At 39.4% G+C, this 822,284-nt stretch overlaps 3 protein-coding genes, 1 non-coding gene and 1 pseudogene across 16 annotated transcripts in view; 2 read left to right on the top strand and 3 right to left on the bottom strand.

The window, feature by feature from the left end:
* PTPN13 (protein tyrosine phosphatase non-receptor type 13) overlaps positions 1–193,299 on the bottom strand; it is a gene marked incomplete at its 3' end in the record, with an annotated part of 193,595 nt that extends 296 nt beyond the window's left edge. The window contains 37 exon segments of the mRNA NM_174590.3: positions 7,127–7,191; positions 9,891–9,961; positions 12,373–12,583; positions 12,686–12,857; positions 13,835–13,993; positions 15,574–15,757; positions 16,539–16,903; positions 18,245–18,343; positions 18,449–18,663; positions 20,054–20,207; positions 21,133–21,218; positions 22,051–22,144; positions 23,377–23,508; positions 24,574–25,037; positions 26,057–26,188; positions 26,590–26,697; positions 27,241–27,330; positions 41,441–41,497; positions 43,088–43,185; positions 43,325–43,742; positions 48,388–48,550; positions 51,507–51,689; positions 55,276–55,428; positions 56,180–56,318; positions 56,581–56,734; positions 62,159–62,333; positions 62,452–62,526; positions 67,258–67,477; positions 74,762–74,855; positions 76,124–76,219; positions 91,270–91,836; positions 102,639–102,726; positions 108,690–108,875; positions 109,537–109,602; positions 119,411–119,589; positions 141,535–141,654; positions 192,913–193,299. Coding sequence (NP_777015.2) covers positions 7,127–7,191; positions 9,891–9,961; positions 12,373–12,583; positions 12,686–12,857; positions 13,835–13,993; positions 15,574–15,757; positions 16,539–16,903; positions 18,245–18,343; positions 18,449–18,663; positions 20,054–20,207; positions 21,133–21,218; positions 22,051–22,144; positions 23,377–23,508; positions 24,574–25,037; positions 26,057–26,188; positions 26,590–26,697; positions 27,241–27,330; positions 41,441–41,497; positions 43,088–43,185; positions 43,325–43,742; positions 48,388–48,550; positions 51,507–51,689; positions 55,276–55,428; positions 56,180–56,318; positions 56,581–56,734; positions 62,159–62,333; positions 62,452–62,526; positions 67,258–67,477; positions 74,762–74,855; positions 76,124–76,219; positions 91,270–91,836; positions 102,639–102,726; positions 108,690–108,875; positions 109,537–109,602; positions 119,411–119,589; positions 141,535–141,654; positions 192,913–192,991 — 6,111 coding nt within the window.
* Positions 193,300–194,650: 1,351 nt separating this feature from the next.
* MAPK10 (mitogen-activated protein kinase 10) lies at positions 194,651–816,876 on the top strand. Of its 13 annotated transcripts, none has more exons than XM_005208191.5 (15): positions 194,651–194,998; positions 202,786–202,883; positions 451,446–451,560; positions 627,440–627,511; positions 656,223–656,392; positions 707,476–707,605; positions 712,464–712,522; positions 713,293–713,431; positions 714,130–714,295; positions 716,779–716,850; positions 739,541–739,723; positions 744,667–744,791; positions 799,635–799,698; positions 801,579–801,656; positions 815,968–816,863. In XM_005208191.5, exons 4-15 carry the CDS (start codon positions 627,446–627,448, stop codon positions 816,108–816,110), a joined length of 1,395 nt encoding a protein of 464 aa, XP_005208248.1. In that variant the 5' UTR covers positions 194,651–194,998; positions 202,786–202,883; positions 451,446–451,560; positions 627,440–627,445; the 3' UTR covers positions 816,111–816,863. The 13 variants fall into 12 exon arrangements, with proteins under 13 accessions (XP_005208248.1, XP_059743572.1, XP_059743570.1 ...); XM_059887587.1 differs by lacking the exons at positions 194,651–194,998; positions 202,786–202,883 and adding exons at positions 445,199–445,571; positions 446,042–446,129; XM_024993345.2 differs by lacking the exons at positions 194,651–194,998; positions 202,786–202,883 and adding exons at positions 445,685–445,780; positions 446,042–446,129.
* On the bottom strand, positions 275,722–295,805 carry LOC616295 (SUMO-conjugating enzyme UBC9-like; annotated as a pseudogene).
* Positions 279,886–279,958, bottom strand: TRNAG-UCC (transfer RNA glycine (anticodon UCC)). Its single transcript has one exon. It is a non-coding gene; the product is annotated as a tRNA-Gly (tRNA).
* LOC132345539 (ragulator complex protein LAMTOR5-like) lies at positions 315,758–316,366 on the top strand. The gene has a single exon (XM_059887798.1). It carries the CDS (start codon positions 316,091–316,093, stop codon positions 316,364–316,366), a length of 276 nt encoding a protein of 91 aa, XP_059743781.1. The 5' UTR covers positions 315,758–316,090.
* Positions 816,877–822,284: the final 5,408 nt, after the last annotated feature.

The following is an 822,284-nucleotide window of genomic DNA, read 5'->3' as shown; positions in this document are numbered from 1 at the left end:
TGTCGATGTTCACTCTTGTCATCTCCTGTTTGACTACTTCAATTTTGATTTGATTCATGACCTGACATTCCAGGTCCCCTGTGCAATATTTCTCTTTACACATCGATCTTGACTTCTCTCACCAGTCCCAATCCACAAGGTGGATGGTCTTCCAATATCATTCAGGGATTGTTTCCTTTAGGATTGACTGGTTTGATCACCCCTTGCTGTCAAGGGACTCTAAGGGTCTTCTCTAGACCACAAAATTGAAAGCATCAGTTCTTCGGTGCTCAGTCTTCTTTATGGTCCAAATATCACATCATCACACGACTACTGGAAAAACCATAGCCTTGACTAGATGGCCTTTTGTTGCAAATCACGTCTCTGATTTTAATATGCTAAGTTGTTCATAACTTTTCCTTCCAGGGAGCAAACGATCTTCTAATTCAATGCTGCAGTATGTCCACAGTGATTTTGGAGCCAAAGAAAAGAAAATTCTGTCACTTTTCCACTTTCCGCCTTCTTATTTGCCACGAAGGTGATGGGACCAGATGCCATGCCTCTTAGTGTTTTAATGTTGAGTTTTAAGCCGGCTTTTTTCACTCTCCTCTTTCACCCTCATCAAGAGTCTCTAGTTCCTCTTTACTTTTTGCCATTAGAGTGGTAATCATTTCATTATCGAGTTGATTGAAATTTCTCCTGGCAATCATGATTCCAGCTTGTGATTATCCAGTAGGCATTTCACATGATGTACTCTGCAATATAAGTTACATAAGCAGCGTGACAATAACAGGCTGTTCGTACTACCTTTCGCCAACTTTGCAACATTTTCATGTTTCCAATTCTGGTCCTAACTGTTGCTTCTATGACTACTACAGGTTTCTCAATCTCTCTCTTTTGTCGATGTTCACTCTTGTCATCTCCTGTTTTGACTACTTCAATTTGCTTTGAATTCATGAAACCTGACATTCCAAGGTCCCTGCTGCAAATATTTTTCTCTCTTACACATCGAATCTTGCATCTCTCACCAGTCCCATCCACAAGTGGGATGTCTTCCAATGATCACTTCAGGGATGTTTCCTTTAGGATGTGACTGGTTGATTCACCTTGCGTCCAAGGGACTCTCAAGGTCTTCTCCAGACCACATTAAAGCATCAGTTCTTCGTGCTCACTTTTTCTTTATGTCCTCTCACATCCATACATGACCTACTGGAAAAACCACTAGCCTTGACTAGAGGACCTTTTGTTGCAAAGTCAGTCTCTGTTTTAATTATCTAGGTTGGTCATCACTTTTCCTTCCAGGAGAAGCGATCTTTTAATTTCATGCTGCAGTTACTGCCACAGTGATTTTGGAGCCAGAAAAGATAAATGTCACTTTCCACTTTCCCCTTCTTATTTGCCACAGTGATGGACTTAGTCATTCTTATGTTATGTTGAGTTTTAAGCCGGCTTTTTCACTCTCCTCTTTCACTCCTCATTCAGAGTTTTTAGTTCCTCTTCTACTTTTGCCTTAGGTTGGTATCATTGCATTATCTGAGTTAGTTGATAATTTCTCCTGGCAATCTTGATTCCAGCTTGTGATTTCATCCAGTAGCATTTCACATGATATTACTCTGCTAGTAAGTTAATAAGCAGGGTGACAATATACAGGCTTGTCGTACTCCTTTCCACTTTGGCAACATTTTCTTGTTCCATTGTCCTTCTAACTGTTGCTTCCTTGACCTACTACAGGATTTCTCAATCTCTCTCTTTACCCGAGAAAGGAGAGTTCAGTCCACATGTTTTGCCCATTTCTGGTCGGTCACCGAAGGAGATGTTGGGTGCCTCTTGGCATTGGCAGGTCGGTATAACCCCTGACAGGTTCCTGCCATAAGCCGTATGAGGTCACCATGGAACCCGCAGAGCAGGGCTCCTCACTTGCTTCCGACGCAGGGTGTTCATCGTCGTCACGCAAAACACCGTAGAGTTAGTAAAGTACAGCAGAAAACATGTTCGCTAGGAAACAAAAACTAGAGCTCCAAGCATCCTTACCTTGTCCTGAAGGATCCCAGACAAGCCCCCAGATGAAAGGTTGTTGCTGAATCACACAAAGACGCTGGGATTCTTGTCCTCCAGAGGAGAAGAATTCAATCCGAGTCCAGAGACGAGGCTTGATCGCTCAGAGCTTTTGTGTAATAAAGTTTATAAAGGAGACAGAGAAAGCTTCTGACATAGACATCAGAAGGGGTGGAAAGAGTACCGCTTGCTAGGTTAGCGATGGAGTTATATACTCTCCAATGAATTAAAAGAATGTCTGGAGGTTGTAAGAGACCTCACCAGACCTACTCCCATAATTTAGCCTTGGAGTACAGAATGAAGCAGGGCAAAGACTAATAGAGTTTTGCCAAGAGAATGCACTGGTCATAGCCTCTTCCAACAACACAAGAGAAGACTCTACACATGACATCATCAGATGGTCAACACCGAAATCAGATTGATTATATTCTTTGCAACCAAAGATGGAGAAGCTCTATATAGTCAGCAAAAACAAGACTGGGAGCTGACTGTGGCTCAGATCCTGAACTCCTTATTACCAAATTCAGACTTCAATTGAAGAAAGTGGAGAAACCACTAGACCATTCAGGTATGACCTAAATCAAATCCCTTATGATAACAGGAGAAGGCAATGGCACCCACTCCAGTACTCTTACCTGGAAATCCGATGGAACAAGGAGGACCTGGTAGGCTGAAGTCCTTGGGGTTGCACAGAGTCAGACATGATTGAGCGACTTTACTTTCACTTTTCACTTTTCATGCATTGGAGAAGGAAATGGCAACCCATTCCAGTGTCTTACCTGGAGAATCCCAGGGACGGGGGAGCCTGGTGGGCTGCCGTCTATGAGGTCGCACAGAGTCGGACATGACTGAAGCGACTTAGCAGCAGTAGCAGCAGCATGATAAGTACAGAGTCAAACTTTTCGGTCTCTTTGACCATTTCATAACTCCTTGGAAATTAGAAGTACGAATCTAATCTGTTGGATCACAGACTTCCAAGAGACTTGTGAAAAAAAAAAAAAAGAGAGAGAGAGAGACTTGTGATTTATGCTGGTACTGTGTACTATGACTTAGGTCCCAAATTTGGATTGGTAGCCAGGAAGCACCTAGCCTCACTAGAAATCGAAAGTTTGGAAGTTAGATGGAGCTCTGGCTACAAGAGCATCTCTGAGGTTAAAGGTTACTCAGATTGAAACTACAATGGGTTTTTTCCTTTGGTAACACAGGCTCTTAGTGGGCCAGAGGAGGCTCTTATACTGGTGTGGTGATGCTTGGAAGAAACATTTCAGTTTATGTTTTTATCAGTCTTATTGTGGTCAGAATATACTCAGGGTCGTGCATAGGCACTCAGTGACGAACGTTTCTCCCAGCGGTTTAGCCTGGGAGGCATTTCGGAAGGTTACTCTGATTGCACCCCGGGTGGCCTCAGAGGCAAGCAAGGTTTAATGGTGAGGAGCTGGACGGCAGTTAGGGATGCCTTCAGGTCTACCCCCGGTGCATCTCCACCACGTCTCTTTGTAGAACTGGGAGGGACGAGTAGGTCGCCTGTGTCAGTAAGGGACAGACTAAGTCCGACTAGGGAAGGAAAGCTTTGGTGTAAAGTCTGTCTACACCCCCATTTAGAGCAGGGAGGGACGTCTCCGGTAGAAAGATGGCCCTGGTCCCTTTTTTCCTCTCTTATAGATGGGAGCTAACAATTCCAGCCTCACTCCTTTGAACTGTATCCTGAAAAACTGGGATAGATTTGATTCCCAGGGCTTAAAGAAGACACACCTGGTCTTCCTACATGATACTGCGTGGCCACGGTATACAATGGAGGATGGCGAAGGATGGCCGGTTGGAGGGTCTCTTAAGTATAAAACTGTTTTACAATTAGACTGGTTCTGTAGAAAACAAGGGAAATGGGTAGAAGTAGTCTATGTGTTGCCCTTTTTCTGTCTGCGAAATATGTCAGACTTATGTCCTAAGGGTACAGATTTGTCACACCTTAGTCACCCTAAGGGTGACTCCTCCAGCTCCCTCCAGTCCTCCTACTTTGCTAGATGAGATGGAAGACAGGAGACAAAGAGATAAAGAAAAGCAGGTTTCTCCAATTTATCCCTGGGATCATATGCGCAGAGCAGCCAGAGAGACTGAGGAACAGCCACACAAGCTGTTGCCTCTTCATGAAGCACCCACTGGGAGAAATAATCAGTCTATGAGAGTTAATAAGCCTTTTTCTTATCATGAAATACAAAGAATCAAGGAGGATATAGGAGACTATTTAGAGGACCCAGAAAAATATATTAGAGCTTTTAAAGGTGTTACTCTGCTTTATGACCTTACTTGGAAGGATGTGATGTATATCTTGGGACAAATGCTGACTCCCTACTCAAAAACTCGAGTTTTGGGAAAAGCGGTCACTTATGTAGATGAATGATTTGATAATGAATCAGTAGGGAAGAGGGAGGATGAGATAACCACCCTCCCCACTGGGAATCAGGTGGTCCCAACTACAGAACCAGACTGGGACTACAACACAGCTAAAGGAGGATGGGATCAGAGTCATTTTGTTAGGTGTATTCTTGAAGGACTCAGGCAGGCGCGTTCTAAGCCTTTAAACTATGGCAAATTGGCAAACATAGAACAGGAGGAGAAGGAAGCTCCTAGTAAATTCCTAGATAGACTGAGAGAAGCCCTTTGAAGATTCACTGAGATTGATCCCGAAAGTGAAGAGGGAAAAGTGATCTTAAAAGATAGATTTCTCACTCAGTCAGCTCCAGGTATCTGCCGTAAGCTACTGAAATGGGCGTATGGACCAAATCAGTCTTTAGATAATCTGTTACAACTGGCTCAGACAGTCTATTATGGTAGGGAATATGAGGAAAAGAAAGGCAGAAAAAGACAAAGGAAAAGGCAGAAGCCCTTGAAATGGCTGTTCTTAAACAGCCTGAGAAAAATGCCCAGAGGGACTCAGGTGAAAAGGGATGGGCTTGCTATTACTGTGGAAAGGAGGGGCATCTGAAGCGGAATTGCCCTCAGGCACCTAAGCCACCCCCAGCTCCATGTTCGTCTGCAAAGGACCACACTGGAAGAGAGACTGCCCCCAGAGGCGTAGGTTTCACGGGTTGGACTCAGGACTTGAAGGTCCCCACACAAGCTCCCGCCCTAATTACACCTGAGGAACTCAGACTATCAATAACTGTGAGGGGCCAATCTGTCAATTTCCTTTTAGATACTGGGGCAACTTACGCTGTACTTACTGAAGCCCCTGGCCCACTTTCTTCCCGATCCGCTTCCATAATGGGACTGTCTAGATGAGCCCAAAGATGGGCCTGATAATCTATGTGAGCCTACTTCTGCTGACTCTAAAAATCCAGAGTCTGCCGTTTGATCCTCAAGACAATGCCTTCCTGTCCTGGGCTCACTCCTACTCAGCATTTCACAATCAATCTAACTGCTGGGTCTGTGGAGCACGGCCTTCTTCGTCAGTGGAAGGCTTCCCATGGTGGACATCTCCACTTCAAGGAAAAGACTTTCTCCAAGTCTGCGAATACCTTCGACAACAATCATATGTGATGCTTCTTCTTCAACTGATGACATCTAACAATCCTAAGAAGGACTGATGTAAGTATGGACATAACGTGACTTTTAAACTATCTTAATTACAATAATTCTGATTGTTCTATTTTTGCTGTTTGTTTCCTGCATTTGTAACTGTGTAATTGGATTTGTTTCTAGTTTTTAAGTTACAAATGGTTGTCCAAGCTCCTACGGTGCCACCAGCCTCCTCCAACTATTACTTGGGGCCCCTGGATCAGAGACCCTCAATATGAGCGTTAGGAGAATATGTTGCCTCAACAATATAGGGACCACATCCCTAAACAGCAGGAAGTAGTTATGGAATGAAAATGACGCCTTTTCCCTTGGCAACATAATTCTCCTAAAAGAAAAGAGGGGAATGAGAGAGTCATTTCCTAGGCAGGTTGATAAGAAGTCTAGGGATCCCCAAGGAGAGAGGGGTCTGGAATTCTCAAGGAGGAAGAAAGGACAAACTTTTTTTTTACCCTCTACATTCCTTAGGATTATGTATCCTGCCTGAGGACAGTCTCTGGATTAAACCTTCTGGCTAATCCTGTTATCTTAAAATGTAAATTATGAGAGTAGGTCTATACAACAATAATGTATCCTGCCTGAGGATAGTCTCTGGATTAAACCTTCTGGCTAATCCTGTTATCTTAAAATGTAAATTATGGGAGTTGGTCTGGTGAGATCTTTACAACCTCCAGACATTCTTTTGATTCATTGGAGAGTATATAACTCCATTGCTAACACTAGCAAGCAGGTATTCTTTCTACCCCTTTCTGATGTCTATGTCAGAAGCTTTCTCTATCTCCTTTATACTTTAATAAAACTTTATTACACAAAAGCTCTGAGTGATCAAGTCTCGTCTTGGGCCCCGGATTGAATTCTTCTCCTTCAGAGGCCAAGAATCCTGGCATCTTTGCATGATTTAGCAACAACCTTTCACTTCCAATGAATATTCAGGGTTTTCTTTAGGATTGACTGGTTTGATCTCCTTGCAGTCCAAGAGACTCTCAAGAGTCTTCTCTAACACCACAATTTGAAATCATCAATTCTTTGGTGTTCAGCCTTCTATATGATCCAACTGTCACATCCATGGGCTTCTCTTGTAGCTCAGGTGGTAAAGAAATCTGCTTGTAATGTGGAAGACCTGGGTTCGATCCCTGGGTTGGAAAGATCCCCTGGAGAAGGGAAAGGCTATCCACTCCAGTATTCTGGCCTGGAGAATTCCAAGGACTGTATAGTCCATGGGGTTGCAAAGAGTTTGACACGACTGAGTGACTTTCACTTTCTCACATCCATACACAATTACTGGAATAAGCACAACTTTGACACCAGGGACCTTTGTCAGCTAAGTGATGTCTCTGCTTTTTAACACACTGTCTAGGTTTGTATAGCTTTCTTTCCAAGGAGCAAGTGTCTTTTAATTTCATGGCTGCAGTTACCACCTGCAGTGATTTTGGAGCCCAAGAAAATAAAATCTGCTTACTAAGTACATGTATCTAAAATCAATACTAAAGAAGGTATCTAAAGAAGGTGGTCTTTCACTTACCTTGGAGAACGAGTTATTAGGTGTGAGCGAAGGTTTGCCACAAGGCTCCACAATGTGAGGACCTGAAGGAAGAACAGAAAGAAAAAGATGAGCCACTCAGAACCACATTAGGGATAATAGTGAAAGAAGACCGACAATTTCTAAGCATGTTCTTATTTTTATTAATATACTGAGAGGTCATAACACCATGTGATTTTAAATCAACTAGATGGAATCAAATCTTAGAGGAGGGTTTATTCCACGGACAAAGTCAACTAGTTTTCTTTAAAAAAAAAGAAAAAAAAGTTGGTATAAAAGCTCAGTTTGGTCTAAGTGTTTCTACTATTTGAAAATGAATATAGATTTTCCCAACTAAATGGGAGAGAAATCGTAGGTGCTGAACTATAGTCACCGGAAAGATAGCAGATCCTTTATCTCATTTCACAAAGACTATCGATTTAACACAGGAAAATAAGTATGGATATAACTGGAGACTATGTTTCTAAACCAAATGCTGATTTTAACTCTTAGCCCTCAGCACAAAAATTCAATACAAATATTAAAAATGAGATTGTTTTCTCTACAGTTAAAAATGTATGTATTTGAAAAAATTAGATTATTTCTAGGAGATACTTTATTAAATTGCCAGGAAAAATAATTAAACAGGGTACCAAAAATTGAACCACTCGTTCAAAGGAATCATATTGCAATGGTATGAAACAAACAGTTTATAATTTGCAACCTCTCCCCTGTCCCTGCTCTCTCGCCCTCTGTCCTCAGGCAACCACTGATCTGCTTTGGCACTACAGATTAACTTGCATTTTTGTAGAATTTTGTATAAACTGAATAATATAATATGAATTCCTTTTTGTATTATTTTGTATTATTATTATATTTGGTTTCTTTCACTCAGCATACTTATTTTGAGTTTATTTTAATTATGCTGTTGCATGTATCAACAGTCTATTCATTTTTATTGCTGAGTAATATTCTACTGTTTGAATATATTATTGGGTTGGCCAAAAAGTTCATTAGGGTTTTTCCATAGGCTGTTTATTCATTCATTCAACAGTTCTTGGTCATTTGAGTGGTTTCTGATTTTGGTAGTTACAAAGAAAGCTGCTAAAAAAATTTCTGGACAAGTTTTTGTCTCTGGATATATGGCTTCATTTCTCCTGAGTAAACAAAGAAGTGGAATGACTAGATCACACAGTAGGTATGTTTAAATTTTTAAGACATTGGCAAACTGCTTTCCAAAATGGTTGTACCATTTTACATATTCAGCATTGCAAGAGAATTCCTAAGGAATGATATTATATGATTTTTCAGAATTCATAAAGAAATTAGGTCAGAGAATCCCATAAAGACAGATTACTAGGCAGTTTCTACAAGGAGGGCAGGGCACAGCTACTTTCCTCAGGCTTGAAAGTTACAAACTTCTGAGTTGTCTCGGAGGTCACTAGACAAATGCTCTCCTGACTGTTGTGTGACCTAGTCTGACTCTACTGTGAACCAGAATTATCAGAGAGCAGCAGGAAGGGCCCCTAAGGCATTCAAGATAACAGAGGAGGAGAGAAACAGATGTGTTTTAGCTTTCAGAAGATAATCAAACCGTGGCTGCAGCTGTCAGATTTCTCTGAGCTGTTTTGGTACTTAGATACTACTGTGCTTCCTGGGTGGCTCAGAGGATAACAAATCTGCCTGCAAAGCAAGAGACCCAGATTCGATCCCTGGGTGGGGAAGATCCCCTGGAGAACGAAATGGCAACCTACTCCAGTATTCTTGTCTGGACAATCCCATGGACAGAGGAGCCTGGTGGGCTACAGTCCATGGGGTTGCAAAGAGTTGGACACGACTGAGCTTCTGAGCATGGTGGTGGCCAAATACCCTAAAAGTTTAGCTCTATAAAGAAGTACTGGATTTACATTTCAAACACTCTAAGTTTGACCACATTCCCCTGTGCCTAACATTCTTATATGGTATGAATACTGCCAATAAAAGCTACATTTACCAAGTCTGATTATGTAAATGAGAGCATGGAGTCAGACATCTTAGGTTTAAATTCTGCTTTGACTATTTATTTATCCTTTGAGCTTGGGCAAGCTATCATACTTTTCAGGGCCTTGGCTTTTGCTTCTATAAAAGGAGGATATAACAGTCTCACAGGGTTGTTGTGAGTATCTGAGCACCTGGAAGAATGCTTAGTCCAGAAAAAGCATTAAATTAATCTTAACTGCTGCCACCACTATTAATACTATAATTTCTATTACTATGCTAGATTATAAGACAGATGCTTTGTTTACTCATTGCTATACTCACAATGCCCAGAACTCTGTCTGTCACAGAAAAGAAATTCAGTAACTGCCTGAATAAATTATTATGTGACAATCATTGTAATAAGTTGACATATTATTGTATTTATGCCTCATTATAACCTTATAAGGTAGATACTTTTATAATAACCTTTTCATCTCTATGGTAGAAAACAGAGGCTTAGATATAGATCAAGTAACTTCCTAAGGTTACATGGGACCTAATGAACTCAGGTCTGTCTGGCTTTAAATCCTAGGGTCCATGCTGCTCCACTCTTTCCTATCATGCACTGAATTTTAGACAAGCTTTTATTTAAATGTCACTTTTTCACTTAGATTCTACAAAATAGTCTGTAAGGGCAATAGAACACTATATTGACAGTACCCAAACTTGCTTTTGGGAAAAGATAGTTACCTCTCCATAAGTACTTGTATCATAAAAAAAAAAAAAAAAATCACTGTATCCTTACCATTGGCTTTGGCTGACTTTGAAGCTGAAAGAGCAGACCCCTTGGAACTGGGAACCACTGGATGACCATCTCTGTGTTGTTTAAAATAGAAAAAGAAAGAAAACAAAATTGTAAATTATTTAAGATATTTGCTTAAGTATCCTTCAAACTATCTATTAACCATTTTGCCTCGAGTTTTATTTTGGATGGGCTTCATGGGTCCGCTTCCCTGGTGGCTCAGAGGTTAAAAAGTCTGCCTCCAATGTGGGAGACCTGGGTTCGATCCCTGGGTTGGGAAGATCCCCTGGAGAAGGAAATGGTAACCCACTCCAGTATTCTTGCCTGGAGAATCCCATGGATGGGGAAGCCTGGTAGGCTACAGTCCACAGGGTCGCAAAGAGTCAGACACGACTGAGCAACTTCACTTCACTTTCACTTTGAGGGGTCTATGTACTTTCTGATGCTGTAGACAAGATTTTATCAGTCTTCATCTATATATGCTGGAAGGAGATATTTGTGACTGAAAAAAGATTAAGAATCACTTCTTTAAATAATAAAATCACAACTGGCTAGTTTGTAGCTGGAAGCAAGATGAAGGGGAAGGTAATGGGACTACTCCAGTATTTTGGCCACCTCATGTGAAGAGCTGACTCATTGGAAAAGACTCTGATGCTGGGAGGGATTGGGGGCAGGAGGAGAAGGGGACGACAGAGGATGAGATGGCTGGATGGCATCGCTGACTCGATGGACTTGAGTCTCAGTGAACTCCGGGAGTTGGTGATGGACAGAGAGGCCTGGCATGCTGCAATTCATGGGGTTGCAAAGAGTCAGACACGACTGAGTGACTGAACTGAACTGAACTGAACTGAGCTGTATCTTTAGTGACTTCAGCAAAGACGAAAGTAGATGAAAAAAACTGATTTTAGACCTGAGGAAAGGGATGTTCTGGTGGCTCAGATGGTAAAGAATCTATCTGCAATGCGGGAGACCTGGGTTTGATCCCTGGGTTGGGAAGATCCCTTGGAGCAGGAAATGGCAACCCATTCCAGCATTCTTGCCTGGAGAATTCTGTGGACAGAGGAGCCTGGCAGGCTACAGTCAGTCCATGGGGTCACAAAGAGTTGGACACGACAGACTGACCAACACTTCCACTTTCTTTTTCAAGAGATGCTCTAGTAATCTGGAGGCAAAAAATTCTAGATCTATGGTTAGTAGAATCAGAAAAACATTTTCCCAGGTTGTCTGAACACTTCTCTCCTCCACTAATTAACATTCAGCTACATTTATGAAAATAACTGTAGGCAATCAAATTTTTAGAAATATTGAGGGAAACTGGTCAGGAATTATGTTCAAGGGGAAAAGTATACAATCGAACTTAAAGGTTCAGAAGGAGAAATAGGCTTATGATCAAATGATTTATTAACTGTTCCTATATGGTGGAATACATACTATGTAAAGTCCATCCTGCGTCACAGACACAAATGTGAATTTTTCTTTTATGTAATATAAGACTGTAATCTAAAAAGCCTGGGTTCATGTCCTTGTGGAAGGCAGAGTAATGGCTCGAAAGATGTCTGCATTATAATCCCCAGAACTTTTGAATATGTTATCTTACATGGCAAAAAGAATTTTGCAGGAGAGAGTAAATTAAAGATATTGAGACTAAAAGATTATCCTGGATTATCTCATGATATCACAAGGGTCCTTATAAGTTAAACAGGAAGGTAGGAATGTCAGAGTCAGACAGACAGGATGACCAAGGGTGCTGTGATCACTGGCTTTAAGGATGACTGAGGGCCATGAGCCAAGAAAGATGGCCAATGTCTAAAAGGAGGAAAAGGCAAGGAGATGATTTTCTCCTTTGGAAGGGATGCAGCTCTGCTAACACTTCGATTTTTAACCCAATGAGACCGTTTTATATTTCTGGCTTCCAGAACTGTTAAGATAATTAATTTTTATTTGTTTAAGCCACTAAATTTGTAGTCATTTGGTAGCAGGAAACTAACACATACATTAAAAAAATTTATTTCCATTATTAGAAAGAAAAGTTGCTATTTGCATTTCTTATAATGGGAAATGGTCAGAAGGTATAGTGGATGCGACAGTCTATGCCTCATTGGTTGTAGATATGAAGTTCTGGGAGGATAGACTGTGTTCCAGCTCTGGGAATCAGGTAGGACTTGCCAGGGCCAACCAATATATTCTCATTCCTTTGCCTCATCAGGACTCATCTGAATTTACATCTAAGGCAATTGGCATACAGTCCTTGCTTGACTACTATGATCAGTGAGCATTGTCTGAAGATTGATCTGGACAGTGTGGGATGCACATGAGTTACGAAACTGACACAGCCATTTGACCATCATGAAGGAAACACGTAATCTTTACTAATTCCCCATCCATTTAGTCTGTGAATTACTAATTCAGGAATATCTTTAAGAGAATCTAACGGCCTGAAATGCATGTGCACACACACAAAAATCCATGAGTAACCGTGGAGTACCTTGTAGCTTTCAGCACCACTGAAGGAAGTGACATGTCTAATGTTCTCTTAGCTTCCTCCAGAGTCATTCCTTGTGTGCTGACTCCGTTCACATAGTGGATGACGTCTAAGAGCTGGAGATTACCCTCTGTGGCTGCGATTGACCTCGGATTGATATCACTAACATACACCACTTGATGAAGGCTGTCACGACCTCCAGATAAGGAAAAACCTTCAGGAAATAGAAAAATATTTGTTTCCTTAGGCTTAACAGTATGTACTTTTAATCTATCCAAGAGAAGTCACACTACCCAAAGCTTGAATTTGCCATTACCCAACTCCTCTCTGTTGCACGTAAATGTGATATCAGGTAGCAAATGAGGCAGCACCGGCATCCTGGGTAATTCCAGAACTCGGCCAAGAACTAATCTGACTGTCCTGGGCGCAGCTCGGAGTAGGTTCACTGCATCTGTGTGAGTCATGTTTGTAACATCTGTGTCATTAACCTACAGAGATGAGAAAGGGCCAAAGTGGGATTACAGTTTTTGGAACACAGAAGTTGCTGACAAAATATAGTAATTTCCCTAATGTTCCATATAATCTATTTTGGCTAGTAGGAGATTCACAATGAAGAGTGGTCTCTAGGGACACTTCCCTGGTGGTCCAGTGGTTAAGAATCTGCCTTGCAATGTAGGAGACATGGGTTTGATCCCTGGTGGGGGAACTAAGATCCCACATGCCACGGGGCAATGAAATCCATGCAGTGCTACTACAGAACTTGCACACTGCAATTAGAAGAAGCCCATGTGCCACAACACGAGAAGACTGCACGCTGCACTGAGCAAAGCCCCCCATGTGCTGCAACAAAGACCCCAGTGCAGCAAAAAAAAAAAGAAAGAGAGTCTAGTCTCTAATTTACTAATAATCTTCTTTACTGTGGAAATCATGAGCACAAAGACCAAGTAATTATAAATGAAATAATAATGCTATTACTATTGCTAATACAGATGTTATTACTTTGCTAATATAGAAAATTTATTCTTAGAGCAATTTAAGAAACTTTCTGAGACTCAAGATTGCTTGTTTAAAGTCTTTCCAAACTATGAGTATATAAAGGCCTTTATTTACAAGAGGTGGAGAAGGAAAACATAAACCAAATGGAGAAATAGAGCATTATATCAACTCAACCTTCTTGGTTTTCCTTCTGCAGCACTGGCTTGATCTCTGGCCCTGCTGCAATGCTCAGTCACTTCAGTCGTGTCCGACTCTTTGTGACCCTATGGACTGTAGCCCGCCAGGCTCTTGTGTCCATGGGATTCTCCAGGCAAGAATACTGGAGTGGGTTGCCATGCCCTACTCCAGGGGGTCGTCCCCACCCAGGGATCGTGAATGTGCGTCTCCTGCATTGGCGGGTGGGTTCTTTACCACTAGCACCACCTGTCTAGCCACACTGGCACAAACACAGTCTGCTCAAATGTCTTACCTTGATGAGCCGGTCCCCAGGTCTCAGCCTCCCATCACTTTTGGCTGGATCCTGAATGACGTCGTGCACGTAACAACCAATGCTCTGATTGCCTTTGGTTACTGTGAAGCCCAGGCTTCCTTTTTCCGACTTATGTAGGGTAATCAGGAGTTCCACCTCCTAAGGAAAGAAACAGTGATTCTATTTTGCAGTACAAAGAGAAAGACAACTATTCTTTCCATTGATTAACACGGGAGAAAACTAAACCTTAAAAGGCTGCTTAACTTGCCCAAGTAAAGAAGGCAGGTATGTATGTCTAGTTCTAGACAGAAGGTACTGCTCCAACCTCTTGCCTGCCAATGCAAAATAAAAGTTGAGGTTTAAATTCAACATTATGTGCTTGTCTGGAGATAGCTGACCCAGAACTTACTCAAGCTTCAATTCTTATATTTTCAGAATAAACAAAAAAAAACCACCCATGCCAAGAGCAACAGAAGAAAGCTAGGAAAGGGAGCATGTGTATACCTGAAATTTGAAATTAAAATTAAAAAAAAAAAAAATAAAAAAAAAAAAAAAAGAAGAAAGCTTTTCTTGGGTGAAAACATGAAGTCTGAGTGATTAAATATCACAACTTGATATATTTAGTTGTATGAAAAATTTTTATTTTAAGATTTTAACTGTGGCACAAGGGTTGCTTAGGGCTTATAGGCGTGATGACAGATTTCTAAGGAAATCATCCAAAGATTATTTTCATTCTACTGCTGAGAATGAAATTGAAGATGTAGATGCTACACACACACACACACACACACACACACACACCCCACACACACATCCACACACACAATTATAGGGAAACAAAGTGCCTGGAAAGATTGAAGTGTTTATGGGTTCTGACTGGTGATGGTTTTAATCTTTTCTAACTTTTCTATAATAAGTATTTATTACTTAGGTAACAAAAAAATGTATTAAAAGGGTGACTTTGAATCAGTGTTAAGGATATTATTCTTTTTTTTCAAATTCAAAAAATACTATATTTATCAAAAATTGGAACTACCAAAAAATTTAGACTTTGTAAATTTTTTTTCAAACAAATTTTTTCACCTTTTACATTTGAAATTAAAAACTCCAAGTGGTCAGACAGAATGATAGAAATGACAAAACTCAGATTCTCTATTTCTTCAGATGATTGTGCTATCACTGTGTATGTCCAAGGGATGTTATTTCTATTAGAAATGTGACTTCCAAAGTGAATTTGTAAGTTTAGAAGTTCTAGGGTTATTAGTATAAAGGATTCCATTTAGGCACCCATAAAACAGTGTGGAAGAGAATGAAATTACGTTCAAACTTGATTAAAGAGTAAACAGGTAACTCGTCGAGTTTGGGAAATTATAGGTACTGGGCTAGGTGCTCTATATATGTTATTTCATTTAATACTTACCACAATACCATGAGGTTACTAGTCCCATTTTACAGCTAAAATTGCTAAAACTCAGAAGAATTAAGCAATTCATCCATAGCATCTGCCAAATTATAGCAAGTCACTGGGAGAGTCAGGACGTGTACCCAAGTCTTTTTGTCTTTTCCCTGAATTCTTAGCAGAGAAACACGGCAGATGTGTTGTCTATTTACTGAGCATAGATATGAGGCTGATCTAAAGGACAGCAATTTCCCTAAAGGGAAGCTGTGTATTTTATTTGAGGAACTACATTTTACTTGAGAAAATATAGAATGTTCTTCATACAAAGGAAATAACTCACCAGTTCAAAGTCTTCAAGGTGGTTTTCCAAGTCATTTTTCAAAGATGTTAAGCTTTCTTGTCTAGTTGGTTCAGAAGTGTGATGTGTATGATATTTATCCATTGCATTTATGGGAACAGATTCTGATTGAGATTGACAGCTCTGCCCAGGAGTTACATCCAGTGGTCGAGGGGGAAGAGGGTTACTACAGAGACAAAGCAAGACTATTTTCAAACACATTGCAATGCCAATATAGTAAGTTTGTACCACAGATAGAGAATGCTTAACAAACATTTACATCTGCTTTTTAGTGAGATCATTTTTAGTTTGATTCTGGACTATGAATTTATTTCACATCTGTTATGTGCTAATATTACTGATTTTTATTCTCTGTCGATCTCTTTAAGCTGCACAAATCAGTGAGAAAAGTTAAATAAATATATTTTTGATTCCCAGTTGTTAATTTTGGAGCTAAGGCTGAAGCTAATGTTATCAGAAGCCTAATGTGTGTTTCAACATAATAAGAAAAAAGAAATAAAGAGCCTTACTCTTGTAGTTATTTTGGATGACATCATAGAAAAAAAAAAACAGACAATAAAAAACTTGAACAAATACAGTTGGACCTGAATATACACAAAGTGAAAGAAAGTGAAAGTTGCTCAGCTGTGTCCGACTCTCTGCGACCCCATGACTGCAGCCCGTCAGGCTCCTCTGTCCATGGGGATTCTCCAGGCGAGAATACTGGAGTGGGTTGCCATGCCCTTCTCCAGGGGATCTTCCCAACCCAGGGATCAAACCCAGGTCTCCCGCATTGCAGGCAGATTCTTTACTGATGGAACCACCAGGGAAGCCCAAGAATATTGGAGTGGGTAGCCTAACCCTTTTCCACAGGATCTTCCCGACCCAGGAATTGAACCGGTGTCTCCTGCATTGCAGGCAGATTCTTTACCAGCTGAGCTACCAGGGAAGCCCAATATTGACAATACCTGCCCTCATGTTCTGGCTTATTAGGTACTTTCTGAGGATAGTAAAACATGGTACAAATGGGATCTTCTTGACTCCTGAGTGTGTCGTGATGACTTTGTGCCTGTGACATCATGTTGCTTAGAGTCTGTTGCAAAGCTGAGCTCCAGCTCATGTTTGGTATCTTTGCTGGAGCTTTCGCTAAGTCATCTTCTCCACTCTCACTGCTATCACTGTAACTATCTCTCCTGGATGGGGACGTGCATGGTCTTCTGTTTTTGTCAGACATCTCATTTTCATCTGAGCTGGTGCCTTGCTCCGCACACGCTGTCTGAGGAGGGTCTTTGCTGTTGTTCAGAGGTACTTGTGCTGGAGAGTGCAAGGGGGTCTGTAACAAACACATTTAAAAAGGTCAGGGTGACAACGTGTATTAACTTATATTTTCATTTAGGTGAAAATGAACAAATTAAACATCAGTACTTCCTGTTAAAATACTCAATTTCTTGATAAAAGTAATTTAGGCTCATTAGAGAAAAAAAATCATATGTAAAAGTAACAACTGTTTATATTGTACATCTTGTACTTTCATTCAGAATTAGAGTCATAGTATATATTGTACTTTGCATCTTGCTTTCAAAATTTAGGTTTCTACCATGAGTATTTTCTGAAATCCTTAAACATGCTTTGCAAATACTGCATAAACTGTATAATAATCTTATAACTGGCTACAGCTTTTTATTGGATACAGAGTTCTTTCTAGCTTTTTACTATTAATAGAAATCTAGAACTTCTTTGTATGTAGGTTTTCATCTGAGTTTCTCATTATTTCGTTGCAATTTTCTGTAATAGAAATATAATTTTCTATATTTAGAACATAAGATGTTTTTAAAGGCCTTGTTAAATATTTCCAGATTGCTTTCCAGAAAGATTGTATCAACATATATACTCAAGAACTGAGAGAATTTCTCAGTTCTTCCTATCTGATGACCAAAACCAATGTCGTCCCTTAAAATGCTAATGACAATGACCTTTCAGAAACGTTAGTTCCCTGTTAATGTCTTTATAATACTCCCTCCTTCTCCCCAGTATAAGGGTTAAAGTTTCTGGGGCCAGACACTCCTGTCTTTGATACTCAGTGATCACGTTCATTGGTAATGGAACACTATTTTAAGTAGATAAGACAAAGGCTTTCAATTAGATTATTATTCACTTATGTGTGGGTTCCTAACTACTAGTATGCAATTTATAAATAACCATCAAAATAGATTTTGGGTCTTTTAGCTATTCCTTCATACAAGAGAGTGAAATGGACAAATGAATTGCCTACTCTGATTCCCAGTATTAAAAATAAAGGCCAAAAAAAAATCTTAAATAATTCTCATTTTCATCTAAACTAGCTCAGAAGGAGGATTATATTTTAAAATTTGATTCAATGAAGAAATGGACAAAAGGTTATTGTAACCAATATTTTACATCTTTTTCTACTTATGTTTGGCAAATAAATTCCCCAAATCCTAGAATCAGAAGGGAGAGAAGAGAAAGTGAATTACTTTATATTATAAACATCGAATACACTCACAGGTTATGTGACCCATGTAAGATAATACTCCCAGCTAAAGAATTAACTAGGATGAAACCCAGGAGATCAATCAACGATGAAACCACTACAACTGAGTTAATCACTCGTTGACATTCTATAATAGTGTAAAGTACTTTTCCTCAGTCTCACCGAAAGAGCAGGGTCAATTTCTGGTAGCACCCCAGGTGGAGGTCTACAGAGGAGCAAGGATACTTCTGGAGACGTTCCCCTGAGAGCGGATATGACCTCCTGGGGGAACCATGAATGAGAAATGAAGACACGGTTAAACCATTTCATTCCGAAAGACCGATCTGCCTCATTAAAAATGCTGCACTCCACAGGCTGGGGGCTCACCTGTTGAGACAATCCTTTCAAAGAGGCTCCATTCACTTTTAAGATAACATCTCCCACATCAATTTGTCCACTTTCTGCAGCCGGCTGTCCAGGAAAGAGCTTTTTAACCCTTACTATGCTGGTGTTCATTTGCTCGGGTATAACATTATCCTCTCGAGAAAAACTGAATCCTAGGCCTGAGCTATTTTTCAGCAATTTCACCTCAAATGTATTCTCTGGAAAAAAAGGTATCAAAAAATGTGAATATTCTTAACAGGCTCTCTCTATGCATGTATAAACATATACAGTTTTGAATACATTATTAAAAAGCCCATTTCCACCATGCTCACAGCTTTATATGCACTTATTGCACGCTTATTCTATACTCAAATCCCACTTTACAATCTGTTATTAAGAAAATTTAACTTCTTGAACTGAGCTGCATGAACTAATAGGCTGCCTGATCAGAAAAGTGGGTTCTGAAAAAAAGATTCTAAAAAGGAAACTATGTCTTAATTCCATGTTTTATAAACTGCAGAATGACAGAGAAAAAGAGGGAAAAATCCAAGAAAGGAGACAGTGAAAGAAATTCAGACATAAATGGGACAGATATGGTAAGAAGAACAAAACAAATAACAGAGAAGGGTTATGGGGAAGTGGATAGGTGACTTAATATTTAGGTGAGATATAATTTAATTCAGTAAAACTGTAACGCATGATGATAAAATTCTCATCAACAGAAGAAATTAAAAGAATAATAATCAGGAAAGCATGAAGAAATATATTTAAAGACATAGTAACAGAAGAAATAATGGAAGAACAGAAGACAGTAGGATTAAGTGGACATGCTAATCTTATTTTCATAATCAGGAAAGATGATATAGGTTGGGCTAATATTTTCTCCTTATTTTGGGGACTAATTCAGAATTGATGAAAGTTGTATAAGCAAAGAAAAATCTAAAATAAAGACAAAACAATGCTTATGTACCACCACCACCATTTATAAAGTAAAGGACATTTATACCCATCAAAAGGAAGACAGATAAACTCAGAATGAAGAGTACTTCTGTATTATGACTACATTTAACCTTATGAAAAACTCACTACATTAGTCTTGATTTCCTTTTTTCATTGCGAGTTAGTGGCATGTCCAATTTTACTACCAGTTAGCTGGAAACGTTTGTAAGGAAAACAAGTATCTGGGAACTGTTAGTGAATTTCTATCAGAGTTAGCTTCACAAGTTCGTAAAATCAAACAGATATATAGAAAACGTAAGAGTCAAGGTTTCATATGGGTTTGAAGTCATTCTCAGCAGTTATTTATATTTATTTTTTTCTCTTACAAATTTTAGTTTGAATTTTACAACTATTTTAGGCACCATTAAATGACCATAATTTGTTTTGTGCCTGATTTCATTAGTCAAAGCCTTTCAGACTTCAAGAACTACAACTACGCGTGGTTCCCCCCGCCCTCCCCAAATTCAGTACAGTGCTGCATCAGGTTCTTATTTATACTTGACAAGAATCAAGAGACTCAGGATGAATTATGATCCGACATGTAAAAATCAAATTTTGAATAATCCAGGAATAAGTTTAAGGTGAGATGACAGCCTCCCAAGGTCTGACCTTCGGTAACAAAGCTGTAGTCTTTGACATGAGTCATTTTCGTCATCATTTTTTCTGGGGCTTGACCTTGGGTGTCTGGATCAGAGACCGTACACTGGAGGACATGTTCTTTGGATGCTGGAGACTGTCCTTTTTCTAACAACAGATGAACCACCTGTATAAATAGAAGAGTGCCTTATTAACTAAGAAGAAGGTTACATAAGAAAGCAAATAAATTTTCAGGACTTTGTACAGTTGGTGGTATAAAATCATTTAAAGTAACTCTCTGGTCTACCAAAACACAAGTAGAGGGAGGAAAAAACAGACAAAAGCAAGGGACTAAAAATGTCAAAATCAAGTTTTTTTTATTATTTTCTGTATGAAGAAGATAAATGATTAGAAAGAAAAAAATTCTATTATAAAAATAATATAAACACATTTTAGAAAATTCAGATACTAAAATAAAATCAGATAGCCATTGGGAAGCTGCTGTATGGGCACAGGGAGCTTAACCCAGAGCTTTGTGACAACCTAGAGGGGTGGGATGGGGTGGGAGGTGGAAGGGAGGTTCAGCAGGGAGGGGACACATGCATACTTGTGACTGATTCATGATGTTGTATGGCAGAAGCCAACATAATACTGTAAAGCAATTATCCTCCAATTAAAGATGGAAAAAAAAATCATTATTATCTTAATAATATAAATACCATTAGAAGTAATTTGTAAACTCCCTGACTTATAAATGTATTAGAACAATGTGAATTATCCTTTGGGTTGAAGGATACCTGGAAGTGAAAACCATTAGGTATTTGTAGATGTTTACGGAAAAAAAATGTTAAGGCAATCTCTCCCCTTCCTCCTGGCAGATCTCTGGTGATATCAGGGCTAAATGTGATATATAAAGCCTGCTTCCACAATAAAAATCCTCGTCATAATCCTTGCTTCCCAATTTGGAAGGAAAAAAATACGAGCATGTTTATTTACATTAATCAGGCTTTGTTTCCTGACTAATAAATTTGGAGATCTCAGTGAAACTGGTATTATTCACACATTATTATGTTCTGAGATATCTAGAAAAGGCTGGTATAATGATCTCTTACCTGTCCTGTATTTCTCAGTGTTTCCACAGCTTGCTTGTGGGTAGCCCCTTCTAGACTAACTCCATTGACAGCGAGGACACGATCACCTATAAATTAGGCAGTAATGATGAAAGAAGCAAGTCATAAAATAAGGATTCTACATGTTCTTTAATACCTTAAGGTCTTGTTTTATAGTAATTTGCTCGAGGAGAGACTCAGACAAATTCTGGACAAAAGTCTGTCACAGAGTTTCTTTAACATGTACTTAATTCCTTTCTCTATTCTACAGCTAATCTTAGGTATATTTTCAAATTGGATATTATATATACTATAAGATCAATTTTAATTATGAAAAAAATGACACACAGAGCTACAAACGCAGAGAGATGGGAGGTAACTAACCTAGTTAGTTCTTATTAGAAATGCAAATGTCATTGTTTTTACAAGGGCACTACCCCTTTCCAATTCTCTGGAAATTTGCTTCTTAAAAAGTACAAAGCATGAACTAAAACAAGATATTTTCTGATACTATTTAGAGGATGGACTTTCCTGGTAGCTCAGATGGTAAAGAATCTGCCTGCAGTGCCTGAGACCTGGGTTTGATCCCGGGGTTAGGGAGATCCCTTAGGGAGGCCAAGGCAACCCACTTCAGTATTCTGGCCTGAAGAATCCCCACGGACAGAGAAGCCTGGTGGGTTATAGTCCATGGGGTTGCCAAGAGTCAGAAACGACTGAGTGACTAAGCACAGCACAGAGGATAAGCTGGAAATAAGAGTCTTTGGAATCATATCAAGGAGCTTTTTCATGTTGTAATCTTAAAATAATATGTTCTTATTTTATATTATGAATAATTTGAAGGTCTTCATCAACTTTCCAATTTCTTCTTTATTTGTTGACATGATAATCCTTATGTAATTCCCATACCCACAAACACTCTACCTTTGTGAATTCTGCCATCAGACTCTGCTGCTCCCTTGGGAATAACGGCTTTCACATAAATGCCACCATGTCTGACACTGGTATTCACACCTCCCTAAGTGGAAAAAGACAAATAATGTTTTGTCACATGAAAAATGTTGCACTCCATCTTTCAGGTCTGAGACCTAGAAAGCATTCCATTCATCAGCCAAAGCAGCAGCATCACATTAGCACATGCAATTACTTCAATACCCAAGAATATTTCTAGTAAGTTTTCCAAATGCAAAAGCAGCTATGTTTTAGAAACATTCTTTATTCAGAAAATAACGACATGCCAGATCTTTGCCTGGATGAGGGGGTGCTCTTCCTTTCAGAAGTCTATACCACGCATTAGGCACAAATGGCAAGCAAAATCCAGCCATGAAATATTAGGGTGAGAATATAACTGTCAGAAATAAACAGCATATGGAGTAATACACTTCAGATCATATTTGCTAATCTGAAAATAAATCTCATGAGTCAATGGAAAATTTTCTTTTCACTTTAAAAGGTTTTGGCATAGAAGTTGTGCTACAGAGTAGATGAGATCTACTGAGTAGATGCTCCATCTCTTGTGGATATTCAGCTTTTATTTCCCTTCACAGTAGGAAGATAATAAAATTCTAAAGAAGTTACGGACAAGATAAAAAGGGTTACAGTATTGAGGACTGATAGAAAATTGGATCTCTATATGTTAAGAGTGTTATTTCTACCTTATTTCTAAATGGCTTTTCCTAACAAACAACATCCTTCAAATATAAATGATAATATTATACTTTAGGGTATAGTACATTAATAGAATTCTAAAGCAGTTTCATCAAATAGCCTATGCTCATATTTTAACTTCTTTAGAAGTATTACACATATTTTTGGGAACTTCTAATATTAAGCTACTAATCATATTTACATGCCAAGATGTATTATGAAGTGAAGGGCATATAAATATATATTAGACTTTAATTATTTATGATGTAAGTTAAAATTATTCCATGCTGATGTAGAAGCTGCCAAATATATATAAGACATACTTCTCAATTTTATATTTTTCAAGTCTTGTATTCAGATTAAACAAGTATGAAATCTCTGGGGGAAAACAGCATTTGTCTACTTTCTTTTAAACCACAGGAAAAAGTGACTAGAAAACATAAGTTTTTTAAAAAAAGTCTTAAGATGTAATCCAATTTAAAGTTTTGCAAATATTTGACAAATTTCCTTTTTGAAGCAAAATAATTCAAGTAATAAATTGGCATATGATAGGCTGCTGGAAATGGAGAAGAGAAAACATTTGAAAACCTTGTCGAACAGTACCGTGACACTTATCCCCAAGCTGTTATCATTTTTAGCCAGTTCAACCTCAAAGATATCTCCAGGTTTAGGAGGTGATGAAGGAAAAGTTTTAAAATTCATTTTGTTGGATGTATTCATGGAGGAGGAAGATTCCTTAACAAAGAAAAACAAACAAAAGCATTTCTTGTTAGCATCAAACAGAATTATTAATGGAAGATCTTTCTCTTTTTGAAAAATTAAGAAAAAGCAAGATATTAAAGGATAGAGTAGACTCAAAAATGATGAAGGCTGGAAAAGATCTTAAGGATTATCTAGTCCAAGGCCTTCAGAGTTTAAAACTGAGGAAATTGAGATCTAGAGCCTAGAGGGCTTGCTTCAGGTAAAAAGATATGACTGAGGGAAGCCCAGAATCCAATTCAAACCTTGGCTTTTACATAATCCTTATCCAGTGCTTTTTATACACTCAAACTTAGGAAGCATTTCTATTTCCTTTAAAAAAAAATCCATATATATCATGTAGTAGCTTTTAACTTGGGCCTTTAAGATGAGTAGGCCTCAAGTTTATTTTGCTAATGTTTAAATCCAATATAAACAGAGGCACAACAGCTAAGCCTAATCTATAAGGACAGAACTCTCTCAAGAGGAATGCTGGAGACATTAACGAGGAATGTTTCTCAATGAACAAAGGGCTTAAGGTTCTTTTCTGAATCCACTTGTGAAAATGGGTCTAAATTATATCATGTCTAATATTTCTAGGAAATGGTCAATTTTCTATGTTATTGTTCTTATTATCATACATTCAGAACTTCAGAGTAATTTAGGCTGTTAATAGTAAAGTCACCTGTCCATTATATGAATTACTTAGGAACAATTTTTTCAGCTATTAAATTCTCTTATTAATATAAATATTAAGTATGCAAGAGAGAAACAATTTATAGAAAACAATCATAATCTGGTTATTCATTCCTTTGTGTAATCACGTAGCAAGTTCCCAGAATAATAGCCATTTTGGAATTAGTATTCAAAGCTGCTAATTTCTCTGAAAGTTAGCATCAAATGCAGTAGCAGTTAGTAGCATTATACATAAACGATTTCTCCTTTCCAGAATAATGTACTCTGTTCATAGTAGATTATTCTGCTCTATAATACATTTGCTGTTGTTTGTTTTGTTAAGTGGGGGGGAAAAAAATAAAAACCAAAATTCAAATTAAACGGTGCCTTTTTTGGTATGTGATGATCCTGACTGCTGGAATAAGTGGCTTCATCCATGTCTGAATCTCCACGGTCAGAGTAATCTGGTGCATCAGAAATGCCTGTATTTTTAGCTTTGCTTCGGTTACTATCAGTAGAAGTCCACTTTTTCTCGGTGGCTTTGGATATCACAGATGGGGAAGGGCTGCCACGCTGTGAGTCCTGCCAGCTGCGGTCAGCTGCATGGCTGGCAAAGAACCCGTTGACCTGGCTCTGTGACAAGCTGGCACTCTCAGTCCTGGAATCTTGAGAGCTCAGGCTGCCCTCCCGCAGGCCCCCAGACAGCCCAAAAGAGCTCTCTGAGATGTGCCTCGGGGTGCCCCGTGGCCAGCAGTGGTCCTCAGAAGAATTTACAGTGCCGTCTTGCAGGTGGGAAGGCTTTTTCATGTAGTTTTTCGTGCCGTTGGCCATGTGCACAGGAGTAGAAGGCACTGCAAAGTCAAAATCAGCCCGTGAGGATGACAGGTTAGTGACACACGCCTGGGCTCACACCCATGCACAATGTTCCCTGGTAGCTGCTGCGAGGATTTTACGCAGGATAACATGTGCACAACACCTGACCGGGGCTTGGAACCATGACAAGGTCCCAATAAACACTGAAGATGCTTTCTGTTTCCTTTGCCTCTTCTTTTGGTCATTCTTTGGGCAACTTCTATGGGAATGTGTACCCGCCTCACCTGAACTCCTCATTTCCATTCCCCAAGACCTGTTTCAAGTAAGTCCTCTGTGAAGACTTTCTTAATTCCCTATCCAGAGATAACTTGAATCTCCAAAGATCTTTGTTGAATGGTTATTTATATACTTGTTTTATATTGTCTTAACAAACTGCATGTTTTAGACTCTAAGTAATTATCAAAGAAGGTAATTCCATCCTCCTTACATATCTAGTTCTTTTTAAAAGCCACTTAGGAAAGCTTTCCTAAGATGAAAATCACAGGTGACATGTGTAAAAGAATTATAGATACTACATGTATGTGGAATCTAGAAAAATGGTGCAAAAATATGGTCTTTTACATATATAAGTCTTTTATATATATATGTCTTTTATATTTCTGGTATGTTGGCATCCTTTCCCTTTTATAAACAGGTTCAAGACAGGACTTCATAGATAACTGTTATATAACTATATTAATTGGGCAATGATTAAGAATTTTATTTCTAATTTGGCCTAAGATGTGAAAGAACACACCAAGTACTTGGAATTTACTCAAGTGATACTGATTTTGCACAACAAATAATTTTTATGCACGTAAAGAGGAATGAGAAAGGAAATCTTGGAAGTGATGAATGAAAGACTTGTACTGATGCATAAAATTAAAGCAATCAGAACTACACATATTAGATTTCCAGAAAGGAAATAAAAGTTTAAATCTAATTTATGTGTCAAGGTAATGAAATTTTTGTGGGAACTGGAACAGAATCCACAGCTCAGAGACGTCCACAGTGTTACCTTTGGATAGCTTTTCTTTTGGCTGAGAGATAACCAGGGTCACATCTTCAGGTGCATTTTGCAAAATTTCAACTGCGGCATGGTGGCTGACCCCCTCCAGACTGACACTATTCACAGATATCAAACGGTCTCCTGTAAAAACAGACAACCCAGTGTCTTCTACAGCTAAGAGAAATTCAGGCTAAATCTTAGAAATGTTACCTCCCCCTCATTATTTCTGTTTTCCCCAACTTCTACTTTTGCCATCTGTGCAAATTCACTGTCAGTAAGTACTTTAAAGTGAAAGTGTTAGTTGGCCAGTTGTGTGTCTGACTCTTTGCGACCCCATGGACTGTAGCCTGCCAGGCTCCACTGTTCATGGAATTCTCCAGGGAAGAATACTGGAGTGAGTAGCCATTCCCGTCTCCAGGGGATATTCCCAACCCAAGGATCGAACCTGGATCTCCCATATTGCAGGCAGCTTTACCATCTGAGCCACTAGGGAAGCCCAGTAAACACTTAGGAAATTCCCTAAATTCCCTAAAAATAAATACCTGGCTTTAAGCATCCATCCAAGTCAGCTGGTCCTCCAGGAGTAACTGAACTAATAAATACACCTAGATCCAGTCTTCCCATCTTTTCTCCACCAATAATTTGAAATCCTGTGAATCAGCACATTAAAATAAAATCTTCATGGGGAGGGGCAAGATACAGATTAGGAGACTAAAAGATATAAACTACTATGCATAAAATAAATAAGCTACAAGAATATATTACATAGCACAGGAACATAGCCAATATTTTATAATAACTATAAATGGAATATAACCTTTAAAAATTGTGAATCCCTATACTGTACACCTGAAACATGGCATTATAAATCAACTGTTTCAATAAAAAAAAAAGTAAAAATGAAAATATCTCATGACATTAGTGCTTTCAAGGACTAATGATGAGTCTGTCTGACACATAGAAGTGTACAGACTCATACTGAATATGACTTAATAGGTAACACATGTGAGACGGGACTCAAATTTGGTGGAAACATTGCTTGTATGCATTTCACCTTTGGCATTTCCTGACTGGGCAAGCGGGAGAAGGGGACTCAGGTGGGGACAAGTGGGCTGGTTCCTCAATGCCCATGTTATGCAATCGACCTTTTTTCTTTGAATTCTCACAGACCTTGAAGAATCTCAGTGACTTACCTAAGCCATACTGTGCATCTTTTTTCAGGTTAACCAGAGTGATCTCCCTTTCTGGTGAAGATGCTATGCTCCATCTTTTGTGTAGCACATCTACAGGGAAATTGTAAGATACAATTAACATAACATGGTGAGGCACTGAGACTGTCTGCTTGTTCCAATTTAAACAATAAAGCTCACTATTAGATTGCTCAGTCACTTTAAAATCATATTTTAAATAATATGCTATTATCTGTCTGCTGATAATGAGTTATAGTTTACCAAATAATTATGTTATTCCTTTATTCCTTATAAATGGTTCCCTGTGAAATCAGTATATTTCAGTTACAAACGCATAAATAGACCTCAAGAAATTTAATGATTTGAGCAAGTTTACTCAGTCTTCCCTGGTGGCTCAGATGGTAAAGCGTCTGCCTGCAATGCGGGAGACCTGGGTTCGATCCCTGGGTTGGGAAGATCCCCTGGAGAAGGAAATGGCAACCCACTCCAGTACTCTTGCCTAGAAAATTCCACGGACTGAGGAGCCTGGTAGGCTAGTCCATGGGGTCACAAAGAGTCAGACACGACTAAGCGACTTCATTTTCACTTTCACTCAGTTAGTACATTTAAGAAACGAAACGTAAACTTAGGTTGTTACACTCTATGTCTTTCTGTCACATCATAGCTGACCTCCTGAATTTGACAATGTTCAATATGTAAATCTTCTACTAATAAGTGGCTGATATTTCTACTTGTATGAGTAAAACATTCATGGTGAATTCTAAGGTTTATGAAGAGACAGGATTAATTCTTTTAAATCTGACTAACGACTTGGCTGGCACATTTATATTCTCAAAGGGCTTCAATTTATTTCTTATTTTATTTATGGAACAATCTCAGGAGGTAGGCAAAGAGATTTTTAGTCACTTTTTAGCAGATGAGGAATAATAGTTCATGACTTGCTCAAGATTATAGCGGGCATCACTGCCCAGCAAAACACCTTGCTGCTGCTGCTGCTAAGTAGCTTCAGTCGTGTCCGACTCTGCGCGACTCCAGAGACGGCAGCCCACCAGGCTCCACCGTCCCTGGGATTCTCCAGGCAAGAATACTGGAGTGGGTTGCCATTTCTTTCTCCAGTGCACGAAAGTGAAAAGTGAAAGTGAAGTCACTCAGTCGTGTCCAACTCTTCGTGACCCCGTGGACTGCAGCCTACCAGGCTCCTCCATCCACGGGATTTTCCAGGCAAGAGTACTGGAGTGGGGTGCCAGTGCCTTCTCCAGCAAAACACCTTAGGCACTTGATATATGCTAAATACACTGAGTGAATGTTGGCATCCAAACTAAAATTTACTTTTTCTTATTTCCACTTCTTTTTTTTTTTTTTAGCAAGTGGGTCACTGAAAAGTATCTCCTAAATTAAACCAATAAATATGCCACTTAATTGTCATATTATTAAAATTACTTCATTTAGTTAGCAATCAGAGCATGTGAAAACACAGAAATATACACACACACTTCTTGTCATGAGTTAAAATGTGTTCCTCCACCCTTTCCACAAATAAATGTGCTGAACCAATAACTCCTAGTACCGCAGAATTCATAATCATATTTAGAGACAGGTTTTTAAAAAGATAATTAAGTTAAAATGAGGTGTTTAGGGTGGCCTAATCCAATATGACTTCTTCCTTATAAAGAGGGGGGCTTCCCTGGTGGCTCAGATGGTAAAGCGCCTGCCTGCAATGAGGGAGACCTGGGTTCGATCCCTGGGTCGGGAAGATCCCCTGGAGAAGGAAATGGCAACCCACTTCCAGTACTCTTGCCTGGAAAACTCCATGGACGAAGGAACCTGGTGGGCTACAGTCCATAGGGTCGCAAAGAGTTGGACACAACTGAGCGACTTCTCTTTATATAGAGGGAATGTAGATATAGACATGTGTGCATGGAGGGAAAATCACGTGAAGACAGAAGAAGACCTCCATCTACAAAGCCAAGGAGTGGTCTCAAGAGATCAATGCTGCTGACACTTTGATCTCAGACTTCTAACCTCCAGAACTGTGAGAACAAACCTATGTTGTTTAAGCCTCCCAATCTGTGGGACCGAGTTATGGCAGCTCGAGTAAATTAGTACATTTCTTAACATCAACTGTAATTTAATAGTTGACACTTGTCTGTGTGTGAGGAGGTGGCAGTGGCAGCAAATGAGTTCAACACACTCAGAAAGATATCTGTTTAAATCTGCAAATTTATCTCTAAATAGTTTTTAGGCATATTGAAACTTTTTGAAAATTAGAGGTTATCCACCAACATATGACTACCCATGGATTTCAAAATGCATTATTACATTATTAATAATAACATGTTACACAACATGTACGAATGCTTAAACGATGCAAATGTGATAGTTCATATTCTAGCAATAAACTTCTTTAATTTCAGAAAACCACCACCACCATCAGATGCTCTCTGAAGTGAATTAACCTTGTCGCTTAAGCACCAAGTACCAGTGCAAGCTTGATAGCTCCCTATAGTATACGTGTCTCTACTGTGTTGTTTCTTTTTGACCAAAACTTAGTTATAAACTCAGCTATAATCAACAGAGGTTGTAGTAGTTCAATATTTCTAACTGATGAGATATCAAAAAAAAGGAAAAAGATCACTGGACAATCATATGAAGAGCCTTATATATTTAGTTTACACAAGTAAAGTTCATGAATTATTGTCTAAATTAATATTATCTAAGTGGCTGATAGGCTGCTGCTGCTAAGTTGCTTCAGTCGTGTCAGACTCTACTTTCATCCTAAAATAGATGATTAACTCTAATTTTCAGCTAGAGTTAAATAAAAAAAAATACAACAGAATGAAACTGATAAAATGAAACAAATAAGGGATGAAGTCATGTTAGGTATTAAATGTAAACTTTTATCACCATTGTGAAGACAGAGTCCATTTCCTTTAAGCAGAGTGTTTCTGCCTTTGATTATAAAAGTGATCAATATTCTGAATGTTTTTAAGGAGTATCTGCTACAAGTCAAAGGTATTGATTCAAAGAATAAAAATGCCATTTCTCTATTTTCATTTCCAACAATATGTACTTACAAGATTGGTTATTTATGCTACTTATTTTAAAAAATATGTGTGTGCATGTATATAAAACATTTCCTAGGTAAACAATATTGGGATATATGTACATATACACACTAATTATGCAATTTTTTTGGTATTTATTTCTCTAACTAGAAGCAACAGATTAGGCTCTTGAATATGGATTCAAGGATTCATCAATGAGATTTGAATATTCATTTATTCAGTTATACTTTCACCTTTCAAATACTGTGTTGGCCAAAAAGTTCGTTTGGGGTTTTCCATAACATCTTAACAGAAAAACCTGAGTGAACTTTTTGGCTAACCCAACAGTTGCTGAATAATATTCCTATGAAAGTCACTCATTAGGCAACTGGTGAAAATAAAGAGAGATAATATAAAAAAGTGACAATCCATATGAAAACTGCTAGTGTAATGAAGTTGGCTCAGATCAGAGCTCAGTCAGGTCAGGCTAGAAGAACGAAGATTTGTCTGACTGATGAACAGAATGTTAACCACTCAAAGAAATATTTGTATCACAAAAGTATGAGTTGGACCTGTAAGAGCAGAGAGCTTTCTCCCTGCCAGAAAAAAAAGAGACTTCAGGGACATGTGTGTGCACGCATGCATGCACACAGTTGTGTCCGACTCTTCATGACCCCATGGACTGTAGCCCGCCAGGCTCCTCTGTCCATGGAATTTTCTAGGAAAAATACTGGAGTGGGTTGCCATTTCCTTCTCCAGGGGATCTTCCCGGCCTGGGGATCAAACCCACATCTCTTGCATCTTCTGCATTGGCAGGCAGTTCCTTTACCCCTGTGCCATCTGGGAAGCTCCTCAAGGACATGAGGTACAGTTTAATAAGTGGATTATGTAGATGGTATACATGTACAACATGTAGAAAGAAAAGAAAGTGAAGTCGCTCAGTCGTGTCTGACTCTTTGCGACCCCATGGACTGTAACCTACCAGGCTTCTCCGTCCATGGGATTTTCCAGGCAAGAACACTGGAGTGGGTTGCCATTTCCTTCTCCAGGGGATCTTCCCGACCCAGAGATTGAAACTGGGTCTCTTGCATGTAGGCAGACGCTTCACCGTCTGAGCCACCCTGGACAATCATGTAAGGCATTAACAAAAGCTGAGATGGATAAAAGGTGGAAAAGCTTCTGGGAAGATGGCACAGATCAGCTTGGCTAAAATACAAGATGAGTCAGGTGGAGTTGAATACTATTTTGGAAAGTGAAGCTTTGTTAACCTACTCCTTATAACAGGGACCCACACCTGTCATCCTGACTTATTAACGTGGGGACAGAGGAAGAATGTCGGTGTAGAGCTACATGTGAGTAGACAGTACTGTGCACATACTGAATTTATATTTATCTTGTATTCTATTCACATAGAAGTTCAAAATACTTCTGTTGGCTTAAAAAAAAGACAAGTATCTGGAGGTATATAGTACATAAGAACCCAACTAAATTTAAAGATACAGAATTCAATAAGGATTAAATAGAATTTATGAATCACTGAAAGTGAGGAACCAGACATTTTAAGACATTTCAAGTACCAAGACATTTCTGAGTTATTTTAATTACTGTATGGAAACAAGCATTAATATTCAAAGCATGTATTTTTTACATCTTTAAAATTATTTTCTTTTCCTATGGCCACAGCAAATTCCACAAATATTTTAATGTGAAAAAGAGGCTCAAATAGAAATTACTATTTCTTTAAGTAATACATGCTGGTGTTATTCCCAATTTTACCTGTGAAATATCTTAAGAACTGATACATGTATAATAATTCAGAAGTTAAATGCACACTGTCTGCATTAGAGACTGTTTCAGTGTTGCCTTTCTCATCTTTCATAAGGCTCATGAGGATCCCAAGTAGAATAATTGTGGATACTAATGATAGATACATATATGAGTAAATTATCGGAATTTCCTAGTAAAAGCACTTTTCAGGTAAGGCCAAGGCCATATAATTGATTTAAGTGAATCAATAATTCTTTTTCTAAGGAAAATTATTTTTTTGGGTTACAGATACAGACCCTTGTCAATTATCAAGCAGCTCCACAAAACTGGTTCTAAGAGGAAACAGACAAAAGGTAGAGGAGGCACCTGATAAATTCATCACTCACTCTAGGGAAAAAAGACCCATTTCAAACCTGGAGGTGACGGACCAGCAACACTACATTGGTATAAGAATAGAGAGAGGTATTTTTCATTGTTATATCACCTAATACACTAACTGCTCTGGTGGCAGAAGCAGAAAATCATGATGGAAACTTTGGTGTTTTGTTTCTGTGACAGCACAAATCAGCTAAGTGAAATGGAGCCATATAACATTTCAGGGACATATTTAACCCATTCATAGACTGAAAGGCTTGGTTTAGATAAACTTTTAATATTTTTTTTAGATAAACTTTTAAATTCCTTTTAGTTCTCAATTTATCTGACTATATTTTGTTTCTGGTTAATTCTCATATCTGCTAAATCTTCTGTGAGCACTTTGGACTTTTATTTTTCATAATCTTCAACTATGTATGTATCGTAATTAAACTTTAGGTGGAAAAAAAAAAAACCCTAGCATTTAAATTATACTGGTCCTTGATATCTGACTAAAAAGTAATCTTTTAATCTCAAATAAACAATGTAATCTACCAGATTAAAAAAAAAAATTCCCCTAACCTACTACCTAAAGGAAACAGAAAAATAACAAAGCCCAAAGCCAGCCTAAGGGAGAAAATAATAACGATCAGAGAGGAAGTTAAAAGAGGAGAAATAACAATGAACACTGTGCGTGCTCCGTCGCTTCAGCTCCGTTGCTTCAGTTGTGTCTCTTTGGTAGTGTCTGAATCTACAGTCCTATGGACTGTAGCCTGCCAGGCTCCTCTGTCCATGGGATTCTCCAGGCAAGAATACTGGAGTGGGTTGCCATGCCCTCCTTCGGGGGATCTTCCTGATCCAGGGACTGAACCCGCATCCCTTAATGTGTCTCCTGCTTTGGCAGGTGGATTCTTTACCACGTGCCACGTGGGAAGCCCAGCAGAGAGATACAAAAAATCATAAGGGAATATTACAGTTACATGCCAACAAGCTAGACAACCTAGAATAAATGGACCAATTTCTAGAAACATACAGCCTGCCAAGATTGAGTCAAGAAGAAATGGATACTTTGAGCAGACCTACCACTAGCAGGAAAATTGAATTTGTCATTAAAAAATCCCCAGTAAAAAAGTCCAGTACTGGACAGTTCACAGGAAAATTCTATCAAACGTTTAAAGAAGATTACACCTATGCTTTTCAAAGTATTCCCTCAAACTGAAGATGATAAAATACTCCCAAATTCATTCTAGGACGCCACCATCCATTATAATGGTATGAACCAGACAAAGACACTACAAAATAAAGAAAATTACAAGCCAATATCTTTGATAAATATAGATGCAAGAATCCTCAACAAAATATTAGCAAGCCAAATGCAAAACTATATAAAAAGGGTCATACATCATGATTTACTCCAGGGACACAGGGATTGTTTGTTTCACAAAATAGTCTGTGATATACCACATCAACAAAAGGAAGGATAAAAAGCACACGATCATCTCAATAGACAAAGAAAAGCATTTGACAAAGTTCAACATCTATTCATGATAAAAACTCTCCGGAAAGTGGGTATAGAAGGAGCATATCTCAACATAATAAAGTGTGTGACCAACACCCTGGTCACAGCTACCACCATACCGAACAGTGAAAAGCTGAAAACCTTTCCTCTAAATTCAGGAATAAGACAAGGATGCCCAAATCTCTCCACTTCTATTCAACTTAGTACTGAAGTCAGTAAAGTTGCAGGATATAAGATTAACATATAGCAATCTGTTGCAGACTTCCCTGGTGGCACAGTGAATAAGAATCTGCCTGCCAATGCAAGAGACACGGGTTTGTCCCTGGGCTGAGAAGATTCCACATGCTGTGGAGTGACTAAGCCAGGGCACCACAAACAGAGAGTGCCCACGCGCTAGAGCCTGTGAGCCGCAACCACTAGGCCTGTGAGTCACAACTAGTGAAGCTCGGGTGCCCCAGAACCTGTGTTCTGCACCAAGAAAAGCCACTGCAACGAGAAGACTGGGCACTGAATGCAGGAGTATCTTCTGACTGCTGCAACCAGAGAAAGCCTGCACACAGCCATGAAGACCTAGTGCAGCAGCAAAATGTTGCTTTTCTATATACTCATAAGGAAATATCAGAAAGAGAAAGTTAAAAAGAAAGCATGCAAGCAACAACAAAATTCTCCCTAAAATCACATCAATAAAATACCTAGGAACAAACTTAACCAAGGATGTAAAAGACCTTCACTCTGAAAACTACAGTGGCCATACTGCTCAAAGCACTTTACATATTTAATGTAAAAATATATATGACATATTTCACAGAACTAGAAGAAATAATCCTAGAATTTATATGGAATGGCAAAAGACCCTGAATTACCAAAGCAATTTTGGAAAAAAAAAAATAAAGCTCTCATCATCTCAGATTTCAGATTATACTACAAAGCTACAGTAATAAAAACACCATGGTACTGGCACAAAAGCAGACACATAGCTCAATGGGACAGAGAACCTAGAAATAAATTTATGCACCTATGGTTACTTAGGGGAAAGGCTAACAGAGTTTTGCCAGGAGAACACACTGGTCATAGCAAACACACTTTTTCAACAACACAAGAGATGACTCTACACATGGACATCACCAGATGGTCAATACCAAAATCTGATTGATTATATTCTTTGCAGCCAAAGACGAAGAAGCTCTATACAGTCAGAAAAAACAAGACTAGGAGCTGACTGTGGCTCAGATCATGAACTCCTTATTACAAAATTCAGACTTAAATTGAAGAAAGAGAAAACCACTAGGCCATTCAGGTATGACCTAAATCAAATCCCTTATAATTATACACTGGAAATGACAAATAGATTCAAGGGATTAGATCTGACAGACAGAGTGCCTGAAGAACTATGGAAGGAGGCTTATAACGTTGTACAGGAGGTGGTGATCAAAACCATCCCCAAGAAAAAGAAATGCAAAAAGGCAAAAGGGTTGTCTGAGGAGGCCTTACAAATAGCTGAGAAAAGAAGAGACGATAAAGGCAAAGGAGAAAGGGAAAGATAACACCCATCTGAATACAGAGTTCTAAAGAACAGCGAGGAGAGATAAGAAAGCCTTCCCAAGTGATCAATGGAAATAAACAGAGGAAAACAACAGAATGGGAAAGACTAGAGATCTCTTCAAGAAAATCAGAGATACCAAGGGAACATTTCATGCAAAGATGGGCACAATAAAGGACCTAACAGAAGCAGAAGATATAAAGAAGAGGTGGCAAAAATACACAGAAGAACCATACAAAAAAGATCTTAATGACTTAGATAGCCACAATGGTGTGATCACTCACCTAGAGCCAGACATCTTGGAATGTGAAGTTAAGTGGGCCTTAGGCTGCTGCTGCTGCTAAGTCACTTCAGTTGTGTCCAACTCTGTGCGACCCCATAGACGGCAGCCCACCAGGCTCCCTGGTCCCTGGGATTCTCCAGGCAAGGACACTGGAGTGGGTTGCCACTGCCTTCTCCAGTGGGCCTTATAAAGCATCACTAAAAACAAAGCTAGTGGAGGTGATGGAATTCCAGTTAAGCTATTTCAAATCCTAAAAGATGACGCTGTTGAAGTGCTGCACTTAATATGCCAGCAAATTTGGAAACTCAGCAGTGGCAACAGGACTGGAAAAGGTCAGTTTTCATTCCAATCCCAATGAAAGGCAATGCCAAAGAATGCTCAAACTACCACACGATTGCACTCATTTCACACACTAGCAAGTGAAAGTCGCTCAGTAGTGTCCAACTCTTTGCAACCCCATGGACTACATAGAGTCCATGGAATTCTCCAGGTCAGAATACTGGAGTGGGATGTCCTTCCCTTCTCCAGGGGATCTTCCCAACCCAGGGATTGAACCTAGGTTTCCCACGTTGCAGGTGGATTCTTTATCAACTGAGCCACAAGGGAAGCCCAAGAATACTGGAGTGGGTAGCCTATCCCTCCTCCAGCGGATCTTTCTGACCCAGGAAATGAACCAGGGTCTCTTGCATTTCAGGTGGATTCTTTACCAACTGAACTATCAGGGAAACCCTTGCTATACACTAGCAAAGTAATGCTCAAAACTCTCCAAGCTAGGCTTCAACAGTTTGTGAACTGAGAACTTCCAGATGTACAAGCTGGATTTAGAAAAGGCAGAGGAACAAGAGATCAATTTGCCAATACCCTGTTGGATCATAGAAAAAGTTAGAGAATTCCAGAAAAACATCTACTTCTGCTGCATTGACTATGCTAAAGCCTTTGACTGTGTGGATCACAACAAACTGTGGAAAATTCTTAAACAGATGGGAGTATCAGACCACCTTATATGCCTCCTAAGAAGCCGGTATGCAGGTAAAAAAGCAGCAGTTAGAATTGGACATGAAACAATGAACTGGTTCCAAATCGGGAAATGAGTATGTCAAGGCTGTATACTGTCACCCTGCTTATTTAACTTATATGCTTAATACATCATGCGAAATGCTGGGTTGGATGAAGCACAAACTGGAATCAAGATGGCTGGGAGAAATAACAATAACCTCAGATATGCAGATGACACTACCCTTATGGCAGAAAGTGAAGAGAACTAAAGAACTTCTTGATGAAGGTGAAAGAGGAGAGTAAAAAGCTGGCTTAAAACTCAACATTCAGAAAACGAAAATCATGGCATCTGCTCCCATCACTTCATGGCAAATAGAGGGGGAAGCAACAGAAACAGTGAGAGTTTATTTTCTTGGGTTCCAAAATGGTGACTGCAGCCATGAAACTAAAAGACGCTTGTTCCTTTGAAGAAAAGCTATGACAAATCTAGACAGCATATTAAAAAGCAGAGACATTACTTTGCCGACAAAGATCTGTCTAGTCAAAGCTGTGGTTTTTCCATTACTCATGTATGGATGTGAAAGTTGGACCATAAAGAGGGCTGAGTACTGAAGAATTGATGCTTTTGAACTGTGGTGTTGGAGAAGACTCTTGAGAGTCCCTTGGACTGCAAGGAGATCCAACCAATCAATCCTAAAGGAAATCAGTCCTGAATATTCATTGGAAGGACTGATGCTGAAGCTGCAGCTGCAATACTTTGGCCACCTGATGAGAAGAGCCAACTCATTAGAAAAGACCCTGATGCTGGGAAGATTGAAGGCAGGAGGGAAAAAGGACAACAGAGGATGAGATGGTTGGATGGCATCACTGACTCAATGAAGATGAGTTTGAGCAAGTTCTAGGAGATGGTGAAGGACAGGGCACCCTGGCATGCTGCAGTCCCTGGGGTCTCAAAGAGTTGGACATGACTGAGTGACTGAACAAGAATATGGTCAATTATTGTATAGCAAAGGAAGTAAAATATATGATTGAGTAAAGACAGTCTCTTCAATAGTGTTGCTTAAAGAAACTGGAATAGTACATGTCAAATAATGAGATTAGAAAATTTCCTCATACCATGTATAAAAATTAACCCCAAATGGATCAAAGACCCCAAACCATAAAACTCCTAGATGAGAACATAGGCAGAACCACACTTTGACATAAATTGTAGTAATATATTTTTGGATATGTCTCCTGAGGCAAACGACATAAAAGCAAAAATGAACAAATAAATTTAAAAACTTCTGCAAAGCACAGGAAACCACTGACAAAATGGAAAGACAATCTATTGAATAAGAGAAAGTATTTTGCAAATATGACCATTAAGGGATAATACCCAAAATATATAACTCATACAACTCAATATAAAAAACACAATCAAAAAAAAAAAATGACCCGAAGGCCTGAAAAGATATTTTTCCAAAGAAGACATACAAATGGTCGACAGGCCCAGAAAAAGATACTTGAAATCAATAATCATCAGAAATGCAGATTAAAACCACAATGAGCTATTACCTCACACCTGTCAGAATGGCTACATGCAAAAAACAAATGCTGTTGGGAGTGGAGAAAAGAGAATCCTTGTACACTGTTGGTGGGAATGTAAAATGGTGCAGCCACTATGGAAAACAGTATGGATGTTTCTCAAAAACCTAAAAACAGAACTACCACGTGACCCAGCAATTCCACTCCTGGGCATATATCCAGGAAAAACAAAATCACTAATTCAAAAATACACATGTACCCCAAAGTTCATAGCCGCACAATTTACAAATATCCAAGATACAGAAGCAACCCAAGTGTCCATCAATAGAATGAATGGATAAAGATGTGATACACACACACACACACACAATGGAATATCACTGTCATAAAAAGGAATGAAATTCTGTCATTTGCGGCAATGTGGATGAACCTAGAGAATAAGAATGCTGTGCTTAGGGAGATAAGTCTGACAGAAAATACATATACTGTATGATATTGGTTACATGTGGAATCTAAAATATAAAACAAATGGATATATATTTAGCAAAACAGATGCACAGGTATAGGAAACAAACCAGTGGTCACCAGTGGGGAGACCGAATCAGGGAGGGTCGACAGGGGTATGGGATTAGGAGATACAAACTATCATGTATAAAGCAGATAAGCAACAAGATATATTGTACAGTACATGGAATTATTGCTTTGTAATAATAATAGATATTGCTTCATAATAACTTTTAATGAAGTATAAAATACTCTTCACTATGTTGTACTCTAGAAACTATTATAAATCAACCATAATTTTTAAAAAAGAAAAAAAGGGCTATTATACGATGTATCTTTTTCTGAAAGGTTAAGCAACCTTCTTTTGAAAAGGGGGGGGGGAAATTACAGTTAATCAAAGGACTAGAATCCTTTCCATACTTGTTTCATGAGATAGAAGACTCTTGCCTTTTTCTTTTATCCTCTAAGTTCCACATTCTTTATGGGTCTCTGAAAGTTGTAAAAGGCTAAGATTAAATTTTATTCATTGGTCCTTATATTAAGTGGTAAATAATTCAGTATTACCTAATGCTCATTTCTAATTTTCTCCTAGTAGTCTTGATGAGCAAAGAAAAACACTGAAATTAGAATTAAAAAGTCCTATATTTGACCAATGGGCAAATAACTTAACTTTTTAATCTTCAGTTACCTTATCTGGAAAAACATGTTTGCCATGCTCTACTATGTCAAAACTCAATTCTCGACATTAATTAATTCAGGGCTACTTGGACTGATTCAAGGAGAATCTTAAAGAAAATATAAACTTGTCTGTAAGCCAACAGGGGAACGCCTCCATGGGAAGGTGGATTGGCCCTGCTGTAGGGGGCAGGTGGGAAAATACAGGTGCCCAGAACTTTAAACATAGATCCTACTCTGCACAGGCTGTTTATTTCGAATTCAGAATGTAAGTTAATATTCTTTCCTGTTAGAATCTAGGTAAAGAACACATTTCAGGTTCTCATTCTTGAAAAGATTATTATTCGGCTTCTTTCAAAAGTTTAGCTGGGAAAAATAATACCTACAAATAATTAGGCATTATTATTCTAGGAGACAGCCTAAAGGGTGGTTTAGAGTGTGGGCTCTGGAAACAGACATCCTGCATTCAAATCATGGCACCAGCTTTTGCCAGCTCCATGACATACTGTGCACCTCAACCTTTTTGTTCTTTGGTGTCTCTCATGTGAAAAGGAAATAACATTAGATCCACCTCACAGGACTGTTGTAGGGACTGAGAGCTAAACATAACACACTTAGAAAAGTGTTTGGCACATAGTAAGCACTAAGGAACCGTCAGACAATAAGTACAACCATTACGGACATGTTAATAACTGAGTTCTTTTAGGTACAGAGGTATTCTAACTTCAGTCCATGAAAAACACTTGGTTATCAAAAAGCTATACAACAAGGTCTTAGTAACTTATGCCCAAGTGTAAGTTGACTAACTTTTTCTTTACTCGTATACCCTCAGATTTTTTGAGGATTGATACATGAAAAACTATGAAATGAAAAAAAATCTTTATTTGTTCTGAGTATTTAAGATATTATAAAAGTAAAAAGATCTACTTTGGGACACAATTTTGCTTCCCAAGAAAAATGTTCTTCTCTTGCATGTGTATTTGTATTTCTATTAGAGAATGAGAATTATACAAAATAACTTACTGGGGTCTGACAGTTTTGACCTACAAAAACAAGTTTCATATAGTTCAACCAATATTCATGCCTTTATTTTTGCCTTGGCTCTCAGGAAAATGAGGACAAAACTTAAAGTTTCATCAGGTTTAACAATATTAACACTTTTGATTAGCATATTTGCTTCCTTCTCATCAGGCTTCTGATTATTTCAACTTTAAGAATTTAAGGGTAAAACGTAAACATTTTTGGAGAAAAAATAGTGTATACATAGTGATAATAATATTCTTTAGACCCATGAAAGTTGTTAGAAAAATGAAATAATGTACATGAAAGTAAGCTAAATTCTAAACATTCTGAACCCACTGACTTTCAAATCATTGTACAAAGTTTTTTTTTCCTACAATTCTGTTTCTTCTCAGATTCTTTCTAAACTCTTTACCTCAACATTTAAAGTCTTCAGATTCTTCCCAAAAGATTTATGGTAAGATTCAACGATAGTCCACATTTAGTTCTTGATCTTCACCTTGACCCCAGTATTCCCCCAGTCTGAGGTTCGTACATTTCCTTGAATCTGGTTATCTTCTCCCATGTCTGCATGTCTTTGATCATACTGTGTCCTTGGTCTGAAATACTTATCTATACCACTTTGCCTGAATAAATACTCCTTTTATTTCAAGATTCAGCAGAAGTATCCCTTTCAAATAACTACCTGAGTTAAAGCTCTTTTCAATCAAAATTATCTCCCATCTAAGCTATCTTAGCTCCCCAATTAGTGTCCTTATCTCGAATTTGTGACTTCACAGTAGTCTACATTATAGGTCCCTTCACATCATCAAAATGCTGAAAACCACAACTCTCCTTTGACTCCAATGTAAGGCAAGGCTTAAAATCCTTGGCATGGAATTGAAAACTATTTATTAGTAGGTCCACGATGTTCTTACAAGGTACAAGAGGAAAAATATGATGGAAATGAGGGGAAAAACATTTTGTAAACCTACCATTTTCTTTTAAGGGTACTTGGGATGAAGAATTTCCAGAACTATGCAAAGTCATTCCTGTAGTATAAATTAGATTATTAGACAGTTTAAAAATTGTCAGATATTATATATAGAAGAAATTTCTTGTGATAAAATAATAAAAATCAATAAAACATCAAGGCAACAACAATTTCTGTTATTTACACTCAGAATAATGTCTTCCCACAATGAACTTAATTGAAACACAAATGTATTGTTTCTGACAATGACATTTTGATATGTCATATATGAAATGATGAAACTAAAATGATTTTTAAAGGTGTCTGTTCAAATGTTATAAGGAAGTTCAATATTCAAAAAGAATGAATAATCAATCAAAAACAAATACAGAAATTTTCTTTCATGGTTGAATTTTACTTGTGCTTTCCTATGGAATATTTACTACTCAGCACCTCATATGTGATGAATTTTTATAATGAACAAAGCCTTCCTAATGAAAATAACTTAAGAGTCTATAAGAGATCTCATTATACATGAATACACTTTGAAAATTACTTTCTAAAAGATTGAATTGGTGGCTTTTTAGGCTATTTTCAATGCATAGGGTAACCTATAAGATGGAGTCTTGTCTTTCAGCTATTTTAAGTTTTTTTTTAAGCAATTCAATTTAAATTGATGATAGTATAATCTCTGAAAGTTGTATAAATCTATATTAATGAAGTAATGTGACTTTCTATAAATATTTAACAACTATAGTGTACAGTTCTCTTTGACTTCATTTATTACACTTATTCCCAATCTAATTACAGGGTGAGAAAATACTTTTTTTAACTCTGTGTGCTTAGGGCTAAACAATCAAATTCAGTTCTAAGGGGGAGTTAATTAGTATTATTTAATAAAACAACTGCAGAGGGCATCCTTGTTGATCTCTTGTCTCCCTAGTTATTTCCTATTTTGAGTAATCATTCAGACCTTTATGCTTAAATATCCAGTCTTCTAAAGATGGATTCCCACATTTTTTCCCTTTTAAGATGCACAAAACAATGGGAATCCTTAACTATTTATAAGGTAGTATGTGTGTGTATCAGCAACACAAATAACTTTTGTCTAAAAGAGTTCATAGCTAGCTGGGAGAATCTGAGAAAACTTAAATCAACTAGGAATTTCTACCTAACAACCATAGCACAGTTCTTAAAACTTATCTCCTTTTTAGAGACAATTCCATTCAGAAAGTACCCTAAATAAACTTTTGTCCATTGTCTCCATTCAGAAAGTACCTTAAATAAACTGCTCTTCAAAACATGTAGCATTAGTGGAGTCTGCTCTCACAGGCTGCAAGGAAAACCCAAAGGCTACCCAGAGCCATGGCACCAGACTGTCTGGGTTCTCTCGGTAAGACTGTCATGACTTTGAACAGCGACCAAGAGAAAGCAAACAGCCCATGCCGTGAGGCAATCACCTGTTAAATCAATTTTTTTAATTTGACGTGGTGCTTTTTATTTTTGTTTTGGTATTTTTAAAGTAGTCTGAACTTTTATATTCACAAAAAGTTGAGACCATTAGGAAACAGGACCCCAAATTCTAACTTCCTGGTAATTAACATTGTCTCATTTCCTTCACTATGAGCAAGGGGCATAGGAGAAAGAAGGTAAGCCGGTTTATGCTGACCTAGAACATATGCTTGACCAAGGTCTTCAAAGGATGAGGAGTCTGATTCATGTTTCCTCCTTTCAGGACTTCTATTTAAACTCGCAACAGACTTTGAACTAAAGAGGGAAAAGCAAAGGTAGGAAGGGGGGAAGTGTCAATGTAAAAAAAAAAAAAACGGTGAAAATAAATCATCAAAAACAAAAGTATGAAATGTAGAATTTACAAGTAGGTAGTTTGCCTTAATTATGTCCTTACTTATTGAGTTTTGTGACTCCTGCCAGAGATTCTGTATCAGATCTTGCCATCTGGTGAAGCGTTTTTCCTACCAACTCCGCAATGGTTTGTGGTGGGGGCTCCATGTTAACATTGACATTTTTCCGGTGAGGGTAGAGACAGGCCTGACTGAGATCGTGGTATGATTTACTCATCCCTCTAGGCTTTTCCTCCCATGCAGTTTTGCCATTCTTCTCTTTTGCACTGTTTTGCAATGGCTGGCAAAGCGACAGCTCTGAGCAGGAGAGCCTCTTCAGAATCTCAGCTTGAACCGACAGAGGTCGAACGGCAAGTTTGTTCAGGGTGCTGCTGGCCAGACTACCAGTGCTGACTGCTCGTCCCATATTAAATCCTCTAACGGACTCTGCTTGGAAGTTCAGGCTCCTAAACGAAGCTCTCTCTACAAGGAAACAGGATTGCTTTACGTGATGGAAACACCATAGAATCTTTAGGAGAAGAGCTATTTTAAGAAATAGAAAAGACAGCATGCAGTTTTCACTCATTTTGATTGCCTGCGGAAGTAGGCAGCTTTCAGAGAGTGGCAACCGAGGGTTTTAAAAAGTAGGTGGGAAGATCCTGGTTTCCAGACCATCTCTCCATCCTTGTAGCTTTCTCACAGCCAGGGAGGGGCCCGGTCAGCCTTTCTAACTTCAGCTAGTGATCTTGGATTTACTAATGTTTGGGCTTCATTCAGGCTTGTTGACCCTGAGTTCCCAATTATAGTGCTCATTTACAAAGGAAAATGACATTTGACAGAGAATGACATTTAACCCTAGGAGTACCTCTGCTAAAACACCAGGGAACCAAGGATGGGGAGAGGGAGAGATCAAACCTGGACAGGCCGATATGGTGAGTTCATGCCTGAAAAAAGTTGTGCAGAGGAGAGTTTCGCCCAGAGAGAACATTCTTATTATAATTTTAAAAACTTATGGCAGATTGTGGTGATGTTTGCACAACTCGGTTAACAATGAAGATATATGAAAAATCACTAAATTGTGCACTTTAAGTGGGTAAATTGTACAGTATGTGAATTAGATCTCAATAGAACTACTACCCACCCCCCCCCCAAAAAAAAACCCCAAAACAAAAAAAAAAACCTGAGACAAAAACCACCCAAAACAAAAAAAAACCTTTTATGGCAAATTTTCTGTCATTTTATTTCAATGTCAATACCACCTTCCCCTCTTGCTGACTTTTTTCCTCACAGGATGTTTCTGTTAGTTAACACATCAATGAGCTGAGATTCTCTTTACGCTTAAATTCGTTTCAGTCTTAAATACTTATCCAAGTCTTCTTTTGGGGGCTAAATTTAGGGATACTTCCTAACAAGTAACTGACCATTCTATTTTGTGAGAGCCAATGTCATGTTAGTAGTTGAACATTTGAGGCTATAAATGAAAGCAATGAATCACAGAATTCTGGCGTCAAAATCCTTTCATGTATATAAAGGATCAGGAGCACAGAATTTCAAATGATTTGGGTGTTCATGCATTAGTAATCCACATCACAAGGCACACGCATTGGTCCCCCCATGGAAAGTACCAACCCTGTTTTGCACTCTACAGGGAATTACAGCTTGACCACTAAGTAAACCGTCCCCAAAACTTGTTTTTAAAAGAAAATGTCAAATGCTGTTGATTTGGATCTTTAGATTCTGTTTCATTTATCTTCTAATTCCCAGGAAAATTAATAATCAGTATTTCATCTCAGACATAAACAGACAGGAAAAACACTAAAATTCTTTCATGTTCATGCATCAGAATGAAGTTTAAATAAACATGTCTCACTGTCACCGGGAAAATTCATCATTTTTTTCTCTAAAGTAGAAGTGGACAGCAAGTTAAAACATGATAATAAAAAAAAGAGTGGTTTTAAAATTCCCAGAATAATCTTAAGCTTAAAATAGATTTTTTTTCTTAGAACAGATTACATTAATTCTGTTTTCTTTGAAAACAGAGTTTATTCAAAAATTCAAAACTGAGTCTGATACAGATTCAGCTGCTGGAAAATGCCTCTCTACCCAATACATTTCCTTACCCTGAAGGAAATGCAGACAAATTTTAGCAGGAATAGGATTAGACAGTTCAGCTTAGGTTATGTCTGTTTTGTAAACATACCAAGGATAATGCTATTCAAATCCATTCATAGCTCACTCCTGGGCAGAACTTAAAATCCGGCACATATTCATGGAATAGATAATAAACCAATCACTTATCTACTGTCCAACTACTTTTCACCTGGAATGGACTCCAACAAGGACCGCCAGGATGGGAAGGACATTAGAATGAACCTACATCCTATTACTAATGTTTCAAATTTGAACTCAAAGGCCACAGTCTGCAATCTACATGTTTCTATTGTCTTTTGTACTTGTTTTGTATCTCTTTATATCATCAACTTAACTGTATGCTCTCTGGATTCATTTACTTTTGCTAACCCATAGCACCTAGCAGAGTATCTTGTAAGCAGTAGTGCTCAGTAAATGATTATTAATCTTAACTTCATTCCATGCAAATTAGTTTTTTGTAAAGTTATCAAAAGAAAGAACACTGGATTAGGAATTAAAAGATCAGGGTCCAGTCTTCTTTGACCTCTAACTATGAGGTGAAGGGAGACACTGTTTTCTCTGAACCTGTTTCCTCAGCAGTAAAATTTTGGGCTTAATGGCTTGTGAGGTTCTAGAAAGAACCCATATTATATGATGCTAAAAAAGCAACATACACTTGTGAGCCCCCCCATCAACCTCCTATAGATTACACCAGTTATTTTCACTTATTATTTTCACTGGTACAGACAGTTAAGTAGGCAGATGGTTACTTCTAAGCCGATTCCAAGAAGAAAATAATTCCTTTGAAAGCTTACCAAAATAAGGGAATAGATGTGGCTAATACCACCTTAAAGTCCTTTAACATTTGAGCTAGGGATACACAGTTGTGTTCCAAGGGGCAAAACAGATTCGTTGAACATACTCACTGCACGGTTGAAGAAAACAAGACTTTGAAAAGTCAATTACTTTCCCAAGGTCATTCTACTACTACTACTATGTTGCTGCTGCTGCTACTACTACCACCACCACCACCACCACCACTATTATTACTAGTGGTGAAAGTGAAAGTCTCTCAGCCGTGTCCAACTCTCTGCAACCCCATGGACTGTAGCCTGACAGACCCTTCTGTCCATGGAATTCTCCAGGCCAGAGTACTGGAGTGGGTAGCTGTTCCCTTCTCCAGGGGATCTTCCCAACCCAGGGATTGAACCTAGGTGTCCAGCATCGCAGGCAGATTCTTTACCATCTGAGCCACCAGGGAAGCCCCTTTACTAGTGGTAGCTGTGGTAAAACAATGTTGAAGATGGTGATGAAATAATCATAATATTTATTCAAAACTTATTCTGTGCCAGGCACTTTTACATGCATGAATTCATTTCGTCTTCACAATAACCTTATGATGCCGGTATTACTACTATGATAACCATTTTACAGATGGGGAACTAAGGCAGAGAGTTTGAGTGGCCTGACCATGGTTTCAGAGCTTGCAAGCTCTGAACACTGGTTGGAACACTGGCAGTGTTGTTCCACAGTCCATACTCTTAACTACTACCCTCTACCATTGAAATGTTGAGGGAGGAAGGCTGGCTTCATGGTTTTGACTCTTCACTACAGCACACTGTACCACCATCTATTATAAAGTAACCCTCAATTGTTGCAATTTTGATTTGTATTGAAGAGAATATTAGTCCAAGTAGGAATACGGATAGCTCTGATAAGTTTGATATTTTATGATCTTTTGAAAATACATAAGCACATACACACTTTTTAGCAGAGCAAAGTAGGGAAAGAAAAGGAACAATAAGATCATAGTAGTAGTAGTTATCATATTTCAGCATGCATAAAAATCATTACAGAGGAAAGCCTGTTAAAATGCGGATTCCAGGGACCAAATGCCCAAAGATTGTGATTCACTAAGTTTCAGGTAGGTTTCTGGAATCTTCATTTTTAATAAGTATACAGTCCCTACCATCTTGATTCTGAAAAAGTGAGAAACATCTATTCATAGGTTGCCATCACCCAAGTCTGACCCTACAGGGAATATATCTTTCTATAAGATTTTAGGACAGGAGAAAGTTTGGATAAAGAATTCATAGGGCTCTACTGCACAAAGTCATCAGTGCTACCATATTTAATTTTTTAATCAAATTCTTCAGAATGCTTCGCTAAAGTCCCTAAGAACTGACTGTGCAGAACTAGACTTTCTACAACCTTAATCTCTACACGTGGCCTTGTAGAGTAAGCTTTAAATATTTCAGCTCTGATTATTTTTAGAGCTAAACTAGTTTCTTCTGTTGGTTCCTCTGCAAAAGTTAAATCACTCTCCTGAGCGCTCACGTTGGGCACTATAAGTTATTCACTTCAGTCTCAGAACAGGGATGTGACCAAGTTCAAAGGAAATGGATCATCCCTAAAACTGTTACGGTATGTAACTCCCCTTGCTCCCTGCCTTGTTTCCCATGTTTTTCCCTCATCTGGAGAGTCCTTCCATTTATCTTCAGTCTACTTAACTATTTTTGTCCTTCAAATTTCAATTCAAGTGCGACTACTCTCATACTCTCTCCTTTGATCTCCCTTTCCTCCTGTAATGTAGATCACAGAGGCTGTGCAATATAACCTGTTCTTAAAACTCTGACCCTCTCGTGTGTATTACTGTTTCATGTATATTGTCCTTATCTTCCCAAACAGTGTGTAAGCTTACTATGGGTAGAGAATATGACTGAAACTTTTACAGTATTTATTGTTACACTGGCTAGCCTAACGATAAGCACAAAATAGTTCAACAGGTACTCCCTGACTCATCAGGGCTGTTTATTTTCAAAATATCCATGAAATTGATGCCTCGGCTTCATTTATGATACCTTTATGAATTTGACTCAGTCATTTGACATCTACGTACCTTGTCATTTTCATCCTAAATATGGAAGTCCTTTTAAAGTTTGTGGCAAAAATCATGCATTTACCCTGGAGTCATCTGACACAGTTTGCACCTCCTTACCAATATCCTGGGCATCTTGGTTGCTCTGTCTTGCTCTCATTTGCAGCTGGAACTTATGCTGGGAAGAGCAGAGATGCAGCAGGTACTGGCATATCTTACTGTTGTCTGTCTGGAAGGCATGTTTTATTCCATCTGAAGTATTCTGCAATGTGATTTTCTTTTTCTGCAATATTAATCAGTGGTATTAAAAATTAGGATATTTACCTATCTAAAAACAATTCTAGAAACAATAATGAATAAGTTGAGACATTATTTTTATTTCACATCATTAGGCACGCATATTCATTGACTTCTATCTAATATAAATATAGAAAAATATAATCCTGTATTGTTAGAAATTCAGAAAATAAATGAAATTAATATTGTTTGCCACTTTTAGAAACTGTAGCTTAAGTCAGACTATATAAACTGTATACCAGCCATCAACAAAGGGGTTCCCAGGTGGTGCAATGGTAAAGGATCTGCCTGCCACTACAGGGGACGGAAGATATGTGGGTCGATCCTTGGGTTGGAAAGATCCCCTGAAGAAGGAAGTGGAAACCCACTCCAGTATTCTTGCCTGGAAAGCTTCACAGACAGAGGAGCCTGGCAGGCTACTTCACGGGGTCGCAAATAGTTGGACATGACTGAGTGACTTAGCACACATGCATGGAGCCATGAGCAAGGGAAACAGTTTCCTTTAAAGATTACTGATATTTTGAGTTTACCACAATGTTTACAAACACCAGAACTGTGTGAAAAAAAAATGACAAGAAATATATATCCTAATCCTTTGGATAAAGAAAATGAAGTTCATCAAAAACTGGTATAATATCCAACAATAAGAACTGTGATTTAGTCAAGAAAAATCTTGGTGGCATAAAGGCTGGGCTGGAAGATGTGGGAAATTATGGAAAATGTTGGCATATAAAAGCATCGGATAATGTAACTGCTGGGCTCAAAGATGAAACACATCAATATTTAGAGACATTTAGCAAGAATGTCTTGCTAAATTCAGGGAAAGGAAGAGAACCACAAATCACCTGTACCTCCCTGTTTCTTAAAAAAATGAATGTCTCTCATATAAGAGGACATCTTAATACTGTGACCTATATTCTAGCTTGCAGCGATCCATATGCCTTAAAAGATGCCGTAAAGATGAGCTTTCATCATGTCAGGGATCTAAGACTAATGTCTCTAGAGAATGGCTCAAGCCCAGTTAGATCTGCTGTAGCTCCCGGCTTCTTCTACTCTATAAATTATTCTATTTCATGTCCTTTGTCTTTATGTCAAATGCAGAAACATGCTCAGACAAGTCAAATTTCACAGGCTCACAAAAGATGTAACAGAGTATTATTCAAATTCTGTTATGAAGAGATGGCAAGTGCCATCTCCATGATTCCCGGTCTTAAAAACAAAATAGGACTATTAAATTCTTGCTAGATGTTGTTACCAATGAGATCTGGGGGACCCTGTTCACTCTGTTAAAAAAAAAAAAAAGGAGGTCAGCAAGTCTTAGAGAGGAGTTCAAGATACAGTAGCACCAAACTAGCATCCTGAGTACCAGTAGTCTATGTAGAAACACTTCAAATAGTTGGGGAATTTTCTTCCTATCCAACATCGGCCTTTACCACTACCAAGTAATTCCCAAGGATGTTGAACTCCACTGCTGTACGGGTTTGAAACAAATCATAAGAATATTGGTTCTAAATGTTAACTGATGGATGGACAAGAAATGTCTAGGAGAATTCAGTGGTAAGAGATGAGAAGGGAAAAGGGTGACTTTTCCATCTCTCCAGAGGCCAGTGGAAGAAAAAAAAGGAGAGTTTAAAAAGAGAGCTCTGTATTAGCGAGAACTTTATGATAAACAAGTGCTGTTGAAGATGGGAATAGTTTGCGGGGAAATGTGGCTTATTCTTTATTACTAGAGATCTTTAAAAATGAGCTCACCAGAGCTTGTTCTATTTTTATTGCAGGGCTGATGTGACAGCTGGCAAATGACAGAGTGCTGAATGTAGATGATTATTTGATTTGTTGCCTTTTCAAAACTGGTCCAAATTAGATTTATTTTTAATTAATCTATGGTTTCTTCTAGGCACTTGCTCTGCCAGCATTTCCATTGGGGAAAGTAAATTAAACTGAGGTAATTTCCTGGTCTTGACAATCTTGGGAACATAAGGACGGTCTGGGCTTTCCTGAGAGCATACATTATTATCTGGTTATTTTAGTGGTAACTCTGGGTTTCACAGGAAACCAACCAACTAACCAGACTTAAATCTAGAACTGATTTCAAAGTTCTCTACTTTGGAGATTATCCAGAGTCAGCTGGGACCTTCCTATTGCCTCCTTATAAACATTGTTCTGCTGAGACCATTGTTGTTGTCACTAAGTGGCGTCTGACTCTTTGTGACCCCGTGGACTGCAGCATACAAGGCTCCTCTGAGCCTGAGACCATATTTCAGCCCAAATATATACTAAAGATGTCAGTAGTCCCTGAACACTCTTAGGGAAACAAATACTTGAACAGATTTTTGGTTTGCCTCTGGGGTTTACTAATGGCACATCAAGTTCAGATTTTCCATCTACACCCCAAATCAAATATGCCTCAGTATCTTTCATAAACATGATTTTCTAAAAACCACTTTCCTAACTTTATCTCCAGAGACTATACCCTAAAACTGAAAACTGTAGAAAATCCTGAGGCTAATTTTAAAAGCCAGTAAACCTCTGGACCACTGAGATTCAAATATAGTTGTTGTGAGGGGCCTATTACTGAGCTAGACCAAGTTCACTGCGATTGAGGTAATCATCAATCTTAAATACATTAGTGGGTTTTCTCCATGTGAGAAGTTCTGATTTAACAGAGAAGTCAACTTGGTTGTAATTTAACTAAAGTTAACTGAGCATATAACTAGCTAAGAATTCTTTTAAAAATCACCTCCTGAGGAAACCAAAAACAAAACCTCAATAATACTTCCTACAACCAAGAAAGAGGAGTTAAATAGTATTAAGACATAAAGATAAGCCCTACTGAATGCTAAGGTCTGAAGTTCATTTAAGGAAAGTCAATTAATATGTTACATTGGAAATCAGCAACACCTATTTAAACGTAGAATCAAAAGAGGTTAAAATGGACATACAGAAAAAGAAATCTTCTTGGTTTCCCGCCATGGAAAGCGAAGGACCAGTGTGCGAACTCCATTGTGAACCTCGAACACGAGGACACCTTTAGAACAGACTCCAAGCAGTATTCCCGTTTGTGACTTTTTCTCGGGGTGCACCCGGTGGAAATGAACTCCGTATTCTGTCAGTCTTTGGCAGACCTGTTGGAACAATACCACAACACAGCAATGCACCTTGGCAATAGGTGGCGGAGGGACTCAGTAGTTGTATTAGTGTTGTTTAATATGGAAAGGACAGCCTTCTAAACAAATGTTGCTGGAATTGGAAATTCACATGCCGAGAAAATGAATCTTGACCCTTACTTTACCAATACATGACAATTACCCCCAAAAGGAGGAGACTTAAATATATGATAAAATTTATATTTTAGTTATAATTTATAGCTAAAAACCATAAAATTTAGAAAATCTTTATGGCTGTGAATTAGAGAAAGATTTCTTAGATGGGGCATAAAAAGTAGGAACCATAGAAGAAAAAATTGGTAAACTGAAACTTCATTAACATTAGAAGCTTTTGCTCTTCAAAAGTCATTGATAAGAAAACAAAGGTAAGTCGCAGACCAGGAATATATTTATGTAGAATATACATCTGATAAAGGAACTGCATCTATAACATACAAAGAACATGTACTTCTCAACAAAAAAACACATATCCAGATAAAAAAAAGGGCAACAGATTTTATTAGACACTTCAACAAAGAATATATATGAACAACAAATACATAAAATGATGCTGAAAATAACAGTAATTAGGGAAATTCAAAGTAAAACCACAGTCATATACCTCTACTTAACCTACTTTAATAGCTAAAAAGAAAAAAAAAACATACCAAGTGCTATTCAGGGTACAGAGCAATTGGAAATTCCATACGTTACTGGCAGTAGTACAAAAGTGTACAACCACTTGAGAACAATTTGGTAATTTTGTAGAAGTTAAACACACACTTACCATAGATCCCAGCAAACCTAATGTTAAGTATTCACTTGAGAGGGGAAAAAGCACAAAACCATATGTTCATGCAAAAATCAGTCTATGCGTATTGACATCAGCTTTATAGCCATTAACTAAAGAAACGGTAAACAAAACTTGCTGCTAATCTGTACAACAGAAAACGACTCAGTCACAAATAAGCAAACTACATACACACCAGGGGTGGTGGTGGTAGTGGTAAAGGCTCCGCCTGCCAGTGCAGGAGACGCAGGGGACTTGGGTTTGATCCCGGGGTCAGGAAGAACCCCTAGAGGAGGCCATGGCAACCCACTCCAGTATTCGTGCCTGGAGAATCCCATGGACAGAGGAGCCCGGCGGGCTACAGTCCATGGGGTCACAAAAGAGTCAGACACGACCAAGGGACTGAGCACCATACACATCACACCACAGATGAACCTCAAAAGTATTACTTTAAGTAAAAAGAGGCACACAGAAGACTAGGTGATATATGATTCTTTCAATGAAATCCTAGAAAAGAGAAAATGATACTGATAGAACACAAATCAGTAGTTGCCAGAGTTTAGGAGTAGGGGAAGGGACTGACTAGAAAGCAACAGGAGGGAACTTTCTGGTGTTGGAAATGTGTTATGTTGGGGGCTGGCAAACTTGTTATTTAATGGGCCAGATATTTTAGGCTTTGTGGGTCATATGATGTCTGTTGTAGATACTTAACTCTGCTGTTGCAGTGTGAGAGCAGATACAGACCATATGGAAACAAGTTTGGCCAAGTTCCAATAAAGCTTTACATACAAAACAGGCAGGCCACAGTGTGCTAGCCCATGCTCTTTATCACGATTGTGGAGTGGCTGCTCAACTGTATGTTGTTGTAGTTTAGTCACTAAGTCACGTCCAACTCTTCTGCAACCTCATGGACTGTATGTAGCCCGCCAGACTCCCCTGTCCATGGGATTCTCCAGGCAAGAATAATGCAGTGGGTTACCATTTCCTTCTCCAGGCAAGATTACTGGGGTGGGTTTCCATTTCCTTCTCCAGGGGATCTTCCTGACCCAGGGATTGAACCTGTGTCTCCTGCATTGGCAGGTGGGTTCTTTACCGCTCAGGTAGGAAATGCCCAATTGTACATGTATCATCAAAACTCACTGAATCGAACATTTAAAAGTGGTCAGTTTTATTATATGCAAATTATACCTCAATAAAGCAGATTTACATAAAGAAAAATTTTTCAAAGGCAATATGATATGTAATAGAAGGGTAACCTTGGAAGGGTATATTAATGAGATTAAAAAAATTCTTATGTTAGAAGAAGCATGCTCAAGCTATAGAGAAAAGGAGGAAGAGGATACATTATTAGAAGGAAAAGGGCAACCTATTATGCACTAAGCACAGTACTTAGAGAGGGACAACTGAAACTCAGAGAGATTTTAAGTACACTGTCCACATTCACCCAGCTGGCTGAAACAAGAATTCAAATGAAAGACTGTCTGAAAATCCCCACGCAAAATCGTTCCACTGTGCTAATGTCTTCTACCTTTGTTGACAAAGATATAACTTGATATTTATTTCCTGCAAGTGTAAAAAATTTAATAACTGAGGGGAAAAAAATAAGCACATAATGTAAAATGTGATGTCTTTAAACGTAGACTCACCTTAAACAAAACAAACCATGAATCCTAGATTAAATGTAGTGTGAGTCTGTGAATGAAACCCTTTCATAGGTATTTGTAGGGCTGGGAAACCTGGCTCCCTTATTACAGAGCAGCAAGGTTAAGGAACACTGTTACATGCTAGGGAGCAGTAAGACAAGAATGTTCTGAAGTTTCTCTTCTCAATAGAATGTTATCATGTATTTGTTATTCATATTGGAAGCACCATCTTTTCTAATCATAAATGCACTATTATACATCTGATTCTCCCTGTGGCTCAGTGGTAAAGTAATCTACCTGCAATGCAGGATATGATGGCTCCATCCCTGGGTCAGGAAGATCCCTTGGAGGAGGGCTTGGAAGCCCACTCCAGTATTCTTGCCTGGAGAATCCCATGGACAGAGAAACCTGGCAGGCTCCAGTCCATAGGGTTGCAAAGAGTTGGACACGACTGAAGTGACTGAGCAAACACACACACACGTGCATCTGAGGTCTTATAGGTAGCTGGTGGCAGAATTAAAGATATAAATCACTTTTTCTAACCCCCAGTCCCCTGCATGAATTAGTTGGCATTAATGGAAAGACTATTTTTTAGAAGACTTAATTGAATCTTAAGCTTTTTTTTTTTTTTCAAAAAAGCAAAACAACTCTAGAATTAGTTTGAACTTGCCCCTCTTATTCAGTCACAAAATTGTTTATTCTTTACAACATATCTTGATTTTTTTTCTTTTTTCAATTATGAAAGTATGATAACACATTTACAGGAGACTTGGAAAATATGTAACAAAGTTACACATAGTTTCACTATATATTAAAATATATATCTTGATTTTGAGAGTATAAAAAAGGATAAAAGAATATAATCCCTACTCAGATAGACATGAGTTCAAATCACAGTTGTGATCCACATTCCAGCCACTGACTTTGGGAACACTATGTCTCTTCTCTGACCCTCAGTTCCCTCTTTTACAAAATGAGAATTAAAATACTATGGTTTTAGCCAGGAATAAATAAGAGGAGATGAAGCACATAGCCTCAGTTATTGGCACCTGAGTTTTTAGATATATGGCTCCAACATTTCTTGTTTACTTTGGAAAAATACAGTTTATTGTTTGTATTCTGGAGGGCTTACCTTTAAAAATTCTAACTCTGTCTCTTTTTCAGAAGCTCCCATGTAGGTATTGTGCAATTTGGGTAGTTCTTCTTTAATATAGGACAAATCAAGTTTCTCCATCACTCTTGGAGGCAAGTAATGTTCCAGTCTAAAATATGACACACCATGAACCTAGAAAGGAGAGTGGTTTGGTAAGAAAGTCTGTTTGATCTCTTCCTCCAGTCTTAAAGTTTTTGCCTCAACCAAGAGATCAGGTATTCCTATTCACTCTTCTCTCTGAGGAGTGAGTTTTAGAAAAAGTACAGTTAAGTCTTTTTCTTTTATTCAGTGAGGCAGAACAGAAAGATTGAACTGATTGGTAAGCTTGAGGAAAGACTGATAATCTCAGACCAAATGTAAACCAAATGTCACTAAAGTTAAGGGCTACTGTTGTGAAGGGTGCTACTTGAGTGGCACAGTCTCTTCCAGTTTCCTGCTTCCTCTCAGGTCCGTGTATATTCAGGTGCACTTGGCCTTGAACATGTGTTCCCATAGAGAGAGCTCGGCTAGGTTCTCAGCCACAAGGATCCACGGGCGAGATGGAAGACCCCTTTGATTCAGATTTGGCTGGAAGCCCTTATGTCTAGTATCTGTGAGTTAGAAATAGGGAGCTAGGAAGCTAAGTGCTAGATATCCCAAAACTCTGAAAAGGGATAATTTTAAAAAGAAAGAAGGAAGGAAAGAAAGAAAGAAAAAAATCCCACACTACGTGATTTTAAATAACCAATATACACGGGGAACTTTGTCATTCTGAGGCACTGAACTGTCCTCAAAAACCTCCGGATCTAAACAGTAAACACTCAACCAGGTTCAGTCTTTAACCATGCTGAGGATAAGAACAATAATGCAAAATACTTGTCCCGCAGAAAAAAATAAATCATACCTCCGGTTGATAATCCCCATACTCAGCTTGGAGAGCCAAGGAAGCTAGCAATAAAGAAGTCTCATCATCACAATGTATCCTCTCCTCCAAGATGTCTTTTCGCAGCTGAAGATAATACTGATGACAGGTCAGAGTGTGTCTGGGAAAATAAACACACACACAAAACATCCAGGCTATTGATCTTGAAGCCTGGGTGACTTTTTAAATTGGCATATAAGTTTAGTTGCCAACATGGCTTATGATTAAGCATGAGAAATGAATAAAAAATGTGGAAAGAAATGTTTCTTTTATGATAAAGAAGACTTTATCATTGGTCAGAAGCAAATAATTCAGTATCAGTAAACTCAAGGGTCAAAAGACCAGGGGCCAAAAGAGAAACAGAGAAACTCTTGTGTACTCACTGTATCAGACTAACATCATCCATGAAAAATTTAATTCGGAAAAACAAAGTAAAGTTAATGGAGGCTTTGCTCTTTTTCTTTGGTTCTTCTTTCCATCCCTCTGGGGCCACTTTGGTTAATTTTAGATCAGAATCAACAAAGAAATACTCATTATCTAGAACAGAATGAGAAATACTCAGATAAAATAAAAATACTTTCATGTCATCTTTTAATTTCTTCATTTTGTGGTCAGACTTGCACAAAACAGCTTCACACTATTAACAGGATTGTTAAGAAGTGTGGCAGGGAATTCTGATACACTGCATACGGATGGCCGGCAATATGGCTCAGTCTTTCATAAATGAGGCCTCTGAAGACAGAGAGACTTGGATTTAACTCCTGGCCACATCATTTACTACCTGTGAGATACTGAGTAAATTAGGTAACCTATCCAGACATCAGTGTTCTTGTCTATAAAATCAGAATAGTGCTAATTTCTGCTTTTTAGGGTTTTTGTAGAGATCAAAAGACATAACGGATATAAAACACTTGGTAGTTTAAAGCATGTGTCAAGTGGTAAGCATTCAATAAATGTTAGCTAGGATCTGTTATACTTGAACTACCACTGAAACCGAGGAGGAACAATAACCATCATTTTATCTTTAGCTATCATATCATTTAGTTTGACTCTCTCCAAATAAAAGATTAGTCAGTAAAATCTGACTTATCCAGAATGTTTAAGAAATTAGGTACAATTTAAATAAAAATTTTGACTAATTGAATATTTTTATATAGATAGTATTACATGTTTATGTGCTTTCCAGGTGGCCCTAGTAGTAAAGAATCTGCCTGCCAATGCAGGAGATGCAAGAGATGTGGATTCGAACCCTGGGTGGGGAAGATTCCCTGGAGTAGGAAATGGCAACCCACTCCACTATTCTTGCCCGGAAAACTCCAGGGACAGAGGAGCCTGGCGGTTAACAGTCCACGGAGCTGCAGAAAGTTGGACTCAACTGAGTGAGTGGGCACTGATTACATGATTAGTCTAACACTGTAATCAGTAAAGTGAGAGAACATCAGTACACACCAACTGAATATTTATTGGACTATTTTACAAAATCAATTATTTGCTTTTAAGAAACAAGAATTCAATAAACTAAGTTGAAAGATAATTCTTGTATGAAGAAGACAGTGTTATCCTGATCTTGAAGGGGTTCAGGGTGATTTGATCCTGCAATTGTAATTTATTGTACCTTGTTGTCAAGCTTTTTATTTTGAGGTAAACAGGAATCTGAAGTATTGAAAAGCAATTTACAAATATAGTAACTTATTAAAGAAATATTCAGTAAAACCCAATTCCAAAGGGTTTCTTAATGCTATGGCAATTCTAACTGATAAACAGCATCAGCTTCTACCGAATCTGTGTTCTGAGACCACAGTGGTTGTGAATGTCAAAGGTTAGCAGATGTAATGTTTAAAAAATGTGAAAAGACTTAGCTTCAGTCATCAACTGATAACATTTAAGAAAGACACTGTCTCCACAGAGAGCAAGAGTGAGAACAGTGAGAAAGCAAATGTAATAATATATTAACACTGGTGGAATCTGAATAAAGAGTACTGGGGAATTTTTTTGACTATTCTTGAAAATGTTTCTCCATGTCTGAAATTCTGTAATAATAACAAAAAATTTTAATACTGTCTTTGTGAATAAAATTTCTATTTCTAACAAATACTTAAATTTGTGTTAAAAAAATAAAAGGCATTATGTGTATGGAGCCAAAGCAAAAACATACCCTCTTATGAATGGGACTGGTGATGGAAGCAGGGTTCGACGCTGTAAAGAGCAATATTGCATAGGAACCTGGAATGTTAGGTCCATGAATCAAGGCAAATTGGAAGTGGTCAAACAGGAGACGGCAAGAGTAAACATCAACATTCTAGGAATCAGTGAACTAAGATGGACTGGAATGGGTGAATTTAACTCAGATGACCATTATATCTACTACTGTGGGCAGGAATCCCTTAGAAGAAAGGGAGTAGCCATCATGGTCAACAAGAGAGTCCGAAACGCAGTACTTGGCTGCAATCTCAAAAACGACAGAATGATCTGTTTGTTTTCAAGGCAAACCATTCAATATTACGGTAATCCAAGTCTATGCCTCGACCAGTAATGCTGAAGAAGCTGAAGTTGAACAGTTCTATGAAGACTTACAAGACCTTCTAGAGCTAACACCCAAAAAAGATGTCCTTTTCATTATAGGGCACTGGAATGCAAAAGTAGGAAGTCAAGAAACACCTGGAGAAACAGGCAAATTTGGCCTTGGAATACGGAATGAAGCAGGGCAAAGGCTAATAGAGTTCTGCCAAGAGAATGCACTGGTCATAGCAAACACCCTCTTCCAACAACACAAGAGAAGACTCTACACATGGCCATCACCAGATGGTCGACACTGCAATCAGATTGATTATATTCTTTGCAGCCAAAGATGGAGAAGCTCTATACAGTCAGCAAAAACAAGACCGGGAGCTGACTGTGGCTCGGATCATGAACTCCTTATTGCCAAATTCAGACTTAAATTGAAGAAAGTGGAGAAAACCACTAGACCATTTATGTATGCCCTAAATCAAATGCCTTATACTATACAGTGGAAGTGAGAAATAGATTTAAGGGATTAGATCTGATAAACAGAGTGCCTGATGAACTATGGATGGAGGTTCGTGACATTGTACAGGGGACAGGAATCAAGACCATCCCTAAGAAAAAGAAATGCAAAAAAGCAAAATGGCTGTCTGAGAAGGCCTTACCAATAGCTGTAAAAAGAACAGAAGTGAAAAGCAAAGGAGAAAAGGAAAGATATTCCCATTTGAATGCAGAGTTCCAGAGAATAGCAAGGAGAGATAAGAAAGCCTTCCTCCACTTCAGTTTCTTGCCTGGGAAATCCCATGAACAGAGGAGGCTGGTGGGCTACAGTCCATGGGGTCTCATAGTCAGACACAACTGAGCAATTGAACAATAACACTTCATGCAAAAATGGGCTCAATAAAGGACAGAAATGGTAGGGACCTAACAGAAGCAGAAGATGTTAAGAAGAGTGGAAAGAATACACAGAAGAACTATACAAAAAAGATCTTCATGACCCAGATAATCATGATGGTGTAATCACTCACCTAGAGCCAGACATCCTGGAATGTGAAGTCAAGTGGGCCTTAGGAAGCATCACTATGAACAAAGCTAGTGGAGGTGATGGAATTCCAATTGAGCTATTTCAAATCCTAAAAGATGATGCTATGAAAGTGCTGCACTCAATATGCCAGCAAATTTGGAAAACTCAGCAGTGGCCACAGGACTGGAAAAGGTCAGTTTTCATTCCAATCCCAAAGAAAGGCAATGCCAAAGAATGCTCAAAATACTGCACAATTGCACTCATCTCACACACTAGTTAAGTAATGCTTAAAATACTCCAAGCCAGGCTTCAGCAATCTGTGAACCGTGAACTTCCAGATGTTCAAGCTGGTTTTAGAAAAGGCAGAGGAACCAAAGATCAAATTGCCAACATCCGCTGGATCATGGAAATAGCAAGAGAGTTCCAGAAAAACATCTATTTCTGCTTTATTGACTATGCTAAAGCCTTTGACTGTGTGGATCACAATAAACTGTGGAAAATTCTGAAAGAGATGGGAATACCAGACCACCTGACCTGCCTCTTGACAAATCTGCATGCAGGTCAGGAAGTAACAGTTAGAACAGGACATGGAACAGCAAACTGGTTCCAAATAGGAAAAGGAGTACCTCGAGGCTTTATATTGTCCCCCTGCTTATTTAATTTATATGCAGAGTACATCATGAGAAACTGGGCTGGAGGAAGCACAGGCTGGAATCAAGATTGCTGGAAGAAATATCAATAACCTCAGATATGCAGATGAAACCACCCTTATGGCAGAAAGTGAAGAACTAAAGAGCCTCTTGATGAAAGTGAAAGAAGAGAGTGAAAAAGTTGGCTTAAAGCTCAACATTCAGAAAACTAAGATCATGGCATCGAGTCTCATCACTTTATGGCAAATAGATGGGGGAACAGTGGAGACAGTGGCTGACTTTATTTTTTGGGCTCCAAAATCACTGCAGATGGTGACGGCGGTCATGAAATTAAAAGACCTACTCCTTGGAAGCAAAGTTATGACCAACCTCGATAGCATATTAAAAAGCAGAGACATTACTTTGCCAACAAAGGTCCGCCTAGTCAAGGCTATGGTTTTTCCAGTAGTCATGAATGGATGTGGGAGTTGGACTATAAAGAAAGCTGACTGCCGAAGAATTGATGCTTTTGAACTGTGGTGTTGGAGAAGACTCTTGAGAGTCCCTTGGACTGCAAGGAGATCCAAAGAGTCTACCCTAAAGGAAATCAGTCCTGGGTGTTCATTGGAAGGACTGATGTTGAAGCTGAAACTCCAAAATTTTGGCCACCTGATGTGAAGAGCTGACTTATTTGAAAGGACCCTGATGCTGGGAAAGATTGAGGGCAGGAGGAGAAGGGGCGACAGAGGATAAGATGGTTGGATGGCATCACCGACTCGATGCACATGAGTTTGGGAAGACTCTGGGAGTTGGTGATGGACAGTGAGGTCTGGATGCCGTGGTTCATGGGGTCGCAAAGAGTTGGACGCGACTGAGCGACTGAACTGAACTGAAGCTGAAGGAGTTCACATGGAGATTCGGAAATAGGGTCTCGCTATATATTCAAACTCATATTAGAGGATACTGATTTCTAAAGTACATTTTTGGGTAAATAATGATCCCCCAAATATAACAATTAAAATATATTATAAGGAGATCCAACCAGTCCATTCTGAAGATCAGCCCTGGGATTTCTTTGGAAGGAATGATGCTAAAGCTGAAACTCCAGTACTTTGGCCACCTCATGCGAAGAGCTGACTCATTGGAAAAGACTCTGATGCTGGGAGGGATTGGGGGCAGGAGGAGAAGGGGACGACAGAGGATGAGATGGCTGGATGGCATCACTGACTCGATGGACGTGAGTCTGAGTGAACTCCGGGAGTTGGTGATGGACAGGGAGGCCTGGTGTGCTGTGATTCATGGGGTTGCAAAGAGTTGGACATGACTGAGTAACCGAACTGAACTGATATAGACAATGCCAGAGACAAATCTTCAGGGCTGAGTACAGAAGATACTAAAAAGACACAGCTATTAAGACAATGCACTGAGTTAGGAAAAGAAAGACAGCTCCTAACTCCTACTTCTCAATGCTGACATATCCATTTAGTTAAATTTTCCCAAGGACTTCCCTGGTGGCTCAGTTGGTAAAGAATCTGAGTGCAATGCATGAGACCTGAGTTCAATCCCTGGGTCAGGAAGATCCTCTGGAGAAGGAAATGGCAACTCACTTCAGTATTCTTGCCTAGGAAATCCCATGGACAGAGGAGTCTGGTGAGCTAATGGTCCATGGGCTCACAGACAGTTGGACATGACGTAGTGACTAAACCACCACCAATATTCCCCAGAAGAAGGTTAGGTAGAATGGGTATAGGAGGTCACTGATGCCAGGTTTCCACACTCTACCCTGAGTTTAAAATGTCTTGGTACCTTTGAGAGTAGCTAAGGCAAACAAATGATGTTCCACTAAGCCAATATGGGCCACCACCATATCAAACACATCTTTACATATTGTTTTGGTATCACAAGTCAGTTCCAGTCTCTGTCCACTCAGAAGCATTATGTTAACTTTTCTTCGGTTATCTTCACTCTTCCCTTTCTTGGTCTACAATTGAAAAAAATGAATGGCAGTTACCAATGGAACCATGATAAGAATTTTAACTGCTTAAAAAATCATTACCAAAGTTATTTTCTCAGAGTGACAAAGTGGTCTTATTACTTACAAGGATAGACCGTGGCAAATCCAAAGATATAAATGGTTCAATCGTCATTTTCACAAACTCTGGACCAAAGAAATTCTGTGAATCATAGAAGAGGAATCAATAGTTATTATCACTTATTCTAGCTCTTCCCTTGAAAGGAAAATAATGTAATAATAATAATAATATAAATAATAAAAAATTAAAAAATAACATAAATAAAAATATAATAAATAATCAAATAATAATAGCAAACTACATGTAAGGTCATCATATTAGAACTAGAGATCTGAAACAAATGTATAACTTTTGATAAAGAAGTACAGCAGAATTATAATCATTTTTCAAAAATAGACAATCAGAAATTTGGTAGGCTCAAAGATATAATACTTAATGTATAAACTGGAAGTGCAATTAAAAACCAGTTTCATTGTTGTTCTGTTTCAATGTTGAATACTCTGCCATGTTTATAAGGTAAAAATATGTCAGTTTCAAAGAAAAAAAGAATAAGGCTGAAATGTGCCTTACACTGTAAATATTAATTTTATCAGCTTCGAATCCTACGAGAGATGTAAAATATAAAGCCTGGGTTTATACCGTTTTACATAAATAAAGGTTTTCATGTTTTGGACTCCAGGTAGACCCAAACTCTCTCTCTCAAAAAAACCACCAGTCTCATTTATTGAATATAGGGTTATCAAGTTCATATAAGGATTTGGTTTCTATTGCTAATGTGAAAAGTAATTGAATAGAATCTTATTATTTCAGAGAGTGATATTCAATTTGTCCTAAAACAAGTCTTCTAGTGGCCCACATCTGCTTTGTGACTACAAAAGACACATTCACCTGTAACCAAGTTCTCACAACCCTGTACTCTAATTAGTAGCAATTAGGGACGTTATACCTGGAGAAGGAAACGGCAACCCACTCCAGTATTCTTGCCTAGAAATCCCATGGACAGAGGATACCGGTGGGCTACAGTCCATGGGTCCCAAAAGAGTCGGACATGACTGAGTGACTTAGCATGCAGGCAGGCTTATTATAGGTGTCACGGTCTCTGCTCTGCACTGCTGCCTCTACTACGAAAACAGTATCTCGGGAGCTAGGAGAAGTAGAGTCCACACTCTGCATTTACTGCTTTTCAATCTACTCTTTCCCTTTATGTCTTGTACATCCAGGGGTTTCTGCCTAGAGAGAAGAATTGTTTGAAAAGATAACTTAAAACAGTTAGACTTCAATGGGGGAGTAGGATTCAGAATAGACTGAAACATGACATCCAAAGGGGAAGAAAAGTAGAATGAACACAGGGCTAATCTTGAGGCCTAAGGCAGGTGGTCTACGTGTTTGTGTGTGTGTGCACTTGCGGGGAGCGAGCTCCGCCTCTGGCAAAGGTCATGAGGAAGGAGGCTTGGAATACGCAAGGCGGGATCAAGCCTCAGGAGTCTCCCTGGAAATTCTCGAGCAATCTACCCCCAAAACCAGAGTCTGCGTACTTTCTGCTTTGTGCTTTCACCTACACCTCTGACTTTACGGGGGGCTGTCCCCCACTACCTCTCTGAAAAAAGTTAGCTTACAGCTCCAGTTAATAATTCCTGGGTGTGACAGTGTTTAACCTACAAACTCCTTTGGAAATCCTCTAGCCTGCCTGAATAGGTTTTTCCGGCCTCATGTGATTGTTCAGAGCCTCCCAACTGTGAGAGGCAGGAGATGTTCTAAACTGTTTAAACACAGATTCTTTTGAGTAGTTAAAAGATTGATTAGAAATTGTATTGGTGAAGGGATTTTCACTTGTTGGGCCAATGTTTGCTGCTAAGTTTCCATATCCCTTACCTGCTGTGTCCCTGGCAGTGTATTGATTAATATAATTGGTGTAAATAGTAGCTTTAATGTTTGTAACCTGGGACCCTTGAGTTAATTCTTTTTCTTGTTATAGCCCACCACACCTTTGCTCTGTAGGAATGCAACTTTATCTAATGCTTTTGGAGGGTGGCTCCTGACCAATCACCTTTAGAGAAAAATAAGTTTTCTGAAGAAAAGGTCTTAAAATGTTAACAGGCCTCCGGGCCAGAAGATGATGCAAATCACCTGAGCTTTTGCATATGATAAGTTTGCAGGAAGAAAGCCTGGTTTGCTGCAAGACTCTACCCCTTCCCCCATTATCCTCTATGCATAACTTAAGGTATAAAAACTACTTTGGAAAATAAAGTGCGGGCCTTGTTCACCGAAACTTGGTCTCACCATGTCGTTCTTTCTCTTACCTTCTGGCTGAATTATTCAGCCTCTTTTCTACACTGAATTTCCTCACTGAGCTATCCTTATTTCAACCGCTTTTCTCCACTAAATTTCCTCACTGAGCTATCCTCATTCTATTACTCTTTATATCCTTAATTAACATTTAATTAAGCAATTGTCGCCTGATCTTTGCCTACGCCGTCTCTCCTTCGAATACCCTGGATCAGCCGGGGCTGGTCCCCGGCATGCACTCTTGTGCACTTCATAAATATACGGAGATTTATTTTTGTTGGTTTCTTCTTTGCATCTTCTCTGTACAGTTCATTTGGTTACTTGATGTGGGAATTCTATCCAATCAATGGAGTGTCGAACATGTGACCCCATTCCACTTAGGTAAAAGTTTAACATTAAGCATTTGTTAATTTTCAGTGAACCAGCAGGACACATTTTAAATGGGAATAGAAACAGAGTAGAAGAAATGACAATGGTTTGCCATGTTAAAGACAGAATCTGATACAAATCAACTAAAGAAACTGAGTATGAACACTAAAATGTGCCTACACCAAAAATAATCTAGAAAAAATAAAAAGTTATGTTTTAGAAAAGAATATTAATTCAATTGTGAAATCGGTCCTCTGAGCACTAGAACTCTTTATCAGACTCAAAAATGTATCCTTCCTCCTTTATTTATTTGGCCACACTCTGCAGTTGAAGTGTGGAATCCCAATCACTGGACCGCTGGGGAATTTTCCCTTCCTGTTCATTTTTTTTTTTTAAGAAAAAATACTATGTGGTTCTTCAATGATCAGCAATTCAAATTCTTTAGTCACTGATGTAGTCTGTTGAAAAAAGTATGCTTTTTTTTTTTTTTTTTTAAATAGCCAGATAGCATTGCCTAAAAGGAAACACAAGTTTTTAGTGAGATGACACGTAACAGTGGTATACAATAAAGGTACAGAATATCATTTATGACTCCTTAATGTAACAAAATTCTGTATTAGTTCTCTGAAACTATGATTTAGGAAAAGATGTGTATATGTGTGTGCCCCTTTTGCTTTATGTGTGCCTTTAATTATTGGAAACCCATGCTATCCTGACTACTGCTTAATTTTGACAAATGTATTATTTATAATGATAAATTGATGAAGTCTTATGGAATTTCTTCCTTTTGGCTTAAAATAAATTGAGTTATATTTTATTGAAATCTAATAACTTTAAAACTGGAATCTGTCTTATAAATTACAACTTAATTCCACATTTTAAAAATTGGCACAGTGAGACAGACACAAAATGGTTTAAAAATATGCATAAAGACATCATATTAGAAATGAAATTATTAGAAATTGAATCCAAGTCTCTTAATTTGTAGTTCAGTGTAATTTTCACCATGCAACACTTTTCTTCTTAGAAAATTAGGAGGAAAATTTTGAATTCTGTCAATTTCAGGGTATATAAATTTGCTTTTAAGAAGACTGAAATAAGCAACAAAACCCAAAACGGAATAAGATAATATACTTTCTTAGCATAGGACTAGAAAGAAAAAAAAAATTGCTTTAGATTTTATCACTTTTACTATTATTTACTTTGCTTTTGAAGAATTATTCGTAAAGCAATAGTACAATGAGATATTGCCTCATCTATCAAATTGGTGATGATAAAAAAAAGAATGACACAATGAGAGTCAGTAAGAAAATGGTGAAACAGTCATGATCAGAGGAAACATAAACTGAAATTTTTAAAGTGCAATTTGACAAGGTATAAAAATGTCTAAAAAGGTGTTTGCCTTTGACTTGGCTATTCTACTTGGAGGAAGCTATCTGCAAAGGTTTAGCTATCAGGATGTTCATAGTAACTACAAATTAGAAGGATTTTAAATGTCCAATATCTGGAAAATGATTAAATAAATTATGGTACATGGTAAGTTCACATAGTAGAGTACCTCACAGCCCTTAACAATAATATTATAAAAGTTGTAAAATGTTCATGATATTTTATATGAAAAAAGACTATGTTCATTTTGAGCTTATGTTTTTAAAAATACAGAGGATATATGATGAAAGAAAAATAAACCAACTAAACACATAAAAGAAAACTCCCCCACAGATAACAAGATTTGTTCTTTCTTACTTTTTAATACAAGGATATGATACTTGGAGCTAATGCAGCCATCTTTTAACTATAAAGAGAATTACTGCCAAAATTCTGAGAATGGCAGAGCAGAAAGATGGAATGTACTTGATAGAATTCTTGAGCTTCTGAACCAACCTTGAACTCTCTATCTCTGATCTTCTTGGTTTGTGGGATAATAAATATTAAAAGGTAATCCACCACAATACTGAATAAAGCCAGTTGACTTAAGGATCACAAATATACTTTTAAAAATATACAGTTAAGATATTGTAAATCCATCTCATGTTATTGTAAAAATGAAACCATGAAAAGAGCTAAATATTTTAATGTCAACCAACAAGATATTTAACATCAAAGGAAACTTAAATATGAGATTCAGAATTATACAATTTTTTAAAGTACTTTGCATAACATTTCCCTATGAGACCAAGTTTAGATGCAGTTACAACTTACTGAGAATCAACTTACTCTTAGTTTCCTTTGGGTCATGGCTGTTTCTAGAGCTATTTCTCTTAAGGGATCCCTGGTGATATCAAGCATGGAAGCTTTGATGGTGTCCCCTGGATACAGGCTCAATCGAGACTGTCTAAGGGCCATTCTGGCTTGCAGCTGCATCATTTCTTCTTCTTGCCGTTTTAGCATGATCTCTTGATTAATTAAGTTGCCTTCAAGAGGTGTTTCATATTGTCTGCCATATAGAAAAGTGAAAAGTGGATTGAGAAAAAAACATATTAAGTCTAATCAAGAAAAAAATATCATGTTAAGCAAGGTATCAAGAACTTAGACAAATTTTATTTTTTCATTTCAAAAGAACCTTTGAAGTAACTCCTCAGTCCTATTTTTAATGTTTTAATATACTGTGATGTCTCATTTTCAGTGGGTAGATATATATCCTCTACCTCTTCTCTGAAATAGCTCAACATCTGAAACTGTTCCCGCTGTGGTTCTCTCAGATTGGGGCTGTTTTATCCTCATAATCCTGCACCAGTGGGCTTGGACATGAGACAGAGATTTCCTTGGACTTTTATTTCAGTTTCCAGATCATTACTGACTCCTCCTCCAAGAGCCTCCAGCTTCCTTGAATTGAAAGTGTTAGTTGCTCAGTCGCATCTGACTCTGACTGTAGCCTGCCAGGCTCTTCTGTCTATGGGATTTCCCAGGCAAGAATACTGGAGTGGGCTGCCATTTCCTTCTCCAGTGGATCTTCCCAACCCAGGCATCAAACCCAGGTCTCTTCCCTTTCCTTGAAATATGAGCTATGAAATCAAACCATTCACTGATCTGCTTTGCTCTAGATTTCATTCTGTTGGCCAACTCTTCTTTATGCATTACAGACTTAAGTGCCTGACGCAGTCTTCTCTAACACCACTGCTATCATCATTCATGGTGGTGTTAACAGAGATTGGGGAGTCTTACAACACCCTGGCTTCCTCCATCTCAGCCAGAATTCTGCTCCCATGGCAAGTCATGTTGGCTATAACAATAACTGTGCAGCCTCTAGAATGTCCTATTTCTATCTTCCAAAACCCTCTCCATCTAATCTCCTTGTTTTTTTCTAGCTCACTTCTTCTAACACCCTCCATCAAACCATTCATTGACTCTATCAGGAATTTTAGTTCACCGATTGGACCACTTCCTCTCTGTTAAAACTTACACTTTAAAAAATTTTTTACTTCCCATAAATGTGATATATTAATGCTTTAGGAATCTTGACTTAGAGTGTTTACACTTTTAATGTCATGTTAACTAATGGATTACTTTATGATCTGAAGTTAGAAATGTTTATCTTCTAGACCACACTGCTTTATCAGGTATTGGTATTACAAGTATTATGGTTCAGGGTACAACACAGTCTTCAGTAATTCATCTGATAGATGTCATTCCACTTATGTCATAAAACCAGTTAGTACTGGATAGGCCAAAAAGTTAGAGTTTTTCCATAAGATGTTAAATTTTCTATACCTGTTATACATTAATTCTATTAACCCCCTCTAGCCCTCACATTGCTTGAGTTGTACAGCCCATCATGAAAATCATTTCTTGGCATACGTCCTGAACTCTCACGAAACTGCAGAACCATGCTGACTGATCTCACTGGGTTCTCAGTGCTTCATGGTGATTCATTTTCTTAGAGAACTATTTCATATTTTTTTCCTTTTCTTTTTTTATCAAAGTTCTTTCAAAACTTCCTCCCTCATTCTCTCTCAACTGATGATTTCTCTTCAATTTTTTTGGTGAAATAAGAAGCAAACAGGAAACAACTTCCTTATCCTTCTACCACCAGACTTTCCAGATCGATGTTCTGATCTTTTCTGGTACAATGGATAGATCTCCTGCACACTTACATAGGCCTCAAGCCTCTATTGTACATGGGGTTCCAACCCTCTTCCCTATCCAGAGACTTCGCTCCTGCAGTTACCCTCTCACACGCATCATCCATCTTGTCCACTAGGTTATTCATGTCATACAAACATGCTGTACCATTTTCTACTTAGAACAAAAAAACTCTTCTTTGGTTCCATATCCCCTTTTAGATTCTATTTCATTTTTCTGCTGTCTTTTAGAGTAAGTTTCTTCAAAACTGTCTTTTAAATTTTATCTCCACTTCTTCTTGGACTCAGACCCATAGTTTGAGTCCTTAACAGTTCCCAAAACAGTCACAGAAAAGACTGCCTTCAGTGTAATCAAAGACAAAGGATAATTCTTAGTTTGCATCTTACTTGACCTCCAAGCACCTTATAGCATAGTTATTCAGTCATTAAACATCTGACTTCTGGGGCTTCCCTGCTGGCTCAGTGGTTAAGAATCCTCCTGCCAGTGCAGGAGACATGGGTTCGATTCCTGATGCAGGAAGATCTCACATACTATGGGGCCCCTAATCTCATGAGCCACAACTACTGAAACCCAAGCACCCAAGAGCCTGTGCTGTGCAACAAGAGAAGCCACTGCAATGAGAAGCCTGTGTACCACCACTAGAGAGCAGCCGCCTCCCCTCCAACCACTGCTGCAACTAGAGAGAAGCATGCACAGCCACGAAGACTCAGCACAGCCAAAAATAAATATTCACTGGCTCCTCCTTAGTCTTTTTTTCTGGATCTTCCTTCATTTCTAATTTCTTAATGTTAGACGGAGCGCCGAAGAATTGATGCTTTCAAATTGCATTGCTGGAGAAGAATCTTTAGAGTTCCTTACCAAGAAGATCAAACTAGTCAATCCTAAAGGAAATCAACCCTGAGTATTCATTGTAAGGACGGGTGTTGAAGCTGAAGCTTCAAAACATTGGCCACCTGATCTGAACAGCTGACTCAATGGAAAAGACCCTGATGCTGGGCAAGACTGAGAGCACGAGGAGAAGGGGGCAACAGAGGATGAGATGGTTGGATGGCATCACTGACTCAATGGACATGAGTTTGAGAAAACTCTGGGAGATGGTAAAGAACAAAGAAGCCTGGTGTGCTACAGTCCATGGGGTCACAAAGAATCAGACACAACTTAGCGACTGAACAATAACAACTTTAGACCACAATAGTGCTCAGACCTCCAGATTTTTCTAGTCTCCATATACAGGTCACACTTATCTGATCTCATGTAGTCACATGGCCTCAATTACCTTATATTTCCATAACTCCAGGCTCTCCCTTGAATTCTGATTCTACTTACCTGCTTAGGTGAGTGTTCGACTTGGATGTGTATATGCATCTTTAGCCTAAGATGTCTAAAACCAAACTCTTGATACTTGTTACTTATGTGCAACCTTCTCTCAATCATTCACTGGTTGCTTAGGACACAATCTGGAGTCATTCTTCATTCCTTACAAATCCAACATCTGAATGAGCAGCAAATCCTTAAGGGCATAACATTGAAGAAATCTATTTCCAACTCTTCTCTATTACTAACAAACTAGTCTGTGCTGTATGCATCTCAAATGGAGCACTGTAATCACCTCCAAACCAGTCTTTTACTTCTGTAATCTGTTTTTCACAGAACAGATCAGAGTAATCCCATTAAAATGTAAATATGATCATAGCTCTCTATGTCTCAACCATCCAATGGATTCCCATTATACTCAAAATAGTTAATCCTAATCCTAACCCTAACCCTTAGGAGATGCCTCCTCTGACCAGCCTACCTAAGTGAACTCGAACTTGGACATCATACCCTTGCAGTCTCTATCTCTTTAGCGTGGTTTATTTTTCTTCCAAGTACCATCACATTTTGATGGTGCATTACTTACTTTTTTTTTAGTGGTTTACCGAATATCTCTCAGCCCTATCACATCTCTGGAGGGAATTTTTTGGTCTTGTTCATGATCTCATTTCCCGTACATAGAAGTACCCTCTACAAGGTGAGTGAGCGAGTGAGTGAAGTCGCTCAATCGTGTCCGACTCTTTGCGACCCTGTGGACTGCAGCCTACCAGGCTCCTCCATCCATGGGATTCTCCAGACAAGAATACTGGAGTGGGTTGCCATTTCCTTCTCCAGGGGATCTTCCCGATCCAGGGATCAAAGCCGGGTCTCACGCACTGGAGGCAGACGCTTTAACCTCTGAGTCACCAGGGAAGACACTATTGAGCCAGTGATTGAACATGATTTTATGGCTCGCTCTCACTTAACGGGGGTCAAGGAAAACGATAAAACTTTGAATCTATACATTTTAACCAACACCTGTCATTTTCATCAAATATATTAGCCTTCTTGTTCAAATTCTTTTCTACCAGAGCAACAAACAGATAACAAAAGTGACTGATCATCATTTTGTGTCCCATCACAGTATCTGATTGCAACGTTTGAGAAGCAAAACAAAAACAAACAAAATATAGACAAAACACATGCAAACAAACAAGAAACTCACAAAACCTAGATGATTTAGGAACGGATAAACAAGTTCTTTCAAGACAAAAAAAGGTTACATCATTAAACAGATACGCATAGAAGCAGTAGGAATTGTACTATGTAAAACTGTACTTCAAAAGTTAACACAGAAAAAAAATTTAGAGATGCTCTTTGGAAAATAGCTTTGAATGTCTTTTTTTGGTCACTGAAAGACACTTTTGATAGTTCAAATCCAAAATTACTCAGTTTGATGGATCTGACTCATAACTTCCTGTTAATCTCCTCCCACCCACTATGATATAAATCAATAGCACTGTGTGGATCTCTTTTTCCATTTCATTCTAGATAAAGGAATGGAAATTTTTATAAAGAATTATGTAACATATCTAAATAGAGAACTATTTATAGATCTCACAAATACGTGACCTAAAGAACAAACAGAACCTCCTGATTGTGTACTGACATGTTAAAGATATTTTCAGAAGACTTTGTACACATACAGAAAACTCTGCACTTGAATAAGAAATTTAGACAATACCTCAGTTAATGTGTTTTTCCTTGGACAGATGGAAACATCATCAAGATGGTTGGGAGCAATATCAACAACCTCAGATATGCAGATGATATCACTCCAATGGCAGAAAGCAAAGAGGAACTAAAGAGCCTCTTGATGAGGGTGAAAGAGGAGAGTGAAAAAGTTGCCTTAAAATTCAACATTCAAAAACTAAGATCATGGCATCCTATCCCATTACTTCATGGCAAACAGATAGGGGAAAAGTGGAAAAATTTTCTTGGGCTCCAAAATCACTGCGGATGGTGACTGCAGCCATGGAATTAAAAGACGCTTGCTCCTTAGAAGAAAAGCTATGACAAACCTAGACAGCGTATTAAAAAGCAGAGACATCACTTTGCCAACAAAGTCAAAGCTATGTTTTTCCAGTAGTCATGTGACAGCTGGATCATAAAGAAGGCTGAGTGCCAAAAAATTGATGCTTTTGAACCGTGGACCCTTGAGAGTCCCTTGGACTTCAAGGAGATCAAATCATTCGATCCTAAAGGAAATCAACCCTGAATATTCACTGGAAGCTGCATGTTGATGTGAAGAGCCAACTCAGTGGAAAAGACCCCGATGCTAAGAAAGACTGAGGACAGGAGGAGAAGGGGGCAGCTGAGGGTGAGATGGCTGGATGGCATCACCGACTGTATGGACATGAGTTCAAGTGAACTCTGGGAGACAGTGAAGGACAAGGAAGCCTGGTGTGCTTAAGTCCGTGGGGTCTCAAAGAGTTGGACACAAGTTAGCGACTAAACAACAATAACAGTCAACTTCTCCTTGAAAGAAATATTTCTGTTTCACCTATATCTAATGCAGATGCTATGAGCATCAAGTTGTGTTTTTTAACATCTTAAAGTGTGAAATAAAAGCAGCTTATCACTAAATTATGATCTGATGAGCTAACACTTTAATGTTATTGTTTCCTAAAAAAAAACTGGAAACCGTCAAAACTAAGATTCTCTTATAATCCCCATGCTTTTGAGTTACCTTCTCAAGAAAACTGAAGTAAGTCTCACAAAATGATTTAACTTTGTTTGGAGGAATATGTTTTCTAAATAACTAGCAAACTGACTATAAAATCAATCAATTTTAACATATAATTCCAACAATTCTTCCATTGCTCTCTATTCCTTCTTTTGATTAAGCTAAGAAGGCATCATATTAACTGTAAGCTTTCTCTAAATTACAGATATAGAGAGGAGTGACTTCCTCAATTCAACACAGACCTTAGTGCAATTCAACATTTGCTTCTTATTGCTGGTCATCTCCAAACAGTTTTGCTTCTTTAACAAAACTATCTACTATCAAGCATAGATCTATCTTTGTCTCTAATCTCTTTGGTCAAAATTACCAAAATAGGCTCATTGCAATTACTATTCCCACAATGGGGTTATAGTAATATACAGTGCTATTATGTGAAGATTATATCACTTTAGGCAAATGAACACTGATTAGAACTTTCCTTATAGAAAGTATCACGGACATTTTAAAAAGGAACATGAGAAAAAGACATAAATTTCATAAAAACTGAAATATTACAGAATAATTTTAGTGCAATGTATGTAATTACTTGGAGTGTTAACCCTGGATAAACTGTCTGCTTTAATCACATGGGTAGGGTTACCTAGACTATTAACAGTTTATGGGTATGAAACATTTGCCTGCCAGAATTAGTCAGCTAAGGGGCAGGTTTTTGTTAATTTCCAAATGATACTTTAGTATATAATGGTACCTAAATCAAATGAACTGAAATATCAAATTTAAAAGTATTACTATAGTTTGGTAGTAAATTCTGAAGCAACTTCTGATTCTCTAATATTACACTATGAATTTCAAATTAATGCTTAACTTTAACAATATGCTTCTGTTCATGTAAGGGATCTGTGCACACATGAAGAAGACACACATTAATATATTCAGTACTGAGTGGACACATTTCACTTCAAAGTAAATCAACCCACAGTTATAATACCACAAGAATAACTGCTAGGGTTAATCTTATAAGTATGCTGAGTGTCTCAGTATGAAAATGAACTCTAAACAGTCCAAACTGGGCTTAAAAAAAAGTTTAAGTACAAGATAGCTTCTTTTAATTCAGGAAGATGTAGTGAAAACTTAACTTTTTATATAATAGATTTCACATGATAGGTTACTTAGTAGTAATCTACTAATTATTCATTAAACAAATAATACTGAAAGCCTACTTGTTGAGCCCATGTAACCTTTTGAAAAAAGCATTATTCTTTTAGAAATCAAAGTTTGTATCTTCTCATAGATGTTTAATGCTATACCTTTAGAACATCCATACTGTTAGTTATTTTATATTCATATTGGCAATTAAAAAAAATCAAGCACAAACTAAAATAATCAGGGCCAATTCTAATTTTAAAAGATTCCAATAACTCAAACAATTGTAACATTTTTTATATAATTGAATTTGCAAGAACTTAAAGAGGAGGGAAGAAAAGGAGAATGGAGAAAACAGAGGGAAGAGAATAATTAAAAAAATATTCTCCTTGATTCTAATGAAGAAAAAAACCACATGCAACTGGAAATATATTACCATTTTTTCATATTACATACCTTGGTCTCTGTGACTGGCCTTGACTTGGGGTTTCATCTACGCCTGGGAGACCACTGTTGGATTCAAATCTCTTTGAAGTTTCACTTTTTCTCACTAATTGTGAATGAAAAGGAATAGCACAAGTCATAAAAATATGAAATAATCTTATTTAAAACATAAGCACTCAGAAGACACATAAGATAATTTTTACAAATCATATTCACATAATCAAATTAATGATATAATGTCATTAAACTCTTCAGTGGCAGTCATTTTATTTTTGAAAACAATGAATTATGTTCTCTCATATTCTTGCCTGGAGAATCCCATGGACGGAGAAGCCTGGTAGGCTGCAGGCCATGGGGTCACAAAGAGTCGAACACAACTGAAGCAACTTAGCATTTGAAAATGACTATACTGCTGTTTGATGAAACTGCTATTAAGTTCCTATGGTGGTTTTAGTTACTAAATCATGTCTGGCTCCTGCGACCCCATGGACTATAGCCTGCCAGGCTCTTCTGTCCAAGGGATTCTCCAGGCAAGAATACTGGAGTGGGTTGCCATTTCCTTCTCCGGGGGATCTTCCTGATCAAGGAATTGAACCCAGATCTCCTGCACTGCAGGCCAACTCTTTACTAACTGAGCTATGAGGGAAGCCCTTACGTACCTATAACAGTGTTAAAATGAGTAATTGGAAGCTTTTTGTAATTAAAAATTTTTATATAGAATTATTCTTTTCACACCTTATATCTCAACACTACTGAAAGAACAAAAATCATAGCTTCTTTTTTTAATGTTTTTTTTTCAATTGTGGTAAAAGTCACATAATATAAAACGTACTATTCTTAACCATACTTAACTGTACAGCTGAGTGGCACTAAGTACATTCACATTGTTTTGCAACACTCACCATCATACATTGCCCAAATTTTTCACCTTCCTAAACTGAAACTCTGTCCCCATCAAGCACTTGCTCCCCATTCCTCGCCCTGGCATCTACAAAAGAACTTTCTGACAGTATTAATTTGACTATTCTAGGTATCTGGTATACTGCTACTAAGTTGCTTCAGTCGTGTCCGACTCTGTGTGACCCCATAGAAGGCAGCCCACCAGGATCCCATCCCTGGAATTCTCCAGGCAAGAGTACTAGAGTGGGTTGCCATTTCCTTCTCCAGTGCGTGAAAGTGTAAAGTGAAAGTGAAGTCGCTCAGTCGTGTCCGACTCTTTGAGACCCCATGGACTGCAGCCTACCAGTCTCCGCCATCCCTGGGATTTCCCAGGCAAGAGTACTGGAGTAGGGTGCCAAACAGCACAATCATGTGGAATCAAACAGCACAATCATGGTTTCTTACGAATGTTTTGCTTGTTCAGATGCTTCTTACCTTGCCTGAAATCTGATTCAGAGGAAATAATAGATGGACTTTCACTGGATGTACTAAAGAGATCACTGTGGTAAGTTTTGTATCTTTGAACTGGTTCTGAAAGGATTAAAACAAAAACATTAGAAAGCAATCTCATTAGCTGTTCCACAATCATATAAAGCACTACATTTATTCTTGTGAGACCAGAACATCTATTGCTTTAAATTTACTAATCACTGGATAGTCATTTAAAAATGTGACTACAATTTTGAGGTGGTTTGGCATCCTGGTTAGGGTCCTGGACTCTGAAACCATATTGCCTGGGTTTGAATCTCAGGTCTACTACTCACCAAGTGCATGATATGGGGACGGTATTTAACTTTCCTGTGACTCTTCTTCAATTGAAAAGAGGGTATAAGGGAAATGCACATCTCCTAAGGTTATTGTAGCATTAACCGAACTCATATGCAAAGCTCTTAGAACAGAGCAGATGCTATATAAACATCATTCTGTTTCAGGTGCTATTAGGGATAGAAAAATCCAGACACCCAGCCCCAAGCTCAAATAATTTAAAATGCAGAAGTACAACACTGCTATATTTAAAATGGGTAACCAACAAGGATGTACTGTGTAGCACAAGGAATTCTGCTCAATGGTATGTGGTAGCCTGGATGGGAAGACAGACTGGGGGAGAATGGATACATATAAATGTATGGCTGAGTCCCTTTGCTGTCTGCCTGAAACTATCACAATACTGTTAATCACCATTGTTAATTGGCTATACACCAATACAAGTTTTGTTTTGTTTTTTTTTTAAATGTAGAAATACAAAATACTCAAGATGGGACATTTAGTTCCACCAGAATGAGATCAGTAAGCACTGGGAGTGGGTGGGGGGTCTGTGCAGGGTTGTGCGGTGTATGCTCTGTACGAGGAGGGAAGCACTCCACTGAAATCTAAATTCTACCTTCTCAATGTCTCTGCCTCAGCCCCTCATCTTCACACTTCTGTGATCACTAGCATAGATGATAATTCCATGATAAGTCTCATGCCTGGACTACTTTTAACTGTCCTAGATTCCCCTTTCTGCAGTCTTGCTTGTCTCATATTATAACGCACATTACAGAGAGTGAACTTTCCACGAACGAAAATCTGAGCACATTGCTGTATTTCTTAAACTTCTTCAAACTAGAGTTTTTAACATATAGTTCAATGTCTCCTTAGTATTCAAAGCCTTTCATAAGTTGATCCACGACTACATTTACAGCAGTAGCTCTACATGCTGTGAATATATAGGTTCTAACTTGTTAGAATCATGAAAAGCATAGACCTCTCTCCTCCCGCAGCCCTAAAACACACAGGCACACAAATATTGACAGAGAACTTGAAAAACTCAATCTAGGTAGAACCCTTGTTTCAGGGCATCATCACCACCCAGTTCTCCAGATTTTCCATTCTTGCTACTGAATTTACAAATAACCAAAAGCATATAAACTTTGAAATTCCTTCCTCAGATATTCTTCCTGCTAGAATGCTCTTCCTCCTCTTTTCTTTTGAATCCTTTTTCTTTGTCCTTTAAGAGAAGACTTAAAGGAAAAAAACCTTTCCTGTTCACAAAAGCTTTCATGACCACCTAAAGACTGAGTTATACACCATTTCTGATACTTTCATATTGCCTTATGCTTATATAACTGTAACTCTTCACTGCCTTATAGTTCTTTCCCCACCTGTTTGTTTTCCTCTACCTAAATCACAAACTTAGGCAAAAAGGACTGTATCTTTTTCAGATGTACCTTTATTATCAAGCAAGCGTCCGATGCATAGCAAACACAAAATAAATATTTTCTGAGTGGATATGAATAAATGAATGAACAGAGGAATATAAGTGATACACAAAGGTCACTGATGATCTTTAAAGAGGACTATTTCCATTGCACAGACAGGTGAGGGGCCAAATCAGGCTGGAAGACAGGAAACTGAGAAAATGAGTAACACTGTTCTTTAAAGAAGTTCGAAGATTTGAGAAAGGAGAAAGATTTAAACAAAAACAAACTAAATGAGACTAAATGAGTTATTAGGGTCTTTTTGGCAGAGAGAAATGTTTGAGAATGTTTTTAAGCAGTGGATAAGACGACTGTAGATTGGAGGAGATTGCAAATGACGGAGGGGAATACAGATGGAAAAATGTGAAGGAAGAACAGGAGATGGGAGAAGACCCAACATACATAAGATGGCTAGTGTAGGAGGAAGGAAGAACCTTTCCTTCTTAAGAGAAAGGAAACAAAGAAAGGAGTGAAAAAACAGAGGCAATCCTAAGAAACCTGTACTAGAAATATGCCTCATTCCTGGCAAGGAAAGTAAACCACTTCCCAAGAAGACTAAAGAAATTCTGCTGTGATAAGAATCAGCAAATACGCGTGAAAGCTTTTATGTAACAATGAGAGTTTAGATGAGGCTAGAAAGCATGAATTTTACTGAAGCCAATCAGAATGGTTGTGTGGCTTTTTCTAGGCACTAGAGAAAGCAGACCATGGGAAATATCCGAGGAGTGGTGTGGGATCCAAGGTAACAGATGATCAACGTATGTGAGGGCTTCTTTTTTACTTCTTTGTTAACTTGAGGGCAGGTATTTCACAAAATGAATTATTCCCTTGTGCTAGAAGGTATTTTAAGAGAGCTTATTAAAAATAAAAATCAAGAGATGAATGAATGAAATAATTAAATGGCACCACAGAGACTAGGCTTGTAGAATCAGGATGGAAATGATGGGCTGGAAAAATGGGAGGTCATGCTGAGGCAAAGGGTAGACGTCATGCCGGGAGGAGTAGGAGGATAAATGGCCATGGATTTGACGGACAGGATATTGTGTATTGTTCTTATAACAATGTTTACCTGGTGAAGCAGGTATAATATACGTGACTCCTACTTTGTCCAGCTTTGTATACAGTGAATGTAAGTGTCAAATAAAACTATAATTAAAAGAGCTCTGGAATTGAAAAGACAAATATTGACCAGCACTTAAAAAAAAAAGGATTCCATGCTACCACAGGAAGTGACATGGTAAAATAAAAAACAAATTAAAACAAATTCCTCTGGTATAAGAGGAACATGATTTGAAAGGATTATAGAAGATGTCAAATAATAGCTTTATCTAATACTACTTGAATTTTATGAACATAGTTAAATGATTATGTAAGAAGAATGTTATTTTCAAGGAGCAACAAAGAACTTTTTCTTTTGTTGTACAGAACTTCCATGGAAAAGTTTTGAGGGATTTTCCCAAGGTAACTTGACCAAATGCCAAACCTGGCATTGTAACCTATAGGACGGTAAAACCAACAAGGCCAAAGAGAAGACCCACAAGGATGGAGGCAATATAGTTTTACCTCACAAAGAAAAGCTGAAAGTTGCAATAAACCTATTCGGTAGACAGAGTAGAGAACCTCAGTCACGTGAATCTATGCCATGCAACAACAATTTCATGAATTTACTGTTTCATAACTATTTCTGCAAAGTGGCTGTAAGAGAGTAAATTTTAATTTCAATTTCTGTTCTTTGGTGGTGCTTTATAATTGTTCTTACATTATTTCACAGGTCCACATTCCTTGTTTTCAGCTTGCCTATATTTTATTTCCTTTTTCCTCCTTGTTTCCTTTATTGACAACATTAGTAAACTTTTTTCAACCCTTGGATTCCTCTGTAAGACAAATTAATGTAACTTTGACAAACCCTCTTAAAAATATAACAATAAAGCATCTTCCCTAGATGAACTGTTGGTCTTTAAATGTTCTCAGTACCACACCTGGGGGAGGAAGGACATTGGCTTACAATGGTTTACCATTTTAGAGTAACTGGGCACAAGCACTCCAGAAACATGAACTGGATGACTAGCATGGCAGGAAAATTGAGGGTAGGAAGACCTTTTTATCCCTCTTCTAAATCAGGAGGGGTGTGATGACCTAGAGGGGTGGGGTGGTGGGAAAGGAAAGAGGCTCAAGAGAGAGGGCATACATATATAATTATGACTGATTTGCATTGTTGTATGGCAGAAATCAACAACATTGTAAAGCAAATTTCCTCCAATTAAAAAATAAATTACAAAAAAACATTAAACTCAGATTAAAAAAAAACAAAACAGGAGTGGTATATCTATGTTAATTAAGTGGTAGGGATTTTTTGTGAGCTTCTTGTATTCTGGAATGTACCTTTAAAAAAGAATGTTGTTAGCCATGTTCCTTTCATGCAATGGCATGGCAGATCTAACGATATTACAGTTCCCAGGCAACATTTATTACTCAGTCATGCTTATAAGAAGGCTATAATCAGATTTCAGTTTTCAGTCAAAATTTACTACTCAGTTGTGCTTATGAGAAAGGTTAGCCTTACAAGCTTCCATTTCTGAATAGTAAATGTAACAGTTTCATGAATTATTAACAAATTACATTTCCTGTACCAAGATCATCTGCATTGGTGCATATGGAGCGGCATATTTTCCAGATCACCTGGAAAGAAACACTTCTTGACTTTCTGATGATCTACACAAAAGGCACCAAGCAGACACTGACTCTGGGCCTCCCTGGTGGCTCAGACGGTAAAGACTCTGCCCGCAGTGCGGCAGAGTATGGCTTCAGTCCCAGGTCAGAAGATCCTCTGGAGCAGGGAATAGCTACCCACTCCAGTAATCTTGCCTGGAGAATTCCATGGACAGAGGAACCTGGCAGGCTATAGTAGATGGGGTAGCAAAGAGTCGGACACGACTGAGCGACTAACACTAAAAGATACTAACTAGATAGATATAGGCTTTATTCCTCTGATCTAGTCAACAAAAGAAGGGTAATCTCTAATTTTCCACAAGATCCTAACATTATTAATAACTTCTTTTCAGAGGAACCAAACAACACAGATATGTTTTCTGTCTACACTTAAATGTATAATATTAGCATTTAGGTTTGGTCCAGATCCTAGGAATGTAGTATTACCAAGTGATTAAAAAAAAACCAAAAAACACAACTTTTTATTATGAAAACTCAACAGACATGAAGACAAGAGTACACAGTAAGTCCTCATATGTACTCACCTCCCAGCATCAACAAAATCTAATAACTGTTATTTTAATTAGAAAGTTTTAGACTTTTTTTTTAAAAAAAACGAGATGCTCCTAAGTATTTATAGACCATTACAAAGTTTTCTGAATGCCAAAGTTCTTAAGTCATGTGCAATGAACCTGTTAAGAATATTCAAATACCCATTTTATAAAATATACATGTAGTTACTTTCACGGCAGTGCTAAAACTGTAAGCAAAATTTTAAGCTGTCATCATTATAATTGGAGAACTGAATTTATTTGACTTGTAGGGTAAAATTAGATTCAGTATCTACTTTTTGGTCTGCAAACTTCTCAGCTAGTAAATATTTAAATGAAATCTACACTGCAGAAATCCATATACTAGAATTCCTTTAGGATCATGATTATTCCTCATTTCACTACATGATTTCCATCTCTGACTTCCTACAAGGACAGTTTTTAGACATGGAATTTGAGGTTGGAATTAAGAATCTTAATGTAGAAATAATAATGAGTGCAAAAGAAAACAATGGGAGAATAAAATTAGCCTGGATACAAGTCACCAAAAAAAGCAGCACCAAATTCAGTGTGTGCGTGTATGTGTGTGTGTAATGTAGATACATAAAGACAGAGGAATACAGTGTCTCCTGAAAGCAATCTGTTGAATAGTGGTGAGAGGATGAGAAAAATAGGGACTGCAGAAGAATGGCTTAAAGAATTAATGAGGAGAACAGACATGGATGTGGGGGTAGGAAAGGGAGGGTGGGATGAATTGGGAGGTTAGGACTGACATATATATATGATACTACGTGTACAATAGATAGCTAGTGGGAGCCTGCTATGAAGCATAGGACGGTCAACTGGGTGCTCTGTGATTAGCTAGAGGGGTGGGATGCAGGTGGGAGGAACATCCAAGAGGAGGGGACATATGTATACATAGGGCTGATTTACTTCATTGTCCAGCAGAAACTAACTCAATATTGTAAAGCAATTATATTTTAATAATAAAAAATCTGGATAAAGTCTAGTTATAGAGATTCTGTAAATATACATTCTCTGACAATATCTTTTAATTTCTAGTATTAATTTACCATAATTAAGAGTATACCATCTTTATGCCAGATGACAATGCATAAAAATCTGACAAATATTTTACTATCCTTTAATCTGGATTCTCTAAATGCCAACTCGAATAGAGCACTGACTCCACTTGTACATAGCAACATAAAAGGCAGTTTTTCCATAGGTTAGTATTCTATCATAAATCCTTGACAATTAAGAGCCACAATTTCCACCAACACTTAACACACTTAACACTTTAAACATACAAAGTTGTGGCACAGGGTTATGAAGACTTGCATGATATACAGCGGTTACGTAAAGCTGTTTTAGATGAAACACGAAAATCTACAATCTTCATGTTAAAATGAACCTAAGCCAGCATAAAGTGTAATCGAAAAGCACCATTTACAAGTGACACATATTCAAGCTCAGACAAGTAACATGAAGAAACTGAGACTCGGGCAATTGCAACATCAGGAATTAAATAAACACTTTCAACCTGGCATTTCTTTATCTCCTTTAATACATGACCCAAATTACAGAAAAAAGTTTCAAACAGAAATGCACTAAGATGGCTGGTTTTGTCACTAGAATTGTTGGGGAAAAAAAGAAAATTAAACCCCTGCATTTTTATAGCTATGGTTCCTAACAAACAAAATATTTCAATATTCGAATAAGCAGACAAACAAAAGTAAGAACACTGTGTATTCACGTATGAAGTGTTTTTCTCTATGCTTTCTTTTTAGAGGGTTAACTTCTGGAGATTAGAGATTGTACCTTCTTTGTGATCAATAGAATCCAGTGTATTCTATATTACATCACACTGCATGATACAAGAAGATAACATATCCTAAAATTCTTTGAGAGCCAGACATGATCAATAAAATTTTTAACAAGGAGGAACGGAGCTCAGGTAAGTATGAATATATATATATGTACAAACAAGGAAGGTAAGAGATGAATATTCTGTGAAATATAAATGACTTTATAGATGGAACATCTGTGCAGAGTAGGATTGCTACAAGAGTGAACAGTTCCTCTACATGGGTTGTGTATAACATCATAGCCACAACTCTAGGCCAGCTATACCACTCTTCCAGCATCCTCTAGCATCCTTTGTTGTCATGACTTCAACTGTCCCCCCTAAAGCTTTCAAACAGTATAGAGCTCTAAAGAAAAGTGATTGCATTTGCTGTTGACTGGTCAGGCTGTGATTGACAAGTATGTGATTTTCTCTTAGAGCTGGACAAAACAGGAGACGAAGGTGAGATCTCTCCTCACTATATAGTATAATTCAGAGAATATTATTGTATTCTGTATCCGAAATAGCACCACTGAATACACTAAATATTTAGTATTAAGAGCCATGTTGCAATATTCAGCTTAGATTAACTGAGTATCTATTATATGTCCGGCAGAGTGGTGGACACTAAGGATATAGCCATGAATTAGACCAGGGCAAAATTCCAGTGTCTACAAGAGGAGAAACAAGCTCCTCAAAACAAATAATTTCAGTGAAAAATACAGGCCATCATCCTAAAGTGTGAAGATGAGAGAAAGTTTAAAGTCTTAAGGCAGAAAGCTGTATGAATAAAATCATGATAATATAAAATGGCACATATTAGGGGAGGAAGCGGGGGAAGGAGGGAGAGAGAACACATATATTGCTGGAGCGACTTGTGAGATGGGAAATGCAAAAGGGTAAGACTGGAGAGAAATGATAATGGAAATAATGGAAAGCCTTAAATGCCATAATCTAAGGAGCTTGAATTTTTTCCTGCTCAACAGATGAAAAGTTATTAAGCGGCTGCAGGCAGAGAAGAAATGTATTCAAATCTGCAAAATGGAGGACAAATTATAGCTAAGAGATCAATTTAGAAAGCTAGTTCTACAGTCCATGGACAATAGAAGGAACTGAGAAACTGGGATGAAATGAAATATTTTGGGGGTTATAACTGTTGGGGGACTTTCTTGGTGGTGTAGTGGTTAAGACTTCATGCTTCCAATGCAAGGAGTGCAGGTTTAATTCTTGGTCAGGGTACTAAGATTTACCACATGCTATGTGACCAAAAATAACAACAACAAAGAAAAAACAAAAACAAAAATAAAAACCCTGCATTTGGGACTTTCCTAGTGGTCCAGTGGTTAAGATTCTGAGCCCACAGATCCCTGGTTGGGGAACTAAGACCTCGCATGACACATGGTGTGGCCAAAAAAACCCCCAAACTGTTGGGTCTTAAAGCTTGTGTAGATACTCATTACCAGTAAGCTCTATTTTAAATCTCCCTTAATACATATCAGTCCATGCTTTTCAGAAGGTTTCTATATCAAAGCCAAACTGGGTCTATGTTAACCATGTATGAGTTAAATTAGGTCTCTAATTTCTGATAAAGTAGCCATGGATTTCTGTGGACTCCAAAATCAGTATTATATTACTATGGATATAGACACTGGAACATTTGTTTTGGTTTCATTTTTAACTTTCCTTAGTGTTTAAAGATGCAGTTTCATTTTTCCACTTGGATAAATCAAAAAAGCAAATGTCTATTCTCTGTTGTTTTTAAGCTAAAGAATAACTTACTGTGTATCTCTTCTCAAATGCTTCTCAAGCCAATTTTCCCTCCATTGAACACTGGTATTTTTTATTGGACTAGTTCTATATGAGAATGGTTTGAAGCTGCCCTGTGTTGCTATGTAATTTAAATAAAATATTCAGTTCCGCAGTTGCATTAGAAAGCACATGCCCAACAGTCACCTGTGACTTGTAACTTGAAGTCCAGTCTGCTTAGCTGGAATTTGTAGATGTAGTACTTCTCCTCCACTGAAGAAGTTCTACTGGGCAATGCTGGTCTAAAACACAAATCTCCGGACTCCCTGCAGTCCAGTGTTTAAGACTGTGCTTCCAGTGAAGGAATGGCAAATCTGATCCTTGGTTGGGGAACTAATATCCCACATGCCGTGGGGTGAAGCCATAAATAAATAAATAAAAATTTCATCAGCTGTGGAAACACAGTGGGCGCTTGATTCTTTCTGGCCAAGTCGCTGAATCCATTTATACTAGTGTGTTCTTCAGAGATACTAAACGTATTTTTATCTCAGTGTAATTATTCAGTCATTAATACTTAAATACATGGGATATTTGACTAACATCATATAAAATCCCTGTTTATTCATATTTACTTCTATGGAAACTGATTATTTAAATTACTTAAGTTCGGGGAGTAATCCAAATAACAATCTTTATTTTTTTGGAGGGGAGGGGTGCTATCCAGAGGGAAATATAGTGAAGGAAATAAACAGAGTAGCTCATCTTTACTAGTTCAGGATCTTAGAAAAGAAAGACAAAAATTTTAAAAATTGAAATTGCAATCATTCCTCTCTCTCCATAAAATGTCACTGTACTTAGTCACTCAGTTGTGTCTGACTCTGTGACCCCACGGACTGCAGCCCTCCAGGCTCCTCTGTCCATGGGGAGTCTCCAGGCCAAGAATACTGGAGTGGATTGCCATGCCTTCCTCTAGGAGATCTTCCCAAGCCAGGGATCAAACCCAGGTCTCCTGCATTGCAGGTGGATTCTGTACCACCTGAGCCACCAGGGAAGCCTATAAAGTGTCACTAGTAGCATCCAATATGATGAACTGTAACATTTATGAATCCACCCTCTTGCTTTTCTGAAATGTAACTATAAAAATACATGCACTTTCAAGTTCAATGGAATGAACATGAATGGAAAGGAAGTATTACGATGCCTCAATAATGAGAACAGGCTCACATACTTGAGTGTTTACACACTCTAGTTGCACAAGAGAGTTTAAGCTGCATTCACAGAGCAGTCATAGAAGAGCAAAACTAGGCTAGACCAGAAGACACAGCATTGAAAGAAAGGAGACAACACTTAATTTAGACATGACGTACAATGGGTTGACTTTAAACTCCTTAAATAAGTCCTATTTAACCATAGTCACTTTTATAGAATTTAATTGTATCTGTTGTTTACACTCGCCCTTCTAGTATTACACAGAATGCAGGGGAGTTTTGACTGTTCTAAGCAAATGCTATTCACGGTCCCCACCCAGGGTGTGGAGTCTGTTCATACTATACTCACAGTACCAGTTCCAAGTCAATCTCTCATAATCAGGAATGTGCTGCCAACCCACAGAGTGATGGACAGGGAGTGTGTGGTAATTACCCCACAAACAACACAGAGACAGAAACTCTCATTAGAAAGCAGACGATTTCTCAGCTCTTGAGATGGAGCAGAGAGAGGTGGAAAAGAAAAGCCTGGAAATGAAGAAGCAAAAGAGTAGAATAGGACAGTCCTATGCTAAGGCAGAAAGAGTGAAATGAAAAGAATAAAGCAAAAAAAAAAAAGGGGAATGACATCAAATTTTAAAACTAGTTTCTATGCGAGAAAGCTGTTACGTTCTTTCCTGCCTCTCCTACTGCTTTATGAGTGTTGTTGTTCAGTTGCTAAGTTGCGTCCAACTCTTTGCGACCCCATGTAATGCAGTATGCCAGGCTTCCCTGTCCTTCACTATCTCCTGCAGGGCCACCCAAGGCAGACGGGTCATGGTGGAGAGTTCTGACTAAACATGGTCCACTGGAGAAGAGAATGGCAAACACTTCAATATTCTTGCCTTGAGAACCCCATGAACAGTATGAAAAGGCTTTATGAATGTAGGAAATGATTAATAATCTTAGTAATAATCTTTTATTTATAATTTTAAAATTTCAACTACAATTTCTTTCTTGGAATCTTTCTTGTTCTTAACTTTATTTTGTTCCCAAAGGAATCAGAGCACTTAATAATAACCATTGCTTTTTGATAGCTTACTCTCTTATGTCATCAGGTACTGGATAACCATTTTATAGATCCTGTAATAATAGAGCCCCATCAAAACACTATCCCAAAAAGGAAAATAAAATCCCTCTGTCTGCTACATGGTTAAATGGAGCTCCATCTCAACCCTTCACCCAGGATGGTTTATTGAAGGAAGACCCAAACGAGCCTTTTATTTCGTAATAAAATACTTTTATTATATTAAAAATTATATAATGTTATTAAGAAGAGACCTAAGAGGTCTGATGATGCCTGAAAATGAGATGTTTAGAATGGTACCCAAGTTCCTTCCAGCACTACTCCATGATTTTAAAGTCTGGTCTCCCTTGTGCCAGTCGGCTGGTTGGTTTTGTCGGCTGAGGAGACGCTGTGGAAATGATTTAGGTACAGGTTCCTTTCAAGAGGATGGGGCCTGGGCTAAAGGAAACAGCTATCCATTTGAGGTTGAAGGAGACAACAGTCTTTTCCATCAGTTCCTGAATGTTCATGTGCCCCAAAGAATGAACTGAAATTTAGCAATTTCTTTTCTTCTGATTGTATATTATCCCACTGGACACTGTAATACATCTTTTTTAAAAATTAGGAGGTAACATGTAGTGGGAAATCCTTAGACTGGAATGCCAAATCTGTGATGGAAATTTACAATCTCCCATAATGATGGAAACTTACAATCTCCCATAATGATGGAAACTTTATCATTAATCAGTTATGTGATGCTGGGTATGCTATTAAATCTTCACATGCTCAAGCACATGCGCTCTAAAACCTCTTCTAATTCTAAAATTACTGATCCTCAGTGACAACTTTCAATTGTAAAGATCACAAAAACTGTAGAGTATTATAACTTTTAAATGCTTTAAAATAGGAATGTTTCAAAAGAAAAGTCTACAAGAAAATGGGTACATGAATAATATCCACTGTTCTGCTTGATTTGTCACACATAAAAGGGATCTATGAAGCCTATTTTTCATAAGAATTAAATAAGTGGTTTGTTATTTTCCATTCTTTTTTCTTCTTAGTATACTAGCTAAACTCTTCATATTAACAATCTGTACTTTGCACAGCCAACATAAATTATTTTACTTTTACAAAAAGACAGCACAGCATAAAACCAGCAAGTTACTCAACTAAATAACTAGTAAGAGTTATTGCTTTTGAATTCCAAACCTCAAACATTCCTTTCAAACAATGCTCTTAGTCAAAAACAATCATAATTTATTACTACTATATAATAATGGAGCTTATTTAAGGTGGTACAAGTATTTCCATAATAAACCAACATTTTTCAAGGTGTTCTATTTTGTTTAATTTGGTTATGAAATATACTCTAGGGAAAAAAATTGGTAGATATTTTGTGGGAGCAAATGCTTCTGAAAACTCTTTTAATGCAAAGATAGATTTCAGGATAAAAATTGTCCTACATTAAATAATTGAAAGCATATTTTATCTTACTTTTAAAAGGAAATCTTTTCCTTTTCTTGTATCTCTTATAATAAACCTAAAATTTTTCAATTCAGAAATTTTTTTGGGGAGGTAACAAGTTAGTATTTTGAACAAATAAGGGTCTATACAGATTATACTGGGTTGGCCAAAAATTTCATTTGGGTTGTAACCTTATGGCCAACTCAATATATTATCTTTACAGATATATATGTATATATGCATATCTGAAAACAAGTTGATCTATTTGAGTTTCTTTACACTTACACATTCATGCATGCACATGCAAACCATGACAGAGTTTTACTTATAGGAAATTCCTATAAATTATATATTCAAGCAAAACATGCTAAACTGACTATTTACTGTAATATAATTTTAAAAAATATTTTCACCATAGTTTTGATTTTTTACTATTTAACTCTCAACCAAGGTTCAAATGTAAAAACACTTCTCTCAGACTTCACATATCCAAATTACTACTTGCAGAAGCAGGTGGCAAATGGTTAGCTTGCATCACAAACTCAATGGACATGAATTTGAGCAAACTCCACGAGATAGTGAAGGAAAGGGGAGCCTGGTGTGCTGTAGTCCATGGGGTCACAAAGAATGGGACATGACTTAGCTACTGAACAATAACAACAATTTTAATATTTACATTTTAAGAAAAGATACCACTGAACCTCTTAAATGTTAGAAAGCCATCTAAATTGGTGTGTATATTCACTCCTTATATTCTGAGATGACCATGGTCCTATCTGTTTGAATCACTGAAGGACTGTTCCCCTCCAACAACAATGGGCAGAATTTATTTATATAAATGTCTCCATGAGGGAATGCTCATAAGAATGTGAAGCTAAATTATATTCATGTGTTAGCTGTGGTGTAACACTAAATGGTCATAAAATACAAATTCTGAAAAGAGAGACTTTAAGCTACAAAGTGACTACTTTTTGCTGTTACAACTCTAAGACTTAAACAGTGAAATCATGCATAAAATAAATTTCTAATTTTTCATTTTCTGTCTTTGAAAGATTTTAAATATTTATTTAACTTCACTGAGTCTTAGTTGATGCATGCAGGATCTAGTTCCCTGACCAGGTATCGAACTCTGGGCCCCTGCATTGGGATCTCAAGAGTCTTAGCCACTGGATGACCAGGCAAGTCCATGACTTTGAAAGTTTTTAGATCCAGGTTATACTCAACTATCTCATAATGCTGGCTAATGCTTATAAAAGTGCAATTATATATAAATCTATAGTATTAAGTGTTCAATAATTTCCTCCATAATTCCAATTTCCTCACTAATATGCAATTCCTATGTTGAAAAAAATGCAAGGCTTCATTTATGAGAATTAAAGCACAATGTGGAATGTATTTTCAGTTATAGAACTATGCTTGAAACTTAATAGAACAAACCGTTAGCGGAGTATTTTAAGGGCAACCTATGAATTAAAAACATTCAACTAGGACATTGACTTTAAAAATACTGAATAAATACGACCCTTCATTACGTTACTACTCTCACTGAACTAGAAGCCCCTTAATCAGTTATGTCCCAGGGGTCTAGTGATCAAGGGGCATATATAAAACTTTAATCGTCAAAAATGTAGAGGATGAGATTGAAAACATTTATTTTGCTTTCTGTTCCATCTATCTGTACTAAAAACAGACTCTATCATATGACTAGAACACAATTTTATTCTATTCAATATACTGTGCTTTGTGTATCAATCAGGTATTTTTGAAAGAGCATTCCCCTATAAATAATAAGAATTGGTAATTTATAGTCATTTTATGCCCCCATAGTAGTTTCATAATAATTTAATTAATTAATTAATAATTATTAATTTATTAATGTAATCATTTTACATTCATTACTGAATTAATTTATTTTTATTGAGCCCATTTTATACATGGGCTTCCCTGGTGGCTCCGATAGTAAAGAATGCCTACAATGTAGGAGACCTGGGTTCAGTCCCTAGGTTGGGAAGATCCCCTGGAGAAGGCAATGACAACCCACTCTAGTATTCTTGTCTGGAGAATGCTATGGACAGAGGAGCCTGGTGGGCTAATAGTCCATGTGGCTGCAAAGAGTTGGACACAACTGAATGATTAAGCGCACACACACACACACACACACACACAGGCTAACCTAAGACCTGGCATGATTAAGCCCCATTGCCAAAGTAAGGATCACATAACTACTGAAGGGAGTAAATAATTCAAGCCTAGGCTGCCTGACTCTAAAATGATAAACCTAAATACTATGATTTCAAAAAACAGAGATCTAAACAAAAATAAATAAAAACACGGATCTAAGCGTCATTCCAGACTACTGCACTATCACCAGGCTATGCTGCCTCCCTTGGATAACTGATTTTGATTAACTGTATCTCATTTCCATGAACTAGCCCTTTACGGAAGCCTCCCACAAGATGGTGCATGAAAGACGATGCTGTGGAGGATTAAAAAGCAGTTGAAAACATGGCCCCTGCCTACCTAAAACATGGAGAGAGTATAAGGTGGCTGGACCGGGTATGCTTAGCAGAGATGACTTTTGGAAACAGTGTACTTTAGTTATGGTTTTTGTGGGAGGAAGAACAGAAGCTGACAAATAAGAAAGAGCCTGACTTGGCTACAAAGGTTTGGCAGTGGAAATAAGACTTATGGAATGGTTTCATAACCCTTTTTTATTTCAAAACACAATTGTAAACAATTTGATTCAATTCTCTCTCAAACACACACAAAATTACTAACCTTCTACATTCATGGCTTCTCTCAGAACCTGAAGTTTCTTTTGTCTTTCTCGGATTCGGTCCAAAGCACTTGATATTGCCGAGGAGGTGGGCAAGTCTCGTGTGTGAAATGCTGGATCCATTTTCTGAGGCCCGAAGATATCCAAGGCTAGGCTTCCATCTGAGTATCTTGCCTCCTTTTTTCTAGGAGTGGTTGAAGTCCGCACGGTAACCGCCTCAGGGAGACGGCGTTGGTATCTGTCAGTCTCCCCAGAAGAGAAGTCTCTGTCACCTGTACAAAGCAAGTCCATGGACGAAGCCCAGATCTTCTTCTTGGGAAGCACGTCGAGGCCAGGGACAGCTTTTTTTTCTGGGCCACTAGATTTGAACGGGTAAGGGGAGCAGGAATTTTCCGAATCTTCTTGTCCAGAGTTATTATCTGATGAAAGGTCCTTGAAATAATCTTCCTCATCTCGTGTATCTTTGATAGATAGAAATCCCATGGATTTACTAAGCCCTTTGTTAAGAAAGGCCTGATGACAGAATGGAGACTTGTATGTGTCTAGAACATCAGAAGTAGAGCTTCTTCCTGGAATGATAAGAATCTATCATGTATGCACAGACTTTTTAGAAAATAACTGGAATGTAACCTTACTATTGACAATGAGAGTGGTGGCATTTTCCAGTTCTCCAAATGGAGAATCAGAGATGAAATGGGATGGTGATGATGGTAAGGGAACTGGAAAAAAAATGGTATGTTTGTTAGTTGGATGTTATATTTCAGGGTCCAGTGTTTCTTACCAAATGGTATCAGTAACATATAGAACTTGGTTTTTAAAGTAACATTGTTTTATATTCAAAGGTGACTTATTTAGTTTTAAAAAAATAGATAAGAGTTTCTGATACTATCCAGTTTGGTAGATATTAATTATTCATAAAATGATTTGGAGTTAATAATAGAATACATAGTACACTCTTTTAATGGCTACAGATACAATTCAAATATGTATTATTTCAATATAAAGCCTTGCCATTTTCTGGTCATTCAAATAAATGTGCTCAAAGGAAAAAAAAAAATTCCTGCTGTAGTATTTAGAATTATTGAGTATCAAAGTTTTATTAAGGTCATATATGTTTCCAGAAAATTTGATTATGCTTAAAATCCAGACAATTTGATTGTGTTTAAATTACATAAGTAACTTAATTTTTCTATAGCAGACCATCATATCCTGAAATAGTTTTTCCTCTCAAACATTATGTATCGATATTTGTTAACTGGAATAAATTACCCATTCTTATTTATGCTTTGGTCCTTGATGTAGTTAAAACCAGTAAGCCATTCTAATGTTTTTTCAAGGCAGCAGTCTATAAATGCATTGAAGAGGAGCAAAAATGCCCAGCCAGAAATTTTTTGAATTCACAGATTCAACAACAAAAAATCACACATATATATGGCTCCACTATTTAAATGAGAAATGCAGAAAAATACTTTATAGTTACTGACATCAATAACCCATAAACACTGAAGATTTCCAGAATGACCATCTGTAATCCCTCTTTGATAAGCTATTTGCTGTGGATACAATATAAAATGATAACTAAAACCTTCCCAGTAACAATAAATGCTTTATTAACATATTTGAATAAGTTGACTGCCTGTTTGGGGTAACAACTATTAGCTTTCTTCCCTCACCACACATTTTACCTTAAACATCACAGTCAATTAATTTCAGAATGGCAACACATAATGGCTTGAAAATTAGATTCAAATGTTTTGCTTTTCTTGGAATTCATCTTCCCCTGAACATGAATCCACTCAAGTGCAAGTAAGGATACATGTATCTGAGGCTCAGAATACAGGGAAATAGACCATCCTACATCTGGATGTATAGATTGCCACACACTTTGGATCCTGATATAAAATAATTTAAAACTGATAAACATATGTCTATGTTACAGTACTTCAGTGGTGAATTACATTCTTAAATCACATATTGAAACTCAGTTATTTAAAATTGTATTAAAAAATAGAGAACAAAGATATTCTTAAAAGTTGATAGGATACAATCGATAAAAAATAAGAATCGAAAGGATTTAAGAATCATAGAAGCATATATGAGCTCAACAATCTGCCTCCTTTTACTATCTTGGCTACCAAGCTGAGTCAAACCTTGGAGACAATCAAACAAGTATTCTGGCAGCAACATAAATTCATGGTCAACCATGATGGACACTCAACATCACTCACTTTTCACAATGATGGATTCACGTTTCCTCGTTCTTTCCCACCTGATCTCTCTATCTGATGCTCTTGTCTCATATTCCACCAAGAAAAAACAAGTTGTCAGAAGAGAGCTTTTTCATTGTTCCATGCCTAATTCTATATATCTATTTGTCTCGGCAATCTTTTCCCTACTGTCTCAAGGGGTGAAATTTCCTACCAGTTGAAGGCCAATTCCCGGTGTGTGTTCTCTTCACCCCCTCCTCTTACTTTTATCAATGATTTTGCTTCTTTGGTTAACTTCTGCCCGCTCTGCTTCCATCCTCCTTGTCTCCCATTTCTCTTGAGTCCTTCTCATTAGTATACAAACGTTCCCTTATATCTCTATCACAAAACAAACTAAACAAAACGTCTCCCCTCTGACCACATTCCCCTCTAGTTACTGCTGTCTCCAATTTCTCCCTTCCCATTCATTATTCTACCCACTTTAGTCAACTTCCAGCTCCTCTGCAACTTGGTAGCTCCCATCATGGTATCACTAATGGCATCCATAGCACCAAATTCAGTAGACACTTTTGTATTCATATTTTACTTCTCAGTGACCACTTACAGTGAGAACAATCCCTTAAGGAATCACTTTCCTCTCTTTACAAGACTGGTTTCCTACTTAGACAGCTCCTTTTAAGTCTTTTTTTTCCCCTCCTCTACTGGATATCCAATTGTTGGTTTTCCTCAGGTGTCGCTTTTAGAATCTTACGTTTTCACTCTATAACAGAGTGAAATATTAAATATTTCTACATATTGACAACTCCCAAATTTATATTCATGGCACTGACTTCTTTTGGGAGCTCCAATCTGAAACAGAAACTGGAACTTCTACTTGTGTATCTCAGAAGCACCTCAAAGCGAACATGCTTAAAACTAACCTTACGCTTCCCATATCCGGAGATGTCCTTTACCCCACTCTTTCCAACTTGGATCAGTGGCACCATTATTCAGCTGATTGCTCAAAACAGAAATATGGGCACCCTCCTGAAACTCTTCATCTTCCTCATTTCCCATATTAAATTCATCAGAAAGTGCTGGCTACCTAAATTCTCAGAGATAGGTTACTCCATGTGATTATTTCCAATTCTACTGAAATCCCCTTATTCCCAATTAACACTACCACTTGACTAGATAACTGCAATGGTCACCCCGCTTCTTTTTGCATCCACTATACTCCACTCAACAGCTAGAACCATCTTTTAAAAGCACATTCCATGATGTCACTATTCTTAATAAGTCTCAAAGGCATAATGATTGCACTCCAAATACAATTTAGACTCCTTCTGGGTGTGCAACTTGAATCCTTTTTAGGGATTCACCTCCATTTTCTTTATTCCATCCAGGCCACAGTTTTTCTCTGTTAAGGTCTCTTATATGTTAGGGTCTTTGTATACACCATTTTATCTTCCCTGAGTGGTCTCTTTTAGACCTTTTTTGTGGTTAGTTCTTTCCCATTCTATAGTTTTACTTATGACTTCTTCAGTGAAGATACCCTGACCACTACTGACATATCATGAGACTATTTGTAACAAGTAAATTATCATCCCCTTTTAGGAAATTAGTATTTATTACCAATATGTAAATGGGCCATGGTATTCTAAAAGAACCATGTCTTCTCACTAGCCATATGAAGTTTAAAACTAAAAACTAATAAGGTGGCTCTTAGATTACTACTACTTTATAAATGCTAGCTTTTACTGTCTTCATGAAAATTGAAAATGAAAGTGAAAGTTGCTCAGCTGTATCCAACTCTTTGAGACCCCATGGATTATACAGTCCATAGAATTCTCCAGGGCAGAATACTGGAGTGGGTAGCGTTTTTCTTCTGCAGGGGATCTTCCCAACCCAGGGATGGAACCCAGGTCTTCCACATCGAAGGTAGATTTTTTATCAGCTGAGCCACAAGGGAAACCCTTATGAAAATTAGTAGATATAAAAATATTTCAGTTCATGTCTATTAAAAAATTCAGAAAGTTATCATTTTAAATTCTGTAGGGTAGTACAAAATTACAATGAAAATAACTCACTTAAAAGTTTACACAAATATCAATCTTTGATTTATTTTTTTAAAAAGTTCACACTAACTTCCTACTTTGTTTCTATAAAATATGACTTATTTTGCTCTATATGCTTGAAAGTCATATTATAACTAACCTAAGATCTCATGACTGTTACTTATAAAGGATGATTTTGAACCACAGTTGAGGTCTCTTCTAGTAGCCAAGAGGACAAAGAAAGGCATGATGATACAGAAAGTGGAGTGAGAAAGTAAGATGGTGGGTAGGGGAGGGAGAAGGCATTGCCGCTCTTCAGGAAAACAGGCAAAAGGTTGTGGAGGTGTGAAATAAGGTCCAAAGTGATCCGTATATACTTGCTACAGATGATCTAAAGTAAAATTGTAAGAACTATGAGCTACAAAATTATTAAAGGGAGAAACAGTGTGGATGACCTTTTGAAGGAAGAGAAAGGAAGTGGTAGGAAAGAGATGTTTTGAGCTAAGTGGTTTCTCCAGTGAACCGTCTAGCCTAGGACTGCTTCTGTTTGCTTTTTGGAAGAAAAAGGAGACACATCTTTAGGTAAGGACACAGAGAAGTGGGTTTCAGCTGGTTACAAACATACTATTCTTAAATCACATACTCCTAACCGGCAGGAGTCTTGATGCATTTTGTTATGTCAGTGATGCTTGCTATCTTCAACCACATGAGATATGTAATTGCCTCATTAACACTTCACAGGTAGATAAAATACATATGGATCATGCACATAAGAACAGTATCATGGCTGTTGTGATGCTAAAGTATTTAGGGAAAAAATTTCACTAATCTAAGAATTCAAAATTAGAGCTTAAATACAGAATCTGGCCATATGAATGAGGAGAATCATGGCATTCTTGGCCCGTGTATTAGATGCCTAAGTCTACCACACCAGTGAAAACCATCCACTGTTAATACCAGTGCCACTTCCCAATCTGACACTATATAAAATGCAGTTTCTTCAGCTGCTTTCCAGAGCTTCTAAACATGTGCCCAGGCTATTATAATTACTTTATCAAACAAGCAATTAACAGCACTGAAATAATTAGTTAAGTATACCTAATAGCTATCCTTGGGCTTCCCTTGTGGCTCAGCTGGTAAAGAATCTGTTTGCAATGCGGGTGGCCTGGATTTGATCCCTGGATTGGGATGATCCCCTGGAGAAGGGAAAGGCTACCGACCCCAGTATTCTGCCCTGGAGAATTCTGTGGACTATATAGTCCATTGGGTTGCAAAGAGTCCAACACAACTGAGCGACTTTCACTTTCAATAGTTATCCTTACTACTCATTTTGATCACAGGAAACTTAACTAATGGTATTTCTGAAAGGAATATCCACTGTAGCTACTCTTAAAAGATTTCAAGAGGAGCTTTCTGTGGTATTTTCCCATTCTGGTAGAGTTAGAAGTTCCTTCACCTAAACTCACAGAGCATGCTGGACCTCTATGAAGACATTTTTCTCGCTATATTAAAATTATCCATTATATTCTATATCTGCCATCATTCCTACTCATTTTCTCACCTCCACCCCTAACTGGAATAATAACATAAGGGACCACGTCTTACTTGTTTTTGTACTTCCAGTTCCCGATAAAAGAAATTTCAAAAGAACATTTGTAGAACAGAATGAATATATAACTTATGAAACCCTTTTAAGCCAACTTAAGTAGCACAATCTACCAGAAAGATTACTGTCAAAAGATGGGGTTTTAATTCTGGCTTTATCATTCAATCCATGAGTTTGGGCAAGCCACTTAATTTCTGTTTCTCACTTCCTTCATCTACGAAAATGTGGATATAATTTGCTATGCCTTCTTCTTAGAGATGATAGGATAAATAAACTAACCCATTTGAACCATCATAAGCTCTTCTGAACAAGTAGCAGCATAAAATTCTAAATTTTGCCTCTTTTTTTTTTGCTTCTGCTTTATTTTTCTCGGCATATAATTATGTACTGAGGGAGAATTTAAGTTCCTTTTGAAAGAAAAATCATAAAAACAGAAATCAAAAGATCTCCTAGAAAAGTTTTAGATTCTATAATAAAAAATCAAGTTATTCAGAACAAGTAGTCATTGTAGGTAGATTTTTCTATTTCTTAAGGATGTTTTGAGTTCAGAGAATTTATAGACAACATTAGATTACACACAATTATAAGTATTCAAATTTAAAATGAAACCACAAGCATTTTCCTTTCAGAGAGCATGTAGTTTGCTAAAAAGTAAAGAGCAAACAATAAACTTTGAAGAGATATTAATAAAAGATTTTAAGATCATAAGGAGTATTCATAATATAACATATTTTACTTATTAAATTTAAAAAACCTTCCTTGTAAAGTACACTGTTTTAACTGTTTTTGTTATTTATGATTAACATTATCCTTAATGGGATAGCATCATTCATCTTTCCCCTCACACACAGACTCAAATTCACAGCACCTCTTAGAAGCTAACTTCAAAATGACATTTCAGTATTAAAAGAGGCTCCCTGATTCCCCATCTGTCCTCACAAATGTGATCAGGTACGAAAAAAAAAAAGAAACATGATATTATCAACATGCCTGAGTTCTGGAGCACCATCGTGCTGATCTGATCAAGGTGTAGGTTTCTACCTTAAGCTCACTTGGCAGGAAATGCTTGATTTCTTTCTGCTTAGTGCAGCTGTTACATTTAGTGCGCTGGCAGTATTAAATAACAAAGTAGGGGCCCACAGCCTGCTAGTTCAGGCCTTAGCTTCTGTAACAGATCTCAGAGGTAAGATATAAGGGGAGACTTTTTAAGCTCATTTACTCATAGATGAAAAATGTTATTGCTATGTTTTAATTGAACAATCAAATCACTTAGGTATGAGGCATTATCTCTAAAATTGTCCACTTCTTTTAATCTAATTCTATATCTCACTGGAAAATGTCAAATCCTGACATTTTATTTATCGAGAACAGTGGTCAGGAACCAAATAAACTACAAGTTATCACTACATAAAGGTTTTAGGTTCCTCTACGTCAAAGTGAATGCCTTACTACTAATGTAATACGACAACGCTGCTTTGCCCAAGGGACCACAGACAGGTAAGACCTGGTACTGCTCCTAAGTAATACCACTGTCACACAAGAGTATTTCTTCTTTATGAGTTAATTTTTAAAAAGATTTATATTATTTAAGTTTATGCCACTATTAGCTCCTAACTTCTTCTGTCTGGTAATGCCTATAAATTAGTATACTATATTAATTCTGTCCTTGAGATGTGGTTTTATAAATTTTAAGGATAAATTAAAAGAGCCTTTGAGCATTATTACTATTGTGGTAAGCAATGGCTAAGATGAACTGAGGAATCCTCTCCCATTATAGTTGATCCAACAAAGGCTATCGCAGCTGGCTCAGTGGTAAAAGAATCCACCTGCCAATGCAGGAGAGTCCAGAGGGTTCGATCCCTGGGTTGGGAAGATCCCCTGGAGTAGGAGATGGAAACTCCCTCTAGTATTCTTGCCTGGAAAATTCCACAGAGGAGCCTGGCAGGCTACAGCCCATCGGGTCGCCAAGAGTCGGACCCGACTGAGCATGCACACACAGTCCAAAGAGGGGCTACTGTTTCTTTAAATACAAGGACCTCGAATTCTACCCTAAGTTAGAGGAACTCATTCAGGTTTATTCTGTGTGACAAACTGTAATTCCTTACAAAAATTCTCCTGAGTTTTGATATTGGGGACATTTTATTCTCCAATAAGCAGACAGGATTATTAAGAGAATTAAAATCAATGGATAGGCTATTTAAAGACTTCTCTGTAAATTTTCTTAAGTTATTACAGTCAATTCTAGATTATCTGCATCCAACAGTCTATTAGTCATAATAATTCTAAAGCACTATTAGACAATTATACTAAGTTTTAATATTATAAAACAAAATCATAAATAAAAGGCATTAATAATTTGGTTTAAAACTTCTGATATATTTGTTGTTATAGCCAAAATAGTGAACTATAGTTTACTTTTTATTTTGAATGCAACTTAATGTTTAAAATAAGTTATCTAAAAAAATAATCAAGAGTCTCATATATTTATTTTTGGAACCATTAAAATTATATTATAGACGTTATTATATCTTTCTCATACTCATGAGAAAATCAACTCAAAATCAACAAATATTTATTTAACATCTACAAAAAGTAATGTGCTTAATTTGGTAGATTTTCCTCATCTCTAGTATATACACGTCTAGAAAACTTAATTTTGTATATGGCTTTCATAAACAGTGTGGCTCAGCTGGTAAAGAATCTGCCTGCAATGCAGGAGACCTGGGTTCGATCCCTGGGTTGGGAAGATCCCCTGGAGAAGGGAAAGACTACCCACTCCAGTATTGTGGCCTGGAGAAATCCATGGACTGTAGAGTCCATGGAGTCACAAAGAGTCAGACACGACTGAGTTATCTAAGATAAGTAAATAACTGGCTATTTAAAGTATTGGGTTGGCCAAAAAGCTTGTTCAGGTTTTTCTGTAATGTGGAAAAACCTGAATGAACATTTTGGCTAACCAAATATGTTATAAGTAAAACAAATAGCCAGCAAAGACCTACTGTACAGCACATGGAACTCTACTCAACACTCTGTAATCTAACCTAATGGGAATAACCTAAATGGGCAAAGAATTTGAAAAAGAATGGATACATGTATATGTAAACCTTTGAATTACTTTGCTGTACATCTGAAACTAACATATTACAAATCAACTATACTCCAATATGAAATAAAAATTAAAAAAATAGCTAACCAGAAAAAAAAAAGTATATTGTAGAGTTGGTATAGATTCAGTTCAATCTCTATTGCTACTTCTAAAATATTATGTAATACTTCATGTCTGAAAAAATAAAACTCAGTCATTGAAAGTAATATAAACTAAATTATGTTAACATTTGTTAGTTTTCAAAATTTGATAAACTAAATATAACACAGTGATCTTTTTCTTTAGACTCAATAAATTTATAATGCATATAGATAGAATGAGGGGTTTCATATTTATAGGAACATTTTTTATTCTTAAAGAAACTAAGCTTCTTTTAGTTAAAAAAAAAAAACTATCTTTAAAAATTAATCATCAACAATATAGCATTAAAATCACTAAATCAACAAGTAACAACCAAGCATACAAACTTCAATTTTATAACATGGCCACTTTGAAGCAGGAGATGATAGGGAACTACAAAAAGAGAAAGTACATAAAAGAGAAATAAGAAAGCAAGGAGCAGGGGAGAAAGGGAGCTAAGAGAAGGAAGGAGTAAGAAACAGAAAGATAATAAATAAATAAATCATTTCTTTTAAATCTAATGTTCATTTATCAAAGTATCCATCATGTCCGTTCAAAAAGGACTCATTTATTTCCAAAACAGGGGACTGATTGAAAATCTGATGGACTAACAAAGTGCTGCTATTTTTAGCACCAAGGTTCACATTGTATTTCAAATCCTCCTGTCCTTTAAGACAAAAAAAAACAAAAACAAAAACTTTTACCTATGAGAGGAAGGTGTGTCTATATATCTACACACACACACACGTATATTTGAGGAATATTTATTTATTTTTATTTATTTATATAAATATTTATATTGTATATATATATATTTTATATATATATATTTAAGGATGTAAGTATAGTAAGAAAACAGAAAAAAGGGTTAAAGATATTTTTTAAATTTAAAGTCTGCCTTCTTTCCTGACCCATGCATAAACTAATAATGTATGTATTAGAAACAGAACTTTATGCAACTCGAAGTAAATTAATTATATTGATGATATGAAAGCTTGGTGCCTCTTCAGAAAAAAAATCCCTATTCACAATAAGTAAAATGAAAGCACCAAAACAGACACGTAGCTGACAGCACTATGACAGAATCACTCCGTTCAGTCCAGTCGCTCAGTCGTGTCCGACTCTTTGCGACCCCATGGACTGCAGCACGCCAGGCCTCCCTGTCCATTACCAACTCCCATTAGAAACAATTTTATTGCTTTTCTTGACTTAAAGTAACCAGTACACTTGTTTAGGGCACATCTGTCCTTCTCAGACATGAGAGTTCTGAATTCTGCAAAACGCTAGTCCAGATAATCAAATGTCTGTTTTTGGTTTTCACAATGAGAGTTTCTCATAGGTTTTAATTAAGATAGCTGAGTTCTGATGATCTAATTAAATAGTTAAACATCTTAATTTTTAATATATCAATTAGTATGTTATATTAGAATATATTTAAGCAATATTTATAGTTACTTTACCGCAGCTCCTAGACTTAAGACAAAATATTTCACTCACAAAACATTTTTGTTAATGTTTAAATGACCATGATTATTAATATTGCTTGATGAGAAGTAAAGAGAACAAAGACAATCAGCAAAAACAAAATTTCACTTTATAAATAAACCACGCTTGAAACTTAACACTGCAAAATAAACTTTCATATAAAAAAATTTATTTTTTCCACTTTTACTTCATGTGTTTTGAATCTGATTTTGTATTCATTTCCTTAAAAAAATAAATTTAATAACTATGTAGACCCTACAATTATCTAATGCTGTTGGCAAATAGCAAAACCACTCTTCATCAGTTTTTACTTACTAAGCATTGTATAACCTAAGTATTTGGTAACTGCAAGTCAACTCATTGGTCATGAAATCAATTTAGTGGGTTGAGATTAGCATTTAAAAAAAGAAAAATAGAAAATAATAGTATGCAACAAGAATAATGTTGTTTTCTGAAACTTTTGCTTTAGTAACATTTATGTTCATAAATTTGTGTGTTTTATCATCCTTTAAAATGTATTTTTAATAAAAAAATATCATGATAAAGTAAATAAAGATATTATTGCTATAATAACAATATTGGGAAAGAAATGATATACTGTGGGTGTCCTGACTGTATTAACATTTTCTGCAAAATGATCAAGGATTTATATATTAATACATCCAGTGTTCCTACCTGTTCAATGCCTCCACTTTGCACACTTATGATTATGATCATAAGTACCAGATTTTCAAGCTAGGTTAACTAAGATTTTGTAAAGGAAATAGTAACAAATTTAAAGTCTAAAAATTTTCTGTTAACACACTCTTACCTGTTGGTAATCCTTTTCCTCTCAATCGGTCTCGGATAGCCTGGCTTCGATCAGGCTTTTGCTCGCTGCTACGGGAAAGCTGATCCGTCTGTACACAGGTAATCAAAAGTCAAGTTTGACTAAAGAATCTCCCTTCTGTTCAAGGTAAGTGTCTACAGAATGACACCAACTAGATAGTTTTTGGAAGCTGTAGTATTTGAGTAAAAACACTGCACATATGCTATTGTTAATATATATTCCTTGGATAAGATTTATGTAGCTTAATTCTGGCCAATTCATCTTCAGGAAATACAAGCCAAGAAACATCTATCAAAGCCTAATCTGCTAACTAGGGAACAAAGTTAAGTTAAAATGAGTTCCATTTCAAAGCAATAAACTCCAAGTATTCTTTTTTCCCCAAACTACTTTCATCTCTCAAGTGTGATTAAAATTTTAAAACCACATTAATTCTGGTACAATAAAGCTTTCTCCTGCTTGTAACTATGAATTGAGAGTGCTGATTTAAATTATTTTTGAAAATAATATTCTAGATTTTGCCTGCCAGAAGTTACATTTGAAATACGCTTTAAACTAAATGGATATATTGAGGGATAACAATTAAATTTAAATCAATGCTCTTTTGAGACTCTTTTAGAACTAAAGTTTAAGTAGTCTTAAACTTTAATAACTTCAACCGAGGGTACCTGTTTAAAATAAAGCATGTCAAATTAGATCAAATTCCATATTACAAGGGGTGAAATGTTAAGACTACTACTGAGTTTATTCAGATGATCAATTAGAATAGAAACTTTAAGAAATAAATGTAAGAAGAGAGAATGGTAAAGAAAAATTACTTAACTCTGGCACCAGGAGCATGCAGACTTATCTGTTTATACACATTTAATACATTTTATTATTTCTCCATGAGTGGAACTTGTTTAAATATGAATTAAAAATCCATTTAAGGTAGTATATTGAAGGCATTATGCTTCCTACCTATAAGAAGACTTAAGTGGAAATATTTCTGAAACGATGGTATTGTTTCAATTATATATTAGTTCACATTGTACTATATTATCAGTAACAGAAGAGAAAATATCCTGTATCATCTTTGGGTATTCCTGCATGAACACTACTATTAATAACAGTTGACATTTACTGAGCAATTACTATAAGGCAGGTACCACCTTTGGGGCTTTACATACTTAATGTCATTTAACTATCAAAAAAACCTCAAGTGGTATATATTATTATTAATTTCACATTACAATAAAGGGAGAAATAGCAAATTTCTAAGGACCTTGAAGTAGCTCATCAATATTGAAATAATTGTCTTTACAACTACTCACTAATATGGGTGGATGGTATGCACTATTACTACTATCTTACAGGTAAGTAAAACTGCATTCAAACACGTTATAAGATTAAATCAGTGGAGGAATGCTGACAAGTAAGCTGGCCCACTGACTTTTACTCCAGGCTAATTAATTTTAAGTGAGTTAGGATTATGGACACTTGTAGTGAATTTCACACTGGATGAAAGACTAAGTCTTTCTATCAGCTACTGGGGAGAATGATAGTCTCAGAGGGGCGTGCTGGCTAACAGCATGGGCTTCAGGGTCAGAGAGATCCAGATTCCGATTGTGTCTCTGTCATTTACCATGCATGTGGCCACGGCAAGTTATTTCATCTATTTGAGCCTTGGTTTCATTCTCTCTAATAACCTGGGGCTATTTTGGTGAATAAAGGTGAAAAAAACACATAAGTCATTCAGCACAAAACAAACTCAACATTTAAAAATGGTAGCTATGAGAGTTACTTGTCTGGATATCCAGGAGACTCTCAAGAGCAATGGATGGGGGGAGTGTTATTATTTCTACTTTGAAATCTGCCTCTGGAAAGGCGAGCTCTCTCCCTGCTGACTCCAACTGACCTTTCTATGCTTCTCTCCCACTAAAAAGTCCCACAGCACATCCTGTGTCAGACTTATCGTTGTTCGTTGAACATTCTGCTCTTTCCCATCTCAGGGGACTGACCCAAGTTTACTTCCCTCTGCCTGGATTACCCTTTCTTTCTATCCAGTCTCTGGGATCTAGTTTAACGCTCTCTTTTTCAACTCAGTCATTACTTGTATCCTTTCCCCTCAAACTCTGATAGCTGTTAAATTCCTGACTGATTAATAGGAAACGGAAGTCACATAAGCTTTGTGAGTCTCAATTTCTTTAAGAAATATATATAGGATGCCCCTGGGGGTCCAATGGATGGGAATCCACCTATCAATACAGGAGACATGGGTTCCATTCCTGGTCTGGGCAGATCCCACATGCTCCGGGGCGACTAAGCCCATGCGCCACAACCACTAAGCGTTCGTGCCTAGAGCCCGAGCTCCGCAACAAAGGAAGGCACCCCAATGAGAAGCCCTCACAGCTCAACGAAGAGTGGCCCCCTACTGGCCCCAACTAGAAGAAAGCTCGCACAGCAACAAAGACCCAGCACAGCCAAAAAAACCCCCAAAATCTTCAAAATGTTTTTTAAAAAAAACAAAGCAAACATAGAAATAGGTAAATTATAAAGTGAAGGAGTTAGTGCAGATCATTCCTCAGAGGGAGTTTTCACAAGAACATCAGTATTATGAGAAGATCTGTGAAAGAAGGCTCAAATAAGTTTGGGAAATATTTCACCTATGTATCTTTCCCTCTTGAGGGTTAGTGATACAACCTAGTATATTAAAGGCTCTGAGAAGTTCTACAGTGAATATACATTTTATATTCCTTAAAGAGTTTTCCCTCAACTCTACTTGAACACAGAGAAATTTTTTTAAACAAAAATGTATTTCAAAATATGTAGGATAGCTTGGTCTGAATGGAGTGGTAGTCCCCAACCTCTGGAATCAAGCTGGAATCAAGACTGCCGGGAGAAATATCAATAACCTTAGATATGCAGATGACACCACCCTTATGGCAGAAAGTGAAGAAGAACTAAAAAGCCACTTGATGAAAGTGAAAGTGGAGAGTGAAAAAGTTGGCTTAAAGCTCAACATTCAGAAAACGAAGATCATGGCATCCGGTCCCATCACTTCATGGCAAATAGATGGGGAAACAGTGGAAACAGTGTCAGACTTTATTTTTTGGGGCTCCACAATCACTGCAGATGGTGACTGCAGCCATGAAATTAAAAGACGCTTACTCCTTGGAAGGAAAGTTATGACCAACCTAGATAGCATATTCAAAAGCAGAGACATTACTTTGCCAACAAAGGTTCGTCTAGTCAAGGCTATGGTTTTTCCAGTAGTCATGTATGGATGTGAGAGTTGGACTGTGAAGAAGGCTAAGCACCGAAGAATTGATGCTTTTGAAGTGTGGTGTTGGAGAAGACTCTTGGGAGTCCCTTGAACTGCAAGGAGATCCAACCAGTCCATTCTGAAGGAGATCAGCCCTGGGATTTCTTTGGAAGGAATGATGCTAAAGCTGAAACTCCAGTACTTTGACCACCTCATGCGAAGAGCTGACTCATTGGAAAAGACTCTGATGCTGGGAGGGATTGGGGGCAGGAGGAGAAGGGGATGACAGAGGATGAGATGGCTGGGCATCACTGACTCTATGGACATGAGTCTGGATGAACTCTGGGAGTTGGTGAGGGACAGGGAGGCCTGGCGTGCTGTGATTCATGGGGTCACAAAGAGTCGGACACGACTGAGCGACTGATCTGATCTGATCTGAATGCCTGATGATCTGAGGTGGAGCTGATGCAATAATAATAGAAATAAAGTGCACAATAAGTGTAGCGCACTTGAATCATCCCCAAACCATCACTCTCCCCACTGCCTGAGTCTGTGGAAAAACCTGTCTTCCACAAAATCTGGTGCCAAAAAGGCTGGGGACCTCTGGGACAGAGGGCTTTCCTAAGTTTTTAGTATCTTTATCTTTGTTTTGGAAAAAAAAAAGTTACACATAGAAATACAAATAAATCAGCCCTAGTTAAGAAGGGGAAATACATGGCCAAGAACCCTCTTCACTTAGCCTCTACTACCCCAATTCCTCTCACTACAGAATTGCAAAGGCTCCTTGGAGTCTACTTTATAAACCATTTGCCCTGAAGACTTTATGAACCTATCAACTGGCAAAGCATGTGGAATTTGGATATATCCTTGCCAGCCATACAACATCTTGGTTAAGGTTAGCAGAACTAAATCCCTAGGGATGAGAAATTAAGAGGAAGCCAGCAAGAACACTGTGTGACAGTGACAAGTCTATCCAAAGTTGCATAAAAGAGAGGAACTCAAGGTACCATAATGTAAGGGGCAAGAGCAGACGAAGGTCAAATCTAGATCAAATACCAAAAATCAAAAGAAGGCTTCCCTGATGGCTCAGTGGTCGAGAATCCACCTGACAATGCAGGAGACGTGGGTTTGATCCCTGATCCACATGCCGTGGAACAACTAAACCCCTGAGCCACAATTGCTGAGCCTGCACTCGAGAGCCCGGGAACTGCAACCACTGAAACCCACATGTCCCAGAGCCCGTGCTCAGCAACACGGGAAGCCATCGCGATGAGAAACCTGTGCACCACAATTAGAGAGTGGCCGCTGCTTGCCACAACTAGAGAAAAGCCTGAATGGCAACAAAGAGCCATCACAGCCAAAAATAAATATATAAATAAACAAAAATCATTTTAAAAAGAGAGAGAAAAGAATTTCCTTAAAAAACAACAACAAAGGATGGCCAATCTATGGCAAATAGGATAGAATACAGCTTGAGAAATACAATGGAGGGATTATTACATATACAGACTGTTAGTCTTCGGATTCTTCATATCTAAGACAAGCGAGAAAATAAAGGTAGTCCCAGTTTTGGACTAATCTGGTAGGGATGCAAGCATGTATCCCCCTCACACACCAGAAGCCAATGTGCAAATAAGGCGGGGAGGGTGTAGAAATACTTAAGAGGTCCAGACTAAGTAGACAAGAAAGAGGTCTAAAGCAATTGAAAATGCATGTAAATGACTCTAAAACCCATGCTGCATGTCCATATGGCTTTCACAGTAGATAAACTCACTTACTGAAAGCTCCATAGGAAAAAATGAAAGAAAAGAGGCAAGAAGACATTTTTAGCTTTAACATGCTGTGATTCTATACTACTTTCTAGAATAAAGTTCTAAAAAAAAGACTATTCAAAAAGACACATGTACCCTAGTGTTCACTGCAGCCCTATTCACAATAGCCAGAACCTGGAAGCAAATTAGATGTCCATAAACAGATGAATGGTTAAAGAAGTTACGGTATATTATACAATGGGATATTACTCAGCCATAAAAAGGAACAAACGTGAATCAGTTGAACTAGGGTGGATGAACCTATAGCTTGTTATACACAGTGGAGAAAGACAGAAAGAGAAAAACAAATACTGTATATTAACATACATATACAGAAGCTAGAAAAACGGTGCTGATGAAACTATTTGCGGGACAGGAATAAAGGCACAGACGTAGAGAAAGGACTTATGGATACCACAGGGGAAAGACAGGGTGGGATCAATTGAGAAATAGCACTGGCATTATATACACTACTTTGTATAAAACAGATAGCTAGTATTATAGTTACATAACACGGGGAATCCAGCCTAGTGCTCTGTGATGAACTAGAGGGGTGGGATAGGTTAGTGGGGTGTGTGGGAGGGAGGCTCAAGAGGGAAGGAATATGTATATGTACATATACATACATATTCCCTCCCTATAACTATATACATGTGTGTATATATATAGTTATGACTGATTTGCGCTGTTGTACTACAGAAACCAATACAACACTGTAAAGCAATCATCCTCCAATTAAAAAATTTTTTTAATTTTCAAAAATTAAAAAAGACAAATTCTCATAAAATTTGTAAGACTAAATTATTGCAGTGGGCTTCTATTTTAAGTACTGTTGCAAATAAACAACTAATGTTTGAAAGAAATTCAGCCTCCTGTTCCTAGTCTCCATGGAGCAATGCTATCCATATTTAAAGAAAATCCTGTGAAATGCTACTAAAGTTTAAAGTATGACTATATGCACCAGTTGGAACTGTGGCTTACCCCAGAAAGACTTCCCAGAACCAGTTTTACCAACTGCTTCACGTAGGAAAATGAAGGCGCACAATTGCTATTCCTGATGTGGGCACTGCAAGCATCCAGGACAGTCCGGACAGAGACCCGAGCATAAACCACATCCTCGCACATTCCAAGTAGGATGCTGTTGAGATGATCTCCAAGCTTGATAGGCTGAGGACAAAGAAAGGAAAGGTCACATTGATCAGCTAGGGTAAATTGAACGAATGGGAGGCAAACCATTTTCAGAGTCACAGGAACCATACCAAATAAATACACTTCAAATACTTGGAGGAAGTGAATTCCTTATGTAGTAGCATAAATGTTTGAGTGCATTTTACCTTTTCATAACATAAAAACTGTATTAGCGAAGGACGGTTAACATATATCTCCTAAGGATAGGAGTTATTATTAAAAAAAAAACCTGGGGTTTTTTGGTATGCTTAAGAAATGGAATGGTTTGATTAACCAAGGGTTTTGGTAAGCAGTTTATATATACGCATATACATGTATACACGGAGAAGGCATTCGCACCCCACTCCAGTACTCTTGCCTGGAAAACCCGCCAGGCTCCACTGTCCATGGGGATTCTCCAGGCAAGGAAACTGAAGTGGGTTGCCATACCATCCTCTGATGACTTCTATATTTCTAAGAACATTCTCAGAAAAATAATTTCTTTAGTACTTTATTACTTCATTCTGAGAGAAGACATTATTAACGTGAACAACCAGTATAGAAACGCTGGTGTGCCTGACAGTACACTGCAGAACACCTAAATGCACAGAAGAGCTTCTTAAAAAGTATAATATTGTACACATGTGATGGCTTGACTTACTTGGCTCTGAGGCACTTCATGATCAGCTCCCCAGTACAATGTCATTCCAAGAGAATAAATATGGATCTAGGAATAGAATTAAAAAAAAAAAATCATTTTATGGTAAAAAGTTAATCTAGCAAGTATTATATATTCATCACTTTTTGCTCCAAAGAAAATGTAACACGTGATTTGACAAAACCATCATTTCATATTTTGCATAAAAGAATGTGAGAGCTTATGTAAAACAGAGAGTTAGTGGGAATTTGCTGTATGACGCAGAGAGCTCAAATCTGGTGCTCTGTGACAACCTCTAGGGGTGGGATGGGGTGGGAGGTGGCAGGGAGGTTTAAGAGAGAGGGGACCTATGGCTGATTCATGCTAATGTATGGCAGAAACCAACACAGTATTGCAAAGCAATTATCCTTCAATTAAAAATAAATAAATTTAAATTAAAAATGTATGTGAGAGCTTAAAACAGAAAATAAGACTGTAAATGATCAGAACAGATTTTACTTTCCAACTCCTCAGTCTGTCTGCTGTGAGTAATCATTTTTATCAGTCCTTTTTTTTTTCTTAACTCTAAACTTTTTATTTTGTATTGAGGTTAACCAATTAACATGCAGTGATGGTTTCAGGTGAACGGCTAAGGGACTCAGCCATACCTTACATGTATCCATTCTCCCCCATTTCTTATTTAAAGTTTCTTTATGCAAACTCAAGAGAATATGAATAAAAACTCTGACTTTCCATTTCTTTTACAAAAGGTCAGAAATTTTAAAAAATTACTCAACACCTTGCAGTTTTAATATAACAAGACAGGTTATGACTGTTTAGAGATGGCACTGAATCTCTTTAGCTTCGAATCTCTTAACTCTTCACTGCTGCATAGAACTATATTTTGTGGTTACTGTATTATTTACTTAACTGATCTGTCACTAATTGGCAATTAGAAATTTCCTAAACTTTTGCTATCATAAATAAAGTTTTAGTAAACAGTTTTGGAAATGTCTTTTTGTACATGCAAGTATTCCTCTTAAATTGACTCTCTTACATTATGAATAAAAGAGCAAATCATCTGTAGTTTTGATACATTTTTGTCTGATTTCCCCCCACAACGTTTTATCCTTTTGCATTTCCACAGCAACATATGAGACTGTTTTTCCACAAGCCTTATCCATAGAATGTGTTATGAAGCTGTTTGCTGAACTGAAAAGAGAAAAAAAATCTCATTACAGTTTGATTAGCACTTTTCTTACCAAGAATGGATGGGGTAGTAGCACATGGAAAAAAAAAGCTGGGTCTGAAAAGGTTCCTTTTTCATTGTCTGTTTGCTTCTTAAAGATTGGAAAAATGACAACATAGTTTTATGCTGATAGTATGGATAGAACAGGGAAAACTGGAATTGCAGGAGAGAGGAGACAGCTGGGAGAACACTGATGAGTAAGCAGGAGGAAGTGGAGGCTAACACACAGATGAAGGAGTTGGCTTCACAGAGGAGCACAGCCAGTTCTTACAAAGCAGGGAAGCAAAGAATATGAAAATTTATGTGGGTAATCTGGTCATGGGATCTTGGGAGAAGTCTCCTGATTACTTCTACTTTTTTCCCCCTGGTGAAACAGGAAGCAAGATTATCGACCTAAAGAGTGGACAGTTAATCCTTCTAAGTAATCATTTTCCAGCTCTCGTTAAGAGATTCAAAGCTAAACGTTCAGCCAGCTCTCCCAGTATTGAATAATCTTACCACAAACATTTTGTTTGTAGCCATCTTACTGCAATGTCATCTTCAGTGTCTTTTCTTTTTTTTCCATTTTGCTGTCATTTTTCCATCTCTATTTTTAATTATACAAACTGTCTCAAACCTCTTTAGATATACGTGAGATAAATCCATATAAAACTGGATATCCTTAGAATCTCACAGCATTTAAATTACAGATTAGAAAAAGTTTGTTCCTCTTTTTAAATATTTTCATGGCTCCCAATGTTCAAAATCCCAAATTCTTTATGATACACCAGGCTCACTCTGACTTGCCTCCATCTCCATTTTCCAAACAGATTTTTCAGTCTTCCTTCTCTTCTCATTCCTTTCTCTATCACACCTAAACACTTCAAAACTAAAAGATAATTCTCTGCTGGCAAACCAATCTTTCTCTTTCCCAGCTTTTTTTGAACTGTTCCTCCTACCAAGAATTTCTTTCCTCATCTGTCAATAAAAGTTCTACCCATTATTGATAGCCCAAAGATGCTGTTATCTATTATGAATGCTATATAAATCTTTTCCCAACTGTACAAAGCATTCTCTCTTATATGATACAGTTTTCATTTCATTTGTATCTCTAATGAAACAGTTAACTAATACTACCTGCAACATAGTTAGGATGTTTGCTTGTTTGTCTTCCTTGAGGGAGCCTCGTTTTTTATACATCTTAATATCCCTCTTAGCAACTGACACAACTTGTACATAGTAGATATTCAAAACATGCCTGGTGAACTGAATTAAATGTGCATGAAGTTCAAGGCAACATGTTGCAGACTATTTGTATCACATTTCTGTTTAGAATTCAAGGAACCTCATATGGAAACACCTTTTCAAAGAGCCTCACATGTGAAAAACATTTTCATACCTTTAGCAAAAATGATGAACTGCATACTCAAATATATGTCTCTTAATATATTAATTCTGATTTGTGGTTCTTTGAGATACTGGTAGTAGTTTAAGATCCTTTATTATATTTACTTGTCAGTATGTGAATTGAATTACTTTAATAACATATAAGACTATAAAAGATTAATAACATTTAAAAAATAGATTATAAACTTAATACATTTGCTGATCATCTAAATATACATACACTATAATGGTTAGTTTTATGTGTCGATTTGACTGGATGCCTAGATATTTGATCAAACCCTATTCTGGGTATTTCTGGGAGAGCGTTTTGGATGAAAGTGCCATTTAAATTGGTAAAGTGGGCAAGACAGACTGTTCTCCCCAGTATGGGTTGTCCTCATCCAATCACTGGAAGGCCTGTGTAGGACAAAATGGTTTACCCACCCCCAGGTAAGAAAGAATTCTTTCTGCCTGACTGCCTTCAAACTAGGACATCAGCTTTTTATTGCCTTTGGACTTGATCCAAAATATCAGCTCTTCCTGGGCCCCGAGCCTTCTGGCCTTCAGAGTGGAACTACACCCTTGGTTCTCCTGGTTCTCAGACCAGAACTACAATGTTGCTCTCCTGGTCTCCAGCTTGCCAGCTCATCTTACAGATCTTGGGACTTGTCAGTATCCATGATCACATGAGCTAATAAGTCTCTCTTCACACACACACACACACACCCTACTGATCTAGTTTCTCTGGAGACTCCTGTTTAATAAATATCCAAATATGAGATATATATATACATATATATAGAGAGAATATATATGTATGAATCAAACAAAGAAGTGGTAAATTTGTACTGCTGCTGCTGCTGTCGCTTCAGTCGTGTCCGACTCTGTGTGACCCCATAGGCAGCAGCCCACCAGGCTCCGCCGTCCCTGGGATTCTCCAGGCAAGAACACTGGAGTGGGCTGCCATTTCCTTCTCCAATGTGTGAAAGTGAAAAGTGAAAGTGAATTCGCTTAGTCGTGTCCAACTCGTAGCGAAATCCAAAAAAGACAAGCTTACTTCTGATTAGGGAAGAAATTTAAAGCAGGGGCAGTTTAAGCTGAGCCTTGAACATAGGTTATGTGTCCCCTTTCTGTGTTCTCTTAATATTTTGTACAGACCTACTATCCTCGTATTTTCATTATTATTATTATTAATTGCTTTTTGTCTGTCTCTCCATTACTGATACTTACATTACTATTTTCCCTTTGAGAGCAAAGACTATTTCTTATTCAATATCTCTGTAAACCTATGGCCTAATATAGAATATCTAAGTCCTCGAGAGATGGTCATTGAAAGAACGGTTGGTACTTAGGATGTGAGTTTGCAGAAATGGGGAAGGGCACTGTTATACAAAAGAGGGAAGCCACAAAGCATAGAATCTCTTTAATAATCACTGATTACAACTTGTGCATATGAAAGAGAGGAGTTGAAATATGGTTGGAATCAAACTCTGGAGAGGTTTCCTAGGTTTTGCAAAGGAATCTGTATTTAACTGGGTAAAAAAAGCAGAAGGTTTTTGAAGGAAAAAAAAAAAGAGAGATGATCAGAGGGGTTAATCTGACAGCAGTTGGGCAAATAGTCAAGAGGCAGAATTAAGTTGGAAGACTATGATAAAAGTTCAAGAGAAAGGAAATGGGGACCCTACCATAGCCCTGGCAATAGGGCTGAAGAGGAGAGGATAGAATGGCTGGACTTGGGAAGATGACTTGAGAAATTTAGGCAATTAAGTGGACTTGTGGAAAGGCAGGAATCAGAGATAAAGATGTGAAAATGTGACAGTAAAACACACACACACACACACAGAGTTGAAAGAGCCAATATATTCCATGGGAAAGAGAAATCTGTTTTGTCTTTACAGTTATAATGGGCTGGAATATGAACTCTGAATGAAACGACTTTGTCCTATCCATAATTTTATCCCAGGACCTAGGACTGCACTTAATAGTAACTGTTAATACTCAGTGGGTGCTTACTCTATGCTGGGGACTGTTCTAAGCACTTAACAAGTATCATCGCATTTAGCTTTCAGCTCTATACCAGTGATTCTCAAAGAGTTATTCCCCAACCAGCAGCATCTGCATCCCCTGGGAATTTGGGAGAAAAGCAAGTTCTCAGACCCTGCCCCAGACCTACTGAATCAGAGGTCCTGGAGGTAAGCCCTGCAGTCTGTGTTTTATCGAGTCCCTCTGGTAATTCTGATGCAGGATACAGTGTGAGAACTACTGTTCTACGCCCTACCTGCCAGTTACACCTTGCTTCGAGTTCTTTTGGACATACACCCAGACGTGAGATGCTGCATCACATAACAGTTCTGTGTTTAACTTTTTCGAGGAGCCGCCATGCTGTTTTTCATAACGACTATACAATTTACAGTCCCAGAAACGTAAATGAAAGTCCCAGCTTCTCTGTTCTCAAAAACACGTGCTATTTTTTGTTCTCTTGATAGTGGTCAGTCTATTGGGTGCCAGATGATATCTCTATAACCCTAGCATTTAAATTTTTAATTTAATTCTGTCATTAAATGTTGGACTCTAGAACTAGACAGCCCTGGAGTTTCTTCAAATGCCTGTGTGTAATAACTATACTTTCAAATTTATGGATAAATGGGAACAAATGGAAGGGAGAGAGGGTGGATTAGTAAGAATTAATGTAGAATAAATGTAGTGTAGTGTGGCTAAAGGCATTTGGTCTTTAAAACAAGTTCATTTGAGGTTTCTGCTGTTTCCTCATATTATCCTTCTAAAGATGACTCTTGATTTTAAGAAGTATAGATATGGTGAAAGTGTTAGTAGCTCAGTTGTGTCTGACTCTTTGCAACCCAATGGACTGTAGCCCGCCAGGCTCCTTTGTCCGTGGAATTCTCCAGGCAAAAATACTGAAGTGGGTAGCTATTCCCTTCTCCAGGGGATTTTCCCAACCCCAGGATCCAACCCAGATCTCCTGCGTGTCCTGCATTGCAGGCAGATTCTTTACTGTCTGGTAGGAAGCACAATTCAGAGAAGCCAATGGCACCCCACTCCAGTACTCTTGCCTGGAAAATCCCATGGACGGAGGAGCCTGGTGGGCTGCAGTCCATGGGGTCGCTAAGAATCAGACATGACTGAGTGACTTCACTTTCACTTTTCACTTTCATGCATTGGAGAAGGAAATGGCAACCCACTCCAGTGTTCTTGCCTGGAGAATCCCAGGGACAGGGGAGCCTGGTGGGCTGCCATCTATGGGATTGCACAGAGTCGGACATGACTGAAGCAGCTTAGCAGTAGCAAGAAGCACAATTACTGCTACTTACACTGTAAGTTAGTGAAAATAAACACTTAACCTAAGATCCCTTTAGTTCACTAGGGATATAGTTCAAATCCCTGGTGCATGTCCAATAATCTTGAAGAGAAAACAAAACAAGAATTTGATTCAGGTTCTAGTCCTAACAAAATGATTTCAAAAGAATTGCCAAATTAATCATGTGCCAAGCAAGCAGGAAGTAAACAATTACTCACTGAAGGGAAAACCAGAGAATCAAAAAGCTTTGTGTGACCTATATAATCTTGTCTAGTTATTTAAATAAATGGGCATGCTACCTGGAAAAGTAAAATTTTAGGGCAAATAAATGCAAAGTGTCATGGTAAGGTAAACTTTTTTTCATATAACTGTATATGTAGTTTACAAAACAAGTTTCATTGAATGAAGGAAACATTTTCACAGGTCAAGATCTTACTAAGTATTCAGTATTATTCATAAGCTAGGCTTTAAGTATCATATATTTTTTAAAAAATTTCATATACTATCAATAGCAAACATTTGTTGAGAACAAGTTAAAAATGGCATATCCTTAACTCAGGAAACTATGAAATGCTTTTACCGTCTTCTTTCTCAAGATGTCAGAGTATAGTTGGCAACTTTGTAGGAATGGAACAATGCCCATCACATCCCCAACACTTGATTCTGAACACCTAGCCTAATAATAGGGAGGCTTCAATCACTTTCCTAAACTCAGGATCTAACAGTTGTACCTAAGTACATGGGAGGTTTACTGTCTGGGTATTCTGACATCACAGGACAAACTGGGAAGGCCCTTGGCAAGTCAGAAAAGCACTCGTGCACCTATCCAGCAGTTTTTCAATTGTGGATTTTAAATACCTTGCAGAAAGAATTCATAAACACTTGTGCAAAATTTTTTCTTAACTAGAGAAAACTTACTTATAATTCAGCAGCAGTTTTTAAAACGAAGACACTTGTGACTCTACTGCAGTGATTCTTACAGTTTTCCTTAGGTTACCAGACCCACCTGAGAGACTGATAACCCAGTTTGAAGGACACCCCTGCCCCTAAAGTGCTCAGACACACAACACTTAGTACATCATTTCATTGGTTTGTAGATATCCTGAAGCTCAGTTAAGATTCAGAAATCTCAAGGGTTAAATAATTTACACACACATCATGCCTATCTCTAATATTCCAATTAATCTCTATCTTTAAAAATCTTATTATTAAAGGAATCACAGAGTATACAGAATGAATGCACACTATTTAAATATACATAGCTATACATATGGAGAAGGCAATGGCACCCCACTCCAGTACTCTTGCCTGGAAAATCCCATGGATGGGGGAACCTGGTAGGCTGTAGTCCATGGGGTTGCTAAGAGTCGGACATGACTGAGCGACTTCACTTTCACTTTTCACTTTCATGCATTGGAGAAGGAAATGGCAACCCACTCCAGTGTTCTTGCCTGGAGAATCCCAGAGTCGGGGGAGCCTGGTGGGCTTCCGTCTATGGGGTCGCACAGAGTCGGACATGACTGAAGCGACTTACCAGCAGCTATACATATGGTATCCAGTTTAATAAAACACTACCAGTATAAATGCCTTCATGATATAAAACTACCAACACTGTACATACTGGGTATTAAACAAAGTCCTTTGCAAACACCTCCTTGCACATAATGGGAAATTTCTTAGGGTTAATGCCTTCAGCATTACCTCCACTTCATAGCTATGGTTTCTATTCACTGGTTGCTTTGCATGTACCTTTCCAAATTCTTAAGCAGCTCTCGGAATATAAAAGGTAGATAAAACTGGATTCTCTACCAATTCTCGTCCGTCTTATTTCAGATATATAACCAATGGCTCAAATCAAGATGTCTTCCTCACATTAGAAAATCTGTGTAACAGGCAGGCTTGGTTTTCTGTATCAGTGGTTCTGCATCTGCAGATTCAACCAACTGAGGATCGTGTAGTACTGGAGTATTTACTATTGAGAAGAATATTCACATGAGGGGGTCCATGCAGTTCAAATCAGAGTTGTTCAAGGGTCAACTACATGTCAAAATTTTAAATGCACATACTCTGATTTAACAATGTTACTACTAGGAAATTATTAAGTTAGTTTTTGCACTTACATGCACTGATGTATGAGAAATGATATCCATAGCCAATTCTGAATTCTCCAAAGTTCCCTATCTATGTTATCACAGCTTGGGAATTCCCTGGTGCTCCAGTGGTTTGGACGCTGTGCCTTCCTTGCCAAGGGCCTTGGTTCAATCCCTAGTCAGGGAACTAAGATCTCACAAGCCACGTGATAAGCCAAAAATAAATAAAAATTATCACAGCTTGCTACACAAAATACACATATTTATTCCAAAATTTCTTTTCAGAGCCTTGACAATGAAATTAGATCTTCAAATATCAATGGCACTGCTATCCTCAGACTGGATATTCCTATCATAAACTTTTCCTTCTTCATTGCTTCATCAAATCAACTGTGAAACTCTTTCAGCTTTGCTTCTACTATAACCCCATCATCCCCACCTTTACATGCCTAACGCCTTATACAATTTTTAGTTCTTTAGACTCTTTGCGACTCCATGGACTGCAGCACTCCAGGCCTCCCTGTCCATCACCAACTCCCGGAGTTTACTCAAACTTGTGTCCGTTGAGTCGGTGATGCCATCCAGCCATCTCATCCTCTGTCGTCCCCTTCTCCTCCCACCTTCAATCTTTCCCAGCATCAGGCTCTTTTCAAATGAGTCAGTTCTTCACATCAGGTGGCCAAAGTATTGGAGTTTCAGCTTCAGCATCAGTCCTTCCAATGAATGTTCAGGACTGATTTTCTTTAGGATGGACTTCTAAATTCTAGTCACTATACGCCAACACAAATGCTGCCTTCTCTGCCGTACCATTCTAAACAGAAAATTGCTCCTCTTCTAAACTCTATCCCTCTATACATCATTTATTTGTATTTACCTTATTGGTCTATATACATTGATCAGGATCCACCTTCTAGTTATTTTTGTATCTTCCTCACAAGTACAGTGTTTTATACATAGCAGGCTTTTAATAAGTATTTTAAACCTTGAATTAATAAAGGCTCACATTTTTTTTCATGTTTTTTTTCTTAGACCTATACATTTTAATAAAATTACTTCGAATTCTTAAAATAAATACGAACTTCTTGGAATACATGGTCATTTTGTTTTTTAGTTGAGGCATACTGTAATAGCAGGGGGTTTTCCTGGTAGCTCAACTGGTAAAGAATTCGCCTGCAATGCAGGAGACCCCGGTTCAATTCCTGGGTCAGGAAGATCCCCTGGAGAAGGGAGAGACTGCCCACTCCAGTATTCTTGGGCTTCCCTGGTGGCTCAGCTGGTAAAGAATCCACCTGCAGCACAGGAGACCTGGGTTTGATCCCTTGGTTGGGAAGATCCCCTGGAGAAGAAGGCTACCCATTCCAGTATCCTGGTCTAGAGAATTCCATGGATAGTATAGTCCATGGGGTCACAAAGAGCCACGACTGAGCGGCTTTCACTTATACTATAATACTACACCATATGCTATAAGTTATAGGTGTACAACACAGTGATTCACAGATTTTCAAGGTATGCTCCACCTATAGTTACTATAAATATCTGGCTATATTCCCCATGCTGTACGGTATACCCTTACAACTCATTTTGTACCTAATAGTTTGTACTTCTCCCTCCTCTCCCCTTTTCTTATCCCTCCCCACTTCCCTCTCCACACTGGTAACCACTAGCTTGTTCTCTGTATCTGTGAGTCTGTTTCTTTTTTGTTTTATTCACTAGTTTGTTGTATTTTTTAGATTCCATATACTATAAGTAATTTCATGATTATTTAAAATTCAATGAGTGTTTTTCAGAGGGTTGATGTAGGGTAGTTCAGTGTCTATTTTTCCGACGCCCACCAAAACAAAATCAAGCCAAAAAAAAAAAAAAAATACTTAATGTTACCTTTTCAACATCGGAGAGAGAAGTGAGTGACTGACTCTGAAGAACCTCTGGTGCAGTGAATGCACGAAGATCCTGATTGGAAATATTTTCATCTGTAAATGACACACTGCCGGATGGCAGCAGCAGCAGAGACCATGGAGAAATGATGAAGCCAAGAGCAGCAGGGTCAGCTATGCTTACTGCTTTGTAACCACCCAGAATGAAAAGGAAAAAAAAAAGGTGTTTAAAATTAGGCAATTATAGATCACTTAAATGAATATCCAAGCATAGTCATAGATACGTGCAGTTACATACACTAAAGCAACATGCTATAAAAAGAGACAAGGATCATTCATCTACTACTGTTAGGATTATCAACAACCATGGATCTGGATCTGGCTTAGTCTTTCAAACTTAGACTAGATGGCAGATCTAAGAAACTAGAGAACGTTCATTGCTAGTCATAAGACTGAACCTGGTTCAAATACTCCATCACAGTGATACAGAGATATGAATAAGAATCAATAGTCCTTACATGTTGGTGGTAGGGGAAGGGATCATGGATTCCTTTGAGGATTTGGTGAAAACTATAATCAAGAAACCCTTTCAAGGAAACTGTCCATAAATATAAAACCCCATAAGCAAAAGGTGTTCATGGATCTCCTTAGAGCCCATTTATGGATCCCAGGTTGAGTCCCTGATTTATAGTATTGAGCCCTGAAATGGACAGAAAATAATTCCCTTGATAATTCATCAGATTTAGAAGTAGTAAAGTTTCCAGCTAAAATGAAAATCTCTTTTTTGCATCAATATGTATATTTGTCTAGTTTCCATTTGTTCATCATTTCAGTAGAATTTCAGACAGCTTCCATGCTACCAAATGGAATCAATGAGGTTGTTAATTTTGTTTTGTTTAGATGTTTGTTTATATTTGCACCTAAGAATTCAGTTTAAGAGTAGTCTTTTAAAAATCCTTAGATTTTAATTTTAGCAGGCCTCCTCTAAAAGTAAAACTATATACATTAGGCTCAATAAAACACACTTATTAGAGGGAATTTTATTTTGACCTCACATTTCAAAAGGAAATTAATCTAGGTTTTAAGGTAACTGCTAAATGAAACTGAGTTACAGACTCAAGATACCTCTACAGGAAAGTCACAAAAGGCCTCTGACAAACAGTGACACTATTGTTTGATCTGAATGGGTTATATTCTATCTAACTCAAGTCATAAGAAACTGACAGAAGTCTGTGGAATAGTTTATCAAATATACAGTAAGTATACTTTCCTAAAACCAACTTCTATTAGAAGAGAATCATTGATCTTTTTTGACTTTTAAACCTCTACCTGTGGTCAAGATTCTAATCATCAGAATTTGACTTACGTTGATAAAAAAGTAAACTTTAAAAAAAAAAAAAAAGTAAACTTTATTTCTCCTTTGAAGGTTAAAAAGGCAACTACACACTCTCCTGCATTATTATGAATTTGAAACATGTCTTTAATAATTGTGTCAAGGAAGAGAAAAGTGTTTGAATGCATCTTTCTTCACTCAGTGTACCTTGTGTTGCCCTGAAGCCCAGTTACAGATCACTGGTCTTCATATTCCAACTCAATCACACATCAGGTTGCTAAGAACAAGACTCTCAATTCTCATGGCAAAATAAGTTTCAATGAATCATCATAGCTGTTAAGCCTAGGTATACTGTTGCTTCTCAGCCACTTTACACATTTTCTTGTTAAAGCTTCTTCTTGGGTATCTATCTCATGCACAAATACCACAAAATTCAGCCAGAGAACTCAAACCAGGTACAACAATATTTTCTTTACCAAACGTTGCTATTCATAATATTGAGACTTCATGTGTGTCACAGACATAATAAAACAGTCTATGATCAATTCTTTTCAAATTAGCAACTAACGGCCATTCCCTTCTCCGGGGGATCTTCCTGATCCAGGGATCGAACCTGGGTCTCCCACATTGCAAGCTGATTCTTTACCAGGGAAGCCACCAGGAAAGCCCAAATGGGGCAAACACTACAACAATCCAGAAGGCAATGCACTGATACCTGGTGTAAGATGACGATGGCCTGGAACCACAGTGGTAGTGAGAACCTGTTAGAACGTGAGTGTATTTCAGAGACACTTACAGCAAGAATTTCTTGACAGACTGGATGTGGAGTGAGAAAAAGGAGAATCAGAATGACTCCAAGGTTTTGGTATCAGTAACAGGAAGGATGGTGTGTCATCAACTGAGAGTAAAGAGACTATAGGAGTAGCATAGGTTGCTGAGGCAGGGCTGGGAGATTCAACTTTACTTTGGGACCTATTAAGTTGAAGATATCTGTTACATATTCAAATGGAGGTGTCAAGTACGCAGTTGAATCTCAAGTCTAGGAGAAAGATCTGAACTGGAGATATATTTTGGGAGTCATTGCCCTAAGAGATGGTATTGAAAACCCTGTAACTGGATGAGAGGAACAAAAAGTTAGTTTTAAGATCGAAAAGAAATTAAGAACAAGGATTGTGGTTGGGCTGCTCCAACATTAAGACCAGCTGCTCCTTCTCAGTCTTTCCTTCCAGCTTGCTGTTCTCTTCTGGGGCATCCACACCAAGTATGGCATCACAATCTCTCTCTTACAATTCTTTTGTGCATCAGTGTCAAGCTCCACTTCACCATTTTAATTTTTTATTTAACAGTCTTTCTATCAAGGGGCCCAGCATCCAATCCCGAACCTAAGAAAGGGAGTTGAACAAATTCCAACTCTCATGCCAGTTCCTGTTAGCCTTATCTGGGGACAGAATTATGATTTCTGGTATACTTATTGCCATTTGAATTTATAAATTATCAGGGATCACAGCTGATACAGAAGGAGGAGTGCCATCCTAAAGTCTAAATGCTCTGTCCTGTCCCGCCATTCTTGGCATTGGTATCCATTCAGACCTCTGGTGGCTCAGTGGTAAAAGAATCTACCTACAATGTAGGAGACTGCCTGCACTGCAAGAGACGTGGGTTTGATCCCTGGGTCAGGAGGACCACCTGGAGGAGGGCGTGGCAACCCACTCCAGTTCTTGCCTGGGAAATTTCATGTGGAGACAAGACTAGCGGGTCACAGTCCATAGGACTGAAAGAGTTTGACATGACTTAGAGACTAAACCTCCACCACACTCTTCCTCCCTGCCCCAGGCAACAGACTGATTCTACCCTCTTCTTTACAGGGTGGCACACAACAGAAACTGCTGCAGGTAAAAGTTATCTACAATTGCTTATAGCTTTGAAATTAACAGGTTTGTTTATTCACTTATCAGCACAATGAAGGTCAAAAAAACTACACTGACAAGAAATGTATCTTTCAATTTTTGCTTTAAACAATAAATTTTTGTTAGTTTTTACTGAACATCTAAAGTATACCATTATTTTAAGTAGTTTATATATCTAAATGGCTCAGAAGGTAAAGCGTCTGCCTGCAGTGTAGGAGACTTGGGTTCGATCCCTGGGTTGCGAAGATCCCCTGGAGAAAGAAATGCCAACCCACTCCAGTGGGTTCTCCAGTGGAATCCAGTGGAATCTCCAGATTCTTGCTTGGAGAATCCCATGGATGGAGGAGCCTGTTAGGCTACAGTCCACGGGATCGCAAAGAGTCGGACATGACTGAGCAACTTCACTTTCACTTTTTATATCTAAACATAATATTCGCAAAACGTCAAGTCATTTGCTCATAGTCGTTGTTGTTTAGTCACTAAGTTGTGTCCGACACTGTGATCCCATAGACTGCAGCATGCCAGGCTCCTCTGTCCTCCACCATCTTCCGGAGTTTGCTCAAATTCACATCCATTGCTGACAGAGTCCATAGTGTTATTGGAAACATAAAATGTATTAAAAAAATAAAAATAAGATAGTAAGTATAAGGTATCTAGAAGGGAGAAAAGAATATAAAAGAGGATTTAGAGGAAATTACTTAAGTAACAATGAAGAGAGAATTAATTTTTTTTTGTATGTGCCTTTAAAATGAGTATGATTTGACCTTGGCTAAGGGGGAGATTCCAAAAAGAGGCAGCCAAGGCAAAAGCATGTGGTCAGGAAATTACTAAATTTGTACAAGGAACAGCAAGAACCTGGAGCAGAGGAATGGTAGAGAACAGTGAGAAACACAATTACCAAGGTGGGTCATAGTTTTACTTGTTAAAAAACACACATACAAAGAAATGACACAAATATTATCACTGCTCTCAAGTGCAGCTTTTAAATGTCTGGTAATAAAGTTGAAGCAGCTGTGACAACAAACTACACTGTTGTCAAATTCCCAAAACACACACACAACATTTAAGCACCACGTTCTTTAGAAAACAGACCACAAAATATATTTTTTAATAATTTAAAGGGTTATGCAAACCTTCGTGTGAGGAAACTTAGAGTCCTGGCTGAAATCTGTCTAATTCACCCTCCTTGTCTAACTAACAGAGAAAGAATTTAAGGCAAATGTATTCAAAATCCCTCAAAGAATGCTAACAAAAGAAGATTTAAAAACAGGATTCCAGAAGCTTGTAATTTAGTGTTCCCTAATGTTTTAGTTGTGTGATGACTGTCCTCAAGAATGCTGTTGTTATGAAAGAGTAAACCTGACGTGAACCGATTTCAGTGCTCAAACGATTCTATTTAAAGGCTTTCACCAACATTCCACAGAAAAAGCTGCTTACTCAAAATATTATGCAGTTAGAGGCAAACTTAGAAATAAGCAGAAATCTGATATGCAAAGAAACATCTTAGCACTTCTTTCTGATGTGCCTTTAATCTAAGACATATCTACATATTTTCCCTGCACTGAGGGATCTTCTCATTTCCTTTAGATTGTCCACTTCATTTCATTTTTTGGCCCTCCAATTACAGTATAAAATTAGAGAAATGATCGTAACTGGGTAACAAACATGATAAGGCAAAAGAACTCAAAGTATCAGGAAATCATCTAAAAACTCAGAACAACAATGAAACCATTTTGACCTGAAAAATCCTTTGGTCTATTTAAGCACATATTATGAGCTTTCCCGGTTGCTCAGCAGTAAAGAAGTCCTCTGCCAATGCAGGGGACACAAGAGATGCAGGTATGATCCTTGGCTCTGGAAGATCCAATGGCAACCCGTCCCAGTATTCTTGCCTGAAAAATTCCATGGACAGAGGAACTTGGCAGGCGACAGTCCATGGGGTCACAGAGTCAGACATGACTGAGCAACTGAGCACACACACACATGTTCTATTACAGTACTTGGCAAAAATCTATGCAGAGTCCACTGTTTCAAACTCTGAAGGATCTGATGAAGTCATTCTATCACACAGAATTCACTCATAAACTCAGCTCACATGTGCATTAAAAAAAGACACACAGTGTTAAGTCAATGATCTGGTGTAACAATGCACAAACAGAAAAATACATAGTTTAGAATAAATCCCCTATATTTTAGGACTTTCCTGGTGGCTCAGACAGAAGCGTCTGCCTACGATGTGGGAGACCCAGGTTCAATCCCTGAGTCGGGAAGATCTCCTGGAGAAGGAAATGGTAACCCACTCCAGTATTCTTGCCTGGAAAATCCTATAGATGGAGAAGCCTGGTAGGCTACAGTCCATGGGGACGCAAAGAGTCGGACACGATTTAGCAACTTCACTTTCACTAGTAGTAAAGCTTTGTGATTAAATCATTTAAGATTCACTGGAACCAAAAAAAAAAAAAAAAAGGACAGGGGAGAGGATTCAAATAAATAAAATTAGGTATGAAAAAGAAGTTGCAACTGATACCACAGAAATACAAAGGATCATAAACAACTAGTCCAATAAAGTGGACCAAAAAGAAATGAACAAATTCTTAGAGAGACACAACTTTCTAAGACTGAACCAGCAAGAAATAGAAAATGAACAGACCAGTAACAAGTACTGAAATTGAAACAGCAATTAGAAACTTCCAAAATGCAAAAGTCCAGGACAAGAGGACATCACAGGCAAATTCTATTAAACATTTCAAGAAGAGTTAACATCTATACTTCTGAAACTCTTCCAAAAAACTGCAGAGGAAGACTCCCAAGCTCATTCTATAAGCCCACCATCACCCTGTTACCTAAATCAGAAAAAGATACCACCAAAAAAGAAAACTACAGGCCAGTATCACTGATGAACACAGATGCAAAAATATTCAACAAAATACTGGCAAACCAAACCCAACAACATGTTAAAAAAATTGTACACCATGATCAAATACAATTAACTGCAGGTATGCAAAGAGTCTTCAATATCTGTGAATCAATCAGTGTAATACATTAACAAACTGAAGAATAAAAAACCATATGATCATCTCAACAGATACAGAAAGTTTTTAACAAAATTCAATACCCATTTAAGATAAAATCTCTCCAGAAAGTGGGAATAGAGGAAACTTAAGTGGAGTGGAGTCGTTCAGTCTTGTCCGATTCTTTGCGACCCCATGGACTGTAGCCTACCAGGCTCCTCTGTCCATGGGATTTTCCAGGCAATAGTACTGGAATGGGCTGCCATTTCCTTCTCCAGGGGATCTTCCTGACCCAGGTATCAAACCCGGGTCTCCCGCATTGTAGACAGACGCTTTACCATCTGAGCCACCAGGGAAGAGGAAACATATCTCAACATAATTGGAGAAGGAAATGGCAACCCACTCCAGTATTCTTGCCTGGAGAATCCCATGGACAGAGGAGCCTGGCAGGCTATGGTCCATAGAATCACAAAGAGTTGGACACAACTGAAGTGACTTTGCATGCACGAACCTCAACATAATAAAGGCCACATATGACAAACCCACAGCTAACATCATTCTCAACAGTGAAAAGCTGTTGAGAAATCTTCCTTTAAGATTAGGAACACGGCAAGGATGTCCATTGTCATCACTTTTATTCAATATGGTTTTGGACGTCCTAGCCACAGCAATCAAACAAGAAAAAGAAATAAAAGGAATCCAAATTGGAAAAGAAGTAAAACTGTTATTGTTTGCAGATGACATGATATTATACATAGAAAAACCTAAACATAGTTCCAGGAAACTATCAGAGCTCATCAATGAATTCAACAACATTTCAGGATACAAAATACACACAAATCGCTCATATTCTTATATACTAACATCAGAAGATAAGAAAAAGAAATTAAAGACATAATCCCATTTACCACTGCATCAAAAAGAATAAAATACCTAGGAATAAACCCTCCCTAAAGAGACAAAAGACTTCTACTCTAAAAACTATAAGGTGCTGATGAAAGAAATTGGAGACAACACAGATGGAAGAATATACCTTGTTCTTGGATTGGAAGAATCAATATTGTCAAAATGGTTATAGTATCCAAGGCAATCTACAGATTCAATGTAATCCCTATCAAATGACCAATGACACAATGAGAACAAAAAATTCACATAATGAGAACAAAAAATTCTAAAATTTATATGGAAACATATAAGATCCCAAAGAGCCAAAGCAACCCTGAGAAACAAAAACAGAGCTGGAGGAATCAGACTCCCTGACTTAAGACTACACGACAAAGCTACAGCAATGCAAACATTATGGTACTGGCACATAAAAGTGCAGATCAATGAAACAGAATAGAAAGCCCAGAAATAAACTCATGCATCTATGGTCAATTGACCTATAACAAGAGGCAAAAGTACACAATAGAGAAAAAACAGTCTATTCAATAAGTGGGTAATTACATGAAAAAGAACGAAATCAGAACACTCTCTAACACCACGCACACAAAAATAAACTTAAAATGGATCAAAGACCTCAATGTAAGGCTGGATACTGTGAAACTGTAAGAGGAAAACAGGCAGAACACTCTTTGACATAAATTGCAGCAATATCTTTTTTGAGCCACTTCCTAAAGTGATGGGAAAAAAAACAAAAATAAGCACATGGGATCTAATTAAACTTAAAAGATTCTGCACATCAAATGAAACCATAAACAAAACAAAAAGACAGGCAACCCTCAGAATGGGAGAAAATATTTGCAAACGAAGCAATAGACAAGTGATTAATTTACAAAATATACAAACAGCCCATGCAGTTCTAGGTCAAAAAAAAAAAAAAACAAGCAACCAATCAAAAAATGCGTGGAAGGCCTAAAATAGACATTTCTCCAAAGACAACATTCAGATGGCCAACAAAATACATGAAAAGATGCTTAACATCACTAGTTATTACAGAAATGAAAATCGAAACTGCAATGAGATTATCACCTCACACCAGTCAGAATGGTCATCGTAAAAAAACCTACAAACAATAAATGCTGGAGAGGATGTAGAGAAAAGGGATCCCTCCTGCAATGTTGGAGGGAATGGAAATTGGCAGAGCCACTGTGGAGAACAATATGGAAATTCCTTTAAAAACTAAAAATACAGTTACTATCAGTTCAGTTCGGTTGCTCAGTCATGTCTGACTCTTTGCGACCCCCATGGACTGCAGCACTCCAGGCCTCCCTGTCCATCACCAACTCCTGGAGTTTACTCAAACTCATGTCCATTGAGTCAGTGATGCCATTCAACCATTTCATCCTCTGTTGTCCCCTTCTCCTTCTACCTTCAACCTTTCCCACCATCAGGGTCTTTTCAATGAATCAGCTCTTTGCATCTGGTGGCCAAAGTATTGGAGTTTCACCATATGACCCAGCAACTTCATTTCTGGGCATATATCCAGAGAAAACTGTAATTTGAAAGGATGTATATACCCTGATGCTCACTGCAGCACTATTTACAATAGCCAGGGCATGGAAGCAATCTAAATGTCCATCAACAGAGAAATGGATAAAGAAGATGTAGTACATATATACAGTGGAATATTACTTGGCCATAAAAAAGAATGAAATAATGCCATTTGCAGCAGTAAGAATGAACCCAGAGATTGCCACGTTAAGTGAAGTAAGTCAGATAGAGAAGGACAATATCTCATATGATATCATTCATATGTGGAATCTAATTTGTTTAAAGAAGAAACAGAAACAGAGATATCAAAAATAAACTTATGGTCACCAAAGGGGACACACGGGTGGGGGAGGGATAAATCAGAAGCCTGGGATGAACACACAAACATTCTACTATATAAAAGACAGATAGTACAAGAATCTACTCTATAGCACAGGAAAAGTGGAAGTGAAAGTTGCTCAGTTATATCTGACTCTTTGTGACCCCATGGACTACACAGTCCATGGAATTCTCCAGGCCAGAATACTGAGCTCTATTCAATATTCTGAGATACCTATATGAGGAAAGAATCTTAAAAAGATAATGAATATATGTATATGTGTAACCAAAATACTCTGCTGTACACCAAAAACCAACATAACACTAAATTAACTATATTCCAATTAAAAAAAAAGATTTATATATATGTATATATAAAATCACTTTTGTGATTACTTTGGCCACCTGATGTGGAGTTGACTCATTGGAAAATACCTTGATGCTGGGAAAGACTGAGGGCAAAAGGAGAAGGAGGGGCAGAAGATGAGATGGTTGGATGGCATTACCGACTCTATGGACATGGATTTGAACAAATTCCTGGAGATAGTGGAAGACTGAGGAGCCTGGTGTGCTGCAGTCCATGGGGTCACAAAGAGTTGGACACAACTTAGTGAATGAACAACAACACATACACACATATATATAAGATATACATATAATCTATATTAGTAAAACTAAATTGGTTATGATTATTAAAAGCAATAGGGCTTAAATGAACAATATGAATAGAAGGCAGCAAGTATCAAAGGATTTGTCCTCCTTTTCAGCAAATCTCCTTGGCCACCTGATCAGCATTAAGGAAACAGCTGCAGAAACATTTTTCTACTGCATTCTTATCATATTCTGAAGAAATTGCCCACATTGTTTCTTTAACATACTAACTTTTCCCTCTCATTTTTCTTCAGCATTCACCTTTCTCACCAATCTTTTTTATCCTCACTAATAAAAACTGCACACCTCAAAATTATATGCCAAAATACTGAACATAATGCTTTTGCAACTCTGTTTCACACACTTCTTCTAGAATATAAGAGGCCTAAGAACAGGAAATATGAATTTCCAAAAAAATCAAGTATAACATTATGATAAGGAAACTGCAATACTTAATATGAATTTGTTTACAATGCTAACTCTAGACCACTAGTCTTAAAAACATCCTTCTGCCCTGCACTCGGACAACAACTTAACAATTTACATTTTGCAGATCACAAAAATAAATATTATTTTGACAATTATAAAGAAAAGTTTTCTTTCAACTTTTGAACATCAAGAACTCTAACTCTGCATCTACTTTTTATTCTCCAATCTTTACTACTTGCAGTTACATTTTCAAGTGTGAGGAAAGGAAGTGTCAGCTTTTTTGACAAATATTCACAAAGTCTCTGATTTTGATGGCTTTGGGGTAACCGAGAAAGCACAGAGGCCTTCTCTCTCCTAATACACAGGATTTTTGTGTGAATTCTGGAGACTGGGCACAGGATTCTACACAGTACTTTCCAAAAGCTTCCTGGGGATTCAGATGGGCACATCAATCTACCCAACAGACAAATAAGAACCAATGCCCTTATTAGAGTCAATAAAATGGTATCATAGCTCAAGTAAGTTGCAACTTGACCTTGCACATGGCTCCATTTCTATGTCAATTAACTATTACTAAGGATATCATGAAATAGAATATGTATGACTTTATATCCTTCCTTAATGCTCAAATTTCTTTTTAACTTATAAAGCCACAAATGAGGCATTTAATAAGAGATATGGTAAGCCAGAAAGTTTTATAAGTAACTATTTTTATCAAATTATAATAAAGTCACTTTGATTTAGAAAGGCAGAATGACTATCAGAAATAATTTTAGACTAGAAGTGAGACTTAAATAGCTCTTCTCTATTTATACGGAGGAAGCTGAATAAATGGCACGGAACTGAGGATGTCATTGACTGAGAACTTAGAAATAAATTGCCTTATGCAGCTAATAAAATTATCTTTGACTTTTTTCTATCTTGTTCCCAAAGGAAAGCAAACTACAAATGAACTTCCGATGCACTTTGCTTCTTTTCTGATACTTGCTTACAGCCAGTGAATATCTACGTTGTATCTGTTCAAGCCTTGGGGTGAGCCACTTTGATCTCTTCTACCCTGTCTGAAATGTCAATGTGGTATTAAGCACACAACCAGTACATGGAAAAGATCCTGGGATTAATACCAATTTTTATTTCCCCAAGGAGAGTTTAAACTTTGAGAGCAAAACTGTTTCTTATGTCTATGTTATTTTAGGCTGTAGACTTCCAAGAGACACATTTGCTTGAAGGTGGTTTCTTTCTTAAAACGCACAAGTCATATCTTATTTGAATATTCCATTCAACAGTTGTAAAAATGTTAATCCTGAATGGGAAAATCTATTTAAAAACTTGACTTTTATTGTGAGTTTAACAATTTTGTCTATGCAATCTTGGAACTAAGTGCTAAGCTGCTTAAAGCACTGGTGTTTGTGCTGCCACCTAAAAACTTCACCACAGCCTTTGTCGATCACACAACTGCTGCACTGTGTTTTGCCAGACAAAATAAACTATAACTGAAGAAATCAGCAAATAGATGTAAGTTATATAGTAAAGGCCCTTTACCCAGCAGATGTTTGGGGTTTCCAGCCAATACAAAGTTTCAGGTTAAAGATCCTCCACCCTTGCTATTTGCATAAAGCCAGGAGAGAAAAAGAACACAAAATTTAAAAAAGATGAACTCAGCAACTTCTCTTTAGGTTTCAAGGACTTGGAATTTATACAAAGACTGAAAAACCAATAATTCCAAGGGTGACTGTCATTTTTTTTTTTGAACTAGATGAAAAGGTCAATGAAGATTACGTAGATTTTCAGTCTGCAGCGGAAGGAAATATATAGTGTTCCAGAGACGAACTGGCTTTATGGTGACATGATTCCATATAAGCATGATCTGTAGCTACTTATAAAAAATATTTTATGATCACTATGCTATTCTCTGTGGCTCTTTAGATGATCACCCTCCTATTTGAAAGAAATTTTCCTTCTCCAAGGGAAAAGGAGGGAGGAGGCTTATTTAATTGGTAAACATTTTTTGAAAATAAATATTAGAATTTCTTATAAAAATGTTAATCATGACTGGTACACATCACCCCAACACAGAAAAATCTTTACTTGTCACTAAATGATACAAGCATAAAGCCCCCTAATTTCTATATTTGACAAAAGAAATGTGAGAATTGTAAAATGTTTTCCTTAAAAAGCTTAGTACATAATGTGGAAAAATCTCTTGTCAAAATGTTGAGTGAAAGAAGTCAGACACAAGAGAGTCCACACTGCACGATTCTATTTATAGGATGCTTAAAATTAGATTTTTAAAAACTTATTTATGTCATAATCATGATTACTATTCGTAACCAAGAATTGATTAAGAGGAAGCAGGATAGAAACCTTCTGGGGTGCTAGAAACAATCGAGGCTGTGGTTATACAACTATGTACATTTATAAAATTCATTAGACAGTACAATTAAGAATAATGCTGCCAACTATACCTGACTTAAAAAATTGTTGTATTAAATTGAAAAAAAACATATAGTAAATATATATTTGTCAGCAAAGAAGGGGCTAGAGAGCATGACCTGTGGCTGATTTCATCTCTAAATATATGATTCTTTAAGTTTATAAAATGGCCTGTTTTTCACATCTAGAGCCAAAAGAATTTCAAATCAAAACATAGTGTATTGACAATAGTTGTGGAGGAGGGATGCTTTACTACGAGGGCCTTATACACTTGTTAACCCACATTATTCATTTTAAGAGTGCTAGGTACTAAATTAATTTCAGGTTTTATAGTTTGTTTCCAGGGAACATACGGGGTAATTGTATCTGGTTCAAACACATTTAACTTGAAGAACCTGTTCACTCTGGCTTTATGAAGGCAGGACAAGACATAGCATGTCAAAGACAACTAGTAAACCCTGTTAATCAAGAAAATTATGATTGTAAATAATTAGGAATGTAATATAGACAGACAAGTTAGGCTTTGGTCTTTTAAAAGCTGCAGAGACTATATAAAGATTTACTCAAAAGCTTTTAATCCACAAAACTTTCCATATTTCTTATAAAGGCTTAAAGAAACAAACCAACCAGTAAGCCAATTTGAAGCTCATTACTTTGTCTCCCTTTTCATGCATTGAGTTACTTACTCTCCTTTGATTCCACCAGGTTGGAAGTTCCACATTTTCTCTATTTTTGTTTTGTGATTACCATTACAAACTTTAAGGTCAAGAAACCAATCATTCTCATGAATAGAATCAAACCTGTAACTTGTTTTATTCCTACCATCTATCCAAGTCTAAGTCCTACTATTTTATTTATAGTGTTAAATTTGACATCATTATGGATGTTTCATATAGCCAATGTTTATTTAGATTTATTATCAAGCTGACTAATTTGCTTTCATTCCTTCTTGAAGCTTTCTTTTTCCTTCTGAATTAAATTTCTTACATCCTGAAATACATCTTTTAGCAATTTGCTCAGTGAGGGTTTGTTGATGGTAAATATACTTGAGTTTTTGTCTGAAAATGTGGACAAAAAAGAGAGACATTTTTCTGTTTAAAAAATTTTTTTATTTATTTGGCTGCGTTGGGTCTTAGCTATAGCACAAGGGCTCAGTAGTCGTGGCATGTGGACTCACGCCACATGAGTTCCCCGACCTGACTCTCAACCACTGGACCACTAGGGAAGTCCCTTTTCCTGAACCTCAGTTTAGAAGGACATTAAATTCTAACTGCATATTTTAGTAGCCACTAGCCACAGGGTCGCAGAGAGTAGTACACGACCGAGCAACTGAAGTGAACTGATAGCCACATATCACTGCTGTTGTTGTTCAGTCACTACGTCATCTTCAACTCTTTTGCAACCCCATGGACTGTAGCCCATCAGGTTCTTCTGTCCATGGAATTTCCCACACAAGAATACCAGGGTGGGTAGCCACTGCCTTCTCCAGGGGATCTTCCTAACACAGGGATCAAACCTGGGTCTCTTAGGGGGCTCAATGGAAGTCCTGCTGGCTCATTGGTAAAGAATCCACCCACTATGCAGGAGAGGTGGATTTGAACTCTGGGTTGGGAATATCCCCTAGAGGAGGAAACAATTTCATCATTCTTGCTGGAAAAATCCCATAGACAGAGAAACCTGGTGGGCTACAGTCCATAGGGTTGCAAAGAGTCAGACATGAGTGAGCAACTGAGCATGCAGGCACAGCTACAGATGGCTTTTAAGAACTTAAATGTGGCTAACATAACTGAGGGATTAAATTTCAAATTTAGAGTATTTTTATTTTATCTATTTTTTACTGAAATATAGTTGATTTACAATGGTATGTTAGTTTTGGGGGTATAACAAAGTGATTCATTATTATATATATATATGTATACATTCTTTTCCATTATGGTTTATTACAAGATATTGAATATAGTTCCCTGTGCTACACAGTAAGACCTTGTTGTGTATCCATTCTATATACAACAGTTTGCATCTGCTAGTCCCAAACTCCCCATTTAACCCCTCCACCACCCTCCTCCTCTTTGGCAACGACAAGTCTGTTCTCTATGTCTATGGATCTGTTTCTGTTTCATAGACAAGTCTGTGTCATATTTTAGGTTCCATATATAAGTGATATCATATGGTATGTTCAGGAGGCAAATGAACTGAATGTCTTTTTTGGAGAAATGTCTATTTAGGTTGGCCATTTTTTAATTAGGTTGTATAAGCTGTTTGTATATTTTGGAAATTAAGCTCTTGTCAGTCACATCATTTGCAAATATTTTCTCTCAGTCCAAAGGTTGTCTTTTTACTTTTATTTATTACTTTCCTTGTTTTGCAAAAGCTTATGAGTATTTGATTAGGTCCCTTTTGCTTATTTTTGCTTTTATTTATTACACACTAAAGAATCAAAGCCATATGTTTCAATAGATGCAGAAAAAAATTTTGATTCTTAGAAGTATAAAAGTTCTAGAAGAAAGCATGTTGTTGTTTAATTGCTAAGTTGTGTCTGACTCTATTGTGACCCCATGGACTGCAGCCCTCCAGGCTCTTCTGTCCATGGGATTTCCCAGGCTATACCTGGAGAGGGTTGCAATTTCCTTCCTCAAGGAATCTTCCCGACCCAGGGATCAAACCCGAGCCTCCTGCATTGGCAGATGAGTTATTTACCACTGAGCCACCAGGGAAGCCCATAGGAGACAGTAACTGTGACTCTGAGTTGGACAAACATTTCTTAGATATGACATTGAATGGATGATTCATAAAAGAAAAAAGGATAAAGTCACCTTTATCAGAATTTGTAACTGCAAGCTAAAACTTTCAACACAGGAATAATTTCATTTCTAAAGATTATCCAGAATTCATGTGAGAACAGCATTTTTTAAAAAAATTATCCAGAACTTAATTATCATGAGCCCCTGCATGAGTTCATCCTGATGTAAAAGCTAAAATCTTAAATATGTATACATTTTCAGATATAAGCTTTCCCAATCAGTTAATAAGATGAACTGAGAAATATATATATATAATTAGAAGTCATGATACAAGTGGACCTCTGATTATGAAATTCCTCCAGAACTTTTATTTCAATGGCCACATTTAATTTCCTAATTAAAGAAATTAGTGAGGCAAAAAGGTAAAATTCAGCTATCTTATTATTTACAAGTGATATCTAAGTTACAATACAAATTATTTGAAAATTAAGGAAGGATTAAAAAACATACTAGGTAAATGGCAAGGAAACACAGGTGACAATATTAAGAGCAGAGGAACAGGATTTTAGGCGATGAGTAGTAAAAACGGGAGGGGGGAAGCTTATTTTACAGTGAAAAAAGATCCAGCCCATTTAAATTAGTCATTAGCCATTATATGTATCATAAAACAGCACAAACAAATGAAGTAAGAAGACAGACAAAAACATCCTTATAGTGAAAAGTTTAAACTTTCCCTAAGAATTTGACAGAGCAAGAATGCCATGCAATAAGGATATAGAAAAAAATTTTAAAGCACAAACATCTAAAAGCTTAAGTTATACCTTATAAATAGAAAAAAACCATATTCTTTTCAAATTCCCACAAATATCCTACAGGATATTACAAAAATAGACCATGTGGCAAGGCTGTGACAAAAATCTCAAAAAACTCTAAAAAGTAATCACACTGATCTTGTTTTAATATTCACAAGACAGTGACACTAAGGAACTTCTTACAAGAGAACCACTTGTCATCATCACCATCATCAAGATGCTTGGAATCACATCTGAATATGATCTCTCTCAACAAGGTCATGCTTAGATATCATTATTCTATAAATATTTACCATAACAATTTTGTTTTTAAAAAGGACTCAAATTACTAGGAGTCTTAAAAACATGAAGAAATAATTTTCTTGACCTTCTGTTCAGTAATCCCCCAGTAGAAATGCTTATTTTCAGCCTTTATTTATACTAATAGGAATGTCAATTTGCACTGAAAAAGACACAGTAGCAACATACAAGTTCAAGAAAATAAAGGAAAAAAAAATCCATAAGAACTGAGAGATTATATACCAGACACAAAAGGACAAAGAAAATCTAGAGGGGAAAACACATTATAAAAAAACAAATTTCTTGGAGTCCATTGTATTTTACCTGCTTTGTTCCCCATAACGTTCCCAGTATTATTCATAAATGTGTCTACCAAGACAAACACCATTCATCCACAAAATAAGCAAAGAAAATAGTTATTTTTATTTCAGTTTGTTAAAACAGTTAGGAGAAGAACTTGTGGCAAAAAGACACTACTAAAAAGAAAAAAAAAAAAAGAGAGAGAATGCTATCAAATAAAAGGAATGAAAAACCAGAGATTTCAGATGTGCTGTGTTCAGTCGCTCAGCGGTATCCAACTCTTTGAGACCTCATGGACTGTAGCCTGTCAGGCTCCTCTGTTCATGGGATTCTCCAGGCAAGAATGCTGGAGTGGGTTACCATTTCCAACTCCAGGAGATCTTTCCAATCCAGGGATTGAACCCACGTCTCCTATATTGCAAGTGGATTCTTAACTACAGAGCCATTTAGGAAACCTTTAGATTTCGGTTAAACTAAATCAAATAAGCATGAGTTTCCTCCAAATAAATAGAAAACTCCAACTAGCAATCATAAGAGTTGGTAATCTCCAGACTGCCAAAGAACACAAATTCAATTTCTCTGTATCACTGATGTTATTCTGTGAGTTCAACGGAAGGCTTTATGATAACCAGATCCCACTGGGCAGTGTTTAAGATATAGCTGCCTCACAATTAATTTTATGAACACATCCAATAAATCTCTTTATTGTAATGGGCCAATATGTTATGCAATAACTGCATCTCAATGACAAGGACTTAATATTCAGATGTTTGATCTCTATTGAAAGTGCAAGTGTTAGTCACTGAGTTGTGTCTGACTCTCTGCAACCTAAGGACAGTAGCCCACCAGGCTCCTCTGTCCATGGAGTTCTCCAGGCAAGGATACTGGAGCGGGTAGCCATTCCCTCCTCCAGGGGATCTTCCCGACCAGGGATCGAACCCAGAGCTCTTGCAGCGCAGGCAGATTCTTTACTGTCTGAGCCACTGGGGAAGTTTTCAATCTCTATTAATGTTGCAAAATTTGAAAGAAAGAAACCCTTAGGTACTCACAGTGTGTGAGACGCTTTATATTCTATGAGTCATGGGCAGGGCAGTGATCTCCCCATTAGCATAATGAAAAAAGGCATTATTTCTCCCTCCTCTGAACATCCCTAGTACTTCCTGTCTCTATCACACATCTGGCACACTGTTTTGAAGTAGTAAACTTTCCACATGCACCTGGCTATTTGGTGCGTATGCCTTAAGGGCAAGCCACACCTTCTATTTATTGGAATCTTCCAAACAATACCTCACAAGTAGGAGATGATTTTTCAACATTAATGGACTGTTGGTAATTAGCTGAGTAATGCCACCAACATATCCTTCCTTCAACAACACCTCTGTAGCACGGCTACCTGCTCTGTACTCCAGAGGGCCAATACTTTTCTGAAAATTCTCTGAAAAATTACAATGAAGCAAACAAGATCCACTGAAAATAACTAGGTTCTAAGTAAGTCATGTTAGATAAAAGGAATAAATTTCCTTTAAATGAATCCTAACTCTAATCAAAGATTGTCAAATATCTAGGTTATAAAAGAATCGTGCTTCTGTGCTTAGTCGCTCAGCTGTGTCTGACTCTTTGAAACCCCATGGACTGTAACCTGCCAAGCTCCTCTGTCTACCCATTGAATTTTCCAGGCAAGAATACTGGAGTGAGTTGCCATTTCCTACTCCAGGGGCTAGAAAAATGGGATGGGTCCTAACCTTGTTTTAAGTTCCTGCCTCTGGATTGGAAAAAGACAGCAGCAAAACAAAGTATCACCATCTACCCTCACTCTTTCCCTGTGCTCCTGACTTTCTTTACTCAGTCAGCAGCCACCTAACCTCTAGACCTTTCAAAAGGTTCCCATGGCTCCTGGTCTTCAGCAATTCAACTGTATAATGGCTCTCAAACTTTAACATGCATCAGAACATCCCTAAAGATCTGCGGAAACACAAAAGGCTGGGCTCCACACAGAGGATTTCCTGTTCAGTGGGTCTAAAAGTGAAAGTGAAGTAGCTCAGCCGTTTCCAACCCTGTGACCCCATGGACTATAGCCTACCAGTCTCCTCAGTCCACGGAGTTTTCCAGGCAAGAACACTGGAGTGGGTTGCCATTTTCTTCTCAGTGGGTCTAGGGTGAGCCTAAGTATCTGCATATATAACAAGGCTTCAGGTGACACGGGTGTTACCCGTCCAGGGATCCACTTCGAGAACTTTGACTATCCTCAAACGCTCCCCTATTTCTGTTACGATTATTGTGCTTAATTGTTGTTGTTCAGTCCCTCAGTTGTGTCTCTTTGCTACCCCATGGACCGCAGGATGCCAAGCTTCCCTGTCCTACACTATCCCCTGGAGCTTGCTCCTACTCATGTCCGTCGAGTTAGTATGCCATCCAACCATCTCATTCTCTATCACCCTCTTATCCTGCCCTGAATTTTTCCCAGCATCAGGGTCTTTTCCAGTGAATCAGCTCTTCGCATCAGGTGGCCAAAGTACTGGAGCTTCAGCTTCAGTATCAGTCCCTCCAATGAATATTCAGCACTGATTTCCTTTACCATTGACTTGTTGGATCTCCTTGCAGTCCAAGGGACTCTTAAGAGTCTTCCCCAACACCACATTTCAAAAGCAGCAATTCTTCGGCGTTCAACCTTCTTTATGGCCCAACGTTAACATCCATACATGACTACTGGAAAAACCATAGCTTTGACTATATACACCTTTGTTGGCAAAGTAATGTCTCTGCTTTTTAATATGCTGTCTAGGTTGGTCATAGCTTTTCTTTCAAGGAGCAAGTGTCTTTTAATTTCATGGCTGCAGTCATCATCTGCAGTGATTTTAGAGCCCAAGAAAAAAAAGTCTGTTGTTGTTTTCATTGTTTCCCCATCTATTTACCATCAAGTGATGGGACCAGATACCATGATCTTTGCTTTTTGAATGTTGAGTTTTAAGCCAGCTTCTTCACTCTCCCCATTCACTTTCATGAATAGGCTCTTTAGTTCCTCTTCACTTTCTGCCATAAGGGTGGTGTTATCTGTATATCTCAGATTATTGATATTTCTCCTGGCAATCCTGATTCCAGCTTGTGCTTCATCCAGCCTGGCATTTCACATGATGTACTCTGCATGTAAGTTAAATAAGCAAGGTGACAACATACAGCCTTGACATACTTCTTTCTCAATTTGCAACCAGTTTGTTGTTCCATGTCCAGTTCTAACTGTTGCTTCTTGACCTGCATACACATTTCTCAGGAGGCAGGTCAGGTGGTCTGGTATTTCCATCTCTTTAAGAATTTTCCACAGTTTGTTGTGGTCCACAAAAAAAGGGTATGGCACAGTCAATGAAGCAGAAATAGATGTTTTTTTGAATGCACTTGCTTTTTCTATGATCCAATGGATTTTGGCAACTTGATCTCTGGTTCCTTTGCCTTTTCTAAGTCTGGCTTGAACATCTGGAAGTTCTCGGTTCATGCACTGCTGAAGCCTAGCTTGGAGAATTTTGAGCATTACTTTGCTAGCCTGTGAGACGAGTGTAATTATGCAGTAGTCTGAACATTCTTTGGCATTGCCTTTCTTTGGGATTGGAATGAAAGCTTTTTCCAGTCCTGTGGCCACTGCTGCATTTCCCAAATTTGCTGGCATATTGAGTGCAGCACTTTCACAGCATCATCTTTTAGGATTTGGAATTCCATCACCTCCACTAGCTTTGCTCACAGTGACGCTTCCTAAGGCCCACTTGACTTTGCATCCCAGGATGTCTGGTTCCAGGTGAGTGATCACACCATATTGGTTATCTGGCTCATTGAGATATTTTTCATATAGTTCTGTGTATTCTTGCCAGTTCTTCTTAATATCTTCTGCTTCTGTTAGGTCCATACCATTTCTGTCCTTTATCGAGCCCACCTTTGCATGAAATGTTCCCTTAATTTTCTAGAAGAAATCTCTAGTCTTTCCCATTCTATTGCTTTCCTCTATTTCTTTCCACTGGTCACTTAGGAAGGCTTTCTTATCTCTCCTTGCTATCCTTTGGAACTCTGCACTCAGATGGGTAAATCTTTACTTTTTTCCTTTAGCTCTTGCTTCTCTTTTTTCTCAGCTATTTGTAAGGCTTGCTCAGACAACCATTTTGCTTTTCCGCATTTCCTTTTCTTGGGGATGGTTTTGATCACCATCTCCTGTACAGTGTTATGAACCTCCATCCATAGTTCTTCAGGCACTCTATCAGATCTAATCCCTTGAATTTAATTGTCACTTCCACTGTATAATGTAAGGGATTTCATTTAGGTCATACCTGAATGGCTTAGTGGTTTTCCCTGTTTCCTTCAATTTAAGTCTAAATTTTGCAATAAGGAGTTCATGATCTGAGCCACAGTCAGCTCCCAAGCTTGTTTCTGCTGACTGTATAGAGTTTTTCCCTCTTAAGCTGCAAAGAATATAATCAATCTGATTTTGGTATTGACCATCTGGTGATGTCCATGTATAGAGTCATAACTTGTGTTGTTGGAAGAGGGTGTTTGCTATGACCAGTGCGTTCTCCTGGAAAAATTCTGTTAGCCTTTGCCCCACTTCATTTTATATTCCAAGGCTAAAGTTGCCTGTTACTCCAGGTATCTCTTGACTTCCTAATTCTGCATTCCAGTCCCATGTAATGAAAAGAACATCTATTTTTTGGTGTTAATTCTAGAAGGTCTTGTAGGTCTTCATAGAACCATTCGACTTCAGATTAATTAAAATCAATTTTAAAGTTGAATTCTTTCTTTAGATGAAGTTTGGTTTCTTTATCTACTATTCTAAATTAGAGTTGGACATAAGGTGTGAATGGCAAACACCATCTTTGTGTGGAGCTTTTCAGCACAATATCAAATGGTTTTGAACAAATAAAGGGTGACTCACGCTGTAAATTTTCTAGTTTCAAAATGTCACACAACCATTTGCACCAGGTAACCACCTCATCAGGCAGCACCACACTAGTTAATCAATTTTCATTATTCTGGGGATGCACATATAATTCTTTCTGCCAGGAATGTTTTTTCCTCCCTCTTACATGGTTATCTTTTCTTTTTTCAGGTCTAAGCTCAGGGGTGATTTATACAGGGAAGTCTTCTTTTTCTTCCTATTCACCAGGTCAAAACCTCCTACTATGGGCTCTCATAGTCAACCGATTTCCCTCCCTGGTAGTCCTTGTCATGATTGCATTTTTTTTACAGTTGTTTATATAAGTATTTTATTAACAGGTATTTTCCACACTGGACTGTAAGTTCTAGAGAGACAGGCAGGATTTTCAGTTTTAAACACTATGATATTTTCAGTGCTTAGCATACATAAGATGTTCCAGTGAAAGCAGCGAAGATCTGAGCTTTTTCAGTCCTAAGAGAGATAAAAGAAAGCACTGCTTTCTACAGTCTGCCACAGTAGCTGCTTTTCTGCGACCCCCCCCCCCCCCCCCCGCCCACACACACACTTACCTTTTCTGAATAGTTCTTGGAGGCTTTCGGCACTTTGATTTAATACAGCCCATATTTCTTCCTCCTGCAGTGGTCCACCCCGAACTTCCAGGGCCTCAGCTAGTGACACGTGCATATTACCTACGAAACAAAAGGTAACAGATGGTCTACACGTCAGCCAATTCACTGCATTTGCAGTAGTGAAAGTTCTCCATCGGCAATGAGTCTATGAAGTCCCTGTCCACCTAAGTTCTCAATATGGCCTTCAATATATACACTACATAGTCCTACAGCTTCAAGTAGTAGACAGAAAGGACTTAGAGAAAAAGAACTCTCACAACAACCATATGCCCTAGCCCAACACGGTCAACTTCAGAGATAGACCTGGAGAACGGCCATAGTGGTGTAACAGGGAAGAACAAAACCTGACTCCATGTTGGATCTGTTTCTTTACCCTTTGCTTTTTGTTATGTTTGTTACTATAACCACTAGAAGGACGCTGTCTATAGCTAAAAGCATACACAATGGCCTGCCTCGAGGAGCCCTGCCCCTCTGACTGAATGTTAAACAAGTGCCTTCGTTCAATTCACAGGAAGACACTCTGACCCTGCCCACCTGTGAAAGGCTGCAGAGAAGAAATGAACACATCTCCTCTCTGATGCTGGCCAACCCAGGAGATATTTTGCAAGAATTACGTCTTTCTGATTTTACTTTCTCACCTCCTCCCCCTCTTATAAAAGAAACTGGCAACCAGACCCTGATAAGATGGTACTGGAGGACACCAGTCTGCCATCTTTTCAGACACTTGGATTCCTGAATAAAGTCGCTATTTCTCCTCTCCTGATTTACTGGCCTGTCCCATGGACGGAGGAGCCGGGTAGGCTGCAGTCCATGGGGTCTCGAAGAGTCGGACACGACTAAGCGACTTCACTTTCACTTTTCACTTTCATGCATTGGAGAAGGAAATGGCAACCCACTCCAGTGTTCTTGCCTGATAATCCCAGGGACGGGGGAGCCTGGTGGGCTGCCGTCTATGGGGTTGCACAGAGTCGGACACGACTGAAGTGACTTAGCAGCAGCAGCATGTGGCAAGCAGACCAAGCCTGATTTGGTGACAGTGGTGACTACTTCATGGCAGAAGAGAGACTCAAAGTACCAGAGACACCAAAACTACAGACGATTACATCAAAGCAACCAGATTGGAGTTCCAGGTTTCATTCTATTCATCCAAGGTAGAAAGAATAGAGAGGAGATCCAATGACCATGGTGGAAAAAGTTAGAAATAAGATGGACACATTTTTTTTCCATTCACTGATTTCTATATTTCTCAAAATATACTATAATTTTGCACTAAGTAAACTTAAATATTTCTAGACTCAGCTTTTGCTGCCAACTTACCATTTGCCCCTCGCAAAGCCATTTTACATCTAAACTTCAGTCTTCCATATGTGGCATGGGAATAATAACAAGACAGGAACAACAATGCCATTTTGAGGTGGCTGTGGTAAGGAAAGAAGCTATGCTCGTAATCACGCTTTGTAATCTAAAACACTATACAAGTTGAATTAACAGAAAATCAGAAAGGTGCCTCTGTTGTGACATTTTTGTAAGGTCAATTTTTTTTAAAGCATTCAATGTGTAGGCAATATATTGATGAAATGAGATTTTCCATAGGGCTCAATGATCCTTTTTTTCACTTTGGAAGAGGGAAATGCAGCTAGTCAAAATCGTCCTTTATAAGTTTTCCTAAATTAACCTTCCTTGAAAAGAAAATTGCTCTTTGTAATGATCACTGAGATTTCTACACTAACCAAACTAAATTAAGAATAATGTGTATCTATTGATAGGCAGAAGCAGTGGGTTTGGAAAAGAAACTAGAAGGAGTAGAAAATGTTAAATACTTATTTTCTGTAATTATATCCTTCATTAAACTTTAAGAGATGTTTTAAAAATAAACATTTTTTTCTGATAAAAGTTGACTTTGCTTACTCAGCTAGCAAGAAAACCTAATATTTTCTTTTAATTTACATTTATGATACTTTAACCCAGATGGAAAAACATCAACTACAGTTCTATACATGAGGCCAGCTTTGTGCTATTACTGTCCTTTTCACATGTTTACTATAGCATTTAATTCTTAGAGTCTGCCTTGAGGGGTGCCTACTTAAATGAGCAATGTGGTGGTTAGAGGGAAAATGTAAGATACTGCTTTGAAAAAGTCACAGAGTTTTATCCAGCTTGAACAAGAAAGGGATCATTTATTCAGATCCCCTCCCCTCCAACTCTCGAAGTTTCTCATGTATTTTATTATATGATAGCACAGTAATGGCACAGTTTTTGAATCAAAAAAAAAAAAATAGAAGCTTCATTCTTTTCTAAAAGGTATCTGAATAATCTTCTACATAAACACTATACTAAATTGGAAATTTCAACAGAAGATACTATTAGCCATCAGATACCAACGAGACTTGTGAGAAAGACTAATCTGTAGCAAAGTTCCAAAGCGATATGAATGAGAACCAGTTAGATAGCTCTAAAGCCTACACAGAGGGTATAAACAGTAGGGAGAAAATTGCATAAAGAGAATTTCTTTGAAGACAGCTGTACTGATTCTCATGCTTCTTCCAGTGGGAGGCAGTGGGAAGGGGTGTTTGGTATGTGTTCCCTGGAGGTAGGGAGGACACCATAGACTTGAGCTTGATACTTCAGGAATCTGAAGGCTTAGGCTAAGACAGCAGTCAGAGGGAGGAGAGGGCACACAAGAGAGCTGGCGGAGGAGGCCAGCTCTATTGACTCTGATATTAGCTGGGTGGGGGAGGGGAAGAGGGGCGAGGAGCAGGAACACATAGCTCGGAGTTAATGAAATCTTACCCAGATGATGAAAATGTCCCCAAATTTAGATTGTGGCAATGGTTGCAGAACTCTGAAGGTATATTTTAAAAAGGTGAATTCTATGGTATGTCATTTATATCTCAATAAAGCTGTTTAAAAAAAATGGACTTTCCCTGGTGGCTCAGTGGTAGAGAATCTGCCTGCCATTGCAGGGGACAGGGGTTTGATCCCTGGTCCAGGAAGATTCCACATGCTGTGAAGCAACTGAGCCCGTGAGCCTGCAAACTGCAACTACGGAGCCCATGTGCCGCAACTACTGACGTCCACGCACCTGGAGTCTGTGCTCCACAAGAGAAGTCACTGCTATGAGAAGTAACTGGAGAGTAGCCCCCGCTGGACACAAACAGAGAAAACCAGCTCAAAGAAATGAAGACCTGGTGCAGCCAAAAGCAAATTTAATTAAGTAATTACTTACAAAGCTGTTAAAAAAAATTCTACCTGGCGTACGGCCTGAGGTTTCCAGAGTACTGATGAGGAGGAGGAGGAAACGAGGAAGCATTAGAAAAGGAAGTATGAGGGGAGAGGGAGTAGAGGAAGAGGAAGAAGATTTAGGTACTGGCTAGAAGGAAAATCTTTTTGAAGTGTCACATGAAGGATAGCTCCAGCAGAGGAACCCCATGAAAACACAAGAAAAAAGGTCAGCCTTAAGCACACAATGAATCAGAGAGTGTGAAGCCATTTTATAACAAAAGGCTAGTAAAAAATTGTTTGCCTCTCTACCTTTCTTCCTACCCCTAATTTAAATCCCGATGGAATCAGATACAGCAACTGGCAAATGGATGAGAAGATGAGCAACAAGAAGGGAAGCCAATCACACTGCTTCCCACTTACTGCTAATCCCAGCCAGGGGAAGGAACTGGTTCATCTTTGAATAAAGACTGAAATGTTAATTAATATATAGACAAGACTTTTAATTATCGGAGAAAGTGAAAGTGAAGTCTGAAGTCTGAAAGAAAGAAAGTGTTAGTCATTCAGTCATGTCTGACTCCGTAGCCCACCAGGCTCCTCTGTCCATCGGATTCTCCAAGCAAGAGTATTGGGGTGGGTTGCCATTCCCTTCTCCAGGGGATCTTCCCGACCCAGGGATCGAACACGGGTCTCCCACATTGCAGCCAGACGCTTTACCGTCTGAACCACCAGGGAAGGCCTAATTATTGGAGAAGGGAATGGCAACCCACTCCAGTATTCTTGCCTGGAGAATTCCATGGACAGAGGAGCCTGGCAGGCTACAGACCATGGGGTCACAAAGAGTCAGACATGACTGAGTGACTAACACTTTCTTTCTTTCTTTCAGACTTTAAGTTAAAGAAATAACATTATATTTTCAACATATGTGACTGCAGTTATTATTCTCAAAGGATGAATAGAGAAGCATGAACTTGAGTTTCATATAAAGGCAAAAGAATAACTTCCCCTAGCGAAGGTAAAAGAGAAAGACAGGAAGGAGGGAGGGAAAGATGGAGGGAAGGCAGAAAGAAAGAAAAGTGAGGGGTAAAATAAGATGCTTATGATTACCCATTGTAAAGCAAATGCTATATTCTCACACACACCATATTAAATATTAAGATACTGGTTTTTGTTGTTTAGTTCCAACTCTTTGTGTCCCTATGGACTGTAGCCTGCCACGTTCCTCTGTCCACAGGATTTCCCAGGCAAGAATACTGGAGTAGGTTGCCATTTTCTTCCCCAGGGGATCTTCCCCACCCAGGGATGGAACCTGTGTCCCCTGCACTGGCAGGTGGATTCTTTACCGGAGCCACCTGGGAAGCTTTGAGATAGGTTTTTAAAAAATATTTTTTATTGTGGTAAAAAGTCTTCTAATATAAAACATACTATTTAAACCATAATTAACTGTACAGTTAGGGGCACCAGGTACATTCACATTGTTGTGCAACTCTCACAAGACCCATCTCTGCATTTTTCACCTTCCTAAACTGAAACTCTGTCCCCATTAAACAGTAACTCCTCATTCTGCCTTTTAACTCCCTCTGCCAAATCCTGGCATCTACCAATGTACTTTCTGACTGTATGAATTTAACTATTTTAGGTATAAAGAAATTGGTTTTTAAAATAAAATCTTCCTATAAATAAGAATAAGAAAAATCAAAAGTAACTACCAGACAACAGAATTTTTTCTGTCCACAAAAATTACACCTTTATTGCTTGATTCAGTCAGGTCTGATTTATATGTTGTTAATCCTCTTTAAAATTTTAAAATTTGCCTATTTAGTGTAAGATCTGTATATATATCTGGTTGGAATTTATTAGTCCACCAAAACATAGAAGGAATATATGTCTTTAGACATAATATCATCTAGCTAACACAAGAGATTAGACACTTTAAATGTATTAACTTTGCTAGAAAAGAGGTTTACTGTTTTTAAAAAACGGCCTCAACCCTCTAATCACCCAGTCTCAAGATAACATGTTAAAGTGGTTTTCTAAAATTCAAGCAAATAACACATAACTATAGATTATAAATTGTCTACCATCACCAAGTTTGGCAACTACTATCATCATCATTTCCCTCTCTGTTATTTTTATTCACCTTTACTATAGCTCTCCAGATCAGTAAGTCTGAAGAAAGGGAATGAAGAAAGGGAATGAAAGAGATGCAGAAGTAAAAGAGGGATGCAACAAAAAGGAAGTAGAGAAAAAATAAATAAATCTTAAGAGGGAAAAAGTTATGAACATTCTAAAGAGTTTATTACTTTAACTGTTTCCTTTGGACACATTATGAGATAACCTGGGGTGCAGATAAATGACTGGCATTATTTTACTATCAAAAAGGTCTCACTTTACAATACACATAAGCATAAAATTCACTTTTATTTCCTTAAAAGTGGTAGGTTACATGAGAACCACATTGTTGGAAAGACTATCAAATAAATAATCATTTATTATTATGTTTTATTTATTATTGTGTTTTATTATCATCATTATGTTTTTGGTTAGTTCAGTCGCTCAGTTGTGTCCGACTCTTTGCGACCCCATGAATTGCTGCATGCCAGGCCTCCCTGCCCATCACCAACTCCCGGAGTTCACTCAGACTCACGTCCATCGAGTTGGTGACACCATCCAGCCATCTCATCCTCTGTCATCCCCTTCTCCTCCTGCCCCCAATCCCTCCCAGCATCAGGTTCTTTTTGAATGAGTCAGTTCTTCGCATGAGGTGGCCAAAGTATTGGAGTTTCAGCTTCAGCATCAGTCCTTCCAATGAACACCCAGGTCTGATCTCCTTTAGGATGGACTGGTTGGATCTCCTTGCAGTCCAAGGGACTCTCAAGAGTCTTCTCCAACACCACAGTTCAAAAGCATCAATTCTTCAGTTCTCAGCTTTCTTCACAGTCCAACTCTCACATCCATATGTGACCACTGGAAAAACCATAGCCTTGACTAGATGGACCTTTGTTGGCAAAGTAATATCCCTGCTTTTCAATATGCTATCTAGGTTGGTCATAACTTTCCTTCCAAGGAGTAAGTGTCTTTTAATTTCATGGCTGCAATCACCATCTGCAATGATTCTGGAGCCCAAAAAAATAAACTCTGACACTGTTTCCACTGTTTCCCCATCTATTTCCCATGAAGTGATGGAACCAGATGCCATGATCTTAGTTTTCTGAATGTTGAGCTTTATGATTTTGGTTAATATAGGTATTATTGTCATGACCTTAATACTGTGCCCACAGAGTTAGATAAAATCACAAAAAGATTCTAATGATGTCATTTTAATCCTGAAGGATTTGTGGTACTCAGCAAATAGGAAACATATAAAAGTGATTTCAAAAAGAACTAAACAGTAAACAGATTGACTTGAATCTACTCAAGTGGTATGACAATTTGTCTGGGGATTGACTAATGAACTTGGACCATTTAAATAGATTCTAAAGAAACAGAACTGTAAGAGTACATTACCTAGAGACAAATGAAAACAAAAGCTCAACAGTCCAAAACGTATGCAGCAAAAGCAGTTCTAAGAGGGAAGTTTGTAGCAATACAATCTTATCCCAAGAAACAAGAAAAATCTCAAGTAAACAACTTAACCTCACACGTAAAACAACTAGAGAAAGAAGAACAAACAAAACTTAGGCAGTTAGTAGAAGAAAGGAAATCATAAAGATGAGAACAGAAATAAATGAAAGAGACAAAGAAAACATGCACAAAGACCAATGAAACTAAAAGCTGGTTCTTTGAAAAGATAAAATTGACAAACCTTCAAGAAAAAAAGGGAGAGGACCCAAATCAGTAAATTAGAAATGAAAAAGAAGTTACAACTGACTACACAGAAACACCAAGGGTCATAAGAGACTACTAGGAACAACCGTGTGCCAGTAAAACAGCCAACCTGGAAGAAATGGACAAATTCTTAGAAAGGGACAGTCTCCATATTGAACCAGGAAGAAATAAAACATATGAACAGACCAATCACAAGCACTGAAATTGAAACCATGATTAAAAACCTTCCAACAAACAAAGTCCAGGACCTGACGGCTTCACAGGTGAATTTTATGAAACATTTAGAGAAGAGTTAACACTCTGAAACTTTCAGAAAGTTGCAGAGGAAGGAAAACTTCCAAACTCATTTTATGAGGCCACCATCATCCTGATATCAAAACCAGAGAAAGATACCACAAAAGAAGAAAATTACAGGCCAATATCACTGATGAACATAGATGCAAATATCCTCAACAAAATATTAGCAATTTGTATCCAGTGATACAATAAAAAGCTCATATAACATGATCAAGTAGGATTCATCCCAGGGATGCAAGGATTTTTCAACATCTGCAAATCAATCAGTATGATACACCACATCAACAAATTGAAGAATAAAAACCATATGATCATCTCAATAGATGCAGAAAAAGCTTTTGACAAAATCTGACACCCATTTATGATAAAAACTCTACAGAAAGTGGGCATAGAGGGTACATACCTCAACATAATAAAGGCCATATATGAGAAACCTGCAACTAGGTCACACCAATGGTGAAAAGCTGAGAGCGTTCCCTCTAAGATCAGGAACAAGACTAGAATGTCCACTCTTACCAGTTTTATTCAACATAGCTTTAGAAGTCCTAGCTACAAGGAATCAGAGAAGAAAAAGAAGTAAAGAGAACCCAAATTGGAAAAGAAGTTAAACTGCCACTGCAGAGGACATGATACTATACATAGAAGATCCTAAAGGTGCTACCAGAAAACTACTAGAACTCATCAATGAATTTTGTAAAGTTAATACACAGAAATCTGTTGCATTTCTATACACTAACAATGAAAGATCAGAAAGAGAAATTCAAGAAGCAATCCTGTTTACCACTGCATTAAAAAGAGTAAAATACCTAAGAATAAACTTACCAAAGAAGACAAAAGACCTGTACCCCCAAAACTATAAGATGCTGATGAAGAAAATTGAAGAAGACACAAACAGATGGAAAGATATACCATGTTCATGGATTGGATGAATCAATATGGTCAAAATGACTATACTACCCAAGGTAATCTACAGATTCAATGCAGTCCCTGTCAGATTACCAATGACATTTTTTAACAGAACTAGAACAAAAAAAATCTCAACACTTATACGGAGACACAAAAGACACTGAATAGCCAAAGCAATCTCCAGAAAGAATAACAGAGCTGGAGGAATCAGGCTCCCTAACTTCAAACTGTACTACAAAGCCACAGTCATCAAAACAGTATGGTACTAGCACAAAAACAAAACAAACATATAGATCAATGAAACAGGATAGAAAATCCAGAAATAAGCCCAAGCACCTACAGTCAATTAATCTATGACAAAGGAGGCAAGACTACTCAATGTTGGAAAGACAGTCTCTTCAACAAACTGTGCTGGGCAAAGTAGACAGCCATAAGTAAAAGAAAATGAAATTAGACCATTTCTTAACTCCATACACAAAAATAAGCTCAAAATGGATTAAAGACCTAAGTGTGAGGCCAGACACTATAAAACTCCTAGAGGAAAACATAGGTATAACACTCTATGACATAAATCACAGTAACATCTTTTTGAATCCATCTCCCAGAATAATGGAAATAAAAGCAAATATGAACAAATGGGACCTATTTAAACTCAAAAGGTTTTGCACAGTAAAAGAAACAATAAGCAAAATGAAAAGACAACCCACAGATTGGGAGAAAACATTTGCAAATGATGTGACCAATTAAGGCATTCGTTTTCAAAATTTACAGTTTATGACACTTAATAGCATCAAACAAACAACCCACTCAGATGGCAGAGGAGAAGGATGTGTGCTCGTCTCCTGCAAGAGCACCAAAATTGCAATTAGCTGTCAAACAACCATCAAAAGGAGGACACAGGAACCCACCAAAAAAAGATTCCCCATGTCCAAAGACAAAGAAGCAGCTGCAGAGAAACGGTAGGAGGGGTGCAATCATGATAAAATCAAACCCCATACACATCAGGCAGGTGACCCACAAACTGTACAGTAATACCAAAACAAACAATGACTCAAAAAATGGGCAGAAGATCTGAATAAACATTTCTCCAAAGAGGATATACAGACGGCCAATAGCACATAAAAAGCTGTCCCACATCACGAGTTTTTAGAGAAATGCAAATCAAAACTACAACGAGATATCACCTCACAACAATCAGGATGAAATGAAAGTGAAAGCCGCTCAGTTGTGTCCAGCTCTTTGTGACCCCATGGGCTATACATTCCATGGAATTGTCCAGGCCAGAATACTGGAGTGGGTAGCCATTCCTTTCTTCAGGGGATCTTGCCAACCCAGGGACTGAACCCAGGTCTCTCAAATTGCAGGTGGATTCTTTACCAGCTGAGCCATGAGGGAAATTGACAAGTAACAAATGCTGGAGCGGTGTGGAGAGAAGCCCTCCCACACTGTTGATGAGAATGTAAATTAGTACAGCCACTATGGAGAACAGTATAGAGGTTCTTTAAAAAGCTAAAAATAGAGCTACCATATGACCCTGCAATTCCACTCCTGGGCATACATCCAGAGAAGAACATGATCTGGAAGGATACTTGCACCTCCAATGATCATTGCAGCACTGTTTACAATAGCCAAGACATGGAAGCAACCTAAATGTCCATCAACAGAGGAATGGATAAAGAAGATGTGGGGTGTGTGTGTGTGTGTGTGTGTGTGTGTGTGTGTATAGGAATATTACTCAACCATTAAAAAGAAGGGAATAATGCCATTTGCAGCAACATGGATGGACCTAGAGAGAGTCATACTGAGTGAAGTAAGTCAGAGAAGGAGAAATACCATATGACATCCTTTATATGCAGAATCTAAAAAGAAATGATACAAATGAACTTACTTAAAAACAGAGAGACTCACAAACTTAGAAAATGAAGTTATGGTTGCTGGGGGGAAGGGATAGGGAGTCTGGGAAGTCATGTACACACTGCTATATTTAAAAAGGATAACCAACAAAGACCTATTCTATAGCACATGGAACTTTCCTCAACATTATGTGGCAGCCTGGATGGGAGGAGGGTTTGGGGTAAAACGGATACATGTATATGTATGGCTGAGTCCCTTTGCTGTTCACCTGAAACTACCACAACATTGTTAATTGGCTATACTCCAATACAAAATTAAAAGTTTAAAGTCTGGGGGAAGAAAAAAGAAACAGGACCGTAAGAGAACCTGTTTCAAGAACAAAGCCAACTATAAAACAAAGATGTGCCACTAGTTTGGAGCATAGAGACACTCATCGTTGTCTAAGGACTAGCTAAGGTCATTAAGAAATCACAGTGAGTTGAGAAAGCAATCCCCAAAGTTACAAACATCTTTAATTGAGGAAAAGTTACAATGAATTTCATAAAATTTTAAGAGCAGAAAGCCCATATATTAGTATCTGTACATATTTGGTATTTTAGCTGTTTATAATGTTTAAGAAAAATAGGTCCGAATAACAGATTTGCTTGTGATTCCAATTTAAATAATGTAACTGAGAAAATGATTTCAGGCTTATATAAAATATCACAAATACCACTGGAAAATAAAAGAACTTAAATCTTAGCATATTTACAAGTTTCCATTCATTACAGACTTCTTTAAGTACTCAGGATTTTGTGGCAGGGGTGGGGGTCAGTCAGACAACTGAAATACTTTTAGAAGTCAAAAAATTTTAAATAAATGTTCCAGGGATTGAATCCATGCCCTCTGCAGTGGAAGGTGGACCACCAGGGAAGTCTCTAGAAGACAATTTTTAACTGTATGAATGCAGTTTAAAACAATTGAGGCATTTTAATTAAGTTTGAAAATAGGATCATATACTCAATCAAAAGGTCCCCTAAAAGTGACTACAAATCTTTTCTACAAGTAAAATAACTGACCTTAGAAACTTAACAACTAGGTTTCAGAATTTGTAATTTAATAAGAATATTCATTTAAAAATAATTTTCAATAAGCTTTGCTATATACAGTATGTATTTTTTTAAAGTTAGCAGAAAAATCATTGTGATTCTGGATCAGACAAATTTTTCTTAGATACAACATCAAAATTACCCTTAAAAAATGGTTACGAGTTTCAACTTCCCTGGTAGCACAGTGGATAAGAGTCTGCCTGCCAATGTAGGAGACGGGGGTTCAATCCCTAATCCACATACCGCAACTCCTGAAGCCCATGCACCTAGAGCCTGTGCTGCACAAGAAAAGACAACTCCAATGAGAAGCCCGTGCGCCACGAACTAGAGAGTAGCTCTTGTTCTCCACAGCTAGAGAAAGCCATTGTGTAGCAACGAAGACCCAGCTCAGCCAAAGATACATAAATAAAAAAAGCAGCGTGTACATGTTGATCTCAGGCAAGAGTTAAAAAAAAATGTTAAGAAAAATGTTAAGACTTCATCAAAATTAAAACTTCTGCTCTTTGAAAATAATTGTTCAAAGAATAAAAAGAAAAGTCACAAATTAAAGGAAACATTTACAGATCACATAATTGATAAAAGATTCATAACCCAGAATATATAAACTATCAAAATACAATAGGAAAACAAACAATTCAAATTTTTTACATCAAATTCACAAAATATTTGAACAGGTGTTTCATCGAAGAAAGAAAGTATATGGATGGCAAATGAGCATAAAAAGATGCTCAACTTCAATAGTCATTAGGAAAATGAAATTAAAACAATGAGATACTGCCACACAGCTATCAGAATGACTAAAATGAAAACAACTGACCATACTCAGTGTCGCCAAGGATGTGGAGAAACCGGAACTCACACACAACTAGTCCGAAAGTAAAATGGTACCTTTGGGGAAACTAACAGTTTCATAAAAAGTTTAATATAAGCCTACTTACTATAGGATCTAGCCATTCCACTCCTAAGTATTTACCCCAAAGAAATGAAAGCTTATATCTACACAAAGGGAACGGTTCTCAAAACTTTCTGAGATGCTCTTCCCAGGTTATAATCCTCAAATTCGTCTTAAATAAACCATTCAATTTCTTAAAGAAATAAAAAGACTTATATACAAATGTTCATAACAGCTTTATTTGTAACAGCCCAAAACTGGAAACAAGCAACTGTCAACAAGTGAATGGATAGACTGATCTTAGTATATTCTCACAATGGAATATTAGTCAGCATAAAAGGAATGGACTAGTATTGATACATGCAACAACATGAATCTCAAAATAATTATACTGAGTAAAGGAAGCTAGATCAAGGAAAAAAAAGAGAGAGTATGTGCTTTATAATTACATTTGTACAAAATTATAGAAAGTGACAACTATAGTTATGACAAATAGCTCAGTTGCCTAAGGATGGCATTGTGCCATGAAGAGGCAGGTGGCAGTGATTACAAGCAAGCGTGAGAAAACATTTGGGGATAATGGATACATTCCCTACCCCGATGATGGTTCACAGGTAGCTGCACACGTAAGTAAAAAACTCAGCAAACTGCACACAATACGTATAGTCTATTATATGTCAGTTATGCCTCAATAAAGCTGTTAAAAAGAGAAAGCAAACTAAACCTGACCAAAGCCAGGACAGCATTCCTTTTCTTTGTCCTGGGAAGCTAACTGCATTTTTTTTCCCCAGAAGAAACCAAGCCCTGACAACAAGCAACACATGCTTTAAAAAAGAAAAAAAAATTTTTTTTCTAAAACAGGTCCAGGGGCAAATTAGGAGTCGGGTCACACAGCAGGAGGTGAGTGGCAGGCCAGAGAGTGAGGCTTTATCTGCCACTTCCCATCACTTGCCTTACCACCATCTCCCTCACAACTGTCTTCCATAAAACAGGTCCCTGGTGCCAAAACGTTTGGGGACCGCTATTCTAAAAGTTAGGTGGCTCAGATGGTAAAGAATCCGCATGCAATGCAGAAGATCCGGGTTCAATCCCTGGGTTGGGAAGATCCCCTGGGGAAGGAATCTTAAAGTTAATTTTTCTCCCATTAAAATAAAATCTATTAGACAAATCAAAATCTACGGCTAGGCTAAATCTAAGATTTTCCTTTCTGAAACAGCCAAAGCATATCTAAGACGCTGTGTAGCTTATATTATTCAAGCTAGAATATGTGGCTTGATAACACAATAATTTTGTAAAAACCTTTATTCAAGATAGCAAGCTCTTGTTTTTCTCTCAACTTCTAATTTCCTAAAGCATTTAGACCTGAAAGTATAATTACGAAAATTATAGGCCATGTGAAATAATGTGAAATTATTTCTACCTTTTATCTGTCAATCCAAAAAGAAACGGTCAACACCAAGCCAGATGTATACAAAGTAGGAACAACAAAAGCACAACCAGATCTCTTAAAGACTTAAAGCTCATCTCCCTAATTAAAAAAAAACAAACAGAATATTTCTCTTCCATTAGAGCGTATGTACAGATCAAGTAGTAGAGAAAATGTTACTGCCCACTGTAATCAGAAAAAGACTAAGAAAGAATTGAGATTTTAAGGAGAAAAAGAGATAAAAGTCAGTGAAGTTTTAATTGGATGTTGCCTCAAGGTAGAAAATAGCAGGTGTCTAAACATTTTTATTGATGTTAGAGGAAAGCTTAATATTTGTCAACTTTTCCATTATACTTTTCCAGTGAGAGAAGAGAAACTAAAACACAAGTCTAAATTGCCTTTCTGGGCCTCTGGCTCAAGTCAACTACTTATCTAAATAGAAATCATATATGCCTATTCCCTGTTTTTCAAAGGGCAGCTTCAAAAAACCAAAAGAAGCATTCTGGAACTCTTTTATCTCTCTGGATCATTTAAATTTAGGAGAAAAGTAAATTGAGGGGAAAACCTCTAGTCTCACATGTGTTATATTTTTCCTCACCAACTGGGATGTACCAACAGAAAACAAGGTAATGGTAGAACTTTAGTTCTGAAGTTCGGTTTTTCTGCATCACCTCTCCTCTCTACCCACTGACTTTCGTTATGATCACTGCTTTAGAATACCTGGTTGGTCATCAAGAAACGTAGACTTCGGGGCTTCCCTGGTAGCTCGGTGGTAAAGAATCTGCCTGCCAATGCAGGAGACAAGGGTTCCATCCCTGATGGGGGAAGATCCCACATGCCAAGAGCAACTAAGCTCATGCATCACAACTACTGAGCCCAGGAGCCCAGGAGCCACAAGCACTGAGCCCAGGAGCTGCTACTGAAGCCCGAGCACCTACGGCCTGTGCTCTGCAACAAGAGAAGCCACAGCAATGAGAAGCCTGCTCTCTGCAACTAGTGAAAAGCCTGAGCAATGCAAAGACCCAGCACAGCCAATACAAATAGATAGATAATTTTTAGAAAAAAGAAACGTAGACTTCAAATGCCTCAGGATAACAGCCAATAAAGGAAACAAATACGATGAGGCACAAAAGTCCATGAAAAAAAATTCCTATTTGCTTTTCATATTGTAATAAACAAATGAATGTTGTAGGCAGAATTCAGAGTTTGTCCTCAACATTCCCTTTCCTGTTGTGAATTGCCTATGGGGAGGTACAAGACCAGGAGCTGAGGGATACTCCAGCCAACAACCAGCAAGACAATGGTTCTATGACCACAAGAAACTGAATTCTACCACCAACCAGTGAATGTGTCATGGGACTGAGAGTCTCAGATGTTACCGTATTCCCAAGCTGACACTGATTTCAGTCTGGTGAAATCCTGAAAAAGGGAACAGGATCACGTGCACCCAGAATCCTGACAAACAAGAAGTGCAAGGTAATAAGTGTGAGCTAAATTTGTAGCAACTGAAAGTGGGATTCCATTATGAATGAGAGTGTTGGTCGCTTAGTTGTGTCCAACTCTGCAACCCTATGGACTGTAGCCCACCAGGCTCTTCTGTCTATGGGATTCACCAGGCAAGAATACTGGAGTGGGTAGCCATTCCCCTCTCCAGGGGATCTTCCCTACCCAGGTCTCCTGTGTTGCAGGCAGATTCTTTACCATCTGAGTTACCAGGGGACCCTGGGATTCCACTACAACAGTGACTAAAAATGGAGGAGAAGCTTCGGAACTGTAGTGAGCAGAAGCTGGAAGAATTTTGAGAAAGCCTAATTTGCCTCAAACAGATTTTTAATAGATGACTGGACTTCAACCTCAATATTGTTGGTGAGGGCTCAGAAAGAAACGAGGAACACATTATTGCAAACTGGAAGAAGGGGAATCCGTATTCCATAGTGGCAGAAATCTTATGACATTGTATCCTACAGTTAACATGGAAAGCAGAACTTTCAAGAGGCAAAACTGCACATATGATACAAAGGAGACTTCCAAGAGAAGTGTTAAATATGCTGTCTGGTTTACTCTTGCTCTTTACAGTAAAATGCAAAAAGAGAGAGAGAGAAATAGAGGAAAGTCCTGTTAAAGAGGAAGCATCAGGACTACATAATTCTGAAAGTACCCAGCCTTTCCAGATAGCAAAAGATGCCAAAAACCAGAAATGGTTGCCAAAAATACAATAGACAAAAAATGATCTTCTGCTAATATTTCAGAAAGGTCAAAAGGTCAGAGGATTCAGTCACAGAGAGGGCCCTGTCAAGATTTTAAGGGTCTCTGGTAAGCTTTAGAGTTTTCCCTTAGCCATCGCAGGAGGAGGCAAAGACAGCAAAAGGATTATTTTGAAAAGAAAAAAAAAAAAAAAAATTCACAGGTGTAACTTCTGTCTAATGTAGTGAATCCCTGTGGAATCCACATAAAACCCAAAGTTCCTGAGAAAATGGTTTCAGCATAAACACTGCCGGGTTGGACTAAAAGAAAGAATATAAAATGAAAGGAGGCCGTTGGATTGCAACCTCAGTTCTACTGCCAGGACAAAGGCTGGTTGAAAGAAACCACTCAGCTGCAAATATACACTACCATCCTAGAAAAAGGAAGACTGATTCAGAAGGCAGAATTGAGACTCAGAGGGCAGAGCTGACTGCCTTGAAGGGTTATTCCCAGGCTTTGAAGCCCAACCAAAAAAAAAAAAAAAGCCAATCTGCCCACCTGAATCTCAGAACTGTTATGGACAGTGGGACAGTGATGGACAGAGACTCCTTTTTGACTTTCCATCCTGCCGTTCTCCCTTCTGGACCAGAATGTCTGCGATAGTTATCCCTGGTGTGTCCCACCATTTTATGCTGGGAATGTTTGGAACAGTCTCTTTAGTTTTATAGTTTTACAGGTTCACGGGATAAGAGACACACAAGAGCCTCATCTATACCTAATGTAGATGATTCAGACGAGCCTTTGGACTTGCAGCTGATGTTTTAACAGGATGAGGACTCTGGGAACCAGGGGAGGGGGTGTATTTTGCTTGTGAGTGAGCATATGGGTTCAGAGGCAAAACTATGGTAAGTAGAACTCTGACATAGCTCCCTAAATTCCTGTCCCCTTGGTATACCCTGGCATATATCTTAGTGTATATAATCATCCCTTTGCTTATGGATGGGACCAGTAAATATCAAGGGATAGGAGCCCACTTGACTCGGCTGTGATACAGAACAGTGGTCCCCAACCTTTCTGGCATCAGGAACCAGTTTCCTGGGAGACAGCTTTTCCACGGACGGGGTTGGGGGATGGTTCTAGGATGATTTGAGCATATTACATTTACTGTGCACTTTATTTCTATTATTATAACATCAGGTCCACTTCAGATCACCAGGCATTAAATTCTAGAGGTTTGGGACCCCTGATATAGTAGACTGTTGGAGCAAACTGGAAAGGAATTCAAAGACACGGAGCTTTCCCTTGCTCACCCTGATGAAGCCAACAATCATGCCGTCAACTGCCTATGGAGGGAACCACATGGCAAAGAGTCGATGGTTAGACCGTTGAGCCGAAAGCAGACCTCAGCTGACAGCCAGCAAGAAAATGATAAATTTACCCCTTACAGCTGCAGGGAATTGAGTCCTACCAAATAACCAGAGAGCTCAGAAGAAGACCTCCAAGCCTCAGTTGATATTCCAGCCTGGTGTGACCCTGAGCAGAGCACCCAGTTAACCTGCACCCGAGTTCCGGACCCACAGGAACTTGAGATAATAAAATGTGTCGTCTGGGGCTTCCCTGGTGGCTCAGTGGTAAAGAATCTGCTTGCCCATGCAGAAGACATGGGTTCGATCCTTGATCTTGGAAGATCCCACATGACTCAGAGCAACTAGGCCCCTGTGCCACAACTACTGAGCCCGAGAGCTGCAAACTACTGAGCCCACATGCTGTAAATACTGAAGCCTGTGCGCCCTAGAGCTCATGTTCCACAAGACAGGAGCTCCTGCCCACTGAAGCTAGAGAAAAGTCCTCATAGCCATGAAGACCCAAGCATAGCCAAAGATAAATAAAGTCAGATTATAATAAATAAATGTGTTGTTTGAAGCTACTAACTCTATGGTAATTTGTTATACAATAGAAACAATAGAAAATAAATACAACCAGGGTACAGATTTTGAAGAAAATATAAAAAAGTAAGTCCTGTTATTATACTTCTAAAGTTTTCAGGATAATGCTTTCAGACCATTAAAGTGGATCTCATAAGAAAGGGAACATGCTGAGTAAATTAAGCTTGTCTTTCTAGACATCAAGGTTTATACAAACCTGTTACTTCATGCTTTAATTGGCAAAGCAATATGCACTGAGGTGCCTTTATCATACACTGTTTGGGATATAATGTTAGGTGATCCAGAAAAGTGGACCAAAGCTCACTCGACTCAGAAGTGAATGACTAATATAAGCAAGACAAATAGTGCCAGTTTATTAAAGAGGCTCTTGCTATAATATTTTCCTGATTTTCCACTAGTTAGCATTCTCAAGATCAGGCAATACTTCTACAGTTACAATCTAAATGAGCAGCAAGAAGTCAGCTATTAGAGGTGTTAGGAGGCAGAAGGCAACAAACTCTACCTAAGTGGCAGATAATGGGTTGGCCAAGAAGTTCTTTTGGGTTTTCCCCTATGATCTTATGGAAAAACCCAAACAACCTCAATACTAAAAGTTGAATACTGAAGGAGAAAGTGATGTTTGTCTTCTCTTCCTAACCTTTCTTACGAATCTATCCAAATCTACTGAATCTAAAAATTGGGGGTTAAATTTATACTGCAGTATGAAATAAAGCAGTAGATGTCATTCTGTATTAATGTGGACAAATCAACTTTGACTCTAGATAAAAATAAATGAAACAAGAGTAAGCCCAAATGACCGCACAAGTCACAGATGAAGCACAATAAACCTACGCACGCTCCAATAATTACAAAAGTAATTTCAACTTGATGTTTGGAGACAGCCAAAATTCTATTCAAATTGCTCCATCCTAAAAGTGATTTTGACATTACCAATTTCCATTTTGAAACATCTAAAAAATTGGAATGTGGTATAAAACATCTAATTACCTAAAACAATAAATTCAATAAACCTGAAAACCAAATTGAAAATACTAAGCAGTGACACAAGAGATATTCATATTGAGTACTGCTGTTTATTATGCCATTTTTATTTTATCTAATATCACTGTGACAACTAAATGAGACTATTGCTTATAACAGAAATAATGACATGACTTAAAAAAACTTATCAACCCAATCCCATGTGGTTTAGGGTATTCCTTTAATTTGTGGCAGTCCAACTAACTCCATAAAGATGTGTTTCTCAAGGTGTAGTTTCCATATTTAATTTTTATTTTAATTAACTATACAGTGCTCTTGTGCAACTGTCATAGAAAAGAATCACTAGTATGTAAATGCAATGGTAGCCTTTTTCAAAAGAGAAAATAAAGGAGTTCATGCTTAGAGACAAATAATGGTAAAATCATTTTGGGTAAATTATTCAAATTGAATACTAATGTATTATAGGTTAGAATAACCTAGAATAATGTACTCCCCTCTGCAAGTCACTTGTCAAAATTTTGAGTTTAATTTCAGATTACATCACACCATCTCTTTTAACACTAATCAATGCCACTCAACATCAAAATTAATTTTAACTCATATAATCTCCATCTATTCTCATAAAGCTAGAAGTGTTCTCTACAACCAGTTTTTATTGAAGAAATGCATTTGCTGCCAAGACTTCACCTAATCACCTCAGGGCAGATTCCTAAATCTATCTCCAGCCTTGAGAAAGCCCTGTTTCAAGTTCTAGATTTTTAAATTTAACTATGTATTGCACTTTGCACTTTTTTTTTTGGCCTGGGTGCTCTTGTATCAAATTCATTACATTTAGGGAGTCCCCTGGTGACCTAGTAGTTATTCTTTCACTGCCACGGACGAGGTTCAATCCCTGGTCAGGGAACTGAGATCCTGCAAATGGAGTGGCCCAAAAACCCTAAAATAAAATAATATTTTCCTCCAAATCAGCCAATCTTATTATTCCAAGAAGATTAAGATTAGCGCTATTCCTCTAGCTGCTGCTGCTGCTGCTAAGTCGCTTCAGTCGTGTCTGACTCTGTGCGACCCCATAGACGGTAGCCCACAAGGCTCCCCCGTCCCTGGGATTCTCCAGGCAAGAACACTGGAGTGGGTTGCCATTTCCTTCTCCAATGTATGAAAGTGAAAACTGAAAGTGAAGTCGCCAGTCGTGTCGACTCTTTGTGACCCATGGACCGCAGCCCACCAGGCTCCTCCGTCCATGGGATTTTCCAGGCAAGAGTACTGGAGTGGCGTGCCATTGCTAGCAGGCTCCAAGTCTCTGTTCTTTGACTTTTTTGTTCTCTCTTTCACCTTCGTCTCCTAAGAACTGCTGCTTATTCATTCTCAATCTCTCTGAAATTAATCTTTCAAGTCTCATAAAGTGGAGGAAGGCAGATGAAGAAGATACAAGAGTTAGAGTTAAGGTCTTCCAGGCAAAGGAACACCCTGTAAACCTGAAAACAGATAAGAAACAGAGATGGTGTTGAAATTCTGTAATGGGGAGGGGAGACATGAGGCAACAGCAGTGAGTAGGAGCCAGATCACTGAAGCTGTTTTGTGGTTTGGCTAAGCAGCTTGAATTTTATGCTGCAACCTATGAAGAGGCAACAGCAAATATCAGGGTGAGGTGTAAAGTGACAAAATCTGAATTCTTGAAGGATCATTTTAATTAGAGAATGGAACCAACAGAGGTCTTGAACTATAGATTGGGAAATGGTTAGTATGTAAATGATAGACAAAATCATGAGTTTGGATAAAGTCACCCAGGCAGAGGGACTTCTTATTAAGAAGAAAAAGAGGCAAGTACAGAGACCTGGAAGGCACTAGCATTTAAAAATTATAGGAGGGAAAAGAGCTTGCAAACGTACCTGTAAAAGAAACAGCCAGAGAAATAGGAAGAAAATCATAAGATGATTATGTTAGGGAGGATGAAAGAGAAGTTTCAAACAGGAGACTGGCAGAACGAAGATAAAGAATCTGAAGTTTTGTGCCATGTTGTCTGGATTCAGATCATTGGCTCTGTAACGTTTCGCAAATTAATTATTTTTAGGTTCAGTTTTCTTTTTTTTTAAGTTAATTTTTGTTGAACTATAGTTGCTTTGCAATGTTGTGTTAGTTTCTACTGTCAGTTCAGCTCAGTCGTGTCCGACTCTTTGCGACCCCATGAATCGCATCACGCCAGGCCTCCCTGTCCATCACCAACTCCCAGAGTTCACCCAAACTCATGTCCATCAAGTCGGTGATGCCATCCAGCCATTTCATCCTCTGTTGTCCCATTCTCCTCCTGCCCCCAATCCCTCCCAGCATCAGGCTCTTTTCCAATGAATCAACTCTTCACATGAGGTGGCCAAAGTATTGGAGTTTCAGCTTCAGCATCAGTCCTTCCAATGAACACCCAGGACTGATTTCCTTTAGGATGGACTGGTTGGCTCTCCTTGCAGTCCAAGGGACTCTCAAGGGTCTTCTCCAACACCACAGTTCTAAAGCATCAATTCTTTGGCGCTCAGCTTTCTTCACAGTCCAACTCTCACATCCATACATGACCACTGGAAAAACCATAGCCTTGACTAGATGGACCTTTGTTGGCAAAGTAATGTCTCTGCTTTTACAGCAAAGTAAATTAGCTATGTGTATACATGTATCTCCTCTTTTGGGGATTTTCTTCCCATTTAGGTCACCACAGAGCATTCAGTAGAGTTTCCTGTGCTATACAGTAAGTTCTCATTAGTTATCTACTTTATATATAGTATCAATAGTATATATATGTCAATCCCAATCTCCCAATTCCTTCCCTCCCTTTCCCCCTTGGAATCCATACACTGATTCTCTAGGTCTCTGTCTCTCATTCTGCTTTGCAAATAAGATCAACTTTTCTCTTAAAGAAAGTTATAAATGATTCCTATCTTAAGGGAAATTGGCAAGAGTTAGATGAGAAACATACGCCTCAGGAACTAGTATGCAGCATTAATAACTGCCCTTCATCACTGTCCTTCTCAAACCACATAGGAAAGTCATGCAATGTGAGAACATATGTATTTGGCTCTCTGAATGTCATTGGTAATTTTATTCTAAGAAGTTTTAGTCCAGTAAGATAGGAAGCAATTGATGCTGAATTTTAAATGTAGTCAAATTTCTAGAAACTTGGTTGGTGACAGGAGTAAAGTTAGGACGATAAATTGAAGGTGAGGCTGGATGTTTGCTCTGACTTTAAATTATAACGGACCCTGTGTATATGTTGAGGGAAAGAACCAGTCAAGAGGCTGAAGATACAAGAGGAGGTGCGTGAGTAGTAGGCAAGGTCACAAAGGAACTGATTATCCTTTAGATGTTTCATCAGGTCCACTGAAGTCAAACGGAAAGCAGCATGTGAGCAGACAGAGGAAAGTTATGAGGAAGACTTCTTGCCTAAGGGCCTCCTGGGCTGAGTGATGCACTCCCTGTGACTTGTTTCAAAATGCTGGGTACACATGTGCATTTGCTTACTTACTGCAAAAAGTGACTTTCTTTCAGGGTGTTTCAGGAATCTGTAACTCTCCTGCTAATTCTCATATGTAATAATATTAAAGAATCATTGCACTAAATATCTTCAGATAAAGCTTTAACTCACAGTTCCAATAACTCCTATGATCATCCTGAAATTAATCAATTTTAAAAGAGGAGCAATCAGTGTCAGGCTTTCCGAATGAATCAAAGATCAGCCAGTTGAGTACTTCCTTGTCAAGTTAATCCTTGATTTCTAGCAATTAGAGGCTCTTTAACTAACTAATGACAAAGGGCTATTTTAAGTGGGACTCTTTTCAGTGTAGAAAACTAGCAAACCAAAACAAAGGGACTGCTGGAGTTGGGGTCTCTGAGTACAGGATCACACATCACATCATAATGTGAATAAGGGTCCCTAGGTGTCTCTTTCATGGTTATCCCTGGAGTCAGAAGTCAGCTTCTCAATAAACTAGTGAATACCACAAAAAAGAAACAGATATACAGATACAGAGAATAAACTCATGGCTACCAGTGGGGCAAGGGAAAGGGGAGGGGGCATGACAAGGGTAGGAGATTAAGAGGTACAAACTACTATGTATAAAATAAATATGCTACAAGGATATACCGTACAACACAGGGACTAGATTCACTAGTTTGGAATACAACTTTTGGAAACTGAACCACTATGGTTGTATACCTGAACCTTGTAAAATATTGTACATCAACAAACCTCAATATAAAAAAACAAACAAACAAAAAAAGCTAGAAGAGAGTCAAATACATTAGGAGAGAATGAGATGATCCACCAATTAGATTATTTAACCACTCATTCATTTATTTATTTAAATATTTGTTAAAACTGTTATGTGCTAATATTCTGGGCTCCAAAATCACTGCAGATGGTGACTGCAGCCATGAAATTAAAAGACGCTTACTCCTTGGAAGGAAAGTTATGACCAACCTAGATAGCGTATTCAAAAGCAGAGACATTACTTTGCCAACAAAGGTCCGTCTAGTCAAGGCTATGGTTTTTCCTGTGGTCATGTATGGATGTGAGAGTTGGACTGTGAAGAAGGCTGAGCGCCGAAGAATTGATGCTTTTGAACTGTGGTGTTGGAGAAGACTCTTGAGAGTCCCTTAGACTACAAGGAGATCCAACCAGTCCATTCTGAAGGAGATCAGCCCTGGGATTTCTTTGGAAGGAATGATGCTAAAGCTGAAACTCCAGTACTTTGGCCACCTCATGCGAAGAGTTGACTCATTGGAAAAGACTCTGACGCTGGGAGGGATTGGGGGCAGGAGGAGAAGGGGATGACAGACCATGAGATGGCTGGATGGCATCACTGACTCGATGGACATGAGTCTGAGTGAACTCCGGGAGTTGGTGATGGACAGGGAGGCCTGGCGTGCTGTGACTGAGCGACTGATCTGATCTGATTATGTGCTATTCATTGGTAGCTGCTCTATTTTTATTCATTAAATCAAAAAATATTTATTGAGTTCCCTCTATAAGCCAGACATTCTTTGAGACACTGAAGAAAACAGTGAACAGCAGACAAAAACATCAAGTCCCATGGAGTTAGAATATTAATATCAGAAGAGAGAGACAATAAGTAAACAGAAAAGCATATAGCTATAAAAGTTATGGAGGAACGTAACTCCACAAGGATGGCTAATGCATACCAGAGAGGTAAAAGAGTACATTTTATGAAATGGTTTATCTAAGAACACATGCTAAATTACTGACAGTTTAAAAAAAAAAAACATATACCAACTCAAATCTGAAATACTACATATTATTAAGAATTTTGGTTATACTTATAAGAATTATGAGTACTGTATACTCATCAGTTCAGTTGCTCAGTCGTGTCCGACTCTTTGCAACCCCATGAACTGCAGCACGCCAGGCCTCCCTGTCCATCACCAACTCCCGGACTTCACTCAGACTTACATCCATCAAGTCGGTGATGCCATCCACCCATCTCATCCTCCGTGGTCCCCTTCTCCTCCTGCCCCCAATCCCTTCCAGCATCAGAGTCTTTTCCAATGAGTCAACTCTTCACATGAGGTGGCCAAAGTACTGGAGTTTCAGCTTTAGCATCAGTCCTTCCAAAGAAATCCTAGGGCTGATCTCCTTTAGGATGGACTCGTTGGATCTCCTTGCAGTCCAAGGGACTCTCAAGAGTCTTCTCCAACACCACACTTCAAAAGCATCAATTCTTCAGTGCTCAGCTTTCTTCACAGTTCAACTCTCACATCCATACACGACCACTAGAAAAACCACAGCCTTGACTAGACGGACCTTTCCTGGCAAAGTAATGTCTCTGCTTTTGAATATGCTATCTAGGTTGGTCATAACTTTCCTTCCAAGGAGTATTTCATGGCTGCAGTCACCATCTGCAGTGATTTTGGAGCCCAAAAAAATAAAGTCTGACACTGTTTCCACTGTTTCCCCATCTATTTCCCATGAAGTGATGGGACGAGATGCCATGATCTTTGTTTTCTGAATGTTGAGCTTTAAGCCAAACTGTTCACTCTCTTTCACTTTCATCAAGAGGCTTTTTAGTTCCTCTTCACTTTCTGCCATAAGGGTGGCGTCATCTGCACGTCTGAGGTTATTGATATTTCTCCCAGCAATCTTGATTCCAGCTTGTGCTTCTTCCAGCCCAGTGTTTCTCATGACGTATTCTGCATATAAGTTAAATAAGCAGAGTGACAGTATACAGCCTTGACGTACTCCTTTTCCTATTTGGAACCAGTCTGTTGTTCCATGTCCAGTTCTAACTGTTGCTTCCTGACCTGCATGTACGTTTCTCAAGAGGTAGGTCAGGTGGTCTGGTATTCCCATCTCTTTCAGAATTTTCCACAGTTTACTGTGATCCACACAGTCAAAGGCTTTGGCATAGTCAATAAAGCAGAAATAGATGTTTTTCTGGAACTCTCTTGCTTTTTCCATGATCCAGCGGATGTTGGCAATTTGATCTCTGGTTCCTCTGCCTTTTCTAAAACCAGCTTGAACATCTGGAAGTTTACGGTTCATGTATTGCTGAAGCCTGGCTTGGAGAATTTTGAGCATCACTTTACTAGCGTGTGCTGCTGCTGCTGCTGCTGCTGCTGCTACTGCTAAGTCACTTCAGTCGTGTCTGACTCTGTACGACCCCACAGACGGCAGCCCATCAGGCTCCCCCGTCCCTGGGATTCTCCAGGCAAGAACACTGGAGTGGGTTGCCATTTCCTTCTCCAATGCGTGAAAGTGAAAAGTGGAAGGGAAGTCGCTCAGTCGTGTCTGATTCTTCGTGTGTGAGATGAGAGAAACTGTGTGGTAGTTTGAGCATTCTTTGGCATTGCCTTTCTTTGGGATTGGAATGAAAACTGACCTTTTCAAGTCCTGTGGCCACTGCTGAGTTTTCCAAATTTGCTGGCATATTGAGTGCAGCACTTTAACAGCATCATCTTTCAGGATTTGAAATAGCTCAACTGGAATTCCATCACCTCCACTAGCTTTGTTCCTAGTGATGCTTTCTAAGGCCCATTTGACTTCACATTCCAGGATGTCTGGCTCTCATACCATCGTGATTATCTTGGTCATGAAGATCTTTTTTGTACAGTTTTTCGTATACTCATAACAATCACTAAATTTTGGTTCTTTCTGCATATAACTCTACAGAATAAGGAAACTGTCAAAATGGCCAATAAGGAAACTTTTTTCAATATCTACAAAAACAGGAAAGAGAATAGTCTTTAATCCTGTTTGTCCTGTTGTACAAACTTTACAAGTTTTTTTCTCTAATGCAAAAAAAAAAAAAAAAAAAACCCACCCAAAAAACCAAAATATCACAAAAACTAAAAAGCAAAACAAAAATCAAACCAGTAAAGATTTGGCTTCTGAAATGAGAAAATGGACAGACTGACTATATTAAGCAAGAGACACTTCGCCCTTTAACAATTCTGCTGGGTAGCACAGGAAATTACTGCTGTTGCAACAATTCTGTGAGGTGGATACCATGGCTATTCCATAGTACATATGAGGACCGGAATTACATAAACTGCCGAAGATCACACGGCCAGTAAATTGTGCAGTTGGGATGTGAACTCAAGTGCTATGATTTCATCTGAAAATGGGGGTTGCCGAGTTAACATATATATAACAGTCTTTGAACATGTGCCTGGCACATAATAATTGCTTAATAAACATTACTCATTAGTATCAAAACAGATTAGAGAGAGATTCCATTGAAAGAAATACCAAAAAATGAGCTGGAGTTTTCAGTCTTTCTGGCAGTTCAAGGATGGAAATTTCATAAAGGAGAGTGTATGCTGCATTTACAAGTATACTAGCCACTAGCCTGAGATGGGCTTACCCTACAGATGCAGAAAGAAAATTCAAGTTCTTTGATCTTCAAATATCTACTACAAAGGAAAAATTTAAGAGAGGAAAAAGGCAATGTTTGCTGTTTTTGGTAAGTAAACATGCTGAAACTCCCTTAAAATTCAGATAAGGAAAAGAGACAATTCTGGAACCCTTCCATATTCTAAGGGCTTTCATTTCTTAGGAAGAGTGGAAAGACAGCAATAGGAAGAAACCCAAGATTCAATTTCTGTCACAATATCACATTTCTATCAATATATTCCTAAACATCTTTTCTAACATCTCAGATTATTACATTTGGATGAAGCAGAGCTTTTCTAAGAGTAATGCTAGTGGTGAGAAGATGTCTGCAGCTAAATTTTAGAAAACTGAATTTCACAGCAAGTAAGTTGTTCCTGCTGTTCAGTCGCTACACACGCTAAGTCGCTTCAGTCATGTCTGACTCTTTGTGACCCTATGGACCGCAGCCCACCAGGCTCCTCTGTCCATGGGATTCTCCAGGCAAGAACACTGCAGTGGGTAGCTATGCTGTCCTCCAGGGGATGTTCCTGACCTAGGGATTGAATCCGCATCCCTTCTGTCTCCTGCACTGGCAGGCAGATTCTTACCACTAGAATCACCTGCTAAGTCATGTTCAGATCCCTGGGATTTCACGGACTGTAGCACACCAGGCTCTTCTGTCCTCCACTGTTTTCTGGAGTTTGCTCAAATTCACATCAATTGAGTCTGCAATGCTATCTAACCATCTCATCCTCTGCCACCCTCTTTCTCCTTTGGCCTTCAATCTTTCCTAGCATCAGATGCTGGGTCTTTCCCAGTATCTAGCTTCAGCTTCACCTACCACCACTTTCCCTACAAGGGCTTCCCTCATAGCTCAGTCGGTAAGAGAGTCTGCTGGCAGTGCAGGAGACCTGGGTTCGATTCCTGGGTCGGAAGGATCCCCTGGAGAAGGAAATGGCAACCCACTCCAGTATTCCTGCCTGGAGAATCCCCATGGACAGAGGCGCCTGGCAGACTACACCCCATGGGGTCACAAGAGTCGGACACGACTTAGTGACTAAACCACCACCACCGCCACCAACTTCAGCTTCAGCATCAGTCCTTCCAATGAGTATTCAGGATTGATTTCCTTTAGGATGGACTGGTTTGATTTCCTTGCAGTCCAAGGACTCTCAAGAGTCTTCTCCAACATAATTCAAAAGCATCAATTCTTCAGCACTCAGCCTTTTTTATGGTCCGACTCTCATATCCATATGTGACTACTGGAAGAATCATAGCTTTGACTACACAGACCTTTGTCAGCAAAGTGATGTGTCCGCTTTTTAATATGCTGTCTACATTTGTCATAGCTTTTCTTCCGAGGAGCAAGTGTCTTTTATGGCTGTAGTCACTGTCTGCAGTGATTTTGGAGCCCAAGAAAAGAAAATCTGTCACTGCTTCCACCTTCTCTTTTATTTGCTATGAAATGATGGAACCAGCTGCCATGATCTTAGCTTTATTAAATGCTGAGTTTCAAGCCAGCTTTTTCACTTTCCTCTTTCACCCTCATCAAGGCTCTGTTTTAAATTCTCTTTCAATGTTCCTGCTTAGGTCATGGAGAAAGTTCCAGTTTAGTAGTAGTTAGTTTGTTTTATTTGCTAATCTCCCCTTTCAACAAATACAGACATGTCCTAAGCATGGAGCACTGCTGCATAGGCAGGCCACTCTATTATAGCTTGTACTTAATGACATTATTATGTTTTCAGGTTTCAAAATGATATTGACTTTTCCACTTAGTCTCTATTGGCAGGACATTTTACTGGTTTTCCATTTAAGAAAATAATACAGATTTAAGATTTCATTTTTTAAACAAATTCAAACATAAAAATGAGATATTTAAAAATATTAAGTAAAGAGCATTAGGATATGACAAAGATTATGATGGTAGTACTCAAATGAATACAGCACAGGAAACACAAGCTTAAACAAATTCTGTTCTTAAGGAAAAATTGACGACTTAGATGGTTCAGTTAATGGGCTCATTAACACTTATGGGTTATCTGTGTAGGAGAACAGAGCAAAAACTTTCTAGAACCTCTTTCTCCAGATTTCATGACTCATAACTAAAGTTCAGAACCTCCTGTCTAAACAGTCAACATTGCTGACATTATGAAACAAACTATGCTGCTGCTGCTGCTAAGTCGCTTCAGTCATGTCCGACTCTGTGTGACCCCATAGATGGCAGCCCACCAGGCTCCCCCGTCCCTGGGATTCTCCAGGCAAGAACACTGGAGTGGGTTGCCATTTCCTTCTCCAGTGCATGAAAGTGAAAAGTGAAAGTGAAGTCGCTCAGTTGTGCCTGACTCTAGTGACCCCATGGACTGCAGCCTACCAGGCTCCTCTGCCCATGGGATTTTCCAGGTAAGAGTACTGGAGTGGGTTGCCATTTCCTTCTCCAATGCATGAAAGTGAAAAGTGAAAGGGAAGTCGCTCAGTCGTGTCTGACTCCCAGCGACCCCATGGACTGCAGCCTACCAGGCTCCTCCGTCCATGGGATTTTCCAGGCAAGAGTACTGGAGTGGGGTGCCATTGCCTTCTCTGACATAAACTATACCTCAATTAAATTCAATATTACAATTACATCACAAAATAGCTATTTATATACATGTTATATTTCCCTATATAACAGAATTTTTACAAGATGCTTTCCCCTAAATCACTGGATAACTCTATCCTCTTTAGTGGGTCCAAATCCAGGCAGAGCAGTTTCCCTTCTGGGAATCACAGAAAGAACTGAGGTGAGGCTCACAAAAGAAAGAGATGGTGAATTTCACTGGAACTGAACTGGCCTTATCGTGCAGGTAAGAGGTAATTCTTCCTAATTATCCCTTGTGTCCAAGGCAAAGGTAAAGAAATGGGAGAGGAAGAACCTGAAAGCGGCTCCTCCATATTTAATGTCACTCTGGAATTCCCGCCACTCCTTCCTAAATATGTAAGACATGTATCTGGGATTTCCTCAAAATTAAAGAAAAACAGGGGTTCAGCATAGAAAGAGTGCATGGTAAAGGCAATGGGGCATCTTGAATTTTCATTTAATGCTTTGGAAACTATTGGCAGAAAAAAATGACATACTATGTACTCTTTGAATTCTTCATTGATTCAAATAATAACAGAATTACGTAACCTGAAGCACTAATAATATATATTAAATCTTTCAGTTCCTATCTTTGTTTCTATCACACATTGTACTCCTGCTTCCCTTCACACCTAATGTTTCTGAGCCTAGGTCTTTCCAGGGTTCACTGGGACAAAATGAGTCTACCCTTTTCTATATTTCTATCTATACAGCTCAGTTGGTAAAGAATCTGCCTGCAATGCAGGAGACCCTGGTTCAATTCCTGGGTTGGGAAGATCCCTGGAGAAGGGATAGGCCACCCATTCTAGTATTCTTGGGCTTCCCTTGTGGCTCAGCTGGTGAAGAATCTGCCCACAATGTAGAAGACATGGGTTCGATCCATGGGTTGGGAAGATCCCTGGAGAAGGGAAAGGCTACCCACTGCAGTATTCTGGCCTGGAGAATTCCATGGACTGTACAGTCCATGGGGTCGCAAAGAGTTGGACACGACTGAGCAACTTTCACTTTCACTTTTCTATATTGCTCATTTTCTGAGCCTGATTTCTTCTACTTTGCTTCCTCAGGTGCCTTTGCTCCAAGGATCATTTTTAAAAATTTTAACTTTTTCTAGAAACAGATGCCCCCTCATCCGTTCTCCTCTTTATTGTGCACACGTGCTTAGTCGCTTCAGTCATGTCCAACTCTTTGGGACGCTACGGCCTGTAGCTGGCCATATGGACTGTAGCCCGCCAGGCTCCTCTGTCCATGGGATTCTCCAGGCAAGAACACTGGAGTAGGTTGCTGTGCCCTCCTCCAGGGGACCTTCCCGATCCAGGGATGGAACCCACGTTTCTTACATCTCCTGCATTAGTAGGCCGGTTCTTCACCACTAGCACTGCCTAGGAAGCCCTTTAACATTTTAATTTCTTTACTATCATTTAAGCAGAGACTTAAGATATTAAGTTGACAAATATGTTCAACCTTCTTAAACTGGATGTAATTTACACACAAATTGCATTCTCATTTTAGGAAAAGTACACAGACTTAATTATCACAGGGCAAAGAATAAAAAAGTATTTTGAAAAAAAATTTTAAGGGCATTAATGTCCATGTTGCCAAATTCAATGATCCTCGTCTTATACTCTCTCAGGACTTCCCTGGTGTCTCAGACGGTAAAGCGCCCGTCTACAATGCAGGAGACCTGGGTTTGATCCCTGGGTCGGGAAGATCCCCTGGAGAAGGAAATGGCAATCCACTCCAGTACTATTGCCTGGAAAATCCCATGGACAGAGGAGCTTGGTGGGCTACAGTCCATGGGGTTGCAAAGAGTTGGACACGACTGAGCGGCTTCACTTTCACATACTCTCTCTAATAGGCATCAGTTCAGTTCAGTTGTTCAGTCATGTCTGACTCTTATATAGCCATGTTATTTATCAAATAAAAAACTAAACTTCATCTACTAAACCTCTCCTCCAGCATTCTCCATTTTGAAATGGAACTGAGCCAATTACTCAGGCCACAAACTTTGGAGTCACCTGACTTCAATCTTTCCCTCATATCCCATATCCAATCAGTTACAAAATCCTATTGGCCCTTCTTTCAAAATATATCTTGACTATATCTGATAACTTTCAAGACTTCTACTGGTTCCTCTATATTGTTTAGAACAGTGCTGTCCAGCAGAACTTTCTGTGATGATGGCTATATCTTAACATTTATGCTTCCCAGTATGAAAAAGTCAACTGCCACATGTGACCACTGAGCCCTTGAAATGTGGCCAGTGCACAAGAGGAACTGAGTTTTTATTTACTTTATTTTTAAAGTAAATATTGGCCATTCTGCTTTTAGAATTTCTCCTATTTAGGTAAGTTTACTTTTATTATTAATCATGTCATTAACTACTATTAATAAAATTTTTTGATGTGGACCAGTCCTTTGGACAGCAAGGAGATCAAACCAATCAACCCAAAAGGAAATCAACCCTGAATATTCATTGGAAGGACTGATGCTGAAGCTGAAGTTCCAATACTTTGGCCACCTGATGCAAAAAGCCAACTCACTGGAAAAGACACTGATGCTGGGAAAGATTGAGGGCAGAAGGAAAAGCAGGCAACAGAGGATGAGAGGGTTGGATGGCATCACTGATTCAATGAACATGAGTTTGAGCAAACTCTGGGAGATAGTGAAGGATAGGGAAGCCTGGTGGGCTGCAGTCCATGGGGTTGCAAAGAGTTGGACACAACTTGCTGACTGAATAACAACTAAAATACATGTTAGCATTAACATGCAGTTCAGTAGGATATTTGAATTTGTTCGTGAATAATAAACTGGATGACAATCTCTTACTTCCACAAGTAATTAAATCTTAAGTAAACAGGGCAATTATATTCCTAACAGATTTCTTTCTTCATTCAAAAATGAATAATTTTAAAGTCTGTTTATGAAGAACATTTCAACTTTCTTAAACCTACACCTACATTTTAGCAGTCTATTGTCAGAGGCATTTCCAAAATCAACAATCCCTTATTGGAATTTCATTCATTAAAGGACTGTTCTGTTTTAATCCATGGCCAACATAGCACATGGTCAGGAATGGTGGCTCAGACAGTAAAGAATCTGCCTGCAATGCAGGAGACTTGAGTTCAATCCCTGGGTAGGGAAGATACCCCAGAGAAGGGAATAGCAACCCACTCCAGGATTCTTGCCTGGAAAATCCCATAAACAGAGGAGCCTGGAGGCCTACAGTCCACGGGGTCGCAAAGAGTTGGACACGGCTGAGCACCTAACAACATACTACAACCGTCATATTAGGAAATGAATTATGATGACTTTTGTTCCACTGTAAAATCCCAAAGTGATTACATTTATCCGATAATTCCAACTGATTTTTCACTTGAATTGACTATTTAATTGACCATGGCAGAAGTATTCTGTCAATCATGAAGGAAATTCATAAATGTCAAACCAAAAAATAACAACTTCACTGAGAAAAGATGAACGTTCTTATGGTAAATAAGGTGACTCTTTTTGAAAAAGAATATCAATTGGAAAATCAACTATATAATAGTGTAGACAAAGACTCTTGCGTGAAAAGAAATTTGCAATATTACAACAATAAGCAACTCTTTAAACTAACGGATCCTGTGTGATTCCCTTGGGAGAGGACTCTTAGACGTTTGCCCCTGGTTTCTTCCAGGCTTTGTCTCATTGCCTTTTTCCCCTTTGTGGATTTTGCTTTGCACCCTTTTGTTGTGACCAATCTATTCTGTTGAGTCCTGTGAGCTGTCCGAATACAGCATGGAACTTACATCGTGGGAACGCCCAACACATTAGCCAGTGAGGTATCTACAGGCAATATCTGGAATTGTGGCAGCTATATTTATGGCAAATACTGGAGTATAAGCCTTAAGGATTCGAGATAACATTCAGACGAACAGCAGGCTGAAAAAACAACTCCACGAACCTTATAAAATGCACGACTGAGCCACTGAACAAACCTTTGAACCTTCTACCTTATGTTTGCGTGCATGCTCAGTCACTTCAGTCATGACTCTTTGTGACCCCGTGGACTGTTGCCAGCCAGGTTCCTCTGTCCACGGGATTCTCCAGGCAAGAATACTGGAGAGGGTTGCCATTTCCTCCTCCAGGGGATCTTCCCAAGCCAGGGATTGAACCAGCATCTCCTGCACTGAAGGTGGATTCTTTACCCACTGAGCCACCTGGGAAACCCCCACCTTATATTTAGCATTTTTAAATAAATCATCATTTGTAAGGGAAAGAATCTATGTAAGTACTATTCCAAGCGTTCTAAAGAACTGCTTAGGTAAAAGTAAAATAGAGTTATCTGAAGACATTACTCTTGGGAGGTTTTAAATTTTAATTTCTCCAGGAAAGCACAAAATAAATGCATCATTGTCATTTTTTTTTGCCTGAAAGAACTTCTGGGGGAATCCAACAGTAAGGTTTGAGAGGGCCTATATTTCAGTAGATTTCATTGTCCCTTTCAAGTTGCTGAATTTTCTGGCATAAAATCATCGATAATATTCATTTATTATTCTTTCATTAAGTGCAGAATCTGTTCCAATGCCACCTCTCTCATTCCTTACATCAGCAGTTAGTGTCTTCTCTTTTTCCTGATCAGTCTGGCTAGAAGTTTATACATTTACTTGGTTTTTTCAAAGAACCAACTTTAAGTTTCTCTGATTTCCAATCATCCTGTTTTTCCTTTCTGTTTGTTGGATTTTTCCTCTGACCTTCATACTTTCCTTTCTTCTACTTAGTTTACTACTATTTACTACTTTGCTTCTTTTTCTATGAGAAACCTGGTCTGAGACATATTTTCTTGTCTGTGGTTGGTATTTAATGCTATAAAATTTCCCCCAAGTTTTGCTTTAGGAGCTTACATGCCATGCATTTTTATATACCGTGTCATCATTTTTATCCCCAATAATATACTTTCTCATTTCCTCTTTGAGCCATGGATTATCTAGCAGTGTGTTAGTTTTCAACTTCTTGAGAATTTCCCAGACATTTTTATGACTTGAATACATTTAAATGCATTAAAACTTGTTTTGTGACCCAGAATATGAACTATCTTGGTGATTATTCTATGCGCACTAGAAAAGAATGTGTTGGTTCTCCTGTTTTTGGGCGGTGTGCTCTATAAATGTTAAGTTAGTTGATTATGTTGTTAAAGTCTTCTGTATCTTACTGATTTTCTACAGGCACACCTCACTTTATTGAACCTTGCTTTATTTATTACACTTCAGATTTTGAATTTTTACAAATTGAAAGTTTTTGGCAATCCTGTATCAAGCAAGTTCATTATTTTTTAATTAAGTACATTGTTTTTAAGACATAATACTATTGCTTTTAGTAGACTACAGTTAGTGTAAACATAACTTTTTTAAGTTCTGGAAAACCAAAGAAATTGTGTGGCTCACTTTATTGTGGTGCTCTGAAACTGGGTCCACAGTATCTCCAAGGTACATTTGTACTTATTTTGTCAGCTCCTGAAAGAGACATATTGATCTGTAGCTACAGTTGTGGGTTTGTCAATTTTCACTTGTTCTGTTTTTGCTTTGAGTATTTGGAAGCTCTGTTATTAGCTGCATAAATGTTTAGAACTGTTATATTTTCTTAATGAATGGATCCTGTTGTCATTATGAAATGGTATTTTTTCAACCTGGTAACATTCTTTGTCCTGAGATGCACTCTGTCTGATACTAGTATAGCCAATTTTCTTTTAATCAGTAGTAACATGGTATATCTTTTCCATCCTTTCACTTTTTTTTTTTTTTTTCCGCTACATTGCACAACTTACAGGATCTTAGTTCCCTGACTAGGGACTGAACCCAGGCCACAGCAGTGAATGTGCCAAGTCCTAAACACTGACCCCTCAGGGAATTCCCATCCTTTAATCAATTAAGAATGGATTTAAAAATCAAGACCAGATTGTAGCAATGTGACAAGCTCTGCCTTTTAACTGGGGTGTTTTAACTATTTACATTCAATGTGATTATTAATATAGTTGGATTTATTGTTTTGCTATTTTAAAAACATTTGTCCCGCCTGTTTTCCTGCTCACCTTTTTTTTTCTTTTCTTGCCTTTGGATTAACAACAGTTTTCATGATTCCATTTTATCTTTTGTTAGCTTGTAGTTATAACTTTTTGTTATTTTCATCTCTGCTATACACACATATAGTACACATCTTTGACTTATCCCAAACTATCTTCAGAAGGTATTATACCATTTCATAAGAAGCCACAACGTATACAGACCCTCAAAGAACACAGGGGTTAGGGGCACTGATCTTCTATGCAGTTGAAAATCAGTGTATAATTTACAGTCAACCCCTCATATATGTAGTTCCCCCATATCCATGGACTCAACCAACCACAGATCACACAGCACTATAACACTGCTGGAAAAAATCTGCATGTAAGTAGACCCATGCAGTTCAAACTTGTGTTATTCAAGGGTCAACTGTCTTTCATTGTCCCACTCTCAACCTGTGGGCCAAAGCCATGCGTTTTACTTTTACATGTATTTAACTTCCACGGTGAAAAAAGTGAAAATGTTAGTTGCTAGTCATGTCCAACTCTTTGAGACCCCATGGACTGCAGCTGGCTAGGCTCCTCTGTTCATGGAATTCTCCAGGCAAGAATACTGGAGTGGATAGCCATTCCCTTCTCCAGGGATCGAACCCAGGTCTCTCACATAGCAGGCAGACTCCTTACTGTCTGAGCCACCAGGGAAATCTCATACTACAACGTCCATACTATTATTATTTTGTTTAAAATAAATTATCTCTTTAAAAAAAGTTTACTACACATAATAAAAGCACATTAAAAAGTACCACTCTTTATCCATAGGTATTTTTAAACCATTCTCCTGTGCCCTAATCACTGTTATTACTAGCACAAGTCAAATTAGTTTTTCTTCTGGCTAGCTGACCTTGCAAGTAAAGTGTTAAAATATTACAACTGTTATTTAAAAATGAAAGAGAAAATTTATTTAAATAACTTGAGCCTGTAACCCAGCCAACTGGTGAGAGCTACTTGAAGTGATGCAAGAGCTGGCTGCCTGAACAGAGAGGTTCATCACCTCCCTTCCGTAACTCCAGAGGGCACATTCTGAACTATGTGAAGCTGAAAACAAGACATCTGAACTCCCTGGCTCCCACATCTGTGTAAATTTTACATTAAAAAATATTAGAGTCAAAAGTGCCACCTTAGGGCTTCCCTGGCGGTCCAGTGGTTAAGAATTCACCTGTCAGTGCAGGGGACCCAGGTTCAAGCCCTGCTCAGGGAACTAAGATCCCCCATGCTGTGGAGCAACTAGTCCGGCACACCACAACTGCCGAGCCTGCCTGCCACCGCTAGAGAGAAGCCTGTGGGTCACAACGACGAGCCTGCCTGCTGCAACCAAGACCCGATGCAGCCGAATGAACATAAATGAAATTTAAGAACAGTGCCGCCTTGAGTGCCCTTGACCATCTAACTGGAAATAATCGGTGATACATACATAAAGAATTGATGCAGTCTTCCAAACTGTCTGCCGCCTCTCTATTCCTTCCCCCTTGACTCCTTCCTCATCCTCTTTGACCTGTGATCACATGTTCTATACTCTTTGCTCCTTCCCTGGGAAGGCAGTGTAGGAAAATGGTGAAGTATCTAGGCTTTAGAGTCAGAATGAATTTAAATTCCTGCTCATTCACTTAACAGTTGTGTGATCCTGGACACGTTATTTCAGCCTCCTAACAAGCTACTTTCCTCAAGGTAACAACAATGGTACTTAATTAAAGGACTATCAGATGGATTAAATGAAAAATGATATAAAACTTCTTGCCCACAGTAAGTGGCCAAAATATGTTAGCCATTATTATTTCATTTTTGCATTTTGGGATTCTTATATAGAACGGGCCTATGAATCTATTTTTCTCAGCCTTTTATAGATTACCTTTAAAACACTTTTAAATAACAGGAAAAATACCGTATATATTTACCAGTGTATTTAGCATTTTATTTTCTATCCATTTGGTATCACTTGGCCTCTCTGCCTGGGGAACTTCATTCTTTGATCTCCTGGTGATCAATTCTTTCAGCTATTTTATCTCTGAAAAAAGTCTTTATTTAACCTCAATTTTGAAAGATTTTCATTGAGTAGAAAATTCTAGGTTGACAGTTTCTTTCGATACTTTAAAGACATTGCTACACTGTCTTCCTGTCTGCATTGGTCTGTAACAAGAAATGTATTGTCACACTTCTCCTTATTTCTCTCTGTTTCTCTGGTTGCTGTTAAGACTGCCTCTTTCTCATGTTTTGAACAGTTTGAATACGATGTGCCTTGGTGCAATTTTCTTCGTGTTCCTCATGCTCGGGCTTCATTAAGACTCTGAACCTGCGTGTGTACAGCTTTCAGCGAATTTGGAAGTTTCAGCCATAATTTATTCAAGTGCCTTTTTCATCATGGCCTTCTCTCCTCTAGGGACTCAAATTTCATGTATATTAGGCCACCTCAAGTTATCTCACAATCGATGCTGTGTTAATTTAAAAAACTATTTTCCTTTTTGTGTTTCACTTGGAATGATTTTTATACTGGTATGTCTTCAAGTTTACTAATCTTTTCTTCTGTAACGTTTAACCTGCCATTAATCCCATCCCTGTATTTTTCATCTCGGACATTCTAGTTTTCATATTGAGAAGTTCAGTGTGTTCCTGCTAACTTTTGCATATATGGAATAGTTATAAAAACTATTTTAATGTACTTTTCTGCTGTTCTAACCTCTGTGTGCAGTCTAATCTATTTACTTTGTCATTACAGGTCATATTTTCCTGCTTCTTTACAAGCCTGGAAATTTTTGATTGAATGCCAAATATTGTGAATTTCATCTTGTTGGATACTGAATGTATTTATACATATTCTTGAGTTTTGCTTAGGGATGAAGTTAAATTACTTGAAAACTTGTAAATTTGATCCTTTCAGGTCTAACTTTTAAGATGTGTTAGTTTGGCCCAGAGCAATGCAGGTCTAGGGCTCGTTTGGTGGGGCGAGTTCTTCTGTGTACCCTATCTAATACCCTATGAACCCTGAGGTCTTCCAGTCTGGTTTGTGGGAACAGGCACGATTCCCAGCCCTGCCAGCATCCTCAAGTACTGTTCCTTTTCTTCCTTCTGTGTGGTTCCTCTACAGTCCTTCAGTTTCCTCACACGCGTGTGTTTAGAGTACTCGGCCGAACACTCAAAGAGGACCCTCTGCAGGGCCCTCTGTAGGAACCCTTCTGGGGTTCTCTCTGCTCTGTTCTCAGCTTACTACTCTGTCCTGTTAACTCTGGTTGCCTTAGTCTCCTCAGGCTTTCAGCAGTAAGTGCTGAATTCAGGGTGTATACCATTTTGCACCTGGTTTCCCACCCCTGCACCACAGCCTAGAAACTCTCTCAAGTTATAACCTGAGCAATCCGAAGGTTCACCTTAGTTCTCTCTCTCGTGGATATCACTGTCTCTCACTGCCTGATGTCCAGTGACTTAAAAATAGTTGTTTCCAGCATTTTCTTTGTTTTTTAGCTGGTGTGGACAGAATCGTGTCCCTGTTACTGCATCTTGGCTAGAAGCGGAAGTTTTGCCGCTTTATTATGCTTGTTTCTCTGTACTGAGCCACTGTAAACGGCATCTCAGTTCAACCATCCCTCCTGATGGCTTGGGGTCAAATCTTTCATGGTTACGAGCTTGCCCCCCCAGATTGCCTCTGTGTGAGTCTTTTCACTGCTGGCCTTAAAGGCAGTCATTCTTCTGTTTAAAAAGCACATTTGAAAGAAACAGTACTAAGGCTATGGAATTTTAATGCTATAGTGAAGAATGTCTAGAAGTTTGTGCAGCTTAAGTCAGTCACAGAATGATTTTCATTCTGCAGAGTTTCTATACGAAGGATTTCTTTCATAATTCTTGCAAATGAAAAGCACATTCATGGGAAGAGCATGAAGATACTGGATGTGCAGGCAGGCGAAGGAAGAAGGACAGACTTTGAGAAAGAAAGGGATTGAGAACTAAATTTTTCTAAGAAACATCATGGAACCAAGTCTCTGATACATTTACACAGACACTGTCCTTGACACATTTTAGAAAACAGTCTTATTCTTTCCTTTCTTCCTAAGCAAAAATCCAATATTTATATAACTAATATGTTAAAGTGAAATATTAATCAAGGCAGACAACTGGAAGCATTATCATCATTATTATCCCTTAATAAATGTCAAAACACAATATGGCAAGTTCATACTAATGTAAGGTAGTTAAAAGAATCCAGGGCACGGGTGGCATACCGTGGCCCATGGGCTTTATTTGGCCTGCAGACTTGGGTTTTGCCTGGAGAGCAATGGCCCAGACCATATTTTCCAAAGTGTGAAATTGTGCCAGTATTTGTACATTGGAAAATTTCACAAATTAGAGAAATGTCATATAAAAATCTTGGGAGAAAAGGAGATGGGGCAGAACTCCAGGTGGGGAGCAGATGTCCACGTTAGCTACAGTCTGAGCCCTTTCGTTCATCACAATATCTATCATTCATTATTGTCTTCCTCTCCCCCTCAACTATCTCTGACCCTTCTTGTCCCTACAGGTATGGAGGCTAGTGATACCTACTGAAGGGTATGTATAACATTATCCCAACAAATTAACTTATATTTTTTAACTTATAAAACAAATGTATAAAAGCATGGAGAAAATGTTTTTTTTTTAAAGGTGGAAGATAGGATTCCTAAAAAGATACAATAAAAAGCATATTTATTTTCCACCAATTTTAGGAAAGCTGTATGTGGAGTATGTTTTAAAACTATAAATTCCTGGGGGTCTAGGAAGCATCCCAAAATGTTTATTTTAACCAATTCATAAGATAATTCAGATACAGCTTGCATTTAGAAACTACAATCTACCCTATCTTTTGCCTATGTTTCAAAAGGTACACATAAAAGACAGCATAATTACAAAGAGCTATAACAATGTTATCAAAAAGTATGCTCTTACTTTTTCTGCCAATGCACTCTAAGCAGGTAATAAATTTGAACTTTGGGTATAAAGTAAGAGTCCATATACAGTCCATATATAGTCTTCAGTTTTCATGCATTAACCAAGAAAACCAGAAGAATAAGTGAATTTCTATATACCAAACATTTCTATATACTAGGGTTTCTTTATAACTCAATGCTCCATAAAAGAACTGAAATACATTTAAGTTGCCCTTCAACTGCAAAACGATCCAACTTCAGCTGTACCAAATATTTATCAACCAAATATTTATCAAGAAAATGTCCAACTTAACAAACAAAACAGTATATTAATGGTAAAACATTCAACTTTGCTTTTACTACTAACAGATTTCTAACCGGTAACAAAAGAATGGAGATAAACTGGTCAAAAATGTGAGACATGATTGACTAATGAGGTAATTGGGGGCAGGGAGAAAATAAAAAAAAAATAAAGGTGAACTGTTAAATATATAAAAAAGGAAGACTTTCTATAAATTATTTTCAAAAGCACAGAACTTTTCAGCATACTAAGAGGGTACATGTAAAGCTTCCCGTTGAGGAAAACTTATTGGTATATCATTCACAATGTTTCCTCCTGGCTCTGACGACATTACTGAAAATGAAGGTTGCAGCAAAGCACCTCAAGAGGGGACCTGGAGACAGGACTAGAAAGATGACTGACTTTTTAATGTTTGTACTTTTCAATCTTGTTCAATACGCACGTTTTGCCTACTCTGAAAAATAAGATACTTAAAAATAATAAAACACACTTTACCTGCTACCGTAATGAAAACCTGTGGAGCAACAAAACTTTTCACTGAGTGAAAAACTGCATGATCATCTAACTGTTTGCATGACGATGCTATGGGATTCTTAAGTGGGAAAAAAGCCATGAAAACAGTTAAGGGAAAGGGTGAATAGAGATTTTATGTTTCAAAGAACTCCAGGATATAAATTCCACTTCTCCAAATAAAGCAAATGTCAATCAATTTATATTGCAAATGAATTTTAAAACTGTATGATAAACTAAAATTTAGAAATTTTGGAGTTCTCTTATCTCCCTTCTACAGCACCACATACAAGGCATGCAAGCCTACTGAAAGAGTCAATTCAAAGGAGAAGAAAAGAAACTTTGTTAGCAGTCACCAAGAGTTTGGGGCTCTGGAAACACAGCTGTCAACCAAACCAAAGGACAATTTTTAAATGCACTAAGAATGGAATGGAGAGCGGGTCATAAACTATTCTTAATGATCACACCTTAATAAGATCCTTACTTCTAACCTTAAACTAAAAGTTACAAATATTTTCACTATTAAAATTATCTAGTGAGTAGGTCAGGAAGATCCCTTGGAAGAGGAAATGGCAATTCACTCCAATATTCTTGCCTGGAGAATCCCATGGACAGAGGAGCCTGGTGGGCTACAGTCCATGCGGTCACAAGAGTCGGACATGACTTAGCAACTTAACAACAACAACAGATGATACACCATGCTGGCTCCCAGATAATAAAAATGTCTCCAAGACAGATCAATCTCTACCCAAGTGAACCCTTTGATTGAGCCACACTTTCTTAAAACTTGTACTGTATTGATTGTTTTGTAATATAATGGTTTCCTATCTTTATTATTTGCTCTTTTTTTTAAACCTAGATTTTAATTTTTTTGGTAGGAACCATTTTCCTTTCCTTTTTTAGTATTTCTCAATGCTGCTGTTGTTTAAGTTGCTAAGTCATGGCTGACTCTCTTGAGACTGTAGCCCACTAGGCTCCTCTGTCCATGGTATTTCCCAGGCAAGAATACTAGAGTGGGTTACCACTTTCTTCTCCAGGGGTTCTTCCCAATCCAGGGATCAAACCTGTGTCTCCTGCACTGACAAGGAGATTCTTTACCACTAAGCCACCAGGGAAGCCCATTCCTCAATATACCAAAAATAATTCCACACACAGAGTAGTCAGTCAAATGCTTTACAGCTATATAATTAGTTAAGAAACAAAAGACCATTACAACAAAAATTTATATTACTTGAAAGACATTTTAAATTGCTGCTATTTTAACTATCGTCAAATAATTCTGCGGGTATTTTTTCTACCATTTTCCATAGTTTTCTCATATTCAAGGTGACATGGCAGGTTTGCCCATTTTATTTCCCTTAAGATGTCAATCATTTTAGCTTTAAAGTGACCTATGTGTAGTTACTACGTCTAAAAAGATCTTGCTTGGAATACATCTGATAACCAAAGCATAGTCAGTGACCTAATCAAAATATACTTCTGAGGCTAAAATCTGCGTGGATAAAGAGATAAGCCATGCTTTTTCTCAGTATAATGAATCATATTTCTTAGTAGTTTGCTATTTTGTCCAATATATACAGATGCAAAGGGTGGTAAAAGGTAAAGAATTCTTATTAACTGAATCAATTGGGCTGTGCCCAACCAATTTATGTATGTAAAGCTCATACATAAATTGTATGAGCTCAGGAATAAAGCTCATGGAACTTCCTGAGGTAGATATTATTTCCATTTTATAGATCAAACAGATTGGATAAATCACTTATCCAAAATGACTCTAATTACTAAAAGATCTAAAATACATACCAAGGACCACCTAAATTTAAAATCTGTGCTCTTTCTACTATACTATGCTTCCAAATTTGTTTGAATGTGAACAGCAAATTATGACACAGCCTAGATTTAGTTTTCACAAAAGCTAAACATTTAAGAATGAACATAAATATATTAATTTTGTCCTGTTAAAAGTTAGCAGTAACTTAGTTTAATATTTCAATGGTAGGTTAAATAATAAAAATTGTGTGAATGATTCATATTTATTACAAGGAATTAAGTATCAAACCACACAAAGTATAAAATACTAAACAATCTCTGTGAACTAGCCTCCACAGACAGTAAATCCAGTTTTTAATTATTTTCTAGGCCAAGGCACTTTAATTAGCATAATAGATGTGTTGGCTATCAAGCGATAAGTTAGTAAAACCAGTATTCACCCCAAAACCTAGCATAGGACCTATAATTTATCCATACATACTACAACCAAATTCCATTAAGCTGGAAACAAATGGAGATCAGGTGTTAGGAAATCTGAAGAAAACAATCATTGAATCCCCAATATCTACTCTCTTCAGTTGTCAGGTTGGGGACAGCCAAGTGCCCAGCAAAAAACAATTCCCAGCATCTCATGATGTACAGCATTGGGTAAGGAATTCAAGAAAATTTTTTGAAAAGATCTGACTCAGCTGGCAGGCACACTCACCTTTTGTTATTTTTGCCATTTCCTCCATTTCTTCCATATTTTGTCTAACTAGAAGGACAACATTTTTAACAGAATGCCAGCAGCCATTCTGTCACCAAGAGGGCGTCGTGAGGATGAAAGCCATATTATAAGGAGGTAGAGAAGAAAAAAAAGATGTCTGGGTTCATTGCCATTTCTTGAAACAGTCATCCAGCAGCTCTGGAGTACTATGCCAAGATTTTATGTTACAGAAAAAAAAAAAAAATCCCAACCTTCTTTAGGTCACTGTTATGCCACGTCTCTGTACTAGCAACCCAATGCAATTTCTAATTGGAAGAAGCAAAACAGTTCATTGCAGTGGTCTTGGATAGGGCAAGCACACAGAATATTTCCCAAATCAGTGCCCCTGTTACGAGAGATGCATTATGAACTCTGCAGTTAAATTGTCAAAGAAATGAAAATGATAAACAGTTGACCATCTGTAACCACAGGTTCCACAACCACAGATTCAACCAACCTCAGATGGAAAATATTTGGGGGGAAAAACATTTCAGAAAGTTCCAAAAAGCAAAATTTGAATCTGCTGCATGCTGGCAACTATTCACACAGGATTTATATAGTATTTACAATGATTTACACAGTACTTACATTGTATTAGATATGATAAGTAATTTAGAGGTGATTTAGAGTATGTGGGGGGATTTGCATAGGTAATATGCAAATGCTATGCCATTTTACATAAGGGACTTGACTAGCCACAGCTTTTATATCCTTATGGGTCCTGGTATCAATCCCCTGGAGAATAGTAAGGGACAACTGTACATGTTATTATCTTGGAGATTCATAAGGTATATTAGAATATCAAAGGGTCTAAAAGTGCACACAATAACAGGATGAATGTCCAGTAATACTTACTCAAGAATTTTATGTTATGTTACAAAATGCTTACTCCTAAGGGCATAACAACATGTTGTTCAGTCACTAAGTTGTGTCCAACTCTTTGTGACTCCATGACTGCAACAATATCTCTGTTTGTGTGACTGTGGACAATTCACATATCTGAGAGTGTTAACTTTCAAAATAGACACTTTGGGAGAATAGATACCTTCGGCTTCAAACACAGTATTATCAGAGACATTTCTGGGACCCTCCTTTCTGGACTTTCCTATAGCTCAGATGGTAAAGAATCTGCCTGCAATGCAGGAGACCCAGGTTCGATCCCTGGGTCAGGAAGATCCCCTGGAGAAGGAAACGGCAATCCACTCCAGTATTCTTGCCCAGAGAATCTCACAGACAGAAGAGCCTGGCGGGCTACAGTCCATGGGGTCACAAAGAGTCGGACACGACTAAGTGACTAACACACACATTATCAGAGACATTTCTAGGACTCTCCTTTCTAATCATGTTTACAGTCTCATTTAAAAAATTGCTCCTTTTACTTTATAATCATTTCCCAATTTACTTGAAATTAGTATATCCTCCTTAATCATTCACCTTACTAGAATATGAATGTGTTATTTAATTGAATCAAATCTATTCTCAAAGAAGACATATGCCACATGTCACATGATCTAAAAAGTAACTCCAAAACAGGAGATGTAGGATTCTGAAAGTGAGTAGTTTACAGACTTCCATGGTGGTCCAGTGATTAGGACTCTGTGCTTTGACTTGCATGGCCCAAGTTCAATCCCTGGTCAAGAAACTAAGATTTCACAAGCTGTAAGCCATGGCAAAAAAAAAAAAAGAGTAGTCTGAAGAGAATGACATTTATTTTCACAAGTTCCACCAAGTGTGTGAAAGTTAGGCACAGGTAACATATATCAAGTCCAAATAATGTGTGGAAGAAACAGAAACATGTAACCCAAGGAACAAGCAACCTAAAGAAGGTTGAAACAAAAAAAAACACATTTAAGTTCATATATTACCTTTACCCAATGTTTAAAAAAAAAAACTGTTATAAGTAAAATGTAAATGTATCAAAAATAATAATCTAATATTTATTAAATACCCGTATGCATTAGGTGAGAACCCCATGGAGCCTGCTGTGCTGCAGTCCATGAGGCTGCAGAGTCCGACATGACTTAGTGACTGAACAACAACATGTATTAGGTACTGCTTTGTTGCTCTACATGTTCTAATGAATTAATCATTTAATCCTTACCACAAACCTATAAAAGAGGCTTAGCTATAATCCTTATTTTGTAGATGGAAAAAAGTGAAAATTTGCACAAGGCCATAGAGCCTGTATATGAGAGTCAGAAATTAAAACCCAGGCAGCGTGGCTCCAGAGTCCATGGTCGAAATTCTGTGCTATACTCTCTCTAAACCAAAGAGGAATGGTCAACATCAAGTACAACTGCATCTAAAAACAATTTATGTCTATTCAAGTCAGTACCCAGATGTTTGTAAGGTTTTCACGTATCATTTCATTTTTATCTTCACAACTCTTCTGTGTCAATATATCCTGTCAATCGGCTGGTTTGCTTGGCATGATCTCAGATGATCAAATATATGTGGGCACAGACTATTCCATTTATCAGCTAACTTGGAAATGTGACCTCTGTGTATCACCAGTGGCTAGCAGAGTGCCTGGCAGAGGCACTTACTGAACTTAATGTAATGTACACTTACTGTACTCAATGTATACTTACTGAATACAGAACAACTAAAAAGGAAGCAGGTCACCACAATAAGGTTATCACTCCAGATCCATCACTGTTGCTATTTGAAAAACACTCAACTGGCTTGGTCCATCAACAGTGATTCTTTAAAATCCCTTTAGATGGAACAATATCATCTGTTTTTAAGTTAAACCCCAGGACCTCAATACAGCCTTAAAATACCTTTGAATTTAGACAAAGTCTTGAAGCACAAACAGAAAGATTTAGGCGAATTCTTTTTTTAAAAAAAATATAGCTCTGCTTTGTCTTTAGTTACACAAGTATATGTGATCACATTAATATGTTTTCTTTTATTTAAAAACTGAAAATTTCCATTAAATTTTAATAATGGAAAACAATACAGTCTAGATTTCTTTGTAAGTGTAAGAATTGCATAACAATGAACACTGAAGTATGTGTTGACCTGAATTATAACTGAAATAGCAATACTGCCATGTATTAAGTAATAACACATATCCTACTTATTATTTATTTTTATATACCTCAAAGCACTGCCAGGATTTCAAAGTTCTGATTGAACTCAATTGAATGGTATATAACCACAGAACAGTTTTAGATAGTTTACATTTGATAATCAAATACTCCTAAATTATATTTATTATATATTTTAAATTTTTTATCAGTTTTTTAATCTAAAATGTTTTTATTTTTTTTTAACTCAAGTATAGCTGATCAGTTTTTTTTTTTTAATGAAACATCTATTTCAGCTTTCATGAAGTACAGCTACAAGGATACATTTTAGCTTTTGTAAATTTTCATACAGTACCTAGAAAATTGATATATGTTACATCTGAATCATTGTCTGAAGTTCATTCCTTCACTTCTAGAAACTAGCCATAAGAGTAAAATCAAAATAGACTGTGTGAAGAATGACTTTAATCAATAGTGCATTCAAATAATCCTACGAAATTATACCTCAAAGCCAAGAATATGAAAGACTCTGGCCGGGGGAATAAATTTATCATTCAAAATCTTATGATAAGGGAAACTCCTGGGTCAAAATACTGATTATTTCTTCACTTCAGCACTATATATTGCAGAGAGGTATTTGACTACACAATGACCTAAAATAAGTAATCCCTTAATAGTTTAAATGCTTATTTTAGAAATTACATTTTTCTAGAAAAAGTGTCTAAAACCCTAAGACAATAAGGAAAACTGACTTTTTTTTACGGTGGGGGGGAGGGCGGTGTGCAGCTGAGATGAACTATGAGTACAGTTTCCTCTAAGTTGAGCCTCAGTGTTTAACAAGTGACAAATACCACTAAAACTGATGACGTAGTGTTAGCTTTAAAACATCTCAAACTGCTTAGGAACCTCGTTTTTGTTAAAGGGGATGCTTTCTTGTGGGAAGAAAAAGTCTCTGGTGCATGTTCATGTTAAAACTAAAGATGATTCTCTGTTGGAAAATTCAATCATATCATATGACAACGAAGAGACTTCATTTGCAAAAGAAAAAAAAGAACCTCCCCCAGAAAGAAAAACCTTGAATCAAATTCCAGCACTTAGGCTGAACTGATGAATTTCTGTTTCCTGAATCTATTTAGATTCGGAGCATACTGATATAAATGACAAATATAAGGACATTCAAGTTCCTCTTCTCGGTTAACTTGGAAAGAACACCTCACAGCTAGGTACAAGAAACTGAAGAAAGAGGAAATATAAGCATCAAAAATGTGGTATTTCTCCTTAAAAAAACTATCAAAAATAATACTATATATACTTTCAATTATAAATCTGACAGAAAAGACTATATATATGTCACATATATCTCATTTCAAAGGAGAAACTGGAATATAAATTTTAAAATCTCTAGGTTAATACAGAACTTTCTATGGTGACAGAAATGTTCCATAGCCGAGCTGTTCGATACAGCGGCTACTGAGCCAAAAGTAGCTGCTGAATCCTTAAAATTTGGTTAGTGAGGGGAGGGAGTTTAGGATTAGCAGATGCAAACTATTATAGGATGGATAAACAAGAAGGAATGATAATTTATATTCGTGATAAACCATAATGGGAAAAAAATGAAAAATATATATACAACTGAGTCACTCTGCTGTACGGCAGAAACTAAACACAACATTGTAAATCAACTATATCTCAATAAAATGGTTTAAAAAAATTCTTCAGTGAAATAAGGAACTGAACTTTAAATGATACCTAATTAATTTAAAGTTAACAACATGTGCAGCTTTAAGGAACTGGAGGGAAACATTTACACCTTACATTCTGATTCAAATAGTAAAAAGCCTGTAGATGTGTATATACACAGAGACGTAAGTTTATTTTCTTTAAATTCTTGTGATTTATGTAGAGGAAAGTACATAATGTAACAATATTGGTGCTACATTTTTGAGAATCGAATTTTCTATGCTAACCTTCTAGAGAGGACTAGAATATTGGTTCACAAGTTGGCTCCACATTGTAATTTCTTAGGGAGCTTCCAAAAATATGTTTGTCTGGGTCCTAACCCCAAAGATTCTAGTTTAATTGGTCTGAGTTGAGTCCTGGGCATTAAGATTTTTAAAAGCCACCCAGGTGACTCTATCATGCAGCCAGAGTATCACTAAACTAGAAAGAAACTAAGAAACTGTCTATTAAGCACAGATGCAGTATACAACCAAAGACATTTATTTGCTGGTAGGCAAGAGGGCCTTTTGGCAACCCAGATTCAAGTTCACTCTGAGGACTATGGTGAGTTACATGTTCTAAACATTCAGGAATAATTTCGGTGTACCAACATAAGTTTTGCTATTACTGAATGTTTTCAAATATGTAAAAGAGATTAAAAAAGGAGGAAATAAACTACTGTCAATTTGCACTTGCCACTTTTATATATATTATTAATTTCATTCTCAAAATACTATGAGAAGTAGGTATTATTAAATTACAGATGTGGAAAATAAAAGATGTTCCCGAGGATTTGGACACATGTTTCTCAAACAGTAAAGTACACATTCTTTACAGTACAGCAGAATTCTCTCTGAGGAAGTCTGTTTCAATAAATTCTCATACTGGAATCAAAGAAAGAAAAATAAAAAGCAGGATTCAGTGGTGGAGCACAGGCTAAGGCAAACCTCCTTAAACAGGTGCTTAGATCAGCTCCTGTATTTCCTAAGCAAACCCTGGGGAAAAAAACATGTGCATCGGTGCTTCAACTCCCCACCAGTCTCTGCACTAGACCACACAGGAGTTGCTATCCTTCTACCTTAAGAAGTTAAATAACTGGTCTCCTTCTGCCTCACAAGCTGTTAGCTACTGTCATCCAGCCTTCATACAGGCCGCGCAGTCACAGGGCCTCCTGTCACTAAACAGGAATAAGACAGGGGTTTTCATTTTGCCCCCTAGACTCACAGGATGACTGGAACTCTTCCTCATAGAGCAGTTTACAGACAAGTTTTTTAACTTTTTATTTTGTATTGGAGTATAGCCCATTAACAATGTTGTGACAGTTTCAGGTGGAAAGCAAAGGGACTCAGCCACACAAATACATGTATCCATTCTCCCCCAAACTCCCCACCTATCCAGGCTGCCACATAACACTGAGCAGAATTCCCTGTGTTACATGTGTTACACAGTAGAACCATGTTGGTTATCCATTTTAAATATAGCATGTGTACATGTCCATCCCAAACTTCCTAACCATCCCTTCCCCCATCCTTTTCCCTGCAACCTTTAAGTTCGGCCTCTCAGTCTGTCAACTACAGACCACGGTTTTGATGTGACATACCTACGAGTCTGTCATGGGATTTCCTGGGCAACAACAAATTTACACTGACTATGTAACTTTTAATTTAACTTAGACCATTTAATGTTCTATCATAATTTGCTCTTTAAAAGCTTTTTAAATGCAGTTCCTGGGTTGTTCTTAAGTTTCAAATTAAGAAAAGCTGTCAGTGGAAAAAATGGGAAAGAGCCCAAGAGACCCTCACCCTTCCCCATCAGCACTAACTCTTCAGTCCTGAGACCAGATATCCTTTCTCCTTTTTCAGGCCCCAGCCTTGCAAAGAGACATCAACTCAAATGAGTAACACCTGGTTACATCAGAGGCCTGACAGGAGAAAACCTTCAACTCACTCTTCTAATTCATGGCACAGACTTCTCCCAAAGCATATTCCAAAATAAGAAAATGTTGATAGGAGTTAACTCCTAGATGCACAGGCTTGAGGTCTAACTGTTTCCTTTCGATTTCAATTGGTATTAATTACAATTCAGTTGCACCACAAAAGTGTTTTGTAGTCTATTTAAAAATTACAAACTCTTGTTCAAAAAAAATAAAAAGGAAGCAGCAGCAGGAGCTTATCCCCAATAATCCCTTTCTCTAGGAAGTCTGGCCTGGGCAATAAGATGAGCTAAAAAAATACATACTCAACTGATACAGAAGAAGTTACAATGTTCCTCATCCCATCCCTGACCTACTAAAGTAGAATAAAGCAAGGATTTGACCTGTTCTTCTTAATTAAAAAAAACAAAACATAAATTCCATTCAAGACTGATGTCTATCATTTACTGAAAACAACTGATTAGCTAATTTTCACATTCACTTTTCATTTGAGGCATGCCTCCAGAAAAAATAATGTAGGTTTTAAAACTTTTGATCCCATCATAGTATCTAAGTCCGTCCTTGCAATTGACACTGGTTTTTACGGTTTGTGTATATGTGTTACTTGTGACATGACAAGCTATCTATAAATATTTTAAAATGCTGGTAATCACTCTCCTAAAAATAAGTGGGCTTCTCATGCAAGTAAAAGTTTTGGTGGAACAAATGTTAATCCAAGACAAACTACATAAGAGCTAAAAATAAGTTCTTGTAAAAGTGAAACACACTACAAATTAGTTCCTTTTCTTAATAACTAACCTAGATGTTTCTTCTATTTAATTTCTGCTTCCATTCTGCCATCTCCCCCACACATACTCCCACAAAGCCGCTAGAACATCAAAGTCAGAACACAAAGTTATTATGAAAAACGTAAACTAATCTAAAACTGGATCGTAAAGCAGTCCACTAGCCTCTGTACGAATTTACTGAATCAATACATACAAGAACTTACTGATGCCGATGATAATACAAAAAATAATCTGTATCATAGCACAACACAAGCGAGCAATGAGCATGAAGCAAGTTTTCACGTTGATCCTGCCAACCCAGTCATTAAGAATTTGGGAAAATACCAAAGCTTGTTTCAAAATACAATAACTTCTTTCCTCCCCCCCCCCCCATCCCCCAATCCTTTAGTAACCTCTGTAGATCTAAATTTTAATATCATTTAAATTAGTTACCTGCGCCCGTCAACCCACAGATCAGGTGTCCTACATTTTGTTTAGGTCCCCGCCTTGAAAACAAACCCGATTGCCCCATTTTCTGAGAGGTAAACTCAGCTCCAGGAAGCTCCCTATGAAGTCACCGCGTTTGTTGTTTCAAAGATGCAATTAAACGAAAATGACACAGGCTGTCGAACAGATGAGCTGCCCAAGTGCGTGGAGGAGTCTATCATCTCTGTGTAAGGCCAACGAAAACTGTATTGCTGTAAATCTATTTTAGTGGTAATATTTCTCCCAGTTCGTCCTTCTCCAATATACTTATAATACAGGGAAATTAAACTTCGTAAAAACTTTCTTGCCTCTACCGAACTTTAGCTTCCCAGCTTTCGGTACTACAGCATCTTGCAATGAGCAAAGGCGGGGGCGCGGGGGGCGCGGGTGCGGGGAGAGGGTGGTTAACTCCAGAACGCGGAGAAGAGCAATAAAAGAGCTTGCATCGGGCAGTGTCCGTCCCTCTGCTCTCTGTTCCCCACCACCCCACCCCCTCTTCTTCGAACCCTCACATATACACATTCTTCTGGGCGGCCTCTAACCACACCATGTCCACAATCATTTACAGAAATGAGAAACAGACTCCGGGAGCCCTTCCCTCAGCACGCACAGAGCTGGAGTAGCACGATGCGGGTAATGTCACTCTCGATTGCCCCACAATCTCTGTACTCATCCCCTCTGGGGTTTAATTCCCAAGGATCCGACTTTCCTCCGCCGAGGAGGCGGATCTACCTAATTCACAATCAAACAGCATCTCATCCTTCCTACCCTCCCCCGCCACCCCACCCCCACCCCCACCCTAACACACCACCAAAGAAAAGTTCCTTCCACCAGGGCCATAGAGAGGTTGATTTTGAGAAGCTGGAGCAAAAAAAAAAAAAACACAGAGAGAGGGAGGAATAGAGAGCGCGGCGCACTTTGTTTGGCACTTTGCGCCCCTCCAGCCCAGCGCCCAGGACAGCGCACGTCCTTACCCGCTCGTCCCGAGACCCGGTCCGGCTACTGACGCGTGGGGCAAGGGCAGCGGGGACGCGGCGTCGAGGCGGGCCGCGGGCAGCCGCCGCGGGCGCCGAAAGCCACCACCTCCTCTCCCCCAAGCGGCTGCGGGCGCTGGCCGAAGAAGCTGGAGAAGGAGCCTGGGGAGGGGGAGAAGAGAAGCAGCATCTCCTCCTCCTCCACGCCTCCGAAACACCGCTCCAGCGGCGACCCCGGCCGACCGCCAGACCCTGGAGCGCTCGCGCACCCTCGGCTGCCCCGCGCGCCTCCAAGGGCTTCCCCAAACCCTCCGGAGCGAGGCCGCTCAACTCAGGCCGCCGGCTCCGAGCGCTGCCGAGATATGCCTGAGGCAGACCGGGAAGCCGGGGAGCGCTGCCCGCCCGCCACGACGGTCTCTCGGGGCGGTAATCCCAGTGTGTCACCCTTGCCGCGCCGCGGCTGCGGGAGCTCCCGACTCCTCTCGGGCTCCACCTCTGGCGCTCGCCTGGCTCCGCCCCAGTCCCTGTCAATCAACCCTCTTCGGACTTCTGAAGCCCCGCGGATCTCCGACCAAGCCATCCCCTCGACCTCATTGGCCCGACGGCCACTCAGCCCCGCCCCCTCCCTAGAGACGAGGTCGCCGGGGAGACCGGCGCCCAGGTTCCTATGACAACCGGTGCCTTGGGCCTGGCTTTTCGAGAACTTCTGGCTTGCCAGAAGCTCAGGTTGATGGCCCCGCGGGAAAAGTTCCTAGCCCCTCCGGGGTGGACTCGTAATTTCAGACCAAGTTGAAAATGCCGCCGACTGCCCCCACACTTCCAACTTCGGAAACAGAACTTTATGGCCCTGGGGAATGCGAGGGAGAATGGAAAAATGCCCTGCTCTTCCTCTGCGAATCTAAATAAACCCCTCCCCCTCTCTTTGCACTCCCTTGTCTCCAGCCTTGTTTCCATATTCTCACCGGGCGGATTTGGGCTTTGAAAGGGTGAGGAGAAGAATGCGAGAAAGAGCGGGGCTGTGCCAGTTCCCTGCAGCAATATTGCAACTTGGAAATGGCGGGGTCGACGAAAACAGCTCGGTGAGTTTTCCCACAGTTGTAAAGTGATCTTCAGAGATGCGGTGGAACACTTAGTCAACCCCAGATGCCCTCAGGAAAACTCACATTCTCATCTTTTTGAAAAAAAAAAAAAATAATAATAATAAAGTACGTAAAATCCTGTTATTTTCCTTCTGAAGTTCAGATAATCCTAAAGTTTAAAAAAAAATGAAGTTTTTAGTTTGACATAATGGAATAAAATAAAGACACCCATTTTTCTATAGAACTACATATTACAGCTTAGTAAAAGTATGTCCTAGCAGCTAAAAAATTTTCGTGTCCACAGTTTAACCAGGAAGTCTTACTGAATTCAAGAGCAAAGGATATCTCATCATTTGAGTTTCAAGTGTTTGGGTTTACTCTCAGAAGTATAAGGTAAACCTGGTACAAGGGGACCTGCAGGTTAAGTTATTCTTGGACCACACCCCCTCCCCCCTCCGTGTTAAGCCCTAGATGAATCTCACCTTCTTGGCTGGTTCCAAAATGGAGAGATATGAAGCAAAATAAGAGCTGCAATCTTTAGGCTCCTTAGCCCCTGAGGCTGCTGTACATGTATGATGAATGAGGGAATTAATAATAATGATTTACCTTTGGTGAGCACTTGCGTTTTCATTATCTCATTTACTAAATGAATAGCTGTGATGGATGTATTCAGTCGAATATGCCTTGCAAATATGGGCTGAGTGTGATTACTTACAGCACTAAACACAATAGAAAATGCACAGCAGAATTTTAAGATAAGGACCCTGCCCTCAAGGAGATAAACGCAAGGCCTAAGAAAGAAAACTAGCATTCTTGAAACAATTTGAGATTATAGCCAGAATGTGCAGCCAAACACTGAGTGCAGTGCAGTAGTCAATGAGAGCAAGTCTGTGGTATGTCGAATGGGCTGGATTAGTCAGATTAAGGAGGAAAGGAATTTAAATTGGACTTGGAAGGGTAGGGAGTGGGATGAAGGAAGCAAAGATGAGGAAAGACATTTATTTGAAAGAAAAATGTAAAACCAAAATGCAACAGCAGGAATAGAGTGGTGAAGTAAATAACAATGAGAAGATCAGGCCAGCTGACCTAGAGACAGAAATGAAGGATTGGCGCAATTCCCTAGCCCTTCCCTCATTTTCTGAAATAGGAGGTTTTAAATGTTCTGGTTTAAGTATGGGTTGGGAAGGTAGAGTGGGAGAGGTCATTTTGTGAGAATAAAAGCTTTCATGGAACATCTGCCTCTGTTTTGCCACTGAAAGAAAAGTTCCTGCATTTATTAGAAAGAAAAGCAATATCCATAATACTTGGGATAACTTATGCATTCATGTCAGAAAGAAGGTATAAAGAGGATGGTTTGGAAATTTTCACAAAAGTAGTTAGAAAAACTAAAGTGTTGTGAGTTTGTGTGTGTGTTTGTGTGTGCATTAAGGCCTTTTCAGGTGGTTGCCCTCCAGGCTTTTTCCCAGTGATCCTTGTGTCTTATAGGAGCTGAAAGGCTGGTTTTAAAATAAATGACTGTGATACCAGAACCTGATAGAGTACACAAAAGAGAAATCTATAGTTTAATCTCCTTTTTGGATATAATGTAAAATTAAAGTACAATATTAACAGTAGAACTAGAACTGTATTACGAATGTATGCCGAAGTTAGGAATTATGCCAAGTATATAAGAATGATTCTGTAATAGAAAACTTATATAGTTGACTATATTAAGTCAAAGGAGAGAAACTGTGTGCCTTAATTGATACTGAAAAGGATTTTGTAAAATCCAGCATCGTTCCTTAATAAACAGTTTTGAAGAATGTATATTTTACATCAAAGTCAGAAACTTGCTGAATAATGAACCACTATGCTAATTTCTGCTGGAGTCAGGAGCAAGGCCAAGAATGCCCACCATCAGTCCAGGTAAGGAAATGATAGCCAATGAAATTAGATATGGAATGTACTTAGTCACTCAGTTGTGAACGACTCTTTCCGACCCTTTGGACTATAGTCCACCAAGCTCTTTAGTCCATGGGGTTTTTCAAGCAAGAATATTGGAGTGGGTTGCCATTTTCTCCCTCCAGGTGATCTTCCTGGCCTAGGGATCTAATCCGAGTCTTCTGTGTCTCCTACAATGCAGGTGGATTCTTTATCCACTGGTGTGGAATAGAAACAAGAAATTAAACACTGAAAATGTTAGGATTGTCATTTGTTTGCAAATTATATGCAAACTCTAAGGACTAATAGAAAAACTTTCAGAAGCAATAAAAGATACTCATCTTTTATTGAGTTATAAAATGTTAGAGTAACATTTTATGTTTTGATGGACAAAGCCAAGAAGTGGTACAAGTTACAGTCATTCTAATACAGATGAAAATTTTGAGAGTGCATTCTGTTTCTTTACATCCTCATCATTAAACTTTTTTGAACTTTGCCAATCTAATAAATACAAAATGCTATCACATTACATCTGTACTTTCAATTCTCTTATGAGCACTTTTTATATGTCTACAAGCCAGTCTATTTTCTGTTACCAAAAATATTATCCCATATTTTCTTCTAGAGCTTTTATAGCCTTCACAGTTTATTCTTTGATCCATATGGAATTTATTTTGGTGGTAGCAGTAACTACCCATTTGTCCCCCCAAACCTTAAAAGAATTTGTAAATTTTACTACATAGCCATGTAAAGCTTCTATAGAGTAATAAAAAATGCAACAAATAGGAAATTTACAAAAGAAATTTTAAAAAGCAATAAATATTTAAAAATAAAACAACTGTATAGAGAAGTAAAACTAAAAATGATACATTTGTAACTATTGAATTGGAAAAATATTTTTAAAGATGTAATATCTGGTGTTGGTGAAAACACGTGAAATAGATATTGTCTCATAATTGTTGGTAGGATTATAAATTGGGTTATTCCATTTGGGAGTGCAGTTGCAGTGTCTTTCATAATTTATGATGTTTATATCCTTTTACTTATTTTTTGGAAATTTTTCCTATAAAAATATGTATACCCATGACCAGAGATATGATCTCTTTCTGGGACCTTCCTGGTGGCTCAGTGGTTCAGATTTCAGGCTTCCAATGCAGGAATCATGTGTTTGATCCTTGGTCAGAGAGGGAGTGAGGATCCCACATGCAGTGTGGCAAAAAGAAAAAAAAAGAAAAGAATATTCTTTGCAGTATTGTTGATAGTCAGAAAATTTAAAAACAAAATAAATGTCCATAATGGTGGAATGATTAAGTTAACTATGGTTACTCAGGTATATTACCTGGTGACAAAATCAAGTGGCCATACAGAATGATCTTATTTCTGTTCAAAAGTACATATATCTATGTTTTGATATATGGTGATACTTAGAGTGTTACCAATGGTTTCTACAAGAATTAGAAATCCAGAAAACGTTGCATTTCTGAAATGTTTTAATTTAAAATCTTCACAAGATTGTTTACTTTTGTATAGAAGGCCAAAGGGGTTAAAAAAGGCAAATTGCCCACTATAAAATAAGTCATGGGGATGTATAAATTCATGGGCATATAATGTATGGCAAAGGCACTATAGTTAATAACACTCTATTGTATATTTGAAAGTTGCTAAGAGAGTAGATCTTAAAAGTTTTCATCATGAAAAAAAATTTTTTGTAAATTTTAATTAAATTAAAAATTCAGTTCCTCAGTCAAACTAGGAGTGTTTCAAGTGTAGCACAGATACAGAGCAGTAGAGACACAGAACATTTCGATCATGGCAAGAAGTCTTATTCAGTTGAGTTGCTCAGTCATGTCCGACTCTTTGCGACCCCATGGACTGCAGCACGCCAGGCTTCCCTGTCCATCACCAATTCCTGGAGAAGTCCTATGCTGCTGCTGCTGCTGCTAAGTCCCTTCAGTCGTGTCCGACTCTGTGCGACCCCATAGACGGCAGCCCACTAGGCTCCTCTGTCCCTGGGATTCTCCAGGCAAGAATACTGGAGTGGGTTGCCATTTCCTTCTTCAATGCATGAAAGTGAAAAGTGAAAGTGAAGCTGCTCAGTCGTGCCCAACTCTTAGCAACCCCATGGACTGGAGCCTACCAGGCTCCTCCGTCCATGGCATTTTCCAGGCAAGAGTACTGGGGTGGTGTGCCATTGCTTTCTCTGGGAGAAGTCCTATAGGACAGTGCTAATTCAGAGGCTAGCATACCTGATTTTTCTCTAAAAGATGAAAGAAAATCTCTTTCTCTTTTGCTGCTTCTGCTTCTGCTAAGTCACTTCAGTCGTGTCCGACTCTGTGCGACCCCATAGACAGCAGCCCACCAGGCTCCCCCGTCCCTGGGATTCTCCAGGCAAGAATACTGGAGTGGGTTGCCATTTCTCTTTTGCTAGTTTCTATTAAAACTTATAAACAAAAAGGTCAATATAGTTTATCACTTCTAACAATAAAGAAATTAGATAGCTGGCCATAACACAAATTTAATTGGGCTCCCATATGGTCCAACCCTGAATAGTCATTGGAAGGACTGACGCTAAAGTGGAAGCTCTAAAACTTTGGCCACCTGATGCGAAGAACTGACTCAATGGAAAAGGCCTTGCAGCTGAGAAGGATTGAGGGCAGAAGGAGAAGGGGCAACAGAGGATGAGATTCTTAGGTAGCATCACCAACTCAATGGACATGAATCTGAGCAAACTCAGGGAAATAGTGAAGGTCAGGGGTGCCTGGCATGCTGCAGTCCATTGGGTCGCGAAGGGTTGGACACAACAACTGAGCAAGGACAACATGATCCGTGAGCCTCGGAATGTCCATTACTTGAGGACCATCCTAAGAAATGTTTTCTGTGGGACCCAGGGATCACCCCATAACAGTCTCCTTGAGACTGTATTCCAAAAATGTGTGTTTTGTGTATTTTTCTAGGGAAAGTGTCTAATAAACACTTCAACAAATTCAGGAAAGGGTATATATCTCTCCAAAACATTGCGATTGTGTGCTTTAAATGCCAATGATTTTAAAATATCACCTTTTAAAGGTTGAAATGAATCCTAAGCTAATCGAAATCTGTAAATAGCAGTGTTTTCCCAGCTGACTTCTTGTGTTCATCTCAATATGAAATATTTGTATTTTGACTTGTACCAACTATGTTAGTGTTTTTTCCCACTATAAGCCCAGGAACATATTATCCTTTCTTGCTTACAAAGTAAGGGCTGTGATGGGAACTTTGCTCAAGTGAGAAGCAGAAGAGAGATAAGTAATCCTCCAAAACACGAGCAGGTAATTGGAGCACAAACTCTACAACAGTGTTTAAGGAAGACTTTGTGAGGCAGTAGTAACACTTCCAAGTGAACCAAGAATTACCTAGCGAGAAAATGCAGTGATGGAAACCAGATAGGACTACAATTACCCTTGGCTCCATTGAATAAGCAGGTTGTTTTCTTTTGGTGGTAGCTGAACTCTCTTTAAAATGTGAGAATTCCCCTAGGATGAGGAGTTACATGACAGCAGTGGCAAAGGTAACTCTTAAGCATTGGGAGGCTGCCTGGTAACTCACTACAATGGAAGAGCACAACATTTGCACTCGGAAGACTCAAGTACAAATCTTGGCAAGTTATCAAACTCCTTTGAGCATGATTTTCCTCCTCTAGAAAGTGAAGGAAATAGGAATAGCTGATATGTTCCACATGGTGTTCAGTTGCTAGGTCATGTCTGACTATTTATAACCCCATGGAAGCAGCATGCCAGGCTTCCCTGTCCTTCACTATCTCCCGGAATTTGCTCAAACCCATGTCCATTGAGTACTAGCCTGTAATGTTCTTTCAGTGTTCAATTGAAGTAAATGAAATACGTGTATAAAAGCTATTTGTAAACTTTACAGCACTGTTTTAAAAAATCAAATAACAGCAACAACCAAAACTGTACAGATATTTGCAATTAGTGTTAAACTTAATGAGACAGAAATTATAAATAATCTCTTTCATTCTGAAGAGAAACTTTCGAAAGTATTTATTAGGTGCCAGGGTCAGGTAGTCCTATGAAAGATTGTCAGAAAAATTTAATTGTGGTGCTTCTGTTTTTTTTTTTTTTGCCAACCAGATTCTTGGCTCTTTTCTCATTTCCCCCGTACTGTTTAGTTGTAGTTGGAATCAAGATTGCCAGGAGAAATATCAACAACCTCAGATATGCAGATGATACCACCCTTGTGGCAGAAAGCAAAGAGGATCTAGAGAGCCTCTTGATGAAGGTGAAAGAGGAGAGTGAAAAAGCTGGCTTAAAACTCAACATTCAAAAAACGAAGATCATGGCATCCAGTCCCATCACTTCATGGCAAATAGATGGGGGAAACAATGAAAACAGTGAGAGATTTTATTTTCTTGGGCTCCAAAATCAGTGCAGGTGGTGACTGCAGCCATAAAATTAAAAGATGCTTGCTCCTTGGAAGAAAAACTATGACCAACCTAGACAGCATATTTAAAAACAGAGGCATCACTTTGCTGACAGAGGTTTGTCTAGTCAAAGCTATGGTTTTTCCAGTAGTCATGTGTGGATGTGAGAGTTGGACCAGAAAGAAAGCTGAGTGCCAAAGAATCGATGCTTTTGAACTGTGGCGTTGGAGAAGACTCTTGAGAGTCTCTTGGACTGCAAGGAGATCCAACCAGTCCATTCTAAAGAAGATAAGTTCTGGGTGTTCGTTGGAAGGGCTGATGCTGAAGCTGAAGCTCCAATACTTTGGCCACCTGATGCGAAGAACTGACTCATTGGAAAAGACCCTGATGCTGGGAAAGATTGAAGGCAGGAGGAGAAGGGGATGACAGAGGATGAGATGGTTATATGACATCACCGACTTGATGGACATGAGTTTGAGCAAGCTCTGGGAGTTGACAGTGGACAGGGAGGCCCGGCGAACTTCAGTCCATGGGGTCACAAAGAGTCTACTGCACTACTAGACTACTAACTACACACTACTACTGTGTAGTTAGTTGCTCAGTTGTGTCCAGCTGTTTGCAACCCCGTGGACCGTAGCACGCCAGGCCTCTCTGTCCATGGGGATTCTCCAGGCAAGAATATTGGAGTGGGTTGCCATGCCTTCCTCCGGGGGATCTTCCCAACTGAGGGATTGAACCCAGATCTCCCACATTGCAGGTGGATTCTTTGCCATCTGAGCCACCAGGGAAGCCCAGGAATACTGGAGTGGGTAGCCTATCCCTTCTCCAGGGGATCTTCCCGACCCAGGAATCGAACCAGGGTCTCTTTACCAGCAGATTCTTTACCAACTGAGCTACCAGGGAAACCTTGGCCCCCAAACTTGACCACGACTTATTAGCCACTCAGATGAAGGCTGGAACCATGTTAGGCTAAAAGCATTCACTTCCTCCTACTTGATTTGCCAGGTGCTCCACCTGACTCAGAATATTTCTCTCCCCTGAATGCCTCAGCTGGTAATTCTCACTTTTAGTCACTAATGAGTTAAACTGCAAGGTGTCAACTTTAGAAGTGTGAAGTTAAATTTGCTTTCCCTTCCAACTTTCTCTCTTCGGGCATTCATGTGATTGCTTTATCAAATTAGGTAGCTGTCACTTTAAACCCTGAGGGTGAGAGATACTGGGGAGGTAAATTTTAATTAGTGAAGGGGAAAGAGGAATGAGGGGAAGCTAGTTTCCGCGTGAGTAGAAGAGGTATGCGGTGTGAGGGTGACCCTCAGGGCTGCTGATACCAAGGGAGGGGCAGAGAAGTATATAGTACTCAAGGGGTGTGGCGCTGAAGTCAAACTGCCTAATTCACAGTTTTTACCGGGGCCGGTCCTCTCTGACTCATTTCTATTACTTGTCCTGGCAGGTTTTGGAACCACCTCTCCACTTTGGTTGAAGGGAGTATGGCAAATAAGCATAGCCCTTCTGCTTTTTGAAACTTGGCCATGTCTGAACACACACAAGGTAATTTAATATGAATATGCTGTCATCTAAATCTGACCTAAAGGACTTGCCTTAGGGTTCATGACTGTTAATCTTCTTTTTTTTTAAGTGTTCCCAGAAATGGAAACCAAATCAGAAGTTAAGCTTTCTAGTTTATGCTCTGTCTTAAGGAACATAAACTAAAGTCTGATGAGAGTGAGCTGCTGTGCAGGGAAGTTGATCATTAAAGGCTTTGTAAGGTGGAATCAGAATGTTTAATGAAACAAAGCATCACTTTGTAAGAAATTCCTCAAAAGTTGATTGCCTTGATTTTTGCATTCTCTTCTGTAATGTTTAAAAGAAAACCTAAGAGGAAAATGATCTAATTTATGGAAACTGGTTACCAGTTTAGGGCCCTCTCCTGACTTAGAATATCATTTAGTGGGAGAAACACTGAACCCGGCCACACTTGACAACCACGCGAAGAGAGGAAGTTTATCTTAGAGAGTTGAAGCTGAGCAGTCCTTTAGTTCATCTACAAAGTTAAAGTAGGAAAGTGTAAAAAAAAATTATACATATATAATTTTAAGCACTTTACTTTTATGAAAAAAACCTGTCATTACACATTCATTAGCAAATCTTTTGATGCTGGGCCAATCTTTGATTCTGACCATGAGTTCCAAGTTGTCTTTTTTACGTAAACTCTTTCCAAATGCAAAAGCTACAATTTTCTGTTTTGTTTTATGTTAAAGGAAATATGGAACCTAAAGGACACTAGCACAGTAATATGACTTTAGAGTACTTCTATATTTGTATAGTATATTACAGTTTTTTTGCTTCTGGTAATTTGTGGCAACAATTTGTCTTTCTGTAGCATTCAACTTCATTTTTTTAAAATTATGGTAAAATATATACACAACATAAAATGAACCATTTTAACTGTTTTAAAATTTCAACTTTATTTTCAGTAGGAAAATGTCTTTTACACTTAAGTATATAAAAATTAAATTACCTAGTTACATTAGCAGGAATAACTTACATTAAGAGTTTGGAAAACTAAAACAATTGATTTTTATGTAAGCTTCATTAAAGTAGGATTTTTGTCTGTTTTATTCATTGCTATGTCCCTAGCTCCTACAACAGTGCCTGTCATATGGTAGGCACTCAGATTCTGTGAAGGCAATGAATGAATGGCTTTTGGTTGTTTTAACTCAGCTGGAGGAAGGATAAATGTTCACATCCCATGATTTGGCTCATTAGTAAACATTCAAAGGCTGTAGGTATCAGTCTGTGTGTCTTATAGAGGGAATGGAGAATGATAGTTAATCTCGCGGTTTGACTAAGTGAAGGTCATTTAATAGTGCTTCTATTTTATTTTGAAAAATCCTGGTATAGTGCTTAGCACAGTATCTTATACACCAGAAGTATTCAGAAAATATTAATCTTTGTTGATTGTTGGTTGATACATTTATTCTTGTCACCCTGTTGAGGGAGGGAGAGGGGAAAAGAGGAAAGGGCAAATAGCAGAGAGATTAATATTCCAGGTATAGTGTTGGCGGGTGGGGGGAAAAGAGACTTTTCTACTCTCTCAAAATAGTTCAGTTCAGTTCAGTCGCTTGGTTGTGTCTGACTCTTTGCGATCCCATGAGCTACAGCACTCCCGGCCTCCCTGTCCAACACCAGCTCCCGGAGCCCACCCAAACCCATGTCCATTGAGTCGGTGATGCCATCCAACCATTTCATCCTCTGTTGTCCCTGGAAGAACGACCCCTGTTGCCTTTGATCAGAGAATATACTCCAGTTACTCAGGTTGCCATAAGCATTCTCTTACTTCATTGTACTTTGAATGATCTTCCTTTCTCTTGTCCAGTTCTCTTAATGGGAAAGTCTTCTCAATCCCACCATTGGCAATTTGAATTACATGAAGAGTATCTGTTAGCTAACAACCCGTTAGCCAAAAATCACTCTTTAAAGCTCTCACCAGCCTGGGGTATGAACTGAATTCCAGGTATATTAATAATATAAATTTAGCCCCTTCTGCTTCCACTAGGCCCCTAGACTCCTAAAAATGTCTCACCTCGTTCCCGTATTTCCAGAATTCTCCAAGAGACAGTTCCTGTGTGCTCTGTAATGTTGTAATGTTTGTCTTTGTTCTTGTCCTCACACCTTCTCCTGAAAGTCTGGTGCTGAGTATCACTTGCATTAGGGAGCTTGCCACTTCCACTGCTGCTAATATCCTCCATGAGGGAATCCACGCTGGGGTCAGGGGATTGTCTCTGAGTGCTCTCAAAGCTGCTCACCAAGAGCGAGAGTGGGACTGAGCTCAGTTGCAGGGGCAAGGCCAGCTCTGTGCCATACTTTGTCGCCTGGTTCTTGAAGCAGCACTGCTTATGTTCATTACATCACAAGGTCTCTGACAAAATTATTTCATGTGGATGGAGGTAAAGAGAGGTAGTCAGCATGCCATGCCTTTCCCTTCACTGTCATCACCCTACATACACTCACACACATACTACTCTTTCCCTTCAATGGAAAGTAAAAGCACTTTTGTGCAAAAACTCATTCAAAGAGATGCTTTGAAAGATCACCAGCCCTCCCTTTCAGCAAACAGCCAGTGGGTGGTGAAAGAAGGGTGAACAAGCACACAGCTGTAGTAACAATGAGTTTTTCCCCCAACTCTTTCAGTAAACAAGCAAGAACTTTATGAGCTATTTCAATGTAAAACAGATTGTAAATGAATTATCTGTATTTTAATAATGCAGTAGTTTCATAAAGTATGAATTTTTGTATCATGTCAACAATTGTATTAATAACATGTTCAACTATAACTACAGTAGTAAAATAAAAATGTACATGTAAATTATGAACTAAAATGTAAAAGTCTTATAAAAGAGATTAGTTTTTGGTTTTAAAAGAGTTTAAAGTATCCTTAATTTGTCTGTTACTATAGAAAATTATCTATCAAATTACTAGTCTTTTAGGGTCCGTTGGTTTAATTCCCAATTTCTGTTTGATGGTCATCAGTGCAGGTAACTGCCTTTTTCTTCCTCCACAGTGTTGTATAAATGGGTTTTTTTTATGATAACATACATGATTATTTCAGTCTTGCTCTAGATATAGATTAAACTAAGTACAATGTAATAGCTTTGAGACACAAGAGGCCTGTTTTAGAGGGGGAAAGCAAAGAGCCAAAGTAGTTATTTTGATATGATCATGAATGAAGTTAACACTTGTATAGTTTTGGTAAAACCAAAGTCTTGATATAATATTTGCATTATATACGCAAAAACCTGTTGCTTACTACTGTTGTCTTTTACTACTATTGCTTAACTTAGTTACGATTGCAGTAACTACTCTGTTACTACTGTTGCCTGTTCCATACTACTACTGTAAGCATTCTCTGAAAATCATACATTTATATTAGTAATAACAGCGTGTTCAGTTCAGTCACTGAGTCATGTCCAACTCTTTGTGACCCCATGGACTGCAGCACGCCAGGCTTCCCTGTCCATCACCAACTCCCAGAGCTTGCTCAAACTCGTGTCCATTGAATTGGTGATGCCATCCAACCATCTCATCCTCTGTCGTCCCCCTCTCCTCTTGTCTTCAATCTTTCCCAGCATCAGGGTCTTTTGCAATGAGTCAGTTCTTTGCATCAGGTGGTCAAAGTATTGGAGTTTCAACTTCAGCATCAGTCCTTCCAACAAATATAACAGCATGTAGTCCTTGAAAATAATATAACTTTATAATGTACTTCTAAGGATATGCTGCTGCTGCTGCTGCTAAGTCGCTTCAGTCGTGTCCGACTCTGTGCGACCCCATAGATGGCAGCCCACCAGGCTCCCCCGTTCCTGGGATTCTCCAGGCAAGAACACTGGAGTGGGTTGCCATTTCCTTCTCCAATGCAGGAAAGTGAAAAGTGAAAGTGAAGTTGCTCAGTTGTAACCCCATGGACTGCAGCCCACCAGGTTCCTCTGTCCATGGGATTTTCCAGGCAAGAGTACTAGAGTGGGATGCCATTGCTCAAATATGTATTAAAATTAGCCATTTTGCCTTTCACATTTAAGTCTCTTCTTCCCAATAAGGACTGCTTTTGACTTTGAAAGAGTTGAAGATTACTTTTGGCTTATTTTTTCATAAATGGATTTCATGTTTGCTGTTACCTTCACAGATGATAAATATTTCTTATACTTTTGAAAAGAAAGGAAAACAATTTTAGATTTACTATGACATTCCTGAGAAATCCTGTTATACTGGATACACCTGATTAATGATATGATAACAGAAAATTAGTTCCTATTTTGGCATCAGTTGTGAAAATCATTTGGTTCACATGCCACTTCAATGTTTGAAGAATGATTCATTACATTTTCATAATTTCTAGAAGCTTATCAATGCCAACTAGTAACATACAAGATCATTCAGTTCAATTGTTAGGTTATGCTTTTATTCCTATTAATAATGTTTTAAAAAATTGTCTCTTCAAAGCTTCAGATTTATACATTATATAAAGAATTTCAAATTCATACATCTCAGTCTTCAACAATAAAGGACACATACTAACAAACAACTCAAAGAAAGATAAGTTGGCTGTGCAAAACTGAACAAGAGTGAACATACATATTTGTTTAGATGGAACACCCACTGGGAGGATTTGATGCAACTGAGATATCATTGATCGAGTTTTGATAAAGTTCTTACTGTTTTTCTTTGTTTTTAATGTCCTGCTTATGAATATACACAATCTTTAATGGATGTAATTTTCTTAAATAGAGAGCAGGTAAAATCTATATCTGACAGTTTTGTCATATTTTTGATAGGACTTTTTTTTTTAACCTCTGGGAAGTTGTAAGGGGCAAATGCTTTCTTTGCTTATAGTAGTGATTCAGTACATGTTTAATTGCCTTTAATTGTTTTATATATGTTGACATTTTTTCTTTCTCTGTTTTAAGGCATGGAGCTGATCTCCTTTCTGTATTCTTTTATTTGAAACAAGCATATGTCCATATGCCTTAAGAAATTCAAACAGATGTGATGTAATAACTTCTGACTATCTGCTAGGTCACCTCTCTATTTTCACAATAATTTTTTTTCTCACTCAAAATAAAAGGGGCCCATGAATTTAATATATACTCCAAAAATAGTATTAATTTGCACTGGAATGGAAAACCATTCATTGAAATACCACCACCATAGAATAGTGATTTTTCCGGTGAATATGAAATAGGCTTTGCTCTTGGAAAGAATCTTGGAAAGGCCACAGAGTACCTCACACACTCCTTATTTCACAGCTCCAGGCCAAATCTGCCTGACTGAAGCGATGTGAAGAGGCATATTCCTGAGTTAATTTGCTTGCTAAGTTGCTTCAGTCCTGTCCGACTTTTTGTGACCCTATGCACTGTAGCGCGCCAGGCTCCTCTCTCCATGGAATTCTCCAGGCAAGAATCCTGGAGTGGGTTGCCATTTTCCTCCTCCAGGGAATCTTCCTAACCTGGGGATCGAACCTGTGTCTCTTATGTCTCCTGCATTGGCAGTCAGGTTGTTTACGAGTAGCACCACCTGGGAAGCCCTGAATTAACTTGGTGGATGGTTGTTATATCCTGCATTTTTCTTTCTCTCCTCTGCCAAGTCTCCATTCTGACCTCCACTCAAAGAAATATGTTTCCAGCTGAGCAGTCCAGGTTGCATGGAGTTGTGAGATAGGAAATATTGGTAGAAAAATGGAAGTGTTTAATTATTTACACAGTTCTAAGACCCTTAGCTTCCCATTAAAATGTTGTTGAATAATATTTGAATTCAGTGTATTTACTTAAGCTTTCAGCATTTCAGAGTGATTTTTTAATATGAGAAATTAAAATCTGTGATAAAGCAGCACATTATTGAAATTTTAAGTAATTACTGTTTAGCAGTACAGAAAATGCGACAAAGTATAGCCAATTTAAAACCACTAACTTATTTTTATACAAGGAATATTGTTAGGTCTCATGATGACTCTGTTTCCAAGCACACTATTTGTTAAAGTACAAATTTTTATTTAGTTGGCTTAACTAGTAACTTCTTAAAACTTTTAAAGACATGCTAAAACATAGATAGTATATATTTGATTTTACAAATATTTTTCTTTTAGTGTAGAACTGTGAAACATTTTAAGATTGTTAAATAATTATTTAGTAGTTGTTAAATAATTGTTAAATATAATTACATCCCTTTAATAGAGATGTAATCTTTTTAGACTGACATTTTCTCATTTGTACAGGATGAGTGTTTCTAAGATGGCCAGACTTTAACATATTAAATTTTATTTAGAGTATTGCTATGTGAAAAAAAAGCAAGAAATAGAAAAAGGCATATGAGAAATATATGCATATATGTATATACCTAGGTTTGCTTGTATTTACATAAAGAAATGCTAAGAAGACCCATGCTGTTAAAAATAGTTACCTCTAGGGGACAGGGAGGAATGGCCTGAATGTGGACAGCAGCAGGATCAAGACTTCTTACTGCACACATTTTGATGTCCTTTTATTTTTTGAAAATGGGAAATTATATGGTCGGAGGGTGGGGGAAGAATAGATAGAGACCCTCAAACAGAGATAGCCAAAGAACGAAAATAGAGATGTGGGGATAAAATAGAGATGGGGAAGAGTCTTGCTTTTGTTTTCTCTGAGAATCAGTTCAGTTCAGTTCAGTTCAGTTGCTCAGTCATGTCAGACTCTTTGCGACCCCATGAATCGCAGCTCACCAGGCCTCCCTGTCCATCACCAACTCCCGGAATTGACTCAGACTCACGTCCATCGAGTCAGTGATGCCATCCAGCCATCTCATCCTCTGTCATCCCCTTCTCCTCCTGCCCACAATCCCTCCCAGCATCAGAGTCTTTTCCAATGAGTCAACTCTTCGCATGAGGTGGCCAAAGTACTGGAGTTTCCGCTTTAGCATCATTCCTTCCAAAGAACTCCCAGGGCTGATCTCCTTCAGAATGGACTGGTTGGATCTCCTTACAGCCCAAGGGAGTCTCAAGAGTCTTCTCCAACACCACAGTTCAAAAGCATCAATTCTTCGGCGCTCAGCCTTCTTCACAGTCCAACTCTCACATCCATATGTGAATAGAGTGAGATAATCTGTTGATCCAGTCTATTGGTCTGGTAGTGACATGAACTTGGCATCTTCTTTTTCTCTGCAGTATATCCTCTTAAATTAAAAATATATTGTTACCAGTACAAGCTACTGGGCGTTGGTGAGTTTCCAAGTTAGATTTGTATGTTCTGTACAGATTTTACAAGATTGCACATATTTATGAGTTTAAAAATAGTTATTAAGAAAAACAGTCATCTTTCAGCACTTTCTCTGCTGGGACCTGGGTTCAATCCTTGGTCAGGGAACTAAGATACCATAAGGCATGTGATACAACTGAGGGGAAACTAAAGAGAGTAACAGTCATCCTTAGTTCACCTACTTTTCAATTAAAAAAAATAACTTTGTTCTTCCTCTCTTCTGGATGCTTTTATATATGTAATGATAGAGCTGATAATCTATCATTATCTAGTAAAGCTATTTTTTCTTGATTGCTTATAATTAGGTTTGAAATAGCTTTCCCATTAGGAATCTGGATCTTCAGGTTTTTCTGTCTGAAATGCTTCATTATGTTGCAAGTTGGAGCTTGATATGCAAGATGTCAATCAGAATGGAAGTTCTCTTTTTGTATATTCTGTCCTTCATAAATATTTTTACTTCTTTTCATTCATTCAGCTAAAATTCACTGAGAGAAAACTCTTATAAACTGCATATTACTACTAAGTCGCTTCAGTCGTGTCCAACTCTGTGTGACTCCATAGATGGCAGCCCACCAGGCTCTCCTACCCCTTAGATTCTGCAGGAAAGAACACTGGAGTGGGTTGCCATTTCCTTCTCCATATTACTTCTGCACATTACTAAACACTTCAAAAATATGAGAAACAATGGTCAAGCTAAAATTTGTCTATGATTTGAATATTATTAATCATTTGAACTTTTAAATAAATATAATTCAAGTAATTCTTCAGGTTTTCTTCAGATCAGATCAGTTGCTCAGTCATGTCAGACTCTTTACAACCCCATGAATCGCAGCACGCCAGGCCTCCCTGTCCATCATCAACTCCTGGAGTTCACTCAGACTCACGTCCATCGAGTCAGTGATGCCATCCAGCCATCTCATCCTCTGTCGTCCCCTTCTCCTCCTGCCCCCAATCCCTCCCAGCATCAGAATCTTTTCCAATGAGTCAACTCTTCGCATGAGCTGGCCAAAGTACTGGAGTTTCAGCTTTAGCAACATTCCTTCCAAAGAAATCCCAGGGCTGATCTCCTTCAGAATGGACTGGTTGGATTTCCTTGCAGTCCAAGGGACTCTTAAGAGTCTTCTCCAACACCACACTTCAAAAGCATCAATTCTTTGGTGCTCAGCCTTCTTCACAGTCCAACTCTCACATCCACACATGACCACAGGAAAAACCAGAGCCTTGACTAGACAAACCTTTGTTGGCAAAGTAACGTCTCTGCTTTTGAATATGCTATCTAGGTTGGTCATAACTTTCCTTCCAAGGAGTAAGCGTCTTTTAATTTCATGGCTGCAGTCACCATCTGAAGTGATGTTGGAGCCCAGAAAAATAAAATCTGACACTGTTTCCACTGTTTCCCCACCTATTTCCCATGAAGTGATGGGACCAGATGCCATGATCTTCGTTTTCTGAATGTTGAGCTTTAAGCCAACTTTTTAACTCTCCACTTTCACCTTCATCAAGAGGCTTTTTAGTTCCTCTTCACTTTCTGCCATAAGGGTGGTGTTATCTGCATATCTGAGGTGATTGATATTTCTCCCGGCAATCTTGATTCCAGCTTGTGTTTCTTCCAGTCCAGCGTTTCTCATGATGTACTCTGCATATAAGTTAAATAAACAGGGTGATAATATACAGCCTTGACATATTCCTTTTCCTATTTGGAACCAGTCTGTTGTTCCATGTCCAGTTCTAACTGTTGCTTCCTGATCTGCATGTACGTTTCTCAAGAGGCAGATCAGGTGGTCTGGTATTCCCATCTCTTTCAGAATTTTCCACAGTTTATTGTGATCCACGTAGTCAAAGGCTTTGGCATAGTCAATAAAGCAGAAATAGATGTTTTTCTGGAACCCTCTTGCTTTTTCCATGATCCAGCGGATGTTGGCAATTTGATCTCTGGTTCCTCTGCCTTTTCTAAAACCAGCTTGAACATCAGGAAGTTCACAGTTCATGTATTGCTGAAGCCTGGCTTGGAGAATTTTGAGCATTACTTTACTAGTGTGTGAGATGAGTGCAATTGTGTGGTAGTTTGAGCACTCTTTGGCATTGCCTTTCTTTGGGATATGAATGAAAACTGACCTTTTCCAGTCCTGTGGCCACTGCTGAGTTTTCCAAATTTGCTGGCATATTGAGTGCAGCACTTTCACAGCATCATCTTTCAGGATTTGGAATAGCTCAACTGGAATGCCATCACCTCCACCAGCTTTGTTCATAGTGATGCTTTCTAAGGCCCGCTTGACTTCACATTCCAGGATGTCTGGCTCTAGGTCAGTGATCACACCATCGTGATTATCTGGGTCGTGAAGATCTTTTTTGTACAGTTCTTCTGTGTATTCTTGCCATCTCTTCTTAATATTTTCTGCTTCTGTTAGGTCCATACCATTTCTGTCCTTTATCGAGCCCATTTTTGCATGAAATGTTCCTTTGGTATCTCTGATTTTCTTGAAGAGATTTCTAGTCTTTCCCATTCTGTTGTTTTCCTCTATTTCTTTGCACTGATCGCTGAAGAAGGCTTTCTTATCTCTTCTTGCTATTCTTTGGAACTCTGCATTCAGATGTTTATATCTTTCCTTTTCTCCTTTGCTTTTCGCTTCTCTTCTTTTCACAGCTATTTGTAAGGCCTCCCCAGACAGCCATTTTGCTTTTTTGCATTTCTTTTCCATGGGGATGGTCTTGATCCCTGTCTCCTGTACAATGTCATGAACCTCATTCCATAGTTCATCAGGCACTCTATCTATCAGATCTAGGCCCTTAAATCTATTTCTCACTTCTGCTGTATAATCATAAGTGATTTGATTTAGGTCATACCTGAATGATCTAGTGGTTTTCCTTACTTTCTTCAATTTAAGTCTGAATTTGGCAATAAGGAGTTCATGGTCTGAGCCATAGTCAGCTCCTGGTCTTGTTTTTGCTGATTGTATAGAGCTTCTCCATCTTTGGCTGCAAAGAATATAATCAATCTGATTTCGGTGTTGACCATCTGGTGATGTCCATGTATAGAGTCTTCTCTTGTGTTGTTGGAAGAGGGTGTTTGTTATGACCAGTGCATTTTCTTGGCAAAACTCTATTATACTTTTCCCTGCTTCATTCCGTATTCCAAGGCCAAATTTGCCTGTTACTCCAGGTGTTTCTTGACTTCCTACTTTTGCGTTCCAGTCACCTATAATGAAAAGGACATGTTTTTTAGGTGTTAGTTCTAAAAGGTCTTGTAGGTCTTCATAGAACCCTTCAACTTCAGCTTCTTCAGCATTACTGGTTGGGGCATAGACTTGGATTATGCTGGTATTGAATGGTTTGCCTTGGAAACGAACAGAGATCATTCTGTCGTTTTTGAGATTGCATCCAAGTACTGCATTTCGGACTCCTGTTGACCATGATGGCCACTCCAGTTCTTCTGAGGGATTCCTGCCCGCAGTAGTAGATATAATGGTCATCTGAGTTAAATTCACCCATTCCAGTCCATTTCAGTTCGCTGATTGCTAGAATGTCAACATTCACTCTTGCCATCTCTTGTTTGACCACTTCCAATTTGCCTTGATTCATGGACCTGACATTCCAGGTTCCTATGCAATATTGCTCATTACAGCATCGGACCTTGCTTCTATCACCAGTCACATCCACAGCTGGGTATTGTTTTTGCTTTGGCTCCATCCCTTCATTCTTTCTGGAGTTATTTCTCCACTGATCTCCAGTAGCATATTGGGCACCTACTGACCTGGGGAGTTTCTCTTTCAGTATCCTATCATTTTGCCTTTTCATACTGTTCATGGGGTTCTCAAGGCAAGACTAGTGAAGTGGTTTGCCATTCCCTTCTCCAGTGGACCACATTCTGTCAGATCTCTCCACCATGACCCGCCCATCTTGGGTGGCCCCACGGGCATGGCTTAGTTTCATTGAGTTAGACAAGGCTGTGGTCCTAGTGTGATTAGATTAATTAGTTTTCTGTGAGTATGGTTTCAGTGTGTTTGCCCTCTGATGCCCTCTTGCAACACCTACCGTCTTACTTGGGTTTCTCTTACCTTGGGCGTGGGGTATCTCTTCACGGCTGCTCAGGTCTTCTTAAAGAACAACAAAAAACAGAACCAACAACAAAAAACATACACAAAAATATTCTACTGACCTTTTTTCCCACCCGATGTTATACCTCCATAGAAGCAACTACTTTCAACTTTTCCAGCTCTTTCTTCTGATTTTGTTTTTGTTGTTCAGTCGCACAGTCCTATCCAACTCTTTGTGATCCCATGGACTGCAGCACACTACGCTTCTCTGTCCTTCACTATCTCCCAGAATTTGTTCAAACTCATGTCCATTGAGTTGGTGGTGCTATCCAACCGTCTCATTCTCTATCACCCTCTTCTCCTCCTGCCCTGAATCTTTCCCAGCATCAGGGTCTTTTCCAGTGAGTCAGCTCTTTGCATCAGGTGGCCAAAGTATTGAAGCTTTAGCTTCATATCATCCCTTCCAATGAATATTGAGGGTTGGTTTCCTTGAAGATTGATTGGTTTGGTCTTGCTCTCCAAGGGACTCTCAGGAGTCATCTCTAGCACCACAGTTTGAAAGCGTCAATTCTTCAGCACTCTCCCTTCCTTATGGTCCAACTTTCACATCTGTACATGACTACTGGAAAAACCATAGCTTTAACCATCACTTTGTTGGCAAAGTGATGTCTCTGATTTTTAACATGCTGCTTAGATTTGTCATAACTTTTCTTCCAAGGAGCAAGCGTCTTTTAATTTCATGGCTTCTGTCAACTTTGTTGTGAGGAGCTATCCTTGCGTTGTAGGTTATGTAGCAGAGTTGTTGGTCTCTACTCATTAGATTTCAGCAGCATTCTCTCCTTCACCTATAATAATTAAAACTATCTTCAGGCATTAGAAAATGTCTCCTGAAAGGGACAAAGTCACCCCTAGTTGAGAACCACCAATCTTGGGAAAGTTAACTAAGTTTTCTATCACTCGGTTCCCTCATCAGCAAATTGTAATTAATAGTCATACCAACTCATAAAGTCAATATGAGGATTAAATGAATGGCATTTGTGAAGCATTTATTGCCTAGCACATAGTAAGTAGTCTATGGTGGTGGTGGTTTAGTCACTAAGTTGTGACCAACTCTTGGGACCCCATGGACTGTAGCCTGCCTGGCTCCTCTGTCCATGGGATTTCTCAGACAAGAACACTGAAGTAGGTTGCCATGTCCTACTCCAGGGGATCTCACGACCCAGGGACAAAACCTGTCTCCTACATTGCAGGCACAAAAAGGTACCCACATATCTGTGGTCAAATGGTTTTCAACAAAGATGACAGGATGATAGATGCAAAAGATTTTCCATAAATGGTGCTGGTACAATTAAACATCATATGCAAAAAATGAACCTGAAATTTACTTCCACTATATAAAAAAGGGGACGAGAGAGGATGAGATGGTTGGATGACATCACTGACTCAGGGGACATGAGTTTGAGTAAACTCCAGGAGTTCGTGATAGACAGGGAAGCCTGGTGTCCTGCAGTCCATAGGGTCACAAAGAGTCGGACACGACTGAGCCATTGAACTGAACTGACTGATATAAAAAACTTAAGTTGAAATGGATCATAGAACAAAATGTGAAACCTATAAAATATCTAGAAGAAAATTCTTCTGACCTTTTGTTAAAAAGATTTCTTAGGACATAGAAAGCATGAACCATAAACAAACAGATTGATAAATCTCATCAAATTAAAACCTTGTGTTCTTCAAAAAATATTCTTGCAAAAATGAAAAAACAGGCCACAAATTCAGTTCAGTTAAGTCGCTCAGTCGTGTCTGACTCTTTGCAACTCCACGAACCACAGCACACCAGGCCTCCCTGTCCATCACCAGCTGCTGTAGTCTATGCAAACCGATGTCCATTGAGCCGGTAATGCCATCCAACCATCTTATCCTCTGTCGTCCCCTTCTCCTCCTGCCCTCAATCTTTCCCAGCATCAGGGTCTTTTCAAATGAGTCATCTCTTCTCATCAAGTGGCCAAAGAATTAGTTTCAGCTTCAACATCAGTCCTTCCAATGAACACCCAGGGCTGATCTCCTTTAGGATGGACTGGTTGGATCTCCTTGCAGTCCAAGGGACTCTCAAGAGTCTTCTCCAACACCACAGTTCAAAAGCATCAATTCTTTGGTGCTCAGCTTTCTTTATAGTCCAACTCTCACATCCATACATGATCACTGGAAAAACTATAGCCTTGACTAGACAGAATTTTGTTGACAAAGTAGTGTCTCTGCTTTTCCATATTCTGTCTGCTGCTGCTGCTGCTAAGTTGCTTCAGCCATGTCCGACTCTGTGCAACTCCATAGACGGCAGCCCACCAGGGTCCCCTGTCCCTGAGATTCTCCAGGCAAGAACACTGGATTGGGTTGCCATTTCTTTCTCCAATGCATGAAAGTGAAAAGTGAAAGTGAAGTCGCTCAGTCATGTCCAACTCCTTGCGACCCCATGAAATGCTGCACGCCACGCCTCCCTGTCCATCACCAACCCCCGGAGTTCACCCAAACCCACGTCCATTAAGTCGGTGATGCCATCCAACCATCTCATCCTCTGTCATCCCCTTCTCCTCCTGCCCTCAATCTTTCCCAGCATCAGGGTCTTTTCAAGTGAGTCAGTTCTTCACATCAGATGGCCAAAGTATTGGAGTTTCAGCTTCAACATCAGTCCTTCCAATGAATATTCATGACTGATTTCCTTCAGAATGGACTGGTTGAATCTCCTTGCAGTCCAAGGGACTCTCAAGAGTCTTCTCCAATACCACAGTTCAAAAGCATCAATTCTTTGGCACTCAGCTTTCTTCACAGTCCAACTCTCACATCCATACATGACCACTGGAAAAACCATAGCTCTGACTAGATGGACCTTTGTTGACAAAGTAATGTCTCTGCTTTTCAATATGCTGTCTAGGTTGGTCATAACTTTCCTTCCAACAAGTAAGTGTCTTTTAATTTCATGGCTGCTGTCACCATCTGCAGTGATTTTGGAGCCCAAAAATATAATAAAGTCTGACACTGTTTCCACTATTTCCACATCTATCTGTGATGAAGTGATGGGACCGGATGCCATGATCTTCGTTTTCTGAATGTTGAGCTTTAAACCAACTTTTTCACTCTCCTCTTTCACCTTCATCAAGAGGCTCTTGAGTTCTTCTTCACTTTCTGCCATAAGGGTGGTGTCATCTGCATATCCGAGGTTATTGGTATTTCTCCCAGCAATCTTGATGCCAGCCTGTGCTTCCTCCAGCCCAGCGTTTCTCATGATGTACTCTGCATATAAGTTAAATAAGCAGGGTGACAATATACAGCCTTGACATACTCCTTTTCCTATTTGGAACTAGTCTGTTGTTCCATGTCCAGTTATAACTGTTGCTTCCTGACCTGCATACAGGTTTCTCAAGAGGCAGGTCAGGTGGTCTGGTATTCCCATCTCTTTCAGAATTTTCCACAGTTTATTGTGATCCACACAGTCAAAGAGTTTGGCATAGTCAATAAAGCAGAAATAGATGTTTTTCTGGAATTCTCTTACTTTTTCCATGATCCAGCGGATGTTGGCAATTTGATCTCTGGTTCCTCTGCGTTTCCTAAAACCAGCTTGAACATCTGGAAGTTCACAGTTCATGTATTGCTGAAGCCTGGCTTGGAGAATTTTGAGCATTACTTTACTAGTATGTGAGATGAGTGCAATTGTGTGGTAGTTTTATCATTCTTTGGCATTGCCTTTCTTTGGGGTTGGAATGAAAACTGACCTTTTCCAGTTCTGTGGCCACTGCTGAGTTTTCCAAATTTGCTGGCATATTGAGTGCAGCACTTTCACAGCATCATCTTTTAGGATTTGAAATAGCTCAACTGGAATTCCATCACCTCCACTAGCTTTGTTTGTAGAGATGCTTCCTAAGGCCCATTTTACTTCACATTCCCGGATGTCTGGCTCTAGGTGAGTGATCACACCATCGTGGTTATCCGGGTCATGAAGATCTTTTTTATACAGTTCTTCTGTGTATTCTTGCCACCTCTTCTTAATATCTTCTGCTTCTGTTAGGTCCCTACCATTTCTGTCCTTTACTGAGCCCATCTTTGCATGAAGTGTTATTGTTCAATTGCTCAGTTGTGTCTGACTATGAGACCCCATGGACTGTAGCCCACCAGCCTCCTCTGTTCATGGGATTTCCCAGGCAAGAAACTGGAGTGGGTTGCTGTTTTCTTCTCCAGAAGATCTTGCCAACCTATTTATCAACCCACATCTCCCGCATTGTCAGGTGGATTCTTTACCACTGAGCCACTAGGGGAGCCCTGGATAATTATATATATGTATTTTATTCACAATCTGTTTCTGAAAATAAGTAAAATTTGGAGGTCACTGTAAAGAGTGATTTTTATCAGTTCATTTTATTCTCTACAGACATTTGTCACTAAAAAATTTATTTTACTTTTTGTATAAAACAGTGCAACTTTTAAAAATGAACAGTGAACACACTAAAGAGATAAGAGAATGTATAACATGTACCATATCCAGAGGAGGGATAGAGACTGGTGTCTTCTCAGTACAGACCCCTGCTCCCACTCACAGAGCTCTTTCACAGCTGGTTCTATGCACCATCAGGCAGCCGGTTATAATTGAAATCTAGTCCATGGCAGGGCATAGAGTTAAGCATCATGAACACCTAAACTAATCCCATGAAATCCCGTCTGGGCATCTGCTTACCTGAGGACCTGACCTAACCCACCCATACACCTTGATGACCCTTCTGCTCACCGCTCTTATTTACTTTTACTTACTTTTTCAGATTCAGTCCTATTGCTTCTATTCCCAGAAGTCTACCCTGAAACCATGGGTTGACCAACCAAAGCAGCATATTAAAAATTAGAGACATCACTTTGCCCACAAAGGTCCATTTAGTCGAAGCTATGATTTTGCTAGTAGTCATGTATGGATGTGAGAGGTGGGCTGTAAAGAAAGCTGAGTGCTGAACTTTCACACTGTGGTGTTGGAGAAGACTCTTGAGAGTCCCTTGGACTGCAAGGAGATCATACCTGTCAATCCTCAAGGAAATCAACCCTGAATATTCAATGAAAGGACTGATGCTGAAGCTGAAGCTCCAATAGTTTGGCCACCTGATGAGAAGAGCCAACTCATTGGGAAAGACCCTGATTCTGGGAAAGATTGAGAGAAGTAGAAGAGGGCAACAGAGGATGAGATGGTTGGATGGCATCACTGACTCAATGGACATGAATGTGAGCAAACTCCAGGAGATAGTGAAGGACAGAGAAGCCTGGCATGCTGCAGTCAATGGGGGTCGCAAAGAGTCGGACATGACTTGGTGACTGAAAACAAAAGCTAATTTAGTTGTTTTCTCAATAACTTAAATTCTCAAGTTGCAGTCTCTATCACTGTATCTACCACATTATAGGTTTCATTATTTCAGAAGTCAGCACACTGCTTCTATAAAGTTTATGGTTGGTAAATATTTTTAGCGTTCAGACCAAGAGACAAACTCAAAGATATGATGTAGGTACTTATATATAAGAGAGAAAGCAAGTTTTAATGACTTTTACTGAAAAATTAACAATTGAGTACAGTTTTTGTGATACAGATAAACTTATCAGAACGATAGAATTCTTTTCGAAGGGATAACATTTCTCTTAATTGTTGTTCAAAGTTAGTGTTCTCATTTATCAAATCGATGGCAAGTGTTTTTCTGTAAAAATCATTCTTAGCTTTTAAGCTTGCGAAAACAGGCAGTGAAGTTTCCTGACCTCTGCTCTATTTGTGTAAGTCTTTGTCTCTACTCTGTTTTGAGATCCAGAACCTTGGTCATATTTATCTTTAAATTCCAAAGCAGTGAGCTACCTGATACATTATAAGTGCTTAGTGACATAAAATTTCCTTTTCAAGCAGTGAAGAAATTTGCTTTTTATCTTAATGGATAATACTTTGACTTTATGTGTTAGCTTTCATGTCAGGATTTTCAGGTCTATTGTCTCCTATCTATTATCTAATATGCAATAAGAAAAGGATTGGTTTTATTATTCCTATTTCACTGATGGAAAAGTGACGCGGAAGTATAGCCAAGACTAAAATTAACAAATTCTAGTCTCAGCTATAGAAGGTTTTCAAAGGATTACAGTACATTCTCAGGTGTATATGTCTCTTGTCTATTTTAAGTGTTATCAATTATCAGAAAATTCAGAGGTGTAAGTAAACCCTGCTGCTGCTGATAAGTCGCTTCAGTCGTGTCCAACTCTGTGCGCCTGTATAGACGGCAGCCCACCAGGCTCCCCCGTCCTGGGCTGGTATAGATATACAGGGAATTACTGTAGCATCTAGCCGAGGGGAGGGGGAGGGGAGCACTAAAACTCTGACTATAACTTAAAATTCCTAGAAGTAATGTTCTGTGCTGAGTTTTCAAGTGGGAGACATCATACTTTTGAATAATATTTTTATGTATAGTGTATAATTTTGAAATGCAGTCTTAAAAGAGATCTACCAAAATGAATGTAATTACCATGAAGAAATGAGCAAACATGTGATTATTAGTCAAAACATGGTAGAAGTTACTTTTATATCTGGTGAATTTAGTAAAGGAATAGGGTGTTTTCATGTTTTTGTGGTCAGTAATTTCCCAAGAGATTCCACCCTAATCTTTGTTTTCCATAAGTCCATTATCATCACATCAACATTATTATAGGGAACCCTCCTACACTGTTGGTGGGAATGCAAACTGATACAGCCACAATGGAGAACAGTATGGGGGTTCCCCCAGAAAACTGTAAGATGTGATCCAATAATCCCACTCCTGGGCATATATCCAGGAACAAACCCCAAATTTGAAAAGATTCATGTACCCCAATGTTCATCACAGCACTGTTCACAATAGCCAGGACATGGAAACAACCTAAATGTCTATCGATAGAAATGGAAAATGAGGATGTGGAACGTTATTATCTGCAATGGGATTATTCTTTTTCCTTTAAAAGATTTAATTTATTTTTATTGGAGTATAGTTGCTTTACAATGTTTTGTTACTTTCTACTGTACAGCAAAGTGAATCAGCTATATATATTCATATATCCCCTCTTTTGGGGGTTTCCTTCCCATTTAGGTCATCACAGAGCACTGAGTTGAGTTCCCTGAGCTATACAGTAAGTTCTCATTCAGTTCAGTTCAGTTCAGTCGCTCAGTCGTGTCTGACTCCTTGTGATCCTATGAACTGCAGCATGCCAGGCCTCCCTGTCCATCACCAACTCCCAGAGTTTACCCAAACTCGTGTCCATTGAGTCAGTGATGCCATCCAACCGTCTCATCCTCTGTCATCCCCTTCTCCTCCCGCCTTCAATCTTTCCCAGCATCAGGGTCTTTTCAAATGAGTCAGCTCTTTGCATCAGGTGGCCAAAGTATTGGAGTTTCAGCTTCAAAATCAGTCCTTCCAATGAACACTTAGGACTGATCTCCTTTAGGACGGACTAGTTGCATCTCCTTGCAGTCCAAGGGACTCTCAAGAGTCTTCTCCAAGATCACAGTTCAAAAGCATCAATTCTTTGGCACGCAGCTTTCTTTATAGTCCAACTCTCACATCCATACATGACTGCTGGAAAAACCATAGCCTTGACCAGACGGACCTTTGTTGGTCTCATTAGTTATGTATTTTATACATAATATCAATAGTGTATATAAATCAATCCCAATCTCCCAATTCCTCCCACCCTGCCTTCTTTCTTGGTGTCTGTATATTTGTTCTCTCCATCTGTGTCTCTATTTCTATTTTGCAAATAAGTCCATCTATATCTCTTTCTATTTGGATTCCATACATGTGCATTAATATACAATATTTGTTTTTCTCTTCCTGACTGACTTCACTCTGTTTGACTCTGTTGATCTATCCAAGCCTCTACAAATGACCCAGTCTCATCCCTTTTATGGCTGAGTAATATTCCATTGTATATATGTACTCCATCTCCTTTATCCATTCCTCTGTTGATGGACATTTAGTCCAACAGTATTACTGAGTACTTTTTAGTTCTAGTTTCTGGGGGTAAAAATAGTAGACCTGATCCTTGATCTTGGAAAGAGGGAATAAATATAGGCAGTATAGTGATGGGTGGAGGCATGAGGTAAAGACCAAAAGGGAGGCCAATAGTACTTGTCAGAGGAATATAGGCAAGAGGATGTTCCGCAGGGGTTTGAATGTGTGTGGATCGGTTGGTAGCGAGAGGGTGGGGAAAGGCTTCCTGGAAGAGGTAGTGCTTAAACTGGATCTTCCAGAAAGATAATGGGGGGACTTCCCTGCAGTCCAGTGGTTTAGAATCCATGCTTCCAAGATAGGGGTGGGGGGCACGCACAGGTCTGATCCCTGGTTGGGATCAAAGATCCCACATGCTGTGTAGTTTTGTTAGGGGAAGCACACTGACTGAAGCTGCCCACCCTGGCCAGGCACCCTAACGATTTCATGAGTTGTTTTACGATAGGAGGTCCTGGTAAGAAACAGGGAACTAATAAGCCACCGCCAGAAGAGTTCGGGAAAGGTCAAAAGGAGACACCACGTGTCCGACCACCTCTCAGAATCCTTCTTGCTGGCATCCATCTTGGCTGAGTGATGTGTGCACCACCAGTAGGGACTCTGAGTCAAAATGATTGGCTAAAGACAACCCAGAAACTCATCCCATTAACATAACACCTGAGACTGCGAGCCATGTGGCAGAGCGGTCCTCCTGGGTTCCCTTACCCTACTGCTCTCTGCCTGGGCACCCCTTCCCAGTAAAATCTCTTGCTTTTTCAGCACATGTGTCTCCTTGGACAATTCAGTTCTAAGTGTTAGACAAGAGTCCACTTCCGGGCCCTGGAAAGGGTCTCCCTTCCTGTAACAGCTTGGACAAAATACTAAAAAAATTGAAGAGAAAAAAAAAGTAATGGAGAAGGGATAAAACTCATGGAGAAGGGCTTGAGCAAAACCACAAAGGTAGAAAGAATGTGAATGATGTGTTCAGGAGACAATAAATAGATCCGTTTATCTTGAGCAGAGGTTTATGTAAGGAAGTAACTGGAATACATTTGAAGTGTTAGGAATGTGAGGAGAAAGGCCAAATAAAAGAGTTAGAAAGTTTATCGGAGGAAATGGTGAGCTGTCAAATAAGTTTAAACAAGAAAATGGGGATGCATAGGCAACAAGCATTGTAAGCAAGCTGAATCTTATCTCTTCCTGGACTGGAGCACTGAACACTGGATTATTTTTGCTGTAGCATGTGCTACATAAAAATGCAACATTTATGTCTTTGCCTTTTCATTGTGCCTTTTATCCAACAGAGTTGGTTTTCGAAAAAAACACAATTTTATCTGCAATGATTCAAGAGGAACTTGAAGATCTTTCAAGTGCTTCAACTCTGTGTCCCATTTTGGGATCAATTATGATACTGTGGATGAGCCGAAGTGCAGCTTTAGAGAAAATTTGTGTGACTGAGAGCATCTTAATAGTTCATCATAGTGTTAAGAGATATATGACATCTTCTGCATTTCAGATTTTTGCATCCTGTTTGCTTTTTAAATGTCATTGCAAAGTAATATTAGTAGAAATCCTGGGAATTAAAGCTTTCAGTTTATTTTAACGTGGATTTGTTTTCCCGAGCAAAGTGAGAAAAGTTATATGTGTACTTTGAAAATATACTCTGGATTTGCTCAATAAAAATGTTGCTCTGAGCTATTAGAAGACAAAGCTGTATACAGATGAGCTTGATTTGATGAAGGTGTTGTGGGTGTCCAGTTGGAGGCTGACCCATCTTCCCTCTGTCCCCACCGCCTCATATTCTGAGTTAACTGGGGAGCCATCTGGCTGCCACATGTGTGGCCAGTTGAGTTCTCAACAGGAGTGGGAAATGTAAGAATTCTCCAGAAGCACACTTGTAGAGTTCAACTTCCTCCCGCTAGTGTGGAGAAGTTCTCAGGATGCCAGATCATTAAGCACACTTTCCAGTGTGGGAGGCCCTTGAACCTCCCCCACTCTCGCCAGCTTGAATAAATTCAGATTGTTCCGCAAGCCTAGGCAAATACTCCATTGTGTTATTCTCCAGAGTAGTTTGACCTTGTACGCTTGAAGAATTCCTCCCCAAGACTTTCTTGCCCTCCCGGAAATTCACCCTTTTCAGAACTTTGAGGCCTAAATCCACCCTGAAGAAAGTGCACCCTGTTTCATCTCCTCTTAAAGTGGTGGTGGAAGAGGGGAAAGGGTCACCCCACACACAACACACACAAACTCCAGGCCCATGTGGGATCCTGCAGAGTGGAGAGAACAGGATTCATTGGGTGGCATCTCAGCACTTCTTATTTGCATCCATAGAAAAATAAAATCATTTATACAATGATTTCTTACCTTCTTTCTGTGGTCAGCTGGCATTCCCTTTGAGTCAAGTGCTGTATCTTAAGGGAAGGGAAAAAGATGCCATGGAGAAGCAAGCAAGGGCCTCTGAAACCAGCTGCTTTGAGGACAGGCAACTCCTGTGCTGTGGTTTTTCCAGTGGTCATGTATGGATGTGAGAGTTGGACTGTGAAGAAAGCTGAGTGCCGAAGAATTGATGCTTTTGAACTGTGGTGTTGGAGAAGACTCTTGAGAGTCCCTTGGACTGCAAGGAGATCCAACCAGTCTATTCTAAAGGAGATCAGTCCTGGGTGTTCTTTGGAAGGAATGATGCTAAAGCTGAAACTCCAGTACTTTGGCCGGCTCATGCGAAGAGTTGAAAAAGACTCTGGTGCTGGGAGAGATTGGGGGCAGGAGGAGAAGGGGACGACAGAGGATGAGATGGCTGGATGGCATCACCGACTTGATGGACGTGAGTTTAAGTAAACTCTGGGAGTTGGTGATGGACAGGGAGGCCTGGCGTGCTGCAATTCATGGGGTCGCAGAGTCGGACATGACTGAGCAACTGAACTGAACTGAACTGAATTCCTGTGCTACTTCTGACAGTTGCAGTCCCTTTCCTCTTCTGTTCTTGTGTTTGTTTCTTTTTCAAAACACTATGCATCTTTCTAGATTGCATATATATACATTAATATATTTGCCTTTCTCTTCCTCTAATTAAAAAAAAAAACTTAAAAATATAAAAAACCACTATGCATCTAATACCTTTCAATGGTCAGGAGACTGTTCACCTTAAAACTATGTGAACCAGGGATTTACCCTGGTGGTCCAGTGGTTAAGAATGGGCCTTGCAATTCAGAGGCCACAGGTTCAATCCCTAGTTGGGAACTAGGATCCCACGTGATTTGGAGCAACTAATCCTGTATGCTGAAACTGCTGAGCCCTCCACCACAACTGGAGAGTCTGTGCACCCCAGCGAAGGATCCCATCCCGCATAACACACTGAAGATCCCATGTGTTGCAACTAAAACCCAATGCAGCCAAATAAATCAATAAATATTAAAAAACAAAACAAAACAAAGCCGCTAAATGAGCCAGAAGTAGGAAGTAGGTTACATGTATCAAATAATCAGAAAAGTCACTCCAGTCCCAAATGGACCTACTTACCATGTGAAATGAAAGTGTTAGCTGCTCAGTTTGTATCCGACTCTTTGTCACCACATGGACTGTAGCCCACCAGGTTTCTCTGTCCATGGGGATTCTCTAGGCAAGAATACTGGAGTGGGTTGCCATGCCCTCCTCCAGGGGATCTTCCCAACCCAGGGGTCAGACACGGGTCTCCACACTGTAGGCAGATTCTTTACTATCTGAGCCACCAGGGAAGTCCTGACACCTTAATACAGAAAACAAAAGTAAACAGCTATTTTAGCATATACAATCTGGTCACTTAATTGCCTGGACTGCAAATAATGCTGCTACCATGGACACATTTTCTTTCAGGTATTCTAAATTTCCTCTTTCCTGACATTTTCACAATAATTTCACCTAGTGACTTCCATACTTTTTTGTACCTCCCTCAGGGACAGAGGAGCCTAGTGGGCTGCTGTCTGTGGGGTTGCACAGAGTCCGACACGACTGAAGCGACTTAGCAGCAGCAGCAGCAGCATATCTTACAAATGAATGAAATGCTTATGTGAGAAGCTGGAACATTCTCGTAAGGAAACAATACATTGACACAATTGTGAATAAAATTCCTTTCTTCAATATTAAGCTCCACTTCTTTTATTTTTTTACAGAGCTTCCCATGACATTTGTCCCCACCAACATATTTACTCTCATGTCTGGTGCACTTGTTCCTCTCACTGTATTTGTTCAACTCCTCACAGTTATTAACTAATCGCTCAATGTATATGACACATGCCAAGAGTTATGTGGGGGTGTTTAATATGTTTGTGAGGAAGAAAGAAAGAAACATAACAATACAAGGTAGTATTTGGTGCCGTAAGGGTGATACAAAGAAGTCAAAGCATTTAGATCACACACACACACACACACACACATGCAGGCACACAGAAGTAAGAGTGGTTTGGGGGTGCCTGCGTGAGTAGTTCTGGCTAGAGGAATTCTGGGTAGGCTTTATGGTAGAAGTGGAACATGAACTTAACCTTAGATGGGTAGGATTTCAACAGAGGGAATTCTAAACAAAGGAACACTGTTATCCAAGGTAGGAATATGGAAATATGGGAAAGAATGTGTCATATATAGGGAATGATTTGCTGTATAGTTTAACTTATAGTATGGGGATAATACAGCAGTTAGGACTGGTGAGTAGATTGGCATCAGATTTTAGAAGTGTTAAAAAATTAGAACTTTATTCCAAAGGCATCAATTCTTAAGCTTTTTGAGCAGGATTACACAATCCTACATTAATATTATTATTATTATTTAAAAGGGAGAGGTAGAATGAATAGGCAATCCAGGAAGGATCAAATAGGGGGATTTACCAAAGGCTAAATCAATTTAGCCTCTTTTTCGAGACCATTGTGGTATTCTAAGCAGGAAGTGATAAATGCCCAAATTAGAATGATAAACATTAGAATTGGGGTGGCAGGGAAGCAATTTCTATTTAATCTAACCAGATTGTCAGTTCCTGAGAGCAAGGATTGTGTCTGTATCTTGTCTCCCCAGTGCCCAGTACATGGCTTGATCCAGAGAAATGTTTTATGGTGAATAAATATCCTCCTTTATTATCTACTTCATCGAATTTCATATTGTCTGCTTTCAAATAATTATATCTTCATATGCTACTAATTAATATATATGTACTTTATCCGTCAGCAGAGCTAGTTTTCTGTAAAGAACAGAACTCCATAATGTTAGAGCAGCTTTTCATTCACTGTAAATCAAAAGAGAAACAACAATGAAGAGTCGATTCTGGAAAAGAGGGCGGAGGTTTTGGTGAATTGCTCTCAGTAAAAATAATGAAAGCGCTTTTGAAACTGAACTCATTTGCCTGGAGCACATGTGAGTCTGGTTTATTAAGGCATGATAGAATGATTATTAGAAAGACTACCACTACTAATAATAAGTATCATATTATTCACATTATATCCTTAAAAGTCATGATATACAGCAACAGAGAGTCACCTAGGAGATTGAATAGGGATTTTACTACAATGAGAGAAGAATGTAATGTGCTTTGCTCTATTTCTGATGTGAACTCTGTAAGAGCAAAAAGGTTTCATTCCTTCTCGTTGTTGTTTAGTTGCTAAGTTGAGTCCGACTCTTGTGACCCCATGGACTGTAGCCCACCACGTTCCTCGGTCCACGGGATTTCCCAGGCAACAGTACTGGAATGGATTGCCATTTCCTTCTCCAGGGGATCTTCCCAACCCAGGAATCAAACCTGTGTCTCCTGCATCGGCAGGCAGATCCTTTACCATTGAGCCACCTGGGAAGCACCCTTCATTCCTTGCACAGTTCATTAAGTATACTCCGCGATGTTTTAGTCCTGCACAGGAAGGAATCCACTAACAGTATGAAAATGGTTTTAAGTTTATTTTGAATTGAAAATAGTTTACCAAGCTTTCTACCATGAAATTAGTGAGGATTATTGCATGTTATTGGTTTTTTTTTCTCTTCTGTTTTGTAATGCTTGCTGCATCAGTTAAAAAGAGGAAAGTCAATAAATTACTACTTAACTACTTCAGATTAGCTGTTAGCAAGATAAGGGTGCTGTATGGTGCTTAGCTCCAAATGGTGAAATTGACCTCATTTAAACTGCCAAATAGAACAGGCAGATTTATCAGGTACTCCGTAAAGTAAATATTTAGGAGTATTTGGCAAGTGGGTATAACTGATTCTATCCAAACTTTACAATAAGAATTCCATTATAAGTTGCAGTAAATATTGAAAGAAGATGTGTCCTTCAATTGAAATATTTCATTTAAGGGAAATAGAACCTATTTCTATTTTAAGACGGAAGGATTATTTTATAACATATCTAAACTGAATAGGTACACACTGGTGGACTTTGGAAGATATTTAAAATATCTAGCAATTGAGGTTTGCTAACTACAGGGTTCTATCAAACCTGAGACTTAGAGTAAATTATTCATTCATATTGAAAAGTCTTGCTATTCTTCTTGAAATGTATGTATATATATTTACATGGGTTTCCCAGATGGCTCAGGGTAAAGAATCCGCCTGCAGTGCAGGAGATGCAGGTTTAATTCCTGGGTTGAGAAGATCCCCTGGTTAAAGAAATGGCAACCCACTCCAGTATTCTTGCCTGGGAAAACCCATGGACAGAGGAGCCTGGCAGGCTATAGTCCATGGGGTCACAAAAGAGTTGGACACAACTTAGCAACTAAACAACAACAAAAATATATGATGTACATATGTGTATATATACATATTTTATACACAACATAGTGATCTTTATTATAATTTAGTAAAGCAGAATTTTTTACTCTTTTAAAAATATTTTTATTTTATACTGGAGTACAGTTGCTTAACAATGTTGTGTTTCACATGCATAGTAGGGTGATTCAGTTATACATGTATTTATTTCAAATTCTTTTCTCATTTAGGTTATTACAGAATATTAAGCAGAGTTCCCTGTGTAATATCGCAGAATTTTGAAACAAAATGTTTACTGCTGGTAACATATGATTGTGTATGTGTGTTAGTTGCTCAATTATGTCCAGCTATTTGCTTCCCCACAGACTATAGCCTGCCAGGCTCCTCTGTCCATAGAATTCTCCAGACAAGAATACTGGAGTGGGTTGCCATTCCTTCTCTAGGGGATCTTCCAACCCAGGGGTGGAACCTGAGTCTCCCACATTGCAGGCAGATTCTTCACCTTCGAGCCACCAGGGAAGCTTTATCATATGATTAATAATGTCCTAAACATAAAGACTGGTGGTATTATATAAGGAAAGTGAGTGGGTATGAAAGGTAAGGAGCATAACATATTTGAATAGTGTAGTTTCAAAAGTTTCAAAGTTAAAATGGTGTGTTTTTGCCATTCCTCTATTTACTTTTTCCTCAATGGTAAACACTGCCTTATATTTTATACAAATGATTCAAAGCTGAGTAGGGAAAAGAAGAGTTCAATCTGAAGAGAGACCATTTGTTGGAAGCATGAGGATCTGGTATGATTTAGTGGGCTGGTAGGCAGCACAAGAAAACCTAACTTGAAATAAATCTAATAATAGAGATATCTCCCAATAAGCATTTCCATCCAGACAAGACATTTTGTTTTGAAAGAGGGGCATTATCTCTCTTAATAAGACATGCTGGTCATGGAAGAGCTAGAAAAGCAAAGCTGCTGGATTTGGTTAAGCCTGAAGATAAACTTTTTGGAATGTCTCAACAGAAAAAGGAAGGAAAAAAAGTATTCATTTTCTTTTTTCATTTCGCTTCAGTAGCAGACATGTGCCATTGGGCTCTGATAGAAATATGGATATGCACATTTTACTTTCACAGTCAATGCAAGACATAATGCAATAGACAGAGAAACTAGTCATAACTGGGTTTATGGCAGACCTTCAGTTCACAAAACGCACAAGCCCGAACAAGCCAAGATGAGTCACTTCATGAGGTCGTATCCTAATGTTATATAAAGATTTCTGGTGAATGGCCTCTGTGGACTCTAAAATATCCCTATAAATGATCTAAACTGTATGCTAGATATTTCCTGAAAGTTTTATATCTCATTGAAAGTAAGGCATACTCTATAATTTTCTCAGGGTATCAAGTTATACATTTAGTTGCAAAATATCAAAAATATACTTTATAACAAAAAGAAAGCAGTAAAATAAATCTTCTAAGAGGCAATGTAAAATTTTCATAATGAGAAAGTGGTTCAGCTTAACTCTGGTAAATGAGAAACTTTTTCTGTGAAGAAGGTTAAACCACTGATGCTGATAGGAAGGAAAAATGAAGAGCCAACAGCTTGGTTATCTGTTGAGGAGTTTTGTAATCACCCTGAGTGAGTCCCTGGTTTTTCCTATGTCAGTGGGCAAATCTCATACTAATTTCTTTTTGTCTTCATTTCCTCAACTATAAAAAGGGGATAATAATACCAGCCTGTCTCAGAGGGGGGTGGTGGGAATCAATTAAGGCCTGTAAAGTGTTTCAAAGGCCAAAGATGAAAGACAGCATGCTAAATACAAAGCCTTATTATTGGCCCTGCAGTTGATGAAATATAAAAGCTCATTTAATGTTGAAAAAATTATGAAGCATCTAAATTTTCAAATAAGAATTCTGAAATAAGAGTATACTTTCCTGAACCTATGTGACTTAAATATATGAATTGATTTGTAAGTGTGATTTATTTAAGTGGTCTATATTTAATTTCTCAACCTAGGCTAATCAAAGAATAGAGGAGACTAGTTTGAAAATAGTAATTATAACCAGTTAGAATTTTAAAAATATGTTTTTTGCATTTTTTGTTTCACCTCTGTATGTTCTTTGTTGTTTATTGCTACTTAGTTGCTAAGTCGTATCTGACTCTGCAACCCCATGGACAGTAGCCCCCCAGGCTCCTCTGTCCATGGCATTTCCCAGGCAAGAATACTGGAGTGGGTTGCCATTTCCATCTCCAGGGGATCTTCCTGACCCAGGGATAGAACCCACCTCTCCTACACTGCAGGTAGACTCTACCACTTAGCCACCAGGGAAGCCCTGTATATTCATCAATAAGTTAATCAGTTGTTTGTTTCCAAAGAATGACCAAGTCCAGAGGAACTTCTTTGGTGGTGGTGGGGTTGGGGTACATGGAAGAATGAAACATTTAATGTGTTGCCACCACGTAGCAGCATCAAGACAACAATGATTCAGCTTAGAAAAAAGTTGTTATTAAATTCCGCCTGAGTCAGGACATTTAATCAAGGAAAACATATTTTCTCTAAATGTTTGAATTTAAGAGCCAACAGAAAGAGTATATGAAAACAGCATTTTTCATTTTCAGAAATATGGCTCCTATTGCACCACCTCCCATGATATATTAAGTTTCTTGGATGCTAAATGGCTAATGTGAAAACAAAGACTATGATGAATCAGTCACCTCTATGTTCTGTATTAAGAAAAAAATACTTGTCACCTATTTTAAATGAAACCAAAATTGCATTTAGGTTTCATTTAATTTCAACCAGTAGCACTAAGTAAATGAACAGTTTGATCCTTTGAAATATCCTTAAGTTTATCAGTTGTTTGTAAATGATTACAACTAGAGCCAATAAGACTCTCAAGATATTATTTCCTAATTGAATAATTGCTCAACTGATGAAACCTTGGATGACATAAATTAGCAATGAAACTGTCATACCTCAGAGTTATACCTTTCTTAGGCATTTAAAAATTAGTATGAGCCTTTAGTGTCAATCTTTCCTTGGGTTGATTCATGGGAAGAATTTCTTACTGATGTTTATTTTGCTTTGGGCTGGGCTGTAACACTACTCTACAATAACATAACTTAGGAGGTTGTTATTTTAGAATTATTATATCCTGTGCTGGTTGTGGTCAAGAAAAAGACAGGCTGAAAAACAAGTAATATACCTTTAAAACATTTACTATTGCCATCAAAAAGAAAAAAAAAAAAAAGAAGATTTAGTTTCTTTCCAGTTAGAATGTCATTAATAATTCACTTCATATAATTTCTGTCATTGTTGTTAAAAACTCATTTATCCTTTACCCCAAATTCTGAATGTAAACATTAACTGCCAAGGTTGATAGCCATGCAATTACCCAGCTTAATTTTGGCTGGAAGATGAATGATTCACTGCTTTCTTGTGTGTGATGAGTGCGCAGAGCTCTGTGTTTTAAGTGGCTCTCTCCCAGAGGGCAAATCTTGTGGGTTTCACTGCCCAGCCCATTCAGAAAAAAATAAAACTCATGGAGGTTACGGCTGAATACCAACCGAAATGACATTGGAGGGACATCTTATAACTTGATGACTTTGCCAGTGTTATTAAAATGTTTTTTCATTTTTCACATTGTTAAATTTAAAATTTTTTAAGGATTTTCAGGCATTAGGAAATATTGTCAAAGTTATCTTTTGGTTTAGTTGTTTTATATACCCAAAACTTTAAAAGGCTCCATAATAAATAAACACCCTATTTTTGCTTTGCCCAGAATCTAGCTCTTTCTGTGTTCACAGTTCTGTAGTCTGTGAAGCAAAAGTATTTCTCCTTTCCCTGGGTCTGTTACGTACTTTCTCTTTTAGTTGACAGAAGTAAACTGTTTTCACCTCCAGTGACTGAGTCAGCAATTACTCTGCAGGTCCCTCTGCCCGAAGAGTGCCTAAAAACATTTCTGTATTTATTTCTGCTAAATAGTACACAAGAGTAAAAGCAGATCTTTTCATTCTTTCTAATGCACATGTGTTTTATTATATCAGATAGTTGATGAGTATGCCTTATTAGAATATCATCTAGAATTTTGTAAAGAAAGACTGAAGCATTCCGTTTAATACAGTTCAGCAAAGGTGCATTCAGAATGATTCACCCGGAGAGGAGAAGGGATAAGTAAAAGTTCTCTGTCCTCAAGGACCTTGACGTGTTTCTGAGATAGCGCAGGAGGTATTTGTTCAGTTTGATAAAATGACAAGCTATATATTGCAGTAGACTGTAAAATGCTAAGGCCCAAACCAATGAAATCCACACTCAGAACAGAATATAATTTTGTATACAGAATAATCTCTTGGGATCTTCAAATTAAATTCTTTTATTTTATTAGTGAAATTCCAGATATTATAAGGAATGATGTGATCAGTAATACATTTGTATCTAGTCAAATGGTCACATTCTTGATTTTTCATGACCCCAAGGGATGCAAAGATAATTCATAGATACTCCTGATCCTTAATTTAGCTAATAGCATCTGTATTTTCCCTTCCCAGACTTCTTAAACTTTGAATAATGAATAAAATTTAAATGTGTTTTTTCCCCTATGTGATAGTTACTATGTTTGTTTAGGTGGTAAAGAATCAGCCTGCCAATGCAGGGGACGTGAGAGATGTGGGTTTGATCCCTGTGTTGGGAAGATCCCCTGGAGTAGGAAATGGCAACCCACTCCAGTATTCTTGACTGAAAAATCCCATGGACAGAGGAGCCTGGCGAACTGCACTCCATGGGATCACAGAGTCGGACATGACTGAGCATAAGCATGAAGTAACCTAAAGAATAAAGGGTTCCAAGAATAAAATTTATGTAATACAGAATATGGAAAATATGTAAAATAACAGCATTTAGTTGCTCAAGAATTGACTCCAGGCTAAGGCATTCGTTGAACCCTGATTTAACATAAGAAGTTGTTATTAAGCTAATGAGCATTTTTTTTGAGCCACATTCAAGACCTTGTGCATAGGCGTTTAGGACTCAAAAATGAAAACCTATGATCCTTACTCTTAAAGAATTCAGTCTAGTGGAAGAGGTAAATGCATGAGGAAATAAATTGAATACACAGAAATAAGTGCTGTGGTAGATGCTGAGAACATCAGGGCTGGCTTGAGAGAGGAGGTGAGTCCTTTTTACAAAAAAATGTTTTCCACTTCTTATTTATCTTTTTAAAATTTATGTTTTAATTGGAGAGTCACTGCTTTACAATGTTGTGTCGGTATCTGCTGCATAACAACACGATTCAGTCATAACTAGATATCTGTTCCTTCCCAACCTCCCATCCCATCCCTTTCAGTCATCACAGAATGCCAGTCGGGCTCCTGTGTTACACAGCAGCTTCCCACCAGCTCTCTGTTTTACACATGATGATGTGTATCTGTCAAGGCTACTTACTCAGTTCATCCTGCCCGCTCCTTCCCCCGCTGTGTCCAAAAGTCCATTCTCTACATCTGTGTGGGAGGTGAGCTCTTGGTATTCTTGAGGATAGAATGGAAATTTGCTGTATGAAGTAGAGGGAGAAAGGGCATTTCAGGCAAAGAGAACAAAATGTGCAAAGGCACCGCGTTATGAAAAGATATGTGAGAAGTTCATTGTGGCTTGGACCTTGGGGCTGTGGTAGGGAGTGGGAAATGAAATTGGAACAGCATATTGGTTACGCCATGAAGGGCATCATACCCAGACAAAAGAATCTGGGCCTTCATGGAGCAGCTAGTGGGAAATCAAGAGAAACCGTTAAAAGGAAGGATGTAATCACATTTGGGAAGAAGATAATTGTGGCAGGAAAATGGAGTGGAGGTGAGATTGAGGTGAGGCTGAGAGACCAGATAGAGCACCGTGCCATTAATTTGGGATAGAAATCAGAAAAGCCTGAATTAATTACTCGCAGTAGAAATGGGGGCTAATGGTCATACTTTGAGTGTATTTCTGGAAAAATAAAAGATAGGATTGGGGTGTAGATGGCTAAGAAGAGGAGGGACTCCAGAATCAGTTTTTCGCTTGAGAGATTTGAGGATCTTGATTCTATTAACCATGAAAAGAAAGGAGGGAATGTTTTCATTTAATTGCTCAATCATGTCCGACTCTTTGTGACCCCATGGACCTTGGTCCGCCAGGCTCCTCTGTCCATGGGGTTTTCCAGGTAAGAATACTGGGGTGGGTTGCCATTTCCCTCTGCAGGGAATCTAGGGATTGAGCCCAAGTCCCCTGCATTGGCAGGTGGATTCTTTACTGCTGAGCCACCTGGGAAGCCCAAGGAAGGAGTGAAAAGATATACTTATTCCAGTTTTTTTTTTTTTTTTTCAATTGCCTGTTGAAATAGCCAAGTTGACAGGCATTTCAACTGGTCTGGGACTTGAAGACAGGATAGAACCGGAGATACAGACTTGGGAACCATAAGCATTTAAAATGGCTTCTAGAATGTGGATGAAATCATATATCTAAGCGTGTAGATGCTGGCAAAAGACAGGAGATTCCTAGGTCAGAGAAGGAGGACTATTACGTACAGCACATCAGGCAGCACACGCTTTGTGTTCAGGTCATTTGTGCCCCCACAAGCCTTGGGGAGCTGCTGTGCAGTGGTCCAGGCAAACACTACACAAGCAGGGGGTTCCATCACAGCGGAGGGACCCCGAGCTTAGGAGCCCCGAGTCAATTATAAGGGAACTGCAACCTTTGCCCAACATTATCTCAATTGTGCTGCACAACGAACTAAACCTGCCCTCTGCTCCAAAGAGACATACTCCTTCATTCTTCCAAGGTTGTTCTCTTACAAACATCCTTGAAAAGATTATCCGGTGGCGTGTGGGTCAGGGGAGTCAGTTCCTTTGCTTGCACGACAGGCAGAAATGTGAGAGATCCATGGAGGACAGTTTCCCAACAAGCAGTTTCTAAGTATTCTTTTCTTCCTGTCTCTCTTAAACCTTCCCTGCAACTTTTTTTTTTTTTTCTTGGCCACACTGCATGGCAAGCTGACCAGGGATCCACCCTGTGCCCCTGGGTTGTAAGTGCAGAGTCTTAACCACTGGACCACCAGGGAAGTCCCTAAACCCTTCCTTTTTGTGTTCTTATTGTCTCCTCTTTATTTGCTTTTAAGATATGATTTGATCCACCAGAAATATTTTTTAGTAATAGGTATCTTTAGTGACAAAATTCAACAGAAATAAAAAATATATCTTTAAACCTATGAAAATAAAAAGTCAGGCCCCAAAGTGTTACGGCAGCAAAGGGTTGCAAAAGAAGTTTTTTTTGAATGCGCTTTTGAAGTAGATACTTCACCATCTCTAATAAAAATTCAACATCAGGAGTGATCGGCTTTTAACATTTTTATTTGTTTATTTAATTTATTTTTGGCTGCGCTGAGTCTTTGTTGCTCCAGTGGACTTCCTCCAGTTGCCGAGAGCTGGGGCTCCTCTCTAGTTGTGGCGCGTGGACTTCTCATTGGTGTGGCTTCTCTTGTTGGGGAGCATGGCTCTAGAGTGCCAGGGCTCAGCAGTTGTGGCGCATGGGCTTCTCTTGCTGGGGAGCGTGGCTCTAGAGTGCCAGGGCTCAGCAGTTGTGGCACATGGGCTTCGTTGTCCCATGGCATGTGGAATCTTCCCGGACCAGGGATCAAACCTGTGTCCCCTGCATTGACACGTAGATTCTTAACCTCTGGACTGTTAGGGAAGTCCAGGAATGATCTTTTTGACAAAATCTCATTCACTGTTTGTGATTAAGCTTAATTACAGTTATGCTTTGAGTAAAGACAATTTCTAAAACCACAACAATTTTATGCTTAGTGAAATAAGTTAGACACAGAAAGACAAATACTGTACCTTATCACATATCTAAATCTGGAATCTAAACATTAAAACAAATGAATAAATATAACAAAACAGAAACAGACTCATACATGTAGAAAACAGACTAGTGGTTACCAGTGGGATGGGGAAGAAGGGGGAAGTAGAGGCAGGGGACTCAGAGGTTCAAACTGCTACCTATAAAATGAATAATCTACAGGGGTATATTGGACAACACGGAGAATACTGCCAGTATTTAAAGGAGTATAATTATAAAAATATTGAAGCACTATGTTATACACCTGAAACTAATATAATGTTGTAAATCAACTACACTTCAATTTAAAAATTCATTAATTACATTACTAAATAAACTTTAAAAATGGGTGTAAATAATAGATATAAAAGTCTGCCACACAGGAGATGCTCAAGTGAAAGTGAAAGTCACTCAGTCGTGTCCGACTCTGCAGCCTCATGGACTGTACAGTCCATGGGATTCTACAGGCCATAATACTGGAGTGGGTAGCTGTTCCCTTCTCCAGCGGATCTTCCTAAACTGGGGATTGAACATTGCAGGCAGATTCTTTACTAGCTAGGCCACCAGGGAAGCCTGTAGATGCTCAAGTGTACTTGTTAATATTATTCTTGTGGCTGATTTGTGTTATTGTGACACTCTATGGATTTTCCAATAATAAAATAAGAGTATTACAAAAAATAAAAAATAAAATCACAACAAAATTATTTTTTTTGGTTTTGTCTTAGAAAATTCATAGGCAAAATCAAAACAAAATAAAATAATTATTACTAAATGTAATAATATGTGATGTGGTCATTAATAGTAGAAGTCATAAGTTTCTATAAGATAATGTCAATGTATTAGTTTTACTTGATGGACACACACACACAATTTTCACTGTAAATATTAAAAGATTGAGGTCAAACTACAAACTGTCCCAAATGTGGATGACTGTATTGCACTATGGATAGCATTATTGCTATTCATTTAGTTATTCTTCTCCTCTGTTTTTAGGAAAGCAAGAGCATTGCACTTACCTACCTCCTTGAGATGAGGTGTAGCCATGTGGTTAGCTTTGGCTTATGTAATTGTGTGTGGAAGTGATGTGTGTCACTCTCAGGAGGAGACATTTATCACCAGTATTGTGGAAGCATGTGCTGATAAGGAGGTGTCGTAATACCAAAGCGGAGTCTAGAAAGTAGACCACAAAGTAAAGCAAGCCTCAAAGGATTTCATGTGGGCAAGAATTAAACTTTAACTCAATGAAACCCCTGACATTTGAGGTTTTGCTTTTCTTTTTATTTCTTCTTAGCTGAATATCTACTGTATAATGATGCTACTGCATCTTTTTTATTCTGAATTCTGATGCATATTGAATGCTATAAGGGCCTTGTAGATCTAATGCATCCACGCCTGTTCCCCCATCCCCCCCAATTGTCCTCTGTCATATTTTAATGCCACTGGACTTTACTGTGACATCCAGACTCAGTGGTATGGATAGTGGCTATGTATGTTCGTGCTTTTGAGTCCTGAATGAGCTAGTTCACTTTGGGCCCAAGCTCAGAATGTTTGTGAGAAAGATGTCTCTTAGTATATATCTATATGGAAAAGCTTTTGTCCTTGAAGTAGATGGTAAATCTATATACCAGGCCACTGTGGTGACTTAAATGCAATCCTTGAAAGGTACTGATAATAATACATAGTAACTTATAGATTACTTCTGAGATTTATTTATTTTCTTCCCTGAGAAGTTCTGAGATACCTGACTTAGAGTATAATATGTCTTATGCCTTCCTTTTTGTAATGTGCTCTTCTTTGGTAGAATATAGTTTTTGAGGAAATTATTTAAATAAGCTTAAATGAACTTAAAATGCCGTGTTATATTGCTTCTGATTCTTTTTGTATCTTAAGTATTTAAAATAGAATATTTACAAATAAAAAAAAGATACAAATTCATTAACTCTTTTCACTAATCTTTACTGAGTCCTTTTTGTTGTTCAGTTGCTCGGTCATGTCCGACTCTTTGCGACCCCATGCACTGTAGCCTGCCAGGCTCCTCTGTTCTTCACTGTCTCCTAGAGTTTGCTCAAACTCATGTCCATTGAGTCAATGATGTCATGCAACTGTTTCATCCTCTGTCATCTTCTTCTCCTCCTGCCTTCAACCTTTCCCAGCATCAGGTCTTTTCCAATGAGTCAGCTCTTCCCATCAGTTGGCCAAAGTATTGGAGCTTCAGCTTCAGTATTAATCCTTCCAATGAATATTTAGGGTTGATTTCCTTTAGAATTGACTGGTTTGATCTTCTTGCCCTCCAAGGGAATCTCAAGAGTCTTCTCCAACACCATATTTCGAAAGCATCAATTCTTCAGCACTTAGCCTTCTTGATGACCCAACTCTCACATCCGTACATGACTACTAGAAAAACCATAGCTTTGACTATATGCACTTTTGTCAGCAAAGTGATGTCTCTGTTTTTTAATATGCTAAGTTTGTCATAGCTTTTCTTCCAAGGAGCAAGCGTCTTTTAATTCAATGGCTGCAGTCACCATCCACAGTGACTTTGCAGTCCAAGAAGATAAAATCTGTCACTGTTTCCATTGTTTCCCCATCTATTTGCCATGAAGTGATGGGACCAGCTGCCATGATCTTAGTTTTCTGAATGTTGAGTTTTAAGCTGGCTTTCTCACTCTCACTTTCATCAAGAGGCTCTCTAGAGCCTCTTTACTTTCTGGTGTCATCTGTGTATCTGAGGTTATTGTTATTTCTCCCTGAAATCTTGATTCCAGCTTGTGCTTCATTCAGCCCAGCATTTTGCATGATGTACTCTGCAAAGTATAAGTTAAATAAGCAGGGTAACAATATACAGCCTTGATATTCCTTTCCTAATTTTGAACTAGTCTGTTGTTCCATGTCCAGTTCTAACTGTTGCTTCTTGACCTGCATACAGATTTCTCAGGAGGCAGGTCAGGTGGTCTGGTATTCCCATCTCTTGAAGAATTTTCCACAGTTTGTTGTGATCCACACAGTAAAAGGCTTTAGTGTAGTCGATAAAGCTGAAGAAGATGTTTTTCTGGAATTCTCTTGCTTTTTCTTTGATCCAACTGATGTTGACAATTTGATCTCTGGTTCCTCTGCCTTTTCTAAATCCAGCTTGTACATCTGCAAGTTCTCACTTCATGTACTGTTGAAGCCTAGCTTGGAGGATTTTGAACGTTACCTTGCTAGATTGGGCTTCCCTGGTGGCTCAGGTGGTAAAGCATCTGTACCAGATGCAGGAGACCCAGGTTCAATCCCGGGATCAGAAGGATCCCCCGGAGAAGGAAATGGCAACCCACTCTAGTTCCCTTGCCTGGAAAATCCCATGGACAGAGGATCCTGGTAGGCCACAGTCCACGGGGTTGCACAGAGTTGGACACAACTGAGTGATGAGTGACTTCATTTTCACTTTGCTATAATGAGAGATGAGTGCAATTGTGCAGTAGTTTGAACATTCTTTGGCATTGCCCTTCTTTGGGATTGTTATTTTTAGCCAAGAATTGTGCTAAGCACTGAGAATACAATAGAAAACCAAAACAGACACTGTTGCAATTTTCACAGACAGACATAAATTAAAGTGAATATATAGTTATAAGGTAAGACTGTCGTCTAAGAGAGAGAAATATAATTCTGTGAGAATATATAATGTTCATATATAATATACAGGAGGTCAGAAAAAGCTTTCCTAGTTTCCAGAGTATGAATGGGAGTCAACTGGGCAAAGAGAGGATGAAGGGAAGGCCCTAAAACACAGATGGGGAGAACAGCATAAGCAAAGGCCCTCTGACATGACAGAGCATGCTGCATTTCATGTGGTAGGAGTACAGAGAGTAAGGGATGAGTGGGCTAGACAATGTAGAGTATTATGGCCCTTTAAATGGAGACTGGCTTTTACCTTAAGAGCAATAAGAAGCCATCCAGAGTTTTTAAACCTGAGGCTTATATGACCAGATTAAGTTTCAGAAAAGAACATTCTGTTGCCAGCATGAAAAAAGTACTGGAATGAAGAGGCTGGATGAGAATATCATAGTAGATCAGAGTAGAAAGGAAGGTGTATTGTGTATGCTCAGTTTTGTCTGAGTCTTTGCAACCCCATAGGCTGTAGCCCACCCGGCTCCTTTTTCCATTGAACTTTCCAGGCCAGAATACTGGAGCCGGTTGGCATTTCCTTCTCCAGGGGAATCTTCCTAACCCAGGGATTGATCCTGCATCTCTTGCATCTCCTGCATTGACAGATAGATTCTTTACCACTGTGCCACCTGGGAATATTCCAGAAAGGGGGATGGTTAAGACTAGAGAGTGGTTATGTGGTGGAGTTAAGTGGAGTAGTGGAGAGATAGTTCAGATTCACTTTCTAGAACTTCATGATAAATTGAGCATTCTGAGTGAGGGAAAGGTGAATGTCAAAGAATACTATACATAGTCCCCTGGCTTGTATAACTGGATGGATGGTAGTGATTTCACTGAGAACACAGTGGAAGAGAAACTGTTTTGAATGTGGGTGTATGTAGGAAAGGATCACGAATTCAATATGAGACCTGTAGGTTTGAAATGCCTTTGAGATAGCCAAGGTGAAATGTTAAGTAGATGTTTGAAAATATGTATCTGGAATTCAGATGAGAGGTCTGAGATGTGAGACAGAATTTTTAAAAAGGTATTGTTAATAATTTGTTACGATGAATTTCAATTGTGAGTGACAGAAAATCCAAAATAACAAGGGCTTAAGAAAGAAGATTTTTTTCCCCCCATAGAAGTTTAGTACAAGGCTGTTCAATAGAAGTACAGTGCAAATCACATATGTAATTGAAAATTCTCTAGCAGCCATATTAAAAAGGTAAAAAGAAACAGTTGTAATTAATTTTAGTGATATATTTTAGTCACTCAAGGTATACAAAATGTTATAGCTAGACTTGTAACTAATATAAAATTATTGAGATATTTTACTTTTTTTTAAATAGAAGTCTGATATGCATTTGACACTTTCAGCTCAGTTGGAATTTGCTTTATTTCAAATGCTTGATGGCCACATATGGCTGAAGAGTAGTGTGTGGAACATTGCAGGTCTAGAGGTTGGAGATCCAGCCATAATGTAACGCTTGACAGTGTTGGAGACCCAGGCTTCTGCATGACCTCCATTCACAAGATCATTTGTCCAAAAGAGCTGATGCAGTTCCATTCACTAGGTCTATATTCCACTACTGGGGAGGAAGACAAGGAAAGAGAAGAGTATGTCTTTTCCCTTTAAGGTTGCATCTTGGAAATGTGTGTGCTACTTTTATCTGCATCCTTTTGATAAGAATATAGTCACGTGGCTTAAAGACCCTGTACTTAACTACGGGGAAGTCTGGAAAATGTAGCTTTTATTTCAGGTGGCTGAATGACTAGATACAAATCAAGAGTTCTCTTGCTACAGAATCTGTTGGGGAACAACCATCAGTCTTTGCCAGTGTCTGCTCTGTACACCCTTCTTCCTGTGTAAATAATACATTCGCTGCTATCTTCCCAAGAGAGACAATTTCAAAGTCTCAGTCAGATCAAAGGCCTGAAGTCTAGAATCTGAATAAAGTACGGTCTTTTCTACCAGTTCTAAATGTGGGTCCTCTTGGTTCAACGAGCTACAAACTGAAGGATAAGGTATTTGCTTCTCTTACTTTATACCATGGTGGTATAGCAGCAAGATAGCTAAAATAGAAACACCCATTTGGTAAAGGGAAGATCCGGTATCCCTCAAATTCCAATATACAGATATAGGAAAGACTGTCTTCTCTGGGTGGAGGGTAAGTTCTGGATTAGCCCTTTCTCACCCCACCCGCTTTGGAATTCCTGGTTCTGCTTCCCTGGAGGAACTCCCTTGCCCATCATCCTCTGTAGCCCTGCCACTGCCCTCTGAGAGATTCTTCATTGTTCATTATCTTCCATGGTAAGATTTCATTATCTTCCAGTGAGGTAGCCGTTGGAGAGGCTACTGTATCCATTACTTTCTGTTGGTTCAAATTTAGATGCCCAGTGGGTTATTGGAGTTGAACAGTCTCAGCCTTTTGCAAGCTGGTCTTGTGGGAATTCCTTGGCAATAGAGTGCTCTGTAATCTTGGTCAGTTCCATATGTAAGTAATGACAGCCAAAATACTTGTGTAGACATAATTTTTTTTTGCATGAAAGCTCTGGTATCTCTTGGTAGCCTTTGAGTTCTGTTCATTTCCCGTCACTCAGCTAATGGTAACTAGGGAGTCAACTAAAGCAACGGACAGGTTGGAGAAGGCAAAAGTCTTAAATCCATCTCCTTAGCAACTTTCGTAAGATAGGGTATATGTACTGTTAAGACTGTGGTTTCTAGGCAGTGAAAGTGTTAGTTGCCCAGTTGTGTCCGACTCTATGATCCTATGGACTATAGCCTGTGGCTATAGATCCCATGGCTCCTCTGTCTATGGAATTCTCCAGGCAAGAATACTAGAGTGGGTTGCCTTTCCCTTCTCTAGGGGATCTTCCCAACCCAGGGATTGAACCCAGGTCTCCTGTGGTTTGTAAGGCACTGCTTAAAACTATTTCATTTGGGGGAGAGAAGCCTTGGCTTTTTAAATCTTCACACGTCACATTAGTCACTCAGTCGTGTCCGACTCTTTGTGACCCCATGGACTGTAGCCTACTAGGCTCCTCTGTCCATGGACTTCTCCAAGCAAGAATACTGGAGTGGGTTGCCATTTTCTACTCCAGGGGATCTTCCCAAGTGAGGAAGATCTTCCCAATTAGGGAAGCCCTAATTGATCAGATTTCAGTTCCTTTTGTTTGCAGGCTATCAGCAGAGTAGCTCTCTCTCAGCAGAACTGAAGCCCTTTCCAGCTTTGCTTGAAGTCTGGCTAGCTGTAACTGAAGCTTGTAAGAATTTGACATAGCCAATAAGTATTCTTATATTTTCTGACCATTTTCCAAGTACCACATTCTTAATTAGCAAGTGGTCTACATTCTGAGTTATTGTAAGTAACAGTTTTATTAAATATTTTCTAAGACCAAAGAGGCTTCCTTGATGGCTCAGTGGTAAAGAATCTGCCTACTGATGCAGGAGATGTGTGTGGGTTGATCCCTGGGTCAGGAAGATCCCTGGGTTGGGAAAAGGAAATGGCAAACCACTCTGGTATTCTTGCCTGGGAAATCCCAAGGACAGAGGAGTCTGGTGGGCCACAGTCCATGGGGTCACAAAAGAGTCAGGCATGGCTTAGCAACTGAACAACAGCAAAAGCCATAAGAAGGGCTGCTACCTTCCAGCCCCTAGGAAGTATGCCAACTACTTTCACTGAACCAGTACCACATAGTTCAGGTTCTGTGTTTGAAGCAGCATGCTTGGTACACAGAATTCTGTCTTTTTAGCTTGACTGTGTGTGGCAGAAAATCTCAGATAACAATGACCTAAGTATTTTCTGTCTTGTAAATGTCTTGAAGTAGTCAATTCAAGGCTGGTTTGGCCGTCCCCTGTATCAGGGATCCAGGGTCCTTTTTTCTTGTTCTATTGAGGGTGAACCTCCATTGCCAAGGTTACTTCATAACCCAAGCTGGCTGCTATCAGAGTGTGAAGCATGAGTTGATGATGGAGATGCTATGTCGATGGTGTTATGGTCTTTGTCATACTGTTGCCTGGTCTTAACTTGGAAATATTTCTGGATTGTTCATTGATCAGAAATTTAATTATGATTTAAATTTAATTCTAACCTCGGGTTTCTGATACTACAGCGTGTTTCTACTTTTCTCAAGGATAACCTTGGAATTCTCAAAATAAAACTAACTTTTGTATATACATGAGAGATTGGGTCACCACAGCAAATGAACCATAACAATGATGGCAAACTGGTGTTTTGTAACTGCTACTCTTTCGTGTAGTGATATTTGTAATGCCCTTGTTGTTGTACAGTTGCTCAGTCATGTCCAACTCTTTGTGACATGAACTGTGACCCCCTACATATTGATTTTTTGCTTGTGTGATAACACTGTTCTATTGTTTTGAAAAAATTATTGTTTTACAAAAAATTTAACTCAAAAAATATTATTGAATCACTTATGATTTGAGATCAAGAACAATGACCCCAAAACTCAGTTTATACAGAAAGATAACTACTCCAGACAGGTTTGCGTTTATGAGAGTCTCAGTGAGTAACCATAATGTGGAAGTGGAAAACTTCTATTTAAAAATTAAATTTTACCCCCAGTGCAAAGATTTTCTGTACAAATGGAATGTAAAAATACTGATTTTGAAACTGATACAGCTCTATTTGGGAATCTTCATTTATACATAATAAAATTAAAGAAAATGAATATGAACTTGAAATACTTTCCTTTAAAATATCAGTAAAACAAGACAATCATTATCAATCAAAACATTGTAGTCTCTGAAACAAAAAATTGCTTCCAAAGTTCATCTCGAAGTTATCAAATAATAAACAGAGTTAATTGAAAATGAAGGGCCAGAGAAAATTATTTGGAGATGACACATGTAATTATTCCTTTCCATTTCTTCCAACTAATATATAGTCAGAACACTTTTGCAGCAGCTGGAAAAAAAACTAGAAAATTTTGTTCAAGGATGAATCATGACAAGTAACTGATGCCTTCCTTCTTATGGCTTCCCAGGTGGTGCTAGTGGTAAAGAACCTGCCTGCAAATGCAGGAGACATAAAAGATGTGAGTTCAGTCCTTGGGTTGGGAAGATCCCCTGGAGGAGGGCATGGCAACCCACTCCAGTATTCTTGCCAGGAAAATTCCATGGACAGAGGAGCCTGGTGGGCTATGGTCCTTAGGGTCACAAAGAGTCAGACACGACTGAAGCGACTTAGCACACATGCACTTTGTTCTTATAAAGCATTTTTATTAAAAGTGTATTCTTTGTTTCTTAAAAGGGATCCAGACTGGAAAAGAAGTAAAGCTCTTAGTGTTTGCAGGTGACATGATACTGGACATAGAAAACCCTAAAATAGTATCAGAAAATTACCAGAGCTGATCAGTGAATTTAGCAAAGTTGCAGGATACTAAATCAATACCCAGAAATCACTTGCATTTCTATAGACTAACAATGAAAAATCAGAAAGAGGATTTAAGGAATCACTTCCATTCACCACTGCAACAAAAAGAATTAAATATCTAGGAATAAACTTAGTTAAGGAGACAAAAGAACTGTACACAGAAAATTATAAAACACTAATAAAAGAAATCAAAGATGACATAAATAGATGGAGAGATATTCCATGTTCCTGGATAGGAAGGATCAATATTGTGAAAATGACTATACTACCAAACGCAACCTACAAGTTTGATGCGATCCCTGTAAATTACCAATGGCATTTTTAACAATTCATATGGAAACACAAAAGACCCCAAATAGCCAGCGCAGTCTTGAGAAAGAAGAATGGAGCTGAAGGAATCAACCTTCCTGACTTTAGATTATATTACAAAGCTACAGTCATCAGGACAGTATGGTACTGGCACAAGAACAGAGATATAGACCAAAGGAACAAGATAGAGAGCCCAGAGATTAAACCCATGCACCTATGGGCACCTTGTTTTTGACAAAGGAGGCAAGAATATACAACGGGAAAAAGACAGCCTCTTCAATAAATGGTGCTGGGAAAGCTGGACAACTACCTGTAAAAAAATGAAATTAGAACACTTCCTAACACCATACATGAGAAATGCTGGGCTGGAGGAAGCACAGGCTGGAATCAAGATTGCCAGGAGAAATATCAATAACCTCAGATATGCAGATGACACCACCCTTATGGAAGAAAATGAAGAAGAACTAAAGGGCCTCTTGATGAAAGTGAAAGAGGAGAGTGAAAAAGTTGGCTTAAAGCTCAACATTCAGAAAACTAAGATCATGGCAGCTGGTCCCATCACTTCATGGCAAATAGATGGAGAAACAGTGGAAACAGTGGCTGACTTTATTTTCTGGGCTCCCAAATCACTGCAGATGGTGATTGCAGCCATGAAATTAAAAGATGCTTACTCCTTAGAAGGAAAGTTATGACCAACCTAGACAGCATATTAAAAAGCAGAGACTTTACTTTGTTAACAAAGGTCCGTCTAGTCAAGGCTATTGTTTTTCCAGTAGTCATGTATGGATGTGAGAGTTGGACTATAAAGCTAGCTGAGTGCTGAAGAATTGATGCTTTTGAACTGTGGTATTGGAGAAGATTCTTGAGAGTCCCTTGGACTGCAAGGAGATGCAACCAATCCATCCTAAAGGAGATCAGTCCTGGATGTTCATTGGAAGGACTGATGTTGAAGCTGAAACTCAAATACTTAGGCCACCTGATGTGAAGAGCTGACTCATTTGAAAAGACCCTGATGCTGGGAAAGATTAAGGGCAGGAGGAGAAGGGGATGACAGAGGATGAGATGGTTGGATGGCATCACCGACTTAATGGACGTGGGTTTGGGTGGACTCCGGGAGTTAGTGATGGACAGGGAGGCCTGGCGTGCTGTGGTTCATGGGGTAACAAAGATTCGGACACAACTAAGTTACTGAACTGAACTGAACTAACACCACACACAAAGATAAACTCAAAATGGATTAAAGACCTAAATGTAAGACCAGAAACTATAAAACTCTTAGAGGAAAACACAGGCAGTACATTCGATGACATAAATTAAAGCAAGATCCTCTATGACTCACCTCCTAGGGTAATGGAAATAAAAACACAAGTAAACAAGCGGAACCTGATTAAACTTAAAAGCTTTTGCACAGCAAAGGAAACTATAAGTAAGGAGAAAAGACAACCCTCAGAATGGGAGAAAATAATAGCAAATGAAACAATGGACAAATAATTAATTTCCAAAATATCCAAGCAGCTCATACAACTCAATGCCAGAAAAACAACAAACCAATCAAAAAGTGGGAAAAAAGACTTAAACAGACATTTCTCCAAAGAAGACATATAGATGGCTAATAAACATATGAAAAGATACTCAACATCACTCATTATTAGAGGAATGCAAATCAAAGCTACAATGAGATATCCCCTCACACTGGTGAGAATGGTCATCATCAAAAAGTCTACAAACAATAAATGCTGGGGAGGGTGTGGAGAAAAGGGAATGCTCTTGCACTATTGGTGGGATTGTAAATTGATACAGCCACTATGGAAGATGGTATGGAGATCCCTTAAAAAACTAGGAATAAAACCATCATATGACCCAGAAATCCTAGGCATATATCCTGAGGAAACCAAGACTGGAAAAGACACAAATATCACATTGTTCATTGCAGCACTATTTACAGTAGCTAGAACATGGAAACAACGTAGATATCCATTGAGAGATGAATGGATAAAAAAGTTATGTTATATATATACAATGGAATATTACTCAGTCATTAAAAGGAACACATTTGAGTCAGTTCTGATGAGGTGGATGAACCTAGAACCTATTATACAGAATGAAGTGAGTCAGAAAGAGAAAGATAAATATCATATTCTAACATATACATAAGGAATCTTGAAAAATGGTACTGAAGAATTTATTTACCAGACAGCAATGGAGAAACAGACATAGAGAATAGGGAGGAGAGGGTGAGATATATAGAAAGAGTAACATAGAAACTTACATTGCCATATGGAATAGATGGCCAACAGGAATTTGCTGTATGGCTCGGGAAACTCAAACAGGGGCTGTGTATCAACCTAGAGGGGTGAGATGGGGCGGGAGATAGAGAGGTTCAAAAGGGAGAGGATATATATATACCTATGGCTGATTAATGTTGAGGTTTGACAGAAAACAACAAAATTCTGTAAAGCAAGTATCCTTCGATAAAAAGATAAATTTTAAAAAAAGAGAGAAAAGTGTACACTTTATTTCTGACTTTTCATGGTTAATTCATTTATCTTTTTAAAAAATATTTATTTGGCTGCACTGGGTCTTAATGTGGCATGTTGGATCTTTGATCTTTGTTGCAGCATGCAGATTCTTAATTGTGGCATGTGGGATCTAGTTTCCTGACCAGGGGTCAAACCCATGCCCCCTGCTTTGAAAGTGCAGAGTCTTAGCCACTGGACCACCCTTAATTCAATTATCTTAATTCAAATATAGTGTTTAATATATTTTTAAATGTTTTGAATAATTTATCTATGGAAAATTTTTATCACATGGATAATGAATGTTTAACATTTATATTTTTATAAATTTTCATTTTTGTTTGATATCTAATAAATCGATAAAATTTTATATTTGAAGGTATTAAATATTTAATTTTGCTAATTTTTAACCTTTAAAATAAAATGATAGCATTTATACTGGTGCTTTAGAAATACTTGAAATAAAGAGTGACTTATCAGTAGTATTTTCACTTTACTCCAGAACTGAAACTACTAATTCATAACAATGAAAGCATAGATTTACTTGGGACTCACAGTGTAGTAAAAGTATTTAAAGAGAGCTGAAACTGTGTAGAACACATTTTCAGCCTTTTCCGGGTTTGAGAGCTGTGTATGATGTCCTTCCAAGCTCTCATTGTTCATAGTGAGCAGGCTGTGATCTGTTGGAATGGTAAAATACCAGGACTGGAAGTAGAATCGAGGGCATGGTCCTGACCTATTGAAGCTCAGATAAAGGCACAGGGTAACTGGGTCTGCTTTCAGTAGTCAAGCTCTCCCTCTTGAACTTTTACAGTGGGATTTCCCCCACCCTCAGTGCTTTATTGAATCCATCCAAATCTGATCTTAATTGTTGGGCAGCACTGGCTTCTTGGATGTATGTCTAGAGCCGTCACACAGGACCTGTGCTCAGAAGGGCCCCTTGCCTGGTTTAATGCTCTGCTGTTGCCCTCTTGGAATTCTTTGTTTTGAGCCCTGCATTTTCATTTTGCACTGGACCTTGCAAATTACATAACCAGTTCTGTTGCAGTGATTTGCTTCTATTTTCAAAGGAAGACTGATATAGTTACTCTCCAATGTATGTCTAATATATGACTAATTACTTTTTTTAAAACCCGAAGCTGGGGTTTATTCTATTTAGGTATTAAGGCAAAATGTCCCCAGTCGGAGTTGAAGCAAAACCAATGTCTGAAGTACTAAACTGAATTCTCTCTTCTCATTAACACCTCTTTTCTGTGCTCCTTCCTGGACTTCCGTCAGGTCTTCTCCCTGATGCCTCATCATGAAAAATGCAACAAGCATCTGTATTTTTCACTTAGAGACGTACCTATCAAGACACACTTGCTTTCTCTTCCAGTACCATACAGATCTAGGCTGTACCATTGGAAAGTAGCCTCAGGTGATCCACAGTAATTCCTCTGGGGTTTTTTCATCATGGGTTTAACCATGGGAGAGGGGGTCTGGGAAAGGGGCCTGTCATAGAGAAAGTACCCAGGGGAAAGCACACCTGCTTTAGGACTTCCTGATCCTCACAACAGTGACCCGTTTCATTCTGTCTACCAATGATGCCCTCAACACCAATGACAAAAGAGAAAGGAAGGATGTGAAAGAGAAAGTATCCTATTTTTTTTTTTTTTTCATGCATTCATTCCCCAGACTCAGCCTTCTAACCTGAAACATCCATTCAACTTCTTAAAACATCTTCAGGTGAATAAATCCTTGCATTCATTTCCAAACCCTGCATCCTTGACCAGGTGTGGGCTTTGCCCTTTATTCTTAGCCTTAAGATGATACCCACATGGGCTTTGTAACATTTGTAGCTAAGGAAATAAGTCTAAAGATTTCTGTTACCTCTTGAAATAGTGAAATTAAGCAACATCAACAACTTTCACTTCTGAAGGACGAAATTTGCAGGCTTGTCTGTGTAACCATGAAGTTGCCATGTCAGCAAAAGCCCTTTGTTCACCAAAGGAAGCAATCTGGTCATAACAACGTCCTTTCCAACAGCTCAATACAACTATTGTTTTTGAAGCTTATCAGATAGACCCACTACCAGAAATTTCCATTGACAACAGAAAAGAAATGATTTTTTAAAAATATAATCAAGAAACTAGAGTTCTCTCAAAGTGGCTACAATTTTATTTTATACTTTCTTTGTTTATTAAATTAGCTTGTGCTGTTCGCTGATTTTGGTTATGGGTTTGAAAGTAGAAAATGTGAGTAGGTGACACTTTCATTCACTGAATTAAAGCTATATTTGTGACTTGAAGCAACTTACGAGAGAGAGAGATAAAGGAAGACTTAGAAGATGCTTGTGGCTTTCTGTCCTGCAGCATTTTTAATAAGAATAGTTGGTAGGCAGTTAACTATGATGCAGTCTGTAATGTCAGCCTTGTCTGCAGAGTCAGGACTTTTTCTACTCCCCCCAACCCCCATTTTTTTAAAACCATAAACCAATGACGTGCCCTCCTTTTTTGAGGAGTTGAAGAGGGGATCTTTTGAAGATATTAAAACCTTCATACACATTCTCCTTTGAGTTTGCTCCTAACATTGCAATGTAATGAACAGTGCCCTCGTATTTTTAATTTGAGGGATCTTTATCCTTTCCTGCTCCCCTACTTCATACTAGATTTTCTTTTTTTTTTTTTTTTCTGCTCAGCGATTATATTAGTAAGCCCCAGAAAGACCATGTATGACCTCTTGGGTTATTTAAGAATAATGACTTAATCTCTTGTGGAAAAAAACCTTTCTCAGGCATTCTTTGGGGGAGATAACCTCCTTATTGGAATTCTTCAGTCCCTCCCACATTCCTCATTCCATTCTGGCAAAGAGACAAATGGCTATTTTTTCCCTCTCTCTTTCCTTTTCTTCACTTTTAGTTTAAATAGCATTTCTACCCTTTAAACTTCCTCATTCCTGGTTCCAGGGTTTCTTTCGCTGGAAAGACTGTGTCTTCTGGTGTTTCCTGTTCTTTCCCTTCTTCACTCAGTGACGCACTCCATCTCTTTAGATCCCATCTTGAAACATTCCCGGGCTTGTCTTCTTTGGACTGATCCTGACTCCCACGCGGTCTAATTCCCTTTACGCTCCTCGCTCCTCGCTCTTCGTAAGGTTACTGCCAAGGTTGCAAGCGTGCTTTATTGTATCTTTTCTGCATTCAAGTTTTACTTCTTCTCTTTTTAAGCATTTAACAAATTCAAGTTTTTCTTAGAAGAGGTTACCCAGTCCATTTCCATTCTATTTTCTTCCCTCAGATTAGAAAATGAAGATGTACAGAAAACTGGGCAGTTGGTGTTTACTGTAGAGAATTAAAGGGCTTCAGGGCTTCTATTTTTCTTGGAGACCTCAGAGTTTGGTGTCTCCTGGGACGTGGTGGAGAGCCTCCGACCATGCATCACTCTGCCACATGGGGAGTTTGTCCCCAGGAAGCCAAAGAGGAGTTTTAGATGTGTGTAAAAAGAGGAAGCAGATTCCCAGAGGAAGTTGCCAAACATAGATATGAGAATGGAAGAAGAAAAAAAAAAAAGCTAAGCAATTAGTTTTGTGAAGTTATGGTTTGTTTACAACAGATATAAAGGTTACTAGTTTGATCTCTGACATCCTTACAGCTTCATGCCTACTGTACTCTTTTCCTTTAAAAAAAAAAAAACTCTTTATTTTGTGTTGGGGTATAGCCGATTAACAGCATTGTGATAGTTTCAGGTGAACAGCGAAGGGACTCAGCCATTCATATACACATGCACCCTTTCTCCCCCAGACTCCCCTCCCATCCAGGCTGCCACACAACATTGATCAGAGTTCCCCGAAGCAGAATTTAAGCTGTGCAGGAGGTCCTTGATGCCTGCTCTCCTCTTTGTGCATGTTCTTCATCTGGGCTTCATCCAGATCCCCTGCCTGGTCAAACTCGCCCGCCACACACCCCCTCCCTGCCAACTGAGGATATGGTGTGAGATACAGCGCCACATTCCTTTGGGCTTCCTTCACATTGTGATTTCCCGGGATTGAAACAGCAGAAGCAAGCCTGCCCCTCCCTGGATCCCTCCGTAAGCCCTTTCCCGCTGTCTGTGCCTCTGGTAACGGACCCATGACGGGGCAGTGTGCTAACGGTAGGGAGAAAGGTGGCAGCATCTGGGTGCGTAGGCTCATCTGGGGCTGCTGTCAGGGCCAGGTGCTCACTGCGCTCTCATGCCGGCGGCAGGCAACGTGGGGCTGTCAGTCTTTCGTCTAACAGATAGCATGAAAACCAGATGGAAAACATCCAAGTGACACTGTTAGGTCTCGGGCTCAGAAGCAAAACAAGCGGCATCTGTCGAGTTCTCTTGTGAGTATTCTGAAAGATAAAACGTGGCTGGCCTAGCAGGGACATCTTGTCCTGTCTCACATTTATCTGAGAATGTTGGGAGTTGGAACCTGAGCCTGGGTCTGGTTGATATGTCAGTGACCTCTATGGTTTTATAGGCAGTTCAATCCTTCATTTCACAGGTGAAGATGCTTGGGGCTCAGGGAGGTTGAGAGACTAATCGAAAGTCCGCAGTCTGTTAGGGACAGAGCCAGAGCTAAAACTCAGGTCTGTAGCTCTCTGGTGCTGCCCTGCAGGTCTTAGGCTCGCAGATGCTGACTGGCCCAGGATGCCAAGAGACAAAGACCAGTGGCATGTCTTTTTAATAAATTGGACTTCCTAATGTTATTTTGCAGAACATTATGAATAATACTTCTCTGAAGGTGAAAGTGTTAGTAGCTCAGTCGTGTCTGACTCTTTGTGACCCCATGGACTGTACCCCCCAGGGCTCCTCCATCCGTGGGATTCACCAGGCAAGGATACTGAGTGAGTAGCCATTTCCTTCTCCAGGGGATCTTTTCAACCCAGGAAATGAACTCTGGTCTCCTGCATTGCAGGCAGATTCTTTACCCTCTGAGCCACCAAGTACTTCTCTATCTTTTCATATTCTGAATAAAAATACAATGTGTACTCATTATGGAGTGTAAAAAATTTAGAAACAAAGGGAGAAGAAACTAGTGATATTTTATAATCCTATTACACAAAGATGATCACTATTAACATTTCACTGATTTCTTTCTCATCTTTTCCTTGTGTCCATGTGTGTGTAGGTGTGTGTGTGCAAGCTCTTGTGCACAAGACAGGTTTGTGTACAAACCTGAGGTTATATACTTTGTATCAGCTGGTATCCTTTAGTTGCAAATAACAAACTGACCTACTTTCAAATTTAAAGGAAGGAAAGTACTTTCTTGGCAGGCTACAAAATCAAACAAACATCCAGGCCTTGGGAAAAAAGTACCAAGGGAAGCTCAGCTGCTTTTATCAGAAGAGAGAATAAATACTGGATAGGCAGAAATAACATTGGAGATAGAGGTCTTAGTTTTGAAATTTACAGTCACATCTTGGATGAATACATGAATGACTTTAAATTTCTTTGCAACTGAGGTCAATCTGTTACTAGTTCAGAGTATTTCTCTTTCAGGTCATTATGGCATTCAAAGTTCAAACTCCCATTCAGGATTTCTCCTTCCTCCTACCCTCCTCTGCCCAGGCAACGGCCTCTGGGAATAGAGGAAACTCATGGTACTGTCCTGCTGGGTAGGGGATGGGTATCCGGTCCTTGTGTTACCCTCCAGTCCTTTCGGGCTGCATCCTGCCTTCTGTAAATGTTGTCTGTGAGTTCCTGGCCCCGCTGATGTGCTGAGGATGCAGCATGTTCTTTATATTCTGGGCATGGGCAGTGCAGTACAGAGCAATTGCTGCTGGGAGTTTTAGTATCTTTCCTGCTGCTGCTGAAAACCACCTGCCCCAAGCTTTAGTGTGGGGCCTCCTTATCCTCTGAGGTGGTCATTCCCCACTCCCCACCTGCCTGCAAACTAGCTGTCTCATTAGTCCCTGCTCCCTTCCATTTTCCTTGTGCAGAATCACGGAGGTTATGCAGGCTGGCCACTCTCTCCATCTCTAGCCCTGACCTGCTGCCTTCCATACCCCTCTGCAGCCACCTTAGGTTGTCAGCGGCTCTTCTGAAAGCGACTCCTTCCTTATCTCATGGAGGAAGTAGAACAAAAGTACCTGCTTTTCTCAGATCTGGAAACCTATTTGGACCTCAAGTCTCCATCTTGAATTTCTACCCAGGAAGGGGGACAATCCTCTCAGTGACTGCAGGGGTCCTGCAGCTGTAGCTGGACACCACCAAGCTGACCCCTTTTCACTCTACCCAGTCTCCTGTACCCTGAGCCAGGCACCCTCATGCATGGACATCTTCCTCTTCCTGCTTCGTCTCCAGCATCCTTGCTGGGTCTTCCTTCTATGCAAATAGATGCTCATATACCCTCACCCAGGGTCACCATGACTTTCCCTCTCCTGCTTGTCTCCACCTAATGACTTTAGGACTTAATTGTTTTGGAAAAAAAAAAAGAGAAGAGAAAGTGGAAAGGAAGAGCTCTCCAGATTTCTATGGTTTCTTTTCTTTCTTTGTTTTAAATCGTGTTGGCCAAAATGTTCATTCGAATTCTTCCATACCATCTTAGGAAAAACCTGAACAAATATTTACTAAATAGTTTTTTATATCCCCATATAAATACTTTTGATTAGCATAATATACAATGTTGAAATAAGTTATCTTTATTTTTGAAGAAAGTGGTAGAAAGGCAACCAACCCTGGGAGCAACAAAGCAAATGAGGTTTTGTCTACAACTAAAAGAAGAAAACTGAAGTTGCATTTTAGCAAGGTTGAATTTTTCCTTTAAGAAGATGGTATGTAAAGTAGAACTCAGGAGAATTTTAAAATTAAATAGAGAAGGCTATTCCCTAAAATCTGAAACCTCAGGATGAATAGATGTAATATTGTCTGGGCTCTGTGACTGCAGTACATGAGTTACTCATGACGGATTGTTCTCTAATACACATCTGTTTCCATCTAGAAAAACAAACAAAAAAGCCCTTTCTTACCCTTGGCTCCACTTCTTTGAATTATGTCAAGTAAAATTAAACACTGAAAACCAAAAACTGTCCAAAGAAAGCATGGATTTATGTAAGCCTATTTACTATTATAGGTATTATTGTAGAAGACTGCCTGCTGAGTGTTTTTAGTGTAGATTATACTCTTCTATCACTAAATTCTTTAGTAGATTGATGCTGTTATTGCTTCAATTTTGCCTTGAATCAGACTTTTTTCTAGTTTTCCTACATCAATTTTTCAGTTGACTAGAACCTCACAGTTGTCAATATCTGGGGACATAGAGAAATAAAATGTCCTCATTACATTTTTTCCTTATGATATTACTGTAGATTTACTATGAACTTCCTCTAGGATTTTCCTTTGGGAATTTCCTCTGGGCTTCCCTCGTGGCTTAGACAGTACAGAATCTGTCCGCAGTGTAGGAGACCTGGGTTCGATCCCTGGGTTGTGAAGATCCCTTGGAGAAGGGAATGGCTACCTACTCCAGTTTTCTTACCTGGAGAATTCCATGGACAGAAGAGCCTGGGTGGCTACAGTCCATGGGGTTGCAAAGAGTTGGACATGATTGAGTGACTAACACTTTCACTTTCAGTTTCGCTGTGAATTTTCTCTGGGATACATCCCATAATTCTCTTGGATCTACTTAATCCTTAAGAGTACAATGGCCATAGACTTGATAGAAATTTTGTGGGATTGTTTGCATCACAGTTGATACCACGCTTTGAAGTATACTTCAGTACTTTGTTACAATAGACAAGCAAACGTTTAAAATTTTCAACCCTGGAAATTTGGAGGGTCAGATGGTTTTAACTCAGCTTGTTTTTATTATTCCCCTTCAGATTTGGTTAACTACTAAAGTAGATTAAGGAGTTTATGAAGACATAGCTATCTCATAGCATAAAGAGTACATACATTTAAATATATTCTCATATTAATTAAGTATATTTAAGCAAGGGATTGAACCTGGGCCCTTGGCAGTGAGAGCATGGAGTCATAACCACTGGACCACCAGGGAATTCCCCTTAATTAAGTGTATAGTTGTTGATAGAAGAGAGTATAGTTAATTTGGGTTGTGTCTTCATATGATTCTTGGGTTCTTGGTTTTGAATAAATTGCCAAATCTGTTTCAGCAGTAATTAACTTGAATTATTTTCTAGTAAATTTTAGCATTTTATAAATTTATCCTGGAAGTCACTATTTTGGCAGAAGACCCTTGGGTGCTCACTTCTTGAACGTGAGCTCAAGATTCAGAAGAATCAAGGGTGCGCCCTTTGAACTCTGTTTCTTTTCACCAACAAAACTCAAAATGGAAGACCCCCAGTCTAGTCATGACAAGGTTGAGAAAAAGCATTAAGCCATGTTAAGCTATTTACACAGAGGGACATAAGTCTATAGTATTGAGTTTTTTAAGTCTCAGGATAGAAAAGGAGCCTCTTCCATGAACAGGGGAATATTTCTCTATTTGCTTCTAAAGATGACTAGAAAAAGTATTAATGGATTTTTCAAAATTAACTTTTTATTTTGGAAAAATTTTAACTCATGGAAAGTTGCAAAGATAGTACAGAGTTTCTACATATTCCTCATCAGTTTCCCTGAATGATGTCCTTACATTACCATCGCACATTTGTCAGAACTAAAATCCTAGCATTGGCACATTTCTGCCCATTGACCTTCATACTTTATTTGGATTTTTCTTATTCTTCCAGTACGTCTTTTTTCTGTTCCGGGATCTGCTCTGGGACCACAGTCAGTCATCATATCTCATTAATCTCCTCTAGTTTGTGACAGTTTCTCAGTTGTCTCTTGATTTTCATGACCTGCACAGTTTTGTGGTGTACTGGCCAGGTATTTTGTAGAATGTTCACTAACTCTGGTTTGTCTAATGTTTTTCTCATGAGTAGAGTGAGATTACAAGTTTTGGGAAGAAAGTCACAGGGGTGAAGCACTCTTCTCTTCACATCCTATTAGGGGTACATGCTATCAACATGACTATTCCTGGTCATGTTAACCGTGTCAGTTTTTGTTTGCCAAGTTTCCCCATTGGAAGTTTACTACTTTTCCATTTCTGAACCCCTATTCTTTGGAAGCAAGTCCCTATGTCTAGCTCACACCCAACAGAAGAGAGTGTATGGGGGATTAATTTTCACTTCCTGGAAGGGGGAGTATCTATCTATCTGTCTGTCTATCTATGTTTGGAAGTCATTTCTAAGAAAGTTTTATTTGCTCTCTCTTATTTGTTTATTCATTCATTCATTTATATTAGTGTGGACTCACATGCATTTATTTTGTACTTTGATTGTAATTCCTTGCCATGTTTTTTATTTTGTTGCTTAAATTTTTCCAGTTTTGTCCATTGGGAGTTTTCAGATTAGCTTATGAATACCTTTGATATTCCTCTATCTTTTTGTGTTTTGAGCTTTCTGGCACCATAAGATGCTCTGGGCTCCTCATATATTTGTTCTACTCTAGCCCTAGAATCAGCATTTCTCTAAGAAGTTCTCATTCGTTTGCTGGAGAATGCTATTTGGGTGAAATTTTCTAATGGGTTATAGCCTAGACAGAGCTCAGACAATTTTCACAGTAGTGATCAAAGGCATGATCCAAAGTCTAGGAATTTTACCGGAAACCACCCTACTGAGGATTTTTATGAAAAGGCATTTAAGTGAATTATAGGATTGAAGAACAGTACTCATATTATATCATCTTGGAAATTTTCATTAGAGGGAGTAGGATTTATCAGACTGACATATATTAAAATCTCTATGATTCATACCTGAGGGACGTTGCAATGGAATTCAGTGAACTCTGAGAATAGCCTGCATGAACTTTGTGGGAATTAAGGAAAACAGGAGCAACATTTAAAAGTAATACATAGATTCATGCTTAAAAGAAATTCTGTGATTAATTAAAAATTTTTTTTCTGGATTAATAATTATGATATGATTCCTTAAAGTGTCTCACATTCTAGTTATATATATATATATTAAATGTGGCGTGCATAAAGTCACTACAAAGTATAAAGACATATGAGAAAGTACTCTGCCTTCCAGAGAGGTAAATATTACAAGGAAACACTACGTGGTGGAAAAGACAAGTATTAATGAAGTGTCTTGGGAGCTGTATGGTAAATAAATTCAGTGGTTATGGCAACAGGATCCCTGTGGAGGCAGTAGAAGGCTGTATCTTTAGAAGCCATGATTCTAAGCAGATGGTTGTGGTGTGTCTGTGAGAGCGGGAGGGAAACTGAGATAGTGAAAAAGATGGGTTCCTCTCTTTCTCATGGGAGAAGTATACTCACTAGTCAGGGAGCAAATGAGGCTGAGTCGACAGGACATGAAGGCCGAAGAGGGTGGGAAAATCAAACAGTAAGACCATAAGCAGGAAGTCATACCTTGGTGAACTTATTTGTTTAGAAACCCTTGGCTCTGAATTGCTCACACACTTTATTTTAAAGTGTATTATTCAGAGTCAGGCCACAAAGTGGCCTAGAAGAAACTAAAGCCAAGTACTGGAAAGAACAAAGGTATATCCAGAGCAGATATTCAGTCTTATGAAATCTTAGTAGGGGAGATACTTAGCCAGCTAGTTAGGAATCTCAAAAGAATGAGTGCGGATAGAGTTCTCTATTTTGATTTTCCACCAAACTCTCAGTGTCTTACTTTTTCTCTTCATGTTGTGAATAATTCATTTTAAAATTTAATTTATTTATTTTATCATGGTAAGATATATGTAGCATAAAAGTTACCATTTTAGTCACCTTTAAAAAATATTTGTATATTTGGCTTTACTGGGTCTTGGTTGGGACACGCAGGTTCTGTGGTTGCAGCACTTGAACTCTTAGTTGTGACATGTGGGATCTAGTTCCCTGACCGGGATCAAACCTGGGCCCCCTACATTGGAAGCACAGAGTCTTAGCCACTGGACCACCAGGGAACACTTTCCATTTTGATCATTTTTAAGTGTACAGTTAAGTGGCACTAAGTATATTCACATTATTGTGCCACCATCTCTAGAACTTATTCTTCATTCCATTCTGGTAACCTGTTCCCATCAAACAATTACCTCCCGTTCCTCTCTCCCTCCAGCCCTTGGTAACCACTATTCTACCTTCTGTCTCATCCCCTGGAGAGGGAATTGGCAACCCACTCCAGTACTCTTGCCTGGAAAATTCCATGGACTGAGGAGCCTGGTAGGCTATAGTCCATGGGGTCGCAAAGAGTTGGACACGATTAAGCAACTTCACTTCACTTCACTTCTCTTCACTTCACCTTCTGTCTCTAGGTATCTGACTACTTTCGGTACCTCATCTAAGCCGAATAATATAGTATCTGTTCTTTAGTTGTATGGCTTTGTCATGCGAGTGTATGTTCCTCAGTTCTTTGTCTCGTCACAACAAAGATTTGGAGCAACGGACATTAAAGCCCTCAGCACGTCACAGCTCTTGGGTCTTGGACAAACCGTGCTACAGCTCTTAGGCAAATCAGTGTTACAGCTCTATTTTATTTATAAGATAGCAGGAGAATCCAAGACTCGAAGAGAAGAGAGTGGAGGAGTGCGTGGGGAGGGAGAAAGAGAGAGAAAGAGAGAGAGAGAGAGCGCATGCATGCACGTGGGAGAGAGAGTCCCGGAGAAAGTGCTTTGGCTCCTCCTTTTATATGTTTTTTCCTCCACCTGGGCCTGCCCTCTGCAAATTGGGCTTAGCCAGGAATGCTGTTTGTTCTGCCTGAAGTCTTCACTCTGGTCCTCAGACCTTCTTTGACCTTCCTTGTCTTCTAGTCACCGCCATTTTGGACTCCTTTTCCCTATTCTACCTACCTAACAGCTTATTTCACTTAGCAAGTTAAAAGACGCTTACTCATTGGAAGGAAAGTTATGACCAACCTAAACAGCATATTAAAAAGCAGAGACATTACTTTGTTAACAAAGATCCGTCTAGTCAAGGCTATGTTTTTTCCAGTGGTCATGTATGGATGTGAGAGTTGGACTATAAAGGAAGCTGAGTGCCGAAGAATTGATGCTTTTGAACTGTGGTATTGGAGAAGACTCTTGAGAGTCCCTTGGACTGCAAGGAGATCCAACCAGTCCATCCTAATGGAGATCAGTTCTGGCTGTTCATTGGTAGGACTGATGTTGAAGCTGAAATTCCAGTTCTTTGGCCACCTGATGCAAAGAGATGACTCATTTGAAAAGACCCTGATGCTGGGAAAGGGGACGACAGAGGATGAGCTGGTTGGATGGACACTGAGTTTACCCAGAGTTTGGGTAAACTCTGGGAGTTGGTGATGGACAGGGAGGCCTGGAGTGCTGCGGTTCATGGGGTCGAAAAGAGTCAGACACGACTGAGTGACTGAACTGAACTGAATGTCTTATTTCACTTAGCATATGTCTTTCAAGTCTCATCCATGTCGTCAGGCTATACTTTCATTCCTAAAGTCATCCCAGCCAAATTCTGCTGAGTTTTTGCTTTTTTTCCTGAGGCAGTTTCATAGCCTGAGGTAAATAGGAAGACAAATGAAACACATGTTGGAGGGGAAGAGGGTGTGGTCTCCATAGTAGGGGCGGGATGGTCTCTAAATTCTGAGAGACAGAGCTGGAGATTAAAGACCAATAGCACTGGGGATGTGGACCATGAAGCACTGGATCACCAGGCCAAGGCCGGTGGTGTAAGGCTAGGATGCTAGACTGCGGCAGAGATACTAGATGGGAAGGACCCAGAATCCTGTGCGTCCTGGAGATGGAGTGCATGTGGAGGTGACTGTGGACACAGGGAAAGACTCCAGTGAGTGACTCAGGTGCTGAGGAGGGGAAGGCCACTCTGGGTGGTTGATGCAGAACAGTCTTCATAGAAAAGGTGGTATATAAAGTGGGTAGAATCTGGACAGGCAGCAAGGCCTGAGCTGATGATCTCCTCAGAAAACGTGGCATCAGGACAGAGAGGGGAGTGGACACAGCAAGATGCTTTTGGAGCTGAACAGACCGATTCAACCGAGTGTGTGAAGAATGCATGGGACAGGAGTAAGTTGATGGGGCCCATTTATGAAATGCACTGGATACGTGATTCAGATTCTTTTGTAAGCCATGGGAATCATCAGAAAAGGAACCAGCTTCATTCTTTCTTCACCTTGACTGCTATAGCCTTAACCTTAACCTTAATTAGAATACTTTAGCCTTAAAATAGGGCTTCCCTAGTGGTTCAGACAGTAAAGAATCTACCTGCAAAGCAGAATACCTGGGTTTGATCTCTGGGTTGGGCGATCCCCTGGAATAGGGCATGGCAACCCATTCCAGTATTCTTGCCTGGAGAATCCCTATGGACAGAGGAGCCTGGCGGGCTACAGTTCATGGGGTTGCAAAGAGTCAGACACGATTAAACGAGTAACACTTTCACACTAAAGTAAATGGACAAATATACTATGATTGTGGATAAAAGATTCAACATTAAGATATCCATTCTTCCCAATATGATCTATAGTTCTAATGCAACCTCAAACAAAATTTTACAAGGTTTTTCTTTTTTAATTTATTCGTACTTCAAAACACTGAGCGACTAAGTACCGCCTTATAGTAAGTTAGCATACTTTGCCCTGTAGTGGGTTGGAAGATGTCTGCATCTCCTTTGAGAATGTAAACTGCCTAAAGGCAGAGCTGTCTTCTTCAAGGTCTTATCTCAGAGTATGAAACACAATGTTTTTAACTTCCTAATTCCTCATTCAGCATTCTTTGAATGGAATGGTATTAGATTAGGGGGTTTTGATGGGAGAATTGGATAAAATGGGTTAGGAAGATTAATCTAATGAGAGTGTATAGAGAAACTGGGCAGGTTGAGGAGGAGCTATAGCAGTGCAGTGAGGAGGTAACTGAAGGCATTTCTCTTCCAGGCCTGGACAAGAAGGAAAGGATTGAAGAGAAATCCATTACCAGATACCCCAGTCTTCACATGCCAGACGCCTTTCAGTGGCAGCCCAAAACAAAGGTTAGGAAGAAAGAAAGTTAAAAAAAAACAAAAGCTGAGAGATGAATCATCAGTTACTCCCGGTGCATATTTTCTCCTGTGGAATCCCGAACAAGTTGCTTAACAAATATTGTTTCCTTTTCTCGGAAATCACAGAAGCTGTTGCTTCTATGGAAAACTCCATTAGTCAGAAAGTAAAATTAACCTTGGAGAAGGCAATGGCACCCCACTGCAGTACTCTTGCCTGGAAAATCCCATGGATGGAGGAGCCTGGTAGGCTGCAGTCCATGGCGGGAGCCTGGTGGGCTGCTGTCTATGGGGTCGCACAGAATCGGACACGACTGAAGTGACTTAGCAGCAAAATTAACCTAGCTCTTCTCATTTTCTATTGGGACTTGTCTGATTAGTTAATGACCTTGTGGGTTCTTTATAAATGTGTTACCTCCCGTCCGTCTGTGAACAGTACCAAAAAAAAAAAAAAAAAACCCACACACATTATACTCGAGGAGATTTTTGTTGGCACATGGAAGCACAGTGAAGTGTTTCCTAGTTATATAGAAATAAGATTGCTTGCTGAGAGTTACGCTTATAAAATTCACCCACAAGCAGTAGATTAGCCACCTGTACAAGTAAATCATGAGAGATTGCCTGTAAATCTGGATCTAAAGAATTTGGACAAACTTTAGGGCTTACACGTTTCCCTGCAATGCTTTGGCACAAGAAAAATCACAGCACTTAATTTTCCAAATCTAATGAAACTTGGCTCCAAGCACCCTCTCACGGGGAGGGGGGTGGTGCTGGCAGTGAGATGCATGCAAGCATGCTAAGTCACTTCAGTCCTGTCTGACTCTTTGCGACCCTGTGGACAGTAGCCCACCAGATTCCTCTGTCCATGGGATTCTCCAGGCAAGAATACTGGAGTGAGTTATGATGCCCTCCTGCAGGGGATCTCCCTGACCCAGTGAGATGCCAAGTGTCAATCAGTGTGGAGGGTTCCTCCCCTTTCCTAAGGGCTTATATTCAGTAACTATCCAGAAGCTTGTCGTTGAAGCCCCTGCGATCCTTTTTGAAGACGAGTGCCTCCTCTCACTCTCTCTCGCTGGTTGCCGGGATCTTTTGCTGAGGTTCCTTGGCCTGTTGTCCAGCCTCCTTCTCACTCCATGTAGTTCCAGCCTCCCCCAACCCTGGGCTCTTTGGGCCAGAAGAGACTGTGGCTTGGCAGCTGTGACGACCCCCAATACTGTCTCCATTCCCTGCTGGAAATGCTCCCTCTCCCCCAGTGGCATCTTCTACCTTCTCTCCTCCACACCGCCTCCACTGGGGAATTAAGCTGAATCTCCTCCAGTCTACCTCAAACACATAAGCTGTTTACTTCCTTCCTGATGAGGGAGGCAGGGAGCTCAACTTTTAGAAAAATTTTCATTGGAGTATAATTGTTTTACAATGTTATGTTACTTTCTACTGGACATCAAAGTGTATCAGTTATACATATACATATATCCCACCTTTTATGGATTTCCGTCCCATTCAGGTCACCACAAAGCACTGAGTGGAGTTCCCTGTGCTGTTCAGTAGGTTATCATTAGTTACCTGTTTTATGGGCATGTGTGCTCAGTTGCTTCAGTCATGTCTGACTCTTTGCAGCAAATGCAGAGTTCCAAAGAATAGCAAGGAGAGATAAGAAAGCCTTCCTCAGCGATCAATACAAAGAAATAGAGAAAAACAATAGAATGGGAAAGACTAGAGATCTCTTCAAGAAAATTAGAGATACCAAGGGACCATTTCTTTTTTGTACAGTTCTTCTGTGTATTCTTGCCACCTCTTCTTAATATCTTCTGCTTCTGTTAGGTCCATACCATTTCTGTCCTTTATCGAGCCCATCTTTGTATGAAATGTTCCTTTGGTATCTCTAATTTTCTTGACGAGATCTCTAGTCTTTCCCATTCTGTTGTTTTCCTCTATTTCTTTGCATTGATCATTGAGGAAGGCTTTCTTATCTCTCCTTGCTATTCTTTGGAACTCTGCATTTGGATGCTTATATCTTTCCTTTTCTCCCTTGCTTTTTGCTTCTCTTGTTTTCACAGCTATTTGTAAGGCCTCCTCAGACAGCCATTTTGCTTTTTTGCATTTCTTTTCCATGGGGATGGTCTTGATCCCTGTCTCCTGTACAGTGTCATGAACCTCCATCCACAGTTCATCAGGCACTCTATCTATCAGATCTAGTCCCTTAAATCTATTTCTCACTTCCACTTTATAATCATAAGGGATTTGATTTAAGGTCATGAGATGGCTGGATGGCATCACCAACTCGATGAGCATGAGTTTGAGTAAACTCCGGGAGTTGGTGATGGACAGGGAGGCCTGGCCTGCTGCAATTCATGGGGTCTCAAAGAGTCGGACACGACTGAGTGACTGAACTGACTGAACTGACTGAATGGTCTAGTGGTTTTTCCCACTTTTTTCAATTTAAGTGTGAATTTGGCAACGAGGAGTTCATGATCTGAGCCATAGTCAGCTCCTGGTCTTGTTTTTGTTGACTGTATAGAGACAGCTTCTCCATCTTTGGCTGCAAAGAATATAATCAATCTGATTTCAGTGTTGACCATCTGGTGATGTCCATGTGTAGAGTCTTCTCTTGTGTTGTTGGAAGAGGGTGTTTGCTATGACCAGTGTGTTCTCTTGGCAAAGCAGGCCTTTGCCCTGCTTCATTCTGTACTCCAAGGTCAAATTTCCCTGTACCTCCAGGTATTTCTTGACTTCCTACTTTTGCATCCAGTCCCCTATAATGAAAAGGACATCTTTTTTGGGCGTTAGTTCTAAAAGGTCTTTTAAGTCTTCATAGAACCATTCAATTTCAGCATCTTCAGCATTACTGGTCGATAAAGGACAGAAATGGTATGGACGTAACAGAAGCAGAAGATATTAAGAAGAGGTGGCAAGAATACACAGACGAACTATTCAAAAAAGATCTTCACGACCCAGATAATCATGACGGTGTGATCACTCACCTAGAGCCAGACATCCTGGAATGTGAAGTCAGGTGGGCCTTACGAAGCAGAACTACGAACAAAGCTAGTGGAGGTGATGGAATTCCAGTTGAGCTATTTTAAGTCATAAAAGATGATGCTGTGGAAGTGCTGCTCTCAATATGCCAGGAAATTTGGAAAACTCAGCAGTGGCCACAGAACTGGAAAAGGTCAGTTTTCATTCCAACCCCAAAGAAAGGCAATGCCAAAGAATGCTCAAACTACCGCACAATTGCACTCATCTCACACGCTAGTAAAGTAATGCTCAAAATTCTCCAAGCCAGGCTTCAGCAATACGTGAACTGTGAACTTCCAGATCTTTAAGCTGGTTTTAGAAAAGGCAGAGGAACCAGAGATCAAATTGCCAACATCCGCTGGATCATGGAAAAAGCAAGAGAGTTCCAGAAAAACATCTATTTCTGCTTTATTGACTATGCCAAAGCCTTTGACTGTGTGGATCACAGTAAACTGGAAAATTCTGAAAGAGATGGGAATACCAGACCACCTGACCTGCCTCTTGAGAAACTTGTATGCAGGTCAGGAAGCAACAGTTAGAACTGGACATGGAACAACAGACTGGTTCCAAATAGGAAAAGGAGTATGTCAAGGCTGTATATTGTCACCCTGCTGATTTAATTTATATACAGAGCACATCATGAGAAACGCTGGACTAGAAGAAGCACAAGCTGGAATCAAGATTGCCAAGAGAAATATCAATAACCTCAGATATGCAGATGATACCACCTTTATGGCAGAAAGTGAAGAACTAAAGAGCCTCTTGATGAGAGTGAAAGAGGAGAGTGAAAAAGTTGGCTTAAAGCTCAACATTCAGAAAACTAAGATCATGACATCTGGTCTGATCACTTCATGGCAAATAGATGGGGAAACAGTGGAAACAGTGTCAGACGTTATTTTTGGGGGCTCCAAAATCACTGCAGATGGTGATTGCAGCCATGAAATTAAAAGACGCTTACTCCTTGGAAGGAAAGTTATAACCAACCTAGATAGCATATTCAAAAGCAGAGACATTACTTTGCCAACAAAGGTCCATCTAGTCAAAGCTATGGTTTTTCCAGTAGTCATGTATGGATGTGAGAGTTGGACTATAAAGAAAGCTGAGTGTTGAAGAATTGATGCTTTTGAAGTGTGGTGTTGGAGAAGACTCTTGAGAGCCCCTTGGACTGCAAGGAGATCCAACCAATCCATCCTAAAGGAGATCAGTCCTGGCTGTTCATTGGAAGGACTGATGTTGAAGCTGAAACTCCAATATTTTGGCCACCTGATGTGAAGAGCTGACTCATTTGAAAAGACCCTGATGCTGGGAAAAATTGAAGGCAGGAGGAGAAGGGGACGACAGAGGATGAGATGGTTAGATAGCATTACCGACTCGATGAACATGGGTTTGGGTGAACTCCGGGAGTTGGTGATGGACAGGGAGGCCTGGTGTGCTGTGGTTCATGGGGTTGCAAAGAGTCAGACACGACTGAGCAACTAAACTGAACTGAATGGACTGTTGCCTGCCAGGCTCCTCTGTCCATGGGATTCTTCAGGCAAGTACATTGGAATGGATTGCCATGCCCTCTTCCAGGGGATCTTCCCAACCCAGGGATCCAACTGTGCCTCCTGCATTGCAAGTGTATTCTTTACTGCTGGGCCACCAGGGAAGCCCTATTTTATACATAGTATCAGTAGAGTATACATGTCATTCCCAAGGGGTTCAACTTTAGAAACCAGTGCTTCCTGCAGTGGGGTGGGGAAAAGAGATTGTTATGTTTCCTTTTTGAGTCTACAGCAAAAATAGTAATATCTGCAACTATAGAAAAATATCCCATAACAGCAACAAGTACCACTAAACAATCAAGGCATCAGTTAATTTTTTTCCCCCTCTTATTAACTCATCTGATGGAACAATTCACACTGTTAATCAAAGGGGTCTGAACATATTCAGAGTAGGGGATCTTACACATGACTCTAATGTAAAGGCGCAAATAGAATCCATTGCTTTATAACTTGCTTAGACAAAGACTGGTTAGCTACTGAGTTTGATAAACAGAATGGAGTCTAGAGAAAAGGTAGCCAGTGAGAGAGAATTTTTTTCAGTAAATCTCCAGCACTCTCTAATTTAAATGGCTTAGTCATGTTTGGCAGGTTACATTACATATTTGTTTTGTTATGGTGGGAAAGGGTGCACCAAGCGATGTTAGCTCAACAATCACAGAGCTCTTCTAACTCCCTTTGTTTGGATTTCGTGCCTCCTGATCAGTTCTGGGTTTGGCAAGGCTGAGATCTTGTCATGGTGTCAGGCAGCCCTGAGAACTCTCACCCCAGTGGCCAGACAGCCTAAGTAGCGTTTCTCAGCTCACCCAATTTAGCTATATCCAAGTTCAAAAAAACCCTTCTTTGTTTACATTACGATGACTACAGAAAAAAATACATTTACTTTTGGTTAGACTCTTGTTTTCCCACTGTGTGTTGTGGTACATGTTTGTGAGACTGGTAGTTGCTTTTCCCATGAAAAGGAAGTGTTCCACTCACCCATTCATTCATGCAATAAATGTTTACTGGAATTCTAGTATATGCTAGGCACTGTTCTAAGTGTGGGAGCTACAAAAATGAATCAGATAGATATGGTTTCTGTCCATGGGGCTTATATTTAACCCAATTAATTTCTTGACCTTTTGTCAAAATCTCTTTCTTTTCTCTTCTCCCCTCTCCTTTTTTTTTTTTTTTTTGAGTTCTTAATTACAAGTTCTAAACTTCAGGCTGCTTATATTTGATTCAATTGCAAATTCCCTGATCCTAGCCCTAGACATTCTGATCAAGTGGTTCTAAGATAGATAGATGTATTAAAAAAAAAAAAAAAAGCCTTCTAGGTTGTTTGATGTGATCTAGATTTGAGAACCACTATTACTAAGACCTCCTACTCATTTAGAACTAAAATTGTGGTGGTATCTTTACCATACATGGATGATAGATGCCATTGACAAATATTATAGGATGCCTACTAGGAATTTTCTTTTTGCCATGGAACTAACTACTGTAAGACCCAAACTGAAGCCCAAAGTGCAATGTGGTTCATTTCCTAAATTTATAAAATTACTAGCAATTGACGTCAGCCACCCTCCCGGAGGACTCAAGTCTATGAGAGGCCCAGAGTTAGAGAAAGGACCCAACCGCCCATGACTCCCAGGGAACTTTGGGGGAGAGGAAGACAGCCTTTTAGGGAGTGGATGTACAAAGTCATTCCTTCTCTCAAGTCAAGTGTGTGAAGGAGGGGAGCTCAAGCAAATCACTTGGAAAGTAAACAATGTTGTTCCCTGACAGCATGACCTTCTCAAGCAGCAGACTTGCTGATGCACCTTGTGAGTGATGGGGATATGGGGAAAGAGACCTGAGTGGAAATGGCATGAGGGGAACAAAATCCAGCTGGTGAGGGTTCCTCCTTCTTGAAAGTGCAGATGAGGGAGCCCTCACATGCCTGTAGACCTGGAAGTGGGCTCTGAGAAATAATTAATATATGAGCCTTGGGAGCTGCAGTTGTCCTAAGACTGATGCAGTGTTGGGGCAAAGAGGGACTCACATGTGGGGGAAGCCTCCAGAGCAGCATTTGCTAAAGGATGTAACCAAACCTCCCTCCAGAGGGGAGGCCTGGAGCCACCACTGGTCCTCCCTGAGCCCATAGATGATAGTCTAGGGAGAAGGAATAATCCACCGAGCAGAGGATGACCGTTTGCTCAGTCACAAGAGGAGATGCTCATTGCTTGCTCCCTGATCCAATTCCAAAGGCGCTCCCACTGAGAAGTAGGGAGGGGTGCAGGGGGCACAGAGCCAGAATCCTACCTCATGACCTTCCCCCCAGTCCCTGCCCCAACCCCGTCATATTGCCAATTCCCTCTCCTTTTAGTCCAAAACTAAAAGTCTAACCTCTTATGGGCCATGCGACAAGTTGAGTTTTGATGGAAAATACAATTGAAGTGTTTGAGTGAACAGCACAGAATCTGAAATAGTTGAACGAGATAGTTGTAATAACCATATTTGTTTGCAAAGCACATGATATGTTTGAGGAGCTGCTATGCAGCAGGAAAATGGTGTGGCTTTGGGAAACTTATTGGAAAACTAAAACCATTATATATCCATGTGAGAGTGAAAGTGTTAGTCGCCCAGTTGTGTCCAACTCTTTGTGAACCCATGGAGTGAAGCCTACCAGGCTCCTCTGTCCATGGGATTCTCCAGGCCAGAACACTGGAGTGGGTTACCATTTCCTTCTCCAGCGGATCCTCCTGACTCAGAAATCGAACCTGGGTCTCCTGCACTGCAGGCAGATTCTTTACCTCCTGGGAAAGCCACCGGGGAAGCCCCACTATATGTCCATAATGAGCTGATATTCTTTAACAATGTTTTTGTTTAAAAAATTTTTGAATACTTATATATATATATGCTTGTGTGACAGAATTTAAAAACTATAAAAAGCTAAGAATAGAAGATATGCTTTCTCCCCTTTCCTCTCCCTCAACCATGCAGTTCTTATATTTCTTTCTTAAAATACCACAGAACTGCTTTATATTAAAGTTTTCAAAAATAGTATTTTTTCTTTTTTTAAAAGAATTTTAATTGGAGGCTAATTACTTTACAATATTGTGGTGGTTTTTGCCATACATTCACACGAACACATGGGTGTACATGTGTTCCACCTCCTGAACCCCCCTCCCCCCTCCCTCCCCATCCCATCCCTCAGGGTCATCCCAGTCCACCAGCCCTGAACACCTTGTCTCATGCATCGAACCTGGACTGGCAATCTAGTTCACATATGATATTATACATGTTTCAATGCTTTTCTCTCAAATCATCCCACCCTTGCCTTCTCCCACAAAGTTTCCAAAAACAGTATTTTTTAAATAAAATTATATTATAGTCATATAATTGGCACCCCACTCCAGTACTCTTGCCTGGAAAATCCCATGGATGGAGGAGCCTGGAAGGCTGCAGTTCATGGGGTCGCTGAGGGTCGGGCACGACTGGGCGACTTCACTTTCACTTTTCACTTTCATACATTGGAGAAGGAAATGGCAACCCACTCCAGTGTTCTTGCCTGGAGAATCCTGGGCCGGGGGAGCCTAGTGGGCTGCCGTCTATGGCGTTGCACAGAGTCGGACACGACTGAAACGACTTAGCAGCAGCAGCAGCATATAATTCTTCTATAGCACTGATGAACATAAATAAGAGATATGTGGGCTAGATACATTTCTACATTCTAGGGTTAGTTTTGGAAGCTGCTGTCAGACAGCACCATCTTGTTCTCATGATTTCTTTGTGACCCAGTTAGTCTCAGTGTTTGAAATTCCCTGGAAACAGATATTCAGAATATACTCAGGGGTTTGCCTTTAAATTTTGGATCTTTGAAACAGCTATTCCCATATTAATTATGTCTTATTGATTTGCTTATTCCTATGTCACTCACTATGTGTTGCTTATTCAAATAAAATCACTTTATTCATTAAAGGTTTTATTTTTATATATTTATTTGGCTGCACTAGGTCTCAGTTGTGGCAAGCAGAATCTTCAGTTTCTGTGGCAGCATGCAGGACTTTTACTTGCGGCTTGCAAACTCTTAGTTGCTGCATGTAGGATCTAGTTCCCTGACCTGGGGTCGAAACCAGGCTCCCCGAATTGGGAAGGCAGAGTCTTAGCCACTGGGCCACTAGGGAAGTCCCTCTTCAAAGATTTGAAGTCCTATATAGCTTCAGAAAGTTTGTTTAGTCACTGAGTCCTGTCCGACTCTTTGTGACTCCATGGACTGTAGTCTACCATGCTCCTCCGTCCATGGAATTTTCCAGGCAAGAGTACTGGAGTGGGTTGCCATTGCCTTCTCCAGAGGATCTTCCCAACCCAGGGATCGAAGCTGGGTCTCCCACATTGTAGGCAGACGCTTTACTGTCTGAGCCACCAGGGAAGTCTATATAGCTTCCGAAATAATGCTGAATGTACCTTCTGCCTCCTCTAATCATTCAGGATTCTGTATAAGTTATGAAAACTATATACTTGGTTTTCCCAGCTATGGAATTGAATGAAGACATCTTGCTTTCTTCTGCTTTATATGCTGGGGAAAAGCTTTGTTAGCTGGCTTTGTCACAGGCTAAGGATGAATGTCAAGAAGTTGACTTGTTTAAGTGACTTTTTTTTAGGATTAGTGTGTGGGTGGGGTTAAAAAAGCTTTCATTGGCCCAAGGCCAAATTCAAATTTAGTTAACAAGATTGTAAAGCTGGGAATCTCCTCAACTCTCATCTCTCAAACTAAATTGGGGTTTATCACTCTATATTTGCTTGTTTCTTAAAGTCAATAATCATTCTTTAGCATGCAAGCTCCTTACAGAGACTGTAAATTATTTATTTTGCATACTTGACAACACAATCAGAACATTTTGTGCACTGCGAGTGATGGATGAAATATTTGTAGAGTGATGGAGTGAAGAGTTTAGCTTTAATTCAGTAATGGATAGGAAACTAAAACAACAACGAAAACTAAATTTAAAAAAACTTGGTAACAGAAGGGAGAGAGTTTAAATCGGAGCATTACACAAGCAGAATTGTGTTTAGAAAGGGAGTATGGTGCATGGCTACCAGATTTAGCAAATAAAAACACAGGATGTCCTGCATTTTACCTGACATCTCTGGTAGGGTGTTAATACAGTCCATATAGATTGAGTGGGCTTCCCAGGTGGCACTAGTGGTAAAGAACCTGCCTTCCAATGCAGGAGACCTAAGAGACTTGAGTTCATTCCCTGAGTTGGGAAGATCCCATGGAGGAGGGCATGGCAACCCCTCCAGGATTCTTGCCTGGAGAATCCCATGGACAGGGGAGCCTGGCGGGCTACAGTCCATGAGGTCTTAAAGAGTCAGACAGGATTGAAGCAGCTTAGCACGCACACATGCAAAGATTCAGTAGAAAGAGAATGGGCTTCCCTGATACCTCGGATGGTAAAGAATCTGCCTGCAATGTAGGAGACCCAAGTTCAAACCCTGGGTGGGGAAGATCCCCTGGAGAAGGGAAAGGCAACCTACTTGAGTATTCTTGCCTGGATAATTCAATGGACAGAGGAGCCTGGCAGGCTACAGTCCATGGGGTCACAGAGTCAGACATGACTGAGCGACTAACACTTTCAGGAGACTACTGAGATTATTGTGGGTGAGGAGGTTGCCTGCCGACAGTGGATATGCAAGGATTGGATTTGGGGCACACTGTGGAAGTAGAATGGGCAGGACTTTTTGATTGCATGTGGGAGATGAAGGAGAAGTGAAGTCCAAGTCATTTCTGCAAGGGTTTATATGAGTTGATGATCTCCAGAAAGCTGAGAGGTGACCAGGTTTGGGTAGGGAGACGAAAAGCATCAAGATAGAAAATAAGTTCGGTTGAAACCTTTTTGAATTTACAGTTGGAAATGGTCAGAAATACTGATTTAGAACTAGGGAGAAGTTTGGTAGGTTCAGACAAAAGAGCCTTTTAAGAAGAATTCCAAGAAGCAGTGGGTAGAAAGATTTTTACTGGAGTATTGAAGACACGTGTCTCTTAATGCTGAATTTGATCAAGAAACAGAGGAGCCAAATGTATTTAACATTCCATTAAGCGATGGTGTATATTGGTGATTGTTTTCAAAACAACAGTGTCAGCCTGAGTATAATAGGGCCGTTAGTGAAGCAAGAAATTTTTCCTGCCGAACCTTAACAGAATCACTGACAACTTTGTCCTCAGGGTAAGGAACAAAGGCCAAGGAGGAGTCCTAGCAGATGATGCTGTTCCTGCTTGAGTCTCTCCTGGCTTTCCTAGGTTGTGTATTCTTGAATAAATTTACTGAGGACTTAGAGTAGGAGGTGTGTGTGCGTGTGCACGTGTGTCCCACCATAACCTTTCTGCAATTTGCAGTGGTGATCAATAAATATTTATTGAAAAAAGAGAGTCAATAAATGAATGGTCAACTAATAGGCTGTATTAGTAATATCAACATAATGGTAATAGAGTGGCTATTATGGAAATTTAGAAAATACATTATTTTCCGTGAGTCTTTAGAGGTCTTGAGGAAGACTTCTGTGGATTTACTCTGGAAAATCATAGAAGCTGGAGAACTGTCCCAAGTATTGATTCCAGCCCTGCCAGGTCATCTTCCCACAGCGCACCAGTTCCTGGATATACACAGTGATAAAGGCTGGGTGTAGCAGGGTTGGAATTTTCCCTCCCAAGAGGACAGCATGAGATGTTGGCACCTGTTTAGAGTGCGCTTTTCTATTTTGAGGAGTTCCAGATGGGAAGAGTTGGATAAAAATGTAGGAACCTAGTGCATGGAACAAGGAAGTCCCCAGAGGTAGAAAAATCTGACTAAAGGGTGAACTTCCCCTATAGTTACTCCTCCTATCTGCTCTCTGTCAGCAATTGGATTTTGATCATCTGAGAACTAAATGCAAATAGAAGGGTTTAAATGGGAACCAGAACTCAAGAAACAAAACCACAACCTCTATGAAGAGGAAAAAAAAAAAGGTTTAAATGTTTGGAGCTCCATCTTCTGGTCATGAAATAAGATTAAATTGAAATGAGAAGTGAAGTGAAAGTTTGCTCAGTCGTGTCTGACTCTTTGCGACTCCATGAACTATACAGCCCATTGAATTCTTCAGGCCAGAATACTGGAGTGGGTAGCTGTTCCCTTCTCCAGGGGATCTTCCCAACCCAGGGATGGAACCCAGGTCTCTCACATTACAGTCGTATTCTTTACCAGCTGAGCCACCAGGGAAGCCCTGAGATGTGATGTTGATCATAAATGCTAAAATGTATCAATAGTAACTGTGCTAAATGTATTGTCTCATTTATCTGTTATGTCAAACAAATTGCAAGCTCAGGAACCCAGAAATTAAGGTTCTTCATGATGTGGCTCCAACTTCCTGTTTCATCCCCATTCATTCATCCATTTTAACAAGTGTGTACTTGAGCTTACAGGTAATCGGTACTGGTCGGACTCCGTGGGAAGTGCCAAACTATGTCTTCAGTCTTGGCACTTGCCTAAGGAACGATTCTTTTATTTGCATACCATCAAAAAACACATCGGCTGTTTTACATGTAGTGTAAACTGCACCAAGAGTACATGGATAATGCTTCTCTTCCCAAATTAAAGTTTGACAGAAATGGGTCAGTTTTCCTCTGGCACCCCAGACATAATACATTCTTCCTGCCTCCAGCAGCTACAGTTGTAGGTTTGTGGATGCTGTTTAAGCTGTGATAGATATGTAAATGCATGTTTGGTACTTCTTGTGAATTTGAGTAAGGACCAATGTGTATATGAGTGGTTTTTTTTTTTTACAAAACATAGTAAAATACTGTCCCTCTGTATGCAGTTGCCTACTACCCCAAGATGCAACACATAACATTTCATAATATTTAGCCTGTCTCCTTTTTAGGCTTGTCTGTAGAATTATAAGCAATGCTTACAAAGATTCTTACACTTATGGGTGTTTCTCTAGAGGAGATACTGAGAAGCAGGATTATTGGGCCATGCGGGTATGTCTGTTTTTGGTTTGATAGACACTAATCATTGCCCTCTGAAGTGGCAGTTGTAATGAAAGGGCTGTTTTCCCACATTTCTCTGTCCGTACACCTGCCGACACTTGATATAGTCAAACTCTTTATCTTTTTGGTCATTCCGATAGCTAAGCACTGGTATTTTATTATTGTTTTCACTTTTATTTTCTGCTTATTATTTAATGCTTATTGACCATTTTGTCTTTTCTTCTGGGAATAGCATTTTATTCTTCCTTTTTTTTTTTTATATAAACAGTTTATTTACTCTAAACAGCAACACAGACAAACGCCATATAAACACAAAGGAAGTGATGCGGAAACGTGATGCTGGCTGGGGCTCTGGGGCTCTGGGGGCGGGCAGCTCTGCTTTCCCGCGTCATGCGGCCAGCGGGAGGCTAAGTGCAGCTCTGGGAACGCGCTCCTCAGGACTCATCCAAGTATAAAAGTTTATAATTTTACAGCAGTTGAAATACTGACATCAATATTAAAATAAAAGCAAGTTTTACATAACAATCAAAAATACAAAAGACTGAAGGAAGAGACCCTGTATGAAAAACTGGGCAATTCAGCAAGTCGAGACTGTACCAGTGGCGGAAATGGAAAATGGCACCCGCCCACCCTTCCCAGGTGACCAGTAATTGTAGAGCAACGTTAGATTTGCAAAAATGTTGTAAACAAGTTCTTGCCAAACCAATCCCTTCCTTTTACGATGCCACAGGTCGCTGCTTATGAGGGAGCAAACTTATTGGCTTGTGCTCGAACCCTTTTCTCCTATTCCACTCTGTTTTGGCAGTAGATCGTGTAGGCCTCTGCTTGAGCTGGGTCTTGGATATTTGGTTCGTTTAGAAGTTCCTGTATTCCTAATAAGATCTGCTTGATGGTGATGGCTGGCCGCCAGTCCTTGTCCTCCTCCAGGATGGACAGGCACACTATGCCTGAGGGGTACACGTTTGGGTGGAACAGCGGCGGTTCAAACTTGCATTTTGGTGGTGAGGATGGGTAATCGTCTTTGAACAGCATCCGTAGTTTAAACAAGCCTCCTTCCCATGGGGTCCCCTTCTTCCCAGGAATGGCGCACTCCCAATTCATGAGGTTCATTGTGCCGTCAGGGTTCTTTGTTGGGACAGCCACGAAACCAAACGGGTGGTCTTTTCTCCAAGCTTTCCTCTCCTGGGCGAGTCTGCTGAGGGCGATCCCAGCCGTGTTCGCGTCCCTTGGGCGGCCCGGCCCGGCGAGCGAGGAGTACTAGGCCGGTGGCGGCAGCGAGGGTGGCGGAGTCTGCGTTCCCTTTGTCTCGGGACTCAGCATTTTATTCTTTCTGTGCGTCTATCCATTACCCATTTTTACTGGACTGTTTTGTGTATGTTGAATATATAGGAATTCTTGGTATATTAAGGATTATTGTTTGCTATATATGTGGAATTTTTCCTGTATTATTGCTCCTCTATTTCATTTTACTTTATTTTTTATGAAAGTATAGATGGCATCACTGACTCAATGGACATGATTTTGAGCAAACTCAGGGAGCTAGTGAAGGACAGGGAAGACCGGCATGCTACAGTTCATGGGGTCATACAGAGTCGGGCACAACTTAGCGGCTGAACAACAACAAATAGTTGACACGTAATATTGTGTTAGTTTCAGGTGTACAACATAGTGGCTTGACACTTACTTACATTATGAACTGGTCACCACTATGAATCTAGTTCGGAGAAGGCAATGGCACCCCACTCCAGTACTCTTGCCTGGAAAATCCCACGGACGGAGGAGCCTGGTAGGCTGCAGTCCATGGGGTTGCTATGAGTCGGATTCGACTGAGTGACTTCACTTTCACTTTTCACTTTCCTGCATTGGAGAAGGAAATGGTAACCCACTCCAGTGTTCTTGCCTGGAGAATCCCAGGGACAGGGAGAGCCTGGTGGGTGAATCTAGTTACCATCTGTCATCATACAAAGTTATACAATATTATTGGCTATATTCTCTATGCTGTATATTACATCCCTTTGACTTATTTATTTTATGACTGGAAGTTTGTATCTCTTAACCTCCTTCACCTATTTGTCTGTTCCTCCATGCCCTCTTTCCCTGTGACAACCACCAGTTTGCTCTATGTATGAGTCTGCTTCTGTTCTGTTTTGCTTGTTCATTTGTTTGTTTTTTAGATTACACATGTAAGTTATACACAGAGTTTTTGTCTTTCTCTGACTTATTTCACTTAGCATAGTACCCTCAAGCTCCATCCATATTGTTGCAAATGGAAAGATTTCATTCTTTTTTATAGTTGAGTAATATTTCATTGTATTCCTTAAAAAAAAAAAAAAACAGTGCCAGTGGTATTATTTATAATGCATAAGTATTTATTTTGGCTTCCCTGCTGGCTCAGACAGTAAAGAATCCACCTGCCATGCAGAAGACCTGGGTTTGATCCCTGGGTCAGGAAGATCCTCTGGAGAATGGGATGGCAACCCACTCCAGTATTCTTGCCTGGAGAATCCTATGGACAGAGGAGCCTGGCAGGCTACAGTCTAAGGTGTCTCAGAGAGTTGGATATGACTAACCATGACTTTCAAGTTTTTATTTATCAATCTGAATCATCAATCTTTTCCTGGTATATATTTGTTCTATATTCTCATGCATGCGTGCATGCATGCTCAGTCACTTAAGTATAAGGAGCTCTTTTAGTCTCTGACAAGAAAGCTGTAAAAGAAAAAAGACCTTCCTTTCAGGGCATTTATATTCTAGTGGGAAGAAACAGAAGATATAGAATGTTACACAAATAAAATATTTCAGATGATGCCAAGTGTTATGGAGAATAGGGAGTGGCTGGGTAGGCTGGGGGGAATGTTAGTTACACAGAGTGGAGAGAGAAGAGCCCTTCATTGTGGTGATATTGAACAGACATTTGAATGGGTCGGAGAGAGCCATGCAGCACTCAGGTCAAGGGAACTGCCACTGCAGAACCTCAAAGGTGAGGGTACGAAAGGTTTTGTCCTTTAGTACCACCAAGATGACAGGCGTAGCTAGAGTGGGGTTAAAAAGTGGGGTTAAAAAGCCTCTACCACCAAGGCTTGTGGTAGAGGATGAGGTTGGAGAGTTAGACCCACATCATACAGGGTCTTGCAGGCCATTGCATGTGCTTTGAATTTTACCCCAAGTGAGATAGAAAGAAGCCATTGGAGGACTTTAATGAGAATAGTGACATAATCTAATTTATGTTTTAAAAGTATCACCATAGCTGCTTATGAAATCAGTTATCAAATAAGGATTGAAATGAGACTAACTGCAGAAATTCAAGTTAGAGATTAATTGTCAAATGCTCTTGATTGGTTTAATAAAATAAAGACTGAGAATTGACCCCTGGATTTGGCAATGGGGAGTTTACTGTGGAGTGTGTACTCAACTTAACAGGTAATAAAGAACCTTTGAAGATTTTATAGGGAAGTGATATCATCAGCACTGTAGTTTATGAAGATCTGTTCATTGGTAAATGGGAAGGATTAGATTAAGTGAAAAAAAAAAAAACAAAAACCTGAGGATAGAGAGACATTTTAGGTGCCCATTTTATTGAAAGATTATGGGATAGCAAAGAGAAAGGACATTTTAGAGTCTGGAGTGAAAGAACTGGACAATTGAAGGAGTACAAGGTAAGATCAAGACAGAAGAGTCAAAGGCAAAGTTTTTGAAATTGTGTGACTAGAAAACTCAGAGTTCCATTAACAGAGCTTGGACTGTCAGGAACGGAAGATGATGCCTTTAATTTCATGTATCATGACTTTGCTTTGAAGTTCTACACATCTAGGTTCATTTCAGTGTTCCCGTTTATGCATTTACTTAGAGTTATTTACTTGGGCTTTCCAGGTGGCACTAGTAGTAGAGAATCCTCCTGCCATTGCAGGAGATGCAGGAGACCTGGGTTCCATCCCTGGGTCAGGAAGATCCCCTGGAGAAGGGCATGGCAACCCACTCCAGTATTCTTGCCTGAAAGATTCAATGGACAGAGGAGCCTGGTGGGCTACATTCCGTAGGGCTGCAAAGAGCTGGACACGACTGAGCACACATTTATTTATTTGGAAGTGCTGGGTCTTAGCCACTGGATCACCAGGGAAGTCCCTCAGTACTCAACTTTGAATTGTTTTGCAGTCCCCTATCAGCAGTGCCTGCTTTGAGACTTCAGAGGCATCTGGTAAACCACGATCTTCTGACTTGCAGAAGGTCTTTTCACATCCTTGGAGGCCTTGGCAATTGAATCCTACTCTTCTTCCTAGTGTAAACCTTTGTTACTTTACTCTGTAGTCCATATTGTTGATTCACGTGGAATGGGAGCCTCGCAGAATATGCCTTATTTTCCTTGGATTGTGTGTTAATTTTGAAGTCTGTCTGTGTGCTAAGTTTTGGTGAACATATCCTTCAGAATGGAAATGTCAGTCCAGAAGATAAAAGAGAGATAAAAGCTGAAGATTGAAAGGTGGAAGTCATATGCTCTCCAACTGGATAAGAATCCCAAGGGAAAGAATGTAAAAAGAGAAGACTGTTAATTACAGATGCTGAAAGAAATCTATGTAGAAAGAAAGTTAATTTGAAAAATTGATGGGGTGGTAGGAGAAGATGTACATTTAAAAGCTATTGAGATCTTTTTAAAAAAATGATTTTAAGATTTATATATTTGGCCATACCAGGTCTTAGTGAGGCAGGCAGATCGTCAGTCTTCTTTTTAACATGAAGGATCTTTTAGTTTCGACATGCAGGATCTTTAGTTGCAGCATGCGAACTCTTAGTTGTGGCCTATAGGATCTAGTTCCCTGACCAGGGATCGAACCTGGGCCCCCTGCATTGGAAGTGCAGAGTCTTAGCCACTGGACCACCAGGGAAGTCCCCAAACTGTTGATATCTTAAATGTTCTCACAACAAGAAAGAAATGATAAATAATTATGTGGTAGAGGTGTTAGCTAATGCTATGATGGTAATCATTTTGCAATATATAAATTTATCAAATCAACACATCATATACCTTAAACTTATACAATGTTACCTTGTCAACTATGTCTCAATTTAAAACATGTTTTAAAAAATTGAAAAAAAAGAGAAAGTAAGGAGGAAAAACAAAAGCCATTAAAAAAATTTCTCAAAAAAGAAAATGTTTTCTTTAGTCGGTCACCATAATAGTAGTCTAGGGAAGACATAGAGACAAGGTTTGTGAGGCCTACAGGATCAATATAGAGGAAGAATGGGAAGAACTCCAAGAACTGGGGAAAATTGGGAAACGGGAAACGATGGGAGGGGATGGAGTGGGTGTTGGAGTGAACAGGGATGAGGAGATCAGTGAGAAGTTCCTAACTGTGGGTGTGGCTTTGGACTTTGAAGACCACAGGTGGCTTTTAAAAAAAAATAAAATCCCTTTGATTTTAGGATACTATGGTAATGTGATATACTGTCAATTTAATAAGATCTTTTCAAGAGAAAATATGACAGCACTTTAATTGTACAGATTGATTGTAAGATATATCAAAATTCCAAGCCCATTAAAGTGGAGAGAATGTGTCTTTGAATAGCAGGAATACTGAATTCATGTTTAAATCTTTTGCTATGTTGTGCTGTGATACAGCACACCCTCTTACCTCATGTTGTTATTGAAACTTCAGTAAAGATATATGATCACGGCTATAATGTGATTAGATCTTAAGGGATTAGTGTTTTGGGGAAATTAGTGTTTTGGAATATATTCTATACTGAGTCAGCGTGGATTAAACCTAAGGAAAGACAAAGATGCCACTTAAGAATTCAGCAGGAGCAAGAAATCCGAGGAAGTGACTCAGAGTAATGGAAGTTCCTTTATTGTTCATGAAAGTATTAGGGATGAGGTGGGTTTTCCATCATATACAAGATAGGGATTCTTTGCATTTTAATTCACATAGTGTATATAAAAATATGTGGAAATAGAAGGGGGTGGTGTCTATTTGGGGAACATCCAGCTTGTAAACATATGGATCACAACACACTTGAAGAAGAAAAGAAGAAATGGAGATGAGAAAAGTAATCATCGAAGAAGTAGAAGAAAATAATTTTAGATTATTTCTAACACTTCAGTAACTAAATCTGGACTGGTTAAGATGTCATCAAATCCTCTGACCTTTAAGAGTTGCTCTTGTCCTGTAATGCAATTACCTACTCCCTCTCTCTCTTTAGAAAAAATTTTATAAGAAGTTAATTGTCTCCAGAAAGCTTTTCCTTAACTCAGAAGAATGTTGACTTTGTGCTTTTGGGGGATGAAATGAATGTGTCTTTTTATCTTCCATGTAAACCTAACTAGATCATAAGTTTCCAAACTGACCAAATTTTGTGGAAGTTGGAAGAGGAGGACAGTCATCATCTCATTCTCTGAGACCATGTAATGATGAATCCCATTGCAACATCTTTCAGAACCACGTGGGATTCCTCTGTGCATTTACTCTATTGTGCATGTTCGTTGTGTGGGTTTGTGTGTGTGTTGCATTTTCACTCTTAAGACTATTAGTTCTCTTTGAAACTCTACATCCAGGGTAAGCCATGGATGGATAGTATGGACTTACCCCAGCTATTTGCATAATGAGCCCTTCTCGTCAGCAGGGCTCTTTCTATTTCCTAATTCTCTTTCTGCTACACAGCAAGGGGAACATTAGGATACAGATCTTGAAAAAGAGCTCCATGTTGCACAACAAAGTGATATTTTAGTTTTATATGCCAAAATAGAGCATATAGTGTCAATGATTCCTTGGTTCAGAAGTATGTAAAATCTTAATATATACTTATTATCTAAATATAGTTGTATATTTAGTTGAAAATTGTTGAAGACTGTATATAAAATAATATGTATACATCTCAACATAGTGCACATTTGAACTCAAGAAACATTGTACTAAACTTTCAAGGTTATCAGTTTATTTTTTAAATTTCCTATGAAATTCAGAGTATTCTTTTTTTAAAAAAATATATATATATATAAACATATATTTATTTATGTATTTATTTGGCTGCCCTGGGTCTTAGTTGAGGCATGCTGGGGTCTTTTAGTCATGTCATGTGGGATCTAGTCCCCTGACCTGGGATTTGAACCCAGGCCCCCTGCATTGGAGCATGGGATCTTAACCATTAGACCACCAGGAAAGTCCTGGAATTTTCTTGCTAGTTTCAATTGTGGAAGAATTAAAAGTTTTTCCAAGTTTTATGGAGTTTTGCATCACTACAGATTGAATTTTTATCTTCATATTAAAGTATGAAGAACTTCAGATGTTTCCCAAATATATCATGTTTTCACTGTAACCTTAACCTTCTAATCAGTTTCTATTCTTGAAAGCTAAGGGGTTTCAAGTAAATACTTGTTAGAAAGGGAAACAAAAAAGCACATTGCTCTAATAATAAGGAGCTTCAGGTGTTGGCTTTGTGGACCTGGCATACAGATTTAAATCTCTCTGGGATTTATATTTGACCTAATGTGTATTCATAACTATTTTAGCTGTAGCAACATGACTTTCATTTTGCATACCTAATAAGGCTAAGTGATGAGTCAGACTAATGATACTACTTTATGCTTCTTTAGCATCTTTCATCTACAGCTTACTATATACTTTGTAAACATTAATTAAACATCACAACACACCTTGGAGGAAAGGTAAGTATTATTATCCTTCTATGTGGAAACAGATATAGAGGGCTTAGGTGAGGCAAATACTAAGTATATAGAACTGAGTTCTATAGGATAAGGCGCCAGTAAAGCTTCTTGGTGGATACAGAGAGAAGCATGGGTGTAATTACCACGCAGTTACCAAAGTTTATGGGGGAGGAGAATGTGAGTTTCTGGAGGCCCAGAACCCTTTTTGAGATTACTTTCGGAGATTACGTATTAAACTAAAGCTCCTGGTTAGAATGGTGTGTATCACCTGGTACCTAGACTTATCTTTTTCTGATGAAGTGGAAAATCAGGTCAGGATTACTGCAGCGTGCTTGAACTTAATAACTCAAGTAGAATCATAGCATCTGGGTGTACTAGCGCAGCCCAGCTTTCAAATGAGCTGATGATCTGCTTCTCCCATAAGTAGATTCAAAGTATTCTTATTGTGTGACCTAATTTTTGGCTTGAGAATCAAATCACCCATAACTATCACGGTTAGTTTGAAAGCTTTGTTTCTGTATCCCAAAATGATATAAATGGGTATTGGGGCCGCAGTTTCCAGGTAACTTGGGTGATTTGTAGAGCTGGCATATTAGTTGTAAATTTCATTCAATTGCTGATAACACAGATAGGAATTTAACAGGATGGGCTTTTGTCTTTTTTTTTCTTTTATAAAGGAAGGCTGAAGAGAGATACCCCCAGGCTTTAAATGGGGCATCTAAAGTGGGAGTAAGGACCAGGCTCTTTCTGCTATTTCTCCACCGTCGATAGCGTGTGGTTCCCATCACCAAGGTTGTGTTAAGGTCTAAGATAGTTGCTAGGGTTTGAGACATCACATATATGTTCTAGGAAGGACAAAAAGGCACACTCTAGCTGTCTGCCTTAAGGATTTTTCTCTAAAGGTCCACTTATTGTTCTTCAACCATCCCAAGTTGCAGGAGAGGTCAGCAAATGCAGTCATTTAGCTGGACACACCACTGCTTGGAATAAAGTCAAAGTTCTATTATTAAGGGAAACCCTGGTGGCTCAGATAGTAAAGAATCCTCCTGCAATGTGGAAGACCTGGGTTCGATCCCTGGCTTGGGAAGATCCCTGGCAAAGGGCATGGCAGCCCACTCCAGTGTTCTTGCCTGGAGAATCCCCATGGACAGAGGAGCCTAGTGGTCTACAGTCGATGGGGTTGCAAAGAGTAGGACACGACTGAGCAACTAAGCACGTATGTTAGATAGGTGACAAGTGGTTTATAGCAAGAAACCAAAATCAATTATTTAAGCAAAAACAAAACAATCCTCTCTGGACAAGTGAATTATCTGGGTAGCCTTTTGTCTAGTTCATATCGTCTCAACAACCTACCCGTTTTCACTGCATTTCGTGATCTGGAGACACCGCCTATGGGTGTGTATGTACGGCCCTGGCAAGAAAGTAACCGAAACAACCAGTGCATCAGCAGAATCGTTTGGAAATGTTCTTGCTGAATTCCTCCCCGCCCTCCCTTTGGTCATGAACTCAAGTCTGGGTTCCCGGTGTGCTTACAACTCAGCTGCCTCTGATCCACGTTAGGCCGAGCCAGCGTAGAGTAAATGTCCCCTTTAATGTTTGATTACAACCACCTGAGATAGAGCCACTTTTCCTTTTGTGCTGCTTTCTGCACTGTGTCTTCTATGAGTGTGTCTGTCTCTCTGTGTGTTATCCTGAGGTCCAGCTATTCCACACTCTCCAGACACTGGTTGGGAGGAGTTTGAAAGCACAGGTGGCAGCTAACTTGCTGGAAAGGAATGTTTCACTTCAAATTCTGATTGCAAAAGGGTGTGGATGTGCTCAGTTGCTGTCATGAAGGATTCTTTGTGACCTGTTGGACTGTAGCCCACTAGGCTTCTCTATCCGTGGGATTTTTCAGGCAAGAATACTGGAATGAGTTGCTGTTTCCTTCTCCAGGGATCTTCCCGACCCAGGGATCAAACCCATGTCTCCTGTGTCTCCTGCATTGCAGGCAAATTCTTTACCACTGAGCCACTAGGGAAGCCTCCAAAGGGTGTGACCATCCAGTAGTAATTTTTTCTCCATCCCTTTCTCCCTCCTTTCCTTCCTCTTTGTCTCCCTTTCTCTTTCTTGCTCTTTCCTTCCTTGCTGCCTCTCCGGGAATGCTTCAGAGCTACTTTCCAAGCAAATTTTGGTTATGCAACAGTATTATTGACTAGAATGGCCAGGCTGAGCTTAGACCTTACTCATCTTATAGCTGAAAGTTTGTACTCTTTTACCATTTTCTCCCCATTTTCTACAATTACCCTAGCTCCTGGTAGCTAGTATTCTACTCTTTGTTTCTATGCTACTGCTACTGCTAAGTCACTTCAGTTGTGTCCAACTCTGTGCAACACCACAGACGGCAGCCCACCAGGCTCCCCTGTCCCTGGCATTCTCCAGGCAAAGAATACTGGAGTGGGTTGCCATTTCCTTCTCCAATGCATGAAAGTGAAAAGTGAAAGTGAAGTCGCTCAGTTGTGTCCGACCCTCAGCGACCCCATGGACTGCAGCCTACCAGGCTCCTCTGTCCATGGAATTTTCCAAGCAAGAGTACTGGAGTGGGTTGCCATTGCCTTCTCCTTGTTTCTATGAATTTGACTTAAAAGAAAAAGATTCCACATGTAAGTGATACCATGCTATTTGGCTTATTTCACTTTGTCATTCTTTGACTTATTTTATTTAGCATAATGCCCTCCAAAACCATCCATGATGTTGCAAGTGACAGGATCTCTTTTGATTTTTTTTTTAAGGTCAAATAGTATTCCAGTGTGTGTGTATGTGTGTGTGTGTGTTGTCGTGCATGCATGCTAAATCGATTCTGTCATGTCTGACTCTTTGTGACCCTATGGACTGTAGCCCACCAGGCTTCTCCGTCCAAGGGATTCTGCAGGCAAGAATACTGGAGTGGGTTGCCATATTCTCCTCCAGGGGATCTTCCTGACCCAGAGATTAGTCTCTTATGTCTCCTGCACTGGCAACCAAGTTCTTTACCACTAGTGCCATCTGGGAAGTCCGTGTGTGTGTGTGTGTGTGTGTGTGTGTGTGTCACATCTGATTTATTCATTAATTCACTGATGGACACCTAAGTTGTTTCCATATCCCAGTGCCATCGTAAATAATGCTACAATGAACATGTGAGTACAGATAATCTCTTCAATATTCTGTTCTCATTTCCTTTGTATATACACTCAGAAGTGGAATTGCTCATCAAATGGTAGTTCTGTTTCTAATTTTTTTGAGGAAATCCGTGTTGTTTACCATGGTGGTCACACCAATTTGCATTCCTGCAACAGGTGCACAAGGATTCTCTTTTCTCTGAATCCTCAGCAACACTTCTTATTTGTGGTCTTTTTGATATAGCCATTCTGACAGGTGTGAGATGACATCTCATCATGGTCTTCATTTGCATTTCCCTGATAATCAGTGAGTTGGAGGATCTTTCTACGTATCATTTGGCCACTTGTGTATCTTTGGAAAATGTCTACTCAGTCCCTCTGCCCATTTTTTTTTTTTTTTTCCTGCCATGGAGCTGAGTGAGATATTTATGTATTTAGAATATTAACCCCTTATCAGATATATGATTTGAAAATAGTTCCTGTCATCCACAGGTTGTCTTTCATTTTTGGTGGTTTTCTTTGCTGTGCAGAAGCTTTTTAGTTTGATATTGTCCCACTTGCTCATTTTTGCTTTTCTAACATTTGCTTTTGGTGTCAAATAAAAATCATTGCCAAGACCCATGTTGAGGAACTTACCCCCAACATGTATTTTCTTTTAGGAGCTTTACAGTTTCAAGCCTTAAATTTAAATATTTAATTCATTTTGAGTCTATTCTGGTGTATGGTAGAAGACAGTGGTGCAGTTTTTTTCTTTTGCATGAAGCTGGTCCTTTTCCCAACACCATTTATTGAAGAGATTATCCCTTGTCGTTTGTATATTCTTATCTTCTTTGTCATGCTTTAATTGACCAAATATGCATGGGTTTATTTCTGGGCTCTCTATTCTGTTTCATTGACCTATGTGTCCATTTTTATGCCAATACTGTACCATTATGATTACTATAGCTTTGTAATATAGTTTGGAAGTATATTGTGTGTATGATGTTTCCAGTAAGTATGATGCATCCAGCTTTGTTTTTCTGCCTCAAGATTGCTTTGTCTGTTTGGGGTCTTTTGCGCTTCCGTACAAATTTTAGGATTATTTTTTCTTTTTCTGAGGGGGAAAAAAAAAAGAAGACGTTGGAATTAAAAAGGTTTTATTGGAATATAGTTGTTTTACAATGTTGTGTTAGTTTCAGATATATAACAAAGTGAATTTGTTATACGTATACACATATTGTATCTACTCTTTATAAGATTCTTTTCCCTTATGTAACATTACAGAGTATTGAGTAGAGTTCCTTGTGCTATACAGACATTTGAATTTTGATAGGATTGCATTGGACATATAGATCAATTTGGGTGGTTAAGTGAAAGTGAAGTCACTCAGTCATGTCCAACTCTTTGCGACCCCATGGACTGTACCAAGCTCCTCCATTAGTGGGTTTCTCCAGGCAAGAGTACTGGAGTGGGTTGCCATTTCCTTCTCCAGGAGATCTTCCCAACCCAGGGATTGAACCCAGGTCTCCTGCATTGTAGGCAGACGCTTTTACTGTCTGAGCCACCAGGAAGGGATATTTTAAAAATATATAAGCTCTTTCAACCCATAGCCATGGGATATCTTTCCATTTGTGTCTTCTTTGGTTAGAGAAATTCTTTCATCAGCATCTTATAGATTTCTGCATACAGATCTTTTATATTGTTGGTTAAGTTTAACCCTAAGTATTTTATTCTTGATACAATTGTAAATAAGATTGTTTTCTTAATTTATCTTTCTGATAGTGTATTACTAGTGTAACGAAATGTATGTCACTGATTTTTGTATGCTGAGACTTTACTGAATTTTTTATGAGTTTTAGAAAGATGATAGACATGTGACGTGATATCTCATTGTGATTTTGATTTTCATTTCCTTGATGATTAGTGATGTTGAGTACCTTTTCATATACCTGCTTGCCATTCATATATCTTTTTGGAATAATGTTTAGTCAGGTCATTTGTTCATTTTTAAATTGGGTTATTTATTTTCTTGCTGTTGAGCTGTATGAATCAGTTGTGATTCTTTGTAGTTGGGTGTGACCTTTAAAGGGCTTCCCAAGTGGCTCAGTGGTAAAAAAAATCCACCTGCCAATGCAGGATACATAGGTTCCATCCTTGGGTGGGCAAGATCTCTTGAAGAAGGAGATGGCAACCCACTTCAGTATTCTTGCCTGGAAAATCCCATGGACAGAAGGAACCTGGTGGGCTACAGTCCATGGGGTTGCAAAAAAGAGTGATCTTTAAAAAGTAAGTATTCAATTCCATATTTGAACTAAATGTTTGGTCAGGTGGACGTTGATTTAAGATGAGAAGGTAGTTTAGATGTAATTCTGAAATAGTACGTATTTAAGTGTTTCACAAATATGCAGAGCTTTATAATTTTACTCTGAGTGCCACTTGGGTGCTCCACAACTTCATCTGTGTAGATGCACAGGTAGGGGCTGAAGAAAGTGGAGTTTATTTGTAGAGAAAAAGGGCAGTGAAGGCTGAGGAAAAGTGATGCCTGGAGATCAGCAGGCCCCTCCAACGGTAGCTAACATGAATACACTGTGTGTGTTCTCAGTTGCTCAGTCATGTCAGACTCTTTGTGACTCCATGAAGGTGTTAATGATTGGTGAGTAAAGGCACATTTATGATGGCCATGAAAAACTCCAGCCTTTACACCATCTGAAGGCCTCTCAGAGATGCAGTCCATTGGGTCTGCCCCGGGGCCTAAACAGTTGCAGAGCAGTCTGTGCTCTGAGTCCTACTGAAAGAGCCAAGGAGCCTGGACTGTGCCTTCCGTTGGCACCAAGACTGGCCATTCAGTACAGGCTTCTGTAGTCCCTTGCCAAATTCACTGAGGTGGAAACCATCAGAGTCACTTTGATGCTTTTAAGAGTCTTACAGGCATTGATATAGGAAATAAGCCAGTGCATGGGGGAACTGAAATGTGTTAGCAGTGGTTTTTTTCAGTGGAGTCACAAAGTATGTGAGTTTTAGAAGTTTGAAGTTCTGGTTTTGAGTCCTGTTTATGTAGACTACAGCTGTGGAACTTCCCAAAACATATTTCACTGCTTGGAGTGTTTGTTTGTCTTGAAGTGGGAATAATAGTTTTTGATTATTAAGTTTTGAGGATGGATGAAATAGTACGTGAAAAGGAGTTATAAAGCTTAAAGAGCTATGTTAATAAAGCATAATAAGGAGAGTGCATGTTTTGTGGTAAAAGGAGAGGTAAGTGAGTTCTGACATTTTTAGCTAGTTATTTGCAGGATAGGAAACACAGCTGGCTTATCCCAAAGTTGAGGAAGCACGAGCTTGTTGTTGTTGTTCAGTCGCTCAGTTGAGTCAGACTCTTTGAGACCCCATGGGCTGCAGCACGCCAGGCTCCTCTGTCCTTTATTCTATCTCCAGGAGTCTGCTCAGATTCATGTCCATTGAGTCGATGATGCTATCTAACCGTCTCATCCTCTGCTGCCCCCTTCTCCTTTTGCCTTAGCCCTCAAGCATCTCCCTCAGTCTCTCCAAAATATATTAGTCATCGTTGGAAAAATATAAATTTGTTGAATTTCCTTATGCTTCTTTTACAGCTTAATGTTTTAAAATTATAATTTGAAAGGGATTTGGGAGTATTGCATTCTTTAAAAGTCCTTAGAATTTCTTTAAGAAAAACTCACAAAATACATTCTACTTAGGTTCTTATACCTCTTCTTGTCTTGAAAAGTACTGGGGTGAAGGAAGCCTTTAAAGGTGTGTTTTGTGTCAAACACTTTGTACAGAACTCATAAAGGCTATTTTTTGTTCTTTACAATACAGGCAGATATCAGATATAAAATGACTTAGTACAATGTTTCCTCGTAAAATTCAAAATGTGAAAAAGTGAAAGTTGCTCAGTCACATCTGACTCTTTGCAATCCCATGAACTATACAGTCCATGGAATTCTCCAGGCCAGAATACTGGAGTGGGTGGTCATTCCCTTCTCCAGGGGATCTTCCTAACCCGGGGATCAAACCCATATCTCCCTCATTGCAGCCAAATTCTTTACCAACTGAGCTATCAGGGAAACCCAAAATGCAAAATAAATAATCCTTAATATTGAATTTTGATATGTGACAGAAACTTGAAAATCTTTCAGGTTTGAGGCCTGGTTTCTAAGTGGTTTTTTAGATGTATCTTGGTCTCCCTCTACCGGTAGCTGAGGTAAACTGAACCAAAACCTGGGGGATGAAAGCTCCATTCTTTGAATCAAAAATAGTTCTGAACATCTAAGTCTTCAATTTAAACAGCTAGAAAGTGTGTCATTAATCCAGGTTTGAGTATTTCTTAGATGCTAAGTGTTGTTGTTGTTACTTGAACTTTTCTTGTGTTTATTTTTGGTGGTGGTCGTGTGTATGTGTTATACTCTTTTCCATGAGATGCAGAGTACTATGTCTATTTATAAATTATAGGTTCTTGATGCTTTATGCAATATCTTCTAGTATAAATTCTGCAAAGATTTTGGCTAATTATTTGGCTAAAACTTGAGATTACTCTGGTGGACATTTTTTTTTTGATAGAAATTAATATATTGCAAAAAAACTTTACTAAACTTGATTCTGATCAAACTTCTAGATCCAACTACCAACTTACAGGCAATTCATAGGACAGAGGGTTTACTGGTGGCTCAGCGGTAAAGAATACCTCTGCAATGCAGGAGACACGGGAGATGTGACTTTGATCCCTGGGTCGGGAAGATCCCCTGGAGAAGAAAAAGGCAACCCACCCCAGTATTCTTGCCTGGGAAATCCCACGGGCAGAGGAGCCTGGTGGGCTACAGTCCATGGGGTCTCAAAGAGTCAGAGATGACCTAATGACTACATAGCGACAATGTAGGACAGAAGAGCATGTTAGATAGTTGACAGGACATGTTTGATATTATTAAGGAATTAGCGTTCCGAAGAATAACAAGGAGAGATAAGAAAGCCTTCCTCAGTGATCAATGCAAAGAAATAGAGGAAAACAACAGAATGGGAAAGACTAGAGACCTCTTCAAGAAAACTAAGGATACCAAGGGAACATTTCATGCAAAGATGGGCTTGATAAAGCCAGAAATGATATGGACTTAACAGAAGCAGAAGATATTAAGAAGAAGTGGCAAGAATACACGGAAGAACTGTACAAAAAAGATCTTCACAACCCAGATAATCACGATAGTATGATCACTCACCTAGAGCCAGACATCCTGGAATGTGAAGTCAAGTGGGCCTTAGGAAGCATCACTACGAACAAAGCCAGTGGAGGAGATGGAATTCCAGTTAAGCTATTTCAAATCCTGAAAGATGATGCTGTGAAAGTGCTGCACTCAATATGCCAGCAAATTTGGGAAACTCAGCAGTGGCCACAGGAGTGAAAAACTCAGTTTTCATTCCAATCCCAAAGAAAGGCAATGCCAAAGAGCGCTCAAACTACTTCACAGTTGCACTCATCTCACACTAGTAAAGTAATGCTCAAAATTCTCCAAGCCAGGCTTCAGCAATATGTGAACCATGAACTTCCAGATATTCAAGCTGGTTTTAGGAAAGGCAGAGGAACCAGAGATCAAATTGCCAACTCCGCTGGATCATCGAATAATCAAGATAGTGGAAGAAAAACATCTATTTCTGCTTTATTGACTATGCCAAAGCCTTTGACTGTGTGGATCACAATAAACTGTGGAAAATTCTGAAAGAGATGGGAATACCAGACCACCTGACCTGCCTCTTGAGAAACCTGTATGCAGGTCAGGAAGCAACAGTTAGAACTGGACATGGAACAACAGACTAGTTCCAAATAGGAAAAGGAGTACATCAAAGCTGTATATTGTCACCCTGCTTATTTAACTTATATGCAGAGTACATCATGAGAAATGCTGGGCTGGATGAAGCACAAGCTGGAATCAAGATTACAGGGAGAAATATCAATAACCTCAGATATGCAGATGACACCACCCTTATGGCAGAAAGTGAAGAGGAACTAAAAAGCCTCTTGATGAAAGTGAAAGAGGAGAGTGAAAAAGTTGGCTTAAAGCTCAACATTTGGAAAACTAAGATCATGGCATATGGTCCCATCACTTCATGGCAAATAGATGGGGAAACAGTGGAAACAGTGTCAGACTTTTATTTTTTTTGGACTCCAAAATCACTGCAGATGGTGATTGCAGCCATGAAATTAAAAGACGCTTACTCCTTGGAAGGAAAGTTATGACCAACCTAGATAGCATATTCAAAAGCAGAGATATTACTTTGCCAACAAAGGTCCGTCTAGTCAAGGCTATGGTTTTTCCACTGGTCATGTATGGATGTCAGAGTTTGACTGTGAAGAAAGCTGAGAACTGAAGATTTGATGCTTTTGAACTGTGGTGTTGGAGAAGACTCTTGAGAGTCCCTTGGACTGCAAGGAGATCCAATCAGTCCATCCTAAAGGAGACAGTCCTGGCTGTTCATTGGAAGGACTGATGCTGAGGCTGAAACTCCAATACTTTGGCCACCTCGTGCGAAGAGTTGACTCATTGGAAAAGACTCTGATGCTGGGAGGGATTGAGGGCAGGAGGAGAAGGGGACAACAAAGGATGAGATGGCTGGATGGCATCACCGACTCGATGCACATGAGTTTGGGTGAACTCTGGGAGTTGATGATGGACAGTGAGGCCTGGCATGCTGCGATTCATGGGGTTGCAAAGAGTCGGACACGACTGAGCAACTGAACTGACTTATTTTTAGGTGTGATAATAGTATTAGAGGTCTGTTTAAAGACAAGTTGTTGTCTTTTAAGGATTTCCACTGAAATATTTACAGATGAAATCATATGATATCTGGGACCTGCTTCAATATAGTGGAAAGGATGGAACGGATGGAGGTGGGGATATGGCAGAATTGGTCTTGGGCTTATACTTGTTGGCACGAGAGGCATACCTGGGAACTCACTGTATCATTCTATCTACATTTGAGTGTGTTTGAAATTCTCCATAATAAAACAGTAATATTGATACAGTGCTTTTAGTAACAGCTGTGTAAATGAATATAGGCTGTCAGACTACTAAAACCATTCCCTTCACCCTCCTCAACCCAACATAAGCTAACCTTGAACTTCATTTTGTGTTGAAGATACATGCTAAACTTCTTAGGGCAGCCCTGAGAAGTCAGGCTCAGACCAAACTGAGCCTTGAGTTCTTGAACTATTAGGAAATTGGGTTGATGTATCTGGACCCTAATTCCAGATTAAATCAAAGGGGACCTTATACTAAAGGTCAAGGGTGGGGATCCTTTGGGAAGAGACAATGCGGTTATCTCCTATTACCCAATTCCTTGAGATAGTGGCAAGATCAATTAAGGATTTGCAAGCAAAGGCTTTATAAACAGTTATTACACCTAAAACATGTCAGGCATTTTAAAGTTAGAATAGTGGCAGGTTGGGGTGACAAAGAACGACACTGACTGACTTTGGTATTCACATTCCACTTAGCTTCAGGGTTTAAGAGGGCCTTCCCTGATAGCTCAGTTGGTAAAGAATCTGCCTGCAATGCAGCAGACCCCGGTTCGATCCCTGGGTTGGGAAGACCCCCTGGAGAAGAGAAAGGCTATGCACTCCAGTATTCTGGCCTGGAGAACTCCATGGACTGTATTGTCTATGGGGTCACAAAGAGTCAGACATGACTGAATGACTTTCACTTCACTCAGGGTTTAAAATTTGCCTATATATCTCTCAGATTTCCTTGGTGGCTTAGATGGTAAAGAATCTGCCTGCTGCCTGCAATTCTGATAGGTTTGATTCCTGGGTCAGGAAGATCCCCTGAAGAAGGGAATGGCAACCCGCTCCAATATTCTTGCCTGGAGAATCCCATGGACAGGAGAGTTTGGTGGGCTACAGTCCATGGGGTTGCCAGAGTTGGACATGACTGAGCAACTAACACACTCACATACATATCCCTCTCCAGCCATCTTCCCTCCTCCTCCCACCTGACCCTAACCTCAGCACATGTGGGAAACCCCTCCCCTTCTTGTTCCAAGGAGGCTGAGTACAGCTTGCCTACCTAGTGTTTCACTGGATTTCCCTACATGAACACACTGTTTATGTAGACCCAGGATGCTGCCATCCTGCCAGGCTTGCATTGTTGTTCTTCTGATGTAATGTTCCCTCTCCCTGCCCACAAACACACAGGACTAAGCCTCACTGCACCCTAAGGTCAGTCTGAAATAAGGCATGATCCTTTGCACATTTTAAGTTAAATTATTTCCCCTTGGAAACCCCAAGTTAAGCCCCGACCACTTCCTAATCTCACACCTACCGATTTCATAATTCATTCAACAAATAGCCTGCTGCTGCTGCTGCTAAGTCGCTTCAGTTGTGTCCGACTCTGTACGACCCCATAGATGGCAGCCCACCAGGCTCCCCTATCCCTGGGATTCTCCAGGCAAGAACACTGGAGTTGGTTGCCTGTTCCTTCTCCAATGCATGAAAGTGAAAAGTGAAAGTGAAGTTGCTCAGTCGTGTCCGACTCTCAGCGACCCCATGGACTGCAGCCCACCAGGCTCCTCTGTCCATGGGATTTTCCAGGCAAGAGTACTGGAGTGGGGTGCCATTGCCTTCTCCGAACAAATAGCCTACTGATTGCCTGATATATGTTAGGCTCAGAGCTAGGTAATGCAGATAGAAAGGTAAGCAAAAAAATAAAAAATAAAAGAGAACAGGTCCTTGTCTTCACTGCGTTTGCAGACTAGTGAGTTTTAATGATCTAAGTGTTTGCTGAAGGTAGAAACATAGAGGAGACAGAGCAGTAGGCAGGAAATGTCTTCCACACCAGCTCAGGCTAGCTTCCTACCTCTGCCTCTCTCGGTCTAGTTCCCTTTGTCTAGTGGTGGTAGTTTAGTCGCTAAGTTGTGTCCCACTCTTGTGACCCCATGGACTGTAGCCCATCAGGCTGTCCATGGGGTTTCCCAGGCAAGAATACTGGAGTGGCTTGCCATTTCCTTCTCCATTCCTTTGTAGGGGCAACTTTTTTTTTTCTCATCACTGGAATTGTTCTGGACCATTTCATGACTCATAATCCAGGACATACTCCAAGGACCCAGAGAGAGAATATTTTTCTACAAACTCCTTTAAATCTACTTTCTTAAATCCCTGTTTCTTGCCAGGATTAACCTCTTCCCAGGAAACTTAGAAAAAAGTAGAATTTCAAGATAGGTGATCAAAACTTTGCAAGTTAGAATAAAAGAAGCATGTGGAGGCAAGTCTCAACCTTTTGTAAGAAAGAATTTTCTAACAATTTTTCATGTTCAAAATGAAGGGAGTCACCTTGTGATGTTGTCCTTGGAAATGCAACCAGGTAGGATGACTATTTTGCCAAGGCTGTGAAAACTCCTGTTTAATTGCTAAAAATTTCTTTGAACAGTGAAAGTGGGAACACTGAAGGCATTGTAGTATCTGGAAAGGAGAGGAATATCCGGTCAGAGGTGTTTTCCATTTATAGCTTGTATGTAAGATGTTGTGTTGTTGTTGTTTAGTCACTAGGTCGTGTGACTAGTGACTCTTTTGCGACCCCATGGACTGTATTCCACCAGGCTCCTCTGTTCATGGGATTCTCCAGGCAAGAATACTGGAGTGGTTTGCCCTTTCCTTCTCCAGGGGATCTTCCCAACCCAGGGTTCGATCCCAGGTCTCCTGCACTGGCAGGCAGATTCTTTAGCACTGAGACACCAAGGAAGCCCGTATATAGGATGGGTGTAGACAGAAGGTTAGGCATCAGGATTACCATGTGTCAGTGGGTAGGGTACTGGCCCTAGACTGGGAGCAGTGGTGAACCCATCTACCACAGGGCCTACATCCTCAGTAGAGACTTGAGCAGAATCTGTATGGAGAGCTTTTTTTTTTTTAACTGCAGCTTCCAAAGTGTTGATATCTTCTGGGGGGTCTGAAGACATCTAGGGTAGTTTGAGTCATCTCTTAGGCCATTCTCAAGGGGATGGCCCTGGCTATGTTGCCAGTTATAGAGTTTGACACACCAAGTTGACGTACTGCTTAGGTCTAGATCCTCTTGAAACACAGCCACCGCCACTACCACCACCAATCATTGTGTTAGATAATGCTGGGTAACAAACAACTGTGAAACCCTAGTGACCTATGACAACAAAATTTGTGTTTCACTTTACACTACGTGCTCACTACAGATTGGTGGAAGTTTGCTCAAGTCTCCTCCTCTGGGATCCATGCTGATGAAATTTGTTGTTCCTTGTTCAGTCGCTCAGTCACGTCCAACTGTTTGAGACCCTGTGGATGGCAGCCTGCCAGCCTTCCCTGTTTGCTTCTACTCCACAGCCTGGATCAGAATCTTATTATTGTAACTCCACGTATGCCAACAAGAGGCTAAAGTGAGCACAAGATAGAAGGGAAGGAACTAGAGAGCGTTGGTCTCAAAATCCAGTGGAGAGCTGGTCTAGGGTGCATGTCCATCACTGGAGAACCCAGAAAGAGAAACAGAGCATGAGCCTGCCAGACAGAGGGTGTTGGGGTGTTGGGTGGCGGGCTCTCTCAGGAAGGATGGGCTGAGACCATACCTTCACCTCTTGGGTGTTGAGGAAGAGAGGGAGAAGGGACCACATCACATGTACATATTCCCTTTTCAACCATTTCAACATCTCTAGTCAAGCAGCATAGCCCAAAAAGCCATCTTCATAAATCCATGGCAACCATCACAGGTCAGTACTAAAGAGGAAATCATGAGCAGATGGGGTTTCCTAACCATGGTTTCCCTCTGGGCAGGGTTGGAGTGAAGTGGGAGAATGAGCAGGGCTTTAATATGGCATTCTTTCCCCTCGACCTTGTTATCTGACAAGAGTGGCCCTAAACTGAAGCATGTAGATGCATGTAGGAGATTAGTTAATAATCTGTTTTTATTTCTTGGTAGGAAGGTGTGTCACTTTAATGCTTAGACTTTAAAAAGTTTTTTGTAGGTTGTTGTTTATGCTGACTCCTTATAATTTTATTCTGTATTTTCCAAGCATGTACAAGTATTTTTAGTTTTTCTTAAAGGTGAGAAGTGGTCTATTTTTTACCTTACACATAGCATGTGGTTAGGGACTATGACTAGGTGTGAATGTCCTTTCCAGCTTCTAATTTGGTTCTCTAGCTACTTTCTTTCCAGCCAGGATTCTTAACAGCAAAGAGAAAAAGTAATGTAGTCTCAATAAGTAAGATATTTTAATTTTTTGCACACAGTGATTTATTAATAGCAGGCAACTCTTGGTTTTTCTTTCCTTATTTTTTTAATTGGAGGAAAATTGCTTTACAACGTTGTGTTGGTTCCTGCCATACAACAATGTGAATCAGTCATAATTATATAGATATTTCCTCTCTTGAGCCTCCCTCCGTCCTCCATTCCACCCCTCTAGGTCATCACAGAGTGCCAGGGTGGGCTCCCTGAATTATATAGCAACTTCCCATTAGCTGGCTGTTTCACACATGATGGTGTATATATGTCAGTGCTACTTTCTCGATTCTTCCCATCCTTTCCTTCCCTTGCTGAGTCCACAAGTCCGTTCTCTGTCTGTGTCTCCATTCCTTCCCTGCAAATAGATTCATCAGTGCTATTTTTCTAGATTCCATATATATGCGTTCCTATGCAATATTTATTTTTCTCTTTCTGACTTACTTCACTCTGTATAATAGGTTCTAAGTTCACTCAACTCAGTAGAACTAACTCAAATTCGTTCCCTTTTTGTGGTTTCATTGTATATATGTCCTACATCTTCTTTATCTGTTCATCTGTCAGTGGACATCCAGGTTGCTTCCATGTCCTGGCTATTGTAAACAGTGCATTTCCTGTTTTTTCTTAACAACAGATAAGTTTTATTTAGACTTTCAGATATGAAGTTGATCACAAAGTCATAGTATGTGAGCTTATTTCTGAGGGTAAAAGTAGTCAGAATACTTTAGCAGATTCTGAGAAGTGAAGTTGCTCAGTGGTGTACGATTCTTTGTGATCCCATGGACTGTAGCCTACCAGGCTTCTCTGTCCATGGCATTTTCCAGGCAAGAGTACTGGAGGGGGTTGCCATTTCCTTTCCAGGGGATCTTCCCAACCCGGGGATCAAACCCAGGTCTCCCGCATTGCAGGCAGACACTTTACCCTCTGAGCCATGAGGGAAGCCCCCTAGCAGATTCCAGGCATGTAAATTACCCTGATGGTAGGTGCTGAGAAGGACTGATGAGGGCTGATTATTTCATAATCATACAAAAAAAGAAGCGCTCGGTATTACAGCCAAAGTCTAAATCCATATTTCTGGTTAATAACTAATGTTATTTTAAAAAATTCACCTGTGTTATATTTGGACAGGGCTTCCAAGGTGGCACTAGTAATAAAGAATCTGCCTGCCAGTGCAGGAGACACAAGAGATACAGGTTCGATACCTGGATTGGGAAGATCCCCCGGAGAAGGAAATGGCAACTCACTCCAGTATTCTTGTCTGGAAAATTCCATGGACACAGGAAGTAGCCTGGTGGGCTACAGTCCATGGGGTTGCAAAGAGTCAGACACGACTGAACTATTAACACTTTCACTCTTTGTATATCCAAAATTACTATGGGAGTCAACTTTCTCAAGATGACTTGATTTTTATGCAGTTTAGACACACTGTAAAATCATATGTTTTGTTTCTTGGTTCAGGAATTCTGTTACTTCTAAGATGAAGGAACGTGATAACTGCAGTTTAAAAAGGAATGTTATCTATGAGGGGTGTCAAGATAAGTTCTCATCTGTTCAGTTGATCTTAACTTCTTACACTGGAGGGAGTTGCTCAAGAATCCTCATCTCTCTTGTATTTCTTTCTCCCCATTCATTGTTCCCAGATTGTAGCTGGGCTCCCTTTGCCTGATCCTGGATTTGAGGATTTGACATCACTTTGAAATTTGCTTCTGGCTTTTTCAGATTTGATAACCTTCAAGACAGCCTTCCTGCCATTTTGGGCCTTAGCACCCCCCACCGTGTCTCAGCTCTTCTCATCTTTTTGGTCATAGGGTTCCTCTCCTGATTGCAGGAGTAGACCTTCGTGGCCCTGAGCCAGAGCTGCTGGGAGACGTTCTCCTGGGACACGGACCTTTGGTTCACCCAGCCTAGCACTGAGCAGCAGTGTCTGGGGCTGGTAATCCTGGTCGGCAGTCAGATTCTTAGAGTCTCCAGAACTGGGGTGGAGTCAGTGGATGTGAAAAAGCTCCATGAATGAAAGTCACTCAGTTGTGTCTCACTCTGCGACCCCATAGACTGCAGCCCGCCAGACTCCTCTGACCATGGAATTCTCCAGGCAAGAATACTGGAGTGGGTTGCCATTCCCTCCTCCAGGGGATCTTCCCAACCCAGGGATCAAACCTGGGTCTCCCGCATTTCAGGCAGATTCTTTACTGTCTGAGCCACCAGGAAAGCAGAAAAGAAGCTTCCTGAGGGACACAGAAGATCTTTTCCTGAACAGGTGCTTAGTGATCGTCAGGCAGGCGCCTCTGTCTGGAGGGATGTGTGTTCCTCACTCTGGTCTGCTGTCTCCGCTGCCTTGAGTTGCTGTTAGTGTGTAAACTTTGTCATGTACCTCTATTTTCTTGTTTTGTTTCTTTTTGCAATTTTTAAAAAAGTTTTATTTATTTTAGTTTTGGCTGAGCTGGGTCTTCATTGCTATGTGGGCTTTCTCTAGTTGCTGAGCTGGGGCTGCTTTTCCTTGTGGTGCACAGGCTTCTCATTGCAGTGGCTTCTCGTTGCGGAGCACAGGGTCTAGGGGCAGGAGCTTCAGGAGTTGCAGCTCCTGGGCTCTAGAGCACAAGCTCATTAGTTGTGGTACCAGCTTTGTTGCCCCACAGCATGCAGGGTGAACCAGTATCCCCTGCACTGGCAGGTGGATTCATAAACACTGAACCACCAGGAAAGTTCATGCGCTTATATGTGAGGAACTTGTGTCCATTCACAGCAACCACAGCTCTGTCACCCTTGTGACCACTGTACACACTTCCTGTCCCTGGTTCACACAGCTCAACTCATGCCTGGGAGGTCCCTCAAGACCCTGAGTGGGAGCCAAGGATGCAGACATTCAAAGGGACAGGCCTACTCCGGGCCATTGAACTTTCTCTCTCTATAAAAACAAATACTCAGTGGTTTTGAGAACCTAGAGCATTTACCTAGACAATGAGCTTTTTGAAGTCAAGGACTCTATCTTACTCATGTTCTCCCTGCACTCCTTCCAACGCCTAGCACAATACCTGGTCCAATACCACCTACCTAGCAGTGGTACTGGAATTTTAGGAGCTAAATTAATGACCCTTGCTTTCCTTAAGTTGGGAACCAATCAAGAAATAGACAAAGGAGTCAGATAGCTGGAAATCAACCATCTGCAGCTAGCTCATAAACTGCCTTTGTTCAGATTAGAAAAAGGCATTTTTTTCTTCTTTTGGACAAATGAAGTAGAAGAAAACTTCCACTGCAGGAAGATGATGTGAAGATAGACTGACTCTCTGGGTGGATAAGTGAGAAGAAAGCTGTGGGGAGCTGGCTTGGTGTGCAGGAGTTGCGCTGGATTTAGTCTTTGCTTGTCCCCAGGGCTGGTACCTTTGTGCAGGTGCCTCTGGAGATCAAAGCAGAAGCATGTTTTATATATATATATATTTTTTTTTTTTTAAATAATAAAAGTTGAACTAGAGCATATTGCATAGATATACCACTGCAGTGGACTTTCTAATAATCTACCGGTGGGATTCCCTGGTGGCCCTGTGGTCAGGACTCCACACTTTCATTGCCCAGTGCCCTGTTCAATCTCTGGTTGGTAAACTATGCTCTCGCAAACAGAAACTAAGGTCTGTTACCCCACCATCAACCAGTCATAGAATTGAGTACAAGCTGATGATATACCCTGTGACCCTCTACCTCACATCGTCTTTAAAAGCCTGCCTTGGAAGTCATCGAGGAGTTTGGGCCTTTGAACATGAGCTGCCCGTTCTCCTTGCAATAGACACTGTAGTTTAGATTGGCTTTGCTGTGTCAAAGCAGACCCAAGTGTGGTTTGGTAACACTTTCTCCCAAAGTCCGCTATAGTATACTTCCTTTTTCTGTCTTGGATGGAGTGAGTGGGCAGGTGGGAGAGAAGCTATGGAAATTATTGTTGCAGAAGTTCTTACCCTTGGAATCATGAGGCCAGGAGAAAGGAGGTTCTCAGTGACATAGTAGTTAATGTTTCCTGAATGAGTGAATACGTTTTAAGAAGAGGCAGATGTGAAATTTACTGTATAAATATAGTTAAGAATGAACAATTGTAGAACAGCTAGGTGGCAAGTCTGGTGGTCTAAATGAATGTTTTGTGACTTGCTGATGAATCAGGAATATGTAAACCATACTTGACTTTTTATCTGGAGGGCTTTGTTAACCTTTGACATTGGAGGTGGGGAGATTGATTACAGATAAAGGAACAGAAAAATGGTCTTTTGAAGGGCTTAATTGTTCAGAGAGTGAGTTGGAAAGTACTCAAGATATGTCCATTTTAGTGGAGAAAGATGAATCAACTCATTTGGAAACCATTCAAATCTGACTAGAGAGAGGGGAGATAAGGAATGAGAGCAATGATTTCTTAACTTGGGTACATTTGAACAGACTTTATCTCTAGTGGATAAAATGAGAGTTAACTTTTACTCCTTGGAAGGGAAAAAAAAAAGAGGTAGACCTATAAATTCTCAGGTTGCTGCTTCAGAGGGAGATACCTGACAGAAGAAGTGTGAAGGCTTATGCTGTGCCTTTTGTAAGTACTCTGTATGTTATCTTATTTCTTATCCTCAAATTACATGAATTAGGGCTAATTCATGTTATAGGTTATTTAACTCCTATTAGTTTGTCGACTTAGTTGCTGCTGTTCAGTCTCCCAGTTGTGTCCGACCCTGTGTAACCCCACGGGCTGCAGCACGCCAGGCTTCCCCGTCCTTCACCATCTCATGGAATGTGCTCAAACTCATGTCCATTGAGTTGATGATACCATCCAATGGTCTCATCCCCTGTCTCCCCCTTCTCTTCCTGCCCTCAATCTTCCCCAGCATTAGAGTCTTTTCTCAGCATCAGGGTCTTTTCCCCATAGTGGGCTTTTCAGCTTAGTGTCAGCTACAAATTGGCACTTGCCACGGGCATTTGCCATCTGCCTGTGACCTTCAACATGCCCTGAGTGAGTTCAGAGTGAAGAGGCATTCTGTGCTTCAGGGAATTAAATTTAGATATTTTCAGGAACTGTTTTCATGATCCCAGTCTTTGCATCTTCTGATATCTAGAAAAGCACTAAATCCCTTCATGATGACATCAGATGCTCCTCATGTGACTCATCATGTCATCATGCTGCTCAGAGGATATCAAGTGACTAGCAGAAAACCTCTTGTAAAGTAAGTGGTTGACTGCATTGCACTCTCCCTTCACCAAAATCTTATATATGGACCTTCTCCCACTGCCTCTTTGAGCAGTCTTTCAGAGCTCTTTGAGGTGCTGTGTCCTGGGCTGCAGTCCTCATTTTGCCCTCAAATAAAACTTAACTCATAACTCTCATGTTGTGCATCTTTTTAGTCAACATTAGTCAAGGATTTTGAGGTCCTAAAACCTATGAAACAAATGAAATTTGATGGTGGAAGAAAAGATCAGCTTTTGGGTAACCAGGAGGCTGGATGATAGCAATACCTTCTTGGAGGTATTTGAGACTAAATTAGTAATCTATTGCCCCATGAACAACTACTCCAAGATTTAGCGGCTTGAAACAAGTCATTAGTTAGCTTATAGTTAGGGTATGGGATCAGCTTGGTTTTCCTACTGGTCTTAGCTGGGCTTACTCATGAGTCTCTGGTCACCTGCTAGATAAATTAGTGAGTCAGCTGGGAAATTGGTTGGTCTCAGACGGCCTCCTTCACATGTCCAGTAGTTGGCTGGCTGTTAGCTAGAGTATCTCTGTGTCCTCCTCCACTGGCCTCTTATCCTCTAGCACATTACAGCAAGCCTGTAAAGAGACAGTTTTGGGTTTTTAGGTGCAGCAAGGGAGCCAGCACCTGACTTTTAAGCCTCTGCTATACCTCTTGTTTGCTTATGTCCCACTTGGCAGCTCATGTGGCCAAATGATTCAAAGAGTGGAGAAATCAAGTCTTTCTTATGGGAGGCTCCAAATTGCCACTGGGTGGAGAGGGGTTTGATGCAGTTTTTACCATCTGCTACAGCTGTGAAGGCTGCAGATTTGAAGAAAGAAAGAGAGAGGTGTGAAGAAGGGAAGGGTAAAGATGATTTTTGTCTACTTCAAAGCTTTTCCTGGGATTGCGCCTAGCTTGGGCCAAGCACCATTGTGTAGTAAAGAAAATTCTGGCAGATGTGGAAGCTAAAGTTCATACCAGAAATTATTGGAAAGGGGAAAACTGTTAGAGTAAAGGGGTTTGGTTGGGAAAAGGGAAAATTATTAGAGGAAAGGAGTTTGGTTGATTTGAGGATACATATTGCAAAAATTGTGGTGGTTGTTTAGTCACTCAATTGTGTCTGACTCTGTGACCCCCTGAACAACAGCCTGCGAGGCTGCTCTGTCCATGGAATTTTCCAGGCAAAAATACTGGAGGAAGTTACCATTTCCTACTCCAGGGGATCTTCCCGACCCAGGGATTGAACCCACATCCCTTGAATTTCCTGTATTCACAGGCAGATTCTCTAACACTGAGCCACCAGTTCAGTTCAGTCGCTCAGTTGTGTCAGACTCTTTGCAACCCCATGGACTGTAACAGGCCAGGCCTCCCTGTCCTTTACTAACTCCTGGAGTTTACTCAAACTCATGTCCATTGAGTCAGTGATGCCATCCAGCCATCTCATCCTCTGTTGTCACCTTCTCCTCCCACCTTCAATCTTTCCCAGCATCAGGGCCTTTTCCAATGAGTCAGTTCTTCACATCAGGTGGCCAACGTATTGGAGTTTCAGCTTCAGCATCAGTCCTTCCAATGAATATTCAGGACTGATTTCCTTTAGGATGGACTGGTTGGATCTCCTTGCAGTCCAAGGGACTCTCAAGAGTCTTCTCCAACACCACAGTTCAAAAGCATCAATTCTTGGATGCTCAGCTTTCTTTATAGTCCGACTCTCACATCCATACATGACTACTGGAAAAACCATAGCTTTGACTAGACAGAGCTTTGTTGGCAAAGTAATGTCTCTGCTTTTTAATATGCTGTCTAGGTTGGTCATAACTTTTCTTCCAATGAGCAAGTGTCTTTTAATTTCATGGCTGCAATCACCATCTGTAGTGGTTTTGGAGCCCCCAAAATAAAGTCTGTCACTGTTTCCCCATTTATTTACCATGAAGTGATCTTAGTTTTCTGAATGCTGTTTTAAGCCAACTTTTTCACTCTCCTCTTTCACTTTCATCAAGAGGCTCTTTAGTTCTTCACTTTTGGCCATAAGGGTGGTGTCATCTGCATATCCAAGGTTATTGATATTTCTCCCGGCAATCTTGATTCCACCTTGTGCTTAATCCAGCCCAGCGTTTCTCATGATGTACTCTGCATATAAGTTGAATAAGCAGGGTGACAATATACAGCTTTGATGTACTCCTTTTCCTATTTGGAACCAGTCTGTTGTTCCATGACCAGTTCTAACTGTTGCTTCCTGACTTGCATACAGATTTCTCAAGAGGCAGGTCAGGTGGTCTGGTATTCCCATCTCTTTAAGGATTTTTCACAGTTCGTTGTGATCCTCACAGTTTGTTGTGATCCACATGGTCAAAGGCTTTGGCATGGTCAATAAAGCAGAAATAGTTTTTCTGGAACTCTCTTGCTTTTTTGATGATCCAATGGATGCTGGCAATTTGATCTCTGGTTCTTCCAAATCCAGCCTGAACATCTAGAAGTTCATGGTTCACGTACTGTTGAAGCCTGGCTTGGAGATTTTGAGCATTACTTTACTAGCGTGTGAGATGAGTGCAATTGTGCGGTAGTTTGAGCATTCTTTGGCATTGCCTTTCTTTGGAATTAGAATGAAAATGGACCTTTTCCAGTCCTGTGGCCACTGCTGAGTTTTCCAAATTTGCTGGCATATTGAGTGCAGCACTTTCACTGCATCATCTTTTAGGATTTGAAATAGCTCAACTGGAATTCCATCACCTTCACTAACTTTGCTTGTAGTGATGCTTCCTAAGGCCCACTTGACTTCGCATTCCAGGATATCTGGCTCTAGGTGAATGATCACACCATTGTGAGTATCTGGGTTGTAAAGATCTTTTTTGTATAGTTCTTCTGTATATTCTTGCCGCCTCTTCTTAATATTTTCTGCTTCTGTTAGGTCCATACCATTTCTGTCCTTTATTGTGCCCAGAAGCCCTTTAAAGTTCATACCCAATTACAACCAAGATTTTTCCAGTGGGTCAGCAGGTAAAGAATCTGCCTGCGATGCAGGAGACACAGGAAATGTGGATTTGATCCCTGGGTTGGGAAAATCCCCTGGAGAAGGAAATGGCAACCCAATCCTGTATTCTTGCTGGAAGAATCCCATGGACAGAGGAACCTGATGCTCTGTAGTCCATGGGGTCACAATGAGTCAGCATGACTTAATGGCTAACAGTAATGAATTGCAAAATTATTTTTAAATGTTGCACAAAACTCAGTCTTAAATATTGTTAGATATTACTTACATACTAGCAATTTCTTAGGTAATACTTCCATATTACTTCCCTATTACTCAGTCCAGTAATCTAGATCTGGTATTACCCTCTCTTTATCTGGATAGGAAAACTGGGTTATAGGATGTTATCCAACTCATGAAATTGTATGTAAGAAGCTTGAAAAACAAAATCGTACTTATTAAACCTGAACCTGACATTGATGAAAAAGTATCTTTTCCTTTATTGCTGTGGAAACGTGAGGTAAGGGCAGACATCTTACCACAGTTTCTTTATTATCAGCTGTGTCTGGAAATAAAAGGCCAGTATCACTGAACTGTGCATGCTGGAGCCTTGATGAGACAATTAATGATCTGAGCAGAGCATCATTTCAGAAATGGGAGGAGGTGGGGAATGGTGTGAGGAAACTGCTTTCTTCCCTTCAGTGAGCTCATCTGTCAAGGGACTAAATTAAGAAAGAAAGTAGAGCCAAGGAAAGAGCTTGGCTCATTTTCTTCTCATCTGGGTCTTATCTTCTCTAGCTAGCCTGAAATCTTGAGGCCTCTTCAAGTCCCAACTTTGTCTTAGTAAATTGAGGTTGTTATGATTTGTGTCTTAGACTATTCAGGAATCTATCTTAAAATCAAGGCTTGGACTTTACAACATCCCAACTCCTTTACATCTTGTCTTTGTGTTTATTCATCTGATATTTTCTTTAAAACCTTTTTTCTTTTGTGTTGGGATATAGTCGATTAACAATGTTGTGATGGTTTCAGGTGAACAGCAAAGGGACTTAGTCATATATATACATGTATGATTTTTTCTAATTGATATCTTTTTTTAGAGAAGTTCGGCTCACAGCAAAATTGAAGGGACAGTGTGGAGATTTTCCATATACCACCTGCCTTCACTCATGCAAAGCCTCTCCGAGTTTCAACATCCCCTGCCAGAGTATACGTTTGTTTGATTAAAAAAAAACACAAAAACTTTGTTATTTTGAAACAATTTTAAACATAGAAAGGTTAAAAGAATAATAGAGACGCCTATGTACCCTTTATACAGATTTAAAAATTTTTAATATTTTGCCACATTTGCTTTTTTTATATTCTCCCTACACCCTCCCCCCATAAATATATATAAAATCATTTGAGCACATATTACAGTATGATTCCCTTTGACCTCTTAATACTTTATGTGTTTCCTGAGAAAAATGATATGTTTTTTAACATGATCATAGTATGGTTGTCAAGTTTAGGATAACATTGACACAATACTTTTCCCCCCATCTATAGTTCATAATCCAGTTTGTCAATTATCCCAGTGATGTCTTTTTTCTCTCTAATACAGGATCCATTTCAGGTTCCTGTATTGCACTTGGTTGTCCTATCTCTGTTGTGTCCAGATTGATTTCTTTAGCTTCTTAAAAAAAGTTCTTTAATAACAAATGATTGATATTTTCAAAGAATACAGGATAGGATGTTCATCACTTTGGGTCTGTCTGGTGTTTCCTGATGATTAGACTTAGGTCATGTGCGCCTACCCGTCCACAACATCAGTGTATTTTCCCTTTCAGAGTACTACATCATCCGTTTGCCCTTACTGGTGATGCTAATTTGGTCACCTAACCAAGATGTTCTGGTTTCTCCATGTATGGTTATTGTAATTATTTTTTTCTTTCACTGCTAAGTCATCTGTGGGGAGACACTCTGGGACTATGCACATATCCTTCTCCTCATTGAGCTCTTCTCACTGGGATGCAGTGAATGAGTCTTTATTATGATAGTTTCAGGGTGTTTTTTCCCTATCTCATTATATAATTTTATCCTTTTTCCCACAGTTGTGTTTTGTTGAAAGATTTACTTTTGTTTCAGGTTTGGAGGATTAATTAACAAAAGAAACTACTTGTTACACATAAACAGTTTCAATTTTTAATAGATTATTTAATTTAATTTTAATATGAAGTCATTAAAAGAAAATAAATAGAAGCAATAGAGAGAAGTAACCAAGTATACATCACCAAATTGGGCTGATACCTATGGGCTTCCTTGGTGGCTCAGCTGGTAAAGAATCCGCCTGCAATGCAGGAGACCTGGGTTCAGTCCCTGGGTTGGGAAGATCCCCTGGAGAAGGAAATGGCTACCCACTCCAGTATTCTGGCCTGAAGAATTCCATGGACTGTATTGTTCATGGGGTTGCAAAAAGCTGGACATGACTGAGCAACTTTCACTTTCATTAATCCAGACTTGAAAAGCGCTGGAAAGTACCAAATGACAGCAATCTGGAGTTCCAGTTGAGAAAGGGTCCTAGGCAGTGTATCCACTCCATGGGTGAGATTTCAAATTGCATCTTTGGGGGTTCTCGCTTATAATCCCAGGCCACAAACTGATACTGTTATCAGTTTGCTTGCAAAAATGCAGCTCCAGTTTTTAACTTTTACAAAGCTGTTTGTTTCACTTCTTGAGTCATAAGATTCCTTAGACCATGAGGGATTGGCTAGGTCTCCAGGGGCTGAAGAAATTTCAACATCCACTTGCTTTCTTATCCAAAGTGCTGTTTGACTTGCTGGAAATGACTGATGTGCTTGCAGGTAGGCATGTAGGCTAGGTAGGTCCAGGCAAGGTCAGAAGTCGGTCAGAGCCCTGCTCCCCTGAAGCCTGAACAAGACTATCTTCATTTTAATTTCCCTAACAAGTTGAAACTTGGCTCCAAAAATTATCATCAAATTATTTTCTCAGTCTTACACTACACACAAAATAGTGTCAGAATAACTACACCAGTATCATGATGACAAACCCAGCAGAAAGAGCTCTTGATTTTTTTGTAGCTATTTTATTCTCTAGATTGTGGGGATAATGTCAAAATACTGTGCTCAAAAGTTACTTGGATTGATTCTCTTTCCTCCCCTTCTATGTGGTATTTATCTTTTGATTCCCTGGATTGGGAAGATCCTCTGGAGGAGGGCATGGCAACCCACTCCAGTATTTTTCCTGGAGAATCCCACAGACAGAGGAGCCTGGTGGGCTATGGTCCATAGGATCACAAAGAGTCAGACATGACTGAAGTGACTTAGCATGCACGTACTCAATATAGTTATTAAACTATAGTGTGTTAATTTGTTTTTGTGTCTATTAAGTTTTAGTTTTCTTCCCCCCACTTTCACTCCATTCTTTCAAACTTAAAATCTATAGCTTACCTTTTTAGCCTCCCAGGAATGCCATAATAGAGTACCATCGACTGGGTGGCTTGAGAAGAGAAATTAATTTTCTCACAATTCTGGAAGACGGGAGTCCAAGACAAAGGTGCCGATAAGGTTGGTTTCTTCTCCTAGTTTACAGATGGCACCTTCTCCCTGTGCGCTTGCATGAGCTTTCCTCCGTACTTAAGCCCCCCTGGTGTATCTTCCTCGTATAAGGACACTGGTTCTATTGGATTCTCATCCTTTGACCTCATTTAAGCTTGGTTACATCCTAAAAGTCCCATCCTCTAAGTGATATTGAGTTTCAGGGCTTCGTAGGTGAATTTTGAAGGGTACACAATTCAGTCTATAATACCCACAGCCTTTGGCTCTCTTGTGAAACTCTTGATACTGTTTTTGAACTCATTGAAGCTGCTGACCCTTTTTGATTCAGTTCCCTCCTTGTCCACCTGTTTATATGCTTCCTTATTTATTATTTTCACAAATTCATCCAATCATTCATTTTTGAGTAATTTACTCATTCAAAAAACTATTTCTTGAACACCTACTAAGCATAGGCTCTTTGCTAGACATAGGAGATATAATGGTGAGGAGGAAAGCAGAGAAAAGATAAATTCCAAGAGTTTACAGTCAACTGGGGGAGTCTGACATTGATCAAAGAGTAATCCAAATAATAATTGCATTTTTAATTTCTTAAACATGTAAGATGACAGTGAAACTGTGCTCCAAAGAATTGTATAACAAAGTGAAAGTGTTAGTCGCTCAATTGTGTCTGATTCTTTGTGACCCCATGGATTGTAGCCCAACAGGCTTTTCTGTCCATGGCATTTCCCAGGCAAGAATACTGGAAGGGGTTGCCTTTCCCTTCTCCAGGGGATCTTTCTGACCCAGGGATCCAACTCAGGTCTCCCGCTTTGTAGGCACATTCTTTACCATCTGAGCCACCAGGGAAGACCATAAGAAAGTGTAAGAGGAGGGAACTGACATATTTGGTATAATCAGGAAAGGCATCTCCTGTAAAATGATATCTATGCTGCATCTACTGGAAGGCCAAGAGTTCACTGGAGAAAGAGAAATAAAGGAGAAGGGGAGGTGGTCTAATAGGGAACTGATGGTTCCAGCAAAGGAACAGAATACCCTAAGGACTATCATTTTAATAATCTGCACCAATACTGTCAAATTCTTTGCCAATAGTAATACTAATACTCCAACAGAGTATTAGTTCAGCCATTTATAGAATAACGTTGCTATAAGGCACGCCTCTATGTGGATTAGTTCCACTGCAGATTCTTTGCCTGCAGTAATAGTAGCCTTTACTACTATAGTTTGCTGATGTTTCTGTGTTTCTGGGCAATTCTCTTTCTCTTGAATGTGAAAGTGAAAGTCGCTCAGTCGTGTCTGACTCTTTGTGACCCCATGACTATAATGTCCATGGAATTCTCCAGACCAGAATCCTGGAGTGGGTAGCCTTTCCCTTCCCCAGGGGATCTTCTCAACTCAGGGATTGAACCCAGGCCTCCTGCATTGCAGGTGAATTCTTTACCAGCTGAGCCACAAGGGAAGCCCAAGAATACTGGAGTGGATAGCCTATCCCTTCTCCAGCGGATCTTCCTGACCCAGGAATCAAACTGGGGTCTCCTGCATTGCAGGTGGATTCTTTACCAACTGAGCTATCATTGCTGCTGCTCAAAAGCTAATTCAAACCTGGCTAGGTTTCCTTGAGCAACCTTGCCCATTATATCCTGTGAATGAATTTTCCTAACACACAGCAAATAGAAGCTGTTACACGAGAACATCCTGAATATTAATATTTATTAGTATTTAAAAATACTATATGGCGAGGAGGAAAGCAGAAAAAAGATACATTCCAAGAGTTTATAGCCATATGCTGGGGAGCTTGGTGCTGTTTCTCTAGCTCCCTGACTTCCCAACATCCAATTTGCCACCCATTCTTGTTCATTCAACCTTGTCGATATCTTTTAAGTGTCTTTTTTTTTTTTTTTAACTCTACTTATTTCAGACTCTTGCAATCTCCCTCTTACATTTCTACAAAAACCTGTTTAAATATTCTACTCCTTGCCTCCTATCTTATCTCCTTTTAATTTATCTTTTATAGGGCATCAGGGACAGTCTCTGATTCACTATATTCTACATTAAAAGAATAGTGTGGTCTTCAGAGCAGAACAAGCTCTCCCATATATTAATAGTTCTATGTCTTTCTGTGAGTGACTTAATTTCTTTAAGTTTCAGCATTTAACTAAAATCTGTAAAATGAAGATACTAATACCCATACTTGGTTCTTGTATGTAAAATGTGCTCAAGCTGACCTGCTAGCATACTACTAATGGTTAGCATTGAACTGTGGGGTGGGCACTGTACTAACTGCTTTATGTGCACTATCGCATTTATCTTTCCCAGAAGATGAAAAATTTGCACAAATTCACACAGAAAATAAAGTGGTGAAGAATTCATGCTCAGTTAGCCTCCAAAACACCTGCTCTTCACCACACAACTATAGCTATTATGAACGAGAGAGTGGGAAACTGAGAACATTGTGAAACGTAGCTGCTAGATGAACTTGGACAAGTTTCTTAAAGATTGTGAGCATCAGTTGTTTTATCTGTAAAATGAGGATATAATACATACAATATTGTATAGAGAGTTACATTGAATTAATGTAGAAGGTAAAAGGCAAGAAATATATATAAAGAATATCTATGTCATTATTTCTAGACTAGAAATACAGTTTTTGAGCTATTCTGTTTAAAAATTATGTTGCTCTCTCTCTGTAGGGTCTGCATAAAGCCCACTATCTTTAGCAAAGTCCACTAAGCTATGTATTAAGGTGTCTTTCCCTTGTCTTCCATTTTGAGGTTTAAAGATGACCATTTGGTGTTCTTCTAAACATGCGTTGCTTTCATAGAACTTCCTGCCTTTGTTTGGCTGTGAGATCTTGGTTCCCTGACCAGGGATCAAACCTGTGCCCCCTGCATTGAGAGCTCAGAGTCTTAACCACTGGACCAGCAGTGAAGTCTCTCTGCCTTTTTAAAGGCTGCTTTCGTGACCTGAAAAACGGCCCCTCCTTCTCTTGCTCCCACCCCAGTATTTTCTCTTCTGGCTAACTTAAGTTTTTCAGTACTTGCATCACCTCCCCCCGCCCTTTTTTTTTTTTTTTTTAACAAATCTGTATTTGTTTAACATCTTCAACTCCCTCAATATAGTTGAATGACCTTTCTCAGATGACTTTGTAAGTGGACATGCATCCATAGAATCTCATTTCACAATTTTTTTACCAGTCATTTTTCCTCACTAGACCGTGAGCTATCAGAGGGGTAAATATTGTGTCTTTCTCATCTGTATGACAAGACTTAGCACAGTGTGGGTGCAAGGTTGAATGCCTGATGTGTGAGGACTAAATGCAGTGCTTGGAAGTATAGAGCCTGGGTCTTGGCAGGTATTTAATAATAAATATTTTCTGACATTTTAATAATTTTTAATATTGGTTACAGTCATGCTGCTGCTGCTGCTAAGTCGCTTCAGTCGTGTCCGACTCTGTGCGACCCCATAGATGACAGCCCACCAGGCTCCCCCATCCCTGGGATTCTCCAGGCAAGAACACTGGAGTGGGTTGCCATTTCCTTCTCCAATGCATGAAAGTGAAAAGTGAAAGTGAAGTCGCTCAGTCGTGTCCGACTCTTAGCGACCCCATGGACTGCAGTCATAAGTGTATATTAATAATATTTATTTAATTATTTACAATGTAAGGGTGATGTTTGTCTCTTTGTTCCATTGTACACATTTCAGAATTTAAACAATGTATTTAGGAAAGTCTTTCTTCTACAGTTTATCCTATTATCAGTTGAAGTAATTAAAAGGTGTTTCTGCAAACTACTTATTTTCCTCATTGTCCAGACATGGTGAAAGTCTCCAATTACGATTATTATTTTTAAAGCACACCTGTTAACCAAATGTGATGTCTTTTGTTGTTAGCTGACCTAAGATAAGGGCATTTCCATGAAATCAAACTGGAAAGAATCAGCAAGGGTTAATGCAAAAATGACATACCGAAATAAACATGACAAGCAACACAAAGAAGGTTGGAAGTCCTTTTAGAAAGATACAGTTTGCCAATTTGACTCTGTCTTCTCTTTTGACAAAAATTCAGTGCTGGGGGCCCCTGCTGGGGAGATCGTGGAGGAGGGAAGGAGGAAAGACAGGGACACAATTTAAATGTTTTGACAGCTTAGTCAAAGAGAGTGATGTGCTGCAGGCGTTTGCACATTTTAACCCCAGCTGTAACAGCTAGAATTCTTCTTGCACCATCTGAATCCAAGAATTGGCTGTTTGGAAAACTGTCTCCCAACTGCAATATGCACACACAAAAGAAAAAGTGAAAAATATCAGGTAAGCAAGAAACTGAATACACTCAAGTCTCTGTTAAGTGACAGTAATTAACTTGATTTTAATTTCTCGAGTTCATTTTTCATTAGAATTTTACCCCAGACAGAACCAAGAGTGCCAGAGCACTGTGTCTTTATTCTCTTGGGTCCCATGTGCAAAATTTCAACGCATCCTGGCAGCATGAGCAGGTTTAATGGTAGGGAATTAAAAAGTTCACCACGATTTAGTTCCACAGTTGATCGAGTCAGTCCATTGTAATTCGAAGATGCCTCATTCAGGCCATTTCTTTTGTCCACACAACGCTTATTGGAAGAGGCAAATCAATCCACAATAAATGTCTCATTGTTGGGAGAAGGCGTGGTCTTCTAGGATAGCAGCAACTTTGCTCTGTGTCTTTCTCTTCCTTCCCCCCTTCACACACACACACACACACGCACACGTTGTGGCACAGAGCTAGAAATGAATGGGCGTCACTGAGCGCATATTGCCTGCCGTGGCAGTAAACAAAGGATGTGTCCGCCCTTCCCCCATCATGCACCCTGGGGAGACTCAGGATGAAAAAGCACAAGATATTCTGACCCGAAAGAGAGCTGAGGTGCATATCAAAGGAATGATTTCAGTGAGCCCATACTCTTGCATCTTTCCATGCGTAGAAAAGCACTAAATTCCTTAAATTGAGATAGCTGGTTTTCTTTAATTAATAGTAGTCTTTTGATGTTCTGACTGACCTGGTCTTTGTTGCAAAAACTCCTGTGTATCCCAGCTCCTCCCACACCTCTTCGGAGCAGTATTTCAGAGGTTGTATTCCAGACTTAAGTCCTCAGTTTTGTCCAGTGAATAAAACATAACTCTCAGCTTTCAGGTTGTGCGTTTTTGTTCAGTAGACATTGGGGAAGAGGCATAAAGGAAAAGAGGAATGTGGTGTTTGGGACGTGACTTCATATAGCATTTCATTCTACAAGCAGGATTTATGTTGTTGGACTGACTATTGTTTGAAATGAAATGCAGCAGCACTAGGTTTTGGGTGGTGTTTTTAAATTTCAACTCCCCAGTCACAGTCACCTATCACTGTGTTAGGCACATGGGAGAATTTAAGAGCGACAGAACAGCGTCAGGCTGCCCTCTAGCCCTGTAAATGAGCCAGGCAGGAGTGTGCGACTTGGCAAACAAAGCCTCTGTTTTATTAAGCTAATGAGTTTTTGTGGATAAGCAAGGCCAGCATTAAATCATTTAAAATGAATTTTCTCCTAGATTGAAACATTGTACCCACTGTATTGAGAAATGAATTTTAAAATTTGGGTAAAGTTTGATTTCTAATAACCTGCAATATTTCCTTCTCTTTCATTGCTGTTTTTCTTTCCTGTGGCTTTTCATTTAGAATTACTAAAGCTTTGTGATTTGCTTCCTCTTGACTTTGAAGTAGTAAAAGAAAATAACCAAAAGTGCCAAGAATCTGGAGAATCAATCTGTCCAGAGTTGAGCAGAAAGTGCTTATTGTTTTGCTTGTCTGAGTGGTGGTTTCCAGCAGAAGACTTCATGGGGTTAATTTGAATTTCTTGCCTTCTTAAAACTGGAAGACAGCCACATTCTTATGCACCTGTTTTTAGCAGTACACACTTGCCTTGAAATCGCCGTTTCCACTGTAATGGACTAAGTGGTTGCTCAGCCTTGAGAATAAATAAGCCTCCTTAAGCACTTAAATCCCTCCTGGGGAGACACTTCCAGAAAGGTTCATTTTGTGTCACAGCTAGGGACAACACTCAAATAACAGGCGAGAACAACACAAATTATTTTAAAGGAGACTAATTAGGGGATACACAAGAGGAACTTCAGCTGCGAATTGTAGAAACAGAAATTTAGAGGTGGGAATCATAGCGCTAAAAGTTTTTATTCCTCCACTTCTATAACTTTTATGGTAAAAAGTCTCTGGCTTCAAAGCTTGTCTCCCACAAATTGAACTCTGGCAGGGATTAGGGTGACTGGATGTTTGTTGATGCCCCTGGTTACACATTTGATCACTTGCATTTCCAAATGTTTGTTTTCTTCATCCTGTGTCAGAGTAGAAGAGAGTATTTACAGACAGAGGCTCCTGAATCTCTGTCAAAATGTGTTCACTCACTTATCTGTCCCTTCATTTATATGTCTGGTCAGGCTTTGGTGGAATTGCTCACTTTGTGTCAAGTACTACATTAATCAATATTTTGTCTTCAGCACACTTCACAGCTTTGTGAGCTAAACTGCGGTGCAGTGGGGTGAGGTGGTCAACAGTGATGATAAAGGAAGAAAAATAGTTTCAAGGACCAGTATGACATTGGGTGCAAGAAAATATTCACAGGATATTCTGCCAGAGATGATAGGTAATAGAAATCATGGACACCTATTCAGTTCAGTTCAGTCGCTCAGTCGTGTCCGACTCTTTGCGACCCCATGGACTGCAGCACGCCAGGCCTCCCTGTCCATCACCAAATCCCGGAGTTCACCCAAACCCATGTCCATCGAGTCGGTAATGCCATCCAACCATCTCATCCTCTGTCGTCCCCTTCTCCTCCTGCCCTCAATCTTTCCCAGCATCAGGGTCTTTTCAAATGAGTCACCTCTTCACATGAGGTGGCCAAAGTGGCTTTGGAGTTTCAGCTTCAAAATCAGTCCTACCAATGAACACCCAGGACTGCTCTCCTTTAGGATGGACTGGTTGGATCTCCTTGCAGTCCAAGGGACTCTCAAGAGTCTTCTCCAACACCACTATTCAAAAGCATCAATTCTTCAGCACTCAGCTTTCTTTATAGTCCAACTCTCCCATCCATCAGACACCTATTGCGTCTCTGTTAATAGTAACTCCAACTTCAGTATTTTGTTTGGGTTCCAGCTTATTATATAATCATAGCTAAATTAAATTGTGTTGTTTTTAAAAGCAGTATATTGACCTCTCGCGTCATGTGATTGACTGAGGGGCCCCTGACACCAGTGTGGCCAGAAGGAGGCGACACGTGGCGGGATGGAGGCTACCTTGCAGCAGTGCTTGGAGGACACAATGGAGAATCCATGTACTATTGGAGTCCTGTGCACAGATTTACAAGGACTCAATCTGGGCTGCCGCAGAACCCCGTCAGATGAGCATGCTGGGGTGATATCTGTTCTAGCCCAGCAAGCAGCTAAGCTAACCTCATACCCCACTGGTATTTCTGTGGTGTGTCTAGAATCAGATAATGGGAATATTATGCTCCAGAAACACGATGGCATCACAGTGGCAGTGTACAAAATGGCCTCCTGACGTCTTGTATCAGTGCTCCGAAGCCTGTCACAGGCCCTCAGTGGTACCTTATGTTAATTATCTTATAGATAATATACTATATATACTATATATATATATACTAGATTATATATATATATATATATATATATAGTATATATATATATACTAGATTATAATATACTAGAGTTCTAGTAATTAGACCATTCATGTAATAAGCATTGGTCACTTTCCTATTAATTTTAGAGTAAGCCTTTTGACCCTCTGTGGCTTGACTTATGAAATACTAGTTAAGGAAAGTACCACATTTTGAAACAGCAGATTTAAGTCACCTTGTATATAGAATTTTGTTATGTTTAATAATCCTGGTTGGAGGAAAAAAAAGCAGTATATTGATTCCAACATTATAGATTCAGTCTTGGGATGTCTCAATTATTATATATGAAAGCTATTTTAACACTGATTAAGTGAAAAGGAACTAAAGAGCCTCCTGATGAAAGTGAAAGAAGAGAGTGAAAAATTTGGCTTAAAGCTCAACATTCAGAAAACTAAGATTATGGCATCTGGTCCCATCACTTCATGGGAAATAGATGGGGAAACAGTGGAAACAGTGTCAGACTTTATTTTTTGGGGGCTCCAAAATCACTGCAGATGGTGATTGCAGCCATGACATTAAAAGACGCTTACTCCTTGGAAGGAAAATTATGACTAACCTAGATAGCATATTCAAAAGCAGAGACATGACTTTGCCAACAAAGGTCCGTCTAGTCAAGGCTATGGTTTTTCCAGTGGTCATGTATGGATGTGAGAGTTGGACTGTGAAGAAGGCTGAGCGCCAAAGAATTGATGCTTTTGAGCTGTGGTATTGGAGAAGACTCTTGAGAGTCCCTTGGACTGCAAGGAGATCCAACCAGTCCATTCTAAATGAGATCAGTCCTGGGTGTTCTTTGGAAGGAATGACGCTAACGCTGAAACTCCAGTACTTTGGCCACCTCATGTGAAGAGTTGACTCATTGGAAAAGACTCTGATGCTAGGAGGGATTGGGGGCAGGAGGAGAAGGGGACGACAGAGGATGAGACAGCTGGATGGCATCACCGACTTGACGGACATGAGTTTGAGTGAACTCCGGGAGTTGGTGATGGACAGGGAGGCCTGGCGTGCTGCAATTCATGGGGTCGCAAAGAGTTGGACACAACTGAGCAACTGAACTGAACCTCTGCCAACAATTTGTAGAACTTTCCATATCAATCAGAAAAATGACCAAATGTAGTGATAAATTAATTGAATGAGAGACCATTACACTTTGCTGGCTCTAATGCCATGGTGGCTTATGTAAGCAAAACAAAATCTAGCCTGCAGATGCCTCAAGGTTACAAAATTGAAAATGTAGGGATGACCAATCACAAACAATTAAGGCTTTACGCTGTAACCAATCAAATAACTTCCTTTCTTTATATCTGTACTGTCTCTGTATGTCTTCTCCTTAGCTCCTGTCTGCCAAGAGTCTAAAAGTACTCTTAACCATTTTATGTTTGGTGCTGCCTCATTTCAATTAATTTTTGCTCATTTGCTTAAAATTTAAAATATGCCTCAGTTTATCTATCAACAGTTGTTTTGTATAGCTACTTCATTCATTTCTAACAAATAATAACGATTTCTGTGATCCGCCAAAAACATTCAAAGATGCATGTGTGCTCAGTCCTTTAGTTGTGTCTGACTCTCTGTGACCCCATGGACATAGCCCATCAAGGTCCTCTGTCCATGCGATTTTCCAGGCAAGAGTACTGGAATGAGTTGCCACGCCCGTCTCCAGGGGATCTTCCCGACCCAGGGACTGAATCCATGTCTCCTGCATCTCCTGCATTGCAGGCGGATTCTTTACTTGCTGAGCCATCCAGGAAGCCTACATATACATAGATGTCCTCCCTTTTCCATTTCCTCTTTTTGAAAAACTCAATCCCACTGCTCTAAGGTGAATCACTTTGAATCATTTTTATGGGGAATTTCTTCCAGGTTTCCTTTGGCCAGTCATCTTGCTTTGGCTGGTTCTGAGTCTGTATTTGGTATATATTAATATCAAGGTCCTTTCCTCTGTGCATTCAAGATGGTTTCTAGTGAAGATGCCTAACAGCAGGTTGACATCATTACCATGAGGTGACGCCCCCTGTCTTTTTGACCTTCAAGGAGCCTTTCTGTGCTTGTTGTTGTTCTTCAGTCACTCAGTTGTGTTGGACTCTTTGTGACCCCATGGACTGCAGCACGCCAGGCTTCCCTGTCCTTCACCATCTTCTGGAGTTTGCTCAAACTCATGTCCATTGAGTCAGTGATGCCATCCAACCATCTCATCCTCTGTCGTCCCCTTTTCTTCCTGCCTTCAATTTTGCCCAGCATCAGGGTCTTTTCCAATGAGTCGGCTCTTTGCAGAAGGTGTCCAAGTATTGGAGTTTCAGCTTCCTCATCAGTCCTTTCAATGAATATTCAGGATTAATTTCCTTTAGGATTGACTAGTTTGATCTTGCAGTCCAAGGGACTCTCAAGAGTCTTCTCCAACACCACAGTTCAAAAGCATCAATTCTTGGATGCTCAGCTTTCTTTATAGTCAAACTCTCACATCCATACATGACTACTGGAAAAACCATAGCTTTGACTAGACGGACCTTTGTTGGCAAAGTAATGTCTCTGCTTTTTAATATGCTGTTTAGATTTGTCATAGCTTTTCTTCCAAGGAACAAGTGTCTTTTAATTTCATGGCCGCAGTCACCATCCACAGTGATTTTGGAGCCCAAGAAAATAAAGTTGTCACTGTTTAAATTGTTTCCACATCTATTTGCCATAAAGTGATGGGACCGGATACCATGATAGTCGTTTTTTGAATGTTGAGTTTTAAGCAAGCTTTTTTACTCTCCTCTTTCACCTTCATCAAGAGACTCTTTAGTTCCTCTTCACTTTCTCCCATAAGGGTGGTGTCTTCTGCATATCTTAGGTTATTGATATTACTCCTGGCAATCTTGATTCCAGCTTACGCTTCATCCAGCCCAGCATTTTGCATGATGGACTCTGCATAGAAGTTAAATAAGCAGGGTGACAATATACGACCTTGACATACTCCTTTCCTGACTTGAAACCAGTGTGTTGGTCCACGTCCGGTTCTAACTGTTGCTTCTTGATGGGCATACAGATTTCTCAGGAGGCAGGTAAAGTGGTCTGGTATTCCATCTCTTTCACAATTTTCCAGTTGGTTGTGATCCACACAGTCAAAGGCTTTGGTGTAGTCAATGAAGCAGAAATAGATATTTTTCTGGAATTCTCTTGCTTTTTCTGTGATCTCTGGATGTTGGCAATTTGATCTCTGGTTCCTCTGCCTTTTCTAAAACAAGCTTGAACATCTGGAAGTTCTCGATTCAGATACTGTTGAAGCCTGGCTTGAAGGATTTTGAGCATTTCTGTGCTAGCACGTGAAATGAGTGCAGTTTTGTGATATGGTGAACATTCTTTGGCATTGCTCTTCTTTGGGCTGGAATGAAAACTGACCTTTTCCAGTCCTGTGGCCACTGCTGAGTTTTTCAAATTTGCAGGCATATGGAGTGCAGCACTTTAACAGTGTCATCTTTTAGGATTCTCTGTATGTATGTAGTAGGGAAGTTCTCCTTGACTTCGAGAATAAGGAATATGTGGTCATTTATCTCTTATCTGAGCAGGGTTCAGCTCTTTTCTTACTCCTCATTTGGGATACCCATCCACAAGGACAAATTCTGGCTGCTTAGCCTGGGGCCCATCTATCTCCTGCCTCAGTATGTGGTATCTGTTTAAATATGGCTGATTACCCCCTCCAAAGAGAAACACAACATTTATGATCTCAAAATATAATCAGATCATTATTTCTAGGTAAAAATTTTGGTAAGACTTCAGTTTTCACAGGCCCTGGACAGAACATCTGAAGAAACAGCAGTTTCATTGCCAAATGTAAGTGAATCACAAATGACATAATTTCCCCTGAAAAATGCCAGAAGTATTTTCTCTGTATATGGTTGTCTATATCGTGCTCTTACATATTTCTGAATCTCACCTTGCGTTTAAAGTCTGCAACTGTATCTTTTATCTGTATTCTACACTTAAAAAAAAACTTTTATAAATACAATGCCAAACCACTCCTCTCAGATGTGTACATATCAATAATTGAATAAAACTATTGAGGCATAAATACTCGATTTCTTAAAATCCATAAATATCATTAAGAATTACTTTTATTATCTTAAAATATTGTGAGAATTACTTTTACTATTTTAAAATATTGTGAGAAACGGTTGTAGGAGACATGCTATTACTCTACTGAAAAAAATGTATTTAAACGAACTAAAGTGAACTATTGATGACTTAAGTTTGTGTTCTTCTCAGAGTTCTAGTTTTCTAAAAAGGAGAACTCTTGAATTTGGTGAAACTGAAAGTGTTAGTCACTCAGTCATGTCTGACTCTTTGTGACCCCATGTACTATAGCCCGCCAGGCAGCTCTGTCCATGGGATTTTTTCAGGCAAGAATACTGGGGAGGGTTGCCATTCCCTTCTCCAAGGGATCTTTCTGGCTCAGAGATTGAACCCAGGTCTCCTGCATTGCAGGCAGATTCGTTACCGTCTTAGCCATTGGATGGAGAAGGAAATGGCAACCCACTCTAGTATTCTTGTCTGGAAAATTCCATGAACAGAGGAGCCTAGCAGGCTACAGTCCATGTGTTGCAAAGAGTTGGACACGACTATATGTAGCCATTGGAACATTCATCAATTTAAAAATTAAAAATAGCTGAGATTAGAATTTGCTATAATGCACTCAGCCTCCTGTCCTGTAACTCAGTTTGATACATACAAGTTCATTGTGACAATTGGTTTATTTCTGATGAATATTGCTAGGAAAATTTCTTCATAACTATAACAGACCCCCTAAACTCTTAAAAAGCAAATGACTGTAATTGTATTCAAAGGCAAAGTTCTAGAATTACTCTGAATTTGACATATGTTATTTACACTTTCATTTTCTACAATTATCCTTCTTGATTCATATTAGAGTTACCCAGAAATCACCTGGGTTCCTCTTTGTTAAAAAAAATAAAAGTGAAAACATAGCAGATGCATTAGAGTAATTATATAACAATTTCTGCTGCAGGCTAAAAGCATCTTTCAGGCATTTTAATTAAGCCAGGGGTGTTGCAGCATGCTAGCAAATATACTCCATTTGATCTTCAAAAAATACATATTATGACATGCATAATGACGGAAACAATGCTTTACATTTTAAAGAAACAATCTTTTTCATAGAATCAACTTTATTTTAAATTATAAATTTCTATTTTAAGATTAACTCAGGAATACCTGTATGTATAATTTAAAGAAGACAGGAGAGGCCAATTATTTTGAGAAGAGATGGATTTGGGTGCAGGCTTCCACTCTATTCACTTTTCAGGGATTTATTTTTTATTTTGCAAGAAGAGATTAGTGGAATACTTATGAAGTAAGATTTTTTTTTCTTGATGAATTCTCCATAGTATCCAATTTTATTGCCAATGTACTATAAGAACTAAATATTTTAATTCTTAATTAGTAATAAAATGTCAATAGCTATTTTAGGAAGAATAGGACTGTCTTTGCTTTGGTGACTGTGATAACCACTAATCTTAATTTCTAGATTTGAGTAGTTTCACTTTTGGGTAATTTTGGCCATCTTTTACTACTTTTTTACTTCACATTTGACTGTCTTCTACGATGACACTTTTTAGAAGTGTCATTCTGTAGGAGGGTCTTCTGTATGCACAGTAATTCCCCCACTAGCATTCAGTTCTTTCCCTTTGTAGTGAACAATTATGAATCCTCTTGGTTGCAAAGGTAGAATAAAGAAGGAGGAAGATAGGAGATAAGAGAAAAGGAAAGCAGTGGAAAAAGAAAGGAGATACAATGGAAGCAGGTGAAGAATTTTGTTTAACAGAGGGAGGTGTAAGTAAAAACATTTAATTCTGGAGAAAATGAATGGATAGAATGAATGAATGGCTAGATAAATATTAAAATAAAAAGATAGCATAGAATAAAGCAAATAGCAAAACAAATATCCTGTGTTATTCATTTTAGTTAAAGAAAATATAATCTCATGCATAAAAAGAAATTAAATTCTCTTGGAAGATGTTAATGTCAAAATATCTATTCAGTCTTGTCATACTTTAGATAAAAGCATAATCTTGCAGCTTGAAAGTATTCTGATGTATTTCATTTGTAAACAATTTTCTGGGACAGGAAACTCTAAATGACATCAACTACATGTTTCAATTACAAACCAAATTAACATTATTTTAGAAGAAAAATGGGTATCTTCATTTAGAAGCCAGATGTCTTATTAAATACAATTTCCTCTGTTGGCTGCTTTATATTAGGGGCAGATTTAAAATAAGAACAGCTTCTGTGAAATATAATTATACCCTTTGTGTGGCTTTCATGGTCATGGAGGCTGGAATATGAAAGTCACTGACAAACAGATCTGCAAAGCAGCTTTTTTCTTTTTCTTTCTGTAAAGAAGTTGTTTAAATTCAATCAGCTGTCATCTTTTTTGGCTGTCCAGAACCTTGTTATTGTCTCAGTTATGTTAGATTGATTGATATATCCATTCAGAGTTTCCTATTATGGCTTTCAGAGAAGTCTCTCATTGCTCTATCCAGTGTTCAGCCATCAAATACTTCCTTGGTGGAGAATTTACATTTTTTTTTTTGTCTCATAAATGCTTTAAGATGGATGCAGTAAGAAGCATAAGCTACGTCTGGTGTCTTGGAGTTAGAGTTCTTTTTGTATCTTTCTCATGTGAACACTCTAATGAAAGAATGACTTCTTTTGCTTAATGATTATTCTGATTTTATTCTTTCCCCTCTTAAAAAAAGTTCTTAATGCGTGTATCTTCCAGTGGGTGGTGTTTACTTTTTTCGGCTCCTTATGTCTAATGAATTGGAAACTATTGGCAATTGGAAAACATTGGCAGTAAGTGACCGCCTGGTTATTAAAGTTTACTCAGATGCTCTCTGCATTATCCAGTAGATAGAACCATGGAATCCAGAAGCCAGTGGGTTACCTGGTCCAACAACCTATCTAACACAATTGGTCTAGCGGTTCATACACATAATGTCTGGACCTCGGCACTTGCAAGGAGCCCATTCCACCTTTGGACAATGCTGTCAGACAATTCTTCAGTAGATTGTGCTGAGATTTTCCTGAAGCTTCCATTTATTGATCACAATTCTACCTAATGGCAACGTATAGAAACTTCCTTCCATTTCTCATGTAATTAACCCATTACATATCTGAAGGCAGTTGTTTTGCCCATTTGAGTCTTAATTCCCAGATTTAACTTTCGCAGTTCCTTCACTTTTATCTCATAGGGGTCCCCTGACCGGCCTGGTCAATCAGAAATTCTCATCCTACCTCTGATAGAAGGTTGATACAACTTGAGTTCTGTTGCTGTTTTCATCAAGACATTTTGAAAACTATTCTTTTTAAACAATTATTTTTTTTCTATTTAATAAGGCCCTCTTTAAAATATCTTTTATATTATGAAATAGTCAATATATGAGAAAGTAGAAGTACTTGGGTTGTCAAATAAAAAACAAATCCAGACTTAGAAAGACTTTATTTTTTTAATTTTATTTATTTGTTTTATTTTTCTCTGTGCTATCTTTGTTGCTGCGTGGTCTTTTCTCTAGTTGCGGTGAGCAGGGGCTACTCTCCAATTGTGTTGATGTGCTCTAGAGTGTGTGGGCTCCAGTAGTTGGCACATGGACTCAATAGTTGGAGCTCCTGGGCTGACGAGCACAGGCTCAATAGTTAACGGCACACAGGCTTAGTTGCTCGGCAGCATGCGAAATCTTCCTGGATCAGGGATTGAACCTGTGTCTCCCACACTGGCAGGTGGATTCTTTACCACTGAACCACCAGGGAAGCCCAAGAAAGACTTTATTTGAGGGGATTATTGCACAATGGGGAAAGAGACCCATTTTGAAGACTTTGACCATCAGATCTGCAAGCATTATACAAAAAGGGATCTTCTTTAATAGAAAGAATAGGAAGGTGAGAGGGAATGGTGTGCAGAAGTGGGCTGGAAGGGTAGCTAGATGGGATAGATTAGAGACTTTTCTACCCTAAGGACAGTCTGTTCTCCAGGGACCTCTAAGGGACAAGAGACCTTGGGGTAGGAGAGAAATTAATCACAGGTTAACAAACACTTTCTTCTGCTGGATCAGTGGGGACAAGCAGTTCAGTGAATCATTTCTGAGGCGGAGAATGGGAATTTGGAGGGTCTGTATCTGTCCACGTTGAAGGTAAACCAGGGCACTGTCTGTGAGTCTTATCTAGTTTACATGGGGACCAGTGGTTGTTTGAGCTAAGCCGTTTTCCGGTACACAAAAGAGTGAGTAGGGGGGATTTCTTTAAACATTGCTGTTTTCCAGGATCACAGGACTCTGATGAAGCTCAACACTGTTACTATTCACTGCTGGACTTCACAGATGTCAACATTTTGGGCCATATTTGCTCTAAAAACATTAAAAAAAAAAAAAAGAAATCTATACTACAGATACAGTGAACCCATGCAACCTACTTCATTTCCTTATTTTTCTCCCCAGAGTTTACCAGAATCCTCTTTAGATGTTGCTGCTTATGTATGATACATCAGACAGACAGACAGATGCACACACCCACACAGAGTATGGTTTGTTATGTTTTCAGTTTACTAAATGGTTTCATACAATATATCCATACCTATCAATCTCTAACTTATCCTATATCTCTATTTCTTTATCTATATCTCACTTTTTCTCAGTCAGTGGTGAGTATTTGAGATCTGCACATCTTGGTATATGTCTTTCTATTTCATATATTTTACCTATTTAATTACTGTATGGCAGTACACTATTGGAATATTTGATTTTTAAAAATCCATTCTTCTGTAGATAGGCACTTAAATTGTTTTAATTTTTCCATTATTACAAACAGTAAAATCTTTTCTGTGGGTATCTTTAAACTTGTGTATGTGTTAAAAAAGTTTCTTTAGGGGGTGAACCTAGAAGTGGAGTTTCTGAAATTTTACTATTAATAGATACTATCAAATTTTTCTCTAAAGCAGTTGTACAGATTTATACCCCCTTTTTTCTCTAGCAGTCTGTGACAATTCCTTCTGCTCCACATTCTTGTAATATATTTTAGTGTCAGAATAAAATTTTTGCCATATTGCTAGGCATGAACTATGGTATCATTTTGTGTTAATTTTTAGTTCCTGATTAGTAATGAGGTTGGGTTTATTTTCATGTTTCTGGACCATTTGGTTTTTATTTTTGCAATATGGCTATTCATAGTCTTTGCCCATTTTCCTTGAGTTGTTTTTCTTTTCTTATTGATTTGTAGATGTTCTTCCTGTTTTCTGTATACCAGTCTCTTTGTCAATCATACCCATTGAAAAGATCTGTACCGAATCTGTTTGCTTTCATAGTTTTTTAAAAAAGATATATATTTATTTTTATTTATTTATTTGACTGTGCTGGGTCTTAGTTGCTGTCCACAAAATCTTCAATCTTCATTGCATCATGTGAGAGTTTTAGCTGAGGCATGTGGGATCTAGTTCTCCAGTGATCGAACCCAGGCCCCCTCCATTGGGAGTGCAGTCTTAGCCACTATTGTGGCTACCAGGCAAGTCTTGCTTCCATAGTTTTTATGTTTGAATGTCGCTGTTTCAGTCAGCTTAAGGTAAATCGTGTGACGGTAATAGAACTCCCAGATCTCAGGGTTTATTGCAGCATAAGTTCCGCTTTTACTCACATTCACGTGGGTTGACAGGCCCTGCTCCACAGATTTTTCACTCCAGAGATTAGAGTTGAAGATGTGGCTCTTATCTTAGACATGTCAGTCTTGCAACATAGAGAAGAGACTACAGACCCACAGGAAGGCTCTTAAAGCTTCTGTCTGCCAGTGGCACCTGTCACTTTATACCCACATTTCATTGGCCAAAGCAAATAGCATGGGGTGCGGGTGTAGGGGGGCGCAGTTGTGTTCAGAATGACACAGTCTGTCGCACCGAGACCCTGGTCCTTTTCTCTGTGGTCTGTGTGTTTCATGCCCTGTTGAAATAATTCCCTACTGCAGGTCATAAAGATATTCTATATGTTCTTTGGAGGGCTTGATTTTTACATTTATCTTTTTGATCTATCTGAATATATTGGGTGTAGTGGGAGTTAGATAGGGAAGTTTAGTTTGTTTCTATGGATATTTATATGGATATTTTTATTTATATTTATGGATGGTGAAACATGCTGATCAGCCTTTTCATCAGCCATTCCGGCCTTTTTTCTCCGATGGTTTTAATGTGGTCTGTGTCATGTATCCAGTTCCCACGTATGTGTGGTCCCTTTCTTGTGTCTCCAGTTACGTTCTGTTTGTCTATTTGTGTACATCTATGCTAATTACTCTCTCTCTCTGTCTCTCCATATATTTATATATATTTTTTTAAATTTAGACATATACCCAAGCATGCTTCAGCCTTGGGGCTTTAATTTACTGAGGTGGAGTTATTTTTCACCCCTTAGGTTTCCTATCTTGGAGACAGCCTCTTCCAGGACTTGGTTTTCTTGCCTTCTCTCCTGGCTCTGCCCTCCAGATCCATGACATCCACTTCTATTGTCAGACCTCTGGTTTTGAGTTCCTGCTTAATTTCTGGCACTTAAGATTTACCGTTCTTATTTATTATTATTACCCAGCCTTGTAAACTAATTTTGGGATATATATATTTATATATATATATATATATATGGGCTTTCCTTATGGCTCAGCTGGTAAAGAATCTGCCTGCAATGTGGGAGACCTGGGTTGGATCCCTGGGTTGGGAAGATCCCCCAGAGAAGGGAACACCTACCCACTCCGGTATTCTGGCCTGGAGAATTCCATGGACCATAGTCCATGGGGTCGCAAAGAGTCGGACCTGACTGAGTGACTTTCACTTTCACTTATATATATATATATATATATATATATATATATATATATATGTTTTTCTGGAACTTTCTTGCTTTTTCAATGATCTAAAAGATGTTCGCATGAGTTTGAGCAAGTTCTGGGAGTTGGTGGTGGACAGGGAAGCCTGGCATGCGGCAGTTCATGGGGTCGCAAAGAGTCAGACATGACTGAGTGACTGAACTGCACTGAATTGATATATATATCTGTCTCTCCAGGAACTGAATATATATTCGATTCCTGATCAGTGATCGAACCTGCGGCCCCTGCATTGGAAACACTGAGTCTTATTATTTTACTTATTTGTTTTTGTCTGTGCTGTGAGGGCTACTTTCCAGTTGCATGCCCAGTCTTCTCATTGCAGTGGTTTCTCTCGTTGCAGAGCATGGGCTCTAGGGTATGAGGGCTTCAGCAGTTGTGGCGCCCTGGCTCTGGAGCATAGGCTCAGTAGTTGTGGTGCAGGAGCTTAGTTGCCCCATGTGGAGGCACTGAGTCTTAACCACTGGACCACGAGAGAAGTCCCCGGGGGTTATATTTTATCCAGCGTTTTGTTTTTTGGTAACACGAGGGGTGTCTGTACTGCTGAGTCTATCTCGTTGCTGAAACTCATAGGAGACTCTTTAAAAGTTGAAAGTATTCAAATGAGGGAAAATCTAATGGTAGATTTAATAACTTGATTGACAAAAGAAATATTTTATGGATCACAAGCCTTCCCAGGGAGTCTCAAATTATGTATTGAAGCAACTAACTTTTAAAATTAATTAAAAAGCTATCCGCTACCTAAATTATTTTGATAGGTGAGCTTTAGCTTATAGGAAATTCTCTTGACATGGTTCCTTGCTATGGTATGTTGAATTTAATGTCTCAGCTAATTTTCTCTAATTATTTTCAATAAATATCAGAAACAAACTGCAGGAGGCTTTCAGATTTCAGTGTGTGTGTGTGTGTGTGTGTGTGTGTGTGTGTGTACATGCACACATGCATGACAGTGTGTACAGAAGGAGAACGTGGGGAGTTAGAGAGGGAAAGGGAAGTGGGAGGGAAAATTGTCTTATGTTCCTTCCCTCTCCCCCTAGCTGCTTTTCTGCCTGCGATAATTTCTCTCCCCTGCACGCTTAGAGTGAAAGTGAATGTTATGTGTAACTCAAGGGTCTGATGCCCTTATGGGCTCTAACCATTTAGTAGAAAAATCTCATTACCATCTTCACCCAAACAAGGATCATCTTGCTCTGGTGTATTTGGGCTGCATCTTAGTCGTTTCTGGTTCTCCCTGTTCTCTATTATCGCTTAATTCCTAGCCATGGTTTTGTTCTGCCTTTGGTCTCTGTACGTTCTGCTCTGGCGCTTAACTTAATCATATGATATGTACAGACTCTGGAGGCAGACGATCTGGTGTCAGGTCCTGGCTTGACACTTACCAGCTGTAGGATCTTGGGCATCTCACTTAATCTTTCTGTATTTCAGACTCCTCGCCTATAAAATGGAAATAAAATAAGTAGCTATCTCTTGGAGTTGTTGTGAGGGTTGTGTAGTAAGTGGATTGTCCAGTATCTTCAGATTTTGTTTCCGTTTCGGTGCATGCATGTTCCAAATGACCTGTCATTCCAGAGCCAGCACTGGCTGTCTTTATTGTCAACTGCCCTTGACTGTCAGAACCTGCTTTGTAAAGTTCTTGGGAATTCCCGAAAGTATTTGGGAATTTATGTCTGTGGTCCCTAGTCCCCTCCAACTCTGCCCCAGCCTTTTAATCAATAACCGATTAAATGGTTTTTAGAGTATAAATAGGGGCTTTGGGCTTCGCTTGTGGCTTACCTGGTAAAGAATCTGCCTGTAATGTGGGAGACCTGGGTTCAGTCCCTGGATTGGGAAGATCCCCTGGAGAAGGGAAAGGCTACCCACTCCAGTCTTCTGGCTTGCAGAATTCCATGGACTGTGTAGTCCATGGGGTCACAAAGAGTTGGACAGAACTGAGTAACTTTCACTTTCACTCCCTGGTGACTCAGTGATAAAGAAACTGCCTGCAATGCAGGAGACACAGATTTGATCCCTGGGTCGGGAAGATCCCCCGGAGAAGGAAAGGGAAACCCACTCCAGTATTCTTGCCTGGGAAATCCTATGGTCAGAGGAGCTTTGTGGGCTACACTCTGTGGGGTCATAAAGAGTTGGACATAACTTAACAACTGAACAACAACAACAAATTCATAAGAGAACTGCTAACATAAAGCTGTAGTGCTGTGCTGTTCTTAGTCGCTCAGTTGTGTCTGACTCTGTGACCCCATGGACTGTAGCCCACCAGACTCCTCTGTCCATGGAGATTCTCCAGGCAAGAATACTGGAGTGGGTTGCTGTGCCCTCCTCCAGGGGATCTTCCCAACCCAGGAATCGAACCTGGGTCTCCTGCATTCCAGGCAGATTCTTTACTGCTGAGCTACCAGGGAAGCCCACATAAGGCTGTTATGTACCAGCTTTCCAGAAAGTTTGGAAATAACAGTGTAGGACATAAAAATTTAAAACTGGATGATGAATACAACTCATTTGTTAAGAGGACTTTTCAAATAAACGGAGTCTGGCCTTGCCTTCTTCTCTGGTTGTCTGTGCCTCTCTCTGACCCTGAGTGGGGACTCCTTGAAATCTGTGGTGTTAATCCCCATCCTCTTGAGAAACTCCATCTACTCCAGGGTCTTTCCAAAATGTGACTTTGGACATGATCCTTTTCTTTGAGTGACTGAAGGATTTACATCCAAGTAGACTGTCAGATGCTAATTTTGTAGCCTTTTACAATACTTGGAGAAGAAAAAGAAAAAAAATTTTAATAAAGTAGTTTTGAATTCAAGGACTGTAAGCATTGAAAGTCCTTGGTCAGCCAACATATTGTTTTGGAAGCCAACATTTTAATGTTTTTTTTTGAAAGAGATGAAACAGTTTGCTTTAAGCCTTCAGACATTAAATGTCAAGTTTGAACCCATATGCTGGATTGTAAGCATTCAAATAGCTGTATTATGCGAAATTCTAGAAAACTGGGTTTGCCATGGAAATGTTATTGTAGTTATAACTATGGGTAGGCTATTGTGGTTTTGTTTCTGACCATAAGAAAGCACTAAAATTTATACCCCAGGGGTTAACTGAAGAAGCAAAGGCAGAGATAAATGAAGCATTTCAATTTATTCTAAAATAAGACTCTGTTCTCCCCTTTGTCAGTTATAAATTAATATAATCCTTTGATTTTTCAAGCAGACTCTTGCACATATAAAAGATTTCAGTTTCAGTCAGGTCAGTTCAGTCACTCAGTTGTGTCCGACCCTTTGTGACCCCATGGACTGCAGCATCCCAGGCTTCCCTGTCCATCACCAACTCCTGGAGCTTGCTCAAACTCAAGTCCATCGAGTCAGTGATGCCATCCAACCATCTCATCCTCTGTTGTCCCCTACTCCTCCTGACTTCAATCTTTCCCAGCATCAGAGTCTTTGCCAGTGAGTCAGTTCTTTGCTTCAAGTGGCCAAAGTATTGGAGCTTCAGCTTCAGCATCAGTCCTTCTAGTGAATATTCAGGACTGATTTCTTCAGGATTGACTGGTTTGATCTCCTTGCAGTCCAAGGGACTCTCAAGAGTCTTCTCCAACACCACAGTTCAAAAGCATCAGTTCTTCAGTGCTCAGATTTCTTTACAGTCTAACTCTCACATCCATACATATTTCAGTTTAGAAAAGTTCTAAATGCTGGTGAGTAATATTTAGCTTAGGTTTTGAAGTATGTGGTATGAAAGAATAACATCAAAGTTTTGAGTTTGGGAGTGTCTGGGAATAGTCTGGAATTCCTTACACAAATTTAAATTTAGGAAGAGAATGAAATTATATTATACTGATTTTTTCACTCAGAAGTAACTTCACCACAGATTTGCCAATCTGTAAGAGATATTTGCTGTTTGTAGCTGCAACATTAGGGGGTAGGATTTGGCACAGTGTTACTAGCTTTCTATTGCTGCTATAAGCAGTTACCACAAACCTGGAAGCTTAAAACAACATTCACTTATTGTCTCACAGTTTCTATAGATTAGTAGTCCAGGTACAACTTAGCCAGATCCTTTTCTCAAAGCTTCACAAGATCCCAGTCAGAGTGCCAGCTGGGCTGCATTTCTCTCTGGAACTCAGGGTCTTCTTCTTTTTAAATTTAAAATTTAAATTAAATGTTTATTTTTGGCTGTACTGGGTCTTTGTTGCATGGGCTTTCTCTAGTTGTCATGTGCAGGCTTCTCATTGTGTTGGCTTCTTTGGTTTCAGAGCACAGGCTCTAGCTGCACGGGCTTCAGTAGTGGTGGCACATGGGCTGAATTGCTCCGGGCCCTGTGGAATCTTCCCTGACCAGGTACTGAACCCATGTCCCCTGCATTGGCAGGCAGATTCTTAACCACTGGACCACCAGGGATGTTTGAGATCCTTTTTCAAGCTCCTGCGATTACTGGCAGAATTCAAGTCCGTGAGGTTATAGAACTGAGGGCCTCATTTCTTGCTGGTGATTATCCAGGGCAACTTTTAGCTCCTAGAGATCTTGTAAACTGCTTGGCACATGGCCCTCTTACAACATGGCAGCATGCTTCTTTAAGCTGGCGGGAGAATCTCTCTCTCCATTCTGAAAGACATTCTTACATAATGTAGCAGAGTCACAGGAGTGACTGTGCTAGCGTTTTGCCGTATAATGTAACCTAACCAAGGGAGTACTTATCCTATTACCTGTGCTGTATTCTGTTGACTAAGAGGCAGGTCATAATTTCTTCTGCCCTGAAGGGGATTATGTAAAGGCATATATCACTCATTGGAGGTCATGTTTGGGAGAACCCACTGTTCTTGGTATACCAAAAACTATATCAGTAGGTCATATAGCACATTAAAATTGAGCTAGGGTCGACTCGATGGACATGAGTTTGGGTAAACTCCGGGAGTTGGTGATGGACGGGGAGGCCTGGCGTGCTGCGATTCATGGGGTCACAAAGAGTCGGACACGACTGAGCAACTGAACTGTACTGAACTGAGGGTCTGCTGGATTTTCCATCTCATGTCATTGTATTTAATTGAAATACGATTAAAAAATATTATATTATGGAAGCCCATGAGTTCACTGAAACCACTGGTGGTCTTGAGTAAAGCATTCTTTAGCTTTGAATTTGTATTTTAATTTTAGAAAAATAAATAAGAGGTCTGTGCTACCCTCATGACCATGATGACATTTGTACTGTCTTTTGATTAGTACTTACTGGTCAGCCCAGAGCTTCAGAAGATTTTGATGGATTACAGGGGTAGAAAACTTTCATAGAGGGTTAGATCTGGAAGCAAGAAAATGAGGCCCCAAGGACAATAGATAAACAACAGTCAGTTAGAAGATGCAATGGAAAAATGTTCATTTATAATAGTGATAAAAGGTGAAATACCTAGAAATAAAATTAAGAAACATTTACAAGATCTACATGAAAAAATTAAAATATTACTAGAGAACGCAAAGAAGACTTGGGGAAAAACAAGACATGTCATGTTCAAGGAAAGGAGGATTTAATGTTATTAGGCTGATATTTCTCCCTAAGTTAATCTATAAATCTAAGCTAAGATACTACCAGAATTTTTGTTTTGGTTTAACAGACTAGTTTACTCTGAAACTCATATGGAAAAATGATCAAGAAACTATAGCCTGGAAAATTCTAACACACTAAAAGAGGAAGACTGGCGTGCTGCAGTCCATGGGGTCTCAAAGAGTCAGACATGACTAAGTGACTGAACTGAAAAGACGAAGATGATTTTGGTAGGACTTGCTCATCTCATATTAATATGTATATGCTACAAGGAAGCCACATAATTTAAGTGTAGTACTGCTGTATGAATAGAAAGAATAGAAAGTTGTGAAATAGACTCAAATATATATATAGAATTTTAATGTAAAAGTGGTATTTCATATCAATGGAGAAAAGATGGGACACAACTGAGCAACTGAATAGCAACATATTTTATAGCACTTATTTTCACTATATTAAGTTGCCAAAGAAATATTTGATAATACATGGTTAGCAAGACATAGGGAAATTACTCTCCTACTGATTAGTGATGAGAGTGTAATTTGATACAGACTCCTTGGAGGATAACTTAGCCATAGCTTGCTAACTGAAAAATTCATATAGCCTTTCATCTTGCTATATATTTTCGAGGTATTGATCCTAAAGAATATTCATATGTGGGCAAAAGGAATGTACACAAAGATATTCATGGTAGTATTGTTTGTTTATAATAGAAATATTTGGAAGCCACTTAAATTCCCTTTAATAGGATATCGTTTAAATAAAATATGATTTATAAGGATAGTAAGAGTTTTTCTGAATGTTCAGTGTGTGCTAAGTACCATAGTGGGCTTCCTGGGTGGCTCAGCTTGGGTAAAGAATCTGCCTGGTAATGCAGGAGACGTGGGTTCGACCCCTGGGTTGAAAAGAGTCCCTGGAGAGGGAAATGGTAACCCACTCCAGTATTCTTGCCTGGGAAATCCCATGGACAGAGAAGACTGGCAGGCTACAATCCATGAGGTCACAAAGAGCTGGACACAATTTAGCGGCTAAACAACCACAAAGTACCATAATGTGCACTTATACAATCTTATTTAACTCTCCTAAGAAATAGATGAGGTAGGAATCATTATCCTCTTTTTGCAAAAACGGGAAACCGAGACACAGAACAACTAATTTGCTTCTAATAGAGGAAAAGTGAAGTCGCTCAGTCGTGTCCGACTCTTTGTGACCCCATGGACTGTAGCCTACCAGGCTCCTCTGTCCATGGGATTTTCCAGGCAAGAGTACTGGAGTGGGTTGCTATTTCTTTCTCCAGGAGATCTTCCTGAGCCAGGGATTGAATCTGGGTCTCCCGCATTGTAGGCAGACGCTTTATCGTCTGAGCCACCAGGGAAGTCCTCCTAATAGAGGAGCTGGAACTCAAATTGAGGCTCTCAAGCTGATATATTCTTAACTAGGCTATAGTTTCTCCCATATATGTGGAATTCTAGGATGGTTTGAAAAAGAAGGAAGCCACTCTATGTTCTCTACTATTATCCTAGACTGTCTAGAAACACAAGCATTTCTAAGACATATATTTTATAGGAAAACTGCAAGGAATAGCATGGTGTAGCATATTATCATTTTGTGGAAAAAAGACTATAGTGATAAATGTTCATAAGTACATGGTCTGTCTTCACAGATACAAAAAAATTAGCTCTAGTATTTGCCTCAGGGGAGAGAAACTATGTATCTTGGGGGGAACAGAGAAAGGAAGAAGATTTATTGTTTATATTTATCATTTTGTGTATTTTGAATTTTGTGCTAGGCACATATGCTATTTACTAAAGAAAAATAAATAACAATAATAAAAGCGATAAACACAGGGAAGAGGCCTCGTTCATATACCCTGTTTCTGCAAGTATCTTACTTCCACTTATAAGGATAGTTTATGTTATAAAAATTTAATGTGCACCATAAATAAGTGAAAAGATGAGTTCCAAAAACTGAGAAGAGATATTTATTTATAACACATAGAACCAACAAAGGATTCTTAGCTAGGACATATGCAGGACTCAATAAGAAAAAGACAAACAAACTAATAAAAAAATGAGCAAAGAAATGAGCAGTTAATTCATAGAAGAGGAAGTTCAGGCTAACAAACACATGAAAAGATGATGAATCACATTAATAATTGTAGAAGTGATGTTGTTCAGTCGTGTATGACTCTTTGCGATCCCATTGACTGTAGCCTACTGGGCTCCTCTGTCCATGGTATTTTCCAGGCAAGAGTACTGGAGTGGTTTGCCATTTCCTTCTCCAGGGGATCTTCCTGACCTGGGGATTAAACCCAGGTCTTCCGCCTTGTAGGCAGACACTTTACCTTCTGAGCCACCAGGGAAGCCCAGTAATTGTAGAAGGCAAGTTAAAATGATGTGTGTCATCTCATACCTCAAATTTAAAAGTTTAACACTATGGAGTATCAACAAGGGTGGAGAGCAATAGCAAGAACCACTGGTGGAGTGTAAATTGGTTCAAGCACTCTGGGGGCCTCGCAGAGTGGAAGTGCTCCTGAAGACCTTGTGGCTTAGCAGTTTCATCCACATCTGCTCAGGGAGAACCATGCAAGGATGTTCACAGTAACATTTTCTTTTAAATAAAATTTTATTGGATATGTTAGATAATGCACTTCTCGAATATTTTATCTTAGAATTTCTAAAGCACTTTCCAATTAATGCCCATGACATCTATGAAATTGGCATTGCTACTTCCCTGGTGGCTCAGACAGTAAAGCATCTGCCTACAGTGTGGGAGACCCAGGTTCAAACTCTGGGTCAGGACGATCTCCTGAAGAAGGAAATGGCAACCCACTCCAGTATTCTTGCCTGGAAAATCCCATGGACAGAGGAGCCTGGTAGGCTACAGTCCATGGGGCCACAAAGAGTTGGGCACGACTGAGTGACTTCACTTTCACCATGTTTTTACTCTCTTAAGTGGTTGCTCTGGGTTTCCCAGGTGGCTCGGTGGTAATGAGCCATTGTAGGAGATGTGGGCTTGATCCCTGGGTCAGGAAACTCCCCTGGAGAAGGAAATGGCAACCCACTCCAGTATTCTTATCTGAGAATCCCACAGACAGAGGTGCCTGGTGGGCTGTAGTCCATGGGGTCACAAAAGAGTTGGACAGGACTTAACGACTAAATAACAACAGTGGTTGCTCTAGAATTTGCAATACGCGTTGATAACCGGTCCAAGTACATTTTCAAACGACATTGTGGTGCTTCGTGAGTACTTCAAGTACTTTATTGTAACCAAGCCTGATGATTACTTTTGTGTCAGCTTGATAGGCCAAGAGAGAGCCAGACTAAACATCTTTTCTTAGTGTGTCTGTGAAGGTGTTTCTGGATGAGATTAACATTTGAATTTGTGGCTCAAAGAAGTTATTTCCCTCCCCAATATGAGTGGGCATCATCCAATCCCTTGAGGGCTTGAACTGAACAAAAGGCAGAGGAAGGGGGAATTGGCCCCTTCTTTTTCCTACCTCACTGTTTGGACTAGGACAACTCATTGTATTTTTTTTTCTGCCTTTGACTGGGATTTACACAAACACCTTCCCTAATTCTCAGACCTCAAGACTCTTGAGAGTCCCTTGGACTGCAGGGAGATCCAACCAATTCATTCTAAAGGAGATCAGTCCTGGGTGTTCTTTGGAAGGAATGATGCCAAAGCTGAAACTCCAGTACTTTGGCCACCTCATGCGAAGAGTTGACTCATTGGAAAAGACTCTGATGCTGGGAGGGATTGGGGGCAGGAGGAGAAGGGGACGACAGAGGATGAGATGGCTGGATGGCATCACTGACTCGATGGACATGAGTCTGAGTGAACGCCGGGAGTTGGTGATGGACAGGGAGGCCTGGTGTGCTGCGATTCATGGGGTTGCAAGGAGTCGGACACGACTGAGCGACTGAACTGAATTGAACTGAAGGACTCAGACTGAATTGCACCATTGTTTCTTCTGAGTCTCCAGCTTACAGATAAGAGGTCTTGGGATTTCTCAGCCTCCATAATTGTATAAGTCAATTCCTCATTATATATGTATATACACAAACAGGGTTCCCTGGTAATTCAGATGGCAAAGAATCTGCTTGCCATGCAGGAGACCCAGGTTTGATCCCTGGGTGAGGAAGATCCCCTGGAAATGGGAATGGCTATCCACTCCAGTATTCTTGCCTGGAGAATTCCATGGACAGAGGAGCCTACAGTCTCCTACACACACAGAGGTGTGCTACAGTCCACCGGGTCACAAAGAGTCAGACATGACTGAGCAATAAACTAGTAGATACATACACACACACACACTTTCTACTCATTCTGTTTCTGGAGAATGCTCACTAATATACCAAGTATTCCTAATTTCTCCCTCTTCATCCCTTGTATCACTGCTGGCATTCATTTCACCTATACATAAGCAATAATCACCAAAGATATTGTTGCTATTATTATTTTGAACAAACGGTTATCTGTTAGATCAACTAAGAATAAAAAAATAAAAGTTTCTATATACCTTCACTTATTCATCCCCTCTAACCTTCCTCTCTTTATGTAGATCTGAGTTTCTGACCTTGTATTATTTTCCTTTTCTCTGAAGAACTTTCTAAAAAGTATTTTGCAAAGCATATGTCCTGTCTTAATTTTTGTTTGTCTGAGAAAGTCTTTTTTCCTCTTTACTTTTGAAGGATAATTTCAGAGGATACAGAATTCCATTTTGGTGTTTTTGTTTCTTTGAGTGCTTGAAATATTTCACTTCATTTTCTTCTTGACTGCATGATTTCTGAAGAGAAATCAGGTATAATTCCTATCTTTGTTCCTCTATGTGTGTGCACACTCAGTTATGTCTGAATCTTTGCGACCCCATGGACTATAGCCCTCCAGGCTCCTCTGTCCATGAAATTTTCCAGTCAAGAATGCTAGAGTGGGTTGCCACTTCCTATTCCAGGGGATTTTCCCCCACCCCCGGATGGAACCCACATCTTTTGTGTCTCCTGCATTGGCAGGCAAATTATTTACCACTGTGCCTCTTGGGAAGCCCTCTATAGGTGAGGTGCTTTTTCTTCTGGCTTCTTTTAGGATATTTTTGTTTTTCTTTACTATTTTTTTTTTTAAATTGACATGTATTCAACATTTTAAGATTTTTTTCTGTATTTTGATTTTCTTTAATTTGAATACAATATGCCTAGTGGGTTTTTTTTTTTTTTTTTTTTGGCATTTACCTTGCTTGGTGTTTTCTGACTTCTTGGATCTGTGCTTTGGTGTCAGCCATTAAACTGGAAAAATTCTCAGTCATGTTGCTTCAGATCTGGCTCTTCTTCCTCTCTTTGTTCTACCATGAAGGAGACTACACTACACATAACCATGGTGTAGTTATGTTACATCTTTTGTAGTTTTTCCATAGTACTTGGATATTCTCTTCTGTCTTTTTCAATTTTTTTATTTTCCCTTTTTAGTTTCTACTGACATATCCTCAAGCTCAGAGATTCTTTCCTTAGCTGTATCTAGTCTACTTATAAGCCTATTGAAGACATTCTTTATTTTTGTTACAGTATTTTTGATTTCTAGCACTTGTTTTCAGTACTGTCTTAGAACTTCCATCTCTGCTTACATTGCCTATCTGTTCTTGCATCTTGTCTGCTTTTCCCATTAGGCTTCTTAGCATATTATTTGTAGTTGTTTCAAATTAATGGTCTGATGCTTCCAACTGTCCTGCCATATCTGAGTCTGGTTCTGTTACTAGTTCATTCTCTTTAAACTGTGTTTTTTGCCTTTTAGTATACCTTGTCATTTTTTATTAAAACCAGATACGATATATGGGGTAAAAGGAACTCCTGTAAATAGCCTTTAGCGGTGTGGTGATAGAGTGCCAGGAGAGGGGGAGTGTTCTATAGTCCTATGATTTGGTCTCAGTCATTTAATGAGTCTGCACCCCTGCTCTGTGAACTTCACAAGTGCCTCTCAGTTTTTTTCCCCTGGCGTAGTGGGACAGAATGGCTAGAGGGGGCTGGAATTGGGGTTGAATGGCTGGAGTTCCTTTCCTCCAAGTAGATTAGGCTCTGATAAAACTCCAGTACTATCAGATCAGATCAGATCAGTCACTCAGTCGTGTCCGACTTTTTGTGACCCCATGAATCACAGCACGCCAGGCCTCCCTGTCCATCACCAACTCCCGGAGTTCACCCAGACTCACGTCCATCGAGTCAGTGATGCCATCCAGCCATCTCATCCTCTGTCGTCCCCTTCTCCTGCTGCCCCCAATCCCTCCCAGCATCAGAGTCTTTTCCAATGAGTCAACTCATCGCATGAGGTGGCCAAAGTACTGGAGTTTCAGCTTTAGCATCATTCCTTCCAAAGAGCACCCAGGGCTGATCTCCTTCAGAATGGACTGGTTGGATCTCCCTGCAGTCCAAGGGACTCTCAAGAGTCTTCTCCAACACCACAGTTCAGAAGCATCAATTCTTCGGCGCTCAGCCTTCTTCACAGTCCAACACTCACATCCATACATGACTAGAGTCTTGTAAAACAGTTTTTTGAGGGCAAGATTGTTAAGAACAGAATGCTCTAGTGAGTTAAAAATGGTTACTTATCTCCTCCCCCACAACAAGGAGCAATTTTTTTTTTTTTTTCCCCTTCAGTCTTCACTGTGAGAACTTGATAGAAGTCCTGATGGTAAAACTCACAATAATGTGGAGAACTGGAAGATGAGGCTCCCTGGAAATTTTAACTCTTGGCTTGTCCACACTGAGCCTCCAGCCATTCTTTAATTACAGTTCAGATTTTCCTACTCCAGCATGGAGGTTTCTGCTCATGGATTTCTGTTCTGGTAAATTGTAACTCTCTGTATGCATTTCTCCACTTTTTGAGGGCAGCAGTTTGCCCTGTGACCTTACTTCTTTGATGGCTCTCTGGAGAGTTGTTGATTTTTAACTTCTTACTTGTTAGGGTGGACTGCCCACTTCCAAGCTCCTTGGAAGGACTTACTGAGAATGAGAAATCTGCTCAGTGCCATTGTTTTTAGTATTGAAAAATTTGAAACATCTTAAATATCTATCATTAGGAGAAATAGATAGTTAGATTGTAATATATTCGTATAATGGAGTACTATATTGCAGCTAAGTGAATGCAGTGGATTTATATGATTTAAAGCGGCTATAGCACAAAAACATACAGTAAAAAAAAAAAGCAAATGCAGAATGATACACAGAAAACAATTCTACATATTATGAATAAATATATATGTAATAAAGGTAAATAATGTAACAAATGATACATATCTTTAGGATAGTGATTTCATCTAGGATGTAAGAAGAAACAGAATCACTGAGGACTGAAACAGGGACTTCATCTATGTGTGTGATATTTTATTTCTAAAAATGACAAAAGATGTAAAGCAAATGCAACAAAGTCTGAACACCTGTTAATTATGTGTGACCTTAGGAAAGTTAATTAACCTGCAAGTACTTTAGTTTTCTTTCTTTGGCGTAGAGGCAGTTGTGAGGGTTGAATTGATTGCATGCATGTATTGCTAATACAGTTTATTGTGATCCACACAGCCAAAGGCTGTGGCATAGTCAATAAAGCAGAAATAGATGTTTTTCTGGAACTCTCTTGCTTTTTCCATGATCCAGCAGATGTTGGCAATTTGATCTCTGGTTCCTCTGCCTTTCTAAAACCAGCTTGAACATCAGGAAGTTCCCGTTTCACATATTGCTGAAGCCTGGCTTGGAGAATTTTGAGCATGACTTTACTAGCGTGTGAGATGAGTGTAATTGTGCGGTAGTTTGAGCATTTCTTTGGCATTGCCTTTCTTTGGGATTGGAATGAAAACTGACCTTTTCCAGTCCTGTGGCCACTGCTGAGTTTTCCAAATTTGCTGGCATATTGAGTGCAGCACTTTCACAGCATCATCTTTCAGGATTTGGAATAGCTCAACTGGAATGCCATCACCTCCACTAGCTTTGTTCATAGTGATGCTTTCTAAGGCCCACTTGACTTCACATTCCAGGATGCCGGGCTCTAGGTGAGTGATCACACCATCGTGATTATCTGGGTCATGAAGATCTTTTTTGTACAGTTCTTCTGTGTATTCTTGCCATCTCTTCTTAATATCTTCTGCTTCTGTTAGGTCCATACCATTTCTGTCCTTTATCGAGCTCATCTTTGCATGAAATATTCCTTTGGTATCTCTGATTTTCTTGAAGAGATCCCTAGTCTTTTCCATTCTGTTGTTTTCCTCTATTTCTTTGCATTGATCGCTGAAGAAGGCTTTCTTATCTCTTCTTGCTATTCTTTGGAACTCTGCATTCAGATGTTTATATCTTTCCTTTTCTCCTTTGCTTTTCACTTCTCTTGTTTTCACAGCTATTTGTAAGGCCTCTGCCAAAGCCTTTGACTGTGTGGATCACAATAAACTGTGGAAAATTCTGAAAGAGATGGGAATACCAGACCACCTGATCTTCCTCTTGAGAAATTTGTATGCAGGTCAGGAAGCAACAGTTAGAACTGGACTTGGAACAACAGACTGGTTCCAAATAGGAAAAGGAGTTTGTCAAGGCTGTATATTGTCACCCTGTTTATTTAACTTCTATGCAGAGTACATCATGAGAAATGCTGGACTGGAAGAAACACAAGCTGGAATCAAGATTGCCGGGAGAAATATCAATAACCTCAGATATGCAGATGACACCACCCTTATGGCAGAAAGTGAAGAGGAACTCAAAAGCCTCTTGATGAAAGTGAAAGTGGAGAGTGACAAAGTTGGCTTAAAGCTCAATATTCAGAAAATGAAGATCATGGCATCCGGTCCCACCACTTCATGGGAAATAGATGGGGAAACAGTGGAAATAGTGCCATACTTTATATTTCTGGGCTCCAAAATCACTACAGATGGTGATTGCAGCCATGAAATTAAAAGACGCTTACTCCTTGGAAGGAAAGTTATGACCAACCTAGATAGCATATTCAAAAGCAGAGACATGACTTTGCCAACAAAGGTTCGTCTAGTCAAGGCTATGGTTTTTCCTGTGGTCATGTATGGATGTGAGAGTTGGACTGTGAAGAAGGCTGAGCGCCGAAGAATTGATGCTTTTGAACTGTGGTGTTGGAGAAGCCTCTTGAGAGTCCCTTGGACTGCAAGGAGATCCAACCAGTCCATTCTGAAGGAAATCAGCCCTGGGATTTCTTTGGAAGGAATGGTGCTAAAGCTGAAACTCCAGTACTTTGGCCACCTCATGCGAAGAGTTGATTCATTGGAAAAGATCCTGATGCTGGGAGGGATTGGGGGCAGGAGGAGAAGGGGACGACAGAGGATGAGATGGCTGGATGGCATCACTGACTCGATGGATGTGAATCTGAGTGAACTCCGGGAGTTGGTGATGGACAGGGAGGCCTGGCATGCTGTGATTCATGGGGTCGCAAAGAGTCGGACACGACTGAGCGACTGATCTGATCTGATTGCTAATACATCAAAAAATTTTATAATAAAAATGTAAAGAAAAGTTACTATGAAACAAGATTGAAATATTTTAAGAATTTGTATGAATTTAAAAAAATGATTGGATTATTATTGTTACAAGTTCTACCATATTTGACTCAAATTAGAACATATACATCTGTTAGCATCCTTACTGGAGCAGTGGTTTTATTTTAAAAATGCCACTGATGCTCCTGCTTTTGGTAACCAAGGGTAAAAGGAAAAAAGAAAGCATTAGTTTTACTTGTTCTTCAGGAGTCAGGGACTGATTTGGTTTCCATCATCATTTCCTGGGGAAAGAGAAAAGCTTTTCTGAGCTCACTTGATTTTTGTCTCCATACTTTTTTTTTTTTTTGGTCTCCATACTTTAATAACACACAAAGATACCTCCTTTTATGTCCCTGGAATGAAATAAAAGATATTTTCAAGCTCCTAGTGGAATTTACTACTCTTCTATTCATTAACAAAATACCAGAAAAGAACAGGAGAGCCATCAATGGGCGTAATAGAGGGAACCAGAATCATCCGAGAATGTGCTGCTTGTGTGTCTTCCTCCTGGTCCTCTAGTGTGGGTGGTGTTTCGGATCTGATTGATGTTTTGGTTGATGTTTTCTAAATCACTACAGCTTCATGGCGTATCAGATTGCTATTGACCTTCATTGAGACTGCTTTAAGAAGTACAGTATTTTTGAATGACTTGGAAAGTGCTTTCTGTTTGGAAAAACGTTTGTGTTCTGGGTGTCAGTAGGCTGAGGTTATTTTTAAAAAATGAAGGAGATAAAGTCCTCTGAGAATCATCTTTCTAACTTTAAGTGAAAAGAAGTCTACACAACTATATGGGCTATGAAAGCCTGGAATTTCTATTGTGAAATATCATGTCTTTGGGACACATACTTTGTGGCTAAACGGTTCCTATAGTTTCTGTGACTATGTAATGCAAAAGTAAGTCTCTTTGACCCAAACTGAGCAAACTGTTAAAGTGTGAGTTACTCTGTGAACTCAATTCTTGTAGCGAAGTAAGAATAAAAAACATTTCAGCAGTTCCGGTTCAGGCTTTGGGATGAATCAGAACGTTGCCCTCCAGGTCAAATGTTCTCTATGACTAAGTGAAAGAGGCTAGGGAGTCCCAGGCTTACTTTGTAGAATATACAGACAGACACACACACTTTCATGGCTGCTGCTGCTGCTGCTGCTAGGTCACCTCAGTCGTGTCCAACTCTGTGCGACCCCATAGACAGCAGCCTACCAGGCTCCTCCATCCCTGGGATTCTCCAGGCAAGAACACTGGAGTGGGTTCACTTTCATGGCATATGCACACAAATATGCACACAGAAATATACCTCATCTCCTTATTCATAAGAATGAGGTTTTTTCTATACAAATGAAACATATTCAACTCAATAGAATATTTTAATATTTAATATTGAATCTGCCTTCCTTAATAAGTATATCAAACACATTTAAACTTTTTCTTGATTCATCCATCACTATTAATAATTAAATATGATATTTCTCTGTAATGCTTTGCTTTCCTTCCCTACCCTTTCCCCATTACTAAAGCAATACTCATTACAGAAAATCAGAAATACACAGATGAAAACATCAGTTATTACAGTTATCCAAAGATAACCAATGCTCACTCTTGTGTAAGTATTTTCAAATGCACACTTATAGGCACACATATACTAAAACAAATAGGAACATACAGTAATATCTTTAGTGATCTGCCTTTTTCTCATAGTAATTTATCATGAATACTTTTTTTATATCTGTAGATTTGTACATGAAACATCATTTTAAATGACTGTATGATACATTATAGAGATCTATTATATTTATTTCAACAATTCCATATTGCTGAAATTAGATTATGTTCAGCATTCTTATGCCACAGATGACATTGTATTGAATGTACACGTGTGTGTTGGTATATAAATATGTACACCGATATATATGTATTTATCTTTATGTATGTTCTCAATTATTTCCTTCTTGTGCTTAGTTGCTCAGTCGTGTCTCTTTGTGACCCCATGGACTGTAGCTCACTAGGCTCCTCTGTCCATGGGGCTTCTCCAGATAAGAATACTGGTGTGGGTTGCCATGCCCTCCTCCAGGGGATCTTTCCAACTCAGGGACTGAACCCAGGTCTCCCACATTGCAGGCGAATTCTTTACTGTCTGAGCCACCAGGGAAGCCCAGTTGTTAGATACAGAATTTATAGTTCAAAGAATTCATTCATTCCTTCAGGAACAGGAGTTATTTCTCTGAAGTGATGTCAGTTTTTTTTAGCCATTAGCCTATTCTTTTGGAAGACTTCTGTCTTCTGGAGACTGGCTAAAAAAACCCTTCAAACTGGATCCTGTAGACCAAGCTGCCTCCTTAAGATTGGCTAGGAAGGGCTTGGAAGCTGTTTACATTGAGCTGTTGTGCTGTAAGTTGTTTGAGCTTTTGAAAATTGTTCTTTACTCTAGAGGAAAAACCTCTAGGAAATGGGATCCCAGTTATCTAGGTATTTTGAGGGCACTCCAACCCCCAGAGAACTCTGGCTGATTTTATGTTTAAAAACCACAGCCGTTCCTCATGTGCATTTCTAGCTAAATGGTTATGTCTGGCAAATGCATCCCTCCATCTAATGGATATGAATATATTTGACATACGTGTATGTTTTCACACTGGACTGAAGCCTTCCCTTGCAGACAGGCTGCTACTGCTTCTTTTATGGCTAAAATCCTTTTGGGAAATATTACCTCTACCTGGAGAACTCCTCTCGAACTTCGTGTTAAACAAGGAACCCAACTGGTCCAGTGCTTCAACAAGTCTGTGCTGTTTGGCTCATTTTACAACACTGTCACCGTGCCTTCCGTCCTCAAACCTCTGGTTTACTCACATGCACTAATGGCATTGTTAAGTAATGGCATAATTAAGACTCAATTAGCAAAATTGATAGAGGCCCTGCGAATAAAGTTGCCAAAAACATTGTCATCAGTCCCTCTACATCCCAGATTTACTCTTTTTGGAACTCAAGCTCTCATCCTTTGAGATAGTCACTGGATGCCCATTGCACTTGACTCTTTTGATTCACAACTGACTAAAGGCCAGATACTCCAATATTGGAGGGCCTTGATGTTGAAGCTGAAACTTCAATACTTTGGCCACCTGATGAGAAGAGCTGACTTATTTGAAAAGACCCTGATGGTGGGAAAGATTGAGGGCGGGAGGAGAAGGGGACAACAGGGGATGAGATGGTTGGATGGCATCACTGACTCAATGGACATGGGTTTGGGTGGACTCCGGGAGTTGGTGATGGACGGGGAGGCCTGGTGTGCTGCGGTTCATGGGGTCACAAAGAGTCGGACACGACTGAGTGACTGAACTGAACTGAACTGCTTCTATTAAAAATAACCGTGTTTTGGTAGAGCAGTCTTTTCACTATGTGTTTTTGGGAAACAAAGACCTTAAGCATTATACTTTGCATCCCGGAGATTTCATCTGCTGGAAAAGACAACTGCAGAAGAACCCTCTTCAGCCTCACTGGAAAGGACCAATCAAGTACTGCTAACTAACCCTTGTGCTGAGAAACTTCAAGGAGTTGACTCTTGGATCCATGTGACACACCTAAAGACAGTGTCAAATCCTGACTGCACCCAAACATTATCTGGTAATCTGAAAATATATATTCCCTGGGATTGAAGTAGACAACATCTGGTGAGACATTCCCAAGACATCCTGACCAGGTAACAACCTGGAAATTTGTTGCCAAACCTTCGAAGATGACATAATGCTTCAGATAGTCTCTAATGTTTTTCTATGATCTTGATTGCATATGTAGATAAAAAGTGTCTTAGAGTTCTCCCTCCTATTCCTCACTGTTACTTGAATGTGATGGTAAATAGATTTCCAATGTGTGCACGTTCCCTCTGACATGAGGCACAACACTCTGTCTATCCCAAAACATATTTGCAGATACTTACAGTCGCTTTATCCATAAGTATCTCAAATGGGAAACAAACTAAACATTCTCAATTGATGGATGGATTTTAAAAAGTGTTGTATATCAATACAGTAAAATACTGCTCAGAAATAAATATTAAAAAAGATAAAAAAATACTGATGCATGTAAGAATATGGATTAGTTTCAAATGCATTAAGACTCAACAGGCTTCATAACATGTGATTTCACGTATAGTCTAGAAAAGGAAAAAATTATAGGGGCAATTGTGGCTGGGGCCTGGGGATGGGGTGAGGAATTTTTAGGGTGATAGAACTGATAAATGTCTTAACAGTGGTTGTGGTGATATGATTATGCATTTGTCAGAGCTCATAGAACTGTCCCTAAAGTAAGTCAGTTTTGCTGTATATAAATTCAAAAAGTGGATACAAATTTAGAAACTAAAAAAATATATTTTAATAAAAAAGAGAATACCTTGCCAGAGTGTCTCTAGTGTCCACAAGAATGCGCATTGCACACGTCCAACACAGGGAGCTGATGGAACAAAGGGTCTGCTACTGTGCTTGAAATACTTTGCTGCATTTGTCAATGACTAAGCTAAGCATGGCAGGGGCGCTAAGGCAGGCCTATTCTTGAGGGTCCGGGGCCTCCCCAACGGCCCTGTCGAAACTTCTGTAGGCTACACTGCAGTGGAGGATGCTTCCACCCAACCTCCTTTCCTTCTTCACTCACTTCAGACTTGCATGGTGGCTATGGCCCTCCCAGCCCCACTGGCTCTCTTCTCAGTGTGTTCCACACTAGTGTTACCCTGAATAAAACCCTTGCATATTTAATCCTGTCTTGGCAACTGCTTATTGTAGGACCTGATCCGACACAACCTCCAATTTTATGCTCTATAATATGATCACAACAGAAATAAAATGCATAATCACATTTTAATTTTACCTAATCTTTTTTTGTAAATAATTGAATATAGTGTACATAAAGAGAAATGTACAAAATGTAAGTGTACCACTCTATGAGTTTTCACAAAGTGAAAATATTACACAGATGAAGAATAAGAACCTTACTAGTAATTCAGAAGCAACCCTTCTCATTCCCCAAGAAATGCTCTCTTCCACTGATTGATCCTATCGCAAAGGCAATCAGTGGCCTGAATTCCTAACACCATAGATCTGTTTTGCATATTTTTGAATTTTAAATAACTAGAATCATTCAGCATATACTTTTATTTTGGTTTGTGTGTGGGTGCTAAGTCACTTCACTCGTGTCCAACTCTATATGACCCCATGGACTGCAGCCAGCCAGGCTCCTCTGTCCATGGGATTCTTCAGCCAAGAATACTGGAGTGGGTGGCCATGCCCTCCTCCAGAGGACCTTCCAGACCCAGGGATCGAACCCGTGTCTCTTATGTTTCCTGCATTGGCAGGCGAGTTCTTTACCACTAGTGCTTCTTTCAATTATTATTATGTTTGTGAGAATCACTCATGATGGTATGTATGTAGGTTGTATATGTAAGGCTACATCGGTACTTATACTGAACAACTATAAACTGCTAAGAAGGCAATGGTAACCCACTCCGGTACTCTTGCCTGGAGAATCCCAGGGACAGGGGAGCCTGGTGGGCTGCCGTCTGGGGTTGCACAGAGTTGGACATGACTGAAGCGACTTAGCAGCAGCAGCAGCATAAACTGCTGTATTTTGGTGCCCTCTTATCAGAGTTTTGACAGTTTTCCTATTTCTCAACTTAGTGAGTTGTTAGCTATCATTTTTATTGCTATCACTATCCTTATATCTAAGTGAAACATCTTTTAGTAATTTTCTGCCTTAAGTGTGCTATGATTGGAAAATCAATAACAGTGTAAAATGGGTAAAAATTCTTTTAATAAACTGAAAGGATTTTGCCACCTAGACTATGTGACTTTTATTTTCCCTCTCTAGGAGTTGCTCAGAGGCTTTTACACTTATAGCCAAGGTCTAATTTTGCTCAAAGTGACTTGTATTGCCAGAAGTGCAAACTCCAGGGAAGAGGGATGTTAGTGTGTATCTGTATTTCTTTAGATGGTAGAGAAGACTGATGAACTCTGTAGTTCCTTACGTGAATAGGACATTTTTTAAAGTGTTCTATGAGATAATTTCAGCTTGAAAGGTAAAGAAAAAGGGAAGTTGGTTTCAACTTCTGTATAGGAATTTTAAATAAATATTTTGATTATTTCCCTTAAGGTAAGAATTTGGTATGTGTTAGTCACTCAGTCACATGCAACTTTTTGTGACTCCATGGACTGTAGCTTCCCAGGCTCCTCAGTCCATGGAACTTTCCAGGCAAGAATACTGGAGTGGGTTGCCATTCCCTTTTCCAGGGGATCTTCGCAACCCAGGGATCGAACCTGGGTCTCCTGCCTTGTAGGCAGATTCTTTACTATCTGAGCTACCAAAGAAGCCTAAGAATTTGGGATAAATCTTATCACTAAGTTTGAGATTAGTTATTGATTCTGATGTGATTTAAAAAGCACAAGTCTTAGATATGTGGTATTGGCTTTAAGAAGGCTTTGTTTCTAGTATTAGTTGAATTTGGCTCAGCTTAGTAAGATTAGAACCTAAAAATACTCTTAACCAAAGAAGGCAATATATCATCAGGACCCCACTCCAAAAAAATTGGATTTCAGAAGAGTGTAATCCAATAAGCATCGAATCTCTGTAAATAATTTAACAGATGGAACAAAAGGGACTAGTGAAGATCTAGTCTCCTCTGCTTGACAGGAGCTAGTGGGACTGGCTATGTAATTAATTATTTGATCTCTAGTCATATCCTGTGGGTGCTGTGCCATCTTCTTCTTCTTCTATTCTACTGTAATTTGTTCATTTCACTTAAGAAATACTGGTGGTAGTTCCATAAATTGATTTTATTGCTCACGAACTTTAATTTGAAAATCACTAATTTATATGACACCAAGAAGAATCTTCGGAGAAGGCAATGGCACCCCACTCCAGTACTCTTGCCTGGAAAATCCCATGGACAGAGGAGCCTGGTGGGCTGCAGTCCATGGGGTCGCTAAGAGTCGGACATGACTGAGCGACTTCACTTTCACTTCTCACTTTCATGCATTGGAGAAGGAAATGGCAACCCACTCCAGTGTTCTTGCCTGGAGAATCCCAGGGACGGGGGAGCCTGGTGGGCTACCATCTATGGGGTCGCACAGAGTCGGACATGACTGAAGCGACTCAGCAAGAAGAATCTTATTCTTTTAGCGCTCCCTTGAAGTGGAGCCTTGGTACTGGGTCCAGCCCCACTCACTCATGGTCTAGTAGTTATCAATTCTCAATTCCGTCAACCATACATCCCTATAATAGAAAGCTCAGGCTTTGAAAACATTTTCGCCCTGCACTACAGATGGGGAAATGAGATGATGTGTAATTAGTGCTACATCTTTCTCTGTTCACAAAGCTCTATTTATTAGTCTACTTTCTGCTTCTAAAGTGATTAATGTAAAACAATGGTAAATTTTATTGTAACCTATGGGTAGTCTCGAGAAGATTCTAATAAAATAATCCAGAGACAAAAATGAGAATGCAACCCTGATCCAGAATTTGTGAAGTGGGATTGAAAATCTTTTTCCTATGCCATTATTATAAGGATAAATGACCTGATGAATATGTGTAAAATAGGTCCATAGACCCTAAGGTGAATGATTGTTTGTAAAGATAGCCAAACAGATTTTTCCATCCCTGGCTTCTTGCCCCTTTGCAGCATGATTTTCTATTTATTCTAAGAGAAGAAGTCCATTTTCCCCATCCATCTGCCTCACCAACTCCCACTGGAGTTTGGGCTGAATTTTGGACTTTGACTAATAAAATGTAGTTGAAATGATGTTGTAGTGCTTCTGTGCTTAGGTAACAGGAGACTGTGTTTTTTATATCTTCTTGAAACTCCTTGACTTTCATGTGAAGAAGGCTCCTTGAAAATGAGAGACCAGGTAGAGAGAGCTCCAATAGCCCATACCAGTCACCAGACATAGGAGAGGGGCCATGCTAGCCCACCCAACCCAGTTGCTATAGACTGAATTTTATGCCTCCCCCCAGATTCATATGTTAAATCCTAATACCCAATATAATGATATTTGGAGGTGGGGCATTTAGTAGGTGATTAGGTCATGAGGCTGGGACCCTTATGAATGGGATTGGTGCCCTGGCTCCAGAGAGATCCCTTGCCTCTTCTGCTGTGTGAGGACACAGTGAGAAGACAGCCCATCCATGAATCAGGAAGCAAGATACCATGGGATATCATATCTGCAGGTAAGTCCAGATCTTGGACTTTCAGCCTCTAGAACTATGAGAAGTGTATGTTGTTCAAGTCATTCAGCCTATGGGATTTTGTTAAAGCAGCTCAGATAACAGATAGTCAAACCTATCTGTTCCTGTAGCCATAGAGAGACTCCATGTGAGACCAGTGAAGAACCACCCAGCTGAATACAGCACAAACTGCTGACCCACAGAATCATAAAAAATGTCGGGGTGTTATTTTAAGCTACCCTGATTTGGAATAGTTTATGACATGGGTTAGATAAATGATAGACTTGTAATGAGTGTTCAGTAAATGGACATAAATACTTGCTTCTTGTGTACTCAGTCACGGAATCGTGTCCGACTCTTTGTGACCCCATGGACTGTAGCCCAGTCCACCAGGCTCCTCTGTCCATGGAATTTTCCTGGCAAGAATTATGCAGTGGGTTGCCATTTCCTTCTCTAGGGGGATCTTCCCAACCCAGGGATTGAACCCATGTCTCCAGCATCTTTTGCATTGGCAGGCAGATTTTTTACTACTGAGCCACCTGGGAAGCCCTTGCCTCTTGAGTGAAGGATGCATTCCTATACACTAATAATGAGAAAACAGAGAGAGAAATTAAGGAAACAATTCCATTCACCATTGCAACGGAAAGAATAAAATACTTAGGAATATATCTACCTAAAGAAACTAAAGACCTATATATAGAAAACTATAAAACACTGGTGAAAGAAATCAAAGAGGACACTAATAGATGGAGAAATATACCATGTTCATGGATTGGAAGAATCAATATAGTGAAAATGAGTATACTACCCAAAGCAATTTATAGATTCAACACAATCCCTATCAAGCTACCAACAGTATTCTTCACAGAGCTAGAACAAATAATTTCACAATTTGTATGGAAAAACAAAAAACCTCGAATAGCCAAAGCGATCTTGAGAAAGAAGAATGGAACTGGAGGAATCAACCTACCTGACTTCAGGCTCTACTACAAAGCCACAGTTATCAAGACAGTATGGTACTGGCACAAAGACAGAAATATAGATCAATGGAATAAAATAGAAAGCCCAGAGATAAATCCACGCACATATGGACACCTTATCTTTGACAAAGGAGGCAAGAATATACAATGGATTAAAGACAATCTCTTTAACAAGTAGTGCTGGGAAATCTGGTCAACCACTTGTAAAAGAATGAAACTAGACCACTTTCTAACACCATACACAAAAATAAACTCAAAATGGATTAAAGATCTAAACGTAAGACCAGAAACTATAAAACTCCTAGAGGAGAACATAGGCAAAACACTCTCTGACATATATCACAGCAGGATCCTCTATGACCCACCTCCCAGAATATTGGAAATAAAAGCAAAAATAAACAAATGGGACCTAATTAACCTTAAAAGCTTCTGCACATCAAAGGAAACTATTAGCAAGGTGAAAAGACAGCCTTCAGAATGGGAGAAAATAATAGCAAATGAAGCAACTGACAAACAACTAATCTCAAAAATATACAAGCAACTCCTACAGCTCAACTCCAGAAAAATAAACGACCCAATCAAAAAATGGGCCAAAGAACTAAATAGACATTTCTCCAAAGAAGACATACAGATGGCTAACAAACACATGAAAAGATGCTCAATATCACTCATTATCAGAGAAATGCAAATCAAAACCACCATGAGGTACCATTTCACGCCAGTCAGAATGGCTGCGATCCAAAAGGCTACAAATAATAAATGCTGGAGAGGGTGTGGAGAAAAGGGAACCCTCTTACACTGTTGGTGGGAATGCAAACTAGTACAGCCACTATGGAGAACAGTGTGGAGATTCCTTAAAAAACTGGAAATAGAACTGCCTTACGATCCAGCAATCCCACTGCTGGGCATACACACTGAGGAAACCAGAAGGGAAAGAGACACGTATACCCCAATGTTCATCGCAGCACTGTTTATAATAGCCAGGACATGGAAGCAACCTAGATGTCCATCAGCAGATGAATGGATAAGAAAGCTGTGGTACATATACACAATGGAGTATTACTCAGCCATTAAAAAGAATACATTTGAATCAGTTCTAATGAGGTGGATGAAACTGGAGCCTATTATACAGAGTGAAGTAAGCCAGAAGGAAAAACATCAATACAGTATACTAACGCATATATATGGAATTTAGGAAGATGGTAACAATAACCCGGTGTACGAGACAGCAAAAGAGACACTGATGTATAGAACAGTCTTATGGACTCTGTGGGAGAGGGAGAGGGTGGGAAGATTTGGGAGAATGACATTGAAACATGTAAAATATCATGTAAGAACCGAGTTGCCAGTCCAGGTTCGATACACGATACTGGATGCTTGGGGCTAGTGCACTGGGACGACCCAGAGGGATGGTATGGGGAGGGAGGAGGGAGGAGGGTTCAGGATGGGGAACACATGTATACCTGTGGCGGATTCATTTTGATATTTGGCAAAACTAATAAAATTATGTAAAGTTTAAAAATAAAATAACAATGAAAAAAAATTTTGAAGCACAATTTCAAAGGTAATCCTTTTAAAGTACTGAGATTTATTTCTTAGTATTAGGTGGACAATATTTTAGAAAGTTATTCGGCTTATTATCTTTCTGATTGTGTGTTTATCCATCTCCAGACCAATGTGTGAGGCTCAATTACTCAGTTGTATCTGAGTTTTTGTGACCCCAGGGACTATAGCCCACCAGGATCTTCTGTCTATGGAATTTTTATATATTTAGACAAAAACTATATAAGAAAAAATTCAGTTTGTTGAAAATTTGTAAATCATGAGGAAACTTTGCCCTTGATTAGTTAGGGTCCTTACATAGAATGGTTGCTGGTGGCTTAGCTGGTAAAGAATCTGCCTGCAATGCAGGAGACTTGGGTTTGATCCCTGGGCTGGGAAGATCCCCTGGAGAAGGGAAAGGCTACCCACTCCAGTATTCTGGCCTGGAGAATTCCATGGACTGTATAGTCCCTGGGTTTGCAAAGAGTCGGACATGACTGAGCGACTTTCACTTTTACGTAGAAATACATGTTGGCTAAATGGCATGCCAATATCAGAGCTAGTAGTTGGGGATAGGTCTATATTGACATGTCTACGGCCATACCACCCTGAACGTGCCTGATCTCGTCTATATTGACAGACAGGATCCATAGATGAGCTATTTTTAAATCTCTCTCTAAGAAAACAGTAAGGTAGATTCTTTCTTTGAGCCCAATAGAAGTTGTGCAGTTGCTAAGTCATGTCTGACTTTTTGTGACCCTATGAACTGCAGCACACTAAGCTTCCCTGTCCTTCACTATCTCCCAGAGTTTGCTCAAACTCATGTCTACTGAGTCAGTGAAGCCATCCAACCATCTCATCCTCTGTTGCCCCCTTCTCCTCTTGCCCTCAACCTCTCCTAGCATCAGAGTCTTTTCCAGTGAATCAGTTCTTTGCACCAGATGGCCAAAGTCCTGGAGCTTCAGCTTCAGCATCAGTCCTTCTAGTGAATATTCAGGGTACATTTCCTTTAGGATTGACTGGTTTGATCTCCTTCCTGTCCAAAGGACTGTCAAGAGTCTTCTCCAGGACACAGTTCGAAAGCATCAATTCTTTGGCACTCAGCCTTCTTTATGGTCCAACGCTCACATCCATATATGACTACTGAAAATCATAGCTTTGACTATACAGATCTTTGTTGGCAAAGTGTGCAAGGTGAATAAGTAAGTAAAATGTGCAAGGTGAATAACTTGTTCTTTAATTTGAAGAAGATACTTGGGTATGACCCAGACCAGTGGACCCTTAAATATTTTGCTGATGAGATAGGCCCTTGAATCTTTGCAAGGTTTATCTCCTACCCTCTAGAGCACATTAGTTTCACTATGGCACTCAGAATACTAGCTACTTCTGGATAATCAGGCCTGATTTATATGATATCATCAATATAGTGAATTAATGTGATGGTCTATAGAATGTCCAGATGGTCCAGGTGCTTTCATTATAACAGGGAGCAGGAGGTTTATAGCCTTACATCAAGACATTGAATTGACATTGTCTGTCTCACATGAATGATAACCATGAGACAGACTTGGCCAGAAATCCATTTATTGTCTCATTTCCATAATGACACCAAATATCAGCATCAGCTCAGACCCCATGTACAACAGCCTTCAAAAGATCTGGATTTTTCTTCTTCCAGTATATCATGAACTGAATGAATTGCTATGGTTCCCTAGGGGGAAGAACAGGGAATTACTGCATACATTTTCCATGCTCTTTTACAATCTTTTCTAATGTAATCCCAGCCTCTACTTATGGTAGGAAGCTCTGGGTCTGAGAATTGGCTCAGGTCTGGAAATTAGGGAAAGGATCATGGCTTTCCTATTGGAGGTCTGACTTCAGCCTTCTGCTCACCCATTTATGATCCCTTTGGTCATATAAATTAAGGATTATCCTTATTTGGCTGTCCATTTGTTTCCCCCTAGGAGCCCTGTGTTTTATTTCCATTTTCATTGATCCTTTTGAGTGAGGCCATTCAGTCCTCACTGCTCATCATGGTAATTATGCCTTTCTTGCATCTGAGGGTTAAGTGCTGCTCTCAGACTCTTGCTCTTCTGGGATCCTGTCATCTCCCTGAAAGAAAGAATGAGTTCTGTAGCATCATTTCTATTATCAGCTCTGGCCCTCTTGGAAGGAAACCAGTCCCCAGTAAGCTGCCTAGACATGCAGATCTCCACTGAGAGCTTGCTCTCTGAAGACGCAGCCTGCAGTGCTGGGTTAAGCCAAATTAAATGTAATTTCTTTACTGAAGGGTTTTTAAATGTATTTTATGTGAGAGTAGAATGTGAATTTTCACCAATAGTAGATAACATTTTGAGTAAAAAGTCTACTTAATAATTTTGTCATGCAGCACTTCTTAAACTCCCAAACTGACTTTCACTGGGGCCTTCAATGTTACTTATATTACAGATGAAAAATATCTCAAAATGTTATTATTTTAACTTTTAATTCTCTAATTATAAACATTTTTATATGACTTTTATAATATTTATATTTTCTTTTCTATAAAGTGCTCATTGTTTGCTTAGTTTAAACATTGAGTTGCTAGTCTTTTGTTGATTTCTAGAAGTTCTGTATATGTGCTGGGAATTGATTCTTTGCCTAATATTGTAGAAAATATTTTTATTTATTGTTATATGACATTTGAAGTTAAGAGTTTCCTTTTTCCTCCCTCCTTTCCTCATACTTCAGCTGTTGCCCCTCCTTCCTTTATTTCCTGTCATCTTTTCTGTCCTAAGCCACTGCAGTAACCTTCTAACAATGACAGCCTAGCTTTCATTCCTGTCCCTGTCAGGTTTTCCCCTTCATACAACAGAGAGAATGGTTTTTTAAGAAGCACACTTGTAAATATTTCACACCGACTGCTTCAAGTATGTCAGTGGTTTCTAGTTGCTCTTAAGATGAGGCACTAAGTTGGTCACAAATCTTCTCTAATCTGGGCCCCACCTGCTCGTGTAGCCCCAACTCCAGCCACTTCCCCCTTTTTCCTCTCCTTGTCAGGCCCGGTTCCCCTCAGAGCCTTCACACATAGTCACTTTCCCTCTTCCTGTTTCTCTAACTCTGCCTGGATGGGAGGCCTGGCGTGCTGCGGTTCGTGAGGTTGCAAAGAGTCAGATACGACTGAGTGACTGAACTGAACTGAACTCTGCCCAGATAATTTCTGGTTCTTCAGATCTTAGCTTAAATGACACCTCTGTAGGGGCAGCTTTTCTACCCCTTAGATTAGGTCTCTGTCTTATGCTCATGTTGCATCCTGTGATAACCTTTGTAGTCCCTGACCTAACTACACAGGGTACATAATTAACCATTTGTTTAGTTAACTTTTTGCATCTCCTGCTAAAGTCTAATCTCTATGCTGTTAGGAATTCTCTCTCTCTCCCCCCCACCCTCTGTTTGCATTCCTAGCACTTAACAAAGAACCCGGCACAGAGTGGATGCTCGGTAATAATTGGTTAAAAACTATTGAAAGAAACAATGAGGTTTGAGAAATAGGCATTAGAAAAAATGGTAAAGATTTTTGTATTATGCTGATAGATTTATACTGTATGCTATGGAAAAAGGAGTCATTGAAACATTTAATAACAGATAGTTTTATGTTTGTTCTGTTCTTCCCTCTCTTCTTACAAAATGTTGGATTTTCAATCAATAATTATTTCTTGGATTTTTTTTTATATGACCAGGAATCTGCATGAGTACAAGTGGGGCATCTGTAATTCTTTAATTAAAATGAAATATGTTTTTTCTCCATTGGTTTAGGGAATGGATTTTAAAGTTAGAGCAATCTCTCTATATATCTGACTTTTAAATTTTATTTTCTGCAAGTAATTTAAAAAAGAGGCTTGCTGTTTCTTCTCAATACTCACCCAGTCAAAAAAAACATGCAGTGGTCCAAGCCATACAACAATATTTATGAAACAGGTCATCACTGGGTTAGGAATCACAGATTTGAGTGGTAATGAGGAGAAGGGCCGGAGAAGGCACTGGCACCCCACTCCAGTACTCTTGCCTGGAAACTCCCATGGACAGAGGAGCCTGGTAGGCTGCAGTCCATGGGGTCGCTAAGAGTCGGACACGACTGAGCGACTTCCCTTTCACTTTTCACTTTCATGCATTGGAGAAGGAAATGGCAACCCACTCCAGTGTTCTTGCCTGGAGAATCCCAGGGAAGGCGGAGCCTGATGGGCTGCCGTCTATGGGGTCGCACAGAGTCGGACACAACTGAAGCGACTTAGCAGCAGCAGCAGCAGCAGCAAGGAGAAGGGCATGGCAACCCACTCTAGTATTCTTGCCTGGAGAATCCCCACGGACAGAGGTGTCTGGCAGGCTGTAGTCCATGGGGTTGAAAAGAGTTGGACACAGCTGAGCGACTAAGCACAGCACAGCAACACACTCAGTGGACTTCCTTGGTGGCTCAGTGGTAAAGAATCCCTCCACCAATGCAGGAGGTGTCAGGACGTAAGGATCAAACCAATGCAGGTTTGATCCTTAGGTCGGGAAGATCTCCTGCAGAAGGAAATGGCAACCCACTCCGACATTCTTCCCTGGGAAATCCCATGGACAGAGGAGCTTGGCGGGCTACAGTCCATGGAATCACAAAAGAGTTGGACACGACTTAGCAACTAAAGAACAACAACATACTCAATGCTACTTTTGTGAAAGAGGGAAAACCCCTATGTGAGTGTCAGGTCTTAAAGAAAAATATCTATTTGTTGTCTTACATTTTTAAATCTAGAAATTATTAGATAATGATCTAATAATATACATGATAATAAAAATAAAGACGGAAAAATAATGAGCAGAAACTATATCTCTGTGCTTTTTTACAGAGTAGCTCAGTAATTTCTGTTGTAATATTAGTACCTACTTTCATTTGTATAAGGCTTTTCATGTTCAAATTACTTATCCAAAATTAAGAAATTAATCTTACTACTAGACCATGCAAGGCAGATAAGAAGTATTTTCATTTTATAGATTACATCAAATGTACCATATTCCAAGTGATTAATGTTTTAAAAATCTCCAGTACCAAATGGTCTGTGTTTCTTTGGAAGCATGTGGAAATCCACATTTACATAGTAATTATGTGTTCAATTGTACTGAGGAAGCAAGTGGCAGGCCCAGATAATTTTCCAAAAGAAGAAAAAATACTGGTAATATACAAAACAGAGGAGAGCAGTTTTTCATTCCTGTTGAATGATGATATTATTATTCATACATGGTGTTTTCCTCCTCAGGAGTTCTCCAAAGCTGAAACAAACACAAAAACCCCAAACCACACAAAGCTTGGTAAATGCTGTTTAATGTACAGAATCAGTGCAATGAGATGTTGAATTTGCATCTTGACAAATGTGAAAGAAGCCACAGTCTATTTGGAGATAACAATGATGCACAGCCATTTCCTTATCATTTGGAACATACAGAGTAGTATTGGCTTTCCTATAGCTCAGTTGGTAAAGAATCCGCCTGCAATACAGGAGACCCTGGTTCAATTCCTGGGTTGGGAAGATCCCCTGGAGAAGGGATAAGCTACCCACTCCAGTATTCTTGGGCTTCCCTTGTGGCCCAGTTGATGAAGAATCTGCCTGCAATGTGGGAGAGCTGGTTTCCATCCCTGGGTTGGGAAGATCCCCTGGAGAAGGAAAAGGCCACCCACTCCAGTATTCTGGCCTGGAGAATTCCATGGACTATACAGCCCAACATGACTGACAACTTTCACTTTCCTTCACTTTCACTTTAGTAGTATTGGGCTGCGTTCTGGTTGCTATTAATACACCTTCTTCATGAATAAATTTTTTTGTGAGGAGAATATGTGTTCAAAAGTAAATGATAAAATATTGTTAGAAAGTAATTCTTCAGCCTTACATTGTGGAAGGCCTCTGATAGATATGTCATTTCTATTTCTTAAATAGACAGTACTTTCCCTCTTTTTTTTCATGGTGGAGAGACAAGTCTTAACCATTAGTGGAAAAATGAGAAAAGTTTCTCTATCGATCTATCTGTTGTTTTCTCAATGCAGTGTTCCACTGTATTCAGAAGAAAGGCCATCCCCATTCAAAAATAGAAAAGGAGGGTTGATGGTATTTTAGTTCAGTGAGAACAGTTCCTTCAACACTGCCTGATACTATGCAAAAGTGCCAGAAATATCCCTATTTATAGATTCAGGAACTTCTATTTCTGGTAATATGGTGTACCAGATATCTGGAGTAACTCTTCTTGTAAAGGACATCTACAAGTCCAGTATGATATTTTTTAAAATTAATGTTTAGATGAGCCACTAGGAAAATAAGGGAAATTACCAGAGAAAGGACAAGAAGGCATGAATCAGAAGGCAAAGGACAGTCAGTGTCACTTTCATGAGCTGTGAGAGGACCATGGAGACCAGTCTTGGGACTTGCACAAAGTGAAAGATTGGGCCATAAAGCTAACTCCTCCACATCCTCAGTGGGTAGACCAGAAAAACCCCTGTCTGCTGGAGGGTGATACACAGATTCTTGCCTACCTCTGCCATGGCTCTTGGAAAAACAGGAGAAAACATGTCTTCTGAGAAGTCTTTATGAGGCCCACCCTAACATAGTTTATTCCTTTATTGTGGGGTCAAGGGTCGGGGGGTCCAAATCCATACTATTATGGATTGAAAAACCTTTGAAAACTTAAGTGCTCTTGGGTTTTGTGTTTTCTTATGCATTGCTAAGTCACTTCAGTCATGTCTGACTCTGTGCAACCCCACAGATGGCAGCCCACCAGGCTCCCCCGTCCCTGGGATTCTCCAGGCAAGAACACTGGAATGGGTTGTCATTTCCTTCTCCAATGCATGAAAGTGAAAAGTGAAAGTGAAGTCGCTCAGTCATGTCTGATCCTCAGCGACCCCATGGACTGCAACCTACCAGGCTCCTCCGTCCATGGGATTTTCCGGGCAAGAGAACTGGAGTGGGATGCCATTACCTTCTCCGTTCTTATGCCCTAAGCAAAATCAAAGGCAAATCTATCTGGAGGAACTCATTACAAACTCAAGCTTCAGTGCAGTCCTTCAGATAGAATTCCTATGTATATAACAGAGAATAAATATTAAATATATGTAGAACCATGCAAGTGTATGCTAAGTTGCTTCAGTCGTGTCTGACTCTTTGTGACCCTATGGACCATAGCCCACCAGGCTCCTCTGTCCATGGGATTCTCCATGCAAGAATAGTGAAGTGGGTTGCTGTGCTCTCCTTCAGGGGATCTTCCTGACCCAGGGGTCAAAACCCACATCTCTTAAGTCTCTTGCATTAGCAGGTGGATTTTTTTTTTTTTTTTTTTTACTACTAGCGCCAACTGGGAAGTCCAGAACCATGAGCAAAGCCAGTAAAAAAAACCTACAGAATCAGACAAGCAAAAACTGGGTATTTGAACTTATCAGATGCCAAATGTAAGTAAAAATATTTAATATTTTTAAAGAAGATGCAGGATACTATCATAAATACCACAGAAGACAACAGTCTACCAAAAATAAACAATCAGATTTTAAAAAAGAACAACAAGGCCTTCTGGAAGTATATATATATATATATATATATATATATATAAATTTATGAGAAACCCAAAGGACCATTTACACAGCAGATTGACATGATAAGGGAAGGAAGAATGAATGTAAAATGTCTTGGGGAATTGAGGTGTAAAGTTGGAAATATGAAAGAGAGGTGCATGATACGTAAGACAGAGTAAGAAGGCATTATCTCTATCTAATTGGAGTGCCAGAGGGGGCTAGAGAAAAGGAGGAAGAGACAATATTCTGAAGAAATAGTAGAGAGGATTATACAAAATGATGAAGGTATGATATTCAAATCCTAGAGGCCCAATGAACCCAGAAGAATCTATAAAAGTAAATCCACAGTGAAATCTATCCTAGTGCAATTGCAGAACCTCAAAGACAAGTGAAGATCTTAAAAGCTGCAAGGTAATTATTTACAGTTAATTTCTATATAGTAACAATAGGAGCCAGAAGACATTGTAATAAAACTTTGAACAACTGAGATAAAATTGCTGTTAATCTGTGGGACTTTCCTGACAGTCCAGTGGTTAAGACTCCATGCTTCCACATCACAGAGCATGGGTTCCATCCCTGGTTCGGGAACTAAGATTCCTCATACCGTGCAGTGTGGCCAAAAAACAAAACAACAAAACAAAATTAATGTTAATCTAGAATTCCATGCCATGTGAAACTCTCTCAAGAACAATTGTATAATAGATGCTCATTCGAGGAAATTCTTAAAGATTTACTTCAAGAGGAAGCAAAATCTCAGAAGGAAGAGCTGAGAGGTAAAGGTGAGCAAGGAACGTGGTAACCATGAAATTTAAATAACCATTAAACATATTAAACATCAATAACTATATCTAATTTGTGGGGTAAGAAAGATAAAGCTAAGTTAAAATACCGGGAAACGATAGCTTTCAACATGAGCAGGCATAGCTTGAGTTAAAGTGGTCATTGTTTAGTCGTTAAGGTGTGTCTGACTCTTTTGCAACCCCATAAACTGTAGCCCATCAGGCTTCTCTGTCCATGGGATTTCCCTGGTGTGCATTCTTGCGTGAGTAGTCATTTCCTTATCCAGGGTAAAGTAGTTATAGTCCTTATAATAATTGAGAGGAAGGGAAGAGTATTATATCATCTGATATTAAGATAAATATCCATTTTGTATTTTAGGGCAATCACTAAAATAACAGAATTAGAGCATAACATTTCCAATATATTCAAGAAGAAATATGAAATGAGAGCTATACTTACGTGAATTAGGTCAATTTGTTTAAGCTGTCAGTACATTGAGAACCTTGCACAGTCTATTTTTCACACATTAAAGAAAAAAATATATTTTAAAAATTTATTTATTTATTTTAATTGGAGGCTAAGCAAAATATTTTATTTAACCCTCTTTCTCTTCTGTCTTTTCCTCTCTCCTTTTCTTTTTTCTTAATTATTCTTTGGGTATCTTATATGTTGTAGGGTTTAGGTAGATGCTGTGAATTTAGAAATAAATAAGACAAAGCCTTTGTTTTCAGCAGTTCAATGATCTCCTACTCTCTGATGAAACAAAGAAGAAATAATTTTGATTCATGGGAATGAGTGTAGCTACAAAGAGGACAACTGAGAAAGAAGAGAAGATTAGGATGATATAAGACCCAGAGCTACCAAAATAGCTCTGAGTTGCAGTTATGAGAATGATATGGATAGTATTTATGACCTGGAAACCACATTTAAAAATTTCTTATTATTTTAAGTATTTATTTTTATTTATTTATTTGGCTGCCCTGGGTCTTAATTGCAGCTTGCGGGACCTTTAGTTGTGGCATGCAGGATCTACTTCCCTGACCAGGGATTGAACCTGGGTGCTCCGTGCATTAGGAATGCAGAAACTTAGCCTCTAGACCAGGGAAGTCCCTGGAAACCACATTTGAGCATTTAATACAACATTAATATTTTACTTGACAAGAGTGATCAAGTTGAAAAAATGAAAAAACCAGGTACCAACTTTCTGTGTTTTCTCTTCCCTAGGATTTGAAGAATACTTATTAAATGCTAAGTACTTTATATACATTGAACTATTTCATGCTCTCAAATAATATATGAGGTAGGTATGGCTATTGTCACCCTGCTTATTTAACTTATATGCAGAGTGCATCATGCAAAATGCCTGGCTGGATGAAGCACAAACTGGAATCAAGATTGCCAGGAGAAATATCAACAACTTCAGATATGCAGATGACACCACCCTTAAGGCAGAAAGTGAGGAAGAAATAAAGAGCCTCTTGATGAAAGTGAAAGAGGAGAGTGAAAAACTTGGCTTAAAATTCAACATTCAGAAAACTAAGATCGTGGCATCTGGTCCCATCACTTCATGGCAAATAGATGGGGAAACAGAGGAAACAGTGGCTGACTTTATTTTTTTGGGCTCCAAAATCCCTGCAGATGATGACTGCAGCCATGAAATTAAAAGATGCTTGCTTTTTGGAAGGAAAGCTATGAGCAACCTAGACAGCATATTAGAAAGCAGAGACATTACTTTACCAACAAAATCCATCTAGTCAAAGCTATGCTTTTTCCAGCAGTCATGTATGGATGTGAGAGTTGGACTATAAAGAAAGCTGAGCACTGGAGAATTGATGCTTTAGAGCTGTGGTGTTGGAGAAGACTATTGAGGGTCCCTTGGACTGTGAGGAGACCCAATCAGTTCATCCTAAAGAAGATCAGTCCTGAGTGTTCATTGGAAGGACTGATGTTGAAGCTGGAACTCCAATACTTTGGCCACCTGATGCAAAGAACTGGCTTATTAGAAAAGACCCTGATGCTGGGAAAAATTGAAGGAAGGAGAAGGGGACGACAGAGGATGAGTTGGTTGGATGGCTTTACTGATGCAATGGGCATGAGTTTGAGTAGGCTCCTGGAGTTGGTGATGGACAGGGAGGCCTGGCATGCTGCAGGCCATGGGTTCGCAAAGAGTCAGACAAGACTGAGCGATTGAACTGAACTCAGTTTGGCTATTGCCTCTATTTCAAAGATGGAGAAATCCAGGCTTAACTGGGCAAAGTGACTTGCACAAGAACTGATTCCAGAAAATAGATTGTAAGTGAACAGAAAGGGAGATATGCTCAAACAAGTTTGGAATGTATAGGATTAAGGAAAGCTAAGCATGCAACTTTCCTGCTGTGTTTTTCAGATATTTTATGTGTCCCTAAAATTCCCCTATGACTCAGCAGGTAAAGAATCTGCCTGCAATGCAGGAGACTAGGGTTTGATCCCTGGGTTGGCAAGATCCCCTGGAGGGGGAAATGGCAACCCACTCCAATAATCTTGCTTGGAAAATCCTATGGACAGAGGAGCCTGGCGGGGCACAGTCCAGTGGATCACAAAGGGTCAGACATGACTGAGCGACTAAGCACAGCACAAAGGGAAACTGTGGACTTTCTTGGTGGCTCAGATGGTAAAGAATCTGCTTGCCATGCAGGAGACTGAGGTTTGATCCCTGAGCGACTAACACACAGACAGTATGCACCATTTCCCAAACTCATGGACCTGGTGTGTTTGACCAGCACAACCTGTGGGATGCAATCCAAATGCAATTTTATTTTTGTCTCCTACTATCTCTCTACAATCTTTTTTCACAGGGGATGTAGTTCCCTAGTCCCTGGATGAAAACTTGACAGGGCTAGATTTTCTGGTCACTTAGTAAAAAACAACAACAACAGCAACAACTTTGATTTACTTTAAGTTGGACGCAACATCTTAGGTCAGTTATTAAAATCTTTCCCCCTCCCCCAGCTTGGGCTAACCACGGGGCAGTATCTCTCTCTTGCCCTCCTTGCTACTTTTACAAGGTCTTCAGTATGAGCAGAAAGAGGTAAGGATGGAGTGGAAGAGGGGAAAAATTCTCTTTTTAAGCTTTTTATTTTGTATTGGAGTATAGCTAATTAGCAATGTTGTGATTGTTTCAGGTGAACAGCAAAGGGACTCAGCCATAAATACAAATATATCCATTCTCCCTCAAATTCCCCTCCCATCCAGGCTGCCACCTAACATTGAGCAGAGTTCCCTATGCTATACAGCAGGCCCTTGTTAGTTATTCATTTAAAATGTAGCAGCATGTCCATCCCAAACTCCCTAACTACTACTTCAAAGGGGGATAGAAAGCTCTTAATTTACATTGCCACAGCAGGGCTTTCTGCTGAGTTTGGCAGGTGTCTGATGCTAGATCTTTCTGGGACTTTGGAGGCTTCCCTGCATCTTTTCTGAAACAGACAGTGATGTTCTATTTTTCCTGCTGCGGTTTCCCCTTTCAGCCTTGGTTTCTGCTGTTCTGCTTTATGTAAACTCACTCTGTTGAGGCCTATCACTCTTGCAGGTGGTCCTCCTACCAAGTTTAATTGGCTGCAGGCCACTTTTTTTTATCAGGTGGCCCACTTCCGGAATTCATGTACCCATTGAAGTATATCAACCTATCCTTTGGCCTGATGAACTTGAGGGCTTGAGATCAAGCCAAGGAAGTCACTTGTCCCTCTTCCCTGCCACAGCAGCCAAGCCTGGCTTCATACTTATTGTTTATTCAAGTGGGAATCACCCTCTGGTTAACTGTGTGCCCAACTACAATAGAGACATGCCCTCTGACTGGTAATATTAAAACCACTTTCATAGACTTGAAATGAAGCACAAGTACCTCCATCCTTCTCAGTCCTCTTTGGTGATGGTTTCATGGAGGACACTTTTTTCCATGGACTAAGGGGCAAGGAGTGGCTTGGGGATGATTCAAATGCATTAATTGCATGCTTTATTTCCATTGTTATTCCATCAGCTCTACCTCAGATCATCAGGCATTTGATCCTGGAGTTTGGGGACCCCTACCCTAGAGGGTCTCTTGAAATAAATCCTTCCCATGAACCTTCTTTATTCTATTTTATTGAATCTAAGAGACCATCTATGTTAGTTACCTATGGCTGCATAATAAATTATTCCCCAAATTAGAAGATAGTTATTAACACACACGGTGTCTAAGGGTCAGGAAACCTGGGGCAACATAAGGTGATTCTGGTTCAGGGTCTATTGTGAGGTGGTAGTCACAGTGCCACCCACGCAGCAGTGACCTGTCACCTTCACCAGGGCTGGAAGAGGGAGCCCTGCTTCCAAGGGAGCTTACTCAGAAGGTTGCTGATGACAGGCTTCAGTTCCTGGCTGACTGTTAACAAAAGGCCTTAATTCCTTGCCATGTGAACTCTCCACAGCGTTGTTCACAACATAGCAGCTGACTTCCTCAAAGTGGAAAGTGAGTGATGTGAGACAGAGATACTAAGACAAAAGCAGCAGCTTCCTTTATAAACTCATCTTGGGAATGGCATACTGTCACTTTTACTATATTCTGTTGGATACACAGACCACCCTGGTATGGTGTTGGAGGAGTCAAGGCTGTCAATGCCAGGATGTAGGGGTCACTGGGAGCCACTGAATACTGGCTACCATACTGTCTATTGTAAACGCACCATTTATTTTATAGACCACTAGAAAAGAAAAAAAGTATTGAGGATTATGATATGAAATCAAGTTTAAAACATATATAATTTCAGAAATGTTACAAGGTGAAAGAAATGAGTGCTACAATTGATGACACGTAGAAAAACCTCCTTATGGCTAAGAATATTTTGAAATCATAAAGTTGATTTCTGATTATCTTCATATCTGCATCTTGGTCCATCCATCTTCCCCCTTTTTTCTTGAAGTATTCTCAGGCACTAATTTTCTGTTGAATCCTTTATGGGTTATTCTAGTTTGAATGCTAGTTAGGTCTCTCTGCTTGTTTCTATGGTTTAAATCCCTTTATTATTAAATATTAACAGAATGCCAACATTGAGCAGAACTTCATGAAATCACAGTAGGGCATAGGTGGTCTTTAAGTGTAAGAGATTCTGTAATCTCATTTTCTAGAGAGGATAAGATAGCAAATATAATGAAAATATCTGCTTAACTGGATAGTAGAACAAATTTTTTTTTAATTTTAAATAAGCAATTTGAAATATTAGCTCAAATATTTAAATAGCATCTTTGAGGATCTTATACACTATACAGTTTTTAACACTTTATTTAAAATGTCTACTTAGGTGAATTCAGGTTAATAGTCATTGCCATTTTAGTATCATCCACCAATGTAATTTGGTGCTTTAAAACTATAACAAAGTTCAGACATTTACATTGGGTATTTATAACTATTTTTAAAGTTATAGGGTGATTTGAAGGGGAGGGCATGTGTACAGTTGAAAACCTACACTCTGAAGTCAGGGAAAGCTAGGCTGAATATAGATTCCATTAATAACTAGTGGTATAATTGAGTTCATGTTAACCTCTTTGAGTTTTAGCTACTTTTTCTGTAAAGTAAAGATGAGGTTACCCACTCTGTGAAGAAGTAGGAGGATTAAATAAAGTAGTGTGTGTAAAGCCCTTGCCCATTTCCTGGCACATAGTGGTCCTAACAAATGGTAGTTATTCTTGTTATTTACCAAGTGTAGAATTTGATGTGTTGTTCTGACTTCATATCTGTCTGAGGTTTTAAGAGCACTCTACAGAGAAAGTGGGAATTTGGGTGTTGAACAAAGTTCATACTCTGCCTGCGCTTGTATTCTGAAAAAGGCTTAAAAATCCAGTTCATAGTGGCCCACCAGTTATTCTGAATAAAAGTGCTTTGATCGTAATCAGTTCAGTTCAGTTCAGTCTCTCAGTCATGTCCGACTCTTTGCAACCCTGTGGACTGCAGCATGCCAGGCTTCCCTATGCATCACCAACTCTTAGAGTTTACCCAAACTCATGTCCATCGCGTTGGTGATGCCATCCCACCATCTTATCCTCTGTTGTCCCTTCTCCTCCCACCTTCAATCTTTCCCAGCATCAGGGTCTTTTCCAATGAGTTGGTTCTTCACATCAGGTGGTCAAAGTATTGGAGTTTCAGCTTAAACATCAGTCCTTCCAATGAACACTCAGGACTGATTTCCTTTAGGATGGACTGGTTGGATCTCCTTGCAGTCCAAGGGACTGTCAAGAGTCTTCTCCAACACCACAGTTCAAAAGCATCAATTTTTCAGCACTCAGCTTTCTTTATAACCCAACTCCCATATCCATACATGACTACTAGAAAAACCACAGCTTTGACTAGACAGACTTTTGTTGGTAAAGTAATGTCTCTGCTTTTTAATATGCTGTCTAGGTTGGTCATAGCTTTTCTTGAAGGAGCAAGCATCTGTTAATTTCATGGCTGCAGTCACCATCTGCAGTGATTTTGAAGCCCCCCAAAATAGTCTCTCACTGTTTCCATTGTTTCCCCATCTATTTGCCATGAAGTGATGCGACTCGATGCTAAGATCTTAGTTTTCTGAATGTTGATTGCAATAGAAATTTACATTTAAAGACGAGATTATAGGAATTCTTGGTTAGTTAGAAAATCAGTGGTTAGTCCTTGGTGCTTTCACTGCAGGGCCCGAGTTCAGTCCCTGGTGGGGGAACCAAGATGCTGCATGCTGCACAGAAAGGCAAAAACAAACAAAATAAAACGCTCCCAACACCCCTCACCAACCGAAACCAAACAACAAACAACAAAGGAATGCTGACAAGAAAAGAAATACAAAGTCTTTTGGAAAGAAATATTTGAAACATAGGAATTTTTAGCATGGCTTAGTTTAGACTGAGTCTAGAAAAAAATTTTTAACCTGTGACGTAGATTTAAAATACAATTCTCTGTGGGACATTGCTGTGGAAGAAATGAGTTCAAGAAGAGAAGGAAAGCCATACATTAGGCCCAGTGCTTGAGTCATAAAACTGGGTCATTTGAAGAAGGTCTTAGAAAAACTGAAATCTCCAACAGACAAAACAGATATATTTTTAGTAGTTTAGTGAAACTACTAAAATGAAAATTTCTTTTCATTTGGAAAGTAGGAAAATATTTGAAGTTATTTTGTATATATAGTATACATATGTATATAAACATTTTTATATATATAAACTTTTAAAAAATGAACTAAACTAGTACATGCAACTTCCAGAAACACATTTCTATATTAGAAGTCATGTTTGAACTAATAGTCATTTTGTTTTAGGACTACCACTGTATTATCTACCATTAAACCAACTGGGAAGTTAAACTCTATTAGGAAAAAGAGGGATTTTATCAGCCCTTAATCTCTTAAAAAAAAATTATTTGGCTGAGCTGGGTCTTAGTTGCAGCATGCAGAATCTTAGTTCCCTCTGTGGAAAATTCTGAAAGAGGTGGGAATACCAGACTACCTGACCTGCCTCCCAAGAAATCTGTATGCAGGTCAGGAAGCAACAGTTAGAACTGGACATGGAACAACAGACTGGTTCCAAATAGGAAAAGGAGTACATCAAGGCTGTATATTGTTACCCTGATTATTTAACTCATAAGCAGAGTACATTGTGAAGAGAGGTGGGCTGGATGAAGCACAAGCTGGAATCAAGATTGCCAGGAGAAATATCAATAACCTTGGATATGCAGATAACACCACCCTTATGGCAGAAAGTGAAAAGGAACAAAAAAGCCTCTTGATGAAAGTGAAAGAGGAGAGTGAAAAAGTTGGCTTAAAGCTCAACATTCAGAAAACTAAGATCATGGCATGTGGTCCCATCACTTCATGGCAAATAGATGGGGAAACAGTGGAAACAGTGGCTGACTTTATTTTTCTGGGCTCCAAAATCACTGCAGATGGTGACTGCAGCCATGAAATTAAAAGACACCTACTCCTTGGAAGGAAAGTTATGACCAACCTAGACAGCATATTCAAAAGCAGACACATTACTTTGCCAACAAAGGTCTGTCTAGTCAAGGCTATGGTTTTTCCAGTGGTCATGTATGGCTGTGAGAGTTGGACTATAAAGAAAGCTGAGTGCTGAAGAATTGATTCTTTTGAACCGTGGTGTTGGAGAAGATTCTTGAGAGTCCCTTGGACTGCAAGGAGATCCAACCAGTCCATCCTATAGGAAATCAGTCCTGAGGTCCTGAGTGTTCATTGGAAGGACTGATGTTGAAGCTGAAACTCCAGTACTTTGGCTACCTGATGTGAAGAACCAACTCATTGGAAAAGACCATGATGCTAGAAAAGATTGAAGATGTGAGGAGAAGGGGACAACAGAGGATGAGATGGATGGATGGCATCACTGACTCAATGGACATGAGTTTGGGTAAACTCCAGGAGTTGGTGATAGACAGGGAGGCCTGGCGTGCTGCGGTCCATGGAGTTGCAAAGAGTCAGACGTGACTGAGCGACTGAACTGAACTGAACTGAACTGACCAGGGATCAAACCCAAGCCCCCTGCATTTGGAGCACGGAGTCCTAGCTTCTGGACCACCAGTGAAATCTATCTGTTCTTACTCTTGTTGCCCTCTTTGCTGTTTTCAGAGCTCCTAAGTTTTGATTCATTCTTTTCTTGGCTTTCACTATGTAAATGCCTGCTTGCCTTTGTCCTCTTGCTGGTGATGTCTCTTCCTCCTGACACTGAATGTGGGCTTAGTCCTTGACACTCTGCTATTTCCTCACAAGTCTTTCCTTACAAGGCTCACTGAGATGCTCCTCAATCTTCTGGCTTTGATGCTTTCCCCTGAGATTTATTTCTTCACCTTCGTCTGCCAGCAGGCATATTTCTTATGGCCAGCTATGGTTGAGTCACTGAAGTCAGCATTAGCTTTTCTCTCTCTCTTGTCTCCAAATCAAATGAGTCACAGTTTCTCTCTTCTGATTCATCTTTTCAGATTAGCAGGAGTCCAGAGCTCTGGACTCTGGGTTTCTCTCTCTCTCTCTTTTTTTTTTTTTTAAAGAGAAGGATAAGATGGGCTAGGGCAGGTGGCCAAGGATGATTCAATAGGCAGCTTCCTGCAGGGAGTCTCTGAGTGAGACCAGACAGCCAGCATGTCAAGGGCTCCTTCACAAAGATGCTAGACATAGTATGAGCATCTAAGCTGAAGCAAAACAATGAAAACAAGAAATGTACGACCTGAAGAGAGGGTCTGAAGTGGAGGGTGGGAAGTGAAGTTTGGTGGAATTCCACCAGCTGTCAGAATATCACCATAAATGTTTTCATAAGGCATCTTCAGTTTTGTATAGGGCAAGTTGTCTAAAATGCACTTCCTTTATATAAATATTACAAGTCTCCCCATTGGTTTGTGGATCTCTCAAGTATTCACCTTTTCAATACATCTTGTATACTACTTTCAGATTAATATATATATAATTGTTAGGCGCTCAGTCATGTCTTTACAACCCCATGGACTGTAGCTCGCCACGCTCCTCTGTCCATGGGATTCTCCAGGCAAGAATACTGGAGTGGGTTTGCGATTTCTTTCTCCAGGGGATCTTCCCAACCCAGGGATGGAAACCGTGTCTCTTACATCTCCTGCATTGGCAAGCGAGAGTTTCCAAGTTGGAACAAGCTCCCTATGGAGGTCTGGCTCCTACAGTCCTGCAGGAACTGGAAGAGGAAGGAACTATTTCCTTGACATGTATGTTTGAAAAAGATGGCTCTCAGGATCTTGAGACATTCCTACATCATAAAATTGGGGAAAAAAAAAAAAAAGACTGGCTGACAAAAGACCTATTTAGTGGGATACTTTTTTTTTCTTAAAATTTTTAAAATTTATTCTTGGCTGTGCTGGGGTGCTGGGTCTTCACTGATTTGCCCGGACTGTCTCTAGTTGCACGGAGTGGGTGCTATTCATTGCGGAACGCAGGCTTCTCATTGCGGTGGCTTCTCTCGTTGTGTAGCCCCGGCTCTGGCTGTGTGGGCTTCAGTAGTTGTTCTGCACAAGCTCAGTAGCTGTGGCTCACAGGCTTAGTTGCTCCATGGCATGCAGGATATTCCTGGACCAGGAATCAAACCTGTGTCCTCTTCATTGGCAGGCAGATTCTTATCCAGTGCACCACCATGGAAGTCCCTTTAGCTGGATACATTTAAAGAGATGAGAAAGCACTTAGAAGCCTTGTAAGGCATATACTCTGAGAAAAATAGATTCTTTCCCAGTTTTCAACAGGGAGAATGGAGCTTCTTTTTGAAAACTGTATTTGACTCATCTGGAAACACACAGTGTGACTATGTTTTTACAGCACACAGCCACACACTTGAGGGTGCCTGATGATGTCACTCCAGCACAGCCTGGAGACACATAGACACATAGACCTGGAGGGAAATCTGTGACATGTGTGTGATATTGACATATTTCAGCACAACCTGGGGACACCTCATTTATACCCTGGGGACCTAGTGTGACAGGTGTGGGATGCTGTCATCATGTCATATGTGACAGGTACGAGGTCTCCAGATTTCCTAGGCCATAAAAACTATCTACACCTTCAGTAAGCTACCGCCTGACTGCCATAACCATGAGCAAGGACATCCACTGGCCTTGCTGACATTTGTTGATTTTTGTAATATGCTAAATACTTTAAATACATTAACTGGTTTAATTCTTATTTAATCCTGTTTATTATTACTTACTGAGTGATAGTCGCTCAGTCGTGTCCGACTCTTTGCGACCCATTGACTGTAGCCTGCCAGGCTCCTCTATCCATGGAATACTGGAGTTGCCATTTCCTTCTCCAGAGAATCTTCCCAACCCAGGTGTCCCACATTGCAGGCAGATTCTATGCCATCTGAGCCACCAGGGAAGCCCGTTATTACTTACTAATATTACATTAATAGACAGTAAGCAACCTATCCAGGATCATCCTGCTAGTAAAACTAAGGTTGGCCTGCCTTCATTCTTTCCTTTTACGCCTTAATTCCTTCATCATCTAAATCCTATGATTGATTTGCTATTGACTACAAGCACGTGTATGTTTTGTGTACCTACCAGGATATTTTGCTCATCTGACAGCAAGTCTTCTGCCTAAAGTTCTCTGTGTCCTCAGAGTTTAAAGAGAGTGTCATAGAAGCAACAGATGCACACTCATTATTCACTGTTGTTTGTTGATGCTCCAGTATTTCCAGAATGAAAAAGCAGTTGAAGGCTGGCTATTTAAATTATTTTGTCCCACCTGAGTTTTTTTTAATAAAACAGTTCGTATGATAATAATGAGGAAAATTCTTAGAACATTCCTATCCCAGAATGCTTTTCTCTTTACATTGCTTCTGTAGATAAAATACATTTTACCCTAAGCTATTTTGATTTCGTTGTGATACAAATGTGTTTGTAAGTACTGCAAGGGGAAATATAGACAGTATTCATTTTAGCTGCATGTATTTCTGAAGTGAGGGTCTGCGAAGAGTTGATATCTGCCTGTGGAAAAGAATAAAGCTAATGAAAAAATAAATTTTAGTTTTCTACCTTCGGAAACTACATTAGCAAATAACAACAAAGGCTCAGGAAAGAATTAAAATTCATTACAAAAAGTCTCTTATGCTTGCCATAATGTGTTTCTTTTCCTAGTATAATTCCTGTTTGCTAAGATTTTCCAATTTTCATAGTCTACACAGGCTGTTCTCATTTTGATAACATTCCCAGTTGAGTTTCATATAACCTCCGCTGTATCATACACCCTTAAAACTTCCCACCCTTTCATTCATATGCCTGCCAGTCTCTTTTGAAATTTACTTAAATGAGTGTTAAAAAAATCCTACCTGTGTGAGTCAGTGAAAGTGAAAGCTGGTCACTTGTGTCCAACTCTGATATCCCATGGGACTATACAGTCCATGGAATTCTCCAGGCCAGAACACTGGAATGGGTAGCCTTTCCCTTCTCCAGGGGATCTTCCCAACCCAGGGATCGAACCCAGGTCTCCTGCATTGCAGGGAGATTCTTTACCAGCTGAGCCACAAGGGAAGCCCAAGAATACCGGAGTGGGTAGCCTATCCCTTCTCCAGAGGATCTTCCCGACCCAGGAATCGAACTGGGGTCTCCTGTGTTGCAGGTGGATTCTTTACCAACTGAGCTATTAGGGAAGTGTACACTTAAAGTACATACACTAAAGAAATCTATGTACTGATTTGCCAAGGGTGCCAATGAAATTAATATATGTGCTGCTTAAAAACGTGTAATATTCACTTTTCAAAAGAGAAACAAGCTATTCTGTCTTTCTATAGTATTTTTATAGGCACATCAGGAACCAGATAGTCATTTAAAAAATTTCATTATTCACATCTTTGGTAAGTATAATTGAGTGGAGCACAAGAAAGATATCATTACCCTAAATCAAATAAAAAATTGACTAATAATGTATATAAAGTACTTGGCATATGATATTATAATTCAACAAATGGTGACAGTGATAGTTTTCGCTGTTGTGATTGTCCTTACTAATGGCCGTGGCCGTTAAGTGATCAGCAGAATTGAATATATCTTCAGGTAAAGATTGAAGTATTTGAATCTCTTTCACACCGAGGCTTCCAGTTTAACATTAGAAGATTATTTCCACATGTTGAACATTGCCTTCTACGTTTACTTCTTTAAAAATGCAAGTCTTCTTGGAGTGTACTACATTCAGTATACTACCTTGTCTACCAAAAAATGTTAGGAGGCTGCAAATAAGAAAAGATTGACTGTCTTAAGAATTGCAATTTGAGAGGCACAGATTCAGAGAACTTTGAAAGACAGTTCAGGGAAGAAAAGGGGCAGAGGTTTATAAAAAGAAAAAGCTACAAAGCTGTGAAAAGTTGCCCGACGAGAACTGTGATTGACTGATGCGAATAAGAAAAATTTATTCTTAAGGAATCACGAATTGTGTTAGGATAGGGTCTGATAAGTAGATAGACTATTATGCGTTATTTTAGGGTCTGGAAAGGATCTTGCAGGGCTTCCCTGGTGGCTCGGTGATAAAGAATCTGCTTCCCAATGCAGGAGGCATGAGTTCAATCCCTGGATCGGAAAGATCCCCCTGGAGAAGGAAATGGCAACCCACTGCATTATTCTTGCCTGGGAAATCCCATGGACAGAGGAGCCTGGTGGGCTGCAGTACATGGGGTTGCAAAGGAGTCAGACACGACTGGACGACTAAGTATCTTGAGTTTCTGGCAGATGTTCTGGATGCATTTGTTAAGACAGTTAGTGGTCAAAGGTCAGATTCTGTCCAGACTGAGATGTGCAAAAGTCAGAGTTCTCGTGGCCTCCAAGCTCCATCTTCGAGAGTCCTCTTAGCAACTCCATGTTGCTTTTGCTTTTATACCTAACACTTCACTCATTCAGGTATAATTCATAAAATACCTGTATTTTGCAGGTTACTCTGCTGGTAAGAGCAATATACCTGTGAACATTACAGTTAAGGTTCTTGCCCTTGAGGGCTCACATTCTAATATTAGAGCCAGATGACCAATAAATACACAACATAAATACCCAAAATAGTTAACTGAGGGGATGAAGCTATAAGGGACCTAAGCGGGGTGCTGGAATAGATAATTCAGTAGACCTGGGGTGGGGAGGACTTTAAGCAGAAAAGTCCCTCTCTGAGGAACTGGGAAAATACGTGAAACTCGAAGTCGTCCATAGAGGAGAGAGTGAGGATGAAGTGAGCATGGGGCTGGAGACGGGCAAAGCTGATCCCGTGGGCCCTTGTAGGTCATAGTAGGGAATTCAGGCTTTATTCTAGGAGAAGTGGAAGACCATTGAGAGGATTTTGTCAGAGGACAGGCCTGGTATCACTTTGCTTTCGAAAGCTCCTATTCACTACAGTGTAGGGAATATTTGCAACTGGTTGAGTTCAGTTCAGTTCAGTTGCTCAGTTGTGTCTGACTCTTTGCAACCCCATGGACTGCACCACACCAGACTTCCCTGTCCATCACCAACTCCCAGAGCCTACTCAAACTCATGTCCATCGCATTGGTGATGGCCTCTAACCATCTCACCCTCTGTTGTCCCCTTCTCCTCTGGCCTTCAATCTTTTCCAGCATCAGGGGCTTTTCCAATGAGTCAGTTCTTCTCATCAAGTGGCCAGAGTATTGGAGTTTCAGCTTCAGCATCAGTCCTTACAATGAATATTCAGGACTGATTTCCTTTAGGATGGACTGGTTGGATCTCCTTGTAGTCCAGGGGATTCTCAAGAGTCTTCTCCAACACCACAGTTCAAAAGTATCAATTCTTCAGTGCTCAGGTTTCTTTATGGTCCAACTTTCACATCCATACATGACTACTAGAAATAGCATAGCTCTGATGAACTTTTGTTGGTAATGTCTCTGCTTTTTAATATGCTGTCTAGGTTGGTCATAGCTTTTCTTCCAAGGAGCAAGTGTCTTTTTATTTCATGGCTGCAGTCATCATCTGCAGTGGTTTGGGGGCCCCCCAAAATACTCTCACTGTTTCCATTGTTTCCCCATCTCTTTGCCATGAAGTAATGGGGCCAGATGCCATGATCTTAGCTTTCTGAATGTTGAGTTTTAAGCCAAGTTTTTCACTCTCCTCTTTCACTTTCAAGAGGCTCTTTAGTTCTTCTTCTCTTTCTAGCATAAGGGTGGCATCATCTGCATATCTGAGGTTATTGATATTTCTCCCGTCAATCTTGATTCCAACTTGTGTTTCATCCAGCCCAGCATTTCTCATGATGTACTCTGCATATAAGTTAAATAAGCAGGGTGACAATATACAGCCTTGACTTACTCCTTTTCCTATTTGGAACCAGTCTGTTGTTCCATGTCCAGTTCTAACTATTGCTTCTTGACCTACATACAGATGTCTCAGGAGGCAGGTCAGGTGGTCTGGTATTCCCATCTCTTTCCGAATTTTCCATAGTTTTTTGTGATCCACACAGTCAAACGCTTTGGCATAGTCAATAAAGCAAAAGTAGATGTTTTTCTGGAACTCTCTTGCTTTTTCAATGATCCAGCAGATGTTGGCAATTTGATATCTGGTTCCTCTGCCTTTTCTAAACCCAGCTTGAACATCTGGAAGTTCACAGTTCACCTACTGTTGAAGCCTGGCTTGGAGAATTTTGATCATTACTTTGCTACCATGTGAGATGAGTGCAATTTTGCGGTCGTTTGAGCGCTCTGTGGCATTGCCTTTCTTTGGGATTGGAATGAAAACTGACCTTCTCTGGTGACTCATACAGTAAAGAATCTGTCTGCAATGTGTGAGGCCTGGGCCGGGAAGATCCCCTGGAGATGGGAATGGCTACCCACTCCAGTATTCTTGCCAGGAGAATCCCACAGACAGAGGAGCCTGACGGGCTACAGTCCATGGGCTTGTAAAGAGTCGGACACGACTGAGTATCTAACACCAACTGCTAATTTTAGTGGCTGGCTGAGATCTGTCTGCAGGTTTTCTTTCTCAGCGCCCAGGTCCTTCTTTCCTGAGCTGGACTCCTGAGCTGGTGTTTTGTATTCCTTTTGCCTGGAGTGGACTTCTTCTTCCTGAACCACCTATTCTCCAGCTGGCAACCTCCCATTTGCTTTTTTTTTTTTTTTAATTGGTGTTTTATTGCTTTACAATGTTGTGTTGGTTTTTGCTCTACAGCAAAGTGAGTCAGCTATATGTAATCTTCTTTGGATTTCCTTCCCATTTGCTTTTTAAATTGTAAGCCCAAATTCAACCTCCTCTATGAATAGGATGACCATATAATTATTATCCTCTTGAGATATTTTGAGGGGCACTGTTAAAAATTATCCTAGGAAGATGAGTAAAATAAAGTGTTCCAAGCAAGAATGAATGACTCTCTCTGACCCCCTGTTGCTTTTACCTACATCGTCCCAGCATTCCATACTATTCTTTCTCCTCTTGGATGCTGTGTACATAATGGTTAAGACCATGGGCCCCGAAGTCAGGCCACCAGAATTCACATCTCGGCTCCATCCCCTGCTCACACTGAGCTGTGTGACTTTGGTCAAGTCCCGCAAACTCTCCAGGTTTCAGTGTCTTCATTTGTTTAATGCAGGTGATGGTGTTTCCTTAATGATTATTTTATTGTGGAGAAAAAAATTAAATAATACATGCAGAATACTTAGCACGGAACCTGGCACATACTTAAGATTCATTAAATATTAACTATTATTGTCTTTTTCAAATAGGACTACAATTATGTTTACAGTTCTCTCTCCCCTAATAGACTCTGAGCAACTTAGGGCAGAGACCATGTATTATTTATTCACCTTTGTATTCTTGGTTAACAGCCCAGTGCATAGTGTACAAATAATTTTTTAAAAATGACAAAAAATGCAGAAAAGATGAAAGGTGACTTAGAGATTAAAAAAAAAAGTCCCCACTCCACTTTTTACATGTGAAAGAAGAAAGATAAATGTATTTCTTTAGTCACAGAGAGAGAATCAAAATACAGTTCACTTGATTGCTTGACTGTTATGCAAATGTGTCTGATTTGATCATGGTGAGAATAACTAGATATATGTGTGTAGGTGTGTGTGCTCAGTGGTTCAGTTGTGTCTGAGTCTTTGAGACACCATGGACTGTAGCTTGCCAGGCTCCTCTGTCCATGGAATTTTCCAGGAAAGAATACTGGGCTGAGTTGCCATTTCCTCCTCTGGGGATATTCCCAACCCAGAGATTGAACCTGAGATATCAATGTACTATCAAGTAAATACCAAAGTAATTAGAAGAATCTGTTTCTCAAAATATGAAACAAGTGCAAATGTTTATTCAGTTACTACCTAGGAGTAGTAATATTTTTAGGAAAATTAAATAGCAGCTATTTATTATTTTTTGCTTAGTGCTATTTTGCTTTGTAAATTTGCTTAATTTTAATCATACAGCTAAAAATTAAATTTTTGTAATTTCCTTAGAATTTTAATCATCAGTCAGTCAGTCAGTTCAGTCATTCAGTCGTGTCCAACTCTTTGCAACACCATGAATCGCAGCACGCCAGGCCTCCCTGTCCATCACCATCTCCCGGAGTTCACTCAAACTCACGTCCATCAAGTCGGTGATGCCATCCAGCCATCTCATCCTCTGTTGTCCCCTCTTCCTCCTGCCCCCAATCCCTCCCAGCATCAGAGTCTTTTCCAATGAGTCAACTCTTCACATGAGGCCAAGAAGAAGCCAAAAGTACTGGAGTTTCAGCTTTCGCATCATTCCTTCCAAAGAACACTGAGGACACACAGCTAAAAATTAAAATAAAACTTAGTATATCTAGAATTATTCAAAATATAATAATGGTTAGAATAGGTCAAGATAAAAAGTCAGAAAGGCTTATGTTGTTACATGTTTTTCTTTAAAACTGGGAATTTAACATGTTCTAAAGAGAATAATTTATTGCTCTTAAACATAAGAAAATAAATGTAATTAGAGTCATGGTACTGCCTAATCCAGAAAATGTGAATCAGTTGCCCCTTACTACTATAGGTACGTCAAGAAGCCAAAAAGGGAAATAGAACTTGGTGAAATGACCCAGAAGATAAGAATTGTTATTGCACATTTAAATTGATCAGATGCACACCCATACACGCACACATGACACACTAGATTACCTCATCACATTTGCTTTCAAGTGAATGGCGGTTCCTTACCAGACATTCATGGTATGTTCATTGTAATCTCCTTTATGACCCATTTCCCTCGGTGGCCTATAGCCTCCTGAGGAGAAGGAACCAGGTTATTCCACTAGTTTACCCCAGTGGTGGTGCAGAACTTGGCACGTATTTCCTGGCATTCAGAATTGTGATGGAATGAGTGAGTGAGTACAATTCTGTTGTACAGCATCATGTTAGGAGATACAGGAGCCACCCTTATGACCAAGATACAGTTAGAACTTCTTCCTTGGGTCCTCACATCTTTACTTCCAAGACTTTCTATAAAAAATCAGTGAAAACTTGTTATCCTGGATGTTATCTGATGCCACTAAGTCAGATTCCTAAGAAGGGATATAAGAGGAAATAAATTAGAAGATGAAACACAAGTGATTTGAAGTTTTAGGGGTTTTTCTCAAATCTCAATGAGTATTCTTGTATGAAACATTATTTCATTTTCATTGAAGACTCTCTCATCAAAATCTATGAACTTGGAATTCAAGTCAGGTGTATTACAAAATGCTAAGTGATTATTAAGCAGTTTGGTTTTACTGCTTATGACCACACAAATTTTATGGAAATGAATTGATTTAAAATGTGATCTTCAATTTGATGGTACAGTCTATTTGATTTGAGTCCTATAGAGTAATTAGGTAAGATCATGTTGTATGGTAAATTGTTATATATCTAATTTTTGTGTTCATAAATGTATATGCTGTAGAGATCAGTTGTTAAATGTATATGAATAGCAGTATTTTTCATATTGTTTTTAATTTGTGGAATTGATGTTTCAATTATTTTACCACTGTCAAAGGGAGAAGGAAAACAAAACCAGTAAAACTGATAAAAGCACAAAGAAATTATGATAAAGAAATAAATTTTCATTTAGAAAAAGATTTATGTTAATAGTTAAGGCTACCCTTCCAAAGCCAGTAAAAGAGATGTATTTTTAAATTTGTGAAAACTTCTTAGATGTAAATCCTTACAAATATTCTACCATTGCTACTTTTTGATAAATAGGATTGATTGATCTAGCCTTTAGAAAAGATTGTTAAAGATAAAAGGAGTCTTTTATACTAGGATGTTTTGACTAGTCTGCAGTTGCTAATTTTTATCAATAGTATATAATTTATTAAGTCTTCTTGATGACTTTCAAGTTACTGCCTTGGTGCATTTCATAGCAAATGATTTAGCAATAAGTCTATAATAATCTGTTACTTTAATTATAATCTCTAACTGATGTGTGAAAGTAAAACACTTTCTATGACTTTGGATAAAAGTATATGAGTTTTTTAAATGTAGGGTTTAAAGTGAAAACACATTTGAGTTGGTGATTTAGAAATGGCAAACACCACACATTGAGAAAATAACTCCAGATTAAAAGAAAAAGAATCATTTTTTCTTAGCCAAACACTCTCAATTTGCTGTTAAATTGAGTTATTTAATGAGTGTTTACTGACTACTGTGTGCCTTCAATGTTCATACTATTAATCATAATCTCCAATAACATTTATTGAGTGTGTACTGTGTGTAGATTACTGTACTAGAGGGAGCTAGTAGTTTGAAATGATTAATAGTTTGTTCATTTGCAGTAGAGCCGGGCTCTGCTCTATGTTGTTTGGGGCTTAATGGTTCATGAGGGAAGCTGCAGTATGTTCATAGAAAAAGGTTGCTTTAAGGTCATTTGAAACAGGAAGTAACTATGGAATGAAGAAAAATTTCTACATTTTAGGTCAAATTTTGGGAAAGATATCTTATGTATTTTTCTCTAAAATTCTGCACTCTACCTCTTGTACGCTTACTGTGTACCATGTATACATATGCAATGCAGTATGTGAGTAAAAAGAGCAATACAACATATTAAGGTTTCCCTAGTAGCTCAGATGGTAAAGAATGTGCCTGCAAGGTGGGAGACCCAGATTCGATACCTGGGTTGGGAAGATGCCCTGGAAAAGGAAATGGCAACCCACTCCAATATTCTTGCCTAGATAATTCCATGACTGAGGGGCCTGGTGAGCTATAGTCCATGGGGTCACAAAGACATACTGTGTACCGTATATACATATGCAATATATTATGTGAGCACAAAGATCAATAAAACGTGTTATCCATATATACAATGCATTTATTACTTATCTGCCATTGAGATAATTCACAACTACAGTATGAATGATTTTTTACTATTTCTTCAGAAAAGCAAGAACTTGTGGGATAAGACCCCAAACAAGGAAAGTCTTGAAAAGAGAGAAGAGGATTTGCAAAAGATCAGAGACTAGAGATCCTCTGGGAAGTGCAGCAAGAATGGCCTTGAACACACTGGGAATACAGTAGGATCTCTCAAGAGATAAGCAGGCTCTAGAGGAGGATCTCCAGATTAATTAAAATAATCTCAGAAATCATCTGTAAGGGGATATTAAACATAATACCTTAAGTCATCCTTGTTCAACTCCATCAAAATTCAGTTTCTGTGATTAAGTAACCCCTGCTGAAATAACTATAGTAGCCTTGGGCTATAGCTTTAAACAAGTTGTTCAAGGGTTATTTTGAGTTATAAGCAGAAAGATTGAAGAAGAGATAGATTTGGGAAATGGTTTATTTAAGAACTTAAGAATCTAAGTTTTAAAAATTGAATCCACGTACACAAAATGTCATGGAGAAGCACAACAGGTTTTTTTGAATAATTAAATGCAAATAAATAACTATATTAAAAAACCCCTCCATTACAATTCTTTAGTTATTCAAATAATCAATATTGAAAGGTTTTATTTTTTCAGGGGAATATGAATCTTTTATAAAAGCTTTAGGATGGCTTCCCTGGTGGCTCAGTTGGTAAAGAATCTGCCTGTAATGCTGGAGACATGGGTTCGATCCCTGGATCAAGAAAATCCCCAGGAGAAGGAAATGGCAACCCATTCCAGTATTCTCTCTCCTGGAGAGTTCCATGGACAGAGGAGCCTGGTGAGCTACAGTCCATGGAGTCACAAAGAGTTGGACGTTACTGAATGACTAACTTCACTTCCGCTTTTAAAATAACTTCAAAAATTATGCAAAAAGCACACATCTATCATATAAAATTAACAGAAATAAAAGTCCAAACAAAGAAGAAAATTTTTATAAAGAAGGTTTAATAACCCAGTAAATGTTAGGAAGTCGCTGTTAATATTTTGATGTGTTTATGTACTTCTATCTGTGTGTGCATGTGGACCTAAATAGATGAGGCATGTTTTCCCTGAGTTAGTGAAATGAAGAAGAGGGGAATGTGTAGGCAATGTGGAGGTGGACAGTTTATCCTACATATAACCTACCTATAAGAGCAATTCTACTAGAAGTTTCTTAAGAGAGAGACCCTTAATACAGTGGGGAATGGGGGAGAAAACTGATTCCACCCTTGGTTTCGACCTTCTATTCTTCCCATGGTTTGAGAACTGGATATTTATTAGCTGTCAGAAATTTGTCTCCTGGGAGAATATGACTGATGGTGGGTTAATATAGGGAACCCCCTCTGGACCACGGTTTTGCTACTGCTGGACCCTCATATTTGTTGCAAGTGTTAGGAAATGAGGAATGCAGTCTGGATCCCAGTGTCACCTGAAAAAGGAAAGTGTGCATGAAGAAGATAGCTTCTTGCTGTGAACCAAATCAGTTAATGAATATAGAGTCTAGGACATGGAAATGCTCATGAATGTTTCTTCCTGTTATTTTTATTAGTTCATAAACAATGAATGAATGAATTGTGCTGTGCTTGGTCACTCAGTCGAGTTTGACACTTTGCGACCCCATGGACTGTAGCTCGCCAGGCTCCTCTGTTTATGGGATTCTCCAGGTAAGAATATTGGAGTGGGTTGCCATGCCCTCTTCTGGGGATCTTCCCAACCCAGGGATCAAACCCAGGTCTCCTGCATTGCAGGTGGATTCTTTACCCTGTGAACCACCAGGGAAGCCCCAATAAATTAATTAAATGATTATAATTAGTTAATAAACAAGACCATGTGGAAAAGGGTAGAAGAACACTTTCTACATCCCTCTATATCTGTCCCAAAATTCCTTTGGTAAGTTAGCCAGGGAAGATTAATCCCCCATTAACTGATTTAATTCTCACAACAGTCCATGAGGGTAGCTGTATTTGTTTTCTAGGGCTGGCTTAATAAAATGCCACAGATCAAATAACTTAAACATCAGAAATTTATTTCTCACCATTCTAGAACCAAGATCAAGGCATCAGTAGGGATGGTTTCTCCTGAGACCTCGCTCCTTGATTCAGAGATGGCTGACTTCTCACTGTGTGCTCACATGACCTTTTCTCTGAATGTACATCCTTGGGGTCTCTTCTTCTTCACTTTTTAAAATTAAAGTTATAGCTGGTTTGGGCTTCCCAGGTGGTACTAGTGGTAAAGAATCCACCTGTCAATGCAGGAGACATAAGAGATGCAGCTTCGATCCGGGGGTCAGGAAGATCCCATGGAGGAGGGCATGACAATCCACTCCATATTCTTGCCTGGAGAATCTCATGGACAGAGGAGCCTGGCAGACTACAGTCCATAGGGTTGCAAAAGTTGGACACGACTGAAGTGTCTTAGCATATAGCTGGTTGACAATGCTATATTAGTTTCAACTGTACAATATAGTGCTTTAGTATTTTTATATACTACACTTAATTTAGAGTTATTACAAAATAATGGATACTGTATTATACAGTATACCCATGCTACTTATTGTATACTTAGTAATTTGTATCTCTCTCCTTTTTTGTCCATGCCTGTGGCATGTGGGATCTTAGTTCCCCAACCAGGGATTGAGCCCATGCTCCCAATGTTAACCCCTGGACCACCAGGGAAGTCTTAATAGTTTGTATCTCTTAATTTTGTAATCCTATCTTGCCTCTCTCCCTTCTCTCTCCCCACTGGTAGCCATTAGTTTGCTCTCTGTATCTGAGTCTAATTCTGTTTTTCTAAAAATATACATTTGTTTTATTTTTCAAATTTTACAGGTAAATGATAACAAAGTATTTGTCTTTCTCTGATTTATTTCACTAAGCATAGTAACCTCTAGGTCCATCCATGTTCTTGCAAATGGCAGAATTTCATTCTTTTTTATGGCTAAGTAATATTCCATGGTGTGTGTGTGTGTGTGTGTGTGTGTGTATGTGTATACATATATAATATATATATGCATTATATGTGTGTGTATGTATGTATATATATATATATATAATAACTTCTTTGTTCTTCAGTTGATGGATATTTATGTTGCTTCCATATCTTGACTATTGTAAATAATGTTGCTATGAACATTGCATGTATTTTTTGAATTAGTGTTTTCATTTCCTGTGGATATACACCCTATGGTGGAATTGCTGGATCATATCTATTATTTTTCTGGTTCTATCTTTGTTGTTGTTGTTCAGTCATGTCTGACTCTTTGTGACTGCCTGGGTTGCAGCATGCCAGGCTCTGCTGTCCTTCATTATCTCCCAGTTTGCTCAAACTCAAGTCCTTTGAATCAGTGATGCCATCCAACCATCTCATTCTCTGTTACACCCTTCTCCTCTTGCCCTCAGTTTTTTCCAGTATCATTGTCTTTTCCAGTGAGTTGGCTCTTTGCATCAGGAGGCCAGAGTATTGGAGCTTCAGCTTTAGCATCAGTCCTTCAATGCATATTCAGGGTTGATTTCTTTGAGGATTGACTGGTTTGATCTCCTTACTGTCCAATGGACTCTCAAAAATCTTCTCCAACACCACAGTTAGAAAGCATCAATTCTTTGGTGCTTAGCCTTCTTTATGGTTCAATTCTCACATCCGTACATGACTGATGGGAAAACCATAGCTTTGACTATATGGACCTTTGTCAGCAAAGTGATGTCTCTGCTTTTTAATATGCTGTCTAGGTTTGTGATAGCCTTTCTTCCAAGGAGCAAGTGTCTTTTAACATGGCTGCATGAAGTTAATTATTTAGTGGCATGTTATTTAGTTTCCATGTGTTTCAGCTTTACCATTTTCTTCCTGTGTTGATTTCTAGCTGCATACTATTGTTGTGGGGGAAAAAAATGCTTGCTAGAATTTCTGTCCTCTTAAATTTGTTGAGATTTGTTTTTTGTCCTAGTATGTGATCTATCCTGGAGATTGCTCCATGTGCACTTGAAAAGAATGTTTATTCTGCTGTTTTTGTGTAGAGTGTTCCTTTGATATCTAGTACATCCAACTGATCTATTTTATCATTTAAGGTCAGTGTTTCCTTATTGATTTTCTGTCTGGATGATTTGTCTATTGATATATGTAGGGTGTTAAAGTTCCCTACTGTTATTTTAGTATTGTCAATTTCTCCTTTTATGCCTTTAACATTTGTTTTATATATTTCTGTGCTCTTGTATTAGGTTCAGTTCAATTCAGTTCAGTCACTCAGTTGTGTCTGACTCTTTGTGACCCCATGAATTGCAGCACGCCAGGCCTCTCTGTCCATCACCAACTCCCAGAGTGTACTCAAACTCATGTCCATCAAGTCGGTGATGCCATCCAGCCATCTCATCCTCTGTCGTCCCCTTCTCCTCCTGCCCCCAATCCCTCCCAGCATCAGAGTCTTTTCCAATGAGTCAACTCTTCACATAAGGTGGCCAAAGTATTGGAGTTTCAGCTTTAGCATCATTCCCTCCAAAGAACACCCAGGACTGATCTCCTTTAGAATGGACTGGTTGGATCTCCTTGTAGTCCAAGGGACTCTGAAGAGTCTTCTCCAACACCACAGTTCAAAACCTTCAATTCTTCGGCGCTCAGCCTTCTTCACAGTCTGACTCTCACATCCATACATGACTACTGGAAAAACCATAGCCTTGACTAGATGGACCTTTGTTGGCAAAGTAATGTCTCTGCTTTTGAATATGCTGTCTAGGTTGGTCATAACTTTCCTTCCAAGGAGTAAGAGTCTTTTAATTTCATGGCTGCAATCACCATCTGCAGTGATTTTGGAGCCCCCCAAAAATAAAGTCTGACACTGTATTAGGTACATATATGGTAATAAGTGCAATATCCTCTTCTTGTGTTGTTCCTCAGGAATCTTGTCTTCTTATAAGGACAGCAGTTCAGTTGGATGAGGACCCCACCCTTATGACTTCTTTTAACCTTAATTACATATTTAAAGATACTACCTCAAAGTATAGTCACATTGGGGTTATGGCTTCAATGTATGATTTTTTTAGGGGGATGAGTGACAAGGTTCAGTCCCCAGTAGTGGTACTATTATTATCCCTATTTTATAGAAAATAAAATTAATAAATTTTAATTTACCAGGTTCACCTAGCTAGATAATGATGAAATTCAACCCACCTTTGTGTGATTTGGATCACATGTTCTTGACCATCTCATAGCTATATGCTGTGAGATGCAATTTAGGGATATTTTCCTCTGTCTAGCTTCATTTTACATTCTAACTACTTAATTTAAGATTCTGACATTAGGCTGTCTTTCAGTTTTAGTTTTCAAGGTTGTTTTAAATTTTTATTACTCTTTTCTGTCTTCTGAGTGTTTTTGTGAGAAGATGAGAGAAATTGAATTAGTGACTAGTAAATGATTTTGAGCCATTTGGACTAGCTAACTTCTGATCTCAAGTATATTTTATATGGTTAGAAATAACTGACTCTGGAATGATATAAAATCTTTTCTTGTCAGATTACAGTAGGCATATTTTGCCCAAAATAAAATGTTTACTTATCAACTGTTTCCTGTTGACTATAGTTATTAGAAAGATTAAGAAAACAAGGCATAAGAGATTCAGTTGTCAGAAAGGGTAGAAGGTTTCAGATTTGGGCACTAGTTCAGAGTTGGATAGGCAAAAGTGACTGGTCCTGGGTCTTAAGAGTTTGGGGTTAAGGCAATGAGATTTCTGCTGTTTAATATCAAGTTTTCTAGAGTTCATGGGAAGGGCTAAGACATTAGTTAGCATACCTATGATTTTAATTGTTAAAAGAGAAAGGACGCAGAAGCTGGGATATATTATGAGTTCTGTTAAGATCAGAAAGTATTACTTGCATCAGAGGAAAAAATCAGCACAGACTGACCAAAATAATATGAACCTTAAAAGTTGGGCAACCCAGCAGTAATAATGGACTTCAAACAAAGTTTGATCAAGACAGCTGTAATGCAGGTACTCTGGTTCTGCCCTCCTCTGTGTATCTGCTTCTTTAGGTTACTTCTTTTCATGATAGTAAAGTGGAAACAACAATTCCACTTATTGTACCTGCACATCACATACTTCTGAGAAGTAGAGATTATCTTTATACCAGAATTTGCCACATAAGGTCTGATACCCTCTCTGATTGTATTAGTCTAGATTTCATGTCCGTGAATGAGCCAATAATAGTGCTCAGAGTGTGGAGTGCAATAATTACCTTATGCTAGGTTTTGTACTCCCATCCTTGGGCTGAGGGTAAACCAAATTTTCTAGAACCACATGGGTATAACATCAGGGATAAAGGGTAGAATGGTTAGTAGGATGATAACCAAGCTGTCTATTATATTCACAAATTCTCTTTTTATTGGACCCTAACCAAAATGTAAAAACTAAAGGGATTCCTTGAGAATAAATCATGTTTGCCATGTTTATTAGGTGGCACTTTATATAGGATGCTCGGAGAAGGCAATGGCATCCCACTCCAGTACTCTTACCTGGAGAATCCCATGGATGGAGGAGCCTGGAAGGCTGCAGTCCATGAGATTGCTAAGAGTCAGACACGACTGAAGCAACTTAGCAGCCGCAACAGCAGCAGCAGCAGTGGTTAACAATCTCAACAGCATCCCTCCAGCTATTGCAATTTTTAATGCTATTTCTTACCTTGCCTTTCAATGGAAGCCAACAATCTAGAGCCAAAGTTCCAGTCAGTAAAAGCTGTTGTTACAGGACAGGAATGCACACTTCCTTACCTATCATATATTCACAGACATGAAGGATGGACAAAACAGGAGTTGCATTTCTCCTCTAATATATGGGAGGCTAATGATAATTTCTTTGTTCACTTCAATATTTCATATTCATTTTTGACTTGAACTTTAGTGTCTTTCCTGCAGTACATCACTTTAAATATATTTATAAACCTGTTAAAGAAATAGAGACAAATCTGAAATGAAATTCCATTAATAAAGCATGAAGCCAGATATACTAATTCCCTTAATTTATAGTTCTGTAAATTATAATTTATTTAACTATGAAGAAGTTGACTTAGTGACTTACATTTGATTTTTCAATCTATATTCACTATTCATGTATATGTAAGCACATAATCAGAGCTTATATTTACTGGATTGACAAAACTCTTTAAAAAATGAAGTGAAAGCTGCTCAGTTGTGTCCAGCTCTTTGTGACTCCATGGACTGTAATCCATGGAACCTTCCAGACAGAATACTGGAGTGGGCAGCTGTTCCCTTCTCCAGTGGATCTTCCCAACCCAGGGATTGAACTCAGGTCTTCCACATTGCGAGTGGATTCTTTACCAGCTGAGCCACCAAGGAAGCCCAAGAATACTGAAGTGGGTAGCCTATCCTTTCTCCAGGGGATCTTCCTGACCTACGAATTGAACCGGGGCCTCCTGTATTACATGGCAATTCCTTACCAACTGAGATATCAGGGAAGCTGCCCCCTCCCACCACCCCCCCAAATAAAAGTAATAATGGTCAATGATAACTTATGGAGGAATTAATTTATGAGTACATTTATGGTAAAACCTCTGAACTTTGCCACCAAAATGTCATTGAATTAGAAGGAAGTAGCTTCCAAAGAAAATGCAGGGGAGCAAGGAAGCAAATACCACCATTAAACTCTTCTTTCAGAGGGTACCATCTGTTACATGTTGACTGACAGCTTATACAATTAGAAAGCTCATTATAACTTTTTTGGTGAAAAAGTGAATTGATTCAAGCAAATTTATTATAGAAATTAAGTCAACTGTTAACACTATCCTGATTTGAATACATTCATATGGGCTTTGGAATAAAAAGATATTTTCTGTTGTGCTGTCGCATCTTTGTGGTAACTGACTATTCCTAGTAGCTAAATCTCTCTACAACTTAAAAGAAAGGACAGGAAAGAGAAAGAATAAAGAAAGAAAGGAAGGAAGGAAAGAAGAGAAATAAAGAGAAAGGGAAGGGAGAGAGAGTAAGAGAGAGAGACGGAAGGAAGGAGGGAAGGAAAGAGAAAGGGAGGGAAGATATACTTGCTTATTTTTCCTGTGCATTACCACAATAATGTTCTCAGGGCTTGAAAGATGTCTGCTCTCTTTTAATATGACTTTTTTTTTTTTTTGGTCATAAGAAACTGCACTAAACATGGATGTGGAAAAGAAAAGCATTAGCAGAAAGGCAAAATAAACAACACTAAATAAGAGGAAAAAATAATAATGTAAGTAATGTCAGAGAGGAGGTGAGCTTTTGTCAGAAACTTATCTAATCCTAAGGCATATCATTAAAATTTCTAACAGAGTGGCAAAATAATAATAGTTTAGCAGAAACTTTGTACATGATGTGATTGTTAAGATGTGAGAAGTATATTTGTAAGTCTGCATGAGAGTGTATTTATATATTTATGTATTAGCAATATATACCACAAAAGAATTCTTTAGCTGCATCATGTTTTTCAATGTTACAGTTTCCCATACTTGTTTACATCTCATCTAAGTGACTTTTTTGGTAGAAACTCTTCCATGGGGTTGCCAGATTTGGACACAACTTAGCAACTAAGCCACCACCGCTGCTGCTGCTGCTAAGTCGCTTCAGTCGTGTCCGACTCTGTGTGACCCCATAGACAGCAGCCCACGAGGCTCCCCCGTCCCTGGGATTCTCCAGGCAAGAACACTGGAGTGGGTTGCCATTTCCTTCTCCAGTGCATGAAAGTGAAAGTGAAGTCGCTGAGTCTTGTCCGACTCTTAGCGACCCCGTGGACTGCGGCCCACCAGGCTCCTCCGTCCATGGGATTTTCCAGGCAAGAGTGCTGGAGTGGGGTGCCATTGCCTTCTCCGAAGCCACCACTACCATATGATTTTATATGTACCATGAAAGTGAAACTGAAAATGTTAGTTGCTCAGTCATGTTCAACTTTTTGTGACCCCCTGGACTGGACTGTAGCCCGCCAATCTCCTCTGTCCATGGAATTCTCCAGGCAAGAATACTGGAGTGGGTTGCCTGTCCTCCTCCAGTGGATCTTTCTGACCCAGGGATCAAACCTGGGTCTCCCCATTTCAGGCAGATTCTTTACTGTCTGAGCCACCAGGGAAGCTCATATGTATTATGGACAACTTAAAGTTGTCCATACGTGTTATGGACAACTTTAAATGAATATCTCTAAGTTATCAAGTTTTCATCCTTTTATAATATTGCTAAGTCAAATGAATTGTTTCCTTTTCATTGGACTGCTGTCATACTACTAGGACAGCATTTGTCAAAATGTATTCCAGCTAAGGAACCACCTCCTACTGTTAAGACGTGGACAGAAACTGTCTTGCCCATCGTATAGCCTCAGCACCTGTTTGGGCATCTAGTGCCTATTAGGTGCTCAGTATTGGATTTGTTGAATGACTGAATTGATAAAACCACTTTGAGGGAGGGTTGCAACTGCAAGTGATTCTTGCCCTCAGGCTATTCATAATATAGAAATGGAGATTGTATGTTACTTTTTAATAACAAGGGGCACTAATATTGGGAAGAAAAGCTATGTGCTAAGTAAAAATCTTGACTTAGATTTGAATTCATCCTTCAGAGACACAGAACTGTGCAGGGACTGGGAACATATATTCTACAGACAGTATCTGAGTTCAGTCTCAGCTCTGCTGTTTGCTAACAAACAGCCTGGCCAGCTGGCAAGTAAATTAATTTTCTGAGTTTTAGACTCCCATCTTAAAGGGGCTTGTTGATAATAATATTATACAACCTACCACATAGCTATTGCTGCTGCTTGGTCTCTTCAGTCGTGTCCGACTCTGTGAGACCCTATGGATTGCAGCCCGCCAGGCTCCTCTGTCCATGGGATTCTCCAGGCAAGAGTACTGGGGCGGGTTGCCATGCCCTCTTCCAGGGGATCTTCCCGACACAGGGATCGAACCCTCATCTCTTACGTCTCCCTTCACTGGCAGGTTCTTTGCTCCTAGTGCCACCTGGGAAGCCACCTAGAGTTGTTATGAACTTAAATGAGTCTGCTCTCTCAGTGTGGTGAGGACAGTATCTGGCATATAGTAAAGAGTCATAATAAGCCACAAGATCTTTGGGCTTCTAAAAAAAAGTCTTCAGAAATAATATGCTTTTGGCATTTTTCTTCCAAACTGAACTTCAGTTTTTTTTTTTTTAATTACCTAAAGAGCACAGTTTTTGTTGGCTTATTTATCTATCTAACTTGTATCTATCTACCTACCATCTCTCTCTCTAGGAGTGAAATGAGGATTATTATTAGGGATGATAATATCTGGGCACACGGAAAAAGAGTGGAAAATAGATAGATTTTGTGCTTGCTTCTTGAAAAAGAATCATTTTCTCCACATGGTGTTTAATTGAAACCGTAAAAGCCTGAAAATTTATTGATTTTGGCATAGCATGTTCAGAGCTTATGTAACTATCTGTGAAATTCATTTGTCACAGTCTATTTCTATCTTTTCTTCCCTTATCTTTAGCTATCAGAGTAAATTTAAACACAGTGGAACTGAATGCCGGGACTAACTTTCAAATGAATGGCAATTGATAAGATAGGACTCTAAATAAAAAAGAAATGAGAGTATTTACCCAGGGAGGGTGATAGTAGCTGTAGCTGATCCACAAGGTAAGGAAGTTATCTCATACCGGGGAGCCCAGAGCAGATAGAGAAGCTCCCCTGGAAGTTCCTGACGTCTTGAGAAGGGGTGAAGATGTCAAAGACTATTACCCTCTTCTTCGAAAATGATTAGAGATCTTTAAAAATAGGAGAGTTCACCATCTGTCTTGAGTGATAATTTGTTTGCTTTCCCTGAAAACATAGTTGGAGTAGTTGGCTTTCTAGACCTTGGCAAATCTACATAAAGTATACAGTTGTAAGGTGGCGGAGTTTTCTTGTGGATCTTTTTTGCAGTTGTCACTTATTCCATGAAGAAGAAATATCTATCTATCTGTCATCTAAATATCTATCAAAATACTTAAAGGAGGAATGTATAAAAGTGATAATGAAAGACTTCGTTTAAAATGACTAAATTCATGTTACAGGCTGAGAACCCTGCACAGTTAAGTTAGTTAGGCCCAACACAGTGGGCGACCTAATTTATAATTTCTCCTCACTGAGGAATGAATAGAAACTTTTTTTGGTGTGCTTATTAGAAATGTCTATTTCCTGACCTATTCCAGAGCATCTTCTTCTCTCTCTGTGTTCATTCCATCTTTCTCTTCTCTTGTGCACAGTTTGTGCTGTACACCAGCACCATCAGTGCAAGGATAATGTGAGCCACATAGATACTTTTAAATTTTCTTGAAGCTTGAAGCCATGTTAAAAAATAATAAGGCGAAATCAATTTTAATAGTATATTTTATTTAACTCAGTATATCTAAAATATGGTGCTTCCCTGGTGGCTCAGTTAGTAAAGAATCTGCCTGCAACGCAGGAGGCTGTCTGTAGTTCAGGACACCTGGTTTCAATCCCTGGGTCAGGAAAATCCCCTGGAGAAAGAAATGGCAACCCACTCCAGTATCTTGCCTGGGAAATCCCATGGACAGAGGAACCGGGGGGGCTACAGTCAGTGTGGTTGTAAGAGTTAGACACAACTTAGAGACTAAACCAAAATATTTTAAGTTCAGTTTGTGGTCAATATAATACTAATGAGCTACTTGATATCTTTTGGTACTAGGTCTTTAAAGTAGAATGTGTATTTTACACTTATGTAGTTCATCATGATTAGGCCTAACCACACTTCATGGCTACTGTTTTGGGTCAAGGAGCTCCAGACCTTCCATGTTGTAAGGATTGCTTACTTAGGTTTGCCCTAAAAATGCTTGCAATGTACAGATAGAAAGAATATGATGCATGCGGTGAAACATTAACTCCACTCTCTGGCACCTTCATCTCTCTCCAGCTATATCTTCTCCAGCCTCTACAACTACCGTTTTTTTGTGGTTTATAGTCTGACCATCTTTTTCGTAATGATTTGGTCACATCTTGTATTCTTTTGTTCTTTCTCTTGACATTTTTTATATTAACACTTAATCCTTGATTGCTACATGAGAGTATGGTTTTAGAAAATGTTGACATGTTACCTAATAATTACACTAGTTGAAATGGCTAGCTAAAAAATAGAAGTGATGAAAAGAAAGTATCTACTTTATAGCTAGAGATTAATTTTGGTTAATTATCCAAATATCGTGTGTGCTCATTCACTCAGTTGGATCTGACTTTTTGTCACCCCATGGAGGCCTGCCAGCCTCCACCGTCCATGGAATTTTCCAGGCAAGAATATTGGAGTGGGGTGCCATTTCCTACTCTGGGGGGACCTTCCAGACCCAGGGATCAAATTTAGTGTTTTGCATTGGCAGGCAGATTCTTTACCACTAGGGTCACTTAGGAAGCCAGGTCCAAATATCAGATAGGTGAATTTTTAAAATACATTGGATATGAATCAAAAATATGGATTTAAAAGGCAAAGGAGAAAAGGAAAGTTATATGCATTTGAATGCAGAGTTCCAAAGAATAGCAAGGAGAGATAAGAAAGCCTTCCTCAGTGATCAATGCAAAGAAATAGAGGAAAATAATAGAATGGGAAAGACTAGAGATCTCTTCAAGAAAATTAGAGCTACCAAGGGAATATTTCATGCAAAGATGGGCACAAAAAAGGACAAAAATGGTATGGACCTAACAGAAGCAGAAGATACTAAGAAAAGGTGGCAAGAATACACAGAAGAATTAAAAAAAAAAAGATCATCATGACCCAGATAACCATAATGATGTGATCATTCACCTAGAGCCAGACATCCTGGAATGCAAAGTCAAGTGGGCCTTAGAAAGCATCACTATGAACAAAGCTAGTGGAGGTGATGGAATTCCAGTTGAGCTATTTCAAATCCTTAAAGATGATGCTGTGAAAGTGCTGCACTCAATATGCCAGCAAATTTGGAAAACTCAGCAGTGGCCACAGAACTGGAAAAGGTCAGTTTTCATTCCAATCCTAAAGAAAGGCAATGCCAAAGAATGTTCAAACTACCACACAATTGCACTCATCTCACACACTAGCAAAGTAATGATCAAAATTCTCCAAGCTAGGCTTCAATAGTACATGAACTGTTAACTTCCAGGTGTTTAAACTGGTTTTAGAAAAGGCAGAGGAACCAGAGATCAAATTGCTAACATCCATTGGATCATAGAAAAGCAAGAGAATACCAGAAAAACATCTACTTCTGCTTTATTGATTGCGCCAAAGCCTTTGACTGTGTAGAATACAACAAACTGTGGAAAATTCTGAAAGAGATGGGAATACCAGACCACCTTACCTGCCTCCTGAGAAATCTGTTTGCAGGTCAAGAAGCAACAGTTAGAACTGGACATGGAACAACAGACTGGTTCCAAATTGGGAAAAGAGTACCTCAGGGCTGTGTATTGTTACTCTGCTTATTTAACTTATACGCAGAGTATACTATGTGAAATGCCGGGCTGGATGAAGCACAAGCTGGAATCAAGATTTCCAGGAGAAATATCAATAACCTCAGATACACAGATGAAACCAACCTTATAGCAGAAAGTGAGGAGGAACTAAAGAGCCTCTTGATGAAAGTGAGAGAGGAGAGTGAAAAAGTTGGTTTAAAATTCAACATTCAGAAAACGAAGATCATGACATCCAGTCCCATCACTTCATGGCAAATAGATGGGGAAACAATGGAAACAGTGACAGACTTTCTTTTCTCGGGCTCCAAAATCACTGCAGATGGTGACTGCAGCCATGAAATTAAAAGATTTTTTTTTTTTTTTTTGAAGAAAAGCTATGACCAACTTGGACAGCATATCAAAAAGCAGAGAGATTACTTTGCCAACAAAGGTCTGTCTAGTCAAAGCTGTGGTTTTTCCAGTAGTCATGTGTGGATGTGAGAGTTGGACTATAAAGAAAGGTGAGCACTGAAGAACTGATGCTTTTGAACTCTTGAGCGCCCCTTGGAGTACAAGGAGTTCCAACCAGTCCATCCTAAAGGAAATCAGTCCTGAATATTCATTGTAAGGACTGATGCTAAAGCTGAAACTCCAATACTTTGGCCACCATATGTGAAGAACTGATTCATAGGAAAAGACCCTAATGCTGGGAGAGATTGAAGGCAGGAAGAGAAGGGAACTACAGAGGATGAGATGGTTGGATGGCATCACCAACTCAATGGGCATGAGTTTGAGCAAGCTTTGGGAGCTGGTGATGGACAGGGAAGCCTGGGATGCTGCAGTCCATGGGGTCAGAAAAAGTCGGACACGACTCAGCAACTGATCTGAAAAATTGAGTGCTTCTTTTTTTGTATAATTATGAAACGAAGATAATTGCCCTTGTTTTTGTATGCAAGTCTTGAGCTTATAGTATACTTTGGCCCTCAAAAATAGCTTGTATGTAATACTTAATGCTGCAATAAGGTAGTGGATTTTTACTAACTAATTTTGTGAATGGTGCACTTTTCACTGTTTTCCAGAAGAGATAGAAGATTTATACGACCTTTCATTTTGGGGACTAAGCTTTCCCTACACATGATGCAACAGTGGACACAGATGTATGGAGATATTGATCCACTCAGCCACTAGAGCAGCTGGCTTGTGTCTGGGGGTGACCCAAAGCCTTTGGCTGTCATCTCAGCTTGCAGCAACCTCATCCGTAATCCCAGAGCATTGTGTAAATGCTGTTTTCTATGTGAGCCAAGATTTGGTAAAGGTTGGGAAGCTCTGCCATAGTAGATCTAAATGTCACTTCAATTTTAAAAGTACATGAGATTCTACTTAAGGTGGAAAATGTGTTAAGTAGGAAGTTTAACCCAGTACTCTGTGACAACTTAGAGGGGTGGGATGGGATGGGAGGTAGGAGGGAGGTTCAAGAGGGAGGGGGCATATGTATACTTATGGCTGATTCACTGTTACTGTATGGCAGTAACCATTGTAAAGCAGTTATCTTCCAATTAAAAAAAAAAGACATTTAGAGACAAGGTGCTGAGTAAATCTAATAATAGTAATAACAAAGTTGAGAAATCTGGGGAACAAAAAGAAAATGTGTTTGGATGTTAAAGAAATATAGTATTTTCCCCCATTATCCCTTTCCATAGGTAATTGTGCCTCCTTGAACTCCTTTCAAGTTTCCAAGTAAAGTTTGTTTTAGCTTTTGGTTCTTGTTAAACCTACTAAGTCTGGTTTCCCAGTCTGCAAATATCAGTTCAGTTCAGTTCAGTTCAGTTGCTCAGTTGTTTCTGTTTGTGACCCAAAGGACTGGTGCACACCAGGCTTCCCTGTCCATCATCAACTCCTGGAGCTTACTCAAACTCATGTCCAGCGAGTCAGTGATGCCATCCAACTGTTGTATCATATACTGTTCGTAATTAAAAATGTTTAAAAATATTATTTGCAAGCATTTTAGAAATAAAAAAGTAGTCAAAACAAAGGGTAAGTAGTTATTTTATTTTCAAACTTACATGTTTTCCAATTTTGATATATTCTTCTGGGATATGTCCTCTCTAAAAAAATAAATAACTAAAAATAATTTTGAAATATTGATAAAGCAAGCATGAAAAAATGGCATATTATTATTTGCTCAAATAGAAACAATTTCAAATATTATCAATTTCTATTTCTTATTAGTTATCTGATGTTCTCATTTTCACTAACATGTTTTAAATGTTATGCTCTTAAGTTGCAACAGAGTGGATCTGTAATACCCTTAAAGAGGACCTTCACCTATGCAAGTCAGTGAGACATAAAGAGAGCAAGAAAGATATTTAAGGTCATACAGAGAGTTGCTATGGAACTTAGAGTCAGGTTTCTATTGTTATCCCTGGTGTCATGGAGAGCTTTCAGTTTTGTTTCCGTTTTCTGCCATTCTGCTTAAAGTCTTTGAGTATGAACAGATCCATAGATTTAAAGATAGTGTCTCACAGAGATTAAGTAAAGGATGCTTGTATTAGCATCACAATATAGATTGGGTCTTTCTTAAAAAGCTAAAAATAATCCTTGATGACTGTGGAAAAAAGTAACTTAATAAAACAAAAGCTATAATGGCAGTATTTAAAATATTCAATATATATTTAATATAAAATATTAAAATAATAATATTCAGTTTGTTAATGTTTGCCTGGTAGTAATTCTGTTTGAAACATTATTTTTGGTCATAAACATTATTGAGTTGTAGATAATCATGAATATTTTTTCAATTATGAAAATTATATGGCTGTCAATTTACATAATAGCAACATTTTTTTTTTTAAGGAATGCTTTATTTATTTATTTTTGGCCACACCCCATGACATATGGGATCTTAGTTCCCCAGCTAGGGATCAAATCCATGCCCCTTGAAATGGAAGCATGGAGTCTCAACCACTGGACCTCCAGGGAAGTCCTACCTTTTCTTTTTATTATTAACAAAGTTTAGTAAATTATTCTTTTAAGAAAAGAATTCCCTGGTTGCCCAATGGTTAGGACTCCATGCTTCCACTGCTGGGGGCCAAGGTTCTATCATTAGTCAGGGAACTAAGATCCATGGTGTGGCAAAAAGAAAAAAAAAGAAGTAAGCTTGATATGAAAGAGGAACCTATAAGAAATGAACCTAGATGGCCAAAAATTTGAGTTGAATTTGTTGAAGTAAATAACCATAGGCTTATTGGGTGCACATTTGGAATTATCTTATTAAATGATCTTAACTTTCTAATCAGAGCTGTTCTGGAAGGGAAAAAAGGTTATTTTTTCTCTTGATAAAATGTCAAAATATGGCTATTTTTATCAACACATTTGAATTTGACTTCTACTTAAAGAATTTAAATACATATGGGTGTGTGCTAAGTTGCTCCAGTCATGTCTGACTCTGTGAGACCTTATGGACTATAGCCCACCAGGCTCTTCTGTCCATGGGATTCTCCAGGCAAGAATACCGGAGTGGGTTGCCGTTTCCTCCTCCAGGGGATTTTCCTGACCCAGGAATCGAATTGGCATCTCTTACGTCTCCTGCATTGGCAGGTAGGTTCTTTACCACTGGTGCCACCTGGGGAGCCCTGAGGATTACATGCGGGTAATCCTTATTACACCTGGCAAGTGTGCTGTGTCTTGAAGTCAGCCTCTGCAAGAGCTCTTGGTCAAAGACATAAGTCTAACTCCCAAAGCCTTGAACAATGGACTACAGAAACTTAGGTTGTGTTTTCTAGGAATCTTACATGTAGCTTATCTTAGAGCATAACTTCCTAAAAGTTCTTTTTATATCTCTCTCTATCTCCCCTAGTGCCATACTCATATATCAAATCTCTGAATCACCAGAGAGGGGATTAACTGACTAGAGAGCTAGCTTACTCCTTGGAACGAAAGTTATGACCAACCTGGACAGCATATTAAAAAGCAGAAACATTACTTTGTCAACAAAGGTCTGTCTAGTCAAGGCTGTGTTTTTCCAGTGGTCATGTATGGATGTGAGAGTTGAACTATAAAGAAAGCTGAGTGCTGAAGAATTGATGCTTTTGAACTGTGGTGTTGGAGAAGACTCTTGAAAGTCCCTTGGACTGCAAGGAGATCCAACCAGTCCATCCTAAAGGAGATCAGTCCTGGGTGTTCATTGGAAGGACTGATGTTGAAGCTGAAACTGCAATACTTTGGCCACCTGATGTGAAGGGCTGACTCATTTGAAAAGACCCTGATGCTGGGAAAAGATTGAGGGCAGGAGGAGAAGGGGATGACAGAGGATGAGATGGTTGGATGGCATCACCGACTCAATGGATATGAGTTTGGGTAAACTCCAGGAGTTGGTGATGAACAGGGAGGCCTGGCGTGCTGCAGTTCATGGGGTCGCAAAGAGTCGGACACGACTGACTGACTGAACTGAACTGAACTGAAAGAGAGCTAGCTGGACTCTAAGCTATGGAATTGGGCCTCTACTCATTTTGCACTTCATACTTGGCTTGATGTGGCATTGCAAAAATAGTTGTGAATACTTACAGTGGATAATTATATTATTCTTCAATCATAATATACTTGAAAAACTTGCATGTAGACATATGCATGGTATTGCTAAAGATTAAACTCTGGTTAATATGACCAGAAAATAAAAATCTAAATTGTTTCCATTTGGTCTTATCTGAAAGGATAATTATTCACGCAGAGTTTTTTTTTATTACAATAATTAAAGTGATGATCTATGATAATATTTATAGAGCCTTGCATTTTGATGACATCCAAGTGTGAGAAATTCTAATATAATTTCATGGACTAAAACCACGCTTAAGGGAGATGCCATTAAATATACAAATAGGCTCGGATGTAAATTATGCATGACTAGTTTCATCTTCCTCAAATTCATATCTGATTTTGTATATAGGCTTTCATGTCTGAGATGAGGCCGAATGTGGAAAAAAGGGGTCTTTCCTAAAAAATATTCTATTATTTTCAAAAATAATGCACTGGTAATGCAGATAGTTAAAATAATGAAACCTCTGAAATAGCAACTGTGTGGCACATTACTTTGAGAGCCAGTTTCTAAAAGAGGCAAGCCTAGGAAAATACCTAGGTTAATTTCTACATGGACAAAGATTGGTAGCTTCATTTTCTGGTCCTAAGTATTTCGGAAGGCAGTAAATATTGGACTACTTGGGAGAAGCTATAAGGGCCTTAACACAGATATAACAGTTACTATTCATGTATATTGAACAATGCTGAGTTGCTAACTAGTTTGTTTTTCTTTACAGTTAACTCTAAACATTTTTTTTTAATTGGAGGATAATTAATTTACAATATTGTGCTAGTTTCTGCCACACATCAACATGAATCAGCCACAGGTATACATATGTCCCCTCCCTCTTAAACCTCCCTCCCATTTCCCACCCCATCCCGCTCCTGCAGGTTGTCACAGAGCACTGGGTTGAGCTCCCTGCATCAAGCAGTAAATTCCAAATAGCTTTTTTTTTTTTTTTTAACGGATGATAATGTATATGTTTCCATGCTACTCTTGAATAACAAAGTTAAGTCTTAGAATCACTTGTTTCAGATGGAAGCAAGAGAGTAAATGATTTCCCTAGGGTTATTCTGGTGGGCTGCCGTCTATGGGGTCTCACAGAGTCGAACACGACTGAAGTGACTTAGCAGCAGCAGCATACTGAGTTAAAGGTGAAAATACAGAACTAGGTCCATGGATAATTCTGTAGGAAACACTTTTTTTTTTTATTTTGAAATGCTGTTTTAACCCTTGCCTTCATACTGGAGAAAATTTACGTAAGGGCAGAGATGGGGTTTTCTCTGTTCACCCATGATGTAGCTTCTTGAAAAATAGCTCACAGTAGCTGATTGGTGGAGAAAGGATGCTTGTAAGAGACATATGCCTGTTTGCCTTATAATGTGCTGCTAAAGATATGCTGAAATATATATTTCTATTTGTGGAATGTCAGTCAAATCATTCATAAATGCTTAAAACTGTATTTACTTTGCTTTTCTGAATAAGAACCAATTGCACAAAACAGTTACACAAATGAGTGTATTTTTTTCTCTCCTAACGACGGGTGCTACTGCTGCTGTTTGGTTTCTTGGTCCAGTCCAACTCTTTGTGTCCCCATGAACTATTGCCCATCAGTCTCCTCTTCCCCTGGGATTTCCCAGGCGAGAATACTGGAGTGGGTTGCCATTTCCTTCTCCAGGGGATCTTCCTGACCCATGGATGGAACCCCATCTCCTACACTGGCAGGCGGATTCTTTACCACTGAGCCACCTGGGAAGCCCCTAACAATGGGTATCACTGTTTATATAAAGATGCTTTCAGCTTTAAGGGCTTCCCTTGTGGCTCAGCTGGTAAAGAATCCACCTGCAATGCTGGAGACATGGGTGTGATCCCTGGGTTGGGAAGATTCCCTAGAGAAGGGAACAGCTACCCACTGGTCTGGAGAATTCCATGGACTGTAGAGTCCATGGGGTCACAAAGAGTCGATGTGACTGAGTGACTTTCACTTTCAGTTTTAAGCACCTGTCTGGGCGTTTCATCTATTAATAGGTGATGAAAGCTAATATTTGGAAATCTGGCCGGGATACATTCTAATATCTGAAAATGAATAGTACAGGCATTATGAATTCAGATATTTAGCATTTTGGGCCACATTAGTTTGTAAAGAAATATTATTAAAGCAATATTTCATAATTTTAAATAAAATTTATTAAATATTTATATATTTTAAATTATAAAATTTATAAAAACTTAAATTTTTAAAATAATTTTGTAAAATTATAAGAATTATAAAATTTATAGAAACCTTTTATAAAAAAGGTTACTTTTTCCTCATCAGCCTAATCATCACTGCTAACCTTTGTAAAGTGTTAAAACAAAGTTCAGGTAGGAAATCACGTATATGCTAAGTAAGAGGAAACTATTGGCATCTTGATTTAGCTGTAAACTTCTGGTAAGTAGGGGCTTCCCTGGTAGCTCAGCTGGTACAGATCTGCCTTCAATGCTGGAGACCCCAGTTCAATCCCTAGATAGGGAAGATCTGCTGGAGAAGGTATAGGCTACCCACTCCAGTATTTTGGGGCTTCCCTGGTGGCTCAGCTGGTAAAGAATCTGCCTACAATGAGGGAGACCTGGGTTCAATCCTTGGGTTGGGAAGATCCCCTGGAGAAGGGAACGGCTAACCGCTCCAGTGTTCTGGTCTTGAGAATTCCCTGGACTGTATAGTCCATGTGGTCCCAAAGAGTTGGACACGACTGAGCAACTTTCACTTTCACTTCTCAGGTAGTTGCATTTAGTCACACTGAATGACACAAAATTATGCTCTGGGTCAAGACCTTTTATTTTTCTGTACTCTTTGCAAAAGATTTTATACTTCCCTCACTCCCATCAGGATGTAAGAGATGTAACATCTAAGTTTTGTTCTAGGCATCTTGAGACAATAGATGAGTGATTCTTGATGGGAAAAGATATGTCACACTTACCCAGGAGAAGTTTAGGAGGTTTTGGATTTCTTGGTCTTTGTTGGATATTCCAGTGATTAGGGGTCCAACTGACCTTTAACTCACAGGGAAGAAGGGGGCTGGATGTTTTGCAGTGTGTGGGACAGCCCCACGCAATGAGAAACTGTCCCATATTCTGTGAGACTTTCGAATATATCGCATGGGACAAACCTTTATACTTTGTCATGATTTTCATATGCCCTGAATTTTCTAGGAATGCAATTACTGTGTAAGTGGAGGAAAGATTTTAAACGATCTTTTTATGTTTTCAGAGTTCCTAGGAGTTGGCAGGGAGCTCACAATGTGTCCCTGAAGGCAGTGGCACTTAGGGAATTTGAATTGTTAAAGTGGATCATTTTGCATTTACAGCTCTTGAATCCATGTTGAAAGAGCCTTTTTCTCTCATCTGTCCAACTCTGGATATATTTATTTAACCCCTACTTTAAAATGACAAATACAGAGAAGAAAGGTTGACAATATTCAATTGAATATTGCCTTTTCTTAAATACGAGTTTATTCACTGAAGTGAGGGCAAACATCTGGCTTCTTCGTTTTCTTTTCTGGTAGAGACACACCTGAACATTTAAATACTGAAATGTATATGATTTTAGTATGTGTATATGTAAAATATTACTTATTTTGTGTTTAACAGTTGATGCATTATATTGATTCTTTAAAATTGTATATGTTGTGTTATTTACAAATTTTACTTCATGGTAGTAAAGGAGGGCGATAAAAAACTTTGTTATTAAAAGTGTGTATTGGGTTGGATAGGATTGAAAACCATTGCAATAGATCTGCCTGTTAAAGTGATAAGCCAAAAAGATGCAGAATTTTCAAAGAAAATAAAGATTTGTAATACTTTTTGATGGCTTTGTCATTGCAAAAATTTTAAATGAAAAATTTAATTAGATACAAATGAACTTATTTGAAAAGTAGGAGATTCACAGAGTTAGAGAATGAACTTATGGTTGCTGAAAGGGTGAGGGGGAAAAGTAGGGGTGGGGGCGTGGTGGAGAGAGTTAGAGAGTTGGGGATGGACATGTGTTGCGTGCTAATTCATTCAGTTCTGCCTGACTCTTTGCGATCCTATGGACTGTAGCCCACCAGGCTCCTCTATCCATGGAAATCTCCAGGCAAGAATAGTGGAGTGTTGCCATGCCCTCCTCCAGGGAATCTTCCTGACCCAGGGATCTAACCTGCATCTCTTACTTGTCTTGCATTGGTAGGCGGGTTCTTTACCACTAGCACCACCTGGAAAGCCCTAGTGAAGGTCGCTCAGTCATGTCCGACTCTTTGTGACTCCATGGACTATACAGTCTGTGCAATTCTCTAGGCCAGAATACTGGGGTGGGTAGCCTTTCCCTTCTCCAGGAGATCTTCCCAACCTAGGGATCGAACCCAGGTCTCCCACACTGCAGGTGGATTCTTTACCAGCTGAGCCACAAGTGAAGCCCTAACCTCCTGGTTATTCTCAGAGAACACTTTCATGAAGGATTATCTCCTATGTGGAGTGAAAGCCACCCATGAACAGGGGTCTTTGGACTAGTGATCTTTCTTGGAGAGCTTCTTGTTCTCAGAAGTTTAAAAGCCACACCCTGTATCTGCAGTGAGTGAACATCTCAGCGGGCCTCACTTTTGTTTCCTGAGGAATCCATGGGCTCTCCTCTTGCAGCTGAAGTTTCTGTGTCTCTAGAGTGGCTGACACCACTTCTTCCCAGCGTGCTGTGAAGCTGAAGTGCACACGCAAAAACTCCCAAGACTACACTTCCTTCAGCTGACTCTGGGTTTGTAACCTGGTTATTCTCAGAGAAAAACTTTAATAAAGGCAGATTTTTTTTTTTTTACTGCAATTATAGAGTTAGGATTCCAAAGAAAACAAGGTGGTGATTGTTGTTGTTCAGTCATTAAGTTGTGTTCAAATCTTTGAGACACCATGGACTATCGCCCTCCAGGCTCCTCTGTCCATGGGATTTTCCAGGCAAGAATACTGGAGTGGGTTGCCATTACCTTCTCCAGGAATGGACATGTTCAGTTCAGTTCAGTAGCTCAGTTGTGTCCAACTCTTTGCGACCCCATGAATCACAGCACGCCAGGCCTCCCTGTCCATCACCAACTCCCAGAGTTCACTCAGACTCACGTCCATCAAGTCGGTGATGCCATCCAGCCATCTCATCCTCTGTCGTCCCCTTCTCCTCCTGCCCCCAATCCCTCCCAGCATCAGAGTCTTTTCCAATGAATCAACTTTTCACATGAGGTGGCCAAAGTACTGGAGTTTCAGCTTTAGCATCATTCCTTCCAAAGAAATCCCAGGGCTGTCTCCTTCAGAATGGACTGGTTGGGTCTCCTTGCAGTCCAAGGGACTCTCAAGAGTCTTCTCCAACACCACAGTTCAAAAGCATCAGTTCTTTGGCTCTCAGCTTTCTTCACAGTCCAACTCTCACATCTATACATGACTACAGGAAAAATCATAGCCTTGACTAGACGGACCTTTGTTGGCAAAGTAATGGACATGTCCACACTGCGATATTTAACATGGATAACCAACAAGGACCTACTGTATAGCACAGGGAACTCTGCTCAATGTTATGTGGCAGCCTGGATGAGAGGGGAGTTTGGGGGAGAATAGATACATGTTTATGTATGGCTGAGTCCCTTTGCTGTCCACCTGAAGCTATCACAACATTGTTGATCGGCTATACTACAATACAAAATTAAAAGTTTAATAAAAAAATAAAAAGAATCAGAAAGTGGAGAGGGGAGAGAGAATTTGTTTAAAAAAATGTCTTTGAAGAGAAGTATAGCCTTTAGGTCCCCACTCCCGTACTCTGGGTGACTTGGGTAGGAGGCTGCCTCTACTTTAGGTCCAGGGTAGGAAGCTTCTTGAATATTCATTGGAAGGACTGATGCTGAAGCTCCAATACTTTGGCCACCTGATGCAAAGAGCTGACTCATTGGAAAAAGACCCTGAAGCTGGGAAGGATTGAAGGCAGGAGGAGAAGAGGGCGACAGAAGATGAGATGGTTGGATATCATCACTGACTCAATAGACATGAATTTGAGCAAACTCCAGGAGGACAGGGGAGCCTGGCGTGCTGAAGTCCCAGGGGTTGCAGAGTTGGACATGACTTAACAACTGAACAGCAACAAACCACCAGCCTCTCTCCCCTTGCGGGAGGTGGAAAAGCTTGGGGGTGGGGTTGAAAGTTCCAATGCTGAAACTTACAGGTTGTTTCCCCTGGCAACTTCCCACAGGAAGAACTTGTTTACTTGGTTAAGCCTTGTAAATCTAGGAAATCTAGGCTTATATTTTCAGAATGGCTTCTAGTTTCTTCTTATAATATTGTACTTTCAATTTTTGTTTGTTTCACTTTTGAAACATCTCTCTTAGTGCCTTAAATGCTTTCTATGCAGCCACTGTCTTCTTAGATGATGCCAAGAAAAAAACAAAAAGAAATCATGCTGATTTCCTCTCAAACTGAAACCACATCTCTACCAAGGGAAGTTGTCTTTAAGGTGCATCAGTAACTGTGAAGAAGATCTGGACAATTCTTGTTGGTTTTTTTGTGCAGCTTTGGCTCAGGGAGGACTGAAAGGGAGGTTTAAGAATGATAGTTTCCACACTACTAGTAAAAGACTAGTTATTTTTTAGCCATGGTAATAAGTAAGTGCCAGAACTGGTGACAGAATCAATGACAACTGACCTGAGTGAATATAGTTCTGTGGGCCAACCAAGCAGAGTAAGTTCTGTGGACAACTTCTGAAAGTCAGCCAGACTCACTCCAATGAACTTGCTTTGGATGATCAAACTCTGAGCAATAGTGTGACTCAAGTAGCCTTGCTTCCGCACTTAATGTCAACCCACTTCTCTAGATCTGCCCATCTCTAAACTCTGGGCTTCTAGAAAGTCTGCAGTGTCAGTGGTCTGTTCTGTGCATAGGCAGAATAGCTCTCCATAAGCAATACATTTAGCTTTGAGGTTTCGTTGCAGATTTTGCATAGCACTATCATCCTTTGTCTCTTACCATCGTATCTCCTGAACCTCATTTGCCACTTAGACGCAGATAGCATAGCAGTTATGATCTTGGGCTCTAGGCTGATTCTGCTGCATTCTGGCTGTGTGATCCTGAGTAATTTGCCCGGATTTTTTCATTTGTAAAATCAAGAGACTTACAGCATCTACCTTACAGGATTGCATTAAATATATGAATCACTTTAAGTGCTTTATAAATATTAGTTAGTATTACTATTTCTTGCTTTTATAAATACCTAGCATAAATTAAAACTTAAAAGGAAGTGAAGGGGTATCACTATTCCCTTACAATTCAAGGCTTTGCTTGGACTTTCCAACATCAATATTTTAAAAGTATAAGCTTAACACTTTTAAAGCTTGGAGGAGTTGTGCTTGTGTGTGTGTGTTTGTGCATGTGATATATATACATACAGACATACATATGCCTCTGTCAATTTTGAAACTATTCTCATTGTTTGAAGAAGAGCTCATATTCAGACTACATTCATAAGGGAACAAATATCTATTTAATATAGTGCCTACAACCACAGTGTAGTATTATTAATAAACAAGTAGATGTTTCTTCGGAGAAGGCAGTGGCACCCCACTCCAGTACTCTTGCCTGGAAAATCCCATGGATGGAGGAGCCTGGTAGGCTGCAGTCCATGGGGTCGTTAGGAGTCGGACACGACTGAGTGACTTCACTTTCACTTTTCACTTTCATGCATTGGAGAAGGAAATGGCAACCTACTCCAGTGTTCTTGCCTGGAGAATCCCAGGGACGGGGGAGCCTGGTGGGCTGCTGTCTCTGGGGTCGTACAGAGTCGGACACGGCTGAAGCGACTTAGCAGATGTTTCTTGTTAAGGACTAGCATATTGAGTTCTATATTTTAATTATTTTACCAAGAATATTACATACATTGTATCATTTTATTCATTCATTAAATCATTTAACAAAATTTTATTATATGTCTATTTTGTGCCAGGCAGTGTTCTTGAGGCTAAAATTAAATGATGAACTCTGGTATTGAATAAATTTCACTCATCTAGGTTTCCTTTTAAAAACAGAAATGTCATGGGTATAATTCATATGATTTATTATTATCTTTATATGTATTTATATTTATGCTTATATTAAAGTTGTTGTTGTTTATTCGCTAAGTCGTGTCTGACTCTTTGGAACCCCATGGACTGTAGCCTGCCAGACTCCTCTGTCCATGGGATTTCCCAGGCAAGAATATTGGAGAATATTGAATATTGGAGTTTGCCATTTTCTTCTCCAGGGGATCTTCCCCATCCAGGGATCCAGCCTGCGTCTCCTATGTCTCCCACAGGCAGATTCTTTACCCATGGAGCCATTACAAAACTAAAAACAGTATGACTGTTGTTTTGTTACATGAATTGTTACTATTGTTGGATTGACTTGTTATACAGTGATACTGGAATCACAGAGAAAGCCTGGCAAATTTTTGTGACATTAAGTTGGTGGTCAGGATTTCCAGGGGCAACAAGTCACAGACACTGTTTCTGGCTCTTTTAATCCAATTTCCCATAAAGACCAATGAATAAAGTTCACCTCAACCCACTCCAGTGTTCTTGCCTGGAGAATCCCAGGGGCGGGAAGCCTGGTGGGCTGCCGTCTATGGGGTCGCACAGAGTCAGACACGACTGAAGCGATGCAGCAGCAGCAGCAGCATGTATCATTTGGCAAATAACTGAATTGGCTCTGTGATAATCTGCTTGATTCTTCTTGTGTTTATTTTTTAATTTGTAGTATTTAGTGTTAATATTTGTTAGTTATTAATTTTAGAGTTGCATGGAAAAGTTAATACTATATAAGGGGCTTCCCAGGTAGTTCTAGTGGTAAAGAACCCACCTGCCAATGCAGGAGATGCAGCAGATTCGGGTTCAATCCCTGGGTCAGGAAGATCCTCTGGAGGAGGGCACAGCAACCGACTCCAGTGTTCTTGCCTGGAGAATTCCATATACAGAGGAACCTGGCAGGCTACAGTTCATGGGATTGCAAAGAGTCAGATATAAATACTCATATACATTTTTATATCCTTGGTCATAGCTATAATGTGTATACACATTAACTGACAAAAATAAGTAGTGTACAATGCCCTATGGGAGTGGCGGCATGTTTTATATAAATTGTGTATATATTCTGCAAACACACTTTTTTTTTCTGAACTGTATGAGGTAAATTACAAGTTACATTATACATTATGGCTCTTTTAATATTGTAAATTTTCTAACATGATTACAGAAATTATACAGTTCACAAATGTACATTGATAATCTACCATTTATTTAGTAATTTTATTATTTTTTGATCTTAAACTTTTCTCGCATATTTATGTGTGTATACTTTAAATAATTTTTAAATAAAAGAACTTTCTCATTATGTTAAGTAACTGCCTTAAACATTAGTTATATTCAAGTAGTATATTGTATTTTGTGTAAATAAGAACCAACTAGATTCAGTTAAAAGAAATAACTGATTTTAGGAGGCATTTGGCTATGTGCTCGGTTGTGTCAGCTCTTTGTGACCCTGTGGACTGCAGCCCACCAGGTTCCTCTGTCTGTGGAATTTTCCAGGTGAGAAATACTGGAGTGGGTTGCCACTTCCTTCTCTAGGGAATCATCCCAACCCAGGAATCAAACCCACATCTCTTGCGTCTCCTGCATGGCAGACGGATTCTTTACCACTTGTGCCACTTGGGGAGTCTGATATTATGAGAGCCCTAAAAAATAACTCAGAAAACACTAATTGGAGAAGAAGGTTCAGTTTACTCTTTTCATGTCCATATGAACTATGTGGATGTTTTTTCATTTTCCTTTTCTTCTACCTTATGAGGATAGTAAAAATAATAGCTTCCAAACAAGGTGACCAAGGTTTTCCCTTCCCTTCCTTTTCTCTGTTGAAGAGATTGAATGGAGCACTGGGGCAGTGACCACAGTGACTGCCAGATACCTGGAGATAGGTGCTCAGGGATTCACTCTGTTCCAAACCTGAACCTTGAGAACAAATATCAGGAAATGCTTTTTTAATGTCAAGATTCTGGTTGTATGGATAAAATTAAGTATTGTGTGATTTGGTAAAGGCTTGAGCCTACGTCGTAGTTCATTGTGAAAGGAAACCCTAATTTATTGTTTCAAGTTTAATACAAGGCCTTTTAATGAGTACATTTTGGTAATAATACCCAGGAGCAGAAAATCATTGGCAGAATTAAGTTGAAACAGGCCGGATATGATCTTTTTTCTTGTTCAAGTAAAATGCAATTTAGTCCGTTTAAGCTTCAGGGATACCTTCCCTGTCTCAGAACATGACTGCTGTCCCCTCAAAGCCAGCCAAACAAGTCCAACTTAACCTACTCCCCTCTGCTTCCTCTCTACCCCAGCTCCAGTGGCAGAATTTATGATAAAACACACTGCAGCTGTCTGCAAGTCTGATCGGAGTATTTCTCCAGAACTTCTCCTCTCCGCAAGCCTTTATTCTAATCCATTTAGAATGGATTGCATGTATGTGTGTGTCCCTGGTTTTTATCCTTTTGGCTTCGTATCTAGATTTTTAAATTTCTCTACCTCCTTTTAATTGAATAGACAGCCCACTTCTCTTCTCTACTGAAGTCCTAAGTTGAATGATGTTCTGTATTCAGCACAGTCTGCTAGCCTAAAAGGATCCCCTAGGATATCCTAGGCAGAGAAGGCAATGGCACACCACTCCAGTACTCTGGCCTGGAAAATCCCATGGACGGAGGAGCCTGGTGGGGTGCGGTCCCTGGGGTCGCTAAGAGTTGGACATGACTGAGCCACTTCACTTTCACTTTTCACTTTCATGCATTGGAGAAGGAAATGGCAACCCACTTCAGTGTTCTTGCCTGGAGAATCCCAGGGACAGGGGAGCTTGGTGGGCTGCCGTCTATGGGGTTGCACAAAGTCGGACATGACTGAAGTGACTTAGCAGCAGCAGCAGCAGCAGCAGGATATCCTAGGAGATATGTCAGTAGATATCTTCCTAGACACCAACAGGATATCCCAGCCTGACCTAGGTCTCAGGACTCCAGACCATTCTGTTATTTTATCTGAAAAATGGGCTTCAGCTGCTAGGCCTTAAGCCTTCAAGTTTCAACCTGTAGTACACTAATTCTTCTCATTGGCAGAGGACTTCAGTTGCAGAATCAACCGTTTGTGCTAATCTCTACAGTCAATCAACAAATATTTGCTAAGTAACTACAGTAAGTCAGATATTGTGCGACGTGTAGGAATTCAAGAGAGCCAAATAAATAAGAACTTTTCTCTCCCTGCCTGAATTCTGAATAATTTAAGGAAAACCCAGCACAGGTGATAGAAATAAAAATATCACCTCTGTTGCTCATAGAGCAGGAATGAAGGCATAGATTTGTGAAAGAATCAAGCAGGCTGATAAACTGAATCTCAGAATTAGAAATACCTATTCGCATGGTCCCTCCAGTCCTAGAGCAGGACAGAGCTTTCCTGCTCAGGGACTTAGGTCCTAGAGGGGAAGTGAAAAACGCTCCCTTGGCAGGCAGCTCCCAAGAGAGAAGACAGTACAACTGAGAACGCCCAATTGTTCTTCCCAGCTTTCGTTTCTCTTACACAAGTGCACAGTCAGTTGCTAAGTCATGTCTGACTCTTGTGACCCCATGGACCGTAGCCTGCCAGGTTCCTCTATCCATGTACTGGAGTGGTTAGTCATTTCCTTCTCTAGGGGATCTTCCCAACCCAGGCATCAAACCCATGTCTCCTGAATTGCAGGCAGATTCTTTACTGCTGAGCCACCTGGGAAAGTCCTCTCTTACGTGAGGGATCTGTAAAGGGACAGAGAGATGCCATAATTGTGTTTGGGGAACTATATCTCTATGTCATCCAGGAATGGGGTAGTGGAATTCCCTTCTGACCAATGCACTGTGGATACACTGGTGTACAGATGTGGTCCCTCCCCTCATGGAGTTTATAATCCACTGGGGGAAGGCAGATATTAAGCATGCAATTACAAACGATAAAGTAGGATGGAATATTTTTTTCCTTTACCAGTCCTTTTGTCTCTGTTTATCTGGTTAAGACTGGGTAAATACTCCAACCCTAAGGTTTTCCTTTGTGTTCTTTAATCTAAATATCCTGTTGCTATTCATAGTCTTTCCTTACATTAGACACAATGCAACTGATTGTCTTATTTTACTAAATTATAGGCACTTTTCCAGGTGGCGCTAGTGGTAAAGAACCCGCCTGCCAACACAGCAGATGTAAGAGACATGGGTTCAATTCCTGGGTCAGGAAGATCCCCTGGAGGAGGATACGGCAACCCACTCCAATATTCTTGCCTGGAGAATTCCATGGATAGAGTAGCCTGATGGGCTACAGTCCATAGGGTCACGAAGAGTTGGACACGACTGAAGCAACATAGCACACATGCATAACCACTTTTCTGACATCCTGGAGATTACACCCAGGAGTGCTGTGTGTTCCAGACTTACCAGTTTCATATTTGCAATCTCTTAACTGCCCCTTAATTTTGGGAGCTCATTGTATTCATCGTGTGTAGATTTTTACAAGTTTAAATCAAGTTTACAAGTTTACAAGTTTAAATTGTTTTCTTTAGTTTAAAATTTGTGGGCAGCCCTTGATGTAAACCAAGTAGATTTTCAGAAATAACAAATCTCTATCAGTTTGTATTGAAGATATATGATTAATTTGTAAAGGATTAATGATTAAATGGTTTATACTGTAAAGAAAGACAAGGCACATAGGAAATGTTATCAAAGCTGTAAGTTGAAGGAAGTGACACTGCTGAAGTCAGTCATAGGGCTTTTTAAATTTTTTTAAAAAATTTCACCTGCTGTGAGGAAATTCTTTGGAAAGCTTGTGTCATTTCTGATAACAGAATGATTTTAAAATGGTAGATTAACAATAGTTGTTAGAATGGTAAAAATGATCAGCAGTGATTGGTAGATTAAATGGCTGAATGTTGTTGTTTAGTTGCTAAGTTGTGTGTGATTCTTTGAGACCCAGTGGAGCCCACTAGGTCCCTCCATCCATGAGATTTCCCAGGCAAGAATACTGGAGTGGGTTGTCATTTCAAATAGGAATTTGTCAGTTGTTTCTGCAGCGGCTAATCAGCAGAATATTTGGTGATACTTCTATTCATTAATTACAGAAATGTTTATGTTACACTGAAACATTTTTTTAATCTAAAATTGAGAAAGAAAAGTAGTAAAGTGTATGAAGATCAAAATATGAACAATTTTGTTTTTATGTACTTTAAAATTCCAATAAATTCTACTATGCCGGTGCTATGCCCAAAAGCATTTCATGTATAAGAAAACAGTTTAGATGTAATTATTTGGAAATCTGTTTTTCCTTCTGTTTAGGTGGATATTGTTAAAACTTTAGTGTTTTCTTTTAGTACATGTGTGCATGACAATTTCTTGATCGACTTGAACTTTGCAAGATGCATTGTTGGAATTTTATGAAACATTCATAAATAAAAAACAAGTATTAATTATTATCCTATGCTTTCCATCCTACAATCGACAAATCTGTTGTCTCCACATTCAGAATGTGTTCTGAATCCAGCCACTTCTCTTCTTATCTGCCCTTACTCTCTTTATCCAACTCACCATCATCACTTGGCTCAACTAATAATGAAGAGGAAAAGTTAAAATTTTACATGACCTCCTTCTCCTTCTGCCTCTGTAACTCAGCTTGCCCCTTGCAAAGTCTAGATCACGTAGGTCATGTAGTCTCAGAAAGTGGGGACCTGCAATACTAGGAGCTGGAGCTTATCTCACTCATCCGCGTCCTGCTCTTTGCAATTGCCCAGCCCCTGCAAACCTGCTTAATCATGCCTGTCCATGTAAAGGTCAGGCATCCCCCTCCCCATCTTGACTACTGTTTCTGTGCGCACGAAACCCCTTAGTTTAAACCAGCCTATTAACAGCTAGTGTTGCCCACTACAGTCTGTCTATAAAAACTCTGTAATCCCTTTGTTCGGGGCTCAGAGCTTGGAGTGTTAACTCCTCTGGGCCTGCTGGCATAATAAACCTGAGTTCTCTAACTCTCTGAGTGTGGTGCTTGGTTTCTCGAATACTGGTTTCTGCAACAATAACATCCTAATTTCTTTTTTTAATTAGAAGATAACTGCTTTACAAAGTTATGTTAGTTTCTGCTGTACAATGAAGTGAATCAGCTATATGCATACATATATCCCCTGCCTCTTAAACCTTCCTTCCACCCCCATCCTACCCTATAAGTCATCACAGCGCACTGAGCTGAGCTCCCTGTGCTGTACAGCAGCTTCCCACTAGCAATCTATTTTATACATTGTAGTGTATATATGCCAATTCTAATATCCTAATTCATTTCATCCTCTCCTGTGTCCACCCAACCTGTGTCCATGTGTCCATTCTGTATGTCTGTACCTCTATTCCTGCCTAATTTGTTTCTTTGTCTCTTGCTTCTTCCATTTACACTGTAAAGTGAAAGTGAAAGTCACTCAGTCGTATCCGACTCTTTGTGACCCCATGGAATATACAGTCCATGGAATTCTCCAGGCCAGAATACTGGAGTGGGTAGCCTTTCCTTTCTCAAGGGGGTCTTCCCAACCCAGGGATTGAACCCAGGTCTCCCACACTGGAGGTGGATTCTTTACTAGCTGATCCACAAGGGAAGCCCATTTCCTCTGTGGTCTCCACATATTTCCTGCTCCCAGAATGATCTGCAGGTGTGAGCCAGGGTCTGTCACATCCTGGCTTTCAAGTTCTCGGTGCTTCCCATTACACAGAATACAATTCGAAGTCCCTACCATACCTCCCGGTTACCCCTTTGGCCTCATTTCGTACTGTTCTCGCTTTCCTTCCAGGCTTTCTTGCTGTTTTTTGAATATGTTCTGTCCTGTCTTATGGTTCTTCCACTGGTTATTCTTTCTGCCTTGAATATGCAAAGTTCTTTGCATGTTCTGTTCCTGCAGTTGGAATATAGCTTTTATGTAGCCGGAACTTCTTGCTATTTCCCAGCTCCTGGTATAGGAGTCACTCGATAAAAATTGCTAAATGGATAAACAGGCTGATGACAAAATCAAAGCCAACGTTCTATATTTTAGAGATGGCCCAGATAAAAGACAGTACTGGTGATGTGTAAGGAGAGCTTTCATGTTCTTCAATGCTTGTAATGTTTAAGTGTACTGTAGAAACTAGTGAGTACTAAATAGTCCATGAAGCTTTGGGATATAATGATGAAAGAAATGATGTGTTTTAGGTTATTTAGAAATGAGAGCAAAGAGATGTGAAGATGAAAAATTAATCAAAGAAGATAAACCAGGCCATTTAGTTCTTTACAATTATTATGCACTTTAGTCATAGGTAGTCCCTCTTTTGCCTTTCGACTCTATGTAAGGTACAATCAGATCAGATCAGATCAGTTGCTCAGTCGTGTCCAACTCTTTGCAACCCCATGAATTGCAGCACGCCAGGCCTCCCTGTCCATCACCAACTCCCGGAGTTCACATGTCATGTCTATTTATGATTGTCTAAGTTTTCTTTTTAAAAATCATTTGTATTCTTGGTACTTCCCCCAACTTTTTGTAATGATACTTAAATTTTTTTAAATGTAAATTTTCTCTATCTTCTTCCTATATTAAATCTATGTTTAAAGGATAACGTACAGTTGAAGAAGGGAATACTTATTATTTTATTCTTTTTTGAAAGCTAGCAAAATTTCATGGTTTTGAAGTCATGTATAGATGGTGAGTGCAGCCATAAAATTAAAAGATGCTTACTCCTTGGAAGGAAAGTTATGACCAACCTAGATAGCATATTAAAAAGCAAAGACATTACTTTGCCAACAAAGGTCTGTCTAGTCAAGGCTATGGTTTTTCCAGTGGTTACGTATGGATGTGAGAGTTGGACTGTGAAGAAAGCTGAGTGCCGAAGAATTGTCTCTTTTGAACTGTCGTGTTGGAGAAGACTCTTGAGAGTCCCTTGGACTGCAAGGAGATCCAACCAGTCCATTCTAAAGGAGATCAGTCCTGGGATTTCTTTGGAAGGAATGATGCTAAAGCTAAAACTCCAGTACTTTGGCCACCTCATGCGAAGAGTTGACTCATTAGAAAAGGCTGATGCTGGGAGGGATTGGGGGCAGGAGGAGAAGGGGACAACAGAGGATGAGATGGCTGGATGGCATCACCGACTCGATGGACATGAGTTTGAGTGAACTCCAGGAGTTGGTGATGGACAGGGAGGCCTGGCATGCTGCGATTCATGGGGTCGCAAAGAGTCGGACACAACTGAGCGGCTGAACTGAACTAATAGGTGTTTTAGCTTGTTTATTTGTGATTAATGGTTCATCTTGAATTGACATAAAAGTGTAATTTCTATTTTATTTTACTGGGTCACATCTAGGTCATATTCTTCTGAAATTAATAAATGTTGCCTTTCCAACACTAAGATGTTCTGTGGAAAATGTAAGATTAAAACCAGGAAGGGAGTTCATAAATTATTTATCTATCTGCTTATCATATGTCAGGTGGAAAACGAAGGCTCAAAGAGTTAATAAGAGAACAGGTGGTGAGGTTCTAGCTTTGCCTGGACAAAGCTTTCTCACTTGAACAGCAGGGAGATCCTGACAGCCATTGTTGCCACAATGCACAGACAGACCTTTGAAAGGTTAAAGGATTTGCCACTTGCTAGACACTTCAGTTCAGTTCAGTCACTCAGTCATGTCCGACTCTTTGTGCCCCATGAACCACAGCACGCCAGGCCTCCCTGTCCATCATCAACTCCCGGAGTCCACCCAAACCCATGTCCATTGAGTCCGTGATGCCATCCAACCATGTCATCCTCCATTGTCCCCTTCTCCTCCTGCCCTCAATGTTTCCCAGCATCAGAGTCTTTTCCAATGAGTCAGCTCTTCACATCAGGTGGCCAAAATATTGGAGTTTCAGCTTCAACATCAGTCCTTCCAATTAACACCCAGGACTGATCTCCTTTAGGATGGACCGGTTGGATCTCCTTAAAGCCCAAGGGACTCTCAAGAGTCTTCTCCAACACCACAGTTCAAAAGCATCAATTCTTCGGTTCTCAGCTTTCTTCATAGTCCAACTCTCACATCCATACATGACCACTGGAAAAACCATAGCCTTGACTAGATGGACCTTTGTTGGCAAAGTAATGTCTTTGCTTTTGAATATGCTATCTAGGTTGGTCATAACTTTCCTTCCAAGGAGTAAGCATCTTTTAATTTCATGGCTGCAGTCACCATCTGCAGTGATTTTGGAGCCCAGAAAAATAAACTCTGATGCTGTTTCCACTGTTTCCCCATCTATTTGCCATGAAGTTATGGGACTGGATGCCATAATCTTAGTTTTCCAAATGTTGAGCTTTAAGCCAACTTTTTTATTCTCCTCTTTCACTTTCGTCAAGAGGCTCTTTAGTTCTTCTTCACTTTCTGCCATAAGGGTGGTGTCATCTGCATATCTGAGGTTATTGATATTTCTCCTGTCAATCTTGATTCCAGCTTGTGCTTCTTCCAGCCCAGCGTTTCTCATGATGTACTCTGCATAGAAGTTAAATAAGCAGGGTGACAATATACAGCCTTGACATACTCCTTTTCCTATTTGGAACCAGTCTGTTGTTCCATGTCCAGTTCTAACTGTTGCTTCCTGACCTGCATACTGATTTCTCAAGAGGCAGGTCAGGTGGTCTGGTATTCCCATCTCTTTCAGAATTTTCCACAGTTTATTGTGATCCACACAGTCAAAGGCTTTGGCATAGTCAATAAAGCAAAAGTAGATGTTTTTCTGGAACTCTCTTGCTTTTTCCATGATCCAGCGGATGTTGGCAATTTGGTCTCTGGTTCCTCTGCCTTTTCTAAAACCAGCTTGAACATCTGAAAGTTCACAGTTCACGTACTGCTGAAGCCTGGCGTGGAGAATTTTGAGCATTACTTTACTAGCGTGTGAGATGAGTGCAATTGTGCGGTAGTTTGAGCATTCTTTGGCATTGCCTTTCTTAGGGATTGGAATGAAAGCTGACCTTTTCCAGTCCTGTGGCCACTGCTGAGTTTTCCAAATTTGCTGGCATATTGAGTGCAGCACTTTCACAGCATCATCTTTCAGGATTTGAAATAGCTCAGCTGGCCCCTTGGCCTGGAGTAAATACACAATGCCTCTTAAGGGAGCAGTTTGTTGGAAGAAGGATGGACTCTTAGTCTTGTACCCAAAGGGAAGAAAAGTAAAATAAGACTTCATGGAAAGGAAGCCTAATGTATGTCTGAGAATACAACCGCAAAAATTTTTTCAATGATTTTATGAAGTATGTAGTATCGAGAGAGTCAATTCCTAGGCAGGTTGATAAGAAGTCCGGGGTCCTTGAGGAGGAAAAAGAGGTCTGGGGCTCTCGAAGCAGAGATATGGGTTTGGAATTCTCAAGGAGGAGGAAAGGACAAACATTTTTTTTTCTCTACATTCCTTAGTCTTAGTCACATAAAACGTTTTTTTTCTTTAAGCCGGGAACTGATGTTTACACAACGAACAACTCAGTTTAAACTCTGTACTTAAGGATTATATAACAACAATGTATCCTGCTTGAGGACAGTTTCTCCTTCCTGAAAACCTTCTGGCTAATCCTGTTATCTTAAAATGTAAATTATGGGAGTGGGTCTAGTAAGACCTTTACAACCTTGAGACATTCTTTTGATTTATTGTAATAACTAATTAAAAAATATATAACTCCCTTGCTCACACTAGCGAGGGGGACATTCTCCATCCCCCTTCTGATGTCGATGCCAGAAGCGTTCTCTGCCCTTTTTTCACTTTAATAAAACTCTGCTACACAGAAGCTCTTGAGTGATCAAGCCTGGTCGTTGGTCCCGAAGCTAAATCTTCTTCGGATATCACGAATCTGACACTGTTCACTATAAGCTATTAGTATCATTATTCTTATTGTACTGATGAGAAAGCTAAAGCACAGAGAAGTTAAACAGCCTGTTCAAGGTCACACAGCAAGTAAGAAGTAGAAGCCGCAGGGATTGAACCTAGACAATCTGTCTCTGGATTCATGCCCTTAATGCTACTCTCTGCTGCTTCCCACACTGACCTAAAAGTGTGTTTCTCTGACATCAGCCAGCAGCAGAATCACCAGGCAGAAATTAAATGGGTCACAGTCTCCGATGGAACGTATGCCTGTCTTTTGGTAGTGATAACCCGAGGACTTTGTATTGCTAAGTTGCTGCTGTTGTTCAGTTGCCCTGTCATGTCCAACTCTTTGCGACCTCATAGACTGCAGTACACCAGGCCTTCCTGTCTCTCACCATCTCTCAGAGTTTGCCTGAGTTCATGTCCATTGCACCGGTGATGCCATCCAGCCATCTCATCCTCTGATGCCGTCTTATCCTTCTGCCCTCAATCTTTCCCAGCATCAGGGACTTTTCCAATGAGTTGGCTCTTCATATCAGGTGACCAAAATACTGGAGCTTCAGATTCAGCATCTGTCCTTCCAATGAGTATTCAGCATTCATTTCCCTTAAGATTGATTCGTTTGATCTCCTTGCTGACCAAGGAGGGACTTTCAGGAATCTTCTCCAGCACCATGAAGGCATCAGTTCTTTGGCGCTCTGCCTTCTTTACAGTCAAGCTCTCACAACCATATGTGACCACTGGGAATACCAGAGCCCTTACTATATGGACCTTTGTTGGCAAAGTAATGTCTCTGCTTTTTAACACTGTCTAGGTTTGCCATAGCTTTCCTTGTACTGGTATAGATACCACTTATTTTTATTTTTGTATTTTGAGTGATCTTACTTATTTATATATTTACTTACTTTTTGCCTTTTTAAACTTTTATTTTTGTAGTAAAATATACCTAACATAACATGTACCATTTTAACCATTTAAAATTCAATAGTGTTAAGTATATTTACATTGCTGTGCAATCTCCAGAACTTTTTCATTTTGCAAAACTGAAACTCTATGCTCATTAAACAACTCCCCATCACCCACTTCCTCCAGGCCCTGGCAACCACCATTGTACTTTATGTCTCTATGAATGTGATTAATCTAGATGCCTCATATAAATAGAACCATATAGAATTTGCCCTTTTGTGACTGCCTTGTTTCACTTAGCATAATGTCCTCAAGATTCATCCATAATGTAACATGTGTCGGGATTTTCTTCCTTTGTAAGGCTGAAAAATATTCATCATATGTATATGAAAGTGAAAGCTGCTCACTCATGTCTGACTCTTTGCTTTGACCCCATAAACTATACAGTCCATGGAATTCTCCAGGCCAGAATACTGGAGTGGGTAGCTGTTCCCTTCTCCAGGGGCTCTTCCCAACGTAGGGATCAAACCCAGGTCTCCTGCATTGCAGGCAGATTCTTTACCAGCTGAGCCACCAGGGAAGCTATGCCACATTTTGTTGATCCATTAATTTGTTGATAGACCTGTGGCTTCCTTCCATCTTCTGACTACTGTGACCAATGCTTCTATGAATGTGAGTATACAAGTGAGTTTATTCATTTTAAACATTGTTTTCATTTTTATTAACTAGGTTACTGCGCCCAATAACTACTTTTTATTTCTACCTTTTAAGTTTTTCTCCATTTAAAATATTTTTATAGACCAAATTACATTTATTCAGAAATTTTGCATTCTTTTTGTGAATACTCTTATTATTGATTTGCCTGGTTTTGTCTGTCTCATTAGTTTAACTTAGTTTCATGTATAAAATAAGGAAGCTCTACTAGATAAGAGATTTTTATGTTTTTCATGAACTTGAGGTAAGAGTTGTTTGAATATTTGAGTCAGATTTTATTTCTTGACTGTATTTGAAATATATTTTATTTGTTTAACTACGAGAACACCCAAATGTGATCCAAAACAAATTTAACCTAACAAAACCCTCCAGCACATTAACATACGCTGTCAAGTTAGCACACTCATCGTAATTCAATTATTCATCATATGTTTATTGAGCTCCAACTTTATGCCACCGCTGTGCTAGGTGACAGGTGAATGGCCTGTCATGGCCCATATCTTCAGAAGGGCTTTGGTCCACAGGTGAGACATATATTAAAAATAAACAGACACATAAAATACATTATTGCCAGCTGTGATAAGGTCTGAGGGGAAAGAACAGGGAAGAGTTAGTTAGAATAATGAGTGAGAGTTTTATTTAACAAGTTGGGGGCTGGCTAGGAAAGGGCTTTCTCAGTGGGCACCAGGTAAAAGTGGGGCTCAATACCAGGTCAGGTTAATGTAGAGCCAAGAGTTGGGCCACCTGTCTTTTGTTTGCCCTTCCAGAACCATCCTCCCCCTTTCTCTACCTCTCTCTTTGCTCTGAGCGGCTGACCTGAATGGACTACAACAGGTAGTTGAACTTCCGTGGTTCCCTCCCCGGGGAGTGATTTTGATCCCCAGGGGACATTAGACAGTGTCTAGAGACAACTTCAGTTGTTGCGATATCTCCCGGAACGCTGCTAAACACCCAGCAATGCACAAGGCGGCCCTGCTTGTCCACATAGAACTACTGGCCCCAAATGATGACATAGTTCCATGGTAGAGAAACCCAGAGGAAGGAGGAAAGTCATTTTATTCTGAGGGATTTTGTTCCCCTCGCTCCTTCCTGCGGAGTTGTCTTCAGTTGGCTGTATCTCTCGCCTGAAGGTACCTGCTCCTTACGAAGGCAAACCTCTGCCTGACTCTCTCCTTGTTACTGAGTCTAGGAGTGCTAAGCACTAACCCCTGTGATTCCTCTGTCATTTAGTCGCTCAGTCGTGTCCAACTCTTTGTGACCCCATGGACTGTAGCCTGCCAGGCTCCTCTGTCCATGGGATTCTCCAGGCAAGAGTACTGGAGTGGGTTTCCATTTCCTTCTCCAAGTTCCTTTGTATCTATATCTTTGTAAATAATCCCTTTGCAAATAAATTCACCTTGAATTATTCTTTTCAAATGTGCCATCTCCTTGTTGGGAGCCCAAGGCTATTCCTAATAGGAGAAATGACCTGTGTAAAGACTTCAGGAGATAGAGTCTTGGGAGGGAGATGCTCCTGTTAGAGTTGCTGCACAAGGCGGAGAGGAGGGACACACAAGCATTGGCTTTTCTTTTTAAGCCTCATCTGACCTCCTGTAGTGCCGCCCCCTTGGCTGATCCCAGTCAGAAGACAGCTAATATGAGTGTCTGGAAAATGCAGACTACATGAGGCAGGGAAGGATAAGGAATGGAGCCAGGGTAAATACAACACAAATAGGCTTGTAGAGGGAGGGTAGGCCTGGAATAAGAACATGTAGGAGGTTACTGCAGTGGCCCACAGGGAGCCTGATGGTGTCCTGGATTGGGGCAGAGTGGTAGAATAGAGACAGACAGAAGGGAATACAGCTTCTCCCAACATCTTTGGATGTGTAGTTCAGGGAGCACAAGTATAATTGCTGTAGGGCCCATAAGGGTATGGAGTGGAAGATTGTGTGTGTGTGTGTAAGGTTATCTGGAAACAGTAAACCATCTAAAGAAGTAGTTATAGGCAGGAATACGCTTTTTGCAGATTCTCAGAGATTTCAAGAGAAATCAGAAATCCAGATATTTTTATGTCTACAAAAAATATTTGTTTATTTCATAAATTAATAAATAGCATGCTTACTTAAATCTACCAGAATTTTGTAAAGGTTTTACAGAACAATAGATAAAATTTTCTTATACAGCAACAATTTCAGGGGAAAAAATAGCTCTCCAATGCCATGAATACAAACTAAATGGACAAGTCGTTCTGAAATAATGTCAATATAAGTGCACAAGAAAATACACAAATAAACATAAGATATAATTGGAAGTGAGCTCTGAAATGGCACACTTAAGATTTTGTGCCATCTAAGAAATGCAACAGATTTTTACCATACTTTAGGTGACCTACCCTGCTGCTGCTGCTACTGCTGCTAAGTTGCTTCAGTTGTGTCCAACTCTGTGCGACCCCATAGACGGCAGCCCACCAGGCTCCCCTGTCCCTGGAATTCTCCAGGCAAGAACACTGGAGTGGGTTGCCATTTCCTTCTCCAGTGCATGAAGGTGAAAAGTGAAAGTGAAGTCGCTCAGTCGTGTCTAACTCTTCGCGATCCCATGGACTGCAGCCTTCCAGGCTCCTCTGTCCATGGGATTTTCCAGGCAAGAGTACCAGAGTGGGGTGCCATCACCTTCTCCGACCTGCCCTAATGTTCTCTAATTCTTATTTTTGTTTTTTATTTTTTAATCAATTATTTTAATTGGAGGATACTTTCTTTACAATATTGTGGTGGTTTTTTTGCCATATATCAACATGAATCAGCCACAGGTGCACATGTTTCCCCCTGTCCTGATCCTCCCTCCCACCTTCCTCCCCACCCCATCCCTCTGGGTTGTCCCAGAGCAACGGCTTTGAGTTCAATGCCTCATGCATCAAACTTGCACTGGTCATCTGTTTTACATATGGTAATATACATGTTTCAATGCTGTTCTCTCAAGTCATCTCACCCTCGCCTTCTCCCACAGAGTCCAAAAGTCTGTTCTTTATATCTGTGTCTCTTTTGCTGCCTTGCATATAGGATCATCATTACCGTCTTTCTAAATTCCATATACATGCATTAATATACTCTATTGGTGTTTCTCTTTCTGACTTATTTCACTGTATAATAGGTTCCAGTTTCATCCAACTCATTAGAACTGACTCAAATGAATCCTTTTTTATAACTGAGTAATATTCCATTTTGTATATGTACCACAACTTCCTTATCTATTAGTCTGCAAATGGACATCTAAGTTGCTTCCATGTCCTGGCTCTTGTAAACAGTGCTTCGATGAACATTGGGGTACACGTGTCTCTTTCAATTCTGGTCTCCTCAGTGTGTATGCCCAGCAGTGGGATTGTTGGGTCATATGGCACTTGTATTTCCAGTTTTCTAAGGAATCTCCACACTGTCCTCCATAACGGCTGCACTAGCGTGCATTCCCACCAGCAGTGTAAGAGAGTTCCCTTTTCTCCACACCCTCTCCTCTCCAGCAAGAAACACAGATTTTTAAGTAAAATCTTTCAATTTGTAAACAATGGCAATTAATTAAAAAACATACTATGAACTAAACTGAACTAAACTGGAGTCTATAGAGTGATGAGTTTACAACATCCAACATACAACTTAAATACACTATTGCATTCTATAAATGAGACATAGGATAAAATTTCTAGCTCTGCTTTGATTGCTTTCAGAATCTATGAGTCAGTTTCAGAAAAGAAATGTATTTTCAAAAAAAAAAAAAAAAATATATATATATACAGAACCAGATTTCCTGATGGTAATAACAGGTCCATGGCTGTCTTCCATCAGTCAAGATTGAAAATATCCGATTCATCAAAAAAGCCGTGTTGCATTCACCAATCATTTTTACTATAAACAAATGGTACAAACTTAAATCTGCATAATGTATTTGTAATGAATTAAACATGGCCATACAGATTTTATACACTGGACTCTGTGGGAGATTTTGCTTAGGAAAAGAAAAAAGGATTTCATTAAGAAAATCGAAAACAAGTTAGACTAGATAAATGCACTAAGGGTTTGTGATTGGAAAACTGACAACCAGAAGGCCTGACGCTCAGGACTCAAATGGTTAGAAAAACCAATTTGTCAGCAGCAGTCCTTATGTACGACTGGCCTGTTCTCTTTGTTAAAACTGGGACTAACGCACAGTTGAGGGCTAAATTACTCCAAGTAAAATCAACAAATAATTGTGACACGCTGTCTCAAGAGATGTGTTGATGCCAGGGAAATCAAACCTACATAGAGAAGTAGCAATTATAAAACTGGAGACTAAGCCAACAGGTAATAGACCTTGACCAAACCACACTTTAATAGAAAATAAAAAGAAACCAACAACCCCAAAGTTCCCATCTCTAACAAATCAAATTGCCCGCATGCATTTTTGTTCCTTTTTAGCTGTTATTCCAAAGTAATTTTTGCAAAATGGTAAATGCTGGTCCAGTAGTCATGTGTGGATGTGAGAGTTGGACCTAAAGAAGGCTGAGCGCTGGAGAATTGATGCTTTTGAACTGTGGTGCTGAAGAAGACTCTTGAGAGTCCATTGGACTGCAAGGAGATCAAACCAGTCAATCCTAAAAGAAATCAACCCTGAATATTCATTGAAAGTACTGTTCCTGAAGCTGAAGCTCCAATACCTTGGCTTGTAAAGAACTGACTCAATGGAAAAGACCCTGATGTTCGGAAAGATTGAAGGCAGAAGGAGAAAGGGATGACAGAGGATGAGATGGTTGGATGGCATCACTGACTTGATGGAGATGAGTTTGAGCAAGCTCTGGGAGTTGGTGATGGACAGGGAAGCCTTGTGTGCTGCAGTCCATGAGGTCTCAAAGAGTTGGACACGACTTAGTGACTGAACAACAACAAATGCTGGTAGTTAGAGTTGTGATGCGTGTTGTTAGAGGTTTAGGTTTCTTGCTTGGAGAATCCCATGGACAGAGGAGCCTGGTGGGCCATAGTCATTGGGGTTGCAAACAGTCAGACATGACTTAGCGACTAAGCAACAACAAGAACAAATGCTGGTAGTAGAGTTGTGATCCCTTTCAGACTTTAAACTAGTAATGTGTCCTCTGGGCTGGGTCTTAGGAAAGTTCTTTGGGCCCTAGGATAAACTCCCAATTTCTTAAAATGGGAAATAAACTATCTGTCCCCTGCTTTTCCACTGAACCTCAACTCTAACCTCGTCAGCACTGGGCTCTTGTGCCCATGAGCTCTTGTGCTCCAACAATATTTCAGTACTTTCTGTCATCCAAATCCGCCAGTCTGTCCCATGCTATCTTGGGCATGATTACGGGGCCTCTTTTATATTGAAAGTTCTTTTAAGCCTGCATTCACCTGTTACTTACTCCAAGAAGCCTTTCCTACCTGCCAGGTAGGACTGATTGTTTTCTCCTTTGTAACTCACGGAACATGCTTATATTTCTCGCCAAGCTTCTCAAGGGCTCAGTCCATGATGGATGTATATGTATCTCTCCTGTGTCTATTCCAGTCCCAGCTGCAAAAGAAGTGCCAAGTAGATGTTTAGTGACTGAGTGATATCTTCTTTTTTATAGACTTTTCAAGGATGTCAGAGCATCCTTGTGTGTGTAAATTATTACGTTCAGTTTTTCACCACATAATTATTCAGTGTACCTCCTATGTGTCAGGCACTGTTCTGGGTACTGAGGATACGAATGTATCCTCAGATGTAAATAAAACATTGTCTCCATCCTCACACATTTTAAAGGAGAAGACAGAAAATGGACATGTAAACACTGAATATATCAGGAAGCAGTAACTGCTGTACAGCCACAGAATAAAGGATAAAGGTGCTGTGGGTTGCTATTTTAGACAGGTTTATCAAAAAGTCCTCTCTTGAAGCCCTTCCCATGAGATCTGAATGAACTGAGGTACAGATAATACACATATTAAGGAATAGAGTCTTAGAGAGGATGAACAGCAAGTGGGAAAGTTATGAGACGGAAGCATTCTTGACTATTTCGAGAAACAGTAAAGAGGCTGGAGGGAGAAGGGAGTGAAGGAGAGAAGGGTAGATTATGAGGTCAGTGAGGGAGCCGGGAGTCAGAGCCTGGTGGACCGCGATAAGGAATTTGCATTGTGTTCTCAGCGTGATGGAAGCTATTGTGTATTTTGTGTGGCGAAGAGACATGGTATAATTGATCACGGTGGTTGCTCTGGGGAGAACAGACAGGACAGGAGCAGGGAGAAGCTGCAGGATTGTTTAGTTTGCTAGGGCTGCTGAAGCAAAAATACCATCAGGTGGGTGGCTTAAACTATGGAAATGTACTGTCTCACAGTTCCAGAGGCTTCAAGTCCAAGGTCAAGGTGTGGGCAGGACTGGTTCTTTCTGAGGCTGTGAGGAAGCAATCTGTTCCAGGCCTCCCTCCTTGGCTTGCAGATAGCCCTCTTTTCCTGGGGCCATTTCACATCATCTTCATTCAATGCATGTCTGTCTGTGTATGGATTCCCCCTTTTTATAAGGACATCTTGTCTTTAATGGATTAAAGTGTTAGTTGCTCAGTCATGTCTGATTCTTTGCGACTCCATGGACTATAGCCCTCTAGGCTCTTCTGTCCATGGAATTCTCCAAGCAAGAATATTGGAGTGAGTAGCTATTCCCTTCTCCAGGGGACCTCCCTGACCCAGGGATTGAACTCAGGTCTCCTGCATTGCAGGCAGATTCTGCTCTGGGAGTGTGGCATCTTAGCTACAGGACCACCAGGAAGTCCCTGATCACAACTTAACTAATTGTATCTGCAAATTATCTGGACTGTATTTCCAAATATAAGATCATATTCTAAGGTACTGGGGGGGTTAAGATTTCAATGCATCTTTTTTGAGGGGAGCACAATTCAATCCATGATAGAAACTTTAAAACATCTGCTCCTTGTACTGTAAAACATCTGCTCCTTGTACTGTTCATGCTTGATTGTTTCATTGATTCACTGATTCATTGTTTTTCATTCACTTTAAAAATGTCCATTAAGTGTTTCCCAGGAACTCTTCTACCTATGAAGGATATCGACATAAATAGAAAACATTCCTGCCCTCATGATATGTGCACTCCACATGTTCCCTCCTCCTCCCAGTAAGAGTTTAGGTCATCTAGCCCTTGGTTCGGAGAAGGCAATGGCACCCCACTCCAATACTCTTGCTTGGAAAATCCCATGGATGGAGGAGCCTGGTGGGCTGCGGTCCATGGGTTGCTAAGAGTCGGACACGACTGAGTGACTTCCCTTTCACTTTTCACTTTCATGCATTGGAGTAGGAAATGGCAACCCACTCCGGTGTTCTTGCCTGGAGAATCCCAAGGATGGCAGAGCCTGGTGGGCTGCTGTCTATGGGGTCGCACAGAGTTGGACGCGACTGAAGCAACTTAGCAGCAGCCCTTGGTTCTGGTCCCTCTCTCTCCAAGGCCTGCTGCTCAATTGCCAACTCCTGACAGCAGAGGCTCTTTGGGAGGCTCTGTAGGTAGCTGTAGTTGATCACTATTCTTATTGTTAGGTCAGCTTCTCTCCAGGATGTGGGAGAATCACCTTCTCTTCTTCTGGAAATCTGAATCTTCTGGGTTATGGAGTAATAGAGCTCTGCTGGGAGTTGTTGCAATTGTGAACATCTGTCTTCGAGATCTGTGTAAGAGTGGCCATAAGTCAAGGAGAATCTGGATAGTCTTCACCTTCAGAGTGCTAGTGCCAACCCAATGGGAAGACAGTTCTTAGGAAGTGGATAAGCTTCATCAAAGACCTCCCCAATCTCATTAAGGTAGCTACTTTACAGGGAATGACTGGCTGCCATAGAATTCTGAAGAGTCCATGAGCTTTAGTTATTTATGATATGGACACTCAGCCTTGGAAATGGGTTCTTGCTTATAAAGCCATCACATTTCTCATCACCTTTGATGGGCTCCTCTGGAGCAGAAACCCCCAGCAAGGGTCAGAAAGAACCTAAGAGAAGAATTTCCCACAGGAAGTTTGTCTCCGGAAGTCATCTTCACTCTAGTGGTCCACTTGTATTGAATTTAAATTATTTTCTCTGTTTTCAAAAGACATGGCAGAGTATGTTCTCCAAGATATTTGTTTGAAAGATTCTGCATTAGTCTTGGGAAAGTGCATGGTTGGTTCTTAGCATATCGGATGCTAGGAATTTTAGGCAACTGTCTTAAAAAGGGTATGTTTAATTATTTACGTCCTCAAGTAAATATTGGAGAAGGAGATGGCACCCCACTCCAGTACCCTTGCCTGGAAAATCCCATGGACAGAGGAGCCTGGTAGGCTGCAGTCCTTGGGGTCGCTAAGAGTCAGACATGACTGAGCGACTTCACTTTCACCTTTCACTTTCATGCATTGGAGAAGGAAATGGCAACCCACTCCAGTGTTCTTGCCTGGAGAATCCCAGGGACAGGGGAGCCTGGTGGGCTGCCATCTATGGGGTCACATAGAGTCGGACACGACTGAAGTGACTTAGCAATAGCAACAGCAAGTAAATATGATTTCTCCCCCCACCCCCCTTTTTCTTTTCTACCAAGCACGTATTAGCTACTGGGGATGATGGGATGTCTGGGACACGGTCTCGATAAGCATTCAGTCTAGTTGAGGAGGTCATCTTAACAGCGGACTTAGACGTGTACTTTAGGCAAGAATTTTGGATGGTCATAGTTCCTTTCTCATGAAGTCTGAATATGGTGAATTGGATTACTCATTTTTAGGAAGTTTTTTGTTGGGTTTTACCGTGTTTACTTAGCTTTAGGCCTCCATTTTTTGATGCCTGCATTTCCAGCTGTAAAAGTCAGGTTTCTCTTATGCTATTCACTTAGCTAAAATAATGACTTTTTTAGGGGTGTTGTATGTGTGTTTTTTGATATTATGGAATGTATTTTGACCAGATTTTGAGTTGGCAGTAAAAAAGTTAAAAACATTTTGTATAACCCTATCTGACTAGACTGAAAGATGAAATCCTGAGACTATCGAAGGAGGAAAAGAAGGGAATAACTTCTTTGCTTTTGGGATGTTTGCCTTTATTTTGAATGCTTACTGGAGTTTGAGTAGGCAAATCTCAATCCTTCCTACCAAGTGAGTGTGAATTATGTTTCATCAGTAGGATAGAATAAGGCAGGATTTGCTTGGTGGTCCAGGACTTAAGAATCCACTTGTCAAAGCAGAGGACATGGGTTCGATCTCTGGTCCAGGAAGATTGCACACGCTTCAGGGCATCAAAGCTCAGGAGCCGTGACCACTGAGCCTGCACGCTGCAGCCACTAGAGCCTGTGTGCTCCAGAACCCATGCTCTGCAACAGGAGGAGCCACCGCGGTGACAGCCACTAAAGCCTGTGCACTCCAGAACCCATGCTCTGCAGCAGGAGGAGCCACCACAGTGAGAGGCGCACTGCAGCTGGGAAGAGTAACCCCTGTCTGCTGTAACTAGAGCAAGCCTGTGCAGCAATGAAGACGCAGTGCAATTAATAATAATAATAACAGCAGCAATAATAATGATAAATAGAGGAATGGGATAAGGCCCAGAATAGAGGAATAAGTGTGAAAGCCCATAGTATAATGCTTGGCATACTGCAGATTCTATTTTGTGTTAAACTGTTGTGGGATTGAGGGAATTAATTTGTACTTATATCTATTGCATTAGAATGACAACATGTTCACAGAATTCATCACAGAAAATCGTCTGAGGTTCACACAGGAGGTAAGGGAATACTTAACACACTGGATTGAGAGAGTGTTTTCTACTGGACTGCTAAATTTCTTGCAAATTGAATCTAGTTCCCACTGAATTTTATTGGCCTTGTAACTTGAACTTCATTTCTGGTTTGTCTGTCCCAAATGCATCACTAGTAGCTGTTGCAGTCTCTTGGTGGTTTGCGACAGTGAGTAACCTGGCCCATTTCTGCGTTTCAAGTATTCCCGATTGGTGTTCTATATATCTTTAGTCAGCAGTCTCTTCATTACTCTAAGCTCGTTTCTTCTCTATATCCCTACAGATTTCCCGCAAACTACATTGCCTACTACGCGATGTGTGTTGTGCGCAGGCGTGTATGAAGGAAAACGTACTTCCGTTTTCCCCTGCACATGCTCACCACACTTTGTGAATCACTGGGGTAACTCTGTGCTCTGACCAGTGTGGCACTGGTGTCACTTCTGATAACGTGTGGATTTGCCTAAAACTTTTGCTGGATAAAAAGCCGGTCACCTTCCTTACAGAGGAACTCCAGGTGTTCTATTAGCTACTGCTGAGCAGTTCACAGCCATATCATATTTTTTAAAAGTTGTTTTTCCCAGTTACAGGACATCTTTGAAAGGCCTCTTCTGCCTTCCTGTTTAGGAGTTTCTCTGCTTCTGCTCACAAGGTTTTACTGCCCTGACAATTTTCCATGTGTACCATGCGAGGACGAAGAATTGATGCTTTCAAACCGTGGTGCTGGAGAAGACTCTCGAGAGTCCCTTGGACAGCAAGAAGATCAAACTAGTCAGTCTTAAAAGAAATAAACCCTGGATGTTCATTGGAAGGCCTGATGCTGAAGAGGAAGCTCCAATACTTTGGCCACCTGATGTGAAGAGACAACTTATTGGAAAAGACCCTGATGCTGGGAAAGACTGAGGGCAGGAGGAGAAGGGGACAAAAGAAGATGAGTTGGTTGGGTGGTATCGCTGACTCAATGGATATGAGTTGAGCAAACTCTGGGAGGTGGTGAAGGACAAGTAAGCCTGACTTGCTGCAGTCCATGAGATTGCAAAGGGTTGGACATGACTTAGCAACTGAACAACAACAAACCGTATAAGCCAACAGTAACAGCAGGACTTGGTTAGTGCCCCTATTCTGAATGTGTGCAAAGACTTACTGTTTGAAGGATACTACTTTTATAATTTAAGCTCATTAGTATTTCCCCTCTTACTCTCTCAATGTAGGAACTTCAGTCAGATAGACATGTATTTAAATCCTGATGCATCTAGTTATTAGCTGTGTGATCCTGGACTAATGACTTCAAGTCTTAGTTTTCTTGTCTATAAAGTAGGGGCAATAATCCTACCTACTGATGGGGTAGTAGTGAGGACTATGGTCATGGAGCATGGACTCAAGCACACAGTGGCTTATTGATAAATGTTAGGAGATGTGTGCTCAGTTGCTCAGTCATGTCCGACCTTTTTCGATGCCATGAACTCCTCTGTCCATGGGATTCTCCAGGCAAGAATACTGGAGGCGGTTGCCATTCCTTTCTCCAGGGGATCTTCCCGATCCAGGAATAGAACCTGTGTCTCTTGCATCCCCTGTGTTGGCAGGAAGATCCTTTATCACTAGCACCACCTGGGAAGCACCTGTTAGTGAGACACTGATCAAGAAATGCTGTGTGATTGGAACTGATGTCTGTAAATTTAGCCTAGCTCTTGAGACAGAGTATGCTCTTAAAAGATAGTAGCAAAAATAACTGTAAAGATGTTTATGAAGATATTAGTGATAAAAATGATAACAACTATGAATTATTATTGTCAAATTAATGTTTTTTAATGACTCAAAAAGCCAGAACTGACTTCAGCCATGGATTTTGTTGTCTCTGCCTTACATTTTCATTTGTAATACAAATGTTTGGTTTGCATCTTTTGCCTCGTAAGACCATCTGGTTGAAGATTTTCCGTTTCTCTCACCACTTTCTTACTCTCTTCAACCAGGGAAGTATTATATCTTTACTCTCGTCTAAATATGATATGTTTTCCCTCACTTTTAAGCTCATTGTCCTTACATCCCCAACTGTCCAAATTCTATTCATTGTTCAAGAATCATCTTAAGGCTCTTTCATTTTGCTGAAGAACTATAATTATCATATTTTATAAAAGAGGAAACTGAAATCTGGAGAGCATCTGCCTGCCCAGCACCTTCTAGATAGTTCGTCATAGTGGAATTAGAACTCAGTTCTCTGTTTTTATTGGACCATGCTCCTTCTGAATACACACAGAATTTGAGGTCCATGCTTTCAGCATAGATCCCCATGTTAAGGTCTTCCCTCTTCTAACGAGACTCTACTGTTTTATCCTATATTTAAGGACTTAAGAGTTTTTTTTTTTTTTTAATCTAATGGGTCAGTCTTGACTCTGCAATAAGATCATGAGTTTCTTTTTAACGGGTACCACGTCTTGCACTTCTTTTCCAAATCTCCAACACAGGGTTTTGTATTTGTATGCTACTCAGTGATTTGCTAATTGAATGGACTTTAATTAAATTATAGAAATGTCAATCGGTTCCAACAGCTGTGCTATTTTCTTTTTTGCTTAGTTTTCTTGATCTGGTTCTCTTTTTCTTGTGAAAGAGTATATCTCTGAATATCTGCTGACCAAGTAGCTGAATTTTCTCTGGGAAATTTCCAGGGAGAATTGCTGATGTCCTGAATAGCTTCTCAAGTGTGGACTGGCAGGTAGGCTCAAATTCCTTCAAGTTTATTATTAGTTCCATAGTGCTGGTTCCACACCGCCAAGTAGCACATGATCAACTACACCTCCTCATGTGTATCTACTTTAAGAATATTATCAAACAATAGAAGATGAACGCTCCTGGGGCACTGGACAGTGTTCATAACTTACAAAGTCATACCAGGATTTTTTTTTAACTTTTTATTTTATATTGGAATATAGCCAATTAAAAATACTGTGATGGTTTCAGGTGCCCAGCAAAGTGACCCAGCCATAGAAAATGGCAGCCCACTCCAGTATTCTTGCCTGGAAAATTCCATGGATAGAGGAGCCTGGCGGGTTACAGTCCATGGGGTTGCAAAAAATTGGACATGACTGAGCGTGCACACACATAACTGGTAACAATGTTGTGATGGTTTCAGGCGCACAGCAAAGTGACTCAGCCATACACATACATGTATCCATTCTCCCCCAGACTCCCCTCCCATCCAGGCTGCCACATAATGTTGAGCGGACTTCCCTGTGCTATACAGTAGGTCCTTGTTGCATACCAGGAAATTTAAATTTAACTGTGGGTTACATATTTCTTATTGTGAATAGATTCAGTTGACTATTTCTTGACTGTCATGTACCAAGGGTTGTGCCAGGCACTGTAATATACATTATTTAATTTGATTATCACAAAAATTCTGTAAGCCAATGTTATTACACCCATTATCTCAATCCTTAAATTAAGAAGTAGAGAGGCTGTGTGGTCTGGGGCAACTCACACAGATAGGAAACAGGATGGCTATTTGAACAATAGATTAAAGCAAAATCTGTTGGTGAATCCAATACTCTTTTCACTATCCAGTATTTCAAATGAACTTTAAAAAGTATTTACACTTTATTTTGTAATTAAAAAAAATGTCTTCAGCATAGATCCACAAGACATTCAGCATAGATACACAAGATGTTCATTTAATTTATGTTGTCATCATTGCTTTTAGTGAATTTAGATAATTTTCAAAATTCGATTCTTATTTCCCCCTCTCTCTCTTGAATATAGCATTTCAATAAAGGTTAAATAGTATCTTCAGGATACACAGACTTTTTTTTTTTTGGTTAATAATTTGAAAATATAGCAAGTGTAAGCTGTACATATAAGTTAGTGCTGGTGACTGTTGGTTTAAAAATATAAGACCAAAGAGATCAAATCCTGTATTATATTATTAACTCTGGTTACTATTCTTTTGATTGCTAGGATATTCTTACCATGCATTACTTTTATGTAGCCTGTTGCTCTATCTCACAGACCCAGAATTCACTCACTAATTTCGTGATTAAAAAAGTCTTCTTACATCAGTGTTTAAAAATAGGCTCTCTAATATTAGGAAATTTCATTTAGTGGTGATAGAAGATCTTTATTTATCCAAAGGATATGCTAACATTTTATCTTAAATTTGATTACAAAAATTTGGGCTTGCATTTGTGTCTTGGCCTGTGTCAGTGACTGTTTGCTTTTTGAATGCTGTGGTGGCAAGTCGGAGTCAGTGGTGAGAACGGCCTTGGTAGAAAGCTTGCCATTTACGACAACAAGGATGGACCTTGAGGGCATTATGCTCAGTGAGATAAGCCAGACAGAGAAAGACAAATACTGCGTGATAGTACTTATATGTGGAGCCTGAAGAAAACTGAACTTACAGAAACAGAATAGGAAAGTGATTTCCAGGGACTGGAGGCCGGGGGAAATAGGCAGAGCTGGGTGAAAGAGTATGCACTTTCAAAAATAAGGTAAATAAATTCTGAGGATCTCATGTATAACATGCTGACTACAGCAGAGAACGCTATATTGTAGAGTTGAAATTTGCTAAGAGAGTAGATCTTAAACGTTCTCATTAAGAATAAAACAAAAATATGTTGCATTAGGTGATGGATATGATAATTAACTCAGTGGGGAGAATCTTTTCACAATGTACACATATATCAAATCTGTACATGGTACACCTTAAATATCTTACAATTTTATTTGTCAGTTATACCTCAATGAAGCTGGAATAAAAGAATAGTCCTTTTAATAAAGAGGTGAATTGCGACAGAGTTGTAAGAAGTTCATTTTCTAGGCCAGACTCGAATATAATCCATGCTATCTCCATGCTTTTGTTGTGCTTTGGGGGCACTTCAGTAAAGCAGGGATAAGGAAAATTGAAATTCCCACAGATGTGCGTGGATGGAAGTATGGATAAACCTGAGGCTGTCTGGGAAGAATAGCTCTTTCTTTATCTCACACACCAGCTCCTGTTGGGATCTAGGGAAGCGCAATTTTCTGTTAGCATTATTATTCAAAAGACAAACGCTCTAATTAGATTTTTAAAGCTGTTGCTTAAAACTACCTGAAGAAGTTTAAGCTAGTTTGCTATTTTTTTAAAATAGAATCCCAGCACCCATAATTATTGTAAACTAAATCCAGATGTTCGAAAAAGTCTATCAGGCTACTGAAAAGCGGCATATAACTACTATTTTCCAAGCAGCAGGTATTCTGCATTTATAATCAAAGTGTGTTTAACCACAAAGGGACATAATTTGGCTAGTTATGGGTGTTCCCACTGAAAAAAAAAATCAGTGCTTTTATAAGCTTAATAAAAATTGGTTCAAGGTACATTTCCTGCCACTAAAGTCTTATAATAATGCCCTGTCCACTAGGAAAAACTTTCAGCAGACCAATATCTACTTCCTTTTGATATGAAAACAGTTGTTTACTAAATGTAAAATTGACTCCTAGCAGGAAGAAAATTGAAACTGAGTGCAATATGTAGAATTGCTCAGTTGTGTCCAACTCTTTGCGACTCTTTGAACTGTAGACAGCCAGACTCCTCTGTCCATTTCGTCCTCCAGGGCATCTTCCTAACCCAGGGATCGAACTTGTGTCTCCCACATTGCACACATATTCTTTACTTGCTGAGCCATCTGGGAAGCCCATAAGACAAAGAGTGAACTCGAATATAAACTATGGGTTCTGTGAATGATAATGTATTAACATTGGTTCATCAGCTGTAACAAATTTACTGCACTGATACAAGATGTTAATAATGGGGGAAACTGCATGGAGAGGGAAGCAGGGTATATGGGATTCTCTGTATTTCTCTGCACAATATTCTTATAAACCTAAAACTACTTTAAAATAATAAAGTCTGTTCATTAAGAAGAAAAAGGCATGCACAGGTAGATTCTTTCTCTTTCTTGACATTGAAAAGTCGCAAAATTTACTCTTTTAAAATAAATTAGTGTTTAATTTTTTTAGATATTAAGAAGGGGTGGCAAGAATACACAGAAATGTGCAAAAAGAGATCTTCATGACCCTGATAATCACAATGGTGTGATCACTCACCTAGAGCCAAACATCTTGGAACGTGAAGTCAGGTGGGCCTTAGGAAGCATCACTAGGAACAAAGCTGGTGGAGGGGATGGAATTCCAGCTGAGCTATTTCAAATCCTGAAAGATGATGCTGTGAAAGTACTGCACTCAATATGCCAGCAAATTTGGAAAACTCAGCAGTGGCCACAGGACTGGAAAAGGTCAGCTTTCATTTCAATCCCAAAGAAAGACAATGCCAAAGAAGGTTCAAACTACCACTCAACTGTACTCATTTCACATGCTAGCAAAGTAAAGCTCAAGATTCTCCAAGCAAGGCTTCAACAGCATGTGAACCAAGAACTTCCGAATGTTCAAGCTGGTTTTAGAAAAGGCAGAGGAACCAGAGATCAAATTGCCAGTATCCATTGGATCATAGAAAAAGCAAGAAAATTGCAGGAAAGCATCTACTTCTTCTTCATTGACTACCCTAAAGCCTTTGACTGTGTGAATCATGACAAACTGGAAAATTCTTAAAGAGATGGGAGTACCAGAACCCCTTACCTGCCTCCAGAGAAACCTGTATGCAGGTCAAGAAGCAAGTTAGAACCAAACATGGAAGAATGGACTGGTTCCAAATTGGGAAAGGAGTATGTCAAGGCTGTATATTGTCACCCTGCTTATTTAACTTCTACACAGAGTATATCATGCAAAATTCTGGGCTGGATGAAGCACAAGCTGGAATCAAGATTGCAGGGAGAAATATCAGTAACTTTAGATATGCAGATGACACCACCCTTATAGCAGAAAGTGAACAGGAACTGAGGAGCCTCTTGATGAAGGTGAAAGAGGAGAGTGAAAAACCTGGCTTAAAACTCAACATTCAGAAAATGCAGATAATGGCATCCGGTCCCATCACTTCATGGCAGATAGATGGGGAAACTGGAAACAGTGGCAGACTTTACTTCTTGGGCTCCAAAATCACTGCAGATGGTGACTGCAGCCATGAAATCAAAATATGCTTACTCCTTGGAAGAAAAGCTGTGACCAACCTAGACAGCATATTAAAAAGTAGAGACATTACATTACTGACAAAGGTCTGTCTAGTCAAGGGTATGGTTTTCCCAGTGGTCATGTATGGATGTGAGAGTTGGACCATAAAGAAGGCTGAGGGTCAAATAATTGATGCTTTTAACTGTGGTGTTGGAGAAGACTTTTGAGAGTCCCTTGGACTGCAAGGAGATCCAACAAGTCCATTCTGAAGGAGATCAGCCCTGGGTGTTCTTTGGAAGAAATGATGCTGAAGCTGAAACTCTGGTACTTTGGCCACCTCATGTGAAGAGTTGACTCATTGGAAAAGACTCTGATGCTGGGAGGGATTGGGGGCAGGAGGAGAAGGGTATGACAGAGGATGAGATGGCTGGATGGCATCACCGACTAGATGGACGTGCGTTTGAGTGAACTTCCGGAGATGGTGATGGACAGGAAGGCCTGGCGTGCTGCAATTCATGGGGTCGCAAAGAGTCGGACACGACTGAGCGACTGAACTGAACTGAACTGATTCCTTCAAGGTCCATCCATGTTGTCAAAAATGGAAATATTTCATTCTTTTTATGGCTGAATATTTTGTTGTATGTGATTATATATATATGTACACTATATATATATATGTGTGTGTTAGTTGTTCAATTGTGTCTGACTCTTTGAGACCCCACAGACTGTAGCCTGCCAGGCTCCTCTGTCAATGGAATTCTCTAGGCAAGAATACTGGAGTGTGTTGCCATTTTCTTCTCCAGGGGATCGTTCCAACTCAGGAATCAAACCCAGGTCTCCCGCTTTGCAGGCAGATCTTTTTACCATCTAAGCCACCAGGGAAACCCTGGGGATCTTCCCAACCTAGGGATCAAACCCAGGTCTCCTGCATTACAGTCAGACTCATACCATTTGAGCCACCAGTAAATATATGTGTGTGCATATATACACCATATCTTCTTTATACTTTTATCTATCAATGGACACGTAAGTTGCTTCCATATCTTAGCTGTTGTAAATAATGCTGCAATGAATATGGGGGTGCATGTGTCTTTTCAATTTAATATTTTTGTTTCTTTCAGAAAAATACCCAGAAATGAAACTGGATCATATGAGGGACCATTAATACTTTAACACAGTATTGACCGGGAAATTTTTGCAGAAATTAACACCCATGGCATTAGTATATCTCTGGTCAATAATGTGTTACGTTCCACTGAAGATTATTATGGCCATGGTAAGCTGTTGGCCATGTGTTTCCCATCCAAGTAGAATGATAAAACATATTAATTAAAAGTTACTTTCAAAAAGTTATTTTGATATATAAATTTTGATTTAATTTTAAGAAATTTAAATAGTTGTTTTTAACCTCAGTTTTTCTCAGTGTTTTTATTATATTTTATTTAAACTTTTTATTTTGTTTTGGGGTTAATGTTAACTGATTAATAGCTGGTTAACAATGTTGTGATAGGTGAACAGCAAAGGGACTCATCCATAAACAGATATGTATCCATTCTCCCCCAAACCCCCCTCCCATCCAGGCTGCCACATAACATTGAGCAGAGTTCCATGTGCTGTACAGTAGGTCCTTGTTGGTTATCCATTTAAAATATAGCAGTGTGGACATGTCTCTCCCAAACTCCTAACAATCCCTTCCCCACACCCTTCCCCCCAGCAACCACCAGGCTTCAGCAATATGTGAACCGTGAACTTCCTGATGTTCAAGCTGGTTTAGAAAAGGCAGAGGAACCAGAGATCAAATTGCCAACATCCACTGGATCATCGAAAAAGCAAGAGAGTTCCAGAAAAACATCTATTTCTGCTTTATTGACTATGCCAAAGCCTTTGACTGTGTGGATCACAATAAACTGTGGAAAATTCTGAAAGAGATGGGAATACTAGACCACCTGATCTGCCTCTTGAGAAATTTGTATGCAAGTCAGGAAGCGACAGTTAGAACTGGACATGGAACAACAGACTGGTTCCAAATAGGAAAAGGAGTACGTTAAGGCTGTATATTGTCACCCTGTTTATTTAACTTCTATGCAGAGTACATCATGAGAAATGCTGGACTGGAAGAAACACAAACTGGAATCAAGATTGCCGGGAGAAATATCAGTAACCTCAGATATGCAGATGACACCACCCTTATGGCAGAAAGTGAAGAGGAACTCAAAAGCCTCTTGATGAAAGTGAAAGTGGAGAGTGAAAAAGTTGGCTTAAAGCTCAACGTTCAGAAAATGAAGATCACGGCATCCAGTCCCACCACTTCATGGGAAATAGATGGGGAAACAGTGGAAACAGTGTCAAACTTTATTTTTCTGGGCTCCAAAATCACTACAGATGGTGACTGCAGCCATGAAATTAAAAGACGCTTACTCCTTGGAAGGAAAGTTATGACCAACCTAGATAGCATATTCAAAAGCAGGACATTACTTTGCCAACAAAGGTAAGTCTAGTCAAGGCTATGGTTTTTCCTGTGGTCATGTATGGATGTGAGAGTTGGACTGTGAAGAAGGCTGAGCGCCGAAGAATTGATGCTTTTGAACTGTGGTGTTGGAGAAGCCTCTTGAGAGTCCCTTGGACTGCAAGGAGATCCAACCAGTCCATTCTGAAGGAGATCAGCCCTGGGATTTCTTTAGAAGGAATGATGCTAAAGCTGAAACTCCAGTACTTTGGCCACCTCATGCGAAGTGTTGACTCATTGGAAAAGACTCTGATGCTGGGAGGGATTGGGGGTAGGAGGAGAAGGGGATGACAGAGGATGAGATGGCTGGATGGCATCACTGACTCGATGGACGTGAGTCTGAGTGAACTCCGGGAGTTGGTGATGGACAGGGAGGCCTGGCGTGCTGCGATTCATGGGGTTGCAAAGAGTCGGACACGACTGAGCGACTGATCTGATCTGATCTGATCTGAAGTCTATGAATCTATTTCTGTTTTGTAAGTAAGTTCACTTGTATCATTTCTTTGCAGGTGGGACCTTTAATTCTCATTTGAGGGTTCAAGTCCACGCTAAATTCTGGAATAGGGCAGTCAGCCTTCCCTGTTTGCCTAAGCCTGAGGGATTTCCTGGCATGTAGATTTGCTAAAACCTGGGAAGTCCCTGGCAAATGAGAACCAGTTGATCTCTCTGCTCTGGGACCAGTTTTGATAAGAGACCTTCCTTCCTTGAAAGTCGCTCACTCGTGTCTGAATCTTTGCGACCCCATGGACTACATGGTCCATGGAATTCTCCAGGCCAGAATACTAGAGGGGGTAGCCGTTCCTTTCTCCAGGGGATCTTCCCAACCCAGGGATTGAACCCACATCTCCCGTATTGCAGGCGGATTTTTAACAGCTAATCCACAAGGGAAGCCCAGAAGACCTTAGTACAGTAACTGGTTTTACTGTTAGCCCCCATGAATGTACTTGAGACTTAGATTTAGAAATTAAATTCCTACTTGGAATTCCTACAGTCAATCTCACTGACTTGATTCCTTTATGTTCTCCTATCCTTGAGGTCTTTGCCATTTATTGTTCGGAAAACCAGGTATTGATCACCTTCATTTCCTTCAGTTTTAGTCCTGCGGCTGAATGATAATCCCTACAGAGGAACCTGGCAATTTAGTTCTTGCCAGGCATCTCTTAAAAATCTCTTTTTAAACATCTCATTTCTTGTTTGTCAGGCAAATCTCCCTCAATTGTCTTCATCACTTCAGAGGGACTGCTCTATCTCTTAAGATCCTGGTGACCTGAGTCTAGCTGTTTCTATTTCTTGGTCTGCTTTGTTGTGCTGTCCAGTCGCTCAGTCGTGCCTGATTCTTTGCAACCCCACTGACTGCAGCATATCAGGCTGCCCTGTCTTCACCATCTTCTGGAGCTTCCTCAAATTCATGTCTGTTGAATCAGTGATGCCATCCGACCATCTCGTCCTCTGCTGTCCCCTTCTCCTCCTGCCCTCAATCTTTCCCAGCCTCGGATCTTTTCCATTGAGTCGACTCCTCTCATCAAGTGCCCAAAGTATTGGAGCTTCAGCTTTAGCATCAGTCCTTCGAATGAATATTCAAGATTGATTTGAGAGGGTGGGATGATTTGGGGTAATGGCATGGAAACATGTATAATATCATATAAGAAACGAATCGCCAGTCCAGGTTCAATACAGGAGTCTTGGGGCTGGTGCACTGGGATGACCTGGAGGGATGGTACAGGGAGGGAGGTGGGAGAGGGGTTCAGGATGGGGAACCTGTGATGGATTCATGTTGATGTGTGGCAGAACAAATACAATATTGTAAAGTAATTAGCCTCCAATTAAAATAAATTTAAATTAAAAAAAAAAAGATTGATTTCTTTTAGAATTGACCGGTTGGATCTCCTTGCAGTCCAAGGGACTCTCAAGAATCTTCTTCAACACCACAGTTCGAAGGCATCAGTTCTTTGGCACTCAGCCCTTTTTATTGTCTAGCTGTCACATCCATAATGACTACTGAAAAAAACCATAGCTTTGACTGTATGGACCTTTGTTGGAAAGTAACGTCTCTATTTTTTAATATGCTCTCTAGGTTTGACATAGCTTTTTTTCCCAAGGAGATATAGCAACCCACTCCAATATTCATGTCTGGAAAATCCCATAGACCGATTGTCCTGTGGGGCTATAGTCCATGGGGTTGCAAAGAGTTGGACATGACTGAGCAACTTCACTTCACTTCAAGCATCCTTTAATTTCATGGGTTCCGTCACCATCTGCAGCAATTTTGGAGCTCAAGAAAATCAAGTTTGTCGCTGTTTCCTTTGTTTCCCCATCTACTTGCCATGAAGTGATGGGACCAGATGCCATGATCTTAGTTTTCTGAATGTTCAGTTTTAAGCCAGTTTTTTCACTCTCCCCTTTCACCTTCATCAAGAGGCTCTTTAGTTCTTCACTTTCTGCCATAAGGGTGGTGTCATCTGCATATCTGAGTTTACTGGTATTTCTCCCGGCAATCTTGATTCCAGCTTGTGCTTCATCCAGCCCAGCATTTCACATGATATACTCTGCATAGAAGTTATAAACAGGGTGACAATATACAGCCTTGACATACTCCTTTCCCCAGGTGGAACCAGTCCATTGTTCTATGTTTGGTTCTAACTGTTGCTTCTTGACCTGAATACAGGTTTAGCAGGAGGCAGGTATGGTGTTCTGGTATTCCCATCTCTTTAAGAATGTTCCACAGTTGGTCATGATCTACACAGTCAAAGGCTAGGGTAGTCAATGAAGCAGAAGTTATTCTGCAATTCTCTTGCTTTTTCTATGATCCAATGGATGTTGGCAATTTGATCTCTGGTTCCTCTGCCTTTTCTAAATCCAGCTTGAACATCTGGAAGTTTCTGGTTTACATCCTGAGCATTACTTTGAATGCTCAGATGTAATCTCAAGATTACTGAGAATCTTGAGCATTACTTTGCTACCATGTGAAATGAGCACAATTGTTTGGTAGTTTGAATATTCTTTGGCACTGCCTTTCTTTGGGATTGGAATGAAAACTGACCTTTTCCAGTCCTGTGGCCACTGCTGAGTTTCCCGAATTTGCTGGCACATTGAGTGCAGCACTTTCACAGCATCATCTTTTAGGATTTAAAATAGCTCAACTGGAATTCCATCACCTCCACTAGCTTTGTTCGTAGTGATGCTTCCTAAGGCCCACCTGACTTTGCACTCCAAGATGTCTGGCTCTAGGTGAGTGATCACACCATCGTGGTTATCTGGGTCATTAAGATCATTTTTGTATAGATGGGTGTATTCTTGCCACCTCTTCTTAATATCTTCTGCTACTGTTAGGTCTATACTATTTCTGTCCTTTATCGAGCCCATCTTTGCATGAAATGTTCCCTTGGTATCTCTAATTTTCTTGAGGGATCTCTTGTATTTTCCATTCTGTTATTTTCCTCTATTGGTCTGCTTGGGTTTGTAAAGTCAGGACTCAGGTATAGGACCAGATTTGTAGGTTTAGGAGCTCTAACTTATTTTTCATTTAGCAGTTTTCTTCTTGGGAATTGACTTTAATTTTTTGAAAACAGCAACTTAATTTACACTGAGTGAATGCACTGATCTTAAGAGTTAGAATTTGAAGAATTTTGACAAATGCTTACATCTACATAATAACTCACACCTCTATCAAGATGTCGAATATTTTCATCACTACATAAATTTCCCTCAGCTGTGTGGCTCCCTCAATCATAGTTCTGATTTCTAATACCATAGAATATTTCTGTCTGTCCTAGAGCTTTATGTAAATGGATTTATATTCTAAACAGTCTTTTGTCTCATTTTTTTTTAACATAGCGTGTTTTTGAGATTCATTTATATTGTTGCATATTTCCATAGTTCTTTCTCAAAATGTGATATTATCTTACTGAGGACTTTAAATGAAGAGTTTTGGCTTTATCCAATAAGGAATGAAATATATTTAAGTGTTAAAAATTAGCTTGTATCAGATGATCTAATTTTAGGAAATTATTTTTTCTATGCTGTATAGAATAGACTTAAAAGAACATTTTAATCATCTAAATATTACTCAAATGAATAGGTTGAATATTAAAGCCCTAGTAAAATATACCCCAGTGCAATCTACCACTGTCATTTGTGAAATCAAGAATTAACACCTACTAGAAGAAATATTGGTTTTAACCTATTTATAGTTATCATTGTTTTTTCATTGCTGAAACAGTATGTTATTATATGAATATACCATAGTTTGCTTACCCATTCTTCCATTGATATACTTTGAGTTGTTTCCAGTTTTTACCAATTATAAATAAAGCTGGCATAAACATTTATGTATAACTTTTTTTGATAGACAAATATTTCTATTCTCTTAGGTGACTATGAATAGAATTGTTGAGTCATACTGTAGGTATATGCTTATCTTTAAAAACCACCAAACCATTTCCCAAAGTAGTTTTACCATTTACTATTCCCACAAGTAATGTAGGAGAGTTCTGATTTCTCCATACCCTACTCAGGACTTAGTGTTGTTAGTCTTTCCAATTTTAGCCAATTTTTTTTTGTGTGAGTGTGAAATGGCCTTTATGCAATTTTAATTTGCATTTCTCTGATGACCAGTTCTGTTGAATACTTTATAGTGTACTTATTGACCATATATATATATCTTTCTTTGTCAAATGCCTGCTTAAGACTTTTGCCCATTAAACAAAATTGTTTTTATCATTGAGTTGTGGGATATTTTTTTAAAAATCTAGAAATTGTGAATATCAAGAGTATTTTCAGACATGTTTATCAAGAATATTTTCTTCTAGCCTGAGGCTGTCTATTCATTTTCTTAATGGTTATTTTGGAAGCTTTTGATTTTGATCAAGTCTTTTTTTTTTCCTCCTATTCTGGTGAGTAATTTCTGTGTCCTAAGAAATCTTTGCCTGCTCTGAGAACAGAAAGCTATTTTTTCTTCTGAAAGATACATTTTATTCTAATAGCTTTATATAGTTTGGCTTTCATGTTTCAGTGTAAATTTACCTTGAATTAAGTTTTTGTGTTTGCAGTGTGTGGTAGGAGTTGAAGTTCATTTTTTCCTCATTGATATCCAGTTATTAAGAGTTAATATCAAAACTTTGATATCAAAACTTAGACTAAAGTAAATTAAAAGTTTCAATGCCAATTATATTTTGCTATAAAGTCGTTTGGCTAGTTAATACATATTTTTCTTGAGGCAAAGTTGTCTTGTAAGGTAGGTTCATTGCCAAGACTAAAAATTAATAATCAACTGCTTCTTGTTGAACTTGAAATTAGAAAAAAGCAATATCCAAAAACTTGTCCAATAGATGAAAAAGAAAACACACAAGACTTTTTTCCCCCTTGATTCCCTCCTAAAATAAGGAAACCTGATATGGTCCCATATGGTTTTATGATGTGTTTCAGTGGATCAGTCATTGCTTGGTTTGTATCTGTTGCAAGTTGTATCTTTTCTGTTAACATATGGAAGAAGCTCCTTATTCATGTATGTATGCTAGTTCTAAAACAGTGTCAAGTGGTATAAAACTCAGTCTTACTTCGTTGCAATACACAGAAACTCACCTCAAAGTTACTTAAGCAAAAAAGGAATTTGATTCAATTATGTAACCTGAGATGCCCAAGGGTTGAGCCTGGTTAGGCTAAATGTGTATTGAAAAATTTACTTAAGTAAAAAATATTTTAAACAGGTAAAAAAAAATGATAATTAAAAAAAATTGTGGGAATATTCCATTATTCTGAACTCTCACTCTAGAAACCATATATTTATAGATTAATACTCTAGATTTAATAATCTATGACATCTATATTTAAGCACCTATATTTAACATTTAACAAACTATTAATATATGGAGACAAAAATATACTCTGACAGTCGCAGATAGGGCAAATTACTTAAATAAAATTGAGATATCTGCTCCAAATAGTAATAATGCAATTTGTATCCATTTTCTAAAGAATTACCCAATTAAAAAAAAAAAAGAATCTAGATTTGGTAACTCAAATTATCAGTATTTTCTTTCTAAATTCAAGCTGCAATCTCAGAATTAGTTTGCTGACTTTGGTTTAGTTGGTATTTATGTAGGATTTCTCTGAAAGATAAGGAAACACACAAGAGGGATTATGACATTTCAAATGACCTCTGGGGTCCAGGTGGCACCCAGACGCTCACTTGGCCTCCGAGGTTATTACCATCCTTGTTTGCTTTGACACTTAGAGGCACGACATGCCTTTGTGCTGTTTGCAAAAAGCTGGGCGAGTTGAAAAGCATAGATTGAGTACATTTCCAATGGTGTTTGGGTCTGCAAGCATTTGTTTTCTGAGCGCTGCCGAGTGCTGGGCCAGGGCTGCGTGGAGAGAGCTGTTTCCGTTGCGCAGACTGGCTGCCTGATGTCCTAGGTGCTGATAGCGGCCGCCGACGAACCCTGCTCCTTTCCATTTCGCCAGGTCCTCATTTAATCGGAAAACACGGTAGCTGCAGACGCACAGAGACTTTTTCCTCTTCTCCTTTCCCCCCTCTCCCCCCTCCCTAGACCTCTCTGGGGTTTGACGTCACGTGTGCTCCTTTTGGTTGCCATAGCAACCCCATTCCCCAAGCCCTCTGTCCGTCTCCTCTGGTCGGTTCCACAATGGTACAGGCAGCATCGCGCTGCACAATGGTTTCCAGGCAGTGAAAGAGGGTGATTCAGCAAGCCACTCTTCGTCTTCTTCTTTTTTTTAAACCTCCCCTTCTCTTTTTATTTTTATGGGGGTGGTTGGTGCTTGTTCTGTACTTACCATTTTTCTTTCCTTTTTCGTTTTTACAGTATTCCATTTTTCTCCTCACCCCTCAATTCCTAGGGGCTTGAATGACTTTACGCTTGGGTTTTCTTGGCAATCACCTGTCCATCATTAATTTTAAACAATTTCCCCACCTCCAAACAATCTATTCCTTATTACAGTTCGGAATGTGGTTAATGAGAGACAAGTAGGGAGGATTTCTGGGGCAAACACTGCTGGATCAGGATCGTAGTTCTCAAGCACGGAATGGTAGGTGGCTCTTTGCTCATTCTGGGTTCTAACCGGTTTTTTGGAGGGTGGTGTTATGTCTATTGATTGCTCCTGGTGGGGCGGGAGAGTGAGCATGGGAGAGGGGGGCAGAGATGGGGTGGATAGGAGATTAATGAAGTGAACTACCTCTGAGGCAAGAAGCCACCAGCTTTTCCTTCTGTGCGGAGCATCTCTCCCAGGACTGGGGCGTGTTGAAACCTTTCTGTTTGGAGTGAGGGTTGGCAGAGGGTGGGAGGGAGCATTTTTATTGTGACCAGGGGTTTTTTAGACCATTGCAGATCTGCAAAAAGGAAGAGAAAATTAGAGAGAGCAAAACAGCTGTGCTTGTTAGAAGTGCTTGCCTTAGTCCCATATTTAAGAAATGCTGTGGGCTCCGTAAAACATTAAAATCACATCTTTAAGTTATGCATTTATGTTTACTTCATGAGATGTTGTGCTTAGAGAGATATTTGGGGGCATATTTACATATTTTAGTTAGGGAACGGTATTTTTTTTTTTTTTTTTTTAATTGTAGTTGCAAAACTAACAGCATTACTCTTGCAGAGAGACCCAAGGCTAAATCTGAGCTGGAGAGAGGAACATAGAATGGGAAGTAGGGGTGGGGGGTGGTCAGGTTAAAGGTAAGAGGAAACATTGGCACTGCAGTCATACAGGTAAAGGGTCCCTTTAAGAAAGTGAGCTAGTCCACAGCAGGCAGCATTTTTTTCTTTATGGCATGGTTCCCAGGTGCTCTGTACTGGGATACCGTGTCCCCTAGAAATGTCAGAGCCCATTTGGGAGAAAAAGGTCTATCATCAGAGAGGACCAGGGCAATATATTTAGCGGAATTGATGTCTTTGTGCCTGCAGCAAAATAAATGTGATTTATTGGAAGATCTTCAAGTAAATCAAGACTAGAGCCATTTCAAGAAAATTATGGGCCTATTTCTTCCCCCCCCACCTCTCATTTAAATCTAGAGACCAAGTCTCTGCTTTTACCCCCTTAAATGCATACATTCCTAGGGTACTGCAATTTAACCACAGCACAAGAACAGCTTATCCCGTGGCAGCTGGCGCTGAGGCAGTCACAAGGTTGTTTACATGGGCTGTCTTTGCTGCAGAGCTCCACAGTGTCTGCACAGCCGCCCTCCCTTTCTTGATGTGTTGACAGTAACTTTTATGAACAGACCTGACAGAGGCAGGCTAAGTCCTATGGGACAGGCCACAGTTTAGACGGAAGGAAATTGGGTCTAAGTGCACCAGGCATTGGCAGTCCGAGGTCTGATTTCTTCCTCTGCCCCTCGTCTGCCAGTTGTCAGACCCCGGAAGGTCTCAGAACGCTGATGCATGTGTTAAAATGGTTGCAGGAAGGCCCATGACTCTGAGAGAGGCTTCTGTAAATTTTCTGCCTTAGGTGAGTGTTTCTGTTGTACATCTAGACAGGGATGCTCACGCTTATGGATGAGGTTGCCAGCTTCCGACTCCACTTTGGAGCCATCGGATTATAGGGGTCAGACACTTCGGATGTAGTAGTTTTGCCATCTCTGGGTATGTATTCCTTCCACTACCTTGATCTCATTCTTAGAATTGACACAAAGTACTAAGTTAGCTTATTTGGTCACACAAAGCACACTGGGTTTTCTCGCCCTGACAACGGAACTGGAAAATCCAATGACAGAGGTGGTATGACCTTAGATATTAAAAGAGTCTTCTTGCTTCCTCATTTGCGCATCACTCCCTCTCGTTGTTGCAAGGTGTCTTTAATCCGACAGTCTCCTGGTGTTATAAAATCTTCACAGTGTGGGTGAAAAGACTCTTGATGATGAGACAGTAAGAAATGATACGACCAGTGGGAAAGACCAGGTGCTGCCTCCAGCTTCCTGCTTGTCTGCCCCAGAGCAGCATCTGCTGTGGGGAGGAGCGTGTTTGCCAGGCTAGAAGGCGATGTTCACGAACAGATCCCAGAGGGGCCAAGTGTGTTTTTGCTGTCATTGTCTGGTATGTCTGCAGCTATTAGTGTTTAATGGTTTCATAGTGTGTGGTCAATATTTTTCACGGCTGAAATGAACTGAGAATGGATGGTGGATGCCCTAAAATATGTGTATATTTTAAAATTACAGGAAAATTCATAGGATTTCCCTTGTTAGTATATCCTATAGGAATATCATAAGCAAAAGGAATCTGCCTGATTTTTAAGAAATGTGATAAAGCCTCCCATATTTAAAGGGAGGGCTTTTTGTTTGTTTTTTGTGTGTGTGTGTGACTTTATGTAAGTGAATCTTAGTGTAACAGTCTTTGAATACAGATGATAAGGGAAAGAAGGCAAATTGGGTTTCTCTTGTTAAGCACGAGGGCAGATGCTCTCCCTTCCTGATCTAGTTCTGGCTGCAGGTCCTATTTGTAGCTATAAGACTTTACATGGGATTGGTGTGCTCAAATAAAATGATTGTTTAGTTGCTAGTGAGAATAATGAACTCAAAGCAAGAGAGACTTGCTTCACTTAGAATAAGAAGTGATAAATTGACATTTTAAATTCTTTCTCCATTGCCCCTGTTTTGTCTTGTAGTCTCCTTTATGTTTTTGGTTGGACATTGCAACACTTATGCAAAAAAGAGGCACAAAGTGTCCAAGGATGACACAAAAGCGGTATCGTGCCTTATTTGCTATAGGCTGAGGGCTTCCTTCCTACCATACTTGCATCTCTTACAGCTTCTTCCGAGGACTAAGGACTTGTGGGAAAAGTTGGGCACATAGACTAAAGGAGGAGATGCTTATTGATAAAGAACAGAATCCATTTGCTTCTTTAGCATATGAGAGATATTTATTGCATTGCATAAGTCTGAAATGAGACACTGCTGCTGATTCAGATACAAGATCATGCTGCAAATTGATTGAAAATTTAATTTGGATCTGGAGCCTGGATTTTCAGAAATGTACCTATCTGTACATATTTTCATAGCAGACTTGTAAGGGTTTTGACTAAAGATATCTTAGTTTGAGTACATTTTATCCTTATAAGAGAATCAAGGCAAAGAGGAAAAAGTGGAAAGCCTGTATGTTTCAGGTTCTGTTTCCCCCCACTATTGAATGAAAAAGAACTCCATTTCTTAATTGTGAATCTTGGTAGAAACTCTAAATGGAGACTTCAGGTGATCTTTGAAAATTCTTAAATTGAGAGAAACATTTTTTTAGTTTAAAAAGTGGACTGCGAGTTTCTAATTATTTTTGATAAAGGATTTTCTAGTTGAATTGACATTTTAGATTTATAACAAGCCTTTCTTACTGGTCTTGTCCCTGGTGACTGTGAGATGTGAAACTCATAGTCTTGTAGAACTAATGCTCCTGGAATGGAAATTAAATTTTCAGTGGAGAAAGAAAGAACTAAAGTTTCCTTAGAAGCATTCCTAACCCATAGCTGCTCTAAAACCTCGCATGGCACACAGGTATAAAATGAAATTCTCCTCCAGGGCAATTAGGCATTTGCAGAGTGGCCTGCAGAATAACAAACAAGACTTCTGCTACGTGTGTGTGTGTGTGTGTGTGTGTGTGTGTAAGCAGGAAAACACACACATAACCCAGTACTGACTTGTCTTCATGGATGTAAAACCGCCTCCTGGGTTTTGGATGTTAACCTGCCTGGGTGCTCCATGTACTTTGTGAAAACGAGTTTCTTAAAGTAATCATCCTCTTCTCATACATTGGAAATAGGATCTGAAAGCCCAGATAGAGAAGTCAGGCCGATGTGTCTGTTATTGGGCAATGTTCATTCAGCGTCTGTGCTTCCTCTGTCATAGCACTTATCCTGCAGCACAGTAATTGCCTCTTCCTGGGCTTCATGTATTCACTACTCAATTATAATCTCTGTCAGGCACTGACTGTGTCTGCCTGGTGCATAGTAGGGGCACAATCAATATTCCATGAATGAAGGTATCCCATGCACAGAGTTATCTAAGTACTGTGGGTGATAGAGTTTGGGAAACTGTAACACAGCTTCTGGGCTTCCCTGGTGGCTCAGATGGTAAAGCATCTGCCTGCCATGCAGGAGACCTGGGTTTGATCCCTGGGTCAGGCAGATCCCTTGGAGAAGGGAATGGTTACCCACTCCAATATTTTCCCTTGGGAGATCCCATGGACAGGGGAGTTCATGGACTCTCAAAGAGTCAGACATGACTGAGCAACTAACACACACACATACAACACAGCTTCTGCCATTAGGGAGCTTATAGTCATTTAGGGAGATGAGGTTAAATAACAAACGTGGTATATGATCAAATGTCCCTATTCAACAAATGCAATAGGGATTCACAGTAGAAAGAAATTCACCCCTTCTGAAATGGTGGTAGGCCACGTTGGGATAGGGACGGCAGGAAGATGTGGTGGGGGAGAAGTCCAACAACAGTTGTAAGTACTTGGCCTGGAAGGGAACTCTTGCTTGGAACAGCTGTGTGTGTGCTCAGTCATGTCTGACTTTTTGCAAGTCTGCCAGCCTCCAGTCCATGGGATTTTCTAGGCAAGAATACTGGAATGCTGGAATGCATTGCCATTTCTTCCTCCAGGGGTTCTTCCCGATCCAGGGACTTAACCTGCATCTCCTACATTGACAGGTGGGTTCCTTACCACTGAGCCACCAGGGAAGCCCTAGAACATAGAAAACTGGCACAGTCCTGGAGATTTTTTTTTCCATTATAAGGTCAAAAAGTAACAGTAACAGACTGAAGTTACAAACCTACTTTTGTAACTGGATCAGATAATGGAAAAATATACATACAGGTCTCTTTCTAGCTTTACACCAACTTCAGTTTTTAACATTTTAATTTATTTTTTGCCTTCTTTATTAAATAATTTTTGTTGGAGTATGGTTGCTCAAATTCAGTTTAGTTTCATTTTATTTCACATAGTTCAAAAATTTTTCAACTTCTCCTTTATCAATGACTCTCTAATTCATTTTTCCATATGAACCCATTGTTCTTGTATGAGGAGCAGACTGTGCAAACTTGTAACAGGGAGCTCATGGTTGAAGCTGAATAGGGTGCCTCCTATCACAAACTCAAATCCATGTCAACCAAGGTAACAATTACTAATTGGGCTTATGTTCAAATGTCAAAATCTCCAGCTACTCTGGTGATGGCCACACCAAAGTTCTAGTGTTTGATAAATTTGAACAGAGCGAACTACCTTGAGATTTTACTCCTTCCCCTTGTGTGCTCACTACCCATCCCCCAACGTCTTTGTTAGTCTTTTGACTTTTCTAAATGCAGGTGAAATCCCCACTGAAATGGTAAAATCAAACTTGATTGTGTTTTTGCTTTGATTTTAGGCTAGCGTGAGAAACACCAACGGCAACACCATCTCAGATCTCTGTTATGGCGACTCAGGCAAGAAGCTGTTGAATTAGACCCATTTCCTGTAGATGAGAAACCATACAAGCAGTGGTGAGTTGCAAACTTAAACACATTCCTTAGCAGGAAACATGTGATCTACATAAGCAATTTAAATATTGCATATGATTTAGTGTGTGGATCTGAAGAAATACTGCTCCCAAATCATGTCAACTAAAGAGGTGAAAATCAGTGTTTAACTGATGGTGTGGTGCTATTAATACCACGTGAAGGAGCTTGAGGCCTTTAGGGGCATAAGTGCGTCATCCAGCACCATAATGCTACCGCCCTGGATGGTACTAGTCTAAGTGAGATGACTGCAGTGAGCAATTTCCTGGGGCTGCGTAACAGTTGGGTATTTACATAACAGTATTTTTCAGTGGCATTTATTATCTGCAACATAATTCTACATTTTACTGCTTCATCTTCTCTAGGAGAATACTGGTTCTGATCTAAATTCTAACACTTAATTCCTTTCAGGAACATATATGCTCGTATATGGGGCTTCCCAGGTGGTGCTAGTGGTAAAGAACCCCCTGCTAATGCAGGAGACACGAGAGATGCTGAAGACACAGGAGACGCTGGTTCGATCTCTGGGTCGGGAAGATCCCCTGGAGGAGGCCATAGCAACCCACTCCAGTATTCTTGCCTGGAGAATCCCATGGACAGAGGAGCCTGGTGGGCTACAGTCCATATAGGGTTGCAAAGAGTCAGACACGACTGAAGTGACTTAGCATACACACAGCATGCGTGTACATATATATGTGTATATAAGATATATGTGATATATATTAACATAACATTTAGATCTTTAGACATAAGGGAAGAGAAACCACATCATAGTTTTATAAAACTCGATTTGTGGACATTTTAGCCTACAAATTCTTTGCTTAATAAAGACAGTATTAAAAATAGATCCAGCTGCTTTGTTATTTGGAATCATTTTAAAATCTTATTATTTTATAAAAATATCAGCTCACATAGGCAAAATATATTTTTTAATACTTGATGCTTCATAGTTGCCAATGTCAATAATCAATAGACTCCAGTGGAGATGAACCAGGTATAATCTGTCAAACAACATCTCTGAGAAATAGATTATGACAGTGATGCTTGTAAGACTCCAAAAGAAGCTGTTTTGAACGAGTGATCGATATCTCTCTTTCATTTGTTTATTGGCTTATATAACTCTGGGTATATAGGCTGCGCTATGAATCAATGCATAAACCATAACTGTGGAGGATTGATGAAATTAACCTTGTACTTATTTCACATCATGATTCTTATTACAGTCTGATTATGATTACATTGAGGAAGCAGATATAATAGTCATCACTATGCTGTACTTAAATATGTGTTAAATGATTGTTATGACTGAGAAAATACGTAATTGCCAGTAATCAACCATTTTGATTTCAAACAAGGGTGATTTTTTTTTATGGCTGAACTTAATCTTTTGAGTTATGGGTCACTCCCAGTGATGTCAAAAATATATATTGCCCCCTCTTAAACATGTATTCATTAAGCAAACATTTACTGAGAATCTGTGGTGTAGATATCATCCTTTGCACTTGGGACAGATGAAGAAGACAGCATCTGCTTTAAAGGAGCCGTGTTTAAAGTATGTGACACTTACGATAAAGTATGTCATTAAAACAGGGAGCGATTTCTGAAGGGTGGGGTACTTATCCACTGCTGTTAAATGGGTAGCCATCTAGTGCTGAAGGAAGTGCCGCCGAGGAGAGTCTAAGACAGATGGGATGGGGGTCTGGAAGGGAAGGCTTCCCAGAGGGAGCGAGATTTTAGCTGAATGTTAAGGACAATAAGAGGTTAGCTAGAAGAAGGGGAACAGTGAGAACGTTTTTCAAGGGCCTAGAGACTTGAGGGAGCATGATTGATGGGGGAGCGAGATGTCATTTACTGCGCTGGGGCATAAATGGGGGTGGGAAAGATAAAGCTGAAGAAAGGTACAGGGGATATAACATGGAAGAGTTTTTAAGACAAAGCTAAGGAGTTTGTATTTTATTCCACAATAAAGAACCTCTGAAAGATTTTAAGTAGAATGATGCTATGAAACTTATTTTTTAGAAAATACCATGTACTCTAGATCCCATGGACGGAGGAGCCTGGAAGGCTGCAGTCCATGGGGTTGCTGAGGGTCGGACACGACTGAGCGGCTTCACTTTCACTTTTCACTGTCATGCATTGAAGAAGGAAATGGCAAGCCACTCCAGTGTTCTTGCCTGGAGAATCCAAGGGACAGGGGAGCCTGGTGGGCTGCTGTCTATGGGGTCGCACAGAGTCGTACACAACTGAAGCGACTTAGCAGCAGCAGAAAAGTACATAAAACAAATTCAGTTAAAGAATAATTACAGAGCAAACCTTGTATGACCACCAAGTAGACTCCCAGTAAGCCCTCTGTGCTCCTCTAAGACCACATGCTTTCCCTTCCCCGCTAGAGGTACCCACTACTCTGCCTCTTGTCACTTCTTCCCTTGCCTTTCTTTGTAGGTTTTCAATCTTGTAATCGTGGTGAAAGAAAGTGACAGTTGCTCAGTCATGTCTGACCCTTTGCGACCCCATGGACTATAGCCCATCAGGTTCCTCTTTCCATGGAATTCTTCGGGCAAGAATGCTGGAATGGGTTGCCATTCCCTTCTCAAGGGTATCTTCCTGACCCAGGGATTGAACCTGGGTCTCCTGCATTGCAGGCAGATTCTTTACTGTCTGAGCCACCAGGGAAGCCATGGTAGTATATATATATTCTTAATCACTTGATTTTGTGAAACCCTCTAGTGAAAGTGAAAGTTGCTCAGTCGTGTCCTACTCTTGTGACCCAATGGACCATGGAATTCTCCAGGCCAGAATACTGGAGTGGGTAGCCTTTCACTTCTCCAGGGGATCTCCCCAACCCAGGGATCAAACCTAGGTCTCCCACATTGCAGGTGGATTCTTTACTAGCTGAGCCACCAGGGAAGCCCAAGAATACTGGAGTGGGTAGCCTATCCCTTCTCTAGCGGATCTTCCCAACCCAGGAATTGAACTGTGGTCTCCTGCATTACAGGTGGATTCTTTACCAACTGAGCTATCAGGGAAGCCTGTGAAACACTGTAAGGCTCATGTTAATGTATGTAGTTTATTCAAGTAACTTATGTGGTATTTTACTCTATGAATACCTCAAAATTTACTTATCCAGAGGGTATGGGGAGGGAGGAGGGAGGAGGGTTCAGGATGGGGAGCACATGTATACCTGTGATAGATTCATTTTGATATTTGGCAAAACTAATACAATTATGTAAAGTTTAAAAATAAAATAAAATTAAAAAAAAGAAAAAAAATTTACTTATCCATCTCACCACTGATAGACATTTGGATCGTTTCTGCATTACGCATGTGTGTCTGTGTATGTATGTCGTTGTTGTTCAGTCATTAAGTCGTGTCCAACTATTTGCGACCCTATGAACTGTAGCACGCCAGGCTTCCCTGTCCTTCACTATCTCCTGGAGTTTGCTCAGATTCATGTCCATTGTGTCTGTGATGCTATCTAACCATCTCATCCTCTGTCATTTTCTTCTCCTTTTGCCTTGAAACTTTCCCAACAACAGGGTCTTTCCCAATGAGTCAGCTCTTTGCATCAGGTGGCCAAAATAGTGGAGATTCAGCTTCAGTATCAGTCCTTCCAATGAACGTTCAGGGTTGATTTCCTTCTGTTAATCCAAAAGGAAATCAATCCTAATTATTAACCTAAGTTATTTATATATAAATGTACTAAGTAAATTTTAATAAATACATATATTTATATATGATAACATTAAGTATACATATGCTACTTTTTATGCACATATTGTTGCTCATAGATTCTAGAGTACATGCGTAAAAACTTCTGTAGGATACATATCAAGGAAAGGAACTCTTGAGTTTTGGGGTATGTGCACATTAAGTTTTTCTGCTGCCGCTGCTGCTGCTAAGTTGCTTCAGTCGTGTCCAACGCTGTGCGACCCCATAGACGGCAGCCCACCAGGCTCTGCCGTCCCTGGGATTCTCCAGGCAAGAACACTGGAGTGGGTTGCCATTTCCTTCTCCAATGCATGAAAGAGAAAAGTGAAAGTGAAGTCGCTCAGTCGTGTCTGACTCTTAGCGACCCCATGGACTGCAGCCTACCAGGCTCCTCCGTCCGTGGGATTTTCCAGGCAAGAGTACTGAAGTGGGTTGCCATTGCCTTCTCCAAGTTTTTCTAAATAATGCCAAATATTTTCCTCAATCAATTGCATGAATTTACGTTCCCATCAGCAGTATATAAGAAGCTCTATATCCTCACCAACTCTTTATTTTTAAGTTCTCAAAATTTGCTGATCAGGTGGATGCATAATTGTACTCATGGAAGTAGTAGTTTGCATTTGCTGACTACTAAGGAAGAAGAATTTTTTTAATTTTTATTGGCCATTTGATCTTCTGTTGTGAAGTGCCTGCTAAAGTCTTTATGCGACTAGTCTTTCAGAATGACAACTAGCGCTTATGGAGTTCTTGCTGTGTAATAAGCACTGTGCTAAGCACTTTACAAACATTTAATCCTCATGTCATCCCTATGATTTATAGATAAGGAAACTCAGGTTTAGAGAGGTTAAATAACTTGCTAGCAATCACATAACTAAGAAGCAGAGGATTTAGCATGTAAGCCCAGGTCTTTCTGACTCCAGAGTTCTTCAGTTTCTTTTTTTTTAAATTTATTTATTTTTGGTTGTTCTGGATCTTCATTGCCGCAAGTTGCTTCATTTTCTCCCGTTGTGAGTGGGGGCTACTCTTACGTGGGTTTCTCACTGGAGTTGTCTTCTCTTGTTGTGCAGAACAGGCTCTAAGTGCTCAGGCTTCAGTAGTGGGCCCAGTAGTTAAGGCTTGTGGGCTGGAGGGTGAGGGCTCGGCAGTTGTGGTACATGGGCTTAGCTCCTCCATGCATGTGGGGTTTTCCTGGATCAGGGATTGAACCCATGTCTTCTGCATGGCAGGCGGATTCTTTACCACTGTGCTACCAAGCAGATTCTTGAATCATGTTTGAAAGGGGTTTAGATTAGAGCCAGGGGACTTATCAGCTACTATTGCAGGAGCTCAGCTAAAAAATAATAAGGGCATAAACAAAAGAATCATCAGTAGGACAGTGCAAATTAATTGGACCCAGTAATGAATGTCATGGGTGAAGAAGAGGGAGGATTTTAAAGTCTCAAATTTTCAGACCTGGTGTCTAGGTAGCTTCAAAGTTAGTAATACATTTTTTATTTTTTTTTATTCTTCCAATTTTATTTTATTTTTAAACTTTACATAATTGTATTAGTTTTGCCAAATATCAAAATGAATCCACCACAGGTATACATGTGTTCCCCATCCCGAACCCTCCTCCCTCCTCCCTCCCCATACCATCCCTCTGGGCCGTCCCAGTGCACCAGCCCCAAGCATCCAGCATCGTGCATCGAACCTGGACTGGCAACTCGTTTCCTACATGATATTTTACATGTTTCATTGCCATTCTCCCAAAAAAAAAAAAAAAAAAACAAAGTTAGTAATACAATGTATATTTAAATATATTCTAGGTCTTGTGGTAGGCTTTAAGAATATATTTTATGGTTGCACTATTCAATGAGAGATGAATTTAATTCATAGGATTATAAAGTTTAGGGTTTAAAGAGACCACAGTGTTTACTTGGGTCAACTCTTTACTGTTTTAAAATGTGAAACCTAGTGTGAAAAGAAGTGTCTTGGTCGAGATCACATGTTACTGTCAGATTAAGAAGAGATACTTGGATGACAGAGAATGCAAAGAAATAACAACTTTTTAAATTTTTTAAAAATTAATAAGTTAAAATAAATTGACCTACTTTATCTCCTAAACATGTCTCACATCAGTTCCCTTTGAAATAAATCTATTGCTAACAGCACAAATTAGGCCCTCGTCATCACTGTGAGCAGTTTTATTTAAAGTAGGCTAGCATATTATCTTCTTGCTCATGATTCTACCAATGAAACCTCCAGATTCGATGTGCAGTTTTTACTGTGTAACCACCCAACTTACTTAGATATGCTCCATTACCTATGTAATAAATTCCCCTCTACTTAAAATATACCATACTCCCATCTACCTCCAATTTAGCAATGAATATCTCTCCAATTACCTGGGGACCCCAATGTGCTTCAGTTTCATCACACACTCAAGTGTTTCTTCTGTAATTTACTTCGTATTGTCTCTTCCGCCTGTATTCACCCTCTCCACCCTTTACTTAGTCATTGGCCATTTTTTAAGACCTTTGCAATTCAAAGAATGATCCGGGGACCCACAGCTCAAACGCTGTCTGGGGCTTGATTAGAATCGCAGCATCTCAAGCCTCTCCTACATCTACTGATTCAGAATTTTTCCCGCAAGATTCTCAGGTGATTTTGTGTTCAAGAGGCGCTGCTTAGATTTACATTAGACTTCATCAGATGTTTTCTCCTTCCAGAAACCCTTCCTGAATCCTTCCATAAGGCTGAGGTGTTTTCACCTCAGCCTATGCATGTCTATCTCACCACATTTTATTGTTCAGTTGCTCAGTCACATCCACCTGTTTGTGACCCCACGAACAGCATCATGCCAGGCTTCCCTGCCCTTCACTGTCTCCCAGAGTTTGCTCAAACTCATGTCCATTGAGTTGGTGATGCCATCCAACCATCTCATCCTCCTGCCTTCAGTCTTCCCCAGCATCAGGGTCTTTTCCAATGAGTTGGCTCTTCCCATCAGGTGGCCAAAGTATTGGAGCTTCTCACTGCATTACTATAGTGTTTTATTAACTGTTTAATGTCTATCTCTCCACCTTAGCCTGTGAGTAATTTGAGCCAGATCTAATTATCTTTGACTTGTCTATGCCTAGCACAGTGCCTGATACTTGTTAGTACTGCATGAATATATGTTGGCTGGCTGATAAAACAAAGAAGGCTGTTAGGCTGCTTTCCAGATTGTACAATTTCCAAATTGTATCCAGAGGTACAATTTTTGATGCATTTTTTGGTAGTCTAGTTATTTTTCTACAAAGTCCCTTGGGCTATGTTTTTTCTCCTTGTTATTTTCTTTCTCCTTCCTCTGTTTCTTTTTCTTTCTTTTTTTCTATTTATATATCTTTCCATATCCATATATATATATATGTGTGTATATATATAGAGAGAGAGCTTCTCTTCCCAGGTGTCTCAGTGGTAAAGAATCTGCCTGCAATGCAAGATGCTGTGTTGATCCCTGGATTGGGAAGGTCCCCTAGAGGAGGGCATGGCAACCCACTCCAGTGTTTTTGCCTGGTGAACCCCATGGACAGAGGAGCCTGGAAGGCTGCAATCTACACGGTTGCAAGGAGTCATATACAACCGAAGCTACTGAGCATGCGTGCACCATGTATGTATATTTCTCTCTGACTTTGTGTCTTGATTTAAGGAGCCAGAATGTCCTCTGGCTCTCAGTTCTCATGTTCCTGACCCTGATATAATGTGTGAGATTCCCACTTACTCCTTTGGTTGAAGACTGTTCCTATTACAATAGAAATCTTATGAGAATTCCCTGGTGGTCCAGTGGTTAGGACTTGGTGTTTTCACTGCTGGGGTCTGGAGAACTGGTTGGAGAACTAAGATCCCACAAGCTATGCTGTGAGGCCCCCCAATATTATGAGGTAAAGTGATTGGAGAACTAACCTGATAAACTAACTTCATGGATTTTGAATATAGATAATATCCATGGTTGGTTAAATGTCTTACTGCATTAACATAGGAGACTAAGGAAATGGAATATGTAGGAAAAGTTGTTACATGGAGAGGGAATTAAGAGTGGTCTGAAAGAAAGTGCTTTTAAGGGGTTTAGCAGATTATTTAAAATTTTTCATTATATTATTTCTGGAAAAGGAAGAGAACTTGATGTTAGAATCTCACTGCAGCTTTGTCATGAATTAATACCTGTTGGGTCAAGTCTTAATCTAGTTGAGTTTCAATTGTGTATGAGGGAGTTGTGATAGATGATGTTTCTTTTTGACTATAAAAATTATATGGATTAAATTGTACAGATTGGATTAAAGCATAGATTAACGCCCTGAAGGCCAGGCCAAGTGGAGTACCTTGGTGAGGGTGGCCTTGGTCGGTGAAGGGACTTTATAGGGATGACAAGCAGCGTCATGGGCAGCTGAAGGGGAAGAATAGGCCAGATAGAGATTTAGAGGATCTTGAAGATAGACTCGCCTATGCCCAGTTTTGCTTTGACCTGCCCCCTTTTATTATCTTTGGCTTAATTCTACCCATTCTCACTCTAAATCTAGGGATAAAGTATTTTAACTATAGCAAGTCACCTCTAATTATTGAGATTTTATTATCCATAAGGAAGACAACTTATGCATACACAACCACATTGACTACATCTGTTTTCCTAATTTGTGTCTTTCTTTATCTTAAAATTATCCTCTTATATTGAAGGATTAGTGTGTGTAAATGTTTGTTCATTTATTTATGAGAAGATTCTTTAAAACTTTGTCTTTAAAATCATGGTTTCTAAGCTGTATTTGGGATGTACCAACACATCGGATAAGACTACTGGCATCTTAATCACCTTAGAAATCATATCAATGTGACACGTTTACTTGAAGGTTAATAATTTCAGTGGACAGATTACTGTGGTAGAATTTTTGAAGAATGAAGAAGACACGTCTCCTTCTGAAGACACGTCTCCTTCTTTTCCCTCCCTCCTTCCTTTTTTCCTTCCTGTTTCCCTTCTTCTCTCCATCCCGTCCTCTCTTCCCCTCCTTCCTTCCTTCTTTCCTTTCTCTCTCAAGTATTTATTGGCTGCTTCTGTGCTAGGTGCTGCAGCGTCCATAATAAATTTATCTCACACGTAGGGTGGATAGTTGTTTTAATGGAGGACAAGTTCGGGGAACAGTGCAATTACAAATCACTCAACTAATTACTCAGACCTTCTTGACTGGGGCTTCCCAGAAACACATGAGTCCCTGCTCTCTAAGGTAGCCATTCTCAGACTTTGTGGCCTCAGGATTCCTTTATACACTCCATAGTTGTTGAAAAACCTGAAGACGTTTTGTTCATGTGCTTTATATCCATTGGTATTTGCCTGCGTGCCCAGTCACTCAGTCGTGTCTGACTCTTTGCGACCCCATGGACTAGCCAGCCAGGCTCCTCTGTCCATGGGATTTCTCAGGCAAGAATACTGGAGTGGGTTGCCATTTCTTTCCCCAAGGGATCTTCCCGACCCAGAGATTGAACCCACATCTCCTGTGGCTCCTGAGTTGGCAGGTGGACTCTTTACCGCTGCACCAGCTGGGAAGCCTGCCCTCACCATTGGTATTTACAGTATCAGAAATTCAGATATCAGTTTGAAGTACTTCGGTAATTAAAAAGTAACAGTAAACTGTTAAGATGTGTTAAATAAAAGTAATGTATCTTTGAATGAAAACTGCCTTTTACAAACCAAAAATAAGTTAGCGACAAGCTTGGTATTGCATTTTTGTATATCTGTTTAATGACTGGCTTAATGGAAGACAGCTGAATTCTCTTATCTACCTATGGCTTCAGTCTGCTGTTATATCACACACCATGCAGTCTCTGGAGGATTGTATTACAAATCTGAGAGAAAAATGAGAGTGAAATGGCAAATTGTGTCTTAATATTATTTGGAGTTAGTTTTGAGCTCAGGGGCCCCTCTCAAAAAGTCTTGAGGACCTTCAGGACATCTATATATGATACTTTCCTGGAGTAGGAAATGGGAACCCACTTCAGTGTTCTTGCCTGGAAAATCCCATGTACAGAGGAGCCTGGTGGGCTGCATCCATGGGGCCGCAAAGAGTTGGGCGTGACCGAGCACATGTATGATACTTGGAGAGCTACTTTTTAAAAAAAGAATTTATTTACTCATATTCGGCTGTGCTGGGTCTTCGTTGCTGCATGCAGGCTTTCTCTAGTTGCTGTGAGTGGGGGCTTCTTATTGCGGTGGCTTCTCTTGTTGCAGAGCCCAAGCTCTAGGGTGTGTGGGCTTCAGTAGTTGTAGCACGTGGGCCCAGTAGTTGCAGCTCGAGGGCTCTAGAGTGTGCGCTCAGAAGTTACCATGCACTGGCTCAGTTGCCCACACAGCATATGCAGTCTTCCCAGACTGGGGATTGAACCCGTGTCCCTTGCATTGGCAGGCAGATTCTTAAACACTGAACCACCATGGAAGTCTGGAGAACCACTTCTAAAGAGCATCTGTTGTATGCAATGAATTAACATCTCTTTTATGACCTAGAATGGCATCATTCGTGGAGAAACAGAGACTATAGTGTGTTTGGTCTTTCAAAGGAGAAATTCGAGATGAGAAATCCTGTAAGATTGTAACCTCTGTGAAGGCAGAGATCTATGTCTCTTGTTTCACCTATTAGCTTTCACAGGGCCCGTCACCTTGTTGACTCTGTGAATCTCAGTGATAGAACATTCTAAGATAGATATATACCTTTATAAGTCACAGCAGCCCCAGATAGAATTCAGCGAGAGCAACAAATAAAGGTTAAATGGGTATTGTGGAGTTGGAGGGAGCAGCTGTTTTTAACTAAGGTGTTGTCAGAGGGATTCATGAGGAGATGGCATCAGAGTGGAACTGGGAAGGTAATTTTAGCAGACAGCGTTGGAGTTAGAAAGGTTACTTCTAGAAGAGGCAATAGAATGAGTAAAGAGAAGAGTGGGCTTGGGGTTCTTAAGTTTAGGCTTATGTGATATAGGCACAGAGGAGATTGAAGTCAGACACGGCTGGGAAAAAGCTTGAGGCCAGGTTAAGGGAGGTCGTGAATGATCTCTGAAGGAATTTGGGTCCATTTTCCATAGACCAAGAAGAGCTACCGCTGTTTTCTAAGCAGAGTGAAGAAAATGAATCTTGCAGCAAGACTGAGAGTGGTGTGAGGAGGAGAGAGGATGGAGCTGAGCTGCTACAGGGAGGGAAGGAATGAGAATTGAAGAAGAGGTGGTAAGAATGGGTAGGGAAGGATCCAGTAGATAGAGAAGGTACCCACGTTCAGATAATTTGGAGTAAGAAGGGCTTCCATCAGTAAGAAAGGGGAATTTCAGGTTCCTTGTGATGTCATTGTAGACACAGCCACAGTATTACTAAGCAGTTATAAAAAGGTCCTTGGGCTTTGGCTTTTCTATATGTAAAAACGCAGAAATGGATTGCTTGTCTATCTGTGTCACAAGAGTGCATGGAAGCATTAGTGAACTCCTTCATAGAAAAGTGCTCCACTAATCTAAGCCATCAATAATAAAAATGAGAATGTTTGCCAGGTGCTTTTGCTTCTCTGTTGAAGGCTTGCTATGCAAATATGAAATATTGCCTGGAACTATTGTCATTGTTAATAATAGTAAAGTCATTACCATGAAATGCCTACACAGCAAACTGATTCTCTGTCGATTCCAAATTGAGACGACAAAGCCAGGCGTTGAAGTCCATTCTATTTTGTTGATTATGAATCTTGCTTATTGTAAACTATTTTCCTGGTTAGGGAAGACATCCTTTTAAGAGCATTTGAATTTCATTGTATCTCATTATTTCCATCACTCTATTCTGGTCAGGTTTCTTATTGCTATCAGGAGCCTCATTATCCTGAATTTTCTCTATGCGGATAGAGGTGTACAGCATTTGATGTGTCTGGTACTTGCATCTGTGCTCTTGTTAATTGTGGCTACTTCCATTAATTTAACACTTAGCTGTATAGCATGGTGCTCAAGCATATAAACTCCAAAGTTAACCTATCTGGTTTTAAACCCAAATTCTATTATCTCATGTGAATGATCCTGGTTAAATCACATGATCTCTTAAGCTTCAGTTTTCTTATCTGTAAAATGGTACTATTAATAATAATGCTACTGATCTCATATGGTTATTATAAGGATGAAGTGAATTGAAGTGAAGTCACTCAGTTGTGTCCGACTCTTTGTGACCCCATAGACTGTAGCCTACCAGGCTCCTCTGTCCGTGGGATTCTCCAGGCAAGAATACTGGAGTGGGTTGCCATTTCCTTCTCCAGGAGATCTTCCCAAGCTAGGGATCGAACCTGGGTCTCCTGCATTGCGGGCAGACGCTTTACCATCTGAGCCACCAGGGAAGCTGTATGTGAAATACATGACGTGCTCAGTAACTGCTGGGTTTTGTTTTGGTCAAATGTATTATCATCAACATGTCTTCTTTCTTAATCAGGTTCTTGTTTTATGTTTTGTTAATTCATTATTTGTTTACTGAGTCAATTTGTGACCACACAATTGATCATCAACCTTTTCTTTACTGAGAATAACATTCTGAAGAATGCCCCAAATCTTTAAAAAATTTTTAATTATTTTATATATATATATATATATATATATATATTCATTCATACTGGGCTTTCTTTTTGCCTAGCACATCAGGTGTGTTTAATTGTGCAGTGAATAAAGAGATCTGACGACTTGTTCCAATCACCTGACTGGTATTATTTCTCATGGCACAGTGTGGTCTTCCTACAGAATCTTTCTATAAAAAAATTTGTTAACCATCCTCCTTCTGAACTTTTGTGTCTTATTCAGTCTGTTCCCAAGATCTGTAACAATATGTTTCTGTCCTTGCTGTGCATCATGTCTCTCAGGACTTCTAAAGGCACCTTCCCATATGAGCTCACATCCATTGAGATCCATTTGAAACATACACCAGACTCTTTGTTCATACTGTTGAGGCTTAGTGAGCTGTTTGGGCTACAATGAAACCTTTGCTCTGCTCAGCAAACCAGGGCTTATTTTTATAATTTGCTTAAATAGTTCAAGAGTTATAGGACGACTGTGGTCCTGCTCAGCACCCAATCAGTTGTTATCCATTACAACTGAGGCTTATCAGTTGTGTAGCTTGAGTATTCATCCACTCTCTCTCTCTAGATTGCCTCTTAACTTCTATGGGACAGGAAATGCATGAAGGTAATGGTCTTGCTTCCTATGAAAAGCTGATCCTTATTTGTCAATAGTGAATCTATTCAAATTGTAGAGGATAGAATGAAAATGACTACTGAAAATAGCTGCTATTAGAGGTGGGAAGATGATTGAGTAGTAAGGCAAATCAGAATAAATTAGCATTTAATAAGTTCCTTCTTTTATGATTCCAACATTGAGTATCTGTCTTAATCGTTCTGGCTCAGAAATTGTTCAGATGGATATACTAGGAAGGAGTTTTCTTTTTGAAAATTGTGATGCTCGATCTGATATTGCTGTTCAGTCACTAAATTGTGTCTGAATATTTGTGGCCCCATGGACTGAAATTTAAATTTATCACCTCAGCTTCCCCCACCTTTCAGTAGGAGGTGCACTTACTTTAGCCATCTGCCAGTTGTGTGATCTTGGCCATGTAACCTAATGCCTGGCTTCTTGGTTTTCTCATTTATAATATAGGCACAATAAACGCATCTGTCCCATAAGGTACTTTTGAGAATTTTACTTAATTTTCACAAGAGATATAAGGTATTCTGTAAGAGATTTAAAGTTATTAGAACAAAGCCTGGCACAGAGCAAAACTTCAGTAGCTATTAGCAAATATTATTACCCATCTGAAATAACATGGTGGTTTAGAACCTGATTCTGGAATCAGACTTGCTGGACTTGAGTCCCAACCCTGTCACTTACTGCTTGGCTAGTTTGCAGTTCAGTTCAGTTCAGTTCAGTCGCTCAGTCGTGTCCAACTCTGCGACCCCGTGGACTGCAGCACGCCAGGCCTCCCTGTCCATCACCAACTCCCAGAGTTTACTCAAACTCATATCCATTGAGTCAATGAATCCATTCAACCATCTCATCCTCTGTCATCCCCTTCTCCCGCCTTCAATCTTTCCCAGCATCGGGGTCTTTTCAAATGAGTCAGTTCTTTGCGTCAGGTGGCCGAAGTATTGGAATTTCAGCTTCAGCATCAGTCCTTCCAATGACTATTCAGGATTGATTTCCATTAGGATGGACTGGCTGGATCTCCTTGCAGTCCAAGGGACTCTCAAGAGTCTTCTCCAACACCACAGTTCAACAGAATCAATTCTTCAGTGCTCAGCTTTTTTCATAGTCCAACTCTCACATCCATACATGAATACTGGAAAAACCATAGCTTTGACTAGATGGACCTTTGTTGGCAAAATAATGTTTCTGCTTTTTAGTATGCTGTCTAGGTTGGTCATAACTGTTTTTCCAAGGAGCAAGTGTCTTTTAATTTCATGGGTGCAGTCACCATTAGTAGTGATTTTGGAGCCCCAAAAATAAAGTTAATTTTGTTTAATTTTGGACTCCTCTATAACCTCTCTGAGCCTCTGTTTCATTTTTAATTGGGACAGTGGTAGTATCTACTTCACAAGATTCATGGGAGGAATAGACAGAAATCACATTGCATCTTTCATTGAATATTAGGCATCATTTTTGTAATTCTTATGACACATGCATTATATAGTAATTGTAATAGTAAATGCTCATAGAGCACTTACTCTGAGCCAGGCAACATCTCAAGTACACCGCATGTATTATCTCATTTATTCTTCGCAATACCTTAAAGTGAGGCAGGCACTATTACTGTGCTCCTTTTACAGATGAATAAATTGCAGCAAAGAGAGGTCAAGCAACATGTTCAAGATCCCGTAGTTGTTGATGGTGAAGCACAATCTGAACACTATGCATTCCACTTTATTGCCTCTTTACTTACAACAATAAAGAAACAAGTCAACTACAGTGTCTGGAGAGTGAAATTACACTGTTAGGCTAATGATTGAGGTTCTCCCTGTGTCCTCCCCTTTTTCAAACCCTACATCTATTCATATGGCCAGATAAACCTGATTAAAATGACGATTAATAATTAGCACTATGAAGACGAGGGGCTTCCCGGGCGGCACAATGGTAAAGAATCTGCCTGCCAATGCAGAAGACTCAAGAATTGTGGGCTCGATCTTTGGGTTGGGAAGATCCCATGGAGGAGGAAATGGCAACCCACTCCAGTATTCTTGCCTGGGAAATCCCATGGACAGAGGAGCCTGGTGGACTACAGTCCATGGGGTTGCAAAAGAGTCTTACGTGACCGAGTGACTGAGCGCACGCGCACACACGCACACACACACACACACACACACACACATGGAAGATGAGAAGGTGATGCAGTTCATAAAAGGGGGACCTGAAGTCTCTATGGTTGAATCCAGAAGGAAAGCCTCCAGACCTCCTTGCCCCAGATAAACTCTTCCTGTCCTGGGTGAGGTGAGAGGGCAGGTTTACTCAAGACTTCTCATCTTATTTAGCTCCAACTTCTCCCCTTTTTCTGCTTCTGCCTTAGTCACTGCATGACTGTCTGAAGCCCCAGGCAATCACATACATTTCCTATTTACTTATTGATAAGGAAAATCAATGTTATTTATTGTCCTTTGTCTTCTGTCTGTTCCCGGAAATGGTTGAAGTGACTGTGCCCCGTGCTGTAGACTGCCCTTAAACTCTGAATAAAGAATAATACCTGACTGCAGAGTGTGAGCCAAAGGGCTTTGGCTTTCAAGTCCTACAGATCTGGTCCAAATTTCTAATCTGACACTAGGCAATTAGTTAACAATCTTAAGACTGACTTTCCTCATCTATAAAATGGTTATGTTTTACATATTCCATAGTTTTTGAGAGAACTGAATGTAAAACATTTTTAGTATGATGTCTTGCTACAGCGGAGAATTGCATTTTGTTATTGCTATTATAACACTAAAACTTTGAAAAAGATTGGCTTGCTTTGGATCATTGCCAAGCAGTTTCATTATTGAAATAACTAAAGAAACTCAGTTGTTATCATGGCAAATGCCCTGAGGTACTTTCAATACAATAAAATAATTTTATTTTCATCCTTATTAGCACGCATGCTCTGGGTGACTCTACTCGGTTTGGGAAAAGTAAGCTGTGAAAAGGGTTTAGGGTGGTAAAGTGCAAGAAAAAAGTGAGTGTATAAAATAGTACTCAGCTGTTTATTTATCTAAGTGAAATAATGTATACAGACACATTTTGCAGATTCTTAAATCCTTTGCAAATGTAAGATTAAAAAATAATTTCCATAGGAATTCTAACAAGAAGAGAGGAATGGAATTAATTTGTCAAGGAAGGCAGGGAGAAGAGCAGATTTTAAATTATATGTTAAGGAAAATAAGATTCAGTTCAGTTCAGTCACTCAGTCATGTCCGACCCTTTGTGACCCCATGGACTGCAACACACCAGGCCTCCCTGTCCATCACCAACTCCCAGAGATTATTCAAACTCATGTCCATTGAGTTGGTGATGCTATTCAACCATTTCATCCTCTGCCATCTCCCTCTCCTGCTTTAAATCTTTCCCAGCATCAGTGTCTTTTCAAATGAATCAGTTCTTCTCATCAGATGGCCAAAGTATTGGAGTTTCAGCTTCAGCATCAGTCCTTCCAATGAATATTCAGGACTGATTTCCTTTAGGAAGGACTGGTTGGATCTCCTTGCAGTCCAAGGGACTCTCAGGAGTCTTCTCCAATACCACAGTTCAAGGAAACCAGAATTTGAGCAGTTGGACTTTTGTTGCTGTTGTTTAGTCACTAAGTTATGTGTGACTCTTTTGCGACCCCATGGACTGCAGCCCACCAGGCTCCTCTTGTCCATGGGATTTTCCCAGCAAGAATACTGGAGTGGGCTGCCATTTCCTTCTCCAGGGTATCTTCCGACCCATAGAAAAAGGCAAATAGGTAAATCTTGAGAAAGCATATACGATAAGCATAAAACTAACTGGTCTGTTAGTATTTGAGTATTTGGGCAGATGAATGGGAGCTTGTATGCCACGTAGAGGATTCTGGATATTTTAGCCTCAGTGCATTCCCAGCATCAGCGCTTGGTCCCACAGACTGATTCATCTGGTGATCGAGGGAAGTAGAGAGCAACGTTTTCTTTCATTATACGTGGACTGACAATTGCAGATAAAGTGGGTGCTCTGCATCAGCTCTCTCTCTCTTTTTTTTTTTTGTAATTGGAGGATAATTGATTTACAATGTTGTGTGTTTCTGCTGTACGACAAAGTGAATCAGTTGTATGTATACACATACCCCCTCCCTCTTGAGCCTCCTCCCACCTCCCTCTCCGTCCCACCGCTCCAGGTCATCACAGGGCACTGAGCTGAGCTCCCTGTGTTGTATACAGCAGCTTCCCAATGGCCATCTGCTTTACACGTGGTAGTGTGTGTATGTTAATGCTACTCTCCCAATGTGACCCACCCTTCCCTTCCCCACCTGCTCTGCCCTCACATGTCCATTCTGTCTGTCTTCTGCGCCAGCTCCTGATTGACGTGCTGATATAATGACTAGTTGCAATAGTCCCTCTTCTTGGGTTGCAAACTTGCTGGATTACACAATCATGTCTGATGCAGATGTCCACCATCTTATGGACTCAGAATTTTTACCACTTTCCATTTCCCCATTCTCTCTGTGGTGTGAGGCAGTTTCTTTTTTCTGACTCTCAAACACAAAGGGGCTTATAACCCGCCTTGTTCTAGGCAACCACTCATGCAAGTGTAGACACAGACCTTGAGCAGTGCCTGAAGTATCCATCTGAAGAGATTCAGGCATGATTTGCCTTTCTTGGGTGATCAAAGTAATTACCAACCTCTATCGCAAGTGCAGAAAACTGCTTCCAAATTTAATCTATGAACTTCCAGATGTTCAAGCTGGATTTAGAAAAGGCAGAGAAGCCAGAGATCAAATTGCCAACATCCACTGGATCATAGAAAAAGCAAGAGAGTTCCAGAAAAACATCTGCTTTTGCTTTATTGACTACGCCAAAGCCTTTGACTGTGTGGATCACAACAAACTGGAAAATTCTTAAAGAGATAGAAATACCAGAGCACCTGACCTGCCTCCTGAGCAATCTGTATGCAGGTGAAGACAAGAAGCAACAGATAGAACTGGGCATGGAACAACAGACTGGTTCCCAATAGGGAAAAGAGTGCGTCAAGCTTATATATTGTCACCCTACAATTTAACTTCTATGCAGAGTACATCAGGCAAAATGCTGGGCTGGATGAAGCACAAGCTGGAATCAAGATTGCCGGGAGAAATATCAACAACCTCAGGTATGCAGATGACACCAGCCTCATGTCAGAAAGCGAAGAAGAACTAAAGAGCCTCTTGATGAAAGTCAAAGAGGAGAGTGAAAAAGGTGGCTTAAAACTCAACATTCCAAAAACTAGGATCATGACATCTGTTCCCATCACTTCATGGCAAATATATGGGGAAACAATGGAAACAGTGAGAGACTTTATAATGTTGGGGGGCTCCAAAATCACTGCTAATGGTGACTGCAGCCATGAAATTAAAAGACGCTTGCTCCTTGGAAGAAAAGCTATGACCAACCTAGACAGCATATTAAAAAGCAGAGACATGACTTTGCCAACAAAGGTGCATCTAGTCAAAGCTATGGTTTTTTCAGTGGTCATGTATGGATGCGAGAGTTGGACTATAAAGAAAGCTGAGCGCCGAAGAATTGATGCTTTTGAACTGTGGTGTTGGAGAAGACTCTTGAGGGTCCCTTGGACTGCAAGGAGATCCAACCAGTCCATCCTAAAGGAAATCAATCCTGAATATTCATTGGAAGGACTGATGCTAAAGCTGAAACTCCAATACTTTGGCCACCTGATGGGAAGAACTGACTCATTTCAAGGGACCCTGATGCTGGGAAAGATGGAAGGCGGGAGGAGAAGGGGATGACAGAGGATGAGATGGTTGGATGGTATCACCAACTCGATGCACGTGAGTTTGAGTAATCTCTGGGAGTTGGTAATGGACAGGGAGGCCTGGCGTGCTGCAGTCCATGGGGTCACAAAGAGTTGGACACGACTGAGTGACTGAACTTAACTGAAACTTCTTGCTACATTAAACTTGCCATGTGGAGGTAAAGGTAATCTGGCTGCACCATAAATTGCCCTATGATTTACCATAAGTTCCCATAGGATAGGGTTGATTACCTTTATTCACTCAACAAATATTTACTGAGCACTACTGCATGCCGGGTCCTCTTCTAGACGTGAGGATACAGTGATGAATGCAGTGGACTAAAAAATCATCTCTGACTTTATGACCTTATGTTCTGGGGGAAGGAGACAGAGAGTAAACCAGAAGAATAAGTAAAATATGTTGTATATCACACGTTGGAAATGGTCAAGGATAATATTAAAGCAGGGAAATGGATTGGATAGTGTGGTGGAGGGTTACAGTTTTAGACAGGGTGACCAGTGAAGGCTCCCTGGAGTGATATTGAACACAGACTTCTTTTGGTATGTCTGCACGAGCATATTTCCTCTCTGTGTGTGATTCTATATTTGTCCCTTCCAAAACTGTATCCTTGATAAAAGTGGAAACATTTCCTGGGTAAGTTCTCTACATGTTATCTTCCTGGATAATACCATCTATCCAAGGGTTTGTGGGTGCCTCTAATTTTTTGATAGACCCTTCAGACAAGTTCTCAAGAATCACTGATAGGAGAAAGTAGAGTTGTCAAGCTTCAGTTAAAACGTTCAGTTCTGCTTAAGACTGGATCGCAAACAATTAAGACCAAGTTCTAGAGTCAGTCACAATGGTTTAGCTCTCCTAAAATACACAGATCACTAAAAGATAGCAATTTAAACTTTAAAAATTATCTCTCTTCCATGAAATTGATTCTGCCCTGACTTGGAAATTATCTGACATTAATTTATAAAAGTAATTTCATGTTCTAGTTGTTTTCTAAAGGTTATTGTATGGCATTTTTTGTTCGTACATTTATTATCTGCTCTTACACTGGTTTCAACAGGAATTATGCTTGTCTTTTTATGTTAGAAATTTTTTGACATGCGTTTGATTTCTTTTGACAAATTTCCAACTCAGGGGGCATCTCTGACATTTTATGACTAGTGTAAGGTATTATCTATTGCAGAGAGAGACAGAGACAGAGAAGAAAAGGAATAAAAGAGTGAGAGGAAAAGAGAGCAAGAAGATAAAAAGCAAAATGATTAAAAAAAATCCCAACTTATTTTTCAGCCTGTCACTTCTATCTGTAGGAATACTATCTGGTTCTTTTTTGCCTTATACTCTAGGGCAGGATCATTATGGCAGGTTTTAAATTTGAAAAATCATTTTTCACATAGTGTTTATATACCATTGTCTTCAACATATTTGCTGCAAACAGTTTTTAGCTTTAGCTTCTAACAGTTTTGTGATCTTTTAATTTGAATAGACTTCTACACTTAAGATAGTCTATCACATACAGCCAATTATTAATAACTGTTTAGGGGCTTTCCAGGTGGCACTAGTGGTAAATAATCTGACTGTCAATGCAGGAGACACAAGAGACACATGTTCGATCTCTGGGTCAGGAAGATGCCCTGGAGTAGGAAATGGCAACCCACTCCAGTATTCTTGCCTGGAAAATTCCATGGACAGAGGAGCCTGGTGGACTCGCAAAGAGTTGGACACAACTAAGCAACTGAGCGTGCACGATCACATCAAAGCATGTATCAAACTTTATCCCAGGTACTGAGTTACCTTTCACTGGGTCAGAGTTACTGAGATGACATTCGAGATGCAGGATTGATGTGTGGAGATGGGCAGTGACAGTAAGTGCTGCAGAGAATCTGATTTTCTACCTGTACAGGTGCGTGCACGTAGAAAATCGGGCTATCTTTTCTCCTCTTCCCTCTTTCTGTTAGTGACTATCTCTCTGTGTATATACAGGCTTCCCTGGTGGCTCAAATGGTAAAGAATCTGCCTGCCAATGCAGGAGACCCAGGTTCGATCCCTGGGTTGGGAAGATCCCCTGGAGAAGGGAATGGCAACCCACTCCAGTATTCTTGCCTGGAGAATTCCATGAACAGAGAAGCCTGGTGGGTTACAGTCCATGGGGTCACATAGAGTCAGACACGACTGAATGACTAACATACACATATATATCTATATATATACACATATACACATACACATTTGAATACCTGTTATTCTAGATATTGAGCTCAGAGAAGGTCTTATCCTTGTAAGATCAGAGTTTGAGAGGGACACAAACAGTTCCCTTCATAGCATGTATCCCATTTTTTAAATATATAAATTATATAATTTATTTTAATATTAGCTTTAAATACTTAAAAACATAAATATTGCATTTTTTGTGAGCATATTACAAGACTACCGAATATAGTTTAGGTGTCAGAGAACATCTCCTTGAGTAAAGTTGGCTGGGTAGGAATTATCCAGATAAAGGAAGGAGGTTGGTGAAGTGGGAGAAAGTTTTAGACTGAGGCAACAGCATTCGTGAGAGTCTAGCAGTGACAAAGATTTGAAGAGAGCTACTGCTGCTGCTGCTAAGTCGCTTCAGTCGTGTCCGACTCTGTGCGACCTGATAGACGGCAGCCCACCAGGCTGCCCTGTCCCTGGGATTCTCCAGGCAAGAACACTGGAGTGGGTTGCCATTTCCTTCTCCAATGCATGAAAGTGAAAAGTGAAAGTGAAGTTGCTCAGTCATGTCCGACTCTTCGCAACCCCATGGACTGCAGCCCACCAGGCTCCTCCATCCATGGGATTTTCCACACAAGGGTACTGGAGTGGGGTGCCATTGCCTTCTCCCTTGAAGAGAGACAAGAATACAAATGAGACTTAAGAAACATGCAGGGTCCAGGTTCTATCATGAAGAGCCTTACGTGCCATATTCATTATGATGTAGAAGAGCTGGAAGTGAAGGGTTGGAGGCATGATCAGATTTGAGGGTTAGAAGAAAGCCACCTTTGCCATATAGAAAATGTTTAGAGAAGGGTAAGTTCAATGGTGAAGAGACAAGAAGGCTGTTGCAATGGTCCAGAGAAACATAGCAGCACCCTGGACCAGGTGCTGCAGAGTTAGAAGACAAGATGATGGTTGTGTTCAGGGATATTTAGGAGGAAGATAGAATCTGCAGGACTTGTCTGCATTTGGAAGATGAGGGAATGACAGAGTCAGACACGATCCCTGGTTTCTGGCTTGAATGGCTGTGTAGGTGGTGGTTGCTGTTTTAGAGAACGGGAACACTGGAGGAGGAACAGGCCTGGAAGAAATATGAATTCATTTGTGGATGTGTTGAATTTGAGATATCCGGTAGGCAGCTGCATATGGACATTTAAAGTTTAAGAACTAGGTGTGGGCTGGAGATGACTTTCAGGCTTTATCAGCAAGGAGCAGGACCCTGTAGCTGGTTGGGGGAAGGAGAGAATCTAGGAACAAACCTTGATAAACACAAACAAAGAGGAACCAGAGAAGTAGGAAGAAAACTCTAATAAAAATGATAAAATCTAAAATGTATATGGCAGTTCCTGTGTGTGTGTGTATATGTGTGTGTGTGTGAGTCGCTCAGTCATGTCCTACCCTTTGTGACCCCATGAACTGAAGCCTGCCAGGCTCCTCTGCCTGTGGGGTTCCCACGCCAGAGTACTGGAGTGGGTAGCCATTCCCTTTTCCAGGGGATCTTCCTGACCTAGGGATTGAACCCAGGTCTTCCGAATTTCAGGCAGTTTCTTTACTGTCTGAGCCATCAGGGAAGCCCCCTAGTTACTGTGGGCCAGGCATTATTTTATGTGCTTTTTCATATATTAAATCAATTTCGTCATCTTGACAGTTTGGTGCTACTGCTATCCCTCATTTTATGGATGAAAAATATGTGTGGAGTCTAAATGAAGTTGTGTGCCTTACAGATTGTCACAGAGCTGGTGTCTGTCAGAGCTGATTTAAGCATGGGTGATCTGACTTCAGTGATGTGGGCTCTTTCTCTGTGTCTTTATGTTCTTCTGAAAGCCGTGGAGTTGTGTTGCACAGAAACTCTGGGCAGAGAGGGAATCTAGAGCCATGTCACTGCCTAGAGGCCAAGGAAGATCAGGGCTGAAAATTGTCCATTACATTTAATGACATTTGTCACTAACAAGAACTTGTTTACTGTTTCGATGGCCTGAGAAGACAGATCATAGGCTGAGGATCTAGTGGGAAATGAGGGGGCAAAGACAGCAAGTGTGGAGGGTGTTGTCCAGCAGTTTGACAGGGGAGGTGAGGAGAGAGGTGTTGGGAAATTCTAGATGGCAGACTTGGAATAGGAAAAGAAGTCACAGAAACGATTTGCTTTTGGAGTAGAGCAGCGAGGCGTACTTTATGAGGGGAATACATTTGAGAAGCATTGCTTTTTCTAGAAGGCTTCTCACATGGCTCAGTGGTAAAGAATCTGCCTGCCAATGCAGGAGATGCAGGAGACTCGGGATTGATCCCTGGGTCAGGAAGATCCCCTGGAGGGGGAAATGGCAACCCATTCCAGTATTCTTACCTAGAAAATCCCAGGCTGCAGTCCATGGGGTCACAAAGAGTTGGATGTGACTGAATGTGCATGCTTTTTCCAGAAGGAGGCAGGTATGACCTAAAATAATCATCAGGCAATCCTTGATTATAAATTAGAGTTCTGCTGCTTTTTAAAAATCTCCACAGCCACACCGTAATTAGTTGATTGCCATTATCCATCAGTCGGCAGCATTAAATTTGGATGCAAAACCTATGGCCTTCTCTCTTGAGAACCTTGGGAACAAATACAGGATAAAATTGTAACCAGATATAAATAGAGTGCTCTCACCTAGGACAAATGACAATTATATTTTAGTGCATTTCACTCCACTTGCTTGCTTCTTTCCATTTATTACAGATGGCAAGAATTGCCTTGAGGAAGTTTCCCTAAAAATTGCTTTTCCTTACCAGCTTCAAATCAGGTTTGGTTTTGACCCTAGGCTTTTGTCTTTGAAGGTCAGTTGGACCATCATCTCTGCTATGACCTCCAGACTATTAAGGAGCTCTTGTGAAAGATTTTGGGGAAAGTTACAGGATGAAGTGGCCTATTTATCTATGGGAGAATAGGGCACAGAGAAATGTCACAAATGCCAGAGTGGTACAATGTTGTGTCAAACCACACCAGTGCCTTCACAATAAAGGTAGGACGGAACGTGTTCTTTAATGTTCTATGGAATTTCATGGGTGGCATTCTTTCCTTATTCCATTATGCATGCATGCTAAGTCACTTCAGTCATGTCCAACTCTTTGCGACCCTATGGACTGTAGCCTGCCAGGCTCCTCTGTCCATGGGATTCTCCAGGCAAGAATACTGGAGTGAGTTGCCATGCTCTTCTCCAGGGGATTTTTCCAACCCAGGGATCGAACATGAGTCTCTCATGTCTCCTGCACTGCAGGTGTGTTCTTTACCACTGCCAGTACCACAGAAGCTCTTTTCCACAATAGAGAGCTGAATTACAGAATTTTTTTTTTTCAACTGAATCTCAAGGATGTTTTTGTTCCACAAGTTTTTCCCCCTATCTAAAATCCACAACATGAATTTGATGAGTCTGTGAAACTTTAGAATAATTAAAAAAAAAACTTCGCAATGGGGGAGAATGATTTATGAAATGACGCATTTAAGTGGGAGCCTTCCCCAGTGGCACAGAGGTAAAGAATATGCCTGCCAAGGCACGAGACACAAGAGACATGGGCTTGATCCCTTGGTCTGGAAGATCCCCTGCAGGAGGAAATGGCAACCCACTCCGGTATTCTTGCTGAGGTAACCCAGTGGACAGAGGAGTATGAAGGGCTACTATCCAAGGGATTGCGAAGGGTCAGACCCAACTAAGTACTAGCAGAAGCATTTCAGTATACAGTTGTATTTCATGTAAAGTTTTATTTAAAATAAAGCTTATTTAAGGCTTTAAAAATTTATTTAAATGTAAAATGCGTGTAAGTTTGGTTTTATTATCTTAACACGTTAATTTTGTTATGTTAGTTTGTGTTGTTTTGAACAGCCATCGTACATTTGTGCATTATTTAAAGGAAAAAATAGTGTGCCATAAATAGTCTTGCTACAGGGGTGTACGTTTTTAGGAAAAAATGTAAGGTTGTCAGTTAATCATTTCAGATGCTAAAATGGGTCCCAAGGGAAAAAGAAAGTAAGATTAATGACAGAAAGACATAGTTAACGATTAAGTGAATTTCAGTTATAAACCCAGGAAAAGCATAGGCAAAACCAGTTAAAGAGTCCTTTTTTTCTCTAGTACTAGGTAGTATTTTTTTCCTTCCAAACAGGCTTTGTAGATAATTATACTTGCTGAATCATTTGTCACACTGCGCATTTCCTCATAACTATGACGTGTCTTTCATGAGGTCCATTTCATGATTGATTTGTTGCTCTTAAGAAAAAAATGCGTGAGCCTTTCCCTGTTGAAAAGCCTTCAGTGACTGTTTGCTTGAGGGAATTCTCAGTACAGAGTCTTTGTCGAAGGAAAAACAGGGCAATGAAGCCAGTGGAGAACATTTTTCTTTTCAGTTCAGTGAGGTCATGAGAGGGAAGGAACACCTGTGCTTTCAGAGTCCTTTTCCGAGAATCAAAAACAGAAGTGGCTCTTTTTTCCCTTGTTTGGTTTATTCTGATGAGACTCTGTTCTTGAGTTTACAGGCTGATAGAAGGGTCCGGAGGGGACTCTGTAATCACAGTCAAACTGGAACTTGGCCACACATCATGTTTGAGAAATTTCCTGTATTTAGAGACAAGTGCGGAGTCTGCTCTGTGTTCTGTGTCTTGCCCGTGTGCTGTTAAGCGAGGGGAACGACATTCCTTCTCTGCTTCTGTTGCTCTCCGCTTTGAATGGAATTATCTACACCTTTGGAAAAGCCTGTGTTTCTGAATCCTGCTTTGATGAACTTGGGGAAAGCTATAGATTGTCTTTGATTTTAAGAACTTTCCTGGTAGATTAAGTCAGTCTTGAGAGAGGAAGGCATTGTTCCTATTGTCTTCACACTTCATTTTCTAGCTTCCTTGTAAAGATGAGTTTTTAGCTCAGGTGTTTATATATATATATATATATATATATATATATATATATATATATGTGAAAGTGAAAGTTGCTCAGTCATGTCCAGCTCTTTGCAACCCCATGGACTATAAAGCCCATGGAATTCTCCAGGCCAGAATACTGGAGTGGGTAGCCATTCCTTTCTCCAGTGGATCTTCCCAACCCAGGGATCGAACCCAGGTCTCCCGCATTCCAGGTGGATTCTTTGCCAGCTGAACTATTGTATAATATCTATATCTATAGATATATATATACACATATACATACATTTTATATATCTGGTGGTTCAGATAGTAAAGAATCCACCTGTGATATAGGAGACCTGGGTTTGATCCCTGGGTTGGGAAGATCCCCTGGAGAAGAAAATGGCAACCAACTCTGGTATTCTTGCTTGGAGAATCCATGGACAGAGAAGCCTGGTGGGCTACAGACCCAGGGGCTGCAAAGAGTTGGACATGACTGAAGGACTTGTACTTTCTTTCTTTCACTTTCATAGTGACCCGAGCTCTCTGAGTTTGTAGATTTATTTGCAAGCCATTCACAATATTGGTAAACCGCTTGCCAGTATTTCTGTTTTCTCTTTGGTAATTTTTTTCAAACTTTTTTTGTTTTATTCAACAAATACTTATTGAGTAGCTAGACATTGTGCTATAACTCTAGGATGAAAACGAACAGTATACAGTTTCTACACGTGATCTCTTGGTACCAGAAAGAACACCAACAGGCGTGTTTAACATATTTAATTAGCTTAATATTTTGATAAAAAGATTCAGACTTCTACCCATCATTATGACCATGTCGAGTTAACATAGAAATGGAAGCAGCCCGCTTAGTAGTGATCCCTGTAGCTTCTGAGTCGCTGCTAGAGTTTCCTTCAGGTGTGGAAGAGCGGATAGAGAAACACAGTGACAAAGATGTAGTTTATTTGAGAGCCTCCTGCTTAAATCTGTTTTGATTCACTTGTGCATAGTTTGTGAATCCCATTAGGGTGAGGAGTTTAGCTAGCAGGTGCCTGAGGTTCTCATGAACTTCTGCTTGAATACAAAGAAACTGAAATAAGTGCCATATTATTATTGTATCAATTCCCATAGAAAGATACTGATTATTCTGAGTAACACAAGAGAATACACATTTATGTGGAATCTTACATATGTAGACACTCATTTTCAGGGAGAGGGACACCTATGCACACATACGCACAGCAGGGTACACACTTGTTCTTCTGTGCTGTCTCTGGTGACCCCTCATAACTGAACTTCCCTGAATTAAGGATGTAAAATTCTACTAAATGGAAAGTCTAGAAAATGGTTGCCTCTGTCAGTCCTTATCCAAGTAAGATTTGTTTTACTCTCTTAACTGCTTATGAGATTTATCACTTTGGACACAGCTGCATTTGAAAACAGTAGACTTTCTTAAAATAGGAGTTTTTCCAAAAAGGTTCATTCTTCCTCCCTCCCTCCCTCTCTGTTTCCTCTCTCCCTTCCTTCCTTCCTTCCTTTCTTCATTCATTCATTTTAGGCAGGTAGAAATGAGGTGACCTGTAGAGACCAGAGAGGGAGGTTATTCAGCAAAACTAGGGGAAGAAAGACAAATTGATGACTTGGGATCTTTGCAAAGGGGTCTGACAGGAGGTGCAGTGAAGAACGAAGTGATGAGAGCAGGCCTGGAGAAGAGGAGTCACGCTGTCGTAAGCCCCAGACAAGGATCTCTTTTTGCTGAGCCTGTCCTTGCTCATGGTAACAGGCCGTGGATATTGAAAGACATCTTCCTCTTTATTACACAGTGCTGGTTTCCTGCTTAAATAAAATTATAATATAACAATGCAGTTTAGTATCAAGATTAATTGCATTCTTAAAAATCTCTGTATTAGTAATCTGAAAAGGGGTAGAACTAGGAGATCAGTGAATTAAAAACTTATATTCATTTATCTAGCTGGTTATGATATGTTTAGCTATGTTTATATTTGTGGAATGTGTTTGATTGCAAATAGAGTTTATAACACTAATAAATATTGAGAGTTTAGAAAAAGTAGCATTTAAAAATGTACAGTGTTATGCTACTTAATGAAGCATTATGTAAGACATTGCAATCATGTTGTCCTTCAAAGGACAGTATTCAATGCAAGAGTGAAACTTGTAAATATTTAAGCATTTGCAAAAGAAAGTAAGACTATAAGTAACTCAGGGAAAAGTGTCAAACACTATAAATTAGAATTCCTTAGGATTTTAGTGGTTCAAGTTGCATGTTGGCACTGGCTAAGGGAAAAAATTTATATTTTTTAAACTTGAGCATGAGATCATTTTTTAAACCCTGAGGTGGGATAATCTATGTGAAAGTCAAAAACGGAAATCATGGTACTGTGTATTTGGTAAACTTCTCTTGGAATACCCAAGGTTTCCTAGATTTGTAAAATTTAATAAAGTATTTGACTTTCAACCAGATGGATTAGGTACCATGTGAAATAGAAAGATGCCTCCTTGTATATCTACTCCCTCTGCACAGTTATAAAAAGGTTCTTAAAATAGATTTAAGAATGCTGAAAGTAATATAATAAGGAACAAGGTGGTTAAATACTTACACGGTGAGATTTAAAATCAAGTAACTGTGTATATTTCCTGTGCTCCCAGGCGCACTTATATAATTGTTAGCATAAATAGTTTACTCCATATTTCATTAGTGATTTTATCTCCCTACTGAATGTGGTTGTCTTTTAGTTTTATTATTTGTTATTGCTTAATTTCTTTTCCAGTGGCGAAGAGAGCTGTAGACTTGTACTTGGTAGATTTTTCAGCTAAAAATCTAGTGTAAGCCAACTGTGTTTAACTCCAGAGATGTACTACTCTAAAAGGAATTCAGGCTACTATATAGTGGGCTTCCCTTTTCAGTGTTTAGGAGGAGTTGCAGGGGGAAGGGAGAAGCTATGAGAAGCCATCTCTCCATTAAATCTCCTCTTAACCACGGCTGCCTCAGCTCAGCCCCAAACCACTGCAATTACCTCCCTCCCAGACTCTGCCTCAGCTCTGTCAGAGTGAATTTTTGAAAAAAGACTAGACATGTCTCATCCCTGCTGACATGTATCCAGTGATTCTCCCATAAAGTCCAAATTTCTTACCATAGTAACCAAGTCTCGTTATATTCTTGCCTGCCACATTTCCTGATTTCCTGGCCCTTGTGAATCTAAGACTCTGGTTGTTCCCCTAACAAGCCATATCCTTTCTTTCTTTTTTTGGCGGTGCCACGCAGCATGTGTGGGATCTTAGTTCCCTGACCAGGGATCGAACGCATGCCCCCAGCATTGTAAGCAAGGAGTCTTAACCACTGGACAGATAGGGAAGTCCTCCATCTTTTTTTCTTGTTGCCATGTCCTTTCATGCATTTCCTTCTGACTGGAGTCTTCTGTGCAGCTAATTTCAGTCTCTGCCTGGGTAAGTCACATTTATTTTGCAGTGTCCCTGACTCTGTGAAGGCCTTTCTGGGCATTTTTACACTCAGCAAAAATAATGCTCCCTTTTCTTGTTCCTCATAACTCTTTTGAGGGAGACATCCTCAGAGACAGGGCTGTTTTCTTCGTACAGTCCTCTGGGCATGCTATATGAACATGCTAAGTGCTCAATTAATTCTGGTTGACAAATGAATAAATTCTATATAGACTTTTTGATTTATAAATTCTTTATGTATTCTTTTCTCAGTCATGATTTACCCATTTGATACTGGTTAGATATGTATTAGGAATCTTAATCAAACAATCGTTTAAGGAAACGAGGTGAAGTGAGTTAACGTGCAGCATTTTACATTAAATTACTTTTTACTTAGCACTTCTTTACATTGCAACTATAATAAAAATTACAATGTTCTTATATATGTATTTTGCAACTTTAAAATATATACTATAATATTATTGACTATAGTCACCAGGCTATATGGTACATCCCTTTATTTATTTCATAACTGGAAGATTTATCTCTTGATCTCCTTCACCCATTTCGCTGCCCCAACCCAACCCTTTTCCCGTGGCGACTGCCCTTATGTCTTCTGTGAGTTTTGTTTTGCTTGTTTTTTTTTTTCCTTTACATTTCATACAGAGGTGAGATCATATGGTATTTGTCTTTCACTTAGTATAATATCTCAAGGTCTAGCCACGTAATTGCACATGGCAATATTTCCTCCTTTTATATGGCTAGTAGTATTCCATTGCATATGTATGTATCTCGTCTTCTTTATCTATTCATCCATCAGTGGACACTTAGGTTGATTTCATATCTTAGTTATTGTAAATTTCACTGCAGTGAACATAGGGCTGTGTATATCTTTTCAAATTAGTTTTTCCATTTTCTTCAGATTAATATCCAGAAATGGAATTTCTGGATCCTATGGTAGTTCTCATTTTAATTTTTTGAGGAACAGCCCCCAAACTGTTTTTCATAGTGGCAGTACCAGTTTATTCTTCCCCCATCTTTTATGTTTTTGAAATCACCTTTTACCTCCTTTTTATTTTGTGTTATAACTTAACTGATTATTTTAGTTACAATTATTTTTAGTATTTTTTGTCTTTTAACCTTTGTACTATCTTCCTAAGTGATTAATTCACTACCTTTACTATATATATTGGCCTCTACCAGTGAGATTTATACTTTCATATGTTGTCAACTAATTAATGTTCTTTTTTTTAATTCAAAGAAGTTCCTTTATCATTTCTTGTAAGGCCGGTGTAGTGGCAATGAATTCTTTCAGCTTTTACTTGTCTGGAAAATGCTTTACTTTTCTTTCAGTTTTAAATGATAACCTTGCTAGCTAGAATATTTTTGGTTAGTATTTTTTCTGTTCAGCACTTTGAAAATATTGTTCTACTCTCTTTTGGCCTGCAAAGTTTATGCTGAAAAATCTGCTGGTAGTCTTATGGGGGTTCCCTTGTATGTAACAAGCTGTTTTTCTCTTGATGCTTTAAAGATTCTCTCTTTATTTTTAACTGTTGACATTTTAATGTGTCTTGGTGTGGATCTTTTAGGATTCATCTTATTTAGATCTTTCTAGATTTCCTGGAATTGGTTGTCTGTTTTATGCCTCAGGTTAGAAAAGTTTTCAGCTGTTATTTCTTCAGAGTCCAGAGTGCTAACCGTTACACTGTGGAATCCACAGCCGTTATTTCTTCAAATATGTTTTCTGCCCCCTTCTCTCTTTTCACCTTCTGGAACTCCTATAGTGCAAATGTCATCTGCTTGATGTTGTTCCACATGTCCCTTAAGGGATCTTCATTCTAAAAATTCTTTTCTTCTTTTTTCTGCTCTCTCTCTATAAATTTCACTGCTCTGTCTTCTAGATCACTAATCCTTCAGATTCATCTAGTAGCGTCTGCTGTTGAACTCTTCTAGTGCATTTCTCAGTTCAGTTAGCGTATTCCTCAGCTCTGTGACTTCTGCTTATGACTATTGCTTTGAACTGTTTATCGGGTAAATTGCTTATCTCTGTCTCATTAAGATTTTTTCCCCCGAGGTTTTATTTTGTTTTTTTTACTTGGAATATATTCCCCTGTTTCCTTATTTTGCTTGACTCTCTGTGTTGGGTGAGTGAGCTTCCTCTCTTAGTCTTAACAGAGTGGCTCTGTATAGGAGATGAACCTTATCTTTCAACCTTGGACTAGCTCTTGGGTGTCTCTTGATCCTTTGTGGTTGTCTAAGCAGCCTAACTTATTCCTGAGAGGTCTCAGTTGTTGAGGGTATGCCAAGACCCGTCAGTATTCCAAAGGGAGGGATTGCAGTTTGCAGCTAGTTTCAGGCTGTTTGGAAGCCTGGCTTTTAAAGTGTGCAAACACATGTAGTCCCATTTGGGGGACTTGCCTGGAGGCTGAGATGGTAAAAATCTGCCTACAATGCAGGAGACCTGGGTTTGATCCCTGGGTAGAGAAGATCCGCTTGAGACAGGAATGGCAACCCACTCCAGTATTCTTGCCTGGGAATTCCATGGACAGAGGAGCCTGGCAGGCTACAGTTTACAGTCCATGGGTTCACAAAGAGTCGGACTTGACTGAGGGACTAACACTTTCACACTTTCATGGGATTACAGTTATAAACCCTGTTTGCTCCAGACCGAGTGATCTGGTGGGTGACCCCTGGGGAACAGTTGCAGAACTTGGGGTTTCAGATGAGTGTCTCCACTCCTTTCTGAGATGTTCTGGTGAACTTCTGAGAACTCTCCTTCTGGTGAGTTCTAGTGAGGTAGAGGAGGAGTGCAAAGATGCCATCACCTGGCCTACATTCCCAAAGGGCATTTCTGTGCCCTGTAGATGTGTGGCATGCCCGAAGCCTGCCCCTCAGGCTGAAGCTCCAAGACAAGTAGGTGGGCTTTTTTTCACAGAAAGACTGAGGGTGTATTTCAGTCTGTAGTTTGTGCAGGGCCCTGGGAGTAGTAGCCTGCTAAGAACTGTCTCTCCAGTTATTTAAAGTCCTGGAGGACCCAGGCACAGAAGTCCCCCAGTCACCAGAGCCAAACGATCAAGGAGCCTCTCCTTTGTGTGCTCCTCCCAGCTTTGGCACAGCAGCAGGAGAGCGCAGGGCCGGGGTGCACCTTCCGGATGTGTGCGTTGCTGGGAGAGCGCAGGGCTACCGAGTGTCCACTGGTTCTTGCCAGGCCATGGGAAGGTGCAGGGCTGCATGCCTGCTGGCAATATCAGGGTAGAGGGAGAATGCAAAAGTGATCCCTTGTGATGCCTTTTTCCCCAGAGAGGGTCTCAGCAGGCCCCCCTGCCCTCTGGCAGACACGAAGATTAGCAAATAAATCTCTTTCACATAGAGTCCAGGTGCTATTCAAACCGCTACATTTTCATTGGTCCCTGGGGTGAGTGAGTCTACATGCAAGCCCTTTAGGAGGAGTACCTCAGTTCTCTCCATCCCTTTCGGTCACCCGGACAAGAACCTCATTGGTTTTCAAAGCCAGATGTTTTGAGGGCTTGTTTCCCTGATGCAGATCCCAGTGGCTAGGATTCTTGATATGGGGCCCAAACCCCTTTCTCTTCAGGGAGGGGCTCTGGATTTGTGAGACCCCTTCTGATCCTGAGTTGCTGTGCTGGGGGTAGGGTTCTTTTTTGTGAGAAACCATGTCTTTGCCTCTCCTACTCCTCTCAATGTGGCCCTTTAACCAACTGTGAAGAAGCTATTAATTTTACTTTTCAGGTCTTTTTCAGAGGAAATTGTTCCATATGTAGCTGGAGATTTAGTGTGTCCATGAGAGGAGATGAGTTCAGAATCTTCCTATGTCACCATCTTGGACTGCCCCTTAAATTTTATTTAAACACTAGGATACAATTGCATCTTTTTGAAATCTATTTGAGTTCCTAGATATAAGCATGTGCAATTTTTAATAATAAACACTCATAAGTAATGAAGGCTGTGTCTTATAAAATTTAAGACATTTCTAACACCACACTCATGTCTAAGATTGTTTAGCAGTACTATTTGTTGATAATGCTAATTCAATAAATGAAATATGGAAAACAGCATAGTATATGGTTAAGCAAAGTAACCTTAGAGGCGAGCTGTCGAAATATTGGCTACACCAATTACTACTTGAATAACTTTAAGATGTTACTGTGCTTAAATTTCTTTTTCCTTTAAATGGAGACAATATTGGTGAGACATCGCTTTGCCGACAAAGGTCTGTATAGTAAAAGCTATGGTTTTTCCAGTAATCATGTACGGATGTGAGAGTTGGACCATAAAGAAGGCTGAGAGCCGAAGAATTGATGCTTTTGAATTGTGGTGCTGGAGAAGACTCTTGAGAGTCCCTTGGACTGCAAGGAGATCCAACCAGTCAATCCTAAAGGAAATCAGTCCTGAATATTCATTGGAGGGACTGATGCTGAAACTGAAATTCCAATACTTTGGCCACCTGAGGCAAAGAGCTGACTCATTGGAAAAGACCCTGATGCTGAGAAAGACTGAAGGCAGGAGGAGAAGGGGGCAGCAGAGAATGAAATGTTTACATAGTATCACTGACTCAATTAGACATGAGTTTGAGCAAACTCCAGGAGATAGTGAGGAACAGGGGAGCTTGGCATGCTGAGTCCATGGGGTCTCATTAGACATGAGTTTGAGCAAACTCCAGGAGATAGTGAGGAACAGGGGAGCTTGGCATGCTGAGTCCATGGGGCCGCAGAGTTTGAAACAACTTAGCAACTGAACAACAACAACAATTAGTAACTTTCCTTATATGATGATTTTGTGAATTAAGTGAGTTATTTCATTTAAAAGTAACTAGGCTCCGGTCAATAAGTGTTAGCTGTTATTACTATTAATATTCCTCAATTACTTCACCACCTGCTTTTCCTCTGTGCTCTGTTGGACCTCGCTTATTTAATTATTGGTTTAGGGTGTATTTAGGAGTATTTTCCATTTCAAATTGCAACTGTTAGTTGGAAGCTTACAGGTACAGAAGGTTGCACTAAAATGACAACAAAAGGAGAGTTAGGAATTAGAAACTAAATCAAACTCCTCATTTCCTTTGTGCAAATGTTGTCCAAAACAATATGAAGTTTAGAAGACTATGCACAGAGTGCAGTGGCTAAAGTATGAGAGTTTATGTAGGCTATAAACTAAAAAATTAAAAAAAAAATTTTTTTTTTATTTACCACTTATGTTCTTTATTGATTTATCATTTGAATTCTTTCTTCACATTTGTATTCATATGCTCTTTCCAGTTTTAACTTTCCATTCATTAATAATTTTTTTTTTAGTGCTTTTTTTTTTAAGTTTTAAATTTTATTTTATTTTTAAACTTTACAATATTGTATTAGTTTTGCCAAATATCGAAATGAATCCGCCATAGGTATACCTGTGTTCCCCATCCTGAACCCTCCTCCCTCCTCCCTCCCCATACCCTCCTTCTGGGTCGTCCCAGTGCACCAGCCCCAAGCATCCAGTATCGTGCATCGAACCTGGACTGGTGACTTGTTTCATACATGATATTATACATGTTTCAATGCCATTCTCCCAAATCTCCCCACCCTCTCCCTCTCCCAGTTTTTGCTATGAAGAGCAAATTTTGTGAGTGTGTGTGTGTGTGTGTGTGAATAAAGATATATGTTTTAGGAGGTGCTCAGATATATGAGTAGGTAGAAGAAATTCATAGATGAGAATTCCTCAAAAGGGAAGTGACTGAAAAATGAGGGGAATACAGGCTCATTAGTGATGCTCTTTATGATGGAATTTTTGCAGTAGATTTTATGGGCAATGTGAATTTATTTCATTTATAAAGATGGAATATATTCTGTCTATAACAGTTTATTTGGCTATTAAATGCACAAAATGAACAGAAGATAATTCCTCAGAGGAAGGAGAGATAAACTCAGTATTTTCCCAGCTTGAATCATACCTCTCCCTAAATGTCATCTTCTTTACTGAATATCTTGTTTTAGTAACTATCTGAAAGGCATGCGCGCATGCTCAGTCATGTCCGACTCTTTGCCACTCCAGGGACTGTAGCTCGTCAGGCTCCTCTGTCCATGGGATTTTCCAGGCAAGAATACTGGAGTGGGTTGCCATTTCCTCCTCCAGAGGATCTTCCTGACCCAGGGATCGAACCTGTGTCTCTTGCATCTCCTGCATTGGCAGGCAGATTCCTTACCACTAGGGCCACCAGGGAACCAAATATTATGAAGATGATATGGTGTAAGGAATCTGAAAACAAACTGCTACTTGTGTTCAAATCTTTTTTTTAAAGCATTCCAGTTTTTTAAAAAAAGGTTTATTCATGTATGCATTTATTTTTGGCTGTGTGGACTCTTTTCTAGTTGTGGTGAGTAGCAGCTACCCTCTAGCTGCTGGTGTGCAAGCTTCTCACTGCAGTGGCTTCCCCTGTTGCAGAGCACAGATTCTATAGTGTTCAGCCTTCAGTTGTTGTGACATCCACTCAGGGCTCCAAAGCACAGGCTCAACAGCCGTGGCACACAGGCTTAGCTGCTCTGAGCCACGTGGGTTCTTCCTGAACCAGGATCAAACCTGTGTCTCCTGCATTGGAAGGCAAATTCTTCACCACTGAGCCACTAGGGAAGGCTGTGTTCAAATCTTAATTCTGCCTTTTACAAGTTTTGTGATTTGGGTATGGTTTGACCACATCAAACCTCCACTTCCTGTACGAAATGGAGATAATATTAGTAGTACATAAGAGACAGTGTTGTCGTGAGGACAGAGATGATGAATGTGTGGTTCTAGTATTTGGCATACAATAAGTGATCAAAAATATTAGTTATTTGGTTCTCAGGAGCCTCCCAGATGGCTCAGACAGTAAAGAATCTGCCTGCCAATGCAGGAGATCCAGGTTTGATCGCTGGGTCTGGAAGATCCCCTGGAGAAGGAAATGGCAACCCATTCCAGTATTCTTGCCTGGAAAATCCCATGGACAGAGCAGCCTGATGGGCTACAGTCCCTGGAGTGGCAAAGAGTCGGACACGACTGAGCATGCGCGCATGCCTTTCAGATAGTTACTAAAAAGAGATATTCAGTAAAGAAGATGACATTTAGGCAGAGGTATGATTCAAGCTGGGAAAATACTGAGTGTCATTTATTTGAGTTTATCTCTCCTTCCTCTGAGGAATTATCTTCTGTTCATTTTGTGCATTTAATAGCCAAATAAACCATGGGGTTGCAAAGAGTGGGACACACAACTGAGGTACTAACACTTTCACTTTTCACGTTCAGTGTGTAACGTGGCCCTTCTTTTAGGCCCACATGTTGGTACTGCTTCTTCTAAATCTTTGCTGGGAACTTTCCATCTCAAACGAAGAGAACCTGTAGAATATTTCCAATTTTACCACTTAGAATTGGTCTATAACAGACTATGTAATAGGTCAATCCTGCAATCCAGTGATGGCAAAGAAATACCCCTGTAACCTCACTTGGATTTCTTAGAAGGGAGATTATTTCTCTTTAGATTAAGATAAGCATTATTTTCATGCAGGTTTTTCAATGTATATTGTCTTTGGTGGTTTGACTCTCTTGATCATCCCTAAATCAACTTACATATCCTATACATAACAAATAATACCCTACTGAATGTAACAGTAAAATATTTTTTGATAATTTTATTGTATAGCACCTTCTGACCAGGCACCGATGCCACAGAGACTCTGACAGGGAACTTTATATGTTATTAAAATTCTTTCCTATTATTCTCCCTAGAATTTTCAGTTATGTTTAGTCTGTTATAGGAGAAATTGTGACTGTAAAATCTGATAGATCTGGTTTAAACTTTGATTCTGACACTTACTTATTGTATAATCTTAGACAAGTTAGTTTTCCAAGGCACTCAGGATGATTTGGTGAGGTTTAAATGTGATTACATACATAAAACACTAGTTTAATGTCCGAACAGTGTTGGCAAACATTATTTCTAGCTTATTTTGATTTGTGCCATGTCTGGCCTGCCCTGAATTTATAATAAAAATGAAACATGAGACCACATTGAGAGACTAAGAGATTACACAGATTTGCTCCTGAGGGATCATAAAGAAGAGAGAAGGGAGGAAGTTTGCCTCTCATTACCGGCATTTCCTTTGCGACATGTATGGTGGATTTCTGCTGTTATCTCCTACTATAGGTGCTTAGTTGCTCAGTCATGTCCAGCTCTTTGTAACCCTTTGAACTATAGCCCACCAGGCTCCTCTGTCCTTGGGATTTTTCAGGCAAGAATTCTGGAGTGGATTGCCATCTCCCTCTCCAGGAGATCTTCCCAACCCAGGGATTGACACAGCATCCTCCTGTGTCTCCTGCGTTTCAGGTAGATTCTTTACGCCTTGAGCCATCAAATCCACCTCCTGCTATAAATAAATGCTGTTTTTCAAAATGAACTCATTTTTTCCTCTGAAATCCAAAAATTAAAATTTGCCTCTTTCCTGACCTGAATATTTCAGATTTTGAATGAGCTTGGGGAGCATTCAAGCCATAATTACTGACTTTTACATTCCCTAGGAAAGAGAATGGGACTTCTCTGGGTCCAAGGCAAAGTCTCTAATGAGGTGCTGTGGTTGTACTGGGGGTAATTCTTATTTGATATAAACTTTCTGTGACAAGCAATAACCCGTGGCTGGAGCTGCTGACATCTCAGAACAAGGTAGTCAGTCACATGAGCACGTGTGGACTTGAATTCTGCCATAGGAGTGATTCCCAGTTACTGACTTTTCTTTCCTTTTAAGCTCTGTAAGGAGGTCAGACTCGAGTAGAAGGCTCTTAGACTTCTGCATAGGCATTATTCAGGTTGGTTTGCCTCCTCCTTGCCAATTAATTTGGGTTAGAATTCATAACCTCACATCTTTTTGGAGCAGCCTTGTTCTGTGAGTCCCATAAATAGAAGCTCTGCAGAATGTGTGGTGGCTGACTAGATTATGTTCTGAAATATTTCACGTATAGGGGACGTATTCTCCTGAGATGTGAGAAGCTGATACAGAAATTTCAAGGACAAACAGATGCAACTTTTTCCATGATTTTTCTGATCTGTAAACAAAAATTGTCAGAAGCTGTTCCTTAAATAGTTTTTCATGACTCAAAACATGCTGTAGCACTGTTTAAACGGGTGCAGTAGTTTGAGGCTATATTTTAGCTATTATGGATCAAGGCAGATGATTTTATGGAATTATGAACATTTGACTTCCAATAGAATTTAACATTTATCGAATAACTCTTTACGGAGTTTCATTTGAAAAGGATAAATTGCAAATGAGACAGAACATACCTGTCTTAGAATTACAGAACACGTTTACTATTAGAATGCTTAGTAAACCAACCCATATAGATTCTTTATTACCCAAAACGCTATGGCAATGGTGCTATTCTTTCTGGCAACAAATATAGATATTCTACTTGATTTGCTATTAGACCGTTTGGGAACTTGGACCAGAAATAAGTATCAACCCTGAAAATGTGAATCAAATTAAATCACTGCAGGTTCTCATTCAAGTTTGAAATGTAATAGACTGTGGGCTTCCCAGGTGGCGATACTGGTAAAGAAGCCTCCGGCCAGTGCAGGTAGACATAAGAGACACAGGTTTGACCCCTGGGTCAGAAAGATCCCCTGGAAGAGGAAATGGCAAGAAGCCACTCCAGTATTCTTGCCTGGAGAATCCCATGGACAGAGGAGCCTGGTGGGCTATAGTCCATGGGGTTACTAAGAATCAGACAACTTATCTGTTGTCTTATCTGAAGCAACTTATCATGTATGCACGCACATACACCACAGAAATGAGCAAATACCACATATCAGGGGATCTTGTTCCCCTGAAGAGCCAGTTTTCAATCATTTGTTAGCACACCACTTTCTCTAATCTATGTTCACATACCTGTCAAAGACTTTATAATCCACAGGGCTACTCATGATCATGTGATCAACTTCTCAGAAGGCATTAAGGCAACAACAAATACAAACATTAAAAACAAAGAGTAGATACCCACACAGAAGTCTTAAGTGTGCAACTTTTATTGCTGTGGGGAAGAAACTGATACTTTATTTTATTTTTTATATATATCAGAAATTATTAATTTTTTATTTTAATTTTTAAAAATAAATCTAGGTGAAGAAGCTTTAATGTAACTCTGCATTTGAGGCTGAGTGATTTCTATCCACTTCGTTTTGGATATTTGATATTATCTATCAGGAATGTATGACTTTACCAAAGTTAGACAATTTCTCTATTTACTTTAGAAAGCAATTTTATACATAAACATAAATAAAACTAACAGGCAAAAAATATTCTGGTATAACATTCTTGGAAGGTAATTTGATAATGACAATGTGGTATTAGCAAGTTAACAGTGTAAAGTTTACATTGTGAGATTTAGTAATTCACTTCTAGAATGTGTGTGTATAATCAAAAACTATATAAGGATATTCATTCAGTGTAATTTACAATAGCAAAGGTTGTGTGCAGCCTACTAGGAAGTAAGGAGCCTCAGTGTGTTTATTGTTATATGTACGGAAGAAACTCTGGACTATTGGATCTCTCTGCAAAAGGGAAGAGGAGAAATTGGCATCATTTAGCAAAAGAATTTAGTCACAATATTTTAAAGTCTCATGGGCTCTCTACAAGATAAAAAAATTCTTAGCAGCAGTGTTGGAGATAGAGATCCTCAAACTCCATGCAAGAATTATCCTATAATGTAAGGTCAGTGCCATTTAAAAAATGCTTGCAGCCATGAGCATAGAAAAGATAGTGATTCACCTGGGATTACCTATAAAAACCAATGTGTGTGTGTTAGTCGCTCAGTCATGTCCAACTCTTTGCGACCCCATGGACTGTAGCTCACCAGGCTCCTCTGTCCATGGAATTCTCCAGGCAAGAATACTGGTGTGGATTGCCATTCCCTTCTCCAGAGGAACTTACCAACCCAGGGATTGAATTCTGGTCTCCTGACTTGCAGGCAGATACTTTACGGTTTAAGCTACAGGGAAGTTATAAAAACCAATATGTAAGATAATAGTGAGCCTAAGATTTCCATCTTATAACTTTTTTTTCTGCTTAATATTATTTTAAGCTTCTTAATGCTGAGCCATTTTTGTTGTTCTTAACACATTTATACTATTCAAGCAGTAAAAACATGTTGTATTTGCTATCATGTTAGCCGAACTGTTTGCTTGTGAGGACAGATATGTGAAGTGCATGTTATTGTGTGTGTGTATGTGTAACTTAAAACTGTGTATCATATGAAAGTGATAGGTGAAGGTCACTCAGTCGTGTCCGACTCTTTGTGACCCCATGGACTATACAGTCCATGGAATTCTCCAGGTCAGAATACTGGAGTGGGTAGCCTCTCCCTTCTCCAGGGGATCTTCACAACCCAGGGATCAAACCCAGGTCTCCCGCATAGCAGGCGGATTCTTTACCAGCTGAGTCACAAGTATATCATATAGTGCTTGGGAATTGACTTCCTGATACTGTTTGTCTCTGGGCCTCTTTCTGACTTGAACTTTCACAAGAAACCTGTGTAACAGCCCATCTTAAAAGTAATGTGACTTGTGCCACAGTAGGAGGTATGGAGTAAATAATTGAAGCTGCTTTCATAAAAAGCATTCCACAGCAGGAAAGGAATGAAGAATCTTCTTTGTGAAGAAAAGCACTAAATCACACAGTGAGAAATTAGGAAAACAAAAACCAACAGAGAGCAAGCCATCATAAATAGTGCCTTGAGGAAGTGAACAATGTTTTAAAAACACGACTCAAGCTTAGGAAGCTGAAAACATTTCAGTGGATTTTTGGGTTGCCAGCAATTTTAGGATCAACTCCCTTGACATATTGGCATCATATTTATGTTGCTTGTAAGGAAGTTAGTAATAGAGGAGCCCATGGCTATCAGAAGCCTTCACACTGTATCAAGTCACTTAGTCATATATTGGGCTCCCTAGTGGTGCTAGTGGTAAAGAATCCACTTGCCAATGCAGGAGACAAGAGTCACAGGTTCGATCCCTGGATCAGGAAGATCCCCTAGAGGAGGAAACAACAACCCACGTCAGTATTCTTGTCTGGAGAATCCATGGGGTCGCAAGGAATCGGACACGACTGAGCAACTAACACTTTCACTTCAGCAGTCATATATTACTTGATATATAAATGGAGGGGCTTCCCTGATGGCTCTGTGTTAGAGTCCGCCTGCAATGCAGGAGACATGATCTGATCCCTGGATAGGGGAGATCCCCTGGAGAAGGAAATGGTGACCCACTCCAGTTTTCTTTCCCAAGGACAGTGGAGCCTGGTGGGCTGCAGTCCATGGGATTGCAAAGAGTCGGACCCAGCTTAGCAACTAAACAACAATAATAAATGGAGCCCCATACTTAGGAGATATATTCTCTGTACTTTTGAATGGAAGCCAAAACAGAGGGTATTAATGGATGTGCCCAGGGTGTTACCAGCAGACTCCAACAGTTCAGAGGTGAGTGGTACAGCAGCGAATCCCAAGGCCGGCACGTGGCCTGGCACACAGCCTTGCCAGCTTAAGTTCCATCTAGTAGGCACTTAGTGTGTGCCAGGCACGGTGCGGATCTCTCCACATGTCTTAACTCATGGGCTCTTTAACAGTTCCATGAAGAAGATTCTATCACTATCACATAGTCACTGGCAGGGAGGGAGGTTGGGAACTTGCCCAAGGTCTCACATTTGGAATTTACTGGGATTTGAATACAGACCAACTGTCTCTGGGTCCGGTTTTAACCATTACAAATGATTTCCAGCTCATGGCCAGGAAAGGGAAGGTCCCAGTGGTTTAGTTTAAATTTACATCACTGTGGCTGGAAGGATATCCTTTACAAAGCTCTCCCACAGACTGTTGAATGCAGATGGCAGGTGTGTGAAGGCACTGTGGCCTTGGTCCTTGACCTCTGAGCAAAAGCCCCCTTCACCCATGACACCGACGTGATGTGTGTGTGCTTGGAGGCAGCAAGATACCTGCAAGCCAGAGTTCATCTGACCATAATTTGCCTGTGGCAATGGTGGAGATGTGGCCATTGACTAGCATCAGTGGAGAGTGTGGGACTGCACTTGAGCCTCAATTATTTTTCATTTTAGTTACAGAATTTCTAAATTAGGAAGCAAGTTACAAAATAAACTGCAAAAAACTAAATTAGAAGCCAGATTCCAGTGCCAACAGAGAATACTCACCTGTAAGGTTTTGAATTTGAAATGATTCCTTTTCACTTTAACATGAGGAGTATAGTAATTTTTTTTCAATTTTGTAAATGGAAGAAATGTTAATATCCAAGGTTTTCAGCTACTGCTCAGCATTATATGGCTGCTGCAGCAGCTAATGACCATACCAGTGTTTAAATAACACCTGACTGTGTGGCAGGCAGTATTCTAAGGACTTTACATATGCTAACTCAATCATCATCCTATTGAGTGTTTCCAGTGTTATGAAATGAAGTCCACTGAGTACAATTTAAATATTGTTTAATTGAATGGCAGTTATTTTAGCAAAATTAGCAGAGAAGGTAGATGGTGTTTCTTCTTCAGTGGTATGTTTTCTTTCCAATCCCAGATAGCTTTGAAAAGTCTCCTTTCTCCTTGGTCAGGACAGCAGGTGCATTATTCCCCTGTCTATTCTAAAGCAAGCTAAAGGCTTGACACTCGCCAGGTAAGTAGCTTGTGAGTATTATTTTTGGATAGATCACCTAATCAGGCTATTAATAATTTAACTAAATCATGCCATGAGATGTATCCTCACTTACAAAAAGGGGGATGACCTCTAGAAATTCATGCAAGAATAGAGGCACAGAAGTATTATATTGCATACAACCATGAACTCTTACAAGTCTATTTTCTTTCCCCTCCTTTTTTTCCTTTTCTTTCTGTAATTTTCAAGTTAAGACAGCAATTCAGCAAAGAAAGAAGACTACTCATTTGAAGCTGTATGCAGAAATACAGGATACTAAATGTCAGATATTTCATCTTTTTGGAATAAAATGTAATGATAAAATCAATCTGTTTTCTTTCCCATAAGAACCTCATTCTTACCTTTTTCTTCCCTTTGAGGTTTAAGATGTCAAAGAGATATCTCAAGATCTCAATAGATGAGACTTAGATCCTATTCTAATGCCTAGTTGACCTCTAGTCTGAAATTCACAATGCTGAACAACTTCTTTCTTCTGAATCAATTCATTTCCTCTTTGTACTTTCCTATTAATATTAATAGTACCAATATTTCCCTAATGGTTTAGGGGCAGAATCAGAGTCATTTTTGAGAGGTCTTTCTCTCTTAAGCATTATATTCACCTGTTGGTACGTCATATAGACTCTTACCTGGAAAGTGACTTGTGTCTCTGTAACTCCAGTTTACGACTCATTCATTCTTTGCTTCTGGCCTCAACTGAAATAGCAGAAAGTTTGTTGTTGTTGTTTAGTTGCTCAGTCGTGGCCAACTCTTTGTGACCCCACAGACTGTAGCCCTCCAGGCTCCTCTGTCCATGGGATTTCCCAGGCAAGAATACTGGAGTGGGTTGCCACTTCCTTTCCAGAGGATCTTCCCAACCCAGGGATCGAACCCACATCTCCTGCAAGTCTTCTGTATTGCAAGTGGATTCTTTATTGCTGAGCCACTGAGGAAGCCCTAAAAGACAGTTACTGATATTTTACCTCTCCTCTCCAATCCACCTGATATATGACTCTCTGATTACTACTTAAATTAAAAAAAAAATTATTTCCTCTTGCCTCCAAAATGAACTATAAACTTTTGGACCAGGAATTCAAGGATCTTTACAATAAGGCAGCATCATTCTATTGTTCCTGTTTGACTTCTCCTATTTGTCCAACAAGTCTGTCCTCCAACCAAACTAGGCTCTTCACCATTTCATGAACATGAATCATGTTTCCTGTCTTTTTTTTTTTTTTTTAAACCATTCCCCCCACCCCCAGGATAACCTCTCTTTCCATGTCTACTTTTTGAAGTTATATCTGCCTGTGTTTGTCTGTGTCCATCACCTCTAACTCTCTCTCATTTTCACAACCTAAAGTTCTCCCTTCTATGAATCTCCATAGCCCTCTGTGAAAGTGAAAGTGAAGGTGGAGTGAAAGTTGCTCAGTTGTGTCTGACTCTTTGCAACCCCATGGACTATACAGTCCACGGAATTCTCCAGACCACAATACTGACATGGGTAGCCTTTCCTTTCTCCAGGGGATCTTCCCAACCCAAGGATTGAACCCAGGTCTCCCACTGCAGGTGAATTCTTTACCAGCTGAGCCACAAGGGAAGCCCCTAGCCCTCTGTACTTCTCTTAAAATTCTTTGTATTATAATCAATGCTACATTTCCCAACACACTTCCAACTGCCTAGTCCCACACTCGTTCATATGTGTAAGGGTTCCTTATAAAAAATATTAGGCCATTTGAATGGAACTGGGGTACTATCACCCTAGGTAGCTCTCAGTTACATGTTGGTAAGACTCAAAGATCTGCATTTAACCTATTGAAAAGACAGTCTGAAACTGTGTGCAGTGTGAACCCATGGACTCTTTCTATCACAAGGTAGATGATGTAAGGACATATTTATTTTCTAATTAATGGAACTGTTGAAACTTTTCTTAAAATTTAGCTTGATTTATACCATTGTAGGTCAGCTGAAGATTTTTTTTTTGCCCTAGTAGATGACACTAGTTATGCTTCATTTTCTTTTCTGGCCATCCTTATGGCACATGGTTTACGAGTGGAATGACTGCACAGACTCAGAAGGTTATTAGACCCATGCTTGAATGATAGACTTGAAGACGGCTCAGTGGTAAAGAATCCACTTGCCAATGTAGGAGACACCAGTTCAATCCCTGAGTCAGGAAGATCCCCTGGAGGAGGAAATGACAACCCATTCCAGTATTCTTGGTTGGAAAATTTCACAGACAGCAGAGCTTGGCAAGCAACAGTCCATGGGGTCACAAAGAGTCAGACATGACTAAGCACATACTCATGCAACATACATATATCCCCTCCCTTGTGAGCCTCCCTTCCACTTTCTCATCCAACCTTTCTAAGTCATCACAGAGCAGCAAAAATACTGCCATTCTTTTCATGCATCTTGGAGGAAAATACAGTTATCTTGTGAAAATGCATTATTTGTATTAATATTTAATGGCTTTATTATGGTTATTTGAACTAATAGACATATAAAACATTTATTAGTTTTTCTTTCTAAACTGGTAAATCTGATAGACCTAATGATCATAAACAGAAGTTCTTTGGAGTTCTCAATTATTTTTAAGAGGGTCTGGAGAAAAAGTTTGATAATTACATTCATGTATATAAAATAAAGTCCCAATACTATCAAGCAGACTGTTTTTGTTTATGATAACTATTACATTGACCTTTGAACCACAAGGATTTGAACTGCATGGGTCCACTTTTATTTGGCTTTTCTTCAGTAAATTCACTACTATAGAATCTGTGGTTGAATCCACAAATGCAAAACCATGGATATGGAGAGCCAAGTGTACAGTTATATGTGGAATTTCCACTGTGCTGAGGGTGGGTGACCCTAATCCACGTTGATCAAGGGTCAACTGTATTTTAAATTGTGATGATATTAGGCATGAAAATTGATTTCACTTCCTTGATTTTTAAAAATAATGGGTATTAATAGAGACTCTTTCTTGCCTTAAAAAGAAAATGATGGTGTCAGTTTTTATTTTATTTTAATTTGTATTGAAACCCTAAATAAATAACAATAAAATCATGTATTTGTCCTCTTGCTTTACCATCATATTTCAGGATTACCTTTTCTTTAATTCTTAATTATTTTAATTTTAGTATGTGACTATCATTTAGTTACTGAAAATGATCTTTATATTCTTATATAATGGAAGCATAAGATTTCTCGAGGGAGTAATCTTAAAATAATTCAGTGATAATTTCTCAAGTTCCCGAGTCTACATGGCTTTTTCCTAAGGTAGCATTTATGGAAGGAAATATGGATAGAAATAGAAGGAAATATGGATAGACTTTTTTGGGAGACATTTTTAAAATTTAGAAAACAGGAAAAAATTAAATATTGGATTAAGAAACACTCCAAAACAAGCTGTGTATGCAGAAATTGCAGATTTGAATAGATTTAGAATCAGGAGTAAGCAAACAGAAAACGTCTTTTAATTTAACACTTTGTGTCAAATCCTTCAATGGCTTTCCACCGTTTGAGAGCAAAGTCTAAACTCTTTAGCAAGGCTTGTGAGATCCTTTATAATTTGACTCCAAGATCCCAGTTCCAGTATGGGTCTTTCCCTCATGGCTCAGACAGTAAAGAATCTGCCTGCAGTGCAGGAGACGTGGGTTTGATTCGTGGGTCGGGAGGATCCCTTGGAGAAGGGAATGGCTACCCACTCCAGTATTCTTGCCTGGAAAGTTCCAAGGGCAGAGAAACCTGGTGGGCTGTAGTCCATGGGGTTGCAAAGAGTCAGAAACAACTGAGTGACTGAGTTTGCACATATGAATTTTATATATGGCTGGGAGTAATGTTTTTAACTTTTGAAAAAGTATATTTTATTATCTGCCCCTTCAACTTCTATGTATAAAATCCTAATTATTCTTTAAGATGGGCTTCTATGGTGGCTCAGTGGTAAAGAATCCACCTGCCAGCACAGGAGACTCTGAATCCATCTCTGGGTTGGGAGGATCCTCTGGAGAAGAAAATGTTAACCCATGCCAGTATTCTTTTTTTTTTTTAATTAATGTATTTTTTAATTAAAGGATAATGGCTTTACAGAATTTTGTTGTTTTCTGCCAAACCTCAACATGAATCAGCCATAGGTATATATATATCCTCTCCCTTTTGAACTTCCCTCCCATCTTCCTCCCTATCCCACCCCTCTAGGTTGATACAGAGCCCCTGTTTGAGTTTCCTGAGCCATACAGCAAATTCCTGTTGGCTATCTATTTTTACAAATGGTGATGTAAGTTTCCATGTTACTCTTTCCATACATCTCACCCTGTCTTCCCCTTTCCCCATGTCCGTAAGTCTGTTCTCTATGTCTGTTTCTCCATTTGTAAATAAATTGTTTATTGTAAATAAATTGTTCAGTACCATTTTTCTAGATTCCATATATATATGTTAGAATACGATATTCATCTTTCTCTTTCTGTCTTGATTTACTCTGTATAATAGATTCTAGGTTCATCCACCTCATTAGAACTGACTCAAATGCGTTCCTTTTATGGCTGAGTAATACTCCATTGTGTATATGTACCACGACTTCTTTATCCATTCGTCTGTTGATGGGCATCTAGGTTGCCTCCATGTTCTGGCTATTGTAAATAGTGCCGCAATGAACAATGGGATACATGTGTCTTTTTCAATTTGGTTTCCTCAGGGTATATGCCTAGGAGTGGGACTGCTGGGTCATATGGTGGTTTTATTCCTTGTTTTTTTAAGGAATCTCCATACCATCTTCCATAGTGGCTGTATCAATTTACATTCCCACCAACAGTGCAAGAGGGTTCCCTTTTCTCCACACCGTCTCCAGCATTTATTGTTTGAAGACTTTGATGATGGCCATTCTGACCAGTGTGAGGTGATTTCTCATTGTAGTTTTGATTTGCATTTCTCTAATAATGGGCTATGTTGAGCATCTTTTCATCACTCCAGTATTCTTGTCTAGGAAATCCCATGGACAGAGGAGCCTGGTGAGCTACAGTCCATGGTATTGCAAAGAGTTATAAGTGACTGAGAGACTAAACAACACAACAGTTCTTTACAATATGATGAAAATACCTTCGTAGTAGGTCCTTTTCTATTTCTGTTAGCAAAATTAACATTTTTGCCTCATAATGCTCCCATTGCACTTTTAATCTACTTAAATCTATTTTAATCTACTTCTACCACAGCTCTTACCAAATTGGAGTATATCCATATATATTTCTGTTTTCTCCACTAGACTAGCTCTTCAAAAGCAAAAAACATGCTTTATTCATCTTTGTATCATCTACTTTTTTGCCAAGCATATAACATACAACATATAGACATTTGCTTGGTAAATGTTTATTTACCATGATGAATGAAAGTAGAAATCACAGAAGAGGGTGATGGGCATGTTTTAGCATTTGTAGATGAGGAGGAATAGGCTTCTCAAGGCAAAGTCCCAAATAACTCTTTTATTTGTAGATTTTATGGGAAAATATAATTCAGCATAAAATTGAAAAGAGTTGAAAGATGCTTAATGAAGCCAGAATGACCTAGAAGAAATATGGATTAAGAAAGCTGAGACTTAGAGGCTTGCATTATGGCTTTTTTCCTGGATTGCTGCAGTCCAGACATTTTTTTTCTGTCATATTTTATATATCTGTAAACTAGGGATAATAATTATCATAATTATCAAGAGAGAGGAATTTCCAGAAGGGGATATTTGAGTGAAAAGTGGGCAAGAGGCAGTCTAAGCTCATATCTTATAAGTGAGAATGAAAGAAACTTAAAATAAATATGACTTTATTTTTACAATTTGAAATATGGAGCTATGGGTTGAATAAAATTAAAAAGTGACTTGATTCTTTATCCTGAATTTAGAAAAGTCTTCAGGATTCCCAGTTTTGCATTTTTAGGAACCAGTTTTTGGCCAAATAAGCAACTGTTAGAATGAAGAGATAGACTTTTTTTGTCAGATATTTTGCATAATTGGATTTAATTGTGTTTGGATACCTCAAGATATTTTTATGAATGTTTGGATATTTCTTCTGAAGCAAAGAGTAATTTCTCTTATTTACTTCATAAGTAGGTCACTTACAAATAGTAGGCTTAAAATCCAGCAGTAAATTCTGAATTTATGTCCTGGCAGGTAAGAGAATCCAAACTATTTACTAACACAGCTCACTGCTGTTTCCATAGCAACGGAGGCCAGTTACTGTCAGCCCAGTCTCTTTGACGGTTGACTTCCGTCGTGAACTCTGTGTGATGCTGCCAAATATCTGGCTTCTGTGTTTCCTGTTCCAAGCAATTGTTTCTTATTCTGAATACTAATGACTTGTCTATAAAGGCTATGTGGTTCAATTCCCCTGAAGATGGGCCTTCGAGGATATGTGGAACATTAGTGAGCTTTTTGCCTGTCGTGAATTAAATACTGTGTGTAATTATATTGTATGTTTCCAAGCCAGCTATGCAAGTAATTTATTAATAATGGTACCTTGCTATTATTAGGCAGCTGGGCCTAAATGAGAAATGACAGTACATCAGTCATCACTGTGTCAAAGACGTTTTCAGGAAGGTTCGCAGACCCAGGCTGGTCAGCATCGTCATGTGAATCCAAATGACTGTGCCCAAGGTTGCCAGTGGAAAAATACATTTGCAACTGAAGTGCTTTTTTTTTTTTTTTTTTGCTGTTTAACATGTTCATATATTGATTGCTCTGAAATGGAGAAAAAGCAGCTGCCTGAAATGCCAGTGAAATGGTTGAGAAATTTAAAATGAGAGGGGGAAAAAATAGAGCATTTGAATAGAGAAACAAGCTAAGCAGTTTTTGCTCTTTAAAAATGAAGCGTACTATGATTTTGAAATTTTAGTTATGTGGTGGTTATCAGTGTAGAGAACTGGAATCCTTTTTGGCTACCCTAACCCTATCTTGGGAATCTGAAGACCAGATTTGTTGTAATGATGTTTCTGTCTAGAGCCTAAGTTCCTTGAGGGTAGACTGTCTTCACCGCATTCCCGACAGTAAGCAGGGCCTGACACTGGGCGTGCATTCATGCATGCTAGTCACTCAGTTGTGTCTGATTCTTTTGTGACCCCGAGGACTGTAGCACGCCAGGCTCCTCTGTCCATGGAATTCTCCAGGCAAGAATATTGACATTGGTTACCATTTCCTACTCCAGGGGATTGTTCTGATGCAGGGATTGAACCTGCATCTCCTGAGTTTCCTACCTTGGCAGGCAGATTTTTTTTTTTTTTTTTTTTTACTGCCTAGCCACTTGGGAAGCCCACAACACAGCAGAGTGCTCAATAAATATTTAATGAGTTAGATGAAACTCAGTGAACCCCTTGCAAGAAATTTCTGGTATTTAAGCCAGTCAAGTTTCCTAGAAGACGCTATTAGACTCTTCCTTTCATTGAAGAGCCTATAGCCGACTGCCATGATCCTCACTTTGGGGTATCAGCTGTGGTGCTTCCATAGGCAGGTACTTAGGGCTGTGGCCCAAGTGTCTATTCCCAACAGACACCACTCAAAGGCAGCTCTTACCATCAGCACTCTCCCTGCCCCCGCCCCACCCCTCCAGTTAGTGGAGCCAATTAGTCACAGCTTTTGGTGGCATTGTTTGTCATTTCTGACGCTTTGGCCACCTCTTCTTATCACACAGCTCCCAGGACTTGTTTTATACAGGCACTTCCAAGGGTGTTTTTGTGCCAAATTCTGTCCCTGGTTTTCCACTGGAGATGATTTTGTCTCTGCGTCCTTTCCCCTAGTCCCCCGCACCTCCCCTCCAGCCCCGCTGCCCTGGGGACATTGGGCGATATCTGGAGTTGTTTTTTGGTTGTCCCATCTGGCAGAGGATGAGGTTGGATAAGGAGTGCTACCAGCATTCAGTAAGTGGAGGCTAAGGACGCTGCTAGACATCCTACAGTGCACAGGACAGCTCTCCAAACCAAGACCTTTTGGGCACGAAATATCAGTATTGCCAAGGCTGAGAAATCCTGCTCTGATGCTTCAAGTTCTTTCATGGAACGTGTTCAGAACCCTTCAGAATTATGCCTTCTTCATCTCCATCCTCCTCCCCCGTGTTTTATCCCCTTCATGAGCATCCGTGCTTAGCTGTGTCAGACTCTTTGTGACCTCATGGACTCTAGCCCACCAGGCTCTTCTATCCATGGAATTTTCCAGGGAAAAATATTGAAGTGGGTTGCCATTTCCTTCTCCAGGGGATCTTCCCAACCCAGGGATTGAACCCATGTCTCCTGCATTGGCAGACATATTCTTTACCACTGTGCCACCTGAGAAGCTTTTCCCCTTAAGTCTGGCTTATTTTCTTTTTCTTTAGAATAGCAACTTTATTGCAATAATTTATTACAAACAGTGTAACAGCCTCAATTCTTTAATATCCTTGATTCTTTACTAAATCTACCTGCTCCCCACTATTGAATAAAAATATGTGATGTACTTTCTTCAGGGCCTATTAAAAAATAAATATTGCTACAAGTAACTGTTAGCATTGTTTGTGGAGTCTCACTTGTATACAGATTCTTTTAGGGGAGGACAAATAGGACTAAGGACTTAATAAAACATTAGGCTGAATCAGTTATCGGATTTAAATCTTGAATAATTTTTATAGATGTGGGTGATAATCACATTTGCTGGGCTTTTTTTTTAAACCATCTTTTCTTTCAGAAAAAAAGAATAGCAACATACTGTCAGATATTCTTAAAGTTCTGTACTAATTCTAATCTTTTTGGCTTATTTTCTTGTACTTAAAATTTTTTTTTCTTTACCTCAAGAAGTTACCGTGGAAACAGAAACTCTTACAGAGACTCTTGTTTGCTACCGGAGTCTGAACTCAGATATGTGGTTATCTTACCAGTAGCTCCAAATTCCAGAGAGTAAAAAGGCAAATATGCAAATTGAGTGTCAGGAATAATCAATCCTGAATATCCCATTGCTTTTAAGAGAAACATAAAAAACAAAGCTCTACAAATATACCACATAGAGTTTTGAAGCTGCTATAAATATTAAATATTTTATATTGTTCTGAATCTTTTCTTATTGCAGAAAAGTTTTTAATTGGGTATTTGTGTATTACATCAAATTCTGGAAAGTAAATATGGCTCAGTAATCTTAATAACATCATTTTTAGGTTGGGCACTTTTTGTCTTTGAAAACTCTAAATTGAACTGAATGATATTATTGTTGTTAAGTCGCTCGGTCATGTCCGACTCTTTGCAACCCCATGGACTGCAGCATGCTAGGCTTCCCTGTCCTTCACCATCTCCCAGAGCTTGCTCACACTCATGTCCATTGAATTGGTGATGGCAACCAACCATCTCATCCTCTGTCGTCCCCTTCTCCTCCCTCCTTCAATCTTTCCCAGAATCAGGGTCTTTGCTAAAAAGTCAGCTCTTCTCATCAGGTGGCCAGAGTATTGGAGCTTCAGCTTCAGCATCAGTCCTTCCAATGAATATTCAGGACTAATTTCCTTTAGGATGGACTGGTTGGATCTCCTTGCAGTCCAAGGGACTCTTAAGAGTCTTCTCGAACACCATAGTTCAAAAGCATCAATTCTTCACTGCTCAGTTTTCTTTATGGTCCAACTCTCACGTCCATACATGACCACTGGAAAAACCATAGCTTTGACTAGACGGACCTTTGTTGGCAAAGAAATGTCTCTGCTTTTCAATATGCTATCTAGGTTGGTCATAGCTTTTCTTCCAAGGAGCAAGCATCTTTTAATTTCATGGCTGCAGTCACCATCTGCAATGATTTTGGAGTCAAGAAAATAAAATCTGTCACTGTTTCCATTCTTTCCCTATCTATTTCCCATGAAGTTATGGGACCGGATGCCATGATCTTCGTTTTTTGAATGTTGAATTTTAAGCCAACTTTTTCACTCTCCTCTTTCACTTTCATCAAGAAGCTCTTTAGTTTCTCTTTTTCTGCCATGAGGGTGGTGTCATCTGCATATCTGAGGTTATTGATATTTCTCCCGGTCGTCTTGATTCCAGCTTGTGCTTCATCCAGCCTGGCTTTTTGCATGATGTACTGTGCATATAAGTTAAATAAGCAGGGTGACAGTATACAACCTTGACCTACTCCTTTTCCAATTTGGAACCAGTCTGTTGTTCCATGTTTGGTTATAACTGTTGCTTCTGTTTTAAAAAGAACTGAACACTTTAATTCATGGATATGGTGCTAAAGGACTTCTCAGGTGGCGCTAGTGGTAAAGAACCCACCTGACAATGCAGGAGACATGAGTTCAATTCCTGGGTTGGGAAGATCCCCTCTAGGAGGGCAGGGCAACCCACTCCAGAATTCTTGCCTGGAGAATCCCATGGACGGAGAAGCCTGGCGGGCTACAGTCCACAGGGTTGCAAAGAGTGAGACACGACTGAAGCAACTTAGCACACATGCATGGGGTTCAAATTTCGGTTCTTATGTGGAAAAGTTAGATAATTGCCCAATAGTGGATAAATCTTTCCAAGGTTTAAGAAGGGGATATTGATTGTCATTGTTTAGTGATTTCAGTGACATTTAAAGGGAAGGAAGCTTTTCATTTTAAAATTCTTCATGTGTGTTAACTATTTAATTCTCACAACCTTCTTATAATAAGAAATGAATAATATCTCTTTTGAAAGATCTGAACACTGTTTACCATATAATATTCTAGTTTAGCAAATCCATGAACAGTGATTAAGGGTAGTGTTTCTGCTCTCAAATACTATAATTAAATCCCTTTTCCAGATGCTTTCTTTGTAAATAGTAAAACATAGTAATTTCTAGTTTTTGTCTTTAACCACCTAGTCTTGATGGTTTAAAAGAAAGGAGATCTGGAAAATAAATTTATAAAGTACTTAGATAAATTAATATTAATATTATATTATCATATCTATGTGTTGCCAAAATCAAGTCTGTAAACTCTCCTACTTTTAGTTTTTATTTAAAATACTTAAACAATTCTCTTTCATAAAGATTCACATATTTAAAGTTGCACAATAAATCAGGTTTTATTATTACATCTTTTATTCTGAAAAACTAATTTTCTTATTTTAGGCTAATTACTGTTTATTGTACTAATAAATTGATTCAAGTTATAGATACATAACAAGGAGGTCATAGCTCACAAGTACTCAAACAACAGTAGGCCCTTTGGGTTTCTTTCTTGTAAGTCGAAATTTAGAGGTTATGTTAGCACTGACTATTAATATTGGCTTCAAAGGGGGAAAAACACAGAAAATATCTTTCTACTTTTCCTGTCCTCATCATCCAAATCCATTTCTCATGTGTCCTACCTCATCTTTCCATAAAGAAAAATAGAGAACTAAAGCAAAACCATTCCGCCCATCATCTGCCTTGCTTTTTAAAGTTGAGTACAAAGAAAGAAGAAAACAAAAACAAAAAGGAAAGTGATGGGGAGTGAAAGTATGTTTGAGTCAGTCCCTGAGCATTCAGGAAATATCCAGTTGGCTGTCTGAATTAACTTTGATCATATACTAATGACCAGACATGGGTTTCCCTGGTGGCTCAGTAGTAAGGAATTTGCCTGCTAATGCAGGAGATGTGGGTTTGATCCCGGGGTTGGGAAGATCCCCTAGAGATGGAAATGGCAACCCACTCCAGTATTCTTGCCTGGGAAATCCCGTGGACAGAGGAGCCTGGTGGGCTACAGTCCATGGGGTCGCAAAAGAGTCAGACACGACTTAGCGACTAACCAACAACCATGACCAGAAATAAGGCTTGTCAGTAACCATGATTAGGTTACAATAAGCAACCAGTGTTTACTAAGTATTGACAATGTGCCTGGCACTGGGATGCAGAGGGACATAGTTTCTACCTTTGTGAAGCTTCCAGAATAGGAGATAGTGGAGTAGTTCCTAGTTCAAGCATGTGGGTAAGTATTTAGTGTCTGCAAGGAGCGAAGGCATGATCAGGGAAGGGCTTCAGATATTTACTACAGCTCAGCACTCCAGTCTTCCTGCTGGCTGGAGGAGGGTCTCAGTGGCAGTTAATGGGACGGTGGCAGGGTTCATTAAGATTCAGACCTATTTATTCTATCATTGAGTTTCATTCTTATATTTTAGAAAGTTTGCTTAGTCCATTCTGTACACCAAAATTTTGGGAGGAATTCAATAATATTAATATTGATACAGCTCTGGAAAAGTCTGCAAACTCTGGCAGAATGCAAACAAGAAAATAGAACATGATAATTGAGTGTGACTATGATGAATATTACTATGGGTAGTCTAGAGTGCTCTGGAAGAGGTCAGCAAAAAACTTAGAGAGGAATTGATATCTAAGCTGAATCTTACAAAAACATGGAATTAAGTAAGTCCAATGAAATTATGGGAATAGCATTTTGGGCAGATGGAACAGCTCAGGCAAATAAGACAAATGAGAACAATGAGAACAAACATTTGATTCAAGTAAGAACACACAGAGAATCAGCAGTGGTTCAGGTGACTGTGGGTAGAGGCAAGGAGATGTCAGCCTGGAGTCTGGAGAGATAAGAGGGGGCCAGGACATGAAGACATTCTGTGTCATCTTAGGGAACTTAGAGTTTTTCCAGACGAAAAGAGGGAGCCATTGAAAAGTGTATCAGAGGGAAGGGTCATTATAAGATTTATATTTTACGGCTGTCACTCTGGCTGCAATGAAAGGAATAGACTTGAGGCAAGATTGGATATAAGAAAGGTGCTTAAGACAGTGATAACATTGGATAATGCCTATGGAAACAATTACAGGATCAAAGTTCTCATCAGTAAACATTTTTTAATAAAATTATTCATATGTGTGGTGGTAGTTTAGTTGCTAAGTCGTGTCTGACTCTTGCGACCCCATGGACTGTAGCCCACCAGTCTCCTCTATCTGGGATTTCCCAAGCAGGAATACTGCAGCGGGTTGCCATTTCTTTCTCCGGGGATCTTCCTAACCAGGGATCCAATCCACGTCTCCTGCAATGCAGGCAGACTTCTGCATTGCAGGCGAATTCTTTACCGACTGAGCTGTGATGGAAGCTATTCAAATGTGTACACATATAAAACTCTATATAACGTCTATGTGTTTACAGTTTTTATATAACTATAAAGCCAGCAGATTTACAAATTAAATATGAACCAGATTAAAAAATATTAAGGTTTGAATGAGCAATATTGAATGAACAAGACAGATGGTGTGATTTTGCTGAAAATAGATCCCTGGTATTAAGTGTTAGGATAGGAAGTTGTTTTTGTTTTTTTTTTTAATTTCTGTGTTTTGCTTGTTTATGTGATTCTTTGAGTAGTATTATTTGAGTCATCATTATAGTTACTGGTTTCTTTTTCCTCTTTTAGAAATAAATCATTTTTAAATGACAATCTCTTATTTTGATAACCCCAAAATGTAATAGTGTCTCACAAAGTATAATACTAAAATGTTAAAAATACTGTTTAATATGACATATTCTTCACTGCATCTTCTTATTATTGACCACCTATTGTGGCATCTGCTCAAAAACATTAGCTTACAACAAATGTTTGATGATGATCCAGCCCAGGTTTTTTTGTTTTCAGTGTTTCTTATGTTGCTGTATGTGATGTGAAGTCTTAAGTATTTGCACCCCACTTTCCTTTTTTGGTTTTTGAACTGTGAAACTTGAGTTGATACCAGAAACCATGATATCATTTAGCCTTTCATTGACTTGAGTTACTGATTTATCTATCAGTTCAACTTTCCCATTAGGTCAAGATAATTAAAGAAAGTATTTTAACACCTGTGTTTTTTATGGTGTAGAATAAAAGCCTTAACTTATTAAATAACACAGAAAGCTAAGTCTTATTCTATAATGTCAATTTCATTTACAAGCTATGTTCATAAAATAGAAGTTTGCCTTTATAACTGGTAAAAAATTCATATGGATATAATGATACTTGATGATTTTCATATGACTTTAGAAACAAGCCAATCTCATTCATTCAACAAAGATCTACTGAGAGCCCACCATGTGCCAGCAACTTGCGTTGTAAGTTGTATGAGAGACAAAGCAGATAATGGAAGCCAGAAATGCCTATAACTCTTTAATTAAAATGTTCAGTCAGTGGCTCTTAAACTGTAGTACCTGGACCAGCAGCATCAGCATCATCTAGGAGTTTGTTAAAACTGCAGATGCTCAGGCCTCATCTCAGGCTTATGAGTCAGAACCTCCGAGAGTGGGGCCCACATTCAGTCTTTAACAAGCCCTCTAATGGATTCCCATGCTCACTGAAGGTTGATAACCAAGACTTTGGCAGGTTGAGATTGATTTCTTTCAATACTAAGGATACAAGAAGTCATTTTTTCTAAAGGCAGAGGTCCTAGGAATAAAATTTACAAAGAATGTCTTAAGAAATAATTAGAATTGCATATGCAGGGTCATCAAATGACTAAGTTGTAAGAAATTCTCATTATTAAAGAAGAACTCGTGGTAGAAACTATTAAAAATTCTAACTTTAATGAGAATTTGACTGTGCTTTTCTTCTTAGAGTGGATTAGGTCGCTTCTCTTATCCAAGTCTTTGGCATGCGATTCCTTGTGTCATTAAATAGTTTATAGGCAAAGAAAATCATGTTCGCATTCCAGTCCTAGGTTCGTCAGTCAGTGCTGCTCTTTATTAATAATTTTTTCTCATTTAAAGAAAAATCTCATCTAATAGGGAAATTCTTACCTGGCTCTGCCTGGCTGTACTTTATCTGAAGGGTGAAGCTTTTCTTCACATCCTGACTCACAAAAAGTGTCCATCTCTCCATTAAGGGCTCAGTGTCCAGTGTAGGACCACTCAATGTTTCTTAATGCTCCTCAGATGGTCCTGTTCTCCCTTCCCACTCCTGAGACCTTAGCCCTGCCTTCTTTTTCAGTTAGTCACTGCTGAACTTTCCTCTCCTCTCCTCTCCAATATGGCCTTAACTCATCTATATTAGGGCTCCTAATGTGGCACCTAATCTTTAAGAGCAGGAAATTAAAAAAAGTTTGTGTTGCTAACAAATTTTTCTGTTTTGCATTTCTGTTAGAACTTTTGAGTGTTTTGGTTTCTGTGTTGATCAGGGGAGGGGAAAAAAATAATCTTTGGTTTATAACAAGAGAGAAAAGGAGCAGGGAAATGCTGAGAACATACAGTTACAAATATGAAGATATATAGTGATGTCAGAAGGTATAATACCAAAAGATGTTGTGTCACATTTTTACAAAACTTTGTTTTCTATTTCTTTTGTGTTGTGATAGACTGTCAGTGTACATTGGAGCCAGAGTTATTTTTCTAAAATATTCACTTGACCTATATTCTTTGACCCCGTATGATGTGCCAGGAACTGAAGTACATGTTAGGGAGACAGCGAACACAGGGGAAAAAAGTCTCTGCCCTCATGAAGGTTATAGTTTAGTGAGGAAAATTGACTAAACCCCGCCAGAAGAAAGACCACATACATTAAAGTGCATGTTAAGTTGCTTCCATCATGTCCAACTCTTTTTGACCCTGTGGACTGGGCTGGCCAGGCTCCTCTGTTTGTGGGATGCTCCAGGCAAGAATACTGGAGTGGGTTGCCATTCTCTTCTCCAGGGAATCTTCCCGACCCAGGGATGGAAACCAAGTCTCTTCAGTCTTCTTCATTGGCGGGTGGGTTCTTTACCACAAGCGGAAGCAAGGTATATGGTGAGATATTCTATGGAGAGGTTCCCCAATGGCTCAGTGGGTAAAGAATCAGTCTGCAGTGCAGGAGACGCAGAAGACGTGGGCTCAATCCCTGGGTCAGGAACATTCCCTGGAGGAGGAAATGGCAACCCACTCTAGTATTCTTGCCTGGAGAATTTTATGGACAGAGGAACCTGGTGGGTTATGGTCCACGGAGTCACAAAGAGTCACACAACTGAGTGACTAAGCACAGCATTCTATGGAGAAAAATAGAGCAGGGAAGGAGGTTGAGAAGTAAGTTGGAGAATAGGGGTTTAAATGGGATAGGCACAGAGGCCCTCCCAGAGATGGGGACATCAGAGCACAGACCTGAGGGAATGAGGGAGCAAGTCAGACACAATCTGGACTCCTGGCAGAGGCATCAGCCAGTGCAAAGTCCCTGAGGCCTGGGGCCAGAGGGGGATGTAGTGGGTGAAATCCTACTGGCTCAGTGAAGTCTTTGTCATTCTTTGCAATTTCTCCTTTCAGACATTCAGACATTCATAATCAGAAGTTCCATTTGGATCTTTTAATGTCTCCCATTTCTCTCCCCATTATGTATGTACCTTCTCCTCACTTTTGAGCCCATTTATCAAGTTCTGCTTTAAGGTCCTTGTCTGTTCATTTCACCTTTTCTGCCATTCTTGGGTCTGTTTCTGTTAACTGATATTTTCCACTGCTGCTTTACATACCTGGTAAGTTTTACTGGATGTAGAATTCTTTAAACTTTGTGCTGTTTTATTCTTTAATGATGTAGACATGAAAGCCAAGGGGATAGAAGTGTTGGGCTTGGTTTTAGTGCACAGTTAAGCTACTTCAGATCACATTGACCTTTTCAAATCTTGCTTTTATGCTTTATTTTGGCAGGTCCACAGCAGCTTTGGGGGCTTCTCTGGTGGGTCAGTTGGTAAAAAATCTGCCTGCAGTGCAGGAGACCCAGGTTCAATTCCTGGGTTGGAAAGATCCCCTTGAGGAGAAAAATGACACCCCACTTCAGTGTTCTTGCCTAGGAAATCCCGTGGACAGAGGAACCTGATGGGCTACAGTCCATGGGGTCAGAAGAGTCAGACACAACTTAGAGACTAAACCACCACCACCACAGCAGCTTTTAATCTAGGGCTAATTTAACTGATTACTCAGGTGACAGCTTTCTGAGGACTCTATCCAAGTTCCATGGATTATCAATTTTTTCCTCTCTGGTGCATGAAGAGGCAAACTCCTCTTAATCTGATTTGATCTCTGAGAGTTTCCTCAGGAGGATTTTTTCCATGGTTGTGTGGAATGTTGATCAGCATCCTGCAAAATCTCAAAAGGCCTTCTCTTCAGATCTCAGAAGCTCTTTCTCTGCAGCTCACCCCTTTCTGCTACCCTGCTTCAAGAATTCTGGCTGCCTCAGCCCTCTTGAACTCCTCTGCTGCAGGAGACAGTGAGACCCTGAGCTTCCTGTGCCTGAGTGCTCAGTTGCTCAGTCTCGTCTGACTCTTTGTGACCTCTTGGACTGTAGACCACCAGGCTTCTCTGTCCATAGAATCCTCCAGGCAAGAATACTGGAGTGAATTGCCATTTCCTCCTCCAGGGGATCTTCCCGACCTGGGGATCAAACCCATGTCTCCTGCATCTCCTGGGAAGGCAGGTGGATTCTTTACCACTTGTGCCACCTGGGAAGCCCTAGGGAACTTTCTTAGGCTTCTCCTTCCCTGTGCCTCTAGAGCTGCCTCTAGGCAATAACTTGGAGAAAGTGTAAAGATCACTTCATTTGTTTTTCTTCTCTTATGGGTCACAGTCTTGCTCTGGCTATTGTCCAATGTGGGAAAAAACCCAACAACTTATTTTCACACATAAATTTAATTTTTTTAAAGGAGGAGAGCAATCCTCTTGGCTCTTAATCCCTCACGGGGAGAAAGTTATATGAACTCCCAGTATAACTTCTGATTGCCCAACACATGGGCTAATTAAAAGCTTCTCAGAGTCTAACCTGTTTATATACTTATAATGTGAACTCTGACCCACACTTAAAAACCTGTGTGAGAGAGTAGCATTGAAACATATACGTTACCATATGTAAAATTAGATAGCCAGTGGGAATTTGCAGGGAGCTCAAGTCCGGTGCTCTGTAACAACCTAGAGGAGTGGGATGGGGTGGGAGGTGGGAGGGAGGTTCAAGAGGGAGGGGACACATGTATGCTGCTGCTGCTAAGTCGCTTCAGTTGTGTCCAACTCTGTGCGACCCCACAGACAGCAGCCCACCAGGCTCCCCCGTCCCTGGGATTCTCCAGGCAAGAACACTGGAGTGGGTTGCCATTTCCTTCTCCATTGCATGAAAGTGAAAAGTGAAAGTGAAGTCGCTCAGTCATGTCTGACTCTTAGTGACCCCATGGACTGCAGCCCACCAGGCCCCTCCGTCCATGGTATTTTCCAGGCAAGAGTACTGGAGTGGGGTGCCATTGCCTTCTCTGGACACATGTATACCTATGACTGATTCATGTTGATATGGCTGAAACCCACATAATATTGTAAAGCAATTATCCTTCAATTAAAATAAAGAAAGAAAACCTGTGTACAGTGGAAGCATAAATTCTGCCATGTATTTCAGATTGGGTTATCTCAGAATAAACCCAGAGATAGTGATTTACATGCAGAGTGGTTCGTTTGGGAGGTGATCCCAAGAAACACACATGGAAGAGTAGGGGAAGGGGAAGAAGACACTAAATGGGGTGTTATCAACTCACTCACCAGATTTGGCGATGGACTTGGGCCTGCAGAAGTGGAATAGATACATCACGCCTCAGAGCTATCAAAACCTGGGAGGAAGAAAGCTGGGTATATTTCTCTGGACTCCTCATCCATCATTTGTTGAGAAGCACTTCTGTGGGTGTTGACTGCACGCCCAGTTTTTTCTCTATGTGGTTGAGCACATTCCGCATGGCCAGAAGGAATGTCATATGTGGAAATCATAGACATAGTTGCCTTTGTAGGTGTGGAGAGAAAGAAATAGATGGGAACCTCCGAAGTGGCTTTTTTTACAAAACATATCCTGCCAACTTAGTTTTATGCATCTGTACCTTTCTCATGAGAGGAGGCGGAGAAAGCTATGGCAACCCACTCCAGTACTCTTGCCTGGAAATCCCATGGACGGAGGAGCCTGGTAGGCTGCAGTCCATGGGGTTGCTAGGAGTTGGACACGACTGAGTGACTTGACTTGCACTTTTCACTTTCATGCTTTGGAAAGAAATGGCAACCCACTCAAGTATTCTTGCCTGGAGAATCCCAGGGACGGGGGAGCCTGGTGGGCTGCTGTCTATGGGGTTGCACAGAGTTGGACACGACTGAAGCGACTTAGCAGCAGCAGCAGCAGCAGCAATAGCATGAGAGGAGGAGTATAGCTTACAGCCTGGACAGGAAAACAATACTAGTGAGTTGTAAAAAATAGTTATGAGATCAGCGATGCCGTAGCCTTCTCTGAAGTGGTTTCATTACCCCTCCCACCCCTAAATTATCTCCTTTGTCTCCACCCCTTGGCTTGTCAGCACTGTTCAACACATCTGTTATTACTGCTGCACTGCAAACACACTTGACCCCGGGAATCTCTCCATTTATTTACCTAAATGCTTTTTCCTCCAATATGTTATTGACAGAATTAAATGAGGATTATGCTTTGATATTTTAAGAATTTGTGCTGGAGGTGTGGAGGGAAGGATTATATTTTCTTAATAGTCATGAAAGTCAATGTCATATTACTCTTTTCTTGGACAACAGTTGCACACATTTCTGTGTATTCTTCTAAATTTTTTATTAGAAATAGATTACTAGATGCCATTTTTAAAAAGAGAGAATTCTAACTTTAATCATTAGAAAATATTGAAAACCTTGCATGGTTCCTGATTAATTGGTCAGCTTCCTTATAAACACTCTTCAGACTCAGAAACCTTGTTAAATCTGAGAAGTAAGTTTCTCTCTCCATGGGCTCTGTTAATGAAAGGCCATGGCAGCTTAGAAAGATTTGAGAAATGGTCTGATGTAATGGTGGTCTTCCCTGAGGGAAGCATGATTGCCTGAAGTTTTTTCCCCGACTAATGTATAGACATTTATATTTATAAAAAGTTTATACTATAAGTATAAAATTATTAATAAAAATTACACAACCATATAAATACTTATTTGCATTTGACTTCCAACTGTTTTATAAGAATTTGTAGCATTAACCCTTGAAAATTAATTTGTTTTCCCTTCTCCTGCTGTAAGCCAGGGCATTGGGTTCCTTGGAATCTTTTCAGTTTGGAAATTGGCAAGTGCAATGGAATATCATACAGAAAGTGGCCAGTACTTAGAAATAAATTATCTGAAAACCTAAAAAAAAAAATACTGAAATGTTGTAATTTACAAGTTTTTCATCCCAGCATCTAGCCTTCCAGCGCCACGTCTCAGTTTGAAATGCCAAAGCTAAATGCATTTCTTAAAAAAAAAAATGTATATAGCTCCGTTGTCCCCCTTTGCTCAAATAAAACCTTGTACCTCTTCTGTAACTACTGGGCCAGCGATGAGGTGTGCTTGGATATTTTCACTAAGAACCATTCATCAGACCATCGCATCTGCTTTTTCAGTGTAGGCTGGTGAGATGTGTAATTCAGCTACTTAGAATTGGTTGACTGAGGACCTTTAAAGCATTTTAACAGATGCTTCTTTGAAGCACTGCCTTCACACAGATAGATCATAACCCCTGCTAGATCAAATTCTTTAAGGGAAGTGGCTGTGTTTCTTTTGCTTATTGTATCCCTGGTGTCTAATATGGTGCTGAGATGTCAATGAATATTCAGTGAACAGATGACTTAAGTCTCATACTTTTTCTGGCATTGTGCTCCCCATGATGCACAGGTTGAGTCTGACCCAATTCTCCAGCTGTCTGGAGACACAGTACAAAAACAGGTAAAACCAACAGAAGCTTAATAAAAGCGAAGGGTCAGGAAGATCCTCTGGAGAAGGGCTAGGCTACCCACTCCAGTATTCATGGGCTTCCCTGTGGCTCAGCTGGTAAAGAATCTTCGTGCAATGTGAGAGACCTGGGTTTGATCACTGGGTTGGGATGATCCCCTGGAGAAGGGAAAGGCTACCCACTCCAGTATTCTGGCCTGGAGAATTCCATGAACTGTATAGTCTATGGGGTATCACAGAGTCAGCCACGACTGAGTGACTTTCACTTTCACTTTTTCATTGGTTTTACCTGTGTTTGTACTTACGGCAATATTGTTCATAGCTTTTCTGTTTACAAGTCTTCATTCACCATCATACTGAATGTCCCTTGAGAGTAGCCACCCTGCCTTATACATCCTTTCATTATCAAGTCTATACAATGGTTTACATAGTATCTGGTAAACTTTTAACAAGCTAGTCTTTCAACATTTTCAAGAAATATACAAGTATCTCTTCCTTTATGTATTTGCTTTTCACTGAAGGAAGATAGGTCCGTGCCCAAAGGTAAGCTTTGATTTGAAAAGAAAGGAAAGAAGGCCAAATTTGTAGAGCTCCTAGATCTGATGTAGTAACTGATGGATTTGTTCATTCATTCAATCAATATTTACTAAGTGCTTAGTGTCAGTTGAATACCAGGCACTATTCTATGTCTAAGGAAACAGCAATGAATAAAAAAGACAGAAATTCCTGTCTTTCCTAATGAATTTATTCTTGTTGAAAGACAAACTACCCATGTTAAAAATTGTAAGCACTTATTTAAACAAAAAATTGATTTTATTTTTATTTTATTTGGGCAACAGCTAATCTAGTAGATAGAAAGGAGCTCCAAAAAATGATTAGTCCCTAAGTTGTGTCCGATTCTTTTGTGATCCTATGGACTATAGCCCACCAGGCTCCTCTGTCTGTGGGATTTTCCAGGCAAGAATATTGGAGTGGGTTGCCATCTCCTCCTTTAGGGGATCTTCACTACCCAGGGATCAAACCCATGTCTCCTGCATCGGTAGGTAGATTCTTACTGCTGAGCCACCTTGGAAGCCAGGGAGCTCCCAGGAGCTGTACAAGGTGAAAGACTTTTATCAGCAGAAGGGAATGGGAACAAGGAAGTTATCCTAGGTGAAAAGTGGGTGGGTTATTGCCAGGTTACTTGCCTTTAGGGGATGGCAGGAGTCTATCAGGCAGATTACCTACCTAGTGCTAATCAGCCTGTTCCTGATGGAGTGGGTTTGAGATTTTATTTCTGGGAGAGCTGAAACTGTAATTAAGTAAAGTCTCAGTTTGGTGGCCTGGGGCTTGGCATAAGTGACTCTATTTTGTGTCTATTGCTTGTTCTTTAACATTCTAAGGAAGAAAATGGACAATAAGTAAAACGTCTAGTCTTTTACACAGTGAAAAAGTGCTAAGGAAAAGAAAGAAAGCTGAGTAAGGGGACACAAGTAAGTGGGAGAGTGGGTTGACATTACTGATAGTGTGGCCATTGCCAACATCATCAAGAAGGTAACTTTTGGGTAAAGACCTGAAGAGATTGACAGCAATGTGGCCATCTGGAACAGTGTTCCAAGAAGAACAGCTTGTTAAATCCAAGGAGCAGTTCTTTAGTTCTTATGACTTCTTCTTAGCAGCACTCCATGCAGTAGACCGCTCTGCTACCACGATGCCACTCTCCTCTTCTCTTAATCAATATCTCCTTTGCTCGTTTCTCCTTCTCATGACTTGGAAATGTTTGGGTACTTTGTAGCTCAGTCATCGTAATTCTTTTCTTCTTTTTCCACTTCTTGTATCAGCGCATCTACTCCTGTGGCTTACTACACATGATACCTCTAAATTTGTATTTCCAACCCTGACTTTTCTGACCACTTTATCCAAACCTTGATATCTCGCTGCTTACTTGACATCTCATCCACATTCATCCCAAACTTAGTATGTCCAAAATAAAACTTTTGATTCTCAGCCCTGCTTCCCAAACCTTCACCTTTTTTTTTTTTTTTGCCATCTCAGTAAATGGCATCATTGCTCATATTGTTGCTCAAGCCAGAACTTAAGAGTCTTCCACAAGCCTTTTCTTCTCTCACCTCTCATAGAAAATCCACTGGCAGGTCCTGTTGGATCTAACTCTGTATGAAAATATATAAAATATGTTTGATTTACTGATACTCTTGGTATGTAAGGATGTTTTATTTGTATCATTATAAAATAATATATTGTGGTATATATGTGATTTACATAATCATTATAATATAAATATGGCAATATAATTTATGACATTATGTATTAATAAACCCATGATCTAGTGACATGAGCACCCATGTATGTGTGTAGTAACGTGAATATAAAAATTATCTTCTAATATTTTTCTCTCTGCTTCAACTCTTGTTCTCCGCCTCTGCCTCTTCATAGTAGATTCTCTATACAGCATCTAGAATCATCCTTAAAAACTAAAAATGTGACCGTGTCAATCTTCGACTCAAAAACCTTCAGTGGCTTTCTAGCTTCCCAGAAGCAAATCCAGCCTCCTTATCATAGCCAACTGGCTCCACGTAATTTAGTCCTCAGCAGCCTTTCATCTCTATACCCTTCCTTGTCACTTTCTACTTTTCTGTGGATGCTCCCTTTGCCTGGAACATTCACTTGAATATGCTCAGTGCCCTTTCACTTTATTCATGTCTGCCTAAATGTCAACACAGAGACTATCCCTGACAGTAATTAAACATGGAACACTCTGTCTAAACACGGACTCCTCCACCAGTCTATATTCCCACATCTTATTTTACTGTTCTTTATAACGTTTGGAAGGACTGATGCTGAAGCTGAAGCTCCAATATTTTGACCATCTGATGTGAAGAGCTGACTCATTGGAAATAACCCTGATGGTGGGAAAGATTGAAGACAAGAGAAGAGGGGAGCAACAGAGGATGAGATGGTTGGATGGCATCACTGACTCAATGGACATGAGTCTGAACAAGCTCAGGGAGATAGTGAAGGACAGGAAAGCCTGGCATGCTACAGTTCGTGGGGTTGCAAAGAGTCGAACATGACTTAGTGATTCAACAACAAATAACCTTCATCATTATATGGCAATATGAAAGTGGAAGTGAAAGTCGCTCAGTCGTGTCCAACTCTTTGAGACCCCATCAACTGTATAGTCCATGAAATTCTCCAGGCCAGAATACTGGAGTGGGTAGCCTTTCCCTTCTCCAGGGGATCTTCCCAACCCAGGGATCGAATCCAGGTCTCCTGCATTGCAGGCAGATTCTTCACCAGCTGAGCCACAGTGGGAGCCCAAGAATAGAGTGGGTAGCCTTTCCCTTCTCCAGGGATCTTCCCAACCCAGGGATCGAATCCAGGTCTTCTGCACTGCAGGAGGATTCTTTACCAGCTGAGCCACAAGGGAAACATATGGCATTATAGTACATATTTATTTGAATTTTTAATTTATTTTGAATTTTAGCTTCCGTAGCCTCCCTGTTTACAGCCCTGTCATAGCATTTAAAAAACTGTATCTTAATTGGAAGTAATTTTTTTCATTTATTGGATTGTAAACCCTTGGAAGGAAATGACATTAACATTCATCTCTGGTTTGCCAATATTCAGAAAAGAACTGGGCACATAGGGGTGCTAAAAGTGTATTGATGAATTAATGATTACTTGGTATCTTTGTTTCCTAAAGAAGCAATTCAGAGAATCTCTGGTGTTTCCTCCAAACATTAGGCTAGTAGCATTGTTATGATCAACAGTCTCGCACTGGGTAAAATGCAGCCCATTTCTGGTTTAGAAAATGGTTAAATGATGTTCTGAAACTGTATGAAATTTTAGATTATAATTTTTAAATATATGCAGTTTTCCACATGACAAAAAGGCAGGGTTTGACAACATTAAGGCAGCAAATGCAGAGTTAAGAATCTCAGATTTTGTAGAATTCAACATGGTGATCATCTAATCCAATGCCTTATTTTATACATGATGAAGCTGAAGGCCAGAACTCGGGGGGTGACAAAACTAAGCTGAAAGCTATAGTTGGGATATCTGGATCATAGTCCAAGTCTTTCCTCACTGTGCCATTCTTCCATCCTTACTCAATGCCTTTGATCTTGGTGCTCACATCTCCAGTGGTAACCTCAGAAACCAGCATATATCCAGCCTCTTCATTCTATCGTTTTTTATTTTCTTTTTCATATTTATAGGAGCCCCAGTGACCCAACTCAGTCACTCAAACTTTTTATCACAAGAATATGAACAAGGCAGACACAGATCTGATTTTTAGATAAATTCCAAGCTATAGCTTGGTTCTAGATACCATCAATATTATTGAAGACCATTCTTAACTTGAATTATTTCTGGTAGTGATTGCTGTGCTCGCTTAGTCATGTTTTTGCAACCCCAGGGACTGCAGCATGCCAGGCTTCCCTGTCCTTCACTATCTCCCAGAGTTAGCTCGAACTCACATCCACTGAGTTGGTGATGCCATCCAACCATCTCGTCCTCTGTTGCCCTGTTCTCTTCCTGCCATCAATCTTTCCCAGAATCAAGGTCTTTTCCAATGAGTGGGCTCTTCTCATCAGGTGGCCAGAGTATTGGAGCTTCAGCTTCAGCATCAACATCTGGTAGTGATTAGGCTTTCTTTTAAAAAGATATTAGGTAGATTTATACAGTGGTGTGCAATTTATGGATTAATGGGGATAATTTTAAAGTAAGCATTTAAACAATGAAAATCACATTATGCCTCAAATATTTAGGGACAATAAAAATAACTTGACTCTTTTGAGATTTTTTTAGAACACCTGATGCTGAGAGATGTAGAATAAACTGGTACTCACGACTCTTTTCTGAAAGGATAGCATCTGTGTTTCCTATTTGGTGATGCATATTCTTAAGATTAAAATATAGAAAAGGGTGAGAGTATATTTAGACAGCATGTAGAGTTCATATGGCCCATTTTTGGTAAAAAGAAACCCCCAAACCCCAAACCCACAAAACAATAAAAAGCAAAACCCAAAAAAGTTCATGGATAAGACGTTTTGACAGAAATAGTTCATGATTAATAGATACTTAGAAAACTGAAAATGAGAATCACTCTAGTACAGTCTGCAGTGTTTCTATTTAACTGTGATAAATACAGACAACATTAAAAAAACATTTTTATTGATGGATTGTAGGAGGAAATACTGGATTTATGGGTCTGTAATCCTAGAAAATGGGTTCAACTATTTTAAGCTTTCCTTGATGATCCTTTTTCCTCACCCAGCTGGGTAAGTGCTCCTCCTTTGTCCTTCTGAACACCTGGAGCAAATCGTACTACTTTCCTCATTGAATTGAAATAGTGCATTTATACTCTGGTCTTTCACGAATGCAACTGAAGGTCCCTGAAGGCAGATCTGATTCTCTATTTCTGTTAACAGTACATTCTACCAAACAGGCTCTAACTCGCTCTCCATCCATCAGTTTGCAAATCCTGTTGGTTCAGCCTTTAAGATTTCTCTCCCATCAGTCTTTTCTGACACTGAAAAGTATCATCAACCAGCAAACTGAGTTCCTGTGCCTAAGGCTACTCTTAGGTGGGTAGCTCAAAGAGGGAGCAGGCTCTAGAGGTGACAGCCTTCCTGCCCACCCCATCTCTCATGGACACAAGGAATTCCACATCACCCTCATTCAGCACAGCCTGAGATTAAGAGCAAGAGCTCTGGAGCCAGGCCACCTGGATTTGAATCTCTGCCGTGCCATTTACTAGCTCTGCCACATATCAGCTGTGTGACTTTGGGTGAATTTCTTCACTTCTCTCTGCCTCAGTTTCCTTATCTGTAAAATGAAGATAATAATAATTCTAACTCATATAATTACTATGAAGGATGAAGTTAAATGAGTTTACACACACACACACACACACACACACACACACACATATATTTGTTGTTCTTGTTGAGTCACTAAGTCACATCTGACTCTTTGCAATTCCATGGACTATAGCCTGACAGACTTCTCTATCCATGGATTTTCCAGGCAAGAAATACTGGAGTGGGTTGCCATTTCTTTCTCCAATACACATACATATCTAAAAAGTGAAGTGAAGTCGCTCAGTTGTGTCCGACTCTTTGCGACCCCATGGACTGTAGCTCACCGGGCTCCTCCATCCATGGAATTTTCCAGGCAAGAGTACTGGAGTGGGTTGCCATTTCCTTCTCCTACATATCTAAAGGTATATATATATATATATATATGAAGGTCTTCCCAGGTGGGTCAGCAGTAATGAATCTCTCTGCCGATGTAGGAGACAAGGATCTGATCCCTGTGTCAGGAAGATCCCCTGGAGGAGGAAATGGCAACCCACTCCAGTATTCTTGCCTGGAAAATTCCATGAATAGAGGAGCCTGGTGGGCTACAGTCCATGGGCCCACAAAGAATTAGACAGGACTGAGCAACTGAGCTCACAGCACACACACACACACACACACACACACACACACACACAGACACAGACACACACACACACACATACATATGAAGTGTTTAAAACACTGCCTGATACAGAGTAAACACTGTAAGTGTTAGTTGTTGCAATTGTTATTATTTCTTTTCATTAATACTACTTCTCTGGGCAGTGATGGAAAGAACAATAATAGAATCTCTATGAGAATGAGTGGTAAGACCGTGTCACCAAAGCCCTGTTGAGAGACACTGCTTTAGGTTGGAAGGCCAGCGCTGCCCAGGCACTGAAAGTCAGCTTCAGATGGAAAGCGCGGAAAGCAGTCTAGTTACCATCTACTGCTGTATGGATCAAGGGATGCACGCTAACAGTGATGTGATTTAAGCTTTCAAAGTTCTTTCACGGTTCTTTCAAAGTCCATGTAACTACAAATATTAGGCTTCTCTGAAACTCATGAATGGGAATGACACTGAACTTATATAACCACTCTCTTCAAATAAGACAATTTCCTTGAGTTTTAAGTAACAAACTGGAAAGAAATCTCAGGGTTTTTAGAGGATGCAAACTTTGTTGAAGACTATCTTTTAAAATCAAAATTCCATGATTTGGTTAAAAATAACATCTCACTGGCTTTCTCTAATACATTCATTTCCATCTTCTAACTTAAATGTCTATAAAAACAGATGAAAACACAAAAAAATCACAATAGGAAAGAAAACAGGGATTGGCAGTTTATTTTTTCTAGATTCTAAGGGACTTTCTACTTATTACAAGGCCATAGAGACTAGACTGGATAGTCTCCATTGCAAGAGAGAAAAAAGCTTGCTCTTCTGAAAGAAGGTGTGAAGACCCTTGGTTTCTTAGTCACTTCATACCCTAAGTAGTTGAATGCCATTATCCTTCTGTTAGCCATGTGATGTTCTCTATACTCACATGGAAGCTAACTCTGTGTCTGAATCAATGAGGAAAACAATGACAATAATATAAATAATGGTGGCGATCATCATCGTTAGTATTCACCATGCTCTTGCTGCACAGGCTGCTGCTCAAAAGACTGTTCACTTCAGGTCTTTGTTTATGCCTCACAATAACCTGTGAGGCAGGTGGTGTCATTCCTGTTCTCTAGGTGAGTGAACAGAGGCACAGTGTGCCGTGGAAGGCCAACTTGAGAACCACTGGCAAAATGCAGAGGGAAGGGACAATGAAGTCACAGCTGCACAGCTGATGGGCATGGAAACCAGGGAATATAACTCTAACCAGCCATGGAGTAGAAGTCATTCAGAGGCGTGAATGAGACCTGTAGACTTAAAAAATATTCACAACCTGAAAGTTGAGAGTTATGTTTTATTCGGTGGGAATTTTTAGGACTTAAGTCTGAGAGGCAGCAACTCTGAGAGAACTACTCTGAGGAGGTGAGATGGGGCAGCCAGGGTTATAGAAAAGTTTTGCAACAAAGCGTAGGCAATCTGAACATCAAAAGCTTATTGTACGTTGCTTCCATGTCCTGGCTATTATAAACAGTGCTGCAATGAACATTGGGGTACACATGTCTCTTTCAATTCTGGTTTCCTTGGTGTGTATGCCCAGCAGTGGGATTGCTGGGTCATAAGGCAGTTCTATTTCTAGTTTTTTAAGGAATCTCCACACTGTTCTCCATAGTGGCTGTAATAGTTTGCATTCCCACCAACAGTGTAAGAGGGTTCCCTTTTCTCCACACCCTCTCCAGCATTTATTCTTTCTAGACTTTTGGATAGCAGCCATTCTGACTGGCGTGAAATGGTACCTCATTGCATAATAGCCAGGACATGGAAGCAACCTAGATGTCCATCAGCAGATGAATGGATAAGAAAGCTGTGGTACATATACACAATGGAGTATTATTCAGCCATTAAAAAGAATACATTTGAATCAGTTCTAATGAGGTGGATGAAACTGGAGCCTATTATACAGAGTAAAGTAAGCCAGAAAGAAAAACACCAATACAGTATACTAACGCATATATATGGAATTTAGAAAGATGGTAACGATAACTCTGTATGCGAGATAGCAAAAGAGACACAGATGTATAGAACAGTCTTTTGGATTCTGTGGGAGAGGGAGAGGGTGGGATGATTTGGGAGAATGGCATTGAAACATATATAGTATCATATATGAAACGAATCTCCAGTCCAGGTTTGATGCATGATACTGGATGCTTGGGGCTGGTGCACTGGGATGACCCAGAGGGATGGTACGGGGAGGGAGGAGGGAGGGGGTTTCAGGATGGGGAACACATGTATACCTGTGGTGGATTCATGTTGATGTATGGCAAAACCAATACAATATTGTAAAGTAATTAGCCTCCAATTAAAATAAATAAATTTATATTAAAAAAAAGCTTATTGTAAATTAAAGAAAACCAGTTATCCCAAGTTAAAGCATTTAGCACTTTTCTATGTATGAGAAGATGCAAGAATCTGGGCTCCTGAAATCATTCCTTTAATATGCATCTCGGCTGTCTGGGGCCAGGATCCTGTGTTTTCACATCCTGAGCTTCCTCAGGGCTCACTGTGGGGAGTGGCTGTAGTCTGATGGCTACTAGATGGTGGGTAGTCTTTCCTTTCTGAGTTCCCTCAGGGCTCACCAGCTCACCATTTTGGGCGATGACAATTGCTGGTGACTGTGACATCCTTTGTTTACTGATATGGCAGGGAATATTCCATTTCTCAGAACAGTTGAAATGGAAGCAGTAACTTTCCCTGGTAATAAATGCTCTGAGCAGGCACAACTCTCTGCTAAGGAAGGAGAGGCAGCTGAGCAAAGTCACTGGGGCCAGGCTCTCTAGATTCGAGTTCTTCCTCTACCACAGGCTGGGTAATCTTGGGCCAGTTACTCAGCCCTTCTAAGCTTCAGTTTCTTCATTTGTGAAATGGAGATGATAATGATAGCATGTTCCTTATATGGTTTTTATGAGGATTAGATGAATCTTAATGTACACAAAACTGTGACACAGAGTAAGTCTCCAATAAGTGAGAGCTATTATCATCATCATCATTACTGAATGGGTCAGACACAACTGAAGCGACTTAGCATGCATGTACTGCACATATCCTCGTAGCCTTTCATATGCTTACCTAGATCCTAAAACTTCCAGAGGGGGATTTTCTGAGTTATTTGATCACAGAACCTCTTCCCCCTTCCTCCTCCTTTTTTTTTTTATCATGCAGTCTAAATGATGTCTTGTGGGAGATTGGTGTTATACAGAGCAGAGTCTAGGAAATTTTCTCTGAAAGTGAAAGTGAACAGTGAAAATGTTAGTCACTCAGTTGTGTCCGACTCTTTGCCATCCCATGGACTGTAGCCTGCCAGGTTCCTCTCTCCATGGGATTCTCCAGGCAAGAATACTGGAGTGGGTTGCCATTTCCTCTTCCAAGGGATCTTCCTGACCCAGGGATTGAACCCGAGTCTCCTGCATTGCAGGCAGTTTATTTACTGTCTGTGCCACTATTTGGAAAACCCAATTGGAAGCCCAATTTTCTTTGTTTCATACTTATTATACAGAAGAGTAGAAAAACAGAGGAGAGAATGTCTTTCAGTGATCACCTGCACTGTGCACAACTAGCCGTCAGAGGCCTTTGAGCTTTTATGAAGCACCGTGAATACCCTCTTTATCCAGCATACAAAACTGTGTATCGAAGCTCTCCAGCCTTGGCAGCATCATCACCTTTAACACCGGAAGTTTTCTCGGCACATTTACAGAACATTGTAAAAAAAACTGTGTCAAAATTGGCATGGCTCCAGCCATCTCCAGTCTGGAGGTTTATTTTGTGAGTGCATGCTAAGTCGCTTCAGTTGAGTCTTACTCTTTGTGACCTTATGGACTGTCCTTGGGATTCTCCAGGCAAGAATACTGGAGTGGGTTGCCATGCCCTCCTCCAGGGATCTTCCTGACCAGGGTTTGAACCCACATCATCTATGTCTCCTGCATTGCAGGCGGATTCTTAACCACTAGTGCTACCTGGGAAGCCCAGAGGTAGTACCCTATTATAATTCCCTTAAAGTGTTTGTGGTCGATTGTTCATTATCATGTCATAAAGACACTATTCCCTTATATGTTGGGTTACATTTCTCTAGTGCACTCTGCTTTTATATTAACATAAAAAACCACATTATTCAAAAGTCTTATTTTATTTTTTTTCCCCCAGAACTGCTAGTAGCTTATATTGATCAGTTGGTGTTCTATTTAATGTTTCTGTATCTGATGGCATATCTTACATGGCTTTTAAGAACTGGGCTTGAGTTTATTCAGAGAGAAGTCAACTAGTTTCTATAAGAATTATTCCCACTGTACCCTATTATGACTAATCTGGTTTGGGGAAATATAATTAGAAATGAAATCTCCTGACATTCCAATGAATCTTCTCTATGTAGAAAAGAAGGAAAAAGTTTTATTATTGAATAAACATTAAATCAGGCTGAGATGCACATCACAGGCAATCTGCTAAGGAGACTGCAAATGGAGAAACAAACCTCACCCTGTTATACAGCTAGGCAGATACAGTCTACTGCATACATGTTAATTGTCTTTGTCAAAAATAAAACCCAAAACTTCTTGTATCTTTATGACAAGCAGGAAGTAGTGTTGCAGGGAAAAGTTAATTGTGACTCCCTGTTGGAATTATTTCTTTGACAAGCTTTCCGTGGCTTTTGTTATTATAATCATACATAATGGCCTGCCTCAGAGAATCTTGTCCCTCTGTGTGACTGTTAAACTTAAGTGCCTTTCTTCAGAATCCTGCCCACCTTCTGAAGGCAGGAAGGACGAAATTAACATATCCCCTACCAGAGTTTTGGCATTCTAGGAGATATTTGCAAGATTACTGTCCTTTTTGCTTTGTTTCCTCACCTCCCCCCTCTCCCCGCAATCTCTGTTCTATAAAAGAACCCGGTGTGCAGACTCTGAGAAGATGGTTTTTTTGTGAGACTTCAGTCTTCCATCTTCTCAGTCAGCTGGCTTTCCGAATAAAGTCCTATTTCTTGCCTCAACACCTGGTCTCCGATTCATTGGCCTGTCACGCGGTGAGTAAAACGAACTTGGACTTGGTAACAGAACCATCATGAAAGTGAACACCTAGGCTTAAATTCCCTCAGAGGCAGGGAGCCAAGTGCCATCCATCCTCCTGGAAGTTCACATTTCAAAGAAATGCTTCTGAGCTCGCTAAGAAATACATTCCTGAGATGCAGAACTGATATAAGGCTTTTCAAGCTTTTTAAAAGATTCATATACATCTCTAGAAGACAGAGAAAGCAGTTTCAATTTCAAGTTTTCTAAGGAAGATGCTAAAGGGAGAGGGAGAAGTACTCTTCCTTTTTGGCACTAGGGAAAATTTAAAATAAAGTGTTTTTTTAGATCTGTATTTACCATTGCAATTTCCCATTTTGTTACTATTTTATAGTTGCAGTACAGTTTTAAAATTATCTCCAAGACTGTTTCTACTTTTTGCAGTTGTATAAATATGAAGCAAGCCTACAGTAAAATTCCAAACCATGCAGTTGTTAGGATTACAATAGAATGAATTAAAAAAAAATAAAATATTCACTTTAAGGGAATATCTTTAAATATACCATATTAATGGTATGATTCTTGATTAGACTTCCTGATTCTTAATTAGCAATATGTAACATTCTTGTTATACATTCATCCACAAACCACTGTGGAGACTTTCATTTGTACTTTCAAATGATTAACTAATTGAGTGTTATTTTGACTTTCTCGTGAAGTATTACCCAATCTGAGCCTAAAAGGGCGTGAAATTGTTTGTCTTTCAGTCCTGTCTGACTCTTTGTGACCCAATGAACTGTAGCCCGCCAGGCTCTTTTGTCCATGGAATTCTCCAGGAAAGAATACGGAGTGGGAAGCCCTTCCCTTCTCCAGGGGATCTTCAGGAACCAGGGATTGAATTCAGGTCTCCTGCATTGCAGGCAGATTCTTTACCAGCTGAGCCACTAATTGGATATTCTAAAATTTTAAATAACAGTTTTTTTGTAAGACAAATACATTTCTTTTGAGTTCTTATCAATCACTTAAGTAACCCTGCATTTACATGGTAATCTAGGCCCTTCAGTAATTATTCCATCTTCTCAAATAACTTTTCCCACATGCAAAACACGATGATAGCCATGGCCACTCTCTAGTACAAAGTTTTCTTGTGAAGCATCCACTAAAGATCCAGATTGAAATTTTACTGTTTAACATATAGTGAGTTGTCTAGAGAACAAACTCAAGCCTAAGGGTCATTTCCTCTATTGGTTCAATCAATAATTGTATCCTTATTTGTTGTTGTTCTTCAGTTGCTAAGTTGTGTCTGACTCTTTGCTACCCCGTGGACTGCAGCATGCCAGGCTGCCCTGTCCTTCACTATCTCCTAGAGTTTGCTCAAACTCATATCCACTGAGTCAGTGATGCTATCTAATCATCTCATCCTCTGCTACCCTCTTCTTCTTTGCCTTCAGTCTTGCCCAGCTTCAGGGTCTTTTCCACTGAGTTGGCTTTTCGCATCAGGTGGTCAAAGTATTGGAGTTTCAGCTTCAGCGTCAGTCCTTCCAATGAATATTCAGGATTGATTTCCTTTAGGATGGACTGGTTGGATCTCCTTGCAGTCCAAGGGACTCTCAAAAGCACCACTCTTCAAAAGCACCAGTTCTTTGGTGCTTAGCCTTCTTTATGGTCCAACTCTCACGTCTGTACATGAATACTGGTAAAACCATAGTTTTGACTTTATTGATCTTTGTTGGCAAAGTGATGTCTCTGCTTTTTAATATGCTGTCTAGGTTTGTCATAATTTTCCTCCCAAGAAGCAAGCATCCTTTAATTTCCTGAGTAGTCACTGTCCACAGTGATTTTGGAGCCCCCAAAATAAAATCTGTCACTGCTTCCACTTTTTCCCCTTTCTATTTGCCATGAAGTTATGGAACCAGATGCCATGATCTTAGTTTTTTGAATGTTTAGTTTTAAGCCAGCTTTTTCACTCTCCTCTCTCACCCTTATCAAGAGGTTCTTTAGTTCCTCTTTGCTTTCTGTCATTAGAGTGGTATCGTCTGCATATTTGAGGTTGTTGATATTTCTCCTGGCAATCTTGATTCCAGCATGTGGTTCATCCAGCCTGGCATTTTCCAAGATGTACTCTGCATATAAGTTAAGTAAGCAGGGTGGCAATGTACAGCCTTGTCGTACTCTTTTCCCAATTTGGAACCAGTCCATTGTTCCATGTCCTGGTTCTAACTGTTGCTTCTTGACCTGCATACAGGTTTCTCAGGATACAGTTAAGGTGGTCTGATATTCCCATCTCTTTAAGAATTTTCTACAGTTTGTTGTGATCCACAGAATTAAAGGCTTTAGTGTAGTGAATGAAGCAGGAAGTAGATGTTTTTCTGGAATTCCCTTACTTTCTCTATGATCCAACAAATATTGACAATTTGATCTCTGGTTCCTCTGCTTAGGGCTTCCTAGTGGCGCTAGTGGTAAAGAATACACCTGTTAATGCAAGAGACCATGCAGGTTCAACCCCTGGGTCAGAAAGATCCCCTGAAGTAGGAAATGGCAAGCTGCTCCAGTATTCTTGCCTGGAAAAATTCCATGGACAGAGGACCCTGGTGGGCTGCCTTCCATGGGGTTGCAGAGAGTTGGAAATGACTGAAGCACTGCACCTTTCTTCAAGGAAGCACTGCGCCTTTCCTACATTCTAATGGGATTTCCTCTTCCATTTATTGTCTCAAACACCAACTCAACAAACTTCATTTCTTTTCAAAGTATGATTTAAGAACATTTGATATGTAAGGGCACTTCTCCTCCCACAGTTTAGGAATTGGATAACAGTCTCTGAACACACCCACAGTACCAGGGCATGCACACAACATGTTTGTGGTTGGCTGCAAGTATTAGAAAACAACACTTGCCAAGTTGAGCAGCAGAGGGAAGGGCTCGGGATGGCTCACAGAGCAGCAGGTGCTTTGGAGAAACAGGGTGGGAGGATGACCAGGAAGCCGAAAGGTAGTCAGTTGAGAGTCCATCTAGGGAGGGTTTGTTTAGATGCCAGGACTGGGGATTTTCTGCCCTTTGACATGTTATTCTTTCTGAAATGAAAATTCCGGTCAGCGATACTCGGTTAGATGAGTCAAATTCTAGTAATATCGGCTGCATTAGAGCAAGCAGAAAAGGGAGGGAAAGTTATTTCATTTTGAAGAAATTTTCCTTTATTCTTTACGGGTTCTCTTGGCTGGTCTAATAATCAAATTGACATAAGACAGATTAACAGGAGAAAAACAAATTTAATTTTGTAGGTACAGAAATCTCCAAATATATGAGGGGTTCAAAGACAGGGTAAAAAGAAGTAGATATGCCATCCTGAGCTAAGAAATGAGAAAAGGATTGAGGCTTCAACTGGAAGGAGGGTAATTTACAGCATAACAAGAAAAAGAGGAGATGTTTGGTAATTAGATGTTTGCTTCCTGATGCTGGGAAAGATTGAAGGCAGGAGAAGGGGATGACAGAGGATGAGATGGTTGAATGGCATCACTGATCAATGGACATGAGTTTGAATAAACTCCGGGAGTTGGTGATGGACAGGGAAGCCTGGCGTGCTGCAGTCCATGGGGTCGCAAAGAGTCAGACACGACTGAGCAACTGAACTGAACTGCCATGCAGATGGGTCACTCAGATAAAATTAATCTCTGGCCATAATTTCCATTCTGGGAAAGACCCCCACCCCCAATTTAAATTCTCTAGATAGTTAGGGAGGAACAGAAGTCTTTCTTGAACCACAGGGTCTGGATTGCTTTTAGCTTAAAATAATCTACTTGCCAAGCTGGTACATTTTATGCAGGCTCATTCTGAACCCCTTCACTTTCCAGAGTGGGAGACATCACTGCTTCCAGACTGTTTTGATGTTTCTGTCGAATGGTGCTTACTTTTGCACACACTGTTCTGTGCTTTGCACATTATTTCATTTATTCTCACAACAACTTGATTTGGCAGATATTATTCTTCCCATCTGTACAACCAAGGAAGTGGGCACAGGAAGTTCATTTACTTGCCCCAAATCACAGAGTAAATGATAGAGATAGAATCTGAATATATGCCTTTTTCCACGTTCCTGTCTTGCAAAGACAAGTGTTCAGAGACTTAGTATTAAAAAGAAAGAAAGACAGAGAAAATGACAGATCAGCAATCAACAAATGTCTCTTTTGTTTGATGATAAAATATATGCTTTCTATTTTTTCTTTATTTTGTATATTGTAATTCCATGTAACTTTTTAAACTTGTAATGTTTATATAATGTTATATTTTACAGAAGATTTGAAAAGATAGTACAAACAGTTCCCATGTATAGTCTTAGCCTCTGTAAGGTTAACACATCAGATAACCATAGCGCAATGAGACAAGCAAAGAAATTAGCATTGACACATCATTATTAATAAACTACAGACTTTGGGGCAGGCGGGGGATAATTTAGGAGTTTGGGCTTAATATAGATACACTACTATATGAAATATAGATAAATGACAATTATTAATATATAGGACAGGGAGCTATATTAATTAATATAGCTTATTATATATTAATTATTAATATATTAATATAGGACAGGGATCTATACTCTATATTTTATAATAACCTATAATGGAAAAGAATCTGTATAGCTAAATCATTTTGCTGTACACCTGAAACTAACACAGTATTATAAACTAACTATATTTCAATTAAAAAAAAATGCTTAAAAAAAGAACCACAGACTTTAATTCTATTTTCGTAGCCTTTCTACTAACGTTGCTTCTCTGCTCCAAAAGCCAATCCTGGGACCCTACGTGGCATTTACTTACCGTATCTCTTTAACCACTTTCAATCTGCCCCAGTGCCTCTGTCTTTTTTTTTTTTTTTCTTTAGGTCTCTTATGACTTTGGTACTTTAAGTACTTTCAAAATACTACAAAGTATTGGAGTATTGATTTGGATCTTGTGTGATCATTCTTATAAGTAAATTGAAGTTATGCATTTAGAGAAAGAATGCCCTTTTTAGTGCATTCATTCAAGGAGTTTGTAATATCAGTGTGTTCATTACTACTAGTGATGTTCAATATTGTTCAATTAAGGTGACATGAATTTGAGCAAACTCTGGGAGATAGTGAAGGACAGGGAAGCCTGGCGTGCTGCAGTCTGTGGGGTTGCAAAGAGACATGACTTAGAGGCTGAACAGTGACAACAAGGTGACTATATTTAACTTTTTAATCATAAGTTTCTTTTCCTTTTAATAAACTGCTAAATTAACTTTTTTGTTTGAAACTTAGGTTGGATTAACATTTTCAATTTTAGTAAATTTTATTTGTTTTTCTTATTAGGTTTTGTTATACTGCGGCACCTCTAACCATATGGATTCCTGGATCAATAATACATTCTTGCCTTTCAGTGTCTAAGTTTCTCTGGTATAAAACATAACCTGTTCCTTAAGCCACATGTAACTAAATGCTCTATCTGATGTGTAATAAGCTAAGTGAAAGATGAGCAGTCTGCTCTGTTCATGCTTTGGAGTGGATGCCATAGCCAAAGGTAATCTTTATTCTGAAACGAAATGTAGTACCACACTAGGGAGTTAGTGAATTATAGTCAAATCTGTCCATTTGATGAGTATCCAAGCCATTTCTTTTGCTGTTTTTGAAAGCTACATTTATCAGTAAGGCCTTCAGGCCAATTTGGCTATTAGCCTAGGTTTTATGATACTGTGTATAGCTCATTAAAACAATCCTCCATACGTAAAATTGTGCATCTGTCTTTTGATATGAGTAAAACATGTGCCAAAAGAGTGATATAAATTATTCTGAAAGAAAATAATTTTGTAGTCATCTGTTTATAATTTGTTTGTTTTGGTTATAATTTTAAAAGTACCCATTTAAAAACCATCATAATTTTATACTTTTGTGTTTAATATCTATAATAAATTTATACATATGTAAGTTTTTCTTATGTTAGAGAACCAATCTTTAAGCGCTCCTTAATTTTTTGCAATCTTAGGAGTATTATTATGTGTTGTTTGTGTGTGTTTGTTTCCTCTTAAAAATAAATGGTGACATCTGCTCCAGTTTTCCAACAGATACAGAAAAATTTTGATGTTTGGTAAACCATTTCCTGCCAATTATATTTAGATGAGTGAGAGTGAAGGTGTGGCTAAATGTAGAAAAAATAAAATTATATACTCGTTATAAGCCACTATTTAGTATGCTATCATTCTAGCAATGCTGTTATATTCATCAACTCAGGACACAGGAATGTTGGTTATTCAGCATTGCATTCTGGTATACATTGCTTTTGCAAAAAACGTTAGCATTTTTTGTTTTTAGGTAGAAAAGAATAGCTTTATTACTTTGCCAGGCAAAGGGGCTTATAGGGGCTTCTGCCCTTGAAAACTGTGTGTCCCCCCCACAAAAGTAGCATTTTTAAAAGTTACATTCTGCTGTGTCATCTAATAGCATAATCACTAGCTTTTATTTCAATGCTTAAGTACTTTTAAAAGTGTGTTAGTAATCTTAGTATTAAATTTAAGTTTGTCATATGATTTCTTTTAAACAATTTTATTAGTTTGTTACTACCAAGACTTAGGATCCCCAGAAAACTGGCTTTCAACCTTAATATTAATATTTGAGAAATCTTAAAAATTAAAAAATAACAGTTTACTTCCCAGGATTTGACACAGATGATATACCCATACACCATTATTTCCTTTTCCTTTTTCTTTTCAGTGAGTGATGGGGAAGTGGGAAAAGCCATTTGGCAACGGGGAGCTAGACCCAAAATTAAATGTCCTTGCAGATCATTTTAGGTTTCTGGGCAGATTAAAGAGCCTGACTCAGAGCATGCAGGAGTGGTGTGCTGAAGCTGCCTTGTAACCGGCTTCAGCTGGTTCTAAGAACCAGGTGTTAAATTCTGAGGAGTTTCGTCATCCAGTTATTAAACACAGTCATTATTAAAAATTAAATTGTATAAAGGCACAAAAAGTACTATTCAAAACAAAGATTAAAAATTCAAGACATCATTTCCTGGTTTCTAAAATTACTTTTTGCTATTATTGTGTTATTGGTGTTCTTGAGGTTATTTGTCTTTGAAATACTCTCTAATATGGTGGCACTGCACATCTCTGCCCAGCTCTGTACGCAGGGAGTTCACACTGGTAGTTTGATAAGCTCATAACTAACAATATGAGTATATACTTTCATTGCTGTTTGCCCAGCCACGTCTGACTGTTTGCGACTCCATGGATGCAGCGTGCCAGGCCTCCCTGTCCCTAACTATCTCCCAGAGTTTACCCAATTTCATGTCCATTGAATTGGTGATGTACTTCCATAAAGAAAATGAAATATACTGGAAGACCATGTGATTTGAAGACCACACCCATGTCCTATTATTAGTGACTTTCTCCCCACCAGTCAAGCACACTATACTCGTATCTTTCTCAGGGTATTTGAGTTTGCTGTTGTATTCTTTCTACCTGGAATGCTTTTCCCTCAAATATACCCTTGTCTCTTTTTCCCATCTGGATGTATATGTTGTCCCTTCAGACTATCTAAAATAGCCCACCTTGTCCTGTCTACCCCTTGACCTGACACATTTGCTATTTCATCACCCTGTCTCTACTTTTGTTAAAACTTTTACTATTCTCAGTAAGTACTTTGTTTGTTTACTGTTTTTCTCCCTTACTATCATATAAGCTACTTAAGGGGAGGAATCTTCTATGATCCTTTTATTTCTGATTTTCAGTGCCTAAAACAGGACTGAACACACAGTAAATGACCAATACATTTTTGTTTTTTAAAAATAATTTAAGATTTGGATAGACTATATCAGTAAAAGGCATCTAAATTAAGATGAGGATTGGGAAATAGAATGATATCTGAATATGAAGTAAAATGAAATTAGTCAAAGTATTGTGCGTGCTCTGTCACTGAGTCGAGTCAGCCTGACTCTGTGACCCCATGGACTGTAGCCTGCCAGGCTCCTCTGTCCATGGAATTCTCCTGGCAAGAATACTATTACAAGTATTACAAATAGCAAGGGTTGCTATTTCCTTCTTCAGGGGATCTTCCTGACCCAGGGATTGAACCCACATCTCCTGCAGTGGCAGGCAGATTCTCTACCATCTGAGCCATCTGGGAAGACAAAATATTACCACTTGAAAAAAAAAAAGAGACCCTAAAATGATGAGATAAGCTATTCTGAACAAAGCACAGTTGTTTTTTTGGGTATCTTTTTATATAAATTAAAAATATTTAACTTCTGTTACATTTCTTTGGGGATAGAACTTAAGGATGCTGCTGCTAAGTCGCTTTAGTTGTGTCCGACTCTGTGCGACCCCATAGACTGCAGCCCACAAGGCTCCCCCGTCCCTGGGATTCTCCAGGCAAGAACACTGAGTGGGTTGCCATTTCCTTCTCCAATGCATGAAAGTGAAAAGTGAAAGTGAAGTTGCTCAGTCGTGTCTGACTCTTAGCGACCCCATGGACTGCAGCCTACCAGGCTCCTCCATCCATGGGATTTTCCAGGCAAGAGTACTGGAGTAGGGTGCCATTGCCTTCTCTAAGAACTTAAGGATAGATTATGTTAAAATTCTGGGGCTTCCCTGGTGGCTCAGACAGTAAAGAATCCACCTGCAATGCGGGAGACCTGGGTTCGATCCCTGGGTTGGGAAGATCCCCTGGAGAAGGGCATGACAACCCACTCCAATGTTCTGGCCTGGAGAATTCCATGGACAGAGGAGCCTGGTGGGCTGCAGCCTGGTGGGTTGCAAAGAGTCAGACACGGTTGAATGACTAAGTACAGCACACAGCACAGCATGTTAAAATTCTAGTTGGAGATGGAGTTTGTACATTGCATTAATTATGCTGTACTTACCCACAGAAATAATGCTTCCAAAGCAACACTAATTACATGAATGAGAGAGGGTTTTATTTTAGGGAACAGCAGCATATTCAGATTTTTTTGTGGCATTTCTCCAGCTCCAGAAGCTAGCTGTCAAGAACTCTTTTCTTTCCCAGAAGACTTTTGTAAGGTGGAAGCTGAGGCTGCAATTCTATTACAAGCTGAACTTCGTATAAAATGAGCAAATAAAATGCAAAAGAGTGTTTTCAGTGACTTTGATGATGGTTGCTATTTCTAATATTTTAGAGCCCAGTCAAGTTTATTGCTGACTTTTAAAAAGTGTGACCTGGAGATAGATAGCCTCTCAGTAACCCATAATGTCCTGGAACATTTGGTTCATAAACTGAGGAGGAAAGGGTAAGCTGTTGCTAAGAGGAGTGGTGTGAAGATTGGCAAATATTTGGGCAAAGACCTTTTATTTGTTATTTCCTTCCCTTATACCACCAATAGGTTTTAAGCACTGATTTTGTGTCGGGCAGTGTTTTAGGTTGCTAGGGACACAATGAAACAAACACTTTCTATTCTCAAACACTCTAACGGGGCAGTAAGGTAAACAGACCATTGCAATACAGGGTGATCAGTGCTAGGGTGATCAAGTTTAAAGCCTTTGAAGAGCACAGAAAAGAACCAACTAGCCCAGATTTATAACGTTTATGAAGTTGATCACATGATCATGAGTAGCACTATGGATTATAAAGTCTTTGGTATATGAACAGAGATTGGAGTCAGTGGTGTGCTAACAAATGCTTGAAAAGTGGCTCTTCAGAGGAATGAACACCCCTGAGGTGTGGTGCTTGTCCATTTCTGTGGTGTACATATTTCTACCATGCTGATTTGAAAGCTACCCATATGATGTCACTGGGCTTCTCGAGTGGCACTAGTGGTAAAGAACCCGCCTGCCAACGCAGGACACGTGAGACACAGGTTTGATCCCTGGGTCAGGAAGATCCCCTGGAGGAAGGCATGGCAACCCACTCCAGTATTCTTGCCTGGAGAATCCCATGGAAAGAGGAGCCTGGCGGTCTACAGTCCGTAGGGTTGCAGAGAGTCAGAAATGACTGAGGTGATTTAGCATGCGTGATGTCACTAAATGTGAAGATAAAAAGGGATAAACAGTTTGCTTTAATGGACTGATATGAGCAGGTTCTCTAGTGATTTGATATGAGAATCTCTGTGGCTGGAGAAGACAGAGTTGAGGTTTAGAGACTAGTTAGAAGCCACTCTATTAAACCTGGCAGATTATGTGGTCCAGATTATGTTGGTGATATCTGAGCAGTTTAGAGAAATTTTTAAGGGATAAGGAAGCGGTTTAGAGGAATGGCTGAGGGTTAAGGCCATAGATTAAGAACCGAATTTCCAGTCCAAATCCTGGCCATTGCCCTGAACTAGCACTGTGATGCTAGTTCACTGTGATGCTAGGATGCTAGTCATCCTAGCCACTCTGAGTTTCAGTGTCTCACTTAAAAATTGTGATAATGATGGTACCAGATACTTTGGGTTATTAAGAGGAATAATAGAGTCAGGACACATGAAGTGCTTCCATCAGTAAATGTTATCTTTGATCAATAAAGGTTATGTTTAGCAATAGAGGAGATATTGGTAAGTAATGAGTAGTGTGTTGGTTTGTGGGCAAAAGGAGAAAGAGGAGTCAAGATTGACTTGTAGTTTTCTAGCCCATCTGAATAGGTAGAGATGTAATTTCCATGATCTCCCAAGTGGACTACTAAGGATGCAAACAGAACTGGGTGTATAAACAGGAGGTGAGGAAGTACATTCTAGGGAGTTCCAAACTGGGTAAGTTTAAGATCATCTGCTGCTGCTGCTAAGTTGCTTCAGTCATGTCCGACTCTGTGCGACCCAGTAGATGGCAGCCCACCAGGCTCCCCCGTCCCTGGGATTCTCCAGGCAAGAACACTGGAGTGGGTTGCCATTTCCTTCTCCAATGCATAAAAGTGAAAAATGAAAGTGAAGTCATTCAGTTGTGTCTGACTCCTAAGATCATCTGGGGCTTTATGAATATAGATTCTACACTGTGCTAGGTTTTCTGAATTGACTCTCTCCAAGATAAGACCTAGGTATCTGAATTTTTAGAATGTTCCCAAGGTGATTCTGATGAAGGCAGTTCACAGAACAGCATATCTCTCTACTTTAGAGGAATATTTCAAGAATTTAAATTTATAAAGGGCATTATAGAAGAAAATAGCTCAAGGTAATTGAAGAATGAAAACAGGAGAGATCTAAACATGTAATCCTGATGGGGAGAAGTGAGCAGACACAGGGTATTTTGAAGTTGCAGAAGAGAGTAAATGATAGAGGAAGCTTCTGGACAATGAAATAGGATGGATTCAAGATGAAAGGAGGCTGGTTAGAGCCTCTGCTAACCAAAGGGCATCAGAAGGAGTGAGTGTGGATCCAGGTACATTTTTTTGTGGCTTTTGGTTAGGGTTAGAGTTATGATTTGTGGAGCTAATTTGAAAAATTCCTATCTATTGATTTGATGGATGCTAAATTGCCTCTGGTATTAATTTCCCTTGTATTCTTATTAGTAATAGAATCCTCCTTAATTTTAGCAAGGCACACAGCCTCCCTTACAGCTAATTTGTTCTGTGATCATATTTGGGCTCGTGGGATGTGACTGAAACGATGTGTGCACCTTCTGGGGAAGATAAAGGGGCTTGTCTCTTTCTCCTCACCTCCACCTGGTTGAAATGGAAGTCAGTCTTGGACATCTTCATGATGTAAGGTCATGAGTCAACATTTGGGGTCCTCGCTGTTATCCTGAGCAGAACCTAGATTGCCTGCCTATTTACCTTTGCATATTATGTCAGAATAAGCATTTGTCTTATTGAAATACTGAGTTTTACTGCTAATCCTTGGTTGTAGCAACATATACTGTTGCAGAGACAAATTCTATATTCTTTGTGAATGAGATTACATTATTTTCTGAGAATGAAGAATTGATGGGAAAGGGCATGAAGTTTGAAAAGAATGAAATTAGTTTGAAATAATGGTAAGTGGGAGATGGAATAAAAGAGACAGGTACTAGGAAAATATGGAAACATTGCCTGGTAATCTTGAGAAACTAGAAGATCACTGATTATGGAAAAATATGAGTCAATTAAATAACTGAACAAAACAAGGGAAAAACTCTTACAAAGAGTTTTCATATAGGCCCCAAATTTCTATCAGAAAGGTTTACAAGACTTAAAAAAATATTTCATGAAACCAAAATATCAAAGTATATTTTCAGTGTTAACAATACTCATTGAACAAACCTATGCAGATATCGCTGATAGGCTGGCTTGACATTGAAGAAGTCAAACAGGCCTTGAGTACTAGTGACATTTAAATGCCAAATCAAATATGAATGAAGAGTTAGGAAAGTTGAAATTAAGTGGGATGGAAATGTTTAACCTTATCAGGAGAAGTTTCCTGAAGGGGATGGCTTTTTAGTTAAAACTCAAAATTCACATATCTTTATACTTTGGAAACCAGAGCACATATTTTTATTCTATACTTCTTGTACATCTTTTCTAGAGGTAATAAAATCATATTTGACTTCAGGATATTTTAGGTCTGGACAGATATAGCATGATGGGGATCTTTCATAAGTTCGTGAAACTTTCTTGGGTATTTACTGTCTTTTGGGCCTTCCACTCTGATAAAATGTGATTTTAGGTGTGATGGTCCCAGTATGAACCATGTAGAATTAAGTATATGGAGTTGCTCATTAGAAGTAGACTCTATCATTTTTTGTCACAGATTTCACTTTTATCTTATCTGAAAAGTTATGTAGATTATTTTAAGTTGTGACTTTTAAAATGTTCTAGCAAGGGTTATAAACCTAGCAGCCCTATGTTTTACACAAGATTAGCTAGACTCTTATTCTTTATGTATTGGGTTGGCCAAAATGTTCGTTTTTCCATAACACTGTATGGGAAAACCCAAACTAACTTTTTGACCAACCCAATAGATATGGAGATAAGAGCTTTTATATTTTTGCTTATCTATAGGCAGTATAATTGAAAGTGATCTCTTTAAGCATCCATTAGATCAGAATTTTATGTTTATTTTGTGAAAAACCTGGTCCATGTTCACCTAGTAACTGTACCAAATGATTACCATTCGTTTTTCTTTTTTTTTAATCAAGATCCTTTGTTTTGGAAAAGTGGAGAAAGCTTATAATGCCAGTAAAGTCAGTTTTGAAGACGAATAAGATGTGTCTGTACATGTAAAGCCTTAGAGAGGCTTGGTGTACCCTGGGAACATGTTTTAATTTGGGAGACAGAGCCCTAAGCCAAATTCCTTATTATCGTCAATTTAATTGAGGAAATTGCTTAACCTCAGTCTTTCTGTCAAGTTTGATTGACAGATGACTACTAGCTGGAGGAGCACTGGAATGCTGAGTACCTTAACATACCTTGAGACTTCTCAAAAAGAGGAGATGTGTATGTGACAGGGACAGAAGGGATCAGTGTGTGAGGAGACATCTTTTTCTCTATTCCCCTGCCTAACCAATTTACTGTGCACATTGGCATAATCTTTAGAGGCTGAACAATAGAATTAGGGATGAGTATTTGCATGAAGATATTGCCTTGAGAAAAAAGAGAGTAGCAGGGGGTAACAAGGAAGCAGAGAAAGGAAAGGGAAGTTCCCATCAAGAAACAGAAAGGGAAGGAGGTTTAGGAAAGAGTAGAAAGTGAGTGTAGGGAGAGTTCAGGAGTGGGAGAAATGGGCAATCAACAGGAATGAGAAAGAAAGAGAAGATTTTAAGAAAATGGGTTGTAAATTGAATCCCTTTTAATAGATTTCAAGGGGTCCAACTGGGAATTTAAGTTACTTTTAATTACTTTTGGTTGCTGCTTTCTCTTTCTTTCTTTCTTTGAATATGACACTTTGTACCAGGTATTTGAGGGCTTCCCTGGTGGTTTAGCAATAAAGAATCTGCCTGCCAATGCAGGAGATGCAGAAGACACAGGTTTGATCCCTGGGTCAGGAAGATCCCCTGGAGAAGGAAATGGCAACCTGCTTCTTACCTGGGAAATCCCATGGACAGAGGAGCCTAGCAGGCTACAGTCCATGGGGTTGCAAAGGAGTCAGACACTACTTAGTAACTAAACAACACCACCCAGGTATTTGAATTTTATATAAAGATCACAGAAGTTATAAATTCAGTTCTTATTTTGAAATACTTTAGAAGAGTGCTGTATCAAAATCAAATATGGTGAAGGCAAAAATTTGTATACAGTATTAATATCTGATTGCTCAGAGAGTCAGACTTGGTGACTTTTGGCAATAAATCAGATTCTCTGAAGATCATAGACACCACTACAAAATTGTGTTAGTTTCTGCTAAAGTGGTTTCTGGACTTAGTGACCATGAACTAGTTAATGTCTGTGTTAGAAAAGTACAAGTGAAACATGTTAACTCTTCTCCCTTGGTTGACTTTATTAACAGGATTTTGGAAAAGGAAGAAATGTGAACTGTTATTTTGAGAGATTTTGGAACTCTGTTAATAGGTGCAGCTTATGTCTTGGCTTTGTTAACACCTCAGAAGCAACTGTCTTACTTTTGTTTGGCCTTAGGCAAACTAATTTTGTGCTCATACAGCTTTTATTTTCTTTTTATTACAGTAGAGCTGTGGTTTTCCTAAGGTCAGAATGCTGGTGTACCTTATTGTAAATAGAAATGGCATATTCTGTATACCTGTGGCTGATTCATGGTGGGCTTCCCTGATAGCTCAGTTGGTAAAGAATCCGCCTGCAATGCAGGAGACCCCAGTTAAATTTCTGGAGAAGGGATAGGCTACCCACTCCAGTATTTTGGGGCTTCCCTTCTGGCTCAGCTGGTAAAGAATCCACCTACAATGCGGGAGACCAGGGTTCGATTCTTGGGTTGGGAAGATCCCCTGGAGAGGGGAACGGCTACCCACTCCAGTACTCTGGCCTGGAGAATTCCATAGTCCATGGGGTCGCGAAGAATCAGGGTGATGTATGGCAGAAACCAACACAATATTTTAAAGTAATTACTCCTCCAATTAAATAAAAATTTTAATAAAATAATGAGATCTCATAATTAGATATGTTGAAGTGTTAGGTTTTACTTGGTTATTTTATTTTGTAGAATTTTAAAAAGCCCGTCCGAATAGCATTGTGTTATCTTTATTAAAAAGAGATCTGGCAGTTCACTTAGTCCTTAGTCCCATGGCCAGGTAGCAACTGCGTGACTGCAGGTTTTGGTAGATTTCTGGGTAGAAGTTCAAATCATTTGTCAATGTCAGTGCATTTCATAAGAACAGCAGCTGCTGTAATCCACTCAATATGCATGTTGACTAAGGATATGTGAGACCTTCTAAGAAACCTCCTGAGCTTGAGCCATCCAGAAAATATCCTCAGAAAAGGTAGAATTTGCCCAGAAGCAAATGGCAAAAGCAGTTTGCCCTCTCCAGACCCGAGAACCGTCTTAGTCTGCTTCTGTTTGGACTATTCTTGTGCAGACAGAAGCTATATTAAAAGCAACAACAACATTAAAAAGAAAGCTGGCAAAATGTAAAAGGGAAAAAAAAGTAAGTGCTGATGTCAGGTATATTGTGTTTTTATGTTTCTCACCCAAAATTTTAACTTAAAATTTAATAATGAATATAAATGTATGGAAAAAATAAATCTCAAACTATTTCACATCATACAGACATTAATTTGAGATGATTATAGATTTGAGCAATAAGCTAAAGCCGTAAAACTTCTGCAAAAAATTTAAAAAATACACTTTACACCTTGTGGATAGATACAGCTTCTTAGATAGGTACCAGAAAGCATTAATGATTAAAAAAAAGGGTTTAAAAAAAAAGGATAAATTCTGCTTGCCCATAGACAACTGCTAGGAAAATGAAGGGTTAAGTAAGCTACATACTGGAAGGAAATACTTGCTTGCAATACAAAATCTGACAAAGGGCTTGTTCCCAGAGTATATTTTTTAAAATTACTATGAATCAATAATAAAATGACAACAGGGTCAGTTGAAGAAATTGGGCAAAAATTGGAATAGACAAAAAAGAAGATATAGGAAGGGCCAAGAAGCACTTGAAAAGGTGTTAACATTGTTGGTCATCAGGTAAACCCAAATTAAACCACAATGAAATATCATATTATGTCTGCTCAAATATCTATCACTGAAAAGCTGACTACACCAAATGGGTTATGTGGACAACAAAATGGGACATCTTTGAAAAGCAGTTTGTTAATTTCTTAAAAAGTTAACATAGATATACCTATCTCAGTTCAGTTCAGTTCAGTCGCTCAGTCGTGTCCAACTCTTTCCGACCCCATGAATTGCATCACGCCAGGCCTCTCTGTCCATCACCAACTCCCAGAGTTCACTCAGACTCAGGTCCATCGAGTCGGTGATGCCATCCAGCCATCTCATCCTCTGTCGTCCCCTTTTCCTTCTGCCCCCAATCCCTCCCAGAATCAGAGTCTTTTCCAATGAGTCAACTCTTCGCATGAGGTGGCCAAAGTACTGGAGTTTCAGCTTTAGCATCATTCCTTCCAAAGAACACCCAGGGCTGATCTCCTTTAGAATGGACTGGTTGGATCTCCTTGCAGTCCAAGGGACTCTCAAGAGTCTTCTCCAACACCACAGTTCAAAAGCATCAATTTATCTATCTATTAAAAAGTAATTCCTCTCCTAGATGTTTTTTAACAAAGAGACATGAAACATTTTTCCACAAAAAGACCTGTACTAGAGTGTTCAAAGGAGATTTATTCATATTGCTCCAACCTGGAAACAACCCAGGAATTTCAACAACAGCTTAAATGCATAAACAAATGGTGATTTATTCATTCAGAGGAATAATACCCCTGAATAAAAAAGAATCGACTATCGATGCGTATCACAACAGGCATAAATCTTAAAAACATAATTCTGAGAAGTATCTACCAGGCACAAAACATTATACACTACATGTTTTCATATTCTGAAACACAGGAACAGACAACACTCATCTATGGTGATAGAATTCAAGACAGTGGTTGCTGATAAGATGCGGGGTGGTCTAGAAATGACATGATGGAACTTAATGGGGTATTAGAGACATTCTGTATTTTTATTGGAGTAGTGGTTGCAGGATGTAAATATGTATCCAAAATCATTAAATGATGTACTTATGGTATTTTTTTAAAAATTGAAGTATAGTTGTTTCACAATATTGTATTAGTCTTTGCTGGACAATCAAGTGAATCAGCTATGTTGTTGTTTAGTCATGTCTGTGTACATTTATCCCTTGCTTGGACCTCCCTCTCACCCCACCCCATCCCACCCCACTAGGTCATCACAGAGCACTGAGCTGAGTTCTTTCTGCTATGCAACAGGTTCTCACTAGCTATCTATTTTACATATGGTAGTGTATGGAAAATCCCACGGGTGGAGGAGCCTGGTAGGTTGCAGTCCACGGGGTTGCTAAGAGTCGGACACGACTGAGTGACTTCACTTTCACTTTTCACTTTCATGCATTGGAGAAGGAAGTGGTAACCCACTCAGTGTTCTTGGCTGGGGAATCCCAGGGACGGGAGCCTGGTGGGCTGCCGTCTATGGGGTTGCACAGAGACGGACACGACTGACATGACTTAGCAGCAGCAGTGTATATATGTCAATTTCAATCTCACTGTCATTTTTATCTCAATAAGATTTTAATTCTTAATTATCATAATGTTTCCTAAGTTGTACAGGAAAATGGGTCAAAGTAATAAGTATGAATAATAGCTGGTCTTGAAGTCAAAGGTACGTAAAAGTCTTTTGATTAATCTTCTGTTTTATCAGTATGAGTCAAGGAGTACAAGCCTTTGAGACTTAGCAGGACCTAGCTTTTCCCTCTTAATTTCATGTATTTTACAACTATCTGGATTCTAGAAATTTTTAGTTAGCATTTCCATATTCTTCTGCATACAACATTCTAGTTACCTAAATTTAAATTGCAACTGCAAATAGTGCTTTCTTATTTTTGCTCATATCTCACTTTGCTTCATCCTTTCTTGTTTTAGGCAAAAAGTAAATTAAAAAATTATCTCTTAAGAAATATACTAAATGTTGAGAATCCAAATTCATCGTTTCATTTTATGAGTTAGAATCCTGGGCATCTTTTGAACAGTAAGATCCTAAATTTCTAGTTGGAATTGTTCTATATTGTGTTTGCTTTCCATTTCTGTACCCAAATGGGTGCTATATAAATTAGTCCATATAATGCTTTTAAAATATTTTGATTTTCTTGAACAAGTTTTAAGGTATTTTCTAAGCACTGCATTTTTCTTATTTAAAGTTGTAAGCCTTCTCTTGTAAATTGATGTAATAATATGTTCATAATATTCTTCATGATCTTTGCATTATAATATGCAATTATTCATAAAACAGTTTCAGAGTAACATATTTTACTTTCAAATTTAGGCTACATTGATATATAAATATCTTTTAATTTGAGTTTCCTTATTAAATAGTTTTACTACTACTTTACAGGATTCTTGCTATTATATGACCTTAAGGACACCAGATATTGAATTTTGCTCATATCATAGCAACTATTTAGAATGAACTTTAATTGCTTTCTTACAATCTTTATTTTGTTATCTAGGGTTTTGTTATTAATCAGACTGAGCCTGGGTTTGGGTGAGCAGGTGTTGGCAAGGCGTGTAGTACTTGAAGTAGAACTGCTCTCCGAATAGGAGTAGAGACATGGAGAAAAAAGAATATGAATTACTAAATGGGCTGCATAGAGGCAAGAAAGTAGGAATTGAGATACGGGCCTTGAGTGCTGAGATAGGATGTACAGACTCAGTGTGTTGGTAAGCACTCAAGCACTTTCTGAATTGAATTATTAAGACCTAGGAAGCAAGAGGAAGAACTTGAGTGCAGTGAGGTAGTCATGGTGATAAAAAGGGAAGATTTTAAAAGACCAAATTTGCATTAACTGGAAGAAGAGATTTGAAGCATTGAGGCTAGCAAAGAGAAAGTTGAATTTTTCAAAATGACAGGAACCAAAAACATTAAGCAGTGCAGGCATACGTCATAATGACAGAGCAGTGAACTCACTACACAGCCTAATAGCTCACGCTGGGCTAAAATGATTTATGTAGTTTATATTTAGGAAGTTTGGAGAGAAATGCAGAAAATGTCACATTGCATTGCTGAAATTTATTTATTTATCTATCTTTTTCTCTCATAATATGGGTATTTTATTACTTTCACCTTTGTATAGCCTCCATATTTTGAACAGAGAAAATTTTAGCTATTGGGTAAAGAAGTGTGGGTGGCTCAGTGATCAAGAACCCACCTGCAATGCAGGAGATGCAGGTTTGATCCCTGGGTCAGGAAGATCCCTTGGAGAAGGAAATGGCAACTCACTCCAGTATTCTAGCCTGGGAAATCCCAGACAGAGGAATCTGGTGGGCTATAGTCCATGGGGTTGCCAAAGAGTTGGACATGATTGAGTGACTAAAAAACAACAAATTCTGGTAGACATTATGAAGTCAGTAATTAAATCATGACTGTATGTATAATACCACATACCACTCACTATTGTAGACGCTGCAAAAATAATGGAGAATGACATAGAAGTAGTCAGGTCCCTCAAAGAGTTTACATCCTGGTGGGAATAAGACAGTAGGGCAGACAATGACATGTAATTCATTCATTCACATACTGGTAGGTTCTACAAAACATTACATATATGGGTAATGTATAGAAAAAGGGAGGGATTGGCCATTAACTCTGTCTAGAGCTGGCAGGGAAAGCCCGTGGGAGGATGAAATATTTCAGTTAAGACCTGAAATGTAAGGGAAAAACAGCCATAATGAAGACCTAGAGAAGGAGTTATTCGAGGAGAAGGAACATCAAAAGCAAATAAACACAGGTGGAGAAGATCTTTGCATGTCTAAGAAAGGGAAAGAAAGTCTACCTGATAGTGGAGGATGGAGGAAATGGGATCCGAGAGGCAGCGCAGGCATTAATGCAGCGCCTGTGGGCTGCAGGGAGGATGTTAGGTCTTCTTCCAGCTGTAATGAGAAGCCAGAGAGGTGGGGGAGGGATGTACTCTGAATTTATGCTTCAGAACTATCGCTTGGTTGTTGGGTGGACATCAAGACTGGGGCAGAAAGCTGTTGTACTGGTCCAGGTGGAAGTTTCTAAAGGCTTGGGATAGAATTATGGCAGTAAATATGATGAGAAAGTGGCCCAAGGTGGAAGTGATTTTTATGGTGGCCTAATGTGGGCCTGACTTCCTGAAGAACTGTATGTGGGGTCTGAGGGCAAGGCGGGACTAAAGATGACAACATAGGTTTTTCACTTGAGCAGCTGGGGGAATAATGGAGCTATTTAGGGAGACGGCGAATTTGGTGGAGGGAGTAGCGTGTGTGTGTGTGTGTGTGTGACTGGTTCTATTTTGGCTATGTTGCTGTTTCAATGAGTTAATTTCAAGAAATATTTTCTGAGCATGTTACAGATTCCATTCACCGTTCCAGATGCTGGGAAAAGAGCCAGAAGGAAAGGAAATTCTGTCCTCCATAGAGATTACATTGTAAGATATTGTTGTGTGTGTCTGTGTTAGTCACTCAGTCGTGTACGACTCTTTGCGGCCCCATGAACTGTAGCCCGCCAGGCTTCTCTGTCCATGGAATTCTCCAGGCAAGAATGCTGGAGTGGATTGCCAGTCGCTTCTCCAGAGGATCTTCCTGATCCAGGGATCAAACTCTGGTCTCCTGCATTGCAGGCAGATTCTTTACCATTTGAGCTACAGGGAAGTCCAAGATATTGATAAATATGGATAAATATAAAAACAGAACGGGGATGAGAGCGCTGAAGGTGGAGGTAGCCTTGCAATTTTTTAGTGTGATCGTGGAAGGTCATTTTAATAAGGTAATATTTGACCAGACGTTTTAAGAATGCGAGGGTACCAGCTTTCTAGGATATCTAGGGTAAAAGAGTTTCAGGCAGAGAGAACAGAAAACACAGAGGCCATGAAACAGGTGTGTTTTGACTTCTTAGAGAAATGGCATTGAAGGCAATGTAGAATGAAGAGGGGATGGGAGGATAGTAGTTGGTGCTACCAGGAGAGGCCGGGCACCCCAGGATGTGGGGGACCATGGACCATTGTAAGGACTTTGCTTCTGACTCTGAGTGAGAAGCTAATGGTGGATTTTGAGCAGAGGAATGCAGATTCTTTAAAAGCACCACTTTGGTTGTCATGTTGTATGCAGTGCCTGGGGAGGCAAGGACTGAGGCAGAGACTAGTTAAGAGGCTATTTGGATCATTTAGGCCTGAAACAGGATTAGGGTGGTAGTAGGGAGGATGATGCTGCTACTGCTGCCAAGTCACCGCAGTCGTGTCGACTCTGTGCGACCCCATAGACGGCAGCCTACCAGGCTGCCCCGTCCCTAGGATTCTCCAGGCAAGAACACTGGAGTGGGTTGCCATTTCCTTCTCCAATGCATGAAAGTGAAAAGTGAAAGTAAAGTCGCTCAGTCGTGTCCGACTCTTAGCGACCCCATGGACTGCAGCCTACCAGGCTCCTCCGTTATGGAAAAGCAGAGCAGATAGTATTTGTTGACAGACTGGATTTGGGTAAGTAAGACAAGAATCAATGGCTGCAAGGTTTTGGAAAAATGGAATTGCTATTTACAGAAATGGGGAAGACCTCAGGGTAGGTGAGTTTTTAGAAGAAAAGCAAGTATAGTTTTCTGGACTTTTTTTTGAGACATCTTTAAACACCTAAAAGGTGATGTGGAGTGTTTGTATGCAAACACACATGCACACACACACATCCTCTAGACTTCAGTGGAGAAATCCTGACTTTCACTATAGATCCAAATGTGGGAGTGATCAGCAGTAGATGATATTTATAGAAGAAACAGAACGAGATACCTTAGGGAGGAGAGAAAAGATCTGAGGACTGGGGTCCAGGCACTTCAGTGTCTGCAAGTCAGAAGGTGAGGAAACTGAGGAGATACCAGTTAGGCAGAGAACAAAGAAGCCAAGTGAAGAAATTCTTTCAAGAAGGAGAAAATGGTGAACTGTGTCAAATGATGCTGGTGGATCAGGCAGGTTTGGGGTCTGACATTTTAGCATTAGATGTGGCAACATGGAATCATTAAAATTTGACAAGATCTGTTTCAGTGGGTGTTAAGGGCAAAAGCCCAACTGGTATTGGTTCAAGAGCAAAGGGGAAAAGGAATTTGAAGACAAGAAATGGAGACTTTCAAGGATTTTTTGTTGTGAAAGTACATAGAGAAATGGGATGGTAGCTAGAAGGGGACATGAGTTCAACAGAAGCTTTTGTTTTGTTCTATTTTTAAGTTGGGTAATATTAACACACATTTGTATGCCGGTGAAAGGATTCAGCAGAGCATGAGAAATCGCCACTGGAAAGGCCTTTGAGAAAATGAGAGCATAATAGAGCAAGTGTTGGAACACAAGAGGAAGGGTTGGCAAAGATCTGAGCAGCAATTCTTCTGGCAGTAGAGCAGGAGGAAAGGCAGAGAGAATGAGCAAGAATTTTTGATGGAAAGATGGGGTAGGTCTTTGATTACATTTGTTTTCTTGAATTATGATATAAGATTATCAGGTCAGAGTGGAGCAGAAGAGGTTTTTGGGGTTTTTTTTGAAGATTCCAGAAGAATAAGAAGGAGGAATGAAAATCATCTGGGAGAATGGAAATTGAGTTTTTAAGAGAAGAATCGTGAATTATTTCTGGCAATGCCAAGAAATGTGGATTCCAGTGTGAAGTGCGACTAATCAAGATGGTCAGGATTTTCTCCAAAAGTGTTCATTTGCTCAGGTTCTGGCAGGAATGATTGGGTAGTTGTGTTTAACAGAGGCCAAGGTTTCTCCAGGCAGATGTGATAAAGGAAGAGTCTTCCCAATTTCAGTAAACAGCAACTCTACCCTTCCCTAGCCTTGGAGCCATTGTTGATTCTCCTCTCTTCCTTGTCCATTCCAAATCCAGTCTGTCAGCAGATCCTATCAGAGAGGGATTATGGTGCTGGACCATGGATGAGATGCTAAATAAAGGGGGAGCCAAGACTATGGTGGAGGCGTTGGAAATGAAACGCCAAAGGGGTAATGGGTTGGAGATCCTGAGTGAGAATGGGAAAGTACTGGTAAGGATTGCTAGATGAGTGGTTTGGATGCAAAAACAGTATTTTGAAATTGAGATTTGGAGGTTCTATAATTATTGATGATGGGTAATCCGTGGCTCAGTGCTAAAAGAATCTGCCTGCCAATGCAGGAAATGTGGGTTCAATTCCCGGGTCAGGAAGATTCCTGGAGTAGGAAATGGCAACCCACTCTAGTATTCTTGCCTGGAAAATTCCGTGGACAGAGAAGCCTGACAGGCTACAGGGTCCATGGGGTCGCAGAGTTGGGCACGACTGAGCACACACACGCTCAGTCCTTGAGAGTAGAGCTATGTGCGATTGGTGGAGAAAAAGTCATTGGAACTAAGGGAGTCAAGGAACTGAGAAACCAGAAGATTCGTTGGTGGATGTTGAAGTCACTGAGAATGGTGATAAAAAACAGTGGACAAGTGTGAGACAATGAGTTAAACATTAAGATAATTAGTAAATAGAAGAGAATGACTGAGAGTTGGATTCCTAATATCAAAAAGGAATGAAAGGTAAACTGTAATGAAACAGACTTCAAATGATTTAAGATTTTGAAAGACAAAGAGGGAAAATACTTAGAAAAAGTGCTGGGAAGGAAGGAGCAAACTAACTTTACTTGAAATCTTTGAGAAGCATGGGGTGTGAAACAAACTAAATCTACCACCTGAGAGCCCTGTAAGGGAAACCCTGAGGTAAGTCATAGCAGGAAGGTGGAAAATCGTCTGAGGTCACAGGAGGGAGATGAAAGATTGAATCGCAGAGGGCAAGGTGGACGGGCATAGGCGTGTAAGGACAGGTTAGGGCATGTCCAGAGCAGTATGGGGATCAACCTGCTTGACAGAAAGAATGCTGGGAATTCCAGTGGTTACTGAAGGAGACAGGGACATGATGCGATTTGTCCTGCAAGCCTCAAAGCAAGTGGTATTTGAAGACCTCAAGAGGCTGATCTCTTCCTTGAGGGAAAGAAGTAGCTGACAGGAGTACTCAGAGAATTAAGATCTCAGGACGTCTTGAGACACTGGCAAGAAGAAAAAAGATATGATGGAATAAATACATTTATGTGGCTTTTGATTCAGGTGCTCTGTTAGAAATTTTCTTTTGTCTACCTATCAAAAGTCAGAGGGCAATTTTATCTTTGCAGAAGCAAATTACAACATTTGAGGGAAAAAAATCTATACTCAAATAGTAACTTCTATGGGCTTTTTCATTCAGGACAGCATTTTTCTTGTAGTTGTGAATCCATTTCTGGCTGATTGCACCCATTAACACTTGAATTACACACCTGTTAATTTGTTTCATCTAATGCTCAGCAGAGCAGCCTGGGGTTGGAGACTAAAATGGTCCAAACAACTTGGTTGCTTACATAGAAATCTGAACTTTGATATAAAGAAAATGCGGTATATAATACACACCCACGTCACCAATGATGGATCTGATAAGGATTGAAATAAAAAAAATTTATACTTTGGCACGGGGACATGCTACTTTTTCCTTTGTGTTTTTAGTATTTTGTGTTATCTAGGTCTGATTGATGTGACTTAGCAGCAGCAGCAGGTCTGATTGTATAGAGGCAGACAGTAATCAATTAAAACTTTAGAGGATTAAGTGAATTTCTCTCAAAATCCTGATTCATTTATGATTCATGAAGATTTTATTAACACATACTAGTCCATCAGGAAGCAAATATAAAAGCTTCTTTTATTATTTTTACATAATTTGAATAGATATTTATATGTTATGCTATACTATGCTATGCTATGCTAAGTCGCTTCAGTCATGTCCGACTCTGTGTGACCCCATAGACGGCAGCCCACCAGGCTCCACCGTCCCTGGGATTCTCCAGGCAAGAATACTGGAGTGGGTTGCCATTTCCTTCTCCAATGCATGAAAGAGAAAAGTGAAAGTGAAGTCGCTCAGTCATGTCCGACTCTTAGCGACTCCATGGACTGCAGCCCACCAGGCTCCTCCGTCCATGGGATTTTCCAGGCAAGAGTACTGGAGTGGGGTGCCATTGCATTCTCCAGATATTTATATGATATATGCCAATTGCTACTCTAATTTAGGATGGTAGAGAAAGTAGGAATATGTTTATTAGGCTTAGAGAATGCTACTTAATCTGTTTCCAGATGTTTCTGACGTCATCAACCTATGGGTACAAATGGGATGAAATTCAAACACTCAAATGTTTGTCATTATTGTTGTTACTATTCTAACCATCTGCATGTATAAACCCTTGGAATCAGCAGTAATGTGAAGTAGGGACTGTTATGATGTCCGTTGTACTCAAGAGGAAACCAAAGCACTGTTTATTAAATAACATGCCCAAGGCCATACAGCTGTAAGTGCTAGGCCAGCATTTAAATCTGGGGGCTGACTGCAGAGCTCAGCATCTTATTTCAGTGCTGTATTATTTCACATACCGTGGCAGCTCTCAGCTTGGTACCTGCTGAAAGAGGACCCCATCTTCCAGTTATTAGACATCTCTCCTCTTTTCTCTGGGTGTTTTGTATGCCCAGCCAATGTTAAAGGAAGCGCCACAAAGTTCCTCAGATGTTCTCTTGAACCAATCTGCCAACACTTTTTATAACATTTCTTTTTTTAATTTCCACCTTCCCTTTATCCTTCTCTTTATTTATGAAGCAGTCCTGTTTTCAGATGTGAATATGCTGAGTTAAAGATGTTATCCCTTGCTGCCCAGGAAACCATCAGTCCTCAAGGTCAGAGCAAGCTTGGCATTCATGCAGAAGGGGTAATGAACCTTGCCTCAACTCTGGGTGGCACATTGTCACATTGACAGTAAAACAGCACTGCTTATGGACATCATTAAAACAAAAACAAAAGATCTCTTGAAAATAGATTCTGCTGTATCTATCTCTAATGCATCTCTCCATTTGTGTAAGGGGTGGAAAGAGAATTCAAGCATTCTCCTAATCTTTTTTCATATATCCTCCTTCAGTGCCCATGTATCAGAAACAAAGGAAAACAAAATGAAATGATAACCCATTCATGTTGTTTTCCCTGTCACCAAAGCCAATCCATTTTTTAGATTGTATCAGTGGATACTCAAGGGAATATCCCATGAATTCCTCAGCCTGGCAGGCCACGTTTGGGCATAGTCAGTTCAGCTCAGTTGCTCAGTCGTGTCTGACTCTTTGTGACCCCATGGACTGTAGCATGCCAGACTTTCCTGTCCATCAATTCCTAGAGCTTGCTCAAACCCATGTCCATTGAGTCGGTGATGCCATCCAACCATCTCATCCTCTGTTGTCTCCTTCTCTTCCTGCCTTCAATCTTTCCCAGCATCAGGGTCTTTTCCAATGAGTCAGTTGGGCATAGAAGGGGCTTTGAATTCCCTTACTTCACAACAGAATATTTTTTAGGTTATTGGGTGAAGGAATGCTTCTGAATGGGCTCAGAATCTCCATGACCCTTAATTCCATGACCATCAAAAACTAAGAGCAGGGGGACTTACTTAAGAAGAAAGAAGCACAGTAAGGAATTCTGTTCAACTCTTCCAGAGCTGGGTGCAGGGCCTTCCTGAGGCACAAATGTGAATTAGGTGATGTTTATTTTCAATGCTCCCAGCCCCCTCCTCTCAACCATTCAGTTCCTTCCTTGCTGTAAATCTTTATCAGAATCAGGAAAAAAACAAAAGCAAATATAGCTAGACATTTCAATTTAATGACTTTTTGAATTTTAAATTTATCTCTAGTTATGAGAGGATAGACTTCTTTATTGTCAGAGGAATTTCAGAAATCATTGAAGGGGATTAGAATGAAGGGCAGAGGAGTTTTAAAAATCCTTTTGGCAGCCTTAAAATTACAATTTGCAACCTACCAGCTCTTCTGACTTAAAGGCTGATATAGTAGTGGGACTTTTAAAAGCTTTTTCTAATGCAGACCAAGAAGTTGAAGAGAAATATCTTGTTTTCTCATGTTCTTATGTGGTGTGAAACTCATTTGGCTTGGAAAACTTTTTACTCTTTGAATGTTTGCACTTTGAAAGACCATATTCTTAATTTGGACTGGCAACTATGCCAAACATCTTGGCAACTTTACAAAAAAAAGCTTTAATGTTAAAGGAAAATCATACACTATGAAGCCTGTCATAATATGTTACACTGATAGGGGAAAATGGAATTAATATGGCATTTCTTGTTAACTTCAAATTTCAAAATTTTTTATTATAAGCCAGAAATAGAAGTCTTGGATACATAACTTTTCTTCTGTTTATGTCTGGAGCAACTAGAGGCAATAGAATATTTACCTTATCTCTAAGCAACAATTATAATCAGTAATCATAATCATTTGATATTGTGAGTTTATATGAGAGAAATAGGCAGTGAAGGATTTTTGCACCTAAAAGCAGAATTTCAAAATCTCTCTATGAAGAATTGATGCTTTCAAATTATGGCACTAGAGAAGACTCTTGAGAGTCCCTTGGACTGCAAGGAGATCAAATCAGTCAATCCTAAAGGAAACAACCCTGAATATTCACTGGGAGGACTGATGCTGAAGCATCAATGCTTTGCCCACATGATACAAAGAGTTTACTCATTGGAAAAGACCTTGACGCTGGAAAAGATTGAAAGCAAAAGAAGAAGGGGGTGGCAGAGGGTGAAATGGTTAGACAGCATCACTGACTCAATGGACATGAATTTGAGCAAACTCTGGGAGATAGTGGAGGACAGGGAAGCCAGGCGTGCTGTAGCCCATGGGGTTGCAATGAGTCAGACAAGACTTAACAATGGAACAACAACAAATAGAGCTGAATATATTCAGCTTTGAAAATGACCCCTTTGTTGGAATGAGCTTTATAATAGGTCTTGGGTTTTAAATATGTTGTAATAATAACATAATCTACCCCCTTTTTTCAGTGCATGTTACCTTCTAATATCAATGTACGTCATCTTCAGTGTTTATTTAAATCTTGCAAAATAGGTCTCATTCTCTCTGATTTCCAAAAGAAATGGGAGCTCAGATAGTTCTGTTGACTTGCTCAGGTGCCAGCGAAGTGCCACAATTAATATTCAAGCCTTCGTCTATCTGGACCTAAATCCTTTGCTCTTTCAACTATATCTAGCTATGTCTCCAAAGCAAAAATTAATCCCTGACTACTTGTCATAACAATATATAAGGGGTAGTGGCTATAAGGGCATGGGCGGTTAGTTTGGGCCCAGAAAAACACAATGAGGTCTTGAGGGGTTTGGTAAGTAAACATCAAGGGTTAGCATTGATTGCAGCTAGATTAGACCAAGTTTGGAAATATGGGAGAACTCAAGGTAGGTCATGACTGGTGGCTGAAGCAGGTGGATACATTAGGAGCAGGAAAGTTATTATAAGAAATCTGAAAAATAGCAGAAGCAATGGTGATTCAGTCAGAGGCCTGCAAGAGAGTGTACTCACATTTGGTGTGGATATTTAAACAGGGACTAATTTAAACATATGGACATAGTGTAGAAAAATAATGAGATGGTATGATCTCCTGAGGAAAGTAGACAGGAAGCTATGACCATGCCTAAGCCTAAAGGGGTTCAGTTCAGTTCAGTCTCTCAGTCGTGTCCGACTCTTTGCGAACCCATGGACTGCAGCACATCAGGCCTCCCTGTCCATCACCAACTCCCGGAGTCCACCCAAACCCATGTCCATTGAGTTGATGATGCCATCCAACCATCTCATCCTCTGTTGTCCCCTTCTCCTCCTGCCCTCAATCTTTCCCAGCATCAGGGTCTTTTCAAATGAGTCAGCTCTTCACATCAGGAGGCCAAAGTATTGGAGTTTCAGCTTCAGCATCAGTCCTTCCAATGAACACCCAGGACTGATCTCCTTTAGAATGGACTGGTTGGATCTCCTTGTAGTCCAAGGGACTCTCAAGAGTCTTCTCCAACACCACAGTTCAAAAGCATCAATTTTTCGGTGCTCAGCTTTCTTTATAGTCTAACTCTCACTCTCTACTAAAGGGGTTAGGGGCTGGTGGTTCCTGAAACCTGGAGATGTGACAGTACTAGCTTCACAGTGGCTGTGACTTTTACAGCCACTCCATGATGACTGTGACAATGGCCTCCTTATGATGTGCTCCACAAGGAAGGAGTTGGTGAAAAAAATATCCCAACCTTCTGTTTTGCGAATGTCGAAAAGTTGTGTCTAACTCTTTTGCGACTCCATGGATTTTAGCCCACCAGGCTCCTCTGTTCACGGGATTTCCCAGGCAAGACTTCTGGAGTGGGTTGCCATTTCCTTCTCCAGGGGAACTTCCTGACCCAGGGGTCGAACATACATCAAATCGAACCTGTACTGAGCCACCAGGGAAGCCAACTTTACCCTCCCTCTAATCTCTGTGGTGCTCCTTAGTGGTTCAACAGGAAGCAGCTGGGCAAGGCAGTGGATGAAGTGCTTGCTGGCCATCCTCCTGGACACAGGGCAGATGGAGAAAACTGGAGAGGAACTACAGAAGAGCAGATAGAAGTTCCCCAGCGCAAGAGGTCAGGCAGAGGATCAATAAGTGGATTGAAGATCAAGGAGAGTGTCGAGCTATGACAACTGAGTTAGGATCATTCAGTTAGTTTCCTCAGTTAGGAAAACTGAGTTAGGATCAAATGGGGCTTGAGAGCTGAGGCTCTAATTTCTTTCAGTCATTGAATTGGTGAGATTCATTAATTTATTCTATTTATTTTATTCATTTATTCATTTATTTTAACACACAGTATGAGTCCAGTTAATGAAGTATGTTAAAAGGGCAATCAGAAGCATCTTCCTGGTGTGTTTATTCATTATTTATGTGTTGTTCTGTTATCTGCCATTACTCTCCTTTAAGCTCTGAAGGCAAGGCCAGGGCTTTTTTTTTTAAGTTTCACTAAAGAATCAGATTCACAAGATGACCATAAGTCATCCATGGCATCAGATTCACCTTGAAGGACATGGAACAGGAACCCCAGCTGGGCAGCAGGGCAACATCAGATATTGCTCTTCTGTGAGACCAGCCCTTGCAGAAATCCCTGAAGTCTGCACAACAGTTTGAGCTGTACCCTTTGGTTTCCCAGGTGACAGCTCAGGTTTGAAAGAATGATTCTCAGAAGGAGCAGGCATAAAAGTTCCCTTGGCTTTAAAGACCCCTGTTCCACAGGAGCCAATATCTCTAGTAACAACTCCTGAGGCAAGGCTCCTACAGCCTTTGCAGAAGACATGCCAGTTACAAGAGTCGAAACCTGTTAGGTCTTTATCATTCATTTATAGTTGTTCCCAACCCAGATGCAACTGACCAAGCATAGATTATTTTTACTGTAAGCAATGCTACCTGGTAACTTAGTTGATATATCTCCTCTATCAGGTTGCCAAGGTAACAGATCTAAAAAGTGAATTGAATGTCAAATTCTAAGAGAGAAAGAAAAAAAAGATTTTGTTAACCCTTTGCCCCTACATATTATGCTTCTAATTAGTATTTGCTGGATTTCCTGTATAGAAACCGAGACAGACATGAAAAAGGGCAGGAGACAAGGTTCTTAACTGGGCTAAGGTTTCAAACATCAGAAGACCAATTCAGCTCCTGTTACAAAAAAGAAAGCCCACATTCCATTTTGTACAAGCAGATGATTTTAAATAGCCAGTGAGCCAACAGGATCTTCCAAAGAGATGGTTCATGATGGAACATAATGAATTGTTGTTTTGACTATTATTATACGAAGAGCATTGAGCAACAGCTAGTTCTGTATTCAGGCAGCCCCTTGAATTAGTTGATATCGTAATGCTTAGTTTGCAAAGTGTGTGTGTTAGTTGCTTGGTCGTGTCCAACTCTGTGACCCCATAGATTGTAGCTCACCAGACTCCTCTGTCCGTGGAATTCTCCAGGGAAGAATACTGGAGTGGGTTGCCATTTCCTTCTCCAGGTTTGCAAAGTGAAAAGATATAAAAAAGATGATGCGTTTTTTCCTGTGCCCTAAAAAATGTGTTAATGTGAAGTAAGTCAGAAAGAGAAAAACAATGGGATTTCTTTGGAAGGAATGATGCTAAAGCTGAAACTCCAGTACTTTGGCCACCTCATGCGAAGAGTTGACTCATTGGAAAAGACTCTGATGCTGGGAGGGATTGAGGGAAGGAGGAGAAGGGGAAGACAGAGGATGAGATGGCTGGATGGCATCACTGACTCGATGGACGTGAGTCTGGGTGAACTCCGGGAGTTGGTGATGGACAGGGAGGCCTGGCGTGCTGCGATTCATGGGGTCGCAAAGAGTCAGACACGACTGAGTGACTGATCTGATCTGATCTGAATGCATATACGTGGAATCTAGAAAAATTGTACAGATGAACCTATTAGCAAGGAAGAAAGAGAGATGCAGATGAAGAGCCCAAACATGTGGGCTGGAGAGGACAGGGAGATGAATTGGAAGCTTGGGAGAGTGTATATATGTCATGAACATATATACACTAGTTGTGTAAAATAGATAGCTAGTGGGAACCTGCTACAAAGCACAGGAAGCTCAGCTCAGTGCTCAGTGGTGACCTAAATGGGTAAGATGGGGAGAAGGCCAAGAAGGGAGGGATTTATGTATACATATAGCTGATTCACTTCATTGTTTAACACTGGAAGGCAACTATACCCCAATTTAAAATATACTGTCATATTGCCTTCCAATAAATGTATTAGCATGGCCTTTCATATATGTGTCAGATGTCTCATGGCCTCTCCTGTCCTCCTAAACCATACTATACTTCTCATCATGTTGCATTATAATACTTTTGTGAAAAAATTTGCCCTACTGGACAATAACCCTGTGAGGACAATAGTCTTATCTGTCTCATCATTGCACATGTAACATCTAATGCAGTGGCCTGCATGGTAAATACTCAGTAAAGTTTGTTGAATGGATGAGTGAATAAATGAAAGAATATAACGGCAATGCATGCTATAGTGGATTAAAACTTTGGACCAAATTTTTCTTATGGGCCAAGTGCCTTTGTTAAATGGCATTAAAACTCGATTTTCATAGATTTGTATTTTTTTTTTATAGAGAGCCAGTCATATCTGTTTCCTTTTAAGGATGGCAGATGAAAATTTATCCATTAAGTTGGTGAAGAATGCAAATAAGATTTGAGCTGTGTGTTTTTCTTTAGTGCACTACTATAAGAATATTTGTCAGGATGTCTGAGAGCTCTCCTCTGAATTTTAGTAGACTTTTAATGTTATCTTTAAGGTCCCTGCAGAGTAACTCTTAAGACTCAACAATGAAATTCAAATCAGAGAATCCACTACATGAAGGAAATAGCTTCTCAAATCCATTTAGGCAGTGATGCAGTACAAATCCCAACTAAAGAAAGAAACCACTTCTTGGAGTTTATGATTTACTAGACTAATCATTTTATTTTTGTTTATTTATTTTTGCTAATTTTTATTGGAGTATAGTTGCTTTGCAATGTTAATTTATGCTGTACAGCAAAGTGAATCATCTATCTGTTGTTCAGTTGCTAAGTTGTGTCTGACTCTTTGTGACCCCATGAAATGCAGCACGCCAGGCTTCCCTGTTCTTTACCATCTCCTGGAGTTCGTTCAAACTCATGTCCATTGAGTTGGTGATGCTATCCAACCATCTTATCCTCTGTCACTTCCTTCTCTTCCTGTCTTTAGTCTTTCCCAGCATCAGCGTCTTTTCCAATGAGTCCAGTCTTTGCATGATGTGACCAAAGTATTGGAGCTTCAGCAACAGTCCTTCCAATGAATATTCAGGGTTGATTTTCTTTAGAACTGACTGATTTTATCTCCTTGCAATCCAAGGACTCTCAAGAGTCTTCTCCAGCACCACAATTCGAAAGCATCATTCTTTGCCTCTCATCCTGGTTTATGGTCCAACTCTCACATCTGTTCTTGACTACTGGAAAAACCATAGCTTTGACCATACAGACCTTTGTTGGCAAAGCTATGTCTCTGCTTTTTAATATGCTGTCTAGCTTTATCAGCTGTATGTTTACATATATCCCCTCATTTTTAGATTTCCTTCCTGTTTAGGTCATCGCAGAGCGTTGAGTAGAGTTCCCTGTGCTATAGGGTAGTTTCTCAATAGTTATCTATTTTATCCATAGTATCCATAGTATATATGTATCAATCTCAGTCTTCCAATTCATCCCACGCCCCCCCTGTCCCCTTGGTGTCTGTACATTTGTTCTCTACATCTGTGTCTCTATAGACTAGTAATTTTATATCTTACATTTGATAGTATTTTAAAATCTGCAAAAAGACATTTTTACATACTATGTTAAATAAACCTTGATTTTTGATTAGGAAACCTCTATTTTATAAATGGCAAACCCTCAAAACACAATTTGGGCCCTGGAACTAAACAACCTGGATTTGAAACACGAATGCCAGCTACAAACTGTGATCTTGAATACATTACTTCTACATTCCTCGGTTTCTTCATCTGGAAATTGAGAAACATGCTGGCGCCTGTTGTGTAGGGTTGTCATGAAAATTGAAAAATGCAAAACTATTAGAAAAGTAAACAGCATATAGTAAGTACTCAGTATGTATTCACTATCACTGACTTGCTTGAAGCCAAACAATTAAGTAGAAGTAAAATTTGAACCCAAGGCATCAGTTTTTAATTTTAGTATTCTTTCCCCCAGTCCACATTGTGTGTATGTTATTTATTTAAAATTTATTTAGAATAGGGTATGCTTTGCCCATGTCACACTTTTCTGGTGTTTGGAGATCATGCTACATAGTTTTACTTATATGTTTTGCTTCTGAAATGCGATCATCTTGGTTAAATTTACTAGATTTATTTTTTTAAATAAATTAGATTTTTTTTAAATTAAATTAGATTTAATTTAAAAAATAAATTTATTTATTTATTTACTATAATGGTTGCTAGTTTATGGCTTTCATTTGTAGACGCAAATGGCTTGGAGGGTAAATTAAAAATTTTTTTTTCTCTATATGTACTTGTAACAGAAAATTCAGTATACTAAGTCATTACTTCCCTGATTATCAGAATTATAGATAAAATATCACTGATGGTTGAGACCAAAGGTTTCCTTGATCTACCCATAAATATTTCCCTTTCATACAATTAGAATTCTAAATCTCTAGATGTGGTTTGAGCACTTCCTGGTTAAATAAAACATAGGTTCAATTTCACATCCAGAGTATCATTCACCTCCACCATAAGATTTTAGGTAAAATATTGTACTTAACTTAGAAATGATACTTTTACAGAAGACATGTAAATACATAGCTAGTGAAGGGTCGTAGTATGTTGGAGTTTGAACACGTTGAGTTTGAGTTGCCTGTGGGAACTTTAAGTGTAGATATATAGAAAGAAGCGAGATACATGGGTCTGAATTCAGGAGAAAGATATGGACTCGAAATATAGGTATTCATATTTAACATAAAGGAAGTAGCTCAAATCCTAATAGTGGCTGAGATCTCTCAGAGGAATATGAAAAAAGGGCCTATGGATGGAAGACTAAAAGTTAAAGAGTGTATAGAGGGGTTGCAAAGGAGACAGAGAAAGACAAATCCAAAATTCATGAGAAAAACTGAGAGAGACTTTTGTCCTGGAAATCAAGAGACTCATTCTTTTGACAAATATTTTTTGAGTTATTACTTTGTGTGAGATGTTGAGATAAATCAGGGAACACAGCAGATAAACTTCTTTGTTGCTAGGGAGAGATAGACAAAAATATAATAAATAAGTAAATTCTATATTTTGTTGAAAGATGAAAATGCAATAAAACACAATAAAGCAAAATGTAAGGGGGACTGAGAGTGCAGGGGTCAGTGTTGGCATTTTAAAATCAGGTAACCTAGGTAGGTAGATAAGAAAGTGGCATCTGAGGAAAGACTTGAAGGAAGTTAAGGGAGAGAGATGTAATTTCAAAAGGATACAGCAGTGCATATGTTTCAGAAGGTTAAGTAAGATAGTAGTTGAAAAGTTTCCATTTGAGTTTTGGAGGCAATGTTACTTGGACAAAAGGAAGTGTGGAAGCATGGGGAGAAGGTAGAAAGTAGATTGCCTTGGTAGAATAAATGTAAGGTGAAGAGGGAAAGCACGTGATCCTCTCTTTCTAGTGGTATAATTATGAAGGGAAAAGGAAAAACAATATGGTATTCAGACATGCAGGTTAGTAAACATTTTGTTTAAGAAAAATCTTGTTGTATTATTAGAGGAAAGACTTCAACATAATTATAGACAAAGAGAGGGTGAAACCAGCATCAGTTCAGTTCAGTTCAGTCGCTCAGTCATGTCCGACTCTTTGCTACCCCATGAATCACAGCACGCCAGGTCTCCCTGTTCATCACCAACTCCCGGAGTTCACTCAGACTCACGTCCATCGAGTCAGTGATGCCATCCAGCCATCTCATCCTCTGTTGTCCCCTTCTCCTCCTGCCCCCAATCCCTCCCAGCATCAGAGTCTTTTCCAATGGGTCAACTCTTCACATGAGGTGGCCAAAGTACTGGAGTTTCAGCTTTAGCATCATTCCTTCCAAAGAAATCCCAGGGCTGATCTCTTTCAGAATGGACTGGTTGGATCTCCTTGCAGTCCAAGGGACTCTCAAGAATCTTCTCCAACACCACAGTTCAAAAGCATCAATTCTTTGGCGCTCAGCTTTAGAAGAGCATAGGCTAGGCTAAGTCACTTCAGTTGTGTCCGACTCTGTGTGACCCCATAGACGGCAGCCTATCAGGCTCCCCCGTCCCTGGGATTCTCCAGGCAAGAACGCTGGAGTGGGTTGCCATTTCCTTCTCCAAAGCATGAAAGTGAAAAGTGAAAGTGAAGTCGCTCAGTCGTGTCTGACCCTTAGCGACCCCATGGACTGCAGCCTTCCAAGCTCCTCCATCCATGGGATTTTCCAGGCAAGAGTACTGGAGTGAGGTGCCATTGCCTTCTCCGTAGAAGAGCATAGAAGAGATTAAAAATCCAGTTGGGCAAGATGATATGAATTTATAGGAAGAGATATCTAAGGCCATGGGAAATGAGGGAAAGAGAATGGACTCTAATGGGTTGGCCAAAATGTTTGTTTGAGTTTTTCTGTAACATACCATGTTTTTATTTGGTCGCTAAGTTGTGTCAGATTCTTTGTGGCCCCATGAACTGTAGCATGCCAGGCTTCCCTGTCCTTTCCTATCTTCCAGAGTTTGCTCAAACTCATGTCCATTGAGTCACTAATGCCATCCAATCATCTCATCCCCTGTGAGATGGTGTGGAAAACCCCAAACTAACATATTTCCCACCCAATACATGGAGAAAGATCTCTTCTGCTGGGACAAAAATGAATAAGGAAATGTTGTTCAATCACTGCTGCTGCTGCTGCTGCTAAGTTGCTTTAGTCGTGTCCGACTCTGTGCGACCCCATAGACAGCAGCTCACCAGGCTCCCCCGTCCCTGGGATTCTCCAGGCAAGAACACTGGAGTGGGTTGCCATTTCCTTCTCCAATGCGTGAAAGTGAAAAGTGAAAGTGAAGTCGCTCAGTTGTGTCTGACAATCACTAAGTTGTGCCTAACTTTGCAGCCCCAAGGAAATATTGAGTTGTTTATAAATAATTTAGTGTTGAGGGGAGGCAAATGACAACTTTAGTTTTTTCTTTGAAGTAGGGAATCGATGCTATTTGTTAAAAATGATAAAGTAGGGTAGAAGCGTGGGATGATTTCACACAGCCACTGTGGGACAAAGAATACGATGACAAGGACTGCAAAACAATTTTGAAGGTACAGTTGAAGCTGGCATCCATGAATTTTTCATACCATTTTTCTTCCTGATTGTGCATTCTGTCTTTTCTGTAGTACGCCTTATCAGTCTAGGCATAGAGGAGGAATAAATAGACAGCCGAATTGATCCAGGCTTGAGGTTTTGCTTGGTACGTGTGATGAATTGATTGAGAAAATGGGAGTTAAGGGGTTTGGTGAGATTGAATTTAAAACGATGCTTAGGTTACTCAGAGAGAAGAGGGAAAATAAATAGGAGTAGACTGATGAATTAGAACCAATTGGAGAGATTAAAGGGCAGCAAAGATGGAGTGGTGTGAAGGAACTGGAGATATGAGAGGATGTGGTTCAGTGGATTTGACATCAGAAAATGGGGCAGTTTTGACTGATATAAATGCTTCAGATGAAGATGCCTAAAGCAAAGTGGAGGTGAGAGTAAATGGAACCGAGAACGACAAAGAACTGGGAGGCAAGACTACTGGATGGTTAGCAGTGTGAGGATCGAATTCACCCAGCACAATCGCAGGGGTTAAGAGGGAGTCTGTGAACCTGTGTGAAGTCATTGCTGACTCAGTGGAAAATTGCAATCAGTAAAAAAGAGGGAGGTGATATATGGATCACATGAGCCCTGTAGGATGAGTTCATGAGATTTAAGACATTCTGTGGGACTCAGAAAGACTGCCTGGGAAATTCACTCTCAGTGGGTATGATATGTAGATTCAGTATCTGTCCTTTTTAATAGCAAATTAAGCCTCAGTTGATCATAATCCAAACCAACCTAAAATGATCCATTTATTAGCTGGGCTTTGCTTCTTCTTCCTTTTTGGGTGAGATGAAATCATAAGAAAATAAATTATTATTAAGGTTAATAAAAATACCAATTTATTAGTCATGTATAGTTGAGAATATATTCATGCTTGCATCCTATCTTTTCTGTAATTCTTTAAAATAGTACGGTGAGACATGATATTCACATTAAAGGCAGAGTAATATAGTGCATGGCCAGTTACCTGATATAAAGACCTAATGCAATCATTATCAGTGGAATATAGTACATAAAGCTGCAAATATCCAATGATATATATTTTAAAAGAATGTGGTAATTTGCTCAGAAGAAATATAGGTACTTATTAAATAAATTGAAATATTTGTTCATTTTGCAATATATATCATGTTCCTATGAAAGTAAAAAAAGGAAAATTATCTAATTTTATGCAAATATTCAGTTCTCAGAATAAGCAAAACAGAAACATAATGTAATTTTGGCCAATTTCAGTACAGGAGTGGAAACTTTTATAACATGATTTTACAGCTATAATTTCCTCATTGTAACTAATTCCCTAAGTTTCTGACTATTGGCAATTAAAATAAACAGGCTAATTTTAGTTAAATGTATATTTCCACTCTCCTCTGGAGAGGATATTCAAGCTGTGGACACAGTCATGGCTTTTCGAAGGCACCAGATCAGTCTGTCTCTATGTGGGACATTGGTTGATTGTAGAGATGAAAGTCATTGATAATGTTAAATAAAGCACAGTAAAAATTATTTGTGAGAAAGAATGGGGACGGTTTCTTGGCCCTTATTTGCTTGCTGTACATGAGGTTCTCAGATGCAGAAACTTTTGTCCAGTACCTATAAATGTGTAACTCAGCTTACTTACCTGATACCTGGCCTCCCTCCTTTCCATTTGTCTTCTCCATTCTCTTTCTTTGTATCTTCTGGCAAATTTTCTCTTAAGTGATTATATATTGTAAAAGTCGCTCAGTCATGTCAGACTCTTTGCGACTCCATGGGTTATTCAGTATATGGAATTCTCCAGGCCAGAATACTGGAGTGGGTAGCCTTTCCCTTCTCCAGGGGATCTTTCCAACCCAGGGATCAAACCCAGGTCTCGCACCTTGCAGGCAGATTCTTTGCCAGGGAAGCCCAAGAATACTGGACTGGGTAGCCTATACCTTCTCCAGCAGATCTTCCTGACCCAGGAATTGAACTGGGGTCACCTGCATTGCAGGTGAATTCTTTACCAGCTAAGCTGACAGGGAAGCCCAGTGTATATCATGTGCTAAGTATACGCTGGTGTTCCCAGGGGCACTAGTGGTAAAGAACCCAGTTGCCAATGCAGGAGACATAAAAGACATGGGTTTGATCCCTGGGTCAGGAAGATCTCCTGGAAGAGGGCATAGCAACCCACTCCAGCATTCTTGCCTGGAGAATCCCATGGACAGAGGAATCTGGCAGGCTACAACCCCCACATCTCTTCCCCCAGAAAAAGAAAATTCAGTTTGGATCAACTTCTCTGAAATTTTGCAATCAAAAAAAGCAGAGAGAATCGTGATTTCTAAAATATTTCAGTATTCAGCTGTAAAAGCCATCATTCAAGACCAGATTGTGGTTTTAATTAGATCTAAATGCAGGTCTCCAAAGTCCTTTCCCTGTTGCATATAAAAGCAGATGCACTGGAGAATGTCTTATCAGGGCAGCATTTATGCTTTGAGAAAGGAAGGGCGTTCTTCCATTTGAGACTATCTCCCTCTGCTGCAGCATCCTATCTAGATGAAGCTATTATGCAGGGCAGGAATAGAGACGAAGAGGTAGAGAAAGGACATATAGACACAGTGGGGGAAGAAGAGAACAGGACGAATTGAGAGCAGCATTGGCATATGCACGCTACCATGTATGAAATAGACAGCTAGTGGGAAGCTGCTGCATAGCACAAGGAGCTCAGCTTGACGCCCCGTGACGACCTGGAGGGGTGGGATGGGGAAACTGGGAGGGAGGCTCACGCGGGAGGGGATGTATGTATACATATGGCTGATTCAAGTTGTTGTTCAGCAGAAACCAACACAACATTGTAAAGCAATCAGACTCAAATAAAAACCAAAGTACATACAGACTAAAACTAAAAATGTTACATGCGTTGAGGAAGAAGTCAGGAACAGTGAGACATGTTATAGACTGAAAACCTCGATATCAAATTCTGTTCATGTTCTTCATTCACTGACACCAAGAAATGCATTTTGAAAAACTATATGTTAAAAAAGCAGGTGCACTAGTTTTTCTAATTTTTTAAACTGGAAAATAGTGATAGTCCCAGGTGAAACCAAACCAGAACACCTTTTCTATTTCCTATCTCCTCACCCACTTCCATCCTCTATCCTGTTCAGGCTTCCATCTTAGTCGTTTTTTTGTTTTGTTTTTTTTTCCTGTAATGAAAGTCTCTTTATCATTGTTTATCTTCAGAAAATAGGATTTCAAAAATACATTACTCTGATTGACATATTAATCATATTAATTAAGCAGATTGGTCGACTCAGTGATATCACTCATATATTGTGTCCTTGCAGAGGAGCTGCATTTGTATGTTAGTTTATCTTCTTTTGAAAAATAAGCATTATCTTAAGCATTTTGATACTTTGGGGAAAATATTTTATTTTTTTAATTTTATGTTTATTGTAAAGTTTTTTAAAAAAAGATGTTTACTTAACATTGAGAATTGTAGATTGCTGTCTTTGCTCAGTGATTTGAAGAACCAGAATCTTTTTTAGACTTTGAATGTGGGAGCAATTATTTGTTGTGATGGGTAACTCCTTCACTTCTAGGGGTTGATCCCTGAAGTTTTATTTCAGTGAGAAAATTATTGGTCAGTTGGTTGAAAACAACATTTTAACTGCATGATTGAGCTTACTCTTCCCAGCTATGATTTCAACAGTTACAGCATTGGTCACAGAGGAAAAATAATAGTTTCCTCCAACAGTCAATCTGTCATGTCCCCTGGCTGTGTTGTGGCTCATGACCGCTGGTAAAATTAATCAGCTTGGCTCTTTGAAAACATGTTTCCTGGACACTCGTACATCGTTAAGGCCCCAGGAAGCTTGTCCATGACTTGTTTACGGCAGTGACTGCATTTCCAGAAATTGTGTAATTGACTATTCTTTGCTACTTTCTCTATTCCATAATAAGGAAATTTAAAGACAGGGGATGTCAAATGACTCCCCTATAAAATTTAGACTTAATTTAATTAAAATTTAAGAAACTTGATTCTTTACTTCAAAATTGGATAAATATTGCCTCTTTCTAATTTTTTTCACCCTGGAAGTCTCTAGGCTTTCAGTCAGTTTTAACAGCAGAAACATGGTTCACCAGGAATAACAGCTATTTTTATGATACAGTTATCTTGAGACTGTATAATCTCCTTCTGCTAACGTTTAAAATAGAACATAGAATAGAGCTCGTCTGTCTGAGATCTTTTAAAACCTCTGATGAGCGTACTTAAGATGACCACAAGTACAGTACAAGGATTGCTAGGAAATCAGTCGCTTGCCTCTGTGATTGAGTGAGTGAGTGTGGTCCTTCAGTCATGTCCGACTCTGTGGCCCCATGGATTGTAGCCTCCAGGCTCCTCTGTCCTTGGGATTTTCCAGGCAAGCATACTGGAGTGGGTTGCTATTCCCTATCCCGACACAGGGATTGAACCCTGGTCTCCTGCATTACAGGCAGATTCTATACTGTCTGAGTCATCAGGGAAGCCTCTGTGATTATTGGACAGAAAGGTTTATTTCAAAGCTCTGTAGGATAGACAAACAAATATATTTAACTAATGACCACAGCTCCATGGGTTTGACAAATTCCTTGCAGAAAGTTTGTAAAGATCATCATTCCTGTGAGTGTAGCTGGATAGTTTACTGTGTGCTTCTGTGTGCTCAGTCATGTCTGACTCTTTGCTACTCCATGGACTTTAACCCGCCAGGCTCTTCTGTCCATGGGATTCTCCAGGAAAGAATACTGGAGTGTGTTGCTATTTCCTCCTCCAGGGGATGTTCCCAATCCAGGGATTGAACCCAAGTCTCCTATGGCTCCTACATTGCAGGCAGATTCTTTACCTGCTGAGCTGTGGAGGAAGCCCACAGTTTTACCATGGAAAGACCTTAAAAGGTCAGTTAGCCAATCTTCCTGCTTTTGGATAAAGACAAACGATAAGAAATAGTTAAAGGTACTATTTTTAGCTGCCCTACTTTTGTGTATGTGTTCCGACCTCACTTCATGTGATTTCCTCCTTTTTAGACATGAAGCTTTTTTTAGTACAGTCATTTAATATCCTTATTTAACATTCCCATTAGGGTTCAATGATGTGTAGGCTATACAGTCAGGAGTGAGTTTGTTACGGCTTCGTTGTATAATCATGATGTTTTCTCAGATGATTCCCTCAGGTATAAACCTCTTGGCTCAATTTGTCTTTAGGGTGTCCACTTGGTCAAGAAATCTCTCTTAAAAATATTTGGAAAGACTCTTTAATGTGGGATTCAGTGCCAATGATTTGTTGGCATTGGTCAAACCCACTATATGGCCAAAAAGCTGTATCCCACCATACTGATCAATGAGTTCCTGCGTTTACAGGCTGACCTGGTTCAGATTGACCTGCAGTCCTTTCCAATCCTTTTTCTCTCTTGCTTTCATCTTTCACTATAGAGGCTGAAAAAGGTTTCTAAAAAATTCTCTCTCCTGCCTCTTTTGCTAAAAGAGGCCACCCCTGGGACATAGTTCTGCCCAAGTGGAAGTCTGCTAAGACTGTGTCTCAGAAAATGTCCCTTTCTAAGTTAACAGGGACTGACTTGGCAAGTCTGGTCCTCCCCTACTTGTTTTAGCAGCTAACGAGGATGAGCCTAGAGTTCCAGCAACCATCTTGGGATGGTTCCATTCCACCCAGCACAGGGGAATCACAGAAACAGGGTGTTACATAACTGAGCCTCTAGATCAATGCCAGCAACCACCTACCTCCAGATGGCTTTTTAAGTGACAAAAATAAATTTCTATTTAATTTCAGCCACTGTTTCATTATATGTACCTGAAAGCATACGGTATATGTATATGTATATGTATATGTATATATATATATATGTATATATATAATGTATAAATATAACAAAGTTCTGGTTTTAGCTATCAGTTTATCCTCACTAGGGATCTCATAAGAAGCTGGAGGTTGAAATGGCAAAGAGATTTTTCTTGGACCTAGTCAGATTTCTTCTCTTTTGTTATTTTTGTTTGCTGACTCAAATTAGTGTCATAATTGCCTGTGCTAAATTCTACTTTTTAAAACAATTTCAGAACATTCTAAGTCTTTCAGAATTAATTCAAAATTTAGATTTTCAACAGAATCTTTATTGACAGCATTTCTGTCTCCTTACCATTGCGATACTGAAATTTATGATTTGTTCTTTGAAATATTTAATAAGATTGACAATTCAGCTGCTCTTTCATCTAAAAATAATGGCATTGCTGCTTGGCAGGCGGGGGAGGGGGGGTGGTCACTAGTCTGCTTCACTGTTGCCTGTCACTATGAGAGAGAGTGAATCTTCCCAGTTGACCCCAAATTACATTGGACGGAGATCTCAACCTAGGTAGGAAAGAAGAGTTGCTTGGTGGGGTCATGCACTCTATGAAATTTCCTCTGTGGTACCATCAGAAATATTTTCTGGCTACAGCCACTTGAGATTTTATTATTTAACCATTTCCTGTGGACTTAGTTCTAAAGCTACATTTGAATAAAAATCTGCAGTGCTTATTATGCATTTATTAGGTACCCAGTAAAAATATAGTATTTATATGCTAAGTGACAAATTGAGGTTAAAAGAAACTTTATTGATTTCTCTTGTTTGATTCTCTTGACTCATTTAGAATACAGTGTGTATCTAAGTTAAGGTTGTGAGTCAGCTTTACAGGAAGAAGTTAGCAAATTAACATTGTAATTGAAATAGCCAGAAAATTTCAAAGAATACATCAAAACTAATTGTGGAAGAAAAGTTTAGGAAAAGTAGTAAAGCAACATGAAACACTAACAAATTATGATTGTCAAGAAAGTAACACCAGAGTTTTACAAATCACTATTAGTTCTCACAAATGCTGTACTGGTAATTAACTACATCTCTTGAGCTTTTTGCGTCTGGTCTTGGATGGAGAACTAGAAAAGCCAGAGAAACACAGCTTTGACTTTTTTGTTGTTGTTCAGTCACTCGGTCGTGTCTGACTATTTGCGACCCCATGGACTGCAGCATGCCAGCCTTCCCTGTCCTTCACTATTTTCTGGACATTGCTCAAACTCATGTCCATTGAGTCAATGATATCCAAACACCTCATCCTCTGTCTCCCAATTCTGTTCTTGCCCTCAATCTTTCTCAGCATTAGGGTCTTTTCCAGTGAGTCAGCTCTTCATATCAGGTGGCCAAAGTACTGGAGCTTAACCCTTTGTTTGGCTGTATTAATTCAACTGAGGGTAATGTAGCTTAAGTGAAGGAAAGTAGAAAGCTACTTAAAGTATGAGAATAAAAAACCAGAAAGACTTGAGACTGAGCCAGGGCTGGAGCCCTAGAACTTGTCCCTTTTTTGAAGCACAACATCTCTTGAACTTTCCGCCATTCTCAAACCTTCCCAGCTTTTCTGTAGTCATATGCTTCTGATCAGATGCTTCCCCTAGAAGTCCTTTTCTCTGCTGTAAAACTCCTAGTCAAGGATAAAATGTTAAGTCTTCTGCAAAACATTCATAAAGACTTCAAAACATCTTAGTTTCTGTTCTGTATGCTCTCAGGGTACCTGCACAGCATGTGCACACTCGCAGAGTTTATATATTCTAACACCATCACATATTATGGTAATTTGTTGATTTATATGTCTTTCTCCCTTCCTAGACATTAATTCTGTGAGGGTAGGAGCTGTGACTCATTTATCTCCCTAAACCAGGACCTCACAATGCCTGAGACAGAGTAAGTGTGCAATAAATCTTTGTCAAGTCGATGAGTGTCCTAGAAAGGGAATGACTCAGCAGTAAGTTCAGTGGCGGTAACATAAATGTTGCATTACCACAGGTCTCAGGATCAGGGTGGAAGGAAAATCAGTTCAGATTAAATAATGATTTTTAGCAATTTAGAACTTGTGTGCATGCATACATAGTCACTCAATTGTGTCTGACTCTGCGACCCCATGGACTGCAGCCAACCAGGCTCTGCTGTCCATGGGATTTCTTAGGTAAGAATACTGGAATGGGTTGCCATTTCCTCCCCCAGGGAATCTTCCCGACTCAGGGATCGAAACCCTGTGTCTTCTGCATTGTAGGCAGATTCTTTATCTGCTGAGCCATCAAGGAAGCCCCTAGAATTTGTGTATAAGATGCTTAATCATGCCAATATTTATCAGATACCTTCAGGTGTAAGAAAGAGACATCTTGATTCAAGTTGGCTCAGACAGTAAGGGAACTTGTTGCCCAAACAAAAGAAAGTACCGAGGCAGAGCAGGCTGAGAGTGGAATGAAATCAGGACTCCAGCTTCATGACTTCAGGATTCTTTTGGCTCCTCCTCCTTCCTTCCTCTGGGCTTTGACCTCAGACTGGCTTCCTTCATGACTGGCAGGTGGCTGCCAGCAGCATGGGCAGTAACGCACATTCTTTTCTGGAGTAGACCTCCCTTCTTATCACAGAGCAAATATTCCTCCCTTTAGGCTGATTGGTTCCACTTAAAGTGAAAGAAAATAAAGTCACTCAGATGTGTCCGACTCTTTGTGACCCCATGGACTGCAGCCTACCAGGCTCCTCTGCCCATGGGATTTTCTAGGCAAGAGTACTGGAGTGGATTGCCATTGCCTTCTCCAGGGGATCTTCCCAGCTCAGGGATTGAACCCGGGTCTCCTGCATTGCAGGCAGACACTTTACCATCTGAGCCACCAGAGAAGTCCTTAAGTTCCGCTTAAGTTGTGCATTAGCCCTGACTATTATGACTGACAAGGAAAGCCATTTAATGAACCCAGGTGGCACTAGTGGTAAAGAACCCACCTGCCAGTGCAGGAGACGTAAGAGACACAGGTCCCATCCCTGGGTCAGGAAGAGCCCCTGGAGGAGGTGATGGCAGTCCACTCCAGTATCCTTGCCTGGAGAATCCCATGGACAGAGGAGCCTGGTGGGCTACAGTCCATGGGGTCGCAAAGAGTCGGACACGACTAAAGTGACTTGAATGCATGCAAGATAGTTGGAATGACGTGACTGACTTACTAGTCAGGAGATTTTCTTGAAATTGTAGGAAATTAACTTCCCCCAACCAAGCAGGCTGAGCGTGGGAAGGTGTGAAGGTTAAGAGCATAGACAGCCCCACTGCCTGCATTCAGATTTCCGCCTCTTCTGTTTACCTGCTCTGTGAATTAGCACAAGCTAACTCTAACTCAGATTCTTCATTTTTAGTAGGAGTGATAACAGTACTTACTTCATAAAGTTACCCTGAGGTTTAGTGTGTTATTAGATGTAAATTATTAAGAAACAGAGAAGGCACTATTGAAGTGTCAGCTCTCACTTTTTGATTATTTAACCAAAATTGGTGTTGTATTAAAAAGGTAAAAGCAATGAATAGATTCTATGTAGGCAAGCAACAGTGGTCATTACATAAGTTTTTGTTTTCCTTAACAAGTTAGCTGTTGTGCTGGTGTGTGTTCTGTAATTTGTAGTTTAGAGACATGTACACAGTTATCCTGAGAAAATCAGTGTCTTCAAAGCAACTCGAATAAAAGATGTATAAAGAACTCTTACAGGGACTTCCTTGGTGGTCCAGTGGTTAAGAATCTGCCTTGCAATGCAGGGGACTCAAATTCGATCCCTGGTCAGGCAACAAAGATCCCACAAGTCACAGAGCAATTAAGCTTGTGAACCACAGCTACCGAGCCTACACTGTACAACTAAAGAGTCCCTGCGCTGCAACAAAAGATCCCAGATGATGCAACAAAGATTCCATGTGCTTCAACTAAGACCTGATGCAGCCAAATAAATAAATAAAATGTTAAAGAGCTCTAATAGTTAGTATTATGTCATACACTCAGGATTGAAAGAGAGGTTATGCAAGCAATTGGCTATCCTAAGAAAAGATTGTGTCAGTGTTCAAGGATTAGGGAGTCTTCTAGAGTTTCCCAAATTTCAGTGTTAAGTTTGACAAGAAAATTTCTTAGGCTCAAAGAGACCAGATGATGCCATTCAAAATAGAAAAGCCAGGGACACTTAGGCTCAGCCCTTTGATCATCCCTCTGAAAGTTACCTTTTAAACTGGTTGTTGACATTTTATTGCTCTCCACCATGTCTTCTGGGAACCACAAAATGCACATATGCACTCTGTATGGTACTTGGTAGTCCCTCCAGGATGTTTGCAGCAAGTGTCATAAGCCACATTATGGTTCTTACAGGACACTGTGTTTATTAGAGTTGCTTCTAAGCTGGCACTTCACTTATTAATGCTGAAAGATGTTATTAAGGACTATTGTGAATTGAACCACTAGAAATGACCTTTTGTTTGATGCATATTAAAGAGAAGCATAAGATCCAGTAAGTATCAATGAGCAATAATGTATTTAAAATCATTTTGGAAATTGCAGGTGTCTCAAATATAAGGAGCTTTACCTTTTGCATAACCCTTGTGGCAGTGTCTTCTCTGATTTCATGTTGTCATTCATTAAAAATGATTCTATGTGGATGTGTTGTAGTGTCACAGATTACTAAGATGCACAAAATGGTTGGCATCATTTTTATAAATGTTTTTAAAAAGTATGTAATTCTTCCCTTTTTCATACAGATTTTCTCCCCTAAGTTTTATGCTTCTTTAGTTGTAACATAAGAATTATAAAGAACACCTGGAAAAGTGTGTATCTGTGTAGCACTGTGGATGTGCTAGTATAGGTCTCTACATATGTGACTTTAAAAATATATATATTTATTTGGCTGTGTTGGGTCTTAGTTGTGTCACATGGGATCTTTTGTTGTAGCACGCTGGCTCAGTAGTTGCAGAGTGTGGGCTTAGTTGTCCCACGGCATGGCACGTGGATATTAGTTCCCGGACCAAGGATCGAACCTGCATCCCCTGCATTGGAAAGTGGATTCTTAACCACTGGACCACCAGGGAAGTCCCCACTTATGTGACTCTTAAATACGTGCTTCCATTTGGTCTTCTTCCTTGCACTCCAGCATTAATCAGGAAACGAGTATTTATTGAGTTGCTACTACCTGCCAGATGGTATTCCATGTACAGCAGTGAATGGAAAGTCACACCTGCCGTCGTGAAACTTACTACATTCTAGTGGCTTCAGGAGGAGGTTAGGCTTACAGGGGAGGACAGACAGTAAACAAGCAAAGAAATAAATTGTAAGTTTACAAAGAACAGTGCCATGGACTGAGCAAAGCAAGAAACAGGGGTTCAGAGTACTGGGGTTGGCAGGGTAATCACTTCATTAACTAGGTGATCAGGGAAGATGTCAGTGGGAATGTGATGTTTGAACCAAGACAGGAAGCAGCCCAAGGCAGGAGATACATGGGTATCTGGAAGAAGAGAGTTTCAGGTGGAGCAAAGAATGTGTGCAAAGTCCTGAGGTGGGAGTGTGCCTAAGGTATTTGGGGAGCTACCAGGAGTGTCTGGAGCGGAACAGGTGAGGTAAAGAAGAGTAGAGAACAAGCTTAGAGACCCTGAGGGTGCCAGATTGTCTACCCTGATAGACTGTTGAGAGGATTTGGGATTTTACTCTGAATGCATTTGGAGTCATTTGGGGTTTTGACCAGGGAAGAGATCATGGTTTTTCTGGTTACTGTGTATTGAATAGACCAAATGTGCATGCTAAGTTGCTTCAGTCGTGTCCAACTCCCTGCAGTCCAGGCTTCTCTGTCCATGGGATTCTCCAGGCAAGAATACTGCAGTGGATTGCCATGCCATCCCCCAGAGGATCTTCCAACCCAGAGATCAAACATGTGTCTCCTGCACCAGTAGGCAGATTCTTTACCACAGAGCCACCTGGGAAGCCTAAGGTTATGCAGAGCTGTTAAAATATTTAAAAAATACACATCAGATCACATCACTCTTCTGGTTTAAATTCTTCTGTGTTTCTTTTTGTGATATGAACTTCTACCTTGGCAGTTGACTATCATGGCTACTCCATTTCTTCCAAGGGATTCTTGCCCACAGTAGTAGATATAATGGTCATCTGAGTTAAATTCACCCATTCCAGTCCATTTTAGTTCACCGATTCATAAAATGTCGACGTTCACTCTTGTCATCTCCTGTTTGACCACTTCCAGTTTGCCTTGATTCATGGACCTAACATTCCAGGTTCCTATGCAATATTGCTCTTTGTAGCATCAGACTTTGCTTCTATCAACAGTCATATACACAGCTGGGTGTTGTTTTTGCTTTGGCTCCGTCTCTTCATTCTTTCTGGAGTTATTTCTCCACTGATCTCCAGTAGCATATTGGGCACCTACCAACCTGGGGAGTTCATCTTTCAGTGTCCTATCTTTCTGCCTTTTCATACTGTTCATGGAGTTCTCGAGGCAAGAATACTGAAGTGGTTTGCCATTCCCTTCTCCAGTGGAGCCCCTTTTGTCAGAACTCTCCACCATGACCTGTTCGTCTTAGGTAGCCCTACATGGCATGGCTCATAGTTTCATTGAGTTAGACAAGGCTGTGGTCCTTGTGATCAGATTGGTCAGTTTTCTGTGCTTGTGGTTTTCAGTCTGTCTGCCCTCTGATGGAGAAGGTTAAGACCCTTATGGCAGAAAGCAAAGAAGAACTAAAGAGCCTCTTGATGAAAGTGAAAGAGAGAATGAAAAAGTTGGCTTAAAATTCAACATTAAGAAGATTAAGACCATGGCATCTGGTCCCATCACTTCATGGCAAATAGATGGTGAAACAGTGGAAACAGTGACAGACTTTATTTTTTGGGACTCCAAAATTATTGCAGATGGTGACTGCAGCCATGAAATTAAAAGACACTTGCTCTCTGGAAGAAAAGTTATGACAAACCTAGATAGCATATTCAAAAGCAGAAACATTACTTTGCCAACAAAGGTCCATCTAGTCAAAGCTATGGTTTTTCCAGTACTCATATATGGATGTGAGAGTTGGACTATAAAGAAAGCTGAGTGCCGAAGAATTGATGCTTTTGAACTGTGGTGATAGAGAAGACTCTTGAGGGTCCCTTGGACTGCAAGGAGATCCAACCAGTCCTTCCTAAAGGAAATCAGTCCTGAATATTCATTGGAAGGACTGATGCTGAAACTGAAACTCCAATACTTTGGCCACCTGATTCAAAGAACTGACTCATTTGAAAATCCCCTGATGCTGGGAAAGATTGAAGGCAGGAAGAGAAGGGGATGACAGAGGATGAGATGGTTGGATGGCATCATCGACTCAATGGACATGAGTTTGAGTAAACTCCGGGAGTTGGTAATGGACAGGGAGGCCTGGCGTACTGTGGTCCATGGGGTCACTAAGAGTCAGACACGACTGGGCAACTGAACTGAACTGGCTGACCTTGGCAGTATTAATCACATTATAATCTGACCTACGTTTCTATCTGGCTTTATCAAAGGACTCAAAATTTGACTCCCTTTTCCAGGCATATTCTTTTCTCTCTTTTCCAGTTGGCTCATATCTACTCATCTTTCAGGACATGTGATAGACTTAATAATGTCCCCCCACTCCAAATATCCATATCCAAATTCCCAGAACCCATGACAATGATACTTTACATGGTAAAACACTTTGCAGGTGTGATTGAATTAAGAATCTTGCCATGAGACTGTTACCCTGTATTACTCGGGTGGACTCAGTGTAACCACAAGAGTCCCTATGAATTGGGGAGGAGGGTCAGAGTCAGGAGAAAGAGATTTGGCAACTGAAGCAGAGGTCAGAAGGAGGGAGATTTGAAAGTCCTACATTGCTATTGACTTTGAAGATGCAGGAAGGTGGTCAGATCCAAGGAGTGTAGGAGGCCCTGGCAGCTGGTCGAGGCAGCTGATGCTCCCTCAGAGCCTCCGAGAGGAGACATCCCAGCCAACACCTTGACTTTAGCCCGGGGGGGACTGACTGTGGACTTGACCTCCAGGAACTGCTGTTCAGTTGCTCAGTCGTGTTCGACTCTTTTCAACCTTGTGGAGTGCAGCACACCAGCCTTCCCTGTCTTTCACCGTCTCCTGGAGTTTGCTCAGACTCTTGTCCACTGAGTTGATGAAGCCATCCAACCGTCTCATCCTCTGTTGTCCCCTTCTCCTCCTTCCCCCAATCTTTCCCAGCATCAGGGTCTTTTCTAATAAGTTGCCTTTTTGCGTCAGATGGCCAAAGTATTGGAGCTTCAGCATCAGTCCTTCCAGCGAATACTCAGGGTTGATTTCCTTTAGAATTGACTGGTTTTATCTCCTTGCTGTTCAAGGGACTTTCAAGAGCCTTCTCTAGCACCACAACTCAAAAGCATCAATTCTTCAACACTCAGCCTTCTTTGTGGTCCAACTCTCACATCCATACATGACTACTGGAAAAACCATAGCTTTGACCATAAAGACAAAGTAATGTCTCTGCTTTTTAATACGTTGTCTAGATTTGTCATAGCTTTTCTTCCAAGGAGCACGTGTCTTTTAATTTCATGGCTGCAGTCACTGCTCAGAGTGATTTTGGAGCCCAAGAAAATAACATCTGTCACTATTTACATTTTTTTCCCTACTTATTTGCCATGACGTGATGGGACCGGATGCCATGGTCTGTTTTTTGAATGTTGAGTTTAAGCCAGGTTTTTCACTCTTCTCTTTCACGTTCATCAAGAGGCAGTTTAGATCCTCTTTGTTTTCTGCCATTAGGGCGGTGTCATCCACATATCGGAGGTTATTGATATTTCTGCCAGCAGTCTTTAAGGTATTATGCTTGTAATAATTTGTTGCAGCAGCAGTGAGAAATTAATAGGGAACACAAATCTTCTCTCTCTTGTTTTTTGTAGTGAAACAAAGTGTTTATTAGGAGGGAAAAGAGTACACTACCTGTGACTAGAGATGGACGTGCTCTCAGAGAGAGTTACATCTTCATGGCAGTTTGAATCGCCTCTGTGGGGCATTGCTTCTGGGATTCCTTTGGCCAGTCATTTTGACTGGCTGGTTCTGAGTCTGCATTGGGCTTATCTCAGGATCCTCCCATGAGCAGGCACGCACTGCTCAGCCAAGATGGATTCCAGCGAAGAGGCCTATGGGTGGCTTTGGCATCACTCCCCTTTTGACCTTCAAGGAGCTTTCTAGTCAGGAAGGTCTCCCTGACTTTGAGAATGAGGAATATGTGGTCTCTTTGCTGGGCAGGGCCCAGCCTCCTCTCTCAGTTGTCCTCCTATTGATATTTTGGAGTTTCGGTCCGCAGAGAATGAACTCCAGTGCTCACCTGGGGTGGGAGGGGCATCTTCTCTTTCTGAAACTTGTCCTCAGCACACTGTTCACCTCCAGCCCTGCTGACTCAGGTGCTGGAGTCCTGCAGCTCCTGGTCTACTCAGCTATCAGCACTTTGCTCACAGCTTTGCAACTGTTTATTTGTCTTTCTCCAGACTGTGAAAGATGCTTGAGGGAAGTGTTTTTTGTTTTTGTTTAACCTCATTTATCTTTATATTTTCAGTACAAATCACTGGACTTGGCAAATAGTGGATATTCAATAAACGATGAGTGACTTTTCACTACTATGTGATATATGTCAATTATCACTAACAGAGAGTAGAAACGCATCTTACTACATTTTAATGAAATATAACAAGTATATCAAGAAGTATACAGAGCCCAAGTGTGCAGTATGATGGGTTTTCACGAGGTGAACACATCCACATCTTTAGCCAGATCAAGAAATGAAACATTGTGGGCACCCAGGAGACCTCCTTGCATCCCACCCCTGTCCTGACCTCTAACACCAGGGAGCCTGTGCAAACAAAACATATTTTTGATAGGAATTAGGAATATTGAAATTTCACTTTTGATCAGGTAAGGGTGATCAACAGAAATGTTTGAGACTTAGATAAAAATCTTTCCTTCTAAGGCCTCAATTTCTTCATCTAGAAAGCAAGGAAGTGCCCAGTAATCTCAGTTCATTTCTGTATGTGAGTCTAAGAATTGGCTTCTGTGATATCTGGGTGAATTTGATAATGCAGGAAAATTAGATTTTATAATTAAAGCTTGTATGTTATTAATTTAAATTATAGGAGTAATGTGATATAATCCAGATTCTTTACCTGGAAAATGAATGTAGCACCAGAGTACAGGAGCAGTTACTGGTTATGATTTTTGTTTTTCTCGATTCCTCTTTTTCCTCCTAATCTGTTGTTGCATGCTTTCAGTAAATGCATGAAGGCATCTGCCTACTTTATTAAGTAAATAAGATGGCTGAAATTTTTCTTACAAAGAGATGGACTTCCTGAAAGGGTCTTAGAGATTGCTGATTTCAGTCTAATATTATAACTTCCCCCTTAATGTACAAGACAGTGTTTCTAGAGTATTATAAACTTTGAGAGCTAGAGGATTAACTCTGGGGTTGGTGAGTAAAAATCCATGTTAATAAGGAAAACGACAATGATGATTTTAAAGAAAAGTTGATTTGTTCAATTGTTTAGAAATGAAAGCAAATTCTCTTGTTAATACATATGTCAGATGATCACTCATTTATTTTAATAAAGTGTTTCGTGTTGAAGATTTGGGCTAGGTATTCATGGTTTAAATGAAAGTATTCAAGATACTATTTTAAAGAAAATGAAAGTGAAAACCAAATATCTAATAAAGACATAAACAGGAAATGGTTCTTATTTTGTAAGTAGCATTATAATATACATCAAATTCAATTCAGAATTTTGAATATAACCTACCCTGAAATTTGGAATGTATTTTTGTAAGAATAGTATTGTCTATTACTCAAAGGATGATAAAAAAATACTACTTATTGAACAAATAATATATATCGGAATTTTTACATTAATTTCTTATTTTTATGACTCCATATGTCAACCCTGAAACAGGGATACTATTTTTCCCATTTTATGTAGAAGTTAATGGAAGCCCTGAAAGATCAAGGTTGCATCGTTAGTTCACTGTGAGCCCTGCATGTTAGTGCAGATACACTGACTCCATAGTTTCATTTTTTTTTTTTTTCTTCATGCCGGGCAGCTTCACTCTGATACATATTATGATTGAGAGGACAGTCATTTTACATATGATTCTTGGTTTTAAAGGGAAAGCTCTGGCCTGTTATCTTTTTTCCCCTTCTTTCATCTAAAATCAGTGTCACCTAGAATGTGTAACTTGGAAAGCACACACCTTGGGGAACATGATCCCGTATCCTGGGGTTCTGAGCATTTCCTTATGGTTCTTGTAATGATGGCCGCAAAGATGGGTAGGTAAGAAAACCTGATCAAAGTGAAATGGTCAGAAAAACCTGTTGTTGCTCTAGAGGGTGCCTAGGGTAGAGAGGGGCTAAACCAAATGGATGGGAAATAGTTCTTCCCAGCCTGCTGTACAAGATGGTACCTTTCCACTTTTTTTCAGACTCAGGGTAAGGATAACCTTGAAAACCCACCACCAAAATGTTAGTTAGAAGAAATCAAGCGTTGAAAAACATCATGCTCTTTTATTCCCATTGATAGAATAGAAGGATAAATTGTGGTTTATTTACTCAATGAAATCTTTTACAATAGTAAAAATGATACATTGAGTGGCATGCACCAACATGGATGAATTTGGGGAGTATAATGTTGAGTGAAAGGAAAATTTCAAAGATTGTATATAATATGATTCTAAAGACTGCCAAGCACTTGCTTGTCACTGGTGTGTCAACTTTCAAAGGATGCTCTCTGGGGAGGGAGATTCATGCCTGGAAGAAGCAAAATAGCTGAGACATACCTATTCAGCCAAATCTTTGTGGCAGTCACTCAGAAAATTTATTTTTCCCTAGAATGTTTTAAAACTAGTTCTTCCCCATACTATGAAAGTGAAAAATGAAAGCATAAGTCGTTCAGTCGTGTCTGACTCTGCAACCCCACGGACAACAGAGTCCATGGAATTCTCCAGGCCAGAATATTGGAGTGGGTAGCCTTTCTCTTCTCCAGGGTGTCTTCCAAACCCAGGGATCAAAGCCAGGTCTCCTGCATTGCAGGCACATTCTTTACCAGCTGAGCCACAAGGGAAGCCCAAGAGTACTGGAGTGGGTAGCTTTAACTTCCAATTATTCCTAGAACTAGGCCTTATGTAACCATCAGTTATTCTGACTTCACTGAGTACTTAGATTCTGTATTATAATATATGTATTCCTAAGTTACCAAAATTAGTTAAATGTATGGTTTTGCTCCTTGGGTCCTTGTGCTTGGTTTTTTGTCTATATTTGACTACTGGCTGCTCAAAAACAAGGTTCATGACTACTTTCTGCACTTTCTGCGATACCAAGAGCTCAGAAGATTGGAACATAAGCCTGACCTTTCTATTTCTGACATGATTCTTGGAAGATATTTAACCTCTTTGGGTCTTAGTTTCCTTAGCTTTAAAATGGGAATAGTAACTCTTTCACCTATTTACTATTAAGGGGCTTGCATTATGTGAAAAGAAAACACTTGGAACCCCAAGAAGGTCTTTGAGGCTTGTATACGTGAACAGTTTTCAGCCTTGCATGGCCTGTCATGTAGCCACCACTCCAGAAAGGACAGACCAAGACAGCCACTTGTCTATGCTTTTCTTCATGTTTTTCCTTCGACATTTTTTTTTTTTTTAGCCAATAAAAAGGCATATGAAAGTAAATAAAAATTAAATAGAAGAGGAAGATAAAAGGAACTTTTATTACGTTTCTCATTATGCATTCCCTGGTACACATTTTTAGAGTATCTAGAAGACTGAGGCAGTGGTTTGAGTAAATTACATGGTTGCATTTAGTGTGAAGATACATACTTAATAAACTCTGTTATCTATTTTTGCAAAATTGTTTTAATGTCTTGTGGAAATGAGTATAATCCAAATGTCTACCTTAGGTGTTATATTTGTGTAGACTGAACAGATCTAACTGATAATTTTGCTCATGTTTGTAGTATAGTCTAGGGGTCAGCAAACAATAGACCATGGGTCAATTTGGTCCACAGCTCCTTTGTGGAAAAAAAAAAAAAGCTTTATTGGAACACAGCCTATGCACTTTTATTTACGTACAGCAGAGTTAATAGTTGTGACAGAAACTGCCTGGCCTAAAATATTTATTAATACTTTGTGACCCTTTATGGATGAAGTTTGGTGACCGCTGGTATAGACCAGTTCCAGTTAAAAATGGCCCCATTTGTTTCTCTGTAATTTAAGAGTACTTGATTCAGATGTACCCTAATGTCTGGGATGCTAAACTTCTAAGAATGGGACTGGCTTCATGGATACTTGGCTTAAGTCTCTACTGCTGCCATCTTGAAATAATAATTTTTGAAAGGGGGCCTGTGTTTACAATTTGAAGGGAGCCCCACACCTTAGGTAACTATCTTTTGACTCTAAACATTATAAGAACATGTATTTTTATAATGTTTAGAGTCAAAAGTTTCTTCAGTTGAAACATGAGGGGAAATGGTTAGTATCCCTCTACTTGGGGTTCCAGGTGGCTCTGGGGTAAAGAATCCGCCTGCCAATGCAGGGCACGCAGGAGACACTGGTTTGATCCTTGAATTGGGAAGATTCCCTGCAGGAGGGAATGGCAACATTCCAGTATTTTTGCCTAAAAAATCCCGTGGACAGAAGAGCCTGGCAGGCTACAGTCCATGGAATTGCAAAGAGTCAGACATGACTGAGTGACTGAGCACATCCCTCTAATTACTTCAACAGAAGTTGCAAGATTTAGCTAATAAAAATACAAATGCCCAATTAAATTAGAATTTCAAATAATGACCAATAAATAAGCTTTATAGTATAAGTGTGTCTCAAATATTGCAGGTATTTTATTTGGATGTTCAACTGCTACACAACTGGTAAAAGCTCTCTAGGGATGATAATAAATATGTATCTTAAATATCTACAGTGCAATTATAGGATATACTACAGAAATCATTTTAATAACCAGGGTAATACATTAGGCTATTAAAAGTCCCCTCCTTGCATTTTGACTTTCTTGTCATCATTAGTCTTGGGTGAAGATTCTAGTGCTTATCAATTCATCTTTTCTGACAAAATATTCAGCTGGAACTAAAATTATAATATTCCTTCAATGTGTCTTTTCTAGTTATCTCAGCTTTAGATTTTTAAAATTAATTTATTTTAATTGAAGCTAATTACTTTACAATATTGTGGTGGTTTTTGCCATACATCGCCATGAATCAGTCATGGGTGCACATGTGTCCCCTCATCCTGAAACCCCCTCCCACCTCCCTCCTCACCCCATCTCCCTGGGTTGTCCCAGAGCACAGCTTTGAGTGCTCTGCTTCCTGCATCAAACTTGCACTGGTCATCTATTTTATATATGGTAATATACATGCTTCAATGACCACTTTTTCCAGGACTGTTAAATTGCCTTTCGTATCTGAGCAGATAAAAAAGGTAATTAATAAAACAAAAAGTAGCCTGAACAAGTATTTAAAAGTACCAAGACTTTATAATTTCCAATAAAACTAGAGATGATAAAAATGTTGACTAGATGTTATGCAATATTTTAGGATTAAAATCATTGCGGCAGTAACATTTTGCTGAAATTCAAATTGTACAAAAATAAAGGTGAATAAATCAAGGGTGGTTTTAAAGAAATAATTTATAAATTAGTTCTATAGTAGGGAGTTAGTAAGGTGAGCTTGTACAAGTACAATTTCCTTAGTACAGAGGTAATGTATTAACTTCCATGTATTTAAATATTAAGCTTATAAGTTATATGAATCAATAATTCCAATAATCCTCTTGATTCCTCACTTGCATAGAAAGTAGAATATTCACAAAAATAATCCTGAGAGAAAATTAGTAGAGATAGTTTATTTTAAAAATTAGCAGCAAACAGTAGGCTGTCATGATAGGCAAAGGTACTTCATAGTCTTTTTGAATGTTTTCTTAGAAATGAGTAAGGGAAGCTCTCTTTATATGTTACATTTTATTTTCTTTAAGTGGTAAAATTTAAAATCATATGGTAATTCATGCAGTGACCTTTCACATGCTTAATCTCCCATTTAAGAAAGAAATTAATAACCTTCAAAAAGAAATACAGTTCTGAATGGGAAATATATTTTGGAATCAACCAAACTGTATTATTTTGGTTTTTTAAATAATCATTTTGATATAAAAGCTGAGAAACACTTTTTCCCAAACTGTGGTTGATTATTTTCAGTTCTGATAATTCAGAATTATTCTCTGAGCGTGTCATTTTAATTTTTGTCAGAAAATTATATTATGCATGTGGTTTTTCATAAAATAAAATCCAAAAAAGTTGCATTTATCATCTTGCAAAAAGTAATAAAGTTTGTATATATTTCATGTTTTTAATCTGGTCAGCAGTGAAAAGCCAGTTATTTCTCTGCATTTTTAAAAATTAATTTTTTTTGGTGTGGACCATTTTAAAAGCCTTTATTGAATTTGTTTCAATATTACTTGTGTTTTATGGGGTTTTTTTGGCCCTAAGTCTTGTGGGATCTTAGATTCCTGACCAGGGATTGAACCTGCACCCCCGGCATTGGAAGGCGAAGTCTTAGTCACTGGACCACCAGGGAAGTCCCGTCCTTGCATTTTTGTTGTTCAGTTGCTCAGTCATGTCTGACTCTTTGTGACCCCATGGATTGCAACACACCAGGCTTCCTTGTCCTTCACTGTCTCCCAGAGTTTACTCAAACTCAAGTCCTTTGAGCTGATGATGCCATCCAACCATCTCATCCTCTGTCGCCCCCTTCTCCTCCTGCCCTCAGTCTTTCCCAGCTTCAGGGTCTTTTCCAACAAGTCAGCTCTTCGCATCAGGTGGCCAAAGTCCTGGCGCTTCAACTTCAGCATCAATCCTTCCAATGAATATTCAGGGTTGATTTCCTTTAGGATTGACTGGTTTGATCTCCTTGTTGTTCAAGGGTCTCTCAAGAGTCTTCTCCAGCACCATAGTTCGAAAAGCATCAATTCTTCAGTGCCTGGCCTTCTTTATGGTCCAACTCTCACATCCCTACACGACTATAGGAAAAACCATAGCTTTGACTAGATGGACCTTTGTCGATAAAGTGATATCTCTGTTTTTTAATATGCTGTCTAGGTTTGTCATAGCTTTTCTTCCAAGGAGCAAGCGTCTTTTAATTTCATGGCTGAAGTCACTGAATTTTTGATGAATATCAAAATATGAATAATTTCCTTCACAACAATATATCAGTTTCTCCTGATGGATAGTGTTTGGAGAGTGTTTACCTACAAAGACAAGTGCTGGAGAAAAGAGTTTTGTAAGGATTAATCATTTCTATATGATTAATCCTTGATAAACATTGACTAATATGCTAGGGCTTTCCCTTTTAGGTGTGGTTATTAGGTAGATTAATCTTGATGGCTCTGCATGCATATTGCTGCCATATGGTCTTTTCACAGTGACTAGTTTATTATTTTATTATAACCAAATTTTAGCTCATTGAAGATATTTTAATGATCCATAATTAATATATCTGGGAGTGTAGGCAGTAGATATGAACAAATTAGACTTCACATGGCTCCTGGAATGTGAATGGATCCTTTGTTCTTCCCATGAGGATTTAATTGGGATTTTTATGTCTAAACCTAACAGAAGTTCACTAGGGTATTGGTGGACAATCTTTAGCTGCCTTGCAAACTCAAAAGGGAGGTTTAAAATGTCAATATATGGAGAATTTATTTAAGTTTTTGATTTTTGCTTTCTCTCAAAAGGCAAATTTAGAGGTGCTGTAGAATTTTAATTGCTACATGTTTAGAACCATGCATAGTCTTGTTTCTTAATAAAATGAGTATCACTGAAGCATGGACTCAACCTGTAATTTGTTGTCATTGTTATTCATGAGGGATTCAAATTAAGACATAAAGATAGGTTGACTGAAAGCACACCTTATGGAGTCAGTATTCATTTATTCAGCAAATATGTATTGTGTGTCTACCGTTGTGTCTGGTACTGTGCAAGGTGCTAGGTATACAAACATGAATAAGAGGTATCCTCTTTTTCCAGATCCTCATTGTGCAGTGGGTAGCAGACACTGTAATTCTAAGGTAAAGAGAGTGGTAGAAATATACCTGTGGTATCGTATTGTTGTGGTTTAGTCACTAAGTTTTGTCTGATTCTTTTGTAGCCCCACGGAGTGTAGCCTGCCAGGCTCCTCCTCTGTCCATGGGATTTTCCAGGTACCTTGGGAGCATAGTTTTCCTAGTCTAGATCTGGTAGGAGTGGTCTGATGAGGCTTCTAAGATGAATTTATATCTTCAGTGAAACAAAGTATAAAAATAAAACAGAAGTGTGTGAGAGAAGGATTTCAGGCAGGAGAAATTGCATAAGGAAAGGAGAAGGCAGACAGAACACTGTATTATGTGATATCATAAACAGTTTAAGGTTGTTCAAGCAAAATGTGGGGTGAGGATGGGAAGGAAGTATGTCTACAGAGGTGGACAGTGTCCAGTCTGAGGATCAGAGAAGCAAAGGTAGAAAGAGCCATATCAATATTACTTTCTGTTTCTTTTCTACCTATTCATGTAAGAATAAAATTTGTTGAGAGTCTTAGATGAATTTTGGTTTGGCCATACATAATCTCCAAGGCTGGTCTAAGTGTCTTTTAGGACAAACCCCTATCTTATAATCAATTTTGCTGACAGATGGGAAAATAATCTTAAAAACCTGAGAATAATACCATCTACATGTCTTTTTTCAAATAGTTTTTGGTGTTCAGCAAAGAAGGTATTTACATTTTGCTACCACCAGAACAAATATGGGAGGAACAGTGTGAGAAAAGCCCTTTCTCAATTTTGGTTCATCGTGGGTTTTATATTATCATGAATGATAAGATAAATTGTGACATTCACGATGTGTTATTATTGGACATAAAATGTTTTTTTTTTTCAAAAATCAGGTAAAATAATGCATCAAATATATTGAAAACATGCTACTGAGTTTATCCAGATAAATTGAATTTACAAAGCCTTGTGAGTGTACATTTCTCACATGGAGGATTTATGCTCAATTGACACGATATTGGTAAAAGTTAAAGGACAGCCATATCAGACTCTTAAGGAATTACTACTCACTATGGAAATGGTCTTCAGTTATGCTTGTAATATAAAACACAGAATTCTCAAATATATTGTCCTAACATGAAATAGAAAATTAAATACCCAGCACATCTATCATCTCTTATTTTCTCGAACTATTTTTGAAACTCTTGAGGAGAAATCAAAGTGGTGGCTTCCTCCTGGATTCTTCCATCAAGGATCACTCATTCTGAAACTGACTGAAATAATATTCAATTACAGGACTGAATTAAAATCTTAAAAGAAAAAATAAGGTTTCATGCTCTTTATTAACCCGTGTGTCCAATAAAGAGGTTTCAAAATATCTTTACATTCTGGCATGCCGCTGCTGCTGCTGCTAAGTCACTTCAGTCGTGTCTGACTCTGTGCGACCCCATAGACAGCAGCCCACTAGGCTCCCCCGTCCCTGGGATTCTCCAGGCAAGAACACTGGAGTGGGTTGCCATTTCCTTCTCCAATGCATGAAAGTGAAAAGTGAAAAGGAAGTCGCTCAGTCATGTCCGACTCTTAGCGACCCCATGGACTGCAGCCTACCATGCTCCTCCATCCATGGGATTTTCCAGGCAAAAGTACTGGAGTGGGGTGCCATTGCCTTCTCCGACATAATGTACTATTAATATAATGATGGGCTCTAAAACAACAATAATACTGGAGTGGATTGCCATTTCATATTCCAGGGAGTCTTCCTGATCCAGGGATTGAACCTGGATCAACGGTGTCTTCTGCACTGCAGGCAACTTTTTACTGCCCAGCCACCGGGTAAACCCCTATGTGTATATATGTCTAACAGACTGTATATATGGGCTCAGTTGCTTCAGTCCTGTCCGACTCTTTGCCACCTATGGACTATAGCCCGCCAGGCTCCTCACTCCATGGGATTCTCCAGACAAGAACAGTGGAGTGGGTTGTCATGCCTTCCTCCAGGGAAGCTTCCAGATCTAGGAATTGAATTCGTGTCTCCTGCATTGCAGGCAGATTTTTTACCCACTGAGTCACCTGGGAAGACCAACAGAGTATGTATCCATGGAAAAATTTGTAGAGAATATATAGGAGAGAAACTTAACTATGATGCTTAGATCAGTGGGCACCAGGAATACAGTATCTTCTAGAAATGCCTATTACTTTTAAATATGACTAGGCAAATAATATGTTAATATTTTATTAATAATTCTCCAGGCAACAACAAGAATTCTCCAGGCAAGTATAAGAACTCCAGAATAGGAATAAATGATATATTTGTTCAATCCTATTATTTTACTGATAAAATATGGAAACTGTGTCAGGGTCACCGAGACTGTTGTCAGCTTTGGAGATGGATTCAGGGACTCACAGGACTGAGTATAGCCATTCTCATAGCCAAGATTTATTACAGTGAAAGGATGCAAGGCATAGTCAGCAAAAGAAACAGACAGGTGGGCTGAGGTCTGAGGGGAATCACATTCCAGCTTCCTAGAGTCTTGCTTCTCCCAGCAGAGTCTCAGAGGACCTGCCTAATCCCTCCAGCAAAAAATTGTGACAGCATGGCTACTGGGGAAGCTCAGTGGAGACCCACTGCCCAAGGAGTCTAGTCACATTTCCTGTTTGCCTGGTACGTACCAATATTGAGAGTCTCAGGAGAGCACGTGTTCGGCCAAAACCACACTGTGTGTACACACAATTTTGGCATGGTCAGTTCTAGTCATGGTGGAAATGTGCCTCAAATACAAGTTCCCATACTTCAGCCAGTGGCCCAACTTTCAAGCAAGCCTTTTTAGAATTAGCAATCTCAGGCCTGCTATTGGTTCCCAGTTAGCACTAGTGGTAAAGAACCCACTTGCCAATTCAGGAGACATAAAAGACATGGGTTTGATCCCTGGGTCAGGAAGATCCCCTGGAAGAGGACATGGCAACCCACTCCAGGATTCTTGCCTGGAGTATCTCATGGACAGAGGAGCCGGGCAGGCTTTGGTTCATAGGATCGCAAAGAGTCAGACATGACCGAAGTAATTTAGTATGCACACACGGCCTGCTACTGACTGTTTTCTGCACAGAAATCAGATGTATTAAACTATTTAGATTCTTGTGTGGGTATTGAAACTGTTTTTCCCTCTAGAGTATTAATGTACTTTAGCAGTTGAATTTCCACACTAATTGGGAACAGTCAGCTTCAAGGTTTCTTTAGGCCAACTAAGCATCTGCTTCTATAAGTTTTAGATTACTGCAAAATAAATGAGGCTTAATTTTCATTGCTATAGAGAGGCATCTTTAAGATATTACTTCTGTAAATGGTGAAGGCATTAATTGTGAGTAATTTTTCGTTAAACGTCCACTTCAGAAGATGAAGTTCTCTGAACTTAACCTAAACTTAGAAGAAAACACAAACTGAGGTCTATACAATCCTCTGCAGTGACTATGTACTGATATTTGGTTATTGACACTTGATCTTCTACTACTCAACCTTCTTCACGTCATTCTTCAGACTGACTCAGAGTGAGCATTTAAAAACACAAGTCTGCTCATGTTTTGCTTACCCTGAAACCATTTGATGGCATTGATTGCTCCGAGTTTCAGTCCCTCAGATTTCCCTAAGCTCCCCCTGTCCTGTGTTAGTCCTGCCTGGAATTCTCATCACTATCCACTGGTTCACTTCTACTCATTCTTCAGCCTTCAGCACAGATATCAGTTCCTTGAACTTCCTGTCTAGGATTGATCCCAGTATAACAGATAGGTCCACCCAGGATTGTAGACTTTTCTCCCTGGAACTTGTCACAATTGAAAATTGGCATTTCCTGAAATGGCTTTGATCTATGTAGTATATATTCAATAAATGTTTTGTAGTATGTATTCAATAAATTTTTAAATATTTATTTATTTGGCTGCCTCAGATCTTAGCTGTAGCACATGGGATCTTCACTTCTTGTGTGGGATCTTCCTTTGCAGCGAAAAGGTGCATGAGCTTAGTTGCCCCACTGCGTGTGGGATCCTAGGTCCCCTGAACAGGGACTGAACTAGCATTCCCTGCATCTCAAGGTGGATTCTTAACCACTGGACTCCCAGGGAAGTCCCATAAATGTTTGTTACATGAAAGCTCAGGGAAAGCTTTGTTTCTATATGTACTCAGATCATCAGAATTGAAAAGTGAAAAGTGAAACTGTTTGTCTCTCAGTGGTGTTCACTGTTTGCGATCCCATGGACTGAAGCCCATCAGGCTCCTCTGTCCATGGAATTTTCCAGGCAAGGATGGTGGAATGGGTTGCCAGTCCCTTCTTCAGGAGATCTTCCCAACCCAGGGATGAAACCCAGGTTTCCTGCATTGTAGGCAGATACTTTACCATCTGAGCCACCAGGGAAGCTCATCAGAATTGAGGTAGAGATCTAACTCTTACAAATGGAATTTTGGATATTACAAAATGTTAAGTAAGCCATAGTTCAAAAAAGTTTTAAAATAAAAACTGTGGCATGTTTAACCCATTAATGTAGAGGGGTGTTGTGCTCAGCCTGCAGAGGGAGGCTGAACACCCACCCCAAATTTGGTTCTTATGTTGAGTAATAATGCCACACATGTACTGAGAGGGTACGAAAAGGCTTATTGCTCATATAATGGAATTGTTGGGGGACAGCAGGGTATGTTCCTAAGCAGGTTCAAAAATGGCATGAGAAAGCAAGGGAAAGAGACTGGCTTGGGGTTTCTTTATGGTTGGGGGTGAGAGTTTCTTTATGCATGGTACAGAGGTTGTGTGATCCAAATGTCCTACTGGTGCCAAATCAGGGAGCATCTGGTGCTTTCTTATCAGCTTGCCCGGAAGTGGAAAGGGGGTGAGGGGTGAAGGTGGAATAGGGTGGGCCACTTCCTCCTGCAGGTAAGGTTTGATAAGGGGCCCGGGTTTGACACAATTCTGTAGCAAAGAGGCCTCAGTGGTGGTGCGATTCTTGCAGGTTGCACTCCCATGACTCAAGGCAGCTGAGTGTGGAGGATCTTGGACTCAGACCTTGTGAGAGTTCCTCTTTTCAGAAGAGTACTGAATGCATGCAGCAAATGCCATTCTGATAGAATGTAACTGAGGAGGGCAGTTTCTTGTGCCACAGTCCATGGGCAATTTCTGTCCATCACAGGTGGTCCAGAGATTCCAGGAAATGAAAGAAAAAATTACTGAAGTCCTTGCACTGAAGAAATCTCAAGAAAGCAGGAGGCACTAGTGGGAAGACCTTCTGTATTGCAATTTGCATAGATTTTAGAGCCTTTTGTTGGGAGGTCCCATTCTAGATGGGCTTATTTGTAAATAATAGCATAAATGGGTTTTAAAGTAAAAGTGTTAGTTGTTCAGTCATGTCTGACTTTTTGCAACCCTGTGGCTGCCAGGCTCCTCTGTCTATGGAATTCTCCAGGCAAGAATACTGGAGTGGTTGCCATTCCCTTCTCCAGGGAATCTTCCTAACCCAGGAATTGAACCCAGGACTCCTGCACTGCAGGCAGATTCTTTAGGAGAGCCCCTAAATGGGCTTAAGTAAAATTTGCAAGTGAGGCATATGGTGTGTCCTGAACCCAGAAATGCATAAAAGATGCTGGGCTTGTTTAACACTGAGTGCTGAGGGTTAACAACTATTTCTTGATAGAGATATAGTGACACTTGGCTTACCAAATAATTTTCAGGAATTTAACTGAGATGGTGGGAACTTCTACTTTGTGTGGGGCAATGCCCATCCCGTTTTTTTTGTGAGCTCGTTTGTGAATGTTTGTATGTCTTGACTACGTGTTTCAACTGAATCTTTTTGGAGCAAGATGTCATCAGTGTGCTAGAATACTTGACCCTGCAGAAAGCTGGATGAAGTTTAGACTTTGCCACAAACACTGAATGTCATGGCGGGGCAGTTGAAGTATTCAGCTGTGGGTGGCCAGGCTGTGTGTTCTGTCCCTTCAAAGGTGAGGGCAAGCCATAAACTGTGACTGAGAGGCTGTTGAAACAGGCACTGAAGAGAGCAAATTAACCAAATCCATAACACCAGAATACACACCAATAGCTGATTGGATCCATCCAATCAATAATTTTAATAGTATTGGGTGTGGAGACCTTACGTGGGTAAGACCGTGGTATTAGGTAATAGTAATAGTGAATATTAGTAATCCACCCTGCTGCTAAGTCACTTCAATCGTGTTCGACTCTGTGAGACCCCATAGATGGCAGCCCACCAGACTCCCCTGTCCCTGGGATTCTCCAGGCAAGAACACTGGAGTGGGTTGCCATTTCCTTCTCCAATGCATGAAAGTGAAAAGTGAAAGTGAAGTCGCTCAGTCATGCCTGACTCTTCACAGCCCCATGGACTGCAGCCTACCAGGCTTCTCTGTCCATGGGATTTTCCAGGCAAGAGTACTGGAGTGGGGTGCCATTGCCTTCTCTGAATCCACCCTGAGATGCCATTCATTCATTCAGATTTAAGAAAAACCCAAATTTGGCTGTTGATGAAGGAATACTGGTCATTATCACCCTTTCCTACATAGTTCTTATAATAGTCCTCAAAGGGGAAGGTCCATGGAGTTCCTTTTTAAGAAGCCAGTTGCAAGTATCAAAGACTTAATTTAGTTTGGGTCAGAGTATGCATGACCCCTGGAAGATATTTTAGAGCAATGGACATCATGTGTGCATTTGTGCTAAGTTGCTTCAGTTGTGTCTGACTCTTTGTGACCCTAAAGACTGTAGCACACCAGGCTCCTCTGTCCATGGGATTCTCCAGGCAAGAATACTAGAATCAGTTGCCATGGCTTCCTCCATGGGATCTTCATGGCTATGTGAAATTTAGGCAAAGAATAGTTCTGGTGGTTAAGATGAGAATAGATTTTATCTCTATTTTGTTTCTTGTAGCTTTCCTGTGAGTATAAAAAATACTTTGTATAAGTTTAGTAGGATGTCCTAGTTTAACTTAATTTGAGTCCCCAAATTTATGGAGGTCATGAGAGTGTTTTGACAACAAGGAATTCAAACCAGCCAATCCTAAAGGAACTCAACCCTGAGTATTCATTGCAAGGCTGTGCTTTGCTGGAGCAGTTGTGAAGAGAGATCCCATGTCCAAGGTAAGTGAAACTCAAGTAAGATGGTAGGCACTGAGAGAGGATACCAATCACAGACAACTAGCCAATCTGATCACATGGACCACAGCCTTGTCTAACTCAATGAAACTATGAGCCACACCATATGGGATCACCCAAGATGGATGGGTCATGGTGGAGAGGTCTGACAGAATGTGGTCCACTGGAGAAGGGAATGGCAAACCACTTCAGTATTCTTGCCTGGAGAACCCCATGAATGGAATGAAAAGACAAAAAGATAGGACACTGAAAGATGAACTCCCCAGGTCAGTAGGTACCCAATATGCTACTGGAGATCAGTGGAAAAATAACTCCAAAAAGAATGAAGGTATGGAGCCAGAGCAAAAACAACACCCAATTGTGAATGGGACTGGTGATAGAAGCAATGTTCAATGCTGTAAAGAGCAATATTGCATAGGAACCTGGAATGTTAGGTTCATGAATCAAGGCAAATTGCAAGTAGTCAAACAGGAGATGACAAGAGTGAACATCGACATTCTAGGAATCAGTGAACTAAGATGGACTGGAATGGGTGAATTTAACTCAGATGACCATTGTATCTACTACTGTGGGCAGGAATCCCTTAGAAGAAATGGAGTAGCCATCATCGTCAACAAAAGAGTCCAAAATGCAGTACTTGGGTGCAATCTCAAAAATGACAGAATGATCTCTGTTCGTTTCCAAGGCAAACCATTCAATATTACGGTAATTCAAGTCTATGCCCCTACCAGTAACGCTGAAGAAGCTGAAGTTGAACAGTTCTTTGAAGACCTACAAGACCTTCTAGAACTAACACCCAGAAAAGATGTCCTTTTCATTATAGGGGACTGTAATGCAAGAGTAGAAAGTCAAGAAACAACTGGAGTAACAGGCAAATTTAGCCTTGGAGTGCAGAATGAAGCAGGGCAAAGGTTAATCGAGTTCTGCCAAGAGAACACACTGGTCATAGCAAACACCCTCTTCCAACAACACAGGAGAAGACTCTACACATGGACATCACCAGATGGTCATCACCAAAAGCAGATTGATTATATTCTTTGCAGCCAAAAATGGAGAAGCTCTATACAGTCAGCAAAAACAAGACCAGGAGCTGACTGTGGCTCAGATCATATTGCCAAATTCAGACTGAAATTGAAGAAAGTGGAGAAAACCACTAGACCATTCAGGTATGACCTAAATCAAATCCCTTCTGACTATATAGTGGAAGTGAAAAATAGATTTAAGGGACTAGATCTGATAGACAGAGTACCTGATGAACTATGGATGGAAGTTTGTGACATTGTATAGGAGACAGGAATCAAGACCATCCCCAAGAAAAAGAAATATAAAATAGCAAAATGGCTGTCTGAGGAGGCCTTACAAATAGCTGTGAAAAGAGGGGTAGCGGAAAGCAAAGGAGAAAAGGAAAGATATACCCATTTGAATGCAGAGTTCCAAAGAATAGGGAGGAGAGATAAGAAAGCCTTCCTCAGCGATCAATGCAAAGAAATAGAGGAAAACAATAGAATGGGAAAGACTAGAGATCTCTTCAAAAAAATTTGAGATACCAAGAGAACATTTCATGCAGAGATGGGCTCATTAAAGGACAGAAATGGTAGGGACCTAACAGAAGCAGAAGATATTAAGAAGAAGTGGCAAGAATACACAGAAGAACTATACAAAAAAGATGATCACCCAGATAATGACGATGGTGTGATCACTCACCTAGAGCCAGACGTCCTGGAATGTGAAGTCAAGTGGGCCTTAGGAAGCTTCACTACAAATAAAGCTAGTGGAGTGACGGAATTCCAGTTGAGCTATTTCAAATCCTGAAAGACGATGCTGTGAAAGTGATGTGCTCAATATGTCAGCAAATTTGGAAAACTCAGCAGTGGCCACAGGACTGGAAAAGGTCAGTTTTCATTCCAATCCCAAAGAAAGGCAATGCCGAAGAATGCTCAAACTACCGCACAATTGCACTCATCTCACATGCCAGTAAAGTAATGCTCAAAGTTCTCCAAGCCAGGTTTCAGCAATACATGAACTGTGAACTTCCAGATGTTCAAGCTGGTTTTAGAAAAGGCAGAGGAACCAGAGATCAAGTTGCCAATATCCACTGAATCATCGAGAAAGAGAGTTCCAGAAAAAATTCTATTTCTGCTTTATTAACCATGAAATTCTGATATATATTATTTGTTCAATAAGTAGTATTTTTTCTATCACCCTTTGAGTAATATATAATAATATTCTTACAAAAATATATTCCAAATTTCAGGACAGGTTATATTCAAAATTCTGAATTGAATTTGATGTATATTATAATGGATCACAATAAACTGTGGAAAATTCTGAAAGAGATGGGAATACCAGATCACCTGACCTGCTCTTGAGAAACCTATATGCAGGTCAGGAAGCAACGGTTAGAACTGGACATGGAACAACAGACTGGTTCCAAATAGGAAAAGGAGTACATCAAGGCTGTATATTATAACCCTGCTTATTTAACTTATATGCAGAGTACATCATGAGAAATGCTGGGCTGGAGGAAGCACAAGCTGGAATCAAGATTGCTGGGAGAAATATCAATAACCTCAGATATGCAGATGATACCACCCTTATGGCAGAAAGTGAAGAAGAACTAAGGAGCCTCTTGAGGAAAGTGAAAGAGAAGAGTGAAAAAATTGGCTTAAAGCTCAACATTCAGAAAATGAAGATCATGGAATCCAGTCCCATCACTTCATGGGAAATAGATCGGGAAACAGTGGAAACAGTGTCAGACTTTATTTTTCTGGGCTCCAAAATCACTGCAGATGGTGATTGTAGCCATGAAATTAAAAGACGCTTACTCCTTGGAAGGAAAGTTATGACCAACCTAGAGAGCATATTGAAAAGCAGAGACATTACTTTGCCAACAAAGGTTCATCTAGTCAAGGCTGTGGTTTTTCCAGTGGTCAAGTATGGATATGAGAGTTGGACTATAAAGAAAGCTGAGCACTGAAGAATTGATGCTTTTGAACCGTGGTGTTTGAGAAGACTCTTGAGAGTCCCTTGGACTGCAAGGATATAAAACCAGTCAATCCTAAAGGAAATCAACCCTGAATATTCATTGTTAGGATTGATGCTGAAGTTGAAGCTCTAAGACTTTGACCACCTGATGAAAAGAGCTGACTCTTTTGAAAAGACCCTTATACTGGGAAAGATTGAAGACAGGAGAAGGGTACAACAGAGGATGAGATGGTTGGATGGCATCACTGACTTGATGGACATGGGTTTGGGTGGACTCCGGGAAATGGTGACGGACAGGGAGGCCTGGCATGCTGCGGTTCATGGGGTCGCAAAGAGTCAGACACAAGTGAGCGACTGAACTGAACTAAACTGAACTGATGCTGAAACTGAAACTCCAATACCTTTGTCACCTGATGCAAAGAGCCGACTCATTGGAAAAGACCCAATGCTGGGAAAAATTGAGGTCAGGAGGAAAACGCTTGATAGAGGACGAGATGTTGAATGGTATCACTGACTCAATGAACATGCGTTTGAGCAAACTTTGGGGGATAGTGAAGGACAGGGAATCCGGGCGTGCTGCCGTCCGTGAGGTTGTTAAGAGTCAAATATGACTTAGTGATCGAACAACATGAGAATTTGGCAGCTGGTGCATTTCAATATTTGTTAAAATTGATTCAGAACCAATATTGTAAAGGCATGAAAGCTAATTAGTTTCCTTTTCTCTTTTTGTATAAATTTTTTTTTTTAGTAAAATTTGGTTTTCCAGTTAGTCAAGGTGTGGACCTCTGTTTCATTTTTTGTTTGTTTGTTTCAATGTCCTGTATTAGTTTTCTATTTATGGTTGTTTTGTTCAGTACACCTCAATGGAAAGATGGTCCTCTCTACACTGTTCGTATTTATGTTTCTTCTTTCAGAAGCCTCAAATCAGTATCTGAAAGATTAGGGTCCTCCTCCATGTCAATGGTTACTTTGTGGAATTTAAGAAATCCAGGTTGATGTTGTGTGTGGCTTAACCCTTGGCTGTGTCATGGGGTGGGGGAGGGAGGTGTGGCTGTTTTTCTTGGTAATCCTGAGGTAAAGACCTTTATTGTTGACAGAGGTATAGGCAGCAGCATCAGCAAGGGCAGTTCACAGTGTCCCATTTTCAGCCATCGGTTCTTAGAGTGGGACCTTAGCATGCCGCATAGCAACCGCCTTTCCTCTACACAGGAGATCAGCCAGTGGGCCCACCATTGTGCAGGATGTTGGTCTTTCTCCTGAGCACTCTACAGCAGGGGTCCCCAAACCCCGGGTCAGTACCTCGTGTACTTGTTAGGAACTGCGCCACAGAGGGTGAGCAGCAGGTGAGTGAGTGAAGCTTCGTCTGTATTGACAGCGGTTCCTCTTCACTCGCTTCACCACCTGTGCGCCACCTCCTTTCAGATCAGCAGCATCATTAGATTATCACAAGAGCATGAACCCTAAATGTGCTTCAGTCCTTCCCAAACCACACCCCTTGTCCCGTTTGTAAAAAAAAAACATGTCTTCCACGATACTGGCCCCTGGTGCCAAAAAGACTGAGGACTGCTGCTCCACAGAAAGGGCCAGTTCCTCAATGAAACACACACCCTGAGTCTAGCATCAGTGGCACTGTGGGCTGGGATCAAGACACATGACTCACAGATAGGTCCAGCTCAAGAGGCGTAATCCACGGTCCCTTTAAGGTGGGCCCCAATTCCATACTCCTGTCCTAAATGCCAGAGAGTGAAACTTCTGGTGCAGGTCAGTTGAATCCGCAACAGAAGCTTGAGCAGGGACTCAGCAAATGCAGCAAAGAGCTAGTCCACAGGCAGCAGAACTAGTTAGCAAGCCTAAGCAAGAGGAGAAAGACCTTCCCCACCCTTCTTGACCCCACCAGCGCTGGTTGATTATCATTTGGACATGCCTGCTGGGTCAGTTGTTCTGGTCACCGTGAAGAGGAGAGATGGATCTCCCACCCGATATTTGCTTCAGATGTTAAGACTGATGATACCATACTTGCTTCAAAAAGCTATGCAAAGTTTTGTATGCATACTAAGTTGGTTCAGTTGTGTCCAGCTCTTTGTAACCCTATGGACCAGGACTTGAGTATTTTGAATTTCCTGACATCATCAAGAGAGGGGGCATCTGAGCTTTCTTCTCAGTTTTCCTACATGTGGGGCAGGAGGGGAGGGGAAAGGGGAAAACTGGATAAGTGTCAGCAATCAAGCATCAAAAATGGAATCAGACTCTGTTACGTGCGTGGGAAAGAGCTGCATGTATATTTCTGAGTGGCCTGTTTTGGTATTAGAGGTATGTGTCTTTATAAGGAAATGTTGGGTGTCTCATTTTTATGTAAATGCTACTTTTACTTTTGTTCAAAACCATGCTGAGATAACCTTTCTTGCTCTTTTTTAACCCTCAAATTTTATATTATCTGATAGAGAAATTTAATAATACTGATTTACTAAGTCTGTTATTAGCACTGCAGACTTTAATTACTATTCTGTAAGTCCAGTTCAAAATCATGAATTCCATCTGAATTTTATTATATTCTCGTACAGAATTCATCTGGGAAGTCAGCCAACCAGAATGGGCATGTGCAAATAAGTTTCTCATTTTGGACAGTCATTATAATTTATGACTTATCTATGCCCACACTATGTAAATAGTTCTTAAAAACGTCAAACGTAGAATTCCAACAGTGGGCGCATTTAGGGAGAGTTCTCATAAGTGTTCTCTTTTTCAATTATGTGGATGAACTTGGTCAGCTCTGGCCATGCAGTTTGAAGTTGTGGTTTGGCATCATTTTTCTAGAAGCTGTCTATTGGTATGGATCTTGTACTACGCCACATTTATTTTTTTCAATTGTCTTGTACAAATAGAATGCAAATTCAATGAAGGCAGGAATTGTTTTATTGTTTGATTGATTCATTGTTACATCTTCAGTGCCTAGAACCGTGCAATAATAGCTACTGAATGAATATTTATAATTGAGTTCCTTGATAAGCACTCTGTCCCTCTTTGATAATTAAAAATGCTTAATTGTGATTTTGGTAAATTATAAACTCAATTTCAAGTTCAACATCATGGTGTTCCTCAAACCAAGAGTACAATGGTAATTAAATAAATATATATATGGAAAGTACTTTTTTTGGTGATTGTTTAAATTTATATATATTAAGACAGGGTAGAAGGAATCATAGGTAGAACAATTTGTTGAGCATATAGAAGTGTATGTATCAATTATGTTTACTCGGCACATTTGACTTTGAGGATATAGAAATCTTATATGAGCCCAAGGATAGGATGTATATTGTAGTCAGTCTTTTGGGGAACTAGATATACAAGATTCTTGCTTTAGATTGTCTTTCCTTTTCAGTAAAGGATATGATCTTTTCTTATGCTTTTTTAGTTGCCATTTTCTCATATAACTGGCAGGATTGTACAGTGGATAAGTATAAGAAATATGGATTCAGATACTCATGTTCTATACGAATTCTGGTTTTACACAAATATTTGATTTTGGGCAAATTACTTACCCTCTCTGTGACTCAGTTTGCTACTTGTAAATTGTGACTAAAAAGAATATCTATTACATAGGGTTATCATTAGGATTACATGAGATGATGCATGTAACATATTTAGCATAGTTTTGGGCACATAGGATAAGCACTCAGTTCAGTTCAGTTCAGTCACTCAGTCGTGTCTGACTCTTTGCAATCCCATGAATTGCAGCATGCCAGGCTTCCCTGTCCATCACCAACTCCCGAAGCCTACTCAAACTCATGTCCATTGAGTTGGTGATGCCATTCAAATGTCTCGTCTTCTGTTGTCCCCTTCTCCTCCCAACTTCAATCTTTCACGACTTCAGTCTTTTCCAATGAGTTGGTTCTTTGCATCAAGAGGACAAGGTATTGGATATTCAGCTTCAGCATCAGTCCTTCCAATAAATATTCAGGACTGATTTCCTTTAGGATGGACTGGTTGGATCTCCTTGCAGTCCAAGGGACTCTCAATAGTCTTCTCCAACACCACAGTTCAAAAGCATCAATTCTTCGGTTCTCAGCTTTCTTTATAGTCCAACTCTCACATCCATATATGACCACTGGAAAAACTGTAGCTTTGATTAGACGAACCTGTGTTGGTAAAGTAATGTCTCTGCTTTTGAATATGCTGTCTAGGGGTCATAACTTTTCTTCCAAGGAGCAAGCGTCTTTTAATTTCATGGCTGCAGTCACCATTTGCAGTGATTTAGGAGCCCCCCCCCCCAAAATAAAGTCAGCCACTGTTTCTACTGTTTCCCCACCTATTTGCCATGAAGTGATGGGACCAGATGCCATGATCTTAGTTTTCTGAATGTTGTGTTTTAAGCCAACTTTTTCACTCTTCTCTTTCACTTTCCTCAAGAGGCTCTTTAGTTCTTCTTCATTTTCTCCCATAAGGGTGGTGTCATCTGTGTATCTGAGGTTATTGATATTTCTCCTGGCAATCTTGATACCAGCTTGTGCTTCATCCAGCCCAGCATTTCTCATGATGTACTCTGCATAGAAGTTAAATAAGCAGGGTGACAATATACAGCCTTGACCTACTCCTTCCCTATTTGGAACCATTCTGTTGTTCCATGTCCGGTTCTAACTGTCGCTTCTTAACCTGCATACAGATTTCTCAGGAGACAGGTCAGCTGGTCTGGTATTCCTGTCTCTTGAAGAATTTCCCACAGTTTATTGTGATCCACACAGTCAAAGGCTTTGGCATAGTCAATAAAGCCAAAGTAGATGTTATTCTGGAACTCTTGCTTTTTTGATGATCCAACAGATGTTGGCAATTTGATCTCTGGTTCCTCTGCCTTTGGTAAATCCAGCTTGAACATCTGAAAGTTCACAGTTCACATAGTGTTGTACTGTTGAAGCCTGACTTGGAGAATTTTGAGCATTACTTTGCTACCATGTGAGAAGAGTGCTATTGTGCAGTAGTTTGAGCATTCTTTGGAATTGCCCTTCTTTGGGACTGGAATGAAAACTGACCTTTTCCAGTCCTGTGGCCACTGCTGAGTTTTCCAAATTTGCTGACATATTGAGTGCAGCACTTTCACAGCATCATCTTTTATGATTTGAAATAGCTCAATTGGATTTCCATCACCTCCACTAGCTTTGTTGGTAGTGATGCTTCCTAAGGCCCACTTGACTTTGCATTCCAGGATATCTGGCTCTAGGTGAGTGATCACACCATCGTGGTTATCTTGGTCATGAAGATCTTTTTTGTACAGTTCTTCTGTGTATTCTTGCCACCTTTTCTTAATATCTTCTGCTTCTGTTAGGTCCACACCATTTTTGTCCTTTATTGTGCCCATCTCTGCATGAAATGTTCCCTTGGTATCTCTAATTTTCTTGAAGAGATCTCTGGTCTTTCCCATTTTATTGTTTTCCTCTATTTCTTTGCATTGATTGCTGAGAAAGCCTTTATTATATCTCGGTACTCTTCTTTGGAACTCTGCATTCAAATACATATATCTTTCCTTTTCTCCCTTGCCTTTGGCTTCTCTTCTTTCCACCTATTTGTAAGGCCTCCTCAGACAACCATTTTGCCTGTTTGCATTTCTTTTTCTTGGGCATGGTCTTGATCCCTGTCCCCTGTACAATGTCACAAACCTCTGTCCATAGTTCTTCAGGCACTCTATCAGATCTAATCCCTTAAATCTAATTGTCACTTCCAGTGTATAATTGTAAGGGATTTGATATAGGTCATACCCCAATGGTCTAGTGGTTTTCCCTACTTTCTTCAATTTAAGTGTGAATTTGGCAATAAGGAGTTCATGATCTGAGCCACAGTCAGCTCCTGATCCTGTTTTTGCTGACTGTATAGAGCTTCTCCATCTTTGGCTGCAAAGAATATAATCAGTTCTTTTCAGTGTTGGCCATCTAGTGATGTCCATGTGTCTCTACAGGTCTTCTCTTGTGTTGTTAGAAGAGGGTGTTTGCTATGATCAGTGAGTTCTCTTGGCAGAACTCTATTAGCCTTTGCCCTGCTTCATCCTGTATTCCAAGGCCAAATTTATCTGTTAACTCCAGGTGTTTCTTGACTTCCTATTTTTGCATTCCAGTCCCCTATAATGAAAAGGACATCTTTTTTGGGTGTTAATTTTAAAAGGTCTTGTAGGTCTTCATAGAATCATGCAACTTCAGCTTCTTCAGCGTTACTGCTCGGGGCATAGACTTGGATTACAGTGATATTGAATGGTTTGCCTTGGAAATGAACAAAGATCATTCTTGCCAGAGTCCAACTCCAGCAGCCAGGGATTCAACCTGAAAAGATGAACGGTGTCGGCGAGAGAAATGAGGCAGCCTCTCAGTTTTCTTGGACTGCCTGTTTATTTCAAGTTTAAGATTCTCTTATACTTTTACAAAAACATTAGGCCAGAGCTTTGACATTTTCAGTTCCCCCTCTCCCAGATTTATTATCTCCATAAATCACTGTTGCTCTTCAAACACAGTTCCTGCTTCAGTGATTCTCTCAGAATCAGCCTTATCATCTATTATGTACCTCCTCTAATGTGTCCTATAGTTAACTTGTGATCACATTGTAACTCATGCTACATTCCTCAGTTTACCACTTATCTTCCTAAATCCTGTTTGATGTTTCCCAACATCCTGAGCTCACTATCTCTTAAAAAGGCTTCTAGCTATAGTATCTCTAAAAATTCCTAACTTCTATAAGCTATAGTAAAATATGCTAACTTTACAATATTCCTTAAATCTTTAACTTCTGTTTTAATTATTTCTAAGCCCTAAGTTCAGTAAACTCCTTTGCCATAAACATTGTCCTCACAAATAGGCTTCAAATAGCAATCCTTCCCATGGCCTCAAGCTACGGCCTATGTGCTCATCCTGGAACACTCTTTTGTAAAAGTCCTTGAACAAATGTCAGTGATTAACTTTATGAATTATTTTCTGAGCACAGCTGCAGAAGGCTTTGTGCCTTCTCACACTCCTCTCAAGAACAATAAGCACCTTAATGTTCCTTTTCAGTCAACTCAGCCAAGGAGAGGAAAAGACAAGTCAGAATTACAAGGCCTAACTCCTTCATCCCAGGATCCGGAATCCCTGCCTGTGGAATGAGGAGAGGGGTCTGGGGCTGTGCCTCTATTTTGTCAGTAATGCCTAACGCGGCTCCCGACACATTCTGTCGTTTTTGAGATTGCATCCAAGTACTACATTTCGGCCTCTTGTTGACCATGATGGCTACTCCATTTCTTCTAAGGGATTCCTGCCCACAGTAGTAGATATAATGGTCATCTGAGTTAAATTCACCCATTCCAGTCCATTTCAGTTCACTGATTCCTATAATGTCAGTGTTCATTCTTGCCATCTCCTATTTGACCACTTCCAATTTGCCTTGATTGATGGACCTAACATTCCAGGTTCCTATGCAGTATTGCTTTTTACAGTATCAGACTTTGTTTTTATCACCAGTCACATCTACAACTTGGTGCTGTTTTTGCTATGGCTCCGTCTCTTCATTCTTTCTGGAGTTATTTCTCCACTGATCTCCAGTAGCATATTGGGCACCTACTGACCTGGGGAGTTCATCTTGCAGTGTCCTATCTTTTTGCCTTTTCATATTGTTCATGGGATTCCCAAGGTAAAAATACTGAAGTGGCTTTCCATTCCCTTCTCCAGTGGGCCACGTTTTGTCAGAACTCTCCGCCATGAAGCATCTGTCTTGGGTGTCCCTACATGGCATGGCTAATAGTTTCATTGAGCTAGACAAGGCTGTGGTCCTTGTGATCAGTTTGGTTAGTTTACTGTGATTGTGGTTTTCAGTTTGTCTGCCCTCTGATGGATAAGGATAAGAGGTTTATGGAAGCTTCCTGATGGGAGAGACTGACTTAGGGGGAAACTGGGTCTTATTCCGATGGGAGGGGCCGTGTTTAGTAAATCTTTAATCCAATTTTCTGTTAATGGGCAGGCCTGTGTTCCTTCCCTGTAGTTTGACCTGAGGCCAAACTATGATGGAGGTAATGAAGATAATGGGGAACCTCCTTCAAAATGTCCCATGCACACATTACTGCACTCAGTGACTGACCATGAAGCAGGCCACCACCAACCCATGCCTCTGCCGGAGACTTCTGGACACTCATGGTCATGTCTAGGTCAGTTTCTTGTGGGTTAACTGCTCCTTTCTCCTGGGTCCTGGTGCACACAAGGTTCTGTTTGTGCCCTCCAAGAGTCTGTTTCCCCCAGTCCTGTGTAAGTTCTGGTGGTTCTATGGTGGGGTTAATGGCGACCTCCTCCAAGAGGGCTTGTGCCCTACTCAGGTCTGCTGCACCCAGAGCCCCTGCCCTGTGAAAGGCAACTGCTGACCCTTATCTTCACACGAGACACTCAGACACAGTTCTGGCCTAGTCTCTGTGGGTTGGGTGTGTGTTTTGTGCCCTTCCCAGATCTGAGCAGCTCAGGTGACTAGGTTCTTGAAGAGCACACTGTCCCAGGTGGACCGTGTGTCTTAATCACCTCCCTGGTCCAGGCCGCGCAGTTTCCTGGGTGTGTCATGAGAGCACCATCTCAGGTGCACTGTATGTCTCTTCTAGAAAGCTGATCTCAGACTGTGACCCTCCTGGCGGATGTCAACCATCCAGGACCTCAGGAAGACCTGGTTAGCAGCTGGGAGCCTGCTCACAGTGTGGTGGAAGGTGCCATCTCTGTGGCTGAGATTGCAGCAGCCTGTTGCCTTCTGGCCCTGGATGAAGGAAGCCTGCCTCTCTGCCTCCAGGTGGGGAGGGGCCTGTATGCAGCTCTCCTTTGGTATTTGCTCAATCCTTTGTTCTGTGAGAGGGTTAGAGCCTATCAAGGGAAAGTTCTCTTTCTACAATTAGGTGTGTATTCTTTCTGCAATTAGGTGTGGTTTTTTTTTTTTTGGTTTGTTTGTTTTATGTTGCCTTCTAAGATTTGAAAACTCCCCACAGACCCGCCTGTGAGAGGGCTTCCCACTGTGTAGAAACTTCTTCACAACTCCCTCTGCAGGACAGGTCTCCATCCCTAACTCTTTTGTCTCCCTTTTTGTCTTTTATATTTTGTCCTACCTCCTACTACATTTTAATTTTAACTCACGTGTATTGTCATAGTAGCATGTGCTTTCTTCTTACACTTCCATTTTAAAGTACAACTTATTCTTTCATTTAATTTATACAGTCTCTTAATTTTCTGGTTTCATCTGATCTGATAGTTGACCCATATCACAATTTTGAGCCAGAACACAAGAGGTTTGATGTAGCTCTCTATCCTAGGTCAGCCCAGTCCAGTCAGCTGTGATGGCAGGGTTGGCCCAAAAAGGTGCAGAATGTGGCTACTTAGACAGTAGGAGCTATGGACCTAAGGGCCAGCATAGGTAGTTTCGTAACACATATGCCATTATACACAGCTACAAATACTCATGTGTACGTGCTGCTTGTTTTTAAATAATTGCCTGGATAAATTATATATCAATTAAACCATTTATTGATGGAAATTATGATTATTTAATGATGTAAAATATATTTATACAATTGGTTTATGTAAGAAAAATTGTGTTTTTTTTCCACATTTGGGAATACTTAATCCATTTGATTTTTAAAGGATTTCAAAATTTATATAATATTTATATTAATAGAGGTTGAGACTTATTTGGGAATGTTTTTATATTTCATTTATGCAACTAATTCATTGACATACAGATTTTAACAAATAAAAAGCATAATTGAAAAGAGATTAAATGTGGCTTAAGATAAAGAGGATGTGAATATCTTAGATTTGTTTTGTCAATTCAGGCTAATGTTGTTGTCTTTAACTGTTGTGTCTTTGATAAAATACATTTTTATGGCAATTTTATTCTGTTTGTACTTTGCAGCTGAATATTTCCATGTATTTGTAGCTTAGGGTAACAGTTCTTAGTACCAGGACTATCTACTTTAATTTGAATTAAAATTATCTCAAGACAAGTAAAGAAGATCTTCTCTTGTACTTTTCTAGTTCTATTCATCTGGATAACATATTATTGGATTTAATTATCCAGTCCAGATATCTATATGTGAAAAAAAAAAAAACACACTAGAAGTCTTCAACTCAGGATGTTATGAGAATGATGATAAAATTTGTTGAGAATGTCAAACCAATTTTCCTAATGAGATCAACATATAATTGAATATAAAGAACTAAATAGATTCCGGCAGTTATCTCCACTTCCTCCCCATTAAGGAGCTAGTGATAATATTTAACCACTGACTGAGAAAGTCCTTGTATTGGACCTAATTGTAACTTTCCTGGGTACCATGTAGTTTTTTTTTTTTTTTTTCTGTACAGTTTCTACTCTGCAAAGATATCTTTTTTGCTCTTGCTAGTTTAAGCAGAAGAATTCGGTAAAAGGGCATATCTTCTGGATGACTGGAGGACCAGTCAAGAACCAAGGGTGATCAGCAGAGGCGAAAAGCCAAAGAAAGGGATGTTTCTGGACTCTGGTGCTTCTGAACACCTGCTACCACTGTCCTCTCTCGTTTCCCATACTGCCCAGCAATAATCTCCATCTGATACATAGCTCTGAATTACTTCTTAAGATGACTGTCTATAGATCACTGACCACATTCCGTCTTACAGGAGGCAGGCAAAAGAAGTATTTTTCCCCTTTCCACTTTAGTAGGAAAAAGTTGGACCCATTTTCTGCTCCAGGGATCTCCCAGACCCAGGGATTGAACCTACATCTCCTACATTATAGGGAGATTCTTTTCCACTGAACCACTAGGGAAACCCCAAAGTTTGTATTGCATTGGCAAAGAAGTTCCATCGGGTTTTTCTGTAACACAGAAAAACTTTTTGGCCAACCCGGTAGATATGCATAAGTGAGGAGAACAACACGCATGTCAGGTTTTTACTCAGTTTTTTCGAATGGGCGTGATTAAGGCAAGCTTTGAAATGTCTCCCATTGAGTTACTTACAAGGACAGACTCATTCAGTTGACTTTGGAGTGATATATTATGCACTAAGAAGTCATTTTAATAAATCATTTTGGCTAAATTTCTCTACCAAGTTTTTTTTACCCTGTCTTTTCAACTTTGGTTTATGAAATAGTTTAGATAAAATGATTGTCTACAAAGTCTTTAAATCTATCTGAAATAAATGCAAATTCTTTGTGCAATAATAGTATCTCATTATCCATATAGCAATAGATTGTCAAGAATGTTCTAGACTTTTCCTTGGAGTGAGAACCCTGACTCTTGCAGGCAGTTGGCATCTCCCTGTCCCCTTTTCCTCAGTGGTCTCTATCCTAGCAGAGCTAGCCAAGGTCTGCTTTTAAGTCAAGGAAAGGGAGAACTTTCTTAAACATGTTCAATCGAGAGGAAAGTGGTACAAAATGCTAATCCTTAGGCATATCATATTGTTCCTTCACAAGTACCTTATGTTGTCAGATAATTAAGATACAACTGAATCTATAACCATATTCAAAGGTTATAGAGAGCCTGGAGATTAAGACAGAAATAAATTAGGTAAAATAAACAAAAAGAGACATATTTGCCTTGATCCAAACGTTATAATCCTAGATAGAAATGCCATAACAAATATAATATACTAGGCTGAAAATGTCACTACTGCTAAGTCACTTCAGTCGTGTCCGACTCTGTGCGACCCCATAGACAGCAGCCCACCAGGCTTCCCCGTCCCTGGGATTCTCCAGGCAGGAACACTGGAGTGGGTTGCCATTTCCTTCTCCAATGCATGAAAGTGAAAAGTCAAAGTAAAATCACTCAGTCATGTCCGACTCTCAGCGACGTCATGGACTGCAGCCCACCAGGCTCCTCCGTCCATGGGATTTTCCAGGCAAGAGTACTGGAGTGGGGAAAATGTCACTAGAAGAAACATTAACTACTGTTTTTTATTCAGAAGTAATTGTAAAATTTTGAACTTGCTTTTCTAACTTTAAACTCAAATGGAGTTTAATACGTATACATACATTTGCTTCTAAATACTAACCAGTTAATTATGTGATCAATGTATATAAAAGAAGAAAATAAAATATTTCTCTGTCACTTTTCATATGTTTAGACTAAACAGAACTTAAGGAGGATTCATGGCACCACTGCCTTTTCTTTCCTGACTCCACCATCCATTTATCAAAATGTTATTACTTTCAGAAAGAGAGTGGATATAATTCATGATTCATATCTTTTTTTGAAATCATATTACTCCTATAATGATCTTATATTTTTCCACATTACCCATTGTTCAATTAAAAAACATATAGGTTCAAACTGTTAGTATCTTGTGAAACTTGAATTTTCGTTTTTGTTCTTTTTATTTAACTGTGGATGAAACACTTGACTTGAGTAGCTCTTATAGGTGGGGCTTCCCAGGTGGTGTTGGTGGTAAAGAATCCGCCTGCCAAAACAGGAGACTTAAGAGATGCAGGTTCTATCCCAGGGTCTGGAAGATCCCCTACAGTAGGAAATGGCAATCCACTCAAGTTTTCTTTTCTGGAAAATGCCATGGACAGAGGAGTCGGGCCAACTATTGCCCCTGTCCATGGGGCCGCAGACAGCTGGACATGACTAAGCACACACAAAGCTCTTGCAAGTGTTGGCTAAATACAGGCCAGCTTTCTAATGGTGTTTTTTTGAACTTTATTTTTTGTTCTTGTGACATTTCAACTAATCATGAAATATCATAGATGAAATTAAAGCAAACTAAATGTGTATGACATAACATTCTATTTTGTCATGAGTCATATTAAAATACCTTTTTGTTTGATTCAGTTCAGTTCAGTTCAGTCGCTCAGTTGTGTCCGACTCTTTGCAACCCCATGAACCACAGCACGCCAGGCCTCTCTGTTCATTGCCAACTCCCACAGTTCACCCAAACCCATGTCCATTGAGTTGGTGATGCCATCCAACCATCTCATCCTCTGTTGTCCCCTTCTCCTCCTGCCTTCAGTCTTTCCCAGCATCAGGGTCTTTTCAAATGAGTCAGCTCTTCACATCAGGTGGCCAAAGTATTGGAGTTTCAGCTTCAATATCAGTCCTTCCAATGAACACCCAGGACTGATTTCCTTTAGGATGGACTGGTTGGATCTCCTTGCAGTCCAAGGGACTCTCAAGAGTCTTCTCCAACATCACAGTTCAAAAGCATCAATTCTTCTGCGCTCAGCTTTCTTTATAGTCCAACTCTCACATCCATACATGACCACTGGGAAAACCATAGCCTTGATTAGATGGACCTTTGTTGACAAAGTAATGTCTCTGCTTTTGAATATGGTGTCTAGGTTGGTCATAACTTTCCTTTCAAGGAGTAAGCATCTTTTAATTTCATGGCTGCAGTCACCATCTGCAGTGATTTTGGAGCCCAGAAAAATAAAGTCAGCCACTGTTTCCACTGCTTCCTCATCTGTTTGCCATGAAGTGATGATTACACGTTTTTCAAACAAGTAGTTTGTTGGCATTTATGTAGTGTACATTTTAAAATGGTTTTTTTCTGTGCAACTTAGTATATCACAATTTATTTAGGTTGGATAGAGATAAGATTTCTAAACATAAGCTTTGCAGAAGTACGTGCAGGTTTATGCTGTTAGATTAGGAGATACACTGTTGTTCATATATGTATTTCTGAAGAAATATTAAACAATTAATTATCATAAAAAGCACTTAGCAGAGAATTCTGCCTGTAGATGATTTTCAGTAGATGTTTTTTGCCTTCTCCTAACTTCATTTCATAATCTATGGCTTACGCTGCTGCTGCTGCTGCTGCTAAGTCACTTCAGTCGTGTCCGACTCTGTGTGACCCCATCAATGGCAGCCCACCAGGCTCCCCTGTCCCTGGTATTCTCCAGGCAAGAACATTGGAGTGGGTTGCCATTTCCTTCTCCAATGCATGAAAGTGAAAAGTGAAAGTGAAGTAGCTCAGTCTGTCCGACTCTTAGCGACCCCATGGACCGCAGCCTACCAGGCTCCTCCGTCCATGGGATACTGGAGTGGGGTGCCATTGCCTTCTCCGATGGGTTACACTAGCAGATAATTAAAACAATTTAAATGCAAGAAAATAAATATTCTACTTAAAGAATATAAAATATTTTTTCCATGAAATAATTATCTAAAGAGAAAAATCTTCAAATTGTCTCCTAATTTAATTATTATTAAAGAAAATAGTTTTTTCTAAAAGGTTAAGTATTACTTGGTTAAACCTGCTACAATCTTTGTAATAACCACAAGACAATATTACTGTATATTACTACATTTCCTAAAATTACAGACATATTATTCGTATACCTGGAGGAGGAAATAGCAATCTACTCTAGGAGTCTTGCCTGAAAAATCCCATGGACCAAGGAGCCTGACGGGCTACAGTCATGGGGTTGCAAGAGTCAGGCACAACTGAATGACTAAGCACACACATTATTCTTATAATAAACATACTTTTAAAATATCCACTTTAAAAAATTAATTTAAAAGAATAAATTGAGGGAACATTTGACCTCATATGAATTTATGATTTATTCTGCTGGAATAAATGGGTTGTGATATGAGTTTGTGTTGGTCATATCCCAAGTATCCTCCTTTTCTTTCTTTACTCTAATATAAAGAAATATGTTACTAAATGAAATGAATAGCTGTATACAATTTTGGTTCCTTAAATTTGTGCTTATATTTTAAATTAATTTTCATTGGACTATCAGTCAGTTCAGTCACTCAGTCATGTCCGACTCTCTGCGATCCCAAGGACTGCAGCATACCAGGCTTCCCTGTCCATTCCCAACTCCTGAAGCTTGCTCAAATTCATGTCCATCGAGTTGGTGATGCCATCTAACCATCTCATCCTCTTTCGTCCCCTTCTCCTGCCTTCAGTCTTGCCCGGCATCAGGGTCTTTTCCAATGAGTCAGTTCTTCACATCAGGTAGCCAAAGTATAAGTAAGTGAAGTCGCTCAGTCGTGTCCGACTCTTTGTGACCCCATGGACTGTAGCCTACCAGGCTCCTCTGTCCATGGGATTTTCCAGGCAATAGTACTGGAGTGGATTGCCATTTCCTTCTCCAGTGGATCTTCCCGACCCAGGGATCGAACCCAGGTCTCCCACATTGTAAACAGACACTTTACCGTCTGAGCCACCAGGGAAGTCAAAGTATAGTTGCAGTATAGTTGCTTTAAAATACAGCAAAAGAGACACTGATGTATAGAACAGTCTTTTGGACTCTGTGGGAGAGGGATAGGGTGGGATGATTTGGGAGAATGGCATTGAAATACGTATAATATCATATATGGAATGAGTCACCAGTTCAGGTTCAATGCAAGATACTGGATGCTTGGGGCTGGTGCACTGGGATGACCCAGAGGGATGGTATGGGGAGGGAGGAGGGAGGAGGGTTCAGGATGGGGAACACATGTATACCTGTGGCGGATTCATTTCGATATTTGGCAAAACCAATACAATAGTGTAAAGTTTAAAAATAAAATAAAATAAAAAAAAATAAAATATTGTGTTTTTACTGTACTGCAAATTAAATCAGCTATAGGTATACATATATTCCATCTTTTTTGGATTTCTTTCCCATTTAGGTCACCACAGTGCATTAAGTAGAGTTCCCTGTGCTACACAGTACTTCTCATTAGTTATTTATTTTGTGCATAGTATCAAAAGTGTGTATCTGTCAGTCCGAATCTCCCAATTCCTCTCACCACCTTGGTATCCATATATTTGTTCTCTACATCTGTGTCTGCATCATTTTTCTAGATTCCACGTATGTGCTTCCCAGGTGGGCAATGCAGGAGACATAAGAGAAGTGGATTTGATCCCTGGGTTGGGAAGATCCCCTGGAGAAGGAAATGGCAACCCACCCCAGTATTCTTGCTTAGGAAATCTCATGGACAAAGGAGTCTAGTGGGCTAAGATCCATAGGGTCTCAGAGTCAGACACTCCTGGAGCAACTTAGTATATGATATTTATTTTTCTCTTTCTGACTTCACTCTGTTTGATGCTAAGTCTATCTGCGCTGTGCTTTACTTTAGAATTTAAAAAGATTTGGCTGTGCAAAATAGGATGTGTGCTAATTGTGCCTGCAGCAAGAGGCTAGTAAGAGGAATCTGTCCTGCAAACCCGAGGTGGAAAGAGGGTGTGAAGAAGACAAAGAACATGGCTTTAGTTTTGCGTGTGTGTGTGTGTGTGTGTGTGTGTGTGTGTGTGTGAAGTAGAGCAGTAGAAAGAAGAAGTTGGCAGGGACAGAGGGATGTATGGAAAAAAGAAATGGTGGTAAGCCTTATCTCTGGGGCTTTGTGTGACGATAAATAAATATGTTTCTACTAGGAGAGTTGGCTTGAAGCCCTGGGAAAAAACTGCTTCCTCTGTACTAATCTCTGCTTCAGAGTTTATGGTTAATTATTTTTACAAATCATTTCCCTCTTGCCCTCTTCACTCCAATTCAGTTGCTAAGTGACTGGAAGATAAAGTGACCTCTGAATTTATTCTTCTCATTACATTGTTAGATTTTTTTCCGCATCACTTAAGGGATGGATTTGTTCGTTGTAAGTTCAACACCTCTCAAAGATTCAAGTTGACATTTCACCTAATTAATAGCCCCTGTTGGCCTAGTTATTCTGGGGATGCATAATTAAGGCAATAATGCTACTTGTTCAGTGGAATTGGATTTTATTTTGCCTTTTAAATGGATTGCCCAAAGGTTTATTGCTTTTTCTGGCTTAAAGCATATTATTATGCCCATCTGTGTTAAAATAAACATCCTTAGAAAACTCCATCCTTAGAAAAATTTTTAAAAAGTACTCTAATATAGAAAATTTTGAACTCTGAGGATAAAAAAAAACCTATATATATATATGTACAGTATTTTAATTTAATGGGAATTCATTAAAGGCACTGATTTTTACCTTTTATCTTTGAATTGTTCACTTTCATACTTGGAGTCCTCTCTGTAGCACCTGACAGAGTGGATACTGGATATATACATATATTGTTCATTCACTTCATGTGCTAAGAATTCAAATTTTCCTTTTAAAGTGAAGTTAGTATAAAAATGGTTATACATATCATAAGTAATTCGGACTAAAAATCAAAATAAAACTACAAACATTTTGTCTATTTTTACTCTTTGGGACTTGTAATCTGTATGTCTTATCCTCTGTGATGTGAAATGTTATTTACTTATCTAATCAAATGTATGTATAAAGATACATAGTTGATTCTTACTCTATAAAAAACATTCTGCTCCATGCTTTACAAATATTGTTAATGTGGAATCACTAAGGAAAAAAAAATCATCTTTTCCCTTATCTGGGGCTTCCCTGGTGGCTCAGAAGGTAAGGAATCTGCCTGCAATGCAGGATTCAATCCCTAGGTCGGGAAGATGCCTTGGAGAAGGGAATGGCTGCCCACTCCAGTGTTCTTGCCTGGAGGATTCCATGGACAGAGGAGCATGGCAGGCTGCAGTCCATGGAATTTCAAAGAGTCAGACACAACTTTCTTTTCCCTTTACCTCGGGTACCTATTTAGGAAAAAAGACCACATGTAATTCACATGTGTACACACACACAAACCTACAAATGGCTGTGGGTGAATGGAGCATGCAGATGTCAGATGCTGAGTTTTCTGTGAATATGATCATGTCTGTGGTGGTGGGAGATACACAGGGTTTCTTGTAGTATCAGAGGAGCCGAACTTTATACTTCTTGATATTTAGATGGAAAATGTCATGACAAAAAAGATATAACCAGGCAAAAATATAGTAGTTTCGATCTCACGCCTAGACAAAATAAGTTTTGTGATAACGAGATGTGAAATGGAGGTGTCTATTAAACCCACTAGAAGCAATTCAAGAAACATTTTATTAGATTTATAAATTATAAGGATGATAAAAATCTTGTTTCTCTGTGCTAATGTAATTGTATACGGGATATTCTAGAAAAATAAGTAAAACACTTGTGTCTGGATGCAAACCCCATATACATGAATTTTAGGAGCATTTAGAAGAGGAAAAAAAATCAGTTGGTCAGAGGCTATTTTTGTTGTTGTTTAGCCGGGTCCAACTCTTTTGCGACCCTATGGGCTTTAGCCCGCCAGGCTCCTCCATCCACGGAATTCTCCAGGCAAGAATACTGGAGGGAGTTGCCGTTTCCTTCTCCAGGGGCTCTTCCCCACCCAGGGATCAAACCCACATCTCCTGCATTGGTAGGTGTGTTGTTTACCATTGAGCCATCTCAGAAGCCTCAGAGGCCATCACTGGTATATTTTAAGTGTTTGCCAGCCAACATTTTGAGGAATCTTAACCTGTGTTTACTGCATAGCGTTTGGGACATTCGGATTAGAGTCCTTATTGCCTCACTGATGACGTATATGAATTTGGAAGATTTACTAACTGTTTACCATTAGGCCTCAAGTTTCTAATCTGTGAAAAGAAGTTGCTTAGATGTTTGCTGTGTTTTATTTCACTTAAAAGCTTTGCATCTGTTATTTTACCATATCCTGTAATAACATTTTTCCTTATTAAAAAGAGGTAGTCTTCATTGTAGAAACTGGAAAATACATAAAAGCACAAAGCACATTTCTAGCTCTGTAAAATTATATTCATATCTATCCATATCCATTTAGTTTTTAAAAGATTGAACTTGTTTCTGTTTAGTCACCAAATAGTGTCTGACTTTCTGCGACCCCATGGACTGTAGCCCACCAGCTTCCTCTGTTCATGGGATTTCCGAGGCAGGATTACTGGAGTGGGTTGCCTTTTCCTCCTACAGGGGATCTTGCCCACCCAGGAACTGAACCTTTGTCTCCAGCATTGGCAGGAGTATTATTTACCACTGGTCCACCAGGGATGCCCAAAAGACTGAGGACATATTGTAATATATTTCTGTTATGTTTTTCCACTTTATAATATATTGTGAACATTCATCCATCTTATAATTTATAAATGCTTAAATGGAATTATGATATATGGTTTTACAGTAATTATTAATCCATTTTACTGAACACTTTATTTTGCAATTATTTTACTACATATAGTGCTGTGGTGAACATTCTTAGATGTTTGTAAGATATTTGATTATATCTTTAGCACAAATTCTTAGGTACAGAATTACTTGTCTTAAATGCATTTTTAAGCAATTGAATACCTGTTGTCAACTGCCCCCTTAGTGCATGGATATTTATTTGCAACACCTATTGATTCACTCAACAAGTATTTATTTAGTGCATATTTTATATTGAGTGAAGTATTGAGCAAAATAAATGTTTGGGGGGAGGAGAGCAGGGTACGTCTGTTTCTCTGCATTTAATATTGTTTCATCAAAAAAAATTCCTCAATTTGGTGAGTAAAGAGTGAAAAGTGAAAGTGTTAGTCACTGAGTTTGTGTCTGACTTTTTGAGACCCCATGGACTTCAGCTCCTCTATCCACGAGATTCTCCAGGCAAGAATACTGGAGTGGATAAACATTGCTTTTTACCAGGGGATTTTCCCAACCCAGAAATTGAACCTGGGTCTCCTGCTTTGTAGGCAGATTATTTGCAATCTGAGCCACCAGGGAAGCCCTTGGTGAATAAATGCTATCTTATTTTTTATTTCTTCACTATGAAGATCGAAGCCCTTTAAAAAATTACTTTGGTAGCCATCTTTTGTATTGGGATTTTCTGTTGTACTGACCACTTTGCTTGGTGTCTGTATCTCTCTTTGGTGAAGGAGGAAGAATATCCCCAGTGTTATTTAGTTCTCTTTCAGCTGGTTGCCAATCATACTATGTCTCCTCATCAAAATTAGAATTTTTCTTATCAACATTAGAGCACTTTTCTTTCTATTATATGTTGGTGATAAACTGATCTCTTTTGTTTGTACGTTTTATTGTTCTTAATATGTTAGTTCTATAGTGTGTTTTAATTGGTTTATTTCTAAAACATCATTTTTCCTACCCACTTTATTTTATGCCCATCAGTCTTCCTTCAGTCCCATCATTATTTTCTGGGGATTCTGACTCTTATCTCTAATTGTTTTTAAGATTTTATCACTGTGTTGGCTCTTCTACAGTTGGTCATGATATTTCTAGGCATGGATATATCCTTATCTATCCTGCTAAGTACTTCATTATGTTTTTCAGTTTTTAAGAATTAAATTCATGTTATTACTTCATTATTACTTCAGATATTGCCCCTTTGCATTTTCTGTTTATTTGCTTTGTTCTTTCTGGAACTCCCATTATATTTATTTTTGACCTTGTATTGCATATGTCTCTCAATCTTTCATATTTTTCATCTCTTTATTATTCTATCACAAATTTCTGTGAGTGTCCTACCAGTTCATTAGCTCAACTGTTTCAGTTTAACCTGTTTAATCTATAAGGCTTTTAATTTTAAAGCTATGTTTTTCACAATTTCTATTTAGTTCATTTTCAAATCTATCCATTTTTCCTTTTATCACATCACTAGCTTATTTCTTATGACATTTATTTTGACTCTTTAATTATTTTTCTCATTCCTACATATGGTCTTTCTGGTTTTTTCTGTCATGTCTGAAATCCTTGTGGTGTTGTAATATTTCTTTTATAGTATCTGACGATTCTCACTTGTGATGTTTGCTTTCCTCATGATATTTATAAAAAATATATGATTCATCTTTCAGTTTTTTTTTTTTCTCTATCATTTTCGGTACCTGGTAACTTCCAGTGGTGTGTTAGTAGATGTTTAATTATAAGCTCTCTGAGAAAAAGTGCTCAGGTTTGTAGCATATCCCCAGCATAGCCAAGTTTAAAAAACTGAAGAAGTGTCATTGAGCATGGAGGTGGGAAGAGATGTGCACACTCAGATTTTGTAAGCTTATTAACTTCAACATCACTGGCAGTTTTCTTTTTTTACTATAAATTCAGCTGTCTGTTAACTTTTTGTTATATTTTACCCAGCACATGTAGAGCATGACATGAGTTTCCGTTAGCTAACTTTACCGGGTTCCCAGGACTGGAAGCAATGCTGTTTGTCCAAAATTCAGAAAGCTCAACAAGGTTTGTGCATGTTATAGTTCTTGAGTTGGTGAATTCCACCATTTATACATCTTTTATTTGATATGTTCTATCTCTTAATACTCCACTCCATTTCTTCTTCATTTGCCTCTTTCCCCCATCTCTGGTTGCAAAACAGTCAGACACAACTTAGCGACTAAACAACAACAAAATACAACAACCCATCACTTACATTTTGGTCTCTATTGCTTTACTTCTGCTAAATAAGCTTATCAGAGGACTTCTGTGGAAGGAATCATCTTGTTATATAAATAGTATTTTAAGAGATACTTAGCTTTTAGAGGCGGAGAAGGCAATGACACCCCACTCCAGTACTCTTGCCTGGAAAATCCCATGGATGGAGGAGCCTGGTAGGCTGTAGTCCATGGGGTCACTAAGAGTCGGACACGACTAAGTGACTTCACTTTCACTTTTCACTTCCATGCATTGGAGAAGGAAATGGCAACCCACTCCAGTGTTCTTGCCTGGAGAATCCCAGGGACAGGGGAGCCTGGTGGGCTGCCATCTATGGGGTCACACAGAGTCGGACATGACTGAAGTGACTTAGCAGCAGCAGCAGCAGCAGCTTTTAGAGGTAGACAAGCACTGATTCCTTGAAAGGAGATAGCATATTTCCTGAAGTTAATCATGTTCTCCTAGATGTTTGTGGGAAGAGTGCTCTCATCAGAGGCAATCATTTTTGTAAATGGTGAGATGGTAAATATTTTAGACTTTGCAGGCCATATATTCCCTCCTACAATTACTCAGCTCTGCCACAATAGTGTAAAAGCAGCCTTAGATAATATGTAAATGAATCAATGGGCTGTGTTCCAATAAAACTTTATTTACAAGCAGGTAGTGAGTTGAATCCCAGGGACAGGGGAGCCTGGTGGGCTGCTGTCTATGGGGTCGCACAGAGTTGGACACGACTGAAGCAACTTAGCAGCAGCAGCAGCAGCAGCAGTGAGTTGAATTTGGTCCATGGACTACAGCTTGCTGAGTCCTGCTCTAAATGATAGTCCATGGATGTAAAGACTTAATAATATTTTAAAGTGAACATATAAACAGTTGTTAATAGAAAATTGAATTTAATTTCATTTTCTATATCAGCACTTGGAAAGATAATTACTAGTTTTAAGATATAATTACTTTTTTTCTGCATATAGTTGGGAGAATTGTTTTGGGCATAGAAGAAGCAGTGTTTTGTAATTAACAGTGACTTTGTATTTAAATATTGTATATATGCTTGCAGGCTGTTAGTCATTTATAATAAATGTGAGATGTATGAAATACAAAAATTATTTACAACGAGTTTGTTGTGTACCAACTCACCTTGGCAACTGCTGGACCTTAGGCTATTTTTGGAATCAGTAGGTCATTTGGTCTTCCCCTCTATATATTGCATTTCAGTGACAAACCATGGGAGCCTGGAGCTGCCCAGAACAATTTGATTTTTTCATCTGCAAAGATTCTCAAGCTTCCTGTGGTTTAGCTGGCACATCTCACATACAAAAGAATTTAAGTATTGATCTAAGCTATTAAAACACATCATAGTTGCATTCTTTTATAGCAACTGCTGTGCACCAGTTTAGCCTAATGAATTCTCAAGTGTATCTCATTCATACAATTTGGCCTACTGTTCTGCTCAGAGTAGCCATTAACTCCTATAGGCATGTAATGAGGAGGAACTCAGTAGAGTACATGGCAAGAAATGAACATATGGGGGTTTTCCCAAAAGAACAACCAGTAATTGAAAGCACTAAACTCCCCCAGTTATCATCCCCTCCCTTTTCAAGCTATTCATAGATACCAAGATGCTCTCACTAATTCCATTGTAGACTAATGTCAGGATAATGCCCTGGCCATTTATGCTGTTTCTATGTAATGGTGCCAGATGTTCTCTACCATGCTATCAGGAAATATAATTACCAGACTGGCTTTCTGTAATTCACTAGAATTATCATACTGAGTGTCCTTTTTCTCTTAATGTCCCTTTGTAGAACCAGAAGCTTCTGCCTTGATTTAGTGACTTGGCCATAGGTGCAACTAATACATTTGGAATCTTTATAATGCAAATCAGGAAAGGTCAAGATACTTGCTTTTCATAGAAAGATTATTCATTCATTAAAAATGAAAATACATTGTTCATTTCAGGTGGGTGGGCTGGATGTTATTTCCCACATGTCCAGGTCAGCAGTACAGAACAAAAACATTCCTGCTTGCTAAGATTTCTGAGGTTGTCTTTGCTAGGCTCTTTCATACTTTCACTACTGCAGACTCCTCATTACTAATTTGTTTGGATAAAATTTATTGAAAATTCACAGGTCTCAATATGAGAAGATAGTGAAAATACTTAGATTTGTGGTAGAGAAGGAAAGAAGCTTTTTTCCTTTGATTCTTTTTTTATTCAATAAACATTTATTTGACGTTAACTATACACTACGAGTAGTGCTCTGTCCTGGTGTTGTGAGCGTGAATAGAACAGAATCATTTCCCCCAAAGGTCATAATATAGTATGGAGCAAACATATGAACAGTTACAGTATTACAAGATACTCATAATTAAAGTACGAACAAAGTGCTGTGAGAAGAAGGAAAAGACTGAGAGTGGCCGGGAGAACATTTCCCCATTTAATGCACTCTACGGGAAGGTCCCCTGGAGGAGGAAATGGCCACTAGCTCCAGTATTCGTGTCTGGAAAATCCCATGGACAGAGGAGCCTGTCAGGCTACAGTCCATAACGTCACAGAGTGGACATGACCGAGTGACTGAGCACGCACGCACACACGAGGTAGTGAAACAGCAAGGGAACAACTCCCTTTTTTTTTTCTGAAGTAGAACATTTTTAAAGTCTTTATTGAATTTGTTACAGTATTACTTCTGTTTTATGTTTTGGGTTTTTGGCCTCAAGGCATGTGGGATCTTATCTCCCTGACCAAGGATCGAACCCACACCCCCTCCATTGGAAAGCGAAGTCTTAACCACTGGACCACCAGGAAATCTTGGAAAAGTCTTGGAAAATCATCTTTTAAATGCTGAAAATGAGCATTTGGAAAATGGAAATGAAATAAAAATGTCATTTATAATAACATGAAAATATAAGAATAAAAGTGCTTAAAAATAAACTTAGAGGTGTGAAAGGACTACACACAGAATATATGATTAAATATAAAATACTTTTCTTTTTAAATTCTTAATTTCTTTAAAATAGAATGACTTAAGCAAAGGAAAAATAATAGCAATGTGCTGTAGGGTTTATAAAATATGTATAAATAAAACATATGATAACAATATCTTAAAGGATTAGAGGTGAAAATTGAAGCATACTATTGTAAGTTTTTAAAACTACATGTTTGGAGTAGAATAATATTATTTGAATCTAATTTACTAAAAATTAAAAATGAAGATTGCAAACTCTAGAGAAACACTCATTAATAAAAGAAAAAGAAGTATAAATAATAACTTATTATGTAAAATAAAATGGGAAACAAAACAATACTCAATTCTTACAGAAAGGCTCTTCCAGAAAATTGGGATAAAATAAATACAAAACTAATGACTTCCCAGGTGGCGCTAGTGGTAAAGAACCCGCCTGCCAATGCGGGAGACATAAAAGATGTGGTTTTGATCCCGGGGAAGATTCCCCTGGAGGAGGGCATTACTACCCAGTCCAGTATTCTTGCCTGGAGAATTTCATGGACAGAGGAGACTGACAGGCTACAGTCTATAGACTCTCAGAGTTGAAACAGACTGAAATGACTTAGCACACACACATTCAAAACTAATTGTATGATGATGGACTTAACGTTCATAATTTAAATGAAAATGGATATGTGGATCTGTTAAAAGTCAGAGATTATCAGCAAGTCATCACTTCTATTCAATGTTGTTTCAAAGGCAGGACAATTAGCTGAAAAAAATAAAAGGCATACTGGAAAGGAAAAAGCAAAAACTGTCTTCACTGAAGACATTTTTGTGTGTAAAGAAACTCCTAAACTATCAGCAAAATATTTACTAGATTTAGGTGACTCAGACAGGAAAGAATTCACCTGCAATGCAGAAGACCTGAGTTCAATCTGTTGATCAAGATGATCCCCTGGAGAAGGGAAATGGCAACCCACTCCAGTATTCTTGCCTGGAGAATCCATGGACAGAGGAGCCTGGCGGGCTACAGTATGTGGGGTACTGAAGAGTTGGACACGACCAAGTGACTAACACACACATAATAAGTGAATTTAGCAAGCTTCTAAATATAAGGTCACTTACAAAAATTGACTATTTTTAGAAATGAGTGTTTAGGAAGTGAAAATGAAAATGTCATTTATAATTGCATCAAAAATATAAATGTTTAAGAGTAAACTTAAAAAACGTATAAGGTATATTTATATACTGTAAACTGCAAAACATTACCAAGATAAATTAGAGAGTACTCAAGTAAATGGACAAATATACTATGATTGTGGTGGATAGAACACTCAACTTTAAGATATCTGTTCTTCCCAATGCAATCCAAAACAACATTTTAGAAGTTTTTCTTTTTTAACTTATTAATATTTTGAAACACTAGGCTGATTTTAAAATTAATGTGGAAATGCAGAGACCTCGACTAGTCTCCCAAATAAAAACAAAAATTTGAAGTATTTACCTAATTTTAAGACTATTATAAATCTACAGTAGTCAAGACAGGATGGTATTGGGTTAAAGATAGACAACAGATAAATGGAATAGAATGGAGTGCTGAAATAGACTTACACTGATGCAGTCAATTGAACGAAGACAGCAGGCAACTCAATATGGAAAGGAAAGTCTTTTCACCAAGAATGTTTGAGCCACTGGGTATCATTAAGGAAATAAAAGTGAATCTCAACATATACATCATAGCATGAATTGAAATTTATTGGAGAGGTATCACAGACCTAAAAATAAAAATAACAATGTCAAGCTTCATGAAGAAAATGTGCAGGAAAATCCTAATGAACTTGGGGTGGGCAAAGAGCCCTAACAAAATCAAGAAAACACTAATAAAGGAAAAAAATTGTAAAATAAATTTCATAAAATTATTATTCACTGAAAAACAACATTAGTAACCTGAATATGTAAGCTACAGACTGAAAGAAAATATTCATAATACATGTAAGTAATAGTAAACTTTTACCTGAAATAGAGAATTTCTGAAATTTCTATAAAAAGACAACCCCCTTCCCCTATCTACAGTCTCACCAAATGGACAAAGTACTTGAAAAGGCACTTCACCAAATAAGATAAATAAATGGCCAATAAACACATGGAAAAGTTGTTAACACTATTAGTCATCAGGGAAGTAAAAAAATAAAACTATAATGAAATATTACTAAATACTCACTAAAATTTAGAAAACTGATAACTCCAATTGTTGGCAAGGATGTGAAGCAACTGAATTTTTATGCATTGCTACAGTGGGTAGCCAATGTGTCTAACAGTTTTTAATAAGTTAAATATATCCTTATCCAATGACCCAACAATTCCCTCTTTAGATATTTTCCCCAAAGAAATGAAAACATATTTCTGCAAAAATACATGTACATAAATGTTCATGCAACATTATTGATATCCAAAAATTAGAAACACCTCTAATGTCTAAAAGCAGAATAGATAAATTAACTGATACATTTTACTCAGCAATAAATAGAACTATTATTGATATTTATGCCAACATAGATACATTTAAAAGCATTTTGCTGAACAAAAGAAGCCCAATCAAAGAAAAAAGAAACTACATACTGTAGGATTTCTTTTCATTTGTTTAACATGTTTATGACATTGTGTCACCTGGATGCTTGTTTCTTTGAACAACCATTTCATTGCTTCGTACTCAATGAATGTACCATAGTTTATTTATTCATTGGTCTTTCTATGATTATTTGTTTTTTCTTAGTATTAGTTTTTATTATTTATTTTACCATTACAAAAGTATTCTCATGAACTGCCTTTTATGTGTATCCTGGTAGCAAAACACAAGAGTGTCTCTGGAAATATGTATAGAAATAGAATTGCTGGGTGGTAAATGGCAACCCACTCCAGTGTTCTTGCCTGGAGAATCCCAGGGACGGGGGAGCCCGGTGGGCTGCCGTCTATGGGGTCGCACAGAGTCGGACACGACTGAAGCGACTTAGCAGCAGCAGCAGCAGCAGGGTATGCAGAAGTTTATTTCCTAGTGCTATTTTGCCCCTGAATTTGGTTATTCTAACTGCCAGTTGTGTATAACTATGAGCAGTGTATAAACATCCCCATCTGAGCAACTGCTTTGTAAAAACTGAACATTATCATACTTTTCAGTTTTTATCAATTCGATAGGTATAAAATAGTATCTCAGTGTGGCTTAAAATTACACATATATTTATGAAAGCTTTTATATTTCTTTTTCTATGAAATGTAGTCCATGTTTTATTGTCCATTCTTCTTGTGGATTCTCTGCCTTTTTATTCTCATATTTTAGGAGCTCTTTGTAGATTCTGGATGAATCTTCCTCTGGTTATGTGTCTGTCAAATATCTTTTCTGAATTTACGGCCTACTTTTTTTTTACCCTGTCACATTTTTTCATAAACAGAAATGATTCATTTTAAGTAGTCTCTTTTGTCAACAGTTTTCTTTATAAGGTAGCAACTTACATGTTTTTTTTTTAATTTTATTTCAATTGGAGGGTAATTACTTTACAGTAGTGTGATGGTTTCTGCCATATATCAACATGAATCAGCCACAGGTATACACATATGCCCTCCCTCTTGAACTTTCCTCCCAACTCCCACCAACTTGCATATTATTTATGATGTATTTTTCAGACATTCAACTACATTTCCTTCCATATTATTTAAAGTTTGGGCTTTCTTGAACAATTTTATCCATCTGGAATTGTGTTTTGTATACAATGTGAGGTAGAGATTGTGAAGAACTTTTAACAGTCTAAGATGTTACTCTGCCTGCAAGCTAACAAAGTAGCCTGCCAGAGGATGCTGGGGCAGAAGAAACGCAGTTCCCGAGTCAGGTGAAAAGTTCTTTACTACTCACATTAATAGCAGGAGCTACAGTGTCAGAATTCATGCCAGTTTCTCAAACCCAGTTCCCGTAGGGTGACTCAAGGAAGGTCAGATGACTACCGCACAAACAGTGAGTTGTATTACAGAAGAGGGTCTCTTGTAGTGGGCGGTTAGCATGCCTTACCTTTAACCTAGAGGGGCACCTTGTCTGTATTATACTGGATAATAGATAGTAATAAAACCTGCCTTATACTCCAGAGAGTGGCATCTTTCCCTTCCAAGGCTGTTTTTTCTTATAACTATCCTTGAGAACATAGTCTGGAATAAAGGCAGCCAGCGCCTCTGCCTGTAAGACTTGCACAAATATGAGAAGCAACTGTCTCTTAGCAAAGGGTGTATGTCCTTTTCCCCTTGCCCCAGTATTCATGACTAATTGTCTCTGCATGGTTTAATGCACAGTTTCATCTTTCCCCATGTATCTTTAATATAATCAGATTTAAACATCTACATTAACATAACATTGTCTGTTTGATTCCATGTATGTAAGCATCTGCTTCTGGGCTCTCTGATCTATTAATCAGGCTTCTCTGATAGCTCAGCTGGTAAAGAATCCGCCTGCAATGCAGGAGACCTGGGTTCGATTCCTGGGTTAGGAAGATCCTCTGGAGAAGGGTTAGGCTTACCCACTCCACTATTCTTGGGCTTCCCTGGTTGGCTCAGCTGACAAAGAATCCACCCACAATGTAGGTGACCCCTGTTCCATTCCTGGTTTGGGAAGATCCTCTGGAGAAGGGAACAACTACCCACTCCAGTAATCTGGCCTGGAGAATTCCATGGATTGTATAGCCCATGGGATGCCAAAGAGTCGGACAAAACTGAGACTTTCACTTCCACTTTCACTTTCTTTCCCTGGTGGCCCAAATGTTAAAGAATCTGCCTGCAGTGCAGGAGGCCCCAGTTCGATCTCTGGGTCGGGTAAATCCCCTGGAGAAGAGAATGGCTACCCACTCCGGTATTCTTGCCTGGAGAACCCCATGGACAGAGGAGCCTGGTGGGCTACAGTCCATGGAGCCACAAAGAGTCGGACATGAATGAGCAACTCTCTCGGCATCAATACCATGTAGCTTTACATACTACAGCTTTATATTAAATCTTGTCTGGTAGAGCAATTCTCTCCCAACCCCCTCAAATATCCACCTTGTTCTTCAGAAATGTCTTATATATTCTACTCCTGCCATTCTTTTTTTGTATTTAAAAAATCTACACACATTCCAATGTAAAAAATATATATGTGTGTATATATTTGCAATTCTGAACTTCTGGAATTATTTTGCTTGTTCCAGAGTTTTGTTTGGAACTTTTTGTAGTAAATGTTATGCAGGTGTTTCCAGTGTGACTACCCGTCACAGATCAGCTCCAAGCTTCGGCTTCTTGCCTGCTGCCCTTTAAAAGCTAAGGTTCTGATCTTCAGACATCAGCAGATGGTCTGCACACAAGTGACGGGTTCAGCTCATTTACTTCTCCGCATGGATCCTTTAACTTTGTTTTCAGTCTCGCAGAATTCTTCTTACCCTTTTTTCTTTTTGAGCAGCTCAGCTATGCATTTTAAAAATATTTTGTCTCTTTCATCTAACCTTTTTAACAATTTTGCACTGAAAGTGGTTTTCAGGATATCTTGCCATTCATATTGCCTGAAACAGAAGTCTTTGTCAATAGTGGCTTTAAAATTGTTTAATCACAGAATTGTATCTTTTGCATAATAAATATTCAATCAAGTGTGTTCAATTGAACTGAATAAGATTTCAGTTGGATTTTTCTGATGCTGCCTCATCATTTCCAAATAACCAATACCTGATTTGGCACTTCCACCTCTAGATTATTATCCTCTCCTTAAAACTTTAGGAGTTTTAAGAAACATACAGAAAATAATATACTTGAAATCTTTTCTTACCACCATGATTAAACACATGTTAATATAGTATCTTTTTTACTCTATGGTTATATGGTTAGATAACAAAGCAATTTATATTATTTTATGTACTTCAAAATTTTACACTAATAATGATATTGATACTTTTTTGAAAGATACTTTTTCCCCATTCAGCATTATGTTTGAAATGTTTATCTATGCTGATACCCTAAGCTCTGATTCAATTACTCCAAGTCCTGTCTGTAATTTTATTATAAGTTTTTTTTGAGTGTGTGCTCAGTTGCTTCAGTCCCGTCTGACTCTCTGCGACCGTATGGACTATCGCCCACTAGGTTCTCCTGTCCATGGGCTTATCTAGGTAAAAAAACTGGAATGGGTTGTCTTTTCCTTCTCCAGGGGATCTTCTGGACCCAGAAACTGAACCAGAGTCTCCTGCCTCTTCTGCATTGCAGGCGGATTCTCTACTGCTGAACCACTGGGGAAGCCCTTAATTCTACAATAAATATTCTTATATATATCTTCTTGAACATATATTTGATATTTTTAAGAATTAGATGCCTAGAACTGAAAGTGCTCTGTGATAAGATGTACTTAACTTTGACCCCATGGACTATAGCCTACCAGGCTCCTCTGTCCATGGGATTCTCCAGCTAAGAATGCTGGAGCGGGTTGGCCATTCATTTCTCCAGGGGAATCTTCCTGACCCAAGGTTCTAACCTGGGTCTCCTGCATTGCAGGCAGATTCTTTACCATCTGAGCCATCAGGAAAGCCCAGAACTGAAAGTGCTCTGTGATAGGATGTAATTAACTTTAACATATGAGGTATATTCAGTTTCTTATATCTAGTCTTCATGATTGTGATGACATCCATCAGGATAGATGATAAGACCTTTTTTACCTTATTTCATTTAATATTTGCAATTTGTGAAAAGTACCTAGCACTGGTCTGAAAAGGATTATGCCAAATATATGTTGTGCATGACACCTTGTGTATAATTCAAATTATACTAAAGTTTATAACTATTAAATAATGAATGATTAGGTGAGTTAGCAATTCATGCCCCCTTTTTTTCTGTAGGTATTTATGAGCCTCCATTTATTGTACTACTGCAGTGAACCAACCTTGGATGTGAAAATTGCCTTTTGTCAGGTGTGTGTTCCTTACAGGTAAAACAAGGTACAGTATATTCCCTTGTATTTCCATTTTGCCATTTCATCTTGCACGTTTCACACTAAAGTTAGTGTTTATGTAGAATTAAAAGTAGCCTAGGGAGTAGAATTGGATGCCTAGATTTTTTTCCCCCAGTTCATTTATCTTAGAATAGGAATGAAGAGAATTCTTTTTAATATTGCAAATATTGTACTTAATCACAGTATAAAGTGATTTCTTACTATATTTAACAACATTAATATGTCTTTTTCAAATCCTTAAAATGTGGCTTAAATAATCAAAATAGCTGAAATAGATATTATTTTTGATCGCAGGACTGATGAGCCCCAAGTGCAGAGTCTCCAGGACTCAGATGTAACAGTGTGTAGGCAGTGCTTAGTTTGGCTTCCCTGGTGGCACTAGTGGTAAAGAATCCCCCTGCCAATGCAGACAACGCAGGAGACAGGGTTTTGGTTCCTGAGTTGGGAAGATCCCCCGGAGAAGGGAATGGCAACCCACTCCAGTATTCTTGCCTGGAAAATTCCATGGAAAGAGGAGCCTCGTGGGCTACAATGCATGAGGCCGCAAAGAGTCAGACACAACTGAGCATGCACACACAGCCCTTAGTTCGTTTTTCAATGCCCTGTTCTAGCCAGGAGTTGGGAACAAATAAGACTAGCAGCAATGTGACAAATAAAGGTATCGCTAACCTACTAGTGACGAGGTAGTGTACATGGACAATAGAAGGTCTGCACTCTTGTATTCATACAAATGATATTCTTAAGAAAAAGTCTACTTGAGGTGCTCGTACCTCCTCTAAGTATATTTAGGTCATTCTGACTTAAGACTGTGGTCATTGTATCATTAACAGAGCTCAGTTTTACACTAGGGATTGTTATGTGGCTGGTAAATTTTATAGTAGCTCTAATCGTACTCCAAGCAGAGAGCACTTCCATTTTTTCTGTAATGATTTTTGCTGTATTTTCTCATCGAGATGGGTTATATACACAGAATGACATATGTCCCTTGAAATGAGGTTTAAAAAATAACTCAAAATAATATTATTTTAATACAATATTTTCTAATTCTAGAAGTAACATGCTTATTATAGAAAATATAGAAAAGTACAAAGAAAACAAAACACTGGTAAATCTACTCTGTACGCTGAGCGTAGTTAGAATTTCTATGGAAAAATAAAATGTATTATGTTCTATGAATAGGATTTACTGATCTATTTTATCTTCCTGGCCTCTAAATTGTTGTAGTGCCACAAACTTCCAGGCTTTCAGATGATTTCTCTAATAAGAACTCTGGATCTGGAGTGAAGTAGGTCAGAAAGAGAAAAACCAATACAGTGTATTAACATATATATATATATGTATATATAGATATATACATACATGGAATTTAGAGAGACAGTAATGACGATCCTATATGCAAGGCAGCAAAAGAGGCACAGATGTAAAGAACAGACTTTTGGAATATGTGGGAGAAGATGAGGGTGGGATGATTTGAGAGAATAGCATTGAAACATGTATATTACTATATGTAAAATAGATGACCAGTGCAAGTTCCATGCGTGAAGCAGAGCACTCAGAGCTGGTGCTCTGGGACAACCCAGGGGGATGAGGTAGGGAGGGAGGTGGAAGAAGGGTTCAGGATGGGGGGAAACATGTGCACCCATGACTGATTCATGTCAATGTATGGCAAAAACCACCACAATATTATAAAGTAATTATCCTCTTTTAATTAAAATTAAAACAAAACAAAACAAAAGCTCTGAATCTGAACAGCCTGGGTTAGAAATTCTAAATCTGCCACTTAGCCATTTACTTGTGAGCTTGGGCAAGTTAGTTAACCTTACTCTGCTTCGGTTAATTAGTAAAAAGGGAAAAGGTAATAGGTTTATAAGAAACAAGTGAGTTCATACTTGCAGAGCACTGAGAATATGTTTTTGTTAAGTAGTTAACTAAATCTTCACTAAATTCATGCTCTCTCTTGTGGGGCTCTCATTTGAACTCTAGTGTTTTAAATATTATCGATACCGTGAATACTCCCCAGTTATACCTCTAGCAAAAGCTTTCCCTGAAACTTGGCTCATATACCCAATTGCTTGTTCTACATCTCAGCTCAAATGTCTAATAGGTGTAGCAAATGACACATATACCAAACCAAATACTTGATCTTTCTGTCAAAATTTCTCTGCTCTAATTCAGTAAATGCTAACCCCTCTTTCCAGTTTCTTAGAACAAAATCTTCAGAATAAGCTTTTGGACAACACTTTGCATCCAATCTGTCAGTAAATTCTGTTGGCTCCCCTTTAAAAGTATATCTAGAATCTTACCAATTTCTCCATTACCACTCTGATCCATTCTGATGGTAAGACTAGAGATCTCTTCAAGAAAATTAGAGATACCAAGGGAACATTTCATGCAAAGATGGGCTCAATAAAGGACAGGAATGGTATGGACCTAACAGAAGCAGAAGATATTAAGAAGAGGTGGCAAGAATACACAGAAGAACTGTACAAAAAAGATCTTCATGAACAAAAGATAATCACGATGGTGTGATCACTCACCTAGAGCCAGACATCCTGGAATGCGAAGTCAAGTGGGCGTTAGGAAGCTTCACTACGAACAAAGCTAGTGGAGGTGATGGAATTCCAATTGAGCTATTTCAAATCCTGAAAGATGATGCTGTGAAAGTACTACACTCAATATGCCAACAAATTTGGAAAACTCAGCAGTGGCCACAGGACTGGAAAAGGTCAGTTTTCATTCTAATCCCAAAGAAAGGCAATGCCAAAGAATGCTCAAACTACTGCACAATTGCACTCATCTCACACGCTAGTAAAGTAAATGCTTAAAATTCTCCAAGCCAGGCTTCAGCAATATGTGAACCATGAACTTCCAGATGTTCAAGCTGGTTTTAGAAAAGGCAGAAGAACCAGAGATCAAATTGCCAACATCCGCTGGATCATCGAAAAAGAGAGTTCCAGAAAAACATCTATTTCTGCTTTATTGACTATGCCAAAGCCTTTGACTGTGTGGATCACAATAAACTGTGGACAATTCTGAAAGAGATGGGAATAGCAGACCATCTGACCTGCCTCTTGAGAAACCTGTATGCAGGTCAGGAAGCAACAGTTAGAACTGGACATGGAACAACAGACTGGTTCCAAATAGGAAAAGGAGTACATCAAGGCTGTATATTGTCACCTTGCTTATTTAACTTATATGCAGAGCACATCATGAGAAACGCTGGGTTGGAGGAAGCACAAGCTGGAATCAAGATTGCGGGGAGAAATATCAGTAACCTCAGATATGCAGATGACACCACCCTATGGCAGAAAGTGAAGAACTAAAAAGCCTCTTGATGAAAGTGAAAGAGGAGAGTGAAAAAGTTGGTTTAAAGCTCAACATTCAGAAAACTAAGATCATGACATCTGGTCCCATCACTTCATGGCAAATAGATGGATAAACAGTGGAAACAGTGGCTGACTTTATTTTTGGGGGCTCCAAAATCACTACAGATGATAACTGCAGCCATGAAATTAAAAGACGCTTACTCCTTGGAAGGAAAGTTATGACCAACATAGACAGCATATTAAAAAGCAGAGACATTACTTTGCCAACAAAGGTCCATCTAGTCAAGGCTATGGTTTTTCCAGTAGTCTTGTATGGGTATGAGAGTTGGACTATAAAGAAAGCTGAGCGCCGAAGAATTAATGCTTTTGAACTGTGGTGTTGGAGAAGACTCTTGAGAGTCCCTTGGACTGCAAGGAGATCCAACCAGTCCATTCTAAAGGAGATCAGTCCTGGGTGTTCATTGGAAGGACTGATGTTGAAGCTGAAACTCCAATACTTTGGTCACGTGTTGCAAAGAGCTGACTCATTTGAAAAGACTCTGATGCTGGGAAAGATTGAAGGTGGAGGGAGAAGGGGACAACAGAGGATGAGATGATTGGATGGCATCACCAACTCAATGGACATGAGTTTGGATAAACTCTGGGAGTTGGTGACAGACAGGGAGGCCTGGCGTGCTGCGGTTCATGGGGTCGCAAAGAGTCAGACACTACTGAGCTACTGAACTGAACTGAGCTGATTCTGATCCAAGCCTGGGTTATTGCGGGAGCTTAAGGGGTTTACTCTCAGAACTTCATCAAGAGATATTTTTGAAAAATATAAGGGAGATCACGTCACTCCTTGATTAAAAAGAAAACAAATGAAACAGAAAAACCATTCGGTCAGTGAGATGTCTTCTCACCTCACTAATGGTAAAAATTCTTAAATACCTAAGCCTTTGCCTTGGGTATTGCCACCTAGACACGCTTCCTTAAAATACTCTTCCACTTGTCTCACTCATTCACTACCTTTAGAACTTGGCTCAAATATTCATTTGTAGAGGAGTCTTTCCTGCTTATCTATCTAAAATTGCCCCTTCCTACTCCACACTGCCTATCTCACACTTCCTACCCAACCTCTTTGTCTTTCTATTTTGTCCCCTCCATGACAGCTTTTAATATATGTGACTGGCATGTTGTTTCTCTCTGCTGGAATACATTTTTCACTTGGGCATGGAAGTTTTTCAGTGATGTGCTGTGAGCTCCCACAGGCTGACAAGGCTCACAAGCGTTGAGCATGCACACCTTTCCCTGCTCTAAGTTCAGTGATATTGGGTTGGTAGATCTGTCTTGATAGGAATATGTACATTATGTAAATAAACAAATCGTGCAGATAAGTCCTCTTTCCCTCCCCCAACCCCAGCCAGCTGTTGAATAATTAGCAGCACATAGTTGGGATTTTGTCTCCTCTGCACACAGCTGTGTTGTAGTACTAACAATAATATCTGGCAGAGGGTGGGCTCTCACCAAATATTTGCATAATGAATGAATGAATGATACATGTTTGGTTAATGCAGTCAATTGCAGCTGTGATAGTGCCCTGGTGGAAAACGAGCCGGCCTGAATTTCTGGTTAGAATCTCTGGACCATTTGCAAGCTTTATGATTATAAGCCATTTCCTTAGTGTCCATGATCCTAGTCATTTACCATGGGCATTAGCCCTTAAGAACCAAACCAAAAACAAACAAAAAATGTTTATTTTTTACATATTTTGAGATTAATCTGAATTTAAGAAATTATAAAAAAAAATCTTAAAACTTCAGCTATTATTTTTAATCCAAAAAGTTTCTGTGTAGGTTGAAGTTATTTTTAAATCATCTCCCCAAATTTGGGTACAGATTCAGAGTGTCTATTTCTAGGAAGAGTTCTTAAAGAGTTTAAAGCAAAGGAATAAAGAGAAGAAATGAAGCATGAACTTTTTTAATGGCTCTGATTTTTTTTTTTTTGCTTACTGTAAACTTTTAATACCTAGAAAATATACATGTGTATTCTATAACTTAACAAACCCTAAAAATATCAGCAAGCAGAATATTTCTAGTTGTGACTCAGAGTGCTTAATTTACTTTCCATGGAGAATTTTAATTTGATGATGTTTATTTTTTCTTTCCTGTAGCTGTGTGCCTCATTTACTATTCTAGCAATTTAAAGAAAATGGTGTATTTATTTTCTCTAAATGAATACAGAATTTATTTATTTGAGTTTTATCTATTTATTTGCTTGAGTTGTCTTTCAAACTATGTGCTTTGGAAGCTTCTCATTTTATGAGACATCTCATGGATCCCTGGTATGCAGTGGCATTTAACACCATGTATAGTAGGGTTAGGTTGTTTCCAACTTCTTGTCTCACAGGTGGTATGTGAAGACCTTTAAGTAACTTGTCAACAATTAGGGATTGAGTATATCCAAAATGGAGGGCTTTCCTGGTGGCTCGGTGGTAGAAGAATCTGCCTACCAATGCAGGAGACATGGACTCCGTCCCTAAGTGGGGAAGAGTCCCTGGAGAAGGAAATGACAATGCACTCCAGTATTCTTGCCTGGGAAATCTCATAGATAGAGGAGCCTGGCAGGCTACAGTTCATGGGGGTCACAAAAAGTCGGATGCAGCTTAGTGACTAAACAACAAGAATATCCAGAATCTAGGTCTCTTGAATCTTAATCTCTGGCTTTAAAAAGTTATATCATATTTCCAGGTTTTTCACTGTTATAAGAAAGAAATCACAGAAAATATAGAAAATAAAATTGCCCAGGTAGTTATTTATCAACAGTAAATATGTCAGTTAACTGTAGTAATAACCTTATTTCTTTGTTGAATTATTTGAAGAACATGAGATTCATTGAATTTTTTAGCTACTCCTATTCATTTCATTTTTTTTTTTTCCCTTTAAAAACATCAAGCCGCTTTTGCAGGCAGGAGGTTTCTTGCTCTATTATGGGGAGGAATTTGTCATAGATAATAAAAAAAAATCTTAAGTTTGCCCTTGTATAAATCATTTACAAAATATAGACCAACAGGGAATTGAAAGTGCCAGAACTCTTGATTCTCCAGAGATGTAGGTAAGCTAGATTCTTAGCCCTCTTTTCTCAATTGAATAGAAAAGTGAAGAACTGTTAAATTTCACTCTATGAATTAAGAAAAAATCTGTGAAAATTGCTGTTTTTGGAACTCTGATGTACTGAATAGATGAGTCATGGTTTTAACCAAGAAATATATGCACAGAGAGATAATGTATGTTGGAAACCGCATGCACATCCACTGGTGTCTACAGCATTTACCACATCCCAGTTTGTGTTACCATTGGTTGTACAGGTTTACGCTTTCCCAGCTCAATGGTGATGGCCTCTGGGTAGGGCCAGGGTGTCCTCATCCTTGTCTTCCAAGCCCAGAATTCTACCTTAATTCAGGAAATGCTCAATAAGTGCTTTTTGAATAAAAGAGGGTAAATAAAAACTCAGAAAAGCACTAGTAGAAATTTGCTCACCTTTGAAAATCAAGTCAATTTCTCAACATCTTAACATCTTGATAAGCGCATATCAGTTCAGTTCAGTTCAGTCACTCAGTCGTGTCCGACTCTTTGCGACCCCGTGAACTCCAGCATGCCAGACCTCCCTGTCCATCACCAACTCCTGGAGTCCACCCAAACCCATGTCCATTGAGTTGGCGATGCCATCCAACCATCTCATCCTCTGTCATCCCCTTCTCCTCCTGCCCTCAATCTTTCCCAGCATCAGGGTCTTTTCCAATGAGTCAGCTCTTCACATCAGATGGCTACAGTATTGGTTTCAGCTTCAACATCAGTCTTACCAATGAACATCCAGGACTGATCTCCTTTAGGATGGACTGGTTGGATCTCCTTGCAGTCCAAGAGACTCTCAAGAGTCTTCTCCAACACCACAGTTCAAAAGCATCAATTCTTCTGTGCTCAGCTTTCTTTATAGTCCAATCTCACATCCATACATGACTACAGGAAAAACCATAGCCTTGACTAGACGGACCTTTGTTGACAAAGTAATGTCTTTGCTTTTGAATATACTGTCTATGTTGTTCATAACTTTCCTTCCAAGGAGTAAGCGTCTTTTAATTTCATGGCTGCAATCACCATCTGCAGTGATTTTGGAGCCCAGAAAAATAAAGTCAGCCACTGTTTCCACTGTTTCCCCATCTATTTGACATGAAGTGATGGGACTGGAATATATTTAATTTGTATTTTGGTTAATTTGTTAGTCACAAGTGTTAATCTAACATTTATCTAAGAATTTATCAACTTATTGCCCTATCTTGTTATTGATGCTTGAGTTGGTTACAAATCATTTAAAATGATTTCTTGATTTTCAGAAAGGCTTAAGAGACAGGAGGTTCATGTTAGTGAGTCAACAGTTATGGGTTTATGTAACACGAGAAACAGAGAGACTGAGCTCAGTGATCTGCTTTTCTGCTGTGACACAGAAACTCAGATGATAAAGAATCTGCCTGCAATGCAGGAGACCCATGTTTGATCACTGGGTCAGGAAGATCCTCTGGAGAAGGGAATAGCTACCCACTCTAGTATTTCTTGCCTACAGAATTCCACAGACAGAGGAACCTGGAGGGCTACAGTCCATGGGGTTGTAAAGGGTCAGACACAACTAAGTGACTAACACACTTCTTTACTGAGTACCTCTAATATGGATCTGTAACTTGTAGAAATTAGGGGTACAGGGTGGAAATGGTGACTCTCCTCAAAGAACACACCATCTAGTCTAAAGCGCAGTAGAGAGTAGCTTGGCTTAAAACATAAAGAAAACTTCTTTGACTTTGAGTTAAAACCTCAATGATAACTATGGGCTAAAGATAACAAGTCAGAAAAGGAAACACCTCAATACTTAACAGATGCTTACTATCTGTGAGGACTTCATTAAGACTTTATCTCATTTAATCTTTACAATGTCATTAACTACCCAGACTGAATTCAATTATGTTTTATTCTGGGGTTGGAAACCTGAGCCATTTTACTAGAATGTCTTTATCCAGTCTCGTCATGGAATTTTGACATCTTCTATTGATTATAACAGAATTTACTGAACTGAGTAGCGACTAGGACTCAGAACCAAAATACTATAATTAAATGCAAAGAAGCCTAAGATTCTATTGGTCACCAGTAGGAAAACAAAGAAGACTTTTATATAAATTCCAAAGGACAGTATTGATGTATAAGGTCTAAAATATTACTGGGTAATGACACAAATAGCAGTCTCTTTGTAGAGTTCTTAATGTCAAAATTGTTTTCAGTGTCTTCAGAAGTTAGTGTTTTTTGGTATAGCCCCTTGTTAGATATAATGGCCAAGACTGAGCATGCTGAATTTTCTAGTTAAAGCAATGCTTTTCTTAATAGATATAAAATATTACTAGACGACTAGGTAATTAAATTTTATTTTGCTACTCTAATGTCTGGATAACAAATGCACTATGTGTGTATATATAGTAATAATAATTTTCCTAGCCACAAATGGTGGCTGTTCTAAATAAACGAAAACTTAACTTTTAAACAGATTTCAAAAGAGTGACTTTTGTGTTACATTTAGGTCTTATACCTCGGGCAGCCTTTTTTTTTTTTTAGAGATTTATTAATTATTCCAGTTAGTAAGTAGATTCTGTTATGCTACTAAATATTATCTAACAAAAATGTATGCTATGCTATGCTACGTCGCTTCAGTCGTGTCCGACTCTGTGCGACCCCATAGACGGCAGCCCACCAGGCTCCCCTGTCCCTGGGATTCTCCAGGCAAGAACACTGGAGTGGGTTGCCATTTCCTTCTCCAATGCATGAAAGAGAAAAGTGAAAGTGAAGTCGCTCAGTCATGTCCGACTCTTAGCGACCCCATGGACTGCAGCCTACCAGGCTCCTCTGTCCATGGATTTTCCAGGCAAGAGTACTGGAGTGGGGTGCCATTGCCTTCTCTGACAAAAATGTATAGATCCCACCTAAGACTTGGTTCTGTAATGATGAACTTCTCTATTGGTTTACGTGAGTATGTGTTTGGTTTGCCTGAAGCATGTGAAAGTTCAGGCTTGACTTCTTGTTGAATGATCTTAACCTGAATGTAAAGGTAGCTCAATATTATGAGAGCAATTATGGTTGAGGTAGTAATCAGATTAAAGCCAGTTATTGCTTATATCTGTCAAAATAATTGTGCTGTAAAAGATCCCAGAATTATCTGTGGTTTTCAGTGTTTGGTTAATAATGCTCTGTCAGTTCAGTTCAGTTCAGTCCAGTCACCCAGTCGTGTCCGACTCTTTGCGACCCCATGAACCGCAGCACGCCAGGCCTCCCTGTCCATCACCAACTCCCAGAGTTTACCCAAACTCACGTCCATTGAGTCAGTGATGCCATCCAACCATCTCATCCTCTGTCGTCTCCTTCTCCTCCTGCCCCCAATTTTTCTCAACATCAGGGTCTTTTCAAATGAGTCAGCTTTTTGCATCAGGTGGCCAAAATATTGGAGTTTCAGCTTCAACATCAGTCCTTCCAATGAACACCCAGGACTGATCTCCTTTAGAATGGACTGGTTGGATCTCCTTGCAGTCCAAGGGACTCTCAAGAGTCTTCTCCAACACCACAGTTCAAAAGCATCAATTCTTCGGCATTCAGCTTTCTTTATAGTCCAACTCTCACATCCATACATGACCACTGGGAAAACCATAGCCTTGACTAGATGGACCTTTGTTGACAAAGTAATGTCTCTGCTTTTGAATATGCAGTCTATGTTGGTCATAACTTTCCTTCCAAGGAGTAAGTGTCTTTCAATTTCATGGCTGCAGTCACCATCTGCAGTGATTTTGGAGCCCCAAAATGAAGTCAGCCATTGTTTCCCCATCTATTTGCCATGCAGTGATGTGCCCAGATGTCATGATCTTAGTTTTCTGAATGTTGAGCTTTAAGCCAACTTTTTCACTCTCCTCTTTCACTTTCATCAAGAGGCTCTTTTGTTCTTATTCACTTTCTGCCATAAAGGTGGTGTCGCCTGCATATCTGAGGTTATTGATATTTCTCCCGGCAATCTTGATTCCAGCTTGTGCTTCCTCCAGCCCAGCGTTTCTCATGATGTACTCTGCATATAAGTTAAATAAGCAGGGTGACAAGTACTCCTTTTCCTCTTTGGAACCAGTCTGTTGTTCCATGTCCAGTTCTAACTGTTGCTTCCTGACCTGCATACAGGTTTCTCAAGAGGCAGGTCAGGTGCTCTGGTATTCCCATCTCTTTCAGAATTGTCCACAGTTTATTGTGATCCACACAGTCAAAGGCTCTGGCATAGTCAATAAAGCAGAAATAGATGTTTTTCTGGAACTCTCTTGCTTTTTCCATGATCCAGCGGATGTTGGCAATTTGATCTCTGGTTCCTCTGCCTTTTCTAAAACCAGCAGAACATCTGGAAGTTCACAGTTCACGTACTGCTGAAGCCTGGTGAGCATTACTTTAATGCTGTGTCAGAAAAGCACCAATTTGTGGATTCCACTTTAATCTATATAAGTGTTCCTAAGATATCAACTAATTAGTGGGTAGATATTCTGTTCTCCGGGGAATCCTCCCAACCCAGGGATTGAACGTGGGGCTCTTGCATTGCAGGTAGATTCTTTACCATCTGAGTACCAGGTAAACCCAATTCCTTAAATACACTATTTTAATTTTATTACCTTCTGGTGTAAGATTTCAAAAAATATATGAAGTGATAATTTTGCTCTTCTGCAAAGCTGTTATTTAGGTTGGGGTTCAAAGGCTAAAATTTTAGCAAAGGTGAAATTTTTCAGTAGGTTAAGAAGAGTATTGTCCACTTTCATTCTGAGTTCTAAAACCAGTACTAAGCAGGAATATGTTATTCAACTCTTCTTTTGTTTATCTTCTCTAAAGGTATATATTTATCTGGTTATGCCAGGGTCCAGCCCCGGCTGATCCAGGGTATTCAAAGGAGAGACGGCATAGGCGACCTATTTATTTAAATATTTATCAAAGATATAAAGAGTAATAGAATGAGGATAGCTCAGTGAGGAAATTCAGTGGGGAAAAGAGGCTGAGTAGCTTGGTTTACATGGGAGACCAATAAGACTTCAAGACAAGAAGTTTGCACCACTTACGTAGGCCGCAGGCGTCCTTCCATCCTCCCGAAGGAGAGGAGACACTGAGGCCTCCCCGGTCGGATCTTAGAAGCCCAGGCATAATTAATAAGCATGGTGGGTTCCGCGCTCCAGATGGAGACTCAGCCAGAGTGAGAGAGAGAGAGCGACATGGGGAGACCAAGTTTCGGTGAACAAAGCCCGCACTTTATTTTCCAAAGTAGTTTTTATACCTTAAGTTGTGCATAGAGGATAATGGGGGAAGGGGTGGAGTCATGCAAGGACAGAAGTTCCTGGTCCTAATCGAAGCCAGATTTTCAAACTTATCATATGCAAAAGTTCAGGTGATTTACATCATCTTCTGGCCAGGAGGCCTGTTAACATTTTAAGAAACTTATTTTTCTCTAAAGGTGATTATTCTAAAGTCAGGCGATTATTCTAAAGTCAGGCGCCAGCCTCCAAAAAGCATTGGATAGAGTTGCATTCCTATAGGGCAAAGGTGAGGTGGGCTCAATCAAGAAAAGAATTAACTCAAGGGTCCAAGGTTACAAACATTGAGGCTACCACTTACATTTCTATACACCCATTATATCAATCAATACACTGCCAAGGACATAGTAGGTAAGGAGTATGGAGACTTAGCAGCAAACATTGGCCCAACAAGTGAAAAACCCCTCACCAATACAATTTCTAATCAATCTTTTAACTACTCAAAGGAATCTGTGTTTAGACAGTTTAGAACATCTCCTGCCTCTCACAGTTGGGAGGCTCTGAACAATCACATGTGGCCGGAAAAACCTATTCAGGCAGGCTAGAGGATTTCCAAAGGAGTTTGTAGGTTGAAACACTGTCATACCCAGGAATTATTAACTGGAGCTGTAAGCTAATTCTTTTTCAGAGAGAGGTAGTGGGGGACAGCCCCCCTGTAAAGTCAGAGGTGTGGGTGAAAGCACAAAGCAGAAAGGAGGCAGACTCTGGTTTTGGGGATAGATGCTCGAGAATTTCCAGGGGGACTCCTGAGGCTTGATCCCGTCTTTGCGTATGCCGAGCCTCCTTCCTCATGACCTTTGCCATGGGCAGAGTTCCTCACGCTGGCTCCAGCAGTGATAGAATTCTAGTTGAGCTATTCCAGATCCTGAAAGATGATGCTGTGGAAAGTGCTGCACTCAATATGCAATATGCACTCAATATGCAATGTGCCGGCTCCCGGCATGGTTATATACTCAATACATCTCTAACTCATTCTTAAAAAGGTCAAGATGCCTACAAAATGCATTAGGTGGCACCTGCCTCTTCTGTTTGTAATCCCTCGGCCAGAAATGCCCCAATAGAACTGCAAGGGAGGCTGGGAAATGTAGTAGAGCACATGAGTATCCACAGAGAACTGACTGTCTCCACCACAAAGGATAGAAAAATATTTTATTACCTGGCCATTCTGAAACCTGTTGGCTGTACACTGATTTTATAGCAGTGTCTTGAGACATTTTTTAATTAAAAGCTAGAAATGATTAAGCTTGGTGAGGAAGTCATTATAAGCTGAAAGTGAAAGTGAAAATTGCTCAGTCGTGTCCAACTCTTTGTGACCCTGGAATTCTCCAGGTCAAAATACTGGGGTGGGTAGCCTTTCTCTTTTCCAGGGGATCTTTCCAACCTAGGGATCAAACCCAGGTCTCCTGCATCGCAGCCAGATTCTTTACCAGCTGAGCCACAAGGGAAGACCAACAGTACTGGACTGGGTAGCCTATTGCTTCTCCAGGGGATCTTCCCGACCCAGGAATCAAACCAGGGTCTCCTGCATTGCAGGTGGATTCTTTACCATCTGAGCTATGAGGGAAGCCCATTATAAGCTGAGATCAGCCAAAAGTTAGGCTTCTTTTGCCAAAAAGTTAACCAAGTTATGAATGCAAAGGAAAAGTTCTTGGAGGAAATTAAAATCACTACTCCAGTGAACACATGAATGATAAGAAAATGAAACATCCTTATTTCTGGTATGGAAGAAGTTTTACTGGTCTGGATAGAAGATTTAGCCAGCCACAACATTCCCTGAAGCCAAAACCTAATCCAGAGCAAGATCTCAAGTTCCTTCAGTTCTACAAAGGTTGAGAGAAATGAGGAAACTGCCAAAGAGTCAGTCAGTTCAGTTCAGTCACTCAGTCATGTCTGACCCTTTGCAACCCCATGGACTGCAGCAGGCCAGGCTTTCCTGTCCATCACCAAGTCCCAAAGCTTGCTCAAACTCATGTCTATCGAGTCCGTGATGCCATCCAACCATCTCATCCTCTGTCATCCCCTTCTCCTCCTGCCTTCAATCTTTCCCAGCATCAGGGTCTTTTCCAAGGAGTCAGTTCTTCACATCAGGGTGGCCAAAGTATTGGAGTTTCAGCTTCAGCATCAGTCCTTCCAATGAATATTCAGGAATGATTTCCTTTTGGATTGACTGGCTTGATCTCTTTGCAGTCCAAGAGACTTTCAAGAGTCTTCTCCAACACTACAGTTCAAAAGCATCAGTTCTTCGGCACTCAGCTTTCTTTATAGTCCAACTCTTACATCCATACATGACTACTCAAAAAAAATCATAGCTTTGACTAGACGGACCTTTGTTGGCAAAGTAATGTCTCTGTTTTTTAATATGCTGTCTAGGTTGGTCATAGCTTTTCTTCCAAGGAGCAAGGGTCTTTTAATTTCATGGCTGCAGTCACCATCTGCAGTGATTTTGGAGCCCCCCAAAATAAAGTCTGCCACTGTTTCACTATTTCCCCATCTATTTCCCATGAAGTGATGGGACCAGATGCCATGATCTTAGTTTTCTGAACGTTGTGTTTTAAGCCAATTTTCATAGCTATAGAGGAGAAGTTAATGCCTGACTTCAAAGCTTCAAAGGACAGCCTAACTGTCTTATTAGGGGTTAATATACCCAGTGACTTTAAGTTCAAACCAATGCTTGTTTACCATTCTGGAAATCCTAGGGCCCTTAAGAATGATGCTAAATCTATTCTGCTTGTGCTCTGTATATGAAAAAGCAAAGCCTACATGGCAGCACATCTATTCATGATATGGTTTACTAAATAATTTAAGCCCACTGTTGAGACCTACTGTTCAAAAAAAGATTCCTTTTGACATATTATTGCTCATTGACAAGGCATCTTGTTTCCCAAGAGCTCTGATGGATATGTACAGTGAAATTAATGTTGTTTTCATGCCTTCTAGCACAGCATCCATTATGGAGGTCATGAACCAAGGAATGATTTCCACTTTCAAGTCTTATTATTTAAGACATTTTGAAAGGACAGAGCTGCCATAAACAGTGATTTTTCTGGTGGATCTGGGAAAAGTAGATTTAAAATCTTCTGGAAAGGATTCACTATTCTAGTTGTCATTGAGAATATTTGTGATTCATGGGGCAAGGTCAGAATATCAGTTAAACAGGAGTTTAGAGGAAGTTGATTCTAACCCTCCTGGAGAACTTTGAACAGTTTGAGGCTTCAGTGGAGGGAAGAACTGAAGATTCCTGCAGTGGAAAATCAGGAGAACTAGAATTAGAAGTGAAGCCTGAAGATGTGACTGAATTGCTACCATCTCATGATGAAACTTTAACAGATGAGGAATTGCTTCTTAGGGATGAACAAAAAAAGTAGTTTCTTGAGAAGCCAGCTACTCCTGGTGATTTTCTTTGAAGAATGTTGAAATGGCAACAAAGGATTTAGAATATAATGTAAAAAATAGTTTACATTCAGTGTCACGGTAATCCAAGTGTATGCCCCAACCAGTAATGCTGAAGAAGGTGAAGTTGAATGCTTCTATGAATACTATAAAACCTTCTAGACCTAAACCCCCAAAAGATGTCCTTTTCATTATAGGGGAATGGAATGTAATGGTGGGAAGTCAAGAAACACCTGGAGTGACAGGCAAATTTGGCTTTGGAGTACAAAATGAAGCAAGACAAAGGCTAATAGAGTTTTGTCAAGAGAATGCACTGGTCATAACAAACACCCTTTTCCAGCAACAGAAGAGAAGACTCTGTACATGGACATCACCGGATGGTCAATAATGAAATCAGATTGATTATATTATTTGCAGCCAAAGATGGAGAAGCTCTATACAGTTAGCAAAAACAAGACTGGGAGCTGACTGTGGCTCAGATCATGAATTCCTTATTGCCAAATTCAGACTTAAATTGAAGAAAGTAGGGAAAACCACTAGGCAATTCAGGTATGACCTAAATCAAGTCACTTACAATTATATAGTAGAAGTGAAAAATAGATTCAATAGACTAGATCTGATAGATAGAATGCCTGAAGAACTATGGAATGAGGTTCATGACATTGTACAGGAGGCAAGGATGAAGACCATCCCCAAGGGAAAAAAAATGCAAAAAGGCAAGATGGTTGCCTGAGGAGGCCTTACAAATAGCTGAGAAAAGAAAAGAAATGAAAGGCAAAGGAGAAAAAGAAAGATATACCCATTTGAATGCAGAGTTCCAAAGAATAGCAAGGAGAGATAAGAAAGACTTCCTCAGCAATCAATGCAAAGAAATAGAGGAAAACAATAGGATGGGAAAGACTAGATATCTTTTCAAGAAAAACAGTGATACCAAGGGAACATTTCATGCAAAGATGGGTGCAATAAAGGACAGAAATGGCATGGACCTAACAGAAGCAAAGATATTAAGAAGAGGTGGCAAGAATACACAGAAGAACTATACAAAAAAGATATTCATGACCCAGATAACCACAATGGTGTGATCCCTGGTCTAGAGTCAGACATCCTGGAATGCAAAATCAAGTGGGCCTTAGGAAGCATCACTATTAACAAAGCTAGTGGAGGTGTTGGAATTCCAGTTGAGCTATATCAAATCCTGAAAGATGATGCTGTGAAAGTGCTGCACTCAATATGTCAGCAAATTTGGAAAACTCAGCAGTAGCCTCAGGACTGGAAAAGGTCAGTTTTCATTCTAATCTCAAAGAAAGGCAAAGGCAAAGAATGCTCAAACTACCACACAATTGTACTCATCTCACACACTAGCAAAGTAATGCTTAAAGATTCTCCAACACAGACTTCAATAGTACATGAACCATGAACTTTCTGATGTTCAAGCTGGATTTACAAAAGGCAGAGGAACCAGAGATCAAATTGCCAACATCCACTGGATCATGGAACAAACAAGAGAGTTTCAGAAAAAGTTCTATTTCTGCTTTATTGGCTATGCCAAAGTCTTTGACTGTGTGGATCACAGCAAAGTGTGGAAAATTCTTCAAGTGATGGGAATACCAGACCACCTGACCTGCCTCCTGAGAAATCTGTATGTAGGTCATGGATTAACAGTTAGAACTGGGCATGGAATAACAGACTGGTTCCAAACAGGGAAAGGAGTATGTTGAGGTTCTATATTGTCACTCTGCTTATGTAAATTATATGCAGAATATATCATGCGAAATGGCAGGCTGGATGAAGCACAAGCTATAATCAAAATTTCTTAGAAAAATATTAATAACCTCAGATATGCAGATGACACTACCCTCATGGCAGAAAGCAGAGAACTAAAGAGCCTCTTGATGAAAGTGAAAGAGGAGAGTGAAAAATCTGGCTTAAAACTCAACATTCAGAAAACTAAGATCATGGCATCTGGTTCCATCACTTCGTGGGAAATAGATGGGGAAACAGTGGAAACAGTGACAGGCTTTATTTTTGGGGGGCTCCAAAATCACTGCACATGGTGACTGCAGCCATGAAATTGAAAGACCCTTGCTCCTTGGAAGAAAAGCTATGACCAACCTAGACAGTGTATTAAAAAGCAGAAACATTACTTTGCTGACAAAGGTTCATCTAGTCAAAGCTATGGTTTTTTGAGTAGTCATGTATGGATGTGAGAGTTGGACAAATGATGAGTGCCAAAGAATTGGTGCTGTTGAACTGTGCTGTTGTCCCTTGGACTGCAAGGAGATCCAACCAGTCAATCCAAAAGGAAATCATTCGTGAATATTCATTGAAAGGACTGATCCTGAAGGTGAAAATCCAGCACTTTGGCCACCTAATGTGAAGAACTGACTCATTTGAAAAGACCCTGATGCTGGGAAAGATTGAAGGCAGGAGGAGAAGGGGACGACAGAGGATGAGACGGTTGGATGGCATCACCGACTTGACATGAATTTGAGCAAACTTCGGGAGTTGGTGATGGACAGAGAAGCCTGGTGTGCTACGGCAATGGGGTGGCAAAGAGGCGGACATGACTGAGCAACTGAACTGAAGTGTAAACGTAGTTGATAAGGCAGCGGCAGCGTTTGAGAGGATTGACTCCAATTTTGAAAGAAGTTTTACTGTGGGTTAAATGTTGTGAAACCGCTCTGTATGCTACGAATAAATCATCTGTGAAAGGAAGTCAGTTGATGTGGCAAACTTTATTGTTGTCTTACTTGAGAAATTTCCACAGCCCCTCAACCTTCAGCAGCCACCACCCTGATCAGTCAGCAGTCACCAAAGGACATGACAAGAGCTTCCACCAACTAAAAGACTATGATTCACTTCATGCTCATTGGAGTTTAGACACAATACTATTGCACACTTAAGAGACTACAGTATAGTGTAAACACAACTTTTATATGCACTGGGAAGCCAGAAAATCCATGTGACTCTCTTATTTTTTTTTAATTATGGTGAACTGGAATGAAACTTACATTATTTCCAAGATATGCATATGTTGCCGGCATTCCATATAAACGGACTAAGGCTAAGATTGTTAAAAGCTTGCCCAAGGCCTCACAGTAATGATTCGTAGATAAAAGTTGTACTGTTACCCTTTGCTGAAGTACCCAGTCTAGGATTTCTCAAGTGCAAAATGAAAATACTTAAGTCTTTTGTGTGTTTTTGGCTCAGACGGTAAAGCGTCTGTCTACAATGTGAGAGACCTGGGTTCGATCCCTGGGTTGGGAAGATTCCCTGGAGAAGGAAATGGCAACCCACTCCAGTACTCTTGCCTTGAAAATCCCATGGATGGAGGAGCTTGGTGCAGGCTACTATCCATGGGGTCGCAAAGAGTCGGGCACGACTGAGCGACTTCACTAACACAGCATCTGGTCCTAATATAAGCATGGTACTTAGTAGGTATTCAAGCAGTATTAGTTATCTTATGTTATATACAAAAACAGGCAGGCAGAAGCCATGCCTGTCCTGTTATTGCTTACTGTTATATACTTTTTCACATAAGTGAAAATAGTGATTAAACAAACGTCTTAAGAGTTTTTACTGCATTACTGATTTGTAATAAGCCATTGATTCCACAGAGTAAGGGTCTCTGGGCCAACCAGCATAAATAAAAGATTCCATACTGCAGTCTTCCTCTTAAAGTGGAAACACTTCAAGAAGTTGAATGGGGAAAATATGCTCAGGACAGAACAAAATCGATTTAGGTTGATGTAAAAATAATTCTGTTTTGACATTGTTGAACTTTGCTGTTAGATACTGGAATACATTCTTAAATAAATGTTATTCTGTACATCATTTTAATGTGCATTTTTCACTTTTTTTTTTTTTTTTGCTAATGACTTATTACTTGCTGTTTATTTTATATTTATTTTTAACTAAGGGAATGATGTTAGGCCAAAAGCAAATTCAAGTGATTTTCTTATTCGGATTCAAAATGGGTCATACAGCAGCAAAGGCAACTCACAGCATCCATAAAGCATTTGGCCCAGGAACTGCTAATGAAAGTACAGTGCAGTGGTACTTTAAGAACTTTTGCAAAAGAGATGAAAGCCTTGAAGATGAGGAGTGCGTTGGCTGGCCATCGGAAGGTGACAGCAACCAACTGAGAGGATCATTGAACCTGATCCCCTTACAACTACACAAGAAGTTGCTGAAGAACTCACTGTTGACTGTTCTATGGTTGCTCAGCATTTAAAGCAAATTGAAAAGGTGAAAAACCTCAATACGTGGGTGCCTCATGTTGTTGCTCAGTCGCTAGGTTATGTCTGATTTTTTGTGACCCCATGTACTGTAGCACTCCAGGCTTCCCTGTCCTTCACCACCTCCTGGAGAGTTTGCTCAAACTCATATCCAGTGAGTCATCCAACCCTCTCATTATCTGTCATCCCCTTCTCCTCCTGTCTTCAATCTTTGCTGACTGAAAGTCAAAAAATTTGTTCTTTTAAAGTGTTATCTTTTCTTATCCTACACAAAAGCAATGAACCATTTCTTGATCAGATTGTGACATGCCCCTAAAAGTGGATTTTATACGACAACTGGCAATGGCCAGTTCAGTGGTTGGACCAAGAAGAAGCTTGAAAGCACTTCCCAAAGCCAAACTTGCACCCCCCCCCCCAAAAAAAAGGTCATGGTCACTGTTTGGTGGTCTGCTGCCCATCCGATCCACTACAGCTTTCTGAATCTTGGTGAAGCCACTACATCTGAGAAGTACGCTCAGCAAATCGATGAGATACACCCAAAACTGCAACGCCTGCAGCTGGCAGTGGTCAACAGAAAGGGCCTGATTGCTCTCCACAATGACACCCGGACCACACGTCACACAACCAACACTTCAAAAGTCGAATGAATTGGGCTTTGAAGTTTTGCCTTTTCCACCATATTCACCTGACCTCTTGCCAACTGACTACCACTTCTTCAAGCATCTTGAGAACTTTTTGCAGGGAAAATGCTTCCATAACCAGCAGGATGCAGAAAATGCTTTCTAAGAGTTCACTGAATCCCAAAGCAAGGATTTTTATGCTACAGGAATAAACAAACATATTTCTTGTTGGCAGAAATATGTTGATTATAATGGTTCCTATTTTGACTAATAAAGATGTTTTTGAGCCTAGTTTTAATGATTTAAAATTCACTGTCCGAAACCACAATTACTTTTTCAGAAACCTTAATCATCTTTAAGGTCATTAAATATTGTCTCAAATCTCCCCTTTAAAACTCATATGTAGATTATGTGATTCAGATTTTAAATGGATTCAACACGTTCCTTTCTGGCATAACAAACAGAGTAGCAGGCATTGTTCCTGTTGACTTTATATTTCAATCATGGAGGGGCATCATGAGCAATTCAATATATTGGTCATAACTACAAGACTAAAGAGCTCATTATCACTTGTGTCAAAAGCAGAATCATCACTTTTGGCAGATAGTTTTCAGTATCCAAATATCAGTGGTAAAGTACTATCCAGCAGATTGACCAGTTCATTTTCTGGAGATGTGTTTTGTAGTGGACTCATCTTGGCTGTCCTGTTGAGCTAGATCGACATCACATCCAGAGCATCTTCAATAGTGCCTGGCACAAAGCATCTAACATCCACTCCAGTATTCTTGGGCTTCCCTTGTGGCTTAGCAGGTAAAGAATCCGCATGCAATGCAGGAGATCTGGGTTTGATCTCTGGGTTGGGAAGATCCCCTGGAGAAGGGAAAGGCTACCCATGCCAGTATTCTGGCCTGGAGAAGTCCATGGACAGTATAGTCCATGGGGTCGCAAGGAGTCGGACACGACTGAGCGACTTTCACTTTCACTTCAAGCATTTAACAAATACATTTTCTGGGCAACTCTGAAAATCCAGATTTCCGTCACCAACAGAAGACTGTCTACTTCAATCCTGAACTGTTCAGTGAACTTCAAACTCCAGACTAAGGTAATTGATCAATGAAAGAGTAGGATGTGTTACTCATTCATCTCTCTTAAGCTCTGTTCATACAGCTCAGTTTTTCATAAGAAAATGACATCACCATTGTAAGTTATTTTAGCTGAACAAATGAATAGTAAAAGAAAACCGCATGTTTTGGATTTGGACAAACTTCATACTAATTGGTACAACTATTAATAATTAAAAGTATCAAGACTTTGAGCCAATTAACAACTCTATATGCCCCCCACCTGTTGTTAGTGTTGAATATAGTATCTAACAGAATATGAAGTTCACCTTTACTTGGTAAGTGATTAATGCTGGTTCATCTTTCTCCCCCTGCCTTATTGAGGACTGATATCATATGACTTGTATGGAGCAGAGTTCTATGTCTTTGATGAAAAAATGCTGTATCTACTGCCTATTTGTTGATTCCAGGGTTATATAAAGAACTGTTGAATATTTTTTCCCTTAGGGTTGAGTGCTGAAGAACTTTTGCTTTTCCTATGGACTATTGTATGATATACTTCATGAAATTAGCAAATCAAAACTTGCCACTCACTGTGGTTCTGTTGTTGTCATGCTTTTCTTTGGCTTGCTATAAGCATGACACTGACTTTTGTGTTCCAGACAGTAGGTATTCGTAACTTAAATCTTCTGGTAAGACTGTCATCTCTCAGCCTGCTTTATTTGACATTTGCTCTTAAAAATGGATTTAATGCTTTTATTGTTTCTATATCTTTTATGGTGAACTGCACAAATCCTTTTTGAAACCACACAGAATATAAATAATAAATGAATGAAACAATAAAGTTGCTTGGTTTTATAGATATTAAGTGCAGAACTAATCCGGCCTGATGATCTTTTCAGTTATATCATTCAAGAGAAACTAAAGAAACTTAACATCTAAAAATTCTTAAACCTTAATGCTTCCTGCTCAGGAACTGACTGGCAGTAACATTGGCCAGCCATGCACAAATGAAAATGGGGAGGGGATGACATACAGGTTATTAAATTTGAGAAAAATGCAACCAAGGCTTTGGACATTTGCAAGATAGGATCAGTAACGTGGGACATTTTTCTTTGCAAACTCCGAAGCAATGTGCTAGCCACTGAACTGATGATGGGCAATCATGAAACAAGGCCCCCCCCCCTTTTTTATAGTTCTCTGTAATATGCAGTCTTTTCACAGAACAGGTTCTATTCAGATTTCCTTTCTGCCTACCAAACTGCTAGTAACAAAATGTCTTCTTTTAATTTAGCTTAAACATTTTTTTTGGCAGATGGGGGACAGGGAGGAAATGAATTTGTTTTTAATTTTTTCAAAGAAAATTCTATTATGTCTGTATCAAGTAAATTGTCAAGTCATTTAAATATAAGATTAGTATTTGGTGAAAGAATGAGTTAAATACTTTAAAAAATAATTTGAGTCAATAATAGAATCAGATCAGATCAGTTGCTCAGTCGTGTCCAACTCTTTGCGACCCCATGAATCGCAGCACGCCAGACCTCCCTGTCCATCACCAACTCCTGGAGTTCACTCAGACTCATGTCCATCGAGTCAGTGATGCCATCCAGCCATCTGACCCTCTGTCGTCCCCTTCTTCTCTTTCCCCCAATCCCTTCCAGCATCAGAGTCTTTTCCAATGAGTCAACTCTTCGCATGAGGTGGCCAAAGTACTGGAGTTTCAGCTTCAGGATCATTCCTTCCAAAGAAATCCCAGGGCTGATCTCCTTCAGAATGGACTGGTTGGATCTCCTTGCAGTCCAAGGGACTCTCAAGAGTCTTCTCCAACACCACAATTCAAAAGCATCAATTCTTTGGCGCTCAGCTTTATTGACAGTCCAATTCTCACATCCATTCACCCTAACCCAATAATAGAATAGACTATTCTAAACCTGTAGTTATTTTGAGCTGTATTGACCTCCAAATGTTACCACTGTGATATTTATCATTTTTAATGTAATATTTCTTATTTATAATTAATTTCATCAACATCTTAGCTTCTTCTCTGGAAAGAGACTTTTCATTTTGATGAGCATGTGTGAATACTTGTGAATTTCATACATTCCTCCCATGTTTTATATAAATTTAATATAAATAGGTCATGGAATGTTTATTTCCATGAGATAAATGAGGTAAAGTTGACTGGGCGCTATATTGCACCTGTGAGGTAGGAGAACATATCCTAGGGAATGTGACATCCGGGCCTGTTATAGGGGTGCTGGTACCAAGGAAAGTCATCTTGGCCTTATTTTTAACTTCCGCATCCTTTGTTTACTTGGTTTAACCTGCATTTCTCTGAGTTTTGGCTTCTCCAACCAGCCCTTGTTGAGTGGTGAGATCTCTTACATCTACTGTTCTTCAAAATAGTGGTTCTTGAAGTTTGTGAAGCTTGTTAGAAAAACAAACTCTTGGTCTTGTCTTAGTTCCATTGAATCAGAAACTTTTTGGTGGAGCTCAGCAATCTGTTTTATAAGCTCCTCAGGAAGTTCTGATCTATATTAAAACATCAGCATCTCTGCCTTAATCTATTGGCCTTAAACTAAAGTCATACCTTTCCAATGGGCTTTCTGGGTGGTGCAGTGCTAAAGAATCTGCCTGCCAATGCAGGAGACTCAGGGGATGTGGGTTCTATCCCTGGCTCAGGAAGATCCCCTGGAGTAGGAAATGGCAATACACTCCAGTATTCTTGCCTGAGAAATCCCATGGACCAAGGAGCCCGGTGGGCTACAGTCCACGGGGTCACAAAGAGTCAAATATGACTGAACACACACTCATGCCTTTCTAATATGAATTTTTGGTTCTTCCCTTCTTGGGTTCAAATCATTAGTTCTGGGATATGAACCAAGAATATACTAAAATATACAACTGGTGAAAAAGCTCTTCATCACTGATCATATTTTCTATAATGTGCTTAATAGCATATTTTCATAGGCACATTTTTAGAGAAGAGTTTGTATTCGACCTTTATAATCATGACAAGAGAGACTGCATGGAAATTAAGGAAGGAAAGTGTGTGTGTGTGTGTGTGTGTGTGTGTGTGTGAATTCACAAACTTCACAATGATGATTTTCAATATTGTAAGAAATTATATTCTCTGAAATGGATAAAAAAGATCACGGAGTAATTTTTATTTTAAAAAATGTGTCAGGGCATTAGGTATTTCGTTTGAGTTACTTTTATTTTTTTCTTTTTGACAAGGAATACTTTTGTAGCTAAAATTTTGCTCTTAGTCCACGCTCTGTGATTGTTTTAAACATTTTACCAAACTACCACCAAGTCCATTTATAGCTTCCCCTTTATGTGAAAAGTCCTGCTCCAGGTACTCACTGGGAAAAATTACAGGGTACTTCTTAGGTGGGTCCATTGCTGGGATGAAATGCTATACTCCATTACATAGTACTTGGCCAGCTGGTGACCTGTGTGAGTACCAAGATTTTGTTAGTCCTTGAGTCTGGAGCAGTGGGTCTCTTTCAAATACTTGAATCTGAGATACAGGATAAATCCTTGTCCTAACTAGGCATTCTGGTTGCCAGTTTGTGTTTGCCATGGACAATGGAATTTGGAAATATGTAAAGACACAGAGTGTGTTCCCTGATGTAGATGCATAAATATTATTTCTGCTGTGTAGTAAGTGTTTCACTTTGCCAGTATCTCAGGCAGAGCTGTATGATCTGTTTCACAGGCTTCAGGCAGTCCTTCACTCCAGGATGTGATTCTGAATATCCATCAGAACACTTAGAAGGCTTATTAAAGTAAGATGTTGGACCTCAAAGTTCCTGATTCAATAGGATTGGGGTGGGAGTGAGGCAGTCGTAGGTCTAAACATGTGTGCAGGTGATGCCAATATGGATGCTCCAAGGAGCACACTGTGAGAATGATGTTCTAATGCTGCCTTTCTCAAAGTCAGATCCTCAAATCAGAGCCACCTGGACTGCCTGCTAATCTCCCGACCCTCAGGACGTATCCTGATGGCCTGAATTCACATCTCTGAGGGGTTATGTCATTTGTATTTGATCAAGCTTCCCAGGTGGTCCAGACGCAGATTCACATCTGAGAACCAGCTAGAGGCAGGGAGGACTGGGAATAAGGTTCGCCAGAGGAAACACAAATCAAGTCTTCTTTTCAACATAACCAGTTTTAAACCATGGCTTGGCATCTGTGGTGGTTTTGTACCTAGCAGTTGAATGAATTAACGGTAATGAATGTAGGCAGGCAATTAGTCGCTACTCTGTTTGCTCCCAGCATCTTTTCTTTATTCTGCTCTAAGCTACACCATCCATATTTTAACTCCCTGCTTCTTTGACTGTCTTCATCTAGATGGGACTTATCTTTTTGTTCTGTCTCCAGTGTCAGAGGTCTGGAACAAAAGGATCATTACAGAGGATCACTACACACGTGGAGTGCAGTTGGAATAAGTGACATTCCAGAGGTGAAGAGAATACATGCGGGAAGAAGGAAATAGGTTTGATGAGACTCATGTATGCTAAGAACTTTGTGGGTGGTCAGAAATAGAATAGTAAAAAATGCAAAGAAGAGTCAGAACATGCCAAATGGCAAGTCAGGCATTTCTTCCCAAATTAATCTTGACGGGGGGCGCTTCCCCTGTGGCTCAGTGATAAAGAATCCATGTTCCAGTGCAGGAGACATAAGAGAGGCAGGTTTGATCCCTAGGTCGGGAAGATCCCCTGGAGGAGGGCATGGAAATCCTCTTCAGTATTCTTGCCTGGAGAATCCCATGGACAGAGAAGCCTGGCGGGCTATGGTGCATAGAGTCAAAAAGAGTCGGACATGACTCAAGTGACATAGCACGCATGTACAACCTTGACAGATGAAATTCATTTGTTAGTTTAACTACGATTTATTTAACCTTTCCTAGTTGAGAGGAAAAATGACTTTATTAGGGTTACTTTACCAATATGTAAAAAAAAAAAAATCTAGAGTAGAAATGGATTATAGATGTGGAGAACAATTCCTGATACTGTGGTTGAAATAAAGGATTGTTATAATGTCCTTGTTTCTGTTATTATCCACACCCATTGTCTAAATTATAAACTGTTTAGTCTCCCGTGAATGGGCTTACAATGCTCTGATTCTTAATAGTCTTGTTTAATTTTCTGTTCTGTGCTTCACAGACTGCCTCCTGAATTTCAAACCTCTCATCACTGTCTTTGTAAATGACTTGGATTTTCAGTCTCTGTCCAAACAACCTAGATTCCTAATATAGTCCACTCTGTTCTTTGAGGTCTGTGTGCATTGGTACTGGATTGTTTCTAGCATATACATCCCAATCATAGATTGCTTCTGTCATGAGAATTCTGGTCTCAAGTCTGTCTGAGGTCTTAAGATTCTTGCACTAGATTCATAGATTTTGCCACCATGTCCGCACAGTCCCCATTGTATTCTCCTCATTTGCATCGTTGATGCTGCTTGCCCATCTTCCAAGAGCATACTAGGGCAAATTAGTTTGTACTCCATTTCAGTTTTTTAATTAAAAATGAAATGCCAAAATGTCTAAGGATATATGCAGTGGAATATTACTCAGCCACAAAAAGGAATGCATTTGAGTCAGTTCTAGTGAGATGGATGGACCTAGAGCCTGTTAAACAGAGTGAAGAAAGTCAGAAAGAGAAAAACAAATTTGGTGTATTAAGTCATATATATGGAGTCTAGAAAAATGATACTGATGAAACTATTTAAAAGGCAGGAATAGGGACACAGACATAGAGAACAGATTTTAGACCCAGCGGGGGAAGGAGAGGGCGGGACAAATTGAGAGAGTAGCATTGACATATATACACTACCATATGGAAAATAGATAACTAGTGGGAAGTTTTGTACAGGAACAAGGAGCTCCAGCCAGTGCTCTGTGACAATTTAGAGGAGTGGGATGGGGTGGGAGGGGACATATGTATACTTACGGCTGATTCATGTTGATGTATGGCGGAAGTCAACACAATATTGTAAAGCAATTATTCTCCAATTTAAAAATATTTTTTAAATGTCTAGGAAATGGTTTTATTATCAGCTAGAATTTCAGAGCCTGAGAAGGTTTAATTTTTCTTTCATATTATGTGAGAATTAGATTTTCTGAGGTCAGTGTATGTTAAAACCAAAGACCTTTAGTTTAGATTCTGGGCTCAGAACATTAAAGCCAGTTTTGTTTTATTTTTTACTAGTTGAAACTTTGGCATGCTCAAAAATTGTAAGGTACATAGAAAATTATTCACTGTGTGGAAATGTCCCATTCACTATGAGTGGGGAATGTCCCACTCGTAGACCACTAGCACTGGCTGATAAACCACATCTCCTGTTATTGTGGACACCAAAACATGCCCACAGGTCTCCCAAATGCCTGCTAAGGGTTGGCACCACCTCTAAAGAGAACCACTGGTTTAGACTGTTCAGTTGTCAAGTGCTGGAACTTGGAAGGAACCCATGGAGCATGTGTGTGCTCAAAACTTGAACAACGTAAGCAAGAAGGAAATGAATGACTTTTTGGGTAGGCATCCACCAATGTGTGCCGCAAGGAAGAGGCTGGATAATATTCTGTAACGTCCCTTCTCACTACAGAATCCAAACTACTTAATGTCATAGAAAGCAATGTAAGATCATTTATGCATAAACAATGATCATGGATAATGGATATTTACATTATATATATTCATAAATCATGATTCAAAATAGCAATTTCTTCAATTGCTAAATATAATGAATAGAATTTCTCTTAGTGATAAATGAAAGATATAGCAATTGAGATACTTAAAATCTAAGCTTGAAATAAATAAAAAAGCTGTCATGTGGCATTTTAGAACAGTGTTAGGGACTAAAATCTTTCAATGCAGGATAGTAGCACTTTTGGTATTATTGAGAGCAAAAGAAGTCAACACTATTTAATTCAAACTTTCCAAATTAAAACTATGCATTATTTTGTATCTCATTTGTTTCTGAGAAAAGGATGTAGATACAACCTTTTTTTTAAGGCAAATTAGCCCTCATTGCTCTTTTTCTAAAAATTTAGTTTATTTATTTGGCTGTGCCAGGTCTGAGTTGTGACAGGTGAGATCTTTACTTGTGGCATGCCAACTCTTTGTTGCGGCATCTGAGAGCAGTTCCCGGACCAGGGATTGAACCTGGGCCCCCTGCACTGAGAGCACAGAGTCTTAGCCACTGGACCACTAGGGAAGACCTGAATACATTCTTTTATTCTTCTTCATATGGCTGTTACAACAGATGATCAGGGATCATCCTTGACGTATTAATATCTAACATGGTCTCTGGGGCCGGTATATGTTTGGTAGGTGTTTGCTGCATAAATATATGGTTTCAGTGAAACATTTCAGAAAAGATGAGGCAGATCTAAGAATATTTTATCATAAATAGTTTTAACATCGAAAACAAATTTTTCTTTGCACATTTCTAAGCTCTTTTACTCCAGATTATCATGTGTGGGCTAATAGATATTTTTTCCTGTGTGAAATGCAGGTTTATAGAATTTTGTTACAGATGACACAGTATTAGTAATCATCGAAAGAACAGGCTTCTCTGCGGCTCATTGCCATTCTGGCTGTCCACTTGTCTCATGTTTTTGTTGTTCTTTTCCACAGGGATTCGATAAACAAGTGGATGTGTCATATATCGCCAAACATTACAACATGAGCAAAAGCAAAGTTGACAACCAGTTCTATAGCGTGGAAGTGGGAGACTCAACGTTCACGGTTCTCAAACGCTACCAGAATCTAAAGCCTATTGGCTCTGGGGCTCAGGGAATAGTCTGGTAAGTAGGATGGATTTAACTTCTATTTTTAGAGGGAAACAGCTGTATATGTTGACTAGCCACAAACACACATATACAAATAAACAGTATGACTTGAGATGGGAAATATCCATTCTACCAAGGAAAAATAAATTTATGAACATTATTAGAAGTTTATCGACCCATTGGTTAACAATATGTACATCTTTGCTTGTGACTAGCTTTTTCCTAGTCAAAAAAAAAAAAAATCCATTACACAACAGCCATAGAGGAACCAAGAAAACCAGAGGTTTTGCTAAAGCATTTCAAAAATCTTATTTGGATGTTTTCACAGCAAGAAATGAGGAAATATGTGTTCAGATGACCAGAAAATAAAATTCTCTACTCTGTAGAGTAGAATTCTATACTCTGAAGAAGTATAAATGAGATCTCAAATGTTTCAGTGACTTTTAAAGCTTAATGTTTAAAATTCATTTTTAAAAAAATTTTTATTTTATTTTATTTTTAAACTTTACATAACCTGTATTAGTTTTGCCAAATATCAAAATGAATCCATCACAGGTATACATGTGCTCCCCATCCTGAACCCTTCTCCCTCCTCCCTCCCCATACCATCCCTCTGGGTCGTCCCAGTGCACTAGCCCCAAGCATCCAGTATCGTGCATTGAACCTGGACTGGCATCTCGTTTCATACATGATATTTTACATGTTTCAATGCCATTCTGCCAAATCTTCCCACCCTCTCTCTCTCCCAATTCAGTTGCCTATTAGAAAAGAGGTATTAAAAAAATGTTTGTTGAGTATTTCCAAAATGGAAAGATTTGGGCTCCTTGGTAACCATTCTTTTTGTGACATTTTGAGTGGCAAATTGAAATGCTGACAAATCAGGATCTAACTTACTGGTTATAAAACTCTTGCAAAAGTGATGATACCAGATTGGTAAGCATTTATTTTGTAGTTTTAACTTGTAATTTAGCAACCAAATATATTTAGTGTGAACTTCTTAGTGTAATTTTCAATTTTGTGGCTCACAACTATAAGTAAAAATTTAGGACACGCATTATAAATATACATGTATATTGATATTTATTTATAAGGGATATTTACTTATAACAATATATTTATTTGTTGTATAAATTAAAGCTATAGTAGAGATATCTGTTTAAAAATACAAATATCCCTTTTAAGAGATGAATGAGATGAAGATGAAATAAACATTATTTTAAACGTTTTTTTAAAAATAATTTGACTTATTTTGTTACTTATTTTTGGCTGTGCTGGGTCTTTGTTGCTGCAGAGGCTCCCCCCTCATTGCAGCGAGTAGGGGCCGCTCTGTAGTAGTGGTGTGCGGGCTTCTCACTGTGTGGCTCGTCTTGTTGTGGAGCACGTGCTCTAGAGCGTAGGCTCAATAGTTGTGGCACACAGGCTTAGCTGCTCCACAGCATGTGGGATTTTCCAGGCAAGAGTACTGGAGTAGGGTGCCATTGCCTTCTCCGTTTATCAAATATACCAAGGTTTTTATTGAAATTCACCCAGGGAATTTCAGTCTTTGCCAATGTCAATCAGAAGCTGTTTTTGCAATTTGAAGATGGAATATTTTAACATTTTAAAATAATGGGCCAAAACTTCATTGTGTAGATATTTTAAAAGCTAGGTAAATTTTTATTTTTAATGTTTATTTATTATGGTGCAAGGTTGCAGGTCAATATCTTTGTAACACAAAATGTCACAGGTGGCACAGTGGTAAAGAATTACCCGCCAATGCAGGAGATATAAGAGATGTGGGTTCCATCCCTGAATCAGGAAGACTCCTTGGGAAACCAAACAGCTCAGTATTCTTGCCTGGAAAGTCCCATGGGCAGAGGAGCCTGGCAGGCTATTGTCCATGAGGTTACAAAGAGCTGGACACAACTGAGTGACTGAGCACACACACACACACACACACACACACACACACACAAAGTTGCAGGTGAACTTCTGTGTTACACAAAACAATTTCAAAGTGTGGTAGACAGAATAATGGTCCTTCAAATAATCCCCAGAATTCTTGGTATGTTATCTTATTTGACAAAAGGAACTTTTGCCATATAACTTTAAGATGAAGGGGTGTTAAAATGGGGGGATTGATTATCCTAGAATATCAAGGTGGGACCAATGTAATCACATGAATTCTTAAAAATGGAAATGGAAGACAGAAGAATGGATAAGAGAGATGCAAGGAGAGAGAAGGGAATAGGGATTCAAAACATGAGAGGGGCTTGCCTTGTTGTTGCTGGTTTTGAAGACAGAGGCAACATGTCAGGAGACAAAGAGTAGGGCAGCTTCTAGAAGCTGGGAATAGCCCTCAGTTGCCAATTAGCAAGACAATGGAGATCACAGTCATACAACCATGAGGACCTGAAATTTGCCAGCAATACACAAATGAGCAAGGAAACAGGTTGTTCTACAGTACCTCCAGAAAGGAACTCAGCCTGCTGACATCTTGACTTTATCCCTGAGGGACTCATGTAGGACCTCTGACCTGAAGAACTGTAAGATAATAAATTTATGTTTGAGCAGCTAAGTTTGTGGTGATTTGTTGTGGCATTAACACTAATACATACATTATAATATTCTACTATTAAGATGATTGCTATAAATCTCTTAAAAAGCAGACACACCAAACTATATTATTTTCAAAGGAGTTCAGAGTGCCTTTGTCAACTGTCCCCAAACTGTGAAATTCCTTTTTTCCTTCCAAGTTGCATCTTTTACCCTAGATTATATATGACCAAAGTAAGGAAGATAAAATGTGCTTGGGAGAGACCAATATTAATTATCAGTCGCTTAGTCGTGTCCGACTCTTTGTGACCCCATGAACCGCAGCACTCCAGGCCTCCCTGTCCATCACCAATTCCCAGAGTTTACCCAAACTCATGTCCGTTGAGTCAGTGATGCCATCTAACCATCTCATCCTCTGTCGTCCCCTTTTCCTCCTGCCTTCAATTTTTCCCAACATTGGGGTCTTTTCAAATGAGTCAGCTCTTTGCATCAGGTGGCCAAAATATTGCAGCCTCAGCTTCAACATCAGTCCTTCCAGTGAACACCCAGGACTGATCTCCTTCAGAATGGACTGGTTGGATCTCCTTGCAGTCCAAGGGGACTCTCAAGAGTCTTCTCCAACACCACAGTTCAAAAGCATCAGTTCTTCAGTGCTCAGCTTTTTTTATAGTTCAGCTCTCACATCCATACATGAGTACTGGAAAAACCATAGCTTTGACTAGATGGACCTTTGTTGACAAAGTAATGTCTCTGCTTTTGAATATGCTGTCTATGTTGGTCATAACTTTCCTTCCAAGGAGTAAGTGTCTTTTAATTTCATGGCTGCAGTCACCATCTGCAGTGATTTTGGAGCCCCCCAAAATAAAGTCAGCCACTGGTTCCACTGTTTCCCCATCTATTTGCCATGAAGTGATGGGACCGGATGCCATGATCTTAGTTTTCTGAATGTTGAGCTTTAAGCCAACATTTTCACTCTCCTCTTTCACTTTCATCAAGAGGCACTTTAGCTCCTCTTCACTTTCTGCCATAAGGATGGTGTCATCTGCATATCTGAGGTTATTGATATTTCTCCCGGCAATCTTGATTCCAGCTTGTGCTTCTTCCAGCCCAGCGTTTCTCATGATGTACTCTGCATAGAAGTTAAATAAGCAGGGTGACAATATACAGCCTTGACGAACTCCTTTTCCTATTTGGAACCATTCTGTTGTTCCATGTCCAGTTCTAACTGTTGCTTCCTGACCTGCATATAGGTTTCTCAAAAGGCAGGTCAGGTGCTCTGGTATTCCCATCTTTTTCAGAATTTTCCACAGTTTATTAATTATTAGTAAGGCTTAATTTGGGCTTCCCTGTGGTTCAGCAGTAAAGAATCTGCTTGGAATGCAGGAACCACAGGGGATGTGGGTTCGATCCCTGGGTCAGGAAGATCCTCTGGAGGGGGGCGTGGCAACCCACTGCAATGTTCTTGCCTGGACAATCCCATGGACAGAGCATCCTGGTGAGTTAATAGGATTGCAGAGAGTTGGACACGATTAAAGCAACGTAGCAGCACAAGGTTTAATTTATTTTCTAGATTACATGTTTATGTTTTCTTCTGCATTCTACTCTGTGGTTTGGATACCACTTTGAGAGTAGGAACCCCATTTAAGAGGTCACTGCATCCATGAAGAATTTTCAAAGTAAAATAGAAAATAAAATAGAAACAAAAATTCCTGTGAAGGAGGAGAAATAGCAGATGGAGAAAGTAGAATGATTCATGGATACCTTTTTAAAATGGAAAGTTGTAGAACATGAGAAAATTTTCCCAAGACCCGCAGTTTGGATGCTCCAATCTTCATTGGAATCATTTCATTTTCTTTCAAATAAAACTACCACAAAAATCAGGAGTAGTATTAAGAGGAAGTTAATAGATTTTTAAAGATTAAAAAATAGACCCAAAGCACCATTTTGCTCAAGAAGTTAACAGATTGCCCCAGAAACATTTGAAAATCTACTAGAACTAATAGTTTTGTAGTATTTTCTATAGGGCATTAGCTAGTTGCTAGTGTTACTCATTCAGTCATGTCCAAGTCTTTGCAACCCCATGGACTGTAGTCTACCAGGCTCCTCTGTCCATGGAATTCTCCAGGCAAGACTACTGGAGTGGGTACCCATACCCTTCTCCAGAAGATCTTCCCTACTCAGGGATTGAACCTTACATTGCAGGCAGATCCTTTATCACCTGAACCACCCGGGAAGCCTTTTATAGGATACATTGGGCCTCTGTTTCTTCTTGTACAGAAATGAAATCATACAAGATCTTAAGTATAGTAATTGAAACAAATTTCAGTAAATAAGTCCTTGAGTACAATTTTTACTCCAGTAAAATCAGTAAAATTAATGATAGCTTTATCAGCAAACTTGTCAATAAAAGGACATCTGAATTCCAAAATATTAGCCTTGGAATTTCCTGAGATTAGAGGAAAATAAAAGTAGCAAAGACAAACATGAAGGGGCAGAAATGGGATAATGTATTCCTCTCCATCCTCTTCCAGTGCCATTCTACCGCACGCACAGACACAATTCCAGCACATTCCCTTCTGTCTGTGTATACAGTTGTCTCTTCCTTGTCCCTCTTCCTCAACCTAACTTTGAGCTATCTCTGTTTACTTACTATAATTTGGGTTTGTGATGTGCTGTTTTTCTGGAAGATCTGCTTTTGTAGATTTGTCCTATCTACCTTTCTTATATTTAATTTTTTTTCCTGTTACCTTTTGTCAGTGGTGAGTTCATCCACTTCTCTACACCAAAAACACATTTATTCCCAACATGATTGCAAAATCCACACCTTTCCTCTGTTCATGAAATCTCAGATTTGCATATTTTGAATGTCCCACGTAGGGTCGCAAACAGTCAGAAATGACTGAAGAGACTTAGCACACACATGCATGATCCTGAGTAGAGTAACTGGGAGAAGTTGGAAACTGGGAGTGTCTGGGGTCCCCAGAAGGAGGTGGAGGGCAGACAATGTGAAGCAGATGATTTATTTTATTTTATTTTATTTAGAACAGGAATAAGACATGGAGGAACCAATTCCTTCTCCTCCAAATGGGAAATTCATCATCAATTTTTTTTTTTTATTTTGGCATACATCACTATAAAATTCTGTGTATATGTATAAGAAGGATTTTGCTTTTCAAGTGAACTGTTGATATATTAGTACTTATGTCACAGAATCTCAATTCTCCTAAGTTGTTTAAAATGGATTATCCTTTCTCCTGTTCCTGTTACCTTAAACTTTTTATTGGTTTTTTATATGCTGTTTCCTCTCTTTGAATGGCTTCATTGCTTACTTACTATCAGGAAAATAAGTAGGCAATACTAAAGTATTTTCAAAAGGAATTCACCATTACCATGCTATTTTTCATTCACCATAGATAATAGACCAAATATGTAATTATTTAGAATCATTAAATAAAATCTAATATAAAATCTTTAGAATAAATTAAAAATTTCTTTCTACCACTGAGGAAAATATATTACACATTGAAACAAAAAGAAACTGATGACTTTCCTTCTGCATGGGAACAAAGAAGTCCTCTGTGGCTTCCTAGGTGGGGAATCATAAAGTGATGTATAAAATGTATTTTTAACAACAATAGTCAGGAGCCAGATGAACAAATCATTTCAGAACATCTTTTCAATCATCAGAAGAGGATCTCATTAGCATTGTGTCTACTACCAGCTCCAGAACAAAAACTGAATGTAGGAAGAAATCAACAGCAGGGAGTCCATTATCTTCTCTTACTTCAGTTCTGCTGTTGCTTGTCAAACCCAGAAAACATGTCTATTTTCTCAGTTCTTTCTGCAAAGATGATTTAAAGTGACAGTGAAATGGTGGCAAAATTCAGGTCAGTCAAGTTCAGCAGAGAAGACTTGCCAAGTTTGATCTGCCCCTTAATCGAAAAGAATGGATTGCACAGTTTTAAGTGACAGGAAGTATTTTAAATGACATTTTCTTTCCTTCTTGAGGTTGTTTTCTTTATCATCTGTGCATGTGTGCTAAGTCACTTCAGTTGTATCTGACTCTCTGTGACCCCACGGACTGTAACCCACCAGGCTCCTCTGTCCATGGAATTCTTCAGGCAAGACTACTGGAGTGGGTTGCCATTCCCTTCTCCAGGGGATCTCCCCAACTCGGACTGAACCCACACCTCCTGCATTGGCAGACGGGTTCTTTACTGCTAGTGCCACCTGGAAAGCCCCTCTTTATTATCTACCTGTAATCAACTTGTAAGCAGTCCCAATGCAATTTTGTAAGATGATCTTTTACAGGATATTTGTGTCAAAGATGTACGCTGAATGCTGAAAAAGTATAGACTTACAGTGGCTTATTATAAAAATGTATACTTAGAAAATTAAATATTTATTATACACTGTGTATTAACTAAACTTTCCTGAAAGTCCAATTAGAACAGGAGAACATAGAAATAGAAGTAATTGTAGTCCTAAGATGCCCTGGTAATAATGCAGTGGGTTAATCAATTCTAAATTAGATACATATCCATATGTGTATATAAGAAATGAATATATAACAAATACATAATTTATAACATATTGCATACATATATGTTAATGTAATTTACATAATTTACAAAAATGTAAAAAATCACTTCTGGTGATTGTCCTTCAATCAGTGGTCTATAGCAATAAGCTCCGATGCAGATAAACAATCTAAGATTTAAGTTGTCAAACATGTTCAGCAGAACATCGTGTGTTCATGTATTCTTATTTCGTTACCTTCCTTTGAGAAGTGGATACTGGTGAGTACAGTGAGCCTGCCTAGCAATGTCCTATCATCCTGGTCAGGTTACGGATCCAGGAGATGGTGAAGTACAGGGAAGCCTGGCATGCTGCTGTCCACGGGATGGCAAATACTCGGACACGACTGAGTGACTGAACTGAATGGAGACTGAAAAAGTGTTTAGAGTTCCTGTACTTGTGGCTTTTAAAAATCTGTTTAATATGGGTGTGATCTACATGGAAGGAGGACAGGGATAGAAAACATTCTGTAAGAAACACTGTGATGCGGAAAACTAAGTCGGTTACAGCATTTTATCTCATGGGCCCATTCTTGGCTCAGCATCTGAAACTGTAGTTGTATTATTTTGGTAGCCATATACAGATACATATGTGTTGGAACCTTGTTTACCCTCAAATAGGATTTAAAGTGATGAGACCATACTATAGCACAGGAAGCTCTACTTAATGCAACATGGAGATCTGAGTGGGAAGGAAATCCAAAAAGTAGAAGTTCTGTGTATGTGTTGGCTGATGCATTTTGCTATACTGTAGAAATTAACACAGCATTGTGAAGTAAGTATACTCCAATAAAAATTAATTCAAAAAGAAAAAAAAGTGATGGAAAAGATAGATGAGACTTAGTATCCATCTAATTTTTAGGGAAGATGGTTATCATATGCCTCAAAGTAGAATCTCCTTAAGGGTGATGATATAATAAGGCATACAACCTAAGCTGATTGAAGATCTCCCCTGTGCTTTAGTAGGGATAAAAAGAAAAGGAGTTTTCTTCATGATTTGTTTTTTTAATTGTGGAACATAATTTGTTGGTTTTCTTCATGGCTTTTTTAAATGGAACTGTGGAACTGTGGAACACAGTTTGAATCTTTGCCTTCCCATTTCCACATCAGATCAGATCAGATCAGTTGCTCAGTCGTGTCCGACTCTTTGCGACCCCATGAATCGCAGCACGCCAGGCCTCCCTGTCCATCACCAAACTCCCAGAGTTCCCTCAGACTCACGTCCATCGAGTCAGTGATGCCATCCAGCCATCTCATCCTCTGTCATCCCCTTCTCCTCTTGCCCCCAATCCCTCCCAGCATCAGAGTCTTTTCCAATGAGTCAACTCTTCGCATGAGGTGGCCAAAGAACTGGAGTTTCAGCTTTAGCATCATTCCTTCCAAAGAAATCTCAGGGCTGATCTCCTTCAGACTGGACTGGTTGGATCTCCTTGCAGTCCAAGGGACTCTCAAGAGTCTTCTCCAACACCACAGTTCAAAAGCATCATTTCCACATAGTACTTATAATAATAATAATAATGAGTTGTACCCTCAGTGCTCAGCATGTCTAACTCTTTGTGACTGGATGGACTGTAGCCCACCGGGCTCCTCTGTCCATGGAATTCTCCATGCAAGAATACTGGAGTGGGTTGTCATTTCCTCCTCCAGGAAGTCTTCCCAACCCAGGGATTGAATCTGTGCCTCCTGCATTCACAGGAGCTACCTGGGAAACTCCTCGCAAGTAGGATTACTGTGGGTAGGCCAGAGCTCTCATCAAAAACCAAGACAACCACGAACCAGCCCCCAAGAATTTCTGAATTTGTTCAAATGCTCAAAATAATTACTGATAATCATCAAATCACATTATTAGAGCATCAAAATCCTTGGAATTTTCTTCAAATTATAGTAGCTTCTATGTGCTTTAAAAACTGAGTTATGGAAAGTCTCCCCCTTTTAATGTTCATTTTTATTAAAAAAAAGATGTTATTGACTCACTGATGCTTTTAGCAGCTTTTCTCATCTTGATGATGAATGGGAGCTCTTTTATCTAGACTCTGATTTAATCACCCTTGAAATAATGGCACACATTTACAAAACGACTGGCAAAGGTTAAGAAATATCTGTAGATACACACCAAAACAAAGGCGTTGCAACCTTGGCAGTGTTTGGTTGTATGATGGAAAGATATGCAATATATGTTTATTGCTGATTGAGATTGGGATGGAAGTTGAGTAAATTATCTGAATTCTGTAAAATATTTGCACATTTAAATACTGTTGATTCAATTAAAGATTTTTTTTTTGTTTGTGTGTGTGTGTGCTCAGCCATGTCTGACTCCAACTCTTTGCAACCCCAGGGACTGTAGCCAACTAGGCTTCTTTGTCCATGGAATTTTCCAGGCAAGGATATTGGAGTGGGTTGCTATTTTCTCCTCCAGGGGATCTTCCCGACCCAGGGATCAAACCCTCATTTCCTGCATCTCCTGCATTGCAGGTGGACTGTTTACTGCTGAACCACCCAGGAAGCCCTACACATATTTTAAGATACCTCATATTATCATGCTCAGTCATTATAATTATCAATACACTTACACTTCAGAATAATTGAATTTCCCATTGTGCTTTATCAGTGATAGTATTTATCATTCAGTCTTTCAGAACTCATCTGTACTCAACTGTGAATGGAGACATTGGTATCTCAGAGGACTCAAATAGCATAAAACAAATTAGATATATGAGATTGCTTTATAAATCTGATGTTGTCATGAATTTTAGTAGATTTCAAGGAAGGTAGACAATGTTACTCTTCGATCAATGGAAAATTGCAGAAGGTCAACACATGTAACCCAAGATGGCTGATTGCGACAGTTGCTTAGACTGTGCATATTGTTTGCATATTGTAGTTGAGAATATGGGATGCAAAAAATGACTTATGTAATGCTCCATGATGGAGTCAAGAAAAGCCTCTGAACCTTTTCATTCCGAGTTTCAGTTAACCAAGGATATTTACAATATTTACACAAATTTTAAATATTAGTTTTTAAAGTTGCAACACGGTGACACAGAGTCTGCCAACCATCTTGAAGCACAGAATTTGGATAGAAATGTTTTATGGTAATTAGGTTGATGGTATGAAGTGAGACCATCCAGAGGGTGATCAGGCTTCCTGAATAACACAAAAGAGGCCTGATCAGTGGGTCCCAGATGATGGTTTTATTTTGCTTCTGGAAACATCACTTTTGATCCTGTAGTGCATTTTTCTTCTTAGAGTTCCTAATGAGCCATTATACTAAACAATGCAGCGTTACTCACACATTTCCATTTAGCCTCTGACTAGGGGACATGATTGCCTTCTGATCCACATCTGGAATATCAGCACACTTTTGTGTCCCTGTTATTTTCCATTATTTTTACAACTTAGACCCTTAATTGCAAACTTCTTTTTTATTTTTTAATTAAAAATTTCCATTATAGTTTATTACAGGATACTGAATGTAGTCTCCTGTGTGTAGTGGTTTTTTTTTTTTTTTTTAAACACAACCTTCTTGGTATAAGGAGCATTGAGCTTCAGATATTGCCTTTTGTATTGGTAAGACAGTTGAGGTTGTGATGGTGTAATAGGACAGAATTAGACACTGTATTCTCCTTCTATATGTCACTGTTTTTCTTGGCCTTGTTGCCTAGCATAAGCCCCAAATATTTACTTGCTCTATTACTTGACTAGTGATTAAGACTTATACACATTACCTTTTTTCCCTTCACTGAGAAAAGGTAGACTTTAAGAAACCATGGGTAGAGGAGTTTCGTAGCAGCATGCTTTTAGGGAAAACATTATACAAGTTCCATATTTCTGTGTGTTAACCATAAAGTACATATGTCCATACTTATATAATTGCCAGTGCGATACATGATGGCATAGCTTGTATGTAATCTTAAAACTATGTTTAATTTTGCAATGTATTATGGACATTTATTCTGAATCCTGTCTTTCTTTAATAAACTTGGCAATTAATTTATATCCCTGTTGTTAAAATGGACAGTGAGAGTTTATAGCTGAGAAACATTTTTGTTGGCAGAAGGGATAAGTAGTCATTTAAATTCCATAGATATTTATTCACTTATGCATGACTGAGTCTTCTCTGTAAATCAGTTATTGATATAAACGTTAATGTCCTATCAGGAAAACTATTAATAATAAACAAATGAACTATTTTTTTTTCCAGTTTCTACTTCAATTCCAAAGATTAAGAGTTTAAGTGACACTAATTCTTATTTCTTTTAGGATGTGTCTTCTAGGTTATCAATAGGTATTTTCATTGCAAAGCTAAAATTAGTTTATGCTTCATGTACTTTTTTGCTAGATACATTCTGATTGTTTGGATTAGAGGGCATTCATGGTTATATACATATATAAACTATAACCTAAATGTAAGTGAAAAAGTGAAGGGGCTCAGTCATGTCAGACTTTTTGTGACCCCATGGACTATTGCCTGCCAGGCTCCTCCAGCAAGGATTTTCCAGGTAAGAATACTGGAATGGGTTGCCATTCCCTTCTCCAGCGGATCTTCCCAACCCAGGGATCAAACCCCAGTCTCCTGCATTGCACGCAGACTCTTTACTGTCTGAGCCACCAGGGAATCCCTAAAAGATTAATCTTGTACTATCTTGCATGTTCGGAAAAAAACATCATTCTTCACAGAAAGGAGACAATGTCTTTGGTTAGATTAAATTATGCTCAATATAGATGGGCTTCCCAGGTGGCTCAATGGTGAAGAATCTGCCTGCTACCAGGAGACACAGGTTTGATCCCTGGGTCAGGAGAATCAGCCGGGGAAGGAAAGACAATCCACTCCCATATTCTTGCCTGAAACAGCTCATGGCCAGAGGAGCCTGGTGGGCGGCAGTCCATGGGTTGCAAGGAGTCGGACACAATTTAGAGACTGAACAACAACAAATAACAGATGGCAATTGCTATTCCTCCGACTTCATTGATTATGCTTAGCTACTGGTCTTAGAGATCTTTCCATTCTATCTGTAGATTAATATGACTTAAAAAAAATGGAGAGCAGGTAGGTGTAATAAATTTGCTATCTAAAAATACTAAGGCGCCAAGGAGCTTTTTATAAAGCTCCGAGGGAAGGTACTTGGCCCCCTGTCTTCTGCAGAGTCATGCTTCTGGCCCATTCCAGCATCCTGTTCTGTTTATAGAGTTTGAGCTGTCTTGCTAATCACGGATTTGAATGTGGAAGCTGAGGACAAAGGAAGATATCTTTTAGAAGTTTGAGAGACAGCCCTGTCATTCCCTCGTTCCACTCTCTATTCCTGGGCTCGTTAAATGTATTTGAAATACCTGACCTTGTCAAGCGACTTGCACTTTGCGTGTCCAACATGCAGCACTGAGTGTTTGAATCCAGTGTTTGAATCCAGCACTGAACCATTGAATTTTAAGCTTCTCGATACGATGGGGTCGTCAGTCACCATCAGAGAGGGAATTTAGCCACTTCATATGACATGGGGCTTCTTTCGTTTAAAGACACGGACTTTAGAGACCTCTTAGCTGTGCTCTTCTTTGTCTATGTTCATCATTCAAAATGTTTCCACAGAAGATTTTCATATATCCGTCCATAAAATCAAGATTGTACTCCCAATCCAGAGAGCTACAATGCTGAATATATTTTAAACATTTTTTCACTGGGCTCACTTGGGACTGGAAAATATAGCCGGGGAAAGATGCCCTGCACAAGCGCATATAGATGAGGGAAGTGTAGGGGCTGAAACCCAGGCTGCCCTTCAGCCTCCCAGCAGTGTGCCCTGTGGGGGAGGTCCCCTGTACCCCAAGGAGTTGCCTGCTCCTAATTCACACACCACACCTGAGCTGCTAATGAATGAATGAACTTTGGATCCATGAGAGAAACTTTGAAAGACTGAGGGCAAGAGGGAAAAGAGGGAAAGATTGAGGGCAAGAGGAGAAGGAGGCGACAGAGGATCAGATGGTTGGATGGCATCATTGACTCAGTGGACATGAGGTTGAACAAACTCTGGGAGATAGTGAAGGACAAGGAAGCCTGGGGTGCTGCAGTGCATGGGGTTGCAAAGCGTTGGACATGACTCAGTGACCGAACAGCAACAAATGAGAGAGGCTCAATTTACCTAGCAAAAATAGAAGTTGAAGAGTAACTAGTATGCAGTGGAAATCTAGTAAATTTCGGAGGTTAAATAATTCCCTGGTGGGGAAATATAAGAAAATAGAGAGGAATAGGGAGCAGAGAGAAATTAAAAGTCAAATTGTTGTCACACACTGATGCCGTTCCTTCTCGTACCTTCTTTCTCTCCCTGTATGTCCTTACAGATGTCAGTCTTTCAAGGTTTCCCTGTTCTCTGTCATCCTCCTGCTAGATTAACATTTTTCCTATTAAGTCTGGAGCCATGAAAATAATTTCAAAGACTGTATAGGAGGCTGTCTGTTTTCTTCCCTCTCTGTCTCCTGCAGCTCTCTGTTTTCCAAACCCTCATCCTGGGCAGCCCCACGAGCTGTTTCCTCCTGCCAAAGCCTGAGCCCAGCTGGAGAAAACACATAATCACGCTGATTTCCTCCATTATAAGTTTATGAGCTTCATCCTCAGCTGGGCCCTTGATGCTGCTTAGCAATCCTTTTACTTACATGTCTCATCAGCCCCCTATCCCATTTCCCATGGTGGCCCTTACAATCCTTTTATGACCGTTATTGCAAGCTCCTGGTTCCACTTCACCCACGCTATTCTTGGTGGAAGGCTTGCCTCCTTCTTCCTGGAGAGAACAGATGGCCTCAGTCAGGCCTGTGAGCTCTCAATTTCCCCTTCCACCTCCTAACTCTGTCTGCAGTCTTCTCTCCCAATTAGTTCCTCCGTGAGGAACTCTGGAGGTGGGCGCCCACCAGTGTTCTTAATTTCATTCCTTGCCTCTGGGGTCTGCCAGTAGTTCCCTGTCTTGCTTCAACTCTCTCTTCTCCAGTAGCTTCTTCTGCCCAGACCCTTGAAGACCTCCCACTTAACTCTCGTGTAAAAAACATTATTTAGAATATGCCTGATTTGTGCCTCTTGATTCTCTTTTCTTCATCATCAAACTTCTGGATAAAATAGTCTACATTTAGGGCCTCACATACTGTTTAAATTCTCATGCCACAGACAGCCCCATTGCTAGTACCATCACCCCCTTGGATGGAGTAGGATGCTATAGAGGCTACCATTGACCCCTAAATGGTTAATAAGCCACCAACTTCTTTTTCAGCCCTCGTTTCTTTACTTCTTTTTAATGTTTGGAAATAGTAAGTATTCATTTAATTCTTCTTGAATGTTGTCTTACTTTGATTGTCAAGCTGGGAATTTTCAAAATCTGCCCTTTGGAATCAGATGAACTGAGTAGCACGTGAAGTGCTGCATGATGGTTAAGAAAGCAGATTTTGGAGTCGGACCGCCTGATTGGGATCTAGGCTCAGTCTTACCCATGTGTGACCTCAGTTACTTCATCTGAAGATGGGGATAGTAGAAATATGCATGTATAGCATGTATAGCGTTGTTGTTAAAACAAATTAAATTAGTTAACATAGTGTTTGACTTTAGTAAGTAGCCAGTACATGTTGGTTTTCATTAGTGTTGGCTGGTCTGGGTCATGGCCAGTTGCTAAGTGACTGGCTGGATGGAGAACTGTATTTGATAGCATAATGCTCAGAAAGATGGAGAAGGCAATGGCAACCCACTCCAGTACTCTTGCCTGGAAAATCCCACGGACAGAGGAGCCTGGTAGGCTGCAGTCCATGGGGTCGCGAAGAGTCGGACACGACTGAGCGACTTCATTTTCACTTTTCACTTTCACGCATTGGAGAAGGAAATGGCAACCCACTCCAGTGTTCTTGCCTGGAGAATCCCAGGGACAGGGGAGCCTGGTGGGCTGCCGTCTATGGGGTCGCACAGAGTCGGACGCAACTTAGCAGCAGCAGCAGCAGAAAGATAGTAAAAGAAAAATCAATCCAAAGTTCCCGAAGGCAGATTGGAATCAGGAGCCAGAGCAAAATGAGCAAAAAGGCAGGTACTAATTCTAAATCCTATGGAGAGGGAGATTCTAAAGGGGGAATGGAGTCAAATGCCAAAAACCGGTATGAAGGTGGGTCAAAATGGGAGGAAATTTGGAGACAATGGAATGACTGTAGGACAAATGTCATGAATATTATTGGCTGGTGGGTGAGTGGTTGTGATGTTAAACTGGGTTGAAGCCAACTGTTTCCTGGTCCCTTCCTGCTTCTCTAACGAATAATTATCTATCTCTTTTATGAGTAATTTTTCTCTACTTTTCAAATATTTGTATGCTTTAAATGTTCGTCCAACCTTGGCTTTTCATTTCCTTTCACAGTTCAATCCCTAATGTTTTCCACATTTATATTGTTCTGGCTACACCTTGTTTCTTTTTTTATTGATATAATGTATATTTAATCATCTACTTCAAATATACATTTTTATTGAGGTATAATTGCCATTAGTTTCAGATATATAGCATAGTGATTCTATATTTGTGTATATTTAGCAATGATCATCACAATAAGTCTAGTTAATATCTGTCACCATTCATTGTTACAAACATTTTTTTCTTGTGATGAGAACTTATGAGATCTACTCTCTTAGCAACTTGTCCCTTGGACTGCAAGGAGATCCAACCAGTCCATTCTAAAGGAGATCAGTCCTGGGTGTTCTTTGGAAAGATGATGCTAAAGCTGAAACTCCAATACTTTAGCTACCTCATGCGAAGAGTTGACTCATTGGAAAAGACTCTGATGCTGGGAGGGATGGGGGGCAGGAGGAGAAGGGGACGGCAGAGGATGAGATGGCTGGATGGCATCATCGACTCGATGGACATGAGTTTGAGTGAACTCCGGGAGTTGGTGATGGACAGGGCGGCCTGGCGTGCTGCGATTCATGGGGTTGCAAAGAGTTGGACATGACTGAGTGACTGAACTGAACTGAATTATTAACTGTAGTTAAAAGGGTGAGTCATCTATTCAGTGATCAGAGGAGCCAGGCTGATGAAGGCTCTGTCATATTCATCTTGTGGCATCTAAGGTCTCCAGACAACAGCAGGGGATAAAGCATGGAGTTACTCTTATTGCACAGGCCCAGAAGGGGTGTGCTTTCCTCTGTTTACAGTCCAGTGACCAGAGCTCAGTTACAAGGCTGTTTAGGAGGCTGAAAATATCATCTAGCCATGTTCCCAAGAAGAGGAGGGGGACTAGGATTTGGAGTCTTTGCCCTATTTTATTTATTTTTATTATTATTTCTAAAAAATATAAATATAGCTTAAACAATAAGGTATATTATTGCTGGGTATATCATTTCCCAGATTGATTAATTCAGAGGCCCAAAAAATGTCATCAAGCACCCAGCCTAGGTGCTTTTTGCCTTTTCCCTTTACCATCCACAGCATGTAGGTTTTCAGTCTCAGAGTTGTCCCTCATGGTCACAAGATGGCTGCCATAGCTCCATAAACTGTATCTGCAGATAATTTCATCTAAAGACAGAAAAAGGAACATTTCTCATCGTGCCCCCTGCCTCCCACCCTAAATGTCTACCACCCACCTGAATCCAATGTCAGTGCCTCTCTGATATGCTTCCACACCACTCCATGCTTCTTTTGTCAAATCATCATCATGCCGTATTTATGTTGTTTCTTTGTAGTGTTTCATTTCCCACTTGACTATAGAAGCTCTTACAGACAGAGACTGTCAAACTTGATCCCAATTGTATTTCTAAGGCCTAGCACAGTCCTGGCTTAGAGTAGACACTTAAAAAGTATTTATTGCTGTTTTCTCTTCTTCATCTCCTGTTCACCCCCCAGCTCACTGGAATCCACTGCTGTGCACACTGCTCTGTGGGAACTGCTTTTACTAAGTTCCCAGTAACCAAATGACAAAGACGGCAAGTTCTCGTGGGTCTCTTCCTCTTTGGTTTAGCACTTGCGACTTCATTTTGGCACTCTCTTATTAAAGGTTTATCTTTGAGTTTTTCAGCTGTACCTTCTCAATTCTTATGTGGATTCCTTTCCCCTAAAATTTGCTTGCAAAGGAGCAATCTTGAGTGTTCAATGCTTGCTTTACACAGATCAAGGGAAGAGTATATTTTTAAAAACAGGGAAAATCTGTGTACCCCATCTGATGGGAAATGCTGGATGCTGGAGATTGAGTGTGTGGTGAGGAAGGTGGGTAGCAGAGAGACAAGTCTAGAGAAGTAAGAGAAGATAGAGACAGATGTAGAAACAGAAATAGTGAGAGAGAAACCAGCGACAGATGCACAAAAGGAAGAGTAAAGATGGAGAGATGTGGGGGCACAAAGAGGTGGCTGAGAGACACGCAGAGAACAGAGAGAGGCAGAGAGCCCGAAGAGACCAGCAAGTGAAAACATATCTGTTAGAGAACAATTTCTGAGGAAACAAGACGATGCTTACGGGATTAGCTTTAAACAGATAATAATTCTTCATGAAAGAGCAAAATTGAGAAAAACGCTTTTTTCTTTCGTTTATAGAGAAGCGTCTTCGATATATTGTGTAACATTTCTTCACTAACGTTGCTTTACTCTCAAATAGAGGTAGAGATCTGAATGGACAAAGAAGTCTTTTGACCATGCAGCTACATATGAAAAGGCAATTGAAAGAAAAAGTGGGACAAAAGAGAATAGCGTTAGTCACAGAGCAGTGCTTATAAAATTGCACTGACTCAATGGACATGAATCTGAGCAAACTCCAGGGGAGATAGTGAAGGGCAGGGAAGCCTAGCGTCCTGCAGTCCATGGAGTCACAAAGAGTAGGACACAACTTAGCGATCGAACAACTGTTTCTTTACCCTTTGAGGAGGATGAAGCTTATTAGTTGAAATGCTTTATGATTAATAGCTTTTCTTTTGGTAAATAGCATGATAATAGGCAGGGAATGGAAACAGACTCTGCTACCATGTCCATAGCAGATGACTTGTCTAACGATGTTCATAGATCTCTGCTTCTTTTACATCTCATTCTAAGTTTTTAATATCTATATTAATTTATTTTGTCCTGAAAGCAAACAAGAAGTTTCTAGATCTGATGCAGAATATTGTTACTTATAGCAACAACTGCATCAGTTACCAATGTCCCCTTTCAGGGTTAAGCTATAAAAGCCAAATATTATCCTGTATAAGCAGATGGGTTTTTGAAAACAAGAAGAAATCATGAATCTTAGAGTTTGTATAGGAAATGCAACACAGCTGCAACCTCCTCCTTCTAAGACAGAGTGTGGGAAGTGGGGAGGGCAGGAGAAAGAGAGTGAGAGATCTAATGTCTGAAATATGAAGAATCTTCTCCAGGAAGAGAAAGGAAAGGTCTCTATTTAACAGTCCTTTGGAATGTAAAAGGATGGTTCTGATTTTCACTTGCTTTGAAATAAAAACACATTTTTCTTGGGAAGTCTCTATTTGCTTTTTAATTTTCAAGGTCTGTGCTTGAAAAAATTATTCCTTCCAAGTTCACATATTTCTTTAGCCTCATGATTTGAGTTCCTTTGATCACCCACCTGAAGTTCCCTTCTGTTTGAATGACAGTTTTTAGATAAAAAGTAAACACCAAAGGAATCTGGGTTTAAAATCTGCCTGAACTGGCACAACATCATCCCCATATATATATTAGCTGAGTGACTGCATGTAGATTACTTACAATCTCTGATCCTTGCTTTCAGTGTCAGTAGAGGAGCATAAAAAGTGCCCAGCACAATCTTTGGGTGCATAGTAGATAGTTAATTCCTGAAATTCCATCCTTAACTATGGCAAAAAATTATGAGAAAGAAAATGAACTTCCTCTAAAAACTAAAGGAACTAGCTATATTTTTCTTTTTTCTCTCCCAGGAAAAGAAAAATCCTACAGCTGAATTTGAGAAAACAATGATATTCAATGAAGTAACTAACAATAGCAAATTTGTCATTTATTATATTAATTGATTTTTTTGGTTGGAATCTTTAACATTTTTGATAGCTGAAACAGATGGAGAAACAACACTTCCAGCAGTATATTTCAGACTTGACCTATCCTTGGGCTTCAAAAGGGCAGGATTGGTAAGAGAGTCTTTGGAAGCAACTGATCTGCCAAATCTGGGCAGTTTATATTTATATTTGGGTCTGCCTATTGATGCTTCAAAATATTGACCTAATTAGGAGTCCTAAAACAAAAAATAATCTAGCTATATTATCTGGGTCATCAGAAGGATGAAGTTTGTGTTATTTTCTTGATAGCTTGCTTGCAACCCTTTCATAATTGAGTTTTGTTTTTTCCCATGGGACAATTAAATCCCAGCTGGCTAGCTTCCCTTTGTCCTTGTTCTGTGTCAGAAACTGCAACTGATTAAGAATGGAGTGAAAACTTGTTGATGAGCAAGAAGATCTGGATGACTAAATTCACTGCTACAGCTTTCTGATTTGAGGTCTGTCTTGGTCATCTCAGGCTGCTATTACAAAATACCGTAAACTGGCTGGCTTACAAACACCAGGCATTTATTTCCCACAGTTCTGGAGGCTGGAAGTCCAAAGTCAGGTTGTCTGCATTGGTGAGGGTTCAGTGTCTTATGAGACCCTGTTTCCTAGTTCACAGATGGCTCTCTCCTCAGTGTTATCACCTGATGAAAGAGGAAGCAAGGTCCCTCCGGACTCTTGGAAGGACACTAATCCCATTTATGAGGTCATCCCTCATGGTTTCATTGAATTGTCCTTACCTCCCCAAAATCTCACTTCTTAACATGATCACAATTAGGGGGTAGGGTTTCAATGCATGGACTTGGGTGATACCAAACATTCAGTCATAGCAAGTCCGTGGTGGATACACACTGATGTAACCCCCAATGAGTCAAACCCTTGTGTAACCTTCTCCTCTTGGGAGCAGATGGAACCTGTGTCTTACGTCCAGTCACTTAAGTATGACAATGGTGATAGGATCATCGCTTCCTTGATTAGATTGTAAGACACTCTTAGGAGACTGAGATGTTTTCCTGCTGGCTTCGAAGGAGTGAGCCATTATGTAGTAAGTGGGTAATAAGCCTCTGACTTGGAGGTGGCATCTAGAAGCTGATAGGAGCCTCTGGCTGACAGCTAGCAAGAAAGTAAGGACCTCTGTCTTACAGCCACAGAAGAGTGATTTCTTCCAAAAACTATGTGAGCTCAGAAGAGAACCTTGAGATCTAGAAAGTTCCTTCAGCTGTCCGACACCTTGATTTCAGCTTTGTGAGATCCTGAGCAAAGGGTCCAGCTAGGCTATGCATGCCTGGAATCCTGACCCATGAAACCCCTGAGATGATAAATTTTGGTTATTTTAAACCATTAAGTTTGGGGTAATTATTATGCAGCATGGAAAACTAATTCAAAGTCATCTCATTTGCCCTCAGAGGATTATTCAGTTAATCCTCATAAGTGGATGAGATTCTTGCAAGGCTGATATCTTAGAAGTGCGTCAAACATACCTACATTCCCACGTGTGGAGGATTTTACACAAATTTACATCTAATGGCTACTGAGTCATTCATTTTCTAGTGCTGGAAGTAGGTTTTACACTGTTAAACTTTGCTGCAATCAGGAATTCTACAGCCATTTTACTTAAATATGCATCTTACAGGTAAATGTGGAGGAAAGTGAAAGTGTTAGTCACTCAGTCGTGTCCAGCCCCATGGACTGTAGCCTGCCAGACTTCTCTGTCCATGGATTTCTCCAGGCAAGAATACTGGAGTGGGTTGCAATTTCCTTCTCCACGGGATCTTCCTGACCTAGAGATAAGCCTGCAACTCCTGTATTGCAGCCGGACTCTTTACAGTCTGAACCACCAGGAGTCACTACTTACAAAGAGCATGTTTAAAGAGAAATAAGCCTTGTCTGACAGAGTTTTCCAAAGAATACTGAGTCCCTGGTTTTGACCTTCCTCTAACTACTAGGCATTCTTCTCAGTGAAGATATGTAGATGCAACAGAATTGTTAGTTTGTTATGGGGTGGTCTGATGGTTGTATATAACTAAATGAGAATGACCAAGTCCACACTGTGAAAAAAATAAAAAAAGATAAGTACCTTAGTATGTAATTAATATAACATCAATTGAATGGTTATAGATTTTAATATTCAGCATACATAGATTTCAGCCTAGTTGCTGCCACTTCTTAGCAATATGACCTGAAGCTCCAGAGCTTCTTTCCTTTTTTGCAAAATGAGATAGTAATACCTATATCACAGGATTATGTGAGGGTATGTAAAGATTAAAATGTATAACATAAGTAAAATGCAACATGCAGTATGTGACACAGATGTTCAACAAATTCTGGTTCTGTCCCTTCCTAGGCCCAAACTGACACACACACACACATACACGCACGCACACACACTCAAACTCACAAACATGTGCATACCCTTCATAAAAGAACTCTTTGATCTGGATTGAAGATTATTCTCTTTTTTTTTATGTTTATTTTTTTTACTTTACAATATTGTATTGGTTTTGCCATATATCAACATGCATCCGCCATGGGTGTACACGTGTTCTATTCTGGCCCGATCTTGATACTTCTTTTTGTCTTACTAAATGTGAATTGTGTTTATCTGTTTTTATTACATTAATATAGTAAAAGATGCTTTTCTTTAGCATTGCCCTATTAGATTGTTCAAAGTGGATTTTAAAAAGTCTAATCTATATCAGTAAATTCTATAGAGCTTTGTTTTGTTTATGTTGAACACAAGATTCTCCCTGCCCCTTACTCCCAATGAGGAGATGGACCTTATGACAGTTTCCTCACATTTAGGGATCGATTATCTTGTGTCACAACACCTGTGGTGTGTGCTGTACCTCTTAGCATCTTGTTCAGTGGTCAAGTATCTCATGTTCACTGTGGACTTAACTTCTTGTAAGATACTAGCAAGGCTTCCTAGGTGGCGCTAGTGGTAAAGAATCCGCCTGTCAATGCAGGAGACACAAGAGACACAGGTTCAATCCCTCGGTCATCCCCTGGAGTAGGAGGTAACCCACTGCAGTATTCTTGCCTGGAAAATTTCATGGACAGAGAAGCCTGGTGGTCTACAGTCCATGGGGTTGCAAGGAGTTGGGTACTAGCATCATTTTTTGTAAACAGTATCTTTTTTATAAGGTGGTTTCATGTTCCTTAACTCAGTCTTGGTCATTAGCCATTCTGAGCTTGACTTGTATGTTTTAGTACAGCTGAATCTTTAGAACATAAGACAGAATCTTGTAGAACTGATGTTGCAAATAAACCATGTATCTTTGGGTAAGTCAGTTGTCTTCCTTAGGCCTCGATTTCCTCTTTATAAACAAAATGGATTCAGTGATTAGAAGTCTTGCTAGCTAAAAATTAAGTCTTGCTATGTAGCCCATTTGCTATTTATGGAAATGTACAATATGCTTTTTCTTTCCATTTGAAAACTGCTGCTGACAAGCACAGTGCTTTTAGCACTTAGCAAAGTATTTGTTGTGCATCTGTTAGGAACCTTGGCTTGGGAGCATGGGAAGTAATTGCCAATTCTCAAGCCTCTGCAGCCAATAGTCTGTGTCTATGTATGTATACGTGAGTGTGTATCTGTCTGCACACACTCATGCCCACATGTGTGTGTACATTGCAGCCAGTAGGAATCTGAATGAGTACATAAATTTCCTATCCTTTAAATGATGAGTAGAATATATAGTTCTTACTGCCAAAGGTAAAATTTCTTTCATTTTCATGGCTTCTTATTCTTTGGAAAATCTGAAACACCTGAATGTTATCATCAGCTTGCAGATCAAATACAAGTAATAGACCAAAAAAATTGTGTGTGTTTGTATGTGTGCATGTGTGTGTGTGATGGCAGTGGGATAGAGGGGATGGGGTAGAGACTGATGTTGTTTTGCAACATTTGATTACTAATTGCTATTAAGAGATTTGGACTGTGAAGAAAACTGAACGCTGAAGCATTGATGCTTTTGAACCATGGTGTTGGAGAAGACTCTTGAGAGTCTCTTGGACTGCAAGGAGATCCAACCAGTCCATTCTAAAGGAGATCAGCCCTGGGTGTTCTTTGGAAGGACTAATGCTAAAGCTGAAACTTTGGCCACCTCATGCGAAGAGTTGACTCATTGGAAAAGACCCTGATGCTGGGAGGAATTGGGTGCAGGAGGAGAAGGGGACGACAGAGGATGAGATGGCTGGATGGTATCACCGACTCGATGGACGTGAGTCTGGGTGAACTCTGGGAGTTGGTGATGGACAGGGAGGCCTGGTGTGCTGCAATTCATGGGGTTACAAAGAGTCGGACACGACTGAGTGACTGAACTGAACTGAGCTGAAGGGGCGTCCCTGGTGGCTCAGACAGTAAAGAATCCACCTGCAATGCAGGAGACAAGGGTGCGATCCTTGGGTTGGGAAGATCTTCTGGAGAAGGGAAAGGCTGCCCACTCCAGTATTCTTTCCTGGAGATTTCCACGGACTGTATAGTCTATGTGATCACAAAGAATCAGACATGACTGAATGACTTTCACTTTCTTTCTCTCTTACACATAGGAAGGGTATGGTTGTTGAATCTAGAGCTAGAACACTTAATTTGGCGAGAGGTTGACTTTTCAGGGAGATGGAAAATATCTTCAAATATTTGAAGATACCTGTGTCAATAAATCAGTAATGTACTCCATTTGACTCCAGAGGACATATATAGGGATTAATAGGAGATGAATTTGGTTTTAAGAAAGAACTTATCAGAGTCAGAACCATTCATCAATGGGCTGTCTTCTTTGTGAAGATGTAAGCAATTGGTTACTGATAGTTTTTAAGCAAAAGCTGGGAGGATGAATCTCTCTCTTTTTATTGAAGTATAATTGATTTACAATATGTTAGTTTCAAGTGTGCAATATAGTGATTCAATATTTCATAGATTATACTTCATTTAAAGTTATTATAAAATAATGGCTATTTTTTCTGTGCTATGTATCATATCCTTATAACTTATTTATTTTATACATAGTAGTTTGTGTCTCTTAATCCCATATCCCTATCTCACTCTGCCTCTGTCCCCTCTCCCTACTGGTAATCACTGGTTTGTTCTCCCTATCTGTGAGTCTGCTTCTTTTTTGTTATATTCACTACTTTATTGTATTTTTTAGATTCCATATATAAGTAATATCATACAATATTTATCTTTATCTGACATTTCACTAAGCATAATACTCTGTAGGTCCATTCACATTATTGCAAATGGTAGAATTTTATTTTTTATGGCTGAGTAATATTCATATATATATGAATATTGAATATTTATATATATGTGAATATATACATACACCCCATCTTATTTATGCATTCGTTTGTTGATGGGCATTTGGGTTGCTTCCATATCCTGACTATTGTAAATAATGCCGTTATGAATGTTAGAATGCATATTTCTTTTCACGTTAGTGTTTTCATTTTTTTTCAGATATATACCCAGCAACGGAGTTGTTGGATCATATGGTAGTTCTGTTTTTAGCTTTTTTGAGAAACCTCCATTCTGTTTTTCATAGTGAGTGAACCAATTTACAATTCCACCTCTCTTGGTCTGTGTGTGGGTTGGAAAATAATTTCCAGACATGAGGCATAATGAGAGCAGAGGAGAGTTTATTAGAATGAGAGACGCTGTTAGAACAGTGGACAGGCTCAAGGGAGAGCTGACTGTTAGAACAGTGGGCTGGCTGAAGGGAGAGCTGACCCTTTCATGGGTCAGTAGCCAATTTTTAAAATCTCGAGACTAAGAAAATTCCTGCTGGAAGAGTGGCATTAGGTGATTGGTTAGGGTGGGTGTTTTTACCTAACATGGGCTTATGGATCTGGCCAGTTTAGATCAGGGGTGCTCATAGCAATGGTTGCTATGGTGCTCGGTCAGTTCCTAGATGACATTGGTGCAGGGCTCTGCACCTGTGTCCTTGGTATAGGGCTCCACACCACCAACGATGTACTACGGTTCCTTTTTCTCCCTATCCTCACCAACACTTGTTATTTCCTTTTTTATAATAGCCATTCTGACAGGTGTGAGGTGATATTCATTTTGACTTTGACTTGCATTCTCTGATGATTAATGATTTTGAGCATTTTTTTCTTGTGCCTGTTGGTCACCTGTATATCTTCTTTGGAAAAATGTCTATTCAGTTCTTCTGCTCTCATATTTAGTTGGGTTGATTTTTTCTTTCATATTGCATTGTATGAGATATTTGTATATTTTGGATATTAACATCTTATAGATCATATTATTTACAAATATTTTATCCCATTCAGTAGGTTGTCTTTTTGTTCTGGATTTGTTTATTTTTGCCTTTATTTCCTTTGCCTTAGGAGATAGATTTTTTTTTTAATTTCTACAGTTTATGTCAGAATGTTCTATTATGTTCTCTTCTAGGTTTAATGGTTAATTTTTTCTGGTTTTCAGCTTGCAGTTGGTCCTTAATCCATTTTGAGCGTATTTTTGTATGTGGTGTGAGGAAATGTCCTAATCTCACTTTTCACATGTACCAAGAGCTGTCCACCTTTCCCAGCACCAGTTATTGAAGAGATTCTCTTTTCTCCATTGTATATTCTTGTCTCTTTTGTTGTAGACTAATTGACTGTAAGAGCATGGTTTTATTTCTGGGCTCCCTATTCTGTTTTTGATCTATAATTCTACTTTTGTGCCAATACCATGCTATTTGGAAGAGAAAATGGCAACCCACTCCAGTATTCTTGCCTGGAAAATTCCATGGAGGGGAGCCTGGCCGTCTATAGTCCATAAGGTTTCAAAGAGTTGGACACGGACATGACTGAGCACACATTCACACACCATGCTATTTGGATGACTATCTCTTAAGAATATTGTATTCTACATAAAATTTCTTCTTTTGGTGGACTCTTGGATTAAGTGGGTTAGTTTTCTTCCCATTCTAAGTTTGTGTAGACTTTTTGTTACCTTAGAGACATAAATTGTAAGCTATCAGTGTTTTTAAGTAGAGAATCTGCTTCTAGAAGGTGGTCAAGGTAGTGCTATGTTTAGCTTTGGAGCAGGGTATCTCCTCACTTCATGCACCGCATTGCTGGTAATGGCTGAATATTGAATTGAGTCTCAGTGAAGATGTCTTGACTCTACATCCAAAGTCTGAACCTAAAATTCCATCCAGAATGTTAGATTCATATGTTTAACACCCACAGAAAGAATTACGTATTCAGATTTTCTCAAATACAAAACTGTAGACACATGTTTCAGTTTTTTCCAGCTGGTGTAACAAAATGCCATAAACTGTGTGGCTTACACACACAGAAATTTATTTCTCGCAGTTTTGGGGAGTTCAACTTGCCCGATGGCTCAGTGGTGAGGAATCTGCCTGCAAGACAGGGTAGGGGAGATCCCCTGGAGAAGGAAAAGGCAACCCACTCCAGCACTGTTGACTGAAAAATCTGATCAACAGAGGATCCTGGAGGGTCTACTGTCCATCAGGTTGGAAAGAGCATATGTGACTGAGCATGCATGCAAACTCATGGAAATTTCAAAATTAAGATGCCAGAGGATTTTGTGTCTGGTGGAAGTTTGTCTTCTGGTTCATAGTTGGTGTCTTTTAGCGACAACCTTACATGACAGATGGCAGAGGGAATCTCTCTGAGGCCTCTTTTATAAAAGCATTAATCCAGTGTATGAGGGCTCTGCTTTCAGGACACAATTACCCCCCAGGGGCCCCACCTCCAATCAGCATCACACTAGGCATTAGGACCTCAACATATGCATTTGGGGGAAAGTGAAAGTGAAGTGTTAGTTGCTCAGTTGTGTCCTACTCTTTGCGACGCCATGGACGGTAGCCCACCGTCTGCATTGGCAGGTGGATTCTTTACTGCTGAGCCACCGGGGAAGCCTGATACATTTGACACAGCACCCTATTCCCAATTTTACAAGGACCTACAATCTATTATCTGTCCTCATTTCTCTGTTCCTGATAACCTTCATGCACTCATTTTCCTCCTTCCATAGCTTAGATATTGTGGCTGATATTATAATCTATCCCATACATAAACTCTCAACTATCTCCTTCTCTCTTCCTTCCTGGCAAAACTCAAATGCTGGTTTAATCTAACTCCTCCCCACCAAACATGGCTGGAGAAAAACATTTAGTCATGTTGACTGTTTGCTCCTAAATTCAAGACCAGAAGATGAAGTGGGGCTTTATTCTGCCCATCCAGAATCTCTTTATTACTGCCCAGACTTCCCCAGTGGCCCATTGGTTGAGGCTCTGTGTTCCCAATGCAGGGGGCATGGGTTCAATCCCTGGTTGGGGAAGATCTGCATGTTATGCAGCCAAAAAACAAAACGAAAAGTATCTAAACTTTCCACATTTGGGTTCCCTGGTGACTCAGACAGTAAAGAACCTGCCTCTAATGCGGGAGACCCGGGTTCGATCCCTGGGTTGGGAAGATCCCCTGGAGAAGGGAATGGCAACCCACTCCAGTATTCTTGCCTGGAGAATTCCATAGCCAGAGGAGCCTGTGAGCTACAGTCCATGGGGTTGCAATGAGTTGGACACGACTGAGTGCCTAACACACAGCCATGCAGGGCCTCAAGCTCTCTGAGTTTTACTTATCGGGGCTTCTCAGGTGGCACTAGTGGTAAAGAACCTGCCAGCCAATGCAAGCGACTCAGGAGATGTGAGTTCCATCCTTGATTTGGGAAGATCCCCTGGAAGAGGGCATGGCAACCCATTCCAGTATTCCTGCCTGGAGAATCCTATGGACAGAGGAGACTGACGGGCTGCAGTCTGTAGGGTCACACCAAGTTGGACATGACTGAAGCGACTTAGCACTCAGCACTCAGAAACTCTAGTCTGTTACATTTCTACCACTATCGGTGACAATTTTATTCCTTTTTCTGCCCTCAAAACTCGAACACCGCTTTGCCCATGCTTTCTTTTAGCAGATGATCTTGCTTCCTGTTTCACTTCAAAATTAAAAGCCAGTAGAAATGAACATTGGCAAGTTCTTCACCACCACTATCCCTACATATGTACTGTCATGTAAACCTATTCAGGCTACTTTTCTGGGTGATGCTGTACAGCATTTTTCCTGTATAAACTAATCCCTACACTTGTATAAACTAGTCCTGTGTAAACTAGATCCCACATCATTTTATCATCTTTAGCAATTGTCCTATTTGCCATCCTCCTTAAAACTAGACTTTTCCATCTGTGTATTGTGTTTTCTTCTCTCATTTTTTAGCTAATATTTTCAGTTTGTATTTTATTCCTGTATTAGGTCATCCCTAATATGTCACAGTGCTTTGAATATAAGAAACTGAACTTGTATTTTTTTTTTGTATATATTACAATAAATAATTGCAAGATTTTGCTTAATTTTCTACCTGGCAGAATTTAACCTTCTTCTATGAAGTTTTTTATTTTATCCAAATAAAAATACCTAAAAAAGAAAAACAGACACTTGGCAGATCAGTAAATTTTTGTTGAGTGAATAAAGAGATGCAACAATTTTAAATTAACTTAATTTTAAAAACCGAGTATTAGTTCAAATTAAAAAGAAACGTTACAATGGAATTCCATTTCCTTATCGTGTGTAGCCAAAGGACAAAGAGAGATGTTGTTTTTAATAATCCTAGAGGACGTAGAATTTGTGTTCACATAGTTTCATCTATATTAAGGTGTCCCAGAATAGACGATTGATACAAATGCATATGCGTGTGTCTGTGCTTGTGTACACAGGCATACACACAGGCATATACACGTACACAATGCTTTAATCTTTACCAGTGACACAGAAAGAACCTTTGCAAGAAGGGAATTTTTGTTATTGTTAAAGTGACTCTTGTACATTCTGAACTCAGCCTGCATCACAAAAAGAATACATAAATAAATCTCTTTTCCATTTTGGTGGTTATGAGTGTTGGGTGCCTTGGGTTCCTAAATTGAGCACACATAAAACCATAAAAGCAGGATGCAGTGGGAGTGCTGTTAACACCAGCTCATCAGGAAACCCATTTGGGGTCAGTAAGCAGGTTGCTAATGATACCAACCAACAGGAAGAAGGTGGAGATGGCAAGAGGCAGGCAATCATTTAGAAGTAAAATCAATACTTGTACTTGATAGGTGTGGTCCTTTTTGGGTAGTTCTGCAAAGAAATTCTGATGTAGAGTCTTAAAGTGCCAATTCTCTATCACTGTTTAACATTTTTAGGAAGATAGGTTTTGTGAGAAGAATACTTTATAGACCAAACCTATGCTGAACAATGTTCTTGTTTGTTTAAAGCAAGCAGAAACAACTAACCCAGCAGAATTTGCCAGCCATTTATCTGATTTTACCATGTTTCTCAAAGGAATTGATCACATCAAAAATTTGTTATTTAAAAATATGCTTTTGGTATTTCCTGGAAGCTCGTTTCTTTTATAAATATAAGCAGTAAAGCTTTAATGGGAGAGCAGTTTATCCCCAGATCACTCATATGCTAATTATTTCATGAGCAAGTTATTTAACCATTCTGAGTCTCAGTTTCCTTAGCTCCACTAGTTTGCCAATTTTCTGTAAAAATACAGCAAGTTCACTAACATCTGTCCAGATGAGAAATGTAAATTTTAGTTATTATCATGAAGTGATTTTTTGAAGTTCTTTCAATTATCTAAATAAATATTAACTATCTGTTGATTGAATGTATACATGAATGAAGAATGAACTAATTGTGAAGTAAGAATCAGAAAGGCTGACATCTTAGTGTAATGGCTTGTGAATATTTGTAGTTTTGACTTTAACAATAGAGATAGTAAAGAAACATAGAAAATTCTAATAATAAGAACTGGAGGAAAATTAAGAGATCTCACAATGTTGCAGTCATGTAACATCAGTTACATTTTTATTTTTCAAATGTGTGCTGTATTTCTGTATATTTATAATAATGTCAAATTTTTATTTTGAAATGATTTTAAAGTTGTAGGAATAGCAAAAATAACCATGATAAGATCATAATCATACTTATTTCATAAATTTTGGTGAGGATCAAATGCGCTAGTAAATAGAAAGTTTTAAGAACTTTAGAAGAAAATAAACTGGGAGGAAAACTGCTTAAAGCTGATAAATACTGGTTGCTATCATTAAGCTTCAGTTTTGTCACATTAATGTCACATAATGATTAATGTCACCATTAATGATGGTGGTAATAAGAGTGCCTATCTTATAAGATTATTACATGCATAATACTTAGCAACCTGGGGTTTTTCCTGCCTAAGTTAATGACAACCTGTGCTTTATAGATAATAAAACTTACTGTAAGAAACGCCATTTGAGTTTCTATGATTAGTTAAATAACATCCCCCTAAAATCAAATTGCCTATGCATAGGTTTTTTTTTTTTTTTTTTTTGACCTAGAGTTTAAACTTACATCAAGGCTTCCCATTTCAGGTTTACCTAGGCTTCCCATCAGTGTCTGTCAATGTGAGGATGAACCTAGTTGATCTTTCCTAAAGTGCATCTGGTAAATTATTTCATATTAGGAAAAGGTTTGCCGGTGGAAGAAACTTCAGTCACCTTATTATTGTCTAGAAATGTTAATCAAATTTTGGAGAAAAGAAAACAGCCTAGATGTTACTATCCCATTTTTCAAACTGGAGTCTTTGTGGTTCAGGGTAAGGGGCTGCTTGGGGAGGGATACTGATGCAGCTTGGCAGGAATACTCAGAGCCCCATGATAAATATGGCAGGCCTGCCTGGAGCTCAGATTTAAGGTAAAGACTGAAGTATTAATGAAGAAGTGAAATTTTATATTGAATATGGATATATATGGGATTAAAATACAAATTTTATATGAATTTTAAAGATGAAACATATGACTTCAAGAATATTTATAAGTTAGTTGACTCTTGTTTTTATAAATCTGAGATCAGTACTTCATTTTGCTCTACTATTAGGAGTATTTCAATCAGCAATTAGGTTACTTGTTTAAAAATACATGCCAGACACTGCTATGCTCTCAGTGCAAACAAAGGTGAGCAAGTCTCATTGCAGCATTATTTACCAAAAACCTAAGTGCCCGTTTGGTTCAGTTGATAAAGAATACACTTGCAATGCGGGAGAGCTGGGTTCGATCCCTAATTTGGGATGATTCCCCTGGAGGAGGGCATGACAACCCTCTCCAGTATTCTTGTCTGGAGAATCCCATGGACAGAGGAGACTGGTGGGCTGTAGTCCATGGGGTCGCAAAGACTGACTGACATGGACACGACTGAGTGATTAAGCACACAGCACCTAATTGCCCGTTGATGGATGAATTGATAAAGAAAATGTGGTATCTATACACACACACACACACACACACAATGGAATATTATCCATGCATAAAAAGAAGGGAATTCTGCCATTCGTGTCAACGTAGATGGACTTTGTTAACAACGTAGATGGACCTTGTTAACAACGTAGATGGACCTTGTTAACAAGGTCAGAGAAAAACGAATACTGTATGATCACACTTATATGTGGAATCTAAAAAAAAATTGAACTCATAGATACAGAAACAGATTGATGGTTGCCAGAGATGGGAATAAGGGTGGGAAGAGGGATTGTTGAAGGTGGTCAAAGATATAAACTTCTAGTTATAAAATAAGTCATGGAGATGTAACACATAGCATGGTATCTATAGTTAACAATACTGTATTATATTTTGCAAGCTGCTAAGAGTAAGTCTCACCATAAGAAAAATTTGTAACTAAGTCAGGTGATGAGATGAAGAGAGATCTCTAGTCTTTCCCATTCTATTGTTTTCCTCTATTTCTTTGTATTGATCACTGAGGAAGGCTTTCTATCTCTCCTTGCTATTCTTTGGAACTCTGCATTCAGTGGGTATATCTTTCCTTTTCTCCTTTGCTTTTCACTTCCCTTCTTTCCACAGCTATTTGTAAGGCCTCCTCAGACATCCATTTTGCTTTTTTTTTTCTCGGGGATGGTCTTAATTTCTGTCTCCTGTACAATCTACCGAACCTCCGTCCATAGTTCATCAGGCACTCTTTCTGTCAGATCTAGGCCCTTAAATCTATATCTCACTTCCACTGTATCGTCATAAAGGATTTGATTTAGGTCATACCTGAATGGTCTAGTGGTTTTCTCCACTTTCTTCAATTTCAGTCTGAATTTGGCAATAAGGAGTTCATGATCTGAGCCACGGTCAGCTCCTGGTCTTGTTTTTGCTGACTGTATAGAGCTTCTCCATCTTTGGCTGCAAAGAACATAATCAGTCTGATTTCAGTGTTGACCATCTAGTGATGTCCATGTGTAGAATCTTCTCTTGTGTTGTTGAAAGAGGGTGTTTGCTATGACCAGTGCATTATCTTGGCAGAACTCTATTAGCCTTTGCCCTGCTTCACATTCTGCACTCCAAGGCCAAATTTGCCTGTTATTCCAGATGTTTCTTGACTTCCTACTTTTGCATTCCAGTTCCCTATAATGAAAAGGAGATCTTTTTTGGGTGTTATTTCCAGAAGGTCTTGTAGGTCTTCACAGAACTGTTCAACTTCAGCTTTTCAGCATTACTGGTCAGGCATAGACTTGGATTACCATGATATTGAATGGTTTGCCTTGGAAATGAACAGAGATCATTCTGTCGTTTTTAAGATTGCATTCAAGTACTGCATTTCAGACTCTTTTGTTGACCATGATGGCTACTCCATTTCTTCTAAGGGATTCCTGCCCACAGTAGTAGATGTAATGGTCATCTGAGTTAAATTCACCCATTCCAGTCCATCTTAGTTTGCTGATTCCTAGAATGTTGATGTTCACTCTTGTCATCTCTTGTTTGACCACTTCTAATTTACCTTGATTCATGGACCTAACATTCCAGATTCCTATGCAATATTTCTCTTTACAGCATCAAACCTTGCTTCTACCATCAGTCCCATCCACAACTGGGTGTTGTTTTTTCTTTGGCTCCATCCCTTCATTCTTTCTGGATTTATTTCTCCACTGGTCTCCAATAGCATATTGGGCACCTACCGACCTGGGGACTTCATCTTTCAGTGTCCTATCTTTTTGCCTTTTCATACTGTTCATGGGGTTCTAAAGGCAAGAATACTGAAGTGGTTTGCCATTCCCTTCTCCAGTGGACCACATTCTGTCAGACCTCTCCACCATGACCCTTCCATCTTGGATGGCCCCACACAGCAAGACTAGAGATCTCTTCAAGGAAATTAGAGACACCAAGGGAACATTTCATACAAAGATGGGCTCAATAAAGGACAGAAATGGTATGGACCTAACAGAAGCAGAAGATATTAATAAGAGGTGGCGAGAATACACAGAAGAACTGTACAAAAAAGATCTTCACAACCCAGATAATCTCAATGGTGTGATGACTCACCTAGAGCCAGACATCCTAGAATGTGAACTCAAGTGGGCCTTAGGAAGCAGCACTATGAACAAAGCTAGTGGAGGTGATGGAATTCCAGTTGAGTTATTTCAAATCCTAAAAGATGATGCTGTGAAAGTGCTGCACTCAATATGTCAGCAAATTTGGAAAACTCAGCAGTGGCCACAGGACTGGAAAAGGTCAGTTTTCATTCCAATCCCAAAGAAAGGCAATGCCAAAGAATGCTCAAACTACTGCACAATTGCACATATCTCACACACTAGTAAAGTAACGCTTAAAATTCTCCAAGCCAGGCTTCAGCAATATGTGAACTGTGAACTTCCTGATGTTCAAGCTGGTTTTCAAAAAGGCAGAGGAACCAGAGATCAAATTGCTAACATCCACTGGATCATGGAAAAAGCAAGAGAGTTCCAGAAAAACATCTATTTCTGCTTTATTGACTATGCCAAAGCCTTTGACTGTGTGGATCACAATAAACTGTGGGAAATTCTGAAAGAGATGGGAATACCAGACCACCTGATCTGCTTCTTGAGAAACCTGTATGCAGGTCAGGAAGCAACAGTTAGAACTGGACATGGAACAACAGACTGGTTCCAAATAGGAACAGGAGTATGTCAAGGCTGTATATTGTTACTCTGCTTATTTAACTTATATGCAGAGTACATCATGAGAAACGCTGGGTTGGAGGAAGCACAAGCTGGAATCAAGATTGCCAGGAGAAATATCAATAACCTCAGATATGCAGATGACACCACCCTTATGGCAGAAGGTGAAGAAGAACTGAAAAGCCTCTTGTTGAAAGTGAAAGAGGAGAGTGAAAAAGTTGGCTTAAAGCTCAACATTAAAAAAACTAAGATCATGGCATCCGGTCCCATCACTTCACAGGAAATAGATGGGGAGATGGTGGAAACAATGTCAGACTTTATTTTTCTGGGCTCCAAAATCACTGCAGATGGTGATTGCAGCGGTGAAATTAAAAAGACGCTTACTCCTTGGAAAGACAGTTATGACCAACTTAGCATATTGAAAAACAGAGACATTGCTTTGTCAACAAAGGTCCATCTAGTCAAGGCTATGGTTTTTCCAGTGGTCATGCATGGATGTTGGGCTATAAAGAAAGCTGAGTGCTGAATAATTGATGCTTTTGAACTGTGGTGTTATAGAAGACTCTTGAGAGTCCTTTGGACTGCAAGGAGATCCAACCAGTCCATCCTAAAGGGAATTAGTCCTGGGTGTTAATTGGAAGGACTGATATTGAAGCTGAAACTCCAATACTTTGGCCACCTGATGCGAAGAGCTGACTCATTTGAAAAGACCCTGATCCTGGGAAAGATTGAGGGCAGGAAGAGAAGGGGACTACAGAGGATGAAAAGGTTGGATGGCCTCACCGAATTGATGGACATGGGTTTGGGTGAACTCTGGGAATTGGTGATGGACAGGGAGGCCTGGTGTGCTGCAGTTCATGGGGTCGCAGTGAGTTGGACACTACTGAGCAACTGAACTGAACTGATGAGGTGAATGTCAGCTAAACTTATTGTGATGATTTTGCAAAATAAACATGTATCAAGTCATTTTGCTGTACACTTTGGACTAATACAATGTTATCTGTCAATTATATCCCAGTAAAGCTGGAGTAAAAAGGTGATCAAGATACAAATGGCTCCTGCCTTCAGTGGACTTAAAAGCAAGCAGTGTGGCAGATTTTTTTTAAGTCAAGCTAACAATTTTTGTAACAATTTATGAGGTTCTATCAGTTATGATATTAATGCTGTGTTACTTCAAGTCATTTTCTTGATAAGTACTAAAAACAAGCAGGATTCTCAGAAACAAAGTAGTGTGGCAGGGACAGCCCCATTTAGATAAAATGAGACTATGAGGGTGGGGAGTTGCAGGTTGTTGAGAAGCAAGAGTTAATCTAAGGAGAGCATTTAAGGGGATTCTCTGGACTACATGTAGCACATTATAGGGGAAATGGAGTTAGAGTTAAGTGGATTAATTTGAAAACTTATATTGGAATTAAATAGACCTTCATGAATTGGGTATGGGGAGGAGATGAGAGGAGAAAAATCAAGATGACTTCTATTTTGAATAAATGGTGTTTAAAAGAGAAACAGATGAAGAGAGAAATCAGGGGTTTCTTTAGTTTATGGGCATATTAATTTTCAGATAATTCTTAGACATTTAATTAGGGGTGTATAGTAGGTAGTTGTCTATGTGAATCAGGAGCTTTGAGACAGACATCTTAGCTAGAGATAATATCTTGGCATCTTGAGTAACCCAGCATTAAATTAAAATATGCTGCTTGGCTTATTTGAACTTTTGTTCTTAACTTATACAGTGCTATCTTCCTAACATCTTTAAACCTCTAGACATAAAAAATTAGCAACAACAAATATAATTCCATGCAACAAACCTGTAGGGTATATAGAGCTAAATCCCGCAGGATTTTGAAGAAGCACAACGACTCTGAGGACAGCAAGAACTATAGTAGAAGGCAATGTATGATCATTATGGTATATGGTAATGATCATTAAATCATAATGATCATAGAAATAAACTGTTGCAGATATAGAAGTCAGTTTCATAAAGATCAGCCAAATATCAGAGTCATGGAAGTGAATTAAAAAAGATAAATAATAGACAAAGAGGAACAGGACAATACAAAGGAAAGAAGTCCAGGGGCCGTAAACAATAGCTAATACACATTTTCAGAGTCAAGAGATGCTGGGGGTCATCCATAGTTGACAATGCTGCAACAGTTGTCAGACTCTGGAGGGCAATCGTAAAGACAGAAACGCTGTGCTGGGCCAGGCGCAGGAGAAGAGAGAGTAGGCCCATGGGCTGGGCAGTGAAGCTTATTCCTGACATAATTATATGTCCTGTGTGCAGGAACCATTTGCGATTCCTGTGGGTCACTTAATGGATCTCATTAAGCTGGCAGGTGTCAAGAAATAGTACCAACCTCTGAGCCACAGGAACATCCTCCTGTCTTTAGTTGCATTAATTTGAGACATAGCACATTTTTATTAGAAGGCCAATTTGAGAGGTGCCATTTCAGAGTAGAGTTACTTGCCCAAGTAAAAATGATGTGCTCAGTGAATGCTCAGTCCTTAGCTAACTCTGCCATCATCCAGGTTCTGACACTCACCTAACCTATTTGCACTTAAAACTATTAAATAGAAATCAGACTTCGAATTTTATTGCCAGGAAACAGCCAAAGATAAGAATGTAGCAATAATCCTGGAAGAGCAGTTCCTTGCTTCTGTCTCTCCCATCTTGTGGAAGCAACCTGCAAAAGCCTCTTCAACAAGAAGCACAGTGGCCATCAGTAGCAGGGGAGCATATCATTTAGCTCGAAGTTGGGAAATTTTGGGCAGTGAAAGGGCACACTACAATATGTTGATGGGTGTCAAAGAGTTGTGGTTGCCGGAGAAGACTCTTTAGAGTCCCTTGGACTGCAAGGAGATCAAACCAGTCAGTCCTAAAGGAAATCAGTCCTGAATTTTCACTGGAAGGACTGACGCTGAAACTGAAGCTCCAGTACTTCGGCCACCTGATGCAAAGAACCGACTCATTGAAATAGACCCTGATGCTGAGAAAGAGTGAAGGCAAAAGAAGAATGGGGTGGCAGAGGATGAGATGGTTGGATGGCATCACCGACTCAACAGACATGAATTTGAGCAAACTCTGGGAGATGTTGAAGGACAGGGAAGCCTGGCACGCTGCAGTCTATGAGGTCACAAAGAGTTGGACACAACTTAGTGACTAATTAACAACTTTAAAATTAGAGCTGTTTGTTCTAAATTACTTAAAATAACAAAAATAAAAATTTAAGATGTGTTTATATTGATAACCTAAACATTAAAAATATAACATGCGAAGAATGATTATTCTTCATTTATTCTCATGTACTTTTATCAACTGAAAATTCATTGTCCTCTCTGTCTCTTATACAATTTCACTGGTATTTTTCTGAAGGAAACTTTTTTCAAACATGATTTTATTATTTGATTTGTTCCATTTCTTTCTTGCATCAGTTCCTTTCACCACATTTCAGGGTGCTTCTATTTGCAAGTATTATTTGTTTATATTAATAGCTGTTTCCTAAAATTTCAAGAGATGAAGTATAGGGATGCCCCATTTACTGAATACTATTGTTAAAGATTTCTATGTGATTATGAAAAACAATCTGAAATTTAAGAATTATTTACTAAAAGTTGTTCTTCAACCAGAATCATAAGGGGTGCTAAGAAAATGCTGATTGCCTTCCAGAAGCATCTGTATTTTTTGATTCAACATCAGCTTTTTCTCCAAAATTTTGTAATAAAGTTATTTTAACCATGTATACATTCTATTTTCAAATCTTGGCACATATGCAAATTTTATTTTGATTCATAGAATATTTCAATTTGCTTGAACTCAAATGTGAATTGTTTTTACATCACAACCACTGTCCTATAGAAAATCAAGCTAAACTATAGTATAGTTTCTAATATATTATATAAAATCCAACTATTATTGAAAAGTTCTGATTTTATATTTGAAGTATTTGGCATAAAGCAGATAAAATGATGTAAAGCAGACATAATTGAAATGCCTTAAGAATTTTTTTCATTGATAAACTTTTGCTTAACTTTTTGTACATATCCAAAAATACACCTTGATATAGAAAATAAGCAAGATTTATTTAAAAATGTCATTTGACCTAAATGAAAAGTCATAGTTCAAATGCATTTTAGGTGCATGTGTGAAATCATTGTCTTTGGGCATGGCCTTAAAATAATTACTAATTTTTGAAATAGATACTGATGTTTCTTTAGGAAAATTATTTTCTAGTTTTCATTTAGTTATGCCCAAGAAAACATGAGAAATGAAAATTCAGCATCAGATCAGATCAGATCAGTCGCTCAGTCGTGTCTGACTCTTTGCAACCCCATGAATCGCAGCACCCCAAGCCTCCCTGTCCATCACCAACTCCCGGAGTTCACTGAGTCAGTGATGCCATCCAGCCATCTCAACCTCTGTCGTCCCTTCTCCTCCTGCCCTCAATCCCTCCCAGCATCAGAGTCTTTTCCAATGAGTCAACTCTTCACATGAGGTGGCCAAAGTACTGGAGTTTCAGCTTCAGCATCGTTCCTTCCAAAGAAATCCCAGGGCTGATCTCCTTCAGAATGGACTGGTTGGACCTCCTTGCAGTCCAAGGGACTCTCAAGAGTCTTCTCCAACACCACAGTTCAAAAGCATCAATTCTTTGGCGCTCAGCCTTCTTCAATTTTAATTAAATATGCAGCCTCAATTTTATTTATTTTTGTCAAAAGGGTTTTATTGCAAAGTTAAAAAAGCTTTTACTAATCACTAAAAGATAAATAATTATAAATTGATGCCACACACGTGGCAAAATCAGTGTAGCACAGTTATTCTGACTAATCTCTATAACCTCGTTATAGGCTTTATAGCAGGCTGATCAGCCTCTTTACCCCCAGATATTTCTTATCAAGCTAAACTGTAGTTTTAAACTAAACTCTTTCCTACTGAGTTTATCAAAGAGTGGCATGGTAGCTCTGTGAATTTTGCAGGCTAAATCATGGACCGGATCATACATGGTGGTACTCTATGGGCAGCAGAGTGGGCATGAGACAGCTTGTCACAAAAACGAAAGAAAAGAAGAGAAGCAGCACCTATCATTCCATCCCACTGAGATGAAGCAGCTTCTAATTGGGAGCCTTCCATTCTTCTCCAATGCCATCATCCCGATTTCCGAGAATATTGTTGTCTTGAGCTTAAGACAGTCATCCTCTTCACTTTCATCTATTTTTGGTGGTGATGAGTTTGTTTAGCTAGTCCCCCATTCCTCATCCACGTGGTAAGTCTTTATGTGATCTCCCACAACACTCATTTGCTGGAGGGCTGTAAAGCTCTAGTTCAGTTCCTAGTGTTTGGAAGAGCTGCTGCTTTTGGTCCTATCTTGGAGGGTTCAGCTTCTGAGTCCCTTGCTGTTCATGCTTCAACTCTGTTGTCCATCAAGTGCAAAGTGTATTTTTTACATTAGTTTTTATTGGCGCATACTTGCCTGCAAGGAGATCCAACCTGTCAATCCTAAAGGAAATCAGTCCTGAATATTCATTGGAAGGACTGAAGCTGAAGCTGAAGCTGAAACTCCAATACTTTGACCACGTGATGCAAAGAGCTGACTCATTGGAAAAGACCCTGAGGCTGAGAAAGATTGAGGGCAAGAGGAGAAGGGGATGATAGAGGATGAGATGGTTGAATGGCATCACCTACTCAATGGACATGAGTTTGAGTAAGCTCCAGGAGCTGGTGACGGACAGGGAAGCCTGGTGTGCTGCAGTCCATGGGGCCGCAAAGAGTTGGACACAACTGAGAGACCGAACTGAGCTGAACTGCCTTACAATGTTGTCTCAGTTTCTGCTGTACAGCAAAATGAATCAGCCATTGTTGTTCAGTTGCTCAGTTGTGTCGGACTCCTTGCAACCCCATGGACTGCAGCACTCCAGGCTTCCCTGTCCTTCACTGTTTCCTGGAGTTTCCTCAAATTCATGTCCATTGAGTCAGTGATGCTACCTAACCATCTCATCCTCTGCTGTACAGCAAAATGAATCAGCCACACATATACATGTATTTCTTCCTTTTTGAGCTTCCATCCCATACAGGTTATCACAGTGCATTAAGGAGAGTTCCCTGTGCTATACAATGAGTTCTCATTATCTATTTTATGAATAAAAAAAAAAGTGAAAGTGAAAGTCACTCAGTCTTGTCCAACTCTTTGCGACCCCATGGACTATACAGTCCATGGAATTCTCCAGGCCAGAATACTGGAGTGGGTAGCCTTTCCCTTCTCCAGGGGATCTTTCCAACCCAGGGATCAAACCCAGGTCTCCCACATTGCAAGTGGATCCTTTACCAGCTGAACCACAAGGGAAGCCCAAGAATACTGGAGTGGGTAGCCTATCCCTTCTCCAGTGGGTCTTCCCGACCCAGTAATCAAACCGGGGTGTCCTGCACTGCAGGCGGGTTCTTTACCAACTGAGCTGTCAGGGAAGTTTTATACATAGTATCAAAATTATGTGGGTGTCAATCCCAGTCTCCCAGTTCCTCCCACCCCTTGTTCACCCCTTGGTATCCATATATTTGTTCTCGATGTCTGTGTCTCTATTTCTGCTTGGCAGATAAGATTATCTATACCTTTTTCTGGGTTCATGTATGCATTAATATGTTTTTCTCTTTCTGACTTCACTCTGTATGACACTCTCTAGGTCCATCCACATCTCTGCAAACGACCCATCTAGATAATAAGACTTGGTCATCTAGGTTAGTTTGTTGCATATGAAGTGGCTTTCTTGATGTTGAGCTCTGAGTCCAGCCACCTTCACCTACAATTGGGAAACTTCCTTTTGCTTAGAAAAAGATCCTGGCAAATGCCACAGCTTATTGCTCTATTTGACCATGAGTTACTGCTTGTCAAATGTTATGTTCCCCAGAAAATACACTTTGAGATGGTGATCACATGCAGGAGGTTTATTAGTGAGTGTTTTGGGGATTTAAAGCAGTGGAAAGGATGGGAAAGAAGCAGAGGCAGAAGTTCAGCTGCAATGGAAACTCATTGGAAGCCTCTGCTAACCCTACTGGGAATTCTGAAGAGGGAATGAGCCTTCTTCACTCTCCTGAGTTGGAGCAAGATGACCAGGCTTTCATAATCCTGGATTTGTTAGTTGCTGATTGAAGGCTGCCCAAGAAGAGACTGTAACTTTGATTAGGCAGCTCTTTTCAGCTGAGGTTATAACCAGAGAGGACTAAGAGCTGCGGGGCTGTGTGTCAGCAGCATTCCCAGCAGTTGGATACAAACAAAGTCCTTTGTTCCTGAAGGGGCGTCTTAGTGGTTCATGGCAACACCTACACTTCCCTTTGAAGAACTAATGGATTTCTGTTATTGGCTTTTGTTTTCAACATGTTTAGAAACAATCTTCAGAAAATCAGAAATCAAAAGTGTCTATGGCCCATGAAAGTTATAATGTATTCCTGAAACCTGGACATGCCTGTTTTTAGACTTTCTGTTACATAATATAATGAATACCTTTAATAATTAAGTCACTGTTAGTCATAATTCTATTACTTTGCATCTAAAGTGGTGATATAGACAATCTTATTTATAAAACAGAGGTAGAGAACAAACGTATGAATACCAAGGGGAAAAGGAGGGAAATGGGATGAATTGGGAGATTGGGACTGACATACATATACTATTGATACTGTGTATAAAATAGATAACTAATGAGAACCTACTGTATAGCAGGGAAATCTTCTCAGTGCTCTGTGGTGACCTAAATGGGAAGGAAAACAAAAAAGAGGGAATATATTTATAGCTAATTCACTTTACTGTACAGTAGAAACTAGCACAGCATTGTAAAGCAACTATATGCCAATAAAATGTTTTAAAAAATACTTCTATGAGTTTAAAACTTTTTAAAAATTTCATTTTATTTATATGTCTGTGTATCTGTCTGCATTAAGATATGAATGCAAATAAACCAAAATGACCATGAGCAGAAAAAAGTGTCTCTAACAAAATATAATAAAAGTGTTATAGCCAAGCACTTCAATGACAAATTAATCAATCAAAAAATATCAACTGCTAACTTTTGATAAGAGGGTTAGGGAAAGCCTTTCCTGAGGAGGTAATGTGTAGGCTGAAACCTGAATCATATGATGGAGTCAGCCCAGCGGGGATGTGGGAAGAGCATTTCTGGCAGAAAGAACAAAAGTCGTAACGCAGAGGTGATTTTGTAGGCTGGCCTATGCATTTTTCTGTGGTGGAGTCAGTGTCTTGATAGCATGGCTAGGAACTCTAAAGTTTGGGCATAAAAGAGATATGTGAAGGTACTGGGTAGAGACTTTTTGATAATTTTCAATTAAACCAGGCCTTTGGTAAAAGCCAAAGTGAGAACATAATAGTTACATGGGGACAGAGCAGTGAAGGGCGCAGTGGAGGGTGCAGTGTGCATTCTGGGACAGAATTTGGCTTCCCAGCTGTGGCTTGAGAATCTTAAGGTGCTCCAATGATAAGGTTTTTTAAATTTTTATTTTATTAAGACATAAAGCTCTTTTCATCCTGCCTAGGGATTTTTGGTTTATTCTTTTTTAATTTTCTGTGCACTAACATGTTAATATTGATCAAGAACATTTTAAATGTGATAGAGAAGGGGAACAAGAGAAATTATCAAATAAATAATGATGACTTAGGAAGAAGGAAATTTTGCAAAAGGTTGTCTACAGTTGCTAGAAGGAAAACTGATTTTATGTTGAGAACAGACTTGCCTACAAGGATGTGTGTGTGTGTGTGTGTGTGTGTGTGTGTGTGTCTGTGTGTGTTTGTATAATATATTCAAGGAGGTAAACATAACTTTATTGCATCATAAAACTGGATTAAATAACAGGAGCATAACAACAGAAGGCTATATCTTTCTTTTATGAATAAACCTGGTAGAAGTGGAGGTGAGTTAGTACTGTATGTCAAGAAATTTCTCGAAAATTTTCAGTAAAGTTGCTAGAAGTTGTTGGAAAACCTTTATAAAGATTTTTCTCTTTTTCACCTACATGTAGAAAAAAGAAAAACTACTGAAAGAAATAAAGTAATATTTTATAGACCAAGATTCAAAAAAAGAAGGACTTAAGAGTAATGGAAAACTTTCAGACATTAATTTGTGACTATGCAGCATCAGTGATGCCAACTTGCAGATGTATTTGCTAAACTGCTGCCAGTAATCACTGAGAAATTACAGAAAATGGGAAAGATAGTAGTGCCAGCCAGGGTTCATAGCGGGAGACAGAAATACTGTAAATAAGCAAAGATTTAATTCGGTAAATTGGGTGCATTGGAAAGCCTGGAAAAGTGGACTCTAGTCTGGGCTTCTTGGAATGGCTCCCAGACACAAGAGAGCTGAATCACCAGGGGAGCTCCAACCCCTGAGATTATCCTAGAAAACCTGAACTTCCAGAGTACATGATGTAACCAAGATTTGAAAATCACAGAGCTGGAACTGTGTGCTCTTTATTACCATCATTGCTACTTCATCAGGCTGGTGACTGGAAACCACTGGCCTGGTGGCTTGGCCCTGGAGACCAGTAATGCCTCTGCTTCAAATGCTCCCCTCACCCAGGAATCTGGTGCATGGCATGAATTTTCACTGCTTCAGAAGAAAATTTCAGGTCTCCTTGAGACCAGGCCTGCCAACTGAGAGGTGATAGAAGATTACCATCCTTGCTTTTGCCTTACAAATCTCCCATGATTGCATCTGCATCCAGGACGATATTGGAATCCAGAATACCAGCTGCAAAAGCTTCTGGGAATAGCATGTGTGTCTTTCAAGTCTCTTCAGTATCAGTTCAGTTCAGTTCAGTCGCTCAGTCGTGTCTGACTCTTTGCGACCCCATGAATCGCAGCACACCAGGCCTCCCTGTCCATCACCAACTCCCGGAGTTCACTCAGATTCAGGTCCATCGAGTCAGTGATGCCATCCAGCCATCTCATCCTCTGTTGTCCCCTTCTCCTCCTGCCCCCAATCCGTCCCAGCATCAGAGTCTTTTCCAATGAGTCAACTCTTTGCATGAGGTGGCCAAAGTACTGGAGTTTCAGCTTTAGCATCATTCCTTCCAAAGAAATCCAAGGGCTGATCTCCTTTAGAATGGACTGGTTGGATCCCCTTGCAGTCCAAGGGACTCTCAAGAGTCTTCTCCAACAGCACAGTTCAAAAGCATCAATTCTTCAGTGCTCAGCTTTCTTCACAGTCCAACTCTCACATCCATACATGACCACAGGAAAAACCATAGCCTTGACTAGACAGACCTTTGTTGGCAAAATAATGTCTCTGTTTTTGAATATGCTATCTAGGTTGGTCATAACTTTTCTTCCAAGGAGTAAGTGTCTTTTAATTTCATGGCTGCAGTCACCATCTGCAGTGATTTTGGAGCCCCCCAAAATAAAGTCTGACACTGTTTCCACTGTTCCCCCATCTATTTCCCATGAAGTGATGGGACCAGTTGCCATGATCTTCATTTTCTCTTCAGTATAGGAAGGCATGATTCATGGGGTTAAGTGGAAGTTCAGTGAGCCAAACTACCATGTTCCATACAACCATAGATAGGCAAACATTCTTATTTCTCTAGAAGGAAGAAAAAACACATAAGAGATATCCGCTGAACTTGACATTGGCCCTAGCATTAGTTAGAAAAGAAAACCTGTGAGCCATTGAGAAAGGATGTAGTGATCATTGAGAATAGGGGTTTCATTAAAAATAAATCACAGCAAATAACTTATTAAAGTGGTAGGTAATGGAACTGTATGGCTATGATGTATCTGGATTTTAACAAAGCTTTTGTCCCAGACTTTTATATCATGGGACAAAATTGTGATATGTGGTCAAGATGGTAGTATAACTGATTTGTAATTAATAGAAAGATTAAAAATTGCTAATTAGTAGATATTATACCTATCCAATTATAACACATATATATAAAAAAGAATGATATATCTCTATATATTTTATCCTACCCTACATCACACAATGACTCTAGCAAGGATATAATTAAGCTCACTTTGCTCACTGCATGACAGGCTAATAAAATTGGGAGATGAGGTGTTGAGGCAAGGAATAGCGATTTTGTTCAGAAAGCCAGCAGACCGAGAAGATGGTAGACTAGTGTCTCAAAATAAATAACTGTCTTGTCAGGGGTCTGGATGCCAGTTTCTTAAATAGAACAGAAAGGTGGAGGAGGTTAGGAAGTAAAGTAAAAAGGCCTAAAGTCTTTTAAATATCTCCTGGAATAGCCTGCCTTGGGAGGGGATGTATTCATTGCTTTTTCCTGTGGCCATTCACAGGTCAGAAATGGGTCAGCTATTCCTAGACACTTTGGTGTAACCTTCAGGCAGAGGGGCAGGGTTCCCTGAGGCAGGCCATTATGTATAGATATTATCTTTTTAGTGAATAAAAGCAATGGGAAGCAAAGGTTAAAGTACAAGAAACAGATTCAACATGGAGGCAGATTTTGTTCCTCTAAGTAACGAAGACATTGACTTGAAAAATAATAATAGTAATTGTTTATCGAGGGCACACATTAAGCGAGGTACTGTAGATACATCACCATCTCATTTACTCCTTATAATCTTGTCAGATTGTTATTATCTCCATTTTTAAGTATGAGGACATTGATTTCAGAAAGTGTAAGTGGCTTGCTCATACTTCACATCTATTAAGCGGCAGTGCTGATTCAGACCTAGAATTGTTTCAAATAGAGGTACCAGAGGGAGAGAGAACTTTACAACACTTCTAGGAGAAACTGGCCAGAACCTGCCCAGATCCCCAGAAGGTGACATTTTCTCGGTTATCCCACATGGGCCTATGGTGTTGCAGGATCTGTTCAGTATCTCAGGGACTCAAACGCACATTGATGAGCTTCACTAAAGGCTCACACTTAAAACCAGATGCCAGTTTTTTAAATTACAAGAAATTCAAAGTAGTCAAGCTAATCAAATATGGGTGGACTTCTTGCATGCAGGAGTCTGAGGGAGAGCCTGATGAGCAGAATTTTAACTGCAGAAGATAGAATCAGCCTAAGGAGACACAGACTAGATTGCTAACTGGCCTAGGTCTATGACTTCCACAGTGGGGATGTCCACCTGGCTGACTGGATGCCTGGACCAACATCAGTCAGTCAGTGTTAGTCGCTCAGTCATGTCTGACTCTTTGCAACCCCATGGACTATAGCCCGCTAGGGTCTTCTGTCCATGGGATTCTCCAGGCAAGAATACTGGAGTGGCTTGCCCTTTCCTTCTCCAGGGGATCTTCCCAATCCAGAGGTCAAACCCCAGTCTCCTGCACTGGAGGAGGATTCTGCACCTCAGGCAGAATCTTTACCATCTGAGCCACCAGAGCCCTACCTCAGAAGGCATTTATTTTGCCAGGCAGTGCCAGAATTTGCCTCTTTTACTCCTTCCCTGGAATGTTAGGTCCATGAATCAAGGCAAATTGGAAGTGGTCAAACAGGAGATGACTAGAGTGAATGTCGACATTTTAGCAATCAGCGAACTGAAATGGACTGGAATGGGTGAATTTAACTCAGATGACCATTATATCTACTACTGTGGGCAGGAATCCCTTAGAAGAAATGGAATAGCCATCAGAGTCAACAAAAGAGTCCGAAATGCAGTACTTGGCTGCAATCTCAAAAACGACAGAATGATCTCTGTTCATTTCCAAGGCAAATCATTCAATATCACAGTAATCCAAGCCTATGTCCCAACCAGTAACGCTGAAGAAGCGATGGAGAAGCTCTATACAGTAATCAAAAATGAGACCAGGAGCTGACTGTGGCTCAGATCATGAACTCTTTATTGCCAAATTCAGACTTAAATTGAAGAAAGTAGGGAAAACCACTAGACCATTCAGGTATGGCCTAAATCAAATCCCTTATGATGATACAGTGGACATGAGAAATAGATTTAAGGGATGAGATCTGATAGACAAGAGTGCCTGGTGAACTATGGATGGAGGTTCATGACATTGTACAGGAGACAGGGATCAAGACCATCCCCAAGAAAAAGAAATGCAAAAAAGCAAAATGGTTGTCTGAGGAGGCCTTACAGATAGCTGTGAAAAGAAGGGAAGTGAAAAGCAAAGGAGAAAAGGAAAGATAGAAGCATCTGAATGCAGAGTTCCAAAGAATAGCAAGAAGAGATAAGAAAGCCTTCTTCAGTGATCAGTGCAAAGAAATAGAGGAAAACAACAGAATGGGAAAGACTAGAGATCTCTTCAAGAAAATTAAAGATACCAGGGGAACATTTCATGCAAAGATGGGATCAATAAAGGACAGAAATGGTATGGACCTAACAGAAGCAGAAGATATTAAGAAGAGGTGGCAAGAATACACAGAAGAACTGTACAAAAAAGATCTTCAGGACACAGACAATCACAATGCTGTGATCACTCATCTAGAGCCAGACATCCTGGAATGTGAAATCAAGTGGGCCTTAGAAAGCATCACTACAAACAAAACTAGTGGAGGTGATGGAATTCCAGTTGAGCTATTTCAAATCCTGAAAGATGATGCTGTGAAAGTGCTGCACTCAATATGCCAGCAAATTTAGAAAACTCAGCAGTGGCCACAGGACTGGAAAAAGTCAGTTTTCATTCCAATCCCAAAGAAAGGCAATGCCAAAGAATGCTCAAATTACTGCACAATTTCACTCATCTCACATGCTAGTAAAGTAATGCTCAGAATTCTCCAAGCCAGGCTTCAGCAATACATGAACTATGAACTTCCAGATGTTCAAGCTGGTTTTCAAAAAGGCAGAGGAACCAGAGATAAATTGCCAACATCCACTGGATCATGGAAAAAGCAAGAGAGTTCCAGAAAAACATCTATTTCTGCTTTATTGGTTATGCCAAAGCCTTTGACTGTATGGATCACAATAAACTGTGGAAAATTCTAAAGAGATGGGAATACAAGACCACCTGACTTGCCTCTTGAGAAACCTGTATGCAGGTCAGGAAGCAACAGTTAGAACTGGACATGGAACAACAGACTGGTTCCAAATAGGAAAAGGAGTACATCAAGGCTGTATATTGTTACCCTGCTTATTTAACTTCTATGCAGAGTACATCATGAGAAACACTGGGCTGGAAGAAGCACAAGCTGGAATCAAGATTTCCAGGAGAAATATCAACAACATCAGATATGCAGATGACACCACCCTTATGGCAGAAAGTGAAGAGGAACTAAAAAGCCACTTGATGAAAGTGAAAGAGGAGAGTGAAAAAGTTGGCTTAAAGCTCAACATTCAGAAAACTATGATCATGGCATCTGGGCACATCACTGCATGATAAATAGATGGGAAACAGTGGAAACAGTGTCAGACTTTATTTTTCTGGGCTCCAAAATCACTGCAGATGGTGATTGCAGCCATAAAATTAAAAGACGCTTACTCCTTGGAAGGAAAATTATGACCAACCTAGATAGCATATTCAAAAGCAGAGACATTACTTTGCCAACAGAGGTCCGTCTAGTCAAGGCTATGGTTTTTCCTGTGGTCATGTATGGATGTGAGAGTTGGACTGTGAAGAAAGCTGAGCACTGAAGAATTGATGCTTTTGAACTGTGGTGTTGGAGAAGACTCTTGAGAGTCCCTTGGACTACAAGGAGGTCCAACCAGTCCATCCTAAAGGGGACCAGTCCTGGGTGTTCATTGGAAGGACTGATGTTGAAGCTGAAACTCCAGTACTTTGGCCACCTCATGCAAAGAGTTGACTCATTGGAAAAGACCCTGATCCTGGGAGGGATTGGGGGCAGAAGGAGAAGGGGACAACAGAGGATGAGATGGCTGGATGGTATCACTGACTCAATGGACATGAGTTTGAATAAACTCCAGGAGTTGGTGATGGACAGGGAGGCCTGACATGCTACGATTCATGGGGTTGCAAAGAGTCGGACACGGCTGAGGGACTGAACTGAACTGAACTGAACTCCTTCCTAGGCTGACATAACTAATTGCTATTCTTTCTTTAGATATTTTAATTACTTGACCTTAGTTATTTTGACTTTAAATTTAGTCTTTCTCTTTAAGGTGACTGTTCTGATCAGTTTCCTGCTGATACAATTTCTTATCTGCAGGAAGCAATTTCACTTCCTCTATTTCCAGACTCATTGTTACCCTTATACACTACATATAAGATGAAGACCCATTTGACTCTTTCCTTTCCTTGTGCTGCCATTGGTAGGTTAACAAGAACAAACACAAGAATAGAAGTACCAGTGCTAAAGACAGAGTCAAATAGCAGCATAAGATTTTAAAAAAAAAAGTGTTTCTAATTAGCATAGGTTCACTGTGAATCAATAGCGTGTGAGGCATTTATCAAAGGAGCTAGGACAGACTCAGCTGTATTAACTGTCAACAGAATGAATGTATGAAGGAGTTAGCCTTTCTCTACTCTTCACTGATATGACATGCTTAGAGGAACAACATCACTTTCAGAGATCGACAGACTGGAATATATTCGGCGGAAACTGACCAGATGGCAGTAGGACTTGAAATCACACTCTGACAAATGGAGTAGGACATTGGTGATATTTAGCTCAAGAAAGAAAATACTTGGCAGGTGGGAGGGGGTGGGGGCAGGAAGGAAAGCTAAGAGTTATTGAGTGCTTACTGAGTGCTTATAGATTAGGCCAGAGATTGAGTAGGGTCTTTAGTAGATTTCAGTCATTATAGGTCTGTCATGATGAAAAGTCCTGGAGGAGGGCACAGCAACCCACTCCAGTATTCTTGCCTGGAGAATTCCATGGACAGAGGAGCCTGGTGAGCTATAGTCCATAGGGTCTCAAAGAGTCGGGAACAGCTGAGCCACTAAGCACAACACAGCACAGCATGATAAAAAGGGAGGACTTTATTTTGAGTTGCCTTGGAAGGCAAGGCTGAACGTAGTTAATAGAAATCACGGAGACAATTCTGTTCATTAGAATGATTACATTTCTAACCCTTGAAGTTGTCCAACGACAGAATGGGCTGCCTTTTTGTCAAGGAGCCCAGGTTTTTGAAGCTGCTCAAGCAGAGACTGGTCAAAATTTGATGAAGATATTTTGGAGAGGAATAAGTATAAATGCAGGCATGGACCAGATGAACTCTAAGGCTGTGTCCAAAATTATCTTGTAAGTCTGTCATCCTGCAACACAGGAATTATTTTCTTTATCTTTTAGTGTAGAGACTGGAGCTCTACATGGTTAATGTCACTTCCAATACAATAGATCAGTAGGATACTGGTTACTGCCTTCCTTCTGGCAAATAAGAGAAAATCTAGTACAATCCAAATTTGCCGGGATGGAAAAACTTTGTAAGTGGTCTAATTAGATGTAATAGCAAGAAGAGACTCACTTCCTCATTGACCCCTAGACCCATATACTTTGAGTATGGCAGAAACATAAAGCATGGTAAATTATTCTCAAATGGTTTGAAAGCTTCAATGTTAGTAGCATTCATTTCTGTCTTTGTATTTAAATGAAGTTATTTATGCTTCTGAAATTCTCTCTGATTACATTCTGTATTTCAAGCTCTGTTATCATTAATGAGTGCACTTGGAACATCAGCCCACCTGTGCATTCAAGGCAATTAGCATCATGCCTTAAAAACTGGTTCCTGTGAATGGGGAAAGAATGAATGTCTACTTAAAATAATCAAAGAACAATAAAGTTTTATAGCTAAATATCACATATTAATAGATGAGAAATTCAAGCCACTGGAGATTAAATGACTTGCCACAGTCACGTGGCTAGTGAGAAAGTTGAGGACTTTTCTTTCTTCTTTTATCCTCCACTCATTGATGCAATTACATGCTGTTTTCTTGGCAAGAAGCCCTTTTTATTTTCCTAGCAAGTAGAAGGTTTCTATACTAGTCACTCTTATGTCTTTATTTACAGTTGATTGACATGTGCCTTGAGAAGCAGGTATTTGAGTAGGGTTCCAAACTGATATTTTCCTTATCCATACCCTTAGCTCAGTAGGTAGGAACTGTAAGGGCTCCTTTGTTCTTAATTCCGGATTGCTCTTGGGTCTCTGCAGCGCTGCGTATGATGCTGTTCTTGACAGAAATGTGGCCATTAAGAAGCTCAGCAGACCCTTTCAGAACCAAACGCATGCCAAGAGAGCCTACCGGGAGCTGGTCCTCATGAAGTGTGTGAATCATAAAAACGTGAGTTGGTATTTTAAACTGCTGGTGGTGGGAGGTGGTGAGATTGGGAAAAGAAGATCAGTATGCCAACTTGAGTGGGAAAAGCTTTCTTTACTTGGCAATTTTTGCCTCTTAAGATTGTTTATCCTGCCCATATGCTACATTTGCTTTCATTGTCCTCATGGTAGCTTTCTGCTTAAAAATCATCTGAAAACCATATGGCATGGAGGGACTGAATTGGATAGATATTTCCCTGTTAAGAAATTAACCGTTGGATGCGTGAAACAGGGCACTCAAAGCCAGTGCGCGGGGAAAACACAGAGGGATGGGATGGGGAGGGTGGTGGGAGGGGCTTTGAAATAGGGGACACATGTACACCAGTGGCTGATTCATGTCAGTGTATGGCAAAACCCACAGTATTGTAAAGTAATTAGCCTCCAATTAAAATAATTAATTTAAAAAATTAACCATATTTGGTTTTCTTACTCTAGATTAACCAGAAAACTTAACACATTTCCAGAAAAAAAAAAACCCTCCAAAAAAACCAAAAACCAAAAATATCTTAAAGAACAATATGCTATATTTCTTTATAATAATTTAAATGTAATTATTAACAGGTGAAGATTTTTGTCTCCTTTTACTTTTAGCTATAGTCTGGCAGTGGTCTCCAACCGTTCAGTGTATATACTGTGCTTTGGCATCTTGCTTTTGGTAGGATGGGGCAAGGTGCAGAGACATATCTGCAGAGCATTCAGAACAGGTTTGTTCAAGAACATTGCTCAGGGACTTCTTTGGAGGTCAAGTGGTTAAGACTCTGTGCTTAAGACTGCAGTGGAGAAATAAGATCCCACGTCTTGCAGGGCAGCCACAAAAAATAAAAGCATTTTGCATTTAAACTCAGTAGGGAGCACCATTACAACAGAGCTTTCTTCACTTCAGAGTATAATCTTCAACCACCAGTAAAGGCCTCTAGAATTCTTTCTGTGCTCCCGTTCTTCTTAGTAAGGATAAATGGGAGATAATTCTTCTTTTAATAAAGATAATATTAATAAATAAATCGTAATAAATATAGTGTATATTTTGTTACATATAAACATGTAATAAAATAGATTATTACTATAAAACTGTAATATTAACTGCTTACAAAATTTTTCTTGAGTATGAATCAAATCACAGAATATATGAAATTATGAGTACACTTTATAAATAGGTGAATTTGTCATAAGGTGCTAAGTAGAAGCAAATATATGAGTGTATATAGCTGAAAGATATTTGAAATAAAAATATATGGATTTAGGCCCAATGATAGTGTTCCTTTTTTCCTCTATTACTCTACTCTAATGAGTTTTTAATTCAGTCACTTGACAAATACTTGTTAACTGAATAACAGTGCCAGGTACAGATTGTGCTCTAGATGCTAAGAATACAGCAGTGAAGATAAGAGAGACCAGTCACTGCCCAAGTGATGCTCATGTTCGACTGAGGAGAGAAAGGCAGTCTGCAAAATAGGCATATCTATGTATAGAATGTCTATCAAGTAAAACAAAGCAAAGAAGGAAGATAAAAAATACTGGTCAAAAAAAAAAACAAAAAACTACTGGTCAGTACAGAGTGGATAGGGTAACTCTTTTATAAATAGGTTGAGCAGGAAAGGCCTCTAAGAAAGAGAAATTTTATGAAGTGTAAGCCCATCTCTAGTTTGGCCAGGCAAGGAACATGATACTTCTAGGAAGGAATATAGAAATGACAGAAAAGATGATTCCTAAGAAAAATCATTCTACTAATGTAATTTGTTCTTTGAGTATGATAAGTAAAGGCAGGAGCAAGATTAACCACATGATCAATGCAATCTATTTTTATGATAGCAAAGAGGATGAGAAATACCACAGGCAGTGGGAGATGGATGGACACAAATGGTGAAGCAACTACATGGCGAGTTTTGGTAGTTTTTGTTTTCATATATTTATATTTCCCTAACCCTTCTTCCCTGGTAGCTCAGAGGTTAAAGCGTCTGCCTGCAATGCGGGAGACCTGGGTTCAATCCCTGGATTGGGAAGATCCCCTGGAGAAGGAAATGGCAACCCACTCCAGTATTCTTGCCTGGATTATCCCATGGACGGCGGAGCCTAGGCTACAGTCCACAGGGTCGCAAAGAGTGGGACACAACTGAGCAACTTCACTTTCACTTTCAACCCTTCCTCCAACCCCCTATAATGCAATAAAGACATTGTGGAGAAAGTCCTGCTTACTTTGTCAATATGAGGGACTCATATTCCCCAATCTTAACTGGACTATGGGGGTTCGTGTTTATGATACCTGAAAAGGATTTCCAAATTGAAATAATGATTTTAAATGGCATCTGATATGCTACCCCATTAATCTGTGTATGTACATAGATTTGTATACATGTATGTATATAAGTCTGTGGAAATAAATTTCTAGAACTTGTTAATAGAGAGGAAATTCACTTACAGCTAAATGTAAATTCTGCATTAGTGCTTATAATACTAACTAAATTCAGTCAGAATGCAGAACTCTGTTAATGCTGTGGGAAGTAATGTAAAATATTGAAATTATGCCAATTAAAATTTTAATAATAAAGAAGACAATCTGTTTAGAAAATGAACACCCTTCTAGGAAGTGATTGCTGGTATGATAGTGGGGTCATTGATTCATATTTGTGCAGCTTAAGATGCTAGAATAAAAAGGAACCAAATCAGATTCCTGCCTGAACATGGTCGAACTAAAATGGAAATACCTGTGATGATCTGTTTCTAAAGATAAGATTTTTAATTGGTTATTAATAAGAATTAAGATTTACAAGGGATAAAACGAAGAACAGAGGAGAAATTCTCAAAGGAAAATCAAACATAATGAAGGTGTTACAAAGGCATGGTAAAAAGGAATACAATAATATATAGTTGGGAATTTACCTTTAAAGTAATAAACCTCGATCTATTTAAAATGGTAATGCTATTTTCTAGATAAATTTAGATTATCTAGATTATCTATTCACCAGATAATATCGATTAGCACTTTTTCATCTTTAAGAGTTGTTTGTATGAATTGTGTGTGTGTGTGTCCTATACATAGTCGCTGATGTTTTCATTTGAACAAATATTAAAATAAATTGTTCGATCAGGAAAATCCCCTGGAGAAGGGCATGGCAACCCACTCCAGGATTCTTGCCTGGAGAATCCCATGGACAGAGGAGCCTGGTGAGCTATAATTTGTAGGGTCACAAAGAATCTGACATGACTGAAGCAACTTGGCACACACGCAAAATAAATTACTTTCTAAGATTGATGAAGTAATATAAAAACAGGCTCACAATATATGTTCCAAAGAGATCTGGAGACATTTTTCAACACAAACCATAACTAAGTATACAGAATAACAAAGCACTTTAATCACAAGTTTGAAAATATTGTGAAACTATATTGTTTCTATAGGCATATTCCATACTGCAAGGCTGCTTCAGAATAGATAGTCTTGTTTTTTGATACAACCATTGCCATGTATATATGCCTGTGCATGTGTGCTAACTCGATTCAGTCATGTCCAACTCTGCGACCCCATGGACTGTGGACCACCAGGCTCTACATATATATATATATATATATATATATATGCATTGGATAGTATTGTGATTTTTTTCAGTAATTTATCAACAAATGAAAACTACTGAAGACCTAAATCATTCCCTAAATTGACTGCATTCCTCAGATGTTGAAAATCATTTTGTTTATTACTTCTTGTTTGTGTACCACTTATTGAACTTTATTGAAATTCATTAGTTCATGTTTTAAAGATGTATAAATCTTCCACTTGTTTTTGTGAAATGGTTGCATCCATTTTATGAGTAGAGTATTGCTTTCTATGGTTTTATTTCCCACTGACACATTAATACAGGATATTTAGCTGAAAGAAAATTTTGAGCAACTTATGTATGCAATTGAGTTGCGTAAGACAAAGGTTTTTTCCTTTTAAAGTTTACTTATTCTGTTTACTATCTAATATATTAAATAACTAAAGCAGGAGAAAAAATTCAAAAAGCAGAATTTTAATAACTTTAAAAATACATTTGCCTTTAAATTCATCATTGATATCATGTAAGACATACCTTTCCCCACACATACCATTGGGGTTTTAGTTTAAATAGTATTGGAGTGTGAAGGAAGTAGGAGCAAAAGAAACTAAAGTAACAACACACAAAAAAATCTTGACTTAGAACATCTCCTTGACATAGAAAGCAAACTTTTCCTTTGGAGGAAGACATGGGCTTCCCAGGTAGCACTAGTGGTGAAGAACCCATAAGAGATGCTGCTTCAATCCCTGGGTTGGGAAGATCCCCTGGAGTAGGATGGCAACCCACTCCAGTATTCGTGCCTGAAGAATCCCATGGACAGAGGAGCCTGGCAGGCTACAGGCCTTGGGGTCACAGAGAGTTGGACACCACTGAAGCAATTTAGCATGCACAACCCCCTCACATAGCCTTGCCAGTCCTGCTGGGTATTTCACTGATGCTTAACTTTCCTTACGTGGTTTTTTCTCCTTTTTTGTTTAATTATATTACCACCTTGTATTTACCAAGGAGAACCACCACACTCTAGAGCAATACCACAATTATGTATCTTCTCTGACTCTTCTGCTTAAGAATTTGAGCTTTTTAATTGCATTTTAACCGAAGACGGATCATATATCCTTTGAGTACAGTTTTCTATGAGACAGTTCTAGAAAAATCTTCCAACTTTTCTATTTCCATCATAGTACTAATATGTGACTTTGAGCGGAATAAGTACTTGTTTAAATATGCTTTTCAAATAATTATTTTTCTCCCTTTTTCTTTCTCTCCTCCCATCCCACTGTCTCTTCTCAGATTATTAGTTTATTAAATGTCTTCACACCCCAGAAAACACTGGAGGAGTTCCAAGATGTGTAAGTAACACAACTCATGAAGGAAGCGGGAGTATAACATCCAAATAACACAAGTGACGTTGACAGGAGTCAAATGAGTGAAATCCCTTAAGAACTGGCAGCAAATGAAAGGGATCCCGAAAGTCTCATTTTATGGTGTTTCTTCCTGGAAAGACAGTTCCGCTATTTTCTGGTTCTTTGCGTTTTTTTGTCCTGTGTTCTTGGTTCAATCAGAATCCAGGAAGGCTTGCTATTTATTCTTTATTTATTTTTAATGTATTTTGTGAGCTTTCTAGAATGAGTCAGTTCACTTTGAGAAATATTAATAGTGGACATGATAAAAAAAAATCATCCTTAATCTATTTTTGTGGTGTCTTGGATTTTGTGCAAAAAAATTACCAGGAATATAGTGACTCTAAGTGAATCATAGCATGTTGTCTTTTTTAACACAGATACACTGCATTTAATGGAAAATTCTATTCTGAATTTTTTTTCTTATTTGTAATATTAATACTCAGGAAAGAGTTCAGGGAATTCAGGGTAAAGTTGAGAACAAAACGAAGGGAGAAACTACACAAACAGAAACCACACACCCATAAATGCTACCTTTGTGGTAGGGTTACCACGGCTGTCACGCATGCAATACTTGCAAGTTTTTCATATTCTTAGTTCAGTCAGAGGTGGAGCTGGGAAATGTGGAAGAGTTAGAGATTTAGGAGAGGATTCTGACTTGTTTGAAGGACTCCGTGGGCCCTGTGATTTGAAACTAACACTGCGGATTTACCCTGCAGTTACTTAGTCATGGAGCTGATGGATGCTAACTTGTGTCAGGTGATTCAGATGGAGTTAGACCACGAGCGAATGTCTTACCTGCTCTACCAAATGTTGTGTGGCATCAAGCACCTTCACTCTGCTGGGATTATTCACAGGGTAAGAACACAGTCCAGAACTATAAAGTTGCTTGTGGAGAAGACAAAGGGCAGCTGTAGATTACGTTCTTCAGGTAGGGGAGCTTGGGTAAATATAATGTACTTCCTCATTTATTTTACTGTAGAATAAGCATATAGCTCACTAACGTGTCGGAGGAGACTTCAGCACGCTAGCTCATTTTGTTTAATGTTTTGTTTCAGCTCACTGAAAGTCAGCTTATGAGCCTTCTCAGAAATTCTGATTGGCAGAGGTCATACGTGCAGCTGAAACAAGACAACTCATTCCCCCTGTTTGTTTCTGGTTGCATAAAGACCGCTGCCCTGATCTGCTCTTCTGTCAGGCCTAGAAATGAAATATAAACTCAAGGCTTATGTTGCTGTAAAGAGAAACCTAACAGATGACAATCAATGAATTTTTTTTTTTTCCTAAAAACCTCTTCCCAAGATGAGCCAAAAATTGTAAAAATGATGCAGTTATCCTCTGGGTTTAAAAAACTTTCTGAGGATATTAAAACAAAAAATCCCAAACCTAATCTTAAGCTTCCTTGGGGCAGTACTCTTTGGCTTTACCTAGGGCTCTACAGCCAGTGGGAAAGCCCATCAGTGCTATTGCAAGACTGCCGTGTTGATTGAGTAGATGGACGTCACATGGGCCATTTGATGTTCGTTTTTAATTTCTTCTCTTGTTCTTGTTGTCAGGACTTAAAACCAAGTAACATTGTAGTCAAGTCTGATTGTACATTGAAAATCCTAGACTTTGGGCTGGCCAGAACAGCAGGCACAAGCTTCATGATGACTCCCTACGTGGTAACACGTTATTACCGGGCCCCCGAGGTCATTCTGGGAATGGGCTACAAGGAGAACGGTAAGGATGCCTCTTGAGCAGCAGCCACAGAAACTGTAAAGAAACTAAGTATGTCAAGAGCAGTGTTCCCTCTCATGTATGTGAATTTTTAAAAATAGGGCTACCAGCCTTCATAGTCAGAGGTTTTCAAAAATTACTACTAAGAAGAATCAACATGAAGGATGCTTCTGAGAAGCACGCATAACTAGAACATTGAAATGTTATAACTCAAAAGAATTATAAATAGAGTCTGATTAAACAGTCGTATGGATACTGATGAGCACACGTGCTGTAGATATTCAGAAACACTGATATTTAGAAGGCAGCTCAACTCACAGTGAATATAAACAGGAAGAAATTCATCTATTGCATTTTACCATTTGGCTTTATGTCATGTCTTAAACTGGTGTCTCTAGTCCTAGGAAAAGACAAACAAAAAGATACCACAAATCCTTGGAGCAAGAATCTTCACACATGCTTAATGCATAGTCATTTTAGAATAATCCAAATTGTTCAAGTTGGATACGTACTGTTCTGTAAGTAATAGTTAAGGTAGTAATTACCTGGTAAGCTTTTATAAATTCTGAAACCATACAGAGAGAATAATATTAAATTTTACACTGCTGCTTTCATAAAGAAAATGTAGTATTCATAAACACTTGCAAAGAAAAGGTAGAAAGAATCTTCAAAATACATTACAATTTGATTTTATTAAAATGAGGATTTATAGAAATTCTTATTAGAAAGCACTGCAGTATATTATTTTGAGGGATTAGCCCTAACAAGTAATGAGGTGTATTAAAAAAAATCCAATATATTCAGGAATTAAAACTGTTTTAAAGTAGAATTGTATATGTATACTTAATATACCTTTCATACTTGTTTTGAGACTTTATTAAGTTATTGGAAAGGTGTAAGTTCTATAGAAATAATTATCATTGTATTTTTATGTGTAGGTGCTACAGAGTACTTTTATGAAAATTTCCTGGCCACCAAAATTTTGAAAAATTTCTTGTGCTCCTTCCAGATTAGAGGAGAGCCAGTTCTTTTGTGCATTTGTTCAGAGGAAGTGAAAAAGTTCTCAGGAAGGTCAGGCTTAACTGTGGTGAACAGTGGCAGAGTTCTGTTTCCTTTTGACTTGGAGGAGGAAAAAAATCTAATCCTGTTCCAAGGCAATACTACGTCTAACTTATTTGGAAAAGCAGATGGTTGTATACATTCTTCATATTTAAAAAAAATCAAAGTGGGAACCAATTAAAAAAATTCAAGAATCTACAAAAATCTGTAGGGGAGTCTGAATTTGCTATTAATGATTTTCAGATCTTTGCTGAACACAGATGGCATGTGACTGCGTCCCTTGTCCTTCCCTTACTAGACAGGATTGCAAGTTTCTGCCTCAGATTTTTGGCTTCTCTGGACCCGTGGAGAAAGCATACCTACCACCCTTGTGCTGCTCTCACCCACGTGTGGGATGAGGGTTATCACGCACAAAACCTGCTTGCTCCCACATCAGGCATGCCAGCTCTCCTGTGCACCGAACCCTGCCTTCCTTCCTCAAGGAGCGTTTTAGCCTAATGTTTTTGCCCAATTCCCTTCATCCTTACTAAAAAGCGAGTTGGAAGAGGGTAAAGATTAGTAGGAGAAGGTGAAGTATGTTTCGTTAACAAGCATGGCAACTGAGAAACCGACATACGTGCTTAACAACTTTTTAACACCATTAATACTCTGTTTCCTTCATGACTCCTTTATACCTGTGCAAATTAATTATACATCTTTTTTCTTGAGATATATCAAAAAGGAACTCAAACTGATATTTATAAGAATAACTTCTGAAGGAAAAACTAAGTCCTGAATATCAGGACTTAATTAAATTTTCAGTGTTTTGTTATTCTTAAATTATTTTATTATCTATAATTCAAAATAGCAGTGTTGTTTTTCATAAATAAGAGAGGCCAACATTTCTCAAGTGATTAAAATATATTTTGAATTAGTAAAAGAAGTCACTAATACTTCTGCCTTCAAACCATAGTTTCAGCCATTTCCTAGTTTCTTGGATTTGGACCAAAAAAAGATGATCTCTAGTTGGCTTATTCCATGTAATTGGGTAGAATAGAAAATGGAAATAGCCACCCCTAAGAGTTGATTGAGATTAATTTCTCTCCCTCCAGAGAATGACGTTGAAAACCCTTTGGTGGCTTTGAGCTGTGTCACCTGACATGGAGATAAGTTTGGTTAAACTGGTGCTTGTCCACGTTACCACCTTAAGGCACTGAAGGAAAATCTAAGGCACCACAAAGTAATTTTTAAAACTTGAGTTCTACTAGACATCGTTTATGTCACATTCCGGTGCTGGTTTTAATTCACCTTTTTGGCCAACTTTTGGTGGGAGACAAAAATTTGTACCTTCTAATCAAACTGTTCTTTTTCCTCCTCCTTCAGAGATCAATTATCTTAGTTAACTTTACTTTCCTCCCTTTTCTTCACCTCCCTCTCTCCTGTTCTAGTGGATATATGGTCTGTGGGATGCATTATGGGAGAAATGGTTCGCCACAAAATCCTGTTTCCAGGAAGGGACTGTATCCTTGTACCTTTTGCTGCAGCTTTACCTGTTTTGTTCTCTCTCCCTTTAAACACATAATGATTTTACCAGGAGAGTAAAGATAGAAGCAAAAAGTTGGGTAAGTGGTGTAACTGCGATTAAAAAAAAAAAAAAGTGATTATTTCTATAATCTGACCAGTACTGAAGATTACCTATCTCAATAGTTTAATTACATTTTTGATGTTTTTTTTTCCTTAAATTATTTTATCTATAACTCAGAATAGCAGTGCTGTTTTTCATAAATAAGAGAGGCCAACATATCTCAAGTGATTAAAATATATTTCGAATTAGCAAAAGAAATCACTATTTGCAAGTATTACCCATCTTTTTTCTAAATCCATTTTATGCTTCTACAAATTTCGGCATGCTCATTTCTCTTCTTGCCAACATCTTAAGCTTCTGTCCACACCTTTATTGATTTGAATTACTCTCGACACTATATCCAGTCTTAAGGCACATCTTTCTTAAAACATGAACTTCCACATTTAAAAATCATAATTTTAGTCAACTTGCTGGAGGTCAGGTAGGTTCAAAATTGGCTTTCCTTATTTGACTTGGAGATGTGACTTAGACATAGATAATTGCTTTTCCAATGAAATTTAGAATTAAAGAAATGGAATGTACAATGTGGGGGAGGTAGTCAATTAAAAAAAAGCTGTGTTGATTTGCCTTATACCACTGAATCTTTAGCTAGATTTCATCAGGAACTTTTTGGACAGATATCTCTGATTTGGAATTATTAAATGAGCTGGTGATATGAAATATGATAAGGAGCCCGAGTGTAGATGTAAAAGTCAGTGGGGAAGCTACGTAAAGATAGTATGTCTTGCTTAAGTTAAATTTTACTTAAACATGGGTAAATAATTTCCACATGAAATATGTTGAAATTAGTTCATTTTCCTATAATTAAAATTATAACTTAATGTCTTAGTCGTGACCATATTTAAAAATTAAACTAAACCATAGAAATCCTTATTGAACAATGGATTATATATACTCTGTGTTTTTGGGTGAAATTGTTTCATTAATCTTTATATGAAATTAATATCATTTTGTAATTAGAGCTTACTACCAGTAATAAAGGGATCAGAACACTAAAGTAACTTCACTAGACCATGATGATCAGACACAAGTTTGGGGGCTGATGGAGCTTATTTATGGGGAGAAGACTCATATCAATATTTTAGCATAATGAAATGATTTCAGCATTTACTGGAAGTAATATCAAAGTTTAGTATATGCTAATTTATACCTTGGGTACTTCCAAGATTCTTCACAGACAAAACAAAAACAAAAAAACAATCTAAAGGAATAATTCACTTAGAATTATTCAGACTGATTTCCGTTGAATTTCTCTGAGGCTGAAAAATGATGTTATAGCACTCTGTCATCATAAGCAAAGATATTCTTCTCTCTGAACAGAACTTTTTAATCTTCCTTTTAAAAAAATCTGTATTCTAAGTGAAAATAGTAAAACACCTTGAAAAATTGGGAGCTCTTAGGAAATTACCATTGACAACTGAAGTTTTAGCTATTTTACTGTGTTAAAATTGTCTTTTCACTTTGAGGAACATTGTGTGGGTTTCTTGACTATTGACATGACCCAGATGATATCACAAGGTAGTTTCTTGATGATTAAATTAAAATGTTGGCAAAATACATATGTACATACTTACTTTTCCATTCATTAGTTTGCTAGCCTTTGTAATATCCAAAGAAACATTTAGAAAGTATTTGTTTTTATTGTGTAAATAGTTTCTTAATTATATAAACATGCACTATTAAACACTCAATTTTCATTATGGTTTTATGATTAAAACCTGCATATAGGTTGACATAATAATAGTATTACTAATAATTCTTCAGTCTATGATGAATTTCAAGTTAGAGAACAATAAATATGCCAAGTCACTTATTTTCTATTTTCTTTACATAGTCCAATGATCATATAAGAGGCATCAAAGACTACATTTCATTAAGATCTTGTTTCTTTTAATAATAGCTTATAGTGCAGCAGTTTTATGATACTTTCTTGGAAGTTTGTCTGTTTTTTTTTTTTTTTTTTAAAGAACTAGCTAGTCACTGACTCCTTCCACAACCCAACCAGGGCATGGTATTTTCTTGATTACCAAAGTCTCATATAATATCAGTATAGTTTGTATATACTGTAATATCAGTTCTTTCTTTAAACCTGAATCTTTTTTTTAAATTAAACTTTTTATTTTGTGTTGGAGTATAGCTGATTAACAATGTTGTGATAGCTTCAGGTGGGACTGTTCTGAAAAAATGGGACTCAGCCATACATATACATGTGGCCAATCTTCACCAAACTCCCCTCCCATCCAGGCTGCCACATAACATTGAGCAGAGTTCCCTCTGTTATACAGAAGGACCTTGTTGGTTATCCATTTTAAATAGATATACTCTTTCTACCTTTTTATTTCTATTCTACTTCAAATGGTTGCACCTTTTTAAACAAGATCAGGTGATATTCCTTTATTTTGAGTTCTGCTAGAGTTCTCTGGATCTGGGGAATGATATAAATAGGCACACCATATTCATTTGAAACTTCTGGACCTCAGGCATATTATTTCTGATTAAAGCTGACAGTTGAGCTGCTAAAACACTGTTTCTTGCCTTTCCCTCTGAGGACATGAGAAATTTCAGTTAGAAAGAAAAGAATATATATATATATATATATATATATATATAATCTTTCCAAGAAAACAGGTTATTATGGAACAGGGAATGATTTACCAAAATATTATATATTTGAAGAAATAAAGAAAACATCCTCAGATTAACTAAATATCACATCTTTCTAAGCTTGAAGAAATGAAAATTAGGGATAATCAAAGTAAGGTGAACAAAAATTGGAGGCTGTGGATTATTATATCCATCTAGTACAGATAGATACTTTTAATCCTTCCCTCTTTGAAATAACTTTGCTTATTTCCTAATAATCTTCTGCAACTAATACATTTTGTTATAGCCTGAGTCTTCTACCTAATATTATAGTAATAAAACATTATCTCAAACAATACATACTTTATAGTCAGGGTTTAAAAATAGTCATTCTTCACACCCATAAACAAATGGCCAATAATCACAAACATTTGAAAAAATAAGACTTAACTTCTTTTTCTTTGTATTTGCTTAAGAGAATATTTTTCACTGTGAATTTGTTAATATACTTCCCTTTATTACTCTAAGAAAATCTGAGTAAGCTGAAGATTCTGAGATTATCTGAACAGATGGAAGATCAGAGTTAAGAGGAAAATTCTTCTCACAGGAAATTTAGAGGAGGCCAGAGTATACCAGAGTGGGGGTCTCAAACCTCCAGGATCTAAAGCCTGATGAGTTCGGGTGGAGTTAGTGTAATAATAATAGAAATAAAGTACATAATAAGTGTAATGTGCTTGAATCATCCTGAAACCATCCTCCTCCCCATCCCTGGTCCATGGAAAAATCGTCTCCCATGAAACCAGTCCCTGGTGCCAGTAAGGTTGGGGACCACTGTACTAGAGGGCAGGATAAGGCATAACTGGGATAAAAGGTCAGAAGGGTATATTGAGGGGGGCAGAAAGTAAGGGAGGACACAGCAAACCAGCTTTGGTGGTGGAACAGGAAAAAATAAATTGAGGTGATGGATCTTGATGCCTTGGAGAGAAGCATTTGGGTGACCATGCACATAGCTCCACCATGACTGCCATTTCTCCCAGGAGCCCCTGTCCCCCAGAAATAGATATCAGTTCAGTTCAGTTCAGTTCAGTCACTCAGTCATGTCCAACTCTCTGCAACCCCATGAATCGCAGCACACCAGGCCTCCCTGTCCATCACCAACTCCTGGAGTTCACTCAAACTCATGTCCATCGAGTTGGTGATGCCATCCAGCCATCTCATCCTCTGTCGTCCCCTTCTCCTCCTGCCCCCAATCCCTCCCAGCATCAGAGTCCTTTCCAATGAGTCAACTCTTTGCATGAGGTGGCCAAAGTACTGGAGTTTCAGCTTTAGCATCATTCCTTCCAAAGAACACCCAGGACTTATCTCCTTTAGAATGGACTGGTTGGATCTCTTTGCAGTCCAAGGGACTCTCAAGAGTTTTCCCCAACACCACAGTTCAAAAGCATCAAATCTTTGGTGCTCAGCTTTCTTCACAGTCCGACTCTCACATCCATACATGACCACTGGAAAAACCATAGCCTTGACTAGATGGACCTTTGTTGGCAAAGTAATGTCTTTGCTTTTGAATATGCTATCTAGTTTGGTCACAACGTGAACTTCCATATGTTCAAGCTGGTTTTAGAAAAGGCAGAGGAACCAGAGATCAAATTGCCAACATCCGCTGGATCATCAAAAAAGCAAGAGAGTTTCAGAAAAACGTCTATTTCTGCTTTATTGACTATGCCAAAGCCTTTGACTGTGTGGATCACAATAAACTGTAGAAAATTCTTCAAGAGATGGGAATACCAGACCACCTGACCTGCCTCTTGAGAAACCTGTATGCAGGTCAGGAAGCAACAGTTAGAACTGGACATGGAATAACAGGCTGGTTCCAAATAGGAAAAGGAGCACGCCAAGGCTCCTTTGTCACCCTGCTTATTTAACTTATACACAGAGTACATCATGAGAAACGCTGGGCTGGAAGAGGCACAAGCTGGGAGAAATATCAATAACCTCATATATGCAGATGATACCACCCTTATGGCAGAAAGTGAAGAGGAACTAAAAAGCCTCTTGATGAAAGTGAAAGAGGAGAGAAATAGATATAGAAAGGTTTAAAAGCATATTGCTTTTCCTTATTCCTCTACAGTTCTGTAGACAGAGTACTGGAAGATCTTTAAAAATAAACTGAACTAATTGACAGACTAAAACTACAAACAACAGATTCCTTAGTCATTACTGTGCTATTCCATTCCAACTGCCCTTAGCCTGATTGGCTCTTAGGACGAAATCCACGAATAGTGATAACCTATTATGGGACTCTCTCCCTTCAGCAGTCAGATGAGACTCCAGAGCGTAAGGGTTCCAAGAACTGGCTCTGGTCCTCTTCATTTTAGTCATAAATTATCTCCTAGGAGTTTCAATGTATTTTATATAATACCTCCTTTGCCAGCCTTACAGAATTGCTGTGATGATATTATATATATATATAATTCTCCAGGCAAGGCGTTGCCATGCCTCCTTGAGGGGATCATCCTGACCCAGGGATTGAACCTGTGTCCTTATATTTCCTGCATTGGTAGGTGCATTGTTTACCACTAGTGCCACCTGGGAAGCCCCTTACAAACATACAGATACCTGTAAATAACTTTAAATTATAAAGAACTCCATTTTTTATGGCATGGAATTAGTTTGGGGGTACCTTAGCCCAAATATAACCTTCAAATTGAATTAGATAAACTATTTAAAAAAATAGAAATAACCAAAAGACCGCCTTAAAAAAAATTCTCAAGTGATGAGAAACCAAAATTATCTGTGAATTAGACAGTAAAAGGAAAGAAAATGAGTAGTTCGTCACTTACTGAAGCACTTCTGCAAGTTGATGTGTAAAATGAAATGAGGATAATTACCCCAATCTTCAGGGAACTTGTATTTAATTTGGTGATAATGTGAAACATTCAGAGCCAAGCATTTACTATGTGTTCATCAAAACATGAAAAGTTTAAAGAAAAAAATTATTTTTTCAACATTAGGATTTCTTCAGATTCCTTATTTATACACACTGCAGAATTATAGAGATTTTAAAGATGACAATTTAAAATATTTTGGTGCAATAAAAAATGACAAGACTTTTTATGGCAGAGTATTTTGAAAATTATTACAGTTTTATTTATAATTTAACATAAAGCTAAAGATTTTCTTCTTTATAGTAAGTTTCAATGGATTTTATTCTGTTTCATTAAAAAAGAAAATCAATGGTATAACATCTATAAAATAAACATTAAAAATTAATATGATGCCATAGAAGTTACAAAGAAAGAAAAACAAGTTGAATAGCTAGATCCAAGGAGAAAAATCCTCTGTTTCCTGGAACTAGAATATTTAGCATTGTGTTCCATGAATGTTTTTTATTTTTCTTAGTTAGATCCACAGATGCAAAATAGGTACATTCACAGTTTATTTATGCATATCGGTAGCTTTTCATAATTCTATCTTTGCACTAAAGTTTAAAACAATGTGTTTTTGTAAAATATCTAATTAAATTTTGAACTTTTAAAGCAAACATTTTAAAGAAATGGTGTTCTGATTTTAGAAAACCATATTAAATCTTATTCTATTGTACTTTGAAGTGCTTGTTGAAAGATTTATCAAAACCCATTGTCTGAATCCTATGCTAAATGAAGATATAATTAGGTTAAAGAGAAAAGCAGTGTGGTCTCATAATTGCGTTACCAGAACCGCATAATCTCCTAGACAGGAAACATGTGTTAGGTTGCTGGATAGAAGCTCTCATAGTCCAAAAAATATTCCATCATAAATCACAGATCAAGCCACTGGGGTGTGGAAGTAGCAATAAAGTGCTTTCTATGTTTAGATTTAAACTGACACAACCTTGTTGTTAAGTCATGTCTTACTCTTTGCAACCCCATGGACTGTAGTCCACCAGGCTCCTCTGTCTATGGGATTTCCCAAGCAAAAATACTGGAGTGGGTTGCCATTTTCTTCACTAGAGGCTTCCCTGGTAGATCAGTGGTAAAGAATTGCCTGCAAATGCAGGAGATGCAGGTTTGATCCCTGGTTCAGGAAGATCCCCTTGAGAAAGAAGGAAATAGAAACCCACTCCAGTATTCTTGCCTGGGAAATCCCATGGACAGAGGAGCCTGGCGGGCTACAGCCCATGGGGTTGCAAAAGAATCAGACATAACTAAACAACAACAACAACAACAACAATTTAGATTTAAACTGCCACGACCTTTATTATTTTATTTCTATCTCTTGACTAGAGTAGAAAAATTATAATTTAGCATAATCTAATGCCTGACAAATGATACACTTGAGATTTTCTCCCTTAGAAAACTGATAACCATATTTTAGTAACATCCAAACTTACTAAGCATTCCTTTTAAGGAAAGTAAATCAGTTTCTGTGTGCCACAATTGCAAATGAATCTGCTTTCTCTGGAAATACTGATGATGAGAGGAATGTTATGATCAGAATCATGGAAGGAACTAGAATTCTGCCTGGGTGGCATTAGTGTACAAAAATCTTATGGAGACTCACATACCATATCAGACTGTCTCAGAGAGCAACAAAATCCAGTTTCCAACTGTGATTGAATTTGACAATTTCTTCTAAGGTCTATGCACAGTCGGTATTCATTGGAATATCTTGAAATTTTCATAAAATAATCCAGTCTCATCTTGATAAGCATATAGATGAATTAGTTGAGGGAAAGCTATCACCCCGCATCCCCAAAGGATTTAAAAAGATCTAGAACCAAATTCTTTTATTCCCTCTTTCTTGTTTTAGTTGTGATAACTAATTAATAAAATCCTCGCTGTGGCTGTTGCAATGACGTTCTCTTGACATTTCATCCTGCCTTGAATAATAAAAATCTATATAAACTCATATGCATCTACTCCCCTTTTTGTAATTTATAATGGTGGTAGTGGTTTAGTCATTAAGTCACATCCGACTCTTGCGACCCCATGTACTCTAACCCACCAGGCTCCTCTGTCCAGGGGTTTTCCCAGACAAGAATACTAGAGTCGTTTGCCATTTCCTCCTCCAGGGGATCTTCCTCACCCAGGGATTGATCCCTAAACCTGGGTCTGCTGCCTTGCAGGTGGTCTCCTGCATTGCAGGCAGATTCTTTACCAATTTAGCTTCCAGGCCAGGCATAAGGCTTAGCATTTCTGTGGCATAAGCATGGAGAGTCTATAGGAATAGTGAATTGCGAGGAAAGTTAAATGGAAACTGGAATTTGGAGAGGTTTCCAGGGTATTATAACTCAGCAAAGGTACATTAAATAAAGCAAATGGTACATTAAATAAAGCAAATGGAATTCAGTATTTTCATCAGTAGTTCAGATCTTGAGTTTGTATCTCTCTACATTATTTTCACACAAAGGCTTTGTGATCTATTAAGTCTACAATTGTAGCTTCTATCATGAAGATATATTTCCAAAAATTTTCTGCTTTTACTTTAGAATATCTGTATCCCACAGAGCCACATAAGTGAGAACTGGGAGACACAGCAGTTATTAAACCAAGAACTATCTAGAGCCAAGTGAGACTGAAGTAACCCTGGGACTAAGACCTCTTTAGGGCATCTGTTGTTACTGTTGTTGCTGTTTAACAGCATTAGGTGAGGGAGAAGAAAACGCAAGGGATTCTAGTCTGAAAGAGGAAAATTTGTCAGTTTTGCAAGAGTGGTCAGGGGTCACAGATTCTATTTTAAGATTATTATTTGTATTAGAGAACAAGATAATTCCGATTTAGATAATGGAGAGAAATTCCATGGAGTCAACTGTGATTTAATACGTGGAGTGCCTTTCAAAGAGGTTTCAACAGTGAAAAGGATTGCCCAGTGAGTGGTAAGCTTCCCTCATTGGAAAAATTTCTTAATTATAGACATTAATATAAGATATAGTATAATAGTATATAAATATTAAATGAATATGCCTTCTCTATGTATATTTAATTCTAATATATATATATAATACATGATACATAACAAACATTTATTGATAACTTATTATATGCCAGGCAATGTGGAAGGATCTTTACCAGGCATAATCCTTTTAAGTCAAAAAATTTTTACATGATAAATGCCATCCATGTTTTAGAGGATGAAAAGAGAGAGTCAGTAACTTGGCCAAGTTGATACACATTTAGAAGGCTGGGCTTCCCTGGTGGCTCAGACAGACACAACACAGAAGATCTGAATTTGATTCCTGGGTCAGGAAGATCCGCTGGAGGAGGAAATGGCAACCCACTCTGGTATTCTTGCCTGGAGAATTCCATGGACAGAGGAGCCTGGCAGGCTACAGTCCATGGGGCTCACGAAAAGTTGTACATGACCAAGTGACTAACACATACATGTACAGTTAGAAAGCAATGGGATTGGTTCTGTAGCAGAAAAAAAAATGAATATCTGTCAGAGATAACATAAAAGAGATATTTTTTCATTAAATAAATATAGAAATAGATGTTTTTTAACTAGCGGATAGGTTTGGGGCAGAAATAACCTTTTCCCAAATGTTTAAATTGATGCAGGCAAGAGAAAGCCTTGCTTATTGAGCCTTTAGCTCTCTTTTTTAAAAAAAATCTCTCTCTCCCACAATATCTCTAAAAAGTAGATACATGGTAAATAACAACTTAGACTGGTCACTTTGATGATAAGAATATTTGCAATTCAAAAGCAAATTTTGTTTTAGAGAATTTTTTTGCCCTTTAATCAAAGTGTTCACAATACCAACCTCTGGTGAGACAGATATTATCTTGAATTCCAAATGTATTAATAATAAAGGGATGCACAACTGTTTGCTCTATCTTTTCCTGATCTTTTTGCATGTCACTTGCTTTCCTAAAATGGAAGCAAGACAAATTTGCTTTTCTGGGTATGCTTGTCACCTTCATAGCTATAACCGTTTCTTTGCAGTGATAACTCTGTTTAGGTATTTGGTCAAACTTTGCATTTAACCTGAGTGAGACCTTCACCTGGGAAAGAATCTCGAGGAATTCTGTAAGGTCACTGCCAAATTACAATATATAACTGGAAGAATAAGTGGAGCAAAATTCTAGTGTGCTATCTTAATGTCTTTCCCTATTTGTTCCCCCTCAACTTCCCTTATTCTTCTAGGTTAATTTTCCTCATAAGAATGACCTATCTTTCTTTCTGAGTTTTCAGTAGGAACACGTGAGTAACCAAGGACAGTTAGAAAGCAATTGTTTTTACGAGAATAAGACAAAGCTTCTGTTTAAAAACGTACTTCTTTGGTGAGAGTCAATGAAACTGAATCAGCCTATTCCAAAACACTCATTCCTGAACTGGCATTTCACTTCCGGAAATTTATCCATATTTATAAATAAGAGTAAGTGTGTTTTATAAAAGAAACCCTTTCTTATGAGGTTGCAGGCGGCTCAGTCTTTTATTTCTTTCTCCAAGTGTGGTATACAAAAGAATGAAAGAGAAACCAATTTGCATGTTTCCCACATTAACACAATCTAGAATAATTTACAATACAAATCAGTAGGATTCTAGGAGATGAATGCAAATCAGACCTTTTAAATCAGAACCTAAATTAACCATTGCATTATAATTGCAAAGTAATATTATCATACATTAGGTGGCATTGAATGGCACGGTTAGTTCAGTTGCATAGCAGAAAGGGCCCTGACATTCTTGTGTTCTTCCCACCCCCCTGTTTTAAAGCACTGTTAAGTGTTTTAAAGCACTGTTAACCCAGTCAGCAAAAGGTCAGACCATTGCTCCAAGGCCTGGGTAGTGAAGTGTTTTTGTTTATTTGCTGTTCTATTCCTGTCTTCTTGTTTATCTTCATTTCATTTTTGTTTTCAGTTGACATGTGGTCAGTAGGGTGCATCATGGGCGAAATGATAAAAGGTGCAGTGCTGTTTCCTGGCACTGATCGTATCCTTCTTAGAAGCCAGTGGTCTCTATGGGTAATATGTTCAATCGATTCCATTAGGTCTCCAGTATAATACTGTTGGTGGTATATCCTCACTGCCCTTAGAGGGGTTCTGTGAAACTCCAATGTCACATATTTACCAGCTGGCATCATGGGAGAGTAATCTTGTCTCCTAGCAAGCTTGTATGTAGATAATATTGTAACACATATGAAACGTTCAATTACTATCAAAAGATCTGCCTTAATTCAGTCTTATGAAACTAGTAACAATGATATACTCTATTATGTTTTACTGTTTTTTGTTGTGAGAGTGTTAGTCACTCAGTTGTGTCAGTTGTTATATCCATAGCTAGATAATAAATGACAAAATCTTTTAGTTTAAGACTAAAGATTTATGCTTTTGTACCATAACAAATACTCATTTGGCATGGAAATCTTTTATCAGTTAAATTTATGTTCATTCATAAATGCAATCAGTTTATTATTAACACATATTCAGAGAACATTCATATGAATTTCCTTTTAAAAATGATCTTCTAAAATAATTTTTCTCATTTCCTTAATGTCTAGGAATAATAGCTCCATTACTGCTTTTATTCTCTCCACATTATTAACAAGTACCATGATTAAAACCTCATTAATTAATAATGATTATATGAAATATCCAAAGAAAACAAATGTATATCACTTGGTTAAGTAAAAGTGATCCCTTAAGCAGCTAATAATTAGCAAGTAAAGGTTCTATGGGCTTTGCAGTATTAAAAAGATATGGAGAGTATGATTTAGTGTATGGGTTTATAATAACTTATTTTATTTAGTCAGTTAAGTATCCTACTCACAGTCACTTACAAACTATTACGTCATTATCATACTAAAGATAAGATGAGCATTACTTAAATGATCACTGTTTGAAAACAAAATTGAGCCTATAGTAATGGGGTTTTAATGTATAAAATAAATCTAATTAATAATATTGTAGCCTAACTCTGCAATTAGCCATTTACTTTGAAGATTAATATGTAACAAATATTAAGTGCATGCATATATTCTCTGTATTGGACAAATTTACAAACTGACTGAATTAGACACTCAGTTTTTGTGGATAAGAAGCTTAACATGAAATGTTTTATTTAGTTAAAAATAAAACTGCACTACTTTTAACTCTATTCTTACTAAAAATATTTTTTTAGTTTTATATGACACACATTTATTTCTAAAAAATTTATGCCTGTTTTGCAGTATTGTCTTCTGCATATACGTTTTACTAAATAGTATCTATAAATTTACAACATTCATGTTTATGTTAATACTCTTTAAAAGTATGTTAGCCTGATAAAAAATGAATTCTTTCAGATTGGAAAAAAAAACAAGATTTCTCTGAAATCTTGTGGATTATAAACTTGAATTTGGACTTTGAACATGAATATGAAACAGTTAAGTTTTGCCTAATTTTTAGACATTTGATAAAAAACAGACTCAATCTATTAACTTTGTACTCTTTGATATTTTAGAAGTTCATTTTGCTTGAATAATTGATGATTGAAATGAATTATTTGCCACCTATAAATTAAAATGATTATTTTTCATTACTTTTCTTATAATTTTTATTAAAGAAAATCAAATCAGATTTCCACAACTGAGTTATTAAAACAGATTAACATTTCTTAGAATCCATTTTTTTTTAAGTTGCTTGGTTATCATTTCTTAACTTGATACCAAAATCCCTTATAAGTAAACCTTTGGGTTGCTGCTAATGTTAAGAAGTCTCAGATTGTTCTTTCAATACTTGAGCTTGGTATTTTTATTTTTGGTTATTTATGGAGCTCTTGTATAGGGATATATTTGTAAATTTTGGGAAGGGTAAATGGTAATTATTAACTAAAGTGTCTCCTCTGAATGTCAGAGCAGTCTTTTCATAATTTCAAACATGTTGGTAATTTCAAATCAGAATTTTTCAGGCAAACATATTATGAAGACTCATTATTATAATGTTAAACTTTTAAAATACAAAACAGATTACTTATTTTTTGAAATGCCCTTTTATTAAACATGACATCTGAAAGTGGCAATAAAATTATATTTAATCTACTAGATATATAGTGTGTGTAGTATACATCTATACAATATTCTGTAGGCAGTCATATTATTTTTAACATATCATTTATATGAAGACATTCTCAAAATAAATGATTGATAAAAGTCAGTGCAATATGAGCTATACATGTGTTCTTAATACATAAAATAACAACAAAACTTAAAAATACGGTCTTATACCCTTTATTTTTTATACCTAAACGAATTCACATTATTTTTAGCCTTGAGAAATTTAGATAACCAAAAACAGTTCTTAAAATTTAATGCATTTTTATGCCACTTTATTAGTAGCTGTATTTTTGTGTTGTGTGCTTAGTCACATAGTCATGCCTGATTTTTTGTGACCCCAAGAACTGTAGCCCACCAGGCTCCGCTGTCCATGGGATTCGCCAGGGAAGAATACAGCAGTGGGTTGCCATATCCTTCTCCAGGGGATCTTCTCAGCCCAGGGATTGAACCCAGGTTTCCTGCAGTGGAGGTGGATTTTTTAGTCTGAGCCACCAGGGAAACCCTTTATTAGTAGCTGTATTTTGATATATTTTAATTAAATTTTTATTCAAATCAAATGTGTTTAACTTTCTACAGAAAAGTCAGAATTCAACTACTGAGATACTTTTCTATTGGGAGGTCTCCTAATGAATTTCACCCTGGCAGACACTTTTACTTTAAAATTACAAAATAAATTATGCAAGTGAATTAGAAGAATATTAAATTTATAGCTTTTGAAAAGATCAATAAAATGAACATGCATATATTCCCACTCAGGTTAAAAAAGTAGAACATTATCAATACCTATGAACTTTTTGTGTGTGTTCCTGCTCGGTTATATCCTCTCTCTTCCCCAGAGGTCATCGCATTCCTAAAGGCATGTTTTTACAATCTCTTGGACTTTCCTTATATTTTTAGCACATACATATTTATCCCTAAACAACATATCATTTTAGTTCAGTTCTGTCGCTCAGTTGTGTCCAATTCTTTGCGACCCCATGAATCACAGCACGCCAGGCCTCCTTGTCCATCACCAACTCCCGGATTTTACCCAAACTCGTGTCCATTGAGTCGGTGACGCCATTCAGCCATCTCATCCTCTGTCGTCCCCTTCTCCTCCTGCCTCCAATCCCTCCCTGCATCAGGGTCTTTTCCAGTGAGTCAACTCTTCCCATGAGGTGGCCAAAGTATTGGAGTTTCAGCTCCAGCATCAGTCCTTCCAATGAACACCCAGGGCTGATCTCCTTTAGGATGGACTGGGTGGATCTCCTTGCAGTCCAAGGAACTCTCAAGAGTCTTCTCCAACACCATAGTTCAAAAGCATCAATTCTTCGGCACTCAGCTTTCTTCACAGTCCAACTCTCACATCCATACATGACCACTGGAAAAACCATAGCCTTGACTAGACAGACCTTTGTTGGCAAAGTAATGTCTCTGCTTTTTAATATGCTACCTAAGTTGGTCATAACTTTCCTTCCATTTAGTTTTATCCATTTTACATATTGTGCTATTATTACTTTGTGACTTGCTTTTTTTTTGGAAAGCAAGCTTTTTTTGAAGTTAGCATTATATTTTTAAGATTTATTCACGTTGGTACATAGGAAATAGTTCATTCATTTTCATTGCGGTATAGCATTCCAGTATATGAATGTTCTATTAATACAATAAATCTGTTCTTCTACAAATAGACTTTGGAATACATTGAGTTTTTGCTTTTTCTTTTATAAACAATGAATACATGTTTCTAGGAGCACATGGACAAGATTCTTTATGATAAATGCCTAGGATCATTGTTGTTGTGTAGTTGCTAAGTCATGCACCATGCTACTCTGTAGGATTTCCCAGGCAACAATAAGAGTAGGTTGCCATTTCCTTCTCCAGGCGATCTTTTCCACCCAGGAATTGAACCTCAATCTCCTATTTGGCAGGTGGATTCTTTACCACTGAACCATCTGGGAAGTCACACCAGAACTCATAGGTGTGCACATTTTAAGCTTGACTATGTGTTGATAACATCAGATTGATTTTCAGAGTAACAGTATATGTATAAAAGTAACTGTCTACTCCACATCCAAACCAACTCTTGATATTACCAGATTTGTCTTTAAATTTGTTAGTAATCTCTTGGATGTAAAATCCTATTCATTGGAGCTTTTATTTATATTTTCTTTACAAGCATTTTTTCCTATTTACTGGCCATTAGTATTTCCTCCTGGTAATATATCTTTTGTTTTTTAGAACAAATTTTTAAATTGTATTTTTAAAAACTAATTTGTAGGAGTTCTTTATTTATTGTGGTACCTAACCTTTGTCCATTTTATGTGTTGAAAATATCCTTTCCCTTATTTAGAATATTTTGCCATTTTATTTTATATTGATTTTGGAATTTGCTTTTTTTATAGTTCATTTATTTATATGTCTTTCTTAAGAATCCTTTGATGCCTTTATATTCTCTTTTAGTTTTGGTGTGAATATTTTAATCTTTTATATTTAAGCTTCTAGTTCACTTGGAAATGATTTTTGTGTATGGTGTGAAAGAGGAATTTCATTTCCAGTTACTGACTGAGGAAGAATGGCTAATTCTTTCTTCATTGTTCTATAATGCTGTCTTTGTCATAAGTTTTCACATTTAGGGGGAAAGGGTGTTAAATTCTTGGCTTTGTATTCGGTTTCATAATGAGGTTTTTTTTTTTTTTTTTTTTTTGTCTATCTCTATACCACAACTACCCTTTCTTAATGAATACAAGTGTATACCATACACATATCAGATAAGATAAATATCTTCTTTCTTTGTCTTCTTCAGAAGTACCTTAGCTATTAATGAGCCATTGCTTTTCCTCAAATATTTTAAAATTGGCTTGCTAACTTCTATAAAATGATCCCTATTTGCATTGATTTTGGAATTATATTGAATCTATAGTTCAGTTTGTGGAGAATTTCTGTTTTAATTCAGATAATTTTTATCTCTCTCCTGAACACACAAGGATCTTACCACATACTAATAATTTAGATCATTACTGTACCAATTTAAATATGCTATCTATGCTCAGTATTTTAGTTTTTTTCTTTGAACCTCATAAATTGACATTATCATTTGGTTATGTAAAGATAGAGTTTGTTTAGATTTACCCTTATGATTATAATTTTCTTAGCTTATCAGTATTTCTTGCAATTTGACCCTTTGGGATTATTTTCTTTCCTTCTGAAGTATATCCTTTAGAAGTTCTTTAGAAGTCTTTTACAATAAAGCTGTATTCTGATTTGTATTCCCTACTGGAAAGATAGTTTTGTTGGATATAGAATTTTAGATTGACAGTTATTTCTTCCTGCATTTTAGAAGTGTCTTTCCACTGGCTTTTTCGTTTTAATATTACTGTTGAATAATTAGCCATCAGTGTGATAGTCATCTTTGGACATACTCTGTCTTTTTTCCCTCCTTTCATTTAGGAATTTTTTTCTTGATCTTTGGTTAGTTGCTGTTTCTCTCCCATGTGACTAGGTCTGGATTTCTTTTTATTTACCTCTCAGGATTCCCTTTGTTACCTAAATTTCAACCTTTCTCAAGTTCCTGGAATTTCTCAATTTTTGTTTCTTCGAATACTTTCTCTCCTTATTCTTCAAGTTATCTCCTTGAAAAACTCTAATTGAACATAAAATAGACACATTTATTTATTCAACAAATATTTTGAGCACTTGCTATGTGCTTATACCTAGGGATATACATGTAAAGAAAATTGATAAAAATCCTTGTCATCATGAAATTTAAAATAAAAGGCATGGTATATTAGAAAGTGTTAACAACTAAAGGAAAAGAGGGATCAAAGTGCGAGTGCGAGGATGGAGGAGGCAAGGATTTTCTCCTTTCTTTTTGAATTGAAACATAAAAAGTTTTGTCAAGTATGCCTCATATAGCATGTTTTCTTTACCTCATATAAACTTCATTGTCCCTTCTAAATCTTTTCTTGCATAGTGTTATACCCAGAAATGAGTGTAATCTTTCAGAGAGGTTTTCACAGAACAGAGTAGAGAGTTACCAAAACTGTTCAATAGAATTTTGTATTTCTTTTAGTGTTGGGAGCTGTTTGTATCCGCTACTTTGCTTAAAGTCATTTTACTTACCAATTTTAAAACACCTCAACATTTTTCAGCTACAAAATACAGATGTCAATTTAAATGATTTCCAAGACATCTTCCAGTTTCAAAATGAAGGTAGAGTCAGATCTAGTCTTTATGAGGCCGGAATATAATGCAGTTGGAGGAAGTTGTTATGTAAAGAAAAAATTAATATTACAAATGCAAAATTAGGCATAGAATTTTGCAAGGGACCTGTACAAATGAGTGGCCCTAAAGATTAACCCTCAATAGTTTAATTAAAATTCTACATTGTGATACATATTAACATATATTGAATTTGCTTATATGTGAAATGTCTCTTCAATATTTTTTGCTTTGTAAATAAATATAGATTACAATGATAAATAGATTTATTAGATGAAATAGATTATGCTGAGGTGCATATATATCATGCTTCAAATATTAGCCTCTGGATATTTCATGTTCCACAGTATTCCATGAGCAATCAGCTGCCAGTGAACAAATAGCCTTTTAATCAAACTGTCAGCTTTGACTTTTTCAAAGTGTTATTAGCTTATAATATTTCCCCTTCCTGTGCTCATTTATAATGAAAACAGATGTTAGTTATAATTTTTCATTGTCACATTCATATTTCTAGAATTTCAGGGGGGCTATCAAGATGAAAATAACACTTTTCAAATGAAAAAAAATAAAAATGTTTTTAAAGTAACAAAAAACTCAAGACAAAACCATGAAAATCTGAATCCAGACCTTTGTCATATGAATATAGATATATTTCTAGCCTGAATTTTACAATGTCCTCAGAAGTGAGAGTTCTTTGAGAACAAATTTTATCATACAGAATTATGGAGTAGTTACTTAAAAATAGTAAAATAGTTTGAACTTATATTGAATAGCTTTTATGCTTCCCATGAGTAGTACTTCCCATGAGTAGTAACATGATATCAACCTGTATTTTTATGATAGCAACATGTAATTTCAATCCTATAGGTATTCATGAGTAGAACCCCTTTTTCTCTGCATGGAGCTTATGTGTGACACTTGTCATAATTTCTCATGGTATTTTTGGGAAAGTGACATGGGGAAAGGGAACAAATATTAGGATTTTTCTTTCCTTGTCATGTTTCCATGTGAACAACCCCTAAGTTTTCCATAGCAAAAGATGTGGAATAATATTTTGGTGAAATTGACCCTAAACTAATCCGTGTCATAAAACTGAAACAGGTTAGTACTTTATTCTTAGATCTGGACTTATTTTTTTCACAAGATATTGTCAGTATTTCTCAAATATACCAGGGGCCACCTGGATTGCAATTACTGTGATGTTTCTTAATGATATCATCTCAAGCATATGCATTCAGAATCTTGTAGATCAATGGGGAGAGTGGAGTGATCTATATTTTTATAAGTTCCCCAAGTTATGAATATTCAGTTTGGGAACTGCAGTTTTTTATCATGATGCCTAACACATGGCATGCATACCTCCACCTCCTATTGCACATTCATTGCAGGGCTAACATAAAGCCTCCCAATAATACACAACACAGTGCCAACCAGGCAGCTGCTTGTCTCGCAAGATAAAGTAGTCATTCCTGGAACTTTTCTAAAGACAGTACTCTTAAACAATATTATCTTCAAAAGCATAGGTAAGAATTTGGGGACAAACACTGATATTCTTTAGGTTGTGAAGAGATGTCAACATTTTTGCACAGAATACTGAATATAAGGCTAAGAGCAGAATAAAAAGCAAATCTGAATTCACAAAGATGTCAACTCTGGAAACCATATTCATCATAAGAAAAAGTAATCAATGGAAAAACAAAATGAAGATAAAATAATTCAAAGGGCATAGAAGAATGAAGCCACTAAACAACTCTTTATGATCCCACTTGAAAGAAAAAGTGGAGTCACTAAGTCACATCTGACTTTTTGCGACCCCATGGACTGTAGCCTACCAGCCTTCTCTGTCCATGGGATTTTCCAGGCAAGGGTACTGGAGTGGGTTGCTGTTTCCTTCTCCAGGGATCTTCCCAACCCAGGGATCAAACCCAGATCTCCCGCATTTGCAGGCAGATGCTTTACCATTTGAGCCACCAAGGAAGCCGCTTGCTCCCACTTGGTAGCCTCTGAAAGCTTAAATGTACATGGTATAAATTATGACCCCAAATTTTCAGAAAATAGTAAGACATTATTCATACATTGGGCTCAAGGCAATTTGTTATATATTTTAGAAAGTTTCTCAACCAAGGAAGTTAATGTAAAAGGAGGACATTAAATGTAAGTTCTTGGCTAACTGACAAAAATTAGCTGGAATGATTTTCAATCTTAGGATTTCAAATAATCACTTTTACAATCCATACTTTGTTTCTTTCATCTATTACAATACTACTTATTGAAGACATTAGTAGTAAATAGTTGAACATTATCTTATCATACTCTATTTAAAAAACCAAACTTTTTATGACTATCTTTATGTAGTGAATTTAGAACTAGATGAGAATATTGTCAAATAATTTCTACTAGATGACAGTTTAAAATTTTTATTAAATACATTTGATAATTATGTTGTATGATGATTTCTGAACTAGTAGATCAAAAATATATATAGTTTGCTTTTTTGATGACTGCACATGCTGGAATCTGTAGGTATTCATATCCTTACTCATATAGTAGAAAAATGATGACTTATTAGTGTTCTAAAGCAGAGAAATTGTTTTACAAAAATAATTTTGGTCATTCTTTTAAAAAATTTACTGTTTTAAATTAACACATAATCATAAAAACCTAGTTAATATTTTATGTATTTTAAAAAGTATAATCATTGTGGAAATCTGATGATTAAAAAGTTCTTTTAAAATGTATCACCTTATTTTCTATTTAAATATTAATAAAATTAGTTGTTTTATGTGAATAAGTTGGCCTAATAGATTAAGAAAGCAATTTCAGAGGCATTCTTTAAGAGGGATTGCCTGGGACAAACAAACGATCAATTTTATGGCAAAATTAAAGTAATGTTTACTACGTCAGTTCCAGACTTGGTCTTTTTCTTCTGGAATCCTTGGAACAAGTCCTGGGTTTAGAGCCAGGAGCTATTATTTCTAGTATTGGATTGTATTTGTTTAATTATGATTATAGAGAAAACTCACATGATTAACTAAGTACATAGTTAATGATGCAATCCTGTGAACGCCTGTGAAACATGTACTTAGTGCTTAAATGCACTAGTCATGTTTTTGGGAAGAAAGAGCTTGAAATGGATTGGTTAAAATAAAGGCACACACTTTTAAAGATGACTATACCACATATTTACAGTTATAACAATCAAGTATTTCATTGCCAATAATAAAGATTAGTGGTTTTTTTTGGTAAACTATTATATCAAGGACCATAACAGTGTTTCATCTAAAGAGCAATCTAAGGTAGGAAGACATGCTGAGTGCTTCTAGAGACTTTAATTATAACTTTTAATAAGACACATTTTAATAGTTCTTGTTTAATTAATTCCAGGACGTTTGACTCCCTTAAACTTCCCTGGTGGCTCAGCTGGTAAAGAATCTGCCTGCAATGTGGGAGACATGGGTTCAATCCCTGGGTTGGGAAGATCCTCTGGAGAAGGGAACGGCTACTCACTCCAGTGTTCTGGCCTGGAGAATTCCATGGACTATAGCGTCCATGGGGTGCAAAAAGTCGGACATGGTTGAGTGACTTTCACTTTTTCTGAAAGTTTACTGTAAAAAAAACCATGCAATTGTTTTGGAAATGTTGCTTTAAAAGCAATTCATCTTTGAATTAAATAACTGTGTCAAGTGTGAGTTACTCAGTAGTGTCTGACTCTTTGCGACCCCATGGACTGTAACCTGTCAGGCTCCTCTGTTCGTGGAATTCTCCAGGCAAGAATACCAGAGTGGGTAGCCATTCCCTTCCCCAGGCGATCTTCCTACCCAGAGATCAAACCTGGGTCTCCTGCATGATAGGCAAATTATTTACCATCTGAGCTACCATATTGTAGCTAAATATAACTACACTAGTGTGTTGGGAGTATTTTGCTAACTTTGTTAGAAGATTCCTTTACAGAAAATCTGATAACTTCTTTGCCCTGATCAAATCTTTAGAATTCTCAAGAAGTTTGATCACTGATTAAATTATGTCTTGTTAGGACATGATAACTGAATTGTATTAAAAAGTAGATCTCTTTTCATAATTTACAGTGTAAGCATTGAGGTTTATTTAACTGTATTAATGTTTTCTATTTAAAATATATCTAAGTAAATCTAGCTTACCTATTATCGATAGTATTAACATAAGTTTTTGTCTAAGAGTGACTTTTAACTCTAATCTTTGACATTTTTTTACTGTATTCCTAATGATTCTCATTTACTACTATATATTCTCATATACATGGCAACTGAGATGAATTTTTATTGAGAGATGTTCTTGTTTAGTTATGTCTATTATTTTGTAAAGGAATATTCTTCAGTTTTTCCCACTCTTACTTCATTTCTTGATATTACACAGTCATACATTTTTTCATCCTAATAACTGAGAGGATATATAATTTAATTTTTATTCAGCTAGATTATATGAGAAATAGAAGCACATTTGCAAATTAGCTTGGTTTTACCTTTGTTCTGTCACCTATCTACATTGCATTATATATTTATTTTTGTTAAATTAGTTAATTTTGTCAGAACTGTCCATCATTTTTAGTCCAATGCTATAGAAAAACTAGGGGTAATGATTTTAGAAATCTTAATTAAATAATTATGGTAACATTCCCTGAACTGTCACAAATTGCGTTAACAGAAATGAATTAACTTTACAGTAAAGATAGAGTTATAGAATTAGCAACATTGGAGAGAACACTGCCTGTGGTATTGGATTTGACAATTTCTAAGGCCTCTGTCTTTCATTGGCACATGGCAAGAAAATCTATTTGAAATCAACTTCTTCCAGTTGACTATTCAGAGTTTTCAGAAGTGGTGTTTGTCATTCCCAAGCTCTGACATATCAAATATCTATGAAAGATGAAAAAGAAAATCTCAATCAGTGGGTGTGCCTGTCAAAGACCCCCAGTTTTGTAAGTATTAGTTTTCATAGAGAGGTCATGTTTTTCTTATAAAATCCCCCATGTTTAACATGCTTGTGAAACACAGGCGCTTGGATGAAATCTGCCTTGAACTGAACATCCTGTGTTTACCTTCATACTTCATTGAATATTACAATATTCAGGATATAAGGCACTATTATCAGAAGTAAGAAAATGGGTATGAAGTTGCAACTGCTCTGATAAACAGAATCTTTTAAGTCTTTGATGAAGAGTTAATGAGTTATTATCATACTGATTCTATTTGTAATGTGCATGAGTCAAAAAAATTAACAGACAAGGAAATTTCGCATTTTCTAGAGAACAAGAGGAAAAAAGAATCTTATAAAGAATTTAAGAAAAGTATAGATGAATTTTATAAAATATTTATTCATCTGTCATTTTTAGAAAGTAAATGATTAGAATAATTTCATGATAATATTATTATGTGTCATTATAATTTTTCTCTTCCAAATTACATGGCTATATAGAAGTTTAACTCAATAAAAGAAATTCTTGTGTTATTTAAATACCTTTCCATTGACACAACCCAAGGACTCTTTCATGATATCATATTTTGTTAAGTAATGCTAATTCCTCAAAAGTATATGTGTTCTCAAAGTGAATTTAAAATTCCAAGGGCATTCACTGCCTGACAGTCTGATTTTTTATGTTTGTCCTTTGTTGTTTTTTTAAAGCTTCTTCTGTGTTATTGACTGTTCAGAGCTCTGAGAAGCAGTTAGTCTCCCAACTAGTGAAAGGCAAGAGCTGGTGTCCTGCACTTGTTTTTGCCCTTAACTATTCAATTCTCAGATATTGACCAGTGGAATAAGGTTATTGAGCAACTAGGAACACCATGTCCAGAATTCATGAAGAAATTGCAACCCACCGTAAGAAACTATGTGGAGAATCGGCCCAAGTATGCAGGACTCACCTTCCCCAAGCTCTTTCCAGATTCCCTCTTCCCAGCGGACTCTGAGCACAATAAACTCAAAGGTAAGCCCTTCAGGGATAACTTCAGAACCACTGCGTGGGTGATGCAGACCATGGAGACACCTCTCCTGGTGCTGGGAAAATTGAGTGCAGGAGGAGAAGGAGGCCACAGGGGATGAGATGGTTGGATGGCATCACTGACTCAATGGACATGAGTTTGAGCAAACTTAGGGAGATAGTGAAGGATAGGAAAGCCTGGCATGCTGCAATCCATGAGGTCGCAGAGTCGGACATGACTTAGCAACTGAACAACAACCTCAATTTAAGAAGAGGTATTTTTAAAAGATCCTCCTTACAAAGGGAGAGTAATCAAGGATTTTAAAATTTTCTGGGTATCTAGGGAAAAGACTAGTAATAAAGTGTGTGACAATGGTATGGGTTAACTATTCACGGGGCTTATTTAGAATCTAAAATTACTTTGCAACGTTAACGCTAAAAGAACAACGTTATATATACCTTGAAGCAATTGTTCCAGTTATTTTTATATTCTGGAAAATATTTTCAACACAAGATTTTCATTTTAAAATCTTGAAACTATAGATGTTTGAGTTTTATTTGTATTTTACTTAATGCTTAACCACCATTTTTTATTTTAGAGTGACAAATGAAATTTTTACTTTCATATTTTGTTTCTAACAAAGACTTTCATTAATAAGTAATTTTTTCTACTACTATGTCTGCCATTGTGAACTTTAGTAATGAATCTTAATTTCTTACCCACAAAATAGGGATCATAACAGCTTCTTTATAGGATTGAAGACATAGAATAAATTTGGCAACCTATAAAGTATAAGTAATATTTTAATTCTTATTCTAACTTATGACATTTCAGAAATTGGGGATATGAAGCAAATCTTATTTTTTTCCTTTGCTGGGGGAAGAAATCCTATCCCTTAAAATCTATGTGAACCTGGGAAAGTTATCTAATCTTTCTGTACCTTCTTTAACAAACTAAAGCAAGAAGTGTCTATCTTATAGGATCATTGGGAGGATTAATTGAATAATTTGTCAAGCACTTAGAACACTGCCTGTCTCACACTAAATGTGCAGTAACTGTTAGATATAAAAAAATAATAAATATTTATTAATAATAAAATTATTATTTCCAGGGGATCTATGTTGTTGTTCAGTTGCTATGTTGTCTCTGACTCTTTGTGACCCCATGGACTGTAGCACACCAGGCTCCTCTGTCCTCCTCTATCTTCTGGAATTTGCTCAAATTCATATCCATTGAGTTAGTGATGCTATCTAACCATCTTATCCTCTGCTCATCTTAACCTCATCTTATCTTCTTCTTTTGCCTTCAATCTTTCAGAGTATCAGGGTCTTTTCCAATGAGTTGGCTCTTCACATCAGGTGGTCAAGTATTGGAACTTCAGCTTCCCCTGGGACCCTATGGACCCCCATGGAATTCTTCAGGCCAGAATACTGGAGTGGGTAGCCTTTCCCTTCTCCAGGGGATCTTACCAACCCAGTATCAAACCCATGTCTCCCACACTGCCGGTGGATTCTTTACCAGCTGAGCCACAAGGGAAGCCCAAGAATACTGGAGTGGGTAGCCTATCCCTTCTCCAGCGGATCTTCCCGACCCAATCGAACTAGGGTCTCCTGCATTGCAGGTGGATTCTTTTCCAGCTGAGCTATTAGGGAATCCCCCCCACCTCAAAAGGACATACACTTGTGAAATTGTACTGCAAATGTTTAGTGGACAATTAATTAGTTAGAGATTAAATGTACAGACTTAATTTATAGCTAATATAGAATTAAATGAGACGGAGAAACCGAAATATAGTGTTACAACTTTCCAGGGTCATATTGTCTTCTCCAGACTTCCATCTGGTGGTTTTTAAATTAAGTACAGTGTTGTTTCTCTGTCTGTGACACTTCTGTTGCACAGTTGGGTTTCTCCCTTTAGCTACCTGTACCACTCTCTGAATTGTATAATTATTGAATTACAATTGTAACACAAAATCAGCAAATTATAAAGAATTACACAAATAATCAAAGGGAAGGATTTATTCTACTGTTATTAAAGAGTGTAAGACATTTACTTGCAAACAAAAGAGTGAACGATGAAGAATTAAAATCTTTTCCTCTTCCTCATTTTGTTCCCTACAAGCAGTAGTGATCATTGTTTCTCAGTGAGATGATTTGGTGTTCCAGTAGTTCATTTGCCCATAGATGAGGAGACCACCCCAACCCCTACTCTTCCAAGAACAGAAATGTGGGTGACATGAGAACCCGTGGAGTGTGTGAGTCTGGGTATAAAATCAGTTACAAATCAAAGAGGTCTTGAACCAGTGAAATAGACACAGACCTGTTAGGTTAACAATCAGAGAAACTAATACTGAAAATCATTGTATATTTCTGTACTTTCGTCACTCTTGTGAACTTCAAAGTGTCAGTTTGGGAGTAGCAGAAATTAAGTGTTTGGAATTGAGATCCCCAGAAAAATGACTAATAGAAATAAAAAATCTTCCAGTAACTTAACTAGTGATTTTTAAAAATTATATAATTAGTATAAGTAAATGTGAATATTTTATTAAAATGTAATAACACAAGAAATACAAATGCTGTAGAGGTGAAAATTAGATTGCCACATTTTAACTCTAGTATAATCAAAATTATGAAACTACATAAAACTAGAAGGGAATACATTAATAATAAGAATGATTGCTTCCAGATGGTGGGGAAGGTTAGCTTTTCTGGATTTTATGTTTTATGTAATTTCAAAATTTTATAATTAACCATATTTCATTAATAATAAACAATTGCTAATTAAAAATTGGTACATATTCATGAATTCAAACACACTGCCTTTTCCCTAATTTAGCAAACCAGTTTAGATTTTCCTTTCTTTAATTTGAAGTTTTACCATGTTTAGAATAAATTGAATATTTTCACCATAAAAATTTCCAAATCAGTTTGGATCCTTATTTTCTGAAACATTTTTTGTATTTTCAGATATGTTTAGAGCATCCTTTAGAAAAGTTAGGGACTTCCCTGGTGGCTCAGATGCTAAAGAATCCACCTGCGATGCAAGAGAGCATGGTTCGATCCCTAGGTTGGGAAGAGCCTCTGGAGAAGGGAGTGGCTACCCACTCCAGTATTCTTGCCTGGAAAATCCCATGGTCAGAGAAACCTGATGGCTACAGTCCATGGGGTCACACACACACAGTCAGACATGACTGAGCAACTAATACACTTCACTCAGCAATGTTATTAAATAAATACATTTACTGATTATCACTATGCAAATTTTTTGTATCCCTAGCATCTGAAACTGTACCTGGCACACAGTAGACGATGTATATTGAATAAATTGAATACTGAATAAATAAACGATTCCCTGCATCAATTTGGTTACTAAATCTTGTGGATTTTTTCTCTCAGATTTGCCCCCCTTCTCTCAATCCTTGAAGCTTCTGCTCCCATTAAAGTCCTCATTATCTCTCCCATTCTCAGAAAGTCACCTCTAACTTCCTTGCCTCCCTCCAGATACTGCTTTGTCCTTTTCTGCAGCTCTGAAGTTTTAAAATGAGTGGTGTACACTCACTTTGTTTCCTTTTAAAAAACAATTCTTTTAACTTTTATTTTTAATTATACAAGCAATACATGTACAAATTTTATCAGAGAAATGCTTGTTGTTTTATTGCGAAGAGGCAGATTTATACAGTGGCATCAGGATCTATGGGTCATTCTGCAGTTATTTTTTCACTTAATACCATGTCCATGTGAATACATCTGAAAGTGAAAGTTGCTCAGTCATGTCTGACACTTTGCAACCCCATGGACTGTAGCCTGCCAGGCTTAAAACTGCCAAACTTAATTGGTACAGGTAGATGACTCTTGAGAGTCCTTTGGACTGCAAGGAGATCAAACCAGTTGATCCTAAAGGAAAGCAGCCCCAAACATTCATTGGAAGGACTGATGCTGAAGCTCCAATACTTTGGCCATCTGGTGAGAAGAGCTGACTCATTGGAAAAGACCCTGATGCTGGGAAAGATAAGGCAAAAGGAGAAGGGGGTGGCAGAGGATGAGATAGTTAGATAGCATCCCCAACTCAATGGACATGAATTTGAGCAAACTCCAGGAAATGGGAGAGGAAAGGGAAGCCTGGTGTGCTGCAGTCATGGTGTTGCAGAGTTCACCATGACTTAGTGACTGAACAACAGCGACATTTAGATTGTTTAAAATGTTTAATCCTTGACCAACGCTGCAGTGAGCATCCTTTCTGGATGCTTTTCGTGAACATGTGCAATTGTTTCTCTAGACTGTATACTGAAAAGTGGAACTGTTGGGTCATAAGTTATTCACATTTAAAATTTTAAAAGATACTCCCAAATGTGCCCTCTAAAAAAATCTTTATCAATTTACACTGCAACCAACATGAATGAGATTATTGAATATTATGCCATGTTTTATTTGTGAGAGTCCCTTGGACTGCAAGGAGATCCAACCAGTCCATTCTGAAGGAGATCAGCCCTGGGATTTCTTTGGAAGGAATGATGCTAAAGCTGAAACTCCAGTACTTTGGCCACCTCAGGAGAAGAGTTGACTCATTGGAAAAGACTCTGATGCTGGGAGGGATTGGGGGCAGGAGGAGAAGGGGACGACAGAGGATGAGATGGCTGGATGGCATCACTGACTCAATGGACGTGAGTTTCAGTGAACTCCGGGAGTTGGTGATGGATAGAGAGGCCTGGCGTGCTGCGATTCATGGGGTCACAAAGAGTCAGACACGACTGAGCAACTGATCTGATCTGATTTGATGGATAAAAAATATTTCATTGTTTCATTTTGCATTTCCCTAAACACTTGGTGAAATTAGCTGATGTTTGGAAGGAAGGTGCTAATTGACTTTTTAAAAACTGTTTTTCCCTCCAAAAAATTTCCTTGCCAAAATCAAAATTTAACAAATTTTTTTCTTCATTCATTTCCTTCAGCCAGCCAAGCCAGAGACTTGCTGTCAAAGATGCTAGTGATTGACCCAGCAAAAAGGATATCAGTGGATGACGCCTTACAACATCCGTACATCAATGTCTGGTATGACCCTGCTGAAGTGGAGGCGGTAAGGTTTAGGTTTATTTTATTTTCTTTCCACAAACAAATGGTAGTAACTGGGTGCACCATGGTGTGCACTGAAAGAGAGTTAGAATCCCAAAGAATTCTCAAAGGGCCCTCATAAAATTCCTAAGTCACAAAGCTACTACCTTCCCTTCTACAAGTTATTTTCTTCAACCTATGTTTTGAGTTGCATTTCTTTTTCAGGATTTCCTATGTGAGATGGTGATTCAGTCCAATACCTTGGCTGTTCATGACACACTTCCACTAGTTTTTGTTAAATTATTAACACCACCAGTATCTCCTTGTATTTAATGATCAGTCTCTCTTGATGCAAACTAAGTAACAAAAAATGTAATAGAGGAGAAATCTCTTTGCCTCTGTTCCAATCAGGTTCCTGGTTTTAATAAACTGTGGTACTAAGAACATTTATTCTTTTTAATTAACTTATTTATTTTAATTGAAGGATAATTACTTTACAATACCATGATGGTTTTTGCCATACATCCATGTGAATCAGTCACAGGTATACATGTGTCCCCCCATCTTGAACCCCCGTCCCACATCTCTCCCCACCCTATCCCTCTCAGTTGTCCCAGAGCACTGGCTTTGGGCGCCCTGCTTCATACATCAAGCTTGTACTTGTCATCTGTTTTACATATGGTAATGTACATGTTTCAATGCTGTTCTGTCAAATTATCCCACCCTTCCCTTCTCCCACTGAGTCGATAAGTCTATTCTTAATATCTGTGTCTCCTTTGCTGCCTTGTATGTAGGATCATCATTACTGTCTTTCTAAATTCCATATATATGTGTTAATATATAGTATTTGTCTTTCTCTTTCTGACTTACTTCACTCTACATAATAGACTCCAGTTTCATCCACCTCATTAGAACTGATTCAAATAGATTCCTTTTTATAGCTGAGTAATACTCCATTGTGTATATGTACCACAACTTCCTTATCCATTCATCTGCTGATGGACATCTAGGTTGCTTCCATGTCCTAGCTATTGTAAAAAGTGTTGCAACGAGCAATGGGGTACATGTGTCTCTTTCAATTCTGGTTTCCTCAGGGTGTATGCCCAACAGTGGGATTGCTGGATCATATGGCAGTTCTATTTCCAGTTTTTTAAGGAATCTCCACACTGTTCTCTCAAGTGGATGTACCAGATTGCATTCCCACCAACAGTGTAAGAGGGTTCCTTTTTGCTCCACACCCTCTCCAGCATTCACTGTTTGTAGCCTTTTCGATGATGGCCTTTCTGACCGGCATGAGATGATACCTCACTGTGGTTTTGATTTGTATTTCCCTAGCTGAGCATCGAAGAATCAATGCTTTTGAGCTGTGGTGTTGGAGAAGACTCTTGAGAGTCCCTTGGACTGCAAGGAGATCCAACCAGTCCATTCTAAAGGAGATCAGTCCTGGGTGTTCTTTGGAAGGACTGATCCTAAAGCTGAAACTCCAATACTTTGGCCACCTCATGCAAAGAGTTGACTCATTGGAAAAGACCCTGATGCTGGGAGGGATTGGGGGCAGGAGGAGAAGGGGACGACAGAGGATGAGATGGCTGGATGGCATCACTGACTCGATGGACGTGAGTCTGAGTGAACTCTGGGAGTTGGTGATGGACAGGGAGGCCTGGCGTGCTGCGATTCATGGGGTCGTAAAGAGTCAGATATGACTGAGAGACTGAACTGAACTGACTGAATAATGAGTGATGTTGGGCATCTTTTTCATGTGTTTATTATCCATCTGCATATCTCCTTTGGAGAAATGTCTGTTTAAGTCTTTTGCCCACTTTTTGATTGGGTTGTTCAGTTTTCTGGTATTGAGCTGTACAAGCTCCCTTGTATATTTTGGAGATTAATTCTTTGTCAGTTGTTTCATTTGCTGTTGTTTTCTCCCATTCTGAAGGCTGTCTTTTCACCTTGCCTACAGTTTCCTTCATTGTGCAAAAGCAGAACATTTAGATTATAAAGCTTTTACTAGGCCATTGGTGACTTTGTGAAGCTTTGCATAAATTAGATGAGAAAAATTGGGTATTTCAATAAGGCCACTGTCTCAGGTTGGTTCTAAGTTGACTGCCATAGGAAGGTATATCTCCATATTTTCCATCGAGACATAGTAAAAGAATCTTCTCAGAAGCAAAACTCTTTAATTTTTTGCTATCTCCTTTTCTCTGAGTAGATCCAGGGCTGCTCAGGAAACAGGGCTACTGTTTTGCCCATGTGTGTTCAATAAGCCTCCCAATAGGAATGTCCCTCTTTTAAACTTTACTATCAACAGTGTTACCTTCTCCCATCAAAATTTCACATTCTTTGAAAACCTGTGCTAAATGATTCATAGTACCTTCAAATTACTTTACTTGAATTGGTCATTAATTTTCTATTTGAAATATTCTTTCTATTTGTTTTCTTGTGACCTTCACTGTATACCAGGATATTCTGGCCCATCCAAAGCTTGCTTTTTTTGGCTTTTTTGTTCTGCTTCGCTGTGTCAGAGATGCTAGGTTCAAGCTGGCATTAATTCTCCTCCCTTCTTCACTGGACAATTGAGAGCTGAAGGATGAGAATAAAAATCAGGTAGAATCAAACTTTATAGACATAATATTAAAAAAGCAACTTTTCATAGTAACCCAGTTCTTAAGCGTTACAAAATTTCTGAGAAAATAATTCAGTGATAAATGACTTTCCTGTGTGGAAACTGAGGTATAACATTCTAACATTTTCTTAAGACCTTCTTTCTTCAGCAGCTTTACAATGATGATGAAATTTTAATTTGCTTAAAATTAATTTTAGTCAATTTGACTTGATTTTTACAAAATTTTGTTGTTGTTCAGTCAATCGGATGTGTCTGACTCTTTGCAACCCTATGGACTGCAGCACACCAGGTTTCCCTGTCCTTCACCTTCTCCCGGAGCTTGCTCAAACTCATATCCATCGAGTCGGTGATGCCATCCAATCATCTCATCCTTTGTTGTCCCCTTCTCCTCCTGCCTGTATTTCTATTTTATATGTTTTCTAAAGGATGCATGAGCTTCCCTGGTAGTTCAGCTGGTAAAGAATCTGCCTGCAATTCAGAAGACCCCAGTTTGATTCCTGGGTTGGGAAGATCCCCTGGAGGAGGGCAAGGTAACGCACTCCAATATTCTTGCCTAGAGAATCCCTATGAACAGAGGAGTCTGGCAGGCTACAGTCCATGGGGTTGCAGAATCGGACACGACTGAATGACTAAGCACAGCACAGCACAAAGGATATACAGCCATACAGTTTGATGAGTAAAACCAATACTATAGACTCAACACTTGGAAGCAAATCTTTTCTCCTGAACTCATAATGCAAGAATCATTGCAGTTGCCTAAAGAGTTTTAAAGAAGTGTACACAGAATGTAGCAAATGAACACTTAATACTACCTATTTATTTCCAATTTATTCTTATGTGAATTTGCAGTTGATTTTTTTCTAGACTTTCAACTCAGTTTAGTTCAGTTCAGTTCTGTTCAGTTGAATAGTCATCTCTGACTCTTTGTGACCCCATGGACTGCAGCACACCAGGCTTCCCTGTCCATAACCTACTCCCGCAGTTTGCTCAAAGTCATGTCCATCAAATCAGTGATGCCATCCAACCATCTTGTCCTCTGTCATCCCCTTCTCCTCCTGATTTCAACCTTTCCCAGCATCAGGGTCTTTTCTAAAGAGTCAGTTCTTTGCATCAGGTGGCCAAAGTATTGGAGCTTCAGCTTCAAATCAGTCCTTCCAATGCATATTCAGGACTGATTTTCTTTAGGATTGACTATTTTGTTCTCCTTGCAGTCCAAGGGACTCTCAAGAGTCTTTTCCAACTCCACATTTCAAAAGCATCAATTCTTTAGTGCTCAGCTTTCTTTATGGTCCAATTCTCACATCCATACATGACTATTGGAGAAACCATAGCTTTGACTAGACAGACCTTTGTTGGCAAAGTAATGTCTATGCTTTTTAATATGCTGTCTAGGTTGGTCATAGCTTTTCTTCCAAGGATCAAGTGTCTTTTAATTTCATGGTTGCAGTTACCATCTACAGTGATTTTGGAACCCAAGAAACTAAGGTCTCTTACTGTTTCCATTGTTTCCCCATCTATTTGCCATGAAATGATGGGACCAGATGCCATGATCATCATTTTTTGATTGTTGAGTTTTAAGCCAGCTTTTTCACCCTCCTCTTTTACCTTCATTAAGAGGCTTTTTAGTTCCTGTTTGTTTTCTGCCAATAGGGTGGTGTCATCTGCATATCTGAGGTTATTGTTATTTCTCCCAGCAATCTTGATTCCAGCTTATGCTTCATCCAGCCTGGCATTTCTCATAATGTACTCTGCATAGAAGTTAAATAAGCAGAGGGTTAATATACAGCCTTGATGTAGTCCTTTCCCAGTTTTGAACCAGTCCATGTTTCCATGTCTAGTTCTAACTGTTGCTTCTTGACCTGCATACAGGTTTTGCAGGAGGCGGGTAGGGGGTCTGGTATTCCCATCTCTTAAAGAATTTTCCACAGTTTGTTGTAACCCACATAGTCAAAGGCTTTAGTGTAGTCAATGAAACAGAAGTAGATGTTTTTATGGAATTCTCTTGCTTTTTCTATGACCCAACGGATGTTGGCAATTTTATCTCTGGTTCCTCTGCCTTTTCTAAGTAAAATCCCCCAAATTAAATATTCTTAGTTTAATTCTAATGCTCTTAAAACTGAAAAAAAAAAAAACTAGTGTTCTTACAACTAAAAACTAGAATCTCTTCCAATCTCTCATTCTTGGGAAATACTTCAAATATATTCCTGGGGTAGAATGAAATAATGAAATAAGTAAGAGAAAGTATGATGTAGACATATGTGAAAATTAAGCATGAGTTTTTTTCTCTGATGATTTTTGAGGTTATGCTGATGAAATTTTATTTTATTTATTTATTTTTTAAATTTTATTTTATTTTTAAACTTTACATAATTGTATTAGTTTTGCCAAATATCAAAATGAATCCATCACAGGTATACATGTGCTCCCCATCCTGAACCCACCTCCCTTCTCCCTCCCCATACCATCCCTCTGGGTCGTCCCAGTGCACCAGCCCCAAGCATCCAGTATCGTGCATCGAACCTGGACTGGCATCTCGTTTCATACATGATATTTTACATGTTTCAATGCCATTCTCCCAAATCTTCCCACCCTCTCCCTTTCCCACAGAGTCCATAAGACTGTTCCATACATCAGTAACCCTGTGTACGAGACAGCAAAAGAGACACTGATGCTGATGAAATTTTAGATAAACATAAATTATTTGAAATTACTGCTCAGTTATTTTGATAGCTGGAATCATGTTGCATATATATTTTTCCTTATATGTAATGTAATGTGTATAATGTGTTTTTAATGGATTGTGGCCTAGAGTTTAATTGGAGTCATAAAGTCTGTATTTGTAATTCACTTGTAATTATGTTGCCTATAAAAGAGACAGTTGCTTAGAATCTATAACAACATATTAATGAATAGTTTCAATGGGTTTTTAAATTAATTTTAACTTCTTATGAAAAATTCCTCTCAAGTATAGAAAGATCAAATTTAGGGTACTTAAAAGGCTAGAATCTTTTTCTCAGTCATTTCAATATTGCCAAAGTGAGTGTCTTTGAAGGAAAAGGGGGGCAAGTAGAGGATTTAATAAAGGAGAAAGTGCAAAAGAATATGATGTCTTTAGGAAAAATAAGGGTAGAGAAATGCTATGTGTATTAATCAGTTAATCATACTACAAGCTATCTTATCACGTTTCCAAAAGTGCCAAACTACCAAACTGAAAAGAGAAGAGCGTATGAATGGTGTCATAATGCTAAGAGAGAAAATTATTCATGTAACGATGAAGTTGAAAGTGTACAAAGTTGAATGTCAAGGTGAATATTCATCTCTTTGTGTAACAGAACATCAAATTTGAAGTTAGATCTGTTCAGATTATTAGCAAGTTCTTATTCAAGTAATGTTCAGAGCAACAGAAATATGTTCTTCAAACACAAAGGCCACATTTACCGTCAATACTTTTTCATGAAATGCTTGGAGGTATTCTCACTGTTTCAGTATTCATTAAGAAGAGTTCGATATCAGACATAAATGCCATTTATTGAGTTGTTTGCATCATCACAGATGTGGAAAGATGCATTAGGTTTAAATTCCTGTTCTGTCACTTACAAGCTGGCCTAATTCAAGTTTCTTGTCTGAACTCTGTTTTCTTAACTAGGAATAGACAACAATCATACATATTGTAGAGTGTTCTTCAGGAATTTAGAGTTAATGTAGATAAAGTACTTTGTACAGTGCTTGGTAGCCAGTAAATATCACACAAATTCTTATTGTCATAATCATTACTATTACTATTATGATTTTTACTTGCATGCCTTTGCTGTGTGTGTGTGTGTGTGTGTTAGTCAGTCAGTCGTGTCTGACTCTGCAGCCCCATAGACTGTAGCCTGGCATACTCCTCTGTCCATGGGATTCTCCAGGCAAGAATACTGGAGTGAGTTGCCATTTCCTTCTGCAGGGGATCTTCCTGACTCAGGGGTCAAACCCAGGTCTCCTGCATTACAGGCAGATTCTTTACTGACTGAACCATCAGGGAAGCCTGCTCAAGCCTTTGCTACCTTTTGATATTCAGAAAAATAGATATATTTGGTGAAAAAGAGGAGCTGCTCAAGAAACTATAGAAATAATCTACATTTTAAAAAAAATCACTAAAATCCATCTAGTTCCTGTAAGATTTTAAATAGTTTGCTTTTATTTATTTATTTTGCTGATGTAGACCCTCCAAGTATAAGAAAATCCAGTGCCATTAATTTAAGCCAACATAAAGACAAATTATGGGGCTTCCCAGGTGACTCAGTGATAAAGAATTCACCTGCCGTTGCAGGAGATGCTGGTTCAGTCCCTGGGTGAGAAGATTTCCCTGGAGTAGGAAATGGCAACTCACTCCAGGATTATTGCCTTGAAAATTCCATGGACAGAGGAGCCTGATGGGCTACAGTCCATGGGGTCACAAAGAGTCAGACACAACTGAGAATGCAAGCATGCATCCAAAGATAAATTACATTGTTTACAAATATTCTTTATAACTATTGATATCTTTAAGAAGTTAGCGTATAGTCAGGGCAATTTTAGGGAATCAGCTTGACATTTTCTCTGTGCTCTGTTGGAGGGAAATACCGAGACAGTAGGGATCAGCTGCCTTGTTTCTTGTCCGATTCCTGAGTTTAGAGACCCTGCTAGGATACAGGGTGACTCTCACCTTGCAACCCCTGAGAATAGGCATATGGATACACTTTAGGAGGATTTTTGTGAACTGCAAGCTAAGGAGGAGTCAATTAACTCTGTCTCAGGGCATATAAAAAAGTAACTTAAGAAGAGTATGATATGTGACCTTTTTTTATATATATACATAGTTTTAACTTTTTCAGAAACTTCTGAGCACCCTATGAAAGCTCATGAGTATATAGGAAACTAACTAAGGGCTTCTGTAATTCTTCTGTGTTGGAGATGGGGGGGAGGAAGATGGAGGGGAGGAAGAAGGGAGGGAGAAATGCTTGGCTACCAAACCAAAGACATCCAAACTCAAAGGCATCATCATGGGAGTTCCCTGGTGGTCCGGTGGCTAAGACTCCATGTTCACAATGCAGGGGGCCCATGTTTGATCACTGGTCAGGGAGCTAGGTCCCACATGCCGCAACTAAGAGTTCACACGCCACAACAAAGATCCCAGAGTAGCCAAATAAATATTCAAAGTAATCATCATGAAGATCTCAGTTAGGAACTTACCATGTTAGAGAAGGACATTCATTTCTCAATTCATGATAAAAAGGAAGGCTTCTAACCTAACACTAGAACTAGTCTCTCCTGGGATACTGCTCCTGGGGGCCAGGCTCATGGCCAGCAGTGATCAGGTCCACTGTTGGAAGGCTCTGTCTCTGAGAAGCCCAGATACAGTCCTAAATGGTCAAAACATCACTCTGGGAATCTGGACAGAGGGACAGGTTGAACCGGTCAGGCAGCTGGTATCTGAGAATTCTGCCCTCCAGTTGGCAAGCCATAGATACTTGGCAGTATAGAGGAGGATTGGCAGGCAAGCCAAACCTTCTGCCTGGTGACCGAGTCAAAGTGACAGGAGAGAATGCGGGAAGAGAGGCTTGAAACGTGGGCCTCAGCTGAGAATGGACTAGAGAGAGAGGTTGGGAATAGAAATATACCTGCCATCCATATAGGAAAGGTGTGGCTAATCCAATCCAGTTTCAGTGGAGTGTGATTAGGAAAGCAAAGCCAGTGCTGAACTTATTTGTTATTTCTTATCCAATTCAAGATTAATTTGGGAATTGGGACAAGGCTGTGTGGGAATTTAATCTACCTATATAGACCCTAAGTTAAACAACCTGGTTGTCAGCTCCCCAGTGAGAGAATAACTTGGGAAACAGAGTAATGCTTACATGTATTAGTGCTGAAGTTCAATTAAAATAAGCATGGTGAAAATGTAAGCCCAGAATAGTCAGTAATGTTACAAATTTACTGTTTATAACATAAGGTAATTAGTAGAGCCTTAAATGTTTTATTAGTATTTACTATTACATAGCTCTAGGGATTATGTTATTTTTGTGAGCAGTGAAAGTATAGGAACAAGCTAACCTGACTATTATAAACTCTTTTACTGCAAGGCCATCATAGATTTCATACTCTTTGAGCAGTGTTACTCTCTGACATTATTTTATTTATCTTGTCTGCCTTTGTATCTTATTGGTCATTACCAAAGTGAGCACATGGAAGAGATGACCAACCATACAAGAAATATGCACTATTTTTAATCTTTTTGTGACATAGATGTGTAAATTTTAATGTTGTGTATGTCTAGAAATTTAGTCAAGGTAAATCTTAAATGAGAGCTTAAAGATCATTGTAGAATGTTTGCGTGCTACAGTTTGTCCAGTATCAGCATCCAGAATATCAGCTCTACAATTATAAACAGCAACAGGCACACAGATCAGAAAGCATGAGGAGGAGAGTAGAATAGGGCTAAGTGTGGAATCAGAAAGCATCAAAAAGAGAATCAGGAGCCTGTGTTAAAGTAGCACAGATTCCAGAGCTTGGTCTGAGCAATCCAGAGTGAGGGCTGACTCAGATGTGAACAAATCACAGAGGGCAGGGCGGGCACATTGGACCAGTTCAGCAGAAACTTGTACTCTAAGGTCAGAGGTTGAGAAGATACCACCCTACAAGGCATTTATACAGAGGCAAAGCTAAGAACATTTTCTGATCACAGGGCAAAAGTCAAGAGCAGATAGAGCAGATATGCTTTTCTCTGTCTCTCTCCTTTTAAATTTTAACCATATTTAACTGTACAGTTCAGTGGCACCAAGTACATTCACATTGTTGTGCAACTCTTACCATCATATATCTCCCAAATTTTTCACCTTCCTACACTGAAACTCTGTCTCCATTAAACATTAACTCCTCATCTCCCTCACCCTCCCCACTCCAACTCTGCCTTCTGGTCCCTGGCATCTACCAATGTACTTCCTGACTCTATGAATTTGACTATTCTGTTGTTGTTCAGTCACTTAGTCATGTCCAACTTTTTGTGATCCCATGAACAGCAGCACTCCAGGCTTCCATGTCTTTCACCATGTCCCAGAGTTTGCTCAAACTCATGTCATGATGGATGGCATCACTGACTCGATGGACATGAGTTTGAGCAAGCTTCAGGAGTTGGTGATGGACAGGGAATCTTGGCATGCTGCAGTCCGTGGGGTTGCAAAGAGTAAGACATGACTGAGCAACTGAACTGAATTGAACTGAACATGTCCATTGAGTTGGTGATGCCATCCAACCATCTCATCCTGTGTCTTTCCCTTCTCCTTCTGCCTTCAATATTTCCCAGCATCAGGGTCTTTTCCAATGAGTCAACTCTTTGCATCAGGTGGCCAAATTATTGGAGCTTCAGCTTCAACATCAGTCCTTCCAATGAATATTCAGAGTTGATTTCCTTTAGGGTTGACTGGCTTGATCTCCTTGCAGTCCACAGACACTCAAGAGTTTTTTTCCGGCGCTATATAGTTTGAAGGCATCAATTCTTCGACACTCAGCCTTCTTTATTATGGTCCAACTCTCATATCCATGCATGACCACTGGAAAAACCATAGCTTTGACTATATACACCTTTGTCGGCAAAGTAACCTCTCTGTTTTTTAATATGCTGTCTGGGTTTGTCATAGCTTTTCTTACAAGGAGCAAGCATCTTTTAATTTCATGGCTACAATCACTGTACACAGTGATTTTGGAGCCCAAGAAAAAGAAGTCTGTCACTGTTTTCATTGTTTTCCCATCTATTTGCCATGAAGTGATGGGACCACATGCTTTTGAACTGTGATGTTGGAGAAGACTCTTGAGAGTCCCTTGGACTGCAAGGAGATCCAACCAATCCATCCTAAAGGAGATCGGTCCTGGGTGTTCATTGGAAGGACTGATGTTGAAGCTGAACTCCAATACTATGGCCAACCTGATACGAAGAGCTGACTCATTGGAAAAGACCCTGATGCTGGGAAAGATTGAGGGCAGGATTAGAAGGGGATGACAGAGGATAAGATGGTTGGATGACATCACTGACTCAATGGACATGGGTTTGGATGGACTCCAGGAGTTGGTGATGGACAGGGAGGCCTGGCATGCTGCGGTTCCTGGGGTCGCAAAGAGTCGGACATGACTGAGCGACTGAACTGAACTGATCTAAACTGATGGGACCAGATGCCATGATCTTCGTTTTTTTTTTTTTTTTTAATATAAATTTATTTATTTTAATTGGAGGCTAATTACTTTACAATATTGTATTGGTTTTGCCATACATCAACATGAATCCACCACGGGTGTACACATGTTCCCCATCCTGAACCCTCCTCCCACCTCCCTCCCCGTACCATCCCTCTGGGTCATCCCAGTGCACCAGCCCCGAGCATCCTGTATCATGCATCGAACCTGGACTGGCATTTTGTTTCACATATGATATTATACATGTTTCAATGCCATTCTCCCAAATCATCCCACCCTCGCCGTCTCCCACAGAGTCCATAAGATTGTTCTATACATCTGTGTCTCTTTTGCTGTCTTGCTTACAGGGTTATTGTTTCCATCTTTCTAAATTCCATATATATGCATTAGTATACTATATTGGTGTTTTTCTTTCTGGCTTACTTCACTCTGTATAATAGACTCCAGTTTCATCCACCTCATTAGAACTGATTCAAATGTATTCTTTTTAATGGCTGAGTAATACTCCATTGTGTATATGTACCACAGCTTTCTTATCCATTCATCTGCTGATGGACATCTAGGTTGCTTCCATGTCCTGGCTATTACAAACAGTGCTGCAATGAACATTGGGGTACACGTATCTCTTTCCCTTCTGGTTTCCTCGGTGTGTATGCCCAGCAGTGGGATTGCTGGGTCATATGGCAGTTCTATTTCCAGTTTTTTAAGGAATCTCCACACTGTTCTCCATAGTGGCTGAACTAGTTTGCATTCCCACCAAGAGTGTAAGAGGGTTCCCTTTTCTCCACATCCTCTCCAGCATTTATTGCTTGTAGACTTTTGGATCGCAGCCATTCTGACTGGCATGAAATGGTACCTCATTGTGGTTTTGATTTTGCATTTCTCTGATAATGAGTGATGTTGAGCATCTTTTCATGTGTTTGTTAGCCATCTGTATTCTTCTTTGGAGAAATATCTGTTTAGTTCTTTGGCCCATTTTTTGATTGGGTCATTTATTTTTCTGGAGTTGAGCTGTAGGAGTTGCTTGTATATTTTTGAGATTAATTCTTTGTCAGTTGCTTCATTTGCTATTATTTTCTCCCATTCTGAAGGCTGTCTTTTCACCTTGCTTATAGTTTCCTTTGTTGTGAAGAAGCTTTTAAGTTTAATTAGGTCCCATTTGTTTATTTTTGCTTTTATTTCCAATATTCTGGGAGGTGGGTCATAGAGGATCCTGTTGTGATTTATGTCGGAGAGTGTTTTGCCTATGTTCTCCTTTAGGAGTTTTATAGTTTCTGGCCTTATGTTTAGATCTTTAATCCATTTTGAGTTTATTTTTGTGTATGATGTTAGAAAGTGTTCTAGTTTCATTCTTTTACAAGTGGTTGACCAGTTTTCCCAGCATCACTTGTTAAAGAGATTGTCTTTTCTCCATTGTATATTCTTGCCTCCTTTGTCAAAGATAAGGTGTCCATATGTGCGTGGATTCATCTCTGGGCTTTCTATTTTGTTCCATTGATCTATATTTCTGTCTTTATGCCAGTACCATACTGTCTTGATGACTGTGGCTTTGTAGTAGAGCCTGAAGTCAGGTAGGTTGATTCCTCCAGTTCCATTCTTCTTTCTCAAGATAGCTTTGGCTATTCGAGGTTTTTTGTATTTCCATACAAATTGTGAAATTATTTGTTCTAGCTCTGTGAAAAATACCATTGGTAGCTTGATAGGGATTGAACTGAATCTATAGATTGCTTTGGGTAGTACACTCATTTTCACTATATTGATTCTTCCAATCCATGAACATGGTATATTTCTCCATCTATTAGTGTCCTCTTTGATTTCTTTCACCAGTGTTTTATAGTTTTCTATATATAGGTCTTTAGTTGCTTTATGTAGGTATATTCCTAAGTATTTTATTCTTTTCATTGCAATGGTGAATGGAATTGTTTCCTTAATTTCTCTTTCTGTTTTTTCATTATTCAGTTCAGTTCAGTTCAGTTCAGTCACTCAGTCGTGTCCGACTCTTTGCAACCCCATGCATTGCAGCACGCCAGGCCTCCCTATCCATCACCAACTCCCGGAGTTCACTGAGACTCACGTCCATCGAGTCAGTGATGCCATCCAGCCATCTCATCCTCTGTCATTCCCTTCTCCTCCTGCCCCAAATCCCTCCCAGCATCAGAGTTTTTTCCAATGAGTCAACTCTTCACATGAGGTGGCCAAAGTACTGGAGTTTCAGCTTTAGCATCATTCCTTCCAAAGAAATCCCAGGGCTGATCTCCTTTAGAATGGACTGGTTGGGTCTCCTTGCAGTCCAAGGGACTCTCAAGAGTCTTCTCCGACCCCACAGTTCAAAAGCATCAATTCTTTGGTGCTCAGCCTTTCTCATTATTAGTGTGTTGGGGGCCAGAGTGAGGTACTCCGCCCGTGACAAGGGTCATGAGGAAGGAGCCTCGACATACGCAAAGGCGGGATCGAGCCTCAGGAGTCCCCCTGGAAATCCTTGAGCATCTACCCCCATAACCAGAGCCTGTCTACTTTACTATTTTGTGCTCACCTACACCTCTGACTTTATGGGGGGGCTGTCTCCCACCACCTCTTTTGGAGAATGAGTTAACTTAGAGCTCCAGTTAATAATAATTCCTGGGCGTGATAAGAGTGTTTTAACCTACAAACTCCTCTGAAGGTTCTCTGGCCTGCCTGACAGGCTTGTCCGGCCACATGTGATTGCTCACAGCCTCCCAACCGTGAGAGGCACGAGATGCTTTAAACCTTCTAAAAACAGGTTCCTTAGAAAAGTTAGAAAACTATTAGTATAAGTATAATGGGCTGATTATAAATTGTATTGGTGAAGGGTTTTTCATTTGTTGAGCCAATGTTTGTTGCTAAGTCTCCACATCCCCTGCCCTTACACACATTAATGAATATATAGAAGAAATAAGTATTAACCTTTGATATTAACCACGTTAGACCTTAGGCTAAGTAAATTCTTTCCTTAACTAAAACCCACTACACCCTCACCCTATAGGAATGTAACTCTATTTGGGTAGTGTCTGTTTTAAGAATAATCACCCCTGGAGAAATAAGTGTCCTGGTTGACTGACTGCTGTCACAAGGAGAGGGTCATAAATTGTCAGCAGGCCCCCTGGCCAGAAGATGATGTAACACCCCTAAGACCTCTGTATACATTTGTATGAAGCACCTGACTTTGATAAAAGTCAGGACTGCTGACCCCGTGTGACTTTTGCATAACATCTCAGTGTATAAAAGTAGACCATGGAAAATAAAGAATTGGGATCAGTTTCTCGAAATACTGGTCTCCCCATGTCGCTCTCTCTCTCACTCTGGTTGAGTCTCCATCTGGAGTGCGGAACCCGCCATGCTTACTAATTATGCCTAGGCTTCTAAGATCCGACCGGGGAGGCCTCAGTGTCTCCTCTCCTTCGGGAGAACGGAAGGACGCCTGCGGCCTACGTAAGTGGTGCAAACTTCTTGTCTTGAAGTTTTATTGGTCTCCCGCGTAAACCAAGCTACTCAGCCTCTTTTCTCCACTGAATTTTCCTACTGAGCTATCCTCATCCTATTACTCTTTATATCTTTGATAAAATATTTAAATAAATAGGTCGCCGACGCCGTCCCCGCTTCGAATACCCTGGATCAGCCGGGGCAGGACCCTGGCATTAGTGTATAGGAATGCAAGGGATTTCTGTGTGTTGATTTTATATCCTGCAACTTTACTATATTCATTGATTAGCTCTAGTGATTTTCTGGTGGAGTCTTTAGGGTTTTCTCTGTAGAGGATCATGTCATCTGAAAACAGTGAGAGTTTTACTTCTTCTTTTCCAATTTGGATTCCTTTTATTTCTTTTTCTGCTTTGATTGCTGTGGCCAAAACTTCCAAAACTATGTTGAATAGTAGTGGTGAAAGTGGGCACCCTTGTCTTGTTCCTGACTTTAGGGGAAATGCTTTCAATTTTTCACCATTGAGAATAATGTTTGCTGTGGGTTTGTCATATATAGCTTTTATTATGTTGAGGTATGTTCCTTCTATTCCTGCTTTCTGGAGAGTTTTTATCATAAATGGATGTTGAATTTTGTCGAAGGCTTTTTCTGCATCTATTGAGATAATCATATGGCTTTTATTTTTCAGTTTGTTAATGTGGTGTATTACATTGATTGATTTGCAGATATTGAAGAATCCTTGCATCCCTGGATAAAGCCCACTTGGTCATGATGTATGATCTTTTTAATGTGTTGTTGTATTCTGATTGCTAGAATTTTGTTAAGGATTTTTGCATCTGTTTTCATCAGTGATATTGGCCTGTAGTTTTCTTTTTTGTGGCATCTTTGTCAGATTTTGGTATTAGGGTGATGGTGGCCTCATAGAATAAGTTTGGAAGTTTACCTTCCTCTGCAATTTTCTGGAAGAGTTTGAGTAGGATAGGTGTTAGCTCTTCTCTAAATTTTTGGTAGCATTCAGCTGTGAAGCCGTCTGGACCTGGGCTTTTGTTTGCTGGAAGATTTCTGATTACAGTTTCAATTTCTGTGCTTGTGATGGGTCTGTTAAGATTTTCTTTTTCTTCTTGGTTCCATTTTGGAAAGTTGTACTTTTCTAAGAATTTGTCCATTTCTTCCAAGTTGTCCATTTTATTGGCATATAATTGCTGATAGTAGTCTCTTATGATCCTTTGTATTTGTGTGTTGTCTGTTGTGATCTCTCCATTTTCATTTCTAATTTTATTGATTTGATTTTTCTCCCTTTGTTTCTGGATGAGTCTGGCTAATGGTTTGTCAATTTTATTTGTCCTCTCAAAGAACGAGCTTTTGGCTTTGTTGATTTTTGCTATGGTCTCTTTTGTTTCTTTTGCATTTATTTCTGCCCCAATTTTTAAGATTTCTTTCTGTCTACTAATCCTGGGGTTCTTAATTTCTTCCTTTTCTAGTTGCTTTAGGTGTAGAGTTAGGTTATTTATTTGACTTTTTTCTTGTTTCTTGAGGTGTGCCTGTATTGCTATGAACCTTCCCCTTAGCACTGCTTTTACAGTGTCTCACAGGTTTTGGGTTGTTGTGTTTTCATTTTCATTCGTTTCTATGCATATTTTTGATTTCTTCTGTGATTTGTTGGTTATTCAGCAGCGTGTTGTTCAGCCTCCATATGTTGGAATTTTTAATAGTTTTTCTCCTGTAATTGAGATCTAATCTTACTGCATTGTGTTCAGAAAAGATGCTTGGAATGATTTCAATTTTTTCTGCATTTACCAAGGCTAGATTTATGGCCCAGGATGTGATCTAACCTGGAGAAGTTTCTGTGTGCGCTTGAGAAAAAGGTGAAATTTATTGTTTTGGGGTGAAATGTCCTATACATATCAATTAGGTCTAACTGGTCTATTGTATCATTTAAAATCTGTGTTTCCTTGTTAATTTTCTGTTTAGTTGATCTATCCATAGGTGTGAGTGGTGTATTAAAGTCTCCCACTATTATTGTGTTATTGTTAATTTCCCCTTTCATACTTGTTAGCATTTGTCTTACATATTGTAGTGCTCCTATGCTGGGTGCATATATATTTATAGTTGTTTTATCTTCTTCTTGGATTGCTCCTTTGATCATTATGTAGTGTCCTTCTTTGTCTCTTTTCACAGCCTTTGTTTTAAAGTCTATTTTGTCTTATATGAGTGTTGCTACTCCTACTTTCTTTTGGTTTCTATTTGGGTGGAATACCTTTTTCCAGCCCTTCACTTTCAGTCTGCATGTGTCCCTTGTTTTGAGGTGGGTCTCTTGTAGATAACATATATAGGGGTCTTGTTTTTGTATCTACTCAGCCAGTCTTTGTCTTTTGGTTGGGGCATTCAACCCATTTACACTTAAGGTAATTATTGATAAGTATGATCCCGTTGCCATTTGCTTTATTGTTTTGGGTTCGAGTTTACACGCCCTTTTTGTGTTTCCTGCCTAGAGAAGATCCTTTAGCATTTGTTGGAGAGCTGGGTTGGTGATGCTGAATTCTCTCAGCTTTTGCTTGTCTGTAAAGCTTTTGATTTCTCCTTCATATTTGAATGAGATCCTTGCTGGGTACAGTAATCTGGGCTGTAGGTTATTTTCTTTTATCACTTTAAGTATGTCCTGCCATTCCCTCCTGGCCTGAAGAGTTTCTATTGAAAGATCAGCTATTGTCCTTATGGGAATCCCCTTGTGTGTTATTTGTTGTTTTTCCCTTGCTGCTTTTAATGTTTGCTCTTTGTGTTTGATCTTTGTTAATTTGATTAATATGTGTCTTGGGGTGTTTTGCCTTGGGTTTATCCCTTTTGGGACTCTCTGTGTTTCTTGGACTTGAGCGATAATTTCCGTCCCCATTTTAGGGAAGTTTTCAACTATTATCTCCTCAAGTATTTTCTCATGGTCTTTCTTTTTGTCTTCTTCTTCTGGGATTCCTATGATTCAAATGTTGGGGCATTTAACCTTGTCCCAGAGGTCTCTGAGATTGTCCTCATTTCTTTTAATTCGTTTTTCTTTTTTCCTCTCTGATTCATTTATTTCTACCATTCTATCTTCTACCTCACTAATCCTATCTTCTGCCTCCCTTATTCTACTATTTGTTCCTTCCAGGGTGTTTTTTATCTCATTTATTGCTGCTGCTGCTAAGTCACTTCAGTCCAGTGTCCGACTCTGTGTGACCCCGTGGACGTTAGCCCACCAGGCTCCCCTGTCCCTGGGATTCTCCAGGCAAGAACACTGGAGTGGGTTGCCATTTCCTTCTCCAGTGCATGAAAGTGAAAAGCAAAAGTGAAGCCGCTCAGTCGTGTCCGACTCTTTTCGACCTCATGGACTGCAGCCTACCAGGCTCCTCCATCCATGGGATTTTCCAGGCAACAGTACTAGAGTGGGGTGCCATTGCCTTCTCCACATTTATTGCATTATTCATTATATATTGACTCTTTTTTATTTCTTCTTCTGCTGTTGCTGTTAAGTCACTTCAGTCGTGTCTGATTTTGTGCGACCCTGTAGACGGCAGCCCACCAGGCTCCCCCATCCCTGGGATTCTCCAGGCAAGAAAACTAGAGTGGGTTGCCATTTTCTTCTCCAATGCATGAAAGTGAAAAGTGAAAGTGAAGTCGCTCAGTCGTGTCTGACTCCTAGCGAACCCATGGACTGCAGCCTACCAGGCTCCTCTGTCCATGGGATTTGCCAGGCAAGAGTACTGGAGTGGGTTGCCATTGCCTTCTCCGTCCTTGTTAAACCTTTCTTGTATCTTCTCAATCCTTGTCTCCAGGCTATTTATCTGTGTTTCCATTTTGTTTTCAAGATTTTGGATCATTTTCACTATCATTATTCGGAATTCTTTATCAGGTAGATTCCCTATCTCTTCCTCTTTTGTTTGGTTTGGTGGGCATTTATCCTGTTCCTTAACCTGCTGGGTATTCCTCTGTCTCTTCATCTTGTTTATATTGCTGTGTTTGGGGTGGCCTTTCTGTACTCTAGCAGTTTGTGTAGTTCTTTTTATTGTGGAGTTTCCTCGCTGTGGGTGGGGTTGTAGGGGTTGCTTATCAAGGTTTCCTGGTTAGGGAACTTGTGTTCGTGTTCTGGTGGGTGGGGCTGGACTTCTTTCTGGAGTGCAATGAAGTGTCAGTAATGGGTGATGAGATGTCAGTGGGTTTGGAGTGATTTTGGGCAGCCTGTATATTGAAGCTCAGGGCTATGTTCCTGTGTTGCTGGAGAATTTTCATGGTATGTCTTGCTCTGGAGCTTGTTGGCTCTTGGGTGGTGCTTGGTTTCAGTGTAGGTATGGAGGCGCCACTGATCTAGAGCCAGACATCCTGGAATGTGAAGTCAAGTGGGCCTTAGAAAGCATCACTATGACCAAAGCTAGTGGAGGTGATGGAATTCCAGTTGAGCTATTTCAAATCCTGAAAGATGATGCTGTGAAAGTGCTGCACTCAATATGCCAGCAAATTTGGAAAACTCAGCAATGGCCACAGGACTGGAAAAGGTCAGTTTTCGTTCCAATCCCAAAGAAAGGCAATGCCAAAGAATGCTCAAACTACCGCACAATTGCACTCATCTCACACGCTAGTAAAGGGATGCTCAAAATTCTCCAAGCCAGGCTTCAGCAATATGTGAACTGTGAACTTCCTGATGTTCAAGCTGGTTTTAGAAAAGGCAGAGGAACCAGAGATCAAATTGCCAACATCCTCTGGATCATGGAAAAAAACAAGAGAGTTCCAGAAAAACATCTATTTCTGCTTTATTGACTATGCCAAAGCCTTTGACTGTGTGGATCACAATAAACTGTGGAAAATTCTGAAAGAGATGGGAATACCAGACCACCTGACCTGCCTCTTGAGAAATTTGTATGCAGGTCAGGAAGCAACAGTTAGAACTGGACATGGAAGAACAGAATGGTTCCAAATAGGAAAAGGAGTACGTCAAGGCTGTATATTATCACCCCGCTTATTTAACTTCTATGCAGAGTACATCATGAGAAACGCTGGACTGGAAGAAACACAAGCTGGAATCAAGACTGCTGGGAGAAATATCAATAACCTCAGATATGCAGATGACACCACCCTTATGGCAGAAAGTGAAGAGGAACTAAAAAGCCTTTTGATGAAAGTGAAAGAGGAGAGTGAAAATGTTGGCTTAAAGCTCAACATTCAGAAAACGAAGATCATGGCATCCAGTCCCATCACTTCATGGGAAATAGATGGGGAAACAGTGGAAACAGTGTCAGACTTTATTTTTTTGGGCTCCAAAATCACTGCAGATGGTGACTGCAGCCATGAAATTAAGAGACGCTTACTCCTTTGAAGGAAAGTTATGACCAACCTAGATGGCATATTCAAAAGCAGAGACATTACTTTGCCAACAAAGTTTTGTCTAGTCAAGGCTATGATTTTTCCTGTGGTCATGTTTGGATGTGAGAGTTGGACTGTGAAGAAGGCTGAGCACCGAAGAATTGATGCTTTTGAACTGTGGTGTTGGAGAAGACTCTTGAGAGTCCCTTGGACTGCAAGGAGATCCAACCAGTCCATTCTAAAGGAGATCAGCCCTGGGATTTCTTTGGAAGGAATGATGCTAAAGCTGAAACTCCTATACTTTGGCCACCTCATGTGAAGAGTTGACTCATTGGTAAAGACTCTGATGCTGGGAGGGATTTGGGGCAGGAGGAGAAGGGAATGACAGAGGATGAGATGGCTGGATGGCATCACTGACTCGATGGACATGAGTCTGGGTGAACTCTGGGAGTTGGTGATGGACAGGGAGGCCTGGTGTGCTGTGATTCATGGGGTTGCAAAGAGTCGGACAGGACTGAGCGACTGAACTGAACTGAATTGAGGCGTTTGATGAGCTCCTGTATATTAATGTTCCCTGGAGTCAGGAGTTCTTTGGTGTTCTCAGGATTTGGACTTAAGCCTCCTCCTTCTGGTTTTCAGTCTTATTTTTACAGTAGCCTCAAGACTTCTCCATCTATACAGCACTGATGATAAAATGTCTAGGTTAAAGATGAAAAGTTTCTCCACAGTGAGGGACACCCAGAGAGGTTCACAGAGTTACCTGGAAAAGAGAAGAGGGAGGAGGGAGATAGAGGTGACCAGGATGACATGAAGTGGAATCAAAAGAGGAGAGAGCAAGCTAGCCAGTAATCACTTCCTTATATGCCCTACACAATCTGGACCGCTCAGAGATGTTCATGGAGTTATACACAGAAGAGAAGAGGGAGGAAGGAGACAGAGGTGGCCAGGAGGATAAAGGGGGGAATCAAAAGGAGAGAGACAGATCCAGCCAGTAATCAGTTCCCTAAGTGTTCATCACCATCTGGAACACACAAAGAGATTCAGAGTTGGGAAGAGAAGAGAATGGGGAGGGAGGAGATAGAGGCAACCTGGTGGAGAAAAAGGAGAGTCCAAAGGGGGAGAGAGCAGTCAAGCCAGTAATCTCGCTCCCAAGTAAAAATGGGTACTGAAGATTGGGTTCTTAAAGGTACAAAATTGATACTAAATACCAAAAAGCAAAGATTAAAAATCTAGAGTAGAGGTTGGATTTTCAAAAATACAATATTAAAGAAAAGGAGGGAAAAAAATTCACAAAAATTATAATATATATATATATATATATACATATATATGAAGTTTGTTTTAAAAAATAGGGTCTCTATCTCTTTTTTTTTTTTTTGCAAAGTAATAGTAGGTTATAAAAATGAAAATTAAAGGAGTAATAGAGGACTTAAAATAAAAAAAATTTAAGAATGATAGTAAAAATAGTAAAAATATATCTAGGACTTTCTCTGGTGGTGTTGTGGGCAGTGTGGGGTCAGTTCATTTTCAGATAGCTCCTTGATCCTGCTTATATTTCTCAAGATATATATGCCCCTTCCTATGTAGTCGGTACTATCTACAGGGTTTTAATCTATTGCACCTGTCACTTCCAAGGAGGGTCCCTCTGTTTTAGCTGCTTTTGTTTGCTGGTCTCTTCAGTGTCTAATTTCCACCCTGGCACAAGGGGGCGATGGTGGACACTTTTCTAGGCTCCACTTGTTCAGTCGTGCTGTGGGGAGGGAGGGACGCTGCAAACAAGTAACACTGGCGTGTGCTCACAGTGTCTCGACCACATTGGGTTTGCCGGCGCTCATGGTGTTTGTGCTTTCCCTGTCTGCACTTCTTAGGCTCTAGGTTGCTCTGCCAGGAACTGTCTGAGGTCAGCCCTGGGTTGTATGCACTTCCCAGGTCTAAGCTACTCAGGTTTAGGTATTCGGATAGTCCTCAGAGGCGCAGACTCGGTTGGGCCTGCGTTTTGTGCCCTTCCCAGATCCAAGAAGCTCAGGTGACCAGGTGTTTGGCGAGCACAGTCGCTGCGAGTTATTGCCTCCCCTGTCCCTGCCGCTCGGTTTTTTGGGTGTACAAATGGCGCACCTTCTCAGGCGGATGCTGACCGTCCAGAATCCCAAGAAAAAGGCTTTTCGCGTGGTAGTTATCCTACAGTCTGGTTTGCTATCCCAAGCAAGCTTATTTCGCTCAGATTGCCCTCGGGGCATTCAGGTTTGCTATCCCAAGCAACCTTATTTCCCTCAGATTGCCCTCGGGGCATTCAGGCCAGGTCCTTACTCTAAGCAATGCAGCCCGCACCTCCCTGCCCAGCCCCTGTTTGCTAGTGGCGAATGCAGGCATCTACACTGCTTCTCTGCTGGGGGAGTTACTGTTGGGCATGTAATCTGTGGGTTTTAATTATTTATTTATTTTTCCTCCCGGTTATGTTGCCCTCTGTTGTTCCAAGGCTCACCATGGACTCGGCAGTGAGAGTGTTTCCTGGTGTTTGGAAACTTCTCTCTTTTTAAAGATTCTCTTCACAGGATGGAGCTCGGTCCCTACCTCTTTTGTCTTTTTATCTTTTATATTTTTTCCTACCTCCTTTTGAAGACAACGGGCTGCTTTTCTGGGTGCCTGATGTCCTCTGCTGGAATTCAGAAGTTGTTTTGTGGAATTTTCTCAGAGTTCAAATGTTCTTTTGATGAATTTCTGGGGGAGAAAATGGTCTCCCCATCCTATTCCTCCACCATCTTAGGACCGCTCCCCCCACCCCCATTTTTTGAATGTTGAGTTTTAAGCCAGCTTTTTTACTCTCCTCTTTCACTTTCATCAAGAGGCTCTTCAGTTCCTTTTCATTTTCTGCCATTAGGGTGGTATCATCTGCATATCTGAAGTTATTGATATTTCTCCTGGCAATCTTGATTCCAGCTTGTGCTTCATCCAGCCAGGCATTTACATTATGTACTCTGCATATAAGTTAAATAAGCAGGGTGACAATATACAGCCTTGACGAACTCCTTTTCCTATTTGGAACCAGTCCATGGTTCCATGTCTGGTTCTAACTGTTGCTTCTTGACCCACATACAGGTTTTGCAGGAGGCAGGTAAGGGGGTCTGGTGTTATCATCTTTTAAAGAATTTTCCAGTTTGTTGTGATCCATACAGTTAAAGGCTTTAGCATAGTCAGTGAAACAGAAGTACATGTTTTTCTGGAACTCTCTTGCTTTTCCTATGATCCAATGTTTGTTGGCAGTTTGATCTCTGGTTCCTCTGCCTTTTCTAAATCTAGCTTGTAAATCTGGAAGTTCTCAGTTCACTAGGGGTCAGCTTGAAGGATTTTGAGCATTACTTTGCTACGTGAAATGATTGCAGTTATGCAGTAGTTTGAACATTCTTTGACGTTGCCTTTCTTTAGGATTGGAGTGAAAACTTGACTTTTTCCAGATTTGTGGCCAATGTTGAGTTTTCCAGATTTGTTGGCATATTGAATGCAGCACTTTAACAACATCATCTTTTGGAGTGTGAAATAGCTTAGCTGGAATTCCATCATCTCCACCAGCTTTGTTCATAATGATGCTTTCTAAGGTTCACTTGACTTCGCACTCCAGGATATCTGGCTCTAGGTGAGTGATCCCACCATTGTGGTTATCGGGGCCATTAAGATCTTTTTTGTATAGTTCTACTATGTATTCTTGCCACCTCTTAATATCTTCTGCTTCTGTTAGGTCCGTATCATTTCTGTCCTTTATTTTGCCTATCTTTGCATGAAATACTCCCTTGGTATCTCTAATTTTCTTGAAGAGATCTCTGGTCTTTCCCATTCTATTGTTTTTGTTTATTTCTTTGCATTGATCACTTAGGAAAGCTTTCTTATCTCTCCTTGCTATTCTCTGGAACTTTGCATTCAGATGGGTATCCTTTTCCTTTTCTCCTCTGCCTTCTACTTCTTTTCTTTTCTCAGCTATTTGTAAGGCCTCCTCAGATGCTTTTTTGCATTTCTTTGATTAGGCACACTTAATCTGCAGAGGAGAAGACTCTGGCTTCTTACCAGGAAATCATGAATACTATGCCAACCTGAGTGTCTTGGCAAGAGAGCATTTCTCATTGGGTTTTCAACGGAATATGTGTACTCCCTTGTGTACATTGGTATCACTTTTTAGTTGTTTGTTGTGTGACTGAGGAGGAGCCTGCAGCTTGTGGAGCCAACGCTGAACAGCCCATGCATGGGGACGTGAGGGACTCAGCCATCTGTTTTCCTTTAGGTTGTTTTCATGCTACTTTTTTGTTGCCAAGCAGGTAAGACACACCAAAAAAGGCCACTCTGTCATTCTTTCTTCTCATTCACTGCTTGGTTGGTTCTTTGTTCTTTGTCTTTTCTTCTCTTATTAGCCCGTCTTCTTTATCCAGCTCCTACAGAGTTATTCACATTTGTTTTGATTATTTATTAACAATTTAGTATTTATTCACTCTGTAAATATTTATTAAACCCAAACTGTGTGTCCCACACTGACCTAGCTTCTGGTGATTCAGCAGTGAATTAGAAACAAAACAAAACAAAAACAGTGCCTGCTTTTACTGATCTTCTGTTTCTCTTAAATATGTCTTGACTATTCAGTTAATAGCTAATGAAGATTTTTATTGATTGGGAATTTTATAACTTATCATCTCTGGACCTAAATGACTCCAAATGTGGGTTATCTACCTTACTTGACTATTTAACTTGTTTAGTATGTAAGATTCTGAATATAAGAAGAATCTGTAATAATTGTCCCTCAATGTTAATCAGGAATAACTAGATAGCAATGACCATCTTCTAATCCTTGACCTGATGTGCATCAATTACTTTGAAACCTGTTTAACAAATTATGATAGTCTGTCTCTAGCTATGATATTTAAAAAACTATTTGACTTTGAATACAAATCAGTGTCCTATGTATGTTTTAGTAATTGTAACACATAGATTATTATTGAATACTCAAAGAATCCTGAAGTTGGCATACTAAGTAAAGACTTCATGTGTCATCTGTAAATATATTGGCTATCTGTGGCCTTCCAAAAAATTCAAGTTATTGAGGGTGATGGTGGGATATTATTCTCCTTTTCTACTTCTAATTCTCATGAATATATAGTAAAAGCTAATATTATTTGATTACAAACATCATGTATTAACTTTTTCTATTACTTACTTCATGAATGAGTTATTGTTCATATTATCTTTATCTTCACTAACTATGGCTTAACCAGCTATCTTCTACGAAATTCTCTTGAGTCCATAAGAAGTTCCTAAAACAATGTGGTAAAGAATAGGCTTATAAATATTTTCATTTATAAATGCATTAAATGCATTCTGCTAGACTCAGAATGAATGTAAATTTAGGAATGAGAAAAATATGAGCCACTGTGAATATGAACTTGATGCCCCTCATGTTCAAAGAGTCCCTCAGCAGTTTACATTTTGGTGATAAACCACTGAATAAGAGGTGTTGTGTTTGCTTCAAATATTTTACAATCTCTGTACTAATTCAGTGAGTCTAACACCATTAAACATGAAGTATCTAGAAAAGATGATATAAAAGAGTTATAAATGAAAACAACTCTCTCTATAGGCTGTGTCTCTCCTATTGAGGGGAAAGGAGATTAAAGTCTTTGTAACTGACATTTCTCTTTGGTGAGTAATATCAAAAGGTTAGGCCATATCCTCAAGACAGCTTCTGAATAAGTAATCAATCTGAAATTCAGAAACCACTGTTTTTTGTTTCCTGATTTTGCCTGGGGAATATAGACACACGCTTAAAGGGTTAATGGGTGTTACTTTTTTGTTTGTTTGTTTGTTTTTAGTGTGCCTGAGAAAGAAGCCAGTTTGAATATGAAGTTTATGATATAAAATTTAATAGAAACTCTCAACTATTAATACAAAGAAAGAACTTTTACATATATAAGTAAACATGCGTGCATGTTCAATTGCTTCAGTAGTGTTTGATTCTTTGAAATCCTATGGACTGTAGCGCACCAGGCTGCTCTGTCCATGGTATTGTCCAGGCAAGAATACTGGAGTGAGTTGCCATGCTCTCCTCCAGGGGATGTTCCTGACCCAGTGATCAAACCCACATCTCCTGCATTGCAGGCAGATTCTTTACTCCCTGAACCACCTGGGAAGCCCTTAAATAAACATAACCTGCAACCTTTATGCTATTTAAGAATTTTTTGGTGTAATCTGAAATTTTTATTGGGGTAGAAAAACTCTATTTCACCAATGTAATAAGATAACTAGTGTCTCTTAACATTTAATGGACAAAAAGCCTTCAACGCTTTTCTTTAAAGCAAAAAAGACTATGTCTCGGACTATGACCTGGGATTTTACTAGTGATATTATTACTAGTTTGCTTCTTGATGTTAGGTACACTCACTTTTGGTAAGAAAAAAAAAATCCTTTTACTTTTCTTTAGATAATTTCAATCACATTGTCATCTCCCCTTGGATTAAAATTTGGAAAACTTATAAAGACTTTTTTGTTTTCATATTTGCAACTAGACATATTGCTATATGTAATAAAGAATATAAATTGAATATTCCCATGAAAGTCCTGGGAGGTTGTATAAAGGAAATTGTTCTCAAAAAAAGATTTTTCACATTGTCTCTAGCATTTTAAGAATATCAAAAATGATAAGTTCTCTTAACTATGTTCATAAGTAGGGTAAATTGCCATTTCAGAGGGAGGAAAGAATAATTAACAGTGGTTCCTCAAATACCTCACATCGTGGATTTCATCTCCTTAGTATGTTAGCATGCATTATGTCTTTTAAATGTGACAATCAGTCTAAATGCTTCCCAAGCGTTTGTCACTAGTCTGGTCTATAATTTGGGTTCAGGTCACTAGTGACCTTATGTCTGTCTTTTGTTTTTACTGTGTGATATTGTAAGGTGAAACATTTTTATTCTATTCATTCCATTCTAAAATTGCCACCATTTAAATTCTTTTTTTTTTCCAGACTAAATGTTCCTCTGAATTCCTTTCACTATGATTTATTCTACTCACAGGGAGTTATTAAATTGGCTGAATCCTTCTCTCAGCTGTTCTCTCCATCTGTCCTGACACAAGGACTACCTCTTTCAGTCTTATGATTTCTTATTATTGCAGCAGGCATCATGCTGGGAAAAAGCTAGTGCGACTCCCTGGCAAGCTTAATTTGAGAAATAGTTTAGTGCCATCTATCTGTCACAGAAGACCCTTTTGTTGTGGAGTTGAACTCTGAGTAGGTCTGTTATACAGAGAATGTATATAAATTTAGAAATAAGAAGGAAGAAACATGAGCTTACAGTGGATATGAATCTGATGTACTCTGATGTATTTAATTATAGAAAGAGTGACGTGTGTTTTTGGATTCTTGTTTGCTTGGTGAAAGTTAAATCAACGTCTCTAATTCCTAATATCTGCCATTTGTGGAATTCTGCATTTCCATCTGTTCATGGTGGTGCAGTCTTTTCAGCAGCAAAATGTGAGCAGTTTACTAATTGCCTGCTGGAGAAAAATAAAACTTACAGTTCATGTGCCCAGCTGTTAAAGTGAAGATATCTTTTGAATCACATTGGGATTGTTTTGATGCCATGCTGGTGGGAGCTTGTCAAAATGTTTGTTGTAGATAGATTTAGCCACCTGCTCTTAAAGGCCCCTCTCCCTACATGACTTACAAGAAGAATATATACTTCGCTCAAACACTAATTCATTCGTCTCTAATTTTAGCAAATTGTTCTACAGAAGAAAAGCCTTCTTGACTTTGAATCATTGGGAGATTCAGAGTTCACTGAATGTATATAGTTCTCAGGTGTCAAAACTGGAGTGGTTGGAGAGTGTTTTCTCAGGAGATACCTGTTTTGCTGACTGGTAGAGTCTGGAATCAGGCTTTTCTTTTCATACATTACCTTTCATTGTTGTTCTGCCCCTGTCATGTCTGACTTTTGGTGACCCCCACAGACTGCAGCATGCCAGGCTCCTCTGTCCTGCACTATCTCCCAGAGTTTGCTCAAACTCATGTCCGTTGAATGAGTGATCCCATCCAACCATCTCATCCTTTGCTGCTCCTCTGTGGGACCCTTTAGGCAGCGAATATTTTTAATCTCTTGAATAGACCACTGGAGGAGAATTCTTTTAAAAACATGGGAAGGGAACAGAAATTATCTTCCCAGAGATCACAGGTGGCGATCTCTGAAAGCCTGAGTTACAATGTCCCTGTCAGCTTCTCCCAAATCTACAACTTTTTGTTTGTTTTCTCCCAGATGACTTTAGTTATTGTGAGATCCACCAACTTTACTCACAGGAGTAGGCATTTATGAGAGCCTATTTTATTTTCTTAATATTTTCATCCTAGAAAGAAAGATTATTCACTGTGGCAGATGCCACAGCTCGGTTCCGTCGCTCAGTTGTGTCTGACTCTTTGCAACCCCATGAATCGCATGTCAGGCCTCCCTGTCCATCACCAATTCCCGGAGTTCACTCAAACTCATGTCCGTCAAGTCAGTGATGCCATCCAGCCATCTAATCCTCTGTCGTCCCCTTCTCCTCCTGCCCCCAGTCCCTGCCAGCATCAGAGTCTTTTCCAATGAGTCAACTCTTCACATGAGGTGGCCAAAGTACTGGAGTTTCAGCTTTAGCATCAGTCCTTCCAATGAACACCCAGGACTGATCTCCTTTAGGGTGGACTGGTTGGACCTCCTTGCAGTCCAAGGGACTCTCAAGAGTCTTCTCCAACACCACAGTTCAAAAGCATCAATTCTTCGGCACTCAGCTTTCTTCACAGTCCAACTCTTACATCCATATATGACCACTGGAAAAACCATAGCCTTGGCTAGACGGACCTTTGTTGGCAAAGATGCCACAAGTTAGTATAATTCACAAGCTGTGAGAGAATAAAAACAATAAATTTTTTCCCCTTTCAGAGCTGTCTGTAAGAGATAAGCAAAGAAGTTAATATTGGAACTTGTAAGGTTTTCTTTCAATGAAAACTTACCAAATTTTATAGTAAGAGGAAGACTAAAGAGGAAAAAAGAAAGGCCAGTCAGGAGAGAGAATCTCTGCTGGACAGCTTTGCCTTGAGATAAGCAGAAGTCATAAAAATCGCTCATCTTTAGGAAACCTAACTTACTTGGTAATTTGCATTCTGGCTTTGTTTGACTACCCACTGTGTTACTGAAATAATCAAACTAGGCTGTTTCCTTTCCACAGTTTTTTGTCTGTCCTAAAAGAATATCCTCTAAACTACTGTGTTTACAAGTTCAAGTGTAGCTGTAAGGCTTTTCTGCCCACCTTCATATCATTATGAATGCTTTCAATATAGAACCTTTATTGATAAAGAAACTGCTACTGCTGTGCAGAGGTGGGGATATTTTCTGCAAGGCACACATGTTAATGATTATATAAAACATATATGAATTATTATATATATGAATTATGTATAAATTAAATTACATATATAAATCAGTATGTATGTAATTTAAAGGTCACCAATGTTCTATTTGGGCTTCCGTGATAGCTCAGTTGGTAAAGAATCTGCCTGCAATTCAGGAGACCCCAGTTTGATTCCTGGGTCAGGAAGATCTGCTGGAGAAGGGATAGGCTACCCGCTCCAGTATTCTACCCGCTCCAGTATTCTTGGGCTTCCCTTGTGGCTCAGCTGGTAAAGAATCCACCTGCAATGCAGGAGACCTGGGTTCAATCCCTGGGTTGGGAGATCCCCTGGATAAGGGAAAGGCTACACACTCCAGTATTCTGGCCTGGAGAATTCCATGGACTGTATAGCCTATGGGGTCTCCAAAGAATCGGACACGACTGAGCAATTTTCACTTTCACTTTCTGTTCTGTTTCTGGCAGTAATGCTTATTTGGTGGGTTGTTTGTTGCTAAGTCATGTCTGACTCTTTTGTGACCCCAAGGATTGTAGCCTACCAGGCTCCTCTGTCCATGGGATTTCCCAGGCAAGAATACTGGAGTGGGTTGCTATTTCCTTCTCCAGGGAATCTTCTCAACCCAGGGATTAAACCCACATCTCCTGCATGGGCAGGCAAGTTCTTCACCACTGAGCCACCAGGGAAGCCCATTTGGTGGGTGGCCATGTGCAAGTTCCTAAAGCTGCTCTGGTTTGCTACTTGAAAAAACTTTTTCTTTGTCCCAAGTCTACCAGATTCAAGGAAGTTTATTTGTATGATGAACTTTTAAAAAGTATATCCTCCTTAAAAAAAAATCCCTTACTACACACATGCCAGCATGCACAATTCAGTGTAACAAATTCTTTGTGCATATGTGCTATGTTAAGCACCATTCCATAGTTAAAGAGGCACAAATGAGGGAAACATTCTCCTACTCTGCTGAGCTCATGATCTAGCCCTAAGCTCTCTTATTCTGGCATTCATTTATCCCTAGAGGTTCCTTGGATGAGCCTCAGAGGGCTGGGGCAAAACATACTGAAATTATATGCCTATAATTATGTGTGTACATCTTCCTAGGGATATAGTTCATGAGTTTAATGAGATTTTAGAGTTTTTGTCTCCAATGTTTTTAAAAAACATTAGTCTGATTCAGAAAGTTTTAGATGAGGGAGCTATAAAAATATGTGTAATTGACTATTAGATTTGGCTATCGGTCATAGCTGTAGCCAAAAGAGTTAATGCCTTCTTAAAAAAATCTCAGGTAATTTTTACCCTTGAGGTAATTTTTATTTGTATGGAAAGACCCTTCATCTACAAACATTCTACTTTTTTTAGGCGGGGGTTCTCAGGAGAAAGGATAGGTAAATATAAGCACTATGCTTGCAAATTTTATTATGATTTTTTAAGTTTATTGAAGATATGAAAAGGTTTTCTGTGTTTTTAAGCAAGTTAAAAATGACATTTTTTTTTTCTAAGTAGAATTAATAGCCAATGTCTACTTTCCAAGTAGCCAGCTCTTTTCTTGTGCTATGGAACTTTCAGGGGTTCAATTAGCAGGTTGGTGTATAGCTTCATGATGGCGTTGTTCTGCAATGAAGAACAGGTCTCCTGAGAATGAGCCGTTCAGTTTTCTCCATACTTTGCTTCCATTTTTTTCCTCTTAATTAAAGACTTCCTTCCTTTGCAGTATCCATTTTTCTCTGACCATGTTTGTCTCCAGAGATTTTTGGAATTTTGCCTATTTTCTAAGAAAGTGGATATGTTTTTTATTTATAAAAGAGAAACAAACAAATGAACAGCTAAAACACATAAAAAGGCCTAATTTCTTCAGTATGCAGGGGGCACCATAGGGTCAAGTTAGTCAGTCATTTTGTTTTAAAATTCATGCTTAAATTTGGTTATGCTATCAAGGTAATGGGCTTCCCTGGTGACTCAGTGGTAAAGAATATGCCTGCAGTGCAGGAGATTCCTGAAATGCAGGAGATGCAAGTTTGATCCCTGGGTCAGGAAGATCCCCTGGAGAAGAAAAAGGAAACAGCAACCCACTCCAGTGTTCTTGCCTGGAAAATCCTATGAACAGAGGAGCCTGTCAGGCTACGGTCCATGGGATCACAAGAGTCAGACATGACGTAGAGTCCAAACAGCACCACATGCTATCAAGGTTAGGAGATAAATTGAGAAATTTCACGTTCTAGGGAAATAATAGGAAACTATAATCCTTAATGGTGCTGAAAACAAATGTGTGGTCCTGTGAGAACAAAGCTATTAAATCTGAATGATATTTAGTTTGATTTTTTTAGCCCCAGATGAAAGCTATAGAGATGAAGTCAGCAGAACTCTTCTAAGACCAGAAGTCTATAGTCTGGAAATCTGAGGAGCTGTAGAATCAGAAAAAGGGTGGCCAGGAAGTGCTCTTGAGTGCTAAATCATGCTAACCTTCAAATTCATGGAAAAGGCTGGATCTGAACATTTTCTTCTCGAGTGTGGAACCATCACTTGGGCCCTGGGGCATCCATCTTGCATGAGGAGAGGGTGGAATGGATTCACCCAAGGATGACACAGAATATTGAAAAGGTTACACTCCCTTTTTATAAGTCTATTAAAAGTTTATGGTCTTTCACAGAGTATGTAGTATAATAAAATTATTATGTCCCTTTCTAATGGAAAGACAGTCTTAAGAATGATAAAAATAACTTCTATAATTTGCTGCAGGTTTAATTTGGGATTTACAGTGTCATTTATTCACCCACAACATGTTGTAAAAGAATGAAATTTATTGTTTATGCAAATGTTTTTAATTGATAACCAAGAGACATTCCCCACAGTTTCTAACTCCAGGGAGGATATTATTTCCATCTTTATGTACTTTTTGAAAACTGAACTCCTCATGTTCTTCTGAAAGTAGCAAGGGATAAAATAGCTCTGCTTTGGGCACTTTTTCTGAAAATTTCTTATTTTAAGATGTTTGTTACTATGGACTAAGTCTAGCATAAACCATTTTTGGTGACTTCTTTTCATGACATATGCACCAGAATGCTGTTATCATGTTACAGCAATCTGTTACCACTTCTTTTTCTGAAGCAAGCTTGCTTGTGTTCCCTGCTCCATTGCCTTGGGTCTCCTATATAATTTCAAAGAAAAGTTTATCCCTGGCCAGAATTCTTACACATACGCTCACAGAGAAGTTCTTAAGTGTTGAGTAGATTCCCCACACATAGAAAAGTGAAAGTGAAAGTCACTCAGTCATGTCTGACTCTTTGTGACCCCATGGACTGTATAGTCCATGGAATTCTCCAGGCCAAAATACTAGAATCTTTCGCTTCTCCAGGGGATCTTCCCAACCCAGGGATCGAGCCCAGGTCTCCCACGTTGCAGGCAGGTTCTTTACCAGGTGAGCCACAAGGGCAGCCCAAGAATACTGAAGTGGGTAGCTTATCCTTTCTCCAGCAGATCTTCCCAACCTGGGAATTGAACTGGGGTCTCCTGCATTGCAGGTGGATTCTTTACCAACTGAGCTATCTGGGAAGCCCCCCACAAATAGAAGGCTTAGCAAAAATATAATTGAAAAAAAAAAAAAGATTTGCAATGAGTTAATTTATAATATTGAGGCGTATAACCTAGCTTCCTTAAACCAAGGGGTTCTAGGCAATGGGAGAAAACAAGGAGTTACAGAGTGAGGAGACCAAAGTCGTTATCTGGGGGATAGCAGAGCACAGTGGAAACCACTCACAGTCCACAATTAAAGGTTATGTTACCTTTAATTCCCTAAATTTTCATTGAGTTTCAATCACATATAGTCATTGAGGGTTCATTAATTATAATTATAAAATTACTTAATTCTTATTACTTAGTTCTTATAATATAGTAGTGTTGATAGACAAAATAAATGAGAAATTTTGACCTCTGGTAAATTATATTAAAAAGAAGGCTAAAGCACTACAGAAGCCAAAAGAATAATGAATTTGTTGTTGTTCAGTTGCTAAGTCAAGTCTGACTCTTTGGGACCCCATGGACTGTAGCATACCAGGCTCCTCTGTCTTCCATTCTCTCTTGGAGTTTGCTCAAATTCATGTCCATTAGATGCTATCTAGCCATCTCATCCTCTGCTGCCCCCTTCTCCTTTTGCTTCCAATCTTTCCCAGCATCAGGGTCTTTTCCAGGGAGTTGGCTCTTGGCATCAGGTAGCTAAAGTATTGGGGCTTCAGCTTCAGCATCAGTCCTTCCAATGAATATTCAGTGTTGATTTCCTTTAGGATTGACTGGTTTGATCTTGCTGTCCAAGGGACTCTCAAGAGTCTTCTCCAGCACCACAATTCAAAAGCATCAATTCTTTGGCACTCAGCCTTATTTATGGTCCAACTCACATATCTGTACATGACTACTGTGAAAGCCACAGCTTTGACTATACGCACCTTTGTTGGTAAAGTAATATCTCCATTTTTTAATACACTGTCTAGGTTTCTCATAGTTTTCCTTCCAAGGAACAAGCATGTTTTAATTTCGTGGCTGCACTCACTGTCTGCAGTGGTTTTGGAGCCCCCCAAAATAAAATCTGTCACTGCTTCCACTTTTTTCTCTTCACTTGCTATGAAGTGATGGGACTGGATGCCTTGGTCTTAGTTTTTTGAATGTTGAGTTTTAAGCCAGGTTTTTCACTCTCCTCTTTCACCCTCATCAAGAGGCTCTTTAATTCCTCTTCACTTTCTGCCATTAGAGTTGTATCATCTGCATATCTGAGATTGTTGATATTTCTCACGGCAATCTTGACTCCAGTTTGTGAGACTTTCAGAAGGAAAGAAAGTCTTAAATGGATCAAAAAGGATGGGGAAGTGTTAGCCAAATGAAACAGAGATTGAAGTGCAGAATCTTCTATTCAAAGGTTCAACCTGTTCAAAGACCAAGAGAGAAAAAACATTTTCTTGCAGTTCTTCTCAGGTAATTCAGTGTGACCAAGGAAGGGATCAGGTCAGGAAGCACCGTTAAGTCATTTTCAGAGAGAACCCACACTGAAAACAGAAAGGATGCCTGTAGGAATATTGATCAGAGATGTCTGTTGAGGTTGACCATTCTTTCTGACTGATGAGATGGTGACCATTATCAGAAAGAGCAGTTAGGAAGCTGGTGAAGTAGTTGATATAAAAGATGATAATAAAATGAACTTCAATGGCAGTCGGGATGAAAAAAGAATGATAGATTCAGGATGTTTTTGGTGGTATAATTGTCACAACTGATCTTTATCTATGAATTTTCCTATCTAACAATGTCAGTAGATAAGATATTATATGTGAAAATGCTCAATAGATTTGAAAATACATGATGTTACTAAAGAGGGACATTTAGTTTGTGAGTGTAGTCAAAATCGTTTCAACCTAACGGTCTTAACCTTTATGACATAAGGGAAATGAAATGCTGTTTATTTGTGTCTTATTAATGAATAGCTCAATTAGAATTATTTTCTTTTTCATATCTCATTACTGAATGAAAAGGCATGCACTTTTTAAAAAATAAAATATATTATATGAAATGTTTTAAGAGGAAAAATAGGGACAATAGTTATGCCTTACATTAGGTCATAGTTCTCTGATTGTGCTTGTAAGGAGGAAACTTGTGTTCTCAACCTGTATCTTCCACAGTGTACCTGAGAAGCAATCATCAAGTCATCAACATGCATTAAGGCAATTGTTATCATTTTCTTGCCTGTGCTCTAAGACTTGGAGGATCTCAGTTCCCTGACCAGGGATTGAACCCAGGTCACCACAGAGAAACTTGGAATCCTAACCACTAGGCCACCAGGGAAATCCCAAGACAATAATTCTTGATGGGATGTGTGGGGTATGCTAGAATCTTGTGAGCAAATCAGTAGGAAATAATCCTTCATCATTAGGTGGTTCTGTTCCTTATCCAGTCATCTACCCACCCACCCCAGCATTCTGTTTCCACCGTATATATATACATTAGAAATGATTGCTCTAGGAACAATTTGAGGACAAAGGTTTTGTCTCATTCAGTTACATCATCGGTGTAACTACTTGTTCTTAGCACACTGCAAGTTCTCAGAATAATTAATTAAGGAAATGTTTTAATCACCTTCATATTGACTACTTTATTTAATCTTCCCATCTATATTCCTGTTACTCCGGCAAAAGAACCCCTACCACTATTTCTAAATACCATTATTCCCATTTGACAAAATTTAGAAATGACTTTTACACAGTCCATAGCTAAAAACCTTGGTTCTAAACCAGTGGTTGTTGCACTATGTCATGATTTTCTTTAAAAACATCTAATATTCTTCATAAAGGAAATTCTTTAATAATGTTTGTACTGATGACATTTAGAATAGAAATGAAGTTACAATATTTGCTACTTTTTACCTGATGACCATCTTGTGTTTATAAAATGGTACATGAACGTTTACTTATATAATGTGCCAAGTGTATTGAATCTAGGTGGGTAGTGTGCGTGTGTGTTAGTTGCTCAGAAATGTCTGACTCTTTGTGATCCCATGGACTGTAGACTGCCAAGCTCCTCTCTTCATGGAATTCTCCAGGCAAGAATACTGGAGTGGGTTGCCATTTCCTTCTCCAGGGGATCTTCCGTATCCAGGGATCAAAGGTACATCTCCTGCATAGCAGGCAGATTCTGTACCAGTGAGCCACCAGGGAAACCCAAGGTAGGTAGAAGAAACAGTAATCACTAGATTAGCAGAACTCTTTATACATGATTGAAAAATTTCACTAATCCCAAATCTTTATGTCATGTTCTTGGGCTCCCCTTGTAGCTCAGTCAGTAAAGAATCTGCCTGCATGCAGGAGACACTGGCTCAAGTCCTGGGTCGGGAAGATCCCCTGGAGAAGAAAATGACAACCCACTCTAGTATTCTTGCCTGGAAAATCCCATGGACAGAGGAGCCTGGTAGGTTCACAGTCCATGGAGTCGCAAGAATCGGACACAACTTAGCGACTAAACCACCACCACCAAGATCTTTCACAGAGGTCATTACTAGGAAAGACAGAAAAGCAGAAACTTGTAGTTTGAAAAAATGTATACTTTAATAAAACTATTTTGTAATAGGAAAAAAGATGAATTTTTATGTTAAAATACAATAACATTCTTTTAATGGCAGTAAAGAATAGGCACATCCATTTTCCTTAGTAGAGTTTCTGTTTATTTATTTGTTGTGGATTCCTATCGGGGCTACTCTACTCACTTATGCTAACTAGAGGAGTGTGGTTTTCTCTGGTTAATGTCTCTAGAATGAATTGCTACTGAGTCATGTCACTGATAGGGAAGTGCTGAAGGGCTTTTATCCCCTTGTTCCTTTTGCTTCTGCTTTGTGACTGTCCAACAGAGGTGCAAACGGCACGTGACCTTAAGAGGCTGACTCTTTATATTTGATGTGTCGACTTTTCACCCAGGATGTTTTCCAATCTCCTTAATTTTGTCCTATAACGTATGATGGAAGCTAATATGGCCTTTTGCCTGTGGTAAGCCTTGCAGTAAAAGCTGTTGCTTCTCAGAATTTTAAGTTAACACTGTTTTTCTTTAGAACCTTCCACATGCCATCATCATATCATGTACAATGCTAAAATGACCCATTTTTAGATCTGTCTCCCCAACTCCACAGCTCTAATGTTCTCTGTGAGCACTTTTCGATTTAATACTAAGTGTTTCTGTCTGGTGTTTTTGTCATGTACTTATGACCATTTATGGCCATAAGCCAACTTTGCCACCAAAGGTAAAATGAGTGGTTGATAGGTTGGTTTGACAATTTGGTTTCAATGCCAGTTACAGGTAACATAAAAGAGGTGACTAGTAATTCACAAAAGTCTTTGAGAGCATTGATTACCAATTATTTAGCTGATTCAGATAAAACAACTTGTTCTCAAAGGTATCTTAACCAAATTTATTGCACAATATTTGAAGTTGGAGGCAAAAGGAGAATCAAGATCCTTCCATTTCTCTCCAACCCTAAATGGTTACCTGATTCATGATGACTGTAAATTTCCTGAAAATGGTGAAATTTTTTTGTTGTCTGATAGTGGAGAATACAATGTTGGAGAAGTGAAGTCACTCAGTTGTTTCCAACTCTTTGCGACCCTGTGGACTGTAGCCTACCAGGCTCCTCCATCCATGGGATTTTCTAGGCAATAGTACTGGAGTGGGTTGCCATTTCCTTCTCCAGGGGATCTTCCCGACCCAGGGATCGAACCCGGGTCTCCCACATTGTAAACAGATGCTTTACCATCTGAGCCACAAGGGAAGTGATATCGGAGAAGGCAATGGCAACCCACTCTAGTAGTCTTGCCTGGAAAATCCCAGGAATGGGGGAGCCTGGTGGGCTGCTGTCTATGGGGTCACACAGAGTCAGACACGACTGAAGCGACTTAGCAGCAGCAGCAGCAGCAGCAGTGGAGAATGTGATGTAGATTGAATTTGGGGATTTGGCACAGAATCTGACTTAGATGGTTTGGTGAAATATAAGCATTGGGCATGTGATGGGACACTTAAATGTAGTCCAGATGTGTACTACCAGTTACACACATTACATGTATTTATTTATAAGAAATAGTATCATTCCTTGTCTGTTTCTTTTACTTCCAGGGAAATCTGAAGAGACTTACAGCAGATTTTTTTTTTTTTTTTGCATCATAAAACATAAATCCACATGGCTTCCCTCCATTATTTAATTTAGTTCTTTGCTAAAATGTCTTCTCAAAGAAGCCTTGTCGTATCTGTTATGTGCTGAGTACAATGTTTGGCTCTGGTAAATGAAGATACAATCTTCATCCTCCAGACTTTGTCCCCACAATCTAGTGAGAAGTAAAACCACTAAGCATTAAATGACAAGTAGTCCAAATTTTAAGCTTCAGTTCAGTTCAGTTCAGTTCAGTCACTCAGTCGTGTCTGACTCTTTGCAACCCCATGAATTGCAGCACGCCAGGCCTCTCTGTCCATCACCAACTCCCAGAGTTCACTCAAACTCACGTCCATTGTGTCAGTGATGCTATCCAGCCATCTAATCCTCTGTCCTCCCCTTCTCCTCCTGCCCCCAATCCCTTCCAGCATCAGAGTCTTTTTCAATGAGTCAACTCTTCGCATGAGGTGGCCAAAGTACTGGAGTTTCAGCTTTAGCATTAGTCCTTCCAAAGAACACCCAGGGCTGATCTCCTTTAGAATGGACTGGTTGGATCTCCTTGCAGTCCAAGGGACTCTCAAGAGTCTTCTCCAACACCACAGTTCAAAAGCATCAATTCTTCAGCTCTCAGCCTTCTTCACAATCCAACTCTCACATCCATACATGACCACAGGAAAAACCATAGCCTTGACTAGACGGACCTTTGTTGTCAAAGTAATGTCTCTGCTTTTGAATATGCCATCTAGGTTTGTCAAAGTACATTGAAAAAACTCAACTCAGTAATGTGAATTAGGGAAGGCTTTTGGATGATTTTAGGTGAAATTTAGATGATTAATGTCTAAACAGATGTATGAAAAATAAAGCAGGAGTCATCCAAATGAAAGAAAGGTAGAAGAAAGGGTTGGCAAAAAACTGAGAGTCGAGAGAGGGTTGGGAGAACTGCACATCTTTGGGGGTGACTCATTGGAGAAGGTTGAGAAACAACTGGGGCTGGTAAACAGGGACCACACAAGGAAGAAAAACATGGGGAGCGTGTGCTCTATCCCAAGGGTGAAGGGAAGCCATTCAAAACACTATGTATAAAATAAATAAGCTACGAGGATGTATTGTACACCACCAGGGAATATAGCCAATATTTCCTAAAACTTTAAATGGAGTACAATCTATGAAAATTATGAATCACTATGTTGTACACCTGAAATTAATATAACATTGTAAATCAACTATTCTTAAAAAAAGAAAGCTAGCAAGCGAACAATAGCATTATCAGAGGATGAGATGGTTGGATGGCATCACCAGTTCAATGGACATGAACTCAGGCAAATTTCAGAAGATGGTGAGGAACAGGGAAGCCTGGCGTGCTGCAGTCCATGGGGTCACGAAGAGTCGAATAGGACTTGGCGACTGAACCACAGAGTCCCTTTGTACACAATGTGAGTCTCGAATAGAGAAAAGGGAGATGGAAGGTTGGAGGATAAATCTGTAGTAACACAGGTTAGAACTAATGGCAGCCTGAGAATAGACATGAGCAAAATATTTTTTAAATTTTATTTAAAACAATTTTATTGAAGTATAGTTGCTTTATGTTGTGTTAGTTTCTGCTGTATAGCAATGTGAATCACTTATGCATATACATATATTCACTCTTTTTTGGATGTCCTTCCCATTTAGGTCACCGCAGAGCATTGAGTAGAGTTCCCTGTGCTGTACAGTAGGCTCTCATTAGTTACCTGTTTAATACATCAGTTCAGTTCAGTCACTCAGTCATGTCCGAATCCTTGTGACCCCATGGACTGCAGCATGCCAGGCTTCCCTGTCCATCACCAACTTCTGGAGCCTAGTCAGACTCATGTCCATTGTATCGATGATGCCATCCAACCATCTCATTCTCTTTCGTCCCCTTCTCCTGCCTTCAATCTTTCCCAGCATCAGGGTCTTTTCAAATGAGTCAGTTCTTTGTATCAGGTGGCCAAAGTTTTGGAGTTTCAGCTTCAACATCAGTCCTTCCAATGAATATTCAGAACTGATTTGTTTTAGGATGGACTGGTTGAATCTCCTTGCAGTCCAAGGGACTCTTGCCATCTATACAAATGAGGCACACTTAGGCAAATAACAAAACTTAGTTGACTCGTCAGAAAAGACCCTGTTGCTGGGAGTGATTGGGGGTAGGAGAAGGGGATGACAGAGGATGAGATGGCTGGATGGCATCACCGACTCAATGCACATGAGTTTGGGTGAACTCTGGGAGTTGGTGATGGACAGAGAGGTCTGGCGTGCTGCAGTCCATGGGGTCGCAAAGAGTCGAACACTACTGAGTGACTGAACTGAACTGAACTGAACCTTGATTACTGTGTAAGGAGTTAGAACAGAGGTCCTAATCTTGGCTACATGTTAGAATTATTCTGGGAGCTTTGATATATCCTGGTGCTGAGATCTCACTGCGGGCCAATCATATGAAAATCTCTGGGTGTGGGATTAACGAATCAGCATTTTTAAAGTTCCCAGTTGATTTCAATGTGCAACGAAAGTTGAGAGCCCCTGGGTGACAGCAATTTGATAAAAATGGTGAACTCGGGCTTTTAGTTAATGTTTGCTTTTGCTTTTTGCAACCACGAGGTGGCAGTATGACAATACAGTGCACACACAGGCCCTTCTGTTGCAGGGACTTAGAAATTTGTGTCAGTAATGCTAATTAATAGCATTTTGAGGGTTCCTTCAACTAGAGACAGCATTGACTTTTCCCCCTGTTATTCTCTCTTGCTTTGGTTTGTTAAGAAAACTTTTAAACAGAAAACTTTATTTCAACAGGTTAAATTAGCATGAACTGTTCTTTACCGTCTGAGCCACCAGGGAAGCTCCATATAATAAGCTATAGTTGAGTGGAAAATGCAAAACAAACAAACAAACAGAGTTTACATTCAGATAGATTTAGGTTTAATGCTGCCTGTGCTACTTACCGATAGACTGTTTAATCTCTTTGTGCTTTAATTGTATGCCTAGAAGAGGAGGCCTATTAATTGGACTAAATGAGGTAATATGTGAAAATCAACTCTGTGTGAATGGTTCTAGGATGGGGATGATGTGGAGGATGACACTGAGAAAGCTGTGATAAAGTCAGTTACACAAAGTCCAAAAAAGCTCAGGGTTTGGTACTTTCTCACATATGGTCTTTTTCTGCATGGACATTTCTTCTTTCATGGAGTGTGTCCCATCTTTCACTTTCCTCTGGTAATACTGGTAATACTAGTATACTTCTGGTATACTAAAACAAATAAACATGCTTTATCTGCCTTCATTTAAAGAATAAAGAATCAGTCATTATTTTTTAAAATACACCATTAGCAATGGAAGTATCTTCCACCAATTTATAGTCAAGTTTCTGTAAAAAATTAGACTTTGTTCACAATTACTCTAGTTCACGTCTCAAACCTTGAAATTGATGCGTTTGAACTGTGCTGTTGGAGAAGACTCTCGAGAGTCCCTTGGACAGCAAGGAGATCAAACCAGTCAATCCTAAAGGAAATAAGTCCTGAATATTCATTGGAAGGACTGATGCTGAAGCTGAAGCTCCAATATGTTGGCCACCTGATGCAAAAAACTGACTCATTTGAAAAGACCCTGATGCTGGGAAAGATTGAAGGTGGGAGGAGAAGGGAACTACAATGGATGAGATGGTTAGATGGCATCACCAACTCGATGGACATGAGTTTAAACAAGCTCAGGGTGTTGGTGATAGACAGCTCTTTGAGACCCCCTGGCGTGCTACAGGCCATGGGGTCTCAAAGAGCTGGACAGGACTGAGCGAGTGAACTGAAGATTACCAGTGACTTCCTAAGGGCCAAGTCCAGAGAAAATTGGCAGCTTGTGCATCTTTGACATTTGACTAGACTATAAACACCCTCCTTCCTGATACATTCCCCACTGATCACTGTGATGACGCCTTTCCTATTCTCTAGTCACCACTGCTGTCTGAGTTGTTTTCTCTTCCCTTAGAACTGGGGATCCCAGGAGTCCTCTCCCATAGCCCTAACTTCATTTCTCCAGGGGAATCTTTGGCTTCCTTGCCCACCGCATGAACTTTAATTACTACGAATGACTTTCAGATATATGCATTGTTACACATGGCTGTCCTGAACTCCAGATCTGTAAATCTAGCAGTAGATTTAGATTGGCATTTAGACTGGCAACACAAAATTCACATGTTGAATTTTGAGCTGGATATAGCCCCTGTTACCCCAAACTGATTCCTCTTTCTTCCCAACTTTGCACCTTTCAATCCACGGCATTACTTTCCACTCAGGTGATTGAACCAAATCCCTAGGAGTCACTCTACACACATCTCCCTCTTCAAATCCAAATTGTCAAAATATTCTCAATTTTTAACCACATCCTGCAAAATACTTCACAACAGTGTTATTCAGCCTCAGAAGTCTTCATTTCTTACTTCACACTTAACGCTTTCACACGTATCAGTCTGACTTCTGCACCAACACAGCTCTTGTTAAGGTTGCTAACTGTTGTGTCATTCATTCTTCCCTGGTCATCCTCCTCCCGTCCCTTACAGGATGCCCCCTGAGAGCACATCTTCAAATGATCATCTGTGCATGAATCCCCTTCTCAGCTCCCCCTTGAGGACCCAGTGCCAGATGACTTAAAAAAGAAGAATTAATCAGATTGGTTTCCAGAGACAGATTTTATTAACCTTTTTTCCCCTTACTGTAGAGTACTTTCAACTCATCAGACTTTTAAAGGGCATTTACTTCATCTGTAGTATTAGAGTGTTTAATTTCTATTTAGGAATATAGACTTACTTCCTCAGACTTGTCTAAGCAATTAAAAAAAAATCAACTGGTAAGTATTACAAGCTGCCATTTGTCTACTTGGGCTTTCTGGTGGCTCAGATGGTAAAGAATCTGCCGGCAACGCCGGAGACCCGGGTTGGATCCCTGGGTTGGGAAGATCCCCTGGAGAAGGGAGTGGCTAACCATGCTAGTAAAGTAATGCTCAAATTCTCCAAGCCAGGCTTCAGCAATACGTGAACCGTGAACTTCCTGATGTCCAAGCTGGTTATAGAAAAGGCAGAAGAACCAGAGATCAAATTGCCAACATCCGCTGGATCATGGAAAAAGCAAGAGAGTTCCAGAAAAACATCTATTTCTGCTTTTTTGACTATGCCAAAGCCTTTGACTGTGTGGATCACAATAAACTGTGGAAAATTCTTCAAGAGATGGAAATACCAGACCACCTGATCTGCCTCTTGAGAAATTTGTATGCAGGTCAGGAAGCAACAGTTAGAACTGGACATGGAACAACAGACTGATTCCAAATAGGAAAAGGAGTACGTCAAGGCTGTATATTGTCACCCTGCTTATTTAACTTCTATGCAGAGTACATCATGAGAAACGCTGGACTGGAAGAAACACAAGCTGGAGTCAAGATTGCCAGGAGAAATATCAACAACCTCAGATATACAGATGACACCACCCTTATGGCAGAAAGTGAAGAGGAACTAAAAAGCCTCTTGATGAAAGTGAAAGAGGAGAGTGAAAAAATGGCTTAAAGCTCAACATTCAGAAAACGAAGATCATGGCATCTGGTCCCATCACTTCATGGGAAATAGATGGGGAAACAGTGGAAACAGTGTCAGACTTTATTTTTTGGGGCTCCAAAATCACTACAGATGGTGACTGCAGCCATGAAATTAAAAGACGCTTACTCCTTGGAAGGAAAGTTATGACCAACCTAGATAGCATATTCAAAAGCAGAGACGTTCCTTTGCCAACAAAGTTCATCTAGTCAAGGCTATGGTTTTTCCAGTGGTCATGTATGGATGTGAGAGTTGGTCTGTGAAGAAGGCTGAGCACCGAAGAATTGATGCTTTTGAACTGTGGTGTTGGAGAAGACTCTTGAGAGTCCCTTGGACTGCAAGGAGGTCCAACCAGTCCATTCTGAAGGAGATCAGCCCTGGGATTTCTTTGGAAGGAATGATGCTAAAGCTGAAACTCCAGTACTTTGGCCACCTCATGTGAAGAGTTGACTCATTGGAAAAGAGTCTGATGCTGGGAGGGATTGGGGGCAGGAGGAGAAGGGGACGACAGAGGATAAGATGGCTAGATGGTATCACTGACTCAATGGACGTGAGTCTGAGTGAACTCTGGGAGTTGGTGATGGACAGGGAAGCCTGGCGTGCTGCGATTCATGGGGTCGCAAAGACTCGGGACACGACTGAGTGACTGAACTGAAAAATTATTCAATATAAATGTTTATTTCCAGTCAAGAGGCTAAAATTTTAACAAGTTATATTCCTCAAAAATTTTAAACACATTTGGAAAACTTACCTTTGTATGTGTTGAGTCAAGGAAATTTTAAAGCAAAGTTTTCACATTTCTTTTAACAGGTTTTCCGATTTCATTTTGTACTAAAATACACTTATCTTGGTTGAAGCCTTACCATAAATCATGCATGCTTTGGTAGTGCTCAGACTGCAAAGGTTAATAAGAAAAAACAAAGCATATTTCACTAGGACAGAATATAAGTTTCTTTGATCCAGCTGCTGAATTAATAGAGAATGCACACATAGAAAAACAATGCTATTTAAGGCTTTCATTGGCATTTTAAACAAGAGAGCAAATACACACCGAGAAAAAAGGTAAAACAAAACCATCCTGTATGCTGAATTAGGATAAAGTAAGCAGAAAGCAAACACCAGCATCTTCATGATTGTCATATGGTCAGAACATGACTGATATGGAAAAAATGTTAATTCAGGGCTTAAAGATGAAAACAAAGAACAACTTAGTGCAATTTAGCTCTTTCATATCTGGATTTATGTGTGGAGAGACCCTGATGTTGGCCAGGGTATTGTAACAAAAAGCCTTTTGGAATATATATTGACTACTCAGGTGATAGCTGCCAGATCCAGTTGCATGTATAGACTGACAGAAAATGGGAACAGAAATCAGAGTGGCATCCTTAAATTTGTCATTAATGAAAATCTTTTGTGACTGTTGAATTATTCTGTTTAACATTTATTCAACTCTAAGAAGTTATGACCAACCTAGATAGCATATTCAAAAGCAGAGACATTCCTTTGCCAACAAAGGTCCATCTAGTCAAGGCTATGGTTTTTCCAGTGGTCATGTATGGATGTGAGTGTTGGACTGTGAAGAAGGCTGAGCACCGAAGAATTGATGCTTTTGAAGTGTGGTGTTGGAGAAGACTCTTGAGAGTCCCTTGGACTGCAAGGAGATCCAACCAGTCCATTCTGAAGGAGATCAGCCCTGGGAGTTCTTTGGAAGGAATGATGCTAAAGCTGAAACTCCAGTACTTTGGCCACCTCATGTGAAGAGTTGACTCATTGGAAAAGAGTCTGATGCTGGGAGGGATTGGGGGCAGGAGGAGAAGGGGACGACAGAAGATGAAATGGCTGGATGGCATCACTGACTCGATGGATGTGAGTCTGAGTGAACTCTGGGAGTTGGTGATGGACAGGGAAGCCTGGTGTGCTGCGATTCATGGGGTCGCAAAGAGTCGGACACGACTGAGCAACTGAACTGAACTGAACTGAAGAATTCTTCATTCCATTTTTTCTCATAAGAGATAATACATTTTATTTGTAATTCTGCCACTAATTAATTCTATTCAGTATTCTATGACCATGGACAAATCACTTATGATCACCAAGTTTTCATATTCTCATTTGCAAATTAAATGAAGGTGGCACTAGATAATCTCTCAACCCTCTTTCGTCACTAGTCTTCTACGATGCTGTTGATAATAAGATTATCTTGAAGATTAAGGAAAGAAGAATTCATATATTTTCAGTTCAGTTCAGTTCAGTTGCTCAGTCGTGTCTGACTCTTTGTGACCCCATGGACTGTTGATGGAATTATATAGGCCAGAATACTGAAGTGGGTAGCCTTTCCCTTCTCCAGGGGATCTTCCCAACCCAGGAATCAAACCCAGGTCTCCTGCACTGCAGGCGGATTGTTTACCAACTGAGCTATCAGGGAAGCCCTACTCAGTTAAGAACTATTACTTACATATATGATATAAAACCTTGAGTCTGTCACCCAGAGTGAAGTAAGTCAGAAAAAGGAAAACAAATATTGTATATTAGCACATATATATAGGATCTAAGGGCTTCCCAGGTAGCTCAGTGGTAAAGAATCCCCCTGCAATGCAGGAGACATAGGTTCGATCCCTGGGGGGTCATGAAGATCCCCTAGAGAAGGAAATGGCAACCCACTCCAGTATTCTTGCCTGGGAAATCCCAAAGACAGAGGAGCCTCGTGGGCTACAGTTCATGGGGCTACAAAGAGTCAGGCATGATTTAGCCACTAAACAGCAGCAGCAGGATATAGACTCTAGAAAGATGGTATAGATGTTCAGATGAATCTGTTTGCATGCCAGGAATAGAGACACAGATGTAGAAAATGGACATGTGGACACAGAAGGGGAAGGGAGGTGTGAGAGGAATTGGGAGAGTGAGATTGACATATATGCACTGCCATGTGTAAAGTAGGTAGCTAGTGGGAAGCTGCTGTGCAGCACAGGGAGCTCAGCCTGGTGCTCTGTGAGGATGGGTGGGAATGGGGGTGTGGGCAGGGGGTTCAAGAGGGAGGGGATATATGTATACTTATTGCTGATTCTTTTGAACTGTGGGGTTGAGAAGACTCTTAAGAATTCCTTGGACTGCAAGGAGATCCAACCAGTCAATCCTAAAGGAAATCAGTCCTGAATATTCATTGGAAGGACTGATGCTGAAGCCGAAACTCCAATACTTTGGCCACCGGATGCAAAGAACTGACTCATTGGGAAAGATTCTGATGCTGGGAAGGGTGGAAGACAGGAGGAGAAGGGGATGACACAGGATGAGATGGTTGGAATGGCATCACCTACTCAATGGACATGAGTTTGAGCAAGCTCTGGGAGTTGGTGATGGACAGGGAAGCCTGGTGTGCTGCAGTCCATGGGGTCGCAAGGAATCGGACATGACTGAGTGACTGAACTGGACTGAACTGATAGCTGATTCACATTGTTGTATAGCAGTAACCAAGACAACATTATAAAGCAATTATACTCCAATTAAAAAAATGAAGTTGCAAGAGAGAACAACTTGTACCTTAGGATAATCAACTAGGAATTTAAATAGAGGCTGATTGAAAAGATCTCTTCAGCAAGAAATCATGCCCAGCCATAAGAACTCAAGAGATTGCCCCCCAAATCCATATTCCTTAATTTGGTTAAAGCGTCTGCCTCTAATGCGGGAGACCTGGGTTCAATCCCTGGGTCAGAAAGATCCTCTGGAGAAGGAAATGGCAACCCACTCCAGTATTCTTGCCTGGAGAATCCAATGGACAGAGGAGCCTGGTGGGCTACAGTCCACGGGGTCACAAAGAGTCGGACACGACTGAGCGACTTAACTTAATGTAGAAATGTACTCTTTTATGGCACCCCACTCCAGCACTCTTGCCTGGAAAGTCCCATGGACGGAGGAGCCCGGTAGGCTGCAGTCCATGGGGTCGCTGAGCCAGACACGACTGAGCAACTTCACTTTTACTTTTCACTTTCATGCATTGGAGAAGGAAATGACAACCCACTCCAGTGTTCTTGCCTGGAGAATCCCAGGGATGGGGGAGCCTGGTGGGCTGCCATCTGTGGGGTCGTACAGAGTCAGACATGACTGAGGCAACTTAGCAGCAGCAGGAGCGTGTACTGTCTGGCAGTACTAATATCTGAGTTTCACATTCCCCAAAATGCAGAAAATGGAAGAAAATGCTGACATGTTGTCCTTGAGCAGGAAAGGGTACAGCTGCAAGTGTTGAGACTCCAGTGGTAGAAAAATGTTGCAGTTATTTTCTCCACCCTTCCAATTGTTGTATCCCTGACATCCCTAATAGGCATATTTCAGCATTGCCAAGTAGGCTGCTCACATAATTGTCCTCCAAGCACTTATGAGAGTGAAGGAGCTGAGGGCTATTAGTAACTGTGAGGACAGCAAGCACACACGGTGACTGTGCTGGGCAAGCTGAGAAGTACAGTCCTCTGTATGCTTCATACAAAAACCCTCTATACTTATGTTTCTATTTCCTGTTTTACAAAGATCCTAATTTAAATATTGTTTAGATATTGTTTCATTATCCCTTATTTTAGATTCATCTCAATTACTATTTGCTCTGAATCATTCTTCATATTCTTAAATTTTTAATCGAAAGTCTATCATTAATTAACTTTGTAATTTCAAGATATTTTTTTAAAACATTTTTGAATCCCAGTTTCCTGATTCGAGGATTATTACACTGTATATAAAAGCCTAGTGTACAGTATCTTCTCAGAAAAAAATATTACTTCCCTTATTTAGATATAGAAGAGATAGAATTAGATATAGAAGAGTGATCTTCATTTATGAAGCCCTGCTTCCCAGGTGGCACCATTGGAAAAGAACCCACTTGCCAATGTGGGAGACATAAAAGACGCAGGTTCGATCCCTGGGTTGGGAAGATCCCCTGGAGAAGGGCATGGCAATCCATTTCACTATTCTTGACTGGAGAATCCCATGGACAGAGGAGCCTGGTAGGCTACAGTCCATGGGTTTGCAAAGAGTTGGACATGATTGAAGTAACTTAGCACATACAAAGATAATTAGGGGAGCAGATCTAAGAGCATTGTAACATTTTTCTTTAGTGTCACAATGTCACAATCTATTATGCAGTTTTTTGTTTTATTCATATACCATATCCATGTTAGCATTGAGGATATTTCTTCTATAATGTTCCTGTCTTTTAGGTGCTAGCTTGTATTAATGTCCCCACCAAGAATCTATCTGGATCTTTATGGGCATGATGGCAATTTTGAAGTTTGGAAACCTTGATGGGTTTCAGAGGCATACTTTATATCATGCCTTTCTGGTATTTTCAAAGCCAAAATCTTTATTTTATTTATAAGAAACTTCCAATTACTTCTTTTTTTTTTTTTTTAAACCCTCTGATCACTGCACATCTATAGCAATACTCTCATTCTCCATGTATTTCTGTAAATGTTCCTTTCCCCTCCTCTTGTTCCCCCCACCTTCTCCTTCTTTAACTCATCTTCCTCTGGCCAACCTTTAAATTTTGGTGTCCGACAGGGGTCCATTTTGGCCCTTTACTTTTTCTCCCTGCTTTGACTTCAGCAAACTCCTCTTGCTGATAGTCTCAAATAAATGTCTCTGCTCCTGCTGCTAAGTAGCTTCATTTGTGTCCAACTCTGTGCAACCCCATAGATGGCAGCCCATCAGGCTCCCCCGTCCCTGGGATTCTCCAGGCAAGAATACTGGAGTGGGTTGCCATTTCCTTCTCCAGTGCATGAAAGTGAAAAGTAAAAGTAAAGTCACTCAGTCGTGTCCAACTCTTAGTGACCCCATGGACTGCAGCCCACCAGGCTCCTCCGTCCATGGGATTTTCCAGGCAAGAGTACTGGAGTGGGGTGCCATTGCCTTTCTCTAGCCAACGGCATTTCTATGAACATCATATTATATGTTTGATTATCAAATAACCATCTCTGCCCACATAACACTAAGGCTCATTTCTCTATCAATCTCATTTTCTATGTTTTTACTCTCTATATTTTCAGTTGACTCCACAAATATTGCCATTGTCTAGCTACTGTGTTTAGAAATCTGGGAGTCATTCTTCCCCATCACACACAGTCCAAAAACAAAATTCTAGCAATTTGGCTTATTAATATTTATTAAGGATTCTTTTTTAATTTGATTTACAGAATTTTGTTGTTTACTGTCAAACCTCAACATGAATCAGCCATAGGTATACATATATCTCCTCCCTTTTGAACCTCCCTCCCATCTCCCTCCCCATCCCACCCCAAGAATTAAGGATTCTTGAATCCATGTTTTTCTATCTATTTTTACCGTCTCCACCCCAGCCAGACCTTTTAGTGTTTTTTCTAGATGGTGCAGCAGCTCCCTGACTCTTCTCTGTGATTCTAGTTGTGTCTTTCTTGACTCTGCCCATAGATTTGGCCATGCTGTTATCTTTCATTCTTCAGTGGGTTCTCCCCCATTAGAAAAACATCTTCATTTCAGTCTGCACTCAATATGCCAGCAAATTTGGAAAACTCAGCAGTGGCCACAGGACTGGAAAAGGTCAGTTTTCATTCCAATCCCAAAGAAAGGCAGTGCCAAAGAATGCTCAAACTACTGCACAATTGTACTCATCTCACATGCTAGTAAAGTAATGCTCAAAATTCTCCAAGCCAGGCTTCAGCAATATGTGAATCACAATAAACTGTGGAAAATTCTTCAAGAGATGGGAATACCAGACCACCTGACCTGCCTCTTGAGAAATTTGTATGCAGGTCAGGAAGCAACAGTTAAAACTGGACATGGAACAACAGACTGGTTCCAAATAGGAAAAGGAGTTCGTCAAGGCTGTATATTGTCATCCTGTTTATTTAACTTCTATGCAGAGTACATCATGAGAAACACTGGACTGGAAGAAACACAAGCTGGAATCAAGATTGCCGGGAGAAATAATAACCTTAGATATGCAGATGACACCACCCTTATGGCAGAAAGTGAAGAGGAACTAAAAAGCCTCTTGATGAAAGTGAAAGTGGAGAGTGAAAAAGTTGGCTTAAAGCTCAACATTCAGAAAACAAAGATCATGGCATCCAGTTCCATCACTTTATGGGAAATAGATGGGGAAACAGTGGAAACAGTGTCAGACTTTATTTTTCTGGGCTCCAAAATCACTACAGATGGTGACTGCAGCCATGAAATTAAAAGACGCTTACTCCTTGGAAGGAAAGTTATGACCAACCTAGATAGCATATTCAAAAGCAGAGATATTACTTTGCCAACAAAGGTCATCTAGTCAAGGCTATGGTTTCTCCAGTGGTCATGTATGGATGTGAGAGTTGGACTGTGAAGAAGGCTGAGCACCGAAGAATTGATGCTTTTGAAGTGTGGTGTTGGAGAAGACTCTTGAGAGTCCTTTGGACTGCAAGGAGATCCAACCAGTCCATTCTGAAGGAGAATCAGCCCTGGGATTTCTTTGGAAGGAATGATGCTAAAGCTGAAACTCCAGTACTTTGGCCACCTCATGTGAAGAGTTGACTCATTGGAAAAGAGTCTGATGCTGGGAGGGATTGGGGGCAGGAGGAGAAGGGGACGACAGAGGATGAGATGGCTGGATGGCATCACTGACTCAATGGACGTGAGTCTGGGTGAACTCTGGGAGTTGGTGATGGACAGGGAGGCCTGGCGTGCTGCAATTCATGGGGTCGCAAAGAGTCAGACACAACTGAGCAGCTGAACTGAACTGAACTGAACTGAAACCGTTCTTGATCCAGCCTTTCTCTGACCCATCTGTTTCTCTAGGCATGGCCCTCTTGTCCCTTCTGACCACATAAGTTATATTTTATGACCACAGATGCTTCTGGTTCTCTTGCTGTGTGTGTGCACCTGAGCAGAGAAACACACACACACCAGCACTGCCACAATCACCACCGCCATCCTCACCACCATCATCATTCTGTTTTCTAGATTCTGTGGCCTAGAGTCATCTTTTTATTTTCCTCACTTTACCTTGTCAATATCCAAGATATTTTTTTGCTCACTGAACTAGTACAAGTATCATCTACTCCAAGAATCAAAAGGTTTTGCTTAGTGTTTCTTCACTCTGCTCCCATATACCACCTATGTATTTCTTTTATTTTTCATGTTGTATGTTAATTACCTGTTTTGCATAAGTCTTACCCTGCTAAATTCTGAGTTCCTTGAAGTCAAGCAGTCATATTATTCACTTTCAAAATATCAATTTCTAATATAGCCTAGCATACATATACTGGGTGCCCCGAACCTTTAATGAATGAATGAATTTAATAAATGAATAAGTCAATCCCAATATCTACTAACTCATAGTTACTTGTATTTGGCCATGTGTTTATCTAATTTAACTGAAAACATTTGTACCTGTATATATGGTGTAATTAATATAAAACACATCTAATCCATATTAACTTATGACATGCAATCTATATGAATTCCTAAAAGAACTTAAAACAGGTAAACAGAGTTCAAATCTTCAAGAGGAAAGAAATCGTCAGTCTCTTGAAGAATATGCAAAAGCATGCAAGATATAAGCCCTAATAACTCTCCATAGATTATTCTTAATTTCTTCTCATCCTTAATTTTCTCACATCTCAATTTGTTCAAATCTACTAAACTTTCTTAAAATACTCTCTGGGGCACTTCTCATGATACTCACTCCTCATTTCCTTCTTATTTAGAATGTTACCTGGGAAGAGAGAATCCTTCCTGTTTAGTAAGGTGGGGAAAGGGAACAACAGAGCAGTAGACCCCTAGCCTCATTTAACAGGGAAAGGCAGGGGGTGTCTGGACCACTGCATGCTGACGGTAGCTGTCTGAGCACATGCATATGTATGTTGGAATATGACATTACTCGTTTTGGATTATTGGTCAATTACTATTTTATATTGCGATGTAGAAACATCTTTATGTGAAGTACCCTTCCATTGCAGGTGATCGAATCCCCTCTTTTAAAACAGACAAACAAACAAACAGGTTGCTCTTTCAACCATAGTGCTAATGCAGGTGTGTTGAAAGCAGTCCTTTTGATTTGTTGAAAGGTAACATCTTGGACTCAGTGCTCTGCTTTCTTTCTTTATAGTTTGCAGTTAGAGTGTAATACTTCGTGCTTTCTACATCAGCAACAGCGATCTGCTTAAGCTCCAAGGAAAACCTCTCTCAAACAGTTTAGTTGCAAAGAGAATATGGCATTCATGAGCTTTGGCAGGGAAATAACACCCTTGAGCCATGTTCCGTTTTGAAACTTGAAAAATCCACTGCTTGGAGAAGTCAGCCACAAAGGGTCCTGAGCTGAGTCTATTGTTAGAAGAGGCACCAACAGTGCACAGAGCTCGGGAGTGCGGGTAGAGGGGGAGTGGGGGGCTCTGAGAGCTTGTGTGCCTCCCTGCTGGGGGGCCTGGACAGGGCTCACTTAGAGAAGACCTCACCATGGCTTTATGTAAGCTCAGTAAGAGGCAAAGCAGAAAACCTGCCGCTTGGGAAAAGTGTCTTTACATAACCAGAGTTTGGCTTTGCGTTAGCTTACTTAGATGACATTTTCACAATTTATCAAAAATAACCTTATTTTGCTCATGCACGCATTAAATCATCATATTTCTATAACTGGTGCATGTGTGTTTAGTTGCTCAGTCACGTCCGACTCTTTGCGACCCCATGGCCTGTAGCCCACCAGGCTTCTCTGTCCATAGGATTCTCCAGGCAAGAATACTGGAGTGGGTTGCCATGCCCTCCTCCAGGGGATCTTCCCAACCCAGGGATCAAAGCCAGGTCTTTCGCGCTGCAGGAGGATTCTTTACCGTGTGAACCACCAAGGAATCACAGTAGCTGGTTTAAAACCTCTGTCCCAGTAGCAGTCGTAGATTTTGAAGGAATGTCTGAGCTCATCAGTAGTTGTTTCTCAGTAATTCCATATGGTGTTAAGCTGCCCATGACAACTGGTCAGTCTTTCAGTTTTATATCCAGCTCCTTCTGTGATATGTGACACTGGCCCAGCATACTGAGACTAAGGGGAGTGTTCCTGTCTGTTATGATGCAGGCTGCCAGAGATTCTGCACACAGTAAAGAAGAACCATGTGATACTACGGTGCTGCCCACAGGTCAAAGACCTTCCCACAGAAGCCAGAAACTTTCTCTGAAGATCTTGTCCAAAGTCTTCCTGTGATAGCCCTTGTGAGGAAGGCTGTCCTCAAAACGAACAGGCTTCACAGGTGGTTCAGCAGTAAAGAATCTGCCTGCCAATGCAGGAGATGCAGGAGACGTGCATTCAAACCCTGGGTGGAGCAGATCCCCTCAAGTAGGAAAGGGCAGCTCATTCCATTATTCTTACATGGAAAATTCCATGAACAGAGGTGCCTAGTGGGCTACAGTCCATGGGGTCCCAAAAAGATACAACTGAGCGACTGAGTGTGCACACACATCCTAATAGACCTGAGTCACTTTATTGAGAGCAACTGTTTCTTATAAAAAACTGCTGCTTTTGGAGCATTGGACAGCATGAATTCTGGGGCCCCTGTCTCATGGCACCAGATGTTTGCAGCTCTTTTTTTTTTTTTTTCCACTGAAGCCATTGTTGGCCAATATACCTCCTTCTCTCTCACCTCTTTCTTTCTCTAAGATATTTTTTTTTCTTTCCCTCTTCCTTGAGCTGAATTGGAGCTACCATGTCACCATGATAGAATTCTCTAGGTCCAAGATTTGGGAGGAGCAGGTTAAGGAATCTGTCTGAGATCTCCTTCCTAAAAGGCACCTCAATTTGTGAAAATTTCTCCTTTTCCATATCCAAATTCCTCAGAGCAAGAGGAAGGCATATGTTAGGCTAAAAGTTCCGTCATATCCTTTTCCTAGAGAGGGTTAAGTTGGGCCACTGGGGGGTCCAAGGTGAGTGAACCTTGAACCCCTCTAGAGAACTGGCAGTTGCTTCTGCCTGAGGGGAGGAAATATATTAAAACATTTAAATATAGGGCACCCAGCTATGTCTAAAAATGTCTTCTGATGCTTCAAAAGAATAAACATTGATTAGGTCTAAATATTCCTTTATGCTGGAGGCTAGTACTATGGTCTGTTGAGAGGCATTGAAGACTCTTCTTCACAAGGCTCTAAAAATGGAACAGAATCTTATCAGTCTGGGATAATTTTAGCAGGGTTCTGTTAGAGGGCTAGTGAATGGACGAAATGCAACTTCTGGGTCCTTGTTATCAAGTGTCTTGTTTGCATTCTAAAGAGAGTGAGTGTATGCCTGCTCCATTGTTTCCAAATCTTTGCGATTCCATGAGGCTCCTCTGTAAAAGGGATTACCCTAGCAAGATACTGGAGCAGGTTGCCATTTCCAATGAGTTCTGAATTAGATTTTGGAAAATGAGCTCTCGGGTTTTGTATTCTGCTGCCTTATTTGTTAGCAGCAAATATTGGCATGTAAATGAATCCTTCATAAGTTTGTTGGGGCAATTTAAACTTCTTCACCACTATAATTACTCCACAATTTATATGAGATTCTGATCACCCCTAAAATCAGTGAATAGCAAGATATTCTCCTGCATTGTAAGAGTTTATTTTTAGGCTATTATAGAAAGCTTATTGTCTGTTTATTTTTTTTCCCCGCAGCCCCCACCTCAGATATATGACAAACAGCTGGATGAGAGAGAGCACACCATTGAAGAATGGAAAGGTGATTCTACTGCCTAATTAAGTGTGCTTTTTCTTTTTTTTTAAACTCATAAAATATTTTTAAGTATTTTCCTTTTAAAATGCTTTAGTAACAGATGGTTTTCTAAGGGGTATCCTCTTAGACCATTTTCAAAACTCCTAAACTTCATCTGTCTTTTCATACTAATAGCAATATTACATTTACTCCAAAATGAAAGGAATTAATTACTGACATATTTTAAAAATAGTACTGATTGTCAAAATATTTGTCATGGTGAAAGTCAAGCTTTAATTCAAAATTTCAGAATTAAACATTCTAAGTTTGTACATAAAATTATCACATTAAATGGATAATGTTATGCCTGAGATGGTTCTAGGCATTATAAAATAAAAGAGTGAATATGTGAATTCACTCACTCAGTTTATAGGACTTGAGAATTTAAATGAAAATGTATGCATTCAAACAGCTTATTTCTCATTTAAAGTAAGAAAACAGTGAGTGAATATATTAATTACCTTTTTTTTTTTTTTAACAAAACTTTTCCAAACACATACTATATGGTCAATATCATACTCAGGATGAAACAAAGCAGAGAAGAATTGCTAAACTAATATAAATAACCACAGAATAGAATAAATATGAAAAAACCAAATGCAGTTTATAACAAATGATTAGCTCAAAATGAGGAGGAAGAGAAAGGGTACATCAGAAGGAAAGAAATGTTTGAGCTACCTTGAAAGAATTAGTAATTCTAAGTTGGGAAAATAAAAAATAGAGAAAAATACTAGAATGAAAATATAAGAGAAAACCAAAGGGTAAGAATGATCAGAATGTGCTATAAAGATAGTAAGGAGAATCCACTGTTCGAGAGATCATATTGGAGAGTATGGAAAAATAAGCTCATATAAACAGTAGATCAAATTTTAAAAATGATGAGAATGATAGACAGAAAAAGAGTTGATCTAAATAAGGACCAGAGCACACTCAAAGGTTCTTGTTAGGTAAGTAATAGGGTGTAAATATCACTCAAGGAGGATAGACTCAATTCTGAAAACTGGAGGAATACCTATAAAGGATGGTGCTTGTGTTAATTGTAAGCCATTGCAAAGCAGGAATGAATTGCACAGAGTAATTTTTAGCTAAAAGGGATAAAGTAAAAAGAAATGAATATATACACATTTTTATCTCTAGCAATGAAAAAGCCAGAAATGGATGCCAGTTTGGAAATTAGGGTAATAATTTTTTTTAATGTTGGATTTTAGGCAAGTTTAGTTTTACAAATCCAAAATTTGAGTCTGGAAAAAAAGATGAAGTAAGAGTTGGAAATGGATAGAAAGTAATAATTTCAAGTCACAAGAATATGTGCATCTCTTAGGGAAAGAACATAAAAGAGAAATGGATGTTCAAAACTAAGGCATTAAAATCCATAAGAGATAAAGTCAGAATGCATCAGAAATTCCCCAAAGAATTCAGAAAAGAAGTAATGTGTATTCTACATACATTGATTTGGTCAAATGCACTGTTGAGCACCTATGTTTGCCAAGCTCTGTGCTTTTGCAAGAAAATAGGGCTTCCCAGGTGGCTCAGTGGTAAAGAATCCACCTGCCAATGCAGGGGACTCAGGTTCAATTCCTGGGTTGGAAAGATTCCTTAGAGGAGGAAATGGCAATCTTGAGTACTCTTGCCTGGAAAATTCCATGGACAGAGGAGCCTGGCAGGCTACAGTTCATGGAGTCGCAAGGAGTTGGACATGACTGAGCACGTGAAAATAGAAAAGTAAAAAATTCCACTTGATTTGTAATTGACTCAGTCCCATCAAAATGTTATTGTTTGTTATGAATGACTTTTTCTTTGGGTTAAGGAGAAAACTGATTTTCATAACACTGGTACCTTTGTTACAGAACTTATCTATAAGGAAGTAATGAACTCGGAAGAAAAGACGAAGAATGGCGTTGTGAAAGGACAGCCTTCTCCTTCAGGTACTCACTCTCAATGAATAACCAACAAACCGGTACTTGCGTATTTTTTTTTGGCCTTAAGGAGAGATTGCAGTCAATAATACTGCTTATCAAGCATATGAACCAGTGTTACCTGTTTCCCTCTAATGATTTCAGTCTCCTTGCTTTTGATGGTTAGTGTGGCATTTATTCTGACTATAATGATTTAGCATGAGTTCTTTCAGAACTTTAAAATAACAAGGAATCTTGAAGAAATATTAGCATAATCTGATTAAAGGGTGGGTGCTCCTCATCAAAATTCAGATCCATAATGCCCTCTTGACCACCACCTCAGTGTGGAGTTCAGGAATCAATCCCTCCACCTAAAACCTTTTCCTTCATTCACTCTAAAGTTTACTCTTCCTAAGGTTGATGTGACAGTAGTTGAAGCCTTAACCACAACGGGGTCCAATTAAAGTCAGCACAGAAAAATCTTTACATTTGCAGTCTACAAAATATAGCACACATTAGTACATATACATGGGCTTCCCAGTGGTAAAAAACCTGCCTACCAACACGGGAGACGTAAGAGACACAGGTTCAATCCTTGGGTCAGGACGGTCTCCTGGAGGAGGGCATGGCAACCCACTCCCTATTCTTGCCTGGAGAATCCCATTGAGAGAGGAGTCTGGTGGGCCACAGTCCATAGGGTTACAAAGAGCTGTATACAACTGAAGCAACTTAGCATGCACATATATAATACACATATTTTCCTGAGCTCACCAATGAGCTTTAGGATGACTTGAGATAATTTACTTACACTTTTTAATGCCAATATATTTTTCCTAGGACCAATGTTCTGAATAGAAAGAGAATATAGAAATAGTTTTAAATAATGTAATGACTTTATCATCAGCTTTAAACAACACTCAGATCATGCTGACAAAACTGTAGGCTGCAAATTATTACCTTAGAGAAAAGTAGATTTGGTGTCCTACGTTTGATATATAATTTTTCCCATGCAATTTAAATCATTTCAGGAAACAGAATGAGTGAGTCAATTCCTCCTGCTGATATTACTCTTTAACAAGTTTGCAACCCACAACTACTGTGATACCCAAACTGATGCTGTTCAGTTATGACATGTTTTTCTCACTTCTAGACTTAGGGAAATGTCCAATTATATGTCAAGTCTTTCCTTTCGTCAAAGAAGGTTAAAGGAATCATCGGAGTTGTTTGTCTGCCCACCCTATTTATTCAACCCCGCCTCTATACTGATACAAGTCTGTAGAAGATGCTTCTTACTTAACCTGCCTGTTCTATCTGCTGCTGATTAAAGAGCCCAGAGACTGAATCCAACAGCAAGATGCCACCTGCTAAGGCAGAAAGACTCCCTAACTTAAGAATTATCATAATGGTCAAAATACTTTTTCCTATAATCATTAAGAAGTTGAAATACCAGAATCCAGTGAAGGGTGACTTAGCATTTCAGGAAGTGTTGAAAGTGAAAGTGTTGCTCAGTTGTGTCTGACTCTGCAATCCTATGGACTGTGGCCCACCAGGCCTCTTTATCCATGGAAATCTCCAGGCAATACTGGAGTGAGTTGCCATTATCCTCTCCAGGGGATCTTCCTGACCCAGGGATTGAACCCATTTCTCCTGCATTGCAAGCAGATTCAGATTCTTTCTTTACCTCTAGCACCACCTAGGAAGCCCTATTTCAAGATGTGAAAGTGAAAGTGTTAGTCGCTTAGTCGTGTCTGACTGTTTGCAATCCCATGGACTGTAGCCCGATAGGCTTCTCTGTCCCTGGAATTCTCCAGGCAAGAATATTGGAGTGGGTTGCATTTCCTTCTCCAGGGGATCTTCCCAAGCCAGGGCTCGAACCTGGGTCTCCTGAATTGCAGGCAGATTCTTTACCACTGAGCCACCAGGGAAGCCCCATTTCAAGACAGGACAGGACAAATTTCACAGTTTCTTCTATTCTTCTTTCTTTAAAAAATTGTTTATTTCCGCATCAGGTCTTATTTGCAGCACGCAGGATCTTCATTGCAACATGTAGAATCTTTTGTTGCTGCAGAAGAACCCTCTAGTTGTGCTGCATGGGCTCAGTAGCAGCGGCACATGGGTTTAATTGTCCCGTAGCAATATTCGGTCTTAGTTCCCCAACCAGGGATCAAACCCTTACCCACTGCGTTGCAAGCCAGATTCTTAACCGCTGGACCACCAGGGAAATCCATTCATTATCTCCTTTCTTTTTTGCAAAGAGCTCAGAATTATGCTATCCACTCCAGGATACCCCGTCTTCTGCTTGTTTCCTCCACTTTCCCCTCAACCCCGACCAGGTCTTCACAACAGCTAATCTGTGATGGCATAAAAATACACAATTTGCTTTTCAATACTTTCACAAACTTCTACAAAAATCTTCTTATTCCCACGATTCCTTTCAGGCAAACTGTACAGCTCAGGGAAGGCAGAAAGGAATTAGCGATGGTACAAGTGAGATCAATGGATCATTAAAGGGATGCGATCAGTGATCTGCCATAAGAAAGGCTGGAGTGTTTGGTAAAGGAACAAAGTTTGTATATAATTGAAGTGTAATTTTTTAATCATTAAAGTCATCATTCTTATTGCAAAAGAAAGTGAGTACATGCAAAGTTTCTTTTAGCTCCTTAATGAGGGAAATGACAGGATGACAAAGTTCAGTGAAGATATGAGAAATTAAGATTAGGTAGTCTATGGAAAGGAGAAGGCAATGGCACCCCACTCCAGTACTCTTGCCTGGAAAATCCCATGGACGGAGGAGCCTGGAAGGCTGCAGTCCATGGGGTCGCTAAGAGTCGGACACGACTGAAGGACTTCCCTTTCACTTTTCACTTTCACGCATTGGAGAAGGAAATGGCAACCCACTCCACTGTTCTTGCTTGGAGAATCCCAGGGACAGGGGAGCCTGGTGGGCTGCCGTCTCTGGGGTTGCACAGTCGGACATGACTGAAGCGACTTAGCAGCAGCAGCAGCAGCAGCAGTCTATGGAAAAAATAACACTGAGATAAGATTACCAAATTAAATAAAAACCTACAAATGTCCTACACAGCAACCAAACCTATCTTTGTGGTTGTCTTTTCTACTAGGCAGAAAAAGAAAAGAGTTTTACTTTATCAGTTTTCTACAAGTTTACAATGTTATAAAACATCTGGATCCTAATCTACTGAGAATATTAAGTCAAAAAGTTATGTTCCACAAAACAGTCAGATGACCCTTAGGAGGGGGCCTATTAAAAAATGCTCAAGTGTGATAGTAAAAGGTTATATGCTCATTTTTTTTTGGCACCAATCCCAAGTGTTGGATCATTTTCTTGAACAGTATCTAAGGTTATTGACATAATTTCTATGTGCTCTGAATAGATGAACCTGAGTCTTGGCCAAGTAATTATTTTTAAGTTTGTAAGAAATATATTTAAGGTGAATAAAACTGAAGCCTAGTTTACAGAGTAGTTTGTTATTTCTGGAATCACTGTGAAATAAATTCGTTCTGCCAAATTATGTAATGATGAGTATAACCTAGTCATAAAGAAATTAGGATCCTGGGCCAGGACACGTGAGATGCTGCCAATTCAGATTCCATTTGTTTAAAACCAAACACATCCTCTCCATTTAGATTCACCCACTCAGCCGTAAATTTTGTCTCAACTTTCCCATTTCTATTAATGGCAACTCTATTTTTCTCAGCCTCCCAGCCTGAAACCCATAACTGACCTTTCACTCCATACCCACATTATGACTGTCAGTCACTCTTTGCATCCTAAACATTTTGCTTGCTAGATGTCTTACATCGAATTGCTACCATACCTTTATGTTAACACCATTATGATTAAAGTTTTCTTGAAATAATTTACCATACTTCAGTCTTGACCTAAGTTGATCTTTCAAAACTATAGGTTGAGCAATCATTTACTGATCAATGCCTCCAATAGCTTTGCATCACTTATAATTTAAGCCTAGTAACCTCTGACACAGACAGCCCTCTGAAATACACTCCACATTTTCCCGCTTTTGATCCTATACCCATTCTAGGGTCCTGTGTTGTCGCTGCCTTACTTGACTGGCTCTGCACCTTTCTGCCCATTCAAAAGTGTTCTTTTATTACCACCTTGTCCCCAAATATTTTTCGTATCTGTTCCAAAAGACTTTTCATATCTTCCCAAAGAATAAGATCTTTCTTTCCTATGGGTCCTAATAGTACTTGTATTTTACACATTGTCTTATTACCCGTATCGATTGTAAATTCATTGAGAAAAAGATTGTATATATTCAGCTTTGTGTGCCCTGTGGTGCCAGAGTATTATCCCTTACACATAATGAGTGAGTGAAGTCGCTCAGTCGTGTCCGACTCTGTGACCCCGTGGACTGTAGCCCGCCAGGCTCCTTGTCCATGGGATTCTCCAGGCAAGAATACTGGAGTGGGTTGCCATTTCCTTCTCCAGGGGATCTTCCCAACCCAGAGATCGAACCCAGGTCTCCGACATTATAGGCAGACGCTTTAACCTCTGAGCCACCAGAGAAGGGCTTCCCTGGTGGTTCAGTGGTAAAGAATCTGCCTGCTATGCGGGTGACATGGGTTCGATCTCTGGGTTGGGAAGAACCCCTGGAGAAGGGAAAGACTACACACTCCAGTATTCTGGCCTAGAGAATTGCATGGACTACAGTCCATGGAGTTGCAAAGAGTCAGACAGGACTGAGCAACTTACACATAATAGTAGCCTGTTAAATATTTATTAATTTGGAAATTGGTGCTCAGGTCTTTCCTCAACATGTTTCTTGGTGCTCTCCCAAAGACAAAATTCAAGACAGGATTATAGTTTTGGGACAGTATGCAGTTCAGTATGTTCTTATGCCAGTTAATACTTATTCACTTGTTAATCATCATGAAGGTAAATGAACCAAGTATCAAGTACACAAATGTTGCTTCTGGCATTTACTCCTGCTTCAGACAAAGCTTTGCCATGCTTTCAGGTGGTTTTTTTATTTATTCACTGTGAGACATATATATTCCTGAAATTTTTTGCATGCCCGTTTAGTTTAGTGTTGGAGAAGGCAATGGCAGCCCACTCCAGTACTCTTGCCTGGAAAACCCCATGGACGGAGGAGCTTGGAAGGCTGCAGTCCATGGGGTCGCTGAGAGTCGGACACAACTGAAGTGACTTAGCAGTTAGTGTGCTAGCAATTAATCATAAAACATTCCCCTTAGGCTCTTTGTGCACACGAGAAGGCCAAAATACTTTTACCCATTCCAACTACCTGTAACAATACTAAATTATCTACCTTCTACACCTGCTCTAAACTATAGTGGCCTGGCTTAAGCAATTTATAGTTAAAATGATTGTGGATTCAATCTTTCACTACATGATTTTAAAGGAAAAGATTCCTGGCTTGATTTTGAGAAATCATACGTGTGATACATATTATATGACATATTTCTGTTTGGTATTTTTTATTCTTTTATTTACTTAGCTAGCTATTATTTATTTTTGCCCAGCAGGTCTTCACTGCTGCCCATAGGCTTCTCCAGCTGCAGTGGGTGGGGGACTACCCTCCAGCTGCAGTGAGTGGGGGACTACCCTCCAGCTGCGGTGTGTGGGCCTCTCACTGAGGTGCCTTCTCTGGTTGTGCAGTGTGGATTCCAGGGTGCATGGGCTTCACTAACCGTGGCATGAGGGCTCAGTAGTTGTGGCACATGGGCTTAGTTGCTCTGAGGCATGTGGAATCTTCCTGGACCAGGGATTGAACCTGTGTCCCTGCGTCGGCAGGTGGATCCTCAACCACTGGACCACCAGGGAAGTCCCTGTGTTTGATATATTTCCGTGCATTATGCGGAGACATAAGACAGCCATGTGCTGGAGCAACGAGCCACTTGTGTACATCTGAGTTTTTTGACCTCATATTGTAGCTTGAAATCCACCATGCAGGATTTAAGACATAGAAATTGGCTGACTCTACAAATCAAGGCATTCTTAACCCCTCTGAAGAGCCATTTGCTAAATTTTTATTGGCATACCACTGTGCGTGTGTGTGCGTGTGTGTGTGTGCATGGTGTATATATATATATATACAGCCACTCTGGTATTCTTGCCTGGAAAAGCCATGGACTGAGGAGTTCAGCTGGACTAATGGACTACAGTTCACGGGGTTGCAAAGTGTTGGACACGACTGAGCAATTAACACACACACACAAACATTTGCAGTAAACTATGCTGGAAAGAGAAAGCGATTACTTAGAAAACTTTTGAAGATTCAGCCTTATTGCATTCCTCATTATAATCACCTTTTCTCAGGAATGTTGCATATCACATTTTATTTTGTAAATAGCTGAGATGAAATAATATTACGACTTAGACTCCCTTAATATTCAGTCATGGCAACACTAGAAACCCAGCAGCAAGGGAATAAGTTAATGCAGTTTTTCAGTGACAAAATTGTTCTAATACCCAAACTCATGTTTTAGTGATGCTTTTAAAATGTAAATAGAAAGTTAAATGTGCATTTGCAGAATAATACAGAAGCTTGAAATTTACTGATGGAATTGTTGTGTATCAATAAGAAATAAATCTAAACCCCAGATACACTTCTAAATAAATAATTATATTCCCTTCTACTATCTGATTTCACTTGCATAGTGATTTATTTTCAAGAGTAGCATGAGTGCTTGCTTTCTGAATTGATTTGTAAAGACTGCTGAGGGAATAACAGCCCATGAATAGAAATTAATTTTCTTCTAAAAGCATTTACTATAGAATGTTAGAGCAAGAACAAACTAGAAGGTCATCTAATACAAAGATTCTTAGTCTGTTCACCACCCTGTTGCCTGAGAAGTAAACCTCCCAGAAGTGACAATGACTCACTGAGCTAGGGATGCTTAGCATCAAGATGGGTAGAGATTTCTTAGAATCTCTAAATGGAAGATAAAGCTTTCCCAGTGATTTTAATATATAGCCCCTCCTTCTCCTCTACATCTTATGGGAGTATGTTCCTCCCAATTATTTACAGATCTATCCCAATAACTTTTTCTATTTAAAAACATCAGCCCCTAAACCAACTGAAGCTGATAGCCATGAATACAGAGAAGGAATACATCTTAGTGACTAAAACAAATCTAGTGGTTCTCATAATATTTTGTGTCTCTTTTTATGTGTGGATGGGTCAGGAAAATAATTTTATTTAGAAAAGCAGAACAGTATTTTCCTTTGAGACTATGGATGCCTTTGGCTGGATAACTTCTAGGCTTCTCAGGTGGCTCAGTGGTGAGGAATCTGCCTACTGGTGCAGGAGATGCAGGAGATGCGGGTGTGATCCCTGGGTTGGGAAGGTTCCCTGGAGAAAGGAATGGCAACCCACTCCAGTATTCTTGCCTGGAAAATCCCATGGACAGAGGAACCTGGTGGGCTACAGTCCATGAAGTTGCAGAGTCAGACACAACTGAGTGACTGAGTGTGCGCGCACAGATACACATGCAACTTTTAGCTGGTAAATTTTTGTTAAGTTCAGCTCGGTTCAGTCACTCAGTCATGTCTGATCCTTTGGGACTCCATGGACTGCAGCATACCAGGGTTCCCTGTCCATCACCAACTCCTGGAGCTTGTTCAGACTCATATGCATTGAGTCGGTGATGCCATCCAGCCATCTCATCCTCTGTCATCCCCTTCTCCTGCCTTCAATCTTGCCCAGAATCAGGGTCTTTTCCAATGAGTCAGTTCTTCCCATCAGGTGTCCAAAGTATTGGAGCTTCAGCTTCAGCATCAGTCCTTCCAATGAATATTCAGGGTTGATTTCCTTTAGGATTGACTGGTTTGATATCCTTTTAGTCCAAGGGACTCTCAAGAGTCTTCTCCAACACCACAATTTAAAAGTATAAATTCTTCGGTGCTCAGCTTTCTGCATAGTCCAACTCTCACATCCATACATAACTACTGGAAAAAACATAGCTTTGACTAGATGGACCTTTGTTGGTAAAGTAATGTCTCTGCTTTTTAATGTGCTGTCTAGGTTGGTCATAGCTTTTCTTCCAAGGAGCAAGTGTCTTTTAATTTCATGGCTGCAGTCACCATCTGCAGTGATTTTGGAGCTCAAGAAAATAAAGTCTGTCATTGTTTTTATTTTTTCCCCATCTATTTGCCATGAAGTGATGGGGCCGGATGCCATTATCTTTATTTTTTGAATGTTGAGTTTTAAGCCAGTTGTTTCACTCTCCTTTTTACTTTCATCAAGAGTCTCTTTAGTTCTTCTTCACTTTCTGCCATAAGGGTGGTGTCATCTGCATATCTGAGGTTATTATGTCTTTCCATAAAACCTAAATTTTTTTCAGGTAATTTTGAAAGTAACTAGTATTTTTTATCTGTAACTTTATTAGTATTTCCAGTTAATTTAAATGACACATTTATTGACAAAAATTTATAATGCTTTACTAACAAAAAAATTTTATAAAAAGAGTATGTATTTTACTGGTTTCTCTGAAAACAATATAGGAAGAGGGGTATTTATCACATTGCTAGGATATCCTGGGCAATGATAAGTTCAATTCAGTTCAATTCTACTTTTAACATATTGTCCCAAACTGTTTGGCAGTAAACTAACAACTTGAAGCCAAAATATTTGTCTGGAACCTTCTAATTTTGTTTGTTTTTATGGTTTAAAAATTTATTTATTATCTACATAAAAAACAGACTTGAGAGGATCATTCAGTAAAGCCAGAGATGGCTACAGTTGAGAAGGCATATAGTATAGTGCAATAGAAAAAATCATACAGAAGCAAAAGTTTTTTTTTTTTTTTAATTACAGTGTGGGGTTTAATTTTTAATAACAATAGAGTTTGATCCCTGAGTCAGGAAGATCCCCTGGAGAAGGGAATGGCTGCCCACTCCAGTATTCTTGCCTGGAGAGTTCCATAGACAGAGGAGTCTGGCTGGCTACATACAGTCCATGGGGCCACAAAGAGTTGAACATGTCTGAGCAAATGAGCATGCATGCATGCAATCATCTCTTTAAAAAAGATGGACTGATTGTAGCAATTACTAATTTCTATGGACAGGGAGGCCTGGCGTGCTGCAATTCATGGGGTCGCAAAGAATCGGACACGACTGAGCAACTGAACTGAACTGAACTGATCGTGTAAATATTCTGTGATCAATTTCAAGCTACTGATATGTCATCTATGAAGGCAAAATTGGAAAGAAATGCTAATAACTGACTCTCAAAGCCACTAAAACCACCGCAGCGTGCTGCTAGACAGTACACAAGATTCCCATCCCCCACAGCACTGTATAGGGAAACTCTTTACATACAACCTGAGAATGTAACGGGGATTTTATAGAGGCACTGTTAGGAACCTTTTTTAATGCATTTGTGCTATACAGAGTCAGCAACAACAATTTATGGAACCCTAGAAATACGGTTGATAAAGATTCTGAGAAATGAAAATCAAAACTACAATGAGATATCACCTCATACCAGTCAGAGTGGCCATGATAAAAAAGCCTACAAACAGTAAGTGCTGGCGAGGTTATGGGTTAAAGGGAACCCTCCTACACTGTTGGTGGGAATGTAAATTGGTACAACTACTATGGAGAATAGTATGGAGGCTCCTTACAAACTAAAAATACAGCTACCATAAGGTCTAGCAGTCCCAATCCTGGGCATATATCCAGAGAAAAACATGGTTTGAAAGGATACATGCATGCCAGTGTTCACTGCAGCACTGTTTACAATAGCCAAGACAGGAAGCAACATAAAGACCCATCTACAGATGGATGCATGAAGATCTATGTACACATGTACAATGGAATGTTACTCAGCCATTAAAAAGAATGAAATAATGCCATTTGCAGCAACACGGATGGATCTGGAGATGATCACACTCAGTGGAGTAAGTCAGAGAAAGACAAATATCATGTGATATTATCTGATAAATAGATAAACAGAAGGGATATATTCATACAGTAGAATACTGTTGTCATAAAAAGAAGTGAAGTATTGATACAGATGAATCTTTTGAAAATATTAAGCTGTGTGAAAGAAACTAGTCACAAAAGACACATATTGTATGATTCCATTTATCTGATATGTTCAGAACAGACAGTTTTATAAAGACAGAAAGTAAGTTAGTCATGGCCTAGGGTTGGGTGGTAAGAAACAGTTTATAGGATTTCCTTTTGTGGTGATGAAAACTCTACAAAACTGATTGTTGTAATGATTACACGACTATGTGAATAACCTAAAACAATTGAATTATACAAATTAGATTGTGAAATATGTCTCAGTGAAGCTGTTACAAAAGATATATGGGCAATATTTTATATTTCAAATTAAAACTAAATCTAAACTCTAGTACCCTGATTTGAAAACCATCCATAGTATAAGAATATATCATTCAGGAGATGAATAGACAGTAATCTCACTCTGTCAGCCCATAATTTGATCAAGCCTTTATTAAAATCCTGCATCTAGTTTTAATCTCTACCCTTTAATAATAATGTGGAAAAATTTAAGATGTTTCTGAGAAGCCCATCGCTGCTGCTGCTACTAAGTCACTTCAGTCATGTCTGACTCTGTGTGACCCCATAGGTGGAAGCCCACCAGGCTCCCCCGTCCCTGGGATTCTCCAGGCAAGAACACTGGAGTGGGTTGCCATTTCCTTCTCCAATGTGTGAAAGTGAAAAGTGAAAGGGAAGTCGCTCAGTCATGTCTGACTCTTAGCGACCCCGTGGACTGCAGCCTACCAGGCTCCTCCGTCCATGGGATTTTCCAGGCAAGAGTACTGGAGTGGGGTGCCATTGCCTTCTCCGGAGAAGCCCATCGCAGTAATGCTCAATTATTAGAGACTATAGCTGATGAAAGAATATGAGGATGTTGGTATAATTTAATCTGAAATCAAAGGGAAAAAAAACAGAGCTGGGCAGTTGGGCTGTTTAATCAAGAGTTGTCTGCTGGCCTCTGAAATCTACTAGTATATGTCACAAGAGGAAATGAAGTAGCTCTGCACCATATCTGTAAAGGATATAATCAAATAAAGCTGGAATGAATTGAAACCAGATAACTTTACATTACTTGTATGCTTACTGAGCAACTAAGCACACGTTAGGTGGCCAAAGTATTGCCACCTGATGCGAAGTACTGATTCATTGGATAAGCCCTGATGCTGGGCAAAACTAAAGGCAGAAAAAGAAGGGGAAGACAAGGATGAGATGGTTGGATGGCATCACCGACTCGATGGCCATGAGTTTGAGCAAGCTCCGGGAGCTGGTGATGGACAGGGAGGCCTGGCATGCTGCAGTCCATGGCTCGCAAAGAGTCAGACTTGACTGAGCGACTGAGCTGAACTGAGCCGAACTTTACATTATATTAATATGATATAACTTATCATATTAATATATATCATTAATATATATCATTAATATATCATAATATTATATGATAATAAGAGTAAAGGTATTTACATGAAGATGTTAATAAGACAGATTTAAAAATATAGAGACATTTAAGATTAGTGGGTACTGATATTTTTAAGAGTTTAAAGAACATGAAATATTGCATAGGTTTTTTGGATAAGAAAATACAGGATACAAAAGGGTATATATGAAATGATTATACTTAGAGAGACTTCCTAGCAAAAAGACTAGAAAGTAATATATCAAAAGTTTAATAGTTATCATTAATTTGAGGATCAGTGCATATTGCTGTCTTTTTTTCCTATATTTTTTACATTTATCATAATTTGCATAAATATGGTTATAATCAACAAAGAACAGCTTTAAAAGGATCCATGTAATTTGTCTTAGTTTAAGTGTGTGTACCCTCTTCAGTTACTGTCACATTTTAATCACCTACCTACTCCAGGAACAAGGAGATTGTATTAAGTTCTCCACTTCATTAGATTTTTCCCCCTAACTTATTAGATGTATTTGATAATACTGCTGTGACTTATTCACAGGGATATATGATTTTCACCAAATATATCTCACTTTATTAGATGCTTATACTTCATATATTTTTAATAGTGAACTCTTTCACAAAACATGCATTTCACCACCTGTATCGCTTGAATATAAAGGCTCTATAAAGAGAAAAAGTGATTGGACTTTCCAGGGTGCTTTGGTTTAATTCAGTTTTACAATCTCCCCTGTGTGGTTCTTAAAACTACTGTAGCTCAGTAAGTATTTATTGAGTGATTACCATAAGCAGGTTTCTCCTCAGAGTTTTAAAACCTTTGTATTCCTACATAGCAGATCAATTAAAAATTTTTTGTAGTTCTTATTTGGAGATTCCCAGGTAAGCAAGCCTGATGAAAAGTAAACGCACTCAAGAGGCTGACTGTGGGTCTGACTTCTGTTCTTTTTTTGGTCTATGGTAACTTTCATCCACAGTCCTACCTGGATTTTCCTATATGGATTTTAAGTTTGATGTCAAATTAATGACGGTAAAATAATATTTACTTAATATACCTTCCTTTCTTATAACTGTAGCCTCAAAGTAATTCTGATCTCTGGGAATTACCTCAGCCTATATTTCTGGGATAAGAGGCTTATATGTGTTTGTTTTAAAAGTTGCCTGAGGGACTTCCCTGGCAGTCCAGTGGTTAAGACTCTGGTTAAGACTCTGTGATTCCAGTTCCTGGAGTGTGGGTTTGATCCCTGGTCAGTAACTAAAATCTCACCTACTGCCTTATGCAGGAAAACAAACAAACAAACAAACACCTTCCTGAATTGAAACCATCCAGGTTCAGGTGATTACTTTAAAGGTGTTCACTTATTTGCCCTCTTCATAGAATAGTGGTCTTCAGCCTTTAACATCAGTCTCCAGGGAGCTTTTGAAAAATGCAAATGCCTTGATTCTACCCAAGGCCAGATGTGTTACGATATGGGAGGTGTGACGGGTGAATGGGGTGTTTAGTGGAGGTTTTTTTTTTTTTTTTTCTTTTAGAAGCATTACAGGTGATTTCTAGGGTAGAGCAGAATTTGACAGTTACTGCATTGTTATTTAGTCACTAGTCATGTCCCACTCTTTGCAACACCAAGGACTGTAGCACACCAGGCTTCTCTGTCCTTCACAATCTCCCAGAGTTTGCTCGAGCTCATGTCAGTGACGCCATCCAACCATTTCATCCTCTCTCATCGCCTTCTCCTCCTGCCCTCAATCTTTCCTGGCATCAGGGTCTTTTCCAATGAGTCAGTTCTTCCCATCAGGTGGCAAAGTAACGGAGCTTCAGCTTCAGCATCAGTCCTTCCAATGAATATTCAGGGTTGATTTCCTTTAGGATTGACTGGTTTGATCTCCTTTCAGTCCAAGGGACTCTCAAGAGTCTTCTCCAGCACCACAGTTCAAAAGCATCAATTATTCGGTGCTCAGCCTTCTTTATGGTCCACCTCTTACCACCATACATGACTACTGGAAAAACCATAGCTTTGACTAGACAGACCTCTGTGGACAAAGTAATGTCTCTCCTTTTTAATATGCTGTCTAGGTTGGCCATAGTTTTTCTTCCAAGGGGCAAGTGTCTTTCATTTTCATGCTGCAGTCACAATCTTCAGTGACTTTGGGACCCCAAAAATAAAGTCTGTCACTGTTTCTATTCTTTCCCCATCTATTTGCCATGAAATGATGGGACCAGATGCCATGATCTTCACTGAATGTTGAGTTTTAAGCCAGCTTGTTCACTCTCCTCTTTGACCTTCATCAGGGGGCTCTTCAGTTTTTCTTCACTTTCTGCCATAAGGGTTGTGTCATCTGCATATCTGAGGTTATTGATATTTCTCCCAGCAACACTGATTCCAGCTTGTACTTCATCCAGCCCAGCGTTTCTCATCATGTACTCCGCATATTATAAGTTAAATAAGCAGGGTGACAATAAACAGCCTCGATGTACTCCTTTCCCAATTTTGAATGACTGCTTTAACCCTTGAATAACTTTTGACCAGGGACACTGTGTTGTTATCCTCATGTTCACAGTCTAATGTAGTGCTCTGTATTAGTGGTTCTATGAGGACTTGTCGAATGAATGATGGAGCAGACATCCCCTATCTAGGGTCCCCAGCCTTCAGGATCTAATAATGCTTGATGATCTGAGGTGGAGCTGATGTACTAATAATAGAAATAAATGCACAGTAAAGCTAAGGCACGTGAATCATCCCCAAACCATCCCCCCTTATTGCTCTGTGGAAGAACTGTCTTCCATGAAACCGGTCCCTCATGCCAAAAAGGTTGGGGAGCACTGCCTTGTCGTCTGTGCACACACTTGTCCGCTGAGTGACATCCAGCTGAGTCTAGTTCCAGGTTTAGTCATGTCGGTCTTCGTTTTCTTAGCACAGGTGCAGCCGTGAACAGCAGTGAGAGCCTCCCTCCTTCCTCATCCGTCAATGACATCTCCTCCATGTCCACCGACCAGACCCTGGCATCTGACACTGACAGCAGCCTGGAAGCCTCGGCAGGACCCCTGGGTTGTTGCAGGTGACTAGCCGCCTGCCTGCGAAACCCAGCGTTCTTCAGGAGATGATGTGATGGAACACACACGCAGACACGCACGCACACACGCAAACGCAGACACGCAACGACAAGAACGTGGCAAGGGAGAGAATCCGAGTCTAAAATTGAAACACATCTTTCAGCCTGCTTCTTCTCCAGAGTTCTGTATTGCAGCTAAGCCAAATGTATATTTAACTCCTAGTTGCTCTTGCTTTGGTATTCTTCCAATGATGCTTTTACTACAGAAAGCAAATCAAACACAATTAGAGAAGCCTTCTCCATAAAGTGTAATTTTAATGGCTGCAGAACCAGTGACCTGTAACTGCCCTTTCAAATGGCATGACAAGGTGTGCAGTGGCCCCATCCAGCATGTGTGTGTCTCTATCTTGCATCTACCTGCTCCTATTGGCCTAGTCAGATGGATGTAGATACAGATCCGCATGTGTCTGTATTCATACAGCACCACGTACTTAGAGATGCTACTGTCAGTGTCCTCAGGGCTCTCCCAAGACATCACGCACTGGGGTACCACATGGTCCATTTCATGTGATCTATTACTCTGACATAAACCCATCTGTAATATATTGCCAGTATATAAGCTATTTAGTTTGTTAATTGATTAAGCTGTATGTCTTATAAGAAAATGTGTAAAGGGCGGAATATGGGGAGGGAGTGAGTTCTCTTGGACCCTTGAAGATGTAGCTTCCAAATCTGAACTGATTAAATGGCACCTGTAAACCAATTTGTAGAAAGAACATATGTGATGCTTATTATGTACAGTGCGGGGTGGGAGAGGGTAACAGTTTCCAGGTACTGAATGGTTTGACCTTTAGAAGGAAGGTAGGCATAACAGCTGAAGGTCTTTTCTCTGATAGTGAGTGGGTAGGAGAGACTAGGGTAGTGTGGCCATGTGGGAGGAAGAACTAAAGGAGGTATGACCCAGATTTAGGAGACACCGGCATTCCTGTTTTAGAAAGGAGACCCTCATTTATCGTTTGCAAATTATGTGTCACAACTGAGAAGAGATTGGCAGCTAGTGAGGCAGGGTTAGTGTGTCCATATCTGATGGGAACCCTTCTCTGAAATAGACTGGAGCTGCCTCTACGTGGTATCCCTAACAAAAAGTGAGTTTGCCTAGGCTATTTTTAGATTGTGGGTTGTGTTTTCCATGACTGTGCTATTTTCCATGTTTATACCTTGTCAAGGTTTTATTTTGAGAAGAAATATTACTTCCCTCTTCTGGAATTTAAAAAAAAAAAATTACTTAAAAAAATACCCAAAGCCCAGGGCAATCCTCAGGTTAGCATTTGAAAACATCCACAGACGTTCCTCAGGGGTTTCCCCGACTCCTTAACATGGCCAATGTCTCTTATTTATTTATTTTTTCATAAATTTCAACAATTCAAGAAGGGCTGATCATTTGAGTTTTGTACCACAAGTTGACATGACAGCAATAACTCTGCCCATAAGTTACTCTCCTAAATAGCTTTAGCAATAGAGTGTCTTAAAAGCCATGAAGCATTGATGTCAATGTTTAGCAAAATCTCCTGAATTTAGCTCAAAAATAAATGAAAGTGCTTTCCCAGGCACTTGAAGGAGGCACTGTGAAACATCCTGGTTCCATACAAGGCGATACCAGGATAACTTCTCAGCAATAACAGGACCAGGTCGACCCTTCTCCTCTTATTCACTCTAGTGAAGTATCCATCACAACTCTGCACTCTGACCATTTTGGTGCTCACCAGTGTGGTGGTATTTCACCTGAAGAAGAAGTGAAACACACAGGATGGCTGGTTGAGTGTGAGATGACGGGCAAATGGGATCCCTTGGAAAACAGAGCAGCCAAGAATGCCAGTGCTGTGAAAACTGCCTTAAACACAACGATAGGGAAGCTGTATCTCTTCCTAAGCAATAGAATCAACTCCCACCATCGCCACGGGAGCAATGCTGCCATTTACCAGGGATTGCTTCGCACCATAGATTTCATGACAAGAGGTCATTTGTTCAAAATGGAGAGAAAAATTATTAGACTGTGCAGCTTGCCCCCTGGAATAGAAGTGGCCCAGTGTCTCTATCTTGCTGCCCTTGTTTTTGGTTAATATTGCAGACAATCTGATTGGAAAAACGCTTCCACATTCACATGAGTTCTCTCAATTTTCTTTGTGTCACACTCTCTCAACCCTCTCCCTCACTCCCTCTCCCCCTTTAAAGTTTCTCCTCTCTGCGTTCCTTTTTCTTTGTTTATCTCCTTTCTCTGTGCTCTTCTCTTGCTATACCTGCGGCCTCTCCCCTCCTGGCTCTTTAACTACATGAGATTAAGTGCAGAGAGCACGAAGCTGTTGAAAGAGAGTGAATCCCAGGGAGAATTTCATCAGCCACGAAACAACATCAGGAGACAAAAGGAAATCTCCAGCCAGCCAGCAACTTCAAACCACTTGACAGTTAGACTCTGTCTCATGTATGTGGAAGTGATTTTTTTTTTCCATTCAGATGAAACCAGGCAAGAACTACCCAAAGTCCCTCCCCTTACTTGCTACTTCCACTTGCTACTTACTTACTTCTCTAAACTCCACTAGTCTGGCCTCTCCTGTTGTCTCTTGGAAATGGGTTACCTTCAGCCAGAACTCCCTCCAGTCAAGGGAAAATGAAACAACCTTTATATTGAGATATCATGTATTACAAAGCAAGCTAAGGGTTAGCTTCTTGATAGCTTCTACAATTAATTTTCCTAGATTATCAAAGCAACAGGCAATAGGCCAACAAAGAGAACCATCATTGCAAAAGTCCACCCACCCTTCACAACCTTGGGTCCATTTTATTAGTCCCTTCAGGAGGTGATTATGTTGTTACCAGATCCACAGAATATACTATGTTCTGCACTGAGTCTTCTTTTCTCGAAAAAACAAATATTTCCAGTGCAGTCACCAATTCCTTCAAAAGGTCTCTCCTGCTTTTCAGGTAGGGGGGTGTCAGGTCACTCTTGGGAAAAGTGAAATTCCTGCCTATGGTTGGGGTTCCTTTCGGAATGCAAAGTTGGCCTGACTTTCCTTAAAGGGCAAGTAGTTTCATAGTGATCCTTCAAGAAATGTTTTGTAGTATTTTACAGGAGGGATAGCTACATGTCCATGTGCAGGAGGAACTAGATTTTTGAGAGAGCTTGGCAAAACCACCACCCCCACTTTGATATTTCTATATGTATTCTGTTGGCCAAAAGAGATACACCGGCCTGATAACCAAATTTCTTCTTGTGGAATAAAAACTGATAATAATCTTGCATCTTCAAGAATCTGATGACTGAGCTTTGAGAGAATGTACCCCATAGATGGACCAGGGCCTGGTCTGTTCCCTCCACTTGGAGTAAACTATTTAATTGAAGGCCAGGGAGCTGTATAGTTTTTTTTTTTTTTTTCAATCTGTTATCATTATCAGAAAAATATTACCTAAGGATACTGATAGCAGCTGACTGATAAATCAGGAAATAGGCCTTGACAAATAGAATAAGTAGACTAGGTAAGATTAGATAAATCCTTTTATGACTTGCCAGGGAAGGGTGGGGGGCAGAATAAGCAAAATGGACTTCAAAATTTTAAATAGTCATTGCAAAATCTAAATTATTCCAAATCTATTTCTATGTAATTCTCAACATATGATAATCTAAATCTTAAAAGCATCATGCTCTGTGATGAATGCTATCAACCAGGTTAGCTGAAGAGAATTTATCTTGTATAGCTCAGAGCAAGAGATTAAATAGCCTGAGAAATCTTTGATTCCAACCACTTTGGGTCTGAAGAGAAATCTCCACTCTCTACCCTGCTCACAATGCCCAACATGCATATTGTCCACAGAGATTTTTGAACCCAGAATGGAAACTCCTTTCTCTAAGAACAACAATCAACTTATAATGTACATAGTTACACTAATTATTTTCCATGTGATTAAAATACAAGATTTTATCTCTTTTAGCACTTGGACAGTTCTTTCGCTGTCTGAAATGGCTCACTTTGACTCATTTCCTTGGTCAGCAAGCTGAAATGGAAGATCTCTGTTTGTATATGAACTCCTGTACATCTAACTTTTGATTATGTGGGACCAATGGCCAGTATATCCTAATGGACAGAAATCTCCCACCCCTAGTTAGCACTGAACTGTTCACCTTGCCATGTATATCTTGCAACAAGACCTAATTTACACCTGCCTGTTACTCTGCATGATTGGACTCCAAAGACTATTACAAATGATGAGAATCGTCCTGTGTCCGTGTTTATGAAATGGACTTAAAACACATACACACATTCATACACATCTCATCTTTACAGTTCTAGATCAACCCTGGAAACAAAACTACGCAATCCAGTTTCTTTGCAAGGTCTTAGTGGTGAGAACTGGAAGTCAGCCTGATAGATCAAATGCACTTCAGTGATGTTTAATAAGGATTGAAATTATTTAAATCATTTGTGTCCTTTCTCACTCTTTTTCATTTTGGGTTTTTTTTTTTATTTTTATTTTTTATTTTCAAGATATTGGTGGAACAAGAGGATGAATGGGGGGAGAACTTTGGCTTTTTTGAACTCTTTGTAGGTGGATATGAAGTTGATACATTGTGATTTCTGTTTCTTATGAACTATTAAAAAACAAAGCAAATCTGCTTCTAGTAACATAAAACCAAATCCAAACCCAGACTGTTGGAATTTGCCTGTTGCTAACTGTTGTCCTGCTGCTCATTGTCTTGGGTTTTATGTCCTGACAGTAGCTCTGAAGCATATCACATGATTTCATTGTGCAGTCTGATTGTGCCAGGGAATAAATAAGAAATGAGGAGTGACCTACTTTCTCACTTTGGGTAATGAGTGTGTAATACATATGTGACCATGTAGAAAGCTCTACTTTCATTTGAGATTAGTTTCTCCTAAAAATAGCCTTCATTTCTGTCTGGAGATGTTGGTTGTACATCTACAACTCATATAAGTTTCCTTTAAGGTGTAAAATCGGTGAAGAAGGAAAAAATAATTTTCTGAGGGTATTAGGTGAGTAAAACAGGGTTAAATATCAGGTTAATTTATCAGAAGTCCTGATCAGTTTAGTCATTACTCGAGAGAGGTCAAAGTTGTTTTGTGTGTGTGTGTGTGTGTGTGTGTGTGTGTGTCTACATGGTAGTTAACCTTACTCCTCTTTGAATTTATGATTTTATGTCTTGATAAGGTCACCAAACCCATGTTAAGCTGGAAACATCTGAAAAATTGAGGAATGGCCTTCTATTTCTATAAATGCAATGTTTTATTTAACCAGCTAACTATTACAAAGAAAATCTGGAAGATAAACATATCTATTCTTTTGAGTTAACACAATTTAGTTTGGGTGAACTCCAGGAGTTGGTGACGGACAGGGAGGCCTGGCGTGCTGCAATTCATGGGGTCACAAAGAGTCGGACACGACTGAGCCACTGAACTGAATCGAACCTATTATATATGAGAAAAATAGAAACCAAAAGCCATTTGTTATCTCTGGCATAGCTTCTATTTTAAATCACATATCTTTACTCTGTTAATAAAGTAAGTTTAAAAGTGGCCAAGTATAGGTACCTGAAAATACAATATTAAGAAGGGGAATCACATGCCATAAGACTGCTCATGGATAGAAAGGATCAGAAGGAGTTATTGGTGCACACCAGGTGCCATGAAAAGTTACCAAATATGTGGGTCATTTTGAGCACATTTACAGTGAGACTAAAGATATCTTGAAAACTACCTTTCTTGCTTGTGCAATAACCACCCTAGAAGGAGGATTCTTTTTGCTCAGCAGTTGCACTGGGTTGTACTCAAGCTAGAGGTTTTTGACCTTACGGATTTATCGGAAAGCTACTTGTTGCATGTCTTTCCTCTCTGAATTTTGAAAGGCATGCCTGGAAGACATTTGCAAGTAGTGAAACACACTGAAAACGCTCTTGTCTCAGGTCAGTTCACATCAGGGACCATTGAACATGGCAAGTCATCTCCCCAGGTCCAGACTGAATTTGATCTGTTCATCCTTTTAGATCAGTGTCTTCTCTTTTGTTACTGAAACAAACTGTAGACATGTACAGTTCCTAAGCACATGAGATATGATGGTACATACACAAGAATCAAACACCACTTTGGAATTTCCCATCCTCTCTTGTCACATATTA

The sequence above is a fragment of the Bos taurus genome, chromosome 6, assembly GCF_002263795.3.
Source record: "Bos taurus isolate L1 Dominette 01449 registration number 42190680 breed Hereford chromosome 6, ARS-UCD2.0, whole genome shotgun sequence".
Classification (NCBI taxonomy): Eukaryota; Metazoa; Chordata; class Mammalia; order Artiodactyla; family Bovidae; genus Bos; species Bos taurus.
This window is presented reverse-complemented; position numbering and strand designations above follow the sequence as displayed.

Coding starts and splice junctions, on each gene's coding strand:
- LOC132345539 (XM_059887798.1), top strand. CDS start 316,091: ATGGAGGCTACCTTGCAGCAGTGCTTGGAGGACACAATGGAGAATCCA.
- MAPK10 (NM_001318200.1), top strand. CDS start 627,446: ATGAGCCTCCATTTATTGTACTACTGCAGTGAACCAACCTTGGATGTG. Junction 707,606..712,463: donor AGTGTGTGAATCATAAAAAC/GTGAGTTGGTAT, acceptor GTCTCTTCTCAG/ATTATTAGTTTATTAAATGT. Junction 712,523..713,292: donor CTGGAGGAGTTCCAAGATGT/GTAAGTAACACA, acceptor TTTACCCTGCAG/TTACTTAGTCATGGAGCTGA.